Source organism: Hirundo rustica, chromosome 2 (genome assembly GCF_015227805.2).
Source record: "Hirundo rustica isolate bHirRus1 chromosome 2, bHirRus1.pri.v3, whole genome shotgun sequence".
NCBI lineage: Eukaryota > Metazoa > Chordata > Aves > Passeriformes > Hirundinidae > Hirundo > Hirundo rustica.
In genome coordinates this window covers 79,727,223-80,880,655 of record NC_053451.1, presented here as the reverse complement: position 1 = coordinate 80,880,655, position 1,153,433 = coordinate 79,727,223, and the positions used below count along the sequence as shown (strand labels likewise).

General features: G+C 38.4%; 11 protein-coding genes and 2 long non-coding RNA genes across 37 annotated transcripts in view; 6 read left to right on the top strand and 7 right to left on the bottom strand.

The window, feature by feature from the left end:
- Nucleotides 1-786, top strand: part of SLC10A2 (solute carrier family 10 member 2) — a 10,161-nt gene extending 9,375 nt beyond the window's left edge. The window contains exon 6 of the mRNA XM_040056056.2: nucleotides 1-786. This exon is cut by the window's left edge and continues 1,257 nt beyond it. The gene's annotated coding sequence lies outside the window, so the exon portion shown is untranslated.
- Nucleotides 787-59,973: 59,187 nt separating this feature from the next.
- LOC120749680 (protein-lysine methyltransferase METTL21E-like) lies at nucleotides 59,974-75,802 on the bottom strand. 2 transcript variants are annotated; one of them, XM_040057347.2, is made up of 5 exons: nucleotides 75,675-75,802; nucleotides 73,894-73,978; nucleotides 64,856-65,013; nucleotides 62,283-62,400; nucleotides 59,974-61,363 (listed from the first exon to the last, which is right to left on the bottom strand). In XM_040057347.2, the coding sequence occupies exons 2-5, from the start codon at nucleotides 73,961-73,963 to the stop codon at nucleotides 60,948-60,950; spliced, it is 762 nt and encodes a 253-aa protein (XP_039913281.1). In that variant the 5' UTR covers nucleotides 73,964-73,978; nucleotides 75,675-75,802; the 3' UTR covers nucleotides 59,974-60,947. The 2 variants fall into 2 exon arrangements, with proteins under 2 accessions (XP_039913281.1, XP_039913282.1); XM_040057348.1 differs by lacking the exons at nucleotides 73,894-73,978; nucleotides 75,675-75,802 and adding an exon at nucleotides 64,411-64,504 and having other exon boundaries at nucleotides 64,856-65,006.
- Nucleotides 75,803-77,535: 1,733 nt separating this feature from the next.
- ERCC5 (ERCC excision repair 5, endonuclease) lies at nucleotides 77,536-92,509 on the bottom strand. 2 transcript variants are annotated; one of them, XM_040091441.2, is made up of 16 exons: nucleotides 92,419-92,509; nucleotides 92,162-92,280; nucleotides 91,365-91,534; nucleotides 90,740-90,855; nucleotides 90,554-90,646; nucleotides 89,708-89,768; nucleotides 88,654-88,797; nucleotides 87,602-87,809; nucleotides 86,203-87,336; nucleotides 85,603-85,835; nucleotides 85,102-85,221; nucleotides 83,397-83,610; nucleotides 81,428-81,572; nucleotides 80,425-80,625; nucleotides 79,465-79,549; nucleotides 77,536-78,194 (listed from the first exon to the last, which is right to left on the bottom strand). In XM_040091441.2, the coding sequence occupies exons 2-16, from the start codon at nucleotides 92,247-92,249 to the stop codon at nucleotides 77,643-77,645; spliced, it is 3,564 nt and encodes a 1,187-aa protein (XP_039947375.1). In that variant the 5' UTR covers nucleotides 92,250-92,280; nucleotides 92,419-92,509; the 3' UTR covers nucleotides 77,536-77,642. The 2 variants fall into 2 exon arrangements, with proteins under 2 accessions (XP_039947375.1, XP_039947382.1); XM_040091448.2 differs by lacking the exon at nucleotides 92,419-92,509 and having other exon boundaries at nucleotides 92,162-92,367.
- A 1,412-nt stretch (nucleotides 92,510-93,921) lies between these two features.
- Nucleotides 93,922-108,399, bottom strand: BIVM (basic, immunoglobulin-like variable motif containing). Of its 4 annotated transcripts, none has more exons than XM_040091459.1 (11): nucleotides 108,340-108,399; nucleotides 106,703-107,303; nucleotides 105,648-105,774; nucleotides 104,641-104,736; nucleotides 104,439-104,543; nucleotides 102,570-102,664; nucleotides 101,261-101,393; nucleotides 98,953-99,024; nucleotides 98,024-98,107; nucleotides 96,345-96,441; nucleotides 93,922-95,391 (listed from the first exon to the last, which is right to left on the bottom strand). In XM_040091459.1, the coding sequence occupies exons 2-11, from the start codon at nucleotides 107,190-107,192 to the stop codon at nucleotides 95,101-95,103; spliced, it is 1,590 nt and encodes a 529-aa protein (XP_039947393.1). In that variant the 5' UTR covers nucleotides 107,193-107,303; nucleotides 108,340-108,399; the 3' UTR covers nucleotides 93,922-95,100. The 4 variants fall into 4 exon arrangements, with proteins under 4 accessions (XP_039947393.1, XP_039947398.1, XP_039947401.1 ...); XM_040091464.2 differs by lacking the exon at nucleotides 108,340-108,399 and adding an exon at nucleotides 108,116-108,240; XM_040091467.2 differs by lacking the exon at nucleotides 108,340-108,399 and adding an exon at nucleotides 107,989-108,072.
- A 3,087-nt stretch (nucleotides 108,400-111,486) lies between these two features.
- POGLUT2 (protein O-glucosyltransferase 2) lies at nucleotides 111,487-121,310 on the top strand. Its single transcript, XM_040055324.1, has 10 exons — nucleotides 111,487-111,662; nucleotides 113,100-113,305; nucleotides 113,719-113,924; nucleotides 114,675-114,752; nucleotides 117,548-117,720; nucleotides 118,674-118,911; nucleotides 119,488-119,697; nucleotides 120,095-120,184; nucleotides 120,731-120,835; nucleotides 121,047-121,310. Exons 1-10 carry the CDS (start codon nucleotides 111,487-111,489, stop codon nucleotides 121,062-121,064), a joined length of 1,500 nt encoding a protein of 499 aa, XP_039911258.1. The 3' UTR covers nucleotides 121,065-121,310.
- Nucleotides 121,311-122,391: 1,081 nt separating this feature from the next.
- TEX30 (testis expressed 30) lies at nucleotides 122,392-127,695 on the bottom strand. 2 transcript variants are annotated; one of them, XM_040055695.2, is made up of 5 exons: nucleotides 127,662-127,695; nucleotides 126,396-126,626; nucleotides 125,043-125,094; nucleotides 123,824-124,029; nucleotides 122,392-122,705 (listed from the first exon to the last, which is right to left on the bottom strand). In XM_040055695.2, the coding sequence occupies exons 1-5, from the start codon at nucleotides 127,677-127,679 to the stop codon at nucleotides 122,532-122,534; spliced, it is 681 nt and encodes a 226-aa protein (XP_039911629.1). In that variant the 5' UTR covers nucleotides 127,680-127,695; the 3' UTR covers nucleotides 122,392-122,531. The 2 variants fall into 2 exon arrangements, with proteins under 2 accessions (XP_039911629.1, XP_039911630.1); XM_040055696.2 differs by lacking the exon at nucleotides 127,662-127,695 and adding an exon at nucleotides 127,519-127,640.
- Nucleotides 127,696-160,282: 32,587 nt separating this feature from the next.
- METTL21C (methyltransferase 21C, AARS1 lysine) lies at nucleotides 160,283-168,714 on the top strand. Of its 3 annotated transcripts, XM_058419254.1 has the most exons (6): nucleotides 160,491-160,529; nucleotides 160,630-160,696; nucleotides 164,608-164,756; nucleotides 166,004-166,146; nucleotides 167,666-167,783; nucleotides 168,320-168,714. In XM_058419254.1, the coding sequence occupies exons 1-6, from the start codon at nucleotides 160,511-160,513 to the stop codon at nucleotides 168,712-168,714; spliced, it is 891 nt and encodes a 296-aa protein (XP_058275237.1). In that variant the 5' UTR covers nucleotides 160,491-160,510. The 3 variants fall into 3 exon arrangements, with proteins under 3 accessions (XP_058275238.1, XP_039910829.1, XP_058275237.1); XM_058419255.1 differs by lacking the exons at nucleotides 160,491-160,529; nucleotides 160,630-160,696 and adding an exon at nucleotides 160,283-160,292; XM_040054895.2 differs by lacking the exons at nucleotides 160,491-160,529; nucleotides 160,630-160,696 and adding an exon at nucleotides 160,289-160,370.
- TPP2 (tripeptidyl peptidase 2) lies at nucleotides 166,702-219,781 on the bottom strand. 2 transcript variants are annotated; one of them, XM_040054893.2, is made up of 30 exons: nucleotides 219,554-219,781; nucleotides 213,803-213,931; nucleotides 212,038-212,133; nucleotides 211,540-211,644; nucleotides 210,751-210,875; nucleotides 209,845-210,008; nucleotides 208,440-208,594; nucleotides 207,381-207,457; nucleotides 206,678-206,805; nucleotides 204,745-204,844; nucleotides 202,662-202,810; nucleotides 202,418-202,533; nucleotides 200,640-200,808; nucleotides 198,574-198,731; nucleotides 197,990-198,066; nucleotides 197,051-197,157; nucleotides 196,137-196,291; nucleotides 194,872-194,988; nucleotides 193,208-193,308; nucleotides 191,114-191,210; nucleotides 190,714-190,851; nucleotides 188,665-188,909; nucleotides 188,387-188,465; nucleotides 186,469-186,507; nucleotides 179,705-179,856; nucleotides 179,514-179,610; nucleotides 178,514-178,644; nucleotides 177,055-177,262; nucleotides 170,600-170,719; nucleotides 166,702-169,970 (listed from the first exon to the last, which is right to left on the bottom strand). In XM_040054893.2, the coding sequence occupies exons 1-30, from the start codon at nucleotides 219,713-219,715 to the stop codon at nucleotides 169,881-169,883; spliced, it is 3,786 nt and encodes a 1,261-aa protein (XP_039910827.1). In that variant the 5' UTR covers nucleotides 219,716-219,781; the 3' UTR covers nucleotides 166,702-169,880. The 2 variants fall into 2 exon arrangements, with proteins under 2 accessions (XP_039910827.1, XP_039910828.1); XM_040054894.2 differs by lacking the exon at nucleotides 186,469-186,507.
- A 19,543-nt stretch (nucleotides 219,782-239,324) lies between these two features.
- On the top strand, nucleotides 239,325-250,538 carry LOC120749696 (uncharacterized). Its single transcript, XR_005699748.2, has 3 exons — nucleotides 239,325-239,792; nucleotides 241,467-241,584; nucleotides 247,970-250,538. It is a non-coding gene; the product is annotated as an uncharacterized LOC120749696 (long non-coding RNA).
- Nucleotides 250,539-292,106: 41,568 nt separating this feature from the next.
- Nucleotides 292,107-687,902, top strand: FGF14 (fibroblast growth factor 14). 7 transcript variants are annotated; one of them, XM_058419210.1, is made up of 6 exons: nucleotides 292,547-292,746; nucleotides 530,101-530,140; nucleotides 597,801-597,911; nucleotides 606,085-606,188; nucleotides 681,400-681,598; nucleotides 684,129-687,902. In XM_058419210.1, exons 3-6 carry the CDS (start codon nucleotides 597,860-597,862, stop codon nucleotides 684,263-684,265), a joined length of 492 nt encoding a protein of 163 aa, XP_058275193.1. In that variant the 5' UTR covers nucleotides 292,547-292,746; nucleotides 530,101-530,140; nucleotides 597,801-597,859; the 3' UTR covers nucleotides 684,266-687,902. The 7 variants fall into 7 exon arrangements, with proteins under 7 accessions (XP_039910691.1, XP_039910693.1, XP_058275193.1 ...); XM_040054761.2 differs by lacking the exon at nucleotides 292,547-292,746 and adding an exon at nucleotides 458,580-458,691; XM_040054757.2 differs by lacking the exon at nucleotides 530,101-530,140 and having other exon boundaries at nucleotides 292,107-292,746.
- A 4,149-nt stretch (nucleotides 687,903-692,051) lies between these two features.
- ITGBL1 (integrin subunit beta like 1) lies at nucleotides 692,052-822,103 on the bottom strand. Of its 2 annotated transcripts, XM_040055930.1 has the most exons (10): nucleotides 767,928-768,021; nucleotides 767,492-767,638; nucleotides 764,558-764,680; nucleotides 759,711-759,851; nucleotides 756,800-756,940; nucleotides 751,542-751,688; nucleotides 709,515-709,631; nucleotides 698,988-699,134; nucleotides 694,114-694,227; nucleotides 692,052-692,624 (listed from the first exon to the last, which is right to left on the bottom strand). In XM_040055930.1, the coding sequence occupies exons 1-10, from the start codon at nucleotides 767,944-767,946 to the stop codon at nucleotides 692,533-692,535; spliced, it is 1,188 nt and encodes a 395-aa protein (XP_039911864.1). In that variant the 5' UTR covers nucleotides 767,947-768,021; the 3' UTR covers nucleotides 692,052-692,532. The 2 variants fall into 2 exon arrangements, 1 of the variants encoding a protein (XP_039911864.1); XR_005699464.1 differs by lacking the exons at nucleotides 692,052-692,624; nucleotides 767,928-768,021 and adding an exon at nucleotides 821,892-822,103 and having other exon boundaries at nucleotides 694,119-694,227.
- A 10,459-nt stretch (nucleotides 822,104-832,562) lies between these two features.
- NALCN (sodium leak channel, non-selective) lies at nucleotides 832,563-1,069,274 on the top strand. Of its 9 annotated transcripts, none has more exons than XM_040055949.2 (48): nucleotides 832,563-832,666; nucleotides 833,473-833,588; nucleotides 834,017-834,156; nucleotides 834,587-834,711; nucleotides 843,202-843,348; nucleotides 845,675-845,857; nucleotides 863,032-863,115; nucleotides 864,675-864,814; nucleotides 865,616-865,744; nucleotides 885,235-885,389; nucleotides 915,996-916,138; nucleotides 916,252-916,356; nucleotides 919,034-919,120; nucleotides 954,760-954,891; nucleotides 961,237-961,404; nucleotides 965,833-966,024; nucleotides 973,580-973,717; nucleotides 981,800-981,874; nucleotides 1,010,028-1,010,164; nucleotides 1,012,119-1,012,260; nucleotides 1,013,702-1,013,773; nucleotides 1,026,034-1,026,107; nucleotides 1,035,441-1,035,542; nucleotides 1,035,983-1,036,052; nucleotides 1,037,249-1,037,340; nucleotides 1,037,504-1,037,626; nucleotides 1,040,067-1,040,123; nucleotides 1,040,525-1,040,645; nucleotides 1,040,747-1,040,878; nucleotides 1,042,560-1,042,727; nucleotides 1,043,843-1,043,947; nucleotides 1,044,637-1,044,743; nucleotides 1,046,694-1,046,814; nucleotides 1,046,901-1,046,999; nucleotides 1,050,398-1,050,491; nucleotides 1,051,032-1,051,138; nucleotides 1,051,526-1,051,600; nucleotides 1,054,276-1,054,395; nucleotides 1,055,382-1,055,450; nucleotides 1,057,573-1,057,721; nucleotides 1,058,425-1,058,518; nucleotides 1,059,571-1,059,703; nucleotides 1,060,226-1,060,341; nucleotides 1,062,553-1,062,710; nucleotides 1,063,355-1,063,505; nucleotides 1,065,041-1,065,190; nucleotides 1,065,849-1,065,966; nucleotides 1,067,228-1,069,274. In XM_040055949.2, exons 5-48 carry the CDS (start codon nucleotides 843,241-843,243, stop codon nucleotides 1,067,419-1,067,421), a joined length of 5,289 nt encoding a protein of 1,762 aa, XP_039911883.1. In that variant the 5' UTR covers nucleotides 832,563-832,666; nucleotides 833,473-833,588; nucleotides 834,017-834,156; nucleotides 834,587-834,711; nucleotides 843,202-843,240; the 3' UTR covers nucleotides 1,067,422-1,069,274. The 9 variants fall into 9 exon arrangements, with proteins under 9 accessions (XP_039911883.1, XP_039911880.1, XP_039911881.1 ...); XM_040055946.1 differs by having other exon boundaries at nucleotides 833,920-834,156; XM_040055947.2 differs by lacking the exon at nucleotides 834,587-834,711 and having other exon boundaries at nucleotides 833,920-834,156.
- On the bottom strand, nucleotides 934,952-943,079 carry LOC120748953 (uncharacterized). Its single transcript, XR_005699470.2, has 3 exons — nucleotides 942,943-943,079; nucleotides 939,266-939,460; nucleotides 934,952-936,282 (listed from the first exon to the last, which is right to left on the bottom strand). It is a non-coding gene; the product is annotated as an uncharacterized LOC120748953 (long non-coding RNA).
- Nucleotides 1,069,275-1,153,433: the final 84,159 nt, after the last annotated feature.

Genomic DNA, 1,153,433 nt, shown 5'->3' with positions numbered 1-1,153,433 from the left:
CAGCTGTTATTTCTTAAAGAAACACTCAGTAACATTAGTCCTGTAGCTGTTATGTAGAGTAAATATCCAGGGAACTTCAGGTAAATGAATGAGAGGTTGGCTAATTAAAAAATTCAGGAGTGAACTGACTATGAGCACATGGATGCAATACACCTTTGATCACATCCAAGTAGACCTTCCAAGGTATGGTGAGCTAATGGGGTAGGGTTTTTAACAAACACATCTGAAATTGTGGGATTTAAGTTCCCAGAGTGCAGCTTTCCACTGTTGCAGAAACATGCCCAGTACTAAACAAAGAATAAATTATTGTTGTCTACCATATTTTGGGGAAAGGTTCATAAAATGTTCCTGAGTTCTGTGAGGCTTGAAGCTGCTTTACTTTTGACAGAGAGGTTGGAATGGTCATAACTTCCAAGGAGGAGTTCAACACTGAGTGGAAGTTAATATGCAACAAGCTGTTCTGTGTTTTATAGAACAAAGATTAAACAAAACAATGTGGCAAAGACTGTTATGGAGAAGTCATAAATTGTGAAATAACACATTCATCAAGAAAAGGATAAGCTGTTATTTGTAACATCTGTACTAAAATTGTTACTGTCTTACTCCTGCATCTGTCAAAAAATGGACAGTGGAAGTTAGGACCATGTGTTTCTTACACACAAAGCTGCTACTCTTCCCCCATGCTTACTGAACTTCAATGCTTCTGTGTATATTTCAAACAGATCCTGAAAATGTATTGAAGAATAATAGTTTGTCTTGCTTATACTCTGTGTGTGTGTGTCTGTGTGTGTGTGTATTTAACACAACTGTATAAACATTGGACCAAATAAAGTCAGAAACTATTTATAATTTTGCCCAGTGGAGTAATTTAAGGTGAAAATAATTGAGACCAAAACCGAACATGCAGACAGAGTTTATAGCTTTGAGATGTAACAAAAACATCTCATGTTATGTGTCAAATGGATATGTTTAATAACCAAAGAACCATGGAGCGGTTTCTGTTGGAAGAGACCTGGAAATGTCATGTAGTCCAACCTTCTTGCAATGAGCATCTTCAACTAGATCAGAGCCCTATCCTACCTGATCTTGAATGTTTACTTGTAAATCTCCAGCTGTAGAAGTGAAGTCTGGACAAGACCAGTATCAGACTACTTGTGGAGCTGGGGTGGGCTATCTCACAGTAGTGTAAGGAACCATTGGGGAAGATGTGTCCTCTCCCCAGAGGTGTCCAAAAAGATGTTTGGCTAAATATAGATCTATAAATGCTGGGATATGGTCTATTCAGTTGCAGGGGTCTGGTGGCCGCCAACCTTGCAGTTATCGTTGTCTTGGTATTGTCAAGAGGAAAACCCTGGGCTGCCAAGATCAGCATGTTTAACCTGCTCAGTGTCACCTCCTCACATTCCACAGTATGAAAATCCTTTCAAAGAAATGCACTATTGCTGAGTCACCTCTGCTTTTTGAGCAATCTTCTATGCACAGAAACAACCTGTGGATGGGACATTGCAGGTTGTGCAATTTAAAAACCTCATGCAGCATTGTTCAGGCTAATAAATGCCCATTCTAATTAACTCTTATACATACTGGCAATCAGAGATTTTCCACTTCTAAGAAACACAGGTTCTAGGCTACCACTGCTGCTTTACTTTAAGGCAGTCATTCATGTCCAGAGTGCCTGGGTAGTCCATGTCTTTGTTGCAGTGCTGGTTCTCAAGCTGTTACAGCCAAAATGAGACAAAGCATGTCTCAGGACAGACACCCTGTTAGTTGAAATGACAGTTGAATTAATGCCTCACTCATCTCAAGGTCTGTAGTATAAGACCTACAAAGATGCAAAAAAATCACCCTTGGCAAGCCAATCTGTAGCCATAAATCTGGTTATAAAGATGCATTCCCTGGTTAGCAAAGAGAAGGAGACACAACACCTCAGAGTTAATCATGTCCTCTGTCTCAGAATTGTCCGTCTCTATAAAGTAGATTTAGACATCCTGATTTAGACCAAATATCTAAATTTTAAGTCTCAGGCAGAGAAAAATAGAAAGTTGAAAGTATTACCTCTTTTTATCTTTCTTTCTTTTTCTGCATAAGGTCTTTGAGCATCCAGTTTATCTCCTTTAAACAGAAAGATAGGCTTTGTAGCTGAGAAAATAAAAACTAGACAAAATAAAAGACTGTATGGTGATACTAATCTTCTATTATATAACTTCTAATATAACTAATATCTCATCTGACTTAAAGACAGGTAGAAGAACTGGTTAAGTCATGCAGTTTGCGGTGTTAGTCAGAAGAGAGTGTAATTTTGATAGAATTAACAAGCAAATTTATTTGCCATTTACATTAAATGATTTTTTTTTGTTTCAAACTAATCAGGTTAGGATGTTCAAAACCTACTTTTATAATATCTGACAGTTAGTATAATTTTTGTCAGCCACAGAAAAGAGAAATGAGCTTATTTTTTTTGCTGTCCAAACAATTAACATACACTTGATGCAAATCTAAAAGAATAGTCAGTATTCCCAGGTTCCCAAGGTACAAACCTTCACTTCTTGGTATCTGATCAGAATCTGGTCTCCACAGATTAATTGTATTGCTTGCTTACATCCAGAATTAAAGCAAATATAGTGTACCAGTTCCCTAACCGAATGGTAACCAACCAAGCCTTACTGAAGGGCAGTAGAAGTAAATTTCTGCTTCTGTCTCATAAGAAATATTTATTCTGCTCCAGAACATCTCAGTTATACTGAACAATATATTAACTTAAGATATCAAAAGTAAAAATAACTTCTACTTGCCAGGATATCTGCCAGTCTTCTAACTGGCATTGTGGAATATGGATAACTGAAGGTTCTGAAGGAGTTCTAATTTGTTTTCATGAATACACATGTGCTGTGGAATTATATCACCCTCTCCTTTTAATTTCCATTAAATTTGGGCATCTACAGGTAAGTTTCTAGTATCAACCTTCATCCTTCTCTGGAAGGAAGTCAGTACTGTCAGTAGAAAAAGATAGGACAACAAGCCATCACATTCTTCAGTGTTATAAATAAAATCGACCAAATTCAAAGTATCAAAATTTAGAATTTTATTTTGAGACAAAATATCAGTCTCGGAAAGCCACAATTTAAAAGGACAGCGCCGAGCCCGGGATCGGTGCCGGGTGAACACGGATAACAAGCTCTGTCAGCCTGGTATCCCCCCAAGTTCACAATTTCTGGTCTCCGGCTGTCCCTTTTTATACACAAGATCGCGGAGTGAAGTCCGAAATTCTGACGTTATCCTCTCCGAGGCGTCTTCATTAATTATTCAAGTCCTGGTATCGGAGGTCTGAATAGACCGGTAGGGTGGAACAATGCTGTTGATGACCGGGCCCGGGTGTGTCGTGTATATGTTAATTTCAGCGGAGACGAGTAGAGATATCCATCTGAAGTGATTATCTTGGTCTCCGGACTTGTATCTTCTTCTTCCGTGGTTCTTTGTTTCCTTTCAGGTATTCCCGGCAGCAATAGTTTCAAGGCCCCCTCTCTGGTAATTCCAATCATACTTTCCTCGTGTCCCTCCTGTGCTTCCCAAGCCAGGAAATTTTCTAATTTTTAGTTTCTACATTTTACCTTCACTTTATGTACATTTGAGCACATTTCTAACATTCATATTTTATACAGTTCAACATTTACCTTGTATAATTTGATAACACGAATTAACTTTAACACATTTATCACATTCAGGTATCTGATTTAGGACAGGGAGAATTCTGTAAGGAGACAAAGACATGCAGAATCAAGCACGAAATTCAGTCGCCTGAACTCAGGACCTAGTATTATGTGAGAGGCCCTGGGTTGTCCTGCCTAGATTTCTGCTGCCAGTCCAGGAATTCACAAGTATTCTGTAAGTCCTGTGTCCTGCTTGTGCCTATCATGGCCCTACAGCAACTAAAATGGCACCACACACTTGTTTAATCAGCCTAATCCATCTTATGACTTCTGTGTAATTCTTCCTTATTTGCATGGTTTCCCATGTTATATATGAATTCTTCCACAGTCAGGTGAAAGGGCAGCACTTCACATGGCATAATTGTAAGGCCATAAGAAAACCCTTGCAATATATTGTAAAATATTTCATAATTTAGAGAAAGTGTTACTTTCAGCTGCCTCTAATAACTGACCAAAAGTATATCTCCTAAAAAATTTCTCCCAGCCTTGCCTCTTCCCCTAGAATTAAATGGACTTGGAATAGTCTAGAAATAAAGTGCAGTGAGGACATTCTAAATTATGCCTATGTAAACAAAGAGCATACAAAAAAGTATTAGTGATTTATCTACTTGCTCATAATAGACTTAATGTAAAATGATTCAATCAATTAGCAGTTTCTCTTGAAAGATCATAAATCAGCCTACTAACTTAGATGAAGTTTGATTGAGGAAAACATGAAGCTTTAGGAGAATTAAATTGAAGTAAAGGGCATCATCTTTTGGACTTAAATTGTTTAGGGATTCAGCCATGGGGAATCAACTCTTGGCTTTCTAACCCAGTTGAGAAATCTTTTGCAATCCTAGCAAATACTTTAAAACTCCAAAGAAGGGGAAGGGAAAGCTTAACGCTGAAGAGACTTCTTGTTGACCACAGCAGAGAGTGAGTGGATCAGCTCCTTTAAGAGGTTCACTTCCGGGTTGCTACATCCTAGATACTGTTACAAAAAGGTTTTTGTTCTAGGCAAACAACCCATTTAATTTCCCTTGGAGTACACAAGGGCTCATGCACAATTTCTCATTCACCGTTATTTTTTACTGGCTATGAGAAATATTAGCAATTACACACCCAGTGTTTCTACTCACACAAATTTAACATTGCTTCATATCATATAGATGTAACTTAATTGCTTCAGATATACCGATTAGGTGTGCTGATCAGGTATCATTAAGGTAATTTGATACATTCTTTTAAATATGACTGCAGACCTTCTGTCTCCTTCTTCTGCAATGAGTTCAAGTATTACTCATTTGGGAGATTTCATCACAGTTTTTAAATACTCTTTCCCCCATCTGAATTCAAACTAGAAGTGAGGAGGTCATATTGAGGTGGTAAAGCCCTGATTAAATAATTTGATGGTACAATTAATTCCCCACAAGTGGAATTAACTGCAGGGGATTAATGAAAATGTCAGGGTTACAGGTTGTGCTGGTGATGTGTTTCTAATGTCAATAGTAAATCTGCTGTAGGTAAAACACAAATTCTTTCCACGAAAAGCTTTTTCTTTGAAAATATACCCTGACCTCATAAAATAAACTGCAGCTAGTATGGAACAATTTTCCATAAAAGTGAAACTACTGAGGAAGCAGACAAAACGTAGTGCTTGCCTAGAAGAACATATATTTCAGGTTTAAGATATCCAATCATTGCTAAAAAAAAGATAAAATTAATGCACAATATCTTAAAAATGGGCTTTAGTAAAAGGCAAAAATAAGACTGATTTAAGGACCATAAATCCATTGTTAGCAATTTAATATGATGTTCAAGCCAAACCTCATAGGTTAGTCTTTAATAATCGTTTGCTGGAAGCTGAAGAGATATGTGCCCATACCTCTTACACCCTTTTCTAAAGCACCTGCTCGTGTCATTGCCAAGTTAACTGAAGATCTGAGGTTCTTGTGTTTGTTTGTACCCTCATCTCCAGTAAACATTAAATCCAAGGAAAAACACAAGCTGCTTTCAAATATTTTGCCTGTTGAAAGGAAATAACATCTGAGCAGAGAGATAGAACAATCTATACCAAAATGAACAATGTAGTGATGGGGGGACAGGAAAAAATTCAGATTTTTTTTTTTTTAAGACATACCTAGCTGTCTGTAGATGAACCAGAAATAACTTTGATTACTTTCTGTCTATTCTTTATCACTTCACCTGTTCTGCTGTATTTTTCAGAAATCTTCCACAGAAATCATTACATACCCAAATCAAAACCATCAGAAAAACAGTCAGAAAGTGTAAAATAGCCAGACTGTTTACAATATCAAAATCACAAAGAATATTTGGATTGCCACAGGAATATGGTCAGACTAGTTTGCAGTTAAAGAGAACATCTCCTCCAGGAGGTCTTTGCAGTCATATGGGAACACAGTGGTGCTACAAAGTGTGTGGAGGGTTCAGCTGCATGAGTTGGGAGGTGAGGAATCAGGGATGGCTGGGAGAGGAATCTGTGTTCAGGCAGTGGTGAGCAGAGAGCACTATTTCACCCCTTGTTCTCCAGCCAACTGGGCTACACCAGCTGCACCATCTGTGGTGCTATGTTTTTGTTAAATTGTTGTGAAGTTATTCTCCCAATGGTTTGTTCCTGTTACCCCCTGCTACGTTTGATTTTACCCCAAGTTTTCTCCTCCCTTGCCAGCTGTCATTTACTCTCTAGACCCACCTGTTTCCTCATTCACATAGTGTCAAACTTCCCTAATCCCTTCCCTTAGTCCCAGAGAGTTACCTTTTAATCCTTGGTGTCCCTACCCCCTGCCTAAACCCCTCCGTGGAATTTCCCTATTCCTCAATGCCCTGTTGGCCCATATCACCCTTTCCACTGCCATTGCCTTTCCTATAGATTGTCATGTTGTGAACCCCTCCTTACTCCCCTCCCTGTTGTACCCCTGATTAGCTGAAGAATTGTGTCCTCCCCCTGTTCCTCCCCCATTTGAAAGTCTGTGCAAGCACGGACTCTTTGGTTTTTTCATCACTGCACCCCTTGAGGGAATAAATCCTTTGAGATGCACATGAGAGACCCCTCCCTGTCCTTTACTCCGATCCAGGGCACATCACAACTGATAGCCATATGGAGCAGCCCTGTTGCTGTGGTGTTCGGCAGCTCTGCTCCACCGCCACCTGAGCCCAATCCGGACCTGGGAAGGGCCACTCTCGGTGCAGTGCCAGGGTGTGTGAGCTAGCTGGGTTTCTCCGGCATCATGTCAACCATCCATGTGGGCAGTGGAGAAGGATGAAGCAGTCACACTCTCTGCGCTTACTTTTCTTCATTTGGTTCCCTACAGACCAGAGCCAGACCACAAGCCTCCGCTTAGGCTTGGATGAACAAGAGAATAGGCTGGGCTCAGGCACAAATCCAAGCTAACTTGACAGTAGAGATGAAAGTTTAGGCTATCCTTTTTCTAGTAAATAAACTGGGGAGCAGTCTCTGACCCCAAAGGCAAGCAACACCATCTCATTTACATGCACAAAGATCACCTCCCTTCCCCCATAAGCAGGAAAAACACATTTCTGGCTCCCTTCTGAGAACATTTCCCTTCATCAGCCCTAGCCTGGCGCCACTCAAGAGTGCCAGGTCATGAGAGCTGAAGCTGTGCCAGGAAGAGTGCAAACAGTCATGAGACAGCCCTCAAGCTCATGCCCTCCTCTTGGCTTATTTACTGATGTAGATGCAAGAATACATGCCCAAACCCATTTTTTGTCTTTAAATGCTCAAAATTGTCTGGCTTTACAGAGGCCAGAGAATTCAGGGTAAAGACCATGTATTCCTCTGTATTGTTTCCTTATAGACTTCTGGCAGCTCTGACTCATGTTAATGATAAATTAAGCTTTAACTAAGTAGATATTTCAGTTAGAACAATTTCTGTTTCTCTGGAAGAGAACCTCCATACAAAGAAATGAACATGTTAATTCCAAAAGAGTACTTTATCTTTGATGTAGTGGTGGTTGGAGTTTTTTCGCAGTTTAGTCATGATGCTATTTACATTGCGCTTTGAACATTACATATTTTTATTGCTAAATAAATTAATGGCTATGAGAGGGAATGAAAGTGATCCTTAAAATTAAGTTCTCAAAGGAAAATTTCTACTTTTTTACTGTGTTATGAAGGCTAATTGCATTGCATGAGCTATTTATGTTTAACTGCAGAGAACTACAGGGCCAGGTTCAGAGAAGATGTGCTGTCTTTAGGCAGGTATTTCGAAAAGTCTGTGATTCACATGTCAACAGTGATACTTACTCCTGCATGCACTGTAAGTTCACCCCAGCCAGCAACTTAGTTCCATGCAGCTCCTTGCTCACTTTCCCCCTCTCAGTGGGATGGGGGGAGAATCAGAAAAAGGTAAAACTCTTGAGCTGAGATTAGAACAGTTAAATAATTGAAATAGAGTTGTTGTTGTTGTTATTATTTTGTTTTATTGTTATTGTAGTGAAAATGGGAGAGAGGTGAATAAAACTCAAGCAAAACAAGTGATGCACCATATAATTGCTCATATACAGAGTGTGACATTCTCTTGTATGAAATTTTCATTTGGCTGGTTTGGGCCAGCTGTACCAGACATGCTCCCTCCCTCCCAGCTTCTTGTGCATCTCCTCACTGACAGAGCACTGGAAACTGAAAAGTCCTTGACCCAGGGTAAGCACTACTTAGCAACAACTGAAACATCAGTGTATTAAAAATGTTATACTAAATTCAAACGCAGCACTGTATCAGCTCCTAGGAAGAAAATTAACCCTTTACAAGACAAAACCAGGAAAACGTTACAAGAAAGGGCACTCTTGACAGTGGAGTAGGAAGGTTAGTGCTGCGAGACTGCTCAGTCAGATACACAAACACCTTTGTAAAAGTGCAAAACTGTTTGTTGCACTTAATGTTAAACTCTTCAGAAACAGTACCTGAATTCCAGAGGTATATTACAGTTTTATCTAGGAGTTCCTCAGTTAGTAACACAAGCATGCAGACTCTGAAAGTGCTTATAGCATCATTCAGGACAGAAACAAGTTTACCCCAATGCCCAGCAAGGACATAGAAATGAGGAATTCTCCCACCTCAGGGTCTCAGTCTAACAGGCATGTTCTTAGCAAACTCACTTGTGTCCCAGAGCAACAACACGCTTCTGCTGGTCTTTTTATATGCAGCTGTTGCTGGTGAACCATTTTCTACTTCCTTGTCCTTCTTCTGCCTGTGTATATCAGCCGAATTCCCTTTGCTTTGGAAGAGTTGGGGGGGAAGAGGGGCAGAGTTCGATTTCCTCTTCCAGCTAAGGAGATTTAAATCACATTTCTCAATTTCCTAAAGAAAGCTCAACCACTTAATTATTTTTATTACACTTGTGCTCCACATATATCAGCATGTTTAGCACAGAGCCTTTGAGCCCAGTTGTCCTTGTAGTTTTGCTCTCGACTGGCTTACAGTGTGCCTCTTCTCTGAGTGACTGTGAGTTGTCAAAGCAGAAGTTCTGTGCTCCTAGCACAACAGAAATTTTCCCCAGAGGCAGTACAACTGCTTACATTCCTGAAAATTAGGCAAGAGCACACAGAATAGTGTGTAGGCACCAAAGGCACTGTACAGAGCACTGTATGGTACAGTACTGTTCCCAGACTCTCCACCAGAATAATTGGACTGAGCCAGCAGCATACGTGGATTTTGACTTGTTCACAAAGTTTGATATGGAGGCATCTGTTGAGGTCTATATTTTATCCCCTTAGAAGAGAGCAGTGACACTGGTGTAGTAACACAGGACTGAAAGATGCCTGGGAGACAGAACAGACACCACTCCCTGCCTTTGGGACTGACAACATCTTCAGCCAGAGGGAAAGTAACCATGAGCACAACTCAGCTGGTGGATTGTAGAAGGACCAACACAGCTGCGTCCCAGAGCTATGTGTGTCAACAGCAACCAGTGTCAGCCATGGCACCTCAACTCCTTACACGCACCAGTCTGTGGGTGGAGATTATCCTGTGCACAAGGAAATGCTGCTAAATGACAAGGTGACCAGGAAGAAAGTCTGCACACAGGGTGCAGTTCATGCCCACTGATAGCTGTTTTTGCAGTACTTACCAGTGTTGGCAAAGGCCAGCCCCCAGCACTATGGGCTTGAGTCAGGCCCTGTCTTCTGTTTTAATGGTGTATACATATATATATAGTGAGACAGTCTTCCCCCTCGCTGTGTGGAGGTACCTTGGCCTCCATCTGAGTTGTGCTGAGCATGTGCCAGACGCATCCCACATAGCTCTGGTCTCCCCAGAAGGTAAACCTTGCATCCAAAAAGGCACTGCTGTACACACCAGCTCTTTGTCAGCAATTGGTAGATAACGCCATGTATTGCATGGCACTTAACATCAAACGATAAGTCTAGACACAGCCAGAGAGGGGCAGAGAACACCTCCATCCCACTTCATGCAGATTGGCCAGATCATTAGCAGGGAAGTGGATAAAAAAAGGTTTATTTATTCCAGTAATACACATATGAATATATGAGTAGGTATGAGCATAAAGGACACTATAAGGAGAGAAAAGAAATTAGGATGACAGATACCAGTAGAAGTGTGAGACGCTGAGCAACTACATTAACTATTGATGGAAGTAAAGTCTGAGCAGATAGAAACAGAATGGATATAACACAAGGAAATCCAGGAATGTAGATTGTAATACTGCAATCCAACAAAGGGTTTTAACATAAAACTGAGACGAGGGCTCAGAATTAGCAAGAACAGTTTTTAGACAAAAGCAGTAAGTGAAACCTTTCATATTGACACCAAGAACTGACAAAGAATTAACATTTTTCAATATTCCTCTTTTTCTCTATGAAAATGTACCTTCAAAATTTAGAGATCAAAACAGATTACAAAGTAACAGCTCCAAATTTAATATTCCTTCTGTCTTTAACTACATGCTGAATCAAATAGGGTGTGCCACACACTTTTACCAGTGAGTCTCATCTTTACAACCTCAGAGATAAAAATGTCTTTTCTTATCAGATAAATTTCAAGAGATATGAGACAAGAACTCATCTAAAAGATGCACTTTGGATTAGAAGGTGAGCAATGGAAAACTGCTAAGAAGCAAAGAATCGAAGGAAAATAATATATTTTCCCCTTCAACCAGTACCCTGGTAAATATACAAAGATCTGTCTAATTTTATTCTTTTAAACAAACAGTTTTTCTCTGTAACTTTCAAGTAGAATTTAGTTTTACTGGCTGCAGTACAGGCCCTATCTCCTCACTCCACTTTAATTTCTCTGGTTAGTTTGCAACAGAAAAAGTGAGATCCACACTAAGTGGTTTCGTATAGTGCACTGTTTCACTGAATTTATGACAGACTGAGATTCCACAGAAAAATGGTGTACTGTAGCAAATATAATCTATTTATTCTTAGGAAAAAGCTTAGAAAGCAGCCTAAGCATATATGAAATATTTTAGCACTATTTTACTGTGTGCTTATTAAGTAGTAGACTGCACCCATGGGTTCTCTCTTTCCTCCCTAACTCTAATATTAAACTCATGAAGGTTGATCTGACTTTTGTGTGAAGAAAGATTTTGCACAGATGATTGGTATTTTTGAGTTCTGATTTTAGACTAATTTTAGATCTCAACACAGATAATTGAAATCCTTTATTGCAGTTTAATCAATCCCTATAAATTTTGGCCTAAGTGATAGTGAGTACTCCATCTCTCGAAGCACTATACAAAAATTTTCTTTTCAGAACAAGAGTAGGTTTTGGCTGCAGAAGTTTTGATGTGAATTCCACATTCTCTCCTCTACCAACAAACTAAACAACCTCAATAGTCTTTAAAAAACAAGTAAGTGTGGAGTTAAACTCATAGGTCATCTCAGACCTGTCATGTGCTATTTCAGTTGGGAAACAAATTACTATATTTCTGCATTTATTTTTCCTTCCTTCCAACTAGCTTACATTATTTTGTCTTGTCTCCTAATTTTCATTCTATGTCCTGAAGCTAAACTTTTGAAGTCATGTGAAATATTTACACAGAAATCAGAAAATATCAGCATTTAATATGACATACGATGGGAGCAGGAAAACTGAGCTCCAGATTCATTTTGCATAATCAGTTCCTGAGATCAGATGGTTTCAGTGCACAGCAGGATGTGCCAGCAGAGTGTATTCAAATAAAAAGAATAGAAGACCATAAATATTATCTACAACAAAATGTGTGAAAAAAGTTATTGCTTCTTTGCATATCTTGTTCTTGAAAACTAGCATCAGAGATATGAGATAGCAAGGTGGAGTACAAATCCAGGCACAAAATGGTTTAATTTTTAGCTCTGAGTGACATAGGTATAGGATGTGCTGATAGTGTACTGTCAAGATGCATCTATTTCTACTAAAGCATCTTTATTTACCCAACTCAATGAAGCACCAACCCAGACAACCCAAGAGGAAACAGATATTCAGTCAGCCTCCTGAACATGTCCTTGGCCAGTCTGCCTTGGTGGATGTGGAAAAAAGTTCTTTTCATCACTCCCTTTTCCTGCACTGCAAGATGTCACCCTGCTTCTTCACACAGCCCATGGGATGATCATTTTACATGGCCAAGAGTCATAGAATCACAGAATCACTGAGGTTGGAAAAGACCTCTAAGATCAAGTCCAACTGTGAACCCAGAAGTCCCAAGTCCACCACTGATTCCTGAAGAGCAGATATATCCCAGGTACTGGGAAAAGTCCTCCTCATTCCTCTTGTGGAAGACACCATTTCCTTAGGCTTAGCTGAAAACAGAACCATACCCTGGCTATATAATACTAAATTTGTTGATGTGGATCCAATTTTCAGAACAGTGTGAAGAGTGTTGTTGGGTTGCCTGGGTATTACACAGTCACCACCACCAAGAAGATGGATGATGTACTCATTTCCTTCTCGTAACACAAATAAATCCATCTTTATCTGCCCCAGTCCTTGGGAGTCATTTGACCCCTCTTCATTTGCTCCCCCTGCATCTCTGTCCATGCATCACCTTGAATGGAGAGGTTTTATTGCACGGACTGGAATGTCATGCCAGATCGGAAGATGGTAATACCCCATGACGTACACATCTCAGAGAAATCATTGTGTCTTCTTTCTATCTAATCTAAGTGCTTATACTGCAGGCATTATTATGACTTCTAAGTGTTTCATTGCCTTAGGTAATATTCTACGAAGATTGCAACACAATATTTCCATCAGATTCCATTGCTGTTTATTCTGGTTTTGCTGATTCAAATGACAGAAGTCTCCTGGGAGTGTCTTTAATTATGCATGATCTGCAAGCTGAAGAAGTTTGGTTTCCCTACATGGCAACAGCATTTTAATGTCAAAAATAAATTCCTTTCTTTGCTGAATTCTCTCTTCACTGACGCTGATACTTAGAACAGATACTTTTCCAGAGGAATCCAATACACTAATGTCTTTCAGGCTTTTATTTACCAAAATGATCAGGATCTGAACCTTTGTGCACTTTTAACGCTGCCGTCTAGCTATACTGCATGCGTGCCCTGACACATTACTGCAGAGGCCTGCAGTTACACAGCAGCTGTCCTCTCCATTTTCTTCTGTAATTGCACCTAACCCTGATTGTCTCCCTGAGCAGGGACCTGCTTCTTTTAGAGCAATGCATGAGCTCTGCACAAGAGTTCAAAAGATTCAGTTCTCAGGTTTTGGGGAGATTTCCTTGTAGGGTGGCACAGACAGCAGGCAAAACCAGGCAGCTGGCACTTAATGCTTTCATGTTGAGCTAAGGCAAAAAGAATGTGAACAGGTCCATTTCCATCCAATTATGTTTTATGTTTGCAGACCTGTCCTTCAGAGATTTTGTTTTTGTATTTCATGTTAATTGACCAAAATAACATAAGTCAGATCTGATCAAAAACACTCAGCATGCACTAAAAGAGGGAAAGTTGAGAGGGGAAGGTCAGTCATGTAAAGGTGTGATACAGTCAGTATGAGCCAAGTTGCTAAAGGGTAAGCCCTCTAAATGGCCAAGCTAAATAAGATACAATTGGTGCTAAGTTAACTTCCCAAGTGTAGGTTTATGAATGCCTGGAGGGACAGGTTTGCTTCAATTGTGCTGTATTTAACTTGGCAATTTAAATGGCAAAAGTCCTTCCTAACTTGGCACTTAATACAAATATCACACCTTTATATGGGTTAACATCTTTTGTAAAGCAGAATTTTTTTTTTTTTTTTTGTTCATGTTAATTAGGTACTGCCATATGTGTGTACATAATAGTCAGATATATAGACACACACTCATATAAAATACATGCATCTATTAGATACCAATGGAAATTCTCATAGGGTAAGTAAAATTTTCCTACTTCTGGCATGTAACATGTATGCAGAGTTTAAGTCTTGAGGAAACTAGTTTTCTTAAAGAAAGTTCCTAAGGACCCAGAGAGTCAAGAGAGAAAGGGAACTGTAATGAAACCTTGTAGAAAGAGATCCTGTCTAATTTGACTTGTTACTTCTATTTTCTGGTAATTTGAGAGGGAAATGGGGAGGGAAGTGTCTGCTTAGAATTTCAAATGAAACACCAAATAAAGGAAACAGGATTTTCAAGTGATATACCTTTTCCTGATATCTCAATTAAAGATTGATGGGAGTTGCTAAAGATTGAATGGGGTCACACTGTGTAGGGCTAAGGTGGCATTGTACAGGTGTTCTTCATCATGGGAGCCAAATTCAAGTGATTAAGGGCTAAAAAGAGTGGTGGGAAAAAATCCTTCCCTAACATTGACATGACTGAGGCCAGAAGCTCTCTCTTTCCTACTTCATCTCTTAATTTTTACTGTGATACGTAATGAACCTCCACTACTATTTGCTATTTTAATAACCCAGATGTTCTTCTCTAGGACAGCAATAAGAAAATAATTGGAGGTAAATTGATCTGTATTGATTTTTCTAGAATGCCAGCCTCATTTACCCTCAAATTTTAAACTGTACATCATGTGAACTTAAATTAGAGCACTTTAACCCTCTGATTTCTAAAGGAGCACTTTTCTTTCCTAACAGCCATCCTTTTCAGATAATACAAATAAAACAATAAATAATTTTCTTATTTAACTTTGCACTGGTTTAAATGAAGGTGATACAAGAGAGAAGACATGGATTTATGAGCTGAGAAGGTATGTTTTCTGGGAGAAACCAGACTTTGTTTGGGCACCTTTGGTCTGGGAAATGTTTGTTCCCATGATGGGCTATTCCTTTGTTGTTATCAGGTTTGAAAGTTAAATTTCATTTCCCCACATCTCTCAACGAAAAAGTATTAAAGTTAGAAGGCAGAGAACAGGTTGATGACTCTATTACCGGCTGTAAAAGAAACTGATTTGAAATGAGATGCCTTGTTACATGCTCCATTTTTAGTCACTTTTAACCATTGCATCCTTCAAAATAAGCTAGGAAACCATCATCTCAAAATAACTTTTCGCCACCATATCAGGGATATGTTTTAGGGTTCAAGCAGTATTTTTCTGCCAGTTCAAAAGCAGATCATGTCAGGGTGATATCGCAACCTACAAGCAGTAGACTGGACAGTTTGGGCTTCTAGTCTTGCTGAAGACATCAAAAGAAAGTAAGCAAATAGATCTGTTAAGACAAGGTACAAGATTTCATTACCTTTCATTGTGTTTTATTGCATTGCCCATATCATCAGTTATAATCCTTGCTATCAGTAGAATCTCCAATTACAAGAAGATTCAGATACCTATTATTTGTTTAGGTGGGTCATTGCAGTTATGTAATGCACAGTATTTCAAATAGAAACGTGTATTTCAAATAACACATAATATCCCCATTTGATATTTAAGCAGTCATCACTGTTCCAAACATGTAATTCTTTACAAAGCAGCTGATGTGGCAACATCGCCCATGATATTTTATGCACAGACAAATAGACATTAGGAAAATGGTTTAAAGGACAGTTTAGGAGCTGGGTTCAATTTACTGCTTAGCCAAGTGGTTTTGGGGCAGCCTGGCAAGTTATTTAGGACTACACCCAACAAACAAATGACAGGGTTCAGGAACATGAGTGTGCCAAGGTCACTGCCTGAACTCCACATGTGACGCAGGGAGAGGGAGACAGTAGAAAGAGAGATTGTCAGCAACTGTTTCTGGAGCTATGACGGAAATGGCAGGTTAGCATAAGACAGTAAGCTTCAAATCAGTGGAGATATTAACATACCCAAAATTATTGAAATGACGAAATAAGACTCCCAGGTACAGATATCAACATCTTCAAAGTTACATAATTGGATGTTAATGTACCCTACTTCAAAATACAACTGAAAGAGGGGATGGTACTACTGCTGCCATTCGTCTTTTGCACAATAAGTGAAATAATTTTTTCCAGTAGTATTTCTTTCAGTTCCATGAAATCGGTGGAGGAAAAGGAATAAATAACAAACATTCCAAATAGTGCTTCGTGCTTTTCTTTTCTGCAGCACAAAACAATAGTGATGACTTATAAACATTCTGCCTTTTTTACAAAGGTTTTATGTGTAACACTATGTCATGGCTGGAGGACTGTAATTTATGTATTGTGTTTATGAGTGATCCATACTCAGTCTTTTTATGACCTAGGGTACTGAATGTTACAATTTAAGATAACATTAAGGCCTAATTGACTCCAGTGTGGAAAACCAGTAGCATAAGATTCCTTGAATCTAGTTGAGGAAATTTTATTATATTATATTAACCTAAAACTGATTAAATTTTACTGCTCATCTTTCACTTTCTAAAATCTTACTATGCAATTTTAAAAAAAAGCAAACTTCATTGTTGAAAAAAATCGGTATTGAACAACAGAACTCTAATGAATGTCCCCTCATTCATTAAGAACCCCTAAAATTAGTAACACACGGTTTGGAGAACAAGGAGGTAGTAAAGAAACAGCAAACTCATAAACAAAGAAAAAAAAAAAATATATATATATATATATATAAAAACCCCAAGCTGTGGAGTTCCTTAGGTTTGTGAATCCAACACTGATTTTTTACAATCCTCCAAGTTTATTTCTTTCAGGCTAAATTATCCTCTCTGTGATTCTGCAAAAATAGGAAAATGGGAACTTTAGATAGACAAGCTAAGTTATCTGGAGATATCCAGAAAAAAAATTAGGTCCTCCTACATGATTTTTGCTCTGTCTAGCAGAAAGGGATCATGAACATGGATGGTGCTCTGATCTATTCAATTGAGTCAGAGAGGTGAAATAGAGATGGTTCTTCCTTTTTGACAGTCGCTTGTCATGAATGGGTAGTCATGCAATACAGATGTATAACTGGTGTGAGGCACAGTATTCTCCATAATATTCACTGGACATTTTTTTCATTTATAGCAACTCCATCATAAAGCGACCATAGCCCAAGGAACTGTTCTGAAATAGTGCCTTCTAGCATCCCTAAATATCTTCAAGATATGGAAGGTTTGTTAAAGCAGAGAGTGGTGCCCTTGCATGTGTCAAATTCAAACACTGGAGGTACTTCACATCAAATAGCAACAGTCATGAAGCATGGAGAGAGCCATCTGTTTTACATACTTGAAAGAGGTGTTGAAAAGGAAGCGCTTTTTTTTTTTTTTTCCCACTCAGTTAAGATTATGATTTTCATGAAGCCAGAGTGTATGCTGAAAACAACCAAAAATGAGAGGTCCTGTCCTTGGGAAGGTGCCTATTTGAGCTCTAATATTACTCTAATATGACTGGAGGAAAAAGAATATAGGTAGGTGAGATAAACCTCCTGAGTGCTATAGTTTTATATCAGAAAATTAGGTGTGGGCCCTGTCGTTAGTCCCTAGATGCTCACCATCCGGTGTTTGTGGGAAATGCGCAGCTTGGAGCATTGCCATGGTCCTGTGGTGACAGTGAGAGACTGCTGATGCCAGGCCACGAAGGAGTGCTAGAAATAACACCTGCTCTCCTTCAGATGGAGATAACTCTGTGAGAAAACCGTGACAGCTGTTAGAGATATGGGACACAGCTCTGATGGATAAGAGCATTCAGAGGGCAAAATTTGCTCTAGCAGTTCTGAGAGCACTTGATAACTTCCATAGCACAGTATGGCAGGAGATCAAAGGCAGGTATCTTCCAGAAGTCCTTTTCTGTCAACAATGCATTTGGATAGTTTCAGTTTTCCGTAAAGAAACTGAAAATAAAACAGAACTTAAATTATCTGTTCCCATTGCTTGGCAAAGGTCCCCATGAGAGGTTCCCATGGATCTGGAGGGAATGTTTGCTCTACACCATTCTGCCTCCCTAAAAGAAAGGTATCAAGTCGGCATTGATGGTTTTCTTATGTTAGAAATATATGTATATTTTGAATTATCTTACAAAAAAATACTCACAAAGAGAGTTAAAAAGAAAAGAAACACACTAATATCTGTTAGGGGCAACAGATCTTTAGGGGCACTTTACACAATTACATTATCAAAGATATTTGTATATACTTAAAAAACAAACCTTGCACAGCTTACAGATGGAAAGAAGAATCTTCTTTCATGCAGCCATTTCTACACCTCCATGACCAAGTCAACATGTCATTAGTATCAGTATGTTTTTGTACAGCCACTTTTATGCATAGAGAAAAGTCTGCTGTCTTCAGCAGCACTGAAGACTTCTGTGGCTTCAAAATGAGTAGAGGGTAAGGCAGTACTTTCATGGAATAGCTTTTCAGTTTCTAAAAGAAAGAACATTTTTCAAAGAATCGTACTCTAGTAGTAATGGTAAAACACCTTTGCTATTTCCTAAGTATTGGCAGTTCACGGCTTAAGGTAAACATCTGTAAATACAGAATATACTGTTAACATCAGCCAGGAACTTTCCCTTTTTATCCCCCTTGTAAGAAATCAATATCTAATCTGATAAACTCTGAGGTTAAGGACGTCAGAAAGCATGTTAAACATTAAGTGGTTGATGACATTTGCAAACCATTGTCACTAGTAAAAGCTATAAAAAAATTCCATAAAACCACATTTTAAAGGAAACTAGAGTTGAAGAAGCTTGAAGGAAGAGAAGGATCTCATAATTATTGCTCATTAAAGCAATGTTTGGTTTCAAAAGAAGAAAAGTTATTTAATAATAAGGAATCATATTTTCTCACCAGTTTCCTACCTAGTTATTCACTGTCAGGCAGCTTGTAGAGATATTTTCCCCTGTGACTTCCTGTGTTCCTGTGAAACACAGGTATTCCACTGCATGCTATACAATCACTACCCTAATAGGCTCCAACACAACCATTTGCATTATTTCAGGCACAAAGAAATGAACGATCATAAAAAGAAGATGATGATGATGATGCCCTAAGACCACATGGTCCCATCAGATACCCAAAGCTAAGCCCGAGCCCTGGTGGATGGGAGAAGCACAGCCTGAGTAGGGTGAGCCTTGGGGCACAGGGCCATGAGTCACTGGGCACCACACGGCATGGAGTGTGCACCGCCCTACGGGAGCCATGCAGATGGAGCTACAGAAACTGCAGGACATAATGCTGGCTGTCTACGTGTCTCTGTAAATATAATACTTGGAATTTATTACCCAATAAACCCTGACCAAAAGGTTACTATTTTGAAGGACTGCTTTGCAAAAAGAATGCCTGCATCAGATACAACTTTTATTTCCAGGATTTTCTTCTTGTTTATATTACAGGATTTTATAAAGTAAAGGTATGTTTTCACTGTAGCTCCTAACATAAAAATAAACACCTTTATAGGATCTCACACAGCTGGTATGAACTCCCACTCCTGCTTTTACTAGTTATTTCACTGTAATGATGGCCATTCCTCCCAGTTTGTGCTTCTTATGTTGAAGACAGAATTAAGGCAGGCAGGCTGCAGAGATCCTGCTGTGATAATTGTTAACCACCCATGGAGCTGTGCTGAGAGAATCCCAGACACCCTCAGGTGGGATTCAGTATATCCTATAGAAAATCAGCTATATGGTTATGTTTTTTCATGGTGTTTCTCCTCTATGAATAGCACACGGGACACACAAAATTCAGGATCTCATAATTATGTGGAAAATCTAGACAGTATATTTTTAGGCAGAAAAAAGAAAAAAATGAGCAAGAAAAGTTTCTGTGAGGACATAGGCAGCAAAATGATGTCTAAGGAGATTGGGATTGCCATGTTGTAACTGCAGAAACTATGCACCATGTAGTCACTCACCCTACTCAATACTAAGTGGGACAAGGAGAAGCAGGGGAAAAAGGCAAGGCCCATAAGTTAACAGTAATCAGTAATTGAACTATAGTAAAATATAATAATAAGACTAGAAGAATATGAAGATGAAGAATATTGAAAAGTGAGACAACAAAAGACAGAGGGAGGAATAAAACCCAAGGGAAACAGGAGATAACCAATGCATCTGCTTACCACCCCCTGACGGATGCCGACTCCATCAACCAGCAGCTCCTGACTATCTCCCCTCAGTTTATATACCAAGAATGACATGCTATTGTATGGAATATCCCCTTGGCCAGTTTGGATCAGCTGTTCTAGCCATGCTCCCTCCCAGATTCTTGTTCATCTTCTCACTATCAGAGTATGGGAAACTGAGAAGCCCTTGATTTGGTGTAAGCGCTAGTGAGCAAATACCAAATCAGTGTATTGTCAACATTATTCTTATACTGAATACAAAAAAACAACACTGAAACAGCTAGTAGGAATAAAATTATTTCTATCCCAGTTTAAACTAGGACAGAGAGGCAACAGGGAGAAATGTGAGGTCTTCAATCCCTTTTTTTACTTCAGTTTTAACTTAGAGCCCAGGAGCTAAAGGTTAGTCAGCCTTACTTCAGACCTTGGGAAGAGGATGGACCAAATGTGCTTAGGAGCCTTCTCCAGTCATATAAAAGATAAGGTGACTGCAAACATTCAACATTAATTTACCAAGGCCAAATCATGCCTGATCAACCTGATTTTTTTTCTGCGATGAGATGACTGACACTGTTATAAGGGAAAGGGCAGGGTTATGCCACACACTTTGCCTTTATCAAGGTCTTTGCCAGAGCATTCACAGATTTGGTATCACCAAATTGGTAAGATATGGGCTGGATGAGTGAACAATATTGTGGGTGGGAAGTTGGCTGGACTGCTGGCCTCAAGGAGTTGTTGTCAGTGGTGCAAATTTCAGCTGGCAGCCAGTTAATAGGGACATCCATCAAGGATGAATGCTGGGGCCAACACTGTTTAGTGTCTCCATTAACATTTTGGGCAGCAGAGTACTACTCTCTGCAAGTTTGCAGAAGACACCAAATATATTGCTATTCAGAGAGATCCTCAACAAGCTGGAGAAACAGGCCATCTGCAAAACTTTTAATATTTTTATAAATTATCTGGATTTAGGACTAGAATGCAAGTTAGGTAAGTTTGCTGATAATACTAAATTGGCAGCAAGTGTGAGCTCCCTTAAGGGTAGAGAGACCTGGAAAGACTCTGGATAAAGAGCTGGCCCATCAGCAAATATGAAATTTAACAAGAGCAAGTGACAGATTCTGCACCTGGGATGGGTGTAATCTTGGTTACATGTACAAATTGGGGAATGACAGACTGGGGAGCAGCCCTGTGGAAAGAGATCTGGAGGTCTAGGTAGTCAGCAAGTTGAATACAAGTCAGAAGTTCCCTGGCAGCTAAAACAGTCAGACATGCCCAGAGGTGCATCAGGCACTGTTACCCTGGTTTTTCTGAGCCTTTTGATTTTCTTAAATGGAGTCAGATCTTTTTAGTTATTGTACAATATTAAGAGCAGTTTTCTACCTTTCCCACAGATGTAACATAAACAAATCCTTTTTTTTTCATTCTCTGTCCTTTGTTTGCATATTTCTAGCCTGAAAACAATTGTAACTGACAATTGGTCTGGCCACTGAGGCTGAGGGGTGGAAACCCCAAAAAGCCAATCTTCTGCTAGACCCACAAATGTATAAAAAGTAAAAAATAAACAAAGGGGCTCTCTTCTCTCGGCTCTCTCAGCTAGGAGCTGGATCGGAAGAACCTCTGCGAAAATCTCTTGTCTGCGTGTGATTGCTTTGTGTGTCTCGGTGACAAGGCACAGCATCACCAGCCGCCAAGGGAGGTGATGTTCCACTCTGCACTGCACAGTGCAACCCTACCTTGAGTCCTGTGCTCAGTTTGGGGCACCTCAACATAAGCAGGACATCAAATTATGAGAGCATCCTGAGGTGTGCAAACAAGTTTTTGAAAGACCTTGACGTATGAGAAGTGGCTGAGGTCACTTGGCTCGTTCAGCTTGGAGAAGAGAAGGCTGAGGGGAGACCTCATCATAGCCACAGCTTCCTCAGGGGGAGCAGTGGAGGGCAGGTGTTGATCTCTCTGCTGACCAGTGACAGGATACAAGGAAATGGGATGATGCGGGGAAAGTCCAGACTGGACATTAGGAAAAGATTCTTCACTGAGTGGGTGACTGGCCACTGGAACAGGCTCCCCAGGGAAGTGGTCATGGCTCCATGACTGTCAGAGGTCTGAACAACGCTCTTTGTCATATGGGTTAGCTTTAGACAGTCATGTGAAGAGCAGAGACTTGGACTTCATGATTCTTATGTGCCCATTCCAACTGAATAAATTCTGTGATAAGCAAATGCAAAGTCCTGCATCTCAAATGGTAACACCTCCATGAGACAGTATAGGCTACAGGGCACCCATTTAAGAAGCAGCTCTACAAAAATGGACTTCAGGAACCTGATGGACAAGTGAAACAAGCATCAGCAGCTGCAGCAAAGACCATCAGTATCCTTGCTATAAAAGTGCAGAAAACAGATCTAAAGAAGGCCTTTTTTTGGTACTTTGAAACTACATTTGAATACGATATACTTTCTGAGGGGTGACCACTGCAAGAAAGAGAAGGACATACTGGAGCAAGTCCAGTGGACTTAGTAATTAGAGGGAGAGAGGGATGATTGTTATCTCACTTCCCCTAATTAGTATCCCTGAATGCATAAGCTGTTAGAGAGGAAGTCACATGAATTCATTGATTGCAAGCACCTCAGGTGAGGCTCATTTACTGAATTTTTCAGTGGAAAAGCATGGAGACACAGCCTGAAACATGATTCAAGGCAGAAATGTTTTTTTCAGAATCCAAAGTATTTGGGACAGTCTCTCGTGCTCCCACTGCTTATATGAGCCAAGGGATTTCAGCATATAAGATAGTGGTAACTTCCCCGAACCTTAATTCTTTTTTCTTAACTTTCAAGAAAAAAGTGCACAATTAAGTTTTATCACAGTTTAGCAACTTTTGGGTTATGCAGGACTCTGCGCTTCTGCTGTGACACCTGTGTGAGATTTAGGAAATTTCACACTCAGTCTTATTTGCCTGCAAAGCCTTCTGCTGCAGTCCTGGTGTCAGATTTCAAAAAGCAAGTGTTCCCCCACTTGTGATTACCTGAATAACTGAAGGTCTTACGCAACTAAACTAGGGATATTTGAAATATAGAGGCTCCATGCCTTTGATTTACCCTCTACTATGAGCATGAGTGACAGAAAATCTGCAAGACAGAGCTTCAGTGATGCCAGAGCAAGGAAGTTGTAACATGAGGCATAGTCATAACTGCAAATATTTTATTTCATGTTATTAATTTATTCTATTTTATATCAATATTTTCATGTAATTTGCTACAGAGCATTATTATATTTTGTTGTTGTTGTTTTTGTTTTTGTCTACAACCCACTAAACTCTTATATGTTTAATTCTGTATTGGATAAACCAGAAATGGGGACTTAAACAGCACCTACTCTGTCCCGTTCTTATGGTGACAAGGAGTCAGCTCTCCCTGCACATTCAGTGAGACTCCAGTCCCCCAGTATCCCTGAGCTGCCAGTGTCTAAAACAGACATATACTGACACTCAAGGTATTTTCTACCTGTTTAACTCAACAGCGTGGCAAGTGTCAGGACTCAATGAAGAACTCCCAGAGGATGCTGATTGTCTCATAGAGACACTTGCAAGGGAATTTTGTCTCTCCATTCCTCACCTGTCAGAAATACTCTTCTCATTCCCCATTACACTCAGTAAGATTCCTAGTTCAGCTAAAAATGCATGCAGTTGCTACTGCTGCAATGTTACTGGTGCAAAGCCTAGGGGATGGGAGGTGGAAAGCTTGCATGTCAATAATCACTCCTAAATGTCTGCACAAATGTGGAGCTGGGAGCATATTAAGGAAGATTAAGAAGCTGAACCTCTATCTATTTCAAAATTCATCTTCAAAATAAAGGTTGTTAAATAAAAAGCCACTTTTGAATTGTATAAATTTAATTTAACCTTTTTCTTTCTCTGAAGACTTGAAGTTTAGCCTAAACAATACACAAAAAGCAATATGATGTGCTGGAGTGGGTCGGAGTCCAAAGGCCTGTCATCAGAGATGCCAAGATCTCTGAGCTTTTTCAAAATCACTTGTAGCTGATCATATGCAAGACAGACATCTTTTGTTCTCAATCTCCCTAAAATGCATTTGTTATACAAAAAAGGGACACATGCTCATCTTAAAGCCATCCTTACCACATTGATGTACCTTTGTGGTGATGCGAGAATTGTTTTGTTAGGTTTTTATAAGAAGTTTATGTTATGGGTCATTTCACTGTATCCCCAATTCTGTAACCTTTTTTTGTTTTCTGTATAATAAGGTGTTTTGTGTCAATCATCCCACCCCTCACCTATCCATGTCCATCCCCTCTGCCCCCCCTCGCTCTGGGGCAGCCTGTCTATCACTCCAGGGGCCCTCCCAGGTTGTGAAATCTCAGGGAGAGGGCTTCAGGTGATAGGCCCCCTGGGGGGAATTCCTTTGGCTCTGGATTTTAGTGGTCCGAGGCTTGGGGGTGGGCACACCTTGTTACCCCCTGAATCCCCTGATTTGTTGTCTTGTTGTAACCCCCCCGGACCCCTCCCCTGCTTATAAGGTGGAGGAGGGAGATTCATATCCTCTCTGCTCTGCTCTCTCTCGCTTGCTGGCCCCCCTGGCCTGAGGTTTGGACCAGCTGCAGACTTCCCGCAGCCCGGCCTGAATAAACATCTTTTAACAAGCTGAGAGCCAGCTTTTTCTTCTGCTGCTGCTGCTGTCAAGACACTACTTGGTCCAGCTGCTGCTGAGAAGCCAAACCAGCAGGTAAAAATAACCTGAGTGCCCATCTGAACTGGGAACATCCTGTGGCTGTGCTGAGCAGTGCTAGCTGGAGGTCAGCGCCTGCCCGGTGCAGGGACAGAACCAGCTACATACCTTGAAAGCTTACATATGTTCAATTAACAGAAAACATTCTGCTAAATTTATTGATGATCCTTGACCAGTGACAATCTAATAAAAGTATCTCATGAACTGTGTAAGGAAATTCCCAAGAACAAAAAAAGTAAAATATAAAAATACTTTATTGTATGTTATAAAATGAGTGAGAAAGACTTTACTGAACTACTGCAGCTTATCACAATCTTATCTGATTAGAGAGGCAGCTGGCACAGCTTTCCCTTAGAGTAGAAACAAAAAGCACTGAGGAACACAGAAATAAATTCTTCACTGGATGAATAATTTCCTTTTAAATCTGTAGTAAACTCAAATTTTTGAAACCTGAATACCTGAAATCAAGGGCCCACATCAATACATAAGCCTGCCTGAAGAAGTGACCTGGTTTTTTAACGGATACTGAGCATCCACTTCTTCCTTTTGTTTCATTGAGCAAAAATTCAATACATATCATGAAATTTGGTGCACCATGCACATATTAAACATACCTGAAAACCAGACCACTTACACTTAAAAACATAAACTTTTGCCCTGAGGTAGCAAAATCATCTTTCACGGGTACAAACTATCATACTGTTAGTAGTCTGCAGGATGTGAATTGTGATGCTACAAGTTCCTCTCTATAAAGGAATTCTTCCTGCTTTCTTTCTGCTAACTTTCCTTATAATAATCTCACAAGGCACAGTTTCTTTTTTTTTTTTTTTAAACTTATTCGAGTCACCTATAGAAGACATAATCATATGTTTCTATCACAACTATTTACTTTGGGGTTTTTTTTTAATGGAAATTAAATTAATGAGTAACCAAGATGGAGACGACGTAAAAATGAAAACATTTGGGTGGTTTTTGTTTTTACATATGATATCCAGGTAAAGAATTCCAACAGTTCTTGTATTCAGTAAGAAATTTCTGTTTCATCCATTGTTAGAAAATTTGTCATCACTTGCTCTCACTAAAATTCTATGGCTTTCTTACAACACTACTTTTTTTCTTCTCTACCACACTCTCCATTGCAGCTGACTCTGCATTTCCCACAGAGAGCTGTGCTGGAGTGTCCAGGATCTTGTACTCCCAGCAACCACAGGGACAATATGTCACCTTTGCCAAAACATTCTCTCTGACTTCAAGAAAAAGAGAGACAATGACACCGCTGGTAGTGTTCAACTGTTTACACTTCCTTCTACAAGAGTGTCCCATTTCCTTCCAATACAGTTACTAAGGCTATGGCATGTAAACTTAAGGTAGAGGAAACTGTGCTTTTTTTCTTAGGAGGTGCCAGCACATTAATTTTAAAAGCTCACATTTTCTCCCTTCTTCAAAAAGAAATGACTGGGCAGCATTCTTGTCAAAGCATTTTCCTGCCCCACTCTTCTTTCTATAACTTATACAGGGCTAATTGTCTCTGTGTCACAAGGCTTTCAAGGTGTCAGTACTGAAGTTTTTATCTTCCTGCGCATAAGCCTTAGAACTGGTGATCCTAATAAATCATCCTGAATTGTGCTGCACTACTCTCACAATGCTATATATAGCTCTTTTGAAACTCACGGAACATTTGTTAAGTCAGGTTCATTGTACTGAGTTGTTTAAAAACCAGTTTAGCTTTTCACACTGTAACCTTGAAACAAGTCCAAATAATATTTTAAAATAATCTCCCGAATTAGTTTCCTATTACAAATTCACCATAGATTTCATACGAAGTGCAATGTAATGTAGAGTGTTCAAATATATAGTTTTTAAAGCATTGAAAAATGTTTCAATCTATAACAGTTTGAAGATACAGAGTGGTTCAAGTACACCACTCTTGAGCTATGAACACAGAGAATTCCAAAATTATTTAATTCATTTCTATATTTTTGCTATTTTATATCTATTTTAAAAATGATTGATTGGAATTATTTATGTACTGCAAGAGTAAAGTATCTTTGTCCTTCAGATGAAAATAGTTGTTATGTTTTCTGACCACAGTTTTAACACTTTCCACAGAATCTTCTAATTTTACACATGAAGTCAAGAAAAATCTGTTAAGTTTGAAAATCTGGGGGATTTTTCTGCTGGTCATTCATCTGGAGTATGAATGCCTTTATGTTTTCACACAATGAGCTCATTTTTATTTCCAGCTGAAGACTTTCAAAAGCATTTCTAGGAATTCATATTACTTGTATCATACATTCTTCAGATCACTTTATTACAGCTGTGGAAATTTGCTGTTAAGAGGTATCTTTAAAATTCTGTGTCCAGCACAAGAATCGCCATATCTAGTCTATACTTTTTATTTAATGAAGCAACCATTTTTGATTTCTAGAAGGTTAGAAATGTTTTTCAATAGTTGGTCCAATATTACTTATGATCTTATTCTACTCCAGCTCTTCCTTCATGTCTCTTGCACTATGGATAGTGTAAAAACAAACCCATGAAAAAAAACCCCATAGAAGAAAAAGCAAGCATCAAAATAATTCACATAAATTATTCAAGTCTAAATCCAGTGTTCTTCTGCCACTAAAAAATTTCACCATTCAATTACTGGCACTAAGATGGTACATTTTCAACTTGAAAATCTCTAGTAATTTTTAAAAATACGGTGCTCATATCTAAATGGGCATTTACACATGTAAATAGAACTTGAATTCTCAAACAGGAACAAAGAAGAACATCAATTTATGCAATGTAAATAACAGATTTAAAAATTATGCTGTTGGGTCTAAAACAAAAAAACAAACCAAACAAAACAAAAAAATCAGCTATTGTAAGGGAGAAGTCTGCCACTTGTCCCTCTCAGAGTGATCTGAAAGGAAAGCTGCCATGACCTTCCTGCAAGGATGGATGGAAGCTGTTACTAACTCTGGGCAGAGCCAGGGTAGGCTGCTGGACAGCTGCCTCCACCAACCTAATGGGGAACCTGTGGCTCCTGGGGGCTCTCTGCCCTTCTCCATCCCATTCAGAGGGATCACACCAGGCATATGAGCTGGACTTCTGTGAAAGGATGGAGAGGAAAGCCCCAGGGGACTCCGGTGAGAGGGGCTGGCCATAGCCTCACAGCACAAAGGACAGGGGATGCCTCCAGAGCCTGCTGTCACGCAGGAACCCACCAAACATTTCTGAGTGAACCTCTGAATTGTGAGTAGCATTTTTTTTGTGTGGTTTTTTTTTTAATTTTCAGGAAAGCAAATAACTAATTTTTTTTTCTGTTGTAGTAGCATTTCAAAAGAAGCAAAATCATCAATTTGAACATTTCCACACCCTGGACTAAAGGACAAATTGTACATGTGTGAATCAGTACACTGCTGACCTTCTACATATAAACATTTCAGATTCTTATAATTCCCAAGTCTAGCAGAAACTTTCCTTTCTCTCTACCATGTTCTGGCACTCTTCCACTTGTGTGTCTTCTATGCATTTGCTGATGTCATATCAGGAGAGATCGAAAGATGTTTGCGTATGACTGAGTGCAAAAGGTTGCCTTTCCCATAAACCTTCCTCCTTCCTGTACTTTTCTGAAACTGAATATATAAGACCTCCTTAAGTAGTAGTGAAGCTGATAGTTATGAAACTAATGAATCCTAGTACTTAGAAGAAAGTTCTAGAACTAAATCTTTTAACTTGATAATAATTTTGTGAAAATACTTTCAAATAAAATATTAAAAGGCTAAAGACAACTTTTAGTGTACTATTGGTATATACATTTGTGCAAGAAAAGGAAAATTGAATAGCAGTATTAATGTAGAGAAAGCATGCCAAATTTGATCTTGATCTCTTACTGGTACGAGAGAGAAGTCTCTGTAACTGATAAAACTAAAACTTTCATCTGCTATACCTCTATCTCACAATAATTGTAGCAGTTTACATCATCCCCCAAAAGACTCCACAAGATAGAGATGGATCTTTTGATGTATCCATTGAGTTTTCTACAAAAACAGAAGGAAAAGTGATTGCAAGGGCTGAAGTTTCATTCAGTAAATACTGTCACTCCATTTAAAACTTGGACAGGGACACATGAAACATGAGATACTAGCAAAACAGATGTGGTACAAACATTTGCCTTGTCATTTTGGAAAATCATTGACCAACAATGAACATGGTGGAGGGCTTTCCCACCATCTGCTTTTGAGCACTCTATTTCAAATAAGCCTGATTTTTCTAAGCTCCCTTTATGCAAAAGGGAGAGATAAAATATCATCACATTGAAACTCATTCAGCTTCACTCCAGAGCCCCAGTCAGTGGGAGCAATACTTGCATTGCTGACTGCCACAGGCTTTGCTTTTGTACATGCCAAGTATCCCTCCTGCTGAGGAAACAAGCCATGGCAAGATACTGCAAGACAGGTGTATTTCTGTATGCAGCCTCAGAGCACTCAAAACTATATTTCTGTTTTCAACCTCTCTCTCTAAAGGGAGTCTATATTTAGACTAAGAGGGAGACAACTTCTTAAGCTAGACTGAGTACCTAAAGTTTTAGTACTCAGAGTTAGAACATGTGAACTATCCCTGAGCTCCAAGAAAGGTTTTCATAGTCCAGTCAGAAAATATAGAAAGTATAGAATTAATTTGAAGCTTCTTTTCACAAAATAATTCTTTATTTATTACTTTGTCCTCTCATGAATACATGAAGAAAGAAAAAATTTGGAGTAAATTTCTTTCCTTCACTTTAAGGATATGTTGTCCAGCTAATCATTACACAGGTTTCAGCAATTCTGTCTGCACTGTGCTATCCTGATATCATCAACTGTTAACTCTATAAAATCAAAGCAGGATAAAGTTCAAGATAATCACTGATAAAAACATTGTGAAGTAAAATAGTTCTATAGCTACTGTTCATTGGAATTTATAGAATTAGAGGTCAGAACTTTCCAAGGTTTACTTTCTCAAATACATTACAAGTATTGCCTTTGGTACAAATAAAGCTCCTATGGACTGTATCAGTCTGTACTGTTTACAGTGGTGAGCTGTTAAAAACAGCGAGAATTATAATTTAGCTTCACTGCGCATCTCGTGGTTACAAATGCAGCACCACAGTGCCCTAACATCACCAAAAAGTGCTTCAAATGAGCTACTTAAAAAGAACAGTCCTACATCATTTGTTGGCTTTCATACCCTTGAGATCTGAAACTTGATGCATGAGCCCCTGGGATAAAAACTAACATTTGTTGTGTGGATTGTTTTAGGCACAGCATCAGCTATATACTAATTCAGGATAAGTGTTAAGGACTAACAGGTTTGTGTACAAAACAGTGATGATTAATATCCTGTAAGATTTAGCCATTATCAAGAAGTATGATATTAAGCAATTAATTTAGTGAAGTTAAATTTTATTATTTAAAGCTGGCCTAATTTTTCAGCCTTCTAAACTTTCCTATCACATTGATCATTAATTTCCTGATGGGTATGTGTTCATTTGCAGTGCTGCCTGGCTTTATCCCATACCTCGAAGTAGGCGGAGTTGTTACCATTAAATTAAATTAAAGCAGATCCAGAGTAAGTTCACTGTCTAATATGCCTGGAAATAGTCACTCTTCCTTGACTTTAGCCGTCTTCTAACTTTCTCTCACATACTAATTCTCATATGTCTTTCACCCCACCATTGGAAAGGATGATCTTTTTCTCTCAGTGGAGTAAAAGAATTTCTCTATTTCTCTTTTATTTATATTGTGAACATATATTCTTTATAAAAGGCTAAAGAGAAGCCACCCATACACGTGAGTACACTGATGACTTTTACTTAGCCAGAGATCCCATAGAAACATAGGGTTGGAGTGCAAGTGCCAGCCAAGATGTGTGAACCAGCAGAGATGAATTACTTGTGAAAGTGGCGATTTCTCTTCATTAACTGGAAAAAGAATTCAGGCACTTTGAGGTGATTCAAGCTGGCAAAACAAGTGCTGCCTGGAGCAAAGAACTGATGAGCTTTGCTTCATAATGCCGTCAGGAGTTCAAGGCCACTGTTTAAGTGCAGGATAATGCAGGAACCAGAGTGAGCTGCACAGGCATATATGATGGATCTCTTCATTTTGTCATCAAGTTTCTTCCTTCTGGGAAATACTGGACAGCTGAGCTTTGGAGTCCTCACACAGTTGGTGCTTGAAAATATGAGACACTGAGACTGGCAGATTTAATGGGACTGGTGATAAGCAATGTGAAACAAAATTATTTCCCATTGGCTGAAAATGTCCTGTTATCTTCTACGCAACAAAAATTGACTGAGCCATATGATCTTTTTATCATTGCTTGAGAAATGCATCTGAATTGTTTTGAGACCCCTCTGTTTTCATTACAAAAAATTGTGTACTGTTACAAAAAATGCATGTCTTTGTAGCAGAGGGGTCTAAACCTCCTGGTAAGGCTGTATATTGCCTCCTCTAATTATATTCTTGTATCTTGCCACAAACCCACAGTTCACTTGACTTGAGAAACTAAGTCTGAGGAATCTTCAATCCTTTTTTCTTTCCCTTTAAAGATGTAGAAATGTGTATCCAGCTCAGCAAAGCAGTAATCAGTATAGCATTTGGGTACTTGACAAACAGCAGGTAGGTAAACTAATTTCTCTTTTTATCCTTCAGCAGTGTAATGACAGCAAACATGGTATATGGTTTCCTTTTAAGTGCTAAACCATCACATATTTCATGACCCTCAACTCTGCATAAAGTATGCTCTATAAAACAAGTTTTTGCTGATACACACATCTAGAAGTGTCATGAAATGAAAATCTACACTGTATGCTCAGCTCTCTCCTCAAGGAAAATGACAAATTTGAATGCAGTAAGGGACAACACTGGAATGGTGCAACATTTATCTATTTAAAGTAGGCTCAGAACAGCAAAGCTACATGTATGCTTAGCTCAGCAGAAAATACAGGGCCAGAAACTAATAACTTTGGGGATTGATCAAAAGCACCTAGAGCAACAAATGTTGCCATAATATACTTTCTCTGAAAAATGAGGATTCAGACACAAAGGGATTCACCCTTACCTGATGTTTCCCATGTACAATCTACATCTAAGTTAGTCATGCCAAGTACCTGGTTAGAGGGTGTATTTTCAGATATGGTTTGTCCATTCTATGTTTAACCTCATATTTAGGATGGCAGGTGCTGGTTTCTCCTTCACTTAGACTGGAGATGCATGCTCCTTCCTGTGGCCTATAAAGGAAGTTGACCTGAGGAACCCATCCAAAGATGTCTCTGCACTACACACACCTACCTTACTGATGCTGATCCCTTACTGATGCTGAATTTAGGTTACTCTGCTGTGATATTGTGATTTGTTGTTCTTACCCTCTCCCAGGTAGTATTCTTGAAACTATAGAAGGCACAGAGAGAACAGGAATTTGGGAAGATATTTCATCTTGAATCATTGGTGACAATTGACAGTGACACAGTGTGTCAGTGTGGAGTAGTTTACATGGTTACAAGTATCAGCTTTACGAATACTGCCCTCCAAGGACAGGAAGACCTGGAGCTGTGATTCCCCCGACGTGCTCAAACTGAACTTCAGAACAACCATAAAAGTGTCCTGCTCTTTTTGGTGTTAAGACAGTGCTAAAATTAATGCTGAGTTTCATGTTAATATGTAAAGATTTATGAATACTTAATCAGAATTTTTGTCCCATGTGTAATTTTCTTTAAATGGCTTTTAGGTCACTTTTAAATACAGTGTCACATTTTGAGGGCTGTCTAATATTACAAACACATTAGCAAACTGAGTGCTGTCGCTTCCACTGGGACCAGGTGAGAATTAATCTATTAATGCAAAATACACAAAGTCAAAATTAACTTCTAATTTACCTTGTTCTTTAACATGTAGGGAAAGACTGCTCTGGAAGTGCTTGCTAATTGATGCATTCTGTGCTCACCAACAAAACCAAGAATGCACAGAGCAAGGGACTGTCGGTTTCTGGAATTAGTGCCAACACTTCACACCTTACATGCTCTAAGAGTTGTTTTGTAGATGTGAAGGTCATGACTTCCCTCCATTCTAGGTACTTGCTATGACTGGTCCTGCTTACTGGTACTGCTAGTAATACTACAGCCTAGGTACTACTTGCTGCAGGTGACAACTGCAGAAAACCAGGGGAGGCAGCAGCTGCCTTAGCTGGATCAGAGAGAAGGAAAATCAGAGGCATTTTACAAGGGCGGAAATTGCTCTGAGGAGACTCTTGGAAGGGTCTGATGATCGTATAATGTTGTTAAGTCTAGAAAATGACAGTAGAGGAGCTTTTACCTGGGAGCCCTCTTTTCTTTGGGCAGAAGGTCTGCTATCTATTGCCCATAGAGCTTGTCTTTGTGGAGGTGTTATCAAAGCAAAACCTTTGACAAGAAAGTATGACTTGCTGGGATGAAATTTCCGACACATGAAGTGAAACAGAGGAAAGGGTCCCTCAGCAATCACTCTCTTCCCTTTTACACACTCCAAGTAGCCTTTTTTGCTACTTGCCTTTTCTTTCATGTTTTTGCTTGGCTTTGTGTTTGGAGGCATTTTCTAATTTAATGAAGAGACTATGAACTGAAGCATCTGCTGTCTGCATTTTGCTAGTATTACTGTGTCTAGAGTCCCAAGAGGGAAGGGAGTGCCAAAAGTTAATTTATGCAAGTTCATTAGCCCACGGTTTCTTCCCCTCTTGTGTGCACAGGACTGACCTTCCCCAGGAGCTGCTTTGACTTGTGCCTGGCTTGTTGTCACTACCTCCTTGATTTTCTAGTTTTTCGTGCTGTGGATGTGTTTTTCACCGCATTTCTGGCACCAGCAGCAGACTCGTGCCCTGCATTAAATTCACAGGCAGCATCTTAACATTCAGAAAGGTAAAGCATGAGCATCAGTTTGTCAGGTAAAGTCAATAAATGCTTGTGATTCAGCAACAAAGGCCAGCCATGTAAACAGAATGCCAGTAGGCAATGCCTGCTGTAGTACCCTTCATCCTAGGATCATGTCAGGCCAGGAAAAAGCTCAGAATACTGCAGTCACAGATATGCTGCTTGCTGGAACACAAGAAGAGTTTTCCTTTTCCAGGACACCATGGTAAAGGAGCACTCGTTCGAAAATGCCCATCAATCACTGTGCAATCAAGATACAACCAGACCACATATTGGCTAATAACACCAAAACCACAGGAAACAGCCTGATGGAACTGTTTAAATAAAAATATATTTCTATCATGGGTCACCATGAAACAGCTCCCAAGCAGAGTACACCAACACATTGTAACTCCAGCTAAAGGAGATCTTCAGAGCCCAAGTCAGTGAGCTGGCACTAGCTCAAGGTTGCCTTGAAAGTTGTCCTTTTGGTGTTGTTTTATCCCAGCCACAACCTTGAAGAAAAGAGGGTTAAAATGTCAAAGTTGGTATTCTAGACTTGCTGCAAGCAAAGAACTTTTTAACAGATGCTGCAAGTTTCCACAATGAAATGGAGAGGAAAAAGAGAAGCAGAACAACTTCCTTAAGAAAAATACAGTATTTTGAAAAATTAGGATGCTGTGTGGTAGTACTGGGTTTTCTCACACCCCTTTCTCACATCAACTTCTTACAAATGCTTATCAATTTTTTTTTCTGAAATTATGCATCAAATATTGTATACCTTATTTCACTCCCCTTACTTTTAAGCACCTGTCCCTCTCGTAGTTGCTGAATATGTGTTAATGTAACAGTTTTGTAAATATCATTTTAATATAGACATTTAAATATCCAACTATTCTTTAGCTATAACACCTCCCAAATAGCTTTTCCAGCTTTCCAACAAATTGAGTTTTACTGTCCATAATGTTGCATATAAAAGTCTGTACATCTATTTTCCATTTCAGGTTATGTATATGTATTACCAATTAAAAAAAAAAAAAAAAAAAAAAAATCAAAAGGAGCAATTCACAAGTAATAGGTGTTTCTTAGTGATTAAATATCAACAGCATCAAAATTAATAATAAGGAAATTGTTCAAATACTGTAATAAAGAGATGTGTACATCAAAGTTAGAAGCTGACAGACTAGAAATTATTGAATATTTAAAATTAAAATGCAAAGCTATATCTGCTAAATAATGAGAAACCAATTGATTCAATTACCTCAGAGGAAATGAGTTCTGCAGTATAGAAATAAGCAATCAGGTCAATGGGCATCAAATAGAATATTTTATAAATTTTTTTGGAAAAAGACAGCAGTCTTTCAGATGAGGAATATATTGGGGAGCACATATATATATATAATGTGTGGCCAATGAGGTGAACTCTTACAGCTGTGATTTGTGATTTGAATAAGCCTGATTCAGAGTGACAACATTTGCCCTGTTTAATTAAATAATCAATTAATTCTGTATCCAAATCCTATCTGGTATCTTAAAACAGGTCACAGATAAACTAATTCATAGAGATCAGGTTGATTCACTCCATGGCAAATTTTTGACTGATAATTTCTGTAAATGATCTAATTTATCACAGCAAGTAAATAAATTAAACATCTCTTCTACAGCAATAACAGTTGATAACACAGAAAACCTTTAAAGGGCAATTTTCTCAAGACCTGAAATTAACGGAATTTCCAAGATTTCTTACTAATTACTATATTCTAATGTCATTGCTACTGTTTTTTCTATTCTTTGCCAATGCCTACAGTGAAGATGGAGGGAGAGCTTTTGGCCCTCCCTCCTTAGACATTTGTCTTGCAGCTCAATAGCATCAGCATTGAGGGGAGCAGTTCTTGCCCTTTGACTTGTTTATTTTTTGTTTAGCAAATGGAGAAAATTATGTGTTTAATAAAGCCTTAGAAATCCTGGCTGCTTAGGCTGAGTTATCTCAGGTTTCCCCTGCCTTTTCTGTGATGAGCTGGAATGCTCTGCAATGACTGCTGCTCATTATGTCACACAGACTCATTCATGAGGATGGAGCTCTGCTATGTGCCAATTCTTGTCAAAACAAGCCAGCAAAAAATGCCCCTGAAAAATGTGCTGTCATCTTGACATTTGCTCTCTAGGGGGGAAAAAAGTAAGGGGGAATGGGAATGGAAACAAAAGGCTAGTCTCACAAGTGTGCTGAAGGAGGCAGCACAGGTCATGGGCAGCAGCCTGACAGTTACAGCATCCACATTAGGGATGTGTGGGACCCACCTAAGGGGTGTCCCTGCTCCAGGAGTGTTCCATAACAACTAAGCTGTGGGCTGTTCCTCGATGGTGTTGTAATCCCTCCCCTTGATGCTGCTCTGCTTTGTGTAATATTCTGAAATACTCTACGCAGAATGCGAATGACTCAGTAAGAGGGAAACTTAAACCCCAGTCCCCTTCCTAATCCAGTTTGTTCTTGGCTTATATTTACAAAGCCAAGACAAGCATCAGCAGAAGAGGCTGAGGCAATATTGTCAGAGAACATGTGTATCCACCCCATATCCCTGGGAAAGACCAGAAGGATCTTTAAGCAGGAGAAGAAGGAGCACTCTTGTCTGCAACAGCCTGAGCAAGGCAGAGGTGTTGCAGACAAGAGCCCCAGGACAGGGAAGCCAACCCTGCCTCCAGCAAGCTGGCAGCTGCTCTGAGGCAGAGTGAATAAAAACAATCCAGCAGCAAAGAGAAGGAGAGGTAAATGACATAGTGTACCACAGCCCATCTACCAGCCAAGCCACCATTTTTAAGGATAACAGGCTTCCAATCAGAATTTGAAAAATAAAGAGGATAAAACACTGAATTACTGTCATCAGTCAAATCACAGTGGTCTGAGGAAGAAGAGGCAGCACGTTTCTCCTCTTCTGGCAATGTGGTATTTGTCCCCTTTTTCTCTTGTCAGTATGAGAACTTCACTCTGAATAAAAATGTGGGAACAACCATTTCAAAACAGATCAAAGTAAACACCTCTGACTTTTCCTTACAGCATGCTGTCATTTTTATGTAACCCAGTCTTTTGGCAAAACTGAGACAAATATCATGAATTATTATCAGCCACCTTGAAACAGTAGGGGCTTTTTTGTAAATATGTTATTCAGAGAAAAACACTTTGCCTAGGTCTAATCAGATACTAATTAGAATCAGCATATGCTTTTCTGCACAGTTACCGTGTCATCTGGAACACAAGACGTACAAACCCAGACCTAATCAAACTGAGATGCTTAACTTGGGGAAAATTATCATCTGAAGAGTCTTCTGCAGTCAACAGAAAAAGAAATAGCAGCATGATTCAGCTTACCTGGTATCTTGAACAATCCTCTAGAAATGATTATTGTTCCTCCTTAACTGCAGAAGGGCTCTGAGTGTGTGATTTAGTCGCATGAGCACTGGTAGCCAACAGTATTTTGAATGGCACAGAGTATCCACCCAGCCTGCACCTGCCCCTTAGGAAGAGCACAGTCTCTCCTAAGTCTCGTGGCATATCTGCCTGGCTGAGGCAGGTGTCTCTGGTACCCCAGAGAATCCCGAATGGCAACTATGAGTTGCGCCATAGAAACTCCTGCATGTTTCAGGTAGTGCCTGAAGTAATCAATGGGGAGCCTGGGCCACTGGGACACTGCTATAAGCTCGACTGAAGAAGGAAAAAAAGCTGAAGGAGTTTGGCTTGGCTGAGAGTCAAGGAGCAAGGGAGCTGCCCAGGGTGAGCCGTGAGCCTGGAGATGTCTGTTCTTGAGTGAGGTGCTCCTGTGCAGCAAGGGGACTGGCGTTATAAAGCTTACATGTCAAACTCTGCCAGAACCCACTCCCAACTTATACAGAGTCATGAAGCCATCAGACACATATAAACACAAATCCCATTTTCCTGCAACATTTTTTATTCTACACCTATTGACACAATCACAGTTACTGAAAGAGCACTTAAAGAGAAACAACCAAAGAAAAAAACAGAATGTGCAAAACTCTAATCCTTGGCCACCACTAAATTCTTCTCTGTCAAATTTTCTTGCCTGATGAACATCCCGTTTGTCCTTCTGGTGTTTCCTTTTAGACAAAGCAAAATATTTTCCTGTATATATATTAAAAAAAAAAAAACCACAAACCACTCACTTTACCATTAATCATAGAAGTAAGACATTCATATGAAGCAATTCATTTTGTAGCAACACACTAGACTTTTAAAAGGAGATATGAGAGGTTTTCCATCTTATGAGGATCAATGTTGTTGTGCAACCAAGAGAAATTTCAGTCCATTTTTCAAACCATCTGAAGTCCCATGTATTGAAGAAAGATCCAGCACATATAGTTTCAATTCAACTTAAATTTATGATTCTATATGTATACAGTGATATTTGTAATACTGGCCACCAAAGACAGTCACTGACGTTTTGCCAAGCAGAATGCAACAATCTTCCAGGCTAACTGTATATTTTATTTAAACAAACGTACAAGATATTTCACTCTTTTCATGATTGAAAACTGTTCACCAGATTTACAGTCACTACATAATAATATATTGTTGAACTTATTTAACCACTAGGGAATTTCAGGGCATACAAAGGCACAGTCCTATCCTGCTACAGCAGTATCCGGCTCAAGGATCCTAAGGCAGGCTCCTGAGCTGGAAATCTAAGGTGTCTGCACAGAGAAGCAGCATCTGAACTCTGTCTATGCTGATTTTTATTTGGGCACCTATAGCAGATACTTCAACTCAGGTCCTGAAATAACCCCCACTGTGTAATTCTGAGACAGATTGAGAGGTGGATAGAATATTAGTACTGACGTACTTGTAGACAGCAAAGACTGACACAGAAGTAGGAAGATGGACTGCAAAGACTTCCATTCATTTGTTTAAAGTAAATATATTAGTGTGCTCGTCCTCTATGTTCAGGAACACCAAAACACCATTCATATTTAAAACAACTTCATTATTCACAAATGCTCCAGCATATTCAACTTGTTAGGACCGCTGTGTGTCTGATGAAGGTGAATGTGCTTTGATCACAAGGTGCATGGAAGATTGTTTGTCCATCACATTGAAAAGCAGAAGGAAGATTGTTCACACGTGACATTGACCAGGCACAATCTGCAAAACTGCCCAAAGAACAACAGCTTTTAGAGGTCTGGCCTTTTCAACCTTCAGCTTGGGAAAAGAGAAACAGTTACGTGCAGAATTGTTCTTAAACAATAGAGATGTTGCTGGTCAAACTAAGAAAGAGTATCAACTTTGATAAGAATGAAGGACAGAGACACTGTTGAGAAATCGCAGGAGCACTGCTGTTGGAAGCCAAAGAAGAGGACATGATGAAAACCCTTGAAGATATCAGACTGTATACTGCAAAATAAAAGAAAGGTTTTGCTGATATTCTTTGCATGGGCACCCACAAATCATCCAAACACATTGGACACAAGCCCAGATCCATGCCCCAGGACCTTGGCTGGCCTCCAAGAAGCACCATGGGTGGCTGCATCAGGTGAACTGCAGAAGCTAAGAGAAAGTATAAGAGAATGTGTATCTGCTTGCGATGAAGTTTCAGCCAACAAGAACATCATCTCTCTTCCCCTTGCAACAACCACATCTAAGTACGATAAATCAAGTATTAAATATTAACCTGCTGAAATGTATGTACTTAAAACAGTACATTAATTTTTAATCATAGCATTTGTAGCCCATGACAAGACAACCTGAGCAGATTTAGCTTTGTCTTTGTAAATTATTATAAAATTTCTCTAAAACTTGTTCCTCAGACAAACAAAAAATTTAAGGGGGACAAAACAAGGTCAATCCAAAGCTAACAAGAGCCCAACAAAAGAATTCTTTGAACAGACCTTGAAGCCGAATGATACACCAGAGCTATTTACGAGTGAGATAGGCAGTGCATGTGCTTGATGACAATAATAATGCTGTTATCAACATGGAAATGCTGGGTTTAAACTTAATCTCTTCCCTGATAAACTCTCCTTTCACCAGCCCAAGGATTTATAGCAAAAAGCATTTCAGATGCAAACTCTGGACTAAACTGTGTATCTGTTTGTCCCATTTCTGTAAGGATTTGAAGACAGTGCATATGAAATGCAAATGCGTAGACTCCAGACACCAGAAGCTGAGGAGCAGAGGTGAGGTATCTGAGAAGGTCCCTGGGGAGCCGTGCAGTGAGTAAAATGCCAGTGAAGCCAACTGTGCTGAGAGCTGGCCCAGGGCTCAGCAGCGCTCCGTGCTCAGAGCAGCAGCTGAGGCAGCAGAAGTGGGGGTGGCAGTATGCACCTGGCTGCACCAAACCAGGGGAAACAAAAGTAATAGCAGATACTTAGTGTTCACACAAGGTGTGTAGTCTCATACGGAAAAGAAAAGCCTTGCGCTAAAAAGCTCAGAGGGGGTCTTTCAACTTTTTTTCATCTGTGTATGAAAAGCTTTTTTGCTCTTCTCTAGGATGCACATTGATTTTGAAAATCATATATTAAAAAAATACATTTCTGCTTCAATTTTTATGAGGTTGTAAAATTTTTTGTTAAATTATCACTAATTATTGTAATCAGTCATAGAAATGTCTTTTCATTTTTCCTGATAAAAGACATGTTCAAAACAGCTGAAATCAGAAATGTCTTTCTTGTACATACACTTTTCAGTAACTTAACCATCATTTCAGAATTTTCCCCAACTTATTGAAGTGACAGAATTCCATGACCAAATCTGGTGATTAGTATGGGGTGACAAAAATCTAAATAAAAGGTGAGGCACAGCTACAGCAGGAGAAACAGAGCAAGACAACAGTGCTTCCCACAAACAGAGAGTCAGTCACTGAGGAATCAGTCAACATCATGCAAATAGGACATAAATGCCTGAATATATGCTTTGCACTGAAATGCAGAGATACACAGAGCTTTCTTCAATGTCCAGGAAAAGAAATGTCTGTGCCTTTCTTCTACTTTCGACCAGCCTCTAACGAGGAGAAAAATTAGTACATAATGCTTTGAGAAAATTCCTTTCCTGACAGTAAGAACAGAATGTACAAATTATTATGTGGGTTTTGTTGTTGGTTTGCCAGTAGTAACATTCAACTTGTGACATGCAGCTTTATAATACAGTAAAGTTTATTTCATATAGATTATTTTTATTAAAAATTGCCTCCCAGGTTGCCTCGCTAAATACTGGACTAGTCCTAGTTAATCAATAAATACAGCTACAGAAGAGGAGAGCTGTCAGATCTTTAAGCAAGTAAAACAGTTTTCAGGTGGTTTGAGCACCAGGAATTGCCTCCTCCTTCAGATGTCCACTAACAAGCAATTAGGATGTGCTCTTTGGAATAAAAATAGTTTGCTAAAGAAATTTTTGCTCTCTGTGGCATTTAACCTGGTCTGCTTCAAACCAGAAGCTGTCACCATGCACATACTTGATGTAAGGCAATCCTAGAGCACCCAGGAGGAATTCGGAATGCTCAGCTGAGGAGAGACAAGCATAGACTTCCCATGTCGGCTGTCCAGAGCCCACCAGTAACCGTGCAGGGGCAAAAAAAGGGGCAAAAAAAGCTGTACCCTCATTTTGTGTCACTGTCCACCTTTTTGAGCACTTGCCTTACATGTTGGATATTTTGCCTCCAGGCCAAAGGAAGTTGTATTTTCCCAGTTCTTCTGGTTAGACCTGGAAAAAGCATAATAAGCACGGCTCATTCCAGTTCCCCTTATAGTGATATCCTTGATACTTCCTATAGCAGTGCACTAAAAACAAACTAGATCAGTCCTATGCGGTCAGCAGAGCTGTTTCTAAAATGTAAATCATCAAGGGATTCTTTACAACAAAGCTTAACATTTGAAAGTGTTTATAAGGGTTCCTCATTTTCCTCTTTTAATTAAAAACAATATAACCCAATGCATACATTCAGACTCGTAAGGAGAGTTAAGGTAAGCATTTGCACAGTCACAAAATCAAGGCCTCAGAGTATGAAGTCTTTGGACACACTCCTGCTGTCCCTTAAAGTTAGCCTGCATTTCTGATGCCAACCACCGCAGAATAAGAACTTAAGAGTAGGAGTAAATGGCAAATACTGGAGGATGGATTAATAGCTCTGTAGCACTTTGAAGTCTACATCCAGGAGTGACAATGAAGTGCAGTTAAACGCCAAGTATCATAGAAGTTACCAAACATCATTCTTTCCCAGTTTTCTTCAAAAGTGAGGTTAGAAGTTGAAGTAGGGAATTAACTTCAGACTGGAGGCCTGTATTTAGACCTAGCAAGGAATCATTGAAAAGAAAGAATGGCAACCCTGAGACGCAAATGAAATGAGCTGCCAAGCAGATTTTTCACAGTCATGATAATTATTTTTGAAATCTCACAGCTTGATTTTCTCCAAGTAGAAAGCAATTCTCCTCACTATTCTCTTTCATGACAACTTGGGCATCAGCTCCCACAAAAATGATTTTCACTTGAAGTGGTATTGTTAATTATTGTAATGAGATATGCAAGTATCTAAGGCTCAGAAAAAACATCCAGATATGGTGCCTCATTGTCTATTTAATTAGAACACAATAAGTGTAGAATTTATCCTTTTCAGTGCTTTGCAGACAATTTTCACACATGTGATAAGTCTGTTAGAAATTTCATGCATAGCTAGATTTAAAGCTTCCCTGATGTTTGTCAGATACAGCCGAAGTAGCGATTTTGTGTTGTAGCTATAATTAGGTGGCATATTGCCATGATTTTCCCTTTTTCTTTCTTCTTTTTTTGCAACTCAGATGTCAAAGCAAATTATCCATCAGCTGTGAGATGTAAGGCCGGTTATGGGGAAAAAAGTTAAACCTAAATTTTCATTAGTTCTTTATTTAAATTTGCGAGTTCCTGAAGCGTATTGTCATGCAGACAAATGGTGTCCCTCACTCTGTTCCTGTTTTTTCTCTCATCCTAAGGCAGCCTGTCATTGAAGTGTTCTCACCTGGGAATTAATTGCTTGTTTCAGTTGGAATCTTGGTGTGTCCTCCTCACAAGAACTATCACCCATTTTGGATTTTTGATTCTTCTAACAACAGAAAAGGCAAGAACTGAAAGAAAGAAGGAGAAATAGTCTGCACGGCATTTAAGAGATGGCCAGTGCTTCCTGAGTGCAAGCAAAGGGCACCCCATGAGGAGAGCAGACCGTGAGATCAATCCCCGCCACCCCAAGGAGCTGTCTGCAAAGCTTTGGGCAGGAATGGACACCTTTGTGGTGGCAGATGCTCTCACAGCTGCTTCTCAGAGATCATGTAGAGACATGGCTAGAGAAACTGACTCTCATTTTCTCCAATTCTGTATAGCTTTTCTAAATCAAGGGAAGGAGGTAATGGTAAGGGATTTCGGAAATGTCCTTCTGCCATTTGCAGCTGTGTCTGCTCTCTGAGTACCCAGATGAGAGATGGAGTGGGTTTGTCTGAACTTGCTCTGACAGTTCCCTTCACCTCCAGCAGCAAGGAGCACAACCCATCTCATCCTCAGGTAGACATTTAAAGCAGGAGAGGTGAACCACATTTTGGAATTCCAAAGGTGATAGGGAAGTCTTCTATCCAGCAAAAAATATACAAAAAGACAGTGTAAGTGTCTGAAATTATGCAACATAAGTCCCGCTCCAGAGTCCAAAGATAAAGATCTGATCCTTCCCTGCACACACTGTGCAAATGTTTTGGGAAATATACTTTCATAGGTACCTTTCATAATGAGAGACACAAAGTGGAAGTGAAAAATAATTTGCCTTTGCCTTCATTTTAAATCCCAGTTCTGTGCTGTTTAAAGCTTTGGATCTTTCTTGCAGAAGCTGAATTCTACCAGAGGGGGGAATTACACTGCCCATTCAACAACAGAAATTTGCATTTCTCTTAATATCTAAGTATTAAAATCTAAATGCTTCCTAATAACAGAATTATATTTTATACTATATATCTGTTCTTTTATTAAGGTAATAATATTGCTAATGTTAAATAATAATACCCTTAGTAATATGTAAATCTCTGATTTCCAGCTTAGTTTGCAATTTCTTCAACAATTCTGTTTGCATCTCAATGGCTCAGATAGTTACAATACTGATAATTTGAAGATTTCAGCAGTGCTAAATCAAATCCTAACAATCTTGAGACTTGTCTGAAACTGAGAAGCAGTTGCCTTTCTTTTCTGCTTTGGAGCTGATAGACTCGGGCTCGAACTCCCTGAAGTTGTGCTGGGTCAAATGAATGCCTTTCTGCCTCCTTTCTTTGCAGTACCCACCCCTCTGGTGTGACTGCACTGACCAAACATCATGCTCATTTTGCAGGGTGAAGGGCAGTGGCAAATAAATCCCAAGAAAAAAAAACTTACCACAAAGTTATGTGATGCTTAAGCAGTTACAGTATGACAACACCACCTCCCTGAGCCACAGCTTTTATTTCCTAGTCCAAACATGAGCAGACTAATGATTTGCCTCCTCACCTCTTTCTTCATACCTCTGCAGCTTGTCAGTGAATCCTGTACTATTTCTAACATTAGTGCTGTCTAGCTTTCAGTCTCCTGCTGAACAGCATGTCAGTAGGTGGCAGCCCATGGCTCATTAAGGCGGTTCTGCGGTGCTAAATTCATAGCACAGTCTGGATTTACAGCTTTTTCAGTGGACAATTTATTATTTTAATGCCTTTTTCCACCGTCTGTTATACTGGGAATGATGGAGACTAGCAGTAATGTGTCTAAATCCAAATTTTACTGCAAATTGCCCAATTTTATGTTCTCTAAACTGTGGCCCACAGTCAGACATTATTATTCACCATGTACAATGTGTAGTGAAAGATTGGCTGGGTACGTATGATCATGCATTACTACAGCAATTCCCAGGGGGAATTGAAAAGACCAGTTCAGGATACACCTCTCAACAATTTTTTAACAAACATGGAAAGGTCTGTGATGGTTTTTGAGAAGGAATAAAAAAAAGAAAAAGAAATTCCTTTGTGATCTTTTCATTCTAAGATGGGGCCTTTTGGACACGCTGAAACTGTGCATGTAACAATCAAAATCCCAACAGTTAAATTGCACAGCCTCAGTGACTCAGAAACACAACATTAAAGTGCAAACAGAGAAAATGCCTCCACTACCCATGCAAAGCAAGTAAAGAAAGGAAATGAGCTTCTACTGGAGTGATGGCACACACAGCATAAGCATGTGAATGTGTGTCCATCTGTACTCTCTTTCTGAGTCTTTGTCACACCCACTGTTACATGGTCAAATCTTGTCAAAGTGGGTTGGGGGGATGATTCATCCTCACTGGCAGAGGATGCTCAGACCTGGCAAACTGTTCATTTGGAGGTGGTTTTTTCAGTTTATAATGTTAAAAATAGGAATGTGCAAGTTGCCTCATAGGATGGCCACATCTCCAAGCTCCCAGTGGAAACAAGTTCCAGCAGAGCAAGGTACAAATTGCTGGCTGGGAAAAAGACACTCAAGACAGCTTCAGCAGGGGGAGAACAGCAAGGCTGGTAGTCTGTCTGGCATGTCTGTCCTGGCAGAAAGGGAGCCAGGCTTAGAGAGCAGAGGCAATTTCTTCTTCCCTTGTCTTGTGTAGAGCTGCTGTGATAGACAATGAGAGCAACACTTCCACCTCCGTGTGAGCATGAAGCATGGAAAAACGTTCATTTTTACCATGGAGATGTCCTAGCAAATACAATCACAGAATTCCTGACTTTGCTGGCAATGTTTTGAGCCTTGCAGTGGCCAGAAGAGAAGGCTCCCCTGTTCTGATAAGCAGAGGATTTCATGCAGCCTGTATGACTGATGTGCCTGAGACCTGAAGCTGAGCAGGGCTCTGACCGCAGCTTGCACGACCTGCCTGCGCTTCAAAATCATCCCAGCAGAGACAACACACTCTTGTTGTTCAGAGGAATAAAAAGGAAACAACAAAACAGGTTACCAGGACTGAGCTTACTAAGGGGAAAGAGAAAGCAAGAGACCAAATTCTTCTTCCAAAGGCAACCTGCAATGAAGGAGCCAAGAAAGAACTTGGTAAAACTGTTAGCACGGATTGCACATCCAGTTATCATTCCCACCCCCCTCTCTTATGTTTCATGACCCACAACAGCACAAGCTTAGCACTGGAACAGACTCAGAAGCATGCACAAAGACTTGCTTTAACCTGCTCATCCCTACCATCTAGAAGTTGGGTTAGGACTGATATTGATATTTATATTGCTATTGATATTGATGATATAAAGAGCAGGAAGACCATGAGCAGGCTGAAACCTCACAGACCCAGCAGATTTTGATTATTGTTCTCAGATATGCCTGATATGCTGTGGTGGACATAGGTCAGCATGAGATGGTGGGTGTCACACAGACTTAATGGAGACTGACCTGAATTTTAGGCTCCTTAGGGAGATCTAGGAGGGGTAAGCAGCTTATCCCATTGCTGTCTGATATCCCCAGTCAAACATATGGTAACAGGTCAAGCAACAGCCCTGGAAAAATAGGGAGGAACTAGTAAACAGACTGGAAATATTAGAGTGCCTGAGAAAAGGCAGACTTCATAGCACTCAGCACGAAAACCATATTTGACTGACAAGGAAATAATGGCAGGAGTGGAGGCTTGCCCAAAATCACTCAGGCTTCAAGTACATCTCTCTGTGTTTAGTCCTGCTTCTCCCAATGATGTTGATGTGGTATTAAGGACAGACTGATGGATAATGTCTTTCGGATGCCAGGCCTCCTGTTTAAGGCATGGCTGGTTTTTGTAGAGTTGTCAGCCACAGTTTTCAATCAGAAGCTAAAGAGATGACTTTCCAAATCAGGTTGCAGGTTAGGATCAAATGTTAACTTTTCTAAAAAAATTCCTTTTGAGTTCTCCTATGGTGAAATTCTTGTGCAAATCCCTTAGAATCTACCTTCTCCTCTGAAACACTTCTTCGGGTCTGGTATTCAAACTGAATGGTAGAAAAAGGATGTAAATACAAAACATTTTGAAAGCAACAGAGTTGGTTGGTGAGGTGTTAAATGTATGATTTCTGTTTTGACTTTGAAAAAGAATGAAAGAGTTTTCTCAATAGTGAGCAGGAACCCCATTGGCCACATGCATTTGGGACTCTCCTTTCTGTGAGTGCCTCCAGACCCATCCACACATATCCCTTCTTCCAGGGATAACTGCTGCACCTGAAGACTTCCCTGTCACTTCTACAAGAACAGCATCCAGACTCAGCTCACACTCTGCATTCAGCCCTTTTCCCTAGCAGCTTTCATCAGGCCTTTCTCAGCAAAACTGGTACTACTGCTCTCTGCTTCTCTCAGATGTGACTCAAGCACAGACTCACACAGTACAGTGAAAATTGTAGACTTCAAATAAGGCCTTTTCCCACACTTGACTTTCAAAGAAAAAAGCCCAGAAGGATAGTAAATCAGATGAAAATCCAAAGTCAGCATTCTAAATGTCTCAAATTTCTGCCAGCTGGAAGCAGCAGAGCACATACCTTGACCCTCATATGGCGTCCTTTGTACCAGCTTCTCTCTTCTGTCTATAATCCTGTGAGACAAGTTTGTGGCAGGAAAGGATTTAAGTAACACCTTTGTGTCAGAAGGGCTGTACCTCTTATGGTACCAATGCCTAACCACAAGGCCAGCTGTGAACCTATTACCCTATTTTCCCACCTTCTCCATACATCCACGCTGACATTTTTACCTCATACACGTTTTATGCATGGGACACATGCATGGAACTGTCCTGGAATAGCATTTCTCTATCACCCTTCAAACTCTAGCTTGGGACTCAATCCTAATGATGTATTGAGTGCATTTTTGCACATAGTTAAGCCAAATATGTTGGTATTAACCTCCTAGCAGCTCCTTAGGAGTGAGAGGTGCTGTGCAAGTCCATGAAGACTCCAAACAACTCTAGCTGATAGCACCAGCATTACCTAGCAGCAACACCCCTGAAAGAGGGGTTAATGGGCACCGGTGAAAACCGCATTCAAAATCATTTTGAGCATTTCTAACAGGAAACAGGTTTTTTGGACTTTCTGTCACCAGGTAATAAGGTGATCTGAACACTGATCTGAAATGGAAACATCGGTGTCTTAAGCCCTTCTCAAATTTGTTGCCTTTTTATTGACATAAAGCCTGCAGCTGCAGCGCTGCATGCTCCATCCCTGCCCCACACACCTTGCAGGGCTGCTGTCCTTTGCACAAGCCAGTTGCAGACAGACACGACATGCAGACTGAAGCGTAAGTGTATATGCAGACAGATGAATCCAGGGGATTCCACTCCATGATTTCGTCATCTTTTATCTTAATCCACCGCACACTTTTCTTGCAAGCCTATTTGACACACTTTGCATCATCAATGTCCAGATACGTGCTTGAAGGTTATTTGCACTAAGTATCAGATATCAATAATAAACAACCAACACTTAAGCATGCATGAATTTTCTATTAAATTGGCTTGTTACTATCTCACAGAAAGAGATGTGAGTGAACACGGCTTCTCTGGGAAATGCACATTTGCGACCTTCTCTGCCATTCAGTTGCCAGCTCCCTCTCACAATGAACATCTTCCCGGGGAAACGGGCAGATTGCCTCGAGCCACGTCTCACACTCCTGAGAGCACAGCTCATTTTACTCACCGCAGGGCATGACTGTCACCTAAAGGTGGCTTGGGAGGTGCCAACCCTCATTCACTCGTATGCTTTCTCCCGCACAATTGAAAGGAGGAAGAGAGGGGGAACCCCCTCAGAGCTAAAATGTAAAAGGAAACTGAGGCTTGTGCCTTGTGTAGGAGGAACATAAGGCTTCAGTGGTTTTAGTAAATGTCAATCTACTGGAGCAAATCCTTAGTGTCTCTGTACTTTCCCTCACTTGTATTTTTCATATTAACTGTTAATTGACTGTCTTTAGCTAGAGGCTTTTTTGGGCCAAGATCTATAACTTCCAGTGACAGATCTGCTAGCTGCACCTATTAGAGTACGAGTGACAGCAAATCATTCTGGTACAAGAACTTAACAAATTCTGAGTCTTTTAAAAAGTTTTTGCATTCTTCAACCATATTCTTATGCATCATTCGAAGTCAGGGACTGACAGAGCATATGTTAAAGTGCTCTGCTGCAGGAAACCATTTTGTGTATTACTGCCAAATTTCATTCTTCCCGAGCTGGCTTTAAACTGGATGACTCGACAGCTGATGGCAGGACTGCTGCAGCAGCACAGAATAAAAGCCATAAAGTCTAACCACCTTTTCACATAGATTTTGCAGCCTTTTCTGGTGTCACTGCTACACATGCAGCAGGTAACAAGTTTCAGTGAAAGGCAGCTCGGTGCTCGGAGCTCGTTAGAGTGCCAGTTACAGCGCTTGCATATGCATCAGTAACCAGGAGTAACGAGAGCTGGGTTTAGGTCCGGGTGCACCAGGGCTTGCTGTGGCTGAGCATGTCATCTACCTGCTGGGAGGCAGATGTTGCACTTGTACTGTCTGGAGGGGCAAAGAAGGACAAAGATGCGGGTTTGAGAAACGACAAAACCCCAGTTATTATGTTCCTTGTATCCTCAGGGTTTAGATCTCCTAAAGAGATGGCCAGCAAAGAGATGCAGATACTTCCGATAACAGTCACATGAAGCTGGAAAAAAATCCATGGTACAAAAAACCCTTCCTTATGTAAAGATGAGATAGTGAGCATTAGCCTAGTGCCTTCTCTCACACTGAGCACTTGAAATCTTCACAGTATGTAGAGAACCGCGTGAGAAGTGGACTCCTACACTATTTGCTCAAAATGCATCCTAAACATGCACAATTTGGGGGAAAAAAAAAAAAAAAAAGCAAAAATATGTCACTTATTTCAATGGATTTTAGTTTTGTTTTATATCCCACAGTTTTCACACTGTAAACGCAGTAAAGAAAGTCCCAGAATGTTCAATCTTTAAACCCTTCCCTGGTCAGTTGTTAATTAATGTTTTTAGGGGTTTGGATTTTTGTTTTGGTTTTTGATGGGGGTGGTTTTGGCTTGTTTTTTGGATGGGTGGTTTGTTCTGTTTTGTTTTTCCTGTAGAGCTACAGTGACCTCCAGTGGCCAAAGGAAGCATTTCACGTTTCTAGGCTTATTTTAGGAAAGGTAAAACTATCCCTGATTATTATCTATGTGTGACAGGTGGGTCTGGAAATGGAGACGGAAACTGGATCCCTGTTCTTCTGGATCAAAGCTGAAGACTAACTATCTTCGTTATCTTGAATTAAGTAACTGGAGAGAAGTTTAAAGTATTCATTATCTAGAAAATTCTTTAGCTGGCATATTTTTAATTAAACAGAGTTTTTTTTTATCTATCTATAAATCCTTCTAGCAACATCTCTGCATTTAGAGTTTAGTGGGATAAATTTCATACCTTCTCATCAAACATGAACCCAAGCAGTAAAAAAAAGCCATCAAACATTATAAAGTACAGAAAAGCAAATTCCAAGTACAAGAATGGACAACTAAAGTGTGAGAGAAAAGTGCAGAAACTCATATACTATGCATTAACTACTTTCTGGTACTATAGTTCAACAACTTTATCAGTTTCAGCTTCAGATATATGCAACAGCTTTGTTCAGTCCCATGCTGGACTGATGAACGTTCATGGGAGAAGGGATGTAATGGTGTAGCCCCTTATATAGCCCACAGCCTGTTAAGTCCTATTCTGTCAGTAGCCCCTGCCACAGAGTGCAGACAGATTGCCCAACCAGCACACTCAACCTCCTGAGACATGGCTTGAGATGGGAGATATCATCTTGTCCACCACACATTTTTGTAAGTGATATTCTTCATTATGGTTTCTAGGCTACTCAAGTAGCCTGCCATGGTTTCTGAGGATATATACTGATACCCTTAAAAGGTCTGGGTTTAAGACAAGCTCAAATGATGGAAAAGCAATCCTTACGGGTCCTTTTCCAATTGGTGCTATGGAATTTACAAATGCAGTCACCATTAGTGGTAGCACAACCATTTTTCTTTTCTGCATACACAGGTTCCCACTCCCCTCCACATATCTACCAGCATTTTTTTTTTTTTATGTCCTTCCATCCCAACACCAGATTTCCAGGAAGACCTTCTAGGCCTTGATAGGACAAATGTTAAAGTACCTACAGAAGTTACATATTTAAAAGGGATAGGTATTACTTCTTTTTGTGTCAAGAGCTTCCCTACAGGTACATTCACTGTGCAGGTAACTCACAGCAACACATCTCCCTGAGAGATGAGGGGGTTCTTGGTTGAAAAAAAGACTGAAGAACAATAAAACAAAGGTGTCATCAAACTGAAGTATCCCAGTAATATCATAAAACTCCAAGTAGCAGCCAATAATGTCCAAAAGGGAGGCAGGAAAGGACAGAAGGCAGGAAAGTGACAGAATCCAGGCTGAACTATCATAGTACCTTGTCCCATCTTCGTCACAAGGTGACAAATCTTCTAGGTCTTTCAGCTGTAGACAGATACAACCAGAGTCTTCCTGAACAATCATGTCCTCCAGTTATTTAAAACCCACCTTTACATCCAATTCTATTAAAGTATTATCACAATCTTTCTGATCATCATTCAGCTCAGTTATGACTGAGCTTTGGAAAAATGCACTGGCAAGAGACATCCCCATTGTTCAGTGTGTTGGTCTCCTGCATGAACAGCTCCCTGATCACTGGGAAGGAAGGCTCAGCCCATGGTGGTGCTGTGCATCTCTACTGGCACAAAGTGGCCCTAAACATGCAAAAAAGGCAGTGTGGTTCCTATTCTAACTTCAGAATACTCTAACTTCAGAACATCAGCACATTTGTGTGGGGATTGCATTTCACAGGAGAGAACAGGCTGGTAGTTAGTTGGAAAGAACTTTCTGGCTGAAGGAGGAGACACCTGCCACTGTCAACATGTATTGCAAGAAACAGCAGAAGGATGGCATGAGCTCCAAATTCTGAGGCAAGGTCAAGTGAGATTTCTTGCATACCAAGAGAGGTACTACCTCCTGCTGCAGTGAGCCCTCAAAAGAAGAATTCCTGTAAAATGAGACTGAAAAATTGGGTTTGTGTTTCAGCAGAGACACAGGTGTCATAGGGAGGAGAGGGAGAGGGAGAGGGAGAGGGAGAGGGAGAGGGAGGGAGAGGGAGAGGGAGAGGGAGAGGGAGAGGGAGAGGAGAGGGAGAGGGAGAGGGAGAGGGAGAGGGAGAGGGAGAGGGAGAGGGAGAGGGAGAGGGAGAGGGAGAGGGAGAGGGAGAGGGAGAGGGAGAGGGAGAGGGAGAGGGAGAGGGAGAGGGAGAGCTTCACAGCTCTTGAAGAGCTTGCTTTGACCCAGATTACCTATTCCTTGGGCAATATATGAATTTGAGTCTCTCTGGGAACTTCATGGTGTCTTCATCTATCTTCAATGGACACAACGTCAAGGCATGATGGCCTATTTCATATGAATAAGGAATCCTTATCTCCTGTGGACGTCTGGTATCTGGCTTATGGACCACAACAGACTGAACTCTCTCTCTAATATCATAGGCTTATCTCTGAACTGCTGTCTTAGCTAGAGAAAAGATCCTCTTGGAAGAAAATGTTAATTATCTAATGAACTGGTTGAGTAAATTCTTGTAATGACTACGAAAAATGTAACATAAATAAATAAATTAATAGATGGATAGATAGATAAACCTGTTATTTCTTTTGCATGCTTGTCTTCTTCAACATTATCTCGGTGAAATATTAGGTGTTTGCCTGAGGTTGAAAGGAACTTTCTAGTCCCTTCAGTATTACTTTTGGTACTCCTTAGACAATTAGCAGAGAAGCAATGCCTCAAGAGGTCTGTCTAGTCTTCAAATTCACTTGTCATCAGTGTTTCCATCTCTCCATTTATATTACACAGAATTTACCGTGGTAATGATCTAGTTTGCTTGAATTATGTATCTCCTTCTCCCACTAAAAAAAAAGAGCAGATGTCTCTTGATCCAGACTGGAAGTAGTGGTGAAGGATTGTATGTATTTTTCCACTGGTTATGGCATTTATTCAAGAAGATAAAGACTGAAGTTCAAGGTTTTTTCTCATCATGGACCTAGATGGGAACACTCTCTGCTTTGGTTCTACATCTGGATTGTTCTGTGTCCGGGAAGGTGGGAGTTATGGGATCAGACACCGGAGACCCAAGGCTAAGCTTAGCCCTGCCTGGCACGACAAATGACAAAGCCCTTTCAGGTGCAAAGACACAGCAAGGAGTTTTCTGATAACTCTCTAAACTGGATATACATTTTATATCAAACTTCCATGAGACAGAAAAAAAAAATGGATGAGGCCACACACATGAAAAAAAAAAAAAAAAATCCCAGATCTATTCTTTCCTCTTTCTATATTCTGACATCCTTTTTATCCACAGCTATCACAACCTCTGGTAGTGCTGAGATTACAAGTGGGTGTCTTTATGTACTAAATAAAAGGCAGATTCCTCTTCACAGGCTGTGTCAGACAATTTGTTTTATAAAACTTTTTTCTGAGTCTATTATTCTGTTACTTAAGGCTACTATATGGACTATCTGCTAGAAGGTTGCTGAAAAATGGGCACTAGACTGCAAACAAGTATTGAATAAAGCTGAGCTATTTTACATAGCTCAGCAATAATTTCCATATGATTTCTTATCTCTGCAACCTTCTGCACAGCTTGTTTAATAAATTTTTTTCCCACTGCATTTTCCTGATTAGAATTTGCTAGGACTTTACTGACAAAGCTTGTTTGCAGTATAAAACAGTGAGTTTAACAGCACACATCAGTTTCAACAAACACACTTTGACTGAAGTTATTTGGGTTTTGTGCTTCTAGGAAAATCAGATTTCAAAAGTTGAAGAGTCTGAGTCCAATTTTTCATCTGAGCCAAAGCCTTTCAGGCACCTGTTGTGGAGCACTGGGTTCCACCCATTCTGGGATACAGAGCACTAACAGAGGTCCCCAGACAACAGGTGTGAACAAAGATGGTTTCTACCATCAAGAAAGCTGTACAGTTACCCAGAGTGTTCATACGCCTTGACCAGCTAATACAGTACTGCTTGACTGTTGGCAGAAACACGGCCAAAATTTAATGGCCCTTCTACTCTGTTGGCAAGCCTGAGCTCCTTGAAGTGCAACAGTTGTAGCTGCACACAGGGGTGTAATAATCATAGGCATCACACAAGCAACAACATTTTCTGTTTATATGAACCACTTTCAAGCTTGAAAGAATGTGAACAGGGTAAATAACATGGAGGACAGATGGGCTATAGCTAATTTGTTATAATAATCATCTGATAATATATAATGTGGGTAATCCAATAAAGTAATCATCTCATACTAGAGGCTAACCATCTCTAAAAATCAATTAATTTCTCTAGAAATTTCATCTAATTATAGACCTTCTAGAACATAAGCATTCAGGATTTCTATGCATTTGGACTTTATGCCCGGATAGCCCCTAAGACTGCAGCATCTCATAAGTAATCCTGATTTACTTCTCTCTTGATTTCCAATTACCTTTCTTCCTCAGAGGTAGTCATAGTCACACTGGTGTATTTTAGGGTCTTGTATTTCAGGTAAATGGCACAACTGCTGTGCTGTGATCCACGGGTCTTTAAGAAGGACAGGAAAATAGGACAAAAGCAGGAGTGGATTTTCACTCTATGAGAAGAGAGTCAGATAAATCGCACCCTGCTATTGATTAGACAGTGGGTGAGCCAAAAGCATTTGGGTAAGGTCAGAGAGAAGACCATATATATAGCAGACATCTGCTATAGACCATCTGGGAGAGAAAAGGTGATGAGCAAGCCTTCTTTAAACAGTTTGAGGAAGCATCAGGATCGTGGTCCCTGGTTCTCACAGGGACTTTAATCCTCCCTGATGTATCTTTGAAAGGTAACTTGCAACACTTCAGCAACTCAAGAGGTTTCTGGAATGCTTTGAGGTCAAAAATCAGGTTTTTTGAAGCTGATGCTGGACTGGCCAGATAGGGAAAGTGCTCTGCTGCATATTCTACTCATAGATAATGGTCTCATAAATAAGTAGAGCCTGTAGCTGCATTTACTGCGGCAACCCTGAAATGGAGGTTGTAAGGTCTGAGAAAAGAGAAGAAGGTGGCAAATAGCAGAATAAAGACTTAGATTCTATGACATAAAAAGATATTTTAAAGAATTAGATTTCCAGAGAGAAGGCTTCAAGAAATGAGTAGATGAGACCTCATTGCAGACTAACCTGAAGAGCAAAAGTATCAAGAGGTTAACTAATATTCAGGAGCAACTTCCTCAATGATGTTTGGTCTATTCTATCATGTGGAAAGCCAAGAAAACTCTGAAAAAAAAATAGTATGTATGACAAGAAACATATTCTGACAGATGAAATGGAGAAAAGAAGAAATACCTAAAAAGTGGAAACATAGATAGGCTACCAAGGAGGAATAAGACCATTGCACTAACAGGCAGTTCTGGAGTTAGGAAAGGTAAGACTGAATAAGAAGATATGGATGTGAAGGGTTTTACACATGAACAGCAGAAGGAAGACAACTGAAAATATGACTTTACTGCTGAGTGGGATAGGGTATAAAAAGGGACATGGCGAAGGCTGAGCTAATCCATTCTTTGGTCTTTACTGGCAAGATTTCTGTATCTTTCTGTTTAGTGACAGAATTTGTTGAAAGCAGTAGGCATAGACACAGCCAAGCTGGGGTCCACTTAAACCCTCTGGACACACAGAAATCCATGGGACAAGACAGTGTCTTGAGGATGCCAAGGAAGCTGGCTGATGTCAGTAAGAGTGCTATCAACTCTGAAAGGTGACAGTCAGAGACAGCTCCCAGTCTCTGAGGACAAAAGCAAATATTTGTCCATATTAAAAAAGAACTAGAGGGAGGCTCAAGAAGACCACAGTCCAGTCTGCATCATCCCATCTCCTGGAAGGCTATGCAAGATACCCTCCTGGAAAACACTTCCAAGCACATATGTTTGTAAACAACCAATACAAATTTGCTAAGGACCCGAACAAACTAACTGCTCTCTATGACTATTCCTGTGGATAAGCAGAGCATAGTGCTTTTTCTTCCACCACTTTATTACATTTATTTTCCTATACAGGCTTTGTAGCTCAGTTGTAGAGATGCAGATGGATGAGTGGTTAAAAACTGAATGGGCCTTTAGACTCAAAGCTAGTGAACAAAAAAAGCCCAAGGAAGCAGCCTGAAGGAGTGATGCAGGTGAGGTGGTGGCAGGGACTGATGTCATTAATTACCATCAGTGACATGGACAATGGACTATATAAACTGAAATTAAATACTACCAAGACACAAAACAGGGGAAGGGCAGAGCTGCTGCTCAGAGGGACTTTGCCAGATGGAAGACATAGGCCAATAAAATCCACAAAAGGTCCAACCGAGTAACAGGCGGCAAAAACAGGCTTTAACTCATGCCAGCTCCTAAGCTAACAACGTAGAGGCTGCATCTGCAGAAGAGGATCTGGACTGGATGTCCTGATAGAACAAGAACAAGGACAGTGCTGTAGCCTTGCAGCTGGTGCAAGTTAACTGCACTGGCCAAGAGTGTGGCCAGCAGATCATTCAAAGGGATCATTACCCTTCTGTGTGGCCTAATGGTTCCCTATCTGCAGGACTGTGTCAGCTTCTGGAGCCAGTAGTAATAGGAATCTTAAACTAAAGAGAATGCAGAGGAGGACTAAAAGGGTTAAGGGGCAGGAGGAAGTAAAAGTCTGAGAGTACTAGGTTTCTTCAGCCTAAGTGGTGGATCTCATAGCTGTCTTGTTACATAACAAGAGGGTTAAAGAGAAGATGTGGCCACAGGTGCATTGCAAAATGACAATAGACAGATGCCCAGTTGCAGCAAGAGAAATTCCAGTTGGATATGTGAGGTGGGGGGGGAAGAAATTAATAGGCTGCTTTGGTGTATTGTGGAATCTTCTTTCTTCAAGATTTTGTGTACAGCTGGAGAAACTGAGCAACCTGTTCAGACTTTGAATATGGCACAGATGTGAGCCGAAGGCAGGACTAGACAGCCTTCAGAGGTGCCATCCAACCTGAACGATTCTGAAATTCCAGACTATCCAATAGAGTCTGCGTATTGTGTTGTTGGATGGCTTAACTATGCAAAAGGAAAAAATGTTATTTTATTTTGGCCTATTGTTGAGTGCTTATACTTTTAGGGTGTTTATAATTTATCTAGAGAAGCAGAGAAGTATTTATTTTTATGCAATAATAAAATTACTCTTTTTTTTCCTTAATGTAAACAAATTCAAACAAGGTGGAGCACAGGAAATGCTATTTTTACTGTGAAAGAACTTTGGTACTGGACCCTGTGAGTGAGGTTTAAATCCTTTGACATTTAGCTCAGTTTCCTCTTTGCTTTACACCTGTGTAACATTTCCCTGAAGTCACAGACCTATTATAAGAACGAGTATGTCAATTTCTTAATTACACCCCTGGAGCAATAACATCTTGACATCTTCTTTCTTTCTTTATCACTGAACTTATCTCGAGATCACCTCAAGGTTACCAGTGCAGTAGAAGTGGCTGAATAGGGAAAAGTCCTGCACCATTCAGGTCTCCAGAGTTCCAAGGGTGCTAGATGAACTAGTGACTTCTAAATTGGTGACTTCTAAATCCCTTTAGGTTTCAAGGTCCTGGGCTGTTTGATAAACGCACTATTTCCTCAGATGACTGAGTCGCCTGTGCTGACATACTCAATGTGAGTGGCAATAAAGATCCATTCATGAGGACACGTGGTGTTCTCTGGTCTTTTTTGCTCACCTAGCACTGACTAGTGCTTGTATAATAGCCAATATAAGTTGTTCATCATTCAACTGCCATTTGGGCCAAGGGTGGTTATTTGGGTATTTTTAGCAGTTGTATTTCTTAGGCTGGGGCTCCATTACTGCTTCAAAATGAAAATGAGGTTTGCACAGTAGATCTGTACTGTCATTTGAAATTTTTTTTTTTTTTTTTTTTTTTTTTTTTTAATTTTTCAGCAGCTACAGTTTTTCTTACAGTTGTTATAAGAGGTAAAAGCCCAAGTGGGTGGGTGTAATAATGTAAACAAAACCAAATTACTCCGAAATTCAGCAAGAGAGAAACAAAACCACAATATGACCATATGGAAACTCTACAATGTTGAAAATGTTTGTTTCTTTAATTCTGAGAGGGAAACAGCAAAGATTTGTACAAAACCTTGATGACAATATAAAATAAGCAGCAAAGTAAATCACCATAATAGTTCAACATACACTTTATACAAAAAAATAACCCTTCCTGAAAATATTAGCGCTTGAAAAATGTACTGCTTATGGAAAGCTTAGCAAATACCATCAAGGTACTTAAATATTCTGTTGCTCCTAGGATGAAATACAGAAAACCCAAGGAATGGATTGAACCTCTACCATACATCCAAATTTATCTCTTAAATTAGTTTGATTATCATAACACCCTATAAGAGACTGTAAAAGCCTACCAGTATAGGCATATTCTCTGGAATTAATTAAAAGTGGAGCTTTTTCACCCACAAATTTAACTGACCTTCTTGCCTGCATTTCAGAAACTACAACTGCAAATGCTGTCTGTATTAGCAATAGAATGCATTGAATGACAGTTTGATCCTTTATCTGAGCTATTAGAACAAAACAAAAGTGGTTATTAAAGTTAAGACTGACATTAGAGGTCAGTAATATTTGACATTTATATGAGACCAATTCTCAAAGAGCAGAAATAAACTCCACAGGCAAATGCCAAATACAAGCTCACCCTCCACTGGTCATGGCTAATAACCTGCCCATCACACCAGAGGACAAAAGGTGGCTGTACAATAGAGCAGCCAGTCACTAGAGATTTCCCAGGAAGCTTCACACAGCAGTTCTAGGCAGACTTGTGAGAAAGAGAGCTGATGGTACATTCCAGTACATATTAACAAGCTGTTGGGCTTAAAGTCCTGAATCCTGACTCCATTTGACAAACACATCTCCTGTTGAACTCAGCAGAAGCTCAGCAGGGCTCAGTCTGTGGCTCAAACAGGACTAGTCAGCAGGACAGCTATTTAGGAGTGATCACACTCGACCACTTTCCAATAGTTTTCCTCTTTAGCCTTCATCACTTAGGAGTTCACAAGGTCATTTCACTAATTATGGTGCCTATACATTTATCCGTGAAACATTTGTAGACTGAGATGCGCATTCAAATACACAGATTATGGTTATAATTGCAGTAGATTAGATGATTCCAAGCAAGTTAAGAGGAAGGAAGCAGGGAGAGGAAATCAAGCAAGGCAGAGATCCCAGTTTGTTTCTTTATTTACTCACACTAATCAGTTTCTATTACACAATGTGGAAAAAAAAAGTATTTCCAAATACTTCCATTATGCAGTCTGTTTTTCTACGGCTGTAATTATCTAAGGACATATGCATAGTAAGATCTGTAAGGAGGGTTAATACTCCCTCTCAGGTGGTATAGAGACTAATTTTCTAGCTATACTGATTGATCCAATAAAGGATTTTACCTCTATCTACAAACTTTGTCACAGGAAATTTACCAGTGAGGATTAGATTTTTCTCTAATAACCTCCAAGGCAAAATCTCACATGTGATTTCTCAGCAGGAGAAGCAAAAAAAATAGACTTGACTTCCTTTTTTCATTTTGCTTCTGGGCTAAGAGGTGCTACTGATTGCTTTAGCTTTATCCTAGAGTCACCCTTTGTGTTCCACCAAGGATGTCCTAGGATTTCTAGTTCCCACTGGAAAAGTTTGGTAGATCAGCCTCTCCTCTCTGCAGCAGTTTACCTCTAACACCAGGCACCAATGTTCAGCTGGGACAAAACATACATTCCATATAACATTTACTACGGTTCTGCCCCAGACTTGTGCCAGAGTAAATAAGTAACATGCATTTGCCACAATCAAAGATAAAAAAAATATTATGTTCAGAAAGTTAACAAAAAAAATAATAATAATAATTTTAAAAAAAACTCCTTGAGAGAATACAAATAGGAGCTAAAAAGATAAATACTGACAGTCCTCAGAGCCTCCACAATACTAGGGCAGTTGTCTGCTAGAGTAGAGGTGATAAAGCTCTCTTCTCTAGCCTGATAGACTTGAAGGCCTCAAAATCAACTACAAACAGAATCAGAAAATACAATGTGTGGAAAGAATGATTTTATTAATCTCCTCAAAAAAAAAAAAAAAAAAAAAAAAAAAAAAAAAAAAAAAACTCTAGGATAGGCCACTGAAAACAGAAGCATGCAGTACTGAGTAGCTAGGAGGAAGGTGTTTTGTTTGCCCTTACTGAAAAAAAACAAAAAAATATCGAAGTCTATCCCTGCCTCAGCCACACCATGACAGTCTGGTTTCATTTTCTGCCTCCAGCCATCAGCAGCCAGCAGTGCAAAGGTCCTCTCTTGATGGCCATGGTCCTTTTTTCCATTGTTGGTCTCTCAGGTTCAGATAACATTCTATTTTTGGAGAAGCAGACTTTCAGACCAAGAAATTAAAGTATTTGTAAAGGGCAGCTGGTGATATGCTGTATGCTTCTAATACAAGACCTTTGTGCAAGCTACAAAACATTTAATTCCCTCTTGCCTCATGTGTGTGGTTGTGTGTTGAAGAACCCCTAAATTTAAATAAAAAATGAAAGCATAATCATTACATTAAGACTAACTAATGTATTCTATGCCTTTATCACAAAAGTGTGTTTTCCAGGTGGTGATGTTTTTTCAGCTACTTTAATATCCTACTAAGAGTATCAAAGGAAGGATTAACATGATAGTGAGAATGGGGAAATATCAGGTTTAACACCAAAACTTTTAAATACAAATATTTATAGTCTAAAGTTTTAAATAATTGTTTGAATTTATAAGAGACTATTCAAAGCTGTAATTGAAAACTTTTGGAAATATTCATTATATTACCCACAACAATAATGGTAAGACTTGTAGAAGTTACTAAAGTTGCCAGCTTGGCACGTAAAAGTCAAGACAATGTCGTAGGTATATCTCTTCTGTGTATAACACTATTGGCAAATTGAATTTAGGAATTTATAGGAATGCACTAAGAATTTGATGATTTGTTTTACCTTCTCTAGAAATGTCATTCATGTAAGTGTCAGCAGATACTAAAATAGAAATTATTAAAGAGAGAAAAAGCTGCAGAACAGCTGAAACTGTCACCTCCCTGTATCTCTCTTTCAGATTTTCAGTTTGGAAGATCTGGATTCATCCTGCCTTTCCTCATTGCTTTATACAAGACGATGTTCAAACTGGGAAAATTAGAAATAATCTCTAAGTCAAACAGTGTCTGAAATCTGTCCACAAATCGGTTCTCATTCTCCAACCTAAATTTCATGGCCCACAGAATAACAGTATCATTCTTGCACAAGTGATCAAAAGTTAGGAGGAGCTCGTCCAGGAATGGATGGTGGTAAACTACATCGGCAGCCATAATGTAGTCAAAGTGACAGGAAGACCTAGGAAAGTTCTTTTCCAGATCAATTCCCCAAGACAACTCCTTAACACAAGGCTGGTGCTTGCATTTCTGCTTTGTGTTTTGGAGAACGTTGTGCTGAAGGTTTCCCAGTAGTTCTGGCAAATCTGTGGCAGTCACAAAGGCACCTGTGACACAGAGAAAACAGATATAATATTTGAATATCCATCAACACTTGAGTAAAAGCCCATTCACAAAAGCCACTGCACAAGGAACTGGTTTTATTGGGTAACTCTCACTGAAGGCAATTAAAAAATGTAGATGCTCCAAATAACTCTTAGACATTGTGCTTAAAATAAATATTTGCTTCCTCATATTTCTACTCTACAGATTGCCATCTAAATGCAGCTGGTGGGGAGAAATCAGATATTTACTGTATCTTGATATCACATTGGTTAGAAGTACAGTGGCTGACTAGGGATTGATGAATACCAATTACTGAATCCAAGAAGTCAGCATGAGCTTTAAGCATTACCTCAGGTTCTTCCCTTCCCACACAAAAAGAAGCTTTCTTAGACTACCAAAAACTAAAGTCCTGTTAAAATGCAGAACCCACCGACCTAGATTACTCTTGAAGATGAATAGGGTGCCATGACGAAGATGAATAGGGTGCCATGACAGAAAATACAGCGTCTGTAGCAGAAAGATCAAGTTGCTGAAGGAAAATACTGAAACACAAACGGATAGAAGGTGACCTGGCATCCAAGAGCTATTTGGTCAAAGGAAAGGGATGCACTGGTCATACCTACAACTGGCTCAATCTATTTGCCACTCACATTCTGTGAAGCTACTAATTTCTTATTTTAATCCCGTTAACACAGTTAATGACAACTTATCTAGTGGGATCTCCTTTATAGTATCAATACACTCCCAGGTAAAAAAAAACACCAAAGCATGTTTCAAAACAAGCCTTTTAGAATTTACTGTTTCTTGCTCTGGGAAGCTTTCAAACAACAGTTTATTAGAAGAACCAAGACACATCCTTTTTCCTCCGCTATTCATCTGAGAGGTGTTTCCAAGAGCATAAGAGAAATATCACATACTCACCCAACAAGCTGGCTACTATGGAGACCAAGCCAGTTCCGGCTCCAATTTCAATCACATTTTTGTCAACCAAATTGCACTGTTTAGAATTAGTTTCCAAAAAATAACATAGAACAAGAGCCTGTAGGGGAGGAAATTCATTAGTATACTGAACAAATTCATGAAATAAATCCCTTTACTAAATATGAATTGTCATTTAAAAGCAAGCAAAAAAATGTTGCCTGTTCAAATGAGCAATATTCATTCAAGCGCTATCCCTAAAGGACCACAGCTCACTATGATCTTTGGGCTCCATAGGTCACAAAATAAATGCTACATCATGCCTCCATATAGGTCTGTGAATTACTACAGCCAGAAGGAACAACTGCAATTAGATAATCTGTTGTCACAACAAGACGTGATTTAAAATTCCAGTCACCAATTCCTGCTTATAACTGAACTTACTTCTGGTTGAGATAAAATATATCCTTCAAAAAAAGATCTTGATATAAAGACTGTCTCTGAGAGAAAATCCAAAACAACCCTTGTTAAGTTCTTCCAATAGTCAATTATTTCTGATAATAATTAATTACTGTTAGGGTTCAAAAGGAACAAATAGATGTACTCCCTTTTCTTGTGGTTCAGTTTGTTTGCACTTTCTATTTGCTTACCTTGTTAAGCTTAGCAAACTTTCATAGTAAATATAGCCACAAGGAGAATCTGCAATGGACTCCTTACACATGTATAGATAAATTGATTAAGTATCAGTTAATCTTAAAGTGATTAAGAATCTTATTAACTTTTCTGCCCTGTCTCACATTGACCGGTGAGTTTTAGTTCACTGGTGAAATAGAAATTGCTAATTTCATTTCTCTCATATTTTCCATATTTTCTTCCATATTTTTTTTCAGACTTTGATAGTTATATAGTCTCCATTGACAAACAGGATGATTGCCACATCTCACAATACAGATGACCATATGGAAAGGCAATTATTAGTGGCTTGCTCTGGCACAGCAAAATTAGTTTTGCTTTTAACTAATTAAGAATGAGAAGGAAAGGAACAGGAGGACTGCTGACCCAATGTTAACATTCTAGAAAATCAAACAAAGGTTTTGTTTTCTACCTCTAATTCAGAGCACAGAAGAGAAGGTAATGCAAACTTACACATATCACTTAATCAACAGCACTTTGATATAGAAATCAGTCTGTGAGAACCAGGAATAATTAAAGTCAGGTTCCTAAAGACTGGGTCTGATTTTTGACATTATATTGACATTATATTTGACCTTATATTAGGCTTTCCTCCTAGTTGCATTAATTCCTATAATTCCTTCCCTCAGGGTTTTGCCGTATTCTGTTGTAGAAACTGGCTGGCATAATCAAAGTTTCTGAAGGTCAAATCAGGGAAACTTTGAAATCTGCATTCCTTTCCATAAAACATGCAGAAGCTTTACTTTCCTTAAAGTTTCTGCAATCTCAACAAATTTGGCTGATATTTTTCAGAAGATTTCAAGTAAAGCTAGATGGAAGTGGAAAGGAGAATATTAAGAGACAAAGATCAAAGGGTTGTCTTCCTTCCACAACAAAACTAACTAAGCCCCTATTTAAAAAAAAAAAAAAAAGTTTTCATTGAAGTCCATGATACTGTGCAAATAACTGGTAGTCAGCCAAACTTTCCATGAAGACATGCACTAAGATCACTAAAACATTTTGTACAGATGACTGGTCCAGGTCTCCTAAAACCAGGAATATCATTTGGACTTCAAAACAGAAGAATAGGAAAACTATTCTCAGCTGAACTATGGTCATACTTCTGAAAAACGGTATGATCTTAGGAGACTGAGGCAGTTGGGAAAGAAATGGAGCATCCTGGGTCTCTCCTATAGGGACACAAATTTCTTTGTGCATCGTGGCCACTCCCTGGAGATTTATTTCAGTCTCAATTATTTCAAAACAGTAAGTCTGTTGCATTGTACAGATTCAAAACCTGAAGAAGACTCCTTGGACAGTGAATGTGTTGGTGGTTCTTAAATCAAGAGCCAAGGACAATGGTTCTCTCCAACTAGATTTCTAGCTGTTTAAGAAACTGAAAGCTCCAGCTGAACATTTTCCCATGCCCATGTATTAGCAAGGTAAATTTGTTCCTTACATGAGTAGGTTGAATAGCTTCTATGAGTGCTAACACCTTGTGAGCTCGTATCATGGTTGTTTCCGCAACCTGGATCTGCCTGCTACACAGCCATCTGTATTTATAAAATGTACAGAAATGCAATAATCATAAAACTGCCATATTTCTTTCAAAATATGCTTATAATTGGCTAATAGGATTAAAAATTACTGGCAAGCAAGGAAGGGACACAAGATCACACACCTTGTGTGATTGGGGCACACACAAGAAATAGCAAGTAAGCTTCGAGAAACATGAATCCACACAAAACCAGGTTGAATTCAGGTTTGGGATTCTCATAACAGAGAAGCACGTAGTTATTTTCTTGGGTTTATAATATATAAAACCCTGTATTTATTATACAAAACAAAATTTAAAATGCTAGATGGCTCCAAAAATGAAAAATAACACTACAAAAATATTGTACCGATGGCCAGACGACTGCCCCATAACAATCAGTGGCTTCTGTAATTCTTATCTCATGGCCGGCAAAGTGAAAGCCTTCCCAGGTCTTATAAGCTATCAGATCAGGAAAAAAACGCCTCCCCATGATTTCTGCAACTATCTGTTCATCTTCTTTTTCCCCTGGAAGGAAAAGTATAGAAGGTCAAAGAGGCTGAGTGCACTGATAAAGAAACTACCAATTCATATTGAAAAGTTTATTTGGAAGCAAAAATGTTAATTACATCTGTGAATAAAAGACAGTTCACCATTAATGGTTAGCATGATACACAGCAATTCTCCTGAATTCTAACTGAATTTTTTAGTGTGTGACTAAATAACTTCTTTCATGTTTTGCTGAAGCAGCCAAATTCATAAAAAGTAGAGAAGGGGAATGTTAGCATACAAAAGGAAATTTCTGAACTTCTTTTTCCCTTCAAGAACAGCTGTCCTAGTACAGACACTCACAGTCTTATGCACTTGGATTTTTCATTGTTCTCCATATCCTTTTACTGTTCACTTTCCCCATATTATGGTTCCTTTTGACAGTAAACAAAAGGAACCAGAATATCATTTATAAGTCTGTCACAAAACTTGTGAAACAGATCCTAGCAACACAAATTATGATAGACAGGAGTGAAAGCATTTATGTTGTCAGGAAAGCTTATCCACCCACCCAACAGAGCCCTGTCAGAGGGATTCTTTCCAGCTGGCTTGATATACTGAATGCCATCCCTGTTGCTAAGCAAAGAATATTTATGATAACTAACAAAATCCTAGATAATAGTTCTAACAGAAGAGGATTCACTCCTTTTTAGCAGAATACCAAGCTAGTTTCAGTTTTGCCATCATCACACAAAACTGCATTACAGTGTCAGGAAAAACAAAACATAAACGTGAAGCTGTCTAGAGCATTTTCTTAGCAAAGTCTAGATTCATTCCAAGTTTTCACAGAAATTTTGCTTTCATTGTCAACTATGACCTGTTGGCAAACCAGAGAAAGATAAACATGTTTTCAAGCTACACCTTATAGAAAGCAAGCTAGAGATTTAGATAACTTGGTTACTGCCTTGTCCAAAGCGGAGTTTCTGTATCAAGCCTGCAGCTCCCATCAAAATCACAGATATTAATTTTGGGATCTGCTGGCTGTTGAAAATGAAATCATTTATGCATTTGTCAGCATAAAACACTTTGCTCTACTGAAGATTCTTCACATTTTCTTCCCCCTCGAATCACTGCAGTCACAGGACACAAAATTCCTAAGTGATGTCATTTATTTTGCCATATGCCTCAGTATTTTTATTGTTATAACTTATGGACAAAGTCTGTCTTCCTCCCTTGTGATACAAGGCTCAAGGAGCAAAAGCAGGGATGAACAATGAAAGAGATGATACCAAACAAAAAGACATTAGGAAGCTGCTCAGGCTCATTAGACAGTGTTCTAAGCTTGTAACACAAATCTCAGCATTTCAGGAATATAGAGAATAGCAGCAAACAAGGAAGAAAAACCAAAAATATTTGATTTGGATATGTTGACACTAAGACACAAAAGCACAACAAAAACTGACTAACCAACCACAGTACTTGTAGAATTTATTGCGGGGGGGAGAACCCTAATCATAAGACACAGTAAAATTAAAAATAATACCATGCATATATTACTGGAAAAATCAAGTTTTCATACATTTTATAAGTGTAACTAAAGTAAAATGCTCAACATTGAAATGATGGTATTTTAAGATGTTGGAAAACAAGCAGTGTGTGTCAGCCTCTTCAAGCCTCTAATGTTAAGCTGAGAGAAAACACATGCATCACTATGCCTGTAATCAGGGAGCTCTTGACAAACATGAGCTAACTGCCAGGGAAATGCTGCTTCAGGGAAAAATTAATCTTCCTCTTATGAAAGAAATAATAAAAAGCTGTCTTATTACACATATTATAAGTGTATTTAATAGATCATCCTGTTTCCAAGCATACCAGATATAGCTTGCTTTTAATCTTCTCCGATTGCTTAGAGCAGTCTGATCTTGTTCTGTGATCATTACTAGCTGTGGAAGTAAAAGCTATTCTTTCTATTGCCTTTCAATTACAACCATTTTTCTTGATTCTTCCTCCCTTGACATCTGTTTTGGATTCAATTTTGCTGAGAAGCTGGTAACTTATTAGGTCTTAACTGATAAAGCTCCTGTGAGAACATCTGTAAAACTTTAGCAGTATTACAGCTGCCCCTCTAGCACTCAATAAACATTTCCCACCTATTCCCTACAGGACCAGAAAACTTTCTACTTCAGGTTTGCATAGCACCTACACAAACAGAGTTTGTAAGCCACTACTCTCTTCCTGAGCACTGTCTGCACCCCTGAAAGAAGAATCCCAAATCTCTTGATCAATAACACCACTTGAATTTTTTGCCCATCTTATCCTTTTGGTAATCTTCCAAGGTGGCTTATCTTGAGAATTTTTTTTTTTTTTTTCCTTTAAGCAAACACTACTATTGTGAAGAATCAAAAAATATCTGTTTCATCAGAGTTACCATATGTTAGACAAAGCCCAAAGGAGAAACTTTATCAGAACCAGGATGCTAATGACCCTGACAAAGAGTGCTGACAAAATACGGAGTGCAGCATTTTAGTCATTCGCTTATTTCGTACAAGTTTCCCTTTGAACCACAAAAAAATACTCCTCTGTTTGCTGCTTTTTATCTTTCAGAACGACTTCTGGTGGGAGTACACAAAAGGAAATAAGTCTGAAACTGCCCTCTAAGCAGTGACAATAGAAAAATAAAGGACTAGTAGGAAATCTTTAAATTGATGCAAAAACTGTTGTAAGAGTAAGTAAAATCCAAGCAAGATGAATTCTTTTAATACCTGAAATCATTAAGAAAATTCTGCTGGTACTTTGATCAAACTAGTTCCTTGATAAGAGATAAGGGGGATATTCTCCTGGAATTGTTTACCTCTATGTTAGTGAATATTCTCTTGTTCAGAAAAAAAGTCCTGAAGTTATGAGTCAATGAATGGGCTCTAATGGCATTTTAAGACAAAGAGAGATGGTTCATCAGTAGAACAGGGTAGGATAGGAGAAGAGGAGACTTGACTGACCTGGCTATCAATTCTTGTAGGAAGGGAAGTGCTCAATGGGCATTTCCAGCAATACTACTGGAGTACAGATACTGAACCATTAGAACTTTAAAGTCTCCGAGGACTGACTCCTTCCTTCTTCACAGAGCCAGAAGAAGACAAACACACAGGTTGTGTTTGACCAGATGGATTTGCCCTTACCTCTCTTCTGTGATGTGGAGAAGCGTGGAAATGGTGTACACACAGAGCTCTTTTCTTCAGCCTATTTATCTATTTGCATGAGCAAACACAGAAACCACTGAAGTTTCTAGTGCCAGAACCTTATTTACAGTAAGATGAGGCAGTTTGATCCTGTCGAGGTAACATATAGAAATTGAGATAATTTTTCTTAGTGATAGAGAGGATACTCCTTTATCTTGAACTTGTGTACAAAAAGTTACCATCTGTAGATGCCCCAAACTGTTCAAGAATATCTTAAAGTTTCTTAAGATTTTTGCCTGATAAGGTAATTACTTACAGTGTTCTTTGGAATATTTTAGATAAAGCATTGTTTATCATAGAAGTCTAACATCTTTGGAGCATGTTCCATGAGCTCCAAATTTTACATTAATATCAGGACTGGGGGAAAACCTCATGTACTCTTGACACATCTTGCACTGAATCAACTATATTAAATGAGGATAAACATCATTCTCAAAGGCAAAGCAATAGAAATGCAAACAAAGTTTTCCAAATAGATGTACTAATCATGTGGAAGACTGAAGTTGTGAAGTTAGTGGCAGGTTAGTTAGAAAAACGTGTGTCAAGCTGCAAAATCCTGTGTAGGGAACCAGAGCATTTTGCTGACACATTCACAGGTCATGGTAAACAAATGTTAAAATGTTATATGTTAGAACAAAACCTGAAGAAAGAAAATTGTGTGAGTTCTGCTAAGAGAAGGCTGGAGAAGTCCTTCAAGTAGGGAAGGGAAGGTAGAAGGAAAATAACAGGAAATAGACCAGGTCAGAATGGAACAAATTACAAACTGCAGCATCTTTTTCTACAGCAATGAAGGCAATTTTTACGTGCACAATTTTGCCTAGAATGAGTAGTAGTATTACCTGTTTAGAAACAAGCTACATGATTAGCTATTTACACCTCTTGTCACATAAAATCACATCTGGAAGTGTACAGCTGCATCAGAAATGGCAAACTAAAAATTCAGTTGGGTGTCTTCCATCACTTAAAAGCGTATGTCAAATCCCTCACTGCATCCCTAGTGATACTGCCTACAATATTGTATTCTCCACTGAATAAAAAGGGAGCAGAGTCAGGCACTGTAAAACAGCATGTAGAATGCAGAAAATGCAGCAAAGACAAGGGGGCTAAATCAAAATTATATTTTAGAAAAATTACCACTATCTAGATACCTGAACTAAAACACAGTTAAAACATTAAAAGGACCCTTCCACTACGAAAGCTGTAAAGAATATACTAGCACTCAATATCTCCATTTTCAGACTCATTCACAAAAAACACATAAAGTAACAAAACATACTCCAAGTACTTTGCTAGTGGATTGGAAGAAGCATTCATTCAGAAAAAATGTTTTCAATCACTGATTCATGGGAACAGCCTACAGGGAAGAAAAAAAACATATTAGTCTCTTCCAAGTGTTGGCCAGACTCTGCTTAATCTCAGGAGGTCAAATGGTGTCACAGCCCAATGTCATAAGGAAATAAGATCCAGTCATCTTCTGCTTCTCTCCTGCTTTGATGGATTTTCTCCAACTGGCAAAAGGAATGAAATCCAAGGCTTCAGTGTGAACTTGACCTAACAAAGTTCAGCCCTACAGTAACATATTCTCCCATCTTCAGAAGCAGTATACTCTCACCTGTAGAGTTTAGGTTTAAGGTTTACCACTTATACTTATCCTTACAAATATTTTAACACCATGCATCAACAGCTGTGAAGATGGTTCCTCTATGACTTCTCAGAAATTTCCCCCTCAAAGGAGGACTAACTTTGCTGATATTATTGATTGAGTAATGCTACAGAGTTTCCAAGGGATTCCAAGAATTCATAATATTGAGAATTCTTCAGATCATCCCCCATTCTGGACACACAGGAGTGGAGTCATCCAAATGAAATATTTAAGATGTATTTTATTTATATAATGGGGAAATTATATATATATAATATATACTTCTTATATTAAAAACATATTTTATAGCTATCTATATATTCCAAAGTCAAGAGGATACCTGCAAAAAGATCTGTAAGGGAACAAACATGACACCAGTTCTGTGACTGTAAGAGATGACTGGAAAAGAGTTACATTACTCCACTGATAGAAATCATCTGAAAGTATCTCAATAAATCCATATGGGTATTTCCAATGGCTCACACCAAGTTTATCCTAAAACTACATAAAGGTCACAATAATAAGGGACTCTGGACTCTCAGAATTTTTACTGAGCTACTGACATGTCAGAATCAGAGCCCTAGTCCTACAAGCACTACAGATGGCTCAGTGGAAACATACAAAATCCTGAATCACAATGCAGTCTGTAATTTTCAGGCAGCATCTCTTTAGTATCTTTATTTCATTCCACTTATTTCTATTTTATTCCAATTCAGCCTAAGGGCCCTTACAAGAAGGTATTAGGAGGGAAAGCTAATCATGCTCTTGACTTCACAGAAGTCAGATGTAACCTACACCTTTCTAAGAATGTAAAGCAAAGTACCACTCCAGTATGTCTAAACAGCACAGTAAATTTTTCCTTACTTCATCCCTACCTACAAAAAGGGATATCATCACGTAAGTGTAGGCATTCCACTACATTCATTACAAGCTCAGTCTGCTGAAGTGATGGCAATGAAGGCATGTATAATATTGATTGATCTGAGATACCATGTCAGGGTAACAAAATGCTTGCAGCTTTATACTTTGAAATGCAGAAATACAAAACTGCCATCCACTGGCAGCCTCTTCTCAGCCAAGAGGCAAGATGCACTTAGCCCAGAGCATGAGGACACAAGAACAGAAGGGTTTGCTCGCAGTATCCAGTCTATGTATTTACCCAGGCTTGAGAGGTGTGTTTGCAATTTCAAATTTACACTACTGATATCCCAGCACTATCCAAGTCAAAGGTCAACTAAAAACCATTAAATGGCTGAAAATAGAATACTCTAGTCATTTTATCTCACATAATGAATTCAACTTTGCCAAGTACTTCTCTTGTTACTTCATCATGTTTGTCTGTCATTGAAAACATTTCCAAATCTAGGCTCAGAAGCTATTTATTTCTAAAAATAACTAAATTATTTCCCTTTGAATACAAACCAGACTCTGTTCTTAAATTAAATGGTCTAATATACATTATAAAAGGCAGCTAACCTCCTGGCAGATAGGAAGAGACCCCCAAAAATGCTGTCAGTATTCACCTACCAATAATTCTGGATTTCAAAAATAGTCTTTTGCATAGAGGACCTAAAAGTAACCTAACAACACCAACCCATGCAGCCATGCCATTTTCTCACGTGAGATATATTATTCTCATGTATTTTCTCAGGTTGAGATATATTATTTATTGTCAAAATGCAGCTACTGCAAAGGCTAAAGAAGTGAAAATAGGAAAGATGGGTACATGGCTAAGAGGGAAGAATAAGTTACATACTTCCCTACAAAGGTAATGTATGCTTTGATTATTTGAGTGTTGCCTCCAACTTCTGTTCTATCCATACACAAGAAGTTTTCACTTGAGTTTAGCAATGCCTTTAGCAAAGATGTTGTGTCTACTTATTGAGGAGAGAGAAAGAGAACAGAGAAGTGTTAAATTAATGAGGTGGCCCATCAGGAAACCAGGATTGCAAGAATTCTCCTAGAAGGACAACAAGCAAAGAAAAGTCCAACTACAAACTGAGAACTCAGTTGTGAAGAGGCAGACTTGGGGTCCATACTCAGGTCCCAGGATGTTTTTTACATTTTACAACAAAGTCTTTGAAGTCAGTGAAAAAGTGTCAGTGCAGAAGAGAATGAGAGAGATGCTTCTTATCTTGAGAAGGAAATATGAATGAGATGCTACATCACTACCTCTTCCCAGCTGAGTTATCTTAAATCATAAGTTACAGGGTTAGGTTGTTTTTCACTTGGCTCCATTCCAAGTATGCCCTATTTAAGGCACCGCTCTGGACTCCACCAAGATTCTTGAAATTATGGCAGGAATTGCCATCAATTAGGACATCTGCCAGGCAGAGCAAGTAGAAGGAGTGCATCCCTTCTAAAATGTCAGGAGTTATGAGAAGGTTACTAGGTCAGCATTTTCTCAGATATTTATGGATTAGAAACTGAGCCGTGGCCAAGTGAAATGAGACGATAGACTGTCAAGGACAAGTACACCTTGCAAACTTGTTCTTCTCTTTTTGTCTCAGAGATAAAATTATTCTGGGGTGAATTTACATAGTGCAAATAGGGTAATTTAGTACCCCAAGAAATTAAGACAGGAGTGGCAGCATCTGGTCTCAGAAACATTTAGCCAAGGAGAGTTAAAGCTAATACAAGAAATTATGTAGGAAAGAAAGACAGACATCTAACAATGCAAGCGTGGAGAACTGATTGATTAAAGCTACAAAAGGAATGATCAGACTGGGTGAGGACTGACCTGTAAACTGAGAACCAGTAGTAATGGGAATCACGAACTAAAATAAGGAGTTTTAAACTGGAGAATGTATGAGAAGTAAATTAATAAGCAAAGGAGAAGGCACCAAATATAAAGAGCTCAGACTGTGAGGGTGATACAACACTGGAAGAGGTTGCTCAGAGAAATTGTGGATGCTCCATCCCTGGGAGTATTCAAGGCCAGGTTGGATGAGGCTTTGAGCAACCTGGTCTAGGTGTCCCTGCCCATGGCAAGGGGTTTAGAGCTAGATGGTCTTTAAGGTCCTTTCCAACCCAAACCATTTTGTGAGTCTATGATTTCAGTCTATGACTGAAACTTGCTAAGAAACCAAACTGGAATAAGAACCCTGAAAAACAAATATTGAGACCAGGAAGGTGAAATAATGAAATAAGAATGGGGAACACAGTAGAGAAAAGGGATGAGATCAAGGAAGGCACAGGCTCAGACTAATCAAGCAGGCAAAACTCCATGCATCAGGTTCAGCACTCTTCCACCACCAGACCCTGGCACAGAATTTAAGATGGTAAAGTCTATAAAGGTATCAAATTTTCCATTGATATGTCCTCATTCTCTTTGGCTAATGTTTATAGACATGGAAGAAAACTACCTGGCTCTACACAGACCACAACTCAGCTGAGATTTTGAACAAAAATATTATGAAAAATAAAACAATTTTTCAAATGTCCTCCTTTTGCACTCAGCTGTAGAACATAAGTAGACCCCATCACAAAACATGCATTTGTCCTAATACCTTGCCTACTCCTGGTGACCAGCAAAAAGGAGGTTATTTATGAAGCTTTAGAATCCTCACAGATAGGGAGCCATGAAAGTACTTAGGAAACACTGTCAACAACCCATGAAGGTATTTGAAGGTAGGGTCTGAGGCTGTCTAGAGAGAATTCAAGCTTGTAATAACCAATTCTCCTAACTGACAGCCTGTAAAAAAAACTCTCTGAAAAGTTTGATCATAGTCACAGCTTCATTCCAGACACAGGCAAGTAACTGGAAGACAGATGCCAGGCACCAGCAGGAAACTGCCAGGACAAGAATATGCAGGTACCACACATTTGAAATACCATGTGCATTGCTGGCATACTACAACAGGAATATCTGTTGCATTTTCTGTACAAATGCCATAAACACCATTCTTCACAAAAAAAAAAAAAAAAAAAAAAAAAAAAAAAATTAGAAGATACTTCAATGTCAGCAAGACATTTATTCTTTATATTTGATAATATTTTTAAGTGTAACAAGGAAACACAGTGAGATAAGAAACATTTTACCTTCTTGTCTTTCAGATTCTCTGACCCATTTATTTTGTGGATGGCTATGCTGTGATGATGTCAGATCCATACTGTGCCACAAACCCTAGGACAGAGAAACACAAGTCTGTCTCAATAAAATTACTTTATTTCTTCTTTCACACATAACCTTCATTAAAAACAAACAAACAAACAAAAAACCACCCACAAACATGTATTATGCTACAATTTACTTCTATTGATAATAAAGACATGAAGACACATAAGTATCAATATTCAAGGCATAAAAGTACAAAACACAGCAAACTAGTTCAACCAAACAAAAGCTTTGATTAATGTTTAATTAATGTTCAGAACGATTTTATGAAATTTTAAAGTTAGAATCAATTTAAATCAGGTTTAGCAGGCTTATAAAATTGAAAGGAAAGGCAGAAATAAATTCCTGAAAGAGAAGAAAAATTGTACCTATATGACCTAATCTTGTTTGAATTAATTGGCTTGGAAGGAAAGGAAACAATCTAATAGTAAAAGCTGCACATGAGAATAAGGGAACAGGATCTACCAATAACAAGCTGAACAGAAAGCATATGTGCCTATATGAACAAAGTACATGCTGGAGAAAAAAAAGTAGTAGTAAAAGTGTAAAGTAAAAGAAGACAATACAATTTTCAGCTGTCTTTAGAAAAACAAACAGATAACCAATAGACTCCAATTTTTGATATTTTACAATCAGAAAGAACACTGAGTTCACAGGGGAAATAATAATAATAATAATAATAAAATAAAAATAAAATTAAAAATAAAACAACCACCATATGGTGCTTTGATTATTTTTGATAGTTTCATATGATTTTTAAAAGTCCACTCTTATGTGGAAATCTGTCTGATTTTCGCCAGGATGGTTACAGGCAGCATACAGTTAATAATCTACAGAATGTATAAACACCCAATAGGGATGTAATTAAATAAGGCAATGACTAAAAGAATATCTTTCCTTAGTGGGACTAAACAATAAAGAAAGAAAAAAGAAAGGACAACCAAAATAAAAATACATACTGAATATCAAATCATCCTCACAGTGCAAAGTCTTCAGCAGGTTTTTCTCTCAAAACTTCAGGATAAAGAGGACAGTATGGAACAACCCTCTCCTGTTCGTGAGGATGCACCTTACTCTCTTGACTTCACATTACAAAAGGTACACAGGTTTAATGTTTAACTTTACTACTGCAATACCAGCAGCCATTATCCTGTTCAAAGGAGAAAATAACCTAGGGGCTTTCTACATGTCACCATAGCACACAGAACGAAAATATTGCCGTTATATTGATGTCTATACATGAACTTAGCAATAGCAACATCATTAGATAGGCAACAGAAAAGAAGCTCAGTGGGATTCAAAGTCTTTATATGCACCTTCAGAATAACAAGTAGCATAAGAAACTACGGGGATATTAAGCAGAAAATGTTGCACACATTCATCAGCTTGTTGACTACACCAGAAGTATTAAAATTGACAGATATTCTTCCCATTAGAAGACAAGATTAAAGCTAAAGTCACCCTACAGGACAAAGCCTTTGTGGTTTGTGGTTCTCTAAATTTTTTTGTCATTCTAAAAATAGCCTGAGGTGCGCTGAACTATGCAGCAACCTAAAATAGTCCCACTTGAGCAATCGGGAGCGCTACAAGCAACTGAACAGCGCAGAACAGCTCAGTTACACTGTTTAAGGTGAATGATACAAATTTAGTACAAAAGACAGACACACGGGAAACACCGCTGGCATCCACCACATTTCAATGTTACCTGAATCTCCCGCAGCTTTCCAAGGACGGTGTTCCAACACTGAAGCCCTTATCTTGCCGGTGGCTTCCCCCCAGACAGCCGCGGGCTGTTCCGAAGCCTGTGTCACACGTTTGCCGACATCCCCACACCGGGAGCAATCACAAATCCCGACAGCTGCAGCCCGAGCACAAAGAGGGCACCGCACTGCCCTGACGTAAGGGAGCAATTTTGTAACAGCAAGAGGCGCCCACTCAGGGCAGCTCCAACCACCGAGAAACCGACTTGGGAGTGCTGTTTACAAAATAAATAGCGGCAGAGTGCTAGCAACTCCTCGCTGTCGCTAAAAAGTAACCGAAGAGCACAGAGTCATTCTTCAGAGACAAAAGGGTCTCCCAAGAGAAAAATTTACCAAGGGGCAGGGGTGCTTTTTGCAGCTGCAGTAGGGGAATGCATGCTCCTGTTGGAATGCAGATCTGTGACAAGGCACACAACCCCCCAAATCCTAACCCTACAACACAGCTGTCACCCTGCAAAAATATAAACATACCACTCCTCCATATCCAAGATGTCCATTCACTCAACAGACTGGAAACACTGTTGTGGGACCGAAGACAGGTACCTAAGACTTCTCTTTTTTAGACCATGATCAATTCAGGACAGGAGCAAAAGCTCTCATTTTACACATTTTTTAGAAAAATTAGACTTCAACCTTAAATGGGTTTTCTAAGCGTTACCAAAAAATAATAAATTATTGTTTCAAAATACTTTTTGTATTATACTTTTAAAGTAAAATTCAGTAATGCTAATGAGTGATTTATAAAATAGGGCTTTAAACTGGCTGGACAGACTGAGAATTTGCTTAAAATGTTACAATCTTTTGGAAAAGTAGTATCAAAAGGGATGGTTTTCGCCCAGTATAAACTGTACATGAAGTATTAGACTCCCTGCAATTTTAAGGGCCAAATCCTACCCATTTCACCTCATCCCCTCACCCATTTAGGGGAGGATAATGTCTCATACAAAACTTTAATGTATGGACTTGGATTTCAAATAATGAAACAAATAGAAATGTAGTAGAAGTATCAAATGAGAACATACACACACACACACAAGCACAAAAAAAAAAAAAAAAAAAAAAAAAAAGGCAAAAAGGACTAAAATGTATGTAACATAACAACACAAGTAAGATGGGTAGATTTCCATGCTTTTCCTCCTTAAGACCCAGGAGTTGGAAATAAATTCTGCACTCAGAGAATAGAGGCATGAATAGAGGCAATGTGATTTAAGTCTCAGTTTCACATCATTCCACACAAATTAACCCAATGTGAGTGCTGCAACCGGTAGATACCTCAGAGCATCACCTTTGCAAATACTTTCTTTGTACATAGTCATGTAACTCCAAATCTAGAAACATGTCTTTTACAATCAGAGCATACACAATTACTGCACATTGGATTATAGAGGGACTTACTGTACTGTATGTTTTTCTGCAGATTTTTTGAGGGTTTGCATCATGTCTCTTCAATAAACATTACTCTGCACATAAAACTTTCAAGACAGGCTTAGGAAAGGGAAGAAGAAAAGCAAAAAAATGGAACCTATTTTACTTTTCTCAACACCTAAAACCAACCCAAGTAATATTCAGAATTTCATTTAGATTTGAAGTTAAGGAAGCAACTGATTGCAGGTGATTTAACAGCTCTATCCACTCAATTATAAACGCGGATAAACTGACAACATGTTTTGCCTCAGTTTAAAAATATGAAGCCTGGAAACTTCTATCAAGTGCAATCTAGGTCCTTCTGAGTAAGTGTGCTAAAATGAGTGTTTTGTTCAGAATCACTTCTATTTGAGTTCTGGACAGAAAATGCGTGACAAAATGCATTACAAATAGGGATAATTTATTATATTTTTAAAAGAATTCATTAGAATATTTACAAAGCTCAAGTCAGAAAAATCAGCCCCTCTTTTTAAATATCTTTTTTTTATTTAAGACATTTTCTTTCTTATTCCTCTCTTGCTCCGTGATTTCTTTTTTCTGCCTTCAAACACAGGTTTGGCAGTCACCATGACTACATTTCCCAGGTCTTCATCCTCACCACTTGAGCTACTGCATCCTTTTTTCTCTTTATGGTCTGCTGTCTCTGTTGCAGACATGCTTTTCCTCCTTTTACTCTTGCCTAAATCCCTGTCTTTGGATTCCTCCACTGAGGAGTCACTAGAAGTTTCTGAAAGGTGCAAATTTCCAACAAAACCACCTCCATATAAAAATTCTTTTCTGGAATCAGAATGTTTTCTTCTCTTTCCAGTCTGTCCTTTTGTTGCTGCAGCTTGATTTGCACTGCCTGTGGTACCTTCCCCTTTCCTTTTCCCAGGCTGTTTAAATTCCATCCCCGTGACAGCAGTGGCCTCCTGAATTTCACTGTCTGCTTCCTTTTCCTTTCTCTTCAGACAAGTCACAGCTCTGAGCAGTCTCTGACTTTTAATAGCTTGTTTTTCATGCTGTTCTAGTCTGAAGAACGAATCAATTCGAAGCTGAGTCTATCAAAAATAAAACAGAAACGCAGTTGAATGTTTTTGTAATAGGAATTCAGTTGTTAGCTATATTATAAAGCATCTGAAACTAAAGCAGGACAAAAGAGTAATGAAACTAATATATATGCAAATAGATGTGAACAATAGGATTATCATTATAGTAATACCCATACTTTATAATAAATTAGGCAACAAGAACATTTACAGAAATTAATAATTAGCAAACTCCAATGAGATTTCATAAATGTTGCGCTGCTAGTGATTAGACATATGTTGCTACTGTCAACCCTAATATAGAGAATCTCTGTAGTGCTCTTAAGTATGTCCTTACAAACACATCCTTAGTTTCCAGCTGTTAAAGTAGAATGTTTACTAAGTACATGCTGTAAGTGCACTTTGCATTTGTGCCTCCAAGTGCAAGAACACACAGGCTTTTGATTCAAGTTCATTGCACCACATGCTGCTACAGTATAGACTGAAGAGTAGAACTAATAGTTGTCACACAGTGTGGGTTTGTGCTATTCAGCCACAGCTGGGCTTTTTGTATAGGCTAAGCCAATCCTCTACTTTTCCCCTAACATTGTCTAAGAGAGACAGACACTTCCAAAGGCTATTTCAGTCAACCTGAAAGTATATAACTATGGGGCTTTCACTCCACTCAGCGATACAGAGAACCTAGAACACCGGTTTCAACAATGCATCTATCTTGTGTACAGCAAAAGGAAAAAAGAATCTGAAACTGGGGATCAGTTTTACAACCCACTTTGACAGCTACCACAGTGGGCATCACTGTTCACTTTCAAGTGCTAATAAAAATGACCAAACATTTACTTGGAAATTAGAGTAATATTATTAATGGGCACTTGCTCAACAGTTCAGTCTGCACTCATCCTCAAAGGATGTGTACAGCATCAAATGGGCAGTTTCATTCCACCAAAATCTCAGGGGCACTTTATATATACTTCATAAAGTGTTTATAGAACACTGTCTTCTAGAGTTACTGAAGTTGCTTGAGGTACCTGTAGCTTGACTGTGTCCAGGAATAACAGCAGCCTGGACTTGAGGTAGGTGCTTGATAGGTAAGGAAACTTGAAACCAACATATGAAATTATGCAGAGACCCTCACAGAACACCCAAAACAAATAAATACATAAAAATATTAAAAACCAAAGCCCAACTTCTGATAAAGATATATTACTTCAAAGCCTTGCTGTTCTTTTTAAAATGCTTCTGTCACAATTTTCTAGTTACCCTTAAACTACAGGTAGATTTTCACCTGCTGCAAGTTCAGCTGCTTCATCACAGGCAAAAGGATTCCATCTATCTTTGTCCGAGTCCAGCCAAAGTGATCCTTGCAAAATGTGCAGAAAGTTAAGGAACTTAACAAAATGGCTACTACCGGTATTTTCTAAACAGATAAAATGAAAACTCCTGAAATAAACAATGTCTGGAAGAAAGCTGCTCTACTTCAAAGTTTTTTTCTAATATAAAATCAGACAAAAGACTCTGGGTTAAAACAATATATCACAACCATGCTGCTACATTTCCATTAGTTGCAGAACATTTTCTTTAATATCAATATTTCCCAAAGACTGTCTAAGTGAAGACAGAACTCATTTTGGCTAAATAGCATTGCCATAACACAAAATGCCTATAAATAAACCTTATTTTTACACTTGCACCTACTGTAAGTTTCATTTACTGTTTAAAACACTATTAGCTCTGCATTTATTGCCATCTACTTTTCAATAGTTTGCTATAGCTCAGACTGCAACTGAAGCAAAAAGTAGACATTATTGGAAGAAATGCAGGGAATAACTGGGGATAAAGTGCAGCCTGAAACACCAATTCTGTCTAGTCTTCAAGAGTTATTTGTGAAAAATAGCAAACATACAGAGGGAGTGTGCAAACAATCCCACTTCAAGAGGAGAAACAGGCACAGGACAGTTACAGAAATATAACAGTTACAGAAATATCACAACAAACTAGTCAGTTCAGCTACAAGATTCTCTTTGCATGCAAAGTGAGGCAGCACACTCTCAGGAGGGCAGAGCAGCCCTGACTGCCACACATGCATGGCTGCATTCACTTCTATTCCAGAGCTGGTAACATTTCAGAGGAGCACATGCAGATAGGGCTTGGGGCCCCTCACAACAAAGAGATATTAAGGACTTGACGCTCCATTACTGACTCCTTATGAATTTGGAGTACTTTTACCTAACAAGTAAAAGGATATTCTCTGATCTGCTCTATATCAGGCTTTCCCCACGTGAACGAACTCCTTGACTCATCCACCACAGGCTTCAGGTATGCTTCTGCCACTGCTGGATTTGGGAAACCCGAATAAAGCTGTAGCTCCCGCAGTTTCTTCTTGACTTTGGTGTCATGTGGATTAGGTCTCACTTTCTTATTCTTCTGAGCCTCATTCCACCACTCACTGAAAAAGAGAGAAAATTATTAATTTGCCTCATAAAATAAAATTTGAAATATTAAGAGCCACCATGCTAATTTCATGTCTCCCTACTTCAATAACTACAAGAGATGATGTAGAAAATGTCCAAATGGAAGATGGCCAAAGGGACAAAAAATCTTAAAAGTAGAAAAGACATAACATACACATTAAATGCAGCTATTGTAAGCCACAGTAGCAAACATCACCTGGATGTCCCATAAACTGCTAAACAGACGGGGCCTCAGCTTCAGCCTCACTTGCAGAGGATGTTCCACACACAATGATAATTTTTGGAGGTTTTTTGATATGCAAGGAAAAGAAAGGGAAAAAAACCAAGACCTCTAATGATCCTTGACAGTTGCCAGTACAGCTGCCTTGGCCCTCTTCAAATCTTGTTCTTGCCCACACCCTACCTGCCTGTATCCTTCCATGTCCTTCATTCCTCAGTCAAGTCCCCTCTCTCTTATGAGCAAGATACAGCAACCTCTCACCAACCCAGGGAGAATGAAGCTCTGCTCCACTATAGATCCAGCTCTCCAATAAACTTTGAGGCACAATTCTACAGCTGTTCTGCTGGCTTTACTTGTCTCACTGTGATTGCTGTATCAACTTGTTACCTTATCTACTTGTCATTCCAAATAGTGATAGAGCGGAGTCATGTTTTACAGCCTACTTAGTCCCACTAATGATGGTCATATACCTTGCTGCATGCTTAAGCATCAGAAAAGCATATTTACTAATAATTACAATACGTAGATACAAAAAAGCAAATCACAATGAAGCATACGCAAATTTTAAGAGAGGTTCCAAGCCGTGCCCAGGAAATTCATTTAAAATCTCCATTGCTGTTACAGAGCCAACATTTGGGATGCCCTCAGTGTAGTCACTTCCAAGCAAGTATGCCAAATTAATCAGCTTGCTTCTATCCAACCCTGAAAAACAAAATGTATGGATTCAGTATTTATTACCTTACAAAATAAAAATATTATCAGAAAGGCAAAAGCCAAAAGGAATGCAAAGGCATTAACTCCATAAAATTATATTTAATTCAACATCAGAAGTTATAAGTTATATTCTGGAGCAGAATCAATACACTCCTGCTAGCTCAAGCATAAGTAATTGTGCTAATTTGGCAAATATATCTTGCCAAAATGACAATGTTACAATGGACATCAGGAGGAATTTTTTCATGGAAATGGTTGTTAAATTTTAGAACGGACTGTGCAGTGAGGTGGTGGAGTCACCGTCCCTGGAAGTCTTCAAGAAACAAATGGATGTGGCACTCAGTGCCATGGTCTAGTTGACAAGGTGGTGATCAGACAAACATTGGACTCAATGATCTCAGAGGTCTTTTCTAACCTAAATAATTCTGTGATTCTGTAATTTCTAAATTCAGGGTTGCTAAAAGATGGTTTTGGGTTTTTTTTACATTTATTACATCCAGTTACTGTCCTGTTCTCATCTAATGCTGACTTGAATTGAGTAATGCCAGAATCAAATAAAAACATTCTGTTTGCATTCTAGTCCATAATACCAATGCCTCTGTTTCCCACAAGCGTTCCTCAATGAGGAGCCTTTTGCTCTGTGCTGGTACAGATACTAAGCAGACCAGAAGAGCCCATGAAACAGCCAGAAAGAAGGAAGAACTCGGCTGACCACTTCTATTTGATAGGCTGAAACATCTCAGGCAACCAGACTGATTTTTAGTGACCAGCTTCAAGAGTTTAGACTTGAAAGAAAAAAAAAATTAAAATTCCATGCAGAAAAGGAGGGACATGACTCTAAACACACAAAGCAAGGCAGACCATCATCATGCTAGTCACGATATCCATCAGCTATTCAGAAAGAAGAATTTCTGCAATGCCTGGGAAAGGAGAAGCACAAGACTGCAGAGGAATGTGACATAAAGACTGATGATGACTATTTTTTCCCAATAAATAAATAAATATTTGGCTTATCACATTAAAACCAATTAATAATCACAGACATGCTTTTACAGCAATCCCTTCCAATTAAGCTACAGTAGCACACTTAAGCAGGGAAAAATATTTTATGCAATTTGCTGGAAGAAACCAAAGCTATATCTTTCACCACATAAAAATGTTATGAAATTTTACTACTATTAATACTACTATGCTACTATTTCAAAGTCTATAGCCTCTCAAACTAAAAATGTCAAAACTGGTTGTAGAAGAGTTCTGCTCGAGCATAATAACAAATTTTAATTGGCTCATATTTTGCCTAATACTCTATGTGACACTGAAGCTTAGTAGTTCAACAAAATTGGCAACAATTTGATTAAACTAGCTTAAGATCAGTCAGATAGAAGAAAAAGATCTTTCAGTGTCAATTACATGATAAATGTTTTATACATATTCCAGATCCTCTTTTAATGCATTACATCTCACTGTGTCCAAAACTAACTTCCGTTTCCAGAAGACTAAAAATCTGATGACATCAGAATATAATTTTCCCACCACATCAGAAAAGTCAAGCTAACATTTACCCAGAAAGTGATATAATAGTTCACATCTCCAGCCTTAATGATCATTACACTAACTCAGTATATTAAATGCAGGTGGTCTTCAAATTCAGGGGGGTTATCTGGCAGTAAAACAGCAACCCAACCAAATGGCTTTAGAGACTCTCCAAAGAACAGACATTGAATAATATTCACAAAATTCTGTAGAAAATATAAAGATGACTTAGCTGCCTTATTAAAGACCTTGTTTAACAAATCAATGCCTGAGGCTTACCTAGCTCGTTCTGAAAATCAACATACTGATAATATTCTACGTATTTGTCCTGACTGAAGAAATTTTTATAAACATGTCGTGCACCAAACAACCAAACATCGCTGTCGTCAGTAATTGTCCCACAGGTCTGATCAGTAAGGTCCAATATGGCACACTGTGCCTCCGCCTCCGTTGGAGCTTCGATGTATGGAATGCCAAACAGACGGAGGAGCTCCTGGGGGATGGAAGGGAAACACACATTCATTTAAAGAGTTAATTTCTAATACATTTCTGCTTGACTCAGAACTGCTAGATTCACACTTGGGACTTATTTAATATTTGACAACAAGCCTTAAATTTCCAGTAAAAAGTGCCAAGCTCAGTTAAGTCAAGAGGGAATTCCCACTCAATTCCTCTCAGGCAGACAGTTCCATATAAGTCAAGCATCACTTGAGCACTCTTTCACCACACAGTTTGAGAACCTGCCATCTTAATTACACAAGCATACTTAAGTATTGTTTTGCACAGCAAGGAAAGAACTCCCTGCGTTACAATTATGTGGGCTCCATAAAAGAAAGATACAAGTTAACCACAAAAAGTAAAACTAAAAAATCAGATTTAAAAAAAAGATTTGGTCATCACTTAATCTAAGAAAGTAGTATGAAAGCATATGAGAAACATTCATATCAAGCAGGAAACGGTGGGAAGACTAATCATTCCTTGGATAGTGTTTTGATATGGCTCTATTTTGATGCATTTTTGCTTTTATGGGATACACAATACACAACCTCAGTGAAATATCCCACACACACTAGGTTTACAGGCTTGTGCTAGTTACACAGGTCTGGATCACATTCTTCACTCAGATGGCTTTTGAGGCTTGATAAAATAAGCCTCAAGACTTTAAATTTTTACTGTAATTAAGAATAAAAGCACAAGATCAAAACAACTATAATGGTGTGTCTATGATCACATGGCACATAATACTACAAAAGCAATCTACTGGCCCTTAAAAAAATTACCTGAATAAACAAGTATGTGCAAATATTTAACCAAGATTAAATATCATTTTAAAACTACCTAATCGGTCTCATTAAGAAGAAAAAAAGAACAACAAGCATTTACATATTTCTCAGAATGAATTTGTTAGCATAAGTCTATTGTATCACAGACACCATCACTAGTCTACTATGTTATCAGTTTGTTAACCCAAACACATTGTATCAAACCTTGAAACACTGACACAGAAGTAACAGGCTCATTCGGGCATTTCTGGTGAGATTCCTTCAAATTGGTTACTCAGAGCATAAACTATACAGACTCCTTGCAATTTTTTAACATTTTAATCCCTAGGGGAAATCACAGTTTACCTAACACACAGGCTGCATCAATTCTTTGCTGCTGAACATAGCTTCCTAATATTTTTTTGTTCATTTTGCATCTTTCACAAAAACAGGCCACAGTCAAACTGGCCCAACCTTTAAAAGTTGGAGCTTAAAAGATATACTGATTTATCCATAACTATATTATTATTTTATAATGTTATTACACTTATTTAAAATAATTGGAATTCAAGATCACCTCAACACTTTCAATATTTCAAATTAAGCAAACTGAAAAAACCAAACTCCTAAGAGGGAAAAAAGGTGACCTGTAACTAAGCAAAAATACTTACAGCTTTTGAGTAAAGGACTGGAGTGGAAGAAGGAAACAAATGAAATGCTACCTGGCTTTCCAAGAACATCTGTCCTGTTACAGAAGCGGCAACACGTTCCTGCTGCTGTTTTTGAGACTGAAGTGTATTCTGCTCAGCAGAAAGGTCCTTTTCTAGTTCTTCTAGTTCTTCCTGAAAATAGAAACCAAGATTTTTTTTTATTTCAACAATTCAGATATATTTAGCAAAGTAAAGCACAAAGTCTCCAATTACAATTATTCTAGTAGTATATGTTCCATTAATTCACACCAGGAAGTTGTTACAGCTTCTCTAATGGAACAAATTGTAAGACCAGAGATGATCTAGTCATCAATTTGCTAAAATCCTGAAGCTTTCTTTTGATTTTAGGGAGATTATGATTAACCACCCTTAAAGAAACATCAGTTGCCATACAATTAGATACCTGTGTGAGAAAGCAATGAAACAACAAGCAACTGTTCAACAGTTTTCCTTAACAACTATTTGGAGACAAAGCACTCCAGTACAAGCTCAAAACAAGAAACAACGAGTTACCAAACTGATGTCTTGCCACTCATCCTCTGCACCTTTACCATCAGCTTCTTTTTCAACATTCTGAGTGTTTCCCAACTGCATCTCATCAGACTCCTTCGGCAAGTCCGGCGTGAAAACATCAGGTCTGCCTGTCTCCACTTCTGGAAGTGTTGGTTCACCACCCACTCTTTCATCATATTTAGTAGGAAACTCAGCCTCATTACTGACCTCAGCATCCACTTCAACAAAGCTTCCTATCAAAGGAAAATAGAGATTTGTACACATTTTTAATTCGAGCGGTGACTTTTTTTTCTATATGCAGCAGATAAATATAAGGATTGTGCAATCACATCAACTAAGTGGTTGACTGGTTAGTACACCAGTGAGATTCAATGTACATAACATGCTTTCCTGACTCTCCATATTCTGTTCTCAGGATTCAATGATAAAATGTGACACCAAGGGGAAAAACACAGCTCAGATTTTCTTCCTGCCTCCTATATGTGCAGGAATGGATGCATTTTTAAGTATTTCTTACTAAGAAAAAAGGTTACCTTCAACTGACTATAAATATAATATTGTCCTATTTTCTTACCCTTTTACACAATCAAAAGCACATACCATCAGAATCACTGTCTTCAGACTGTGATATCCCTTCTCTTTCCTCCTCAGGATCTCTTCCTTCTGGAAAAAATCTGATATCCTCAGATACATTCTCCTCTGTTTGTGAAATTACTTCTTGTGTATTTTCAGAAATTTTCAAGTTTTCCTCATTTTTAGAAAGGCCTGTTGTTTCAGCATAAATCAAAGCATCCATACTAGTTTGCACAGGGGCACAGCTCGGCTTCTGCAAACACAAATTCATATTCTTATCTCCCAGAGACTTTAAATCCATTTTGGAACCGTTTTTTATTTTGTCTACGTCTTCTTTGTCTTTTCTAGTATTGTTAATGTAGGAATAATTTTCAACTCTGGATATACTGGTATCAGTTGGTGAAATAAGATTTCTGGAGCTATTTTCTTCCTTGTCTACATCTTCTGTGTCTTTTATAGTACTGTCAATGTAAGTTTCAGCTATGGATATACTGGTGTCCTTGGGTGCAATATGATTTTCTGAATAATTTTCCTCTTTGTTTATATCTTCTTTGCCTTTTCTAGTATTCTCAATAGCAGAACACTTTTTATCTCTGAGTATACCAGTGTCTTGGGGTGTAATATGACTTTTTTCCAACTCCTGATCCTTCTGTTTAAATTTAGCATCTTGCATAGTCACTTGGATTGATGAATGAAATGTAGCTGTAGGAATGTTTTCTCCCTCCTTAACTTCAAGAATCTGCTCTTCCTCATCTGAGCTACTAAGCAGAAAATCCTTCCTTTCTGGTCTTTCTGAAAGCACTCCATCAGTTGTAGCAGCAACAACTTCCTCCCCTTTATCATCTTCACTCAGAGCTTGCTGAATCGCCCGCAGCGTCCTTGGAGACACACTGCCTCCCTCTGACACAAATTGTCCTGCATCCAGCTCTTCTTCTGAGCTGCTTTCCACCATGGCTGCCTGGATAGCAAGCAAAGTTCGAGGAGAGGGGGGTGCTGCCACCACACTGTCATCTCCCTCTGTCTGCATCTTGTCAGATGCACACAGCTTCGCATTAGCAGGAGATTCATTGTTTTTATTTAATTTAGTCAATTCATGCCTCTTTGATGAGGGTCCTGCAGTAGTTTCCAAGTCTCTGCTCATAGCTTCTTTTGCTTGAATACCTGAAAGGGAGTTTTATGTGGAAAAATACTGCTTTATAATAACATTCCATTTTACATAATGAACATCATTATATAAAGATTATTAAACCACTTTTCTACAGGTTTATAGATCACAGTTAATGATGTATAACAACAATGCACATTTCATACAAAGTACTGGCCACATAATAAACAATACTCAGGTTTTTCTTAAAACTGACAGTTTTAAGTGTGCCAGAGTGCACACTCCCAACAACAGGTTTTACATAATTAAGTCCTGACATACCCTTTATCAGAATATAGTGAGAAGTCTCTTCAGAGACCACCCTCCTTGATTCCACTTCTTTCACAAAACCACCTTCATTTTCATATTGTGTTTGGATTTCACCCGAGTGCTGTTGATTCATTTCTTTTTGTACATTTTCTATGCACCGATTGAGGTTGCTTTTTTTAAGCAAACCCCTAAGCTGGTACTGGGAAAAGTCATTGGAGTCCTCAAAAAAAACAAAACAAAAAAAACAAAACAACACAAACAAGTCAATTGAAATAAAATACCCCTTTTAAGCAAGTCCATTTCCCACACTCTGGAATAGAGTGGGAATTCTTTCAAAAGTTCCTTTAAGCAGCAAACATTTGTCTTTCACTGGCTGCTGCACTCCCAAGCGACAGCAAAACTATCCTGGTAACATACAACAATTCTGAAAGGTACCAGTAGTTCTGAGTGCTAGAGAACATGACATCTCAATTCTGGCTATCAGAGCTCATCCCCATCTTAAAAAAAAAAAAAAAAAAAGCAATTAAGAGAATCCACATGTGGATCATTTTAAAATGATGGTTCTTAGTTTACATTTGGACATAAGCCAACATTTGATCTTATTTATACTGTACTTTCAAAACCTCTCTGTAGAAGTGACACTGTAGGATTCCCCATTTGTGTCTGAACAGCTTCAACACATCTGCCTAAGTTACAGAAGCCTTTTCCCAGCTGCCAGCTCCTCCAACAACCTCAGGGTTTGGAATCCAAGCTGTGTTCATTCTGCCTGGCTCATCCACACCAGTAGCCTGTTATGCAATTTTGGGCATAATACTGATGAGGCATGTAACACAGCATGATTTTTAACATTTTTGCCAAACTGAATTAGCTCTGCTAATTTTAATGGAAATCAAGAGATAAGACTGTTAAAAGTCATTATCTCATTGGATTTTTTTTCTCCTCAAGGTAACATCTCTAATTAAATAGTCCAGGGTGTAAAGCTTTCCAGATGTAGTACCCTTTCCTCAATTGTATTAGTAGCAATAGTTCCATTCTGATGCCTTGAAAGCTATTTTCAATATTACCTCTGGCATTGCTTCAAATAATGTTCTTCTTCGCTTTGTAAGTTCTTTAATATCAGTCAAGATCTCATGTTTTATTTCTGGAGGCAGCTTGTGGAAATCTTCTGATTCAATATCTATGGAATAAGGATTTTCACATAACTGTTCCTATAAAAATAGAAACCAACAATAGATATTTTATATTATGGCACAACAAAATGATAAAATATTTAGAGCATTATTCCAAACAAAAAACACAATTCTAAACAAGATACTTTGTTACTACTTCCTATATGGCAAAGAAAACAAGAAAAAAAGAGTAATCACTATGTAACAAAAAAAAAGGTAAGTACCCCACTGATGTACACTACACAGAGAAACTTGGTTTTACTCTTTTTACAAAAAGATACTTAGCATAAATCACAAAAGCAGTTCATATAGCCTCAGCAATTCTGATTCTTTTCCTTCCAAAGAGGTTCTCCTTCTGCATGAGAACTACTTCAAAGATAAATAGTCTTTCCAAGAGTTCTTTTTTGTTGTTGTTTTTTTCCTACTGATGAAAGCAAATTAAATTTTATTATTTATTATGTCTTCTTCTTAGGTCATGTATTTCTCTCATCCTCTTCCTATCAGATCAGCACATCAGAAACAAATACAGAATTTATCTGTGAAAACACAAGTGCTTCAACTTCAGTTCTCATTTGGAGAAGCATAGAAATTTTGTTAAATATGCTGTCATTTATGGGCACACACATGCACAAATGCATGCATTTCACCTGCATTGTTACAAAAACCAATGTCTTCTCCATGTGTTCAGAGGAAGTAGTAAAAAGAAAAAGAAAGGATATCACAAGAATTTTCTGTTCTGCTGTATTCTAGCGGAGAAATCACATTTATATTTCCTCATTAATAGGCATTCTTAGAGCACTAAAAATTACCTTGTTTGCTTATGAGTAATGCTATAATAAGACCTATATCCCTAAACAGTTGAATTTTGTTAGCTTTTGGTTTGTCTTTTAAGCATACCATATGAATGAGAGAACTGTTCACAGTACCAAGGCAACTAGGTTGCACTTACTTGCAACATCTGTCTTTGGCTAATTCTCATTTGCCATTCCTTTTCTTCCTCCTCCTCTGAGCTAAAAATCACAAAGAGAAAACAAAAGGTGTAGATAGATATCTACCCAGGAAAAAAGAGTTTCTATTTTAAGCAAAAAGACATCAATCATGGTCAAGCATGGTCAAGCACAAAAAACTGTACCATCAAACACACACGTATATAGATATACATATATCTATATATACACAAACACACGCATAAATATATACACAGGTCATAAAGATCTGAACAGAAAGTAAGAAGGCAAACTTATGTCAGTTAGAACTAGATGCAGACAACTGCTGCTGTTTAGATCATGGCACAATTCTTACTTGGTCAGCACTTGAAATATATAAAAGTACAGATGTGCAAAGAGTAACCTCTAGGGCAGCCTCACATTCTCACTTAGTGTTATTTAAGAAGATGCCACAGGTGTGACAAGTACAGACAAAGCCTGCCTCTGCTGAACATGTCAACACAAAACAGAATCAAGCTGCCACACCCAAGCTTGAACAATCAGTCCCATTTGGTTGTATGGACATGACCATAGAGACTGAGGCAGAACTTTCATCCATATACATGCATCCAGGGTATAAATTTAATCTATGGGCTGAAACCTTATTTTGTGACTTTCCCAAAAATAACTAGGAAGCTTCTGTATCCAAAAATAAACTGAAATAAAATACAAATTAAGAAATACAATTTATATATATATTACAGTGTCTCATAGGTCAAAGGCCTTTCATCAGCATCAAAAAATGTCGTTTATACTTTTACTCAAGTTTATTAAAAGCCATTTAAGCTATTTTTCTTAATTCTACCTACCTATTCTTCTCTTCATTCTCTAAAGCAGGCAATACATACATATCATCAACTCCTTCTCTTCGAACTTGTGTAATACTGGGCAAAGCTTCATTTCTTAGAGAAAAAAAAAAAACAACACAGCAATTAACAGGTTCAAAAAGACTCACTGTCACTTATAAATAAGGGGAAAATAATTATTTTTCTTGCCTTTTGCCTGTAAGAGCAGTTTTGACAACATGTCTCTTCAGAAGTGTTTTCAAGAGCTTCTCTGTAGTTTTCCTGGAATCATTGATGGCAACTTCCCTTCTTTGTCTTCGCTTAGCCTATGAAAATAAGATTAACACCAACAAGATTTTGCTGGATGCTGAAGATGTACATTTGGTGAATTTCTGTTACAATTCTGTTTGCTGAGCCTATGAGCTACTCCTAACTCATCCTACACCGAGAGGGGACAGAGCCTTCAGAGCCTCTAAATCTACATCCATTTCCTCTGTGGGACTCAGGAACAGCTTTCAGCTTCGGAATACAAATGCCTGCAGAGCTGCATTCAGGTCTATTCTGGAGCACAAGCCAGGGTCATGACATCATCCACTTCCCTGCAACTTGGCTCTCATGCAAATCAAACCTGCCTAGATTGGAGAAGAGCTGCTGCATGCTCCAAGAGCTAACCCAGGCTGGGACTGCAAAGGACACCTGCAGAGCAGTGGAATTCAATCCTCCATCCCCACACCTCAGAAGCATAAGCAGAACAGGAAGGAAATCAAAAAGGGCTGCTTACTATCAGCAGACATACAGCCTCTTTGAGATTGCAATAACTCACAAAGGTACTTACCAAGGTTTGTCTCTTCAGAAGAGGTGCCTCTCCATCAAAAACAAAGACAGGTCGAATCCGGAAAAACAGTAACTTGCAGAGTCGATGAAACAGAGTGAGCAGGTGAGCATTCCGTACAGAAACACCACCTCTGGCTCCCTTTATTGCTTGGTTCAACCAAATACTGATATCTTAAAGAATCGTTGAGAGGAAAAAAATGTGCTCTTTTACACATGTACCACATTGGGAGTTCCTACAAAGTGCACGGATTTGACTGAGTGGCTTTTGCCCATGGCTCCAAGCTTGTCTTGTCAAAACCAAGAATATCTAAATAGCCATGAATCTGTAAGAAGAAATCACTGCCCCATTGCCCTGCACAAAAAGCAGAGTGGAAGCAAAAGCACAGTAAATACCTCCGCAGTTATTTTTACAGGTAACTTCTTACTTAACAGGTAACTTCCTTCCACATCTTTTCAGCATTTAACCAAGTATACAGGACAGGCAAGCTGATGCATAAGTATAAAACTTCTTCATCTTGCAATCCTACTGAGAGCAGTACACTTATTTATAAAGTGAAAAATTCTATAGTCCAACACTTGTATGAGAAGCCTATTAAAAAAAGTAATTTTTTTAAGATGAAAATAAAAGAGCTTAGTATTTCACGTATTATAAAGCAAAACATCCACTTACCAAACTGTAGGCAATTTAAGTGTAATAATAATAATATTAATAACAAAATAATCACTTATAAATAAGGGAAATGGTTAAAACGATCTCCCTTGCAACTTCGCTTCTCCGGCTTTACTTTTAAAGGATACCAACAGCAAGAATTTTCCCTTCCAGCGTTTCTGGGTTTATGGGTCTCCCGGTGCATTCAAGCAGCTTCCAAAGTCCTTGAACTCCCATTGTCCTTCCTTAGCTGCTTTGAGAGAAAAATCTGCGAGGCACAAAAGAAGGAATAACCCAAGGATTATGCGGCCCGCGACTGCTTTAATAATTTAAACAGAAATAACGAGGCGGTCGCTCGGGTCGGGATAGACAGGGACAGGGGCCGGCGGGGGTCGCGATGCCGGACCTGCGGCGGGGAGCGGATCCTTGCGCAGGGCCGCGGCAGGGCCCCGGCAGGGCCCCGGCGATCAGGCCGCAGCACGGGCGGCCCCGCCCCCTCCGAGCGCGGCCCCGCCCGGCGCAGCCCCGCGGGCCGCCGGGAGTCGCCGCGCGCGGGGCGGAGCCGGCGCAGGGCCCCGCCCGGGAGCGGCCGCCCGCAGCCCGCCCCGCACACCGGGGCCGGGCCGCTCCCGTCGCGGCTTCCCCGACTGCGGTTCCTGAGGCCGGTAGGCAGCCGAGGAGCCTAGTACCGAACAGCAGAGAATAACAGAATCAGTTATGTCGGAAAAGATCTCCGAGATCATCGAGTCCAACCTGTGACCGAACGTCCCTTTGTCAACTAGGCCATAATCTAAGTGCCACGTCCAGTCTAAAGACTCCAGGGACGGTAACTGCACCAGCTCCCTGGGCAATCCCTTCCAATACCCGATCATCGTTTCTGTGAAGGAATTCCCCCATGTCCAGCCTAAACCTCACCTGGTGCAGCTTGAGGCCGTTTCTTATCCTGTCACTTATTATCCGGGAGAAGAGGCTGACCTCCCCCAGCTACAGACTCCTGTCAGGTAGCTGTAGAGAGTGATAAAGTCACCGCTGAGCCTCCTCTTCTGCAGGTAAGACAACCCCAGCTCCTTCAGCTGCTCCTCACAGGACTTGTGCTCCAGAGCATGTAACAGCTCTACTGCCCTTCTCTGGCTGGAGAATGAAAAAAATGCCTCCTGTCTCCTCTCCCAGAACAAAATCCCACAATGCAGACCAAAAGCAGTCCTATTTTTCCCACCCCTGAATATGATCTCCCCTGCAGCCTGTGCTCTCTGTTCTGCCCTGACCACAGCCCGTGTCCCCCATGGCAGGCACCCCACCACCCTGTAATCCCTCAGCTAAGATCTCTGCAGCACAACCCCAAGGACATGCACACTGCTCCTGCTAATCTGGAAGAATCCATATTCTACTGTGTACTCTGTGGATGAAATGTGACAGCCTCCATCCAACCCAAGAGCAAAACAAATTTGGAAAACCAGAATTTCATCCCAACCTAATAAAGCAGAACAGCCTGCTACCATCAGAGGATAGACCCTTTTCTCAGTGCAACTATCATAATTAAGCAAAAACTATGAGACACACATTTAACTCTGGCTATGTAAGTCCTAAATCCCCCAAAGAACACAGCCCAAGTACTCTAAACAAAGCTGAGCCCTCAGCCCAAACTCAGCTTTCAAAAATGGGGTCTGAAAAGAACTCATCTGGAAAATAAAATTTCAAAACCTATGGGTTTTTTCCAGTCATTATTTGAGAAATTAAATAGTAGAAGTCACAGTGGCTGCACCGAGCACCACTTTTTTTATGACCCAAGAGATCCTACCTACTTTGCTAAGCAGTAGTTGCAGCTCTGTTCTGTCGCTTACCTACTTTGCTGAAGACCTTCACTAAATGCAGGGCCATCGTTTCCAAGACAAATAAAAAGCAAACGACAAGATAGAAAACCAATTTTATTGAATGAACAAAAGTCTTTTTAAAATTCTCCCATTTTTGGTTAACAAAAGCAGCAACCTACAAAAACCCCTGCATTCCATGACAAATCTTTTTATGTCAAAAAATTAATCCTTGAGCAGGTATGAACATTTGTACACAGAACAATACAACTGTTGAGATGTGTTTGGGCAAACAAGTGGATTTACCAGGGAAAGAAAAAAAGAAAAAAAGAAAAAGCTTGAATTGTGTGCTGGCTGAGAGGTATATCATCGGGGCTGCCAGCAGTTTGCAGCACTTGCATCCCCTTCACACAAAATGAAAAGAGCAGCAGAAAAAGGACAGATATTTTAAGACCAAACAAGGAAAAGAACTGCCAACAGAACACAGTGTTCAGCTAGCTCATTTGGCTAATGGCAAATGCAGCTTTTAATACTGAATTTCATAAGCTTGTGTTAAGTGAGTCCGTGCTCTCAGGAGGCTCCAGGGTAAGAATTCAGCCACTTTACCCACAGAGCAAAAGTGATAGAGAAGTTCCATTCTCAAACAGGCATTTCCTCACAGTCAAAAACAGGCAACCAGATAAGGGAAAAGAAACTGAGACCTGCTTGACAAGATATGATTATCTGACTGACAGAAGTCAAATGGGAATTAAATGGAGAATGTACATTCTCTTTGTGAATCCAACAAGGTTTTCTAACTTACATGATCTTTTTTTTCATTTGCACTAGATATGGGCAGCCTTACTAAAATGAAGTGCTAAAAACAATATTTATTTTTACCCTTACACCATTTGCAGAATAACCCTTTTTTATCACGTCTTACCATAATTTTTCATGCTTTTGAACAATAAACATTTTCAATTAAGTCTGTTTATAACATTGATTTCAACCTGCTCTTTTGTTTTCACTGATCAGAACATAGTACAATTATTTCAAAAGAACTGATTGATTTTGCTATCATATTCACCTTTGATTGCAAAATTACAATAATCTGTGCTTATTTGTCACTTTATACATCAGATCTCGTCTATTGCAACCATATCAACATATTTGTTTAATAATTATGAAGCTGTAACTTATACCATAATTTCTATTCTTATGTGTTCTAGGACTAATAAATCCCTAATATGCTTTGATTAAAACTAACTTTAATATACCAACTCTATCATCTAAAGTTAATTTTAATCATTCCCATCATAATCATTATAACTCTGATACCCACTGTTCCTCCTCTCCCGAAGATTAGATTTCTTCCACGTAGATTCTTGATGAAAGCTAGCACTGAAAGATCGACCCAGTCGTCCACGTTGTTTCTTAGATATATTATCTTCACTCTCAGATTTGGAAATTCCTTGTCCTTGTGTTTGGGATTGTTTATTCTGTCTAACATTACCAAATGGAAAATTCCAAGGACCAAATCTTTGCCAGCTGAGTCTCTGAAAGGCAATGATGCAATGAAGATTCCCTCCAACCTAGGCAAAGTAAAAAACGTCCTTTGTTAAATACACACCACAGGCACATTTCTAACATACAAATATACTGGACATCAACATTTTGGCAAGTAACACAATACTTCCAAAAAGAAAACAAACAAGAAGTGCCACAACATACAAACAAGAAAAAAAAAAACAAAAAAACAACAAACCACCACAAAATCTTATGCAGAAATATACAACTTGCACCAATCAGTTCTGATTGTTTCCCAGATTCAATTATTGCTTTCTTTTTTGTCTTTTTGATCTTTTTAAGCTATCCATTTTATCCTCCATGGGCTAGTATCACTTATCTTCTGCTAATCTTTCTTTACTTTCTAGCTACCTTCTCAGCAATTATCTGTTTTGGTCCATTCTGATCATGCTGACAGTCTTCCATAGGGTCTTCACATCTGAAATCATCTCTTCAGTCTATTATTTCTCACAGGCTTTCGATCTGCAAATCACAAATACATCCTCCACCCATGAGATACAGCCCTATCTATAGGAAACAAAGCCACATGCATTCACAGTAACTCCACACAAGGGAGACACACTTTCTTTTATGCCTGATCATACTCGATTGTACTTTCTTTCCCACTTAAATGTTGTTAGAGAGTCATACCTTAAAGGGTCCGTAATTTGTCTGCAGAACATTTCTGTACTTGATGCAGTTACATTTTAAGCCAATAAACTTAAATATTCTGACCAAATACAATCTGTATAAACAGATATCCTGGTTCACCCTAGTATATACCAAGCTATTGATGATTTAAATCTTGTCCAGCAAGTAAATCTAAATGACTTCGGTATGCAAGAACTCACACTATACTTTTGTCCGCAGCAACACTTCATAACAGAACAAATTCCTTTCATGAAGTTACCTTACACTGCTGAAGTATAAGTTCGCAAAAACCTACCATGAGTTTCCTCCCTTAGTGAGTTTACCTTACCTTCTTTGTTTTTCGATGTTGCAATCCTCTCTCTAGGTGTCGAATATCTAGATATTCTGGATTTTGAGTGTTTAGGTCAGTGACAATATCTGCCCACCTACAGAAAAAAATCATTACTACTCAGCAGATGTTTATGAAACCTCAGCAGCATGAATACTCACGTACGCATACGCACAAATACAGACCTGTAGCTTTAAACAGTCTTATCAGTGATTTAAAGATAAATGAATGTGTACAGTTACAAAAGCCTCAGTATTAGAGACATCAATCTAGATGTAAAAGCGTCACTTTTAATCAAAATTCACAGGTTTAGTCCTATTCTTGGGAAACACCTTCCAAAATGATTAAGAGCACCATGAGTCACAGTTAGATTCCTTACACTTACCAATTCATCAGTTTGGGAAAGAAAGAAGAAAAGTGTGGTTTAGGCAAGGAGAAACATTAGCCTTTTTTTTATTTCAACATCTCCTACCCTTTGGTATAATTTTGTTCAGTTCCTTGGTTTCTTTCACACAGTAAATGTGCTTTTACCAGATAGCTCTCATCATAACTCAATCCTCCATTTTTTTAATTCTAAACTATCAGTTTAATCACTCCCCATTCACTCAGCTTTTCAAAGATTCAAAATTCCTTCCAGCCCAACTGAAACAAGTATTTTCATATCCAGACCTCTTTAAACCTGCACATCACCTTTTCATTTCTACCACTGTCTAACTGCCTGTTTCTCTCTAACACCACCCTCCAAGTTCAGAAAACACATTTCTACTCCAACCTTCGCCCCCTTTCCTTAAGCACAGAGCTTTCTGCCACCTCTCGGGAGTGCAACAAGAGGAAGAATGTCTCCACAAACAATTTATTTTTATAATAATTAGTATTACAAAGGGTTTTATTATCTATTCAGAAACCTTTTCCTGTGCCATTTGTAGCTATACCATACAACAAAGTTCTACCCTTGGAACCTATGATATGCCATTTCTCAGTAATCAGATGCATAATGTGATTTTAATTTTGTTGCACCTAATCTCATAGTCCAAAATACCCAGGAATTTGCAGTTATTGACAAGGTCACATCACTGACAAAAAAAAAATTACAAAATATAACTAATCCATGATATTTCTACATAGCACCCTCTAGTTCTCCTAGTCTGTATGTCTAGTTGAGACACCAACTTTATTTGAGTCAAATCTCATCATAAATGTACTGTCTGAATGCACAGATAAGCAAACAACACAACAGAGTACAGGCTGCACCTGAGCTAGGAGATCTCAGCAGCAGCAGAATATCCTGTGCACAGCCCAGACACAGCCTGTGGATGTCCTCAGCTCCAGTTAAAATACTCCAAAGGCCATGCAGTCTGTAAGTCACAACTGGCATGACCATAAACAGCTAGGTGCCTTTTCTTCCTGACTAATATGAGCTGTGTCACACCCAAACAAAAGATACGGGCTTTGGCTCTCAGCACCCCACATATGTTCTGACAGGTGATATAAAACTGCAGAGCCAGCCTTGAGGTCAAAACACAAAGCTTCTCACTGGAGCAGCATCTCTTTCTATTAGATACATCTATATACACATACATATATTCATTCAAAAGAACTAAAAAGTCACTTGCTGACTCCCAGTAGAGAACTACAAACTGAAAGAAAACACTGTTTCACATTCTTACCAACTAACATACCTTTTACAGTGTATTGTTGGATGCTTTCTGCTGGGCTCTCCAATTAAGATCCAATACTCTACTTCTTGCTGCAAGACACGACCTCTGTTCAATAGAAGATACAATCCCAGTAAGATTTATTGTGCATACTAAAAAGAAAAAGCGATATTAACAGTCTCTTGTTCTTTTTAGAATTTTCTAACATTTAAAATTGTTTCCTCAGCCAAACTAAAAACCAGCTCCTGTATTACAATCCTTGCAATTGCATACAGAGAACGTTAAGTTTCACAAGGCCCGAAAGCAAACCTTGGGGATGCTACTACACATTTTTTGAGAAGAAGACAGATTTTCACCAAAAGCAGTTTTATTTGGATGAAAGACAGTCTGGCACACAATGTAAATATAAATATATAGGAAACAACAGAAATAAGAGTTGTGGAAAGCCAAACTGAAGTGGTACAAACAGCTTCCTCCCTATCTGTGATGTGTTACAGTCATGAAAGAGTCCTTTCCACTATTTTTAAACTTACCTCAGCTGAAAGTTGTTACTAAGAGCTGTAAGGTAACCTGTAAGAACAAAACTGGCAACTTCAAATGCTTCCTTCTAAACATCCAATATCAGACACTAAAATCCAAACCTCTGAATTAATACTGCTTTGCAATCAACTCCCAAGAAGCTCAAAGCTTGCAGTAACTTTGTCAACAAAAATTTCTGACAGGTATTAGGGCAGAACTGACGAGATACACAGGACTGCTCTGTGACTGCTCAGGAAAAACTACATCAGTTTCAACTGTGACAAAACCTGAGATTTTTCTGCCTAGGGTATTAGACAGCATATGGCCTTATTGCTTGGAACAGTTTGTTTACTTACAAAGAAGTCTCTGTAAAATAACAATGTATTCCATCAGTGCAAAGATGGGAAACCAAGACACAGGATAGATTGACTTACCTAAAGTCACACTGGAAGTCTGTGGTTGAACTGGGAACTGAACCCAGGTCTCCCGAGTCCAAATCCAGCAACCTAAGATCATACAGGAAGTCTGTGGGTGACCTAAGAACTGACTCTAAGCTCAGACTAGCAACCTATCCACCCACTTCTTTTGGGACCTGAAAGCTTCAGGCTTGATTTTTAAATAAAAGCTGTCTTTTGTAAGTAGAGTGCAAAAACAGGTAAACAAGAACTGCTCCAGAATCTATTGGTAGTGCTTCTGAAAACGAAACTTTTTTTTTTCACCTCAGTAGGATCAGAAAATACAAAGAAAACAGAATGCTCCTCTGGTCTGACATCCAGCCTAAACTAAGGCTATAAAAAGCTTCTTGAACTTATTATTCATGTTACATTGTTAGAAGAGCATTGTTAAGAAAGAATGCTAATATTGACTTAAAAAATAACATCACTAGTGACTAAGAATCCATTTCAGCCATGGATAAAGAATGAAAGTGTTGTTTTCACTCATTTTACTAAACAATATAAATTTTAATTAGTTAAGAGGCATGCTATGTTTCCACATACTGGACAATATTATTTCTCAGACTGCATTTTTGATTGAGTAATTTTTTTTTTTTCCTCTTTGGTCTTCTAATGCAGATTCATCCTAACTAATTAAGTAAGTGATTTACATTTCAGTAAACTCAAGTAGACAGATGTGTTGGATTTCTACTTGGGGCATATTTTTTTACACTCTTCTCACAAACCTGGCAAGTCAGTGAACTCAGTGTCAGCAAAAAACTGTATTCTTTTGTTCTTATATTAAAAGCTTTCATTAACCCTATCATAAGCTTCACACTGGGAACTAATTAGATTCAGATGATTATGCTTTATCACCTCCAATCAAAGACCATTCTGAACTACAAAAGCAAAGCTAGCATTCTCTACTCCTTGATGTGACCCTACCTCTTCAACAAAGTCAGACTGTTTAACAAGTAAATAACCAGAAGTTCACCTTCATTCCCCAATCTGGCATCTACTGATTTTCTCAGGGATTCGCTACTTATGCTCCATGATAATAGTAATAAATACTGACCAATGGCTGAACATTGAGAAAGTCCAACAGAATCCTTTAATACATACCATGTTTGCAAGTACTTTGAAAGAGGAAAAACAGCTCAGTGTGATTCATTGAATGAGGTAAAGCAAACTACTCTCCCCAAGAGCGTGCATAGAGTACTCTACTACGTATAGCACTACACACTGAGTAGAGCAAGGTAAATGCTTTACAAAATCTAATACATATCTCAAGAATTAGTATTTTCAAGGTTTAAATTTGTGGGTTTAATGCAAGATTCTCCCCAAATTCCATATGAATATTAATGCTATTAACGTTTTTTACAAATCTGTATTTAATTGAAAACTATATCAACTATTGCATTATATTATCCTAGTAGTGTCACTCACAATTCTGAAATTATTATACATTATTATACTTTTATTCAAAAACAACTGGAATATTAAGCTTATAAAAGTACTCCAGCATTTAAGCATTGTTTAAAAAAGCCAAACCTAATGCCATAGTCCAAATATCTCTTCTAGCTTTTGTCTCCCCATTCACTCCCAATTCCTGGTAACAAATCATTCACATATCTTTACTCTTCTATGCCTTACATGCCAGTAGTTGGAGTTTACCATCACCATTATTAGTCAACATTAATGCAAAAAAAGGTACATAACCACCATCCTGTGATACCTACACAACCCCTGCTCCTGCCATACACAAACACCATGTTTCTAAATATAAATTTCATCACATCCACCTCATGAAGGATTAATATCACTGTAGACTCTTTGCTTCTAGTTTATAAAGAAAAATTGCAACACACTCACACTTACTTTGCTTTCTCTTCCAAGCTCTCTAGGAACAGACTCTCCCCGTAATTAGCTAGCTTTTTATTGTTTAGCCTTAAAGGTTTTCATTTTTCAGATTAGTTACCTTCATTTGCCCTTCAATAAAATAATTAACTTCTCTCTATCTGGCTAGAAGGTCTTTGAGCAAACAATTTCTTAATACCACTTACAGTTTTCTCTTTTGAGTTATCTCAATGTTGTCTGCTTAGCTGCATTTCATTTTAAGTCAGTCCTTTCAAAGCACACTTTGTAGTGTTTTTCTACTCAGACAAATGCCTATATGACGTAAACTGAAATGTTATTTATGGAGAAAAATGTAAAAAAAGTAAAAAAAATGTAAAAAAGTAAATTTTTCTGTATGTTTATTCCACTAAAATAAGCATAAACACAGATAAGCATAAACACAGTATCTTACCTATAGGCTTTACTAGCTTTTACGGGGGTTGCTTCAAATCCAATTGGGCAAAAATAATGGTTTTGGCAATGGTAGATGTAGGCCATTGATTCGTCTTTCAGTCCTCGCGTCAGCTTTGCAAGGGCCCCTGCAGCTACAAAGGAAGATCAGGTTACAGGCCAGGGTCCTTTGGATCCTGAGTAACATATTCAGCAGAAAAAAAAGACCTATTTGACAACAAAGTAGATATACTGCTTTACAAGTGGGAGGACATGACCTGAAAGGCATATACACAAAATACACTTTTGATATCGAAGTAATTACTTTTTTGTACCAGGCAGGAAATTAAATACTACCTGCTGCACAGTCGGTGCCAGGGAAATGCAATATAAAATATGCTTTGTGTTCAGATCAAAATCAAATTTAAAAAAGAACCAGAAGTATCTCTTAACCTAGAAAATACACACTGCAACAAAATGCAGACCCAGCTGCCCTAAGCAGATGTGACACACATTGATACTACCAAAACCACTAAAACCAATCAAACATCTGGATATCATGAGCTTCTTGGAGCTTCGTAGTCTCATGAACACACAGGGGCATGCAACGGTTTATGATGTGACCACAGTGCCCAGTCTCAGGAGAACTAGAAGAGGCACTGAAATGTAACAGTTTTCAAGTGGGTTACCACGAAAAAAAAAAAATCCATTTTAATAATCTCTAAAACTTTTCAATGTGATTTTGTGCTTTTAAAGGACCTTTCAGTTAGAAAGTAATTACCCAGACTACACTGAAGGCTAGTAAACTCTGCATGAAAGTAAAATTTTTTAATAGCACACCTAAAACATAGACAAAAATGCAGCTTCATAAGCTAATTGAGAATAATCGCCTAACTTTAGAGAGAGATGTTAGCTACAGTCAGGCAAAACAGGCAAGTTCATTACCTTTAAAACTGGGCTTTTTAGAAGTATAAAACATTAAGTAGGGACTAATACTTTTTGTTCTCCCCATGGATGACAGCAAACAAATCTTCCCACACACCAATGCAGAACTGGAAATGCAGTATTTGTCTGGATACCTTAAAATTCAAATTCTGTTACAGCAGAATATACAGCAAGGACTGTATTTTATCATAATAAAAGTATAAATTAAAATTTTAGCTAAACAAGAGAAAAAGTAAAAGCAGAAAAATCAGCCAGCTTGGAGCTGGCTGATACCTTATCTCAGACTGGAAGCACTACTTATAGACTTTGTCCTGTCAAATGCTACACACTGAAGGATTTTTCAGTTTATACATTGTAAGACGAATACTTTAGGATTAGCTACGTACCAGTTTCTCCAGCTGTCTTGTTCTTCCCATGAGGTTTATACAGAACGTAGGAGCATCCCTTGATATGGAAGTGATCATTTATTTGCCTAAACCATCTGAAACAATAAGCTCAAAGACTGTAGTAACTCAAGAGTTATTAAATGCATTTCCTCACACTGCTCCTGTGCCTTGACAGTTTAGGGAAAAAAGTCTTCGTGTGCTAGTAAATAGCTATCTCATTAATATTTAGATTGTAGATGATTATGGCACCCAATACAAATCTTAACACATCCCAGACAAAGAAGTAAATACACAGAGCCTTTTCCTTCATTTTGCTTTTCCAGACTTGACATAGATCCATAATAACCACAGACCTGGATGTGAAATGTTGGTCCTATTGTATTTAGCCCAGTCACCTCTAATGTTCAATCACTCAGCCTTTAGAAAGGCACACAAATTCTGAGGTGCCAAACTTCAACCGTGATTTGTAGAGTACTTAAATGAAATCTAAGACACCAGAAGGGACCCTTCAAGTGAGACTTTCTGCTTATCCTGTTGGGTTTCACTCACCTAAACTTCATAAAGCCTGAGCATACAGGAGCCTCATACTGCAACTCCTCACTGCAACACTGAGGACAGGCCAGCAATTTTTCCACATTAGAAGACTCAAATTCACATGTTTGAAGCTAATACCTCAATCATAAAGCTATGTTAGGTAACAGGGCTGGCTTCCAGCCCTCCTGTTTCCCAATCTACCAAGTACTTTAAAATTATTGGACCAGGCAGGTAAAAAATAAGAAAACAAAAAGATGGGTAACTTCTCTGCTGCATAGAGGATGCTCGCAGTGGAAATCAAAGAAGAATTACGAGTTTAACTTTTGTCTGTATAGACTGTTGACACAAAGAGACAGAACATTACGTCAGCTTGGTCCATAAGAGTTGCTATACCCTGACATACTCCTGAAGAAACACAAATCCTGGATCTAAATTTCCTAAAGCAGGTGAGGAAATTTTCACGACCTTTTCCAATGATCTAGCCAGTATGCTGGATGGAGAATAGACTGCTGCCATGTTTTCAAATCCAGCACCATCCTGATCAGCCAAACACTATATATTGCCCTAAAAAAAATGCCAAATTCAGCCAAATGCAACTCATGAAGAAAGCAAGAAACTGCCAAAGTTATTAATCTCACCAGGGTGTAACACACCAAAGCCCTGTCAAAATGTTCGGCACTCTAGTACAGTATGTTTTTGGGCTCTGTAAAATCCTAGAATGTCTATTTCATTTAAACCAAAAAAAAAAAAAAAAAAAAAAAAAAAGAAGAAGTACAAAGAATTTAGATCCAACTTATAAATATCAGGAAACAGCAGAGCAGAAGTGATAAAAAATTTCAAAGATCTCTGTGACTCCAGTCCCATGTTTTTGTTCCTCAACAGCTCCACTGCACCAAAGATTCAGCACTATCTCATTTTCAATTCTTAAATTACATGTTACATTAATCTAATAGTGTATCGATTGTCTTTTCAGGTCGTATCAGTGATATTAGCAAGCATTTAACATGCATTTTCAAAAACAGGAAAAGTGTAAAGAGAAAGTTTCCTAACCAAGAGACTAAACTCATTAGAGTATTATACAACCAATACACAAACTGAACCAAAAATCAAACAGAATTTCACATTGAGCTGACCTGTGTAACAACATCACACCATTCAAAATGGCTAGTGCAAACTACTCTTCAAGAAGTTTCATTGTCAGAGTACTCAGGTATGCTCCATTATTCTAAAATTTAAGAGGATTAACACATCAGCCACTTTGCTTTTAAATAAATTAACTACTACCATATTTTTAAAGGTTCTATCTCTTAGTTGCATCAAAAGTACCAAACATACCTCATTAGAGTTGTATTTCCAGTGAAGGGACCAAACCTTATCTCCTCAAATGGGGGCTGAAAGCCCAGTATATGCAAGGCTTCTTCTTGAGTGATGGGGGGTAAACTTAAAAAGAAAAAAAAAAAAAGAAAAGAGTGTTGCAATTAGAAACATATTTTTTACACTGTAGAGGCAAAGCAAAGCAGTCTATGTGTGACTTTACCTTCCAGCTCCCAGTGTACTATATAAGAAATTCCAGCAAGACACTAAGGATGAAATTCCACAGGAAGTCTTGTATTGAGGTCGGCTAACACAATACCTTAAACAAAAAACCTCAAACATATTAGTAACACAATCTTGACTCATGTTTATGACAAACCTGAACTACTTTTTTGTGTACTATGTCACTAAAGTGCTACATTATACTGAATGTTTTTATGTCATCTCTATTAAAATAAAAAAGGAAACAAAAACCCCAAAACAACTGTATCCTTAAAAACAAAAATTAAGCAAATATGTTAACCAATTTCTTTGCCAGATGCCACTACCCTATTTCATATAAATCAGCTAAATTTCTAACAGCCTCATGGGAGTTCTGTACAAATCATCCTGTCAGAAAATATGATTCTGTACTAATATAACATATGGTTTTATCCAGTCTCTTCTAACATGTGCACTTGTGGCAAACTGCATCTCTACCAATTTACTAATGAATGTCATTCTGGGCCACAGATTTTCAAGGTTAACTCTAACTTTCTGGTGTCACAGAAAGTTAGAACCAGACAGATGCATTAAACTAATTGAATTTAGTGAGCTATATTAATACAATAATAATTATATAGAAATGACATATTCTGATCAAGTATTTCCTAATAGAAAATAAATTCAGAAGTAAAACGTATCAGTGGTATGTTTAAGGTTACTTTTTGCCTGACTATGCTACTGAACCTGTATTTTGTTCTGTAATGAATCCCCACCTAAGTTTTTCCCTTTACTGAAAGTAAAACAGATGTTTAGAAAGAAAAATATTTTAAGAATTTCAACAGAGGGGAGAGAAGCTCTAATTTTTCTTTGAGAATGCATAGGACAATGTGTGTATGCTTAAAGTTTCTACTAAAAAAATTACAAAGACATTATTGAGAAGTTTGAAATCAGGTAACTAGCAACAGTGTTTACTGAGAAACTACATGGTTAGTGTAGTTCATAATTTCGTAACTTCATAAACACTACCATCTCCGAAGGTCCAACACTTTTCTCTCCTTCACATCTTCAAGAGCTGAACGCTGAGGACACTCCCTGTATTGTTTGCTTTTTTTATCCACTGATTTTTTCTTTGTCCCTTGTTTCTTCATGTTGCCTGCAAATCAAATTTCAGAATCAAATTAATGTCTAGGCTGCCATTCACAGCTTTCTTCTTAAATACTTTTAGTAATAGCATACAGCTCAAATAGAGACACTGCTTGTGTTAGTAAGTGAAAACTAGGACTAAACATTAGGAGAAAGCTCAAACGCCAAAAGGAGAAAGCTCAAATACAAAATCTAAATTGTCAACAGGTTCGTAAAGCTGCCAATAGCTCTGTAAACAACATGGTGTTTAGATAATGAACAGAATTAATGATGACACGCCCAACTGTTTAGAGAGATAAGTCAATCTGATTATTCTAATGCATTAAATCACCCACCCCAGAAATAGACTCTCAGACCAACACGGACCTCCCATCTCCTAAAATTAAGTACACAGGGAACATAACGAAATGCTTATTTCATTATTTGGAATGCCTTGCAACCAGCTACAGTTTATGATGAAAACTTTTATGCAAATCCATTAATAATAATATATACCCAAGGTATTTTCCTTTTTATAAGCCACTGTGACAGCAGAAAATGGAGAATTGGGCCACATGCAAAAGCAGAAATATTTTTGTCCTGTTTTGAAGCTATACATCCAGATGCATAATATACTAGATCCTACTCAAACAAGAGAAAAAAAACCACTCCAATAACACAGAGGGAGGGCTGGGAGGGATACCAGAAACCACCCCAAATACTACACAATTAAGCAGAAGTCAGCCTTGCTTTCAATCAATTTCCCCTGGCAGTTATACTTGATTTTCACTGCTTCTCTCTCTCACTTGCTTCTGTCCCGATGAGCAGGCTCCTTGAAATAAAAGTACAGGCTCTTCTATAGCACTTCCTCATGGGACACATGTGCTGGCCAGCCGCCTTCAGAAACAAACTGGAAACATGAAACTTTTTCCTTTCACATCAAAACTTCACCACCTCACCTGCTTTGTTCTTCAGATTTGAGTTCACACCATTGAACTCCGATTTGTCTATTTCCCATGCCAGTGGAAGCTTTCCAAGATTGCCAGGCAGGCTTTCCAAGTTAGCATCTTCACCGTAGATAATCTCTGAAGCACCAGTTTGAACGCTGAGTAAGTTAGGTGTGTTACTTCCAACGTTTAAGGCAGCACTGCTCGACAGGCAGGCACTAACTGAAGCACTTGGACTTTTACAAATAGATGTTACTCTGTTTAAAAAAGCATAGTCTGAGCAGATGGTATAAAACTTCTCTCTTGTGTGAGTCACAGGACATCCCCATGGATAATGCCCATCTTCCCTAGACACCAAGGATGCAGTGGAGGCGTCCGACACGCAGTACGGCTTCACGGCATCATGAAGAGAAGCTTCCGGGGATTCTTTCCCAGGTCTGTTTTCAGTGTTTCCATTATTTCCAGAACCATTTTCTTTTTCATCTTCTGAAATAGTAGGCATTGAATGATACTGAGAGTACTGCACAGCAAAGAATAGCTTTTCGTTATGTTTTAATTACAACAGAGCTTTCATCATTGCCTCCATTGCCTCTGCAAGGTATCAGTGAGGTACCTGAAAAAAATGGTTAGTTAGTACAGGTGTCTCATTCAACATAAAATATACACAAAGCTTATCATCTTTGAACTCATAGCCAATAAAAGCTGAAATATCCTTCAAGATACCACAACACACACGGTGTCTTTCTCTAAGCATCTCTAGAACTCTACAAGCAGCACTTCCTACCATAAAGTGCCAACAGCATACGCTGTAGTGATATCATGATGAGGACATAATAAGCAATTACACCCATAAAGCAGCACACAATTAAAGAAAAAAAAAAAAAATTAAAACCTTTCTACATGTTCTTGGTTGTGGTTGCTCTCTTCTATCCCTTACAGTCATGACACACTGTAAATGTGGAGTACAGAATAATTTATACAAATTAAGAAATCACCATACAGCAATTTAAGGTCACTTAATTCTGCTGAATCCTGCAAACTTCTGCTGCAAGTGAAGTTCAAGCATACAATTACAGTAACTATAACCTCTATCGATTGTAAATTGACAATACCACCCTCAGTCTGTTCCAGTGCTTTCCTCCTATAGCTGTTAAAGGTTCCCCTTTATTTTTACGTGCCTCTTATTCTTCAGGACGTGAGAAAGAAAAGCAGGTTTTGTTTATGGCAGCTAAAAATTACCAAAAACAAATTTAGACGGCTGGCTGGCTTGCTTTAAACTATCATTTTTAAAGGGCAACCTGACAGCGTGTGTGTTATCTGTCATCGCAGCAGCTCGCACGACTGCAGACACGCGCCGCAGATGGGAACCTGGCGCGAGGGAGGCAGGAATTCCGCTCCACAGCCTCCTCCTGTCCCTGGCCGCACCTGCAGAGCCTCCAGCCTCCCAAGTCCGGCCGGATTCCGCTTGGCGGAGCGCAGGACACGGCCGAGCACCCGCCCCTCCCCCCGCGCTGCCGCCAGTCGGCTCCAGAGTGAACAGCGGCGGGCCGGGGGAAGGGGCCTCGCGCCACCGTGGGCTCGCTCCCCTCCTGGGCGCCTGCCAGGGGCAGCGGCGGCGGGGCGGCAGGGCTGCCCCCGGCCCGTGTTACCTGCGCGGAGCGGGGCTCGCCGGCGTCGCCTCCCCGGCCGCGGCGGAGCGGGGACGCGGGCGCGCCGGAAGCAGACACAGCCGCGCGCTCACCTGCGCGCCCCCGCCGCCCCCCGCCTCCTCCGCCGCCGGCCCGCACCAACTCCCGCCGCCGCACGGGGACGGGGGAGGCGCGGGGCTGCCCGGCGGCCGCGGCCACGCTCCCGTTGCGGCCCTGACGGTGCCTCAGACGAACCGGCGGCGAGCGCCTCCCGGCTGGGCCGCGGCTGCGCCTCGGCGCCGCGAGTGGCCCCTCTTCGGCCGCCCTCCCCACCCACCATACGCGCCCTCATGGTCTCGCCCGCTGGTGCCCCGCGGGCGGGCGGGGGAGGGAGGGGAGGAGCAGGTCTGGGATGGCGGGGGCGGGCTGCGCGTTATCGTGGGGGCTCGGCGCCCAATAGTGAGAAACAGGCTGAGGGAGACGAACCTGCTCGGCCTCGAGAAGAGACGGCTGAGAGGGGATCTCATCAATGCCTGCAAGTATTGAAGGGAGGATGCCAAGAGGTTGGAGCCAGGTTCTGCTTGGGGGTGCCGAGCAATAAGACGAGGGGTAACGGGCAGAGACTGATGCGCAGGAAATTTGACCTGAGTATGAGGATGAACTTCTTTACTGTGCAGGTGACCAAGAATTGGAACAGATTGCCCAGAGAGGTTGTGGAGTCTCCCTCACTGAAGATACTGAAGAACTGTCTGGATGCAGCCCTTTGCAACGTGTTCTGCGCTGCCCCTGCCTGGGCAGGGAGCTTGGACCAGAAGACCTTTTATATGCACCAGGGTTCTCTTGGTTACCCTGACAGTAGTAAGAACATGTGTAACAGCAATGCTTCTGTAAAACTGTATGAAGTTACAAAAGTTTATTTCAGGTAACACTGTCTGGAACTGCTGACAATATTTGTCATCTCATCCTTCACTCCAGTGAACATGAGCAAACATAGTGACACTGAACATACAAGTGGATCTGTTCTGGTACTGCCACAAATATGTAAAATTAATTATTTTTTTTAAATATTCAGATTTATTTTATAACAAAGTCGTTGTAAAATTTTAAATAAAATATCAAAATTGTATGATGATAAAAGATATCCTGCTGATTCACTCCTGCCAATTAGGACACTGTGCCCTCAGTCCGCAGAACCTCTACTCCCAGCAATACTTTCTGTGAAAAGTGCTTCAATTAATGGAAAATAACCAAAATCTAATATCTCCTCAATTGTTAGTGTTATTTGATAGTTCTCAGTGGTTAGGAAGAGCTGAGTTGCCAAAGTGTTCGAGCAGTTGTGGGTATAGCCATGTTCGCCATCTCCTGGACATGAGAAGACGTAGATCACATTCAGTAGTTTATGTGTCTTCATCCTCAGGCAACCTGCCCCTTGTAATGGAGAGCATCTCTTACGCCTTTGCCAGCTGGAAGCCTGTTGAGCTTTAGTCGGCCAACAGCCTTTGATATAATTAAAAAATTCTGCCTCCAAAGCTTGCTTATCTGAGCCAAATTATAGGCATTAGGATAGCAGAGATGTTGGCTTTTCCAGCCAAGACTAAAATTAAGTTGCATGATTTATCTTATGACTTGTTTGGGTGCTGACAAATAGTGCCAAATCTCTGCACACATTCCCTGAGCTGCACTTATGTGGGGGAAAAAAAGCTAGAGGAGAGAACATCAGGAGGGTGGAAGTGTGTCACCTTTACTTCATCACTGCTGTGCTTTTTTTAATATGTCAGTGTCATCTTGCTGAGAGGAGGACGGATGATCTGTGAATTCTACAGCTATAAAATTTCTTTTAAAATAAAAACATCTTTAAAATTCTCTTCCACTAGAGGAGACTGGCTTCTCTCATACAGCAAAATATAAGCTGAGGAGTGTGATTTCTGCCTGAAAAACACATCAGGAGAGTAGAAATTGGAAAAGGAGAGGAGCTAAAAGAGTCATGGATATACAGTAGAACCTGTGTGAATTTTTAGACTGGAAATTGTAAGTCTTCTAACAGTTGAATGTCCTGAAAACTCATGTCAGTGAGAACATAACAGGGCAAAAACTATGTCTTTAAAAGCTGGAGCTTGGTAATATTTAAGGCATTTTGTAATGAAGTAGTTGGTTAGAAAAGACTCTCTTCATTGACCCAAGTTGTCATTTCTCAGCCTGCAACTTTCTCCAAGCAAGGGACTTTTGTGTGCTTTTCTCTAAGCATATTTGCAGTATTTCAAAATGTAAAATACAAAATCTCGTAGAAATTCATGAGTCCTAGCTGATGAGTTTCAATTTTCTTTATTGTTTGCCATAACAAGAGAGAAGCAATAGGGAGCCAAGTTGAAAGTATCTTGGAGGTCTTTTCCAACCTAAATGATTCTGTATGTAGTTAAGAACAGCGCTGGTATTCGGGACTAGCTCTCTGCGGTTGGAGACTGGATTATTTGTCAAAGGGCCATGGAATCCCCAAAGGCTCACACTGGGCGATTGCCCTGGTGGCAGTGGGTGAGGTGCCCCCTCACCTCTGCTCCAGACAATCCCACGCCCACACTACCAGCAGCCACACATCACAGCGTCGCAAAACTGTTCGGGGAGGAGGGGGCCTCGGAGACACCTAATCCAACTCCCCTGTCAAGGCAGGGTCACCTGGAGCAGGTGGCCTGGGAACACAGTGGGTTTGGAATGTGTTTCTTCCAGAGAGGGAGACTCCACGGCCTCCATGGGCAGCCTGTTCCAGAGCTTTACCACTCTCAGCGCAAAGAAGCTTTCCACCTTCAGCTGCTCTGGGGAGGATTTTGAAAACACATTTTCCTGATCGTAAACTCCACTTCCCACCCTAACGTTGGGGAACGGAGTGAAGTGAGGCTTGTGGGCGGGGGTAAAGAACTTCAGCTCATGGCACGGGTTAAAGAGCGGCTCAGAGACGTCCGAACCGTACGTCAGCGCCGCGGCAGGAGCCAGCCGTCCCCGGCGCTTTCCATGCGCCGGGTCCCACTAGCTCCCGGGGGCTCCTCCCGGCAGCGCCGCCCCGCCATGCCGCGGCCCCGCCCCATGGAGCCGCGCCGGGGGCGGGACTGCCCGGGGGCGGGCCGGGAGCGGGAGGCCGGTGCCGGCGGTGTCCGTCCGTCCGGGGCAGCGCTGCCGATGCGTGCGCTGTGGCCGCTGTACCTCGCCCTGGGAGCCGCGGCGGCGGCGGCCGCGGGCGAGGGCGGGCGGCCGAGCGCCGAGCGCAGCGCCGTGTGGGGGCCCGGGCTGCGCGCCGCGGCCGCGCTCCCCGCACGGTACTTCTATGTGCAGGCCGTGGACGCCCAAGGGCTGAGGTGAGGGCGGCGGCGGCTTTTCGGGGAGATTCTGGGCAGGGTCAGAGGCTTGCGATTTGTTCGTAGAAAGAGCAGGCTAAAAGCTCTCTACGTGACTCTTTCTGGATATCACTTGGCAAGAGCTAATTAATCTTTTCAAGGAGTATCAAATAACGGCGCGAGGGAATGAGATAAGAGGATGAAAACGTTCGGCAGCAAAACATACGTGTTAGTTAGTGGAAAAATGAATGATCTATTCTCGTTTGTCAAAACTTCAGCGGTGACTAATACATTTAATTTGTTAGGCTCGGGCATCCTGCTTGTTTCCACTGTTGGGAACATAAGTATTTTTTCTACGTGCCGAGGCACAAGATCAGTAGAATAATTTAGTAATTACTCCATAGGCCAATAAGTAAACTTCGTAGGAATGAAACAGGATGAGGAGCACTGGCCATAAACTGAAATACAAGAAATTCCACCTCACCATGAGGAAAAACTTTCCCCTGAGGGTGGCAGAGGACTGGAACAAGCTGCCCAGTGAGGCTATGGAGTCTGCCTCTGGAAACATTGCAAACCCCCTGGACATGTTCCTGTGTCACCTGCAGCAGGTGACTCTCCTTTGGCAGGGAGGTCAGATTAGATGATCTCTGATGGTCCTTTCCAACCTTAACAACTCTGTGATTCTGTGATTTTCAGAGGCTAGTTACTGCTTTCCATTTTTTTAGGAAAACTGGTCATACAACCTAGATAGGAGCTCACAATGCTCCATCAAGGTCATCCAGTTTAGGTGCACCATGGCTTGTGTGAGTATGGAAGCTGCCAATTCAGCTTAACTTGGATAGTAAATATTTCTTTGAACTGGCACCTCTCGAGTATGTCTGGACAAGTTCTAGGAAAGGTGGTGAGAGTAGCAGCTGAACTAAGGAGTTACAGCCCCAAGGGCTTGGTCACTGCCTGCAACAAAGGTGGAAGGAAATTGACAGCATTTTGACTACACCAACTTTGTTAATACCTCAATGATATGTGATAACTTCATGATTATTCAGATTATTTTATTTGGTTTTACAGAGGTTTTTCTATGTTTCGTGTATGGTGAATTTACTAAAATACCTTATTTACACATTGAATTATGTAATCTCTCTATAATGTTTTTCCTTAGTTGTTTTTTTTTTCTTTTTTTCCCATATAAGCTATTGTAATGTTTAAGAAGCTTAACTTTGTTCTTTACTTCCTTAAATAATACCCAGAAAATAAGGTAATCTGAGAACTTTTTGCATCTGAATGTAAAATAATAGACTTATTAACCTGTTAAAGTGAACATGGGGATGTGCTTGTAGAGGCCTAACATGGCTCAGAGAAGTCACTGGAAATCTGTTGATTTGCAAAGGAATGGACCAGACTAAGAAATCTGTTGTATGTTTCCTTTGTTTATTAAGCTCCCACTTATTCTCTGGGTAGGTTCACTTCATCACCAGGTGAAAATGCATTCCAGGTGAAGATCACTGCTCCCGAAGAACAGTTCACTCGTGTTGGTGTGCAGGTATTGGACAGGAAAGATGGTTCCTTCCTCGTGAGGTACAGGATGTATGCGAGCTACAAAAGCCTGCGAATAGAAGTCAAAACCGGAGATAAGCATGTTGCAAAGTCTCCATATATTTTAAAAGGTAAGAGGCACCGCTACACACAGGTTTCCTGTCATGGCTCACAAAGTGTGTCCCAAAATGTCTTCTACTACAAGCGTAGGATTCTTTAGGACCTCAGTACTTTTCTGGACTACCAAATCCTATTGGAATTATGGATTCGTTATATGCATCCTACACATAGTATTAAAAATAATAAAAGGAAGCAAATGCTGTGAAGCTGTTGCCTAATAAATACAAGTAGAGGCCTCACACAGAAGCTGATGTAGGTTGACATGACTCCATTAGAGTTAAAAAGAATTCCAGACTTGTCCTCTTAGAGTTGCTGAAGTTTTGGCCGTAAGCAATGAGTGTTCAGTGCCTGACCCTGTTCTGTGATCTCTGCACCTCAATATTATGACTTATTAAAAATAAAATAATAATTGCATTCCCAATAGGACCTGTTTACCATGAAAACTGTGACTGCCCTCAGGAGGAAAGCCATGCATGGCTGGAAGAGATGAACTGCCCTCAAACCATTCCACAGATTCAGAGGGACTTAGCAAATTTTCCCATTGTTGACCCAGATAAGATTGCAAAAGAAATTCCACAGAGGTTTGGACAAAGACAGAGTTTATGTCACTACACCATCAAAGACAATGAGGTATGGAATCTGGTTGATCTGAAGTCCATGTGGGAGTTTGGTGGCAAGCCACGTTAACTGGGCAGTTTGTCTGGAAAAGCTTCTTGTAGTGTGTTCTTTGAGAACAAGACTTTGCTTGCTTCTCTGTCCTTGAATACTTTGCAGTTTGTGTATGAGCTCAGCAGTATCTGTCCTACTTTGTAAGTGCTTTTTTGTCCACATTACAACTGAAACACAGTGAAAGCAAATTACTTTCCAGGCAATCAATATGAGTACCGGGCACACACCCAAGTCTCCTAAATGCTAATTCAGTTTCCTGTTCTCTGGGCAATACTGCTGTGAGGTGTCAGGATCATCTAATTTGAAGTGCATCAATAAATTACATGGTGCTTAATTCTGAGGTAAAAAAATACCACTTTTATCTGCACTGAGGGTCAGAGCTACAATTCTTTGTAACTAAGCTGTACTCACTTCAGTGAAGGTTTATATGGAAATTAGAAGAATGGAACACCACAGAAATAGGCAACAATTTCTGTTTCCATGAAACGGACCTCAAACATCTGCAAAAGCAAGCAAAGCTTGTAGTTTTTTATTTTTTCATTGCTTATATGTGTTTCTCTTTTCTGAGATTTCTATTGCTTCCCAGCTGAAACATAAATCTGTACAGCCATATAATCTGTCTGACTAGTTCTATGCGATTAAAAGAGCTCTTAATTGTGGCAGCCATTCTCTGAGGTGAAATCACACAGTAAAACTTTTGTTTATTTTCAGGTTTATATAAAGACATATGGGGAACATGTTGGCTTCAGAATTTTCATGGATGCCATACTGCTTTCTTTGACAAGAAAAGTAAGTACATCTGTACAGCCACTTATTCTGCATGTCCTAATTTATAGATGCCTGGACTTAAATACTTGTCAGCATATTTGTTGCTGTGTCTGTTAAAATACTCTTGTTCGTTGATTAATTATGGAAAGGTCATGGATTTTCCTTGCTTGAAGCTGTCATGTTCTAGAATGCCATCTGATTAAGTATGTCCGGTTGCGTCCCCGCTCCGGGTGGGAGCGGACTCCCAGCTAGCTCGGGTCAACACAGACACAAAGTTTCCAGTTCGTTTTGGCTTCTCGGCTTGGCAGCTGGACCCAAAGGTGACAGTCAACAGCAGCAGAAGAGAAAAGGCTGGCTCTCAGCTTAGCAGGTTATAGGATGTTTATTAGCAGAGATCTCCAAGCTCCGAGGCGAGCAGCTCGGAGCTTCCAGGCTGAGAACCCCACGGCTGAGAGAGCTTCTAGGTGGAGAACCCAGCGGCTGAGAGAGTTTCCAGGCTGAGAACCTGGCGGCTGAGAGAGCTTGCTCCTCCCTCCCACCCCCTATAAGCGGGGGAGGGTCCCAGGGAGGATACAAAAAAGACCACAAATCAGGGGTTTCAGGGGGTAACAAGGTGTGCCCACCCCCAAGCTTCAGACCACTAAAATCCAGAGCCAAAGGAATTTCCCCCAGGCTACCTATCACCTGAAGCCCTTTCCCGGAGATTTCACAATCTGGGAGGGACCCCGGGAGTGATTGGCAAGCTGCCCCAGAGAGGGGGGTTGGGGCAGAAGGGATGTTACATGTCATGTGAGGTATGGGATGATTGACACAAAACACCTTATTATACAGACAACACAAAAGGGATACAGAATTGGGGATACAGTGAAACGAACCATAACATAAACTTCTTACAAAAATCTAATAAAACAGTTCTGCACCACCACAATTAAGTATCACAAAAGTTAATTGAATAAGCAGGCTTTTATAGGTGAGTTTGATAAGCCAAGACAGGGTGTGTTGGTTTGTTTTTTTGTTTTGTTTTCTGGAGAATAAATAAACCATCCTGTAGCATCTAATAGAAAATTCTGTCTCTGTAGGTACATTGCTGCAAAAAGCCGAACACAGGTTAACATGTTAAAGAAATATCAAGTAACCTTTCCACTAGCCTCAGGATTAGTAATGGATCAGTTATGCTACTTTGTCTGCCTTTGGGTGTCATGCTTTAAGGATTGCTAACATTGCTGAACTAACATTGCACAGGAAAATGGGACAAATGACAAAATGTACAAATGAACATTAATTTAAGTGGGGATTGTTTCATCTAACACTGTCTACAGGAGAACATGATGTCTAAGGGAAGACATGAATATAGGCTACAGTTCTCTAAAAGTTTGTACGCTGGAAGATGGAAATAAACTGTTCTTGGTGTCAGTAGTGTTGGGCAAGAAATAATGGAGTTAAATTGCATCTAAGGACTTTGGACTAAAAGTTGAAAAAGGATTGCTAACTCCAAAACCAGAAACTTTTTACATATCTAGAAAACACAGTTTGTCTCAGTCCCATTAAATACCATTAAATAAGAATTTTTATTAGTATAATGTCACCGACTGACAGTGAGTAGTTGATTGGAGACGATTTAAGCTGCTGAGTGATTCTGCTGCTGAGTGATTCTGCCGCTGAGGATGTGTAGAAAATACCATTTGTAGGGTTTATGCCCATTGCAACCATTAGATGGCATTGTAGTAATGAAGTTTAGTGCTGAGCATTAGACGGTGTAGCAAACACCCTTTGAAAGAAAAAAGTTACCTTCCACCATTTAGAAGAGTGTTTGATATCTGGCAAATTATTAATTTCTTTTGTTTTGAAAGAGACAACTGAGAGGGATGTATTGGAGATGTATATTTTTTAAAAATGAAATTAAGAGAGTGAACTGAGATAACGACATTAGTTCTGCACTGAACTTATATGTGCCTTTAGGGTTCTGTAAAATGCAGCCATGTGTCGTGTTTTGCCTTTTGCTCTCCAAAATGAACTGTCCCACCATTTTCAGTGTTTCCACACAAGGCAGCTGGTCCTTTCTTTGGACAACTACAAAGCTGCCTTTCTTTGTACCTTTTCTTACTTCACTTGAAAATACCCAAACCACACACAATGCTTAATATAGGAGTGCATCACAGTTTCATGAGGCAGCAAAACTATGCCCTCTGTCCTGCTTCCTGGCCATTAACGGTATCTTTCTTGCTTTTTGGCTGTGACAGTGATTTCAGGTATGGCTCCACACTACCAAATATTAAGTGATGATGTTATGCTTAATAATTAACCAAAGCACTGGCAAAATGTGATCTTCCCATCATGGCTGTTTATTTCTGTTTCTTCTCTTCTGTTATATTTAGGCATCCTGCATACACAGGGTGAATCAGATCACTGATGTGATAGAAAATTGATTTACCAGCCAGCATCAATTTTCCATATAGTAACAAGGTGATCCAACTTACCTTGAAACTGTACAATTGCTGACTATGTCCCAGTGCTAGCCAGATAAAAAGATTGTGTGGTCAATCTTGTAAAGTATAATGGGATACCATCCTCTAAAAAGGGTGCTCCTATGCCTTATGTGACTTTATACAAATCCTTAAAAAAAATACTATTTTGTAGGCTTTACTCTGTGGTCTCAGTACTTCTAAAAGGTTTCCAAATGATTTATTACAAGTACATTAAGTATATTAGACACCTGGCTATTTTTCCTCATAGTGAGGTTGTTTTCAAAATGTGAGATGCCAGCAGAATACTGTTTTCTGTTAAACTGCATTTGTGCCTATTTTGCTTCTGTTTAGGTGAAAATGCCAGATGTAGAATTTTTTGTTAATTTGGGGGATTGGCCTCTGGAGAAAAGGAAGCCCCCACAGAACTTGCACCCGATCTTCTCGTGGTGTGGGTCCAGTGAGTCAAAAGACATTGTCATGCCAACATATGACTTAACAGACTCAGTTTTGGAGACTATGGGACGGTAAGAAATGGCTTGAACTTTTCACAAAATTCACAATGAATGATCTTCCATAGAGACCTGTGTGTTAACAGAATATTAACTGTTTTCATTTACTCATCGAGACACTGGCACTCTAGGTAGGTGGTGACTGTGTAATCAATATATTAACATTATACTTCACTGTTTCATTTAAAAAATCTAAATTTATCTAAATATGGTCAAATGACTGAAAATAGCACTTAAGAATGTTTCAAGACTAGACATTTGTTTTGTTTGTTTTGTTTCTGCCCCCGTGAACTTGTTGACAACTGGCCAGCTGTCTTTTTTGCCTGATTCTGTTAGAATCTTTTTTTTGTGTACCTTTCAAATCCCAATGTTTGGAATTGGGAATTGTCATACCAGGAGCTAGCTTCTCCTACTTTGATTACTGACCATAACTAGCCTTGGCAACTCCTCTGTTCTGTCTTGAAACACTACAAAGACAGCTTGCTTCTAAGAAATCTTTGTAATCCATCTTGAACTTGTTTATCATTTCACTGCATTTGGTTCAGGTTCCTTTTTTATTGTCAAGACTTTTTCTAAATTTGCTATCCCTTGCCTTCCCAGTTTACATGTTTAATTTCTTAACACTTTTAAGGATGTGCAATATGTTTTATTAAGCAAGTTACACTACCTTGCATCACCTGCTCTGGCAACCATATCCACTTTTACCCATCTTTTTCCATGACAGCTGACAGGTGTTGTTTCCACATGCCATGTTGTTGAACGATGCTGTCATGCCACACTTAACATTCATTATCTGTTTCTATCTGTATCTGTTGCTGCAAGTGACTGATCAGTAACACATCATAGTGTGCTCATGACTTGCCTTCATCTTTGCTCTCTGCCTATAGGTACTGTGAACTCTTTTAAGAAACTGCATTTTAAAAAGTTTCCAGTAGGCTTCGCTAGTAAATCACTTCTTTCTCCTGCAGAGTCAGCCTGGATATGATGTCAGTCCAAGCAAACACTGGCCCATCGTGGGAAGACAAGAATACCACAGCCTTCTGGAGAGGGCGTGACAGCCGCAAAGAAAGGCTTGAGCTTGTAAAGCTCAGCAGGAAATACCCAGAGATCATAGATGCTGCTTTCACAAACTTTTTTTTCTTTAAACATGATGAAAGCCTCTATGGCCCTATCGTTAAGCACATTTCATTTTTTGATTTTTTTAAGGTAAGCCACAAATAATTTTTCATAGAACTCAGTTCTCGCTGTTTCTCATTATCAAATAACTTAGTATGTATTATTGAAAATAAAGTGATTTTTAGTTTTTCAGGACACCACTAGTAACAAGCATGACTAGACTTCCCTCCAGTGGGACTAACTGCTACATAGCTCTTAACGCTCAGGATAGTAATGTCTGATTTACATCTAAAGGTTCTGTAGAACCTCGTGTAATCTATATAACTTCAAGTTGCTTTTTATTTCTTTTTCCTGATTCAGCGATCAGGACTACTAACATAACTAACATAGTGGGAAAATCAGTGGATGAAGTGGCACATCTACCCTCACATCCAAGGATGAGCACCTAAGAATTCCTGGAGAACTTAATTGATGAAGCTGTGTGTACCCTGCATTGTGATGAATTCCAAAGTAGATAATAAAAGCTTCTTAGACATTGATGCTTGCCTAGCCAGTCCTACCTGTCTCGATATCGGCAAGTCAGTAACACCAGTGCCCTCAGAATATAACCTAACCAAGCCATGGGTTCTTGTGGTTTTTAATAACTTCTGGTCCTTTTCTTTCCAGTATAAATATCAAATTAATATTGATGGCACAGTGGCAGCATACAGATTGCCTTATCTACTGGCAGGAAACAGTGTGGTGCTAAAGCAAGACTCCATTTACTATGAGCACTTTTATAACGAGCTGCAGCCATGGAAACATTACATCCCATTTAAAAGTGACCTGAGTGATCTGCTAGAAAAACTACAGTGGGCAAAAGATCATGATGAAGAGGTAAAATACACATTTAGAAGTACACACTAATGTTTTTAGAAGAGAACAAAAATTGAATTTCTTTAAAACAAAGCAAAAAAAAAAAAAAAAAAAACAAAAACAAACAAACAAAAAAACCCACACTAGGAGGACTTGAAATTTATTTTCATCAACTCTACAAACAAGAAAAACATTTAAAAATGCATAATATTGTTTTTAATTTAAAATCAATTTGAGCTTCATGCAAAAAAAGAATATTTTCCTCACAATGCCTTAACTTTTAAAAAGAATGTTTTATTTGAGTTATCCCAAGCTGTCAACATAATTTGTAACTCCACAACCAACAGTAGCACCCTGAAATAAATACTAGTTCTGGGCAATAAAAAAAAATAAACCAAACTTTCATTTTCTTTGACAGGCAAAAAATATTGCAAAATCTGGACAAGAATTTGCAAGAAACAATCTCATGGGAGACCACATTTTTTGTTACTATTTCAAACTTTTCCAGGTCAGTATATTTTTAATGGCTACTGGCACAGAAATAGAAATCACATAGCAAGAATTTAGGGCAACAGAGCTGCTGGAAATTGGCCAGTCTGGTACTTGAAGCCATGAAGCAAGCAGCAGCAATTAAAATCTTCATTTGGTTTACAAATATTGTATTCAATTATATCCTATGAAACCCCTTGAGACTATGCTGGCTTTTTGAGAGGCAGTGAGAGAGATCCCATAAATCTTGGTCTAATCTGCCAGAATATGTTGTTGTCCACAGTGATCAAAGAATTCCACGTCAGACGCACACCCTGTGAACCACAGCTGAAAATATCTGTGCATTAGCGCCAAGATACCACACTCCAGGGAGACACCCAAAGGGGCTCCTGTCTGCAGCCAGGAGGTGTTCCCTCACCCTGTCTGTGAGAGAGTCTGCAGGAACAGACTGTGTAGCCCCAGAGTTATTGCAGAATGGCTCAGCTGAGTCGGCACAGTATTGGCAACCAGATGTACCGTCTAAAAAATTTATGAATTAACAATACCTTCCTTTTCTTAAAACTAGGAATATGCCAGCTTGCAAGTGAGTGAACCAAAAATCAGAGATGGGATGGAGAAGGTGCAGCAGCCTGATGATGACCTTTTCCCATGCACTTGCCACCGAAAAAAGGTACAGTACATGCAGAGTTAAAGGTAAAGTGCTGAGTTCCTATTCAGCCCTGCTGGAGGCGGGCTGCTCAGTGCCCCACAGTATCAGTTATCAGGCCAGGCCATTAACACCTATCGAACTTAGAAACACTTCTTGATGTATTTGCAGGACTAGACAGTGAAAAATTAGGCTTCCAGTTAACTGAAACATGTTTCTTCCTTTTTGACTGTAGGCCAAAGATGAACTCTGACAGAAGTAAACAATTTTTTTCAGTATTTACCTACATTCAGACTGTCTTCTTAAAGAAAGAAGAACAATCTGGATTCATATTCCTGTGGATAATGTCAGTGGGTATTTTAAAGTTTACCGTTTCATGATTAACATATGGAAGAAAACAAAGCACCCCCGACTTCCTTTTTATCATGCAGTGGTGGCAGAGCCTTATTGAAACACAGTTTTATAATTTCTTTTTAAAATAAAACCCATGTTTGTATCAGTCATGTGTTCCTGTCCTGAGTTACCTTGGAAATGCAGATACTTTTTACTCATGCTTGTTTATAGTCTTTTCACAAATGTGAAACTGTTCTGCAAAAAAGGGCAGATGAGAATTGCACATCTTCCCCCTACTCTGTCTATCTATCTATCCTATCCAAAGACATCTTTTTTTCAGACCGTAACTTTGCCCCTTCTGAGAGAATCTCCACGACAATGCTGTGGGGTTCATAAGAAGGTTCTTGTTAACCTGAAGGAAAACCACAATTACAATATTGCTATAATCTTGGGCTGTGAGTAACCTGTAACCATCACCAGAAGGCTGCAGCTGCCAGTACACACAAAATGTTTCATCCACTCTGCAGAGCTCAGACAGGGACCTGAGTTCCTCCTGTTAATGGGTAATGAGGTGCAGACCCTGGCCTACCTCTTTGGAGCCCTCTGGACAGAAGCCTTGTGTGACACGTCACAGTGGATGTAGAAGTGGTTCCTGCTCCAGGCATTCCTCCATCACTAAGCACAAGTTGTCTATCAGTTTTTATTTATCAGAGGTCCCCTGTGCTGAGTGCTTTACCCAAAGGACATTGGTGCAGGGGACTTTGCAAAACGGAACTATGTTTTTTGCCCTATATGCCCAGCTGTGCCTGCAATACCTCTTCCTCCCCCCCAACACAGGCAGAATCTGGCTCCTTAAGGTGGCATGCCCTCTAAACAACCAGAGATTCCTCTCCCTGCCTCACTGGTTTGGAAGCACCTGGGAAGGCCAGGATACAGCACCAAGACAAAGTAGTACAACAGGCTTGCCAGCCTCGGGATTGTGCAGGCAGAACCCCACAAATCAGTAGGTTTTAACTGCAAGTGAGTACAGTATCAGTAACATACTCAGAAACTGAAGAACCCTAAAGATATACTGTTTAAGTAGATTCTTTTCCAGTACATTACTTCAAATATTAGTCCAAAGTATTACTTAATCTTCTGCATTCCCAAGTATTGTATTTGGTTATTTGTATAGAAACACAGAGAACAATGCTGCCATGATATATTTTTGTCCTTCAAATAGTTCTTTATTATTTTGTATATTTTTCATTCATACAAAGCTTTATTTGCATTTGCACTTAGACCTCTGAAAAGATCAGTTTTAAAAAATATGCCTCTAGAAATAACAAGCCATTCATTTGCCACATTTAGAAAAAACTAAATGAAGATGCTGCTTGAACACTGTAAATTATTTGTGCTGCAGTTGAACATTCTCTCTAAGCCAAGAAAAAACTTGTGCATTTATTTCTTCCATGACATCATTTTTTGTTCGTCCTTTGACTGCCATCCCGTGGTTTGCTTTATCAATCCAATGGATTTTTTTAGGGGCTTTCATTTTGCTCACCACACCTTCTAGCAATTGCTGTGGAGAAAATAAGAATGCAAATATTAGAGAATCGGCTGTTATAAACTCTGAAACACCTAGATGTCTCTTGCTTTGCTTGTGTAAAGGCAAAATAGGCAGCTCCTAAAAACCTAATGGATCTGTGTGCACATGAAAAACACCTTCATAGGAAATGGGATGTATTCTCTAATCAGGAAATGAATACTGGCATCTGCTCAAAGCTTCACCCTCACTCAAACAGAATAGCAGAAAATTAGAACTTAAAAGGAGTCCATTTTTACTGTCAGGGTAGTACTGGCAGTAAAATGATAGAATTGAAGTCAGACTCGTCTGCAGAGGCCGAGTAGCAATGTAATCCCTTAGGGACTGGCTTTAACACTGCTGAAAAATCTCAGCAAACAGATCAAAGAACCAGCTCACAAAGTCAAAGATTTCCCCATTAAGAGGGCACTCCAAGGATCTGCTGGTCACTAGCCTAGTATTTTGGCAACAACTCCTCACAAAAGCACTGACTCCTTAGAAACTGTCCAAGCATGGAAAATGCCAATTGCACATAGCCCCAGATTCAAGCTGACCTGTTCAAGAACAACAGATACCTGTTTGCAAGAAAACAGGCAGAAGAGCCCCGTTTCCCTGCCTCCGCAGGGAACATGCAGGGGAAACCTGCTCTTCATCTCTACAAAAATATCACCTTCTACCACAGAAGCCTGACATGGGGGTAGAACTGCTTTGCTAGAAGAATTTGCCATGAAAATATGACCAAGGTGAAACTAATGGCAAAGCACAGGTTTTGTAACCTGAAACGGTTAAAACAAAATTGCAAATAATTCACTCCTTCCATAGGCCTGTACTTTTAGTTTGTACAATCCTACCAACACCATTTAAATCAGTGGTATTTCAATGGCCCAAAGATGAACTTGCTAAAGTGGAAGATCAAGCATGATCATTAACTTTTAAACAGCAACAGAAAGCACTGCCAGGCTTCCTTGTGTCTGATTAAGTTGCCTACCCAATGCTTCCTTCAGAAGATGCCTGTTTAGGGAAAGCTGTTAATCAGGTGAAGTACAGGCATCACTGAGGCTCCTTGCTTCTCCTCCAGGCTGCCCTTTCATAGCAGGATTTACAAGGGTACTCACTTTTTCACACATCTCATCTGCTGATCCTGAGACAAACAGCACTGGACAGCTGATCAGTAATAAATCCTCATCCCGGAGCTTGGACTGCAGTTTTGGTCGATGCAGTGGGTAAGATAAACACACGAGTCCTTGAATGAAATCATCATCATCATCCTGGCTCAGCTGACGTATCACAGAGGCAGCAGCTCGTGAGCCCATGGAACGGCCTTTCTCCCACGCAGAAATACAGGAAAAAAGTATTATCTGCTGTCACCTCATCCTCATTCTGATTTAGTGAAAAACTCCCAAGCCCAAGCCAACTGAGTGTATTTCAGTGGTACAAAATCCTAGGGATGTCCTACTCCATGAAAAACGTTAATCCTAATTTCAACATTTTCTGCAAAGATATTTGTCTAGTTGTAACATTTACATCCCTGTTTTAAAAAGAAGGGGAAGAGAAAGAAAATACAAATGGACAGGGATCTCCTGTAATACTGGAAGGAACAACAGCCCATCCTGGGGCCAAGGGAGGAGAGGAACTGGTCCTATGCTCCAGAGCCTGGAAATCGGAGATAGCCATTACATTATCCTGTATCATTTTTTTCATGCAAACTCAAATTGCTCAAATTCAAAACAAGGTTCTATGCTCGATTTCACTTTGCTCACAAAACAAATCCAGCAAGTGTTTATGCACACCTTGAACTTCAGCCTAAAAGCAGAAGGGAGGGGAAAAAAGTGTGAACTTGTAACATGAAGTCAGACAGTAACAGCAAGGGAATATCAAAGTATCTCCTCAAATAGCAGGCATTTGAGTTGTCAGTGTGCTGTAACTGAGTGTTACAAGTGGCTTATTCTTATATCAGCACAGATTTGGTTTCACTTAAAGAGAAAACTTAGAATTTCCCCTATCAAGATAATCCTAATCACCCCCATCTATTCCCCTTTTCACATAACATAGCTGACTTTTTTAATCTGCCAATAGGTTTTAATTACCAAAGCCTGTCCTGGTAAATCTGTTTTCTATGTATCAGTAATCAGAATTCTTCAAAACCTGCAGTTATAAAGTGCACAAGGATAATCAGAAAACTCATACCCTGCAATTTCTGAGTTCTCTGTAGTAAGATCTATGGTATCATAAGGAGGGTTCATTCACTTCTCACCAAAGTGGGATAGGCTTGGGACACTTACAGATTGCTATTATTAGAAACAGCATAAGAGAGAAAAATATTGATAATAATACCTGCAAGGAAAACACCAGAAAGTTTATAATCATCGGAAAGTTTTAAATATTCCTAAAGAAATAAGAGAAAAAGAAGCATTTCAATTCAGAATAAAGACAGCTGGGAAGCTGGAAATTTCTTCTGTTTGTAGCTACTACACAGAAAATGGCAAGGTCTTTCAGCACTGCAGATTAAACAAAGAACATACATACATGGTGCTCTCTTGGGTTTTATCACACAAATGGTTTCATAACATTTTGCAGCAACAACATAAACATAATCAATTTCACATTAGCTCTGAATAAGTCAAAAATATCAGATGCCCTATCAAGTTACCAAAACAAGTGATTATTATGTATCAACTCAGTTTACAAGTTTGTGACAGGATCAGTTACACTCCACAGAAAAGATAAATTTCAGCAACATTTTTTCAGGTTTTAGGAGACAACTAATCAGCTGCTATCTTAGCAGATGCCTAAAAATTACCTTTACGTAGCAGCATATTAATATAAATGTACTAACAACATTATACTTCTTCCAAAAAGAATGGAGATCTACTTTAAAGACAGCAAAGTTCTGACTTCAGATTAATGTACATATAATCACAATATCGTTTAGAACTGGACTTTGTTCCCCTATAAAAATGCCTCATGCTCAATGCAAAGTGCTTCCTATGCCCCACTAAAATAATTCCCTAGATAATCAGGAAAAAAAAAAAAAAAAAAAATCCACTCCACTCCCATGGTCCAGATCTGGGGGATAATCTTAAGCTGATACTCTTGCAACAAAAGGCTGCTTATTTTAGCAAAACCTAGGTACCTAAGGACATCTTTAATGAGGTAGCAGCAGAAAGAGATAAACACATGCAGATAACACTTTCAACTGATTTTGGAATCAAAGATTACTTTGGTTTGTCATATGCTAATTCCAACCTCTCTTCCTTCAAATCCTGCTGTGACCCAATTCCTGACTCTTTCTCCCACCTGAGAACCCTCTAAGACCCAACACAATTCTCAGATCAACTTCCTGTCAAAACTGCTTCCGAAGCTGTCTCTTTTCATCTCCCTCCCCTCACCAAGCCCTCCCAAATCACCCAGCTAGTTTCCAACTTAAATTCTTCCATTTTTTTTTCAAGCTGCAAGTTTTCCCATGAAACACCCTTGCTTTTTGTCAAGCTTTTCTTTCTCCCTGAACTCAAACCTGCACACTTGTGCCCATCTAAGAACTGCTTCCACTGTTTTTGTTCACACACAGTGCTCCATTTACCTAAACATTGGTGCTAATTTTCCCACCGTTGCTTGACTAATCTCTGGCTGTAATTTAAGAAACCTGGAAGACAACACCCATGGATCTAGGCTTTGGTCACCCCTTACCAGAACTGCTTTGAAAGCCTTAGTCCTGTAGGCAACATTAAGGCCTTTACAAGTAAACCGCAGGCACAGAACTCCATGGGATGCAAGATAGGCTGCCAAGGACACTAAGTGAGGGAAATTCATGTCTCCTCCAGCTCCATGAGTAAGAATCACTCCATATGTTGGTTTCTTCTCTGGGACAGAAAAGACAGCATCGAGGTATTTGTTCCCAAAAGGTATTTTCACTTTAACCTAGAAATGAAACAAACCCCAATATTATTGGGGAGGAGGGGGGGGTGTAAAAAAAAAGGTGTTCCCAGTCTACAAATCTACACATTATTATGAAGAAAAATCAGACAATTAAGAAGAAAACCACAATTGCAAGCCTGTTTTTATTTCTTCTGTTTAAGAGTACTAAATGAGTAATGGCACCTCTGGTTCAAAGATTTTCCATACAATAATGGGCAAGTGACTTTATGACTCCACACCTTATGTTCCACGTTAGAAAACGAAGATTAAAAGCATAAACTTGATATGATTCTGACCCTCTCTATATATGTCTAGCTTTTCCAGACCTAACTAGCTGCCTAAACCATAAGAATGTGACATTAGAACACAGCCTAGCAAACATTTTGAAATCACACAGTGGTTACCACTGAGTGAAGCAGCAGCCCGCACAGAGGCAAGGACTGAACCTTCCCCAGGGACAGGAGACAGCACAGGTTCAGCCAAAGCTCCAGGGGGACACAGGGCCTCCATCAGCCCAGACAGCTGGAGGAGCTGATCCAGACACAAGACCTGCTCGTGGTCTACGGAACGAACGGGGCGGGGCAGCACAAGTGCCCCTGCGGCGGCATCTGAGAGCAAAAAGGACACCCCGAGGCTGGGATGAAGCTTAGCTTTATCCACTGGTGCGCCCCGGAGGCGGTCCTTGGCAGCGCTACGCAGAAGAGCTGCACAGGCCGAGGGATGCCCAGCGGCCTTGCCGAGCTGCCGCCCGCACAGCCCCCGAGGGGGTGGCAGATGCCACACAAGGGGCTGTGGAGGGCAGCCGGGACAGCCAGAGGGCTGCACACAGAGCGGCAGCCGCTCACCAGCCACGGATACACCCCTCCTGGGAAGGCAGAGGCGGCAGCGCACCCACCCCACGCCCCTTGCCCAGCTCCAGGGCCTCCTCAGAGGGGAGGGGCAGCTGCCACGGGCTGCAGGGGCGCACACACTCCCAGGTTCTGCAAGAGCGCACACATGCCCACGGACTGCAGGCACCAGCGCCAGGCGCAGCCATACCTCCGCCTGCCCGCTCATCCCGGCCGTGACGTCACGTGAGTGACAGCCCCCCGCGCCACTCCCGCCCCGCGGCCCGACTGCCGCGGCGCTGATTGGTCAGAGCCGGCGCGTCCCCGCCCCCCGCGGCGGGAGAGGCAGCGGCCTGCGTGGGGGACCAGGAGTTGCGGACGGGCTTGGGTTGGGCCGTGCTAAAAAAATAAAACACACATAAATAAATAAAAGTCCCACATAAATGATTTTTATTCACCCGTGTGTGCAAGAACTCTACGGACTGCTAGGTGGTAATTCAGTACAAATAAAGCCCATTGTTTAGGGATTGCTCGGAAAGGTTCTTACTGACTTCGAGGAGTACAGATGAGATGCTTATGATGAGTTACAGAATCACAGAATCAATTAGGTTGGAAACGACCCCTGAGACCATCGAGTCCAAACTGTGGCTGAACACCACTATGTTCACAAGACCGTGGCACTGAGTGCCACATAGAGTCATTTCTTGAACACCTTCCAGGCAACACCGCCATCTTCCTTGGGCAGTCCACTGCAATACTTAGAAAACCCCTTCCATGAAGAAATTGATCCTGATGTCCAACCTGAAGCTCCCCCGGCACTGCCTGGGGCCATTTTCTCTTGTCCTGTTGCTGGTTGCTTGGGAGAAGAGACCACCCCCCACCTGGCTACAGCCTCCTTTCAGGTGGTTGTAGAGTGATAAGGTCACCCCTGAGCCTCCCTTTCTCCCCTCCATGTCCCTCAGCTGCTTCTTGTAAGACTTGTGCTCCAGACCCTTCACCCTCTCCACTGCGCTTTCCTGGACTTGCTCAGGCACCTCAATGTCTGTGCAGAAGTGAGGGGCCCAGAATGGGACGCAGGATTCAGGGTGTGGACTCAGCAGTGCCAAGTACAGAGGGAAAGGTTAGCTGTCCAGAGTGACATCAGGCAAATTTTTTTTTGGAAGCTGTCAGCAAACTCGATCAGTGTGACATTGACAAGCAGGGGAGAGACACTCAATGGCTGATTTTCTAGGTACCAACACACATCTGTCCCCTGGGCTGTGCTCTGTTGTACAGTAAATAACTTACTGTGTTCAAAATGCAGCCTTAAACCGGTGGAAGACAGCACTAACAATACACACCAAGAGTGCTTGCAATATTTGCATACTGAGTGTTTCACAGGCAAAAAAACAATCCAAAATCCTCTATTGCAAGGTGTTTAGCCAGAGCACGTTTCCTTCCAGTAGCGGTGTATAAAACTCACTCATATCAATTAAGTTGCCCTATTACTTAGCTGATTGAAGATGTCATCACCAAGCAGAACTTTGTTTTTCATATGTTCACCTGCTGGAAAATCAGCACACTCTGGCTTGTGCTCTGAGTGTCTCACTGTCAGCTTGCCAGCTGGACATTGTCAAACACTGGGGTTGAAATATTGCAGCCCTCTGAGAAGTGAACCTAGCAGGGTAGCTCAGGTTCTGAGCTGCTGTCTCAGTGACCCTCCTGCCACCTCACAGGCCAATTCCCAGTCCAGGCATTATGGTAATAGGTGTGAAAGACAGAAGTGGAGAACCTGGGAGATTTACAGGGAGATTTATTTATCTGGATTTCTACCTTGCCTAAAAGATGCCAAGTTAAAGTGAAATGCAGAAGCGTTAAGGTGAGTGAAAGTCACTGGCACAGCCTAAAGCAACTGTGCACCTTCCACTGGGAGCTGAACCACAGACGGTGTCCAGGCAGCTGCTCCTGGAGCTGTAGCTCACAACTGGGGAGTCCAGCAGACTAAAGAAATGTCACATTAATTTATCATGATTGGAGATCACATTATTCTAATTAGGAGTTCCAACCAGTTAAGCCTATGTAAATAAGATACTTGGCAAAAGTGGACTGAGAAGATTTGTTGTCCCAAAGTAGTTACGACCTCAACCTAGAAAGCAGGCGTGCAAGAAGAAGGATAAGAAAAACTTCCTTCATATTAATTTCTGGGTTTTTTCATTACTACTTTCATTTCTATACCGAAGGGGTGTTTATGTGCTCTGGTATAGTTTATATTTTTGGTGCTGTTTTGCTCCTTTCTTGTTCTGCTTTTTGCATTCTCTTTCTTTTTAATTTTTCCTCCCTCTTCAGTCCACCTGCTGTATTTGTCCTGCTTTAATCACATACTAACTCCAGAGCAGTCCTTGAGGAACATGTACCCCATTAAATCTACCCATGTGTAACCCCTTCCCACTGGAAAATTACTTTCTTATGCTTTCTGCATAGAGCCAGCTGCTACCAGTTTAGTTCCTATTTTCTCTGTTCATTTTCTTGGCCCCAATCTCCTTTCAACATTTGAAAGTCTACTGTGCAGAAGCACAGTCTTTGAGGTAGGGTAGATAATACCCAACATAATTGAGAACAACGGAAATGCCAGGCTGGATGGGGCCCTGAGCAACCTGGTCTAGTTAAAGGTGCCCCTTCTCAGGGCAGAAGAGCTGGAATTAGATGATCCTTAAGGCCCCTTCCAATCCAAACCATTCTGTGGTTCTGTGATGAAATGAGTATGTGAGGAAGGAGAGAGTCTGTCATTCTTTAACCCTCTGGCCCGTGGCAATAGGGTTGGACCAGTACATTTTTGCCATACTTTTCCTGCTGGAACTTTCTTTCTGGAAGATAATGACCCCAAGTATTGCAAGTATCACTACAAAGGCTAGGCAATTCTCTTATAAATACATATATTTGATTCCAACTCATGGGTAAATTCTTTATGATGGATAAATCCTGGGGTTTACTGAGTTCTGCATATCTAATAAATATGCATTAATTGACATGCAAATGTTTTTGTTTTTTTTTTCTTTTAAATTTGGCATCATAAAGTAATTATCATATCAAAACATCCCAAATGTGGTCCTTCTGGGTGTAGGGGAACATTTAAATACATTCTTGTTGATTTCCATGTGTGCTGAGTAACTATTTGGAAATCCAGTTGTATTCCCTTCCAAGAGTATTGAAAATCCTTATGCTTTTTTTTACACACTTAAATATTGATTAATAATCTAAGTTAAAGCTCCCCAAAAAAAAACCCAGTTATGAATCTTTTCTGAATTTCTGAATCAATATTTTTAATTTAACATCTAAGAAAACTTAGTTTCTTAGGAGCATGGCTTCATTTCATAACTTTAACCTCACATCACTCCTGCAAATAGAAGTTTATTTTGGAAACGATATAGTGCATAATAATCTAAGTCTGTCATCAAATATGAATGTCATTAAAGGTATGTGATTTGCCATTTCTCAATGGGAATATATGTTAAGCGTTATAATAACGTATGTACTGCTGTAAGCACCTCTGACAGATTTGATATGCCAAAGGCAGCTGGGTTTGAAGAAACTGTGGCTGTTTATCAAAGAATGACATTATCCCCAGTCTAAACTTGGGACCTGATAACTTCCAGTAGCATATCAGACAATCCCTGTTCTTTTCTTTGGATCATAAATACAGCATTTCATACCAGAGACTTGGATTAACACTCAGTGGGAACAACAGAGATGACCTTTTTCATTAATCTTTTGTTGGAATAAATTTGTTTAGAGGAATGTATAAAAATAATTATAAAAGTATAGAAACAGATGTTGGGGGGGATCTGTAGTTCAGTGTAAAATAAATAATAGCTTAAGGACATTAGGATCAGAAGTATTTTTTTTTTTTCTTAAACTTTTTAATAGAAGACCATAAAAATTTTGTTTGTTTTAGGCTGGAGACACACATATTTGTTCTAAAAGTTCATCTTTCCCTCTAAATTACAAACTTGGCTTTTGAGCAAAACCTTCTTTGTATTTCTTTTCCTGAGGAGGTGGATACACACCAGCACATGGACATCCTGTATTCATAGGTATCAAAAGCAACCTTTATTAATTTTCTGAAAGTGATCAGCCAACAATTACCTGATTAGCCAGTGTAGTTTCCTGTGTTTAAAAGTGGTGATATCCATAACACTGCCTAATTTTTAGCTATTGCATCATACTTCTTGAGGGTCTGAAGAAGTTTTGAGGTCCATCATAAAAGAGGAAGCGATGGGCAAGTGATAAGCAGAACACTCTAATATGTAAAAAAATACAGGACTTCAGAGGGCATCTGTGAATCCCCATGTCTCCATGATGATCTGGCAAACTTGGTCACTGACACTGAATGACTTTCTCCAGGAAGGGTGAAGGAATAAGCCCACCTGTTTTTAGCTATTTGGACTGTAATGTATCAGTAACACACTATGTAAGCGTGTTACTGATATGCAGTGTTTAAAATATAATAAATATATCATGTGTATGTACTAGACACCTAGGTTTTTCACAGTTTTATGAAATGATGCCATGTACAGAGAAGTGGTGGCTTTTGTAGCATTATATAGGTCACAAACTCAGGGAGCACAGATAACATCGGTGACAAATGTATAATGCATAAAAACCTCTGCCTATGCACGAGTCTTTTGGGAACATTTCTGGCTTTGTAGTTGTGGTGCTAAACAGAAGTTTCTTACTTTAATTAAGGAAGGTGTCATCATAACACATGCTTCTGCATGGCAAATTTGGATGCTATACATTTCTCAGAGTCTTTGTTAGGGATTTTGAATTCCCTCATTGTTCTTGATAAATGCAACCACTTTGTTTTCCAGTGGCAGCTGTTACAGTTCTTGCGTGTGCTGGGACTGCACGAGGCACTGCTGGCAGGAGGTCAGTCTGGTTGTTCTCTCCCCTTGGCTGACAGTGAACTGACTTGGCCAGGAGCCAGTGGAACAAGCCTTTCTGTTCTCATGGCTGCAAGGAAAGAATTAATAGTTTTGGCATGTTCATACAATGTTTGAATTGTACGCTGAGCTCAATTCCATGTATGCTTTTGTTCTGAAGTTTCAGTCTATCTGTTGCTTTTTTAAAAGGTTAGCATGGTTAGGGATGGTAAAGAACATTATTGCTGCTGCTAGGGTCGTTTTTGCGGTGGACACTGTTTTAAGATTTGAGTCTCTTTAACATTTAATTCTCAGTTCAAAAATCAGATACTCTCTGCACTTGTGTCATCAATTATCCAAGTAAGCAACTTGTCTGGAGTTTATTGATAGTTATAATTATAAACATCATGCTATAGCCCCTAAATATGGGCACTGTGTATATACATTTTGCATCTTGCTGCAAGATCCTAGGCCATTTTCACTTCCGTTAATATTATTACTATGAGATGCAGGAAGTGACATTGCACTTCTCTTTGCCTTTAATTCCCACATAGGTTCACAGAAAATTAGGCCCTTTGTTTATCCATTAGTTGTCAGAATGAATAACTGCAGCGACTCTGCAGATACATGTTTTACCTTCCTCAATTATCATTCCTTCCAGTCACTTCTTTCATTTAAGCAGACAGAATCACAGAACCACAGAATCATTTAGGCTGGAAATGATCTCTGAGACCATTGAGTCCAACCTTTGGCTGAACACCATCATGCCAACAAGACCATGACACTGAATGCCACATCCACTTGAAGAACTTCAGGGATAACTCCACCACCTACCCGAGCAGCCCATTCCAATACCTAAACACCCTTTCAGTGAAGAATTCTTCCAGATGTCCAACCTGAACCTCCCCTGGCTCAGCTTAAAACTGTCCTCTCATCCTATCATCAACCCCCACCTGGCTACAGCCTCCTGTCAGGTGGTTGTACAGAGCAAGAAGGTCCCCTCTGAGCCTCCTTCTCTGCAGGCTGAACAACCCCAGCTCTTTCAGTTGCTCCTCATGAGACTAACTTATGACGTTTCAAACTCTCTTTTCCAAGGCACTCCAGGAATTACTTTTGAGTCTCACGTTACCTGTACAGTTAAGAAGCATTTTATCTACACTGGAGTCCAAGATATTTCTAAACATAATGAGTTCAAGAAAAGAGTTCAAGGACCTCTCTCTGATTTATTCTTCTGTTCCAACAGAATATCAGTCTCAGTTGCATTACTCAGAAATGTTTTCTGGTTTTGCACGTGTGCTGTTGAAAGTTAATTTATGCTGTGACTCTAGTCTGACAGAAAGAAGCAGTGGCAAAGTGTAATAAAGTCAACATCTGTTGCTGTTCACAAAATCTACTACACTGAGGTAGGAGGAGAAAAGATTTGGTTTCACACAATTTATCAAATCCATTCTGGATATTGTTCAGCTGTTAGTAGGTTTGAGTGTACACAGAGCAGAGAATGTGTATTTGCTTAGTGCCTAGAAATTAAGTCAAACTGAAAGGTCTAATTATTACCTTCTTATTTTCCCCTTTTATCCTACACGCTGCCATGAATTTATGTGTGTACCAGGATCTAGTTTGCTACCAGCTATATACATTTGAATATAAACATTAATACTCATATACATGCATGCCAGAAATGTGAGCGAGCAAGGAAATGAGCCTGAAGATTGACGCATGCAGCTGTGGGTGGCCCCAAGCAGAATTTTTAAAGAACTGTTACTTCTCAGAGCAGTCTTCTAGCTCATTATGTATTCATAGGACAGTTCATACATCCTTGAGTTTTAGGTGGAATAATGCTTGCGAGGCTGTTGCCAACTGTTTTAAATCCTGGTGTCATACAAAGCGGCACTCAGTGCCCAACCAACTGGTGAGTTCATCTCAGGAATGTCTTGGGTTGAAAAAGACCTTAAAGATCATCCAGTTCCAACCCCTCTGCCAAGGGCAGGGACACCTTCCACTAGACCAGGTTTTTCAGAGCCCCAACCAACCTGGACCTGAACACTTCTACTGATGGAACATCCACAACTTCTCTGGGCAACCTGTCCCAGTGCCTCACCACCATTGCAGTGAAGAATTTTTTCCTAATAGCCAATCTAAACCTCGTCTCTTTCAGCTTAAAGCCATTGCCCGTTGTCCTATCACTGCATGCCCTTGCAAATCCGGGTAAATGGGTGTTCTTAAGTCTTGCATTTTGTGCCATATCTAAAACAAATCTGAGCATATCTTGGGAGATGATATTTGACCACCCTTCTTTCTTATCTGCAATCTCCCTCCCAAGGAAAGGCCAGCCAGAAGCATTTTTCAGGACCTTTCCATCCTAATCAAGTGTATTCTCACCTCAATTCTCACAAGTATAAGAACTTCTTCATATCTTCTACAACTTCCTGAAAAGAAATGGTAAAGTATGGGCTGAGTGATCTCTCCCCTACCTGTTCATTCTCTGCAGTTTTGGTTGTAAAATTTTCAATGGAAATGCATGGAAACTATAACATTAAATGGTGACAAAACTAAGAGTGCTCTTCAAATAAGGCTGAAAGACCTACTCTGATTATAACGGGCTTTTCGTGCCCTGCAGTCACTCAGCTGGAACTTAGTGGGGATTAATGGATCAAAGCTGTTATAAACTGCAATGTCTCTTGCAGCCATTACAAAGGCTTTGATAGGCTGGAAGGAATGGTGCAGGTAATAACACACATGTTGTACATTGACTCATTTAAACTCTATAATTTAAACAAAGCTGAGCCTTGTAAGGACTTCTCTGATACACTATTAAGCGTATCCTGACCTATTTCTCCTCTGAGAATTTCTTGCTAGGTGAAGTTAACCATGTCAGGTGTCTGATCTCCACTTGAAGTGTGTTGCATGTCAAAAAGTGTGCATTTCTTTTATAGGGGTGCTTTGGTTGCCAAGCAGAAGATCTTTCATGAGATTCTGTGAGAGCAACAGATTACTGAAGTCCACATGACGGCTTTTAGCCCCAGACATGTCTGGCTTTTCTTCCCCTCAGTTCTTAAAAAGCTAGATAGATTATATGACATGAATAAGTTCAAGAAGATGACAAGAAGAAAGATGAAGCACAGGATTTCATCTACTCTGCGTACTCCTAAGACCCTGCAGCATTACAAGACTTTTTTTCATGTGGGATTGATCATCCCAGAGTTATCATTTGACCTTTTGGACATGAAGCCTTGTCTTGATCACCTGAATACTTCAGCAAGCAAAGCCTTTTGGAGATTGGATCTAAAACCCCTGGTCTCTCAAATGTCTGTTCCACAGTTAATCTCATCAGCTGAAAAAAAAATACAAGAAAAGAAGAGCATTACACTGCAGCATTCTGGGAAGACACTAAGGATAGTAACATTACACTCACAGGTTGGAGGTCTTGTTTTCACGGGGAATTTGTAGGTCTTCGCCAATCGCAACAAATCAGACGGATGTCTGAGCAATGACATCAGGCACACTGTGGAATCAAGAGGCAAGTTGGTGATAAAGTCAGAAGGAGGCAGACTTGGCAAATTGCATCATGCCCATGCCAGCTTGTGCCAGGGCATAGGCAAGGTTCTGGCCTTGTGCTTGATAGTGTGATGGACAGGGACAGAGCTAATGAAAGGGGTGGTGAAAAGATGACCTAGGGAAAAGTCATGTGCAGGATGGAATTTATGGTGCTATTTATTTTGTGCTTTAATTGCTGCCTTCAGTCCTCTCAATTTTATATGATCTCTGTGGGTTGTACTTTGATTTCGGGGTTGCAGGTTGCTGTTTGGTTTTATTGGGTTTTCTTTTGTTTTGGGTTTTGTTTATTTGTTTTGTTGTTGTTGTTGTTGTTTTTCCCCAAAGAAAATAACTGCAGGATTTCTGGCTGGTGAATTTAGAATATTGTCCCTTAAGAAAATGAGCCATTTCCAGGTTAGGGAAGATCTCTACACCCTAAATTTGGATCAAGATCAGATTTAGCTCAGAACAGAACTGTATCCAAATCAGGCTGAGGACCCAGTGGTGGCAAACCATGTTTATGAACTTTTCATTCTCTTATATGCTCTGTTCACTTTGAGCTCTTGGTCTTGTCTAAATGCAGGGCTGAAGTTATAGGCCCTCATGTGGTCAGGAATTAATTTGTATCTGCAAAATAAGGAGGCCAGATCAATTGATCAGTGAGGTAGGTCAGTTGATTTGTCACAGAAGAGTTGGAAGAAAGTAATGGTTTTGCATTGATTTTGCATCAATCTGTTAGAATTCTTAAAATCTTCCTTTCAATATTTATTAGGGGAAATTAAATGCAACAGAAATATGTATCAGTAGATGCTTTGACATCACTGCAGTTAAATATTTTTTAAGTGGCAAAGGACTTTTCCTTGGACTGCAGAAATAAGAGAATCCAGCTATGTCATCTAGCCTATCCCTGCCATGCAACATTATATGACATTTGCTGTGGCGATGATCAGGAACTTTTAAGACCACGTTATGGCAGCAGCCCTTGTGTTTGCAGTGACCCAGCCCACAGAGGGGACACAGAGGATGGAGGAGGCTGTGCCAGTACAGGCACAATAGATAATTCTGTTTATCCCCTGCAGCTCTCTCACTCCTGTAAGTTTATGCCTATATCAGAGTATCATTAATACCACCTGTTTGTCCTCTCCTCCTTTTCCTAGAGGAATTATGCAGCCAACTAAATGCTGTCTTTTGAAATGAATTGCTTGTTTTCTCTTTGCACAAATGGTGCAGGGTAGTGCATATTTAATATTCATATGAAAAAGTGTTGACGTGCAAGGTCCGAGGCCCAGATCTCACCTGCGTAGTAATGAATGCTGGCTCACATGGTTTAATAGAGACCTGCACTCTACAGTTTCACAGTGTTTTTATTCAGCTCTCAAGGACATTCCTTCTTTTTTTTGGTGGGGCAGGCAAATTTTCTGTGGACTGATGCACATAGTGGGCACCCAAACTGGCCTGACCTGAACAGGGTGTGCTGACTTTTAACCAGGCAGGGCCCTTGGGTGACTCCACCCAAATCATTCAAGGAGAGGCTGGATGATGCAGCATGCCATTTGGGGTTCTTGTCTTTCACGGACTGATCTCTCTCTGTCCTCTTTCTGATTTGTGTCAACGGAGCATTGTAGAGATGAGTTTGGTTTCTGCCACTCTTCCATTCCTTGTCACTTGCAGACCCCTCTCCGTATTTTGGAGTAGCAGAGCGGTTGGAAATGTCACATTGTCATCTCTTAAATATGTCCCAACATTGTTTGCTACCAAAGAAGTGAAACTGGATAGTTTGCAATCAAATGATTAGCAGCAAAGTATCTCTTCTGCCAGCCCTCTCTACTGGATATGCTCTGTGTGAGACCAAGGGGTTTCACTTGCAGACCTTGCCAAGATCCTCAGATTCTGGGCAATCTGAAGGCAGAGACTTCATAGTTTCATGAAGACCTTTAAGTTCCTATGCCTATGGATTCTTGTTCTGACCTTCTTTCACAAGTTTTCTAATTTATCGTTTGAGGATGATAATACTTCAAATATGTCAAGAGCTGCTTTATCTCCTCCAGTTATTACATAATTTTCTTTAGCTTTTTAAGGACACTCACCTCAACTATCTTTATTTTTTTCCTTTTTTTCTTTTCTTTTCTTTTTTTTTTTCCTCTTTTTTTCTTTTTTCTTTTATCTTTTTTTCTTTTTTTTCCTTTTTTTTCTTTATTAAAGAGCCTTGAATTCTCTAGTGCTGTAGCGCTTTTTTTTTTTTTTTTAATCAGCTTGAAGAGGGTTTAGTCATGTGCTATGTGTGCTGACAGTTTCCTATGCTAAGTGCAGGCAACTTAGCCTGCACTTTTCCTGCTCATTCTTATTGGTTCAGCAGAAGCACCAAAACAATCCCAGCGGTAGCTGTATTGGTAAAGCTAACACAAGCTGAAAGTCAGGTTTTCATCTGCATGGATGGCCTACATCCTGAAGTGCATGGTCTTCCCAGAGCCTACTGTGTCCCTCTCTTAGCCAGAACTGCAGGAGTGTAGTAAGTGTAGGGTTCCTTTTGCATCTTACAGATGTTGAGAAACTGCTGAGAAAAATCAAGGGAAGAAAGTGAAATATTAATCAAGAAGGTCTTCTGTTTCCCAGTTTACTCCTTCCAGTCCCTAACCAGCTGTGAAAATAGGACTGCATCTTTGGCAGATATATGTAATATTCACTCCACTGCAGAGACCCCACAAGTGGCCAGTCCTGCCTGGAGGAGGAGAAAGCGCCAAACCTTCTCCTTCTAATTATCATTATTCCTTAACAGTGTTTTTCTAGACAGGTTGTTTGCACTAAAGGTAATTTTTCTTCTGCAACTTTAAAGGTACTCAAGGTCTGAACTCTAAGCATCTCCCATGAACCAACCCTTCCTCCTTCTTAATTTAATAAGAAAAGGGTAAATGTTGTAATGCATTAATTGGGTTTATATTGTGCTTCATCGGATTTGTAATCTGTATCACGTGGTCTGTCCTTGCTCAGCTGTAACCCAACTCTGTTCCCCTCCCACTTTATCCCTGATTGGGCAGTGTCTTGTCCCTGCCTCTGGGCCCTGCCCCCTGGGGAAAACGCCCCGGCACGGGCGGGGCTTCGCGCTCTCTGGCACCAGTGAGCCACTGGGAAAGAGCTCCAGCCAAGGAAGGGCAGGACTCGAGAATAAATCCCACCCGGTGAGAGAGAGCAGACTCTTTCCTTTTGCCATCAGTGGTCATCTGGTCTCATAAAGAAATACCACACTCCACCATTTATATGACACCGGGTCTTTTAACTGATTTGCAGGCAATTGATAAAAGGATTTTCCAAGCCACAGGGACTGGTTAGAGCATCCTGAGCCTCAAAGGATGACAGGGATCATCCTTAATGCATTGTGTTTTGTGCATAGGAGGCACAAATGGACACTTGCAATACATACACATTGGTGGGATGAGTTTACAGTCTTGAAACTTCTCATTCTTCATTTGTAGTATTAATGTTGTGCTTATTGCAGCTAAAAAGATACAGCTGGAAAAAAAAAAAAACCAAACAAAACATCCCTTCTCATGTTTATATTTATACCATTTAATCTTTGGTCAAAAACTTAGTGGGGTACTTTTTCAAATGCCAATGCCTGGGAATACCCACACAAATGTACAGGTATGCTGATGCATATGCAAAACAGAGCTTTTTTTTTTTTTTTTTTTTTTTTTTTTTTTTTTTTTTTTTTTTTTAAGCTTATACCAGAATTCTTACAAGTTCATGGCCTGCAGGATGAAACAAACTTTCCTCCAGACAGTCTAGCACAAACTCAGCATGTAGGTCTCATTAATGCCCCAGTCTGAGAGGTTCAATAGCATTAAATGTTGCAGGAGCTTCATGCCACATCTCTGCAAGGGGAGTGGGTAGAGTTCATTCACTGTGAAGTAATGCTTGTGTTAATAGTTAGAGGTAGGATGATCAGGAATCCATGCCTGGAAAACCTGTGATCTTGATGATTTCAGTGCCCTCTCTGGCATCCCGTGAGAAATCTCACATGACAGCCTTGAAGGTGGCTGGATCCCTTGCCAGTCAGCTGCTCCCCTCAGAAAATTCTTTCCCAGATATTCTCTGGATGGCAGAAATCCCCACTAAAACACCCATCCGAAGGGAAAGAGCAGAAGCACTGTGTAAAGGGCCTGGGGAGTATCCACACTTCAGATGAGCCTGTGAAAGACACTGCTAGGTCATTAACATCAGCCCATTAAAATGTTGCAGCACTGCAGCTCAGCTCAAGCTGCTCAGTTCATTTCTGGGCAAAGGTTTGAAGCCTAGACTGCACCCCAGGCTCCTGGGGGAAGCTTGTCCCCAGTGCTTAGGGGAATGAGCTGGAAGGCACATCCATGGGGCAGAAACACCTACACAGTGACATCCTTTGGGATCAATCAGTCAGGAACACATAAATAAATAAGTCTTTGTGCAAAGCACACTACCTTTATGAAAAGCATCTGATCTGCAGCTTAGACAAAAGTGCTGTGGAGGTGAGGACAGCACCTCTCCCTGTGCCCCACAGGGCTTTAGGTTAACTTTGGAATATGCCTGCACCTGGGCAAGGCCGTGCCCACCAGCAGCAGCGCCCTCCTTGCTTTAAGCACACAGATGCTGCAGGATCAATGTCCCCCAGGGAATGTGACTTTTCAGAGATGTTTCTGAGGCCATGCTTGAAATACACAGCGTGGGTAAGCTGCTCTGTGAGCAAGAGGTCAGCAAGTAAGGGAGTTCTCTCTGCTGATACAAGATTGTGTCTGAGGACATATTTGAAATAGAAGTGGCCTGAATGTAGCACAGAGCCCTTCTCAGTATCCTCTCCCTGAGGCTTGCAATGTGTAGCTCTGGAGGAGCCTCCCACCCTACTGCCAGCATGTTCCAAACAGTAATTTCAGGCTGCCTGGCCTAGCAGGACTTGAAATGATGTCAGGATATGATTAATAAATTTCCATGTGCTTGCAGGAAGGGCAAGGAAAGTAGTGCTGGGAACAGATGTGGGAGATTGCCAAAAGCGTGAGGTAACATCCATCATGGCTATGGTTGAGTGTCCCTCCAGGCAGCAGAGTGGAACTTGGAAAAGTCTCACCAGATCTTACCCCACAGTTCCCACTCCCTGGATGGACTTTCCTTTTCTGGACAGGTGGGCATTGCCATCTTGTCCTCATCAGCCTGAGTGCCATTACCAGACAGTCAGGAGAGGTGACAAACCTCTTGGTGGCAGGAAGCAGCCCCAGTGTGCTGAGGCCTCTGTGATGGCTGTGGAGGAAGAGATGATGGCTGGTTTCACCTTTGTTTCAGTTGTGGGAGAAGAAGGACATTCTGCCTCTGCTCTGCTGGGGCCTCCTGGGTGAGTGAAAGCACCCCGAGGCAGGGGCACCCCGAACCTGTGTGAGGGAGTGAAGGGAAAAGCCCTGTCCACAGGTACACGTGGCAGATTTTCTTCTGTTGCCGCTTATTATGGGAAGTCAGGAAGCGGACGGTTCGCAGGGTATTTTTGACCATGCAGGTCTACTCACTCAGCAGTAATCTAATCCCCACAGAGGCAGGGGGATCCTCTATACTGAGGTGCAGAGGGTAATGCCTGCTGCCACTCTTTGCGTCAGCCTTTTTAACTCCCTCAGCAGCTTACCACAGGCTGAAAAAAGCAAGCATAAAAAGCCATGCCAATGGATGTGTAAAATGGAATAAAAATGAGGAAAGGTAAATTGTGTTTCTGAAACTTAGTGAGGTGTCAGATACTGATCAAGATAACTTTAGTCTTTGACAGTGCTAGACAGTTTAATTTCCCCTCTCATATATTAGCAAAATCTTTCTGTGTATAATGTCTCTTTTACTTTGGAAGAATAGCAACGCAGTAAAAAAAGCCCCAGTTCTCAATTTAATGAAAACACATCTCACCATGATTTTATATATTTCATAGTTGATTAAAACAAAACAACAACAACAAAAAAACCCTTTCTCCCAGGAACAAAGATTTCCCAGCTTGTGGAAAGGCAACGTCAGTTCTTCCTTGGTTGCAAACTCATTTTTTGCTATTCTTGGATATTAACACCTCTGACACTGATGGATATCAAAGTGCCCTGGCACTGAACTGGCAGTTGAGCCATGTTGAGCTCATGATAGGCCTGCAAAGTGCTTCTGATTTCAGGTTTCAGTTTCCCAGGGGAGGTCTATGCCAGGGTATTCCCTCTTTCCTCAGAGGTGTGGGGAGCAGCATCAGGAGTGTGCCTGGCTGTGTCAGGTGTCCAGCTTCAGTGTATTTTCTGGTACCACAAGAATGCAGCATCACAGTTAAAAGATAAGGATATCTGGGTGTGCTTGTAGTGAGATCTTGGATAGAGACCCACAAGTATCTTTGAATTCCAACTGCTGGCCCTGCACAGAACAGCCCCAGGAGTCACACCATGTGCCTGAGCGCATTGTCCAAACACTTCTTGAAATCTGACAGGCTTGGTGCCATGAAAAACCCATGCCTAATGTTCAGCCTAAACCTCTCCTGACACAGCTTTCTGCTATTCCCTCATGTGTGTCAAAGACTTTGTGCAGCCCTTTCTTAAAGATGTGTGTGTGTGTGTGTGTGTGTGTTGTCCATGTACATGCATATGGATATATGTATTTCAACCTAAACTTGGTTTCTGTTAGATGTATGAATAGTCACTGAATGGGACAGTGGGGCTATTCCACGTGGGTTATGCACCTGAAGCACACTGAAATAAGGAAACACATTATTCCCAACACTTTCAGCATCCTTCTATATAGTAAAGTCAAAAGATTTTAGGAGAAGTTGTGGAAGGAGGCTGGGAAGCTCCAGGATGCAGGAATAGTTACTTGGAAAGAGTTGCACCCTGTGATAGATAAACACTTACAGGCTCTTTTAAAATAAGAAATAACCTTAAATGTGAAGACCCCTAAATGCATATGCAGATTATTAAACAGCTGCTTTCCAGGCCATGTTTAACTGAAGGAGGAACTACTTAGATCACATCCACATCAGATGCAAAGGAATTCACATTTGGGGACCAAGGTCAAACATAAGCTTATAGGCACATTCATGATTTGAACAGGCATTACGTGATGGTTATGGCTACCTGTGCTTGAGTCATGGGCTACATGTGTACCACTGGGACCTCTGTCAAATTAGAACTTGGGGTGCTGGCTTAGTGAAATAAAATAATGGAGTTAGGTAGCTTAGTTTCTATAGTGAGCTTTATTCTAACAGGACTGTGTTTCCATTCCAGCACAGATGTGTCCCGCTGCCCAGGAGGCTTTGAATCAGAGGCGTTACAGCACGTGTATATTAAAGTCTGTAATGGAAAGGATTCATCGCCTCCCTCTGTCTTGTGTCTGAAGGAGGAAATCCCTGTCCAGATGTGACAGCTGCATGGGATGAAAGGACACTTGGCTGTGGCAAGCTCACTACGCTGAGTGCTTCACAGGCAAACAGACATGGTCACTACTGAGGAAAACTAAACACTATGTGATCCAATAAGAAATCACTGACAGTAGAAAGTGAAAATGGCACTACTGAGGAAAACTAAACACTATGTGATCCAATAAGAAATCACTGACAGTAGAAAGTGAAAATGAATAATGCAGTTGCTGAGGTACCAATTCAGCAGGCTTAGGAGGGCTGGAGTCTCTGGTCTGCTGAGGCGAGGTTGCATTGTAGGTACAATAAGTAGTGCCCTTTCAGGTTTTTAAAATTACATTTTGACAATTTTTAGTCATGGCTTTCCATCAGGAAACTACAGTTCTCATTCCATAGAGAACCAGTGATCCTGGTGCCTGGAGTCTCAAGCCACCTGGGTGAGGTGGTATGACTGGTCCGACAGCCGAGCAGAAAAGGCAGACTGACTTAGCCACTGTCCTCTTGCTCTAGAAATGCCACAATATACATGGCAAATGATTGGGCACCTGGTCAGAGGTCAAAATGCAGGCCTTTAAAGTAGGGAGAGGGTTAAAAAAAAAAAAAGAAAGAAAAAAGAAGCTGCTGTTCCTGTGAAAAGAGACTTTGCTCATTTAAAACTGTGCCAGTGGACTTTTCTAGCCAAGAAATGAGGATAGTGTTCTGGAAACACAGCAGAGTAAGAGGGAGGTTGGGGAAGAAATGGACAAGTGAGGTGACTTCTCAACATCTCTATTGCTGTCAATGTACAATGCAAATATGTTGTATCTGTACTGAATCTGGCTGGCAAAGGGGCTGCAGCACTTCTGCGCAGAACAAGCCCTCAAACCACAGACTTAATTCCTGGCACGTGAATTCCACACTGATTGATTTAAATGAAGCAGCTGCAGGACTCTTGGTAGGGTGGGAGCTTCTGTGCCAGCACGGAATAGTGAATGGAAACGAGAATGTGTCTCATCTTCCTTCTTCACTTCTGTTCCTCTTCCCACTGCTTCCCACCACGCAGTGCCACTGTTTCCTCGCCCTTGGGTGCTGGTCAGCCACTGTGGCACACACAGACACTTTCCAGGAGAAGACCCCTCTCCTGTGGGGAGAGGTTTACCAAGCTCAGTGATGTCACAGCCAGTGAGTGCCAGGGCCACATAAAGGCTGAGAGGTGACTGGGGAGGCAGGCACAGCCATGGGGAGCAAAACTTCTGCTTGCAGCAGTGGGAGCACCAAGGGCATCCACTCTTTGATGTGGAGTTGGGTGAATAAATGGGTGCTACCCTGCCAAGCTCCCCAAGACCTGGATTGTTGGTGGCTCTGTGTTGTGGAAAAACCCTTGAGCCTGTGGGAACCAACCCAGGTGCTCATTTCAGGCTGTCCCCTCCTGCTTCACAGAGAGCTGAGTAGGTCAGGCCTAGGGATTGGAGTCAATCGAGTGATTGGAATTTTGACACTTGACTTGAGATGGTCTCATGGCTCATTTGAAACTAAGCCTGAGCTAATTAGTTCAGCAGTTCAGAAATAACCTGTCTGGCTCTGGGTGTCATGGTGGGAAAGGATAAAGAAAGCTCGTCTCTCCCGTTCTGTGCACTCACCTGACTTAGCTGGCTCCAGCCCTGCCTTGTCTGCCGAGGCATTTCCTAAATGCTTTTTCCTGAGTTATTTTGGCTCTACCAAAAGGCCTATTGTTTTGTTCCCCTGGATTAAAAACCAGAGCAGGTTCTCCCTGTGCCTGCTGGGCACTGTTTGGGTTAATCCCAGGTACTGAGCTGAGCCAGCTCTGCCAGCAAGGGCAGGGCCTGCAGGGTCACCAATTCTTCCTTCCTGTCTCTGAGGGAGACACAAAATAAGACAGCCCCTGGCCTTTGCTTCACTTCTGTGCCACCTTTCAGCAATGCTTTAGAGCCCTAAGTATAGGAAAGGGATGTTTCCAGAGACAGGGAACACCAGGCATTTTAATGTTTCTGATAAATTGGTACTCACAATGGAAAAAAATAAATACCCCATTTGTGTCCAGAGATCAGAGCAATGGAATAAGTACACAAGTCTCTTATTAAACAACCATCAGCCCAATTCTATAATTTGTTTATATATATCATACAAACCATTATATATATTATATATAATTATTTCTTTCTTACACGTAACAGCTACATTCTGTTTTTTCCTCCTCTGGATGAGGCAGACTGTTGCTCTCTTGCTATCTTTATGATTTTTCACTTGGCTTCTGCAATGAAATAAAAAACCAGTCCTCATTTTAAAAATATGTGGTCATGTTTCTTAAATGAAACAGTGTGATGCTGAGAGTACCAAGACTGTAACTCAAGTTGCTGGTCACAAACTGCCAAAGTGATTTTTCTTTCAGGATATTGCCTTTCACTGAACCTGAAGATTGGCTTACAATTTGTTGGACCATGGATATCTGTTACATTTAGGAAGAGTGATTAGCAACGGCTGGCAAGGCACTCTCCTAAGTAATATGGCACAATTACTCACTGCTGAATTTAAATTAAAAGATAAATATTACAGGCAACAAGCCTAGATGTATGCAAGTTTTGCTTCTGTTGTTTATTACATATTTCTTAAGTAGCAGATAAGAATTCTGGTGTTTTCAGAGCTGTACTTAAGAACAAACAAATCAAAGATCCTTATTAAAGGAGCTTCTTCTATTCAGCATAGCCAGATGTTAAGGTAGAAGTGCAGGAGAAAACCTTTAAAACACTGCAAGATAAGTAGTTTTGTAGAAATTGTCCCTTTCAAATGACAACTGAGGCTATATTTTTTTTTTTTATCATAGAAGATAATCATGGCCACTCAAAGAGGATGCTCTTAGACAAGTTTTCCTGCTTGTACAGGTGTGTCAGAGCTCATGAGACCCATTAGGTGGTAGCTTTTAGGAGAGATCCCATAGAAGTTTGGTGTTCATAAGAAGGGCTTAAAATTATGGAATAGCTTGAATGTGCATGGGGAAGCTGAAAAGAGTTGTTAGAGGCAACCTTATCCTCATTAACAACATCTTAAATCACTGCATGAATGTCCTTTCTCATGTTTCCTGCACAGATGCTGGAGATAATTCTGAGTCTATAAAACTTTGCTGGATATAGCTCTGTTTGCCGGCTCTCATTCCAGTTTTGAGGAGTAAGTACATTCTTGTCCAGTCTTCACAGTGATATAGTTTGGAAAAAACAACATGCCAAAGCAGTTCTCTTCCATGTGGTCCTTCTTCAGCATAGATGGCTGCAGTATCTGTGCCCGCCAAGTGAGTCACACACTCGCACCTTTCAGTTTACAAACGTTTTGAAATGTCGTGGGGATGGGAGTAGGGTGTCTGCCTATCTGTGCTATTTTTTTTTTTTTTTTCTTTAAATGAGCATTTGCCCTTTAATCTTGCTAAGAAGCACAGTTTAACTCAGAAGACACTCAACTCTGGAACTCGTTGGCTCATAAGGGGTTGGAGCAACTTCTTGCCATGTAAGTCTCAGTCTAGTGAGGTACCAAGGATATGGAAGGGTGTCAAGTAATGCCACCTCTTGCTCAAACCCAGTTGTTGTTGTCATTCAGCAATGTGCTTGCATATATTTTTCAATATAATCTTATTGGGCTTAATGGGATTTGGAGTGTCCCCAGTGTTTGTGCTAGAGCTGTGTAATCATCTGACTAGGAGCTTCAACCAGAGGCTGCACAAAAGCAAACTGTGCAAACCTGCTGTCACCCTTGCACCCAGCACCTGTGACACTCTGCGCCTCACATCAGTAAAATGAAGACTGCACCTCTTGGCTGGTCTTGAAAATCAGGTTAGTCAAATGTCTGCCAGGAATGGCCCAGGAGTACTTTTCTGAAAATTCTAGAAAATTATACCACTTGATAGTTAGATTATTAGAAGGATGACAACTACAGCTACTAACTAGTAGCCAAAATTTAAACAAATCTTAATTATTCAGATTTTCTGTAGCTGTTCAACCTTTCTTACTTTGCTTTGGTATCACTTCCAAGAGAAGATTGAGGGAAAGAGAATATTTTCCTGTTGAAAAGAGAATGCTTTTCAACTTACTGATTAGAGGACTTACTTTCCATCCCATTTTACCTATCGCTTCCCTCAAGTGTTGACACAGACAGAAAAAAAAAGTCTAGATCATAATAGGCAATCATAAGCCTCTTGGGCAGCCAAGTCCAAAAAGTCAATCTTGTGAACTCCCACCCAGTTGTTTCTCTCTGGCTAAATCTGCCCTGGAGCTCTCTTTCTGTGGTAAAATTTCCATCTCCTCAGATGCTGGCCATAGATGCAATTAGTCAAATCCAAATGTTTTATTCTGAGCACAAAAAAAAAAAAAAGAAAAAAAAAATTCTCTGGTGAATTTCCCAGAGACAGTTTCTCACCTCTTTCACCTTGCAAGGGAAAGACTTAATTTTAAGTCTACTTCTTGTCTCCTGTCATACTTTGCTTCTGAATCCCTAGTTGAACACATTTGTGGCATCCTTGTCTAGGTGACAAGGGATTCTCAAGCCTCTTTCACATCAGGGTGCAGTTACAACAAGAGGGACTGTTAAAAACTCTCTTTAAATAATCATCACCCTGTAAGCTATATTGTCATTTGGGGAGGTCAGAGAAGGATGAACTAGAGACAGGTGCACCCATAAATCACCTAGTTGTCACTTTCAGTTCCCAAATCTTGTTATTTTTCCAGTGAGATAGCTGTATTTTGGTGAGTCAGGCTTGTATATTATCTTAAAATTTAGTATCTTGGCTCCTTCTTTAATCAGCAGAGATCTGTTTGATGCAGTCAAGGGAGCCTGGAGGAGGAATCAGATCCCTACCAGCACAGATGGGCTTCAGCTCTTTAATGTTGGCTCTTCCTGTCATTTGATACCCCAGGGCAGATGAGACGTCTGCACAGGAGTGGTAGATGTGATGCAAGATGCAGAAAGCTCACGTTCTTTTTGGTGAAGCAACTGGATGCCAACTGGGATACTCCACAACACCTAAAATAGCATTAGATTTTTTTATTTTTAGATTAAATTGCTTTTAGGCTACTGAACCCTGGGTTTAGAAGGTTTAATTATTTCTAGATTCTATAATTATACAGAATATATCTCCATGGACTGGGGTGAACTGAACTCACACATTGATGCCTGAGTTTAGATGTTCTCACCTGGTAATGAATCTCTTCTCCCATCAGGATTAAGTGACCTAAATATGGGTGTGAGTGAGTAAATTTGTGGATGACACTAAGCTGGGAGTGTGTCAATCTGTTGGAAGGTAGGATGGCTCTGCAGAGAGACCTGGAATGGTTGGATGGATGAACAGAGTCCAATAGGATGATGTTTAATAAGTCCAAGTGCCGAGTCCTGCACTTTGGCCACAATAACCCCCTGCAGCGTTATAGGCTGGGGACGGTGTGATCACACAGTGCCCAGGAGGAAAGGGACCTGGGGGCGCTGGTGACAGCAGCTGAGAAGGTGCCAGCAGTGTGCCCAGGTGGCCAAGAGGGCCAGTGGCATCCTGGCCTGGATCAGGAATGGTGTGGCCAGCAGGAGCAGGGAGGTCATTCTTCCCCTATACTCGGCACTGGTGAGGGCACACCTCGAGTGCTGGGTCCAGTTCTGGGCCCCTCAGTTTAGGAAGGACGTTGAGATGCTTGAGCATGTCCAGAGGAGGGAACAAGGCTGGTGAGGGACTTGGAACACAAGCCATGTGAAGAATGACTGAGGGAGCTGGGGTTATTTAGCCTGGAGAAGAGGAGACTCAGAGGTGACCTTATCACTCTCTACAACTTCCTGAAGGGTGGCTGTGGACAGCTGGGGGTTGGTCTCTTTCTCCAGGCAGGAACTGGTGGAATGAGAGGTCACTGTCTCAGGCTGCATGAAGGGAAATATAGGCTGGATAGTAGGAAAAAGGTTTTTACAGAAAGAGTGATGGAGTACTGGAATGGTCTGCCTGGTGAGGTGGTGGAGTCACCATCCCTGGATGTGTTTAAAGAAATGTGGATGTGGCAATCAGTGCCATTGTTTAGTTGAGGTGTTAGGACATGGGTTGGGCTCAATAATCTTGAAGGTCTCTTCCAACTTTGTGATTCTGTGAATTCTGTGAAATGAAACCTCCCTGCCAAGGTGATGAAAGATTTCCATTGTCAGTTTGACACAAGCACTTGCGTGATACAGGAGTGCAAAGATGACACTCAAGCTTAAAAAAGTTTGAGCAAACTTGTTATTTGAGAGCATGTTTCTGTGCTCTCACATTGTCCTCTGCCTGTGTGACATTGCAGAATCTGGTCAGTGAAGACTGAAAAATCTCATCACAAGTGCCTTTGCAGCTGATACTTCTGCAAGTGCATGGCAGGAAGACCAACAGCTGAGAGAGAATCACATCCATCAGCAATGGGCAGACACCCCAGGCTGCTCACTGCCTCTTGAAACACACGCAGGAGGAAGCCACTCCATCAGTGGAGGAGCTTTACTGCTTAGGTTACATGGAACTACCAGAACAATGTTCTTTAGAAGAGCTGCATTGCAGAGGTAATAATTAAAACCAAAGTAAGACTATTATTCTTCTAATTGAATTTCATAACTCATGCATGGATAACTGGCTAGGAAAGCATTTACTGTGTAACATCCATAATTGCTATTTCCATTTGAAACAGCTGGAGAGAACTCTTTGTAATCTTAGCAGTCTATTTCAGTGTTTGATCAGAAAGAGAAACAACATAAAAATATCTGCACAATGGCACAGTTATTGTGGAGATAAGTGAGTAATAATTTCCCCACAGAGAAGCTTCATGCTGAGCAGTGACACTGGGGCAGGTCACGGACACTCAGACAGGTGTGAGCATCACTCCCTACCACCCAAGGACACAGGAGCAGAAAGGCAGAGCACCTGCCAGTGGCAGCAAGCATGCAGGCAGGAAGGCTGGAGCTCTGGGATGGAGGAGAGGATGAGGAAGTGACAAAAAAATGGGTTTGGAACACCCAGTTGTCCGGGATTGCTATTGTTGTAGCTCTGGATTAGCCTGTGCTCTGTGGCATGATATTGTTACTCATGGCACACATTTCACTTGAAGATAATTTCCTACACTGCACAGCTACCACTCCTCCGAGCTTCTGCCTGTGCTGCACTGCTGCAATTGCAGTCTTAAAGAGCTTTTAAAACAATTGTGGTTTTGACCAACTGGCATGAAAATGGAGGCCTGGAACCATATCCTGGGAGGGGAGGTGGCCAACAATGTATTTGTGGGGCCCATCACTAGCGTGAGATGCATAAAGTAACCCCTCATCTTTTTGCTGGTGCTGGCAGGGAATCATTTTAACCTTGATGTAATAGCTGTCCTAAAATATCTTTTCTGAATAGCTTTACAAAAGCTGCCAGGCAAATCTTTCATAGCTTTAAGCATTACTGGTACTTTCCAGATAACGTAATTCTGCTTTTTCTGGGCCATTCCTAGCATACTACAGGCACACTGCATGACTGCAGAGGCAGCAGCACAACAAAAGGTTTGCCAAGGCTGGCTTCCTCCCTGGCACCGGGTTCCTGGGCCTTCTGGCCTCTCACCTTCACAAAGCACACCAATAAACTAGGTGAAGCTGAGGAAATAAGCTAAGATTCAGCTGTCCCTCTGATAAAATAAAAAAAAGCCAAGTCTCTCCCTTCAAACAGTCAGATTTTGATTTATGTCTCTAATTTGTGCTTCTGTGGACTAAAACTAATACCAACTAATTTTGCTCTCCTAAAGAAATCATGATGCATACATTGCCAGCAGTTCCCTCTTTAGTGAGCTAGTAAGGACTTCATGATCACTTCTGACTGAGGATGTTTGTTAAACATCCATATTGCAATCCTTTTAAACTTCTACTGAGACAAATCAGCATCCTATTCCTACCTACGAGATGGACAGCACACCTGTGAAGCAGGGGCACAGCAAGATACAACAGATAAGGCTACACTGAACTGATAGCCCATTTACAGCTCCAGCCAGCAGTTAAAAACATGTGATGATAGACATTGGAGCTCATTTGATTTTTTAAGAATAAATACTATTAGTGACTCAGGATTAAATTCTGCAGTTCTTGCTTGGACAAACCTGCTGAGCTTTCAGATGTGGCACACTGCAGCACAGAGATATTGATTAAATCTGAGTGAAACTGGAGGTCTCAAAACTATCCCTTTTGCACCCAGTCTCATTCTATAAGTGGACAAAAGGAGAGGCAAGAAAAGTCTTTAAACTTTTTTTTTTTTTTTTAAAAAGCACAATGTCAAATATACAAGAGCACTCTTAAAGATAAACTGGAGAAAAAATATGAAATATATTTTTTTCAGTCCAAGGCAAAAAAGCCCACTGTCTCCAGTGACATAGAAATTTACCTTATGGTAACCATCTGACATTTCCACTATGGTTTCAATAATGTTATCAAGAGTCCGAGGACTAATTCAGGCACAGAGCTGCTTTGATTTGCACACACAATAGTTAAGGAAACACACTTGTATTGTGCATCTGTATAGCGAAGCTCATGCAAGTCCAGATTTGTTAAAAATCACTGGGATTAATGGTGGGCTTGGCAGTGCTGGGTTAACAATTGGACTCGATCTTAGAAGTTCTTTCCAGCCTTAATGATTCCAGAGTTCTAAGTCAATACAGAGTCTTCCATTTAATTCTTTTTAAAATATTTCTTGTATTAGTCTGCAAATTCTGATTTCCGAACACTTATTCCTGTTACAAAACAAATTGCATCATTAAAATACTGCTTGAGCTACTCTTTAGTCAGTCATTTGAAATGACTTTAAATACACTTTATTTTCCATCTAGAGAAACACCACATTTTTCACAAGTGGAAGAGAATCAAGGAGCTTCTTCAGTGGGATACCATTAATCAGAACCTGCATTCTTGTTATTCAGCCATTTAATCAACCCTCACCATGACAAAACCCTCATTGGCTTCAACAGCTTTACCTGAATAAGCACTTGAAGAATTTATTGCTTGGCAAATATTCTTACCACAGGGGATAACTATATATCCCATAAAAAAAACACCTAGCCAACCAACCAACCAACCAACAAACCCCAAACAACAACAACAAAACACCACCACACAAAAAAACCCCCAACCCCAAGCAAGCAAACAAACAAACAAACAAAAAAACCCCCAAAGCCCAACAAAACAAAAAATCAAACAGCCCAAGAAAAACAAAAAAGTAAGCCAAAGCCTGTAGCCCTGAGAGTGTTCATCCTTGACCCAGCCAGCTTCAGTTTGTCCCTCCTTTGTGTATATAGTAACCAGCCCCAAACAGATCGAGTAAGGGCAGCCCCTGCTTTTAAACTTCCAGTTCAGCATATTAAGACCATCACAATCTTAGCTCTATAAAAAGCCATACGGAATTAGTTCAAGATCTTTCCTTGCCATTAGGAAAAAATAGCAGATGGCATTGAGTCCTTCTCTAACCAGCTGGCTGAGAAATGGTAGAGGGACCACAGGAGGTAAGACAACAACCCATGGAAAGACAGGGAGCTCCTCGGCAAAGAGCTTTGAGAGAGTTCAGATGAAAGTTCAGCTTTAGTGACTTCTCTCTTGGGAGCATAAGCTCTCCAAACAGGTGGGATGAATAAGCAGATGGGAAAGAGGTGGTACCAAAGGGAAAAATCTGTCCCTATTTAAAACAGAGGAGAACTGAGATTAATGATGAAATTCAAATGAAAACAATAAGGCAAACAGTTTCAGATTCTGAAAAAATAACAACAGAAGTATTGAATATATATTCAAAACTAATTGCTGATGGAAGCTGAAGTGTGTGACTTTATAATTAAACAGGAATTAATCAGTGTCAAAAAAATAAATAAATTAATGGATGAGTTATATTGCTTCTACTGTCAAGATATGAAAATGAGAGCAAAGGATCTGATTTGCCCTTGACTTCTTGCAGTAAAATGCACTTTTCACATCCAGCAGTGCCACAGGTTGTGCCTCTCTGTTCCTTCCCTGCCTTCTCTCTGCAGTTGTACCTCTCTAGCTAAGCTCTTCATGCAAGTGCATGGCATCTAAATGGTCTTTACCATGATAAGAGACACTTAGAGAAGCTGGGTAAAAAACTTAACAAAGAAATTACTAGTTAAAAATACCCAAACAACCTGTTAATTCTGGTATTACGATGTGTGGTTAAATAATACCCAAGGGCTCTTCATTTAAAGAACAGTGAAGGAAGGTCCTACTCAAACCACCAAAAACTTTTGACTCACCCGTCCCCTTGTTTTTCTTGCAAGGCAGGAAGAGCTCTTGGTTCAACAGACAACATAGATGAACCCAGAAGGTACAGAACACATCCTATCATCACATGAATGAGGCTCTTTAGGCTAATCCAGAGCAGCCTAAATTCCAGGGGAAGGTTAGATTATGGAAATAAACACTCAGTTTAGAGCCCCATTCCTCACCCTCTTGGCTTTTGTTCTAAGCCTAAGCGACGCAGTACTGGTTCCCCCAACAGCTTTGCTAGTGAGCTGCAGTGCCTGCACTGCCAGGGAAGGACAGAGCAGGCGCTAAATGCACTATATACAGCTAACAGCAGCCAGGAGCTGGTGACAAGGTGGGCACAGCCTGGTCTCCCTCTTCTCAGCATAAAATCTTGGAACATTTCTTCACTCTTTCATGCTCCTGAACATAAAGATCCATAAATTGTGTGTCAGTACAATTTAAAATTATTACTTAGAATCACAGAATGGTTTGGGTTGGAAGGGACACAAAGATCATCAAGTTCCAACCCCGCTGCCATAGGCAGGGACACCTTTCACTAGACCACATTGCTCAGAGCTCCATCCAGCCTGGCCTTGAACACCTCCAGTTGTGGGGCATCCACAGCTTCTCTGGGCAACTTATTCCAGGTTACTTACTGTCGGGGGCTTACTCCAACAACTTACCTAGCAAGAGACAGCTTTGCTCCCTTCTTTGATATGTGTGTCATCTCATTGTATGTGCAAATAAGGTTAAGCCTGATGAACATGAATCAACTAAAGAAAAAAAAATAAAATTTTTGTCAAGCACTGAAACAGGCTGCCCAGTGAAGTGGTTGAGTCACCATTCTTGAGCCAGGCAAGCAAAAGAAGGCATATACCCAGGAGAATGGATTTCTTATTCTAAAAATAATGAAAACAGTGTGTTTGGTTTGAGGTTCATATTCAGTGTTACCCTACACCTTTCACTGCCCTTATTCAGGAAGGCCACTAGAATTAACTTTGGGTATTGGTGACCTTAAGCTGAGAATTCATTCCACAGCCATAATGAATTGGAAAAAAAAAAATGCCAAACACTGAAGATCATGCTTTGGGAAGGAAGGGATCTTTAAAGGTCATCTAGTGCAATCCCTCCTGCAATGAGCAGGGACATCTTGAACTAGATCAGGTTGCTTAGAGTTCTGTCCAACCTGACCTTGAATGTTTCCATGGATGGGGAGCTGTCTGTTCCCCAGCATGTATTGGCACCAGGGGTTGCCCTGACCCAGGTGCAGCATCTTTCACTTGGTTTTGTTACATCTCAGGAGATTCCCTTGGGCCCACATCTCAAGTTTGTCCATGTCCCTCTGGATGGCATCACATCCTTCAGGTGTGTCAACTACACCACTCAGCTTGGTGACATGTCCAAATTTGCTGAGGGTGCACTCAATCCCTTTGTCTATGTCATTAAGAAGATATTAAATAACACTGGTCCCAACATGGACCTCTGAGGGACTCCACTTGTCACCAATGTCCATCTAGACATTGAGGCATTGACCATTACCCTCTGGATGTGACGATCCAAACAATTCCTTAGCCACAGCAGTTCATCCATCAAATCCATCTCCCTCCAATTCAGAAAAGGTTGTTGTTCGGGACCCTGTCAGAGATTTTACCATAGTCCAGGTAAATGACATCTGTAGCCCTTCCCTTGCCCACTGATGTAGTCACTCCATCGTAGAAGGCCACTGGGTTGGTCAGGCAGGAGTTGCCCTTGATGAAGCTGTGCTGGCTGTCTCAAATCGCCTCCCTGTCCTCCATGTGTCTTAGCAGAGCTTCCAGGCCAATCTGCTCTATGATTTTCCTAGGCACAGAGGTCAGGCTGAGAGGTTGGTAGTTCCCAGGATCCTCCTTTCTACTGTTTTTAAAGATGGGCACTGTACTTCCCTTTTTCCAGTCACCTGGAACTTCACCTGACTTTTCAAGTATCATGGGGAATGGCTTGGCAACTACATCAGCCAATTCCAGCAGGACTCCGGGATGCATCTCCTGGGATCCCATAGACTCATGCACAATCAGATTCCTCACGTGGTCTCAAACCTGATCTGCGCTAACATTGGGAAGCATGTTGCTCCCTAGTTCCTGTCTTGTGGTCCACTCACTCGAGACGTGTGGGAAGAGAGGCACTCAGTGAAGACTGAGGCAGAAACATTGCCACATACCTCAGCCTTCCCTTCAGCTGTTGTTACCGGTGTGTCAGCCTTGGTTGACATGAGTGGTCCAGTTTTCTTTGACCTTCCTTTTCTGGGTGAGGTATCTACAGGGGCCCTTCTTGTTCTTTGCATCCCTTAACAATCTGGGCTCCAGCTTTGCCTTGGCCTAACTCACTTCATCTCTATACAGCCAGACTGTATCCCTATACTCTTCCCAGGACACCTGCTCCTGCTTCCACTACCCATGCGTTTCTTTCTTGCCCTTTAGTTTAACCAGCATGCCCCAACTCAGCCACGCCAGTGTCTTGCCTTCTTTGCCCCATTTCTTGCTCCTGGAAAGCTCAATCTCTTGCACTCTGTGGAAGGTGTCCCTAAAGATCTACCAGGTCTGTACTGCTTCCTTGTCCCTGAGGGCACTTTCAGAGAGGGTCCTATTTAGTAACTCATTGAAGAGCTGAAAGTTGGCTTTCCTGAAGTTCGCTTTCCTAAATTTGAGGGGCCTAACTTTACTGCTGACCTGACCCAGGTCTCAGGACTGCAAACTCCACCAGCACATGATCACTGCTGCCGAGGATGCCTCCAATATTGACATCCCAGAATCGCCTGCTTGTGCAGGTGACCACCAGGTCTAATATCACATCCTCTCTGGTAGGGCTGGCTATTACGTAGGTCAGGAAGTTATCCTGCATGCATTTCAGGAGTCTCCTCGATTGTCTAAAGCCACCGTGCAACTTTCCCAGCAGATTTCAGGGTGGTTCAAGTCTTCCTGCAGGACAAGAGCCTGTGAGCACAGTGCCTCCTGTGGCTGGAATAAGAAGGCTTTGTCAATAGGCTCCCCTTGATCCGGGGCCTGTAGGCACCAACACAAGTTTCTCTTTGCTCCTTGGTCTCTGGTTCTTGTCCCAGGCTTTTGACCTGGGCATGTCTGTCTCCACACTCAATCCAGCTGTTGGTGTAGAGGGCAGCCCGACCACCTTTCCTTTCTCCCCTGTCCCTGCTAAACAGCCTGTAGCCATCAACAGTAGCACTCTGTCATGGGATTCGTCCCATCAAATTCCAGTAGTGGCAGCTAGGTCATAGATTTCCAGCAGCACAGTAGCTTCCAGCTCCTTCTGTCTGTTTCCAGTGCTGCCTGCTTTGATGTAAATGCAGCTCAGCTGAGCTGTCAGCTGTGTCATCTTCCTAGAGAAATATCCCTTAATTCCTGTGAGATTATTTCACTGTTGTTTTCCTGCCAGGGATTCAACCTGGAACAAATTCACCTTGCAGTTGTTTGTACTACTTGGCAGACCATGCCAAGATCATGCTGTAGACATTTAGCTGGCTGCTGACAGATGTCTCCAGCAACAAGAATGAGGAGAATCTGCTCTAGAAGTGTGACTCTGCCATTTTTCATCAGCCCTTCACCAGGTCACTCAGCCCCTTTAGCAAATCCTGCAGGAGCTCCAAGACCATGAATGTTTAAATCAAAGATTTGAGGCACACACTGAATATATGAGATAATATGTGAACTCCTGTAGTGGAAAAAACAATGTTCCTTTTTCAGTTTTTATTTGGTTGATTAGTTCGTTGGTTGGATTTTTTTCAATTTCCTTATAAAAATGCAACAATTCCTTTGTGTTTTGGATTAATGATGTGGTTTTGCAGGTATATAGCTATGGTATATAGCTGTCCCTAGCTCCACGAAGATCTCTTTCCTAGGTGCTACTGAGTTAGAGACTGTGTATTATGTGGTACTTGTCAGCACTGAATTTCATTTATCATATTATCACCTCTCAAAACATGCCAGAGATGCTTCTGGAACTCTGCAGCTTATTTTTCTTTTCACTGTCTTGAATAATTCTACATTATTGTCACCACATTATTTTCCACTACGTTTTAGGAATTCACCCAGCAGCACAGGTCCCTCTGGGTCATTGAAAACCTGACCATTTATGGCCTCCTTGCTGTTAAATTATTAAGACAAAATATAAAACTCCTTATCCCGACAAAACTCAATTTGTGTAAGGATCTTTGAGAGTGACCTATGCAAAGCTTGTGGAAAACCACGTACGCTGTAAACTGGAGGACCATTCATGACATGCTTGTAGACATTGCCAAAGAACACACAAAACCTTCTGTACAATACTTCTTATTTATCACCAGCACTGCTGTTCCTCTCAGTTTAACCAGCACAGATGTCAGACTTACTTACCCCACCGTTCCCTATATGCCTCCAAGACTCCCTTAGAAATACAACGCACATCTGTACAATTTCCTGTGCTTGGGTATCAAGGCTCCTTTCACATGCAGGCACCACACTTTGGTCTGGAGCTGGTAGTACCACTGTGGAGTTCTGAGTAATTACCATCTGGTCCTCTTCATCTGTGGTTATCAATTCAATTGACAAGGATATAATTTAACTTTTCTCATTTAACTCTGCTGTCTTTTGGTACAATTGTGGCAGGCTTCTTGCTTCTGATGGGTTTAATGACTGTAACATTGTCATTCCTGTTTATTACAATATTTTAAAGTTTTGATAGTTTTACATCATTTTTATGCTGTAATTGGTACTATTAACAGCAGAGTAACTTTTAAATTTGTTTTAAAATTGAAACACTGTAATCTATAATCCAATAATAGGAATATAGTTTTATTCTGCCTGTACCCTGAAGTGAATGCTACTGCTGAGTTCAGTGACACTGTCAGAAAAAAATACTCTTCCCAGCTTTCCAGATAGTTAGCACTGAATGGGAAAAAGACCCACACTACCAATTAGGTTTCACATTACCAGACTTAACACGTCCCCAAACCTACGCAAGCTACACAATTCACACTAAAATTCTAAAAATATTTGAAGTTTGTTTTACTTCATCACATTTGGCAGCCTGTTGCATTTTGTCTTCCACAAATAGTCTAGATGGCAAAATTCCCATGGGTGTTTAGAGAAACAGAAAAGACAACCAAATAATTCAGAGCTTTGTGGAACTCGATGTTGAATCGATAACTGAAAAATGCCTTTAACATATAGAACTGAGGTGCTGTATTGCCCTCAGCCTGCCCATCCACAGAAGTCTGGAGAAATTTTAACTCCATGTGGCTACCCCTCCAGACAACAGTCATTTTCAGTGTTAAACAAGAACTACTTGGAGATTAAGTGTGGAATCAAAAGTATTTATAGAAAGTATATAGTAAATATATGTCAACAAAAGCTACATTTCAGAGTATCAGTGTTGATTCCTCCATGAGTTATAAACAAGAAATTAAGCCATGCCTGCATGATTCATAAATATGCGGTAACACTGTCCGTACAGTTTTCACCCATGCTATGAGACAAATTAGAGTAAGCCAATTCCTCAGATTTCATTTAACAAATAAACTGTTTATGTCCAGCATCAGTCCCATTCCAAAGCCTAGGACAGAGCTCCGACAGCAGCACCAATCTGAGCTGCGTTCACCCCTGGTGACAAATACAATAAATATGACAGCAGGAACATGCCTGCTGAAAGGACCACATCTTAAAAAAAGCCATGGCAGTCACTCCAACAGCAGCCTATCTTCATTTCCAATAAACAGCTACTCAGCTACCTCAGGACCACTCACTTGCACTACCTGTAAAGTCAGGCAGGTCTGCAAGTTTACAGGCAAGGAATGCAAAGTTTACAATATCAGCTTAATAGACCTAATATCTTAATACTAGTTCCCAAGTCTAAATAAAAAAGTATCTTTTAACTATCAAATTTCAGCAGAAAGAAGCTGGTGAGCATTTGAGCATGGGACCAAGTGTTTCCTATCCTTAGTGTAACTCCTAGAGACATGCAGCAGCCCATGCATGGAATAGCTGCTGGTTCATTTTTTAAACTTTGCCACTCTTCAGGACAGCATTACCTAAAGTGAAAAGCTTTCCACCCCAAAATGAAAATGCCTATAAATTGAGTTAAAATCCACATTTCCTCTGCCTCCCCCATTTCTTTTGCTAGCCTTCATCCGTTCATTAATTAGCCAGGGGTTATTTTCTAGCTTTATGACTTTCAAAGTATCTTTTAAATTTTTCTGTCCTCTAATGGGATTGAATTTCCTTTGGCAGAATCTTTGCGAAAAAGAGGAAGGGAGGGCAGAGGTCTGCAAAGGAATAAATGCTTATAAACCTCTCCAATTCTTGCAATGTGTAAGGAATACACATCTACTTCTTCTTCAACATCTATGACATCCATCCGTTTAAAAATAATCAGCTGGAAGATCTTCTGATAAAAGTGGGATTTTAATGATTTTGTTTTTCAGTGGATACAATAGTTCCTGTTGTTATGACCTGCAGTGAAGATGATGAGAAAGTTGTTTTTTCCTTAGGACTGACACTTGCCCATACTGTCTGTGATTCAGGGCAGGGAGGGTACCCAGAGCCTTCCTATCCAACGCTCAGCACGGCAAGGAAGAGCTGACCTTTTCCTGCTAGTGGGAGCTTCATGAACTTTTCCCTGCGCTTGGGCTGCTGCCAAGTTGCCACACTCATTATTTATGCGCTAATATGCCCACAGTAAGTTGCTTGCTTGGTTCAGCTCCGCTGACATAAGGCGAACACAGGGAGCGCGTCATCGGCAAAAACATAACAGGAGTCTGGAGGAGCCGAGAAAGGTTTGTATGCCTGGGACTTCAAAGTCTAAGAGAGTTTCGATTTTGTACTGCACATTTGGAAGACTTAAGTGTAACATGGTAAGTTCTTCAAGCACTGCCTGGTAATGTTACTCTAAATAACCCGCAATCCGACTGGCTGGAGGGGAAAGTTATTCTTTTCAGGTGCACGCCTGTATAAAAAACCTCTGGTGTGTGCATCCACCCACAGGAAGCTTCCCATGCCCTCTGTCACATCAGGTACACCCACACAGCTGCCCAGCTAACCTCGTCTGATTTGCCTTTGTGTTCCCTGCTAACTAACAACAGAAATACCTTTGTCTGAATTCTTGTATTTCAGGTCAGCTCTGTGAGCCATCAGAATTCAGCTCTGTTTCGTGTGGAGTGACGGTTACTGCTGGCTTGTGGTATTTGGGTGCATTTACCCTGTAGATTCAAAAATGACATAGATTTACTGTAGTGATGTTCCTGACATTTCTTTTATTTCCTAGCATTTATATTGCTGCTAGGGGTTGTGGTTTTTTTTTTTTTTTTTTAACTTAGTGCATAGTAACATGAGTAAATGGCATGAGCTCTAAGAAACAGATATTAATGTATGGTACAAGTATGGTTAAGCCCAATCTTGCAATGAACAGACTGCAATTGCATTTTCCATGTGAGCAAATGAAATTGGCTTTTGCCCAAATATTTCAACTTACAGAGGCTACACTGAGCAACTCTGTGCTGAGATGAAACACAATTCAGCAGAGTTGTGTTTACAGCTGAAGACCCAGTGACACAGCACTGCTCACTAACCTACTTTTTCTTGGCCACGTAACTGGATATTAAAAAACTCTTTCTGAGCAATTGATTTCAGCAGTTTAAGAGGCACAAGGTTTATTCTTACAGGGGATAAATTGTTACCATAAGGTTTATAATCATCTTACAATTTGCCCCTAAGTGTTACCTTGTTAATTTTATGTAATATTGTCAAATATATATAGTTTTGTGAATTATTCTTTCTTCTTTTTTATGTGATTTTCTAAGTTTTGTTCACAACAGCTTAAGACTATTAATGAAGTTAATACTGGTTTAAAAATTCTGAAAGAATTTAGATAATTATTTCCCAACAAGACTAATTTGGAAAAAAAACCTGGCCGCTAATATTCAGAAAGAGATAACGCTTTCTAAGGGAACAGATTTTACTTGCAACATTATCAAACCAAAATTCTTTTAGATATATATAGTTTTTAGTAAAATATGGATCAGAAAAATGTCAAAATTGTGAGAAATGTTATTTTTTATAATTCTAGGAGCACAGCAGCAACTTGAACATTTTACACACAGAGAATGCAATAATGCAAACACCACCTATTTAAAAACAGCTTCTCAATATTCACTTGTGCCTGTAGCCTTCAGGAACAGTTTGTCATTTGAAATTATAAAGCTATGCATCATTAAGGCCAAGATGCTAATACACTTGAATTCTTGAATTTATAAGACTAAAGCTGTCCTGTAGTTTGAAGCTAAAAAAGCTTAACTCTTAACTCCTATGAAATATGTCATTGAATAATTATGGCAGTAGAAGGAACATGCATGTATTTACGTATATACACACTTATAAACCGCTTTCTGTTTAGCAAAAGCTACAACTCTACAAGATATTATTATAACATCCAGAAGCTCCAGCCAAATACCAGAGCCCAGTGCGTCAGGTGACATACAAACACAGAGTGCATAGTGTTTATTCCCCCAAATCACCACCTAGGAGCTCAGGCAACTTATGGACTTAAGGACCTCACCAGCAGCATGGTAACCACTGGTGTGGATTTTAGGCCTCCTAATATTTTAATGGATTTAAGAAAACCAGCAAGGTTTCTTTATAAATATTTAAGCAGACTCTCGTTTTAGGGGAACTCAAAGGACAAAGTCAGGGAAAGCATAATGATTTTTAATTTAAAAATGCAACGTAACATGTCTAATCGAGTTAGAGCTCAGTCTAAATGAATAGTAATAGGGGGTGTGTATATATATATATATATATATATATATATATATATATATATATATACATTTTATTTGCTGCAGGTACTTAATAGCTGATCAGCAAGCTTGTATTTATTAAGAATGTTTCCAAGCTATTTTCTGGAATTCACTGCCACCCACAGCCAACTGAAATTTTGGCCTGTTGTAGTAAGAACTTGTTTAAGCAAGGAAAAAAATAAAGGGGGATCACTTTCCACCCAAACTGACGAATTAACACTTTACTCATTAAACAAGCCTTCTGGTTTTAAACATAGTAGAGTACTGGACAAGGTAAAGTTTTCTCCCACCAGGATTGGCTTTTATACTTAAATAATACCAGAGCCTTACAAAACCTCCCACCAAAACAAATACTCACCCCAAAACCCCCAAATATGAGAATGTAGTGGTCTACAGGTTTCAACATAAAATATTCAGAAGACTGTATTTTCAACCAAATGTCTTCTGGCTGTAGCCATCACCAGTTCTGACAGATTCTTCTCTTTTCATTATGTACCTTCCCCATTGCACAAGTCTGAAAGTATTTTTCACAGAGATTTCCTAAAACTTGAGTAGATTTTTATTCTAGCTTAAGGCATGAAAAGAAGACATTGCTCAAATCCAGAAGCCTCCTTTTGATTAAATGAAGAAAAACCATTGCTGTTGGAAGGAGGCACATGGTGACACATGGAATGTGAACATGGATGCACTCACTCATGTCAGGGAATAAAGGCAGTGACTGCACCATTAACTTCAGACTCTTACCTACCATTGTTGTATCACAAATCACACACCATGGGGGAAACCCAGATCTTGTTACTAGCCAGGTGGAGGCCCTCTGAAGAAAAAAAAAAAAAAAAAAAAAAGAAAAAAAAGAAGAAGGAAAAAAAAAAGGGGGGGGGGAGGGGGGGGGGAAGGGAAGAAGCAAAAAAAAGTGCAGAAATCAAAGCACTCTTTTCTGTACCAGTACAAAATCACTGCCAAGACAAAGCAAATCCAGAGTAGAGGAATTAGAACAGAAATCCTGTCTTTGTGAATAAACAGAGCAGCAATGAGGAATATATCAGGTATCAGTAGAATTGCAATGGTGTCAAAATCATATGCAAATTATATCACTCACATAAGTCGTCAGTCACACTGCTCCTTAAAAAACTACCTACAGGCATTGCTAAACATCTTGGCCACTGCCGAAGATTTACCCCTTCCAGTGAGGATATGTAGAACAGCCTCCTGCAGTATGATACAACCCAAACTACACAACACTTCATCTGCAGTGCCTGTGGCTGGAGAGAGCAAATAGGCAGTCTCAAAAATGAGCAGAATGGATAAAACACGGATAAAAACACAGCTCACTCCAGCCATCATGTTATGTGGGAAAGGTGAACTTGTACAGCTTCTGGCCAGAGCAAGTTATGAAACTTTTGCTCTTTACATATAGATGTGTCTGTGTATATATCTATATCTACGTCTAATATATCTATATCTATCTTTCCACATACTCACAGATATATGCATATACATAGGTGCTTCACTGAAGAGAACTCTAGTCAAGCAAAGAATTTCACTGACCTATGTCTTTCCAAGCAAAACTATATCAAGTCCTGTTCCTGCTTTATTGATGTCAGCTGGTATCAATCAGTTCCTTCTTAGACTAGGTGCTGCCCTGTACACTGGGGATGCACAGAGAGAGCTATCCCCAAAGCCTTATGGATTCAGTCTTCTCACTGCAATGATTTCCTGACTGCCATCTGCATATTCTCCAGTTCACTGCATTTCACTGTAACTGAGCTAGCTGCTCTGCAGGAAAAGACAGGGAAGAGACAGCAACTCTATGCAAGGAGACAAAATCAAGAGGACTGACTGCAGCAAATTAAACAGTTTTATCTCTGGAATCATACGTCCCAAGTTTTTTGAAAATTGTAAATTACAGATAAAAAGTCACAGATATTAAAAGACAGATACCGTTCTCAGCTATTGTTTTAACTTATAAGAGTAGCTCAATTTTTAGGCTAACTAGTGGTATCAATTCAGTGACATAATGCTAAGCCTTATGCTAAGCATAAATTATAAAATAAACACAACAATAAAAATGATAAATGAGAGAGAATAAAAACTCTGACAGCATTACTATATTCCCAGAAACAGCTCGTACCACCCAGTGGAGTGAGGATGTCAAATCTCATCCTGTTTCTCCAATCCGTCACTGAGAAAAACCCCAAAAGGCCACCTTAACTACTCACTGTCCTTGTCCAGTCATATTTCATATGAAGAGAGTGCCTGCAAGATTTATCACATTATTTTTCCCCTTCTGTTTCAGCTCTTCTGCCATGATCTCTGCACAGCAGCCACCATTTCCCAACAAAATCCAAAGAAAAATGGACTGCCAGTCTGAGGAAGAAACCTGTGAAGAGCAGTGTGACTCTGAAAACGGCACTTGCAGCTCCGAGCATGCAGAATCTGACACAGGTTTAATCAAATTTAAATACTGGAAATGCTATGGCATACTAGCATATCATACTTTGATTTTTGTCAGTCTTCAGATAGTAGATGTCATCGTTTAACTTTTCCTTTGATATCCAATTTTCCCTGTTATTTTCCCTTGTGTTTGCATATATTATCAGATCAAATCTACAAAAAATACCCCTCTATCTCCATAATTAAGAAATATATTTAAAAAGGTCTTTGGATTTTACTTAGACATCTAAGAATTACTCTCAATTACAATCTCTTACAAAAGAGAAACAGTTATAATATGCATTGCTTGGGCTGGCACTGTTGAAGCCATGGTATTACAGATTTCAACAGGCTAATCTGCTCCAACAGCTACTAAGGATTCCAGGCAGGGATCAGTTAAAATCCCTGCCAGCCAGAGCAAAGTTTTCCCTTGCAGTTAATTCCACGCATATCCTTGCAACAAAAGTTCAGTCATTCAGAACAGTATCCTTGTTTTCAGTGAGATCAGATGGAGCAGCCTCAGCACAGATCTGAAAAACCTCACCCATGAGCCTCCTTGCTATTATGAGATACTCTAGGACAACTGTAGCACTGACTTCTTGTTTGTCAAAAAACAACCTCTAAGAGAGTTAGGTTTTCTTCAGTGTAGAAAGTAAAAGTCCTTATGCAAAAAAGCAGCTTGCTGTTCCAGAGGTACTGGTCTCACAAACGAAATCAACAGCACAAACACTAAAATACAAGCTAACTTGGGCCTGAAAGTCTTCTAGCTGTCATTAGCAGAGTTTTATATTTGAATTGGTAGCCTTTCCTAAAAGGCTGATTTCTATCTCAAAATTGCTCATGTGAATACCTAGAATGGCAGGAAATGACCATTGTTCCTTTCACTCCTTGGCCACCCAGACTGGTTTTGGACAGCAACTGGTCCTCACTGAAGGGGTGCTCAGGCATTGGAACACGCTGCTCAGGGCAGTGGCAGAATCACCGCCACAGAAGCGTTCAAAAGATGTAGATGGAGCACTTGGGGATGTGTAGATGTAGCATTTGGGGACAAGTTTTAGTGATGAACATAGTGCTAAATTAGTTAATGGTTGGATCTGATGATCTTCCAGATCTTTCCCAACCTTAACGATTCTATGATTCAAGACCAATGTCCTGAGAGCTTTTCTAGTCCATGTGCCCACATATTGTTTTTGTAAAATACATTTTGCCCTTTAACAAGTTGCACATAAACCCATGAAATTTCAACTCTTCTCTCACAGGCTCACCAGTAACTCTTAAAATACTGCAGAACTGGGTTCCTAGAGTTTCACACTATTTTGATAAGGAGCACTATACGTACGTTGGCCACCAGATTGTCATTCAGGAGTCCATAGAACACTTTGGAGCTGTGGTATGGCCAGGGGTAAGTACACAAAACCACACACAGAAAGCTCATGTGACAAGAGCAAACCAGGACAGCAGCACACAAATGTTAAGGAAGCCTTTCTTAGGTGACACTTCTGACATTGGAAGATTCCCTATACAGAATGTTCTTCAGCAGAAAGCTCTACCTTCGGGAAATTTTCCAGTTCATGCCTAAAGGACAATGGCATCAAAGCATTTGTACACTGGATGTAGGGACTGAAAAAAAAAATCAGTAAGGGAACTCAGAAAGAAATATTCAGCTTCCTCCCATGCTTCCAATCAGTCACTGCGGGGAAGTAAATAATCAGCAGTACAAAAAGGAGGCTGAAAAAGAAAACTATGAGAGATTAAAAAAAAATATATAAAGGATGTTATAATGATTAAATATGTTTCTTTTAAAGAAAAGGCAGGAACATTTTCATTACAGTATGGAAAATCATACTTGTACGCAGTTCTTCAGTCTCTGCTTCTCCTACTCTTAAAAACAGAATTTTACACAGACTAAGAAAACTGCCTTTGAGGGAAGAGAGGGTCAACTGATAAAGACAAAATTAGGATTTCAATATTTTTTAGATCCACATTTATTTAAAAAGCTCACAAGAAAATGGCAGACAATTTCAAAACAATAGAGAGCATACGTGTGGGTGAAACAGTATCGTATTTTGAAATGTCAGATGATCAATTTGCACATTAATCAAGTGTCAGAATGCAGATGGTAAAACTCTCCAAGAAAATTGAGAGGCTGCACAAATTGGACCGGTGATTCATTAGTTGTCAGCTTTCCCAGAGCAGGAAGACAGTGTTGCATTATGAAAAGCACAAGAGTTAAAACAGTAACACAATTCTAAAGAGAAGCAAAAGGGGGAAGACAGTTTCTTTGGCATCAGTTTATGTTGTTAATAAACAGCCCACTTATATTCTACTAACTGACAAAATCTTTACAAAGGCCTGATAATATTTTCATACAGTGCTGTTTTGTTTTTTCCAAAGGTCATACTATTATCAATAAACAAGTGTTGAGTTTGTAAATAACCAATTTTTAATATTGTCTCTGCTAAAAAAATTGAAATTAAAAAAAAGGTTTTTCAAAAATCTCTGCTGAAGCCTAAATTCACTTTACGATAGTGGTAGTATTGCATAACATTTATGATAATAAACCAGAACATTACTTCCTACATATTGTTCTGACTGTATGGCTCACATCTTAACACTGCTTATCCTTGTGAGTCCCTTCCAACCCAGCTTATTCTGTGATTCTGCCTTGAGCTGTCAGCGGACTCATGCAGAAGTGTGTAGTAAATCCATATCACATAAACTTAAAACTAAAAATAAACTGCTTTAGTTGTTTTTTATATTTAAAAAAAGACACATGACAATTCTTCCCATCTTACATTTTTGTTACACCTTCAGTGTTTCTCATTATACTAAAAAAACCAACACCCTTGTATAAAAACATCTAATGAATTTTTGTGCAACTTAGCTGTTACCCTCTTATGGATATGTGTTAACCATTTTAGGCACTGGCTTTATCTCAATATCTGGAATCAAATCAAGAACAATTCAACCTCAAAGACAAAAAGGTTTTGGAAATTGGTGCTGGAACAGGCTTGCTTTCCATTGTGGCCTGCATCTTAGGTTGGTAAATTTGTATTTCCTTTTGGATTTCTAGTGAATGATGATGTAGCTCTGCCATTGTCACTTTAAGGCAATGAAACAACAGTTGAAGTAAACGTTGTCCCTGTTTGTTTGTTTTTAATGAAAGTTATTGTAAAATACTGTTTTGTTAACTAAACTACCCTAGTTACTGGGGAGGGACAGGCTGGACCAATTATGTAGATAAAGCTTCATACATGTTCAACTACATACCTATGAGTTTTGCCCTGTCTCAAGTGAAAGGATGAGAGGAAATAGCCCTAAATTGTGCCAGGGAAGATTAGGAAATTTTTTTATTTTATGGAAAGGGTGGTTAGGCACCCTTGGAATAAGTTGACCAGGGAGGTGGTGGAGTCGCTGTCTCTGGAAGCATCCAAGAAGCATCTGGATGTGGGACTTGGGGATATGGTTTAGTGGTGATTATGGTAGTGCTGGGTTCATGGCTGGACAGATGATCTTGAAGGTCTCTTCCAACCTTACTGATTCTGTGAAATGAAACAAACTCATGTTTTCTTTAGGAGCTCATGTTACAGCTACTGATTTGCCTGAAGTTCTTGAAAATCTCTCATATAATATTTCAAGAAACACACAGAAGTTGAATATGCACAAACCTGAAGTGAGAAAACTGGTATGGGGAGAAGGCCTCAATGAAGACTTTCCTGTATCAACTTACCATTATGATTTCATACTGGCAACTGATGTCGTGTACCATCACGGAGCTCTGGACCCCCTGCTAGCAACAATGGTGTACTTTTGTAAGCCAGGAACAGTATTACTATGGGCAAATAAATTCAGATTTAGTACAGACTATGAATTTTTGGAAAAAGTTTGCAATATATTTAACACAACCATTCTAGCAGAATTTCCAGAATCAAATGTCAAGCTGCTTAAAGCCACAGTAAGAAATAATTAAAGAGAAAACTATGATTGATCTTGATTTAGTGGCAGCACCTCACAGATTGGAATGCTTTCCAAGATTATGTTGCACCTTCTGTGCATTTATGGTTGTTAAGTTGCAGTTGCATCTGAGTTTTGCGTTGCAAATATTAAAGAAACCAGCAAGGCAAAAGGTATAGCAATTTGTCTCTGGTTGATACATATGACCTGTTCAAATTGACCAACTCCCCTCCACTGAAGGAACAATGTTAGTAAGAAGGCTTTAAAAAAAAGCACTGATCTTCTGGGCTGCACTGAACCTCTGCTGTTTGTAAGCTGCTTTCTTGTTCAGCATGTTTTATTTAGGTACTCATCCAGAAACCAATACAATTTTTAGCTTCAGTATTTTTATTCATTATAAAAATCTTTTAAAGTATCAGAGTGAACATGGTGGTTTCCTGATCTTCAACTTTGCACATTTATTCTGCTGTGGTTTATATTTTTAACATTAATAAACATCTATATATAGCTTTACAATATCTGATCAAGATGTAACTGTGGCACTTTTTTATACATGTATCAGCCTGTCCTGATACTCAGCTTCACTAGGATTTCTGAGTTTGCCTGAAATCGCTCCAAAATGAAGAGGTTTGAAAATTTACAAGAGTACCTATGCATCAGCAATTTTGAGAAACACTGTAACAGTTTGAGAGGTTGAATTTTTCTTAAAAACATTAAACTCTTGCAAATGATACAGGTGTCCATTATTTTCATCTAATAAGTAAGATTTTAGCTACTCTTGAAGTAGCTTTAAGGCCTTCATACAATTGAAATTAAGATCAAACATGTTAAAATTCAGTGTACCATAAAAAATACAGAACTTTTACAGGTTTGCAGTTAAAAGTAACAATTCAGAACTTAACAAGCATGCAGTAATTCTTTCCAAACAAATTCCAAATCCTTGATGTTGGCAGTTCTGGCACATCCATTGCCAGCAATGGGATGCACAATAAGGAAACTCCCCAATGACAGGAGTTAGGTTAACAGGTATTAAGCCATACCCAGGTGCCTTTACTGATAAATACACACAATTTAATAATCAGCATTCAGTAATGAAAACATGCGTTCGAATAAAAAGTCAAACTTCTCTTTTCCTATCCTGTCCCATATAAAATCATTTTAATTTTACAATTGTTGATTTCTCTAGAATACACAATAATCAGGTGGATACATGACAGGAAGCCAATTTGCAGTGAAAGTTGCACAATGAGTCCATCCAAGCAACTTCATTAGCTAAGAAAAAGAGCACACATTAAAAAAAAAAATGAGTCTTACTCTTTTTAACATCTAAATCTAAACAAACACTGCACTGATATCAACATTTTACTAAAGTGTCTATTATCAGAAAGAAAACAGATTGGAGATCTGGTAAGCTTTGAATTCCTCAGTCCTAAAAGGGAGACCCCTCCTCCCCATTCCATATGATCCACATTCTTTCAATGTAATGCACAAGAATTTAATATTAGGAGTTCCCATTAATTCTCCATTAAATTCTATGAGCAGTAATTATTATTAATAATAGTAAAAATTAACAGTGGTTAACCAGCAACATAAGGGGATTTTTAAGCAGTTATCTTTGACTAGGTTGTCTCTACTTTTCCTTTATGCCCCAAAGTAAGTTCCAAAAAGTAAATCTGCTAAAAACAATGGTTAATCACAAACAAGTTATTCTAGAAAAAGGAAGGAAAAAAATCACTGTTTAAAATGAAGGCTGAGTTACAAAACCTGGATAAAGTTAAAACGTTACATTTAGTGCTTTCTAAAATGAGAAGAGTACAAAAAATTCCAGAAGACATCCATCTTACTTCTGAAAGCCTATGCATCATGAACACAGCCCCATTACTTGACCAAACACTCCTTACCTGAATGCAGTTTTTTAAGTTGTCCTTTGTTGGCTTTTCTTCTGCAAGTTTTGTGGCAAACTTAAGACCTCTTCCATACATCTTATTCACCAATGCATGCTTATAGGCAAAAGTCAAAACCTACAATGCAAATTAAAAAAAACAAAGTAAATTAGGTAATTTAGTATCTTACAATGCTTCAAGTAATATCAAATTCTGTTCAGGTGACAGAAGTGATTCAATGTAAAACAATTACATGAGATATTTGCAGTATTAACAGATGATTCATGGTAGTAGTAATAAACATGAACTTCCTAGAGACTATTTCTGACTTGACAAACATATCTGACTTCAGAACTTATGTAACACAGCTGTCACTATTTTAATTTTTTATCACATTTCTAGGTCCTTTGGATTTTCATTCTCTACAGGCAACTGTATGTCATTATTAAAAAGATAATTAAAGAATCACCATCCAGGCAGGTATATTTTTGACCCAGAGAAACAAAAAACAAATTGAGAATTTTAATTTCTAGGTAGTCACAAACTTACTGTAGAAACAAGTATGAATGCACACAGTGAATGATATATACAGACAATGACAGAGAAATGTACATAATTGTAAACAAGCAATGAAGACAGGTAAGCATGAAGACAAGCCTCAGGTTTCAGGTCAGCTTCTCACTATTGGTAATTTTTAAAGAAAAGATTATAAGAAAGCTCCTTCTTGATAATATTATTTCTAAAAAGCCAGCTTACAGTCCTTACCAATGCAGTAGTTCATGTGAGAAAATGCATGCATCTACCTAAGACCTAATGTAAAATAAATCAGGTTCTTAACACCTGAACACTGACAGCGTTCAGGGTGTTGCAAGATGGTTCAAACCATTTCAACAGCTGCAGCACTAAGAATTAGAGCAATCAAGACACTTACATATAATCCCTTTGGAACACTCATAGAAAACGAGGTATTTTTTATTTTTTACTGAAGAGGGACATAGCAGTAAAGTTGGTGAATATGATGGTGTGTCTGTTGTTGGCTGTGTTTATGAAATATTTTATTAGAACTTGCTATTCATTTCCCCTCATTCATTACAATATTTTTCCTTTGCTCTGACTCCACAGTAAAGGTTGAAGATTTCCCACTTAAAATACCCCATTAAGTTAACAAAAACCCTTCAAGGATGTTCAGAAATATGTTTTGCACTACAGAAAAAAAGAATTAAATCTTTCTCAAGAATATAAACATTAAGGAACCACACATCCGATTCTTGCAAGGAGTGAAGAATCTATCTATAGTTTTAGCAGCCTGAACACTTCCAGTTAATGTTGCTCACATGCACAAGTCTTTTCAGGATCAATAAATAGTTAAAATATAAGAAAGAAATAATTATCAAGCAAGTCAAGGTGTAATTTTGAAGCTTCAGGATACTATGCCAAAGTACTCAAGAGCTGCTCATTCTTCTTCTGTCTTCAAATACTTATTTTGCTGTGTTGAAATATTCACTTAAGCTGTTGTAGCTTACGACACACACATATATGCAACAATGAGCATACGGCACTGTTCACATATACAATTTTCCAAATATTTGTTTTGGAAAAATACTCTGCATGCTGCATTCTCAATCTGGTTATTTACCTAAAGCAAAACACATTAGCAAACATTTCTGAACAACTGCTCAGTGGATCCATTAGCAGATTTAGTTGGCTAAACTAAACTTAAAAGAAATCTCTTCTGTAAAAGATGATCGAACAACAAAACAAAACCAAGGAAAAAAAATCAAATGAAAAATGCATTGGAGCTCTCAGCAAATATAACATTTTGGAGGCTAACCAGAAATAATGTCACTGCTCTATGAAGAAAGCTCTTACCTGACCCTGTAAGTTTTGAATGGTTATTGAACATCAGTGATAAAGGCAGGAGGAAAGCCACTTGACAGCATTTCTTTCGTAACAGGGCTTCCTAGAGTTTTTGTGGCAAGAAAACAAAGCATTTTACGAAATACCCTTGCCCCGGCCAAGTAAAAGGTTGGGTATTTCTAAATGTGAAAAAGGTTCTCTGCTGAACCAAAAGGCTGAAAACAATGCTCCAAGAGCTCTTGACATAAGACACTAATTTCTGTCTTAAAGTTCAGAAAAATAACCCAAATCAACTGTATACAAGTTCAGCTAAACTACTAAAACTTCATTAGCACTTCAGAAGTTACGAACAATGCATGAGTTGCTTTACAATCAGAATTTGTTTAGAAACAAAAGATGTTAGATAAGAAATAGTACTTTACAACTTGTACACATATTGACAAAATTAAGCCTTACAGATAAAATACTGCAAGCTTTATAAGATCACAGAAGTAAAGGTCATTATTCCTTGATAAGTGTAAGGAAAATATAGACTGGAGTGCTATTAAGATATAACAGAGAAAACAGCCGCTATCTGAATGCATAAAGCCATCAAATAAACCTATTTGTAGCATCCAAAACCAAACTGTTAGATGAAAGAATAGTAATGACTTCAAAGTATTTGCAATTATTTCATAACTATATAATGAAATAATTATATAATAAATATAATGAAGGCCAGCTTTTGCATAACAAGCAATATGGGCCAGAAATTGTACAAAGAGCAATAAAAGGGTATTGAGAAAAGGCAATGTGTACTTCTAAGATACCAGGGGGTGGGGAATCCCTGTTAGACATTTTATTCCCCAAGCTAATGGCCTGGAATACTATGTGTGCTAGGAGCCAGACCCATGAAAGTGTTTGGATATCCACCTCCAAACCAGCTGTCTAACTTGCCACTGGCTATAAAGATGCATATTCAGGACAGTAAAATGCTGAAATGATCTCTCCGAAGACATCTGTGGGGCTGAAGTATTTCAAAGCTAGAAAACACTTAAAAAAAGTTTGTTTGAATCCAGCAATACTAAAATACCTAAGGAAGCTTTTCTAGTATCCTAATGTCATTACCTCTGGAAACAGACTTGTATTATCAATTAATTCATCATTTAAAAGACCCGATAAAATAAACCTGCATATAGTTAAACATATAGTTAAAGTACTAGGTTAAACAATACAATCTCTAGGTAACATACTCCAGCTATTTGTAAAAACACTGAAATTGTAATGTTTACAATTCCCAACAAACTTGCTTTTTCAGTTTCATATACATCTATAGTAATAAACCACTTTCTTAGCTTTCTTAGTTGATTTTTCTCTGCTCTATCAACTGCCCTATTACAAATAAAAACTACATTAATAAAAAAAAAATACTCATTTTCAAGGGAGCAAGGGGATTTAAGGGAATCAAATATCCAGCAACACATTTTTGGCAGTGACTGAATAAAATCAGCAGGAAGAAGCTGCATCTGACAATGCAAACAGTATCAGGAAAAACAATCCAGGCTAAAGATGTTCAAAAGATAAGACAGAATGTATGGGCCTTTCACTTGTTTTTAAACTTATTTTTAAATGTAGCTTTTTGCTTTTCCCACCATGGCTAATAAAGGTTGAGGGGCATTACATTCTACACATTGGTCATTCCCAATAACAAACACATCCTACTACCCTCCTGTAGCAGTTGTGTTTAAAAGTGAGGATTTTGGCCTACAAAATTTAAAGCCATGTTCTAGGAAAAAGAACTAAAATGCTATCATAAACATGTTACCATAATCAATCAAATACTTGCTGCATAAAGCTGTCTTAACTGGAGTTTATTTGAAATGCTTTTGTGCACACAGAGGCCATAGATATTTTCTTCCATGTTTAGTTTAAAATGAACCTTCAGACAATAGCTGAAAGTATGAACAAATGCACTTACTATCAAAATTAAAGTTACTTTCCTACATAGTTGCTACAATATGGCGACAAGCAGGTTACTTCAATGACAAACAGACAATTCAAATGAACTACTAAATACCCTGTGGTGCCCAAGTTTTACATCTGCAGAGGAGAGATGAAACAAGGGACAGTACTTTATTTACTAGGTGAGAAGAAACACACAGAAAAGTGATGATGCTCCTGACTCTGCTTTAGAAGCATCCTAAAAGAAAACACGCTCTCTCTTGGTTTAGAAAAATTTACTTAGCCTTTTAATTACTGACAGCTGCATGAACTTTACAGAAGCTTAGAACTAAACACACTTAGAGCAATGCTTCTATCTGAAGTCATACATATACATATACATATAACTGAATGATCAGTGCAGTATTTAAATGTCTGATTTCCATCCTTTCTCACCCAGATGTTTCATCTTTCGAGTGCCAATATTACACAGCCCTGTCTACATAAAAGAAGAGCTCACATTTTCATCTCCAACACACTGCTTCAGAATAAGGGGGCTGTCTCTTGACACCTCTCTTTTGAAGGCCATTCACACAAGGTCTATCCTCTACCTGACTTGACTGCTCCACTTTCAATCTGTGCTGGTTTAGGGTGGACTAATTAATTTTCTTCATGGTAGCTGGTATGGGGTTATGTTTTTGATTTGTGCTGCAAACAGTGTTGATAACTCAGAAATGTTTTAGCTGTTGCTGAGCAGTGCTTGCAGAGTCCAGACCTTTTCTGCATCTCATTCCACTCCAGCAGTGAGAAGGCTGGTGGTGCCCAAGGAGCTGGGAGCAGATACAGCCAGGACAGCTGACCCCAAATGACCAAAGGGATATCCCACATCACACGACACCATACTCAGCATATAAAGCTGGGTAAGAAGGAGAAAGGGCGGGAGGTTTGGAGTGATGGTGTTTGTCTTCCCAAAACATGGTCGCATATGATGGAACCTGGCTTTCCTGGAAATGGCTGAACACCTGCCAGCCTATGGGAAGTGGTGAATGCGTTCCTTGTTCTGTTTTGTGTGCAAGGCTTTTGTTTTACCTGCTTAACTGTCGTTTTTGCAGCCTTCATGTAGCTCTTTAGGTTTCATGACAGTCAATCAGTTTAGATTTTAATTTGAGTAATAAAAGTCAAAAAAGTAGGAAAAATAAGACAAACATACTACATGAACAGGATGGAAGTTATTTCCATATGAAATGCTACAAATCTTTTTAGCATTTGACAGAAATCTTTTTTTTTTACAAATCTTTTTGATCTGTTAGTACCAATTTAACAATACAGAAGAATCAATTTTCAGAGCAAAACCTGAATATACACTTTGATAAATCCATGGTTAAGACAGTCAAAGAGAGAGGTTCAATTCCTAATCCATAGAACTCAAATCCAGAGTTATTTATTCCAGGCCCAGAGCACACAGCTCAACAATGCTTATCTGCCTTGATATAAAAGCCTAAGAGTGAAACTCCCAGCAAAATGTCTGCATGGACATTCTTCCACTGAAATTATTCCCATCAGCTTTAAAAAACAAAAAACAGGAGACAGCAGTAAACCAGGGGTTACTATGCTGGAACAAAGTATTGCATTTATAAACAGACAGCAAGAAAATCATGTGCGAAACAATATGATTGAAGCACAAAATCTGCTACCACATGATATCTTCAGTTAATGATTAGAGGAGATAAGCTGAAAAGATCTATGTGTAAAAGGACATATACATTAAAGGGAGGAGGGTAAGCACCCTCAACCTTCTCAACCAGGCCTCCACCTAAAGCACAAGTTCTTACTGAAAGTTCTTCTACTGTCAAGAAGTTAATATTATTTTTCCCCCTTCTACTCTTCTAAGTTTTTTCTTTTTTAACTATCTGAAGTGCTTTGGTAATTTTACATAATTATCAATAAATACCCTGGTCACTCCATCTTCCACTAAAACACAGCCATAAGTGACAGTTAAGTTCAGAAGCTAATTAACATAAATAGCTCAAAAGTTAAAAATGCAAAGTCATAACCCCTCTAAATTAAAAGCTATGTTACTAATCACCTACAATGGATTTTTTTTCCCCCTTCTGGAATTGCTGTCTTGAAGGAGAAAAAGAATTCAGCTCTCAGGATCAGGAACTCTGAAATGATCAGAGGAAGCTGTACTAATAAATACGTAAGTGTAATTATTTCCAAGGGATTCTTCCTTGGACTACTCTACAGACATTACTGACAGCAAAACAACTTCTCTTGTCCATAGTGTGGAAGAGGCTACAGCATGCAGGACTGAACAGGGCAGGGACGCTGCACATTTCTGTGTGTACAGCTACAAGAGCGGAGAGGTTAATTGAAAATATTCCCTGGAAGGTACAGAAAGAAGCAATCCAATACAGGAAGCAGCTTTTTTTGTGGAAATCTGGTACTATCTTACACCCATCCCTTAACCTCTACATTCACCTGAACAGAGATGGGCTTACCATGAATTTGACAGGCTTAGCAAAATCTCTGTGGAAAAAGGTCAAAAAGGAAGCACAACAACAGGGACATCATGGAAAAGTAGAAGGGAGGAATGTACAAGGCTGCGCACACAAAGGCAGTGCACAATTCCAGAAGAAACTATCAGAAAAAGCAACATGCAAATGGACAAAAAAACCCCTGCTCTGGTCTCTTACCTTGCTGTCAAAAAGATCAGTCCATTTTGTTGTTTCCCAGAATGTCTCTGTCAAAGCTTCTGAGCAGCTCTCATGATCCTCATCTCTGCCTTCTGCATCACTGGAAGCAGCCCCTTCTTGGGTCTGCAGATGAAGAAGCTGGTCAGCCAGCGCACTTCCCTTTCGACAAAGTGCATCCACTAAAGTACTCTTCTGTTTTTCCATTTCACTAGGGAGAAAAAAAGAAACAGGATGAAAAATATTCAGAATCTTTTGCAGGTACCTCCTTAAGAACAGAAACAGTGCAAACTCAGTTTAAGCTAAAAAGTTTACAGTAGTTAGTACACACAAGGCTATTACTATAAATTAAATTAATCATAAAAGATTACCTAAGGACATTATGCAATAAAGATACTCAATCATTCTTCTAAGTACGAAATGCCTTAGATGACTTAAGGCAAGGGCAACTCAGGATTCTAGAAGTAAGTCAGCACCTAGAAATATAGCTTTATAGTTCCTGGCATTATAAACAGAGAGTCAAATCCACCACTAACACAAGCAGATATAATTCTGCTGACTTCAAAGGAATTGAATCCATTTAAAGCACCATTGAATTTGGTGTTTAATTTCAGATGTTATATTCAAAACATATGACCTAGTGGATCAACTTACCAAGAAATGTTTAGAATTAAACATATTATGTCAAGGCTTTCCTTTTATATCAGCAATTCTAGAATTACACACAAATCTAGACTCAGGATAGCTAGAACAGATGGACTAGCTTTACAACTGAAACCTAATATTTTATAAATAATCAACAAAGATGCATCTCCCATTTTAAGGGCCTCATATTCAGATCTGCTGTTCTGTTACTAAAATACCACCATGCTACACACAGCAAAATCCATCACATATTCTCCAGACTAAGGTGTCACATTCAAAATACTATCTTCCTAAGGATATACATACTGATAATAGAGAAAGCACCTAAAACTAAATATACTCAAAAATATTCTGAAGCATGGTCACCACACTTTTGACAAATGAAATCTCTTGCAAGCAGTTACTTCTTAGGCTGATGTAAATTTTGTCTTCAAATACAGATGGGAAAGATTGCAAAATATAAAGAAAAGGCAAGAAGCATTCAAAACAGATACTTCTACTAATACACAAGTGGTCTTTCTGAGGGAGGGATTAAACTTGACACAACTTAATATCCCGTTTTTCTGTTACATTTAAATCCTGAAAGAACCCTTGTTTATTTTATTGAATAAATAAAAGATTGGAAGCTTCAGTGTCCCTGCATTTCTGGAGATATAATAAAAGAACAATTGTGTAGTCATATTTTAAACTGCCTATGACACAAAAAAATAATACAAGTTACCAAAAAAAGATACAGACATTCCATTTCTTACATGCAGAGACAAAGTACATAGACTACAGAAATAGGATGCAGGAAAATTATTTACTGGGTAGGTACTTTTTTATAGTCGTTGCATCAGGCCTGGGATCAGTCTTCATGGCAAAATATACTGCTAATGCTGTTTGATCAATATGAGAAATTACTGTATTTGCAGCTTCAACGATTTCATCAAGTCTTTTCATTCGTTCCTAAAAGAAGAATATAAAGGTATTCAGCACCATGAAATCACACTACTTCATTGTTGATTCTACTAACAGTAGGGTGATGGCAAAGCTATGCAGAAATAACATTTGATAATTCAAGATATTATTTTCTCCACTTTGTTCCAATTTTGCTTAAAACACCCCAGAAAGTCTTCAAGATTTCCTGCATACTTAGTCCAGTTCACTGAAAACAAACTGTGAAATATGAGGTTGGAATATGCAAAATGCAGTTTACAAAAAGAAAATCACCTTTCAGTACAAATCAGAATTCTTATATAATGTAGCAGTTATTCAATTCAGAAATAAATATAAAATCAGAACCAAATGAAAAGAAAAATATTCAAGCTAGTAGCATATGCACAAAGCTGTCTTCAAGATAAAAACAAAATGAAACAAAAACATATGCAAACTCTTCTGTTGACAGTTCCCATTTTTGAGGAGAATGACAGAAGCTGGATGTAGCTGTGTCACTGTAGGGGATTACTGTCATCAGCTGTCTGAGTCATGCTACTAGGAGAAATTACCACTCCCGAAGCGGAACAGAATAGAATTTGTGTTTGTCTCAGCAGCCACCATTCAGAACAGAACTGTTGTAGACTAAATAAATGTATTTAACTGAACAAGGCATAACTTGGTGGGCAAACACGCTATGGTTAGGCATACTTTCTTTTATTCTGTTGTGGGATTAAGTAAATCACAGTGAAGGGAGGCACCTGTCACTATAATTAGAAATTTTTTTGCTTTTTAATACTGAGTACAGTCACTTCAAGTTCGAATGTGCACAAAGAAAGACTTAGTTGTTTAGGCTACATGGGTCTGTTGAGACAAATCAAGTTTAAGAAGTGTTAACTAACCTTTTCAGAATCCAGCTGATGAAGTCTTGCAACATACAGAGGAAGATGATTAGGAAATGCTTCTTTCAACTCACTATACATGTCAGTGGTATCCAGCCTAGAAAAGAGGAGGATATAGCACGTACAGATTCTGAGTACTTTTGTGAACTTCAAGCTGCTTCAAGCTTGTGTAGTAATGACAGCAGACATACTTGGTCATCCACTGTATTTTTAGGTCTCTTAAAGCTTCAGCAAATTCTTCTTTTGCATCTTTTTCTTTTTCCTGTTCTTTTTCTTTCTCTTTGCTGCCATTTTTACTTTTTGATGGTGATGGTATCAGATGATAATGAACAGTAAGGACATCCTGGAGGTGGGAAAAGAGACACATACTCAGAGGGACAGTATACTTTGTCTGATGTCATATGAAAGCTAAATCATAGCCAGCAACTACTCTGAGCTACACATACAGTGCGTAAGGGTTCTGAGAGCAAAGATATTAGACAGTAAAAATTCAGGAACTGCTTTAAGTTTTTATTCTAAGCAATGCAAGGATGTAAATATTAAAACAGCACACTAGGCATAAAAAAATAAAGCCTAAAATTTAGCCACTTTGACATTTTTACATTCACATAATTTTACATAATATTAGTTAGGGAATAAGGAAGGTGGTTTTCTGTTTGTTTGTTGATAAAAAAGCAAATAACTTGGTTAAAAGGGTAAGTGAAAAAAGATAGACCTCCTATCCTACAAATCTGGCAATAAACAAATGAATAAAGATGGCTGAATTCTAAAAAATAATACCACAGTAGGTATTAAACATGTCACCGCATATGTTTGTTCCTCCCAAGATACTATTTCTTCCATATGCATACTGAATTAGCTGATGCACGCACAGTCAACTGATTTCCAGTTTGCTGCCACAGACTTCCCAGTTTCACCTGTATCTCAGTTCTAAGTAAGTAGACACAACAGCAAGACTTTTTTTAAACCTTAAGTGGTAGCATAGAAATATCACTATAGTTTGAGTTCATGTTATACTAGTCAATAACCACCATGAGAAAACCAGCTACAGCTATTTAAAAGGAAAATGCCAACTCAGACCATGTTCTTAAAAGTCCATTCCCTGACAAATTACATATACATTTCCAAATAAGGTAGCATTCAATTCCATCCATTGCTTCTAAAACATCAAACTGCTGGGTGAGGCCATTAGTTCCATTTGGTTTTAATGTTGCAACCTTTAAATAAGCTTCTCCCTAAACAGTGAGGGCACATGTTCCCATTATTTTACATATAGCACACTTCACAGAGAATATCACAAATTTAAATACTCTAGATACCATTACTCTGCTGCAACATGGTGCAAAATATGGAGTTGCATGCTCAATTACTCTGGCAATATAATTATTTTTACCAATTGTTCCAGAATACATTTGTGGGAATGCTGCCCACAAACCAGGTCAGTGTTGTGTAGTAAAATGAACACTTGTGTACAAGATGGAGTTAAAGTTACTGAAATAGCAAGTAAAATGGTGACAGAAACTGCAATAATGGACTTCAACACTACACTTCTGAAACATTCAAAAACCATGCAGCAGAAAAATTTTATTTGAACTTATAGTTCAAACAGACCAGCATCTTGCTGTGGGTTATTGAACACAACACTGGTAAAAGTGATTTCAATATTCCCTTAAAATAATTTTTACAGCTACTTATGTAATCACAGAATCACAACATGGACATTTAAATACTTTTTTTTTTTTTTTTAATTAGTTTCGATAACTAATCTGCATTAAAGTGTAGCTTTCACAGGAACTATCCTGCACACATGCATTGCAAGTAGGAAGTGCACAACCAGTCAATACACCTAAATGAGCCTCCAGCAAGACCTAGGCCAGAGCAGGACAAAACAGGTCATGGAAGTACACACAGGAAAATACAGAGGTCAGGAACACGATGTGGGGATCACTAAGGTAATTAGAACAGTAGAAAGCAACAATATAATTCACTAAAGCAAACCAAACATTTTAAGAAGTCTAAGAAGCTAGTTAAGCACAAAAATTTTAATTTACAATATTTTCTAAAAGATGTCCTCTATCGAGACTAGTATTCCTGAGAAAGAAACCTGCCTTCCAAAGAAATATTCTTCCAAGAGTTGAGGATTTTCCTTTAGAAAGTCCACTTTCATTTCACTTGGCAGCATATTTTTGGAGTTACAGATCTAGGTAACCTCTTCATTCTCCAGCCTTACCTATATAAGAAGGCTCTACAACTCTGGTTTAAGTTACAAACCAAACATAACTGGATTAACAAAATCTCACTTATGTGGATGAACACTTGCATTTTGAGAGACTAACCCTATGTAGTAAACCATCAAGAGTAAAATGTCATCCCCCATTCTCTCACATAGGTACTTTTGGTCTCATGAGGTTCTGCAAGCCTTACAAGCCATGACCACTGAAAGGGAAACAATGAGCTTCAGACCCAGACACCCTCCTCTCAAAAGCACAGAGCAGCCTTCTCCACAGACCTCAAACTTATTTCATGGGATAAATAAAGTTTAGGTTATTATCACGTTAAACTAACTATTGCAGGGCATTAAGATGGACTGAAGGCTTCTTTATTTATTTTAACTGCAAGCACTAGGATCATTTATAAGACTTGGCAACTCCCTAGGTACCAGAAGATCTCAGAATGGCACAGTCATTGCCAATACATTCATCATTAGACTAAGGAGAAGAAAGGCAGCTCTTCATAATTCAGCACTCCAATCTGTTTTCTTATTCAAATTTCTCTCTGACAGGAACAAAATTCCTAGAGTAGTGTACTGGATCTCAGTTTCATATATAACTTTAAAAAATTGAGAGCTATAGACAGAGAACGACAACAAGTGAGCATATTATCCACTGAAAAAAATACTTTAAGGCAACTTTCAAACTTATCCTCTAAAAAGATAGGCAGTATTGGGAAATTGGGATGCATACAGGATGTGCACTTTGGTCAGTGTACTCTGTGGAGTCTTGTAAGCCTCACTGGGTTTACTTTTAACTGAACTACAGACTACACGCACAAACAAGCACAGTGCCATCAAACAGTCACCTCTTAAAAGAGCTTAATTAACAGTTAATTTGGCTTCAAGATTTCAATTTAGATTTCTGTTTGGTGTTTTAACATCTAGTATTTTATACATAAAACACATATAAAACTATTTTTATTTGTACTTCAAAGTATTTGCAGCCAAACTAAGCACAGGAAAAAAGCCCCCTCCAGGAACACATTGCAGGTCTCATTCTCCATTTAATAAGTATCTTCATATTAATGCCTATCTGCACATACAGATAAATATACATATGGAATTTGCATCTGCTTTAAGATGCATACAATTTATGCAGTGTTGCTTATTTTCACAGCTACTCTCATTTAATGGGAAAATTATTAAGCTTCTTGAAGTTACTTCGAGGCAGGCTTACAAAAAATTGTATCAGACACACAGTTCATCTTATTTTTGAACATCTCATGATTAAACAGGGATAGTGTCTTAATGCTCAAAGGAAGTCACCCTTTTACGTGTGATTTCACAATGTTACTTATAAGTCTTCCACTAGTACTTATCAATATCTGCATAATGCATGTCTTGCTTTAAATTGGAAGAAAGAATAGCAGAATGGGGAAATAGGTGTAGAAACTTTCCATCCCGTCGCTAAATGTTACACATTGCTGTTCAAAAGCTGCATTATGTGAACGAACAAAAAATTATTCTTACAGAACCAAAAAAGTCACTGATATGTTTTTCATTCTAACTATGTTCTGGACAAAGCTTGGAGACAAGGGAAAAAAATAATCAGGTTGTAATTGCATTACAAATGAAAACAAAGACACCTGTTTATTATGTGGGGAGAACCCCTTGACATTTTTTGTACAGTTATAAAACAATTAACTATCTTTGGAAAGCTGGGCTGCTATTTCCTGGCATAACCACAAACTGCTTTTATGCAAAACAGGGATGCTGTCAGGTGGATTGAAACCTGTTCTATGTCCAGGCCCAGAGGATCATCAGTGACATGGAGCTGGAAGTCACTAGCTCATTGTGTGCCCCAGGGGTCAATTCTGGATTGAACCCTGTTTGATGTCTTAATTGATTACCTGGAAGATAGTGCAGAAGGCACATTGGCTAGTGGCACCAAACTGGGAGAAGTGGCTCATATGCCAGGGAGTCTGCTGCCATCCAGAGGGACCTCAAAAGGCTGCAGAAATGGGCTCAACCTCATGAAGTTGGGCTCAGCCTCATGAAATGGGCTCAGCCTCATGAAGTTCAACAAAGAGAAGTGCAAAATCTGGAAAAGAATAAATCCAGGCAGAGTACATGCTAGGGGCCATCCAGTAGGAAACCAGCTTGGCATTCTGGTGGATACCAGGTCGAACATGAGCCAGCAGTGTGCCTTTATGGCAAAGAGGGCCTGGACCCATCTCCGAAAAATATGAAAAATCTACATATACTTTTTTGACTGACTGCATTCCTGAAGAAATATATAAACAAGTTTTCTGCACTGGAAAACAACTGCATGTAAACTTATAACAGGGCAGGGTAAATACCAAAATTTTTAAACTAGGAAGGCCTCTGAGTTGCATTCTGAGAAAAATGCATTAATTATTGGGGCTCTTACAGAACAATGGTCTCAAATACACTGTGTTTTATTTCACAGAATATGCTGAGTTGGAAGGGACTGAAGGATCATCAGGTGCAGCTTCTGGTCCTGTACAGCACTATCCCCACTATCACACCATGTGCCTGAGAGCATTGTCCAAATGCTTCTTGAACTCTGTCACGCTGGTGCTGTGACCACTGCCCTGGGGAGCCTGTGCCAGTGCCCAGCCACCCTGTGGGCGAAGAATCTTCTTCTAGTATCCAACCTAAACCTCCCTTGACACAACTTCAGGCCACTTCAGGTCCTGCCACTGGTCACCACAGAGAAGAGACCAGTGGCTGTGGCCCCACTTTCCCTCTCAAGGAAATTGCAGACTGCAATGGGGTCTCCCCCCTCCATCTCCTCCAGGCTGAACAGACCAAGTGACCTCAGCTGCTCCTCAACTTCCCCTCAAAGCCCTTCACCATCTTGGTTGCCCTCCTCTGGACATTCTGTAATAGTTTAATGTCTTTCTGATATTGTGGTGCCCCAAACTGCACACAATATTCAAGGTGAGGCTGCCTCAGTTCAGGATAATCCCACTGGTGCTGCTGTGCCTGATGTCCCCCAGGACACGCTCGGCCCTTCTGGCTGCCAGGGCACTGCTGATTCGTGTTCAACTTGCCATTGACCAGGATCCCCAGGTCCCTTTCCATGGCACTGCTTTCCAGCATCTCAGTCCCCTCTCTGTACCATACATCCAGGGTCGGCCCATCCCAGGCACAGAATCCAGCACTTTCCCTTGTTGAACTTCATACGGGCTGTGATTGCCCAGCCCCCTGTTTTGTTGAGGCCTCTCTGCAGGGCCTCCCTGCCCTCAAGGGAGACAACAGCTCCTCCCAGTTTAGTCTTGTCTGCAGACTTGCTCAGTATCCTTTCCAGTCCTGTGTTCAAGCCATTAATGAAGACGCTGAAGAGCACAGGGCTGAGGACGGAGCCCAGCAGAAATCCACTAGTTTATGTGCTGCTAGTACACTGATGAGCAATAGATGGAAGTAACAAGAAGGACGGGTTTTATTTTGGCTTGGGTGGTTTCACTGCTCAGATCTGAATACAAATCTCTGTTCAAAAACCAAAGGAAAAAAAAAAATCCTCCCACAAACCTCCCCCCCAAAACAAACAAACAAAAAAAACCCCAAAAGCCACCCCGGAATCTGTTTAATAGGTTTTGTTATTCAAATTGTATTATTATTAGAGTTTATTTCCCTTGTTAGAGATCCATTTAGTAAAGATCTTATACCCTAATTACTAGGAAGCCATGCATTCACATGGGATTTTAAATTATCTTTCTGAAATTGATCTGCATGATTTTCAGGTATGAAAATAAAACTCAGCAACATACACCAGAATCTCTCTTGGAAAGCCTAATCTCATTCCCACATGGTTATTACACCAAGACCTGAATAAGTTAGCAGGTTCAGCTTCCAGCTTACTATTCACAAAATAACGTAATACAACTATAAACTATGTTATTCATGGCTCTCAGGTCTTACTTCCAACAAGAATCCTGACTAATCTGCATGTCACTCCAGAACAAATTACCTTAAAATTAACAGAAAGTAAATACCTTTACAACTTAAGAACAAGAAAAAACCCAGTAACCTTATGTAGGTAGTCTAGCAAATCATATTTTTGTGGTTTTTTTAAACAAATCGTTTCACACTGACTGCTGGCAAAATATTGTATTACCTGATGTGAAAATACAACAAAGCACAATATTAAACAGTATTATACTGAAAGTCACCCCCTTTCTAAACTATATTTTACATACTTCAAAATTCATTCTGTGACTACTACTACCTGCTACATGACCATATAAACTCTAGATTCCTACTGGATGATTTTATGACTGTAAAGAAGACAACTCACTATTTTGTAGACTGAGAATACAGTTAGATATTCAATTATTCAATTCAAAGTGTTAGGTTCACATTTGATTCTCAATCTGCAGACAGAATAAGCAGAAACACTTGCCACAAAAAGTCTTTACCACAAACACTGAACATTCCTGAGTATTTAATAACAAGAAAAATTGCAGACCGCTAACACCACATGCATTTTTACAGCACTTATTGCAGAAGTATACAGATGCTCACGTGCCTCTCAGCTGTGTGTTACAGCAGTGTTTTATCATTCTACCAGTAAACATACTTAAGGTGCTGAAGTAAATAACTCAGGTCTAAGCAGGTAGATGAAGGAGACAAATTAGAAACCAAGACTGGTAGACAAATTCTTTAAGTCATATGCAAAAAGACTTCAGTATATCTTTTTCAAAAACTAACATTCAGTACCTTTTTAAATTTTCCTTGTCGCTTTGCTGCAGACTGCCCCTGGGAGTTAGAATAACATACTGTAAGAAAACATGCACACACCACACAGGATGGAGACACCTTCTCTGTACAATTATAGTTATACTCCCAACCTACAGATTTCCAGCTTTTAGAGAGTCACATCTATGATCAAACATGCTCTTAAAGCATGCTCTTTCAGGTTTTTAAAATTAATAAACCAATGCATCACTGTATATACAACCTATTATTCCTGCAATATAAGCAAGTGTTGTTAACCACTTAGCTTCAATTAATGAATTACAGAAATTCACTCTCAGAATTTTAGATTTTTGACTGTTTAGTAGCATTGTTCTATTTCATAATAAATATAGACAAATAAATATATCCCCTACTTTGCATCCACCCACTGACTTAGAGACAACTTGGCTGCCTAGTCCTCCTTTTTTGTCTCCTGTTACATATGGAGGTTCACTAAAGGCAGCAGAAAGTATCAGATGCTATTTGATACCATCCTTTTTCCATTGAAATACGACCATAACAGTAATGCTTTGGGCTATGACATGAGAAACACCACAGCTAGAATTTCTTTCTGTGTAAGATCTTAAGAATTCTCCATGACATTAAATTTGACAGGCTGTATCTACCTATCTCCTGCTTCCTATCCCAGAAACCACTGTAAATAGCCACTTAGTCTGGTTTTAAAATAAAACATGCAAGATTGCAACCAATAGTTCAAGGAAGTGCACAATTTCAGTTAGGGAAAATAAATTATACTGGTGTAATGGATTTATCATGGATTTCATAAAAGCACATTTGCAGCCTCAAAGGAATCACAAAGAAATATTAAACTCAGTATTTTAGAGTTCCTAGTTACTGGGTTTTTCCTGATACGTAAATTCTCCTGATACATTCTCACCTGCAGCTACATGCAATCTGCCCCAAAAGTACAACCAATTCAGATTGAATTAACTAAATGTTTATGCTCAACAAGATCTAAAGGTACATGCCAACCTACCCAGAGAAATTTATTTTCTATTAAGACATACCTTAGTTTTAAAAATGTTGTTCAGCCACATCTAGTGATAGATGGACATAGATCAACTAGCTCTGAGTACTAACAATCACTATGACTGACTAGAGTTTAGTTTGACGCTTAGCATCTGTTTAAAAACAGCTAAGGAAATCTTCTAAACGCTGTAGCAGCAGATACACAGAAACGTGACATAATTACTATAATCACTATTGCATTACACAGTCATACAAGTTAAAAAACATTTTTCACAGGATGCTGTGGTATGAGATAAAAAAATTCTTCATCTTTTTTTCTGGCATCACACACGGAGATCTTATACCACTTCGTTGAAGCATACAATCATACTAGTGGTTGATAACATCAGTGAGTAGCAGGTAAGAAAATCTGTTTATGTATTTGAGTCAGCAAAATTTCTACTGCTTGGTAACAGTAACATATGTGTTTAGAAAGCACGTGTTCTTGCTGAATATTGCATGCATGCAACGAAGAGTATTACAGAACCAACATGCATATAACACTATATGCACGTATTATTCATTCAAAAATAACATTAAGCTAGGGAGTTACATAAGGTCAATTTTAAAGGCTCTACACCAACAAGAATGCAGTTGTTTCTAGAAAGAAGAGATTTCAGAGCAAAATAATTAAAACTCAAGATTCAGAAAATGCAATTATATTTTAAATTAGAAGATGAAAATAATAACAGAACTACTTAGAAGTTATGCTGACTTTATAATGAAACAACTGCTTCTAAAATGTACTATGTTACCAAACCTAATGCTCATTAAAGTACTAAGCCCATACAGTACAGTACTTCCTGGCATGCCATTTACTTGCTAGAAAAAAATTCAGAAAAAATCCACGTCATCCATTCCAAATACTCACAGCTTTCTTTCCAAGTTCTGTTTTAGACAGAGTAAGACTTCCTGCAAGGTAACATCCTGGTCCTGCTCCTTTAGGTATTCTGTTCAAAGAAAGTAAATTCAGTGTTAAAACGAGGTTCACTAAGGTTCCATGGAAACTAGAATAAAGAAGCCAAACAGGGAAAGAGCAACACAAGGAATTAGCAAGCCTGGACAGGCAGACACTATTAAAGTAGCATTTTAGTGAGGTGCAGAAGTAGCTGCCTAGACAGATGAGAAAAGCAACACTTCGTAACTTACTTGTCATCAGGAAGAGATGTAACAAAGAATGGCTGACTGTGTTTTGGTGGTAAAGTCAAACTGTTGGACTTCTTCTTCCCTAAGAGTGCAAGGCTATGGTTTTCATAAATATCTAAGCTCAAGGTACTAGACAACCTATGAGAAACAATAAATGGCAGGTCTTTGATGCGATCCAGCTCACTGTTCTGCTCGTGACGAATTTGTAACCGAATAGTGTAATCTCCTTTTTCCAGTTTCACAGAATACTGAAAGAAAGAAATTCTCATAAATGTCACAATTAATTATTTCATCAGGCATTAAAAAAACCCTCCTAACCCCAGAAATAAGACTGTCATATTCTTGATCCATATAGTCCTACCAATTTAAACTATACTAGATTGCTTGGTTCTGGAATCTGCTGAAAACAAGAGTGTTTTTGTACTGACTAAAAAAAAAATTAAGTTTTCAGACCACAAAACAGACTGACACAATTTGATGCTATTTTAATAGTGTTTTAACTGTTAAGATAGTAATCAGAACTCCTGGTAAGCTTTCAATTGAAAAACTCTGCAGGTTTGCCTTGATACACTTTTTTGAGTTACTGGGTTGGGATGCTTTGCAGTTTAGATCACAGAATATCTGCTGCTGTCTCAAACACCCTACAAATTTTCACACCCAGTGAAGGGACCCAGTATTCCTGTGAGATGCAGTTTAAAGAGCTGACAGACTCTTTGTCCTGAGCTTTTTACTCAGGAATATGTGGATAACATCATTTCCATTACTTAACAAAACCCCAAAAATGCAAAACAAAAACAAAACTAAGAATTCCTCCCCAACCTAAATCACCAAGGAAAAAACCTACAGACTCTGAATTTTTTAGTTTTGAAAACACTTCTGCATTTTTATCAACCAACAGGGCAACATGTGGCTGTTTCAAGCAGTAGTATGCTGCCTCCTTTCTGCTGGAGTAATACAGAAGGTAGCCCTGAGTAGAAAGGAACAATCACTCAGAACTACCTTGCTCCCAGAACCTCCCTCTCTTGGGCTAGAGAGTCATGCTTCCTGTTGGTATTTCTTCCTGGATTAAATAATTTCAAATTGCTTCAGAATTGTCATATGATGCACAACACCAGAGATTAAAAGCACCATAGTCCACCAGGTCTAAGTAACAAAGCACTATGGTGAAGTCTAAATTTTACAGCATCCTAAAAATGCAGGTTAAGGAACAGAAGTTTACACAATGCAATTTCTGAAAATAATTTATAATCTTTAAAGCATATCTCTTCGAACTATCTTTTGTCCACTTCCAGAATGATCAACCTATCAAAATTAACATTACATTGATGATGTTCAACTGTGAATTTAGATTGGTATAAAACAGTTTCAAAAGAAAAAAAATATTTAAAATGTGTCTGACTTTTTTCCTCTTTAATTTTTTTTTTAATTTCTCTCTACTTCCCCCCAATCCAGACACACCGTCTGTTACGGCAGAAAGAGATTCCCATAAGGGGTAGAGTATCTACAGTGTTGGGCAAAAGCTCCTTTTCAAAGATGACAATAGGAAGCAAACAAAGATGAAGTATGAAAAAGGCTGTTTGAGGATATCAACAGCACAGAGGACAGCATTCATGAATACAGAAGCCTCTATTCTATCAACACACAAGTCAGACTGAAGGAAAAATAATGGATCTTTTCCACCTTGCATAGAGAATTTTAAGATAGTGTCTTTGGAAAAAAAAACCAAAACAAAGAACCAGAAGATTTTAAATTCATTTCTTGAAAAGCACCAGGCAAAAATCACAAGAAATCAGAAGTTCACAGTTTTTCCTTTCTCCTTCCTCAGGAGAGAAAAAAAAAATCATGTTCTATTTTTATGGACATATATATGTCTTTTTTTGATACAAATACATCACCATTGAACCTTGTATATCTTCCTGTGAATAGATAAGAACATGAAATCTATGCATCAGAAAATGTAAAGAGCTAACAGGAGGCCTGGCAGGTGAAAAAGAATGAACACTTTCATAGTTTGTAGCAAGCAAAAGGTAAAATAAATGCATTACTCTGTACCTGGTGTGGATAGGCATCTCCTGAACCCATTTGTCTTTTGTTCTGGTCAAAAATAATCCAGAGTTGACTATCAAATTCAGATTCGTACAACAATTCACAAAGAAGTGGACAGCTTGGAGTTACTTCTCCACTCTTAGGCTATTTAAAGAAAGGTAAAGGCATTTAATCTACCACAGAATAAAACAAGTACAATGCATATTCAAAAAGATAACTGAACTGTAGGACGTTTCAAACAACAGTAGCTTTTAGAGTGGACCAAATCAGAATTTCAACTGTAGAGAGTCTAGAATGTGACTCTAGACTTCCTTTCTGAGAGAAAGCTAGTTAAAATAAAACCTGTTTTAGAAAATATGCTGTGTTTATTAATAAATTAAAAAAAACCAACTACAATAACCCTTACCTGATGGAAGTTATAGGTCAAAATCATCTCATAGAGTTGACGATTATTTGGTAAAATATCTCTGGAGCCCAAAGGTTTTATTTTCGCACTCACTGGTCTGCAATTAAACAACAAAAGATTCTCTTGAGAAACATGCATCCTCTACCAACATTTGTCTTGCTTATGTAGAAACACGTTCTGAGGTACAACTAAATTCAGCATATGCCATTACATCTCATCTATCATAACTATCCAAGCAGCATAAATTCCTCAGTTAAAATTTATGTCAGTCTGAAAACAAGGTTTAGTAACATGACAGACACTGCAAAAAAAAAAAAAAAAAAAGAAACCAATGTAGCAAGCATGTCTAAATGCTCAAAATTAAAGGCCACTAAAAGTTTAAGAAAAAAAAAATCAGGTTACATTTCTAACATCCATGCTGAAAACAATACTTGTATTCATAATTGAAAGATTAATGGGACGGCAATTAGAGGACAGAACAATTGATAATTCCTTGTTACAGAAGGTTGTATCTTCAGAGAATATAAGAAGCCTTATAGAAATCTGAGTAGTAACACAGAATAATGTACACTACAGTGTCTATGTTAACTGCGATACAGTTGGGAAAAGCAGCCAATGTTCAGGGAGCCAAACATCTTAGACCTCAAGTGTCAAAGAATACAAACAAAATAATAATAATAATATAGGAAAAAGCTAAGCTTCAGAAATAAAGAATAGCAGAATCAGGGTGGTCTGGCACCATGTAAGTTTACATTTCATTCATTGGATCAGATAACCTTTAACTACATGATCAGAATTTGTCTCTAAGGTTCTGCCAGCTCTTTCATCACCAAGGGCACAGACTAGTCAGCCAGTAAGATATGGGTGCTGGGTCAGACCACAAGTCCATTTAACCCACATTTCCTAGTCTGGCAAATGCTAGATTGCTGACAGAAGTCTTAAGAACTGAGTAATACTACACATGATATGTCTCCCTAACATTCACCCTGCCTCAAAGTATTTGAAATAAGAGACAGAATGAAAAGTCATTCAGTAATTTTCCCTCCGTGTTATGACCCATGAGTTCATTCAAGAGACACTATTCCTGCCTTAATTTAAATACATAAATATTTCTCCAGAGTTTACTTAATAGCAGTTCATTTACTGTCAGATGAATGCCTTACAGAGTAAAGAGCATTTCCATTTTTCTATACAAGAATGAGGCAAAGCTACATTAAGGGACTGTTTTATTTCCTCATTTAGGGAACATCAAATGGATTATTTCTGAATCTAACATTAGGTGTTATGCTCATTAAGCTCCTGGCAACCTCAATTCCAGATACAAGTATCCAAAAGCCCCAGAGAGAGCCCAAGGTCTCCACTGACAGGCTCAAATAACAGAAAACTTTGGATTACTGACCACTGTGAAATTGTCTGTCCCACATTTCAAAAGTGGGACAGACCACTTGAACCACATGGCATTTCTTTATCCTTCTGAAGAGACCAGTGCTGCACTGTAGAAATTTTCCAGTAAAGTTCTTCCTCCAAATAAGCATGTGTCAAACTAACAAGGTATACAGAGATTCCCACAAAAAAAAAAAAAAAAAAAAAAAAAAAAAAAAAAAAAAAAAAAAAAAAAAAAAAAAAAAAAAAATCTGCATCGGATCCTACAGAAACACTTTTAAGCAAGCTGGAAAGAGAGCATAGTCTTCCCAGACCAAAATTTAGGATGATCCCAAGCAGCCGCTTAGGAAAAAATCCCTCCAAAAAACAAAACAAAACAAAACAACCAAGACAATAAACAGTAGCATGCAATAACCTCAATAACTCTACAATATTTTTCTTTAGATAGCAAGTGTCTTTTACCTCTAAATATTTGCAAACAGTGAAATATTTGTGTAAATTCTTCTTCTTTCAAACTAGCTTAAGGAAAGTAATTTGCATTGGAAAATTCATTGTAGAAGAGAATGCTAAGAAATTATTGGTGCTTCCAAAGCTACTTTGAATTTGACAGGAATGTTTTTGTAATCCTGAATTTCACTGCTAATGTGTCACTGTTTTAACTGTACATACGAGTTTTCCCAGTCTCCCCAAACAGTTCCCCAGAAACTCTACCTGAGTGTTTGAACCCAGCTTTTCAGATTGATGCATGGAGCAATATCTTCATACTTCAACAGGGACTGAACATCAAACCGTACAATGCCTTCTGAAGCATGCTAGAAGAAGATTATAGAACAATTATGCTTCTGTGCACTTACAAAATCACATGGGGACCACCTGTTACGACCCTCAAAAAGATAACATAACCTGTAATTATTTATACTTTAACAATACTGAGTCATTTTGAAAGTTTCACAAGTGCATCTCTACTTTACAAGAGCAGATAATACTGGGACTTGCAAAACTTACATAGTAAAACAAGCTCCAGTTGTTAATTTTTTCCCTTACTAATTTAAATTCTTTGTACAGAACAGGCAAGTCATACTTCAGGCAGGACTGCATGTGTTTGTGCATTTAGGATAATTTACTTTCAGATGTAACTTTTTAATATACAATACAGAATATTAAAACAAGTATTTTATGGTGCTTACTGGGACTATTATTACAGAACAGATTAACTCTGCAAAAGAGATAAAATAGTGCATACATAGACTTGCTAAGTATAGATAGGAAAAATAATCCAAAAAGTTTACTATAAGCAGTATCCCATGATAAAGACACTAATATATATGGGTGCTACTGACATTCATTTTATGAAAGTCACTGGTGCTCAAAAAGGAAGGGTAAGACTATTTGTATTCTTTTATTTATCACTGTCCATTATTATATATAATCCTGCTGGGCTGGGGGCAGCTTCTGTGCACACCATCATCAACAGCTCTTTCTTCTTCTGTTCTACCTGGTACCTTAATGCACTACACCCACTCTTTCCTCTTCAGTTTATTCAGCTCTTAGAGCCTGAACACATCCAAATTCACCCATGGGACAGCTACAACTCACTCTGGCCTTTAGCTGAAAAACAGGCAGGAGCCAAGACAGATTAGCATGGTGCTGCTCCATGTAGGTACCAGCTCTCAAAGAGCTCTCTCCTGAGGGAGGCAGTGTCAAGCCAAGCCATGTTGCACAGGACAACAAAGAACAGGACCAAGACAAGTACTGTAGATATCACACTAGCACTTCAAGCAACTTTTTCAATCCTTTAGTATCACAGGCCATTAGGAATCATGACACTGCCCCACCCATTGTACCTTCAACTGCCCTAAATAATGAATCTCAAGCCAACTACCACATCTCAACAGAACACTGAACAGAAAATAAATATTAACAAAATTTTACTCTGAATATGGTATTGGGAGTGCTGTTGTTTTAGCAATGGTAGTCTAGATATTCAAAATTCAAGAACTGTGGTCCCAACGAAGTTTACTTATATAAAACACTTGGTACTGTAAGCATATTCGTATTTTCAGCCTTTTAGTCTGTTTTTTCTACTGGAATGGAATTTAGGTTCTTTCTTTGGGCTTTTTCCCCCCATTTCTTTTTTCACTACTGGTTTACAATAAAAAGGCATAGAAGAAAAATCATAAATAATGTTAACTGGCACTACCATAACTCTGGGACTGAACTTCTATTTAAAATTTGAGAGAGAACATGAAAGTCTCACGTACAAAAATACTTTCACTGTTTCTAAATATAGGCAAGAAGGAAGAAAAGCTGGGGTTTTTTTCTGAGATACCATAGGATTTCACAATAATTCAATATAAGCACTCTGGTAAACTTACCATGTTTAGCTGAGGAGCACCACAAAGTACACCATGGAAAGAAATTGTGTAATTAATGCTAACATCACTAAGGCTTGCCCACCACCGAGCAACACAAAATTCAATCGTTTTTCCAGCCTGGGTAACAAAAGCACAAAGTTAGACTCTGGGTCCCATCCTCCTCTTCTATTGACCCCAGCCTCCCTACACCCAAGCAAAAAAAAAAAAAAAAAAAAAAAAAAAAAAAAAAAAAAAAAAAAAAAAAAAAAAAAAAATCAGAGTACAATGCAAAAAAGACCAAAAGACCTCGTATGTCCAGCTTACTCCAATTATACAGTTTTGTACAGTACCAAGTAAGACTTTATACTTGGCCCAGAAAACACAAGACAATTCCAACAAAACAGCATGACTGACAAATGCTTGAAAACAAAAAGTGCTGGGGTATATCCTACACAGAAAGGTATTGCTTTTAAATGTTCTGTCTTCCATTCTTATCCATCAAACTAGGCAGACAGGTTAGTTCACAGACCAGTTTAATGTGTGTCCCCTAAAAAACATGTATTAGAAAAGGAGACCTCACTCTCTTCCTAAGTAAGATGACACAATTTGAGAGGTTTGGGTTAGTTTTGGTTTTGCCTGGTTGGTGGGGTTTTCTGGGTTTTTCTTGTTTCAGTTTTTAAATAATATGACAAAATAATGTGTCAATGGGACCAACACAGCTTATGGTCCCCCACCTGATATTTCCACAGAGGGTAAGGGACTGAACTGCACAGAAATTATAACTACTCTTTGGGCATAAGAGTATACAACTAAACTGAGCAAAGAAGGGGACAAACCTGAGAAGTAGACTCTGTCATTCCCTGACTGTTTTGGACTCTTGAGCTAGCATTATCCAAACTAAGACTCCTGTACCTAGGATGCATGAATGTGAGCCAGTCAGTTACCCCTGACTTCAAGGTGAAGATATCCCAGACTACCGTATTAACCACTGAAGGCAAAATATGCTGAACTATTCAACAAGTCATATGAACGGGAAACAAACTGCTTTGTATAAACAAGTACAAACAAATTGAAGAGATTAACATGTATTATATTACTAAATAGCTCAGAAACATTAGCAAGCTATTAGAGATCTTTTCAAAACTGAAAATCAGATGTGTTGACTACTGTAACAAACACACAATGTCTTGGGTTTTGGGTTTTTCTTAGGGGAAAAAAATTCCAAAGAAGTTGTGTTATACCGCACAGATAAATTACTTTATTAAGCCCACCCTAGGGTAACTTACTAAGACAGGAAATGCTTCAGTCACTGAGCCTTTTTCTGGTAAAGATGAAAATTTGTAGAACTCATGACTTCTGTATGCTTTTTGTTTCACAAGCTGAACAGCATGAAGCACAAACTTGGCAGTCACATCAGCTGAACACGAACACACTGTCACTTCTAGATTAAAGAAAAAGAAATTTAGTCTGAAGACACAAGAATTTTAGATGATGCAGAGATGCACCAGAGAAACACTGCTTTCACAAGTAATTTGTAACTTAAGAAGTTATGTAGTACCCCAAGTGGCTCAGTTCATTTCAAAAGCCTTCTCAGGTTAAAGGAAAAGCAGCTAAGTTCAGAAGATGATTAAAGAGAAACATGTCTCAATTAAATGATCAGAATTAAACAGACAGTACAGATGTATCATCTGTATAGGACAGACTGCTGAATTCCAAATTAAGTCTTATCACTAACTTCAGTCTAAATGAAAGAATTATTGTTTAGTAATCTCACAGAGACAAGGAAAAAACCCCTTTTTACATCTGGCACAATTATGAGCTTTTTACTCATTGTGAAAACCACATTTTCTTCAGTTATGACTTCTTTGAACACTACATCTATACACCTTAAAAACTAGGTAAGCCTCATACAGCGATACTTTTCCATAAACATGGGGCATTCCTCCAGGTATATGCAACCACTTCAGATTGTTATTAGCTAGTTTCTTTAAGAGTTAGAATCATGATCCTACTACACCAAAAAACATGAAATAACTCAAAATCACTCCTCTAAGAGCTTAAAAACCAAACAAATATTTACATATTCATGGGTCAAAACCTTCAGTACTAATTCAGGCAGAACACAAAATTATTTAAAACCAACTTTGTCAAGTCTGACAGATACAACTTTTTATTTGGTTACCGTGGTTATTTTCCTTACCAGCCCACGTAGCTCCCTGTGGAACATCAATGAAGTGCCTTCGGATCTGACCAGGTTTAAAATGAACATCTGTGTATGTCAGGTCATAGCTTGATGATTCATCTACTCTGTATGTCGAAAGTAAAAAACAAATAGTAGTCAAACAAGCTGTGAAGCCATTTTTGGAAGCATTTTAAAATGCAAAAATACTCTAAAAATGTGTATAATGAGGATATTTAGTCTTTAACACCAAGTATTTTAATCCTAGTAATACAGAATCTGACAGCACAAGGCATGCAAAAGATTTAAAATATCAGCTCCACCATATTATGCAAACACCTTCCCCACCTCCCTGAAATTATAGTGCCTAAACAGAAATATCACAAAACCCTCATTTTCAGTGGATCTGCTTTTCCTGGCTGAGTGAACTGCCACTGAAGTGACCTAAGGTATGGAAGTAGCAATATTTCCATGAACCAGCTAGAGAACAGTTACTCTGCCTTTCCTCCTCAGGGGATAGTCCACCACATAGGTTTAATAAAATACTCGCCTTCCTTATCAACAGCATTTAAGTCTTATGTTTAAACCAATGATGGACACAATACCAACTCTAAACTCACTGTATTGAAGTCACGATCAAAGCTTATCCCAACATATACAATGGCCAAATAATGCCCTCTGGCTCTATGTACTCTAGCTCACCAGGCAAAAATGAAAAACCCAACTCCAGCTGACCTACACATATGAAGAGTACATTTACTGATACTTGGTCAACAAGCCAGAAGGCATCTGTATGCTGATGGACCAGGAAGCTATTGCCATTGTGGCTAAGCCTACCAGGACACACTGCTGTCATGACCAAAACTATAAAAACCGTCACAGCTGCATAAGTGTGCTGAAAGAAGCTTTTCAGGTGCTTGTAGAAAGTTCAGGCACTCTCAGAGCTCTGGATTTACTCACCTTGTTGGTATAACAACAGTGACTGGAACTCTGAACAGAGGGCCTGCATTAGGCATTGCTGTATCATATCCACACACCTAACAAGATAAAATACAACAATTCAAAGTCTTTGATCAAAATCAAACTATAGAAGATAACATTCAGCTTAAACTAGTTGCAGAGTATTTTGAATCTTTGTAGTTGTCACAGAGGAGAAAAGGTCATTTGACCACTGTTACCCTAGAAACAGTAGAACACCAACACTGAGGGAAAAAAGTATTTTTCCCATTTTGACTCATTTCATCAGAGGAAAAAAAAACTTAATCAACAGTTATTTATTTGGCTTATGTTTTCTATATGCTCTTATTTTTCAAACACAGATACTCAAAGTTCTACAGGCATGTGCTGTACAACATCATATAGCACAACTACTGCTGAACCCTGGCTTCAGTCTGTATAGTGAAATACACTGTGGCACTATTTCTTTACCTGTAAAGCTCACAGATTTTATTTCCTTAAAAATTATTTCTACAGAAAGTTGATAGAGACCCCATAAGGGCACACAAAGGCAAAAAATCTTGCTCAGAGTACCAGTATTGCCAAACCTCTGTATAATGTACTCCTCCTCGGAGGCCACGTGGATCCACACGAATATTTATGTGTCGACACTGGTTCATGAGCTCTAAATGACTAGGACACTGGACCCACGGTGCATTTGAAGTTAAAGCTAAATGAAGCTGGAGAGATATTCTTTCAGTGTTTTCTGTCAGGAAACAAATTATAAAAACCATTCAGTAACACAAATATGTGCACACAGTCCACTGCAACAGTATTCACCATTAAAATACACATTGGTAAAATATAATAGGAATCAATTCCTAAGGGTCCCTGGATCTGATTCTGCACAAAGGGGATGTTCTATATTACTTCTTTTAACTTGACAAAAACAGAAGAACAGCAGTAGGCAGTAAAATAAAGGTGGTACCCAGCTTCAAAATCTGCCTCCCCTGAAACAGTCAAACCTGGCTGTTTCGAAGTCAAAGGCAGGCTGGTAAGCAAAGCTTCAGTTACCCACAACATAGTCTGGAAGTAGGTATAAACTTCCTTCTACAGACAAAGTGTTGCCTATTGCAAAGAAATACAATAAAAAGCAATCACATTGATTCTGAGTGCTATGCTTATTACCAAACTACACTATAAAGCATACTAAGCAAGAGGTAAAGTCTTATTAAAATTACTATGAAAATCTAGACAGATTTTGCAAACAGTCAGTCTGGCAGATTCTGTAAATTAGCTTCTATGCCAAAAATGCTATGCATTAAAGCACAGCTTCCAGAAAAGCACCCAGGGCAGTTTAAGTTATTAAATTAAGTTATTATTTAGTTATTAGTAGCTTCCTCCTGCTTAAAAGATTAATGACACTTGGAAATATTTTTCTTAGTCCCAATTAAGCTTATCTTAATTTTCAGACATTTCATCACATTAAGATTAAGCAGACAAAAGAACACTACTATAACTACAGGACAAGCAATAAAAGCTTGAAGAGAGCATCAACAGACAAACTGAGCAATGAGCCTCCCTAAGTTCTTATTACAGTTTCTCAAACTCAGTCTTGTTGAAGACACCAGGCACAGCACAAAAGTAACTAGGGAAAACAGGTACTAGAGAAAACTAGGGAAACAACATCTACAACTACTATGTGCCAGTCATCCACTGCAAATGCCTAATTGTTTTTAGATTGCTTATTTCCTGAAGAAGTCTAGTGAACAATTCTTTTGTGTCACACGTTAAATTTAAAATGCACCGATTGCAATGTAAGCTGTCAGACAATTAAGTTACTTGGAGACAGTAACCTGGCCCAATTCATACCCTTTCTGCCCCTAAATAAACTCATCCCTTTGTCTCATGCCAACCTTCTTAGTGATCATTGGTTTTAAGAAAGGAATGAACTCTGTAACAAGTTCTCACATGGCTCACTTTTTGAATACAACATAATTCAGTCTCTCAGCTGAGTTCCAATTTTTATTAAATAAAGAAGTTTAAGGCTTTGTGGGAAAAAAGGTCAAACCTTATTTCGATCTGCACAAGTTATTTTTACCCTTTTAGTAATAAAATCCATATAAATTCATGTACTGCCGTTAGATATCTTTACTAATTATTAGATACTGAATGGAAGTCTAATCCACTAAATAAGGTTTTTCTCAAGTTGTGAAAACTTAGAAAAAGTCCGAATCTAGAATTTATAGTCTTTAAATAACTGAGTAACTAATTTCCTGGTATCATCTTTGCCAAAAGTTATCTACAACAAAAACCCTGAAGTTCTGTAATTTCAAGAAACATAAGGGGTCTATGATTATTCTTCTCTGTTTCTCCCTAGCCCCCCAATTTGACTTTAAACTTCTACAGAACAAAGAGAGATTTAGATTTCTTTTCTTTCAGTGAGAGGAAGCATGAAGCAACTGTCTCCCCAAACAACCTGAAAGCCTTGCAGATGTAAGTCTAAGGTTGGAACTGAAAAGTTGTTTATTTGCACATCTTCCTTTACCATGAAACTCAGGGCTACACTGACTCCTTTTACAGTATAGCTTCCTCTCACTCATTATCACAGCTTTTTGTTTCAAGTTGACATTTGTATTTCTCTGCATCTCCACCTACAAAAGCTCTTTCCTACCTGTATTCTCAGGAAAGACAGGTTCTATGCCAACCCCATGATCAGATGGTGCCGCTATCTGGGCTGGATCTCTGAGGTAGATTCCACGGTTGCTGCCGACAGTAACTGTGAAGCCGATGTTACTCGTGAATGATGAATTCTGAATGAGGTAGTCATAAGCTTTATCGACCTGTTAGAAAGAGCAAGTTCTAAATTAACAAATTTCAACCGCAATTTGTGCATATTCTCTTCAATATGAAGTGTTGAGCAAGCACAGCAATAAACAGTGAAGTACCTCACACGCTACCTGAACAACATGCAAGTGCACGATACTCAGTACACAAAATGAGGCAATTTTCACAGTCTGCAACAGCCACAGAGAGCTCAGAAAGCCAACAACATTTAAAAAAAACCAAACAAGGCCAAGTCTCCTCTGCTATAAATCCACCAAAAGATTCCTATTCAGAGATGACATTGAAGAAGAGGACTTCAAGGCCCAAACCCACTGTTCTAATTTAGGTGAGTTTCTCATCGGTGGAGCAACACTAGTTAAAACATTTAACTTTTATGCGATAAGAAGTTGAGCAATTCAAAAGACACAAGCAATGGAATACCCATACAAGTGTTATATATTGATATGATTGATTGATGCATATTGATATGAAGTAAAAGCATCAGGTCATGAAATCCAGCCCTGGGTCTAAGTACACGAGCTGTCACAATAAACTCACATGACAAATTCACCTTCTGGTTTTAAAAAGACACCCTTCTACCTCACTTGCTATTTTACTGACTACAAAATTCTTCAATTCTCTTCTACTTGACAGCAAGGCACCTTCACTGGTGAAGATTAGGGTGCTCTCCTTTGAGACAAGCAGACATACAACATCTCATCTACCAGATCAATTCTAATCACATTTTAACACACGATTTAATCACAGACTACTAAAACACCAAGTATGATTGGTGTATTTTATTTATTTGATACGACTACCACCACTGCTGCCTTCTGTATCAAACTCAGCATTACAGATATGCTTAACAGGCATCACCTACTAGGTTCTAGCATCTCCAGAATGTGAGTTGTGGGCTAAGCATTTAATATGTGGCATCTTGAAGGACAAGAGAAAAATCTTAATACTTGTATTAGACTATGACAAGAATGACTGCAGGCAAAACCCAGACCCAACTCTGTAAGAACTAAGCTTATGCACAGGAAGACGCTCAGTCAGTACACCTTGTCCATAGAGAGGATCACATCACAGATTTCCAAGCTACTCAGAAGCCCACAGGAAATGATGAACACTCAGACTATTTAGTACAGGCCTGCAGCAAAGCCACTGTACAGCTATAGCTGGACTTCTTTGTGAACCAGAGTGCATATCTGTTTTCACTGCCCAGAACTTACAGTCCCAGCTTTTGTCTGGACAGAACAAGTTCAGCTCTCTCTGACAATACATCAAAACATTTTTGGATGTTAAGACAGAACTCAGGCACCCAAATCCACGTGTGGGTGATAAAAACCTAAATCTCACTTTTATGTCCATGTATCTTCTTGATGAAAGAATGTGTCCAGTTATCACATTTATTTTACAGTAACTGCATGATGAAACTGGAATAATCTTCTCATTCCTCCTCCCCTCCCGCTACATTCCCTTCCTCTCCACCAATAAGATTTGAGAATCAAGTAGCATGGAACAAACTGTGTGAGATCACCTCAAAAGCTGCTTCTTTTTTCTGCAAGTTAGTTTTTCACCAGCAGTTATTTATATTATACTGGGCTTTTTGCTTGCAAATACCTGAATAATACCATGTCCTTGTGCAAACACTTCTATGTTTTCAGCTTTCACTGCAGTATTTTCTAATGCTCTTCTGACAGAGTGAACAGTGTAATGAACATTATTAGCTTTGAGTCCTGAAATTAAAAATAAGGGTGTTACTGGATACAATAAAGAATTCCAAAGTGACAGGATTTTTTTAAGAGGAAAGAGTATCTAACCTCTTTTAGATGATGCATCTATGTTTAACATTGTAGGACTTTACCTGACAATACTAAGGCAATGCCTCCACATGCATTGGGAGAAGACATGGATGTGCCATTCATGAGCTGTGTTCCTCGCAGAGTCCAGTTTGGAACAGAAGCAATAGCACCTCCTGGGGCACTGATACTTACTCCAAGGGCTCCATCAGTGCTAGCATTAAAAAGCAATGGTTAAAACACCAACTTTTTTTTTTTCTTTTTTTTTTTTTCCACACTTTAAGATAAAGTTGTCTGTACATTTAAAAAAAAGAGGTTTTCTTTAGAGAATTTTACTTCACTAAATTCATTAACCCATTAAACCCAAGAAAAAGCATGCCACCAAGCAGCAATTTAAAATGTCACATTAATCATCAACTCTGCCTGTTTTACACTGAGAGGTTTCTAAATTTTCACTCCAACATTCTCCACCAGACTTCAGTTTAGCCAGAATACTTTCTGGGATCTGAATTACAAAATGCACACAAAACAACCTATTAAACACTTCAATAAATGAATTAGTATTCCATGTAGCCTATTCAATGGTTATTACTTCTAAAGAAAAATAGTAAAAGGGGGAGGAAGGCTAGGAAAGATCAAAACCTAGACTTCTAATTTTGCATGTTGACAGTCCACTACCAGATCAAGTTTTGAATTACAAGCCTGAGACAAGAGGGCAAGAGGAAATACATAAAAAGTAATGTCAAGAGGTAGGTCAGGATCAGCTGGGCCTGATCCCTATACCCCACTTTTTCTTTCACAAGCCTGTTTAAGAACAGAACAACTGTGTGCCTATGGCACAGTTACAGTAACAGCTAGTTTTCAACTCTATGAGCCAGATATGCTCCATCTTTCTTGCTCTGGAGAGACAAAAATGGCACTGCTTGAATAAGGACACCCCTTAGCCTGAGCTATTAAGTGCTATAGATAGGGAGGCTATTTTAGGGGACTTGTACCTTACACTAACAGCTTCATATGTCTAAAATCTGTCTGAAATCAGACTATTTCGAACATGTGTGATGTTTGGATGTATTTTATGACAGCTGTATATAAACCCATGAAAAGGTTCTGCACCCCAACACCTCTGGACAAGCAGTGCACAGCCCATCTGCTGGGAAGCCTCTACTGCTTACAGGGACAGACTGATCCCTACATCAAGACTGCTCTAGCAAACTTCAGGAACCCTCCAGTTATCTGCATATTGCACCCTAAACAGGGAGAATCCTCCTTTGGCCAGACCTGGCCTTTCAGCTGACTATTTCACAGGGCACAGCAACTAAGCACACAAAAAGTTATCAATATGTGTGTGTGTATGTCTATCAAAATTAATTACAAATCGATCTCCCTTTCTCAGCTGAAAGCAGAGAGCACATTTCTCTTTTCCCTACACAAAACATGAATTCTTCATAGTTAGATTCTTGAAACAATATACCTTCCTCTATATAGAAACACCATAACTAAACACAGGCAAGAACTCAAGAAGAGATGTTACTATTTTTTTTGTTTGTCTATCACATTACTATCAGATGCTTCTGAGAAACGAAATAAATACTGGAGTTTACATTGCCCTTAAAATTTATTTTACAGATACTTCAGAAAATTTTCTGTAGTGTAACCAGAAAGTAATTTTTTCTGCCTACTCACAACTCCACTGAACTTAAACAAAACCCTCAAGTAAGTTATGCAATGTCACTGAAGCCTGAAGTACTACCAGGGCAGTAACAGTATTTTAATCTTCATCACTTATAGCATATTTAACTTCACCACACTAATCTTATGAAATAAATGCCATAGAAAAAAGTAAATTCAAAAAACAAAAAACACCAAAACAAATTTCCAAACAACCTTTCAGTTACTTTTATCATCTTTGAGTAGATCTGCACCCAAATACTTTCCTGGAAAATACATGCTGTGCTGAGGCAGTTTCACGCCATTCCCTCTCCTCCCCGAGTTCCAGAGCCCAACATACAAAGGTTGAAGAGCAGGATACTTATGCTCTTTCTACAGGAAAGAAATTCTTGGGTATTTTGGTATTAGGGACCAATTTTAGATTTTGAGTTATATATCTGAACCCCAAAGTAAGCAATTTGTTCTTGAAATATAACCTACCTAGGCCCTCTGGATGACCAAGTGTATTGATTTGCTGGCAGTTTTTCTCTCAAAGAGTATTCAGCAACCATCATGTCAGGTGACACGTAGGCACCAACACCTGTGAAAAACATTCAAGCCTTTGAGATATAATATGAATTTTTATTAAAAACAAAAGTAAAATACTTCTGTGGTTTAAATTATTTATAAGAAGAATTCTTGCCTGACATTTAAAATGGAAGTACACATGTTCCACCTCATTAAATCCAGGTATTTTTGCAAAGCAAGTGTAAAGCATCATGCTATGCAGTAACAATGCTGATGGGCACACTGTATAATAGTAAATATCACGCAAACTTCCAAGCTTCACTTTTATTCAGCTGGAATATAATTTTCTACACTTCCTTCACAACAGGTAACTTGACACATCTTCTCTCTCCTGTGCCCCTTTCCTCTGTCCACACTGCCACAAACTACAACTACACCTCAGAGCAATCCATGTGAATTGGGTCCATGTCCATGTAGCTCCCAGCTACACCCCCTGGAGCCAATGACCACATCCACACACCCTAAACAGTCAGGAAACAATCTTTGCTGGCTATCAGCTCCCAGTGCACAGAGAATGGAAATGACTACATCAAAGCCTGATAAAGAGAATGCCAAGGATGCACGTTGCAACTATGTCATCTTCCTATTCGAAATAACACTCCACTTTGTCTACAGCACAAGCACTACCAGGGTGGTACAAAACTACCATACCAAGCTGACAAGTTTGGCAAGGCCTGTGTTTGTGTGAACTAAGCCAACCTGTCAGCTGTGTTTTGCTTTACTCTCAAAAAACAAAAACTGTGTATCTGGTTCACTCCAGATGGAGGACAGGAGCAAGCTACTTGGCATGCAGAGTGAATAATCACCCAATCTCTAGACTGATACAACTAAGTTGAATTGACAGAGTAGATGCTCTGTAAGAGCAAAGCCAGTGCAGACCTGAAAAGAGCTTGTTAGTTCCAGTTCCAATCCCCAGTCCCAGTAGTGAATTAATAGCAGATTAACTTTCAGAAAGTAATCAGCATTAATTCTACTAGCTGCCCTGGAATAGCAGCTCTCCAGCTTTCAAGGCTTCATGCTAGTCTCCTTACACACTGGTCTCCTTGCATAAGAATTCTGAGACTTAAAAAGCATCTTGTGTAATGCACTAGTGAGACAATAAAGGATTTATATAAAAAATAAGACTTAGGAAGTTACCCCTAAATGCTAGACATTTTGTTAAATCTTATAACTGAATCTTTCACTAAAATATCAAAACCATATAACAGCTTATCAGAAGAAGAATTTTAATGACAGTAATAGACTTGCATAGCAGTAGTACTATAGCTGGAAAAATTCCTCCCGTACAAGGACTTGTCTAGATCCTGACATGGGATTATTTTCTATCCAAATTAAAAACATCTGTTTCATTAAAAATAAAAATCAGAGTATCAGATGAAGACAGATGACCCAGAACTGCAGTTCTGACAATTCAGAATGCATTGCAAGGCTTTCCAGAAGGTTAATTAAAATCCAACTTAAAATTACATTTTTATACATTGAATTTACCAGCTGCTATTGGTCAGAGCAAAGTGGTGTGCTTAGACAGTTACAGTTGAAAAACTAATCCTGAAATATTCAAATAAATAAGACCAAAGACTTCTTTTGCAAACTTTATAAAAAGCCACATGAAATCAAGACCATTTGCCTCTCACCTCTTTTCTACATAAGTAAGGTCTTGAATCGTAAGAAGATAACAATCTAAATTTGTATACCTAAGCTTAGAGCAAATGCCTCTCTCAGAATTAACCTCGTAGACCAACAGGCAATTTTTTAGATTAGTTCAGCAAACACGTAACAAAAGTACAAAATTTGAAAAGACAGAAGTTGAACACTGTCAAATTTTTTTCCTAAATGAATTATTTACCTATTACACTAGATGTAGTTCCACCAGGACATCCAACTGTAGAAAGGCAAGGACCGTTATTTCCTGCACTTGAAACATAGATTACATTGTGTTTCCACACTGCTTCATTAATCACTTCACAAATTCTTCTGAAGTAAGAGAAAGAAATAAATCATTTACTCAACAATATTGCTTTATTCCACAGGACAAAGCTCCCATTTCTAGTACAACCTCTGACCATTCACCAAACAAGGAATATTATACAGCCTGCTTCCCACACCTAGCAGAGGCGGTTCCAGCACAGAAGCTCACCACAAAAATATCTTCTGGCTTCAAAAAGCATTGACAACTATGTAGTGACCCTAGGTCTTCAAAAAATACCCCACAGATCATGTGGTGTTTCAACTATAAAAGTTCTTTATTATGCTGAAATACTACTTGTATATGTATTATAAATCTGTGTATTATATATTTTGTGTATTTATATGTGTGTTATTACATTAGATTTTGAGTTATACATTATATGTGTATTATAAATTAAAAGCTTTTTTAATGGGTTTACTTCTTTCAAAGCCAGTTTAAAATTTATACTGCACGGTTTCTAACATTTGAACCATCTGAGGCTGGATGATTCACTCTTAGCCACTAGTTGACTTACAGAAAGCTCAACAAATACAATTCCACCACTGGGAAATTAAAATACTTTAACTACAGTACTACTCACCCAGAATTTGGCCAGTGTGTTGCTTCTCCATAGCTGTAGTTGACAAGATCACATTTGTATTTTATTGTTTCTATCATCTGATAAAGTAAAAATGGAAATCAAAATATGTACTAGTCAAAGAATGTAAGTGATTTCAGGAATGACAGAAAACATATCTTTAAACTGATTTGCTATATATCTAAGAAAGACAGATAAATCTCTTGAATCTAGAAAATAATCAGTTAAGTGGTATTTTCCCCAAAGAACTAAGAAAATTTAAAAAACCTATTCCCTGAAAAAGCCTTATTCTTGCCATGTTCCCAGCTATAAATTAAGATATTACCCTAAGAGAAAACCGCAGACAGCAGACATTATCAGTATTGTCTCAAGAACACAAAATTTTCCTTTTCTGTGCAGTTTGGTTGAACTCCAAAAAATTGCAAACAAGTTATTGTTCATGTTGCTATACCAAAATAACCAACGGACCACAAATATAGTCTTCTATTTTCAGATCCTTTTCTTGTGTAAAATTTTACCTTATCAACTCATTATACAGAAAAGCTCTTAGGTCTTTCATCATTAAAAGGAATTATATTTTTCCTCACCCTTAAGAAAAAGAGTTACAGCAACATAGGCAGATACTCGTCTCTATTCTAGATTTATATGTCTTCTATCGTTATCTGAGTAACTACAAAAGGTACACTAACAACACAAAGAACTTTAAGCGAGTATGCAAGTAACTTCTCTCATGCATCAAGCTAGCCAGACACTGCAAGTCTATTAGCCTGGAGAAACTCTATGTGCTCTATGCAACAGAAGTCTTGTTTTATATTAAAACACTAGTCTTACAATATGCTTTAAAATACATTCTAGTTGGTTTGGGGGAGCTTTGGCTGTGTTAGTTTTTCTTGAGGGCTTGTTTTGTTTTTTGGGGGGGTCTGGTTGATTTCCTAATTGGTAGTATTTTTGTTGAAAATACTGTAGAACCATAAAAACAAAGCCTATAGGCAAGCAGGGCATGAAGTTTCTACACTTAAGTCACATTGCTGAGATTAATAATTTATTCAGTGAAATACCCACAGCTCTAATTAGACCGGTGCCAGTTTCCATTGTACTTAGTCTTGTATCACCAATCTTGATTGCAAGAATCTGAGCTCCAGGAGCTACACCATTTCGTTCTGGTTCTTCTGGAAAGTATCCAGCTGCAATACTAGCCACATGTGTTCCATGTGCTCCTGTGCAAATGAAAAGCATGTATTTTTAGTGGAATTAATTTCTAAGAATTCAATATGCTACAGCTCAATTAATTTTCACTAATTGAGCTGAAAGCACATAAATCCAGTCAGTAGCCAGTCACCAGTGCTGATGGTACCAAAAGGGTGACAGTGTTCACCAGGACTCAGAAGCAGAGCCAGCCCTGTTTAATATTTTTTTGATGATCTGGACAAGGGGATTGAGAGATCCTCAGTCATTGTGCAGACAACAACAGGCTGGGCAGGAGCGCTGACCGGCTGGAGAACAAGAAGGCTCTACAAAGGGATCTGGACAGGCTGGATCAATAGGCTGAGGCCAATTGTATGAGGTTCAACAAAGCAAACAGCTTTTTAAGGAGAGAAGAGGCAGCAGGAAGAGAGGAACAAAGTACTAACTTAATTCCACTAACAAAAGTTACTTGGAAGGCTCAACACTGGTTACTCAAAGCTATGAATATTGTCCCTGAGACAACTCAGGTAGCAGGGGTTAAGAATAGAAAACAGAACTGCACAGGAACACAGAGAGGAACATCTCAAAGAAGTTACCATCTATTTAAAAGCCTGAACTGCTTATGTAGCTCTACTGAGATGGAATAGTTTCACAAGGAATTAAGACCATTTTTCAAAGCAAACGCATCCATACCACCCTAACCACTCAGTTTGCTCCCAAAACAAACCATGATTATTTAAAGAATACTCTAAAACACGTTCAGAGTGGCTGGAGCTACACCTATAGTGACACCTGACACAAGAAGAAAAGTTTGTATAAACCTAAATTAAGAACAATAGCCATTTTGTTCATGGATATTATATTTAAGATTCTTAAAGTATACAAGTACAAAGGAGAGCAATCAATCATCATTCTGTACTTAACAAACAAAACAGAAAAGATTTTTTTTGAAAGAAAGTTCTCTTTAGCTTAGGCTTTAAGATGCAGGAACATCTTAAAGACTACCTAGTATGTATGTTCTATGTATACATGCTTAAGTACAAAAAGCTGACAATACTTCATACAAAAATACAAGCAAGTTTGGTAATGAGTTGTCATTATAGATTTAGTTCAGGAAATATGAGTATTGATCTTAAAAGCCATAGTACTGTATGTACGTAATGCTGTACTACGACAGCTGCCTCGAGCCATCCCAAGTATCAGAAACAGAACTCAATACAACTTATTGCTTCCCATGATACCTATGTAGCAGCAAAACGTTCTTAAGATTACTTTCACTTACCTCCACTTGTCACAATGGAAAGGAGGTTTCCATCATCATATATATTCACAGAATAATTCAACATCTCAGAAGTTCCAAAAGATCCATATTCCTGAGCCTCTCTGTAGGTTCTCAGCACTGTACAGTTAGTCAAGTCACCACTCTCACTTGTATCTATGCAGGCTCTGTTGACAAAAACAAACAAACAAAAAGACAATGTCTCAGCTGCTGCAAACTTTTGGTTACCTATTCTCTCCAGCTGAGCATAGCACAAAGAATTCAAGAAGTTTGCTTCTGTTTTTATGGTATCTTTGAACAGTTCTACTGGCACCTGCTTTAAAACTCAGTTGTTTATACTTCAGATTCAGAAACGATAAGATTATAAATATTATATAAGTTTATAAATATTATATAACTAAACTGATTTCCAAACACTACTAAATTCAAATAAATCTGTATTTGAAAAGTAAGAGTATGAAAATTCATGCAAGTTCAAGGAAGAAATTTTACTAAAGGTAGATCTTCAGTGCTGGTACACAAATATTTGAAGTTTTACCATTTTGTATGATGCACATTATCAGTCAAGAAATGTGCCATGTTACATCCTGAAGTCTGTGCACAGACTTTGTTTTGGTTTTTTTTCATATCACCAGTGGATAGTCAAAACAGTTCTATTTGGCTTCAGAAGAAAAATCCCATAACCTTACACTCAAAATCACACTGTCTTCAATAAGACTTTATTCTACCCCATCTTCACTTGGGAATAGAATTTTGTCACGAAACTCAGCTGATACAGCAGGATTATTTTAAAGTGAAAACCACTGAAAACCTCGATAAAGAGGGCAAATATAAAAGGTAACAAGTCTTCCATGTAAGTTACTTTTTTATGTAAAGAACAAGACATTCTAGACAAGTTTAGTCATTTACCTCCAGGTCTCACCATCATACCACACTACACAATCATATACTGGGCCAGGATCACTGTATTTTTTCTCAAAAGAATTCAATAATTCCACTTGATTTTGAAGTTCTTCCTTTATTAGTTTATTTGCCTAATAAGGTGAACAAAATTCAGTTAGAGTATTTCAAAAATTATTACAAGATATGTAATCCTACATTCTTTTCTAGTTTGATATGTTTTTTCCATTACTTTCTCAGGAATGCTACACTACCCTAGGAGTCACAAACATCTAGAAGTTCAATGGCTTTCAACAGTGCACTATTTATTTTTGGCCTGTTATGTACAGCTACTTCTGGTTTCTGAAAATATAACATTTAAAGCCATTATTTTCTTAACGACTGTTAAATGATAAAAGTAGTATCTGAGGCATTTCTAGTACTTCATTGAAATAGTACACAGTTTACAAAAGGAAGAATATGTTTAGAAAATTCTAACTTTGAACACAGCAAAGATGGTGGCCTCGAAAAATAGCACATTAAATTAAAAATAAAACTTACTGAAAATATCCACCAAATTCTTTGAAGTACAATCATTTTCATATTTGACACCAACTCTCAAAAGTGAACAACACTAAGCAAACTAAACACCACGCATATAAAGCCTTATAAAATTAATCAGAAGATACACTGGTAAGTTATCTGCCAAAATATTCACAAGTACCTTTCCTTCACTCATCTGATGAAACATTTTAATCTTGTCAACCAGTAACAAACTGTTGCAAAGAACAAGTTTACAAATTCAGACTTAACGCAAACCTGCGAGGGAGAGCTATGAGCAGCATCGAATTCTTCTTGTTTCCTACAGGCCTCTGCTAAAGCCAGCCTGTGAACAGGATCCCAGAGCTTTTCCTTACGCTCTTTCTGTAAAATAAAACAGAGGTTCCTCAATATATTAAGAAATATATGTCAAAGTATGAAGTACATAAAGATAATTTGAAAATTCTGATTTGAGACAATAGCAAAAAAAGTTCCATACACCAGTTTAAACAAGCACAAATTGCCACACAATAAAAAAAGGGGGCATCAGTAATTTTTGTACTTTTCACTTTAATGGATCACTAAGGCATTCCCTGTTGCTCTGAAAAAACACAGAAGAATCATGTAAATAACAAAAATCAGAGAGAACAGCACCCAGGTGCTGGTTAGCAGCCTAAGGATGTTAGCAAATCACATGCTGTTGTGTTCTAACAAAATTAAGAAACAGAACTGCAAAATGTGACTATACACCAGAAAGAAAATATAACTCCTCCTTACCTGAATTCTCTCCTTAAGAGCTTTAGGATAGATATCATAGCCATTTTTTATGCCAATGTGATATTTGCCTGAAGGATTTACCCAGTTTGCTGGAATCTGTAGGAAAGTATATTTAGAAATAGGTTAATTAATGTCATTAAAAAAAACTCCACAAACAAAAAAGCCTAACACTGTGCAAGAGAGCTTAGCAGAATAAACCTGCAAATACTGCCAATTTAATTCCCTATCTCCGTAACAGTAACTACTGAACTGCTCCAACAACATGACATGGCATTTTCAGTCCAGTTCCCAAAAAATCAGTATCAGTCCATGTGACACTGCCATTGAACATCTTTAAGCATTAGTTGCTCTGCTTTTAAAACACAAAGGCCGAACTTTACTGAATTTACAATAGGGCAGAGGTCTGGGGAAATGACAGTACTATGAATGAAATCTAACATGAGTGAGTATGGTTGGAAGTCATGACAAATGTCTGAATATCTCATTTCATATCTTGAAGCAACTTAGACTCAGTCTATCAGGATCTGCTCATCCTGGTAACAACAGTAAAAGAGCAACAGATTCAGCTTTACAATAATCATCTGCACAAAATTAAGAAGCTGACAGCATGGAGAGATCCAAAGATGTGATGCCCCCATATCACGTCATCAATCCAATCAGGAAATCAAGAACATGTTCGCAACATCAGCTCTGTGTACCCAAGACCCCTACTAGATTTAGCGTCCTTTCTGAAAACCCTACACCATTCCTGTTCTATGCATAGTGAGAATTCAGTGAGTCCACAACTAGGTTCTCACAGATTTTTCGGTCTCTAAATCTATTCACACGAGCTTAACACAACTACTCTTGTAACTTATGCAAATATGGAAAATACTAGCACTTTTAAAGACACAGTTGTGCCTGATATTTTTAAAGCGTATTAGCATGTTTTCTTCAAACATTTTCCAAAGTTTTAGCAGATCTGTGTTGAACAAATAATTAAAGGATTATCAAGCCCCCCAAAAAGCCCTGTACATACCCCTATTCAGTTACAGAAAATATTAGAAATAAAGTCACGCGGGAAGTGTGAGAAACACTAAGCAATCTGCATGAAGATGAGCAAATGCAGCATCAGGGTTGGATAAGATCTGGTTTGCTGGTCTTGGTTAAGCTAGGGTTGATTTGGAATTGTTCTGAACACTCTCAATAACTCAGGGATGTTTTAGCTGTTGCTGGGCAGGGCTTGCACAGAGTCAAGGCTTTTTCTCTCACCCATCCCAAACAGTGAGCAGGCTGGAGATGTACAAGGATTTGGGAGTGGACATAGCTGGGACAACTGACTGCAACTGACCACAGGGATATTCCATACCAGATGGCATCATGGTCAGCATATAGAGCTGGGAAAAGAAGGAAGAAGGGGGGGTCATTTGGAGGGATGGCATTCATATTCGAGTAATTTCCTGGAGATGGCTGAACACCTGCTTGCCTATGCTAAGTGGTGAATGGACCCCTTGTTTTCCTTCGCTTGCATGCATGACTTTTGTTTTACCTAATAAACTGACTTTATCTCAACATGTGAGTTTTCTCAATTTCACCTTTCTGATTCTCTTCTCCCCACATTGCTGGGGGAAGGCTGAGTGAGAAGCTCTATGGCGCTTAGCTGCCAGCTGGCTTTAAACCACAACATCCGGTTAAAAGGAAGGAAGCTCTGTAAAAACCAAAACAGGTGGTAAATTAAGCAAAGATGATGATGTCCAGTGGTGTCTCTGTACCACCAAATACTTACCTTTAAATTTCTTCCAGAAAGACCAGTAATCTCTCCATCTTTAGGTTCTGCAATGGTACAGGTAGTTACATCACCACTGCCTGTAGTGTCAATTATATCAATTATCTTCGGTTTCCCATCAGTTGTAATCTGGAAATATGAGCACAGAAAATTTGAAAATATACTTGATTACCCTTCAGCACACAAACCAGGCAAGTTTTATTGTCAAAAATATCAACTAGCTTTCTCAGACATCCAACCTTTAACTGAATTTTTAATAAAACCAACTTGAACTCAAGACAATTTTTCCAAGAACTAAGACCAACATGTCCATCTTTCTGGTTCATACAAATCCACTTATTTCTAATAAGGATTTAGAAGAGAAACAAGTAAAAACACTGTATCAACAAAGTATAGACAGTCTCAATTTAAACCCAAGTCTAAATCTGCAAAAAACATATTTGCAAGAACTATTTGTTTTCATATTATTTGCTGTATTGCTTCTGACCCCTCATTCCGGACAAATTTTATAGTAATGAGTAAGAAAATGAAAGGTGCTGAAGTACAAGCTCTCACAAGCTGGAGTCTCTTAACTGAGCTCAAAGGAACCTAAAATTACTATTACCTTATTCTTCCTGTTTCAAAGATTCTGCTATGTGTTTTAATCCATTTGAACTGTTAGTAGCTATGGCTATATACAACTAATACTTATAGTAGGAGTCTGGAAAGATGTTATAGCAGCCTCCCAGGTCCAAAAGAGGGCCTATAAGAAACCTGGAAGCAACTTCTTACGTGGCACAGGCAGTGATAGGACAAGGAATAATGGTTTTAAACTAAAGGAGACTATCAGACTAGTTATAAGGAAGAAATTTTTCACTGTGAGAACAGTGAAACACTAGAACAGGTTGCCCATAGAGGTGGTGGATGGCCCACCTCTGCAAACATTCAAGGTCAGGTTGGATGGGATTCTGAGCAAGCTGATCTAGTTAAAGATGCCCCTGCTCCTTGCAGGGAGGTTGGACCACAGGGCCTTTCAAGATCCCTTCCAACTCATTCTGCCTTTATCCTCTATCAATAATTTTGATATTAGATATAAGGTTGGAAGGTTGTTTTGTTACAATAATGCTCTAGAATTGTGAATTCAGCTACTAGAAGCTACGTTCAAATACATTCAAACTGTTTCATAAAAGTCATTCTGATGCTGCCAAAAGGACAAGAGTCAGGTTCTTATCACATCTCAACAAACAAGGATAGATACTTTCATGGTCTCAAATTCTGACTGCTAAAAAAACCCAAACAACAATCCAACCAAAACCCATACAACCCAAAAAACAAGCTCCCAAAAACTCAAGAACAAAAAACCAACCCAGACGAGTAACAAGCAACAAGCAATACCCCAATGAAAATAGGCTTAAACAGCTTAAAAAAGATATTCCAAACCCATAGCAACCATAAAAACAGCATCAATTTCATTTTCCAAAAGGTAACAAATACTGCTTTTGAATAGGCTTGCTAAGGAAGAACTTTCACGACAGAAACCAACACTCTACTCTGTTCATAGAAATTCAAGTTGACTGAAGAAAATCTCTAGAGGACCTTAACCTGGTAAAACGTCAACTGAATGACAGTTACACAGCAGTGAAAATTTATTTCTTCAATGCTGGCCACAATTCATACAAAAGTCAAGGGTTGCTCCAATACTAAAGTGACTGCAAGACAAACCTGCCATTAGCAGCACTGGACATTTTTCAATATGCCTCTACTCAAAGTCAACTATTCAGTGATCAAAGTACAAGAAAACAAGAATGAAAATATAATCCAAGGTGACTTGTTTGAAGGAGGCAAGTTATACAGCAACAGGTGGCCAGAACACAGATTTATGCTGTAGCAAGCTTGGGTAGTTTTAGAAGTTGTTTCCTAGCCCGAAACACAAGGTGCAACTCCTACACTCTACGGCTCTTTGCCTCCTAGCTGAAACCAAGCAGGCCCACACACGCACGTGAGTTTGTACTGCCAGAACTAACAAATCAGAGTCTTTCAGTGAGACAAAAGAAACTCGGAATTTCAGCTGGTCTAAGGTTCAATTCCTAACAGCAGCAATCCAGACAGGTTCACGGTAAATTAGTGCAAGTAACCGATACGGCAGCTCCTGCTGCCATGAATTGCTCTTCGGCACACGGCCCACCAGCAATGCCAGAGTGAAACTCAAGAGTTCAGATCAGTTTTCTTTTGCAAATTTTGTAATTCTGAGTTTAAAATTCTAATAAAAAATAATGAAGTGACATTGACCAATCCCCTTATGTGAAGAGTCCTGAAGTAATGAATTGATTACAGACAGAAGGTACATTTTAGTACTTTTTGCATTAAAATTAAAAAGAGACTTTTTATACAATTAAAAATAATTTATACTGTATTTAGAAAAAATCCACAATCCTGCCTTAATTATCATGGCTTGCCTATAGGCATTTGAAAAACAAATTAGTAGTTTAAAACTGAAAACTACTTTGCTGTTTATACATTTCTGCTTGAAGTTTGAAAATCCTACTTACGTGTTAGTTCTGACTTTGTGAAGCAGATAAATCAGATGGAGAACACTAAAATTAATCTATGTGCATAATCCTGACAACTGATCAGTCACAACAGAAGTAGAGGAGCACCAGTATATCTATGACAACCACAACAGAAAAGGGAAATCCAGGTGCATTTAAGCATGTTTTTTTCAGCCCATACAATCCCTGACTCCAACTAACAGCTACTGCAGCCACAAGAGATGAACAAGTTCTTCAGCACTTTGGTCATGGGACAGCTGATCACCATAATCACAAATAAAATTATTTCCAAGCTAATTTATTCAACTCAGTACTGAAAAGGAAGCAAAACCAAACTAGCTGCTACTGCTAAAACGTTGTTACATAAAAGTACAAGTTAATGCTAGTAAATAATAATTCCAAATGCCACTTCAATAAAGAAATAAATTTGCAAGAGGTGAAATTAACTGACTTATCTATCACGAAGCATAAGAAGCCACAATAGGAACAGGGAAGGACAGGGTGGGGCTGAGCAAAGACTATACATATATAACCACAACACTCCATTAAACACACCTAAAATTTCATCAGTCACTGTGCCTTAATGAGGAATTACAAACCATGACTTAGCAAACAGTAGGAAATACATTCTACCAAGTGGACTGAAAAGGAAAAAAACCCTCACATGAAAGAAGCAGACAGCTGACACCTAAACTTTACAGCTGGTGTCAACTGGTAGAAAACCAATGGGAAAGGAGGTGAAAGGAGTTCCCTAAAGGGCACTGGTTACAAAAGATTCATAAAGAAAAGGAAAACCAGTACAAGCTAGATTAACATTTTATATGTCTAAAAAACAACAACCAACAGATCTAATAAGGTTTGTTAAGCTTAATAACTATTCTCTCTACAGCAGCATGCTTCCAGAGAAGAACAGAAACATAATGGTATCACACTGTTAAACTCTGTCCCCAAGTCTTTCTGTCCCTCCAAAAAGGAACAAACAGCGCTATCGATGTTTACAAACCAAGCCACAGAGTCAACAAGCAAAGGAACACTACCCAGGAATGAAACACTAGGGAGCAGCAAAAAAAAATTAACTGTTTTGTTTCGACCAAGAACTCCGCTACATTCAAAACAGGGTAGCTCATTTTAGCCTGTAATGATTATTTTTATTAACCAGAACTCAAAGTTGTAACACCTATTAACCTTGCTATAGATAATGTCTACTCTTCCCTCTAAGCAACTGATTCAACTCTTACAGATTGAACTCTATGCTAGGCCAGGAACTGAAAAGAAGACTGACAGTAAGAAACAGTAGCAGCAGCTAAGACAGAGGTGTAAAAAAAAAAAACCTCCAAAAACTGTCCCAAGGTTAGAAACTACCTCTTGCAGTACAGCTATGCTGTGTCACTGCCTGTGCCCAGGACACTGATTCATTGCATCCAGGCAAAATGTAAACTGGCAAATACTCCAGAGAGTGAGGACATTCTCCTGCTGAAGAAAACACCTACAAAGCTACTCTAGATGGGGTGCTGCCTATGCCTCCTTCATAACTCCTGTGCAGTAAGTCTCCCCAAGCTGTAGCTTAGCAAGCCCCTTAAGCCAAGTCTATTAAGTGGGAAGTGTGGAAAGATCACACAACTTCTTTACATGTTTTTCTAACAACCCTGCATACTTAATTCTCTCACCCACTGCAACATGAATTACACACTGTGCCCTCCAAATCTTTTACTTCTTTTAGAAATCTTTTACTGCACTACCTGAAATTTATCCTGAGTGTAAAGAAAACAGATTGGAAAAAACTGGTATGATCAACAGGGAGATCATGATGCTTTATAAATGACCCTTATGAGCCTTGGGTTACCCATATCAGAACAAAGCTTCTCACTACTGCCAATAAATTCATATTTGGGGTTTGTTGTTGCTGTTGACCACTACTCATTCATAACCTCTAGAAACCTAGGGGTTTTTGCTTTCAAACTTTAGAACTATGCACATAATTCAATTTATATTCACATCTTCCTAATTGTCTTCCATTACTTTCTGCTCTGCCCATGGTATTACCATGCTTTCCTTTTGGCTAGCTTTCATTACGCTTACCAATTACTCTTGCACTTACCCACAACTTCTGGCCAAAAGCAGCAGCTTCATTTCGGCTTAAATCAATCAAAGCTACAGCTGTCCATTCCTTCCTTCCACCCAACCCGCCCTCTTAACTCATCCTCTAGTTTGACCGAATCCCATAAGGAGTCATTTCAGAACACAGAACTAACGATCTGCCTGGGTCAGGTCCCTGAATGAGGTCATTTAGGAGTTAATTCTACATCAAAGAAAGCGTAGAAGCCAACACAAGCCCTGCTTAGTCAAAACAAAACAAAACAAAGGTGTCAGCGTCCAAGTGGGTTGCATACAGCTCCAAACCACTCTTCCACGGACTCTTCTGCCATCACTCAGAGAAAACACGCTGACAAGAAATCAAAAGCAGCAGCGACACAAAAGGCCACATGCAAACTTACAAGATAAAGAAACGTTAAGAGACAAGGGTTAAAAGAAATAAGTGCTGAGAAATGCCCAAACTGACATCACACACAGAAATTTACAAAAACGACATGGAGACACAAAGTTGGCAGATCAAAAAAAAAAAAAAAGAGCTGGCAGAATCGAATTCGATAACAGACTGTTACTGCAATAAAACGCACGAGAAATAAAGAGAGAAAGACGGGTATGCAAATCGTGCCAGAAATACACTTATCATGTAAAAGACCTAGGCAGCTGTGTGTAGCCTCGAGCTACCTACTGCCGAAGTAACGCTAAGGTTTAACAAAAACACAAAAGCGCTCTTTTGTAATGAGCTCTGCGTGAGAGAAGGCAGCCCAAGAGATTTAAGTGCCATAACACGCCTGTGGACGGCTTAGGAGGAGGATCCTTACAGCAGCACCCGGAGTGACCGGTGCAGAGGCCCTGGCTACGGCATCTCCCCGCCCTCCCGCACCCGAGCCCCCGCTCACGCGTGCTGGGCGGGAACCGTGAGCGAACACACAGCCACGAGTCCCCGCGACAGGGACAGTCCCCGCGACAGCCCTCCGGGGCCTCCCCTGCCCTCGTCGCCGCCGCTGGCTCGGGCCGCCCGAGCGCCATGGCCGCCCCCGTGCCCGTCCCCGTCCTGCCGGGGTCGGTCCGGCGGGACCCGGGAGCTCCTCGCGGACCGCGGCCGTGACCAAGGGCCGCCGCAGCCCCGCTCTACCTGCATGCCGGGCGCCCCGGGGTCCACGCCGGTGTCCAGCACGGCCAGCAGCACACCCCGCCCGTCGAAGTCGGGAAAGCGGGCGAGGAAGGCGGCGGCGCCGGTCTCCTTCTTGGGCAGGAGCCCGTGGAACGGGAACGGCTCCTCGGCGGCGGCCGCCATGGCGCGATACCGGGGCGCGGGTCCGGTGGGGGGGACAGGCTGCGAGAGGCCACGGGAAGGCGGCGCATGCGCGGTGCCGCCCCACCGGCCCGCGGGGACGCGCCCCCCCTCGCGGCCAGCGGCGCGAGCAGCACCGGAGCTAAACTGACCAATAGAGCGCCGAGGAGGGCGGGGCCTGGTGTGTAAGGCAGCCAATCACGGGAGGGACGTGTTCCACGCGCCGGGGTTGTGGCGGCCACGTACGGCGGCGGCGGGAGCCGAGGGCACCTTCCAGCGCCCCTTCCCGCGGGCGGGGCCCTGCGGCCTCCGCCTGACCCGCCCCGCTCCGCCCCGCCCCAGGGATCCACGCCGGCCGCGGGTTGCGGCCTCGGGGTCTGCCCGCGGCAGTGCGGGGCCGCTTGGGGTCCTCCCAATCGAAAACGGAATCACTTAGGTTGGAAAAGACCGCTGAGATCCTCAAGTCCCGGCTAGGACCGAACGCCACCGTGTCAACCAGACCATGGCACTGAGTGCCAAGTCCAGCCTTTCCTTAAACGCCGCCAGGGACGGTGACTCCGCCATCTCCCTAGGCAGCCCATTCCAATATCTAATCACACTCTGTGACGAGTTTCTTCCTGGTGTCCAGACTGAACCCCCTCTGGCACACGTCGTTTCCCCTCCTGTCTCCTGTTGCCTGGGAGGAGAGGCCGACCCCCACCTGGCTGCGCCCTCCTCTCAGGCGGTTGTGGCGAGCAGTAAGGTCACCTCTGAGCCTCCTTTACTCTAATAACCGATGTACAAACATTTACTTAGTGGGTTGTTGTTGGTTTTTTTTTTTTCCCCCCTTCTTCTTCTGTTGATTCATTGTTCAGGATAAATAGGTCCCGCGGCGGCAGTACCAGTGCAACAGTTTAGCAAAGAGAAAAAAAAAAAAAACCCAAACCACAAACCAAAACTCCCGGAAACATAAAACCAATCAACAACCCCCCCCAACAAACAACAACAACAACAACAAAACAACCACGCAAAAACAAAACAAACAACAACCCCCCCCAACAACAACAACCACAAACAAACCCAAAAGACTACCTAAAGGGGTAAAAAAAGCAAACCAACCCAAACCAAAAAGACTACCTACAAGCTATGGGGAGCTCAAAATAGAAGTTTTGGTGAAGTTTTTAAGGCAAATTCTCAACTTTGAACAGAGGTCAGAGGTGTCAAAGGTATTTTCCTAGCTTTCATGCTCACATGCAAACTTGCAAAAGAACTTGAACTATAGAGTACCTGAAAACATACACACAAAATTATCTTTTGGCAAGATGCCTTGTTCGTAGTGTCTGACATGTGCCTCTTCAGCCATTTTAGCTGGTAATAAGTGTAAACCTGGTTGATTTCTGGGGGATCACTTTGCTTTCTTCAGGCAAGTTTCTACGTAGAGTCACCTTAGCAGACAAAGGTGTTTGTGAATTTACATGTTCACTGTAAAGCAATGGGGATTTTGACTTCTGAGAGTTTTTCTGTGTGTGTATTTGTGTTTCACAGGTCTGATGAGATTATTATGGAATGTTTGTCAGACACTAATCTTCATTGAAATGGAGCTGGCATTTGTTCTTTCTCTAGAAGTGGGAGAAGGTTGCTAGCAAATAGGGGTATTTAATTTATTTTTCCCATTTGATGGTCAGCTACCATCAGCATTGTCTTCCAGCTCACTAATGGTTTTAGATATCCACATGATTTTTATGCAAGTACTAAAATAAACCTGAAGAGCACTGCCCTAAAAATGCACAGCATTAAAAAAAAGTGAAAGCTGTACCATATGAATGTAGTGTGTAACTCAATCTGCTCATCATTTTGGTTTTCAATCATAAAACAAAAATTTACATTTTGATGTCTAGATACCATATGCTTTACTTTCTTCAAATGCTGATGGTGTCTGACTGCCATAATAAGACTTTTTTTAAATTACATAAAACTTTGACTGACCTTACCACAGTGGAGAGAATTATTCTGATAGGATGGTTGTTCACCTGGTTGATGGTTGTTTAATACCTAATTCACTGCCCATCTGAGTTTAGTTTTCCTTTTGTTTATCATTGCTAATGCATCTCAATGGGAGAAGCTTATATTTCTGACAGGATGTTAATGTAAACAGAAGTCTCATTTGTCCTATTCCTAGTATACTTTGAGACACTAAACTACGAAAAATTCTCAAAATATTTCACATCCCATTCAATGACAAAGCTGTATGTTATTATTTGGAAACAGTTATTACTAGCCCTGAGAATTTCTTCCCTGTTCTGTTGCCTTGGTCTCAAAGTAATACTACAAACAACACATCTAATTAGCAGGTACATATTGTTCAGGTATATATAAATCATGTGCAATGCCAAGTAGCAGGGCAGGTTCTGCAGGAAAACCCAGGATTTGAGGGAGGTGTGCCAATCAACTTTTAACAGACTTGAAAGTAATACCATGAAAAGAAAAAACTTAATTTCAGTGACAGTCTTCAAAGTGTAACAATTTTGTTAATATTGTATGATTACAACTGTAGTGTTAGGACATGAGCTTAAGGATAAAGTTGTGCATCTTACTGAGACTCTGCAGATCCTGGGCATACTGAAAATTTTTGATTTTTAAACTTAATCCTGGTCTTCTCAGGTTTCTTATGTTTAGTGTGCTAGGTTAATGAATGGACTAACACTCCCAAATCCTCCACTAAAACATGTCTTTAGGCACCACATCTACATCTATTCAAATACTTTCAGGGATGGTGACTCAACCACTTCTATCATGGCCAGCCTGTTCCAGATGGGGAAAAACTTTTTGTCAGGACCTGTAGCAAAAGGGCAACTAAAAGAGGGTAGATTCAGACTAGATAAAATAAAAGTTTGTTTTACAATGAGAGCAGGGAAACACTATAACAGCTTGCCCACAAAAGGTGGTGGATGCCCCATCCCTGAAACCTTGAAGGTTAGATTGGATGGGGCTCTGAGCAACCTGATCTAGTTGGAAGATGTCCCTGCTCATTGCAGGGAAATTGGACTAGATGGCCTTTCAAAGTCCCTTCCAACCCAAACCACCCCATGATTCTATGAACATCTGACCAGTTAGCTAAATTTGCATGGGCGTGTGATTCTCTGCACAAATTCTTCTCTGAATACTCCCAATATGGATGTGCTTCTAGGTCTACATCTGAGACCTGGCAAAGCTGTTCTGGTCTTGACAGCCATGAGTGATTCCTCATATTGCTCACATGTCAGGCCTGTCAGGATATGGAGCTGGCCAGCGATCACCTTTGATTTCGTGCGCAGCCTAATGCACTGTGGATGAGAAGGCTGAGGACACCTGCTGAATCTTCTGCCTGATGTTACACCCAGAAGTTCCATTCTGGGCCTCAAATCTCTTTTTTGTCTGAGCATGCATCTTTCTGCAAATGAAATGCTCTAGATGCTGCACAGTTCTCTCTGAGTCAGGCAGTTCTGTTTTGCATGGAAATATCCCAAAGTGAACCCTAAACAACATGACCTAATATCTTTCTAGTACAGGCATTGACATGAACATAGAAGTACTGAGCTGTTTGTTCTTTCTCTAATTAATGTTAAATTATTCTATCCAAAGTATCAATTGGAGTTGTGTATGAACTCCTTAAATTTCAATTGCAGCAATTACCTTAGTCACTATGTTTCAGATTTCACCCACTCCTTTCAACCTTGCCTCAGTTACAACATGTAGAGAGGAGGAATCATCCTACCAGTTAGACCATGAGAGGATGTGTTTGATCAAATTGCATTAGGCAAGGCAGGTACTTCAGTGTTCTGAGTCAGGTCATTAATTACCAGGGTGCTCAGTAGAGACCCTTCCTTTTTCCCCCTTTATGAGAGAAGACTGGCTTCGGGGAGTAATGGGGATAGATGATCTTTGAACGAGATGGATGTCAAGATTTCACTTAATTCCTGCCATTGCCTTGTCTCTCTTCCTTTTCCATTGGCTCTTGTTATTGCTGTGTAAGCATAAAACAACATTAATCCTCCAGAAGAAGCAGTTTCACACTCCTTCTCAGGCTGAACCTTGGCCCTTCACACTCATTTTTCTTGTCACTTGTACTGGTGTGGCTCCGTGATGGAATCGATAAAGGAATAAATCTGGCTGAAAACTATCCCACTTAAGCAGTGGGGAGCTGATACCTGAGACAGGCTGCTGCACCAACTCTTCCATGCTTATGCTGGTGCAGAGTGGAGATGATCCAGCACAGTACTCCCCCGTTAAACACGCCATGGAACTAAGGCATTACATGAGGGAACTTGGCCACTGCATGTGGCCCACAACACTCTCAGAGAAACTGGGTTTACAGCATTTGGGGTTTTTTTACCAGGTCCTGTACTGAGACTTTTGCAAAGTGCCTGAAGGGCTATGAGCCTGTGTAATTTTTTTGTGTGTATCTGTTTAATAAAGATTTTCAGAGAAGACGCCATCCCAGTTTTTTTTCTTTGTTTACTACTGAACAGTTCAGCACGGATAAGGGTATCAATTCTGCAGACTGAACTGTTTGATGCTCTTTCTTCACAGAGAGGAAGACATTTATTCATCTTTCAGTTTTGATAACTAATCCTCCTTAATGGACAATGTATCTTCAGCTTTGTCTTCAGGAAGTTATTTACTTGGTTAGGCCAATTTGTCATGTCCTTCCCTTGATAAATATAAAATGAAAAGATCATTGCATACATATAAAATTATGAGATCACTAGTGAACAACAGCTGGCATTACTCTCCAACATAATCATATCTCAAATATGTCTGTCAGAGTTACCAGAATGAATTCTTATTGTTCTCTATCATGGACCCTTGAGGCCCAGCTAATGTTTTTAGGGTGTGTTTTCATTTACAAACTTGTTTAAAATTGTCTGAAATTATATCCATATGGAGAGGATATAATAGGAGGATATAAAAATAAAGATAAGTTCATATATTGCTTTAAACACTTTCTCAATAATGCTGCTCAAAGAAATTACTAGTCCAGAAAATTCAAGAACGTAGGGTTCATTTAGCACTGGCTTCAGCAAAAAGCTGCAGCTGCAGTTCAGTACTCCAACATTTAGTGGTTTTCTTGGCAAAGTTGTTAGTAGAGCTGCATTTTAAAAACATATTTCTGTGAGAACAGAGTCACTCTAACTATGCTGCAGAAATGAGCAAAGAAATTACTAACTACAAATGCATACTTGTTATTTCTAGAGCTGAGCATGCATATTAATTTTTCATGTTTCTCTGAAGTTTAAAACAGAGTTCAGTATTTTTCCCAGACTTGGCCTTGTATAACTTGCAGAGATTTGTGATAGAGATACGAAGATTAGTAGCATTAATTACAAATGGAATTGTATGTATATAAAAGCACCAGAAGAAACAATATCAAACAAAGGTTAAAGAATGTCATATGCTGATAACCAAGGACACAGTTAACATCAGTCAAAGGGGTGAACAGCAAGGAATCCATTGTTTGCAGCAAGACCAGAACGCCTGAGTTCTCATGGGGCCACAGCCTGACAACACTTAAGTAGAAGACTCAAACTCTGCTAATAGGAGGATGACAGCAAGGTTGCAGCCACAAAGATGCTTAAATGGGGATACACAGTCCATGAATATCAATCTTCCAATAAGTATATGGAGGAGTCTTTAAACAAGATTCTGAAGCATAAGTTTATGCCATAACAGCTAACTCATGGAGTGAAATAAAGCTATATCTAAACCCCATTGTCAGTAAGAGGAATCCAAGAGTTTTAATTAGAATTGATAGCTAATGTCCCTTGTCATGTATAAGTGAAATTGGCCAAACCATTGGGATGCACACATCTTGGTGCAAGTTAACATGAGAATGCAGGATAACAATCTATGAGGTAATGAATATAAATGATCAAAACTGATTTTGTTTAACATAGGTAGCATCTTCCTCCTCCAGCTGTTTTCACACTGATTTTTGTTGTCTTACATTTTTGCAGTGTCAGGAATACTGTACTAATAGGGTGATTGCCAAAGCAGTTAATATTTCAAGTGCTATTCTGTTAAATGAAAGTCACTTTGGAGTTTTTAGGCTTTTAATTAGTTGGATTTTGTAAGACACCACATCTGCCTTTCTATTTAAATTTATGAAATATAAATACACTTATACAGGCAAAATTATGTCATTGTTTAACCCCAGCTGACTGCTAAGCCATATGCAGACTCTCACTCACTCCTCACTGCTGGGGTAGGGGAAAGAATCAGAAAGGTAGAATTGAGAAAACTTGTGTGTTGAGATTAAGACAGTTTAATAGGTAAAGCAAAAGCAAAATGCACACAAGCAAAGCAGAAAAAAGAATTCATTCACCACTTCCCATGGGCGGGCAGGTGAAAACCGGGCATCACACACAACAAGGACTTAGGAAAACAAACACCATCACTCCAAATGTCCCCCCCTTCCTCCTTCTTCTCAGGCTTTGCATGCTGAGCAAGACACCAGACAGTATGGGATATTCCTGTGGTTAGTTGGGATCATCTATCCTGTCTTTGTCCCCTCCTAGCTTCTTGTGCACCCCCAGCCTGCTCACTGGTGGGGTAGGGTGAGAGGCAGAAAAGGCCTTAGACTCACAGAATCTCCCAAGTTGGATGGAATCCACAAGGATCATCAAGTCCAGCTTCTGACCCTGAACGGGACGACCACCACCAAAAAGTCTTGACTGTGTATCCACTGCTCAGCAGTAGCTGATATATCCTTGTGTTATCAGCACTGTGTTCAACACAAATCTAAAATACAGCCCCCTAGCAACTACTAGAAAGAAAATTAACTCTATCCCAGCCAAAACCAACAGACTTCTACAAATTTAAACACAGCAATTAATGCTTATTTATGATGGACTGTACATCCTTACAAGCTCTTTCTGAAGATTTCCTATGTCTTTAAATTCCAAACCCCACCTTAGAAACGCTAAAAAATATGTCACGTATCTGCATACACATATGAAATATGTACGTATTCCCTATAATAGAACTCAGGAGCTTTTGTCTGAGAAATGCTTTATGCATTTGGAAGTAAATATAGAAAGCACTTGAAGTTATGTTTTCCTAGTCAGAAACTACACAATATGGCAGCTAGGAATATTTCCAGATTTTCCTGGAAATGTTTTTACAAAATATTTTGGGGCTTTTTTTTTTTTTTTTTTTTTGTTGGGGAGCCTACAATAAAATGGAAACATAATCTGAGATCTAAAGTTCTAGTTCTTATCTCTAAGGGATAAATTTGAATAGGAAATGTCTTTCTTTGGCTTACTCAAATAGGAAGTGGGCAGCAGATGTTGGATTTGGGTAGTCAGGATTAAGGAATGTACTTGAAGGACCAACATACGTGAAATAAAGGAAAAAGAAATCTTCATCATAGTAAGAGAAGTTACTGTGAATTCCCTAAGATATAAGAGGTGCTTTTTGTGAGAAATCTCTCCAAATGGCAGCAGCTCTTTCCCTGACTATAGTGGTGTCCCTATGCCCCTCTAAAAACTTTCTTTGTTGTTGTATACCATGCAGTAGTACAAATATTCAGTGACAGTCTACCTCTCTTTTAAAGCAGAGGCAGCTCCTAACCTTATACAAACTAGTTACAATATGTAGCAACGCTTGACATTGGCAATTATTTTCTCTAATTTCTTTTAGTGGCTACTTGAACACATTGCTAGTTGTCAATGGGGATATTTCTGTCTCTATTCAGGGTCATAAGGAGTCAAGTCAGTGACTTGAAATGATATGTTGAGGGTGGTGATGTGACAGCTATTTAGTGTGCATTTTTAATTTGTATCTGATTTAAAAATATTAATAAAGCAAAGTTTTTCAGACTGCAATCTCTTCAACAACATAATCATCAGGAGGTTTAATGGCTGGGATATGTTTCTGTTTTGCAAGACATGAAAACAACACCCTCTTAGTCACTGTTTTTGAGTAATGTCATGAATTAGATACTTGTTAAAGTTCTCCTCGAGGGCAGCAGCCATTCAGAACTAAAAGTTGCTCATGTTTCTTAATGGTGTGATAAAGAATATCCTAGATTTGAAATAGACCAGAGTTAGCTTGTCCCTTGGCTCTCATGGTTTAGAGAAAGATTCACTTACTGCTCTAACAATTCTTTTACAAAGCCTGAGAGTTCATGTGGAAAATGCAGCACATGAAATCAAGGCTTCACCATATAAACCAGCTGAGAAAAAAGTAACCAAGTAGAAACATATAAAATCATAGAATTATAGAATTATCAAGGCTGGAAGAGACCCTTAAGGCCATCAAGTCCAACTGTCAACTCAGCCCTACCATCCATAAGTTCCAGCCTAAGTTCTCTGTTAAACTAGATCAGCGTTTTCCTCCAACAACTTATCTTTCCACACATGGAGATATTCTGCTCCTGAATATTGAACAATTCTTTCTTAAAGTATATCCAGCCTTCCTGAACTCCTTTGTCCTTCAGGACTGACTCCCAAAAGGCTCTGTCAATCAATGTCTTAACCAGGCCACAGTCTACCGGCTGGAGGTCCAAAGTGGAAATTCTGCTGTTGCTTCTCCTTATCTCACCCCTTATAGAAAACACTAACATTTCATGGTCATTATGCCCAAGATGTCCACTGACCACCACATCACCCACTAGTCCTTCTCTGTTCACAAACAAAGGTCTAGCAGGGTACCTCTGCTGGTAGGCTCATCCATCAGTTGTGTTAGGAAATCGTCTCCCACACACCCCAGAAACCTCTTAGACTACTTCCTCTCTGCTGTGTTGTATTCTCAGTAGACATCTGTGTTTCTGTGAGTACAAGGGCCAGCAATCATGAGATTTCTGCCAGCCATTTGTAGAATGCCTTATCAGCCTGTTTATCCTGGTTGGGTGGTCTATAACAGACTCCCACTGTAATATATGCCCTGCTGAACTTCTCCCGTGATCTTTACCCATAGGCACTCAGCCTTGTCATCTTCATCATCATCCATTCCAATATAGTTTACAATAATGTAAATCTGTAATGTACAGTAATTTATTCTGTAATGCACTTCTCTCTTGTTTCACCTGTCTCTTCTCTAAAGCTGATAGCCATCCAGCAACAGTCATTGCCATAAAGTGACATGACTTCATAATAATGGAGCTCAACGGAAGGCAGTGTGAGAAGCTCAGGTGCCCTGGACATCTCTGATGATTCATGTACATATCCAGCCATGCTCAGCCAAGAAGAACGACACCTGTGGCTATGTTCTGTCTACTGTGTCTTTATCATGGACACAGTGCAATATCTCCAAATGGAGAAAAGGAAATTACTACCAACCAGATAGCAAAAACTACCAACATATGTTGTGGGTTTGCCTATTTATTGCTTGTGTGTCTCCCATGTGGCTTCATTCTTCAGTGAGGTCTCCTGCTGCAAAACAAGCAAATAAAAATTATTGCAGTGGTCACTGAGCCTGTGACAGGTTTCAGGAAGTATTTCTGAGCCTCAACATAACACGTCACTGCTACTGCTTCTGCTGGTCAATGTGCTGCACCAACGTTGTTGTACAAACTCAAATGTCATTAGCAAATTCAATGCAAATGTAGAAAAGTAGTCTTTCTTTCTCCATTCATTAATTACTAAAATAATACTTTGAACTAATGCACTGAAAATAACTGAATTCTCTGTAGTCTTTGAATGAATAAAAGGTTAAATTACACAAGTTTAAGTGTAACCTTTACTACTGGCGATGCTACAAATACACATTAGTATGTCTCATTTTACTGTTGCCTAGATTTTTTTAATAACTCTGTTTCAGAACTCCTCTTTGCTTTTGACCCAGAACGTATGCCTGACCCAGGAGTGATCTGCTTCCCTTGAATTTACTTCAGGTACTAGAAAACAATGCTCTTCAGATTTGGAGAGTGATGCAGAGATCTGTGAATTATGGAAGGAATTTGATTCTCCTCTCCTTGTTCTTTGGCTTACTTCCAGCTCCCAGAAAAGCTGGATATCATTCTCAGTGTGGTATCTCTGGTTTGTACCAAATCGCATTCTCAAGGAGTACTTACTTGCAGTCTTGTAGCAAGAATGTATATTCTCATGTGTTATCCAAATCCCATACCTCAAATCCCCAAGTAGGTTACATGTATTTGAATTCTTCACTCATTCTGATATTGAAGAGTTCGTGATAACAGAGAAAATCAGGGGAAAGATCTGAAAGGAATATTGCATAGGCCAAAGGAATAAAATTCCTTGTGAATGAAGTGAAAGGCAGTGGGTGTTGCACATCCCTGCAGGTTGTGAAGGAGACCTGACCTTGCAGGTTATTCTGTCTGGTGTGCAGGGTGAACCGCATCTAGGCTGGTGAGAGAGCCTAGCCTCCATCATATGGAGCCCCCTCCTGCCTGTGCCTTGAAAAGAGGCCAGAGGGCAGGATCAGGACTGGATGGATCATTGCTTCATGCTGCATGGGGCTGGACTGGGGAGCCTCAATATCCCTTGTTCATACAGAGAGCCATACACTCTTTTTTGTTGGGGAACCCAAAGTCTGGATGCTGTTGGTCATTCTTCATTGGAAATTAAGGCACTGATAGCCCTGGAGCAGTCAGAAGGCCAGGTGCTATGGTAGGTGACTCTGCTGGGGAAGCCAGGGAAATCAGTATTGCCTCCATGAAATCCTTCAGAATTCTGGCTATGGGGCCCCTATGTGATCCCTGGAAAGGTTTCTTTTCCCTTTCCTCATCTAGATAGATACCTCTTTTGCAAGAAGCACAACTTATCCAGACTAATCAAGATTTTTTGTCCCTATTCTCTAACATGCCCTGAAGACTTAGTTTAAGGAAATGTATGTCTGCTTGCAGTAATCTATGGCAAGCCTCTGCTATCAATGATATAAAAACCTCAATTTTTTTTTTATTTTTCTGGCTATATTACAATTTTACTTATTACAGTTGACTGGATTAATGAATGGCATTATACAATGAAAAAATCAAAATGTTTTCTGTACCCATATGAGTATTTTGAGTGCTTTCTGACTTTTTTTTCTTACCTCCACTTGTGTTGTAGCTTTTTTTGCTCTAACATAACTCAGAATTATAAAATATTGGGTTTTGCACAGATATATGTGTGCCTTTCTTTTATGGGTATTTCAAATTTTATTAATGTGCATACAATGTAAATCGAAAATAATAGCATTTGATACTCAATATAGAAAAATGTCTCTCAGATTAGCCATGCAACGTACATAGAAATAATTAACTTCATGGCCACTAGATGTCAATGTTGCTCTGTGTATGCATGACTGAAGCGTCACTGCTCTAAATCGTAGCCACCTAAAAAAACCTGCGGTATAACTCTACAGCTTTCGAGCACTCTGTCCTTAATGCTATACATTGAGTACTCACCATTTCTCTTAAAATTACACCTTAGAATTTTTAAGGCAATGAAAACACATTATTTCATTATTTTGAAATCTTAACCATTAGATCTTTTTATTAGAAGAAAAATATTTTTTCTAGAAAAATAAACTGGTTAATCAATCGGTAGATTTTTGCGTGGAAGATCTGCTAGATGGGTTTTCATTATTTGATTTGATTAGGTGGTCAAAACAGTTTACAGTTTAGAGGTAACTGAAAAGTGAAAAACATGTCTCTTCACATGCCAATTTATTTCCTCTGACTCCAAAAGAACCCTTAGATATAATTAAAATTACTGTTGATAATTTTTCATTTTTTTTTTTCCATCACACCAATGAGATGCCTGTTTATCCTTCCTAGATAACTAGCCCAAATTGTCTCCTGGAGTCAGTCTTCTATTTATTCCTGCCCATGAATTAGTGAGGAATATACATATGGTCAGCAAAGTGGAATCACAAGGGAAAATTGCAAATCATTGTGAGGTAAAAAAACAGTTCAGAATGGGACTCAAAAACTTTAGAATCCTCAGAAATAAAGGAGCTGCTTTACATGGGCTTTGATTGTGAGGCATAGGAATTACATGTTAAGTCAGTGGGGACACTCCACAGATTTTAAAATATTTTTTTGTTAACAGCAAAGGTGAAACTTCAGAGAAGATTAAATTCATGCCTGCTATCTCTTATCCTCCCACTGCACATCACATTGGATAGCCTGACTCCCATCTCCTCAGGCTTCCTATAGACACTGGGGTGCAGTGTATATAGATACAGCTGTGCGGTGTTCCCAAAGCCACCTCTGCCCCAGGCTGGACGAGCCCCCTGTCCCAGGGACACTGCTTCAGGCCTGACCATAACAGAACTTGCTGCAGTTTACTGATGTCTTTCCTGTGTTGGAGAACAGTATCTAGATGTAGCTAGTGAGTGCTGAGCAGAAGGGACAACCAACGCCTCCCTGACCTCCGGGCTGTGCTCCAGGGATGCAGCCCCATATGCCTTTGGCAGTCTCTGCTGCCAGGGGATGCTGGTGGTTCCTGTTCAAGTAATTGGTTGGAATAAGGAAGATAGCATAGGAATAAGTTCTCAGCCCTTTAGATTTTAGGAATTCATGAGTTCTGCATGGAACTGTATGAAACATGTACATGCACCTGAAGAAGGGAAGTGGCAAAGTAAGAGTTTTCAGATGATACTTGATCCTTGAGGTAAATGAAGGAAGGGTGTATCATACATAAATCCTTCAGGGGAATGAGGACAAAGAAAGCGTGTATCATATATAAAATGCAGCATTATACATATATGTATTCTGACACTCAGAAGTGCCATTTTGAAAAGTTCTGGATGCATTGATGAAAACACTAAATCAATGCCTGACAGAGGTCAAAAATCTAAATATTAAATTGTTGGCAGAAAGTACAGAGAGTGAGGCAGAACATCATTATGCCATAGCTGTATGGTTCATTACATACAGTTCTGCTTGCTTCATCTCAAAAAGGGAAGTATAAAATAAAACGTTCAGAGAAGAGAAATAAAAAGACAGAAGCGGAAGAAGCGTCAGAGAAGAACTACATATATGATCAAGTTCATGGATTTCTCAGTAAACTGAGAAGTAAACTGCTCTCAGTAAACTGCTGGAAGTGGTCTGGAAAAGAGAGAAATGGGGGACATAAAGCAGAAGTCTTTGATGAGTAGTGTGCTGAAAATGAATAAGAGTAAGTTCTGCTCCGTATACCCCAATACAAAACCTGGCATGCAGCAGGTAAAACTGGATGTATATCTTTGCACACAGAATCCATTTTCCTGGCATGTTGTGGCTATTAAAATTTTAAGGGATCAGAGACCTCATGGTTCTTAGTTAAGTAGCAGTTATTAATGCTTATAAACCACTGAGTGTACACGGGCCACAAAAATTTGGAGGAGTTTATTGTACAGGCGAAACATCCTATATGTTCATCCTGTTCTTTCATATTTTCTTGAGCAGTCCCCCTTGTTTACTTCCAAGGACAAGGTACTGGGCTAAAGGGACCTCCAGTGTGAGCCAGCGTGGGTCCTGTTATTTCATCATTTAACAAAAGAAGTATAATATGAAAGAATGATGAGGGACTTCTGCGAAGACTGCTTCATGCAAATTCAAAGTTTATTTCTTACCTGACTATTGAAGTCCCTATAAAATAGCATTATAAAGAAAAAAAACCAAAAACCCTGTAACAAAATTCTACAATAAAAATCCATATTAAAAATGGTATCTAATATAGTGTCATAAAGACCAGTAATTGCTAAATTAATGAAAATTATATTTCTTAATAATTTTCAAAATCCTAACTGTGGATCTACTACTGGCTGCTTTACAATTAAGATTATGAGTACAGACTATGTACTAGAACATGGCTTCCTAGATGGTTTGCAAAACTCCTTATGTAATTCCACTGGTTATCCACCAAAAAAGAGGGGTTTGATCTATCAGTTGGAAATTACTCTTTGATCCATTTCTTCCCTTTTAGTGTTTTGACAGCAGACGAATAATTTATTTATTTTTCTTAGAAGATTCAATTTGTCCTTTAAAAAGAAATATTCCACATGTTCACAGTATTTTTTGTCTTAAATTTTTTGTAGTATTATCTAATCTTTACCTCTGCATGCTCTCACATTTCAGAACTCTTATTGTCTGCTTTCCTAAGGGAGTCACTCCTTTTCAGATTTTTGAGAGACATTATTGTTATTTTTTTTTGTCTCATAATCATGTTGTATGTCACTTTTTCTGTATTAAAATATAAACCAAATATCAAATCCCATGCCATTTTATCAACAAAGAACCATTTTTTTTCCTCATGAGAAATATTCATGTTTGCCCCAGCTTTTGCTTTAAAATATATGTTTGATTTTCATGCCTGTTATAAAATTATACTAGACTAGACTAGACTAGAATAAAATAGGAGTCATAGTATCATTAAAGCTGGAAAAGACCTCCAAGATCCCAGGGTCCAACCTTGGACTGAACACCACTTTACCACCTACCATAGCACCAAGTGCCATGTCCAGTTGTTTCTTTGTTTCTTGAACACTTGCAATAATGGTGACTGCACCACTTTCCTGGACAGTCCATTTTAATGCCTGACAAGCCTTTCACTGAAGAAATTCTTCTTTATGTCCAAATTGAAAGATTTTTTTTTTCCCTTATGTATAAAATGAAGTACAACTCGAGTTTTGTCACATCAGTACTGCAAGTATAAATTACTGTAAGATTGTGACAGACTAGTGTCAATGACAGGTTAGTACATGTTAGTGTAACAGGTTAGTTAATGAAAATAGAGGGACAATATAAAAGAAATGTAGATCTCATTTTTCTCAACGTTATGGGAGATGGACATTTTTTATGCCAGTTTCACTAGAGCTTTAATACAAGTTCCAAATTTTATTGGCAGTCCCTGGGCTTCAAACAGCAAAATACTTGGTTCTGTTTCTGCCAGGTTTGTAAGCCTGAAGTACGACATCTTGCAGGGAAGGTTACTTTTCATCTCCCTTTGGGTAGCTTAAAGCTGCAAGTGTCCCATTGAGGACCTTCCAACCTTGTGTGCTGTGAAGTCTTCTCAGTCACCATTTTAGGATTTTTTTCCTTTCCTGCTACCAAGAGCAACGGCTAAAATCTTAGCACTCCCCATAGTTTTTCTCAGTCCTAAACTCTTTGAAGTCCTACTGTAAATTACCCACCTTCCCATCTGTGAACAGTATTAAAAGGCCTGAATGAATTGTTTCGGTATAGAAAAATGTTCTACCCATGATGATTTTCAAAATATTCAGAGTAATCAATTACTTCCTTTGGATACTATGTGAAAAATTTTCACCATCACCTATTAGCAACTCTTCTTCTACTCCCTACCACCACTCTCCAAAAATCTCACAGGATTTCACAAGATGTCAACTAATTAGATATTTGCCATGTGTCTGAACCAGCCTCTAATCCCTCTCCTTCCTTCTGGCTCATGGCGTGTCATCTGTGCTCTAATTTGACTAACTGATCATGTTCTGCCTGATTATATGGCATTAAGGAAAAGGATTAGGGGAAAGAAGACAGTGAGAGAATTAAAGCTGAGACATCTCTTGAAACTCCTCCATGCCTGGAGGAGTTGTGGGAACAGTGAAAATTCATTAAGTGAAATTATATTTTCCAGGTGATAACCAGGAGATAAAGACATTTTTCAAAGACAAAAATTAGAGTTAAAATCACCCATTTTTGGAGAAATGGGATTTGGGGTGTTCCTTATGTGGACTGGGTGAGGCTCTGTCAAAGCAATCCTAAAACATGGATGCACTTTGCCTTGAGCAATCTCAAGAAGCATCTCTCTGCACTTAGTTTTTTAAATGAATGCACTGAATTACTGTGGTTAAATTGACTTGGATTTCAGTCAGGTATTAAAGTCAGCAGGCTAGAAGCCAGTTACTATACACACTCTCAACTTAGTTTTCACAGGATGGGGTGAACAGATTTAAAGCCACCACCGCTGACTGAGAAGTCTTGCTTCCTTTTCCGTCTGCCTTGCTGCCTTCTCCAGCATGTCTGCTACTCCTGCTGAGCTTTTGGAAACTAATTTGTTTTGCTAAAGCAGCACAAAGCAAACAGGATTTTTCTTTTGTTTGTTTGATTGTTGTTTGTCTGGTCTTTGTTCTGTTCTGTTATGGGAAGGGAGCAGGACAGAACACCAAATTTACCAACCTTTTTGGTGGTGAGAAGCCATTAATGAGGGCAGCTGTCTGTGAGGGGGGATGAACCCTTGAAGTCCAGCAAGACATAATTGTTACTGAGTGTGTTTAAATGGCAGGTACTGACTGGGAGCACTGAGAGCTCCAACTCACAACCCCTCATGAAGAGCGAAAAGAAAGTTTCTGTCATACGTGTACACTGATAGCATTTCCCAGGCTTATGTCAGAAAAGCTTGCCTCTGTGTTTGAGACCCATGCCAAAGTTCATTAAAAACCTTGTTTAAAATTTTCAACTGGAATTAGACCCTGAGGTTATACTGGTCAAAAAAATTAAGTTGACGCTTAAGGCCCTCATCCGTTGGACCCAAGCCAGTCTGGCACCTGCAACAACCCAACATGACTTGAAGGCTTAGGGTTTTAAGTAGCTTCGGGATTTGTTAAAGGGGGAAGCCCAGGCCGCTGCAGCCCCTCAGCATGGGCTTTGCCTTTCCTTCAGCATTAAAGGTGTGGGCTTGGTGGGCTTAGATGGGATTGCTGGTCTTCTCACCCATACAAGAGGAAGGGTCACATGGACACAGAGCAGACCAGTCCATGCAGGTCTTTCTGGGGAACAGCCCAATGCAACCTCCAACTCGTGGCACTGTGTTCGGGCTGGGATAGTGATAGTGTTCTTCACAGTATCTAGTATGGGCTGGTTTTGATATGTCCTGGAAACAGAATTGACAACTCAGGGATGTTTTTGCTGGTGTTGAGCAGTGCTTGCACAGAGTCAGGGCCTTTTCTGCCTCTCATCCCACCAGGCAGTAGGTTGGGGATGCACAAGGAGTTGGGATGGGACACAGCCAGGACATCTGACCCCAACAGACCACAGAGATATCCCATACCATAGGGCATTGTGACCAGGATATAAAACTGGGGCAAGAAGGAAAGGGGGAAGTTCTGAGCGATGGTGTTTGTCTTTCCAAGTCACACTGCACATGGTGGAACACATCTTTCCCGGGTATGGCTGAACACCTGCTTGCCCATGCAATGGACAATGAAGGGGTTTCTTGTTTTGCCTTGCTTGTGTGGGTGGCTTTTCTTTTACCCATTAAACTATTTGTCACTTCTACTTTTCTGATTGTCCTCCCCTTCCCTCTGTGGGAGAGTGAGCAGCAGTTGCATGGGGCTGAGTTGCTGGCTGAAGTCAAACCATGACAACAGACTGGAATGAAATGTGGGCCAAGGTTCACTGTAGACAGCTTGGACGAAATCAAAGAGGAGATAGCAAAGCAGTGATCTGGTTTGCCCAGAAATCTGCTTTGACAGCAGTGGAAGGGAGTGACTGCTTGTCATGGCTCTTTACGTTCACAAGGAAATGGTGAAGACCAGTTGTTTATTACCCTGAGCCTTTCCCTGGACATTTACAGACCTTCAGCTAAACATGCGTTGTGAGCACCAACAGCACTTGCTCAACTTCTTCCTCTCCTGGTCTCATCAGCCACATCACAGCAGTGATCCTTGCATCCCAGCAAGATCTACCTCATCTTCTGGTTCAGGCATCTATAGATCAGTGTTGCCCCTGTGTTTCTGGACCTCGGTAAAATGCTGCTACTTAACTCAGAGCTGACCTGGGCTCCAGGTCTGTGACAGATGAGGAAAGCCAAGTTTTAAGTTTTGTAAGAGCTAAGTGTGGAACATCTTTAAATTATTAAACTGTTACATGCTATTAATGGGTTAATCTAAGAGACATGGCAAGGACAGATGAATAAAACTAAAGTTTTAGCTGCAATTTTCAGTATCTACTTAGTTCTTGTCCTTGTTTAACCATGCAGGGCTGCAGATGTAACCAAACTTACATCTAACCACTACAGATGCTGAACTCATTGCAGATCCCTGCTCTTCAGAAGGTGTGGACCTGAGCTGCAGATAATGTAGTGTACACTACCTATAAACTGCAATTAAGGGAATTCATAAGTTTTATGGTATGCTTCTGCTGAAGCTATGAGCAAAATAAATGACTGAATGAACAAAGTCTCTTTATGTTAGTGGAGACCGAATTATCTAACGAATTAACAATAAATGCCTTGCTAAATTAAATCTTATTTTCTTCAAATAGCCACAAGGAGTGTGAATATTCAGCAGCAAGCTGATTGCATAAAAACAAAGACATCTTAGTCAAATGCCAAAAATTACAAACAAGGTATCATTTAACATCCTGATACTCAGATAAGAGTAGATGAATGTGATTCAGACTTTACATAAGCATTCTCTTTTCTCTTTGCAGGAAATCAAAGGCACATCTCAAAGAAAAATGTTGCTTCAAGCCAAAAATATTATAGTAATAAAACAGGATTTTATAATGAAATATGTTTGTATCTTTCTGTATAATACCTGCTTCTTCTCAATGAAATACAGCCTACTGCTCACAATATTACATTGCCCATAGCTATTTTCTCTTCTCCCCTATGGATATGCACATACACGTATGCATGCTTTCCTATCTAACATGGAGGTGCTCTCATCCAGTGCTTTCACACATCCTCAAGGGCTTTTTCAACTAATGGAACATGCTGCATCCTTAGGCAGACATGAAATATTCAACACCTTACAGAGGTTATGCAATCCTTTTTTTTTAATATGTAATTAAATTACTCTGGTTTACACGGATTAAAAAATTCATAAACACTTCACTCAGTTAAATTTACTAGTACAATGGAGTCACTCCATGTAATCTCTCTATAACTTTCTCATAGTGGCAGGGACTTTTTTTTTCCTTTTCTCTCCTCCAGAATAACATGAAGAGACTGATGTGAAATTTGTCATCCTTTTGTACCTTTTTTTTTCTTATTACAGAAGCAGCGGTGTCTGAAGTAAGTTGTCTGAAAACACTAATCCAGCTGATTTACTGGATGCCTTGTCCCCTCATCCACATTCCCCCCATATATCCAAGCTCTCATTCCCCAGCCCTCGATGCTCGTTCGCCAGAGGCAACTCTACCGCAGCTCTCTATCTGAAGGCTGGCTCCCAAGTTATCACCAAACCAAGTGTATTGCAGCTGAATTTTTCCAGACATTTTTTTGTGGTGGTGTGAGAATAGTTTTATTAATTTATTAAGTTATTTTTGTAAGATTTTAAAGTTATTTTTATAATGGTTTAGTTCACTGTATACCCCTGTGTTCTGCATTGGTTTTCCCTTCTGCATTGGTTGTTTTGTCTATTGTAAAACCAGACGTTTTCTGTCATTCATCCCTTCCCTGCACCTGTCTCTGTCAATCCCCCCCCCCCCCCCCCCCCCCCCCCCCCCGCTCCTCGTGGTCGCCTGCCTGTCACTCAGAGACCCTTTCCTGGCTTCTAGAAAACTCCGGGAGGGGTGCCGAGTGATAGGCTGGGGCCCGGGAGATCCCCTCCCATCATTTTGTGGTTGGTCCCCAGTTCCATGGTTCACACCCCCGGTTAACCCCCCGATTCCTGTGACTGGCTGACCGGTTGTCGCCACCCCTGTTTCCACCCACCCTTAAAACCTGTCGCACGCCTGGCCTCAGGGTCTCTCCTGTGCAGCAGGTTATGGGAGAGAGCCCTCGGGGCACTCTCCTCTCCAATAAAACCTCATTTTTGCCCTGCTCAAAGAGTCCGCCTTCTTCCTACTGCCGAGGTCGTGATTGCGTCATCTCCGTGCCCATCGCAGGGCAGAAGGAGGCTTTCTTACCTAGCCACTTCGTCCTACCACGCTGCTGCAGTGACATCTACTGGACTGAGCTAGCTATTGCAGCGTGATTAACACGCGATTCGGACACTGCGACAGCGGTCTGGCGCCCAACGTGGGGCACCCCCCGGTCACGAGGAGGACCCCACGGCACGGATTTTAAGCTGTCCCGGACAGCTGAAGCTATTCCTGGATGTCCCGCTACCACCGGTGGCAGCGGATCTTAGAGAGCCCGCTCCCAAGGGAGAGGAGGACAACCCGCACCCATAGGATCCTCCTCAGGCAGTTGGACCCACAACCTCAGGTTTTGTCTCGTTCCAGGAGGGGGTAAGTTACCCTTCGTGAGGGGACTTGCTTTTTGAAGGGTGCTCCGGGGTTCGGAGGCCCTAACTTTGGGAAGGGATTCCCCGGGAGTGGGGGGGGTCCCAAGCTGCGCAGCTCGGGGGGGTGGCAGTTTGCTCCATTCCCCCGCGGGAACTCTCCTCGGAACTTTTGACTTTCGTTTTCGTTTTTTAAACTTTAAGTTAAGGGCAGTGGTCAGGTCGGGCAGGGAGCCCGAGAATTATAGGACGCTGCATTTTAAGTTCACTGCAGCTCCCCGGGTCTGGTTTTGGGAAGTGATTACCCGGTTTTAGGAGATTTATTCTGCTTTTTTCTTTCGTTAAATTTTGATTTTGCCTGAGTGTTAGTGGGGAGCGACAGAAAGAAATCGTTAGAGATATGGGTGTTAATCTCTCGGTCGCTCAGAAGGCTTTGTATTATAGTTCTAATTCTGTTGTTGAATTAGCCCAGTTAAAAGTTTCAAAGGGCGAGATCAAAAAGTTTGTCAGATGGCTGTTCCTATACTTCCCACAGGCGTCTCCGGAGCAAATATACAGCCCCAAATTTTGGCAAGCTGTGATTAATAAAATTAATAATTTGGCACTCTCAGGGGACAAACAAGCCTCCAAATTCCTCAATTTGGCTTTGCAGCTTTCAGCTGCTGTTACAAAAATGAATAGGAAAGTGCAGAAACAGCCAGGTCCAAGACAACCTGCCCTTTGTTCTCCCTGTCCCTCTGTCTCTTCTCCTCGTCCCCAGAAGGGAATTCTGAAGGGAGCAGCAGGACCCCAACCTGCTGGCTCGGGCTCCCCCAGGAATTTTCGACCCCCCCGCCTGGGCAGTCCTAGCCAGACTGCTCGGGGCTTCTTGGGCAGCCCTGGCCGGGCTGCTCAAGAATTCCACCCTTCCCCATCTTCCCCAGTTAATAAACCTCGTGTTAGATTTAGTCTAGCTGAGACTCCCCAACCACAAAATGGCTCCCCTACCCCTTATCCCCAAGATGGAGGAGACCGCATGGCACAGTTCTCCCCATCCCCCTATCCTCCTTCCTTCAATCCCTTTCTTCCTGCCCTTGATCAGCCCAACCCCTTCCTCTCCTCAGCCCCTCCTATCTCCCAAAAGACTCCACCCATGCTTCCTCCTTCTTCCAAGACCACTCCCACAGCTCCTCCCAGCTACTCCTCCCATGGGAACGCCCACATGACATCAGTGGGTTCCCAGACCACACCCCCCACCGAAAGACACGCCTCCTGGGCTTCCGGTTCCCACGCTCCCCTGCCCGGTTCCCACGGTGTGGAATGGCTGGGGGGGGGGGGGGCGGGGGGGGGGGGGGGGGCGGGGGGGGGGGGGGGGTGTGGGGCTGGAGCCTGTTTCTACTGAGGCCCAGCTGTCTCCCTCTATTCCCTCATTAGCCCCAGTCACTTACAAGGGCTCCCGAGGAGGGCACAATGTCCGAGCAATCCACCACCCATTTTCACAGGCCGTCATCATTTTTTGAGTGGAAACGATAATATAAGCCCTTTCCACCAATTTCCATATCATTTACCAGACTTCTCTTATTTTTTTCAGGTTTTGTTAAAGATGTCCAGTGGGCTCAATCGTTTTTGTGGGTGTGTGACACACCTGGATGTACTAGCAGGAGGTAGAAAAACTTTTTTTTTTTTTTTTTTTTCCCTTCAGAAAGCCAACCTAGAAAAGAGAAGAGATACAAAATCCTGTTCAGGCCAAATGAGGACTATTAACTAAGAAGGCATGGGGACAGAGATCACACGGTGAAGGACCACTCTCTTGTGGACAGGTAATTCTGTACTTGTACAAATGCTTTTCTTGTTCTACTTATTCCTAGAAATAGGATACAGGCTAACTGATTCTATGGACTGATCAAAAAGGACAGAAGTACTTTCATCTCTTATAAACAGAAAGATTTAAAAAAAAAAAAAAAAAAGAGAGAGAAAGAGGAAATGGCAAATAGTTCTCCAAGTAGCAGTACGTTGAGTTCTGGTTTGCCTGGTGTCTGATATATTTAAGACTTCATCTAGTCTGTCATAATGAATTAAGATTGGCTGGTAGCTTCAAAAATTATTAGACAGTGAACAAACGGAGAAGTGAACACAGAGGTGGATGGGCAAGACAAAAATACCTCTCTCTCCAATCTATACCTAATCAAATTTTAATTAAAGTTTCTCATGAAAGTCACCTGGGTGAGAATCCTGATTTATACTCCCATGATTTAATCATATCATCATCTGACTTTCTGATTGAGAAGTTTAACTATTATTTTAAGTGTAGAGCAATTCCCACTAAGTCTCTTGCCTAAGCATCAAAAGTCCTCAGGTGCTGGTTTTCCAAGCTGAAAGTAATATTTTAGAAATAAGTATGTAACGGATTTTATTTCCTCCATGATGATTTACCCCCCATTACTAAGTTACATGAATGAATACATTGTGTTCATAAAGAGTGACTACACAAAACAATTCATAATCAGACAAATCCTGAATTTGGTTACAAGAAGATGCCTCAGTTTTCTTTTTTCTTTCAGCTTCTCCTCTTTAGCTATATTTTAAAATCAGAATGTTCATTTAATGTCCTTAGTGACTTTGTACTGAGTAAGAGTGATGAGGTTGCTCTGGGGGCAGGTGAGAATAGGAACAAGCCCATGCAGGGCTGTTCTTGGACCCCAATAAAAAGGGCCTGACGACAAAATATCAATAATATAGTTGCTTTAATTAGACAGACTAGAGCAAAATATATGTAGTGAGTAGGGCACAGGTGTTCATACAGCATCAGAGCTAAGACTGAATGGAATTTCCCCATCGTGCTATGCAGAGCTGATCATGCCTGTGGAGGGAAGGTCTCCCTTCTCAGCCATTTCAGCAAGTGTGTAATACAATAATTGTACTGCATACAAGAAAACTACTGTGTTCCTATAGGATGCTCACACATTAACTTCTTGCTACCCTTCTTTTAGATGAAGTCAAAGCTAGGCAGGAGCTGTGGTCAGCAGAGTCAGGTGGGAGCTGCCTTCAGGCTCTCCAGGTACCATGAGCTGGTGGAGCTCATCCCGCAGTCAGTGGACATAGATGGCACAGTGGGGCCTGGAGGCCATGCTGGACATTCAGCCCAGTGCATACTGTACTGTGCCTGCTCAGGTGTACTGCAGCTCAGGTGTACTGCAGCTGATTCCGTCCTCAATGAGCAGCGCTGTCCTGATTACACAGGAGAGCACCACCCCTTGATCCATGTAGAGTTTACCTTTCCCAAAGTTGTAAGTTGCGTATTTTATTAATAACACAGGGACTTCTAAAGCCCTAAGTATGAGCCCTAACAGAGCAGGTGAATCCTGTCCAAGATCACCCACTCCTTGAATGCAAAGTCTTCAGCTAAACTCCCTGTACAGATGTGTGTCTTTTAAGGTTTTCCTCTGCACTTTCCATTTAAAAATAAATTGGTACATATGAAGTGTACATGAATCATTTAAAAATGTCACTAGGGAGTTACATTAAAGGGTAATGTAATACTCTGTAAAAATTAGAAATAAATCCCCTAGCACAGAAAACTGCTGTACTGCAGAACAGCAATTACAAGCAAACAAAGGGAAACAATAAGATTCTTGAATATTCTGGCTGTATCTCCAAACCTAATTAGTTCAGCCTCGAACAACATCAAAGAGTGCTTCATTAATGAACCTCTGAATCATCTGCACTCATCTGTGACTGATAACCATGACTCAGTTCTACCAGTGACGAGGGTGAGATGGTTTGGTAATGAAGACATTAAATTGCCCACTATCTCCAAGTTCTGCCATGAACTTGGGCAGGCTGTCATCTCTGCATCCCAGTTCTTCAGTGAAAGGCAGTACTCCTTAATACTGTGACATTTATATTTCTCAGAGAATGGATCATGCATTGCAAAGAGCCTTGAGCCCAGCAGTCTCCTAGGTAGTCCTGGAGCACTTGAGAATGCAGGGAAAGCATTCACAGACGGGGGTCCTCAAATACAGAATGACCTAGTGCTCCAGATATGTCACAAGGATGATATTTGGAAGTGTCTAAGTTGTAGCAGTTGGAAAAACAGGAGCATGGTTTTAAGGAAATTATATTTAGGAGTTCATAGGAGAAGAATGAATAAAGGGGAAGAAATAGTGAGCAGAGCTAAGTTTAAATGAAGAGAGAAAAGGCTGGGGTAACTCAGGGAAAGAAAATAAAGTTGCTATCAGATTGTGCGGAGGCAGATTAAAGAGAAAAGTGAATAGAGTAATTCTGATAAGGAAACCAGAGAAATCTGTTTAATGAACAGAGGAAAAAACTACCTCAGATAGTTAATTAAAACAGTACTGCTCCTGTAAGATACTAGGTAAAACTAATAACTACAAATGCTGTTGTGTTCAGAATTATACTGATGACAACAGTACATTTTAGCTGCTTCTTTTCTTGCAGAGACACATCAATAATACATACTTTAATTACATTCAACTACAGAACCTATGTATTAGAGCAGTGACACTTTGGTGATGGATAGAGGTGTCCAACAATTTGTCATTTTGCCCAGTACAGTACAGGGGCAGACCCAACTTACCTGTGTAGAGCTATAAATACCATTCTCTAAAGGAAAACTTCAATGTATGCATTTAAAAGTGCATTCCATTAAACATTAGGAAGTCCCTAAGATAAATACTAGGATGAATTCTGGCCTCCTCATTGTAACTAAGATATACTGTTAGATGTATCTGAAGCACAAATAGTCCAAAGGGTGACAACAACAAACCAGTGGAGATGATACTTCTATGACAAAAAAAATGCTGCAAAATCAAAGATCTGCTAACCTGAAAATTAGCAAAAATAATGAAAATATAACACTTCAGGAAAATGTTACTACAGTTTCAGAAATTTATGCACTCTAAGCAGGTTTATCTGATTTTTCTAATGCTCTTGTAAGTCCATCAAGAAAACAAAGCTGAAGCTGTCTTTATATCATGTATTTTCAAGTGGCATCAACAATTCTGAACAGGTTTTGTTGCATATTGGCATATGCCCCTTAACAGTGCTCTACTGCTAACACACTTTTCACAGTAGAAGAATGGTAAGATTGCCTGCCTGAGAAGCTGTCAGGGAAAAACCTGTTTACTCTAGCATATCATAAAATACAAGTATAACAAACTTTTCTGTTGGTTTTAGATTTTGAATATAGCTGGATCTGACAGCAGTTCCCTACATAACAAATTTTGACTGTCAGTTTAGATATTTTAAAATTTACTTGTTGTGAAACTAAATTGAGATAGCAATGTTGGCTTTTCATTTCTTTTTAAGTATGAAATCTAAGGTTAAAATTTCTTCAACCACAAGTACTCTAACTGGAGAGCAGTAACTGATTGCTGTTTGACACCTGAAACAATCCTGCATGGCAGGAGTAGAACTTACTATTTTCCTTTTCCTTTTCATCTTTTTTTTTTTTTTCTTTTTGCTTGACTGCAGACAAAGACTTTTTTTTCCAGATTTTGCTTCTGGTGAGAAAGATATTTATTTAAATGTGAAATATCAGAAGTCAGCTGTATAGGCTATGTCTGTGACATCTGGCAGGAGAATTTCCAAGGTCATCTTCAGGATATGATGGCATGCAGCTTGTGTTGGACACTGTCTTGTGTGGAGGTAGGAGTGTTGAAGAGTGGCTGCTTTTATATAGCTGGGCATCTGGTCTCTGGCCCTCCCTCCAGTCCTCGCAACAACTTCATATCGTAGAGTTTCCCACACCCACAGGTTTGTCCTCATCGACTTCTGGGGTCTGATGTAGCTCAGGGCCCACCCATACCCTCATGCACAGAATCCCTTTAAAACAGCCAAAGGGCAAGAGGCAGCTTTTCCATTTCTGGGTGCTAGTGATGCTAATTCAAGGGAAAAGTGCCAGGAGGGAATCCTTTCCTTCCCTGCTGCACAGAAATCTTGATGCTGGATAACCCAGACCTCTACAGCTGCCAGAGCATCAGTCATGACAGACATCGACAAATGGGTTAGGAACACAGTTCAGAGAGGGCTGTGTGACATAGAATGGCCCCACCAGGGACAGTCAGCAAGTGATACTTTCAGACCCCCTGCTTCTGCCATGCACTAACCCCCTTGTCAACCCCCCAGATTTCTGCCAGACTTCTCTAGTCCTATAGCCGAGCTCCCATATGTGCTTCAATCCCTGCAAAGTCCAAGTCATAGGAGGCAAGGCCTCTCTTCATGGGGGAAAGCTCCATGGGGGTGACTCATATGGGGTCAGAGAGACCCCATGACAGAATGGCAGTATGAACAGTGCCCCTACTTACTGATCCCACTCCTTTTCTGGGATGTCTTCAAAGCTCTCCTCACCTCCTAGCTCACAGCTGAGTGAAACCTTTGCAGGCATTTTGGAGTCATGCATGGCCCTGATGGAGCCTGTGGTGACGTTTGTGCAAGGAAGCCCTCCTATCAATGGAGTGTTCAGACGCTTCTGTCTTTATAGTGCTCACAGCCTGTGCCAAACTCTAGTTCCTTTTAGACATCTGCAAGTTGCTAAATCTAGGAAACTTCTGTGTGCAAAGAGGTGTTTGGAGAAGAAACTACTTCTGAGCGTTAGCTTTCACAGAGAGCTTTTTGGGTACAGAGTTTCCTGACTCCTGCAACCTACTTCCCACCTTTGTTGCTGCATTTCTGAGAGATACCTCTAAGCTATCACCTGATGTCAATGTGGAAACACTGCAGAAAACTGAGCCAGATTTATTGGTTATGCCCCTTCTACCATTCAGATGTCCCAAACCAGTCGCTGAAGTAGAAGGGACCACAAGAGACATTGTATATCCTAGGCTCAGTTACTTGTTTGTAAGGCCAAGATTTTTTGACACCAGTGAAGCAAATATGAAAAGTCTCTACTGGAAGCTGTCCATGTAAAGGAAACTTTCAATGCTGAAGAGATCATAAGGAAGTTGGTTTATGTCAGTCCCGTTAGTCTCTGCCAGGGAACCGGGTATCTAATATTTAGTTTTACTTTACTTCACTCCTCAAATAAAATTGTCTTATGGACAAGTTTCTTCTCCTTTCATCCCCAGACCGCAAGAACCACCAATCAGACACAAATGTGGCTTTGTCTCCTCAAAGGGCCATGCAGAGCACTGTAACATCTTATTTTATACTTGCTCTATCATCTTTCTTTGAAAGCCCATTCATGTTGGCTTTTGTTTTTGTTGAACATCCTCAATCTTTCCCTTCTACAAGTCTGAGCTCAGAGAACTTGAAGCATTTATCATCATGTGAGATTGCACTGGAGTGATGTGAGGTGTTACCACTGAATAATTTTTCGTTCTCGGTAATCCATCATATAAAGTGAGACAGTGCAAGCAGCACAAGTTTTGTGTGGCAGCAATACAGTTCTGCAGTGGCAGAAAAATAAGATTAAAAGATAGTATAGTAAATCTTGTAATTCTTTATTCATCCTTAACCTTGAATATAAATACTAGATGGACCCCTCTCCCCTTATCGAGCTAGTGAAGAAAGAGAGGTGACTTTTTTGAATGAAAAGGAAGATGCTGTGACTAAAATATTTTATTGCTTTTTCCTGTCAATAGTATTCCAGAGAGAATATAAGTTTAACAAGGCCAGAATTTTTGGTCAGTGAGACATGGTAGTAGATGCATGGAAGTGCAGTGAATTTGTGAGGGAAAACAACGGATCAGCTCAAGCTATTTCATGTAGAGTGGAAGTCCACTAGAACAGACAAATGCTAAAATGGATGGGTATCTTTTGTCCTGTATGAGTCCCTCCTGGGAACTAAAAGTACAATTAGGACAGAAAGGGCTGTTCCCAGGAAGGTAGAATAGTCATTCATTGTTCAAGTGAGCAGGAAAAAAAAGTGTTTTGTAAAGATTGTTTCATTCTCTGCAGCTTTTGTGGTGCAGTATCACTCATTAATATTTGCTCTGTTATTTAAGTCAAAGACAAATATTTTAATCAAAATATAAATCTCACTGAAGTTTAAACACAGAACTGAGGAGGGTTAAAAACTCATGACATAAACGCTTTGATATTAAAAATAAATCTTGTAAGAAAAAAAGCTATATGAAAAATACAATTTGAAGCAAACAAATTTGAAGCAAACACATAAACCATCTTGTAAAAGTGCCAGAATTATCAATATACTTCATATTTAAAAGGATAAATTGCTCTCCACAGCAATAAAACCTGAAAATGCCATGGCTCCTATCCACTAGGCAATGACCCAGGGAATCACTATTGGACTGGAAGGCTGGAGTTATAAGGACACATGTTCCTTAATGCACTCTAAGAAAATCACTGCCTTAATCAAAGAGCTACATTTTCTCCCCCCTTCCAAAAGGGGGAGAAAAGCAGAGAAATGAACAAAGTATGAAAATGGATGGAGAGCAACGGAGAGGGAGTACAATCCAGAAGAGCACTGGAATGAGGAGAAGACTGACAGTTACACAGCAACTTTGTTTTCCTTCTCTCAACAAGAGAGAGCAGAGTTAATGCTCTCTTAATAGGAGAGAGAGAAGAGTTAATGCTCTCTGTCTTGCAAGAGATAAGGACCCAGTCGAGGATCTCAGATTGGAGCAGAACTAAATGAATGTTTCAAGCTGAAGAATTGTAAGAAGAAAATGTTCAGTGAGAGAGACTAGAGACTGTAAACATGGAAAAAACCCAAAAGAATGAAAAATGACAGAAGTTTTTCTGGTGAAGATGTAAAGAAAAGCATGGATTTTGAAGGATGTTGAAAAAGTAAAGTTGATCACGAGAAGCCTAAGGCAGGTCAGAGAACTACCCAGCTGGAAATTTGAATTACTGAAAATACATCTGAAATGCAGGGACAATTACACAAAAGAGGGACAGAAAGAAAGAAAAATGAATTTTAGTTGTCTTAAGCTAAGGAAGAACAGGCCTAAACAATATTCCCATGTCTCCATTGCGAGGGTGATAGAGTATGACAAACTGTGTACCTAATGCTGGCTTTTATCTTGCACTTAAAATGTAGGCAGATAGGGCCTCCTCCTGAAGGCTTTCAAAAGTACACTCTTCACTCCACTAGATATACAGGAGACATACAATTTACAAGAACTAATGAGCTAGGAACAAAAAATTGAGGCAAAAATCTGGTTTCTGAGTTACTCAGTCTAGATCTGTGTACCTCGTCCTGCTGCCCTTCCCCCCAAAATTTGGGCAGAGGAGTAGACATAGGTCTATGAAGCAAGATTCCAGAAAAGAAAGAGAATTAAAAATACTTGCCAGCAATATGCTGACTGAGGAATAGAAAGACTGCAGAGCAGACAGGATGTGGAAAGGAGTGGTGAAACAGGGAGAAGCTGATGAAAAGAGCCAGTGACGAGCAGAAGAGATACTTTTGTACCTCAGTTACTCAGAAGGATGACAATACCTTCAGAAACAAGTCAAAATTTGACTTCAGTAGAGCTTAGCAGAGGATCCCAAGTTTTTCATGCCCTGGATATATCAGTTAAGCAAGAAATGGTTGTACCTTAGTAATTCAACTGAGACATTTTGAATCACATAAACTCAGATCCAGTTCTAAATTTCCCTTGTGCACTTTGAAGAGTATTTCCATTTGGATTTGATTCAGTACCATTATTACTTTTACTGGAACTCCAGTGCATATTGAGATATGGAGATATTCCTAATTTTTAATGGCATTTTTATTCATACTTAATGGTTATTAAAGAGGTGGATGTTATAGGATTTATTTGAATTGGAACTTACTTTGTCAATGTAAGCTATAGCACTTAAGATCAGGTCATGTATACATTTGTCAACATTGTGAAGATAAATGAAAGCTGATTATACAGATTAGAGAGTAAAATTTGGTTGCAGTTCTGTAGACAAACCTACCCCCCTGCAAAGCATCAAAGATGACTTCTCTAAGAATCATTCTCTAAAGGAAGCAAATTTTTTATTACAACAACAAAACAAAACAACAACAACAACAAAAAACCACCACAACCAGACCTGTTATAAGTCTAAGGCATCAGAGATGGTTACTGCAAAAGTGCAGTTTGGTTAAAATCTGTTGAGAAAGTCAGTCTACCATGTTTTCACAGCAGTTCTCACTATTCACTACTGTTGTGGTGAGCTGAAAACAGCAGTGTATAATCACATCCTGCTCTGACGTAAAAATGGGCTTTTTAAATTTAAAATAGCAGTTCTCACACTGCCTTCTCACCAGTAGAATATTTTAAGCAGTACTGCATACCATGGTGCTCCATGCTATGATCTGTAATACTAAAATTCAAAGAGTAAGGAAAAGAGATGCCTTAACTAAGAAGTAATATGTTATCGATTATTTTACTCTAAAGTCTTGACCTCCATAGGAACATTGTCATAAGAAATTGGGTGGGATAATTATGAAATAGTATTTTATCAGTGGAAGCCTTTTTAGATTCAGCCTGAAGAAAATACATGAGATCACCACACCTTTCAAAAAACCTCCAGTCTATCCCGTTTGTGTTCACTTAAAATCAGTGGGAAGTAACTAAATGACACATCAATTTTTAATCAAAAATATTTTAGCTAAATATATTTCATTGGGAAGCTACAACAAAATGAATTATACAGTTCTTTCACTGTACAACTCAGAAGAGAATATTTAATAACACCATGCAGCATGAATTGTGCTTGCATAGTGATTTGCACAGGATGTCTTAAGGAAAATTATACATAAAGAGTAAAACCCCACAAATTTAGATCATTGAGTGGAAGCCAAGGAGAACAAATAAAATTTAGGGCTGGATTTATAATCAGAAATTGAATCAACAGAAGAAACGTCAGTAGGCAATATGCTCCAGATGTAAGAAATAGTACCCCAGCAAATCTCTAGCTTCCAACAAATGTTATCATACCATTAAAACAGCTGAAAAAAATAGCACAGTTATTACCATACTGACATTCTGCCACATATGTGAACAAAAGGCAGTGGGTTGTGCTAGGTTAAAATAGCACAAGAGATGAAAAGTAATATAGTGCTTTTCATAACAGACATACCGGCTGAAAAATGGAATGATGAACAAGAAGATACTGAACTGTGGTAATCTGTGTTAGTTAACACGTGTGTTGAGGTCCTTGTAACAGACCAGAAATTGACTAGTAGCAGTAATCCCAAAAGGAGTAAAGTTACTGGATCTGTTGGTGTTTATGTATCAGATGATAATGCAAAGCTGAGTTTTAATCTCAGCAAGCTTCTGAGATAGTGACTTCCCAAGTGGAGCCACGGCTTTCTAGATAATTTATACACTGGTGTCATATAAACATAATGTTTTCACTAACCAATAACTAAGCGCTCAGTCATAAGTAATAGAATTGTCACACAGAAAATTTTGAACTCTTCCAATGCTCAGTAATTTAAATAAAAGTCTTTAATCAAAACTTTTAAGTCTTTGAACACAATTGGGAATATATGCATCAAAAGCCAAATATAGTGTGACAAACAGATCTAACAATGCTCCAGTCACATTTGACTATGACAAAATATTCTCTCTTCTTTTCCAGCAACCTGTAGCTGAGCTTTTCTAAGCTGGGCTTTTCTTCACTGCCTCTTGCACGAGGCTCAGATCCATGACCAGATTGCTGCAGGGTGCAATGTTGTTAGTACGTGTCTGCTGAGAAGCAAGAGACACTGGTGCGCACATTCCTAGACCATGGCAACGTGCAGGAAGCCCCTTGCTGCTGTCCTTCCTCAGCGTGAAGGAAGGATACGTTGAATGCTATTGCATGGCACTTGTCTTGAGCTGGGGCATGCTTGTCAGCTCAGCCATCTGGCTGTTACAGTGGCTGTGTCAGACCTGGGGCACTGACACTTCCACACTTGCTTCTAGTCTGAGCTGATGTTTGTGTCAGCTTCCCAGTTAATGTCACAAAGCACTCAGGACATCAATCATTATATCTAGTCAGAAAAATCACAGATGTGAAAGCTGAGGAAACTTATCAGCAAACTAGTTGATTACACTCCAAATCCCAAGATTTGCTATTAGGGGAAAAATAACCACACCAAACCCACAAAACTCTAGAAATATCTATGGATGGAAAAAGAAAAGAGGAAAAAATTCCTTTTCCTGTGTGGCTGAATGAGACTGGAAGGCTGAAGGGACAGGAATTTTGTAGTGTTTTATCATTAATTTGGAGGGCCATGCTTTTGTCTCCTTACACGCTGTTAGGTGATATTAAATGGTTAAGATCGGACAGTATCACATGAAAAATGGGTATTTCTATTTACCTCTCTAGGTCTGATATATTTTCCTTTGGAAGAGTGGCTTGCACAAAATCATGGAATATCAATGTTTAAAGGAGAAAAACTGAAGCCCTACTGAATCTGTGGTTACTTTTTGTCATGGTTAATCAGAACGTCAAAATATAAGGGCAGTTAATTTACTAAAAGGGGAAAGAACATAAAAGATAACATATAAAAATTTACATCAAAATGCCAATAAATCAGAGAAGGAAAGTGAGACTTTTCAGAAGATAAACAGAAGTAATTTTGCAAGCAGTAATACACAAGCATATTTTAATTTAATCACAGAATGCTGCTATCTTGGTAGATACAGCTTTTTTCAGACAAAACCAATCTGCCTTGCTGTCTCCATTGTGTGGTAATACACAGGTAATGTGTGGTTCCTTAGGGAATACGGAATATAAATTCATCCATCTCCCCTGGGCTGGCACTTTAGCAGATGATGAAATGTACATTACTTAATCAACAAGACCTTTGACTTTTGTGGTCTCTAAATGCATGAATATCAGAAGGCTTATCATGGCTAGACCTCACATAAGCATGAATGAATCAGTAAGTAAATAAAATCAGCTACAGAGGTTGTGGTGGGTTTTTTTTTTCTTTTTTTTTTTTTTTTGTTTGGTTTTTTTTTTTACCGTTGATTTTTTTTTTGTGTGTGTGTGTGTGTGTGTGTGTGTGTAATTAGGAAGAAGAACTGCAGGTTTTCTTATTGACGTGTTATATTACTTTGACAATTTACCTACAGCTATAGGCACAAACATAATATTATGAAATGTTGCTGAATAGTAACAGCCAATTTACTGCACAGTTAACCTGTCATTATTTTACCATGGTATTTTATTAAATATTTAGAAAATTGATCACAAAAAGAATAATAATACAGCATAGTACTGATAATTAGCACTTCGTGAGAAACCAAAGTGTTTAAGATGTTTGTTTCTTGTGAAGCATCTTTTCTGATTTACTTGTGGAGTTATAAAGCACAGTAATGATGCTTCAGAAATTTGTTTCATTCTTTCATCTTGAAGGATGAGGATTTAATTTTTAGAGGAGAGTACTGAGAGTTGAAAGGCCTGGATATTTGGGGAAATTTCTTCCTATCTCAATGTCTTGATGCCACCCATTTCCTCAGTAATCTTTGGAAGTGCCAACTACATGAAATTAAACACTGACAAAAATACTGTTCTTAAAAAAAATTCCTTATGTTTGATACTCACAGAGTTGATTCACCATTAGCTGGGGATTAAAAAAACCTGATTGGCTTTCTGCTGCATGAATTTTCTTCCAGACTTCCTCTTTTTCCTCACACATTTAACAAATGTTACAGTAGCAGGATTTTTAAGTTCATTAACAGAGTGCTTATTTGTGCCTCCAGTATAACTAGCAAGAGAAACTTCTGGAAAAGCTGGGCAAGCAGTAGCTTAGTAAAACTTTGCAGTTTCTGTATTAAGGCACAGAAGTTACATGAGCTTAAACACTCAATTAAATGTTGTCAGTATTATTAATGTTAAAACGGAAACCTGAGTCAATATCATCTCCATTTCATTCCAGATGGGACCCTTAATCCTGAGATCCCTCCCAAAACAAGAAGAATGTCAGGTCTTAATTAACTCACAGGAATATTACAAGTCTCCAGGATTTTGTAAAATGCTTTGAAAATATCAGAAGTTTAATGCTAAATTAATGCTAACAGTCCTTATTACAATAATTATTAACTGTTTACAGTTGTAATCAGGTTGCTAAATGCCCTGCTCATTGCAAAGAGGCCGGAAAAAGTTCAATTTGTTGCATAATCAGCTATCTGCTCTTCAGTACACAAGCTAAATATAGTAGATGTCAGCTACTAAATATGTAAGACTTGACGAAACAGCTCCTCTCTACCCTCAATTCTTCCAAACAAGTGTTATCAAATTCTGCAGAATTTTAACTTTATTTAACTATCAGTATGGAAATAAACAGGCTCAAGCCTGTGTAATTTAGATGAAAACCCTCATTACATGAAGCAGGAGTGACCACAGCAATGCTGTCTTCCTTGAGGTTACAGGGACACAGCTGCCCATGCTTCTGTTGCAGCTTCCAGCTTTCCCAAATGTTATGGTTGGATGAGGTCCTTGACACTTATATCTAACCTATTAGAATAGATGAATTGGTGCTGCCAGGATTGCCGTGGACAGTGGCAATGCTGGGATCCCCAGGGAAAACTGAGCGACTGAGAAAACTTGGGTCAGAATCATCCTCCGTAAGCTTGGAGGAGATTTGAAGAAGAGTCACAGTCTGGAACTATTTACAGCAGCAGGAGATACAAAATAGGATGAGAAGAGAAAGACAAGCTATGGCTTCCTGCTGAACAATAAATAGTTTTCCATTTCCAAAACCAAAGGTGGGAGAAGCAGAAAGAGAATGCTCCATATGGCTTGAAGCAGTTGGGAGAGCTGATGGGAAAGAAGGACTTTCTGTAATTTATCAGACACTTACTGAAAAATGTAAATGGAGGGTTTCTCCAGCAGTGACAAAAGCCAACATCTTCTTAAGAATCCATGTGCTATGTGTTAAGGAGGGGAAACCTGGTATTCTCTCAGACCAGTAAAAGCTTTTGTTTTGAGTCAGTTTTATACAAAGTGAGAAAAATGAGAAAATTTTAGCCTAGTCCATAGAGCTGGCAGATGTGAATGGGCTATTAACCTTTTGTTTATTTGTTTGCACAGGTTTGGATTTGCCTACTATGAATTCAGATTCAGCATAGTATCCTCATTATTCTTGGAGAATGACATTAAAGTGTCAGATGACACCTGCAGATGAAGGTGAATATTTTTGGAACTGCTCGTGTTTCCTTGCCCTTCATCTGATAGTGAGGAGGGTAATAGTGAATAACTGTAGTTGGGATGGGATTAATTTTGCCTAAATTCAAACACTCAAAATCTAGACATGTGCAGAAGGGTCACTCAGGTAAGTAGCAAAAGGTCTCAATCACATTTCCTCATGGATTTATTTCAAGACATAAATATTATCTGCATGTACCCAGATGCAAGGAACAAAGAGTAGGCTGTTTCCAGACCTTAAAGGTAATACTAAAAAAGAGCTGTAACTTGAGGTAAAACTTAAAAAAAGCAAACCTTAGCAAGAAATGCAGGTATGATTAACTGCAGTAACAGTGATCTAATGGACAATTATCAGACTCAAATAGGGAAAATTATTAGTAAAGCGCAGTACTCATACTAACCATTTTAAGATTTTTATATAGGGTTATCACCAACAGGAGATGTATATAAGAAATTGTAGGCATAGCTGACAGTCCCTCCTACAGTTCAATTTTCCTGACACATTCCTTTAGAAGACTCTGTTTCCAGATAAAATTTTACCAAAGATTAACCAACGTTCTGGACTTATTTTTTCCCCAGGCTGTGAATTTGTAGGTTTTTTTAACCAGATTTTATGTAGGAGTGACCCTAGGGACAAGCTCTTTGTCTTTCTACTATTAAAATTGTATTTGTGAAGAGTTTTATTAATGCTCCTACACTGCAAAGAAGTACCTTCAAGTTTATTGGCAGAGTGTGTTTTCTCTCCCATAAGGATCTATACAGATTTAAACATTTAGAAAATTACCAAACATGCTTTGTTTAGTAGTAAGGCAATGGAATTTTATCATTGCTGTGGCTGAAGATGTTACCTGTACAATGCACTGGATAGAGGGATCTACAGGGTTCTCTGCATCCCACATGAGTGTTGTGGCTTCACTTTAGAAAGACATGCTGCATTGAGAACCCAAAATAAGCACTGTAATGCTTCTCTGGCTGGCACTCTAGACTTATTTCAACATTAACTTTTATGAAGCTGGCCCCTATACTTGCATGTTATGGGCTGCAAAATTGTAACAACTTTAAAATACCATAATCGGATTTTGTCAGACTGAGCGCCAAAATCAGTGGGGCTGATACTACTTTACCCCTGGATGTCTACGCCTAAACAATAAAGGCCAGATTTCCCTCAAGCTTCAGGTGGCAGATTCATATCCAGCCGTGTCTGGCTTTTACATTAAGATAAGATCTCTGTCTGTGTTTCCTCCATTCCCCGCCCACAGGGTCATTTTCTGTAGAAGAAAAGGCAGGGTAGGAACTATAGGATACTCAGTAGTTTGGTGCGATGATCAGGAAGCAGAACTGGGAACTTCGCTGAATCATCGTCTGCTTCAAGTCCCTGCATCATGAATAGACTCTGAAAGCTCTTCCACTTTCTCTTCTCACCTCCCTTGAATTTGGCTCTACATGCTCAAGCTGATTGTGGTGTTGCCCAGCTCTGTCATCTGGCAGAAGATGGCTGGGAAGAAGGTAGGCCATAGAGAGTGGTCCTACCCATCCCTTAACTTGATATCTACTTTTAAACCCAGAGTTAACTGAACCTTATGCTTGTGACTGAACTACACAACGAGAAAGGCAGTGCTCACTCTGGTACCACATAAGTCTAAGGACTTAAACATCACAGCTGCCTGTCTCATACACTCTTAAGATCACAGAAGGAGTTTGCCATGCAATAAGCAGAGAATGGAGCGATGGGATGGCTTAGCTCCAGGCCTGGTGGAGGTGAGATCTGATTAGCTCATCTTGACAAAAAAAACCCCACTGTGGCAAAGTATGTAAAGAAGCACTGGCTCATACACATATTACCAGTCAAGTAAAGATCACCCCAAGTTATGGGATAGATAAATGGCATCTGCAATCACCAATGACCACCAAAGCCCCACATAACATGCTTCTGTGGATACCTGGAACTCAGACTGTAAATTAAGCCACAACAAGAACTTGAGATAAGAAAAACATGGTACTGTTGTCCAGGTATTGACTCAGACTTACAGGGAGGATCACAAAGCATGGGGAGAAGAATCTGTCACTGATAATGGACACAAAGAATTCAGAATTTATATGGGCCACCATGAAAGGCAACCCGGGAACAGTGGTAAAATCAGTTCTTAAGGGTAAAAAGTAATTCTGGGGGAGATTGTGACCAGTGACTCACAGCCCATCAACCCAAGAAACAACCCAAAAGAAGAGAAGGACTGTGTGGACTAATTAGCATTAGAATGAGAGAATTAGCATTAGAAGTGAGGAAATCATTTAACAAGTAGAATAAAATAACTATGCACTCAATGAGCATTAGTTCCTCTGTTTGCTAAATCATATAAATAGTGAAAAAATTTGAGTGACATTGGGTGGCCCAGCACCAAGAAGCCCAGGGCGAAGAAGAACCAATGGGATGCTGCTGGATCTATGGTTGGTGACCTTTTCCCCCCTCCTCCTCCTCCTCCTCCTCCTTCTCTTCCTCCTCTTCCTCCTCCTCCTCTTCCTCTTCCTCCTCTTCCTCCTCCTCCTCCTCCTTCCCCTTCCCCTTCCCCTTCCCCTTCCCCTTCCCCTTCCCCTTCCCCTTCCCCTTCCCCTTCTTCCACTTTCTTCTTCTCTCTCTCACCCCCCTCCACCCTCTCTCTCTTTGATTTCCCTCTATCTCTCTACCTGTCATTTATTGTTAAATAAGATCTGTGCTACTGATTTCAGCATATGGTCTCATTTGCACCTTAATTCGGGCAGAGGCATCTTTCACAATTCAGATCTTAACAATAATGTCTGCCTTGTTTGCACATAGATATTACTAGGACACCCTGTGGGGTCAGCACAAAGCAGTAGCAGAGAACAATAATCGTTCTATTAGCGTGGTTACCCTCAAACAGCATTGTAAATATGGTGTAGCATGCACGAGAAAAGACTACAAATTTATGAAATTCAGATGAGCAAATGTGCAACTGTACTCACTACTCAATGGAGACACATCAGCTATTTGCCAGGAGCTACTGGCAGCAGGTATTGTTTGTAGCCTTAGATGATAGCACTAGTCTACTGAAGTGCAAGTGTAAATAGTGAAGAAAAGAAGAGAAAAAAGAAGAAAATTTTGAGGATTTGACCAACAGGTTCAATATCTAAATAAAATGGTTAGGAGATTGATTTTTTTCCCCAGAAAAATGAATTTTACAAAATCAAAAAGTTAGCAAGAACCATTAAGTTTATCATAGGTTTCAGCTCTTCATTGTGAGATGCTTCTTGGAAAGTCCAAATTCTATGTGCTTTCATCAGAGGGACCATTCACATGCTGAAATCAGACTGTGCTACTCTCTGCAGTAAATTCTTCTGGCACCTGTATATTTCTGAGCCATGAACTGCACTTGGAAGTGACTGAACTTTGGCTGCCTGATAACCTCCACACAATATAAAAAATAAGAAAAGTAGAAATTTTATGGGACTACTTATAAGCTTATCTCCTGGAGAAAGCCTCCCTTTTTAAGTCAGTCAGTGGCAGAAGTCAATCCAACCCTGACAGTGAGACACTATTCTTGTAGAATAGTGTGTGCTAATGCATCTGGAAGCAAAGAGAAAATAATGTCAAACTCCAGTATGTGCTAGCAAAAAGAAATCCAAAGAAGAAAAGAAGCTGCTGGTAGTTTTCATTTCACTTGAAGTCCTATTTATTTTGCTAAATCATTGAGCTACAAGTAGAAAATCAGAGTAAGCTCTTGTTCTCTCTCCTCCAAGGCAAAGGGTAATCCTGAATATGCCTCAAAAGCTGAGAGTTTGAAGAAAAGCCAACCCGCATCTCACTGAACACAGTGTTTAAAATACACAGATCTATCACTGTAGCAAAGTGCTCTGTCCCTTTCCTCACATTAGCTGACACCTGACTGTTGTTTAGAACTGTGATACTCCACACTTAAGGCCAACACAGAGCAATATGTTACTCTTCCATGCCTTCTATGTCTTCCTTTCTCTCTCACTAAACTGGTCTAATAAGCTCTTTGCTCCCTTTCCTTCTCTGTGTTGCTTACACTTGACTCTTTGTCTGCAGTTCTCATTTCTTTCAGTCCTCAGTCCTCACTTGCTGCTCTGCTTCCGTTTTTTGTGCTCTCAGTCCCAGCTCTAGTTCAACTTCATCTCTCACGTACCCATTGAGTTTGTTTCTGGATATTATCTCTATTCCCTGCATGGTACACTTTTTCTTCTCTAACATTTTCTCTACCCAAGCTCTTCTTTTGTAGCCAGTCTTTTCAAATTTGTGATAAAAGATAATACCTCTTAATACTCTTTCTGTCATTTGTTTCTTTCACCTAATCTAAAATTGAAATAACCCTTCAGTATTTTGAAGACAGCAGGTTCCTACAAGCATTGCCTGTTAGGTGGGGAAACAAGCAATCTGTGAGCAGAGAGAGCTTGTTTCTTCAGTATCCATGTGCCAGATGAGCTAAATTCACATATAGGAGATCCACTGACCATTTTTAAGGAGATTTTGACTCCTGCTGTTGTATTTGGAAACCAAACAAGCCCAAGAAACTAAAGAGGCTTCATTAGAAATATAGAGCAAGCAAATGTAAATGTCTGTAGCAGTCTTCTGTTGTTTCACTCTGCTGAAGTTTTAGGAAGAAGGAAATTGATAAAAAAATAAGTATAAATACATAATAATTAGCTATACATTAGTTCTGTAGCTAAACATACAAAATTTTAAATATTTTAGTTATAGCAATGTAGTCCTATCCCATAAATCTCCCAATTCAAGAGAGGAGAAGAATTTTTTTAACTTTCATGGCTCTTTTACAGTAAGGTAACTTGTCCCACTTTATGCTTGCACAGTGCCTCATGCAACAGAATTCTGCTTCGCCTGGACACTAAATAAATAAAATGATTATGCATCCATAATTCCACATAGAATAAAAATGGCGAGCAGTAATTTACAGTAATGCATTTATAATTTCCTCCTGTTTTACATCACTACTGGAAGTGAGAAAGGTGAGACTGAAACAGGAACTCTGATCCTCAAAAGAGCAGGACTGCCATTCTTCATTCAAAACCTTTATCAGAGACAGAAAGGGAGCAATTGAGTAAGACAGTTTTCATCACATGCTGCTTCACCAAACAGGCTTTTGACATAGTCATATTTTGTATTCCCTAAAATAGCACTTCAGCCTGCTTCAGTTTATGAACTTGTTTTTTTTTAACTCCTTTGAATTTAATTAGGCTATTCATCAGTTTGGTAAATGCAAAGAACCTTTTAAAAGGAGAGCAGTGATTGATTTTTAAAGTGCTATAATCACTCCATCTAGCTATTAAAAAAATACTTTCCAATATAATTCAAAGTATATTAATACTCACTTTTTAAAACACAGCATCTTCTGTCCTTATTTTAATACATTACCAAGAAGCTCCCATATCCCTAGGTGAAGTTCTTCACCCAGCAAAGCTCCTGTATAAAGCTCCCATTAACATCTATTCTTCATGTGAACCTTGCTGACACAGAAGGAAATCTTGAGAGTCAAGTAAAGTTTGTCCTACACAGGGTCTGGATCTGGGTCTGAATGGACTCACATGCAAAGTAAAGGTGTATGACTACACCAGCACATGTCCCACTGCATAAACTACCATTATCTGCATCCAAATAACAGTTTGAGAGGCATCTCAAGCATTTGCGTGTGTGATTGCACTGAGCAATGTTGAAAAACTGCAGAAAAATGGAAGCCCAGAACTGGCTAATCTGCCAGCAACCCTAAGGAATCATGTGTAATTCAAGTCTCTCATTTCGTGGAGTCTTGTACCAAACTGCATCAGAAAAATACTGCAACATTTGTTATATATATACTGCAACAATTGTAACTTAGTCCCAGGGAAGGAATTCACCCCTGAAATATGTGTATTTTGAATGTTTTCAGCCGTAGATGGTGTCACAGACATGTCCCTGTTGCAGAAACAGAGCTTATTGCTTCAAATGGATACTACTCAGACGATCAACGTGATGGTTTGCAAATTTTATGCTCTTGGCAAGGCCCAAACCCAACAGCTCCATCATCAGGAGCATTGCCTGTGTGACAAGGCTGACTGACCTCCAGGTGTATTGTCAACACCACAAATCTGACTGCTGAGACCTCTGACTAATACCATGAGTACAGTTCTGATGTGTGAAATGCCTGCAACTCTGCCTGGGGCTGGCCAGCTCTGGAGAGAGAGCAAATACATGCACTCTGTGAGGCTGCTCCTCTGCAACCAACAAACGAAGGGAAAGGCAGTGGGACACCTTCAGTCTCTCATTTCCATACAGCAAATGCTTCACAACACTCCTGCATCCCTTCTCTGTACCAGCCTGAGTTGTTTGCTTCACTATCTCTCACTTCAGCTGTCTGTCCTTCCCATTTATTCCTCTGCACAGGATCAGCTGTTCTTCATCTACCAACAGAGTGTCATCCTGCACTTTCCCTATGTATTTTTCTCTTGCTTTGTCATTAGAAGCATTTCTTCTCCATGTGTCCCTTCATATTACTTTGTTGCTGTTCCTTACCTTACCTTACCTTACCTTACCTTACCTTACCTTACCTTACCTTACCTTACCTTACTCTTGCTTTACATTGCTTTTGTTCTGTTTTGGCTTGAGCAACATAGAGGCAGACTTGATCCCATTCCAGCCACAGCTCACAGCCAGCTGAAATCCTGCATGAGCCATGAGGAGAGTGTAGTGATGTGGTAAACACCAGCAACCTGCCATACCTTTAGCAACCAAGAATATATTTTACTCAGCCCATGGATATTAAAAATTACAAAATGTGCGTGGGAGTGTAATTGCCATTCCTCTCATTTTACTGTTGGATTTAAAGCATGTTAAATTGACCACTATAAAAGTATTTCAATTATGCCATTAACAGCAAAAAGAAACCCAGTCATGAGTCACACCAGTAAATTTTAGGGAAGACAAACAGACTCATACTGTGTGCACACAGACCCCTTCTATTGATATAATAGTCAATAATCCTGAAGTGCCTGACTCAGTTTTGCATGTAGAGAGAGCCCAGGAGCCTTCTAGCGCCCAGGGATGTTCTCATAGCAACTTTGGCCACAGGTCAGCCCCCAGGAAGGAGCCTGGGAGGAGCGAAGCACAAGGCAAGCACCCTTCTTGCATGCAGAGCAGGAGGAGATTGTGGCACCAGCCTAGGCAGGGTGTTTTGCAAGAGCATCAGTGGATGATTCAAGCCGTGAGAAATGAAGAAGGCTTATAAAGCCAAGAACCATAGCCCAAATATTTTTCTTGCAGGAGAAAACAGTGTGCAAAGGGACATGTAACTGCAGCTTTTACTGAGCTTTACACTCCTCTGTCACACATCTGCAAAAGAACTGCGCTTTTGTTTTGGGAGGGAATTCCAACTCCTTTCAATGAAGAGCGCTGAACAGCAAGTGAACTCTCTTCACTCTACTCCTTTTTATCTGATGGATCTAAATAATTCATATAATGGCTACAAAAATCCCATAAAGCAAAAGTGTTTTAAAATTTTCTTCCATTCGTGTACTTCAGGCTTCAGTAAAACAGTGAAACCTGTAAAAATACAGGCCCATTTAAGCTGAAAGAGGACAACTTGGAGGGTTCTTGCTCAAAATACTTCGACTCTCAGAGCAGACTGCTCTGAGTGATCCTTTTCTTCCTCAATTTTGTTGCTACAAATAGCAAATTCTCCTGCCTCAAAGCTGCATCACCTTGAGAGAACGAATGCTGCTTACAGGATTCAGAACACTACACATGCCATCAACATATTACAATGCATTTCAAGTCTGGAGACAACACCATGGAAATATGCCCCAAGAATGCCAGAGGTAATGAAACGCTGATGAATAGAACATGAGATGGAGGAGCCCTGTTCTGTCGATTTCTTCCTTTTTTTTTTTTTTTTTTTTTTTTTTTTTTTTTTTTTTTTTTTTTTTTCTTTCCCTTCCTGGGAAAGCTGATTTTTTTTTTTTTTTAATTACAGGTCAGCCCCTCTGTTATGCATACCATGCCCATACTGGTTACAGGATGTATAGTGCTTAAAATGGATTCTGGTTGCAAAATTAATTCCTGCTTTCATTCAGATTACAGGAAGTTTTAGCTACATTTTTTTATAAATGACTGACGCAGACACCTTGATTAGTCTGTTAAAATCATTGGATTCTGTTCTTACATAATAAAAATAATATTTAGATGTTGTAATTGTGGTTTTTTTAACTGTAAACTATTTCCATACATTTAGTAAATTAGCCATTGATGAGGCCAATATACTTCTAATATAAGAAATAACAGGGAGAATTGTACCAAGTCAGCATAATTTAGCAATTTGCTTGTACATACATCTTAGGTGTCTAACAAAGGCAATTATTCTCAAGCAAGTGCCAAATTTTCCTGTATAGACAACTAAGGTGCGTCATTGATTTTTATGATTTCCAGAGGGAGAGAGGTGCCGTCTCTCAGAGCTGAATGGGCTGGATCCTGACTGATGAAAAGTAGGAAGAAACTCCTATTGTATGAGATCCTATTACATTGAAATATTTTCGCTTGCAACTTTAACTAGACAATCACCTCTACTTAGAAGATTTTAAAATGGAGCATTTTAGCAAGCTCTGGAGTTCTTCATGCCCTTGTACACACTTTCAGTTTGTTGCCTTTAGCTGCAGGAGAGTTAAGGGTAGGCACTCTTTCCTCACGCTACATTTTGCAGAGAAGAGCTGCATGTCAAGGATTCATCCCTGACATCTTACATTGTGCTTCATGACATCCATTTATACCAGGCTTGTTGTATTCCATCCCATGACCTGGGATAATGAGGTGTATGGCTGGTGTGCCAGAACTTGATGTGTTGCAGCATGGCACTATCTGCCTTGGGAAATGTGAAATGAAGGCATTGTCTGCAAAAATATAATTAAGGAAGAGGTTTCTTAGCCCTTAATAGCAGAGCATGAACACTACCAAGGCTGCTGCTGTTTGAAAAGAAAGAGAGTAAATAATGCCAAATGGAAATGGTTTTATTTTTCTTTGGTTGGAGGAAGCATTTTGGAGAATACAGAGCTTCAAGAAATATAGAATGAACTGAAGCAACTGAAATCAAGGTTATATAGTTCTCTTAAAAACCTAACTGAGGCTTTGTGTTGGAATAATGTATTATATTTTCACATCACCTGCAACCCAGTAAAATGAGTTATTCCTTGAAAATAAGTATTCAGAGAATTCATATCCTCACAAAGGAATCATGTCATGAGAATCAAAAGCAAAAGGTTTGCTGGATGATCAGAATTTGGAGATAAATTTTCTTGTACTACCTGCTTATGAAATCAGCCTGCACTGCTGGTGAAATTACAGGGGTTTTTTCCATGAAAAAATACAGTCATGTAATTCATGCATATACATACAAAAATGCAGCACTAATCATATGTTCTTATGACTAATGGGAATGTTTTTATTGTCTGTAAGGCAGTTGCAAGTAGAAGCAGCCCTAATATGGATTTGGCATCCATTACATTTAGCATCTTGTAATCAGGTTTTACACAAACACATTAGGATGGCACATGCTTGGGAGAGCTTACATCCTAACTTGACATGACTAATCAATGAATCTCATTGGTAACAAATAGGGGGGAACATGGAGAGAAAGAATAAAATGCAGAGAGTAAGAATCATATTATGCAAATAGGCAGAAACATACTTTTCTTTCTTGAGGACCTTTGAGAAAGATAAAGCTAGATGTCTGTTGCGATTCATTGCATGGGAGGATGCGAGAGATGGGAAACCCCAAAACCAAGGTCCTGGCAAGGATTCTGCACTACTTCCCATGAGAGATTGATGTTTGACAAAACCCTAGAACATGGTTTAGCAAAGTATGGTGTCTCTCTCTCTCTCAGAGCCCCAGCTCCGTTTTTGCCTCAGCTAGCTTGAGAGACAAACCACAGTTGGAAGGATTCTTCCTCAGAGCCCCAAAGATCCCAGAGCGGCTGTGACCCTTTTCCTTTAGAGAGAGCAGGTGCCTGTCGATGGCAAAAGGAAGGGTCTCTGCACTTGATCTGGGGGGAATCAGGGCTTTATTCAGTCTTTCTCCTGTGGTCCTGCCCCCGTAGGGTCAGGAACCCGGTCCCTGTCCCCCAGCCAAGAGAGCGATCCACGCGCTTCCCTGGCTTTTATCCAGGGGAAAGGGGCTAAAAGCGGGGACAAGCCACTACACAATCATGGATAAGGTGGGAGTGGAACAGAGTTGGATTACATGGGCAGGGAAAGGAGCAAGGATAAACCTCGGGATGATACATTTTCCAGGAGAACAGGGAGGGGTACAGAAGAAACCATTGCAAAACCCAATATAAAAATTAAATACAATATAAATCCAAATAATACACAACAACAGCAAAGGAATACAAGGGGAAAAATAAAGTAAAATATCTCAAAGGAGAAAATGTTTGCAGGATCAGAACCTTTGTTTTTATCCTCTACAGAGTTCTTTATATTGAATTCAGTGAAATTTAAAAGCCATCCTTTCCCTTTAGTCATGGGATAAAGCTGTATAGAGATGATGAGGCTAGTTATGCAAACGAGGTGAACACTATTTCCCCTCATTGGCCCATCAGGGCAAAAATGTGTAAATTCCATTTTTGGGGTACGACAGAATAAAAATAAGTGTGGCTGTACCTTCATTTAGCTCTAAACTTCCTGTATTAACAGCTAGGTCAGTGTAAGTGAGTGCTATATGAGTGCAGTGTTATAAATGAGAATTAGACTGTGAGCATCTACATTCTTCTGCTGTCCTTTCCTCAAAGGAATGAAGCCCACACACACCTCTGCCAGAATGGCTTTAGGCCCCACTTTTCAAGAAGACTAGCTGACCCATTGCTGCTTGTGAGGGACAGAAATAGCTTCTTGAAGTAGCACATATAAGTGGAGTTAAACTGCTCTAATTAGGGTTACATGGTCAGTCAAGACAACACTGATAATATCTTAACAGGTTCCTCATGTTGGTTATGAATATCATCTCTCTTTTAGGTTTTAAATGTTCAGTTCTGGCTTTATGAAGGCATTTAAATACAAGAACCATGCAAACCACAATGTCCCACTGGCTGCAGTCCTAAATATTGATGACAGCACAATAGAAAGAAGGGTAGCAGTTCTAATTTTGTCCTGTCTTTATCTTGCATGTGTTGGACATCCTGTAATTGTCAAAGCAGTCCATTGACAGATTCCAGTAAAGTGAAATTGCTTTTTCAACTGTTTCAAAATAACTATCACCAGGCTTTGCAGAAAATAGCTGAAAACTGGTGACATGAATATCACACTCAGTCACATGCTCCAAAATAGTCACTGATCTAAAAAAATGTAATACTTATGGGGCTATGCTTTGTTACCCACCGACATGCACAGAAGATGCCTGTTGTCCAACACAGCAAATGTTGAATCAATTGACTTTGCTGCAGAGTAAAATTATTTCTGTTAATAACAGTCATTAAAGACATTCCAAGTTCTGAATTTTTTACATATGTTGAACTTCCATTTTTTTAATAACATATGGAAATTTAACCAATAATATTGAATTCACACTAAAACCATTCCCATTCTGTCTTATATGGAGGAGCGATGCAAATTTAAAAATAAGTTTTCAAGGTTTTCATGATACACTGTCATATTACTGTATAATTATTTTGTAAGCAGAAATTGAGCAAATTCATACCTGTATAGTGGAGTCTGTATTTAAGCTTCAAGCAAAGGTTCAGTTCACACTTTGATAGTCTAGAAGTCCTCAGAGTTGACCATGCAAGAATGAGGGTATTCCCAGATGAAAGGATGCAATTGTACCCCTCAGCTCAGGGGTCCTGGACCACCCTTGTCCTGGTGGCATTCCATCATCTGCTCACATGCCCCAGATGAGCTCTGTCCATCCCATGGAAGCTCCCTTTCTTCATACCGCACAAATCGTGTAACTTCATGCTTTGAATTGTCTGTCATTTAGAAAATGTTCACGTGAAATGGTCATTAAATTATATCAGTGAGAATGTCACTGATCAATCGTTGGTGTTAGTCCATTGTTAGAAATGCCACGTTGGTTCTGCTAGTTTCTGATATATATCTTTTCACACCAGACTGTAGAGGTGAGCAGTAGGTCCTGCAGGTGTTTACATTACAATATACTGGATTTATCCAGAGGAAACAGTGAGAACAAAGAGCTACATTTATCTTTTGCCTCGGCATGTGCACATATATTTCATGCTAGACCCTGCATAAAAATTTTCAGGTGGCATTTAGGAATAGATTGAAGGAAACTCACTGAAAAATTCCTCCCACAGTTTTCACAGGAAGTCACAGAATATGTGTAAGGTATTTTTAAAAGCCTTTTTACTACTTCCGTTCTTTTTCTGGTAGTTCACTTTTCAGCTGACAAAGTGATTTATTAACTGTCTTTAAAAAGTTCCATTTCATTGAACAAATGATAAATATCAAAACCTGAAGTCTGAACCAACATCAAGATCAAACATTTGCAGACTTAGTTTATTTTTCAAAGGATATACAAGAGGAGGATGAGTGAATACTCAATATAAGAACAAATTAGAAAAGAATTATTGCTAGCCACAGTGACTGGAAGCCTCAGCTTGCTGTATTAATTCCACTAGAGGCAGATGATAATCACATTTGAAAATTGTGAATTTTCACTCCTTCCCTGGATAAAGAGCATCCATGAAGAAGGAAATGTAGTTTTAATTCGCAAAACAAAGCAAAACACTAACCTGTGTCCTACTACTTTGCCTTCTCCTATGCCTTCATCTACTTTGGGAATGTCACGTGACAATTGGTGGTGTCACTTCTGTTAAAATCACAGAGAGGTGTGACTTGGTGCTCCTGCAAGTAACTACAGCAGGGAAGACGGTGTCATTCCCAAATACACACATGCATAGACACACATCGAGTGCAAAGGCAAAAACTGGGAAGCAGTCAGAATTCATTCATTTGTAGAAAACATGATTTCCTTCTGTTCATGAATGCCATTAGTTTCATTTAAGCCATTTATAACTCCTTTGTTGTATTTTGTTTAAGCTCCAGCCTTCCTAAATTGATCTTCTTTTATTTCAACTACTGTTTAAATACAGAAATACACGTAAATATGAAAATATTCACAATTTTTGTTCTACTCATTTTACATCTTGCTAATGCTTGTTGAACTGGCTGTAAGAGCAGTTGAAAATGGAAAGGATCAAATAGTACCCAGCTGCAGTGACACCTGGAAATTCACTACACCTACCTGTGTCAGTCAATTCAAGCCAAAGGTCCTGCAAGAAGAAAGGAAAATCCACATGATCAAGTGAGACTCTTGCAACAGCACCATTACCTCATTTTGCCGACATCAAATTTCATTCACACCTTGGAAGGTGATGGAGGGCTGAAGAGGTCCAAAACCCTCCAGAACAGATTCAGAAGTCCTTTAGCCTGTAGTTTCTTAAACTGCATTTCAGCACCGGTAGCAGAGGAACAAATGGTGCATGAGTTTCATCTGTGGGACTGTACATACTGTTTTCCCCAAGCAAATCCTAGACACTACCAGCAGATGATTTAACAGCATAAGCCAGAATACCTTTAGGCTCTTAGAAACACAGCTACTCTGAACATTTCCTGCTGTCCATATGGCACAGCAGCATGCAACAGAAACAAACTCAATTTTCAGAAAGAATCTGGAAAACTGTTCAAGGAAAAAGGTTTTTTGAGTAGAAGCAAAGGGTCAGGAGTGGAGATCCTGTAGTGAAGGAAGCAAGAATCTGGAGGCAGTCAGGGCAGATTCCTCCACTGAAATACACACTTCCTCATTGGAAAGATGACCAGAGGAAAGGCAGGTTTGAACCAAAACTAAGTACTAAGGGTTTTCTGGATTTATCTCTGAGCTCAACTTATAAAGGAACCATTGCACGAAAGTATATATTTTAGTAATTTAAAAATTAAAATTTTATTCTTCTTCTTGAGCTTTTCAGAAAGTTGAACTAGAAAAAAATTTTTGCAGGTCAAGGAGTACTGAAGATACTTATTTTCAATTACTCTTGTAAAGGTCCCTACTGTGTCAGAAATGGCTGAGACAGAGAAGTCCCTGCATAAAAGCAAGGAGAGGATAAGGAAGAGGAAAACTGCACTCTTCAATGAGACAAAAATAGAGCATATAAAGAAAAAAATTGAGTTTCTGACCTGTTTTTTCTTCTGTAAGATACCAGATTGGTAAACAGTAAGTGTAGCTTGTCTCCCTGGCACTAGCTGAAGGCCAAAGATAGCACATTGACCTTCTCCAGGGTCTGCTGGGACTAAAGTAACCTTCAGGGTCAGGCTTGTCAGATTTACTGATATCACAGGAGATTGTCTCCATGGCTAAAACACAGGCTGCTGTCATATATCTTTTTGCTACTTATCCAAGTGACCATGAAGAAAGAAATCAATTTAGTTTCTCTGAAGCAGAACTGCACAAATTCATGTGGTTGGAAAAATGTGTGGCTAAATGGTGTTAGGATTTGTCATAAGAGTAAATATATTTAATTATGCAGTCTACTTCACCACCAATTTTTAGATTCTTGCAATTTATGTGAGCAGCTACAGTGTCAGGACATTGACAGAACCTGTGACAGGTGCTTCTGGGGAGGGCAAAACAGAAAGAATCAAGAGTAATAGTGCTATGCAGAATGGAACATTTCAAAGGCAAACCCTCTACATTAAAGGAGCATACTCAATAAGCTCAGAACACTGAAGTCACAGGGAAGAGAACCCTGTTCCTGAGCAATTCCACGTGTCATCCAGGTCCAGCTTAGTCACAACCAAGTCACAGTAGTGTCTCAACTCTCAGCATCCATAGCTGGATAACTTCTGCACAACATTAATTACCTGGGTTACTTTATTCCTTATGCTTTGCCAGTGAAGTGGTGACTTCATTCTGGGAAATGTGTCTCCATTCTGGGAAGTTTTTGAGGCCAGGCTGGATGAGGTTTTGAGCGCCAGACGTACTGGAAGGGGTCCCTGCCCGTGGCAGTGAGGTTGGACTCAAAGATCTTTAAAAGTTCCTTCCAACCCAAACCATTCTGTCAGATTCTGCAATTTTATGACTTTCTACTCTAACCTCCTCAAATAAAGTCAGAATAAAATTATAATACTTCAGTTTCAAATTTGAATGGTAGAGACAACTCTATCATTTTTGTTTGTCTTGCTTTTAGTTGGTTTCAGACATCAGATCCTTTCAAGATGGTAAGTTTTCATTCTGAGAGTTTCAGGTAGGGACCCATCCTTTAGAACTGAGAAATATCATCAGAAATGCAAAATCCTGTTGAGCTACACTCCCCACTGATAGCTTGGTAGAAAGAATATGTATTCTTCTAAAAGAAAAACACCCTTTTAAGATCATATGATTGCAGTAAAGATTTTTAAGTGTGCAAAAGTCATTTAAGGACATACTTTCTGTAGAGACATGATGGAAATCATGTGTCTAACTAGCATTTGTATCTTCTGAAATTTTCCTCTTCAGTGAATATTCAGTTATTTGATTTGCCAGCACAAATGAACAATTTTCATGATCTACTTGGGCAAACATATTGTACTGAAACCTGAAATGGTTGTAAATGAAATGTATGGCTATTTTACTTTTAAAATCTGGAAGTAGTCCTTTCATATTGTTGCTGCTGATTATTAAGGAAGAGAAACATGTTTTTTACATTTCATATAGGTGTTAATGAAGTGATGATAAATATGTTCTGAAATATCTATCATAAATTGCTATCTTTGAGTTTTAATTTTTCTTCTTTTTTTGAGAAGCAGTGTCCAATTATTTTCTGTGTTTTTCCTGATGCTAAAATATATCCACTTTATCACATAACTCAAATAAGCTTGCTTTGTTAACTACATGCATTTTAAAATATTTTATCCTTATCTGACATAACTAATTATAATAAAACTATAATTTTATAAATTATCTTGAGAAATATCTCTAGCAACATAAATCTGTTTTCCTTCAAACCATTTTGAAGAGATAGATATGTTTTGAGCACACTGGAACTTTTTTCAGCCTTGCATCTAAATTTTAAGTCGCCTACTTTGTCAGGGAGTTGAAGACATTTCCCTGTAAGTAGCGCACTTTACAGGTTTCAAATGTGTTTTCAAATCTACCTTTGGCAAAATCTTTGCTATCAAACAAATAGCAAAGCATGTGTTCAGGTTTTTTCTTCCTTCTGGTTCTGAGCCTCACTCTAAGAAGAAGAGTGAGGCAGACAGTATTTCTTCTCTGTTTGATTTTTTCCTTGACCTGTTCTTGAATCTAAAAAATGGTAATTTCTTTTTGGAGAAGCTGTAATAGGTTCACAATGGCATGTATCAGTTGTGTAGTTCATTCTGGTTTCTTTTTAAGATATAATATTTAAACACCCTAACTCTCCAATTTCACAATGACTACAAATGGAATTTCTTCCCACCCTTCCCCCAAATATTCAAGAAATCTTTTTCCACAACTCAGAAACAAATGCGGTTTTTTGCTTATTCAATGGCTATCTCCATCACCTTCCTTTCAGCTTTCAGCATCACACTGCCCTTAGAGATATCAGCATCACCCTTGATCAAGGTGATGCCTTTGCACAAAGGAGCAACACACCACAGTAATAGTTCTACAATAGCTGTACCTCTGTGCTGCAGTAATGTGCTGTGCTACTGTAATATGCTGGACTACCATAGCAGCTCTGCTATCCTCACTTCCAGAGGAAGAGTCATAAAATGAAATCGCTAAAAATAACTCTTCAGATGAGAAGCTGTTCCTATTCAGCTTATAAAAAGGAGGCTGAGATAAGATCTTGCGTAGCTACTCATACATGTAGGAGAAAAAAAAGATCTTGCAAGTGTGTAGTTCTGGCTTTTAGGAAAGAAAGTAAAACTGGAAGCCTATTCAGTATTATATAACATGACACAACCAGATCCAATGAGCAGAAGTCAGGAAAATTCACCTTGACATATGATGCAGTTTTCTAACAGGGAAGATGATAAATTAACACTGATTTTGGAGGGTGGTGCAGTCACTATAATTGGAAGGTGACGTTAGTTGCTGTCCTAAAGATAGGATTTGATCCAGCTTCTGAGAGGTCGAAGATAGCACAGGCAGGTACCAAAGTAAGCCTAAGAGGTTGTGGTCCTTCTTGCCTTGGATCTTGTGTCTTTAAATATCACTCTGTCATCCACTTTCAGCCACATATTCCTAGGGCAAGGAAGGTACAACAGTCCTGTCTGTGCAGTGCCACAGAAGTGGCAAGTATGCAATAAATGATTGTAATCTGTTCCCAAGGCTCCTCATTTCAATAAGAACAACAACTGGTCAAATTTTGTTTTCTCCATTTTTCTCCCTTATCTGAGACATCAGACTTTGACTGGAGCAGGACAGCAGATGAACTGGTATTCTGAAATGCACCTGTCAAAAGATAGATGATTGACATTTGCTTAAAGTCAAACTGAACATCAGATTTGGGATTATAAAGAAATGCTTCTGGGAAGAAAAATATATTCATATTGGTACATGGTACTTTTTGTAATTTTAAGTAAAGAGGTCTTTTCAGTTGTAGTAGATTCCCTTCGCTGTAGACTGACGCCTCAATCTTGTCTGTTCCCACTCTGTGGTACAAAAGGATTTACTTGCTTGAGAATTGAAATATTTAAGTCTAATTGAAGTCATTGTGTTCAGAACAGAATGTGTGGGTGACATTTATAAGTCTTTAATACATGAGAAGTCAGTTTAAGTAATTTAACAATCATCTTTGGCCTCTGAAGATGACATACTCCACAAAACGGTGAAATCACTACTTCTCTTAATTGATCTCCCTCATAAATACAGCATCAAATTCAGCCATCTGGTGTCATTTGTTACCCTAAGTGTTTTTGCTTACTGAGAGCCTTTTGGGCCCTTAATCCCATCGCCTTTCAGTTTCTGCTACAAGGTGTGCACCCTGACAGCGTGGATGGGCAGCCTACCTCTGCCCTGGATCCTCTCTACTTCCTCATGGGGGCAGCTGTGGGTCTCTCAGCCAGGAGCAGGGAACTGGTGCACTAAGACATGCATGACTTCTATGACATCTGGAGAGAGCGTACAAAATCCCAGAATCATCTCAGAACTGGCATCTCCACCAGAAGCCAAAGGGTTTAGACTCTTAGCTATGACCAGGAAAAATGTGTCACATCTTATGGGACTTACTGTTTGTCTATGATACTGAATTGGGAGGAGCTTCTGACTCTTTCGAAGGCAGAGGGGCTCTGCAGAGAGACCTTGAAATAGTTGAGGGTTGGGCAAGCACCAGCCACCTGGAATGGGCCAACCCTGGATGTATGGACAGGCTGGGGGATGAGATGCTGGAAGGCAGTGCCATGGAAAGGGGCCTGGGGATCCTGGTCAATGGCAAGTTGAACACGAATCAGCGGTGCCCTGGCAGCCAGGAGGGCCAAGCGTGTCCTGGGGGACATCAGGCACAGCAGCACCAGTGGGATTATCCTGAACTGAGGCAGCCTCACCTTGAATATTGTGTGCAGTTTGGGGCACCACAATATCAGAAAGACATTAAAAATGTCCAGAGGAGGGCAACAAAGATGGTGAAGGGCTTTGAGGGGAAGTTGAGGAGCAGCTGAGGTCACTTGGTCTGTTCAGCCTGGAGGAGATGGAGGGGGGAGACCCCATTGCAATCTACAACTTCCTCACGAGGGGAAGAGGAGGGGCAGGCACTGGTCTCTTTGCTGTAGCGACAGGACCAAAAGGACTGACAGGAAGCAGCGCCAGGGGAGGTTTAGGCTGGATACTAGGAAAAGATTTTTCACCCAGAGAGTATCTGGGCATTAGAACAGGTTCCCCAAACCTTACAGAGTTCAAGAAGTGTTCGGACAATGGTTTCAGGCACATGGTGTGGATCTTGGGATTGTCCTGTGCAGGGCCAGGAGTTGGACTCAATGATCCTTCTGGGGCCCTTTTAACTCAGCATTTTCTATGATTCTACAAAAGAAAGTAAGAGCCCAGTAGCTAAGAGGTTCTGAGTGCTTGTCCTCAGGGTTCCAAGAAAACAAATTTCCAGAAGCTATAAATACATTCATAAAGAAAAGATAAATGGAGAAAATACAAGCAATCACAGGAACGATACTTCTTACACAGGGAAGAGGCATCCGGCCCCTTTAGCATGTCTGTATCAGAAAACTAAACAATTGGTAATGAGATCATCTTTATCACTTCTCCTCAGAACTAATATAGTTGTCCAACACCTCAGATTCAGCTCTACCAGGACCTGTTTTAACTGGATGATCCACACCCTCACCTTGGGGCATTACTTTCCATCCCTTTTCCCAGAAGACCAAAATCCCACTCCTTGTTTTTCGCTCATGCCTTCAAAACTTGATCCAAGATAAATCCTCTTGGAATAAACTTTTCATTCAGGTTTAAAAAAAAAAAAAAAAAAAAAAAAACAAAAAAAAACCCCACAAACCAAAAAACAAAAAAACCACAAAAAAACAAAAAAAACCACAAAACCACAAACCCCTTGAGATTAAAAAACAGCCCATCACATACAATCCCATTAGTCATAGCATCCCAGAACTCCACTCCCTGCCCAAGACTCCTTTGAGCTAGAATGGGTAGAACCCTGAATAAAATACTGCCAATGTCACAGACACTTATAATTCTTTGAGCATTAGCTTTTAAAAGCCAGGGAGCCTGGTAGATAGTGTTTTATATTTAGTTTTTGTTGTACAAACAGGCCAGAGAAAGTACATGGAGTGGATAGCCAGGTTGGTTCCTTGATTCCTTGGAAGTCAATTAATCATTTCACTGTACCCAGAAAGCATCTATACATATATATACAAACATACATACCATCTGCTGTGACACAGAGTGGTTTTACGCTGGGAGTTTTAAAGTACTTTTTATAATAAGTTCTGTGGAAGAGGAGTCTGTGCAAGCAAAACACAATGTGTCTAACTGGTCTGTGAAAAGCTGCAGAAATTTGATGTATTTGGCCTGGCAGGAGAAAAGAGAGTGCCTAAATTTCCTTTAGAGTTAATTGCACAGGGTAAGTGACTCTGAAGACAGTGGAAGGAAGATGCAACCCCACTAAGTCAGATCTTTATCTTTCTTCATTAGTTACACAGAGACTAAAATGTTAGATGACTTTGCCTATTTAGAATCCACTCCACATAGTCCTCTTTGAAGATACCAACCTAATAAAGCATGACCAGCTATTTTTAAAAGATAAAATGATAACCATTTTGTCCCACTTTTCTACCACATAGATAGTAACAGAACAAATATTTGCTCCAGAGTGGGACAGCCTTGGCTGTGCACTCTCATAGATCCAGGGAAATTTGTCTTCATCTTTCCTAGGAGGATCTCCTAACAGGTCCTGGTGTAATAAATAGAGTAGAATATCTCCTTTCTTTGTTTTAATGTGAAAAGGTACCGGGTGAAAAAGGACAGTCATGGAGTTTCGTACCTCAGACACTGTTATGTAAGGAATTCTTTGTGTAAATTCCATCATTTTTTATATGCTTTCCCACCTCTTTTCCAGGAAATAACACAGATATGTCGTATGATTAAGACTTCTCCCTTTCCAAGTTGCAAGAAGTAGCGTAACAGCTATTTGTGCAGTCAGCCACATCTGTAAGTTGCTAATATATATGAATGGGCTATGGCCCTGGAGTGGAGGAGGGCATAATGTATATAATACATAGAGTAAAAGCTGTAACATAACCCCTGAGATTTAGCTACTAGCAGAGGTAGCTAACTTACCCCACAGGGACTGCTGTTGTTCCCTTTGTAGTGATGTACTATCTGCAAGTTTATTGGCTGGCTTTCTTCAAGCCTTTCCAACTATTAGGAATAAAAGCAGATATCTATCATAATATCTAAGGTGTTCATAAAACATTTTCCACAGCAACTCAGTGGTGAACAAGATCAAGCAGAGAACCAGAGCTGTTTTTGCAAAGGAGAAAAATACAACTATCATTTTAAGATTGTAGGTTAGGAGGGTCATTCCTCCCTTCCTTCTCCTGATGTCAAAAAGAAAATCCAGTTTGTCGTAAGTCTCCTGTGTGTGGGTTTACAAGAATGGGCTCTACAGGGACACATGGATACAGATGGAGAAGGAGATACTGAAAGCAGACATTTGAAGGCAGGTGATGGAACTGAAAGCGAGCATGTGAGGGTCTCCCAAGAGCTGAGGAAATCCCAATCCTCCTCCAAGCCCACGAGAACAAATAAATCCATAACACCACAAGTCAGTGAAATTTGAGAGTGGTTGCCCACGGGCACCATCCTCAGCAGTGGGTGAGGTGTCTCAAAGGACGAGGCTGCCTCCCTGCAAAGGCTGTGATCAAGCAAACACCTGCCCCATGGGGCTGGGAGCCTCGGAGGGTGCCAAGGCAGTCTGACCCTGGAGCCATCAGGGTGAGAATGTGGCTGGGGCGGTCGATGGATAATTGCAGTAGTCTGCCTCTGTTAAGAGCAGTGGCTTCAGTTGTACTGAATATCAGACACTAGCAGGGGTCTGCGTCTCCTGATTTGGCAGCAGGGGAATGTTCAAAACTTCCAGCCTATTTTATTATAAAACCCATCCTTTTTTCCTGTGCAAAGTTACTTTTTCTTTTCTCAGCCTTTACCTTTTAAGGCTGTCTTGACTACCATTTGGGGTTTTTAGTCATTTATAATTATTGTTATCTTTTTTTGAATTTATTTCATTGGAAAAACTGTAGATGCAGGGAAGAAAAGGCATCTTGTCAAAGCATTAAATGTTCTTGTTTTGTTTTTCAGGGATAAAAAAAATGCAACTTCAATTCAAACAGAGATCCTGTCTAAAAAGAACCAACACTTGTCAGTTAGCTCTGTTAGGAAATAATTGAGAGCCCTCCTTGGGCATAGGATGATAGGAACAAATCGATACAGCTGTGCAACTGCCCCCATGTTCTGGGTAGAAGAGGGCAGCAGATGGATTGTAAAAGCTACTTCTTTTGGCAAGATCCGCAGGCACTTTCAGCTTGGAAATAAGCTCAGGTTAGTCTATTAGGAAATGAATAAATAGTGAGATCACTTCAGAGGCTTTTTGTAAAATTGAATCCTCAGCAATCCTAAATATAAATCCACATTCCTTGGTACCAATCTTGTCCTGCTCTATCTATGGTTAGAGTTTGTCTGTATATGGGAATTTAGCTACAAGATAAAATGGTCCTTTATATAAATATCTTATGAGTCAGTCCCAGCTGTAACTCCGAAGTGGTGAAGTCGTTAAGTAAATGCTGTTAAGAGAAATGTTAAATGAGCTATGATTTTTTCACAAGAAAATGCTTTTAAGGCATTTAATAAAAGAAAAAAGGTTTTAAAAAAGTAGCATTGAACCCCATGTCATGCTGTACAAATGACTATTTGAAAAGTAACAGGGTTAAAATAAGATAAGAATCAACATGTCTGGCATAGCTCCCCTGATAGGTTTACATCAGTCACACTGTGGTATCCTATGATTCTTCAGTAGATCAAATCTTACAATATTTTCATTATAAGAGAAAAGAGCCTTCTCTGAATATGAGAAATTATGTACCCTGTGCATGTGTTTCTGTCTGTAGATAAATCTTTGTATTATTAGCTCATCAAACCTAGTCTGTTATTCTATTATTAAAGCTGGTTAAATTATTAATATAATTTTAAATTGGTTGAATTAATGGTGGCTTGTGGTAACTTTGATTTCTACTTTTTCTCACTATGAATATTAAAAGAAATATAATTAAAAGACACCCCATATTTCTAATTTCCTTTTTTTCATCTGTGGTATTTCCTGGTAATTTTAGTTTTGCTTTTTTTTTTTTTTTTTCTTTTTCTTTTTTTTTTTTTTTTTTTGTCACAAAACAGTTAAATCCTTTGTAGCTGCATCAAAACTGGACTGCCTGGGGAGCAAGCCAATTTCATCAGCAATTAAAAAGGTCATTCTTTTAGATTTTAAAATATACTGAGTTACATGTTTTACAGGGCATATGTTAAAATAGAACCATGTTCTGATAAGTGATCATCATGTACACTGGCTTCACGGGATTCTAATTTTTGTTGTTCTTTAATGGTTTTATTCCACATATGTTGCTTTACAACTAAAGTGTGCTTGCTAGCTACGCTATGTTTCTTAGGTACATAGAGACAACTTGGGTAACAGCCTCGCTCAGCAACAAATTTTGTTCCAGTTTCATTGCCTTGTTTAGATGTTCCTGGATGCCACTGAATTGTCCTCTTAACTGCCAGTAGCTTAAAACCAGTAAAAGAGCCTTGTTCCTCTGTGGTAACACCTGGCCTGCATTGCTAACACCACCAGAGAGCTCACAAGTGCTCCCTTTTCATCTGATGCCTTTATGTAAAGCCCATTACAGGATGAGGTGAGGATTGTTGCCTCACGAACAGAGACATGGACAGAGGTGTTCAACACGTTGTTTGCCTCTGCCTTCAACATAATGATGGACCAAGGGCGTCTCCAGCCCTGACCTGGAGGACCGTGACTGCAGGACTGACCAGCTCTCAGGTGACCCTGAACTTGAGGATCTGCTGCTCCAGCGAGATCCCTACAAATTGATGGAGCCTGATGGGATACATCCAACAATCCTCAAAGAGCAGCTGATGTCACCACAAAACCTCTCTCATTGGTTTTGAGCTGTCTTGGGAATCTGGAGATGTCCCAGCTGTCAGCTGGGAACTGGTGAATGTTGTCCTGATTTTGAACAAGGGCAAGAAGGAGATAGATATCTGGAAATTACATGGCTGCCTTTCAGCCTCACTTCAGTGCCTGGTAAAGTTATGAAGAAGATTGTTTTGGGAGATCTCATTGCAGTTTACAACTTCCTCAAGAGGGGAAGAGGAGGGAAAGGTACTGATCTCTTCTCCGTGGTGACTGGTTGACAGGACCTGAGAAAATGGCCAGAATTTGTGTCAGGGCAAGTTTAGGTTGGATATTAGAAAAAGGTTCTTTATCTAGACGGTGGTTTGGTGCTGCAACAGCTCCCCAGGGCAGTGGTCACAGCACCAGCCTGACAGCATTCAAGGTGCCTTTGAACAATATCCTAGGGCACGTGGTGTGACTCTTGGGGATGGTGCTGTGAAGGAACAGCAGTTGAACTTGATGATCCTTGTGGGTGCCTTCCAACTGAGTTTTTCTGTCATTTTGTGATGATGTGAACTGTCTTGGTTTTGGTGGTTAATGTACAACAGTAACTAAATTAGCATTGAGAACAGATCTGTGGCCAATGGTGCTCCTGGTGTTGCTATGCTGGAAACAGATTAAGTTCACATTTTCAAGTCAGGAGGCACTGTACAAAGAAAAGGTGTATCCATTCTCCAGGATACAAAATGAGGAACGGATCAATTATAAAACAATGTTCCCTTCTTTAGAAATGAAAACTGGACAGCAAGTCAGGCAGCAAAGAGAAATGGCTGCAAAACCCAAGACTCCAGACCAGAGGGGAAGGCAACAGAAACAACAAAAATGAGGTGTGAGCATAAGCAAAGCCCATGAAATCTGGCCTCTCCCAGGAGGGTAAGTGGGAAACTGAGTGTTGTGTGAGGGTCAGCACTGTGAGTTACTCAGACTGACCTGCTCAGTGGCTTAATTGCACCTGTACATGCAAATGACATCAGCTCTCAGGAGAGAGGTGAGGGTGAGTGGTGTAGCCTGCTCAGGCTAGCTGCCCACCCTCAGGCAGCAAGGAACAGAGAAACACTGTGAAGTGGTGGGAATTAGGAAATGTGGGTATCTGAATCGTGGTTTGTCCCACTGCAGGGCCATTTTCCAAAGCCTTTATTTTTTAAGGCTATGACAGAAACTCCTTTCCATGGAATAGGTAATAATACTAGGAAATTATGCCAAAATTGTATTTAGCTTTTTTTTATTAGGTTTAGATATGGAGACAAGCAGTGCCGCCACAAGTGGCACTGTCCAGCTTTCTGCAGAGCACCACCTACTTTCTTTGAAACACCGCTCTCAGGAAATGCAGCCTGTGCTACCAGAACTGTTCAGCTGGAGTGAGGTTATTTCCAATTTGTTTCTTTGCATATGAAGTGAGTGGCAGTTTGGTCAGAGTCTCACCCTAGTTTAATGAAAGAGAAATGAGAATTCAATAGTCATGTTTCCTCTAGGATGAAAACCTAGACCTTCTGAATATGGTGGCTTAAATTTAAAGCATCTGAGCTTCAAGTTGCAGAGCTTAGCAAGATGATAGTAGGAAAATATTATTCACTAAGATTAGTTAATCTGTAAATGTTTTCTGAGTGTTCAGAAAATGTGTAGGTCCGTGTAGCAGCTGGTGAGTAGTACTATTTCTCTCATCTGAATCCCTGCAGATGCTAGGGTAAGGAATGTTTATGTAAGAAGCTGCTCTCTGTCTCAGAAGTGCATGGTCAGACTTTGTGAGGCCCTGAGAAACAAGCAGGAACAGACAGTATCACACTGGAGACATCGCTATTCCAATGGATGTGATGGGGGTGGGGATTTCCTTTTCTACCTACCTAAGTACATGAGGGGAACACACAGAACAACTGCCAAGCTGCCATGGAAAATTAAATACTTGATCTGGTGTCATAGGTTCTGAATGATGTAAGTCTGGGAATAAGATGTTTAGTGCATTCTTGGGATAGCTCTGATTAAAAAATTGAACACCTCTAAAAATTAACTTAGATTTTGTAAAGAACAAGGTAATTGAAGCAGATCTTTGTATGGGATCCAAATAATTATCACGTTGAGCAAAACCATGTCTGAGGTTGAGCTATTGAGTGCAGGGTTGTGAGGTGAGTCAAGACGGGAATGCCGTATGTCCAAGTGCATTTTTGGTCATGTGTTTTTCCAGTATTGCCTCATTCAGTCATTCAGCCTAAAACTGAGGAAGAAGAGAAAGAATGAACAGGTGGGTGCATAAAGGGGCCCTGAAATTTTAGTCCTACTTGCAGGCATCCTGAGATGAATCTTTGCAAGTTGCTTGCCTCTGTGTACAGGGAAGAAAGGGTCTCACAGCAGCAGACAATGGAGAAGTAATAAAAATATTAAATTAGATAAAATTAGTTTAAGTAATGAGAAAGAATATAGAGGAAATGATCTCAGAGGCAGGTGCCCTTTTGAGAAAGTAGCTTTATTAGATTTTGATTTAATTTATTAAAACTAGGCTGATGGTGTCCTTTTTTAATGCTGTGTGGAACGTTATCTTTTACTCCTGTTGATGGACAACGACAAAAAGAAGTGCATTTAAAATTGAGTGTGGCTAGAGGGAGGAACTGAAAGTTTTGTTCTGTTTTTCATCTTCTCTCCATATTTTAGCCCTGTGTGTCTGTTGATGCCTGATAAATAGGTTTACGATAGAAAAGCAATGAAGTCTTACAATTTTATGATACCTTGTGACAGCTAACTTGGAAATAAGTTCAATAACACAATGAGACTTAGATTTGCTGCCTATATAGTGAAAAAAAAAAAAAAAAAGATAAATTATAAGTTTAGTAGTTAATTTAGTTAAAGATTTTCAGGTCTAACATGTTTTCAGTTGTCTAATATGTTTTAACTTCATGTCTCTTTCAAATGAAATCCAAATAAATATTACAGGTTCTTTCTGTGCTTAGATCAAGGATGAACTAAGCATTCTTTTTATCAAACCATATTTCTTGTTCTTTCTTCCTTACAAAGCATGTTTTAAGAAGGAAGAAATGGGGCCCTCATTCCTAATCCAAACTCCTTCCATTTTCAAATGGCAATACCAGCTCTGGGCACACTGCAGCAGGGCTCTGCCTGGTTTTTTGTCCTTGGTCTCTCATCAGTTCTAATGCAATTTCATTTCCTTTTAATAAAGAGTTTATGAAGATACTTGTAAATGAAGCAGACTCAAATTTTCCCACATATGGAGTGCTCTCTACATTGTTCTGTGACTCCATGAAAGTTTGTGAATGGTGTAAAGAGAGATTAGTATAAACCAGAGTAGGAAACTACTGAATCAACCTGTGCTGACTATTTACTTTCCTCTGTGTCATTCCAATACATTCCAGGAATAGCTACATCTAGATATCTAGATATCTAGACAAGTCTGTTACTTCCTATGGTTTTATTCTCAGAAGAGGCTTCCCCAGCCTCCACCCCTGTTGACTTTCCACCCTGGGAAGTTTGGAAAATGTTCCTTTCTGCCCAGATTCAGGCAGTCCTGAGACGGGATTCAGAATGCACAAGGAATACATGTATGTATGTATGTATGTATGTATGTATGTATGTATGTATGTATGTATGTGACTCTAGTTTATTTATTAAAAAGCACAACTCTTTTCTGCTTTGCCTGGTTTTCCACAGCAGTATTCTCATCCTTGCCATCCGTCACTTAAATTGGAATCTTTCTAGAACTCTGTTGAAACCTAATACATGTTGGAGGTGGGATTAATAAATATAATCAGTGATCTATTCACTCTTAAATTACTTCTACTAGCCTTATCTTGCCACCATTCAATGTGAAAATGAGCCTTAGTTTAAGAACTAATAGCAGAATTTTTGCAGCTGCTGCAACATCCGAATATATATTAATATTGGTTAAGCTGTTTTCTGTGTTCCTTGATTTTGCTGGTCTAGATGTGATTTCAGACGTGTAAATGGGGTTAAGCAAATGGCTTTAGTTGTTTTTTAATGCTTTGTTGCTTTATCCTTTAAATGAAAGTCAATGAACCGCTGCTCCTGAGCAGTACATTTTTTCCTTCAAAAAATGGTAGCAGAATAGCTCAGATGTCTCTACAGAGGATGATAAGACCATTATTCTAAGCCATCCTCTACTCCTAACTTGTATCCCTAATCAGGAATAACAACTCCTGATTTAACAGTGATTCCAGATTATTAAGGATACATATGAGAAACAAACTTGGGCTTTCTTTCCAACAATGCTCACATTTTATCATACTTCATTTTGAGGTAACTTTTTCTATGGTTCAGTGACACGTAGTCATTTAGTGTAACATAAATGCAAGATCTAAGAGGTGCGGTAGATACATTGTCAGTCTCTCTTGTAATTTATTATTTACAGTATGTTCTCATTCATTTGCAGTACAAAAGTACATCACTATGTGCTTTAATTTATTAAAGAGTAGACTGTTACCTCTAAAGGCCCATGCTTCAAGTACAAAGTAAAGCTTTTAAGTGAAAAAATTTTGGTGATTTCTGTGCAAACTCTGCAGTACAAGCGGCTACTAAAAAAAAAAAAAAAAATAGTTAATGTCACTGAAAAGCAGGTGAGTTGCCCAGACCAGACCTGAAACTAATAATTTGGTTGGGAAAAAAATATGAAAGAGATGTGAACAACTCAAAGTAAATATTTTTCATTTGGGAAAAAAATCAAAAAGTTGTTTAGAAAGATGCTCTAGATTAACAGCTCTTTCAGCACAAACATCTGCTAAATACTGATGCAAAGAGAAAGACATGAAGAAAGAAGTTATGTATGTTCTATTTGGCATCTTCCATTCTAAGATAAGATTGGGGGTTTTTTGCCTTCATCATTTTTATTGGAGTTGCTATTTATTTATTTATTTATTTATTTATTTATTTAGGTGTAGCAAGATTAAATCCATTCTAGACCCCTTTCTTCATCCATAAAATGCATATTGCCAAAAAAAAAAAAAAAAAAAAAAAAAAAATACTCGAGACATAATTCTCATTTATAGAAAGGCCTTGCTACTTTATTCTTGCCAAACAGAAAATGTTAGGGAGTGAATTCCTTCTGGTTTAAAGCCTTTCATACACTAGAGAGAGTAAGAATGACTGACTGTAAATCAGGATAGCAAATGCCTTTGGAAAAACCTAGCTTTCCATTCCTCTGTGGTCACCAATTTACACCACTTCTATAGCCACTTATACCTAAGCAGAATAAATGTAACATGGTGATGAATCCGAGGTGTGGATTTAACTGAATCATTTACAACACTCTCTGCATGTGACAGCACAAGGACAAAAGAAATGGGGAACTTCTGTGTGGTGCAAATCTCTACCTTCAACAGTAACAGTATCGAGAAAAGATGTGGAAAGGACAAGTGTCAAAGAGGGACCACCACTGAAATCAATCAGCAGACTGTAATGCCTGGATCTGTAGGAGAAAAAACAAAACCAACCAACCAACCAAATTAAAAACCTAGAAAAAATCAAAAATGCTAACTGGAAAATATTGACTAGAAGAGGACAGAATAATAATCATAGGACCTGCTTTCTTTTCTCGCTGAAGAAGCTGTGCTAACATTTTCAAGCTGGATATTTACATTAACTTTGCCACATAGCAATCTAAATAAATGTCCCAATTTTGAGATTTGATGTACTGTTGCAGCTTTTCTTGTCTCAAGAAAGTATGAATTCTCAGCACCTTAGAAGATCAAGCTGTTTACGTGGGAGGTGATCGTAGTAGAAAGTGAAACTGATGTGGCTTAACTTGCACGTGGAGAAACCAACATATCCACACAGAGGGTATTTTTCAGGAACCAGTGTTGGTCTGCCTGCCTATTATTTTATTAATTTGATTGCCAGTATGATAATTTTTGAAATTGGCCCAACTTGTTTTCATTCTCTGTTCATTGGCATATCACCCATATGTAATAAAGGATTGGACGCAGATTAAGGCTTTTAAACATAATTTCTGTTACGGAAAGCTAGTCAGTACAGTCAGTGAAACCAATAGTGGCTTTCAGCTGAATCACTGCGAAGCAGACCTGGTGTCTGTTTTGAGAGGAACATAAAAACACTAGACTACAATCTATTCATTCACTCACTATGCTGAGGAAATCTCATTGACTGCCTGACTGCCTTGGGAACAGAGACAGATACCTCACATATAGAGGTATATAGATTATGTGCAAATACATGTAGACCTCTTACATTTAGGTATTTTTAACTGGGAGCTGAAAGCCACTCACTATCACTACCATCAGACATAAAAGTTTTATTTCAGTCTTGAATAGTCTCTTTATACAACCACAGTAGAATAATTGTGTTCCTAGATGTAAAAAAAAAAAAAAAAGGTCTTATTAAATCTGTCCCCAGCAATGGTCATATGTTAACATGCTCTCAAAACTAGAGCATATAGAAAAATTACACAGTAGAAAACACAGCTTTGGAACAAAATAATGGATAGTTTCTCTGTTGTAGTCTTTACCAATAAAAGAGGGGTTTTTTATTTAAGCAGGAGGGAAATGCAAAAGTGGGTCAGCTGTGGGGACAGATTTCCAAATCTCAGTTGTGTCTCAGTGGCACAGCAAAATTGCCTGTTAAGGTACTCAAGCTAAATCTGAATTCGCTCTGTCTTGTATAAGCCTTGGATCCTTTTATGGTCAAGGGAAAAAAAAAATAAAAATAGAGAGAATAAGTATCTTTATTGCTTTATACCTTGATCACTTCAGTTCTGGAAATGATTCATGATAATAAAATCTAGTATGTAGAGAGTTCTCACTGAAAAAAATCCAAATGACAACTCTTGACACAGTCTTTGCTTACTAAGCTCTTTAATTCTTTTATCTGCTTTTTTCGTTTTGTTGGTCTAATTTACCTGGGCAATTCACCAATTTTTGCGTTGTTACATCAGACATATACATAAGACAGAAGAAAGAAAAAGCTCCAGTCACTGCCTGGCACATGTGTGCTTTGCTCTATTGGACTGTTTTTACAGATAATAGCAATGACAGGTCATAGGGATTAGATTATCACGTTCTTTATCCTGAAGAGAGCTTCTTGCTTCCAGCTCTACAACTTTTGCCACTGGTTAATTTTGCAGGTGGGCTTGGTTCAGTTCTTTGTATAATCAGTAGAAGATAAAGATACTCAGGCAGGATTTCCCCTCTTGACTCTCATGGCCAAGTCTCTAATTTATCAGTGAGATCATTTTCTATGTCAGGCAACTATATAGGTGAGTTGACTTCTATCTCCATCTATTTCTTAGTTATCTATTTGAAAGGTACTGTTTATCTTATGACAGTTTGATATTGCTGGCTGAGTTTGATGCACTACATAATCAAGTCAAGCCTGGAAAATAATTTGTTCTAAAGAAAGACACATGTACTTGATTAAGGCTTTGAATGGTTTGGATTCTGTTCCTTTAGGGGACTCTGATTTCCTCTTGTGGATGATGACTATTGTTTCAGAGAACATGTGTTGGCAAGAAAACACTGCAGATTAAAACACTTTGGGGAAAAAAAGTCCTCTGTGTCCAGCAGGTAGATGTTTGCAAATCCCCCATGTCTGCTTTGATGGCAAACAGATTTGTTCTGTTCTTTGGTGACCCAATTCCCATTGCCAGAGTGCTGCATTGTCTTCACACTTCACCATGATTTGTTTAAATAGCCTGGCAGCCCACCACACCACCTTTCATGCCCACTGCTTTAATTGGCACAGCTGCTGCCTTAGGGTGCTCTACTACATGTGCCAAGGCAAAGAAACAATCTGCAAACGTGTTCAAGCTTGTCACCACTGTACTTCTCTCTATTCCTGCAGGAACCAAGTCCCTGTTTTCTGTATCAATAACACTCTCATTCGGATTGACTTGTACTTTATACTTGTTGGATCATGAAGGTCAAGGTATCATGCTATCCTTATGTTTTCATCGGTGTTTGCTGTTTATCTGTTCTAAGGATCATTCAGAGACTTTGTTGCTTCTACTGCTCAGGTCAGTGAAAAAAAAATCAAACAGTTTGATTTCTTCACATCTTTCAAATACAAAAAACTGAGACACAAAAACTCTGCTGAAGGAGAATTATTTTCTTCCACTTAACCACTTAAGGTATTTTGTTGTCCTTCACTGACACCATTTTTAATTTGGCCACAGAGCTGTAACACAAATACTTTGCTCTTTAGTAACTATAAAAGTTTCACTAGTCAGTCTTCATAGCAATTATACATATCTGAAATTAAATCAAGCAGCTACAGATACCCGACAATTGTATCACCTAAACAACTTAGAGTAAGCTATTTTAAATCTTTCTTCTGTTCTAAAACCTGCAATATTTGTTTAGTTTCACAGTTAACTGCTTCTTCAATGCCATTGTCCTTAAGTCTGTGAGACATTTCTTGCAGTATATTCATCTTAACTGTACCTGCTTCCTCAATGTTTTTATATTTCTCAAACTGCTATCCTCTGCCCTGTACTACATGCTGGTGCACTTTATGAAATTCCTGTTATTGAAGGAAAAGAGGGTCAATCTGCCTTTGAAAGCAGTGCCTTGACCAGTTTTGTTTAAAAATTAATTCCTTCTGCTCTATTACCCATAGCCGTATTTTGTTTGAATGACCACAACAACCTCAGATTTCCTACAGTTTATGGTCTCTGCAATGACAGATCTGTGTTTCCGCAGAGGAAAACACTGAAGAATTAGCCTTGCAATTTAAACAGGGATGCTGCCCAACTTCCTGCCATAACCAGAGGGCTTTACAGCTGCTTGTCTATAACAGGGTACCCAGGGCTCTGTTCTCAAAGTTTTGGTCTGTTGAGGAGGCTCTATGCTAAAGCAATCTGGAGTTGGTACCAGGGCAGCCCCCAGCAGCACAGCCAGCACAGGCAAGACATGTCTGCAGGCTGAAAAGCTCAATCAGCAAATCCCTCACCACTTTCTAGCCCCTGCCCTGTGCCCTAAAGGCAGTCACTGCCATGTGGGTGCCACAGGTCAGGCGGAGGCATGTATGGCTACCACAACCTGCTTGAGCAAGTCTGCTCCATGTCTGATGGTCCTGAAGACAAATCCTACATGCAAACCTACATGGCATGCTACGCTACCCCGTTTGCTGATTCTGCACTCTGCCAGGCCGCCTGCATTTAGCCTTTCCCTTGGGAGAAGCAGGGGTGGTACACACCCAAGTGGACTGATACATGATTATGGCCACTGAACCTTACATTTTCTAGGGAATATGCTCATGCAGTTAAGGCAACCAGGAGCATTTCCATTCCTTTGAACATTGCTCAAGTGTTTTATAGACTAATGAATGGATTGCATTTTGTCTAATTGTGGGACAATATCTGAGCTGTCTCAATCTGGCTGCTACATCCAATTTAGGTCTTTTATTCTCCCCTGCAAAAATAGATTTAGTCCGGACACAGTCTTTATGTTTTACCAGACCCAGCATGCCAGGGTCCTGGCCCTTGAACAAAACTCCTTTTTCACACTGCTACATAAAAATCAACAAATTGCTCAGTAAAGCAAACTTGGCACCTCCTTGTAAAGCCTCTCATGCAGCTTCCAGTCCAAAACAGGGTAACAGGCCAGGGCTTCTGATCTGGATTTCTGACCATTTCATGTATCACTAGGTCCACATCCACCACCCAGTTAATGTATCATAAAATCTTACTATTCTCTATGGAAACAGTAGGATTCCTTCCACAACTGCCCCTGCTGAATGTCGGGACCTTAAGCATCCGCTGAGCACACAGTTCCAGGCTTCTCCTATTCAAATAGTTAATTCCTTCCCACACCGACAATGCTGTCATGAGATACAAGATTGGTAGGACAGAGTCAGGCAATTGAGGACAGCACTCATGCTCATGAAAATACCCACTTGCTTTAGTAAACTGAAATAATCCCAGGCTCTCTGTGTATGTTCATCTTCACCCAGGCTACTCAACCAGGCATCACACCTACAGGGCACCAGTGCATCACCAGTTTAGGGAGGGCACTGCTCACCTGGGCTGCCACAAGAACTCCTTGCAGCTTTTTCACCACTGTGGAACAACAGGAAAATCCTGATATTTGGTTTGGTAGCTTCTTTTTGTATATCTGGAACAATGGATTTGGCCTACATCTGCTTGTGAGAATATGGTCTATTCCCCTTTTTCTCTCTTCCTTTCTCAGATAAGAAATGTCACCCTTCTAGTCCTGCAGAAATTGGTACTGGGCTGGAACTGGTGGATCAGTAAGTTCAAATTTGTTCAAACTCATACTCTTCCTTCACTCAGGGTAAGTGAACCTATATACTGAATCAAGGGAGATTGACAATCCCTCCTTCTCCCCTTTCCCTCTAGGAATGAGGTGACATTTCCTAAAAGGCTCAGTACCTTTATCTTCCTTGCTCTTGATACTTGCGAACTCCTTTCTGCTGTTGTCTCTGTGGAATAGTCAAAAAAACTCTACTATGAAATATGATGATTTCATCTTCCCTTTCTCGTCCAGACACTGCCCCTGGCATAGAAGAGGAAGAGATGAAGGTGTTCAGAACTAGCTGTCTCCAAGGATAGCAAGAGTCTACAGGTATAAACATTTATTTTGGGGTACAGCTTGTAAGCAAGATGGCTTAACTGAACTGTGTGTCTGTATATGCATAAGCTGAGTATCTCTGTGCAATCAATAAGGATTTGGAAGCTCCATAAATTAGTTTACTCATAGGCAGCAATCACTGTTCTTTTGAGATTCTCTAGGATGCACTGTGTGGTTTCCACCTGCAGCTCCATACGGGCCTTGGTCTCCCACAGATCCAGAATCAGACCTTCCATGTCTGAATTCGCAAAATATGCTAGGACATCTCATCTAGGATGGCTCTAGATGTCTAAGTTCTTTTGGTTTGTGGGTTTTTTTTGTGGGTTTTTGTTTTATTTTGTTGGGGGGGGGGGGGGGGGGTTGTGGGTTTTTTTTGGTTGTTGCTGTTGTTTGTTTTGGTTTGTTTTGTTTATTTTTTCGCATTAAGTCAACTCTTCTTTCAAAATGCTAACCTTTCCATGACTTTGACTTTGCATAAGGTGGAATCCTGAAAAAATTCTTGCTCTTGCTCAGGTATTTCTTTTCAGACCTGCCATGCTTTGGTGGCCTTTTCAAGGGCATTAAGTTATCAGACAGGCAAGGTATGTATTTTGTTATCTCAATTGAGATACGAAATTTCTGCTTCTGTTAAAATTCTGATAGACCTTAAATCACATTATCGCCATCGGAACCAGCCCCCTTGGGTTCCGTAGCCACAATTCCTGACAACTGAATGATGATGAGAAGTTTTACTCTCATTTAGAAAGCAGGGAGTTGCATGCTAGCCAGAGGGACGTATATGCCAATTACTTGGGTGGGAACCTGGTAAATTACTTTTTGTTTTCTACAGATCACAGACTGTGCCCAGCTACATATTGTTGGCTCCTGCGGTCAAGAGAAGATAGACACGGACCTCAGATATTTTGGGACTACTCTAGATCAGTTTTATGTTTGTGGCAATTGTGACATATGAGCTACCATGAATAGCACTAGGGCTGTTGTGAACTCCCAGCCAGCTGGCTGCAAGGTGGCCGAGCCAGCTGGTCTTCCCGGCAGCCTGTGGAACATCCACATGCCAGGCAGGACAGTGCATCAGCTCAACAGCCAAGGTGATGGAACAAGAGACCAAGCCACTTATTTGCAAAAAGCAGTATCATCCCTGTGGTCTTTGCCTCACTTTGATTTTTCTTACATTTAATCTATTGAGCTTTGCTTCTTTTTATTTTTACAAACTTGGGTGCTCAGAGGTAGGAACTCTCCAAAGTTCTGCAAACTCCATGGTCGCCTTCTCACAATACAAGCACTTAATTCCTGTGTGCAGTTCTTCACCTTTGTAAAACAGGGTAATGATACTTAAATATAATGTAGATGAGGATCTAGTAACCAAGCAGCTCACCTATATGTATAAATCCAGAATCTTACTGAAATTAAAACTACTGGAAAATTTCTGTTTCCTGGTGGGGTTTTTGGTGTGCTGACCAAATGTTTACTATAAGCATTTCTCAGTGTTGATAAGCAACAAACAGATGCTGGCAAGGCGGAAAAAGCACACACACAAACCTCTGCATTTTTCATATTTTAGTCTTACACTTCCATGAGCAATGACAGCTTCCATGGGTTTAGGAAAAAAACAACAACATCTGACCATGTCTAAAGGAATGTGAATATTATTAGAGATTCCACACATGAAAACAGTGTCCTGGAGCCTCCAGTTTGTACTCTGATATTGGAAAAGGTGAATGGTTAAAGAGCAAACCTTTCTTCAAAGAGGTAAAGATGATCATGAAGATATAGGGTTTACTTTGGCAATGTTCTGCTTCATTACTTTGGCAATGAAGGAGAGGAGAGAGGGTGAAGATGGAGAGGGAGAGCAAAAGGGACAAGGAGAGGGAGAGGGAGAGGGAGAGAGAGAGGGAGAGGGAGAGGGAAAGAGAGAGTGAGCTGTTTACTGTTCTTCTGTGTTCTCCCACCTGCTTTCTCTTTCCACCCTCTTCTCAGCAGCTCCTTTTTTTACTACTACCTCATAGTATTTTCCCTCATTTGTTCATGCTCTCTGTCCGATCTGCCAACATCTTCCAGTATCCAAACAGTCCACAGAGCTTCTAAAGGCGAGAGAGAGAACATGGGCATCAACTTCCAGCTCTTCCAATGCCACTAGTGCCACGCGTGGTGCAGCCGCTCCGGGCTCGGCCGGTGCCATTCTCCGGCAGAGGCCAGGGAGGGCTGGTGACAGGGCAGCGCTCCCTGCGTGGGCCTATGGAGAGCATTGACTGGCGCTGCTCAGGAGCCGGTCAGTCTGTCCACGGCCGTGTTGTCTACTCGGCCGCGCAGCAGGTGCTTCGTGGAGCTGCGTTAGCCCTGCCTCTCTGGGGGTTTGTGGTACTCGGGAACCCCAGTCCCGGCCCGGGACTCCACCGTTCACGGCACCATCACACCATGAGACGTACGGCGCTTGCCTCTGCTGGGGCAAGCCCGAAATCTCACCAGAACGCTGTCTAGGTCTGATGCCAGCAGGTCGCAGAAAGAGACACCCCTCTCGGGCCGATTTATTCAGTTCGCGACCGCGTTGGTCATTCGTGACGGTCGAGACCGCGGCACGGCCGAGACGGGCACGAACCACACTCGGGGGAGGGACGGATTTCGGGGGCCAGGGCACGTCGGGGGAGGGGGACGGGGGTGCGCGCCCGGCGGCCGGCCCCGGGGCAGCCCGCCCGTGCTGCCCGCGGGCGGTGCCGGGCCGGGCCGGGCCGGGCCGGGCCGCACGTGGCTACGTGACGGCGATCGGGGGCCGGCGGGGCTCGGCGGCTCCTCCTCCCCCGGCGCCCGCCGGCGACTGGGCGCCGAGGCTGCGGCGGGCGGCGCGGGGCGGGGGTGCTGCCTCCTGCGCGGCGGAGCGGGCGCAGCGGCAGCCGGGGCCGGAGGCGAGCGGCCCGCGCGGGCGAGGGCGGGCGGCGTCGCGGGGCGGCGGCGGGGGCTGCGGGGCATCGGCGGGGGCTGCGGGCGGGGTCCGCGCCCGCGGCCGGCAGCGGTCTCTGCGCCTCAGCCGGGCTTCGCCGGGTGCTGGCGGTGCGCTCTCCCGCCGCGGGGCTGCACAATGGCAGTCGTTCAGTAGGATGGATCCTGCCGTGGCTTTTGTTCTGCAGATCCACCCATCCTCCTAGCAGTCAAGTACCAGGCTATGGTTTTCTCTCTGGGGATCTTTCTTCCGCGTTTTGCCGGTGTCTCCGATGAGGTTTTGGCCTCGGCTGGGATTTCACTACCTTACTTTTCGTTTGGCTTCACGCTGAAAAAAGGGATTTCTTATATTCGCTCTCCACGCTTTTGGTTATAATCCGGTGTTGGTCTAGGGGGAACAACCGTTCAGCCTGGCTGAAAAAAAAGCATCCGTTGAAAAGTCTCAAAGAAATATACCACGTGAGGAAAAAAAACTGGGAGAAGATCGGAATATAATCGTTTTTTCTATGATAAAACTGGTGCCCCTCTTCAGGAGAACTGATCTCAATTTATTATTATGCAACCACAAGGATCTCTTCTTTCTCAGGGTGTATAAGCTGCTGGATTGCTTTTCGCCCAAATCAATGTGGTTTCTTTGGAACATTTTCAGCAAAGGATCGCATATGCTGCAGTGTCTTTGTGGCAAGAGTCTTAAGAAAAACAAGAACCCAACTGGTAAGCAATCCATTGCAATGCGTTGTTTTTCTTTAATGCTACCCTGTCTGTTGCTCGCCGAGGTAGATCTGCAATCCTGCTGAGGGGAGAAGGGGGGATATATCGAGGCCAGCGCGGACATGCATGTGCATACGTGTATGAATAAGCAAGGAGCGGTTTGTACTGGCTTCAGCCCCTGTCACCACCGAAAAGGGGTAAAAAAATAAAATCGAAGGCGACCCTCTCCCAGCCGGCATCTCCTAGTTCCTATGTGCTATTTCCAAGGAGGAAACTTTTATATCGCTACCCTTCTTGAGGGGAAGGCTGCAGAGCCTCCCACTCCCGACCCCGATGCGAGCCCCCCCGAGTCAGTTTTGGGAAGAGGAGACTGGCTCTCCTGTGCTGGTCTTAGCCGGCCCTGCCTGCGGTGGGTGAGTGTGCCGGGGCTCGGGTCCTGCACAGCACTTTCTGAATAGCTTGCAGTATGTCACCCCACACGCACACACACCCACCCTCCGCCTCGCTCGGCTTTCTAAAGTGAAGCCAGACACCCCCGTCCCCCGGCCTGGGGGCTCCCCGTCATCGCTCACCCCCGGCACTCTAGGCCGGGAGGGTGGTGGGTGGTGAGGAAAGGGGATGGACACTTTCTTGGGGCCCGTGCCCAGACGGTAACTCAGCCAGCCATGCCGAGTGGCAGCAGCAGCACCGCCGGGTTGGTTGTGCCGCTCCTCCGCCTCTCGCTGCTGGGATGACCCCTCCGTGCCACACACCGGTGTCTCTGCGTCCCTCTCTGTGTCTGCCTGGCAGCCGGGATCATGCGCTTCGGTTCAGCCCGGCTCCGAGGGGGAAACTTGCAGTACATTACATAAGAAATGCAAATGCAGGTGCTCTGGGCCGCCTGGTCCCTGAGGGTCACGCTGCTGCTGTTGCATCCCTCTCGCTCGGGGCGTCCGTGCGGCCAAGCCCGCGGCTTGGCCAGCAAGGTGGGCGAGAAGGGATGTTCGGCTGGCGGTGGACCCGGGAGCTTTTCTGGGGAAATACCGGCCCTTCCTGCCGGCCTCTGGTCTCCCACTCCGCCTTGCTCGCTCACCCCGGCCGGCAGGTTGTCTGCAAGCACTTGCGTGCCTGGGGAGGCGAGAGCCGCCGGAGCCCGGGCTACGAGGGGAGGGATGCCGTGTGTGCGCGCTGGTGTGTGTGTGCCGGCTGCCCTGCAGTGGCAGCTCCCGAGCAGGAGACTCCTGACGCTGGCACTGCAGTGTAGTAGATCATAGGCTCTCGTTGCCTGACGCCCCAACATCAACAAGCAGCAGCCGTGGCAGCCCGCACCCCTCTCCTTAAAGGCAGCCGGGGTGCCGGCTGCTGCTTTGCTCGGCTCAGGTCCGCTGCAGAGTCTAGGTGGGCACCTCGGCGGATTTACCCTTCCCCGCCCCCGGCTTCCGTTTGCCAGCTCGTCTCGCCCCTTTCCCCCCCCGCCGCTGCCGCAGCAGTGAAAAGCAGCCACTTAGCATACCAAAGAGGCTGAAATGCCCCGCCGGAGGCTGCGCTTAGCCTCCCGCAAAGTGCCCTTCGCTTCGCTCGTCCCTTAGCACTGCAGCCAGCCTGGGGCCACTTCCCAGCCGTGTGCCCCCCCCGGGCGGGATCGGCCGGACAGCGCCAGGACGGCAGACCACCTCCTGGCCGCCCCTGGGGATGCCCCTGTCCGCCTGGCCGGGGCACGCAGGCAGGGGCCGTGACCGCGGGGACAGAGCCGAGCGGCGGCGTGGCCCTGCCTGCCCTGCCCGCTGCCGGCGCTCCCCAGCCCTCGGGGGTCGGCTTCAGCGCCGTGGTGCTCTGGGCAAGAGGCGGTGCTCCTGAGGAAGGGATTTGGAGGGGGTGCAGCAGGGGGAGGAAGAGGGCTGGTGGTTTCTAGGCCTTTCAGTTTTTTTACTGGGGGCTGAGGCATATAACCTTCCCCACGCACCCCCTGGTGCACCTCCTAAGGATTCGTGTCCTTTCCTTGCGGAGGGCAGATTGTCAAGACGTCGGCCCCTGGAGCCGAGTTGTGTCCCTCGGAGTGCCAGGCAGCACATCTTTCCACCTCCCCGGGGACTTTGCCGCACTTACCTACTCCCTCTGCATGGGACGAGTGGATTTGGGTGGCAGGAGCGGCACTACACCCCGCCGCCACCCTGCCTTGCCCAGGGCTGGACTGCCCCGAGGAGGGCTGACCCCTCTTCTGAGGGAGTGGGGGGAGCACGTCTAAGCAAGCGAGGTGGGCAGGGCGAGGGGAGCGGGCTGGGGTCGCGGAGGGGGGCCCTGGCGTGTGCCACCCCTCCGGCCGGGTCCGCCGTCCGCTGCCCGCCCGGACAGCCTGCGCTGCTCTGCTCCGCTCCTCCTTGATCTCGTCAGAGCAGCCGGGACGCCGAGCCCAGCCGAGCCGCAGGCCCCGTGTTGGCACTCCGTTCCGGGAGCCGAACTGCGGCTATCTGTCTGAGGAGGCTAATAATCCGCTTGGCAGGATTAGCTGGTAGCTCGGTCGCAGGAGCTGTTGCTCTGACGGCAGATCATCTCCACTGAGGCCGGGGTCGCCCTCGGGAGCGCAGGAAGCCGGTGCCGCGATGTCCATCCTGGCTGGTGCCCCCGGGCCGTGGGGCTCCCCCTCTGCGGCAGCTCGCAGACCCCTATCCCCGCTGCGGCACAGGGCGCCGCTACCGCCCCCGGCCCCCTTTGCCCGCCAAACTTCGGGAGCCGCTGGGCTTTTCAGTCTCAAAAGGCATCAAATGAGCGAGCATCTGCCGCTGATCCAACCGTGCAGAAAATCCAGCAGGTTAGGCAGCTAATGCTGGCTGTAATTGCAGTTTATTTAGATATTTTCGGCCTGCTGCAGGTTTTTTTTTTTTGTCCCTTCCGAGAGCTGGTCCATTTCCAGAAACGGGACTGGGTGGCTGCTTTCCAAATGTTCTCTGTTTTGCGTTTCCTCCTCACCGCTGGCTGCAGCCCCCCTTCCATGTGCGGACCCCTCCCGGGCTCCCCCGCCATCCCCGGGGGCCTCGCCCGCCGGCACCGGTAACCGGCATCGGTCGGAGCTCCAGAGAAGAGGGGCAAGTGCAGCAGGGAAGTGTGGGGAGTCCGAAGGGCTGTGTGTAAGTCTCTGGCAGGGTTGCATCAGGAGGCTCTGGTTTTATGGTTGGCTGAAACTCCATGGTTTCAAATGTGATATCCTCGATAGAGGAGCAGTGTTTGATTGCTGCAATTATTATCTCTTTACATTTCTTCATGAGGAGAAAAACTTTGGGAATCAGTAGGAGTGGCTGTGTTTTCAGCTACTGAGTTTTTTTGAGTGTTCGTGAGTTTAATGGTACTAAAATCAATGAAGCCCCGTGTATCTGCAGTGTCCTGTATCTCGTGCAAATGTTTGCCATGTGTCAGGTTCCCTGGGCCTCACTTGCTTCTGTAATTATTTCTATCTAACTCTGCCCTTCCTGCTTGTCATACGCACAGAGAGGACTTTAAAAAGTGCAAGACCAAAGGGACTTTTTCCTCACAAATAGTTAAAAACTGCTCCAAACCCTAAGTCCTGAACCAGGGCTTGTTAAAATAAGATGCTGTCCTCCTGGCTTTCTCACCACCATCCCCAGCCTCCAAACTGGGTATCTTCAGCTAGGGAATGGCAAAGTCATGGGGAGAATTTGGGGCCTGAGGAGAAGTGGGGAAGGGGATTATCTCTGGTTGCTTTTTGAAGCACGTCCAGCAAGTGAATAGATTTTTTTTATCAAATGACAGCTGTTTGGGTGCCCACGGGAGGTGTGTTGGCTGGAGTACTTGATGCCCCCACGGCAAGAACCGCTATCACATTTCACTCCCGGTGGCAGCCCAACAGAGGATGGATCAGGTTTCCTCTCCATTCACTTCCAAGGAGAAGCATCTCTCCAACACAGTCAGGGATGTTGACAGGAGAGTAGATGGCAATTGGCATTACTATAAATATATTACTGATGGAGGATTTAGTTTAGGAAACTAGTATCAATCTCACATCAATTTCAAATGCAAAACCTGTTTAAAAAGCTGTATGTCTGAAATCCAGGCTGCAGCTGGACCGGAATCTCTGCATAGTCCCATGTTAATTTCCTACCCCATGAAATAGCTTGGCTGGTATTTCCTGGTTGCTAATAATTTTGAAAAAGTTTATAAGCACAGCCACGTGAAGATCCGTTTGCCATGGAAGCTTGTGTCTTGCCCATATGTGCCTTTATCTGAATTCTGAAAAATATTTGGTCTCCCCACTGTTTTCCTTATTCCAACCTCCCACCAAAAGACAAAGACAGTAGGAGCTGTGGGATCAGGTCCTTGAAGTTTCTTTCATGCAGGTCTGAAAAGCAGCTCTGACTGCTTAAATAAAATAATTCCTGTAATAGGAATAGAGGCATGGTCTGTTTCTCTTGCTCCAATGTAAAACTGCCTATTTACATGTATTTCACCTATTGAAGTTTTGTCCTCTATGGAATACATTTCCTGAATTTATACAAATTTAATTATTCTTGATCAAATTAAATTGCGTACTCTACTTATTAAGGGGTGAAATTTATGCATGCTCATGCATCTCCCTACTGTAATAAAATGTTTGCACCTAGTTCAATGTCTGCTAATGACAGACCATTTATAAATGAATTCAAATAAAAAAAGGATGACTTGGGCTTAAAGAAAATTCAAAAAATGTATTTACAGATACCATTGGTTTAAATATCTCCATGTATGCATTTTTCGTTTGAGCTTGATGTTTATTCTACTTAATCTTCTTGGATTATATTAAGTATATTAATTGTAAGTTAAAATTCTTATTGACTTCAAATCTAAAAAGGAGTGATTTAGGCATTCAGAATTTGTCCCTTTGTAAAGATTTTCTGTCCAGTAAATGCCTGTAAAAATATAATCTGGAGATGAGACAGTTGCTTGAAATTGGAAACCAGTTTTTCAAGAGGACTTCATAAATCTGATGAAATGGGAATTGGGCCCTTACACTGACACTGTGGGTGCATTTTGTAGCTGGTGGGATCACTACTGAGGTTTTCATAGGGACAGTCAACATTTAGGATAAAATTCTCTGAGTCTAGGTTGCGGATGGATAAATGAAGTGATTGTGTGCAAATTAAACTGAATATTCACAGATGCTTGCCAAATGTGCCTCTAAACAGTGAGTCCTGCTGGAGCCTGTTTCACTCAGTCAAGGATGATCTTGTTGCTTGGGGAGCAGTGATTTGTTTCTATATCTAGTTCTGGTTTAGATGGCTTTTGTGATTTTGGACACACTATTAATTACCTGTGCCTTCCCTTCCTGCTTGCTAGAAATTGCAGGCAATGTCTGAACACTGCACAAGTGTGCTGATGGCCCTTTTGTTTGTTTTTCACATTTCAGTGAATGATAGCTTTTCAAAGATAAATTACTAGTTTGCTGAACAACTCACTGAGTAACAAAACATTGAACGGTCATAAAACTTTACAATCTCTGCTGTGAAAAGAAAAAAAAAAAAAAATGCTGAGATGTAGCATGAGGCTTGATGTACAACTAATGTATCCAAGAGCTACTTGCCACTGTAGAGAAAGTGTATATGTGTATACAGTAGAAGAACAGTTTACCTGGAAATAAACTTTGTGGGACTGCACTCAAGTTTAATTCAGAAAGAGCCCCCTTCTTGCACAGAGTATGCTTCTATTGTCAAAGCAAATTGAGCTGGGAAGAAAATCTTTTTATTGGAGACCATATAATAAAGTACTTAAAAGAGTATATTCATCTTCAGACTGGCTATTAAAAAAATATACATACATACATATATATATATATAGATAGAGAGTGTTCTTGAAGTGGATCCATGCAGTAGATCCACCCAGAAGTACTGAAAATAATAATTACGAAGGGAACTGATAGTGTTTGGCACCATGATGGACTGAACACACGGCAAGCTAAATGTAAGTGATGTATTCTTTCTAATATATTCTGCAGCAAAGATAAATGGTGTGTGAAGTTGTTACCCAAAACAGAAGCACAGTGACTCTGAAGAAGAACTTTTTCTGGCAAAAACTTCAAAAATCATTAAGTGAAAGGCATTTAATGGATATATGGAAGGCAGGTTTGGTGTATTTGTAGCATATGCTGTTAGAAGCATTCACATTAAATAGTAGCAAGGAAAGTAAGCAGTTGATGGTGAAACTCACCAAGAAGTAATAATAATAATATCTGTAGAAATATTCAATGCAGAAGCCAGATTAATAACCCTTTCTGCAGTAAAATTCAACTACTAGTTTAGCTACCATACTGTAGTGAACATAATCAACATTCTAATAGTTTTTGAGTTAATATTGAATGGTCGTGTGGGTCAGATGACAATAGGCAGCACACAGTTGCTGGCAGAAATTGGTAGTCTGATTTTATTGTCTGTTTGTTGTCTTTTTACTCTGACATATGCTTATTTGACTTTTAGCTGGAAACAGCATGAGGAATTGCACTGAACAAGTTTAACGCTTGCATACGGTCTTGGAAATTACTTGGCTTAATCTTTTGGTGGCACTAAAATGAACCTGGACCTATCAGACAGTAGAACCAAACCAAGGTTAAACGTTTTAACTCCACTGGAATTTTTTGGCTTTTTCTTGAGGACAGTGATACAAATAAACTGTAATCCTCTATGGAAAATGTTGTCCTAAGGAGATTCCCAAAGGGCCTGTATTTTATTGGCCTGAGAGAGGAATAGACTTTGCTTTTCACTGAAATTCATTGTGACATCCATGTTTTTTTGTGTATGGCTTTGTCATCTGGAAAGATAAGAACATGGTGAGGATACAGAATGTGCAGGATTTGTGCCTTAGCTGTCGAGCATGTCCTGTCACCATCTCCTGGGCATTAGGTGGTGTAAGAAAAAATGCAAGACATGGGCAAATCTTTGGGTTTGATCCTTCCCCTAATCTGTCCTCTCAGTTTACAGCTGTCACTGGACTGTGAAGTTAGAGCTTATATTCAGGTCACTGTGTGTAGTAGCTTCTGAAAGAGCTATGCAACTTCAGTTATCAAACAACATTTCTATTTTGGGCATCAAAAAACCTTGCATGGCAGCATGCTCTACATAACCACATGCTGTGTGGAAAGGATGTGGAGGGCTTTGCACTTTCTGCGGCTACTCCTTCCTTCGGTTGAAAAACAGGGGCTAACACTGCTATTCCTGCCCCGTGTTTGTGATTACTGATTATGGTGATTCAGTTCATGGTACCTTCTGCTTCCTTGAACTGTCCTGAAATCCTGGATGTTTCTATCATCTTGGTTCCTGTGCAGTAGAACTTGCCTTTGCTGAGAGTATAGGGTATCTTTGGCTTAGGAGGACAAAAATGAGGCATCAGCTCACACAGCCCTTTGGATGAGCTGCTTTTGTCCAGCTAAAAGAAGTTAATTTCTATGGATTTTCTAGGCCTATGGGACAAGGAAGTATCTCCTGAAAAGGGCATGTTTTCACAATGTCCTTTCTCTTGAGGGAAGAAGTGGAATATTATTCCCATGAAGAGGCTTTTAAAGAATTAAGCTCTAGTGTGACTGAAAACTAGAATTTCGTACCACTGTTGAACGGTTTGAACAGGAGAGACAGCTTGCATATAAAAGCAGACTTCTGTTTGCATATAACTCTCTTGCTTCTCAGCAATGCTAGCAAAGGAAATATACAGAAATTTCATTGCCCTTTAATGAAGTTTGAGACGAAAATGCTAATTTAAAGAAGGCAAGTTTGCCAGACTTGTTACTCTTTCAGTCAATGTATTTCCAAGCATGTCCCGCTACAGTCAAACAAAATGCCCAGATTAAACAGTTCCCAGTTCGTGCTTCTCATTAAAGAAATGTGCTATGGAGCACTACCATTGCTCAGTAGTTTCTACACATATCACTCCTTGCTCTATAGGTACATTTATTGACATTGAGTAAGATGAAGAGGAACGACCAGTGCAAAACATAGTGGAAAATACATTTAAAAAAAAAAAAAAAAGTGGGAAAAGATGTGGAAAAACTATAAATCAGGGAAATTCTTCAAGAAAATCTGTTTAATAATGAATACAAAAGTATCTTATAGAGTAACCTATCAGGAATATCTTAATGTGGATTAAATTAATAGCAGTCCCTATTAATTTGTAGTACTAATGACACAAAGACCCACTTTACTGTTCTGATTTTCTTGGAACTGGAAATTACAAGTCAAACCCAGACAGCTAGTAGTTCCTGAGAAACTGAACCTAAACATGATGCAGGCAGATTATCCCACTAGGAGATCAACCCAAAATCTCAGATGTGAACTACCTTTAGGATGTCTAAAACCCAGGTGCAATTTTGTGGCTTGCACTCTTACTAAAATCCATATTTTTAAGTAGTATTAACAAGTTGATTAAAATTTGTAAATCTTTGTACCCATGAGAGAATTCTTCTTAGTCACTTGCTGTTTTAAATCCCTCTTTTTTTTTTTTTTTTTTTTTTTTTTTTTTTTTTTTGTGTGTGTGTGTGTGTGTGTGTGTGTGTGTGTGTGTGTGTGTGTGTTTGTCCCCAAGTGAAAGAGACTTTCTGCCTCAAAAAATCTGGTTATACAGGGTTTCATAACCAACATTTGCTAGTCTCCCAGCTTTACTCATATGTTTATTACCTCTATGAATAATGACCTTGATTCATCCCAAACTCTGTGATCTCCGTTATAGCCTCTCACATCTCTTTGAGTTTTTTCACCCTCTTCTTATCTCACCTTTTTACTTTGGATAAGGTTTCTGAGGAAAATTAGCCCTCAACTGCATTTCTTTCAGATATTTTTGAGTCCCCTCTACCACTTTGAATAACTAGCTAGTGACCATGAGAAGAACAACTGCACAGGATTATTTTATTAATGATATAACAAGTATTTAGGATGGATGAAGGGTAGGCTGATGGACTCATCTTTTTTTTTTTATTTGGCATGAGCTGTATACATTGTTTTCCCACTTGCTGCTAATTTACAGCAGCAGAATAATAGCAGAAGTAAAGAAATGCAGAAGCTGTAAAGCAACTATATTTGATTAGGAAAAGACAGTAAAATCAGCAAGAGGATTTAGAAGACCTAAGAACAAATGTTATCCTTTTCATTTGTTTTGAGGGGCATTTGTGGATAATACTTGCTTGAGGATAAAATGGTTTGTGAGAGATTCTGCTGTTAAAGCAGGACTCCTCAGCATCCAGGGAAATTTTCTGGATATTCCTGCTGAGCATTTCTGATTTGTGTTTGTAGGGAGTTGGTTCCAGCTTTGTCTGTTCACTTAGGTGCTATGTATCTCCTTGAAGCTTGTGGCCATGGCATCCTGCAGAAGAGATCCCAGAGAGCTGCAAAACCTGTGTGGATGTAAGGCATGCCCCATATTTCCATACCTTCAGTAGGGTACAGACAGAGTAAACCTGTGGTTTGAATCTTGGTCACTTTTGATTCACCTTGCTCACCTTTGTGCTCACTTTAGATAGCTTAGTTTAGAGACATTATTTTATGAGAGGATTGTAACCTGCCACTTCAGTGCAGCCTGCTCCAGGGTTTCTGCTGACCAGGGACATCAGTGGCAGAGCACACACACTGTGTGTTACTAAACCCTGCGTTCTGAACTGTTGAGCTCTGGCTATATGCACAAAGTTTTGAAACATGGCAGAGATGAGTTCTCTTGCCTTTGAAACTTGTAGCATGGTATCTTCCATAGAACAGGGTGTCTGAAAGCAGTATGGGATTATTTTATGGCAAATATGTTATTATGCAATGTTTGTATGGAAGAACCACATTTTTTGAAGGTGATCTTAAATTTTGTTTTCAAACTGGACTTTAAACTCAGATAATGTTTGTGGAATAGCAAAAATGTAAGAGAAAAAAAACTGTTGTAGTTTCATAAGGAGTATATATCTGGGTAAAATAAATTAGTTTACTCATGGTAGGAGAAATTTCCACCAAAGAAGTGGGAATAGTGGAATTGTGGCTTTCTGTTCTAGTGTCTTTCCTCATTTTGATTCATTTTTGCAGTTTATATGAAATGATGTATCTGAAGCATTACTGACATGGAGATGAATCCAGTGTGCCACAGTAAGGTATTCTCTCCTGACTAAAAGTTCTCTGTGAAAGCATGTCTTTGAAGACATTAACCTTCTTAGCACTTTAACATCATGGATGTGGATTTTTACCATTTCCATACACCACCAGATGAAAACACTCTCTAAGGGGCTCCTCTGGATAGTTACATAGATATGGTGCTCTCATTAAAAAAAAAAAAAAAAAAAAGTCTTTAAACAAAATGAGAAATAAAATTGAACATAAGTATATGGAGGTAAACATCATCATAGTTTTAACTGTAGGGTTACTAAGTTTCTCTCAGATGCTGGATGGGAATGATTTTATTCCAGTTGTGCCAGCTGCCATTGAATGAAAGTGGAGGTTGGAGATTTGGACCTTATAACTAAAGCAGAAATAAGGTGTACATTGTGCAGTCTGGGTTAAAATCTTTTAAAACTATCAGAAGTAACAGCAAAACAAGGGTTTGTTATGTTTTCTGGGGCTCCTTTTCCTTGGATTTCAGTGGCTGTCTAGGGTAACTACGGTCTTGGTTGGCTGCCAGAAAGAGCACCTGCTAATAGATTTAAGACAGAAGATGAGAAGAAGACAAATACTAAGCCCTTGTAGTCATATATGTAGGTTAAGAATTTGGGGGTGGAACTTGCTGAAGTTAGAACAAAAGTAAGTCAGAATGTGATGTTAGTACATTAGGTGAGTTTTTATCAGGGGCTATGTGGATGATCCATGAATAGTGTGGGATGCTCTCTCTCCCACTTATTCTCAGAGGGAGATGAAAAACCAGAATGACAAAAGAAATTATAAAGTAAATAATAAAGGGATTAAAAGAGTCTATAGTCATTTAGACAGGTTAGTGATAGAGAGTCCTACAGGCAAGCAGAATTTAGAAATTTTTGAAGCTATTTATCAATTGAAGAGCAAATAGATCTGAAGTTTAAGGACGTTTTCATGGAAAACATCTATTTCTAGAAGTGTTTCTTTCCAAGGACATACAAGAGAGTTATATTTGAGAGTCTAACTTCTCTCAATTTATTCCATTTATAGCTATCTTGCTAAAGGTGAGATATCCTTGTAAACATTGCTTTGCTATTATACATGAAGCGTGCTCCCACGCTCCCCTGAGTCTACCAGCTGTCACTGCACAGCTCTGAAAAAGTGGCCTCCAGGGTGACCTTAGGCTGAGTGTCCAGGCCCTCCTGCCTTCTTGCTGTCACATGGATGCCCTGAGAGCCTCCTGTGTGGCAGCCCTCGATGCTTTGGACCTGCATGGGTGTGTGGAGTCCTGTGTGTGCTGCAGCTGCCTGGGTTAACGCCTGCTGGCTCACCTGCAGGAGAGATGATGGCACAGGAATCAGCTCCTTAGGGCAGCCCTCAAGCTAAACTGAAACAGCCTGTGTAGTTGCCACAGCAACTGCTGGGGAGAGGAAACCTGTTATCCCCCTCCAAACTGTTTTACAGTGCAACTTTTAAAATGCAGAATGCATACTTCCATGAATCTCAAGCTGTGTAAATCTTTGTGCAAGACACCCTAAAACCATAAAAACTATAGAAGAAGGTACTATAGGTTCGGCATTAATTAGCATTTTTCGTCCAATAGCTCATTAAATTCACAGTCAAACAGGTCAGGAATGTTGGGTGCCATTCAGTCAGTCCTTGTAGATGACCACAAATCTACATCAAGAAGCCTACACAGGAGATCTTCAAATAACTTCAAAGGGAAAGCCAGTCTCTTCATCAACAGTTGGCAAATCAGAATTGTGAGTAAGAACTGTCCACCTTCAGTTTGGCATTGATATCATTCTCCTGCCTTAATCTCCTCCTAGTTGTTCAAGAACATAAGACTGAATTTATATTGCTTAATTAAAAAAGGCCAGGGATTGATCCAAGTCCAAATGGCTCTGGCTGGCTCATGTCCTCACCACTTACAGTTACCACCCTCCCTGGCAGATTAGCTTGGAGAGAGCACTCTGAGGTGGTGCCTGGGCCTTAAGGAAGAGTTTGTATGACTAGGGCTCTGGTACTTCTTTAATTTAACAGTCTGAACACAGCCAGAGGATCAGAAAAACCTTTCTTACTCCCAGTAAAAAAAGGCAAGCTCTGCTTGTAGGGTGGTTTGCATGTGCCCCCATCTTCAGAGAGGAACCTGGACTAATAACAGCATAACACTGTCCTGGACCAGGTAAGGGGTTATTAGAGCTTCAATAAAGTGGATGAATCCCAGCTTCATCCTTTGAGGAAGGAGTACCTAGAAAGGGGCTTCCTATGGGCCCTTGGTTAACCTTGTGCAAAGCTGGTGGAGGAAGGAGAGCAGAGTGTACCTGCTTCCGAGCAAGTCTGGCAGCTGAGCAGCAGAGACCTGAGTCTGCAGGGAATGAATCATAACGAATTTCTGAGGAGGATGATCCAGACAGGAAGAAAAACTCAATCTTGCTGGGGAAAGGAACATATCTCCTCTTTTTTCTCTCTTTCACAAGAAGAAGATGGAGTTCCAGGGCAAGGAAGAGCTGAAGGGTAGGAGATTTCCTCTGTCTCTGAATAAAATATTTTTTCTTCTGCTTCGCTGTCTTGTACTTCCTTTCCTTCTCACTGACCTTATTTGGGATCATCCCTTCATTTGTGTGAGCATGTGCGATAAAACTTGTTGGCACTATCAGTCATTTCAGTAACCTGTTGCCTTACTGCACACCCACCTTCTATTTTCTGATCTACATGGGCATCAACCTGAATTGTTGCTGCACGTGATTCTTGATCTTCCTTTTACTTCTCCCTATATGGCCACCAGTTGCTCTCTTCCCTTATATAGTTGTGAGGAGATGAGTAAAGAAATAGGGTTTTTTTCTGATTATTGATGCTTTAAATATGTTGGCAGACTAAATCTAGTCACAGTCTATGAATTTAAAGGGTCTGGCTTATAGTCTGACAGTATGGTCCAGAATATTTGTGTGTTTTTCTTAATGAAAATTGGGATAAAGCAGTTTGCATTTTGTTTTTGTTTGGGTGGTGTGGGGTTTTTTATACTTTTAGGGAAAATAAGTTTGTGGCATGTGGAATCCTCTGATTCTTCTCTGTAAGGATGTACAGGTCATAATTACTCTTGCATTTAATGTTAAATGTGAAAAGATTGAATGTAAGCACTAAGTTCTTATTTTTCATCAATCCCTTGAAGACCCCTTAAGGTGACTGTTCCTTTACAGGTTGAATATCTGAAAAAACTCAAGTATCACTGTTTAATCTAGGTCTAAGAAGGGTGTTGCATTTAACAGAGATTTTTATGTTTTCATGGCTTACAATAAAAGCAGTTATGAAAAGCTCTTATGATGTTTAATGCAAAACATTTATGTTTTGCATTAAAATAAAGCACAGTGGGGGCCTGTATTCAGCCTGTTAGCTTGTTAGAAAAGACTGGGATTTCCAAAACTATTCTAAACACCCTGACTTTGGAAGGCAAGTCAAATCTTCTAAGCCAGTAAAGTCTTCTTAGCAGTAGAGGAATAAAAGACTTCCAGTATAAACACTTCTCTGTGTATTAGGTATCTTGGAAACCTTCTTTTGTTAGTAGAACATTAATGTAGCATGTCTGGTGCTTTTCCTATGGCTTGGCAATTGAGACAACTTGGGCCAGAATAATTAGATTGAGGTTCTTTCCAAGAGTGAAAGTACCTTATTTTCAGTCCTACATCTAGGCTGGAGAAATCAAGTATTTTGGTGTCTCTGTATTTACCGTGCTTTTTTCTTTTGTCATGCTAATTGAAAGCATGATCTTTAATCCTTCTCCTAGGAAGTTTCTTGCTATTTGCTTTACGTGGCAGTGCTCCACTGTCATATTTGTCACCAAAGACCTCCAATGATGTGTTTTACAGGAGGATAAAGGAAGCATTCTCTCCATTATCAGAACATAGGACCATTCTTGTGGTGGTAAATGATCTCTGCTCTCAGAATAAAAATAAAATAAAATAAAATAATAAAAAAAAAAGGCAGAGGTTTTTCCACCTTGGCACACTGCTTTGGGTTTATTTTAAAATCTAGCTAGATTTAAATACTCAAATCCTTTCTTACTAATTCTCCACTCCATCGCTTCTCTATGGAAAAGTCCCTGTTTCTGTGGAAGACAAAATTTTTCTTGTACAGATTAAGTAGTTCTCTTGAGTTTTCCTCTAGAGAGAACTAAGCTTTTTCTCAGAATCCCAAAGTTCTTGGTTTTGTCATTGCTCAGTTAGGTACAGGCAACAGTGAAAACCAGAACAAACTAGAGGTTCCACAAATAGATTTCAGAAGTCTCAATGTGTCTTCAACGAAGGACCTCGAAGCAAATTTATTAAATGAAAGGCTGACTTGGCAGGAAGTTCTAATCCTTTTGAAAAATACTTCTAAAAAAAGGAATATCAGAGAATGATAGTTCAAACTGCCTACATTGCAGTATACAAATTATTAAACGAGTCACCTGGTAGTCTCCTTGTCCCTGGTACATGGCACTAATGTTTTCTCCCTCAGGGATATGTACAGTACCCTAAGTCCCTGACAGAGTACCAATTTTTATTTTTTGTTTTGCTTTGTTTTTAATCCAGTACAGAAAGATCTGGCTAGTATAGAAATATGTGACATTAGTAGACCTTAGCAGTACTTTTTGAAGAATAGTTCTACAAATATTAATTCTTTTGAGGTTAGATATAGTGGTGAGTATACAGAGCTTCTGAGGGAGTGCTGGTGGAAAGGCCAGAATGTAAAATGCTGCCCACTAGACTGCGTACTCAATAATTATGAAATAAAGGTCCATCACTGAAACAAAATATAGCAATTCTTGCTTTAAGTTCATAGATATTTACCTAGGAGGGCAGTTAAGCAAAAAAAACTCCATTGTCTTAATGTGGTATCCTCTGCAAGTCCGTGCTAAGCCTTTTGAACTGAGAATACATTGAAACAGGCAGCTGGGGGAGTGAAACTGTTTTCTGGAGTGTTTATAGGAACCGATTATATGCAATTTGTTTAAATTAGTGGTGAGCAGTTCTACATTAACAATTGTCTTAGTGCTAGTAAGTAGTAAGTCTGGAATGTGGCACTTTGCATCCTCAACTCGTATCTGCACTTTCAACACATGTCGCAGTGTCCACTGCACCGGACAGGCGCTGGCCACAGGCTAGCTCAGCCTCCCACACTGCAGCAAACGCTCTCGGGTCGGGGTCGCAGGCTAGGCAAGCGACCTCCTCCCCGTGGGGTCTTGGTTCCCCCACACCAGCGACAAGACCAGTTAGAGTCACGACCACGGCGGTGATGAAAGAGTCGTCTCTCTCAGGCAGGGTAGGAAGGTGTTTTATTGAGGGGAGTCTGGCACGGAGCTCTGCCTCAGCCAACAGCTGCCCAAAGAGAGCCCCGAACAAAGCTGTGCACCGGCTTTTAAACATGGGAGGGTTCAGGGGTGGTGACAGCGGGTCAGCCAATGAGGTAGAACATGGGCATAACAAGGGGTGTTAACTTGTGAACAGAGATCCAATAACCAGACGGGGGTAGGGGATTTCCTGGGCACCAGCCTATCACTGGACGCCTTCCCTGGATCTTTCTAGAAACCAGGGAAGGGCCCCAAAGTGACAGACAGGGCGCCCAAGAGGAGAGAGAGGGGATTGACAGGGGTAGGTAGAGGAGGGGGATGATTGACAGAAAACGAACTATTATATAACACATTCCAAGGGGGAGAAACCATTGCATGGAACAGGGGTACATGGGAACAAACCATTACAATGCAAAATCCTACAGAAATTTTACAGAGAACATTTAAAAATGTAACAAAACAACTTTTCACACCGCCACAAACACACCCATAGCAAGAGGATGGAGCTAAATCTTTTCTGCTCAGATATTTTTACAAGCTCTTCTTTCTTTTCTGTTTTGTTCTGGGTAAATTGTTACTACTCTTTGTACAGGACAATTAATTTGGTGTTGCTCCTATATTTCCTGTAATAACGCTATTAAAAGGCACCATTTCTGTCAGGATATCCCATGGCTAATGACTGGGCAGATTGTTCTTACCCCTAGATGCAGTTACCTAATTAGAGATTATCCGCTTACACAGCGCTTTAAGCTGTGTTTCTTTTTCTTAGCCCACAGAGAACATAGAATCACAGAACAGCTGGGGTTGGAAGGGACCTCTGGAGATCATCTAACTCCCCTGCCAAAACAGGGTCTTTCAGAGTGGATTGCACAGGATCATGTCCAGTAAGGTTTTGAATACCTCTAGAGATGGAGACTTGAGCATGGGGAAATTATTATTGCTGGTGCTGTGACCTCGACTGCAGTCCGACTACCTACTCTCCTCCTCCTGCTTTCGTATCTCTCCCCATCTTCCTTTCAAACAAATTTATTAGGGAAAGAGTCAAAATCCTGCTTTACAGCACCAAGTGGGGAAATTTTTCCACCTGGGGATGGGATTTGGAGCTTAGTTTCCTCACCACTCTCTCTGCTTCTGTGGGTACAGTACAAAGGTCCTGTCAGTTCACATCCTTTGCTGTAGTGCAGAACCTCAGCAGCGCTGTGTGTTTCCCTGTATTTTAAACTGTGATGGATTTAAGGAAACCTGAGAGCTAGGACACTTCTGCTGTGCTCCATAAGAGAGCTCAAGGTCTTGCGCCTGTTTTCCTTTCCTGTTTTCCTAGTGCTGAGAGGAGGTAACCAGTGGCAGCTTTCAATGCCTTAGTGGCAGTAACCGTCTTTTGGGCGAGGTGTGTGACCCCATCACCTAACAGGAGAAGCCTTTTTCTTAGGAATGAAGAGGTTTTGAACTTTGAGTTTATGGTAATCTGGGGCAAATACTGCCCTTCTGAGAACAAGAGCCACTCAGAACAAATCAGGTTGTATTTGAATAACAGATGGGGAGGGAAAAGACTTCTGAAGTTTCTCTAGAGAGAGCACAAGTTCTGCTCACTGTACCATCCAGCCTGTGTGCAGAGGGATTTGTGTGAGTGGAGTAGAGGGAGGAAAGAACAAAGCCAGTAAATCCTCTGGTAGGCAGATTTTCAGCAAAGGAGCTTCTCATTTTGTGGCTCAGAATAAAAATTTTGGGGTCTTATTACTGGAAGTTCTCATCTTCAAAATGTGATAAAAAGAATTAGTTTTTGTTTTATTATAAACAGCCCTTCTGCTCTTCCGTATACTGCACTGACAGTATTCACTGCATATTCCTCTTGCTTCTTGCTCTTCCCAACTCATGGGTACCATGAGACTGTTAATACTTACTAAAGGACATTTATTTGGTTCTTTTTCATCATACAGCAGCCATTTCAGTTGTGTCTACTCAACTTTGCTCCATTTTTGGCAGTACTGTAATGAGGGTTTAAGAAGAAAATGTCTAAACAGAAGCCAGTTAGCCATATTTATGATGGATATACAAAGAGCTCTTGGAGAACAATTTTGGTATTACTTTCCTGATATTTCATAGTTTGGCATGTACAAAAAAACGTGAAGGATTTTTCAGTGGATGCTGATTCAATTAGATTTTGGGCTTTTTGCAGGCAATTTTTACTTCAAAAATTCTAGAGATAATCTGAGAAATAAATAAGTTAATGCATTATACAAATTCTCATTCTGTTGTTAACAGATCTCAAAATGTTCCTAAAGGTAAAGTGTAAAGCTAATGGTGGGATAAGGCTCAGGGCTTAGTTGTCATATCTTGGAATATCAGCTGTGTCAAAAAAAATTCCATTTGTTTGGGAGCATTCAGCTTCAGACCAAAGGTTTTTTCAGTAAGTGTGAACATTGCCCTTGTCTTGGATGAGTCTTGGGGAGAAACCTTCCCTATGATTATTTAATGAATGGGAACTATTCAATCAGCAACAAAATGAAATGGAAGGTGCCACTTGCCTATTTGTTTTTTATGGTTAGTATTGCCATTCAGTTTCTTAATCAGCCTTTCCCAACTGTATAGATTTACCAATGCATTTCAGTATGTTAGGAGGTTTAATGATGAGCTCAGTCATTCAAAGATCATATTAAGTCAATAATAGCATGCTCAAGGCCTGTCTGTGTCTCAGACTTTAGCCAATGAGGATGCTAACTACGAATTCACTGCTTTTGAGATTAATTGTTCCTGAAAATAATCTGCTTATTTGGTTTATACTTGGGAAATGAAGAGATTATTATTTTGGAGTGAATTCTATTCTATTCTATTCTATTCTATTCTATTCTATTCTATTCTATTCTATTCTATTCTATTCCTTTCATTTATTACTAATTTAACCTATGATTTTTTTACTTACATAAATGGGAAAATACTTTAGTAGGAGATAAGAAAAGTTATTTCATCTTAGCAATGTCTTTTAAAAGCTAGAAATCACTCATGGTTTATTCTAGCTAACCTAAGTAAATTTCTATGTTATTTTTCATCAGTCTTTGTAAATTTCTTCAGAGGTAACAGCAAGGTAATTCTTCATTTGTCTTATCAATGGCTCGTTCTCAAAATAGGTCACAGGACTTATAGGAGTGGAGGGACTAGAGCCATGGTTATATCCATCTTCACTTTTTGAACCAAGACTTGCTTGGAACACTTTTTCAGGGACAAAAATTATTTAGAAAAATGTCACCATACAGTTAAAATAGTTTTAGATGGTCACTGGTCTTCATCCCAGCACTCCACAGCACTTATTGTTTTCTGTCCAAATTCAGATTCTCCCATATGCAGTGACAAAGGGGAAAATTTTATTATTGAGTCCTCTGCTTTGGCATAGTGTTGCCATGGTCATGAAAAAAAGCACAAAAATTACATGCTGACTGTGCCAGATACATCCAAAGAAAATCCCTGTACAATAATGTGCACTCATTCAAGTTTTGCTATTCATATGGTAAGGGTGAGATTATACTTTATTTCTGCACTTGGCGTGCCAAGGGCAAAGTAGTGCTTAGCTCATTCTCTCCCTCATCTCCCTGCAGAGTGGCTGGCACTAACGTATTTCTACTATTCTGGGCATAGAGCGATGTCCAGGAGGTTGATTCTTGACAAGGTGGGAATAGCCATGTCTCTGCTGTTTCTGCAGCAGCCAGAAGGCTAGAGGCAGAGACATGGGCTGCAGGACGTAGAATAATACTGCGTTTCTTCCAGTTGCAACAAATCTATCTCTGGTGTCACATGGAGTGCTGCAATTCTGCTGATTACAAAGGCACCTAATTCACCAATTCCTAATGGCATGTGGGATACAACTGCAAAGCCATTACTCTGCTTTAATATGGATTGCAATTAAAGTTGACAACTTTACCTAATTTTTTTGTAATATTTCTTGAAGCGTCATTAGACGCTTTCTGATCTTCATTCATTTGTCCCTGTGCTGAAATGGTGAGTTCCACTTAAGATGGCAATTAAAGTTTCCTGTTTTCCTCATTTCCTCTGCTCAGTTGACAGCAATACACTACTGTCAAATGTTGCAGAAGTTAAAATAACAAGTTACAGGATGTTGTTTAAAATATTTGACAAATAGTGACTCTTAATAGCACTTGTAAGTTTAAGCAAGTAAATTAATGGTGAGGGATTTTAGCGTCTCAGAATTTGGGCTGTAATTCATATAGGGTTGCTAACATACAATATTTACACAAGTGGAGGCAATATTACTTGTTCTGCTGCACTCTGAGCATCTGTTTAAAGATGGAAGTGGTTGATATCCAAATGACTTGAGCACAGCACGTGCAATGTGAGCAGGAAGGCCGGCGTGTATTTTCAGCTGTTTATGTTTGAGCGAGGGCAACTTTGGAAATCAACAAAGTGGGGGAACACAGAACCACCTCCTGCCTGTTGCAGAATTGGGATCACTCCTTTTTCTAGTATTTCTGGTGGGGGTTTTTTTGTTGGGGTTTTTTTTTTTTTTCAGATCAGTTCCTTGACTGTGATTATGGCACAAAGCTAATTCATGGGCATATGATGTAAATAAACATCTTCATTGCAGACATGCATTCCTTGTCTGGATGGCTGAGATGGCAGTGGTAGAACAAAGGAAAGAAGTCATGCCCCAGTTCCTTTGGCTTCAACCTTCTCTCTTTGAGCATGTGAAAGAAAATTGCCCAGGAGTCATAAGCGTGTCTCTATCTGATGTGGACACAATGTTGACAATACTCCTACGTTTAAGCTACTGGATCTGCAGCAAGATATCAACAGCCTCAGGAGAAAAATTAGCCGCATCCTCACCATAGAAAATGTCTCAGCTGATGAAAACTGAAAGGCTTTCTTTCACATCAGTGATGTTGTGGAGATTTCCTTCTGTCACAACAGCACTTACTTTCTAGAAGGACTGCCACATAATATAATATTTGAAACAAGTGCATTACCTTTTTTTTTTTTTTTTTTTTTTTTTTTTTTTCCCTTCTGGATGAATAGAAGTAATCAAAAGAGCTCAGGAATATTTTGCAACTGTAGCGATTTTTAGGAGAAAATGGTAGAAGTTTTTGGCATGTTTCATTGATAATTCCAAGTGTTTTAATGTTTTTGAGAGGGGAAAATTATAAAAGTAATTAGTGCTATGGAAACCAAAAGTTGGATAGTAGTTTTGCTCATTTTTCCCCCTTTTAAATTAAGTTCATTTAAATGCATTCATTAAGTGATGCGCTGAAGGCTCAGAGAATGGGGCATGCATCAGGAGCTTTGCATTCCTCTGGTTACTACATGGTATATAGAAATTCCAGTTTGTAACATGCAGGGTTTTTTCAGTTGCACTATAGAAAATACAGCCCATAAAAATTAATTGCTTTAATTTGTAGTACCCATCCCTAATCATAAATTATTATGCAGGTGCTATTTATTATGTCCAAAATTTCTGTGGGCTAAAGTAGTCTTACTAACTTCTATCTTTTTAGAAATAAGAAAAGGAGGACTAGAAAAGCATAACAATTTAGCAGTTTTGTTTAATACTCTTTCTAAGAAACTTGTTTTTAAATGGCTTAACCTTAAAACCATTCTTTGCTCACTAGCTTTAATACTCCGGCATCCAGATATCTGAAAAAATGTAAATAGCTCCCAGGGATGTGAGGTGAGTTAAACCTGATGCATGTAAGCACAGTTGTTGTTTTCAGCTTGTTTTTGTTGCTGCTTGATGATATTTGTCAATACATCACTAAAACAAACAATTTAATTAAAATGCATTAAAAGGAGCAGCAAAATCAAACATTCAAATGTTAGGTCTAATTGACTTTAGAAAGCTATAATGCTTCGACTACCTCAGCAGGATTAAATCCTGTAGTTTTGAAGGGTGTTGTACCAGGAGGAGTGAGAAGCCTGGGTATAAAGCAACCTCGGGCGTGTAGAGTGGTTAACTTTCTTCTTAGCTGATCTCCCTTATATGTATTAATTTTGTTCTAGTAGGGCTTTAACTACTTGACTGCCTATTGGTTGTTTTCTTTGTCTTCACTGCCTGAGCACTGAGCTTTGCCTGAGCACCGGAGTCACACAGTAGGCAGCTTGGGAAAGGGGTTAGGAGCAACCAGAGAGAAAATCCTCCTTACTCACCAACCAAAATCCTGGACTGAAGCATTCACAGCACAGCCAGAGATTTTAGCTGCTAAATTCTAGTAAGTCTATTAGAAAAACACAGTCTGAGGTTTTCTGTGGTGCTTTTACAGGCATCTGGATGCACTAGACATATTCAGAGGATTGACTGAGAGTTTTTTTAAATGTGGGCAAGATGTTTCCAGACAGCTCAAGCTGACAATAATAAGTCTCAGGAGGACTTATTAGCTCAGGTGTGATTAGAAATCAAGCTGTCACTGTGTACTTGTGCTGCACCGTGGCCAAGTGAGTAATGTTTCCTATTACGTGGTGTACTGAAGAGCGCAATACATAAACATCCAAGTTGCTACCACCAAAGCTATCTAGACCCTTCTGAAACTGATGCTCATCTGGAGCATAAAAATCCCTGATGAATGCAAGCTGATGCCACATACCTCATGCCATCTTTTCACTGGTGTGAGCATAAGTTTTCGTATGCAGAAAGTAATTAATATAGGTGCCAGTTCCTTACCAGGAGTTCAGTGTCCAAACCCTTTTCAGTGTTGAAAACTGCTGCCTGCTAAACTACAGAGGCTCTGAGGACTTTGACAAGAGACAGGGTTGCATTTGCCATTTGAATTTACAGCTGCTGTTTTAAAGTGACAAAAGTATGCAGGATTCATAGTTCATTTCTTTCCAGATTTTCTTTATTTTTCTATTGTTTCCTGCTTTTTCACTTATATGTCACATTACCAGGCACAGTATTTTCTTAGTGGCAAAACTTTATGCTCTGCTTTTATGAACTAGAGCATATAGTTTCCCCACAAAGAAAATTAAGTATGGTGACCATGTTATTTAAAGCTGTAAGAGGATAATAAAAAATGAAAGGTGATGTTTCACTGCAGAAGCAAATGGATTTTATTTATGATCCTGGGAATGGCTTATTAGTTTATGTTTTCTACCCCCTAATAGGAAGTCTTTATGGAAGGGTGATTTTTATCATAGAATCATATAATATGCTGAGTTGGAAGAGACCCTTCAGGATTTGACTCCAACTCCTGGCCCTGCACAGCACCATCCTCAAGGGACACACCATGTGCCTGAGAGCATTGTTCAAACTCCTTTTGAGTGCTGATGCTGTGACCACTTGCCTGAGGAGCCTGTTTCAGTGCCCCACCACTCTCTGGGTGAAAAGCACTCTGTGACATCCAGCCTAAACTTTTCCTGGCTCAGCTTCATGCCATTTCCTTGAGTCCTGTCTCTGTCTATGAGAGTAAAGAGATCTGTACCTACGCCTCTGCTTCGCTTCTTGAGTAAGTTGCGACTTGAGTGAGGTCTCGCCTCAGTCTCTTCCAGGCTGAACAGATGAAGAGACCTCAGCTGCTCTTTGTAAGGCTTCTTCTCCAGATCCTTCACCATACTTGTGGCCCTGCTTCGGACACTCTCTAATAGCTTAATATCTAACTGCTTGGTGTTTGTCAAATGTACATAAGCACCTATATATCAAAGTCCTGGGAAAAAAAATCAGTGTAACCAGAGCAATGTTTCCCTTTGTGCACTTTCTGAAATGAAGCCTGGTTTTTCAGCTCTTGTTCTTTTCAGAAGCGTTACACAAACACACCCAGGACCTTGTATAGAAGCCCTGAAATGAAATCCAATTTTTTTTTTTTTTTTTTTTTAACTAGTGCTTTAAAAAAATTGTGTCAGATATTTCACTTTGAGCAAAATATGGGATTCAAAATTCTGCCTGAATTATTGTAAAGAAAATGTAACCAATTTGATACAGCTTTGCTCATGGCAGTATTTAGCAGTTTGCACAGTGTGCATTTATGGAATAAAGAATACATGCCTCTGGAACCATAGGAGAAGGGAAAGGGGAGCTTTTAGTTTTGCCTCACACATGGATGTATATTGCTTTGTGTTGCTTCCCTATTGTTTTTTATTCTTTGTCTCCGCTGTCTGAACACTGGGCTTTGCCTGAGCACTGGAGCTGTGCAGTAGAGACACGTGCTGGAGAGTCTGCTTCTTGAGCCATGGATGGCAGCAAGGCACTGAGGAAAGTGGAGTGAAGGTGAGATGAAGGCAGGTGGTTTGATCTTGGAAACCAGGTGGTTTTTCCTTTTGCTGGAAGTTTCTGATTGTTGCAAAGGCTCAGTGATTGGGAAGATGGCTCAAGTGGCCTTATTCATGTTTGACTGGGAAGAAAGAAACCTCTGATGCAGGTTTGAGAAGGGAATGGGTTGGAAAGGCACTGTCATATGCAGTTGCTTGGCAAGTAAAGATGCAGACTGGGTCCTTCCTCTCCTGTTGAAAGTGTTTGTTCTTCCTTACTTCGACTTCACTGGGGCGAAGGGATGGGTTGGGGTGGACCCATGTGGCTCCTGGGTGAAAGGGGCCAAGATGTGAGCTGAGACCACCACATGGAAGGGATCTGTGTCAGCCCCAGTCACAGCCTGAAATACAACGCTTATCATTCAAGCTTTCATAGCTAAAGGTGAAACAACAGCATGTCAGAACCAAATTCTTCCGCAGGGTCAGAAAATGTGGCCTCAACTCTCCTGCCTCAATCTTCCTGCAATGCCCATTTTCCAGTGTCAGAAAGTATGTCCCAGTCAGTCTGGCAAACATGAAAATCTTGTTTGAGTTCACTATAGCTCTTACACTCTAGCTGGGATGGCAATTACTTTTTTGGCCTTCTGACACCAGCTGTGTAGGTGAGCCAGAGCAGGTCTCCCATCTGTGCCTAGATCTGTAAAATCCTGGCTCCTTTCCTGTATCGTGATCTCAGTAGTTTGAACTCAGGCTAAGGGCATGTAGGGGATATATAAAACTGCCCCCGAGAATGACTTCCATAAGCTTTGATTAACCAGTTTGGAGCCTTATCTTCTAGATATTTTCTGGGAAAGTGGGTGGAAGAAGAGGACTAACTGTAGGGAAGTGTTCTATTTCATTCTCTGACTGCTTAAATAAAGATGAAGCTGTCAAATTCCTTTTTCACTCCTATTACTGTTTTTCTCTTTTTGCTTATAACTCCCAAGCAATGTGAAATAAAATGTTACAGTTTCAAAGGAAAATTGGATTATACTCACTTGGAGGGAGGGAAGGAAGAAGAAAACAGGCTTTATATTTTGACAGAATTCAATCCAGACTTTAAAAAAATAAAATGAATAATTTTGCAATATTTGGTAAGACTGTGTTGTCTAAAGACACAGCTAATCAGATATGCATGCAAATTTAACATGAGTTGCCAACTCTCCTGTTTTGTGGTGTGGGTTTTTTTTGGTTTTTTGGTTTTTTTTTTGTTTTTTTTTTTTTTTTTTTTTTTTTTTTTTGTTACAATTATGCGGCGTAAAAATTGGCCTCTTGTGAAAAGTTGCAGACAGCTCAGCAGTTCTGCTTCAGTGCTGGCTGCAGAGGGTGGGATGGCTGCCAGTGCAGGAAAATGGAAGATGGCTTTGGACTGGCATGCAGGATGCTTCCAGTGGAGAGAGGTGTTGTATAGTCTGCACCAGTTTCTGCTGTCCCAGGAGGGACAACCTGTGTGGCAAACCGAGAAGCCTGCTGTATCTCCTCACCCATCCTTTCCCATTACCTAGGATGAAGCAAGGAAAAGAGAAGCAAAGCAGAAAGTGTAGGAGGTGCCCAGAATATCTTTGTTTCCCCACTTTACCTTCTATTTGCTTGTAATCAGATCCCAGAGGGAAAAAGGTGAGGTGAGGAAAGGGGTAAGAAAAGTTTGGAAATAATATTTGTAAAAATATTAATTTTGCTTGTGGGTTATAATCTTGTAAGGTTGGTAATTCTATGTGTGTGTATAGGTATACACACCCCTGTATAATTTGGTAAAATTTTGCAACTTGAAAGAAAGAAAATGGAAAGAAATAAAGCATTTTAGAGTATTTCTCCATTACTGTGATGTTTAAGTGCTGAAGAGGTAGTTACATTTCTATTAATTTGGTCCCTTTTTTATTTGAATTTTGCACAGAATACCCAATTGCCTCTTCTAGGTAACGGCCTATTGATATAAAAAATCCTATGCACAAGTTTATTGCATTTAGAAGAGAGATATGGTTTAGTTAATTTCTCTGTTATATACTCATATATGCTCATATTTATTTCAAGACAATAAAAAATCCTAGTTATCCAGTATCATTACCTGTAGTAAGTTCTGATGAATGGCTATGTGAACCAACAACGTCTGTACAGAGATTTGGTCAATACAGTGATATGGTTTGTGCCAAAGCGTGGCTGGATGACAGACCTTCATGGCCTCACTTGTCTCATTACAGGGTTCCTCTTGGCTCTGTGGTCAGACAGGGAAATTCGAGCCATGTTAGACAGCCAGCTGAAATGAAGACAACTTGTTCATTTTTACCAGTCGGCAAATAAGTGAGAGTGAGAGCTAGGTGCTAAACAGCCTATGGAGGGATGAATGCTAGGCTGACTCCTTTGCTGCTGTGCACAGGGTGAGGTCTCCTGAAGTTGTGCAAAGCACAAATACCAAACCTGATCTGTCTGCCTACTGCACTCTTCGTTTTGCACAGTTGTGAGTTCCACCCATCACGGGATGAGGGCCAGCAACTGAAACAACGTATGGGCTGGACGTGTGCCACAAGGACCTGAAGCAGATATACTTTATTGCCGTGTGGCACTGTCATCTGCAACATGACACTGTTCCCCAAGTCCGTGGGATGGAGGCTGGATGTGTAGTACGGCGTCTGTGGCACCGTGCTCCAGCTCCAGGCTCAGAGCCCACGTTACGCCCAACCTGGAGCTGCTACGCCTCCTGAGTCTCTACCTAATAGGGAACATCCCATTATGTGAAGCTTTTTGGGTGTTGCAGGGGAGCGTTGTCACATGTTGTAACTGAAATGGTGAGATTTGTTGCTCAAGCTATAATTCCCAAAGTGTGAATGTTTTGAAGCACTAATTTTAACTTAGAAACCAAAGATTTTAAGACTATTTTTAACTTGAAGACTTGATTCTCTGTGCTAGGAAACCAAAGATGGATATAGTCAAAGATTGTTATAAATACAGCGTGCCTATTCTAACTCTGTGCTTTCTATTTCGGTCGCGTAATGAGTATTCAACCTGAGTGATTTGTATTGTAAGCGAATGTTGACTTTTTTTGCAAGTTGTAATTGAAATTAAAAAGGGAGAGATGTAAAATCTCAACGTTGTGCTAGATGAGTGGTTATATTATGGCTTGAAAAAGATAATGGTCCAGAAAAACATGTCTGGAACTGCAGCCTTTGTATATATTTAAGAGGGGTCTTTGAGGCCAGACAGCATATCAAAGCTGATGAATATAAAACAGTTAACTTATGTGTTTGCTATGAAATCATTGATGTTTGACATTAAGGACGTGTCACATCAAGACAGTAGCTCATATTTTTCATTTACACTACAGAAGAGAAGAATAATTATCTTAATTTCATGTCAAACACACCATATTTTTTGTCTTTAGAACTTTATCGTCAGTCAGATTTCAAGTGTATATAGTCACTTGGATTTGTGCTCAAAGACAGAAGAGAGCTCATTGAAGCTATTTTGCTCTTATCTCCTGCTGTAGGTAGCTTGAATCTTTTAAGAACATGGTTGGTCATAGGAGTAGTTAAAAAAACTTAATGTTTTTTCAGATTATTAGGGAATAGTAATGAAAAGTAAATATGGAATTCAGACTCATGAGTGGACATACTGCAGATCAGATGAACTATGCTTGTGTAATCTGGAGAAGACACATTCAGTTTAAGATCTGTCAAATTAACTTCAGTTTTGAATCATGAGTATTCAACTTCTGATACATTCTTGCGACGAGCAGCTTATCTGTAGGAGAGGATGCAAATGCATAAAACATGCTCAAAAGAATTTTGAACAATGAATGCATTTATGGAAAACATGTTCTGTTCCTAGGCAATTCTTGTTGAGTAATAAGTGCTAAATTCGACTTAATTACTGGCTATTATTATTCCTTACTGTTTCATGTGGTAAAACCATTGAAAATGACCCAATTTTGTGAATTGAGGATTAAATGAAAAGAAAGTGAAATAGCCAGGACGATTTATTTCATTTTGTTCTGAGAAATGCTTTCTAATCCACTGTGTAAAAATGAGTTGAATTCAAAATATCTTGGTAAATTTTCTCTGAAAAGCAGAAACTTTAATATATTGTAATGGTATGAGATTAGATGGAACAGTGCAATCAGTATGTGCAACCAGCAGTGAGAGAGTGACTTTTGCTCTGAGTTTTTACCCAGGACACTTCATTTGACCCACTTCTAGCTGGGCAGTGATCATTAGGTCTAACTAAGATTAGTCCAGTTGGACAAGCATGGTAAAAAAATTAGGTTTTATTTAGGTAGCAAGTACATCTCTCGCTGCTTTGCTAGCTCTTTGTTCCGTGGACATGGGCAGGTGTGGATGGGCATGTACAAGACACAGAAAAGCTGTAGCTGCGTACAATACCTGTGGCTAATTTACCATGTTCCTCCCATAGGAAAATGACATTTATCAGTTATTGTTCCTAAGCAAAGCACTTCATTTGTGGACTAAGGAAAGGTGACTGACCACAGTCTTATCTTTCATTACTCTTTTCAACATGGAATGCATTAAAGATTATTAATGTTTAGTATATCTTAATAAAAATATATCAGTAATATAATTACAGCATTATAACATATATATGTAACTTTATATACTATACATTATAGTATTAGCCACGTCACCTTTTTTTCCTAAAATACAAATTTTATATTGCCAAACTGTTATGATTTCTCAGAAAGAGGCTTATGGGTTTTTAGAGATGACTGAAAGAAGTGTGACTTGTCTTGAAAGTGGAAAGGGAACCCAGTCTCTGGTGTTGATGCAATTCACTGAGAAAAACTTAACTGTAGAAGGTTCCTTGCCAGAAGGACAAAATTATTTGCCAAATCCTTACAGTATTTGAACTATGAGATGTCTTGATGCTCAGTCATTGCAACCTTTAAAAATAGGGGATGGGGCCTTGAACCTGATATTGCATGGAAAATGTGTGTAGCCCAAAACCAAATCTGATAATCAAGATGGTTATGGAGATGTGCTCCATTAAGGCGTCTCACCTGTTATTCACTCTTCTGTAGAGATTAAGTTGCTATCTGCAGCGGAGTGGTGATGAAAGTGCAAACATTCTAGGTGAGTGCAGACCTCACCAGCTGAGAAGTAAATGAAACAATTTCGTTATAGTAAGGGAAAATCAAGTGAAGTCTACTGTCATCCTTTCTCCAGACAGACCAATATCCAGTCCTTTGTGCTGCTGGTCTCTGTGTGTGTACTCATATCCTCACACACACATAAACACATATGTATGTATTTATATGTGCCTCATCTTTTCACAGCCAGTCTGGAAGGCAATATGTAGAATTTAATGAGATTCTATGTGCCATGACCTGTGCATATGTAGAGCTTTATGGCAGAAGGTAGTTTTTATGGTGCTCTATAGCTTGATTATGCACTGGTGCCTTTGAACACAATACCTGTACACGGTTTGATGTGTCAAGAGGTGCAATTAAAAGGTGAGCTTTCAGATTAGCTGTTCATAAGAACCGAAAAAGGAGGGCGAGCCTTATTGAATTTACATTTATAAGTGTGTACAATTGCATGTTTGATAGAAATGAATGTAGTTATAATTAAAATGGTCTTTCTATAACATTTTCTGTTCATGCAATTAGAAAAAGAAGGCTAACCTTTCTGTGAGTCTTTCTTGAAGAATGGCTTCCTTAGGGAGAAATTGAAATCCCTATTTTAACTCCCAGGCTTAATTACAGTTGCGTGTAGCCTACATGACAAACCTCTCCTCTTTGTCTGCCTTTGTTTTTGCATTAATTATTGGAAAAGATATCTTCTTTATATGGGTAGGTGAAAAGTCATAGAACAGAGCAGTATCCCTCCATAGCTGAGACAGTTCTGGAAAACATATTAATAGGATTACAATAAGTAGTCATCAAAAAGGATGGAGTTCTAATTTCAAGTTTTAAAAGCTTGCATTTTTTCTTAAATGCAGGGATCTTGATGGGAAGCGTGCCAAGATTTTGAGTTTGATTTAATATAATCTGGAATAAGTAGTCTAAATCAGACAGGAGTCATGACCGTTAGAGTAACATGCAGCTGACATAAGCAAAGAGACCTTTCAGACTGTGGGGTGGAACCTTTAACCAGAGATGAAATAATTTCTCCTTTAATGCCTTAACCTTATGTCCCTTACATGACTCATATAAAAATCTGTAGCATATTAATATTTTAGATGCATTATGAAAATACTATTGTGTATTTTTTTTTGCTTTATTCATTAGAAAACATTGTTATGTAGCCAAGTTCACAAGTCCTGTTTACTTTTATATTAACAGAGGCTTTTATGGATTATTTTGTAAATAAGGACCTGATTCTCTTTGCCATTGTCTCTTGCTGACTTAATTCTCTAAGAGACAGTGAAAATAATCCATTCCTGAGAGAGTGGAACCAAAAGAGTCACACCTGCGCGCATGAAATCATCCATGGAAGCTGCTTTAAAAATTGCTCACTAGAGGACAGGCTCAAACACATGATTAATATTGATTTTGGTTGTTTTTTTTTTTTTAGTAAATGAATGTGTAACTCAGGTGTGCTCGAGATTTTCCTTTCTTCTGAAGTTACAGTTAATAAGGTACTTCTGTCAGAAGGCAGTTCTGGTGCTGCAGAAGAGCTGCATTTACTACATCTGAGGGGGAGGTGAGATTCATACGCAGTGATTCATGGTGTGACTCTTGGGGATGGTGCTGTGCAGGGCCGGAAGCTGGACTCGATGATCCTTGTGGGTGCCTTCCAACTCAGCTTATTCTGTGATCCTGTGATTACTGACTGGCGCAATGTGGAGGGGGAAGGACAAGGCCAATCCATTGTTTTTTTGGGGTTTTTTTTTTTGAGGGCTTAAAGTGCATGTGTTGTGTATGTGGGCAATGAAGTTCAGGCCAGTTACTGACCTCACAGGCTGCCCCTGGAGGTTATGCAGGCTCCATCCTTGGAGCTATTCTAAAGATAACTGGACAACTAGGCTGACAAGCCTGGCATGATCTTGGAGCTGACCCTGCTGAGTGGGGGAGGTTGGACCAGAAACCTGCTGCAGTGCCTTCCAGTCCCGACTGTGCTCTGTCCTGTTTAGTGGCCAGCAGCCGATTGCTGTTCAGCCGTCCTGCGGCACAATCTCCTACCTGTGGGCAGGACACTGAGCTCACACAGCCAGAGGGGCTCTCCGGAGATATCCTGGCACACAGCTCCCGCCATGGAGCACACCAGCAGTCCAATGTGAATTTCACCTTAACTACAGCCTCTTCCTTACAGTAAATGGTTGGTGTTGGCATTGGGTTGCTGAGCGATGAATTGGATTTAGCATGACTTGGAAAAATCTCAGTATTTTCCAAAATGCTGCCAGACTGTCATAGATCTGACAGGTCATTTTTCCCAACAGACAGTGCTGGAATATTATTTTCTGACTTTTTTTTCTTTTTTTTTTTTTTTAAATCCCATTCTTAGTAACTGGAAGCAGTAGGACACAATTTATTCTATATTTCATCTAGCAAACCCTCACACATTGGTTATTACTGCATTAGGCTAGTCAAATCTAACTGGTTGCACTTAGAACTTTTTTTTTTTTTTTTTTAATTATCAGTCATAAGTATTATTCCCCATCGACTTCATTTAAATTGTATTTTGTTTGAAATAAATATTCAGGAGTGGTTTTTCCACTTGGCTCTCAGATGAATATAAATATGTTTCTGCTGCAAAGTGTTCTTTGCCTCAGGCCCTGTTTGTTATAATATTACACTTAGAATATAAATAATTCAACAGGTAGACATATCAATAGATGCTGACAGATTTGGCCATCAGGCACAAAGAAAATAAAATAAATTCTTTATTTAAATAAGGCACTTCTAAACATGGGTCTTTTTTTAAATTTATGTTTAGGGATCAAGTGGCATTCAGGTGATAAGATTCTCTTCCTTTTATGAATTCCACTGAAATTTTCCTTTTTCACTTTACAGAGAGTTCCTAAGTTCAGTTAGATTGTGCAAGAAATATTTTGCCTTAATTTGCTTTAAAACATCACCTATGTATCAGATTCTGTGAAGTAGTTGCATTTCCATCATAGCTTATTTTTTTAATAACATGATGATGTAGGTAATAGAATGAATGTGTTACTCACATGTACTTGAATGCCAAAAAATTTGTATGAAAGCCTTTCTTTTTTAGCACATAATGATGTTCTTCTGTGTTTAAATTTTTATAAATATGAAATTCCATTTTATTTCTCGACATAGTTGTTTATCCTGAGTAAGTAAGATATCCAGCCTCATACAGACAGGTTCAATGCATATCTGCAAGCAGAAATCTTCCAGGCCAGTATTTAGGTAATGTGGATGCAGATAACAACAGTTTAAATCACTCCATGTACCGATGGTGGTCACTGGAAAATCAGATCTATTTGAAAATATAACATTAAATTGGTTAAAAGAGTTGGGAAGCATAGATAACAGTACCTTTGCATCTATGTCCACTTCAATATAGCTGAAGTATAAAGGGAGAGATCCTAAAAGATAGAGTATTGCAAACATGGTGACATCTTCACATCAAAAGGAGGTGATCTGAAGAAGTTGCATTCTGTGCAGCACCTCATACAAAGTCTGCTTGAGTTTATAACGGATCCTTAAAATTTCTGTGGATTTCACTTCAGGCTTGTGAACCATAAGTAATACACTAGATCTGGGGATTTGCCTGTTGAGTTGCAGGTCTGTAATCTACTAATATCTTTCACGTTGTGGCTGGCAAAACATTTACAGAAATTGCCAATGTCTGCAAGAACACTTTGATACTTTGCCATGGAAATATAGTTAATGCATCACGTTAGATTTTTTTGTTTGTTTTCATGGATTATTTGTTCACAGAAGATAGGGCATATCATCCCAGTTTTGTGAGCAAATGAACTCTTACTGACATTTATAGGAGTAAAAGTCACTCAGTACTTTATAACACTCAGTATCTTGCAGTATCACAGTTTATGTTTTTGGAATAAAATATGACAGGATAAATTGAAGGGGACTTAAACAGTATATGCCATTATCAGTTCTTGTGTTGGAAAGAGGAGTGGTGAGCAAAGCTTAATGCAATGAAGCCAAAGCTTGGTTTCAAGCACAGCTGTTAGTAGTTCTGATGATAAAGCTGTCCAAAGAATGGCAATTCTCTCTGGCAAATACTTGCCTGCTTGACAGAGACTTGCTGCTTGGCTAAGTTATCTAGCAGTGTTCATGACCGGACTGAAAAATGTTAGACTCAGGATCATTGCTGCGTATGTTTCCTTTACAGATTTAAGGATCGGAATTTAAGGCACTAGTATGGTGTTGTCATAGAAGTTAATCAGGAAGAGAAAGTCAGGGTTGGGAATACAATACGTAGAAGTCTGTGGCTTTAATTAGGTATAGTTGCAGTGTGATGTACTGTGTACTACAAATGGTACATGATATTCTCAAGCAATAGGCAATATTTACAGTATCCTTTTGGGATGCTTATTTACTGTCTCCTTGAAGCTTGTGGATATTTCCCAAAGTTGTAATAGCAGAATACTCATTTAACATGTTAACTAATGGAATTTACATTTTATTTTAAAAATTGGAGCTCTGCATTAGTCACACCATCATTTTGTAAATGTCTTTATCTGAATTGCGGGAGCCAAACACAGATCAAACACTAGAATTCTTAATGTTGCAGAGTGGGGTAGTTTGGTGTTTGAAATTTGTGAAGTTTTGTTATTGCGTTGGATTATATGTTTGAATCAAAATTAAAAAAAAAAATAAATTCAAATCACAATAGCCCCCCCAAAAGCCTCTTTCTGATAACTCTGAGATTTAACCTGCATGCACAGGCAAAAAAGAAATTCAGAGATTTGGGGAACGCAGCATCTTCTGTGTCTGAAGAGTATAGTAAACCCAGCTGTTCAGAAAATCCTTGTAAAAAAACAGACAAAAAGGTGAATTACCATCAATCCACTACTGTTAATGTGGATTGTCACATGATTTGTATAAAATTTTCAAATTTAAACATCAGAAATGATGCTGGATGTAACACGAAGGATAGTAGCTGGCACAGCAGAGACAAAGTATGTTCCTCTTATTTCTGTAGATTTTCTGGAGGGTTGGGATAAACAAAGCAGCTGTCTTACATTCCCCCACTACAACATGAGAAGGATGCCTTTCTACCTCAGAGTGGTATTGAAAGGATGTATATGTGCTGGATGATGTGCTTAGAAGTGATACAACATTTTACTGTGTTTATACCTTGACTTTTGCAAAGTCATTTGCTTTTTATTTGGGTAGGATAGTGCCATTCTACTACAGACAAATGCTAATAATTTATTAAAGTACATGGGTTTGGATACAGTTTTTTGAAGACTTCACCTTCTTGCCTTCACATCAGAGTGTGCATATTAAAAAAAAAAAAAAAAAAAAAAAAAAATTGCCACAGCTGTGAAATAACTTGTGGCTGGGAGCTGCATTGATTGCTTGACAAGGAGGAACAATGCCTCAGGGGTTTCTGTGCATCACATGTGTGTTTTGTGGGATCTGTTTCTGGAACTACTGCTGTGCTATATTTCTATGACTAAAGAAAGGTACAAAGAAAACATGACTGAAGTCAGCACTGCTATTGGAAACCCACTGGCGTGTAAAAGATCAGAGTACTTATGGATATCCCTATACCAATATCATGTTATGAGTTATGGATCTCATTTTGGAGTAAAATGTGCCTACGCGGGTCATTTAGCAACCTTAATCTCATTTTATAGGAGAGTAATTTATAAATGTCACAATCTCTGAAGAAATGAAATTGCTTTGTATACACTTTGTTTATAAAGGGTTCACTTACAGGCAAAGCATTGCATGTATTGTAATTTATTAGTGTTGTGTTCACAATTCTCTCTAATTTAAAACTTATAACTGAGCATTGCCAACAGTCTTTACAGGGAAAAGAAGTAAAGTCTGAAAGTGGTACCTTTTTTTTTTTTTTTTTTTTTTTTTTTCCCCCAGTACTTTCTTCCAGTTGTTTCAGGCTCTGAATGTCTGTGAATGTTTCTTCTCAAAGCTCATGCAATCTTATGATTTATTGATAGGTACAGCAGATTTCAGGTGCGTTGCAGGTACTTTGCCTGTGTTTCCTTAAGGTCAGGCAAAGTTGTAAACATCAGAATTAATTTGATTATATATCACTTATGTTTTATATATTCTTAGCAGTAATCTGTCTTATTTCAGTGGCAATAGCCAAATGTTTGTGATTCTAAGTGTGTAATTCCTAGCATTTTATGATGAATTCAAAACTCATGGAAGGCAAATAATACCCACTTTATTTTCTTTAAAGTGGCATAATGCTTAGTACACTTTTTTTTTCCCCCCAGTTATTTAAAGGCTTCCACCATTAAATGTGTTTCCTATTATTGATGCTTATACACCCAGTAACCAACACTTTACAATTACTAGGAGTTTTTTCTTTCTAATTGACACTTATTTTTCTAAATGCTTATACAATTTAAATTCTTAATTTTTGGTTCATTCCTTTTAATTGCTTTGTTAACATTTGGAATAATGCTAAATATTGTATCCTTAGACAGGGTTGAACAACGTCAAAACAACTCTTTAAGTTAACAATTCCATGCTGCTGGAGCACTGTCTTACACAGTAGTTCACTGAGTAAATCGTGCATTACTCTGCTTATTTAGTTTCAGTCACAATTTCCTTTCTGGAAAACAATGTATTTCGATTTTCATCTTTCCTATTGCTACAGATGCTGCTGTTCCTTTTTTTAATATTATCATTTGTATTGTATTGTCTGGTCAAAGTCAGGCTTTGTAGCTAGCAATATTTTGCACCTGTATACTTGAATTGTATCTCTCAGTCATTCATTATTTTATTATCCATGAAAAATTGCAGCCTCTTTTCCTCATCCACTTGCAAGTTGCTGTGTCTATCATTCATCTCTATTATTTCAAAAAAGGCTGAAAACTGGGTGTGTTTCCATCTTCCCCAGTGACTGGCAATAAAGATCAAACAAGTGTCTGCTGTTGGGTTAATCCTGCTTGAGGAAATGACCAGCAATTAGCCAGGTGCATGGCCATCGATTTCGGTGGGGCCACACAGATGAAATGTAGAGCTGGATCTTCAGTGCACTCAAAGCTAGCATAGCTCAGGTTGCTGTATACACCTCTACCTGTGGAAACCTGATTGTATTTCTCAAAAGTGTGACAGGAGTGCCAAGGTGTGTTTGGAAACATGAAGGTAACATAATACCTGGTTTATAGAAGCCCCTTCTCTGTTCTCACAGTTTTCCACATTTTTGTATATTTCTCTCAGAGAGTCAATATATCCAGTAAACAAAAAAAATGTGTTTATGTCCATGTAGGTGTATATAAAATCTTGAATCTGCCATTGGTTTACAAAGAAGAAAATAATTTTCCATAGAAACCCTCATAGTAATAAGACTGAAGATTGTGGTCTCTTTAGAGAAAATTATAGAACTATGGAGGCATAAATCTGTGTTAAAGATTAAAAAAACCATTTTGGAGTCTGCAACTGTGATAGCAGTGTTTGTTTTAGATGAAAGCAATTCTATATTAAAAGGGCCTTTTGGTGACTGAGAAGCTTTGCTTTTTTTTTTGTGTAACAGCTTCATTTCTACAGTGAATTCTGGGGAAAAAAAAAAAAAAAAAAGATGAGAGAAAACTCTTTCCTATTTCAGACTCTGACAAGAAAAATGATAACACATGTGATTTATACCTTGCACAGAAGGGAAAAGAGAGACAAATCACAAAGTAGCTTGAGCTTAACAACTGGCTTTGGCTTGGCTGTATCCATTGGTGAGGATCAATATTGCCAGGGGGATCTTTTCTGTCTTCCTGCTTTCTGCTTACCTCAGCATTCACAGGCATCACTTTATGTATTTCCTTCTTCACTTGTAGGTAATCAGATCAAGTAATATAGTTATGCTTCGATCTGTAGAGCCAAAGTGCTCAGGAAGAAGAGCAAAGGTGGATCTTTCTCTGCTTATGGCATCATTTCAGTATTACTCAGGTACATTGTACAACATAAAAAGTACACGTCAGTGACAATTACTGTCTCTACTTTCAACATAGTAACAGACCTACACAATCCTTTTGATTTCCTTGGGGACAGTAGCTTTTACAATTTTCTGTGAAGGTTGATTTTTTTATTATTATTTTTTTTTCCCCCCTTTTATTATAGGAGTTAGTTCCAGCCCAAGGTGTGACATCATTATAGAGTTCTAATGCTCTTATGAATTTCACTGTTGAAAATGGCAGCCCTGTTGCTGTAGTGGGATAGAGGAGTTTTGGAGGATCACATGAAGTTAGTTTCATGAAACTCAGCTTTTCAAGAAGACAGTTTGATACTATGGAATTTAGCTCATCATTTAACAGGGAAGGCAGGTAGTGATGCACTTAATCACATGGTGTTGATTCCTCTGTTCTGACTGAATTAGTCCCTTTAAAGAAGCATCATAAAGAGACAGGTGGATTGTAAAGGCCACTGAAAACTATAGCTATGTGAATAATATGGAGGTTTTACATCTGAGGACATTCAAGCTCAGCTTTCATTTGGTGAGAACAAGTCAAATATTCTTTAAACCCAGGAAAGTGGAAAGTGTTTTTATTGTAGTGGTTCCAGTTAGATATTCAGGAGCTGAAATAAATTCAAGTGAACAGCCTAGTTACTGAAAGTCTTCATAATCTCAGGGCAGACATTAATTGTGGGGAGTGCCATTATGGAAGAATTTGTGCACTTCCATCTGCTTTTCTCCTTGCCAGCATCATTTTAGTCTTCCTAAGATTCAGCTATTCAGGAGACTGAACTAGCAATGCAAAGTATTTTGACCAGGAAACAGTTACTTGCAGGTTTCTGTAAACCATGCTGGGCTTTGTTCATGTGTGTGTGTTGGAGACAATGTTTCATTCCCAGGAATTGAGAATTGCCTCAACCTGGTAAAAGCAAGAGTTTCCAGTAGGAATGGACAACTCTGCAGCGCAGCATCCTCTTTCTAGGTTTTTATGTGGATGAACTGAAAGAGAGGAAAATTATACTCCATTAGGGGACTTATAATACTCCATTAGGATGCTCATATTTATTGTATTATTCTTGAGAATGAATTTTAGTTTAGTGAGGCAGCTGAAGGGACTTTTATCTCTCCCATTCAATTAATGACAGCCCCTGGGCTGTAATACAGTGCTTGTTGTAGATCTCTTACTCTGGCAAACTCCTGGCATGCCACTGAAGGCTCCAAGACAGACTAGTGCAGAGGTTATTTGCACCAAATTCATGATTACTGTTCAGCTCCCCTGTTAAATGTTGCTTGATTCCTTCTGTGTACTGCCAAAAAAAGCATGAAAGTCTTGAATGCAGAGTGAAGAGTTTAAGCAATGCTGTGGATCAGTTTCATAGGCACTAAGGGCATATACAAAATGATTGTAAGCATGACAAGGTTGGCTGAATTAAGAAATCTGAGTTAATTTATCATCTGTCTGATTCCTCTTACAGCATTGGAATGTTTGCTTTTTCATAACAAATAATTGTAACTGCCACAGCTTTACTGTTTTATTTTCAATCCACCATGGCTAGTCAGAAAAAAATTATTATCATCACATTCTTTCACTCTTCTTGTTTATGTCTGTGCCTTTGGCTCAGAGAGTATGTTGCAACAAAGAACTCCACTGAGTCACAGCAACATGATGGTTACCTCATCACAGTGTGACACAACATTTTGTAAAAGCACAGGTGGTATGGTACCTTCTTAGTTTGACTACCACCTGGCTAAGAATCCATTTCTAACATTTTATTTATTGCAATCCAGCGTTTCACACTGGAATAAAAACAAAGTGCAACCTAGTGCAGAGCGTGTCCAAGGACCCACCATCAACAGCAGAGAAAAATCAAGGGCTAAGCATGGAAAACAATGAGTTAAACAAAAGGAGCCAGTCAAAAACCTGTGCACATTGCTTATGCTTTAAAATATGTCTCTGTTCTACACCATGATTTGTTTTGTAAAATACAGGTTTTGTGTCTTGTGTTTATTTCTTAAAAAACAAAAACAAAAAACAAACAAACAAACCAAAACAAAACCACACACACACAAAAAAAAGAACAAAAAAACCCACCTAGACATTTGATAGGCCCTGTCTGATTGTGAATCTATTGATACGTGTCTCTGCCTCTCACAGTGCTCACTTCTGCTTTCCTGTCTCTCTGCTCCCCAAATCTTTGCTGGTAATCATATGTTGGAGACGTGGATGGCTTGAGTAAAAGTCAGAAACCCGATCTTCTCTCCTGGACACACAAAGCTTTATGATTTCACTACTCTAAGGGCACCCTCTGGCTATGAGTTGCTTCTAGAAAAAAATGTCAGTTATCTACTCATTTGACCAGGAACTGTACACACGCAATTAAAAACCCCTTCTGCTCACCAAGACACATCCTCCTGTAATATGGGATTCAGATGGCAGTCATAGTGGCTTTAATGAAATTAACTATTTTTCTCAGAAAAAGCAATCTATTCTAGGATTTTTACTTGCTGTTACTGTTAAGAATATGTCAGACTTTTCACTGCAGAGATGTTTCATGTTTTGATGGAAAATAATTTTCATCTGTCTGAAATTTGGTGTGCTAGCTCAGCCCTTAATTAGACATCTAAATAAACAGATTGGTTTTATCAAAATATTCCTTATACTAAATTCAGAACAGTATGAGAGTAGAAAACATTGCACCAGGACTTGGTCTTCATCACTTTTGGAAATACGGCACATTTTATTTAGGAAGGTGACTCTGAACAATCATATTTCAAAAATTTGAAGTTTAGTGCATAATAATATGTAGTTCAGAGCTCCTGTGTCAAGAAGACACCATCTTAAAATAATCTCTACCAGCAAGCATGTCTTTGTCTATGGCTGTTTTTTATTGCAATGGCCTGCCTTTTTTTTTTTTTTTTTTTTTTTTTTTTTAAAAAAAAACCATTAGAATAGTGGTTGCTCCTGTACTTGCAACAGATTTTTTTTTCTACCTGTTTCTAAGCTGTCTCAAATGTTCTACATTACAACCTGCACTGTCAAAACATCATCAGTGTCTTGACACAGTTTTAAAGTGGGAAGTCTCAGCGGCTGAATGTAGATTGGCAGTGCAAGTAATGCTATCTGGGGACAAAGAAGTTAAAGCGAGAGGTTGAGGGATATCAGTAACACATAACTCTGAGCTGGATTCAAGATAAAAAGAGGAAGTTTACCTGTTTTCTAGGTGCTAGCTGATACATGCTAGTTTGCTTGGGTCGAGGGGTCTTTGAATTGTTGTTTGCAGATCTCAGGAAGTTTTTGAGGCTACATTAAATGCCACAAAGCTGTCCTGTGGAAGCAGTCAGATTTTTCTTTGCTGACATCTCTGCTGGCTCTAATATAGCACAGCAGACACTTTAGGTCTTAAGTGGTATCCCAGAGCCTCAAACCCTTGTGCTGCTGGCTGAAATGAAAAAAAAAAAAAAAAAAAAAAAAAAAAAAAAAAAAAAAAGGAGTAAGACATAGAGGTAAGAAAGATAAAGAGTAAGATCAAATATGCTTAACAGGGTCTAGCAGCAACTTTTGGAGACTTTTCATAACATGCTGTGAAAGTTGCTGGGTTTTGCGTTTCGGTTAGAATGGAAGAGAAAGAGATACCAAGGGAAGAATAATCAAATAGTTACAGGCACAAAATGGTAGAATAACTTTTTGCCTTCACAAGTCTCGCAGGCTAGGCAAATGAGATCATCATTCAGGGAAGATCATCATTCATTCAATGAGGTTTAAGCTTAGACCAAATCTACCTGGAAACATGGCGACATCCTAATTAAAACAACATATCATAATCACAGTAAAACAGCTTAATTTTCATGATTAGGTAATAAAAGATGGGCTTTGTCCTGCAGCAGTGTTCTTCTGGCAATGATTCATCCTCAGTTCTCAGTTCTCAGTTCTCAGATGCTGGCGCAAAGGAGATCCTCTTCATCCCAGAAGTGGCATCTTTAGAGAAGCTAAGGAAGATTTAGCACAAAAGGGCTGACTGCTTGCTAAAGTTTATTGACGTCTTTCAGCTTGTATAAATGTTATCCTTTTGATAAGTTAATAAGTTTAAATATCTCATATATTTCTTTCCTGCAGTGCTTGTATTACTTGACTTTGGTTTATTCGCCCTGTTCTGAAATTAATGTTTTAGGTAATGGTCTTCTGTGGATTGCTTCATTTCGTTCCAGAACTCATTTGGTGAATAGTTTTACTTTCCTTCTCATTGAAGTCATCACTTCTCTTCTGCCTATAACTCAGTGTGTCCCTCCTCTGGTGGTAGGTACTCTGCTTAGTGGTTCACGAGAAATGTCAAGGTTTGACACCAATACTTTGGCCCAGGCTAGTTAGGAACTGCTAGTTAGAGTTTTTTGTTTTTTGTTTTTTTTTATAGCCTTCTTGGGCTCCTTCTCTGCAAGTGCTAGCTAGCTATGTAGGTTTGTAGTGTTGAAGCGGGTCAAAAGGCTGTGCCAAGTATATGTAGGAAGGTGTGGGAACATTGCTTTAGAAATATTGAGTCAGACTGAGTAGTGGAAGCTGACAGCATATGCCAGAAGTAAAGGCAAGGTAACTCAACACAAAAAGTCTGTCTGCTCAACGCGATTGCTGACTGATGGCCTTGGTTTGCTGTGGCTGAGGAAATTAGCCTAAAAAGCACATAGTGGTTGCCTTGATGTGCTTAAGAGAAGGACATGATATGATTAATTTCTTTCAGAAATAGTCCATACCTTCAAAATCTTTCATTATTTCTACTCTAAGAAACCAAAAATTAGAAAGTTGTCCTGTACAAGCATTTTGAAGAAGTAAAGGAAACAAGAGGATTGTGCAGTTGTAGTATTTCTTTTGCTTATCTTTATTATTTTTTTTTTTTTAAGGGGATCCTGGCCCACATGTAAGGAGTTGGATGTATAAGAGCTTGATCTGCCATGTAAGATGCCATGGCAATTGCTGGTTCAACTTCCCTTTTAAGGCCTGCCAGCCCTTTGTTTTTCATATAAATGACCAAAATGAAGTGTCAGTTAAATGGAATAGATATGTCAAATTTCGTTGGTTTTCCTGCCATTTTCATGAGAGAAAAATAAAAAAGAGAAATCCTTGGATATTTTACTTGTTTTATCATTTTAGCAGCTGGGATTGCTTAATCACACAGCTATACTTTACTAGAGTCTCCATATGGCACATGAATGTAGGAAAAGCAAACTATACATCACATGATTTCTCCTCTATAATTTAAAGACTAGAATATAATAGAGAGGGTCAAAAGAATTCAATGGGATAGACTATTTCAGTTGGGAGGGACCTGCAGACACCATCTGTGTAGTCCTGCTGCCTGACCAATTTGGGGCTGACCAAAAGGTAAAACATGTTGTTGAGTGCATTGTTGAAATGTCTCTTAAATGCTGACAGTCTTGGGGCATCAACCATTTCTGTAGGAATCCCATTCTGGAGTCTGAGCACGCTCTCAGTTACAAAGTGCTTCCTAGTGTCCAGTGTAAACTTCCACACATGCAGCCATGAACCATTCCCACATCTCCTATTACTGAGTACCAGGGAGAAGAGATCAGCACCTCCCTCTCTGTTTCCCCTCCACAGGAAAATGTAGTGAGCAATGAAGTCTTCCTTCAGCCTCCTTTTCTCCAAAGTAAAGCAGCCTATGAGGGCTTTAGCATTCCAGCTCAGTTTCTTCAGTTTTATTGCCCTCCTCTGGAAGCATTCTATGGCTTTCACGTACTTCTTAATTTGTGGAAGCCTGGGCTTGGCTTTGATTTATTTTATTTTCCCAAAGGTTGCATCCTTCAGTTTCTTTCCTTTCATCACCTTCCCTTCACTCTTCTGTTGTCTGCTTGTCCTAACTTTTTTATTTTGTTCTATAGACACGGCTACACTCATTTTTACACAGTAGCTGTTGATCTAGTGGTGTTACTGGAAGGTGAGAAGCTGAAACAATGAGCAGTGCGTCACTGGTAGCTTTGACCTTATTTCTTTCGAATTCTATTCTTATAGTCTGAGTAAAAATCACCCAGAGGAGTCTGAAGAGGACACACCTGTGTACTTTCTCAGCCTTTTTGTACATGTGAAGGTGGCTGAGGAAATCTCTGGACACGGCTTCCAGTTCCCACCTCCCACCTCAGCTTGTGATTGTTCGGGCACAGGTAGTTTGTGGATCCGTTCTGCACATGAAGACTGGGAAATATTCTGTGTTAAAGATAATTTTTCAGAAAAAGTGCACAACTGATGCATGTAAGAGCTGTGGCAGATGTATAGGGACCTAAAGCCAAAGTAGGCTTTGCCATTTCTCAAAATGACTTTGCCTCTGAGCACAAGTGTTTGTGAAACTACATCCTGACATGGAGAAGCACACAGAGATCTCCCTCGTGCAGCAATGCAGGGACCATACACCTGTCACCCCTTCCACGGTGCTGCACAAAGCAGGCATTTGGGGAGTGCCTCCCTTGGGCAGATAGGACCAGCCCTTCTGGTCTGCACATCTGAGCTGCAGCTGCCTGAGCAGCATGGTCTGGTGGCAGGGAATGGCAGCTGGGAGGACAGGCTGTGATAGGAACCACTGTGGGGGTCCACTTGGAGCTTGGGATGCCTGCCAGAGGGCTGTTTGCAGGGGACACCTCTTTTCCCACACATCCTGCTTTGAGGCTTTCTAGAGTGCTTCAAAGCATTCCGCCTTGGGAATCGGTGTTTTTAAAGAGACTGTGGAGTGATAAGAAGTAGCAGGACTTAATGCTGCTACCCAGGGAAAGAAAAATCTTTGGAAAACATTCCTAATTTTTTTTTTTTTTCATAATACTGTAAAGCATTTGTTTAATAAGAACTTTTTTCACCTATGATAATCTTTTTTTCTTCTGTTTGGGCTTGCACTTCAATATCTGTCCTTGAGACCTTTCCATTCATTGTTTCTTTTAAACTAGGACTTTATGTTCTGAAATGACCAATGTCAAAATAGGTCAAAATAATATTAATCGTCTTCCCAGAAACTATTGCACTGACATATACATAGTTTTTTTAAGAATAGCTGCCTGCATGAAGGAAGTAAAAGAGCTGAGATGACCTTTTCTATTATTGCTGTTTGTTTTTCTCTGGTGATTGTTGAATATTTGTACAGTTAGCAGAGTTTTCTGGTTTCTAAAACAATTTCTTCACTTATAAAACAGAAAGGGTTTTTTTTATTTTTAATATTTTTTTCTTTAAAAGAAAAGTAATATAATAAAATATCTCATAAATTAAGACCGAATTAAATTGTATTTGTGGTACATTTGTTAATAGTGGGAACACAATATCTGTATTCCACCATAAAAAAAGGAGAAGAAAAGCAAAGACATTCAGCTTTTAGACAATGTTTTCTGCTGTATATTCTCAACTCAGATGCAGGCTCATAGCAGATTTTTCTGCAGGTTGATGGCAAGAGAACACTAGGTAAAAGTAATATATCGCCTTCTTATTTTACTTTGGTCACCTGAAGCATGTGTTGATAGAGAGAACTGTAAAATGTATTACCCTCTGTGGTTTTTCCTTCCTTCCTTCCATTTTTTTTTAAATCAATTTCACTGATAGAAAATCATGTCTCATTTGAAATCCTCACAATTTCTTAAAAATCTGCCTTGAAAACTGCCTACTGAGTTAATATAAAAGAAATACCTATCTTAGATGTTGATAAAGTGTTTTTTAAAAGTGTTTCTCACTGTGACATCTAGATGCTGAAACTTGATTAGGAAAATTACCAATATTCTTTGACTTCTGGAAGGGACAATAATGGGCTTGAATGCTGTGAGATAGCATGATTTCATGAGATTTACAGAGAGTCACAAATGTAAGTCACTTTAGAAACAATTTAGAAAGAGAGAAATTGAGAAACAATTTCTGGGCATTTGCTATCAAGCTACTCATGCTTATCGAATTTTACTGATTAGGAGAACTTAAATCCCCAAGATATGAAATTCTGAAGATGTGATATTTTTAGTTTGTGACAGTGAACAAGGAAAGTATGGTAAAAAGCCCAAACTGACAGTAGTACTACTTTGAAATTTTGACTATTAGCTCTTCTCTCCACTCTGTGCTCAAGGTCTCCGTGATCAAAGATTGGCTGTTGGTTTCACAACAGCAGGACCTTCCTGGCTCTTTAGAGGAGGTCCCTCAGTTACCCTGCAGAACCAGAGACTGAAATTCTTCCTGAGATGGAGCTAGTCAGTTGAGGGATCTTGATCGCACATGGGATGCACTGCAGATTCCTTACTCTGCTGAAGAATCAGAAGAATCCCCATGCAATCTAGTCAGTGGCAGTTGTGGTTAAAAACTCACCAAAATACCTGACAATGGGGCTGAGTCCTGGTGCTGGCCACAGCGGTTATTGTTGTTAATCTAGGTTAACTATAAATAATGCTTGCCTTTTCAGAAAGACTAAAATCTGTTTGGTTTGAAGCATTAACAGCAAAATCCCTTGTGCTTGACAAAGAGAGAGAGAAAAAGCACTACATGCAAAATTTAATGTTTTTCTGATTAGCATTGCAAATTTAATTAATCTCTTTGTAAAGATTAATAAAGTTTAAATATTCTCTAGGTTTTGAGACAATTTTCTTTCTGTTTCTTGTATCTATCAATGTTCAGGCCAGGTAAATATTTTTAAGATCAAATTATGGTGTCAGAGAGACATAAAGCAGTACTTTATGTATGGAGTTTCATTAGAACTCTTGCTAGAGCTTAAGCTTTTCAACTGTTTGTTATTCTCAAATTTAAAGCCACATTTGAATATAGATTCTAGTGACAGAAGTGACTCTATAGTGCACACACACACACACGTCTATGTATACTCACATAAATGTAGTTTAAGAGATGAAGAGACTTCCTGTTCTTTGTTTTCTGCTGTTCTTTCCTTGCATCACTGGTACATAGTCTTTTATATTATCAGACATGAGTAAGTCAACTAGAAATAGTTAATACCAGAAGAGGCTCTCAAAATAAGTGTTTTAGTAGATTTATTGCACTGTGCATTGCTTTTTTGGTTTCAAAGGGTTTTGGTTTCAATCATGTTAAAATGCAGTGTCCACTTGTCTTTGGAAATGTGATGACTTAGACCATGGGAGCTGAATGGATGATAGAAAAGGTAGTTGATAATGGAAGAAGATTTTGCAGGGAAAAAAATCATCTTTGTTGTCCCAGAATTAGTGCATTGTCTGTTAGTACAAAATTTCATGAAGTATTTAAAATTGTTTGGTGTAGTAGAGATAGAGAGTTTGAGTTTGGGGCTTTTTCCTGCCAAAATGTGATCAATCTGGCCATGTAAACTTCACAGTCAAGAAATGAATGGACTCAATGCATTATCTGTTTGTTTCATCCAAATGTGTTTTATAACTTCTGCATTTTTTAAGTAAATTTCCAAATTTTTTTTCAGTTTATCTATATAGAGTTAGTTTTTTACCCCTCTCAGGTTCTCTCTTGTTCTGTCAGGGAAACCAAGATTTATACCAAGATCCAGTATAAATTAATCTTATTTTATTTGACTATGTAATCTCTGATTTCTCATCTGTGGTTTTGCTTCTGTTAGTTTAAATGGGAATAGAAATGGGATTCAGCAATTCAAGTTTTTAATCATGGGGATATGATAGATACAGTGATTATGATCTTGCTTCAACATTATTTTTTTTTGTTTTTCAGAGGTATGAGCAATAAAATAAATTAAAATTCTAGTTATGAACATTTCTAATATTTGCAATAAAGTACAGAAGTTCATATGATGTTACACATAATTAAGTTTCAGTCCTAGAAGAAAATTCATAAGAATTACTGGAGACAATTAAAAGTTAATTCCATAAGCAATAAACAAATTTGCCCTCAAACTGGTTTGCAATGATGTCAAAATAAAATAAAATAAAATAAAATAAAATAAAATAAAATAAAATAAAATAAAATAAAAGTGACATTCTTGATGACTTTCCAAAGCACTTACCTGAAAAGAAAGTGGAGAGAGACTTTTTTTTTTTTTCTTTTCTTTTTTCTTTTTTTTTTTCTTTCCAGATAAAATATAAGTTATGTGAGGAAATGCTGTTCCCAAGCAATTACAAAATTTCATCTAGAAATTCCATACAAAAATTTCAGTTCCTTGAAGGATAAATAAATGAAACAGAACATTAGAGTCTGGCATGGATATTTCAGGCATTTTTTAAAGGCTGTCTGATGCCTATAATTCTTCCTCCCCAGGAATTAACTCGCACTGCTATTGCTTCAGGTGTAATTCAATGTATTTATAAATTTTACAATTTATAAATATGTATTTATAATTATGCAATGTATTTATAAATTAGTTTGGACTTCAGCAGGAAAGTCTGTTAATGCTCAAAATTGAAATCAGTTTAAAAATTAATCTAGTGTTAACTAGTTGAATAGCTGATTTTTCTAGTGCCCACCTGTGAACAAAAGAAGCAGCCAGCAATAGTTCTTTTGGCAGAGATGTTGGAGGTGTGCTGAAGTCAAAATAAGAAAAGGATTTTTAATGCCATTTTATAAGTTTTGCTTTTGAACGGGGGCATGAGGGTAAACAGAGCTGTTAACTAGTGAAAGGCAAGGACCACCAGAGTAATATTTGGGAAGAGAGAACAGGAGTTTGAGGCATTGATGTGATTGAACCAGGTACATTTGCAAGCTCAGTTTTTCACCTCCCATCATCTCACCAGCATCTTTCAAATGACTGTCTGGCTGATGGCTGATGGCTGATGTCTAGGCCAGTAGTGAGATCTCAGAAAAACCTGCCTTTTCTCTGCCTTGGCTGCACAGAGCTGTGTGATGCTGGTGATGGAAAGCAGAAGAATTTGCATAGCTGTCTGTCCAGTGTCTGCCAAAAATTTTACTGGCTCCCAGTGGCCATCTGAAGGGCTGTGAATTACTAATGAGGTTTATCCAGATCTTCTTCCCTCATATTTTTTTGCATTGCTTCAGGAGATACATGAGAAACATAGAGGAGAGAGATGCTTTTTCACTGTAGTAGGGAGGGCTTCCTGGTACAAGGTGTAAAACAGTGATGGAACAATGTGGGGAAACTGGTCTTTCCACAAAAGGACTGAGGCTGAGCTCCCAGCACAGTACTACAGATTAGTCTTGTGGCCATTCGACTTGTGCTACTCTCAATGCAGTTTTTTATAATATATCGCCATGCTGAAGGTGTTGGTTTTTTGTTTGTTTGTTTGTGTTTGTTTTTGTTTGTTTGTTTTTGTTTTGGGTTTTTTTTTTTTTTTTAATGGAGACAAGGGAAGAATAAGTTGGGTAGTATCTCTTCTGACTTTATTTCTGGTAGTAAAAAGATTGTAGAGAATGTCCCATGAATAATAAGCATATACATCTTAGAAGTGTAAATACAATTTATATCAGCAAAGCAAAGGGATATTTTGAATAGAATAGAATAATTTCAGTTGGAAGGGATCTACAACAATCATCTAATCCAAGTGCCTGACCAATTCAGAGATGATCAAATGTTAAAGTGCATTGCTAAGGGCATTGTCCAAATACTTCTTACACATTGACAGACATTGGGAAGCAGCCACCCTTACCCAAAGCTGTTTCCATTTTCAACCATCCTGTTGACAAATAAGTGCTTTTTAATTTCCAGTCTAATTTTGCCATTTGAACTGTGGTGTTGGGCTTCCATGGGAGATGGGCTGGTGCATCAGTGACACAGGTTGTTCAGAGGCAGGTCCTCAATGCAGAGTTGAGGTGTCTTGCTCTGCTCCTGTGAAAAAGTATTGGAGCTCAGGCCTGGATTCAAGAGGTTCTGGGCTCCATGAGCTGACTCATCTGAGGACATACACTACTTGAATCCTAAGTGGGGTGACACAAATGAAATGTCTTTAGTTTAAAAAAATACTTTGTAGAATCTGACATGAAAGTGACTGAAATGAGACCTTGTTGTATATTGTCAGATGACAAGAAAGAATAAATAAATGCAGCATGCCTTTTTTTTTTAGAAAAATATGCATCAGCGTGTAGGCAAAAGAAAGTGGGATCCAATCTTGGTATTTGGATTTGGAAATTTCAGAGGCTTTGGAGCCAAAAGTTTTATTCAGTGTCAGGACATCCTACAAAGAATTGCAAGGGGTAAGCAGATGGATGTTCAATGTGTTCCTTTTCCCACTCCCTTGTTGAGTTTGGACCAGTTTTATGACAATTAGCATGCACCCAGAATAACAAGCTTTAAAAAGCTGAAGTGAAGAAGAAGCTTTAGCGTATTTTAGACTATTCTGAGTAGACATATAGAAACAAGAAGGAGGTTTTGCCTCTTTTCTTGGTCTAGACATGATAGAATTAAACCTCTAAATTTGATCTAGTAGTCCTAATTTAGTTTCATAGCTGATGGATGGAAATGGGCAATTACAGACAGTGTTTCATTTGGCCATTTTTAGACACATTGTTTGGGCTAAGTTGGATTCCTCTTTGCAAATGCTGGTTTATTTCCAGTGGATAAGGAGTGATCAGGCTGATTTGCTCAGACCTGGATGTCTAACGTTATATTCCTGTGTTAGATTGTGTGAATTTCACCTGGATTGTAGGGGAAAGCTGATCAATGACTTGATTAAGAAATGTGTTTTATCATGGTAATTTCATTCTAGCCCATCTGCAGTGACTGTGACTCAACACAAGGACTGGTCAATATTCCCCTGCCTCATTCTCAAAGGGAGACCGTTTCCATGCAAAAAAAAAAAAAAAAAAATCAAACCAAAAAAGAAAGGAAAAAAGGTGCTTTGAAAGACAAAGAGGAAGAGGGAGGAGATCACTAAAAAGGAAACATAAGATTTCCATTCAGTCCATCAGAACATGTGAGACGTCATTGTCTAAAGTAATTATTTCTCAACAGATCCTCATTAATGAATTGAGGCAGAGTAGTACCAACTTACTGAACAATTTTGGTTCATGTGCAGCACTGTGACAGGCTGCCACACAGGATTACTGGAGGCTGAGCCAGGTTTTACAGTGCCCCATTCTCCCACTTATCTGTTTCCTAAACACAGCTCTATGAGCACATTTTGTGGCACTACGGGCTGTTTCCTCTGAACAGTAATTAAATTTATTGGAGTCTTAGTTCCTGGGAAACAGGTTTTCATGAGAAACTACAGTATCTAGTGCAGAGGGACATCTAAGGAATATTGCTCAGTGTTCAATGTTACCCCTGCACTAAAACTTAAATTGTAACACTGGATGCAGCAGAAGACTTTTGCCACATAAATACAATGTAGCTTATCAAATTCCTGTGTTTACTTGAAATGTTAGGTTTTTTCTGCTGAGATTAAAACCTGTTCAATGAATTGTTAATGGAATGTATTATAGAGAGGATACATTGTCCCACAACACAAGGTTATATGTCCTGATTTTATACTGCAAACATTTGGGCACAATATGACCTTGATGATCTTGTTTGCTGTTTTGTCTCTTGGGGCTTTCTCCTTCTCATTCACCCGTATTTGTAGCTCCCTCTGGGAAACATGGGGAAAGAGAAGAGGTAGGCCTTGCAGAGTACGTGCACACATTTGCCTGACAGAAAGTTATTTTTCTAAGCACTTACTTGGACTCTGTTCCTAGACTCTTCACCCTTTATCTTCTCTCTCAAGGCCCTGCGCTATCATTTACTGCTAAGGGTGCTCAATTACATCTTCCATTTTTTAATTATCAAACAAGCATTTTTGACTCTGCCCCTTTATCTAGGAAAGGCTACTATCTAAACTTTTTCAAAACTCATTATGAACCTTTATGTGTAAAATTGAAGTGTTATCTAAAAAAGTGCTTTTTCTTTGAACTATAAATTCTAGCCTCTACAGCAGAAGAGCAAACTATGGATTTATGCAACATTTCATTCACATTTTTCTTTTAATTTTATGGCTATTTAATCTTGTTTATCACCCTTTATCACTATGAACAGGAAAGTGGATATAAGATTTACTTTCTCATGCATTGTCACCCTTTTGAAAATTTGTTTAGGGTTTGTTTATTTTTGCCTACCTCATTGAAGTATCTCCCACTTATACCTTAATATCTTTATTCACCATATCTTCTGGTTTTTCTATGGCTCTACATGTTTGGGGAGGAGAGAATTATCTGCACTTTTTGTTACTCTTCCTTTCAGAGAAAAAACATGGTGTTCCAATTAAGGCTGTACTGGTTCATGCACAAGCTTTAGAATCAAATCCAAAATTACTTTTTGTTCAGATTGTATCCCAGCATTGCTTGTTTCATTGATTTGCAGGGTGAGCAGGTGTCTTCGCTGAACTCTTCTGCAGGATGTCCATGTTCTTCTCCCATGAACGTTTGATCTGCGATAATTTCTTCCTATTGACGGCTTATTTCTATTGCCTAAAATTAAGTACCTATTCTCTGAAGCATAGAAATACTCACTCTTTTCCCATTTATCTTTTCTTTCTCTTTTGGTACTATTTAAAGATATAAATATTGGTATTTTACCACCAAAACTATTTAAAAATCCTGTGTTTTCTGCATACTGTAGTGTATTCATTCTCCTTCTTGTCTTTTTGATTAATTTCTTCATTTTTGTTTTTAAAAAATACTTCTCTCAGAAGACTGGTACAACAATGTCCTTTTATGCTATGATTATTCCATGGAGGAAATTGAACTTAATAGTTTTTCATTGCTGTTACTTAGTGGCTTGAAATTATTTCTTAAATTGATTATAGCATCTTTAAGAGGAGAAACCCAAGAATAGCTCCAAGTCCTGCATACTGTGAAAGAAGCTGTTCTGAGGAGAATTATATCATCTCTAATAATTTTAGAGATCAGGAATATGTCACATATTTTGCGTGTGGAGCTGAAATATCTTATGCTGATTTTTCTTTTCTATCCCTTAACTTTACGAAATTGACTTCCTTCTCTTGGTCACTGGCTCTTCAAATGGTAAACAATGTCTGCTAGGGAAAAGCAGTTTTAAATCACCAGAACTTGTAAGTTGATCGGAAGATTATCTACTACCGTAGATTTAACTTTTAATGCATATCAGAAAAATACTGCAATTTGAGAGAACTATCCCAGGGAAACATTGCTTCAGCATTAGAGAAAAGTAGTTTGTCTGATATGGGTAACCATAAATGGACATCAGCACTGGGCAAAATAATGAAAAAGTTCATACTGGATGTAATTATTAATGTCGTAGAAGGTAGGAAGTTAATTAATATGAACATGATATTATGGGAAGCAAGTCTCATCAAACAGCCTTAATTTCATTTTGGAGAGATTACAATTTATGTTAAAAGATTGAAAGAAAACTGTATAGGTAGAATAAAGTTTCTTAAAGCTATTGTTAGTTTCTACATATCATTCTAGTTTTTTGGGTTTTGGGACATGAGAAGTTGCTTGTTTTGTTTCCATAAATTTTCAAGATCAAATTTAGAAGTTACCATTTATTTAATGCAAATAAAAATAAATAGATCACGTAGCAAGAGCTGCAACTTCTGGGAAGCATGATCACAGGGCATGACTTGGATTGTTTGGGAAGGTCTGTCTGCTAGAGCAAATATACACTGGGACAGAGGATGGAGACCATATTTGCCAAAAGGAAGACTCTGCAGAAAGGTAGGTTTCCAAAAGCAGCAGGGCAAGGGAGGGGATTCTACCCCTCTGCCCTGCTCTGGTGAGACCCCACCTGCAGTGCTGCATCCAGCTCTGGGGTTCCCAGCACAGGAAGGATGTGGAGCTGCTGGAGAAAGTTCAGAGGAGGCCACCAAGATTATTAGAGGGATGGAGCACATCTCCTGTGAGAAAGGTCTGAGAGGATTGGGATTGTTCAGGCTGGAGAAGATTTTGGAGTGACCAAATTGCAGGCTTCCAGTACCTGAAAGGAGCGTGCAAGAAAGATGCAGAGGAACTTTTTGCAAGGGTATGTGGTGATAGGACAATTGGAATGGTTTTAAACTGAAATCAGATATTAGGAAAAAATTCTTTCCTTTGAGAGTGGCAAGGCACTGAAACAGGGTGCCCAGAGAAATTTTGGATGCCATAACCCTTGAAGCATTTAAGGCCAGGTTGAGCAAACTGGTCTAGGTGGCCGTGTCCCTGCAGGGAGGTTGGAACGAGAGGACTTTTGTGGTCCCTTCCAACCCAGACCATTCTATGATTCTATTCTTTGATTCAAAGGCATAGGAGAAACTACTATCTGGTAGATGAAACTGGACAAATTCCAAAATAGGCATAATTTTGTTAATGATCAGAATGCCTGATAGATGGAACAAATTATTAAGAGCTGTATTTTCTGCTTCCTTATGTCTTCAAATCTAGACACAGTACCTTTCTGGAAAGCATGCATATGTAAAACCAAAATTATTTAATTTGGTAGCTTTTCTAAACTAGAATTCTCCTTGAGTCACCAGACACCACTTAAAGCACTGAAAAATAATTGTTTTATCTTTGTCCACACTAGGCAAAGGTCTGTATGCTGTCTTTCTAGCTAATGCTGTGAATAACTTCTCCTAGTTTTGTTTGTTTGGTTGGTTGTTGTTTTTGTTTTTGTTTTGGTTTTGTTTTGTTTGTTTGTTTGTTTTTGTTTGGTTGGTTTTTTTGTTTTGTTTTTGTTTTTTGCTAGGCCTGTACCCTGCCATAAAAATGGATGCATTACCATAGCTTTAGCCATTGAAAGAAAGGAATTGATACTAATAACAGAGGAATTTTCCTCGTGTGTAGCTTGCCTCCCTTTCTGTAATTCCCCTTTTCCTTTTGGACATCACTAACCTGAGAGTTTACCCTACATTCTGCTTTGGAAATGCAGATTTCTCAGGAAACACAAAATAAGCTTTATTTAAATCCAAGTCTTTGCTTCAATTAGAGTTTTGGATTAGAAGCTGTGAGAGAATTTTTAAGATGATTCTAAGTGATTTGACTTTTCTTTATGTTTTTGTCTTTTTTTTTCTCCAGCACTGATATGGCTGATATGTCTGCCCACACGCATAACAGAAAATCCACCCTGGAAGCTGACGTAGGCTTTTTGGCCAGAAAGATTAGGCACATTAAAATTAAACACATTTGTTGCCTTTCATCTTGTTTAATGTATCTCACACGGTACAGGGTTTTAAAGTGACAGTTCCTTATAAGCTCCTTGACAGACGCTCACTTTTCTTCTGACCTCACTTCTAGAACATTCTCTTGTTTAATAAAGGGTCTTTGTGATTTCCTGTATTAGAAAGTTGATAAAGAACTTGTCAGAAAACCATTTCTTTGCAGACATTTCTGGGGAAAATAAGCCCATCTAGGTTCCATTCATGTTTATCAGCTGGGTAGATGAACACATCCTTGTAGTGGTGTCATCACTTTAGAATACAACACTCATATCCAGGAGGCTTTTTGTCTCAATCGTTAAAATAGGTTTTGACTGTGTTATCACCTTTAATTAAAAGAACAACATTAAATTTGTATTAACAAAGATGTGTACACACACTAATTTTACTTTTAGGGGTTTTAATGTATTAGAGTATCAGAAGGAGACTGTACCTGTACTTTGTACTTGTCTTGGTGGATTGGTGGATTATCTGTTATATAAGTATTTTTCCTACTTTTACCCAAAACTACTAGAAGGAAACAAATGCCTTAGTTGGCAATTTCTATTTTCTTCTCCCCTAAATGTCTTCATTTTGGCAGGGAGGAACCATCTGCACAGTACTGTAATTTCTTCCCACTAATGTATGCTCTGATGAGAAACATAGAGGAGAAAATCAGTCCTTGTTATAGACAGATTTAGGGGGTGGTATTTGCTTGACTAAAAGCCTCCTTGCTTCACTTTTTAAAATCTTCATAGTAATAGCGATTGCCATAGGCATCTCCTGTGTCTAGGTGGCCTGAAAAGTGCATGAAAAGTGATTAATGACAACTCCAGTTATTTGTATTTTAGGCTCATGTTGCAATGGTTTTGCAGATAATTTCTAGCTGTAACCAATAAATGTTTAAACAGGCCTGGTCACATTAAAATCTAGATTCTTTATATGATGTCTTAATTTCTTTAAATTTGAATCTTGGCATTGTATTTTAAATTTCTCTTTGAATATGAAGTTCATTATGCTGAATTAGCCTTATTTATCTTACATTTTAAAAACTCAGTTCTCCTTTCTCCTTTACAAATGAATACCACATCTATTCTTCTTTCAAGTTGTCTTTTAGCCATTAGGGATTCTCATCTTTTCTGTCTCCATACTCAGAACATGTCCCAGTTTAACAAAGACTTCCGTGAGTTCAAACTCTGGTGAGTTGACACAACATGAAAGATGGTCAGATATTCCAATACTTCCAATGGCAAATACAAAACAAATTCGTATAGGCAATAAGAAGATATTAATTTGAAATTTAAGAAGGATTGTGATTGTCCAAATCTGAAAACAAAGAGTGTTTTTTCAAGAGCTCCTTGTCATTATGTTATAATAAATTTACAGATCTCCTGTTTTCCTGTGAGCAATAGGTAGGTTCAAGGAACAAAAAGCCCTTGCATTTGAGTATTTCCTAATCACAGTAGCCTTGGAGGGTTTATAGACCCTGATTTGATTTGAGGCCGTGCCTTCCGTAGGCACTGTATGTACACTGATACTTGCTTCCTTTAAAGGAGGAAGTCTGAGGCAGGCTTGCCTTTCGATACATCCAAAATGAAGCATTTAAGATCCGTATTACAGAATCATGAGGTAATTTAGTTTGAATGAGGCCTCTGGAATTCATCTGGTTCAATTCCTCCTCAAAGTTGCCTGACCAGATAAGGTTGCTCAGGGTCAATGTTGCATATTTCCAAGGATGCCAATAACCTCTAAGGGCCACCTGGTTCAACATTTGAGCTCCTTTGTATATTAGCAGACAAATGAAGATGTTTAATGGAAAGGCTCATCTTCTGCACAGATGGGCATTCTGGCAAAAGATGCTCAGAAAAAGAACATCTTTTTTCCTGAGGTACTACATCTTCAATCTCACTGAATCAAGGGAATTTCCCACCTTTCTTTACCACTATCAGGGCAATGTGTTCCTGATATATATATATATATATATATATACATACACACACTAGAGCAGCAGAGGTCCAGGTGATGCCTCACTTTACCTCCTTCCTCTCAGCTGAGATATCTGTACAGAGCCAGACCAGACCCATTAAAGTTTTGCCTGTCATTTTGTAAGGCCCAATTTTGTATGTTGTCTGTGATCATCTGGAAGGATATTTTAGCTGTCTTGTTTTTAGTTTGGATAATGTCTGATCAAAGGAAACAGGGTTAAAGTTTATGCAGGAGAAACACTCCTTAAGGTAATTCCATGATTACTCAGGAGAACATCACTTCAGAAAAATGTTAACGTATAAGGAAAAATAAGGTGTGCTCAGCAAATTAAAGAGTTTGAAAATAATTGGTGCAATAGCAGAACAGCAACACAGATTTTTAAACAAGCATACAGGTACAAAATGGAATTATATAGGTGCAAGATGGAATTATACACACAAGTACATGACATATAAGAAAGAGGTCACTTGAAAAAAGGGAGTGAGGGAAGGAAGGAAAAGGAAGGAAGATCCTGGCTTTGGAAAGGACAGAAACATCTTTTATTTCAGTGTGCTATGCTGAGGAAATGGCATGTTGTTTGTTTATTAATAACAACAGAAAGGTCAAATATTGTTCCTTTTTTTCTGTCAGTGGTTTGTTCTGTCTGCTGCTGCCCCTAGAAAAGTCCTAGGGCCTACATTAAGGGAATGAAGGTAATTTTGTAAGTTCATATCAAAAAGATGATGATGTCTGCTTCAAGAAGAATTTACTTAGGAAATTATAGGCAGAATGAGTACGTCTTATAATTTGATTATAGGTGATGTGTGTCATGGATCACAAGGTCAAAGGCATTGGAATGAATTCCTTCCAATTCAACACATTTGCTGGTATTTTTATTTTAACATTTATAAATAAAATGCAAAGACTGTGGTTTGTGTAGAGTGCATGCAACAAGGTTGAAACTTTTCAGTCAGCTGGTGCCACACAAAGGTCTACAAAGGTCCCATACTTTCTCTGTGCATTTCCATTTCAGTGCCAACTTCCTTATGTGGAGCCTGAAAGAGGAGGTACGTGGGACCTTGTTGCATGTGGGGCAAATCAGTAAAGCCTTTTTTTTTTCTCTCCCTGGGAACAATGTGGAGGATTCTGTGCTCTGTGTCAATTAATATTATTCTACTGACAGTGAGGGGTTTTTCTCCACTGTTAAGAATATGACTGAAGATCAATGATGAGAAGGTTTTTTTAAAAAATATTGGAATAGCAGGAGAGAAGTCATGAAGGGAAAAAAAATATTTTAAAGATTGTGACCACTCAATTCAGAAAGGCTATGGAGAGTAAAGAATGCAAAGGGTTGAAAAAGGTAAATTGAAATCTCTGATTACTCAGAGATGCAGGAGCAAGCAAACTACTGAACAACTAAAAGAAAAGCAAATTAAATATTTATACTGCAAGAAACTCATGTAGATCAACAATTTAAATTGATATCAGTAATGAAATTAATTGGGGTAAAAGGTATATACAAAGGATAAAATAATCAGACCAGTAACTGGGCTGGTCCCTCAGCTATGGCCTTCAGTGCTGTGACAGTAGCCTACATGCTGGGGATCCACCTCTGTGACTGGAAAATTCCACATCAACACTTTGAGGCATAAGCCAAAATTTAATTTTTACTGAGGGATTAGAAAGATTTTATTTTTCTCCAAAACAGTAATTTAATGATTGCCTATTTCATTATTTCTTTTGTTGTTTACTGAAGAGCTCTGAGGGTGCTGCTGTAGGAGACATTCCTGGAATAGTCGCATCACCAGACAGGCTTATCTTACTGTTTTTGGGCTGTGCTGGAGCACAAGCTCTGTGTGTTTAAAATGGAGCTCAAGCCTATTTAGTAGTGCAGTGTGATAATTACAGTGTCACCACGATGCTCCTGAAATAGGATTTAAAATTCTGCAAACTCTCACAGCAGCTTTCATAGGACCAGATGCTTCAGCTCAATCTGTGTTGACTCAGCTCTAGTGAAAACTGCTTGAAGTTTTTGCAGTTGACAAGGAAGAAGTTGCTGTCTCCAGAAAAAGGAAAAAAAAAATTTAAACCTTCTTTTACAGATTTAAGAAACTGTAATTTTATTTTATGAAAAGTCTTTTTGAAAAGACTTAGGCTATTCTGTGTGAACATAAACCTTGAATTTGCTTTATAATAACTAAAATGAACAAAAAAAAAGTTGTTTTTCTTTTATAGATTTAGATATTTTTTCAGTTATGTAAATATTTATCAAACACACATCACCAGATTTCAGTTGTAGAATCATAAAAAACAAGTTAAAGACCTCTTCTAGGTTCCAGATCTATCAGGATGCTCAGTATACCACTGCCTCAACCGTGTAGCTCCTTTCAGCTGGAGTGTAGCTTGTCAGAGACAAGCAAAAATGACAAGCAAAAATAATCACATGTGACTTTAATAATTCAGGCTTTCCATCACTTCATGGTAGATACCATCATCTGAGTGCAAAATATAAGAAGATATTTGTTACTGTAAATTAATTTGTTAAAGTTATTGATACTTTCAAAATTTCATACAGTGCTTTTTTGGGGGAAGATTTGTTTGAAGGAAGGGATCATGACTTCCCTGTCAAGTGTCATTAAGATGTAAATCATTGATTCTTTAGAAAGAACAAACATGATTTAGTCAGTGATGATTCACTCTGAACTATATATGACCAATATTCTTGAAAGGCTTCTCTTTTTTCCCTTTTTGCTTCTGTTTTGGGTTGGTAAAAATTGGAATAATTTTTATACAATAAGTCATCGCAGCTTCCTGACAGTTCAGATAATTTTTGTAGCGTTCTGTCATCTGAACGATTTGATGCATTTGGTATGAATAGAGATGGGAACATTTTATAAGTTATAACCGCAAGATAATTTATTCATACGGAGAAGGCATTGTGTTTGATAACTGATAAATTTCATTCTGTTTTCATGATAAAAGCAAAAATGGGTGTGTGGATTGCAGCTGCTCGCTTAACAGTGTTATTGATGACTAAGGAGTGAATGGGTCTTTCTGTGGGTTATATAATCAGTTTAAAAGCTCTCCACACTCTGCCCATAAAACTTTATTAAAAAAAATAAATTAAACAAGAACCCATGAAAGAGAGACCTCTTTCTTTCTGAAACACCTCTTTTAGAGGAATGTGGCAATCAGATAAAGATCTGGCATGAAGTATTTGAACAGTATCTCTAGGAATAATTTTAAAAGTAAGCTCTGAATCGCATCTGTATTTAAATGAAGCTAAATATTATGTTTATTTAGACTAAGAGATTCTCATTTAAGAAACCATGAAAGGAAGGGTTGAATATTTAGCTCACACTAATTGGGAGCTTGCTTGGAATTATGATAATTATTAACAACTGAAGGAAGTAGTAAGACTCATCTTTTTTCTCCATGCACTAGGGGTTAGTGCTTCCTAAAACTGGGCTTTGGCTGAAACAGAGACAGCCTACATAAACACACAGTCCACAGGTGTAGCCTTGCCCACGAGACTAGACACCGCCAAAGGTAGAGTCTTGACTCTCTGGCTTGGTAGATAATTCTGCTTTTATTCTTACGTCCTGCTCAGCCTTGAGACCCTATCCGATGGAGCGCCGATGCCAGAGAGCGCTGGTCCCTCCCCTGCCGTGGCTTTTTCCCCAGGGGGCAGGGCCCAGAGGCGAGACCCAGAGGCATCGCCCAATCAGTGATAAAACAGGATTAGGTTACATCTCAATGAGAGGGGTGGGCACTGCTGGGCAGGGACAGATAGAAAAGAACATTACAAATATAAACCCAATTAATGCACCACAACACACCGGGCATTTGAGTTATTTCTTAGCCTGGGACTGACTATTGGCTCAGCAAATTCTAAGCGTATGCTTATCCTCTGTCTCACTGATGGTGTCTTGTATGCGTCACATTTACACTGAGATTCTCTTCAAATGGAGCAGCAGAAAAAGCCCAGAAAGAAGAAGATGGGTGATTCCATAAAGATAATCTCCACCAACTGCCCTAAAACCCAAACAAAAAAAATGAGACATTTAAAAAAATGTGGGCTTGGGTGCTTTGGGGTTTTTTTTGTGCGTTTGGTGGTTGTTGTTTTTGTTTGTTTGTTTGTTTGTTTGTTTTGTGTGTGTGTGTTTGTTTTTGTTTTTTGTTTTTTGTTTTTTTAGCAAACACTATCTCAGAGTAGAAGAAAAACCTTTTATCACATAAGCCCAGAGGTTTCTTATCATCACCGGGGAGGATGAGATTTGCATCACTGGTTTTCCTCCCTAGACCCAAGAGAAGGTAAATGCAAAGAATAGATGTTGGTATTAAGGTGGCAATGGGAGATTTCTACTTTTATTCCCTTGCAGGGGAACAGAGTCTGTCACAGATTTACCCAAATCCAGAAAATAAACCAGCAAAGAAAACAAACAAAAAAATTGGTTGAATATGATAGGGGACAATTTTATAAGAGATAGGTGGAAGAATCCCACTACAACAAAAACACTCCCTGGCATTCCTTAGACCCTGAGCTTCATCCTGTGACCAGGCACATAACACCACAGACAGTGTGTCTATCTCCTACTACCCCCATTTTTCTTCACTCTATGTTTTATCATCATAATAATGATAAAACATATAATAATCATAATAATTTAATACCTTGACTACCTCAGATGCAGGATGGAAGAATTATTCCCATCATCTGGTAAAGCACATTCTATTTTTCTCTATGTTTTCTTAACATTTTACCTTTCTTTCTTCACAGGATATTTTAGCTTCTTGAGGTCCTTTTGTATTTTCCATAATACCTGAATTGGCTTCAGAGTTTAAAAAAAATAATTTTTCGTTGGTGTTAAAAAGGTACATTGAAGAAACCAAATGTTAAATACAGTGGGATCTACTAGTTTTTGAAAGATTAGGCTTGGACAATAATTGGTGCAGAATGGCTGGGCTGTACAGTTTGTGTTTGTAAGATGGTGATATGTAAATGGCAGGGAGAAAGGAGACAAGGGATTTATAATAATAATTTTGTGACACTTTGACAGAAGGCATTTAAAAGAGTGGAAAAAGCCACTGGTAATGTGAAAGTGGTTATGTCCATTTCCAAATCCTTTTTCGCTCATTTGTTTTCCTTATATGTGATACTGGAAGCATCCACTTATCTCTGGAAAAGATTGACATGTAAATGCTTCCAGGTCTGGAAGCAGTTCCAGGAAGTTTGGAAATTGATTCTGGGAAAACACCTACCTGTACATTCAGGTAAGAGTTTCTCTTCTTGTTCTTCCATATGATTTTCATCATCTCAGAAGATATTTTGAAGGATTCAAAATCTGATGATGCAACAAGGCTGGTAGCTGTGTTGACAGCAATCAACACGGTAATCCTGTGATAGTGGAGGGCCTCAAATACTCCTGGAGAGATGACTTATGAAAATGTTACTAGAAACCACAGTGAGAGCTGAAAGTTTAGCACAGTTTAGCAAGCAAATTGTTGAAGCAAAAGCTTCTAGCAGGCCTATTTCAATGCACTTGTAAGCTTAGTTTCTTCTTGGTTCTGCCTCCCAGGCACAGGGGAATTCCTGCTGTGCTGGTGACTTCCATGCGTGGCACGTCTGCTCCGCCTGACCGTGCGCGATGAGTCCTCCAGCCGAGTTCTCGCCTCTGTTTTGTGAGGGAGCAGCTCAGATATTTGTTCATGCTCTCCAAAGCACCATGAGAGAACCAGAGCAATCCTTTTAAGATGTTGAATTCTATATAAATAAATAATTATAGGTGTTTAAAATGTTTCCTGCATTTGCCTAACAAAAAGTAGTTTTGTAATTATGGAAAAGGTACTCTGAACTGCATAATCTTTATACCAAAACACTTTGGACTTACAGAGAAAGAAGGAACAGATAACATTTTACTGGCCTTTACTGCTTCTGTGGTCTGCAGATAATGCTAAGATTACAGTTGAGAACAGAGCAGCTTTTCAGAAATACTAAATTTTTTCATATTCATCTCTATTGAAACTCTTAAAAGTTCAGTGTTTTTATCAAGTAAATCATTGAATGGATACCATATCATTTATCATCTTCTGAGATAGCTGAGGCCTATATATGAAATTTCAAGGATCTATTAGCTCATATACTGCGATGTTGTGTTGACTGACAAGACATTAAAAGACAAATAACAGTCCTGGTCACTCAGCTGACTTGATTCCATGTCATACAGTTATGGGAGACTCTACCTAGGCAACCTATGCAATGATAATTGCATTGTTTAATAAAATGATTGCAAAGAGGTGTGTTTAGCTCCTGATATGAATGTTAAGGTAGGCATTGCCTACCATGGTCAGAGTTTCCTGTGCTTCCTTGTGATCTGTGGATGTGAAGCCAGAGCAAAGCCACTCCTTAGAAAAGCCGTGTCTCTAGGTATGCCCAAGTGGGTCTGACATAGAAGGGAGCAGTAACCCCTGTCATTTTGGGCTCCAGAATTGCTGGAAAAAGTGTAAAGGTGAGAAAAGTATAGCTAGCAGCAATCCCTGGTATTTCTGCCTTTGTCAAACAGCGTTGGTAGGAGGGGATGGTCTCATCACACAGAATAGCATTCTCCACGGACTGCAAGGATGGGAGGCTCTATCACGCTTGTCTCCTGGAAACACAAGATCATTTCCCATATTTCTACAGGGGATTACTTTATTATGATTTTATTAATGAAATAATACTGACTTATATTTTGAAACCCCTAGAAAAAGAGGTTTTCACCTTTTCCTGTGACAGACTACTTTATGACCGGATGAAAGGTGTTTTTTCTGGAAAGATACATCCACATGCTTCTCCCTGATTTAAACCTAACATTTAATTTAATTTTTTTTCATTGCATCTTAAATCAACTCTTTCACAAAAAATGGCTTTAGTAATCTTCAAACACTTGTAGACTCTGACTTAGTCCCCAAGAGAAGCAGCTATTTTATAGTGAGTGCATGTAGTTCTTTTTCACTGTAAACCACTTTATGCTCCTTCTCATCCTCTTTATCTGATTTAGCTTTGCTCTTTAGGTACCACGTTACCACTAATTGAATCTGATGATTCAAAGGTAGTTACACTCAAGTGCTAAGGAAAAAACACTCACCAATTGCTAAAAAAGGTGTTTTAAAAGGATAGGAAGTGATTCAATCATCAAGAAAATCCTGAAAGAAATAATCTTTTACTTTACTAACTTAAAGCTCAGTATTAGTAAAGACCTTTATTTTTTTTATATATCCTTCAAAATTCAGCAGTGGCTGAGTTGAAAGTTACATATGCCTTCCATTTCTTAAGTAAGCTTGCAAGATTGATTACATCTCCTTTCTTTTAATATCCTTACTAAAAATTCAAAAGTTATGGACTTTTTTCCTACATTTTCCTATTTTCAAGGTAATTTGTAAATTTATTTTTATGGAGTGTCACTCTGATGAGGTGCAATAACACCAAAGATATGGCAAATTTTTTTTTATTTTTTAAATAAACTTTCCATTTTGAAATACATAGTTTCTTGCTTTTTTTTTTCTATTCATTCACATGCTTCCATGCACTACATGTGTCTTACGTAAATCCACAATATTTAATTTTTTTCTCTATCCGATACTTACTTTGGAAGAATGAATTTAAAATTACAAAGTGTGTATTTTGGAGCTGCATATTTTAGGAGAGATTTTTTTGCCGAGTACCTTAACGAACTCCATAGAAGATTTTATCACCAGAACAAGATTGCAAAGGTTAATGTTAGGGAGTCCTAGAGAAAAAACTCCATGGTCCTTTTTTCCCCTTCCTGGGTAGAAAGGATGAGATCCTCAGCAGATATAAACAGTCAAAGTTATGTTGTAGCTTTTAAGAGTATAAAATTCTGTCAAGGTCCATTTTAGCAGTGCAGAGAACTGAAAATACAGAGGTGCCATAAATTCAAGAGCATATGCTAGACCTTTGCAGAATGAGCCTGATTAATCTGAGATAACAGTAACGATGTATGTGCCATTTAGTTGATCTGGGCATGAGTAGAAAGTCTGATATTCAAAAAAAAAAAAAAAAAAAAAAAAAGAAAAAAAGAAAAAAAAAAAAAAAAAAGAAAAAAAGAAGCAGCATGATTTTTACCACATCCCAAAGCAAACAGCCTGTTCAGTGCATGGGCAGGCATCCCAGGAAGGGAAGACTATGCTTGTTCACTGTGGGTCTGATCTATATTTATGTAATGGACATTTTCCTATGGTTTTCTGAACATGTGGCCATGTGTCTAGGGCTCCTGCTTCTGCTCTGACCAGCCTGGGAAACACTCGGGATGCCCTCATGAGAAACTTTGGCTCTTATGTTTCTACATTGTCTGGGTGGAAAGAGAGGTGTGTGCAGAGCAGATGTACTCTGTGGTATTTGTCTTGTGTCTTGCAGGATAATGCTTGATGAGGTGGGCCAGACAGAAAATTGCCAGTTTTACTTAGCATCTGGACAGGGAGCAAGAGCACTGAAGGTGTCATTCATATGGCAGCTCACAAAAGTGAACAGCTTCCTGCAAATAAATAAGAGGTTTTTAGACTTGGCTACAACTCTGTTTTGATGATATCACAACTTTAGAATTAACAAATTGATACTGAAAATCTGATGCTTTCAAGAACTCAGATGCAGCAGAGTTGCTCTATTTTATTTCCCTTAGTTAGTCATTCCTGAATTTTTAAACTTGGACCCTAATCAACACACTTTGGTTATAGATGCATGAAACTCTGCTTCTGCTCTCAAATGCTGAGGCCAAGGATAACACTGATGTGGGGAGTGAGTGAATCTCTGTTGTCAGAAATATTTTATCTGAGGCACAGCTGAGATAGATTATCAGTGCTTCTGGGGAGGTTTTCTCACTTCTGCCTATAATGTGTCACCTGTAATGATGCATCTGTTCTTGCTGTAGTTGACAGCATCACTTTTTCAGACAAGAACTTGATTTTTTCTAAGACTTGGGTTTTTTTCCAAAATAAAAAAATAATCATTATTCTGGTCTAGCTCTAAGAAAGAGGAATCTCAGCTCTAGTTAGTTATTCAAAGCCTGTTGATGTCTGTGTTCAATAGCAAATAGTTATAATGGGGCCAGTTCCTAAATTTTTCATGCCCTTGATTCCCAGATGAGCTGGGTGCTTTAGATTCACATGTACAAGAGAACACTAAATAAGTAAATTTAAGTAAATATACAAATAACTTTTTTTCTTCTTGGAGGGTATATAAAGTATTTCATGATTTGCTTTGTGTAAACTGAAAACTTAGCAAGAATATCAAAATGTTTAAGAAATAACTCCAAACAAGCCTATATGGGTTGTAAAAATGAAACAGATGTTGCATAAAAACATGGGACTTGTGCTTTTCCTCTTATTTTACCAAAATGCTGAGAAAATCTAGTGTTTATTGGTTTTCCTGAGAAGCCTACCCATAGAAGGATGTCATTCAAAATAGGTAAAAATTCCTGAAAATATTTTTTTCCATTGGTGTAACAATAGTAAGGGAGACACCTGAGACATTTACTTTGCCCTTGTGCCTTTTAGTACCCTAAACTCCAATGTAGACAAGCTGAAGTCTTGGTGAAGCAAAGAGGAAATGTTTCGCAACCTGAGCTTGTTCTACAGCTTCAAGAAAACATAAGCCTATGAGTGGAATTCATTTTGCTTGACTTTTGAAATCTGTAAGGCTGAGCTATTTCTCCTAAGCCATTTTTACAATCATGAAATGGGAAAAGACAACTCTAGAAAGTGATACTTGCCATACCAAGATAGACACCTGTGTTTTACCAAATGAGTAATTAATATCTGACTCAAAAATATGAATGCCTTTATTTATACACCTAAGCTCAGTTAGATGTAGTCCAGCCTAAGTCAGGAAACTATTCTTAGCACCCAAGTGAGGAGTTCAAGTTTATATTTTATATTTTACCTTCAGTGGGTAAAGTTCAAAACTGACCCTTTAAATGGTAGTTTGTTTATATTTGTGAAGTTCGTTGCTGAAGCAGTAAGCCAGGCAGGTATTTACAAGGTGAGAATGCACTTTAATTTTTTAAAGAGTGTCATACTGTGGAAAGTTGTATTTGGTAGTTCTTACCTAAAAAATCAAAAAAGAGTTATAAGAAAATAAAAATTCAAATTAAGAATGTTATAATAAATGCATAATCACTAAGAAATGTTCCTTATGAAATCCCTGCCTGTCAAAGTTAGTGTTTGGTAAAGGCAGATTTTTGCTTAGTCTGATATACAATTTGATTTTCATAAATTAGTAGTGCCTGGCACATGGATAAAGGGAATTCTTTTGTAGTATCCTTTTAAAATTACTTCCCTAAAAGTGCTTATGCATTTGATTATCTTCTATTTTCTTATAAAACTGATGTTAAGAAAATGTTAAGATGTTTTTAACTCACACCATGGAGTCTTTACAATCTTGTTAATATGAGAGAAAAAGCAGAGATTATAAATAGCCTTAGGTGCAAGTAGAGAAAAATCCGACTTTCCGGATTGCACAGTCCTTAAAAAGTTCAGGTGCATACAGTGACTCTTTGCCATGCAGGTCTGACTTGCTTTACAGAGCCAGAGAGAAAGAAATGTATGCCTACAAAGGAAATTATGACATAATGGAAATGAGAGCTTGTCTAAATTAGCCCTCTATTACTACTGGAATATAAATCGGCATTTAATCTGAGGGTCTTTTTTCACCGGTGTGTCTGTGTTCCCAGAGTTCCTGTATTGCCACTGGCTCTTCCATGTCTGTGTTGGGCAGGAGGACTGGGGAGGGCAGTGCAAAGGACTGTGATGGCTTGGATTGACCTGAGCTTGGATTGACCTGAGCTTGGATCAAGCTATTCAGAATATAAAGTAGTGCCAAAGCAGGAGTGGGGAGGGTAAAAGAAAACACATATGCACCCCCCCATACAGCAAGAGGAGGAGAAGTCAGCAGCAGTACCTTGCCCATACAGCTCTGAAGGGAAGACAGTGTTTGGTTGCACATCCAACAGCATTTCTGCCTGTTCTCTGCCCCTTTGGGCCAGCACAGAATTGAATCTATTGCAGGAGCTGAAGTGGTCTGCCCTCCAGAGCCCAGGGACGTGGTTTGGGGCATCTTTTGAATCAGATAAGACAGCAAACAGAATCAGCTGGGAAATGTCTCTGTAGTTTAAGACCTTCAATATGTAATCACAGTACAAATGAACGATCTGGCCAAATCACAGTGCAATTGAGATTTCTGGATTGTTACATTGTGCTACTTGATTTTTCTTTACTAATATATTTACCTGCTTGGAGGCTGCACTTCTTTTGAGGGATTTCCTTACCAGAGATTTTACATAAGGACAGTGTGCCTTGTCTGTTGCTTTTAAGATATATTTTATAAAAAGAACTTTATTAAAAAAAAATAAGCAATACAGGGAGAAATTTTCTAGTCTGTGTATTATTAGGCTTTCTGAAGAGAGTGAATTTTTATACTGATAGAGGTTGCATCTGAACATCGAATGGAAGAAGGTGCTCCAAAAGAAACCAGGAGGGATCAGTCACTCTCTATGATAGATCAACTTATTCCTGCCTTACAGTCAGAATAAATCAGCTTTCTTCTCATTGATTCTGCTGCTCTGTAGTTTCAAGTTGTCCCAAGGCTTAGTTTATTTAAACATACGTTGCGTGACACTGGACATCTGATGTGAGTCCTTAGCACTGTGGGTTTTCACCCTGCAGGCAGGATTCAGAGAGGATTGCAAATAGAGTCTTATGCAAATGTTATCTTCAAGGGAAAAATACTTCAAATTTTCTGCTTTCTAATGAAAAAAATGTTTTGAGGAATATGTAGCAATTTGCTGAAAATGTTTTTGCACCAGTGAAAATGTTTATCTAAATTACCTGCCAGGTTTGTCTGCAGAAATGTTAATGGTATTTTATGGGATGATTTTGAGGTTTGAGGTGGGTTGGAATGGACTGCTATCGTGTATTGCATTTCTTCATCCTTCACAGAAGAATTATACAATTCCATACCATTGCAGAGGTCTCTACAAGTTGCTGTAATGCCACTTCTTAAAAGTTAAGGTTTCCTTTTCTTTTCTTGGATTCAGGCTGATGAATCATATTAATTTTTTTTCAGTGTTTCAGATGCTTACTGTTATAATGACATAATTTTATATGGCTTTCTTTCCCTTCTCACATTATCAGAAATCGAAACAAATTTTCCTCTGGCATTCAGATGAATTTTACACTAGGAAACACTAAGAACAAGAAAAGGTCTCATCACACTAAGAAGAAGAAAAGGTCTCATCACTCTTTACTGTTCTGATATGCATATATAGACTAGATAAGTTCAAGGAAATATTGTTCTGAGAAAATCAAACATTTATTCATCTTCACCATTCAAATTTATCTTGCAATTAACTGATTTCACTGTTCTTAAGGCCTGTGCAAGGTCAAAAATATTGCTGACAAAGAAGGTAGCCTTGAGGTGGGTATTCATCACTGAGCTAACATCAGATGCTCATGAGTCCTCACAATACAAAAAATGGCATTTCTGACATTTATCCCTTTCTTCTATCTTTCTGTCCTTCATGCATTGAGTTTTTTCTCTTGTCCTACATTTTTACTATCTTTTCCCCATCACAGAGGGAAAAAATTCCTATTAAAGTTCCTTTTTCCCTATTATAAAGGTAAAAAGATCCAAAAGTTAAACACAAACACAAGCAGCAGCCATGAGCACTGTTTACACAGAAGTTAGGTGAGTGTTTTGTGAGCTTCCAGCAGCTGTGGAGCTGATAAGGCAGGATTCAAGGGAAGCAGATGAATTATACTTAAACTCTGTTTAATGTTCACTAATATGACCCTGTCAGGGACATCAGTTTTCTTAACCTCCCAGCTGCTTCAGGTGGCTGACCTTGAATAAATATACACTGCTACAAATAACTTGCTTGCTTCTGGCAATTTTTGGTACTTTGTCCCCTTCAGTACAAAATACGCAGCCACCCGCTGCATTTTCAAATGATGTGCAAATTTCATGAGTGAGAGTAAAATGTTTGGTCCCACAGCAGTAAAGGTTTTGTTTATAGTTCTGAAAGGTCTTAGACTTATGCATAGCAAACATTACCTAATTAGAAGCCTGCTATAAGAAAGATAGTACACTTAAAAGCTGTGACATTTTTATAAGTGAGTTTTTCTATATACGAATATATAGGAATACCTCTCATTGTTAAGCGGTTGAACTTATTTTGACTGAAAGGTCTTCCTTAAAAAACCACATCCTAAACACAGTTAATAAATTTAGAAATGCTTACATAAAATATTAAATGCATTTTATTTTCAGAAATTAATGAAAGAAAGCTCAGCAGCAATACCTGTCTCCAAGCAAACATGCCCAGTGTAGTAGAATGATAAAAACACAGAATGATAAAAACAAAGCTAAGGCAAGATAACAATTTCTAAAGGAACTAAAACAATTGAGTCCCTACTGTTTAATATTTATTGTCTCTATTTTATACTTGAATGCCTGTCTAGTTAACCAGAAAATTTAAAAGAACTAAGTGAATCCAGGGCAATGCAGGAACCCCCTGTGTGTGTGTGTGTGTGTGTGTGTGTGTGTGTGTGTGTGTAGAAAGAAAAATAGTGGTAAATTGTTACATGGGAAACTGTGATTTGCTTGCAATATATTTTAATATACAGGCTGCTTGAGATGGCTTATAAGCTGCCTCTTAAGCAGGAGACAACGCAATAACACTTGTCTAGACTTTCACTTCTTGAGAGATGCTCCGTATCAAAAGGGCAAGGAGGAAGTATTTTGTATTTAATATTCTTGGGTTTACTCTTTCCAGTGGCATGAGAATGTCTTATTCAAGAGTTTTGTAACTTCCTGTGTTGAAGGAAGTTCCACCACCAGATGACGACATGTCCTGGAAAAATAACCCCATGTATTTAATAGAAGAGAATAGTAAAAGGGGGGATGACATGCATAGAACTGCTGTTGTAATAGCAGTGACTGCTTAATATTACAAGGGATGCTCAGTTTGCAGTAATGTCAAGCCATGTTTTCAGAAAAAAACAGTGAACCTAGTGCACCCTTCACCTCGATGTGTGAGACTGAAAGCTTTCCTGAAACTTCTGACTGTTCTGATCTCTGACTCTCAGGTGAGAGCTAAGATGCACTGCCCCTTCCCAAAAACCCAGTGGTTCTCACATAACGTGGGAGTGTAGCTGCTACTGCTTTTGGGCTGGGAACAGGGATAGGTGCTTTCTCACGTTTCCTTCTGAGGGAGTCCTCAAGAGCTGAGCTCCTCTGAACATGAACTTTCATCTCCTTCATGCCCACTAGAACCATGGCAGCTTCTGAACAACTAAGGCATTTTTGAAACAGGCTCAGTTCCCTGATCTTGTCAGTGAGCACTGTTTCTGTTCTGCCATGAGGGTGAGCTATGCAGGAAGCACTTTGCATTACCTTGTCTACTTGTGATTCATTATAGCCTGTGTACCTGTAAGAGGATCACTGAGACTTAGCAGAAGCCATTAATGCACTTATACATCCATCCCCGTTTGCTTGCTCTTTTTGGTAAAATCCTCTGCTTTGGAGTCAGATGCAGATTATATCTTTGTTGGAATGAGTAAAACATTTACAGGATCACAATTTGATCCCTATGCAAGCATGAGGCTCAGAGATATAAACAGCATTCAGTGAATCTGCCTGCTTTGACTGAATAGCATGAGAAAAGAACAGATAAGGTACTTTAAGAAACAGATCTTCCTAATCTAATCTACTCTGTGTATAATTTGATTTTATTCAGACTCAGAGGAAAGGGGTTTTGGTTTTTTTTGACATCTTTACAGAAGCCAGATCATCAGCCTTTCCATCCTGAACACTATGTATTTTAATTAGTTTAATAGCCTAAAGGCTGCAAATATAAGTCCCTTGATGTGAAAGATGAGGAGTCAGGCAAAGGAAATATCACAAAGAACGTCCATATATATAGCCTACAGGGTAGTAGTCACCAACTTCTGAGGATCCTGTTGGGAATGCTCCACCCTTCTAAGGGTTTTACAGACACCCTTACTCAGGCTCCTCAAAACTACTGTAGCATATTTAGGCCTCCAAGCACCTGACTCAGCAGGACCCCTAAATAACTTATATCCAGGTCTGTCCAGCTTGGTTATAAAGTCCATCAAACAAGAAAAATGAGAAGTAAGCAAAGAGAAACCTTTTCCAGGAAATAACATCTTCTAGCCTGCAATCCTCCTACATAATTTGGAAGCAGAATTAAAGGACTTTCAATTCATTTTTGGGGGTGCAGAGCTGATAATCTTATTAGCCAGGTGCCTACTTTGTTATAGGGCAAAAATCCTCTACTTTTCTGTACTTCCTTCCTCAGCAAGGGTCTACATCCTCAAAGTGCTGGCCCCAAGACTTATTTTTATGGTTTTAAGACATTAAGGCAATATCTACTGCTAAATAAAGGAACACCAAGGATCTTGATAACCACTTTTTTTAGGACTAGCTTCTCCAGAGCTAGCTGGCTGGCTGGCTGGCAACAGCATGGTACCTGTTACTGGTTCTTCTCTGGGCCCTGCGTGGGGAATGTGTGGCTGCCTTTCAGAGCAGCATTTTGATGTGTGATACTCAGGCTGCTGCAATCCCTGGCTAGAGGAGTATGTGCATCCCTGCTGTACTTGGGACATAGTTGGTGCACATCACATGGTTTTTGTGTCTATTGCTGTTTGGCACAGTTTGCACTTTATGGAGTGTCCACAGAAGAGTAACTAGCGGTTTTTTTTAGAGGGGATAGTAAATCCAGGACTCAGTTGTGTGATGAAATATCAAATAAGTGAGGGGAAGACTTCTGTGATTTAGCTGTGTAGGTGTACCACAGGAATCTGGCAAGTTGTGATACAATGTTCAAAGGCTCCCTTTGAGTTTTGTGGTTGAGGTTGCAATGTGAGCTCTTGAGATTTTAAAATTTTGTTGTAAGAAAAGTATATGGGAGAAGTTCACAATAACATGACTATGCTGCTTCTTAAATCTAAATGGTGCCACGTAGACATGTCTGCTTACTGTTGCTGGGGTCATCTTTGCCAAGGCCCCTTCCTGCTGCCCTAAGCACATCTTCCTACAAGTCATAACCTGTAGCACTTATGGCTGGATCTTCCCTTGACTTTTCCCATTCTGGGGCTTTCATCTAGTCTTTTGAATAGCCTGTCTGTTTGTCTGCACCTTCTGTACATGTTGCATCTCTGGTTGGGATGATGTGTACTATATGCTTTTTACTGTTTACCCTCAGTCCCAGGCTTTTCTCATTAGGGCAACCTTTCAAATTTTGTTATGATGATCAAATCAGGAAGTCCAAGCAGCTTGAAAAAGTTTAATTTTGTCTTTCACTTATCTCCCTAGATTTTGAGTCCTTTGCAAACTTCATCTTGGCAAGAATAAGTAGATGATATGTGACTGTTATGGCCAAGGGCTTTCTAACCATGTATAGTGATTTCTGGTGTCTAAAATTCTTACAGTGAGCTTTGAGTCTTGTCACTACAGTCTCTGACTCCCACTGACCTTTACGAGAGACTTGTAAAATGGTCATTACAATTTTTTTGCTGGGACAGATTTTCTTTTGCTTTCTGCCATAATATATTGAAGGTAAAACGGAAAAAGAAAGTTGTTTTTGTTGCTAACCCTCGGCAAGTATTTGGCATTTTATCTTATGACTGAGAAAAAAGACAAGGTTGTGTTATTCACTTCCCCACTGTTATCTCATTTCCCTACTGGGGTTTAATGTGGGCTATCCCTGGGAACTTTGTGTGGCAAAATCTTTAAGCAGATCTCTTTTCTTTTACAGTCTGGAGGGAATATAGAGGGCAGTGTCGTCATGCATATTATGTAAAGCTGTTGATAACAACTACAGTCCCATTCGGAAATGGTCAATATGAATCTCTGATTTAAGTACTTGTGGCAATCAGGTCAGGTGATTTATGTGTGGAAATTTCTGGGTTTGTACGTTAAGAGGTATCCTGCTCTTAATACACATCCCTTTTCTTTTCCTCTAATGGTAGGAGGTGATTTCTCAAGGTTCTTGATATCTTTTTCTGATTTCCCATTCACAGCTACTAAAATTGATAATGGGTGAAATGGAGACCTTCATTTTGTATGTAGAATAAAATATACTAAGGCTGTATCCTTTTCAAAGGAGTCAGCATACACGATCATCACTGAAAAGAGGTTCTTTTGGTCCCTGTCATGAAGGGATCTGAAAGGCATCTTATGGAAGAGGTTCCAGCTGGTTTCCTCATTGTCTAACAGGATCTGGCTGAAGAATTGAAGTGTGCATTTAAAGTGATGGTTTAACTCAGTCATTGCAGAGATGTGTTGCAGGTGACCATGAAGGGCACCCTTTGATACCAGCTGGACCATTCACTCTGAAAAGAAGACAATCCTGGAAAATCCTTGACCCCCGAAATCCAAACCTCTGACTAAAACTATCTGACTAGGGGTCATATATGCAACCTGGAAGAGGTTGCAGAGAGGTTATGACCACTCTGCCCAGTATTTCTTTGCTTCCTAAGGTAAGTCAAATACTGTAGTATGAGCAATAGTTTTGACAGTTATAGTTTAGTAACTTATTTTGTCTGAAAGAAATGGTTCAGTAGATGAATAAAGATTAATTATTTGATGGACAAACTTTGTAGTGTAAAATATAAAGCTTCAAAAAATTTTAGCTTTCCTGCTCATTTGTCATCATAGGATGAACGAAAAAAGAGCTGTTGCAGCCAGATCAGTGTAAGGTGTGTCTACTACTTGCTCTCATCCTGAACTGTAGCTCATTTTTTTTGACACTTAATCAGGATTTTGCAGCCTTCCTCTTTAGACAAACTTAGCAATAATAAGTCTTGAAGATGCTTGTCCAGCTTGATTAAGAATGGGAATATAGAGAATATTTTCAAAATAATGTAATAATATATCATTTCCAGTATAATAGGAGCTTCATAATCAGTCTGGTGCTGCTGGGGGATGAAGGGCTTTATGTGCGTGTTTTCCTGTTTGTTTGCTTTAACATTGTTGTAAGTCCACAAACCACCCTTTTTTTCCCCCCAAGAATTCCTTATCCTCTGATAACCTCAAATCTGCCAGACAGTTAGTGGCTAAACAACCTTTCACTATAGTCTGATCTGGGAAGACAGGATTTTCTAAGCCACTTTCTCTCCAAAGGCAGTTTTTCTCATGCAATTTTGCCAATCTCTGTCTTTCTTTCTTGATCTTCTGAAAAACAGCAAGGGCATCTCACTAGCTAGCTTGATGCCTTGATCTGGACCTTGAAAAGTGGGTCCAAGGGATTCTCAGGAAGTTTAACAAAACCAAGTGCCAGGTTCTGCGCCCTGGGCTGGGGCAACCCCTGGTATTAACATAGGCTGGGGGATGGACAGACAGAGATAGGCTCTGTGACAGCTTGGGGGTGCTGGCGGATGAGAGTCTGGCCATGACCTGGCCACGTGCATTTGTGGCCCAGAAAGACAATCGTATCCAGGATGGCACCAAAAGCAGTGAGACCAGCAGGTCAAGGCAGGAGATTTTGCCCCTCTTCTCCACCTGTAGGCCTGCATCGAGCTCTGGGGGCCCCAGCACAGGAAGGATATTGCTGGAGCAAGTCCAGAGGAGGACTTGGTGCCCTCCACCAAGATGAATAGAGGCATGAAGCACCTCTCCTATAAGGAATGGCTGAGAGAACTAGTATTATTCAGATTGGAGGAAAGAAGAATTTGGAACAACCTAATGGCTGCCTTCCAGTACCTGAAGGAAGCCTCCAAGAAAGATGGAGAGGAGCTTTCTACAAGAGTATGTAGTGACAGGACAAGGGGAATATATCTTCAAAGTGAAAGAGAGTAGGTTTACATTAGATATTAAGAAGAAGTTCTTTACTGTGAGGGTGGTGAAGCACTGGAACAGGTTGCCCAGAGCAGTTCTGGAAGCCCCATCCCTGGAAATGTTTGAGGCCAGGTTGGATGGGACTTTGAGCAACCTGGTCCAGTGCCTTATATTCTATAATTCTAGGAAATCTCTTCAGCCAGTCCTGCTGCAGCTAAATAGTTCTCCCCATCCCCACCTCTTCCAAAAGCTCAGTAGCCACCACTGATGACTTTCCTCCCTACCATGACTCAGTCACCTCTTCCAGGTTGCATATATGACCCCTAGTCAGATAGTTTTGGTCAGAGGTTTGGATTTCGGGGGTCAAGGATTTTCCAGGATTGTCTTCTTTTCAGAGTGAATGGTCCAGCTGGTATCAAAGGGTGTCCTTCATGGTCACCTGCAACGCATCTCTGCAATGACTGAGTTAAACCATCACTTTAAATGCACACTTCAATTCTTCAGCCAGATCCTGTTAGACAATAAGGAAACTATGGTTCCTAGCAGTGAATTCACTTGGTGCCGTATTCAGGGGGTTTTGTGTTCCTAATGGAAACAGGCACTAAATGGCTAATAGACCATCTAATATGTCATTTTTACTCTGATATGAATTGTTCCATTCATATTTGTCAGGATAAGAGAGACAGGATGACTTCAGGATGTTTCAAAGCACTATTTATTGCTGCAGTCTCATTGAAGGGAAAGAACATCTCCATACGCCAAAAGTCCGTGGTCAGTGGTCACAAGACCAGAAGTTACAGGTCTTTTAAAGGTTAATTAGCCAATAAACTACTGCCACAAAATTTGTTTCTGTCTTCACACCAATAGTTAATTGAACTGTCCCACAAATCTTGCCACAATGCCAGCTTTCTTATCCAATCGTATAGTGACACACAAACTGCTCACTACACCTTAAAACTTTTTTACTATTTCTGTAACTATTTCTACATCCAAAATTAAAACCCCTAAAACTTTCCACTATATAGCTTAATATGTTTCTATCTCAACTACAAATTCACATTTTTACTTATGGTCAAATCCTGTTTTTGTTTTTTTTTTTTTTTTTTTTTTTTTTTTTTTTTTTTTTTTTTTTTTTTGTATTTGGGCCTGCAAGCACAAGATTTTGAGAATTTTCTGAGCCTGAAATTCCCACACACATTCCATCTGCTTGACATCCAAGGCAGGTTCAGGCAGCGGAGAAGTCCAGAGTATAGATGTCAATTCTCACTTTAGATAGATTTAGTATTTCATTTACCAGACATCACAAGTAGCATTGTCCTTGTCAGCTGCTTGCCCAAATGAGAACTGTGCATTCAATCAACAACAGGACTAAAGGTGTGCTTTTACAAATAGCCGAACAGGACAAAAAAGATAAATAGATGAGATACTGTAGCAGGCTGACTTATCTTGAGGATCTGTACTTTTGTGTGTTTACTTTTCTCCCAGTATTATGCTGACACTGTATCAAGTGTCTGCCCTAAATGCATAGAAGATTTGGGAGAAAAAAAATAAGTGAAATATTAGAATTTACTATTGCTTTTGTGGAAATAGAGAGTTTGTCCTTACAGACGTAGCTTTTTGAGATTAAATTATTCATTGCTTAGTCTATGTTTTTTGCTGAATTTTTTTCATCCCTTTCACAGAGGATCTCCATTTCTTTTCTTTTTCTTTAAGGGCTTGATTCAATGAAAAGACAAATTGGTTCTCTCCTACATGTTTCAATCCTCAAATAATGCAGGATGCCCTAAGACATATGGAAGATATATACTTCGATATGCTGGGAATATCAGAGTTTATACACATGATTTACAATACAGCTGGAATTGCTAGAGCTAAGAGAGGAGATGAGGATGACAGATATGCTGAATAAGAAAATGTATTTCATGTCAAAAGAATACAGATGTGACAATTGCTCATGCATCTTATTTCCTTGTGTGTGGTTTGCTGCAATCTCTCAATGAAGAGCTAGATAAAAATGAATAACTTAACAGGACACATTCTGTGTCTGATTGTGGGATATTGTATTCCAAACCAACAGCCACCAGTAACAAAAGAGGGTTAATATCAAATTGCGTCCCTTCACAATGCATCCCTAGTTAATTTGGCAATCAAAAATGGTGCTGCAAAAGGATGATTTCCTGCCATATAGTGCTCTGCAAACAAAACCACACTTTCCTTAAACTTCTGTTGATTTGGGAATAGTCCAGTTCTGGCCTTCTTTCCTGTTTTCTCTCTGACCAAAAAAAAAAGGTTTGTAGTCTCTTAATGACTACAACGTGACCCTGTAGTTTTGGCTATGCACTGAACAGGGTGAGCTGGGGTCCTGTGAGTGCACTGTTGGCCCAAAGCTGTACCATGCGGGGGCTTGAGTTTTCCTATGGCTTCCTGAGGGGCTGGAGACACCCAGCACCCCCTTGTCAGGAAGTCCAAGCTTTCATTCAGTACAAGAAGCTATAGATCCAGGATCTGGCTTACTTCTGTGTGTGCTGAAATACCCTCCTTCCTCTCACCTAGAGCTGGAGGAGAGTCTATCTTTTAAAAAATTCAGCTTTCTTCTCTAGTTTTCTTTTTTAGCTCAGTAGGACATCTTGATAGCTGGAATGATGTTCCTAGTTTCATAATGATTTACTTTTTATTTTTAAACTCCATAGCTTCACTTTCCTGACCTAACCATCTTCTTGGATGTTGTTCTCATAAAACAGAAGATTTTTCAATATTTGAGAATATCCATTACTTAGTGATGCCAGCACTGCCTTAGTTTTCATATATAAATGGAAGTAAAAATGATAATAGATATGTCAGGTTATTATAAAAAATAAAATATAAGCTGTCGTTTAACAAAGGTGTACACAGGGAGTTCATAAAATCAGACTGGTTTCCACACCTTAATAATACAGTGTTCACATGACCCCACAGTAATTATATTTTATGAACTCCACCATATCACACTGTGAACATGTCTTAAATTTCTGGATATTCTATTACCACCTGCAGCTTTTCAAACAGAGAAACTGAATAAATTATCAGCAGAGGGATTCAGGCAGTTACAGAAACACAGCAACTGTGATATTCATAAAGTCCAGTAAAAAATTATTTTACCAATAACTGTGGTAAAGTGGGGAATTTCCTGGGGTTCAGCCATTGTACAGCAACTGTTTACTGTGGAGGATGACCATTCCATTGACAGGTCTGAACAAGCTGAAATTAATATGATTTCAGTCCCTGGATGCAGCTGAAATTCATATAGTGGCTCCCTGTGCCTCAGGCATTTCTGTGTGCAGTCTGGCCTTGTCTTTTTAAATGCTGTATGAGGATGATATGTAGGCTCCAAAATTACCTACTGTCACTGAAAGTACTGCCCTTTACTTCCAGCGACCTTTTTAGCTGTAAGAATCCATGGATTTTGGACTTTTATTTTTTATTTTTGATTTTTTGTTTGCTGGTCTGAGCCCCCATGTTGCCGGCGCCACAGTACCCATTCAGATGGACAGGCAAAGCGACTACATGCTTTGGTTGGACTGACTTTGGTTTCAGCTTAAATCAATTCCACCAGTTCAAAGAATGTCTTTTCTTGTTGACACTGGAAGATACGTTGTTGAAGCAAAAAAATCCAGTAGATTATATTTACCTGTAATGAGGAAAAATCCAGGAAGAGTGGCAGATTGATGCTGCAATCACTTGTCTTAAGCCTCTTATGAGAGAATCCATGCAAATAGATTCTTGTCTATTATAAAATATAGGCTAGCAAAACCAAGCCAATTTAGGCAATATGTTAATTATTCCACCATTTGCCCTCAAATAAAGTATGAAAAAAAAGAACATTGAGAAATATGAAAGAATTTATAAATGTGTTTTATCTGCTGCCGGCTTTTCTTGTCTTTCCTATATATGCTATAGACATAATTTAAACTTTTTTTCCTTTTTTTCACAAACTATTTTATAGACTTTTGAAAAAGAAGTCCTAGACAGGACAGGAATGCTAGACAATTATCAGTGTACAGGCATAAATATTTTTCCTCACAGTGTAACCCTTACACTCTGAGCATCTGATTCAAGATCCCAGGATGTTGATGTTATGGAGGTTGTTCAATTAGTCACAAATAACATGGAAGAAGAATGAAACCTTATGCCTATGTGTTGTCAATTACAAATAATTTGCTTTCAATTTATATTTGCACTGTATTTTATTTGTTTGCCAAACAGCATTTAAAATGCAAGTTTAGAAGGCAGTAGTTGGCCATGAGAAGGTATTCAATTTGCCTATTCAATAAGGGGTAAATGTGGTAAACCTCTTTTGGAGATTTTTAAAAGCATTTACTCCAGCTTCTTTGACACTTCAGTTGTGAAAGTTTAGCAGTGCTTTAAAATATACCTGCAAGTTAGAGAGGCCAGATTCCTGCCTCCTGCTTGCTTTTCATAACATGCATATAGCTTTGGTTATTTTTTTACTGAAGGAGAAAGATATGATCAGAGCGGGTTCAGATATTCCTACACTAGCATTCACTTAAATCTGACAAGGAGATGCAGAAGCACAGATACACAGCTACAACCTTGTTACCAACAACAATCTTATTACTGAAATTGAGCATTATCAGCACCTGGGCTCCACTTCTGCCTGTGTCGTGCAGATTTGGCCAGGGAAAGTGCAGTATACAAAAACTGTCCCTGGAAACAGCCATTATTGGCTGACCAAATTACCACAATTTGTGCAGTTGGTTCTCATTAGCCATATGCAAACATGCAGATCTCTCTACTCAGGCTCAGTAATCCCTCTCCCTCCTGTGTGGGAATTTTTGTGCTATTCTTGGCAAAAGTAGGCAATTGATTTCCAAGTTTCTTTAGAAGAAATTTCAGCATGTACATAAGAGGCATGAGAAGAAGATGATGGGACTGTTACCGTACTGATATATTTTAATGTTCTTCCCTTTACTTCTCTCCATCCTTTCACATCTCCTTTGTAAACTCCCTGCTTTAAGCTCAGAAGTCATGAAACAATTATCACCCCATAACCCCTCTTCACAACTACTCTCTGGAATGGAAAAATGTTTTACATCATCATTCTACCTCACCTTTGGGCAGAGCAGCTGTCCTTTGCAATTACTTATACAGAAAGGAAAAAAGTTTTCTTGGCTTTGGGTTATGCAGTTAAAGCATGGTGATTACACAGATATTGTACCATTGTTACTGGTTGTGTCATTTTTATAGGCTGAACAATTCTGTTTCTCCTACTGTGAGGCAACTTGCATTAAAGGTAGGGGCTAAGGCTGCCATCTCTTGTTACTTCTGGGCACAGAGGAACAAAGATTATGCCTTCGGAGGAAGTTGTTTCTCAGTATGTCTGTTCTTTGTGATCTGTCTGTAGAGTATGCAGATGCAGCAATGTGAGATTTAATGCAGATGCTTTGTTCTGTGTCTTACAAAACTGAGTAAAGTCAGATGGCTACTGTGTAGAGGACATGTTCTGATTATAATCTCCATCATTTGGTCTGTTGTGGTGCCTTGAGATCTCGAGAACTTTAACTCCATAATAGAAGTATTTGAACTGAATGTGGTACATGGGTTCTTGATGTTGACTTTGATGTTGTTGTGGTAATAAAAATAGTAATACTCAGCAGACCATCATTATTAAATATTTTCCCATGACAACATGTAGCATTATCTGTAGTGGAAAATCACCTTGCCGGTTGGCTTATCATATTGCAAGGACCTACTTTATATTTGACTAGTTATGGTTTACATTTCTCCTGGCCTTTCTCTTGGTGTCATTTTTCAGCAGATGCTGGAAATTTGAGGTATAATACAGAACTGTGGGAAATCCTCACAGCTGTCTGCAGCTTCAGAGTGGATCTACTCTCCAGTCCCTTTGAATAGAATTTGCTGAGGTAGAACACTGAGGCTGTCATTCTAAAAGGCTATAAAAAGAATATGACTACATATATGCATAGAGAGGGTAATAATAACTATTTGCCTTGAATTTTTGGTTCCATATTTAGGACAATTTGCTATTCAGAAAATCTTTAATTTTCTGATTTCCTCCCTTTCCTTTAAAACACAGAAAACTTTCACAAAACCTTAGTGTTTTAACAAGCTTATTTCAGGTGCACTCCCAAAACGTTGATATTTTAGTCAAAATCAGTGTGATGCCTTAAGAATTTGAGATACCACAGTGTTGCCCTAAACTTTTCAGCCTTCTGATGTTTTACATTTTTGTAGTGGAGTCTCTCATGGATTGTAACATAAACAAAGTGATTGTTTTTGCATTCCTCTCTGGAGGAAGGAAAATTGATGTACTTCTAGTTGGACCAGTGGAGTCCGAGAGGTGGCAACCTCATTTGCCAATCCCTGGTCATTGTCCAGAATCTATATAAATCAAGGTCGAGAAATAAACGTGCTTTTTTGCTCTGACAACCTGACTGTGTGAGTGTCATTCTTTTCATGTTCATCTAGCGACACAGCAGCACCAGGCTCTGAACCATGTCTATATAGAAGGTATGCACTGATGCTTTGTAATACCTGTATGGCACTGGGTTTTAGTCCTCTACATCTGCTTTGAAAATGGATGATTGCAGTGGAATCTGAGGACTGTGCTCCTCTCTGTCATTTCAAGCAACAAAAATTCTGAAAACAAATGGAAGTTTAACTCTTGTTTGGTTTGCTTTGGCACCTTAAAAGATAATGTCATTAACCTTGATGGAACATTTCATGACACCAATTCACATTCAAAAATGTCTGGTGTATTTTTGACTCCTTGTCAGAGCATTTTGAGACAGGATACATTTGGGCAGACTTTGAGCTTCACAATCAAGTGTAAGCATCCCATTAATGCTCATTTTTCTCTGGGAAGATTGATAGTGTTTGCTGACCTCACCACCCATTTTACAAGTAGGAGAATGTTTAAGTGACTGGCCTCCATGAGAAGATGTGACAAGATCCTTGTAGCCTGTCAGGTTGCCTTGCTTTGGAAAAGGATGGAGCATGAATTATTTTGTCTCTGAGCCTCATGCTTGTGGGAAGGTTGGCAAAGGATACTGCAATATTATTGTAACATTTCAAAATCTTTTGGGGAAAAAAAAAAAAAAAAGAGACTCTAAGATTTTTTTGTTAGCCTTTATTTCCAAACAGAAACCCCTGTATATCAAGATCCTTATGAATCCTGTATACTTTATCTCACCCTATTGCACTGTATCATAATAGGTAGCAATTCCTGTTGCTGCCTTTGCCTCTGTAAAGTGACTTCTGCTGCATGTCTCTCCCATGTTACTGCAAAGGAGAAAGCCATGCTTGTGCTGGCATCTGTGCAAGAGTGAGGAATGTATAACAGTATTATATCTGGCAAGTCATATGGATGCCTTGTTTGATCACATCAATCATTGGCTTTGCGGCTGAGACTTTTTATTGATAGTACCAAGCACATTCCAGGAATCTGACTGAAACAAAAAAGGCTAGATCCAAAAGGATTTTCTGAGAATCCAGATGTGTCTCACGCAGCATTCAGAAGCCAGTGCACAAAGTTGTGATGTGGAAACTGCTGTTCTTCTCCCTACCCTAGGAAGGGCAGTATGAGTTCTGCTCTCTTGGACTACAGAATTTCTTGGGCACCTGCAGTCTGACTTCTGTGAATGTAAAGGCTCTATGATGCTTGATATGGTGAAATGACTTGCACTTAAGTGCTATTTGGATCCAAAGCTTCTTCTCCTTTACCCTCTAGAGCACTGCTAATATTATCTGAACACACTGATCTGCTCAGGTAGCAAGGAGCAAATGTTGGTTCAGTTTCCTAGTGAGCCAAACCTTTCAACTCCCAGGAAATTGCCTCTTACCATTTGGTAGGAACAGCTCAGTAAAGAGAAGGGAAGCTTTTCTTCTTTCTGACTTCCTGTCTCCATGCAAAGCAAACTCTCTACCATATGAGAAGGAACTACTTTGGTCCCAGACTGAACTGAGAAATGTTCATCTAATGTCATTAAAATTAATCTTGGAGCAGGAACTGGTATTTGCCCTCTCAGGTGTGTATTGCAGCTACAGAATACAGTGATTCTAGTTTTTAGGTGTCACTGCCTGCTCTGAGGTGGGATGAGGTGGGATAACTGTTGTAAGTGAAAAAAATGGATTGAACTGTGAATGCCATGGGGGTGGCAGATAAGTGGATGCACTCATGTGTGTGGATGAGTGTCCCAAGTTGAGCTGCTGAACTCTTTAGCAGAAACCTGCTACTTGCTGGCTACAACCAGTGTAAGTAAGTTGCTTGTAAACTTTGATAAAACCTGGACTTAAAAAAAGTGTCTTGTCCTCAGTTCTTCTAAGAGAAACATGAGCCAGGGACAAGAATTTGGTGTCTGGTCATATACTTTTGCACTCAGATCAGGAAAACTCAGGGCTTGAGGTGCTGGGAAGAAGAGCTGATGTCAGTAAGGGTTTCTGAAAAGAAAAAAAAGTCTCTGAAAAAAATAAGGGAGCCTGGAAAGATGAAGGCGAAGAACTTGGTTGGAAGAAAGATAATGGAAGTGATGCTGAAGACCAAAGATCTCACAAAGACCCAACTGGAGATGGATGCCAGGGGATACCCTGGGACCTTGTCTTGTAGCAGTTGACATGAATCATGGTGAGCAGTGACATGGTAGGAACTAACTTGACTTTCTGCCTGACTGTCCTGAACCAGCAGCAATATTCCTGCTGGAAATAGATGGCAAGATCTAGTGGCCACGCCAGTGGGGGCAATGGGAGCAGTGGAAGTGTGAGCGCCTCATAATCAAAGAGAGTAAACTCCTGTCTCACTGGTTGTTAAGTAAACCTCATCACATAAATCTTCAGGGGGATGCTGCTCACTCTGTCATTGCACCCTGAATCATGGATCCTGTGGCCATTGGGGTCCTGGTGGCTTAGAGCAGTCTTACAATTGCAACTCTGCCTTTCCTTAGGGAGCAGGAATTTCTGAAGCTGACAGATTTTTGACCACATCCATTTTGCCTCTGTCATGCATTAACATAGCCTACAGCTATTTCAGGCCAGGAACTCATATGAAGTTAGCATTTTCTACTAAAACTGGGTCTTTGGAAGAGCTTATAATTATCTAACTCAACGATGTGACCTGAACTTTTGTAAGACAGATGGTTTTAAATATAAAAATACACTTCCTGTAGATACATAATATATTTTTGACTTATTTCTCCTCTCCTCTCCTATGTGAGTGACAAGTACTTAAGACTTGCAGATACCTCAGTACAGCTACAGCATGGCATTCTCATTTTCTTCACCTTTCCTTCCTTCACCCTTACTTTTATCTTATATTTCTCCGGTTTGTAATCTCCCCTATTCTTTTTCACTGTTCTACCGTATCTTCAGGTATCCTCTTTCCCTAAGTGCTAGAAGGTTTTTATGAATGCAAGTTCATTGTCATGGAAGAGTCTGTGAAATACTTCCAATGGCCATGTATACTTTTCATCAAGAATTTATAAGCAGAATAATTCAGTGTACTGTCAAAGGAGAAAAGGCATTTATTTTCTTTAGTTACAGAAAATCACTGGCAACAATTTTGGCTTGTGTATAATAATGCCATTTGTGCTCTGCAGGTTATTCCATTTCATTTGATTAGATTTCCTGACAGAGATACATCTGGTAGAAGTCACAGAACTGGTAAAACCACTGCATTGATGGCACCATATAAGTAATGAGCAGTGTTTTGGTATCAAAATGAGGACAGAAATAGTCCATATGGGACACTGCTAGTAACACTAATGGAGGTACTTCTGGCATGAGAAGTGTACATGTGCTAGAATTAGGTCATGCTCCTTGTCCAGCTTCTAGCACAAAATTGTCTGACCCTGGCACTTACTCCAGTGCACCTGAGGGACAGCGATCTGGCCTGGCATCTGTCATCAGTTTTAAATCAAAAAATGGAGATTTATGTTAGTCTGTGGAAAAATCAATGCCTCAAGCAGATCTGCTGTGGTCTGCATTACCTTTCCTGAGGGTGTCTGTGATTCTTGACAGAGTCTTGGTTGTTAGTAAGGAAAACAGGAAACTGGATGGTGTTTATTTGAAAGAAAAAAAATAAAAAAATCTTACAGGGTTACTCTAAGTAGAACATTATGAGAAGATATGTCCCTAGAAGGACTCAGAGTGTATAAGCTGGGTATCCCATCTTTGAGAGGCACAGACCCTGGGGATTTTTTCACTCCTTTTCAGCAGCACAGACCACAGGTCAGCAGCTGAAATAATCTTGGTACTTCTAACTGACTAGCTACTTGCCATCGCAGAAGTATTAGATATTGTCTACATGTCAAAGTCTCCGGTTCTCTAACATATAACAGGTGACTTCCCAGCTTCTTTGTAGGTTGAACTTCTTAAGTCTTTACCGGTAAATAAAATTAGCCAGGAGATGGCCTCTGACTGTGAAGCCAAGTCGCACAGTTTGCCTTGCATCCTTTGGGTGATGCTCTTCCTTTTGAAAACAAGGCTATATACACCTAGCTAAAACCTTCTAAGAAACAGCTTCAACATTTTAGTTCTCTGAAAGAAAGTTTGCCAATGCTCAGACCTGTATATTTCTGCCCAACCCTTGCATGTTTGTCTAACCAAAGTCTCAGGGCCTTTTCTAGAGGTGTTCATTAGCCAGCTAACATGTAAAATGTACCTGAAAAGATCTGTTTCTCCCATATTAGGGATATGAAGAAAGCCAGGACAATCTAAGCATAAAAATAAGTGGGCAGATAAAAGCCGTAATAACGCACAGGTCCAATGTGGGGTGTGTATGTGGCATGTGAATGGACTCTGTTGATGTCCTGCCTCCTCTGCCAAAATGTTGGATTGGGATTTGAATATTAAAAGCTGGGATTACCATGGTTGATAAAATTATGGCTGGTGGGGGAGGCAAATATTATGTGTTTCTTCTATGAAGAGGCTTCTCCGTGAGTTCTGTTACTAAAGCTCTCGTAGAATTAATCAGATTTTTATGTTTTAACTGAACAAAGGTTGATATATGTATTATAAATATTTCAACACTTTTTTCTTTTGTTCATGCAGTGTAACATGACATTTATACTATTTATTGCCCAGCTGATCCTATGTCTTGTAAAACTATGTGATCTTCTATAAGAGAAAGTCCTTGTGAGCCTAATGGCAATGATGCAGATGAAGAAACTGTCTTTTTGCTCACAAAAGGAAGCTTCTGTGCAGTGGAAAACCACAATTATTTTGGTTTTTTCTTCTGCAGATCACGTAATGTTGGATATATAACAATGAATGGATAATACAGCAAAATATTACAACCTTTTAAGATGATTAAATGAATGCCTTCTCTGACTGATGAACAGCTTAATGCTAGAAATAACTTAGGAGGCTTTTTTATGTCAGCCTGCTTGTAGAGAGAGTGTGGCAGTGTTTTAAGTAGTGCAGTATGTTCTGTGAGTTTGGTGCAGTGCAGCAAGCTTGTATAATATTAGCATCATCTTGGTGTTACATTTGGATCTTAACTTAGAGAAATGGAAAGCATCCAGTGTTTTGCCTTTCTTTTCGGTGTCTCTACCCCATGTCTTCTTTTCTTAAAAATAAAATTGTAGCTTAACAAATGAGTTCCAGTACAACGTTGCTACCAACAAGCCCAACACTTGCTGGGGTTTGATTTTTGTCTAGATGGTTAAAGAGTTTTAACCAAACTTTGGGATAACCCTGGGAATTCATGGGTCTAAATCCCGTTTCAGTCCCATGTAAGCAGGGAACTGATGGTAGGATGCCTCTGCTTTTCTCAGTTTAATTTTTTTAAAAAACAGCTTTAGGGTCAGATCCATTCATTGTCAATTATTATCAAAATCCCCAGAGCTGGTAGTTCTTGTAGTACAAATATTTCTTACTTTGCTTTCTCTAAAATCTTTGGAAACATCCATATAACTAATTTTCCTTTTGTTACCAGGTTTGATATTTTCTCACTTGCATTTGTTTCAGTGTGATAGGACTCCACAACCAAATTCTTGAATTCTGGAATGTGAAGCTCTTAAAAGAGTAGAAGTCTTTAGCTTCTGTTTCTGAGATTTTTCTGCAGTAAAGGTGTGTTTTCCCAGACCTTTTTCTATAGATCTGCTTAGTCTCATGGTAATCTTTTTGGCTTACTCATAAAGGGGTAATCTAATTTAGATGGCTACTTCTCCTGAAAGATAATTTTTTTATCTGCCAATTCTACCCTTATTTTTTTGGAATGAAGTCATCTTTTTCATATAGGGACTAAAATTGATGAATTATTTAATTTATAATTTATTTGTCCAGGCAGAATAAATCCTTCTTGTTTTGTTTTGTTTTGTTTTGGTTTGCTTTGGTTTTTGTTTTGTTTTGTTTTTTTGTTTTTTCATTTTTTTGTTTTTTGTACCAGGCTTATTTCAGAATTAATTCACCCAAAACACAGTCAGTAGTCACCTTTCTTATTTCCCTCTGTTCCTGCCATGATCATTAATTAAACAGTGTCTTTTAAATGTAAATATACTGCAACAAAGTAAAAGTGTTTTATGACCAGAAATCTCATGGGTGTTGTTGCTAGGCTGTTTATGCACACTGTGATTATTCTGCAGCTCTTAGGAGGGGTAGCAGTGATGCAGTAATTTATAATATCGAAAAATATCATTTACCAATCATATTCAAATGCCTTTCAATTATAAAATCTTAGGGATTTTTTTGGCAATGCAACTGTCCCTCAATATATTCTGATGTCGAATGTCAGAAGAAAGAGAAATGGGTCAAGTAGGATCTTTCTGGTATATAGAATATATCCCTATATAATATTTTATAAATGCTGTTACATATTTTCAATCACTTTATCAGCCTCCTCTCTTCTTTTTTTTCAATTTCTCTCTCTCTTAAAAAAAACCAAAACAATTTATTATTTCAAATCCTAATCTCCTTTCAGTTTCCTGAATCTAACTACTACCTGCAGAAGCAGCAATTTCTGATTCAGTTCATTGTTATGTAGTTTCTACTAAAGGAAGTTCATTCTTAAATGATTCCTGTAAATTAGCTTTCCAGCAGAAAATGAGTCTTGATATTGGATGCTGCACCAAAATCTGATGATGCAAAGACATCTGGGCTAAGGCAGAAAGGAGAATTAAAGCTGACTTTTTCCTTGTGAACTCATTCTGCTCTCCCACACACATACATGCACAGTTTCTCTCCTCTGCCTCCTAGTACATTTGCCACCTCCTTTCTTTCTTACTTTTTTTTTTTTTTTTTTTTTTTTTCCCCTCCCTCAATAAATGTCTAAAAACCAGAATTAGGGACTGGTTACAGTCATGTTGCATTCACTGTAAAAAGAAGCGTTGACTGCCCTGCCCAGGAAAAAAAAATCAGCATTTCTCAAAGGACATGGCATGAAGCGGTAATGAAGGAAAAAACTATTAAAATTTCACTCAAACACCTAATCTCTATTTTTGATGGTTTCTTATTCTCAACATTTTCATTTAAACTTATATTTCTAGTACTTTTAACACAGAGTGTAAAGGATAATGAATTTAAAGACAGTCACTGCTCTGTTAAAAAAGACACTGTTTTCTTGACTGCGCTTGGATATGTTCACCACAGGACGAAAGCTGCACATTTTCTTTAGCTAAGATACTGCAGAGCCCTAGTGAACATAAGGGGGTTTTATACCTCCCAGATAGAATACAGATCAAAGGATAGATTAGGGTGGAGCCTGGAAGTCATAAAATACTTTTAAAACTAGCAAGTCTAGTCTTCACCAGTACTTCATCTCAGAGGTACTTACTACAGAAGTACAGATGGGTTTGTGCTGAAAAAAGGCTGTGTGAAGGAAATATAATCTGTCTGATATTCAGAAAACTCCTAAATATTAGCAGCCTTGAATGCAAATGCTTGGGAAGAGCTGCTGACTATTCTAAAGGCTCCTTGCTTGGAATGCCACCTTTGAAGGCATTGTGCTTGTTTGCTCCAGAGGAAGAACCCAGCTGAAGCAGTTACAACCCCAAAAGTGTGAGCTAAGTGCAACTTACATCACACTGCCATTCAGAAATGTGACACTAGATGTTTAGAAAGAAAGCTTTAAAAATGCCGCTAAGATCTCTTCCCAATTAATTGTAATTTTGAGTTCACATGATTCCAAACCTCTGCATTTCTCAGGAGCAGTATTATATTATTTTGTTCTTCTCAAGTGCTCTTAAGGAGTTTATCATTCTCTGAACAAAGCAAATTTTTTTTTCTGTGTCACTTAAAGGAATTAATTTTAGGAAGACTTTTGCTTTACTAGATATCTTCTTTGATCCCTTTGAGGTTTTTAAGGTTTAAATGTTTTGCATATGCTGGCCCTTTTTTGTGGTTATCTCTTTGTGGTACACAGCAAAGACTTAATGTTAATTAGATCATGGCAGACAGACCAATACAATGGCTAAGAAAAAAAAAAATCCCTTTGCTATTATCTAAGATATTGAGATGTGTGGTATAAAACCTAGATGACATTGTCTGATCTTGGCCAAACTTCCTAGCAGTATTTTGGTGCATGTAAGTCTTTGGGTCTCTGAGACACAGTTCATCTTTGCTTTTGTCTAGTGCCAAGCTAAACATGGCTAAAGATTTGGGGACTTTGGGAGAATATACCTCCAGTATTTTATGATATACATTCTCCAATTTATTTCTGAGAGAAAAATGCTTCTCTAATTATAGTGGACAGAGATTTTGTTATTCATTTTTCATATGACCATTTGGAAAGCTCAGTCTATCAAACCTATGTGGAACAACATGAAACAGTTTGAGCATTTAATAAATCTCCTCTTCAAGGTAAAATGCAGCCTGAGAAGAATGTTTTGGATAAAAATCTGAAACAAATATTTAATGCAGAGAGGCTCTCTTCTCTCATTTTGCTCTGAAATGTAACAGTGCTGTGAAACAAAGGGACTGAACAACTATCTAGTAAAATCTGGATTTTTCTTCCTTCATTAGCATGCTCAAGAAATTTTCATCCAGTCTCAGCAGGCCATATACAGGAGTATGGGAAGGTAATTTGTAGTCTGGTGCTGATTTACTCTTAGTCACTAAGATGATGCTGGAATGAAGGTGCCAAATCAGTAAGCAAAATGGGCACCCCAACAGGTATGGGCTGAATGTAAGTTTTGTAGGAGAACTGACATGAAAGACTTCTACTAAACATCTCCCTCACTTCCAAAACTGGAACTACAGTTTGGACACTGAAGGACATAGCAAAAAAGAGACAGTAAATTCTGAAGAAACAGATGTTTGTGCCCTAAATTTGAATTCTGATTTATATTTTTATTTTGGCTGGCTGTTCTTTCTTTTCCCAAAAATACCCTGTCATTCAATGCTGAAGAGTGTATATTTAATTTGAAATAAATATCTTCAAATTTATTAACAGATTAATTAAATATGAAAAGAAAAATAAAAATTAAACATATCCAATACAGCAGGCAGATTACAGTAGTGAATGCAACATTTTCAGGGTGCAGAATCTCAAGTCTATTGAACGTGAGGGATGAAAGAAAGAACATCTAAAATTATTAAAGTCTTCATTTTGATATTACAAAAATTTTCTTAGTCAATCTGTTCATATTTATATTCAGTGCTACCATGGTGGTAGCATCACACTGGTGAGTCAAAGTACAAAAAGAGAAGCTTTACTTTTTCAGAAGTGAGTAGGAGAGCAGTTTTCATGCATCTGCAGAGATAGCAGTAAGACTTACTGGAGTTTGTGCAGAATAAATTTCTCAATCGCTTATGAATGACTGGCAGATGTAGGGCAGCATGCAAAACAAGCAGATCACAAATCCAACCCCAGCATAGCTCAAGAACAGAATTCTTGAAGCTTTTGCAGTAATAACATTATAAAATAGGAAAATACAGTACGTAATAAAGAAGATTCTGGAGTAAGTATGTTGGTTTACTACATATTATGCATAATTATTCATACTGATGAATTAAATATGGTAAAAAATAAAGTACTGTTGTTTGCCACACAGTAGGATAGAAACTTTATGAATAGTCAATCATGTAACACTTCTTAAAATTAATTACTTGTTTGAAAGGATATACTTTTCTCTGTGACCACTGATGTCTCAGACCAAGGAAACATCAAAATTCTTCCAAATCATCTGGTATTACATAATCTCAGTGAAAAGAATCTGTTGTTTCCTTGGTTATATTTTAAAATAATTACTAATATCTTAAAATATAAGAATGCATTCTGTATAAACTGTTTCCAGTCTTGACAGGGTATCTTCATCGGCAACTAAGAATACTTTTATTTGCAGACACAATTTGTAGACACTATCTTGTCTAGAGATAAGTGAAATGTAGGTTGGCCATTTATTTCCAGGTATTTACCAGCTTTTTGGCACCAACATTCAGCAAAGCCAAACATCATCAATTGAAAGCTGTGTAGTAAAAATTTTTATTTTCTTCTTGCTATCAGCTCCAAAAGTCAGACCTGTTTATTTTCAGTGAAATTTCCTCCTGCCTTTGTCAGGCTCTTCAGCCCACAACCAAAATATAAAAATATTTTCCAAGTGGTTTAAGTTGCTTTCCACTTTGTATGAAGACACTAGTTTTAAAGTTTTTTTTATGAAAGACAGAGATGAAAGGATGCTGCCATTGACATAATACTAATTGCTATTTCTGTCACAGTATATTTGAAGTTTTTATGAAGGAATCTGAAAGATAGATAAAAACCCCCTGTTTTATACCTGACAAAGTTTCTGACATAATATATTTGCCCGAAGAGCTAATGGTAGTAATTCCTTCCTGAAAAAAAAATCTGGTTATTTTTTTTGCAGTATATACATATGAAGCAGCAAGACACAGAGACTTTAATTCTGCAGTGTATTAGCACATAAATGTCTGCCTCCAAACTGTAATTTCAACGAGAAAAATTATCTTAACTAGATTTAGCCATTTGCTCTTATCTTGATTTTAGTAATTCCAAAATGATGATGTTCAATCTTGACTCAAACACAGCAGTGGGAAGTTATCTAAAGAGATCTGGACAGATTTCACAACCTGCTGAATATTGATTCTGTTAAGCCTGAGGTCCCAATTAAAGTTCAATTTTTCATACGGAGAGTTATATGAATGAAGAAAAATGTATTCAATTAAATTAAAAGTGATAAGTACTACTTTAAGTAAGAAATTGATTTCTTTTTATTTATTTTACTCTGTTTGGAAGATTTAGAAGCGTACATTTCAGGAAAATAACACGTTATAGGGCATTTCTTGGACAGATCATGTTTTATTTCATTGTCTTTTTCCATCCAAGGAATATTTTGCCTCCAGTTTGACCATATCAAAATAAGAATTAGTGGTAAATTATTATGTTGGGTAAAATCCAATAATCAATAGGAAAATCTTCCTCGGGCTTGACTAGCTGCAATAAACATCTCTTGGAAATTATAGAAATTTATGTTTAAAAGCAAAATACATTGAGGTTTTCATTTTTTTTTCTTTAGTAACAATAAAATTAGACCATGAACTAAAGGAACTCATCAGATATGCAGCACGCAAAATGCAGATATATAGCATGCAGATGGCAAAAGGAAATAAATAATTTCTTTTTAATGATAAATTCTTATTTGTTTCATAGCAATTTAAAAACAAAAGGTAAATGTTGGCTGTAAAAATAAAAGCCTTCTTTGAAAGGATGTGTCTTTGGGATGACATCATGCTGAAATGGATCACTTTTTTGTAAGCTGATTCATTTGACTTCTATTATTTTATTAACTGATTATTTATGCCTTTATGCAATTTTCTTCTAAAGAGGTTTGTAGCATTACCGTTTAATTAGGCAATCAACTTTGTGTCTACCTGCTGGTGGTAAAATAGAAGTGACAGCCATACACAATGTGTATGTAATTTAAAACTGCAAAATACCAACTTGAACTAAAAACTCCAAACGAGCTTAAAATACAGTTGAGGATTGTTAATGGTGAGATTTTTATGTTAGCACAAGTCCATTGCTGGGGTGTAACCTATGTTTTCTTGTGTAGAATATAACACAAAAATTTCAAACAAAGCATTATTTAACTTGGTAATACTTCTGGGACTTGTAAAATCCCTGAAAATCTCATGTTTAAGTTTAACCAGATTTTTCTTCCCTTACTCAAGTCAAATAATGTCTCTTATCCTTTAAAATTCTTATTGTAATCCCTGAGATCACTTGCAGGATAAAGTGGTGCCTATTCTCCCAAGAATGTGAGAATTCTCAATATAATGTCCTTCGGAAGGTGTAGCACATAAAATCAGCAAATTTCTTCAAAAGAGAAGAGCTTAGACATGTCTGTAGCATACCAACAATTTAGAGATTTCTGGGACAACATATGGAGTCAATTGCCAAGTTGTAGACCTCTTTTAAAGAGAAAAAATCCTGGTAATTTTTGGGGTTTTTTTTCCCTGTATTGAGAACCTGAAAAAAACAGCAGTGAGAGCAATTATCTTCAAAACCTCAAAATGCAGTCCAGAGTAGATAATTTTGGTTACACAATGTGGAAGAAAACAAAGCTACTGAACATTTCCAAGCCCTGGGTCTCCAATTATTTTATGCCTCTCTCCACCTGCAAAGTAAGTGGAATCATAACTATAAAGAGTTTAGAGTCTTGAGAATTTATAAGCAATGAAAAGACACCCAAACCCTCTTTTGTATACTTCCTTAAAAATATATATAAAATACCTCTCAAGTACATGTAATATCTTGCAGTGAAAATAATTTTTAATAGCTTCTTTTTACCCCTTTTTCATGTGATATTTTCAAGCTTTTCATCATGAACATGAAGACTATACATTTATTATATTTTTTTAATAAAAAGCTCTCATTGTAATGTACTACTCTAATTTCAAAATTTAAAGGAAAAGAGATCCAAAGTACTGCAAGAAGTTTTATAAAGTAAGGAGCAATTGTGCTACTTTATTACTGGTTTGCTACGGCATTTCTAGCTTCAGGAACTGCCACTTTTTGTGGCAGTAGAGGAGTAAAGAGCTTTCTCTGTTCCTGCATTTAACTTATTCCTCAATTAAGGATAAAAAAATAATAATTCAATGGTTTAAAAGTGTTCATACAATTAATCATCCCACTGAAATGGGATCTTGTGTTCTTTTGTTTGATACTTCAGTAATCTTTGTCAGCTTTGCAAAGCTCAAATCTTCTAACAATATGTTTCAGTTATTGGCCTAATTAACATACAGCTTTACATGATTGAGTGATCAGTACAAATTAGATACCAACAGGGGCCATTGACCTAATGTGCAGACAATCCCTAAACTAGATCCTCAAAATTTTTAATGACTTCAGAGTGTGGAGTTAGCACCATATAGCACTGTGTGGCTGAGCCCTGGGGCTAAAAATAGTTCTCCTGCAGTTAAGAAAAGTAGAGAAGACTTGAGTATGCCCAAAACACTTCGAGGTGTCTTGCTCCTGTCAATGGATGGATCAGCAGAAGGAAGATGAAAAGTGACCTCAGTCATTATTGTTATACCAGGCAAAAGTAAAAATGACATTTTGAAGTGAACCATCCCTTTCTTTGGGAAAGTTCAGCCTTTTTATGATACTGGAAAGGGGAGAAAGGAGGTAACATTAAATCTGCATATTTGTAACAAATGAAAAAGTGTTTATACTTCTGATGGGAAAAAAAAAAATCTCTGAACATCTGTAATTGGTGGACTATTACCTTAAAACTGTTCACGGGTGTTGAAGACTAGTATTCATCAGGGGGCAGAGCCAAGAGTATTTGCAACGCTAAAGCCAAGTGGATTTCTTGGCTCTGCTTAACTCCTTTCTAGGACTTATTTTGAGAAATACAAGGCCTGATACCATTGGATTAAGGTCAGAAGCATTTCTGTTGCTAAAATTTGGGGAGGAGGGATATGAAAACACACTTTAAAATGCATGCAAGAATGTCAGTTTGCTTTTTGTCTGTGACATCTGCCTGTGGTGGTGTGTTTTAAGAAGATCTAGGGTGTGTGCTATGTAAAAGTGTGGCTTGCTTTGCTAAAAACTTTACAGTTTAAGCAGTTGTTTGAGCTGCTTACCTTACAGCCTTACAACAGTTGTGCAGAACCTTCTTCCCTGACTTCCCAGTTTACTCCATTACACACTAGACCAGTCACCCACAGTGACAAGTGGCACAGTCCACCAAGCCCACCCTTATCCAGGAAATACCTAGACCACCAAGTTTTTGCAGGTGTCTGAAAGCACGGATGACATCAGGGTTGTTTTTTTTATCCTGTGATTAGATGACAGATTGAATCAAGTCCAATTTGTTAAAAGGTTTTCTTGGCATCTGAGGCCAAAATATTCTTTGTAACACTTCAGAGTGAAGAAGTGTGCACTTCAAGATACTGACGTAGGGTTGTCTTTCATTTTTTGCCCCTGTGTAGAGCTTCACAAAGTGAAACAAAGGGAGACTTATTGGAAGAGGCTTCTCATGAAGGCTCATTTATTTATTTATTCATTTTTTCATCCATTCATTCATGTATTTTGAAAAGACTCTATTCATTTAATTTGTGCATAGCAGATAAAATTAATTACTGCACTGCAGATAATAGCACATAAAGGTCATCCTCAGAATTGCGTTTCACTTTGGTGTCTTTATCACGCTTTGAAGATAATGGTTTGATGTTGTTTGTACACTGTGGAGTGCACTTCTATCCCTTGGGAAGCATACTGAGAAAACAAATAATAGTAACAGAATGGTACAGCATAGCTGTTCTGCAGTGTTTGTCCCTGCTTTAAAAGTCTCAGCTGCTTAAAGCAGTGCCCGTTGACAGTGCAGAGTTCCTCAGTCTGTAAACATGAAGGTATCGATCTGAAGACACTGAAATTGATGTATCTGTGCGTGTGAGAAAAGGAATGTGGTGTTCTGGCAGCTATTAAATTATTCACAGTGATTTGTTGCCGTGGTGCATTTCTGCAGCATTCTTCCTGTGCATCCTCTTCTCATCCAGTGCTAGATTAGTCAGTTTGCAATGGGCCTGGGATCATAGAAAGGTGTTTTGTTTATCAAATGTTTTTTTCCCCATACACAGTGCACGAGTATAAATGAGGTTGCTTGGGAGAAAAGTGTTAGATCTCATCAGTATTCATGCAGAATTTTTTCCTGTGGACAAGTGCTATGGGTGTACTAATGGTCACAGAGCATATGGCTCAGCTTCCCCATACTGAACTGGGCCACAGATGAGGCACATCGTCAATGAAGATGCAGACAGCAAGCAGCATGTGTTCAGGGCCTGCTTTGGGACAGATTTCATTTTTTATTTTCATATCTGTGAGCAAGACCAGGTTCAACTGTCACATGACGGAGTTAGCTGGGCCTCATCAAGATTTTTTTGTTCACACCGTGGCCCGTGTGTGTCCTGTGCTGGAGCTGCTCTCACATGCCAAGGCTCCTGGGCCAGGGGAGATGTGTACACGTGCCCATGCACACGTAATCCCAACCCTGGCTGTGGTGTGGCTCTGCTGCTTCTCCCCGCTGGCAGCAAAGCAGCTGGGGAGCGGAGAGTTGCCAGGACTGTGGCAGGGAACGGAGAAGATGAGGAGTGATATGAGGAACTCGGGGGTCAGAGCTTTCCTCTGCTTCTTGAAGTCTAGCGCCTGATGTTTGTTACAGGTATGTTGCTGCTAGCAGCTGATTGCATGGTTAAGAAAAGCACTTTTTGGATGTATGTAAAGAAGATGAGAGAGAGAGAGGAATGTGGCATCATTACATCTTATCTTCCTATAAGCAATCTGTATAGTTCAAGTAATTTCTGACGTATGGAGTAGCAACAAATCATAATTTTAAAGGTGTTCTTTTTCAGATAAAATTGAGTATACATTTTAAGTCATCTGGGAAGCTTGGTAGTTAGTTAGAAATGGTAATGATGTTTGAAAACTTCTCCTTGTAGATATTGCCCAATTCAGAAAGTTTAATGCTGTCCAAAATTCCAAGTAATTTATCCAATATCTTATTGGAATTGTGTTGATTTGTATGCAGCTTTCACTGGAAAGATGTCTACTTAGTTTTTTATTAATTTACAATTTATGTTCAAAGTATGGTTTACAGAAAGAACTGGAGTACTAACAGTAGTCATGACTACAGAATGTTGGTGGACTACTGTGAAAGGCATCTGTTTATGACCATGCAGTTGTGGGGAATATGACAATCTTTTTCTCAAGGTCACACTCATTCCTCAGAAAAACTGTGATAACTCTCAATACATCAACTCAGTAGTCAAATAACGTGGCTTGCAAAAAATTAATTCTAGAAATTTAAAGAGAAGCAAACACCATCAGGTGCTTAACTTCAGATGTTTGTGGATGATGGGATAGGTTTTTTTCTAGGAATATATAAGCTATTATTGTGGTTTAAGCCCCGCTGACAACTAAGCACCATCAGCCACTCACTCAGCCTCCCTCTCTCCACCACTTGCCCTGGACAGGGTGTTGGACAGGGGAGGAGAATCAAAAGACTTGAGGGTTTAGGTAAGAATAGTTTAATAATAGAAAACAAAGCAAAATATAATAATAATAGTAAATAATTTTAATGGTGGTAATAAAAAAAGTCCAAACATGTGATGCGCAATTTGCCCATGAACTGTTGGCTGATGCAGGCCCTGTTTCTGAACCCAGATTGGCCCCACTTCCACAAATTAGTAATTATAGGCCAGTCACCCTGCCCTCAGTACCTGGCAAGACAATGAAACAGTTTATACTGAGTCTCATCACACAGAATTTACAGGATGGCCAGGGCATCAGACCCACCCAGCATGGGTTTAGGAGAGGTAGGTCATGTTTGACCAACCTGATCTCCTTTTATGACCAGGTGACCCGTCTGGTGGATGCAGGAAGGGCTGTGGATGTTGTCTATTTGGATTTCAGCAAGGCTTTTGACACCGTCTCCCGCAGCACACTCCAGGATAAGCTGGCAGCCCGTGGCTTGGACAGGAGCACTCTGTGCTGGGTTAGGAACTGGCTGGATGGCCGGGCCCAGAGAGTGGTGGTGAACGGTGCTGCATCCAGCTGGGGCCAGTCACCAGTGGTGTCCCTCAGGGGTCTGTGCTGGGGCCAGCTCTGTTCAATATTTTTATTGATGACATGGATGTGGGTATTGAATCTTTGATTAGTAAATTTGTGGATGACACTAAGCTGGGAGTGCGTGTCAATCTGTTGGAAGGTAGGAGGGCTCTGCAGAGAGATCTGAAACAGCTGGATGGATGAGCAGAGTCCAGTAGGATGAGGTTTAATAAGTCCAAGTGCCGAGTCCTGCACTTTGGCCACAATAACCCCCTGATATGGGGTTTAGTGGTTGGGGACAGTGTGGTCAGACAGTGCCCAGGAGGAAAGGGACCTGGGGATGCTGGTGACAGCAGCTGAGAAGGTGCCAGCAGTGTGCCCAGGTGGCCAAGAGGGCCAGTGGCATCCTGGCCTGGATCAGGAATAGTGTGGCCAGCAGGAGCAGGGAGGTCATTCTTCCCCTGTACTCAGCACTGGTGAGGCCACACCTCGAGTGCTGTGTCCAGTTCTGGGCCCCTCAGTTTAGGAAGGACGTTGAGATGCTTGAACACATCCAGAGGAGGGCAACAAGGCTGGTGAGGGACTTGGAACACAAGCCATATGAGGAACGACTGAGGGAGCTGGGGTTTAGCCTGGAGAAAAGGAGACTCAGAGGTGACCTTATCACTCTCTACAACTCCCTGAAGGGTGGTTGTGGTCAGCTGGGGGTTGGTCTCTTTCTCCAGGCAGCAACTGACAGAATGAGAGGACACAGTCTTCAGCTGCACCAAGGGAAATATAGGCTGGATATTAGGAAAAAGTTTTTTATAGAAGGAGTGATAAAGTACTGGAATGGTCTGCCTGGAGAGGTGGTGGAGTCACCATCCCTGGACGTGTTTAAAAAAAGACTGGATGTGGCACTCAATGGCCATGATCTAGTTGAGGTGTTAGGGCATGGGTTGGACTCGATGATCTCAAAGGTCTCTTCCAACCCAGACATTCTGTGATTCTGTGAATCTCTACCAGCTTATATACTGGACATGGTGTTCCAAGGTGTGGAATATCCCTTTGGACAGCTCAGCTCACTTGTCCTAGCTATGGTCCCTCCTATTGAGGTGGTTGCTATTTTACTTTCAGTGGGCATCCTCAATGGCAGAGGGAGGGAAAAAAAAAAAAAAAAAAAAAAAAAAAGAAAAGAAAAGAAAAGAAAAGGAAAGGAAAAAAAAAGAAAAAAAAGAAAAAAGAAAAAAAAAAAGCAGCTTGATTTACTATAAACTCGACCTATAAAACTCAAAATATCAGAGTGTTGTCAATGTCATTCTCATTCTATATCCAAAACACAGCACTGAGAATAAATTAACTCTATCCCAGCTGAAACCAGGACAGCCATAAAAAAGAGGTATCCCACTTATGCTATGAACAAATGTTGTGTAGGTCAGGGGTGTTAAATTTGAAGTGTTTAGAGCACATCTGGGTCATCTGCAACCAGGAAAGGATGCTGTATATCCAAAGTGCTTGTAATAGGCTACAAAATATTTTGAATTACCTCTGATTCCTTAGATAATTACAATGTGATCCTTGGCTATTGATAGAAGTATTTCAAAGGAGACATAGCACTGAGTCTCGAGGACATTGTTAGTGCTGATGAGATTGCTCATAATTAGTGAGTGGTTTATCATGCTCTTAAAAGCCAGTTGGGAAAGCCAGTAATACAGAAAAAAGCCTCAAAGGAATGGTGTCACTGTGTGTCACATTACTCATATCATTAGATGGATTCTCGTAATAGCTTTTTGTCTGGAAATAATTCCTCATGACAAGCAATATTTCTGTCATTAAATGTTTGTGCCATGTAATACGACCGAGGCTTGAAGAGTGTAAGAGAAAAATTGCTGAGATATTTTGAAGCTCAGATTCATGCTCCAACTTTTTTTCAGTGAAAGGACAATAAGATGAACATGCAATTAGAAAGAATTAGAAAAAAAATTCCTAGAGTAATTTTTTTCCATCCTAAATTTCCTACATTTATTTAGAACAAGTTCAGTGTGTTTTGACAGTGGTTGTCCTGCCAATAGATTACTGCTGTCCAAAAGGGAAAAGCATTTCTGCTACAAGTGCCCCTTCAATTTTAAGAAGTAGCTCTTTACACTGTGGTTACTAAATCTAAAAGTAATAAAGGCCACTGTAATTCTGACATACTTTCGAAGATTTTTAAGAGGTCCAACTGTTCTGAAGCAATGAAACTTAGCTATTCAGGTTGATATGTTCAAGTTTATTCTGGTTGTTAGGTTTTTTCCTGTAAACAATTGTACAGAGTGGTTTTTCCAGGGTTTGTTTATGCTCAGTAGCTACTCAGTGACTGGAGAATCTCAGGGTGCTTCTTCTTCACCAACTGGCCCTATTCATTTCCTAAAAGGAAATTGTCAAATCAAAAGCAGTGGGGGAAAAAAAAAAAAAAAAAAAAAAAAGAGTTTCTTTTAAAATTCAGAATAGCTTAAAAATAATCAGTGATCAGCTGGTTCTTCCATTTGCTGCCGAGTCACAGGCTGCACCCCAAAAAGGCTGTTTGTGAGTGAAGGCTCAGCATTGGCTTAAATGAAAGCTGGGCACTCACCTATCTGTGAGGATCTGAGCCTTGTTGTGGAGGGGGAGAAAAGGATAAACCCCTTAAAAGTAGTGTGTTTTCAGATACTGTGTGTCTCTTGAAGGTGTGCCAGAGACTAACTCATTTAGCTAGATTATTTGATCTGTTTTCTTTTCTTATGACAATAGATAAAGGTGTACTTCCTCTTGCAAATCTGCACAGCAGAGCTCATTTGGGCAAAATTTCATTGTTCCATACCCAATAATTCTCAAGTCTAAAGAGAGACAGTAGGAACACAGTAGGTTCAGACCTATTCAACACTGCAGGAAGCTGAATTGCTTCCAGAGAGCTTTCTTTGTCTCCTGGCAGACTCCCCAAGACAGGATATTATGGGAAGAGACCTCTGTCCCTCCTCCACCACCCATCTTCAGCCCTTTATGTAAGAGTTTCTTCACTCTTTTGTTTTTGCAGCAAAGAGGCGGCTCTGTGGAGCCCCTGGGTGGTGGGGCCCACTTTCACAGATTTGTTCCCCAGCAGGGCATGCAGGAGGTGTGAGTATTAAACATAATGTACTCATACAACTGTCCCAAAGCAGGGGGCTGTGGGACTTCTGTGGATGACCTGTGACTCTTCATCTGTCCAAGAACAAAGGTCTCCTGCAAAACAACACCAACACCACCTACCATGAGGGGCAGTGGGCAGCACCTGCTCATCCCCCTAGCCCTTCCACAGGACTGGCTTTAGGTCTTGTGGCAAAGCCCAAATGAAATACTGGGCTGTGCTTTCTCCAGGGCAAGTGCAGGCACCATAAGATTTTGATGTGCTTCCTGCCTAACCAGGCAGTAGGCCTGCTCAGCACCTTGCTTGATCCACTCATTGCAAAAGAAGACTAAGGGTAAGCAGCTGGGTCAAGGCTGTGAGAATTTTCTTTGCATCAGCATGAGACAGGCAGTTGTGGTAGTAAAGGAAATTGCGTGAAGCATACCTAATCTCTCCTGGTCACACGTATCTGCTGATGCCTTAGAAAGGCATCTAGCTTTTAGATACCAAATCACATTATCCAGCATCCTGGGCACTATATCTTGTCCTGCTCTGAGCTCTGCTCTGCTACCAGAGCGCAAGAAGTGCTGAAATCCAGGTGCTGAAGCAGTCAGCCCATTCTTGAGGTGATCACAAATAGAAATGAGCGTCTTCTCGTTATTTCCAGCCACCCATAATTTGAGTTAGAACTCTCTTCAGTCTGACCTGAAATAGCAGTATCACTTTGTATCTTCAGTACTATCTTCTCCGTGTTTCTGAATGTGACAGTTGTTCCCACTCATATGGAGGAAAGGAGTACATCTGCACCCCAACGTGCCATGGTAAGAGCAGAAGACTCATAAATTCCTAAATTCTTATAGGGCTCATAAGGCTGATGATAAAGCCTTTCTCCAAACCCATGAGACAATATCGCCTAATCTAGCACAACAGCTTTTGTCACTGCCATGGCAGTTTCATCCTCAGTTTTAACCTTGGAAGATTTACACCTCAGTGAAGTCTTGGATGTGCCAGTTTTCTTCCTAAAAGCTTCTGTCTCCACTAGATGAGGCAATGCTGAATATTTTAGACCCTGTGAGGCTTTTGTGGCTTCGCAGCTAGATTGGTCCAAAAAACCTGATGAATTTGTGCTGATAGTTGGATTTAAGAATTTATTCTGCTTACCCTGGTGAAATCATTATAGCTGTGCTGCCACAGATTAGTTGTTACAAGTGGGACCTCACCTACAAGAATGCTCTAAAATGGCTACTATTTTTGTACCAGAAAAAATTGTACTTAGTTTTGGACCCCTTCTGAAAGCTGAGATCTGCAGACAGCTGCTTTCTTTTGGAGTAGAGCTCTTGCTCAGCCTTAGGAGACACATTTGGATCCACTGCCCAGATTTGGTCAATTAGGAATCTCTATTTAACTATCCCTCTTTTTCTCAAAACTTTCAAGGTATGAGGAAGTTCTTTGGTAAGCATCCTGGAATGGGAACAGAAGATCATTGAAGAAAGAAATTAGAGTTTCTTAACAGTGTCTGGAATTTGATAGGAAACACCCTCCCCTCATCACTACCTGTATTCCTGTTTTCTTGTTAAAGTCTGTCTTTGCAAATAGCAAGATAGTAAAAAATTGAAATTACTTCCTGGCTAATATGGATTTTTAGACTCATGACTGAATAGATGTTACAGTGAGTTTTTTAGATGTTTCCATTAGCACAACTCTTCTGTTACTCTGCAGGTGTTCACCCAGAAGGGATGCCACTTGCCCTCCTGTTTGATGCTGCAATCTGCAATTGCAGTGAGTTGTTGGATGCCTGGCAATGCCACACAGCAGTTTTTGCCTTTTTACACTGAGGAACAGATACTGATCACCACATTTCCATCCAAATACTGTCATGCTCAAACCATCTCTCTTTAACCTTGAAAAGTCGGGATCACACAGACCAGTATATTCTACTGCATAACTCATAAGGAAATTTAATAAATGTATTAGCATTTCCTTCACTTTCTTTAAATAAGTACTTCACAAGAAAACTTTGCTTATAAACCTTCCTGTGAGCTTGGTGGTAAATATCAAACTGGACATATAGTTGGGACACTTTTGAACGCAACTCTCTTTAAATTTGGTGTTGGAAGGTGTCTAAAATTAATAAGCATCTGTAATGGACTTTACATTTTGTGCAATTTGAGTGCTTAGTGATTATTAGATGGCTGTTAGGCCAAGAATTAAAGCTTAATATAGATTTCAATATGTTTGGTTTGACAGAGGCCATGCAATTTTTGTGTAACACAGTAACATTTATAAGCTAATTCAAGTTCTTCATGCAGGCATGCTGTCCAAGTTTTCTTATTACAATTATGCAAAATAACAATACAGTTATACAAAAATGATAGTGCTTGGGTAATCACAATACTGGGAGCATTTGTTCTTTACTGTGAAGAGCAGAGAAGTGGAAAAGTGCTGGTTGTGGAGAAAGGAAATTAATATTTGCCCTTGCAGAACACTCTTTTTCCACTGGATTTGCATACAACTTGTCATAGCTTTTCTGCATCCTGGTTATGCTTCTGTCTGGTTCAGCAGGGACTTTTTTTTGACGTTGGGGAATAGGTTTGAACTTAGAAAAATTATTTTTGGTTATTCTTGTGGGAGAGTGTACATAAGCATGCAATGGTTTTCTCTGACTGCCCCGCTCTCTTCATATTCAAGTAGTACTTAGCATTGCTCTGAGTGGTAAGGATATCCACAGGGCAGAAGGAGACAGACACCCTAACTGTAAACATGCTACTTTCCAGATAAGCAGTATTTTCTGTAGTGGCTTTATTCTCATGCTGTAGGTCTCTTCTGTGGCCCTGGGCATTAGGAAGTTTGCCTGTGCCACAGCTCCTTCCAGGCCTCTGCAATAGATCCTAAGCAAAGTTGCCCATGGAGTACATGGTTGCTCAGCACTATAGAGTACACAGGGCAACAAAAATGCTCACTTAAGTTTCAAGACTGACTTTTAACTTATGTGACTTGGACAGCCTCTTCTTCTAACCTTTTATCCTGCCAAAGTATGCTCTAGATGCTAAGGACACCTTACTTGGTGATGAAAAATTTTGCCCACCTGTTCCAAATCTACCAGCAAAGACTGGTAAAATCCAAAACATGCCTTACGGACTCCTCATGTGTAGTTTCATCCTATCTGGACTTCCTTTTCTTCCCCCTTGTCAAGTCCTCTTTCGGTGAAATTGTACTGAAAATAGATGTTGCCTTATGCTCCAGCACCTCTTTGTGTAACTGCTGAGTGCTAGATGCTGAAGCAAGGATGTCTGAACTTCTCCTTCCAAAGCAGCCGCTTAGTCCTCCAAAAATAGTATTTGAATAACATTTAATGAGTAAACCTATGTCATTTTCCACCTGGCTAATACTAAGCTCCTATACTTGCCTGTTACTGCATTAAACAAAAAAAAATGCAACACAGTTCTGAATTTTATGTATCATGATTAATTTTTGGCTAGCTTAGACTGTTTTTTGAGACTTTATGTACCTTAGCAGATGGTGCTAAAGTTTCTGTGAGTAGTTTAATTTAATTTCTTCCCACCTTCTTAGCATTAACCTTTGCTTTTAATTATTTGCTTACAAACTAGCTGAACACACTGATGACAATGAATTGTAGAAAAAATATAAATTTTAAGATGTCAAGATTTAAGCATTTGACTGTTTTTAAAGAAAAATTTTCAAGAATGTGTCAACCTTTTGGTTATTCAAAAAATAGTAATAATTTAAAAATCCATTATATTGTTTTATGATAGATATTCCTGACATTTGGCTGCATATTGTCTTGGACACACTCACACTGAAAGAGAGAAACACAAAGATAAACTTTATCATATTCCAGTTCTTCAAAAGCATCTTTTTGTATGTGATTCAGAGAGTTGGGGCCTTTGTCAACAAAAATGCAGGGAACAGATTTTTACTCAGTTATGTCATAATCTCATTTTCAGGCATCTAAATAGCATTTTTCAAGGTGTACCGTCTGTGCTATCAATACAATTCAGAAATATCTGTCGGGATTTAATTCTGAAAGTTCATTATTTCAGGCAGGAACAATACAGGTGTGAAGTGCCATTAAATGTACTGCTTACAAAAAGAAGACTTTTAGGACTCTCTGGAGTACTGGTTAAAGTTAGACAGGAAACCTCATGGTGCTCAAATTTTGTGCTGTGTCTCAGACAGTGAATCCAGAATCTGAAACAGTGGGAGCTTCCAAAGACTGACCACTTTTGAAGTCATGTACATATCAAAGCATACACATTGCATCCAATCATGTTTATTTAATTTTAGACAGTTAAAAAAAATCTACATACTAAAGTACTGGCAAAAACAAATAAACCAAAATAGTGAAAAAAAACATGATTATGTGTTTTAAAAATAGTAATCTTGTTGCCCTCTCTCCACAGCTTACAATCTTGTATTTCCTGCATCATTTGCTGCAGTGTAGAATGTCATGCTTTTAATAAACTGAATCTGTCTATGTATGGAATAGTTTTACAATGTATTGTTGATAACAGTGGTGTCTGAGTTATTAAAAAACAAACAAACAAACAAACAAAAAAAACAGCTTAAGCACCTTAAGTTGCAGGTGATTTTTTTTTTTTTTTTTTTGGTTAACTTAACTGGAGTCCAAACCTGAATCCAAATGAATTTCAATAAAGTAAATAAATAAAAAGAAATTAATACAATCCAACTGATGACAAAATATTATTCCTTCTCTCATGATTGCAAAATATCCTAATTTGTCCTTTTAGAACTTTCTGTGTCTTTCAGCCACTATCTTTTACACTCTTACAGCCTGCAGCTTTTCAATCTGCTTTTCCACAACCACTGTTCCACTCCTTCTCAGCTCCATTAAAAAGCATCTTCTTAGTTCAGCAGTGAAGCATTAACTTCTTTTACCTGGGCACCAGCATCATTTGCCATCAAATTAAAAAAAATGGTCCAGCTACTTTGATAAAGTTGCACAGGTTTCTGGTTTTATAAAAATGGAAAAGCTATATTTAGCTACAGAAACATTTACTGAACTGCAGCCTGAAGCTGAAACCAGTTTTCATTTTGATGTTCTGTTTTTTCCCAGCTATAGTATTGGCTTGCAGTACTGGCTCGACATAAAAAAGACCAAATTCATGCTGGAAGCAGACATCAGTGTCTTCTGAAAATTTCAAAATTAAACTGTGTCATCCTTGTCTAAAGTTCTGACTTTAATCTGTCCATCTCCACTGCTAACAATAGCCCCTTACTGATATGCCAGAATGTTTCTCCTTGCACACCTCTATGTTAACTACACTACAGGAACATCAGTTGTATCAGAGCAAGGCTCTGAGTGGTTCTGCAGTCTACAGTGTGTGGTTCAGTTCTTACCTCACTAGTGGGAGTTTTTTCCCTGCTGCAGAAGCACGAGAACATTATTCTAAGTCTGCTCATGGAAATATACAGGGAAAGCTATAAATATGAACATATTAATTAAATGCTTATATGCTCTGACATTTAAAGACACTCATTAGTAGTCAAAGCTCATATGGATGTGAGCAGCTAGGTCTATTGTAAATTTTTCCTTTCATTTATAAGGAATGTTGCCTATCTCTCCTGAGCATTCATTTTTTCTTCTTACAGTTGCTATCAAAGGTAAATTATAACTTTATAGAGATAAGATGGGGTTTGTATTGGTTTTTTGACTTGCCCATGATTTTTTTTTAATTTTGCCTGTAGAAGAAATAGGGGTTTGTCTTAAGTCATTGCAAACATAGTTTCAGTAGAGTCTTCTCATTTAAAGAGCTTCAGATATCTTTTCCATAAACAGGGTGTAGAAAAAAATCAAAATTTACCTAAGTAGGAAAAAAACCCCTAAACAAACAAAAGAAAGAACAAATAACAAAGCTTAAATACATAATAGCATCCTTTATGTTACCTAGGAACTACACGTAATGGAAGCATTCAGTTGCAAAATCTCATGTGTTTTTGTATTTTTAAAATGTTAATAAAATGCTATTGGGACATTACTAGTGTTTTTATACCCACATGTACCTTTTACTGGTACTACTATACCTGATTTGTCCTTCATACTTGGTCTAATAAAATACCATGAGTGGCTACAATGAATAATGCATTTGAGAAATGCTGTCCTTCTTTTCCCTAAGCCAGTTGCACGTTCTTACAGTTTTCCAGCACTTGCCCGCCTGTGGCTTTTCCAAGACAGCTGGACAGTAAAATAGGCTTTATCCAAAGTAGCGCTCGTTCTTTCATCTCCATTTTCTCGGTAGTTTTTATTACGATGTCATCACTGCTTTCTATTTATTCACACAGTTTGTCTCTATCTTCTAAAGGTGCATTTGGAAAGGGATCTCAGCATCCCAGTCATTACTGAAATCATTAATTTAATCTCTCTTTTCATTTACTAACATGTCTTCAATTTTTTGTAGTTCTTCAGTTTAACATTTACAAAAGTTCTGATTCTTCTTAAACTCTGTGGAATAAGAAAAAAAAAAAAGGCAAACAAACCAAAAAAACCCATAAAAACATACACTATAACTCATGTATTTTTTTCTGGTCTTTTCTTCTGCTGATTTTCTCTCAGGTTTACTGGTCCGTTAGCATGAGGCTTGTCACCAGGTTTCTCATGACTACCAGAATACCTCTGTCTAAATTTTCTGCTCAACTGTGCATCCATAACTGAATGCATTAACATCACAGAAGTCAATAAATATTTAATTAATAACAATATATGAGATTGAAGGGTCAGAATTTGTTGCAAGTAGGTGTTGTCATCAAACGGAGCTTAATAGAGAGGACTTTCACCTAACATGGGCTTCAATTTTTGGCTATTGATTCCCTTAAATTAATTTAATCTGCTAAACTATTTTCATAGAAATACAAGTGGAAAGAGTTGGAAACATCAGAGGTATCCAAAGGCAGAGCCATTTTGCTGGAATTTGTGCATTTGTGGTAGACAGATGTGCTACTCCTCTGCAGGTATTTCTCATTCTCCATTTGCAATATGAGAAACTTTTTTATTTCCTTGGATAATGGCCCCATCACCTGAAGTTTGAGTGCAAATTATCTGCTAGAGCCTGGCAGATTGTGCCAACAAGGCTCAGCACAGGCGCAAAGTCTTGCTTCAGAGCAGCGTGAATTTCTTTGCAAAATGGATGTGAAGTTCTGTAGATTGCCCAGGATTTGTGCTCAGCTCCAGCTCAGCCTACACCATCAATTACATGGTTTAAGAATTGTACATGGCCCATGCACCTGTGTTAAGAAAGAAGAGCAGACTGCCCTATGAAGTCAGTGGGGAAGGAATTAAATTTCCTTGCCAGAGGAATGCCAGAGACCAACTGGGACTTCCTTTGTTTTCACTTGAATTTCAGAGGCTTTTTTTTTTTTTTTTTCAGCTTGGATAAGTTCAGTGAGTATTTAAAGAATGGTACAAGAGATAATATTTTGTGGTTGTTATTTAGAGAGACCCAGATGACCGTCGATGGCAAAAAGGCACAGAGCCTGCTCTCTGTCTGGGGGGAAATCACGGCTTTATTCTTAGGGCTCCTGGCACCGCCGGCGAGAGCTCAGTAAGAAGCTCTGCTCCCATCCCCGTCCAGTGCCAGAGAGACTGAGCCCCCTCGTCCTGGGGCTTTTTTTCCAGGGGCAGGGCCCAGCGGCAGGGACAAGCCACTGCCCAATCAGGGATAAGGTGGGAGTGGAACAGAGTTGGGTTACATTCCAGTGTGGGGGCATGGGCGCAGCCGAGGAGGGACAAACCACGTGATACAGTTTCCAAGGGGAACAGGGGACACAACAGAAAAACATCACAAACCCAATATAAAAATGAAACACAGTATAAACCCAATTAATGCACTATAACAATATTTAAGTGTGGAAAACTGTGAAAACAATTTAAACAAGTCTTCAGTTAAGACTGAAAATTGCTTTCTGGCATGTATCCAAACAAAAAAAGCACAGCACACAGAAATGCCTTACATTTTACATCTAATCCATTATTTTTGGAATAACAACAGCTGAAAGAATAAAGCTCTAAGTGAAGATGCATACACATGTGCTTTCACATGTCCTTACAGTGACAGGCACAATCTTTTACTCCTTTGCAACTGCTCATCTCCAGTTGTATCCTTCCCCATGAGACTAGACGGCCGCCGAAGGTAAAAGGAGAGTCTTGACTCTCTGACTTTGGGTGGGATAGTTCTGCTTTTATTCTTATGTCCTGCTCAGCTTTGGAGACCTTCCTGAGGGAGAGCCGATGCCAGAGAGCGCTGGTCCCTCCCCCACCGTGGCTTTTTCCCCAGGGGCAGGGCCCAGAGGCGAGACCCAGAGGCATCGCCCATTCACTGATAAAACAGGATTAGGTCACATCTCAATGAGGGGGGTGGGCACTGCTGGGCAGGGACAGATAGAAAAGAACATTACAAATACAAACCCAATTAATGCATTACAACATCTCCCCTTTTCTTATTAAATTAAGAAGGAGGAAGGCTCGGTTCGTGGGAGATGCTCAGAGTCTGGACCTTGAGTACCTTTAAAGTTGCAAAAGAAAAATTACCTTTAGTGAAAACTTCAGAAAGACACTGTCAAGGACTAATGATAATTAGAAGGAGAAGGTTTGGCACTTTCTCCTCCTCCAGGCAGCACCGGCCACTTGTGGGCCCTCTGCAGGGGGTTTTGCAGTTTTGGGGATGAAAGGTTTCACCCCCTCATCTGGCATCCACTTGAGATCTGGGGGAGTGGACACATAGGCGTACCTACGGCCCCAGGTGACCTGATCATGAGGACTTTTTATTTCTCTGGTCACTGGATCCTTTATTATCATATCTGGTGACTTTTGCTGAAAGGCAGAACTGGTTAAAGCAGGATTATTTAGTTTAACATTTACATTTTCTAGTTTCTTTGAAAAATTCCCTTTAGCCCTTTGAGACATTCCACCCCCATTGTCCCAAAAGTCCAGAAATGGCTTCTTCAAAGGGCATTGAGATGCCCAATGTTCAGCCTGATTGCACAGGAGACACTTTGTTCTTCTCTTGGGTGGTGGCCGTGGCACAAGCACAGGAAGCATGGTGTTTATAGCAGCTTTTTGTAGTGGCTTGACTCGGAAATTGTGGTTTTGATGAGCCTTTATGAAGGGAATCTTCCTGGCACACACCTGGAGCATGTCATGAAAAGCTGGAGCTGGTTCTGTGGACAGGCTGAGGATAGCTGCCTTGCACCATTTGTCTGCATCGGCCAGAGCCATCTCCTCCAGGACCTGCTCCTGGGTTCCCTTACTCTTAGCCTGTAACTCAATAGCTCGTGTTAAACATTCCACAAATATTACTAAAAGTTCTGATGGAAGCTGCTTTGTTTTACTATAAGGTTGGAAAGACTTATCAGGCTGGGTTGCTAATTGAGTGGCAGAAAAGTTGGGATCGCTCCCTGCTTCTGGGTTCCTGGCTCTCTCCCCACCTCCTCCCCCCTCCGGGGCGTGGGAACCGGGACTGTGGGCGGGGAAGCCGTGGGAACCAGGGGCAGGGAGGGGCTGGAGGCTTGAGTCACACGGGGAGGAGTCGGAGGGCGGAGGTTTGAGGGTAGGGGACACAGTCAGAGGAGAGGGCAGTGCCGGGCAGTGCAGGGGGCGGCACCGAAGGGAAGGAGGGGTCTGGGGAGAAGAAGGAATTGTGGGAAGGAGGGGCAGACAAAGGGAGAGACTCCTCATGGCTCAGGAGCACATGGCTTTGGCCATTTTGGACAAAGGACTCCCCTCCATCTTGTGACCCCCCCACCTGGGGACCACCGAGATGGAAGGTTTGAGCACTCGGACTGCCTGCAAAGGTACAAGCTGGGGAAAATTCACAATGAACTGGCCTTTTTTCCTTTTAATTTTGCTTTTGCAATGAAAACTTAATTTTTAAGCTATAAAAGGCAAAATTTGCATCTTCTTTATTGTTAGAGGAGCCAGATTCAACTATTTTTTTGTTATAGCCTCCCAGAATTCTGGGGAGCCTATTTGCTCTAATGATAAGTGTGGAAACTGAGAAAATAACCACAGGGTTAATTTTTTCAGCTGTTTCTTTGAATAATGGGTCTTGTCATTATTCAAGGTATATAAAATGTAATAATAGACTCTTTTATGGGGAACAGACAATCTTGCACCCATTTTTGGCTCTGATTTTGATTTTCTGTGTTCTCCCTATTGTGATTGAGAAACTGAAAAGAAAAAAACCTTGCTGGAGAGAAAAAAACCAAAAGGGGTTCCACCTTCCCCAAGTGTGCTATCTCTAGAGCACTTTGAAGGTTCATTCTGAAAGCAAAACCTTCCCTGACAGAGAAAAAACCCTTTTCCCTGAGGAATTCCACCTCTGAAAGGGATTTTCCCTTAGAAAACCGAAAGTAATACTCACCAAAATTCCTGCGTTTCTTTCCTTTCTTTCCCAATCACTCCTTTTACCTAGAGACCCCTCTCTGGTGCATAAAGAGCTTTCAGTCTCTGATCCTAGGGTCATCTTTCCACGAGCATGTGGCCGTCCCTAGGCAGCTTGCCAGTCGTGGGCTTCTTCGCAGCACTCCTATGGGATTTTTGAGTCCAAGGAAGAAAACTACAGCCCTGGCCTGTAGAGTCCTGTATCTGGAGACTCCACAGCGAACACCAAGCTTGATGGGTCTGTCTCTGCGTGGGTTTCCTCAGCCACGTGCTCTCTGAGTGGTTCTTCCAGCTTTTTGGGAGCCTTTTGTGGCTTCAAGACCCAGTTCGGGCCCCAGTTGTAGCCTTCTCCACAAGACTAGATGGCCGCCAAAGGTAAAAGAAGAGTCTTGACTCTCTGACTTCGGTTTGGGTAGTTCTTCTTTTATTCTTATGTCCTGCTCAGCTTTGGAGACCTTTCCCGATGGAGCGCTGATGCCAGAGAGCGCTGGTCCCTCCCCTGCCGTGGCTTTTTCCCCCAGGGGGCAGGGCCCAGAGGCGAGACCCAGAGGCATCACCCATTCAGTGATAAAACAGGATTAGGTTACATCTCAGTGAGGGGGGTGGGCGCTGCTGGGCAGGGACAGATAGAAAAGAACATTACAAATATAAACCAAATTAATGCATTGCAACATCCAATGTTTGTCAACTGTGTATTGACATTTTAGTCAGAAAAACTTTTGCTTAAATGAGAAATGTCAATTATTTTTGCAAGTAGTTACCACTAGAAAATGACACTCTTGATTCTGAGCTGCTCTTTCATGATCAACAAGTATTTGCTTTGTAGAGATTAATTTCAATGCAGATTAAGCTTAAAGCATTTTTCTTTAATTATCTGGTTTTGTAAATGGCAGGTACAAAGCCTCTAGGGTTATGGTACACAGCAAAAGATCTTCTCTAGATAGACTTAAAAGGACTATATTGCTCACAGGCACTGAATGTAGCATTGATTAGGACATTTTCTTAAGGTTCTAGTTCTTAAAGCGATATAAAATTAGAAATTCACTTAAAGTATTCAATATATTCTTACCTCTAGGGCCTGCAAGAGAAAAGTCAGGAAATTATTCAAAAATGCTGTTTCAGTGTTCAAAAAACAGAAAGCACCCAAATTCTCCCACCTAAACTCTGCCTAAAAGTTTGTGGGGACTTGGCTCAAGAATTATGGGACTAGTAATAATGTGAAGGGTGTGGGAGATGCTTGGGCTTTCACACTCACACTCGCACCCCCAATATATTGATAAATTTCCTCTTCAGAAATAAAGAAAACTGTACCACAGGAGTGGGGGAGCTGCTGATACTGAGCAGGTAACAGACTGTCATGCAATAGAAAGAACGAAAAAGCTGTACTGCTGGTTCAGTTGAATAAATTAAAAGAAGGAGAAACAGAAATAATGAGTGCTGAAGGAAATAATCACTGATCCTAGGGCTTTCTGCGCAGTGGTGTCATACTGGCATTGGAGAAATATGCATTGGCTAGAAATCTTGAACACCTGTCCCAATTCCCAAAGCCATTTATAATCAACAGGGAAATTTAAAAATAATTTTTAATTGTTGAATTTTTTTTACTCTGCTCTTGCTGGTTAAGATTCTATGGGCTGGGTTTTTCGTAGCTTTAGTATAGCTTCAGAGATACTGAATGGGGAGATGAAGCAAAGAAATAGTTAAGTTATTTGATTGTGTTGATGCTTGCACATGTACACAAGCAGACTTGAGAAACTCATGGAGAAATCTGAGAGAGATGATAATTCAAAGCAATATATACAATGCACTAATGTGCATTTTTATTCCTGACACTTAAGAACAAAGAATATTAACTAAAAGCACTGGCTAAAAAGGCTGAAGGAAGATAACTTGATTTCTTTGGCAAGGTGCTGGTAGTACTTAAGGAGACAATCAAAATGGACTTGGACAATCATTGCTTTTGTTCCTTCTGGGCAAATTTTGTGCAACTAAACCCCACATAGCCACTCACTCACTGTCCCTGCGTCAGGATGTGAGAGACAACTGGAAGAGTAGAAGTGAGAAAACTCACAGGGTGAGATAAAGGCAATTCAATAGGGAAAACAAAATCCATGCACACAAGCAAAGCAAAGAATTCATTCACTGCTTCCCATGGATAGGTAGGTGTTTCCATATCCAGGAAAGCTGGGCTGCATCATGCTTAATGGTGTCTTAGGAAGACAAACACCATCATCCCTCTTCCTTCTTTCCCCAGCTTTATATGCTGACCATGACACCATACGTATGGGATATCTCTCTGGTCAGTTGGGGTCAGCTCTTCTGGCTGGGTCCCCTCCCAGCTTCTTGTGCTCCTTCAGCCTGATCTCTGGCGGGCTGAGAGGCAGAAAAGGCCTTGACTCTGTACAAGTGCTGTTCAGCAATAATGAAAACATCCCTGGCTTATCAGCACTTGTTTTCCAGCACAAATCCAAAGCACAGCCCCACTCCAGCTCCTGTGAAGAAAATTAACTCTCCCACAGTCAAAACCAGTGCAGCAGATAACTTTAGCAGATAGCTGGAGACAGGATTGTTAGAGACAGGATAACGGTATTGGCACATGGCCATTGGAGGGCACTTAACAGTATCAGTTTGCTCCAAGTCCCTTCAGTTGTATGCTGATACAAAGACGTTTCATTTCCCAAGAATGAATTTGGCCGACCTAAATCAGCTGCAATCTCATCTTTTCATTCTGGTGGCTGCATGAGCCATAAATAAATTTCATTGTTGTAGATGTCAATCTCCTCAACAAATCTCATCTAAGAAATCTCTTGCAGAATAATATCCTTCCAGTTCATTCTTTTTTCAATTTCCAGCTTAACAAAACATGAGGCTGTCCTGGAAACTCAAAAATCTAGTAGAAACTAATTATCTCAGAATTTTTTGACAATTTTAACCTTTTCTTTCCTCATGGCTTATTGAACTGATCTACAGATCAGTCCTATTCCACCACATTGCAAAAGAAGGTGCTGACTGTGACACAGAGTTATGGTATTTTAGCATGAATGATAGTAGGTACTTCTTCTGATGGATGAATTTGATTTATGTAAGATGTTTGTTGGAAGTCCTTTTACTTTTTGTTTTTCAGTAAGAGACCCTGAGTTACGCCAGCTTAAACATGTCTTAACAGTCAGGTTTTGAGAAATGGTGTGAAGTTGAGTTTCACTTTATTTTTTTCTGGAGGCAGCCGCTCTGTGAAAGGTAAAAACAGTGCCTAGTACCTGTCCCTTAAATGAGGAAATCAAATGTCTTTCTGGTTTTCTTACCTTATCAAGGGGCAGAGATTTGAAACAGCCCCAGTATGCCAATTACAGGCTTTTAATACAGTGTTTTAATGTTTGTTTTGGGCACATTTCTTTTTATTGATCATTCAAATGACTGGCAACACTCATGTTCCTTAGTGCTGAATAAAAAAAAAATATAGAGAGAGAGTTAAGTTAAAAAAAATATTTCACCAGGGAGGCACACTCAAACATTCTTAGTCTATTGAAATTATTGTTCCATTCATGTCTGACACTTTTTTCTCCCTCATCAAGAGGAGAAAGAAAATATTAAACCAATTGATGATAATTTTTGCTATCTTGTATTTATACTCGTGTATCTCATAAAATAATAGGAAAAATCATTGGAGCTGCAGGTTTTGAAATATACTTAGCCATGAAGTAGTCTGCAATCCTGCAAGCATGCACGTAACTGAGTATAGATGCATAGTTCCATTTAATTCAGTAATACTTTTCATCTACATAAAATTAAAATAACATATTTATTTTCACAGATGTATGAGCACAGAAGGGTTTGGGTTGGAAGGGACCTTAAAGTTCACCTAGTTCCAACCCCTTTGCCATGGGCAGAGACTCTTTCACTAGACCAGGTTGTTCAGAGCCCCATCCATGTCATTGAACACTTCCAGAGGGTTTCCATTGTGTATGGTTAAAATCTAAAATCTATCCTTTTGTTTTTCCTCAGGGATGGATGAGTTGAGGACTTGGGATTGGAAAAATAAGGCTTAGAAACAGAAAAAGCAATCATATATTACAGAGAAAAAGTTATTCTGTTTATTGTATGTTTTTCACTCTTTAATATATATGATAACTACTGTTGTTTAGGCACTAGGAAAACTTCACAGAGATTAGGATTTCATACAGCATTTTTAATATTTATAGTTTTATTTCTCCCTTCATTTCTTGTTCTTTCAGCTACACATAGTGAGACTTAAAATGTGCCTTTCAGTTCAAAAGGAAAGTGGTTAGATGCTCTACAGATTTATTCCTTTACATATTGTAAGAGTCTGTTCATTCCTTAATGAATTAAGAATTCATGAGACACTTTCTTTGTCTCTCTCTTTTTTGTTTGTTTGTTTGTTTGTTTGTTGAGTTGTCTGTGATGCTGTTGCTGTTGTTTTGTATTGGTGCATGGTACTGTAACCTCTAACTTGTGTGAAACACTGTTGAAGGTGGGTTTTTTTTTTTTTTCTGCCTGAAGTGTATAGACTGTGGCTCCCCTTGGAAGGAAAAAAGGAAAAAGATGCAGTTTCTTAATTTATGCAGCTTCTTTCTGTAAACTGGCATGCTTCATTTTAATAATGGCTGAATCACCATTACTATACTGATGTAATATTTTCAGTATTACAGCAGAGTTCTAGAAGATTAGAATAATTTTTGAGGGAAAACCCCCCACAAATTTATTCTTCTTTTAAAAGGAAACACAAGTGTTAAATCTTTACATTACATTTTGTCACTTTTCCAAACCGTTTCCTCCAAGTGCAACATGCTAACATGCTTTTCAGTGTGCACAGTGCAGGTAAATGCTAGTAAAATATCTGAAGTCATGGTGTGGGGCAGGGTTTACAAGGTCTTTTTCAGGCAGAGAAATGGTTAACATAGGCACTGGCAAGACAGCAGATGGGATGATGAAATGCAGCTGCAAGGGATAAATGCACTCAGGAGAAGGCTGCAGAGGAGGGGAAGTGCCTAAGGAAGTAGGGAGAGCACTTAGAGGAGTGCTGCTAGAAGGGCATGCTGTGAGGCTCAAGGTGACATGAGCCTCTGAAATTAAGGAATAGGAAAACAGCTGTGTCCAGGGGAAAAAATAAAGATGTACTTTTGGGAATGGGTTTGAGGATGAGTAAATAAGAACCTTTTTTTTCCTAGCAAGGCTGCCCCTGGCAAGGATGAGCCCTGGAAGTCAACCTGTTTGTAAAGGCATGGGTAGGGTTCAGCTCCCCAAACTTCAAAAGCCTTTTATGTGACACAAGTTTGCATTTGAGCTTGTTGGTGTTGGCCCCTTCACTGTCAATGGAAAGAAACAGATGCTTTTTGGGCATGATTCAGCTGACCTATTTTGAACACATGCCTTAGGAGGGGTTGAATCATACCCTAGAACTGTTTCTGTCTATTGACTATAAAGAGAGCCTAGATTTAAACACATATATAATAGATATCTTGGCTTGGCCAGATAGTTAATGTTTCAATGTCATCATTGCTACAGCTCCTAGACCATGAGCACTGCAGAAGTTTCTCTGGATTTACCTTTAACTCCACTACTTTTTTTCTGCACAGGAAATGGGCGGTGGGAGCACAGCCGCCCTTTGCCACTGGATGTGCGCTGAGGTCTGATGGCTGCTGCAGAAATCTATGGCTCTGCCAATTGTCCCAAAGCTCTGCTGCTTCTTAGGAATTGCTTCCCTTAGATCTTCAGCAGAGAAATTCACAAAGGAGAGAGAGAGAGAGAGAGGGAAAAAAAAAACCACTGCAGCTCCTTCCTAACTATGAAATTTGGCAAGCCTACCAAGTTTTCCTATGTGCTAGTCTATCTCACAGCACCATTTTAAAGGAGTGCTTAACTAACTAGGAGGAAGATTGTGAAATTTTGCTGTGGAAGGGACAAGGTGATTTTGAAATGAGATTTTTTTTACGTGGGGAAGGTAAGGTTATCTTCACATCAGCTATTTTTCCCATGAAAATATGCTCAAGTTTGACTTGGTATTTGTGGACATGTCTCACATGATGTCACTGTGTCATAGATTCCTAGCTGGGAAATCAGGATTGCTGCTATAGCCCTCACTTGCAAAGATGAATTGTCCTGAAGCTTCTGTTTAGCCTAAATGATGGCAGCCCTCAAAAAACCTATGAGGAAGTTAGCGATAGTTCTTTCAAATGAGGGGTTGAATCATTTTTAGTAAATAAGACACTGGGCTAAGCATCCAACAATAATTAAATGTTGCATAAATGTTCATCAAATGTCCACTCTGAAGCTGATGTATTTACAAAAGCATTGTGGAAAAACATTTTGAAGAAATGGGCTCTCCTAATTCTAGCATATCCTAAAGAATGTGCCGTCCTAATTCTTCAGCATATCCTAAAGGCTGAGTATGAGTAAGTGTCTTTGCAACCATAATAATATTCTTTGATAAAAGAACTCCCTGGATGGATGAGGGGAGAGCAGTGGATATTGTCTACCTTGAGTTCAGCAAGGCTTTCAACAACATCTCTCACAAGATCCTCACAGGCAAACTCAGGAAGTGTGGACTGGATGAGCGGACAGTGAGGTGGGTTGAGAACTGTCCGAACAGCAGATCCTAGAGGCTTGTAGTCAGTGGCACAGGGTCTTATTGGAGGCCTGTCACTATCAGTTCCCCTCCAAGAGAACTGATAGTGGCTCAGAGTTGTTTAACTTGTTCATCAGAGACTTGGATGAAGGGACAGATGTCTTCTCAGCAAGTTCATTGAGGATACAAAGCTGGGAGCAGTGGCTGATACCCCAGAAGTCTGTACAGCCCTTCAGAAGGACCTTGGCAGGCTGGGGAGATGGGCAGAGAGCAATCTGAAATTCAGCAAAGGAAAATGCAGGGTCCTGAAACTGGGGAAGCATAGTCCCAGGCACCAGGACAGGCTGAGAACCAATTTGCTGGAAAGCAGCTCCATGGAGAATGACCTGGGGGACCTGGTGTGCACCAGATTTTCCATGGGCCAGCAGGGCTTTTTAGGGCAACCACTGCAGTGAGGTTGAGGGAGGTGATCCTCTACTCAGCCCTGTTGAGGCCACATATGGTGAGGCCACATCCAGATCTGGGCTGCTCAGTACAAGAGAGACAGGAGCTCCTGGAGCTAGTCCAGTGGAGGGTGACAAAAATGATCAAGGAAATGGAGCATCTCTTATGGGTAAAGGCTGAGGGAGCTGGGCCTGTTCAGCCTCGAGAAGAGACAACTGAGACGGGTCCTCATCAATATTTATAAGTACTGAAGGGAGGGTGCCAAGAGGATGGACCCAAGCTGTGCTCAGTGATACTGAGCAACAGGACAAGAGGTAACGGGCAGAGGCTGATGCACGGGAAGTTCCACCTGAATATGAGGATGAGCTTCTTTACTCTGTGTGACCGAACACTGGAAAAGGTTGCCCAGAGAGACTGAGGTTTCTCACTCACCAGAGACATTCAAGAAGCGCCTGGACACAATCCTGTGCCGTGTGCTCTGGGACAACCCTGCCTGACCAGGGAGGTTGGACCAGCTGACCCACTGCAGTCTCTTGCAACCCGACCCATTCCGTGATTCTGGGATTCTTTCAATTAAAAATCTATTTGCAATATCAAAATATCTTAAAAATAAGGTTTTTAAGGTTCACAGTAAGTGTGTATATATAATCTCTAGAAACATAAGTTTGAGGCTGTGATTCTGTTTATAATATTTGTGCTAAGAACTGAAATATCTTCTCTTATTATCAAGCTTAAAATCATTGCAATTTCTCTATAAACCAAACACACACCAAGTTTGGCATATATCCTTTTTCTACAATAGAAGCTTGGATATTTGTCAACCCAACAGACTTGGCTAGAGGAAGTAAATTTAGGTCAAAATACAGATTTATATTCTATATTTTTTCTTTACATTTACAGTGAAATGATATCATCACTGACTTTAAAGAGGGCAATATTTGCATTTAAAAATTAAAGTAATTAATTCTTAATTATTTTATAGTTTAGAAAAAGTTATGCCTACTTTTCATATTAATTATCCTATTATTTCATACCCAAAGTACAGAAAACTTTTCAATATCACAATTTTTCATTAAACCTCACCTTTAACAAACCAAAGCACAAAGAAGCAAGTCCTTCGCCAGTACAATATTTTTCAGTTTTCAGTCTGTGTTTTGCACATTTTCAGATACTGTGCTTTTCTTTCACAGGCAATTCAAATGAATCAAGGAGAATTAAGTCTTCGCTTAATGAGTAGTACACAAATATCATTTCAGAATTGGCCCTAAGAAGTGAATTCAAATCAGGAGATATTTTTTGTCAACACACTGTACATTGTCTCCAATTTAAAAGAAAATTGTCCTGATGCTGAAGCTTTCTTAGAGCTAAAAGAGAACACATCCGACCTCCTGTTCTAGTAACAGGAGCAGAGGAAAGTCTGATTAGGAGAAAAATTTAGGATGATCCAAAAGTGTATTTATTACTTATTGTATTTGCCATATATGTCAAATTCTCTTTACGTTCTAAAGTTGAATGAAAGGACCTGAGGCTTAGATTTAAAAAGAAAGGGATATTTAACTGATAGTATGTAATTATTAGAAATAAAATATGAAAATTCCCAAATTACAAGGCATGCCTCACTGCAGAAGCCAAGTAAAACAGATGAGGTTATTTGATGAAAAGGCTGGTAGAAAGGAGAACTCTCCCATCCAGATAACCAAACAGCTTAGCAAGGCTGCCTAAAGTTCCAGTTAAAACTGTCTCAGATTGTTTAATTTATTTCTATTTTGCATGAATAAAGCAAAGCCAGGAGTGCTGCTAAGAAAGCTAACACTGCCTTTTTAAGGTTATCTACTTTTAAATATACTCTGAGCTGTTAATCACGATTGATACATTGGTTTAAAATCTATTATTTGAAGGGTTGATTTAAAAGAAGAATGTCAAAGATATGTGGATGAGCCTTTTTGAAGGAAAAACTATCAGCTTGTTCTTTGTTGACAGACGTTTGTGACTCTCCAGATGCACACACTGTACTTGTGTATTTTTACTATATATATTTATATATATATATATATATATTACTGGATACTACCCATCAACAAGACACAATACTGTTTCTGACTAAGAAAATATCTGAGGCAGACTTATTTATTACTTTCATCACCTTAAGAAATGATTTGAATATGTACAATATGTAGGGAAAATTACAATTTCCATTGATCTGTTTGAACAAACAGTTGCTACTCAATCTAATGAACTCTCTCTGCATTAAGAAACGTGGATGTGAATGAACTTCGTATCTGAGATCTTGAATGCTTCTTCATATTTATATCCAAACTTACATACGTAGAAATTTTTTTTGCTTTCACATGAAACTTCTGGTCACTGTTAAGACTTCTTTTATTTTCAATTTGAAATTTGTATTTCCCTTTGCTGGGGTTTTGCAATGCTGTGCCTGAAAAGGGTCTTCATCTTTGGTATCTAGTGGACTTAGTCCACACAGATTGACATCTTGCAATTGCCAATTAACTTTTTCCCAGAAGGAAGCAGTAGCATAAATCTGCCCTGTATTTGATAAACAGGCCTGACACACATTTAAAGGCTCACTTGAGAAATATATTCTTAGTGTTTTGTGATAGCAACAGAAGCAGCCTAAAACTTAATAAGCTGAGGGAGTAGAAAAACTTCAAGGAAAGAGAAAAATAAATACCTTAAACTTTTGAAGATTTGGAGCTAAGTCTTAATAGTTTGTGTTCTGGTTAATACATGGCCTGTCTGCCAAAACCTTTATAAACTCTCCTGTGACTTTTTTAGAGTGGCAATTTTTATATCACTAAGGAAAGGCAAAACGGATTAAGTCAGTCACTGTCCACCTGGGTGTTTACCTGAAGTCCAATCACAACTGATTTTTTAGTGATTTCATTGCCAATTAAATATAGAATATGAGGGCATTTTTGAATCCCTATATGGTAAATATCCACTCCCCCTTCTGCAATTCCAGCCGGATAAATGCATACTTTTAGTAACTTAAAAAGTACGTTAGGTGTTTGTGGTGCTCAAGGACAACCTGCTTACAAATTCAGTGTGGTGTGCTTAGTGAGTAGGAAGGCAGTTCAAGGTTTAACTCTCTCTGGAAGCCAGTAGCTCTACCCATCACTTGTCCTTGTGACCCAGGAGCACAAGAGGTGTAACTGCAATAATAAGTACTGGTGATCATGCAGATTTCAGTCACCTGTCTGAATTGGCACTGATAGGTGGCCAGGCCTCTTTTTTTTTGTTGTGATGTAAATGGCCAATGAGAGCTGATTTAATAAAATATCCATAACTTCAGGGAGAAAAAGAGCCTAAGTCTTAAATGCCTTATTTTTTTTTTGTGATGTGTTGGGATAGTTCCATTCCTTTTCCGTTTTCCGTTTTCCGTTTTCTGTTTTTCCTTTTTTTTCTTCAGTTGCTCATAAGTGTTCCCTTTTCGGTTATGAGAGCAACCACTATCATCTCTGTAGTGCAACAAGTGCATAAAAATAGCTTTATAAGTGTAAAAAGTCAAAATGCTATTAGTGCTGTGAGGTATCATTTTAGCAACTGGGTCTTGTGTGTAAGAACCTAATTTTTAATAATATAATTTGCTTAATGTTATGTATTCACAAAGTTAATAGTCAATGAAATTTCCCATGCACTTTTTTGAACAGAAGTACTTTTGCCTGTCAGGTGCTATGTTATTAAAGAAAATCAGTTAAATGTTTAACTAATTAAAATTGCACCTAGGCTGAGAGCATTCACAACACTTAATGGACTTTTTGCAGCTTGCTTCCAAGTACTTGTCTCCTAAAAAGATTATAGGCATAGTAAGATGTGTGTATTTGGGGAGGGGGAGAAATTGTGTGCCACTTTCAGCCACATGTCTTTCGAGCCATAACTTTATTACAGTGAAGCGAGGTCAGCATCTCTCCTGCCATTGCTGCTGTAGTCTGGCAAGGCACTGAGCTGTAGCAAAGGGAAGTAAGAGGGGTGACTGCCCCAGGTTCTCTGAAACAGAAGGCTTAAATAGCAGTGAGGTCTGAGCTTGCCCTGCAAGAGGGGTGGTGTATCCTCGGTGGCAGGCTGGTGACAGGCAGTAGCTGTAAACATCTGGAGGTACAAATGTGGAGAATCACTCTCTGGAGAAATCAGCTCCTCTCCTTCCCATCCCATCTTTATACCACAATATTTTCTTACAATTCTTCTACAATAACCTACGTTTAGTGAGAGCTTTGTTATGCATTTATGGTCTTGTGCAATTTGATAACTCCTCCAGACAGCAGAGTAACTTTCCACAATACAAGCATATAATTTCTGAAAATTGTCAGGGTCTCAGGAGACTTCATCAGTATTTATAAAATGTCTTTAGATGTTTCTATGAGAGGTGTTTTATACTGTGCTGGTGTTGTGGAACAGGCCCTTCTCCCTCCCTCCCTCCCTCCCCACCCAAAACAAACACCTACAGTGGTAATGAGATTTCTATAGCACCAAGAAATTTTTTTTTTTGTTTTTGTTTTTGTTTTTGTTTTTGTCAAAGGGCCATGCCATGTGTTTTATGGGATTTTCTACATTGGTATTCAAGTCTTGTGGTAGCATGGCAGCACTAATCACATCAGTACAACACTCTGAGCCAGGCCCGGATGAAAGATTCCTGATTGACTCAAGGCACACAGTCATTTTGTCCCACTTGTCTCATCCTAAACTGAACTTCTATCTGTTGCCTCCATTACAGGGCACCAGCAGAGAGAAGACACAAAAGAAGGAGTTTGAATTGCTGCCTTGCTCATGAGACTGCCTCAGTGTTCCATACCTGCACATTGTTCAGCTAAACATCTGTCTGGTTTTGGGTGGTTTCTCTTTGAATTGCTGTGCCAGCCTCTGCCATGTCACACATTCCTTGTTTCATACGAGCAGCAATCTGATTCATTATCTTCTGTTTGTTCCAGTTGTCTTGTTCTGGATGGGTCACTGAATTGTTTTCTAGACTACATCACCTGTTACCTGCATTGAATGGAAACAATGTGTGGGGCTATGAAGTAGAGAGAACTGGCAGCTATATCTGTTTATGGTTTGCATCTTTCAAAGAGAAAGAATTGAGATTGCACTTTTCAGCTTCAATGTGGGAATATAAAAATGTAAGGTTAAAATCAATGGGAACAGCACAGTGGGAGGTTACAAGAGCACAAATGATCCAAATCCAAAATAGAAATCCTACTCTGAACTTTCAGAAATCAAAAGATGGAAAGAAATATTTTTAGTTCTGCATATTTGATCAAAAACTAGTGTAAAAATAATATTGCAAAATATAGGTAACACTTTCACTAATTGTTAAAATATCCTTTAATGGTGGAATTTCTCTGATTTGTACTTATTCCTACAGAATATGTTTCATTTTTACAGTTTTCTTTCCTTCTTTCAAATGTACAGATAATAGCTAATAGCCAACTTGCCGAAGATGTCAGAATTTTTGAATAATAACATCAGAAAGAAGTCATGCTTTTATTAAAGAACAGAGGGACATAGAAATTATGTTTCCATCTTTTATAACTGGAAGACTAAACCTTATCTTCATAAAGTCTCCAGAGAATAAACCCATGTACAGAAGCTAATTCATAGATTTTTAAAATGACCAACCTTGATTTGATTGTTTGGGTTTTTTTTGTTTGTTTGTTTTGTTGTTGTCATTTGTTTGTTTTGGTTTGTGTTTTTTTTTTAAAAGGACTGTGTGCATTATGTCTCTAACCTGTACCTGTATGACACTCTTTGCATAGTTTTCAGCATTCAGTGAACTGCAGCCATCTACAAATTATTAGCAAAGGGAAACAGATATTTCTTAACTGCAAGAAACCTGAAAATCCTTGTTCAGGGAGATTAGCATTTACATTGGTCCAAATAGGATGACCAGTGGGAGAGATTAATTTCTGGAAATGGATGATTCAAATATGCATGTGCAGCCTCATCACCAAAGGAACCTTATGGAGCCAGGTCACCCCTGAATTATTATATTGGTTCCAGGAAATAGAAGCAGTACTCTTATTAACAAGTGCTGTAAATCAGTGTCAAAGTGAAAAATCTTGAACAATTAGAAAGTAATAATATTGTACTGCTGAGAAAAAAATACTAAGACTCAGCAATAAATTTAGTTGAGTGGAAGATCCATATGTCCTCCAATAAAATTAAAAGACTCATAAGCCTTCATTTTAATTAAAGATTTATAACTCATTACCATGAGAGTAAGTCTGAACCATAAATTCTGGAGGAAATTTAGAGGCTAGCCAGCAGGAAATTTTTTCTGTGTGTGTATACAGATTGAATTATAAAGCTGGTCTCACAACATTATTTTTAAACTTGGTGGTCATGTTTTTATCTTCTAATTTCAGCTTGTTTTGAGAATTTACTTTTTAAACTTTTTTCTAAATTACACTTCAGAATATTTCTTCTGATTTAAAGAAAAGTGACTTTTTGGCTTCAATAATGTATCATACTTATGGCTTGCAACATTTATTAGGAGGGAAGTTCAGATCCATGTTTTCACTTTTGGGTGTTTTTTGGGAGTGAAAGGCATACTTGGAGAGATTTGGTAGCAAGCCAAATCTATGCAATGTGTCATCTTGCACAGTATCATGTCTCTTATGGTCAACTGTAGCAATTGCTGGAGACAGGACAAGCATACTGTGAACTTTCTTTTCACTAATTACCCCAGGTTTCAACAGCCAAAATTTAGAAGGCTTTCCTTTCATACTTTCAAGGTGACAAAATAATTGCTAAGGGTCAGAACAGAATACACCCTGAAAACTTGAAAGAAAAGACTTTCCCCCAGGAAACATCAACTACTTCTTAACATTCATAAGTTTTCAACATCCAGGAATAAACAATCCTGGTGTATAGTGTTATAGTAGCATTAATGTGTTGTTGCACTATCTAATGACTTTAAAAATAGTTTATTGTTTCTTTAATTCTTTTCCCAGAAAAGATAAATAGACAATATTTGTTATGCTTCAGAAAAAATAGAATGGGAGATATTTTTCAATTTCACTGCTGTATTCTCGGGGCTGTAAGTTTGTCTGCATAAGCTATTTTCAGTTGATAAATTATTTCCTCTGTCTTATTATAAACAGACTTATATATAGCATGTGGTGACGTCCCCCTTCAAATATAAATATAAATATAAATATAAATATAAATATAAATATAAATATAAATATAAATATAAATATAAATATAAATATAAATATATACCATTAATATAAATAATAAAAATATATTAAAAATTCTTCCCATTTACAAATGTAAATTTTAACGTATTTTTTTCAAAATCAGGCAGAATGAACATGCATTAACCAGGAAGTTAATGCACAAAGGAAACAGGCTTTTTCTTTCCTTTTCTTTCTTTTTCTTTCTTTTTCTTTCTTTTTCTTTCTTTTTCTTTCTTTTTCTTTCTTTTTCTTTAATTTCCAGCCAGCTTTATATGTGTTCAAAGCTCAAGGCAAGGAGTTAAAAACAGCCACTGAGGTCAACAGGTAATTATTAGTAGTAGGCAAGGTAAAATTGTCTACTTTTAAGGGAATGTTTTCATATAAAGACATCAAGAGGGCCTCCAGCTTGCTCTCAGAGCACGTTTTTACTAGATAGCAGATAAGTACTTTTGAAGAAGCTGCATTTCACAGAGCTGATTCACCTTTCTTCAACAGTGCTGTCATGATATTTCAGGGGGATTTGAAAGAAGACTGAGTGGTTGTTCACCTCTGCTTGCCCTCTTTCTACCTTGGCCTCTGGATGCTTGGGAGGAGATCTGTGCAAAATTATCCCTCTTCTGTGAAGCAATTGTGCTTTTCCAATTTCTGACTTGCTTTTTGGGACACATTCAGTTATTACTACAGTAAAAATAGGGCTCATTCCCAGGAGGGAACATCCTCCTTCTCTTCTCATGTTAAAGCCATCTTGCTCCTAAATTTTGAAAATGCCAGCAAAGATTTTTAACCTCTCCCTGCTGGTGTCTGCAATAACTTGTGCTTGTGCCAGCAATAATGAGACCAGCAGGACTGGGTCAGTGATCCATTCTCCCACGCCCAGCACTAGTGAGGCTGTGCCTCAAATCCTAGGTTCAGATTTGGGTCCCTCATGACAAGAAGGACATTGACATAAATGATATCTTTTATAAATTTAATTTTAAAATGCCATTTATTTTCTGAAAATCAGATATAGTCATGGTCACTGTAGAAAGCTAAAGACAGACATGTAATAAGTAGCATTGTGTAAGAGGATGAGAAGAATATTTACATAATATGGATGGAAAAAAACCCCATAGTTACCATATACAAAATCAAAAGAAGAAGATTTCTCTGAGTGGAGTGTTTGGCAGCTTGTTCCAGTGCTTGTTCTCTTCAATGGCATGCTTACCTAAATCTCCTCTTGTAAATACTTAGAGAATAATTGGTATGAAAGCTGTCATAGTTTTCTTACAAATGCATGCTGCTGATTATTCCAATACGTTTTAATTTATTGCAATGCTAAAAGCAGTGTAGCTGGACTGTACTCTTGCTACACTGCTGAAGTAAAAGCTGAAGTAAGTACAAAAATATAAAATATATTAGTTTTACATATCTATCACTTTTATAGCCTACTTACACTTTTAATAGTTTTTAATGTGTTGGAGTAGAAAAAAATGGTAATGAAAATGCTTGAGTTAATTTTAAATTGAGGAGACCCTACTAGAAGAAAATTTAGAAGATGACAGTCAGACTTTGCATCTGGAGTTTGGTGGGAATGATAGGATCAGCTGGCGTTTCACTAATTAGTGAGAACCCAGATGGAACAGCTATCTGCTGTTGTGATCAGAAATCCTGTGGTGTAGAGAGGGGGAAAAAAGAAACACATAACCCACAATTAGTAAATTAATTTTCCTAGAAGAAGTCATATATTGAAGTAATTTCTGGATAACTATCATTGTGTTCACAAAATGCAACTCATCAGCTTAACCTGAGTGTAAGAGTTCTTGCAGAGTACAAAACAATTAAATTTCTAGGAAATGGTTAATTTTCAACAACAAAACTTCTCTGCTCTGAATGGATTTATGGCTGAAGTTGGTCTCTTATCTCTAGTGGGGCATTCTGTTTTGGTAGATAAATGAAAGAATTTCATGGGTAATCATACACAGGCAGACAATATTGAGGTTGTAAAGAAACACCAGGACTAAGTGTAGATCATTAGCATTTTAACAAAGCCTTTTTTTCCTCCTGCCATACCCTTCAAAGCAGTAAGCTGCATAGCAGCAGTAATAATTACTGATTTTGGGTTCCTTCTACTGCTTGGAAAATTTCCCGGGTTTTAGTCCACATTTATATGCCCAGAACTCTAGAGTCCAGTGTACGCAATAGATCTTGTAGAGACCACAGTTAATGTTACCTGAGTTATAAAATTGGTGTGGGGCAGGACCAAGAGGTTTGTGTTCATGCTGCAATGAAGCATGTGAAGGTCTGTCATTTGGCTACCTATTTCAAATATCCTGGAGCTGCAATATTAGTGATGGAATAAGGTAGAACCATAGAATTATCATAGAACCGTTTGGGTTGGAAGGGACCTTACCAATCATGCAGTGGCAGCTCCCCTGCCATGGGCAGGAAACCTTCTACTAGGTTGCTCAAAACCTTGTCCAACCTGGCCATGAACACCTCCAGGGGTGGGGTGTGTCCACAGCTTTTCTGGGCAACCTGTTCCAGCACCTCACTTCTCTTCCTTTTATCTAATCTTGACTCTCTTCAATTCAAAGCCAATCTTCCTTGTAGTATCACTACAAGCCCTTGTAAAAAGTGCCCCTCCAGCCCATTGTAGGCCCCCTTTAGGTACTGGAATGCTGCTGGAAGGTCTCCCAGAGCCTTCTCAAGGCTGAATAACCTCAATCATCTCAGCCTGTGTTCATAACAGAAGTATTCTAGCCCTCTGATCATCCTCATGGCCCTCCTCTGGACTTGCTCTGGCAGGTTCATGTCCTTCTTATGTTGTGTCCCCCAGAGCTGAGTGCAGCATTCTGTGTGGGGTCTCACAAGGGAGAATCCCCTCCCTGGACTGTTGGCAGCTCTTTGGATACAGTTGACTTCCTGGGCTGCAAATGCACATTGCCAGCTCGTGTTGAGTTTCTTGTCAACCAGCACCCCCAGGTCTTTCTTATCAGGGCTGCATCAAGTAGCATTAGATGGAGTTGTGGGGAGCCCTGCTTTCCACTAACATGTTTTTTTCAGGTGAGTTTAAGGCTGAATGTCACTTTAGGGCTGAATGAAGTATGTGGCAGCTCCACCATAGGTTAGTTTGTATTGTCATCAAATCATACCTAGAGTTAATTCATTTACATTTCCAGGGAAGTCCCTCCAATTTTTGTCTGGACCTGACTTTGCTACCCCTTTGCTTCTCTTGCAAAAGTATCTGTAGAGAGACAAACTTATTCTCAGGTTTGGGCAAGTTGTACCGAGCCTGTAACACAGAGAGATTACTGTCTGTGCTAATATGCTAAAATGGAGTAAGGTGTAATTTCTCCTGCAGTTGAAATGGATCTAAATCACACTGCTGCAAAAGGCGGTGTGCTGGCATGGCCGAACCCACCTGCCAGCATCCCCTGACCTGGGCACACAACTTGTGCTTGCTCAAACAAAATCCAGTGTGGCCCAGCAAGGGCACCTCATCCACCCAGCTGGAAACACCCAGCAGAATGGGGATGGACCTTCATTTCTGGAGGCTGTGCTGCTGCACGGATACCTCTGCACCAGGCCTTCTGGAAGTTGATCCTGGTGAGATGTGCCACAAGGTGGCTGCGTTAACTGTGTCTTCATGATATGGCATTTGAGTTTCCTTGAAACAGCTGTAAATTCAGCCTCATCAGCTCTCTTCTGTAGGCAAGCCTTCCAGCTTGATGCTGCACTTTTTTTTTTTTTTTTTTTTTTTTTTTTTTTTTTTTTTTTCCTGAGTGAGGAGAAAAATGCATGTTTTAGTTCTGTAAGTTTGCATCTCAAAAGAGATAATCCTGGATGAAAATATTAAATATTAAAACCACAAAAATCCTATTGATTTTAAAACTGAGTATTGGAGGAAGCTGGGAATTGACGTAAGAACACACTGTTATTCCAATTGGAGTTATTAAACCTACAGATTTTTATTCGGTAGGAAGTCAAATCTTTGTTAATATTAACATTATATGTAAAGAGTAATGCCCTTATTCTCTGGGGTATCCAGCTTCATTAAGGCAGGTGGGGTGAAAAGTGATTGTCACTTCCTTGGTGGACTCAACTTATTCCTCTTTCTTTCAAATCTCAGGCTCTGTTTCTTTCATGATGTTTAATATTTTAAAAAGTGTCAGTTGCAACAATATGCAGAGGGAGCTGACAGGAATAAACTGAAAATGCTATCCTTTCCTTTTTGTGACCCCATGGGTGTTTGCTGGTATGGAGATTCAAGTTCTTTCTTAGGATGAGGCATAAAGCTGCATAGAATATCTGTTTTGTTTAGGATTGCTGCAGGCTGATGTTTCCACCTACTGTGCACCTAATAATTGCATTAAACAAAATTGTGTTCCTTTTCTTCCCCTATAACTACTTTTTTCTTCTTTCCCAAGCCTGCATTTTTAATGTTTTTCCTGTAAATTTTATATTTTTATCAAAAGTCTCAGGATTTTTGGTCACAGACGAACACAATACAATGTAATAGATTTTGTCTGATTGGTTTCACCTGACATATAATATATACTTAAATTTTGTTCACCTGGATAGAACAACAGGTTACTAAGGTTTTGGTGCAACAATTCTATTTTTTTGACAAGGTGAAAATCTGAAAAGGGAAATTTTCGTGATTTGTAAGTACAGCACTGATGAACACAAAGCCATAGTAAATTTGAGAAATGTCAGATGAAATAAAGAACAAGTGAAGAAAGATTAAATTCTTCATGAAAATCATTCCCTAAGACTCTTTTCCCATTCCAGTGTTTTTCACGGTGTCAAACTGGGTAAACTTCTTGATTTAGTATTCTGTGAAGTTGCCAAAATAGGAAATCAATTTAAAATACAATGTTGAACAAACTCTTTCGGGGGAGGGGGGTGGAGGGGGTGGTGGCGGGGCAGAAATTTGAAAAGTTTCTAAACTAACTTTTGATTCTACTTTATTTTCATTTTAGATTGAGATTTCAAGAAACTAATTCAATCATGCTCCTCCTCTAGAGTATCTCTGTAACTAATGGGGGTTGGCATAGTGCAGATATTACACCTCCATAGGAAGGTCCAATTGCAAGGAAACCTTGAGCTCTCAGGTCTCACCTCTCAGTTCCCTTAGTAGGAGAATGAATGTCCTAAGAAAGGTACAAATTTTAGTTGCCAAATAATATTTTCATATTAGACCAAGCTGAGAAGGTTTCTGGGTTTTATATTAATTTATTGAATAATAATGTTTAAAGTCTTTATTTTGAGAGAAACATGAAGTAAAGTTGTTATAATAGAGATTCTCTAGAGAAAATACAAATTTTTTTTATTCTGATATAAACATTTTGACAGGTTGGGAGGACATTAATGTTTTAGTGATTTGAGGTTTATTATGATGCTATACTTATCAAATCTGTCCCAAATAATTCAGAAGGTATAGCATTGTAAAATCTGCACCTCTTATTTTTTTTTAGAATTGATTTCATTAGATGTGTGTCAGTTTAATTATTTCTGCAACAAACGCAAAGTGGATTGCTTTTTCGCCCCTTCTTCAATACCTGAAATTTGGATAAGAAAATCCTCAGAATTTACTACATTCCAATAATAATGAATATTTATTTAAAATGTTCTGAAATTTTTTGTTTTACTAAAACATATTAGTCCAGTAAGAACAATTGAATGGCTGTTATTACTGTTGAAACCATAAACTTTATCAAACTTTCATTCACTAGTTGTTTCTTGTCTTCTCGGTGTCAAGTTATGAGAAAAAAAAAGGCCCCACAGTAGTTATATAATTTTAATTCCAGTGGAAAAATGATTGCCTTAGCTTGAGACAGAAAAGAAACTATTTCAGTGGCTGAAAACTTCTGAAGGGCAGAATTTCAGGTAGCAGGGCACATAAGTGGTTCTGTTCCAAATTGGTAGGCTCTTCATTAGGTATAAAAAATTGTGTTTTTTAATTTGCGGACTAAGGAGATTCTTCAGTCACTTACAGCACTGTATGAAAAGTTAAATTCACTGATCTATTTTCAAGTTTTTCAGGAAGAGGATTTTGAGGCTTAATCTCTCATTACTGAACTTTTGTGCTTCTTGTGAGGTGCAAAGATGAATTGTTGAAATATAGGTAGGCTGAGGAAGGAATGAAGCAAACATCTCTGTGAGACTAAAAGTAAGCAAATAATTGTCAGGAGCGGAAGGGTCTCTTGGATTTGCAGCAGCACTGTGGAAAGCTGTGCCCAAGTAAGAGGAGGGTAAAGAGCTTTTTAGGATTATGTGTTGATAGGAACTTTGATACCCAGAAGGCACTCTTTTTCCTTAAGTTTTAAAAAATTCCCAGATCATCCAACCACACAGGTACAATCAAATTCTGTGATGGACAATGAAGCAGGCTACTTAGAGTTCTTGCATTTCTCACACCTACATTGAATCCCTGTCTCAATGATCAAGAATTATTGAGAGGCAGCCAGGCATTTTATTCCACCAACACAGCCCCACCTTTCCTTGAGTCCCAGGCCAAAGTGAATTGAGATCTGTGCTGGAACAGCTCTTTTGCACTTTGTGTGAAACAGTTCTACCAATAATAACTATATGGAGAGCACTATCCTTCAGGAGCAGGACTAGGGGTCAGACCTGTTTTGTGGCCCTTCTGTGCCTACCAAGTATGACCAAAAGGTTGTTGAAAATTCAGTCAGAGTGACATCTTTGAAAAGGGTATTTTGTAGCCTCTTAGGGACTAGATTTTGGGTTGTTTCCTCTTGCTGTTAGTTGATAAAACATTAAATTTTTTACCTCAAGATTTCAAATTATCTAAACCTGCAATTATTCTTATAGTACTTTATTTAAGAGTTGAATTCTCAACACAAAGTAGTAATAATAATAATAATTTAAAAAACCTAACAACCAAAAATCCCTTAATGTAGTGGTGTCCAGGAATGCACAAACCAGGTGATTCTGATATTGTGTGTGTGTGTGGTCATGTAGCCCTTAGATTTCTTTCCTTACCCATCTAAATAAAAGAAGCCAACAGATCTTCAGGACCTTACCCGGTAGTTGGATTTGGAACAGGGCTATTTTGGTCCTGGAGGTCTCTCTGAGTGCTTCACCCACTGCTCTTCTAAGGTCTGCATACCTCAGCAAGGCTGACTCAAGCCATGCCCTTGCATTAATGTGGTTGTACATTGTCCAAGTGTTTTTATACTGACCACTGTGTACTCAGAGAATAGGCATGCATTTGCAAGATGGAGTTCTTTAGCTACATCTTGTCAAACAAAATATTGTCCTGGAAAGAATAAGTTTCTCATAAAAATTCAGATACAACCATGTACATGAGTCACCTCTAAGAAGGCTTCTCATTGTCTAGAAGAGGAAAATAACGGCATTTGAAGAAGAAGGAACTCTGATGGGATTGATTCATCTGACCTGACATTCAGGCAGGTGTTTACAAAGCACATAGTTGATCAGAGTATTACTCAGCTGTGAAAAATTTGTATTCCATATTTGTCCCATATCTTTGTAAATTCTCAGCCAAAAATTTATTTTTGAATGAATGTGTACCATGCTTTGTTTGTTTGAAATACTTTTTTGTTTTACAGATCACACTATTCTACAAACTGTTTTGCTGAAATCAATATTTGCTACATTTATTTTCCAGGGTGTGAGGTGATGCTATGACATCCTCATATCTTGAAAATGCTGCTGACATTCATGTGTATTTACAATACTGAATATTTTGCAGCATTGAACTCTGATTACCATTTTACTGTCTTTGATCTCTGCATCTAAGTCTGTCTGCTTGAGGAATCTTTCATTTCTTAACATTATCCTTTTCAGCTTGTGTACAGTTGTTTAGTGAAATTTTTAAAAGTGCATGTAAAGGATTTGTCTGTTGAGTCATTGAGTCCCTTTCACAGCAGTCAGTAGAGCTGCTAGCACTGTTCCTTTGCATGAACTCCCTTTTTCCAAAGGACAACTAAGGAATAGTCTCATATTCCCCTTTTGCCATACAGGTGTTTATTGATTGCAGTGAAGATTGATATATGCAATGTAACATGCAACATTTGTTCTAACAGATTAAATTTATACTAGTTGAAATAATCTTTGGATTCAGACACAGTCTGGGCATATAAGGAAGGAAAGGGTTTACTTGAAATGTAATTACGTGTCTTGAGTTACAGACTTCCCAAGTCCCATGCTTAGTGTTTAAGGCTACATATATATATATATATATAAACTATATTACAGAATTAATTAATAAACTGATATCTGGAGTCTCTCTTTTATTTTAAAATAAAATCTCAAGACCCTTAGGCTTTGAACAAAACTCCCTACCTACCTTTCCTAAAGTGAGCCTTGTTATGTGTGAAGTCTTGTAGTACATCATTTTCAGGCAGGAAAAAATACTATTTAAGGGATTTGCTAATAGGCTAGACAAGGAAAATGTGACACAGTGGTGAATAGGCTGGGTGATTTAGTTAACAGGAGCCATGGATAAGGCTGATAGACCCAATGTCTTCTTGCATCTTAGCACAGGATAAGAACAGGACCAGACTGGCTGCATTCAAGGCTGCTTTGAGACCTGACTGATGTATTTGCAAGGCCACTTTCTATCATCTTTGAAAGTCAGTGAGACCAGGATAGGTTCTCAATGAGTGGAAAAGGCAAATGTTGCACTCATCTCTGTAAACAGCGAAAAGGACAGTCTGGGCAATTACAGAGTTTCAGCCTCACTGTGACCCCTGTGGGTGTTTTAGGAAAAGTCTTCTTAAGAGCACATTTCTGGGCACATGTAGAAGGTAACTGGGAGCCAGCATTAATTTGCCAAGAATAAATCATGTCTGACAAACCTGACTGCCTTTTTGTGATAAATTTATTGGATTGCTGGACTAGGGAAAAACAGTGAATGGCATTTATGACATAAGCAAAGCTTTCAGCACCATCTGCCACCATATTCTTCAGTCCAAGTTAGGACATTCCAGATTAGATAAGGACTGTCAAATGGGTAAGAAGACAGCCAGGCTAAAGTTCAGTGGTTGTGCTCTACCTGGAGGTCAGTTACAAGTGCAGTACTTCAGGGGTCGGTCCTGGGTCCTGCCCTGTTCACTAACGTCGTCATGTCCAACCAGCTTGGAGGAGGAGGTGGAAGGCAGCATCAACAAACTGAAGTCCTCAATATATTTGAGGGTAGGGCTGCCATCCAGAAGGGTGTAGATAAACAAGAGGATTCATGAAATCCACCAAGGCCTTATGCGACGGCCTGCAGTGGGGGCGGTCAGATTGGTCAGTGCTGTGGCAGGCTGAGGAAGAGGGGCTTATTCAGCCTGGGGCAGAGATGGCTCAAAGGACCTAACCACAGGAACATGGTGTCTACAGGGAGGGAACTGAGGGAGTCTGAGCTGGTCTCTGAGGCAGTGGCCACAGACAGAAAAATGGGAAAACTGGCCTCCTTTTATAGGAGTGTATCCTATGTCCTTCTCAGTAGGACCCTTGGGCAGCAGGACAGGACATGCCCATAGAGATTGTGCAGCGTCATTCTTGCAGGGTTTCAAGATGTAATACGGTAAAGCCCTGAGTGACCTGGTTGTACCTCAGAGCTGACTCTCATATGAGCAGGAGGTTGGACTATAAACCTTCTGATGTCCCTTCCAACCTGAGTGAATCCGTAAATGAACAGAAATAAAATTATATTTAGCTTTCACAGAATATAAGGTAATATATCAATTTTTGTGTGTTCAGACAAGATTTTTAAATTGGGAAGTGAAGGATTGAGCTGTCTTAATCTGTAAAGTGTGTTCTTTCCAGAGTTTGAGCATCAGTATTAATAAGTAGCGGGTATGCAGAAGCAGAATAGATGAAAAGAAAGAGATTTATCTTCTGAATTGGTGGTGTCTTCATTTCAATCATAGGAAAGTATTTTACTTAAGAGCTGGAGCCCATACACTTCAATTTCTTGGAGATAAACTGATTCCAGTGTGATTATTTCCTGGATGTATTCCATCAAGTATAGTGTTTAATGTTTCTCTGACTGATTGTTCTGACAGAAATTCCTTATGTACTCATATAAAAATAAAAAGGGAGGTAGGGAGCTTGAGTTAGCAGCCTTCCAAACAACAAAATCATAAATCCACTGCTGGGTTGCTTTTCTTCCCTTAAGCCTGACATTGTTTTCTTCTGAGTGAATTTATATCTTTTGAAGGGTGAGGAAAAAAAATTGCAACCGTGTTTTGCAAATACAAGAATCTGTGAACTAGCATAAATTGCCAGCTATTGGCTTGATTCTGAAGCTTGAATTCAAGCACATGGTTGGTTAGTCATACAAGTATTCCTCAAGTAAGTCAGCACCCTATTCTCAGGTGTTAGGTTTGGCTATGATGTGATGAACAATTTAAGATATTTAGAGTTGATTTTAATATTACAGTTGTAATTATACCTAAGCTGGCTCTTTGAGTATTTTGAAAGCACAGACAGGTTTTTTGTGTAGGAAACATATATGCTAGCAAAAGATGTAGCAATTATATGGAGTATGTAAGGTATCGTGATGAACATTCCCCTTCTCCCTACTCTCCATTAAAATAGAAAAAAATTTAAAAGACCAAGGTCCTAATCTGGTGTATTTGTTACTGCCTTAGATCTGCCCACAGCTGTCCCTTGAGGCATGCAGAAAGATTTGATAAGCAAATGTTGCCAGATGGCTAATGCTTGAAGGGAGCATTTTCCTACAAACATTGCAAAGTACAGAAATGCTAAGGCGTAGCAGCATTCTACAGGCGTAGGACTGCTCTGTGCTTTGAAGGACGTGCTCATGTACCTCATCTCCTGGAATGGGGTCAGAGGCCCAATCAGTTTTTCAGGTACCCTTGGCACAGCTGACATTAGCATGCACATTTGTGGTCTTGACTGAATTAAAAAATTAATACACTGTAGGGAATTAAGGTGCCTCTAATGTGCAGGTTCCTCAGCATCCTACAGGCAAACAAGGGTACTGGACAGGGAAAAAGAAGGCATAAAAAGGAAAGGAAATTCTGGGAAAGCTGTTAGCCTTGAGCTGACTCTGTGCTGGACACACTGTGTGTGAATACAGGAGCTTGTATGTGCCAGCTGGTGGGTGTTGAGAGAGCGGCATGTTCTACCTTCTCTGTCCCCATCCCTGCCCTTGTATACAGCTGATGCAACCAAGCAAGAGTCTGTTGAGTGCGAGAAGTAGTCTTTTGTGTGCTAGTTCTTGTGGATGTGTCATCAAAATAAGCTTTTTGCAGTACTAAGGCAGCCTCCAGAGAGGAATATCACATCTTGCAGCATAGTTGTGCTTGGAAAAGCATTTAAATCTTCTCCTGAACAGATGAATGGGGAGAAAATAAATTCAGGTCATTACTGTGTATTTGTAATTTCTTTTAGAAATTTAGAAATTTTTTTGTATTTGGCAATGAATAAACAAACAAACAAAAAAGGGATTAGATATATATAATAGCTATATTATTACTAGTTTTCCCGGTCCTATGATATAATTTCTGTTAGATTTTGTAGATTTGTGAAGAAATGAGCCTGATTTTAAAGTGTAAGGATCGAGTCTTTAGTTGTAACTTCAGAGTATGAGCCATCAAGTCTTGAAGTGAAAGCATCTAGTGCATCCATCTATGCTCTGCAACCTGTGGTATTTCCCCACCAGACTAGACAGCCACCGATGGCAAAAGTAAAAGAGTCTGCTCTCTGGCTTCGGGTGGGATATTACAGCTTTTATTCTCAAGTCCTGCCCTGCTTGGCTGGAGCCCGTCCTGATGGCTTGCCGATGCCAGAGAGAGCTCGCCACTCCCCTGTCGGGGCTTTTTCCCAGGGGGCAGGGCCCAGAGGCAGGGACAAGACACGACCCAGTAAGGGAGAAATGGCAGGGAACAGGGCTGGGTTACATTTCAGTGTGGGGGATGGGCACTGCGGGGCAAGGACAGATCATAGGATAGATACATAGAAAAAACCATTGCAAATCTGATGAAATATAAACCAAATTAATGCATTGCAACACGTCCCCAAGGTCTCATCATCATGTTCATCATGGATTTTGACAAAGTGGAGGGAATGTAAAGATTCCTACAAATATTCAGGTCTATGGTTATTGGGGGAACTCTATCCAACCTGTAGTATAAGACTGTGGTCTGAGGTGATGTTAGCATCCCTTCCAAATTTGCAGACTTCTACCTTAATTTGCTCTTTTCACCTCAAAGTAGCTTAGAATTCAATTCTCAACTACAGAATTACTATAGACAACAATATACAAATCTTAGACAGCTGAATGCACTCAGTGATCTTGGAGATCTTTTCCAACTTTAATGATTCTATAATTCTGTTATTCTAAATTTTACATCCTTTTCTGAGCATGAGAGGTAACAGTGAAAACTGAGCTGCTGTATACCAGTTGTTGGCAAACACTTCTTTGTGTAATAGATTTTCTAACCTTGAGATGTTGGAAATGAAGTAAAACACCAAAGCAAAGCAATAACTTTGGATGGTTGTGTTACTGGAAAGCATCCCATAATTGCTTCCTAAAACATTTAATCATGAAATTCTTGGCTTCCCAGACTGTATGTAAGCAAAGATCACAGGTCTGCTGAAAAAAGAAACCTCAGTAAATTGCAGAAGAGTTTTATTGTTGTAACCTATGGAGCATCTCTTTCTTTACTGTTCATCAGGATGACCTTCTTAAGAAGTCTAAAATTGTTTTCTTCAAGGTATGAAAATAATTAACGTAGACATTTATAGGACACAAGTGTTTATCACCACCTTCGAACAGCAGCACAGTTTTATCTGTAAATAGATGTTGGAAGATATTGTGTTGCAAGGGAATTTACTTGTTGCTTGTGAATCACACCTGAAATGAGTGAGTAATTGATAATTTGACAGGCAAACACCATTAAGTTACAGAAAAATGTGTCTAAATGTACTGCAATATTAAAATGCTTGTAAAACCAAATTCAGAGCATATTTCCCTAAACACTTAAACAAATTTTCTCCTGCACTTGCAAAAGCAATGAAGGTGAACATCTTTATTCACATGAAAACCTTTTTCTTATAATATGAAGTAAAATCCAAAATTAGTAGTCTATTAGGACCACATGACATGTTTCAAATTTTAGCAGTTATTCCTGTAGTCTTTCCTTAAAGGAATAAAAATAGGATAAAAATATCAGCCTGGAACATTATTTTTCACCGTTTGACTTTTGAAGGCAAAGGAAAATATACTGTAAGAGTACCTACAGAGCTGCCAATTAGTGCCTGGTAAAGCACTGCATAGTTGAAATTACTTGCAGGATGAGGGAGCCAAATACTGGTACAGATCATATTGATAAATAATGTACCTCAGCAGCTTCCTGTGGTGTTTAATCTTAGCTGTTTCAAAATGTTTTCCATAACTGTATGAATAAACCACTTATTACACGCAGTAAAGAGTATTTCATTATTTTCTACCCTGCATTTTTTATGGTGGATCATGTAGCATAACTCACCTCTAGAAGAGAAGAAATGGAAAGCCAGCAATGCATGCCAATCACTCTTTCCTAAGAGGTGGAAGGATACGATTAAGCGGTACAAGTTTAAACAACATTGCAAGTCTCTTACAGAAACAGGAGAGAACTGGACCAGTGAGATTTCTGTACCCTCATAGAGAAGATGCTTCTGTATTTCAAAGGGAACCTCAGCTGAGGCCACAGAGCCCCACAGACCTCTGCTCAGATCTTGAAGAATATTCACAGGCCTCAGAAGTGTTTCAGGTACAATCTTTCTACACAAGGCAGCCAGGCACTTGCAAAAGATTACTTAAATGAAAATTACAGCAATAGAAACATGAAATAGAAACATGAAATGGCTTGGGCTGGAAAGGCTTAAAGATCATCTAGTTCAAACCCCCCCACCAAGGTGTCCCAAGGACAGGGACACCTTTCACTGGACCAGGTTAGTCATTGCCCCATCTAGCTTGGCCTTGAACACTGCCAGAGATGGGGCATTCACAACTTCTCTTGGAAATCTTTTCCAGTGCCCCACCACCCTCACAGTAAAGAATTTCTTCCTAATACCCTAATCTAAACCTACTCTCTTTCAGTTCGAATCCATTTCTTTCCATCATCTCAACACATGTTATTGAAGATAGCCTCTCTCCATCTTTCTTGTAGATGGTGCATTGCAAGCCACACTTCAAATTTTGAGGGTTTTTTATGATTTTTGTATTTTTAGGAGAAACCAAATAAGGATTTTTTTTTTTTTTTTCATTTCTTTGTTTTTGCATTGGAAGGTGCTATTTTTAGTGGTTTACAAGTTTAACAAGTTTAAACACAGAAGTGAAACTATCAATGCTGAGTGCTTGCCTCAGAATATTTTTGATTTGCTTAGTGATTTTTTATTTTTTTATAATTTTTTAAACTCAAAGTATGTATGTTGAAGGGAAGAAGAAGACATTCAGTTCTGAGGAATTTCAAATTATATGTACTTTTTCAGGTCTTTGATGATCCGTAGCTGAATGTGTGTCATCTTAGATCTGAAATGGTGCCATGTTTTAACCTGTCAGATGGCTGAACACCGCACAGCTGCTCTCTCATTCATCACTCCAGTGCAATGAGCGAGAAATTTTTGGGAAACAAAAAGTAAAACTCTTGAGCTCAGATAATCACCACTTAATAGACAGTCATGCTTCTTGTGGACCCTCAGCCTGCTCACTGGTGGGGTGGGTTGAGAGTCAGAAAAGGCCTTGACTTTATGTAAACACTTTTTAGCAACAACTAAACCATCAGTGTGTTATCAACATTATTCTCATCCTAAATCCAAAATGCAACACTGTACCACCTACCAGGAAAAAAAAAAAAACTCCCTTCCAGCTGAAACCATGACAATACCCACCCCTAATTCTATACCATTTCCATCATGGCCATATCCCAATATTTCCAATACATCCTTTCCTATCTTTTGATATATACATGCAGGTAGGAGTCGCTTAGTCTATGGGCTATTCCTCTAAAATATCCATTGAGATAATTTAGTCCATGACTTTGAGCTGTATCCATCATAGCAGTCCTTCAGGGCAGGAAGTTTTTTGTCGTATTGGATTGCTACATGCTGAAGCCAGTTACAGTTCCATCATTTCTGTGCTCGTCCAGGTCTAGCATTGCTGCCCTCTGCCCAGATTTATCAAAATTCATTCTTCACTAATCTGGGCAGTTATTCCTGTCATGTCATTGACATGAACATATAGGAACTGTTGTAGTGCAGACATACAGTATTATACAGCAGTTAACATAATGTAATTCAAATCACTGGCTATTACGTGAAATCAAACCTCACTGAGGCACAGATCAGACATCCCCATCTTTCCTCATTATCTACCAAGTAAAGGTCCTTGAGAAAAGCTGTCTCACAAATGTGTTTGCCATTGGTCAAGGTAACCCAGACTGTCTTCTGCACTACAGTGACTTTATCCTCTTCCATAATATGCTAAAATTTTGACTCAGCAAGGCCACTTAATTGGCAGGTTCCTTAGAGTCAGCTAACCAAGTGGTTAATGTGTACCACAGTATTTGAAGGTTCCACCACCCATTTCTCTCAGTGTAGTCTTTAAAGTCTATTGTACAATTCAGTTTTCCTGGAGACTGGTGCTTGATGGGGGATGTCATTTACCCACTCAATGCCATGCTCTTTGGGCCAGGTGTCTATGGGCTTTTTTTGGGATTGAAATTAACAAGATAACAGCGTGTCTGAATCAATTCTTTTTGGGGTGCAATGTCACCATAAAACTTGTTTTTTAAAACAAGATAGTGTTCTTGGTGGTGGTGTGGGGTAAGGGATATATTTCCAGCTATCTGGTGGTTTCTTCCATCATGGTAAGCACGTGCCGCTTGTCTGGGAGGGTTTGAGAAAGTGTGATATAGTCAATCTGCTAGATCTCCCCATATTTATATTTCAGCCATCCTCATCCATACCAGAGACATTTTAAGTGCTTGGCCTGCTTGATTGCAGCATATTTTACATTGATGAATAGGCTATGCAATAGTGTCAATGGTTCAGTCCAACCCATCTATGGGTCCATCTTTATGTCACAACTCTTCCTTGATGGTCTGAGGTGTCATGAGCCCATTGGGCTCTAAATAACCCACTGCTTCTTTTGCCAGCTCAGATTCAAATGAACCACTTCAATTGTAGCAGCCTGACCCACCTGCTGATCTGGCTTTACAGTGGCCCAGCTCTTGGGTACGAAAGCATCTACATGACGCAGTTTTACAACTAGCAGCAGTATTTTGCCATAATTCAGCAACCAGACGGGTTTAACTCTGTGCTGTCAGTTGCTCTGTTTCCATTGCTGTCACCACCCTCACAGGACATTTGCCACTATCAATGACTCATTATAAAGCATTGGCCATTTTTCTCATTCAGCAATGTCTAAAGTCAGCTTGATGGCTTTCAGCTCTACAAACTGACTCAATTTACTGTGTCTCTTAACAGTTTCTATGACTTGTCATGTGAGACAACAGCTTTCTTAGTTTGATTTTTTTCTACAATAAGACATGACTCATCAGTGAATAGGGCATACTGCTTTTTATTTCATGGTAGTTCATTATATAGTGGGGACCCTTCAGCACACTCTTCAAAATCCCCACAATGCCTAAGAAAGCTTGTGTTCCCTTTTTGCTTGTTGATGGAGACATTGCTGTTATCTTGTAAATTTCATCTATTCGGATCTGACAACCTCCATATTGTTATTTTATTCCTAAAAACTGGATGTCTTGTGCAAGTCCAATGACCTTATTTTTTTTATGGCCAAACTGGCTTTCAGAAAGATATGGACTGCTGTCTTCCCCTTCTCAAAAACTAGTTTCAATGTGTTGTTCCACACAATAATGACATCCATGTATTGCATGTATTTCAGAGCTTCACTGTATTCCAGTGCAGTCTGGATGGCTCCATGGCAGATGATAGGGCTGTATTTCCACCCCTGGAACAGTCATATACAGGTCTACTGGACACCCATGCAAATGAAAGCAAATTGTGTCCTGTGTTCCGCTACCAAAGGGATCAAGAAAAATGTGATAACCTACAAACATCTTAACTAAAATTCCTCTTTAATTGTTTGTCATATATATTAAATAATGTGATTTTCTTTGAAATGCATGAATATTTTGGAATCACCTATGGAGAAATGAAAAAAAAAAGTATATATCCAGCAAACATAGAAGTGAAACACTGATCCAGGAAAAAAGTGTAGGCAAAGATATCTTGAAGAAGAAGCTATAGTGAGATTCCAACCCCCACCTCAACAAAACAGCTGATGTGTGAGCTTTTGCAAAGCTGAAGTAGTTTAGCATTAGATTGTCTTCTCTGAATATACTGTAGTAATGGGAAGGCTTATACAGTATCATAAATATTATTTCATTACCTTGGCAATTTCACTGCTAAAATGGGTAAGTCTGAGATCCATATAATGTTTGTTTGGTGTTACTGATAATACTGTAACACTTTCTAATAGAGGAAGAAACAGAGTTGCATTGCACTTCTATAAATAAACCTAGAGAATTAAAGGCCTTCAAAGTGTCCCTCTCTATGTCGGTAATGAATTCAGAGATAATTTCCAGTTTTGAATAACTGGCAGTGCACCTATACCAGCTTTTTGGTGGCTGTCAAGTCTCTAGAGCCAGCCTCTCTGTTCTACACATCTGTTCTCGTTACAGGCTACATGCTACTCATGTCAATGGGTACTGTGGGCTTCTTTCATATTAGCACATCTTTGTCTATGTAGGATAGATGAGAAAGAGGGAAACAGGTGAAGACAAACAATGGGAATGCTAAACAGGAACTGTTTTCCATTTTTATAATTTTGTGTTCCTTTTAAACTTCCTTTTATTTTGTCTAAGAAAGTGTGTGGTTTTATTTTGATTTGTTCTGGGTTTGGGTTTTGACTTTTTTTTGTTGTTTTTAATGGGTAAAAGTCCTGCTTGAGTGCCTTTTACTATATTTAGAACTTATGACACTGACCATTCCCTTAGGTACTGGGAAAGGGATGGAGGAGAAAAAGTTAGTTGAGATGGACGGCTGGTTTAAAGTTTGGGGTTTTTTTCTTAAGACAAAATGTACTAGAAGAAAGAGGTAAAAATAGAAAAAGCCATTCTTGTCTCAGGTGCTGGAAAAACGTAGGCAGAACACATGGTCTCATCAGCTGCTCTGTGATGTGGTGAACTTATAGCAGGACTAGGCTGTTGAGACTATTATTGAGTTACCTCAATTGTCACAAGTTCACGGAAATGTGTAAAAGAGATGGCCTTGCATGTCAGAATGAGACTCTCAGATAGGAGAGCAATAGGCAGCGGTACAAACCAGGTATCTCCCAGGACCTGATCAAGATTTGGCCAAAGGACATGGGTGTGGTAGTAAATCTATATCCCACCTCTCTGCCAAGGCTTACTGGGACAGAACTCAGAAGGTAAGAGATTCCTCACTGTCCTGATGGGTCTGTGGCTCTGGGAAAGGATGAAAGGGCTAGTAGTAAAATGTTCATCCTCTTAGCTTCCGTGCTTCCGTAGTTCTCCTTCCCATGTAGTTTGCTTCTACTTTTGCTCTGACCCCCAAACCAGAGATAAATTAGTCCAAAATAAGATACAGTTTATTTTATTCTTTTGGATCCTTTATTGTTGTTCCTTCACTTGCTTGTCACAATTTTCATTCTTTCTGTCAAAGGTATTATTTTTTTTTTTCTTCAGATTAGGTCTGCTGTCCTGCTCCACTTTTGTGCCTTAATACAGTAACATCAGGATGCTGGGATGCATTATGAGCCTTCACACAGTTTTCAAGTGTGCAATCTGAATAATATGTACTCTTAGATAATATGGTGGTGCTTATATTAATCTTGTAAAGTTGTATTCGTCAGTCCTTTGAAATAGTATTTTTAACTTTAAGGATGTGAATATTTCATCTGGGATAGCCAGCTCACCTAGTTATAGATATTTAACATGGGGATACATTGTGGCTTTCTGGGCAAGAAGGATGAACCCTGAATGTGGAGGATTTCTGAATTATACTTGAATTCATAAAGAGCCCCACAAATTGATATTCCAAAATGACATATTCATAGTGAAGTGCTTGGAATCTCAAAGCTAGGTGGTATAATCATTTCTTTCCAAGCTCTGGTCTGTCAACTGCTCTTACTCCTGCCTCTCTCCTCAGGGAAGGTTCAACCATCAGTATTGACATGATTTGAGCATGGCACTGCATTCCTGAGCCTTACTTTTTTCCCTACTTGCTCTTTCCCACTCCTCTTCTGCTCTCTTGTCCCACGATGTTCTTTCTGTTACTTTATTTGATATGATATAATGAAGAATGCGTTCTGGAAAGAAAGCTCTGGTCAATAAAGCCTCTTTTTTTAAAAAAAGCATGTGCATAAAGTAAAAATAACAAAAACTGTCAAAAGAAGCTCTTAGTGTGGATGTATTTATTTTATCTTCAGTGGGAAAGCTTAGCTCAGCTCCAGGACTTCAAGACTACAATAGACAGTAATTTCTGTATGAGCAGAACATCTATTTCTCTTTTGAAATATGGGACAATCTAAACCCCAGGTTGTCAGCTGCTTTCTTTTACAAGTTTCAGGGGAAAAAAATAAATAAATAAAAAAAAATAGACCAGCTATTTTTGAACCATTTATCAGTAGATAATCCAAGTCCCTTTCAGGAATGGGGTTAAAGCACACCTGCAGTATAAGTGAATACAGTGAAAACTGCAACAGCTTCTGAGTGGTGCCAATACAGTGTGGGTTAGAAACTTTGACTCAGAACCATGTTCCTGGATGTAATGGGAGTAGTGGGGTAATTTCACAAGTAAGGAGAGACAGCATGGGAAGGAAAGAGACTTTGTCAGCAGGTACTGTGGTAGCTCTTGCAAGTTTATGACTTCCCACTTCTTGGGACTGGGCTCCCCTGGCACCCTGGTGCTGTGCAGCCCCAGTGCCCAGCTGTACCCAGCCAGCCAGTGCCGAGCTGTGCACACACCACAGGTGGTCGCCCACATCCACTGGGGTGGGAGAATCACTCACATGACTGAAATCAGGAGCTGATCTGTGGGCTGATTCTTCTGTTTGGAGACTGGCTGGGAGGAGAGGAGATGCTACGGAGATGTGATTCATTCCTGATAACGAGTGGGTGAAACTCAGGCAGGCAGAAAAGCTGTGATTCAATGAACCTCCTGTACAAAGAGAGGACAAGGAAGAGAGCAACGAGCAAGGGCGCTTTGAGAATGAGCTAGCGTGTACCATTTTAAAAACTATACCATTGTGTCCCCTTGAAATAAGTTCATTGGAGGCAACCACAGCTCTTTATGACACCCAAACGTTTCAGTAAAAATGTGTTCCTTAGTGCATTAAGACATCACACCCTATAATTTCTTTGATTTGCTAGATAATGGATTTACTCACACATTGTATGAAAAATTACAGACTAAAAATAAATAAATCACCTAATTAAAAAGTATATAGATTCATTTTTCAGAATTTGATCAGAATGATATTTTCTCTGCTGCAGTAAATTCACTACTGTAAACCTGCAGGGGGAAGAAATAAGCAAAGAGAAATCATACAGCACGCTGCCAACTTCATAGATCCTGGGTGGGATGAATCAGATGGAGAAACAAAACTCAGAGCTAAAGGTCTATTTAGCATCTTAGAAGAAATATTGCTGATGAAGAAGGAACAGAAGAAATAGGCATAATAAATAAATAAAAAATAAAAATTTAAACACCTGAACTTGTTTACTTGCATATCTCCCGCCCTGACACTTTTTATCTGTAGCTTTTCTTTTGAAATACAAAGTCTCTCTCAATTTCCTGAGCAGAAGCAATAGACTACTCAGAGTTTTATGGTTATTTCAGGGGGTTGGCACCAACCAAAGAGCTGTGCTTATGAATTTCAGTGCAGCATCAAACTGCCAGCGGGTGTACTCTCTAGGGCAGAGATTATTAGCCCTTTATTTGTGCTTTGCTGAGCCTATTTTAGATATTATCCCTGACCAGACAAGGGCTCTGTTCTACAGTTGCAAGGCCCTGGTTGACAGGGCGCTGACACTGCGGCACTGCTGCATGATTACCCTCTTGTGCTGCCAGATTCCAAGGAGGGCTGATAAGAGTCAAGCATGGACTTCATTTCCTGCACTTGGGAATGAGATGTGGGTCAAAAGAGCTTTGTCTTGGCATTTTCACTCACTGTATTTCTAGCCCTCACCTTATAACACTATATATATATGTGTGTGTGTGTGTGTGTGTGTATATGTATGTATATATATGTGAATATATACATACATATATATTCTTTTTCAGCGATGTGAATTAATTTGTTGCTAACCGGGTTGTCATTTCAAGATAAAAAATACATTTTAAGAGGTAGCTCTCATATCTGGAAATCAAGATTAATATTAATATGTCCATGCATAATATTAGTTTATATTTGGACAAAATCAGTTGGCATTTCTTAAAGAACTAAATACCTATGAAGTAATTATTCATTTTATCAGTGTCCTGACCTTTCTTCCAAGTTCTCAGAAAGCAGTAGTTATGAAGAGTATGCATCATGAAGGAAAATTGAGAGGTCAAATGGAACTGTAAAATACTACCTTGTAGGCAGTATCATATTATTCACAGGCACGGCTATTAACTTGAGGAAGAAATTTCCCACATATACTTCAATAAAAGCAAGCAGATGCAGCAGGTTATTTATTATCATGGGGCAAGTTATATGATGTGCAAATATTTTGGCAGCTTGGAAGACTTCTGCTTTCTCATGTTTATGACCATATCCTTCTCTCAAGGGATAACAGAAATATGGAGACTGTTTCTCTCATCCAGCAATATTGATCAGTGAAGCTACTGTTTTCATGAATTTATTTAAAAGTTTCTTCCATTTCTGTAAGCTGCTTCTTCTGGAAAAAAAAAAAAAAACATATATATATGTATGTAAAACTGATATAATACCTTATATCTTAATTTAAAAGCCTAGAGTGTTCATAAAAAATTACAGTGCACTACAGAAACTTACACAGTGAACAGAGTGAAAGTTTATTGGTATTCTAAGTAAGCTGAGAAAACCATAATGGAAGATTCCAAGGCTTGTATTCATGAATGGAAAATATTTAAGAAACGGTAGGTATTTAAATGCTTCATTTTCATTTGAAAATAAATTTTAAGCTCTAAGTACAACTACATCAAATTCCACTAGGTCTGTGCTGCTTAGTATTACTTCATATGTTTAGGGAGTCTTTCAGTGAGGTTTCTGAACATATTAGCCCATGCTGAGAATTCACATTCCTCTGAGCATTAAAAAAAAAAAAAAAAAAAAAAGAAAAAAAAAAATCTTTAAAAAGCACTGAGAAGCACACTGCTATTGCATTTAGAGCATTGGTTTTGGTGTCAGTACTGTAAATGTAAATGATTGTACTGTAAATGACAACCCATTTGCAGAATCCTTCTGACCTTAGCAATCTGTACTTCATGGCCATTTTTGTCTACATTCAGTAATGCTTTCTATTTTAATCAAAACAGTTATGGTGGCAGACTGCACACTTGGGCTTGGGATGTGGTGCTGTTTTGTCAGGGCATCCTGTTCTCACATTCGAAGCAGAAACTCAATGCAAGCACTGCTAAAAACACATAAGGAAGCTGATTTGGGTATTCTCTATTCAGGGCATGAAAGTGTCAGAAAGAAGTTTCTGCAGAGCTTGGAGAAATAAAGTCTGTGATAAAGGTTCGAGGGAAAATGGTGAGGAGCAGCCAGGAGGGAAGGTTTCATAGTGGCTGTTTTCATGGCAAAGTCCCAAGTACTTTGGCAAGGGTGCAGTGAGCCACTGCTGCCCCAGCCTGGATGGGAGGCATGCTGTTCACGTGGGAAGAAGCCCATGGAAGGCTAAAAAATTATCTGTGATTAGACAGGGAGTCCATTGTTCTTGAAGACAGGATGTCCCCAGATTGCTGTGCTAATAAGGGCTCAGGTTCTTCACACTAGAGTTAGCAGCTGTAGGCTGGGCTGAACATTAGCTTAGCTGGCCATTAGTGCAGGTACAGTAACTCCACAGCAGTATCTTGTGCCTGTACACTCTAGTTGTTCTTTCTGTTGACTTTATTGATTTGCACACAGGTCTCCTAAACCTGGACTCTGTTTCATTTGCTTCAGCAGGGGTTGGTATTATTTGAAGAGCAAGAATCCAAATTCTGGTTTTCCTGGTTCTTGCAGTCCATTTTGGGCTCCACTGTGTTACCTCTGACTGTGGAAGGCTGAAAGTATGAGTTGCCCACTCTCTCTAGACTGTCATAGGGAAACCAGTTTCTGCAGCTTGCCCAGGTGCAAGTGTGGTGGGTTGAGCAAATCTCCAGCTCCAGGAATTAGCTTAGCTGCCCATAGTTATTTCAAAAACAGCAAAACTAGTTCTGATTTTAATTTCTTGGCTTTTTAAGCTTATTTTAGAACTTTCCAGAAATATGCTATTCTGCTGTGGTTTATAGAAATAAGTCTACTTATGCTTTTGCATTTTCTCCATAGAATTAAATTCCTGTTTTCAGAGTAGGGGTCTCAGGATAATCCGGTCCTGAAGCAAGAACTAGCTACTGTTGCCAACCAGAATCCAATGCTACAGAAGACAAGTAGAGCCGTGCTTGAGGGAAGTGCAGTGAAGGCATCTTTGCCATTCGGAAAGCACAGAAACTAATGATTCTCTTCTTTCATACAGAAGTTTTCCCCAAAGGAAACTACTAGGACAACTAGGTGGTGTTTGTAATTGTGTACACCTCATTTAAAGTAATCTTTATCTTGATTTTGAAAAGGTCAGAGGGAAGAAGAAAAAAGGGTGCTGATTGAAAAAAAAGTTGTTGGGGTTTTTTTTGGGTGGGGGTTGTATACTGTTCCTTCCTTCCTTCCTTCCTTCCTTCCTTCCTTCCTTCCTTCCTTCCTTCCTTCCTTCTTTCTTTCTTTCTCTTTCTTTCTTTTCCTTCCTTCCTTCCTCCTTCCTTCCTTCCGTTCCTTCTTCCTTCCTTCCTTCCTTCCTTCCGCTTCCTTCCTTCTTCCTTCCGTCCTTCCTTCCTTCCTTCCTTCCTTCCTTCCTTCCTTCCTTCCTTCCTTCCTTCCTTCCTTCCTTCCTTCCTTCCTTCCTTCCTTCCTCTTGTCCTTAGTGATGCCATTCCAATTTCACAGGCAGTTCTTGCTTCTCCAAGCACAGGTATTGCAAAGCACATATCTTCAAATATACCAGCAATGTAAGTGGAGAGATCCAGTAAAATACAATGCTGAGAACAAGGGTGAATTTTTGATCTTGCTGAGGGAGGGAATCATAACTGCTTGCCAATGAAGAATTTGAAAAAGAGGCAAGTTTGAGAAACTCCAAGCCTTCTAAGAAAAAAACCAAAACAAAATAAACACTTTGAACATCATCCTTTAGTATTCAGTCCCTAGAAAAGTAATTATTAAAAGATAAGCCACTTTAATAGTTATCTTGTCATTGAGTTTTTTTAAAAAAGGATTTTTTTTTAATAACATTACATAGAAACCAGTCAGTTTAGAGAAGATGGGAATTAACATGAAAAATTCCAATAAGAAATGGGATACAGATACCAGTTGGGACTGACAGGAATGCTACTAATAATTGCTGAACTGTGTTCATAAATATACAGGTGATTAAGAGCTTAGATTAAAATACAGAAATATATTCATTACCATAGTTGTTTCCAGGTGGAGAGAATATGAAATAGTTAAGTCACAGGTACTGAGATTTGTTACCTCAGTTTTAGGATAACTTCATACTCAGAAAAATCTTGTCCCTTATCATATTAGTTGTATTTGTAATTTCCTTGTTTCTTTCACTTCTATATTGTAAAATAACAGGCTTAATGTTCTTTTTCTTGTTTCCACCACAAATTAATCTTTACTTTCCACTCAATTTATTAGTGACTGAGAATCACATCAAATGTAACACTATTTGTGTAATTTAACCCTTTCTAAAACAAAATCAGAAATAAATAAGTAAATGGATTTGCAATTCTCTCTCCTTAAATGGAATAAGGAATATTGCTAAAAAATCATTATAATATCCATTTGAGCCTCCTAGAGCTATTAAAACCTTACATTTCACATTCAATATTAGCATGCACATGCTGTAGAGTACATGTGTGTGCTAACAATTGAATGGATACTATCTGCATGAATGTTATTTTCACTATTTAATTAGATGTCTCTGAATGCAAACCTAATTTTTTGTTGTTGTTGTTCCTCAGTGGGGATTTCTGCACCTTGGAGGAACTTGTGTTTTTTTTATTCTCCAGTCCAGGGGTCAGGAAGGACAGTAAAGCTCTTAAAAAATATTTAAGTTCATCACTATTCAGATGAACATTGTGCCTGACAGTAATTTGCTCAAGTTTTTGTCACATGTCTTTTATATAGCTGATGCTTGCTTCCAAGTAATTTTTAAAATATTTTTCCTGTCTTGACAGGGTTGAAAGTTTCTTATTTTTCAAGCTGAAATAAATTGGTCAAGCCATGATTTTCCTTTGAAAAGAAAAATTTCAAAAAATCTTAGGAGATATTTGCTAAGATTTTCAATAGTCATTTAGTCCAAAATTTCAAAAGAAAAAAATGAAATAACAGTGACAAAGGAGATGGAAGCAAATGTCTTTGTAAAGGGTATAAAAGAAAAAACCAGATTAACTTAGTAGATTCATTTGAATGGTTTGGCTTGCTTTTCTTTGTCCTTTTTTCTTCCCAACCAAGTATCTCAGTCTTACCTGATACAATTAATCCTTCCATCTATGATGTTACCCAGTGTTTAAGGATTACAGACAACGCAAAATCTAGTAGAATCAATGAACTGGAGAACAGTCTCTTCAATATCATCTCTCTCACTAGAAGTAATCTGTGGGGATTTCTAGCTGATAAATTCTAGATGTACTTAAAGTAGGCATTGCATCAGTGTGGAGTAACTCTCTGATGTGAATATTTCTGAACTTTGCAGGGTTCTGAAACACACATCTTTTCTAAGTACAACTTGTCTAAGACTGAATTATAGCCAGCTCCAGGCAAAGAACAGGTAATTCTTATATTGTCTCTGGACCAGACCAAAAGTGAAATTAACTCTCATGTCCAAAGACTCATGCCAAGTTTTTGTCTATTATATTGTAAGCAGTGGAGGTGTGCTTTCTCCAGACATCCATCTGTTCCAGCCCTTGAACGGTTCTTCACAAGTTATTGAAAGACACTTCTGAAAGATAATCCCATAATCTGTATCATTCACAAGGAAAGGCTTCCTGCCTAAGCTGTATACTTTCAAGGTTTTTGGTAGCTCTTCTCCCTGCCAAAACCTCCTGCATCCTTTTCATGGATTTTTTCTTTTGTTTTTCACCTCTGACTGCACACTCCCCTGTGTTATTTAATGGAAGAGATAAGAATTTAAATCTTTCTATTTAAAGTAGTTTTCAAATCAGATGGATAAATCATGTGTTATTGCAGAATGTTAACTTTTGACTTCTTAATAGTTTACAGTTTTCACAGCTCCTCTAAGAAATTAGAATTCAGAAGAAAGAAGGGATAGTTTGTGACTGATTAATTTCTTGATTCTCTTAGAGTGTGATGCATGGATCACTCATCAATTTTATGGGGTAATGTATCATGCCACTTATAAATATCTCATTATCTTCTCTGCGCAAACACGTGTATCAGAAATACAGCAGTTGAATGCAAGCAGGATTTATATTTCCCTCAGGAAAATCAAAGCTTCAGACTCATTATAGCATCCCTAGACCCAGCTGGTTGGCATACCAAGCATCACCTGGTTTGCTGAGTGCTTCTTATAAGGGTGGCAGTAAATGTATCCTAATCAGGGTGTTAGGCAAGTATTTGGCTTGGTCACAGGAAAATAAATGTTTTTCTTATTTTTTATGAGAATTTCTTGCCTTTCTCCCTTTCACTGTGTGATAAAAGTTGAATTAATACATGAGGAAAAAGTACTGCTTTACTTGTAGGGGTTGTTTACACAAGCAAAGGTCATGCAAATGACTTCAACGTTCTTGTTATTTTCAGCTTTTTACTACTAATAATTTTCATCCCAAATATTCAGTAAATACATATTCAATCAAAACCAGAGGCATAGTAAGATAGAAAAGGGGAGATTTTTGCAAAGAAGACTGGAAAACCCTCTTTTTTTTGGAAAACACATAATTTCACAGAGGCGTTATTGATTATGACAGTTATGTTTATGGACCTACCATCTCAGTAACAATCAGAAAGTATCAAGTGCTAGGAATTTATGGGGAAATAACAGAAAACAAAAGAACAAAGTGTATGTTTTCGTTTCTGTGGTTCAGCCATATCTTCAACACCGTATTGTTCATATTCTCTCTTCTCAAAAAGGTCATATTGCAGAAAAGGAAATATTCAGGAAAAGCCAATGAACAGTCAAAGGTAGGGAACAGCTTCCATACAAGCCTTGACTTGGTGGACTGTCCATATGTATTGGGTTCCCATTGCAAAGTTTTGGTAGCAGGGTGAACTGCAGAGGTGGCTGCTCTGAGAAGGTGCCAGAAGGTTCCTGTGTCTGATAGAGCCAATGTCACCTGGCTCCAAGACAGACCTGCCACAGGAGGCCAAGCCCACGTGTGATGGTGGTAGTGATTCTGGGATAATGTATTTCAGAGAGAGCAAAAAATCCTGGGAAACAACATCTGGGAGAGAACTGTAGGAATATTTGAGAGAAGCAGCTGTGAATACATGAGGGATGTGAGGGAAGAGTTGCTCCAGGCACCATGGCAAATATTCCCCTGCAGCCCATGTGCAGCCCATGGTAAGCTCATGCACTCCATAGAGGTCTGTGGTGGAGCAGATATCTGGAGGACACCATGCCAGAGCAGGGTGGGGTACCCAAAGGAGACTATGACTCCATGGGAAGATCATGCCGGAGCAAGGTCCTGGGCAGAACCTGTGAGCCCTCATAGAGAAGAGCCCATGGTCAAGCAGGTTTTCTGGCAGGACTTGTAACCCTAAGGGGTGGGTGGGGGGGGCCTTCACTGTGCAGCCTGTTCCTGAAGGACTTCACCCTGGTGGAAGGGGATCTGCTAACACTGCAGCCTGTGAGAAGCACTCATGAAGGACTGTATCCGGTGAGAGTGACCCCATGCTTGAATAGTGTGAGGAGGAAAGGAGCAGCAGAGACAATGCATAAGGAGTTGACTGAAAACCCCCTTCTCCATCGTCCCTATTCTGCTCACAGGGAAAAAGGTAGAGACATCTGAAGGGAAGCTAAGCCTGTTAAAAAAGGGAGAGAAGGAGAAGTTTTTACATTTTATCTTATTTCTTGCTTATCTGTGTTTAATTGTCAATAAATTAAATTAATTTCCCTAAGTCAAATCAGGGAGGTGGCTATAGCCATTGTTAGAAACAGAATACCGAATCAGATGAATCCCTGGACTTACACAATGCTCATATTATTAAGAGTAAATATAAGAATGAAACTTATAGATAGCTATAGTTACACAAGATGATCTTGCTCAAATCTCTGGAAGAAAATCCAATGTGCATTGTTAAGGGAATGAAGATTATTCCTGAAAAATGCATCGGCTCTGACATCCCCTTTGTCCATACAAGCAGACATCTGGCTACAAATAGTGAGCAATAGTTGCAAGCACTGCTCTGAAAAGGCTGTAAAAACATTGAGAAATACAATCTTTCAACATATTGAGAAGAGCAAAATGCAACACAAAACAAAATCCTCTCTTTCCTAGGTAATTTCTAGTAAACATTCTTTAGAGTTCAGATCATTTAGGTAAACCTGTACCAATGAAAGAAACAAAGCAGTTTAGAGGCAAACATTCCATGCACAAAAGAAAAGACATTAAAATTACCTCAAACACTCTGACCAACCTATTTTCAGGCAGGCATATTTGGCATTATTTATTGCAGTATTTTTATTTGCTTTGAATGATAACATTTTTTTTTTCTTGTAACCTGTTGCATTCAATCTTCCATTGAATTAATAATCCAAAATTAGTGTCAGAAGGAGCGTGAGGGACATGGGGGGCTGAAATTCTTACACCACAGCTTAAACTATTATTACAAGTGTTGAAAAAATAGATTATTCATATTGATTCATATTGATGAAGATAAAATTATGTCTGTATTTCTTAAAATATAAGGTTTCTTTCATCAGCCTTTATGAATTTTCCCTATATAGCATCAGAGAACCATTTAGGTTGGAAAAGACCTGTGAGATCATTGAGTCCAACCATAAAATTAACCCTGCCAATTCCATCACTAAACCATGTCCCTAAGGCCACACCCTACACATCTTTTAAATACCCCTCCAGGGATGGTGACTCCACCACTTACTTGGGCAATCTCTTCCAGGGCTTGATAACACTTATGATGAAGAAATTTTTCCTGACATCCAATCTAACCTCTCCTGACCCCACGTTGAAGGCTATTTCTTTTTGTCCTGTCACTTTTTACCTGGGGAGAAGGGACCAACCCCCCACCTTGCTACTATCTGCTGACAGGCAATTGTAGAGAATGTTAAGGTGGCCACTCCAGTCTCTTTTTCTCCAGGCTAAAACAACACTGGTTTCCTCCTCATCTGCTCCCTCATAAGACTTCAGGTACTTTCTGCTTCCAGACCCTTCACCACCTCTGTTGTTTTTCTTTGGGTATGTGAATCTAATTATCATCTAAGCAGCTTTGAAAAACTCAACTTGCATTTACCCTTTCCAAGTATTTTGACAGCTTTGTATGGAAAGGTTACTCACTACCACTGGTAAACACTGATTTCATCCCTGATTTCTCTTAGAATTGCTTACAGTATGCTAGAGGGGTTTTGCAGTGTACTACTCATTGCTTTAAAGTAACTGTAAAATATGACAGAATTCAGAGATATCCTTTACAGAGCCCACCCAAAATAAGAATTTCAGCATGGAATTCTGCCTGGGTTTTTTTGGTTTGTTTGTGGTGTGGTGTTTGTTGTTGTTGTTTTACAGTGAGCACTAATACAAAGAACTAATTTCATCCTCTGCAATTTGTCATGTTGCTTGAGTACTTTGATCAACTGTTTGCCTTACAGACTTTGCCAAACTTCTTGCTACTGATGTGTTCAAAGAAAGATTTTCTATTTAGTTTAATTCCTTTTGACAGTTGTACTTCAAATCCTATTTTGGGCCCTCTTGGTTATGTTTTTATATTTGATCTGCCAGTTTGACACAGCTTTAGCCTTCTGATGGCTTCTAATTACCTCCCTAACCTGCTGTTCAGTCATCATGAGTTTTCTACGCTTTCTAAAAATACTTAAAAAAAAAAATCTGTGATATGCATTCATCAGTGGTGTTGATCCTTCAACAATCTCCACACTGACTGTCAGGTTTTAATTCTCTTAGCTGCCCATTTTAAACAAGTTTCTTCATTTTTGTATGGCTCTACCTCCTGAAATATAGCAAAATTGTGGTGTATCCCTTTGTCTTTTGATGCTCCTGTAAGGGTAGAGTTTATCTTAATTCACATGTGCAGTTTTGAGCCAAGTCACGTGTGATAGTGAGGAAAAGATTAAGAGAAGTGTCCCAGGTTGTGGGCTGCTTTTAGAGCTGCTTCAGGATGTACTTATCGATGGCCTTGTGAAAATGTGATCTCTGTGTCATGTTCCAGTGTGAATCTTCATAAGGGTAATTGCTATTCTCCCATTTTCTGCCCTTTCTGCCTCCAATCTCCCGTGGGATAGCAGTTAGTGCTGCCATCCTATCTAGGTGGTCACTAATGTCTTATGTTCTTCCTCTTTAGACCTAGAATTTTGGTCTCTAAGGACATCAAAACACTTGATCAGGTAGATAGTATGTCAGTTTTGATTTATAATCAAATTGTGCTTCTCCAATCCAGTGACTGTGGGGAGGATGAGTGTAGACATGAGAACGTGAGACAGGGAGGTGGCAGCAACAGAGTTCAGGGAAAGGGGCTCTTGGTCCAGGAATACTCCCAGATTTTCTCTACAGTCAAAGAAGCAAGAGGAGCTCTTCTAAAGAACATTTAATCCTACATTCTTTAAAATAAGACCAGCCAATTTATTCTTAAACTTAGATTGGCTGCTTTTTTAGTTATTTTTCTAATGGCAAAATATACATTTGAGGTCTTGCTAATGAGGGATTTAAGTATGCCTAAAGTATGTCTTCAGGGAATAGAGGTCTGTGATGTAGACTGATATTGGTTTGCTCTCTTTCTTCTGCTGAAAGTGGTCCAATTAGTTCTTGTAATTGTTGAGGACAGAGGTCCTTAGCTGCTAGGGCTCACAAGGGGAGGGCAGCAAATGGGATACATCGGTTCTTGTGCTTGGTCTAAGGACCTATTTTTATATGAAGTAGTTAATGAGTAATTGAAATACTTGGAACAGAGATTATCTGTCAGTAAATTAACTTTACTTTTTAGCTCTCTCAGCCTTGCACGAGTACTGCTTAAGCTTGGAAGCACAGTTCCAGGTGCCTGAAGGATTTTGAAATCTAGATTTTCAGGGCTGAAAGTTTTACTCTTTTCAGGGATAATGGAACACTTCTTTATATAAAGAGAGAGAGAGATACATGAGGATGGGAAAAATAGAATGAAAGTTGTACTTTTATGCCTTATGCTTATAAAAGGACTTAATTCTCCTTAAGTAACTCAGAAGAAATATGTTAGTAATTTAAGAGGTACAGACCAATTATATGGATTCAGCGACATATATATATATATGTTATATATATATAAAAGCTTAATAAGTGATTAATATAAAGCTTAATAAGTGATTAATTCAAGACTCTGTGAGACAGTGAGCTTTATGTGCCACTCCATTTGGGAAGGTGCAGGCACTAAACCATCTCTGGTTTGAAGGTAAGGAAAACCATGGCAGTGCATGACAGCTGATAAACAGCCTATAAGTACATAGAAGATGCTTCAGAAGCTGCTGTGACTTAGAAAATTTAAAATAAAATTTCTTATGCATTGAAAGTAGAAAGTGCAATTTTATTTTTTTTTAATGTTCCAAATAATATGTCTTTGCAAGTTTTGGTCAATTTCAAATTTAGTAGACATTCCACAGAGTACTAGTATTACTGCCTGAATTGTTTTATGTTAGGCTAGAAGTAGCTCCTTGTGGGCTTCCTAAGAAAGAGTGTGCTGTATTTGTTCTGGATCTTTTTATGACCGTACTCAGAGGAGGTGCTTAAGGGTGGCAATTCCACAGATTTGAAGTCAGTTTTCAGTGTACATGATTCTGTGGGACTAATTTCAAAACAAACATCATTAGGATTTAAATTATTACCTTTAAAACAGGAAATTAGAAAGTTTTATAGTACTTTTTACTTAGCAAAAATATTAAGCTTCCACTGGTAGGTGTGTTCCTGTTTAACAATCCGTGAAGCTGCTTAAACTGACAACTTCCACTACAGCCAGAATTATTCTTATCTGCAATTTCATGTATAAAAGTATTTATATTCTTTTATTCCATTTTGTATCATGTAAATATTCATTCTGAAGTGTCTGGGCAGTTTTCTGGAGTTCAGAAAGTATTGTGACTAGCATCCATCATATCTTTTCTTGCATCTATTCTTTATGGGAAAAATGAAAATAGTGTAGATGCTTTGAGTTTATAAATGAAGTCAAAGCTGAAAATAGCTTTTGCACATAGAGATGCCCTTTTGTTATTCAGGAAATGCATTCCAAACAGTTAGCCCTGGAGAAAATGATGCCTCTAGTGCAGATGAGCTGCACCCTCACTGTAGAAAATTTCAGCATGTCAGAGTAGCTGCTGTTGGCAACATTGCTAATGTTGGCCTTTCACTTATCCTTGCTTGAAACAGTGATGTACTTGAAGACAATAACTGAGTCCTTGGGCAAAAATAAATACTGTGGCAGAGAGCTGGTTCAGGAAGCAGAGGACAGTTTTGCTTTCCAAACAAAAGAAATGATGTATGAAGGAGGTGCTATAGCATTTGAACTTCCTAGTGTTTTCTAAGTGCCGTAGGCTATGAAATCAAATCTTGCGTTGTTACCTCACTCAGCTCTGAATTCTTGATGGGATAATATGGTCACTGCCCACTGGCGTGAAATGGAGGACTTTGTGTCACTACAGGAGAGCAATGCAGCTGACAGACTGATGTCACTACTGGCTGCCTCCAGCAAAAAGGATTATTTCAGGCTGACTTCTAGGTCCATCCTGATAGAACACCAGCTCTAATGGCATGCTTTAGCTAAATAGAAATACTATCTAGCTAAGAAACAAGATTTAGCTTTTTCCTGGCTAGAGGAATTGCTTTTCTAGTATGAGTAGCTTGCAGCAGCCTGGCCATTAAAAGTAGCATAAAGATTAGTCTGTCACCTTCCCAATATCCTACATTTGATCTAAATAAACAAATAAATAACATCCCTCCAAATATCCAAGAATTAATCTCTCCAATACAATTTTTTCTTCTAAGCTGTGTGCATGTTAGTTTTAACCCTGTGGGAGTTGCTTTTCTGTAATCACGTCTGGAATTTGGCTCTTAATAGTGACTTCACTCTGTAATGTAGGTCAAGAGAAGAAATTAAATGATGACATTGTGCTTGTTTGCTGTGGCATCCCCCAGGAGTTGGTATGGTCCCTACTGATTGGTCTGAATCATCAATCAAAGGGAAACTGCATTGCACAGCCTACAATATATTCTCAGCAGGCACATGCATTGATGATGCTGCACCATGAAAAAGACTTAATTGCATTGACAGTACATTTTTTTCACAGTTTAGAGTGTTTATCAAAATTGTGCTTGTAGCATCTAAAAATACTGTAATTAATGCAGCTTTTGGCCTCTTCACACACTGTTTTCTTTTTAGTTTCTTCTGTTAAAGAAGACAGCTGTTTGCTAGGAAAACAAATTCATCTCTCTTCCTTCTCTCTCTCGCCTCCTGTTTTGTATCTGAGTGCATCAGTAGGAGGCTCACAGTTTGTTGTAAATGTTCATTCACAGTTTCTGCAGATTCCTACATTCATATTCACAAAGGCAGAATATTTCAAGATGTCCTTCATATCAAGTTACTGCTACTTCACATCAGACATGAGGAATACAAAATAAGGGCATTGCTTCCAAAGGCAAAACAATGCAAACCAAAAAGAAACAAAAAAAACCCTTAAACCAAAACAAAAAACCCCCCCCCCCCCCAAAAAAAAAAAAAAAAAAAAAACCAACCACCAAAAAAACCCCACCAAAACCCCAAACCCAAACAATAAGGTACAAAACCCACTGTCCTCGAAGAAAATGTGACAATTTGGATCAGCCATCTCTTCATTGTTAAATTGTTCCATTGCTGATCTAAGGATGGCTTGTGAGTATATTACAGAAGAAAGAAAGCAGACCTTCTATGATAAGATAAAGCATCTGCAAGAGAAGGGGAGGGAGAAGCTGGTGAGGTGACTTGTGACACCACTAGGCAGCTGTTCCTTGGCACCTGGGCAAATCAGTGTTTTCCTTTCTCCTCTTAAATATTCAGGCTGTGAGAGCAGGAAAGGACAAAAAAAGCATGACATGTGGATTGGGTCAACACCATAAGCTGTTGTTCCTGTGCTGGGCAACCTGTGTGTATTTGGCGACCTGCAACCCTGTAAGAATCCCAACCTGCTAAGTGGTGAGCAGGGAGTAAGGGAACAGCACCTGCCCTCCTGGTGCAGAGAGCAGCAAGATAAAAGGGAATTAGTACTGGAAAGAGATCTAGGTTAAAAAAGACTGGGGAAATATTGTATCTTTGAGCATTAAGGAAAAAGAGACTTAACATCTGTTTTGCCCACACCTCTACAGAAAAATCGTATTATCATGACTCATTTTTGTCATCCATCTGCTACCATTAACTACTGTAAAGTGCTCTGTTGCTTCAAACATCCTCATCAGGTTTTAAAATGTTTCAGTTCTACATATTGCCTTGTAAATCTTGTATTACAGTGAAGGAGACTGTCTATGTAGCAGAGCTTTGCAAGGCTGCAATTTCACTGAAATGACAATTATTACCTTATAGACTGCAATAGTAAAGCTCAAGTGGTGCAGTATATGAAATCCTAAGGTTAGAAAAAGAATTTTACTAACATTACACTGGACTTTACACTTCTGCTGATGATGTAGGACTTGAACTTTTATTAAAACAGGAGACTATTGAACATCTTTATCATTGTCTGGCATAAAAGCCTGCACTGTGAACTCACAAAATGTGAAGGTTCAAGATCAGAGATTAAGTGGAAGTATCTCGAATTTATCAAATGCTTTCTACTTTGTGAATAAAGATATCTGGAGTCAAGCTGTCCTTACACTGCCAGTTGGTGATGCATGTGAGAATGGGATTCACAGCTGATAGCAGAACCAGAAATGGTTCTGTGGTGAAGCCTGCACTTAAGCCTATAAGCACCACAAAGTGTATTAATCAGGAAAACATATGAAGCAATAAAAATAAATTAAATGTAATTAAAGAAAAAGCATTCATAACAGAGAAAATGAATGAAAATGAAATGTATTTTAAGTAATTAAGATTTTAAAGAAAGTTCATTGAAACCATTCTTTCTCCTTCAGTACATTAAAGTAGTATTATGTATGGGATAGAAAAGCTTAAAAATTTCTGGATGGTAGTCTTCTAAGATATTTACTGAGCAGACAGATTGTTTAGGCTCCTGGTTGCTATAATCTTCCAGAGCAGCTTGAGTTTAATGTATTTGGAAAAGATCAGGCTGCTTTCTTTTCCAGCACAAATTTTGCTCTTGGGAGTACTGTTTTACAGATTAGATTAAACTTAATGCTTTTAAAAAATGAGTTTTAAAACCATTGAAGAAACAAGGTGTCCCTAGAATAGAAGATGAAGGTTTTGCAGAAGATGCAGTTCTTTTCATTTCATTCATCACCAAGACAGCATTAAAGTGCAGTGGCTATGTCATTGCTATTAAAATTACATGAGGGGTAAGGAAACACAGACCCAATATTCTGTACCTGATCACAGATCAACTGTTGAAATTATTAGTGGCCTTTACATGGTAAGATCTTTTTTCTTGTATAACGTGGAGAATAATGGGTCTATCTTATTAATTTCCCTTTGTCTATGATTTGGAAAACCACAAGAAAAAATATTTTGTAACTGGAATGCATTTTCAGCTTTCACAAAGCATAGTAAAGAGTTGGATGAATAGGAAAGAATCCTCCCTTTGCATCGAGCTGCTGAGGTTTTTTCCGGCCTTTCAAAGAAGCTGTCATTAAGGATGAGAATACTGACACTTGAGAGTCCCCCTACCTGTTGATGCAGGGAAGTGGAGAAACTGATTTCTCTCTTCCCCAGCCATGCCCAGCTGCCTTCACTTCTTAGCAGACACCTCTCTGTCTTTCAGCTTAGCAGAGAAAAATGGCACAAAGGGAAACCTTGGTCATTAAAGTTTACCCTAAATATGTATGTGGATCTTTGAGTAAGTAGCAGCTTTTTAGCTAGTTATCTGTCATCTTCCTGTTTCACTGTGTCCACCAGACAGGGGCAGTGGGGCAAGCCCAGGGCACCCCAGGTGCCTTCAGGAAGCTGCCCACAGCCCATGAAGATCTGCTGTGCTGAAGATAAGAGCTCTGCTTGCAGCCCAGTGTCTGGCCACCTGAAAATGCCCTGACCCACAGCATGAACACTCGCGTCTCTGCTCTTTCCCCAGCCCACACAGGTTTATCTCTTCAGAGATAAAAGTCTTCCATGGCACAGCCATGGGGATGTTACAATGCCAGCTCACTGCAACCGTGAATTCCTGGCTCTAGTGTCAGAGTCATCAGTAAAAGAGCAGCAAATAATGGGTCAGCCCGAAAGAGAAGCTGCAGTTGGCAGCTGGTTGGTTACTGTTTGTTCAACACAGGATCATCTTCACACAGGCAACTTTTCACTGCTGTCCTTGTACCTTCTGTAGTCCAGCAATTTACAGAGCCTTTGAGAAAGATTATCAATTTTAATGAAAATACAGGGGTAAACAAAAAATTTAAGTTCAACTCTAATTCTAGAAACTCTAATATTACTGCTAGCTTGCTTCATTTAATCTGGCTTTTGTTCTGTGCTATTTTAAAAACTCTTAGTAACTTCAAATGCTAAAATACAGGTGTTATTACTGGTTTTTTAAGCTGTTCAGTTGCACTAATATTGTAATTGTTAAAATATTCCAGTCTAATTTTACCACTGAGATGAAGAATCCATTCTGGAAAAGCAGAAACCAGGTTAAGCTGCAAGCAGTTCCTATCAAGCAGCCATTCAGATAACTGCAGCACCAATTGTTTTACAAAAAGCCAAGTTGTTATTTTCAATAACTTACTCCTGCACACTATGTTTGCTGGTTGTAATATCAAAACATAAAAAGTCATCCAGTGCTGATGATTTTTATACTGAAAAAAAAATTTGAAAAAAATTATTTCTTTTTCATATTGTACTCACTTTGAGGAAAATAGTTTTAAAGAATTTACTGTATAAAATTTTCTTCCTGCTCTTGAACACAGAAGAGCAGTTTTGAGAGATCTTTCAGATATTGAAATAGATAGATTAATAATGTTGTTAAAGGTTTTTATTCCTCGTATTAATAGTACATTAAACTCCTTTAGCAGTCACAGGACTTATGGGCAGTGTTGAATGCTCTATTTCCTTTTCCTTACTAGCCTAACTCATAATTTTGTGTGTATGAATGACATATGAACATCTTTAGTTATAAGAAATGTGAAGTTTTTCAACAGAACCAATGGAGAATTACTACAGCATCTATGATATTTTACTTTTCCTTCACTCATGTATTAATTTTTCATGCATTCAGGTGGTATGAAACGTCTTGGCGTACTGGAATACCATTGTGAAACTCAAGGAATTTACCTGAACTCATATTGCTTCCCTTGAAATATAGAATTAAATTTATACCAGCCCTACTTTCAAGGTAAAAGGAAACAAACCAAACCAACCAACCAACCAAACAAACAAACAAAAAACCCACACCACCCACCAATAGCAGACCAGTTAAAAAAAAAAAAAAAAAGATTTCTATGTCCATGACTCAAAGCTGCTTTTGTCCTTGTCCTGGTAATTCTGTGCCATGGGTTTTGGCAGTCTAACAGCACAAGGTGCTGTTTGTTGAGTGGCAGTGTTAACTGCCCTGAAAACCAGACTCCAGATCCTTTCATCACTCTTTGATACACTGGTTAATTACATAAACTGGGTCATTGAACAAATACTCCATAACCACTAGGCTAATAAGAGTGGGTCACAACCCTCACTTGGACATTCATGTGGTTTCTGTGGGTTTGGATCCTTACATCAATGTATTAATCCTTCCATGGCAACTTATCTTGAGCATATGTGTGCAAACTTCTCTTGTCACTCATCCCTGGGGTGTTTCAGCTGATGCTTTCACTGCCACTCACCACTCTGTAACCAAGATTACTACAGGGCTTTCTGTTGCTGCATTATTCCTGCACAAACAATTATTACTGACATCCAGACTAAGATCATTTTCTCAGCCAGAGACTATTACTTAAACTGTCATTTTTCTCCTGCCTTGCTGAATACAATACCATCACCCCTACCTAAAGACTTGTCAAGCTATGTTGTGTCTCTCAGGCACCCAGTGTGTTTCAAGGCATCAGTAACAGCAGCAAACTCTTTCAACAAGCTAGAACCTGTTCTTACATCTACAGTAGGATTGGTTCTGTATCTCCTGGCTTATTATATCTGAATCTGCTATCTCCCAAAGGGTTGAGCAAGTGATTCTGCTCAATCTTAAAGTCTAAATATTCCTCAGATAGTGGAGTTGCGAGTGCTGCTTTCGTATTTCTGGAGATCACCTGCTCTTGGTGACACTTCTTCAACACTTGACTCTTGAGATCTTCTCTTTGATTTCTAGCATACAGGTTTGCCAACCTATGCATGAAGGTGGTTCATGGTTTCTTATTCCATTTGGCTATATCTTCTCCCAGGCCTTCAATTTTTAATTTGAAACACAATTATTCTAATTCCAATGTAATCTTCATGACTCATGCAGAATTCTTGGAAAAATGAAAATACAAAAAACCTTCTGTGCTGTCCTGTAGTCAAGCCCCATATGCAGAACTGCAGGGGTCCATCTTGTCTTGACTTTCCACTTGTTTGTACATCTTCAGAGTCTGTATTAACAAGCATTAAAACTGCTTGCATCTTTTACTTTTTTACATATTTGCCTTCTCCTTTTTATTAGATTCCTTGGGGCCTGCTCCCTCCTGTAGAATATTCCCGGCCCTGCCAACCTGCTTTTCTGAATCCAGACTGTTTATGTTAGCAGTGTTCAAAGGACTCGTAATCACATGCAAAGGATGAGTGGATCCTCCAGTACTGCAGTTTTGAATGTTAGCTCACCCTAATTGGAGTGCATCTCCCTCTGGCACCCATCTAATAACCACAGACAATAGCTGCTTTTAACATGTGACTCTGGACCCGTATGGCTTTTGTTCTTTCCAAAAAAGCCTGGCAGACACCATTTCTAGCTGCTTTAACACACCTCAACTCTGGCTGTACGCGCAGTTCATTTGCCATGGCTGGTGTTTATTGTGGTTGCACATGAACCATTTTGTGGCTGCACAGGCTTTTTCAGGCAGGTAATTTTATCTGCATTGGTCAACTGGGGGCGATTTGTTTTCACAAGGAGCAGTACCAGGTGGACAGGGATCATTCCAAACCCCTCTGTGCCAATCATCAAGAACCTGCTTTGCTAGCTGTCCTGTGGTTTGTATTGCTCCATCCATTTTACCTGTCATTTCTGTGTCAGCTTCTCTGTTATCTTCCTGTAAGAGTTGTGATTCTCACCTTCCCATCTCCTATCCTCTCTCTTTTCTCCAGCAGCACTTGCAACAGTTACCTTAGCCGACTCAGTTTTCTTTTTTCCCCTCACTTTGTACGATATCTGAAACTTCTTTCTTTGGTCTTTCCTCCCATCTTCACCATTGTCTCCTAGCAGCAGCAAGTTTTAGCCCTTCTGCAGCAAAGGTACATTCCCTGGCCTTGTATTCCCCAGCGTGATCCCCACAGTATTTTTTTCCTCCCCTAATGCCCTGCTCTTATCTTCACATTGCTCTCACTAGCTGCCCAACATTCCTCCAGCCCAGGCCACCGTCCCTGTTAACTCCTCCCTTCCCATAAACAATCCACTCTTCCCAAGACTTTCAGAAACTTACACAGCTTTACTTAAGACTCTTAAAAGCCTCACATGTCTAGGCATGAAGATACAAATGTACTGCCTGTCCTTCTACCATAGAAGCCATGTTAATCTCTCTCTTTCAGAGGCCATGGCTGTACTCACTTCTGGATTTGAGAAGTCCTTTGCAGTCCTGCTTTGGCATACATGACATGGGTTATGACCTTTTTACCAACTTGGTATTTGAGTGTTCTTGCTTGCTGTGTGTGACAGTGATACAATTTCTATTTCTGCTCCACTCAGGCTCCCACATTCTTGCTCTCATAGCCTTGGTTGTTGAGTTCTCCACATTCTCTACTGCTTGTTATATGAAAAAAGAGGTCTCAGTGTTTGTGGGACTCATCTGGTGCAGAGTGGCTGAAAAAGAACAAGACTGATTTTTAACCTTTTTTACTAAACAAAATTGAAAGAAACAGATATTTGCTAGGATTTGTGTTGTGCTAGGCATCTTTGGGGGTTACATTCATGTGTTTCAATATGCACAAAGCCTCAGGGAGGAGACGATTGCAGAAGAAACAATTTACCACTGGAATCTCTCATGGTAGGTGGACTCTTCCATACGGTGCTCATTGTGGTGTCTATGCACTATTTTACTGTCATATTGCTCTTTATATAATACTGTTTCACAGGAAAACACTCTTTATGTGATCTAATCAAGTTGGTCTTTTAGTCTTCTGTTGACTTTTCATATAGTTATGTGTACACAGCTATATTATGTATTGGTGAAATGTTGTTTTGTAAGGTGGCCTTAGCTTTGCAGCAACTTTCCAACCGCCTGGTATCTCAAAGCATCTAGTACCACTGATCCTTTTTGATCCCAAGAGTCCATAGCAGCTGCATTCTGCAGTGGAAATAGTCGGGGTCAGCAGCAGTAACCAGGATTTCCTGAGCTGGACATTGACCATTTGCAGTAAGAATACATTGGAACTGAAGTAGTTTGTAGGCTCGTTTAGTTGCATCATGAGAAATGTAATTGTATTCCTCATTTAAAGCTTTTGAATATTAACAAATCTGTCAAGACATTAAAACTGTTATGGAGTCTCATTAATTCTTTTTTTAACTGGGGAGAGCTTGGGATGGAAGTTACAATTAAAATGGCTCTGAAGTAAGAAGAAAAAAAAAATTGTTTAAGTTCTGTTGTGAGTTCTGTGTGTTCTGAATCTGAAGAGGGGCAGTCTATTGATTATTAGTCTTATAAGCAGCTCTACAGGGGCCCTGCTCATGAGCATTGCTACACAAAAGTAAATTTCATAATGTTTTTTATTTTGTCTGTGTGCAGTTTCCCATTCAGTTTTATCAAGACTGAGCAAACCTATGGAATTAGTGAATTGAACATAATTTCCCATGTATGGAAGCAGTTTCAGTTTTTTATTACTTGACATCATAATCATCTTTGGCTTACTCTTAGCAAATGTCCTCTGTAATGTGCTGGTTTTCAGCTGTTCCTAATAGACCTAAAATTGTGAAGACAGTGTTTTGTGTTCTCTTGCTGCCCGTTTTGACAAGGACTATACACTCAATTTGCTTTTGTATTTTACACATGCTTTGGTCAACCAAACTGATTTTATCCCTCTCGTTTTTTCCTCATTGTTGACAAATGTGCAATTCTGGAAGCCTGAGGCTATTCCACACCCTTTTCCCACTTGCAACTGAAATATTGGGCATAACTCACCAGAGATTATTCCTTTAAGGTTTGCTTTGCAGAACCCCTAGGAGTCTAGGGGAAGAAATGGCAATGCATGCCTCAGTTTACCAGAGTTTTCTGATTAATAGTGGTTAAAGTTCACCAGTTAACACAACTTGATTTGGGAAGTCCAAAGTAATAGGGAAATTGCTACAAATCAAATAACTTGGTCATTTTAACCAGCTGCAGATTTTTTTATTTTTTAATTATTAGAAGAGGGAGGATTTTGTTGATGAAAATGATAGTTTAAAATCGCACATATTAGTATGGAAATTAGTATGGTTTACTCCTTTACAGTTTCATACTGGCTAATCTGCGAAGGTGGACATTTAAAGTTCTTAGGATCAGGAATGATGTAGCACTGCCAATGGAGAAGCTGTTAACCTGGAATCTCTTTCTATCTTTTGAGAGAAAAAAGACTAGAGGTAGGGAAGGTTAATATAGCTCATTCCTTATGAATTCCCTCTGCTCCTTAACTTTGTATCCCTGCTGCTCAAGACAGAATGCTTTTTCCTTCTGAGGTTTCCTAATGGAGATTAGTATTACAAAGTTAGAAGGAGCCTTGTGAATGGGCTCAAGGATGTCACAAGAACTAGGAGAGCTTTTATTACTTTTTTCATTTCTTTCTGTCTTTTTGTGGGAAGAGATTCACATGTGGATTGAATGGTTCGCGTTCATGACTTTTATTTGAAGGTGGCTTTGAATTTTGGGGGGATTTATCATATGCATAATCACACATGTATCTAGCAACATGTCTGAAATCTGTTTCACTCTCTCTCCAACCCATGCATTTTAAACATGATAAACAAATGAGTATTGACACTGAAAAGTCAAACGTGAATTAGTTTGCATCTTGTAGTCCTGTTTCATTTTGGATAACATTCTGAAAACAAAAGGTATTCTTTCATTATGCATGTGCCTAAAATCTAATGATTCAAAGGGTGCCAACAGGGACTTTGCCCTGAAAACTGAAGCTTGCTATTAAAATTTGCCAGATTATTCCTTAAAAATAAAAAAATAAAACAACAAAAACAACCAAAAAAAAAAAAGTTAAAAAGGCAGAATACAAGCAGTCATTACCAGAAGTGTGTGCATTTCAGATAGCATTTGCAACACAGAACCATAAAAACCCACCTTTCCTTATGGAAAATGTTGCCCTATTCTTTTAGCCTTCTGATTGTTTGCATTTTTGTAGTGGAGGTTTCTCATGGATTGTAACATAAACAAAGTGATTGTTTTCTCATTCCTCTTGGAGAAGGGATAATTGATGGACTTCTTATCTGACCAGTGGGGTCGGAGAGGTGGAAACCGTATTCTCCAATCCCAGGTCATTGTCCAGAATCTATATAAATTGAGGTCAAAAATAAACTGCCCTTCTTTTTGCCCTGAACTTGACTGTGTGAGTATAATTCTTTTTGTGTCCAGAAAGTGACAGAAAACAAGGGTGTATATTTCTTGGTTGTGGTAGCCAATGATTCTGACCCCTCAAACATTCTGTTTTATTTTGTTTTGTGGTTAGAATATTCTCTTACAGCAAGAATATATGCCAGCACTTTGCTATACATGCATTAAATGCAATTCTCTTCATTGGGTATGCCACCATCATTGGCTTAATAGAAGCACTATAATTTGAACTCATCTAACTGCTCAATTGATTTTATTTTTTTTTTAAGAACCCTAAACTCCACACGTTCTCTGTTTTTATTTTACTTAGTTTCATTTTTAGTTCATTTGCTTCTTCTTTTGCATTGGCAAAGAGCTTCAGTGTTTCCTCACATCAACTGCAAAAGTTCTTGGTCCATGTCTTGGTTTTGAAAGACAGTTGTCTGCCAAGGAAAGCTAGCGCCTCCCTTGGAACGGAGAATGTAAACCCCCTTCCCTCCAAATTATTATAATTGTGCAATTAGGGGCTTTCAGGCAAAGATATGGGAATAGGAGTAACAGTTCTTTACTAGGAATACTAAAAAAAAAAAAAAAAAAAAAAAAAAAAAAAAAAAAAAAGAAGGAAGCAAACAAAAATCCTGGAAAAACCCTGACAGAGTCAGGGATACGACCTGGCACCCTGGTGGTCAGGGTGTTGGAAGCAGTCCAGATAAGTCCTCCTGGAGTAACAGATGTGGTTCTGTGGAGTAGAGATGGTCCTGTAGAAAGTCCAGTGGCAATGAGATGGGTCCAGTCTATCTCCGGGAATCCAGTGGAAAAAACGGATCCCTTCAGTCCCAGTTTTTATCTAGCTAGGAACAGTTGCTCCTCCCCCACTGTGTGGAGCGTCTCACAATGGGATGATGGAATGTGTCATGTCATTGGTGAGCCCTAATGGCCCATTATTAGAAGATGTCTCCCTGGAGGATGGAGGGGTGTGAAAGAGACAAGAAACACTGCCCCACCTGGATTTAATGGCTGGGCCATTTTCAGAAGGCATCCACCCCCACCTCCCTGGAAGGCTGAGAGTAGGATAAAACATCTTCCAAAAAACCAGCTCTCAACAGATGAAATAGAATACACATTTTTAGGTTACATAATCCAATCCAAAAGCCCCCATCAGGGCTTTTACATGATACCAGCAAATTCCTAGGGGTTGACCTTAAAAAACAAAAGAGAACTTCAAGAAACTATTTGAGTGTACTTAATAGGAGATGTAAGAATATATTCCCTTTACAGATAGAATATCTGACAGTGTTCATCTTCTATCCAAGCCCATCTCATATCATGCACACTCCTCCCAAAGTGCAATAACTATTTAATTTTATTTCATTCCATTTCAAGGGATCTAGCTATTGCCCTCATTCTACAGGTTCTCTAGATAATGATGTATATATAATAATATGTTTCGGGGCAAATGGTAGCCCAAAACAGGAAACTGAAAAAAAGAAAGGGCAGCTTAGTATTTTCAGGAAGGAATTTCTGATTACACACTGGTTAAGGCTTAACATCAGAAAACCCCAAAACACCTAAAACCTCAAAGGCTACATTCAGAATGTGTATAACTGTAACTCTAGAATTAATTTCTTTCAACTTTCACCCAAAGTATTTCCCTTTTATTAAAGTTTTCCTTGTTTAATCAGCCTGGCTCTCTCATCCCATCTTCCTTCTCCATTCTAGGGTCTCTCATTTCATATTCACATTTATACTATTTTGGTAACCCTAACAAATTTAGCTGTGTGGGTGAAAATATTAAAGCCTCTTTTTTTGAGTCTCACTTCTATTCTCCATTATCTGAAGTCCTCTTCCTTTGAATGTGAGGTCATCATAGCTTTGCATCTTTCAGTATATTTTTTCCTTTGGCTTTGATTTCAAGTCAGAAATTCCCCTACAATACCCCTATATATGATATTTTTTCTTTATGCTCCGATATATGCCTTTACTTGTTTTCACCAGAATGCTTTAGAAATAAGAATTTTTACTGGTGGTGGCCAGAAATAAACTGTTATATATTCCTCTCTCATCTCTAGCCACATACTATTTGTAGTAAACTAAATTAAGAAAAAAAACCCCAAAACATGGGAATAAGAATACAAATTTTAGTTTTTCCAAGGTGTCTTCTGAAATGTTGTTATGCTCTTGACAATGAGGACAGCAGCCTCCTGGGGATAATGAAAGTAACTTTTCTCTCTTCTTCTTCTTCTTCTTCTTCTTCTTCTTCTTCTTCTTCTTCTTCTTCTTCTTCTTCTTCTTCTTCTTCTTCTTCTTTTTTTTTTTTTTTTCTTTTTTTCCCCCTCAGTAAGTATTTTGCTCCTCCTTCTTAATGTATGATCACTGTGAAGATATCTCTTTGCAGTTATTTTTGAAGATGTCTCATATTTCCTCCTGGTTTCAGACAGGGAGAAATCTATGATGGGAATTTGGAGAAAATTTGATTCATTGCTGTGTTACTCTACCTAATGCCACTCTAACTCTGTCCAACAAAATGGAATTGGACTGATTCCTGGGAAAATTGCTGGTATAAGAGTCATGTGAAGCTAGTGCAGTAATACATCAGACCTATTATCTTTTTAGCTGTTTTCCTGCATTGCTGTTGATGCTGCTCCTAGTGGTGCACTTAGTAACTCCTGCCATTCTGAATGCTATATTTGTAGATTTCCTGGGTGCCTACAATGAACTTCTGAGCAGCCATCTAGTAAAATGTGCTGTGGTTTGTTATTTACATGGCATTTAACTATGCCTTCATAGGCTTCGGTAATATAATGAAAACCAACACCTTCTGGTGAGCAGCACACTAAAACCAAGATGTACAGCATGCTATATCCAACTATTAAAGAAAAGGAATCTATATTTAATGGTAGGGGACTTCCACTACAAAATAAGAAAGGTGATTCTTACTTTTTCCTTGTGTGTTTTTTAGTTTTCTGAGGGTTTGTTTGTTTGTTTGTTTTGGGGTTTTTTGGTTTTTTTTTGTTTTGTTTTGGGGGTTTTTTTTTGTGGTTTTTTTTTTGTGTGTGTGTGGGGGGGGGGTTGTTTGTTTTTTTTGTTTTGTTTTGTTTTGTTTTCCAAGAAGCACAGTCAACCTCAGCAGTTGCCGTGGGCAGTACCATCAGCTTTGGACATTTTACCTTAATTCTCTTGGCATTTCTGCTTTAGATAGTTTGTCTTTGCAGACATTCTATTTTGCAAGGTTTTTTTTAACTTCAAATTACAGTTTTGTAATTCCCAGAAGTGCTGGGAATGGAGTCATATTGACAAGTTCGCCAACATAAAATACAAAGGATTAAGGCAAAGCTGTTAATTTTCTCTGCTTCCATTGATGCAATTTGGAATCATCATGACGCTGGAAAAGGAGACTATTTAACGACATTGTTCTGTTGCTATTTATAAATGAGATCTCATTTAAATTTAGAACACAATCTTCCTGGGTGGAAAACTGCCATCTTGTGTATCAGCACGCAGTGCAGTGTGAGGGATCCGATCTGATCACTGTCAATATTGACACTGCAATAATGACAGCAGCACTGAGCCATCCTTAGGGCTCAGTTCTGTAACCTTGTCGCTTCTGAACCTATGCCCTCAGCAGCACGTGGAGTTTTACAGAGATGATGTGCTTAAATGTCATGTGTTCATCAGGAGTTGTGGGGCATCTGTTGTTTGTACTGAGGTACATCAGCGCTCCAAGGGGTGCTTCCCAGCTACACCTAGGCAGCACCTTGGGGTGCATGGAGGATGCCTACCTTTCTTTCCTCTTCTCTCCTTCTGCTGTCTTGTTTTGAAAGAGAGGTGTCTGCCAAGGAAGGCAGGAGCCTCCATTGGAATGGAGAATGTAAACCCCCTCCCTCCAAACTATTATAGTTTTTAAATTAGGGGGCTCTCAGGCAAAGATATGAGGGTAGGAATAACAGTTCTTTACTAGTATGTATAACAAAGCAAACAAAACAACAACTACAGCAATAACAACAAAACAGAGCTAGGAACCTCTTGAGAGCCTTCTTGGCCGAGATGAGAGGGGATGGAGGAGAGGCTTTGCTTCACAAACCCTGCTCCCGGTGTTCCTGCAGGACTCTGAGGAGCACCAAGCTGGAATGACAGGAATGAGCAGGAATCCAGGGCTGGTGGATGAGATGTATCAGAAGCCCCACGGTGGTAGCTGGAACTGCCAGGATGTCCTAGCAGGGCAGGAGTTTGCGGGGCTACAGCATAGCAAAGACCCTGAGCAACACTGAAAAAGTGGCAGGGGTGGGACAGCGGTGGCCTGGCTCCAGCAGGGCAGGAAAAGGTGAGCTCAGGATTTCTGGGCATACGAGCAGGTGGGGGTAGGTCTTTAGGACTGGACTCCGGTGGTGACACTGAATTCTCACTGCAGTAAGCAACAGTTTGACCCAGCTGCCCCCAGCCCGTCCTTTTCCTGCCCCCCAAAACTTGTGGTAACTCTCCCCTCAGAGAGAAACTCCCAGTGACAAAAGAAGTGCAGCTAGGTGCTACACACCTCTCCCCAACTTAGCAACTTCTTTTGTTTTTTCTTAAGTACCCATAAGTACCCAGTAGTTAGTTTCCTAGCAATTTATGGGGAAAAATTCCATGACTAAAAATAATTTTAAAAAACCCAAAACCAGCCCCAAACACCTGCCAGCCCTCTCCTTCCTTTGGGAAGCTGACTGGGCCTAGGAGAAGTGGGTGTGTGAGGAGCACTGGGTTTTTCTGAGCCAGCAAGGCAGTTTTGGTGTAACTTAGTGTCATGGTTAGTACAGTTTAGTAACTTAGTGTACTGGTTAGTACAGTTTGGTTTTTTAGTTATAGAGGAATGTAGAATGATTTTCCAGGTCAGGACCTGGGAATTGCTTTAGAAAGGACAGGGACCTATCAAAGAGTTAGTTGGAATATTAGCATCTGTTTTGACCACTGAAAATTTTCACATACGACTTTGGAAAGTACCATATAAACCCCCTTGATTTCCTGTGGGTGGGGCTTTTTCCTTTTTCCTTTGGCCAGAGAGAGAGACATGTAACATCGAGCTGGGCCTGCTGCTCCCCCCTTTTGGGGGAACTGGCCTGAGGCCTGGCCGGATTCCATCGGCTCCTGGGTGAGGGGGGGAAGGAGAGGTTGCTGCTTTGCAACAGCTACTTTCTTCAGACTTCCTGGAGCAGGGAGAGATCTCTGCTGGGCCCCTGATAAGCGCTATGGGCCCCATTTAGGCTGAGGCCACCCTGATTTACTCCGAGGGGTGGGCTGAGAAGGCGTTTATGATCCTGCCTGGTTTTTTGTGATTCCGGACTGCCCAGGTGCTCTGATTTTTGATCTTTCTCTGTGAGTTCTTCTTCCCTCACTAGCACAGCCTTGAACATCTAATGCCACGAGCTACAGAGGGAGAGACAAAGACTTTGGGCAGATTTAACCCTTTCCTGGCAACATGAAGCTTCCAGAGCTTAGCCATTCTCTGAGAGAGAAAAGAAAGGGTTGAAGTGAACATAAAAAAGAAACAGCATGAAGTCAGTAGAGTGAGAGTGAAAAGACTATTGGGACAGAGGGTTAAAGAGTTGGTTATTCCATTCTTATTTGAGCCATGGAAATGAACTTATATTTAGACCATTCCTTTAAATCATAGGAAAGATAATAATTTGGGGAGGTGATTGTTTAGATTTGTGTGTAGATTTAAGCAAAGGTGTTTGTGATGGATTAAGTGATATTAATCCTATAAGATGCTTGAACAGAGATAGAGATGAGAAGCCACCTGCGCCCGTGAAGAAGTAAGAAGATATATCTCTGTTCCTTGAGATGAAGAATCCTTTGATTTTGGAGTTATTCATCTTTAAAAGGTGACACCCCAGTATGCAAAAGTCTGACCCATGACCCATAAGCAGCTTGGGAAACTGCTAATGGGAGGAGTCACAAAGGCAGGTTTCTCCGGGCAGTTGTTTCTGTGACAATTAAAAAACCCACAAGAGAACTGTTCCAAGTTGTCAGTGGGATCCATGACTCTAAGAGAGACTCTTCTCCTAAAAAATTGATGAAAGACTATTATCATATAGTAAAACTGACTGCAAATTACAAGTTTTGTCTCTTTATGTTGTTTTGTAAGAAAATTAACAGTTTGTAAAGGGAAGGAAGAGTGGTTTTGGAGTTTCATTCTGTTTTGTTTTAGTTTTTTTTCCCAACTTTCTTTTTCTATTCTTTTAGTGTGTGTTAATAAAACTATTTGTTCATTTTTAAGGTTGAGCCTGTTTTGTTTTTCTCCTAGTCTCTCTCCCACAGAAAAAGAGTTCTAAAACCAGAATTTAGTGAATGTGAAACCACAACACTTAGGGAATCTTAGTGTTTGCATGGCTGCCAGCAATGGAAACATAGCTTAAAAAGTAAGAGCTGTTGCTTTGCTGCAAAGTCACAGAGAGGAAATCATTGCTATTAAGTAGGACTATTTGTTGCCCAAACTAGATATTTTGCATATTGTAGTCAGTTCTTCTCAATCTGTGGAAAATCTCACTAAAGCATGTAAGACTTGAAGTCCTGAATTCAGCTCTGCTTTTACTATTCCATATTATTGTAATTTGCTAAAAGTAGTGATCTTCATCTATGTAGGGCAGGCAATCCTTGCATTGACAGTGATCTTTCAAAGATATAGTAAAAAGCATCCAACAAATTCCAGTTTGTCCAGACAGTTGCCACTTTTATCTAAGTTGATAAGGACAAGTACATTTATGAAGACTTATGAAAGATCTTTGTCTAATCTGTAAATTCAATATACAAGAGGTACTTATCACAGTCAGTTTCAAAGCGCCTTACATTTGTAAACAGTGCTTCATAAAAATTGTTTGAAATGGCGATTTGGCCCAAATAAGTGATGCAGGAATCAGAAAAATCATTAAGTTATCCAGGCATTTTGAGCCACATTTGTTCCATGTGGGAGAGGTGGCTCGTCCAAAGTCTAAACTTAAGTATCAGGTATGACATAATTGATATTCAACAGTGGTTACATGAAAAGAGTACAGTCACATGAATCACAATTAATTTGACCACCTTGGATTAACAAATTACTGCCTGCCAACTGAGCAGCACTAATATGCCAAATAAAAGTCACGAAGATGATTTTTTTACGGTTAGTGTAAGTTTATTATAATTATTCTTGGAAAATGCAATAAAAAAGCTACATTAACATTCAACTTCTGTTGACATTATATCTACTTGAACTCTTAAGACATCACAAATTGCCTATGTGTAAATCCATAATATCAATCTGTCCTTTTTCTTTAAATAAATTCTTCTTCTATACGAGAATTCAAATGGCAGGATCTGCTATGTGCATTATTACAAAAGGGATTTTCTACCTTTTGACTATGGCAGTTGTAGAGATATTGCATTTGTAAAATGATAAGAATTATAAGAACAACAACAGCAACAAAAAAAAAAAAAAAAAAAAAAAAAAAAAAAAAAAAAAAATCCATGCTTGGAAGCAGTTTTCAGGAGACAGGGATGTGCTCCAACAACCACTAGCATCCCCTTTCTGTTTGTTCAAGATTGGAAAGGGATATAACTACCAGTATTTCTGAATATTATATACTTGCACTGCTGTAATTGACTTTGCTGTGGATACTTGCAGTGGACATAGTGGATATTCCTGCTTTTCAGGTTTTTTTATGTACATTTGAAAAACTTTTAAACTAGTATGGAAAAATCTAAATTCAGAGTCAAGAATTCAATACCTGTCTGAACCAACAGAGCAGCTGGTGAAATCTTGCACTACACAGGTCCGTTACAAAATTTATATGAATTCAGTGGACCCAGGACTTTAAGTTAAACTTCAGAAACTATGTACAGAGGATAGGTGTAACTTCATCTTTACTAAATATATTCCAAGTTATCTACTTCACTGGCTGGTCATTTACATAACTGCTAGTTTATTAATTAGTAAGCGATAATAAACTGTGAAGATTTTGAAAGACCTGAAAACTTCTTTTTAACTCTTGAACATCAAAAATATTTCCTTAGTTTCAGCCCCTCTCTTTAGAGTGTCACACCACAAATTCATATCTTTGCCAGAAGTGCAGGCTTTTGGACTGTTGAAATACACCACTGGCACTGATGGCTGCAGATGTTTAGATACTGCTTGCTTTGAGCCATTTTTCTTTTTGAAGTGAGCTTGCTCTCATTTAAGTGACATGTCATAAACGTCTAAAGTAGCTTAGCTGCAGGATCTGTCCACACCCATCCAGTTTTACCATGTGTGCCCTTTTATTGTTCATAGGTCATTACAAAATCCCTCCTTTCAAATACAGATGTGGAGGTGAAGACAGATGGTGAGATGTGATGTTCAGCACAACTTGAGTCACAGTGCAGCAGTGTCTCCTTGCACTTTTGTCTGCTCAGGTTTCAATAACCGGAAACTCTGGGCCTGACATTTCTAAATCTGAAGGGATTTTAGCCTGCTAGCAGTGCTGTTTTCCAAGGGAAAATTTCTAGAGAAAGCCTCTTCTCAAAACAATCTTGGCAAAACAACTATCCTTTCCTAAAACAAGCTTTCCCCAGGTGGTGTTTTGCTGTTTCTCTAGTTTCACCAATGGAATTAGAGAGGTGTCGTTCCTGTTCACCGATCATGTTAAGTCTGTATTGGAACACCATATAAAAGGTGGTAAGAATTAGACAATAAAGCCTTCTATACTCTTTGCCTTCTGAAATACTTGGAGTCTTTGGCCTTTCTTTTGTGTCCAACAGCAACAGGAAACGGGACTTTATAATTCCAAAACGTGGTGAACCTTCTTCCTGGAAATCCACTAAGAAGTCAAGAAAAGGTCTTCCCAGCCTTTGTCACGGGTAGGAGGGGGAGCTTCAAAGTTAGAGAAGCCCTGTTGTTGAACAATGAGGTGCAGAAGGAAGCCTTTGTGTTCTAAACTCCTTTTGAGAGAGGAGCCTGGGTCCAATCAGCCACAGACTGTCAATGGTTTAAGGAACATTGTCCTGCAGGATTAAAAAAGGTTAATCAGATATATTTATATAAAATTAATTAATTATTATGACAAATTATTAGACAAAAGATCTCATGCAGAATTATTTACATCTCAGTATAAATGCTGAAACTACTAGTAGTACATAGTATATTGTAGTATAGGGCACTATATCAAAGCAATTTTATACTAAAGTTAGCAAAAAGAAACCATTATTATGTAGAGATGTAACTCACCCAGTCAGGTAATGTCTAAGATGACTGGAAAAAGTGAAACTTTATACCTATCTTTAAAAATGGGTAGAAAGGAGGACCCAAGGAGCTATCAACCTGTCAGCCTCAACCTCTCTGGCTGGAAAAATCATGAAACAGACACCTCCTAGACACTGTACTAAGGCACATGGAGAACATGGACACAGCCAGCCTTCACAGGCTTCACGAGGGCAAGTCCTGCCTGACGAACCCAGTGGCCTTCTATGATGGAGGGACTACATCAGCGGGCAAGGGAAGGGCTACAGATGTCATTTACCTGAACATCTGTAAAGCCTTTGACACTGTCCCCCACAACATCCTTCTCTAAACTGGAGAGAGATGGATTTGGTGGGTCAACTGTTGAGTGGATAAGGAATTGGTCAGACAGTTGGACCCACCCTCAGCAAATCTGCGGATGTCACCAAGCAGAACAGTGCTGTTGACACACCTCAAGGACAGGACGTCATCCAGAGGGACATGGACAAGCTCGAGAAGTGGACCCATGGGAATCTCCTGGGGTTTAACAAGACCAAGTGCAAGGTGGTTCACTTGGGTTGGATGAGGGTTGGAGCAACCTGGTCTAGTGAAAGGTGCCTGAGCAGGGGCCCATGGCAGGGGGGTTGGAAATAGATGATCTTTGCGGCCCCTTCCAGCCCAAGCCATTCTACAGTTCTATGATTTAATGACAATGTTAGTTGTAGACAGCGAAAACAGATCACCCCCTTCTGTCTACAGCATGCCTCCATGCCTAAGCAACAAAACCATTGGCTTCCAACAGTTTTTTAATATTTATTCTGGAGAAATATAATCCTCAGGATCTATTAGTTTTGTGTCTTGGAGATTGCATCCAGTATTCTTTTCTAGTTTCTAAGTACATAATCTGAAGCACTACTTTGGGATTTGAGACATTAAAAAAATCCCAGCCATATCTGTGCAGCTGTAAAAACACTGAAGGGCTAGGGCATGGGCTAGGAGATTTTACATAAGGTGGAAAAATGGCCCCACAATGACGTCAATTATATGGCCAGTACATTTAGAGAGGTAAGGAAAATAGGGCAGCTGTAGTAAGTGAGAGGGAAAGTAGCTTACTGTCTATTATCAAAGCCCATAAAAGAAGGTGAAATGGTGGGCAAGCAGATTTGTTGAAACGGATATTAGTGACAGACCATGAGCAGGACGGGGAAACCCAGCAGTACAGTGAAACTGAGAGGAGAAAGCATGTCCAAAATTAAATAGTAATATGTCGTTGCCACTCGCAGGGGTCGCTTGGGCTAGCTCCAGACCCCGTGCAACGGCAGGAGTGGGGAATAGTGTTCCCCTGGTAAAACCTCAGGAGACACCGACCCTTAGGAGCTGCGGCTGATAGCTCCTAGCTGCTGTTTGGTGCCGACTAGGACAGGGATAAAAGATCAGAGGAGACTCTTCTTAGGGGATAAATCCAACAGGTTTATTGTAGGAGGGAATACGAGGACGAAGAGCCCCAAACACAGGAATGCAGGGGATTATAAACTAAGGTGTGTAGCAGGGGCAGATACAAACAAGCCACTAATGGGGCGCAACTATGTGAGGAGTAAGGGGAGGAGAACACAGTTTGGGAACCAATAGACTTCTTGGGTAGGAGGGACTACATTCTTGAGCCTAATAGAACATCAAAGGAGGGTTGATGAACATGGAACATTCTGGACAGAAGGGTAGGGATTACAGTGATGGATGGGGAGGGTTTGGGAATAATGGGCAGGGTTGGGATGATGGGCAGGGAAAGAGCTGGAAAGGAAGGAGGGGAATGCACTTATAAGGAAGCATAGGGAAGGATACAAACTCCAGGGGTAAACCATCAGCTTAGAGAACATGGGGAAAACAGAACAAAACAACTAATGAAATACAACAGTAATAAATAGAATTGAGCTCTGTTTTGATGAAGTCAAATAGTAGCAGGGGTTAATAGAAATGAGGGTGAAACAAAAGTTTCAGAAAATGGAAAGGAAGTTCATCCCTTTAATAGTAAAATTACTAAATTATCATGTTCAGAGATGGGGAATGGACAAAAATGATGGGTTTCCTTAAGAACAAATGGGCTCCTGGTGGGCACCAACATAAGCCAAGCTTGCATGCCCACTGCTCATCTTGCCATTCAGTCAGGCTCCTGTAGGTTTGCCTGAACTCTGGTTTAAGTCAAAGAGCACTTTAGATAAGCAAACTTATACTGAGGACCAGCCTTTCCAGGGAGTCTCAGTAGTAGGATTATTTCACTGACCTGATGTTTAAGTGATAGCACCATCTATTTTTTAAGTGTGATGGGTTTCCTTCAGTACGTCTGTTCCAAAGTAAGCCAATAAACTTTGCCTGGTGGTGCTGGGTGCAGGGCCGGCTGTCCTGGAAGACAGTATATCCTAATTCTTCTACACCTACTTTGGAGGAGATGAACTTTCTCTGAGAGGGGCTTATTTTTTCTCTCTAAGTGTAGAAAAAGCCTAAAATACTGACTCTAATGAGGGGTGTGGTTCGGTCCAAAATGAGATGCTCAAGAGGATGCTAACAGGAACAAATGCCTGGGCACCTGTTAGACTCAGTGGAGAAGCAGTAAATATGCCTGGTGGAGCAGGAGGATGCCGTTCAGATGGCCAGAACCGATGGCTGCTCATGTTGCGGCGTCTCTCCTCTTCTCCCCGTTGGAGACACTGACTAAATCTTGAATGATAACAAAGGGACTACAGCAGCCCAAAGTCAAGTGTCTAAATCGAGAACTGTAATCCAGCATGGATGGCTAACTTGTAAGTTACTGAAGCAAATTGAAGTGAATTAACACATAGAAGAAAAGTAAAAACCTTTTTCTTTATTCCTAGCTCAGGATTTTGCTTCTCCAATATATAGGTCTTCTCATTTCCCAGCTTTTACCATAACATTTGCCTTTAACATTTCATTGCATTTCCATTAAATTAAAAATGTGCCTATAACTACAAAAGGAAAAAAAAATATAGTAACAGAACAAAGTCTGTATTTTCAGATGTTGAGGTAAAAGTATGAATTACCTTAAAATAGGCAGACATTCTTTTACGTATTCATTTTTAAATTTTCCACAGACTTGAAACTTGTCAGTCTTTACTCAGAATACATCTTCCTTGAATCATTTGCTTACATGCTCTGCTAGTGGGGAGGGGTTTTTCCTTCTTTCCTCCTTAGCATATATTCTGGCATCCAAATGAATTACACAGACAATTGGCAAACTTTTACTCTGCTTAAATATTGAGTTATTACTTGAATCTGGAGCTTGGTCTGAGAATTGGGCCCTACACTTGCAAAAGATATATGTGTATTCTCTACATTTAATGACATGAATAGTTCCACTGAGATCTGGGACTACATTGCAATGTAAAAATTAAAGAGCTATAAATCTTCACAAGATGAGGCTGTGGCAAGAAAAAAAAAAATGCTTATAGTGGATCAAAAGTTAGCTTGGTAAGTTTGTAAGATCTGTCTGATGTATTGATGCTCTTACATTAAGGAATTTAATTTGTTTGAATTAATGAGCCATCATGTTCTATCATTTGTCTAATATAAATAAAATTAATTTAAGAAATCCATTTGTCAGTAATCAGACCTTTAAGGTGAATAAACAGTGCTAATTTAAAAAAAGATATCATTCATTATCCATTCCATTTCTTTGCTCAAGTTCTCACAGAAATGAAATGCATTTGTGTGTATACAAAATAATTTTTTTAAAAGCTCGAGAACTGTCCTTGCTTGCCCATGCATCAGTCCTTCTACTCCCAATATGGTTTTATTTCTGTTTGGGTCTTGGTAGGAAACTTTGAAATTACCAACCTTTCTACAAGATCACTGTTGGGTTAAATTTACATTTGAAAATTTGCTAGGATTTTATTGGCTTTATAAAAATTATTTTTATTCTTGTTAGGAATACTAGCTCTACTGGATGTCAAAAGCATTATTTGTAAAAGCTGTTAAAATGCCCAGCCATGTGCAATATCTGAAGTGACTCGTGTGTCCCACAGTTACACTTGTATTAATTATATTTATAATAATAATACATTATCATGTATTATAACACAAACTGAAAAGCTTAATTTTTCATGTTGGAGTTTTGCTTCAACTTTTCTTCTGTATGGACTTAATTACAAGATTTCCCCACCACCCCTGTAAACATTCATGGACAGGTATTGATCAAGAAAGAGACTCTGTAACTTCGAAATGCTTTGTGTACAGATATCTCTTAACGTTTTGTGCCAGCCAGAGAGCTGATGGATGCAAGAAACAGAATGAAGAATCTATTCCATATAAAATAATCTGAAACGCTTTTCTGTGTTCCTGTCAGGGGATGCTATTGCAGGAATAGTTGCTGGCTGCTTTTGCAGGCACTGCTGCTCCCATCAGCTCTTGGTACAGGCATGTATCATCCTTCTACCTTGTCTCTAAGCAAGCAGCATGCATTCTGGTTTCATGGTATGGCTAAACATACAAGGTTGATATCATCACTTTGCTAGCAAATTTTTTGGCCTTCAGTTCATCTTTTATTTTCTTTAACTTGGTTTACAATAGGCTTATATTTTCTTGAACTAATATGGTGAAAAAAATCAAATTTCAAGCTCTTCAAAGGCAGGACACTTGCAGAGACCTGCTGCTTCTGTTGAATTGCTGTCACTAGTACACAAAAGATATGGTTGTTTGTTGAATTTTTATCACGAAGACTTTTTTTCCCTTTGAAATTCGTAGCAAAAATCAGATGAGAAATACAAAGTTGTACTAGCAGTATAATGTCCCTTTTTAAAACTTGTATCCTTGGTTTAATGCTGTGCTATTACATAAAGTTTAATACGAGGTGAAAACTTTAAGGTGTAAAGAAACATACTCAAGTGTCTCATACAACTGAAGGTTCATCTGTTTTCACATAATCTCAACACACAAAGGCAAATTAAATTCCAAAGACTGCATTTACGATAGCAAACTTTGAGATAAGTTTTAGCTTTAGTTTTAATTTAGACAGTCTGTCATTGGTCAACAAGTTGTTGCCTTAGATAGGTACAAGAACAAACTGTGGAAGAAACATGTGCTAAGAAGTTGTAATGGTGTTTTTCCCATGGGGATTTTAGAACTTGTTTGATAACCTTTTACTTCAGTACATGGACTTGGAGCCTTCCCTCAGGTTCTAATGAGAAGAACCCACACTCAGGTCTATGTACTTCCCATTCAACCTTCCAGCCTATCATTTCAGCTTTTACTTCCACAATAAAGTTAGTCATCAGTCCCCTGGATAATACAATGGAATTTGAGATGAAACGGTAGTTGTCCCACAGTAGCTTTCTTCAATTTCAGTGTCTCTTTTGTGATGCCTGGAGCTGTGGAGGAAGATGCAAGCCCATGAGGATGGCAACTGTAATTACCAATAAGGATGCCTGTACATCCCTTTCCAATTAGTCATTCTCAGAGACATATCTTTTTTAGAGGATTTTTGAGGGGATTTGCATGTAGAGGGAGCTTATAAGTATTCTTTAATAGATGTGATTCTGAAGAATTGGAGGGGTTTTTTTTGTTTTGTTTTTTGGTTTTGTTTCGTTTTTTCTATAGCAATGACTTCTTTACTCTGGGAATGAAGCTGGGTGGCTTTAGATAGGATTGTGTCTCCCTCTCTGCTGCATTATTTGATATATGTTAAATTAAGAAGAGCTGGTTTTAACCTGTTGTATCTTGCCTGTCACAACTATGCCAACTGTGCTGAAATACAGCTTCCATGAGCCATTTGGCTTACCAGTGCCTGTAATTTAAAAGATACTTTCCTCTCCTCCCTGTTATTTCTCCTGTGTATAATGTTTTCAGCCCTTTTCATCTCAGTTCCACTTAATACATTAGCAACTTTTAGAAAGATGTTATCTTCTGATAGTCTCTTGAACAGATTCTCAGATGTCTGCCTTTTTTCCCCAGCTAGGATGGGTAATATTGAATATCTTCATGAAGAGGAGATGCTGCACCATTAAGCACAGATGATTCTCCCTTCTCTGATGTTCTGTGGAATTGTTTATTTCTCTCTGCAGCCAAATCTGAGAGGGAGCAATGCTTGTTCCTTTTCCCTATGCATACTGATTGTTTCTCAACACAATGTTCATCAAAACTCCCTTTGTCCAACCACTTTTCTAAACCCAACATCCTTTATAAAAGAATGGAGGAGGTCTCACTTCCAGTAGGGCAAGGTGTATCCCCAGTTCCCAGATCCAGCTGACTAAGGGATGACCTGGTATCCCAGGATTCAGCTTTAGCTCCTTTAATGGTCTGTGTTAATAAAGCATTATTGGTAAGATACTGGACAACTACCACTGTTGAAGTAGTATTTGGTTACAGGAATCCATTCTCTCAGTGATTTGTTTTTGGAAACAAGTTTTACGGGAGCACCACTGTTCTCACATAAAACCTAATAACTGTCATTGCACAAAATGTGTGCAACAAACTGTGGCTTTTTTATAATTCTTCTCCCAAACACTTGGCAAGTAATTCTGAAAGAAAGAAACTTGAAACTGTGTAAATATAAAGCATATCTTTTATAGAGTAAATTTGAGTATTTTTTGACCATTACACTAATGAGACAATAAAAGCAGTAAGAGAAATAATATTAAATAATATTAATGAAAATGCAGAATTTGAAAAAGAACATTTCTTTTTCTCAATGGAAATTTCACTAGATTTGGTATTAATATTTTTTTCTCTGAGGCCATTTTGTGGACTTTGTGTTTGAAATTGTTGGGATGGAAAAGTAAAGCAGGATCTGAGTTCAGTTGGTCTTTTGAAAGGGCTTGCTGCTTTGAATTCAGTCCTTATGCAGTGTGTGGTTTTTATTACCTTGATACTGTTTGAAATTCACTTTTTGAAAAAGAACAATGTTTAGATTTGATGGACTGTGTGGTTCCCATCCTTCCTCGATGGTTCAGCAAGTATGATGAATGGACATAACTCCTTCATGAAGTCTTGAAATGGAAAATGTACAATTGGTTTAGATCTCTGTTTTCATTGAATGCCTGTACCCTGTGGGATTTTTTTAACAGACTTACTGAGTCATGTATTATTTTCTTTCTTTGTGGGAAATGAGCATATTTGTATTATTGTCACAGATAACTTGCAATCAAAATAATCTCACACTTCTGCAGAATTGGCAGGGGGAGTTTTGGAAGGGTGAGACTTTGGAACAGAGACTGTTATTTGCTGACATGTTCAGCTTTATACCAGAATTACACTTTTCAGGGTGGGTTGGGTGTTTGTTTGTTTTTTTTTGTTTTTTTTGTTTTGTTTGTTTGTTTGGGTTTTTTTTTTTTGTGTGTGTGTGTGTGTGTGTGTATGTGTACACAGTTTCAAGCAATACAACGTGTTAAATCTGTAGTGTGTGTCTCCTGGTAGCTACTGTAAAAATTTAGCCCAGAGGCACTGCCCTCATCTCAGCCAGCCTTGTCAGTGGAGTTCAGCAATCTCACAGGATGAGCACTAGCAACCTGTTTCCAGGGTGTCTTCTAATTTGTTACAGCTCAATAAATCTCTGCATGAGCGGTAAAATCTGTGCTGTAAATCTATCCATGGAATCAGCTAAGCCTTGCATTTAGTGCAAAGGATAGTACTGGGCTTTGCAGTGTGTCTGTGTGTGCAGGGTTGGTCAGGTCTTCCCACTTTTTTCCTCAGATAGGTTTGGGTCTCTGCCCCAAATCCTCTTGGGTCCTGTAATTTATCTGGGTTTGTACAGAGACCTGTAAGCAAGGGAATTAATTCAGTCTAATATTTTTCTATATGTTAATAATGAAGTTGTCAAGAATTCTGTAAAAAAACTGAAATGTATAAAATGAAACTCTGTTAGGTGGAGATGTAAGTGAAATTGATATTAGTGCTTTCCACATTGATAGACCATTGTTTTTATAATTCTTTAGTCTGCTGCCTTCTGTGATTATTGGTCAAATGCTTGGAGAAATAGTTAAGAATTTAACTTTTAATGAAAATATGTTTCTTCCTGTGAGATCTGTAATAGAAAACGCATATACAAAAAACTGAACTCTAAGGATTAACGTTATTCATATGACAGAATTTACCATTTCAGTAACAAATAATGAACATGTCTGAAGGTAACTTAGAAGAATTGGTAAAATCATGTTATCTTCAGACACAGAAAAGCCTTATGCTTACAATACCTAATGGAAATGTAATCTTCCTCTTAAGATCTCACTGTCATTGTGTCTGAAATGTTCCTTTCTAGAGAGAGAGACTTGCAAGCATAAAGCTTTCACACTGTCAGGGGATGGTATCTCTCCCCCAAAACTGAGCTTTCTGTTTCAAAGGGATGCCATTAATGTTTTAAACACCTGCATTTGCATCTCCTGTGACAATAGATTTAAAAGACAATGAGAGCCTACTCTAGGATTAGAGAAGGCATTTCCCTTTTTCTTGCTCTGTAGGACCCAGGAGTATAAGAAATTAGTTATCCCCCAGGTAGAGTGAAAAGCAAGTGAAGCTAATGATTTGAAACAAATTTATGTTTTAAAAATCAGTTCTCCTAAGGAAAGGACAGGAAGGTCAGTAAAGAACTCAAGAAAATAAGTAGTATCAGAGTAGTACAAAATGCAACGAGAGGTAAAATGATAACTTTTAAGATTGTACCTTTTTTTTTATTATTATTTTTTTATTTTTTTATCTAGGAGAGAGGAACTAATCAATTTGTGCCAACAACAAGACCAGAGTATGGACTCATTTCCAAATTATTCTGACAAAACTGAAATTCTTCTGAGTCCCATATAAAGGAAACTGAGGCCTGTAATCTCCAACAGCACGGTGTTCTTGAGAATATAGATGTGTATTTGTAGTTAGCGTGGAGGATCTTTATGGAAATTAGAGAAGACCCATGTTTAAGCTCAAGGTGGATATCCAACTGAGTGCCACAGTATGTATTTTTTGCACCACCAATTTGAAATTTAAATGATTAACAGTTTCACACGTGTGTGTTATAGACAGAGCCTTTTTTCAGAAGATTGTTGCAACACAAACAGCATATGGCTTGTGCCCTTTGTTACCCTTGTTCTGCAAGTGGCTGCTTGACACCTACAGTTACAGTGACCGAGGGACATAAGATCTCTTGAAGTCTGTCACCTTGTGCTAAACTGAGGTTCCATGGACTGGAGGGCTCTGTAAACTCTCCTATTTGGGCAAGTGTAAGTGAAAATAAGCTTTACTATGAATCAGCATTTCTGGAGTCTTTAGTTCATTGAGGCAATATTTAAGTGATGGTTGTAGGAAGGAATTTCTGTGTTGGCATTATTTACTGAGGCAGAAGACATTCAAGTGTTTTTGTTTCTAGGCTTGTTCATGTAGCACAGGGGGCTGGTGCATAATCTGAGCAAAGTTTTAGATTGCACAGGATTTTATCTATTTTTGAGGCATATATCTTCAAACAATGTCAGATTAATTCATATTAATTTTACCTTTAATAGTGTTTAGAGCCAAAAGTCCTCCTCAGTTATTTATTGTGCTAAGTTTGGTGTCCTGACCTAGCTCCTTTACAAATACTCCTGTGTTTAGCAGTCAATGTGGTTTCCCCAGCTTTTCTCCTAAGACTAAGCAACTTCAGTGTGACCTCGACTTCTGGCATGAGTTCCCAGATCTGCCTTTTACTGTAATTCTAATTGTGTGTATCAAAACCAAAACAATGCCCTACTCTTAAACTGGGTAGGGCTTTGGTGAAAAGTTGGATTTTTTGTTTTGTTTTGTTTTGTTTTAATAAATAGGAGCTTTAAATTTTTTATGTTTATCATTTTATGATTTCTGAAGTACTTCAAAGGGGCTGTTTCAACTGAGTCAATCTAAATTCAAACCAATGCTTCTGTGGTGAGACACAGCACATGAAAACAGCCCAGTTTTCTTAACAGTTTTTTTTTTTTTTTTTTTTTTTTTTTTTTTTTTTTTTTTTTTGTGTCTTGTTGATTGTCTTTTGGGTTTTTTTTTCTTTCTTTTAGACGTACATAAGATTTTTTTCTTTTTTCTGCCCCTCAGATGTTCATGTTTTCTATTTGGTTGGTTTTTCCTTACTAAAGAAGGAAAAGAAGAAAAACCTGCTGAGCATATGTTGTAAAACCTCTGCCAGATGCATGAAATAGTCAGGAGTAAGAATAGGGGTAAAAGGAGAAATCATTTTTCCTATTGAAACTGCTAAATCTATCCTTAAAGAGACTTCTCACAGCATGACTACAGGCTTTTGCTTGAGCACCTTAACCCCAGGGCTGTCCTTGCTGAAAATCAGCTTGGAAGGGGATTAGGAAAGGTAGAAAATTTTGCACTTGTCTTATGGTCTGACATGTGTTGAGCTTGATGATGTGACAACACCCACTCTTTAGGTCCTGATTTTCAGTTTTCCAAATATTTTTCTTGCAATTACACTTGATTATTTTATACTTGCAGCACTACTGTTAGCACTGATTAAAGATAAAATTTGCCCATTTTATATGATGACTACTTTCTGTAAGCTGTAGCAATGATCTTAGGGAACAGGACCTAAAAGTCAGTCTTTAGGGTATGGCCAGCTGTTGTGCAGCTGCATCAGTGTCTCCCCTGGCAGAGCTGCCTGCAGGGCTTCAGGGGAGACAGGCTGCATGGTGCAGCCCATTCCCAGCCTGTGACTCTGGTCCTTGATCTATAGAGTGCATTGAGGCCAATGCCAGCCCTGAAGGGAAAATACTTCAACTCTGGAGTTCAAGGAAACAACATGTCCCTCTCTGCCTCTAGCTTGTTCCTTAGAAAGATGAGCTGTGGGCACTGCTTGGCATATCGAAATCAGGACTGCAGGTTCCAAGCTGACTTAAGAGTCAGAAGCTCTAAGGATTATGAGCTAATGTCTCTTGTTAATGGTATTTCCCACTGCTTAGTTTTTGATGACTTGCACTTGGAGCATGAATCTCTTGCTTGATGTCTAATTCTCCTTGGGCATTTTATGCTTTTTCTCAGTCTAGCTCTGAATTTTCTATTCTGTTTTTTTGAGCAAGATTTAAAAAATTACACATTATTTAGACAATGCCTTTTAGATATGCCTAATTTAAGACAGCTGTTTCCTTCAGTGGGTTATTTTTAAAGTACTTTTATGGATTCAGGCCCAGACATTTTTAAGTTTTGGTCTTCTCATGTCTGGTGTTAGAATATTCTCAGCCACTCTGTAGATTTAGTAGCAATAAATTATCTTGAAAGGTTTATGGGAGAGCAAAAAATTGAGTCTGCAGCTGAGGCCAGGACTTTAATCAAGGACTCCTTCTTGTGGCATATGGTTTTCTGTGTTGCTCTGCTTGTTCAACTGATGAGTGTCAGTGCACCACTTTGCAATTAAGCAGGATTCTTCCTGCTGTGTTCCTGAAATGAGGATTGGATATCTATTTAGCCAAGCTAGTTGCATCAGTAATCTGACTATTTGGATAAACTAAAAATCAGTAGTTACATGACAATACTTATGTACAAGATCACCAAATTTTCATGACCAACCAGTGCCCTGCCAAAGTTGTTTTCAGCTTTTTTGGGGTGCAGTCTCTTTTTACAGATGATCGAAGCTAACTGTGGTCTAACCCCTCATCTGGACCCCCAGGGACTTGCAGTTTCAGTCCCCTTATAATTGTGCAGCATGCAGATGAGTCATACTGATTTCTCTTGTGGATAATTAATGAAAAGTGTGGGATCCAGGGTTTCATTAGATCACCAGCTTTATCCTATTTGCCCTCCATCCATGTGTTCATGAGATTTGGCAGGAGGCAGAGTAGAAACACTTTTTTGGCAGAAACATGTGATTAGGTGTAGGCAGGTGTAACATATTACACCTTCTGCCAGAGAAGGCAATGATTTCATGTTTGTGTTAAGGCAATATTGAGTGATGTTGTTATTTTTAGGGTAATATTAAGTAAAAGTAGGTAAAATTTTTAGGATAGCATTTTTAGATCCCATTAATAAATTGGTACCCAACCAGCCTAAGCATAGTACAAACACGTAGGAAAAGGATGATCCACACAGCAGACCAGTGTTATAAGATGTGGGATGAGGTATTTCTTTATGAGACCAGACAACTGCCGATGGCAAAAGGAAAGAGCCTGCTCTCTCACTGGGGGAATATCACAGCTTTATTCTGAAGTCCTCTCCCAGTGGACACCGGTGCCAGAGAGAGCGAGCCCCTTGTCCCGGGGCTTTTTTTCTGGGGGGCAGGGCCCAGAGGCAGGGACAAGCCACTGCCCAATCAGGGATAAAGTGGGAGTGGAACAGAGTTGGGTTACATTCCAGTGTGGGGGCATGGGCACTGGGCAGGGACAGACCAGGTGATACAGTTAAAGGGAAACATTACAAATCTGATGAAACACAATATAAACCCAATTAATGCATTACAACAATAAACCCAAGTATAGGTTACAGAAAGTGCTAAAGAAGCTTGAGAAGAAACCAGGAGAAGAGTCAGCGGTAGTGAATATACAAAGCCTTTCATTCACTATTGGTAACTGCACGAGCCCTCTCTCAGGGTTGTGTTACTGAAATAAGATATTATAATGCATTAATAACTAGTTAAATCTAGGTTTTAACCATACTTATCCAGTAAAAAAAAATGTACATTACTTCTGCAATTTTGGACTTTTAAAGACATTTTTTGCTGACATTATTTTTCCTTATATTCTTGGTATTTTGCCACTGCAGTATAACAGGTGTTGCAGTACACAAGAAAATTATCTGTGTGGCCTGTTTGCTGAAGCATATGGTGAATAGTGTATACTTATAGAAACTACAACATGCTCTTTAGACTTATTAAGTGCATTACTTTTATTAACATTTTAACCACAGAGCATGTTTCTGGATAGTACAAGGGAAACATTTTGCTACAAAAATACCCCCCAAAATTATTTTGCTAGTTGTTCAGGGGTCTATCAGGCCCGGTATCTCAGCTGAACACCTGCATATCGGAACGCCTTGTAGAATTAACATGGGTTTATTTGTTTTTAATTTCAGAACCATGTCTTATATCATTCACAAAATGTACAATATTTTTGAGACCATAAGCCAAAATTACAGTGTGTTTCTGTCATATATGCATTTTTTAATTTCAGCTTTCTAAGAAACTTTGACCTCACGCTCTGTGTCCTATTAAGTGTCCTATCACACTTGCATCTTTAATCTTAACACTCTGAATCTGGTAAAATCCCCTATATAGCAAGTAATAGGAATTTGTGATCAGCAGGCTTTTTTCTTCAGACCTTTCCTCTCCTGGACAGTACCCTTAAAATACTGGGAAGCCTGTATGTTAAAGAGCTTAGAGTTTCCACCTGAGAAAATATAACTGAATCCAATAAAGGTCATCTAAGGCCATCTGAATTGAACATGGGAAAAAGTCTCAATGAACAATTAGGCATATTTTACTGTATCACAAGGTAATTAAGTTCCTTCACTGCAACATGAAGAAAGCTGCTTTTTGTTAGAAGGGTTGGAGATAAATTTTATTTGGGATGCAAACTCAAAAGACATCAGACCACCATGTGGTACTGAACCAGTAACCACATGCGTACTGAAACTGTTCTCTCTGAAGTATGAAGGCCAGATGCTTTTCTTTCTAAGAATGTCAAAAAGAAACATGCCTATTAGCATCTTTCATAAAACAGGTCTTTATTTTTTGGGATTTTTTTAAAATTATTGTTAACCTTCTCTTCAACTTTTGTTCAATCCCAAAAGGGAATGGGTCCTGATTATGCTTTCATTTGTGCTAGTGCAAATATTTTAATCAAAGTATCTTATCTGCAAGCAAACAAATACTCCTTATATGTAGTGAGCATCTGCATGTGATACTGAAGGTATGTAGTAAAATACCTATTGTATCTATAATAGAATAATAAAATCTAGTTAGTTATATGGTAGATGCACTGCCACTCTGAAAACAAAAGCTGAAAATGGTTTGCCACTGTAATTGCTTTTTCTTCTTTGTTACAGAGAAGGGACTGTTGTTTAACGTTATCATTCTCTCCTGCTTTATAATGGATTTGCTTTTTTTTTTTTTTTTTTGCTTGGTTTTCTGAAACTTTATATTCCAGGGATAATGACTAGCAAGTAGAACACTGTGAGATCAGAGTAATTAGTAGTATGGTTAAAAGTTCAACGTCTTCTTCAACCTCTGGACATTTTCTTTCCTGAGTCAGACTCAGCTGGCTGTGAATAATGTTTTTCTAAATGATTTATTGCATTACTGATGGAATGAAATGTGCTTTGACTGCGTGACTGTTGGGAAGTGGCATGATCACGGCTAAGTACAAACTAAAGAAAGAAGCGGGGCAGTGGAGAGGCGAGGGAAGGATTACCTCTCAGATTCCACTACTGCATGGTTCTTTGAAGAAAAACTTGTGAGAGGTGATACTTAACCCCCCACTCACCTGTATGCTTTTGCAACTTTAAATCATATGAGACATTGAACATATGCATGAAGTTTGGGAGAATAAGCAGTTTTATATCTTGGCCCAGGCTGCACTGGAAGGGATAGAAAATAAGTGCAAACCTTTCCCACATCCCAAATACTTTGTCATCATTGTTTATTATCAGCTCTACTTCTAAAAGAAAAGCCCAGTGCATGGTCTTTTGTTCTTCTAGTGAGAGCCTTGGTCTGGCACAAACCTTTGAGCAGTAAACAGAGCTGGAGAATTTCTTCACATCACAAACAATCTGGTGGGACGGACAGGTCCAGGTTAAACCACGTAAATTGTTCTCTGCTACAAGTACTTCATTAAACTTCAGTAAACTATTAACAGTAGGAAAAAAATAAGCAAAAACTCCCTTGCTACACAGGTCCTATGTTAAGTCCTGGTTTGTAAAAGTCACTTTACAAAGATCCTGACAAGACTCTTTCTTTACTGAATTGCTGCATCATCAATGTGAAAATGAAGCCTTTTCCCCAGCTGCTTTAAAATGTCAGGAAATTGTTGCCAGGTACAGCAAAGAGCTAAAGCACTCCACTTTTCTTTTTCTCAGCAGGTTGCCAGCATTGAGGACTGTTGGGGAGGAAGTTTCTCTAGGTAGTAATAAATATAATAATAAATGACTGCTCTCTCTGACACAAAAATGTTCACTTTTGCTCTGTTTTGGTGACAGAAATAAAAACAAGGAAAGCAAAGGGTTCTAGTAATCCGTTTCCTGAAAAAGTCGAACTGATAAATACCCACATCATGCATACTAATTTTCCCCTCATACTTACGCACAAAAATGAAGCCTATGATGCTTCTTGCTTCTTTATGTTTGGGTCTTTAACTGTAGCAGAGCAGATCTGTGGTGTGGTGGCAGCTTTTCTCAGTAGTATAAGTTCTACATCAATGCCTTGTATGAATATAGCTGACTATTATTTTATTTCTTGAGGACTGTAGTTGCATGTTTAACTTTTGCCTGTACAGTAGGGAAGCAGGAATTCTGCATTGTGTCCACTTGTTTTTCTCCTTGTGTGATGGGCTTTGGAAAAACAGTCAAACCTATTTTTTAATATGTTTGTTTGTTTGTTTTTTGATTCTGAGAGTGTGCTAGTCCTCTCCCTGGTTATAGATTCATTTGGGTGTACGTAATTCTGTTTAACTTTCTTCCAGATGCAAGCAGTAAAGATGACCAAGTTCAGGTTTGCTAAAAGCTCTTCTAAACTCAAATCCAGGTGGCAAAGAGTTTTCCCAAAGCTGTTTGTGCTCATTTTTGGTACTAGGAGTTAAAACAGAACCTCTTTGAGTATCTCTTTCATTTGAACCTAATTAATGTCTTCATTAATGTGTAGAAAGAGAAAAAAAAGTTACTTGAAGGGTAAAGTAAGAGAAAATGGAACGTGAGGAAACTTCAACCAAATATATAATAAAAAAGCCAAATGTCAATTATATTCAGGAATCTAGCTCACTTCATAGATACAACAACTAAATTCTTTGATCTCATTCAATCACAAAATAAATAAACCTCTTTGGCAGGTTCTTGGCAGCTAAAGACAGCATCCCACACTTTCCTTCCCACTTGTTGTGCTCTTGCACCACCAGTCACCACTGAAGATGCAACAGGCATTTGTGAATTTTTGCAGCATTTATGAATTTTTGCAGCATTCCTAATCTGGCTCCCATAGGCTTAGTCCAGAAAATGTATTAAAATAACTGAATAGAAACAAGAGTAAAATTTATTTGTCCTCTGGACAGAGTGTCAAGGCAGTGTCCTTTGATGCGAGGGCAGATCTTTTATGAGTTTGAACTGGAGGCCAGTTTGACAGTCTGGCTTCTGCAGAGTCCCTCCAACCAGCTGATTGTGTTGTGCAGTAAATGCTCTTACATGATGATATTACATGAACTTACAGCTTGAAGTTGGTCAGTGATGGAATAGACTAGTCATCCTCTTTTTCTTTTGATCACTGCAAGAAAATGAATGAATTGTGTCAGATCAAGGTGACCCACTTGTCTATTCCTGTCCTGTTGCAGCAGTCTGCGGTATTGCACAAGTCAGAGCTTGAATTCCTGGTTGTACTACAAAATGTCATGTGAAGCTCTGGGTTACCCTCAGCCACATCTAAACTAGTACCAGTGAGATGATGACTTCCACTTAGAGAGGGAACCTCATTCAGTCCCCCTAAACTTTGTAGCGCCAGACCTCACAGAGATCAGAAGTGATCCCTATTTTCCTCTATAAATAGGATTGCATATCCAGGCCTCTCTCTAAGGCTGTTTACAATTTTTGAAGTTTCCTAAGAAATGCCCTTGAGACTAAAGGGACAAAGTTTTCCTTTAACGTTTCCCTTCCTGCTTTAAGGAACAGTGGCAAGTGTGCTGTGAAAGCGAATAATTTTTCCTGAACACATTGTAAAGGAAAATGATGCAGAAAATAGTCTGTAAAATACAGTGTGTTTTCAGTCTATAAATAAGGCTTTTCTGGGGGGAAATAGAAAAACATGTCTCATGATTCCATGAGACAAGGAGGAAAATAAGCTCAGGGCCTTGTTTGCTAAATTAAAAGGGTTGGTAGAAAGCCTTCCCAAATTGAGCTGGGGGTCAGATCTTTGTAAGTATTTGGAGGATTCCTTCCTGACCTGCTGCTGCTGCTTCAGTAATTTCACATAATTTATTTCAAAATAAATAGCTTCACCTCTTGGATGCAATCTCATTTCTTGCACAGTTCCTTTTTCTTAACAGTTTAATCAAACTAATTGTGACAAGTAGTGTATTTGTATAAATATTTAAATGTGAACCATGAGGATTGAATTATTTATTCTGCAAATGTAAGCTTAATGTAACTATCTTTGGAAACCATCTCATTCTCATATGGTTGTGCAGTTTGGTCGTGCATGCTCTCTGCTGAATTCCATGTTTAATGTTGCAAACGGCTCAAATAAATTATAGTATTTGCATGAAAGCTAAAGAAAATGCCAGAAGAAACAAAACACAGGCGGTACCTTGGTTTAGCACATGCAAAAACTAGTTGTCTATCTAAATTCAACCATCAAGAGACCCTAGATTCCTGAAAATGGGTTAACAAAGATAGAGATGATGTCATTCATTGTCCAATATTGTCTCATGCATGAAGAGGCATATGTTCTGACCAGATTTTTCTCTTGTCTGATTTTGTGGCTTGCAATACTTCTGCGCCAACCCTTTCTGGGGGGGAGCAGAGCTGTATGAAATAGTACATCCCACGGCGTAGATGAGTTATTGCTCTTTAGGGAAAAAAGCAGTGCTAAACATGAAAAAGATATCACACCACAAACCATACCACAGCCCAGTGGGTGACTGGTAGAGTCTCTTGCTTGACTGCATGCATTAAAGGGTGGCTTAACAGTGCAGAAATATTTCTTCCTTGCACTTTCCATCCCAAGACTCAGATCAGCTGGCCCCAGCTGCCATCCCAGCAGCAGAGGTTACACTCCAGCTGCCGCTGCTCCCCTGGGCTTCAGCCACGGAACCAAAAGCTGTTTCAGCAGCCATGCTTCAGAAGAGAGGAGGGAGGAGGAAACCAGAGGGGAGATTTGAGAGGGGGAATAGGGCTGGTGGCACAGATATGAATCGGTATTTGGCATGCTTATTTTCACCTTCATTAGGCACTGCAGCAATAGGGTCAGTATCTCTAGACTGTACCTTGTGCCTCCTTACCTTACACTTCTAATTTACTGGGATCAGGGAAAAAAATCCTCAAGGCTATTAGTCAGTGAGCTGAAACTAGTTAACAGCAGTTTACTCCAAGCTCAGAAAGAGCACTAGAGAAAGGGTTTCACAGTCCTGTCCCTCCAATTCCCCATATATTCTTCCTTTAAAAGGTCTGGAAGCATTTTCTTAGGGGAGAATGTTCACCTCCCACTGACAGACCCTGGTGCTAATATCATCTGCAGCATGTTTGGGAAACACTTTTACTTTCTCACTTCTTAGCTCTAGAAAAGAGCTGCAGCAAAAATAATTCTCTTCTGCTTTTGAAAACACCTTAGTATGAGGAATTTCTTGTTTAGATAATTCAGGATGTCAGCACTGCTTCAGACAGGTTTACTGGTCGATGTTAACATTGGGAGTTTTCAGTGGGAGGTGAAGTATAATCCCAAGGAATTATGCTACAGAAACCAGAGGGTAGATACCAATCCCTTCTGAGCTGCTTTTTTTAACTTCTATTTTTTATTTTCTCTGAATAAAATTTGCACTGATTCTCAACTATCTTGGTCAGAGACCTAAAGAAGCCAATTTGCCTGAGCATAGCTTGTTGTTAGACTGCAGTTTTATTCACAAGCAGCCAGGCTTTGATACAATCTTACTGTCTGAATCCCAGAAACCTGTCCTAGCGTGTACTCAGATCAAGTATTGAAGGCAGGAATTATAGTTAGCTCTTGCTTCAACATCTGACTTGCCTCTGACAAAACCCATCAAATTTTATCAAAATCAAGCATGTCTCCAAATTTTGATGGAGTTTTCTAGGACCTAATTTATTTATTGAAATGAGACAAATATCTCTTGAAATAAGTAGCATTTCAGAGTTCAGGCTATTTCTTCGATATGTAAGAAACCTAGGCACATGTGTTTGTGTTAGGTGTACACTGGTGCAGTGCCTTTCTGGCTCAAGTGCTTTTGGTGGAGAGCAGGCTTTTTCATGAAAAAAACCCCATTTTTGTGGGTCTTTTTTTTTATTATTATTTTTCATCCAGCTCCGTTTGTGTCCTTCAGCTGATTTTATTTTCTGGAAAGGAATTGTGTGACTATTTCTAGAGTTACTTCTGGGCTTGATGACATAATTTACTCAGTTTAGCAGAACAGCAAAAGTCTACATTAACAAACCACTGTGCTCTGGTGCTAGAGCAAAATCAACAAAGAGTGTTTTCAGTGAAGCATTGCTACTTTTTTTTCTCCAAGGTTTCTTTCACTGGCAGGGTGTCAGCAGGGGAAGGAGAGATATTCAATGTATGGATCAGAGCACAGCCAAAATTTTACAATATTACTGTTTTGGAGAGCCTTTATTTCTCTCTGCCATGAGTGCTGATCATTTCCATTAGAACTGAATTTCCTACAAAGATGCCTGTTTTAATTTTGCTTTTATGACATGTGAAAAAAAACAAACAAACAAAAACAAAACAAAACAAAAACAACAACAAAAATCAACTTGGTCTCAGGGATTAACTTCTCTCGAAGGGGAAATATCTGTTTCAGTCATGTGTTAGCATGGGTTCTTTGCCACACCCACAGCAGCATTCTGGGGATGTTGAGAGGGCATGAGCATATACTGAACACCCCATGCAGAAGGTGGCAGCAAGAAGGACACTGGCACCACCCAGCCAAAGCTTTCTGAAGCCCCGTTGGTTTTTCTTTTCTCATCAGGGCCAAAGACAGACACCTCCTCAGAGGACAGAGCAGAACACCTCTGGGTTACCCCCCTTCTTTGCTCCTGCTACTTGGCAGGTATAAAAAAGCCACACAGCCTCCTTGTGCTTTTTGCCTTAAACAATCCAAATTTTCTGCCATTCAATTCCTATCTAGCTGAAAAATATTTTCATTAGAATGTGTAGAAATTAGATCTTTGTCTTGTGTGATGGGACAAGGAAACCACTGTGAAACTCTTAAACCCAAACCTACGTTGTAAAAAGGAAAGTATTCTGTTGGATCCTGTGCCATTTCAAATGACAGCAGAATTTTGGCCATAATGCTGAAGTAGTAGAATTTTCATTAAGGTCTCAGTTACTTAAAAAGAAAACCCAAGAAACCAACTGAATTTTAGATAGATACCCTATGAAGAAATTGTTCCAAAGTAAACCAGTATTACTCTTCTTTTGAAGAACTATAAAATTAAATAACAGATGTGAAGGTACAAAGGTAATTTTGATGGCTTCCAGAAGAAAACTTTGCCTGGCCAGTTAGCCTGTTTATGCAATCTTTCTCCTCTGGGCTGCAGCTTATCTCAAGACACTTACAGATTATTGCTGCCCAGAGCAGCAGCCTATGAGTTTTCTCTCTTCTTTTATCTCACTTCTTGAAATTGGGGAACTGCTAACTTCTGCTGGGTCTGAAGATGCATGAATGATGATTGGCACCCATTTTTCAATGGGAAGGAGGAGATTAGGAAAATATGACACAAGCTTTGGAGGGCGTAGCTCTTGTGGGTTGTGCTGCTATCCTCCTATCTGTTTTTAGCTCAGTTCAGCGACAGTCCCTAGAGAGAATGAAGCTTCTTACTTTTCTAAAAATGAGACTATTTTTATGTCCCGTCATTTTTTTAAAAAAAGTTTAGTCTTACATTATTATATTTTCCTTTTGTGTTGTATGTTTAATCCCTTGACAAAAAATATAAAATTCTTCCCTGCTAGAAGCCCAACTGATAGCTAAGGAATTTAAATATAGATTTTATTTTAAAACAGATTGGATTTTCAAGCTTTCTTTGAGAAAATAATGGAAATAATTTCTTAATACAACAACATGCTCTATAACATCTAAAAGAAATCTGTAAGCTGCCATATTATGAGAAATTAAACCAAATGTGAAGGTGAAAAGGCAAGTGTTGTTGCTTTTGTAATAGATGCAGCTTATATGCTGTTATACGCCATGACACTGTGACTGGTAATGTTAAAGAAAATTAGAACAATGGAGAAATGTTGCAGGAAGCCTTGAAAATAGACAGGGCTTTTGGGGGTGAATGAAAGAAACTGGAAAATAAACTAAGCCTATGTTTGGGGATTGCTGGTAAACAGCAATTGTCTTACTCAAATGTCAATATTTTCTTTATCATACCAAGAATACATCACCTTTACTTCAAGCACTGTTGGGACACTTCACTGTCTTGAATGGCAGCTTGCAAAATTGCGAGACTGAATTCTTTATGCTATGTTGACATTTTATGTGACTGCTTCTCAAATGGTAAAATTGACACAGTCAAAAATTAGTGTTTGGTCCAGGCTATTTGTTTGTCTTGCAAGTGTTAAACCAGCATATACCTGTCAAATCTTCCAGACTATTTCAGATTCAGATGTTTAAAAAAATCATAACAGCACTGAAATTCTGAAAGGCTGTTTTATTTTCCAAAAAGTAAAGGGAAAATGAAAAAATTCTGAAATTTAAAGTACTTATTTATATACAGTGTTTTTAGCATACATTCCATTAATTTAATAGAATATATTCTATGTACAAGTGATAGCTGATGTGACTGACATTATCCAGACTCTTTAGGAATAATAAATAATGAAAATAAATTAATTTATGAAAAGAAGAGTGAGTGACTGGAGCAGTTAGACACTCTAGTAAAGATTATGTGCATAGCAAGTAGTTCAGTTAACATATGAGCTCTGACATGTCAGAATTTTTGCACTGATATCAGTTTGAATTATGAAGTTACCAAGCATGATGAAGAAAAGACAAAAATAATGAATTGTTTTGCTTTAAGGAAAGCTGGGAAAATGTGAGAGCACTACTGCCACATTACTTATTTAAGAAGTCAGAGGGGAAGTTAAACATCAGCTAAAAAAAAAGAGTATTTTTCTACCTGCAAATTTGGTAATTTATAGTAAAGATGTTCAGAAAAACTGACCACAAATTTCTGAGTCAGTGACAAAGTTAAAAAATTCTGATAGTAATAATGCATGTATGACAGCTGGAAAATGCAGTGGGTCAGTACATTTTGTTTCCTTTTAAAGTAAGATTAGAGTGGTAGAGAACACTGCAACCAGGTTAGTTTGTTATCAGAGCTTGAAGACACCACAGGAGATGCAGTGACTAAGATACCAGAGGGTGAAATTTGCTTGAGTCAGTGAGTATAATTTTATGAAGAATGGGACCTGTCACAAAAACATCAGTGAAACCATGTCATGCAGATATGACAGTGCTGCCTGCTGACAGTGTATCAGAGTTTTTGTAAGGCTCTTGATTCAGCATCACCTGTATTTGGATTTTAACAGTCCTGTGATGCAATGGTTCGGTCCCCTTACTGAGACTTGTAATTTAATGGGCCTTCTTAAAAATATAGTGGGTATTTTCTACCTTGCTTAAACTCATTATTATAACCTCAGCTAACTTTCCTACAATGACAGAGTTTAATATTGAGGCCCCTGAGGCAGAGAAACAGAAGTTTCAAAAACTTGGAGTCTTTCTGCATTTAATCAACATTTTTTGAAAGCCTGAAGCTGATGGATTATCTCTTATTTCAATTTGTAATTAAATATTAAAGGGAAAAAATTAAGGTTTTGCTACATTTCAATATTATGTTAGATAATATTGATATTATATAACCGGTAATAGCTATTAGAGATTTTGTAGAAATCATTTCTTAGTTTCAGTTCTGCATCCTGATCAAAATTTCCTATTAGATTTTAATTTCCTAACCAGATATTTTAAGTGAAAACTTATTTAAGACTTCCTTCTATTTGCCAAAGTACCAGCTATATTGACTTGCCTTTCATTGCAAACTGCAAGAGTTGACATTTGGATGTACTTTGTCAAGAGCACGCTCTTAACATCCTTGGTGTGTTGGCACAAGTGGTTTGATTGTGAATGGAGGAAAAGCAGTACGGAGAACATCCTTCCCTTCCTTACAGGAAAACACTGAGGCCAGTAAGTGACACTGAGTGCTTGAATCTTGTGTTTTCCCACACACTGAACCACTGCTTGGGAACCTGGATGGTCAACTATTCACAAAAACTTTGCAAGTTTCTGGTATAAGATTGAAAGTGAGATAATAAAATGGAAACACACTTTATATGCCTTATTAACAGGTTGAGACATATTCATTTCCAGGATACTGCTCTGTACATTTGTCAGAAAAAAACATAGATGAGTGTTGGAAAAAAAAAATCCCAGCATTTTCTATGCAAGAGTAGCCTCTTGCGTTGCTTTTCCCCATGCATCAATCATCTTAGTATATTTTTATTTTACATCCATACTATGTATGTTTAGGAGCTGCATAATAAACAACCAGTGTAGATTCTTGTTTATAGTACACCAGCTGGCAGGATTTTTAAAGGCCTGCCTGATCCATGTTGATTTGTAAAACAGTGACTTTGTCGTGCTGCTTAGCCTTCAAGGTGTTACTATCATATGCAAAAGGTAAAAACAGATTTCAGGATAGTGACATGTTTCAGTAATATGTCTGTTATTTAATTGTTCTGTTATTTAATATTCTAAATAGCCTTTTTATTGACAAGTTTTAAGATTTAATACAGAAACCCCCTGTAGACCACCATAGATTCTTAAAAGAACATGATGCTGAAGAATAACAGTTGGAAAATACTGGCAAAGACAACAACTCTTATTAAAACTGAACAAGAACATTGCACCAGCATTTGTGATCTAACAGCCTGTGGGGCTTATCCTTTGCTCATTGAAAAAAGTTTCAACAGCACTTCAGAGATTTCTTGAATCTGAAATGTCATCTCTGACAGTCAAACTTCAGAGATGAAAGATTTATTAAAATATTTTGAGTGAATTGCTAAGTGAAAATTCTGATTATATCCACAGCATGGTTATTTACCTCCTCTTTCATTCTTTTGTTGTTCATTTCTAGTGTTTGGCAAACATCTGAAATAATTTTCATAAAATCACAGATGAGTTGGAAAATGTCATCTTGGTCACCCTGAAACGTGGATCTTACAATCTGGAGCTCCTTGATGGAGCTCATAAACTGAAAGAGGCAGGAAACTCTCCTAAGCATGCCCAGCCTGCCCCTGCTACCTCCAGAGTGGCTTTTGTCAGCTGCCTGCCTGCCTCTGTCACGCTTTCATGAAATGCTTGAGTCAGTCAGAGGGTGAGAGAAAGAAGTGACTCACAAATCTCACCTCAAGCACAGTCCTTCTGAGAGGTTCAGGCATTCTGGTGTCATCCACAGCCCCTGAGGCCGAGACAGGCATCTTTTTGTCTCTGTTTTCCAAACATTCATGTTCTTTAGCTGGCAGAAGTTTCTTAGGAGATGATTCTAGTTTGACTCAGATGTTATATCTATTGCATGTATTTATCTATTTTAAATACATGATGTAATAACAATTGAATTACAGAATGTAGTTCTGAATTTCACTGGAATATGTAGATTCTTTATATGATTTTTAAAACTTGTAGTTTGTAAGGATCTTTTATTTTCCTTAGGATGCAATTAATATACAAAACTAACAAGCAATACATGTATAAATAAAATAACCCAACTCTGTTAAAATGTGTGTGTTTAAAATATTTCTAGAAAGAGTTAGCAGTGAATGTTCTCCTGGAATTCAGTACTAATCATTAAGGTGGGAAAAATTAGATATCTACTACTTGCAACTATTTGCAGCCTATTTGTAACACCTGTTTGGCAAAAGAGGCTAGCACTGTACTGTTCCCTGTATAATATACCTGAAGAGTTTTTTACTTTAGAAAAAAATGTGGGAAGGATGCTCTGTTTCAACCTACTTGCTTATATTCAGGACCTCACCTGCTCACTTGACCAAAAAACTAATCCATATTTTTACTCTGTAAAGAGGTTGAAGTGAATTCTAGTTCACCTTACACATCACCAGAATAGCTCTTTAAATAATGCCTGTTATTTCTGAGAAAAAACAATATTATTGTGCACAGGGTTTGTGCTCTATCCAGTCCAAACTTCATTGCTACTACAAGCTTCTCCACTCCTCTTCTTGGGTAACAGATTCCATAAAAATCTTATGTAGTGTCTTATAGTATCTTCTTCCTTCCATTCTGACATTTGTGGCAGAGAAAATTTACCTGCTCCAAAACTCTGAATTCATCTTTTGCACCTGTATTTAAGGGATTTAATGTCTGCAAGCTGGAAAGCCAATATTAGCTTGGTTACTGTGGTAACAGACTCATTTTCAGAGCCCTGTAATGAATGCTGCTGGAAGCAGCGCTGCTATTCTTGAATTTTATTTATGTAAATGTATTTTAAACACCTTTCTACCATATCATATCTCCTGCTAATAATCTCCAGATATGAAGGTACTGGTATTTGAGGCTTTCTTATAAAGTTCAGGCTTCAGTGTGATGGTGCATTTGGGTAAAGTAAACTCAGATGTTTTTGCAGAACTTTGGCCCATCACCCCAGTTAATACCATACTGAAAGTCTACCCTCAGCTCTGGGTGCCTCAGAGAAGCTTTGTTCCTCTTGTCTGCTTTACAGAAACTTGGAGATTAAAAAGCCTTATGGCTTTTTGGTTTTTATCCACGCTTTTTGGGAGACTGAAGGAGCCTGCCCATCAATACCTTTGAAACTGGGTATATATATCTCAGTTTAATAATTATGTTGTTGCAGACGGGAACATTGTTCCCTGGATTTCTCGTAAAGCAATAAAAACTCTTTAAATCACATCAGAAAAAGCCCCCCAACCCCCCCCCCAAGAATATATTAAAAAGGATTGCTCATCATTTATAAAGCTGCCAGTACCTTTATGGGATGTTTTTGTTTTCACTCTCAGTGCTTAGCTCTTTTTGAAGTTTTCACAAATTTCACAGAAGTTTACTCATGCCAAAACCTAGAGACAATATACTGCAGACATAACCACCTTGAAACAAAACCAAATTTGTTCATAACAAGAGAAAAAATTTGTACAGCACTTAAAACAAGGGTAAAAATATATATATATATATATATATATGCTGATCAGTAGGCCTTCCTTAGCGAGACTAGCTTATTTTAACTACAGAACAGCTGAATAAGGGAAATAAAACCAGCATAATTGTCAGTGTCATAATTACTTTCCAATATGTGAACAATCCTTAAGGGATTTATACAAAGATTAAAGAAAGTTAATTATGAGAGCATGATGTAGGAATGAAGTACAGTACAGCCTGCATTAAATTAGTTCATTGCTCAGAAGAATTTAGGAGGACGTTCCCTATGCTGTGACCAGTAACTTCTGCATGAACTCAGAGTGACACAAGCCTGGCCCTCAGGCAGAGGGAGCTTGGGGCTGATATGATGGTTCACCACAATTACTCAGTCTTTAAATGATAAACCTACCAGCAGTACTAGTAGCACCAGGTTTCCCCTGCCTGCTGTGCTTTCTATATGCTTTCTATAACTTGGAAGGATTATCACTGAAGTATTTCTCCCTTCCATGTTATCTCCTCTGACTGCACCTGAAAACATGCTATGAGAAAATATTTTTAAAAGATGTGTTTGAGTTTGAGCACAGGGCTCTCCAGGATCAGCCCCAGCTCACCTTCTGTTTTCACATTGCGGCTCTCAGAGTTTGTAAGTACAGTAGGAGGGAGGGACCAAAGCAGCAATGGCTGTTTCAGAGTACTGCTTGTCACCACAGTATGATACTCATGAAAGTCAGGTTTTCTATTCAGTACAGGGGTGAGTTTTTTTCACCACTTTCTTGCTTCTCTCCTGGAAATCTCTAGTAACATTTCTTCCCACTTGCTGCTCCCTTAAGAGTTAATAACGTGTTAGTTTTACCAGAAACATGCAGGCCATTCAAACAAAACTGAGCCCCTGTTTTTATTCTGCAATCATAGACTATATTTTAAAGCGATGCTAGGCATTTGCTAGAAACAAGAATCAGACACCTTACTCTGCAGCAGCATCTAACTTTCTGTCCTCTGAGATTCACATTTCAAATATTCTAGTTGAAAGGTAAGTATACCTTCCAAAGAGCCTTTTTCTTAGATGGGAGGACTTTTTGCTAATCCTAGAGAAACAAATTGTCAAAAATTCCTCAGCTGCTTTATCCTGTGCTGCAGCATGTGTGGATTACAAAGGCTAAAGTGCTGTTCAGCTTTCTTCCAGAGGGTGATACTTGCTGGGGACAAGCACACAACTGCGGTGATTTGGTACGGGTGGCACTGCAGCATACAGGGTTCGTCAAAGAGAGAATGATCTGTGGTAGCTCCTGTACCCCTACTGCGTTGTTCATACACGTGCTCTGCAAAGTACCATTGCCTACCGGCTCAAACAACTTTTAGCATTCAGTGTACAGGGATCTGGCTTTTTTATTTACATCAGAGAAATGATATTTCTCAGCTCTGGAGGGCCAGCAAAGCTCAGTGATAAATTGCTGGTGAGAGCAGAGGCCTTATGTGCATATGGAGAGCAGCAGAAAACGCATCAGTACTTTCTCTTGGGGGGATCAGTGAAAAAACACAGGGTGAACAGATGTCTCTGGCTTCTGCAAGCTTTTGCTAACTTCCTCAATCGGACTGTTTGGGACTGAATCTGCTCACAGACCTTGGCACAAAGCAGCCTGTGCCAGAGCAAGCCTGTGCTGGCTCTGCTTGTGCTTCTTCACTGGCCAGGAGGGGCCAAATCCTCTCTGACAGGAGGGACCAGGAGCTTCTGTCTTTCTGCTGTTCCAATTCATTTTTGTTTCACTGATTATGCTGTCGTCTGCACTCATGACACAGATCATGTAAAGCTGTGATTGAATCATGGGAAGTGATGCCCAGAAATTATTTCCTATGCCCAGAAATGGAGAGGCTGGAGCAGGGCAGACTTCAGAGCTGTATCACTGCTTCTTTATTGAGGATAGTTTTGGTTCACATTCAAAATTTTAAATTTTACTAGGAGACTGAACACAGTCTAATCTTGTTCTGCTGCTTTCATGGCCTTGTCAGACTGCATCATGTTGTGTATAAAAAGTTAAAAACCTGCATTTAACATGTGATTTCTCAGATAAACTGTCTGTAAGCACACTGTTGCAAAGGTGAATAGAAGGTGAGGTTCAGGTTGTAAATTATGCTGTTCTTCTACTCAAAACATAGATTTCTATTAGGATGTGAAGGGAATAGAGAGTTGTTTAAATATTCTGAAACATTTTAAATTTGTAACAATCTTAAAAATACTGTGCTTTAAGGAATATAAATATCTGGGAAGGATAATAAAAATGTTGGTGGTAAATGTGTTTGAAAATTATGGATTTGAGTACAATCTTGTGTGTAGTTCTTGGAGGTTATCATGTGATTAATATGATCTTGATGTGGAATTGGGGTAGGAAAAAGAAGATAAAGGTACTTCTCCTTACCTTGATAAGAAGAAATAATTATTCTATTAATGAATAATTCTATTCATTAATAGAATATTTATTAATTCTTATCGATGGGCTATCTCTATTTCCCTCCTTCCATGCACAGAAAAGTACTTCAGGGAACAATTAAAATCATTTGACTCCCCTTTGTGTATTGTTTAACAAAAAATTAATTAATTTTTCCAATATCTGTCAGTTAACTATTTTAAGTTCAAAGCCAAAGCTCAGTCGAAGCATCTCAACTTCTTTTCTTTGAGAAGAGAATGAATGGGGAGTTTTTTCCTTGCTAATAAAATTTAAAAAGAGATTGTAGCTGTTTTCTCATTTCAAATCCCCAGGTCACTACTGAGAATGTAGTAATTTGACAGTACTGGCATAAAGAGCAAGGGAAAAATTTATAGCATTGCTAATTGAGAGGTTTCTTTGGGTCATTGATATCAAGAGGACATGGAGTCTGGTATTTTTGTGGAGTTTTGTTTGTTTGTTGTTTTGTTTTTTCTTGCTTATTTTTAACTAGTATTGATAGCATCTACTTAGCACTGAAATCTTTTTGCACTGCTGTGAGTATCACGACAACCTCAGTCAGGGTTGGCCTGTAAAAATCTTACAGAGTGTCTCTTGCAGTCTCCAGCTGCATGCTGCAGATATCAATGAAAACCTCTTTTTGCTTTAGTATGTCTCATTGGCATGATTTATTCCTAAGCACCCTTGCTTCAAGGAAATGGCCTTGGGTACCACTGGTCAGTCACCACTCCTCCAAAAAAGCACCAACAGTGAATCCTGCAGTGCTACCTAGCTAGACACATTTACTCTGTGGGGCACTGTATCACAAGAGCCAATTTGAGTTTCACGGCAAGATCTGAGGCACTGGGACATGCTCACAGCTTCTAGACAGATATGGAGGAGTAGGAGGAGTAGCCATAGAGTTCCTAATGACATATTAAAGAACCAGTGCAATGTGAAAGCTTCAATTACTACTTTTTGTACTGGTAAGAAATCCTCATGAGTATTTGCCTCCTGCAGCATCCAGGGCCTTCTGTCTCCAGTGATATATCTGTTGTCCTGGCTGCCGAGGGTCACATAAAACTTCCTCTAATGGATACAAAAGCATTTCACTGCCCAGCAGAATAAATTGTGCAAGCAGCAGTTTTTTCATGAAACCTCATTGTGCTACAGAAGCCCGTGGCATAACTAACACCATCCCATTGCAAGTTGCAGGAACAGCTGTAATATTTAAATTCAAATACTGCTTGATGTCAAATTTTCAAGGGAATGAAAAAAGCTGCCAGCTTTCAATATTAACAATTTCTTGTATTTCTCTCTTTTTCTGATGAAGAATTTTGTCATAGTAACACAGAACTATCAGGCATTTTATTTAAACAATTGAGAGAGCAAATTTGTAATGAATGAGAGTAAAGGCTAAAGTGTCAGCAGTAAGGCCTTCACTGCAAAAACAGACCACTGAAAAAAAAGAGAAATTGTATTGTTTTATGGTTAAGCCTTCTTTTGCCCCATATCCAGTTTTCTGGTGATAAAGCAGTATGTATTTATAAGGCAGTAATAACCCTCTACTTAATGGCAGGATATACTTGAAGAAAAAGGTAATTTATTATTAATACATTTTTTAATGAGCTGTATGCCAGAGGGAAATTGAGCCTAGGAATGTGAACAATTGATAAAAGACTGTTGTATTTTCTCTATCATAGGAGAAAAATGAAATATGTATGCAAAAGACACAAAAATGGGACCAGTTTAAAAATAGGGTGATTTTGTTTGAAGGCATTTGCTTCCTCCCTCTGCTGTTTATTTTATTTTAGGATGTGTTCCACAGTTTTCACCCTCACCTTCTGGAACTTGTACATCTCTTTAAAGCAAATTGTTGTAAAGCATATTTAGTGTCTCGAGTATTAATACCAAGCTACATTATTCATCGAAATTTCTACTAGCATCCAGTAAGTGATTTAAAGGAATATACCTCAACTAAAATCTGCTCATTTAAAAATAGCACATTTTAAGCACCTAATTTTATTGCATTTTGATCAGGTTTTGTCCCCTTGTAGGGGGGTTATTGGTGGGATTTTTGTTTATTGTCTTTTGATTTGAGAGAAGAGCCAACCAATTGGGAAGAGCTGCAAAGCTCTCTGTTTGCAGACTTTTCTCTAAAGCTCATTTGGATGTGTTTAGATCCTTCCAGTAATGGTTTTGGTTCAGCATGCTGGCCAATGGGATGTACAAATGGCAGTGTCCATCTCATGCTTTAGTAGTGTTGTATTCTTTCTGACCAGGAGTTTTTTATTTGGTATGGTTTGGTTTGGTTTTGGTGGGTTTTTTTGATTATTTCTATTGAGCTGACTTGGTCTGTCTTGCTAAAAGCAACAAAGCTGACTTTTGCTATTCTAAAGCAAATATCTCTTGTAAACATGCAGCTGATGGACCTTAAAATATACTGGCATATGATCAGCTGCAGGACACTTGCTGTGGGATCATGATTGTCTGTCCTGCATGCTCCTCATGCTTTCTGGTTCAGACTTGTGCTGAGAGGAGGAGGAGGAGGCAGGCTGAGGTCCTCTGTGCTTCCCTGCTGCCACACATGGCACCCACACTTATGCCATGTAGCACAGTGATGGCTTCTGCAGAGACCAGAGCTGTGCTCACTCTTTTTCCTAGATGGGAATTTACTGTTTGGGATTGATTATCTTGATTAAATTGATATGGTCATCTAAAGGCAGGTATGTAGGCAGCACCGTGTAGCATGCTCAAATTTACTTGTTCAAACCAAAGGTCCATCCAACTCTGTTTGCCATCACTCAATAATAGATAGCTGGAAAACAATAGGAACAGTGTGAGCCAGTAGGAATGTTTTTTCCAGCCAGTGGTTTTCCACTAACAGGAAGTTTATGTGCTTCCTGAGTCAGAGGCAGTATACTTTTATAATTTGACTCAGAAATTTTGCCTGAGAGCTAGTCAAATCAACTTTCAAGTCTGTTGATGCTTTGATTCATCTACAGCATTCATTGGCAAAGAGCTTGACCCTGAGATTTTGTTTCTTTCATGCCTGTCCTCTCAAAGCTTCAGCTGGTGTCAGAGTTCTCATGCACTTGCTCTCTTTATATGTTTTCTGTGGCACTTCTGAGTTTACAAAAAACTCTTATCCTCCCCGGAGACAGCAGTATTGCTCTCAGAGCTGATCCTAGTTTATGCAACATTTCTAGGTAAAGCAATTAAAATGCTGGGCTTGTTTCTGGCATTTCCCAATATTTTCCAACAGAATCTATTCTGAGCTTTTACCTAAAATCCAGAACATGTTATGGGAATGGAAGCAACCAATGTCTGAGTTTGGGCAATTTTTTTCTTCCTTTTTTCCTGGATCTGACTAATGCATTTTCTTTAAAGAAAAAAAACCACAAGCATCATCATATTCCACCAACCCCACACAATCTGACCCCTACCCTACCCGCCCCTCCCCAAAACCCCAACAAAACAAAACAAAACAAAAAACAACAACAAACAAACAAAAAACCCCCTAGCTATCTATCCCAAGAAAATCTTCCTAAATTTAATTTTTCTTGCATTGGATCTAGATTTTTGGCTGCACCATTAGGAAAAAAATAAAATATTGGCTTTGCTTTTATAGTTCTACGTGTATGTATGAGAGTGCATGAATAATAACAATTTTTTTCAGCAGTTGCTATGGAAAACAGTTTTGTGTGGTGAATCATACTTTGACTTTTGTTGAATAAAGGCATCCTACTTATTTTATAATAATTTTAATTACAAGCATTTGTTGAAAATGAAAATGTTAAGAAGTAGGATGTATGTTTAAGTGAATATACTTTAAAGAAGATGTGGTTTTTGTTGTCTGTTGGACAATATGTGGCATTTTTAATGCCACTCCATGAAAGAAAAGGTATCATAGTATCCTAGATTAGTAGGTTGGAAGGGAACTTACAGATCACCTGGTCCAAATTTCTCGGCGAAAGCACCATCTAGAAAAGATGGCCCAGGACCCTGTCCAGGCAAACCTTAAAAGTGGTCATTTCTGAGGAATCCACCACTTCCCTAGGAAAACTGTTCCAATGTCTGATTGTTCTCAATGCCAAAAATTTTCACCTTCTGTTCAGTCGGAATGTCCCCAGGGGAAACTTGAGGGGAACCTCAGCTTTCCCATGTGACTATTTGTGAAAAGGGACTCTCCACCTTCCTTTCAGTCATCCTTTAAATAATGGAACATGGTAATGAGGTCTCCCCTAATGATTCCTTTCTCAAGGCTCAACCCCAGTTCTCTCAGCCTTTCCTCATATGGCAGACTTCCCAGTCCTCTGATCATCCTTGGTATAAAATCCTTTGAAGTATAAGCAGTATGTAGGAACAGTTGGGAGGGGTGGTTGCCCTGTCCATAGGACATGTCAGAATTTAAATTAATTCTGTTCTGCAGCACAGCTGAATGACTGGAGATGAACTAAGGGGCACATGCATATGTCCTAGAATAGCTAATCATCCAGTTAAGACCTAACTGCAATTTGTTTGCCATTTTACTGTATTTAGTCATCAGACCAAAAAAAAGGCTGGTAATCAAAATTCACTGGAGTATGGAGACCAAGGTTAAAAGGTTTTGCATCAAGTGGATTTTATATGGGGTCTCCCTACACCAAGTGTTGCACATACTGGGAATGTGGTTCAAATATTACTTCTCTAGTCTGCCTTTTTAAAGCACTTTTTTTTGTTTTCCTTTCCCCATTAAAAAAAAAAAAAAAAAAAAAAAAATATCCATTTTTGTCAAAAGTGAAAAATATATTCCAGCCAAATATTTAGATTTGGCAAATTCTTATTTTGACACCTTTTGACATCTGTTCCATATCTCTCCATTTTTTAAAAATTTATTTTTATAAAGACAATATTACCCTTCTCTTCATGAAGATATTGCTGATAGGTTGCTTTTAGACCACTAAGTAAAATACACAGGTAGTAAAAGAAAACTCTCAATTTCAACTAACGTTTCTGAACAGGAGCTAAAATAGTTTAAATAAGGAGTGGAAAATTGTTGTAGCAAACTAGTGTTTTACAAGTCAGTTTGTGGTAAATAAACATTTAAGTCTTCATTAAGTTTTTTTTAATTCCCCATCAACTCCCTTTACTGATTTTCACATCAAATCTGATAAATGTAACCTTTAGAGAAATGACAAAGAAGGCAAAAGCTGACATAGCCATCTTCACACCTATTGCTTCCCCTATAAATAGTTCTTCTTTATTGAAGCTAGTTCATGAAATATTTGATATTTGCAGCTGGAATAAAATATAAGAACTCCTACTCATTTTGGTCTGTTAATTAGTTTTTTTACTCATGTACATTATAACAAATTCAACAAGTTATCCAGCTGGGAAATTTAAGTTGTCCTAGTGCTTGTGAAAGAGAAGTTAAGATAATGAAAGATGAAAAAGCGTGTGAATAAAACAAGAAATTCCTGGCAGCATTAAATGCAGTTCAGCATCTGAACTGCTGAAAGCTTGTGACTTAATTTCATCTAAAGAATAAACTAAATCCAGGTCTTGAAAGATGTTAGTCTCTGTCTTACACCTCTACTTATGTAATAATTGTTCTTCATCACCAGAAAAAACAAAAACAAAAACAAAAAACGAATGAATCACATATACTTTTAATTTTAATATTTTCTTTTCACATTTTCGCCTTTTTTACATTTCCTTCAGCACCATTTTCCAAGTTTTAATTATATGAAATTAAGAGATAATGACAAAAAAAATTTTCTCCATTATTTCCTACCTGTATGGAATCTGAACCTATTTGTCTTCACCTAAATTATCTCTATAAAGCTGCAGGATTCTCTTTCTACCTATCTCAAACCTATCAAGGCTTTCCTTTGTGAGTCCTAAAAATTGCACAAAATTTGTAAGGAATAGCAAACTGAGACTGGAACTCTGAGCCTTTTGCCTTTTAATTTCATGCCCTTTGTGATGTTCTTTGCATTATTCTCATTTCAGACAGAGCTCATTTATTTTTCACTTGATAACAGGAGGAAAAACTTTCAATGAAAATTAGTGATGCATGGTTTCAAGTCTTCAAATGGGATATATCTCAGTGGTCTAATAGCAATTGGATTTCTTGTCTCATTATATTGCCTTATTTTCTAATTTCTTGTTTCAGCATAAGCTGAAGTAAAAAAAACAAAACAAAAAACAAAAAACCAAACAAACAAACAAAGAAAAAACCAAAAAAACCCCACCCCAAACTAAACAAACAAAAACAAAAAAAAATTCAACAACAAAAAAACCCCTGAACAAAAACAAAACAACCCCCCCCACAATTAAGCATTATGGAAATAAATAACATTGATGCACTGGATTTACCTTGAAATTTTGTGAAGTTAAACAGATACAATTACTTGAATCCAAGTTAATCCAACGATGCATGAGTTAGATTAGCAGAATTTGTATTAATGAATAATTTCTAGATTAACAGAATTTGTATTAATTAATCTGTATACAGGAAGAAGACAGAAGCTTGTACAAAGTAAATTCCATTTTGCCTTTTTATGTTCTTGTTTCTTTCTTTCTTTTTTATTTTTTTAATATGCTTTTAAAGGTCATTGTTTTATATAGACTGTCTAGTCAATAATATTTTTTTAATATTTATAAATTATTCAGCAATAAGTATTATATATTACCTAATAACCTGAAAATAACTGATCTTACAATTTATTGAATTTTATGGTTATAGTTTGGGGTCCTTGTTTTTATTTCCAAATTAAATTTCTTCAGTTGTAAGTAAATAAAAAGGAGTACTGGTGAGTTCTATTTCTTTTTTAACAGAAAAAGAATGGTATGCATTGATCAGGATTGTTGCAGATTTATGGTAGTATCAATAATATATCTTCTCTTCCTGATAATTGAATCTTTTCCAGAACTCTCTTTTGTGTCATAGCATTCTATAAATGTAATTGAAAAGGTACAATCACTGTCTACCTTAGGGTGTTTTACATATTTGTTATTCTGCTAGTGCATTTAGAAGAAAACCAGAATAGCTTATGGGCAACTCCTTTAGTTTTAGTTATGCTTCTTATTCAACATTACATAAAAGAATTTAAAACTTTGGCTATAGTGATAAAACCATATTACCACCGTTGGAGCAAATTCAGTTGAGTGGGACAAAGTGCGGAAAATAACAGAAAGATGGTGAGGCAACACAGAGGAGATGGGGTGTGTGTACTTTGTTTCATTGTTTTGATAGGTTGCTTTTCCAAACACACACCTCACCTGAATCCTAGTGGGTTGGTGGAGACGAGGCATTGAATGAAGCTCTAAGCATGTTCAGAGGAATGCAGTTTTGATTTTTATCATTTGCATTATTTCGGGATTTCTTCATGGGAAAAAATGCCAAACCATTGGATATTGAAAATTGTTTTTATGTGCCAACAGCTGACAGAAGTTTGCAATTTCCAAGGGCACATCCAGAAACTAGCTGAAAATGAATTTTTTTGTAAGTTTAAATTCTGAATGCCTCTATATTATGTATATGCCTTTTGACAAGTGAAATAAAGATTTGTGTTAAGATTACAAGATTGCAGTGCTTTTGCTCTAACAGAGCAACTGAAAATTGGTAGGTTGGTGGGTTTGTTCCATTCTGCAAGAGCCTGTCTTCATTAGACCGTGTTCTTTTCTTTGTTCATCACATCTCAGAGGATTAATACCAATGGTTTTTTTTCCAAAATATGATTCTCTATGGGTAATAAACATGTGAATTCATAGAATAATGAAAACATAAAATGGTTTAGTTTGGAAAAGACTGTAAAGATCATCTCATTCCAACTCTGCTGCAGGCAGGGACACCTTCCACTAGATCAGGTTGCTCAAACTTGTATCAATAAAAAAACCCAAAGCCAACCATTAAAGCCTAACTTTCTCAAACATTTTATGGTTTTAATAATACTGTGGGCATACACCTGTATAGATATACACATAGATATTTATCTACTACAAATAAAATAATTATGATTTATAAAACAGCCAAGACATTTTTTTCAGGGTCCTCTTGAATGTTGTAACTACATTCTGCTAACTCTTGTCAAGCCTCTGTCTGTTGAACTTGTCAAAAGACAAGGGATTAATCCAGAGACTCCGTAGTATCTTTTCCTATGTGCCCATTGACTGCTTTATCCATCCAACCTTCTGAAAAGGCTTTTCAAGTCTCAAAAAAAATTTTTGGATTAAATTAGTTTTATTTCTTGGTGGTTTTTTCCTCTCATTTTGCCGAAAAGCAATTGGGGTAGAATATAAGACAATATAGGAATTAGAAGTATTTTTAGTGCAAGCAGCCATATACATTGTCAAGAGCAGGGACTGCCAGAATAAAATGACATTTTCAGCAGTAAAAAGGCCATGCTAATTTGTATACCTTAAGTGCCTAAAGGACAATTTGCTTTCCCTTATATGCTCTGTTCTACCAGTCAGTAAAAATCTTTTTTCTTAATTAAAAAATAGTCATTTGTAATTAACACTTATACCCCTATTTCCTGAAGAGACAAAAAACCCATGAAAATTTAGAAAACAGGAATAACCTGATTTTGTGGACCTGTCTCATGATGGTATTTATAAATGTGTTTTTGTAGGAGATATAAAAATATTTATATGTACATCCAGAACATATACAGATTATATTTTAATGCTAGTAAAAACCCCACAGAATTGGTTTGTTGGGGTTTTTTTACTAATTATGTGTTTTCTGGGATTTTTGCCCTTAACCATATTTAGCACCATTCTTTCTTACCTTTTCATCCCTTCCTTTCTTTGTTTCCTTATACCTGAAAATATATTTTGTTTTCAGACACAACTGCATAAGACTGTTTTATATACAGCATTGTATTCTCATGAACACAATCTGGTTTTATTCCAAAGCTTAAAAAGTGTTTTCTGTGGCTTTTCACAGTAGCTGCATGACTGTATGACTTAAACGAGATTGGCCTCTCTGGTTTTTCTCTTCTTCCTGGTTTTTTCACATATTATTGAATACAGCTGAGTAGATGCAAGTAATATTTCTTCATTTAGTACTCTATACATTTAAATGAAGTGTTTAACAGCATAGTATTTCAATTACATGACCGAAAACAGGGTCACAAGTGTTTTAAACAAGTTTTTTGTAGTGTTCCTAAAAATGCTCAATCATTTCTGTTTAATAACTTGCTCTGAGATTGTTCCAAAATTTTATTAACTAAAATTAATTCTCCTAAATATGTGAATCATCATCCCTCAATTTTTGCTCCGGTGTTAAAGTAGATATTTCACATCTATTCCTTGTAACCTCATACTGTATATGCAGCAAGGCAGAATTCCAAGGCAGTAAATTCCATAGATGAGTGCATGCAAAGGTATGCATGCTTGCATACATCAGTGTGCCGGTGACGTGGTTTGTGTTTTTGCACCATGATGATGTGCAAGTCTCCTGCTCCTTGCACGTGGTCTTCTCCCTGTTTCCTGAGCAGAAGCACCCGGAGAGGGGGCGTACTAAGTTGGGTGGATGCAAAAAGGAGGCTGGAGAGAGCACAGAACAACCGCCACGGTTTGTGCAGCCCATCGTCATTTCCATTCTCTTGAAATTATTGTTGGCGCTTCCCTGGCCAGATAAGAGTGATTTATCCCAAATCCTTTTATCAACGGGGCTTTTATTTTAGTCTTTCCAAGTTTATCAGATATCAGAAACCGTATCTGGTTATCAGGGACAAAAACATCAGTTAATGTGGAAATGTAAGCACCATGCTGGCAGTGCTGAATTTATAATATTGCTTACAGTGCTCTTCTGAATGATGTTACAAAACTCCACATACATGGTGTATAAAAGATGAACTTAACTGTGGAAGACAAACAGTGATTTATTTACTGCTGTGTGCAATGGTGCCTTCACTCATTTGGGGAATAGCTGGGTGTTGTGGTTTTCTGAAATGCCAGAAAATATGTCCGGTTGTTTCCCCGCTCCGGGTGGGAGCTAACCTCCAGCTAGCTGGGGTCAACACAGACACAAAGTTTCCAGTTCGTTTTGGCTTCTCGGCTTGGCAGCTGGACCCAAAGGTGACAGTCAATAGCAGCAGAAGAGAAAAGGCTGGCTCTCAGCTTAGCAGGTTAAAGGATGTTTATTAGCAGAGATCTCCAAGCTCTGAGGCGAGCGGCTCGGAACTTCCAGGCTGAGAACCCCGCGGCTGAGAGCTTCTAGGTGGAGAACCCAGCGGCTGAGAGCTTTTCCAGGCTGAGAACCTGGCGGCTGAGAGAGTTTGCTCCTCCCTCCCACCCCCTATAAGCGGGGGAGGGTCCCAGGGAGGATACAAAAAAGACCACAAATCAGGGGTTTCAGGGGGTAACAAGGTGTGCCCACCCCCAAGCTTCAGACCACTAAAATCCAGAGCCAAAGGAATTCCCCCCAGGCTGCCTATCACCTGAAGCTCTCTCACAGAGATTTCACAATCTGGGAGGGACCCCGGGAGTGATTGGCAAGCTGCCCCAGAGAGGGGGGTTGGGGCAGAGGGGATGTTACATGTCATGTGAGGTATGGGATGATTGACACAAAATACCTTAATATACAGACAACACAAAAGGGATACAGAATTGGGGATACAGTGAAACGAACCATAACATAAACTTCTTACAAAAATCTAATAAAACAGTTCTGCACCACCACATCTCCCCCTTTTTTGTTTTAATGACAGGAGGAGGGCTGGAACGGAGGAGGATGATATTCGAAGTCCGGGTAACTCTCGGTGAGCCACTCTGGCTGAGTGGGCCACTCCATCTGAGGTTCATCCTCTGGGTGTCTTCTGTCTTCTGGGTCTTCCTCCAGTTCCACGTCTTCCTCCCATCCAGGCACAGATGATACAGCAACATGGTTCACAGAGGGGGCATGTGTGGTGCTAGAAATTAATCTACTTAACATTTTTTGATGATACCAAATCCAATTAAATTAACAGAATAACAAACAAAAATAACAAAACTGATTTCAAAATTGAACCCACCCAGCCCGAAATTCCCCAGTCCCCAACCAAGGAGCAGGTGAAACTTCCTCAGCACAGGGGATTGGAGCTGGACAGGTTCCATCGGGACTAGAAGAACTAAAACAAACAATCAGCATTTGAGCAGGGGTCATTCAGGAAAGCGAAACCATCCGGGGAAAAATCTTCCCTCCTTTTCCTCCTAAAAGCTGCTTGAGTAACCTGTGGCAGTTTCTTTTTCTCCCCCGAGACTTTCGGGACATAGGGCCTCACCCATTTTGATGGTAACCATCTCGGCCCCGTGGGGGTGGACACGCAAGCGTACCCACGGCCCCACGTGACTAAATCATGAGGTCCCTCTGTCCTTCCAGTTTCAGGGTCCCGGACCATGACTGGCGGCCTCTCTTTGATGTTTAGCTGAGGGTTTGCCCCGAAATGACGAACAATGGGAGGGTTTAAAAACTCAAATGTGCTGTTTAAAAAATTCAAAGTGAATAGAGCCCTGGCCAATCGGGTCTGTGGTGTTTCTGTTTTCAACACCGGTTGTTGTTGGTTAAGGACCCTTTTGATTTCTCTGTGGGTCCTCTCCACTACAGCTTGGCCTGTTGGGGAATGAGGGATGCCGGTTTTATGACCCACTCCCCATTGTTGCAGGAAGCTGCAGAATTCCTTGGAACGGTACGCTGGGCCATTATCAGTTTTTAATTCTTTTGGGATGCCCATGAAGGAGAAAGCCTGGATGAGGTGTTTAATCGCATCCAAGGTCTTCTCCCCTGCGTGGGCAGAAGCAAAAACTGCACCGGAAAAAGTGTCCACAGACACGTGCACATATTTAGATCGGCCGAATTGGGGGATATGTGTCACGTCAGTCTGCCACAGCTCACAGCTGTTCAGACCTCTGGGGTTTACCCCTGCACTCAAGGTGGGGAGTGCATGCTGATTACATGAGGGACACGTAGCCACAATTGCCTTGGCCTGTTCCCGGGTGATGTGAAACCGGCGAACAAGGCCAGGCGCGTTCTGATGATGAAGCTGATGGCTGAGCTTTGCCTGCTCAAAAATGCTTGGCAATGGGGCCATCGCTGCAGGAGCAGCAAGAGCATCAGCCCTTCTGTTCCCCTCAGCTACAAACCCTGGCAAATCGGTGTGTGATCTTGTATGCATCACAAAAAATGGCTGCTCCCTGTGGGAGACAAGCTTGACAAGCTTAGAAAGCAGCTCAAACAGTGTGGTGTTAGACACTTCCTGCAGTATTGCCTGATCTGCCCTCGATACCACCCCTGCTACATAAGCGGAGTCCGTTACTAAATTGAAGGGTTCGGGGAACCTTTCGAAAGCCCTGACAACAGCGGCCAACTCAGCAACCTGAGGTGATCCCTCCACCTCGGCAACATCTGCCTCCCACTGCTGAGTCTGAGGGTCCTTCCAAGTCATAACTGACTTGTGGGACTTTCCGGACGCGTCCGTGAAAACTGTCAGGGCCTCTAAAGGCTTCCTGCTCCGAACATCTTTCAAATTCAGTGTGAATTTGGCATCCTGATTAAAAATTTTGTGGGCTGGCCGATGAATTGAGATTTGCCCAGTGAAGGAATCTAGAGCAAACTGCAGTGCTTCATTTTCCTGAAGCAGGTGTTCTAACATTGCCTTTGTAATCTGGCCCGATCTTAATCCAATTGGAATGTGAATGCATTCAAAATCACACCCTGCCAATTCCCTGATCCGAACTCTGGCTTTTCGGATCAGTTCAGCCACCAGTTCCTGTGGACGTGTCATTCTCTTGGACCTTTGATGGCTGAGAAAGACCCATTCTATGATTAGAAGTGGGTCCTCTCTGCCCTGGTCCTTTTTGATGTTATTTCTCCATTGGAAAATGACTCCATGGAGGTGTGGCAATTTCCCCATTATTATAAATTTGAAAGGCAGGTCTGGATCACACCTGTGAGCCTGCCGAGTGGACATGAGATGCTGTACCCTTTCCAGCGCCTCCTTCGCTTCCGGGGTTAGTTCCCTGGGAGAACTCAGCTCCTCTCCCCCTTTCAATAAATTGAAAAGAGGGGCTAGGTCCTCAGTTGTGAGGCCCAGCCAGGGTCTCACCCAATTCAATGCCCCACACAGCTGATGGACATCTGCAAGGGTCTGAATTTTGGCCTTGATTTCCAATTTTTGCGGCACAATGGTCCGCTTGCCAATTTCCAGCCCCAGGTACCTCCAAGGTGGCATCCTTTGAACCTTGTCTTCCTGCAGCTCGAACCCTGCAACAACCAATGCATTAATTGTCAGGTCAAGTGCGTGGGACAAGACATCATCGGTGGGAGCACACACAAGCACATCATCCATATAATGATGGATGATTGCTTTCTCTGCGGCTACGCGGACCGGGGATAGCAAGGAAGCCACATACCACTGGCAGATGATAGGTGACACCTTCATCCCTTGGGGAAGAACCCTCCAATGGTAGCGTTTCCTCGGGGCCTCTCGGTTAACAGTGGGAACCGAGAATGCAAAACGTGGTGCATCGTCAGGGTGTAGGGGAATATGGAAGAAACAATCTTTTATATCTATAACAGCCAATTTCCAATTTTGTGGGAGCATGGTCGGGGTAGGCATCCCAGGTTGAAGAGAGCCCATGTCTTCTATCACATTATTAATTTGTCTGAGATCTTGGAGGAGTCTCCACTTGTCCTTCCCCGGCTTCCGGATAACAAAAACCGGCGAATTCCAAGGGCTGGTGGTCTCTACAATGTGACCCTTAGCTAACTGCTCCTCCACGAGCTCTTCGAGCGCCTTCAATTTCTGTTTTGAAAGCGGCCACTGTTCAACCCACACTGGTGCATCTGTTTTCCAATTCAGCTTGTGGGTAGGGCGCTCCTCAGCGACCGCCGCCCAAAAATCCTGTGGGGGGTCTGGGATGTCAATCGTGACTCCCCACTGGGCCATCAGGTCTCTCCCCAACAAGGGTTCCCTATAATCCAAAACAAAAGGGCGTAAACTGGCCAACTGCCCTTTTGGCCCCTTAATTTGCACCACACTCTTTGATTGTCTGGCCAATTGCATTCCCCCTATTCCTTGCACGTGTCCTGCCACGTTTTCCAAGGCCCAACGTGACGGCCAGTGCTTGGCTGGGATTACAGTCACGTCCATGTCCGTGTGGAGCAGGCCTGTGATGTTAATGGCCTCATCACCCACCTGTAACTCACATCCCACCTGGGGTTTCACTTCTGTGATGTTGTGCACGGGACAAGCTGTTGGTATGTTGTCCTCTTCCAGGTGGTCCCAGGTGGGTATGATCTGGGCAACTGTCTGCCCTTTAGGTAGGAATGTTGGTGGGTGAGTGCAGCGTAGCCAGAGAACGAATTTTCCAGGATTGTTATCAAGTGTTCCTGGAAGAATTTCGATCTCTTTTGGGGTGTGTTTGCAGTCTCCCACAACGATGAGCTTACCTTTGACCCTTGGCCAGGTACCCTGCTCACTGTTGTCAACTGTCACAAAATTCCAGTTGTCGTCTTTCAGGTGCAAACCCTCCGTGAGCTGCAACCTGTAGGGGGTATATTTAGAATTGGTTGTCAAAATTGGTTGTGCCATGTCATGGTCTGTGTAAGTCATTTCCAGTGTGTTATGTTTGCTGCCACCCTGAATGGGGCATTGCAGCTTCTCCTTCTTTTTCCCTTGGCTCCCTTTCCCCTCCCCTCCTGCCCGGTCCACCCCATTTTTTTCCTCACGCAGGGCGGACCTGCGCTCTTTCACCAGTTTTTTTGTGAGGGTTTAAACCCTCTCCCTTTTTCCCCTTCCCCTCCCCCTTTTTTGTTTTTGAGGTCCTCTACTTCTTTCTTGAGGGGGCATTTGGAAACCCAATGCCCCAAATTCCCGCACAAAAAACACTTCTGGGAGCTTTGCGCAGAATGCTTCTTCCCGGTGTTTGGTGTTTTTCGGGAATCTTCAGTTTCCATGGCTGCAACTTGACGAGGTTTGGGCCGTAGACCTGTAAAGAAGCTCATACAAGGCACCTTTACGTGACATACCTGAAGCATGTCTGGTAAGGTTGGTTTGGGGTGTAGGGGTAAACTTAAAATTGCAGCACGACATAAATCATTTGCATTTGAAAACGCAATCTCTGATAAAATGTGTTCCCGAGCCATTTCATTTTTGACTTGAGCTTCAATAGCTCGGGACAGCCTTTCCACAAAATCTGTGAAAGACTCACTTTGGTCCTGCCTGATTTTCGAATAAGAAATCGCAGGACCTTGTGTTTGCATGCTGAAGAATGCAGTCAGGGCTGTCTCTCTCACTACGTGGAGGCACTGGACAGGAATGACCACTTGGTCAGTGGCTTCTGCCCACTGCCCCTCCCCAGCCAGGTGGTCGAGAGTGAGAGGGTTTCCCTGAGCATCAACCCTGGTGTTAACATGGTTGAGGAGCCCTGGTAAGGCCTCCTGGAGCAGCCTTTTCCAAGCTGTGACCCATAGGATGTACTCTGTTGAGTTCAGCAAGCAAGAAAACAGGTACTTTAAATCAGCAGGCACCACCTCCTCTGCAGAGAGATCTGCTCTGAGAAGCCCTCTGAAATATGGTCCATCACGGCCATATATCCTGTGAGCTTTGCAGATCTCTTTGATGGTGGCTCGGGGAAATGGGTGATACTCTGCCCTGTTGTTACCACCGCGGGCATTGCGGAAGGTAACAGGGGCAAGGGTGGGAATGGAGCAGGAGCTGGCAGCTGTCTCTGCTCCCGTTCCCTGCTCCGGCACTTCCGGGTTTGAGGGAGCTGGGACGCCTGTGCCCTGAGGCACTTGGTTGCCTGGCAACCGAGTCCCTGCAAGGGCCGCGGCTTGCCCGGGGGGTGACATCATTGAGGAGTGGGGGGGCGGGGGGGATCCCGGGGGAGCGGGGTCGAGCCCCGGCGGCCCGGGACCGGGACCGGGCTGCTCCGGGGCGGGCGGCGGCGCGGCGGCTGCGGGAGGGAAGGGGTGCCGCAGTGCGCACGCGCAGCCACAGGGGGTTGGGGGGGGGCAGCGCGGCCGCGGCACGCGGGGCGGGGGCGGGGCCGCGCGGGCCGGGGCCGGCACCACGTGGGGTGGGGGCGGGGCCGCGCGGCTCGGGGCCGGCACCACGTGGGGTGGGGGCGGGGCCGCGCGGCGCGGGGCTGGGGTGGGCGGGGTCACGCGGCAGGCACCCGACGTCACAGGGGTAAGGCGGGGCGGGGAAGGGGGCGGGGCCGCGCGCTGCGGGCACCACGTCACCGGGGCAGGGAGGGGTGGGCGGCGCTGAGGGGGCGGGGGAGTCCCCCGCCATGCGGTCTCCGCCATCTTGGGAACCCCGAGAGGACCACGCGGACCTGGACCCGATTAAAAGCGGGGAGGGAGGGTTGTCCCCTGCAGCATGGCCAGTGCTGCCCGAGATCTCCCTCCTGGCTCCACCGGGCCAGCACCGGCGTGGAGGCTGGGGTGCCCCGAAGGCAGAGCGGGCGGGCGGGACCCCTGCCGCTCCATCGAGAACGCTTTCCCGGGGACATGGGGACCGGGGAAAAGAGGTGGGGGGAGGAGGGGGAGAACACGTTTCTCCGTTGGGCTCTTTCGGCATTCCCTTTTGAAATTGAATTGCCGAATTTAACTTCATTGCTACAGTAAAATACTTTGTAGCCTTTTTGTCCCCAGTTTGAATCAACCTAATTAATTCCTTTTCTACAGTGCCACAGAAATGTGGGCTGCAGAGACTGTCCGGAGAGACTTGGGGAAAATGCACATGAACCCAGCGAACAAAACTTTTTAACTCGCTTTTTGAGATTTTCAATTTGGCCTCGTTAATTACTGACGCATAATTATAATACAACCTTTTCTGAGCAGTCGTGAGCTTTCCGCCCATGTTTTCGATACTAAGTTGCTTTTGAACCCAAACCCAGATGAAAAGCACTCCCCCCGCGGACCCCGTTCGCTCAAAATCACAGGAGGTTTAACCCTTTAGCTGCGCAGCTATTTTTGGAGGATTTTTTCCTCCCCAATAGATCCCCCTCCCTCGGGGGAACCCTAAAACCAGTAAGTATGTCCCTTTGTGGGTATACTTACCTGTTCCTGTGCCTGGGGGATGCGTGGGTCTGGATATTCTGCTGCAAGAAGGACTCCGGTCGGGGCTCGAAGCTCCCCTTCTTTCCCCTGGAACTTGCCTTGTTTCAAAGTCAATTTCACAGGGGTGCGTGACGCCCAGAGACTGTTCTTCGGGCTAAATCAGCCCCAGTCCGTTCGCAGGGTCCGCCTCGTCTCCGGGGGGCCCTGCGTGGGCGCTGGACGCTCTGTCACCGTGGAGCCGTGCTCCACGTGGTCCAAGCTGCTTCTGCCGGCGTGGTCTGCCCCACGTTGGCGCGCCAATTATGTCCGGTTGTTTCCCCGCTCCGGGTGGGAGCTAACCTCCAGCTAGCTGGGGTCAACACAGACACAAAGTTTCCAGTTCGTTTTGGCTTCTCGGCTTGGCAGCTGGACCCAAAGGTGACAGTCAATAGCAGCAGAAGAGAAAAGGCTGGCTCTCAGCTTAGCAGGTTAAAGGATGTTTATTAGCAGAGATCTCCAAGCTCCGAGGCGAGCGGCTCGGAACTTCCAGGCTGAGAACCCCGCGGCTGAGAGCTTCTAGGTGGAGAACCCAGCGGCTGAGAGCTTTTCCAGGCTGAGAACCTGGCGGCTGAGAGAGTTTGCTCCTCCCTCCCACCCCCTATAAGCGGGGGAGGGTCCCAGGGAGGATACAAAAAAGACCACAAATCAGGGGTTTCAGGGGGTAACAAGGTGTGCCCACCCCCAAGCTTCAGACCACTAAAATCCAGAGCCAAAGGAATTCCCCCCAGGCTGCCTATCACCTGAAGCTCTCTCACAGAGATTTCACAATCTGGGAGGGACCCCGGGAGTGATTGGCAAGCTGCCCCAGAGAGGGGGGTTGGGGCAGAGGGGATGTTACATGTCATGTGAGGTATGGGATGATTGACACAAAATACCTTAATATACAGACAACACAAAAGGGATACAGAATTGGGGATACAGTGAAACGAACCATAACATAAACTTCTTACAAAAATCTAATAAAACAGTTCTGCACCACCACAAGAAAACATTTGAAAAGTTTCAGACTTTAATGATGATGATGATGATGATGATAATAAAAATAAGTCACAAAACTGAAAGTGGGGAATCTTAGAAATATAGAAAAAAATGCACAGGGGAATTTCTGATATTACCTAGGAACTGAGACTTCTGTTTAAATTCAGTATGTGTCACTTTCTCCATAAATGTTGCAGCTCATATTTGTTTCTGGACAGATGGGTGCAATAAATAACGGTTGCAATTTCAGAAAACCTGTTATACTTTGCAAAGGTGTTCTCATGAAAATGTTATTTACAGAGTATAATTAACCTTCTGCCTTTTCAGGTTCCTGCTGCATACGAGTAACTGAAACAAATTGTTATAATTATCTTCCTGGTCTTTCTTCCCTCTCATTCACCTTAAAAAGTTACCACAATTTTCACCATTTTATGTTTTCTATATTATTTGCAGAATTTTACTATTTTGACTTTACTCAAATCACAAGATCATTTTGTTTGGTCATAATGGTCAGGAATTTAAGAATATAATGACTGAGAAGATTGTGCAGAGTTTCACCCCCTTATTATTGCAGGCAGCACAGCTATCCATTTTTCCTTTTTTCCTGTGTCAGAAATTGATATTTTTTCTTCTTTTCCTCTACTCTTCTGAGTAAGATGTTCTAAAATATCACCAGTCTGATATTTAAAAAGTTGGGGTGTTTTTCACCACAATCCATTTGCTCCTCCATAACTCACATTAATATATTCTTCAGCCAATTCTATTGTAATTTTATCCTAAAGGACTGTTTAAAACTTCAAATACTTTTGAAGAGTCAAATTTTTCACATAGTCAAGTCCTTGTTTACTGGAAGAGTAAATAAATTCTCAATTGATTTTAATTTAAAAATAAAACCTCAAATTAGTTTTTTATTTTGTATTCAATACAAATATTCAGGCTTCTCACCTTTAGGGTCCAATTCATGGTACAACACAGAATTATAGCTCAAAACAAAGAGCCTATCTGCTGGTTTTGCAGTGATATATAACTTAAATATTTTGCTTGAACATGAATGTCCTTTGTGAAATCTGTTAGTGGACCAAAATTTATCAAGTATGTGCTGCTATTTTGACTGAACTTGGTGGGCATCTTCAGGCTTGCCTTCCCAGTTCTGGTTTCTAGGAGAGATTTAAATACTGAAAAAATCCACATCTGTGGGAGGGGAGAAAGGAGAATAAGAAATAGGTTGGTGAGCTTAAACGAGAAGATGGAAAATCTGCAAAAGTGTGGAAAGATGAAAGAGAAGGGGTTTATGAAGACAGCAAGAATTACAACAGTCATACCCACTCCCCATCACAAAAAATCCAATGAAAACTGAGTAAAGAGTTTTATTATGTCATTTATCTTGTACCCTTTGTCAGTGATCAGCAAATAATTGTTAAGATGCTATTCCTGCATGTCTATTAACTCTTCATCACTGCAGAGGGGGAAAATCCTGATAGTGATGTGCATAACAGCTGCAGTCAAGACCCCAAATTTACCTCACAGTGATGGGCTGGATTTCTGTTGTCCTAGTGCCTCCTGTTGCTTTTTACCTGACCCTAAGTACCATCAAGACAAATTGCAGGGAGAGAGAACTCCTGGTCCATCAAGAGAATGAAGGAGATGTGGACAAAGGATTACTGGAGCTCTGGAGGATAAAGGAGAACTCAGACATTTTTTGCTGTGAAGGTGGTTCTTGGACTGATATCCCCAGCTGCAAGGCAGTTAGTTTATACTGGATTTTGGAGGCAAGGCTTTTAAGGAATTTGCAGGGATGTAAAATTTAACCTGATTATTAGTGTTTAATTGTTTTATATTTTGGAAGGTGCTCAGGAGTGCTGCTTGTTGTGGCTTCTGTACAGAAATATATGTGGCTGGTTGGACTCCTTGAACTCTTACTGCCTCATAATTTCAGACATGATGCATGTATATTTTCTCTCAATTTACTTTGGATGATGAACATTTAATGTCCATTTTGGAATTGGACCAAATTGTATGTCTTTATAGCATATAAAGTAAATGTTCTTATGAGAAGAAAATTTTTAATTTCTTCTATTTTTTTCCTGGTTGCTACTTTTCATGTGAGTGGAGATAGCACAATTGTAGACATGTTTTGTTTTCATCACATGCTTTGACAAGAATGAATAGCTAAATATTTTTGTTCCTTTCCTTTTCTTCTGATGATGGTAAATTTATTACACCTGGTAACTTTCACTCTGTAGTAAATGGATTCCCTCTGTAGTAAAATTACGTACTTTTTAATGTTTCATTAAATACCTTGTGGTTTTGCTCTTCATAGAAAGATTTTTTATTTTTTATTTTTTTTAACCCTCATCCAGTGGAAAGAATTTTACAAAGAATATAACCTCTTGGGTTTTGTTTAGTTGGGGGTTGAGGAAGTGAGATTGAGAGATGCTCTAAATGAAAATATAAAGAGGTGTCACTTCCAGTCTTCATTCGGGTAGATTTTCTTAGAGTATCTTGCTAGGATGAATTTGAGCCCAAATGAGGAAGAGAGCAGTTATGAAAGCTGAAGGTGTAAGCACAGAAGAAAACATTTTGTGCATGCGCCTCGGCATTGAACTGTAAACCATGCTTAGCACAGTGAGAAACATGACCAATAGTCAAATTCTTCAAATACAGCAAGTTGTCCCAATTACTAATAACAAAAACCAAAAAAAAAAAAAAAAAAAAAATAACAAACAACAAAAACAAAACCAACCAACCAACAACAAAAAACCACAAAAAACCCCAAAACAAACAAACAAACAAACAAACCACAATAAAAACCCAAAACCAACCAAACAAAAACAAACAAACAAACAAATAAACAAAATTATCTGACAGGCTGCTGAAGTTCTACTTCAAAAATCCCATAAAAGAGGCATTATGAGTCTGAAAAAGTTGCATTCACATGCTTCAAGTGACTTAACATGTGGCAGTTTCACAGTGGGCTGAGTTTGTCCCATGTGAGGACACCATGTCCAGAAGGTTTAGTGTTCTTGCACATAGAGTCTCCTTGAAGTGTGGCAGCATCATCCCTCTATGTCAATAACAGCTGATTTCCTCTTGCCTCAGTTCAGGAACAGCTCATTTGTCACTCTTCCCGCTGCCAGCTAAGAAGGACATTTTCTCTAGGAAGAGAAAGATCTTACAACTTTTCTCTTCTTCTTCTTCTTCTTCTTCTTTTTTTTTTTTTTTTTTTTTTTTTTTTTTTTTTTTTTTTTTTTTTTGTTAGTAAAATGCTTTAATATATTCAAAGAATTTCTTAGTAGCATGAGAAAATTTCAGGAAGATTCAGAAAGCTTATTTTCATGTAGAAATTTGTGAAAAATTTGAAACTGGGTAGAATTTGGAAGCTTTCTGTTCCCCAGAACCAAAGATAGTAGTTTGCAAGAGAATAATTTAACTATGTTTTACGCCGCATTTTTAGAAGTGCTGAAATCAAGAGAATGTGCTGAAACTGTGGTAAGTTGTGCAAGATACTGATTAGGATGAAATAGTGTTGGTAAAAAACTCTATTTCATTTATCAACCTAAATTTGATGTTGAATATAATGATTAAAACCCTAAAATTTAGATGCAATTCTTTCCTAATTGTCTGGTGGTCATCCTCTTGATTTTCCTAACACTTAGGTGTTAACTGTGATGATACATAGTGAGTATCCACGCAGGATTTGTAATTTGAACCTTCAACAACCTGTAACCTACTATAACTCCTTGCATATGTGTAAGTACAGAAAAGGTTCCTTTTGCATCAGCAGGGGGTGGTGGTGAGGTTTAGCATTTAAGATGTTAGCTGAAGTTCTCAGCTGTATTTCAGTGTCGATATTTCTCTTCCCCTAAGTGTTGGATTTAGTTTGTCTTCATGCTACAGAAACAAGTTCCTAGTTCTAATAGTTGTGTGTGTAATTGATTGGCTACAATCAGATTGCTCAAAGAACAGAAGTAAGTGTTCATCTGCGTTTATTTACAAAATTTTTATTTTTTATGGTTTTAATCACCTTTAAAAGGAAAGACTTTTGACTTAGGATTTTTTAGCTACAGTATTCCAGACTGAGATGTTGATGTTATTAAATTAAGTGTTTTTCTTTTTTGGATGGTATATATTTTTTTTCCAGGTTACTTTACATCTTTTGAGATGTAAACGTCAAAGCAGAGTAAGTGTTGTTGTTTTCTAAGCCCCCTAAGACTCTCAGAGTTTCTTTAAATTGAAGAACCCAAAAGCTCATCTTGAGAAGTGCTAAGAGCCCTACAGATATTTCAGGGAACTCTTCAGTTTGCAGGCCCTGCCTCCTTCAGCTCCAAATGCATATCCTCTTCCTTGCAGTACCCAGTGCTGCTTCCCTTCAACTGCTTTGTTCAGGGATTAATTTTCCTCTCTGGTGATCGCATAATGCTGGATTAAATCCAGTTCCAGTCCTTGCCACAGTCAGAATATTCCACAATGTTCTTGGGATAACATCAGAAATCTGAACATTTGAGCAGATTTTTTCCCTGGCCAATTGAATATCAGTCTGCTGCAGAAATTTGAGGGAGACTGTGGACAGTCTGGCCTAGGATCTCCCAGACTGTCAGCTGTTTCAGAGGTTGAGAATGGAGATTACTGTCATCATTAAAAATGTCTGTCATATGTTCCTCTGAGGAACCTCCACAAATGGAATGGTAGGAGACACTGCCAGCTTCAGAAACTCGTGATGGGACAGGACCCATTTCCTGTGCTGCTACACATCCCCTGGCTCTTTGTTCACGTTCCCTGCTATGTAAGCAATGGTCATGTGTGAGAGGTAAGAGGGAAAGCACACACTGCACACACGTAGCGGTGCTGAACTCTGCCATTCCCAGGTGTTTACAGATGTTATCCATTGCTTAATGATGCACAAGTTGGCAGGAGCCGTGTTAAAGGTCAGGGGGGATCACATACATCTTGGGGCTCATTTGTGAGAATATGGATAGCCTGTCTTTGGGCAGTTCTGCTACAGAAAGTTTATCATGTGTATGATTACTATGCTGACTGATATGAAGTGAAATTCTGTTATGTTTGCCTTCCTTGCTGAGAAATTTTGAGATTCTTTGAGGTGGAAATCTATTCAAAACTTTTCCAGTGAAATATTCAATAGTGGGATATGAAGCCAGATTAAATAATTCTCTTTTGAAGGACATCTGGTAAGGAGATTAGAATATGCCATCAGACTAGGGTAATAAAGTATTTAACCCAGATGATTATTTTGTTGTACATATTAGGAGTTATCATGCTTTATTCACTTGGTAAATACACTTTCTATTTCAGAAGCTCTGAGTACATTTAGGTGAGCAGGTTCTTGACTTGAATCTTAATTTGATTAAGTCTTATACTGTCCTTCCTAATTATTTCACAAAGGCAAGAGTGTGTAGCAGGCTCTATCTTCTTTTCCACTTGTGTTTGCAGAGCTGCACATCATGCTGGAAATATTTTTAAGGTCCAAATTACAGTACTGTTAAGGTGATTTTCTTTCCATGTCAATAGAAGAAGATTAGGTTTCCTAAACTAGATTTTTCTTTTTCTAAAACACTGGCAAAATACTCTAATCTTATACAGAGATCAAAATAAGACATCAACTTTTTGGAATATGCTAAATATGTCAGCTGCTAAGCATTTTGGAAAATCTTTTCATGGTACCTGAATGGAAGCTGAGCAATTACAAAAATAATGCACAAAGAATTTTTTTTTTTTTCCCCAGACTATCATGTGGAGGGGATAGTTTGGTATTCATTTAGTCACTTATTGGAGAACTATAGCAGGACCAAGTGAGTGTGCACAAATCTAGTCTGTAATCATTAGTCTATGTGGCAAGTTACAACTTACAAAGTGTGAGTAATACTTGGTGTAAAAAGAAGGGGCTTTAAAATGTATAAAAGGCACATAAATGCTTACTTTTCCATGGAGTTTATAGTTTTGAGCTCATTCTTGAATTTTTTTTGTAGAAAAACAAAGAATTTAAGAAATAAAATAGATTAGGAAATAAACCAGACATTTGTCATTGCACACAATGTGTTGGACCCATAATAATTGCTGATGCAGGTTAGGTACCACTCGACAGCTGTCTGATGTGCAGACTGGACAAAATGCCAACCCTAGATTCAAGCTGTTACAGACCAACGTAATGTGTTCTTATGACTTCAGCACATAATATACTTTAAAGAAAAAGTAAGCAAGCAATATTCTGAGGGGACATAATCAACACTTCTACAACTGATATTAGTTAACTTAGTTCATATTCTAGTGCTTGGGAGGGGTTACAAGTTAAAAAGCAGCCCAGTTCTTACATGTTAGAGTGAATTGTCATAGCATAAAGAAAGATTCAAATGTAGTTCCACAACCTTAGGCATTTAATTGTGTGCCTTAATTGTGTGCCTAAACATGTATATGTATTGTATGTTTTTTATAGGTTTCAAAAACTATTTTTGGCAGTCAGAATAGTGAGATGGTGAGACCTATATAGAGCTGAGATTTCTAGAAAAATGTTGAAGTTTCATTTATTTCTCTGCTTTCTACTTACAGTGTGGATGTTTCTTTCATGTATTTCTTCTTTTTGAGACTAATTATAGTTTCTCAAAATCTATTTTCAGCTCTTTCAAATGCTTGCTTCCCTCATCTGCTAATTGTCTCCTATTTTAGTTTCTTCTGATGTTATTCTCCCCCTGACACACACAGGTGTGCGCACACACACGCACCCACACCCACACACTTTCTGTTATCCTGTTGTCTCCAATTCTTTTCTCTCCTCCAAATGCAAGTCCCCACTCTGCTCATATGGAGGTCCAGCTTGTGTAGCTGGGAATAAGACTTTCTCCTCCAGGTGAGGTATCTTGTCATCAACACTTTTGACTTTCGTGTAAAACCAACGTGTAGCTCTTTATCTTCTCATCACATGTTCCTGTTTTCTGTTTCATAGCAGATTTGGCATTTTTTTCTCTAGAGGATTTTCTCTTGTTTTTCATGATGGCCATTGTATATTATTCACTGAAATTTGGGGGTGGTCTTTTAATTACTTTATCAGATTCCCACTTAGATTACTCCTTTACAGTAGAAAGCTAATTATTCATTGCATATTCTCAAACACACAAAAAAGTATGCTTATATTGCCAGAAAGTCAAAATATTGCAAGTGTGTGTTTTTATCTTGATGTGGAATGAAAAACTCAAGTACTTTTTCCAAATAAATGATGGACTGAGAGCCACAACAGAATAACTTTGCACAAAGATTGTATAGTTAGACATCTTACTTGCACTGTAGTAGTACCACAAAGGCCCAGTCCCAGTTCAGAAATACACTGTGTGCTGTAAAAGCAAGCAAAGTGTGTTGTCAGGCTCTAGCTTTTAAAAAACTGGGGAATGGCATCCTTCCTTGAAGCAGCATCCCTCTTAAATACATCAGTGTAGGAAATATAATGGAGGTTAGTTGCAATATGGTGTTATTTTTTGTATTTATTGCATGAGCCTAGTAGAATAATTTTCTTTTCTGAGTTTCTGGTTTTCCTTTGGTCCCCAGAACCATATCCAATCAGACCTGCATTTAACTCCAGTGATTATATCCTAGAAGTTCATGCTATCTTCTTCTATCTTCCCCAAGACATCTTGTATGTAATTGTCTTCATGTAAAAATGGCTTGAAACAATAAACATGGTATTATCAAACTATCAAACTGTAATTGTTTATGAAGCAAACTTGGGAGAGTAAAAGGTGCTCATTTACAAATGAAATTACCTCATTTAATTATATGGCTGCATTTTTACAGCTGGTATTTGCTTGATGCGTTGCCTGTCCACAGTACAGTGAGTGATTAACTGTGATGAGTAGACAATAATTATTATTTATATTGCAATTTTTGAGCTGTTATGTGCATACATGATAACTTTGGTTGTGCTAGGTAGGCTGTTGAGCCAGAGGAGGTTAGTTACCTTTCCAAAAAATTATGAAATGTCTACAGTTCACTGTAACCTCCAATATATGCATTTATAGAGTACACAAGCCTAACTGGCCCAAACATTAAACCCCCAGTCTAAAATCCATTAACCCTGATTTTCACCGTAAGGATAACAAAAAATAAAAAGACTCTGGAGAAACATAATTATGTGGTCACATGAAGGCTGTTTACTTGCCCATCTGAAATGTGTCTGAAAAATGTTCCGTCTCCTTCATTTAGTAAATGTTAGTATTATGGTAGATTTATATTTTTTTTACTTTATGAGCAGTATTGTTATAGAAGTAAAGGCCTGAAAACCAAACACCATATTCTCATTCTAGTATGTGTTTTGTCCCCTTTTTTTCCCCCTTCCTTTCTTACACCTCCAACATGTAAGATGCTGCTGTTGTGTGGTGATTGCAGTACTGCTCTCTATGCTCATCTTTCAAAGATAGCTGAACCTTACCCAAAGATATTTTCTGTCCCACTTTTCAGACTTCATCTTAATTTTATTTTCATATGTTACTTCTTACCTAGGCCCACAAAATAACGTTCCTTACAACAAGCAGTATAGCTCCACCAATTTGAAATGAGAATACAGAAAGGAAATTGACTAGCTGGAGGTATAAACAGTTCAGTTGCACGCTGCACTAGCCCACTGGCTCTCTTAACACTCGGGCTTCCAAGCTGAAGGCTTTGGCTTTCAAAAGACAACAGGGTGCTCAAGCATGAGGTGTATCTCTTCTTGTGCATGCCTCAAAGATACCTGAGGGGAAAAAGAAATCATACTCAAACTTTTGTCAACATTATTGGCTCACGTGTCACAGGTTGCCTGTCTTCTTCAGAAGTGTGGAAATTACATTGTTCTGTCTCTGAGCACTGCATGTTGCTACAGAAATATCCGATATCACTGACATCCTGGCAGAGCAGTTGGCTAGTAGTAGCAGTCTCATTTCCTCATTCTACTTCTTAATGTGTTTCAGGGTTCGTTAGTTAGTTTTTTGTAGGTTTTCCCTTTTTGTTTTCTATTTTTAAAAATCTTTTCTCCTTTCCCAAACAGACTATCAAGGAAAACAGAAGTTCCAGTATTTGAATGCTCTTTTTAGATGTACGTCTACTGGTCATGGTTATGCTAAAATTCAGGCTGTAGATACAGCTGAGCACAGTGTCTTTTCAAATTTTGTGATAAATTTCCATTTTTGCTTTTTCTTTTTATTTTTTCCTTTTTTTTAAAAAAAAAATCATGAAATGATCAGTCAGCAGCCTTTTTTTTTTTTTTTTTTTGGTCCTTTTATGATCCTTTGGTCCTTTTCTTTTCCTTTGTATTTCTCCCCTCTCCAAGTATTCTGGCATCTGATGTGTTCTTTGCAATCAATATAACTGCCCTTCATCTCCACTGCCCCAAAGGTGGACTTTTTGTAACTGTTCTTATTATTTAGTCATCCTCTTTTTAAAATAGGCATTCACTTCATACTCTTTATTCTGTGTGCATTCACCACTTGCTAAACGGAGCATGTCCCACCTAGAAAAGATTGTCCCTCCTGCAGAAAGATTCCTTGTTTTTTTCTGTCTGTACTGCCTGCTTATGATCCAGGATTGTGGCTGGCTGCTATGCAGACCAGTAGGACCTGTTCTTCAAATAATTAGATTTACGCAGATAAAAAAAAAATTATCAAAAAAACAATTGCTTTGCAGATTGGTAGGGGAACTTACAAAAGGGATAGTTTTGTTCTGAGAAAAAAAAAAAAATCCCAAGATTTTTAGATGAATTTTCAAAACCCTTTAGGTTGTGATATTTAGCATCAAAAAACAGTTAATTCAGATTTTGATTGAGTACAGTGTTTCAGCAGGTATTTTCAATGTTACGTCTTTTTTATGAGGAAATCTCTGCAGCCCATGAAATTTCTGCGACTTCAGTAAAGCTGCTTAAGATCAAGCATTTCTTCTGAAGGAGAAAGAAGATGAGAAATTCTGTATTTCATGTCACTTAAAATATCTTTCATAAAATGTTTAATTTAATTAATATGCTTTGATGATTTTTGCTAAAGTATAAATTTTGCACTGTAGGAATTACTTATATTTTTGGCTAACTTTTTGTTCCAAAGGGTCTTCCAGATACCATAAGTGAACAACATCTCTTAATGCACTCTCTGTGTTTTCATGGCCATTAGCATCTGGTGAGAAAATCATATGTGTCATTTGAAATGAAGATGACTAAGTACAGGCCTAAGAGCATTATGCTCATATTACCAGCTCTGTGCTATGAGATTTGGGGCTCCTTGGGTATTCTGTACCATGTATTCTGTGCAGGTTTTACTCCAACTAATCTAGACAGGCAGCATGTATGTGACAGCAAAGATGATGCAATCTGACTGCTGTGTCTACGAGGACATTGCTGCTGAAAAAAAAAGTGCTTGAAGGAGGGAGTTTGAACTCCAAGAAATCCAAGCCTGCTATCTTCTGTCTTCATTGGCTGTTGTGTATAAGCAGGACTTGACTGGGAACTCCAGGAGCTTGTAGGGTCAAAACAGCTTCCACAGACAAAAAGTCAGACATGCAACCCCATGCTCTGGGTTTCATTCCAATTCCTTATTGGAATTTCTGCCTTTCTTCTCTGGAAAAAAATTTGTAGTTACAAGGGCAGAGGCATTGTGTCCTCTGGATCTGTATAGCAATCTATATCATCATAGAATCATAGAGAAATAGAATAGTGTAAGTTGGAAGGGAGCTTAAAGATTCCTTACTTCCAACCTCCCTGCCAGAGGCAGGAATGCCTGCTCGACCAGGTTGGTCAAAGCCTCATCCAGCTTGGCCTTGAGCACTGTCTGGAATGAGGCATCTACAAGTTCTCTGGGCAACTCATTCCAGTACCTCACCACTCTCACAGTGAAAAATTTCTTCCTAACATGAAATTTAAATCTGCTGTTGTTCAGTTTAAAGCTATTTCCTTTGTTAGCCTGCCCTTGTAAAAAGATCCTTTTAGCATGGTTGATGGTTATGGTTCAGGTAAAGCAGACATGAATGGCATATTTGGGCAGCCAGAAATTGCTAGGTATTACAGTAGCTGTATCATTTGCCTGCTACTTGGAACATCTATAGCACCCAGGTTGCCTTCTATTCCCTAACCCAGTGGATCATTTGGTTGTGCTGCATTCTTTTGTTCTCCTGTGACCTGTAGCTTTCCAGTTTCCTTGATTGTCATCAGCAAGTATCTTCTCTTTGCTACATGAAAGTGGAAGTTTACAGATTATTTTGTAGTTACAATAAGGCAAATATATAATTTATTTTGCTTTCTAGTTTCATTCCTCTGTTCTCCAGGAATGACAGAACATTTCTGTTTTCTCTCTGTTTTCTCACAGTTTCTTTGATTCTGAGTTGATTTTTTTTTTTTTTTTTTTTAGATTGGGTTACTTAATCTGCAAACAGTCAAGGTTTTCTTCTGTTGGGTTTAATATTAAGAAAAACCAGCTTATTTTGTCTTCTCTTGGATTTTGCTTCTTCCTTCTGCTGTTCCCTCTTGCTTTGTTTACCCCCTGTGACTTAATGATATTGTTCTAAAGGAGAGTTCAGAAAGAGGTGAAGAATTTTAATTCTATATGTTCAAACTTTCACATCTTGTGTAGGTAAAATTTTTATAAAAATCATTTAAGAAAAAGACCACTCTCTAAAGTTTGCAAGCTTCCCAGTACTGTAACATTTCAAAAAATTTACAGTTTAACTGCATTCCAGTTTCTGTGGCTTAGTGAACAAACTGTAACTCCTATGGGAAGTGATATAGAAGAATGGTTTCTGATTGTCTTGGAACCAGGTAATTTATGATCCAGAACTAGCAGATGGAAGATGCATTTATTTAACATGTCAGGAAACCTTGTTTCTAAAGCTTGTCCTGTTGTAATATTTGACCAGTGATTGCATGAGTATCTAATTTGCTCTCTCCTCCTCTTTTGGCTTTTTTGCCTTCTTAAATGTGTATAAAAGCAGTGCTATAAGCTGCTGCAGAAATGTATGTATTTTAACAAATTTCAAATCTTCTTGAACTTCCCTACAATTCTGGTAATAATTGCATCCTATTTGTCTTATAGTAGCACCATCAGTTTCTCTTTATATTTTTGAGCATTGGCGCTGTTTTACATCTGTTGAGACCTCTTATTTTAGGATTGCTTCGTTATCAAGTGATCTGATTAGCTGTTAATTTCTCCTTCAATAAAGATCATCAAAAACTCTTTTTAATGCTCTAGAAGTATCTGTGTCTGCTGTATTCAAGATACAACCTTGACAGTAAGCATGGATATTGCTTATTTCAAAATATGGATATTCCGAAATATTCAACATAGAAAAGTTTCTTTATGAGCCCTATAATTTCCTTCTACACAAACAGCCATTGGAGTCAGAATTCATTATTTTTCTCAAACTAACTGCTTCCAGATGAACTGTGCATGGTTTTCTCTTTAAATTTTCAGCATTACACAGGAACTGGTATACCTCTTGGTTACTTAAGAGCAATCAGATGTACTTGCATCGCCCCTGACCTAGATCACAGTCATTTGAAGGAGAGGTCTATTTCATTCCATGAGATAGGAAGTGTTTAGTAAAGCTAGAAATAAGCACTGCTATGAAGAAACTCAACTGGGTACAGAAAACCTTTGTATGTACCTATTCAGAAGTAGCCCATCGGAAGCATTTTACTCTTCATGACCAAGGACTGAGGTAGCAATATTTGTTATATGCAAAGCCGAGATTTGATCCTTCATACAGTTCTTGCCACTGTTGTTAGGAGGACTTGGTGGTTAAGAAATAATTTGATTGAAGAATTCTTCAGACTGGCAATTTAGACGATCCTGTCTCCCAGTTTCATTTCTTACCACTTCTGCTTGTTGTAAGGAATCTTGTTTTGCAGGATGGGAGGAGACAGAAATTACAAAGGTCTAAATTACCTACTAGTAATTGTCTTTGTCATAGTCTTGTTTTCTGCCATCCTACCTTCCTCCCTCTTTCCCCTTTTTACATTATGCTGACTTCTCCATAATAGTATATTTCCTTATTCTACAAAAATTTTTCATATATATATATATTTATGGACTGTAGAGGGGAGAAAGGGTGGAAGTTTTCTGTATGTAATACCCCTGTGATTGACAGTCTTTTTGCCTCCTGCTTCCTAGTAGGTAGATAACGCTTGCTGTATGGGATCTTGTTTTGTAGGGTGGAAGAAGAGGGAGGACTACAACAAACACAAATAGTGGTACGTAATATTCCCTTTCTCCTTTGTCTCTCCCTACTTACCAGTCTTACTGCAGAATTTTCTGGATCACATGGTAATACCTTGTACTGCTATTTGCTGCTTTTTATAAACACACATCTTCCCAGTTTTTGCTGGTTAAACATCTGCAGCATTTTAAGAAAGAATGCCAACCCAAAGGTAGTACAACACAAAGGTAGTGAATTAGACTGTGCTTAATTTTGGACACAAATTGACTGAATTTAAACTGACCAGGTTCTATAGCACAATGCAACACAAGAAGTCTTCTAGTCATCCACTGTCTTTAAAAAGTTTAACAGGTTAACATATATGCAGATTTCAGAAAAAACAGCAGTGATGGGGAAAGAGTAATCATCCTATTTAAACTAAAATTAGCTATGTGCATAGACAGCTATCTTTTTGAAAAGTTAATGCTATAGAGCTGATAGACAACTGCATGATTTTCTGGTTCAAGTTTCATCAAAATGTTGTAAACTTAAATTCTAGTTGAGGAATCTTAGTTTGAATGACATGGAGATGGTACTCAACTAGGCATAATACAGATTATCTAGAAGTAAAGGGATCATTTTTGTAAAATAAAGGGCAAGATTGCTACTAGACTGAGAAATTGTATTAGTTCTAAGGGTAGGACAGCACTTTAGAAAGTACTGTGTTTTGTAGTATGTGAACCTTTCACTCAAAAATGCAGAAGTTGTTCAAAAGTCATTGTCATTTGGTGTGGGTTTTGGCGAGATTTTTTCTGTCATAAGGTTCTCATTTTTACCCTCTTGTTATAAGACGTGCCAGTAGTTTATCAGAGAGATACATAAAGCATCAGAGCTGTAGCAAAAAAATATGGGGAAAAGGCTTTACTGAATTTAGTTATCAATAGGAATAGAGAAAAGCAAATGATGTGTTGAAAACTTGTTTCAAGGAAGATACAATCTTCACTAGACCAATTTTTCTTTGCGTTGTTCTGGATTGTTGGTTCACTATTGACTGAGAAGGAACATGTCTTTTCAGTGAATCATTCCTAGTTTCTATGACACCCCTAAGATCTGCACAGTACAGCTACAGCAAAAACAAGTCATATTTTCAAGGTCTGAATAGCTGTGATAATTAGGAAACAAGATGTGCATTTGTATTGGCCATGATGATAGGAAAGCTTTTCCATTTCAGTTGAAAACAAGAACAGAACACAGTTCATTCTCAACAGCATAGCAAATCTGCACTTCTTTTGGTAACAGCACATCAGGGATCAGATCCTGTACATTAAGTGATCTGCGCAGATTGTGTGTCAAAAAACTAAATGGAAAAGGTAGAATACCTTTTATCTGTCTGATACTCAGTAAAATACAAGTTTTTTCTTCTTGTGAGAAAAACATGTTATAGCAGATTACTTTAATCCTCACTATGTTGTTATTGTTTTTGGACTGACACAATGCCAGTGATCAATTCTTTTCTTTCTACTGTGAAACTAGAAACAAAGGGATTTTGTGTGATCTCTCTGTGTTTGGTCCATTTAAGAGGAATATAGTGAGTAGACCTTGGCTGGATGCCGGGCAGCCACCAAACCCTCTCTATCACTCCCCTCCACAACTGGACAGGGAAGAGAAAATATAATAAGAGGTTCATGGGTTGAGTTTAGGACCAGCAGACATCACTCCCCAAGTACTATCACAGGAAAAACAGACTTGGGGATATTAATTGAATTTATTACTAACAAAATTAGAGCATGATAATGAGAAGAGGAATCTTAAAAATCACCTTCCTCCCAACCCTCCCTCTTTCCCAGCTCTATCTCCTACCCCACAGCAGTGCAGGGAGACGGGTAATGGGGGTTATGGTCAGTTCACCACAGGTTGTTCCTGCCACTGCTCAGGGAGAGGAGACCTTCCCCTGCTCCAGTGTGGGGTTTCTCCCACAAGATGCAGTTCTCCAATACAAGTCCATCCCACAGACAGCAGTTCTCCATAAACTGCTCGAATGTGGATCACTCTTCCATAGGGTGCAGTCTTTCAGGAATAGGCTGCCCCAGTGTGGGTCATCCATGCAGTCACAAGAGCTAGCAGGAAACCTGCTCCAACATGGGCTCCTGTCTCCATGGGTCTGCAGGTCCCAGACAGGAGCCAGCTCCAGCACAGGCTTTTTGTGGGTTCACAGCCTCGTCTCAAGCATCCACCTGCTAGAATGTGGGCTGCTCTGTGGCCTGAGGGTGGATCTCTGCACTCCCATTGACCTCAATGGGCAGCAGAGGCACAGCTGCCTAACCATGGTGCTTACCATGGGCTGCGCAGGAATTTCAGCTCCAGTACTTGGAGCACCTCCTGCCCTTCCTTCTTCACTGACCTTTGTGTTTGCAGGGCTGTTACTCTTATTCTCTCTTCTCAGACAACAATTACATCTGCACAATGCTTTTCCCCCCTTCTCATCTTATCACAGAGGCATTACTATCATTCCTGTTTGGCTTGGCCTTGGCCAGCAGCGGGTCCATCATGGAGCCAGCTGGCATTGATTCTGCTGGACACGGGGAAACCTTCTGTCAGCTCCTTACAGAAGCCACCCCTGTGTTCCCCAGCTACTAAAACCTGGCCACACAAATCCAGTATAAGGAAATTCAGACTTTCAGCGGAGAGATTCTTCCCAGAATTAGATAGAACCTAAACTAACATTGTCAACATGGAGCAAAACTACTCCATCATGATGGAAAATGATTCCCCAAAGTGTATTTCATTTAAATAATAACTGTATATTATGGAAAAATATGAAATAAGTTGATAAAGAACTAATTAAGATCTAGAGGTTTTGTACTGTTGGCATTTGGAAAAAAAAAAGTTAATTGCTTTTATTCTGAGATTCATAACATTATCATTAATTTTCATGATAACTTTATTGCATAGACATGACACATATTGAATAGAGCTGTCTGTTTGATAGAAAATGCATGGGCTACTAAGATGTCAACAATAATGGCACTTTAAAAGTCCCAAAAGGGTGAAAAATTACTGTGGATTAAGTTCAATTTGAACTGGGAGCAGAGTGTTTGGTGATTTTTTTTTTTTGGTTGGGGTTTTTTTGTTGTTGTTGTGTGGGGGTTTTTTTGGGTTTTTTTTTTTTTTTTTTGGTTTTTTGTTTGTGGTTTTTTTTTTTTTTTTTTTTGAATGGGATTGTGATTCATCTACGTAATCAAAAAAATCATCTGTCCATGCAGACAAAAATGTTGTCCATTTTAATTTCAAGAGTTATTCTTGGCCTAGAGTGGAGGGGCCACCACCTCCAGGTTACACTGGTGCATAATTATCTTGGCATGTGAATGAAAGATATTGTAACGGGAATGGGTGTGGTGGTAAGAGAGGAATAGTGGTAGAATAGGAATAGTGGTACTTGGGGACTTGTAGAGTCCTTTTTAAGTCTGCATCACCTAGAAATCTGTGCTAGCAGCAAAGACTCCCGTATCTATTTTGTCTGATTTGTGAATGAAAAACAAGTGTTGCAGTTTGTCTGTCGTGTATTTGCTGTTTTCTGCATTAAAAATTTTGCAACAATGATTCTAATGTGGTATATTAGATACGTAGTTTGCTAAGAATACAAAATCCTTTTAAGCAACGCTTTCCTGTGGGCATAAATAAATACTTAGTAGAAGGTGTGTGGGTGTATTTTCTTCCATTTCCTAGATTCTCATAATTTTTCTGTTATAGGTAATGAAATAGAACACTTAAGAATACTGAGGAGTAGGTTTTGAGACTGAATATTTATAGTATGAAGTTAATTAAAAAAAAATTCTAGTTAACTACTATTCTGGTATAACAAATCAGATTAATAGGATGCAGATGCATATTTATTTTGCAGCTGATATATACTGTTGGTTGGCTTTTCTTTGACCCATAGCTTAAAATTTCCTTGCCTTATGCTAAATATGTTTAGTTTACAATTTGATTGTCGCCTATAAAATATTTTTTGGCCCTCTGCTTCTGACATTTTAGTTTAAAATTACTATAACAAGTTTGTAAACATGCCCATCCACTTTTTTCCGGCCTCCTTTTGGACAGATCTCTGAAGGACACGAACAGGGTCATGATTCAGCTTAGCCCCCATTATCCTCACTGAAGTACAGGGCTGCGTATTCATGCTCGGTAGAGAGAGGGACTGGCCCAACCAGGAGCTGATCCTTCCTAACAATCTGAGCAGATAGATATTTGTCTTAACAGCATTCTTATGGCTTGGGTGTGGTAAATTATTATTTCATGAATCCATTCAATAAATATATATATCTCCAAGAGTTCTGCTGGTTCTGTTCATATGACTTTTAGATAATTTCTTCTGCCTATGTAAATGCATGCATTGAATTTTCTCTATAAAAGAGACTGGAAGATGCAAAGTTTCTCATTTCAACAGATCACCTTTTTTGCAAAGAAAAGAACTATGCACTTTACAATGGTATGTAACACAAAGAAGGATTAATTGTCTTCAATAAAACATAGATCTCTTTACCTTATAAAGAAGAAATAAAAACTTTATCATTTTGTCTAAGGAACTCCAAGCTATCATTCTGTGTTCTGGTCAGGAAATTGGTAATGGTCTTCCTCATAGACTATGACCTTTCTGAAGTTATCTTACACTTCTATAAAAAATGAAACTAGATATTTAATGGTGAATTTTCTTCTCAGTCTTTTCAAAACATAGTTCATCTCATGTTTAATAAATTGGCAACTTATTTCTTCAGCAATATAAAAAAGAAAACTAACCCAAAAAATAGTCCATTGTAAAAGAGGGGAAGCTTGCAGGAAAAAAAGCAAGCAAACAAGCAAGCAAGCAAACCAAACCAAACCAAACCAAACCCAAAAACCCACCTCGATTTTGTAAAATTGCTGTTTTGGAGTTGTTTTGAGATACCAATCCTGAGAAATGTTGAATCATTAAAGGTAACAATACATTTAGTAATTTCTCTAAGGTAAGTTAGAGTTCTTGCTGACAAATACGAATAATTTAATACTGTGCAGCACAGAACTCAGTATTTTGGGTTTCTTTTTCAGATTCTTTCTCAAGTTTCCACATTAAAAATTCTCACTTTAAAACATATGTGCTCTGGAAAGTTTTCAAACCCTGCAGAACTGGCCTAGAATTTAAGTGTCATTGCAGCTTCTCCACTCTCCCTTTGTGATCATCAATACATTACTTTCACCATGTTTCTGATCAAGCTATGTGCTGCCTGTTTCCAAATGTCAGTCTATGACATACTGTCAGGACCAAAAAAGTATCACTGAGGTAGAGATTTGTCTGTATGTGAATACACATGGAAAGCAAATTGATTGCATATAAAGGAGCCTATCATATGCGTTCACTGCAGACAGCAGAACAGAACTCTCTGGTCTTACGCTCTGGACTTTGAAGGGAGAAATCAACAGTTTTACATGCTTGAATGAGTGATCTCGAAAAAAGTAGTCCCATGCTACACTCTTCATGTACACCAAATAACTAGATTTGCAAAACAGAAGTACGACCAAAGAAGTTTGTTGTGACTAAATATTTAGAAGCACTTAGATTATTTCTGACAGAAAAATAATACTCATTTTATACTTGTGATGCAATTATACTGTTCTCTGGTTTAGAGGGAATTCAGAAAAGTTACTGAAATGTCAAAATATAAACCTAAGGGAGGCCTATGTTTGAAAGAACTCTTGCTTTTATATTCGTCCAGCCTGGATCATGGTCAAACAAACCCAATTGTTGCTGTTCCTCTGAGTTCTTACCTTATTTATTTGGCTTAATAACTGTAATTGTGTTATTTTAATTTGACCCACAGAGTATAGAATGTTAAACGTTTGTTAAATGTATTAGAGTCAAATGATTTACCATGGAAACCGAGGGTTTCCCTGTCTTCATGCAATATTCTTGGAAGACATCTTACCAATAATGGAGTGAATTTTGCCACCTGCTCTAATACCAATGAATTTTAATGAAGCAAAGGAAGTGAGATAGGGTATGGTTTTTTAAAACATGACTTCTTGAAAAAAATTGAAAAGTAAACATTCTTTATCAAAGGCAAAAAGGACAACTGGTCAGCTTTGTCACTCAATCATTCTTCACACTGTTACTTGTCCCCTTCCTTAAGTTATCAGTATCACATGACTGAACTTACAGAGGTTCTGACTGTAACTCTGTGAAGTCGGTAAGAGCTGGGACAGTCAGCTTTCTAAAAATAACTGGCCTGATTTTTATACTTTAGAGGAATTTTCACTCAAGCAAAAAAAATTGCCACTGCCAGATGGTGATGGAAACATTACTACAGCAAGCGAATGTTAACAAAGATGCACTCAGCAAAGCAAACTGTTGCCATAGCAACAGGATGCTAAGCATTTTTAAAATAAATAAATAAATTAAATTAGACAGTATTGTTTAGCAATCACAATGGCTTAAACCCAAAAAAACTGGCATGATTTTTTTCTTTTTGGAAATAGATGTGGTTTTTCTACATTTTGCTTAAAACTTTGTTACAAAATTTTCTTGCTGACTAGGTGCATTTTTTCAACCTAAATACCCTTCTCATCTGTATTCATTTTTATTCCAGAACGAATTCTGTTATTCAGTCCCTTTCCTCTCTGCATTCTTCCAACACATTTTTACAGCTAAACAGTCCATAGATGTGCAAGCATGCTTTAGGGTTTGGTAGCAGGATATGACAAGCACCAAAATTAATATTATTATTGTAAGAACTTCTCAGTGTCCTCAGCCAGTGACTGCCCTCCCACTGCTAGTTTCTACACAGAATTTCATAGAAACGTGGCTACATTAAAGGGTCTCAAATCTGGTGTTTTGGGCCACCAAAAAGAGGGCTAAATGAAACCTTGAAGGAGGGAAGAGCTTGAGGTTCACAGGAATGTTGAAGCAGGCATACTTTAAAAAAAGGAAGCAGTAGTGATGTGTTTGTCAGGCACATGTCCAACGATAACACCTTTAGTGCTGGAAGGGTGGGCTGTGGTAGTTGTGTTTTTTCTCAAAGTCTTGTAAAAGTTGTTTGAGCCACACTAAAATTTGCAGAACATTTACCAACTCCCATATTTAAACCAAGCAGGGAATGGAGGGAAGAGTAGAGAAAGGGGAGAATGAATATCTTCCTTTCTTAATCATCATATACCACTTCTTTAAACAAAAGTTTCAATCCACTAAATCAGGAACACAACAGGCTAAGGCTAATGTGGCAGGACTTTTAGAGGAAAGAGCTTTCTCAGCTTTAGAAATGAGAGGAAATGGCTCGGTGGAGCCATTTCTTGGTGTATTTGAGGTGTCCTGACAAAAGCATGAAAATTAAGAGATTTGGCATGCAGTGGTTCTTGAACTGGTTTGAAACTTGTTGGCTCATGTAGGAAGCGTGGCAATCCTATTGCCATTGGGACCAAATCATTTTCTGTTCTCCACCAGCCTGAACATATGGAATATTGATGTTGCTCCCATAGTTAGACTCTCTTTCCTGCAGGATCACACTGTGTGTTGTATTGGCACCATCTGTCTCTATTTTAAATATTTAGATTAATGCTCTAACACTAATCCAATGTCTCAAACTATTAATTGCTCTAGACGTGTAGAGAAAGACAAAGAAAAAATTATTTCCTCCAGGAAAACTTGCTCTAATTTGATTTTTCACTTAAAATATTTTTTAGATCAGGGCCAAATACTCTTATGTACTTGGAGCAAGCAAAGTGTTCAGACGTGAATAATCCATGAATATACATAATAAATCATACTTAATTACATTTTGATGTTTGGTTAGAATCCAGTATGTTTTGTCAAGTTCCATAGGGAAACTTCACAGGCTATTTATGCATCATTTCATAAATTGTTTCACCACCAGGCCTCATTCTGTTCTTCAGGCATGTTTTAAAGATGGCATCACTTGTTAAGACCAGCACTACTTTGAAGGAAACACAAATTTCAATATAAAAGCACCAAAGAATAATCCAATGAAGCTTCACTCAGTATATAAAAAAATATTTCCCCTCTCCTTGTGTTTGTCTTCTCTTTAGATGGAGCAAATTTAATCCATAACCTGTTGATAATATATTATATTTGGTAATCTTAAATTCAAACTTTGACCTTCTTTATGGAAGCGCAGATACAAAATTTACAAGTAACTTTTCATCTGTAGAATGTCAGCATCATATCTTGAGTGAATGTGGTACTTGAATGTTATAATTTGTTAGCATTTAAGAATCATAATGTGTAGTTGTCCTGAAGAATTGATTTGTCATCTGTCTGCGGTATGCACCCACATACACACCTTTTAAAATATGTAATGCAATCCCTTAAAGATATACAAACCTATTCTAGATTTTTTGCCTGCTCTTTTGCTTGCTTGGTCATTATTTGGGATGCAGCCTTCAAAAATTTGACCTTTAATTACTTACTACTTGTCTTCTTTGCAATATTAAGTACCTCATTTTCTGTGGTTGCATAAATATGTGAAGCAAAATATTTTAATTATATTTCCAGCTAAGACAAAAGTAAAATCCAGAGGAAACAAGGTAATTAATTTTTTTAAAGAGTAAAAGTCATGATATATAAACACATTGCTACTTTAGCCATTTACTAAATGCATTTATGTGATGTAGAAATGTGTGAGAATATATTTGTCTTAGCCTAAAATTCAGACATTCCTATTAGTCACTAATTTTCATGAACATTTAGTTATTATGATATACATACTTAGTCTTGCTAAGATAATGCTTTGGTTTAGTAAAAATATATATATATATATATATATATATATATATTCTTACAAATGTAGCTTTCTTCACTGCAAGAGACAACAAATTGATTCAGCTTTATTTGTCATGCAGGCCTGCAATCCCAAACAAGCTTAATAAGGTAACTTACTGAACCAGTATCAGGAGGGTTTTGGAAATGGATACTAGAGCACGAGAATGGTATTTTAATTTTTGATCATTGGCCATAAATCTGTGCTGGTGTTAGGTAAATATTGCTGCTGACTCCAAACTGTGTGAAGTCATTAAAAAGATGTCTCCCCTGAAGTATTTAGACATCCATGTCATAAGTACAGCCATCTCTTGGGCCAATTACTTCCTTCAGTGGGCTTCTGATCTCCAAAAATATTTAGTTTCTGAGGCATAGCAGTCCTACCTCGAGGTTCCCTTCCCTTTGCTGTTGCTAATGGCAGAGCATTGCTGAAAGCCTCAACTGTTTATGCCACTTTCCCACTGTCAGTATTTTTGTGTGCCTCAGTAAATAAACTATTTCTCACACAGCTTGATACCAAATTTCTGAACCTACTTGAAGGGAGTTTCTTTAGATGGAAACTTCTTAGAAAAGTGATTTTCTATTTGGTGTTATATACATGATTAAAATAGCTTGCAACGAAAATTAAGTTTCATCCACCACAAATTGTCAATGTTGGATCACATTATCTAAAATTATTACTTTAAAACCACACTTTTACCACTTTGGAGTAAAGAAAAGTTTGATGGTTGGAAAAATGATGACTTGTAATATATGGATATATTTGGGGGCCCTAGAAAGTATATGATATGCAGGACACCTGCATTAACAACAGCTTTGGTGGCAGCAAGGATGGTGGAGGAAGAAGGAAGGTGGGAAGGCAGTCTTATCTTCTGTTTTGTGGGGGGAACTTAGACTATTAAATAACGTGTAGGTGCCATCTGAATAATTTTATAGATATTTTTAACTTGAGCAATAGATTTTTATTTGTGTTTTACTAGACAGTGTTCTCATAATTTGTTTGATAAATACCAACTGTTTAATTTCATTTGCATGGAAGATGCAGTAAAACTTCTGTGAAAAGAATATAGATCAGATAAATATCTGTATTCATTTTGTTTCTATTCAAAAAAAGAAAACATATTTTTGTTAAATTATGAAGTTTATGTGACAGCTTGTGATTTTTTTTTTTCCACGTACTTTTGCTATTGCAAAAAAAAAAGGCACCGCTTTGTTATTTTTGTAGTCTGTTTTAACTGCAGCTTCTCAAATGTAACATTATCAAAGTTGTACTAAGTGGTTGAGGTTTAACTTAAAATATTTGTGCATGAGAGTAGTGCTCACTTTCTCTCAAACTATGAAACATGAGGTGATAGCCTGACTGTCCTGAGCTGAAAGAAAAATTGTATTTGCCTCCTTGTGACATCGTTGCCTTTATTTTGTGCTGTCAAGCTCGTTATAGGTACTTAGACTTTCAAAATGTTAGAAAAGTGCATTCCCGAAGAAAAATGTCTTCTTGCAGTGTTTTAGGAGTAGCTGACTGCATCATCATCATCATCATCATCATCATCATCATCATCATTACGCTCCTGGTTCCTCACCCTCACCAAGTGTTTAACTGACAATTTTTCCCTGTGTCTTGGGATCCTGGGGGCCATCCTGGGCTTGGACAGTTCTGCCAGTGTTGCTGTGAATAAAGGAGGCATTGAGCAAACCACTTAGGCTTAGCTAGTAAACTACTTTGACCAACTAGAATTTGAGCTGACAAGCTTTTGTGTTTAGGCAGCGTAAAGATGCATGGGAAAATCAGTCTGATATCCCAAGTTTCAGCACTGAGTCCCTCTGTTTGCCAAGCTAACTTTATTTATGTTTGTATCCAATAGTTTTAAGTGTGGAGCTGGATCCAAACATTTAGGCATTGATAGTCCAGTGTCAAAGAGCCTACAGAACTTGGATTAGTTAAAAAAATTAATAACTTAGGATTTGGACCTAATGTTTAGTGCTTCAAAAAAGACAACAGACTTCTGGTAAATGAGTCAAATATTTCCATTTTTCTTCTCTGCATGAAGTTCTTCATTACAGTGTATTTCTGCTTACAGCAACAGCTCAAGGTTGCAAACTGCTGGAAGTCTCATGAGTTTTAAAATCCCAGAGAATGTAACTATATATATATATATAAAACTTCTTCTTTTTTCATATTCTTGGAACATTTTTTTCTTTATTTTTAAGAATTTTACTCAAAGGAAGCCATATATAAGACTCCACTCTCGTGCATGCACATTCCAGTATCTTCAGTTCTCTCACAACAGTTTTCAAACAACCCAGCTGGCATTTTTTCCTATCGGTTGTTCTAAAAAATGTCTCACATTTATATTGTTTTGTATCTTGCATTATATAAAATTATTATGAAGTTAAGGTTCAAACCATATTCAAAAAATTTAAATAAAGACTATTCAGTTCTTGCCGACCCTTAAAATTGTATGCTTAGTGAATTAAATAGAAAAAGTGATTCACTATCACAGGGATAGTTTGATACTAAGTGTTTTTAAAATCATCTTATTTACATCAGTGACTAAATGTGGCCTTTTTTCCCTGCTCAATTCAATTAAGTATTTTGAACTGAAATAATATATCTAACGGAAAAGTCGTGGTAGCTGCCTTTCAAAATGCCTTTCATATTTTTAAAGTAAGAGTAATACCAAAAAAATACCCTTTTCTAATTTTAAAGCCATACTTAGCAATTTAGAAAAGGAACTCCTAAAATTTAAACTTCAAATAATTCTGAGTGTGTGATGTATTTCGTTATATCAGAAACTGTTTCAAAAAAAAAGTACAGAAATGCTCTGCAGGCACATTTACTTAGTAAAAACAGAGCTGCCTTGGAATATCAGGTCTCCTGCAAAATTATCAAGTGAGATTGGGTAACCATAGGTAAAAATGTTGGAACTAGTGTCTTCATTTCTATTGCTGTACTGTTTTACCTCAGATCATTCCCTGATTAGGTGCACTGGGCAGAAGATTTACCTTTTCATCACTTTGGTTAAATGAATTTTGAGTTTTGGCAATTAACTTCAAATGTCTATATGTGTGTGCACATAATATGTATTTTACAGCAAGAATCTTCAATAATTCTCTAAATAATAGTACTTATATACCAGATACAAAACTATTTTCAATTTGAGAGTTACTGCAGTGAGCATGTTTCCATTGCACCTTTTAAAGATATTTCACTTCAAAAGTATCTGCATTTAGCCTGTCCCAAGGTTTTATTTTTGCTTATAGTGCCCTCACCTGTAACTTAGGGCCAACTGCAGAACTTTAGCCGTAAAAATAGCTATTTTTTCTTCGAATCATAGCTTGTCTTGTTTTGACAGCCAGAAACAGCTAATGTGTTCCAGCTGACTTGTAGCAGTTTGCAGTATAACACTTGAAATATTACTCTGGTTTTTAGTGTATCCTAAACATATGTCATGTCAAACCTCAGTTGTGTACTTTAGAATGGAACCTGCAAACCCGAATGAAACAATTAATTCATATTGTAATTTCAAATACTGTCCTAATTTAATTTTTTTTATCAAGTTGTGGGATACAACAGATCAAAATAGAAAACAAATAGAGTAGGAGAAAAAAAAAAAATCAGGATCCCTTTTTTGGGGGGAACTTTTCTCTCTACAGTGATTTTCCAGGCTATGGATCTTCAGCACCTATGTTGCCAATCAGACTACAGAAGCAGATGGGGGCATAGTTGTGGAATGCCAGGTGAAAATTAAAAAATCTTGTGTTGTCCTTTTTTAAGTGGAAAATTTGTCACACAAAAATTCAAGATTTTATTCCGATGAGAAATGGTGTAAGGTGAGAAGTGATATAATGAGGACTGAGCCTACAGATCCATCACTGAAATTAAAAAGTTCAGATTTCTGCAAAATTTGCAGACAGATATCTTTGGGTATGTTTTCCTGCCAGGAGATGACTGTAATTTGGGGATCCTCTTGACTAACCCTTTCTCTGAAGCTGAAACCTATACCCTGTGAATCAAAGATTGCTCCTGTGCATACCTGCACATTCTCTTTCCCTCTTTCCCTCCTTCCCTTCTCTGCAAAATCACCCTTAATTTCATTTTGTTCATACTAGCCTTAATAGTTCACTTCTAAATTTCTGCCCTGTCAACAGTGGAGTGTATAAGCTCTTCTTGTGCCTGATTACACAATAGAAGGTTGTGATTAAGGACAAATATCTGATCTTCATGCAGATACATTTCAGGGAGGCATTTCAGGGACATGGGAGAATGGATATGTGGAATATTATACAATTGCTTCCTGTCTGCTTTATATATGTGTATGAATATTTACGCATGGTTACTCTTCTCATCTAATACCTCTGTGTCTTGGGCCAGGACCCCACTGTGCTGAGGCTGTTCCAAACAGTCTTTCCATGTCTGAAAGCCAAAATTAATAGGATATGTGGGATCACAGCCAACCTAAATTTAGTTTTCACCATATGTATTCCACTTCCACAAATTTAAATTATCCCCCACGCCTTCTCTCTTTTTTTTTTTTTTTTTTTTTCCTTCTATTTGTAGTTTTGTTCTACTTCTCAGTTCTCAAGCACTGACTTTATGCTACAATAGCTGGACCATGAAAAGTGACAACCTATTTTTTAAAGACAGCTTTTTCAACAAATAATTATTTTGTGATTCTTTGCTGAACTTAGGTTGTTCAAAAGGGTTCTTTACATCTTCCTTATGAGCTAATTTACATAAGCAACGATTCCTTTAAATATCAGTTGTTATGTCTATTTTCCTCAACGCTCATTCCAAACATTCTTATTCTGATTTTCAAAATATGAAGTTATTTTAGAAATTATGTATGAGCTGCTGACTACTAGTTTATATATGATTTATTTAATAAACTCTGGGAATTTTTATGGGTACAACAGATGGAAAAGAGCTCAGTGATTTCTACTGTCCTTTAGCACGACTATTAACCTTGGGCAAGGATTTTGGGCTGGCATTCCAAACTGGAGATTATCAGCCTTTACAAGTGTTGGTTGGGTAAGTTGTTACTCTAAAAGCATTGCCTCAGGAGCCTGCCTTTGAAAGCCTTGGCCTTGGCTGAGAGGGGTGATAAAACCTGGGGTGATAAACACAAAGCCATTTGCTAGGAGAGCGAGCTTCTTGTTTATGTAATGGAAGGAAGACTTGAGGAGTTTCTTTGGAAACTTCCTTTACATTTCTTTAGAAATTATTGACCAGAGCAAGCTGAGAATGATATCTGTGCAAAAGATATTTTAAAAAATTAAATTAATTTGCAAGCATACAGGTTAAGAATGAGATTTTTTTTATAGCTAAACACACACAAAACATCATATCCTTTTGGACTTACATGTGCAAAAACAGTGAGTTTTGTATGCCCATGTGTGTCTGCCATTGTAGCTACAACTTCTATAACGTGTCATTGACTGGAAGAACCAATGTTGAAGTTTTCTGAGGAGCAGCAAATTTTATTTCTTCTTTTAATAACTATTGTTAGCCTACAGATAACTTCCTGTTGAATATTTCTCCAAGGGCATGACTTTTCTATAGGATAACCCTTTAAGGGCATGACTCCTTTTCTGAGAGGTCTCCAACAAATAACAGCCTTATTTTAGAAAAGTCAAGAAAGCCTAAAAATCTGATTCTGGAAATCTGTCAGAAATTTCTATTTGTCTTTTCTTTTTAAAAGTAAATTTCTTCATTTTGATAAAGCATAATCAGTATGGTATTACGATTGAAAACTTGTATTAATTTAAGTCTTAACTGAAATTTTTTTAAAAAATCTGAAGCAATTTATTTCATGCTTTTAGAGAAGGTCTAGCAAAGGATTCTGACATGGAAAACACATCAGACATAATACATGCATCCATAGTTCTTTTGTTGTATCAAAGTAATGCATTTCAGGAAAACATGGGACTTGTTAATAACATTCTTTAAGAACAAATGCATTCGGGTCTTTATCTCCCTTTGTGAACAAATAAGTTTGAATTCACCTCCTTCTGCTTCTGATTTCTTTGACTGTCCTTCCTTGGATGTGGTGCTATGTGATGACTAAATACATTGGCAGGCTAGCTTTTGCCAAGGATATGCAGGGGGTTCCTGCCTACTTTTTAGGTCTTTAATTATTTCCTTGCATATTCTAAGAAAGTTTAATTTTCCACAATTCTTGTTTACAGTTTATGAAGTGACACTGACCTTCTGAAAATAACATGTTCTTTTTTTTTTCCCCTCACTTAGAAATGTTCAATGAGAAATTTCTTATTCAAAGTAGAATACAGAGTTTTTACTATGTGAGTTTTGACATTTAATTTACCACAAACCAATCTCAAATATAGGTTCTTACAGAAGGGAACTTTTTTTTCCCTGAGTATAACTTCTATGTCAAGATAGTATGTTTTATGTAATAAAGTCTCTTCGATATATCTGACTTACATAAACACAATTAGTTTGTATGCAATCCTTAGCAGAACCCATTCATCAACAATAAGCTGAAACTATCAGATCAGAGAATCACAGAATGACTAGCTTAGAAGAGACCTTCAAAATCATCAAGTCCAACCCATGCCCTAACACCTCAACTAGACCGTGGCACTGAGTGACTCCACCACCTCTCCAGGCAGACCATTCCAGTACTTTATCACTCCTTCTGTAAAAAACTTTTTCCTAATATCCAACCTATATTTCCCTTGGTGCAGCTGAAGACTGTGTCCTCTCATTCTGTCAGTTGCTGCCTGGAGAAAGAGACCAACCCCCAGCTGACCACAACCACCCTTCAGGAAGTTGTAGAGAGTGATAAGGTCACCTCTGAGTCTCCCTTTTTCTAGGCTAAACAACCCCAGTTCCCTCAGTCGTTCTTCATACAGCTTGTTCTCCAAGCCCCTCACCAGCCTTGTTGCCTCCTCTGGACGTGCTCAAACATCTCAACGTCCTTCCTAAACTGAGGGGCCCAGAACTGGACACAGCACTCGAGATGTGGCCTGAGCAGTGCAGAGTACAGGGGAAGAATGACCTCCCTGCTCCAGCTGGCCACACCATTCCTGATCCAGGCCAGGATGCCATTGGCCCTCTTGGCCACCCGGGCACATTGCTGGCTCATGTTCAGCTGCTGTCACCAGCGCCCCCAGGTCCCTTTCCTCCTGGGCACTGTCTGACCACACTGTCCCCAGCCTATAACGCTGCAGGGGGTTTTTGTGGCCAAAGTGCAGGACTTGGCACTTGGACTTATTAAACTTCATCTTGTTAGACTCTGCTCATCCATCCAACCGTTCCAGGTCTCTATGCAGAGCCATCCCACCTTCCAACAGATCAACACATGCTCCCAGCTTAGTGTCATCTGCAAATTTACTAATCAAAGATTCAATACCCACATCCATGTCATCAATAAAAATATTGAACAGAGCTGGCCCCAGCACAGACCCCTGAGGGACACCACTGGTGACTGGCCCCAGATGGATGCAGCATTGTTCACCACCACTCTCTGGGCCCGGCCATCCAGCCAGTTCCTAACCCAGCAAAGAGTGCTCCTGTCCAAGCCATGGGCTGCCAGCTTATCCAGGAGTGTGCTGTGGGAGACAGTGTCAAAGGCTTTGCTGAAATCCAAATAGACAACACCCACAGCCCTTCCTGCATCCACCAGATGGGTCACCTGGTCATAAAAGGAGATCAGGTTGGTCAAACATGACCTACCTCTCCTAAATCTGTGCTGACTGATACCTTGGCCATCCTGTAAGTGCTGTGTGATGACAATATAAACTGCTCCATTACCATACTGGATCCTGAGGTCAGGCTGACTGGCCTATAATTACCAGGATCCTCCTTCCTATCTGTTTTGTGAATGTGTGTCACATTGTCCAGCTTCCAGTCACCTGGAACCTCACCAGTGAGCCAAGACTGATGGTAGATTACAGAGAGCAGCTTTACAAGCTCATTTGCCAGCTCCCTCATCACTCTGGGATGGATCCCATCTGGTCCCATAGATTTATGAACATCCAAGTGGCTCAGCAGTTCTCTGACTGCCTCCTCCTGGATAACAGGGGGACCATTCTGCTCCCTGACACCATCAACCAGCCCAGGACAGCTCTCCTGAGGACAAGTTGTCTTCCCACTAAAGAGTGAGGCAAAGAAGGCATTAAGCGCTTCTGCCTTCTCCTCATCTGCAGTTACTAAGGTCTCTCCCACATCCAATAGAGAACAAAGGTTGGTCTTACCCTTCCTTTTGCCAGTAATATATTTATAAAACCATTTTTTATTATCCTTTACAAAAGTTCCCAGATTAAGTTTGAACTGAGCTTTGGCCTCTCTAATGTTTTTTTACATTCTGTAGCAGCTCCCTTAAATACTTCCTGAGAGACCTGACCCTCCTTCCAAAGATTATACATCCTCTTTTTATTCCTAAGTTCCTCCAAAACCTCCTTGCCCATCCAGGGCAGACATTTGCCTTGTCGACTCATCTTTCGGCACACAGGGACAGTCTGTTTCTGTGCCTTCAAAATCTCTGTTTTGAAGCAAGCCCAGCTTTCCTGGACTCCTTTGTTTTCAAGGGCTGCTTCCCAGGAAACTCTCTGAATAAGTCTCCTAAATAGGCCAAAATCTGCCCTTCAGAAGTCCAATGTAAGAGCCTTACTGATGTTCCTCCTGATTTCACCAAATATCAAGAACTCCATTATTTCATGATCACTTTGCCCCAGTCGGCCTCCAACCACCACATCTCCCACCAGTCCATCTCTATTTGCAAACAACAGATCTAACATAGTCCTTCCCTTGGTGAGCTCACCCACCAGCTGCAACAAAAAGTTGTCCTCCATGCACTCTAAAAATTTCCTGGACTGCCTCTTTTCTGCTGTATTAAGTTCCCAGCAGTTGTCTGGCAGGTTTGAGTTGCCTACAAGAACAAGGGCTGGTGATCCTGAAATATTCTCCAGCTGCTTATAGAGTAAGTTGTCCACCCCTTCTTCCTAGTTGGGTGGACAATAACAGACTCCCAACAGGATGTCAGCCTTGTTGGCTTTCCCCTTAACTCTTGCTCATAGGCATTCAACTTCATTGTCATTAGTTTCAATACTTATGGCATCAAAAGCCTTGTTAAAATAAAGGGCCACCCCTCCACCTCTTCTCCTTTTTCTGTCTCTCCTGAAGAGCTTGTAGCCATCGAGTGCAGTGCTCCAGCTGTGTGACTCATCCCACCACGTTTCCTTGATGGCAACTCCATCACAGCTTTTCTGTTGCACCATGGCCTCCAGCTCTTCCTGTTTGTTACCCACGCTGTGTGCATTGGTATACATGCACTTCAGCTGGGCTGCTAATCTCACCCCTGACTCAGGCTTACCACCTTTGGGCCTGCTTCCAGACAGCCCAGCTGCATCCCCTTCCCCCTTCAAACCTGGTTTAAAGCCCTCTCAGTGAGCTAAGAACCTTCTGCCCTTAATAGAGAGATGCAGCCCACCCAGTTCCAGCAGGGCAGGTGCTGTAAAAACTGCCCCGTGATCAAAGAACCCAAAATTCTGCTGATGACACCAAACCTTGAGCCACTTGTTCGTAATGTGGGCTCTCCTATTCCTTTCTTCATTTTTCTCTGCCATCGAAGGGATTGAGCAGAACACTACCTGTGCTCCTGCTTTATCAACCACTTGACCCAGTGCCCCTAAAGTCCCTTTTTATTGCCCTGATGCTCTTCCTTTCAATCTCATCACTGACAGCCTGGAGTATCACCAGTGGGCAATAATCAGAGGCCCTAATCAGCCCAGAGAGTCTCTCAGTAATATCCCATACCCAGGCTCCAGGGAGGCAGCGGACATTCTGATCTAATATAAAATTTTAAACCTGCCCATTAGACTTCCAGTGATTCAAAAACAAAAACAAAAAACAAACAAACAAACAAAACAAAAAAAAACCCCTGACCAAAACAAAAACAAACAACAAAAAAAGTAAATTAGGAGACTGGTCTGGCTGATCACTAACTCACTGATGCCAGATTTTGAGAGATTTTGAGCCAAAGGTTCAGAAAACCATCATGTGTTTTTCACCAGCTAAATTTCTACATCTGTTACTGTGAATGTATTCCACTTCACTGTGGAAATAAAAAAGCCTCACTTAATGGTTAACCTCACTATTGTCTGAATGTTTTAATTCATTGTTTGCTTTTAATTTTTCTGTATACATGTTTAAATAAAACCTTTCTGATATGCTTTAGTTCATGTTATCCACAATAATTTTTAAACCACAGATTCTTGATTTATGTGTATTCCTACATTTTGAGCAATGCAGTTCTTGATGAACTGTCTAATGAAAGTCTTTGACATTTCTTTTTATTCATAGTATAAGATCTTGTGAGTGAGCTCAAAGGTAAGATATTCTCACACCTTCATCAGTACGTGTGAAGCCATCAATTAGGTGTAAATTATCTTAATTCAGCAAAATGCATAGCACAGCAGTGTCTTTTTGAATCTCTAGCGGAATAAGACAGTTCTTCTGGAAGGGGTTTTCAATTTTTATTTATTTTGAAATATCTTAAACTATTATAAATCATTTTAATTATTTTGAGGAAATATATTTATTTTTGTTCTTAGACTGTTAAAATTAGATGTATGCAGAGCCTTTTAAACACTGGGTTTATTTTTCATGGGATTCCTCTGCTCATTCATTTTATATAAATCAAACTTGAGCTGATTTTCGAAAGTCCAAACACTTTCATCTGTGCTTCAGCCTGAGTGTAAATTTCTTTAACGAACACTTGCAGTCAAAATTATTCAAGAAAAAAATCAAATATCTTAAAAAAGAAAAAAAGGTTTTATATATGAAGGTTATGGCAAATTAAGAAGATTTGGTATTATTTTAAAGTGATAACATAACAACATTCTTCTCAAGGATGATACTTTAAAAACAACTGTACTAACTTATATTTCCAAACCTCTTTTCTGATTTATTCTATATATTCCATATATTCTATATATTATATATATATAAAAATATATTCTATATATTTATTTTACATAAATGGGAAACTATTTTCTTAATGGTATTTAGTAACTATTATTATGTTCTTTATTCCTCAGGATTCCCCCCACCTTCTCTTTTTGCCCTACTTTTATTTATATTACCTAAGACAAACTCAGTATTGCTACTTCATACCAGGCTTGTGTTTGGGGTCCAGGCACTTAAAATCACACCTTTTTTGAGGAGATGCCACAAATTTTCTTATCATTGAAGCCTTTTCTTATAAAGGACAGTTATTTCAGCATTTGTAACTTTTGGACACAAATTTCTAATCGTTTTCCTTAAACTAACCATGTAACGTGCCCTGGTCCCCCACAACAGAAGAGCAGAAACCACGTATACTGCAGTAGTTTTGTATCCTTTTCTCATATTTGCTGCTGCACAAATAAATTTTCAAGCTGAAATAGCAAGCAGCTCTTCCCCAACTGCCTCAACAGAGAATAAACATTTTTAAACACATTCAAAATAAATTTGGAGTACTGTAATTGGAAGCTTTTTTGGGTCTGATCTATCAAAATCATTGACATTTTGCAATGGATTCCATGAAAAGTCACTTCATTAGTACTATAACTGTAATAAAAATAAGCACTTGTTATGAAGTGGGCTGGTATGAAAGAGGTTTTCAACATTATAACAAATAGAAATATGTAGTTTTGGTGTCTCACACAACCCACTCATTGAATCTGTGTGTTTGAAATTATTGGGAAAACAGGTCAGTGAACAATTTAAGATAATCATAGAATCATAAAGGTTGGAAAAGACCTCCAAGGTCATTGAGTTCAATCTGACCGAACACCAACATATCAACTACACCAGAGAACTAAGGGTCACGCCCAGTTGTTTCTTGAATCCAAGGACGATTCCTCCATCACTCCCCTGGGCAAGCCATTCCAATGCTTCCTTTCAGCAAGGAAATTCTTCCTGATGTCCAACCTGAACCTCCCAAGCCACAGTTTTAGGCCATTTCTTCTTGTCCTGTCACTTGTATCTTCAGAGAAGATGCCAAACCCTACCTTGCTGCAACCTCCTATAAATTATTTGAATTCATAAATAAGTTACTAAAACCAGTCATTTTCTGCACAGGGAAAGCCAAGATAGGACCACAGAACCACAGATCTTCACAGGACTTGAATTTTTTGTATGCTAACATTTTAAACTCTGCATTCAGATAAAATTTTGTTTGAATCAGAGAAGTATTATTTTTCCACAACAACAGGGTAATAATGTCAACAGAAAATTCCATCTGCATCCAAAAATATTGCAGATATTTATTTTATGATATTTAAAATAATGGCTGGTATTGCTAACTTTTTAATGGGCAGCATGGACAGTTGAGATTTTCACAAATGACCAGCAAATGAGATCCCTTGATTTTTGCATATCTAATTTAAAATTCATTTTAAAGCCATGTAAACCCCACCTGTAAAACAGTCAGGAGATGTCACCCCTGAGAATTCGTTCCTTTCACACATTTTTTCCTTTAATGCTTGTTTGTTTAACTAAAATGAAAATACCCAGTTTTTTCGTGTGGCTTTTAAACATGAAACTTTACTGGTATTTGAGTGCAAAAGCAGCATCCCAGTCAAATAAAAAAAAAAAAAATTGTGAATAAAATTATGTTAATCTGTAATTCCTTGTCTGTACTAACAAAATAAAATTTTAGTTCTTTTCTTCAACAGTGCTATAAACTACTCTGGAGCTGTTTGTATTTGTTCCTTCGGTACTTACAGGCAGAGCCTTTTCTGGAGGTTGGGCTCAGAACTCTGTTACTTTAAACATTAGAGTTATTTAATTTCTCCTGCCAATAGTGCACAACTAGCACAAAATAAAATTATGCTCATTTTTTAAAATGGCCTCTGCAGTTATAGATTTACTTCCTTTGGAATATAAATAGAGAAATATAGGTGTCTATATAGATAAAGAGATCTTAGCTACTCATCTTTTGTAGACAGGGGGGTTGAGAAAGGCAGCTTACAAACCAGGCAAAGAGAAGGGACAATCTCTTCCTTCTGTTCAGGCTGTAGCCCTGAACAGGAAATAATTCTAAGAGAAGGGAGCAGGAGGTAAATTGGTAGCCTTATAACAAAAGAAAAAGAGGTTCCTTGGCTTTCATTTCCTATTGGAAGGGCAGTTCTTTACCCTGCCCAGTGAGTGCTTAGTCTAAAAATCCCTTAGAGGATGGGTGAATAACTTACAGAATTTAGAATTCTGAAGGGAAAGGCAAAGATTGTGGGTAGACGAAAAAAGTAAGAGAGGGCAAAAAATTGGAGGCAGAAGGTAGTGAGACAGAAAACACGTTCAATAATTTCTGCCATGGTTCAGTACTGGAAGCATGTCTGATGGCATGTAATTCACAAAGATTAATAACTCAAGTGATTAATAAAGTATTACTGAATTAACCAAGAGCATAATAATCCTCAAAGGTTGTTTATCATTTGTACTACTCAGGATAGTAAAAAAAATAAAATAAAAATAAACCATTAGTAAAAAAAAATAAAATAAAAATAAACCAGTATTATTGTCCCTTAATCCCTGAGATCTTAGAATGAATCTAGCATGTCCAGATGTTTTACTGAAAATGACTCTTGCAAGATTTGAATGCAATGATTTCCATGGGAAATTATTTAGCCAAAATAGATGCAGCTAATGAATTTTAATTTTTATCTGCACTTTTCGTATTAATATCTTCCTACTGTAACTACAGAAAGTTGTGACGTTTGTGACCATATAAGCACAAAGACAAGTTGACTGTGCTAAAAAAATCAGTGTTCCCTCTGCTGTTTCATACCAGCTTGATGGTCTTAAAGGTCTTTTCCAACCTAAACAGTTCTATGATTCAACACAGGAATGGCATTGTGCCAACTGCAGTTTGACACAACATGAGCACTCCAAGGCAAAGCAGCTTCACCCTGCTTCGTGTCTTCTCTGATTCTGGTCTGAACTTGACCTAGGGCAGAGAAAGAGCAGCTTCTGCAGTATCTCTCACACCTGGGGAGAGAGAGACAGAGCTCCAGAAACTAAGAGAAGGATTAGTTAACAAAATACTGGTTTGAAAGAGTGAAGATTACTTATCTGCAGGTTGGACAAAATAGGTTTGCAAAACCTTTGAACTGAAATCGGTATCAAAGCTCCTTTTAGGAAGCTGGATGCAAGAAAGTTTCCTGTTGTCCCAAATCTGTTGAATGCTTCCCTCTTGTTTCAACTAATTCTGTGTGCAAAAAAGTACATGTACATCAGATTTTGTTAATACATTAGAAAGTTTATTAAGTATAGTCAGAAGAGAAGGGAGATCTGTCTTTGGATGTGTTCAGCCATCACTGAATAACCAAGAGAAATGATCAGAGCTACAATACAAAATATTAAAGTTCCAGCATATATTACTGAATGCATGAAAGGTGGTAATCCCTGATAATTTATATTGTTACAGTGCCTCACATTATAACTGTTTTACGTAATCTTTTAATTAGCACCCTTGCTGGCTTTTGTGAGAAAATTTAAATGGCCAAAAGATTTCTGATGGGCATGAGCATTATAAGCCAGAAAAAAAGGAAATCCATGATATTTCAGCTGATGCTGATATACAGAAAGCCTATTTCAAAGAGCCACTTATTAACTACTGAAAACTGTTAACTTTTAAAATAATTTTGAAAATTTATTTTCTAAAAAGCTTATCTCAAAATTTTTGTTGGTATAAACCCCTATAGGAACTTAAATACTTCATAGTGTTTGAAGCATCAGAGGTGCATTTCAGAGAGGCAGAATTAGGCTTAGGAGTCTAAATCTAAAAGCTACTTTAAAGGCCAGTGAAAGAGGAATGGGGTCTTGCATTCAGCAGCTCAGAATCTGTGTTGGAAAAATGCCTGTACCTGCAGGATGCTGATACCACTGTTAATTGAAACTCTGTGAAAATTCATATTAAGGTAACTGTTTTATGAAGGGTATTTTCCCAGAAAATCCACCAGCCTGCCTTAATTTTTGCATGAGAACAAAAGGTCCTAGTTTTTGTTTGGAATTAATCAGAAAAAGGCACAGCAAGGCTTCTCCATGAATTATCACTCTATCTTTCCTTAGCTGTTATACTATTCCTTCTTGTCTATTGCAAAGTTGTTAGTGACAACTGAAATTGCTAAAACATTTGCTCTAACTTTGCTACATATCCTAAGTTGTGATATGTATTTCCATTTCAATAAGATCAGGTTTGTTGATTGGTAACAGCATGATACTCTTTGGGTTTTTTGGTTTTTTTGTTTTTTTTAAATAAATAAGTACAATTTTTCTGGCAATTTTTGTCATATACTATTATTTTTGTAGAGAAAAAATGGCCAATTTATTTTTCAGTCTGCAAAGGAGATTTGTTCTTTCAGTTCAAAAAGGTTTTTCTGTAGCTTCATTTGTTTCCTTCAATACCTGGACATTCTTCATTTAGTAATGATAGATTTGAAATTTGCTTAGATCACTAAATTGGTCACAGATTTCTTTCAATAACATCTTAATTTAGATTATTTTCTAGTCTTCCCCACCTTTGTGTGTTTTCACGTGTCAGTATACGTATATAAGAACTTAATTCCTCTGTCCTTGTAAAAAAATTCTGAGGACTTTTAAAAACACCTTTTCTTACACTTTTCCATCTTGTACCTATCTTTTCATTTAGATTCACTCCTGATAGGCTATCTGAGATTTTGTTTTCTTGACTCCAGTCTTACATTTCCCCTTTGGCAGTGGGAAAATTGTGTGTCTCTGTGTGTTTTATTTTATGCATAAATCTATGCTTTTCTAAAGCATAATTATTAAAGACATATTTTTAAGTAAAACTGTAAGAAATTATGTCCTGTGATGATCTTTGGAGAAATGTTTTCAGTTTGAGAACTAAATTGCTTAAGCTTTGGTAGGCAATTGTTGTTATTAATATTTGGACCTGTGTAGATTGTTGATTGATTATCTTCTTCCTGTAGAGGGAAAGTTTGAATGTCATGGTTCATAAATCAAGGGCATCAGAAAATAATATTTTGAAATGGAAGTGGTAAAGATTATCTCTGCTTCAGAAAATCCCATGTCATGTGAAGCCTGTAAGAAGTAGTCAAGGTTTAAATAGCCAACACCTCCACATGGTCAAATGTGCTGACTTATAATCATAAATAATTTCAGAAATAAATTGTGCTCAGGTACCTTATCAGATAAAATTTTTTTAATCACCTTTTTTTTTGCATACATTTTAGGGTTAAAATACCTTCTTGTAAAACAGAAGTGTTTTTCTGTCTTGGGAAAAGGAAAAACATTAGATTTAGAAATATCTATATGCTGTTCAGATCAAGGTCTGCTGCTGTTGGTCATCTTTTTTATTTATTTTTTTTTTAAATAGGACATTTATTTTTAAAATGGATTCAGTGCAAAGTTGCCTGTATCCAAGGTTTTAGCAGTGAATTTTAGAAATATGAGGGTTATCAAAGCACTATTATTTTGTATGACACAATACCAAACAAAATCACCAAAAAATTACTTATATGAGTGATACTTCGAGAGTAGTATTCTACCTGTGTAAAACTGCAATGAATTTTAAGCTCTTGTCATTTCTTCACAATAAATTATGATATGTACATTGTTTGTCTTCAAGCTTTAAGGCCCAGAAAGGGCCTTGTTTTGTCTCTAGAGAGAGAATATTAACAAAGGAGCTAAGGTTCACAGCAATTTGGCTGCCAGATTGTTCTGTTTCTAATGACTTCTGTTCTTCCTTGTCAGTCTAGCGTAGCCAGACCCTCTCACTTATTATTTACAGAGCACAGTTTGGATTGCATCAAAGAGAGCTTCCACTCATCAAGCTGTTTCCTGGTATTAATTTAGCTCTTCCTCCCTACATCTGTAGCTAAATCAAGTTTCCACAGAGTTTAAACTAAGTCTGGAAATAAGCAAAAAAGGTCCTGAGCCTTGGGGTGATAAATTTTAATTTAAGTTTGTCTCTGTGAATACAAGACCTACCTGAACACAGGCAATGCAAGGGAGGCTTACAGATTTTTAGTAATAAATGTGTCCCAGGGGATTGAGTTTGAAGAGAAACCTTGTCCACCAGTAGTGAGTTCAGTTTTAAGGTGGATGGCTTGGGAAAAGTGGGGTTTGGGAAGGGACTGTGTGCTGCTTACCAGTGTCAAGGGCGGAGCAGGTTGAAGAGCTGATGTGGCTGGAAGGAGGTTTCAGCAGTCTCTAGAGTACACTGACTTTGCATATGACAAAAAGCATTGTTCTGACAGATGTGGGTGTCCTGTACACACATATGGCAGCAGACGGTTGCGCTCTGTTTGAGAGGTTTCAGCGGCATTAGGCAGAAGATGAACTAATTATGCTATTAAGATACTGGACATTCTTACATGAGAACTGCATTTATTTAAGTGTTAGACTAATAATAGGCATTTTAGGAGGAGCCTAATGAATCATTTGAATACTGGGATAAGTAGGTGATTGCGGTAACTTTTGTAATAGCGCCTAAGATAATATAATATTTGCTTAAACATGTGCATGTCTTTTTTAAATGCTTAGACTAACTTCTATTTTTGAAAGAAATGGAAACTGTTTTCCAAATAGCTAGGCTGATTTCTAGTAAACCTTCTGAAACTCTTATAGCTATCTAATTTTCCATCCTAACCAAAAACCTACTCTTCAACTTAAGGTCAAAGCCCCTATAAAAATATCAGTGTGTAGAACATAGCCTTTTCAGGTCTTGAACAATTATATTATTTAAGAAATGGTACATAATACTGAAGTAAATACTCTCCTTAGAATTTTTTACCTTGCTTATCTCATTATTCGCAAGAATTTTATGGAAAAATGCAAACGTTGTACAGTTTCATTCTCATAATCACTCCATGAAAAATACAAGTAAACAAATGTTTATTTTTTATATCAGAACATCTTCTACAACTTGAAATTATTATGATTAAGATAAAAAACTAACGCCATGTGAATAAGTCTATATTTATTTTTCTTAAAATTATTTTTTTTTTAAAGAAAGGGGCACTATGCTATTACACAGATGTTGAAAATCATCCCCTACCACACAATGTTTACTCAGCTTGTGTCCAGTACAAATAACTCCATTTTTTTCCTTTAATTACTTGCAGTGTAAGGAATAAAGGAAAAATATGCAGTATGTGTTGCAAGATACTCCTCAGTCAATACATCTGTGAATAACTAGACAAACAGTGTCCACTGCTGGCAAATCAGATAATTGCACTGCACATTAGAGAGATACGATGTTGAAAGATTTTGATGAGTCAAGTCTTAACTGTCAGATATTTTGTATTGACTTTTTAAGACTGGGTTGCAAAATCAGGTCTCTATGTTAGAAGTGTTCATGCTATTACCACTAATAATAAATGCTATGGTATTTGAACTAATAGCCAAGAATACCACCACAATAACATGAGCAGCTACTGCCATTTTTCAGGATTTAAAAATAATTTTAGTATTCATTATATTCTATCTATCATGTCTAGAAAATAAATAAAAGATAGTAAAAGTCTATGAAATTTGTCTTGATGTTCCAGATCCTGTAAGCAACAAGATGGGCAAGCAGAAGTTCTTAAATTCTTTTTTCTTTTCTTTAAGTCAAAACACTTGTTACTGATTTTGTTAGGGTTTTTTAAAGACATAAAGTATAGAAAAAAATCAGTATTTCTGTTTTGGAAGAAGTAAAATGGAAATGCTAAAACAGCAAGTTGCTGATACAGCAAGTTTCATCTGCTGTTGATGAAGCTAGAGCTGAATTAAACTGATTATCAAAGAAGGCTGACATCTAAAATGTTTCCTCCTGGCTTTGTTTGTTTATTTGTTTTGTAATAGATATTATTTGTTTTCATCTTTTGCTCTAACAATAGTGTGTCAATACAAAGAAATCTTTCCATCAAAGAAAATAATATAGAGTGAAACAAACATTGAGGGGGAGAAAGGAAAAATTTCTTCCTTATACTAATATAAACTTGTCAGATATTAGCTGATAATAACTTGATACTAGCAAATATTAGCTTTTCAGATACTTCTGAAAATTTAGATTAACTAAAAAGAAGCTAGCCATACTTGGTTTTCGGAGATTTATGTCTGTCATTAATTTATTGCATTCAATAAAAGTATTAGACAATGCACTGAATTTTCTGTTTGTTTGGAAAGGAGAACACAGTATGGGACTTTTTCCAGAGAATATTGGTTGTGTCTGAACCCCAAGGGAAGGGACATGTCTATGTGATTAGATCTGAGAGGCAAACAAGGCTTATCCTTTGGAAGAATGTGGCATTAGCCAGAATTGTTCAATACCTACATTTTCTCCCTTCAGTACCCAGAGAAATACTGTATGACCTTCCCCCTTGAAAAAGAAAAGAACAGGATGCTAGTTTTGGGTTTTGTTTTTTTTTTTTTCCTTGTAGTTGTCTTAAAATAGTATCAAAGGGATTACAAAGCAAAAGTTATTCAAAAATAAATGGTAGAATAATTGCAAAGAAAGATGACTATCTGAAAGTTATTTCGTGAAATTAACCACACTGTCAATTTTAGATTACATAGCAGAAAATAGGAGCATTTCTTTTCTATATTATTTGGCAGGGAGTATTTTTTCATGCTTTCTTCCAAGAAACAAAGTGGTGTGGTGGATGTGTTTGTGTGTGCATATGTGCAGTCAAACACATGGGCAGACATGCTCCACTTCTTCCTGTCACTGGTAAAAATCACTTTTTATACTTAAAAGACTATTAAATGTATTTTGAGGGGAATAATCCTTCTGCTTCTCAAGATAGCAATTTATGTACATCTCTGCTCATACTAACTTTTCTGTTCAGTATTTTATTTTAATGGATATAAAGTGCTTTTTCTCCTGGATCTCTGTGAAATGGTCAAAATCCAACATCTTCCTCGTTCTAAGAGTTCAGAAATGTTGCACATTTTTTTCTCATATTGACATGTGTTTTCATACTTGGTCCAAGGAAAACAAGAAATCCACTTGTAAATATGTTCTAGGTGCAGGAAATCCTCACTAGAAAGTATCATGAAACAGGTAAGGTGGCTTACATGCTCCGCCAGCTGTACTGACTCCAGAGCAAATTTACAGCAGAGACTGAATTTCTTAGGAGCAGTGTTTCCTTTGTTTCTGTAGAACAAATTTAAGCAGACTCACCTTACAGGGACTTTCAGTTACTCGAGAGGATAACAGCAAAGTCTGTTGCATGTTTCAGAAGTCAGGCAAAGCAGACAAGTCCTGCTGTGGCCAGATAAGTAAAAGCAACAGATGTTTGGCTTAAGCTGTGCATATTAATGAAGAAGCTCTCCATGCTGTTTTTAGGCCTCTAAATCTTAAACTGCTCTCTGCAGCTGTGTGGACTAAACATGGGGGGTGGGGGGGGAATGGGACGATGGTGTTTGTGTTTGTTTTTCTTTAATGAAAGTCCTTTTTCTGGCTTGTGTCACCAAAACCTTGTTTAAAGCAGTCTTGTAGCAGATCTGCTATTGGCTTCAGAAAGAACAAAGTTAATGTGTATCTTTTATTAGTTATTACAAGCCTCTCTTTATAGTGATTACTTCATTTTTAAAGGTAAAATTTTATATATGTCACTGCATAAACCCCAGTGTATTAATTTTTAATTACTTTTTTGGATTAAACACTGAAAGTGATCTTGATTCCTTTTTATTGTTTTCTTCCTTCACTGTTGTTGTTAACTGTTTAAAAGAGACTTTACTGTGTTTAAGTTTTGGGACTGGGAGAGCTATTCTGGAATCCTCATATGATCTGTGTGCTGTTTAAATACTCCTGTCACCCCAGCTGGTTTCTTTTGTTCATCTGGTCTCAAAAGAAGTGGCACCAGAAGTAGAGGGCAGATAGAGTGAAAAACAGGAAGAGTCATGAAAGATGTCACAGGAGCTTTGCTAAAAGTTCGCAGCTGTAATCATGCGTCTTATCTGGCTGAGAGATCAATTGTTTAAAATAGTGTTAAAACTATTCATCCACCCTTTTCCCATGTTGAAGAATGAAGAGTTAGCCCAGGGAATAAAAAACGAAACCCTGAACTAAGGCAGGTATTTTACTTGACACAGGACTATTCATGAGACTCCTTACTGCAGGATGATCAGTACAATTTATCATTGGAAAGGGAAGGAGGACAGCAAAGTCGAAAAAAGCAAAAGAAAACCCAAGCAATCTAAGAATTATGTAATGTCAAAAGAGTAAGCCAATATCTAGTGCAGAGGTACTCAGTCCTTGGAGTTACAGTTGTATCTCATTAAATATGTGAAAGAAATGAATGAAATATGTGAAGGAAGTGAATGGTCAATGCAGAAGTAATATTGCACCTGAGCTGCTACAGGCAGCATCGTAGGTGTTACGTATTTGAATAGTGTTATGTATTTGAATAGGATGTTTTGATAGTTCTCTGCATAACCACCCATCTAATGATGGGCTTCCTTGCATGGTGCATTAATTTATTCTTGCATATACAGGAATTATGTTTTAATGTTTTTTTCTTATGGGTTGGATACATAAGGTCAAATAAGTCCAAAGCCTGTGAAGAAGCTGACAAAAACATGTACAGTCATTTGAACAACATATTGGAAGCTTATTTTTGAGCAGACTCACCTGACCTATTTCAACAAGTAAATCCATAGGACCTCCTATGTATTTAGTAAATTTTAATAGGTAATATTTTAGCTCCTCAAACGAATTCTGAGACTGAAAGCTGAGTGCTTTTGACACAAGTGTGGAAGGACAGAAATCCAAATTCTGTGAAGCATATTATCATGTTTAACAAATTTTGTTCTTAATGTTCTTCAAAGTCTAATCAATGATCATCAAGGGTTCAGGGTGTTAAGGATTTTAAATTTCAGTGCTTCATAGTACATTGCCCTTTGGAAAATTAACAAGAACTTATAAGGAGAATTATATCCAGATTAATAGACGAGAACAAACGAAACTGACCTAATTTAACCTGTTTACATCTCATTGCACAAACAACATACTATTCTTCTTAAAAACATGGAATGCACATAAACTATCTGAAAAGGGAACACTTATCTATGTTTTAATATGTTCTGCTCATGAAAAATCTGATTTTTAAGTTGACAAATGTTTTTCTAGCTCATTCAGTTTTGTAATATTAAACACTCACCAACCTATAGAATAAGCCATAGATTGTATGTTTCACCTTGTTCAAGTCATTATTTCTCTTGCTCCATCTTTTTCCACCAAGAAAATTAAACCTAGAATTGAAAGTTACTGTTGCTTACTGACACCCATCCCCCCATACGTGCACACTGTGTGCCTTGGGAAGATATCAGTTTGCAATTACATGAATAATCCAATTTGTAGGATTGTATAACATTTTCTTATGATATTTGGGGGAGTAGAGGGGTCTTAGTACCTACATTTAATTTAGACACTTTAATTATGGTCCACCAAAACTACCAGCAACCTTCAATATATTTTTTTTTTATCAGAAGCAGCAAATCAGAATCACAACTTCATCTGGAAACAGTACTTTGGCAATCACTCTGCAGTCTGATCAGCCAGCACCACAAGGCTGATTAAATAAATCCATCACAATTTAAAAACAAGTAATTTTTCCAAACCTGAAATTTCTCTTCTTGGAATAATAAATTTTCCCAGTGGCCTAGATGTGCTTTTATGCCTTTATACTTTTCAATTGATAGTCCTAAGTTGGTACTTTTAGCCCTAGACCATTCTTTCTATTTTGAATAGTATAAGGAGTAAAGTGCAAATACTTTTGCTACTGTAGAACACAAGATCTTCCAAAGGAAAAAAAAAAAAAAAAAACCCAAAAAACAAAAAACAATGTTCAACTCTGTAGAGTCTGAAAGAACATCTAGATTCACTATACTTTATTAATGACTTCTAGAATGTAAGCTGACTTTACCTCATCATCTTCTAGTGTAATTAACTGGACAAGTGAGCTGTGTGTGCCCTACTCTTTGCAAGCAAGTGCAATAAAAACTTCACCACCTCTTATGAAACTTAAACATGTCTAGTAGTAATGTAATAGTCTGATATATTACACTTGTAGAAAATATATGCTTGAAATATTTTGGCAAATTTGAAAATATATGCCAAAGATCTTTGGCCTTTATTTGATTTATTTTGGTTCAGTTTTGATATCAAGAATGGTTTCAGGATATTTGGGAGGAGAAAATTTGTGTGGAGTGTGTGCACATGGCTACATACCTGTAGAAATATATTTTTGTTTATATTGAAATGGTTTATGAAAGGAAGATCTCCATAGAGTTTTTGTGACTGCATTGAACAGATGTTACTCTGTAGCTTGTAACATTATTCAAGTTATTGCAAAACATATAATAAGGGGTTTAAAAAAAAAAAAAAAAAAAGGAAAAAGAAAAGACCCCTGCAGCCCATAATGTATAAAAATGACATTTTAAGTTCTATAAATTTCATAGCCTATGGATCTAGGTTAGGACAGACTATGAAGCATTGAATAGCATTTTTCCTAATGGAATTTCTTATAAAAGCATTTTATTTATCTCTAGCACATACATGCACACAAATATCAATGGTATATATTTTAATATTGAACTTTGATGCCTGAAAATGTCACATTTAAATTTACATATTAAATTAGCTGAATGGAATATGGTTTGTTCTCAGTAATAGAGAAAGAAAAAAAAAGAAAAAAAATATTAAGGACTGTTTCATACCCTAACATAAAATAAAGCATGTATTTTATACACCTTTTATATACATTGAATTTTTTACTCTAAAATCATCCAAGAAAGCAATTTTATAGATTTTTTTAAATAAAACTCCTGAAATTCATAATAATAAATTACCAGTTAGAAATGAACAGATGGGAGAATAGAAAACACTGAAAATCTTTTCTCCCCCTCTTTGGCTTTTAATCGTTTGTTTTCATATCCAGAGTTTTGTTAATCAGAAATAGAACTCTGTTTCAATGTAGAAAATGTCATAACTAAGATACATCAATTTGTCTTAAATGCATATTCTCATACAGTTCCTAGTCTTTAAGGTAACTGATATGTTCATACTTGTACAATCCATCTGTTAGCAGAACCTTCGCTTTGACTAGAATTGCACACATTTTATCACAGGTTAGGACACCAGATGGCTCTCTTGAGTTTTCTTTGTAAAATCCCAAGCTGTAAACAACTGCTCTGCATTTCTGAGATGTGAGTACAAAGCTTTTTTTTTTTTCTTGAGTAAAAAACACATTTTCTCTTTGTCTATAGGCATACCGCCCATTTTCACCCTTTCTCTTGCTTTTCTTTGTCATCACCCTGAGCATCCAATTGAGAAATGTCAGTGTGTTTTGGCAAAGGTCCAGTATCTGGAGGAAAATATAGAAAGGAACAATAGTAGTGGATAGTATATAATGCATAGCATCATCGGATACTATAAAGAGGGACTTGGGACCCACACCTTTTTGTAGAGCGTTTCTCATGTAAATGTTAGGGTTATGTGTGCGTATTATACCTCTGCATTCCTGAGAAAATGAGAGATGGTGGGTGGTTGGCCTCTTTTCCACTCTACTCCCTCTCATTCATTCCTTTGTTCGGAGCCAGCAGCTAAGCGGAGCTGACTTTGGGCTGTGTCCTGTCATCTCCCCGCGGCGGGGACGCGGGTGCCTGTGCCACACGCGGCCCGTGGCTGTCCGCTGTCCGTGGTGCTGCAGGGACGGGGAACGCGGCCGGGACGGGACGGGACGGGAGCGGGCAGCGGGAGGCTCACCGGGGCGGCTCTCAGAGGAGCGCTTCCCTCTTCAGGGCTCTTAAGGAAGGCCACCCCTTGTCTTGCCCACTTTTGAGAAGGAAGGGAAAAGAAAGCAGTATGCAAAAATGCTACACTGAAATTTAATATTTTTTTTAATAACCACCTCTCTGTCTAATTGCATTAGTTAAGGCAATTGTAACCGTTGTAAGGAAATTGCTGCTCTGTAAAAATTGCTAGATAGAAAATCCAATGAGTCTTAGCTGAATCTCTTTAGAGACACTTTTAAATAGAATTAAAATGTATTATCCAGATCCGATTGTGCATGTTCTGTTCCTAGTTGGTCTAGTATTAATACAAAATCCCTGTATACTGGAGTTCCCACCATACACTTTTGCCCTCTGTATAAAAATAGCGCGTTGTAGATTAAAGGATTTAGGGGAAAAATGGTCAATATCAAAGAAGCTGAAGCCTCTGCTGAAACAAGGACCTATTCTTACATACTAGGTTCTGTATTGCAAAGCAGTGGATTTTTCTAGATGGATATTTACACTTCCAAGCCTGTTTAAAAAAAAAAAAAATCTAATAAGAAATTAAAGAAATTAGAGTACTGTGAAAACAGTATAAAAATAAGTATGACATGATAATTGCCTGTGCAAGCATTTTCCCTTCTTTATAGGCTAACTTCATATTTTTCTGTGTAGCTGCATGTTTCCTTCCTCTGTCTTCCTCTGGCTAGCTACAACTTCAGGAAGTTTAACCATTAGGCTTGCAGAAAGTAAATCCGAAAAACTTTGGGCCATTACTTGAAAAGGGAGATGAGCCAACAGGAAAAGATGAAAGGAAAGAAGTGGGATGTTTTATTTTACATGCAGTGCCTTGTGAACTTTTCAGGGCAGACACTTCTTAGGCGTTCTGTGTCTAGTGAGCTTGGCTGGTGCTTCCTTAAGTGCTCCAAGACAGTCTATAATTTTACAGGGTGCTGGTGATCAGTAAATCCACCTGCTGTGGCTCTTTGCGGGTGCCCCATGTAATCCCTTCGGTTGAAGGTCCCCTGAGCCCCGTAGGTGTGCTTCTTCCTTAGGGCTTCAAAACCTTCCCATGCGGCAGAACCCCGTTTCCCTCCGGACTTCACCTCCTGCTCGGTGCGTTCCCGGATTGCGGTCCCAGGCAGGGCGGGCGCGCTGGCCGGCGGAGGGGCTGCGAGGGGCAGGGTGCCCTTGGCGGAACGCGGTGTGGCCTCGCCCGCCTGCCCTGCCCCGGCTTCCTCGCCTGGGGACGGGGACAGGCGCCGGTGTCACCGCTGGGGGCGGCGGGAGCGGCCGGCAGGGAGGCGCTGCCGGGGAGCTGGAGAGAGGGTGCGTGCGAGGGATCCTCGGTGTGCCGGGGAGGGAGCAGGAGAACGGGGAGGGCCACACGCCCCTCCGGCAGCGCGCAGGGCCCTCCTTCTTCCCCCGGGAAGGGAGCCCCGCACGAAGCCACCCGGAAACCTAACGGGGGGCAGGGGCAGGTGGCAGCCGGAGGGATCCACCGGGAACCTCCCGGTTCCCACCAGAAAACCACATCAGCGTCACCCCGTCCCTCCGCCTCTCCCTCCCTGTGCTTTTTTCTTCTGCCTTTCCCCATTCCCCCTCCTCCACTGCTTGCACCCTCGCCGCCCCTCGCCTTGGGGAAGACAAAAAAAGCTCCAGCGGTGCGTGCCTCTGTGTGTGTGCGTGTGTGTGTGTGTGTGTGTGTGTGTGTGCGTGTGTAGGGGAGGCTGGAGCGGGGTGGGACCGAGGAGCCGTGATTACAGCTCTCCCCGGAGCAGAAGATTGCTCTCTCCAGATGCTGATTTCTGAAGCACTTGGCAATCATCAGGCGGGAGCCGGGAAGAGGCGGCGGTAGCCGCCCCGGCCGTGGCGATGGCAGCGACGGGCGAGCGGGCGGCGGCGGCTCGGGGCTGAGGGGCAGCCCCGGGAGGCGACGCTGCCTGGCGGACCCGACCCGACCCGATCGACCCGACCCGACCGGAGCCGAGCGGGCGCGGCTGTGCCCCGAGTCCCGCTCTCTCCGCTCCGCTCCGCGCCGCTCCGCCAGCCCGCCCGAGAAGGTGCCCCTGCGCCGGGACACGGCGGGGGGGACGGCGGGGCACCCATGCGGTGACCCTCGGCGGCGGCAGCTCCCGCCGGCCGCAGCGTGCGGGTGCGGGTGCGGTGCTAGCCCTCCGCAGCCGCGCCTCGGCCCGGAGGAGGCTCCCGCTCGCCCGCGCCCCCGGGGATGGGTTCCCGCCGGGGCTGAGCGCCTCGCCGCCTCCCTCCTCCCTGCCCGGCGTGGGCGAGCCGGCCAGCAGCCATGGCAGCGGCCATCGCCAGCGGCTTGATCCGCCAGAAGCGGCAGGCGAGGGAGCAGCACTGGGACCGGCCCTCGGCCAGCAGGAGGCGGAACAGCCCCAACAAGAACCGCGGGCTCTGCAATGGCAACCTGGTGGACATCTTCTCCAAGGTCCGCATCTTCGGGCTCAAGAAGCGACGGTTGCGGCGCCAAGGTGCGTCCCTGTGGCCGGGCCCGCCCGCGGGCTCCCGGGGGGCGGGCGGGAGGGGGCAACCTGTGGCGAGAAACTTCCCGGGCCGGGCGCCGCCCCGGCTTCTGCAGGCCGGCGGCTCCCGGCTCCCCGGCGGAGGGCCGAGGGCTGAGGGCGGCAGCCCGCGGACCTTCGGTCGGGACCCTGGGGCCAGCCTTGCCGCCCGGCTGTCGGCGCCGGGGCTCCGGAGCGGGTCGGGCAGGCGTGCTGCGCGGGCGGGAAGCGCCTCGGGGAGCCCTGCCCGCCGCCCTGCGCCTCCCGACTCGCTCGTGTTCCTCTCTGAAGGACAAAGCGCACCGCGCTTTGGGTGTCCGGGGGCCGTCGGTCGCCAGCCCCTTCCCCGAGCCACCAATACGGTATTGGCAAGTTCAGCCTGGCTGTGGGGAAGGGATCCCGCTCCCCACTGCTCGGCGACTTCCCAGTCAGCGCAGTGAGAAGTGAGGCACGGCCGGCAGGCGTGGGAGAGCTTCTCGGCATCCCTGTGGGTGCCCAGGTGCAGGTCCACCTGCCTGTTGCCCGTTCCCAGCCAGGGCCTTGCCATGCAGACCAGCAGGTTTTGCAGGCAGTTCTTCTTCAGGGTAGATGAGTAGGAGTCAACGAAGAAAACTGGTACCCTGGTGATTGCATTCTATCCAATGCTTTGTATTGGAACCCAAAAAATAAAAGGAGTAAAATGGTGTTGCAGTGACTCCTCTAATTTTTTTTTTTTATTATTTTTTTTTAATTTTGTGGTATTCGAGAGCATTCAGAAAATGTAATGACCTAATCTATGTCCTCAGGGAACAAGTAGTTTTATAGCAAAAGGATTATATTGTGAAGAGAGACAATGTTAAGTATCACTTGAAACATGGCTAATACCTCCCAGTCTATGATAAAGTACCCTCTGTTACATTATACAGAATGCCACCATGTGTTGTGGTGTGGTATGTATACTATAGCTCCTCTTTAGATTGGGTCAGAAGATCATTTTAAGCATGATCAGGAAACTGTCCTGATGGATGCTTCTTCCTTCTTTTCCATGGCTCACGTTTGAAAAAGCATAAATCAACAAAATGCGCACAATTTTATTTTTACATGGCTTTCCTGCAGTAAAATTATTTGTTGTAACTCCTAATGCAAGCCAAATCTTGCCATTTTTAGATAGGACAGGGATCCACCGAAGATGAGCAGGAAAATGTCAGTGGCAAAATTTATGGTGGCATTTGTTGGGGTTTTTTTTGTTTGTTTGGTTGGTTGGTTGGTTTTTTAAGCAGGTTTGAGTGTGCTTTAAAAGAGTAGACTATCTGGTTTATGACGGTGGATTTTCATAAGTGATACTCTTGAGGAAAACAAGTTTAGGGAGATTTGCTAACTGAGCAATTGTGCTTGACCACCTGTGCAGTCTTATTTGGGGGAAAACTCTGTATTTGACAATATTATCATTTGGGGAAGACTTGACTGCCTTGTAGCACTGAGATGCCAAACATTTTTTTTAGGTGAGAATGGGCTTTAAAGAGACTTTTGAATTTATCTTTTTTTTCATTCATTCATTATTCACAAGGTACTTTGTCACATTCTTGAATAAGAGAACTGAATTAGAACATAACTCTGCTGTTAACCTGTACCACTGACACAGAACATATCAGCAAGAATAATCAGAACAAGGTCTATTCACCAGAAAAATCTGCAGAATCAGACCCCTGAGTTTCTTTTCCTTCAAGATGAGACATGGTGATATTTATCCTTTGGTTTACATTAAGGTCTCAGAATAACTGCTCCTCTGTTAGAATTCCTGCTGAAAAAAATATGATAGCTTTTACTATCTATGTTCCTGATGCACAAAGTGATACATGGAATACCTGTGGATTCAAAGTTGCATTCTGTTTAAGAGAGAAACTGAAGAAGCAATCAAGCAGAAGTCATTACTTAAACATCTTATGCAGGACAGTTCTGAGTGAATAATCATTTGGGAAAAAAAAAAAAAACCACAAACAAACAAACCACATTTTATAAGGCTGATTGCTTTAAAACGCATTATAAGAGTTACGAAATGAACATTTATCAGAGTCTGGTTTTAGTTTTTCTAAACTGAGTTAAATGACCAGTGAATTCATCCCTGAAATCAGACTGTCAAATCCATTAAAATAAGTCCTTGCCAAGCAAAATAGGATGAATTTCAAAACATTTGTTGTCAGAAAGGTGCTATGGGATTTTGACAAATAAACCTTGTGTAAGTGATAGAGTGTCACAAGAGCATTGTGAAAAATGAGCTAATCAAGATGTGACAAACAATCTGTAGCATTCTCATACAATTCAATGGAAGAGTAGGATTATATGCATTTTTTTATGTAGAGCAGTAAAAAAGCAAAACTTCGTTTTTCATGGAATAAAGAACAGTTTTGCTTTGTACTTACACGTGAAAAACAACTGTCTTCCCATCTTTGAAACAGTCAGGCAGCAAAAACTAGTGAAGCTGCTTTTTAAATTAAATATTTAACCTTTTACATATATGTGTATGCAAATTAGGTAAATAGATGAACACTATAAATGCACACATACCACCATGTCAGCAAATTTTAAAAAAATTCTTAATTTTTAAATTCTTAAAAAAATGCCTGTTAGCACTGTTCTTGTTCAGTGGGATTTATTTTAGAAAAAAATGAAGTATTATGAATGCAAAAAATGCTTCAATCATATGAACCCTGAGGAATGTTTTCTCTGTCATTGTGACAAATTCTCTTCATGGTCCTTCCTTTAGATGCGTACAAAAATATCAACAGAAGTGTGCTTTGGGAGACTAACATTCAGGAACGGTAGCACTAAAGATACATCCAGGATCTCACTCAGAATACAGAGTAATATTTGTATTTACTTATATATTTGCTCTAATGATAGATACCATGGTAGTTTTAAACAGCCTTTCTAAGAATTTGATTAATGAAATAAACTGCCAAAGTGATTTCTGTGAGAGACTTGTCTGCTAATGACTAGTGGATGAAACAATTTTCATTTACTGGACATCTTTGATTCATACTGTTTAGTAAAATGATATTTCAAATTTATTTAATTTTTATTTTATTCTACCTGTTACCTGATGAACAAATGACTGTCATTAATTTCCAAATAACCATGAAGCCAAGATCTTGCCTATCTGATGCCAGACATCAATCAATTTTGAATTATCCTCTCTTGCATTTCAGGTTATGTTAATATAATTTATGTTAATATAATTGCAAATGGGAGAATTGAGAGATATTTTGCTTTCATGTGAAATAACCTTAACTAACCTGGGGCTACCCAATAAAAAGAAGAAAATAAATGTCACTTCACCTCATGCATCTACAAAGCACAGAGATTAAAACATGCTTTTGTCACTGGTGCAAATTCAAACTTCTTAGCCTGTATTTTCATCTACATATCTAGCTGCTTTGCTAATCTGAAAAATCTTCATTTGGTTAATTAAGTCCCTTGGGAGTATTCTACTGAAAATACTCAACATTTAAATGAATTAAAAACCAAGTGTGATGTTTACTGTTTCTGTGTGCTAATACCACATTAAGACTTCTAAATTTATACACAGAGTGTATGAATTTTGGGATAGCTTGGCCCCTGATTTTGTACATTAATATTTATGAGGAAGAGAGACCTAGGGAACATGTTCAGAAAATGCACTGATTAGATTTTACTGCATCTACAAAAGTTATTTAATTCTCCAAAGAAAGCATTTTTGGAAAATTCATCAGTAGATCAGTTAAAGTTTTTTGGCAGATGTGGGAGTGGCCCATAATTTCAGATATAAGATAATTCCCAATATACCCAGGGCCCTAAGTTGTTTCTAGTTCTCCTACTTGTGGAATGAAGTGGAACTGAAATGGAGATCTGTGCTTGTGAGTGTACATGATTAGTTTCCCGAAGCTTAAGAAATCACATCAACTCCCACCAGTAAGCTTCAGTGCTGGATGATCTTCCTTGCTCAACGTTTCAGCAGACCAAAACATGTGGCTGTTCTTTCCTATGAGATTGTCCTCAGAAATATTTCTTCCTGGCAGTTCACTGAAGTCCACTGCTCCTGCATTGTCTAGGTGCAAGGCATTTTCGTCAAATGAAATTGATTAACCCACAACCCTTTTGGAAGTATAAACACAGTCTTAACAGTCTCTATAAAAAATAATTAATTTTTTCCTTCATTGTTGTTAACCTGTTCACAGGACTGCATGATAATCAAAAACTGAAATTGTGTAAATATGATACATTTCATGTAAAATATTCTAAGCATGTTTAAGAAATATTTTTGAAAACATGACTTTCTAGACTCAATCTCAAGCTTGCTTTCCCATGCATTCAGTATTTCACATAAACCCTTGCTTGCTAATGGAAGCTTTAAAAAGAAATACAGTAATGGCTGGGATGAAATTTTTATTCTAAACTGGTACTGGTAGCTCTAAATGTGATGAATGAGTTGGCTTTGAGAGCAAAGGGGAAGAATAGCTTGAAAATGGTAACATAATTTTAGGGATCATTGATTTTTAGAAATATTTCAAACAGAGGTGATAGAATAGTGGGCATTTAATGTACAGATAGTGCTGTAGCAGTGTCATTTCAGAATATCTTTCATATACTAACATTGCTTTTGAATGTCTTCACTTAGTAATTGGTGATTTAGCTCTTCATTAGAAAATGAACTCCTCAAGCTTGAGTGATATTCTTGATGTCTAAAGTTCAAGCAGTTTCAGTCCACATATGGTCTTGTAAAGTATATCCCTTATTGTATCTATTAAATGTACTGTAGAACTAAATTATCTGATTATCATAGATATTAAGGGAGATTGCAGTACAGGTGGTTTCTGATTCATGGTGATGTACCAATAGAAACATTATAGGTGAGGTCAGGTTTCTATACTGTATTTGAAGACAGAATCCTGTCTTTAAGCAATATATAATCTATTAACAGATGTAATTTTTTGTTGTTTCAGGCTCTGATTTCAATCGAAAAAAATCCAGAACTTAAAATTTGTTTTGAATGATGAGTTTTCAAGTCAGCAGCTTACAAACAGAAGTAATTAATTTTAATATAGAGACAACACTCAAAAAAATTGTTGGAGAACATTTTTCTGTTGAAGTATTTTGATTTTACTCTAAGCATAGTTTTGGAGATATACAACTGTGGATCCCTATTTTTCGTAATGAGTTAATAGAAGTCTGTATTACTTGATCATGCTCCTTTCTGCCTTAGGTAAGTATTGGAGTTAGTGATAGACAAGAAGATGTACTCCTGGCAGGTAGTCTGTGCCATCAGCTTTTTCTGTAACCCTTTGAAACTCAATAAATTATTATTATTATTATTATTATTATTATTATTATTATTATTATTATTATTTCAGATATTATGCTCTGCCATACACTGAGAGGTGTGAAAATAGAAAGAATATTCCTATTCCGTGGTAGAAAAGGATGAGCAAATTAGTAGAGCTTTAAATTTCTTTTATTATGGTCAAAAATCAGCAACATGCTTTCATTACATTGCAGACAGTAACATTTCTGTACTTTAGTCATTTCAGTTGTATAGATAAGATACCCTACTGAGCTCCAGTGTAGATATTCCAATTTGTTTTCCTATGGGACTGAAAGTTAAGGAACATATGCCTTCCTGGTGCCAAGGAAGAACCTAGCTGCTTTTGATGCTAGGGCATAGGAATATATATTTGCATTAAGTTAGAAATGGGAAGACGTAGAGTCCAGGACTACCAAGATTTGATTCTTTGATATAAAGTAGAGCTGTTTTCAGCAGTAGCTAACATTACCTAAGTTTATATTTTGGTAAATAAATACATAACCCCCACCCCAAAAAAGGAGAATTTTTGTAATTCGAAGGAAATCTAGTAAAAGACTGGAAAGATTAAATGTTAAAAACTTCATATAAAATTTAGATAGATGGACTGTGCTGGAAAAAAAAATTACAGGAAACTTGTTCCTGCAAGGTTTTCAGAACTCCTGGGTTTTATGGTTGCCATTTAGTAATGTAGTGAGTAGAGGGCTAATAAGCATGATACTGGATGTTCAGTCAGATTCTCATAAATGAAGCTACAATAAGGTGACTGAAATAGGAATGTGACGAATAGCCTTCTTCTGGGATATAAAGTATAATTCCTAGGATGTAACTAAATTAAACAATTTAATTACATCTCTTATCCTGATTCTAATCCCTTATCCAGGTGTAGAACTTTTGAAAGGCATTGGAGTTACTGTGCTATAAAACTACTGTAAATTGAACCAAGACTGGACAGCTGATTGGCAGTAATCACCAAAAATAAATGATTGAACTCAGCATTTTTTAAAAAAATATTAAACATTTTGCTTCATGTGTGAAGAATTGAGCTTTATGAAACAGAAGCACACAGCCTGTTCTCTCTGGAGAAGTTAATTTTAAAAATATAAAAATAAAACTCCCATCATTTACTATGATTTCCATTGGAAAGCCTGCCTTTTCTACTTTATTTTGCAAATTCCAAGATGTATCCAAGTTACTAAATGTAGCTACTCTTCCTTTAGTACTGTGATGCCTGGCCCCAGAAAGCATGTAGTTTTGGTTGTTAGATTGTTTTCAGTGTTTTTTTGAGGAAAAACAGGAAGGAAGGAAGGAAGGAAGGAAGGAAGGAAGGAAGGAAGGAAGGAAGGAAGGAAGGAAGTTGAAGGAAGGAAGGAAGTTTTAGATTATTCTGCATTTTAATGGTTCTTTTTACAGGTGAATATGAGCAGAATTTCATGTCCTAATGAAAAGGGACTTTTTGAGCCTCAAGGCATTTTTATTACTGAATTTCAAAGTCACTCAGCACACAGCAAATATGTCCAGCTTAAGAAAAGGTCAGCAGGTTTCTTTGCATCAAAGATTCTTGTGGAATTATGAGCCTAAGGGTGGGAGCTGGAACCAGGGTCTTCCTTAATGCAATAATGTGTTGTAGGTGTTTGTTGTTTGGTTTTGATAAGCATTTGCACTCTCTCAGTGGTAGAGAGAGAGTTCCTTACTTGCCATTTAAAACTAGAGCAATTGCTAGGTGTGTTTTTTAGTAAATTTACTTTGCTTTTATTTTAGTATTTTCTGTAGTGTGAAAGAGGTTTTTCTGTGAAAGGTAACTATTTCCTTCTGTCTTCTGTGATCATAAATACTAAATTTATGGCTAATATATACCTACTTATGTAAAAGCATTACATATATGTAATTCTTAGATAATGATAATGCTGTTTTTTTAATGTTCTACAATGAAACAAGTGAAGGCTCATATGATTTCTTTCCAATTTTGCAGCAGATTTTTTTCATACAACATCAGAGTTAACTTTTGTGATTAAAATGGTGTATGTGAAGCTTATTGGTAATTCATAAAGAACAGTCTGTTTGCTAGAATATAAAGTAAAAAGGTGTTTACGTTTTTTTTTGTTTTAATCTTGGATTATTTCTTCTTTGCTTTGTTTTGAGGAATAACCAATCAAATTGGTATGTTCAGAAATGTGGTGAAGTAAGAACTTTTCCCAGGCACTCCTGCTTGTAACTCTGTAGTTCATAGATTATATACTGTTCCAAAGTCTTTCAACATTTACAGAGTGTTTAGCTGTTCACACACTTACTGCTTTATGCATTGTGAATATTCCACCTCGGGCAGATGCTCTTCTCATTTTTATCTATGTAGTTTATATATAACTGAGACTTGGATTCCTCTACCTTAATTAGTGGTTTCTATCTCTTCATTTGAAATTCTGATGAGTTGAAAGATTTGCCGCTGTAATCTGTATACCAGCAACTATTAAATAAATGAACTTCCAAACTTCATTGCTCTATTTTCTTCTTTCACTTTTCTTGCTGTGTAATCAGAACAGTTCCTTCTATGTAATCAAAGCAAATGCACATGAAATGTGTAATATTTTGTTCCAAACAGCATTTTAAACTGTATTATTAAAGCCAACAAAAATAAGATTCCAGCAACTATTTTGTGGCATTAGAAAGAAACTTGCATGGAGTCTCCTCTTGTGTCCAGAGCAAGTTTTGTCTTATCAGAGGTCTGGTCAGGGTTGTACATGGAAGTACACTTGTGCCATCAGTCCTGAGGACTAGCCATGCTTGCTATCAGGCAAGTAGAGGCATGATTACGAGATGAAGACCTAAATATGGTTGTGCAAGGACACACAATAAATTAATAATTAATTCATCCCACTAGTAATTCCTTTTCATCATCTTATACATTATCTGGGATCATGACTGTGCTAAGAAGTAGGAATAATTATAAAATAGCACAGGATACTTCCGAATTTTTTAATAGAAAACTATTCCTGGGACTGAAAATTTGAGCAATTGGCCTCTGCTGATATAGGTAATCTGAAGAAAAGCCAATGGGTTTTTTTTCTTCTATCAAGTGTTATTGAACTTAGCTTGCGTATGTTTTAAGGATTTGAAAATTTACATGTTCCTCCTAAGGTACTCATTAGAAAATTATTGATAGTGAACAATATACATCATCATCATCATCATTATCATCACCATCATCAGTTTTTACTACCAAGCAAGTATTTTTGTCATCTGGACAGTTTTATTCTTTCTTTGGATCTTGCTTTGTATTTACTTTCTTTTACTCTTACTTTGGATAATCAAGTTCTGTGTTTATCACAAACTCCAAACAGAGACTGGTGGACATATTACTTACATGTCTTTCACAAAAAATAAAAAATCAATACCGTAGTCTTAACTTCCTTATTAACGTCATTTGGGCTTGCTTAAAATAACATTCTGAATTTTGAGACAGGTGTGGGGGTGTTTTTTTGTGTGTGTGTGTGTGTGTGTGTGTGCAGATTAGTGTGTGGCTGAACTCTTCAAGGCATTAGATTGATAAATCCAACTTCATTATTGCTTCCAGCTGTATATAGTTTTTCTGACAAAGTAGAAATATCTGTCATTCTAGTTTATGTATCCACAGACTTCTGCTAAACAAATGAGAAACCTTCTTCCATAGAGCATCAGTAATGACTTTTTGAGGCAATATTTAGGGAAAAAGAGAAAAGTTTTTTTAATTTCAATTCTCAAGTCAGATGTCCCCAAATTTGCAATTTATGTATAACTAAGAACTGTAGCATTTTAACACTTTGGTAGATGTAAATGAATTCATTAAATTCTGTTGTCTAAGTTGCTTATATGTGCTAAATAACTGTTGTGATGTTACTACCCTAAAAACAGATCTTTTGAGGTAATGCACATGATTTGGCGAATCTTTGCAAAATTAATACGTACTGCTCTGTATAACAAATATTCTGTTGCAAGTTCTATGTCAAATGAGCAAAAAAAAAAGCACATAAATAAATCAAAATGAGTGGATGGCTCAGATTTATATACATTTATATACATTATGACACTTTGAAAACCCTCAATGCTATTAATAAGCAGCTATCTTTCTTTGGAAACAGAGAATATCACTGTAGAGGTAAGATAATTGAATCCAAACCACAGAAAGGAAGAAAAACTAAACCATTCCCATTAGCCATACTCTCTAGTTCTGTATTTTAGAGGGGTTTGTCAGCATTCTCAGAGTATTTTTTTGTTTTGAAAGTGTTTTTCTGTTAACAAGAGAGAAACAGACTCATCCAGTGTTCATAAAGTTAAAAGTTACAGAAATCAATGCAGGTTAAGACTGAATAATCTTGTTTTAATTAAACTAAGGTTTAATAGTCATTTGTATCTCATTGTTGTGATGGCTAAGTGGTTGGTTCAAGCCAACAGCCATCTCAGGGCCACTTACCATATTCAGTATAATTCAATCAATCAACCAACTAATTATCATCCTGTTTACCAGTGGTTTATGTTGCAAACATAATGGTTGAAATTAACTGGTGCTGTAAGCAAACAGTTCTGTTTGAATTACTGGTGCATGTTTTTAGGTCAATGGATGAGCATTGTGAGCAAGTTGTGTTCAGAATTTGTCAGGGATAAGCAGTCAACAATTCAGGATCTGAGTAACAAAAACTCTCCACTTTTCAGAGCTTAAATAAAAATAGCTAAAAATGGTTTAAGCAACCTCAGTGGCAGAAGTGTGAAGACCACAATGAATCTCATCTGAAAAATTGTTTATGCTTAGAGGCCCTTAACTATAATTTTGTCAGCTCGTTACCAACTTCACACAGTATTGTTATTTTAGTTTTCACAGTTTGCATTTGTTTCAAATACGGGGAAGGATGCAAGGAAGATCAGCCTGTTTTCTACTCTTTGCTGAGTGTTTAGGTAAAAGTTGTACGTGGCTTGAAGACAAGTAGTTTTGGGGAAAGAACTGGTGGCAAATTGCTGATGGTGCTTTAACAAAAACATTCACTGAAAATTTTAGCTAAATTTTCAGAAGTTTCAATCATGTTAAGGTGTGGAAAGTGAGAGTTAAATGCACCTGAGCAACTGAGCTAGAGATCTTAGTCCTGCTAGATTAAACAGACTTGTAGAGACAAGGTAATTTTTAGGATTTTTTATTATAATGTCCTGGTATTAGCATCCATCCAGGACATAATAGGAGTTGTGTGAAGAACTCTCTTTGAATTGAATGAACTTTGAATATAAGTAGTATGATAACTTCAGAACTTTAGTGGCTAGTTATGGTGGGCATACCAGCTGCATTTGGAGCCTGAAGCAGCAAAAACATTTTGCTTCCTTTTAGGTATTTTAGTTGCCATCAGCTGTATCAAGGTTGACCCAAACTACAACAAACATGATCTGATGTAGAAACAGTCCTTAACTACTTGCTACTTATTTTTAGTCTACTTACTTTATTTAGTTTTTGATTGTGCAATATTTACATGCATAATGGTGTTTGTTCTAACTGGTTTCCAGACAGTTGTGTGTGATTACATAGAGACAATTTAGGTGTTTGCTGTTAATTTTCCAGGGCTGTTCAGATGTGACACCAGCGGACTAATGGCACAACTCACATCCTGAGTCCAATAGATTGTGGCATACTGAGTTCTTTTTTAGGGATATGTCATAGCTGTGTAGGAAGTGAAAAAATGTTTCTTCACTTCTGCCATAATATCAGCAATGTCTTGCACAGTGGCTTTAGTATGTTGACAGCTCTGTGAGTCCTGAGTGCCTCCAGTTGGTTATTGGGTTGAATTTTTATCTCTGAGAAGGCTTTTTTCTTTATTTTAAGTAAAATGAAAATTACACATTTTTGGACTCTACTGGCTACTGCCATGGAAACAGAACAGTATCTCTGGTGAAAACTATCGAAATACCAGTATTATTATTTTTGTATCCTTTGTTGACCTTTGAGAGAATATTTTCATGATGAATTGGACCTTGGTCTTTTTGTACACTGGATGCAGTTGGGCTTTCCACATTTTGATTGTATCAGTAGTTACACTTATTCTTCTCTCTTTGTAGGGAGGCATTGGATCAGTGTTTTTTTTACTACTGTGAGGCAGGTGATCAGTGAGCTGATTCTAGACGGTACTAGTTTTTCTGTTTATATACACTTGTTTCTAAGCTTCTGTTTGGAGGACAATGAAAAAAATGGATAGATTTTCTTAATTGGGATCATTCAGACTGTATTTAGAGCAAGACAGAAATTTTCTTATTTGCATTCCTTCAGAGGAAGAAGAAAAATGATTTTTTTATATCTCAGAAAGCCCTTTGCCACCACTTTTGCCTGTAAACTTCAGCAGAGGTACTTTTGAAAGAGAACAGGATTGTTTTCCTACCATCCCAACCTGCAGTTGTGCAGTCCTGCCATTTGGAATCACAGGCACTGTGTTGCCACCCTTCTTCATTGCGATGATCAGGCTGAAATAAGGTTTGCTATGAGGCTGTTGCTCAGTCATTAAGGTAAAATCAATCAGCACTGGATCTCACATCTTGTACCAATGGGAGCAGTGAAACAGATACCCTAAGCCTTATATGCAACTTGGGTAACTATGTGCCCTCAAATAAAACTAGAAAAAAAAAAAAAAACCAGTAAGAGGGAAGAAGTTCTTTTGACTATCCTAGCCATAGGATGGAGCTACAGATGCATCACACAGGCAGATGAGTTATGCTATTAAATGTTAAGGCTGATAGGTATTAATGCTCTGGGTATTTATGTGACTGCTGTGGCAAGTAGGTAAGGTGGAAATGTTGTTTCCATGAGCACTTGGACTCTTGAGTAGAAGAATATGACACTGATATAGACAAGGCCATAGTTATTGTTATCTATGCTGTGACAAAGCTTAGACCACTGCAAGGTGTGATGCCTTAGGTCCACACCTTGAGACTAGTCAAAACCCAAAACCAGAGTAGTAGCGTCTTTGTGGTCTTCTCCATAAGAAGCTCCAAACAGAAGGACATAGTGCATCGGAATCTGCTCTGGCTTCTGAAAAGCTTCAGCTTGAATATCAGAGTAGTAGCAATACCAACAACTTATTAAACAAATCTGTTCAGAAAATGACTCTTCTGTCATCTGGGAAAGCAAAGCGACATTTACATTTGTGGAATTTTTCACTGCAAAGCATACTGTATTTTCTGTTTTGTCAGAACAGTATTTCCAGTCAAAGCCTGTTTTGACAGACACATCCTGACTTACCATATTGGCAAAACACCTGATTACCCAAGGAGGGAGATGGAATGGGAGAAAAAACTCTTACAAATGTGCTATTCATATCTTGTTCCATCTGAAAAACTATGGTCTGGGTATACCAGACTTATTCAAAGAGTAGTTACATGAATAATTCAGACTTTAACTTTTACATTATTGGTTCTGTAATGCCTCATATCTGCCATGATCCTGCAGTTTCATGCATTAAAACACGACCAAGGGGAGTAACAGTTGTTTTGTGACAACCAACTACCTGGCAGCAGTTAATGTAATTTTCTCAGTGCCGTGGGGTTGACAGTGAAGTCAAGCTGTACCATGGCTCAACTTCAGGCCTATCCCTGTATCCCTAGTGTATTTCACTGAGCTTATTTTATTTAAAGCTTTCTAGTGCTAAAAGAGGCAGATACTTGGAATTCATTTTGATTCTGTAAAGGGAATATAAAATATAACCGGTTTGTTTTGACCACAACCAACTTTTGTACATGTTTTGGTAAGCAAAATCAGAGATTTTGATTCCATTTCACTAATTTCTATAAGTGCAGAAGTTATATAAATCTTTTGAGACTGAGTTTTTCATTTTAGCGCATGAAGCTGCAGAAGTTGCTCCTCATTCTGAGTTCACCACTGCAACTAGCAAGCAAGACTGTGAGACCAGACAATAAGGTCATGAGAAGCAGTCCTGGGAGTAGTGCATACATGAATCAAAAATATATCTTCCTCTATGTTCATGTCCACTTTGAATATAAGGAAATATAACTGTGCATTCATTAAACCACTGTGGCCTATTAGAAATGAATGCTGTTTCATTTAAAGGTTTTTATTTGAATGGAAGCTTTTAAAAAAACAACCCTCCCCCCATCCAGATAGGTTTTAGTGTATGGCATTGGGCTTTTAGCTTGCATTCTTAGGGGAGCTGTGCTATCAAATGCAAGCAAACCTGCCAAACTTCAGATATGGAAGTACAGGAACAGGTGAAGTTTAATATCAAGAGCTGTGTAGGTTAGAAAGCTCCAGTCATCATTCTAGGGAAGCAGCTAGTACGGTACTGGGTTTAGCAAACTGAGATACTTTTGTATGTTTTAAGAAATTAGCTTGATTTATCTAGGCTTTATTTTTAGCAGCCAAAGATATGCTTTGTAAGGGCTTGTGCTTTCACATAATGACAAAGGTGTGATGACAGTGGTCATCTAGTCACCTGTTCTAGAGGGGGTAGAATGTGCACACATGTTTGTGCTAATTTTGAGATTGTCTGCTGCTGTTGTAGCAGTAATGAAACTGCCCTAATGAGTATGAGATCCGGGTAATTTATTTTGTGACTTCTTCAAGTGACCTTCTGTTGTGCTATGTTTAGTTTTGCATTTTGCTTTGTTTTTTATGCTTGTAACTATAATTGCTTTGAAAAAAAAAAGGCAGTTCTTTAGGGCTGTGGGGCTGTGTATCATCATCAAGGAAAGGAGAAAAGAATAAACCAGATATTTTATGGTGAGCAATTAAAGTGAAATAAGTGAAATTGCCACACATGATCCTTATTTCTAGGCAAATGAGCCTTTTTTTTTTTTTTTTTTTTTTTTTTTTTTTTTTTTTTTTTTTTTTTTCCCTTTCCTGGCCTTCTGTAGAGGCTCTTGGACTGATATTTTGATTTTACCTGAAACTCTTTTACTGGTCTGTCAGGTTTGGCCAAATGCCAAGCTTCCGTTAAAACAGGAGAGTTTTGTGAAAATTTCTGTTGAAAAGCAGTCTTAAGGCTGGAGAATTTTTTTTTTTTTTTTTTTAACCCCTGGGCATAAAAAGCAGTTGTGCAGCTCCAACATTTTCTGTCATACGGGCATTTCAAGTCTTGAGTTCCTACTCACTTTGACTCAGATAAAAAGCCTTTAACCCCGACCTGCATTGGTTGCCAAGCTGATAGTTATTCATGTATGAGTAACCCTGGAATTTTTTTTTTTTTTTAAACTCTGGGCTTTATCCTGAAAAAGTATTTCACAGTGGGAACATTATTTTCCGCTTTGTTCTGTCTGGAAAGCTTTTTCAAAATATATTGATGTAGTCAAATAACAGGTGACCGATGTTCATTACAAATTCCAGGACGTTATCATAGAGTGTTTGTTGGTGTGGAGCAATGGTAGTTGTAGTCAGATAAAGCAAAAAAGAATTGCTTCCATGTCTTAGAACCACTTTTTTTGTTAAACAAAGACATAAACTTTAACCCCCTTGCGGCTGGTTTTATGCATTTTCCCACATCCACATGCATTTAGACACCAGTTGATTGTTTTAATACCTGTAGCATATGTTCACTAGTGTTACCTGTATGCTACAAATGGGAGCTAGATCTTTATGCAATATGCTTTTTGCTGTTGAAAGATCTCATAAACTTGTTTCCTCAAGGGACTGCATAAGATAGGTGTCAGGTAGGAAGGGAAGTAATTTAACTTCTGGAATGCTGTGAGTGAGAGTCACGAAGGCAGAGGGGCTGTTCCCCTTCAGGTGCGTCACTGAAGGGAGCTTTAACCATTATCACATATTTGTGTAGAATCATGACTTTAAGGTAGTTATTTTAATGTATTTGGAGAGAAACAGAGTTATTTGGCATATTTTCCTGTTCTTCCTGCTAAGAAATAATTTCCTGTTTTGAAAAAATTTCAGTTTTGAAAAATTTCTGCCTTAAGGATGGCATTTCAAAGGGTTTCCATATTGGCCAGATTCAGATGACTCACAACTTTTCTCAGACAAGTTTTGATGCAATCATCTGTTACATCATTGATTATTTGCTGTGGTCATTTACCATTGAATCTGAATGTTCTTCTAGGATATTTTGATTCTGCTGAAGTTCTAGGAAAAACAAAGTACGTTTTCCAGCCAGTGAATAGGTGGCCATGTATCTGCTCTAGAACCTTGGATCAGGTTCACCTAATTGAATGAAAATCCTTTCTATGGAGATACCAAAACTTAGGTAACTTATAGGTTCCTGTTTTGACTGACATGCAATTAATTAAAAATACTTTCTAGGAAGTAATTTGTGACACCCTGAAATAGATGGGTCCAGCAGCTGTGAAGGCAGCCAAGGAGGACTGCATCAGATACAGAAGTCCTAATGACTCCTGTCATAGGGTCTGCTCTAGAAGTAGTCTTTTTCTGGTTCCTGAAATGCTGCACAGGAGGCCTGAGGAGAGCTGAGACCCACAATACTGCTGCAGATCCCCAAACAAAGCTGTATTCCCCTTTACAGCCTTCCAGTTTCCAGTACCTGGACAGACAGCAGGCTGCCTGATGGAGCTGGGAGCCTGAACCTTTGGGAGCCTTCCCTTGCACTGTGGTGGCAGCTTAGAATGTCCTGCTCTCAGTAGAGCTGAGGAGAAAACTGGATTCTTCTCTCACTGAGAAGTCAGATTTCTAAAGAAAAAGGAGTATTTTAGGGTGCAATAAATATATTTTGAAATATAAAATTTCCTGCCATTTACCTGGGGTTGTCTCCCTTTCCTTTCTATCATCCAAAATGTTCTGATTATCTTAATTATAGCTCTTGTCACTAAAATTTATTTTCTTTTATCATGCCTGGATTATAGACATTTCTCTGATATGAACCAGAAGCATTTAATAATGTTTGGTTATTTAGGAGATTTTGAAAACTTTAACATTTTAGATTTTTGTTGTTTTCCCAACAATATGTAAAGTAATTTGCATACTAATTTCCAATTTACTCAACTTTAAATTTAGGTTGCCCAGAAAAATTGTGGATGCCCCATCCCTGGCATTATGTTCAAGGCCAGGTTGGATGGGGTTTTGAGCAACCTGGTGTAGTAGAAGGTTTCCCCTGCCTCTGGCAGTGGGATTGGAACTACATGATCTTTAAATTCCTTTCTAACCCAAGCCATTCTATGTTTCTATTAAGTCTTAGAGCTATTTATGGTTTACAAAAACTGCCATTAATATAATTTGTGACTTTTCAGAGGAGGTAATTCCACTGAGAAATTATGTATTCTGAACAACACATATCCAGTAGCTAACATGAATTAACCAAAACATAATTTTAGAAGGATATTGTTTGATTTGAAATTGTTTGGAAACTGTTGACAAGGGTTTTTTGGTTTTTTTTTTCCCCTTCCAGTTGCATTCATCAGTAGGTGACATTTTGCTACTCAGATAGGAGGTTTCTAATAAATGATGTCTATTTTTACTGACATATTTTTATTTTATTAAGAGTGGCAAGCCTTTTCCCTTTCACTTCTCCCCACTTTAAATTCCTCTTTTGAAATCCTTCCGTTTGCCTCAACAGTGGGATTAATACTGCTTTACAGAAACAAACACAATCAATGTATAGCTCGGGGCCTCTGACGTGCTTGTAAATAGTGCTTTCTGTCTGCCCAGTTATTAATTGTGTCTTTTCCAGTCCTATTAAGTCCTTCTGTATAGCCTGGCAGGGACATCTACATAGGGACTAGGAAGCAGAAAACAACATTTGTACTGCCACATGAGACAAACTTTTCATCCTCTTAGTTATTTTATTTCGTTGTCTGTAAAGTGAAGGTTAAGATACGGCCTGGAAATCTGCTGGCAGCAGAGTTTTTTACTGTGACTTTACAATATGAGGCCAGTGCTTATCATCCTTCAGGAGCATGCCCCTGTTTCTCTGGACCAGCCCAGTCCCCTCCAAAGTGGATCCTGTCCCACATTCCTCTCCTGACTGAGCCCTCTCTGCTTTGCCCACAGGGCTATCCCCACCTTCTTCATGCTGCTGGAGTCCGAGTAACATAGTCACTAGAGTCTACAGAATGTTGTAACTAATAGGGAACATTAAAAATCTTGTAGATGCTACAGGTTTTTTAACCTAAATAAACCTTGTCTTGGAACTTGAACAATATTTTCAATTAATAGTTCTATGGCCTTTAAATATATATTTCAAAATCAAAGCTAACCATGTTCTGAAATTAAAGAATGCTAAATAGAAACACGGAGGCAACTTTTGATGCAGTTTTGGGCAGAAATTAAAAACTAGCTTTGGTTTTTTTGCACTAGAGATGGACATCTGGAGATTTCAGGAGGCAGCCAGGCAAATTCTATGGAAGACACTTGTCCTCTCTCAATAGAAGGCCCTTTCCCAGTGAGAGGGTATAGGTTCTGCTCTTATGAGAACCTGAATCTGGTAGTAATACTCTGCTTCCTTGGTGTCTCTGTGTTTCCAAATTAGGCCAAATGCCAATATTCCAAATTCCTATCACAAGTTCTTTAGATTTCAGGTCCACTCATATACATCGGAACTAGGCTGGAACCAGAAGCCTCAGAATCAGTCTCGTTGATTCAAGTGGAAAAGATTTATGTACCTCTGCTTTAGCAAGATTTGTTGGTAGGACATGACTGTTTCAAGATATTTTTCTTTGCAATATAGAACTCAAAGCAACAAAAGAGTCTTCACTTTAACCATGTTTCTCCTAGTAGGGAAAAGGTGTGAACCTGGAAACAGTCTGGAGTAAAGCTTTTATTGCCAGATAGATATTTCACAATTTTGAATTTTTTCCCCAGTTTTGAAGTAGGTCTTTTTTTCATGCTGTCAATCAGTTGATCTTTACAGTTTAACTGTATTTATATTGAACAAAATATTTAATTTGTTGGGAAACAAAGGATTTAAACTCTAAGTTGGTGACAATTTTGTTTGGTTTGGTGTGACCGGGTGTGTTTTTCTGCAAAATACACAATGAGAAATATGGTAGGTGGGTTTTGTGGCAGCACAAAGCTGACAAGTGCATGAGTCAGAGTCCTGGGAGCTTTTACTCTCTCTTTCCCCTTTTCTTTCTCTTCTTTCTCTGGTAAACCCACACTTTGCATACAGGTAGAAATAATTTCTTAGCAACATCAAATGTCACCCACTTGATGAGGCTGCTGCCACAGATTTAATGAAGAACCTAATAAAGCATAATGAAGGCTAATCCTCACTTTTTGTAGAGGAAGGAGTTTGGCTTGTGTGTCAAATCTGAAAAGTTGCATTGGACACTTCTGCCGTATTTAAGTTGAGAAACAGAGAACTGTATCAAAGGTCCCTGAAAAACAAATAAGACTTCTGCTACATACTGACCTTCATTGAAAGGGAAGTAGATTAATTTCAGATAGCTTTCTAAATTAGTAATGTCCTTTTTGTTTATTTGTTTTTTCTTCCCGACTGCCCATGGGAGCTGGAGAAGCTTAAATTTATGTCCTGATAATAATTAGAAGTGTTAGGTTCAGCTAAGCTACATTGCTCTTGAAGTGTGTAAATCTGCACTGGAGACGTGTTAGGATACGAAGGCACATGACATTTCACCTGCAGTATTACAGGTGAAGCACCAGCAACACCTCTGCTGATGGTACAGAGGATCTGTCCTTGGACTGCTCATTGGGGAGCCTGAGTAAGAGCGTGTGAGGGTTGGAACAGGAAAGCAGGACAGGCAGCTCAGTCCCAGAATTGGGAAGCTAAAGAAATCTGATACATTCAGTTGAGAGCTGTCTTTAGGACATTATCTCAGAGTAAAATTTGTGGCACTTGTTGCACCTGCTCAGTGCTCTGGGCTGGTGTTAAGCATTGTCACCAGGCACAGGCAGAAATTGCTGTGGAAATCTCAGGCACACATTTCCTACTTTTCAATATCTGTAATCTCTCAGCTTCTAATTACATTTGAGTTGTTGGTATAATAAATGGAAAAATAAGACATTTAAAGAGGGTTTAATATTAGTACTCAGAAAATGTTGTAATTTCTCCTCTGGAAGCATACCTGTTGGCTCTCCTGAATGCTGGTGGAAGACACCTCAGTCTTAACTGGCTCTCACAAGTTATTGAAGTGGCACATGGACCTGGAAAATGAAATTGCTTTTGATTTCTGTTTAAAATATGCTATTTAAACTTGTATGTTCTGTAAAGTGGTTTTCAGGACAAGCTTCAAATTGAAGAGTGGAAATCCTGGTGTGAGAAAAATCAGCAGCTGATAGTTGAGGGTGCTTAGTTTAAATTTAGTTGTGCCCATATGGTTACATGTTTGTAGTATAGGTAGGCTTCCTAACACAATATAAAGTGAATGAGCAGCTGTCTGGAGCTGGCCATAATTCTAGTCCATAATTCTAGTCCAGCCAGAATAATCTAATGGGGCTGGAGTTGAGTCTTGGGGAGAAAGACGTGTCCAAAGGGTAAAGAGCATTAACGTCTCCACAGTGTGAACCAGTCTGAAGAACAAATGATGTTTTGGGTGTATAAGTAAGCTCTCCCAGGTGTAGCTAATTCAGTGCATTTTTGGCCTGTCCTTCAGCATGAGCTACTGTTTCTCATTACTCCAGCTTGAAAGAGGTAAGTATCATTAGCTTAGGGGAGATGTCCAGACATGATTAGGGGAATGTCATCAGTTTATTGAAAGACACCAAAAAAGGAATTTGCCTCGTTTAGTATCTTCACACATAATTTGACATCTGTAAGAAATTAAGAGAGGATGCCAGACTTGGCAAGGAATGATGATGCTGTTAACTCTTTTAGCCAAGCAGATAGTGAAGGAAGCAGCCATAGTTATGGAAGTGTTGTGGTTCAGCAGCCTTGAGGAATATGTTTTGGGTTGGGGTTTTTTGTCAGTTTTGTATTATACATCTTGAGAAAAAAATACACATTTGAAACCGCCATGATTCTTCAGTCTGACTCGCTACTCTGCAAAATGCACTGGATGGCTGATGAAGTTGCTGGTGGGTTTGGATATTTTGCTGATACACTTCTGTGATACAACCTGAAGTTATAGACTGCTGCATTTCCTGGTAGCTACGGGGTGGAGTTTGTATCATCTGTTAAGTTCACAGCCTGAAAAGAATCTCTTTCTATAAATTTTTAAAGTACATATGTGGCTGAAGGAAAATATGATGTATTTGTTTAAGCTTACCAATCTATTCTGTTAATAAAGATGTGATTGGGCAGCACAGGGCTATCTTCTTATGTCCTCTTGAATAGTCACTATTGTTGGGCATGCACAGCTGGAAAACAATACCTGAACAAGAATACAGCTGGGAAACACTGAAGGGATGAGAGTACAGTAGGTAGGGAATGAAAGACAGGACATGAGAAACAGTGGAGGGAAAGCTTGCAGTCTGAAGATGTTGAAAAAGTATGTGTGGTAGGTGCATAGCCAGTTCTCCACGATGAGAGAGCTGCACCGGAGGCAAAGCAGGATGTAAAAAAACCCAGATCACTAAATCACTGCAAAATTTCACTAGATAGGATGGGAAATTCCTTATACAGCTCTTATTTTTTACATTTTCAGGTTAAATATTTAAAAGCTATATATTCTTGTCTCTGCTGTAACAAAATTTAGATTTAGAGATTGAAAGTGTTTATCAGTGATTATCAGAGTTTTTGAGGTATTTTTGGGCATCATCAAAACATGAACCAACTTTGAGGTCCTCCAAAACCTAGCAGGTGTTTTCAATCTTGTGATATTTTATAGAATAGTATTTTCAATCTTGTGATATTTTATAGAATAGTATTTTCAATCTTGGGATGCGTTATAGAATACTTTAATTTTCTGTAGGTGGCAGTGAGTGGCTGGGTAGTCTCTGCTGAGTGTGTCACTACTATATTACCAAAAGATTCAGAACTGGAAGATTTACTCCTTACTAGTGAATACTCAAGTTGATTTGAACTGATTCTGTACATTTTCTCATAGATGCTATGAGTATAGTTCTGATTATTTTCTGCTTAGTAGCTAAATATCTGGACTAAATAGTGCTTCGAAAACAATCAGGGTAATCTAAGCAGGATCAGCAGTTTGATTTTATTTGAGTTTTTGTTTGTTTGTTTGTTTTTCTCTAGGAGCATTAGGTAGATTAAATGGAATTTGCCTGTTTTAGCCATGCCTTTTTTTTCTTGCTAGAGTCAGTCTTGAAAAGGAGACATTCCAGTGAAGCAAAGTTATTTGTGCTGAAGTCCCTCAAAGAGGTTTGAGTGACTGCCTGTCACAGTTTGCTGTGATTGTCCTGTATCATTAGCGTCAAATTCTGCTGATTTCCTTAAAGCCCAAACCCTGGGGTCATGTAACTTCATTATAGTTTGTTTTCTTTCTGTGTATTCCAAGTTTTCTTGGATAGCAGAGATGAGGAGAAGACAAAAAAGCCTTGAAAGTGTGGCCCAAGTTAACCTCAAACTCAAAAAAAAAAAAAAAAAGCAGAGAGTAGCTTCAGTAAAGCAGACTGGTTTTGTCATACCAATGATAGAATAAATTACTCTCCTATTTGGAATTCGAAAAGATTTAGATTGTGTTCTGCAAGTGCAGGGGATTATTTTCTTGTCTCTGTTTGAAAATCAGTTTTTCAAGCGGCTACTCTTAGGATTTCTGAATTGTGTTTAATACCACTGATTACGGGGCCTTGCAATCTGCAGGCTGAATGGACCTTTTTTTTTTCTCACAGGGAGAATTTGGGAAAAATTATTTTAGGAAACCAAAGCAGCCATGCATTGCTTCTCTTTCTGTCTCTCCATCTCACTGTATTCTCACTAAGAAAACACGGAAGTGCTTGTGCATGTAGTAGAATAAAATATAGGAAATAGTCTGTTATTTCTTCCCTGGTTAAATAGCATTCCCAAGTAACAATTAGTTACCCTGTAAAAAAAGAAAGTAAGTCATCTTTAGTATGAGTTGCTATTTTTTCTGGTTCAAATAGTTCTTACTAATCTGCTTCTGGTAACTTATGACATTTCTTGGGTATATAATTTCTTAAAAATTAATAAATGAAAAAAGCAGAACACCCTCAATTATATTTTTTTTGTAATGCTGCCTCATTTACACTTCTGGTGCTGTTAGTGATTTTGGAGTTTGTAAGTGGAAACAGCAACCCTTTGTGAAAGAGGACTGTAATGCTATTTAAAATGTTTAAAAAATTGTTAATGACACCGTATGAGTAATGGTACTAAAAATTCTTTTGTAGCTCTTCTATAAGAATTAATGCTAGTGCATTTGTGTTTTCCTACACAAATAAATATTTTTCTAAGCAAATAAGGCATTGCATTCATACTAACAGCACGAACTTCCACTTGTCAGATGGAACCGCTGTAGTCTTGCTTTATACAGAAACAATAATGTTCTTAACTAATAACAAAAATGGAAATATGTTTCCTTTTCACAATGGGATTATCCATTTCTCAATCAATATTCCTTTGGGTTCCTGCATCTCCAGTAATATTGCTTCTTCATGAGGAGGACTGAAATGCAATTTGTTCTTAACAGATCTCATTTTGCTGTGATTTCTTTGTAAACAAATTTTGTCTTTGTAAACATATCTGTTCAGACAGTGTTGGTGAATGACATGGTTTGACAATGAGGATTTGTGTTAAAGCATAAGGATTAAATAATAATTTATAAAAATACATAGTGTTATATTAAGTAAAATTCTTACTTCTTTACTTTTTTAAAGGTTGTAAGTCAGTTTATTGATCCAAATTTTTCACAGTAAATGTTTTCCTGTCTGGTATAAAGAAGAAATCCTTTTGTTTTGTACATTATTGAACACTGTTGAAATGAAATATTCTTATCAACACCTTTATTTTCTTTTAAAAGCTTTTTTTCAATTGAAACAGGTTTATTTATCTTTTGTTACTACTTAATACTTTTGTTTTGTTAATCAAGAGTTTACATTTGTGCACTAAATTGTTAATAGTGATGAAAAAGAATATTTCCTGTTTCTTTTGGCTTTCTGATTTATATATTTACACCTGCACAAATCTTGACTCAGTCTACTCAACTGAACACGGTGTCATGTGGAAATGACAACTTTTGATTTTCGTAATTTTATAAAGTGTGGTAATGAATCTGTGGTGGCAGTGAAAAATTGAGACTTCTGCATTAGGAGACATTTGAAATCTGCTGCACCTGAAATCAGGAAAGGTTTAAAGTTGTTCAGTTATTAAATAAAATTACATTTTTCCTCTGCAATGTGTCTCTGACACATCTTATGAGAAAAAAAAAATCTTATAGGGAGTGGCTGAGGGAGCAGGGGTTATTTAGACTGGAGAAAAGGAGGCTCATGGGGACTCTCTTTCTCTCCAAACACCAGAACGAAGTTTGCAGCCAGGTTGGGGTCAGCCTCTTCCAGGTAACAAGTGGCAGGACAAAAGGAAATGGCCTCAAGCTGTACCAGGGAATGTTAATTTGGATATTAGAAAAAAAAAAAAATCTTCACTGGAAGGATGAAAGCATTGAAACACGCTGCCCCAGGAGGTGGTGGAGTCACTATCCCTGCAAGTATTTAAAAGACACGTGGATGTGGGACTAAAGAACACGGTGGTGGACAGTGCAGTGATGGGTTAAGTAAGACATAGTATCTTAAAGGTCTTTCCAAACTACAAGTCTATGATTCTATATTTTGCAAATTCTAATTGTCACTTCATAACTAGGAAAAAAATCTTATTTGTCCCAGTTCACTGGCAGAGCAATTCTGCTTTTCTCCAATTTTTAGACTAGTTGGAAAACTGAAATTTCTTGAATGTAATGTGAATGGCTTATTTCAATATTTTGAGCCATTGGCAAGAAAATAAGACTTAATATAATACACTATGCTCTTGAAAAGCATATTTCAGATGTAATGGGTTTGTATATCTAATTGGAGGGAAAATACTTAATTTTGTGGAGTTTTATGTATTCTGTCAAGAATAAATTATTATTATATTTATTATATTAAATAAATTTAATAACAAGTTAAATACCCCTGCCACTTGTTATTATGGAAGCTGCCTGAATATAACAATAGAAAACGAAATGTGGTGTGGGATTCAATACTTAGCATTAAAATTATCCTGTTATCCTCTCTCCATTGACTATTACCCCGATGGCTTTGAATACTTGTAAAATAGACTGTTTGGGCACTTTGAAATTTAGTTCTGAGTCAGCTAGTGAAAGAAACAGAAGCTGACTTCAGATATGTCATTGCTTAATAATGCAGCATGCAAGGAGATAAGTAGTAAAGCTTGTTAAAATAAATGGTATGTTTAAATATTGACTTCTAAAAATAGAAATTATTTAGGAAGGGGAGTATCAAAATCAGTCTTTGGTAAGTTAGGTGCTATATGAAATATGTTCAGTTACATATGTAAAAGTCATCTATGCCCATCCTATTGTGCTTTCAACATTTAAATCCCATTTATTTACTGATTCCAATGGCATTGCATTAGTCAAATTTTATACATAGGTTAAATGGTAATAGAAGCTGTCATGTTGTTGTGCTTTGGTATTTTTTGAGTGTGAGCAAAATTACATTTAGTGAATGACAAAGGCTTTTCATGGAAAGATAACAAAAAGCTTATTGCAAGTTGAAGACAAAGAAATTACTTAATTCTGGGATCTATTGCTTGATGCTTTTTTTCTTTTCAAGAGAAACATTAAGCAGTGTTTTGTATAATGTTTAAGTTTTGCTGTTGGAGTTTAGAATCAAGAATATGCCAGGTAGAACTAAGATGGTCAGGTAAAGAAACAGCTCCAAAACATAATACTGGGATGTTATTTTATCTATGTTAATAAGGTTCAGTAAGGTATATTGGGTATTTTTTTGACTTACGTAAAATGAAAAGAAAAAAAACCCCTGTAATAGCAAGACTTCTCTAATATGGAATATAGACAGTAGAATTTTTAATCAAAAAAGTGATTATAGTTGCAAAGATGAGGCATTTCCATTAGTGGAAGATGATTCTTTTTAGTTAAATATATTAAACTGTGACCGGTGCTATCCAAGTAAACTTGGAAATAGAGACCAGCTTCTTCTCAGTATTCCTGTATATAACATAAACCAAAATATCATTTCGATATTAAGAATCTGGAGATCTTTGAATTTTAGTGTAGTAGAAGAAGCATGGGTCAAAAGTGGAAGGCAGTGTTTAGGCAGGAATTTCCTGACAAATCCGTGTGTTGCAAGATTAGAACCACCAGATTTATACTGTACAGTCTGGTAGGAAGGGAAACACAAACTATTATTATGAATTTACTAAAATTAAACTACCATTTTGGAAAAAGTTTTTTTCTGAACAACCTAATCTTGTTCCCTTTCCAACAAATACCCTCCAAAAATAGTAAGTCTGGTAAAGGATGCTGTTAATTGTTACACTGTAGACAAGTCTATTAAATCAAATCACTGTGTAAATCTGGACAGATATAAATTATCCCAGCTAGCAGCCAAGCTTCTGTAATTCTATTGATGATCAGATTTGTTCAGGTCAAGTCATATAGCAAGAAACAAGTCTTATGTAATTTGAAATGCTCTGTGAGACCCAGAGACAAAATGTCAGCGCCCACAAATGGAAGAGAGCACATTTTGCAGTTAACATAAAAACATTTGCAACACAAAGGCGAGGATGCCAGCACAAAGGGAGCTTTTAAGAAAAGCAACCATTTTGCAGAACTCCAGCCCGCTTTCACAGTTTACGGGGAAATTTCATAAATGCTGTGGAAGTGCCAATGACAATGACAGTACAGGAACGTGGGAGGACTCTGTCTCTTAGCCGCGCTCTCAAAGTGGGGTTCTGCAGGAGATGAGCTTGTGATGTGAGACATAAACGGACAAAAAGTAGAGTTAAAAATAAACACCAAAGTTGAGTGCCCTGTAATCATCATGAGAACGGAAAAATAAGTGAGCAAAGAGAAAGCCACCTCATTTCAGAACAAGTACTATTATTACTTATGGGAACAGGGAATAATGGAAGCTATTGCTTTTCTGAGTTCACATTATGTGCTTTTCCCTTCTGCCCTGAATAGAGCAAAACTTTCTTTCAAAAATATTTTTCTCTCAAGGTTTTAATGAAAAAGTTTAGTTTTCTGATGCATATTGTGGTATATTGAATGATATATATATGCTATATATTGAATGATATATATTTATATGATATATAAAATGAGAGAGCACTAGCATATGAAATAAATGTTCATATTTTATCATTTCCTATTAACAATGAGAGAAGGTAAAAACACGATCAGAAACTTGGAAACATTGAGACACCAGGTGATAGGACTGTCTAATAAAGAAGTTAGAAGTGTATAAAGCTTTGGAATGCAAGAGTTGTATCACTGTAACAGCTGAAGACTTTAATAATGAAGGATGGTTTTAGATGCCTATTTAGGATTTTATCTCTTTAAATGAGGTTCAAAGTTCTGCATTTTGAATTCCTCATTGGCAATGTACTTGCTTCAGGAAGCTTGCCGTTACCATTGTATAACACACATTTCAGAGGACCCTGCACTTTTATGTGCTGCAATGACGATGCAAGACTTGGCAAAAACAAGGCAAAATGTAATATGATCATCTGCAACGACTGTACCTGTCTGAGTACTGTTGCAATTGAACAGAAGCAGTACACTTCAGAAGAAGATGACTTTTGAAAACTGAGAAAAGCATTACAGTAGGAACTGAAATACCTGAAATGAGAATCCAAAACAGAAAATGTAATTTTTATGTGGCGTTTTTTTCCCTGCTTCCAGAGTTGAATTGCTTATTGGAAAGTTTCTAAAATAGTAAGAACTACAGAGATGTGTTTAAAGTTTTAAAAAGTATCTAGACATTAATCTGAAGAAACAATAAGTTTCTGTGCAGAAGTCAGTGAGGGACTGAACATGTCATGAACTGTGGTATAGTGGATGGGGTCTAACCTGTCTGCTGGCAGTAGTTATATACAAAGTAGAGAGCTTCAGCAAGAGAGATGGCAACAATTCCAGTCCAATGCATCATACACACACACTACTGTTGGAATATTCTCGTGTGAGAAGTCAGGAAAAGGGACTTTTTGCACTTCCCAGGCCTTACAAAGTATTAGAGAGATGTGTCTGGAGTGGATGAGACACTCTGGATTTTGGGTGGGTATTTTACTTCCCAGGTTCAAAAGAAATTTGGTGGTTGCAGGATTTTGGGGGGTTGATTCTTAAAAAAAATCTGAATACAGACTATAATGGGATTTTTTTATATTTCAATAAAATTTATTAGATGAGGGAAAAGACTCCTAACAAATGCTGACCATAACATCAGTGAACAAGACATGACAGCCAAGTCATGATGACTATCAGAGCATCATGAATCTTAAATAAAAAATGCTCTGTTTCTTTCTGGACCAATATGAGTGGTACTTTTCGTACTAAAATATCCAAAAGTGAAAACTGCCAGCTGGAAATACAAAGAATAAAGGACGAGTAAAACACGAAGGACATGGAGCAGTTATCGTGAGTTTGATAGTCTGCTATCTGAGCAGAATGTACCTCTAAACACTGGCTTTTACTTGGCTCACTGAGGGATTCATTTTGTGACAGACTGGTAGCTGAGTGGATGGTGCAGTTTATTCTCCATAAGAATATGAGTTGATGTAAGACTATCCCCCCATTAAACATTTGCTTGTCAGTGGGCTTTTATTTGGTACCTTTACATAGAAGAGGGAGGAGATAAATAATGACAGTAAAAAAGTGCCTTCCTCTGATAAAAACTAAAACCTAAAACTCCAGTGGGAGAAGGGACTAATTTTTAAAATATGCAATAGGCATGTTCACCACTGTTCTTTCAGCATTTTAAATTCATCTATGTCTTAACTCTCATATTTAATAAGTTTTTTTCCCTAGTTTATTTTAAATCTATAAAGTTTCTAAATCATCTGTCCTGGCAGTGTGTAGGAGTGGGAAAGTACCTGTGAAAGCCATTCTCTCTGTGAACACAAAATATTCACAATTCAAAACATAAAGCGTCATAATTGTGCTAGAGCAAGAGCTGCACTCAGCCTGTCATGAATTAACGCCAAAACCATTTTTGTAGCCACTATTTGAGAGGGAAGACATCTTAATTAAACTCTGCCTTTGTTGAGGACATCAGAAAGCTACTGACAGAGTGTTTGTGCTAACTGCAATCATGCATCCTGCCATCACCACTGACAAGGAAAAACAGCAAGAAAAGTGGGCTGCAAGTGGCTGCTGTCACATAGATTGCTGTGAAAAAGAGGCTTGAGGAGCTGTTGCTTTGTCCACTCAGTATGGTTTTGATTTTTAAGAGACAACCTCTAATAATGACAAGTCAGAATAATTTTTTCCCAACGCAGGGCATTGCTGACATGTCATGCTGAACTGTTCAGCCTCAGAAGTTGAGGTGCAAAAAGAAGTTGATAAAAATTGTTAGGAGATGTTGAACTGTTCCATAGATTTTGATGCATGGTGGAGTTTGCTTTTTTTTCTCCTGAAATCAAGGTGTTTAAAATTAAACAGAAATTATCTTGTTCACAAAACAACCTCACTGTGGCAGCTAGGACTTTAAGAAAACTAGTAGCAAAATTTCTATAATAAAATAATGAGATCTGGGAACTCCTTTGTGAGGTTGTCTGCTCTCATCCTGTTTCTGTTTTATTTTTTTGCTGTATTTTCTTGCCATTGTCTTTTTCTTACATGTGGGAAGATAAAAGTGAGTGTGGGGGTTGAAGGGTAAGAATAAATGCTAGTCTGTCTGTCACTGTGGTGAGAGTTAAGAAAAGGTGGCACACCCAGTACACCTGCACCCATGGACAGGCAACACCAGTCTTCTGCTGTTGTTTCTGGGCATTGCTGCTCACTTTTGCTGTCTAGCAGACAAAAAAAAAAAAAAAAAAAAAAAAAAAAAAAAAAAAAAAAAAAAAAAAAAAAAAAAAAAAAAAAAAGAAAGTGGTCAACAAGGGTTTGAGAAACTCATTTGTAAATCATCTGAAGTTAAGACTGTTCCTGTAAGATTATCAAGAGACAAAGGGTAGATAAAATGCTACAGAAATACAGGGACTAGCAGATTTCTCTTCTCTGCTTGCAGCTCAGGTGTCTCAAAAAGGACCTGAAAGGGTAATTTATCTTTCTGCAAGGAGAAGAGATAAACTTCTTGCTGACAGGATTGCCTGCTTCATCTTGGAGATATTTACTGAAGCTGAATGGAGTAGTCTTTGCGACTATTGCTTATTATGACTTGCATCAAGATTGATATGTCATTTCACTTTCATCCAGATATAATTTTGGATAGCTGGCAAAGCAGGGTTAATTTTAAATAATGCTTTTGATGAAAACAGATGAATAATTATTAGTATATTTAATTTGTCAATTTAGAAAAAATAATAGAATGAGTATAAAGAACAACTTTGAAAGTGACCTCTAAGTTTGACATTTTTCCCATGAAGCAGTAGATGTAAACAGCTGGTGACAGTGAATAGACTGTACTTGGCCTTCCTATGAAACTTCTTTGCACTAGAAAATGTTGATAAAAAGTCATTAATTCATGATTCCTTGGGTATGGAAAGTGTTTTTCAAAATGCTGATACTATTCCTGTAAATAATTTTTAAAAATCTAGTTTTAATGATATTTTTATTATACTTCTACTTAGTCTTTAAAGATGACTTTTTAATGAGTGTTAAGGAAGCATGTTTAAAATTGTCAATTTGAAGTACACATTGAAAGTATGCATTGACATGAATAGTGCCTGTGCAAAAGGAACTCGCTTTTAATTTTTAAATTATGAAAATAATTTTGAATCACCTGATGAAGTTGTTGATGACAATACATTCAAAAGAATTACAGTTTAACATGTTTAAAATTTTTAAAAATATTTGTATAAAGATAAACTTTTGATAATGTAAAAATGAACAGAAAGCAAAATTTTCAGTTAAAATAAATTTTAAAAATTTAAGTTGTAAGATGCTTATATGCTGATCTTCAATTGTCCATATTATTTATTTCCATGCTTCAGATGTCTTACAGGGTTACTATTTATAGTAACGTTTTTTTATTATCTTGTATTTTTAATTTAGGTGGGCTTATTGTTTAATATGACTTTGTAATTTGGATATTCAATAAAAACTTAACATTTGAGGATAATTTCATAGGGCTGAGCCTCTACAGAAATTTCTGTACGAACTATTTAGAGGCAGTTTTGTTTATCACTGTTGGTTTTCATGTCCCCTTAGGATACTCTGAGTAACCAAGCATGATTAATTGTGAGACCAATTATACACAAATTTTATATTCTGCCCACAAGCTTGCATGAAAATACTTTTTGTCTTCCTTCAAAGTTCACATGTTTATTTTATTATATGTCTGTATCAAAGTATTTAAGAATTTAATTCATTATTGCAGAGCTAAGCATGATATGATATAGATATTTTAATGCAAATGTTCTCACAAATTTATGTACTGGCTGCCTGGAACTGGGCCTAATAGTTAATGTTTAACAATATTAATACTGATATCACACAGAGGTAGTTCTGTTGCATTTTTTAAAGATGTGATATCTTCTTTCTCTGAACCAGTTGTCCAACAGCTCAGTTTGTGATTTGGCAAGGCAACCTCTGTGCTGCGAATCAAAAAGTTCGTGACTTGGCACTCCCTGCCCAATTCTTGACAGTTTTCATAAATGCAGAGTATTAAATGGAGTACCTTTATTGTTCCAGCTACCTGGATTTCCTATAGCTTTATCTTACTGAGAGTTTTTTCAGCTTTTTCTTTCTGATGAAGAAAGATTATGTCTTGCCCTGATTGTGGGTGTTATTATTCCCTGGGCGGGGTGGGAGAGGCAGGTGAGTGGGATCTACTTCTAGTGTGGTTAAAATATTCTGGGAACTTCAGATGGTACTGTTACAAATAACACCAGATAAGTTTACAGCTTTTGATAGGAAAGGAAACAGACTTTTTCCTCCCAGTTTCCTTAAAACGTATGTGCAGTACAGTAAGTTGCTAACATATATGAAACCAGTAGGGTTTTTCAAATGCTTTGTTAGTTTCTATAATGAGCTATACTTGTTGCTGAAGTCTAAAATTTTTTGCAGGGCTTAATATGGTTTAAGCTTTTGACTGTGGGTATTTCGGGTGTTCTTTTTTCCTCTGTTTTACCTGTATTGATTATAATGAAGGATGTTGGAGGCAGAGAACAGGACACAGAACTGACCTAACAGCGCTCTGCAGAGAGATTTTTCTCCATCTCCATCAGCACACATCCTGTTATAGTACTTACTTTTAAGACAGCATTGCTGCTTCACCAAACATCCTCCTACAGTGAGAGAAGTAGGGATAACTCTTGGAAAAAGTTTTGAGGCTAGTGACAAAATATGTTTGTCTTTCAGATCCCCAGCTCAAGGGTATAGTGACCAGGTTATATTGCAGGCAAGGCTACTACTTGCAAATGCACCCCGATGGAAGTCTCGATGGAACCAAGGATGACAGCAGTAATTCTAGTAAGTGACTGCCCCAGGGGAATGTCTTAATCGCACCCGCAGATCGCACCGCTCGAATGTGTATGCACAGGCACCGTGTTAACGCCTGCCTTTGGAGGGTTTCTGAATGTGTTTTGTCCCGAGGAGGAGGGTTCTGTCCGTTCAAAGCCTGATGACCACCAGCATGGCTCGTGCAGGACATTGGCCTAAATGTGTTGCCTCTGAAGGGGAAGGCGTAAGTGCTCATGGACCTTAGGAGGGAGATATTTAGGCCAATGAATATCTTCTGGTAATTTTATGAATGTGGTAAAACGATACTAAAATAAATTTTTAAAATAAAAACTCCTTATCTAACAAAAATTTCTTATAGTCTAATAAATAACAAAGAAATAACAAGACATGGAAACTAAATTTCCCAGAAAAATCTGAATTTACAAGCAAATAAATCTGTGCTAAACTACCAAAGATCTTCACAAAACACATGCTAAATTACCTTGCTGAAGGTACTAAAAATCCTATGCCAGCCAGAATTCCACTGATGTTAAGAGATTTTCTGCCACTATAGAGACAGAAAAAGTGGCAGTTTTTAAAAATGTTCCAAACAAAAGAGGTCTTGAAAGGCCGTGTATGTTGCTGCTTTGGTATGCTTATCCTATGATGCTGCTACATATTTTCGTTCAATGAGCATATATATATGTTTGATAACTTCAGCTGCAAATGGTAACTAAACAAACCTATTCTTACTCTAGAAAAAGTTGATTATTGTTTTGTTTATTTTAATTATCAAGGTGTACTTAAGTAACTTTTCTCTGTCACCTTGAATTTTATTTCAAGCACTTTTAATACACAAGATTTATTTTCTTACTATGCATACATAAATAACCCCTTAGTTTCCTTAAAAATGTTGAAATTAGGCTACAGAAATTAAGGTGTTTGAGGTTTCTGCCTTACATTGGTAAGGTCTCTGTTTTAATTGATGCACAGCTGTCATTTGTAACACCTTTCATCAGCAGATAGCATGATCATCTTTTATTGTTTGTTTTGGAGGGGTTTTTTTGAGTGCAGGGGTTTTTTTGAGAAAAATTGGTTAATATGTTTTTATGTGTATCTCTCTGTTTGTTTTCCAAGTGTTTTTGTTCCCCTTCCATGCCTTCCCCATCCCACCCCCATCCTTTTTCTCTTCTTCCCTCTGTGTGTCCATCTCTCATGCCCCCTTCAGTAATGGGGTACATACTAAGACCTTAAACAAGACAAGATTGTTCTCACTCTTTATAGAACCTTTGCCTAGATGAGGTCTAAGAACTGTCTTAGGATACAAGTGCATATCTCTTTCCCTCTGCTTCTCTCTCTTATTTTCAGCTTCGGCGAGAAGGTGTGTATGACTGCAACAATTTTGTAATGATTTATTGTTATTTCTGAGAGTTTTTTTAATTCTTAAATCTCTATGGATTTGGAGCCTTTTCAAAGCTAGACCACAGTGCCTTTTCTCTTTTTGATGTTGTCAGCTTCACAAATCGTCCTCTTTTTTGTTGTTGTTTTAACTCCTTCTCTCCCTTCTTCTATGCGTTTCTGATTTTCTGGCTCTCTGCCCATCTCCCTTATTCTTCTTTTTCCAAAATGCAGAATAAATGTTCTATATTATAAATATTCTGAAATATTGAATTTCTCCAAACTCAGCCTAATACCATATAGAAGTATTGTGTATTTTGCATAAATATTGTTAGATAATTTGTTTTAACTACAAAATTATTTTTCGGCTAAAAAGGTTTGGGGTTTTATTTCACAAAGGCTTTTTTTTTTTTCCCTGTCTTTAACTGGTTGAATTTTTTTTTTTTTTTCTTAACTACTCCAATTTTCCAATATTTTTTAGTAAAGACAGTTTAGAATAGAGGAATGGAAAATTAATGTATTTGCCAGGAAGGCCTACAGTCTACATCTGAAATTTTGTTGGTATATATGTATCAACACTATATTAAGAGCTGAAAAGATTTACCTATTTGATATATTCATTATTGTGTGAATATGTGTTTGTTTCTTTTGTGTTGCCAGTCTTAGGTTTTTGGTTTGGGGTTTTTTTTTTCCCACTCTGTTGCCTTTCATTTCCTGATAAGCTTTTTTCCCCAATTGCTTTTGTTTATTGCAGCATACATTGTTTTTCCTTCTCTCTTCCACTTTAAAACAATTATTTTCTCATATGTAGAATTTCTAGTGTTTTGATATTTTATTTTGTGAGCTCCTTAGCATGATAATTTCTTTCTGAGGCTTACAAGTGAATGACTTGGCAGATGCCCGAGGGAGAAAATCCTGCTTCTGACCGTGGTGCTTGCAGGCTGCCCATTTAATGTGCCAAGTGGCTGAAGGGATGGACATGTACCAGCTGTCCGTAGGACAGATAGAATACTTACCTGCACAGTGAGGATGACTTCCATTCAAAGTGTGTTTCATAAAAAAAAGGAAATACAGATTGCCAAAGGATGCACATCTCTGCCAGCCTTCCACTTTTCTTCCGCACTCTTCGCTGTCCCTGACAAGAGCCCACTGAGTAACTGGGTGTCAGAGAAGCCAGAGGGAGTGAGGACCGAGGGAGAGAAAAAAGAAGCAGTTTCTTTTTTGTCTTCAGCAAAGAAACTGTTTGAAGCTTAGTCATGCTGCTACTTTTTGTGTGGTTGCCATGTATTCTGTGTCAAGCAGTTAGAGAGTACTTGAAGTTAAAATTCCCTCAAGTGCCTATTATATTTTGTACTCATTTTACATGTGTCAGTAAACATCAGTTTACACACTTTTGGAGTCACAGTGTTATAGAGAGGTAGCTCAAACTAAGATTAAGATTCACTTCTATCTGAAGTCAAAATGAGTTGTACCGGTGGTTTTAATCAGCTGCTCTTTGTCCCAGTTTGTGTAAAGGCTAGAGACTGCAGAGAGAGATGACAAGATTTTTAGTCCATCACTGTGTGCAAACACTTGCATGAAAAAGGAAGAAAGACATGATGTGTAATTGCATCCCTGAATGTACTTTCCTCTGCTCGTGATGATGGCCATGATATTAGAACGCAGCCTAAACAGACCAACAGTTTTCAGTTCATGGTTGTAATTTCTTCTCATAACTTTTCCAAGATAATGATGTTTCATTAAACAATGGTAATCAATGCACCTATTGGTTTATTGTGCTGAGTTTCCTTAAATCACTTCACCAAATCAAGGCTGTTAGCTAACAATCAAACGATCTTGTGTGTACAGTCTGTATTTTTTTTTTTTTTGCCCCACTCTCAGTGATATCTTGTTTTAGCTTTTTTTTTTCATTTAATTTCTCTAGTGTCTTTCGGTTTCTGCTTTGCTTTTGTGTCTTGCTTGTAGCAAAGGCAGGAGTGACTGTGGTTAAAGCTTTAGTTACTGAGGTCCTACTCAGTGTAGCTGTCACACTCACTCTAGTTTTCCTGGATTTTACAGATAAAAATGCAGCTTCCTTCACTGGTCTCACCAGTATTAATTAGGAAAAACAAGCTACTGCACAGAAATCATAAAGAGATAGAAACAATTTCCATATGTGCTTGTAATAATAAGCATTACATTCTCCTCTTGTCCTCCTTACCTAAACCAGCCCATTTTTAGGCTTTGGTCTATCTTCAAAGTTTTGTTTCATGAACGAAGGGCAGGTTTAGTAGGAAGACTAATTAATTTAAGAAAAAGACAATTCTGACTTTTTAATTTCTGGGATTGAAACCCTGAATCTTTCAGCTCTATAGCCTGTTTTAATTCAGCTAGCATGTATCTCAGCCAACAACCACTGAAAAAATGCAACAGAAATCATGATGCTCTCCTTTATAGGTGGCAGACCTGATAGTAACACTTAAATGTTGCAATTTGTACCCCTTTATGAAATTACATCCGTGTTTATAACATGTTTATAATAGTCTCTAATTAAATATATATAATATTCTCTACTCATTGGTAGTTTTTTTCATAAACTCATAAATGAAAAAGTGAACATTATCCAAGAAACTTTGACTCTGCTGTGCTGTGCACATCTTTTATTATGCTGCAACATGCTTTACCTCCTTTGTGGTGCTTGGTACCTGATAGAGTTTCTCTTTAAGAAATCCTGCAACCATTTAATATTCCTTTATTTTCATCTTTTAATGCATCCTTCTAATGTTCTATTTATATCTTCCAAATTGAATGTGGAAGTATTAACTTTTTAATGTCTTTATGAAATACCTACCACTATCATATTTTGGTTTGAAGATACTAAAAAAAAAACCTTTACAGCATTCTTTTAAGGTAAAGGAAATAATTAGATAGAAATGAAGCACATAAAGATTAGGAAAAAAACACCTGCAGTGCTGTTAAATTTGGATTAATGAATGTTAATTTTGGATTACTGCACTGAAATATCTGCAGCCTGATGCTTGCACTGGTTTCTACTGAAGTTTGTCTTCAAAGAATTATACAGGCATTTACTCATCCATTTACACCACCTCTGGGAGTTGGGTAAGCCTGTTTCCCCCACTGGGATAATCTCAGCCTGACAGTCAATGTTCAGTAAAAAAACTTTTTAAAAAAGTTTTAATTATGTCTTCAGTAAGATTGGGCAGGTAGAATGGGTTTGCTACATAAGAAATGAATGGGCAAACCTCTAAACACAAATCTCTTTGCTGTCATCGCCAATCTAAAAGATGTTGGAGTTGATGGAGTTGTAATTTTTGCCTGTGGGCCTGCAGATGAAAATAAATTGAAGAAATAGTTGCCTTGATCTGACTGGAGATTTGGTGCTGTGGAAAGTTTTGTTAACTGTCACGAGGGCAGTGTGTGTGCAGAAGGGACTGAAAGTTCATAACTCTTAAGCAATCAGTCTACAACAAGATTCTTGAGAAAAACAGTGAAATAGCAATTTTCTTGTAGCTGACAACAGGTCAGTTGTACCTAAATAGACTTCACAAGTATAATATGGAAATATCTGCTTTCAGGCATTTCAGATTTCAAGTTAATGGACTGTGTTGGTGTAACATAAAAGAAGGAAAAATTATATGGCAGTTTTGTGTTTTGCTCAAGAAACGGGTGATTGCTTATGAAAAAAGTGGACTCAGACTTTTGCTAAAACTTTTTGAGGATTAGAATCCATGTCAAATTTGAAGTTCCTGCAAGTCTCCTCCATGAAACCTAAACATATAACCCTTTTTCATGCCAGTTGTTCCTGATAACTGTCCCCAGCCCCATTTTCTGACCTTTTTGTGGTGGGAGTAGGCTTGCAGGCTTAGGAAAAAGAGGAGAGCCCAAATGCTTTATAGCTGTGGTTTAGATAGAATACAGAGCAAAGCTAAGGGTGTGTGCACAGTCTTAGCACTGACAAGGAGAAAGGGATTTACTTGCACCATTTTTGCCAATCTGTTCCCCGATGCTCTCACATCTCACTTACATTTGGAATTGCCAGGCTTTCTACTTAAGTGTGCAGCATGTGAGCACTGAGCACCTGGCACCACTTTATTTCCTGGGCTGTTGGAGGGTGCCCCCCACACTCAGCTCGTCTGTGGACTCACTGAACTGGCTTTAGGCACATAGAGATGTTCAGGGACCGCCCTCCCCACTCCCCAGGTTTTGGTTTCAGATCATTTTCTTAAGGGGAGAAGGAAGCAGGGGACATGGCCCTTTTTAGCTACCCTCTCAAGTTAGAACGTGTTTGGCTGTGCAGAACTGGAATGCCAGCAGACTCTAGGTGGCTTTATGCTTTTCTAGGGCAGGTTTTTCCTAGAGTGAGGTATAGCGCATGTGAATCCTAGAAATGTTTGAAATGTGTAATTGAACACAAAAGTCTTGCTCAGTAAAGTGAGCTGCTCAGTCAGGTTCTGGAGGAAATCAAATTTCTTTAGACCTGCTTCGAAGTGCACTAAAACCACTTGTTGTGCCTTATTAGTGCCTGTTTTGCTGACCCCAGTATGAAACACATTGCTGAATATTTGTCAATCAATAGCTGAATGTAGACTGGCCTCCCTAGTTTCACTCAAGTGTGAAGGATTATGTGAAACTTATTGAATATTCTGAATGTGCAGAATGGCAGCATTTAAGGTCACACTAAAATTTTAAGGGTTTAGTCTAATTACAGGAGCTCTGAAAATCTCCATTTAAAATTTGGTGGCAGTAAAAAATGCATTGCATGCCCTCCACAGTGCTTCCTGAATTCACCAGCAACTATAAACTACTTCAGTAACTTTATAGGCTTCACAAAACACCACTGTGTTACCTGTAATTCTTGTTCAGTGGTGAGTGGAATTCTTTCTAGGTTTGGTGCTTTATTTTTATTGGTAATATGGCAAATAATGTCTAGATTTCTGAATTTTTGACCAAACCACTATGACTAGGAGCTAGTTTTCATTAGCTGACTTAGTTCGCATGGCTGACTTGTCTTTTGTGTTCACCTCTTTTCTTTATATAAGTTTTGTTTGTTCTTCCTGGTGTCCTCTCAATTGTTCCTTCAGTCCCATTAGCAAAGTGTTCATAGGCAAGTTTGATACTGCAATTTCTTTTCTTCTAGGAAAAAAATCCAAACTCAATTGCCATCTGATACTTAGTTTTGCTGTGACAGACTCCCCCTCCAAAACCCACAACAGTGATTTTGCTGGTTTTGACAGTGTTTTCATTTGAGGATAATGACTTTATAACTAATTTTTTACTTCCAAATTATGCTGAACTAAAAGCCCTCAAGCCATGCTGTGTTTAGCCCATAAACTCATAGGATATCTTTTCTGTGAGTGCCATATTTCACTGTTTTACATTTATTGGAGAGGAAACCTTGTCTGTACCAAATTTTTTTTTTTTTTTTTTTAGTAAACAGCACAGTAATATCCTAGTGTAATGGAGAATTTTGGAAATGACAGAAATGAAAATGTTATTTATTTGTTCTAATTCTCGTCATCTCTTTTATTTTCTTTGTAAGCCTGCCAAATTGTTTTCAATTCTTCTAGAGTTCTTTTGAATATATTTTCTTTTTACCGCTCTAGGAAGAACTCTGCTACAATTCCTAGCTTTATATTGGCTTTGAATATTCCTAAAATTATTTGATGTTACACATTCTCTTTCTGCATGACAATGCCAAAGGAAAGGTTTCTCTTCTTTTTATACCTGCCTATATTTCTAGTCGCCTACTTATGGTTTTTTCCTTAGTTGTAAAGACTTGATCACAGTCATCATAAACAAATTGTGGATTTTTGTCCTTTGACCAAACAGGAATTTTCACACCTTGAGAAATGTATTTATCTACTGCAGTTACATGATCCTTTTTCTCTTGATTTGGGCTTTAGCTCTAGCATCCTGACTACAGATAGCCTCATACAATGCACTTCTTGCTCCCACCTATGGATGTCCTTCTTAAATTTTGAGGAGCTCACTGTAGGTGTTACTGTGTTCCTGCATATGTTGAACACACAGGTTGTGCTTTTGGTTTTCATCCAAGGACTTGGAAGTCCTTGGCTCATCCACAGTGGAAAAATATTTAGCATGAACTCTGTGTCATCCAGGTCTTTTTTTCCAAGACCGACATGTGTTTTGCATCTAATTTTCTAGCATGAGTCAGTAAATGTAATATAGGTGTGTGCTGTCATAAGTTTTAGAAGAATTGGTTCATGCCACCTACTTACACAGCTTTTGTTTTTCTATGGTGAGGCTGGTGAACTCCCACTATTGACATTGGTCTTTTTTCAAACACTAATCAAAGCAGTGGCTGTTTGGATTACTACAGAGATATATAGTATTTCTAGTGTATTTGTTATTAGGTGGTTTTCTAATTATTACCCCAAGTTCTGTATTCTGTTCAATAACATTTATGCACATTTAGAGTCAAGCACATATTTCAGTGCTTTTATGAACTATGATAAGCCTCTGTCTTTACCTGATACCAGTGTCTTACTGCTTGTATCAAATATATAATTCACAGAAGCAAAGCAAAAAAATATTTTGAAATCACAGATCCCTTGACATCAGTCTTTAATGAGTGTACCTCTTAATCAAAAACCATCAAAATGCCCAGGAAAATAAAGAGCTACTTGCCAGAATCAAAGAATTAAGATTTTCTGAGTTAGTCTAATTTTAAAAGCATAAAAAAATTATACAGGAGCTCTTTTTCTTTCCTTTTTGCTAGTGCTGTTTATTAGACTATTGTATTAAACATAGCATATTTATATTTGGTGATGTTTTTTCTTCACAGCTTTATTCAACCTTATACCAGTGGGGCTTCGAGTTGTCGCTATCCAGGGTGTAAAGACTGGGTTGTACATAGCCCTAAATGGAGAAGGTTTCCTCTACACATCAGTAAGTACCTTGCTGAACTCTGTTTAGGAGGCACAGCTGAAGCTGAAGTCTACACAGGAATGGGATGTGTGCCCACTTTCAAGAAGTTCTGTGATGTCTGTGTATGTTGTACACACCATGCTTGTGTGTAGCATTAGCTGTAAAATGGACACAGTAGAAATTTCTGTGTACTGTGTATGAAAGTCTGAATATCAACAATCCGAAAGAAACATACCATAGAGCTCTTCCTGGCAAGCTGTAGTGATATAGTGCCATGTGCCACAAAGATTATAGTTTTCAATTCAATTCTTCAGCATTTTTTAAAAAAGACCTGCAGTTATTTTGTTAGTGACTTGCTCAGAATTCAAAAACTGCTCTAACCATTATTTTTATTGATGAGATTTAAGAATACAATTTCCACCTAAAAGGTCAGTGACAATCTTATGGTTTATCACCATAATCTTGTAACTGTATGCTTAGCATTATTGATTTTTTAATATCAGATATAAGGAAATAAAGAGTGTTGTGAGGAACTGTTACCTCTGTAGAATGATCAAAGTTTAAAAAAAGTCTTTTGAGTCACAAAGAGGACTTTTGGATAAAGTGACTTGAAAGACCTCAGATTGTTTCTGATATTTCAAATGATTTGATGCTAATCACTCAGTGTGTTGTGAATATAAAATTCCTCAGTTTTATATAAATTTAGGGTCTTAGATTCCTTTGAAAGGCAAACAGACTTTAATGTGAACTGGCAGTTCTGTCAGGTATTAACAAGGTGGCTTAAAGGATTTTTCATTACTATATTTTTATTGACATCTATGTTAAATTTATTTACATAGTGCTTTTTTCCATTTTTTTTTTACGTCACAATCCCTACTGGGTTACAATACACTGCTTTGTTTTCAAGTCCATTGAAATGAAATTGAAAAGATTAAGTTTCTGATGGCCTGAGGGAAAGTATTCTGTTTGTTTCAAACATACAATTGTCTTGCAAAAGCTAATTAGGGAAAAAAAAATGGAACTACTCTTGAATGCCAATGTCAAGACAAAGAGAAAATTCCTCCTCATAAAATGCCTGCTGGAAACTCCAGCAGTATCATCTACATTTTTTTCACATCTGTTCAAAATAAAAATTCTAGCAAAGGAAAACATGCAATATTTGCTATCAGAAGGAAGAAAACTTGAAGAGGAAAACCAAGAGCTATTAGAGAAAATGAATTACTGACTTTCCAGTTCCACCATATTGTGGGGGGAGTTAATTTCTGGATCATGGCATGAAGAGCATTTTTTTAATGTGTTGGCACAATGAAGAGTACATTCTTGCCCAGCACTGTTCCTGAAGTGAGTTCTCCATCCTCCAGAAAGAAATACAAATTTCAGAAGTTGTGCTGTTTCCTGATGGTTAATTTTGCAGGGGGACCATACATGTATAAATTGTGGTAGGCACTGTTTTTATGTATTATCTGGAAATTATTCAAGTTAAATGAAGTTAAGTGAGGCAAGGAAATGAGTGTTTTTATAATGTTCTTCTTACTCTTCCTTGTGCAGAGAATGAAAGATGAGTGGCCCATTAAATGACAAATTTGACATGTTAGAAAACACAGCAGAAGACTTTGTTACATCTACAAAATTACTTAAACTTTTGTCAAGTAGAAAAATAATAACATTTGATCAAAATTTTAAAGGTAGTGCTTTTAGAACAACAGTGCTGTAATACAGGGTTTTTTTGTTTCATATTAATGTATTGACAACACTGGTAATACATTTTTGTCTCAGCAATTCATATTCATACTCGCAGTATATGAAACCTATATCTTGTGAGAATACCCTACATGTTGATGCCTCTCTTCAGAGACTGAAGGTCCCAACTCAATTATTTTTATCATAAGGTTCACACCAAGTTGACTAATTAAGCAACAACACTGACAGGAAAAGTATTATGTGTGAAGCTGCTGTGTGTTTTTTAAGGAGCAAACAAAGGTACAGTGGCAGATTAGTTTTGCATACAGATTCTCAAATGAAAATTTGCATTGTTTCTTGCCTTTTTAAAAATCCTTTTTAAATGGCTGTTTGCATCAATTTGACAGGTACTCTTTTTTCCCCCTTTATTCTGCCATATTTAGGATTTTTTTTTCAACTATTTATCAGATTTAGGACTAGAAAAATGTGTAGAAACTTCATAGAAGAGTGTTATGTCAGTATTTCTTGAAACAGAAACAGGAGGACAGCAAATTATGCAGGAAGATCAGTCTCAAGAGCTTTTCATACCTATTTTGCCTGCTGCAGCACTTGAGATTTGTATTCTGTCCTTTGAGACTAGATAGAGCCAGGGTCTCTAACATACACTATCAAAGTCTTGTCAAATAAAGGAGAAGAATCTTTGGAGTTTGATGGGATTTTGCAAAATTCCTGAGAGAAAGTTTCCAATTTTTTTTCCAAAATCATACCCTCATTTTTCCTATGCGTTTAAAATAATTATTGTAATACCATAATTAATTATTTTCCATCACATGAAATATGAGAGGAGCCTTTTCATGTTGTGTTTTTCCTTGTTCTTTTAAGGGTTAGCTCACTTAAAGACTAAAGACTATCTACTAAACTCACCTTCTTTGAAGCTTTCGATTGCTGTGTCCAGCTTTATTTCTCAGTGTGTGTATATTTACATATACTTATATCTGTATATCGATATATATATGTAGTCATAAATAAGATATATTTACTTACTGGAAGCTTCCCAGTTCTACATGTATGTTAGTGAGCAATGAGAAGTATAAAAGTGAGTTGAAATTCATTTCAGATGGTTTAATGATCTGTGAGTAATTTAATATTTATGACTGACTAAATAAACCGTGAAAGCTAGTTGGAGAATCTGGATTTTTCCAGAAAGAGCCATCTCAGTTACTAGTAAGATTTTTGAAACAATAGTTATGGACTACATATGTTAAAGTCAAAAATTATGCCTTATTTCTTTCTTCCTTTTGAAAGAGTGAGCAAGATGAGGTTTCATTTCCAGGTTTTGTCTTGTCAAAATCAGGAGGAATGAACTAGCTCCATGCATTGAAAAAGGGAACACAGCTGCAGGGATTCTCCATGGGGAACAGGTATTGCCTGCAGCAGGAAGATGGCAGTGCAGTACTTGGCAGAAGCTTTTGTTGGGTTTGATTTTAATTTTGATCAACTCCCTTTGCGAGCGGCTCATTAGTTCAACTTCCAGGGGGCTGCAGGGTTTTTTTTGCTTCTAGGATTTCTTGCTATCTTAGCAGGATGAATTCAGAGGTAAAACTTATAATGTGTTAGTCCATTTTATGATTCCTATTTTCCTGTGACGAGGATATGAGTCTTCTGTGTTTACATCAATGGATTTTTCTCCAGAATTATTTGATATATCTGGGAGTGTTTGGAAGGACTACTGGTTCCCTTTTTCATCATAGGAGCAGTTTGGCACAGTACTACCTGTAGTTGGAGGGAATCAGAGTATGAGAAAAGGGAAAATCCAAAATGTAGACAAGGAAAAATCCTGTCTAGAACATCTTAACCAGCTTGTGTTTTCTTCTTTGTGTTTCCTGTTTCCCCAGTTTTTCTGCCAATTTTCTGAGACCAGATATGTGGACTAGACTAGATATGTGGACTAGACCAGATATGTGGACTAAACCAGAGAGGAAAGATATTGTCTGGTAGCGTGTATCAAAGTCGTAGGAATTCTCTGCATGGTTTCTTAGTAAGGCTGATGCTTTAAAAGATGACTGAGCCTACAGGGCCGGTCTGGCCTCCCCGGTCCCCTCTTCCACCATTGTGCACTGAGGCTCCAGAAGTCCTCTTCTGGGTATGGGGTAGTGGGAACCTCACTGGAAGGATGTAGAAAGAACTGGAGAGACATGGCTGCATTTCTGGGAGGCTTTACCAACTTTTTATGAAGTGTTTCAGAATTAGGAATGTCACACTACAAACTCAACAAAATAATCTTCTTGTGAGGGGGGAGTTTGTTTTTTTGATCTGCCACAGTACGCAGCGTTGAGGTTGTTGGAAGGGTGTTTGTTGGTTGGGGCAGTGTTTCTGTTGCAGTAAGATATCAGTCTGTGTCAAAACCTTCATGAAAGAGAGAGAACATCAATATCTGTTGCTGAGAAGTGTATTTGTTCCATCACTCTGGCAACTCTCACCTGAAAAAAAAAGCCTTTGAGGATTTCTCCTGACATTTCAGCAGCTTCCCAATGCTGTTATTTCAGCCACTTCTTTAAGCCCACGTAATTGACCTCTCTGAGGAGAACAAAATTCAGCCTGAAGGAAGAACATAGGAGCATCTTCAGTGAAGCCTGGAAAAGAGTGAGAACTGAAGTAGTCTGTATTTCTAATATTCAAATCAAAGTTAAATGAAAAAGAAATTTTGTCTAGCTTTTCATAGAGCCTCACTTCATGCTTTGGAATAGCAAAGCTTAGCATGTGCATAACTTTGAAAGTTCAAAGGTGCAGAAAACCTTATAATAAACAGAGCAGAAGGGAGTTTAATCTAGACAAAACCAAAGAGAAAATGTGATGTTTTAAAATTATAATTTTTTTACAAGAATAATCAAAAAGGAGTTAAATGTTGACATCAGGACAACATTGCTACAACAGTAGTTGACCTATGCTTTGGCAAAGATCATTCTCCAGCTTTCCAAGTATCATAGAAATAGTTGGGAATATATCTGTCTAGAGAAAAAGTAACAAATAGAGCTTATTCTGTGATTTAAAAAATGTAGACTTTTATTTCTAGTGGTCAAAAGTATACTAAATATCAAAAAAAGGGTAGATCTCACTGCTCTCGAGGTAACTGTGGATTTGTAAATGTAAGCACATCCAAGTGGATTGTCTCATAACATTGTAATCAATAGAAAACCTTATTTTCTTTCTTATGTCAGACTTATGCTTTAGGGTCTCAACCTGCTCCCACACATTTATCTTCCAGTGTAGACGTTTCTAAGAAAAGGATAGGACCTTATTTCATTTGTCATTATCTGTATCTTGGAAGTACTCTGGCTCATTTTGAAGAGGGGAAAATGGGTATTTTTAATTATTTGAAAATCACAGCTGCTGGTAAGGACTTTTGAAAATGGATTTTGTGATATTTTTAAGAGTGTTAAGGCATAGACTTTATGCAAACTCCCTTATTTCAAGGGCTTACCACTAAAGTGCTTCCTTACATTTTGCACTTCCAGTTATTTTTTATTCAAATTGGGATCAGTTAGAAAGTGACCTATATTTGTTTCATGTTGAAAAAAATGTTTTGAGAGGAATACAGCATGTTTCAGGGCTGTGTTCCTCTGTAAACTGGGCTGCATCTCTCAAAAGGTAAACAAGTTCAGCATGTTCCAGCAGTTGAAATACACTGACAAGGAGGAGGCAAACATCTGCGTGGTTTATACTTATTTATATCTGGTTTTGGAGGTAGATAATTTGTCTCTCAGGTTACCTTCCAAAAATAAATACAGAAAATTGCTAATGAATTTATTTATTCTATGGTAGCACTTAGGGAACAACTGATAACATAGCCCTGCTGTATTGTACAAAATAGTGTCAGATGTCCCTGCTACAGCAGGTAGTAGAAAAGGGTCCATGAATTTTTTCAGTGGGTTAGGTTTTCATTTTTGATTGAATGTGCTGGAGCCAATGCTTTCAAACACAAGATAAGGTTAAAAAAAAGAGGAATGCAGAGACACATGAGAGTTTGATAAGGTGGGAGAGAAGTGAGAAGGGAAGAGATGAATGGAATGAGGCCGACATGAGGAGACTGTGATAAGAAGGGATATAAGAAAGTGGATAAATAGCACAGTGGAGCAGAACAGTATTGTACAAAACCCTGTAATGATATCTTTATTGCAGAAATGTTTAGGATGATTTCATTGTTGAAGTCTCGTGCTTACATTGATTACTACATTTTTCCCACCCACAAATGGCTACTATTTGAACTACTGTTCATAAACCATATTGTTTCATGAAAAATGTTGCTTTGAATATATAAGGATACAGTATTTTAATGTGGCTTCTTACTCTATGGCCATAGTTTCCTCCTGGAATTTAAATGCTATATACTGGGGCTAATAACAGAACTTGACTTAAAACTTGCAGCATTCTTTCTTGCCACTTAAACCAAATACGTATGTCCTGTTTGTTTCATTAATGTCTACAGTATCCTGGAACTAGTTAAATTTTTATCTGTAAGAAACAGTTTCATATTTCTTAAATTATTAATTTCCTTTCTCATGTATATTTCTCATATCTCTGTGCAAAAAAATCTCTTACTACATGTGTTCTCTCTCCCTGGGATGTATATAAATGGCCAAGATTAAAAGTTGCTCTTCCAAACTTGGCAAAACATGGATGATCGCAGAGTCTGCAGCTGCAGCTGGATATTTTTCAATAATTGTATGACAAAGAATAGTAACTGTGGGTAGGTATGCTAAAATGAGGTAATCTAATCCCATGCTTCAGGAAGTAGGATGACTGCCACAGGGAGTCAATGCTTTCCCCAATGTATGGCATCTTAGACTGCAGTTGCTCTGAAGGTTTGTCTCTGAGCCACTGTGCAATGGTCACAGCTAAAGGCTGAGCACAGGCTTGATGGACCCGCAGCTTAATCAAGTCTGTCAAATTTCTGCTTCTGGCAATTCTGTCTCTCAAAGTAGCATCCATGTATTTTTGGCCAATGTGTATTTTGCTGCATAAATACAACTACACTATTCTGGATGTTTCTATATTCTCTGCTTTGTTGCTCTTAGAAATTTGGGGTTTTCTGTAATCCTAAATGTTAAATGTATCTCACTGTCTATTGTAGGACCACTCTTGCCTTCTGTTCTTATTTCCCCTCTAATCGTCACATCTAAATTGTCACAAGCTAAAAGGATCGTGCTTGAAATTTCTAATTTTCTATTCATCACTGTTTAACCTTGCCATTCATTGCATCCAAGTAAGGAAAGAGGCTACCAAGGACTTGGAATCTCTCATATTTTAGACAATTATCAAAAACATATTTCCAAAACAAACTCCTACTACTTCTTTGGTAGAAGAAGTAGTTCTATATATAATAATGGTTAATGAATATTGAAAATATTAAAGACAATTTTTGGAGGATTTTATGGTAAGTTGAAATCCATTTCATAATAAGTGGGGTTCTTACAGTGCAGAGAAGACTTCCTATTGCATCATCAAGAGGTATAGGTAAGAAAAACCCAAACTTTCTGTGGATTAGAACACTTAGACACATGTGGTGCTATCACTTCTGTAACTGCATAGTTAATGTATCTTCTGTTTTTCAGGGCTATTTCCAAAAGATACACATCTAGACACGAAGATAGATGAGCAGAAATTAACTGAGAGCTTTTAGATTTATAGTCTATTTTTTAAAAATGCTTCTGTTTGTCTGAAGAATGGCTTCAGTCAGGCAAATATTTGCTTTCATTATGTGAGAAAAAATTCAAAGAAATTAAATACCTTGCAGAAATGAAATAGTCAAGTGCATATTTTGTGATTTTTATTTTTAAATTTCTCTAAAAATTTAAAATATCTTTATAAGAATATTCATTTTATATCTGATAATATCAAGAAAAAAGATGAGAATGGTATTTACCTAGGTAATTAAAGAAAATTATGCAAGCATCCTATAATTTCAAGAAACTTTCTAAGATACCCCTCATATCCTACAATAAGATGGTGTGCACTCAAGTACGTGCGTATTAAATTATCCTCATATCTTTACTACAAAATTCTGTATCATGTGTGCTCCTTATGATTAGAGTTCAAAAGAATGGTGATATATTTAAAATGTTTTTGCAGTGTAAAACTCTATACAACAGGGCTTTGTTTAAAAGATATAGTTCTGTAAACATGAGATGCTGACAAAGGCCATAGATGCATTTGATGACTGATTTATGCACAATATCCATTACATTTTAGTAACAGGTTTCCTATTAGTCTTGATTTTTAAGGGTCTCGTTTCACCTTGCCATCATACACATTTATTTAATTGTTGTAGCATATTCATTTTTTCATTTGAAGAGGTAAATGTGTAGCTAAGCTTAGTGAATGATGGTCAGTGATAAATTTATATCTCCTGTAATCTTTCCATATGCCATGCGTCCCTGTGAATAAATTGGGGATATTTCTGTTTCTAAGGCAACTTTAGCCGTGGGCAGGATCCTGCATGGAAACTTGACCATCTGGGTAGGCCCACAGAAATGCTGATTCTGCATGCCCTGACGAACGAGTCCTTACCTTGGCCTCTCACATGTTGGCAGAGCTTGTTATTCTGGGACCTGCCTGAGGGTGTTCATACTCCTCTCTCACTTTCATCTGCATGCCACCGGGGACAGGGGCTGCTTCCATCACATTTCCCCATGGAATTTTCTGTGACCAGGGACACGATCTGGTGTGTAGCTTTGCAGACCTGAGACAGTCTGTGGGCGAGTATGTCCACAGGAAAAGCTGAGATAATCCCTGAAGGCTTGTCGTTCATGGGGAACTGAGCATCAGAAAAGAGAACGAGGGACCACATTTTGTTCCCCTTCAGGTAAATTTGTAGCTAGCTATTTGTTGATTAGAATTCATTTACAATATAAATAAGTGTGTTAACACTGATTTTTATGTGTCTGCAAAACTGACTAGGAAAGAAAGGGTCCAGGAACTTGTACATAGTTAGCTAACATCAAATCTTGACTTGATTTCCCTCTTGGTTTGTCAAATTCATCAGTCCTTCTCTTTACCTTCTGGCAACTTTCACTAATAGTGTTCCTTGGTGTATTCCCATGGATAGTGCAATTATGCCCATTTAGACAAGTATCACAGTTCTCATACAGGGCCAGGTGTTGAATAGGGTGTGAGTCTTTCCTGCCTTCTCCTCTTTCCCTCGTTTGGAACCATTCAGTCAGAGGCAGTTTTAGGTGGAAACAGACACCCCAAAGGAATGTATGAGGTTCATTTGGCTTGTTATTTGACCAGACACTAGTTGTGGTACAGCATCAGAATAACTCCTAGCAATGGTGGGACCTTTTCTGCCCACAGCTTAGTGTAATTAAAAATTCCAATTTTAAATTTCTAAAATACTGCCTGAATATTGAAGGGCTCTGAAATTTTTAGGTGTACCAAGTGCTGGCCTGTTTCTGAGGCTAATTAAAATTGCTGATCTCATAGGTGTCATGGTTGGCATACCCGAGCACTTTCAGAAATCCTTCTTGGAAAGGTTAAACTGGTGAGTTTGTTGTGCAGTGTTTATTCAGCATATTTTCTATTCACTGTCAGATGAGAAGCTCTCTTGACTGATTCCTGTTGATTTTACAAGAATTCTTGTTTTTTAGCAGACAACAAATACAGCCTTGGGGACGTATTTTTTCTCCCCGAGGGTGTCTCACAGGGAATCATAAAACCTGTAGAAAAAAACAGCAGTCAGACCTGAATTTTACTACAGCAAAAAACATTGGGGTAGGGGTGAGTAGACAAGTCACCCCATTGTGTTTGAGTTCAGATGTGACTTGTCTCTACATTCTGTTCTCCTGTTTGTCACTAAATATTTTGTAATAAAACGTGACATGATGCCACTACCTGGAAAACCATGAACACCTGGACTTAATAGACAGGATTTGCAGGAAAATCTTGTACTTTGAGTAAGTGAAACAAAAACCTGAAGACTTAATTCCTTCTGTGCACCCATGGCTTTCTTTTTCCAATAGCATGTCATGTTATGGAAGTCTTTGGCTTATTAAGAAACTGATAAGACTTTTTAGCATTACCAGACATTTACATGGTATTACATAATCTTTAGTGTTATTCTGTCTGCAAAACTGAAAACAATATTTCAACATGTAAATGAAATACCAGTACTTTGTGACTCCACAGATGTACAGAACTAAAGCCCCAACGTTTTCCACAAAAGAGATGTGATTGCCTAATTCACCATGGAATTGTTTACTTATTGCAGAATTGCCTAACAGCTGGTGAATTTTAAAAAGCTAGAGAAAGGGTCTTATACCACAGGCACAAAACAAAATATAGACAACATTTCAAAAGCAAAATATGTTCTCTTTTTCATGTCCCTCTTGGCCAGCACGTGACTTCCGTGTTGTGACTGATGTCCCCTAAGCAGTTACACCCTTTCACATTGCTGTTCAGGCTACAGGCCAAAATTTAGCACAGCCCAAATCATCAAGAAAGAGAATAACATTATGAAAAAATCTACTCTTAGAAGTAGCTTAGGATGATAGGAATAGGTAGAAGTGTAAGATTTTTTAATCTTTTTTAATCTATTTGCCAATAGATTTGCCACTCAGTGTTTTGTATTACTGGATGAGTATGGCTTAGAAAAGCTTTTCCTTATGATTAAGAAAAGAAAAAAGTTTAAATTTTAAAAAATTTTAGTTAAAAAATAGACCTGCCTGATATTAACTATATTCCAAAATTCTTGTTGTTTTTTTTTTTCTTTACCCTAGGATGGGTTTGGATCGTCCCTGCCAAGTGAAGTTAAAAGTACATGTTAGTGTGATAATGAGAGAGTAGTCTAGTCAGACAAAAGAGTAAAGTATAACTAATACAGAACCATCTGAGGGCACAATCTCTGTAGAGTTACCTTTGGTTTTACAATGGCACAGAATGACTTTTAGATTTGGTAGCAATTTTTCCATTTTTTTCCAGTGGAATCTGAAGCTATTGGTCTATACTTAAGTAGGTACTGAAAGGATTTGCGTAAGCGTAAGCATCATTCTCATTCAGCTTCTGGAACAGAATATATCAGAGAGAATGCCTTCATTTTACTCAGTACACAAATGCTTTTAGTAGAATGCATTTTTAATTTCAACCGGTTTTCAACCTTCCTCTTCCCCTCCCCCCACCCCTTTTTTTCTCTGAAGAACTTCTTTTAAGAGTTAGGGTAACATAGGAAGATGCAGAATTTATTATTCTGTTTCAACATGTAGTTGTTCATGAGGAGGACTGAATTGACTATTTTCTTCTTGACATTTGAAGATCAGGAGTGTGCCCTTGTCTCTTCATTTTCAAGTATCTATTGGCACCAGCAGCAAAGGAGATGAAGGAATCGGCCTTTCAGGCACTGGAAGTGACAGCTTCAGGAAGCATCATCTGAGGCTATTCTGTCGCCCATTTAGCATTCATCTGACCATTGAAGGTGGCTGAAAAATAGCATTTGAAAACAAAATAGAAGATAAAATTGGTATTTGCCTTAATACTTACAGAAACTTCACTGCATCTTTGACAAGTATCAGCATCCTTCCCAGTGCTCAGAACTGTGAAAGTCACTTTTCTTCAATTAACATGATTGGAGTAGAAGATAGGTCAACTGATTTTTGATTTTCAGGGATTATCATGTGGAGGTGACTTCTCTATAGATGGAATATTAGGAATAGTGGAGTAGTATCTAAACTACTTTGTTCAACTCACAGCTTTGGATATGCAAGTATGACATTGAGAAAAAAGGAGACAGAGGGAAGGATTAGGATTAGATGATCCACAGGAAGATTATATGAGGTTCACTTCAAACTCTGCTAGTCATATGAAAACAGTCTCACTATATGAAAACAATCTCACTAGTGAACATTGTCAGAAATTAGCTATGATAAAAATAGCCTCACTTGAAATTGTTGGAGTTACCCTAAAAGGAAGTGCAGGGACATGGGCCATGTTAGAGACAGACAAGATGCAACATTCACACTAAATGCACTTTTATTCTGGCAGATAACAGATTTTTATTAGTTGTGCAGAGGCATGTTCAGTTTTATTTCTTTGTAGATACATCAAGCTCAGAAATATAGCATGGAGCTCTGCAGTCATGCTCTTTAAAATTGCATTTTAACCTTGTTATCCACATGACTTCCGTAGACACATTTTTGTGTGAGCCTGCAGTGGTAGAAGCTTCATAAATAGATTTGAACCATAAAACTACTAATGGAAATGTAAAGAAAATTTTGATTAGTTGTTTATTTGAAAAATCAAAGAATACCTGCACAGCTTAGCTGTTGACATAGACATTGCTGAATAAAGGAATGATGTAAAGGGATTGTGACACTCTAGGCATTCAAGGTATTAAATAAAAATTAAAAGTACTTTGAAAGAGATGCTCTGAGTTCATCACGGTAATTATTTTTTTAAATAAAGTAAATAATACAAAAATGCAGAAAACAGATACAATTACTCAACCAAATTTTCAAGATTTTTCCGAATGGAGAGAATGCTGAAATATTTCCATAATTTTTAGTAAAAGTTCTAGATAATCAGAAGAAAAGAACTTCATAGGTACAAATTAATTTTAAAAAGCTCTTATTTTTTATGTGTATATGGGTGTGTGCTAGTGCATGTATTTATAATTAGATTAAGTCATATTTTTGTGAAAGAGAGGGACTTCAGAAGTTCTGTAAACAGGTTTGTTCATATGTAATTTTGTTTTCTAAGAAGTTGAAACAACCTCCTTTTCTTCACTTTCTTCGCTTTGTCAAAAGAAATTAAAAGAATTGGAAAATGCCTGCATCTATTTTCTCTCCTTTTTTGTCAAGTTCTATTTGTTAAAGTAGTGCTATTCCGTTTTTCTTTTGTCTCTGGATGGATGAAGGAATTTTATTTGGCATTTCATGGCCTGATGATTTTTCTAAAGTTTTCCAAGTCAGTTCCTGTCACTAGTAGACAGCAGGGGGTTCTCTAGCTATGCTTAAGATTGTTAGTATTATCTCTCTGTTAACGTCAACTTGATATCACTCTGTGATTGGAGTGACCTGGAAAGCCAGCTCTGCTGGATAAGTCCTCATTAAGGTGGCACACTGTTCTTTTATTCCAAAGTAAATATCTACTTTCAATTGTAAAAAGTTACTCAAATGAATAGATTCATTTCTTTATTTTATAGTATGACTAGGTAAAACAAGTAATGATAAAAATAATCAAATATTTCCATTAACATATTTTTCTTTGTCACATTTCATTCTAAACATCAGTGTTGAAATATTGATAGGAAACCAGGCTTTTGTAGAGCAGGTTATTAAAATTAGAATCTTATAATAAAGGAATATTTATTATTATGTATTAGGAATATTATTCTTAATAAAGGAATATGCCAAGGATTTCTCACACACTTCAGCATTTTTCATACTTTTGGGTAGCCTCAGCAAAGGAGGAACACTGTTGCTTCCACGAGTGAAACCAGAGCCTTAGCAGTGCCAACAAATGGCCATAACATCATAATGACAGGAATTTATTTTGTTGACAAATTCTGCTTGGTGACCCCCAAAAATCTGACATACAGAGATGAAAGTATCTTTGTTACCCCCATGTGTGCTTACAAGAATGCAAATAAGCTTTCTTGTCTTCCTTTTAAAAAATAATAAAATTTAAGAGGCTGTTTAATTGAGAAGAGTTTAATTGACCATGGGAACGGAAGTATATATTAAGTGTCAAATATGAAGCGGAGATTTGAGATATGTGAATATGTAACAGTCAGAGCTAGCCTGCACAGAGCTTCTAGGTCTTTCTCTAGAGTGTTTCAGTCCAGGCTCTGACAGGATTTGGAAGCAGGTGTCTGAATTTCCCATTGCTTTCTTGGTTTTGGAAGTCATAATTAATTCATCATAGCACCATAGAATGTGGTTTGAATGTAGTCACAAAACCTTCTATCACGTGGGAAATGTCTACAGAAATTATTGACAGATTCAAATAATTTGAGGCAACTCTATGGTAGAATGATTTTAACAAAACTGTGGAATTCTTTCTTCAGCAAGCCATGTAGTCTGCAGCGTAGAATGCCCAGATTTCTGCCACTAACTCCATAGTAAAATTGCACTGTTGATCCACATGCTCTCTCCAGAAATGTGTCTTCAGTAGATTCTGTAAAAGTCCTATCTTTTTATCATTTTAACAAAATGGTGAACAGTGGCAGAACAGTGAGAAAATGTCTTTTTCATACAATTTGTTTGGTGAGGGCTAAAACCTCATGTTCAAAGTATCTGTCTAAAAACGAACGTTTTCTCCTCTCTCATTTATTTTCTAGTTCTGGTCACTATTTCTTCCCTCAAGCCTGTTTTGTTAACTAAATGGATTACCTGTACACAAGGACTAAGTTGTAATTTCTTCCAGAGGAATTTTATATTGAGCCACCTTAGCACTATGCAGATAAAACTCAACTTTCACAACCTGATCTGGCTCTCTGGTCCTAGCTATGCTGTGGATGAAAACAAAGCAGGAACAAGTACAGCTTTTAGTATTTTCAACTAATATTGGAAAATTTTCCCTAGATAAGGCTCTCTTAGAGTCTGCTAGGTGCAACTTCTGCAGTGGAGAATAGTAAAAAAAAGCAATATTGAAGAGATCAAACATAACTAATAATTTCAGATGTCACATTTAGCATACACATTGAATAATACATAATGATTTCAAAATCACATAATTTAAAAATATAAAATCCATATTTCATGGTCAGCAATTAAATGAAATGCAATGAGGTGAAAACCATTCCAGGGCGTATTCTGTTACAGCTTCTTTAGACTTAGCACCTATTCCTCAATACCATCAAAGGTGATTTGAAGTGTAAATAATGCTTAGAAAAATAGCTATACTTTTATTCAGACCCCTATACTTAATTCAGTGACATAACTTGCAGTTTTTATATTTGAAAGGTGTTAGTTCAATAAAATTGAACAGAGTTCTTTCTTTTTGATGCGATGTACTTAGTAGTTTCTCTTTCATCTTAAAAGTAATGTAATAATGAAAGATTTAAGGTTGAAACTGAAAGGATGCTTTTTTTTCTACTTCTTTATATTAAAATGGCATTATTCTGTGCAACAAAGCTAATAAAACAAAAAATATTATCTTAGAATTAAACTACTGGTTTTTTCTAAGATACTGAAAAAATTAAGTATCATCTATAGTGAAGTGTTAGTGTGACTTTGCAAGAGACCTGTCCTCTCTTAACAGAACTTCTGGCCCTAGGGAGCTTGTTATAGCTCTTAAATGCTTTTCTTAAGTGTAGTTCACCATATGCATAGTGTATTATATGCATTTTACTTTGGGCTTTAAAAATGCATCTCAACATTACTTATTTGAATCCACATATAAACATTTGGGTAATTTTTCCACTTTCTGTATTTTCAAATGCTGTATGTCAGGGAATATGAAAATATTTTGAGTATATCACTCCTTTCACTTCAAAGAATAGCTTTGGATGTTTTACTAAACTTACGTTGAAAAATAGTATCTTCTAGAAGACACTAAAATGTCCTAAAAATGGCCTGGTAGTCAAAGTAGTATTAAGATATTAAAAGCCAATTTTTGGTTTTTGCCAAAAAAACAGGAGTATAGAGGAGCAAAGAGGAGTATATGACTTCTATTGGAGTGGTTTGGTTTGGTTTGGTTTGGTTTGGTTTGGTTTGGTTTGGTTTGGGTTTTTTTGTTTGGTTGGTTGGTTTTGGGGTTTTTTTTTTGACTTTTGGTCCTTATCTTGCTTAATAAATTCATAAAAAGGTTATGAAATCAGAAATACCCCCAAGTTGTTTTGTTTTTTAAAAAGTTGTTATTAGAGCCTAATTAACAGCCCTGTATTGTGGGGAGAATCCATTCTGCAGTATTCCTGCAGTTAAAATGCATAGTGCAATGGAGTATTAGGCTGCAAACAAAATTTCTGAGTGGATTTAATCAGTGAGTATTATGCAAAACCCAGTTACAAAAGACTTTCCTAGGAAAGTTCATGTGTAGCAGAGCGTCAAGTTTTCTACTTTTGTTCCTTAAGACTACTGCCTCCTTTCCAAAAGGAAATGGAGTGTACATGAAGAATGGCAGAGCCAAATATAAATGCAGTCTTCTATAATAGAATTTTTATATATATATATATATATACACACATACACATACACATGGAGTTGGAAAACTGAACCAAAAGGATTTTCCATTACGTATAATCATTTTCATTGCTGTTCAGAGGAACTCTGTTGTAACAGTGGTCAGGGAAAAGAAAAAGACCTTTCAGAGAGAATGCCTTCAGGATATACTGTACCACCTAGCCAGTAGTATGGTGCTGGCTACCGTAGTAAAAAACCTTAATGGAAAATAAAAACACCTTAACAAAAAACTGCTGTAATAAAAAATTTACAGTTAGCTTGGAAATGTAAGATGGTAATGAGAAAGCATTTTTCTAACACCCAGCTCTGTGTAGCTCTTCAAGACAATTACCAGGAGAAGGTAGGAAGAAGACTAGTGCACCTGAAACCCCATACATACAGAATAGAAATTGCTGCAGAGATTGCTTTGAAATGAGAATGACCTGTGAATAAAAAGATCATAGAAACAAATGTTACAGCAGGTAAATTATGTGAAATTATGTGAATATATATATATATATATATATTCCTGTTGAGATCTGAAAGGTAATTTGTGAATTTTACCCACAGAGTAGAGGTTTATTATGTAAACTTAAATGCTATCTATAGTATAAATAGAAGTTGTATTAGTGTGTAATATAGCTTTTCCTTTGTTTTTCCCTTTCTCTTTACGTACTGTTGAAAAACCTTTTCCATGATATTGCTTTCTTAAGTGTGCTTTCAGCTTAACCTTTTTTAGTGTAGAAATTGGTCAATTAAAAAAATGGTTTTCAAATGTAAATTCTTAGAAAAAGAGTTTTGTCATGTGGTCATGGTATTTAAAAGTCTGCTTCAGAGCATTAAAAAAACTAAGTGTAATCTTTTAATAATTTTTAGTACCATAGAGTTTGGGTTAATTTCCTCTAATACTCCCATTTCCATGCTAATAAGTTAATAATTGAGCTAATAATGTAATAATCTTGCTAATAAGGTAATAATTGTTAAAAATCATAGAACAAAGGAAAGCAAGGATATGAAGAAGCGTTTGGACTCTGATGCACATGGTGTGACTCTTGCGGACAGTCCTATCAAGTGCCCAGAGTTAGTGTTCAGTAATCCTTGTGGGTCTCTTCCAAATCAGAGAGAATTTCCTATGGTTCTCTGATTCTGGGTGGGCTAGGGGTGAACTGATCTGTCAGAGAGGGAAGTTAATTCATGCTCCAAAAAGTAAAACATTCCCCCTTGGGCTTCTTTTTGGCCTCCTGGTCTGTAAGGTTCATGTCCCCTCCTCCCCTTATCCTCTTCTCCTTCCCTCTCTGTCACCAATTTTATCATCCAAAAATATTTTCATTACAACCAATACATTGGTAATATTTATGCATTCTTTTTTAAAAGGAGGCATTTGCTACATGAACTGTTGAATTCAGTCAATAAACAGAACCTAGTGCTCAGAAGATCTGCAGAGAGGTAGTTAAGCACTGGTATCAATCCCCATATTTCTTATCCCAATCCTTACAAAATATAGCTTAGAGCTTTATTTGGAATCATCAAATACAAAAAGAATATAGAAAGGGAAGTAGGAATGATTCAAAATAGAAATTAAATCCAGTAAGCAGCATGGAGCCCAGAAAATCTTTCTAATAATATTTTGTCCACTTCCTTTCTTTTCTATTTGCTTTTCTCAGTGGTTCCTACTTATTTTGCTAGTTTCTTGTCCAAAGCTAGAGTCATAGTAGACATTAATTTTCATTTGAGTGTGCAAAGCTAAAAATGAGCACAGAAAAATCTTTACTCTCAAATGTTCTAAATAGTTTTTAAGTAGTCTTCAGTGTTGTCCTTTTTTCCATGGAGGTCTAGACCTTTGTTTTATCCGTGAGAGAACAAAGTGAAATGAAACTATCTAGTCTAAACTATTTCTCAGAAAACAATGCATGCAATGGCCTTCATTTGATGTCCAGCAGAGCTCAAAAAAAAGAAATGAGTGGCTGCTGTGCCTGGTTGGAATCTCATGGATCAGCGGCACAAGTTTGTAGCTACAATGTAGGTAGCTCATAACCTCCTTCAGCAGCTCCAATGGCCCAGACATAAATATGTTCATTTTAGATAAAACTCCCACTAAATTCAACTGGACCAAAGCCCAGATAAGAGTGAATACTTTTGAAAGTTCCACTTCCTATTTCATTAAATGGAATGATGAAACAGTTGCCTATTTTCTGGTGTAATGAGGTTATCACAGAAAATGAGGTACCATGTAAAAGGACTCAAAAGTAGTTGAGCTTCTAACACTTTGAAGAACAAAATGCATTTATTGCTGTGATTTACAGCTCAGTTTTCCTGGAATTAGTTTCGTTGTGAGGTCTGAGAAGCTTTAATATATTCTTGAGAGGTGATGTTTTTATGGAGAGACAATAATAACAACTCTTGATTAGTTCAGCAAACAGTTTAATAGTAAATTTGTATTTTAATTTAACCTTCTGTGTTTAGGGATAGGTTATATTTTCTTCAGGATTTCCAGTAGCTTTGCTCTATGTTGTGCTGAGTGCATTTTAGTTTGAGTTGTTTTTCACTGTAAGGAGCAAATAACATTCAGACAGGAAATGGCATGATGACCAGATGACAGTTCAGAAATGTCATAACAATCCTACCACTAGTACAATATTTCACACTACTGAAAGGGAAAAAAAGTTAGAAAACCACGAGAAAACAATTTTTATAAGCTGTGTTAAGACTTGAAAAGTATTTCACTGAAGTCATGGATGAAACTAAATGCTGCATACTCTTCCATATTTTCACATCTTTGAAAAAATTGCCAAAACATTAATTGTCAATATGGGAAATTTTATCACAAGTAAGCAGTAAACTAAGTTCCAGGAAATTCCACTAGCATGCTGTATAACAGTAATAGCTCGAGTATATATTCCTTGAGGAACTTTTCCTGTAAAATCGCTTGTGAATTTTTATTGCATTCTAAAATGTGTCTTCCTAAGAAGCTTCAGTTTAGGCTTTCTTTGTGCACCACTTCTTCACTCCCTTCTTACTTATTTTCTAGCAAAAACTAGAAGTAGTTTTAATGCCTATAAATTCTCTTGAGGACACTTTAATATGACATGGCTGTGTACCAAGGCACAACCTTTGAGCTTGCTGTGAAGGTAAAGAATACTTTAGAAATATTACAGAGACTAGGAAGCAATCAGATAAATGGTTATGACTTCAAGATTTAAAAAGCCTCCACAATACAAAAAAACCAAAACCATGAGTGTTTCACCTTTTTTCTACATCTACCAAAATGTTTCAGAGCAAAATAGTATTGTGTAAAGGAGATGCTTGAATTTTGGGGGCGTGCAATAAAAGACAAACAGTCAACGTTCATGTGCAGTCAAACGTTTTGGAGCCACATAAACCTACTGCACCAGTTTTCTTCTGTTACCACAAGTGGGTTAGAAAACATTTGAGGTAATCCAATGCTATGACTTTTCTTGATCTTTTTAGATTGCTTTAGTAGTGTGCAAGTATAGAAGCTTCAAGAAGTGAAATTATGTAGGCACTGACATGAAATATAACTATTACCATTGGAAGACAAGCCTGCATCCTCTGACTAATAGAGACTGGCAATGAAGTCACTCATCTCTAACCTTACTTCTTTCAAAATAAAATAACATTAAGTCATTTTCATGGACCATGTTCAAGAATTTATGACTGAAAGAATATTTATATGAGTGTGGTGGCTTTCTGCAGCTTAATTGTAAGGCATAAGTTTACCTTGATTTTGTTTGCTGTAGGGAAAGTTCTAGACCCCAGTATTTTTGGGGTGTAGAATTACTACTGAGCCGAAGGTTCTCCATACAGACATGGATTAGGAGATATGTTACTGAAGATAACTAAACTGAATTAGTACTTAATTATTCAGAGGTTATCGTCCAGGTAATTAAACTCTCTGAACTATGCTTAATTTGAATGACTATCCTAGGGCAGGTAGCTCTTTCTAAACTGTGAGTTCAATGATAAATATGGTGTTACTTTTGTTTTTATTGGGAATAAAAATTCCTTACATGCTAAAGTGTGGTTCTTGTCACACAGAATTAGTCAGCATCATGGGGGCAGTTCTTACTTGATAGGCTTGTAAAGTCAGTTCATAAGGACTGCAGATTTATTGTGTTAAGTGGTAAATTTAAGGTTCTAATTAAGCCATAAACTACAGATCATTTTAAAGGTTTTGGGGTGGGGTTTTTTGGCAGAGCACTATACTGTAATTGTAGTCACCATGAAAGAAATAAATTATATAGAGGTGGTAGCTGTCTGTGTAGTTCAGCTTGCTAAATTCTCAAAACTTTCTCCATTGTGTATAGCAAACTGATTTAAACATTTAATTGAAAACATGAATATTCCACAAATCTATAACCAAATTATAATAGTCCTGTATCCTTTATGCACCACTAATCATTGAGTTTGAGGAAGTCAAAAATAAAGATAGGGCCTAATATCTTCTAAGATTTCTGTAATGAAATGTATTCATGTTAGAACATTTTTCTTCTTCACTGAAAGAGATCTGCCTCCACCCTACTCCATCTCCCTTGCATGCATGCAAATGTTGTTATTGCTCTTATAAGAAAGGAGGGGATTCAATGGGCAGACGCATTTTATTTTGTATAGGTCACCAATGCACTAGGAACGTATCTGAATATGATTTACTTGAGCTTTTTTCTTTTTTCTTTTTTTCTTTTTTCTTTTTTTCTATAAAGTAGTCATAATGATTTTCTATGTAACATAGGTTTTCTGTTTTGTTTTTGTGTGTTTGGGGTTTTGATGTTTTTTCTGTTTGTTTTTTGTTTGGTGGTTGTGTTGGGGGTTTTTTTGGGGGTGGGTTTTTTTGGTTGGTTGGGGTTTTTTGTTGGGTTTTTTTTTTCCTCTTTCTACATTAATATAATTTTGTTACAGGGCTAGATGGATTTTGTTCCAATATGACCCTTCTCTGTGGAGCTTTATCCAGTGGAATTGCAGCTGGGTTTATACTGCTGCAATTCTGCTGTCCTGCTGCGTGTTTACTAACCACACAGCATGAAGCAGGAAAAGTAAAGGCAATATTTAAAGATTTTTCGAGGCCACATCCACATCTGCTGTACCTCTGTGAAGTTTTTGGGGTTTTTGTGTTCCTCCAATATTGTAATCTCAGCAACAGCAATATTCTGTATCTTTGGTAATAACCAACAGCTGGCATCATGCTAGATATCACTCCTTGATGGTGCAAAGATATTTGTCATACTTTGTAGGTACAGCATTCAATACAAAGATTTAAATTGCAGCTTCAAGAGGTGAGTTTCTAAAAATTCAGTTTCTCGACTGAGTAGAAGCTTCCTGTACTCTTTGCTCTTGAAAGGAAACATCACTCATTTATTTATTCTGTGGTAATTATCGAAGAGCTGTATTAGTGTATAATTTAAGATCTCCTGTGTCAAACACCTTGGCTGTTTCCTGAGATTTCTGATCCTGGTGTTTCTCCTTGTCAGAGCAGTCCCAGGAGACAGGAATGGATGCCAGGGAGATTTCTGTTTCTTATAAGGATGTGCCAATACTCATGACTCTCGCAAAACAGAGTCAGCATGTGGGGCCTAGGTGTGGGCACAGGGGTCAACCTAACCAACCTGTAAAGAATCTGTGATCACTTTTGCAGAGCACCTGCCTTGCTGAGACCTTAATCCAGGAAGGTAATAGAGGACAGGAGCCGCAGGGGGATGTGCAGACAGGTTGCTGTTCCCCTGTGCTGTCCCATGGGTACCTGCTGTAGTACATTTCCAGGCCTTGTGTTCTCAGGTTGTGGATCCTGTGGATCCTGTCCTCTGAGAGGACAGGTACACAAGTGACTGATGTCTGTAACTAGCCACAGAGGCTGCCAAAAAGCTCATTTTGCTTTTTACTCCCCCTTCCAAAGAATCATTATATCGCTGGCAGGGCTGACAGTGCTGCATTAAGAGAGATGGCATGTATCACATACTTAGAGCTTCCTGCACTAGCTCTAGGAAATCCTGCGAGTATTTTCAAATTTTGTGTCTATGTTTTAATTAGTATGATTTTTAAGGGTGACACACTTGGTTTTGTATATGCAGCCATGCAAGGGAAACCAGCAATTTATTTCTAAGGGTGCTGAAGTTTCAGCTCAAGACATGACTGAAGAGTGCTCCTGATTTAGTGCTGACAGTGGCTGTGATTGTATTTGAATTTCTCTAACTAGAGCTACTTGTCCATAAGGGAGACTAGACAAATGTGAAATATGAAAAGTTAAGTTTTGTTCAATTCTTAATCACTGATTAATATAATTCTTTCTGATCCTTTTATCCCTTTTTTTTTTTTTCTTTTTTTTTTTTTTTTTTTCTTTCTAGAGACATAAAACAGGGATAGAAGATTTGATGTGGAACTTTGCTTATAATTTTTTCACATATAAAATATAAATAGAAATAAAAAATGTATATTTTGTTTATTATAATTTATGTAATATATACAATCCTAAAATATGTTCTCCTTTTTTGTGTGAAACATTCTCTCTTAAATAGCAAAAAAAAAAATGGAACAACAGAAGGTGTGTAAAATGTATATAACAATTTGTGAGGACACGACTTAAGCAATAAAAAGAAAAGGAAGTCATTAGCTCAGAACAAGCAACAGCACAGTTATTATTATGGATCTAATATAAATCATTTGGCTTTTTGTACATACAAAAAATCAATTTTTAGTTTTCATGCACACAGAAATCTATGCACTATAGTGAGTATTTAATAAAGAAAAGTCCTGCCTCTCGGTTTAAAATTTTTAGATGCCGCTAACTTTATAGGGATTCAGCAGTACCTCCTTTCTGATAAAAGGACAGATTTATTTTATAGAATCTGGGGCAGTTTCATGATTTGTTTGTGGTTTAAAGAGGGTGTTGTAGTAAGGGAAACCATTATTACTGGTAACAATCACATTAATTTCAAATGGCTGAAGCAATGCAAGTCAGTGAGCGAATTAGCAAATCAATGCTGCAAAAATGATTTGTTGTGCTTGAGCTGAACAGCTGATGTGTTTGTTGCCTATAAAACTGAGATATAGTACATAGTGCAATGATGTGTAAGTGAATATATGGTAAATAGAAATAGATGGGGTATTTTTCTTGCATATATTTCTTTTCAGCACCTTTCAAGAATGCACCCATGTTTTACTTGCATATATTTCTTTTCAGCACCTTTCAAGAATGCACCCATGTTTTACGTAATAAAGACAGTTATCCTTAAGGGTATTTTTTCATGAATGCTTTAATATTTCAGATAGAACAGATTTAACTCAAGGTAAAGCAACAGATTAATGTGACACTTAACAGTAACTGTTAGACTGTGGTGACACAACTGATTTTGCATGTTTTAGAAGAATGTGAAGGTGTAAAACTGACTACCTTAATTATTTGGTGTGTTTGAGGACACCCAAGTCAATTGTTTTGCATTATCTTCATACCTTGGCATCTGATTTAAATCTCCTGCTTTCACATAACACCATAGTAGATTGGGGACCTTTTTCATTTCCTTTTTTTTTGCTCTCAGGTTTTCACTGGGATGAGTAACCAAGAACCTTTTTAGGAGGAAGACTGGCAAGTTTGATAAAATTGATTTTGCAGACTCTGTGACTGTTCAGATTTGACTTCACTAAGCTAATAGATAGTATATTTTTCAGTTTTTTCTATATAGGAGAAAGTTTCAGTGTTTGCTTTGTTCTGGAAAAGCATCTGCCTATCCCGTTAGTAACATTTAAATCAAATTCTATTTGTAATGTTTTCTTTATTAATTTTGTTAACTAAATTTGAAGATTTGAAGAAGTGAAAAGAAGAAATTTAAAAATCCCTGCCAAACAACCCTGTTGAAAGCAGTCCTTTCTATTTGACATTTTATTCAAATCTCTACAAATCCACAGATTTGTGGGTTTTCAAAGCATCTATTTTTGTCATCGACTATGGCTGTTAATGGACTGGATGCCCTTCAGAACTCAAAAAACCCTGTTACTTTCATGCTCCAGTGTACTTTGCAAACATGAACTGGTCAATTCTAGCATTGGTGTTGCCACCTTCATAGCTTAGCTGTAAATGAAATCCTCATTGTCTGAGATTCCAGGCCTGTGAGACTTCAGATTACAGAGCTGTCATAGTGGAGCATAGCAGAGAAGTGGGAGGTCTCCACACAGCCTCAGGTGTGATGTAGGATTCACTCAACTCTTCTGTATTGCACACATGTATAGGCTTCTTCCAAAATTCAGTTAGGACAAGATATCCTTGTGAACAGACTACAAAAGAAATTAATCGGGGAGATGATTTTACGCTGGAGGAGAAAGGAGATTGGTTCTCATTCATGTGATCAAAATTGACCCAAATTTAAGCAATTTCTAATACTATTGACATCATGGCATTTGACCTCCTCAGGTTGTCTCAGCCTTTGTGATGTTCTTGCCTCTGACTTCCCATTTGATCTTAAGACAAAATATATCAGATGCAAGTTCTCTTATGGTGTTTTACTTCCTTCTGTATTCTATTGAAAATACAATTCAAGCCCAGCCATATTTCCCAGATTTCAATACACCATTAGAAATAGTTGCTTTTTTTAAGTAAGAGTTGCAGAAAGAGGAAAACAAGAAATGGTTTCACCAGTGTGTTTCCTAAAAGTTCCTGTAGTTTTGGTCACAGTACAAAGCTACCCTGATACACTATGTATCCTTCTGCAAAGGGTTCCTCCAAACAGTAAGAAAAGTAGTATCTTTGTAATAGTTTTGATTCCACGTACAGCACCTTCAATGAGAAAATAAGACAGAACTGCATTAACTTAATGGTGTGAAAATCTCTATAGTGTACTTAGGTTTATAATTAATAAGAAAAAATTAGTATTTCTGTGCACAAATTTTGAAATTAATAAAAAAACCCACACTGAGATCTTTATGTAAAAGTTCATATTTTAGTTTATAAATGCCTTGTAAAAAGTTCTTCTTAACCATTAATGAAAAACATTTCAGAGAACTCCTGCATTTGGTAGGGGATCTCTGATATTCTGAGACTTCATAGCACAGTTGCATATCTACAGAGATATCTCCAGAAGCATTCACTGAATTGCACAATCACACTCTTGTGCATGATAGGTATTTGAAATCTAAGTTAAACATTCTTCTTCACAGCTCTTAGTGAGACATGCTGCCTCAAGTATTTGAATTCAGCAATAGGATTTTTTTAGTCACTAAATCTCTATTCTAGTGATCATCTCTAGGGTTGAACTGAGTTGAGTTCAGGACTGCACTTAAACCTGTATATCGATAAGCCTGAGTTCATCTCTTTGTTAACATTTTGTCTTTCTGTTGCATAGTTTTGGAAAGGACTGAATGTAAGTAGAGACATGTGAACAGAAAAAAACACATTTTCCCAGTGACCAGTTAAACTACAATTTTGTGCCTTGAATTTCTATTTGTTTAGTAATATGCACTTAACAGCATTGCAGCTAAAGGAGCAGATTTAACTTGTGAAGCCCAAGCCAGTTGACCTCTCCTAGTCATTGCTCATTCAGAACAAATGGTACCAAATATCGGCTTATAGCAAGGCTGTGCCTGATTGGGAAACTTCCTTCTCTGGGTCACACTTACCATTCCCTCACTGTCCTTTGCTCCTGTTTCAGGCTCAGCTAACTTCACATTTTCTGTATTCTCTCCAAGAGTGTTAAAACTTGGTCATTAAGCCATGTCACTCCTGTAAACCAAATCATTAGCTCTCCAGAACTTGATGAAATTATATATTTTTTCCATATGTTTAGGCTTTCCCATGCCATACTGGTTTGTACATGTCAAAACACAGCTTCCTTCAGAATATGAAATAAAAGGCTAAAAAATCAATAAATATTTTCAGAGTTTGCCACTAGGAATCATTACAAAGTGTTTATTAGTTGTCTTTCTTACCCTTCAGATGTAAGAAATAACAGATCTGTTGAGCCTTGGTGTGTCCGACCCCTCTGCTGCCTGCCTGTGCAGCCTGCTGTGAGGTATCGGCGCTGCTGGCGTGAGCAGCAGCAGTCCAGACATGCTGGGGAGGCATCTGCTCTGGGCTGGGTGTTGGATCAAAACACACTGGGACATCTCACAAAACATTTTTCTAGCCCTTTTTTATCAACCATCATGCTTCCTCAGCAGGACCCCTGATGATTCAGTGCCAGGTACTGTAACACAGGAAGAATAGGCATGCAGGCACTTGGGGCTTGGGGGGTGTCAGCAGGCAGGTTTACTGCACATGGCTGAGTGGCTCTTTGTCTCCCCCGTGGCTAGGACTGTGAGGAGCTCCCAGATATGTTTCAATCATGGAATTTGTCATCTCTCCCCTGCTTAACTGAGGTGCTTCCCACTACATCCAGGTCAGGTGATCAATGCGTACAGTTCGAACCCATATATCTGATAATACACTTTTCTTATCATCAGCCAAATGAAAAACACAACCATAAGAAATTCTGAGATATGAAAGCATAAGACACTTTTCTTCTTTTCTCGTATTTTTTCTGCCTTTTAATACTTCCCTAAATTTTCTGGTTTGGCTTTCCTACTGATTTTTAAATTCCAGTTTTACAGATCATGGCCAAGTGATGTGGATTAAAGAAGTCGTATTTGGATCTTTCATGAACAAGGAAAACTGACACTTTCTTTGCTTAAAATAGTAGTAACTAAAAAGTGTTTGCTTAGTAATTCATGAAAACTGTGTAAATGTAAAGGAGATAATACTTCTGCCCAGGGCAGTGGTCACAGCACCAGCCTGACAGAGTTTAAGGAGCATTTGGCCAATGCTCTCAGGCACGTGGTGTGATTCTTGGGGATAGTGCTGTGCAGGGCAAGGAGTTGGACTCGATGATCCTTGTGGGTGCCATCCAACTCCAGCTTATCCTGTAATTGTGTGATTTTATTTAGGCTGGTGAAAAAGGAGATAATTTAGTCTTTAAGCCTGAAGGACTCCAACACACATTTTGTCCTAACAAAAATGTATCACAAAAGAAAACTGGTTACATGTCTGTTTGTTTAAATAGCTGTTTAAATTTTCTTTTATATTTGTGATAATTTTCATTATGACTCTTTTTATAGACTTGGGAAGTGGTGGGCTGGAAGCCATTATCAAACTTGGTAATGAAGACTAGATGCAAAAATCTGAGACAAAGCAGACAAGTGAGCAAAATTAAAACAGAAGTTAAAAATGGTCCTTGTTTCAGCTATTCTCTGTGTGTTCTCTGTGAAAAGGCTTCAAGTAGACTTTTTTTCTCTTGATATCTAGGCCAAATAGACAATCTGAAGTTGAAATTGTCACCACTAACCTACACTTTTCCTGCACATCACAGGTGATATTTACAGTCTTAAAGTTGTTTAAACGTGTCTGTATTCTGTACAGATTTTTTAACATGAAGAAGAAATCAGTACAGAAGACAAAGCTGCACTAGTGTCTCATTATCCATAAATGTACCTGGGCTTCCATATAAATCTCTCTTTAAAGTGACATGAATTTTTTCTTTGCTTTGTGACTTTATTAAAGCTTAATATCCTTCATTCCTGTAATGTGTTGTGTAAAGCATCAGACACATTAGATTTGCTGATATATTTTTGCTATTTTCTTTCTGACGTTATCATCCCATGAGGCAAATGACTAATCTGCACTGGCATATTCCCTGGTGACTTTGTATTGGCAGAATTAATTCACATCTCAAATCTCTTCAAATGCTGTTCTGTAGAGAAGTAGTTAGATGGAGCAGGTGTGCCAAAGGTCTGAATGAAGTCCTGAGGGCAAAATTATGGGTGAAAATGTTAAGGAATAAGAAACAGCTTTGTTTCCATTTGTTCCTAATTGAAACACAGCTATCAGGAACAGGATGTGCCCTGGAGTAAGGGGAAGTCAAACAGACCCAGCAAGTCCCTGAAAACTGCGGCAACCAACCTCTACAGATAACTGGAAAAAATCCTGAGAGCTCTTCCTTAACTGTTGCCCGCACAGGTGACTGGTATCTTTGTGACAAGGTCCCAGTTAAGAGGAGGGATATTCCCTAGGGTGTAGCATCCTAGTCCAGATTACAGACACCTTTTAACACCTTCCACGTACCAAACCTCACTTTTCTCTCTGCTGTTTTATAGATGTAACATAGGACAAAATCTAGTCTATTCATGCACCTGGCAATTGAAAAGAAAGAGGGGGAGAAAAAAAGGTTAATGGTTCACCAGTCACCACCTTTATTACTTGAAATATTCAACACCACTTTCTGCTCTTTATTCTCCAACCTGCCTGTAGACGTTGATTTTTGCTCTCATGCACCCACAGCATTATTGCAGCGCTGCCTGGTGGAGCGGTGGTGGAGATGAGTCCCAAAACTTCTCTGCCTCCTGGCTCCACTCACCCTAAGCAGAGCTGCATCTGTGTAGTGGCAGCTTACTCAGATACTGACTACGGCAATGCTTTCTGATAAAGCACCTTGGAATTCTCAGCTGTGGAGTTCCACCTGAACGATTCTTGTGCAGTTCCCTGATGCCCATCTTTTCATAATTAAGCCATCACACTCTGTTGTGAATTGTCTCCAAGCCAGAGAATTTTTTCTTTTAGAAAGTCAGTTTAGGCTGATACAATAGTTAGTATTTTTAGATCACTTTGGGGAAGAATTAACACATATAAATCTGTCCAGATTTGGGTGTGGCTGCCTAGTTTTGATGAATTTTTGTTACATAACTTTTCTGATACACAGATCTCCGGCATAAAAGCTCTCTGAAATCAGCTCTCTCAGAAGATAGCTAAAGCTATATAGAGAATGGTGATTAATAAAATCTCCTCCTCTCCTTCCTCCCTCCATCCATCTGGAACAAACCTGTGGCAGACTAGAGAGATACACATTACTTATTTTCTGTCATTATGATCTGGGTGGATTTATTTGGAATCTCTTGAGAGGATGCAGAACAAGCACATTTTGATTTTGCTTTTTGATTCTGTCAGAGAAGCATTTTCTGCTCGTATCCCAAAATATGGATTTAGGTTTGCTTGTACACTTGGGCAATTAGAAATCACTTTAGGGTCAATAGAAGCTTTTCTTTGTGTTAAAATGTCATTCCTTCTAAGTATCTTACTATCTTTGAGGTAGTACCTTTGTGGGATTAGAGGGTTTTCAGATTCTCATTGGATCACAGCACTGAATTTAGCTCTTAAAGGCATTCAATATCATGCTATTTTCAAATGCGAAATACTTAGGGCTCCTGCTTAACCTTTTACTAATGATGATTTAGACACCTTTCAGAATGATGAGAAGCACACTTTTAATATAATAATTTTACAATCTCTAGTACATTCTTGATATATTCTTCCTCACAGGAAAACTTATGCATACCAGCTCACACAATTGCAAGGTATAAATATTTTGATTAATGCCTGTGTAACGTAACATATGTGACCAGCATTTGTTCATCAGTCCTGAATTTGATATGGATATGTGACTAAGTTGTAGAGATGATTGAATTTCATTTTTTCCCTTACAGTTTTCTATCCCTTCATTCTTAGAGGAGCAGCACTGACTTATGCTAAAGATAACGAAAGGTTAATGAAACCCAAAAGCAGCCTATTTTCCCTCAGTAAAGTATCTATGAACCATGAAGCAGTGAGCCAAATATTTTTACTACATTTTAACATAGCGCTATTTGTTCTATACATGCTTATGAAAGGAGCCTTGTAACCCCAGGGATTTCCCCATGCACAGAGTAACTGGGTAAAAGCTGTAATCCAGAATTATTTCTCAATTGCTTTACATTTGGAGGCTGTAGAATCTTGTGATTGACAGGTGTACCAGTGTGTTTTGAAACTGGCATTGCAGATGTAGGATTTACCTTCATATGTTACTGGCACTGTGATGTTTTAGTACACTCAGTAGAAGACAGAGTTCCCTAGTAATTAGTCTATATTAGAGTTGTGATTCATATTCCTAAACAGTCAGTAAATCGACGGACTTTTAAATCAGTAGGAGTCAAAAATACTAACATACCTTTTAAAAGTATTTTATTTTGTGATAAGCATTTTTATGCTACTTCAGGTTATTTATTGCATCTTGTTACATAATAAGGGGAATAGTTCACGTTCATTCTTCTGTGATTTCAAAAGACACTGCCTGGATTATTTCTTTTTTAATCCGGCATAGATCAAAATCCAACTGCTGCCACAAGTAAGTACTCATCATTGTACTAAAATGTTTTGCTAATAAAATATCCGGTAGTGCACAACTTCTAAATTTTTTATGGTTTTCCGTTTCTTTAATATTAATTAATTAATTAATTAACTAATTGATCTTTTCCTGTGGTACTAATTTCTCCCAACAATGTTTTGCAGTGGCAGAAATTAATTGCAGCACCCTACTGTCCTAATATTTCCAGGCATGTAGCATTGTGAGAGCTGCAGAAGAGCTGCTCTCAGGGTGTGGTAGGTGATGAAGGTCAAACTTCCTAAACTTTCATTTTTTTCATCTTCTTAATTATGGGGATTTTTTAAAGCATCCAGCCACTATCTTCAGCTTGTTTCCTGACCACTGTTTCTCAAACTGGCTTTCACACTCTTTACAACTTCCTCATCAGAAGCTTCTATTTTGGAAAAATGAACTAAGATACTTTGTTTTAGAATATGTGTAAGCAATTCTTTTGTTTTCCTTCACTCAAAGCAACTACTAGAGCAGTCAATTATGCTGTGTTGGGAATTAGATCATTTGAGAAATTCATGAAGAAGACAGCAAATGGAAGTCAATAGATGACACAGGCATTTACATACCGTACAAATTGCTTATGGTGGAGTAGTAGTGAGCCCACTAAATACTCAGTAGCAAGTGTGGGAAAATGCTGCTAAGTTTTGGCTGTTGCAGAACTTTCAAACAGGGAGATATAATTCCTGAAATTGTGCATCATGCTCTTCCTATCCCTGCAATGCCATCAGCTGTGAGAGGAGCAAGAGCTGGCTTGATGATGGAAATACAGCTCGCTGTCCTGCCTAGATTTGGACAACCATAATTACTTTGGTATCAGAAGATCCAGGATAAGCGTGTTTATCATCCACAGAGAGCAAATTTCAGCGTATTAGTCAGTGTCATTACTATCCCAACAAAAACCCTTTTGGGCCCAGACTGGTCTCTACCTCACGAAACTGTAACAGAGATGGCACAGAATTATTTACTGTTGGAGCAGGCACAAGCTGGTTTGGCAGCAGAAATATCTCAGGACAATATCCAGATCCTAACTCACCAAATATTGCTGCTGGTGCTGCAAGAAGTTGTAGAACTAACAATGTCTACATGTGCTACTCAGAGGTGACCTGCTGGAGCAGAGTATCAAAGAAAGGCAGATACACACTCACCGTGGCACCCATTGTTGCTCACTGAAGCATGAGGACATTGCATAATAATGTGGGCCAGTGGTTTGGGCCAGCACCTCCTCCTCCACTACCATCTGAACATGAAAAGAATCTTTGTTTTCCTTCTGCCCCACAGTAGACAAAATTAATTTTCTTTTTAGAAAAAAAAAAAGATACAACAAATCAGTCATTACTCCACAAAAATTTAAATACCTGTGCACTGGTATAAAAAAGTCTAAAACCAATCTCAGAGGAACTGTTGCTACTGTTTTGTTCTTACAACATTCTGTAATTTGTCTGATTATTGAACCAAAGTGCAACGTGCAAGCAGTTTCCTTTGCACTTGACCTTTTGGTCTTGAATACAAAAAAACACATGTATTTTCAGATAGAAGCACTACCTTTGCAGAGTTCTTATTAGTATGTTTGCAATGTGGTTTAGTCCAAGTATCCAGTTTCTGAATCCTTTACTGATAAATTTTGAGATCTTCACCACACTTGAATTAACTTGAAGCAGTAATTTCCCATATACATTTCTATTTGATTTCTATTTGTTTCCTTTGTGAGTATGTTTACTTTTGACCACATTGTAAGCCTCTGATAAAATGTTTTCTTTTGTGAATCCTTTATTCCTTTTTTTTTTTTTTTTTTTTTTTTTTTGGAAGACATAATAAGAAAACCATATCCTACAACAAACACCACTACAAACTAGATTCCAGGGACTTGCTGGTGCTGGGCACACCATGGTGCACACCATGATTTTGGCATGCTTCCCTTCATAGATTGAGATTGATTAACAGTTTTTCAACCTGTGTACCTTCATTTACCACACACATGCCCCAGAAACAAACTGGCTACCTTGAAATTGTTTCTGACATTTGCAGTAGGGAGAGAAGCTTTTGGAGATTGTGATGGGACACAGAGAATCAGATGCTGAAGCAATAAGGAATGATCTTGTATCTTTTTTTTTTTAATACTTGTGGTACGGAGTGTTGTAAACTGCTGGTTTCCTTTTCCATCTTTCTCCATAGTTTTGTTGAGTCTGAAAGAGCTCATGGTCCTTTATGGGCTCTCCATCTTGTGTGTTTCCTTGCTCTATGAACTCTTCCTTGTCTTTTGATACTGGGTAGCCTTTCCCTGGGTGTTGTGAGAGTATTCCTTGTTCCTGGAATGGCACTGATCCCTGTACCATGTGGCACTAAGCCCTACACAGCATTATAGCATCACTCCTTTGTGTATGTATCCCTTCTTTTCTTGTTTCAGATCTTGCCTTTTCGCATGTGGTGAAGAGCATCTTACATTGGATTTTGTGTATTTTTTTTTAACTGTCCATAGGAATATTTAGATTCCCTCTGATTTCTGGCAGATGATCTTCTGTACTGTTTTATTATATCCTCAGACCATAAAAACAGCCAAGATATCTTATTTATTCCTTATCTAGGACAGCAGTGTCCACTTGTGGTTATCCCCTTGATGACCTAGGCAGAGAAGGGGCATTTCCAAGACAGAGTGACATCTGACAGCTTGTGAATGTATAGTCCTTTAATCCTCGGGTAGCAGAGTTAGAAAATCCAGCCAGCAGCGCCAGCGTTATGGACAAAATGGCATTGCCATGTTGGCATTAGAGCTGTTTGTGCTGCCAGACACCTACACAGACCATCACAACGCACAAGTGTCAATCAAAGCATCACTCAACTCCAAGGATTGCTATTACTTTACTTGCAGAAAGGCAGAGTTCAGCTAACAGGACTGAAATGAGACTAGAATATATGTATGCCCTGGACCATGCTGATAGAAGATAATTTACAGCATAAACCATATCTGATGTATTTTCTGGAAGAAATCTCTCTCAAGATAATTCCTCAAATAGTTCTCAGCCTAGATTTCTCTCTTTAGATGTCCTTGGTTGCTTCATAATCTTTCTTTTGGGGGACTGTTTGATACCAGTCTCCAGGCTGCTTGTGTTCCTATCCCACTGGTGGCAGCTCTTGTTCAAAGGACATTTGTCGCAGCTATTTAATTCTGTGTGGGGAGCAGGAGCCTTTGAAATGGATGGAGTTTTGGTGAACTGTCAGAAAAGAGCATTAAAGAAACACTTTTCCTGCATTTAGAATACTGTTGGCATTTTGCATAATTTAAACATTTGGGTAGTCATGTTTAACTTATTTGAATGCTGCTTACTCTGACACGCCTTGCAGTAGAGTGTAAAGGGAGCGGTGATATTTCAAAATAAACCTATTGCTTACTTGGGCAATATCAAATTCTGTGTAAAGGAGGTGATCTGAGGGGATTAGGCTGTGCTCATACATCTCTAAAAATATTAGACAAGAGCGGCAAGTTAAAATATCAATTTATTTCCTTCATTCCCTCTCCTTTCTTTGCTATTTTTGCTAGGCAGGTCTGTCCTCACACCACTGAGTGGGAAGCAGCCTTTCTCATGGTTCAGATGGTATTCCATGGTTTTGGAAACTGCAAGTGAAATTAGGAAGAAGGAAGGAACCAGAGGAATTTCAGCAGTGGATGAATTTGCTAGAATTAAGAGTAAACATTACTGAAAGGGATGAACAGTTTTGTAAATGTAGCTACATATTCTGAAGGGTCTGTCCAGGAGTATTCTGACATCCTATGGCCCTCAGCTACTTTTTGTTAATCAGCATGCTGAAGGTATCTGTATATGGACTGATACATAAACCCTTGCCATTTCACTGCTTAATATAGTTGCCCAAGAGACCCAAGCCTGCCTTCTAGTTGATTCATTACCAGTCCTGTACCTACCAGATAAAATTAGGGAATTTTTTCCTTGCTTTCTTGTTGTGGTTTTTTTTTTGTGCTTGGGGAACTTGCACTGCCAGAGGAAAAGAGCAACGGATACTGTTGTTCTTTCAGAGATACCTTTTGACTGAGCTTCGTGATCACATATTTTTGACAGTGCAGTTCAGATAACTTGAACCGGGAGTAATAGATGGAAAATAGTTTTACAGAAAACCGGAAGCATTTCTACAAGCTTGTGGGCTGAGGAAGGACCAGCAGCTGTATTTACCTTCACTATGGTATAAAAGCTGTAGAGGGCCAGTACCAGTTGTCTATGTCTCTCTTCATCTCTTTAATTGCTAAGTTGTTAAAACTGGGCACTTGCTGTGCAAGAGAACCGCAGGAAAACCTTGTGTATGGGAACTGGACAGGAAGGGTTAGTTATGTATTAATGCGGCGCATCACCTGCATTCAAATCTGTCAGACTTGGTACCATCACATTTGATTTCAGAAAAAAGCCAGTGGTGAGTAAAGTGTGTTATTTTTTACCTGTGTTTGTGCAGGGTATAATGCCTTATTGCACAGAGAAACAGCTCAGGTTTGCCCCAGATGTTAGATATCCCATTGGCAGGCTTAACTCATAAGTTCAGTCCTTCTGTCACTCTATGCAGTGAGACAGAGGATAGAAGAGTCGCTAGAAAGTCTCTTAATTAGGCTAAATTTGTTTTCTGGACCTTCAAAGTATGGGCCTGACTTGGATGTTATTGGTATTAATGAATTCTGACATAATCAGTCTTTGTACTAGGGCAGGACATCAGTGCTGAGATGATGGGATGCACACACTCAGCTAGCTCATCTTTTTCACCATCCATTTGAATAATAATAATGCTCTTGAAATGGTTTTGATTACCTTTTACTTTCTACATTAAAACTATAATCTACTTAACCAAAATGAAAACCTGTATTTAATTAATTTTTTGAGATAAATCTATTTCTTCTACAAAAGGTTTAGCAGTAATTATATGTAGTTTCCAAAAATAATTTTGAAAAACACCTTAAGTCTCAAATATGTATTTTTTGTTTTCTTCAGTTATCAGTTTCAATAAGTTACACACACAAAAGAGATATACTCTTGGCTTCTAGTGCTTCATATTTGACACTTGTTCCTCCTTGAAAAAATTGCAGTCAGTCCATTGTGTGCCATTTGGTTTGACAGGGTCAAAAACTTCTGAAAAGCTGAAACCATAGGTTGTCATCCCTCTATTGCTTCCCTTTGTAGTGGTACCTCCCAGGTACCACTGTGCAGCACCCTCAGTGCTCACAGGAGTGAGTGCTTCTCAATTACTCACACACTGATCCTCAGTATTTCTCCACTTGTTCAGACTGTCAATATGAGGATTAAGAAAAATCATAAAAATGTAAAGTTGCAACATAAGCATGAGACTGAAGTTATGACAAGAGATGGCAATGGCAAATCTACCTGCAAGTCATCAGGCAGAATACACAAAGTAATTAAAAAAATGTATCAAATGTATTAATAGCACAAAAATTTTTGCTTCTGATGAGCTAATAGAAAGTTTACGAGAAAAATTACATGAAAATAGCAAGATCTACACAGTCTTCTAGCTAATTGTCAGTCTTATTTCAAAACACCTCTCTATAATAGCAACTCAGTCTTGTCGTAATTGCAGCTCTTCCTTGATATAAACATTTAAGCATCTAGTGAGATATGGGATACATTTTAAACTTTATCCTCTAAAGCACTCTAAAGGATAAATCCTTTAAAAATGGATTTAGCACCGTCTCAGTTTGATAGATATTTATGATATAAAAGACCTATCCCACCTGCTATTTTCCTTTGTCAAATAGGTTTATTCTTATTCTTGGTTACTTGATAATACTTCAGTAAATGGATTGTGTTCCTTTTGACAAATAAATTCTATTTTCTTTCCCAGAATTCTTTCCTTAATTTTTAATGTTTGGCAGCAGTTAACTGCTTAAATATATTTAGTGTACAGAATTTAAATAAAATAGGAATGGCAGCTGTCCAGTACAGCAGTGTAGCTTAGCACAATGAGCACTAATAAAGAGGATAACTAGTCTATTAGCTAATATTAATTCTTAGACAATGTGTGCAATTAAATGTAGGACAATAAAGAGGAATTTAATGGTTGAAAAGGCATTATTCCAGCTAGTTTATAAATATCTGGTATTTATTTTAGGAATGTGAATCCTGTTATTTTTAATTATGTCTCTTTCTATCTCCGTGAGCACCCCTTTTTCTACATACATATTTGGATATGGAATTTTTTATTTTGTTCTCTCTTCATCAAGCTTTCTATATTTGTTTTAAAAAGTATGAATGAATGAATGAACCCTTTCAACCACCTCTGTGCATTTCTTCCAAAATTGCCTCCATTAAGCAGCATGGAGTAGCTTCAAGCTGAATAGGATACTCTCAAGAGCATAATCAGCGAAGTCATGTGGTTTAAGAAATTGGTTCTATGAGTACAACAATACATAACCAAGATCTCAAATTCTTAATAAAAAGTCGTGCTACATGTCTCTCTACATTCTCTTTACATTCCTGCAAACCAAGTCTCTTTGGGACTTACATGGGGAAAAGTGCCATCAAAGTCTCCTACTTTGTGTGTTCCAAGATGCTTTCTCCAAGGCACGTGCTTTTATTTTACATTTAGTCCATGTATATTATCTTTAACGTATCTTTAATATCTTTAAAATTACTTTCTTATATCAGAGCAAGCACATTTTAATAAAATAGTGTGTGTTATTGAGAACTTAAAAACTGAACTTTCAATTAGCTGTTAGTAGTGGATACTAATATAGGGCAATCCTCAAGTCTTGGGAAGAGATGCTCTCAGTAAGTTATTGTTCCTTTGCACTATATCCTCAATCCCATGAAGACTTAGAGAAACTTTCAATTTAGTATAAACTGTGAATTTAATTAGTGTTGTTATCTTGTTAGATTACTTATGACATTGCTAATTAAAATTTGAATTAGCACTGTTTTCTATACTTCCCTTCTGAAAAAAAATAATGCTAACTATGAAAGTGAGAAATACCTGAGCACTCAACAAATGAGTATATTTTATATTTTTATTATTGTGAATGACCTATATGAATGACCAAAAATACCAATTTTTCTTTTAAAACTTTTTGAACAATGATATATGAACTCTTTTTTTTGCATTTTTTTAAATTGATTTTTTTTTTTTTTTCCTGACTTGCTCTTTGGTGATACAAAGGAAATCTTGGATAATATTTTCAGTGTAGAACCAGACATGGTACTGCAAATACAGAAATAATGTAAAATTCATGAACAAAGTTACAGAAAATACAGAATAATAGAAATAAAAAAATGCAAAGGTGGTAAATGCAAATGATAAGGACATCCCATGATTTGATGAGATTGATGCTTGCTTTGGGATGGATAGATTGGGAAGCCTGAGTTTTTGATTTTGTTATGTTTGGCCTGCATTTCACCCTGAATTCAGAATGGTTTAGAAATTATCTGCAATAGTGTTCCTTCTTTTCACTCCCCAGACTTCTGCATCCTCTGGAGCATAAAATCTGTCTTGAAAAGCTTCTCTCTGTTTGAATGGAGAGGTTATATCCCAATTGCAATTTACTTTTCCCCCTTCATAAGATAACCAGAAATAATATCCAGTTTCTGGTGGTTTTGCAACCTTTTGGGATTTAGTAAAATTGAAGCATTTTGTTGAATTTTTGCAGAGGTATATTTTTATCAGATACTCTGTCATATCAAGTTATTTCTTGCAATGCTATGATGTAGACGCTTTTCCTGGTTGAGTAGACACTGCTGTGGATTGAACAGTTTTAGTCAGAGAGTATTTCTCTGTGGGCATGCAATAAATTGTAGAAACATTTTCTGAGTTCATGGCATAACCTATGATGATAATTCATGTTAGCGTAAGTTGCAAAATTTTTTTTTCACGTCCGAATGCTTTCCACTCTTATCCTGGAAGCCAAAGGTGCCTTCATAACTATACATTAGAGATTTATTAAAATGGAATATAAGAAGGTTTTTTTTTTTTTTACTTTTAGCATTCAGATCTTGTATAAAATATTAATAGAAATAAGGAAGAATTGATTTCGAAGTTGTTCAGTGGTTTTGCTAGGAATATTTATTTCTTTACATACAGCAAACTTCTTTGAAAAATGGCATTATGATTACCAACATTTGCAATGACTGACTTCTAAGCTCTTCTATGCAATGAGTACTAGTTTTATCCTGGTATAGAATACTAAATACAGAACATCTCTCCTGTCCATATAGAACTGCCAGTGGTATGCTGTGCATTTGTCTATAAGGTGGATGGTGAGTAGTCAAACTTGACCTATATCTCAACAAATTAGATAATGAGGTATACCTAATTCAAAATTCACATATCTGCATTAGTCCTATGACATGTAGTCAGTATACTGTTTCTCAACAAAACTTTGAGCTTGATCTCAGAACTCTATTATCACAGAGGTTATAGACTGGAGCTTGCCCAGAGCACAAGGCAAAACTTGCTCAAAATTATTCACCCTCTTATCTAGGCATCCCCTTAACATTTACCAGTTATCAATTTTGTATTAGTTCCTCATTTTTATAATAGGGTGATAACACCATGGACATTAGGGAAGGGAAGATCAGCAACATTTCCTCTAAGTGTAGGGCCTGTGACGCACAATACAACCCCGTTCAGACACCCATTTTGACCAGTGAACATTGAATCTGTCCTCAAAGATAGGTGATATACATCTTCCAAAGAGATCTGTGATGAAAGAATAGATAAATGCAGTGCTGGCCAGCTCCACAGCTGCTTATTCCCATGCTTCCCAAGGTAAAAGAATGGGCATCAGAAATGAAAACACCATTCCGTCACTGACCTGACCACATTGTGTAGAGATATAAAGCTGCTTCCACTTGGTTTTGGTTTATTAAGTCCAGACTACTGTAAGCCCTGCAAAATCTTTTGCCAAAGCACTATGCACTGAGAATTCATGCTAAATTCATCTCCACTGACCTTCTGTCCTGTTAAGAGTTTATACGATTCTTAATCTTTGTTTTGGAATTTTCATTTTCATTTTGTCCCTAAATAGCTGGGTCTCCACATGGCTGTGTTAAGGAATTTTGTTTCAGTTTGCCCCTCTTAGAAGCAGTTCACCCAGTACCTGTCTTTCTCATTTAGGGTCTTTTCCAGGAGAGATATAATTGAAATATGTCTTAATTTTTTCAGTCAAAATTCTGTAAAGTATCAAGTAAGATGTTTTTACAAGTTGAGATATGGTATGTATGGACACAGTTTCTTTTCCTTTGTCAGCTACCAAATTTAAGGTAATGAATAAATTGGTATTTATCTAAAAAAAATCCCAAACATTTTCCATAGTATAATGCAGACTTGACTACTTAAATGCCTAAGTTTTAATTACTAATTAAATCCAATAATTTTTTTTGTTCTAATTTATTCTTTTCTTGCCTGGAGATTGATGCAGCTGATTGTTGCTGTGTTAACTGACATGCAGTCAGTCCATTTGCCCTTTTCAAATGTGGGGACAGCTTTAGCATGAGAATTTCCCTATTAGCACCTATTTGTATTGAAAATGAGAATGCATGCTGGAGATTCATCCAGCTCTTTCACTTTTTAGAAAAATGTAGTGTGTTCAGTTCTTTTGTGCAAAAAATAGCTGTCAGGTGTTTGTAAAGATTTCTGTGATGGTTTGATACTGTAAAATGATACAAAATATAGAGGATATGGTTATTGCCTGAAAGATTTTACAAGACACATTTCTTGTCAGTCATGCATGTTCACACATACCTACAAACACATCCTTTCTTCTCCATGGGGAGAAACAGTGATGTTACATTCCCTCTCTTGCAGCAGAGATAAAAAAGGGACTGACAAGAGAAGTCTCCTGCTCGTTAAGTAAATTGCATGGTGAGCACCATTTCAACAAACCTGGACTGATCCCCATGTTTCTGTACCCTGAGAAAATTGTCTAGGTTTTTAGTATGTTGTGTTCTATAGGGTGGCTTAGTTTCCAGAGATGTTGGCTGGTTTCTGTGTCCTGGAGCCGGTACTTCAATGGGCCCACACTTGCTCCCAGCTGCAAGTCAGCCGAGACTCAGCAGCCCCTTGGGAGCATGTATATTCTATGTCTTGATGAAAGCAGGCTTCTTACACACTTATTATGCACTTAATTTTGTGTGACAGGTTGCATTCATTTTGCAGTAGTGACCTTTGATAAAAGGAGCCTTTTCAGTAACTGCCAGAAAGTTTTCCATTGTTGTGTTGTACCATGTAGAGTTTGGTACAGGTAACCCCTTCACGGATTGGCCTGGCACACATTACAGAAATCAGCAGAAAATTTGGATCCAGAGAATCCAATGTACCAATATAATGTGTCTAATTTAAAAGCAGGATTAAATATCCAATAAGCAATAGGGAAGTATAATTAGCTTTCCAGGCTGGGAACTATTACCAGACCCAATATTGCATGCAGTCTTCAAAGTAGTTATAACATAATTGATAAAATGATTTTTTTTTTTAAATAAGTGGATACAAAATCATTAACCAAATACAGGATCCATAGTAATTTACATTGCAATTAATCGGAACAATATCATATGGTGAATTTTAAGGGCTGGTTTTATGATGGGAATGAGTCTTAGAAAATCTTTGATGTCATCTTTATTTGCATATCCCCTAGGAACTATTCAAACAGAAAAATTAGATTTAGCACTTTACCAGCTCTCTGAGCTTTCATGTGTTTGGTTACTTTGAAACTTCTGTAAGCTTTGGATAAAACCTGAAAGAAGAGGGAAGCAGAAGGTCAGGGACATGTGTACGAAAGAGTGTCAGGGTGAGAAACACAAGTATAAATTTTGTGGTCTTTAGTATAAAGACACCAGTATAAATGTGGTCTGTAGTCTTTCCATGCTTGCTGTCTCTGTGAAGTGGAAGCTGGAGATAAATGCTGGTGAGTGACCATCAGCATGTCAAAAAGACTGCAGCTTCCAAATAAAAAGCAATAAAACCTTAAAAAAATTAAATGCTGTTTGCAAATTGTAGCTGAGTATTTTATGACCATATTAAAACAGAGGTTCTTCACTGCTGCAAAAAAATTTCTGAATGGTCTCTACATTCACATTTATGTCAATTCTTAGTCTATTTATGCACTTCAATTGTATCTTTACAATACCTTCTCTTTGTCTGTCTGAACAAGAACCGATTAATTTCTTCTTGAAATTCAGAAAAAACTGCCTGGTATGTTATGCCACAAACTGCATCTCTAATCCTTAAAAAAAGAACAGTGTGGGCAGATGATTTCACCTAAATTAAGGGGTTTTGGGGGAAGTCAAGGGACTCCATGTGGGTGTAATGATCTACATTTATGCACCTGCGGACCTCAGGACTCAGGAAATTTAAAGCATTTGCTTGAGTACTTCCATTAATATTAGTAAGACTTCACAGCAATAAGCACCAAGCTCAGAAACAAAACAAGACCAGCCCCTACAGTATTTAAACGTTTGAGCAATTCTGGCACCTTTGCCACTGAACCTTTCTCTTTTATTCTTGCATAAGCAAAGGATGCATCTCTGAGTCTGAAAGCAATGCTCACCTCTGCAGGATCAACGTCTGTTGAATGCACAAGGGCATAGATCCTGTGCATGCTTCTGTCATTGGTCACTTTTCTCCCCTGCTTCAGGAAAAGCCCAAGGACAGTGACAGTGATAACTGTTGGGAAACAGATGATCTCTGAATGCTGAGAGCTGTACTGTAAAATCTCTATTATGGATAACCTTGCCATACTATTTGACTTTGCAAGGAGCATCTGTCCTTTCCTAAATTGAATGATTGGATGGAAACTGTCATTCTTTATATGTTTACCTTCCATTTATTGAGCAATCCCTTTGTGAAGGATGACGAGAGTGCAGCCTCATACATGGATTTTTTTACAGTTCATCAAAGAAAATCCCCTTGCAATTTCAGAGCTCCTCTGTCACAGGCAGCACCAGGAGCTGTACGTACCCACCATGGAAGAGGGAATCGTTTAAAGTCAGTACAAAAAGATTAAAGGGAGAAAAATTCAGATTAGGACTTATCTAAGGCCAGGAAATGCCTCAAGGTACTTTCTGTGGAATTTCAGTATTTTGCACTGTCTGGTATGTTACCGTATGAGGTCTTCCAGTAATCAGGGCTTCTCCTCCCCTGGTATCCTCACAGCCCCTTTTCCTATTGTCTAGGTTTCATCATCATGACAATGTAAAGACGACAGAAAAAACATTTTGAGAATTTTTTTCTGCTTTCATGAATCTTCTCTGATGAATTTCTGCTTTTCTATTGAAGTTAAAAGCACAAGTTGGTGGCAGAATCTGTACTGCTGCCTGTGTTTTTTAATGACCCACATATCTGGCTAGTCAGTAAGTGAAAATAGAAGTCAAACAAGTTTAAAGTATAGGTTAAAATCTATTGTATGGCCTGGGAACATGTGATGTCCCATATCGTTGCCTGCCTTTTACAGTCCATTAATCCAGTGAATGATTTCCATCAATACAAATGCTTCCACAAAACTCAATTTCATTACTAAACTGTGGTCAGTGTCCTGGCCACAAGAACAGGCAGCCAGAGTCTGTGGCCGTCCAAGGAGGGCTCCATGTACCTGTTGGGAAGTGCTGGGGCCATGTGTCCTGATGGTTCCAGTGACAAGCCAGGTTTGATGTGCCCTTCCGCAAAGGTCCACTCTCATCTTCTCTCATGTGGAGCTAGAAGAACGTTTAAAAAGCTATGTTTGATTGAAATATCTTTACCGTGGCTATTTATTTCCTGCATCTTTAACTCGCAGAGAATTTACATGACCGTCCAATCTTCTCTAATGTCTGACCCACACTTTTTTTGTTTGTTTTTCTGCCATGTAAACATATGTAATCAGTGTTGCATTTTATAGTGAAAAAGAACCTGAATGAATTCTGGTACTTAAGGACAATATTTCCTTATTTATGACTGCATATTTTAGACACATTTCCAAACTCTCCTTATGAACTTTTAATTTTATTTTCATTCCTAACACTTACTTTTAATTCAGAAGCAGAAAGTATCTAATAAATATCAGATTAAATTTCTAATGCAAGTTGAAGTGATTCTAAAAAGAATAACAGGAATGTATTAATAAAAAATCATAATCCCTTACAAATGAGAGCTACTTTTATACCTCACATTTACTAGGAGCATACTTTTTGTTAATCACAATTGGTTACACATTAAATTGAAGTCTCTTTTCAGATTCTATGGCCTCAGATTTATTTTGCTTTTTGGCAGTGATGTTGGAAATAGCAAGATGAGTTATTTCTGCATTTTCAAGGGCTACTTGAAATAGTAGATACAGCCAGGTGAGGAGGTTAAAATAAGGATAAAGAAATTGCTTGGTGAACCATGATACACAAAAGAAAAAGGGTTTTGCCTTATCCAGTAGATTGAAGCAGTTTCATGTTCAAAGCTGGTGCAGAGAAAATCACTTGGGATTAAGAAGGGAGCTTTTGCATTCTACGGAGAACATAAGCTTCTTGGGTTTTTTCCTTGTAAGAATATTGAAATTTCTGTTTACAATCCAATGTGAAGCAACATATAACATTTTACACCAGAAGAACAATTTTCTCATGGGAAACTAATGGACCTGAAAGCCATTCTCTGAAAATGATACTCAGCTGAGGACTGAGCGGAGTGTTTTTAACATGCACATATAAGTCTTCGTGGTGCTACCTAAATAAGTCATGTCACTCAGTCTTCTTCCAGCTGGAAAAATACTTGTAGAACAATGGCTATATGTAATTGGTAGCAACTGGAAACAGCCTGGAGTTTCCAGAAGCCAGAAATATAAAGGGCTTGAAGAAGAAACTGCTCTCGCATTCTGAAGGAAAAGCCAACTTTTCCTTTACTTTCTTTCAAAGCCAAAATTTGGCACAGTTACCAATTGCAATTCAGTGTAAAGGGTGGCCACCATTGACCACCCTTTGCACTGAAGTTTCCCTAAGAATTTGTTTTCTAAGCATGGTTTTCCCTTGGACTCCTCCTAAATTTTAAATTCTCTACATTTTCCAAAGGGCTTTTTTTGTTGTTATTTTTTTCTGAAGTATCTAACAGTAGACAGCTGCTCTATGGTGGCAGCAATCTCATGGTTGCATTTGCTTACTTCGTGTGGAGTAACAGTGACATCCAGTGGTTGGCTGTTTCAGCTAGATGTATAAATCACTGTTCCAGGCATTATTTCAGTGAGTGCACTTCTGCCAGTGCTTCCCTTTTAGGGGTTCCCGTGGGTGGGAGATGAGGGGAAAGAGAAATAAAATTTATAGTTCAAGAGATTTACTCTGGGAGTTTCAGCAGACACTGTGCTGAAGTGAGAGAAAAGTATTTATGATTTTAAATTAATTTGTGTGTGTGTGTGTGTGTGTTCATTTCTGTGGTTTAAAATCAGTTCATGTAGCACTGGAAGTTGCTTCACGACATTTGGAATTTTACTTTGTATCTGAAGTTCATAGAATCATCAAATGTCTTTACCACATAACTATGCAGCTGTGCACATAAAAGAAGACATTTTCCTTTGCCATCTGCAATTAATAATCTTGTCACTGAATAAGGGAAAGAGAGAGAAGATAATGGGAAGAATTTTTCATCTCTTTTCTTTGTGTTATGACATATGTTTATTCTAATAACTTGTGAAACTAAAGCATCTGTTATTATATATAAAATAAGCATCCCAGTAACTGCATTCATTCTATAATGTGCAACTTGTTAGACCATTTTTTGGTTGTCAAATCTTGAATGAAGCTCTTAACAATGAAAAGAAACTTTTATTATTGTTCATCTGAATCAGTCATGTTCAAAGGCATCCAAACACAAATTCTTTACAGTGTGTTACTGTGCAATTTTTCTTGTAGGCCATATTTGTTTCCATTCTGAATAGATGAACTGTCAACTAGAAATGTAAAACCAAATAGCTTATATATATATATATATATATATATATAATTCATTTATTTACACTCTTGTCTCACATTCTGTAATGGCCTCTTCATAAGCTCTCAGTAGTAATTATTTCCTTGGTCAGTAAGGAGAAAGAACAGCGGTGGTACCTCTGCACCTCTGTCGCTAAATGCTAAAGGTTTTTTGCACACTTACAAAAATTTCTTTTTGTAAGAAATCTTTGTTCTGAAATGCAAAAGCATTTAAAATCATGTCTAAGATTTGAAAAGCTTGAAGTGCTGGTGCATGGCTTTTGAGTTATGGCGGGGATCGTTCCTGAAATAGTGCCCAAAGTGATTGAGGTAAGATAGACGGAAATGCCTACAGAGTAATAAAGAAGTGCTTCTTTATGGTCCCCCTTGGTGCTGTGACTGAAGAAGTCAACACATTGCAAATCAAAACAGGCAAATATCCCCATAATTTCAAGCCAAATACTGAGAAGCCTGTGAATTATATTACCAGCTAAGTAAATAAGAAACATTGATTTAATTTTGAGAAAGTAACAGTATGTTTCTGTTCTCTCATGTTTGTATATTTTCCTGCTTTCCTAAGTACCCTGGTTCCAGTAGTCCATGATGAATTTTTCTGTTATAGGTTACAAAGGAAAACTTTGAACAAAAAATGCCCTTGTAGACATTTCAAAATCTGGTGATTTGTGATCAATCTCTTCCAGGGTTAAAATGAACAATACTTTTCAGTTAAAGGCTGAGAACTGTCAGATTTACTGCAAAGTCCCCTAAGGCTAGAAATAGTGTTTTCAGCCGTGTGTGCAGTGAAACATTTACTGTGGAGGTGTCTGAGGAGACATGTCAGCAGCTGTTTGGGGAAAATCTTGTGTCTGTGCAACCCTTTGCACATGTCCAAGCTGATCTTAAAAAAAAAAAAAAAAATATTTTAGCCCTTCATTGGTGCAGTTGGCTGCTTAGTTTAATTTTATAGATATCTTTGAATTCAAAATTTAAGGGAAAAAATTGTGTTTCCTATTCTTAGCTTCAGTTGCCATTAGGATGCAAATCTTTCAGTGCAGTCAGGTAGATGAGCTTGTGGGGAGATGCTCTTCAGGGCTGATTTGCTGATGTGTGAAAAAGAAGTGTGGTGGTTGACTTGCTCCACTACTTTTGGTGTAGATGGAGACATCTGTCTAATGAAATTCTTTCAACATGAAGTGTATGTTTCTTTAAAAGCTACTTCACAGCATACCATGCATAGGAGGTATCATCTGAAAAAGAGCTTTTCTTAATTACAGTGAAAGTAATACTTTGAATAAAAGGGGTTTTCCACTTGCATTTCATTTATGGGTAGTTAAAATTATCTTCTGCTCAAAATGCTCTCTTATCTTATGTTTTGGAAATCACTCACAGCACTCCAATACTTTTCAATTCTCTCTTAGTAAAAAGTGGAAGCAGTGTAATGCAAAAGGCTGTCATGTACCAAGAAAACATCTTGTGAGTTGTCCTTTAGTTAACAACAACTGTGAAAAGGGTCACTGGATTTCAATGAACAGATACAATTCTGACCTAATAAGGAAGACCTCTTGCTCATACATTTAATACCAAAACTCCCTTATCCAAATCTACAGCAGTTTCAATCCAACATTACTAGCACTAGTTGTAATTTAATAAAAGCATTTGGTCAGAAGGACATTTTAGAGGGGTTTTTAGGTTGCCTCAGTGTACTTGACTGGGTTTTCCTGACTTTACACATCTGTTTCCGAGCTGGCATAACTAAAACACCTTTCTGTCCGAAGTTTCTTTTTTTTCTGTTATGTGAAAAAATTCAGATATTTTCTTTCTTTCTTTCTTTTTTTATTTTAACCTTGAGCTTTGATCTTTAGTGACAGTTCAGATTTAAAATCACTTCTTACTGGATCACATCAGTAGGATGATTGAAGGGAATTGGAACCCAAGCTGTTTACTCAGTTGGCCATCAGAAAGTTTCCCTTCAAGGGAAGCATTTCAATTAATGTTATACAAACCACAATGAGAGTGGAGACCAGCCTACAGCCATATATATGGGTGTCAGTTAAAATCAGATGTCAAGCATGGCTTTGCATTACAGACCTACAGCTGCAGATCAGTGGTACTGGAAGCATGTTGGTGATTTCAGCTTCACTTTGGCAACCCATTGATATCTGAAAGTGAAGTGAGAGCCTACAGGTAAAGGTTTGTGCATGGGCTCCATGTGCTTCAAACTCTGAATACGAAGGGTTTGTTTGCTCATCAACCAGAAGTCTAGTGAGACAACAGACTTCTGTTCTCTTCACATTATCTTTAAATGATGGAAATGGCATTCTGCAGAGGGTAAAGACAGGGTAAAGATGCCTTAGAGGCCTTCCAGCTCCTCCAGCTGTTTCCTCTATATATCCTGCTTGCAACCACAAGCTCACCCTTTGGGCAGTACTTTTTGGAGGGCATGTTAATATTTGAGCATATACTTTCTTTTTATTAATTTTTTGTATTTTACCTCCTGGTTATTCACCTGCAGAGTCCTCAGTTTATCAAGACAGATGTTTCTCAGATTTCTTAGATTATTTTTGAGGCACTTTTGAACAGTGATGATAAAAAGGAAGACCATCACAATTTCCAGACAAGGGTGAAAAAATTGTCAAGCTGACATTGATATGGTATTGTGGAACCTTTCCAATTTAATTGTTTGAATAGTTTGAGAGATAAAATAAAAGAATGAAAGTTCAATTCAGTTGGAAATGACAATATTATTCCAGGTAGAAAAGAGTTCATCTTTCCTTTCTGGGTTGAGTGTTCTGTTTACTCTTCCATTTCACAAGCATCATAGTAGAACACCACTCTTTTAGCTTAGTGATAGATCCTTTCTATAACAGTAGTCTCAATATTTCAGTTTTTACTTTGGTAAACAGAAAAAATAAAATTCATTCTACAAGCAGAGATTTACAGACAAAAATATATAATTTCCAATTACAGGCAATTTTCAATTTTTGTATTCAGACTCAAGAGGCAATTAGGTGTTTTACATTTTCAAAATTTGTCCCTTTCACTTGACCAAGACAAAAATAGTTTTTTTAATTTGAATTCTTGATGCAGTTTTAGAATCACAACAGCAACATGCCTAAAATATTTAAAACCAACAATTGCTGAAGCGAAACTATGCCCGAAAGCACAAGAGTGAAATCAGCCTGACATGGTACCCTGAACTGCACCCTTGGAATCAAGGGTACCTGTGAAGCATTATTGCAAACTGCAAAGTCAGTCAGTAAAAAATTGAAGCAAAAAGTGTTTAGCTACATAAATAAAAGCATAGAATCATAGAATCATAGATTCAAAGGGATCTTTGAGATCATCCAGTTCCATCCCCCTGCCACGGGCTGGGATGCCACCCAGCAGGCCAAAAACAGTACCTGAGAAGTAGTTGCAATAGATTTAATTTCTGGTGATAAAGGGATTTCTAAACATGAAATCAATAGTTTTGTTAAAATGTTGGTAGTCTTGTTCCCCTGCAGTGCATATTCCATTCATTTTTAAAGCTTAGCACACCAGAAATTTGGATAATCACTGTAAAACTTAGTCCCAAAGACCCTATTTCTGTACAACATACATTTGATAATTATAATTTTGGGGGGGACTCTGCGTGCATTCTTTGGAGCCCATGCAAATTGAAGAGCAAGTCACTTACATTTAAAAATATAGTATATTCTTTAACACGGAGTCCCTTGAGAACTGTTTTTCTATTTGTACAGAGACAGGCATGTAATATTTACAGAAATATTTCTCTTCAGTGTACATACCTTCATGTATCTGGAGAAAAATAGTCTTTTAAAACCCTCATTTTTTTTTCCCATTAATTATAGAAAAGTACTTTGGACTATTTGAATTCCTCATTACACAGAGCTGAACATATTTTTTCGTTTCCTTTTCAGAACTTCTTTGAAGAAGGTGCTGGTAAAGGTTAGATAAAGTGTTAATTGGATTACAATGTATTTGTGAGAGAGATGAAGAGGGAAGACAAAGTTCTTGCTCTGAAAAAAGAGTGGAAGTGACTGCATGTCCCGGACTATGATAATGTAATTTTGTTCAAGTAATTACAGGACATTTCACTTACAGGAAAAGTTTTATTGGCTCCTACTTGAGCTCTTTTGCCCTACTGCAATGACAGCGTCTCCTCACTAAGTTTATTCATATTTAACTGGGCATTTCTCCACTTAGGAGCAATGCTTATTGTCATCAAGCTGAGATTCATCTGCCTACCTCTCATTTTTGTCACTGGGCCATAGGTTTTATGAGATGCTATGGTGACATACAGTGAGCTCAAGAGCTGCAGGACAACATTTAGATTAGTTTAAGCTAAGCTGTTCTTTAGAAAGTCTCCAAATTCAGATGCCTAAAGTCTAGAGGGTCAGACATCCTCATTCAGGTCTTCTGTTGAGTGTAGGGTTTGTAGCGACGCAGGAGTTCTAAGTTTTTTATGTCTTCTGAATTGTTATGGGGTTTCATTTATTTATTTATCTATTCTTGAAAATATATGTTTAATTATCAAACTATTTTAAATAAGTAGCTTTACTTTGACTGTGCTGCTCTGAAATGAAAATCACTGCAAGTAAACAACTCTGAGCTACCAAATCATTTGACTGTAGAAAAATCTAATATGCCAAACCTGTAAATGATTTAAATCAGGGTAAATGGCTTTATAATGTGAGACTATTGTCCCCTGTTTGTCAGTATGCCTGGGCAGTATATGTGAGAGCACCCAAAGCAGACATGATTTGTCTTGTATGAATGTAAATAGCATTGCTGTGCTGATCTGGGGTCACTGGGGCATTCTCTGCTCCTGGGAAAATCTCTTACAATTAATTAATCTAGCACATGCTCATTAAAGTTTCAGAAGAGGGATGACGTTTCCAGCTAAACCCATGGTGAGATTAGTGTGGAATTTGTCAGGTAAATTTTCCACCCTGACGAGGAGGACTCTTGTATCTGTGCTGCCTTGCCACCACCTTGTGGTCTGAGAAGCTGGTTCAGATTCTTTTCTCTAGGTTTGGGTTCAAAATCTTTTCCAACCTCATCCCTTCTGAGCTGAGATGAACAGGAATATTTTTCAAATATTAATAATCAGTTGAAGTGGTCTTCTTAATTGATACTTCAGTGTAGTCCCACCACTCTGCTTCACCACTCTGCTTCTTATGCTTGCTATGACCTTTCCAATACTTTGACATTTATGCATAACATTTAAGAAAAGATTGCTGATAATGGTAAGTAATAGGTATGAGGTGATAACTGTCTGCCCAAAAGATTAAAAGGGTAAATGAATACCAACTGAGGAACACCATGATAAATTTAGGAGCAGTCTGTAAAGAAGAAATAATGATAATTAGAAGCGCCCCAAGTATTTGGCTCTGAAAACTACAAGGCAGGAAAGGAAAAGGAGTCAGTAGTAATGAAAGCAATGAAATAAGGCTACTAATGATGATGAGCTGTCAGGTGAAATCCTGGTTGTGGGAAGACCATTGCTTATGAGTGCCATTTGAGGAAAAAACAGCCATCTTTTGTGCTGGTGTTTCCAGCTCAGATGTTTCCAGGACCAGTCAGTGACATGACTTTTGGGGGTTGTCCTTCTTCCTAAATATGTAGGAGTTGACTTTAAGTATGTTGCCCTTTTTCTCTGTATTTTACCACAAGAAATGGATGTTTAAGTGCAATATTATGCCTAAAGTTTCACCGGTAACACTGGTTTTCAAGCTAGGTGGTTGTGAGCCAGAAACAAGGTGGAGATGACGAGCATGCATTTTTTGATAAAATGAGTAAGCACACAGGTGGGACACAGGGAGCACCATTAATGAAGGGGGACTGATGAGGAGGAAGGAGTTGCTCTGCACTTGGATTTTCATGCAATCTCTGTCTCTAGAAAACCATATCTTTTAAAATCTACTTAATAATAGAATTAATTTAAAATCACTGTTTTATGCAAGCTTCTATCTAGAAGATAAACTTTAAGTCCAGAAAGAATCTCTGTCTTCCAATTAAATCACAGTATCTCATGTCTCTCTCAACACACTTGCCTGTGTTTGTTGGTTTCTGAAATAGTGAGCAGTGCGGGGGGATAATCAATAGGATGTTTTGTTACAGCAGTATGATTTTTTGTAGAGAGAGTTCTAGTTGATATTAAAGCCAGTGACCAGAGCAAACACTGGTGTCACTTCCTGTTTGGCTGCCACCCATAAGAAGTATTAGTGATGCCATACAATTGTGGAGCAAGCTTTTGCTTACGTGGAATAATGGTTTCTTTAGACAGTTTGTGTGCTACAAGTTCAGAACATGAGGAGGGATGAGTTAGCACAGACCTCTCCCAGTCCATGTGCTGCTTCATGTCCTGCAGGGAGCAGACACTGCCTGCTGCCTGGATTCCCTGTCACCTGCAAGCAATGACCAGACTGCTGCCCAGGACTTCTTATTTGCCCTGGACTAGCTCACAGGTTTCCAGTCTTTGTGGACTGAGTGTGTTCTTCTCCACCTTCCTAAAATTGCATACATGTCATGCACTCTTAAATAACAGTCTAAAGCATGAGTAAATGATCCTAAAAAATAAATTGTGATAACTATTGTATTTGGGCTGTTGGGGTACTTGGTGGGAATCTATCTAACTCCTTTATAAGAGAATAGGGATCCAGTTTTATATCCCCTGTAAAATTAATTGCTCTTAGAGTCTTGGAAACACTTCCAAGGCTGCAGTTGCTATGGTGATAGATGTAGTATGGAGATGCAGATAGATTGCCTGAGCAATCCTAGCCAATCATCTCTAAACTTCACTTACCACAAACCAAACAGCTGTAATTTGTTGGGGATTTTTTCCTTCCTCTTTCACAAACTGTGCTATGCCTGATCCTATAATTGAAGCCTTGTGAACTGTATTCACAGGGCTATGGTACAAATCCTGTTGTCTGGACCCTATGGTCCTTCTATCTGAACACTATTTGGAGCATGACCCAATGATTATTCAATTTACTTTTTAAATTGTTAAATATATTTTTTGATAATTATTTATTTAACGTATAGGGGTATTTCTGGGTTTTTCTCTGTTGCAGTGTGCACTCAGTGAAGCTGAGTAGTAAACACCTTCAAGCCCCCCTTCAAGCCTTGAGATTCCTCAATGCCAATTGTTTTTAATGCACACAGCATTTTTATTTATAGAGAAGTATCTGTGCTAGATGTTGATGGATTTGCTGGCAGTATAGATCCCTGTGATACAAAACACATAATAAGAGAAACAGTACATTCATTTGTATATGTTATTAAAAGACATGCTACTTACAGTTATAACACTTGGTCACATGTTTATTATTCAGTATATTTTCCACACCCAAATAGCTTTGGGGTTCTTTTCTGAACTTCAGCAATGGCATGAGATGATTGTCCTATGCATTCTTTATGACCAGTAAAAGAGAACTAGTCTTATTCATCTTCAATTCATAGGTTACAAGGTGTCTGTCTGTAGAGGTCTCTCAACAGACTACATAAGAGTTAAAGTTCTGCCAGAGAGATGCTTTATATCCACTGCTACCGGAGATATATATTCTAGTGTAGAGGGTATTTCCTATGGTCCAGGAGGATATACATAGAATCATAGAATTATTTGGGTTGGAAGGGTCCTTAAAGATTATCTAATTCCAACCCCCTTGCCATGGGCAGGGATGCCCTCCACTAGACGAGATTGTTCAGAGCCCTGCCCAACCTGGCCTTGAACACTTTTAGGGATGAGGCATCTGCAATTTCTCTCGTCAACCTCTTCTTGTACTTCATCCCTCTCACAGTAAAGAACTTGTCCCTAATAGCCAACCTAAACCTACCCTCTTTCACTTTAAAGACATTCCCCCTTGCCCTGTCACTAAACGTTCCTGTAAAAAGTTGGTCTCCACATCTCTCATAGCCCCCCTTAGGTACTAGAAGGCCTCTGGAAGGTCTCCCTGCAGCCTTCTCTTCTCCAGGCTGGACAACCCCAACTCTCGGCCTCCCGTCTTTACAGGAGAGATGGTACAGCTCTCTGATCAGCTTCGTGGACATCCTCTGGATTTGCTCTAAGATGTCTATATCCTTCTTTTGCTGGGGTCCCCAAAGCTGAACACAATACTCAAGGGGGGGACTCATGAGAGTGGAGGAGAAGAATCACCTCTCCTGATGCTTTCAGTGTTCCTACTCTTACTTGGTGTTTTTTTATCTCTCTGGAATGAGCAGAGGATTTTTTCAGTGACAACTAGTATCAATTAATTAAATCTTTTCTGAATAGTTCCTGTGGATTATTTTTCTTAAGATGTTTGGGTTATTTCCTAGAAGACTGAAGCTGAGCAAGGGGAGTTGCAAGAAAAACAAGTTGGAGCTGGAGCTCAGCAGTGGGGAGGCAGAACAGCACTTGAAAGTTGCTCCCCGGGGCTACAGCAGCAAGCCTGCCCTAATGTAGGTCATTGTCTAGAATGAAACTCTTCCTCAGGGCACCCTTGGAAAAAGAGACACGCAGGAAAATTTAGCTGATGTAGATGTAGTCTGAGGGAATTATAGATTTACAACCACTGTTTCAAACAGCACCATCCAAGGCCACCCAACTGCTGTTTAACGTTGAGGTATAAGCAGAATTCTCAGTGAACAAATATTCTGCAATGATTGTACTTAGCAGTACATGAATAAATATCCTGCAAAGAATGCAGATAGCTGTACACAGAGGCAAAAAAATCATCTGGAGCAAGGGCCTGGAGCAAATGCTGTGCAGTTGTAATATGTTTTTAATGTCTTTGCTGCCAAAAGCCTCAGACAGCTGGATAATGACTCATCAGAAAGCCTCTTGGAGTAATTCCACAGTCCTGCAAACCCCTAGATTTGGGCTTTTTTTCCCCTAAAAAAATGCCATCAGCTGTTTAGTTTCACACTGGTTGGCCAAGCAGCATGGATTAGCATGAGGAAAAGTCAAATAATGAGATGGTTTATTTTGTCACTGCGCTTGAGAATATAGGACAGCTGGCAAAATGTGCCAGAGCACGATGCTTTGCTCCAGGAGTTCCACGAAAGTATTGCTTGGCGAGTGGCCACACAGACGCTCAGCACAGCATCTTCTCTGAGGGCTGGACAAATCTGCCCCGTGATGGAGGTTTCAGGGAGAAGATGCTGATCCTCATCAAAGCCAGGATTCTGAATTTGAGAAAGTATTTAATTAAGACCAGCAGTAAGCCTGCTGGGTAGTGCAGCAGTTAGTTTGCCACTCTTAGGGTGTGAACAATAATTTTAATTTCATTTATTTAGCTTAGTCTGCCAAGAGCGAGATCAAAATTATCTTTTACACAATGAACGTGACACGCAATTGTTATTCTAGCAAAATGCACTTTGAAAATGTCCAAACACCCCAGAAAGAGACAAATTTTTTTGTCTTCATAGAGTTGATAGCATATTATCTGCTTAGAATTATTACAGATTAGGGCAGGAGAGCTCAGAAATTTGCAGGAGAGAAACCTCACTTTGCTGCTTATGTACTTGGTCTAAGAGTGGCTCCGTTCCATTTTTGCAATAGCCTGCTGTTCTTTTATTTCTTTAACTATAAATTGTATACACCTGCACTCCGATTTGTTTCTGATCTGAGAATTTTCTCCTTGTGTGCTTCACAAAAAGATGCTCGTTTCCTCCCTCCCACACTTTCAGAATAACAACTTTGCTACTTTGTCCTGTTTTTTGTGGAGTTTTTGTTAGTTAAATATGCTCTCAAGCATTGTGAGGTGATTATCTCTGAAACAGTAACTTTTCTGCACTGAAAAATTATAATAAAGATTCGCTACAGTCCTAGTCTCTGACTGTAAGTCATTTCAAAGCTCATTTCTCTATCTACTGCTGCACATATGCTGCAAAATCCTTGACAGACTTCATATCCTAGGCACAAAAATTATCACAGTAAACATTTAGCTTTTTGGCCATGGAAGACATCAGTAAGGGTCCTGCACTTTTCCATCCTATTGTTTCCGTGTCTCTGCTGCTGACTGAACAAAGTGATGCATAGGCAGGTCTGTGTTTTCCCATCCATTTTATTCTTTAGTATTGCTATGGGCAAAATGATGGTATTTAATAATAAAGTGATTTTTCTGAACATCTTGGAATCAGATTTTCGCATGGGTGATGAGTCCAGGGCCCCGTTGGATTGGGTGCTTTTGGAGGCTGTTTCCCCATAGTCCCAGGCCCAGAAGACACGGAGAGGTGAAGGACATTGGAAGTGAATTAAGGGATTTGATGAGCACAGGTGGAAAGGGGCTACAGGTGGGAAGGGGCTGCAGGCATTTAGATGAAGTAAGAGTGGTACAGAAAAGAGAGTAAATAAGGTAAGGTAAGCCCAGAGTGTTAAGCAGGCTTAGAAAGATTTTATCTGAGTGGGTATTTTAGAAGATGCAAATATGCCTTTGCTTTTACTTCACAGGGTTTTTAATTTCAGGATCTGTCTTTGCTTGTGTTGCAGCAGGAAGATAGGAACAGCAGCATTTACTCAGTTCTATGAAGTACCTAACAAAAAAGGCAAAAGCCTGCCTTGGTGTTACTCAGTTTTGATTGAAATACATACTAATTCTAATTAGAATTATATTCTATATAATACATAGAATATAATTCTATATATTATTTAATATATATTTAAGTTCTGTTAATGATGTAATCTTAATAGAATTTAAAGGAAAGATTATTTTAAGCTGATACTAAATTTTTCCAAACAAACAGAATTCTCAAAAATGTATTCAACCTCAGCCATATGTTGTTTTAAAAGTGATAAGTGATTAGGACAGTTGGTTACTTCTATTTCTTATGATATTATAAAGGTTATTAACAATATGGTGAATCGGAGTATCAAGATTGATACTCTGCAGAAGTTCATCACCAATTAAAAAAAGCTGCAATAATAAAGAAAAATAACTAATTATTATTATTTCCACAAATGAAATTTTTAAAATAATAATTTCTTTCCAAAGCTATAAGATTAATCAGGAAAGCAATGTGAACAGAAAAATGGTGGCATGCCTTTTTTTTTGTCGTTGAGAATTTGCTTCTGGTTTTGTTCAGAAGCAGAAAGAAGGTATGTCAACAGATATGTAGATATGTAAAATATCTAAAATATGTAATTTTAAATTACATTAATAGCTACTACTGTTTGCTATCAACTCCACTGAGCATTCTTACTCTTTTATTAATATTGTATCTCTGTGATTTTTAGATCCTGCTTGATCTTTCTAGCTTTTTGTTTTTTCTTGATAATTCCGTTAAGAGGGGATAATTATTTTGGAGGAAATTTCACATGTTTAAAGTGAACACTTAGAATTTGAAGAGTTTGGGTTCACTGTATAGTAACTATCATCTGATAAATGCTGATTTAAATATAGCCTGAGTTAGAAATGCCTTAGAAAGTTGTTATTGCAAAACCACTTTGGTGTTACAGCACTGTACTCTTCCTCACAAGTAATTTGAAAATATTGTTTTAAAAATTATGCAATCTGAAAACAGAGAGCAAGTATTAAGTTTAATTTAATTTTTTTCTTTCCTTCCTTGTCAACAACATAGAAGATAAACTAATAGCAGGGGAAAAAAGCATTAGCAGCATTCTCTCATACCTGACTCCCTTTCAAGTGCGGGTTGAACCTTCTGAAGTCTCTTTTAACCTGAGTTATGCTGGAACTCTGCTACTCCAGCTAAACAACCAAAGCCCCAGGCGGGCTGGGACATGCCCAAATAAAGCCTGATGAGTCATGAGTGCTGTTCAGCAGCCCAACACCCAGCCGGAGCCTGACGGAAGCAATGTGGCCATCCTTAACCTGCCTCCACTTCTGGAAATCACAGCAGGGTCTCCTGCGCCTCTGGAGAAGAATGGGGAAACTTATTATTTCACTCTTACTCTTGTGGCTGTAATGAGCATCAAGGGTTGCTTGGGAGAGGACATCCCTTCACCTTTCTTATTCTTGCTCCAGACAGCCCCTTCTGTTGCAGGGCTTTTCTGAACAAGTAGTTCTTAGGAGTGCATTGCAGTAAAATGATTCAGCTCACCTCTCCAAAGAGGTCATCCTTTCTCTGTGTACTCAGGTCTCGTTTGCTTATCAGTAAAAATCCCAAGAGGTGCTGCAGAATTTCTTTGCAACTAGAAGGGAACCCCTGAAACCTGTTCTTAATTAATAAGGAGATCAGAACCCAAAGGGAAAATATAAAAGAACTCAGGTATTTTTAATTATGTCTTTAAATGCTGTACCAGATTCATCTAGAGCCAGAGATGACTGTGGGTTTGGATGCTCACTTAGGAAGAAGTGATCAAGTAACAGCATGGTGTTTAAGGCTTGTTCAGTGAAGCCTGGGCTTACCTTTGACAACTAATGTTCTGATTTAGAAGTAATAGCATCTCTTTCTCCTGCTAATACATCAGATCTGACTGATTTTTTTATGTCACTGATGTGTTTAAGTGCTAAGGCATTCAGAATCCAAACAGAGCATTGGGCTCAGGGCATCTAAACCACATAATGCTACAAGAGGAAATAGTTTTGTGTGTTCTGTAGGTTAGTTACTGCCTGTTCCACTTCAGGAGTTTCATCTATCTTTCAAAAAGTTCTTGTAAATCAGTTCAATGAACTGAAACTTAAAATCAATTATTCCTTAATAATTGAAATAATGTCCTAATCTCCTGTAGTTGTGGTCCCATACAATATCTCATAGATTTAGGTTTCTATCTTAATAAGCTGTGTCTCAATCCAATACCTCTCAGTGGATTTGTAAGGAGGTACACAAGAAGAAAGGTGCACACACATCACTGGAGGAAGAACGTCATTTAATTCAGATTCCAGGTGAGCTCAGAAAGACCATTCTGTTATGTCTAGACTGGCATCTGCAATAGTTAAAGAGAGAGGCAGTGGAAGGGAATATTTTAGCAAGGATTGTATTTGAGAAGTATGTAATTTTTAGGATGGAAAAAGGGCTCATTACTTTGCCAAAACAGATGTTTAAATGATAATGCTTTCTCTATTACAAATCAAATGTGAGATATTTTTTGCTGTTGAGGAAATGGAGATCTGGCCTTTCACCAAAAAAAAAAAAAAAAAAAAGGATATCTTGTAGTATGAGGAAAACAGAAACACAGAAAAAAATACAAATTTAATTAAACAAAAGGAAAGCACTTTTTAAAAAGTCCTATATTGTTTAAAAATCTTCAAGCTTTATTATTTGTGTACTGATTTTAGATTATCTGATTCTCTCTCTTTTTTTTTTTTTCTTCTTTTCTTTAACAGCACAGCTGACCTAGTTCCCTCCACTGTCATTCACATCATGTGCAGCTTACTTACTCATGCAGAGTAGTATTTTGTGAGAGCAGTTTTCACTTTAGAAGAAATATCTGAGTTATGAAAGGATAGGGGAGAAATGTATCCCAATCCAGGGATTTTGCCACTCCTTAGGTTCCAAATCTCAGCATTTTCAGCTGTGACTTTCTCAGTGGCAGATAAAAGTGAAGCCTTGAGTGCTTAAGGGGGCCAGCATTGATAAACACAGGGAGTACTTCACAGAGTACCTCTCTTCAGATAATTATGTTTTTTATACATTTTAGTTTCTTTATATATATGAGTCTCCTTCTAACATCAGGACACCATATACTAATAAGGGGTTTTGATATTGATAAATGTTTGAAGGCTGGGTCTTTATTATCCAAGGCACTGGAGAGTCTTTAAGGCTACTGCTTTAATCCATAGAAAAGAAACATAATAAGAACTTTCCTGAGTGTTGTAAGGCCTCTCTGTTCTTCATGGTGAACATTTTTGTGAAAGTAATGTACCTGCAGCTTCTGAGCCTTAGAAGGAATCAGAGTGCCCAACAACAGGGATGAAATTCAGATGAGACTATCCATACAAGTAATGTGTTCCTGATTTTTATTTTAATAAAATAAATTACAGCTCATAACATTTTATGTTTCTTTAGCTAATTTCATAATTGAGAATCATATAAATATTATATTTAGACAAATAAACACATTGAAGACTGTAAATTATTTCAGGGTATTTTTACTCAGTTCTGTCTATTTGCTGTTTTGCTCCCTGGCTCGGAGGATTGACTGGTTTCAGCAAGTCAGGGAAGTGCTCAGGCTATTAAAATACATAAAATTATGCTAATATTAAAATTTTTGCACAGTGCTTAGCATTTCATTTAGACAGATGCAAACCAGAATGTTGTTAATGAATGATTGCCCCCTTTTTTTTCCATTTCATACTTGAGTTTTCCATTTGGAGCAGTGAATTATATTTCATGAAATATAAGCGGTAATTTATTTACTTTTAAATGTGGTGATGCCTACAGAAGGCTTTTATTCAGAGAATTGAACAAGGAGTGACCTATGACCAAAAATATCCCCAAAAGTTAAAAAGATGTAAAAATTAAATTGCTCGAGGACATGATTTTAGAATTGGAATCTAATAAAAGCATAATAAAGAAATGACCAAGATAATGAAAGTCTGCCATCTGCTGAGTTTCAGTGAAGGGAGAGAGAGCCTATTTTAATATTCATAAATTGAGCCATGCCCGGGCCAGGAACAGGTTCCTTCATCTGCCCACCCTGACTGATGGACTTCCTGGTAGAATCCAGAAGGAAATGATGTTGAACATCTGTCATGGCTCAATCCATCATTTGGCTGAGAGGCTCAGGTCCCTGTTTACAGCTGCCGTGCCCAGCGGCCAGTTCCAAGAAGACCACAATACTTGTGGTCTGGCTGTGCACGCCCTGGGAAGGTGCTAGGGAAAGGGGCTGCTCCTGGAGAAACTGCCCTTAAAGGCATCACTGTAGTGTCCTCACAGTGTGATCTGTTTGTCCTCAACTCAGGGCTTCAATTAAGGGCGTTTGAAGCTCACTCTGCAGGCTGGTTATCACTTTTAGGTGATGGTGGGCATGGAGTGATGCTGATGTGAACACCCAGACAGAAATGTTAGGTGTTTACTGGTTGGTATTTTGTGAAATCTCTGGCCAGGGAGAGATTCTTCCTTTCTATATTTCCTATTCTATAATTCTTCCTTTAATCTCAATATAAAATTTAGCATTTAAGCAAAGAGAATAACTCACTTTCAGTACTAAAATCGAGTATACTTTTATCGAACACATGGAGCGAAGTACTTAAAATATTAATTCTCATCTTCCAATGAGGATTTTTATATTTTTGTATCAGTTTTTTGTCGGGTGTAATATTTCAAAATTTTACCTCTGCTTTGTAACCCAGTGTTGATGGGGTTTGAGTGAGTCATATCTAATAGATACACAAGCTGAGGTGTCAGATAACCTTTTTGTAAAAGTTATGCAGACTGTGGGTGTTGTACAAGTTGTGAGCCTGAGTAGTGTCAGGCAAGAGAGAGATACTATTTGAGTAGAGAAGGGAGATTTTTTTCATGAAATATTGCAGCACTTTATTATTATTAATAAGAGTAAATAATTAAATACTTACAATAGAATTCCAGAGGCAGTGATAGGTTAGAAAAATAAAGTAGAGAGGGCTTTTATCCCCTTTTCTTTGCTAGCATGACTCCATTTACTTAATTTCAGTTCCTGAAATAGCTTTGCTAACACAAATTGATCGGCTGAGGCAGGGGGTGGATGGTTCTCCCCTGGATACCACTTCAGAGCCGCAGGAACTTCCTGCTCTCTTCAGAGCTCCGATAAAGTGTTTTATACAGAATTCTGCCTTCTTTTACAGTATCAGTCTGCAACCTGTGGCAACTTAGTTGTCCTATGAACATACCCTTTCACATTCCAGATCTGGATAACTGTACTGCATGTATTCAGTTTGGGAGGAAGGCTGACAAAGCTGGAAGATTCTTATCTTCTTGTCTTTCCATCCTGGGGTCAGTGTCTGTCCTAGCATCTCCTGGAGAAAGCTGGATGAGTGGTTTTTAAAAAGGGAGGAGTGGCAGGAAGATTTGACAGCTAAAATGCTCCCCTTCTGCCAAAGAAATGAAACAGAGCTGCAGCATTTGCAGACTTGAGTATCAGGATGTCCTCAGGCCCATCTGAGGACCAGCTTATATGTTTAGCTGATCCCAGGTACTTTTTTAATGATTAAAAATGCCAGTCTCTAGTGATAAAATTCACAAGAAGCTCTGCAAACAAACCCTAGCACTTCACTGGATATATGGGAGGAGAGGTTTCTATAAGCAATATTTTTATACTTGTTCATCTACCCACAGTGACTCAGCCCAAATGAACTCTGCGTTTTATTCCTATGACTTGAGACTCTGAACAACTGTACTGCTATTTCTCTGTCCTATAGCACAGCTTTGTCCCATGTGCTTCTCCTGATCTATTTTTTAATTCTGAACTCAATTAGTGGATTTCCTTTTTCTTAAACACACTGATGAAACACCAATAGAAAATCTATTCACCCCCCATTAAACAGATTTGAGGATGATTTGTAACCATAGCTCTGAATTGGATTTGACCTGCTCATGTATTTAGATCTCGACTGTTTTGGGTTTTTTAAAAGTTTTATTGTGAGATACTGAACTCTTTGTTGAGTGCTGTACATGAGGTATAGACAGGAGAGCATAGGGATAACAGTGACAACCAGTGGTGAAAACACTTCAGCCCATTCTTGGGACTTCCTGAGGAGGCCTAGCACTAGCAAGCAGAGCACTTCAACTGGATTGAAAAATAGGACTGATTTTGTGAGTTTAGGGAAAAACATTTCTGCGTAGATTTCCACAGTTCTGTATTTGGGACACCAGAATTCCTGACCTGATTTTCAGAAGCACCAGAGCAGCTGAAAGCAAAGCAGAGGTTGCCCAGCACTGCATAGCTGACCATCTGGCCTCCAGGTATTGCTGCTAGAAGATAACCTCAAAATCAGAGATCACCTTTGAGAACACTGGCTTTCATCTCAATTTTACAGGTTTTTCTAGATGTACTCCAGAGGCTTTCTTTTCTTTTCTTTTCTTTTCTTTTCTTTTCTTTTCTTTTCTTTTCTTTTCTTTTCTTTTCTTTTCTTTTCTTTTCTTTTCTTTTCTTTTCTTTTCTTTTCTTTTCTTTTCTTTTCTTTTCTTTTCTTTTCTTTTCTTTTCTTTTCTTTTCTTTTCTTTTCTTTTTGAAAAAGGAGTACATTTAGATCAGATATTCAGAAGAAATTATTTACCCTCAGGGTGTTGAGACACAGAAACAGATTGCCCAGGGAAGTCATGGATGCCCCATCCCTGGATGAGTTCAAGACCAGTTTGGGTGGGGCTCTGAGCAACCTGATCGAATGGAAGGTGTCCCTGCCCATGGCAAAAGGGGGTTGGAAATAGATGATCTTTAAGGTCTCTTCCAATCACTCTATGTTTCTGTGATTCCGTTTGCTGGTGATGGTGGGTGGGAACACTAGAGCAGACCTTTCAATACATAAAGCTTGACAGAAATGAAAAAAGACCAAAATGTTTTCTGTTTGTCTTTTTGTGAAATACCAGTTTTGTTATTGATGTAAATCACACGGAATGTAAACAACATGTTCTTGTTACTGCGGGGGACTGAGTGCCTCAGCAGAAATTGTGAGTGCTATTCACAGTGAGTTCCTCTTTTCTAATTGTTGATCTCATGCAAGTACATAAAAGAATTAAGGTTTCTTCACTGAAATTAGTGACTTGTGTAGGCAGGTATATCTAATGCCTCTGATTTTATGTTTACTGGCAGCACTGTTTCAGTTGCTGCTTTTTTCCCATGGAAGAGTTCAGCTCCCAGCTGAAGGGTTTCCAGAAGCAGCAGAGGAGGCACACCTGTCAGCACGGCTGCAGAGGCAGCTCCCTGCAGCAGCACTTATCTCTTAATCACTGACAGAGCGTCGTGTCTGTGCACATCCTGAAGAAGAGGATTTCTCCTTTTTCTTAGCAGCCTCATTTGGAATGTCACAGCCTGTTACTGGCATCCTGATTCACACCTAGAGATTTCCCAAATATCTTGGTGCTTCCTGCTGACACTTCTGAACACTTGATGAAATACTGAATGTGCAAGGGGATGTATCAGTACAGAGGATCAGGTCTAAATGCCAAGGAGATGTTACACTGCTGGGGAGCCAAACAAACTGTACTGTGAACGTATTTTAATATGCTGATGATTTGATAATTGGGGGAGAAAGATTCAAAAGTTTCTTGAAAAACTTGAATGGAATAGACAAGAGAAATGGAACGTAGATCAACAAATATTAAAAGACAAAAAAATCCCACAATCTTGTAAGCAAGGAGGCAGCTGAGATCAGGGAGACTGCAAAAGCATCAATCACTAGGCATCAGCTGGGGCTCACTGGCTGAGGTTCAGCCTCTTTCCAGCTCTCCTGAATTATTTCTTGAAGCTCAGAATTTGTGTGCAGTATGGCTTGATGCACACCTTTCTTGTGACAGGAACGTAAGAAAACCGTGCTCAGCTTTAGTGAACTGGCAAAAAAAGTGTGCTTCCAAGAAACTTGGAAATCAAAATACCTGACATTTTCACCTTCATGCTTATTGCTTTAGAAACCAGAGGGCTATTTCTAAGACCTTAAAACTGTCTTTTCTTTGCATTTAGCAATTTGTCCCTGCATCTTACAGATGATGTAGCAGGGACCACGTTAATATGTGTAGCCATTGTGTCTCTTTTACCAGTTGAGGGCAGGTTACAGGTCATCTTACTGTTTTGAATTGGCTAGAGTTTTGACCCTGATCCTCCCACTGTTTTTATACACAGAGCAGTAGTAATATGTGCTTTCTAACTCAGTTAATCCTTGCAATTAGCCACTCAAGTCTGTAGATAATGTGTTTTTATTGCCATGTTGAGAAAGAGGAAGATCTTTCATTTTTCAGGAATGTGGTTGATGTAAATTGAATTCCAAGCAGCCATAAAAGCAGCCATAACCCCAAGTAAAACCTCATTGCTTTCTTGGAAATATATTCACAACAGCTGAACCTCTTTGAAGAAGCTGTTAAGTTTTATAGTCTGCCTTCCTCAGGAGTAGATTAAAAGGGTTAAAAGTTGGATATTTTCATCTCACTTTTCACCAGGATAGTTCATTAATAAATTGAAGCTGCTCTAGAATAAATGTGTTGTCTCCATGCAACACTAAGTGCTGACTTTCTCTGGATGGCTATTAGAATATCCTACAAGAGACAATGAGTTACATAGTGGCTTGATACAACTGATTTTTAAAGAAATTATCAAATTTCTAGTACCTTGAGTAAGTAGAGGCATTGATTATAACAGTTGCCAGCAGCTCTGGACAAAAATCTTGCTTTGTTTCTTGGTATGAAAACTACTATATAACTATTTCCTTTTTTTTTTTTTTTTTTTTTTTTTTTTTTTGGTTCAACAATGCATATTGTAACACTGATACTAATAAAAAGCCATAGCCCTTTGCTACCACTCTGATTTTTGCACCTTTATGCATTTTTCCAGGCATCTATATTCATCTTGTACATAATCAGCCTTAAAAGTTTGCTGCTGAAAGAGGAATTTTATCTGAGCATCAGGATGTAGCTATAACCACCATGGAGTTACCCATACAAAAACAAGCATCACTGCTGAGTGTGTTAGGAGTTGCATGTAATCATCTCCTTTCTAATGAGATACATTTACTTTCTGGGGGATTAGCATGTAAACATATATCCAAAAGTGTCTGACTTGTTTCTTTTCACAATTTCCACCTGTTTAATGGTGTGATGCCGCTCCACAAAAATACTTTTTAGCGGCTGATATTTTATATGTCATTATTGTTTAGTTAAAACAGAAGACATAATATATTTTCTTTTGTACTGATTCACAATACAGTTTTTGAACGTTTGGGTGTGAGTCTCTGTACTTCAAGTTTCTTGTGATAATGGATACTTGAAGTAACAATCATGTAGATGCGTGACAATTAATAATAGGGAACATATTTTTAGATCTCTAGATGAACTGAAATATTTTAAGTGAACATTGATATTTCCATTATATATGTATATATGAATATTTTCTATGATAGAAAGACTTTTGGGGTTTATGTTTACATTTATTAATTTCAGGACAATCATGCTTGCTCTCATGTTATATTTTCTGTACAGATATTTCATGGCAGGCAACAGTTTATTGGGTGTTCCATCCTATGTGCACTGCATTTTTATTTTTAAGTGAAACAGTGCTGTAGGCATCTATCTCTATGAAAGAATGAAAATGCATAAAACAGGAAAAGGTACAGAATATTTAAGGGCTTGTTGGCCTGTCAGGTTTTGGCTGTCTTTCTGGTTTGATATCCATCACTTTCTATCCTCTCCAAGAAAAGCAGAGAATTAAGAAGAACAGAGAATGGATTTAGAGCCTTTTGTCTTCATATGTGAAAGCTGCTTTGGAAGGAAATAGAGGAAGCCTGTTGAATATTTAGTTATGCTTTTGAAGCAAAACAAAGATGGGCAAAAAGATCCACGGTGAAAGAAGGAAGAAATTGGTGGCTTCTCCTAAAGCTTTCTCCTATTTGTTGTGTAACAAGAGTTAAATAACAAAAATCTGAAAGTTGTCTCTGTTCCCTTTGCTTCCCAGCCTTCAGTGGGCAACTGCAGCTTATATTGAGTTGTGAAACTGAGAGATGACTTAACTAATGCATTTTCTCAAAGATGTGATGACGTTCATTGAACAATAGTTTTGCCCTACACAAGTCTTCTCAGATTCAGGTTCCTCTGAATTTACCTTTCATGTTCTTATGAACACCGAGTGTAAAACCCCAAAAAGATGAGTAAGAGACATTAGCAAGAATGTCATATAATAATCATATAAATACAATTTCATAAATGCTACCCTCCTGGCTTTTATTTATTCCAGCCCCTGTCTTTTTATAATAGTTGATTTTTTAGACAGTATAATTCATACACTGACAGGTCATAAAGAAAGGCTGCAAGCAGAAAAGCAGGCTCACAAAGAAAAAAGAGATAGAAAAGAGTATACTAAAGTAGGCCACTTCATATAGCTTGAGTGTTCTTGCAACATTTTCTAGCTTCTCAGCTTGTAAATTACACCCATTTTGAACTTTCATAAGTTCACACATCTTTTGGAAGGAACATGTAGAACTGAAAGAGCCTAAATTATACCTTGAAAAATACCTCTAAATTTGCACCTATTTATGTTTACTTTTGCATTTGTACATAGTTGTGGACAAGTCATACTATCATACTGAGAGAGTATATACACCATATAGATAAAAACATACCATCCCATCTGATGTTGCACAATAGTGGCAAAAACTGTAATCATTTCTCTTTATCCAATGTTTCAGTGTATTACAGAGAAGCAGACATTTCCTTGTGGTAAACAACTATAAAAAGTAATCCTCCTTGGTTCTTTTTGGGTACTTGGCCATTTCAATAACTGTTTTTGTGCTTTTCTTTATAGTTTGTTTTATCTGAGGCATTTGCATTGCAGAAGATTGTCTACAGTAATGACTGCAAGTGTCTGGATAAACTTGTGTCCAAAAATTCCACTGTCCTTTGGAAAGGTTTGGTCTATGACTGAGTGTCTCTGTATTCCTCCTGCATTATTCATCCAGGGAAAGATTGATGGGCAGCCGGGGGAGAATTTCTTCCCCAGCCCAACGTGGTTTGTTTCAACAGCTATCTTGTTAAATCCTTCCTTTCAGTCTCTTAATTTAGTGCTGTCCCATTTTTCCCTTGGCATTGACCTTTTCTAGATGAGAGCCTGGTGCTGTCGACAAGCTGATGAATTATGGCTGTTCTGAGTGGAAGTGACCATCAAATATAGGCTGGTTTACTCATTTTCTTCTCCAAAACCCTCTATGACAGTACTGGAAGAAAATATTCCCTACAATGCATGCATTTTCTCTTAGTCATGCCTTGGGGCATCTGCCCTTCTTATTGATACTGGGTTTCTTTAATCACAGATGCTGTACAGAGCATAAAATATGTCTCTCTGTGTTGATACAGCAAGGAGTTATTGTAGGTGTTTAAGCTGAAGCCTTAAATTTTTGCTGCATATTTGAATCTTAAGGGAAGGTAGATGCTGAGGATTAGGTGGGAAGGAGATTATGCTCTGGGAGAACGAATATCTCATTTCGGTGATACAAGGATTCTGGCTGTGTTTCCTTTAAAGCCAAAGATGTACCCAAGCAAAAAATTACACATTTCTGTGAAAGTTCAGAGCTGAAGTGAAGCAGAAAATAACTTTTTTCTCCTTCCTCTGTCTGTGGGGATACTTGACCATACGTTATAAGATGTGATGGCTCTTGGTGGGCTGCAGACCATTCCCAGAACAAACCCATAGATACAAATTTGGCTTCTCAATAACATTTCTAAAATTAATTTTGCCGCTTTTATTCAGGGGAAGTTGCACCTTTTTAGTGGTTCTACTCTTGAGCATTCAGTGATGTATTCTAGTTTTGGAGTGAGTGTCATAAAGACAGTTCTGAAAATTAGTAACTTTTCCAGCCTGCTGCCCCAAACCTTCTCTTGTGTTTAAACAACATCCAGTCGCTCATTCCCGGTGTGAGGGTTTTGTTTCTGATCTTCATGATAGGCTCCATTTCACAAACATTAGATCATTTTTTGAGTCAAATTCTCCAGCTTTAAATAACATATATCAGAAATGCTCATATCAAGGAAATTTGTTCTCTCTCAGCTGTGTCCCACTGAGTTGATGACTATGAATTGTACATAGCGGTCAAAAGAAGATTAATACCAGAGCACTGCTTCTAACATAATAGTTGCTTCTATGTAAGAGGGAGAGACAAATATATTACTTCACCTGGCTAGTATATATAAGTAGTAATTTGGGATCATTCTTGCATTTTTTATTTAAAATATTCTTTTCTCTGACATCATTGTTTCATCTTTCAAATGGTAAGTCTATGAAAGAGCATGTGCTCTGTGCTCTGCCTTCCATTAAAAAATATTATTGCCTTTAATAAATTATAGATTAATATATATATAGCTTCTTGTTGTAAGCAAGGCAATCTATCTGTTTTGAAGTAAAGGATTTTTTGTAAACCAAGATGCAATATTCTGGTTTTGCCTTATCACTCTCTACAGCTACCTGAAGGGAGGTTGTAGGAATGTGGGGGTCAGCCACTTCCCAGGCAAACAGACACAGGACAAGAGGAAATGGCCTTAAACTGCACCAGGGAAGGCTCATGTTGGGCATCAGAAAGAATTTCTTCACTGAAAGGGTGGTTAAGCATTGGAAAGGTCCAACCATGGAAGTGGTGGAGTTGCCATCCCTGGAATTGTTCAAGAAATGACTGGATGTGGCACTTAGTGCTGTAGTTTAGTTGACATGGTAGTGTTCAAGTCAAAGATTGAACTTGATGATCTTCGAGGCCTTTTCCAACTTTAATGATTCTATGATTCCAATCTGGACATAAAATTAAGCCAGTCTTGGGCTTTGATTAACTGTTAAGGGTGTTGGACTAGATGATCTCCAGAGGTCCCCTGCAACCCTAACTCTTTTGTGATTGTGCGACCCTCTTAAACACACAGATTTCTGTTCAAGCTATTTTTGTTAGCTTATCTTTATTTATATTATGTGAATTTTATTCATGACCTTATTTTAGGTGCTTATGAATGTACATGAATTAAAAAATTGCTACATGATCAATATTACCATTCATATTCCTGCTATTTAGAATCATAGTTAAGTGCTAATATTTGCAATAACATTAATTTACATTGACTTTGCCTAAATTTAGTCAAAAGTATTTTATTTCTTTACAAGCAGTTATAGCCACATTTTCAAGTCTTTAAAGAACTTGAAAACAAGATACAGAAATCTAAAAGTTTTCTTTTACACGCTGACATTTTAATGCACCCTCAGTGATTCTTTAACCAGCAAGAACCACCCCTAATTTTTACCTGAATGGTAGCAAGTCCTCTTTTATTATAACTTTCTTCTTTTTTAAAGACCACATTTAGTAATCTTCAGACACAGAAATAACATTAGCTTAGAAGAGACAATAATTGTGTTCTCTGACTGTTGTAATTTATTGAGGAAATTTTCTGTCAGAAAATGGTGGAAAGTGTTTGAAAGGGGCTGTGAGTGTTTGCTGCTTTCATAGGGCATCTATAGGATTGTCAGGTTCAGCTCCTAGTGCCTTTACTTTTGAAGTTAGTAATTTGACTGCAACGCTTGCAGTGGCAGCTAAAGTCTTGTGTTCTTGGTATCTTACTTGGCCACTTTGCACACAGAAAATTCTGCCAATTTTGCTCGTTCTTGTTCTGATGTTTAAAAATTATGTTTGTATTAGGGGTTTTTTAGGCCCAGATACACTAAATGTCTTCTCAACCTGCAGGAAATAGAATATAACTTTCTCCTTAATTCATAATGTATGTAACCATGTGTTGGTATGTTTTCTGCCATTCAAAGAGAAGCTCATGCACAAGATGGTTTCAAACTGCAGACTTTTAGCCATCTTAAGCGTTGTGAAAATTTGATGTTATGTACAGGAAATATTAAGTGGTTCTTTTGTTTTCTTTGACAAGCTGTAAGAAGGTAGTCTAACTCACCTAATGCAATGTGCAGCAAGTCACTGGAATATCAATTTAAGTGTATTCCAAGTCTCCTGTGCAGGAGAAGCCTCCAGGTATTACAGGCTTTGCTGCATAAATACATCTGTGACAAGGCCTTTTGCTGTTCCACCCCACTGCAGCTGTTTGCTGGGGTCTCATCACTTCACACTTTGATCACTGCAGCATCCTCCCCTCCTACACTGAGGAATACAGTGCTACCCCCACAGGCTCCATTCAGAACTCTGCCACAATGTTCATTTCCCATCTTCATTATTTTAACTTATATCTCTTCTCTTTTGAATGCATTTTCCTCATCAAGCAGACTGCTTCTTTTCAACCTTAAGACCAGTCTTCATGAGTCATTTCCAACCTTTCTATCCACTATTAAAATGTCATTTCCTTCTTTTTTATGTTGCTTCTTTTTTTGTTGCTAGCCTCTAACTCTCAAAACACTTTTGTGCCGACTCTGTGCTGCTTTTTTCTGCACTGCAGAAATTTCCCATAAGCCTCCACAAAGCTCGTGTTGCCCTTTCTCCAGTCTGTCCTTAAGAATCCTTTGTCATCATTTCTAAAAAAAAATATAAAAATTGATAACCACCTACTACTATGGTGATACCATTGATTGGATATATTGGTTTTTTTAGGTTATGAGGTGCTCGCATCAGGCAGATTCAACTTAGCCTGTACTTCAAAAGCTCTGAGGTGCTGTTCCATAACCTGTACTTTTAGGTGCAAATAATGAATAGGATCAGGGTATTTTACAGTGCTTGATTAGACTGACTGTTCCTCACCTGGCAATCTCTTTGAGTTTTTATTGCAGTTGTGTTTTCTGCATGGCACCAAGGAGAAACTGCAGCTAGTCCAGCCTACAGCTGTGCTTTTGCTGCCTGGTTGATGAACAAGTCCTGTTGTGCCCACCTCCAGGGGAGTCTGCTGCCTCCTTGTTTGCTGTTGGCTACAATTCAAGAGGGTATCTGCTAGCTTTATCATTTCTGTGGGCTGTAACTAATACCCTTCCTTCATATATCTCAGAATAAAACACCAAACTAAAGAGGCTTAAAGGTTCAGGACTAGAAGGCCGGAAACTTTTGTGGGAGCCCTTATTGTTGGTACAGCTGACCGTTGTAGGGCCAGGGTCTTACGCTGTCCCTCATGGAGTGCAGTGGAAGGTTGTTTTTTGTTCATTCCTGACAGTTCATTATTGATTTACTGAACAGAAATATAATTTAAAACTGCAGGTGTCCATTTAATTTTTAAACAATATCTGGAAGCTATGTGGCTATTGTGTTGTCATGTTAGTTTTGCTTTGTAACTTTGTGATTCACAGCATATTTCTTCTTTCTGAGAACTGGAAAGTGCTGTGCTTTGTGGGGTTTATTTTAAGTGAAAGCTCATGACTAAGAATAGATATGTGCAATTTCTCTAAAGCTAACTTGAACAGACTAAATTGTGAAATCACGGCAATGGGAAGTTACACTGCTACTCCATCCAAATATTTTCAATTACTCAATGGCTTGTGGGACAACAAAGTTTGCTGTACTTTGATTTTGAATGATAGCCACTTGCTACAGTGCCGTATTATTGATTGTCATTGAGACTTATCTTCATTATGTCAGACCTCAGCTTTGGATTGACAAGAAGACATTATTTGGTAGGAAATTCATTTCATCTGTCATCTGAAATACTTTCCAACAACCCCTATATCTGTGTGTTAAAACCAAAAGTAACCTAAGCTTTGTTGTTCAGAAACTCCCAGATTTGAGAAGTGGATAATGGTTCTTTTTATTTTATTTCTTTTGTGTTTTGTTCTTATATGAAAGTAGATTCTGATACCACCACATGATTCCATGAAGTAAAACCCCATGATTTTGAATGCTATCACACTAAGATTTGGCAACACTGGTGGGGACCCTAAAACTAAGAACTGCAATGACAGAACTTTTGATTCCACAAGTTTGAACTCACAATCTTTAATTAAAAATTAACGCTACTGCAACTAGTATTAAAATATCTCCAAACAGGACTCACATAAAGCAAAAATTTGATGAGAATCTGCAAAAACATCCCAGTGAAATTTCTTCGCAGCAAAGTGCAGTTTAATACAACCTTTAGTTCTCTGGGACCCAGGACACTGTATCAGATTGCAGTTCATGGCCAAAACCCATTCCTGGGGTTTTGGAAATTGGCAGCTGGTATACACTTTGTTTCTCAAATGTTGCTTTGACAGGATAAAATCACTTTTTATATAAAACTACAGGTTAGATCTGGGCTCACCTTGAAAGAGAAATCCTGAACACAAGTTCTTGTTTGCAACTCATGTCTGGTTTTGCAATGTATTCATTCACTTTTTAATACAAAATGTCCTGGGATCAAAACCCAAAAAGTCATTCTTGCAGGGAAGATCTAAATTATTCATGTCAGCCAGATGCAGATTTGGATTCCTTCAGGCTGGATACAGATAGGGAGTTAGCCTAGAGCAGTGTTCTCACAACTCAGTTTCCGTTATAAAACACCCTGTACTGCCTTTACCCTCGACAATAGGTTTAAATAAAGTCGCCTATGGATTTATTTGTTTTTTAAGTCAGTGCTGTTAGCACATTAGTAATATTCTGGAAGTTCTCACTGAGTTAAGTCTAAGATATCCAGATCTAGATTTGACCTAGGTACATGCAAAAAAAATCTTAGGTGTTATGTCTACTTTACTGTAGAAATTATAGTACCGATTTTCAGGCAGCTGAGATGGTATCTGAGGCAAAACCTTAGGTACTGCTTTTAACTTAGAAATATTCAATTTCACCTGAGCCCCAGGGAGGGGGGCCATTTCAGAAGTCTCCTTCTGGTTAACTCTTTCCTTAGAGGAACTGGTGTCTGCAGTTCAGTATACTTATTGTCAGGTGCCTAATTTTCATTAATTAATACTCCCCACATTGCTGGAACAATTAGTCTGCTTTAAAGTAACATATACTTAAGGGACTTTTTGACTGAGAGTTTAACCCGGGCAGAATAGCCTCCTAATACACTGGATGAATGTAAACCTTGTCCAAAGCTCTTGCACTACGCAGACATCTGGAGTAGGATAGCTGAAGTAGTTAGGGGCAGAATAGAGTATTTGATTTTGACTCTGGCTTGTATGCCAAAAAACAAAACCAAACAAACCAACCAAACCAAACCAAAAACCCCATATATATATATATATATATATATATATAAATCAGACTATTATTATAATTTTCTTAACTACATAGTAGTAATGATGCGAGTTTTTCCAGTCTATTAGTCTGCAACCAGGTAATTAAGTAATTGCATTGACATGATGTTTTTGGTTGGTTTTTTTTTTTTTTTTAATTGGTAAAGTAAATGCCTACCACTTCATATACTGTGCACTGTCAGAAACACTACTGCAATGCCAAAGAAATGAGAAAGGAAAGAGAGTGGTTTGATTCAGGGAAGGGATATAAATTGAAGAAACCTTGTTTAAGTATCATAATGGATATTGTTAGGGAAAACATACAAATAGTGTTTAGAGGCAGCCAAGCAGCTCCTCAGTATGGAGGAACATAGAATGACAAACAGCTTTTGTTTATAGCACAAAAAATGTGAGTATTGGCTAAGAAGTAGTGTTTATGGTAATTGAGCCTTACAAGGAAGTAAAACTTCATGGGGAACACAGGGGGTAGCATTTTCAGTGAAGTAGGCAATAAGGAGAGCTGTGTAGGCATTTCCTGATTAGCATCTGCTGTCTGAACAGCCAAGGAACATGAGTCGCATGCAAATGCTTGTGCTAGGCTTTAAGAGGCATTCCCTCTAGCATGCCTCCCTTCCTTCTGCTTTTATTTTGAGTCTTCTTGAGCCCTACTGTGACTTGAAATCAGTGAAGGAGAAAGGAGAGTAACACAAACAACAGATGTCTTAAAGTTTTGAACAGAGAGAGAAAAAGCCTCATGGCAAAGGAGAAGGTGCAGTTAAGGTGTTTTCTTGTCATTTTTATTCAGTGCCTCTAGTACAGATTCTATTTGCATTTTGCATGTGTGTGTGTGTATATATATATATATATATATATATATGCAGTTGGTATGCAATTGTACACATGGTGGGTAAAGAAATGGTAGTGGAAAAAGATGCCCATTGCACAATTCAGAATATTTTTTTTTGCATCCTTTAAGAGTGGGACTTATAGACACGAAGTGTACTGGCTGACACAGACAAAGCAACCTATTTTAGGGCAGGCTCATGAATTATTTCCCAGCTGTTCCCTGCTTTTAGTCTCTTGCTGCATAAAACACTTTTTTTTTTTTTTTTTTTTTTAATCTGAAGTTCAAAGATTGGGAATGCTAGTAGAGTGCCTGGTGTTCATCAAGACAGTTTTGCTCACAGGTGGTAATTTAAGCCCATGGCAATACAAATTATCATGTACCCCACCACATTAGGAGAACTAGGTTGTGCACCAAGTGACATTCAGTGCACATTCAGAAGTCTTTAATCTGTGCTTTTTGGTATGGGGAACTGTGCCTTTAAGGACTTTGATTTTCAGAAAATAAATATGTGGTAGAAACAGCTGTGAAATTCTTACAATATATAGGCAGTTGGGGATGGCATAGAGACCCTGAAAATACCTTGCCTGCTGAGTGTTAACTCAGTACTGCATGGGGCCAGGAACAAAAAGAAATGGAAAAAAAAAAATCCTGTGAATGGAGAATTAAAAAGATGTGAAGTTACCAGAGGTTTGGGTTTTTTTTTCCTTCTTTTGAAAAGATAACTAAGAGAAATATAAAGAGTATTCAGGGCTGATAACTTTGAGCTCTGAAATCTTAGTAAGCTACTTCCCCTTTTCCGACATCTACCTCCTTCTTTAATGTCTTATTTCTTCTACAGGCTTCAGCAGATGAGTCCACAGATGGAAAATCACATTCACACAGAATACTATGTTCTTGTGATATTTTAAATGTATATTTATTTGCTTATTAACTTGCTGGGTTTTTTCAAAGAATTTTGGTAACCTCTCTCTCAATGGATATTCACACTGCTTATTTTGTTAGTTACTTTTATGTATATAAATATATATAAATATAAATATAAATATAAATATATATATATATATAAATAAAAATATATAAAAATTATCTGGCTATTGGACTACAGAAATTTATGCTTAGATTAACCTATACAGAGTTTAAGACAACTGCTGTTACTGAGTGGAACTTCTAAAAAAGAAATTCCAGTTTTGGAATGAATGCCAAGGATGCCAGTAGGAAATACTATTCTTTGTCCAGAAATTTGTACATCAGAATAGTATTTCCCTGTGGTGGTATTTTCCTGGACTGCAGGGAATGCTAGATTTTACAATATGTTGGTAGCAGCACTTTAAGCATCAAGTATTTGTTGTAAACAAGAGGGACCCTGCTGCATTCAGTTAAAATTAGAACAACTGTTATCTCATTAATCCTATTTTAGCACAAACTTTCTTGTCCTTAAAAGGATAACATATCAGAAAAATAAGGATAATAACAATACTTATGCCTGTATTTTAAATAGTACTTTTATGCCTGTGTAGCTTTCTTTCTACTTTAAAAATATACTATCTCTGTTGCACAGATGGGTAAACTGAGGCATGCATGGGAAGTGAAATAAGTTCACTGGTGGTCTTCCAGAGAAAGACAGAACTCCTGGTCTTAAAGCAGAAAACCCTATCTTAAATCATGTATAAAACTTAACACGAGGTATTTGTAAGTTAACAAAACAAATCCTGCACTTTAGAGATTCCATTTAACATTTGTTTTTCTTCCCACAGGAACTTTTTACACCAGAGTGCAAATTCAAGGAATCTGTTTTTGAAAATTATTATGTAATCTACTCATCCATGCTCTACAGACAACAGGAGTCGGGGAGGGCCTGGTTCTTGGGGCTGAACAAAGAAGGGCAAGTCATGAAAGGAAACAGAGTGAAGAAAACAAAACCAGCAGCTCATTTTCTACCCAAGCCATTGGAAGGTGAGGCTCAGTCCATCTCTGGCACCCTCTCCTATAGATCGCACAAGAGGAGGGAATGGTTTCCAAAATGCCCTTTCTGAATGTGCATGCCCTACACAGGGGCCAATCCCAATGCCATTCCCAAAGTTTCATGGAGCAGTTTTGTCCCTCCATGTAGTGATGCTACAAAGGGCATACCTAAAAACATTTTTCCAGGGACTAAGACGTCATTCTACAAGAAAATAAATCTTTTGTGGAAAAGCATTGTGCTGCTTTTAAAATATTCTGTTGTTAGGGACAAAAGCTGTTGTGAGTCTTGCAGTGAGAAAATATGTCCTTTTATTAGGTAGAAGGAAATAATGAATATTGTGGGATGATTGGGAGTTATAAAGAGAATGGATGAAATGTCAGCATTTCAAAGTAAAATCTTTCTAATACAAAACACAAAGGTTTCTCTATAAAATAAATCATGATGTTTTACTTTGCCAGGTGGTGTAATGTACACACATCTCATGTAAGTTGGCCTTTAAACCAAGATAGGAGCAAATAACAATCACAATAACCTTACACACCAAAATGACATCACATTCTCTGAAAGATCCATTTATACGTTGGAAATTTTGTGTTATCCTCTGTATTCTGCAGGCCTTTATAAACCTATGCTGCCTTTTGCTTCTTGTCCTGCTGGCACTACTCATTGTTCTAGTTACTGCACATAGCCTCAGTCATTCTGAAAATTATCTAATTTCTTACCATCTGAAAACACATACCTGAGTAATGCTTTGGTTAGCAGTCTAATTTCTTTTGATATTTAACTTAAAATTTTTGATTGAAAGATCAGTGCGTCAAGTACTTTAGTTTCATCATAAGGAAAGAATCAGAATAATCTTATTTTTATTTGAAGTCAGGTTGATGCCTTTGTGCTTTGCCTGTCTTGTGAAAGTTTACAGTTGTTTCATAAGCTTTCGACAATACTAATAATTTATATCTTGATCCCTCTATATTAAATTCAGACTTACAGGGGGGGAACATCAGTGCATTTTTTAAAGCAATGCAAATTCGTGTGTACTAAGAAAGAAGCTGTCTTTTTGAAATAATGTTTTGATGATCGGACTCCATCAAAATAGCTTAGACAATGCTTAGAAATAACTTGATTTACATTGCCTCTGAGAATCATCAAATATGACAGCTCTGCTATATAATTCCTTACTTAATAGTTCCATTTCATGTTGCCCAATGTAATAATTTTGTAGGTCACAGTGTTATTTCACCAAGCTCTTTTAATTAAACAGCAAAGTGCCCTAAACACATTTATGGGCCACTCTGAAGATACAGATCATAACCAGCCTTATGTACTCTAGAGAAGACATTTAATTTCAGTCTTTCAGAAGCTATAAAAGGATTTAGATTATGTCACTGGAAGCGTTAGAACAAGTAGTTGATTAGTTAATGATGCTATGGGTCCCTTTACCTTTATTATCAAACTTCACACCGTTGAAGACCAAGGTCAGTACTTTGATGCTCCAGCCTCCTACTCTAATTAGACATGGAATGAAGGAATTGTGCTCTCTGTGATAGCACACACCCAGTCCAGAAATCAGTCTGACAACTCCTTTGACTGCTGTGACACCTCTTAACATTGTTCTGACATAAATAAATACAACTGAAGTTAGGTGTAAGTGGAAATATTACCTGATACAGTGACATGGAAAATGAAATTGAATTATCCAGGAGCATTAATCATTAAGGCAGCTTAATGCTGGAACTGTAATTGAATGTACGCATTTCCCTCAAATGATTTGAAGTGGTTAGATAGGGACTGAAGACCAGGGGAAAACGTCTAATTCCTCTAAGAATTCAGTTAATAGTTTAATTTGGAGTTTTCTGCACTTCTACATTCAGTGGAGATCAGTGGCTACAACAAATGTTGTTGGAAATGAGGAAGGAAAACCCCCAAACCTCAATTGTACTCTCCACATATCCTGGACATTTCTTCAGAACACACCTGAAGAAGGGACCATGACCAAATCCCTCAAATTTGGGAGACTGATGTACATGTAACTTTGTAGAACTGGACTCTAGCCTAGTCTTGCAATGTATGACTAAGAAAGAACACTTACGACTAGACAACTGTATTGTATGGTCCCATTTTTTAATTCCAATCTGTCTTATAACATTTTACTTCTAAATGCCTGCATCTTTATTTAAGGTTTATTTTAGGGTTGTATATACCTACACGTGTGTATACAGATGTGTATTTTTGTGTGCCTTATGCAAAGACAGGCCACTAGGTTTTTTTCATTTCCAAGAAGCTATAGTATCCATTATACTAGCAAGAATACAGTTTCCTACTGCATTTTTAAGTCAGATGCAGAAGAAGTGTGAGAATTCTGGAAGTTCAAGTAATTCTATCGGTGCAAAACCAGTGTCTGTCAAAATAAAGTTTCCCTGGTATGCAAGAGGAACGCAGCGAATTAATCCTATATGAGATGAACTCTCATATGTGATATATTGTTAAAAACACTTCTCCTTTTCTCTTCCTTCCCCTCAGTTGCCATGTATCGAGAACCATCTTTGCATGATATCGGAGAAACAGTGCCAAAGGCTGGGGTAACTCCAAGTAAAAGCACAAGTGCATCTGCAATAATGAATGGCGGCAAACCAGTGAACAAGAGCAAGACGACATAGCCAGATCCTCACAGGTGTTGTGACTTATACTGAGTCCCAAGTACAGTTGAGTGATTTATCCTTGCCAGACTTCCCCTTGGCAGTGTCTGTGGATCAGCTTGTGGCAAGTCACCAGCTTGCCCGTTGCTGTTTCTGAACTGAGTTGTTGCAAGCGGATAAATCTCAACACGTAGCTCCACCACAACGAGAAGACACCTGGATGAACCAGCTAAACTCAGACCATGGAATGCCCTACCAGATATTGGAATGCCTTTTTAATATCTTTTCTGTGACTGTGACACTTCATGTGAATGACATACTTCACAAGTACACTTGATACCTTGCCTGCTGACAATTGCCCATAATCCCTTTTTGAGTCCAGTTTCAGCAAAATCCATGTGTTTAAGTTCTATTTTGTAGCACACAAATAATCAAGTAATTTCTAGTTAGATGCTGTAAACCTGTGCTATTATGGATTTCTCTTCCCTTTTTTATAAGGCTGCTCGCTCCACTGTTTGTGACCTTTTGCAGGGATTGTGTTTCTCTATAACTTAAGTGTTGCCGGTGGCTTAGTTTTGAAAGCAATCAGGGAATCAGGAAGCCTTCAAAAATCTATTATTACAAATTATATCTATAAAGAATAGGATTGTTGTCTCTGGCTTAAAATATTGATTAAATGTGAATACTCTTTAGTAACAGATGCTGTACTTCTGAGGTTGGCATTAAAGAGGAGGGAAGAGTGTCAAACACAACCAACGGGGAGTTTTCTGAAACGTGTGTTTGGCATCCCCCTATAGTTTCTTTTTGTGTGTGTGTTTTATACATATCACAGGCTTACTGGTAATGGTAACATTTGCCTTGCCCAGCGAGCAAGACCCACTCATTTTTGGAAAAGTGGGTCCAAAGAATTTTGTAGGCCTTGTAGGTCTGAATTAAGGCTCATTTTTCATCTACTAAATCTTCATTGTTTGAAAAACAACCACCACCGATAAAAGGAAAAAAAAAAAAAAAAAAAAAAAAGAAAAAAAAAAAAAAATAAAAAAAAAAAAGACTAATCAGAATTGTGCTACCTAAATCCATTTCAAATATAATCCTTTCCTGTTTTTAAGGAACTGAACTTAATGCCATTGTTATTTTTGGCTGAATCCCACACCTACTTAGCAAAGCATGGGCAAGGATGTTGTTGTGTTCTTTTTTGCAGCACCAATGCAAAGGGTAGTTACAAATTATAGTTTAATATTTCTGGTGTTTTAAAAAAAGAAGTTTTAAAACTGGACATATTACAAAATTTTATTTTGATTTTTAGCTAAGCATGCAAAGTCCAGTCCTATGTATTTCACTGATATCCCAGTATGTACCTCCACCCAGCTTCCTAGGATAACATGCCCACCAAATTGCTAGATTGAAGGTGCCTTGCCTTGATCTCTATATACTGTACTTTCTCCTACATGAACCTAGAAGAAATCTAAAACATCATAAAATTGAAGCCTTGGATCATATTACCAGAAACAACATCAACCCTTTGAGTTTGTCACTCGTGAACAATTAAGCCAGTGTTGCGGGGGATGAAGGAGGGCGGGGGAAAGATTTAGAGAATGCCACAGAGATGCCACTGAAGTTTTTGCATGCTTAGTCACAGGCTTTCAGAAGATGGAAAATATGGGCACTCTCTGTATGCTTAAGAAAGAATTTGTTCTTAGAAATGGCAGCAAAGATCAAACTGTATCTCAGTCTGGAAAACTGTGTGGCAAGACTCTCTTGGCCTCTTGCTGTTACCTTGGTATTTAAAGACAAAAAGAGGAAGCCATCTGTTCCTTTTTTAGCATTGTATTTCTAGCAATTTGTTTTATCACATCTTTGTGCTGAAGTCCCTAACAGAGACTGCTGATTATTTCAAACTCCCTGCCTGCTCAGCTGAACAGTCTGATTCAGTCTGAATGAACTCTTCATACTAGTTTTCAAAGGTGTTCTGTTTTTATAAGCAACATTTAGTGCACTCTTCAAGGAGGCTACTGTAAAGCTGCTAAATTCTAGATGAACTTTCTTCTTTTTTTTTTCTGTAGGTCAGACTTTTTGTATGTGTGATACGAGAACAGCAAGATAATGCTTGATGTTGGGTCGTTCTAGGGAGGGAATGAGTTAAGCATGAAGCCCTCTATCCATGTAGAGAAAAAATAAAACAAACCTAATCTAAAACTGTGATAAAAAATGCAAAGAAACTTTGACTTAAGACTGTGCCCTTGCCTGCTAGCACTAAATCTGTGTGTGTGGGGAAAACAACACTTCATTAAAAACTTCGGTGTGCCCTTCTCGTCCCATCTGGCCCAATGGGATTTGTGCACCATCCCTGAGAAAACAAAATCAAACCAAAGCAACTCAGATGGTGAGCTGGGGGACCCCTGGGAGGCAGCAGCCTTGATGCTGTACTGTCGGCAGGGTCCTGCCGTGGCCTCAGGCCTTCCTACAGTTGTAAGAGGACTTCACAATATTTCAAGTAAGATAAAACAGCTGAAGGTGACATTCTCTCTCACCTGATGCATGAGGAGGGTATACACAAGTCCACGTCCCATTCAGCTGTCTTTTTACTCATCCAGTGTAAAAGCCTGAGGAGAGACAGGGCTGGAGACCTGGCTGAACCACGCAAGGAGGATCTGGTTCATTGCCTGATCCTATATAAGCATTATTTTCAACATTAATCTTTTGGTCCTGAGTAACTATGATCTGTGAACAAGTTTGGGAGGCTATAATTAAGGCCAGATTTAATTTCTTTAAGCAGTTAGTACATAGTGGAAATATAGGTGGAGTCTGTTTTGTTTTGGTTTTTGTTTTTAATTTTTTTTGTTTCTGTGGACTAAAATCATATGAGTGTTTAATCCAATGAATCCATGTCCTAATTTTTTTTTTTCTACAATCTGTTTAAACGTAACAAAGGTATCTTTGTGCTTTGTTTCCTCCCTTCAATTTTGTCTTGTCTCATCTGTTGCATGGGAAGAGTATGACAAGGATGAACTATCTGCATGTTGTAGGTCGTGTCTGTCAAAGAACTGTTGGTCAGTGTTACAAATTTACATTCATATATGCAAAGAGTTTGTCTGCATTGTACAGTTTGTGTTTATTCTTATTTGTTGTATACACAGATTCGACATGATGAATAAAACATTTATATGAAGGCATACTGGAAAACCAACAAAAAATTTTATGTAAGAAGTAGACTGTGCAAAGCATCATTACACTGGCCACAGGATGGTGAAACTTCATGTAAATAGGCCAGCAAACTCAGTTCTCCCCCTTTACCATGCCAAAGAAAATTTCAGCTCCTTATTATAATACCTCTCTTGCTGTTCTCCAGGATGAGACTTCACCATTTTCTTCCCTCTAAAATTAATTTTGCTGTTAAGTGAAAGCTGTTTTCAACTGTCTGTTACTACTAAAGTACTGTATAGTAAATCTGACGGAATCAATTTGTAATTACAGATTGGGGTTTTTGTACTTTCATGTGCAGCTGTCCGTGAATCTGCAGCGTTCCAGGTCTTTTGCATGCTTGCACTGTATTTTGTTCTTCTGGGTTTTCTCTAATCTCTGAGAGACTGTTCACATTGCAATCTAATCTCATCTTGCCATTTTATATGTTAACACTGCACAGAGTCATTTTATTCTCTTTTTTGATCTGTGTTTCAACTACAGTTCTATTTGGCAAAATCAGTCACACCTGCACAATTTTAGAGATCCAGTTTTGAGGAGATATTAATTACTTCAACAAAGCACTATTTTGCTGTACTTCAAATACGTTATAAATACACAAGAATCCTTATGAGATTGCTCATATGATAGAGCCTATGGAAGGATCTCTAGCTCCTTTTAAGTGCTTTGTAGACAGAGCTTTTGCTTCATTTGCTGGGTTATTTTAGCCATTCTCAATTGATTTTTTAATATACTGTCATTTTCATAAATGTTGGTTCTTAATAAACCCATCCCAGCCCCTCCCCTTCACCAGATATAAAGCAATTCACTTTGACTATGGTATATACCTGAAGCAATACTTAGAACCCTGGCTTTACATATATGGGGAAAGTTTTTGTCTTGGTTTAAAGCTAGTTTAAGCAATGAGGTATGAAAGCAGGCAGTTTGGTCCACGCAGTAAAAGTGTATCATGATGATCCATCTGTTTATTGGTATAAAGAATACATTATTCAGCTGCATTCAGAAGGAAAAGGAAGCAAAATTAGACTACATAAGTAGGTTCTCTTTCTTTTAAATGGCCCTTTAAATTCCTGTTTCATGCTGCAATGCATTCTAAAATGTTTAATAACAGGATTTTTTTTCTGTGATGACTAATGCAAGTGCTATGACTTATTTTCAAAGATGTAATAATTTTTTTTGTTCAATTACTTAGTCACAGAAATATTCAACTTCATCCCAGTATCATTTAGCTGTATCATTTAGCTTCAAAGTGAGATGTCATTCTGCAAAGAAGTAAGGGCAATGCATCAGAAAAGTGAGAGCAAGTACATGATAAAATGCATCTATGTGTTTCTAAGAAAGAATGTAGTTCAGTGGAAAAAAAAAAGAAAAGGATCACAAGCAGGCTAATAAATTATAGAAGCAAATAAATCCACAGGTTTTTTATAGATGATATTATAGATATGTTATACACAATAGGCATAATCCTGCAAGTCTATTATAGAAGCACTGACACATTTCTGGATTGTGTTCTTTCTCACCTAAGAAGAAAACAAGGCTAAAGGATCTTTTTGTTTGTAAGGTTTATCAATCTAATCAGTAGGAACTCCTCTTTTATCCAATTTGGTTATGCCTTTTGCCACAGGCCTGGATGCAGGTTTTAAAGTCACTAGCTATGAAGAATCAAGCAGTAAGTTTCACTTCCTGATGCCACTTCTGCATTCACAGTTTATTTATCTGGAATTGCCATCACAGGGAATGAGATAAGGGAAAAAGATAACAATTTATTAATACAGCTATTATATTCAAATATGTGGAATAATAATCTTATTCTTTCTGATTTCATTTTTCAAGAGAGGAAATAAACTACAAAAATATGCTGGCTGTCACATCACCCGTTACCTCAGCACAAAGAGCAGGGGAAATGTTCAAGCCACATTATAGGAAATAGAAGAAAAATTGGGAAAGAATTAATGTGTACATTACATTTTTAGTAGTCTTAGTCAATATTTAAGGTTTATAGTAATAGCACCATTTTGTTTGATAATTGCATTTAAATGAACCACTGAGAGTAGCTGATTTAGATATTCTGATTTTTTTTTTCTGTATGTAAGTTAACAAACAACTTGAATAACACTTTTTGAAATGCTATGGCTACATAATCTATCCAGTAGTCAAAAAGGTTGGAGCTGATTGGTTTAAAAAAAAAAATTAAAGTAGAAATAAAAATTACTTTAATCTCTATAAATACATAAATTTAAAATTAAAGCAAATGACAAAGTATAAAGCATCACAACACTAATACCACCTAAAGAATTGTTCTTTTATATATGAATGAGTACCTGAAATACCACAGCTGATCTACAGTATACATAAATGTTTTGATGCCATGTAACAAGTCAAAAGCATCTACTGACACCAGATAAGTTTTGATTATCTAGTATTTTCTTAATACGAATCCAAGTGGAAAGAAAGCAAGGAGAACTTTCATTGTTTACACTCTGATTCAGCAGATGAATGTATATGCAAAAAACCCCCAGTGATTATGAGATGATTCAGGTCAGCGGTATTCATTAGTCATAAATATAAATAAAAGTAACAATTTTTGCTCTCCAGACACTAGGGTTGGCAAAATGCATATCTGCTAAAACTTAAGAAAATTTTCCTGTTGAGCTCCACGGAGTTTAAGGGTTTTAAGTATAAAATATAACAATTTCAAGATGAATTTTACTTTGAAGATTCTTTATGCTTTATGAATACAGCTTAGAACTCTGCCTGATACTTTGGTTATCTGATAAGAGAGTAGCTAGCAGCTTTGGGATGTATGTCTAGTTATTTATCTGCATAGCTTATATATACGTTGGATGTTTGGTAATGGTACTCCCTGAGAATATGGGCTTCTCAAAGCTTCATTTTTAGAAGGAAAGAATCCAGGTTAAAGGGGGGGAAAAAGTGGTCAAAGAGCAAGTTATATGGGACAGGGGAATAATAAAGCAGTTAAATAAATTAATTTGAAATTTTGCAATCTATTACATGTTCTGTACCATTGTATTTTTCTATTTCAAAACTGTCCTTTCTAAAAGAAAAGTAATTTCTAGACTAATAATGGAAATACATTTTTTTTGTTGTTAATCATAGTTCCATTATTTCTGAGTCATGTACCTCTTCAAAAATCAGGACCTTGGCACCTAAACCACAATGTTAAAGTTTGGTATCTAAAAGAAGTATTTTCGAGCCATTTAATCAATTTCTTGCTCAATTGTGGTTTCACAAAATGTAAACACTTTTGAAACTAAAATGTATATTTCTTTTTTTTGCTCTAAAGAATTCAAGGGCTGCCAAATCTACATGTACAAAAAATAAGAGACACATATGTAAATAAGTTAGGGAAGTCCCAATAGTTGTGCATCATTCATAACTCAATGTGAATTTCACACTGAGCAGCATTTCACCATTGGAAAATAAAAATAAAATTTTTGTTCATACCACTGCTTTGTTTGTATTTACTGTATTAAAACTTTAATTACTTCATTGACATTGTCCAGTCATCTTTGGCTGAGAGTAAGCTACTGCATAGCACAGATGATTTTTCAAGTCAGTTGACATTCAGGTTCCCCACTTCTATGAAAGCAGTTAAATTCAATTAATTCCATGTGTGACAGGGTAATCTGTCCAGAACGGTGATTTCTAAGAGGAGGCAGAATTTTCATCCTAAAATTTACTAATATAAAGCGTTGGGATTCTGGTAACTTAGAATTTGGGGTTTTAGTATATAGTAATATAGTACTACATGTGAGTCAAGATGGAGAGCTTTGGGCATTGTGTGAGTCCTTCTTCTTCACCACCTTCTTCTTTCTTCTTCTTCATGGGTTTGGGAAGTTTTCTATAACTGTTTGATGGAGTCCGTATCGTGGACTTCAGGTAGTTAGTTATTAGGTTTAAAGCAAAAAATAATTTAGGTGGCATTTCATAATTGGACAGGTTGTCCTTGAAAAGACCTGGTAGAGATAGGGAAGCTCTCCATTTTACTTCGTTTCTCTAACTTGCTAGTTAGAACTGACGCCTCATGAGACTGTACATAGATAAGATATAATAAGCAACCAAGTCCGAACTTGGATCTACGTTTCTCGTGTCTATCATCCCGACTTCAGCAGAGATAAAGAAACCAGAACTGCAACAACAAAAAAATTTCATTTGCTTTACATGTAGGAGGCAACTGTAGACACACAGAACTGTACAATAGAAGTACATGTGAGCTGCAGAATACATATGCAGAATAGGCAATCATACTTTTATATCTTTATTAGTTTAATTCCGTATGTTTCTATAGGTTATGTACTTGAAAGTATTGTAATATGTAGATTAGATAACCAACTTAATGACCTATAAACCACAGAAACTAAAAGTTCTCTTGTGGAAGAGGTTCCATTCAAATGTTTTCGGTCTTCAGCCTATGATTGTCATGTAATTGGACCTCAGTTACACAATTAGTTGACCAAATTAAAAAAAAAAAAAAAAATATATATATATATATATATATATATATATAGAGTCTTCTTTACATTTCCTCTCAATTTATGAGTTGGTTCACAATCAGGATTATTGGAAAGAAAATAAAATGGCCAAATAATGTATTTTTCAAACACCATAAAACAAATCAAACTAATTATTTGACAAATATTGAACTAGGGCTACTCTTCTACAGGTGTATTTTTGCATACTGATAAGGAGACATGACAACCAAGTAAATAATGTTAAAAAAAGGGTTTTCTTATACCTTTGCCTCAGGTTGCTCAAAGAAATAGTTATTATAGGTATAATATTGGTCCCACTGAATTTACAAAAAATCTCTGGAGAAGTTCCATACGTATTTTCCATAAGTATTTTATGACTTTACCCTCTAGAGCTTGGGTGGTCCTGTTCCCTTGTTTAGTTTTCTGATGCATTTCTTTACGGAGCAGATCCTCAAATGTGTTCTAAGGTGTTTACAACCACGTATGTGTGCGTGCATGCATACCCACACCCAGACACTTCTGAAATTAAATGTCCTAGCAGCCTAAAGAAAAAGAAACAACAAAAAAAACTTCCTCAGTCTTTGACATCCTTCATTAAGGGTATTCTCTCCCAAGCCAGATTTCACAAGCATTTCCATTCCATCCTTCCCAGCACTCACAGTTTCCACAGCTACAAACACCGTTACCTAGAAAAGAACGAATAAAGGGCAATTAACATAATTGAAACGTACTGCATTAAAATGTGTTTTATGGGAAGTAAAAAGCTATGCTAAAGTAGATGCATTGTTCCTTTATTGTTCCCCTACCCCTTTTTCCTTTGGAAGGAAGCAATTACATTGCATTAAGAAGCCACCCCACACCTATACTTACAAGGCATTAATAGCATGTTCTCAATAATTCCATCAGCAGTATTGCAAATACTGAAATTGTGTCGGGTGAAGTGTAATTGTGTACACCAGCGTTTGTACCCAGCTGGTGAGGCTAAGTGTTCACACTGTACAACGAGGTACAAAAGAAAAACAAGATGACTTCTAACTATTATTCATAAAGAAAAAGACATTAAAAAACTACCAAGAGAATAGCAATAAAACCATGGTTTTGAACACTTTGAAGACTTTAAACCTAAAATCTTAGGAGTGCTAAACAAATAAATCCTATCTCAAACTCTCTATTAAGTGAAAAATGTCCTAGCCCTATTTTACAGCAAGGAAACAGTTGAGACACATCTATCAATTTTATTTAAATATTTTTTTGACCCTTGGATGCTCAGCATGAGACCTCTATAGCCTTTGTATCTATGTAAACTCCTCTTCCTTCTGGCTTTATGAAGGTCCATGATTAGGCATTAGAGCTATAGGTACGGCTCCTGCTCCTGCTGTACTGGCTGTTCACCTCCATAAAATGACCCTTGCTAACAGGGCTAGCTGGAAGAGACAATTTACTAGTGTCAGCCTTACCACTCTCACTTTAATTGGCTTGCAGAGTTTTTCCACATCTAATAATTACTCAGTGAAGATTTTCTAAAACTAAGATTTGTAACAGGGAGCAGCCAGTGAGTTAATTTAGCAATTCCCATGCTGCTTCTTGTCATTATGCTTGTTACGAAGGTTTGTTGGCAGCCTGCCCATTTCTATCGACATCTGCCACCTGCATATTCAGACAAAGTTAAGGTGAAGCTGCTTGAATCATTTACCATCACAAGAAAAGCTATCAGCTATTCCAGCCTCCCACCAATTGTCTAATTGCTAGGAAGCTCTGTTAACCCACACAACTATTCCCCTAAACCGCCAGTGAATTTTATCTGTGCTTTAAATGCCTTAAATTACACACATGGAACGTCCAGTAAAAGAACAAAGGCTAAGGAAACCTCATGATTGTAATGCTGACACTGTGTCCTTTGCCAAAAAACAGTAACTTGTAGTCTATTAGAGAGAATTGTTGATGGTTTCCATAGCTGGCTTACTTATTTAAATTCATACTCAGGCTTCTAACTGTTGTTTTGAAACCTTAAGTTGATCATTGCCTTGCGTGAAGAAACAATTATAGCAGGTTTGAATAACGACCAAATGCGCTTCCTCCATCAGTGGGGAAAAGAAGAAGCTGGGCTTTGTCTAACATAATTCCCATCAACTCCATTTGTTTCCTGAAGCAATTAAGTGTTAGCCTGTACTGCACCTGTGCAAATGAGACCATCATGTTTGTCACAGTCTCTGTCATCGCATTCACAGAAATCACCCGAAATGTACCATTCCTGGGGTGAACAGATGCACTTTCCACAGTGGCAGGAGCCTGAAATCACAAAAATTATTACTCACAGTCAAAGAGTACTGGCACATTCAGACTAGAAAATAACAATCCAAATCACACATATGCACCCATACGCACATGTGCATGTGCACAAAATTGCTGCTTAAGAGGCTGTTTCATAAAAGAAAATAATCAAGCTAAAAGCCTTTTGAATGAAAGGATTCTTTTGGCATGAGCTAGAGTATGGTGGGATGTTACTACTAATGCTTTGATCCTACAATGTCAATTAATCAGGACACATTTTGAAGCTTTCTTTTGGTTTCAGACCTACAATCAGGGCTTCCCTCCCTGTAACTTCTTTTTTCTTTTTTTTTTTTTTCCTAGCAAAGTTCAAATTGTCCCAAGCCCATTGTTACTGAAGGCAGTAAAATCACACCCAGGTGGAAAATATAGTCCTCCTCATTTAAAGCATTTAGAGGTGAGTTCACAAAAGACCAGCAGCGCCCAAAACTAACATCTATAGACCTCTATGACAAATGAAGCTTCTCCACCTCCCATAGAATTACTAAACATTTGGTCTAGGTCAGAAAGTGTTGGTGCACAAAACGGCAGCTCAAAAATTGGCGTGTTCCTGCAGTGTGCCCTAAGGCCCCTTGTTGGGACAAGCTGCTTCCTTCTCCTCAAGCATGTCAGGCCACATCCTCACAGGCAAAGCAGGGTCTAGTTCAGGTGATGCCATAACCCATTGAGCACAAGAAACCTCCCTTGAAGAGAAGACTCTGAGACATCCTTACCCTCAGGAGAAGGTTCGTGGCTCTGAATCCCAGACAGTGACAGGTGCCCCTGGACAACATGTGTCAGGAAGCCTATAGCCTGAGAAGTGTGTGAGAGAGGCTTTTCTGCAACTAGAAATGCCACAAGGAGATGGTAGTTCCTCCTGAATGATTCCAGCACTTGGCTGAAGAGACTTGGCTTTTACGAGATCTCACCTTCAGCAGTCTGGCCCTATACAGATTTCAGACATGTAAACACTGAAGCAGGGATCTTACTAACTGCTAAGCAAAAATCCTTGTGGAACTAGTCCTAAGAAGAGGTAACAGCAGAAATCAATGTTTAAAAAAAAAAAAAAAATTAGATTAATTATAGCAAAGAATATATTTTCAACTTTCAAAATTTTCAGCTATGAAGGGCTGAGTTAAAAAAAGTCACCAAAGAAGCTGTTGACCTTTTACAGAAGATGCTTATAAATGACTTAAATGCACCTGCAGATCCTAGCCTCCTGCAATATTTCCAGAATGATTCTATTAAAAAGTCACCAGGTGTTGAATGCATTATTAAAGAAAAAATATATAGAAGGAAGCTTGGTTATGTCAGCATATAACCTAAACAGAATTAATGGGTTACTCAACAGGGCCTGAGCCAAATCCTATAAAATTGTACTTTTCCATCTTTCCAGTTCTTTCAATGACCTCTGAATAAAATCCATAATAACAACTCTAATACACTTAAAGGAAAAAAGTTGCATCTGTTGATATCAACTAATTTTCCATTGCTTTTCCCATAAATACTGAAGCTTAATTCTTGAAAACTTCAGAACAGCTTCAGCAGAGTATCTAGTTTTTAATTAAATATGTAATTTAATGCTTATTTTAAATTCACAAAAATTAACTCATTGCATAATTTTAGGGAAAGGCTTTAACTTGGAACATATGGAACAAGTAAATGTATTCAGCAAGAGCTAGTGATTATAACATTTGAGGATGGAAGTATTTGATTAAGCATCTATTTTTATGTGAGTACTGCTTACTGGGCCACTGGCACAGAAAATACTGACATTCCCTACAAGGATCAAAAATGCCATTGTGTAAGGAGGCAGTGGAGGATAGCATATATATCAAAGGGTTGCTCTTTAAGAGGTACACCAAGATATACTTGAAGGTAATTTAAACCAAATACCTCTGTTTATACAAACTGCAAGGTACTGACATCTGAAAATAATAAGGAATAGTATGAGTATTTTTAGTGAAATTAAAGCAGTTATTAAGAATATTACACTGTAAGAAGCCTGAAGTGGTTCTGCATAAGCAAGCACTAATGCTGCTATTGAGGGATGCCCATGATGTTTAAAACTGTTTTGCAGAAGATACAGCAAATTTAACACCAAGTCAAGCAAGGAAGATAAGGCTCCAAAACACAAAACCTGTTAGAGAAATGAATGTGTAGAGTCTTTTCCCTGAACAGGGCATGCTGCTCTGGGAGGCTCCTCAGTTTAGTTGAGTCTAATGAGTTGCAGGGTGTTTCCTGGGATCCCAGCCAGATCCTCTCCGATGGTATTTGGCTCATTACCTTGCCCACATCCTGCACCATTACAGTCACCATGCACACCCCTATCTTTACTGCCAGGGAGGCATCAGCGTGGTGGGTGTTGCTATTTTCCTTGGGCAGAGCTTCTGCTACAGGTGGCACAGTAAGTGAGCCAAGATTCTGAAAACTGCCTAGGAATGTGGATGCCCAGCTTTGCTTATATTAGCAGAGTGCAGTTTTCTGATAGCGTTCAGCAGTTATCTGCTGATACCGTCTATTAGAACCGACATACAGAAACTCAAGCTATCCTCAGTCCATTTTAGCACTTGCATATTCTGGCTAGGTTTCCAACAAAAATGGAATAACCACCATTAGTGAACAGGTTCAAAATTCCCATTTATTTGACCAGTAATCATTATTTTTTTCTCACTGTAATGAATCAGAAATAAAAAATCACCATTTTGGTTGCTGGGTAGTGCTTCACTATCTCTGAACAGTGTTTTAAACTATGAATATCCAGTAAGACATGATTTCCAGATATATATCTTAGCATCAAGAATAGATTTGACTAAAAAAAAAAAAAAAAAAAAGGATAGCAATGAAATCAGACTTATTATTAGACTTATTAAAGACAATTAGTCTTTGTGATCCCCATCCTGCTCAGAGAAGAGGCAGGAGATAGCAATAGCAATAAAGCTGCTATTGCATCTAATTTGACTCAGCTGTCCTCTGGGCAACCTTTCATGACATCGAAAGCTAATATGTGCTTTGGGGCCAAAGAAACTTAACAAAATAAAAGTAAAAATAAAAATAAAAATAAAATAAAATAAAATAAATAAATAAATAAATAAATAAATAAATAAATAAAAATCCCACTACTGTTGCTGAGTATGGACTTAGGGTCACAGAATCACAGAATGGGTCAGGCTGGAAAGGATGCTAGAGAAATTTTCAAGCTGCTACAGATTATATAAGTGACCAGATCCCAAACCACACCCCAGCAGCATAGCCAACAGAGGTAAAAAAATCCTTGATATCTCTGCAAATTCCTGATGGATTATCTGCTCCCAAAGCCTCAAATAAATCATACTCTTGAAACACATGATTAAAGTTAATTGTTCTCATAGTAAAACCTACAGGCTAGAATAAATAGCTCTCAGCCATCCTTAGAAAAAGATAGCACATAATACAAATATTTTTAAAATCAGCATAATTTTTCATATTTATACAGAATCCTACATAATGCATTTTATTGATACCAAGCATATTCCTTCGCCTTCATGGTTTATATACAAAATCTCAGTGAGGCACATATTAAGAGAAAAAAAAAGTTAATTTCTGCAGTGAAAAAGAGTATTTCCACTTCTCCAGTAACTCACCATCCTCTTACACATATACTAATTTAAAGATAGCCCCATTTGGAAAAAAACAGAGAAACAGTGCAACTTTCTCATTTTTAATGACATTGCGTCAACTAAGGAGAAAAAAAACCTCAAAGAAAAAAAAGAATAGGGAGAATTCTGACAATGATGATACAGATGGATGAAGGCTGGGCTGGGAAACCCCATTTAAATTTCCTTTTCACTGAAATAAAAGTTACCAAAGGGAAAACTGGAAACCTGCCTGATGTAGAAGGTTCCTAACTGTTTTTCCCAGCTGGCAGATCTCTTTCCTGTCTATGCAAAGGACATAAAAATATAGGAAATGGCACATAGAGTCTGGATTGAGTGCATTCTAGGCTCCAACCAGTCTCTTTTTTGTCTATCCTCTTTCAGACATATTATATACAAAAATAGGCAATTTGCACTACAGGGGAGCTAAAAAGCCCTCTTTCCATTAATGCAATTTCCTAGCCTGAAAGACTGCAAGGTAAGAACCTCAGAGAATAATTTCAGATAATTATCAAGATCTTCTAACTTTTATTCCTCCCTGTGGCAATTTTTAGAGCTGAACTGAAGCTGATGCAACCACCTGAATGAAAATTAGTAAATGAGAAAGTTTGTAGGATTCATTTGTGGGGGTTGCAGACATCTACTTTTCCTTCACAGCTATTTTGGGGAGCAGAGTGACTAAGGATACCAAATTGCTTTTAAACACTTTCCTCCATCTATTTTTGTCCAATATATTATATTTGCCATCTTCCCCACTGGCGAGTTACAGTGGGCAGTACTTTCTTCCCCCAAAGTGGAATGAGCACTAACAGTTTATAATGTACAGCTGTTCCACACAGACCATCAGCTAAACATATACAGGAAATTATATGCTACTAACAAATTGCATAGGAGAGCAACGCTGCTGAACATGTACGGCTGGGGTGGGTGTCTGACAAAATGGATGTAAGTGCATTACAGAGCATCCTTTAACATCCTTTTAATGAGTGCCTTTGAAAGAGAGGGCTACTAGACAACAACCCCCTGCCATGCATATTAGTCTTCCAGAATGTGATTATTTTCCTCTGTCAGGAGCTGACATAGGGTAGCTCAGCTGCCAGATCTTACCCTTCCCGGAGCATAATATGCCATCCGCTGACTCGCAGAGACTTCTGCTCTCCTCCTCCGTCATGTTGCACTTCCTTGAATGCTGGCACAACTTTCCAAACCACCCATCCTGGCAAATGCATCGGCCACATGAGCAGATACCATTGCCTGTAACGACACCAAGGCTGGTTTTGAGCAAGACAAGCAGAAACCTGTGACTCTGGTCACAGCTCCAGACCTCTTCAGTATGAAGTGTGTGCTATGGGACAGAAAGACTGATGGGTGGAGTGCACAGCTTCCTAGCAGGATGGTCTCCTCCAGTTCTCTCCCTCTTGTTAAACAGAGTGCCCTAATGATGTGCAGAAAACGAGTGAGGGATAGGTCAAAGAAACCATAGATCGTGGATGAGAAATAGATGCTAGAAGCCTTAATTCACACTTCAAAGAAGGGGAGGGGAAAGATAAAAACAGATTTTTTTAAAAAGTATTTGCAAAAATATTATTTTAAAAATGAAAATATGTTAAATAATAAACTGAGTAGAAAATTTGGCCACGAGGAAGGGAAAAGTGACAACAAATACAGACAAGAATAGAGGAATGGAGAATAGAAATAAAAAAAGAAGTAAGCAACGTCTCCCAGCCAGAATTTCTCAAACTTTGAATAATATTTCTGCATCAGAGACAATAATTCCTTAGCTAATCAGTTACCTGGGAAGCAAACTATACATACCAGTGACTTTTGTCCTCTCCTATCTGCTATGTAGGGCAAGAGAGAGAAACGAAGGGATGGAGATAATTTGGGAGCATAGACTGGAAAGAAGGGAGCAAGCAGTAGAAGTATTTGGGAAAGTATGGAGCTGGAGGATGCAGGGAAGCAAACCAGCAATTTTGTTTTTCTAATTAGTGGATTTCTTATGAGCCTCCAGTGCAACTTGATTTTGAAAACTGAGAGGCAACACTGGTGAAAGGCTAGAGGAGAGACAAACCTGGTAGCTTGCTGAAAGTGAAATTCATTTGGGTTTACTGATAATCAAATACTTTCCAAATTTTGATTATAAAAATACTGGGAGCTCCGATGTCTTGGAGCTGTCATTTCCAGCATCTAAAAATTCAAAATAATTTTTGTATCCCAAACTCTGTATTGATCTTTGCGGGTTTTTTATCGTATTATATTACTGATGCCTATTATATTTCTACCATATTTATCATATTATTATACAGCTTTAAAGGCTCAGATAACAATGACACAGTCTTATTATGACAGTATTTCTACCCACTTCTAAAAATTGATAACTAGCAATGATAAGGTTTGATGCTACTTGAATTTTTGTGTCAGACTGGGAAACAAGAACAACTATACGATAACCCAAAATGCGAGAGATAGAAAACAGGCATATATACTTTCCCATATGCCCCTTCCAGATAGATGTCATGCAATTGTCTATGTTAACTAAAATTAAGCTTCTGTAAGACTATTTTTATCTACATTATTTTTAATTAGTAACACAGAGATTAGAACTGAGATTAGATTAGCTCAACCAGCTAAGAGCAAAACATACAAATGGTGGTCACTGCAAGAAAATTTTTTCTGAAGATACAAACCCCTCTACTCTTTTAGCAGTGAACAGTATGAAATCATGGCAATTTCACTGAGAAAATAATTTTAAGGCATTTTTCTTGTAGTCATCATGTGTTACTGAATGAAGAGACTGATCATGTCTGTAAACCCTTTACACAAGTCATATAAAAAGATAATGAATAATCTAAAATTTGTAGCAAACAGAGCTTGCAGTTTACCACATAAAATTTGACTTGCATTTTCTGTAATGACAATTTCTCTCCTCCTTTATGCCATATAAATCCTCAAGCAATAAAGGATTCTTTTGTCTCAAATAATCCATTTTTAAAAAAATATTTGTTCCTAGCTGACACCAGCTTGGGCAGCTGCAGCTTTTTGGATGCCTCATCCATTGGGGTGGCAAGTGTACAAGTGTTCAGCCCACTGCTTGTTAACTCTAAGCTATCTCATGTGAGTATGTTAGCCTGAGAAAAACTGCATTACATGGTCTAGTTGTGAATATCCTCCTTGCAAATCACAGAAGAAAGGGATAATCTGAATGGTTAAATCAGCATTTTATCATGTTAAGCAATTCATTTTGACTGGACTTCTTCAATTAGAGCTTTTTCTTCACCCCAACTATACAGATTAAGCAGATTTACTGAGAAGTGTTGGTCTATCAATATTTCAGACCTTATGTAAAACTGTTAAAATCACAAACAAATTACATTGCAAATGCTTATTCATACAAAGCCATGTTAATAAACTTTAAATAATCAACAATGTTTTAAAAAAGAACTCAAAGAATAAAAACTTTGATGCGGGAGAGGAAAAGAAGACAAAAAGATCATGTCAAATACTCTTTAATTTTGTTTAGAATTATAAATCAAATAACCACAAGATTTAAATGTGAAATATGAACCCTGCAAAAAAAAAGCAAGCTGTGACAGATTACTGGCAGGGGCCCATTATAACTCTGATTATAATCTAATCAACCTGAACCAAACTGGACACCAGGATGAATTATTTCTTGCCATGCCTGGAATTGAAATTGTGTTGTTGTTGGAAATTTTGGTTTAGGACTACTCATGCAGCTGTAGCTGTTCTTTGTATTCCCCAAAAACCTGCATGATCATTTTGTAATACAAAAGGCATCATTACAGGGGAGCATCAGCACAAGGAAAAAGTTGAAATAATCATTACAGAGAAAGCTGGTTCTTATTTAGAGACTATTACAAACAGATGATGTTCCTGAAGGACCAACTGAGGCCAGACCCAAGCAAAATTTGGCACCTCAGGAACAGAAGCTTCTCACACTAATACAATATAACATATTTTAAATGGATGAAAAATAAAAAGTTTTTAAAGTGTAATAAGAATATGAAAAATTGCAGCATAATACAGGATCCCTGATATAGAACACCACAGAAAATGAAACAAGTATTTTTCCCTGTATTTAAATAGAATCATGATTTCCATTTTTATTTTTTCTTTTAAATTGCATGACTTTCCATTATATTATTAGCAGAAGAGAATATTAAACCACATATATCTGCAAGAAATATTTCTAGGTGAGCAGGCTTCATTACCCTGCCCAAATATGCTAAATGAGCTACTAAAAAAGTTCTTGGAACACTGATTTTTATTTTTGGTTTTTTATTGAATATCAGAAGACCCAAACAGTTGTAACAACTGCAGCTGGAGAAACCTAATAGAAATGTGAAGTAAAATACTGACTGTCTTTTGTATTTTCAAAGTAGGTTAGTCAGTCTTGTCTAAGTCTAATGAAGTTGGATTGTGGCTCCCGTTTGAGTAACACAACAGCCAGGCAGTTCAGTTACACCTTCAAGTGAAACACTGCAGCAAAAAGGGACAATGCCATTCTCACGCCTACCTACCCAGAGAAAAGTGAGGAGGCACAAAATTAGAGCACTGATGAGATGGTGTTGAAGTCATGCAACTCTGTGATATCCATGTTCAAAGAAATTGTTGCAAAACTTGGAAGGGTACTAAAAAGTTCAGAGGAATTCAGAGAGTCTCAGAACGGGTATTCTCAAACTACCAGAGAAAGACAAAGCAGGAGAAAAAATCTGATACAGAAGACATCAGCATTTCAAACAAGGGTGATGCCTATTGCAACAAACTTTCAAGTGATGTTGGTGTGGGCTGCACATATCTTAGGCGTTCTGAGAGCATGGCCTGCTTGGAGACAGGCTTTTGCTGCACACAATGCACAGATTTCAACACAAGCGAAAGCATGGCAGTGGTGTAATGGCCATTTATACCCTAATGGAAGAGGTTCAACAGAAAAGCCCCTTTTGGATTCACAAAATTAATATCTATTAATCAACTTAAATGCTAATGTAGTAGCAATGCCTTTACTGCTTATTTGCACGGAAGGATTAAATTAAAATGCTTTCTGCAAACCTGAATCCCATTTTATGCTATCTGAAAAGCTAAACTAACTAAGTTCTCTGTGCATCTATGTAAAGTGTGGACTTGTCATACACCTACACAAATGTCTAGGTAACCAGGACAGAAATCTGTAGTGCTTTTAAAAGAAAAAAATAAAATTATTTTAATTTAATACAGATTATGCAATGCCACTAGTACCTGTATTAGCTACAGTAGTCATTCTTGTATCTAATACCTACTGATCAAATTTCCAAATTTATCTGTTGCTGCCCCTGGATGTGCCTCAGCACTAGGATGAAGCAGTTAAACACAAGGGCACAGTCATTGAATCATTAATTCTCATCTTAGTATTGCCAAAATAAAACCCTAATTCACATTAGTTTTATTCCAGTTAGACTGTTGGAGTTCTCCACTATTTAATACCATCATTTTCATCTTTGTTGGCATCAGTTTTACTCAGTAAGCATATATGAACTGTTGGTTTTGATCTCTGGGATTTTTTGGTGGTTTTTTCCCTCCCCAGAATAAATTGCATTTCTCAATAACAAACACTGTAATAAAAATTCTCTATTAAGTAATATATATAGAGAGACTATATCTATCTAGTACATTCGCTATCTATATATAATATATATACTGAATTCTGTAACAATTGTATGTTCTCCAGGTTCAAAAATAATATGGTTCCTGCTCTAAAGATTTTCACTAGAACAGATGAAAGATAGGATAGGATATAAATTTTTATTTTAACACAGTAGCAACTGCAGAGAAATTAGAGGTTCAGTTCAGATGCCCAGTGGCACTGGACATGCCCTACAGCGTAAAGGACATCCTCATGATGGCAGCAGCCAGGCAGGCATTCCTGTGTCCTTGTGGAGCCAAGCTGGGGTCAGGCAAGGGTAGTCTGAGGAATCACAGGTGATAAAAGGTGCTTTAGTTTAGGTGGCTGAAGACATTGAAATTATGTGTCATATGGTCAGAAAAGGCACGCTTGTCTCAGGAGACGTATTCCTGAATTCTCAGACCAGTCAGTGCCAAAACCTCTCTTTGGGAGATTGACAGATACTGTTTTTCTTTCCTAATTTGTTTTTTACATATATTAGAGAATTCCACAAATGTCTTATATACTTCTGTTTCTGTGGATCAACACTAGTGCGAGAAATGAGGAAATTGTCTGACAGCAACTGTATCATACTTAGCATTGCTTAATGAAGCATATAATTAATCATAGCTCTCTCATTTCTGTGGTTATGGTCTTATTGGTCCTCATAAGAACATGTTATCTGAAAATATCATGCTTCTGCTTCATGGAACAGACGACAAAAATAAATGTCATTCACAATTTTTGCAGTATGGACCTACAACTTTCACAAAAAAATGTTTTACATTTCATCTTGTATATCTTATATTCAAAAAAAAAAAAAAATTAAAAAGGGCAGTACTTCCTCTGAATCCAATTATTTAGCCTGGCTGGAGAGTAATGAAATTTTTTTATTCAAAAGGACTATAGCAATTAGGGGCAACTTATACCAGACTTTTGAGAGGGAGCTTTACCATCCTATATCCTGGCAGTGACTGTGCAATCCTAGAATCCATCGCTATAAGAATGTGATATGGAAGTTTCTGCCTCAGTTTGAAAAGTTTAAATCATTGGAAAGCTGGGAATTGTGGATTCAGGTATATGTATGCCTTACAAACTCCAGATTTTCACTTGTTCTCTGGCAGTTCATAGAGAATAATGTTGGAAATCTTAATGCTGGTACAAATGATGTATGGATGAAAATGTGCAAGTAAGCGCCAGAAGAAACAACAGAATGAGGTCAAATGCATGACCTGCACCGATAACCAACACCACATTCACAGAAGTAAACTTAGGAATGCATTGTTTCATCAAAATCAGAAGGACTGCACTCTCATATGATATGATATGATGAATGTCATGATGACTTGGCAGAAGAGTGTGTGCTCAACAACAAAAGATGTCAATGGAGACACAGCACATAACCTGTGTAATTCTTTTCCTCATAACTCCAACAAGAACAGCTTTGTCCCAAGAATGCCAAAAATCAGAAAGCACAGACAACAGGCACCAGACTTGCTTGAAGTTTACAGAGCTAAAGGCTCTTCCTAACTTTTGGGTCTTAAATAAACAAAATATGTACTTAAAGACCAGTTTGTTATCGTCAGTCAAGAAGAACCAAAAAGGCCTAACAAGAACCTAACAAGGTGGGTGGCATCCCTTGTCCATCTTCTGTGGCACACAAGGAATCCTGACCAAACTGTTAAATGCAGACACTTTGATGCTTGTATTTGGGCATGAGAATGCAAGAGGATGAAATCAACAAAAGGACGTGTCTGGGTAGTGAAAATTAATTTACTTGTGGATTTCCTAAAAAAATACTAACTTTCCCTCCCATAAAGTCTCAAGCAGAGTTTTTGCTGCACTGTTTGCTTACACTTAACAAAGAGAGGGGTGTGAAGGTAAATCTGAGTAAGGAGGGAAATATGAATTACCTCATCATTTGCTCCAAGAGTAAGACAGCTCTTCAAGCTTATAGAAGCCTTTATAGTATAACCAGAATTTCAAACTAATGATAACTAATGCCTTTTACCAAAAGGCACTCTGATGTGATATGACACAACTGGATTCCCTGAAGTATTAGGATCGTATTTTGGTGAGGACTGTATTTTTATGTTCTCTGGCCAAACCAAATAATTAAAACGTCCTCAAAGTGGAATTGCTCACTTGAAAATAATGAAATCAGACTTAAAGTATTCCACTGTCACCAGTCAAAGAACTGGCTTATTGGAATGATCAGCCTTAGTCGTTTCTTAGTGTTAAAGACAGTGCAAATATTTATGAATAAATATTAAAAGGTCTTATCAAAGCTAATGTTCTTATTGATGGCCCACTATTTGAAGCACAGAATGATATATCGATGTAATACAAAATGGGTGCATTCATAGAAATATGTAAGTCTTGTTATGAGTTATCTCTTACAAGTTTTACCTTTGCCAATGATCCTAGTTTCAACGAACTTTTTACTATTTTTGTTGTGGTTGGTTTTATTGCAGAGTTTTTAATAAGCATAATTCTACAGGAACTTGTGGTATGCAGAGGATCCCAAAGGTTTTGTTTTATTCCTTCAATGGCTGCTACTTGGCTGTGACAAGAACTCATAGCTAGGCCACTAATTGTCCAGAGAACAAATTGAAGTGAATGGAGCTAACAGCATTATTAAATCCATTTCAAATTGATCTTTACTGTTGTCCTGAGTTCTTCTTGTCGCCTGCCCTCAATCCTGAAAGAGAAAAACAATTGTAATGGACAAGAGTTACCCCAGTGAGGTGGAGCAGCCAATGATGAAATCACTGGAAAATATGACTGGACACAGAAAGGAAACAAACACCACTTGAAAGCTTAGGAAGCATCTGGAGCAAGCAGCACAACCATAACCTCAGAGGGCAGAGAGAAGTATGTCTCACCAGGATAGAGGATGAGTAAACATCAAGCCTCGTATAAAGAAGCAACACACTGCCGCCAAGGACCTGTGCTGGCAAACCTGTGATTCTCTGGTCATGTGTGTGCACCAAAACCACTTAACTTGCACATGAAAGACTCAAAGAACCAAGTGAAGCCAAAGGAAATGTGATGTTAAATATTTCTGTGGATCAACACTGAAGTATACTTGGGAAATCTTACATAATCAAAAAACATAAACAGTAGGGAAAGAGCCATTAGGTAGAACATATCTATCTCGAAAAAACTGCATTAATATCTTCTACAATATTATTAAGTCTATGTACAGAGGCACTGACAAAGGAGAGGAACATGAAGGAAAGACTTGGAAAGCAGGTCAAGGAAGGTGAGTGTACCCCTCCACTCCACTCTGGTGAGACCCCATCTGGAGCACTGTGTCCAGTTCTGTGGTCCCTAGTACAAGAAAGATGTAAATCTGTTGGAACAGGTCCAGAGAATATCTCCAAAAATGGTCAGAGGGATGGACCACCCCTCTTATGAGGAATGGCTGAGAGTATTGAGATTGTTTAGCCTGGAAAAGAGAAGGCTCTGGGGAGACCATACTGTGACCTTGCCATGGCATAAAGGGGGAGTATAAGAAAGACTGAGATTTTTTTTTACCAAGGTAGGAAGTGACAGAACAAGGAGTAATGATTTCAAACTGGAAGATAATGGGTTTTGCTGGGACATAAGGATGAGATATTTTTTTATGACTAGGGTGTTGAGACTTGCAACAGGTTGCCAAGAGCTGTTGATTCCCCACTCCTGAAAATGTTCAAGGCCAAGTAGGATGGGTCTCTGAGCAGCCTGGTCTTAGAGAAAGGTTCCCTTCCCATGTCAGGGGTGGTTGGATGATCTTTAAAGTCTCCTTTCAACCCAAACTATTCTGTGATTCCATAATTATATGAATCAATTTCTAATAGTGGAGTGCTGTGATATCTATGCCGAGTCCTCCCACAACCTCTGTCTTTGTGGAGACATTAAGTTTCTATTCTTGGTACTGCATTGAGGGACAGCTGAATTTCTAAGTGAGTGACTCACTACAATCATGCAAAAACATGGCCATGGTGTCTCATTCAGTTATACCCTAATTTATCACAGATTTTGCCTCATGTCTTTCTATCTTTGCATGGACAGCTGGTCTGGAGAGCAAGCTATTAATCAGTCTCTGCTGGTTGGAGAAGGCCAGTAACAATTCTTATTCAAGTCATTTAGGTCGTCATTCACATTTCTCAATTCAGCATGCATTTAATCTGAAAACGCTGGTCTTCCTTCTTTGTACTTACAGGCACTCAGTGCTCACTGTCAGACCCCACACAGTCCAGGTTATAATGCTCTGAAGTCAGATTTACTAGCAAGGGCTTATGTCCTTACTGTGATTGCCTAGGCAGCAACAGTAGTAGAAAAATAGAAATGAAAAGAGGACAAAGAAAGAGGAAAGAATTAGCAGTTCAGCAAGACATTTCAGGAAGCTCAGGCTGAGATGTAAGCACAGGCAAACCCAAAAGAAAGAGAGGGAGATGTAATAATGTAAAATATGAGTGATATAAACAGAGTAGATATTTTTAGAATGAATGATGATGTATTTTATTACCCAACTATTTGATTTCTAACAAATATGAAACAGGTTTTCAGTGCTTCTCAGTGCTTTTATGTCCTTTACACAAAATTAAATTTCAATTTTTTTTTTTCTACACACTCATATTATTGAATTATTCTGAATGCTGTAAACTATCTTTATGGCTGGTTAGACATTCAAACCAAAATTTTCTATATATGTCTATATTCTGCATCGCAGACACCTTGAATAAATATTCCCTGTAGTCAGAATTTTTTATATACGCGAGGATCATGAAGCAATACCTTCTTCATCCTACGTAGAAATTAGGAATACAATACAACATGCCATTATTCATACCAACAACTTTGTTAATATTTAGAATCAAAGAGTGGTTTTAAAAATAAAGCACATAAAATCCAGAAAGAGATCATTAAGGACAAATATTATTCTCCTGCTTATAAAATGCCATGTGGTATGCATGCACTTACATATCTAGAACGACCTCAAAATACTGCCAAACACCAGCATACTTTACTGAAATATCACAACATAAGGTTTTCACTGTTAACACTAAAATAAACCATCTGCATCTACAATTACTATGACTGTCTCTCAATCATTTTACATTCTTTCACAACATATTTTGCTACTTTTTTTAGAGAACAGGCATATCACTGTCAATGAATACAAAATATTTTAAAGTTTTCCTGGTCATTAGTACATTTAGGTTTATTACAACACCCTCAATAAAACATCAGTTGTACTAAACACAACGTAAAGTTACCTAATGTTTTAGGGGGGGGTTTAAGTGTCTGTATTCTTTAATGAATACTGATGGAACTTAGGATATACTACAGCGCTTTCATTTATGTGCTAGCATTCCTGAAGTCTTAAAATAAATATTCTCTAACATGCTTAATACTTGTAGTGCTTGTTTCTTACAAAAATCTGCCATCTTATTATCAATGAATGATGTAAATAGTCCATAGTTGTTACCCTGGTTTTTCTGAGTTTTTTATTAGCCTTTTGATTTTCATAAATGGAGTCAGATCTTTTAGTTACTGTGGAATATTAGAGCAGTTTTTCTACCTTTCCCACAGAAGTAATATAAACAAACCCTTTGTTTTTCATTCTTTGTCCTTTGTTTGCATATTTCTAACCTGAAAACAATTGTAACTGACAATTCGTCTGGCCACTGAGGCTGAGGGGTGGAAACCCCAAAAAGCCAATCTTCTGCTAGACCCACAAATGTATAAAAGTAAAAGAATAAACAAAGGGGTTTCTTCTCTCCGCTCTTTCAGCTGGGAGCTGGATCAGAAGAACCTCTGCGGAAATCTCTTGTCTGCGTGTGATTGCTTTGTGTGTCTCGGTGACACATAGTGATATTATACTACAAAATCAAGGGGAACAGAAAGCTATGTACTGTCAAGATTTAGTTCTGTTATGTAGTTAAATCACGCTACGTTGTTTTATATGATATTAAGTGAACACATACCCCCACAGACATCGCCATCTGCATTTTCACACTGTCGATCATCACATTCACAGTTTTTGCCATGAACCCTGTTGTCTCCTGGAGGGAAACAAGTGCACTGGCCACATTCACATCTCCCTGTAAGAATAAAATAATTGTCATTCATTATTTCAGTAAAATAAAATAAATTGAATGAATCCCAAATTTATGCTACATCCTCACCCTAAAGACAAACTACAAGTCATACTGTATTAATTAAAGTATAGCACATTAACACAATTAAAAAAAAAAACAAACAAAAACATAGCAAAACAAAACTATTCCTCCTCCATGGCAACCAGACAGAAAGTATATCACTGTTATAATCTTAGTGGAAACGGCAACAATAAGCAATCACTGGCACTGCACGTTTTTCATATCTGAACTTACTATAACTGAGCTGGCCCACGCATATCTGCATATTCAACCTCTATAACTGGTCTAAAATATTTAGCACGTATCTCAGAAAAACCAAGACAAATGTGAGCAGCATTGAATATTCTATGCACAGAGCTATCTAAGATATTCACTATTTATGTAGAAAAATAATTCCTCAAATACTCTGTCAAGATTTTTGAAAGCAAAATACCTGTAATTTTTCTTGTCTAGATCTGAGGAAACAAGCACAACCTCTGTCACAGTCTCCCTTCCATCAATCTATTTACAGGAGAGCTCCCCAGAGCTTAAAGGGACAACAGATTTATCCAAGCTCCCACAGATCTTTACTCCAAAACCCTAAGAGCAGTGAGTACTAAATGTCCAGATGTGGAAAAAATCCGGGACAGTCTTACATTGCACATATCTGTGACAAACTCAGTTCAGGTAACTGAACTTCTAAGAGTTTGCCTCTGTATGTTTTTAAATTATTTTTTGCAATGTTGGTGAAATAACGTTCCAAATATGGCACAAACTCATACATTTGATGGGCTTGGGAAGGGATAAAGTGTGTAAAAAATGGCCACCAGAGACGTGGACTGGGATGCAGAAAACCTGCCTTTATTGATTTAATTTAGTCACAGCATCAGTGAAACTCAACTTGGGCCTGGTCACTGCTGAATTGACTGCAACCCACAAATTTAGAGTATTGCTGGAAAGTCAAAAGTATCCTCCAAGTGCAGCCTTTCATTATGCAACTAGACAGTTCACAACATACTGCACTAATTTTTTCCAGCATTGGTTGAAATATTTCACTGAATGGGAAAGGACTGTTAATGAAAACCTCAGTGAAGGTTTTGTAACTGTAAGTGTCCCAAAAATAAAACCTTTTAGGGTAAGATACTGACAGATGATTATTAATATTCTTCTTTTCCCAACTTTGTTTATGGGGCTTGCTTTTTTTTTTTTTTTTTTTTTTAAGAAAACAGTCTAATTAAGTTGAATTAGGGAGAGATCTTTTTATTTATGGAAAAAATTTTCTAATCTCATTTCATAACTTCATACTCTTCATCTTCCTAAGTGTCAATATACATTGCACTTCTGAGCTGACATTTTATGCACCAGGATTCAATCTAGAAGGACAAAGAATTTTAGAAAAGACATACTGATATAGAGAACTAGAGTAATTACTTCTTAATACCTTTATTATATGCATAGTTTAAAAACTATGTTGTATTGTCAATTATAATTGTTTCAGAAAGAAACTTTTTATAGGAAATGCATCTACCGCATAATAGAGCTGTGCTTAGTAACCATGCCAAAATTTAAGATATGATTGTCTACAGAAGAAATTATGCTATTTGCCTGCATTCTCTAAGCTATAATTATTTGTCAAGGACAGCCACATTAGAAATTGGGAAAAAATCTTCAGTGCTTAAATTTATTGAGTCTAATAGGTCTCTTTTTATGCCTTCACTTCAGACAACCTAATCACTTTTACAAAAGTGCCATGTCAGCCTGTCCCAAGGAACAGTCAGTAAGTCATAGGCTGAGAGGTACCTGATGAACAAGACCCATCTGTTGTGGAAACTGTAGCATAAACAAAAGAAGAATCTTCAGCAGTGGTCTCCTGGCCAGCCATTGCTATAATAAGGATGCCTGAAGATGGTAAAATCATTTTATACCAGCTGCTTTGACTAGAGGAGTCTTTAGAGATGGAATCCTCCAGAGGAATAATCAAAGGAAGGTCCTATAATGAGGATCCTTCATGTTCGGTAACTAAGCATTATCTCCTGTAATGCTTAATTTAATAAGTCAAGAGTCCAGTGGCTGGTCCCTCGTGCTGTAATGGGAACAGGCTCCTCTCAGTCTCTGCTGAAAGTAATATTTATTCACTTTAGTTAATGTTTCAGTTTCATCAGCAGAAAAATGGAGGGAAGCCCATCCTTAGGCAGATTGGGCACATTTTTGTCATGTAAGAGATACAAGATCAGAGGGAATTTAGGCCCTACTTTCTCAATCTGTGCCTCATACTTTTTTTTTGCTTGGCTCCCACCTTAGTTCAGGGTGTGATTTAGATCATCTGACTTCAGACCTCAGTAGAAATGAAACTGTCTGGAAAACAGACAGAAACCTCGGTCAGCAAGTGCTCTATAAAAGGATTTCTTTGAGCTATTTCCTTATTTTTAAGTATTCAAAAATACAATTATAGTAGTTTATTACACTGCTGCTGAAATTGATACTCAAATTATTAGTTCCTTTACTTTTACAAATGTTACAGGATCAGCATGGGAAATTAATTAAATGGTGTCACTAAATAACTGTAACTTTGTACTGGCTGTAAAAACATTCTGCGTCCAAAAGTAGTGAGATTTTGGTTAGACTGTGCAAAGTGGGCTCACTCTAAGGAGATAATTTAATAAAAAATTAAAGTCCTATTGCTTCTGAACAGCTAACTATACAGTATGTATTTGCTGCTGAAATATCAGAAGCCATTCTGTGAGCTTCTCTTAGCTATTGTGATAAAATACTTACCAAACAAATCCAATCATTTGGAAAGGGGAAAAGGGAAAGGGGATCATTTGAAGCTCACATTAATCTGAAAAGGGATCAGCACTTTACTAAACATACTCTTTCTTTGTATAGAATAATAGGTTTACCATAGCAACCTGATTATACAGGGAAGGCTACTGCCATACTTCCTAAATTTTCTTTAAATTCCAAGGCATACAGAACTATTTAAACGTGGGATGACCATAATATTCTGCACCTTCTCAACCATCTATGCAAGAGCTACACTTCATGAGCAAAAAGAAACCAGTTGACCTCAGACATTTTACAGCAAGTGGCTTCCACTCTTCCTTGCTAAACAGGGAGAGTAAATGTCATACTCTGATGGCTTCAGATCAAGGAAGCTTTATGATGGAAGTTGTATGAGCCACTAGCGTTGAAAAGCTTAAGGTACTCATTGCAAAGCAAGATGCTAAGAATAGAATAATTATACAAGACATTTATTTGCCTACAGCCAATATTTCCTCACACTTCTACCCATTGATGTCAATAGAAGTATTAACTTATGAATAGTAATTGTTAGTAATTGAAGAATGACAGAAGATCAGCTTAGGTTGGGTGTTTTTTTTTGTTTTTAAAGGGAATTAAAGTGCCACATCACATCAAAACGCAAGTTCATTAGATAACTGAGTCTAGAATTCTTAAAAAAAAAAAAAAAAAAAAAATTGTAAGCTTTTAGCTTTTGATTTTATTCCTCATTTACTATAGCACTCTTTCATTCCTCATGTCCATCATTTATAAAAACATAACTAAACAGTGTCTAGATTTACATTAAACCTGTTCCCATGCAAATTGCTGTGACCATGAGCTGCTTGCATTCAAACCAATTTCCAGTTGCCTATATGGATTAAATGAAAGTCTCCTTTGTACAGGAAATTTTTAAAGCAAATTCCAAGTATCTAATTTGTGTAATAAAGCATTTTTACCCTGCTATTGCCAGCAAAGGAAGAGATAGTAACAACTTCCAGTGAAAAATAAACGCTGAATATAATATGATATACTTGTCTTTCCCTGCCTGTAACTCTATAACATAAAGGATTTTTCTGTGCAGGATGATGAATTTTTATCTTCTAAATGAAAACAAATAAAAAACAAATAAATAAAGCCTTTTTTTTTTTTTTTTTTTTTTTTCCCCTTAATGTGTAAGGAATACAGTGCCCAATTGCACTGAGACTGTGGTAAAAGCAAGACAGGTTCATTTGTAATATTAAAAAAATGATGTTTCAGGTTACTGATAAATAGGAAGGAATCTGCCTTTAGTAAGGACTTTTCTGCCCCATGCCTGTCCCAAGCTTAACATCTGAAAGCATCACCTATGAGAAATTGCAATTTCTTTTCTACCACGTAATCTCAGGCAACTTGAGCACATTCAGTAAAGTTGCTGTGTCTTTCTGCCAACAGAACTCATTTCATGCTGGATGTGAGCAAGATGATCTAAAACAATGTTCAGAAATGGCAAATCAGAGAAGGGGGATGGGAAGATTTGTACAAGGTGGAGGGAAGAAGATCACAAAGTTTCAGTGGATATAAAAGGTAAGGGGAAGCAGATGTGGCTGAAGGAAGTAATAGCAGGGAGCAAATTCAAGTAAGGTGAAAAAAAAAAATCCACTGATTGAGTGGTGGAGGGAAAAAAAACAGTAAAGAGAAAAAACAGTACCACAAAATCGGCAAACAAAATGTAACACTTGCCAAAAATAGGGTGGGCAATATCATCGTGCCTTGCTCAGTCTGAGGTGTTCAGAGCAGCACACTCCAGCTGAGCTTGACCAATGTGGAGAAATTTAGACTCAAGCAGGAAACAGCTACAGATTTGTCAGTGGCCATGCAGTGTGTGTTTTGTATGTCCTATTCCAAAAACTGCCTGGAATCAATTCCCATCTAGAATGGCTTTTTAAAAAATTCATATAAAAATATTGTACTGATTAGACAAAAAATAATTCTGACTTATACATGAAAGGATCCTTGGGTTTTAAAATGCTGTCAGTTCTTGTATCTGGGTGGTTGGGTGCTTTATGAGATGTCAGAAAAAGGGAACCTTTGGAAACATCTTAAGTATGTACAAAAGTATGCTTAGAATCTCTTTAAATGCACAAATATCTGGTTGATCTCACCCAAATGATGAAAACCTGGGGATTATTTTCTTAAAAGGACTTTAGGCAAGCAAGATATGAACCTGTACCTGCGGCTATGATGGAAAAAAAAAATTCCTCTTCTCAAAAATCTTTATGAACTTATATCAGTACAAGTTACATGAACCACAAAGGGTTTCTTTTCTTGCACAGGATTTCTCTACTAGGCTGTTAGGGGCTTGGGGCAAAGGACTTGTTTTTGTGGAGGTAGTTTGAAAATTGGGTGACAATTCTGTTTTGCACAAAATGTTCAAGCAAGAAGCACTTTTTTTTTTTTCTGCAATGCATCATGAAAAATAAATTTATGCATTTATCTCCTCATACATAAGAAAAAACATTCGGCAGTTATCACAAGAACTTCTTGGTTGGATTTGGATTGGGACAAGCTTTCTCTTTCTAAATAAGTATACAGAAAGTAAACATGCCTTGAGTCTACTCATAAATGAGATTATTTGCAGCATGACTGACCCATGACCTCAACTAAAGATATAAAAGCTTCAGAGAAGGGGTTAGGTGAATCATACCAACGTGAAATGAAAATGGTTTTAATAAATCTAAAGTAATTTCCAAACTTCAGAGTTTTGTACTCTTTTTTCCAAAGATTTTGTACACCAAAGTAAACTTTTAGCAGCAAGTTCTGAGATTTTTATTTAAATAACATGAACAGTAGCTGACCTATATAATTGGGTTAAAATCTGTATTTTTCTTAGTCTTACTGGTCATCTCTCAGCTGAAATAACTGCATCAGCTACTACATTCATCACTATCAACATATAGTTGAAATTTGGATACAAATGGATATAAATGTTTGTAAATATTTGGCCTAAGAAAAACAGCACAAATTCACAAAACAAGAAAATCTTTCGTTAAAGCTGCCTGAGACTTTCCACTACTGTGTGCTTTATCAAGTTGTTCACTAGTACAAAGTAGCAAGATTTCCCTTATGTAATAGGTATCATGGGCATTTTTTTTAGACAGAAAATCATATTTCTTTTCATTTTTTAAAAATTGAGTTGTTTCATGATGTGAAAGAGCACCAAAAAAAGTCTTTCTGTTTAGTTTGTCTGTAAGGGCGTAAAACCTCAAAAGACAAAAACCCCAAATAACCCTAATACAAAAAGATCTCAAGAAATAAAAGTATTCTATCCCAAACAACACAGCTTTCACAACAGTGCAAGCAACTGAATATCCAGTATGGTAAATGCAAGTGCTATGCAAGAGCAACTTCAAACAGCTGAGACTTGTCCCCCAGCTTTAGAACACACACAATGTATGACTGGAAGTCTGATTGCACAGTTGGCATATGGCACCTGAAGTAAATGCTTTTTCTTTGTGGCAGCTTAATGGTGAAATACTTCTTTAGATAATTCCACTCAACAGCACCACTTTACAGATTTAGCATCAGTCTTTTAGAGCTCCTGCCAGTCAGCAATACTGATTTGTATCTCCTTTTCCATGCTGCCTTTCTTTTTTTCTATTTTTTGTTTTTCATTTTTTCATTTCCCCCCACCCCGCCCCTTTAAAAAATTTGGTAAGAAGTACTGCTGCACTGCTAGTTTCCTGTTCAGATTGTTAGCTTGACATCTGCTATCATCACCAAGCTGACATGTCTCCTCCATCTGCCTGGGCTCAGCAGCCCTGCTTTGAGGATGCACCCGAAAACTTCTATTGCATTTCTGCAAAGCCAACAGGGAATTTCTAGAGGAGCTCCAGGAGAGGATTCATGTAGAACACCCCTGCCTACTTCACAGGAGCAGGATTTTAGACACAGGCATCACTTTTCCTGGTGACATCTTCCTCAGGTTCTCCCACTGGGGGTGCATCCTTGATAGTTCACTCACTATATTAAGGGGACAAGTAGGACTAGGAAGGCAATTACTTCTCTCTTCGAAAGAGAGGTGATAGTCAAAGTCACCACATAGAGAAGAGATGTGTGAAGAAGACAAGAAAGAAGGTGGCAAAACAGTTTCTAAAGAAATGTGTTGTTAAGGCAGACAACAGTGGAAATTGAAGGGGAGGAGAAGGAATACATTGGGGAAAAAGAGAAAAATACCATGGCAAATTTCACTCTGAAGATGTACAAACCACAGAATTCAGCAAGCCATCATCTGATTTTTAAATTCCCTTCCTCTGCTCGTCTCTTTTCATTCTTCCCCCCTAAAATGCTTTTGAAAACTCAAACTGTGAAGAAAAAATACTGCAAAGAGATACCACTAAATCAAGCAAAAGTTGCAAAGCATTATACTAAAACTAACATCTCCATAGAATATTAAAAATGAAGCTATGTTTGATTTAAAGGATCTGACCTAAGAATATATTCTCTTCACCTTGACAACTATCAGGAAAAGTCTCATTTCCTTTTCAGCCTATTCAGCTGCCTGATGCTTAGCATAAGCTGCTACAAAATATTTTCTAGCAAAAGCCAAACATAATAAAGAGGTACAATCCTGCAGTGAAAGATACATGAAACACAAGGCCATTGTTCAAGAAGCTGTAATGGTTTTTCAGCCATTTAGGGCTTTATACATCTGACTGCCTTATCATCCAGAGGACTGACTGCTTACAGCATTTTTTTACACAGTCTGCCATGTCAAGAGTCATAGCACTAATTCCACAGAGGTATTTGATTTGCAGATTAATTTACTAGAAAATGTCAACTGCTTTGTGGAAATGTAATCACCAAAATGTTAACCTTGTTCACTTCCTGCTGATGCCTGTTGTTTATTAGATAGTAAAATTCAAGATATTCTAGGGTTGTAATAGAAGCCTATCTATTAAAACATTTAAACTCCTAAGTGGTCTGCTCTGTAAAGCTCTACCTAAGATTAAAGTGCTTAATAACAGTAAAACAACAATATGAAAAGATTCAACTGCATAGCAACCATCAATACTATTTGCAGATAACAGACTGCTAAGTTCAGAAACCATGGCAACAACTGACATCACACTGTATCTACCTTATTGATTAGCTTTCACCTCAAGACTTTTTCCAGAAATGAAAGACATTTCCTAGCAACTGCATCATCTACTGAGTTGTTCCAAGCTAAAATGCTCTTACCCTTACTCTTAAGCAAATCTTTTCCTTTTTTGCTGCCAACAGGCCAGATTGTGAGCTATCTTCTTGTTACAAGGCTCTCTAATCAGTTGTAAAGATGATTTAAAAGCCTTATGGCTCTTAAAGTCTTTGCCCCAAATTTAATGGCCTCTATGAAATAATTCTTTTTCCCAGCACCCAAAAAGGCTGGCTCTGTGGAAAAGTATCCAATATGGAACAAAGAAATAACAGCTTTTGAAGGAGTTTGAGTGAAGGAGTAACAGCTTTTTAAATGCAAAGTTTATCTTCAGAAAACAACACAATCCTCCATTTCCCCACTCTATGATTTGAAGTATTAGTAGCAAATTCTTCACTGCAAATAAGCCTGGGTATACAGATTTCAAGAAGGGTGCACAGCAATGACAAACCAGTGGTCCAAGGGTTTTCAAAGGACAAGCGAGGCACATTATGTATCATTCTACAGGTGTGTATTTGTTTAAAGTCCTTGAAAGTAATTACCTTTTTGCTCATCTGTCTTCATAGAACCTCATGAGCAGGCAAGGACACTGTTAAGAATGAGTTGGAGAGAACAGGTATAGTCAGGAGCCACATATATTTGTACTCAGTCTCCTGTTTCGATGACCTGAATAAAACCCAGCGATCAGAGACAGGAGTTTTAAAGCTAGTTGAAACAAATGCAACAAGCAATTAAAGCCTACCAGTGAAGGCTCCCCTACTTCCACTACAAAAAAGATGGATTTGAGATCAATCTCCAAACACAACAGTGTTTGCTCCCGACAAACAAAACAGTGCTCTGAAACACTAAAATTAAAGCAATTTTTTTAACTTAATTAATTCAAACTACTATGAAGAGCTCAATACTGAAGTAATTACCTATACCTTCATATTCTTGCTAATTCTGAGAGCAAAAAATCAGGTTTATAGTGTGAATTAACCCCAAAATTTCTAGAAGGATCACTGCTAAAGATGTGCTCCTGCCAAAATATCTGCCTTGGCCGGAACTGACCTTTGTTTTGCTGGTTAACCACAATCAACAGAATAACCTGTGTATTTAATTTGTAGATGCAAAATGGAGCAGTCTTGTTGTGCAGCCAACCTGGCTCTTCTGTACCACCTCCTTTCAGTCCCGATCCACTCTGCCACCAACTGCTCTGTGTCTGCTCTTGGTGGGGCAGCCCACTGAAAACCATGATGTCTGGAAGAGCTCCAGCCCTTGGCCAGTGTCAAGCACTGGACAGGAGAGGAGGAAACACCATCAATGGGCAAAAAAGGTACTTGAAACTGAATGGAAACCAGGGAGAGAGAGAATATTTTTCCCATTAAATTCCCAGAGACTGTTAGGCTACCACACAATAAGAACTTCTAGAACTCTCAATTCTTCCCATAGTTTCTCTCAAGAGGAAGAGAAGAAAGAAAGAAAGAAAGAAAGAAAGAAAGAAAGAAAGAAAGAAAGAGAGAGAAGAAAGAGAAATAAATAAAGAAATAAAGAAAGAGAAAGAAAGAAAGAAATAGAAAGAAAGAGAAAGAAAAGAAAGAAAGAAAAAGAAAGAAAGAAAGAGAAGAAAGAAAGAAAAAGAAAGAAAGAAAAAAAGAAAGAGAAAGAAAGAAAGAAAGAAAGAAAGAAAGAAAGAACGAAAGAATGAAAGAAAGAAAGAAAGAAAGAAAGTAAGAAAGTCCCCAGCGTTCCCCAGAAAACATTAAAAGCCCTCTAGCAGCTGGAGAATTCAAAACACATGACCAGTCATTAGTTCCTTCAAAACATCAGTCAATAAGATTTTGAGGAAAATTTCAGGCATAGGCATGATATTAAATATTGCATCTCTTTTGGTTTATGACTAATCATTTCTGTCTTTAAAAGTCACTTTTATCAATATTGATACATGGAAAAATTAAAGATGAAAGTAAGATTAACAAAATGTCTATTTTAGAGCATTGGAAACATCTGAAGTCAAATGAAGCAAAAAATAGAAAGACTAAGGTCTATTATATAAATCAGAGAGTAAGACGATCTTTTACAACTGATTAAAAATGTTAAGACTGTAAAGCCTGATAAGTACTGCAGGGAATTCTGCGCTAAATTGAAAACATCTATCCTCTTCAGTTTTGGAAATAAGTATAGATCCTACACAAAGTACTGCTTTCTCAATATCTTCAGTCATCATGTAAGAATACAAAGACAATGTAAATAGTTCTTTCTACAGACCAATTGCTCTATGAAATATTTAAAACTTCATCAGAAATGAGATTGCTGGCTAGGAATAAAAAAGCAACCCTTTCAAGCAAAAAGCAATATTCACTGTAATAGTCCAGCAAAAATATCTGCCTGGCCGAAGAACAACTGGGCAGAGAAATCTGGACCTATCCAGTGAACCCTGAAGGTTTTTATCTTTCTGCATAGAGAAAGAATGCATCAAGGCTACCTGCTGTAGCAATTTGTGTACCTTTTCTCCCCCAAAATACTTTTTCTAAGCACATCTAAACTGTAAACTAAATCTGCCTATTTCCCACTAATGAATGTATGGAGAACATGGTGTTCCCAGAGACAGAGGTTACTATTACAGAAATCTAAAGGTAAATGCAACTCCCTATCCCCTCTAGCTACCTAGGAACAGTTCTTCACAACTTTAGAGCAAGGTTATTCCAGAGAAGAGGAATGAAAGGACTCAATGCTTCACATAAACCACGTTTTTGAAGTAAATCCTATATAAGTTTATTTCAGTATATTTTTAACCTTAACTAAAGCTCACTGGTAAAACAGTGAAAATCAACAAAGCAGAAGTAATGTCAATTTAAAGGTGGGAGAAGTTCCTGGGAGCTATTTCTTTCTTTTTTAGTGCTTTTACATTTAAAGGTAGGAGCAGGAAAAAATATCTGAATAGTTTCAGAGGCAGCAGAAGATGAGACATGATGAGAAGAGAAGACCATTAAAACAACCTATTACATTATGGTAAGTATGCTCTGGAATATGTACCTGTAAGAAATGTAACCTAAGTTCCACCAAAGAAAGTATACCCAGACTAATGGCAGAGATAAGGATGAAGGCTTAATATGGATGGGTAATGAAATCATATGTGAGTAAAGGCCAGATGTACTGAAAACTTGTAAATCTGGTAAAAAAGATTTTGACAGCGTACACCTAGATGAGATGAATGGAAAATATTTGTTCATGAAGTCAGGACACAAAAGCACAACCATTTCAACAGAAGAAAAAAACTTGAAGGGTATGTTTGGAGTGCTCCAAACACCCTGGGAAATTAAGATTCAAAATCTTAAGGAAAGGAAAGAAGAGCAAAGATGCCTGCAAATGACAGAATCACAGGATCATTTAGGTTGGAAAAGACTGCTAAGAACACCAAATCCAACCATTAACCCATCACTTCCAAAGCCACGACTAAAATGCCTCTCTAAGTGCAACAGCTCTATGTCTTTTAAATACCTACAGGGATGGTGACTCAACCACTATCCTGGGCAGCCGGTTCCCCTGCCTGACTGCCCTTTCAGTGAAGAAACTTTTTCTAATATTCTGTCTAAAACTTTCCCTGCTGCCACTTTAGGCTGTTTCCTCTTGTTCTACTGCTTGTTACTTGGGAGAAGAGACCAATTTGCTACAACCTCTTTTTGGGTAGTTGTAGAGAGTGATGAGGTCTGCTCTCATCCCTGGGGAACAGGCAAGGGAGGCCAGTAAGCAGCAAAGCTCACAGAAGAATAAGTGTGTAATGGTGAGAGAATAGAAAGAGAAATGATCAGCCAAAAGAAATAAGAAAGTAAGAAGGAGAGCCTGTGACTGACACTTCTCAAAATGAAGCAAATTAATCTCAAAAATACAAAGATATGCCAAAGGGATGAGGATGAGTAATTCTGAGAAAGATGTTCCAGCAAATAGAAACCTGGGTGTTTTCAGGAAAATATTTCCAATTTGAAGAAAACTGTCATTAAAAGAGAATTAAACAAACTGCTAGGTCAAGCAGTGGTGTGAAGAGAGAGAAATGCTACCTTATCCTCTATAAGCAAAATCAAAATTAATTTATCTAAAGAAAAAGCCAATACATTTTTCCACAATACATAATCAGACTCCATTTCCCTCGAAAGACCGCTCAAATTAATCAAGACATTCACCTTGCTGAAGTATGAAGCAATGCATCATTTTACAGACCACTGAAACGCTATTTCCTGCACCACCATGGTTCAAAACTTTGCCAGGTTTACCAGTTCTTGTCTGAGAACAATTTTTCTGTCACTGCTACGGCCACCCTACCTCCTACACACTTGCACCAAACCACCCTCAGGATCATAGTGCCCGGCTGCACATTCTGAGCTTCACCTTGGATCTGAATTCAGGCAACTATTAGCAATCCACCCTCTTGTCTACAAGAAAGAAGCAGGATTACAGCCCCTGAGAAGCAGAGAACTAGTAACCAGCATATCAAAAGCAGTCAGCATGCGAAGTGGCGTTATGAAAAAACCACGCATGCCCACATTCCCCCAAGAGGGAGAAGGTGGCTGTCCCTGGAGAGAAACTCAGCTGCAAAGCCTAGATTTCGGTCCACAACAACCACTGGAGATGGACCATGAAGTTTTGCAGCAGGTGTAAAGTAGTATTTGTTGTTCATGGCTTTCTTTCACTGTGAGAGATTGAAGTGATATGAAAAACAGGCAGGAGGCAAATCCTAGTGGTGAGAAACTTTGTTCCAGCACTAGGCGCCAACTCTGAGTTTAGCATTTCATGAATTAGTGCTAAAGCCATGTTTGCTCATATGGATTTTTATCAAAAATTCATCCCAGCCCTTTTCCAGGAAATGTCAGAGTTCTGTTTGGCAAATACAAAAACAAAACAAAACAAAACAAAACAAAACACCACAAACCACACACAAAAAAAAAACAAAACAAAACAAAAAAAAAAAAAACACCAAACAAACAAACAAACAAAAAAACACTCCCACACCAAACAAAACAAAAGCAAAGACCACCCAAAATTCTGGCTAACCAGATAGAACACATTAGTTTGGCAATCCCCGCCATACCTGATTTCAGTTGGAAATCAGGCCTAAATGGAGTATAACGTACTTGCTATAAACGTCTTATTATAGAAACAAAATGGACCTGGTATTACCAGTTTAAATTTGTGAAAACTGCCTTAAATACAGCATGAATGTGGGGTCTACTTTTATTGCTCTTCTAGAGAAAAATACTCTAAATAACTCAGACATATAAAATCAAGAGTTTAACTCTATACTTAAAAAGCAATTAATTCGACAAATGTCTAAGTTAATAAAGTTTTGATTTGTTTTACTTTGTTTATAGCAGCAAGCAGTAATGATCTAAAGAGCAGTTACTTCTTCAAAGAAGGTGGCTTGGCTCCTCTTTGCTATTATAATCATAAGGAAATTGTATTTAAGCCTCCCCTCAGTAGCTCTGTGCAACTGAAAAATTGGTGTGTTATTAAATTCCTGTGCAGCAAGATGTAAGGTTCCAGCAACTGCTTGGATTTTAACCCTTCTCCCCAGGAATTTGAGCTATGGCAGGGCACAGTAGCAAATAAGAGTCTGCCACAGAAGAATTACTAATTTTGCTGCTTTTCATTTCCCCTTTTCTGGAGTGGGAAGGCTAGTAAGGCCTGATGCTGAGGGAGTGGGAAGAAATAAGGAAAATAATCAGTAGAACTCATTATTTTTCTGTGAGAAATAGTGGGAGGCATAAGTTACAGGGGGTGGAAATTGTAGATCAGACAAGGGCAGAAACTGATACTCAGTTGTGAGAGGGAAAAAGAGCAGTGGAGTCATCAGCTGAAAACAAGCAGTAACCACATGTACTAAGACATCACTAGCATGCGAAACACACCAAAACTCTTGCAGTGCACAGACAAACACAGAAATTATGCATTTATTTTAAAAAGTGAATCACTCTGTACTTCCTTCTCAAGAGCAGCAGCCCTGCCTTCTCCCCAACAGCGAGGCTGCATGCATTTCAGCATCACTGCCAGAGACATCAGGACTCTCCACTTCGCACAGTAGCAGCCTGGCTTTTAGCAGCTTTGATAGTAAAAGGGGTCAACAGGCAAAGCATCAGCAGGCAACTGCCAGAGCAGGCTGTGTTGCAGCAGACCTGGATAGTCTGGGAGTGCTGCTTTCAGGATGCAGAGCCCAAGCACAGGAAGACCACAATGACAGAATTTAATATCTTCCTTGAAGCCTTTATTATCAGCACTGCTGCTTAAATGAATGACTCATTCATACATCCTGTCTCAAAGATCACAACAGGAAACATTACACGCGTCTCTACCAGTTTCTCCACTACTTTATTTATAGCCGGAATTAATGAAAAATAAATGTATTTTCCAAAGAAGTTTCATGGCACCATGGAAAACTATCCACAATCTGAATACTTTACACAGTGTAAGCAGTACACATGAAATCATACACACAACCCCGCTTTAGTATTCAATTGAAAGACAACCCAGGCTTACCCAAAAAACATCACCACTGTTAAGCAGAGGTTCAGTGGTCAGAAGACCAATAAAATCAGTACACAAAACAAGCCCCATCTCAAACGTCAAGAGAGAAGCCGAGTGCAATACTTTGGTATGGGGGGGGGGAAATGGCTTTAAAATAAATGAGTATAGAATCAGATTAGATGTAAGGAAGACATTTTTTAATATGAGGGTGGTGAAACACTAAAACAGGTTGAACATGTCTCAGCTCACTGTAAAGGGGTTGGAAGAAATGACCTTTAGATGTCCCTTCCAACCCAAATGAGTCTATGATTCTATGCTTCTGGTTCTATACTGCAAATGCAATCACATTCATAAACATTTTTTCCCCAAAATAACTTGATCTGAAAATTGATTGTACAGATAGATGCAGGTATTTTCTTTATGTAAAGCCCAGGGAAAACCACATGCATGCAAGTGTTTCTAAAAGGAAAATTGCAAAAAACTGTTGCATTAAAATCACAAGATCACATGACTTTTGACACAGAAAATCAATATCATTCTAGGGAAGATAACCCCACCACCATTTAAAATGTCAAAATAAAATAACTTCCAAATGGAGAAAAATTTGGAATGGCAGATGCAGTAGTGTGCACACAAAGATCTGCAACATCATGAAATCTGCTCACAAGTCAAATGGTGCAATTCTGTTTTTCACAGATTCACAAAATGTCTTGGGTTGGGAGCAACCTTAAAGATCATCTCGTTCCAAACTCTCCCACTAGACCAGAGTGCTCAGAATGCTGTCCAACTTGGCCTTGAACACTTTCAGGGATGGGGCATCCACATCTTCTCTGGGCAACTTGTTCCAGTGCCTCACCACCCTCACAGAAAAGGAAGTCCTCTTTACATCTGACCTAAATCTGCTCTTCTCCCCTTTAAAGCCATTCCCCCTTGTTCTATCACTACCTGTTCTTGTAAAAAGTTTCACACAGAACAAGCCCTGGATGCACTGACACTGAAGGGTAAGAAATATCAAGTCAGCCTTCACCCCATCCTCCTGCTTCTGCTAGGAAGTAGACAAAATGACTGATCCGTACAATCTTTCCAAACTGGATCCAGAATTAAGTTATCAGCACAAACACAGACGTTTAGCAGAGTTGAACAACTCAAGCATGCTGCTATGCTAATGTAGTTCCATCTCCGGAACTAGATCTTGCATGGCATGGCTAACACTAGGAAACACAAAGTCAGGACTTTCTGTAGAAGACCCCATGGACAAACTCTAAGCAATGCTGAGGAGTTTTGAGTGCATTCACGGTCTGTGTTCTTAATGAAATTGTATTCTTCTGAAGAATCATATTATTTCCACAAAAGGGAATTAAAGCCCTTGATTAGTTGCAGTCCATGTGTCTCGAGATGGGAGATGTGTCTGGAACTCAATCTGTGTGGAAGCTCATATATTTGTTTTTTGCATATAGATACTTAATGAAAATAAATTCAAATTTAAGAATGCCTGTGGCTCCAAGTATCTTAGCAGAGTAGAGCCCCACTAGGAAGCACAAGGGCTAATGTAGATTGGCCAATAAGAGATGTATGCTTCCAAAATCCAAAAAACAGAAGAAGAAGCCTAAGCCCCCACTTCAGCTCCCCTCTTGCTGCAAATGTTAAGTTCAGGCAGTTGTGGTGAGTCCCTGCTGCAAGGGAACAAATTCCTGAGTAGTTAAGTGATGAGTGACCATCCAGTTTTCATGTATTTGTGATACGAGTAAAAAAGGAAACACAGCAAAAGAAAAATTGACAGTAATGCCTGCATAGATATGTAAACCAGAGAGACACACACTGAAGAGTGTTTTAGCTTTTCCTTTGCGTTGACATACAACGCAACTCTAAGATGTTAGCCTATTAAAATGAATTTACAGCATCTCAAATAAGAAAAGAGATGGACAAAGTATTCTATTCCTATGGGACTGCAATACATTATCTTTAATTGAAATTAATTCATTGTATTAATGGAAAAATTAAACTGTTACCATGAAGCCATACTGCAAAATTCAACAGATTAATGTGCCCTTGTGGGAAAGTCTTTCCAGCTAATCTAAGACACAGTGTCATCAACAGGGATCACAAAATAGTTGAGGTGGGAAGGCACCCCTGGAGACCATCCACTCCAACCCCCCTCCTCCCCTCCTCAGCACAGGGTGACCTACCTGGCCTGCCCAGGACAGTGTCCAGTTTGGTTTTAAATTATTCCAAAATTGGAGATCATATAAAATCTCTAGGCAACATTTTCCAGTGTGTGGCCACCCTCACACTAAAACATTTTTCTTTCATTTTAAACATTTTTTCCTCTGCTGAATTTCCATGGCACCAAGATGATCATGGCTTTCCATTATACAGAAAATCACAAAATTTGAAGATGAATTATTATGATATTTTGCACCTATAGGAGGTGAAGAAAAAAAATGTTTATTGATTAATTAGTAATCATTGAGGGAGTTTTGGGAAAAAACAATACAAGTTTCCCAAAAGCTTACAATGGAGCTACGCAGTACATATTTGCACTCAACACTTTCTGATTCATAAAAAAAAAAAAAAAAACCAAAAAAAACCCAAAAAACAACAACAAAAAAAAAAACCAAAAACAAACAAACAAACAAACAAAAAAAAAAAAAAAAAAACCACCAAAAAAACTGGGAAATGGAATATTTTATACAACTCAATATGCCCACCCTACAATTCCTTGAGAATGAAGTTATGTATTTGTTTTGCAAAGGCTTTGCACTCTTTGTTAATAAGAGGTTATGCTTTTTCCAAATACCTAAATTAAGACCAGAATCAATATAGTAACATATTTAACTTTCTTCTAAGTAACACAGAAATTAATTCTTAAGAATGTTGCTTTTGCCAGATACCTTTAAAACAGTGATACTTGCACTTCAAGTAATTTATTTTTCTTGCCCCACCGGATGCAGGATCCTCAGAAAAAAGCTCAGAGTTAGAAATGGCACCCATCTAGAAAGAAATACTCTTATACTATCAAAACTGGGCTCCACATTTATTATAAATGTATTTCAAAGGGAAGATGAAAGTTTGTAAGACATCTCATCAGAAATAAGCTAAGAATGAAACTATGACAGTGTTAATCTTCCTAAATGTTCTATAAAGATATTTCAACTTATTTTTCAGTTTTCTTTGATCAAAGAATCAAATAGCTTGCATAAAAAGATAGTCAGTGCTCTCATTTTGAGTCAGTCAGTCAGTAGAACTGACTGTAATTAATACCTGATGATTTATGCTCTAGCACAAGATCTACTGTAGGATCTTAAGACAAGTTCAGAGAATCACAAAACCATCAGGGCTGGAAGAGACCTTCAGGATCATCTGTCCTACCATCAACTTAGCACAACCAAATCCCCCCCCCTAGACCATATCCCCAAGTGCCACATTCCAACATCTCTTGAGCACTTTCAGAGACAGTGAATCCACCATGTTTACCACCTCCACTATCAACTTATTCCAACTCCAAAGCACTTTGCAGTGACTTTTTTTTTTAATCTAATCTTCCCCTGGTACAACTTAAGACAATTTCCTTTTGTCCTTTCATTTGAGAAATGGTAGAAGACACTGACCCCCACCTCACTAAAACCTCCTTTCAGGTTATTGTAATGAGAGAGAGCAATGAGGTCCTCTCTGAACAACATCACTTCCCTCAGCTGCCCCTCACAGCACATGTTTTCTAGACCCTTCCCCAGCTCTGTTGTCCTTCTGTGGACATACTCTAGCACCTCACTGTCCTCTTTGAAGTGAGAGGCCCAGAACTGGAAACATTACTTGTGGTGTGACCTCACCTATCGCCAAGTACAAGGAAATGACTGCTGCCCAGGTCCCGCTGGCCACACTGTCCTTGATACAGGTCAACATGCCATTGATGTCCTTGGCCACCTGAGCACACCGCTGGCTTGTGGTCAGATGGCTGTCAACTGTTTCTGCTGAGCAGCTCTCAAGCCACTCTTGCCCAAGCCTGCAGCATTGCATGGGGTTGTTTTGACCCAAGGGCAGGACTCACCACTTTGCATTGCTGACCTTCATACCTTTGGCCTTGGCCCATCAATCCAGTCAGTCCAGATTGCTCTGCAGTCTTCCAGCCCCCACAGCAGATCAAGTCAGGAAACAGACCGAGGGTGCATTCGATCCCTTCACCCAGCTCCTCGATAAAGATACTAAAAAGGACTAACTCGTCCCAATACTGAGCCATGGGAAACAACACTGGTGACTAGCTACCAACTGGATGTAACTCCACTCACCACCACACTCTGGGCCCAGCCATTCAGCCAGTTTTTCACACAGTGAAGAGTGCACCCATTTAAGTCATGAACAGCCAGTTTTTCCAGCAAATGCTGCACAGTTCAAGCATACCGATGCACATGTCAAAAAAAAAAAAGTGTATTCTAGGAAGCACAAGTAAAATTTCTGGCAAGAGAAGCATGACAGTAGAATAAAGCCTCTGAAATACAAAAGCTTAGCAATTACAAATAACACAATTCAGGTCTTTTCAGAGTTTATAGCAGTATATATAGCTGAACACACACGAATTGTGCCAGTGTCATTGCTACTGTGTTTGTTCACTTACATACAAATAAATAGATAACTGTAACTGTTTTGTTATCATCATAAGCAATATATTGAAAAACCTAAAATCATTAGAAACAGAGTATTTATTATTTTAAAGCAAAAAGATCTAATCTGTAGAGATTATCATGAGACTCTGCCGGTTAAAGACATCAGCCATTTTTCATTCTGCACTAAATTTATTTCATATCTCGCCCATGTTATTGGAATAAAAAGGGCTGTGGGAAATGTCAAATTCAAATGTCACTTGAATGAAAAGAATTGCTCAGTATACCTCCATTTTTTAATCTGTGGAATATTATTCAGGAGCATGGGTTAACTCCTACCAAGTGTTGTTTCTTTGCTGCAGTGTGTAGATGAAATGGCAATAGAAGTGCTCTTTCCTCTCTCTTTGACCAAATTATTTCAGTGAATTATTCCTGTATAATACCAGGATGAATTAGAAATGCTAGCATTAAAAAAAAAAAAAAAAAAAAAAAAAAAAAGAGTAATAGTCTGAGTGCAGGGGCTTCCACAATACAGCAAGTTCAATTACTTGAAATTAGTAGTATGAGTCACCAACAGTCATGAACAAATTAGGAAGCTACCTTATCACTGTTCAATGTACTGAGGCAGGTGCATTAAGCCAAATAAAAAGGAAATATAGAGGGCAGAAGGATGTAGTAGAAGCGGGCAGAAGGATGTAGTAGAAGCCCACAACTCTTGCTGCATGGTCTAGGCAAGGCAGTTGTCTGGCTTCATCTTCTTTCCAGGAAGAAAGGAATATAGAAAATGATAGTGTCATGGCCCTGCTGACCCCTTGCAGCATGCTAAGAAACACAACTGATTCCGTGAGAGAAGGATCTCATTACACCATCTAAAATCAGCACCAGTCAGGCATTGCCCAAGCCCATTAAGGAGCCCAGTGAACAGCTGTATCTCCTGCTGCTACTTCTGCTCTTCCTTAGGGGCTTTTCAGAATGTAGATATTCTGGCCCAAGACATAGATAAAGCATAGAGGAAGAAGGACATGAAATTATCTGTTGTTATTCAAACCTTGGGATCTTTGCCCTTGAGCTTCATCTTTTCTTCAAATCGAAGCAGTTCTGTGCATTGTCTTTCATGAAGTTATGGTCTTCCTGATATCTGACTCAATAATTAATGTGTAAAGTTATTGCTTGCATGCATAATCTTTCTGTCTCATGAATATGTGAAGGAGGAAAGATTATAAGTTGTCAAATGCTTCCAGAGCCTCTCCCCATGACAGAATGATAGATCCCAATGCTGTATTTAAAACACAGCTGAATAGATAAAAATAGTGTTTAACTTTTATAACCATTATGAACCACAGTAATTTATTGAACCCTTCAATCAGCTGAGGAAACAAAAGATTGGGAATGGGTGAATGACTCATTTCTTTTCATGCTGTGTGCACTGATGCTCCAGTAACTTGATGCTCTAAAGGCTAAATAAGACTGCACAAATGTATCACTGAAATGAAGCAAACAAAGCACATCATAAACAAAAACAAATCAGTGGAAAGCACTGAGGGAAACTCCAACTAGTGGCTGGCTCTTAATTAGCTGTATCCACAGGATGTGTCTGAAATAGTTGAGAAGACAAATGTAGATTTCACAGTGATTCAGGAAAAAAAAAAATAATTTCAATAGGAACAAAAAGTCTAAGTAAATAGGCTCAGATATTTCTGCACTCAACAACTTGACTAAGGAATATGTTTTGCACTCTTTTTCTTTCTTTCCCCTACCCATAGAAGGAATTCAGATTTCACATTAACACATTTAACTGTTTCACTGTAACCTCACAATACATATTGATGAAAGGCATAATATATTTATATTTAAAGAAGTCACTGAAAGATTTTTGTGTTACCCTGTTTATAAATTGGAAGCTGAGGTACCACCCGTCACGGAGTATCTGTAAAGTTGGTTGCTTGAATAAATCTGCCGAAGCACACAGAGATCCTGATTCAGCATAAACATTGTAATATCTGATTCTGTATGCCTTCACTAACCATGAAGATTCATAACAATTGTTTGCTATGACAAACTCTGTGTTACAAAACTCAGTTCCCTACCATGAATCCCTCACAGAAGAGCAGGACCCCTTCAAGATTGCCTAGAGATCCAAAAGCATGCATAATAATAATAAAAAAATCTGATGGAAAAAAGGGCGTATATAATTAATGAATTATTACCATTCTTGCTTGGTTGAATGTACAGAGAAGCCCATTTCTTTCCAGGTGTCAAAGCAGTAAGATCCAGGAAAGTCAAACAAAAAGGGAAAAAATAGCGGGGAGAGGGGGCGATCACTCCTTGCCTTGTTCCATCCTCAAAATTTTCTCCATCTCTCCCCAAGGAATTCAAACAACAATCATAAAGATCATTTCAACACCTTCAAATGAAGATCAAAACCCTGAAAGAGGTGTAGACACTTCTCATTGACTCCTAAGAATGAAAACATAATCACCATTATGGGCAGTGTTTGGAATGCAACTATAAATATGTAATCTTACATGATTTTGCATACACTGATGCTGTAGGTTAAACTGAAAACATCATTGCCATTGATGCATTTGCACTTTGCATTCATAAAATAATTATTTTCAGTTGCTGTCATATAGCACTTAAAAATAATTCTGCAAGAAGTTTCATTTCGCTTTGAAATTTTTGCTGTTCCTTATGGTATCCCAAAGTCCTCTTTGAATCAACTAACAGAAGTTGTAAGGCATGAATTAAAAAATCAAATAGATAATGATGTTGAAATTTCTCATCCAGGTACCATCCAGGTCTGTCTTCATTACTAGAACTGCCCAATATTTCTTTGTCAAAAGCGTTCATGACACCAAATACAAACCCAAATCACACTAAATAAAAAGCAGTGAAAGAAATTCCTAACAGAGTAAATATGAAGCTAGCAATAAATGTATGGTGGAATTTAATTAATCTGTGTTGTTTTGAAATATTAATTACTGTAATTACTCCTCAGGGATCATTAAGATAGTAGGCAATTATGAAGGTTCTTGAACCCCATTATGGGCAGTGAAAGCAGATGTTAATCAGTATTTCAGATTAAAAGTTAAAAAAATTCTGTCATGCTGGTTTTAATATCTGATAATGTATTACTTACAGGGGAATATCAGGGCTCATAATAAAACTCAGAGCAGAAAATGTGACATTATAACACAGAAGACAAGAGAATAGTTAAAATCTCAGGTACACTAATCCTGAGAAGAGAATGTTCCCTTTTGTTCCCATGTGTCCTTCATTACTGACAGTGGAACAGAACAGTCCCTTCTCAAACAGAAACCTCTTCAGACAGAAGTTATCACTTGTTGCCACACAGGCTTACAGTGCTTAAAGAAATACTGCTGTAACTCCCCTATGGACAGCAGAAGCGGTAAGAGAATACAAATGATGACTGTGTAATCGAAATGGAGCTGGTGACTAAATGCAGAGCCTAAATATAAACCTCAGTTTGGTTAATTGAACATATAGACAGAGTAGAATCATTAGCCTGCCATTATGCATCTACTTGCACACAAATAGTGCCATTTAAAAGACTCACCGTGCAGTATTTTATCCTTCCTTAACACTAATGTAGTGTCTTTGAAAGCAAATATTAAAAGGGATCTGAGCTAGCTCAGTCTGAAGAAAAAGGTTACCTTGAAGTTACCTGCAATCCACAAAACTGTCCTGCGGTTTATTTCTTCGTGAGATTCACAGCATTGCATATACTGTAAGTGCAAAAATTGCATGGCCCAGTTAGAATTGCCATTATTTGGGGCCTTTTGGAACAGGTTCCACTAAATCACATCACTTAATGATGCTTAGTATATAATCATCTTTTACTCTTGTCAGAAATATTTGCTTTATTTTTTCAACTACCATTCTTTCCTATTCTGTTAGCTTAGTACTTAGCACTAATAGTAAAGAAATTCCGACTTTGGTACAACTTGACCTTATTTCAAATATACTAGTGCTCAGAAAGAAGCAAAGTGCAATGAATATACAGTGCAATGAAAGTACACCTCCTGAACAATGATTTTTGATTGCTTATTTGGAATATCCAGATATTTCTTTTAATGTGACATCAAGACCACACAGAACATAGTTGCAATGAAATTCCATTAAAGTATTGACAGTTTGTGCTTTTACCTACCTGGATCACTCAGACCAGTTATTAGCAGTCATTATTCAGTCTTAGTCCACAACAGCAATCACCACTGTTACACAAAATATCATGCAATGATTTTTAGTCTTGATTTCATTTTGATTAAGGATAACTACCATTTGACAAATGAATCAATTAAAATACTGATTCCACATTGATTTTGTGGGAACAAGGAAACTTTTTTTCTCTTCCCTAGTGGGCCATTCCCAGAATTAATGCTTATTTATTTTTTAATTCTTGTATGGAGTAAAGGAGACAGTATTGATGACTTGTTGGGTAATTGGATTGCAAATTGTTATAGTAAGAAAATTCTTTTAAAATCGAAACACAGTCAGAGAAAGAGCTGGTTTCACCTTCCAAATGAGAGTCATAGTCTTTTCTTGAAGATACAGCTTCATTCATAAATAAAACAGAAACTAATGACCTCAGTATGTGTATGTATGGAATCCAAACATCTGAACTGTGAATTGTTTTAACAAAGTTAAATTCAGTGGGCAAAGCAGACCCAACTTGGAGAAAAATAATTTAATTATAAAAATAATATAAATATTTAACTACTAGCAATGAATATTTAATATCTGTTAATAATAAATAGATATTTGATTACTAATTTGGGTACTTGGAAACAAAAAGGCAAGCATTAAACACATCTTATCCCTTTCCCATGTTCAGCTTCACTACTGCACTCAGAAGACTTCTCTCCTTCCCTGCCAGAAGAGGCACAGGGAGAAAAGGGTAAAGGAAGTTCTGGTCAGGTCATCTCCGCCTCCTTCCTCCTCACATTTCTCCCCTGCTCCAGTGCAAGTCCTCCACGGCCTTCAGTGGATGTGTACTCTTCCATGGAGCATCTCCTCCTTCTCCTTCTCCTTCTCCTTCTCCTTCTCCTTCTCCTTCTCCTTCTCCTTCTCCTTCTCCTTCTCCTTCTCCTTCTCCTTCTCCTTCTCCTTCTCCTTCTCCTTCTCCTTCTCCTTCTCCTTCTCCTTCTCCTTTTCTCCTTCTTCTTCTCCTTCTTCTCCTTTTCTCCTTCTCCTTTTCTCCTACTCCAGCCACTGCTGTTCCTCACTCGTTGTTTCCCTCTTCCCTGTCCATCCTTTTCTGACTTTTCTTAAATACACTTTCCCAGCGACACCACCCCCTGTGTCTGAGGGCCTGAGCTGTGCCCCGTGGTGGATTAGCTGGAGTTGCCTGGAACTGACCCCCACTTCACAGGTGCTATATCTGCAACTACCACCACAACTTTAACACTTGCACCCTGACAGGAGAAAAAGAGAAGGATATTTTCTGAGTATTTTTGCATTTGAATTTCTTCTTCAATTTCAAAGTCTATTTTACATTTTTTGGAGTGTATCTCATATATATTTTTTTTTATTATTTTATTTTTTTTTTAATGCTTTACTACTGAGCTATATGTAGATATTCAGATACAGCAGGAACACTTCACCTTGTCATAAGTGTTTCTACATTCAGCCCCCACTGTCTCCAAAGGAGTTTTAAAAAGCTGAGTGAAAATTTACATCATACATTGATTACGTGACTTTTTGTTATTGATGATAATGCCTTACACTGAACTATTTCTGCCATTATTAGGCAAATCATATTCTAGAAATAGATGATTACATGAAAATCCAGCAAAAACTACTCAAAAAATACAGAGCACAGTGCATTTAGGATTCTGTCAAAATAATTTAGAAACTGTAACGTGTTCTCTGTAATATAATGTGGAGTGCATTGCCTTTAGCACAGCACAATCCTTACAGACATAAAGTAATTCCAAGATTGTAATCAGGTCCCTGACTGACTTATTTACTTGCCTCTTGAAGAAGACTGAAAAATTCTGTTGGTTTTCTGAGCCAAGCTTTGCACTAAATTTAAAATAACAAAAGTGCAGCAATATTAAGATTCTGTGAATGTCTGTGTAAATAAATTCCACTCATATGTTCACAGAAATGATTTCTTATAGAGGCACATGCAAGATAAATGAAAATTAAGATTTACAGTTGAAAATGTGATGCCTACAGTCATCCACCCTAACTATGACTAAATGCTCCAGCATTGGAAATTTGGGCATGTTAATGCCCGAAGAAAACCTGCTGTATGGGAGGTGATATAGCCTTTTTCTAGCTCATAAAAGATAGCTGTCAAGAAGTCATCTCTCTCTGAGGAGAGAAATTTCTAATTTACAGGATTTTAAGTAGCATAAATCATTACAGCACTCCATTATCTAAATGATCTATTGCTCCACAATCCTTTTCAATTAATCTAAAAGAGATTATGTCACCTTGTTGATTCAGTTCAATGTGTAACACTCTGAAGACTGTAACACCAAGCAAGATGGACAAGATGGAATAATACCCAAAAATGTCATAATATCAAATTTGTGATAATATGAGCCATTCCCATTGAGTAAGAACCACATTTAGCACCTCAGAAAAAGCCTTCAGAAATACAGATACATGTTATATGACAGAATGACAGTCTATATGCAATTACACATCAGTGAGCACTATTTATAAGGTCATTTACTTAGTGTGAGTTATCGTTCACGCCTAAAGGAACCTCAGATCTTATTTAAAATATTACTTACCACTATATTACCATGCTATATTTGCATGTCCTATTTGCATTGCAGCTAGACCTAGCTAACCCAAACACATCATGTCTAGGTTCACTACTGTTTGCTGTAATGAAAATAGCCTTAAGTATTTACAAGTTAAGCACAGAAGCAAGAAAAACTGAACAGGAGAATGAATTCTTGTAGATCACTTTTCTTTCTACAGAGTACCTGCTTATTAGACAATCCTTGAAAGTTTGTCATCTGATAAATGATCTATCGGATCTCAACAGAAACTGATACAATTTGCAAGTTTACTCAGGTTCAAGCTTCCTGCCCAGAAGACTGATGACCTCTTCAAGACAGTCACAAGCTTGACAGTGCTCAACATCATGAATGGAATGAGAGGTTTTCTCTGAAATTCCTGTCACCTACTGTAAATACATTCACTGACATGACCCAAGAGTGGAAGAGTAATTATTGTCTGAAGTTTGGTATGAGGGATAATTCTACAGGTGACAGATTTTTGCACAACTTGCTTTAAGTGCAACTGTTCATCATAACGCGCTTAATTTCAGACCTCTGGAAAATGTGTGTTATTGTTAGTTAATACATTTGTATTTATATTTGTAACACCCTGTTGTAATGCATTAATTTGGTTTATATTGTGTTTCATTGGATTTGTAATGTTTTTTCTCTGTAGCATGCGTTCTGTCCTTACCCCACCAGTGCCCATCCCCCACACTGGAATGTAACCCAACTCTGTTCCACTCCCACTTTATCCCTGATTGGGCAGCGGCTTGTCCCTGCCTCTGGGCCCTGCCCCCTGGGGAAAAAGCCGTGGCAAGAGCGGGGCCTCGGTCTCTCTTACCAGCATCCACGGGGAAAGGACTCCAGAATAAAGCTGTTATGTCCCACCCAGTGAGAGAGAGAACAGACTCTTTCCTTTTGCCATCAGCGGTCGTCTGGTCTCATAAAGAAATACCACAATGACCTTCTTTCTGTCTTTTTTAGAGCTTTTTTTTTTTCCTGCATCTTACTTGGTTGACATTGCCACCAAAGAACTCTTAAGGCTTAGGAAATGATAGAGCCATATTTACTCTTCTTAAGATTTACTTCTATTCACCATTATCATTTTTGCTGCATTAATTACTGAAAATTCTTTTAAAGTTATGAATGTATGTTTATGATGCAATTGCTATTCCTCTGTATCCTCACAAAAACTGGAAAAATACTTTCTTGACCCTAAGATCATGGTGATATCTCCAGTCATAAATCAGTCACCTGTGACTAGCCAGTGTAAGAAGCCAATAAACAAATTGATATATGACTGCTTCATATATACAAGACTAAGAGACATCTAAGTTGATTACTTCTTGCAAATATCTGTATCATATGACAATCAATGATATTCCAATTGCTAAGGGATCAGCTAAGGTCACACAGAGGTATCAAAAAATATCTTAGAATCTGTGATGTGAAACAAAAAGATAGCTAAGACAAAATAAAGTTCAGGCTATTCGGATTAGATATCCCATTCTTTATACATCCAGAAGAAGAGGGGGAAAGATCAGCATATTTCTTGCTTATGGTAACAGCTTTTTAGTATTAAATTGTACTGAAACTAATAAAACAAAACTATTACTCATCTGGGAACAAGTTCAAAACAATGTTACTAGAGGTAAAAACTTGAATGAAAAGATCCAGAATTCATAACATATGCATGCCAACTCAAGTTAGATATCAATCCAATAATGATAAAGCAGATTAGTAGTCTGTGCTTTTTGGCAAAGGCATGGATTAGGATATTAAATCAAATGTAGTTGACAAATATTGAACGACACCTCTAATTCAACAGATAAGCAGAAAACAGAATTCTAGTATGTCTTTACATACATAGAAGTGTCTGCATTTATTTGTGGCATTTCTGGTTTATATTAAATCCCTTTATCTTCAGAGTTCATTTGAGGCTTATATGAAATGTTAAAGGGTGGGAGACACTTAGAGCTACTCTTCAGTTATGCTCCAGTCCATGTTCTGTATAAAAATCCAAACCTTTGTGCGGTGGGGAATAAATATTTTACACAAAATTAATGTGATTCCTTATGTGTTGAGGTAGTATTTTCCCTAAGAAAGCAGTTACTGAAGGTCATTGCCAATGAAGACTGGGTAAATGGAATAACCTCTGGGGGGCAGAGCATTACTGATGACCTGAATATTCTTTCCACGGGCATTTTGTTCATAATCATAAACATAGTTAAAATATCTTTCTTCTTCCCTGGCTCTCATCTTGGTCCTCTAACTACAGGGTCATGACAAGAATCACCATTGCAACCAGGTCACAACCCACAGGACTTCTGAAAGTCCTAGAAATAACAGATTTTTCTTCCAGTAAGCACAGATGTGCAGTTACGTAAAAGTTTTTGGGGTTTTTTTTCAGAGTTAGAGGGTGTAAGCCTGTCCAGGTCAATTGACCTGGTGACACAGAGGGTCTTCCAACTTAGTTCTTTGGTTTGACACAGCGGTACATCATTAAGGGCTGAAAGTCACTGCAATTCAAGGGCTAGGTTTAGAAACTGAGCCATCGCTGGTATGAATGCATTATTTCATAGATACACATTTGTTATCACTAATAGTCAGTAGCTGGAAGATGTTCTGCATTTGGCAGTACCTCCTCCACCCAGAGAAGGCTCATTTCCCCAGAATCTGAGAGGCTGCTGCTAACACTCACCTCAAGCTCACATCTGGGTACAGATCACATTTACAGGCACAATGTGACAGAATGTGTCCACACATGATAGCAAACTGAACCAAGAGTACTCTATTCCAGTATCCCAGCTGGGAAAATCACAGTTTTAGTCCACACACCTTCAGGGGTGTATGGCTCCTATTTATTCATTGGTGCCTGTGAAATAAACATCCAGCACAGGCAAAAGCCACAATGTTCAATGTCTGGATTATGCACTGCAATATGCAATACCTTTTGAATTTTAATGGATATTGAAATATCTTCTACACTTCAGTGGTTCATTTTTCATTGCAAAGGTCATGGATTCCAATATGATTAATGCATGAAAAATCTTCTGGTTAGATTCCATCAACATACCTTTCTTTGAGAGCAACCCTCTTATTTCAGTATGCATTGAAACATGTCACAAAATTTCTGATGCCAATATACATCTCCTTGTTATCTTTACTGGGCTTTGGGTTAAGCATTCAAAGAGAGAAAAAATACCCCAACCAAACATCTGAAGAGCATAAACTACAGCTGGTCTTGGGTCACTGAGTTATTCCCTCAGTTCTGTCACAGATCCACTACAGAAGAAATGGTTGTGTCTATAGTCTGTAGGTTTTGCAGACAGCAAGCGATAGGGGAAAAAAAATTCTTTAAGGAAGTTTTCTAGAATGAAAGCAGCAATAATATTTAAGTCTAAACTCTCCATTATTCTAGCTTCCAAAAGAGGGCAAGAAAACCCCTTTCCTCTTCCTCACCCAAAATAGAAGTAATTACTGAATTGAATTGCATAATTACATTATTACATAACTTTCATTTTGGAAAGGCAAAAAAAGAAAAAACAAAACCACAAACCAGTTAAGACTGCTTTGCTGAATTAAAGTAAGGAATTCTGACAGACATTTCAAAATAGCAGGCATGTGTAATTTCCATGAATACTCTGATGAGCAAATGTCGATCATCCACCCTCCCTCTCTGCAACAAAAAAACCCCAAACCAAACTAAACCAAACCAAACCAAAACAAAAACCAAAACCAAACCAAACAAACAAAAACCCCACCAAAAAATAACAAAAAGCCACACCACAAAAAACCCTAAAAACCCCCAAAAAACTGACAAAAAAACTTTCAAACTGTTAGTTAGTTAATATAAAGAATGCCATCTACCGGCAATAACAATAAGTGGCACTGTAAGTTGCTAGGTGGTGTAAGGTTGCCGCTTTCACACACTGAAAACAAGTCTTAAGGTTATTTCTTTGAAAAGTAATCTCTAAATTTGAAAGAAGGTGTTATGTTTCAGGTTTCTCTTCAATGTCTATTCTTAATCATTGCCTTATATTTGGAAACAAGGCCCTAATGGGAAATAACAGACTGGGTTCACAATCCACTTAGAAAGAAAGATTTTTTGTGAGTATGATTCCACAACCTTATAAACATACACAGTTGTAGCACAGTTACTAAATGTTACCTCTCACAATGAGAAAAAGACATGCACAGCAATCAAAGGGTTATTACTAACAAATTAACTCCAAATACACAGTTCCTGTGGTGGCCTGCATCAATGAGGCAGAAAATGCTGGTAAAAGATTCTTGAGTAAACTGATAAAGGCACCCCATCAGACACATAGTTTCACATTCAATACTCTGTCCTACAAATTTTCAAAAACATTCATTGTTAAAGTGCAGTCATTTTGAAACATGTAATTAAGCAATGAGTGATTTATAATAAGTGAAGTGGATACTAATTATTTATTATAGTACATACGAGAAAGAAAGGATGCACATATGGCACTTTATAAAAAATTAGGAGCAGCATGTCTTCAGATACTCTAAAACCACAACTGTGACCCATGAGAGAAAAAAAAAAAAAAAAAACAGAAACCAACCAACCAACTAACCAACAACCAAAAAAATCCAAAACAACCAAAAAATCCAAAGGTTCAAATAATACCAGTAATGTTTATTATCTGACTTTCCTGCCTCTCTCTGTTTCTATGTCTCAGAGGGACCAGATTCAGCAAGGATTATTATATTTATAAAACAGCAGCTTCTTGAATCTGGTATTTATCTGTCTTTCTGAAAAGCTGTATAATGTAAGACAGTTGTTTTGCTTGGTTTTACTCACCACTATGCTTTAAATTTTAGAACTAGAGAGCTGAGCTAACAGTAAATTTTACTAAAAGTATGATTTAATCAGAAGCACTTGTTTTTTGGGGTCATGTCTTCCTTTATTTGCTTTAGAAGTGTGATTAAGACAACAAACTAAAAAGAACAAAGACATGGACAAATATCTGACTTCAAGTATGCCATAAAATAATTTTCCTAACAGAACTGACAAAGCTGTCTCCTTAAAGTATTCTGAGCAATGGAAAAATGAAGGTGGCAAGGAAAGGGCAGAACATTTGAACCTAGAGGCCTATTAGAAAAACTTCAGCAGTTCCTGTAAAAGAAGTGCATTAGTGGCATTCAGGAAACAAAATGACATTATGTATTACAGCAATTTCTAATTCCTCTTTGTGAAACCCTGTCTCAGAAAGAGAACCATAAAATTCTGGGACAAAGATTTTGACTAGAAAGAAGAGTTTTGTTAGCAATTTCTCAGTATGGAGATTAGCTCTCATCCTGACTTTTCTTGACTTTGAACTGTCCCTGAAGTTTGCATAAGTTTTCTCCAAATATAAATTGCAGAAAACAAATTTAACTTAGAGTTATGGCCCAAGATTTCATATAAATATTCAGACTTATATGTAACAAATATTTTAGAAAGTATTTAGGCTTTTATTTATTAACTATACTTCCCACTATTGACTGATAACTGCAAAAACTCTTGATGAGAGATCAAAAGCCAGTATTTCCCCTAACCGCACTTCTCTCCATGTTCCTTGTTTCCATTTAAAATATTTAGTCCAGTCTGTACTGAGGTCTCACAATACACAAATATGTCTAAAAGAAGGGAAACAATTCCTTACATCTCTCTCTCAAGGGGCTTATGCTGTCATTTCAGTTTTTCTATTCAAAGCAAGGATGAAATTGCTTAAAAAATCACAGGGAACAAAATAATTTAAAGCACTATCCGCAAAAAAAAAAAAAAAAAACACTTGCTGAGTTTTATAAATAGGCATTTGATGGACTTTTAAAACTCTAAAGAACATCTTTTTACAGACATTCTTACTTAACAGCAACTTACAACATTTACTTTTCAGTTTTATCAGAAAACGCTTTTGCAAGATTTTTTTTTCCTTATAAATTATATATCGATCACTATGTATGCTCACACCAAAGAAGCAACCTCTGAAAGTAATACAGTAGAAGTTCAGCTTAAATATCAAGGTCATGTTGATTTGAATTCAGAATTTACTAAATGTATTAACTTCTAAAAGTTTGTTGAAAGAAAGATGGACTTCTGTTCTTGACAGAAAAGCCTACATACTTTGAAAATGAGATTAAATGACTTAATAAATTACCTTCATAGAGTTCTGACTCTTAGAAATACTTGTATCTCTACTGTAGCGGTCAGCGCTTCATGCAAATTTGGCAAACAGCACTTTATTTAATAAAGCAGAACATAACTATTGATATTAACATGCAAGTCTATTTCTGACTATCAGAAAAATAAAGTTGGCTTAGCTTCTTATTGCCTTTCTTCCTAATAGAATTTAAAGACATTTTTAATCTTTTTCCCTATGTGCTTCAAATACACTACTGATATGCAGTTACCATGGGAGTGGAATAACTCATTTTGTAACATAAGCACAACATAGCAAGATATTGCAGAAAAATAAGGAACTCCTCAAACAAGAAATTCTGAAACAGATAAGCAAGTAAGCATTGATTAGGTTAGAACTTGGTCAGGTTTAAATCCAGTTAAGAAAAAGGTTGGTGTGTCATTTTTACCACAGAAAGTCAGACCTCTAAAATTATTCTATCAAGTCCAGGCTTCCTTTCCAAAAAAATAGGTCCTAGAAAAACACATGGTATTCACCAACAATCTGAATTCTTAACAGTTTTCAGCTTTAAAAATGGTTTTATTTGAATTTTCAGGATCTTTCAAGTATTTTTCAGTCAAAATTTTCATAAGTGTAAAATAAGGAAGAAATCAAATTACTCAATCAGCCTGGGAACATATTAATCATGTGTCACAGTATACAAAATCAATTTTGGGTCAGAATTGATCCACTTATCTTACACAAGTTTCTGCCTTGAAGAAGGCATGGAGCAAGTAACAGGTTCAGAGGAAGCAGTGGGTCTTTGACTTTGTGTGCTGGAAACTCTTCTCTTTCTTTCATCTTTTCCTGAAGGCTTCCTAAGTACCACACTAACCTCAGTGCAGAAAGAAATTCAATCTTCATGAAAATAACCACAGTACAGTATTTGATAAAGGTCTCTTTACTCATTAATTTAATGGGATTGGGACAGTTCCCTGGCACTGAGGCCAGTTGGAATGGAAGAAATGGCATCTGTACTATTAAAGTGTCTTCCATGAAGGCAGCCTCGTCCAGATTGCCTCCTGGGACCAGAAACTAGCCCACAATAATTCCTGAACTATTACCAGGAATTGTTTGGAGAGAATACTATCTGTGTATCAGAAGCAGGTTCCTTACTCCAGCAGAATTCTATTACCTTTATTTATACTGTAGTATAAATAAAGGTAATAGAAATTACATTTAGGGTAAATAATTTCGTAAATTGCTATGATTCATAGAACCCAAATGCAGGCATCTAAAGGTTAGCTTGATAGTAATTGTTTTTAAGGACAGTAGGATGAAGTATGAATTATGACAATTCATCTTAACACAGAAATATAGAAGAAATGGGCAAATCACTTCTGATTTAGAAATACTATCATTCCACCAAAACCAAAGGCTGAAGTATCATATTTTTGTCTAGATAAATTTAAGATGAACCTCACCGAGAACATTCCTCTGTTTTTACAATAGTTAGCATCTATTCAACACAACGACTTGACTCTGTCGTACACACACAAGTCAGTTCTGCATTTCCAAATATGAGTTGACTCATGCACCAATGTTTCAATATACATACATTTCTTATAGTGATGAGTAAATATTTTGGACAATACAGACCTATATCTCAGTTTTTGCTGCACCATACAACTTCATGACTTTACAGGAGATATTTGTTCTTGTAAACAAGCTGTGAAATCTAATGAGCTCTCACATAAACACATGTACACATCTCAATTGCTTCTTTTTTCCAACAGAGATTGTTTTGGAATGTCTCCTGATACTGTGATTAAACTAAGAATACTTGATATACCAAAGTCATGAGTACTTTAAGGTACTTAAAAGTGCTTCCATTTTAAATGGCTGTGTCGCTTCCACAAATGCAAAATGAACTTATATCTTTGTCTCGTTGTATGCATTGCAAAAGCATTCCTTCCTACAATTACCCTTGCATATTGCAATGAAAAATTTTTTCATCAGTGTGAATTATTACCAAATCTCTGCAAGTACTCAAGATGTTCATAAATCCTGACTTCTGGTCAGATATCACTTTCTGAAGTGGACCAAAATAGGACAACAATTTGGAGCAGCAAAAATCTAAGCTACTTCAAAAATTATTATTATTAATTTTAATTGGTTATATCTTCACTGGCTGGGATGCACAGCTTACATCCTACCTCCTTAAAAATTAGTTTATTATATCAAGCACAAATATATTTAGTGTATGTTAGTCATCCTTCAGCAGAAACTAAAGAAACTTCACTTTGAATCTCTGTCAGGATTTAATGCTTAAGAGCACGCAGTTTCTCTGTCCAGCATTGACAACAATGTATTTGTTTTCTAGGCTCCACAAGCACATACTATCCATCAGAGCCATTGATATATTTTGGGTTTGTCTGCAGCCCACTATCTAATCAAATGAAAGAGACAGACCAGAAAAAAGATTTAGAGGAAGTCTAGCATAAATGAGTGTCAGTCCAGTCTTCGATTAGGTAATAGCAATTATGATAATTACAGCAATACTACTGGAAAACATTCTAAAATTGCCAGCCTGTAGCAAAGTGTAGTACTTGCATGAATCCACTTATGCCTGAACATCTTGAATACTAACCATGTTCTTGCAGTTGTAACCAGCAAAATTTGGCTGGCTAATTTAAGACAGTGATCTATTACAAATATTAATATATAGATGAAATTATATTAATATATAGATGAATTCTTCTAAAATATAGTCACCATCTACAGTTATAAATCTCACTGGAATACAAATAGAACAAGCACTGAAAATTTAACCCCAATTCACACACAGCATTAGGCAAAACTATTATTTCTCACATACTGTTTTTCTGGATAACAACTTCAATACTGAGACTTTTATATTATATGAACAATAGGTAAATATGATGTTTTTCCCCTTGGTTTGCATTCTGTATTATGTTCCTTGCTCTGTTAAAGAAATCAAGATCAAACAATTTGAAAAAAACAGGCGGCTGAAATAAAGGCCAGCTATGTCAAAAGATACACTACCAATCACTGAATGCTGACTTTTAGAGCAGCAAACCAGAGTCACACCAGTTGAAATGGTAAGATAAAGAAAATTAATCAAGACTGGGATATGGAAGACACTATGTACAGAAGATAGCTAGCTGTCAGAAAGAAGGCAGTCCTGGCCTTCAAGGTCTTTCACAGATGTCTTTCACAGATGAAAGAGGTCTTTGCTGGAGAAAGAATTATGATCAAGAGAACAAGAATGAGGAAGACAACATCACATACAAGAAGAGGTTTGCATGTGTGTAGAGGTGGTAGCATTTCAGAGGCACTGCCTGAGAGAATAAGAGGTATCTTTCATGTGGCCAGTGCTTACAGCCATCAGAAAAACACATTCCTCCCTGAGCACTAAGTCAGCTATTTTATAGATTTGCTCCTTTTGTACCCTAACCATTGTTACCCTTCAGACTATCTTTACCTAAACCAATGCTCCCAAATACACTCCAATAGACATATGGATCATTATAAACAAAACCTTGTCAGCTGGCTGTGATTAGCAAGGCCCCCAACCTTGAGTCTTCCTTCAGCTCTAAGACCGCAAAGCTTTTTACACCCTTCCTTGATCACGTGGTGTCTAGCAGACGCCTACCACACTCATAATAAGTAATTACATATTAATATATCACATATGGATAATCAGATATATCTTATGTAAATAACTGATCTGTCTCTTGCATTTTCATTTAAACACTGCCTTTCATACTGGTGAGAATAAAATGAAATATATTTTAATGAAAACATGCTATATTCAAAAAAAGCACATCAAATTATTCTCCTTGGTTAGGTGGCATCCATGGTTGTCACTCTACTAGCCCCTGATGCCATGCTTTAAAGATTCCTTTCTTATACTGGGCTTTTATCCCACAGCCTTTATTCCAAAGTATCATCCTAAACCAGATATATTATTTTTCTGCAATTCTTTACTGCTTCTCAAAATTCTCACCATGAAAACAAGTGAGAAAATTTAGATCAGTAAAAAACTCTACTACAAAATTACCTCACTTTTAGAACATCACCTACATCTCAGAAACAGACATCTTCCAACACACCCTGCTTCTACTAGAACAGATTAAGAAAGCACTTATGCAGAAACAAAGTACTTTATGAACCATTTTTTTTACTACTGAGTTATAAGCACTGCAAGCAAGGGTTTACTGAAGAAATGAAATTTTCTTCCCTTAGTTCCTCCGTCCCTACTCTTGATGTCTCCCAGAAATACAACAATATAAGGTAAAAACAACCGCAATGAGTGCTGTAGGTGGGTCACAAATAAGTACCTTTCTCTACAGACAAAAACTGAAGTGTTGAGCCCTTGAATCACTTTCTGATTTCAAGAAACTACCAGAAAAACTAAAAATTAAAATTTGGAAGTTTTCCTAAAAAGACAGCTTCCAGATGATCCTGCTTCAATTGAGAGAAAGGCTCAAACAGAGCCTGAATCAGAGAAGCTGTTTAAAATTAGTGATCTTAACTATTGATACAAAAATCTAAAATCTATTTATTTTTTTTTTTCTTAGACTTCAACAGACAAGTGGAGTGCAGAGTGCCAGTCCAGCACATAAGAGTATTCCAAATTGTATAACAAATAGTGTTATGCCAGCTCATTCATCCTTAAAGTAATAGCATAGCAAGAGTGCCTCTCTGCTTGAAGCACATAGATGTAGAAAGGAGCTCGATCTCAAAGTTGATGAGATGAAAGCTAGAGATGTGACACAACTTGAATTTGTGTTCTGTTCGTCACACCAGCTAATAATGCTACTTGATGCCAGCCTATTTACTATAGTGCTTTAATTAAGACCTCCTTCAGAATTCAGGGGTCATGCAAAATGAATGAAAACAGCATGCAAATTCAGAGATGATGTACATTGGAGTAATTTACACTTCAATTAAACAGTACAATTTGCATAATAAGGGGCTAGAGTGAAGAGCTAGTAGCAAGGGTAGTAACCTAGATTTTACCTTAGGATTGTTTCACTTTTCTGCTCTGACCCCATCTGTCATGTAGAAAGTATAGTGAATTATTCAAACAGCAACTTCTACTATCATCTCCCCTTCCTAAGCCAATAAGCCATAGGTTTCAGAAGAAATGTTTTTCTATAAGCATCTATTAGATACAGGAAGTCTTTTTGTTCATCAGTTTTGGCAATGTCATACTAGAGGGAGACCCCAAAGTCCTTAACTAATAACTGCACTTCGAACAAAAGAAGTAGAACTGTAAGGTTAGGCAAGTATACTCATTGAGGTTCCAGTGGTAATAGAACAGAACTGGTTCTCATGATGTGACACATGCCACCAGCAGCTCTTCTACCCTTTTAAGGCATCATACCCAACTGTAGGGACTTACTGTTGCAGAGATGAAAAGATCAGGATTACCACATTACAGTTGTTATAGATTTTAAAATATTGAACTTATACTGAATGATGTCATCAAAGGTTTATATGAAGCTGTAGTAGTTCATGATGCAACACAAAATCATTACAAGCTGAATATTTTATGTCATATTTTCCATCAGTCATGTAAGACTTCACTAAGGTCAGAAGACAGTTGAGTAGTTAGGCAGCTATTTAGCACATTATTTTTATCTAGGTTCCATCCACTCTTGTCACTACACAGATATGATTATCTCATGCGTGTTTCTCTTTCCTTCTGTGTATATTCTCCATGTTGTATCTACTGGAATCTACAGCAGTTGATACAACAGCTTGTATGCAATGAGATGTTTCAGACAAGCATAAACTGTATTTCATACAATAGGACACACAGGAGGCCCCAGAAAAGGATTAAGCCTTTGCAGCAAGCACTGACCAATGGTTCTGCTCTTTGGAGTCATCACTGACCTTTGGTTTCAGACTTCAGGAGATGGTATCTTGCCAGACTGGCAATAGCATTACAGAACACAAGGGACTGATTCACTGTCTTAGTTCACCACAAGGAATCTTTAAGAATGCATTGAACACTGTTGCTCTTCCATTAAGTCAATCAAAATCTAATAATTTTAAATAGAGAAGAAATACCAAAGTTACTGCTGTCAGTAAACTTTCAAAATGCCATGCAATCTTTGAACTAATGATTTAGTATTTTGAAAATGGAGTTTAGGGGCCTTTTCAAAAACATCAGAAGTCTTTTTAAGTACAGAATAAAAAATTCCTTCATTTTTTTTAGTTAGCCAGTGCTAAAGCATGAGTGTAAGGAGGAATTTCAAGAATAAAGAAATAGATTCATTCTCTCTATGTGGCAAATAAACAAAAGCAATTATAGAAAATATATTTAAATACTAAAAGATAGTACCAATGAGAAGATTTTTCATTTTTCTGGCTTTGGAAATCTGCCATGGAATGGCTGCATTCACCAAGGGTAAGTGAGGAAAACAAGATTATTTTTAAAAACCTCTCTCATCTATTATTCTCAAACCCTACTCTTTTTATTCTCAATTCTTTTCCTGAAAGCTTTTTTATTTAAACTATTTTTAAATCTTCTTTGTACCTGAAGGGGAAACTCAACAGTGATGTGCATTTTAAAGAGAAAAGTGGTTTGTCTTTTCCCTTAATCCTGACAACAATATAGTATCTCTTTATTTCAAACCATAATGATTTTTTGGCATGTTTTTTTCCTTTATCTCTGACACTGGTCTTGCTGTACAGTGTGTTCTTAAAAGTAAAAGATTTTCACTGTGAAAAAAATGAAAGTATTACATCTATAGTTAAAAGTCATGCAGAAAGTTTAAAAAAAATAGGAACACTCTTGGGAATAAAAGTGTAGAAGGAATTCTTCACTTTATATGAATGAAGATGCCTAGAATCACTCCCCATCCTCAAAAGACTTTTGTAGGGAAAGTAATTTTTGGAAAGAACTTAATGTGTTTTTATTCCCAAAATTTTCCTGTGATCTTCTCTCACCTCATATATAGCAGGAACTACTGACGGTATAGACAGCCTGATTGATGTAACTGAGAGAATTTATAATTGCTCTGTCTTTATAACACAATTTCAGCATGTAGACATTTTCCTTTACTACTCAGCATGTCAATATGAAGCCTTCTCTCTCCTTTATCTACTGGAGCAGCTAAGAAATATAAGACCATGGAGTAATATTTTTTTGGCAGCCTCTCTGCTCTCCCCACATGCTGAGCAGCACCCATGAAACATCTTGTTATTCCTGTGAGTGGGGAAAATCAAGAAGGGAATTACAGTCTGAAAACAAAGTTCACCGTTTCATCTGCTCTCAGAAGAGCAAAATGTAGACTGAGAAATTAAAATTTATAGTATTTTAAATTTAGATAGTGATTATCTAACTTTGTTCTTCATAACCTCTTTTTTAATTCTCTAAGATTTTTAATATAACTTCTGTATACCCCTTATATGGGTTACAAAACCCCACTTTCTTTCACCATTTTGGGGTTTTTTTTTCCTATACCTTTTTTCTCTTGCTGACATTACATGACTAATAGTTAAGGGAGTCCAGGATTCTCAAAATCCAGGCGGAAAGTGCCAATTCTCTTAGTTTCCATTGCTATAAACAACAATAACAAAAAATCTAAATCTAAAAGCAAAAGGTACATATGAACAGAAAATATTCTTTAAGGAAAGACAATACATGGCAAAATCATAAAGCCATGCACCTGCACATCTGAGCATCCTGTTGAGTATCCTATTCCACACATGAACTGCCTTACCAAAAGATCCACTGAATAAGGACATAAAGCACTCAACTTCTTTGGCAGTATAGTGGATCACTGACCTAGGCAAGGATAACCATCCTTGTACCACCATTTTCCAATGGAAAAGAACATTTCCTTTTCAGAATTTTCTTTCCTCATTACACAATCTTCTCTAAAGACATCAGAAAAATCTGGGATTTTTTACAAGTCTATGGCCTTTCCCACGCCTGAAGACTTGAAAGAGATTGTGTTTGACTGGAAAACCTTATTTCGATTCATTTGCTTGTGTCGCACTTCTGCCCATGACAAACAGTGGGATTTCCAAATGGCACCAAATTTTACTATGCAAGTCCAATGATGATTTTTCATAGAAACGAAGCCCTACTTTAGCAGTTCAGAAACTTTCTTACTTTTTTTTTCTTTTTTCTTTTTTTCTTTTTTTTAAAAAAAAAAAAAAAGCCTGGAATGGAATCTCTTGTTCCTTCATTACAGCAGCTGTCTATCACATTATATCCTAAATCCACATGTGCCTTTTGCATTCCTTGAACACCTTAGTGATCTCTTCTTGTTTGGAAGTCAAAGTTCAGCAAAAGCCACTATCAATTAAGGCTTGTGTTCCCATAGACACTGCTTTTGAAAATTTCAACCAACAGATCACTCAGTCAAAATATTTCATCTGAAAATTACGTATTTCACTGCCAGGATCTCAACAGGAGAACATTGCCAGTATCATTAGGTGTTTTTTCAGAAAACTGAAAGGGTAGAATTACTGTCATTAATGTCAAAATCTTTACATTTACTCTTCTTATTATACTTAATTTTAAAAATTCAATACTATGTGTTTATTCAAATTGAACTTGTTTTTATGATTTTCATTCATCCTCTGCCATTTGACAGTCATAGAGGATAATGCAATTAAATCATAAAACTGACTCCAAGCTTTCAAGATATACAACTTTTACTGGAACGGATAAAAGAAGAGACATTCAGCATCCATAAGGATGGGGGAAAAAAGATCCAGTATTAAAAAAAAATTAAAAAGTGAATCAAGTCAGTGCTCCTTTCTTTTACTTATCATTCTTGCTAGCATAAAAAATAAAATGCAGTTAATTCTCTACAGACACCCATTTTCTAACTAACTTTTAGTAAAAACTTCTGTTGCAAAATTTTAGTAGGAAGAGAGACAATTAACTGAAAAACTTCAGTTTAACTAAGAAAAGAGCAAGCAATTGTCTGTTAATACATAGTTCCTTTAAGATATTCCTAATGCTACATTTAGGAACTAAATGAGCTGCTACACAATTACAGGGGGAAAATAGTACAACTATCACAGAGATAACTTGGTTGGACAGCCTACAATTTTTGACTATGTTAGATAGTGTTAGTGAAAGAATAAATCACAAATGAACTGACATTAAGGGTCAAATGTAGTAATTCAAGAGAAGCTTTAGGCCCTTCCCAGAAAATACTTAAATGGGCAGGATTCATAATAACTTTAATTACCAGTTCTAGCAATATTCTGTCTCATATTTACTTTTCTCTCTTCTCTCTGAAGAAAACCACATTTCACACAGTGACAGAGGAAAATTAGCAGGTCCTTCTCCTTCTGAGAAAAATTGCTTGCAATGTGCATTTTAAGTGCATCCATGACTTAGTCTATATTTTTAGTCAAAGCTTTTGAAAAGGTTACAGTGTCATTAAAAAATGCTTTGAAATGAAAAGCCAGTGGCCAACTAGCAAATTGTGCTGAAGCACAGCTACATTTTAGAGAATTCAGTCCTGCACTTAATGGGCAGTTTCTTAGAGTAAATCCAAAGAGTCCTTATCACAATGGTGCCACAACATTTTACACAGGCTGAAAATCTCATGCTGCTATTGTCAAAAAATGCACAGAATTAATTCATATTTTTAATGTATCTTTAGTAAAGACTTAACTACAGCAATTTTCAAAGCACCCTTGAAAACATCCAAAATAAATGTTAAGATATGTAAAACAAAACACAAAGCAGGAAAAACAGGTGACCTTTGTATTCTTCTCCTCCCTTCTCCTAACTCAAAAGTTATACAGGTGTGATTGATGCACAGTAAGCCAAGAAGGTACACATTTTTCAGTACTAGTAATGCTGGACAGCTGTAAAAAATATTTTAATGAAGTACATTTAAAGGGCATGAAAATTCTTCCAGAAACGTGCTTACCTCTTCCAGAGCAAGGTAAATTAGAACTTCCTTGGCATTTCTTAATGCTTTCTTCAACCGACATTGGACATGAATGTGGATGTTCACACTTTTTCCCAGTCCATCCTTCTTTACAGTCACATCTTCCACAATTACACTGCCCATGACCTTTATGATGAATACAATTGAAGATTAACCTCCATTCTAACGAGGTATAAAAACCTCTTAATTGGATGAACTTTACCAAAAGTCGGGGCCTCATTCAGTAATGAGACTGGCAAAAAAAATTACAACTGATCCACTATATCTGCTTTGTTTCTGAAAACAGCATTTGTCTACCATTCCAGTTGAGCCATATTCCCTTTCCTGTCTTTTCCTTAAGGGATGTTTTGCCATCTAGCACATGATCTAATGCAAAAGGATGGAACAGAGTTTAAAAACATACATTTCACCACCATTTGGAAAAGTGGAATGTCATAAGGCAATATTTAATTTATTTTTATGGTTTTTTTCTACCATGGTTGCAGCATATTCTCTAAGAAATATATCAATGCCATTCTTTATCTACTTCCAATCAACATGATCCACTAGAGATAAGCAATGTTGCATCAATTCCAAGGCTCAGACCATTGACTTCTACTAAACAGGGATACACAAATGATAAAATATTTAAATACTGGACATAATCAATTCTCACTCTAATAAGACAGTTGGACATGGGCTTTCGTATCTCACTGCATGTCTGGGACTATTCCCTGCACGTGTATTTCCTCTACATAAATGCAAACATATGCAATTTTTCTTGAGCTTTTCTTAAGAAAAAACTAAGAAAATAGAAGATAATTGTTCTTCTCCTTCTTTATGCTCTTTGCAAAAAGCATTGAGATTCTGGCAATACAAACTGTTCCTGAGAAAAGCCTGAGAATCAGCAAAACAACATTCCTTTCCACAAAATCAAATACCTATTTTCATGAGCTCAGAAAGCAGGTTAGATCTCTCACAATTTTCACACAGCCATCATTTATTGGATACAGGACCAAAGTATTGCCCCAATGTTCACTTCTCTATCCATGTCCTTGAAAACCAGAGTAACAGAGATTTTATATCTAACTATAGTTGCATTTTAGGACTTTGCAATTTATAAAACATATTACTTTATTAGTTCACAAGGAGAAAATGGGAGGAAGCAATCATTCTAGGAGTCATCAGATTATATCCCAGAATACAAGTCTTATTAATTTCACAAAATAACTTTTCCTTACATTAGTTACTTGTTTTCCTTGAAAAGCATAGAGGCTTTTTTTACTTGAAAAGCTTAGATGCTTTCTCTTGCATAGGGGATGAGTTTAGTTTAGATTACTAGGAAGAAATTCTTTACTGTGTGGATGGTGAGGCTCTGGTACAAGTTGCCTAGAGAAGCTGTGGATACCTGGAAGTATTCAAGGGAAACTGGATGGGGATTCAAGCAACACAGTCTAGTGGAAGGTATCCCTGCCTATTGGCAGTGGTTGGAACTAGATGATTTTTAATGTTCCTTCCAACACAAACCATTCTGTGATTCCCATGATGCTTTCCTTTGCTTTCATGTGTACCTGCTGACAGGTTGTGAATTAGATTTATGATTCCTGACCCAGATAGATACTTATGAGAGGGTTATGTACTGTCATACAATAGTTTCTTTCCTAAAGCCACAGCAAAGGAACTAATGAAATGTGTGAATATATGACTTTTCTTGTGGAAATGAGTTTTATTTCTGTATCAAGTCATGAAAGCTATTACCTCTTTAAATGAAGATAATCACTTTAATGTCAAGAAGACTTCTGAAAGACAATATTTCAGTAACATTCTGAGTAGCACTTCAGGTGTTAAAATAAGGCGTCCAGTTGCCAATATGATGTACTGTGAAATGTCACCTCAAGCCATATGAAGCTTCCAGAGGGAGCTGCCCTTGTGCGATGTTAAATCCTCACATCAGGGCTGTCAATTCCTGTCATTTGTATTTTATTAAATAAACATAGAATTTCATACAGGCACAGTAAAATGCTTTACATGAAAAAAAGAATTTCCTATTTCTCCATGCTACTCAGGGCAAAGTGGTTTCCTGTCTCTACCTATTAGGTAGAGAGAACAAGACAAGAAAATTCTGTATCATCTCCATTTGATGAAGGTTTTAAGAGAGATGGATTATTTTCCCAAATCTAACTAATCACTCTTGGACTCATCCCAAATCAGTTTACAAATAATTGTGAGAAACAATGACGATATTTTGCAGACACACCTAACATGTGCACACTTGTGCAATAAGTAAATTTATTTAATATAAGCAATTAAAGAAACTTGTCCCAATACAATTCCTCTATTGAATTTTTTATTTAATTGCAGATTCTGCCTGACTACCACAATAAACCAAAATTAAAACATATGCATCTTGTCTCTTTCTGAAAAAATACTGAGCAGCAGGACTAGAAGGCATTGTTCACACTGCTTCATGTGCAAATGGATTTTTTTGAACAATCTGTTTTAGGAATGTATACTTGAATGGCTAGCTAAGACTAATTTAGGCTTTTCTAACACGTAATGGAAAGAGAACGGATAAAAAATTTAGAATTAAAATCTTTGATGAATGGATTGAAAAATAAAACTATACTTCAGCTTAAATTTTAGTCATATCAAGTGAGCCAGATGAGTCCCTCATTTTATATCTAAGTTTTCCTAATTTACAGTTATGTCTGTGTAATAAAGAACAATGTACCAGCCCTTAATCCAATGTCAAATGGCAATATCTTCCCCCAAGCTCCTTTGTCTGTACTTTCTTATCCTCTGCTTTCTCACAAGCATTACCATCCTGAGCAGCAGCTGCTGCAGGCAATAATGTCCAGGAAAGAGGGAGTCCAAGCATGACTTTTTCAGTTTTACAGCATTAGTTGTAGATGCCACGGGTTTGTTTTTATCTAATTAGGTTTAAAATTCTTGTGATCACCCTTAACTACAGAATGTATTTACCTTATTGATTCATAGCTTTGTATTCCTTAATTGATGCTGATACTTTGATCAGTCCGTGAGTGCTAAAAACTACGGCAGCAATACAGTGATACATTCAAAAATTGACAATGAAGTCAATCTTCCTGCTGCTCTCATGACTGCACACAGTTCTACATCATTCCAGTTCATTTATTAAATAAACTTATATAATATCTGCAAGTGGTTGAACAGCAACCAGTAAATTAAGTAATAACGTTTTAGGAAAAGCATCTTTATTGCCCCCTTCATTTCATTAGTTAGCATTTCCTCAAAATTTATTTTACAAAAAAACCCACAACAGTTGAGAAACTTTTCACTTTTTAAACAGGCAAAGAAAAGGCTGAAAGTTTTATATATCATGCTGGTTTTGGCTTTCCAGAGCGCGATCTGTGACATGATCTTTCTATGGAACATCTCTCACTCTAGGAATAGGAGGAAAATATACCACATCATTATCGTGCTTGATGTGACTGCACTATTCCTATTATTAATTAGGTCAGACCAGATTTCTACAGGATGCATTCAAGCTGACAACCTCCAGTCAGTAAAGTCTCTTTGAAATCACCTTTATTTGCTTTTGCAGAGTTCGGGTGTGTACAAATTGCATGCTATGTATTGAACAAAGTCCTTCTCTCCTGACTAGTATCAGCATCTTTATTAGTATCCATACAAAATTGCATGCAAGGTCTCTGTCAGAATCTCAACTTTTGTTAGCTGATACATGGAACATCAAAACTGCAAACCATGGATGGATGGATGGATGGATGGATGGATGGATGGATGGATGGATGGATGGAAATTGTTTTGAATATAATGTTCTGAAGTTCAAGTAGAAGAAAAAGGAAGATGGATGTGTCTAATATGTACAGTCTGGGCTACAACTAGAGATGTGCAGCTGGGCCACACATTAATATTTTTCAAGTATTGATGCTCTACTTGTTCTCATGTCAATTTCTATTCTCAGGGGATTGTTTTTCATTGACTCATTTATTTACTCTTCCTTGAATTTATTCTTCTTGATTATCATCTCCCTGTCATATAAAAGGAAATAACAAACACAATCTGATCTAAGGAACTTTCAAATTCCAATTTCCCCAAAAAAGGACATAGCTATCACAGAATCACAGAATCATAGAATCACAGAATTTTTAGGTTGGAAGAGACCTTTAAGATCATTGAGTCCAACCCATCTCTATTACCTCAACTAAACCATGACACCAAGTGCCACATCCAGTCTTTTTTTAAACACATCTAGGGATGGTGACTCCACCACCTCCCCGGGCAAGCCGTTCCAGTACTTTATCACTCTTTCCGTGAAAAACTTTTTCCTAATATCCAACCTGTATCTCCCTTGTTGCAGCTTGAGACTGTGTCCTCTCATTCTGTCAGTTGTTGCCTGAAGAAAGAGACCAACCCCCAGCTGACCACAACCACCCTTCAGGGAGTTGTAGAGAGTGATAAGGTCACCTCTGAGTCTCCTTTTTTCTAGGCTAAACAACCCCAGTTCCCTCAGTCGTTCTTCATACAGCTTGTGTTCCAAGCCCCTCACCAGCCTTGTTGCCCTCCTCTGGATGTGTTCAAGCATCTCAACGTCCTTCCTAAACTGAGGGGCCCAGAAGTGGACACAGCACTTGAGGTGTGGCCTCACCGGTGCAGAGTACAGTGTGCTCCTGCTGGCCACATCATTCCTGATACAGGCCAGGATGCCACTGGCCCTCTTGGCCACCAGGGCACACTGCTGGCTCATGTTCAGCTGCTGTCACCAGCGCCCCCAGGTCCCTTTCCTCCTGGGCACTGTCCAGCCACACCGTCCCCAGCCTATAACGCTGCAGGGGGGTTATTGTGGCCAAAGCACAGGACTCGCCACTTGGACTTATTAAACCTCATCCTGTTGGACTCTGCCCATCTGTCCAACCATTCCAGGTCTTTCTGCAAAGCCCTTCATCCTTCCAACAGATGGACACACACTCCTAGCTTATTTTAAATTTTCAACCATTATCCAATTCATGTTAGGTGATAGGAGATAGGCACCTAAATGAATCTAATATTTACAAGATTTTGTTAAATGGCACGGAAAAAAATACAGAATTATGTCTTTTAATTTAAAAAGCAACCTCCAGGCCCCCTCCTGCCCCCCATGCTTGGTATATTTTAAAGTAGGAAAATGAGAATTGGAGCAATAGAGAAGAGGAAGATCAGACCAGCTGGAAGGTTTTTTATAAAACTACACATAAAACCCCTTTATGCAGAAATCTTACCTGAACAGAAGTCATCAGAATATCTATCATACACTGCTTTGCAGTTTCTTTCATCACACTCACAAGTATCTCCATGAATATCTCCCCAGTCACCAGTTGGGTCCACATCATGGCATGTACATTCCCCACATACACATGTGCCTAAAAATAAAGGGGAAAAAAAAATTACACAGACATAGAAGATTAACTGTGTAATTTAGAGGAAGAACATTTTGATTACAGGAATTTACACTGTGAATTTTCAGCTCTCACAGAAACGCAGTTTCAAAGCTGCAAGTGACAATCACTGTTGGAGTCCAGGGCATTCCTTTGGTTGCCCTAGAGGGTATGCTCATCTTCTATAATTCGAAACCTTCTATGCTTATTTAGTAGCAATATACAAACAAATTGTCTTCCTGTGTATGTTTCTTTATGCTGTTGAGCCTTGCTAGGAGTTTAAAAAAAATGTAGCTCACAGAACAATTGTACATCTTTGACACCAACAGTAATTTGCCCTGTCAGTAATGACAATAAAAATCAATTCTGTTTAAATTACTTGGGCTTGGGCTTGGGCACAGGGGATAATTAATGGTTGTTAAAGCATAAACATTTAAACTACAAGAGAATCCAAACTAACACAGCTGAAAATGTCTAGGAGGTCATTCTTTACCTAAGAAAAACAGCAGCACAGATCTAGATGAAAGGATACTTCTCCATTTTTCACAAGTCAATATTCAGGGCCACACCCTGTTGCTCACAATAATAATAAATGTGAACATGACAGAAAACAGATTTGCATATTTTACTAATATGCAGACAGTATGCACCCTACTTATTTAGGAAAATCTTAACAAAAACATGCAAACAAACAAAAAAAGGTATTTTCCTTATTCAGAAATCCAAATACGCTTCAGGGCAAGACACTCACTACTTTTTTTGAGATGCTAGCAGGCTTGTAGAAGCAGCCTGACCTTACTGATGCGTGCAGTCCATTTCTTGCAGAGCGGCTTCACCTTCTGCTACTTTGCCAACATCTTTGTCATCTTATTTAGGTTACTCTAAAGAATATAATGCATTTGAGGACAACAGGATAGGATGACTAAATAGCACACAAAGATACGGGCACATTTTCTACTGAAAGCAGAAGGCCCACACAATCCAGCACACATGACATGAACAGGAAGAGCTACAGCCCTGTGTAACACTAAAAACGCTGAGAGAGCCCTCAAGAAATTTGTGTCTGATTTTTTATACTTTCACAACTGAGTGACATCACTGAAGAAAAAAAAAAAATCAACAAACAAACAAAAAGAGGAAATGCCTCTGGAGAGTGATTAATCCTCCCAGAAACAACTTCAAACTTAATTTAGATCAGCTGTCCTGGGTATCAGACTACAGAACACAATCTCACCAATGTTTAAAAATCTAAATTTTCACATGTGGTCCAAACTGGTTGACTAGATAGTGCAGGGGAAAAGATAAGAACAATTTATCCATCTTAGCACTGACTGAGGGTGGGCAGCAAGGTTAGCCTCGATATGTCAATTTTTTCAGGACTGACAAGATGAACTTGTACTTATATCACAAGATGTATAAATACAGAAAACTGGGTAAATAGGACTAAATACTTAGAGCAGAAATACTTCGTTGGAAAGCAACTTCATGTTTTCAGAAGCCTACAAAATTCTTATGAAGATAAAATCACAAATACATGAAAGGCTTAAGGCATGGAAGTATCACACAAATGTACCTTTTTATTGGCGGTTGCAGCTACTCAGACTATCAGCTATGCTATTCACACAATTTCTCCTATTGCAATGCCACTTTAAAGAAATAATCACACATTAAAATTTCACATTTGATTAAAAGCTGGCTTTGATGAGAAATTCTTTGCCAAGAAATTACTTTCTCAGTGCAAAGAAAGCATCTGATATGAAGACACTTTCATATCTATTATTTCCAGAACTACACGAAAATTTTATGCTGAAGTCCCAAGACTAAATGAGCCTACATGATCTCTGTATTTGAGCCAAACTTTCAATTTCCTCCTAATTATGAGAAGAGAGTTTTCTAAATGCTCTCAGGATGATTAGATGTTCACAATACAGCAGGTTTTGTCAGTAGAGATGTTTTTACAAGAGGTATCTATGTGACTCTTGCTGATGTACTACTATAATTAATCTGGTCTATTGCCAAAAAAACACCCTATTTTTTTAACTCCTTGTTCAATGCAGCCAAACACAGCAGCTAGTGAAAATTAACCTTATTCTGTGGGTTTTTTTTTTTTTTATTTTATTTTTCCCCAAATGGTAAAATTAGACATAAATATAAGGTAAAATTCAAATTCCAAAATCATGTGCAGATAAAACCTCATGTAGTTAGAAAAACTTTGTGAAGTCTACCTTCCCGTCTCTACACATTCCACAGCATTGTTACTGAACATTTCACAGGTGTTTTTTCAGTTGTAGTGGAAATTAAATGCTTCATATTTTCTTTTCCCATTTCATTGTAGGTCCTAAGTCTTCTTTATGAGTGAATTCATATACAGTTGTGTGACCTTACAGCACCAATCCATTCACAGTCAAAAATCTGGTAACATTCTATTTTGCAAGGCAGGTCACTTAGCAAAACAGGTATGTACTAAATAACAAATTATCCTGCTCAGTCTTACTACAAAAATAAAGAATACTTGAGTTTGCTTAATAAAGAAGTGGATGTGGATCTGTGTAAGTTTATACCGAAACGCAGGTATCTACCCACTTGGATGTGTCTCGTGGGGAAAGCAACAGATGTGTATATCCAGAGCTGAAATAGGTGAGAACAAGTAGAAACTCTCAGCAAACACAATCTATGTCCTACTGTAGAAAACACATAGAGAAAAATAAAAGCCAACTATATAAAAATGTGTAGAAGGTCCATGCAAAAGACACACCTCTGTTGCTGCAGATTTTGCCATCTGGAGATGTACATCTCCTCTTGATCTCCCAGGGGGTGATGTCACACTGGAATTCACATTTATCTCCATGCCAACCAGCCTCACAGTAACAGTTTCCACAGTAACACTTTCCATGGCCTTAAGCCAAAACAAATTTTGTACAGTGAGAAAGAGGGAAGTTTTTAAAAGGCATTAACAATTTAACTGTTTTGATCTTTTCTTTTAAAAACTTCTACTACTCAATTCAGAATAGAAACAATTTATAGACCATGCATGAATACATAAAATAAAAGGATATCTGAACTATACTTTCCCCCTCTATTTTAGAACTGGTTTTCCTTTAACCACAGATTAAATCTAATCAATAAACACTGGCATCTTATTTTTTATATTTGTAAACTTTTTTTTTTTTAATAGGAAAATTTTGAAGACTGTATAGTTAAAATTTAAGTACAGGTTTACACATCAAGGTAGGACACATACTTGGCAAGTCTAAGAACACACTGTGTGTTCTTGACTCCTCAGACGGTTGCAGTAAAGGCATCTTGATTTATTACACACCAACTATGTTGTATATGGCTTCCCTTCTTCTCAGCTGACAAGAAGATTTTAGAACATGGCCAAACCAGTTTAATAAAGAGAATTATTTTCAAAATTAATCTTTCAGATGTTCATTTAACAAAATATACATATCCCAAAAAAGATGCTTGCATCATCCAAGTCTGGGTGAAAGCAGCTCCAGAACATTTTCATCTGCTAAGGTTTGTGTGCCATGTGCTTCACAGCACAAAGCCTTTAAATTATGTAGTTGCAATTCTTACTAATTATAGAGCGAAAAGCTAATTCTTTAATAGAAGGATCAAGTCAGGATCTTGTTCTTTCTTCCTTTGAGCTTAGTAGATCTGGCCACCTCTATCACAATCTGGTCAATTTATACCCTTAATTATTAAGACTGCAAATTGTTGAATATAATTTTTTTCTGTTTTTGCAACTACACATGGAATTTTCATTACTTTTGGTTAAATGTCAAAAACAATTTAATTAGATAACTAAACAACAAGAAAAAAATGTTGATCATGAAGAATAGCAAAAAATAAAAGGAAAAATTATAAAGGAGTATAATCATTTGATCTAAAGGCAATTTTCACAGATTAAAATATCAATACTTCATTATTCACTCACACCTTTATACTCCTCAAAAAAATATGAAATAAATGATAAAATTTGCGTCATGCTCTTGGCAGGACAGAAAAAAAATCACTCCCTTAGAGGAAAAAGTTAAAAAAAAAAAAAATAATAAAAATCAGGACCAGAATTTAATTTGCTAGAAGATAGGATACTGTAGTGGTTTCATATTTACTTTTGGTTTTGTTTGCTAAATTTAGTGTAATGGTTTGTTTGAGTGTTTATATATATATTTATTTATTTGTTTATTTTATTATTATCATTTTTTTTTTTGTGATACAGGATTAGGAGAAGCAAAGCAGGCCTAAACTTAAACAAATTAATTAACACACACAAAAAGAAGAAAATGAAACAGAAACTTTTAAAACACTCTTCCTCCCCACAGGTGTTCACTTTCTTACAAACAACATAGAGACAAAACTTGTGATTTTCAGTCAGTTCACTATCTTAAAAATAATCTTTTATCAGTTTTTTTTAGGAGAGGAGTTTTTCTTAGAACTTCTATGGACTTTCCCTTACTGACAACCTAGAATAGTTCTCTTGTGGGTTTTCTACTCTCACAAAGACAGCCACCGTGGTGAAGTCTTTCTTATTAGCAGCTTTCCTACCACTGTATATGCATTATGTCTACTTATTCAAGGTACTGTTTAAGGATGCCTCCCCTAGCATAAAACAAAAATTCTCTTCTTCTACCTTCAAAATTATTTTCATCTCTAAAACTAGAGCTCTTATTTTTCTTTAGGATTGAAGAGCTTTATACCTTTCAAACTAGAGCTTTCTTTTTTTCTTTAGGAGCAAATGGCTTCATATTACTTTCCGGTTTGTTTTTTTTTTTGTTGTTGTTGTTTTTTGGGGGTTGTTTTGTTTTTTTTTTTTTTTTCAAAATTCTCTATTAAATCTCAATTATATCAGTCTACAAGCTACAACTGTTGCATCTTCTTAAATAGCATTCATAAAGAGTTAGATTTGGCTCAAGTCCTCTCTCCCCCGGCTGTTGGCTGGCGGTGTCAGATTTTCCCGCCCACCTCGCCGGGAGCCGATGGAGCCCGGCCGGGCCTGGGGCCACCTCGCCGGGAGCCGATGGAGCCCGGCCGGGCCTCGGGCCACCTCGCCGGGAGCCGATGGAGCCCGGCCGGGCCTCGGGCCACCTCGCCGGGAGCCGATGGAGCACGGCCGGGCCTCGGGTCACCTCGCCGGGAGCCGATGGAGCCCGGCCGGGCCTCGGGCCACCTCGCCGGGAGCCGATGGAGCCCGGCCGGGCCTCGGGCCACCTCGCCGGGAGCCGATGGAGCACGGCCGGGCCTCGGGTCACCTCGCCGGGAGCCGATGGAGCCCGGCCGGGCCTCGGGCCACCTCGCCGGGAGCCGATGGAGCACGGCCGGGCCTTGGGTCACCTCGCCGGGAGCCGATGGAGCCCGGCCGGGCCTCGGGCCACCTCGCCGGGAGCCGATGGAGCACGGCCGGGCCTTGGGCCGGCTCGCCGGGAGCCGATGGAGCACGGCCGGGCCTCGGGCCACCTCGCCGGGCGCCGATGGAGCATGGCCGGGCCTTGGGCCGGCTCTCCCCAACAGCGCGGAGCAGCGGGGCCTGGCCGGCCTGGGCTGCTCTGACAGAGCGGCCCCGCTCGATGTCACCCGCTAGGAAGCCGGATGGAGAAATGGAGCTACCAAGGCTTCCCGGGCTGGTTTTCAGCTTGTGTGACTCAGAGGCGTATAGCTATAAATAATTGGCCAACCCGGCCATCAATCATAAAAGTCAGTTCCTAATTGCTTTTTACCATCTGTGCTAAACCAACACAGATACTTTTTAAAAAATAAGCTGATAGTCAACTGACTGATAATGCTCCAACTGAAGCTGGAAAAGCTTAACACATTTTTGGAACTTCATCCTACCTAAGTACTGCTTTGCTTAAGAAATGTAGTGCCCTTGTGCAAATATTAAAATGTATGTCAGCTATATCTCAATGTGGCATTGTTTTTACAGGATAAAATCCCAGCTCAAAGTTGAGGAAAGGATGTGCCTTTGACCTTCATTTCTTGTGCTGTCATATGCATTCTTTCCTGGATAAGGCCTGCCTCAATATATGATTGTGTACTGTAGAGGTTTGTTTTAAAATAAAGCAACATGTAAACACTCACAAGTTGCGTGCATAAACTTTTCAGCTTACAATAACCCAACCAAGTCAAGCAAACCATGGGGTTATAACTTACACTTTACTTTAGAAGGCTTCAAAACTTCCATGTGCTATCATTGCCTTTATACTGATTAATCACTAACTTTAAAGACTTGAAGTGACCAACATTTTTTGTTGCTTTATATCATCATACTTTGAAGTTTCCATACATATAAGACTAGTTTCATACACAGGTGCACTTGGTCTTTTGGGAAATATGGATGAGTGGATGAGACAATGGGAAATAAAAGCTAGGAAAAAGCTTACAATATAAACCAGCAGCAAAATATGTTGGGGGGGGGCAGGGGTGGGTGGGTGGGTGGGATAAACCACAGCAGTAGGAGAATTTACTGGAGCTAAATAAAAGGCAATTTTCAATCATATTTGATACCATGTGGAATGGTTAGAGGCAAATATAAATGAAATAACTGGCACATAAAAATTGTTGCCCTCCCTTCATTTTATTTTAGACAATTACTGGAAATATACTCTGTTCCTGAATCTGAACTTCAGAGGACCATTCTGCATACCTTCATTTAAAATCCCTATTTAATCCTAGGATTTAAGAGAAAAGTTATTTTTGCCTTCAAAGGCACTTAAATAAATAGAATTTATTTTGTTGTCTGTGTAAGGAAACAACAGAGAAAGCTATTTTATGCAAGTACTCTTTTTCTCCATACACACACAGAGGAAGCACTACCACCAGATATGAATAGTCTAGGAGCAGATTGGAAGACTCTTGTGGTTATTATGGACACAATCTGCAACTGTGTAGCTTGAACAACATTTGCAGCACCTTCCAGCTCAAGGACAAGCCTCCTTCGCAACATAGGCAACAGCATTTATAGTACCATGAATGGTGTGTGTTGCACAATATTTAACTGCCAGGTTCCTGCCTTATAATGACATGAAAGAACAGTTTGAATTTTGGTTGCTTTTCTATCAGCATAATTCACTCCATCTTTTTTCTTGCCTTTCTTATCACAGATGACATTTTTCCTCATTCTTTCTTTTCACTTCTTACTTTCCTGCTTCTGAGTTATCATCCTACATTTATTCCTGATATTTTTTATTTCTGCTTCCCAAAAAAAATTCCTAATAATCTATTTTCTGGTTTTGTTTCTTTTTTCATATGTTGTCCATTCTACTCTCTCTCATCTGTGCCACGAGGCATTCACATTCCTCATATATTTTACTGAAGACAGACACACTAAGCTAAGAATTACCTTAGTGAACTATCTTGTACAATCCTCTTAGCAGTTCTTCTAAAAAGAGGAGAATGTCACAGGATTTTTTCATTCTTTAACCTTATGCTTAGATCACTTTTGCATCCGAAATTTGCACTTACAATTTGCAATGTCAAGTCTTGCAAATTGAGTTACTTTTATTTTAAGTCATACATTCAGTATTTTGTAGAACCATGCAATTAAATGTCAACCTGTATTATTCTTCATCACTTTTCTTGCACTCACTGATACATACATACCTGTACAAATCTCTCCAGTTTCATCATCAATGCACTCTCTGTCATCACATTCACAAAATTTGCCATATACCAGTCCATTTCCTTCTGAGTTTGCACATTTGCACCTGCCACACTGACATGTGCCTGTAAACATTTAAGAGACATTACTAAATGACTGCAGATTATAGGAAGAGTTTCATTAGTCTGTCAGAGATGGTACATATTCTGAGAAGGCTAAAATGTAAAGATCATCCACAGAAATAAAGACAGACACATGTCAACAAAAAGCTTAATCTTAGCGGTACAGAGATAGAGCATTCAAGTGCCTTGGAAGTGTAAAGCTGTTTTTTTCACACCATAAAACAACAACAGGGGGAAAAAAAAAAAAAAAACCAAAAAAAATCCCACACTCCAAAAAACAAAAAAAACCTTTCTGACATAACAAAAAGGCAGAAGAGCACTCAGGCGATGCAAAGGATGCAAATGGATTTGTAAACAGATCTCTATTCTATCACCACTCCTCAGGTCACACATTTGCTCCTTGATGTTTTGAGGAGGGTTGCTCCTCAGCTCAGTGGATGCCTCCCTCCAGGACCTGCTCTCCTGAAAAGGAAAAAATTGTTTTATTGCTCCATGGGAAAGAAAAAGACCCTCTTTTCCCTCAGACGGTCTATCTGACCTGAGGTCATAAATAAATGTATGAATGAGTTCCACAGTCAAAAAAAATTACAAACACATTAAAATGACGTTAGAAACAAAAGTATTACTGCATGCCACTCATATGAGAAACCCCTTTTCCCTACCTTTATGCAATATCACATTACTGGGGCCTTGTAGTCAGTGGTCTCAAAAAAGATATTTCAATAATCAATGGAATCACCACAGCAGCAAGCACAGATTTTTTTAAAAATTCACTTCACAACATTCATACTCCTCACATGAAACCCATATGTAGTTTTGAAAACATAGTTATTGGCATCAGAGAAGTTCTCCAAAATAGAAGTATTATGCTGATATTACGCAAGATCGCAGAAACCAGTTGATATTTTCACCCTTACAAATTTTACCCCTACAAGCATAGCACAACTTTTAATAAACATCACATTAATCAAAAGAACAGAAGTATTGGGCTCTGCAACAGACATGGCCATTCTAAAAGTGTAAATTTTAAAACTGTTTGCAAGAGCTAATATTGTAAGGTAATAATAATACAGCTGATAATACAACGTAAGTAACCTACAGAACTAGAATTATTTGCTACAATTATTTGGTAAACAAATACAAATACAAATGCAATCTTTGAGAAGACTGTCATGATTGCAGATAATTCCTTATCAGGAAAGAAGATAAAACAGAAAATGGATTCCTATACTGGGTATCTTAAAAAGTCAGAGAAACAGTGTGTCATAAAGATGTTAATTCCTTCCACTGCCAAAAGAGAAAATTCCTCAAATAGAGAACCTCAGTTTAGGTAGGATGCCCTAGTTGTTCTGACAAATGACCAGGAACAAAGTCAGAAAAGTGAAATTATATGTGGATCTTGATTGGTTACTGAAAAAAATTACAATAAATTATTATCTGTGTGACAGTAGAGCACTGGTTTTGTAACAGCTCATGTCATCCCTTCGTATCTTTTATTGGCAATTAAAAAACAGAGCCCAGACTCCAACAACAGTGTTAGTAGCAGATGAAAATGCAATCCCACCAAGACAAAATACAATCCATCAAAGTTACCCCAAACTCCCTATTCAGTCTTATTGGAATTCCTGTCCTGTTTAATTATCAGCAAAAGCAAAACCGTTTATTCTTCTCATGATGCCACAAACACTTCCCCCTTAGCTGCTTGGAGTGGTTGATATGTTCATTTACCTGGGGCCACTTCTAACCAAGGAAAGAAACAGATTATTTTTTAAGAACTTTGACTAAGTACAATGAACTATACTTATTTTTGAAAGTCAGTTTCTCATTTAGCTATCTCTCATGTCTCTCTTGATTGCAAGTTTCATACATCTATTGTTATAAATCAAATATATCATTTACTCAGTACATTGCATACTACTTGCTTTACATTAAACTTATTTCTTATCCTGTACCAGCTTCTCTCTAACAAGTCCCACAAATAGATGGGATTCTTTGCTCATGTCAGCACCTAACTTGTGAGAAATTTACTTGTATGAAAATGTGTGGATTACATCAGAAATTAAAGACCAGCAATAGTGAATAGTGAAAAGACCCCAGAAGTGGGGTTCTTGAAATATTCTTTCACTTAGAGGTCAATGTAATGGAAAAACCAGAAAGCAATTTCTGGTCTCAAAACTTGATTGGTGGAAAATGCCCTTTAAAATGGTACCATTCTTCAGTGAAGAAGAATGGTTTTTTTTTTTTTTTGGAAAAGACTTTCTATTTAAGTTAGAATGGTTAGAATGGTTATAAAACTAAACAATTAGAGATGAGAGTGTTATTATATCAGAACAGTGAAGATGGAAATGCTCCTTTAAATCATTCAGCACATCTTCTACAACTGATTTTAATAATCACATGTACAATTCAAAAGTGCCTCAAAAAGTTGCACAGCTTATAAATGTCTGAGAAAAATACTTGCAAATGCCATTTCTGCATTCTGTAAACACAAACACTTGACAGAAATTACATCACTTCCCATGATGTTAATGCCATTACAACAACATTCTGATGAGGAAAATAAATGATAGTTACAGTTTCATCAACTCAAAACATCTATGGATAAACCAAAGCACTAAAGTTGGTGTTCCTAACCAGTGTGCATTATATGTACAGAAATAAACCTATCGGAAGATTAAACATTTTAATATACCGACGGTTACATCTCAGTCTCTTGAAACATACTCTACAAAATTACTAGTTAGAAATGACAGTGATTCTCAAGATAACACTGGGAGAGTGCTAAGGTATCAAAAGCAACAAAAGACATCTTACCTGCACCAGAACAGATGATATCTTGAGAATTTTTGCACATTTCGTTGCTTTTCTTCCGTGTAAGATTGCAAGTAGTTGGATACTGACAAGCTTCACCGTACCAGCCTTCATCACATTTGCACTTCCCACAGTCACACTTTCCATGGCCTAGCAAAGGAAGGAAAGAGTGTGTCAAGTCCCCCCCCTTTTTTTTTTTTTTTTCCCATTCAGAAGTGGTATTTTCCTATCCATGTTTTAAAACAGGTTCCATCAACTACATTTTTAAATGAACATAACTAACGGATTAACTTAACAGCATTCATATGCAATTAAAAATGGAAAGGAGACAGCCAGCACATGGCTCCACAAAGGGCGAGGCCTGCTTGATCAACTTGTGCCTTTCTGTGGTGGAGTGACTACATCAGTGAACAAGGGAAGAGCAACATATGTCATTTACCTGAACTTCTGTACAGCATTTGACATTGTCCCCCACGACACCCTTCTCTAAACTGGAGAGAGATGGATGTGGTAGATGAACTGTTAGGTGCATAAGGACTTGTTTGGGTGGTCACATTGAGGGGCCAGTGGTCAACTGCTCAAGAGTCCTGGAGGACACCACTGACAGGTGGAGGCCCTCAAGGGTCTGTACCGGGAGCAGTGCAGCTTAATATCTTCTTCGTGACATAGACAAAGGGATCAAATGCACTCTCAGCAAATTTGGAGATGTCACCAAGCAGAGTGTTGCGGTTGACACACCTGAAGGATGTGATGCCATCCAGAGGGACCAGCACAGGTCTGAGATGATCTCTTAGAATCTCACGAGGTTTAACAAGATCAAGTGCAAAGTGCTGCACCTGGGCTGGGGCAATCCCCAGTATCAGCACAGGCTGGGGGATGAACACATCCAGAGCAGCCCTGCCCAGAAGGACTTGGGAGGGCTGGTGGGTGAGAGGCTGGGCAATTTTCACTATTTATGTTGCATACTAAGTATCATTTTTCAAACTAACTTCCAGGTGCAAATTTTTATCACTTCATTCTTTAACACTTCTATACAATTTTAGGTAGTAAATGTGAAAACAATTGCATCTCTTTTAAATCAGAGCATTAAATTTAAAAATAAATATCTTTTGAATATATATCTGATTTACAGAATATTTCCTTCCTATCACTGCATCTTAAAAATAGAATCTAATTGCAGTCTATTTTAAATGCATCTGTTCCTGTGGTTGGACTGTGTGAAAAATACAAGCCCAATCAGCTGCCAATAAGAAGAAATGTAAATAACTAACAATGACAATTTTAATTAGAAAAGATTGTTTCTTTTGCTGCTCAAGAAAACTTTGCTTGCCTTCCAATGTGGTCCTAAGACAAGATACAGTACAATAGCTGCAAAAAAACATAAACCAAAACCGTAAGAGAACATATTAGTTCTTATTTTAACATGAGTTGCCACCTTAAAAATTGCTGAATAACTCCCCACTGGTAAAGGCGGGGGGGAAAAAAAAAAAAAAAATAGAGTGTGTGTGTGTATATATATATATATATATATATATATAAATGCAGAATTTAAAAAAAAAAAAAAAAAAAAAAAAAAAAAAAAAAAAAAAAACAACAACAACCACACCACTCTAGTGACTACACTGCTTCACTGACAAACAACAGCAGAAGCTATTCCAGAAAATGGTGGCAAATCCTAGGGTAGCTTACAAAAATGTAAAGAAAAAACATCACTGTTTTCCTTCCTTTGAATCACTACTTGTCACTGTGACTTTGCATTCTCTATTGTCCTAGGTTACAATGTAAAATGTGCCCCAAGTATGTATTCTATCACCATCTACATGAAATGTTGAAACTAAGTTGTGCACCACTGTTTCCCGTGCCCCCTCCCTCCAGACTATCTTCTGTTAATGGCCCATCAATGCCCTGCTGCATGACTCATAGATAACTCTCCCCAGGAGCTATCTCTGTTTAATAGGCAATCAAGGACCCATTACAAAACTGATAAAATGATATCAGTCCATTGTGAGATGCTCCACCCAGGGGGAGGAGCCAAGCATTCCCACCTGGATATAATCTGGGCCTTGGGACAGCACAGGCAGCCTTACCCACTGGATTCCCAGAGGACAAGAGCCAACCAGACCTTTCTGCAAGAACACTGCTTCAACAAGACCACTTCATCTGGACTGCTACCACCATGGTTTCAGGTTGTATTCTGACTCTGTCAGTGATCTTTTGTACCATTGCATGTGTTTTATTTTATTTTAGTTTTTTTTCCTCTCCTATTAAATTGTTTTTTCTGACTTGGAGTCTCTTGCTGGTTTTGCCTTCAAGCCAGCACATCTATGTTAGACACTCTTGTGATTAAACAGTTTGATGTTTGCCAGTGAAGAAAAGATACTCTAATAAAAGTAGGACTCATTTTCCCATTCCTATGTCTAAATGACAGAGTAAAGCAGAAGCAAGCCCGTATCAGCTATTACCAATGATCCAGCAGCACTAACCTCTCTCAGTTAGACATGCACTAATCTAACACATGATGCATCAAGGAAATAAATAATTTCACTTAAAATGCAAGAGAGTCATGCTTAAAGAAAATTAGTAAAATACTTTCATAAAGGTGGTTATACAGAGCAGTTTCCTGCTTTATTTAACAAGAAAACACAAGACAAAAAACAAACAAACTAACTAACTTTGAAAAGTAATGAAGGATCCCTTGCATGCAACTGAAAGAAACTGTCAGGAATCTAACTAATATGAATTTGTAACATTGCACACGTGATTTTCACCTTCACCATCCTTTAAAATATATTAATTTTCCCATTTGGATTTTTTTTTTTTTTTTTTAATTGTAAAGGAATGGCAATATTCTGCCCAAAAATTTGGGTGAGAGGACTATATTGAAGTGTAGAAGATGATAAGTGCCCGCACCTTGCTGCATCTTCCCTGAGACATGCAAGATGCAATTGATCTGCAAGTCAGTTTGACACAGGAATCCCCTTCTTGCTTATCTCCCACACCCACGTGTACCAATATTATTGCCTCCCTCATGACAAAAATAATGATGTGATGAAGTATAAATCAAGTATATGATAAAACTGTAAGGAAAGTAGAGAAAGCACAGAAGTTTTCTTACTGGGCTTAGATTTCTTTCAGAAAGGTTTTTGTCGGATCCCATTTGTCGTGTATAAATTTCTGCATTATTTAGAAAGCAAATAATGTTATTAAATAGTAAATAAGGAGTAACTAGCACTATGAAAGATATGAGGTGAGATTGCAACCTCCTGTAAAATAAATTTTAGCAATAAAGGGTAGACCCAGTTATTTGAGGGTGTGGCACAGAACATGAGAAAAGTATAAGACCTCACAAAATGGTTGGTCAAGAAAGCTGTATCTCAAATGATGACACATTCATTCCCTTTTTTAAAAAAGAACTGTAACACAAATAAATGCTAAACACAAATAAATCAGAGCTTCACTAAAAAGAAAAACCAAAACAACATCAACAAAAAAACAGAAAACAAGGAAATAAGGACGACTCAAGAAAATGCAGTAAATCCTTTAAGAAAAAGACTGTCTGAGGACTGAAAAACTTGCAGGTTCTAACATGGGGAGAAGCCTTTTATAACAAAGGGCTCAATTTCTAACTAGATGAGCAGTCACCTCAGAGAGTATATCTGGATTATGCAGAAAGCTTGTAGGGTGGAACATAAAATTAATATGCCGGGAAAACTGTCAGATGTCAGAAAATATATGAAGAAAGTGAGAACAGAAAATGTTAGGCAGGGTCAGATCTTGCAAAATTGCAAGTACTAAAATGTACTTTCATCATCCAAATAAAAAGAAAGCAAGAAAAAGAGTGGCTTCACCAAGCAGAAAAAAAAAGAAAGAAAAAAAAAAAGAAAAACCAACTTAAGATTAAAGACAATTTACAGGCAGTCCAAAACAAAATTAATATAAGGATGCTGACTACTAGTACCAAATGCAGTGTGGCTAATGACACACTCTCTGGAAATGAAAATTACTCATCTAAGATGAGAGGAAAAAAAAGACATAAAACTATTTTTAAGGAAGTGTCTAGACCAAGAGGGCAAGACCCCATAGCCTCCATTTGAGAATACTTAAAATACTTGTATATGAAAGGGCAGTTCAGAAACAAAGACTTTTAATACATATATCAGGCTGGCAATCAAATGTCTGAAAAATCCAGCTTTTATTTCTTCCAATCAAAAGGAGTATACATGATCCAGGCAACATAAAAACAAGTGCCTGTGACCTCATGAGTTGTTCCAGGATTTGAAATAAACTATGAAGCATTGCAAAGCTAGAGACACTGGAGTAATGAAAATGAAATATAAGGAATAACAGCTTTACCCCAAAATAGACTATCATTATGCCAAAATAACCTGGTGTATATTTTTATGAGATAATGAATTTTGTAAGAAAAGGAACATAGGAAATCCATGTGATAGGATCATATATGTTGGATACAATGCCACCCATGAAAAGAAAAAAATATTCTGGACAAAATGCTCTAGAAATGCAAAAGAATCAAACTTAGTTCAAAGGAAAGAAACAACATTAGGACAAAAAGTCATATTACTGGAATAGAAGAAGATGTCTGGCTATGTTTCAAATGATGTTTTTGGAACTGTGTGTGTTTTACTGATACTGATAAAGAAATTCAGATAACACAAACAGCATTTGGCAATAACAAACCTGTAAATCCTCACTAGAAAGAAGAAGATGAAAGATAATACAAAAAGTAACTAGACTGACAACCTGAAGGACTGAAGTAGTAAAAGTGGATTAAGACTGGAAATACAAGCACAGGATTACACACTAGGGGCAAGGAAATGATGTCACAGGCTAATACCTCCCCAGCTGGAAACAACAAGAATGTGACTGCATATTGACATCAGCTCTGGAAACATGGTGTGACTAAGCCTTTAGCTGACAGGTGTCCAAGATGTACCCATTGAAGATATATCACTAGGGACAGCAGTAACAACTCTGCATTTAAAATTATACACGCAATGTATGGGATATGGTCCTGAGCCCAGTTTATCCTTAAAAACTGCCGTTAGGTCTCTAAACCTTGGAAGACTGAGTCAAGTTATCCAGGGAAGACATTTGTAGAATTTTAGTCACATGCAAAGTTATAATTGGTTGGGAATTAAAACATCTGAGCAGGAAGATGATAATTTAAACCACAAACATTTGGCTCTGATCACTTGCTTTTGTGTTTAGACCCTTGACTTCAACCTAAGTGTCTTTAAAAAATAGTTTTCTACTATATATTTGCATGCCTACAGGTCCAAGGGCAAAGATACAAAGATAAAATATTTGACAAAAAGTTCTGAATCCACATCTGTACTGCACATATTCAGGGCATTGATTTGGAAGCCTGCTTTTGCTGAGCTCTGTGTGTAATCCATCATGAGAGACAGGCACTTCTGCAGAGTGACTCAGGTCCTGTGTGGGCTGAACAGTCCCCAGAGGTTGTCCGTCTTTTTTCACTAAACTGCTGGGAAGCTGAGACTTTGGAGTTTGATGCCTCACTAGATATGTTTGCATGCAAACACAGATCATTCATTTATGTTCTTTTGCTTCACTTATTTGTTCAATATTGAATGTCAGGGTTTAAATATTCGGACATTTTGAATAAAAAAGGAGCGTGATGTCAGCTTGGTTATAGGTTGAACTGCATTGGTTTATAAAAACAATTATATTAAATAATTATTGGATGGACCAGAAACTAAATTTGAACATTGCTTTCATTTTTATGTGTCTATAGAAATTGCAGCATTCAGCAATGTTATTGGGTTTTTTGTGCATCTTCCTGGAAGAAGATTCTCTCCACCTTTGTACCATTTTTAATTTTTTTAATACATACTCATGTTCCCTATGACTGAAATCTGCAACAGCCTTGTGCTTAAATTTTCCATAGGCAATGAAATCAGTCAAAACAAACGACTTGGTTTGTCAACTCCCATGCTCTTGCTAAGAGCACATGTAAATGTATGCATGTTTATATGCCATGGCTATCTTTTCTACAGAGCAGTGGTGGGGCACAAAAATGTAGACTCAACAGAAAACAAAAAGAAGAAAAGACTGATCTTGTTAAGACATTGAATTGAAAGAAAGGTGACTGGGTTCAACTCCTGTATCTTTTTTTTTCTGGATAACCTCTAGCAGATTAAAACATCACCAGGAGTCCAAGTGATGAACCTAAAATCTGTTTATAAAGCAAATATTGATAATCAACTTTTTCACAGAAATTTTGGTAAGGATAAACTTCCTTGTACTTAAGAGCTTTCAGATGTTACATATGAATAGAGATAGCTAGTTTTAAAACAAACAAACAGCCCAATGAGACAACATGCTACCTTTGAAATTACAGTCACCATTTTTCTCAACAAGATGAATAGAGTCCTGTATTCCTGACAGGAATAGTTCCCTTTCTATAAGGAACTGTGAAACACTGAGAATCACATGGTCATGTGATTATTAAACTGCCAAAACTTTTAAATAAATTCTTGGTTCATTAAGTAAACACAACTGGAAATACTGCCTTGGGGATAATACTTATTACTGTCCTTCCGCCACATTAGTTATAGCAAAGTAACCCTCCTGTCAAAAGATGTGTCTGACTTGAGCACAAAGATCCAGGCTGTTTGGCCAGATACTAAAATATACTTACATGTCCTTGCAGTCACATGTTCTTGATAACTAAAGCCCAATTAGTCTATGTAAGAACACAATTGAGGGCAGTTCTCATTTTAAAATTGTAATGGAATTAATTTTCTACAGGCAGTGAGATGCTTATGCTAAGATAAGGACTTCTCTCTCAAGCATGAAGTCAGTCATCAGAAGAAAATCAGCAGCTGTCATGATAAATGAATTGGGCACATTACTATGCATTTTTAGCAACCCCTGAGTGATTCCTGAAGTGCTTTTTAAATCTAAAAAAGCCAATTCATTGAATAGGTGAAGAAATATGAAGAATTTGTGGTTATGGACTCAAAATTCCGACTGGGATATTAGATAGGGAGGATAATTCAGTTGTAAGAGTTGAAAATTTTGAAAAAAAAAATACTAAAACTTTGTTCTGCGCTTTCAACCTAGACCAGTACAGTGAAGATATTTTTACTTTTTCTTTCCAACTGCATGACTTTCTTACCAGCAGTTAGTGAAATAGATTGTGCTAGTTTACACCAATGTAAAGCTAGTAAAAACATCTCATTCTACACTAAAATAGGATTTGCAAAAGGGACTATTCTATTTAATTGTATTTGAGATTCTCAATAACAGTGCCTTGAACTCAGAAGAAGCATTTCTCTGAATCTCCTTTTTCAGAATTGTTAGAATTGCAGTTTTAGGAGAGGAAAAAATAAGTTTGCGTTATTAATTTTTTCTTCTATCTCTGTTTAATTAATCTCTTTTTAGGGTTGGGGTCTTGCTTGTCTATGTTGCACTACCCCCAGTGAAAGCCAGGTGTTCTCAAACTTCGCAGTATGCCCTAGGGATTCTGCCCCCGCTGAAAGGAGGTTTAGCAACGCTGGGGTTTTCACAATACTGCCTCCTACTCCACATCACAACTTGTTACTCTTCCTGTGCTGGCAGGATGAGGTTAAGCTACAGATTGACCAAGGGGACTGGTAGGAATTTAGAAACAATGCTCAAAAAAGCCAGGGGGAAATTTCAAGGGAAAAGCTGCCTAATGATAATAGAACATTTCAAGCCAATTTTGTCACTGAGGCTCTTTTATCAACAAGCCACAGTCCTGGTAAGAATTTAATCAGGGATTTTAAAAGCAATACAGTAGGCCCAGAGACCTTTAAGGATGAAAAGAAATTTACCTTATTTATTTCCCAAAAGGCTATTAAAAATGAAAAGAAAGCCCACTACATTGGAACTTAGATGTTCTCACATTAAACCAATTTATCCACGTTTATTTAGGGTGTTCAGACCTTGAAGTATCCCAGAGTAAGAGACAAAACCACTGAGCACTGCGCTGTGGGGAGCCTGAGTGACTTAGTCATGTTGACAAGAGCACACAAGCACAGTTTGCCTCTCAGCGCTCTGTAGTGATTGGATTCCCCAAGCGCATTGAAGTTTATCTGAAATGGATTTTCAGAGTTAAAATGGCAACTGATGACAAATCATCTCAATCTAGTTATTACTGGAAGCACTTTAACACTGAAAACATCATAAATGTTGTTAAATCCGTAACTCCGACAGAGGTATGGGTAAAACCTAAACAAATGACTGTAGATACTTCCTAAGGAAAAGCAAAAAATATTCCTCTTGCACTTGTGCCGTGTGTTGCAGGGATGGCTTAGAACAATGTTTTAGTAAACAAATATGAAATAGCGTTCAAAAAGGAAAAAATCCATCAGAACCTACATTAAAATATAGAAAAATTACCAGAGATGTGTGAGGGCACGACTGCTGATGGTATTTAATTTTCACATTATAAATCAACTAGACACAGTGGCTATTTCTGTTATACCAACTCTAAAATATTATTTACACTGATAACATCTTTGTTTCATGGTGACTTGTGTCAATGGGAATGCAGAAGTTTATAAATCTTCTAATCATCTCCCAATACAAATTGTGCAAATAAGCCAATTTAAAGTTACTATTGTTGAATTTGGAGATAAAAAATCTTAGCATTTGCAGAAGAGTATTTTAAGAAAACACTTAAAATTTTCATCAAAGTCATATATGGCATTATTGCTGTACTAGATAAATACACTAGTGAGAATTTATGGAGCAGACTAAACAATACCTTAAAATCAGTATCTTTAGAAATGAAAATAGATTAGAAAATTAAATTGAAATATAAAAAAAATTTTAAAATTTTTGAAAAATTGCTGCCCCCTGGAATGTATGAATACTCTCCACTACTGAGACTATAGTTATCTTTCTCTGCCCAAAGAGGAAATCATCATGAATGATTTCACTTAGTCCTGTAATTTAAAAGTATACTTACTGACAACTGCAATTTCACTGACAAGATTAGAAAGTAAATTAAAGTAATGCTTTAAAATATTTTTACTGCATATACTAGTTATAGTACTGGGGTTTTTTAATATATGCTACTCTAATCCCATATTTCAGAATTTCAGAACAACAGTTTCTGAAAGAGGCCAGGAAGGATTTTCACTCTTTTACATGGTCTATTACTCCATATAAACTCCTGGGGTTTTTTCCCTCTCAAGTATCTGTCTCAGCAAGAAACAGATATAGGTGAGCTTGTCTCCTGTGCCCTTAAAATTTCTCTGCACACAACTCTTTGTGTCAGGTTATATAATTGTGTAGCCTTTTCTAAGTCCCCAACCTACTGCTGCTTAAATGCCTAACAAGGTATTAGAAACTAATGTTTTCAGGAAATAAATGCAAAGCAGTATAATGTGTAGTAATTCTTTTTAATATCAAAGATGTCCAGACAACATTAAAAAATGTTTTTGGAAGTTAAATTCTTGGAAAATTCTAAAATAACTTTTTCATCATTGTTTTTAAAATAAATAAATAAATAAATTTTAAAAAGTGAGCAAAAGAAAAACGTTTTCCAAACATTTCTACTCCAATATCGTTTCCAGTTGCAACACATGGCACGAGTAATACATAGTTTTAGCACTCTTAGGCTGTGGACAGTGCTCTGAGACCAAATGGTCTTTCACATAGCTTGAGTCTTTTACTTGAAGTGTATATAAAACTCACAGTTGTAGTTGTAAAAAAAAAAAAAAAAAAAAAAAAAAAAAAAAAAAAAAAAAAAACCTTTGTCTTTTATTACTACACATGTACTTAGCATTAAAAACTTCTTGCCTATATATACATACACATAAACACACACCTCAAGAATCAAAGACAACACACATTTTTCCTCTACCTGTAGAAAAAGGGTCCAAAGTACAAGAAACAATAAATTATACTGCTGATCAGTGACATTTCTTTTTCCCCTCTTGGCTATGGATTCAAATTCCGTGTAAAGTGAACTGACTCAATTTTAATAAAAAACAATTGGATATTTTGAATGATTAAAATGAAGGGAAACAACACTCAGCTGAATCAGCTCCAGTTTGTTACCCTGGAGGTTGCACAAGTTGATACATTTTAAATGTGACTCACGCTGTTTAGACAGCTGATATAAATATCTCAGGGAGACAGAGATAAATTAGTTTTATCCATCAAAACAGTCTAGAGTCAAGGTTTCCATTAATAATTCAATTTTTCTGTGAAAGATTTCCTACTTATTTTTAACCAAATGGTTTCTCTTTTTTTTTTTTTTTTTTTTTTTACCAAAAATAATCAACTTTTAAGTAAGAAGATCTTTAAATATGCAGAATAAGTATACTTTAGCTTTTCTAGAAGACTGCTATTCCATATGTTACTTTCTGAGTGTAGACTTTTGCACAGATACTGAACATATCAAACAAAATTATATCTGAGAGAAGAACAATTCCTTTCCATGAGAAAGGAAAACTTTTCAGAGAAGTTACCCCTTGTGGGACGGGGGAGAGAATTGGAATGGTAAAAGTGAGAAAACTCATGGGTTGAGGTAAAGACTGTTTAATAGGTAAAGTAAAAGCTGTGCATACAAACAAGGCAAAACAAGGAGTTCATTCACCGCTTCCCACTGGCAGGTGTTCAGCCATCCCCAGGAGAGCTGGTCTGCCTCATGCATGACGATGATTGGGGAAGAGAAATGTCATCATTCTGAACATCCCTACTTCTTCTCCGAGCTTTATATGCTGAGCATGATGCCATAGGGGATATACCCATGGTCAGCTGGAATCAGCTGTCCTGGATGTGTCCCCCCCTCCCCACTCTGTGTGTACCCCTACCCTGCTTCCTGCTGAGAGGCAGAAAAGACTTCAACTCTGTGCAAGCACTGCTCAGCACCGGCTAAAACACCCATGTTGTCAATGTTGTTTCCAGCACAGATAAAAAACACAGCCACATACCAAGTACTGTAAGGAAAATCATCCACAAAAAAGCCAATACAACCCCATTTTCTGAGTCTAGTCAGTTTGGTGTGTGCTTCAGGTTGACTAACGAACATTGTCCCAGATACCCTTCGCTGGCTCCTTCCATGGTCTGTGGCTACACATAACCTTTTGGGCCCTGTAAGTCTAAGCGAGGAACCAAACCTGACTGAAGGAGAATTTCTGGCTCCCTGTGAGATTGAAAATATCACCCTATGATGATGCCTTAAATTTTAGCCTTCATATTTGCAGATTCTGTGCTGCCTAGGAGTGTAGTTCTGAGCCTCATATTAAGTGCCAGTAAGGTCTTCACAGAGTGGGCAGACAAAACAAATCCTTTTCCTGCTGAAGACTGAGGACAACTTTCAGCCCAACAGAACAAACAACGGTGGATTGAAGAGAGAAAACAAGAAGGATGACACCTCATAGCCTGAAGCTGTAATTGGACAATTAAACCCCAATATGCAAATGGACCAAAACTTATAAAGTGTGAGATCTCGTAACTGGTTGTCCATTTTTGTGACCATTCTTGGTCCACCCTGGGTGTAGCCTTGGTCTGGCTCCTGTCCTGCCCAAGGTGAACCCTGGAGGCCTTTCAATAAATATCTACTTTATTCTCTAGCTCTGTCCAGTCTCTGTTTCAGGTCAGCCTTCTTAGGCATCAATGAAAAACCCACAAATGCTGCAGGGTTTTTATATTCAAAGGAAAAAAAAAAAAAAAAAAAAACAAAAAAAAAAAAAAAAACAAACAAAAAAAAAAACCACCACCAAGAGGGCACACTGAATGAGCTCAGATTAGCTGTATAACATTTATTTTACTACATATGAAATAAGTGGCCACCTGGCTTTGCCTTTCCCTTAAAGTTCCCATGTGAACATACTTTTGTTTGACAGTCAAAATGACCCATAATGGTACCTCTGAGAAAATCCTCTAAGAGGTCTGAAGGCCACCACACTGGTGAACCTCAGCGCAGACAGAATTCAAGCAGCCTGACATGCCTTGATTAGAAATCCTTCTGATGCTGCAGAACTTAGGGAGATGTAGCATAATCTATTCTATTCCTTTTTTTTCTTGTGTTATCTCCAATAAAAGATACCAATAAAAGGTATTTTAAATAATACCTTATGGAGTCTGAGAGCCTTTATTACTAGGATTAACAACAAACACTAGCACAGGTGTGTTACAATTCTCTTTAGCATTCTCTAAAGAAATCCCAGACATTCTTCCATTTCTGGTTATCTGCCGGTCAACAAAGTCCGCATTCAACATGCCAGTTACAGAAATATTACATGGAACAAGGCAGCTGGGTAAGACAGCTCCAAAGGGTACAAAAATGAGTCAAACACTGTTTACAGTGTGGTAAACCTAGAGGCCAAAGGGTCAAAATTACAAGCCTGGCACAATCCTGAGCTGCACACAGGAGAACCTATACCTAAGTAAAGCCAATGCACTGAACAAGGCCTGTCTGATGACCATGTAGCCACCACCGAGTCAAAAGCTAAAAACCTTATGCTGTATCGCTGTATCTTCTTTGCGTTGTGAGCTGGAGGGCAGAAAAGGGGACATACCCTCACAAAACAACTACAACCCTCCTACAATGACTATACTTAAATCTATCAGCATCATAAAAGTTACTGTTATTCAGTAACTGTGCTTAAGGAATGACTGGTGATCCAAAGACTTCGATTTTCAAACCCACGATCTCCTAGATGATGTGCTTTCTTATCTGAAATAATTATATTAAGTGCCATCTCTTAAAGGTAGATTGTTAATATTTGTTATCAAAGTTGTAAATGCTTTACAAAACAATTTATCCATAATTTTATGATAAATGAAGTTATTTAATTGAAATGGATAGTTTTATTGAAGAGTGTTAACATGTTGTTTTTACACATATAGGAAAATAAGGGGTTGCACATTCTTCCTATAGCTGAAGATCATAAATATTATTACCTACATCTTTTAGAATTGTGTCTGGTAGGAAATCTGGCCCCTTGCTCTTCAAAACAATGACAAAAACATGACACAGAAAAGAGAAATAGGAAACAGCAGCTTGTCACAGATTTCAGTTGTTAAATACCACTTAGTAATCCCTGAAACTGAGTCACTTATGTCTCCAAAACTTTTGCTAGCATATGGGAAAAACTCATTACAAAAATTAGAGGTGCAGAAAACTGGAGTATTCAAGTTTGCACTAACATTTAAAAACAAACTGAGCATTGCAGATAGCTTTAATAGACCATTAGTGAAGGAAAAAAAAAACATTAGTGCCTCAAAGTCCCGTTTTAGAAAGTTTTGAAAATATATGACACATATAAGAACTACATTGCAACATTCCAATGAAGATCATGGATCAAAAATTAAATACAATTCTGAGTATATAAAGTTGTGCCCACATTTATCCAAATTTAGCCAAATGTTAAACAAATGCTTCTCAGTATTTGTTTTGGCTATACTCTTCCCCCACTGTACTGCTAGGCATTAGGTTTTTATTCCCTTGCCTTTTGAATACTAATCGTCTCTCGACACTGTCTAAATCTTTTTCCCTATGCTTTTAGAAAAGATAAATATTTGTGAAGTTTTAACCTGTTCAGAGATTGCGGTGTTTTCTTTACCAGCTTTAAGAAGAATCTGAAGTACAGCAAAATAAAGATGGATCTTGTTTCCTAGAAAATGCCTCAGGTTGACAATTTTTCTACAGTCCAGCCAAACCTCCTGGAGCACCTGTTGTTATCCTATTTTTCCAAGTACAGACTTACCATTTTACCAAGTTGTGCACTGGCTCCTCAGTGAAATTAAAATAGACTTCACTTTCCAAAACATGGTATGTGGTATTTGGGAAATTTAATTCCTGAGCTAACAGAGGCTAAAATATATTGCAACTGCAGTGTCTTCAAGAAAAGGTCAGGTCTGGATTGGCAGCATCCTCACTTCTGAAAATATTCCTCATCCAGTGACTTGATTCCACCAGCATGAAGGCTCAGCAAGTGGAATAGGAGGATTGGTGAAGAAATCAGGCATTCAAAATAGGTTTCTTTAAGAATTCATTGCACTTTCTTTACAAACAGGAAGACTGCCAGAGAGAAAGAGGTGGTGGGGACGAAATAAAGTTTGCTTTCCAGATGGGTCACAGAATCATAGAATCATAGAATCATAGAATATTCTGAGCTGGAAGGGACCGACAAGACTCTGGACCAAAGTCCAGCTCCTGGCCCTGCACAGATGCACCACAAGAGTTACACCAGGCTGAACACTGATCCAAATGCTTCTTGAACTCTGTCATGCTGGTGCTGTGAGCACTTCCCTGGGAGCCTGTCCCAGTGCCCAAACACCTTCATATCCCCTCACACAGCTTCTTACCACTCCCTCACTGTCACTTGTCACTACTGGGAACAGCACCTGCCCTTCCTCTCCCCACCACGAGGAAGTTGTAACTGCAATGAGGTCTCCCCTCAGTCTCCTCTTCTCCAGGCTGAAAAAACCAAATGCCCTCAACTACTCCTCATATTGATTTCCCTCCAGGCTCTTCTTTGGACACTTTCTAATAGCTTTATATAAATAATTTATTTAAAGTAATATAATTCTGTAATAGATAGATAGACAATTTATTTTTGAGACAATTATGGAAGCACTACAGCCAGTGACTCCAACAAGAAGCTTGGTTTGATTCAGAGCTTACACCTGGAAAAAAGAAGTCTTTATCTGGATATAAAATATTCTTGCTTTTAGAACCCTAGATATTGCCCAGATAATGTGATCATTTTCTGAAAACTCATATATTTTGTGAAATATATATTAGAACTTATTTCTTCAGTTGCCTTTTTGAAAACTTTACATACAGTTCATGGCACCTCACAGTTCTGCACAGCACAGTCTGAAAAACAATGCAGGCATATTAATAAGATAGAGAGGTTACTAACTTAAATGCCTTGGGTACATCACCATAATTGGGTGGGTGAACGTGCTCAGACCTTTCTGTAAAAGGTCAAACAACTTAGGAAGAGGCATTTGCAGAGTAGGAGCTATTATATTTCTTATTCTTTGCATCAAATTACTTAAAGAGCAACACGAAAAAACCTCCTTGCCCAGAGAAACAGTGAGAAAATAGCAGGCAGGTGGGAATAGAGCTCCAACTGTGATAGTATGCACAGATTACCATCCTCTTAAACAAAGAGTAATCAGCACAGTATTATACATTTTTAAAATACCAGAGACTGCAATTCATGGCAAACTGAAATTAACTCTATTTTTATTTCTTGGTTCAAAATAAATCAGAGAAATCTTCTCAATTAAAAGAACATAATGGATAGGAGGTGAACAGATTGTTTTATTTGCTTTTAAAACATTGTTCCAGATTCTTAGTATAAAAAGATTATTTCTAGGTGTGGGTGGTATAATTGAGCTTCTCAGTCTCTTTATGTTGTTATTCTCCTTAGTGCACATTTAAATGTAGTGCTAATAAGTAATGAATTTAGAAAAAAAAAAAAAAATCCCAACAATTGAATTACATTTTCCATTCCTTACAAAGTTTGAAGCACAAGGTAAAATATATCCCAAAGTTCTGAAGTAATTTCAGGGGAAGTCCTGAATTCTTTTAATTTCAGATATTTATGTAGTTCTATTACTATATTATCACAATCAATTATTAGGTGTTTGTATGGCTGTTTATATTTGAAATGCCCAGAAACCATGGTGACAAAAATTACCCAGGTTTTATAGATATGGAATAAAATATATTGGAAGATACATAAAACAAGTGAGTTTAGCTAATGTTCCCAAGGTATTCAAGGTGAGCCAGTCCCTGTCTTTACACTCAGATCGCAGAAGTCCATGGGCTTGTCCCTATACTTTGCACTTTGTATTTCCTTCTTAGAGAGTAGGTAGCCAGGAAGGGGAGGAAGAGAACAAACAAAATGAGTACTGTAAGCAGAGAAGGATACAGAAGAGACTGGCCTGATGAAGTCAATGGCAAAATTCAGATTGATTTTCTCATGTCTGGTTTCAATCTCTTGTTTAATCACTCTTGCTCATGACAGAGGTGTCCTCTCAGCTAATGAAACCATCAGAGTATCTTCAAAAGCTCAATCACAGCAGCAAGAAAGAAAGGCTGTTCTAACAAAGGATGCTATGTACCTTTTGATAACAAATTTCTCACATTTCTCACTTTTCGCCCAGACAAAAGGGCACATTCTCTGTCAGCTTTCAAAAGATAAAATTCCTAAGAACTTTGGTTGCAATAAAAGAAAAAGTGAAGAGAAAAAAAACCCTCTAAAATTACAGAGTAAGTAAACAAGACTCTTATTGTTCTTGTGAGTTTGAGATGAAGAGAAAGAACATTTTAAAGAACACAATAGAAAAAAAGGAGCCAAACAGTTAAAAATGTTACACCAAATTGTCTTGATAATAGAAGAGTACTTTTCTTTTTGTTCCCTACGACTTCTACACTTTTAAAACATTTTGAGGGAAAAGGTGGGAGTGAAAGGTCTAGAAACTCTAGAAATCTAAAAGTTCTGGACAATTCAGAAATCAAGGATAAAACCAAGATATTTTTGCTTCCAAATGAGGCACACTAATAGGAACATGTGTACTGCACTCATAATTTTTCTGTTCATGCTGGTTATTCATGCCTCTTCAAGCTTGACATAATCACAAACCCATTCCAGTTACACTAAGACCTTGACTAGTCAGCAAATTAAATGGTTATTAATAAAATTTTTAAAAATAAATTTAAAAAAAATCTTGGAAAAACCCTTAATAGAGTCACAAAACCAAAGAATAATGCAATGAATAATACCTAAAATAGGATTTTGCAAAACAAGAGCAACTCCAAGTTCCCCTGTTCTCCTTTTGGGGAGCACAGCTTTGTTCCCCAGAGGTTCTCCAATGTGCAACCCTTTCATACTCTGTGGAAAATCAATTATCACAGAAATTAATAATGTCTGTTTGTTATGGATGTGTTAGTTGTTTTAAGAAGCAGATCAATTTGAAAGATAGATTAGACAAGGACAACAAATTCATGCCAATACCGAAACTCATGAATATGGATTAAGACTACGATGGCTTAGACAAAAAAATGTACAATGAATGCAAGCTCAACGTAACTACTTTGTAAATAGAACTTAAAATATTAAAATCTAAGATGAACATATTTCTTTTTAATAAATTCTTTTAGTCAAGGCATGCCATAGCAAAAATGAAAAAAGATAAAAGGTACTTGCTGAAAGGGGAACACAAAGTATTGGAGAGGGGAGGAAGGGATAGGAACCAGGTGAAAATATCAATTGCATTAAATGGCTGTGGCAATAGGGCTAGGCAGAGGATAGTATTAAATAGAACATGTGTAAGAAACCTAGAAGCAAATGAAGAAGAAATTAAAGAGTCTGAGGAAATGACAAAAGAAACAAGGCGAGAAAAATAGGCAGGACCAGGTGAGTAGAAAGGACTGGGATATAATGCGGACCACAGACAATAAAACCACCACTAAAGGAAGGATTCAGAAGAAACAAAAGAAGGGAAGGTGAGAAAATATAGACAATTGTTAAAACATTTACTCAAAATAAAGTGAAAGAAGAAAGAAAAAAGCAATGATATGGAAAATGCAAAGAAAAAAAAAAAAAAAAAAAAAAAAAAAAAAGAACCAAACATAAAAAAAAGCCTTGGCAGAAAGAATCAACCTTGTCAGTCAAAAGGATGAGATGTGATCACATCAAGAATCAATTGAGGCCTTGCAGAAGATATTCCCAAACAGAATGCAATTTCCCTAAAGGAAATGCCTTTATAACAAGAAGAATTAACAAATCAATAGAAGAACTGTTTAATTTTCTTGCCATTAGTTCAAATTCATGTTCTCTGCAAAGAATGTGTGAATGACAATCACTGAGCAAAGCAGAATCTCATTCATATTACAGTTGCCAATCAAAGCTACAAATCTGCAATATGTATTCAACTGGGGTCTTTGGTAGATACCTACAATATAGAGGTCCACAATAAAAAACCAAGTTAGATCATAATAAAATAAACTTTTATTTTTTATTTGAATATAAATTAGTCAATTTTTCTCTGTTACAAGTATTTTAAATAAAATAAAATAAAATAAAATAAAATAAAATAAAATAAAATAAAATAAATAATTGTGTGATTTTCTTGGAAAAGGTTCATGTTCATGAATTTATTATGAACACTGCTTGGTTTAATCCCAGTTAGATAGTGGACATTTTTTTAAAATCTTGGAAAGGCTTTAAGATCAGACAAACAGATGTAAATGATCACACAGGTTTCTAATTCCTTCTGCATGGCTCACCTAATTGCATATGTAATATTCAAACACTATTTCCTCTCATCTAAAAAGACTGGCTGATGCTACTTTGTATTGTGTCAGGAATAGCCTGAAGGATGGCATGCAGTGACCTCTCCAGTCCACCACCACAAGCACATAATCATTGCTCTTTCACTTCAGTGTCCATGGGACGGAACAGAGATGAAGCGAATGCTGAACCTACTGAAAAGACTGGCTAAATCCCTTTCCTACATTCGCACCCCTCACAGTGTGTATGGGTGCTGATTTTCAAGCACCCTAATTTTGTGCATTACAAAGCAACTGTGTATTTTGTTAATTCCAAATGAAATCAAAGTTCTTGAGAGGTGCTCTCAGTAAATCCCAGAAAAAAGCTCCCCCAGAATGCTGGGATTTTTCCCCCACATGGGGCTGACTGCCCACACAAGCAGCGGGGTTTACATTTTGTGGGCATAAATTATTGGTTAGGAAAAGAAGTTTGTATTCGTTTTAGAAATACATCACAGGCAAACTGCATTAGAAACAATTTAGCATTCCTACTAGTTAAACTGCTGGATTACTTCTAAGTGCTATTGGTAGGCACATTTTGCCTAGCAACAAGTGCCAGATGTCATTCCATTTCCTGCACACACAATAGAGGTCCATAAATTGCTTCAGGTTTAAGCATTCTGGAATTATAGCTGCTGCTCAGAATTTATTTAGTCACAAAATATCTTGCATACAAACACTGTATATAATCTCTTCACACAGATGAACAGGTCTAAAGATAAACAGGTCTAAAGATAATCACATCAGGGTTTGTTGGTTTGTTTTTTTTCTCCAAATGCTTGTGGTTCTCCATAGGAAAAGTTACATTACTTAGAGACAGTTGACAAGGGCACGTAGCAATAGGATGAGGGACAACATCTATAAACTAAAAGAGAGTAGATTCAGATTATAAATTCAGGAAAAAAAAAAAAAAAAAAACAAAAAAAACAACTTTACAGTGATGGCACTGAAACAGGCTGTCAAGAGAAGATGTGGATGCTTAATCCTGGGACCTGTCCAAGGCCAAGCTGGATGGGGCTCTGAGTAATCTGTTCTAGTGGAAGATGTCCTTGCCCATGGCAGGTGGGCTGGAACTAGATGATCTTTAATGTCCCTTCCGATCCAGGTCATTCTATGGTTTTGTGATATTAGCAAAAATACTTTGAATAACACATATTTAGAATGAGAAGCCAATATACTAACATACCTCGATTCCAAGGACACTGCAACAAGCAGAAAAATATTTAAAAACTTAGAATGTAAGGTAGAAAATGTTTAATATGTAAATATGGCAGGGAACTAACCAAATACTAATTTTTATTGGTGTACTGAGAGTTTGAAGATAACCCTAGGTGAAAAATAGTGCCTGCTAGCAGAAACCAAAAAAAACCTTTAGTATGAAAAGCACTGGCAGTTAAGAGTATTCCTTAATAAAGACAGGGAGTATTGATCATAAACAAAGAACTTGAAAATATTTTAGGATATATATCCTGCATGAAAGTAGGTATCTTGAAAGAATAGAGGTCTGGAAACACCTGTAATCGAAAAAAAAATCCTAAAACAATACTTAGAAAATATAACCTAGGTGGGCCATGTGGTCTGGATATTAACCTTTGTATTAGGTAGGTGGGTATTTAGTTCAGTGACTGGAATGTTAGATCATAGTGGAAAGGATACCACAATATTTGTGTGAATGAAAAGAAAGTTGCCACAGATGGTGGAGAAAAATGTAGGGACCAGACCAGGAAAGAAATAAGTTCTAAACAGAAGAGCACAGCAGAACTGTGCCCCTCCTTGCTAACTTATCACTGAGTTATCAAATATAATTATTATTTTGTCTCCATACACAGCTTTTTATCAGGGATATCCTGTGGAAGCAAAGGTAGTAAAACTACCTAAAAGAATTTAAGTTTATCTTACTATCCCGGATAATGCTGTGGCATTTCTCTTCAATTTAAGAGATGATACCTCCATTGGGACCTGTGATAGAGCAAGATGACAGTTTTGAACGGAGTATTTCCAGGTCTGTTTTTCATCACCAGACAAATAATGTTATTATTCTGAATTTTAACAATTCCAAAGCAACAAATAAACTACATTTCTATCCCCTGCCCCCCACCAATATTTAGCATTAACTTAAGTGTTTATTGGTCTTCAGGTAATATCTGTACCATGATAATTTTTTATAACAGAAATAGAAATAATAGTTTGTGGTATTACTAAAGTTGGTAATCTAAATGCAAATTAATACTAGCAGGGAGAGTACACAATATCTCACTCAGCATTTTAATATGTGTATCTGGTGCTTAATTTCTCCACAGATGTTTAAAAAAAAGAACAGTTTATAAAGCCTTTGAAGACAGAGCTAAATATTACACACTGTTCTTCTGGCATTAAGCAAGTCAGAAAGGTTACCTGGAAGTTTTTCCAATGCTTTTTCAGACAAATTATTTCTACATACAGATATGTACATCCCCCCACACATATAAAATATAGTTACACATTTACCTATAAAAATAAATACAATTTAATTAGCACAAAAAAATGTATACTTTTGGCAAAGGTATTACAAAAAGAATAAGAAATAACTAAAATGGAAGACTAAAATGGAAGACTAAAATGTATTTACCATTCTACATGCTGCCATAAAATGTCAAAATAATTTTTTAAAGGTCTCTAAAAATATATTAGGAAAATAAGCCTCCACCACACATCAATAATGGGTAAAGCAGAAAAATGTAGTGGGTCTGTTTAAAATTCTCTTGAAATAGAAAGTGAGCACTTTTTCAGTACAAATCATCAGCAGATTTCAAGAAAAGCAATTAGAGCAAGTTGAGTTTTGTTCTTTTTCTTGGTACACTCCCTTTTTCAGTATTTCACTTTTGCAATGACTTTTCTTAGACTACCTTTTTTAAGGAAGGAAATTGAGAGATCAAGTGTGAATGGCAACAGTATCCTATTATGCATACTTCTTAATTTATTAATTTAATATAGGGCCTATATTCTTTTCTTTTTCACACAAAGGCTGCCCTGAAAGAGCAATGCAATTCAGTTAACTTGCATTTTATACTGATTTTTTTGTCTCTGCACTTTCCCAAAGAGAGCTGCACTGAAAACAAGAGTTTCTGATCTAGCAGTTGTAGCTAGAATATTGTGAGAAACAACATCAAAGAATTTACTGAAGTCCAGACATTCAACACCCATAGCATTTTTCCCTCATCTACGCAATGGGCTACCTTGCTATAGGAAGAGACCAAACTGGTCAAGCAGGACCTGCCTTCCCTAAACCCATGCTGGCTTGGCCGGGTCCCCTGGTTATCCTGTTCATGCACGTGATGGCACTCAGGATGATCTGCTCCTTGACCTTCCCCAGCCCTAAGGTCAGACTGACAGGTCTGTAGCTCTCCAGATCCTCCTCCGAACCTTTCTGGTAGATGAGTGTCACATTTGCTGCCTTCCAGTCAACTGGACCCCCCCTGGTTGGCCAGGCCACTGGTAAACAATGGAAAGCGGCTTGGCAAGAAACTCTCATGTTCTTTGGCTCTTTGGAAATGCTTTTCATCTGTGTTAGTATGGGCAGTCTTGCAAAATACCCCCAGACCTTCCAGGAATAATATATAACAGGTCAGGATGTTTTAGGTTGTACTACACATGGGAATGTGTGTAGGAGTAAGTAATATCGAAATATTCTCTCTTTTTAAGAACAGCAATACCATTAAAACTTTGCATATTGTAAATTGCAGAATGCTGAAAGCACAGATCTGTTGTTTCAAACAGGGATAAAGGTATGATTGAGATGCAATAATCAAATCCTTCCGTACATTTGTGGAAGCTAATGGAGACTCAATTCTTAATCAAGTTATACCTTTTTCTTCTTGCTTTAAGCTGTTTCAGCATGCATTTTTCCCATCCCATACTGCACAGCCAGAATCACTCCCTTTTACTATTTCTGTCAAAAATATATCAGTGGAAAAGTCTTCTAAACATATTAACCCACTTAGGAAGGGAACACCAGGACTTGAATAAAGATGTCTGCATGATCTTGTGCTGACCTGAACACAGGAGACCTCCCACATGCTATTAAGCTACAAAGCCAAGGTGAAGTCATACTTCCTATGCCATGGCTTTCACTTGCAGTGAAAGCTTTCAAAATAAAAAATAGTCTTGTTGAAATCAGATTTCATCCTTAGGCTCTTGTGTCAACCACGTCCCAGCACATTCTGTCCTGGTACTCTAGTTCAGTCTCTCTGAAGCAGACAGAAAGGAAAAAGCACCAGGGAACAAAAATCATGCTATTTTCAGGAGCAGTTTGCACCCTAATTTCACCAGCGCAGGATAGAAACATCTCTCACAATTCTAGCTTCCCACTTCTGTTCCAAGAATTTACTTATTCAGTGGTCTGAAACTGCCATGAGTGTCAATTGATGCATAGAAACTTTACCAGCTCCTGAAAGAAAGAGAGGACCGGCCATTCTGCAGGGCCTCTTCCTTTGAAGAAGAAATTTTTGTTTCTAATGAAAACGTGAGGGGTCACTGTGAGCTTACACCAGTAAGAAAAGCTAGAGGGGCTGTACATACTCATTTGACCTGTCATCTGCATTTGTGACTTTCTACAAATTATTTGGTTTTAAAGGTGGGTATTTATTGTATGGATCAGTCATGGATTTTTGCACAAGAGTCTGCAGCTGGCCATGCAAACTCTCGCTGCCACACATATGAATCTAAGGTTTGCTTTGATGCTTCAGTGGCTTTTCTCATCTTTTTAGTATAAGTTTGCAATTTTAGACAATGTTTAATTTCCAAGTATTGAACCAGTGAAATAAGTCCATTGTAACATGCCATGGAAATCAGGTAAATCCAACATCAGACATGTTTTACAGAGGATAATTGCTCCAGTAAAGTGAATTTCAATTAATACGCTGTTGGGTTTTTATCTGAATGTTTTAAACTTCCAGATGTTTGTGTTTGTCCTTATTGGTTTGGACTTCGTCTTTTTTCTACTAAGCTTCTCCTCTGATGACTGGAATTAATAGCAATATAAAGATTAAAGTGGAAACCCAGTCCCTTGCATGTCCCATCTGCTTACATATAATTACTAGCCTTGGGTGTCAAATATGTCCAGGTGTCATTATTTTAACATGATCCCTGTTAGTTTAAAACAGGACAGGTCCACAAGGGAAAAAAGTCTAATGCTAGGCATGCAAAAATGGACAAATCTAAATGTCCTGCTTAAAAAAACAATAGAACTCTGACAATCAAAAAAACCTTTGCTTTGCCTTACATTTAAAATTTTGTCTCAGGTAAGGCTTTCTATATAACTCAGCTTTGCTATTTTTTCTCCAGAGGTTAAAATAAATCTCCCAGATTTCTATAGAATTGCACCATATGACTTCCTGCTGACACTGAATTGAAACATATAGTATTCTCCTCTACAGTCTTCAAACTATAATAATCTTCCATGGCACACCCCCATCTCAGCAGTCTAATATCAGCGGATATTTCTCTAATAGTCTAAAAATTAGCATTTAAAATGTTAATTGCTTCCTGACTAATGATGAAAATTATGAGTTAAATGTGCAAGAATTATTTATAAATTGCAACGGCACACTAATTTTCTTTTCATCTCATAAAAATACGGCAGCCAATGAGGAATTTCAGAGTAATTAGTAAGGTAGACTACACAAATCTGTGCAAGTCAAGCTTTTGTAGTTTGTACTCCATGCTTTTTTAGTCTCTAATGGTAAAGAGTGTCAAATTTCTTCATCTAAGAATGAATTCACATGAATGACAGTGAATTCTGTCAGTGGTTTTCTCAAACTTTCAAACTGGAAAAATAACTTCTGCAAGGATTCAGAAAGGAAAAGCATAATAGTTATAGTGGTAGCGTAACATACAAACATTACCACAAACAGCAGCACAATTTAGCAGTATGTATTTTTTCCCCATTGGTTCTAACACTTAGAATTTTCTTAGGTTCACAAATTGGAAGATGAATGAAGCACCTCATTTTCAGTATGATTCAGATTACAGATTCAGTTAACACAGTTCCTACAAGTTAAAATACAACATACCTGTATAATATTACTGCATTGCACAGGGAGGGGAAAAAAAAAAAAAAAAAAAAAAAAAAAAAAAAGTATTTATTCATTTTCTTCTCAACAGAGAAATTGGGATTATAAGAAGTCCCTTAAACTGGCTTCTTTGGATACCCAAAATATTTCTATAGCTGTGGTTCTGGCTCCCTATTCATTGACTTGAAAGCCACAAAACTTGATACTTTCCTCCAACTTTTAGTCTGAGACTCCATCCAAGAAACACCTGCAGAACTGCCCTACTAGGAATGAATCCTGAGTGCTCATACTTTTTCCCTTGCTTCAATTCTAGTAGGATGTAAGAGAAAATTACAGCTAACCCAATGTAGGGGATAGAAAACCCCACAATTTATTTCAAAAGAAGAAGATGAAATCAAAGTCAATACCTTTAAAGGGCAATAGTAAGTTTAGTGAATAAGATAAATATGGAAAGAATGTAAACAGCATAGTGATAGTCAATTATGAGATAAAAATAGAAAGCTACAGTGACATTTTACAACCCGTTTTAAAAAGACAGATTATTTTTTGGTATCATACTCCACTTTAATACCTCTGCTGGCCCCAAGTTATCACTTTGGCAAGAAACTGGAGCTTTGTACAAACTTTTAGTCTCTGCAGATCTACGGAAGACTGAATTAATTCATCATCAGTATTCATTTATACTGAAGCACCTATGTCTAGAAGTGAAAGAGGGAGGATGTTTTTTAAACGAAAGAAAATAATCTGATAAAAGCAAGATACCGTAAATGTTTTTGTATACTGTTTTAAAAGTAAATTAAAGCTGCATTTTCTTGTTTTTCCATCACTTTTTGCAGCAGTTATGCTAAGGGCGTATTTTCATACCACCACAAGGAACGTATTTTCACACTGGTAAACAAATTTTTGAATAATTACTCCAGTGTATTAGGAATAAAAACATTCAAAAGTGGATACATAGGGTTACTTTCATCTTTCCTAAATCTGAATATATCAGACCCTGCTCCTACACTGCTATTCTGTCTGTTAATAGTTCACTAAATACGGCAGCACAGCACCCGTTTGTGTACAGATGAGATGGGTGTGCTGCCAAGTCACAGAATCATAGCATCTTAGCATTGTTATGGTTGAAAAAGGTCTCTGGGATCATTGAGTACAAATAGGATACCATTTAAACAACTTAAAATATTAATCTCAATGTATTTTAAGGGCAAATCCACTGCAGATCACTGAACCGAGTTTCATTACAAAAAGCTGAAATAAGCCTGTAGGTCCTCACAACAATTTTTCCAGCCTGCCTGCTTTTTCACTATGTATCATTTACATACATCTTTAGCTACCACTTAGTTTAGTGGTAGCTTTCTTTAGTTTAGAAATTGTCTGCTACTCAATGGCTTTATAGACAGGCAAGTCATGTTTTGTGGGTCTTGGATGAAGCGTTTGGTTAGCCTGTGTACCGCACAGCCCTAAAACACACAGGAACTTTGCATGTACTCGTGCTGCAAAATGCTGCAAAATGGAAGAGAAATAGCAGGTGGAATCATGAAGATGGATGTTCAGTGGATATAACCAGATGAATGGTGTGGTTGTAATAAACTAGGCTAAGGAATTGCTTGCTGAAGAAATTGCCTAAACCCCTTACAATCCCATTCATATCAAGCCTTGACACCTGGTCTTGGTATTTGAAAGAGAATCTGCATCAGAAAAGATTAACATTGCCTCTGGGGCTAGTCAATTTTATTCTAGCAAGCTAATGTGAAGCAAATAACCCTCCCTGAGGGTATTTTTAAGAATGAGACAAAAGAGATCAAAATTTGAATATCCAGCAGGATTAGGTTACTCATCTTTGTCACAGGAAAGAACAACTCACTATAGAAAACATAATAAAAAATAAGAAATTAAGCACAACCTAAAAGGCCATAATCATCTCTCACTATAAACAGTCCTAATTTGTAAAAGCAAATGGCATAAGGCACCCAGCTGCCCTTGCTTTTCCAAGAACAGCTCCCTGTGTTTTTGCAGGAATGGCCATATAAAAGAACTGTGTAAGGGTACAGAACAAAATTATTTGGAGCATTCTGTCAATAGGAAATGATCAATTGATAGGGCACTTGGTTGGAAAATATTAGCAAATTTTAACTATCTGTGATGTTGAAAATGCATGAACATATCTATTATTCCTTGTCAGTGTAGTCAGAGTTGATAATGTCTTTGACAGAGCCAGATATACCTACAGGCCTTGTATATTACCATGATATCTGTTATTGGTCAGCTTTATTGGAAGAATTACTATTACTATTACTATTACTATTACTATTACTATTACTATTACTATTGCTTTTTCTGAAAAGCTATTTTACATTTTCAGCATATAGTATACATTGAGAAATATTGTCACATGTCCTGGGGCTTTTTCATGGGCCTTGGTGACCACAATTACAAGAATTTACATATAGCGTACACTGAGATATATTTTGTACAAATACTGTCAGAACATAATGCCTTCCAGGACAGTAAGTATCACAGTTATTAGAGCTTGGACAGCACATGCCATTATACTGATTAAAATTTTCAGCTATTTTGTATGCTGCATGAAAACAGAAATAAGTTATTTTTATTTTTAATTTAATTGAATAAGTTATACTACATTCGGACTTTTCTTTCCAGTCACCTGTGCTCTTTCAGTGATATTCCAAGATGAACTTCCAGTGAAAAAACATTGACTTAGAACATTTGAATTATTGCCTTTATCATGAAAAGAAAATCAGGAAAAAAAATGGCATTGAGGAATTTGAGTCAATCTGCCAAGAAAAGCCAAGTCATAAGGCAAATGAGGAGACAGCTCTGAAGCTGGCAACATATTTGTCTCAAGATTCTGCCAAATAACCAGATGTTTCTGCTACACAACTGCACTCAAAACTCAGCACAGAAATCCTACCAGAACTTACTATAGTACAAAATAATTGACCAATGTTTAATATGGGAAAAAATGTTCATTTCAGACCATGCTTTCACCAAGTGTCATCAAGAAAGCTTAGAATAATCACAGGAGAAAGGAAGTAACCAAAAAACTAATTGATAAATGCATCTTTAATTCACTGTAACCACCATCACACTGTAAGAAGTAATTGAAAAAGAAACCCATTTCTGCAATACTTCAAAAAAGATTTCTGAGATGAATCAGAAACATAACTAAACCAAGTTCACCAGTATTTCTGTAGGGTAACAAAAATATTGAATGAACTCTAGACCTTATTTGCCTATGAAAACTAGAAAATCAGTTAAGAGACTGATGACAGAGTATGACTTTACAGTCTTTGCGAAATCACAGCATTTAGTGGTATCAATAGGAATTATTTCTTTGACAAAATTGCAAGAATTTTCTGACAGCCATCCCAATGAAGCAAAATTAGAAGTACTGCCCTTCATTTTCATTCCTCCTTTTCTCTGCAGTGAAATAGCAGAGGTATTAAAAAATTAAAACTTCTAGTGCCCATTGGTGTGACTCTTTCACTGTTCTCTGCAGCACTACAAGCTGAATGTCTTTTGTTGGCAAAATACAACTAATAATTCTAAGACAGCCTACAGCCTAGCTTGAGTTCTTATGCCTCTAATTACCAAACATCAATTATGAGGTTTTTTCTTTCTTTAATGTTTGAAGTAGTTACACTTTTCCATGGGAAACAAGACAAATCTTATAATGGTAATAAGTACAACTGAAGTGAGTTCAAGCAAATATAAAAAATAATTTGGGTCCCCAAAGACCATAAAAACAATTAAGACCTAACCTTTTGCATAAACTCTAAAGGCCTTTGTGAATAAAATATGTCCTGGTACTGAAAGGAAAAGAGGTATGGGTTTTCAAAGTTCACAGGACTTTGCTCTTAGGAGTGCAGTTACTTTTGCACATGATACATAAACATTAAAGTTAGGTTTAAACGACCTGTAAAACATATTGAAATTATCCAAGTTACAAGGATTTTACCAGCTACTTAATTTCTAAAGAGGACTTGAAAACTATAAAAATAACTGTATCTGTTTTTAAAATTAATTAAATCTTTAAAATAATTGCTGTTGTTGTTTGTCTGTCCTGTTATATTTACTGGTAAAGGACTGTTATTCCTTTCCCCATAGCTCTGACTGAAAAGTTTTGGTTTTTTTAATCTTCCAAAATATAATAACACGGAGGGAAGGGTTTGAATTCCCCATTCCTAGAGAGGCCTGCCTCTCCCTAGCAGATACCTGTCTTTCAAACCAAGACAAAAATTAATTAAATCTTGTTTAAAAGTAAGAGCCATTTCTCCTTCACCAGTAGGATCTGGAGCCCCAGGTCTTGCCCCATACACCCAGAGCCACACAGTCACACTTCATAAGCTCCAGGTCTCCCCTGTATCACATGGAAGAGCAGTAGGGTCAGTAGTCTGAGGGCTGGACCAGGCTCAGCGCTCTCCCCAGGTCTCAGATCCCTAATGCTGACCAGCAAGAAACAACCCTTGACAGCAGGTTAGGCCACCAAGCTGTGACCTCCATTCCCTGCCACGGTGATCTCTTGTGGCTCTCTCCTGCTGTGTGGCTCAGGATCAGCCAGCTCTGGCTCAGTTTGTCATTGAAGGTAACTCCCAGCTTCTCATCTGCGACCAGGGCACCGATCATCTTCTGTGAGTGGAGGAGTCACAAGTTTCTAGGCTTCATCATCATATTCCAGTCGGAAAAATGCAGACTCTGCCTGCCTCTCCTTCAGTACAGCTTTGCACTCTGGAGAAGATCTGGCCTCTTTTATCATGTCTGATGCTGTGCAGTTGCTTGTTGCTGTGTATTATTTGGTTTCATATTGCAGTTCATTTTTATATTGGGTTTTGTAATGGTTTCTTCTGTACCCCCCTGTTCCCCTGGAAAATGTAACATCCCAAAGTTAGTCCCTGCCCCTTTTCCCGGCCCTTTTCTCTGCCCGTTCTCCTACATTGTTCCCTTCCTGGAATGTAATCCCACTCTGTTCCATTCCCACCTTATCCCTGATTGAGTAGTGGCTTGTCCGTGCCTTTAGCCCCTTCCCTGGATATAAGCCAAAGCAACACATGGGAAACCCACTTGGCTCTGGGGACTGGGAAGGAGCTCCTGACCCAGGCTGGTGCAGGACCAGAGAAGAAATACTTAATAAAGTATTTCCCCCCAGATCAAGTGCAGACCTTCCTTTGCCATTGATGGGGATTTGCTCTCTGCTAAGGGAAAGGTTCCCAGCTATTCCTAGGTTTTGGGACCCTGAGGAAAAATCCTTCCAACTGTGGTTTGTCTCTCGAGCTAGCTGGAGTGAAAATGGAGCCAGGGCTCAGAGAAAGAGACAAGCAACAGCTGCTGACCTCCTCCTGCAGCGCCTTTACTTGGTGACACCCTCCACTTGCAGCCAAGGGCACCATCTCCCCAGCCCCTGCCCTAGCAAGATGTTCAGGGCACTTGGAGAACTGCACTCTCTTTCGGGACCATTGTCTGACCTAAGGTTTCTGATGTTGCAGAAACAGTTTCTGCAGTCAGTGCTGATAACAAGGGAGCCCTGTGGTGCATCACCACCAGCACACAGCACCCAGCACACGGGTGCAGTTTTTTACTGCAGTTTGCTGATGGCTCATTAACGTCAAAAAGGTGTACTTACCATTCTAAACTTGATGCAGAAGCGGTCCTATTATCATCATTCACCTGTGGGTTGATTAGTGAATCAATAAATTCATTGAAAACACTGAGTGTACCCCATATATTCCTCAGTAGAATGCCTGTGAGCATCTTAAAGAAAGTCACGATTCCTGGCTTGTTCTTTCAAATGGTGTCCCTTGTTCATTTCAGTCTCACTGACATCATCCCGCTGTGACAGCACCTACAACTGCAGTGTCTTCCCAGCTTATGTGAGGGGTTTATTTGCATATCCATAAATTCTAGCTAAAACTAACACAAAGATGACTGAGAGGCTGGTGGTGCGAAGTGTATCCTGGTAAATATAAAAATATACACAGCATCCAAAACCAGAAGTTTTTTGTGAAAATGTTCTTTCCTGCTTGACTTGTGACTTCCCCAAGTTTGCATCTACTGATGTCATCAACTTCTTCAACTAAAATAGTCTAAATTGTGAATTTAGAGACAGCAAGAAGACACACATTTATACACTAACTTTAAAAGGTTTTTGATGGTCCAGTACTCACACAAAGATGCTCTCAAGTAACAGCATTGCAACAATGCCCATTGCAAGAAATTTTGGGCAAATCCAAAAAGTCTACAGAACTGTTCATGATGCAATCCTCTACAGAGGACTTAGGGGTCCTTCCTCCCCACCATATTCCATGACAAACCTTTGTTTAGCCCACATCAGGCAAATGACTACACCCAAGCTCAGGCTTAAAAAGAAAAGGAAAGGAAAAAAAAAAAAAATCTCAGAACTCTGGACAGGCCACTAAGCAAAATTCATCCCTCATCCAAATGCACTTGAATTACTACTTCTCACAACTGAAAAGAAGCCAGTTAAATACGAGCAGAATTCATCTTGTCTGCATGTACTTGAGTATATAATCATCCCTTCAGTCCCATGCATCAGACTTTGTTCAGGTCTGTAGTCCAACAGCCAGTAACCATCTGGTTAAATCATTATTCACGTGTATTGTCTTAACAGATACTCCTTTGCAGAAGCAGCTTTTACCTCTCCTTCTGTGGTTTCTCTCCTTGCATCAGCATCAAAGGTCTTCTGATTGAACACCCTGAAAAGGCTCTCAAGCTTTTTTCTATCTGCAGTTATATACAGGCAATGCTACAAAAAGCCTCCCACAGCCAACACCTTGTTGCCTCTTGCCTTTTCATGCCTCACAGAAGTTCAGAAGGGTCAGTTTCCTCCGGGTGCTTGGAAGCAAAAGCGTTTGCCCTGTACTGCCCAGTGTTGCACCTCTCTATCCTCATTTGAAAAATGCTGACAAAAGGCCTGAGCATTGCCATGGAAACGCTTTACCCAATATCCTTGTAAATCTATTTGCCAAGGGAGGCATGGGTCTGCAAAGTATTAACACACTATCACCTCATAAATAACCAACACATACTTTCCTCAAACAAGATGCTCTTGCCACTGTTTCAAAACCAATGCCACAAGCCTTTTTTTTTTTTTTTTTTTTTTTTTTTTTTTTTTTTTTTTTTTTTTTTTTTTTTTCCCGCCCTAGGAACTGCAAGTGCGGCTCAGACCTAGTAATTCCAATTTACACAAGCAAGATTTAATTTCCTTTTCACCTCAATCAGAAAGCACAAACTACAAACTGGCCCTGAGGCAAGGCTGGAACACCACCTATTGGTGAAAAGGCCACTGGTTGGGATCTTTACTATACACCTGCCTTTGTTACTTCAGAGGACAAACCTCTAGGGTCCTCTGAGCTGAAACAGGAGAGAAGTTGAGATGATAATGAGAATGATGCAGCCTGAAAATGCCAAAATGCCAAATGCCCTCCCTGAAGCTGGCCCACCACCCATCCTTCCCTTGACTGGGAAGGGAAGTGATGGCTTTCTACACAGAATATCTCCCCAGGTAGTGTTTTCTACTGCCCCTCTTTCACCGCTCCCACTAACTGCACTTACAAATCAATGATTTGCTTCTACAGTACATCACTTGTATTCTCTCTCCGGTGCTCTGAAATTCCTGCAAACAGATACCACTGTATTTCCTTCTGTATTCCTACAGGGTTTTTTCACATTTAAAAGAATTCAATAACAGTCCTCATCTAATAACCCATCAATTTAATTTATCTGAATCTTTCCATAATCTGTCCGACTGGGTTTATTCCCCACTGTTTCTATGGAATCTAATTGAATAGTATCTCAAAAATTTGGAAGTTTATCCATTAGCCTTGTTAAACTAATTAAAGTGCATAACAAAATCACAAAGGGATAAATAATAACCTTTTCCATAAATAATTAATTCTATTACCTCAGTATTATTTTTTCTCCATTCAGACATGAAATTTAAGGCTAATTTTTGTTCATTTTTATTCAGTGTCATATTCATTTCCAATTTTCATATTCAGTAGTTCATTGTATTTATAAATGATTTTTGATGTGCAGCCTTTCTGGATATACACAGACACAGACACAGTCCACTGTGAATGGTCAGTGCCAATTTCAACCAGTCTTTTCCTCTCTGCTCATACTGCCAAGTAATTTCCGCAAAGAATCCACAGACATCATATCAGTAGGATGCAATCATTTTTCTTGTAATAATTGTTGTTAATTGCTACTTTCACAAGGATTCTTTTATGAGTTAATCAAAGTAATGTCCACACATTGGCCACTTTCCATGACAGCCTTGCAAGATACAGTCTATTTTATGTCTGCCTCTGTAAAGAATACTCTGGATTTTAAAAGCTGGACATTCCCTACTCCCTACTCCAAGTCAATATTACAAATTTAATGATGAAAAGGAAATTCTGGACCTTTTGCCACTTCTCTTATTACTCTTGAGCTTTCCTGGCCCTTTGTAGCTATTTCCCCTAATCGTCAAGCACCAGATCCATGAGCAGAACATGGATCACATAAGCATCCTCAGTGAGAGTCAGACATATCGCTGTTCTAGTGTTATATGCCCTATCATCCTGACTCGCAAAACCTGGGCATCCCCTGAGGGTAAATAAAGCATAAGGAACTCTGGCTATCTACAGGGCAATGCTGTAAAGGAGGATCGGTAGATTCATAGATTTACAGTGGAGCTCTTTAAGCCTGAACTGCAGAGGCCAGAGGTACTTGACCATGTACTCAAGGACCTATCCTTGACTGAAGAGCCACTCCACGTGAGCCAGAATAACCTCTCAAGCTAGAGTGTGTAAGGCTCGCCCATGGTGATGGCTTGAACTCGTCTCTTGACTGGCAAAATTTTGTCTGCTCTGCCCTCCAATATACCTCTGCCAAAGACAAAAAAAAGAAAAAACGTGCATAATTTCACAGGTGGCTCACTTCAGCTACTGTGTTGTGTGACAGAGTCCTTTGAGCTGACTGCAGGTATAAGGATGCCTCCTACAACACAGAGGTGAGGAAACAGGAACTTTTATGTCACCTATTTTAGGCACAATACTGAAAAAGCAAGGACAGCAACTGCAAATAACAAATTTATCTAAGGGTGAACAAAGCAGGCACTACATGGAATTGCAAACTCTTGTCCCAAATAATTCCATACTCATTTCCAGGGACTGACTTAAAACACCACCTCAGTCCTGGGGTCTATGACTCAAGCCAATTCAAGCCAGAAAAGTGGCATTCTGAAGAAGAAAAAAACACTCTCAGTTCTTCAAAGGGCAGACAATTTTTGAGCTGCGGGAAGGCATCACATGTACTTCTTTTTCCAGTATGCATCTGTGGTCATCTCTATATAGCAAAGGGGTTTTTGAAAATGTATTAATACATTTTAACAAAAACAGGTCATATCTTGTTAATTCAATCAAATTTGAGTTTATCTAGGGAATCATTCTTTATCCCCCACCATGTGCATCATTCTGGGTCCTTCTATTCAGACTGTCTTTATTGCACATTCCTTTTGAATTGTGAATTCCTATAGTTCTATTTAATGCTTCCCTTACTGTGTACTAATAGTATTGTTAGAAAATATCTTGATCAACTACTCTGCCAGTCTCACTGTCTTGTAAATTGTAATCAATATCCAACGACTTTTTAAATCAGCAGGTCCCTTTGAGAAAATAAATTCATTAGTGACTGTTAGTAAAAGTTCACTCCAAATGCATCAATAAAATGGGAATCCATTGAAAAAATAAGAGCCTGCTTCTGAGACTGCTTAATGCAAACATTAATGATGGTAAAATTTTCATCTAAATTGGAAGACTTTCAACAACAAAACAAATACAACACAAAATTAAGATGTCCCAGCTAAACAACAACTTTGAACAACCAAACTTGTAATTTCATCAAAGAATTAAGCCAATTTGAAAAAAAATAATTAAAAAACTCCATAAACCCAGACTGACAATTATAAATTATATTCTTATTTGTTAATTCTTTATCAACCTGATCCCAAGACAGTCCTTTTATTTCATCCCAAACTTAGAACACCTTATGCGTCACCTGGCTCATTCGATTTGGAGTTTTTAATGTTACTGTTATATAACATTTTTAGTTCTAATAAAATAATGTGTAAGCTGAGCATTACCTTATTATTCTGGTGTGCTTGTTTTCACACTTAAATTTTAAATTATTTAATTTTAATCTTAAAATGCTTTTTCCTAAAAAAAAAGTTTCATTTGGCCCTTGATAATAAAGGGTTGAGATGGTATTTTTTAATCATCTCATGATAGTTTGTCACTCTTTCCAAATACAGAACATTAATACCCATTGAACAAATTTGCTTTTTCTGCCAAAGTACTCAGCAGTGCTAAGAACTGCCACCGTGTTCTTAGTAAGAGATTTTTTTAACTACCATAGTCAAAAATGACACATCTTTTAATAATTGAAAGATGTGTTATTTTCAAATTGTTTCCCAATGTGGCGGTCACAGTGGCAGCGTTCTGTTTAATTTTATATTATTCTGCAGTAGTTAGATACATTATTTGTAAAAGATGTAAAATAGTATAGGAATAGGTGTTATTTGTTTTTCTTGTGAATAGTTCTTGGTATCAAAAGTGTTGTGGAGGATTTTTTAAACAACTTATAAATGAAACTGCCTAAATTCTTAGTATATTATTTACTTGCTTTATTTTTTACTTCAAGTACTTTGTTTTAATGTAAGTAGGCAATTTAACACATCAAAGCTGTCTAAACTTGCAGGTAATAAGTCTTTCAGTATATAAGTTTCATCTTTGTCTCTCCTGACTAAATTCTGTAAGAAGTCATGTCTTCTAATTAGAGGGAAAGAAGTGGATGAAGTAAAAAGGAACAGCAGAACATTAAAATTTCTCTCACTCCCAAGGTACTATCCGACCTATTAATTTATTTTTCTCATACTTGCCAAAAATTTTGTGGGTTTTTTTTTTTTTAATAAGACTGTATGCTACATATATTTTAATTAGACTGTTGACCATTTTTACTTTTTCTATTTAGTTCTGTTGGTATGTCATATTGGCTGGAAAGTATTTTAGTATTTTTTTAGGGCAATATTTCTAAACACAACTACATTTAACTTGAGTTTACAGTAACAGCCATGGCGAAGAAAGGCTTAACCAACAAAACCAATTTGGGCTTAATCTGCATTAATGCAGATTAAATCTTAAATCAATAAGGTAAAAAGAATTAGAAATGGAACTTTTGTTTAAAAAAAGGAAACAACAAACAACCCTTATAAAGTTCTTATTAAGAGTATCTAAATTAGGTACATTTTTTCAAGGCTTTATTTGCATAATCCAGTGAAAAATGGCATAATATGCAATTCCTTGCATTACCCTAGCTGTAATGATGCAAAATATGCTCACAATAAATAGAACAACTTTCAAACAAGGTGAAAATTATCTTTTTCCAAGAAAAGTGTGAGATATAACTGGCAAGAGTTAGAGTTTTAATTTAAGCATGCTTCATGTGAATAGACTGACAGCAGTGAGAACAATAAAATGCTCTGTAAGTGCCAGTGCTTAATAAAACAAAGTAGCGTCAAAGGGAAACACGTTACTTAAAAGAGGGTAAAGCCCAGCTTTCTCTTAAGTTTTAAATGCTGTCCTTTTAAAAGTTGATTATGTTTATTGACAGTTTTCAGTCTGACACATTTTCCAAGAGTGCTACACGCATCTTTCATCACCATATAAATTCATTACCCTTCATTCAAGAGACTGAAGTGATAATTTTGTAAAGCCTGTTGTTGCTTTCCTCAAAGCACTGTTTCTTCTAAAGTTAATATCAGTAAATTTTCTTTTTCTTTCTTTTTTTTTTTTTTTAATTTTTGCTATCAAAAGCAGCGTGGATTTCTGAATATTTGAGCACTTCTGAGTTTTTGCTTTCCTCTTCAAGGCTGGGAAAAACACACTTTTATTCAACTGATTCATATAAAAAGTAGACTTTTTTTAAAGCTTTTTTTTTTTTGAAATTACATTAGGGTAAGGATAAGAGATGGTTATAAATGTAACTACTTGGCTTGGCAAGGGTCTTGCTATGCTTTTATGTTATAACTTTTCAGTACTCTATTTTACATAAAAAATCTGTACAGAGAAATCCCTGGGAGCATCCCGTCAAGTTCCAATAGTAAATTACAGCATATATCCAATAATGCTAAAGCAAGGTTAGCACTGTATCTCAGAAATACTAGACAAAGAATTAAATGGTAAATGCAAGTAGGAAAAAAAAAAAAAAAAAAGAAAAAAGCTCCATGCCCCAAGGTGGCTGCCTTCGTGTGCTCACCACCTTCACTTCAGCATGTGTGATGCAGCCCAGCAACCAGCCATCCTTTTGCGTCCATTAACTTCCTTGCAGCTGGAGGTCTTAATTTTTTCATGACCTTAACATCTTGCCCACTTGGGGAAGCCACCTAGAGTATCCCCCTGAAGGGGGACTGTCTTGATTTAATTTTTTAGTACTGGGGAGGGGCAAGTTTGTGCCACCTACTGTTCCTGCCTCCAACTCTCGGCATGCAGTTCAGGCAGGAAATCAGGTTTTCGCTGCTGCCAAAATGGAGCCTCACACAGCAATACATTCACAGTGCCATCCAGAACTTTGTAATAAAGCAAATCTTGAGCACTTCTTCATATTTACTGAGCAATGAAATATCACGCCAGAATTAAAGGGTGTTTCTGAAAATAGTTTGAATGTGAATCAGAGGATATTTCAGCAGATCCAATGGAGTAATTACAGGGTAGGAAGGAACAAACAGACTGTAACAGATAAGTGAGACAGGCAACCATAGACAAACTGTTTACTTCCCTGCTGATGGATGAATAGAGCAAAGGGTCACCTAGGTGTTTTCTTAATTTAACTTTTTTTTTTTTTTTTTTTTCTGGCAGATTTATTCTTGAAATCAAGCTTAACAGACAAGCCCAGACTGTGCATTTTTTTTTAACATGAAGCAGTTCTGTGGAAGTCTTCAACCACCATGCAAAATAGTTTTTATTATGGAAGGATAGTAATTATGTCCCATTTATAAAAGGAAGGATGAGACACAGGGTTAACTAAACCTATCCCAGAGTCAAATTGAGCCAGGGCAACAAGACCTTCCAATTCTTGAACATGTTTTAAGTCGTGGCAAAGCAGCTGCCTTTGCTAGGCTGTAATCAAGCGCTAAGAAAAACCTTTGACTGAAGCTGCCAGAAACCGTGAGTCTTGGAGTCTTTAAGCCTTTTGTGACCAGTGACAAACCAGCTTGATGAAGGTATGATCTTACTAGGCATGAAGTTTGAGACACAGATAGTAGGGTTTTTTTACTTCATCTTACATCAACAGGGACATATTTGGACCCAAGCAATAAACCCAAATTTTCTTGTTTGATTTTTTTCATTTGATTGATGAAATTTTCATGTTCATTCCTTCAGTGTATTTTTGACTTATCTAACTTCTCTTAAGATCTTCAAACTTCAACACTGCTTAGCACTCGTAAGGAAGTTTAACCCTCTGCCTTCTGTCACATCCCATGTGCCATCTACCACTCGTCTTCCGGCCAGAAATGCCCAACAGTGCATCACACACTCCACAGAGGAACCCGGGAACAATCACTGCAACCAGTTAGCATATATGCAATAGCAAAAGCCAAGTCTCCTAGTGGCATGAGAGGTTAAAGAAATATGAGAAACACAAAGTAACCTGGGGCAGATGGACTGATTTTGTGCTAACGAGGTGGGCAGAACTACCTAAATTAACAGATTTTCCTTAAAAGACAATCCACAATAGTTTTTACTCTTCTGTGTTTGCTTTTATCCTGCTGTAAACTAGAGATCTTTATTAAAACAAAAACAAAAACAACAAAAAAAACCCACCCAAAACCCAAAACAAACAAGCAAGCAAACAAACAAACAAAAAAAAAAAAACCCCAAAACACAAAAAAACCCCACACAACCCTCCCAGGATAAAATTATTACATTTTTCATTTAAAAGATGGCAAAATAAATCAGTTTAGTTTCATAAGCCACCTCTCCTCATGTCAAAAATTATTTTTAACGGTTCCTAATTTTTGTCAAATGAGTCAGATAATTAAGCATTATTTCAAGAGAAAATATGTTCTTTTTTTTTTGTCTTTTCACACAGACATACTTTGACTTCATGACAACCCTGAGCAACTCTGAAGACAGCCCTCCTTCAGCAGGAGGCTGGACCAGTCAGTCTCCACAAGTCTCTTCCTAAATCATTCTCTGATCCTGTTCTGGTAAACTGGCTATGAACTAGACCATTTTTTCAGTTTCCACCATTTATATAATGCAGCTAAAAAAGATGGCAAAAAAGATCTCTAGACAAGTCTTACTTTGGTCCTCAAAAAATATATTATTGTATATTTATAACGAAAGGTACACAGGAAAAGGGATTTGCTTCAGAGGGGCTTCTGACAAATGTATACATTTTTCTATTTCTCTCCTGCCAATATTTCTGCTTGACCATCTCAACCATGAGATTTTTCTTTTACAGAAAAGAAGAAGAAGAAGAAGAAGAAGAAGAAGAAGGAAAAAAAAACAAAAAACAACAAAAAAAAAAAAAAAAAAAAAAAAAAAAAAAAAAAAAACCACAAAACCACCAAGAAAACTCCAACTAATTAATTCTGACAGGTGATAAATTCCTGGTGGGAGTAAAACTGGATGTAGACATCTGAATTTCAGAAAGGAGCACTAAAATTCTTCTTTTGATCTTGAAGTTTATTTGCTGGTAATGTTGAGTGTGTGACACAATCAAAATCATGACACAAACAGCTACTCTCAATAGCAGTGAGAAGAGCCTGAAAATTCCATCTCAGCACAGCTCACAGTAATATTGCAGAAGTTTAATTTTCCTAACCCTGTCATTCTTGCTGTCTGAAAAACAAATACCAATGTACCCTTTGCTACTTGCACCTAATTCTCTTTTGCACGTGCTAATTTTACTGTGACCACTATAAACACTGCAGACAAAGTAACTGAAGTTTTGCAGGCAAGCAGAGCAAGGAAGCAAAATGACTGCTGTTTTTATTAGGTGTTAAGAGCTGTATTGATTCCTATCTACTTCCTCTTCATTTCACCCTCTATGATGAAATCCTCTCTTTCATCCTCTGATGAAAACCTCCTGATCATCCTGTAGGATGAACAGTTGCCTCTAGGCATCCTCAATACAATTTGTTCCAATATCAGTGTTTCTGTCAATTCCCTGCTCATCTACCAACTGCACAATTGAATATGAGATTCTGAGGACCAATTCTCATTACTCAAGAACAAAAAAATATGTCTTGAAATTTCATAGCAATACTTGCTTAAAATGTTTACAGGCCCATAAACCTATTCAGCAGACTGTATAGATCTGCATCACTTTTCATTCCCCAGGATCTGTAAATCAGAGAGCATTCTTACAGTATTTGCGGAACAGCAAAGGTGATCAAATTTCTCAGTCATTCTAAAATACAGCTGGGAGAAAACACAATTCAAGAGTTGAAGTGATATAAATGGTATGCAATACACTCTTTTCAGAGAGCCTTCTGTAGCACATCCTACTATTATGTGTTTGGAAATTAGCAGAAAACATTAACTGAAATCTCTACACATCACTAGAACAACATCTTGAAAAGAAAAAAACAAGTGGTTTCAAGATGCATTTGCAGACCAAGTTGCTTCTGACAGAACTAACCTTGCTGTATTGCCTCTGGAACTGTTTGAAAGCCAGGTATGTCAAAATGTACACGTGGTCAATGTACACACTGCAGCAAGAGGAAAACTGCATGTAAGAACAGCAGAACAGATGGCCCTTACAGGCATTAAAGATGCTTATATTCCATTTACAAATCAAGGAATCTTTGTTTTTAAGGTTTACATCTCAAAACAACAACAAAAAAATCAGTGAAGTCTGACTTTACCAATTTGTCTCTATAGAAACCAGAAAGAAAGACTCTTAGTTTTCAGATGGTGATGCTCTGCTTACCAACTCACTCCACCGCATTCAGACTACAGCTGGTTTAATTTTCAGACTTCTAAGTTTCAAAAGCTATGGTGCAAGTATTACTTTTAAATGCTTATTTGACACATTCCAGTATATTGGGTGGGGAATGAAAAAAAAAAAAAAAATTAAAAAATGAATTGCATTTCTATTACATAAGGAGTATGAAAGTGCTTTTATTATTAAAGCACTGCCTTGGAAGAATCCAGTACTGGGGGGAAGGAATAAAGATATTGAACTATGTGTATTTATTTTCTCATTTTATTTTAATGTCAAGACACATAATGCCAATACATTTCAACACAGCAGTCAAACAAATCATCTTTTTTGGCTCTCTCTTATATTTCTTCTAGAAATAAATCTTGCTTATCCAAGTGACTAAAATAGGATTTCCCTGCCTAGCTTTTTGCCTAGAAAGGCATTAGTATTTCCTTATTAATTTTTGGCATCTGTCAGTTTAGTCTTTTCTATACCACATGCACAATGTCTTCAGGCATTTGTCTCCTCCATTTGCAGGCAGCATGAAACCACTGAGTTAGGAATTTTGTGAATGTTACCATCACAAAATTAAGTTACTGTTAAAAACTGTTGCTGCTATAACAGACTTAGATTTTCCTTTTCTGAGGAACACTTTGTACTGCATGAGGTTTCGTACATTCCAGCTGCCACTTGTATATGAAGTTTTTACATTTGTTTCCAGGCTTTGATCCTTTTCTTCTCACTTTCACCACATTAAATTTTCTACAGACATTTTGATTCTTTTTCAGCCAAGCAGTGAGACACAGCAGAGTGGAACTCTTGGCTTCTGAAGCTTGCCAGAAGGTGTTAGGAGGTATGTAGCCAATGTAATGCTCAGTCTGATCCATTTTTGAGAAAGGATTTAAAAATTCAAACTCACAGTTCAGAATAGAAACAAGTGCTTGAGGTTTTGATACAGCTATGACCAAAAAAAAAAAAAAAAAAAAAAAAAAAAAGCCACTAAAAGAAAAACCAAAACAAATCAAACCAAACAAAAAAGTGTCAAGTAGATGACCAAATGTAATTTTTGCTTTTAGGTAAGAAAGTCACTCTGTATATAGTGGCATTAAAGTAGGGACGAAATTAGCAAAACTATATGACTCACTGAAAGACATTTAAAACCACTTATGTGACTCACATGGGAGAAAAGACAGATCAAGAGGGTATAGTGGGAATGTGCGTTATGTGAAGACAATTGGACTCCTCAACATCAGCTTCCGTCACTACAGCTGTGAGGTGACAATTCTGTCACATAGCACAGATGGAGTAGCATCACCCATTAAAAGTACTGCTTTTCTTCTGAGGTTAACCTAACAAAAAAATTTAAGCACCGCAAAGTTATTTGGTTTTATAGAATGCATATTCCAGAAATACAGATGCTTCCCCCACAGCACTTTCTGATTTCATTGCTTCTCAGCAGCAACAGTTGAATGACACATTACCAGCCAGACCAAAACACAGCTACAGGAAGAGTCCAAAGGGATGTGGGGAACACTGGGAGAAAGGAGAAGTTAGGCAGTAATGGTTTTGTATTCACTGGATACAGGAGAAAAGGAGAAGACTGGGGAAGCTTTCTGTGGGTGGAATTCCCCATTTCCTTCCCACAAATGTGCACAAGTGTGATGAATACCATATGCCTAGGGAATGCAGGAAGATCAAGAGAATTAAAGAAGGAAGAAGAAATATTCATCCAGATCCAGACCTGTGCTGTATATAGATATGCTGGTGTATATAGATATCCTGCATATATAGGGGTGATTTAGCTGAAGAGGGAACAGTAGGGGCAATTTCCCAAATAACCAGTGATATGGAAGGAATCAGGTTGATGGAATGGAAGTGTTGTCCCCCAACAATGGGAACATCTTTTGACTCGTCATAAATCTAAGTGGTTTTCAGCTATCAATGCAGCATTCAGTTCATTGCTGTCCAAGAATAATTAACTTTATAGAAGGTATAGTTTTGCATTGAAACAATATAGGGAACACACATTGTCATGGCAGCAGTTAAAAAAAATGGCAATATCCTAATACTTGTTTCCCCTGTTTCATTATCCAATAAAACATTTTTACCTACTTGCTTCCAGTCAAAAATGCAGAACAGATGTGGTTCCTGTTTAAGTAGGAATTATGTTATTTGCTGTTTAATGGACCCAACAAGAATTAAGAGCTTCTAGAATTTTTAACATGTTCTATATTGGTCAACATCAAACTGCAGGGCAACTGTTCACTTTCACATGGTGTTTTGTTTATTTTGCCATAACTCCATAAGGTCAGTAGTCGACTAAGGATCCATTTGTTAAAATGAAGCAAATTTAAAAATATAAATGTTTCTGTTAAATGCTTTGACTTTTATTTTTCCATCAAATTGCAAGGATTGGATTAAATATGTTTCCCATGATTCTGAGCCTACTACAGAAGTCCATCCACCACTCGTATCTAGAAACAGTCATTTATGCCTTTCTATTGAAAAGATGCCTGAACTTCAAACAAGCAAGTTTGTCCTCAGAATCATTCCTACTTAGACACTCCATAGTGGTCATTTAAAAACGTGGTCATTTAAAAACACACTCACATTTCATGAAGTAAAATAAACACTGCAGAAAATGAAAGGTCTTAGTATTAATATATTAAAATCAATGGTTATTCATCAATTTCAATAAATTATTAAATTTAGGAACATATTAGCATGACAAAAACTATGTTTATAGTACCACAGATCTTCCTCACTGAGGCAGAGAATCAAGCCAAGAGCTGGTTTCACAGCAGCATCAAATAAAATCAGCCTTACAGGGATCTCTGGAAGAGATCATCTTGTCCAGTTCTTTGTCTGGACTCACAAACCAGGGTTTGTTGATCCTTCCTGACCTGTCCAACCTGCTCTTAAACTACCAGCCACAGAGATTCCACAGTCTCCCTAAGACAAACTTTTTACTATGGTCAAAACAATTCCATCTCTTGGGAATAAGAAACACAATGAACAGATTGTTTGGAGAAAATAAAACAAATTGCAAAATTTCAGTGTGCTCTGCCACCTCTCTTAGGGAGGAGAAAGGGGTGAAGAAAGTAGAAATGATGATACAGGAGTATGCCTATTTTGAAGTTTCTGTGGCCTAGTTTCATATCCTAACAAGCTCCCCTACAACTGAAGTACACCTGCACAAATAAAACCTGAGCTAAGAAACAGTGTTTGATTACACACAACTGTGGCTAATTTCTACAAAGTCTGTGCATACCCAAGGCAGTTCAGCTCCTCTTGATGACACGCCTCCTTTAAGATTCCTGGGACACCAGAGCATAGGTTATTGGTTGGAGATGGAGCCACCAGGACTTGTAAAGAGAGCCAAGGTGGATCTGACTTCCAGCCAGGTCCTCATGGAAACAACTGTTCCTTGATGAGCAAAAGGAATGGATTAGGACAACTGTGAGGAGCAGTGCCAAGGAACTAAGCCAGATACAGACCACCCAAAAAGCAGAAAAGACTCTGTCAAGAGGGAATGGAATTAGTAAAACAAATTGGCAATTGGATATAACCAAAATGTTGAGAGTCAGGGTGGCAACTACAGTTCATGCAGAAAAAGATGGAGGAAAAGCCAAGACAACGCCTGAAATGCAAAAATACAGAGAACTGGAAGGCTATGAAAGGCCAGAGGAATTATGATCTTACTTTGAAAGAGCTTGATATGCGATATTCCAGGCAGAGTAAGATTATTTTAAAAACCTATTAGTTCCTTTGGTAGGCACCCATGAAATAAAAGGAAGTCTGTTGTGATCGTACTATTTAAATATTATCCTTCAAGATATTATCCAGCAAGAACTCCATTCAGAAATTCTCATGTGAGATGACCTTTTGAAACCACCTACAGAGAAATCATGTTGTATTTTCTGGACAATATCTGTGAATAAAAGCTTTTCTAACCTGTATGTTAGTACACATTTAAAGCAGTTGACACATTTAGAATGGAATTTCCTCATTTACAAAAATGTCATATACAAAAGCTTTAGGATGGTGAGAGGAGGGGGGGGTGGTTGACACTTACCCTGCTCATCCAATTACAAAATCTTAATTTTATTATGACTTTCCAAACCAACCAACCATTTAATGAAACTTGAGCTAGATCTCTCAGTGTAAAAAGTTCTTTCACTTATACTACTGAGTCTAAATCTCTGAAAGATGGGTTTTCATTTATCAGAATGTTTTCTCACAGAACTCTAATTCCTGCTAAGTCCAATTCTGACACTCTGGAGAAAAATTATTTTGGTCAATGTCCTGTCAAATTACCACTAAGTAACATATAACTCTAAAGTAACACAATACACAGAAGAAAATCAAAACAGAAAATCATGTAAAATGGTGTCAAGATTAAAAGCATTCAAAACTTTGGAGATGTCACTGTTATTATTGTTTTACTATTACCACTTGCTGGTAAATGACAACGTCTATATTTTGCTGTTGTAATTTCATCGGCTATTACCTAGACATTTTGGCGAAACAAAGGCCAGAATTGCTGTGAGACCAATTCTCTGTTGGCATAACTTTATTGATTTCATTAGACTTCTGTCAGCAGAAAACATTGGCTTCTGTTTAGCTTTGAAAAAAAATAAAGCAGCCACACCATCTGCTTTTATTAAAACATATTTTTAACCTGAAGAGTAGAGATGAGTGACAGGATCCACTCCTAAATCTAACAGTACATGACTGGGCTTTGGTAATTTTGCCAATCCCATCTCCAAATCAATTTTTTTGTTGTATTTCTGTATCGTATACACAAAGTTTATAAGAAGTGGAACGTTATAAATCTTGATGAGACAATTATTTTTTATTGTGATACACAAATCTATGCCACATTTAAGTCTGTTTATTACCAATGCCAGTGATATGCTCTAACACTTCTCTGCTCTGCTTCAATTAATTAAGAAGCCTTGGGGGAAAAAAAGGCAGTTAGAAATGTTCCAGTACTTCTCACTGTAGGATGATGCCCTAAAGCCCTTTGAATGAGAAACAAATATACTCTTGAAAGAGAAAAAAGTTCACTATATCTGGGTTTTCTGGACAGAAGTATTTCCACAAATGCCAACTGCAGGCAAGCTCACATAAATGGAAAGTAGTTGTATCCGCTGCAATAGCTCCTATGTTCTCCATTCCCATCCAGAGAAACTGGATGTAGGTGATGGGCAATTTTCCTTCAATGACAGCTGGCACCTTGATCTCTTCCTAAGCACAGCCTGTGAATTGTGCTTCATTATACTTGCTGTGTCTTTGATGAGGATTAGCTGTGGCTTGAAACAAAAGTGAGAATGAAACAAAATTATTTCAAAAGACAGTCGTTAGAAGTACCAGTGCAACAACAGTACTTCAATTAAGTGCTTCAAGACAATTTTCTGATTTTAAATATATTTCTTACTGGTCATCTGCTTCCCACAGAATTTACCTGACTACAAAGGCACCAGAAAAAAAAAAACTAAATAAATTTGTAATACTTCTGTGATTCTGTAACAGAAGGTCTCGGCCTTACCTCTGCATGTTAGACTACAGATGTACAATTTATTCACTGCCACTATTCTTTCCAGTTTAAAAACTGTTTGAGAAAGGACTGAATCTGTCAAGACAATTAGGGTAAAAGTATGGTATATTCCCCAAGACAGTATAAGTGTTGTTTTCATGTAAAGTATATAGTGATTAAAGGCACAGTTCTGCAAAAGTATTCAGAAGAACCACCATGCAATATGTCCTTATATGACTTTTTGTCATGGCATCACCACCATCCAGCATGATTTGGTCCTTCCACAAGTATGCTCACGAGATGAAATTGGTTTTCCTCCTCCATTTCAGTTCTTCCTGTTCCTAAAGTGAGAGGTCTGAACTTCTCCAGTAATCCTTCGAATCATGACTTTAAAAAACACTCTTTTGAGAACTGTGATCTGGAACACAACCCACCAGCCATGTTGCTGCACCTACAGCTCTCTGCAGGATTGACCTGCTACAAATTCACTTCCCTATTTATATGTGGAACACTTTTAAGCTGGAAACACACTGAGTGTTTCCACAAAACCAAGTTGCTACAACTTGGATAATAGACATAGAAATCAACAATTATTACACACCTAATGCACAGGTAGCTCTTAGGAAAAAGAACACATGACTATTTTTTGTAGGAAATAGTATTTTTAGGACTGAAATATAAAACATAAAATGTGGTTTTGCCACAACCTTAACCAATAGTTTTAATACATTATATTCTTATACCTCATAGGAACTTGGTGGTTTGAGAGTCCCTAGGAAGGACTCAGATATTTGGGTTCTCTTCTGAGTCTCATTGTCAGCCTCAGATGGCCAGGATGTATATCCTCAACTTCCCCTCTCTTCAATATCAGAAGAAAGAACACATTCATTCCTTCTAGTAATTTGTTTCAAGAACTGCAAACAAAGGTAGATATGAGAGCTAGATGCTGTGACCATCACAGCATATACCAGGCATGCTCCCCCCATCCGAAGTGGGGCTTGCATTTTTGGGAAGAACCACATTACTCACAGGAAATACAGACATAGAAATGGTTTGGATTATGTAAATTTAGCTCTTGTTCACAGAATACCATTCATTATTCATCTCTTAAAAAATGCCTGTATCTTCATCTGCTGAAAAGACATTCACATTATATACCAACTCTACTTGTATCCAATAATTTCCAAAGGGGTAAGGATAGACAAGAAATGAGTCTGGATGTTTCAGGAAGTGGAGAGGAACAGCACTTTCTGAAGAGGGGCTTTTGGCTTCTGAGACTCAATGAGCTTGTACCATTGAGTTTCACAAGTATCCAGTTACTTTCTGCAAAATATTGTTTAAAACACTTGGAGTAAAGAAATAGCGTGCCAAGAAACCTCTGTTACCTGACACTGCTGTGTTACCAAACTGTTTGCCATGTGTGTTCCCAACACGTCAGGCAAATGATTGGACTAAGGTAAATGATTAACATTTTATCTTGCTTTAAACGTGTTACCAAGTTCAAAAACTAAACCATTTCAAATACCAGGAAGCAACCATTTCCTCTTGTTGTTGCTGCATAAGTTCACTGGAGAAAACCATAATGAATATAAAATTAAAAGATGCGTAATAGTGTAAATGCACAGGACTCTTCAATAAAGGTAGATAGATTAAGCATTTCTTAGCTGTCAACCACAGTGCTTCAAGATTTAAATAACTTTAATACAGCCTTTTAATTAACTAGGAAATTATATGCAAAACAGGAAAAATACTTAAATGAGCTATTCTTACATTCAGTAGCCTCTAACTGTGGATCACAAAAACCAACATCCCTAATATTTAAAATTACAGACACCACCTGGTTGAAAAGACTGAACAGGACCTGCTGGAGGCAGACAACTGGAAAAAGCATACCTGAGAAAGGTAGATTTTGGCAATCTCTTTGGGGCACAGGAGCGTTCTCTCACAGTCCACTCACAATCTCCCCAGCCCAAAATTGCCCCCAGGAACAAAACACTGTGACTAGGTGGTCTAGTAAGGACATCTGCTGCATGGAGCTGCCAAGGCAACAGCATCCGGCTGTGATGTTTTCCTAATCACAAAGTTAGCACTCAGCTCACTCCTGACAGTGTCAGAGCTGGCACTCCCAGCAACCTTTCCCATAAAAATGACCCAAATATGACTCCAAGAGCTCTGACTGCTACTCTTTAGGTCACTGGGTGTCCCAGATTATATCACTGATGCTACTCAGGTGGACAGGCAGAAGGGCAAAGCAGCTCTTTCAAGAAAGGGGACAGGTGCAACTCCAGTTAAAGTCTCTTGGATCTTTATTCTTCTACATGTAAGAATATGGTCATGCAATTGCTCAAGTTGTTGTCCCAGCCCACTCAGAACATACAAAATGTACACAAACACCTATCTGCAAAAATTACTCCCTCCATTGCTAAGAAATGAAGCTTTTAAATAACCTTTAAAAATAGTGTTTGAAAGAAGAACAGGATTTTTTCTCTTCATCCTTCCATCTCCAAAGGAAATTTGAATCCAAGAATACAACTGAGCTACACCATAAACACACCATAAGATGGCCTCGACCACCACACCCTCCAGTTAAAATACTGGTAAGTTCTGGTGCCACATATATACTATGGGGTCCCTCTCTGCATGGCCAAAGTCAAACTCCAGTACTTTTTAGGCACAAATTGCACTTTTTCCTGGACAGCACTAGCAATGTGTCCTCTCCTCTCAGAAAAACTCATGGGAACTTTTTTTAAAATCAGTGACATGTTCTTTTTCAAGACAAACTACTTGGGAACACTAACACTGAAAGGTCTACAGTACAGTGCCATAAGTGATGATTGTTTGAATTCCTTGACAGGATCAGCTACCAACAATAAAATTTTTTATAAGCATAGAAAATTATACCAAGACAGTCAGTTTGTCCAAAAAAGCAGTCATAAGAACACATACTGAAACATATCCACTGATAAAGCAGGTAAAATAATTAATTAATAAACACTTCTGTAACATTAAATACACATCTACTTTCTATTCACCATATCTTTTTCATAATAATGATACTGAAATGCAAATGTTAATAGAAGAACACAGTCTGTGTAAGCCTTTTTTTTATAAAGAGCATTCTTTCAAATAAATAAAAATATACTTCAGTTCATTATCAGCCTGTGAGGAGAATAAAAGTTCAAACACACTTCAGAACACTTATTTACATTGAGAAAAGTCACACAAAGGTGTTTTGTTTTTTTTCTCTGCAATGGATAAGCATGTTACCCCAGACTACAGAAAGACAAAAGGTGAAGGAGATGCTGTTCCCCACCTTGTTTTGCTGTTGGTGCCAGCCTGAGAGGAAACATTCCAGCTCTCCTAGGTGCTGTAAAAGCCTTTCCCCTCCATGTGCCCAATACCCTCACTTTTACTTTTTAAACTAACACCTATTTTCCATCAGTAGCATGTACAGATAAAGGTGCTCAAAATTAGGGCTAAGCAATTAGGTACGTATCATTTAATAAGTTATTTTTAAAATGATTCCCTTCCATTAATATCCCCTGCAGTTTTTGTGTCTAAGCTTCCTCCTGCCTCACTCACCACTGCTATGAACCCACACACTGCATTTGGAACTACAGCAGTTGTCAATGTATCAAAGGCTGCTTGATTTCACCTAAATCAGGTACCAACAGCACAAAGCTGAGAATAATACAGGCTTTACCTTCTGCTTTCTATGTCTGCTGGGACCTCAAGCACTTAGCAAAGCAATGCACCTGCAATGAGGTCTATGCTATCACGATTTCACTTCTACGAGAACCTGAGGAACCTGTTTTAGGATGAATATGGATGCTATTATCACACCTACACACCCCTGCTCTGGGAGGAAATGTCACAAAATGCCAAGTTCTGAAGTCTGGACTAAAGCAAACTAGGTCAGAGCAGAACTGCAATCTCCATTTTCATCAGTAGCCTCCTGCCCTGTTTTTAACTTGGTCTTTTAAGGAGGCTCCAGTGGCCACATGTGCCACAGCTGAATCTTTGCAAACGTGGCCTCTGACAGAGAAGAGTCTTATGCCCGTTATAATCTAGGGCTTTGAATTTCCCTTTGGATCAAATCGCAATCAATGCAGGTCACAGGCTGACTTTTCTTCACACTTTTAGCAAGAAATGCTGCTCAACGAACAATCAGCGTGTCAGACACCCCTTCAGTATGAATACAAAAGCACAGTAGTTAGAGCCTTTCCAGCACAACTTCGATAGCTCTGCGTAAAGACATTATTCAGCTTCTGTGCAAAGAGCAGTCCTCAGCCCAAAATGTCATCCTAATTCTTCAAATTCCTAACTCTCTCAAACTTGTATGTAGTACCATACATCCAATGAATTCCCATGGATGCACATGTATTGCATTAATGCTTTAATTTGGATCTATCTTGTTATTTCTACAATAATCCTTGTCCTTGTGTTCTCCACATAGTTTAAAACCTTGCAGATCAGAAAATAATGGCACTTTTATCCTTTTGTCCTTCATGTTATATATGATAACACCTCTGGCTGCCAAAACCTACGACTAACACTGGCATTATATTGCTGAACTAGTCTTAAAATAGGTACAGCACCCACAGTAACCACAGCTTTGGAGAAAGAAACAGAAAAATCTTTCATTGGCCTGAAAAGCAGCAAGTTCCATGGCAACTGCTTATGGAATATCACAGTGTGACGCCATTTTTCAGTAGGTATAAAAGGTACTTCAGTTTGGAAGAAAAGTGGTTAAAAAAATCTTAATAACGACAAAAAAAAAACAAAACTAATACAGTTCTGAGCAAAGACAAACCTTCTTCATATGTTGCTGTCTTATGTCATCACCAAAGTGTATCTGTCTTTTGATCTCACCAACTACAAGCAGTGCAATCATACTGTCCCATGTCCCTGCTGGCAGTTCTCTCTAAGAACATCTGAAGTGTTCCCACTTCAGCTGGCCAAGGAAGTCTACGCTTAGTTTTGTTTTTCTATCTTCATTAACCACAGACACAGTAAAAAAGATTAAATAAAAAAACCAAACCAACCAAACAAAAAATCGAAAACCAAACAGAAACACCAGCAAACAAATCAACAAACAAAACACCCCCCCCCCCAAAAAAAAAAAAAAAAAAAAAAATCAGAAAAACTGATTTTCCACTATACTGCAAAAACCCCACAAAGAAATATCTAGTGAGCGGTGATGTGACAGGAATTAGTCCTGTACTCCACTTTCTCTCACACACAATATGGGCTTCACTTATGCTAAGAAAGCCTGAGGCAATATGCAGCTGTCTGAGGTCAGAACTACTATCTGCAAATAAACAGAAACAAGTATATTGTCTGCTCTGAATGAAGCATAAATCCTTTGCAGAATTGATTGCTTTTGATTCAGTCTTCCTTCTCTCAGCTCATCTCCTTGAAGATCAGCAACGAAAGATAAAATAAGTATGTCCCTGACACTGAAAAGAGATTGACAGGACAGTATCTACTCAATTTCCTCTACACCCCATGATACATTAAGCAAGTAAAAAGGCCGCAGAGGAGGACAGGACACTCAGTGACACAGACCACAGTACTTGGTTTCTCTCTTCTTTGTATCTGACTCCATGAGGGATCACCTGTTACTTTATCAGTCCCAGTGGGATAAAAGGCAAGAAAATTATTGGAACTCCTTCTAAAGCACTGAGAAACATAACGGGAGAGAAATACAGCAAAGAATTCTCAAGGGAAAATAAAAGAACAGAAACATTTAAATCTGCTCTTCTTTACTACTCATGGCATAATCTCTTTCCCATTTTTAAAAAAGGTTTATGAAAAAATGCAAATCAATCAGATGGACATCTGACATCTGCTTTACCTTCAGGCCCTCTCTTTCCAGAATATGATTGTTTGACAACTGGTCCAGAAAGTGGATCTGACACAGAAAGTGTCTTTAAGATAATGAGTTGCATATTGAGCAACTAAATATTTTGTTTATCTTGGGACAGGCAAGGGAAGCGGAGGTATGTCTGACTTGACTGGCAGGGAGACACAGCTGTCTTTGGCATTTGTGACTCAAACAACTCTGCCTGTCCATTTCTGAATATGAACATCACTGGTGATAAGACATCAGTCACTTGAAAAAGGAATCACTCTGGCAGCTTGAAAAGTAGCTTGTTTTAAACAGCATTAGCCTCAAATACCATGGCTTTCTAGAGGGATATTGAAAGAGTGTCTAGAAGTTCTCCATGTGGTACCATCAGTTACTGTTGTTGCCTCTGTCAGGAGAGATCCACAATTAAAAGGGACAGCAAATGTCAAAATAAAAACATGGAAAAGAAAATTAAAGCAGGAAACAGAAACAGAACTGCAGTAAGACATTATGACTATTCACTTGGAGAAAACACAGCTTCATTATTAAGTCAAAAAATGGCGCAAAAATGCGAAGAACTACACTGGAAATTGGCCTGGTGATGTAATATTAAGAAACATCACTGGATGCAGCTCACTGAATAGTTGGGTAGGGGAAAATATTATTCATAAAACATAAGGTCCAGTCTACTGCCAGTTACCCTAGATCTGACCTTCCTTTCTATGCTCCCTTCCTCCCATACACAAACAATTTCAGTCACTAAAATCATGGGGGAAAAATGAAGAGGGCAACAAGCACAGCCTGAAAGGCGGTGTTTCACCAGCTGGATCCCAGCTCCGAAAGAGTTACCTGGGGCCGCTCTCCTGCAGCGCTGGGCAGCCCTGCAGTGCAACAAAGTCAGCTGGATTTTTAGCAAAATTGTTGAAAAGCAAAACTCCTGCCCCCTTCACAGTTGTTTCCCTCCCCAGGACTTTGTACTGAATTTTTTTACTACTTTTTTTTTTTTTTTTTTTTTTTTTTCAGAAGAGAGAATTCAAATTATTTCACATCTCAGTGGTAACGTGGTAACACAGCTTCAATATCCCAGCTAGGAGTGACAAAGTGACAAGTACAGAAAATTGGTTTTAAAAAAACATTTAATCACTTAGCATTCACATCTTTGAACTGCTGCATGAAGTGCTACCCAAAAGCTAAACATTGTTAAAAGATCTCTTGACCCTGTTTATTCTGTCAGCACACTTTACCACCAAAGTCCTGACAAAACTTGCAGCCACTGTTCATGATGTTAACAGGAACATGATGGTGGAATTTATAGCTGAATATTAAAGGAGCTTTCAGTTTCTCTTTATGCAATTAACCCAGCAACAACAGCAAGCACTTTGAAATCACACTTCATGTTGGGACAGTAAAGAACTGAAATGCTACGATATTTCTTACATAGTGGGATTTAACACTGCTAACTGCTATAACAGTTTCTCTACAGAACTTTAAAGCCATAGGTGCCAAATACAAATCTTTTCCTCATAATCCAATTCTTGGTCCTTTCATGTTATTACTGGACTTCCTGGATAAATTGTTGCTAAAATAAGTTTGGTCTTTTTTCCTACAAAATTTGCCAAACCAACTGCTGGAATGCATTTGTATTGTCCTCTTACTAGAAGAATTTCTGTAAGACTCCAGTTGACCTAATTGCAGGTTTTGGCCTGAAAAGATGACACGTTTCTGTGAATATGGTAAAGCTGTTGAAACAGGGATACTAGAAATGAAGTACCCTTCTGGCCCCTTCTTTCATCAAGCTCCAGGCTGAATCCCCTTAGGAATGTGATGGCATTTCTTCTCCCTGCTTTTTTCTAAAATCCTATTCTAAACTGCTTAAAAAAAAAAAAAAAAAAAAAAAAAATCTGACCGAAATAACCCAGAAACTTAAGTAAAGACAGCTGGAAAGATGAAAGAGTGATAATGTTTAGATGTAAACTAAGCACCATGTTCCAACAACTGGCAGGGACTAAATTTTGTCCCAGAAATGTATGTTATTAAAGAATACAGTGTCAGTGGGGAAATCCCTGAAACCACAATACAATTACATTGTTTTAAGACTTTATTTGGAAAGTATTATCATTACTTCAAGAAAAACAGTTTTCATGTTTATATAGTAAATACAAGCATGGCACATCTTACAGCAAGTCTTTTTTCTTATAGCAGTAGAAGTAAAAAATAATAATCACAGGACAAAATTGATTGTTTGGAGATTGTTTAAAGCCAGGGTACATACCATAAGCCATCATTAGGCAAGCAATTCAAATGAAGACAATATAATAATGTGAGCAATATTGCATACTGTATTAGATTTAAAACACAGTTTGCAGAGCCTCCAACCCAAAGCAACTTCTGCTTTTGCCCCTGATGCAGATGAATCTTGCTCTAGGCCAAGTGCCATTTTATGGCAGACACAGTGCCAGTAACTTGTATCCTTTAATCTGGCAAAATCCCTGGATGCGCCCACAATTCCATTTAGAGTCGTGTTTCAGGGACCCATATGTAATCACGTCTCTACTGTATCAGTGTATTGTGTTCCTGGTTTTATTATATGCTCCTAATTTTCCCAGCTTCTGTCATCATCAGTGCTTCCTTACCTGTGCAGATTTTCCCATCATAGGTCTCACACACCCAGTCGTGGCACTCGCAGAGCGGACCATAGTATTTGCCAGACTCGGTCACTTGGCAGATGCAGACTCCACACTCACACCTGCCTCTGCCATTGCACAGCTTTTCCCCTGGGACGCGGCACCTGAGCTCTGACTCAGCCCGGGACAGCCGGCAGGGAGCAGGAATACCCAAACCGCTCCTGTGGGGGACAGCAAACAGGACAAGCTGCGGTCAAAGCCAGGGGCTGCAGCTGAGAGCCGATGAGAGCTTGGCTCATTTGAAACCACCCTCTTGTCACTGGCTTCAGCCAATACCCAGAATATTGTTCTTACCACTTCTTCACCTATGGTTCCAAATTATTACTTGCCTCAAATCACCCAATTTTCTTCGTTTCCTTCAGAAATCTCATTGCTACCCGCAAGAATGTTTATACTTTATTTTACTTACCTTTTCAACTACATTGGCCTCATCTACTTTCCCATCAGACATATCTGGTATATATGCATAAACACGTATGGTTTGATTATCCATCATGAAACATTTTGATCTTAATTATTTCAAAAAGTTTAGAGACATCATATACATCCCAACATCTGGGTTGCATAACAGGAATATATATCATACAGCACATTTAAGGTTGATTCTAATAAAACATGTTTGCCAAACTAATCCTTCTGGTTGTCAAACACATATGATCCATGCTTTCAATGGAAAAGGAAACCAAAGTAATCATGGCTTTCCGCACAACACTATAGGTTGTGGCTGCGGTTTCGGTAAAGGCAGCAGAATCCAACTCTGGATTTGTGGATTTGCAGCTCTGCTATGCAATTTTGCCATGCACTGGAGCACATGGAGATCAGGACTTTCAGGACATACTCAGGGAAAATCACACTGTCTCATCAGGAGCTGAATCATAGGAAAAAAGAACAAAGGACTGCTCAGGCCAAAAACAGGTCTTCACAAAGTTAAGGAATACTGAAGATGTAGATGAATAGAACCTGCCCTTCTCAGATAGCAGATTTTGCAAGGCTCTGGAGCAGAGGAGCTGCTGGCCCTAGGAGCCAGCATGTGCTGGCAGTGGTAGAGAGTGAAGGGCAGTGCACCTTGCTGTGCCTGGGCACCAAAGTGCAGCAACGAGCAGGTGCTGTCTGCTCCAGTCAGGCAGCAGAATTTAGAGGTTTGGGTGCAAAGAGTCATCACGAGGCGGCTCTTCCCCCTTCACTGCTTGTCAGAGTGTGCATCTTGGGTATCAAACGCATTGTTGCAAATAACTGCAGTCTGCACAGGCACCTACTTACTGAGGCTCCCAGTGACCCAGAGCTCTGCCCAGTGCCACCTTTAAGCCGGCAGAGGAAAAGCCAAGAAACTGCTCCACAGCTCCTTCCGCAACCCCAGCTTCCACGCTCCTGGCTCCTCGCAGTCAGTCGCACCCCCCCGTGAGACGTGAGAGGCGCACTTACCGCAGGGCGGGGGGCCCGGCCGGCAGCGCGGGGCCCAGCAGCAGCAGCAGCCCCAGCCCCAGCAGCCCCAGCATGGTGCGAGCTGCGCCGCGCCGCACCTGGAGCGCTCCTGCGCACGGGCGGACGGACAGACAGACAGACGGGACAGACAGCCGGACAGACCCGGCCGGCACGCGGAGAGCTGCGGGCTGGACAAGCCCGGCTCCAGCGCTGCTCCCCCCGTGCTGCAGTGGCTCTGATTAGCTGCCTGGGAGCGGGATTTGGGCAGCACTCTGGGAAGGAGGCCGGTGCCAAACCCCGAAGTTTACAGTCTAGGCAGGGAAGTAATTAGAAACAGTTGCGCAGCCAGATGGTTTATTTTGATGTTTTAAAAGTGGCCCGTTCACAGATGTGAACGAACTGTCTCGTTCTCCAAGTACAGGCACCGTAGATATTTGAGGTATGTGTATCCCCCTGTCCTTTGACAGACGGCTGCTTGGGATAATCCGTGAAACTTGTACCGGCGAGGAGACAGGACCGGCGCTCCCCAGCTGCAGCATCCCTGCCTGCCTGCTGGAGCACTCCCTGGCGCCTGCCTCCCCAGGTCCGGCCCTTCCCTCCTTCCCCTAAGGTCACCTGCGCACGTCACAGCGCCGTGCGACACTGCGGGCTGCCGACCTACGCCAGCATGAGTGACTGCACATTCAAAGTATTATTAGTTAGCCGTTGCCTAATGCCTTATTAAAACACAGTCCAATACTTCATCTCAGCAGTGGGAGATTTTTGAATTGCTTTAAAACTAAGCTAAAAGGAAGGCTAGTCTCTCCAAATGAATCAACTTTGGCAGATACGGCCACATGCTTCTTTATGCTGTGGAAAAGTTTTTGATCCCTCTGGTTGTCCTGGGAAGTTGCTGATTGCCTGATAGCTCCCTGGGATGGAAAGCTCTTAAAGAAACAAACTTTGACCACAAAAGATGGTAAGTCAGAGGTGTCCCAGTCCATACACACACACATATGTATTTTTAAAGCAGGCAGCTGACAGAAGATTTCACGGTTTCTGAAGACTGTATTGGAGATTGAAGCCCTCAGTAGCTTTCTCATAATGCAAATCTCTTGCTTTAATTTCATATTAAATATTTAATATATCACCAATTATACTGCTCCAGAAAACATTTAAGTTTTACTTAAAATTCTTAGAGGCTTCCTTTCCTATGAGTTTAAGTAGGCGTCGTACATTTTACATAGTGAACTCAAGGCTACAATTTCCAGCATTCCTGCTAACATAACTAGTTCTTCTAGTTATCTTCCTGGAGAAGAGAGGGGAAGGGAAAAAAAAAAAAAAAAAAAAAAAAAAAAAAAAAAAAAAAAAAAAAAGCATCAAGTATCTGACTTTGTTCTGCTGTCCTTAGAGATGGTAAAAGAACCTTTAAAGTCTAATCTGGGGCCTGTTTTCAGTCAAGTATCCACTCCATTGGAGGATAAAACTAAATGGGAACACAAAAGAAGAGACGGGACAAAATCTGCTCTAGTACATTTGTAAACATACATTCTTATTCCCTGAAGATATACAAGTTAAACCCAAACACTATTCCAATGGACTATTAAAACACAAGACTTTTGCATATTTTAGTAAGTTATCTTGAAGTTGTGAAGTGCAAAACTTCACTGTCTACTCAAAGCGTACTAACTTCTTTATGACATATAATTTTACCCTAAAATACAAGCAAGCAGAATTAGGATGTAAAAAAATCTGAAAGCCCCATATACAGCTGTTGCATAGCGAATCTATTTTTTTACCAGTTTTGATGCCCTTTATAGTATAGTTCATATTGCAAATGTGTTAAAATGCTTTCTTGAGCAACACAGATCATAAAAATCCTCTATTGAGTGATCTGTTGGCTTCAGTCCTGTGAATGTTTACAGTCCTGCTAACCCCATGCATTTGACTTACTTTGATGGATCTGGTGTAAAGGGAAGTCATATTGGCAGGCATTTATTTCTGACAATCCTTGAAATTTGAAATCCATGCTTAATGCAGCATGATGTGTTCTATCAGGGTGACAGTTTTTGAAATGTATTTATAATGCTGCAGTAAAAAAATATTTATAAATTAAAACCTTTTACATTACAGGAAGGAGCACTTTTAAGAACAATGTGGTTGTCAGAAATTGTACTGCCTGAAGTCTCAATTTAGAGAGGAATAAATAGAAAGCTTTGCATTTTAAACAATAGTAATTCCCTTTTAGCACTATATTTCTCTTTAATTCATAAATTTAAAGGCTGCCATCTGTTCATCTTCTTCCTTTTTCCCTGAGCAGACTGTTGCTGACAGGTATTCCTAATACTTTCAAGCAGACTACAAACTATAACTTCAAATGTATGAGGAGAAGATATTCACCATGATATGATGAACTTATCACTGTCTTATTTATTTACATCAGTCATGTTTTGAAGAAATACACACCTTTTGGCTGTGGACCTTTTGGAATTGGAGAAGGTATACTTACACAGTTGAAAGGTGCAGTGTTTGAAATGTGCACCCAGAGCTCAAATTTAATAAATGTTTTCATGCGTACCAGTCTCTAATACAATATCTTGGTTCTCCCTTAATGGATTTTAACCATTTCTCAGGTTATTATTTAATCATTTAAGCCTAGAATATTTTTCTGCATGCATGTATCTATATGTCTTTAAAACAAACAAACAAACAATAAATAAATAAATAAATAAACACATGATATGTATGTATTCAGGAGCTAACTGGCTTCCAGACAGACTCTTAAATTCAATTTAAAAGGAGTCAATCTCTTTCTAAATGGGAACCTGACATGCTGCCTTGAGATCTGCTCACTTCCTTTCAGCCACTCCTGTACACAACCCTAAGGAACTTTGCTCTCTACCGGATAACGTACACCTACACAAAGCACAGCACTCGTAAAATGCTGCTTTTCCTATATATTGGAGTTTCAGACTAAGGCTCTAGACCTGTAGGTGCTTGGTAAATGTACAGTTTGACAGTGGTATTGCCACTGCTTGCACTGTAAAAGTAGAAAAGAGAAAGTTATATTGCTGGTGAGTAGGAGAAGCTGGAACACACCTGATAATACTAAACAGCCTTTTCAAAATAGGCAATAGGTTTAAATAATACTTGTCAGACTCAACATTACTTCAAATAAAGATATGGAATAAAAAAAAAAAATAGGTGCTGTTAAGCACACTTACACTTGAACTTCATTTTTTGAGTGTATCCCTGTTACTGTTCTTGATAAAAGTTTGCAGGATTAGGTAGAGAGAGTGGGATAAACCTTTTCCCTGCAATTTTAATGATCAGTAGAGGAACGAGGTAATTTCCTATCCAAACTAGTGAAAGTTATTTTTGTGATTTCATAGTCTTCTGAACTGGATAAAAACTAAGCTGCAAGCCAGGGGGTAGACAAGATAATTCATAGACAGTGATTTTTTTTTTTCTTTTTTTTTTTCTTTTTTTTGGGCAAACAATATCTTTACTTCAACTTTTGCCAATTCTTGCCAGAATTGTTTTCATAATAAATCAAATAAGAATAATATAAAAAAAAAAAAAAAAAAAAAAGCTTTTTTACTGTAAGAGTGGTCTCATGCTGGAGCAGAATGCCCAGCAATGTTGTAGAATCTTCACCATTGAACATAGTCAAAAGCCATTTGAACAGGGTTTGGGGCAACATACTTTAAGCTATCCTGCTCTGGGCAGGCAGGTCAGACTAGACCATCTCCAGAGATCCTTTTCAACCTCAAATATTCCATAATTCTATGACTTTGATGCCATAATGTGCTATTGAAAAAGGTTTGATTTGGTTTGGAGAGGCAGATGGACTCTGTCTACTCCTTCATTACAGCCTCCTAGTGAACATTTTAATTTTGTTGTCATTTTAATAAAGCCATCAGCTTTGCAAAACACATTCCATGCCATTCTTAAATATTTTCTTCTTAATAAATCAAAGTGCACATAAAGTAAACAGTCTAAGCTTAAAAAAGAAAAAAAAAAAGGAAACCATCAAAATCTGTCAAATATTTCCCCTGGGTTTCCATTGAAGCCATTTTAGTAACAGCATGGGTTTGTAAGAATGAAGACTGAGGCATTCAAATGCAGAGGCATCCAGGTACATCAAAATTTACTAAAATTAACCTGAAGTTGAAAATCCCACATATCAAACAAGTTGTTGTTCCTCCACAAAACTTGGAACAAGGAGAATTGTAAGTGTCCACTGATTCTTCTGTCAAGAATATACAATCACTAAACTAGATGGCTGTAAAGATCTATGACAAACCACTTTAACAGCCATGAAGCAAAATACTTGGTGGAGTTAACTAAAATCTGTCTAAATTTAACAGCTCACTGTGCTGGTGAATGTCATCCATGGAAGGGAGCAGGAGACAGAATACACCAGAGCTTCACAGACCTGAAAACCTTGTGTTAATTTTGCTGACATGACATGGAATCTGGGACAGCTGATGGTATCACACAGGGAATACAAATAGCTTTTGGAGTTACAGGATCAAGGTTAGAACAAGATAAAAGCTGAGCTGGTCTGAATGCAGCGGGCCTGAATAGTACAGAATATAAGCTACCCAAACAGTTCATAGGCCAACATTAATCAAGATGTTATTTTGTTATACTCTAGGGTAAAATCTTAGCTTACTCCTTCATGCCTCAGTTGAAACTTTAAATAGGTGGTAGGTCTTTTGTTTGTTCAGTGTTTGCTGGTGAATTCCACTACACAGCAATAATACCCTGCTTTTGCAGAGGCTTTAAGGAAGCAGAAGATATTTAAGCATAATCTTGCAAGGAAGCTCAAAATTCCAGCAACAATAGTGCATTTTAAAACCCCGTCTACTGCATTCTTAACTGTTTAGCATTTCTTTCAGGAAGCAAGTAAAGCTCTGTTATAAACTGACCTAACAGTATCATTGAAGAGCCGAAGAAAGGAAATAAAAAGCATATAATTTTTCACCATAAATTATTACCTTATGGTCAATTTGTGCCTTATTTCTCAAAGGGACAAGGTTTCTTGATGCTGGGAATCTTGAAAAATCAAAACTAGTGGGAAATACTATTTTATTTGTGATCTTTTTAACTTTTTAATTAGTTACCTGAATAAGTAGCAATGAAGGATCAGTCTCATCATTTTGACCAAAGAGCTGTTCGTAAGGATAGCAAATTAAAACAAAAGATGTTGCTGACTTTTTCAGGGCAGAACTGTAATAACTCAGGTTGAGTGCCTAAACTGAACACATGCACACCAGATTCTCCGGGGCAACAGCAACCATCTTATATGGTTTCAATGCACTGTCTTGCACTGCTTGCTGTTAAACCAAAAATGATGGAGAGAAGAAATTAAGAAAAAGGAAGTGTGGAAAAACACCACTATTTCGCTTCTTCTAAGAACTCCGTACCTACTGAAAGCAAACTACATCGAAGTTAGTAGCAGACTTGGGACTCTCCTTAAAGTATGAAATTCAGAAAACCATGCTCCCTATCCTTTATTATGTTGACACAGGTCACAGACACTCAAGAATGACAGTTTTTAACCCATCCCAAAGTTACTCATGAACGTTAACTGAGTGTCCCTTGCTGTCATTTGTCTGTTGTTACTCTGTGACCATTTCTGTTATGGTTGCACACTTCTCAGTGAAGCCACCACTAGCCAGAGGCATAAAGGGCAGACAGGTGAAAGCAAACTGGGCTGCTCAACTCATCTGATTCACATGGGGTCTCAATAATACCAGGGTGCTGCTCAGCATGAGCAGAGCAGGACTTCAGACTATGGGAGGACTTTGTGGTAAGCACCATTAAGATGACTGAGGACTTGGACACCCTGAGGCTAAAGAGCAACAGGCAGGAATTTAGCAGTTTTTGACTTGTATTCTATGCCAAAATGATTAAATCTTACTTTGGGTCTGAAATTTAAATCTAAATTGCTAAATGATATTTTGTGACCTTTTTTAAAAGCTCAAGCGTAATTTCAAAATGAATATTTCATGAATTCTTTTAGTCATTATAGACAGTCTGAAACCTGATCAAGCACTGTGTTCTTTCATAAGCGGTAAATCAAATTTCAACAATGGCAATCTCAAAAAGATCATCTCCTTGGGATGTTTTTAAAATTTGTTTACATTACTCTTCAACTACTTAACAGATACTTAGGGAAAGTAAGGACAATAAAGCAAATAAAGTTCAAATAAATTCAGAAGTAAAACCAAGGCTATCCAAATTCTATAAGGAAACGTAGAATAAATAGATGCTTTGAATTCCCCCTTTTTTAGGGGGAGTGAGCAGGTCTAGGAAACTTTGGTTTGTTAATTACCTTTAATCAAGGAAGATACTACTGTGTTTGAAGATTATGTTACATAAATTAAAGTCCCAGGTAAGGTTGAGAATTCTCCCCTTGAATTCTCAGTACAAATCTTCTGGAATTTTCCAAAATTTTCTTTTAAATGGACATTTTGCCATGGCCAATTTCAAGCATGTGTTGAAGTTTGAAGGATGAATAAGAAAATTCCTTTATCTGGTCTTGATTTGTAGAGATGAGAGGTAAATCTTTACTAAGAAATATCTTTTCTTTTGACCTCTTTAACATTACCATAAAGTAACATTGTAAGATTAACTCCCAAATTCTTTTCTATATGTTTATGGCTTGCTTTGTAGGTCAGTGTGAATTTTCTAAATCAGAATTAAAACAGACTTCAGTCCGAAATATTAGACATTGTTTCAGACTTTAAAAGATTAATAGGTTATTTGCAAAATTATATCAGCAATTTCATAGATACCTGTTTTCTAGTCTATCCTCACATATATATATATGCATATATGACATATATGCCACTCAAGTTCTAAAATGTTCATAATTGCTTTTCCTGTGCCAGATCTGAAAGTCAATTTGTGGTTAAATAAATAGCAAGGCGAGAAAGGGATTTTTCTTGCAAACAGGAGACCTTCACTGTCTGCACAATTCTATGAATGAAAGACTACTGTTTCGCCTTAGCACACAGGCATCTACATCAAGGTATTACGGGTTAAACCCTTCTTCCAGCATTAGCATCATCTGATGCAAGTTGTGCTCACAGACAAGCTGTCAAAGAGAATTCAGTCTTCTGCTGCAAGTGTGGGTCCCCATTAGCAGCTTGTGCTTCACAGAGTAAGGGCAGGTAGTAGTAATATGTTACTGAATACAACACCAGGTAAAAGGAGATGTGCCAAATATGTAAGGAGACGTAATCTATATAATACAACCACATGGAAGGAAATTAATCCCCTCTTTTTGGGAACTAATTAAACACTATCTAAATTACTGCAGCATATTTTGAACCCCCCTCCAACACATGACAGATGCTAATATGTGAATTCAGTGGCAGGCCACCAAGGCAGTTGGAACTGGAGCACTTGCTCCATGAGGAGAGGCTGAAGGAGCTTGGTTATTTCAGCCTGCAAGAAGGATGGGTTTGGGGACACCTAGGCACAGTCTGCCAGATTCTGTGAGGAAGCTGTCAAGAGGATAAAGCTGGGCTATTCCAAAGGGTGCATTGCAGGAGGAGAGACAGCTGACAAGGGAGGGTCAAAGTGCATTTCAGGAAAAAATCTTAAGGAAAGTCCAGTACTGAAACAGGCTTACCAGGGAGGCTGTGCAGTCTCTATCTTGGGAGGTTTTCAAGATCCAACCGGATAAAGCCTTGAGTAAGCTGGTGTGATCTCATCTCTGAGCCTGGTTTCAGCAGATCAGTCATACCAGATGGCCTCCTGAGGTCCCTTCCAACTGAAAAATTATTCTATCGAGAATTATTTTTCAGAGGCCAGTATATTCATAGAAAAAAATGTTACACAAAGCCACATCTGCTGGCAAATGTTGACTTCTTTTGTTTAGATATAGCTGCAATGTTTCACTGTTTGCAACTGTCAGTTTTCATTTATGAGATGCTATCACCAACAGCTTAATGCTGCCTAGCAACTTATTCCAAGTAATGAAACGTTAAGTGGGGAGGAAGAGACAAAATGGGAAGAGTATTATTTGTCAGCACATTTATTCTTAAATTGTTTTGCTTTCCAATTTTCTTTTTCTTGTGAAACATCAGCTGACTGCCATCAAAAACAGCAAACACTAAAATTAGGTGCTTAAATTTACTGGAATTGCTAATGCTGGTAATACATGTAAGTAGTGCTGGCAGGACTGCATCTGTAATGCTGAGGCCAGCTCCCTAACTGGCTTATTAGTTTTTGTTGCCAGCATCAAATAGATATAATTTAAAGGAACCTAATACAATTTATGCCATAGACTTTCCTTCAGCTTTCTGGGATATTTTGCTAAAGGCTTTGTCTTTTGAACCCTATTCCACATCTTTACCATCTCCAGAAAGTTACAAGCTCGTATTATTCCCCATAATCCAGTTTAATTTAAACATAAATTTTGCACAAATTTGTTTTTTATTTGTTGAAGGAGATAAACAGATTTGAACACATCAACCTGATTTACAGAAACAATTTTCCAAGTATTTCCTCATCTGTTTATTTGTGGTATCTCTTTCATAGAATCATTTAGGCTGGAAAAGACCCCTAAAACTATCTACCCCAACAGGTGAAGATATTTTTATGAATTTATTTCACTGTGGAGCTCGAGACTGGGGTTTTACATGGCTCTTCTGGTTAATTTGAAAATTAACAAGACCACCCAGTGAAGTAGGGGCAAAGAAGTGCACCAGTACTAAAAAAAAAGCCCTAAGATGCACAAATAGGGTTTCTTACCAAAATAAGTAACCTGTTCTAGCACTTTAAGGGCATCACGAAAAAAAGAAAAACAAACCCCAAACAATCCAAGAAACAAAAAAGCTGAAGCCCAACAAAACTGCCGCAGCAAGAGGCGCCTCGGCCCGCGCTGCTGTCGGCGGAGGGGCAGTTCGGGCTCAGCCCGATGGACCGCCCGGCGAGCTCCGTCCCGCGCCGGGCACCACTCGTGTGTTTCGGGGCGCAGCGAGCACAGTTCCAAGCCGCCGTGGGGATCACCCCCGGCGGCGGGGCCGCTAAGCCACCTCTCTTCCCAGGCGGATTCTTGAGCAAGGCGGGGGTCTGTCGGTTCCGAGGCGCCCGTGCGCGGTCGGCACGGTCTCCTCCGCACCTGCTCCCTCCCCGCCCGCCCCCGCCGCCGTTGCCGAGAGACTGAGCGCGGCCGCCGCCGGGCGGGCCCCGCCGCCCCGATCCATCGCGGGGAGGGCGGCGTGCGAGGCTGGCGCGGCACCGCAACACCCGCACACCCGCGGGGGCCGCTCCCGACCGCGCCATGAAGGGAGATGCTGGCGGTAGGTCGGAGGCGGCGGGCGCGGCTCGCTCTCGGAGCGCGGTGGGGCCCCGCGCCTCCCCGCCCCCCTCCCCGGCCCCTCGGTGCCGGCGGTCGCCGCGGCCGTGCCGGGAACGCTGGCGGCTCCCAGGGAAGGGACGGGCGCGGCCAGAGGCCCGCCTGGCTCCGCGGCAGGGGGAAGAGGCGGTGGCGGCCGCCCCGGCCCTCCTTCCCCGCGGTGGGAGGGGGCGCTCCGGGCCGGCCGCCGCCGGCCTTTGCCCGCGCCCCGGGCCCTCCGCGGCCTCGTCGCTGAGGCACAGCGGGGCCGTGCGGCCAACAGGCCTCTTCGAGGGGCGCTCATTTCATGGCATGGTTGTGGATGGGGACGGGGTGCCCGCGGAGAGCTCCATCCCCGAGGGGAGCGTTCGGCTGTTTCGCAAGGGTTGCGGGCTTGGCGTGGCTGGAGCGAGCGATGTACCCAGGCCTGGGCTAAATCTATTTAACGTGCAGTGTCAGGGGGTCGTACACCGAATAGAGAGAGAGAGAGAGATGCTTAATGTTTTTATTTGTTATTGACGTCTTTTTATTTTACTGCTCTCAGTAAAATCAGAGACATATTTCTAGAAAGGATCAAGGTTTCTGATGGCCTTAACATGCAAACGTAGCTTTTAAGTCAGCTATGATTTGGTAGGTTGTGTGTTGTTGCATCCAGGTATATACTTACACCGAGAAAACACTAACTAAATGTTCTTTGAGTCTTTTGTGTTGTCTTAAGCATTATCAATTTCCTGGTTCATTTCATTCTTCCTTTTCACTTTCCTTCCCCAGCAGCCCCATTCTACCTACCCTCTGAGTGATCAACAGAGAAATGATACATTTTAACAATGTACTGTGCTCTGCTGCATGAATCACAGAAGCTGAAGTTTCTAAACTTTGGGAAGGGGGTGAGAAATCACGGTTTTTGACTTGTTTTCACTGGATGCTAGAAGTCTCCAGCTCTCTTCAAGTATATACATAAAACTTTGGAGACTTTTAGGAATAGTTGGGTTTGTTGTCATTTGGTGAGGTTGTTTTGGGTTTTGTTTGTTTGTTTACTATTTTAGCTTGGTATCTTTCAAAAATGTAACAATTGGCGTATCATTTGTGCTTTAGTCTTCTTGTTTGGTGCATTTGTTTTATTTTAATCTGAAATGTGGTCTATCACAGTTCATTGCCATTTAAGCTATACCGCCTGGAAATATAACTTACTCTGATTTGATTTATTTCCGGCTACAGGATACTGCTGATACCATGAACACTATGTAGATCTGTATGGCATTCATCCAAACCTGAGTATTGAGTCAAAGACATTCTGTGTCTTAAATCTTCACAGGAGAAGATGAAAACTTTCACACTGTGTTGTAGAGACTAATGGGCTGGACCTGGCCCTAGAAGACCAGAAGTTCCGTGTCATGATTGAGATGGAACTCGTACTGGCTTCTGGGGAGTTGGGCTTCCTCCCCATCTGCCTAGGTACTTAGGAGTTCAGTCTCTTACAAATAAGGTTTCTGGTGTGCTTATGAATAAACTGGAGTTGTTGCATTCAAAAATAATTTTTACTGTGTTATTAAGAGAAAGCTTCCATGGTTGGATCTCCTGTGGGTTTTGAACACAAAGTCTTTTGGGGATAAAGAGTAAAGTCAGCCTAATGTGGGTGTTACAGGTTGAATCATATTTTCTTTCCCTTTCAACCTTTCTCTTTTCTCCCTTTCATTACCCTCATAACCATAGCATCTTTTATTTCAACTGAAGTTTTCTGGATTGATTAAATACTGAAAAATACCTTTATTTGCAAAATACCAATCCTAAACTACAGCTGCAAATTGTATTGCTTCTACTAGGTAATTTCTTTTTCCTTTCTTTATTTTCTGTGATTTTTTTTTTTTCTCTGTTCATGGTGAAGACAATCAAGTAGTGAAACATTGCTCAAAATACCTCCTTTGTTGGAGGTTTTCAAGACCAGACTGGAGTAACCTGAGTAAACTGCAATAGCCTGGGCTGTCACCAGAGCTGATACTTCTTGAGCAGGTACAACTGGAGACCTTCTGAGGTCATAGAACCAAATAATGGTTTGAGTTGTAAGGAACCTTAAAGATCGTCTAGTTCCACCCCCATTGCTGTGGGCAGCACCTTTCACTAGACAAGATTGCTCAAAGCCCTATCCAGCCTGGCGTTGAATACTGTCGGGGATGAGACATTCACAACTTCTCTGGGAAACCTGTTCCTGTGCCTCATCACCCTCACAGTGAAGACTTTCTTTCTAATATCTAATCTAAATTTAACCTCCTTTATCTTAAGGTCATTTGCCCTTATCCTATCACTACATATCCTTGTGAAAAGTCCCTCCCCAGGCACTGTAACCCCCTTTAGGTACTGGAAAACTGCACTGAGGTCTCTCTGGAGCTTTCTCCAGGCTGAACAGCTACAGCTCTCTCAGCCTGTCTTCATAGGAAAGGTGCTCCAGCCCATCTTTGTGGCCTCCTCTGGACTCATTGGACTCATTCCAGTAGATCAACATCTTGCATTGAAGGCCCTGGAGCTGGGCTGCTGGAGAACCTACGTGGGGTCTCACAAGAGCAGAATTGAGGTCCTTCCAACTTGAACTGGCTTATGGTTCTATGAATTCACTTTTCATCTTTTTTTTTTTTTTTTTTTTTTTTTTTTTGGTTTTTTTTTTGGGTTTTTTTTGGGTTTTTTTTTGGGGGGGGGGCGGTGTTTTTTGTTGTGTTTTTTTTTTTTTTTCCTTCCCTCCAAAAATACCCCTTTATGTACAGTACCTAAAGTACCAGAGGTGGCTATGGTGCAACTTCTAGGAACTGCTCTGCAGCAAGGGCATATCAATGACTTTGTTTCAAAGGGTAGATAGGAGGATAAAAAAAGAAAAAGTCCTAATTCTGATTTCTGTTTATAGGCATTAACTTTTTTGATGGCAATTTCTAGAAGGATAGAAAAGGAAGAATTTGGGAAGGAAAGATGATCTGGAATAACTATTTTAGCAAAAAGTGTAATAAATCTAAAAGAATATAAGCACCATTTATTTTAATTTTTATGTTTTTAAATAGTGAAAAGATGGATATACAAGGTTCTAGGCACACTAGCATCTAATTAATGATACAACAATGATAGAAAGGAATACAGGTGACCTCTCCCCTGATAAGTAACAGCTGTGTTAATTGCACAATTCAGCCTCTGCCCAATGAGTCACAGTTATATCCAATGAAGATAAGTGTGATAAAAGGGTGTGGGTTGGCTAGTGAGAGGAGGATCATAAAGGAGGAGGGAATTTGAGGAAGAGAGAATTTGAGGAAGAGGGAATGAGAGTGTTAAGAAGAAGGGTCCTGAGGCAAGAGGATCTCTGCTGTGAGGTCAGTTTGGGTTTGCAGTTAGAGCCTGTTGTTGGAACCTGCAGTCACAGTCTAGCTAGGTAAAAGCCTGCAGTCAGAGCAAACTAATACATGAAATCATAGTTTAGCAGGAAATAACCAGCAGTCAGAGGCTGCAAGGGAAACCTACAGCAGGAGCTTGCTGCAGCCAGGATCAGTGAACGGTTGGAGTCAGGATGGCCAAACTGTAAGGAAGAATAAACCAGCACTCTTTTTGTGCTGTGATAAACAAGAAGTCTGTGTCTTGGCTCACTTCTACTCTCTAATAAGAGGGCTGCTGCAACACAACAAAATCCCAGAAACATTAAAATCACCACTTAAGAAGGCATGTTGCCAGCTGTCTGCCTACAGAGAAGCTCCTATCCACCCCTGTATCATTCTTGGAAGGATGCCCTCATTCTTCTTTTAAAACCCTGAAAAGTTGATCCCCAGTACTCACAGCATGTTACTAATGTGGGGTATTATATAGAGCAGGTGGGTTGCTCCCTGAATCCCCTTAAACAGTGACCCGGTACTGCATATCCCCTTACTTTCACAAAAGACTAAACACAGTTTCCACAGGGACATAGGTTATGCTGCAAATGCAAATTCCAGAGTACTGCTCTCTGTTTTTTCCAGCATGATTCTTACTAAGGATGTTGCTACATGTCTTTTTGTCAGCATGAGCTCTGACATATATTTATATCGACTACATTGCAGTTGACCAATCCTAGATCCGCAAATGGTGGGTAGGTGGCCCCACAGTCAAAGTGAACTTTTGAAGCAAACCAGCTGTTAAACTGTGCAAATGTATTTGTGCAGGAAATACACTGCCACTGGTGTATAATTACTGTGCATTCAGAGGCCATCATTACATTTTAGCATTTTATCAGCCATTCTGGCAGTATAATTGTAGGACTTGGAAAGCTATCATGCTGACCGGTCATGCCAACAACCAGCCTGTTAGGGGGAGGGTGCTCACCAGTCTTGTGTCTTGGTTTCCACTGAAAAGCAGAAGCTGGCTACTTCTACAGGGAAATAGCTGCTTCATGCTTAGATGTGTTCTACCTTTGTGATGCATGGTGAGCTGGGACTTTGGAATATGAGAGTGTACCTGCTCTTAATACAAAGGTCACTTTGGAGTGACTTGGATCTCTATTTTGTATGTAAAAGAAGTGTAGTGGAATGTGACATAAGCATCTTTTGAAAAATCATCTTCAGTTGTTCTGGCGCTTTTTTTTTTTTTTAACTCAACCAAATCCTTTAATTAAAAAAAAAAAAAAAATCTGGGGAAGCTAAGCAATTAAAATTAAAACGTTTAATTTGTGACTGCATTACTGCACCATGTACATGTATGTGTAGTTTCTTCAGAATTGTATATTGCAGATGTTAGAAAGTTAAAGTAAAAAAAACAGCAGTATGTGACAGTAGCGGTGGACTGCGTATCTGATTCACAAGAGATCTGCCTTTGTATGCAATGAGATATTTGATTCTGCTTGCTGAGGATTATTTTGGCAAGATCTGAGAGGAAGAATTTATATGTAAGAAATAAATATTGTAAGAACATTGTCCTTAGTTAATAATAAGGCAAAACACAGGAAAGGAGTTGGGAGCAAAGAGCTGAAGTCTGAACACCTGTCTTAAGACTAAATGTTCATATACTGACAGCCTCAAGCAATTTTTAAACCTTTCTCAGTTATGAACCCCAGTCCTGGTGCTTTTGGTGTGCAATCCTGTTAGCAAGTACAAGATACCATCAGTCATTCTTTCCTACCTGTAGCAAAATGATTTGCAAATGTGAATGTAATTGATTTTTAGAATATTTCCATCAGTGTACCTTCTTTGTGATGAAACAGCATTATTTTTAATAAATACTAAGGTTTGGTCAGATATTAGCAGTGTATCATGCTTAAATAACAAAGAGACCTTTCAGAACATTTCATCAGATGCAATAATGATACTACACAGAGAAAAAGTATTGAAATAAGAAAAAATATTGAAATAATTACTTGAACTTATTTATGAGTTAATAGCATCTGTGATGGTATGTGCCATGTGATTTTATCCACGGGAATTCTGTCTTTACCCTTCTAAAATAAATATATTTATTTATTTATAAATATATTTATATTAGCATTTTATACTGTCGTGTATACAACTTGCTCACTTCAGATTTTTGCTACTGAGACATGAAAACAAATACTGAAATGCCATTTAACTGTACCTCTACCCAAGGTCAGGTATGGTATAACCAGTGGAGGCAGGTAGCAGGCAGTAGAGAAGGAATGTCAATTTGCAAAGAAGGAAAGGAAAAAGCTACTGATGAAACAGTGGGAACTTACATTTTTCCTATAACCATGTAATGCGTGCTGAAGTTAAGAGTAATCAATTTCTTTAAGGTAGGCTGTACTTTGGGGCTTTTTTAATGTATAGTATGGAAATAAGGTTTTGTCATCACACTATGTGTATGGGTGTTCACATCATCTTTCTGTCATCCATTTTAGATCTCACATTGGTAATTATTGTCTTGAAGTGTGTGTGCCACTTTCTGTGTCCCTGCTCTGGGACAAGTTGGAAGCGGAGTTGACATTTTCAAAGAGGAGGGAGTTGAAGAGAGTGTTTGTAGGTGGCCTGCCTTGGGAGGACCTTCAGGCAGTGCTCACATGTTCTCAGGTGACAAAGTCAATAGGCAGTGAGAAAGAAAGTATGTTGGAAGCCAGGCATTGCTGATTCCAAGGTTTGTATGATTTTTGAACTCTATCTCCAGAAGTTGTAGCTAGGAATATCTGCTTTGTTTTCCTGTTTATATTTTTGTGAAATCATTTCTCAGCTGCCTTCTTTGTCAGCCAGAGACATGCTTTTATAAGCATGTTTTCCTGATTTGTGATAGAGATCTTTTGAGCAGATTATGCTGTATACAGTGAGCTTGCTTTATAAATGAGACTCAGATTTCTCAGCTTCTTATGCTGTGGAGGATCAGCTACTTTTGATTTTTTTTTTTTAGGAACTGCGTATTTCCATCCGAAGGAGTGTCTTGCACTTAGTGGGAATATTGCAAACTGGCTTCTGGCTCTTTTTTGCAAACTGGGTTATAGTTGTTGTTTTTTTGTTGTTTGTTTTGTTTTGTTTTGTTTTGTTTTTTGGTTTTTTGGGTTTGGGGCGGGGGGGGTGTTTTGTTTGGTTTTTTTCCCCCCTAAAGTGAGCAGTGCGTCTTATGTTCACCCCATCCACTGTCCTGGCATACTTTCATTTCAGCAGAAGTTGCAAATTTAGCGGGTGGGGGTGGTTTAGAAAGTGTAGAGGTTGCAGAACATGCCTGCCATTTCAGAGATAGAAGGGAAGACAACAAGGCTGCCCTAGTGCATCTGAAGGAATTTTCTGTTTAGTTTTATTCCTTTTAATTTGCCTTTGCTTCTAAAAATAGAGGAGAAATTTAAAAGACACTGTGTTGCTTCCTGAAAAGGTTGACACCTGCAATGTGAATTTTCATTGCTACTATAAAGAAAGTACTCCAAAGAAATGTGAAGTGGCTGTAGCCCCAAAGCTCCATGATATTTTCCTGTCTTAAAGTCTGTCTTTGCCCTGCACCCAGTATGTCTAAAAAACACTGCAGCTAGAAATACATCCTAGGGAATGTATTAAGTCTTTCACATTAATAACAGGTTGTGATCAAAGAAAGACCTAATGACGTGTGTCGGAATCAATGCAGGAACTGCAGGGGTGGATTTGTATCAGGGTTAGGGAGGACTACATCCTCCCCCTTAGCACAGCTTGGTGCTCTGCTCGCTGCGTGTCACATGCTGGAAGGAGCTTGTGCACAGCTCTCCTTCTCTTCATCCTTTAGCTGGTTCCTCCCTGAAGAAACAAGTGCAAAAGGGATTAGTACTCCAAGGGTTAAAGTTCTTTACATACCTGGCAGAGTCCTGAAACTGTAGCACATGGAAAAGCCTGCATTCCCTGGTAAACTAAAAGTAGTGAGAACAGCAAAAAAGCAGCGTAAAAGCTTGAAAGCAGCTATGCTATATTTTGAATATTATTGCTAAAGGCCATTTACAAAATATTATTGGTTTGTCATCTTCATTCTGAATTTTTTGTCTGCATTTCTGGTCATTTCAATAGAGAAGTAAACAAGCTGATTCTTATACTCCATAGCATTTCCTCCCTTCCATTTCGTTTTATATACATGAAGATTTTTTTTATTCAAGGTCTCATAAAAATAAGATTTTTAAAAATAAAGAAAAATAAAAATTCTAATCTCTTTAGTCACAACACTGATTAGTTCAGTTGGTCAGAGCATTGTGCTAGTAATGCTGTGGGTTTGATATTTATATGTGCCATTTACTTAAGAGCTAGACTTGATGATCCTTCTGGGTCCCTTCCAGCTCAGAATATTCTGTGATTTCTGTGATTTAAGTACATGAACTGAATCCATTATGGACGTTTATTATGAACATCTAAAGTTCATGTTATTTTCTGTGCCTGGACCAATTAAAACTTACTTGAACAAAGAGGTACTGGGTAAAAGGATAAGTGGGAATTTTAATAGAAGGGTATGGCTAATCTTCCTATAAATCAAACATATAAATAAGCAATACTGAAAAAAGCATTAAAACAATGTAGTCTTTCTAATAGACTGTTGATAATTATTTGCTTTCTTACCCGAATGGACATAGCTTGTTATTTAGACCATCACTTAAAAAAATAAAAATAAAAACAAAAACAAAGAAACAAAAAAAACCCCAGTAAGTTGTTAAACAAAAATCAGTTTTTCATATCCTGAACCTTTTATCATAATTATTGATTACACTTTTCTTATTAATTCTCTGTTTGTTGCTACATCTTTTCTTAAAAGCTTGCTAGAGCACAGTAGTAGCCACTACCAGAAACAGTAAACATAAAATTATTCTTTTGTTATTTCACTGATTAGCTTTTGAGTAACAATTTCTGAAAGAACATACATGTAAGAAACGTTTTAGGCAGTGGGGTTTTTTTTTCCCTATGACTTTGGGAAATGCAGCTCCCAAGGCACTGCAGTAACTTCTTATCACTGTGCTAAATGTAGCCATTTTAAGGTTTCATGACCTCAAAAAGCACACCAGCAGCTCTGAGACTTGAAGCATTTCTGGTTGTGCTTTGGTCTAAGTACAGAAAAAAGGTCAATCTATTACACTGGGAAATAAATACGAGAAAATGGAAAAAAAATCTAAAGAGGAGGAAGTAGTGAATTCAGTTACAAAACTGAAGTGGGAGCATGAAGCTTGAGCATGAACATGGAGAAAGCATGCAACCTCTGTGAATATTATTTCATTCTTCATTTGTTAGAGAAGGGTTATTAATGTATTCATTTTACAGTATTTGCATGTTTTTAGTGACAGCTTACCAGTTTTATTTGTGCTAAGGTTGCTGTGAATGACCATTTAAAATGAATATAGCTTTCAAAAGTTATCCCTTATTTTGTGTCTTTATATTATTTCTCCTTGTTTTAAAAAATTAGTTGTTACATAATGTCAGCTCCTCCAGCTGGGAACATTAGTACTAGACCTCAGCCCTGTTACTGTGTGGTTTGTACAAAGACCAATGGTTCAGACTTGGTTTTACAGAGACAGGAACTGACCTTTTGAATCTGAAAGAGAAAACAGAGCAGGGGTAGACTTTGAGGGACTTGGAATAAGATTAAGGTTTTACATTTGCCATAATAGCTAAAAAGAAGAGATAGACAAGGATGCAAGCACAGTGTTTGGACATGAAGCAGCAGCCCGTGGGATTGAAAAGGCCAGCTGAAACCAAGCACATGGACACTTCTGCAGTCCTGAGCCTCCAGCTAGTTGAGGACAGTGTTTCCTGCATTCATGTTACAGGTGTCATTGTGATACTTGGGGCTGTAATTAGCAGAGCCTGTAGTGACAGAACAGCGGAGCAACAGAGCTAAACTGGAAAAGGGAAGATTTAGGTTGGACATAAGGAAGAAATTCTTCATAAGGAAGAAATGAGAGTGGTGAGACATACAAACTGGGTGTTCAGAGAAGTTGTGATAGCCCTATCATTGAAAAGTGGACAAGGCTTTCAACAACCTGATCTAGTGAAAGATGTCCCTGCCTATGGCAGGGAAGTCGGGTTAGGTTATCTTTAAAGGTTTCTTTGAACTCAGACCATTCTATGATTCTATCTTATACTAGTTTTGACAAACTTTTGGTTGTCACAGGGCAGTGTCACCTGCAAACACCTGGTCCAGCGTAAATGTCCAGAACAAGGTCCCAAGATCTTGCTTTCTTCCTCCCATTCACTTTGCTGGGAAAAAAAATCTCTAAGGGGTTGTATTTCATGAACAATAGAATTGTATTTCATGGGCAGACAGTTACTTCTCAGGAGAGTGTATCTTCATCTGTTTGGGTTTGTTTAGACCTTGGGATCCATGAGCTATGTCTGTCGGAGAGTCAATACTAAGACTCTTAACTCACCTTACTGCTCACAGGGTGTGTCCCTTAGTTGTGGCTCAGATGGCTGAGCATACGGAAGGCTCAGTCAGTGCCACCCATGCAGGAATGTCCAGACTCGGCCTGACCTTGTGGAAGTAACACATTTTCCTTAGTCCTTCCATGTGCCAACACATGCTCCACAGCCAGCCAGCTGTCTGGCTGTTGGATAAACAATTGTTAACATTAAAAAAAGTATTAGAAAAATACACATTAATAGTAGTATCTAGCAAAAAGGCTCTTCTGATTTCAGTAAATAACATTAAAAACTATTGGCTGCTTAACATTGCCTGTTTCCTTTTGTCTTGCTGGGATTTCTCTTGCCTAGTGTAATAAATGAAAATGTCACCATTTAATTAAATGGCTCCAGGTCAAATCTTTCCAATGATTACTCTGTGTTGAAGTTCACAGCAATAGCATTCTTTGCATATTAGAACAAATTTTCTGTCAGTGTTGCTAAGTTTCTGGTAATTGTGTTGCATACCTTTGTGTGGTTTTTTTTGTAAACTAATGAGAGTCATGTCAGTGATTTATATTAACTAAAATCAAAATCCTATTAATCAGTAAATACAGAAGAAGCATGCATGAAAACAAAATGCTTTAGGTTATTTATAAAACAGCTCAAAATGCATTATAAAATTGCTTAAGTGAATTAATGTTTTCTGTTTTTTTCTCTCACCAAGGAGGTTTCATGATTATAGATAAGAGAAGTTAACTTCAGGATGCTAAAAAGGAAGCAGAGTTCAAGGGTGGAAGCCCAGCCAGTTACAGATTTTGGTCCTGATGAATCTTTGTCAGACAACGCAGATATTCTATGGATTAATAAACCAGTAGGTATCCCTGTATGTAATTACTAATTTTAAGTTAAATGTAACTTGAATTGTTGAAATATGACTTCCACAAAAATTTTTGAATTAGATATCAATCAGAAAAGATTTTGAACTATAGTTGCTAGTGTACCAGTTAATTTTTTGAAAAACATCAAAGACTAAATAAAATTGTTTCTTTTGGCTGTTGCAAAATTATGGGATGATCAAGCAGTATTTTCCAACCAGTTCATCTGACTGATTCTTTTAAAACAGCCATCCTTTCAAGGTCTGTGGTTCCTAACATGTTCATTGAAATTACAAGTTAATAAAATGAGCTTTTGAAAAGGATGTTAAAAGGAGGATATCATTACTCAAGTGGAAGCCAGCAACAAGCACTTTTGACTTTCAAATCTCTCCTTTTAAAACATTTATGAATATAAAATTGTTGTTATTTTGGTTGTTTATTTAAAGTACAGCTCTTGTTTTTCTGGTACCATTTAACCTAAAACCTGCCTTGAGAAAAAAAGAGGTGTAAAAGTGTCTGGCAGCTTTAAACTGCCAAATTTTCATTAATAGAAAATCTCATTAGAAGTGGAATTATTAATAGACTGTACAGTACTAAGAAAATGTCTTTACCACATAAATGTAGTTATGATGATTATTTGTTCAGCAGTGAGCATGGATCTGGGATTCCAATATTGTGAATGATTTCTGTTTTTGCAGAGAAGGCATTTTCACATTTCTCTTAGTGTGTAATTTTTTACTTTTTAAAAGCGGGAAGTAAAATATTCTGAAATAATATCTGCTATTAGCACATCTCATTTGTAGTAAGGATGCCAGATCCCCTCAGCTTTGCTGCTGAGTCTTAACACCTAAAACTATTTAGCATTAATTAATATATGGATGTTGTCTTGTCAGTTATTTAAGTAGAATGTTTATATTGGCTGCTGTAATAAACTCAAAATTTCATTGCAGAAATATATGGTGGGTATTTGCTTACATCTCTCATCACACAATGCATGAGGTTTTCATGGAATATTTTTTCTTGTCATGCTGACGGACTCACTGTATATTGCTTAGTGTCTGTAGTACTGACACTTTACTGTGGCAGAGAACAAGTTTTGTATGAGCCACACTTTAATACTTATTTTGTTTCAGTTGATACAAGGTTCAAAAGAAAGTGGATGTTAAAGGGATGTTGGAGATCGTTCAGCAGGTGCTTTCTGCTTCCAAATTATTAATCTGGGCTCAGAGTATGCAAATGATAGAGCTATTCAATTCAGGTCAGGTATCATTACATTTAAGTGAGTGGACAATGAGTATTAAATTAAGTGGCTGTTCTTGAGTCTTTTGGATATTGAAAGGTCTGAGGTATGCTGTAAATTAGCGCAGAATTTTTACCCAGGTGATAAATGTACTTCAGTGTTTTTTGTTTAAAGATTTTTTTCTTGCTGAAGTATCTTTTCATTTTTGTTACCATATGTATGACCTTACCAACTATGGTTCATTAACTTGCCTGGCTTCAAGATGTTTCAATCATGTTTTGATTTAAAATAAAAAAATCCAACCCTAAACCTCTGTGTTGATATGTTTTTGTTTTTGTTATACCTCCCTCTCTGACTGACAATGAGGAATGGGATTGAGTCCTTATTAGTAATAGAAATTAACTGTTCTTCTATAGCAACAAAACTTGGTTGGAACAAAAGTGAATCCTGAAAGTAGTAGATGTCTGTGACATAGTCTCTTTTACATTTATTCTCTTTTCATTTATTCTTATTATAACTGGAGGATGCTTTTAATCCTATGACTCTCACTTAAGTTTGTGGGTTGCAAACTGATTTACAAATAATTTCTTCTTAAGTGTTGAACTAAAATGTTCCACAAATATATTATTTAATCTATCCACCCAATTTATAACTTACAACTAAGTCTACTTATTGTCTGCGCTTAAATGTGATGAGTTGTCATTTGAAAAGAATTGAATTACAAGTACCACAGAATAGAAATTATGAAATCCTAGTTTCTCAGTTTTTATGGCTGAGAAACTAGGATTCTCAGAATCTCAGTTTCATGGCTTTTAATTCATGTTTTCTGGATTATACAACCTCACAAATTAACTAATAAAAGTATATACATGTCTATATATGTATAAGTAATTTAGGAGTGCATATTTTTGGTTGAAGACCAAAAATTATGGATTGTGATGTAAAAGGACACAGACTTGTATTTATGAAAGAGTGCCAGGATAAGTTATGGAAGCTAAATATTTTAAGTTTTTTTGAATATCAAAGCAATCTTGCAAGATCTTATGTCTGGGTTTGGTTTTTTGTTTTGTTTTTCTTTTCAGTGGGTGCACTCTCTACTACGAATTTGTGCCATCATCAGTGTTATTTCTGTGTGTATGAACACTCCAAAAACCTTCGAGCATTATCCGCCTCTCCAGTATGTGACATTTGCTCTTGATACTCTGTTGATGTTTCTTTACACTGCAGAGATGATAGCAAAAATGCATATCCGTGGGATAGTTAAGGTAAGCATTTAAACAGTATTCTCTGTGTGCTTCCAGTGAACTGAATTTATGCTAATGACATTTGGTATTTGTTTTTTAACTTGCCAGCTCTTCTTGCTATGATTGTTTTTAACTACAGGCAACACCATGGTGTATAAACTGAAAAGACAGATGGATAAAGATGTAGCTTTACTGCATATTTCATCCACCCAAAATACAATGCAAGCATTAATAATAAAGGTTTCCTATTAAGAAAACAGATAATTTCATTTTATTAGTATAAAGAATGAAAGGAAAAATAAGCTATGTACACATTAGGAAGAATATTTCATAAAGGTCTCTTGGTCCATATATGGACTTAGAATTTTGATTTGCATTTCATGCGGTTGGATGTGTTGTTGTATGGTTACTTTACTTAAATAAGAACATGAGCTCATTCCTACTGTGAGCTAGTAGAGAAAGTAATCTTGCTTTGAAATCTTTTTACCTTGATTTAGTCCATGTTGGTAAACAAAATGCATCTCTTATCATGTGTCTGCTGTTGTTGCTGGGCTAATTTGTGTAAGTGGATTGGAGGCTGCAAAACTGCAGGATATTTTAGTAATCATTTTTTGGTATCATTATTTTATTGATTGTTTCTAGTCTTCTGCAAAAAGATACAAATTCGGCTTTCATGTATGAAATCCATTTGCAGACCTTACTGACAATGCAATTATGGCACTACTGCACATAATAGATAATGTGTGTTATGTTATCCTTGCTTTTAACTTCTTAAAGGAGTTAAAGGTCCCTGAAGTCCTTAAAGGTCTGTTGACTCCAGAGACATCTGATGCTGTACTTAACATCTTAATTTTTTTCTAAGTTTTCAGATAGCAGACTCAGAAAAACTGAGCTATTGTGTCCTCATACTTAATAAATATTAATAGTAAAAGTTTAATTGTCATTAATATTAGTATTTAGAAAGTTACTGAAATGAGATGATTCCAAGAAAATCTTAATGGGTTGTGTAAATCCAGAGTAATCCTTTTTTTTTTTTTTTTTTGAAGTGCTGTTTCTGGCTGTTTTCCAAGCTCTCTTATTTAGAGTTGTCCATGAAGAAAGTGAAGATGTGGACACAGGATTATGCGTGAGGAATTAGTGACCATCATAAACATTTGAACAGTGTGGAAATAAAAAGTTACTGTTACAACCAGTACAGCCTTTTCAGAGAAAAGGAAATGTAGATATTAATGCAGAGAGAGAGGGAGGGGTGGCCAACAGTGTGACTTTTGTACAAGGCTTGATTTCTGAGCTTTTGAATATGCAAACACCTGCTTCACTCACAGTCAACACCTAGGGGCTATGAAAGATAGGCTGCTGCATAGCCTGTTTTCTTTACTAGGCTGTTTAAATTTGTGGGGTTGTGAGAAAAGAATATTAAAGATTGCCATTGTCCTTATGGGGGATTTCGCCTTGCCAGAAATTACCTGGGAGCATCACATAGCTGGTACAACCTGGGCCAGATGATTCTTAAAAATGCTGGATGAAAACTTTGTGGAGCAGGTCCTAAGGGAGGTGACTCAGAAAGATGCCTTTATCTGCTGCTTGTCAACAGAGTCGATCTCATGAGTGGAAATCGGCAGCCATCTTGGCAGGAGTTTACATTGACAGGAGGAAAAAATACAGCAAAACCTCAGCTCTCGACAAGAGCTGAGTTCAGGCTGTTCAGGGAATTAGTAAGTGAGGTCCCTTGGGAAAATGTTTTTGTAGATGCTGGGGTCCATCAGTTCTGGTCACTTTTTAAACATCATCTCCTAATGACACAGGACCAGGCAATTCCCAAATGTCAGAAGTCAAGCAGACAAGACAAAAGGCCAGCTTGGCTGTAAAAATTCTTCTCTTGGAAATAAGGCAAAAGAGAAAGATGTATGACCAGTGGAAGCAAGGTCAGGGGAAATGGGAAGATGCTGCTTGTCACTGTAGTGAGAAAATTCATTGGCCAAAGATCAACTAGAGTTAAACCTGCCAGAACTGTGGGGGACAAGAAAAAGAGTTTTTTCAAGTGCATTAGTGGCAATAGGAGGTGTAATAATAATAGTCACCTCCCAAACATGGACATGGACAAGGCAGAGGTGTTTAACACATTCTTTGCCTCTGTGTTCAACATGGATGGACCAAGGGGATCTCAGCCTCCTAACTGGAGGACCATGACTGCGAGAATGATCATCTCCCAGGTGTCCTTGAAAATGTTCAGGATCTGCTGCTCCAGCTGGATCCCTACAAATCTATGGAGCCTGCTGGGATATATCAAGGAATCCTCAAAGAGATGCTAATGTCACCACAAAACCTCTCAGAATGATTTCTGAGTGGTTTTGGGAATTTGGAGATGTCCCAGCTGACTGTAAGCTGGTGAACATTGTCCTGATTTTCAACAAGGACCAAGAAGGAGCATCCCAGAAACTGCAGGCCTTTCAGGCTCCCTTGAGTGGTAGTTATGGAGATTATACTGGGAGGTATTGAAAAACACCTGAAAGACATTGCCAGCATGGCTTTGTGAGGGGAAAGTCCTGCTTATGAAATCTGATTTCCTTTTATGAGAAGGTAACCCACCTAGTTGATCAAGGGAAGCTAGTGGATGTAATCTTTTTGGATTTCAGTAAAGCTTTCAATACTGTCTCTCACAGGATCCTTCTGGACAAACAGATCATGTGATGGGTGAGCATCTGGCTCATGAGTCATGCACAAGGGGTTACACTGAAAGGGGTGACTTCAGGCAGGTGACCTGTGACTACTGGGGCTCCACAGGGCGACTCCATCCTCAGCCCTGTGCTCTTCAGCATCTTCATTAATGGCTTGAACACAGGACTGGAAGGGATACTGAGCAAGTCTGCAGACAAGACTAAACTGGGAGGAGCTGTTGTCTCCCTTGAGGGCAGGGAGGCCCTGCAGAGAGGCCTCAACAAAACAGGGGGCTGGGCAATCACAGCCCGTATGAAGTTCAACAAGGGAAAGTGCTGGATTCTGTGCCTGGGATGGGCCGACCCTGGATGTATGGTACAGAGAGGGGACTGAGATGCTGGAAGGCAGTGCCATGGAAAGGGACTTGGGGATCCTGGTCTACATAAAGCTGAATATGAGTCAGCAGTTTTGAGTGCCACAATATAAGAAAGACCTTAAACTACCGGAGAGTGTCCAAAGGAGGGCAACAAAGATGGTGAAAGGCCTTGAGGGGAAGACTTATGAGGAGCAGCTGAGGTCACTTGGTTTGTTCAGCCTGGAGAAGAGGAGACTGAGGGAAGACCTCACTGCAGTCTATAACTTCTTCATGATGGGAGGAGAAGGGGCAGGCACTGATTTCTTCTCTCTGGTGGCCAGTGACAGGACCCGAGGGAATGGCCTAAACTTGTGTCAGGGATGACTAAGGTTGGATATTATCACCCAGAGGTTGTTTGGGCGCTGGAACAGACTCCCCAGTGAAGTAGTCACAAGCACCAGCCTGACAGAGCTCAAGAAGCATGTGAACAATGTGCTCAGGCACATGGTGTCACTCTCAGGGCTGTCCTGGGAGGGACAGGGCTGGAAACTGGATCCTTATGGTTCCCTTCCAACTCAGCCTATTATGTGAGAAGAGAATAGAAGAGTTTGAAGGGGCCATTGGAAGGGAACTACAGTCATAATCTAGTCCAACTGCCTGACCAATTCAGGGTTGACCAAAACTTAAAGTATTTTACTAAGTGCATTGTCCAAATGACTCTTAAACACAGGGTTTGGGCATCAATCATCTCTGTAGGAAGTCTATTCCAGTTTAACCACCCTCTTTTTGAAATGCTTCCTAATTACCAGTTTGAACCTTCTGTGACACAGCTTCGAACCATTCCCATGCATCCTGTCACAAGGCACGAGGGAAGTCAGCACCTCATTCTCCACTTCCTCCCTTCAGGAAGCTCTAGATAGCAACAAGGTTACACCTCAGCCTCCTGTTCTCTGAACTAGACAGACCTGGAGTCCTTAGCTGCTCTGCACAAGATGAACTTTCTCTGATTGTCATATGATGGGCTTGTCTTTGAAGCGTGTCTGATGAGTCTGAGCACACAGAATTAATAGCTGCCTGGAGTTAGTCCCATTACCTCAATTCATGTTATAAATATATAGATAACATATACAGATTATTTATTTTGCACATTGACATTTTGCTCTTAATTTATTAGATAAAAACACAGTAAAATAGATTATTATAGATCTTATGCAAAGACAGTTTAAGTAGAAAATGGCTGCATTTATTATTCTACAATTGAAGATTTGCTTAAAACCTAATGTCTTTTAGCATTCATCAATAAATATAATTGCACTGAAGTTAAGTGCCTTCTTTGGTGTCATTTGGGGAACTGTAGAATAAGTTAGATGTAAGGGACCTCCAGAGATCATCTGGTGTGACCTGCTGCCCAAAGCAGGTCCAGTTAGATAACATTGCCCATGGTTTGGGTTGTCCAGATGAATCTCAGACTACTCCAAGGATGAAGATTCCACAAGCTCTTTAAACAGCCTGTTCCAGTGTGTGACCAACGTAATGCAAAAAGTATTTCTGGTAATGCTTAATCAAAATTTTCCATTTTTATTTCAATGCTGTTCAAGGAATAATCCTTTTTAGTGAAGTATTTGATTTATTCTTTGGATTATTGTTTCTAGAGAAAATATTTGTTTAATATTATAGTTTTGCCAAGAGCATATTGATCTATGGACTGCCAAAGATAGTGGCAAATGAAGTAAATAAGCACTGGGTAGAAATCTATTCACATTTATTAAAGATGTTTGTATATGGAACATCTTTATATAAGGCAATTTGTTACTGCAATGTCCTAATTTAAATGCATTCAAGTCTTTTAATGAGCATAGTATCGATAAATGCATTGCCATATGGGTCTACTGAACTCTACCATGAATCAGTATTTCTGTAAATGCTTTAGGAATTGAAATGCTAAAAAAACCTTTGAACCATGATTAATACAAAATTATAGTCCAGCAAGAAACCTAATTTATGAAGAAGTTAGGCACGATCCACTTAAGTCCCAATTAATCACAATGTAAGTATAGCTGAGCTAGGAAGATTTTGAAAATGTCTAATTAACAGCTTCTGAGGAGAAACAAAAAATATACATTGGTTTCTAGGGCATTTTAGAGCAGAAAAGTTGTTTCTGAAACTGTTTGCCTTTTGTCTGTAAAATGTTTCCCTTTTCTCTGTGTAAAGTAAGTGACAAAAGAAACCAATGCTTCCACCCAAGAGTTTTGTTATCCCAGAAGGAAAGTGATACATTGCAGTGGTATTATATCTTTTATTACTCATGTTTCCTTCTGGATTGTTGTTGCTTTGCTAGTAAAATCTATCAAAACTTTGGCCTGCCCATGCAGCTATTGTCATATGTCATGAACAAGTGAACTAATGCTATAGATATATCTATACATTTGAAACTTGTATCTGAAAAATTAATTCAGGTTGTAATTACTTACTGATTGAAATATCATTAAAAACAACATTCTAGGACAGTCTGCCTAATGTTTTCTGCAATGTTGCATTGTATAAAATATATGTACAAGCACTAAGAATTTGCAGTGGTTTGTGAAGTTTTATATGAGGTGGAGACAGAATTACAGCAAGTCAGTTTGTTTCTTGGGACATATTCTTGCATTCTAAACAATAATCTTCTATATTGAATTAAAAAAACATTCTGTATTGAAGAATGATGGCTTGGGATAGTAAATGTAATTTAAAAATGTGATAGTGCACAGTTTAAGCTTACTGAATTCAATTTTATATTGATATTTTCATGATCTTTTCAGTTCAGAATTCTACCTCCTTCAATTGATCCTAGATGCTCTTTAGTTCCCAGAATGTTAACAGGGTTCAGTGACTCTTTGGTTCTAATTCCTGTCTAATTCCTGTTTCATGCTCCTTGGTCAGAAAAAAGCTTTGCAAGATTCAGCTGTGTTAAGGAAGTGCTGTCTGTCAAATGAAAGCAGATCAATCTCCTTCACTTTATCATCAATAAAATTTAAAGTGCTTTCCAAATTACATGCGTTTTGTGTCTACTGCATAACTTACTGATTGATTGGCAGACTTCTGAGAGCGCTGTGAAGGAACTACTCTTTGGGTCTGTCAAAATAGTTCATGAGTCAACCTGGAACTTAACTGACAAGCCTTACAGTCCCTCAGAATCAAGGCTCACATTGATATGCCCACTCATATGTCACTTAAGAGCATGACTGTGTGTGCTTGACACAAGTCTGTTCTCTGATTCAAGGAAAGTTTCCAAAATTATCCCCTCCTTGCAAAAGGTGCCGGGTTGAAATTGAAGAAATGAAGGATAACTCTCAAGTCTAAAACAGATGTGTTAGATGGGCATTGGACTTGTCAAAGACAGAGGGCATCCTAACCTGTGACAGAAGGTCTTTATTTCTTTTAATGAGTGGAATGAAAAAATTACCATATGCTTTCTAGTAATGTGCCTTCTAAAAGTAGTCTCACATGGGTATGACCTTTATTAGAAGTATTTAGTTTCAGCTTGCATATGAGAAATAGAGACAGAGAAATATTCCAGGTAAATTTTATTAGACACAGTTGCCCTTGTGGCATTATATATAATAAAATAACCAAGAGGAAAACTGTAAGGATAAAGGAAACAAGTAACAGTTATCTCAGATGATAATGCAGCCTTTAGGGAATGAAAGATGAGTGGATAGGGTTTCATTCCATAGATGCTGTTAGGGTATAGGAAATTTTCTTCATTAGACTGCATCCTCCTTGCAGCTTCTAATCACTGTCATGATGGTATGAGAGAACCTACACTGAAATCATGTTGTGAAAAGGAGGCATGGTTTACCCTACCAATACAAGAGAGTTATATTGTAAAAAAGAAAGCAAGCTCCTTTTCCTGTCTGTTAAAAAAGCCTCTGACACTTAATGCTGAAAATGAAAATGTTTTTATACAATGCAAGCACTGCACTAAATTTAATTGAAATACCTTTTTTTTTTTTTACTGTGCAGTTGTGACACATGTCAGCTAACAAAGGAGATTGCAAAAAGTCATACGTAATGGTCCTTAACATTTCCCCCATTGTTAAATCGATTACATTTATAGCAAAACTTTTGTACTAACTGAAGTAGTTGTGAGTGGATTTGTCAGTCTTATATTTCAGTAGCACTGTGTGCTCTTCACTTGACTCGTGCAAGGGGCAAAAGTGAATGTTTACAGTGTTAGCTTTCCACATTCTTGGTGATTTCAGGCAGGAACTGAAACTAAGTTTCATCTGCTACCAAAAATGTCACAAATAAATGGGAGCAGTTTTGCTTGCCTCTGTCTCGTACTTAAGACAACAAATTACTTAGTTCACTGAAATCAGCGGCTTCCAGCATGTCAGGTTTTTCCAGGCAGCATTTTTCCTTTTCAAAGAGAACATTTTTCTCATCATTTCCTCATCATTTTTCTGATAGATACTTTGGTTGCTGTAGTTGCTGACTGTCTGCTCAAGAGGGGAGAATAGAGGATGGAGCTTACAAAAAATAGATTTTTTTTTTACTTAAAATAGGAAAAGAAAAATAATATTCATCAGCACTAATTTGAGGGACTGCAGTGGTCTGCAATTAGTTGTTTGTGTCTAAAGTAGGCTCTTTCAAAGTATAATTCATCTGTTTTTTTTTCTTTTTCCATTGACAGAAAGGGTAGCTTAAAGTACACAGGCTAGCACCTCAGCTGTAGGTATCTCACGGTCAGCAATTTCTCTAACTCATACATTTATTGTCAGTGGACAGGTGGGGACTACAGAAAGTATACACACAATGTGATACTATTTTTTTTTTCTTTCATATTTATGGCATTAACTCATTTATGCTTAAATTAATTTCATCCATAATCATCCTAATTCATAAGTTTGTCTTGTAATTGCTATCGATTACAGAACTGATGTTTACTGCACTTTATTACAAGTTTGTATTGCATCCTTTTCAGTAGTTTTAATATTATTTAACATGACATTTTTATCCTACAAGAATGGAAAAATTACAAAATTAGTTTAATCTTTCTGATAAGCGATGGAAATATTAATAGGATTATGATGAAGCACTGTCAACTGGCTTACCAGCTTTTGGTAACTATGTTAAGGTTGTTTCTCTTGCATTACAGACAGAAAATAGAAGATTGAAATTTTGAAATTAATTTTACTCCATGACTTTAGAAGTGCTGTATACACAGTTTATAAATGAGTTAAGGATCAGGAAGTTATGTTCTTTTCAAAGGTTGGATAGTAAAACAGAATATGTGGCTCCTGTTGTCCAGCAATAACATGCTCTGATGTGCTTATGATATCTCTGCTGAAAGCTCAATCTCGGAATGTGCAAGTCACAAACAAAAGTGAGAACCTTGACAGCAGGCACATAACCAGTGAAATCAGTGGCAAGGATAAGAAAATTCTGAGATGCTTTGACTAAACAGAGTGAAGGGGGAGAAGTAGAAAGAGAAAATTACTTACCTGTAGTTGCAAAAAGTTCAAAGAGTAAACACAAGACCATTTGTTATAAGATTTGAGTTTCCCTATGCCTTGTGATTTTAAGATGAAAACTACTTATCCTAGTGAGAAATTATTTTACAAGCATAGATATATATTAAAAGACATATATATATGTATATTAAAAAAGGATTTTTGTACTGTGTATAATGTTGTTGGAAACCTCAATGTGTAGTGCAGATCCTATACTATCCTGTGTTGGCAAGGAACATGTTATTTCAAATTGTTTTAAAACTTAATACTGGATTTTTTTTGGTATTGGAGCTGTGATTGTTAGTTCTAAATATTGTTTAATATAATTATATCCATTATTTGATTACAACAGTCTACAAAAGTTGATTCTTCTCTCACCTTTTTCCTGTGTTGGTTGCTGCTTTACTAAACGTCTACGACCATCGTAAAGACATCTGTTCCCAGGCTACTGGGATTGTGTTGCTTGTAAAATGCTTGGATGCTGTTTCCAGTCAAAGGAAATTAAAGAAATTAAAACTGATTATCATGAGGAAAAGAAATTCGAAGTTGCCTGCAGCATGCTGCTGGTTGGGAGTTACGTCCTGTGGGCCAGGGAAGGTTAGAGACCATGGCACTGGAATATACGCACCTGTTTCTATGGTTACTTGTGTCTGGTTTTATTGGAGTGTTTATTACAGGAAAGTAATGACTCATATTACACAGTGGGGATTTTTGCACCATTTTTGCATTAACACATTAGAAAATAAAATGCCTTTAAATTACTTGGTGAAAGTACATAAGCAGTATTTCTAAAATAAAAATGGTATTTATTCTAACTGATCAAGGGGTCATGGAAGTTTTTAGTCAGAAATTATGCTGGGGCATGGTTTGAAGTATGTGTCCATATAATAAAATACTTAGTGATTTACCATGGTGATCAAAATTTAACTTAAAAGTTACTAAGAGAAACTATACTGCACACTGACTTGCATAATGTAGCTAGAAATTGCTTTTTCAATATACCAGCCACTTGGATAAACAAAACTTTACTTTTTTGGTAATGTTATTTTTTTTCCTCTCTAATATCACTTTCAAGGACTACTTTTTTTGCTATTCTTCATGAAAACAGCTATTATTGAGAGATATTTTTAATGTATTACTTCATATCAGAGAAAAATGATACAAATATTGGGGAACCAGTGAAACCAACATATTGCATAACATGTTTTCAGGTAGAAGAAAGGGAAGTTCATTCCTAATGTGCCTTTCTGTGTTCAAATTTTTATCTTCAAGGAAGTCTGATATAACCAAAAAATTCTATTTTATTTTATTCCCATGTTGTCTCTCTTAATTTAAGAGGATCAAATAAGACATGAAGATAAACATATCTTAATGACATCCAAATCCCCATTGAAGGGAATAAAAACATGGCTGCGCAGCTGTATTTTCATGAAAATGATGACATTTGTTTGGGATTTTTAAGGGAGTAAGCTGAATGTAAAATTTGATTTCACAGTATTGGGTTCTCCACCATTAATATAAACATGGCTTTCTTACAGCTATACTAGGACTTTTGTTTCAATAAACTTTTCCTGGTCTCTGTAGTAAAGAATGTATTCTCCAGCTTTTTATAATGCCAGTTACCAAATAATACAATCCTCTTTCTGTAAAGTGCCTCCTTCTTATGTATTCCAACCCTCATCATTCTGGTTTTTTTTCTGTTGAATGAGAGCTTTGAATATCAATCATAAATCTGAGTTTTGTCATGTTAGATGTGACTGTTTGTCTATCAAATCTCCCTGTTCAACCTCCCAGCAATGTTTGATTGTTCAAAGTAAAAGCTTTCACCTTGAAACATTTGGATCCCAATTCCCTGTTGCATCCACCATAAACACTGGAACTAGGGGAGGGCAGAATACTGCTGAATGAAGCGCAGCACTGTTTATTTCACATCACCTCTGTGAGACTGCCAAGTACTTCCAAGCATGAGCAGATGTACATGCAAGTGGAACTAGATGTAGAACTGGAGTTAACCCCAAAAAACTGGCACTTGGAGGAGATTGGCTTAGACGCCCACAACTAGGGAACAGTCTAGGTTGGAAGGAGCCTGAAGAGATGGTCTGGACCAACCTCTTGCTCAAAGCAGGGCTAGAGTTGGTTAGTCATAGTCCTGTGAAACTGAGTCTGAAATATTTATGGCAGAAGACACGCTAGCATTTCTCTGGGCAATGTGATTAGATGTTTAACTGTTCTCATAGTGGAGGTTTTTTTTCTGTGCACTTCCTGGAAACATTGAGTGCTGTTACTTGTAGGGGAGTCCAATTAATCCTCCTGATCAGCCAGTTTTACAGTTGCAGAACCCTTAAGATATCCAGGGAAGCTGAGTCAGCTAGTAAGGCAATACCTGTGGCACTGAATACAGATGGCTAATGAGCAGATGGAGAGGGAAATGAAATTCAGGCTTTCAGTGCAGTAACCCATAAAATCTCTGCAGGGCATGTTGGCACCCAGCTGCAAAGGATCCAGATGTATCAAGAGAGCAGCAATATAATACACCAGCAAAGCTCCCTTCCCCAAGGGTTTATTCCCCATATTTCTGTTGGGCATTAGCATCTCTTTGCTATGGGCTATATATGAAGAATGTGCCTCAAGGCTCTGAATAGTGGTCAATCCAAAATACTTGATACTCGGTTGAACTAAGATGCTCTGCAATGTTGTGGGTGACACAGGTGGTGTGTTGTGGAATTCCTTTCCATTGTTTTGTGGAAACAGTTATTCCCTTCGATCCTTTTGTACTTGATGAAGTGAGTTCTGTAACACTTGGATGCTTGCCCCTGGTTTGGGTGGGGTTTTTGGTGGTTTTTTTTGTTTGTTTGTTTGTTTGTTTTGTGGGGGTTGTTTATTTGACTTAAAAGTTTTGGTTTATAACACTGGTTTTTAACTATTACTAATTCTCCCACTCCATTTTTTTTTTTTAAACAGAAAACTCTGTTATAGGATCATTAGCAAGTAAAATGGTCATTATTTGTCTGTCTGAAAGTCTTGTAGTGCTTCAGTGCCAGAATTGTTTCTTCCTTTATAGTTGTTTTCTGGTGTTCAATTATTTGGGGGGGGGGGGGGGGGGGGGGGGGGTTCTGTTAAAAACAGAGTATGAAATGTGAACACTATAATTTAATATCCACCCAGTATGATATGAAACATGATATACTAAATTTGGTGTAGTTAATTACATATATTAACAAAAATCTATTCTGCCTTAAAAAGAGGTTTGAAACTGTTCTTTAGTGAATAGTTCTTTAGCCTTGTATCTTCATCTGTGTTTCCTAAAATAATCTGAAAATCTCAACAAATTCAGTTCAAAATCAATTATTGTAATGATTGCAAAGGATGAAGTAATTTTTCTTCAGTGATCATAGGAGTTTTTTTAATGATCAATTGAAACTATGTTGTGTGTCTGTAGTATATGCGACATCAATGTCTTACCCAAAGGATCAGCAAGAGCTGTGTTTCATTTTATTAATTAAATATAGAGTAATTTTTGGATGTGTGCTGTAACATCTAATGATTTTTTCAATGTTTTTCTAGCATAGAATACAAGATTAATCTCAGTATTACATTATCTGTTAGAAAAAAGATAAATTATGTACTATGTGATGTATAACTTAAAGCATTTGATGGTGCAGCAGTTCAGTACAATGCATGAATAGTTACAAATTGAACTTATATAATTCAGTGATGATAATATCATTGTAGCCATTCAGAGTTAAGTTTTACACAGAAACTTTAATTCCATTGGCTGTTTCAAAACAGTTGCTGTTATATGAGTATATTTTAAATAAGTTCCTTCTTTATGAAGGTACTTTATCATAAAGAAGACATGAAGAAAATTAGAAACTGTGTCATTCCCACACACATACTTTGTTTCTTCCCCAGAATTTTAAAGTAATATATTTTGGGTTATTTTCAAGTGATCCAATCACTACTGTAGGGGACTAATTCAGAGGTGAGCCACCCATTTTAAAATGTGTCAGTTTTCCTTCAGTTATTAAGATGGTCCTAATTAAGTAATTCACAATTTCCTTTGTTTCCTGCCCTTTGTTCCCAACCTTTGTTTGACACAAGGACATTAGTGAAATCATTTTATTTTGAGGGATGGAAAAGGAGAGCTGAGAACAGAAGTCAGATGCAGTTTTCCTTTTTGATTAGGCCATATTTCTTTATTGTTTTTACTGTGTGAGTAAAATATTGAAAGTGTTTTTCAGGTTGGGGGCTTGACTGGATTGTCCATATCATTCTGCTACTAAGAAGACTGTAAACTGCAGGTTTTTAAGTAAATAGGGAAAGTTTGAAGCTGAGCCACAAATATAAGGAATGCATGCATAGTCTGTGACCAGGTAGGAGATACATATCATGTGTATTTATGTATCTGCATATGCAAGGAGAGAGAGAGAGGTTAGGCAAGGTACTTCCTTGAGATCTGATATAATTTTGTGTCCCACTTACACCTATGTGCCCAGCAGGGTTTGTGTGGAGTCAGAGAGGGAAGATTGGTTTCCCTAACTCAGCTGTGCTCTCTCTTCTAGCTTGCTTTTCCTGTGTTATAATGAGCACGGTGTCTAGAGGAAAAAAAAAAAAAAATACACTCCCAAATTCTTATCCCTCTATTCCTTCCATTTCATCCTGTGCTTTTTTTTCTGCTCCTAAGATCTCCGTAAATGTCAGCCTCTAGACCTTAATGCTTGTTTGTAGTGCTTTACAAAGTAGCCCACAGGATGATCTGAAGGGTGTACCAGAGGTGATGATGTGCTTTGTTTACCACTACCAGCATGTGCAGGATCCAGTGATCATGACAGAATGTCACAGTAGCTTGTTGTTACTGAGCTTGCTGGTCTCTCTGCATTCTTTCAGCTATCCTGTTTGTCAGAGACTGTGAGGAAAAGTGGGAGACTAAGGTTCTAATGAGAGATCCAACACTGCAGGACTCCTTTCCAAATGATGATAAACCTGATTATTCAGGGCAAATATCATATTCGTTCTTTTATTTAGCTTTCAGAGTCAGCTGGAAAAAGGCAGGAGGGAAGGGTTGAGAGGACAGGTTGTAGTCAGGGATGAAAGAGAAACAAAAATTCCTGAAGGCAAGCAATGAGGCAAAGGAGCCTGTTGATTTGCAGAGATTCATCCCAAGGTGTTCTGAGATGTCAAGAGACAAGCAGGACAGACATGACCTCGGGGATGTCTGTGCTATCATCTAGCTAAGCTGTCTACCTTACCACTGAGATACTGAAATTGCTTGAAAAAATTAGCAGACAGAATCAATCTTCAAGCGGATTGTTTTATGCGATTTGGGTGTTAATTTCATAGAGTATTTTGTTTTCAGCAAGGTTGATAATGAAATAAGCATTTATTAAAGAATTGGAGTCTCTCTAGTCTTCCCTTCTCATATGAGTTAAACTGTAATGGCTCTCATGGACTGCCCCAAATGTTATTAGTTCTGTCTGTGGTTCTCTCTGTATTTTGTACTGACTCACGTTTTCAAGGCGTTAGGTCTTAATTTTTTTTTTTTTTTCCAGTGAACTTGTATAATGATTATTCAAGGCACCTAATATTGGCAATAGGCATTTTATTTTTCATGTGCTCAGCACAACTGAGAAAATGAAACTTTCAGCACCATGTGGTGCTTTATTTGGGAGGAGTGGCAAATGATTTTGTTGTCTAGGTAGGCTGTAAATCATGTTGCTGGAGAAGCTTTCAGGGCTTGCTGTGCACATCAAGAATCCACTATCCACTGTAGGCAGTCTTAATGACTTTAAGAGGTTTGGATTAGTCTCTGCACAAGGCTTCTTGTCTACAGTACTAATATTTCATGTTCTGGAATAGTACATTCAGAAAAAAACACTAAATGAAACTTCATCAATAATTCTTAGATTTCAGTAGACACAATGAAAAAAGATTGTGGAGTTAACACATTTCAATACTTCAGCTATTTTAGGTAACATGTCACCAGAGGTATTTAAATATAATTTATCTGTATTCCTTTCCAAGTTAAAGAGCTGCCATTGACCATGAGTGTGGTATTTCAGCCCAAAGATTTTTTTCAAATATGAATGAAAGTCACTGTTCATTGCTATTAATATATAAGTTCTAGCCTGTGTTTAGCCAGAATTAGATTTTTCATGGAAGTAGCACATATATTCTGATTTTTGCATTAAGCAGAATGGGGTCCTGCCTTAAAAATGCTTCCAACAGCAACATCCAACAAGTCAATACACATGAGAAAATCATTAAAGATTCCCCCCACATCCACTTTCAGGCAAATGGTAAACACTAATAGCATTTAGCCAAAGCCTCTTTACATATGAAGTGGAAAGGGCCAGGAGCTCCCCTAAAAGGAGTCATTTTTTCAGATGTAATTTAGGTGTGCTGAGTTTCTGTGGGTGATCCACTGAAAGCCGCCCTAGGCTGAGAGGGTGTAGTGATGGAAGCAGGCCTGGTGTGACAGTGAGAGCAGTGAGGTGGTGCAGCAGCCTAAGGGGTGAGAAGACTGGAAAGGGTCATGACATCATCCTTTGTAAGGAGAAAACAGCAAAGCTGCTTCAATCATACCACATCTATTGTGGAGAGAAAAAACAGTTTCTAAAAAAAGATTTTGCTTTCAATGAGAACTTAGTAGGTTATTCAGAGGAGGGTGCATGCAGGAACTCCTGCCCAAGTTCATGCTCAGATTTGCACAGCATAACTCAGGGAAGTCTCTGTTTAGACAAAGGGTGCTTAAGAGAAGAAAAGTAATCTTCCAGGAGTTCTTCAGCAAGAGAAAGACCAATCAGCATTTTTGTTCAGAGACACAATTGAAGGACTAAAGTTGCATGTTGATACAAATCTCATTGGAGGTTTGTTCCAGTGTAAGAGATTTATAGTATGAGTAGCTGATCTCTGTGGAGAAGTAACATGTTTCTGTTTCACAGATACTGAACATAACCACTAAATAGCTGAGTTCTCTCAGCCCTGAGTGAAACTACTAAATAACTCAGAATTTACTTGGGAAACTGAGTCTGCTTTCTTCAGGAAGGACAGGCTAAAAATAGGATGCAAAAATTCCTGTTCTGTTTTGCATCCCTGATTTGCAGTCTTCCTCTTCATAGTTCTTGAATTGAGAACTTTAAGATCCTGATTTGTTAGGAAATTCTTGTCTGAAAATGGTGCCAAATTTTCTGTTCTCTATTTCTGATTAGAAAATCACTTACTGTATTTTCCTAATTTCCTAACAGTTCACATCCACCCTGAGGAATTTTTGCAACTGAAATAAATTTTTAAAACTTTTTTTCTTTCTATTTACACAATATATTGTGCTGTCACCTACTGCAAGGAATGATAAATCAGTTTTAGTATAGTACATGTCACTGAAAATATTAGATTAAACCAAAACATCTTGTCTGTGCTTTTAGAATCAATGATAATGCTGAGACTTAAATATATATATATATATATATATATATATATATATAAAACTGTTTTAATAACTGTTTTAATGTTTAATAATTTATAACTGAGAGATAGAAGAATGTTTATAAATCCAGGAATCACATATGAGGCCAAAGTCTAGTAATGGCTTCACGACTCTCAAGGTATGACAGTAATTTTTTTGCCCAGTTATACCTCTGAAAAGTGGATATCAAACTTTGTAATTTGTGCGTGGAAGATCATTTAGGAGGACCCAAAGAGTGTATGAGGCAGGGAGGGCTGTATTAAATCTGTTGTGAGAAACTTCATTTTAAAAGGTGTGATTTCGTGCCCTGAGATGCACTGTCATTATCTCTGCCTATGTTTCTACATGAATGGGATATCCATTTTCCTTAGGTGTATTTTTGTCTAGTCTCCCTTTCAACAAGCTTCATCTCTCTACATGCATTTGTTCCCCAAGTTCCTCTGTGCTCCATATGGTACACAAAGCTATCTAACAGGCAGCATTAAAAGTGAACTGTCAGGCACTAGCAGTCCAACAAAGAAGTGTTTTTATAGCTTGCAGTAGAGGTCACATGTTGTCAGGAGTGATGTGAAACATGAGGATATTGAAACGTGCAAACTGGAACAGAGGTTTAGAATAGTGCAGTATAAAAGCTTGGATGCAGAATTCTCCATGCTGCCTTTTAGGAGTGATCTCTGGATTGCACTGTCACCAAAACCATGCTCTGATGTTGTTACAGTGATTACTATCAAATGTTTTTGGAATAGCAAAGCTTCTCCGGAGCATAGAAAATGATTGAAAACTTATGAAGAAATTAATGTAAAATCATAATGATTTAATTGAAGCTGTTAAACAGTACTGAAATAATTGACTACCACAATACTAGATTGCTAGTGTTTTACACTGATCTTTCTGTGTAAGTATTTTGTAAGGGGAAATACAGTGGAAAAGCCCAGTGATCATTTTTTGTGTGGTTTTTTATTTACAGCAAAGTCTTTGTAAGTTCTTTTTGACACAAAATTAGAAATATCGCACAAGAATGAAGTTAGTATTTATTCACCCACACGATGTGTGTATATATGCTTCTAGCATATTCTAATCCAGATACTAGGCTTTTGGAGTCTTTCAAAAAGTGGCCTTTTAAAAGTGCACAGGAAGGACTTCTCCTTCCAAGAACTCTTTCTAATGATATTTGTAAATTCTCACAATAAACAAAAATTAACCTCTTAGCTTTCCTTTCTTGTAGGGTGATAGCTCCTATGTAAAGGATCGTTGGTGTGTGTTTGATGGATTCATGGTCTTTTGTCTTTGGGTGTCACTGGTTTTACAGGTAATCATTTCACTTCCTTTTACAATGAGTAGTTCCTTAATTGTGAAAAATACATGGCCCAATCAAATAAATGTCAGCTGTGGAAGCAGAGTTGTACACAGATCAAATTTTAACCATGCTGAATTCAACAGATTTATAATTGTACATTGCAGCATATCTACATTAGTAGTAGAATTTAGTTTGGTTATTTTTTCTTACTTAAACTGAAGTTTGTTAATATAAACCCTGTGCAGTCAGAAGGAGAAGGAGGATCTTCAGAGAGGCATTTCTCTCTTACTCCACATGACAGTTGTGTTCATTTCCTTCCAGAGAGTCTAGTAGGGTACCATGGTGACTAGCTCAGGCACCTAAAGGGAGAATTATTCCAGTGGTAGATGCTTGCCATTCTGTAATTGTAATGATATAGTGAGTGGAGTAGTTTCATACAGTATCACTAATACCTAACAAAATATTATCCAAAATTCATGTTAAAGCACAAGGAAAAAAACCCAAAACATTTGGAAACAGTTTGATAAGTTTTTACAGAGAACGGAACTTGGACATATTGCAAAAAATTACAGTGTTAAGGTACAGGTGAAATTTTGTCCTGCAAATCAATCAGTCTTTAACTGTAGCAGGTTTTCTGGGTAAGAACAGGTTGAAAACTCTGACATTGAGCTTACAGTAGCATAAGGATTGTAAAAGTACTGTAGGGATTGTTGTTAGGCACTGATAAATTTCTGACACACTTAAGACACGTAATTTTCTGCTTTTTACACAGGAGAGACTTTGGTACACCTTGTATGCATGCAGAATGAAGGTTGATCATTACAGATAAGAGCTCTACATAACCCAGTTTATGCATTGCCTGGTTCCCCCTCCATTTTCTTAGTACTTTGAGCAAATATTAAATCAAGCAGGTACTCTCCCAGAGTGAGAGACAAGGATTAAAACAAGAGCAAATCATTCAGATAAATACTCTTTATTGTAGTGCATAACCTGTGAGTGTATTGAGGAAATGGTTCCCTGTTCTGTGCCTTGGCTGAAATTTATATTGTGAGTGGAGTCTAGGAGAAAATTATGTACAGTCTTGTCATGCACTTGGAATTAAATGGAGAATTTATAATCATGTTACTCATTAGGCAGTCTGAGTACATGTACTTTTATATCATAGCAAAAACCTTAGTGCTGTGCAAGATTAAGAGATACTGATTTTCATGTTTTGAAATATGTAATAATCACTAACAATATTGTGGGAAATGTGTGGGGTAGGACTAGCACAGAAATAGGCAGCTGACACAAGCTTGCAGTCTTCTTGAATTGTTTGAGGCTCAAACATTATGAACATGGGTAGAGTATATTTTGTGAATTTCATTAGGGTAATTTAGAAGTGAATTCAAGTATTTACAAAGACTTTTCTTTTAAAAAATTGTGGTAGAAATAAACTGTTAAATAAGCCAAGACTGAAAACAAATTTAAAAAAAAAAATGTGTATAATATTAATACTTTCAAAACTTCTGGAAGTGAACACAGGTGCAGGATAGGTTATCAAGACAAACTAATGGTTCTTTTCTTTGTAGGTGTTTGAAATAGCCGAAATAGTTGACCAAATGTCACCTTGGGGCATGTTACGGATTCCACGACCACTCATTATGATTCGAGCATTCCGAATATATTTTCGTTTTGAACTGCCAAGAACTAGGATAACAAATATCTTGAAGTAAGTAAGGCTGTTGTCTGAAAAATAACAGAGCTTATTTCAGTTTTGATATAGTAGACTGACTGTATAGTCAATCAATGACACTTCATGCCTAATGGATATTTTCCTCCTGAGTTTTAGTTCTGGCCAAAAAAATTTGCTATTTTCCATATTTAAGGAATCATAAAGTCTTATAAAAAACAATCAGAACTTTCAAATGTTTAAATAAATTTTAAAGTATTTTGCTAATAACTGTAGCCAACAATTTTCAACCAATGGCAGTAAATTCTGTTCCATTAATATGGCCATTTAATAATCAAGGTTGGGTAGTATTTATAAATAACAGTACATGAACACATGCCCTGACCATTCCAGTTAGGAGTGTGTATGTATTGCTGCATATACAGAGAAGCAAACAAACACATGTAAGCGTGCTTGGTACAGCATGTAATGGCAAAAAACATGTCATGGTAATGTGAAAGAGTTTTTTGGTCTTTATTCAGTATCAAGTTTATTTCATCACTGTATCTTGTCCATATGAGTCATTAAATACTGTTTGACAAAAGCCAGATTTTACTTGAATGTTTTTGTTCCACCCATTACAGTTTTCAGATGGTTTAATTAATCCCAACTTAGGGGTTTAGAAAAAAATCACAACCCCTTTTTATATTTGTGCACAGAGTGAGAGAACAGTTTTAAGGACAAATTTTCTGCAGGATGAAATACTGCTCTCTTTGCATGAGCATATTTTCTCTTCTAGAGCTCTTCAGGGGAGGCGTCATATTGCCTGTGCTTTCAGTGACCTGTTTATCTTTTTGCCAGGCGTTCTGGAGAGCAAATATGGAGCGTTTCAATTTTCCTTCTGTTCTTTCTTCTGCTGTATGGGATCCTGGGAGTACAGATGTTTGGAACTTTTACGTACCATTGTGTGACAGACGACACGCAGCCAGGGTGAGTTTTCCTGTGCAGGCATGATGTGGGCCTGTTCTTTCATTGCATGTGTTTTATGTTAGTTGGCATCAGTAGATGTAAAATGGACTTAATAGATTAAAGGCAGTCCAGCAATATACACTAAGGCAAATTGAGGAAACAAAAATAGTAAGAATTATGAAAAATACAAATTTTAACTGTGATAGATTACAATTTGTGGCATTAGGCTACAGTCTGACTTAGGGGGCTGAGTGACTGTGTATGTTGGGTGGGGCAGGGAGGTGACAGAGCAGGAAAGCAGAGGAGACTTTTAAGAAGAGCATTGCCACTTGTGGCTGAGCTGGGTGACTGATTGTTAGTCTGCTTTTGCACTCTTCTGTCTTTTCCTAGAATGTCTCTTTATGAGGCCAGACCTAAAGAAGCCCTGGAATCATAGAATCACAGAATAGTTTAGGCTGGAAGGGACCTTTAATAGTCATCTAGTCCAACCTCCCTGCAATGATCTTCTTCAATTAGATCAGGTTGCTCAGAGCCCTGTCCAGCCTGACCTTGCATGTTTCCAGGGGTGGGGCATCCACCACCTCTCTTGGCAACCTCTTCCAGTATCTCAGGCCCTTTCTGAATTAAGAGTTCTCTGGGACCTAATGTTCAGATTCAAAGACCCTTTTTTCCCCAGCCTTTGCAAAATACTGATGATAAATATTTTACGCTGGTAATAGACATCACATTCTTGATTCAACATCAACATTAACCACAAGATTACCTCAAAGTACCATGTAGCCTCTTGAGTCACTGAGATGGCTCATAAAATCACAGGTAATGTGCTTACCTGTCCTGTAGAATTGAGGATTTGACTGTGTCCTTGAGTACCATTACATTGTGAGACTATTACACCTGTTTCTTTGTTTGGTCCTTATTCTTTTGGATCCTGTTCCTCTGGATAGGGAGATGTTCGCTCTGGAGTCGTGGCCTTTGTTTTAGTCAAAATTGGATCCTTTTATTTCTGTACTGAATTTGTCAGAACATAAAATTAATAGAGTAAGCATTGTAAGAAAGCAAAACACCACTTAATCTGCTAGTGAGCGGAATAAAATGTCTGATGATTGCAAAACTCTGTGTTAAAGCTTTTTCTAAACTAGAACCTAGAAACTATCAAATATAAAATCAGAAGCGGCAGATACAAGAAAGGTTAATTAAAAAATTATTTGAGAATATGCTAGACCAAATGCCAAAATATGATATTTTGTTAAATTAAAAAAAAAAAAAAATCCTTTAGGACATTTTTCTAATTATTTAATCAATAATGTAGTAAAATATGGAGCTGATCTTCATATACTTCATGCATATAAATTCTTTCATTCTAACTGTTCCTCCCTTTTTTAAGAGAAAAACTTTATAGAGCAGATTTTTTTGGTAGACATGGGGAAAAAAATTCTTTGTTAAAAAATTGCATGTGGTAATGAGAAGGTCTGCAATTCTGTGAGTTAAAGAATGTTGTTTGAAAAAATGAGTGGAATACATAAAGCAGGAAAGATTGGGCATCATGTAATTGCTTGTGTCACTGAATATAACTTTTCCTTGAAATCAGCAGAAAAAGATGAAATGTGACAAAATAATGTTTGCCATATGGAAATTTAAGTTTGTAACTTTAAGGCTGCCCATAAATATTTTGCCTAATTTTTTCTACATGTGTTTGGTTGCTCTCTGAATAAGGCATTATTATTTTTTTAAAATGGTATACAGAAACCCTTTAATTTTAGGTTTTTGAAAGCCTGGATTACAGGAAAACCTTAAAAGGCACAAATATCCAGCGTAAAAACAAAATTAAAAACCTGCCTATATAGGGTTAAAGTTGGAAAAGTCAAGTATGCTGAACTAAGGGAATTTTAGACTTGAGGTTGAACATCTAGCCTTAACTCCTTTTTCTTTCAATATCATCAAGTATATGTTTTAACCTGTATAAATATTAGAAATCTAAGTTACTTTTAAGGTACCTGGACAGGCACCTTCAGCAAGCAGTTAATCACTTTTGGTGTATCCAGATCAGACTTATAATTTTAAATGGCTCCCATGATTGTGTATGATGACTACAATTACACTGGACACCACTTTTTTCCCTGAAAGTGTTTCTCCAATTGTTCTGATGAATGGTGCTCCTACAAAGAACATACCTTTTTCTTTGTTGTTGACACGTGGATGTATATCTCAGTTTTGGCATACTGCTCATTCCTAGTCTAAAAATACTAATTTCCTCTTCTTGACTGTAATACTCATCATTATATATTGTGAAGACTTACACCTCTTTCTTACTTTTTTAAGTTTTGAGGAATGCAGTGCAGAAGCTCAGGTTGGAATTAGGGTGTGCCTTCTTCATGTAGGTCAGGGCTGACCTTCCTAGTATTAGCTTCAGAATTTATCATTCCCACCATGGGCTAGGAAAATAAATATAGAGAAAGAAATAACACTTCTGGTACAAAAAGAGGACAATATGGACAGATACTGGTCCAAAATATAGTTAGAAATAAGTAGACGTCACTTCTGAATCCAGGAAAGTTTATTAGCTGTATATAATAGAGCACAAAAATATGAAAATTGCCTTGACAAATTTTACTTTTGTCTTTGAGGTTCTGTTTCTCAATTTTATACTGAGGGTTAAACATTCCTCTCAGAGGTTGAGTGTGTCTGTCTGTCTCTCTGTTTCAGGTGGCCCTGTTCCAAGCAATGGAGAGTGGCCAAAGTTGGCTGCACTTGTCCTTAAATAACTTCAGTCTTTAATGAGCCACAGCTGTAAATTTTAGTATTTTTTTCAAACCAGATCCCAGGCTCCCGAGTCAAGATTAAAAAAATTAAAAGCATCCAATTAGCGACCACCTGTGAGAACTTTAAGTGATTTATGCAGAACTCCATGGCAAGCAGGAAGGGTAAATCTTGCTTTTGTGGTCAAGACTTCATCTATTTCTGACATTTTAGAAATCACTCTTAAGTCTACTGCCTTATGAATTATTATTATGAGGGAGTCAAGTTTCTTTTGAAAATAGTATCTTAAAATCTCTCTATTCCTTTTTATTTGAAAGGACATGGTATCCTCATCAGACACTTATTGCCTCTTTGACTGCTGCAAGTTCTTTTATCTTTCCATCCTTCTCAATGCCCACACTGCCTGACCTCCTGTCTCTTCACCTCCTCAGTCATTTTCTGATGTTAACTCTAACAAACAAAAATAATGAAGTGAGATAACCATAGTCTGAGTTTTCATTCTGTCTGAGAAATCAGCAAAATCTGACTTGCTTACAAAGGCTGAAAAGTTTATTGTTCTTGTTTGATAAGTTCTTTTTTCCTTTGTTCATCATCTTCCCTATAGAGAACATTGTCTTCTTCTTAGACAATTTTATTACTCTATTTCCTTGTGATTATGACTTATCTTTTTTCAACTATGCTGTAAAAACTTTTTCCTGTTGATATCGCCAACCAGTATATCTTTTTCTGTCAAGAATTGGTGTATTATGAGGATATTCATAGAATGGATCTTCTTTAGTTGCTTAAAAGATGGTATGTTTGAAATAATCTGTATATAATCAAATTACCTTGATATATCTATATATTATATACAGTTTGATGGGGGGGGGGGGGGTTTATTATATCCGAGATTAATTTCAGATATGTACAATATAAGGTGAAAATTGTTGTGTTCCCAGATCAACTGTAATTTTCTCTTGGTAACACCCAGTATACAAAAGGCACTTTCACACAGTACAGGAGAATTTTTTTCCAAATCATTTCTGTAGCTACTTAGTCTTTTCTTTATTTTTACTCCCAAGGTACGTTTGACTACACAAGAATGATTCTGAAGTGCATGATTGGTTTATATGTGTTCCACAACAGTAAATTTTCCTTTTGTAAATCTCAATCTGCACTGCAGCTAAGGGAAAGAAAGCCTCATCAAAAAAGAAAAAGCTAATATGGCTAACTGCCATAAATTGTAGTACTTAATTATTTATTTTCCCAAAGTAATTCTTTAAGGTGCCTTCCTTTTTTAACACTTTTGATAAGGTATAGGCTGAATATTTCTGTAGACCCATCTGCCTTGTCACCATGGCAGTCAATTTAAAATCCTTCCTTGCAAAGTTTCTTGTTTAGAGCAGAAGATGCCCAGGAAAAGATAAGAAAAATAATTACTGAATAATGGAAAGATCTAAGAGGCTCCTGGTCATCCATCCATCTGTCTATGGATAGGCCATGAAAATGTCAGAAAACAGGTTCAAAGACTCTGAAGTTGAAAGTGCACCACTATATCTAATAGAGGAAATAAATACAATTAAGAAGAACAAAGGAAATTTGAGATACTGTCTTCCATCAGCAGCGGGAAAGTAAGAATGAGTAATCAGGTTTCTGAAAAACTGAAGAAATCAAAGTCCAAGCCTGAAAAATCAATCTAACCAGACTTCTTTGACAGAGCACATTAATTTATTGATTTTTAGTGAACAACCAGATCTGCTTTAATATTGTCTTTGGGATTTATTCACAACCTCTCTTACTGATAGCATGTCTTTAGTATAAACCCCTCAGGGACAAGATAAATGGTAAAAAAATTATTTTTCCAGGCCTGATGTTGTTTAAACTCCAACCGAAACCAATTAAAATACAGCATCAGTCAAAAAGGGAAGTAATTCAGTGTCGTTTAGTGCAAATTTGGGAGAAAAACCCTGAATGGGGTCCCTCTGGGGAGAAAAACCAAACCCTTCCCCCCAACCAGTCTGGGAAAGAACTTCCTCGGAGAAAAGTAGAAAAAACTATTTTACTTAACAAACAAAGTGCCCACAAGTACAAAGAATGAATAATATGAAACAATAAAACCTCTTGTTCTGGAGTGAGATGGCAAGTTGAGAAAGTCCTTGCCGTGGGTGTAGCTCGGCTCTCTCTCAGTCTCTCCTCAGTCCCAGTCCCTCCGGCGCTGCTGGAAAATGCCGAGGTCCAGGCCCCGGTGGGTCACAGGTGCAGCCCCCAGTGCTCCCCTGGGTTTTTCAGTCCAGAGCAGGTTTAAATAGTCCCCAAAAAAGGAAAAAAAACAGTGCAGAGAACTTCTCTGCCGTAGCTAGCTGAAACTAACTGAAAGTAAAAAGATCTCTGTCCTGCCGTCTCTCCAAGCCTCCGCCAAACACCCCGTCAGGAGAAGAATGTGTAGGAGTCAGGAGGTTCTCTCAAAACAAACTCTGCGCTTCTCCTTGCTCTTAGAACCAGTATTAAAGGCACAGAACTCAATACACAGCACAAACAGAACAGACAACTGGGGATACAAGCCTCATAAATTCACCCTAGGACATTCAGTTTAAATGGAATCATGTCAGAAGAATGGATGAGAGTGCTGATGTGGTGACCAGTATTGGTGCCCAGGGGAAAGAGCCTTCAGGAGTTGGGCTCTCATCACTTTCAGGGGGCATGTGATTTCTGAGCACAAATCCTAGGTTTTTATTAGAATCGTTATGCAGATAGTTACCCAAAGTAATTACACTGCTGATTCATTTAACACAGATTTCATACTGGTTTTGGTTATCCAGCTGTTTTAAAAAATAAGGTGACCTTTTAGTGATGGTCTAGGACAGAATGATGAAAACCCAATTACTTCAGTTCCTGGTAGCTCAGTAGTGACATGTACTTGTCTGTATTAAGATTTGGAGCCATTTAAGTTTACACAATTCTCTGTCTCAGTGCAGACGGAGATGAGATGATTGAATTTCTTCTCAGCCTGTCAATCTTGATGAGATTTTTTTTGAGAAAAGGTCCTTTTGAGCAAACTGGAGTGGATTTTAAAGATTAATGGCAAAATTGGCTCACTACAAATACAAGAATTTAAATAACTACCTAATCTCCTCTTTGCTGTAGGGAAAGTTTTATACTGAGCTACAAGATTTTTACCTGATTATCGCTGTACAGAAAAAAGGCCTGCTGTGTACTGAGCTTTCCAGGGAAACCTGCAGGAGTCCAGGCTGCCAGAAGTCAGAATATCCTCCAGTGTATCACAAAATTGAGGGAAAAACCAGATCCCGATAAAAACAGAATCCCAAAAGTGATCTCCACTGAATCTGCCTGATGAGTGATGGAGTAGTGTTTGATTTCTTAAATATAAAGGAAGCTAAGAAAGTTCTGTTCTTTATATTGCAAGAGAAAGCCAGGCAACTAATAGAGAAGGCTGTGGATGTCTCGACATTCACAGGTTAAATAGCAGTTATCACTGAGCAGTAAATCTAATTTAACCTTGAAATGCTGTGAAAAAGTCAATTCTAGATGTGCAAGCATGTATAAGGAATACTGAGAAAGAATTTTAAAAGAGAGCTGTTTCTGTGATGTTTCAGATCTCTTTCCATGGGCAATCTATTTCATACACTATTTTTTGAAAGCCAGATGACTGCTTTCAGTTTCATATTGTTTTCTGGAAGCTGAATGTAATGCCTAAATTTGATTTCTCTCCCAATCCTTTGGATTAATGCAGTCCAATAAGGCCTGGGAAATGCTGGAATATTCATCCATCCTGGGATATTTGTGAGCAGACTGAAGCTATCAACTCAGCTATTTTATGAGTTCTGAGAACTTGTGCAGGATGGGTGGGAAGCAGTAAAACAGTAGAAGTTTAGAAAAGGAGGAATGAGACAGGACAAGAAAAGCCAGGGAATTATGTTAGGAATATTGTAAACTTCTTTTCCTGAAATAATTCTGTGGTGAATAAACAAAGAAAAATTTTGTAAGCAGTTGGAAGAAAACAAGGAAGGGAATAGGAGCTAATATGGATTTTTAAAGCATAAACCATGTCAAACAAATATAATTACCAATGACAGCATAACAGCCATGTGAATTGGATGTCATATTTCTTTAGTTTAGAAAGGCTTTGTAGCAGTGTCACAGGACATTTTTGTAAACTGGCAGGAGAAACATGGTTAAGGTGAAAATAATCATGGAATAGGTTCAAAACTGCTTTAAAAACATGCTCAGTGAGATGCTATTAATGTCAGAATGGAAAGTATGCGGTTTCACTTAAGTTTACCATGTGCTTTCTGGAGTTTCATTAGCATCCTGCGTGGTGCCACATAGAATACTCTTATTGCACTGAGGATGATGTGAGGTTGGGAAGGACATGTTTCGGAAAGCAAGATTAGAATGAAAATGGTCTTGAAAAATTGAAGGCATGCTCTGAAAAGCTGGATGAAAGGCAGCAGGGACAATATACTGCACTTAGGAAAAAACAGCTGTACAAATACAGCCTAGTGAGCGATGTGGAAAAGGTAGTTCTTCATAAAGTGATTTGGAAGCATAGAGGAGGAACAGAGATCAACAGTACTGTGCTCTTGTAAAAAATGTAAAATTGTAATATCTTACGATCTATGGCATTGTCTGGAGAGAGTCTAAAGGAGACAAATATATGTAGAGAGAGAGCAGAGCTAATAAAGAGTGTTCAGCAGTTTTTTAACTTTAAAAAAGTAATGGACATATCACAGGTTTTGCATGGGTAAGCGCTTTTACACAGAGTAGAGGAATCTGGTCTCTCTGTAATGCACTAAAATAAGAAGTACCTGTATGAAATTTCAGGATGAAATTTTCATGTTAGATAGGATATTAGGAAAAAAGTTTGCAGTGGTAGAGATAAAGTCATGCCTGTCTATTTCTAGAGAGACTCCCAGTTTCATTCCTGAGGATCTTTAAAACAGGCTGTGGGAACTTCTCTTGGGAAAAGTAGAAATATACTGGGACAGAGAATTATATTTAATGTCCTGTTGAGTGTTCATATCCAACCTTAATTTTCTGTGATTTTATGTGGTCCCTCTTGACATAACAAAAGGTCAGGTATTGTTATCTTGGGCATCTGAAGAGCTATTTGCCTTTGCTACATCTTATTTAAAGGGAGACGTTGGAAGTGAGGATTGGTTGCAGAACTATTGTACATTAGGACAAAAGTGAGAGAGTGGCTTCCTGAAGCTTTTATTGTTTTCTCTCCTTTCATGTACCAACTTAGTTGAGACCCTATTAATGAATGTTCCAACTTCATTTTTCATCCTACCCCATGTGGAATGTCCGAACCTCCCACCAGAATGTGCTTTTTACTATCAGAGGTTCTGTTACTAATTTTTGTGTTCCAGTTACGTAAAATATGTTTCTACTCAATCTTTACATACATCTTCCATCCCTATCAGTGCTTTTTCATCTGCTTATGTAGTTGGTCCCTCACTCCCTGCTCCCTCTCTCTTATGTAAGATAGAAGAGTTTTTAATAAATTCCAAGAAGAAACCCCAAATCCAGCATCACTCCTTAGTGTAAAAGACCTGCCTTTATACTCAGTGAACTGCACTGTTTGTACTTGACACAAATGCATACCACATTTGCTCTTTTCCGGTGCCTAAAATACTTGCCACCCTTTTGACCCTCTTGTAGCAGGCTTTACTGGGTTCATTGATGTGTGATTTGACCAGTTTTCTTCACAAATTCGTACCTCACTGCCACCTTCTTCCTTTCAGCTCCTTGTCTTCATCTCCAGTTTACTTCAAATAAAGGCTTAGCATCCTCATGCCTTCTCCTTATTAGGGGCACCTGCCAAGGCAGCAGGAGCAAGAGTCCTTACATGGTACAGTTTAGCCTTCTATTCTGTTTGCCTCTTCTCTTGATTGTCATGGCCATTGCCCAGCAGAAGTATTAAAACTACAATCCAAACCAATTTAACGTACATGTTCTACCTGACAAGGCCTTTTCAGCTGCTATTTGAGGACAAAGCTTTGGTTACAGACTGTCAATCCAGCATTTAATTTTTCTTTAATTTTTTTCTTTAGGGCAGGAGGTAGGCTGTAGGCTTGAAGGCTAGACCAACTTGAGATTTTACATTTGGGTCTCTCAGAAACCCAGCAATATTTTAGATCCCTGAAAAAGTTATTTGACTTTACTGTAGGTCTGCGCCTTCATATTTTAATGATACTTCTGTCTGTAATGCCCTGACAGAGAAGCCCTTTAACCAGATAAAACAACAATCCTGTTTCGTCAGTAAGTCTTCCTGCCTACTTTGAGTACCAGCCATGCTATCAAATGGGTATATCAAGCTGCTTTCTCCCAGGTAAAGTGAGAGCTTTGGCAGATAGGCCCCGTCGGATGGCCAGTCACCAAATGCTAAATAGTTTCCTTTTCGAGCTAGCTGGATTATGTTGAAATTTTTTCTTAGGTGCTCAGTGGTAGGTAGAGCCCCTTCTGCTGAGTTTAGTCACATCTCCTGCCAATACAGATGTTTGTGAATGGTGTGTGTAAAAGCATTTGATGAAGGCATCCTGTGTGTGGTCTTGACACTTTGCAACACTTCCTTTAGGAAGGAATTGGTTTTGCATGTAGTTCAGATTTGGATTCAGGGCAGTATTTTTTTATCATGCTGAAGATCACTCTGTCTGGTGCCTAAGGAAAAAGTCTAGTGAGATAAAACTGCATGGTGCAGTGGTCCAAAGAAAGAGTCACGAAAACCTTCACCACTCACTGGTTGTAGCTAACTCTGCTTTGTGGGTGAGGTGTCCAAAAGTGCTTGTAAGCTTTGATGGAAGTAATTTCCAGATGAACTTCAATCTTGGGATTTTTAAATCAACAGTGCAGATTATTGGCCCTGTGTTTTCCCCATAGTGGGTAGACAGCACCTTAGAAGATATTTTTCTGTATTTCATCCAGAGAAGTCTGATGCATAACCTTAGGGGTTTTTTGAAGTGCTCCTGAACATACTTTAAAATCAACTTGGGTACAGTCTTTAAGCTGAAGACTGTTTCATACATTTCAGTTTTTGACTTTGCAATTTAAACAAGAGGTGGTTTTCTTTTTACTCTTTCTTTTAAATTCTATAAATAAATACTGTATTGGATTATAACAGTACTATATGTACAAGATCACTTTAACTTGTAAATAAGTGTAATTTAATATACCTCAGGGACATGCAGATTCATGCAAGCTAGCTAGATCTGTTTTTAACTCTTCCTGTTTATTTCCTGTATATTAAGCACTTAGAGTGACAGCCTCCTTCATTGTGTAAATGCCATTAATTCATGTGGTTTTGATTCCTCTGAAACAGATTTTATATTAGCCTACATATCATGCAATTGCCATTTGAATTCAGCTCCGTTGTGACTGATTGTTGCAGTCACAAAAATGGGGTGTCATAGAGGAATTTGATGAAATCTCAAAATAGTACTGTTTGTGTATGCTGCTTTATAAACCAATGCATATTGAAACTTCTGAAATTTTCTTTTTTGAGCTTTGTTTCCTAGTGCCTGCATGTACATTTCAGCACTATCCATAGGACATATTTCTTCTTTTACTCATTTTTCTGTGGTGAACTTCAGTGCCTAAGTTACTTTGAAGGGTAATGGCTAAGCAGAATTTAATTTCCTCTAATGCAACAAGTGATCAAACCAATAGCTTGTCAAATTTGTTGAGTAGCTGCAACCATTCTGTTTTCATTTGGGCAATGACACTATTGCCTTTGTGTAATGTAAGTACTCTGCCATGAGGACAGAATCATCTGACTTCGATGTTAGCACCTGTGCTAGGAACCAAACTGCCATGAATTTCCTCTCTGGCTATCAGAGAGAGAGAGGTGCCTCAGGAGTGTGGATGAACCCACTGACCTTGAACCTCTAGAGATGTATTTCTCTCTCTCTGTCTTCATTGTCTAAAATGAGATAGGGTAAGTCAGGACATCAGAGCTTCAGTCTTTTCTTGTGCAGCTCCTTCTAGGGCTTCAGGGAAGAGGTGTTGGGTCTTTGAACTTTTGCACCCTGAAGTGTGAGATAAGGTCGATGATTTAATCTGTTCAACATTCCTGTGCAATGAGTAACAATAGAAGGAACATCAAACGTACATTTTTAGATCCGAACAGGTCACATGTGAAGTGAAAAAATACTACAATCAAAATCAAACCCAACTTTACTCAGTTTTGCGCCTCACGTAAAAGGCAGTCAGATGTAATGATGCCTTATTATGAATACGGGCAGGAGAAGAAAGTAAGACTTTTCTTAATTTGTTGAATAAACATGTAAATAATTTTCTTCTTGTAAAATTGGCAAAAAAAAGAAAAAAGTAAAAATATCTAAGTTCCATCCACAGACTCCAACTTAGACACTACGAGATTGTGAAAACTGGCAAAATTCCCCCAATACTGAAGCCTAAAAATTAACAGATAAATAGTGAATAAAAGATCTAAACTGAATTGCAAGATATTAAAAAAATCATTTATCTTGGGAAAAGTTACTGAAAGAAAATACATTAGCAGCAGTAAAATATTACAGTATCTATATATTGAATTTAAAATTAAAAGTAACTATTGGATCATCGGTACAGACTTCAATTTGTTTCCCTTCTATGAAACCTTATAGTTTGTGTCTGACTCCAGTGTTTCTCCTACGTGTGTATCTATTCTTGACTAGTTTGTAGAACAGTCATAAGCAAGGGAACTGGTTTTGTTTCTTACAAAAAACATTTCACTGTTAAAAAATGTTCCTGATTCATCATTTTAATTTGTCTGGCTTCAACTGTTAGCTTTTCTATTCTTACTATACTTCCTTATGCCAGATTACACAGAACCTTAATTCCTAGTATTTTTTCTGTGTGAATCCACTTACAGCAATTGAAGCACCAATATGCTTTTTAATAAACTAACATTATTTTGCTCTTTAGGTCTTTACTGCAAACCATGTTGTTCAGTGTTGTCATTTTCATTTTTTCTATTACTTCATCATAGAAATATTTTCAAATATTAAGCTGTGATCAAAAAAATGTGTGTGGTATTAATTCTAATTTGTATGAGTGTCATACAGAGAGGAACATTAATTCACTATTGCTTTTGTGTGCATAGTCTAGGGAAGCAGTTTTTTTCTTGCCATGATGTCACTGGGACCAATATGAGAGGATGCCTTGTTATACCCCCTTATCTCAAACTTTAATGTGGCACCTATATTCTATAACACAGTATTTCCATCCTGTTACCCATTTTAATCCATAGGCCATAGCCCATAAAATTTACTTTCTGTGATCCTGCCATTATAACTTTGCATTTGGCTGTATTAAAGCACATTTTGTGTTGCTTGATCAAGCCAACCAAATAATTCTGATAACTTGTCATAATGCCTTGTTCTTATTGTTATTTATATTTCTATCCTTATTCTTAATTTTATATGTTTCTTCCTCATTGATTCTGATAGATCAGGGTGATCATTTCACTGGCACGTTTTTGGGGGTGTTTTTTTTTGACATGTCAGTTAATCAATTTTCAGCCCATTTCGCTGGTGCTTTATGGATATTATATAATGTCAACTATTTAATCAGTCATGTGTTACTGAATGAATTGCTTTAAAAAGTCCAAGCTAGGCAATTTTATTTGACAAATCTGTAATCTTATAAAAATCGTGTTACTATGGTGAGAATTATTTTCTTTAGATCCATTCTGGCTGCCATTTATTACATTAATGTTCTTTACTCTTTACCAATTAGACTTTTTATCAGCTTGCTCTTTCTTTTGTCTTGCTTGATGTCAGGCTAAGCAGTTGGGCTGCTTGTTCTTTAAAAATTAATGGCCCATTAGCATTCTTCTGGAATTTCCCTGCTATTTCAAGATTTATTAAAAATTAATAGGAGGGATTCCGTCAGTTATTTGGGCTTGTTGATTTGAATATAATTATCCCTAGCAGATGCTGTCTGATATTCTCCTCAGTTACTAATTCTTGATTAATAGAATCTGTGTTTGCCAAGCTAAAATGTAAAATGTGGAATGTTGCCAAAGCTTAAGCTTTGTGTTTATGTTGTGCATAAAACCATGAGTCCTTAAGCATACCCTATCTTATCTTTTAATGTGATAAAAGTAATGAATAGATATGGGAGACAATCTGTTACCAGAAAGAGTTGAAAGCTTTATAGTTATAATTACATATATAATTATGAGAAACAGTAAATATGGATGAGGTTTTCACACTTACAGTTTAAAAGATAACACAGATTTTGTTGTTGGATTAAAACCAGGAAACTGGCTCTGAAAGTAGGGTACATGAGACTTTAGATTTAAATTTGACCAAAAGTAAAACATAATATTTAAAAATGACCCTCAGGGATGGTAAGATTATAAGATGTCAGAGGAAGAATTGTGCCTAAACAAATCTGTAGTCCTGAAAACAAAGAGGTACTACCTGAAATTTCTTTCACCAGTAATTTTGGATGACAGCTATTGGATTCTCTGGAACCTGTAAATGACTGCAGCAGCAGCATGGTTCTAAACTGCAATTTCTTTCTGCACAAATTAGAAGATGTATCAATAGAACTCAATTGCAGTATGGTGCCATTTCACTGAAGTTAACAATTACGTATGTGTCTGACTACAGTGACAGGGGAGTTCACTCACACCGAGTGCAAGTTGAAAAAATTATCCCCAATCATAATGATTAACCACTACTGCAAATTTTAGAAATATAAATATCAGTGATTTATTCATTAATATTGTCCTTGCAAAGCTGAGGTCATAATGGGGTAGTAATTATGAAAATGGTAAATAGAAAACTTCATTAGAAAGCTGTTACAATTATTATAGTACAATATTATTATTATTATTCTAACAATTGTGCAGGAGCAGCTGTTAGTATTGTTAGGCCTGTAAAAAGAGCACTGGTGTAAGGAAGTAGTCTAGGAGTCATCTGTCAACAGCAGTTGTATGTTCAGAGTTTCCCACTTAGAGAAGGAAAAGGAGAAAGAGAAAAGGACTTGATTGGATGAGCACATTAAGAAATAAGAGATGGCTTTGGGAATAAAAGACACATTTAAAAGGAAAAAGTAAAGGAAATTTGCCTAGATGCTTAGACTGTTTTCATGGTCACTATGCAACAAATAAACTTTAACCTTTCTCCATTTTACTTTTTGCAAGGAATCAGGTAAAAAGCAAGCAATTTTCCATCTCGGCTTCCTAACTTTCAAGTTCTCAAAGTTTCTGAAAACAAATGTAACTTGGAATGCTAAATAAAAATTCTAATATTTTTTTACTACCCAATGGTATCATCAGGTGTTTAGTAATTGCCATGAACTACCTGAGCTTTTAAGAGGATAAATTCTTATTAGAAAAGTAATTTAAAGCTTCCATTCTGCACAGCGTTTCTGTATAATTTTGTCATAAGACTCTTAATTGCAGATTGTCTGATGTTTATTGGTATAAAATTACAGCCACTAATTATAGTTATGCCATGAGTACTTTTTCTTTTTATCTCTGTAAATTCTCCTCCTTAAGGAAAGTCTTTTGGCTGAAGAACAAGGTTATATGGTCTATAACTGGCTGGAGGTACAGGGGGAAGACAGACTAAGGCTGATGACTTGGCTGATCACAGGAAGTGTTAGATTTTTTTAACTCGAAGGGTTTTTAACTTGATGCACTTACCCATGGGCAGGCATTTGGTATTACTGATGTATCCAAGATGCTCAAGTAGGACACAGGGCTCTCAGAGAGCTGCAGCCTCCCAGACCAGCATCTAAATGTTGAAGGCTACCATGAGGCATCCCCAGGGCACCAGTAATCAGTGTGAGGAAAATGAAATTGCTACAAGTTTTGGCTATTTGCATGGACTCAGTTGTGGGAGGGAGCTTTAAATCTAGAATGTGAAGTGTTGGTGACAACAACTTATTCTGCATTTGGTGTGAAAATCTGTTCTTTTGTATGATTCAATGAACTAGAAATATATTTGTAAAAAGTTTTTATTGCTACCCTAGCAATTAGCATTTGCAATATCAGATTTGTGACCTGAGAGGTTCTGCTACCATTAATGTACATCTGTACATATTTTGCTTTTATATTTTCTTGTTTAAAAAAGGATCCAAAACATTGTTAAAAACAGAATGCTCATGACACAGCTGACCTTACTTTCCCGCTATGAATTCAGCTTGTAAATGACATCTCATTTCATAAAATATTGATATAAGATAAAATTTAAAGATTTAAAAAATAGGTTCATGGACTATAATAATTATGTTGAACGGTGCAGAGAAGTTGTTTCACGGTAGTAGAGCACCCTGATTTTCAGAATAAAGGCAAATTAATTAGATATCATTGACCTATATATGTAAGAGAGCAGTGTATTAATATTCATCAGATTACTTGTCTAAAGTCAAGGTAGAAACACAGTTTTACTTCATCAGAATGCATTTATTGAGAGAGTCTAGCACCGCATCCATGTAATCTGAGCTTCAGGAACAACTTTGGTGTACCATGGAGTTCTCTGGATTTATTTAAAGTTCATTGCTACAGTATCACTATCTTGGTGCTTTTCCCTTGTGTTCTGGCAATATGGCAAAGCAGAAGCATCTCTTCTTAAAAGCATAGGAACAAATTAGGTTTTTTTCAGAACTGCATGTTCAGAGTTAGATGTCTAGCAGAAGAAACAACCATAACTCTTGATATCTGAAAGAAAAATCGTCTATCAGTCATCTGATGTAAGCTTATTTTTGTATTAGTACTTTCTATACAGCAGTGTCCATTTTGTGTTTCGGTTCTATCACTTTCTGAATTCCTTGCTTGGCATTAAATCGCAGTTATTGAGAGTAACCTTTAAAGTCTTCAGAACTAGATAATCTTTCTCTGTTCTCAAAAGTTTTTGTTTTCCTTCATCATATGCTTGGTGTGATTTTGATGAAGCTGGGTTCATAGGATCCCCCAGGTCACTAATGAAAATGGACAGCACAGAACACAGTGCCAATTCTTCTGAGCCCCAGTTAATGTATTGCTCTCTCTTTGGAAGCTGCAGGGTTGCTTACTTGCTTCATGATCCACCAGCCATTTTTTATGTCTGCTATGGTAGTTTAACATGCAGTAGCTCTCCAGTCAGCAGCTGGGTAGTGTCTGGTTTTGTACAGGGACAGACACAGGGTTCCTTTTAATGAATACAGAAAATCCTTCAGATCCAGTTAAGTCATTTTTACTTAACTTCTTTACCTTATCAACCATTTGAAATTATTTTTTATTACTTTATCCATAAGTATACTTGTTATACTTGTTTGGGGTTTTTTTAATATATTTTCTGGGTCTGGAAACTACACAAGAAGCTTTCTAATTTTGAATGGCTTTCTGGTGATATGTTAGAAAATTAATAGAATACCAGAATTTAAAAAATCCCTTTTTTCCCCCCCACCTCTATTTTCAGTAGAGAAAGTCAGGCTAGCAGAAAACAGGAAGCTAGAAGCTACCATGGTAATTTGTCTCTTAAGGTGTGAAAAACCCTCTTTGAAGAACTGCCCTAATAAGGAGAAGGTGCTAAAAGAGGGATTGTTCTCACATGAGCACATGATGGTTGAAAGACTAGTTTTGTAACAGATACCATGGAAAACAGTCACTGTACTCCTAAGAGACCAAGTCAGGTCCTTCCTGTGGTGTACATGTGTATGTAATCATAACATTCTTCAGGCATTTAAAAACATGTCGGAGTAACACTCCTATGTCTTTTGCAACAATCTTGTTATTGAAGGATGCCTATCAAGTGTAGTGGAGTCAATTATCTTCTTCTGCACTCTTGTTACCTGTGGAGAACTAATTTCTCAGCTCAGCTGTTGGGTTGATGCTGCGTTCCACAGACATTGACTGCACTGCATAGGAATATTGTTGGTCTATTGGGATGAATTATTTATTGTTCATAAATTTATCCAGGAACCCTGTTCAGGAAGACATTTAAGCATATTGACTAACTGAACTTTTGAGATGCTTAAAACTAGTTATGTGCTGAATTGGTATCTCAGTACTTAATTGATATTGAGTATGGTCTATGAAGGAAGAAAATTTAAATTATCTTATATTGGAAACATGTGGTGATATTCTAGCCACTTGTAAATATCTAATATTCTCTAGTCCAAGTGTACTAGTCTATGCTTATTTACTGTCTTGAAGCAGAACACAACTTGCCAAGTGACAGTGATCCAAAAAGGCCTGCATCTGTACAGGTACTATAAGCAGAGACTCTTTATTTTTAGCCTAAATCATACTCAGTGCACAGAGACAGCTTTTTTTTTCCTTCAAAAGAAGGTTAAATTAAAAAAATTATTTATGTTTAAATGAAGCACTTAAATGAATGCTTTGCGTTGCAGTGATTGAGAGCCAGCAATGCTTTTAATAATATGCCCTCACACTGGTGGCCTCTTGGGGTTTGAAGGATTTTCTAATGCAAGCCATAATGTGTAATTCATTAGCTACCAGCAGCTGGGGTTCTGAATCTGCCTGAGCCAATGTATTAATTTTAATTTCTAAAAATATATGTAAAATATTGTTTTATGTTAATCCTATATATGGTAATGGTTTTTGGATGAAAGTATTATAAATCTAACATGAAGCATGCGATTGGATATGAATTAACAACTTCTAGTTTAACGAAATTAGGGTGAACAGATTAATTTTGAGATACTTGAATGACATGTGTTGAGCGTGTTTACAGATGTGGAACAAATACACATATGCTTGTGTATCTGTCTGTGCTTTTAGTTATGCACATTGCTAAATTTCAGGGTGTTCTTCAAAACTCCATCTGGAACTGTATATGTCTATGTGTGATTCCATGCAGATATATATGTCTCTCTGGTATCATAATGAAATGACTGCAGGATAGATGCCACAATTGTTATTTATATGCATTTATAATTGCCTAGGAAAATTTTTGTGGGATGTTTTAGTTTCACACTGACAGATTTCAAATAATGTAATGCTATTCCATGCAGTGCATAAAAGCAATAAAAAGTAAAGTAATTAAAGCTTCTGTTCATCCTTTTTAGTTGTCAGAATGCATCTGTCAGTTAGATTAAAGGAAATGGACTTTCAGAAGAACAGTATGATACAAAATATATTAAAGGGCTGAAAATGTTCACCTTTTCTGTGGACAAGCAAGATGATTTAAAATTATGAATTTTAAGACACTGGTTGATGCCTCAGGATAACAGAGTGAATACTTTTTTTTTTTTTTTTTTTTCGTAACCATCAGCAATTCATTTTGGGTGTTTTTATATCAAAAGTCTGTGCTGTAACCAGGAAGTCAAAATCAACCTGAACATGAATGTAAAATGCCATTTACTGTTTTTTTTTCCTCAGACCAGAACTCACTGTGATTAGCTTTTCACGTCTGATTTGAAATTGCCCTGGGACTGACCCAAAAATCAGGATTTTCATATGCTGGATGAGAGAATGCACGCAGGGAGAGAAACAGTTTTTGCTTAGCTGCATGCTCATTCAGCAGAATTTGAGCCTTATCTGGACCTTTCTTCTCTTTGGTTTGCTCAGCAGCCCCATAGCACAAGTAACATGAATCTCCACTTCCGTACTGTGCTGTTTTGCGGACCCTGGCAGGGACCTGCTCAGGGTGGAGGGGGTGGTTTGCTAAGGTTACCTCTTCACTAAACTACTTCTGGGAAAATGTGGTGATCAATCTGTGGCAAAGGACTGTGTATTGTGGTTCTTAACTGGGCACTGTAAGTGATTAGGGGGAATCAACAACCTGAGTTTCCCCTTCCCAAAGTTTAGGAGTACTTAGATAACCCATATTTATGTGTCCATGCCACAGGCATATATTTAATAGAACAGAGAGCAACAAACTTGTCCTCTCTCTTCATTTAGCCTCTATGGCCCTTAGAACTGGGCCTACCTAAATTCTCATTGTGGTCCACTGTGACAAAACCTCCAGCAGCTCTACCACAGCTGCCAGAGAAACTGGGAAACACACGATGCTCAGCCTCTGACAACAGTAAAAAATGGCCGATGCTGTGACATAGTGTGGAGCACTGGCCCTTGTTTCATGATATTTCTATTTAAAAATGTTAGTCACTTATATAAATCAGCTTGAACCAATTCCAACCAGTTCAAATTATTTCACCTCTTCTACCAAGTCATTACAAGACTGACCTAAAAGTAAGTCAGATCTGTTTCAGTCACAGCTGTGCCTAGTTACTAATTGCACTACGAATATAGTGGTTTGACTTCTTTCTTGTGACTCTTCATCTGTAGTGGAAACCTGCCCTTCCTAAGTTACAAGAAGCTGAATACATACCCTGGTGACTGACAAGTCATCCACAGGGATTCTTTTAAGGAGTGTCAAAGCAAGCACAGGCAATGCCTTTGTAAGTCAAAGTCATAGGATTGACTCCAGTTGAACACACTCAGGATCTGCAAAGGAGCCTGAAACACTGTCTTCAAATTCATTAAAGAGCAGTTGGAGCAGCTGAATGTTAACTCTTCCATTTCTTGGAGAGTCTTTATTTTTATGGGGTCTCTAGGCATAAATATGAGATTTCTACTGGTAGTATTTGTACTGTCATTACATAAGGATGAAGTTTTAGGAGTGTGTTAGCTTGCCCTTTACAATAAGTGCTTAATGAGAATAGTGTATACCAAAAAACATGAGATAGTAAAAATAACAGCTGATGAACTTCTCACTTTAGTCCTCTGACTTTCAAATATTTAGTTTTGCTATGGACTGAGTTTATGTAACAACTTAATTTTGTATTTTTCACAGAAATGTAACCTGGAATAATTTAGCTATCCCAGACACCCACTGTTCCAGAGAGCTAGAAGAAGGTTACCAGTGCCCACCTGGATTTAAATGTATGGACCTTGAAGATCTGGGACTAAGCAGGCAAGAGCTGGGCTACAGTGGCTTTAATGAGATAGGTCTGTCCTACTGGTAAAATCCATTTCAGTATCCTTTTTAAAATGTTTTTTAAATGAATGGAAGAGATAGTTCATGTCTGTGCTGAAAAGACATCAAGTGCAATCAGTATTTTACTCAAGTAGAGCACATGCCAAAAAGAGAAACTGTGTTATTTGCTTTGCAGTTATGATATATTTTTACGTTGCCTGGGATCCCAGGATTTAAATACCTTTAATACAATGTTTTATAAGGAGTCAACTGTTGATTATCACCAGTATGCAAATGTGATGACTAATTTCTCTTTTCTTTTCAATTCATTTTAGAGCATAAAATCCCTTCTAATTTTAGTAGTAATTCCCATGGAAAAAAAATTCTTTTTTTTTCATCCAGAATTACTCTGATAATTATCTTGTTACTAAGGAGAAGATGGGAAAAAAGTATCATGTATCTGTGGCAATCTTGATCCAAACTGTGTAAGTCAGAGCAACCAGAAAAATTATTGAGAGACAGGCAGATTTGGCAATACAGGTGTAATTTGTGTTCTGTGCAAAACACTGCAAAAATTACCAGGAGAATATGTTCTCTGACAGCTTCAATGTGTTGTGCCATCCCCATGAGAAAATGAGTTTAGAACACAAAAGCAGGAAACATGGCAAGAGCATAGGTAGCTGTGGTAAGATCCACATCCAAATGGAAAATATGTGGTTACTCTGTCAGAACATTGTGGTTATTTCACATTTATTGAGCAGACAAAGGTCCAACAGGAGCCTGCAGCTGTAAATTTTCATTTCAGGACAGGTAGGGAGGTACCTTCAAATGATAGAGGCTGAATTCTTTCTGATGCATCACTGATAAGTTTTTGGGGGGGGTTGGTTTTTTGTTTGGTTGGTTTTTGGTTGGGGTTTTTTGTTTTTGTTTTTGTTTTCATTTTTCTGGCTTGAGCTCCAGACTTTTATCCTGGCTTCAGCTGAATTTGAAAGTAATGAAAAGGCTTAATGACTGAATGACTAAAATCCAGAATTTTTTTTTTTTTTTGAGTATCGAAAGCCTTTGTGGCTGAAATTGCTTCAGTTGTTTCTTGAGTATTCAGGTTTCTGGATATACACAATGAGCCAGAGAGTTACGAGGAAGTCTCAGAGTTCTGCTACAAGTACTCTTTGATACTTAATAATTAAGGAACAAAAATTGCCATTTATGTCCTTTCTTTTTTCTTGTGAGAAAGGGAGAAAAATTTCAGCCGAGCACCATTCTGTTCCCTCTGGGAGTCAGAAACATACCATTTGTTCCAGTGCTGTTAGATGGATAACACCATAGATAGTACCAAATTTTCTATATTTTTTTCTTCTGTAGATCTCAAAGGATAATCCTGTCTGATCTCTCAGTCAGCCTTCAGATTTACTGTCATGCCTGGATGAACATGGGCTGAGTTCACAGTAGAACCTAAAAAAAACCATCCCCATTTGAGTTCTATAGTCCCAGGCAGTTTGGGAGGAGAGCATGAGATAGAGGTATTGGCAGAATAATTAGGCCTCAGATTGAAATCACCCTTCTAATCTTGTTACGAGAAAAATAAATTGTGGCATTGATGTTGTTCTAGCTGCCTGCCAGGGAAAAGTAGTTGCAGTGTCTTGGACAAGCTTCAATGGGTAGCAGAGTTGAACAAGATCCAGAGTGCTTAATAAAGGTGGCCAGCTTGTTTTTAATGTTGGGGGCAAGTTGGCAAAGACAGGTGAAATAGTTTGTCCATGGATGCCTTCAAAACAGGTTAAAAAAACAGAACTGAAACTCTGGTCTCCTGAGTCACAGTGCTGTACCTTATCAATATGTATTTCTGAGTATTGTATTTTAAAGGACAGACATTGCTAATAGACCTAGGAGACTTGTAATTGATAAAATGTTTTGTCTAGAAATAGGTAACCAGGATATAACACCTCTCAGAACAGTAGCCAGAAGTTAAATTGAGTATCAATTCGAGGCTGATAACTAAACTTTAAAATACTGGGTAAGATACAGAAGCTTTCCCAAAAATGTTAAATTAGCTTCCTCAAATTAGGATTGTTATAAAGAAGATTATAACCAGCAAGTTCATCAATATTTTATAAATATCCATTTTGTGATGCACCTTTGTGTGTAGTTAACAGGTAAGTAATGAAATAAATATTTTCTGTGTAATTATATTTTTTTTTGTACATTCATTGGTATTTCATTTGCAGATATTATGATGCAGTCTGTACTGTTGGATCTTCAGATCTAACATTACAAAAATCACAAGAGCATAACAGTTTGGCAGCTACTGTATAATTAGTAACTCTTAATTTGTGGCATATAAGTACAAGCTGTGAATATTTGAATTTGATAATTTCTGTTATTTTTCTTCTCTTGAAAGGAAAAAGGTGGGATTTTTACAATTTTAGGCTGGGTGAAGACCAAACTGTCCTAATCTGATAAATTTGTGATAATGTGATAAATTTTAAATTTGTGAATATGCCAATTAGGTAGCTTCATATTTGGAAAATACTTTGATTTTGGCCATGTCCTGGTCCCATTTTTATAAGTAGCTTTGACTTTAAAGAATGAATATTGGAAAGATGATAGTGTAAGTTTTGGTACTTATTCGAATAAATAAAATGTATTTATTTCCCAAGTTTTCTATTTTTAGCTTTGAGGTGTTCTATTTATCTGTTTTATGTATGTTTCCATGCAAGTATATATGTATTGCTTAAGGAAGAACGTTGTAGAACATTATCAGTTATAGACAACTGATAAATGTGGCTTGAAGTCATCTTGTCAAGATAATTTAGGCCATCTCCTTTTGATGGGAGGCAAACTTCATAATCTTTCCAGGCAACTTATTGTGTTGCTTCATTGTCCGTCCTCTTAGGAAGATTTTCCTAAAGTATAACCCGAGTCTTTCTTCTTTATGGAATTTAAGATCATAATTTCTCACCTTATTCACTACTTGCATAGACAAAACCTTAACAAAAAAAGCTTATCTGCATCTTTCAGTATGCCTAACATATGGTTTGAAATGTTTGTCTTTTGCTAGAGGACTTATACCTTAAATTGTTCTTACTCTCCTTCTCTAGACTTTCTCTGGCTCATCACTTAGTTGAAATGCAGTACTGTCAGAATACCCCAGCAGAGCCATTATTTTATGTAGTTTTAAGGTCTGTTACAATTTCTACATCCCAGTGAGATGTTTTCCATTTTCAGAATAGCATGTTGTGGATGATTCATGTTTTTCTAATTTATTACAGCCCTTGTGTCCTGTTGAAAGAGCTGTCATTACTGTTTCCCATCCTTTGTTTGTTTATTTATATATTTATTTCTAAATGTAAACTCTTACATTTTTCTCTGTTGAATAGCATACTTACTTTTGTTTTTCCAGACTGTTTCTTCAATTTGCAAAATCTTCAGGAGTTTTAATTCTCTCCTCCTGATTACTTGCGCTGCCTTTTAATTTACTTTTATCTGAAATTACATGATCATCAACCTGATCAAGAGGGAAAAAAATAAATAGAACCAGACCAAGATTGGATTCCAGAAGTTTGTTTGACAGTCTTCTTTTCTGACAGTGTTTCATAAATAGATGAAATAAGGACACCCAACAAATGGTTTTGCACCCATCACAGAGAACTGTCACCAAGTCATATTCCTGTGTTGTCATGGTGAGACATTGTTAAAAGTCTTTAAAAGCCTTTTAAAATATACAGACCATCAAGTGTTTCCTTTGTCTTTACAAAACTTGCCTCCATTCCACATTTGTACAGCAATGATACAGGCAAGATTTGTGCCATAGGTTCCCATGTGCGTATTAATAACGTGATACTTAGGCAAGATGCTTGGGAAGATCATTTTTCCAACACGGGCCACATCAGCATATATCTACAGCTAATGCCTCTGTCCTTTAATGTGTGTATTTCTAGACTGCATGTAGAATGAAATAAATGCCAATTAGTATGCCAAATTTGCAAGTGTAATCTCTGAGAGTGAAGTCACTAAAATCCAGGGAAGTTCTGTCTGGTAGTACCTCTGGAAAAGTTATAAGCAAAAGTCACAGAGTCCTACCTCATAATTGTTTGTGAAACTGAAGAATTAGTGAAATATGAGCCAGTTAGGTAAGCTCCCAGTACCTCAAATCTATTTGCCTGTGAAATTCTGAAGTGAGAGGAAGGAATAGTAAGGAAAGAATAAAATGCCCCCCTAGGTGAGCTGATTTCAGCGGTTTCAGGTTCTACCTGATGGGAAGCTACAGGAAGTTCCTGCTTTCCCATAGTAAATTGCTCATGAGCTCAGTAGAAACCCAAGTACTCTTTCCAACAGTTAGGCACAGAACTTCTTAAGTAGATGTTGTTCTTACACAGTGTGAGCCTTAATATAAAATTGAATCTTTTATTCTTCAGGATGCCTGAAAGATTTTTTGAATGCTACCTGTGGGGCTGAGTGGAAGAGAAAGGATATGAATGAAAACCTTGGCTGGCTGTGTGGATGTGGGTAGCAAAATTGAATCTTTTATTCTTCAGGATGCCTGAAAGATTTTTTGAGTGCTCCCTGTGGGGCTGAGTGGAAGTAAGAGAAAGGATATGAATGAAAACCTTGGCTGGCTGTGTGGATGTGGGTAGCAAAATTCCTTACTATTGTCTATACCTGTATGGTACTGTCAAGTTCTTCACTTCTCGGACTTCTTAGGTAGTTTTCATTTGGGCTTCTATAAAAAGGTTGATGTTTTCTTCATCTTAGAACAGCCTTCAGCCCTGTGTCCCACTGAGAGCATCAGGTACATTCACAGCTAGCCTGTTTCTTCTTTCTGATTTTATTCTCTTCTTCTCTGTATTTTTCCTACCTGTGTTTAATTGCATAGGGTGTAGCTGAGAATGTGACAGTATTATGAAGTGTGTAAAAAAAGTTAAGCTAAATGTTGAGAATTTTTTTTTTTTTTTGCAAACAGAAAGTACTAATTGTAAAACTTATTAGTCATATGATTGTATTTGGTTTAAGTATTTGCATCTGATATACCTAAAAAGCACAAATATATTTGTTGAATTAAATAAGAGAATACAAGTCTTGGGAATTGGAGGGCTATGACAAGCACTTCTACCTTCCATCTCACTGTTTATCTGAGTGTGCATCTGCCTTTAGTCAATATTTAACACAGCAGTAACTTCTATGAGGGCCACACTAAGGTTGCTGGCAGAGCTGTCTTATGTGAGTGCTGTTGAGAAGGGTGCTTCCTAGATGCAAAGGTACCAGAATTCCCCCGTTGTTGGATCCTGTACAGATTTCCTCCTTACCTGCACTTTCCACACAGTACAGAGTCTTTTGCGTTCAGGTTTTTGTAACATCAGCTAGTAATCATTCCGCATGCCTCATGGGTGCAATCATCTGCAATCATCTACAGGTGTAGATTTGCAGTACATCACTGATTTTACTCTTCACATAATTCTGGAGAAGGTCTTTTCATGATTTACAGTGCTACCTATTGCTTCAAATAGTCTCAAAAGGAAAAGGAAGTCCCGAATAAAGATACCTAAAGGTTTAAAAATATTCTACAAAGTAGGCAAGAGAAGTTTTAGGTCATGAGAGATCATTCTGAAAGGAGAAGAAGGAGGTCTAATTCTGTCCTTGTCATCAACCTATCTGCCAATAGGCCAGTACCCTATTCAATGACTAATTACTTCTTGTACCTGCAAAGAGTGTTTGACAAAGATTACCATGTTAATGGCCATTTTACATGTAGGACATAAACACAGATATTCTATCTCAAAGACAACAAAATTTCGATGGTAAGGAGTGCATCAAAGCCCATATACAAAGACTACATCTGTATTAAACCTTACCATACAGTAGAAGTGAACACTCTTCTTTGCCACAGTGAGCCAGCAAAATCATCTGATTTATTCCCTGTAAAACAGCAACAGAGATTTGGGTCTCAAATATTTCCCGCTTTTCTTAAAAGGGCTTCTTCCTTATAATGGGACCAAGAAATTACATAAGAGAGCCTTTATAAAATTGATAACTATATGAAAAAAGCTTATATGGCACTGTGAAAAATGTCTGCCATGGCTAGATTAAAAATGAACCAAATTTAATGTTTGTGAAAGGAAACTTCACAGTGGGGCCAAATTTCATCAGTTCGCTTATAGGTATTATTTTAATAAAATACTCATGCAATGATCAAAATAACCCCTTTGTTTACACATAAATTGAAATTTTATCTCCCAAACATGGGAGTTACTTTGGTTCTCTTAAAAGTTCTCTTATGATGGGGAAAATACTTGTGCATGTGCAACCCTTTGGAATTGCAAAGGCATTGCTCTTAGATTGGAAGACTGGGTGGCATTAGGCCTATTGTTCAGAAGGAAGGAATTAAGTTAGTATGCTGTGAATCTGGATCTGCCACGATCCATTAAATATGATTTCCATGAGAGATTTTAATGTTTCCAAGAGATTGGGTACATATCTCTTGAATTAGAATTCCACATGGCCACAGAGTTTGTTGAGTGGTATGATGTCATAAACCCTTAACAAAAATCTGGAGATGGAGGAAGGATGCTCACACCTGTCTAAAATAAAAGCTGAAAAGAGGGTGTAAATCAAATGCCAAATTAGGTAGTCCTAGAAACTGCAAGCATTCAGAGCTACAAGCCCATTTGTTTATGTGGACAGCTAGAGCATTAATTTGATACAAATTCTTAAAGCTAAAGTAGAAGTTGTAGCATCGTGCGATTGTGTGTCCCTGAGAGCAACCTGCACCTTTGGGGCCTGGTGTGCTCTGCTAATAAAGGGCTGACGATAAAGGCAAGGAGACAGGGTCCCGTTCAAAAATCCAAGCGCTGTTTATTGTACAGCCTCGAATGTAGACCAGGGACGAGAGCCAAGAGTGGGCCAAGGGTCCAGGGTATATACCAGATAAAAGGGGTGGTCCTGAAGGTCAAGGTCCAATAGGGATTGGAAAAAATGGTTGTCATGGGTTAGTAAAGTTTGGTTTTTTAGTTATAGAAGAATGTAGAATAATTCTCCAGGTCAGGACCTGGGAATTGCTTTAGAAAGGACAGGGACCTATCAGAGGGTTAGTTGGAATATTAGCATCTGTTTTGACCACTGAAAATTGTTGGCTACAACTTTGGGAAGTACCCTATAAAACCCCTTGATTTCCTGTAGGTGGGCCTTTTTCCTTCTTTCCTTTGGCTCGAGAAAGACAGGTAACATCGAGTTGGGCCTGCTGCTCCCCCCTTTTGGGGACAGAGCTGGCCTGAGTCCTGGCCGGATTCCATCGGCTTCCGGGTGGGAGGGGGAAGGAGAGGTTGCTGCTTTACAACAGCTACTTTCTCTAAACTTCCTGGAGCAGGGAGAGATCTCTGCCAGGTCCCTGATAAGAGCTATGAGCACCATTTAGGCTGAGGCCACCCCGATTTACACTGAGGGGTGGGCCAAAAAGGCATTTATGATCCTGCCTGTGTTTTTTTTGTGATTCCGGACTGCCCGGGTGCTCTGATCCCTGATGTTTCTGCCTGAGTTCTTCCTCCCTCACCAGCGCGGCCTTGAACATCTAACACCATGAGCTACAGAGGGAGAGACAAAAACTCTGGGCAGATTTAACCCCTTCCTGGCAACATGAAGCTTCCAGAGCTTAGCCATTCTCTGAGAGAGTAAGAAAGGACAGAGTGAACATAAAGAAAAAAACAGCATGAAGTCAGTAGAGCAAGAGTGAAAAGACTATCAGGACAGAGGGTTGAAGAGGTGGTTGTTCCATTCTTACTTGAGCCATGGAAATGAACTCTATATTTAGATCATTTCTTTAAATCATGGGAAAGATAACCATTTGGGGAGATAATTGTTTAGTTTTGTGTGTGGATTTGAGCAAAAGTGTTTGTGATGGTCTAAGTAATATTAATCCTAAAAGGTGCTTGAACAGAGATAAAGATGAGAAGCCCTCTGTGCCAGTGAAGAAGTGAGAAGATATCTCTGTACCTTGAAATGAAGAATCCTTTGCTTTAGAGTTATTCATCTTTGAAAGGTGACACCCCAGAATGCAAAAGTCTAAGACCCATGATCCATGAGCAGCTTGGAAAAATGCTAATGGGAGGGGTCACAAAGGCAGGTTTCCCTGGCAGCTGTTTTTGTGACAGTTAAAAAACCCACAAGAGAACTCTTCTAAGTTGTCAGTGAGATCCATGACTCTAAGAGAGACTCTTCCCCTAAACATATTGATGAAAGACTATTGTCAGATAGTGAAACTGACTGAAAATTACAAGTTTTGTCTCTTTGTGTTGTTTTCTAAGAAAGTGAACAGTTTGTAAGGGGAGGGAAGAGTGTTTTTAGAGTTTCATTCTTTTTTAGTTTTTTTCCAACTTTCTTTTTCTATTTTTTTAGTGTGTGTTAATAAAACTATTTGTTCATTTTTAAGGTTGAGCCTGCTTTGTTTTTCTCCTAGTCTCTCTCCCACAGAAAAAGAGTGAGTACTAAGACCAGACTTTAGTGAATGTGAAACCATTACAGAGGGGTGGCTATGAACCAGGGGGACTAATGGGATCACAGGGGTGGAACACTGCAACAAAAATAACCCAATGGGTTCAAGGGAAGGAAGAATATTCTAGGAAGTGTGCATATATGGTGAACGGGGGCTTAACAAGGTGGCATAACTTAACAAACCAATGAAACAATGAAACCTAAGAAATATTAACATGTGGAAGCAAAGGCCCATGGGAGGAAGGTTTTTCTCACCCTAATGTAAAAGAGTATCTCTCTTGGTGCCAGGCCTCTGGGCCTCCGTAGAAGTGATCCATGTTTTTATATTGTGCAGTGGTCAAAGCAAGAGACCTCCATTCTGGAGGATACCCTACTAACCCCTACGCATGGGCTGAGTACATCATGGTTCCTTCCTTTTCCCTCTGAGTCTGCAGCAGCAGGAATTCCTGCTGCAGGCACCTTAGGAAAGCAAGCTGGTTCTAAACTGAGTTCTATAAAGACTTGCTCCTTGTCATTCTTCTGTGAAATTATTTCCAATTTTTCTCCATGGACCACCTCACCCCAAGATGGATACAAACACCTTTAACATTTAGGAGGCTGAATATTAACAAGGTATACCAAAATGAAAGAGAAGGCTTGAAAATCTGACTTGACATTCCTGCTGCAACTGGATGAGAAAAGTGCCCTTCACTGGTGGCAGAAGCTGACCTTTTAGTTACTCTGTCACTACCCACCCACCTGATCCCCGGCACCTTGGCTCTTGGTGGCAATATCAGCAGCCGCTTGGTCTTTCCATGTCCTTGGAATAAGCAAGAGGGGCCGGTGAATTATGGTTGATTTGTTGTCCTTAGCAACTGAGTACTTTACCAGCTCTGAGACTTCAATGTCCATGAAAAGCAGTTAATTATGGGTTGATGAACAGAATAAAATTTACATTAGCAGGTTATTTGCTCAGAGTAGGAGATACAGCTGATAGTGAAAAGGATTGTGAGGTTCTTATCAGCCTCCCAACGTGCGTCCTTCCTCCCTCCGCTGTCCTTTCACACAGTCATGTGTCCTGAATGAAACTGGTGTCACTTTGCACAGACAAAGAGGGCCAGAGATGCAGATCAGCTTCACCACCACAGCCCAAATCCCTAGGCTCTGAGTCATTTGGTATCTGGGATAATGGAAAGCAGTGAAGGGATGTAATTGTTTAGTCAGAGCCTCCATTTAATTGTACTCATTAAAGGCTGAAAGGTTGAGCTCTTGTGAAATAAGCATTGGTTCGATAATGATTTCATCAAAACTATCAGTCAGACTCTTTTAATCTGTGGATGATATGTATGCTTGATACATGCATTGAGTCTTCATGCTCTGTTTAACCTAGCAGGTATATCATAGTACTAAATACTTTGATAAAAGGGTCTAATTTATTCCACTAATGCAGCTCTTTGATTCAGGCACTTTTGTGCTTGTCTTGTAAGAAGCCCTTCATCCATGACTTCAACCTGAGGAGTTACCATGTGGTAACATGACAAGTGATAGTGACGTTAATGTGTGAAGGTGTCAGAATGTAATTAGGGAAGCCATTCAGACTATCTAGTAATAAAACACGTATTTTCTAAATGTGAGCTAAAATTACTTAAAGCATGCACCATTAGTCCACTGATTGAGAAACCACTAGAAATTGTTATTTCAGAGGTGGTGATAGATTTTTTGTCTTTTCACTGGAATTCCTTCCTAGGCCTTGCAGACAGCTATAGAGCCCTGACACCAGCTGAGGCACTGTTGTGGATGTCTCCACTCAGGGAATTTCACTTATTTGTTTTACTGCCAATTAACATAGTATAATCACTCATTTGGGTATTAAGAACTAAGGAAGGCAAACAGTTAACAGACACTTGGGGAAAATGCCTTTCCTCCTTTGCCTGTCTCATCTTCAGTCGTCTCCTCCCAATATCCTAGTCCCCACTCCTCTGCTCTTGCAGCATCTGAGATGGGGAGTGATGCAGGAATCAGGAGTAGATCCATAATACTTAATTTTTTTTTGCAACTCCTTTTTTTTTAGCTGCTGCTTCTTCCCTATTAAACATTTCCTCTGCTCCAGAATGGACTTAGCCATGGGCTGCAGTTCCTTAACACCTGTCCCTGCTCTGGAGTTTCCCCTACTACCAAAGCCTACCAGCTATACACACGGAAGGCACCTAAATAAACTTAGACATGACAACCACTTTTACACTGGCACCTTCAGAATCTTATACAGGGTTTTGGTGAGCACAAAGGGGGAAAAGAGAACAGTCTATATACCCTGTGCAGGTGAGAACAGTTTGCAGTCCTCATTGTGTTGTTCATCTTGGGAAATAATTCTAGTTACAAGGGACTCCTCTATGCTGTGAGGAGTGAAACATAGCTATGTAAATAAGGTAAATAAGTTTACTTAGTTTCTTGGAGATAATGAGCAAATTGAAAGTGAGTCAACTAAAAAATCCCTGTTTGGGCTTAAAGGACTATATGATTTTCACTGATTTCTGCTACATAAGGACCTGGTTACAAGGCCATGTTTAATTTCTCATCAGAAAATTTGTAATAACAGGAGTGTTGCTATATTCTGTTAGCCTTCTGAATTGTTCACATTTTTGTAGTGGAGTCTTCTCACACTTGTAACATAAACAAAGTAATGGTTTTCGCATTCCTTCTCTGAGGAGGGACAATTGATGGACTTCTAGACTGGCCAGTGGGGTGGAGAAGTGGCAGCCTCATTCTCCAATCCCTTGTCCAGAATCTATATAAGTGAGGTCAAGTAAATAAGCTTCCCTTCTTTTTGCCCTCAACTTGGCTGTGTAAGTGTTACTCTTTTTGTGTCCTCTAGCAACACAGGAGGCTGTGCGAGTTGGTTCTTTTGGTTTGTTGTTGGGGTTTTTTGGGTTTTGGTGGTGTGGTGGGTTTTTTTTTTTTTGTTTTTTTTGGGTTTTTTTTGGTTTTTTTTTGGTTTTTTTGGTTTTTTTTTTGTTTTTTTTTTTTTTTTTTGTTTTTTGTGGTTTTTTTTGTTTTTGTTTTTAGGTTTTTTTTTTTTCCTTTGGGAATTTGTTTTATTTGGCAAAAAAGAAAACTTAATTTATCAAAGTGTGCTTAGATGACACAAATATTCCCAACCTTGGTAGTGTCCATGGCATGTGCCTATCTTGTATTGCAGGGTAAAGCAGAGTCTGGTAAACTCTGGTTTAAACTGGTAAACTGGTAAAGATATTGCAGACAGCAATATCTTTTTCCCTTGGCCTATCCCCACATTCTGCATAACAGACATTATGTTTTGATCCTATTTCTGCACCTGAATAAGAAATATTAGCAGAAAGTTTAAAATTAGCTACATCATTTTCCAAGTGGGTCATCCGTTCTGCAGTTTCGACAACTGTGCTGTTGTGGGATGGGATGGTGTTGGTCCACTGCTTCTATGACAGAGATGTCCCACCTTATGTTTGTCCCTTGACCCCCTTAAATGAATGCTTATGGTTCATTTCTTTATGAACTTTAGCTCAGCTCCTCTATTTGGAGCTGAGCTAAAGTTCATAAAAAAAGTAAAGGTGTCTATGGTTTATTCAGATATGATGCTGTGGGAACATTTGTGCTGCTATATTGGCAGGGCCCAAAGACACTCATTATGAGTTGTTGACTCTGTAAAAGATTTTCTTTATTTGGTGACAGCCTTGTCTTCATTGTACCTGTATTCTCCATTTAGATTTATTTGAGGTTTCATAAACCTTATAATCACACTAACAAATTATAAGGCATTTCCCAGGATTACTGGCTAGCAGCAGACTGGTTTTAGAAATGCTGATATCCTCAGTATGGAGGTTTCTGCTGAGCAGACACTGAGGGATTGGCCCTTATTTACTGACTTCCTTTGGTCATAAGTACATATATAATGTTTGTCTTTTGTAAATCACTTGCTCCTGTAGCCTGACAGGACAGGGATCACAACCCTCTATGAACTATATATGTGACTGTCCCTATAGATACTTTAAAAATGCAGTTTTTCTTACTCAGTAGTTATGGAAAAGATTTATAAAAAGCAGGCCGATGCATGTGATTTACGATTTCTTCCTGCTAAAGATGAGATATGGTAGTTACCATACAATGTGGTGCTGACAGAAATTTTAAGGTAAGTGGCAATTAGCTCTGCTTAGCAAAAATTCTATGGCACATGGCAAAATTATTATTGTTATAGGACTGAACAGGCCTTTCAACCATGAATGTTCAGTGAAAAATCAATGGGCTTTAACTAGGGGTTATATCTCAGCTGGTGAGATTGCATGTCTGAGGTTCTGGTTCTGTATACTGTGTCTGTTGCCACCTACTGTTATGACCCTGTACCAGTATTCCTGCTTGATTTTTGTGGGAGGAAGAACCCTGATATGTGGACTAGAAGGCAGCTGCTGTCCCACTGCCCCGCACCTGGGGCACCATCGTCCTGCCACTCTACAGCACACACTGACTGCTTAAACTGCTTGTACTGTGTGAGTCCACAGACATGACTGATATGTAAATATTGGCTGTTACTCATGGTCACAGTGAGAACTTTGTATTTCTGTGTTAGGGATACCTAAACCCACAGAGGATACTAAGACAATACTTCTGATTTCAGACAACTGAAGAAGTGGTCTGAATTTAAAATAAATAAATAAATAAATAAATAAATAAATAAACAAAACAAAACAAAACAAACACTCCCCCCAAATAAAATAAAAAAACCCCACTTCCTTATCTATTTGATGTTCCTGTAAGCTTCACTTATCTCAGTTAAGCCATTCTAGTTTCCTAGTTAATTAGGACTTTTTAAGCAGTGGATTAGGAAAAAATTGCACAAATTATGACTATTGAGTTAGCTTTTACACTAAAAATGGTATGTGAGAAGTTATGGAGTTTTGGAAACTTAGAGGAATTTGAGCAGCCCTCCAGAATTTTAATTTATTGCCGTGTTAATCCCAAAGTAATTGAGTCTTGCATTAAACCAGGCAATCAGGTGAAACTAATGTGAATATACTAGTATAGTTGTACTGACAGTCACAGAAAACCACTGCTGCTGAGAGTCTTCAATGGAACAACTTTCCCCTGCCATTTCAGGGTCTTCTGTGCTAGTATTGGTAGCTAAAGAGGTGGATCTATAATGGAATAAAACAAATTTCCAGAAAACTTTACTTTTTCTTTGGTTCTCTGTTTTACTTGTAATTGTGGACCTTTCCTGGGGGGCATCTTTTGCTATTGTATCTGTTTTGATATATCACCTGTGTTGTTATGGTATGCTGCGCAGAATTTAATCACTTGTCCAATGTCTGTGCTGTGCACTTCCTTCCATCTCTCTTTCATTCCCATCTGGTCCTGAGATAGCAGAAAGGTTTTTGCACGCTGAACCAATATATTTTGGTTAGATTTCATTTTCAAAGTAATTATTTTTGAAGTTTTCTTTCTACTATGCCCCCTAATAAGTACTTGTGTTACGGTGATGACAAAGATGACAATGTTAAAAAAAAAAAAAAAATCATTCTTGCTGGTTAGGTGAAAGGCCTATGAACTGTCACTGATCATAAGCTGAAAAGGTGGAAGAGCAAAATGTGGCTGAAAGGCAGACTTATTAGAAGGGTATAAGAAAATGAAAGTTGAGGCAGGTCAAATGCAATTTTTACTTGCATCTTGTTTTTCTGAACTGTAAGCTGTATCACCTCAGATGAATTGATGCCTTCTTGACATAAAACTTCATGTACTGTTTCTTAATTTATCTGAAGTAGCATAGCCTTAAATTCTATATAAGTACATTTTCTTTTGAGATTGGTAAGAGATCAAATTGTAACAAAAAATTAAGGAACCCCTCCCCCTCCAAAAAAAATCAACACCAGCCCCCCCCCAAAAAAACCCCAAACCAACAAACAAACATAAACAACCTCAATGCAGCCAAGCATTGGAGAGCTCACTGGCACCAGCGCAGCTGTTGGGTTCTTAGTGAACCACTCAAGTATGCCCCGCCCTCCTTGCTCCTGCTCCTGTGCTTCATCTCAAGGACAGACCTATGTGCTACAGCATTAGGGTTTGAGGAACCTGGATTGGAGCTTGCTGGGAAATGTGGTGCTGGAGACATTGCAGCTGACTCTGCAGGATCCAAGCTCCCAGAGGGCACCCCTAGCTGGGGACAACCTTCGCAGTGCATCCCCTGGAAACCCTGCAGCCTGCCAGTGCCCACTGCTGCTGTGCGAGTTACATGTGGTGTAAATACTATTTCTCATACTTTCTAGTGCCCCTTCTCTAGCACAGCAAGGCCTCACAGCATGATTTTATGATATGTGTTCTGTGAAGGCAGAGGAGGGCTTTTGTTTTCGTACTGCTGCTAAAATTTATAAATAAACTCCTATGGAAAACATGAGATAAACTGCTCAAGTCTATTATCTACAGTGACATTTCTTTTTCCCCTAGTGCAGAACGCTAACCAAAGGGTCAGGTAACTTTGAAAAGCTAAATAAAGCAACCAAGGGACATGTGGTGCTAGGAATACTGTGGTCAAAGGAGAATAAATGCACACTAAGATCATTTCCTTAATGAGGATTTACTAAGAAAACAAATAGAAAGAGCTGCTTCAAGCAAAACAAACCTCCCAGCCCACCAGTTTTCACTCAGTATGAGAGTTGAAGAAAGGCTTATGTCAAAGACAATAACTGTTTGTGTGGATAGCTACTCAACAACTCACAATCTGACAAGAAATGAAGACCAGCATGAAAAAATAGAGAGGAGTTAAAGGTGTGCCAGGTGTGTGAACAGCCTAGAAATAAAAAGTGTGACTAATTTCAGCCATGCTAAGGAGCAGAAAACTCTTAGCCAATAGACAGAGAATGAATTCAGGCAATTAGAAACCTGTCATTCCACACCAAGAAAATTAGATCCTATCGGTTTAATTATCAGTCAGTGCCATTAAGACAATATAGCCCTGCATAATGAAAGCTGCAGTTACCAGTAATAGAGGTAATTGTTTTCACAGTGGAAGATTTTCACTTTCAGACAAGAGCTGCAGGATTTGACCAGTTTACAGGCTTTGACCTTCAGCACTTGTGTAATGCATGGGACATGTGGTTTTTACCTCGTCTCCTGAGATTTGATTATTTTATCCTAGACATAATTTTCATAAAGTTGGTGGAAATGAGCAAAACCACCCACTAGAAATACAATGTGCAGTACACAAGCAACATACACTCTGTTACTGTAATTAAAGCAGCTTACCAAATAATTTTTGATTTAAGACCTTTGATTTAAGACCTTTGATTTGATAACACAGGAGCAGCTTCCAGCTTGGCTTTCCCACTTCTACGGCGGAATAAGGGGGAATAATGCTATTCCAGAAAATCTAGTTCACAGATGGCCACTCTAGAGGGGTGAGCACACACAGAGCAGCAGCTTAGGTGTGACTCTTCAGCACACCCGCTTGTCTGTGATAATTGGTTTCATACATGCTGCTGCCCTGCAGCAAATGTGCAATGGCGTGCTCCTTCTTCATTAAATAGTGCACAGTCCACTTTAGTACTCTGTTACTCAAATATTTAAATATTGAATATTTGTTTTGCCAAGTGCATTTTCTCTGTTGTTCTTACAGAGTTTTGGTAGCTACTGTATTCTATTCCATTGTCAATGTCATGACATTGGCCCATGAAGAATTTTTTACAAAATGTCTAGTATGCATTGAGTGGTATTGGAAAAGATCTAGGTTACAAGCTAAAAGAATAGTATAATATTTTGGATCTGCTGTGAAATCTTGAAATACTTCTTAAAAAACTGTAAGACCATTCACTTCCAGTTACTGCCTTTCTCATAGTAATTGAGAAAGAATAGGAATGACTTGAAAGACAAAAATCTCATCTAACAACATGAAATACCTTGTGTATTTTCACTCTTTCATCATAAGTTTTGGTTGTAAACAAACTGAGAGCTAGATCTTGCTGTATCTAGCAGGTGATCTAACTACATCTTTTGAATAAATCTTTAACACATCTTACAAATAGTTACCACTTCTGTATTACTCTATTCTTAGGACACTGTGTTGGGAAATACATCTTGATCTCTTTGCCACAGTGGCATTTTTGTTCTGTGAATTGTTTCAATATGCAAATAATTGCTATTTTTCCTAAAATATCTACAGATATTTTCAGTGAACAGACTGCTTAATTGTTCAAGCTGCTTTGGAGGTATTTGTTAATACTGAGCAGAGATTAAGGCTTTGTGATGATACACAATTCCATCTCCAGGGAAGGAGTGACTGGCCATCTTGGGAAATGTCAACATACATCTCCCATACTGTAGTCAGCCTTTTACACTCTCATCCTAAAACTCTTTTAGAAGGTTATCCTCTACTTTTCCAACGAATCTGTGCTAGTACCACCTTGCTGTGTAGGGTACCATTATGATAATCGCTTTGTCTCATTTCATCATTGTACCAACCCTCAAGTTAAATATCTCAGCTTATATCCAAAAATGAGTTAACCATACCACAGTATGACCTTTTTCTTTTGACGAATATTGCAGTATCTAAGCTCCCAATTTTGGCACTTAATTTAAACAGCTACAGTGAATTTGGATGACTTTGAGCTCATATCCAGCTAAGCTGCACACATTTTAAATCTATGTTACTGAAAGAATTAAAATTATTTCTTGCATAAAATTTTTAAAAAGTGCAAATAGTTAGCAAATCTACTGTCAGAAGACTTTGTCAGTCATCACTGAGACAGGGACATCTAACTGTTCATGGAGCATAGATGCTCTATAATAATATGTACAAGATAAAAACTTCAGAAATCTGTTCTATATCTCGAGGAGCTGACTCTACACATAGCTGATTAATCTTGACAGAAGTTACCCAGGGGCCGACAAATTAAAATAAAATAGATTAGTCACAACAGGACTTCTCTATTTCTCTTCTGATAAACTGTGGTATTATTTTCTTCTAATTACCTGCCTGTGGCAGGTTTTCTATAGTTTTATACTGTTATGAGTACTACTTACATATCCTTCTATATTAGCCACTGCTGTATTGTACATGTTAACATTTTTCTTATATTTGTTTTAGATCTGATTTTTTTAGGCATTTTAATTAGAATTCTGAGGAAGAGTGACAATTAATTAAATGTCTACCACATCTTTCTTTGAAGCAAAAAGCTTCAGTTGAATTATTGCTTAATCTTCTTCTCTAGAGCAAAGTCCATATGCATTTTCTTTCTCCTATTTTCATTTTTTTTCATGTAGAATCATAATTCTGTCATTACCTGGATGTTTTCTTTTTTGTCCTTGTTATCAAATACAGAACTATGGAGCAATAATGAGAATTCATGGAGGGATAGTAGCAATGAATAGAAATTGCATACTTCGAAAAACATTTAAACATTCAGCACTCTACCATTATTGTACCATACCCACGTATATGTATTTCACTGATATTCACAAAGCAAGATGGTAAATGTTCTGGAAATAGCTGAGGATATTGACTGCAGTCATTTGAGCCTTAAGAGAAATTCTGAAGATATTTTGTAGTGTCACAGGAGAATATTGGTTTTGAATTGTTGCTCTTGGAAGGTTGCAGGATTAATTTAATAGAAGTCTGTATGGTTATTTCAAAATCAGATTAGTCTTCACAGGCTTTTACCTGTCATTTTGTCCATTGAAGAATGCTTCTTCTACTGTGTGCTTACTCAAACTGTGATTAACGTGTTTTCTACAGCCGTTTCACAGGTGTCTTAAACCTAAGTGAAATAAACTCTTTTAGTTACTTTATACCTGTCTGTTTTGATTCTCTGCTCAAATACTTTACCAAATTTGTCAGTTATGATACCAGACAAGCAAGTCTCCATCAGCATGTCTTGCTCCAGATGCTTTCTGATTCATTCATTCCTTAGAAATGGTATGAAATCCATAACACATATGCTGTCATGGATCTGTGGACTCTTAATATCTCTAAGGGCTGTGACCTCTTTTTCTTTTTCTTCTTCTTTTTCTTTTTCTTTTTCTTTTTCTTTTTCTTTTTCTTTTTCTTTTTCTTTTTCTTTTTCTTTTTCTTTTTCTTTTTCTTTTTCTTCTTCTTTTTCTTTTTCTTTTTCTTTTTCTTTTTCTTTTTCTTTTTCTTTTTCTTTTTCTTTTTCTTTTTCTTTTTCTTTTCCTCCCTTCCTTATTAAATGCATGCTTGGTTCCTTCAGTCTTTAAGTAGTCTTTCATTTCAGTTAAATTTTAGAATTATGAATAGATTTGACCTAATATGCTGACAGCAGCTTTTAGAGTGTTCAAATTGTTCACTGTTGTCCAGTACTTTATTAAATCAGCCACATTGCTGCGTTCTTCCTGCACAGACCACAGTGTTAATCCTTCCGCATAACTTCATTAGAAGAATTCTTAGAAATCTTCTCTGTCAGGAAGCCAATGAAAATTAATTTTATATTTGTACTATTTTCTACTTGAGGATTCAGCCTGTGTTATTTAAAGAAATTGGGCTCTATTGAACTTAGAAGGGTTTGGTTTGTTCATAGCCTAATTCATTATGTTTACAGATGAAACCTTGTTTTTCTTCTGGAAAGAGCCTTGGTCATGCTTTTGTCTACTCCTTCTTGTGACCATAGGGAACTGTGTCATATCCATTCTTCTTGAAAGCGTGAAGTCCCGACTGAAAAAAAGAGGCAAAACAAGATTAAAAACTGTTTCAGGACTTCATTTCTCTGATAATTAGAAAATACCTAAATTCAGCCTACCTCAATTTCATATCTACTCATTTCTATGCTAGTATTATCCTTTGCCTTTCTTTATGGCCAGAGACAAGTACTTAGTGCTGTTTTGCTCTCTGTGTGTTCTATTTTTTGGCAGGCTGAACTTGGGAACTTCATACTGCCATTAGTTTTATTCACACTTAGATTAGTTGGCCACGTATATTTCAGATGCACAGTGCTGCTGAGCCATATGCTGTGGAAACGTGAACAGTGGAACTGTGTCAGATGATTAACAAAATCATCTACTTGGCATTGGTCTTTGGTCTGCAAACAATGTGATGTAGACTGACAGGTATTTACAATGCTCAAGCTTGGTCCATTCTAGAGCTGAATGGTTAATATCCATATGTACAGGATGTGGTTTTGTTCTCCACTGACCCCATGAGTCACCCTCGTGACCTGAAAGCATAAATCAAAAATATGAGACTGTTCAGTCCAAAGTTTCCATGAACATTGTGCACATCCTGCTGTTGCAGCCTGCCAGGGGTGTGATTTCATAACCCAGTATAGAAGGCATGTATGGCATGTGGAAATGTCAGCCAGTGGAAGATGCCGAGGATGTGAGCCTATCTGGAATAGTACTGAAGGTGTATGCTGGGGTTGGAGGGAGCCAGACTTGGTGCAGGCACATCCATCTGAAGACAAGGTCAGGGAGCTGGAGCTGCAGTGTTTCACACCAGAAGTGCCCACAGAAAAGTGGGCTACTTTGAAAGAAGTACTTTGAAGGGAAGAAGTACTACTTTGCAGTAGGTTCAGGCTGTGGTTTGACATGTGATGAGACCCAAGCACCAATTACTCAGGATGAGGCAGGGCACGTGAATGTGTTACTGTCAGTGTCACTGGGGGTGGCACAGAATGCTGAAATTATACCAGCTTAATGCCTTTGTGATAATTTTATGCTGGAAGTAGAGCAGACCTGCTCTGCTGCAAGTTGGGGTGCAGACAGACAATGCCGGTTGAAGAGTTCAACCTTTCTGTACAAAATTAAGCCCTCAAAAAAAGGATGATTTTAAGGGGCAGAGTCAGCTTATAGTAAATTTACTGACACAGTAAGTCAGAGCCTTACAGAGTTAATTTATCATCAAATCATGTCCTGTGTGACATTTTATTTATTCCCAGTGTTTTTTTTACATATCTTACTTTACAGAAGTTAGAACCACAACCTATGACTCATGAATGCTTCCTTTATGGAAGAAAAATTAAAATTTTTATTTGCTGAAAAATATGATTTAACCAGTTCAGAAGCAATGGAACTTGGCTCTGCACCACCACTCTACAACATTTTCCAGGCAAAACCCTAATGCAACGTGCTTTTTGAACTTTCATCTTCATTTCTTTGTAGTGTCTGTGTGCAGCCTAAACAAATACAGATTACTTTATCCATATTTACAGTTTTGTTTTGTTTTCTTTTGTTTTAATAACTAGTAAAGATATGATGCTGCGCTGGCTTTAGAGAATTCTTTATTGCTGTAAAATTGGAGAAAAATAGTATGAACCTAAAAAAGATATCTATTTGAAGGTGAAGCTCATTGCCAGGCCACTCCAGGAGTGAGTCACCTGTTCCTATCTTATTTCTTATAGATGCTTAGCTGATGTGTTCTTAAAGAGCTGCAAAGTGACAAACTCTCGGTTGCTCCAGTGCTGGCTATTGTCTGCTAGCAGTTTTTTCTCCTCTATCACAGTTAAGTCTGACTTGAATGCTAACAGCATTTAGTTGGTAGTTTACAAGCTTCTTAGGAAGTAACTGGAAAGGGTTTTAGTGCCAGGATACCTGAGATCTGCCTGACAGTCAGTTTTGGAAGCAGAGGTTCTTCTGTTGAATTTTTCTTCATTTAGGAATCCCATTTCTGAGAGGTCGTAGAATTAATAGGTCTGGAAAAAGCTGTCCTTTTTCCTCATGACTGCATCTCATAGTATTAATCTCTGGTTTTATTTTTTATGTGACAATTGAATAAGTGTTTTGAAAACACCATGTTGATAAATACACTGTTTTCCCGGCATCTTTTATGTTTTGTGGGGACTTAAATGGTAGAATCTCAGAGCCATAAATTTAACTCTGTTTCTACTAAAGGAATGATAAATTCCTCTTTTGGTTCTAGCACTAGCATTTAGGCCAGGGTTGAAAATTTTTAATTTGTGTCCTGCCATGTCTCAAAGAATCTGACTATATCCAACTATCTGAACATCAGCTCACATGCCTGACTTTGGGCAATGCAATTTAAAAATTTGGAACATAATCTTCTTCTCCAAAATATTAGAGAAATGTGCTGGCAGAAGTTACAAACTAGGATCAGGATTTGTTTCTTATTATGAAAAATATGGGGCCAAAATATAGCAACGCAAAATTTCTACCCAAGCCGTGCTAGGATTTGCAGACACGTTACTGACAATAGCAAGATGTTTATAACGTCCAGCAGTAAATGTCCTTATGTATGCTCTTAGAGGTGCCTTTGACTTCAGTGGAGGGAGTGGATAGACCTGCAAGGTTGTTTTCTTTTTTAATTGAAGAGATAGTCACTGTGAAGTAAATGGCATGCAGAAAATCAACCCTGAATTCATGCATAGCACTTGTTTGCACCTTCCGATCTAAAAGCTCTGATTTTATTTCACCCACTGAAAATTATTATTATATTGAAAATGAGGTCCCTTTAGCTCATCCTTTGATAAAAAATTGCTTGGAGTAGGTCTGATGTGTATTTCTTGCAAAACTGCTTCACTGAGCAATGACAAAACTTATTTTTTCATACACAGCCCTTTTTTTTTCAAACCATGTGTTCATACGTCTCAGTAAAAAATGCCGCATTTTTCACTTTAGCAAAAAGCTTTGAAGAAAAAGTATGTTAAATATCATTGGTCTACAGGAAATTAATGCAGCCTTGAGTCAAAGCACAGAGTTGACACACACCTACTCAAAGAATCTTTGCAGGTAAACCTGATGCTGAGAAAAAAAAAGAAAAAGGCCTATCTGAGAAAAAAAAAAAAACAAAACCAAAAAAAAAAACCAAACCAAAAAAAACCAAAACAAACAAAAAAACCACACATTGATTTGAAAGTGAAAAATCCCAGAAATTCCTGTTATATGTGTGTGGGATTATTTTCAGTAGTTTATAAAGATCAGAAAGGAGTTCTGCAGAAGCAGATAATACTGAAAACAAGGTTTAAACAGAGTATTAAAACTCAGGAAATTCTCTCTCCCAAGAAATACCTGGCAGTTTATACAGCTTTTATTGCCAAAGGTTTTGATTTTCATCTCCTAATAAATCTGCCAGCTGCTTTAGTTTCTTAGTGCTATTCTTCCAAGAATTCTTTTGATAATCAGCAGATCTCTGGTCATGCAAATACTTTCAAGACAGTCCAGAATAAAAGAAGTCAGATGTTACAGGAATTGATTTTCTTTTCAATTTAGTATTTTGTTTTCTGAAGAAAGGAAAAAAAGTTAGTGGCTTTTTGCTGACATCCACATATGGGTTTCTTTGTTTAAAAAAAAAATCAGGTTCTTTCTCTTTTGACACCCAGCTCTTTTAAAATCAGAAATCTTTAAGATAGTTTCATCCTAGGCATTGATTGTGTTGCTGCTTGAGGAGAGTCTCAGAGTCCCTAAGTTAATACAGCCATCTCTGAACCAGGACAATATGCTTATCTCATAAAGGTGCTGTGGGATTCAGTGAGCTATCAGCTCACTAAACCACTTCTCTGTGTCTCCACACTCTCTCCAACTGCACATATTAGGATAGTGGGCAAACCACTCCCTCACATCAAAAAAGGAGGTGAATTATTTTCCTTCTAGTGGCATGTAAAAGGCACCAGGGAGTACTTACTGATAGATAACACAAGTCTTCGAGTGAGTGTCATTTGGGTTTTCTTGAAACAGTCAATCATAGATCTCTGTCCTTCCATTTAGGAAGGGTATTCATTGTCTCTTCAGTTGCATTAGTCTCTTAAGATGCACTTGACACTGTATATTTGCCACTATTATTCAGACGTGTGGAAGCTAATGAATTTCTAACATGTATCACTTTTTATAATGTCTGCTTAACCAGCTTTACTGTCTGTTATTTTTTCTTGGAGAAATTCACTGATCTAAGGGTTGTTACTGTCTTATTTCTGTTCACTGAATACTCAGCAGGTCTTGTTAGTTGAGATTTTCTACTGTTGCCCTTCGGTGAAACTTTTATAAAAGAATAAAATCTTGTTCAGATGTGCACTATAGCTGAAGCAAATCAAATTAGGGTTGTTTCTTTTTGGGGAGAGGGGGCGGGGTTAAAGGTTATGACAGCCGTTTTACCACTGATTGTGGTAAAATCTCATGCAACTGCAACACTGAAAATATTATCCATTCAAGAGAAAGGCGCTGACCTCTTCATTTTAAGAGAGCAAGTACATCCTCAGAGAAGCACCTGCAATTCACAGATGATGCCCAGAAGAACCAAAAGAAACTGAAATTGAGCTTTAGGACCAAGCAGCTTTGCTGTTTCATGATTGTACTTAAAATGCATTAGATTGCTCTGTCAGTCACTATTAGGAAAGCTAATGCAACAAGTGAATAATTTTGATTAACAGTGCTGAATTTACATGCTTTATGTCAAGGAAGATTTGCATGCTTTGTTTTCTCTCTAACAAAGTAATCCATCACTACCTTGTTTTTAATAGTCATTCCCAGCATCTGACTGAACGACTATCCAAATACATAATATCTGTACTAAGAATTCTGCCCTAAACTTTTTCTTTTAATATGATAACCCTTAAAGTGTTCATTAAATGTTAAATGTAAGAATTTTGGGGAATTTCTAGATTTTGATTTCTGCCACTTTTACTGTACAAATGTAATGTGTAATGCATTTCAAAAGAATAACAGTCCTATAAAAAGATGGTACATTTTCAAAGGAATAAGTTATCAAATTATAGAGATTCAGAGATTCCTCCATTGAACATTTTTTAATGTTACACAGTTTTGTCATAACATTTACTGTAACAAGCACTGACTCCACTATGACTGTACTTTAAATCAGAGGCGTTTCATTGGAAAGACTGAGGTGGTGGCTGGCCCATCTTCACAGCATTTGTCACTCTTAAAGCCAAGGCTTGGGGATTTCTGTATTCTTGGTTTCTAGATCTGAAGAGTATTTTTTTCAGTTTGATAAGAAAAAACATGGCTGTGGCAGTGTCCTACTTCTAGGCTTCAGCGTGGAGCTCTGCCCATTCTATTGAGGATGAGACCCCAGAGATCTGAGAAGAGTTGTGTCCTTAAAAATACTCTCTAGAGCAAAGGAGAGGTGGGAGACTTGGCTGTGCTGCAGAGCTTTCAGCTAGCCATGTGTGCTGGAGCTCAGCATTTCTTTGATTCTTATCACTAAATTTGTAAAGTTGTCTCCCCACAATCACAGAAGTGATTATAGGACAGGCAGTATATTAGCCCTACAGCTGTGTAATTGCCAAAAGGAAAAAAGCAGACAATATTTGTGCACATAAAGTCAGCTTATGAACTCTGTGGACATTTTTGATCCCTATTTGTTATTTGTGAATCTATACCTGTTGTAATCAAAATAAATTATTAAAGAAAAGCAGATATAAATGCTATTTTGGCTAAATTTCTGTAAACAAAGCACACATAAAGTCATTCTGAAGGACGTTCATCTTTCTTCACACCTTGGACTTGTTCAAAAATGTAAAGTAGATTTCTCTTTCCAAAGCATAAAATACTACATCAGGGAGCTTAAGTACTATCAAATGTAAGACATTAATGGTACAACTAAGCATGGACTTCATAACCCAGAGCACATGCCTGTTTAACCTTGTGTAGTCAATACATGTGGCCAGCACTGCTACATTCATATTGGTAAGCTGACTCTTCTGAATATTGAACACATTTCTAAAATACTTGCAAACAGTGCAGACAAGTCTATTTTTTTTTTTTTTTTTCCCCAGAAGTTGGCTGACTTTCTGTCTTTTCATTACTAAGTCTGTAGGTCAGATTGCATTCATTGTAGAACTTATATTTGGAATGTTTCTTTATCTCCATATTAGTGCTGTTAACTGTACAGTCTCTGTTTATAGTCTTTTCTTGTACATAAAAGCTTCATCTTCTCATAAGCAAATGAATTTTCGAAATAAAGAATTAGTGACACATTACTACTGTATATTTTAAATCACTTCGTTCAGCAAGGATTAAAAAGACTGTGTTCAGCCTGGCAGTGTGGGTTTTTTCTGCTCTTGTAAATCAGTTTTTCAGTAGCTCAGTAACAGAAAAATGGCATTAAGGCTTGAGGTTTCAACAGAGGAGCAGAGCATTGGCATGTTTTAGGGGTTTTTGGGGGGGTTGGGTTTTTTTCTTTTTTTTTTTTCTTTTCCTCCTAATTTCTGTTGGCTGGCAAACTGGCTGGTGAGAGTTGATTTGCGAAAGTAAAAATAGGTTGCTCACTCAGGGAAAAGCAAGAAACCCTATGAAACCATTCAGGATTTGATCTTTTAGTTGATTTCAGTCCTGTCTGCCAGCTGCTTCCCAGAGGTGTTAACAACATTGTCTTCGCATTTCTGGACAATTTTTAGTCCTTTCTACTTTCACTGAAGCAATAGTGCAACACATTTGGAGAACCCTGACCATATGCAGTGTTTTACAAATACCTTAGTACTGAAAGATAAGATAAATTAAAAGCTGACTGGTCAATTGAAATATTCATGGCCTGCAGAAACGTGCGACTTTGTGATTTTTATGAGCCAAGGTAAGCAGGGACAGAAACAGGCAGGGTCACATTTCCAAAGCTAAGGCAGAGGTCATTGCTTTATGGACAATCACTCTCAGAGTCGTGTTAAGGAAGGCTGCCTGTCAGCGTGCAGCACAACAGGGTGAAATTAGACAGCAGCACCTGCCAGAAGGCGGCTTAGTTTTGCCGGCACACAGGAGAAGCAATGGTTTTGCCGGCGCACGGAGAGGTTGTCACAGGCTGTGCTCTCCGGGGTGGGCGCTCCGCCGCCGCCTGATGTTCCAGATGTGCCCGAGGTGCACGACTCCCATCTAGCGGCTGCTGCAATGGAACCGAGAGGAGCGCGTCGCTGCCTGGCACCCGGTGCATTTCATCCATGGCATGGCCAGTGGTTTAAGCTTTTAATAACAACGCGTGGATTTTTGCCTGCCTGAATAATTCCTGATTAAAAAGAAAAACAAGAAATTCAAAAAGAAAACCTTTTGGGTTTAATTTATATTAAATGCCCTTCCTGTAGATTTTCTTTCTCAGCAGCTTTAGAGCAGTCATAAGAATACTGAGATAATCCTAACATGGTAAACCAAGGGAGTCAATAAACATAAATTACACGTGCAGAAATTGCTGGTGTTAATGCATAGCTGGTGTTAATACATAACTAAACATAGTTTTCAGTTTTTGCATCTCACTTGGAACAGCTACACATAGCACAAAGACATTAATTAAAGACAACTCCTCAGCACTACACATTCTTGTCCTCAAATAATATGGGATTTTGAATCAAGGAGGAAGAATGCATCATCGAATTAGAAGGAAAGGGCTCTGTTTCCAGACTCAGTGAATTTTCCACGTGACCTTTTAGTTCTGCTCCTTTAATTCTGCTATTATAAAACTACAGCGTTATTCAGTGCCTCCCCTTCTCATGATGTCCATTTGCAAAATGAACTGGTTGTAGAAAGAGATGATGTCACAGAACATGGTGCTGTTAGATTTACAGAAAAAAAAAAAAAATCCTGTGTATTTACAAAATGTGCATAAATATAAAATACAGTACATTAAGGACCATCCCTACATAGTAATACTATTTTTCTGTTAATTTTGAGTCCCTTTTTTAAAAAAATACACACCTTCTATATTCCTTAGTTATTTAAAAAATAGGGTAGGATAAGTGATTTTACTGCCCTAAGAAAAATCATCACTTTTTTCCCCTGGTGCTTCTAATTCTTTTTGTTTCCCTGGTAATCTATTCATCTGTGGAGCATGGAAAAGCCAGGTTACCTTGCTTCCTGATTAGGCATGGATACCATTAGAATTTTTTTTTTATTACGATTTTATAGGTGTTAAAGCAATTTTTTTCTCCAAGCCCCTACTGACTAATGTTCCCATCTTCTAGATATGAAAGGCACATGTATTGAAGAAGAAATAAGCCCCCTGCACTTTGGTGCTGAATCCCCATATACTAAACATACAATATCAGTAAGGATACAATTTGTCCCTGCTGTCTTTTCTATACAGTATGGAGCAAGTGAACAAGATTCAATCTCTTTCCCAGTATTTCGCTAAATATTTCATTTTCTGACCTTTTTTTATTTTCTTTTTGATATTAACCAGGTACAGCTGTAAAACATTTCTGAAGGTGGTAGTGTTTCTTGCTTAGATAAAAGTAGTTATTTGAGATTTATACAGGTTATTATGTTGATTAATTGAGTTTTAATTTCTACTGAGAAATGGTTGGTTTGTTTGTTTGTTTTTGTTTAACTATTGTGTTTAAAGGAAATCAAAATGTGGAATTTATTAGAAAAGTTCAAAGAAAACACAAAAAACTTCAAAGCATGTTACTTTATTTTACCTCTTTTCTCATCAGGAAGTTCCTCCCAAATTAATATTGAATGCCATCAAGGTTTAACCATTTACTGAAATAAATAGGAAAATTATCATAAATATTTTCTAGAAATTTTTATATCTCAAATTCAGCAAGTTGCCCATGCCAACATGCCTAAGCTGATAAGCAGTATCATAACAACCATGTGTTTAACTCTCTTCATGGTGGAAAGCTTTTTCATGGCTGAAAAGTCTCGCTAATGCCTGCAGTTATATTGCATAAATCATGATCCTAATGTTCAGGATTTTGACGAGAGGTGGCTGCATTGTGAAGTAGCGAGGCCAGTTGTGTATTGAATAGCCAGGCCCTGCAGTTTCTCAAGTCCATATTCCCACTGCAGAGGGATGTATGTTCTCATAGGCCCTAACCAAGAGACTCTTAGCACTACGCTGTCATTACTTAAGCCCTTTGAGCTAGTAGGAAAAGACACTATGTCACTGATAGCATACAAACATCTGTGGAAAACAATAAATTTGCCATTTGATCTGAGGGGCATATGTTAGGTTTCCTTTATGGCAGCATTCCCATGTCTGGTTTTTTGGGATGTATCCTACCATCACTTAAATTTTTGATGCTTTCTCACTCTCCATATGGCTTGGAACATGGTGAGAAAAACAGAGTATGTTGCTGTGAGAGGAGAGTCTTTTAATAACTTACTCATTGGAAGATCTAGTCCGAAATTAAAGAAATAATCAGGAAAAACAGAAATGCAAAAACATGCAGTAAGGTAAATGTTAAGTAACAACTAGTCTTCTTTTTGGAGGCAAAACATTTCATGGTGTTGCATCTCTTATTCGGCATCTCTTATACTGTATGAAAGAGGATTTCCAGAGCTAGTGAACAGCATGGTTCCTGGCATCAGTAATGGAAGTTTTATTACTTTCCAGTCACATATGTCAAGCAAGAATGTATATCCTTAAGAAGGATTGCTTTCTAATAGCCTTAAGAATACCTCTACCAATTATAACCTATAGAGACATTTTTACTTTGGTGTCACAGGCAAACTCATTTTAATTGGGTTAATTGTGCATTTTTGTCCATTCACTGTATTGCTTTACTGTGGCAGATGGCCCAGTGATGTGTTATAAATACTTTGCATGACATCCCGTCTATTTTACTAATCTTCACTGTGACTTTCCCATTGGTAATGACTAATGACAGTTTCCTAGCCAGCAACTTTTAATAGATTTCTCTTTTTTTCCTTAATCTCTGCCTGTCCTCAACAGCACTGTTTTGTTCAATAATTTAATCAGTTCAGCAACAGCATATTATTAGACAATTGAACCATTACTTTTTGAATTTTTGAAATGTAAAATACCCATGAAGTAATCACTGATGAATATTTCAGTACTGATAGAGACCACTTTTTCTTCTAAGGAAACAGAAAGGGTTTTGCTTTCTATGCTTGAGTGCTTTTCCTTTCCTTTTATTTTCATTTCTTTCCCTTGGTCCTGAGAACCACACACAGGAAAAAGAAAGGAATTCAGTGACTAAAAAAACTAACAGTTTTCTCTAGCCACTATGCCCATCTTAACCATTTGACACCTACCTATCAAAAGTAAGTGTTATACAGAAAAAAATTGATATTCCCGCTCTCCTCTCATCAGTGAAGATTTATCAGCAGAAGGGACGCTGAGACAAAACTGGTTTCTGGTTCATTCTATCCCTGTTAGCAGAAGAAAGAATATAGATGTTGCAAATTCAACAGGAAAGTAACAGCTCAGAGCCCTTTATAGGCTGGTTTGATTTTGGGGGAAATTCCTGGACTCTGGAATTTCTACCCAGAACCACTTATTTCTTTGTGAAAAGGATCAGATAGTCAGCCTTCTGTCTTTATGTTGCTAGCAGCTGCTGTGTTTTTCTAAGGGCAGTGTTCCTCATGCTCCCTCTCTTTGATAAAAGACATTCCATGAAATGAAGCAGTAGTGGAGCAGAGCTAGTGGGTGGCTGTTGGACAATTCTGTGATTTCACAGCAGTTTGCGAGATTTCACAGTTTAATTTCACAGTTTAATTATGTTTCTTCTTGGAAGAAAAAATTGTTTTAAACAAGAATGACTTACAAGCCATAACCAGAGTATATTTTGATGCTTTCATTGCAGAAATAAGGAGGAAGACCAAGCTGGCTAAAGCATAGTATCACTCAGTCATTATGTTGAGTTTGGACTTTAAGTTTAAAATTAGTTGCTTTATAGCTGTTATTCAAAAGTGGTTTCTGCACAAAAAGGTCTCTCATAGCTTTCCTTTCATTTCCTCTCCACCCCCATCAGAGTGATATAGCAAGTTCAACTTAAAAATGCTTTTTTGAGGCAACATATGTATATTAATGCAGCTACTACCTGAATTTTAAAACAGTTCAGTAGCTTGCTGGAGATGCTTACCTGTGCTTCCTAGTGTCAGGCACCATCTTGGTCTACTGCTATTTGTTCAGTGTTGCTGATATTAAGAGTGATTTCGTTAACCTGCTGAGTGTTGATCCTTGTTAAATCTGCCTTTTCTCAAGGATGCTGCTGAATGCAAATGACGGGACATATTCTGCCTTTGGAGGCATTTGCATACTGCCAGTGAACCCTTCTAAGGGATTATATGTGTGTGATCATGGAGGGAAGGGAGTCAGTCTGGCCTGATACAAAACCAATTCATATTCAATTGCAAAAGGAAGAAATGTAGAAATGTACCTGAAAAACTTTTCTTTGAAGGAGGAGAGATGATACCCTTTAGAAAAAACAAAATTAGGTTAGATAAAAGTTTGTTGTTTGCTGATACTGAAAACTTTCAGGGAGGTTTAATACCAAACATTTTCATTTTTCCTCTGACAGGCACAAGTATATTTACTGTTTACGAAGCTGCTTCTCAGGAAGGCTGGGTGTTCCTTATGTACCGAGCAATTGACAGTTTTCCCCGATGGCGTTCATATTTCTATTTCATCACCTTAATTTTCTTTCTGGCCTGGCTTGTTAAGGTACTGAAAACTATGTTTTTTTAAATTGGTCTGAAACATAGGTCATATTAGAATTAATTTCTTTTCTGCTTGCTGAGCTTTTTGTCAGCCCTTCTTTCTTGTTCTTTTTCCAGAATGTTTTTATTGCTGTCATCATTGAAACATTTGCAGAAATTAGAGTGCAGTTCCAGCAGATGTGGGGGTCCAGGAGCAGTACTACTTCAACTGCCACCACCCAGGTGAAGCACTTGAGATGCTGAGATTCTTTGGGGATTTGATTTTGTTTACTTCATGAATTAATAATAAGCAAAAAATTCCCATCATATATATTTGACTTTGCATGTTACTACCTATATTCTAAACCTGATACATGAATTTTCATAAAAAATTAAATTCTTGGTTGCATTATCTAACTAGTCTTTCTCAAAAATGAATAATATAGAAGATTGTAATATGGTTCTCTATATGGCTAAGTATGTTATTGCTGTGTTTGTATTCTTTTTAACAAAGTATGATAATGCTTTTTTATCATGTCTTTGGTGGTCTTGAAGTCAGGGTTGCTATTGGATATCACTTCCTGCGCTAAGAAATAACAGCTGAAATCCCAAAGTTGTAGCTGGAAGAAGAGGGGTCAGAGTGTAGCTGAAATGTTTGGGGAAGCTGGTCCTGGACCTGAGAAAGGTGTGCTGAGACCAAGGAAGAATAGGTTGTAGGGGCAAGGAAAGAGCCGTGCCCACAGCTCAGGCAGCCACAGAAACCACGTGAGACCACGAATAGAGATAACGAGTAAGAAGAAGCCATGATAGGAAGTGTGGGCTTGGTAGTGGGAAAGAACCCAGTATGAAAAAGAAGAGGTACTAGGTTGATATTTAAATTCTCTCACTCATTATTTTAAAAATCAGATTATGTGTCCTAAATGGGCAGAAGATAAGGCTTTTCCAGGCTAGTGCAGTTTGCCATCTCTGAGAAGAGCCAGTACCAACGGCCTGCAAAAATCTCTTAGAAAGATATGAGAAACATACCCACAAGGGAATTTTTTCTAACCATGTAGCTGGAGATTATTTATTTTCCTAAACCAAAGGATTTAAGTTTTCAAAATTAATTATTGAATATTTTTTTATATTCTTTTCGACATTTCTGTAATCCATATGTAAATCTAGTCCTTTTCTGCCAGCTGCTACAGTTTTTGCCTCAAAATAGACTTTATGGCAATAATTTCTACTCTATATATGTCTTTGTCAAAGCAGACTTTGTGATATCAATTTAAAATCTTAAAAAAGATTTTTTCTACATTACATATGCTTAGCCTGGGGAACTTAATGTTCGCAGGACAGATCCTGAGCCATATAGTCTTATCCAACGTACTCTGAACAAGAAGATGGAACAGAGAGTTCAATGTAGGGAGACTCAAGAAGCAGCCAACATTAAGAAATTTAAAATATCCAAAATAATGTCATGATGCCAAAGAACATGAACATGTTGAATGTAATCTGCATCACGCAAATTAAAAATATCTTGCTGTCTGCAGACAAGCAAATGGTTCGAATGGCTGCTTCATTCCTCGAGTCAGTGACATAATAGGATATCAAGAGAGTCCAGGTTACCAAACTGCAAAAACAATTTATCTTTTTCTGTATTAAGAAGGACAGAAAATACCTTGCAGTACTTCTTGTTCAAAGCACCAGACAAAAGTTAAAACCCGTGCTTGTTTTGTGCATGAAGTGGCCTTGAGATATATGTGCCAGTTTTTTCACTTCATACATTACTGAGCTGTTCCCCAGCCTTATTCCTATAGAAAAATAAATGAGTATCTAGAATCAGTCTAGGAAGGGGTCTCTGCAAAAGGATAAAAGGAGGTTCTTCTAAAGCCCTTTATCACTGCACTTTAAAGCATGGTAAAAAGAGGAGTAACTGGGCTGATCTAAGTTGGCAGCTCTTCCCAATGCAGAGATGCTAAACAAAGACTTGGAGGAATTACAACCATATTTGGGTGACACTGTCCTCAGTCTAATGAGCACTTCTCTCAGGATGACTTCCAAGCTTCAACCACGCTCCTGTGGCTGTGTTCTTGAGGTGACTCCTTTGAGTGCTGGGTGTCAAGGAAAAGGTGGGAGTGAGATGGGAACTTTGCCACACTTCATTACGTAGTACATGCAGGTGACAACTCAAAATGCTGGTACCATTCATTTTCTTTTAAGGACAGTGTTAATCACTTTCATGTGTGGTGTCTCGCTGTTCCTTATGTCCAGCAGTCTGCATCATTTTGTGTCCTGGTTTCTGAGGGAAAAACCTAACAAAACAGAATGCCTACATCTACTCTTCCAGAGACTGTTGATAAAATGTGAATACCACTGTGGTCAATAGAGCCTTTTCCATTGCCTTTATTAGAGCCTGGAAATATTCAGCTATTTACAGGAATTATAAGCTCTTTGAAACAATACATAAGGACTATCCAATTACTCTTGATATGTATCAATGCAACAAAAAATAAAGTGGTCTTTGCGGTAAAATAACTTTGCCAGTAAAAGAGATGAGGTTGTCTGCTATTGCCAAATGCACCATGAAGCTTATTTATGTGGTCACAATATATTTGTGTTTTCTTAGGATAAGCTTACCTCAGTAAGGAAATTATTCTGAACAGGTACCACCATCTAATGATGCTAGTCAGAGATTAACTGAATTGTTTTCTATATTAGAACTAAGAGAGACACATTGTGTTTGATGTCATCTGAGTAAAATTCAATTGATGTTGGAAAAAGCATGTTACTTTTTTTTCTGTAGCAGAAAGAATCATTCATCTGTTATTTTAAACTAGCTATCATAAAAATGTATGCTGGTCCTTAAGGGGAATGTATTACATCTCACTTGTATTTATTGCCACATAAAATATTTCTGACAACAATCTTCCCTTTCAAGATGTTTCACGAAGATGCTGCTGGAGGTTGGCAGCTTGTGGCTGTTGATGTGAATAAACCCCAAGGCAGAGCTCCTGCGTGTCTACAGGTATGACATTGCTTTTTAATCAGTGTGTTTTGACCAGCATCACTCAAATGTTGCCATAAGGAAATTATGCTGAGAAATAGCTACCATATTTTTAGTCATATTTTTTTTTAATCCATTGCTCTCTGCTGTGTAGATTCTTTCTTGAAAATCACAGATCAACAAATAAAGATGTACCACACTCAAAGGGAGATTAGAAAAATCCTTCCTGATAAGGTTCTGCTCTGTGTGCTTATGAGAGAAAGATTTAAGATTTTGAAATATAAAATAGTTAATAGTCTTCTGTCTCTCAGAATTATATACAAACATATTCCATTCCTAAGGTATTTGCAACATAAATGCCTGCTTATTAAATGCAAAATACAATAACATATGCCAAGAAGCAGGACTAATCATAATAAAAACAGAAGTACCTAATTTCTCTTGTTCCCTTGTGAAAATAGGCTCACAATAAAAAGGGAGAAAAAGCATGTAGGGAGCAAACCACACAGTATTTGAAACTTCCAGATTTGATATTCCTTCTTGGATATAAATTAATTTGTAAAACTCTATTCTCATTGTTTTAATAAATCCAGGCTAAGTAATTTTTTTTTTAAAATCCATTTTTAGAACACTGCACTGTACAGCAGCTCAAATTTTTATTTGCGAGTTAAATAATGTCATTTCTGGATAAAACAAACTAGCTTCAGAATAGAAAGCCAAATCTACTGTAGCATTTTCTGGCAATTTTGGTTATGTTTGGTTTAACGTGTAAGCTAAAATACACATTCTTGTTGGCAGCATGTACATTGCTGAACCCTAAGCTGGCAAGCACCTTCAATCCCCTGCACAAGCTGTTCATTCTCAAATATCTCTGCTTTGCCAAACCACTGCCATATATTTTATTATAGCATATGTCTTAACAGGTAATTCATCTTCCCAAATTTAATTCTTGATTTTGACAACAACAGGAACATCATTTGTGGTGTTCCCAAGTAACAGTCTCAGGTATGTGGATAAAATGTAGCTAACTCACAGTGAAAACAACTTCAGATGAAAATTAAGATATCATCTGAGTTACCTGGTCTGCCTTTGTGGTATTGTATTTTTGCCCCTTTTAGGAATCATGTGAACACAGTAAATTGAGTTCCAGTGGACGTAAACCTCATGCATTCAACTTTTTATACTTGCCCCTCAACTAGCAGTTTTCTTGTTCTTCATTCTTGTGTGAAATAGGGGAAGCTCTGAAACAGTGCTTTAGTGCCTGTTTTAGGACATTAAACTGCATGAACTCCATTAGGTGTCCATTAGTCTAATAGTCCATGAACTATATGAAGTCCATGTCCTAATTTCCATTAGGAAGTTTATCCTTCATGGCATTACTGTCTCTATTGACAAATAAACTGGATTGAGTTGGTGTTGTCATCATGGAGGCAGTAAAAAGGATTATTGTTCTATGTTTTTTGTCTTACCTGCATTCACTAATATAAGTATTCTGCGTGATGTAATACTTTTTGTGGGTTTTTTACTGCTGGTCTACATGTTAGGGTGGTCTAATGATTTTAAAGTATTCTGAGAAATTAATTTTAAGTTCTGCATCAGATCATACTGTGAGAATAGCAGAAAGAGAAGATAGTCTTACCCTTCCTCATTGCTATACTGCCCCCTCAATACGTGCCTGAGCTGGCACAGTATTTATGCACTTGTTCAGGAAATGGAATCAAAGTTGGCAGGGGGAGAGGAGTGAATTTGTTATTGATCAGACTTCTTGCAGAGGCATAACTGTTTTTTCTGACACAAGAAAGAGACCAGAACATTAGTGGGAGCAGTCTAGGAATGTGAGAACTGCTTTCTTCAGCAGCAGTGAGCTATAAAGCATGACTACAATAAATTTCAATCCAGTTTATTTTAAAAGACATATGGAAATGACTATAAAAATCAGTTATGTATTTTTTTTTCTTGTTCTGTATTGGGCCAATATCAGAGAGGTAGGTGGCCTACTAGCCTGTGTAGCCAGCTCCTAGGAACCCGTAAAATTCTCAGAGCTGATGGCTTCTAACCACCTAGGCTCCTCTGTGCAGCTCTCAGATTTATTCTTATATATACATGTGTGGGACATGCAGACATGTCCCATACATGTATACACTCATATTTAATGGTTCATTCTAACTACTTGTAGGATGATGATGGGATGCAGAGGTGTGGAGATGCATATCTCCATGGCCATGGATAGGCCAACTACCTGTAGGAACCTAAAGGGGTTCAGAGGTGATGTGTGATGGCTTTGGTATAACAGTAACAGCTGATAATATTGTGAAGAGAAACTAAACAGATGTAGCAACAATTTCAACAGTGCATCTAAGTTTTCAATAGAAGAAGCAGGCCCTATCTACTGCCTGATTTTAAAGACTTGTGCTTCTGAGATTTGTGGGTTTGCAGACTAAATTCTGGTAGAAAAATACCTGTCAAGTTAACTGGAGGAAGTATTTTACACATTTGAGATTAAAGGCCTGTCTAGTGCCAAGCACTGCAGCCACGAGTTGCTGATGGGACAGGCGACATCTCTGGAATTCCTGCAGTTTATACTTGCATTTTCCCTGACATGAACCAGAGATTTTGCAGGGGCTGTCCTGTGCTATCCATTTAGTTAGACATTGGAATGTAATACATAGACTAACTTCCATCTCCTTGGTGCCCTGCAAAAGCATTAACATCCTCTTTCAGAGACAGGGCCAGAAGCAATGGGCACAACATTAAAAAATGGGAGGTTCTCTCTGAACACTAAGTGTGGCTGTGCCTTTCCGTGCCGGGCGGACGCGGGCCCCTGGCTGGCTCAGATCTGCCCAGCGGCCAAAGCGTTTTCAGTCTGGGTATGCAAACAGGTTAACTTTACCTGCTGGACTCGGCTTCTCAGCAGCAGCTGGTCCAAATAGTGTTGTGGCTGCGGCGGTAGATGAAAGGATGGCTCTTGGCTAAGTAGGTTTAAAGATGGTTTATTCAAGCCGAGCTGCGGGAGATCCGCAGCTCGTCCAAACTGCCGGCCAGAGAGAGTTTGAATTTCCCTCCCCGGTCTTATAAGCGGGGGAGGGTTCAGGGGAGGTCACAACAGGATAGCAAATCAGGGAATTCGGGGGGTAACAGGGGGTGTCCACTTCTAAGCCTCTGACCACTGACAGAAAGGGAAAAGGAATTTCCCCGGGCATCAGCCTATCACTCGACACCTCCCCGGGAATTTCCCAGGCTGGGGAGGGGTCCCAAAGTGATAGACAGGATGCCCCAGAGTGGGGTGGGGGGAGAGGGGATTAACAAGGATAGGTGGAGGGTGGGATGATTGACATGAAACAACTCAAAGGGGATGGACTGTTACAGAACTGGGGGCACAGTGAAATGAACCATAACATAAAACTTATAAAAACTTGATAAAACAATTCTTGCACCGCCACAAATAAGAAACAGTTTTTTACTCTGAGGGTGACTAAGTGTGATATGTGAGGATGGTATAGGGGTGTTGAAGGCAGTATTGAGGGATTGGCTTTGGTGCAAGGAATAAAACTATTCCATACTTCACCTCAGATGGGCAGAATAGATGTAGACTGTACCTAGTATGTTCTTTCTACCTGGCTTTCTCCATTCTTGTGGGCTCCCTCACCAGAAGATGTTGAAGTTAGGGAGGTGTTATGGCACACTGAGGGATTAGGATTTGGGAACAAAACAGTACAAGACAAACTCACAATATAAATATATCCCCAGTGGGATGACAATGGATGTTACATAGGGAGCCCTCTACCTCTTAAATGCAGTACCTTATAGCCATATGTACAGGCTGTGGCTAACTACCATCACCTTTCCCTCCTCCACTGCATTAGCTAGGATGAGTAACTGCTTGCCTTTAAGCTTTTCTCATAAAAATATTAGTGTGATAGCTGATTAGAAAACAAGCATTTCTTGCTTACCAAAAGAAAATAAGAACAATTTCCAAGAGAAATTGTAGATGAGAACTTGCAAGTTACACAGCTGATCTTGTGTGTTTAAGGTGATAGCTGTGCCATGAACCATGTTCCATTTCTCTTTGTTAGGAGTTTCTACAAGCAGATATTTCAGTGTGTTTGGATCTTAGGGACTGATCCTGATTTTATCTGGGAAAAAAAACCCAAACAAGTGCTGGTTAAAAACCAAAGGATGGCTGGCCAAGCTTGATGCACTTGACTTTTGGCTGTCAAATTTGCTGTATTATAAGCAAATTTGAGACTTCTTACCTTCTTCCAGGCAACATATGTGAAGGGTATCTGCAAAACAAAAGAGATAGCTATGAGAGTCGTTAGCTGACACTTATTTTGGCAGGATATTAGCTTTGAAACCTAACTCTAGCAGAAAGTACATATTAATAAGTTTGGGAGTGAAAGAACTCAGCTAAACCTTGTGTCCTTTAATTCTTCCAATTGTTTCAGGGTATATGTCTTGACAAGCTATTAAAAAAAAAAAAAAAAAAAAAGTGCAATACTGTCTCAGTAGGCAACTGTGCAGTACATGGAAAAGTGAAGATAAGCATAACACTGAATTCAGCAGAGAATGGGTTTTTTTGTTTAATAAAGCCTTCAGCCCTTCTTAAACATGTTGATGTTGCAGAGTCTTAATGCTACATGGGCTTCTGGGGATATGGCCCAAGAGTTTTGCCCTACATCTGATTCTGACAGTAAATTCTTTAAGTAATTGTTTAAAGTCTGTGTTGCACACCCAGCAGACTCATCCTCTTTTCTCCTAAAAAGGATTAAAACCAATTAAAACCATTAAAATTTAGGTCCACAGGACCACTCATATAAGTTATGTACCATTTCTGAGAACCAAAGTCACAGACAAAACAGGTAACTTGTGAAACACGTATTTTACAGGCTGACAGAGGGGTCATGGAGACTCCATCTCTGGAGACATTCAAAACCCAAAGGACACATTCCTGTGTCACTGTTCTAGGTGACCCTGACTTGACAGGGGGGTTGGACTGGAGGATCTCCAGAGGTCCCTTCTAACCCTAACTATTCTGTGGTTCATTGATTGCATGAGAACATACTAGTACCTTCTAGAGATGGCATCTGTGAATATTAAGTAATAATTTTATGGGGAAAATAATGCATAACTTTGTTTCTGGATTGTTTGTTTTGGTTTTTTTTCCTGGTGCTCATGTAAGTGCAGGACTGTGTTCAGACTTCCCCATGCAGCAGCCTGTCTGTCTCTATCCCAAATGTGTCATGTTGACATTTTTTCATGGCAAGGAATCTGAAGTACTGAAGGGCAGGTTGTGGTAGTCTCATTCTCTCTCCTCCCAGACTGGAGTAATGCAAAAACCCCACTCTATATAAAAATGAGCCTACTTCCGTTGGGTTGGAAAAACACTGCCTCACCTCAGGCTACTCTTTCCTTCACATGTATCAATGACAAGTCTTAAATATATTTAAATTTTAAGAATCCTTCACACATTTACATCTTTAAATGATAGATTAACGTCTGTGAGGGCACATGCAGCATGTTTGTCTGTACTGCAAGGCGGGGAAGGAAACACTTAAGGGCAGAGCTGCTGTTGAGGGGGAAGTAAGCAGGCCTGGGGAAAGGACCAGCAATTCACTGAGGACAAGCTGCACTTCATGAGGAACTAGCTGTGGCAACATAAGCTGAAGCTGGGCTCTGCTGAAAAGGCTCTGGGAGTCTCAGTAGACAGGATGCTGGACAGGAGCCAGCAGCCTTCCCTGGCAACAGAGGAGGTCGACAGATTCGTGGGTCATTGTGTGGAAGGAGTTATCTCCCGTTGCTCAGCGCCGGTAAACCTTAATCCAGACACCGTGTCTGGTTTTGGGCCCCCGGTACAATATGAATACTGACAAACCAACTCAAGTTCAACAGAGGGGCTCCAAGGTGTTGGAGAAGCTTACTGTTTTTCTGGTCTCTTTCAATAAAAAATGGTGAATTACAGTATTCAAAAAAAAAAAAAAAAAAAGAAAAGGTATATGGACAAAATATGTTTGGTTCTCTACTGTTATGAGATCAACTTTTTAATTCATAGCAGAAAAGGTTAGTGGTTCTTACCACATGCATTTACATTTTATTTGTCCTGTCATTCCTCCAGTTGAATGAACTGCAATCATTTCAGCCATCTGAATTAATAACTTCTTTTATTAACATAAACTGAAGTGAACACCATTTTATATTATCAGACAAGACAGGGAGCTAAGGTGTCCCAGGAGTAAAATTACTGCCCCTTCAGTTGCAGTTGCTACTATGGTTAAGACCTCTAAAAAAGAGGGCAAGCAAATAGCAGAGGATGGAAACAGCTTTACCTTCCTCATCTGAAGTAGCATAAAGCTAAAACTGAGCACACATTTAACACCTCATTTGTGAATCCCCAGCCAGTTTCTGGGAGTTAGCTAGATATTGGAGTATCCATCCCTTTACACTATTCAATACACTTTCACCATTTCTTCCCATACTCTATGTACAAGTAGAAAATAATGGAAGTTTCTTTGGTTTTTTTTGCATAATGCCCAGTATTTATTATCTCCCCATATACAACTGAGGATAACAAGATGGGATGGGGCTAGACTGTATTGTATATGTTCTTCTGTTGCCAAGATGTTTAGTTTCTCTGCAGAGCCTTCCATTCTTCCTCATTTTTTAACTGTGTTTGCCTCACCAAAACTCAGAGTTTGCTTTTACATTACACATACTCTGCTCCCAAATCTCCTCAGTAGAACGAATATGGTTGGTTTTCAGTACTGTTTCAGCGCTAAGTGTATCACTGAAGTGTCCAAGTTTCTGTTAACTGATGCAATTTCTAGGCTTTCTAAATGAGAACAGGGCATAAAATAAAGATGGGGATTTTTTTAAATTGCAGTCTCAGAAGTTTAGGATTTGGAGTCAGTTAATCTTCATTTTGAATAAACTCATATAGTCAATAAACTCATTCAAATCAAAACTCAGTTTTAGTGAACTGAAAGAGATTTTTTTTCTTCCAGTGTAAAAGAGTATCCCAGTTAACTGGAAGAAACACACGTATATAATTTAATGAAAGCCACTGTAGGTAAGAAAGGAATAGGACAGAGTAGGTACACCTTCTGTTGTTGATTCCTAAGTTACACTAAAAGTTAAATTAGTATATAAATAGACTACCAACTTTTCTTGTTCACCAATAATTACTTCCCATGAAAGAGAAGAGAAAACCCACTTGTGTTCTCTTCTGTTGTTCCTGCAGTAAGTACTGCTTTGTTTCATCTCTCTCATATTCAATATATCCAGTCATGAAACTGCTAAAACACTCAATTCCTTCTTCTCTGACCATGTCTCCTCCACCTTCTATGGTTTTTCATGCCTTTAGATATTGCTTTATCTTTTTGTCTCCTTCAAGTTTCTCTGGAGTTCTGTAATTTTACAGAATTCTTTAACAAATGAAGATAATTTGTAGCATGAAGGACTGACCTTTTTTGATGCAGATAGGTATGCCTAAATTTCTGACACTAAACTATGTTCAAAAGTGCTGTAATAATAATGTCTCTTGCTCAGATCATAGCTTTCTGACCTTCTATTTCTTTCCTAGGTGAAGGACATATGATTAAAAGTGAATATAGTATCTTTAATCTGTTGAAGATTTTACTGTCAGAGTACAAGTGCACATAGAGTTTGTAAGTGACCCCTTCCATTCATGCTGACACATCAGACAGTGTCCTCAAGCTTTTTCTAAATATCATTCCATTTTCATCTGCACACTTCATCTTTGCCCAAACAATTAATATGAATAGGGAATTGCTGTCTGGCTCATTGTGTCCCACAGGAGCCACAGTGGCAAACTGTTCATAATTTTTCTGTTCATTACAAAACTATATATTGAGAAGGCTGAAGATGTCATCACTTGGTGTTAGTAATACCAGCCACAGTTTCATGGAAGATATGAGCTGAATCTTTCCAGTTCAGCTTTAAATGAGTATGTGTACTTTACAAATCTTTGCAGACAGGAAGACAAAAAGAAGACAGTAGTTACAAAATCATTATCAACCTCTAAAATTAATAGGAAAAGAAAAGTAAGAGACACAATGAGCCTTTAAAGGGTAAATACATGCTCAAAGAATTTTTAAAAGCTTTTTTTCTGAAAACTGGTCCTCAGTTTTTATTTATCTGTGAACTGAGGGCTTCCTACTGAGCTTGTAGGAGTAACTTAAGGTAGGCAGGAAGTTCTAACACACTACAATATGCTAAATTAATATCAACAACAACAAAATAATGTGGCAACGTGGGAGCCTCAGCATGCATTCGTGCCAAATGGTTCATGTTGAAATGGAAAACACAAAGATTATTTTTCAGTAAGAAAAGAAAATCAATTTTTTAAATCAATGCCAGTCATAGGGAACAGTGAGAACAAGTAACAAAAGACCACAAAGCACCTTTGAGAACACTCAAAAGAAAAATGCAATAAATATAAAACCATTATACCAAAATAAAAGCTTCTTTGGCCTACATTAGGATGTGTCATAATAAGAAACCATACTAATTTTTCATGTTGCCACTTCCAGCCACTTCTGTAAAATTAAGGAAAACTAAGGTCACTGAGTTAAAATTCTTCAAAAATACCATAATAGCACCCATTTTTCTTGCTCTCTTATCACAGCTTAGTCTGATTTACTTTTAGCTACTATGCTGCTGGGTGCAAGAGTCCCTTGCAGATCCCGTATCTGTCCATGCATTAGCTCTGCTTTGCCCGTGTGCCCTGAAGATAGGCAGGTGGGCTCCAAAGAGAGACAAGAGGGGTATCTTGACAAGCCCAGTGTCAGTCACCTACCTAGCAGGTTAGACATCCCAAGGCACACTATTCACCAGGTGGGATTCTGGAACTCCTTTGGAAAACCCCTTTCTGGATCAGCTGCCACGGAAGTAATGACATGGTTAACCTCCTCATTTGTTTTACCTAATTGAGTAGTTTGGTGTGACCACCACGTTTGTGTGAGACAAAGTGGGTTACAAAGGCTCTGCACACAGCCTGTGGGGTGTTTCATTCTGAATTATTGTTTGCTCAGACATAGCACCAGACCGCATTGCTCCACGCACCATTGCAATGTTCTACTTTGGCTAGCAAGGCCTGCCAGGCTGAAATCCTGCCCCAGTCTGTGGGCATAAGCATCATTATACAATGACCAGACTAGTAAAACCCAACAGATCTAGCTGGTCCATGGGAAGTAGTTGTAGCTGGAAGTAGCTGGACTTGATGGTCTTTATGGGTCCCTTCCAACTCATGATATTCTGTGATTCAAAGTGTCTTCCAAAGCGTGTATTAGGGTGGGGGTTTTGTAAACATGCCACACATAAATTAGGTTATTCTTTCCTCCATCACTCTCTGCCTTAGAGAGCTGGATACCCCTATTTCCCAACTCAACACAGTCCCATCTTATTGAAGTGCCTCTCAAGTAGTTAGTATGCTCAAATAACACAGCCAAATCTCTCAGGGATATATTTTTTCCACAATAAGGAATGTGAACTACAGCAAGAAACCTATAAAGTAGTTTTCTCAAGGTATGCAGGAAATTTGTGCTTAGACAATAAATTGAACCCAGATCATGAGAGTCCCTCTCCATTCCCTTAGTCATTAGCATTATTTCCTCTCCCAATGCACAATATAGTGTTTTGAGGAACTAAATTCTAAATTACTCAATACACTACACAAGTAGAGTTTCACCATAGGACAGGCCCAGACTCATGCAACTGTTGAAACAGAACTTTTAATAATATTCCCTTTCATTTTTGGAGCAGTAATGTTTGCAAAGCCCAGAGAAGAATTAATAAAACCAAACTTACTGCAAATTTTAATTAAAATTATACAGGGCAGTAGAGAATCTTGACTATCTTTAACTAAGAACTCCATCCTTCACAGGATATTGAATGACAATATACTTAGCTAAGAAAGGTCAGAAGAATGCATATTAATTGAATGTGTCCTAAAGGCAGGATATATATTTTCCAATCTCATTAACTCTTTCATAGATTCAAATTAATGCACCATGTTCCTGAGCAGCAAAAGTCACTCAAACCCTTTGAAAAAAGCTAACATGTCTCTCACTATAGTCTTAATAAATAAAGAATGCCTTCAATATATTGCAAAACCTTTACATGCATGAGGTTTTTTTAGGAAAACTGCATTCATTTCAGTTTGGTTTGATAGAACTGAAACAATAATGCATGGTGACATTAGGAAAGATGTTTGAGTTTATCCAGATTTTAAGATTTTGCTTCCTTCTCAGAGTATTTTGATCAGTAATTCATATTTAGTAAGATTAAAACCTATTTGGGGTGCTATCCCAAAAAAATAATATTTTACCACATTGCTTTCCTTTTGATTCCTTGTTTTGGATGGATATCCAGGAATGTCATAGATTACTGGAAATGCGGCAGTGTTCATAAGACTAGCAGATAAACAATGCATCTGCCATGTCTTAAAAATTGGCCAGTCCCAGAAATAGGCATATATAGATCATCCTTCTCTGAACTCCTGGATACCAGTTTATGCCCTCATTCCCTGTCTTGCACTCCAGCAGTAAGTCATTTAGGGACTTTCTGAAGTGGATGTTAAATTAAGGCCATTATATTTAGTAACCATTGATGGATTTATCACCTATCTACTTGTCTAGCCTTTTTTTTTTTTTTTTTAACCCATTTATCGTTTCAGCCTCCAGAAATTGTTCGTAAGAAGAAGTTACATTAAGTAACAATGCAGCATTTTGATTGATTACAGTTGCAGATTAATTAAATTATTTTCCTGAAATTATGCAGAAATACTGCATAGACTGAATTATTTTCCTGAAATTATGCAACACAATGCAAAGACTGTTGGTTGCAAATTTGAGATGACTGCTCAGTTTCAATAAAACAAAGAACTGAAACAACAGAACATGACAGTCAGGAACACAGGCTGTTGTAACGTGCAATTACTAAAAAGAGGAGGGCAGGCAGGAGTGTCTGAGGACTATAAACACCAGCCATGGGACATGGTTGCTTTTTGTTTGTGCCTGTGTATACAAATGGAACTCCCAAAGCTGAAGAAACATCAGAAAGGGAAATGGACTTTGAATATCAGTAAAGAGTGCTATAAAAAGACACTTACGTATTAGGTGACCGGGCTCTCATTTTTAAGACAATTTTAAAATCTTCCCATAGGTAACATTCTGACATTAACAAATATTAATTGTTATTAGATACCTACTGTAATTTCATCTATGCTTTTATTTCTCTCCTATTGCATACACGCATTAAAAAAAAAGTATAGTAATTTCTTAAAAAAGGAGATACAGAACTACATGCATATTGCCAGTTTGCAAGGTATACAGCCTCCCTCCTGATCTCCCTCTGCTAAAATTGAAGTTCAGCTGAGTTTCCTTTAGAAGACTTTACTTTGGGGGTTAAATACGTCCTGAGTTTCAAATCCTATCAGTTTGAAAACAGGTACTTAAATTGTCATGTGGCCTTTTTTTGCTTAGCACAATTAGAGCAATCAAAGTGTTAGGAGCAGCAGCAGGAGCAGCATGACTTCTTTTGGAGCTGTAACTTGGACGACAAATCTGAGCAAAGTAGAAGACTGCAGAGTCTTAGAATAAAACTAGCAGGGTTTTGGTTTGTTTCCTTCATGCAGGTTGTTTTACCCCGCAGTATTTTCCATATTTCTAATATTTCTCAAAGGTGTCTTTTCACTAGGACTGCAATAGTATTCTAGTACAGAATATCCTGTACTAGAGCGCTGTAGGTTATTAGTTTGTTCTTTTTAGAGTAGTTTTTAGATTTTTGAAACCTTTAAAAGCAAATAATTTTGTAACATCTTTTTGTTACTCTTGGGGTCTCTTAGATGACTCTTGAGAATCAGTCTGGTCCTGACTTATCTCAGTGGTAGGACCGTAGTGACACAGAGCCAATGGGCAATGAGTGACACAGCAGTGAGCACTGCCAGAGGGCAGTGGAGGATCTGAATCCAGTAGTGTCCATCACACTACAGACTGCATTGGACTGCAGGTATTTATGTTCCTGTTTTAGGTGTACCTCCTTTGTCTTCAGTAGGCCTTAATAAGATATTTCTGATGCAAAGATTTAAAGAAAAATTAAGTTCTGCTTCAGCAAACATGCATACTGGATTTCACAAGTATTTTGTATTTATTAAATCCAACTGAAATCAGTAGAAGGTACCTAGAGTTTTCAGAATCATATTTTCCTATGAGTGATGTCATTCACATAAGTGCAGAGTATTTGCACAGTTGTGTCAAAGCCTACCTCCTTTATCCTTTACGAATTTTTAAAGTAATAGCTAAAGAGCTGCATCTTTACCTGCCCTGTACATTTTAACAAGCTGAAGGCTGCAATGCAATACAGTAAATTCAGATCAAGCTGATTTCCTTACAGTTTTGTTTCCTCTTCCTGTGATTCCATTTCTTTCCAACTCTTACTTCAGATTTTCAAAAAGAGGATCTTTGAGGCCCAACAGGAGCAAAGAGGAAAGCTAACAATGCGGCATATGGACAAAGGTGACTGGCTTTCTTCATGTTTAATAGATGTGAACAGATAGCACATGTTTGCAACCCTTTGTTAGCATAGATGTACTTTGATTTCTAGCCCTAGATTTAGTTTTGTATTCAGGGTAAGCATTTTGAAGTTTGAGCTCTTTTTTAAAATCCATTCTTTTAATACTTCTATGCAAAAAAATTAAAATCCTTTTATGTTCTTGTCTTAGAGCTTTCAGACAATATATGAAACTGAACTGTCACAATAAGAGTGACTGTTTCATAAGAAGGCAATATTTACTGTCGCAGTGTCTCTCACGGAGCAGTGGCCCTGTCCACCCAAGCTAGCTCTGACACTGCAGTCAGTGGGGGAGCACTCTTCTGGATCCTGGGAACCAGAGGAGCGGCCAACGGAGTTTTCACCTTATCACGGGAGGGACCACTCCAACAGAGGAAGGAGTCAGACTCAGTTGGAGGGCAAAGTCCAAGGTGTTTATTCAGTCCCACACAGGGATATCCAAACCTCAGGGCTGCTGCTCCAGCTGAGCCACCTGGGGCAATGAGCTCCGGGATTAAATACACGGGAGGGACTAAGGGAGGAGACAAACCAACATCCAGTGAGGGACAAGGTAGGATTGGAACAGGGTTGGAGAAAAGAAGAAGAAACCAATTAAAGAAACCAATGAGAACATAAATGGAGAAACCTCTTCGGCTCCTGCCCTATTACTCAATGTCCTTACTTGAACTCTCTAGAAGCCAGGAGGAGCAATCAAACAACAGGCAGGGCCCCTAGGAGGGGACTGGGAGGAGTGTGGGAGGATGGACAGGGAAGGGAAACCTTAGACCATAATGTTTCTTAGAACAGGGGAGTGCAGAGCAAACCTTTACAACAAAAATAAATAACATAAAATACAATAAGGAAATAAATAACACAGAGCACAATAAACTTACCTTTATTTCTCTAGCTGAAGAAGGATACCTGGCCTAGACACTATTGGGCAGGGACTGTGGCCTTCTAAACTTCCTTCTCCAGAGAGATCAGTCATGCCCACATTACATAGTGCTTGTCATTCTCTTCTGTCCTCTCCCTGTGGCATTCCTGTGTCTTTCAGGCACAATTTTTTCTCTTCTGAGAAATTAAGGGTAGTACTGGTGGCTGACCAGAATGATAATGGTGTGATGCAGAGGTCATGCACTGCATATTGTCAGGTTTGATACCAGGGTGAGTGAGGTGGTTCGAGGGTGCAAAGACTTTTGTGTTTTTAGACAGTTGCACAGACTGGAGGGAGCCATGCTTGGCTCTTTTTTTAAGGAGAACTCTCTGAAGATGTCCAAGCCACAGCCACGCAGGCAGCTGACAGTTAAGCAGACAGGCCATCAGTTTTTGTGGTTCTTGGCTTTCATTTTTTAACAGAATAAAAGTACCAGATGGTAGCAGAGAATGAGTTTTCCTCAAGTGAAAAGCTTTTAACAATTTCTCTCATAACACAGAGGCAAAAACTATACAGTACAATACTAAGACACAAAAAACAAACATGTCTTGTTGTTAATGATATGTATTTTAAAGGCATGACTACAGAGGCTGGAAAATTAGGATAGGGTAGAGCAGGGTATTATACATTGTATGATACAAGCAACTACAATCATTACAAGGAGTAATGGATACAAAGTGAAAGAAGGGAAAACTAGGTTAGATATTAGGAAGACATTTTTACAGTGTGGATGCTTAGACACTGGGAGAGATTACCCAGGGAGATTGTGGATGCCCCAACCCTGGCAGTGTTCAAATCCAAGGCATAAGGCCTTGAGCAACCTGGTCTAGTGAGAATTGTCCCTGCCCATGGCAGAGGGGGGTGGAACTAGATGATATTTAAGGTCCATTACAACCCATTAACATTCTATAATTCCATGCTTAAAATAAGAAAAAAAAAAATATGGCCATGAATATATGTTGTAGATTCTGTGGAAGAGTTTGTGTGGTAGCAGGAAAATACCCTCTAATATCTGCAGCCATTGCCAGCCCAAGCTGGACAAAAACACTAGAAAGTAATTCTGCATTGGTAGGGATAAGGGTATACTGCTGCAGTTTTACTCTTGCGAAATGAACCACCTTTCAGTGGTCCCCACCAACAGACACGCATGGCCATAAACTAACAAAAAGTTATGCCCCAACATGAGGAAAAACTTCTTTACATTGAGGGTGGCAGGATCAGACTGCTGAGGGAGGTTGTGGATTCTTCCCCTCTGAAAACATCCAAAACCCACATGGACGAATTCCTGCGTAATCTGCTCTAGATGATCCTGCCTTGACAGGGGAGTTGGACTAGATAATCTCCAAACCTAACAATTCTATGATCCTATGATTCTTTGAGAAAGGCAAAAATTAATCACAACTGTAAAATCAGCACTCAGCCAGTTTTGTGTTGGGTTCTTTCCCCAGCTTAGCTTTTTGTCTATACAAGAAGCCTTGATACTTCCACCTCAGTTTAGTGCAGGGCTGTTACTTGCGCTTCCAGGACAGTTGGCAGACACTTTATTTGTTGGTTGTTGTAAGGACGTAAAGATCATGGTTGTCTATCTCAAACACTGTTAGGGCCACAGAGGGACTTTGCCATGAGACAAGCACAGAATGGAACAACAGGATGGTCTGACTCCACACCTGGAAGAAGTGAGGTCTGGCTAGCTCATCTTGGGTAATACATCCAGACAAAAATTCCCACTGTGACAAATTGTGTAAAGAAGCAACTGCATGTACACATATTACTGCTCCAGTGAAGACCACCCCACATTATGGGACAGATGGAATCTGGGACCACTGAAGCCCCATGGATGCCTGTAACTCAGATTATAAATGAACTCACTGTCACAAGAGTCTGAGATAAGAGAAAGGTGGTATTACTGTTCAAGTGCTATCTCAGACCTTGGGGGATGTAAACAAATCTGGGGGAGAAGAAAGCATCTCTGGTAACGGCCATAAAGAATGCAGCCACAAAGAAAGCCAACCCAGCAACTGTGCTGAAATCAACTTTGACTGCATAAAGAGTAATTCCAGAAGGGGGAGATCATGATTACCACCTCATGGCCCATCTTCCCCAGAAACTCACCAACCCAAAAGATGAGAAACACTGAGAATGCAGACTAATTACCACTAGAGGCAAGGGAATAATTTAACCACAGAGCATTAATTCCCTTTCTTGGTAAAATGTATAAATAGTGACAAGTTTTGAATTACCTCAGGACCCCCTACAACCAAGAAGCCCAGGGTGAAAAAAGATCAATGAGATGCTGCTGGATCCATGAGTGATGACGGTCTTCTTGATCTCTCTCTTTCTTTCTCCTCTCCCCACCCTCCTTTCCCCTCTATTTCTTTCTATCTCTCTACCTCAAATTTTATTATTAAATAAAATCAGTACTATTAGCTTGGACATATGGTCTTGTTTGCGTCTTAATTCAGGCGGAGGCATCTCTTAATAATCACACAGTCTTAACAGTTGTGACAGATTTTTCCAGTTTTATAGGCCTAGACCCACAACATATTTAAATTGCAATGTTTCAGGATCTTTCATAATTAATTTCTATAATCAGTCATTTTCATTGAATCTTCACTTCATCCTTTGAATAGTAGCCTGAAACACCATACTTTAAGTGCCATATATTATTTTGCCAATAATGCGCCTTGGTGCATATATTATATGTGGTGACATTTTATTAATTGCCCATTACCAAGAGTGTATATAAATAATTTCCTTTTCTCTGTCATAAACTTTTCAGAAGGTTTGGCTGAGGAAAGCAGATATATGCACTAGTGGGCTTGATTTCAGAAGGTGTTTTACTACAGACACTGCTAATATAGCAGAGTTGGCAGTACATGTGCTGTGCTTCTTTATTTCTGGCCTTCTCTTCCCTGAGCCTAGATAACTGAGAGGAGGAACTGAAACACTAATTAGTGAAAGCAGACTGTACATCCAATTCCCTCCCTCATCCTCTCTTTAGCTGCATAAACCTTTGCCATCCAGTCTGTTATTCTGTTGGCTCAGAACTATCATCCTGAATATCTCAGTTTGCTTCAGTACTCTGCAAGCCATTTCTCTTTTACTGAGAAACTCCCTCCCACTGACTATTCATGGTTGTTTGCAAGAGATGTCTGACTATTTTTACCCTCAGTAGGTCCATTTCATCCTCTGCCCAAAGTAAAATTTCCTAATGCTTCATAGCACAGAAGTCACTACCAATAGATCTGTTCTCAGGCCCTTAAATTCTTATTTCTTTCGTCTTTAGACAGGGTTCAACAACCTTTGGTCTATACTATCGGTCCTGAGCCAAGTCTGATAACCCCCACTGCTTAGAACTACTCTCCCTCATCCCTTTAGTTGCTGCCAATTAATCAGAACTTATAAACATGCTTCTTCACTCACATGTGTACACATTTGTACAGCTTTATGCATATCAGTCACTGAAACAGAACAGAAACAACGCAAACAACTGGAAGAGCTCTCTGAACAAGTTTGTTATGGGTGAACAATCTCATGTTCCACCCTTGGAAGATAGTCTGAACCATTTCTTCTGGTGAGGCTCTTGCTTTTCTGCTGAATTCAGTATTTGCATATTCCAGTTTATGTCAGGAGACTTAGAGGAGGCAGTAAGTAGTATCCTTCAAGAAGTGGTAGGAGTTAGTTCCTAGGGGACAGAGCAAATTGAGTGGAGCTTATTTTAGCTGAGACTATCATTGAGTAAACAAAAACCAAACCAGCAGTAAAGATCTGCCTGCAACGATATTTGGGCAAAGAGCTACATAAGATGCAGAAATAGCAATGTTGGCTTGCCAGTCTTTCAGCTGAGTATTCTGGGGCAGATTGTTATTCACTGATTAAGCTGCAGCAGAGGATGATTCACTGCCCTTTTACTAGATTTCTGAGAGGAAATTGATAGGGGATTCTCAGTGTATTGCAGGGCTAAGTAGAGTCAAACACTAATGCTTGACCTTCTTCTACTTGTTCCTCAGAGAAGAGGTGGGGAGGGAAGGGCATGAGATGAGACTAGCACAATCTAGTCTCATTTTTTCCACTCTTCATCCTGACTTTTTCCCTTTTTATTAGGGCAAGTGGAAAAGAAAATAAATAGATCCCTTGCACCATTGAACTCAGTGAGAGTTTTGCCACTAACTGCTTTGCAGAAGGATTTAATTTCTAATATTTTAAATATAGAACAATTTGTTTGTAGTCATTAAAAATGGCAAATCGAAACAAAGCTACATATCAAACAGTCTTGAAACATAAAAATACCAAAAACCCATGATGTAAAAGAGTCATGCGCTTGCTAATTGTTCCTCCTTAAAAGCCTGAAGATTTAGGGGTGCATGGGAGAAAATAGCTATTTATTCCAGCTATAAATATAATGAAAAAGGGAGTTCCTTAAATTTGCTTTACTGCTGATTTCTAACTGTGAACATGTTTCTAGGGTACAGTCTAGTTCTCAGAATTAATTATATACTATGCTTCAGCAATTCCAAGAATTTCCTTTGATTATTTCATTACTTAAGTGAAACTTATTTGTCTAAATCCACTTGACTGCTTTCAAACTCTTGACCTCTAAGAAAACTCTTCAACATGTGTGATGTGTTTTCATAAGCCAGTAAGGAGTTTATATTGAGACAGGTAAGTGTATCTATGAGTCATGTTGTATGCCATGAATTTATTTATTTTTGTGGATTGTGATTATGCCAGCATATGCAACAAAAAACATTATGGACTTGCACTATCACTGAAGTTACAGGATGGCAAATCAGTGCAGTTACTTTTTCAGAACACTTGGAAAGCTGCATGTAGTAATGCTGGCACTGAAGTCCCTTTTTGACATAACCCCCCCGCCATGCACACTGTAAATTAATATACAGTTTAACCTGTACACACTTTCAGTTCCGCATTAATCATTATATATACAACCAGTAAGGTTAATCCTGCTGGTTGTTTAGAAGAATAAGATACAGTGTGCAAAAGGTGAATAATGGAATAAAACTGCAGCTTAGAAGGGGATGTATGGCAGGGATAGATATCATTTTAATGATTTTATTCTTTGCACTGGTAGGATAGCAATATTAACTAGAAATTAATTTTAAAAATACTTAAAAGCCTTAGGGGTGAGAATGGGGACAAGAATAGATAGCTATGCATAGGTATGGTAGTGCAGACATAGAAAGAATGGAATTTATTTGGCAGTCTTATGAGTCTGGTGATTAAATGTACTGATAGGAGTTGATCGCCTTCGGCAAAGAGGTGATTTACAATTAGAAGAAAAAGGTATCAACAAGAGGTGATTCACATAATTTTTAAGACGGTCATTGATGATAACTCAAAACATTGGTCATTTAAATGTTAAGATTCCAGCTGAATTCACAGTGAAAATACTGAATAACATACTGTGGTAATGCATTTTCAGTAAGCCTTACCGTTCCTGTAGGTCTAAACTACCATTATGGTCATAAATGAGAAGCGTTCAGTTTTGAATGTATTTCAGCTCCATAGTTAAAGAGATGGTTTTCAAAAAGGACAAGTTTCTTCATACTTGATATAGTCAAAGTGATATAAATCTATCACTTAAAAAAAATCTGGAATTTCTGTATTTTCCCATTTTTCAGGAATGACTATAACTGAAAATGCTAGTCAGTGATATATATTAATGTGACAGTTTTTAATAGTGCTATAGATCTTCTTTGGAAAAATAAAATAAGCTGAATGATTTTCAAATAAGAAAACATCTAAATTTGCAGAACTTGCACCAATATTGTCAGACATGTTATTAGTTTGTTTTGTCATTTAATTACAGTATACTTCTACTTTTCTAAAGTCTTATGAGATATTTGATAATTCTCAATGGAATTCTAAGGTAAGAATTATATATTACAAATATAGGACAACAGCATTTTTCTATCCAAGGGTATTCCTTTGTTGTTCAAAAAAATGTTTGATGCTCATATTCTTAAAGAAAACCTTTGAAGTCACTTCAATAGAAACTCTTGCCATACAGACCAGACAAGATTTAGTTTACTAATTAGCTGCTTCATTTTGATTTAGTATATAACAAAATCAAATCACAATTATAGATTATTAAACTTTTAAAAACAGCTGTGTATGTGCTGATGGCAAACTTTTAACCTGCCTTTTATTTTATTTAATTTTCTTTCTTATCAATTCCCAGCCTGATTTAATACTTTGTTTTCAGGCAGACAATGCACTCACCAGCTGAAGAGCAGGAGCTAGAAGTGAGTTTCACAGACCACGAACAGCAATTCCCCACAAGATCTCCCCACAGTTCTGTCACTCTTAAGTATCATGGTACTGAACCCGTTTTTTCTCCTTTGCTCTTAATCTGTTTCTATGTGCTTCCCTGATGTGAACATTTCTTAAATCCCTCCCCATATGCTTTCACATCACCAAAGTATTTCTGAAGGCAAAATTAAAGGACATATGGGAATAATTTTTGAATTAATAAGTTTTAGGGAGAAGAAGTTTTGGGGTTTTTTAAGAGTTCAGGAATTTGTATGAAAGGAAAATTATATATTTTCTTTAATCTCACTTAGTCAACTTCTTTCTATCTAGGTTTCTTCTCAGTATTGAGAGCATGACCCAAAATCTATAGTTTTCATCCAAAAAACACACATTACCTTATGTATCTTTACTGCTTGATGAATCCTATTTATTTTCTGTAATCCCATCCATCTCTAGTGGCGTTCAGCGAAGCAGCTCTTGTTTAGGTAGTGTTAAAGCTGTCGGTGTTACAAATGAGCTCTATGTGCAACTGAACTGCTCTTCTGGTTTGCTGGGTATTGATGAACAGAAGTTTACACAGCTCTGTGAAGCTGAAATGGTGAAGCGAGTCCAAAAATTGCCTTTTACCCCTCTACACACAATCTCCCAGCCTTTGAAAGAAGACTTGATAATACCTGTTATTTGGTGCATCTTGGTTTGTCTTTTGTCGGACCTGCTTGGTTTTATGCTCTAAGTACGACTGTAGTTATGAACACTACACATTATGCATATTTCTTTTCATATGGCATCTAAATTTTGATCTCTTCTTAATCTTATTTGGAACAACAACAACAAAAAAAAAACAACAACAACAACAAACAAACAAAACAAAAAAAAAAACCAAACAAAAAAAAACCACACACTGGAAATTGTGTGGATGTTTCTAGAATATAACCAGAAGGTTGCAGTCTCCTTTGTCCTAGGACTCCAGCATCTCCAGATTTATGAGACATGATTCCTAGGTGGTCCAGTCCAAATCCAACCTTAACATCATGACTTCTTGAGAAAGGGGGGAAATAATTTCTTCTGCTACTACCTGAGATAGAAGCAATTTAAAAAAAAAAAAAGTATTTTCATTCTGGGATACTACTGAGTTTCATCCAAGCCACATTAAACTGAGTAGTCTTTCCATATCCTTTTGGATCTTACCACTGGTAGGACCAGGTCTAACCACTGGTTTTACCTTATTGAAGGAAAAAGGGGTATCACAGCTTGGCTACAGTAAAGCTAGTCTGGCAGATGAAGCTGGAGACCAGATGCTTTGCAAGAAAAACAGACGTATGAAGCCAATCACTGCCCCTTGCCCTCTGAATTAATGGCAATCAAAATCCCTGATTAGGTCTGCTATACCCCTGTCTAAGGCAATAGAATCTAAATTGTCAGCAGTCTCCAGTGCTATTTCAGGTAGGGAGAAATACTTCTGTAGTTCTTCTCTGTGTGTCAAATTGTTTGATTGGAAGCCACTTTACTAGAAAGTAGGTTTTGAGCCTAATCACAAAAAAATTTTTTTTGCTTCTAATTATTCATCTGATCACTTCTTTAATGGAGCATTTGATTTATTTCAAAGTAATCTCTGCTTTTTATATGTAAATCACAAGTTTGAGAGAGTGCTAATTAAATTATGCAAGGAAAATGCAAGGAAAAACTGTTCTAATCAAAAGGTGGAATTTCTACTAAAATGTTTGATATTTATTTATATAGACTTCCAAAGGAGGTAGCAATTGACAGTCTGAACTACACTGTACACCATGTTCCCAAGACAAATGCAGTACATACAGTAACTAAAAAGATTAATATACTCCATGAGGCAAGGCATTGCAATCAGAAACCAATAATCAATACAAATGACCAGTAGGACACAGGAAAATATTTTCATTCACTCCAGATTAATGGGAGTTGTCTTAATTGCAGAAACCAATAGTAGAGAAAAATGGCTGGTCTGACCCAGGAAAATATTTTCATTAATTCAGGGTAGAGTTGTCTTAATTGCCTAAAGCACACATTTGACAATTTTGAGTTCAGAAGAGAAGTTATCAAAGAACTGAAGTATTCTAATGATGATCAAGTACTTCTCTAAGTTTTAAACAGCTCAACGATACCAAAGCTGTGAAAAAACACTGAAATTTAGCTCAGCCATCTAAAGAATTTCAAATCACTCATTACAGTAATCACTGTATTGAGTTAAAAAGCTGCAATAAGTACCAAGAGATTTTAAGGAGCTGTAGCTGTATATAAAACTTTTTCATGAAGGAGGGTTTTATCTCAGTGAGTTTTCCAGGAAATACAATGATAGTAGGAAGAAAACCCACTAGATACTTTTACTTCCATGAAAAGTTGCTTTTTAAGAATCTCATTTTCCAGGTTCTCATGCTCTTTGGAAATACTGACAGCAGGTTGTCCAAAGACGGGACTAGATGCTTCCACATGTATATTTTGATGTTAGAAAAGAAATTTAAATGGACATATTTTTTGCTGTTCCCATGTCAGAAAAGCTTCCGTGAAGCATTTGGATTTAATTTTGTTTCACCATCACTTCTTCAGAATTAAGAAATTTGTTCCTCATGTCTCTTTTTTTTTTTTCTTTTCTGCTAAATTGTTGGATTGTTAGTGTTTTCTCAGTACTTGTGAGTTTAAAGTAATGCTTTATCATTGTGCAAGAGGTTGCAGGAAAACAGAAATTCAACCTCTGCTTACTATGAAGCGCTTACCATGTTTTTTTCATGAGCCCAAAAAGAAAAGATACACCCTAAAGTCTTCCTAACAGCAGGATTTACATTTTCAGTCCTCCAACTCATTCTGAGCACAGTAGGCACCCTCCTGCCACTTTATACTACCAGCAGAACACCCCCCGAAGTCATTCATGGGACAGGAACAGTGTTGTGAGGAGAGCTGGGTTACAGCACACGTGGCCAGCACTGAGCCTTGTCCCCTGCAGAGTTAATAGATATCAACTTCGACACAAGCATCTCGCTCATTGGAGCTGACACAGCCATTAGGCCATGCTGAAACAGAACCTGCACTGAACTCCTGAGCAGGTGGTTTAAACTGTGAGGGGGCAAGAAAGGGAAAGGCAGTCAGTGTATTCCACTACTCTCTAGCACAGCTGCACCTGTCTTGGTACATGGGTAATTTCCTAAAAATAACATAAAGAATGCTGAAGGAATTCTTGATGATCCTAAGTCCTGATTGCAGAATGAGGTGCAATGCTTACATTACAGTCCACTGTGCTTTCAGGTCATGAATTAATAATTATAATAACAGCAACCTTTTTCTTCCTATTTTATAAAACAGCTGGTAAAATCTACAGTATTGCAATAACATAAAAATTATTCTAATCAATTGGGAAATAAAAGGTCAAAGAAAAAAGAGGCAGTGAAAATGGCTGATTCACACCTGGTTAATAAATGACATTTTAGACATGATTCTTGAATTGAAATGTAAGTGAAAGAGTAAGTAGTCTATTGAAGCAATTTCAGGGAGGCCTTCCAGGTGGCATCTTCAAAGGTATATAATTCAAGGAACTCATGTTAATTGAAATTTGTTGGAAGTGAAGTTCCTAGAGTTCTAAAAATGCAAAAGCTACAAAAATTTTGAAGGCATTAAAAAAAATTACAGCACAGGTAGGGTCCAGATTCTTTCCATTGTCACACACCTTCCCTGAAACCTGGGGGAAAAGTTGAAGCCCCTGTAATAATCAATTAATTGCCAAAATTATGTTTAGTGGGCATCTGAAGGAGTGAGCAATATGTCACACATCACAGCTCATAAATGGCACAGCTTCTAAAGAGTAGCAAATCAATTTAGTATTAGAGATGGAGCTATCTTACTGCAGAGCAAGCTCAACATTATTACTTTTTTTCTTTCTTTTGTGGTCAATATATTTTCAAAATATAAGTATGAAAACATAGGAAATGTCAGCATTGTTGATATATATAAAATAGACTATATTTAGTGGATTCTGACAGAGGAGGTACAACTGGCACCAAGAAAGGCTTCAAGCATCAGCACCTTGTTATCTAAAAGTCTCTCATACCTTTTCTGTGTAGCCTCCCATGGGCAGCTCTGGCTCTTTCTCTCCTTCTTCTCTCTGCCTTCTGCAGTTCCAGCTCAGTCCTTCCCATTCCTCGCATGACCACCTAGCGCTGTCTGTCCCTCACACGACCTCCTGGCCCTTCCTCCTCACCAGCTAAATCACTCTTTATTGCATCCATAGCTGTGAGGATAAGGCTGTTCCCACTCTTTGGTGATTGACACAGCTGTGATATATCAGGGGCAAGATTGCCTTCAGCACCGTCTCTATGTCTTCCCACAGATTCGGCAACGATGTGTAAACACAGATAATGCTATGATGCAGGTAGTAAATCAGCTGGAGTTTTCAGAGAAGAAATTAGAAAACACAGATTAAAAATGCCAAGTGCATCCATTAGAAGGTGATTGAGGACAGCATCAGCAACTGGCTATAAATGTGGCTTGCCCTATAAGTGTCTATTTTTATATATATATATAAATGTATATACAGGCATATATGTTTTATATATATATATATATATATATATAGTTATGTATTTATGTGGTGTTTATCCATAATGTGAGCAGGTGGGAGTGCGTCTATAACTCTTCCTGTATGTGAGGTATACAGACTGGCTAAAGTTAGAAGGCACCACAATGGGTTTTCTGGTCCAACCTCCCTGCTCAAGCAGGATCACACCTAGAGCATGTTGCACAGGAATGTGTCCAGTGGATTCTTGAATATCTCCAGTGAGGAAGACTCCATAACATCTCTAAGAAACCTGTTTCAGTGTGTGGTCACCCACACAGATTAAATGCATTAAGGTTAAATGCCTTTTAATATATATAAAATGCAAAGTTAAATGCATTTAGCATTGTGATTTTAAGCTAGTTCTGTATTTCTTATTGTGAGAGGAAACGAACTCTTACACTTTCTCTTTGCAAATGCTCTGGGATGAAGGAGTGTATTAATCCCCATAGGACAGGTAGGTGATTAATCATACCTTAATAAAGTAGAGAGTGAATGTCCACCCCACGGCTTTGATGAAGTCGCTAGATATAAAACAAAAATTAATTTGGCCTATTTAATTGCACATTTTAGTCATTAATTATTTTCACTCATATTTCCTGAATTGATCTGTATTGCTATATTTAGGAAAAAGAATAAAACTTCATATTATTTGGGTTCTGTTTTGCATTTCATACTGTGTGGCTTTAGAGAAAATTACTGCTGAGGTGATGATATACTTATTAACAGTTCTAAAATTCTGACAGGTAGGTAACAATTTCTATGCATTGTTGTTATCGTGAACAATTTAAGTAGTATTTTTAGATTTCTTTCATGTTGCAGCAGCTGCTCTCAATTTCTCTAAGTCAGATTGCAGTTGCTGAAAGGCCGCTTACTTCCTCTCTTCTGGCAAAGAAAATGACATACTGTGTTAGCTGATTTATAAACTGGGGGGAGGAGGGTCGTTTAGTTTCAAAGAAGCTATTATTTCATGTATTTTTAGGGCAGAAGAGTCACCATTTTCTTTTGGACTGTTCTGTTAGAAGTTCGTGGGAGGAGACAAGTGGCTGCTGTTAGTAAGAGGCGTGCAGAAGTGTTATGCTACTGCTTTATTCTGTTGTTGCAGGATGTGAATTAACAGGATGCAGCTAGTCTGAAAGGGGCATATGCAACACACTCTTTAGCCCTATAGCGGAAATAGAAATTTGCCTTTCAAATCTCAGATGTAAAGGGGAAAAATGTATCTAATTTATGACAGAAGCTTTAGCCTTAAAGGCTTGGTTACTCGAAAAGCTCTAATAATTTTTCCTTTCTCTTCATTAGGCTTTCTGTCATTATTTCCATTTCTTTACTCCCTAAGTGTGTATTTTCTCATTCTTGATGTGTTATTGACTTTACTTTGTTTCTTCAATCAGAATTCATTTGCCTTTTCCTAAAGTAGCTTTTAATTTCCAAATCAGAATTAGCTATGCTAAAAGGCAGAAGAATCTGTGTAAATATGACAGATTGATGACTCACCTGTATTTTCAAATATTATAGAGAAATTTAGACTATTGAAAAATCATAACTACTTATTTCTTTATGATTTTAGCTATACCACGTCATCTGAAAATTACATTAGTTTCCTTAAAACTATATTGTGGTAGCACAGAATCCTGTGTTTACTGATTGGAAAACATATTTACATGTCCTGAAATGTTACCATTATTCACTAATAGTCCTATTTCCAGCTTGATTTGAAGCTTCATGGTAGGAGACCCTGTAAAATCACAGATACAGTGGCTTTCTTGAGTTTTGCAACCTAATCAGGTGTGGTGGAAGGTGAAAAGAGAAGCACAGTAAAATTAAACTTGTAGAATATTTTATTAGCCAAGACAGTTTACTGTCTAATAGTGCTCATTCTGCTAGGCCAGTGTCACCTCTGCTGCAGCCAGAAAACATTTATAGAAAAGTTTTCAAATGCATATTCTAAAACTTGCAAGAGTTATGATGTTTGTGTTTTGGGGACCATTTTCCTCCCTTGACTATTGCCATACCATCTAAATTATCTCCTGCAGCTGATAACAAAGGCTCTGTGCTAAGGTGATCTGAAAGTAACATAGAGTTTCTAAGGAGATTTTTTCATTGGACTGTGGATCTTAAATGGTCTTTACATTCATTTCTACTACATCACTACCCTAAGAACTTCCTCTCTACCATGATAAAAATGTTAAAGCAAGTCTCTGTAGACAAAATTGCTAGAGAACCACCCTGCTCTCATTGCACTGGGACAATCAGTACTGTAATGCCAAGACTGCCCCCTTGACATCACCAAACATCTGAGCTGGGGCTTCTGACTTATTTCCTTTGCAGTATCTGAAAGTCGCCTCTTCCAGCATCTTTAAAACTCATCCTTCACCTTGTTTACTCAATGAAGTTGCATTATTTGAATTGAAGTCATCTAGCAGTGAAGTTCCTCTCAAATAGGGTAGATGGTATCTCCGATTTACAATGTTTCTTAATGTCCCACACTGATATATAACTGCATCAATATAAGGTTTTAAAAAGCTTGTTCCCATAAAATTTCTGCTTAATGCTTAATAATTTTCAGAAATGTTCAGATTGCAGAGCATGGGAATAATTGCTAAATTCTCCTCACATGCATATCTTTGTCAGGCAGTCATAAAGTAAGTTGAAAGCAAAATGGTTTATGGAAAATTAGTTACATAGCTTATAAAATGCTCTACTACATACTGCAAACAAAAGGGAACATTTTCTGCAATTTCACAATTTTGTACTTGCTCAGATGGCCATTAACCAACAAGATGAAAATCAAATTTGTCTTATTCATACTATGAATTATCTGTGATTAGCAGTGTATAGAATATGATTTTCTAAAGCTTCTTTCATATTCAAGGTATCTTCAAGCATTTTGGGAAAAAAAAAAAAAAAAAAAACCATAAAAACACCATAAGTATACTAAATATGTATAGGATAAAAAAACACTTTTCCTTTTCTTTAGGCCTGGACTGAATCTTTGCTTAGTGACTCTCAGAAATCTTGTGTCATAGAATCCTAAAGTCAAGGGGATTTTGCTATTTCTAGTCTTGGGTATTATAATAGTTTCTGAGGCATTCGATGTGTCCTGCTTTCAACATTAAATCAAGAATGACTGTCAATCATGTTCCTTTCTTAGTGATATAAATTCTATGCATACACCTTAAACTGGCCCAGCTCTATAAAACCCATAATCCTTTTCTATGTATTTAGGAATCATGGGCCAATCTCTGAAATGTCCAGAAAGAGTGAGAATTTACTTGCAATACTTTCATTTTATTATTATTTGAAGTGTTTCAAGCTGCTATAATGAACATGAGTCGTAGTTTGTTAGTTCTTCTGAGCAAGTTTTCTGTATTCTGTGATGCCCACATAACTCCAGCTAATTGGGCTTCATGAAGTGAATGGGTACCATAAGATTTGCAGCTCTGTTCCAGAATGCATCTCCATGCATCGTGGTGATTCTGTGCATGGAAATAAACTGGGACTTGCATTTTCCTTCGTGTCACTGCAGTAGTAGATCTAGGCTCCAACAGGCCCGTGAGTAAAAAAAGGTGGATTAGCACAAATGTAAGCTTTTCAGTTGCTGTTCAGTAATAGCACCCAAGTCGTTTGTGCACATCTAAACAACTTTAACAAAGTCTATTTGAATTACCAGAAAGGATGGTCTTCCAAGAGGAGTACGAATAACATACAGTATTATTATAATGATAGGTGTGAAATTAACCATGATGAACCAGTATAAGGTCTTTAAACAGGTATAGCTGGAAGCTTGGCTGGAATCTTTTAGTAGGATCTAAGACCCTTGTGCAAATAGCAAAAGCCAATAACAAAAAAAAAGGGAGTAAGAAGCTTGCCAGAGTGATTCCATTAAAACACAGAGGAGGATGTACTATTGGTTTATGAAGTATATCTAAAATATTTTAAAAATGTAGATATAGCTGTATTTTTGCCATTGATGAATGCACAATTCAAGATTACCAAAATCTGAAAAGAAAGCTGGTTATCCATATAGTGATTATCAAAGACTTTTAGTCAAATGATGTTTACACGATTCATTAATTGGTGTGGTACTTTCAAGAGCTACCCTGCCAGTTTGACAATTATGCGGTCTAAGCTTTTCACACACTAAATAGCCAAAATAAGCAAAGATTTCTACATATCAGATCCTCACCATGTCTTGCTCAGTACTAATAAGTTTGATGGCTTTGTAGGTAATTTTTTATTCTTTAATAGTATTTGGTTGTTGTTGTTTTTTTTTTTCCTTAGACTACCACTAAGACTGTTAGTATTATCAGATGCAATCTAAATTTCTGTAGGTCTAAACTGAAACTATTGAGCCCATTGAGGACGCCTCCTTCAAGGTTTCACATCATAATATTAAACATTATCAGCTGGGTCAGTTTTGAGATAGTAATATCAGGGTAATATGGCCCATGGGTTCCTTCATTGTTAAATCTGTCAGACCCTAAAGTTTGTAACATTTACCATCTTGCTTAGTAAGTAAGACCTATTATGGACTTAAAACAAGGTGGTGATACAAAGAGTGACCTGATGTACATATCAAGGCCTCAGAAGGAATCTAGCATTAGAAAAAGGTAGTTTCATATTCAGTAATTCCAGTTGGCTTAGTGACTGCATTTCACATGAACCACTGCTTTCCTGAGCCAGTGTCTTGTCGCTCTGGCTGTGCAAACTGGCAGCTAGTGTGGATGTTCTCCAGGGCAGTGAGCTGGCAAAGGCAAATTTATGTCACTCATCCTTCCTCTGCCATGCAGGGATGTGAGATGTCGCAGTGTCCGGTTTGCGCTGACCAGCGCGGCCACAGGCTAGCTCAGTGGGTCTCACTGCGGCAGCGTGGTAAGGTCGGGGTGGCAGGCAGAGCGAGCCGCCTCCTCCCTGTGGGGACTTGGATCCCCCACACCAGCGACGGGCACGTGGATGGAGCAAGCAACCGCGGCAGCTGAATGAAAGGCGGACTCCTCTGAGCAGGGTATTAACGAGGGTTTATTGAAGCGGGGGAGCACGGAGCTCTGCACCCCACTACCTGCTGCCCAGAAGAGCCCCCGAGAGCAGGCGTGCGGCAGTTTTTAAGGGGGGGTGGAAACAGGGGTGGCGACAACCGGTCAGCCAGTCACAGGAATTGGGGGGGTAACTGGGGGTGTGAACCATAGGACTGGGGACCAACCACAACACGATGGGAGGGGGTTTCCAGGGTCCCAGCCTATCACTCGACGCCCTTCCTGGAGTTTTCCAGAAGCCAGGGAAGGGTCCCCGAGTGACAGACAGGACGACCACGAGGAGAGAGGGGGGATTGACAGGGACAGGTGTAGGGAAGGAATGACTGACAGAAAACGTCTGGTTAAACAACCTAACTCATAAGGGGGAAACCAATACAGAACACAGGGGTATACAGTGGACTAAACCATTACAAAAGTAACTCAAAATCTTACAAAAATAACTTAATAACTTAATAAAACAACCCTCACACCACCACAGTGAGAGGAGTATTAAAGCAATGTACCCCATTCTGATACTCCTGGAGTGACAAAAGGCTGCTTTACGCCATGCATTGTAATGCTCTGTAAGACTAAGTGAGCCAGATAGTCTCTACCTGTTAGCAATTGCAGTGTCATTACCTGAGTTTTTGGCTGAATCCGGGATATTTAATACAGTTTTTCATTCAGAGATCCTCAGCTGCACCAAGCATGTTCCTAATGTTAAGTAAGTGAGTAGTATTCTAGAAGTCTTTTTTGCTTTCTTGAAATTCCCATCTGAGCACAAAACAAGTCCTTGGCTCCTTTGTGTATTTCCAAACTATAAAAGAATTAGGGTGATTGTTTGTCACGTACTGGGTTTTATGGCCACTGTATCTCTAATGCACTATGCCACAGAGGTTCTTCGGTGTCCTGGATGCTGGGAATTAGCATCCTGCATGAAATCAGATGCCAGTATTATAGATAATTCATAGTAAATGTAAGAAATTCATCAACGTTGTAGTTGATTGATGGCAGCAGCAGGGCATTTCACTTGAGATTTCTTCAACACAGCTAATCTTACATCCAATTTAATATTAGATACAATTTACCATGTATCTGGCTGACAGCAACATTAGAATATTTCTTTCATCTCATTCCTACACATTTTAAGAAAGACATCCATGGGCTTAAAAAAGGTCAGTAAATTAAACAAGAACAACAAGAAAAATTGGTATTATGTTTCCTCTTTCAAGTTTGCATGGAGAATTTTCCATGCTTATGTGTTCTGAAAAGGGCTGTAATCCAAATGATACACTGCTGATCCGATGATCCAAAATTATTTTCAAGGCTTAGGCAAGAGCTGTGGACTAAATTCTGCTTTCATTTAGACTTCATTCCAAATACAGAAATACGTAGAGATGTTGTATTCTCATGGTTGAACGTAGCAGCAGAGGTGTGTCTGAACTGTTTTAAGGGTGCAAATGCAAATTAAAATTCTGTGATGCAGAAAGAACAAACTAAGGCAGATTAGAGTAGGGGGAAAGCTGGGCACAGTAGGTAAGTGGGTCAGAGTACCATGGTTGATCTCCTAAAGATACAGCAGTCTGTCTGAGAGGCCAGCAGGAAAGCTTCTTATCATGCACGGCATTCATGACAAGTGAGAAGCTAGATTCTGACAGGATGTAGAAAAAAATGAAGAAACACAGATATCAGTCTTTTTCCCATGAACTGGCCAGCCCTGGGATTTAAAAATAATGATTTTTTTTTTTTTTTAATCTCCTCAGCACAGCATTTTTGCTCTGCAGGCAGTGGGCATATTTGCTCAGTTATCTCCACCTTGCTGGCCCTGTGTACTCTGTCTCTCTGCCAGCATCGTGATGCTTTTATTGTTCCTCACCACAGCTGTCTCTTAATTTGTTGCCTCAGCCAGCTGTTCCTGCCTTTACATTGCCTGTGCCTGGCTTGCGTCCTGTCTGGGCCTCCTTCCTTATTATCTTAATGTTGAATCATGTTATGCCAGTGTTATACTTTCTATTAGCTAAATATTCTCCTTTCAATTTAATTGGGAAGGTGACCTTGACAACAAGCTTTGTTGAATCTTACTGAAAAATAAAAGGTGCTGCGGAGAGTCCAGAGAAGGGCAAGGACCCTGGTGAATGGGCTGGAACACAAGTCTTATGAGGAGTGGCTGAGGGAGCTGGGGATGTTTAGCCTGGAGAACAGGAGGCTCAGAGAGGACCTTATTCCTCTCTATAACTACATGTAAGGACATTTTAGTAAGGTGGGAGTCAGTCTCTTCTCCAAGTTACAAGTGATAGGATGAGAGGAAATGGCCTCAAGTTGCAATATGAGAGATTTAAATTAGATATTATATAGAAATTTCTTAGTGGAAAGCGTTGTCAGACATCTTTTATAGGTTGCCCAGGGAAGTGGTGGAGTTACCATCCCTGGAATTTTTTTAGAAAAGTATGGCTATATCACTTGGGGACACGGTTTAATGGTGAACATGGTGGTGGTACTAGGTTAGACTTGATGGTCTTAAAAGTCTTCTCCAACTTTAAGCATTCTGTGATTCTGTGAACCAAACTATGATTAGGATATTATTTCTGTTATTGGTATTTATTTTCCAGAAATAAATATGCCGCTGCAAAATCTTTTTATGGCCTTCTGTTCTGGTTCTGGCCAGGACAATATTAGTCTTTGCAGTGGCCAGAACAGGGCACGTCTAGAACCTGGAGGTTATTCTATGCCACCTCATGTCATTGCTGGGGAAAGGAGTCTCTTGCAACAAGAAGAAGCCTTTCCTTCTGGAGGGAGTGGCAGAGGGAGTGCTTGGTTAATGCTGATTCTGAACATTTTGTGTATGATTCACTCACCTCTCTCTTGTATACTTGTTATTAATGTTGTTGCTGTAACTGTTTATTGTCTTACTTTACATGCCATCTCCAGTAAATTGTTCTTAGCCCATGATCTTTACCTTTTGTGTCTCCAATTCTCCTCTCCAGCCTCCAGCAGGGGAGGAGGACAGGGGGAGTTAGCAAGTGGCAGTGTAGTTTGGAGCATATCAGTGGCAGCACTAAACTGAGGAGGAGCATTCCTAAATCACCACAGTGTCTGAAGGTATAGACTAGATGACCAAGTGTGCATATATTTACATGCATATCAAGACAGTTTATGCATTTTTATTTTTCCTGTATTACCATTTTGCTTCCCTATGAAAGGAGATAAAAGTGCTTTTTGCTACCTCGCTTACTAGTTTCTTTCAGCAAGTACTTTCACATATGAGACAGAATACTTCATTATTATGATGGAAATTTTGACACCATTAAAAATACAGTGTAAAATATGCAGAGAGACTATCTGGTTAGAATTTGTGTGAAATGGAAATGTAAAGGATAAAATTACACCTGATTTGAATCACACTGAAAAAAATGTATACCAGTAGCCCTACCTTTAATTATTGTATTGTTATAGCTTGCCTTGTGGATTAAAAATAAAAGCAAAACCTTATTTAGCCACTATTTTGGTGACTCTACCTGTACTTTAGGTATTATTAACCTCTGCCTGTTCCATAAATTTCTGAATGTAAGGCTTATCTCCTGAACCTCCCTTTCTAGAATAGAATATATAACCATTTTAAGTCACTAGGGTCAAAAGGAAGCCAGGTTGCATGAGAAGGATTTGAGCTGTCTTCTGTCTGCAATGCTACCTGTAATTCATACAAAAAGTCCAGATATTAAGAGACAAGAGGCAATTCTATCAGCTTGTATGCTTGTAAATATGTGCTTAGTCTCTGTTCAGCTTCAATTTAGGCAAGCTGTCTTAAATTCCAGTGGAATTCAAGAGGGGTTGAATTTTTCAGTGGGCAGGCACAGGGCTTTGCTAAAAGCTGAACAAGTACTAGTCTTTGCAGCCTCCCATGCATCCCATATTTTGTTCTAATTTCATCAAAAAAGAAACACAGAACAACCGTGTATGAAGAGTAACTTGATTAAGACTCTGAGCTTCAGGCAGGGTTAAACATAAAATGTCAATGCTGACAATTCTTCATGAATATAACAATCTCAACTCATTAAAGACTGAGATGGTATTTTACAATGATGTATATGAATTTTCTAATGTGTTAATATATCTTACAAACGTAAAAATGTGTGTTTCTTAAATTTTGCATACTTCTGAAATAGATGATCTTTGCATTTCCTTTCAACCTAAACCATTCCATGATTCTATGAGTTTCACATTCACAAGCCTCAGTTCTCCTGGGGCAGTGTAACTACACTGTTAGAAGGACAATACAGCAGAAAACAGTCCATGTTTCTCCTTTGCAGTGGTGGTAACTTCCTAAAATGTGTACTGATGAGATCAGGTGTTCTAGAGTGACCACATACATGACAAGTTGAAGAAATTGGTCAGGTTGTGAGATTCAGGGGCAGTCTTTTTTTTCAATGACCGTGACAATATGGAGTTCAGGAACCTTCAAAGAAGGAACAAAGCCAAAAGATTGGTGTTCAAATGTTTCCATGTTCAGGTGTCTGCTTGGAAGAAACCCATAGTATAGAGTCCTAGAGATCAGAGGTTCCAGAAGAACTGATTGATTTTTCAAGGATCTTCCTCCTTGAAGTTAAAAAAAATAGTCTTCTTCCAAGTGCATAAAATCAAATAAACGTGGCAGGAGATCCACATAATTGAACCAGTAGCTCTAGGCAAAACTCAGAATTGGAGAGATGGAATCAGAGCCAAATTGCCCAGGAGGAATACAAATACTCTGTCTGAGAGTGGAGGTATAGGATTGAATCTGCCATGACATGGAAGGCATGTATGTATGTATATAAGAGAAGCAAAAGGAAGACTAGAAAAACGTGGAGCTGCTGTTGAAAGGATTAGGAGACCTTGCAAGGCCAGACAATGGCATATAAATGGTTGAGTCCTTTTTCACCCATCTTGATAGGTAAGACTGACCTTCAGGAATCTCAAGCTCCTGAGATTTGGGAGAAAGTCTGGAGCCGTGATGAACAGCTGAACAAAACAAAAGACTTCTGCTGTGAAGGTGGTCAGACAGCAGAACAGGTTGCAGAGCCTTCATCTGTTAAGATATTCTAATTCTGACTGAACAAAGTTCTGGAATACCTGTTCTAGCTGACCCTGCTTAAGCAGGCAGCACCAGACTAGATCATCTCAAGAAGTCCTTTCCAACATAAATAATTATATGATTATGTGAACATAAACCAGTACAGGTACACTTCCAAAAATGTAAGAAAGAAGAGTTCTTCTAAATTTTGAATTCTATTTTTCCTGAAATTTTGTTACACACTTTTACATATAAACCCAGGCGTAAAAGTGGGCATTTCCACTGTAAATACAACTTACACACAAACACAAGGAACCATAATGGTATATAACTTACTCATATTAAAGACCTGAACTGTATTACCTGTGGAAATTTGTAAAACAATATCAATATTAGTCACCATTCATTCAAAGATTTTTTTAAAGTAAAATAACAGCATTTTCTGTGTGTTTGACTCCAACTTCTACTGTGACTGACTCAGTGAGGGAAGTGGTTGAGTTTTCAGGGTAAAACGTAAGTCCATGGTATTTGCGGTGGAGGCTTATAACTTACTACTTCGAACTTCTGCATACATCTTGTGTATCTTATAAGTAATGTTTTGGCATCTCACAGATGTAAACTCCTGGACCCTGCTCTGTGCCTCTATTTCTCTCCTGTGTGGCTGCAGCAGCAGTGATGCAGAGCATTAAATACACAGATATGTGAATTATCTGTGAGTACTTCAGAGCTCATAGGCCTAGATGTGTATATCTACTATATGTAGATGGGTTTTATTCATTTAGGCAATATTTTGACATCATATGAATTCCATAAAACATGTTTCTTGAGCTAAAGCAGTGCACAAGATAGAATTGGTGTAACTTTTTTCCTGAACCATAAGTCATCAAGATTTGCATGAATAAATCATAATGCAGGAGTATTAAACAAGGCCAAATGACTAGATAGATGTGCTCTTTATACTTTAAAACGTATTAAAGTAATGGATATATAATTAAATTATAAACCTTCAGTAAGAAGTCAATTGGCAAATAAAACTAAAAAGTACAAAAAAAAATCTCAAAACTTGCACGTGGTAAACCAGTTGAAACAACATATTAAAACATATTTTAAAGAGTCATAAATTAGAATCATATAAAGAAGCTTTAGAATAACATATTATTATAGCTGATTATGTTTTGACAATATAATAGACCTTTAAAATGCACATGGTTTGACTCCTTTTGATGATAAAATTTACTTTTTCTTTTGTAGAAAATGATGAGATCGTCCGTGTTTCATATGTTCATACTAAGCATGGTTGCTGTCGATGTGATTGTTGCTGCTAGCAACTACTATAAAGGAGAACATTTCAAGAGACAATATGATGAATTTTACCTTGCTGAGGTGAGTATGCTGAAATGACCATCTGGGTAATTTTCAAGATAAGCTAAAGTAAAAAATGTGACTGTCAAGAACATTTTAGTGTGTAATTTTTTTATTCCCTGAAGCATTCCAAGAATACTTTGCTAACTTGTTCAACTTTCTCTGTTCGACAATGGCTGACAGCTCTATCTTACAGCCTTTTGAAAGGTAATTTCCTCAAACCAAATGTTAGTGGTAGTGATCTGAGGCTTAAGTATAACATCTGCAGGCAATGCATGGCTGCTGAGTTGCTATCTTTCTCTAGCAGGAGTGTAATATTCAGAAGAATTTAAATTTAAAAATGTGACAAATCAGTGTATTTAAAAAATATAATATAGAAATTTTTCCTAAATAATCTTTATTTGATATATATACCTAGCTGCCAGAAGGTCCTTAAGCATAACCAAAATAATATTACAAATAGTCTGGCTTCAGCAATCGCCAGAGCACACTACAAAACAAAAGATTTATCCAGTCATGAATTTTGTAAAGGGGAAGTCTGTGCTCCTGAACTAGTGAATTGGAGGTACAAGTGACAGTCTGACAGGGAACCTGCTTGAATCCCTAGCTGGTCAAGGATCTTACTGTAAAGCATGCACTAGAGATCCTAGAACCATGCCTGGATAGTGCACATTTCTACATTATGCTTACTGCAGTTTCTCTGGCTTCAATAGTTACACAATCCTTTGGAGCCAGAGGAGTCATTCTAAGACTAGAATGAATGATATCAGAGTGTTCCTGGCTTTTTCTCTGCTTTCTATGTCTAAATATATTTGATATTCAGACTCATGTGCCCAACTTAAAACAGTACATGAATCCCCCTTTTAAAAGGAAGGTTGAGTTGATACATATTTTTTATCCTAGTTTTAGAATTTGTACCTGATCTCTTAAAATCATATGAAGATGAGAGTTCACCAGTTCTGGGACAGAAATGAGAGCAAAAAAAAAACCTATTAAAAACAGCACCAGACTCCAAACCTTTTAAAAAGTGCAGAATATAAAGCCAGCAGTGCTACATCATTCTTTGTTGTCTCTCATGCTGCTGGGGATTGCTGTAGTTTGTATGAATATTAAGTCAATATTGTTGTGGACAACTATTACAAGAATCATTGTGAAATGTGTTGTCTTTATTTTATCTCAAGTTCTAACACTATTTGAAAAACATGAACATGAAAATTATTATCCTGAAAATAAGACATTGGAATAAAACCAGCAAATGCTGGGTTGTCTTTTAAAATGCTCCACATATCTTAGAGTAGAATTGAGGACAGGGAAACTAACTCATTTTAATCTCCATCATGGTTTAATTCCCACCAGCAGGTCAGAATAAAAGTGAGTCAGCCCATGGATTGAGATAAAAGTGGTTTAATAAGTAAAAACAAATGCCATGCACACAAGCAAAGCAAAGCAAGGCAAAGCAAAGCAAGGGATTCATTCGCCACTTCCCATGGACAGGGAAACCCTCTCCAGGAAAGCCAGGCTGCATCAGCTGTAACAGTAACTTGGGAAGACAAACAGCATCACTTTAAATATCCCCCCCTTCCTTCTGCTTTCTCTACCCTTATATGCTGGGCACAATGCTCTCTGGCATAGGATATCCTTGTGTTCAGTTGGGATCATCTATCCCAGCTGTTTCCTCTCCCCAGTCCTTGTGCACCCCCAGCCTGCTCCCTGGTGGGGTGGGAGGCAGAAAAAGCCTTGACGTTTTGCAGGCACTTCTAAGCAATAGCTGAAACATCCCTGTGTTACCAACACTGGTGGCAGCACAAATCCAAAATAGCATCATACAAACTATGATGGAGAAAATTAACTCTGTCACAGGCAAATCCTGTACAATATCCTTGGCTGGAAAGAAATAAGTCAGCATTAAAGGCCATGAACTCTTCACAGCAGTCATTTTTGCTTTGTGCCCAGGAAACAGCAAGTGGAGCCTGGATTCTTAACAAAATAGCATTAATTCTATTTATATTCAAAATAGGAAACATTGCATGTCCTATTTCTATTTTGGCTCTGAATAGATAGTATAATTATGCTTTTATTAATCAGTGCTAGAAACAATCTCTTCAACGTTTATCTCAAGTATAAGGTTTTCAGGGTTTTGGGGTTTTTTTTCAATTAGAAATACTTACCAGGGTTTATTCAAGGTGAGTATATAATGTAGACTAGTGTATTATAAATCTGTCCTATAAGCAATGTCCAGTTTTCTTTAACAATACATTTTTCTTTCTGAATAGCTTCGATAAGTGATTTCTTAGTGGAGAGGTTGTCAGAAAACTCTTTTGTTTACCTTTTTACATTTCCAAGTAAATGAGGTAAAGTATTCTGGGATAGAGAAAGGTGGATTTTTTTTTTTTTTTTTTTTTTTTTTTTTTTTTTTAAATCCTGTGATGCTTTTACTAGAGGCACTATAAAAATCAAACTAACAAAACCCTAACATGTTATAGAAGGAGGAACAAAGTATCAGAAGAGCAGAAGAATGAAAAAATCCTGAGAGAGAGGAAAATCAATAGGCTGGTGTCATTTTCTATTTGGTTGTTGTGAAACTTGTTCTTTGTAGCACAAAGGGTGTACAAAGGAAATATTTTTAAGACTTTTGAAGAAGCTGAATACTCAAACAGTGCAGGTTATTCCACATTTTTTTTTGCTTGGTGAAGAAAACTATTTGGAGCAGGATGCACTGCTGTTTCGCTGTCTTTTCCTTTAGAGTAAGCTACAGAAAGCTTTCCCTTCAGTGGGAGCTGACTTGAGCAGCCCACGGTGGCGAGGATTCACTGTGCTAAAGGAAATGGCCAGATAAGCTACAGCAAGCGTATCTGACTTTCTGATACATGTTCTAAGAAGTATCTTAGAAGCTGCTGGCTTTAGAAGACATGTCTAATAAAATATCTCACTTGGTCCATTCTATATATCACACATTGTAGTGACCTAGAATTGTAGAAGTACACCCGCTTAAACTCAGTGGGCAAATTTAAATGAAATTACTGAGACTCTCCATACCAAGAAAAGAAATTTGTTTTCATTGTTGGAAAGAAAAGACGAACTCAAGAAGGCAAAGGTTAAACAAGAAGATAAAATAAATTAATCTATAGCCAGATCCCATTGTTTGCATAATTTTGTATATCCAGTAGTAAATCAGAGGTTCTGACAGGCATTTCAACTTTTATGCATCAGTCCTGCAAATTAAGCAAAACCAGAATGTTAACAGAATTTTGATGACTCAAAATCCCAGTGCAGTATGCTGGAAAGAACAGAGCCTCAAACACACTTTGGTAATTTTTAATGAGGATGCTGACTTTTAAGTATTCAATACCTAGACAAAATAGTGATGGATGTTTGTTTTTATATGGACCTTCCCTTATAACATGTAACAGACTAGCTGTCTTATTTGACTTGCATTCCTACAAATTCCTACAAAGACTGTCTGAATACCAGAGTTCAAAACCAAGTACTCCAATATAGTTTCTTCTAGATTCCTTTTGTAACCTGTCCCCTTGCGCTGCTGCCTTTGGGTAGCCTTTGCCCCGTCCTGGATGAAGGAAGGATTGAATGCTGTGTCAAATCAGGTAGTGAGGGAACTACTGGAGCTCTGTGTCCTTAATCCCAATGATCCCTCTTGGAGAATTCTTATCTTTTCCTGACAGCTTGATAACCTTTCAAGTAAGACACAGTTACAAAGAAGAAAACAATTAGTCTGTCACTGTTGGTTGCTGTGCCTCTACCAAAAAAAAGTGTTGAGTGGCTACTAGCAAAGGGCCATTTTGATGAAGGTGGGATTAATACCATAAAGCTTCCAGGTGACCAAAAGGGACACGACTCAGGGCAATGGTCCATTTCTGTTAGCTCCTCTTTGGCCTCCCCAAAGCAGAATTAGCAACATAGCGGAGGGTGGCTGCTTGGCGACTGCTTATGTGTTACACCTGCTTTTCCTGCTCTGGCTTCTTATGTGAGTTTGCTTTTGCCTCGTCTCTACAGCAATGGAAGGAATTATTCCAGATTTTAGAAAACCTCACAAAATTATAAAATTGTATTGCCTAACAAAAAGTTCTAGTCAGATATTCTGAATCTTCTCCTGTAATTAATTACAAGGAAGGGGAAAAAAATACAAGCTGTCAGCAGGAAGAGTTTGCTTTTGCCTTGTCTCTACAGCAATGGAAGGAATTATTCCAGATTTTAAAAAACCTCACAAAACTATAAAATTGTATTGCGTTTCATACCTAACAAAAAGTTCTAGTCAGATATTCTGAATCTTCTCCTGTAATTAATTACAAGGAAGGGAAAAAAAAAATACGAGCTCTGTCAGCAGGAAGACAGGTGTATAAATGTAATCAGATGTTATGCAAACCATTTGATACATTTTTAAGTGCCAGTGGTTTGAATTCATTTGACAAGTATGTGAAATGCAAATGATCCTGCCCACACATTTTTAGAATAAATTAAAATACACTTAACATCATATTTGTTAGTCTTGTTCTTCTAATAGGAAGCCTATGTGCTCTGAAGTGTATATGTGTATGTTTAAATGTCATTGTTATTCCACCTGCTCTGAGTTGAATCCCAGCTGCTTTCTAACCACTGTTCCATTTTGCCTAATTCAATGCCCTTCTTTTTGGACACAGTTATTGTGTGTCATTAAAAGTGAGCTTTACTTTTAAGATTTTTTGCTAAAACATTTTCCATGTGTCTTAGAGATCTTCATGTAAAGGAGTAGTCTCTTCAAACCTGGCTCATTGTTCTCCTAGAGCTCTTTGACGTCCCAGAACACAGGCTGAAAAACTGGCTAGATCCATTCGAGGATAAGGGCGTAAATGTGTCCCGACACTGACTGGAAGCACACAAATATTTCTTAGTAGTCTTTCTTTCCTAGGAAAATGAAAATCTCCTGAAGAGATTTTTTGAGTGCTGTGAAGCCTTTTGCCTTGATTTAATAATTCTGCAGACATTTAAAGCCTGATAACTCTTTTACATGCCTTGAGGAAGCCACGTAGTATAGCTGGTAGCACTGCTTGTAAAAATAGCTCTGTGGACTAGGGGAATAAACTAATGGCATAAACTGCAGTGTTTAATTTCCATCTCCACTACTGCTTGTGACAGTCCTGTACACATAAAATACGTAAAATTTTATTTAGCTATCTCACAGCCTCCCTCCTTCGTGTTGATAAATATATTCTTTATGTACTGTAGAGTTCTAATTTTAAATAACTTAAATACTTAAGGCAGCATCCCAGAGATTTTCATTGTCAGAGTCAGGATTAAAATCTTAGTCTTTAACTTTTTTATCCCCTGCCAAATTCAGTAGACCTCATAACCCACAGTCAATTAGTCTCTCCATCTTAACAGACTAATAATTCTTGTCCTCAAAGGAGATTTAAGCTGCATTTTCTTTAATTGAAGAATGTTTACTGCCCTTTGAAAGTATTAGTTGTATTTAGATGTGACCTTCAGGGTCTCTTTTAATCCTCAGTGTGTGTAAAGGGTCAGAGAGGAACATTCTGTGTCGCAGAAAAGCATATCCATTGCATATCCTGGCTATTGGAAAGTGTGGAAGAGAGCTTCTCCGAGTGTGTACAGTGGTAAAATAAGAAGCACATGAGGAAGTGTGCCTAGCCAGAAGGAATTTTTGTAGACAGAGAAGTAAGAGAAAGTAAATCTTGAAGATGTACACCTATGCTTTTTTTCAAACTGAACATTATTCATTTTACTGTGCAAATATTTCAAGAAAGGCCTCTGGAAGAATCATAAATCTATTCCCTACAAGTAGATTTCTTCCCTTGTAACTTCCCACCGTGTGCAAGTTCTTTAACATCATTGTGAAAATTAACCAGTTCTGGAGTGAACTTTGAATTTCCTCTCCTTTTTAAAATTTGTTTTAGATGCTTAAAAACCGTTACCTCTTTTCTACCTGTTTGGGTTGTTGTATTAATATGGGTGTTTTAAAAAATTGAAGTAGCAATTTTCAAACTTAGGTGTCTTTCTTAGATCTCTTAAAATTCTTCAGAAGTCTCATATGTGTTGCTTCATATTTTTAAAAAGTCAGAAGTCATCATATTTTCTTTCTTATATATGTATTTAAAGTGAAAGATCATCTGGATGGATTTATTGCTTCATGCTTTCCAAATCATGAAATCTGCCTGTCTGTGTTGAGTCTAGAAAATTTTATTAAGTGAAATCTATTATTGTTTATTCTGTTTAGAATATGGTTGGTTTTGTTAAATATTATGATGATCTTTATTTTTGCCATACAAAGCCCTGATAGACATAATGACATAGAACCTTATAACTTAACTCAGTGTTTTGAATAAATCTTTCTTGTTTTATATATCCATCTAGGTTGCTTTTACGGTTCTGTTTGATTTAGAAGCTCTTTTGAAGATCTGGTGTTTGGGTTTCACTGGATACATCAGCTCATCTCTTCACAAGTTTGAGTTGCTGCTTGTAATTGGAACCACTCTCCATATTTATCCAGACCTCTATCACTCTCAATTTACATATTTTCAGGTATGATCAGTTACTTTTACTTTTTACTCTATATAGCAAATTAAAATATTACCCATCCACATTTCACACAAATTTCAATTTTCTCACAGTATTGACTTATTTTGAGAATAAAATAATAAATCTCTGTTTGTAACTATTTTTATTGGATGGATTTACAAAAATATGATTCTTTCTAACTTTGCTGAGAAGTTCTTTCTGTTATCAGTAACTCCCATGTCTTATCTGAGCTGCACTGTTCGGTAAGTTCTGTTTTGTTTTTTCATTGCTCTTCACTGAGCCTTGACCTTTTACACAGCTGTTTACAACATCACCTTCCTGTACCCACTACTTTTCTGGATGCTCTCCCTGAGGCCTCAATTCACTTGCTTTTGCTTCTCCAAATCTTAATCTCTGTGGCAGTCACATGCTAAGCTAAGTTATTGTGGATCTTCTGAGCTAATTTTTCCAGAATCATTCTAGACCTGGGTTTTATAGCTCTCTAGCCATTCCTTATCTAGAGGGAAAATGTGTTTATGGAGGCTCTTCCGGCATTTTCACTTGGGAGAAGAGCAGGAAAGAGAGACAAAAAAAGACTGATTAATTCTGACTTGTGATTTTTCTTGTCAACCAGCCCAACCAATTCCCCATTCACCCTCCTTCCAGTGCTTAGGGTTGATCCAATTTTGGGAGAAAGCACTAGGATTCATTATGTGTTATGTTCCACAGTGTGAAAGAAAGGGTTTTGTAAAGAATATATATATTAAAGGACTCAAATCTACCCATTATTCAGCAATGGATTGGCATGGTGAATAAGTAATACTCAATAAGGGAAAATAATAACTCAGACAGAATTCTGTCAATAAATGTGATTAATTATAGCGACACTTATTTTAAACATGAGTACAGCATGGGAGAAGCAATCTCCCCAAGTGCGCCTTGAAACATAATGGACTTCTCAGATTTCTGCAAATGTCATCCTGTATTTTCTCTAAATGGTTCTGCAAACCTTCTCAAGAAAGCTTTCAGGATGAAAAAATATGTTTTGTTTTCACCTGATATCATTTGAAGACTTCTAAGTCATTATAGCTTTGATTTTTCTGTCCAAATATGTAGAATGTTGTTACTCAATACAGCATGATACATCCAAAGTGCAAGGAAGGATGATCTGTCAGGAGTATGCAATTGCACTCTTGCATCAAAAGCACACAGGAAGCATAGCTGGGAGCTCTCAGTTAAGGCAGTCAGTAGCTTAGTTAATAATTAGTTTGTATTAATTAGGACATAGTCCACTCATGACTGGTGGTTTCTTCATAAGAATTTTCAGCAGAAACTATCAGTGTTGGACTAAATGGATGATGTCATCACTAACTCATAGGATTGAAAGTATAATTAAAATGTGGGCAGATGATTATAATAAAATAAAAAGTATTTTCTTTTTAATGGATTTAATTAGTTCAGTAGAGCAGTGGTGGTGGTTTTTTTAATTATACAGTGCTAGCTTTTATGACAGAAAATTTCAAGATGTGATTTTTTTTTTCTTTTCCAAAATATATGAAAGACATACATGTTACAAGCAGAAACACCTGCTACACTGAAATATTTGGGGTATATTTTGCAATCCAAATCCCCTAGGAGGCGAATGACTGGAAGATTGTAGAATACCTTTGATGTCAGCATGTAAGATACACACCATATTCCTCCACAGTTAAGTTCTGGGCAAGCTAGATAACACATTTTCAAATCAACCAAGGTCAAAAAGTCTTTTTCACATGAATACATCTTAATGCTAGGCAGATTTCCAGACGTTTAGGTATTCATGATGACAGGGTAAATGTGTTCCTTGTCAGCCAGCAAAACAGATTACTAAAAACAGAAGTCCTTCTTGACACATTCCAGGATAGCAAGCAAGAATTATTGTTTGGCTTGTCTAGTCCTCCTTGCATACATTTCAGTTTGCATTATTCATTGGTCTATATCATTACCTTTTGCCAACACATCACTCAGTCTTTACTACATTGGCTACTGTCCACCCTCCCACCTATCTTCCCTGCATTCACTGTGCATTCATTCAAGACACTTTGCAAAGCCTTCTATGAAAGATTACAGCAAAGGACTGTTACATAGCTGTATCTCTAGGACATAAAATTAGTGGAGAAATGACAGATTATGCATATTGTTACAGAGATCTGTAAGGAAACAACTTCAAAGGGAGAGGTTTAAACAGAATTTAACCTACACTGGACTGAAGAGATGATATTGTGTTTGTGTTTGGGGAAAATGCTGCTGAGTCATTTCCTGAATAACTATCATCCCTTGCAGGAGATACAGCTGTTATTTGTAAGAAAGCTGTGGTTCCTCTTTCATATTATTCATTTTGATTTGTTTTTAATGTATTTTTATATTTAATCCAAATAGTGAATTTTCTACAGCTCCTAAATATAATACAATTTGCAATCCAATTACACAAAATGCATAAATTCATTAGAATGTTTTTTGCTAGATTCAATTTGTTACCTAATGAAAATAAATGAAGAAACCAAGTAGTATCAATAAGATTAGTGTGTTGCTTAAAGGTCAATTAAAGTTCCCCAAAGAAAGGGGAAAAAAGTAAGGCAGATAATTGAGTTTATTTAAAACACCACTCGGAATACCAACTAGCATGAAATCTTCTCCCCACTGGGTTCTGTGTTGAAAGTAGTATTGATGGGAACAGAGCTAACATTTACAAGATGAGTAAATCTTATAAGTAAGAAGGCGCCGTGTTTACATTTTAATAGTACTTGGAAATCTCACTCATCTCACTGTCTGCCTTGGTAGCCAGTTTCTTGTACTCAGATTATATGCAATGTAGTCATGATACCAATATGAAAGAAAGGACTTTATCTCCCCTTGTGCTAATGTGAAAGTTAAGCTGTCTAGTGTAACCATCTAGGACCCTTGTTTGCCCCTGAAGAGAGTGAATGCTTATTCCATCTCATGTAAGGGCTTTGATATGTTTGGAATAAGTTGTTCTCTTGAGTTGATTCTCTCTCTCTCTCTCCCCTTTGGAGGAGATAACAGGCATATTCTGCATACCTTACAAATGGGTAGGGAGATGAGCTTCATGTGAAATCCAAAAGAGTACATTATTAGCAAGCTACAGGACACAGCAAACTCATTGTATGAACAACTTCTATCATACTTATTTTCTTTCCAAAAACAACATAGTAATTGTATTTGACTTGTCCATAAGGTCAGACAATAATTGCACTGTAACTCCTACCTTTCAGTTTCCACATGATTCTTGTGGAAATCCAGATGTAACCTTGGAATGGAGAGCCTTTTTCTTCCTCAGAACTTCAGAATCTCAGTTGCCCCATATGCTGTGGTCTGTTGTCTTCAGCAACGATTGTTGCTGCCACTGCCTCTTGTTGATACTGATGTTTGTGTCACTGTGTCAACATCAAAGGCAGAAATAGGAGAGTCAGAGTTGTCAGCAGCTCTTTCAAAGTAGATTCAGCAGTGAATGGGTCAGGAGTTCCACAATAAGATCAAAGTTTTGCTGCCAGTACCGAGAGGTGTCAAATATGTCAGGGGCAAACAATGCTGTTGTGAGATGCTGAGTTTCTTTGATACTGAGAAACATGACCCAAATTTTCCCATGTTATATATACTATGAAATAGCAAAATATGTTCATTACCAAATTTGCTAGGTTACGTGGTATGTAATGCTAAACAATTTTGCTCCAGGTCACTGAAATAGAAGGATGATCTGTGGAAAACTTGGCAGTTCTTTCTGTGAATATGTAACGTGGTATAACAAACATCATAAAATCTGAGAAATCTAAGTTGGAAGTGGCCTTTCAAATTCATCTCATCAAGTCCACTGGTCAAAGCTGTGCTTTCATCAAAGGTTGTTCAGGACCGTATCCATTTAGTATAAGAATGAAATTTTCACAGTGATGATAATCAAACTGGAGTCATTTACCTAGCACTTCAGTAGATTCTCAGTTGCTAAATCTAGAGTGATATGCTTTGTCTCCTGCCTGGAGGCATTCTTATGTTTGGTAACACACTATAAACCTCCTTTGATCTCTAATTCCACATTACATTCATATTTAAAATCTGTGGTGTGTTTTGTCTATGTCTTTGTTCCTTTGTTACCCCAAAACCAGCTTCACCCAACTGCATTTCTGAAATGACTCTTCATGATTGGTGAGTTGACTACAGTCTTGGAGACTTTGGGTCTTCCCATGCCTGTGCTATCATCCCATTCCTGTATGTTCCTGGTTTTGTGGTTTTAACCTAACACACAACTTGTCATCTATTACAAGTGGTGGCAACTCGGTATTTATTGGTCTACAAGGCTGCAGGTCTCTTTTTAGCCATAAATGTCTGCTATTTTGATTTTTTTTAATAATTGTGATAATCAAATATTTGGTATAGTTGCATTTTTCTCTTTCTTTGCAGGTTCTTAGAGTAGTTCGGCTTATAAAGATTTCTCCTGCTTTGGAGGATTTTGTGTATAAGATATTTGGACCAGGAAAAAAACTTGGAAGTTTGGTAGTATTTACTGCCAGCCTTTTGATCGTAATGTCAGCAATCAGTTTACAGATGTTTTGCTTTGTGGAAGAACTGGATAGATTTACAACCTTTCCAAGGGCAAGTATAAAAAGCACTGATTACTCATTGCTTGTCACTATTTTCTTATTGTGGATATTTTCATACCATTGATGGCAGACTTGGCAGTGTTTGGTAAATGATTGGACTCGATCTTAAAGGTCCTTTCCATCCTAATGATTCTGTAATTCTGTTGGGGTTTAACCTGGTCAGTAGAGCTAAACATTACACAGCCACTTGTTCAGTCCTCCCTCTGCAGTGGGACAGAGGAGAGAATTGGGGAAAAACAAGTAAAATTTTTGGGCTGAGATAAAGAAATTTTAGTAGTATGGAAATGGAAGGGAAGACAATAATGATAAAAAAAAAATTAGAACATAAAAAATCAGTGGTTCGCAGTGCCATTGCCCAGTATGTTGACTGATGCTCAGCCAGCTTCCAATCTGCAGCCCACAACCAGCTTTCCCCTAGTTTATATAGTGACTGTGTTGCCATATGGGATGGGATATCCCTTTGGTCATTTGGGATCACCTGTCCTGGCTGTTCCCCCTCACAACCTCTTGTGATCCCTCAGCTTGTTCACTGGTGGGGTGAAAGGCAGGAAAGACCCTGACTCTGTGCAAGCACTGCTCAGCACCAACTAAAACATCAGGGTATTATCAACACCATTCTCATCTTAAATCCAGAATATAGCACTCTGCCAGCTACTAGGAAGAAAATTAATTCTATCCCAAATTCTAGCCCAAACCAGGACAGATTCTATCGTATTTGTAATTATATTAGCAGTCTTCCTTTCCATCTGAGAAACATGAAGCAGTTTGTGTATCGATAATGTATAATATGTATATAATGTATACGTATTCTATTTCTGCTGTCAAGGGAGCACAGAGAAATTTTACCCATGTACCATGATGATGACACAGCACCACATATGGCTTAACTGTACTCTCTCATGTTACAGGATGTCTACAGGCATGAATATTAGCCCAAGAATTTATAAAAAACCTGTCTACATGTGATTTATATTTTCATATTATGAAAGTGGTTGTTCTTGATTTGTACAGGAATGCTTATTTCACACAGGGTTATAAAACCTGTCTGCATTAACAAAAAATGTGTTTGCCTTTTGGGCATAAATAGTGGATATTTATGGGCATTATGTTAATTCGGAACAGAACATTGAAAATCAGTGGAAATTGGAGCTAATGTATTTATTGAAGAACACTATTCTGAATGAAAATAGTGCAATTTCTTTAATAGTGGATTAGACTGAGTGTACATGGATTGGTTCCAGTGACAATTTATTTGTTTCTGTCATTCCAGTTTGGTTATCCAATGTATCTATTTTAGTGAAAGTGCATTGGATGGAACAATTAAATAACAATGAATAATGAATAAGGCAGCCTCAAGGGTCATGTACTTAGCGAACAAAATGGCTAAACAACAATTTGTAATTATCAAGCTGAACTTGATGTATGGGAAGCTGGCCATCCAATGTGAGACAAAATATGCCTACCCACAGGGAATAATGTAACACCATGCTTTCTATTTTGGAAAACATGCTTAGAAAAGCAGCCACGAGAATTAGATATTCAGTATCACTCATTAAATGCTGAAGAAGAAAAAAAATAAAATAAAATTTAAGCTTTCCTAATTAAGTCAGGTCTCTAAATCAGGTGACATTACCTCCATATTCTATTTTCAATTCCCATGTACGACTTCTGAAAAAAAAATGCAGGTTTAAAATGACCATGGAATTTTGCTTGGGAATTATTTTATTATTTATGTAAAATGTCAATGAAAGTTCTGAAGGAATAATTGTAGTATGATCAAAATAAAACAGGATTGCAATCACCTTCACACTTTAACTGGATAAATTGATATAAGTACCTGAGAAAGATCCTCTTGCAATGAAAAATGTTCCATTTAAATCAATACATTACTAAAGTTTTGGACTATTTGAGCATTTTTATCTGCTGCCATTTAAGCTTCAATAACAGCTTCTAGCTTTATGGAGTTTTAACAGCTATATGTAAATACTCAATACATGTCGGAAGAGTGAGAAAATATTTTCTCCAACAAATTAGACTGTGTTTTTACAAACAGAATATGTGTTTACTGGTCTTCTATTTTATGACTTAAGTCCTGGGAAAAGAGAAGAGCTGTCAGCAATAATAGAAGAGTGTTTCAGAAATACGGAATTGAAATGTTTTCAATATTTTTCATATGATAGCCAGAAGCATGAGTGCCTCATTATTTTTTATATATTCATATTCACCTTGTTGTATTTGTTTCAGAATGTAAAATTTACAGTACGTGGTTTCTTTTTGTAGTGTTATAGTAAAGCATCTCTTATTAGATTAAAAGTCAGTGAAAATTTTGTACTTAAAATTGTGATTTATGGTGTGAAATAGTGGCATCCCTCTGAAGAAGTGTATCTTCCTAGCAAAGTCTGGAAGTTCTCAAATTTTCTTCCCCGAAGAAAGATCACTGAATCAGTTTGCAATAAGACAATTATAATTATTTTCAAAACTTGACTGAAGACATGTCGTATCACATACGAGATTGTATGAGGTCTGCAATACCAGAATTTGCTAAGATAAATTATTAGGAACTTATCCTCAAAAAAGAGTGAACCTTAAATAGCGAGGACTGTTGCTGTGAGTTTTTTCAGTTACAAATACAGAGAGGACAAGCATTATAACAATAATGGTGACACTAGAGGCTAAATTTTGAGTTTGTACATTAAAGTGCTTTTTACACTGAAACAGACAAAACCTAAAATCATTTTGAAACTAAGTGCTTTATAAGAGGGCACAGTATGGGTTTTGGAACAAATAGACCTCCTCCTCTTGCTAATGCCTCTAAATTGCATGTTTTCACATGGTTTCCTGATGAAAATCAATAGGCACAAGCTCACTGTTGCCATAGCTACTAATTTCACCCTTCTTTTGGCCATTACAGCTTGCCAAATGGACTGCTTTCTCTCTAATACTACGTACAAAAATATATATGTTTGCTTTACTGTTGTTTGCCATCTGTTATCTCTTATTTTTGCTCGTCTTCTTGGGCTGCACATATTGAGCCATGAGGAAGGACAGGGGTGGCTGGGCCCCCTGAAGAAGGCATAGGTGTAAGATGGCTGCTGAGAACATTCACAAAACACATTGTTAGTGTCTCTGACTTCCATGCCCTGGTTTCTTTTGGAGTTTGCAACCATGTGCTGACTGCTTTGTCTCAATTTACAAAGTTGGGAATGCTGCCCTTCTTTAAAATGGGTCAACACATGATGAAAGCCAGGCCCAACTGATGGCAACAACAATTTTCCAGTTCTCACAAAACCAAGTGTCTGCTCCTAGCCTTGACCTTGGAAAAAGTTCATGATGTGAAATATTAGTTCAACCTAAGCAACACCCATTAAAAAATGATGAATAATGCAGTCTTAATTCTCTGATGCAGTTAAAATCTCGGTATCACTGCCACATTTTTAAAGGATGGCTACTCTTCTTTCAGGGCTTTACTGAGTGCTCATGACTGTGTCAGGAAGAAAACATATGTTTCTGCTGGTAGAATAGTTTGCAAGGATGTTACAGCAATGTCCTAAATCCAATTAACTTAATTTGCAGAAGCAATCCCTATGACTGTAGGACTGCTTCTGTGAATTAGGTAAGTGGAATTTGGTCCCTAAAATTTTGTGGACAAGCACCAGTTAAAAGACAAGTACATCATAACTGTGAGTAGTAATTTGTGTGGCACCACTTGTAACAGTTGGACAAGATGTCAGAACAGGCAACTTTGGCTCATATAGTCTACCAAACCTTTGCCAATCTTACACTATAAATAAAAAGGTAGTTTGATTTCCATCATCAAAACAGCTCATTAAGTAATAGGGCATAAATACTCAAAGAAATTGACAGTCTTTTCTATAACACAAATTAATTCAGAAAATCACCATTTGCATAAATTTCTAAGTCTCGTCTTCACAGATGTTGATTCTGTCAGCTAGTTGCATTTCAAATTAATTTTAAAATAAACAGTGGGAGGTACACCTTTCAGTTAAAAATAACTTGCTCCAAAGAAGATTGCTTGGTGCAAAGCACATATTCATTGTGCACTGCCTTCTTTACTTAAAACTTGTGTCTTGCATTATACTGGAATTTAATGCCATTATAAAATGCTTAAATTATATTGAAAGGCCATTTTATAAAACTATATGCTTTATGGACAGCTGGTTTGGATGGAAGATTAGATTTTTTGATATTAAAAGAATATCTTCTCCACATTAATCTATTATTAATTGTATTAATGAGGACTCCACAACAAAATACTGAAGGTATTTTTATACCTTGAAGAATTAAGTAATATCTATATATATTTAAAAGCAGTAAGCTGTGGTAGTTAAGTGTGATTCTGCACTTGTTCAGTTATCCAGTCCCTCAGGTATTTTTAAAGCCAGCAGTGGGGTGTATTGCTTAATGTAGTGCCCACCTTATGCTTCAGCAAGTAGTGCTACACCAATCAGGTACAATGGGCGCTGGCAGGCAAATGACAGCTGCCTGGTTTGGCTTCCCCATTACAAAGGGAACCTGAGACCTAAGAAGCAGTGCCGAGCACTGATGGCTTCCTTGTCTTATTCACCCTGAAGCACCCCTGGCAGATCTAAAGCGGGCTGAATTTTCTGCTTGCTTCATGCATGCTCAGCTGGCTACAAAAAGCCTTTCCCAGATAAAGATCCCAAATGTTTATTTCTCTGCATGTCTTGCATGGGGAGAATTTTTTGGTTTTTTTACAAGGAAAAGAATTAATAATAAAAGTTTGTAATTTTGCACAGCGGCTGAGACGGGGCATTCATTTGAAGCGAGGATGTGGCTGCAGGTTGGCAGTGTGCTGGTTAAGGTCAAGATTACTGGTAGAAACATAAAGCAGAGGGCACTGTGCAAATTTCAGCCCTCGTGATTGGCCTCTTCAAATACAAGATATACCAAAGACTTTAACCACCCTAAAGAATTTACAGAAATGTAGTTGCCAGCATTTTTCTCTGCTGTTTCTAGTTCATCTAGCCTTTGAACTCTGTAGGATCCACACATTCAAAAGAAAGCCTGGGACTTTACATTTGGTCAGGATGTTTCTGGTGTAGAAGTTAAAGTGTGATGCTTAACTTCTCTCTCAAAGTGTATGATTGCTTATTTGGATGCCCTGATCTGGTCCATGTTCATCTCAGCTTCACTTCTTGTAAATTGGACTTGTAGGTTTAAGCATCTCTGAAAGTTTGATTAGTGTGAGTTAATTCTGAAAAGCAACTGTAAAAATAACTCTCAAACTTCTTGGCCTTAACTGAGCGGGGTGTTTGTCTTCTGTCTGCTTCAGAGTGCCACAGAACACAGCAGCAATAAGAAACCGAGCTGAACTTTGATGAGAGGCTTTTTTGTGTGTGTCAGCAGGCAAATTATATATGAAAACCTCAGAAGCTAAATGTTTTTGAACTTTGTAACAGAGTAAATATTCAGTTCTCCCTCCAAATATGACCTAGAAGCAACATGATTCAGTTTTTGCACTTTAAAATATGTATTATTTAAATCGACAGAAGAGAAAAAGCTTTAGTGCTAGGATTCTTATCTGTGGTCAGTGAAAGAATGGACAGGCACTATCAGTGGTCTTCTGATACTGCTTCATTGTCAACCTCTTTTCTGCTTCCAGCGAACTTTCTCCAAGGCAACCCCTGGATACAGACATGGAAATTGTCCTCTCAAAATGGGCACTCCAAAAGGACAGTGGTTTTTATGCAGTACCTGCATAACAAGATGCACTGGATTAGATCGTCCCTTTTACACCATTTCAGCATGCTTTGTAACTGCATGCCCTCCTTTCAAATTTTAAACAGATAGCCCTTGACATACACTTAATTTCATGATACAGAAACAGCATGTAGCAACTCAAGCCACATTCCCTTGTTATTTCAGATAGTTTGAACCAGCTTCTTGTCACCAAATATTAATGATTGTTAGCCATAGGGATCTCACGTATGGCCAAAACCAAGTGCTGTGTGCATGTACATGGACTGTCTTCTCTAAAGTAAATTTGCTTTTACTGCAGGTGAGAAGTCACAATCTGGAGTGAACTCCCTTAAGTGTGAGGATATAACCTTAACGGTTCTGTTTGCTTTGGAAGAAACATCTTAGAGAAATCATTGTTTTGTTTGAAAAACTCTATTATAAACTTGAAAAAGAGCCCAAAGTATTTCCCTGTGGTTTATAGTAATAATATAAACTTGAAATCTCCCACACAGTTATTTTTGCCAGCAGCTTTAAAAATTAATTAGAACCATTTAATCATTTCCCAAGCACATAAGTTTGTATAGCTACATGTTTTCGGCTTTTCCAGCACCAGTTTTGGCTTGTGGTAAGTTGATGAGAAGGGCTGTCTGGATGCTGTTTTCTCATGAGTTTGACAAGAAGAATCCTTTTCTCTTTGTGCCATCACATTAATGTGTTAATCTGCTGCTGCTGGGCACGCTGAGCACAGATCTAATACATCCTTGTAACTGTGTTAACATTTTGAATTCTAGGAATCCTGTTAGCTGTAAGCTGCATTGTTGTTTTCGGTTTCTAACACTTTTTTGTTAGGCGTAACCTTCAGTGAGATACGAGCTTTGATCCTTGCTGTCTGGAAAGAGAGTACTTTCAATGTCAGGCAAAAGCAAAAGAAACTTGTGCAATAGTTTGGCCTCATTGAGACAAATGAGACTGTCAAGATATTTCACTTTGATATCATATTCAAACTTCTGTTTCCTAGGCAGTGTGCATTCCTCAGTGTCTGTGTAGGATGAACATCTTGCAGCTACACATTGCTCATGTCGAGTTCAATTCTGGTTGGCACTGTAGGCCCCAGCTGGCATTTCAAAGGTGTCTGGATTCTAGGCTTATCCAATTTCATATGTTCCTATTGCTAAATAAATAAATTGTTTGAAACATCACCATTATTTCCTCTATTTTTGACATATATACCTGGTCTCAAGAAATTGGAAAATGTTACAGGAGTAGATCCACAAAAAATACTATTTACAAAATACAGAGGAAAAGTCTGACTGGCTGAATCAAGAGCAGGTACAGAGACCTTGCCTTGTGTTGGTTAGTCTCATTTGTGGAGTGCCTCAAATACTCCTATGCTAGTAAGATAACATAATTTATGGTCACATTTAATTATAATGTTTTATTATAGATATATTTAGAGAGAGGAAACATGGGGGAAAAAGCAAAATCAAAAAATCCTAATACAATATAATATTTAAAACAATAATCTCTGATGCTCAGGATATTTATCCTATTTTTTCAGCCATGAAGGAAACCAAAAGATTCTTTCTATGGGCTAATGAAGCTAGGACTGTATTACAAATTGAAGATTACAGTTCTGTCAAAGATCAAGCTATTTATTTCTCCTTTAGCTCATGAGTAGCCTTGTACTTGGCTTTAAATTTAAACACTTTTGAAGGTTTAAAAAGGCAAACCAAAACAAATGTCTCTGTTAAATCCGTTTTAAGAATGTGTAAATAAAACCATATTAGTATAATTTGTTAATATGTTTGCAATTCTATTTCTTGCAGGCATTCATGTCAATGTTTCAGATTCTTACACAGGAAGGATGGGTGGATGTCATGGATCAGACACTGAATGCTGTAGGACATATGTGGGCACCAGTAGTAGCTATTTATTTTATACTATATCATCTTTTTGCTACTCTGGTAAGTTTTCACTTGCATATGTGCTGTGCTTCATTTAATTTTGAACTACTCTCATAGGTCTTGTATTACTTATTATTCTCAGTTAGTTGAAACTAATTGTGATGCTCGTTTTTAGCATAGGCAGCTTTTAGCGTGGATGCGGTAGAATAAATTTACCCTTCAGCTGTGTGGCATGAGATGGTGGCCTTTGTTCTGGTGTGAGGTGTTGTTCTTCTTAGATCCAAGTCACACTGCCAGACTAACAATGTAATTGTTATCTGTCTTGTATCTTCAGAGCTCTAATTATTTCAGAGTTAAGTGATTTTATTTATCATGTAGAACTGGACTCCTCAGCTTTCATTGCATTCTCTTTGCAACAGCAATTAAAGTGAGAAGCGTAAAACCTTAAGATATAAACCCTCAACTAGTCACCCCTACTGTTCCGTTGCCTGATACAAGATCAATGCATGGAAAATATGATATAATATATCAAGCAATAAATGATGAGATCAACAGCAGACCTGCATACAAGCAGAAATGTGGGTTATATTAAAAAAACCACAAAAATTAATGGTTTTCTCTGTATCCATTTCTAGTGGGATTATTCTTTTATAGAGAAAATGGGAAAGAAAGTGTCTCTTTGGTTATTCTGTATCAATAAGGACTTGTTACTTTATTTGAATACCAACACAGAGAAAATACCACAATTAGGAAAATAACCATTTCATGCAGCCTTAATTCACTCCTACTATTGCTCATTTTGTATTTTCCTTTCACTGCAGGTTTGATGAACCTAGTCTTATTTTCACTTTTTCATTCCATTTTCTTTCTTTGCTCAGATGTCTACTTACATAAGGTACTAACTGTATTAATACAATCTCCACCAGCTTTGATCTACTTCTTTTACTTTACAGTATATACCATTTCACTTCTAAAGACCGAAAAATCATACTACAATTGTGGGTGCAATAGATTCCTTCACATGGATTGAAAACTTGACCATTTCATTGAACATTTCTTGCTCTTAGAGTTACTTAATCACATCTAAGTGTAAGCCAAACAAATGTGTGTATCAGAAGATATATAGGACATGTAATTTGCTCACAAGGGTCAGAAAATACAACTTTTCATGCTTGTGTGATCCTTTAAGCTCCTTGCGGATTGAGGTAATAAAGCAAAATGGAAGTGAGTTTTTGGTCATAGATTTGAAAGGAGTTACGGGTAAGAGAATCTTCCTGATTTTTTTTTTTTTTTTTTTTTTTTTTTTTCCTTCTTCATCAAGAACCTTTTCTAATCAGGAATCCATTTTTACATCTTACATGAGTATTAAGCAAGTCCACAAATAGTGTCAAATGACCTCCCTGCTACAAATTCACATCTTAATTGAGAAATAATTTAGCTGTAAGGGCAACTTTAATATTCTGTTTTAAGTGTCCTATTTTGAAAGAGTCATCTGGGACTTCTCTATTTGTTTACTGAAAGCACTGATTTTGCTAGGAGGGAGGTCACTTTTGAGTACACCATCCTCAGTCCTTTGCAGGGAATTTGCTTTTAAATACACAGGCTTTGCTTTGCTCCGTAAGGGTACACCTTTCTTCTCATTCACCTATGCAAATTCTACATAAATGAAGAAACCTTACAAAGACAACTTTGCAGAATTATCTGGGCTTAAAAAGTTGTGGTTTCAATTCTAAGATATTCCTCAGACCTTGGAGGGGAAAACTATGTAGGACAGAGTTGTCTGTAGGCAAAAGAAATTTAAAAGAAAACAACATGGAACTAGTAAGGGAGCATGAAAATGGTTAGGCTGCGACTAAAACCAAAAAGAAGCATTCTGAGTATAAACAGCCATCAGTGAATAACAAGAGTAAAGTCAAATGAAGAAATTCCTTTCACCAGCCAGAAAAGGGGGGACAATTAGAATTGAGAATGATAATTGCAGGCATTTGGCATAGCAAACTGTAGAGACCTGGAAAAAAATTAATAGGTTTCACATAAGCCAGAGAAAAACTGAAGCTCAGAAAAGACATACTCTCTTGGAAACAAGGACTGTTATTAGTTGAGGTGGTGGCAGGGGAAGTTAAACAAATAACAAGTTTGCATTTAACTTCTTTTGTGGTACATTGTATTTGGTTCTTGTTGGAAAAAAAACAAAAAGGGAGTTAATGAAAGCCTTGACTTGATATCAGTGCATGAATCAGCAAGACTGTTAGGGGTGATATATTTATTGGGTACTATACTTCTTTTTAGCATGGAACTAAACTTCCTTAACTGATATTCTTTGAGCAGCATGTATTGAGTATCATAGAATGAACAGGATATCTAAAGAAGAAAAACACCATACTGTAAAATCTTAACAGAACTATAGCAAAATTCATTAGCAACTAGGGATCAAATTAGTTTTCATAAATGAATCACAGAATGTCTAGGCTGGAAGAGACCTTCAAGATCACCGACTGTCCAACGATCGACCAACCCATGCCCTAACACCTCAACTAGATGATGGCATCGCGTGCCGCATTCAATCTTTTTTTAAGCACGCCCATGGATGGTGATTCCACCACCTCCCTGGGCAGACCATTCCAGTACTTTATCACTCTTTCCGTGAAACACTTTTTCCTATTATCCAGCCTATTTTTCCCTTGGTGCAGCTGAATACTGTGTCCTCTCATTCTGTCAGTTGCTGCCTGGAGAAAGAGACCAACCCCCAGCTGTCCACAACCACCCTTCAGGAAGTTGTAGAGAGTGATAAGGTCACCTCTGAGTCTCCTTTTCTCCAGGCTAAACAACCACAGTCCCCTCAGTCGTTCTTCACATGGTTTGTTTTCCAAGTCCTTCACCAGCCTTGTTCCCTCCTCTGGATGCGCTCAAACATCTCAACGTCCTTCCTAAACTGAGGGGCCCAGAACTGGACACAGCACTCAAGGTGTGGCCTGAGCAGTGCCGAGTACAGGGGAAGAATGAGCTCCCTGCTCCTGCTGGCCACACCATTCCTGATCCAGGCCAGGATGCCACTGGCCCTCTTGGCCACCTGGGCACACTGCTGGCACCTTCTCAGCTGTTGTCACCAGCGCCCCCAGGTCTCTTTCCTCCTGGACACTGTGTGACCACACCGTCCCCAGCCTATAACGCTGCAGGGGGTTTTTGTGGCCAAAGTGCAGGACTCACCACTTGGACTTATTAAACTTCATCCTGTTAGACTCTGCCCATCCATCCAACAGTTCCAGGTCTCTCTGCAGAGCCATCCCACCTTCCAACAGATCAACACACGCTCCCAGCTTAATGTCATCCACAAATTTACTAATCAAAGATTCAATACCCACATCCATGTCATCAATAAAAATATTGAACAGAGCTGGCCCCAGCACAGACCCCTGAGGGACACCACTGGTGACTGGCCCCAGCTGGATGCAGCATTGTTCACCACCACTCTCTGGGCCCGGCCATCCAGCCAGTTCCTAACCCAGTGAAGAGTGCTCCTGTCCAAGCCACAAGCTGCCAGCTTATCCAGGAGTGTGCTGTGGGAGACAGTGTCAAAGGCTTTGCTGAAATCCAAATAGACAACATCCACAGCCCTTCCTGCATTCACCAGACGGGTCACCTGGTCATAAAAGGAGATCAGGTTGGTCAAACATGACCTACCTCTCCTAAACCCATGCTGGCTGGGTCTGATACCCTGGACATCCTGCAAATTCTGTGTGATGAGACTGAGTATAAACTCTTCCGTTATCTTGCCAGGTACTGAGGGCAGGCTGACTGATCTATAATTACCAGGATCCTCCCTCCCACCCTTTTTGTGAATGGGTGTCACATTGGCTCCAGTCACCTGGAACCTCACCAGTGAGGCAGGACTGTTGGTAAATGATGGAGAATAGTTTCACAAGCTCATCTGCCAGCTCCCTCATCACCCTGGGATGGATCCCATCTGAGCCCACAGATTTATGAGTATCCAAGCGCCTCAGCAGTTCTCTGACTGCATCCTCTTGGATAATGGGGGGACCATTCTGTTCCCTGACACCATCAACCAACCCAAGAGAACAGCTGTCTTGAAGGCAAGTTGTCTTCCCACTGAAAACTGAGGCAAAGAAGGCATTAAGCACTTCTGCCTTCTTCTCATCTGCAGTTACCAAGTTCCCTCACTCGTAGAGAACAAAGGTTGGCATTACCTTTCCTTTTACCGTTAATATATTTGTAGAAATATTTTTTATTATCCTTTACAGAAGTCACCATTTTAAGTTCAAACTGAGCTTTGACCTCCCTATTTTTTTTCCTACATTCTGTAGCAGCCCCCTTAAATACTTCCTGAGAGACCTGACCCTCCTTCCAAAAACAATAGCACCTCTTTTTATTCCTAAGTTCCTCCAAAACCTCCTTGTCCATCCAGGCTGGATGTTTACCTCATCAACTCATCTTTTGGCACACAGGGACAGTCTGTTCCTCTGCCCTCAAAATCTCTGTTTTGAAGCAAGCCCAGCTTTCTTGAATTCCTTTGTTTTTAAGGGCTGCTTCCCAAGGAACTCTCTGAATAAGTCTTCTAAATAGGCCCAAGTCTGCCCTCTGGAAGTCCAGTGTAAGAGTATTATTGGTGTTCCTCCTGATTTCACCAAATATCAAGAACTCTATTATTTCATTATCACTCTGCCCCCAGTCGGCCTCCAACCACCACATCTCCCACCAGTCCATCTGTATTTGCAAACAACAGATCTAACATAGTCCTTCCCTTGGTGAGCTCACCCACCAGCTGCAACAAAAAGTTGTCCTCCATGCACTCTAAACATTTCCTGGACTGCCTCTTTTCTGCTGTATTAAGTTCCCAGCAGTTGTCTGGCAGGTTTGAGTTGCCTACAAGAACAAGGGCTGGTGATCCTGAAATATTCTCCAGCTGCTTATAGAGTAAGTTGTCCACCTCTTCCTCCTGGTTGAGTGGACAATAACAGACTCCCAGTAGGATGTCAGCCTTGTTGGCTTTCCCCTTAACTCTGACACATACAACTCCATCTTCATTAGTTTCAATACTTTTATGGCATCAAAAGCCTTGTTAAAATAAAGGGCCACCCCTCCACCTCTTCTCCCTTTCCTGTCTCTTCTGAAGAGCTTGTAGCCATCGAGTGCAGTGCTCCAGCTATGTGAGTCATCCCACCATACTTCCATGACGGCAACTCCATCACAGCTTTTCTGTTGCACCATGGCCTCTAGCTCTTGCTGTTTGTTACCCACGCTGTGTGCATTGGTATACATGCACTTCAGCTGGGCTGCTAATCTCACCCCTGACTCAGGCTTACCACCTTTGGGCCTGCTTCCAGACAGCCCAGCTGCATCCCCTTCCCCCTTCAAACCTGGTTTAAAGCCCTCTCAGTGAGCTAAGAACCTTCTGCCCTTAACAGAGAGATGTATCCCATGCTTGTTGGTCAAAAGGAAAGGCAAAAGTCAGAGGGTCCACAGCCAATCAGAAAGTTCCACTTAGCAGGGAAATTAGTATGTTAGTCCCTGGCATACTGTATAAGCACATAGCAGTGGGTTTGGGATAATGAAGTAAGGTAAAATGAAAGAGAGACATTTAAAGAGGTATAGAGGAATTAAAGAAAGAAAGAGACACAGAAAAAGAGAGATAGAGAGAGCAAAAGAGATCACTAGTGCTGCTTCCAGTGTTCATCCAGCTGGGGGGATGTTGAGCCTGCTTTCCGCATCAATCCAGTAGCATCAATCTATCTCATGAGATGTCCAGGATTCTGGGAATGATTATCCAGCTGGTAAGTGTTGATCCATCCATGTCAGTATGGCCAGTAGGATGTTCAGGGTACTGCCTGGGCTTGGGGAGTACCCCTTTTATGGACAGATATCTCTCTTTCTATGCTAATTAATTATCGTGCACAGTCTGTTCTTTCAGGCCTTTCTGGAAATGGGTTAGAGGGCTTTGGGGGTCTTTGGTGGTGTCAATCCTACCCTATAGTCCGTGCCTATGATATGCCCACATCCATGTCAAGTCATTCTTGCGCTTGTGCTGTACTGTGTTGCATTTTAGCTGGTAGAAAAGTGCTACCTGTCTCTGCCTCACACCTGTTCTTCATTGAAACCTTGTTCTTTCTCATGGCATTTTAGTACCTATAGTTCTTGCGTATTACCAACAATTTTTGCCTAATAGTCCTTGGCTGGCTCCACAGCCATCCAATTATCGGTGTGAGAGACATACACATTCACATTCGTATAATTCTTCTGGGAATTAAGAGCTCAAATGGATCTCACTTTGGACCACTGTTTATAGGATCATTAGAGAGTGGGCTTTAGTCATTTTCCATCCTGGCCACAATTTGAGTCAGTAACTTTCTTTGAAGGTTCAACAACAGAAATATTATTCCTCTTGGCTGTTTTGCAGGCAAGAAAATTACATTTCCCAGGCTTTTCACTTAAAATCGGGTGCTTATTAGACACCTGTTAATTCCTGGGAACAGACAATGTTTCTGATAAGCTCAAGAGGGGCTTAGTCTGAGTGCAGTTCATCAAGGCTGAGGCCTAATGAGCATTTCTCAGATCATAGTGTGGGATGAGGGGTTGTACCACCACAGGCTATCCTGAAACTAAAGTCAGCTTCTCTGGGCCTCTTCATTGTGCTAGGTATTATGTATTTTATTGGAATTCTATCTTGCATTGCTGTTCTGAATGTCATCCTTACTTCCACTGTTTGTAGTCATTAGATCACTGAAAATTATATGATGTATTGTTCATGTGGCACATGCAATATCACTTAGAATAGCTGCAGGAAATTCTAGGTGTTGCTAAAACCAGTGTCTTTTTTCTGAGTTGTTTTATTCCTGAACACTGACATTTTTTGAATTGATGGGCCATTCCTTCCTATGTCTACTTTACCTTTATAGTTCATGGAGCAAAAGAAAATCCTGCCTTGGAATAAGGTCCACTCAACTTAGATACAGTTTAAGTTCCAAACTCTTTGTCTGGTATATTAAGCCCCACTTCTGTATAGATGGGGGAATAAATTTCCAGTGCGACAGGCAAAGTTACACTTCATTTACAAGTAGTGGTGGAAGGATATGTTTACTCTGGTTGTTACTCAGTGGTCCAAGACCAGAGAAAAATTCTAGGCTTGTAATTATTTTTAAAAAAAAGAGTTAGGATACATTCTGGTACCTCTCTGGTATATCAGAAATTGGTGCTTGCCTGTAGAAGCTCAATGTGCTTGACGATGTTTGCATTGAACTTCAGAGACTAAAACCTTGGCAGTTGCTGGCAGCTGTTGACCTAAGTATGGGTACATATTTACTCCCTTAGATAGAAGTTGTTTGATAATATATGCTGAACAGTGGTATCCTCCCTTACCTACCATACTCCTAATTCTGTCTGTTTCTCAGCTGTATCAATCACATCTTCAGCTTCTTTGGCCTGTGGTCAGCATCTGTACGAAAGGGAAATGTAATATTCTGCTACTAATACACACTTTTTTCCCTCAGTGGGATTCTTCCTCCTAGAAACCTATCTAAACAATATTTAATATAGAGTAAATGGAGGCACTTGATTTTCCTCTTCTGTGACATGAGTTTCCTGTACATGTAATGCATGCAAATAATGAAGCAGCTTACTTTTCTTCCAAAGCGAACTTAGCTACTTTTCACAGAGGCACTTTGAGCATAAAGGAAGTCCATGAAGTGAGTGTCAGGTGACTAAAAAGTCACACCTAAATTGAAAACCACCTTAGCTTTACAAGATGTTTTAGGATTTTGCTTTGCATTTGTTTTATTATTATTGTTGTTATTGCTATTATTATTGTTGTTGTTGTTTGTTATTATTTCTGATTAATTTAATTTTCTTTTCATGCAAAGTACATTTTAAGGAGTATATTGTTGCATTGGTCACGTAACCTAGAATTCAGCCTTTTTAAACTCGTACTAATTGTATGGTAATATAAAAAACAATTTACTACTTGCAAAATGGCTAGCAGATATATAGATGTAGCGATATTAGTTCAAGAGATGTCAATGGCAAGAATCCCATTTGCATCAGGGATGGGGTTTCATTTTTCCATGTTATTTAACAATACTTCTTAAGAAAAATAAGATAAGCTTTAACAAATCACTTACAATTGTTTTGTAGATTCTACTCAGCTTGTTTGTTGCTGTTATTTTGGACAACTTGGAACTTGATGAGGATCTAAAGAAACTTAAACAAGTAAGAACATCTTTTTATTGTGCTTGAAAGTAGTTTCAATAAGCATTTTACTTCACTGGTATTTTGTGTGGCAAAAGATGGGAAACATCTTCATCACAATGAACAAAACAGTACATTGGAAGTGAATAGCAGTATTTTGTTAGATAGTTTACTATCACACAACCTTAAGGACAAAATAAGATACCGTAAAAGAGATGTAGAAATAGGGTTTAATATTCAATGAAATTCAATTAAGATACTCTAGTAAAAATTATATATATATATATATATATATATATATATATATATATATATTTTAAAAAACCACCACCACAACACAGCTAGGCCGTCTTTTTGCTTATAAACTAGTGAAAGATATCCCTGCCCATGCTTTATGAGCACAGCACAGCTCCACTGCAGGGGAGGGTAATGGCAGAGAGCCCACAGTTAGGAAGCAGTAGGGCACACTCTGGTCAATGTGTTAGGGGACATGTGTTGAGGGAGGGTTAAAGATGCTTGGAAGAGTTAACTTGCTTGATTGATTCTCCAAATTTTGGGGACCAAGAAGTCATTCCCTCATATCTGAAACCCCAAATGTCAATAACATAAAACAAATGTAAATATAGAATTCACATTGGCCTTTCTGACCTTCTGCACAAACCGCCAGCAAGGAAGGTATCCATTGTTTTTAAATAAATATATAGCTGTACTTTAATCGGTACAAAGAGAAGCAAAGTCATCAACATTTCTCTATTTCATGCATGAAGCAGCATGAGCTAACACATGGGAACTTCTGTAATATTTGGCTTGTAGTCATCCTTGCTGCTTTTGTTCATCTTTCATGTGCATCAGCAATTGCCATAGAATTATGTTCGTTCAATTCTTGAAAAATAATCACCCAGAAAATTGAGATATTTTACATTGAAGTTCTACATGGCAATATCATACACTTTTAATTTTTCTTTATGGAATTCAATGCTGTTTTTGCTGTTGCAGTGTTAAATATCCATATGTATTGCAAACTTGAAATAAGTTTAAAAAACAAGTATTTTCTGCAACAACGAGACACAAATACTGGATTTCAGTTGATCAGTTTACATAAGTGAGAGATCTTACATATGACTTTCTTGAGTCAGGACCATCTTCAGTATGCAAACTGAGTAGGCCAAATCAAAGTCATTCATTTTTCTCTTTACCAGTCTTAAGAGGTAAAATGATCTGAAATGAAAATGGCTCAGATGTATGTTAAGCAATGTCATATCATACTGATAATCTTACAGGAAATTTTTCATAGTGTCTGCGTGAGTTAGGAGTGCAAATCAATTTTCCAAAGTGAAGCGCCTGAGATGTGAAATCCAGTGGCATTTTTGTGAAACATAGCATCTTTGATTCTTAAACCACTTCAAAAGTCCACAGCTTTGCTTATTAAATGGCAGCAGCATGGCTTTTTGCTTTAGCTGCCTGCTTTGGAAGTGGTGAACAGAAAGCCATAATGAGAGGCCGCCAGCTTGCCACATTTCAGTCTGAAATTTTGTTAGCCTGGTAGGAACTGTGTCTCTGTGATAGTAATAGAGAACACTTAAATGAAATAAATATAATGTTTAAAAAAACCTCTCAACTTCATAGCTTTGAGACTGCAGCAGCATAACTACATGAGAGTGGTGCTGGGCCAAAACAAAACTGCTGGCCCAGCCACCAGACCTTCTAGCTACTGTGCCACTGATGGACTGTCTCCATGACCCAAGAGGGCATTTAAACACGGCACAGCACTTTGCCTGAGTTCACTGGCATAATGGTATATGGATTCTACAGCATGTTATACACCATTCTGATGCATTAAAATGTCCAAAGTGGCTGATGCTTGTTCATTTGTACTTACATTTTTGAAATATTTTCTTGAACAGTAGTGTCTCTTCATAGACACTCTCCTCCTCTCAGTTCTATTGAACGCATCCCCTTCTAATATTTTACTCAAATAAATGAATGTTGTACAAAGTGTTTCATATTTTAGAAATGCCTAAGGTGAAAGGAGGCAAGGAGTCAGTTCCTGGAGCTCAGTGATATGAGATTACTGGAATGGATGTTCAACTGCTTCAGTGTCTAGAACAGAAAATATTTCCTGAGGTGTAAATACAATGGTATCCCAGGTTCAGTGCTGACAGTGACTGTGCTCTACTGCGCTGAAATGTTGGTTTTCTTATCTCAGAAGATAAAGCAAAAAGACTTTTTTAACTGAATTGGTATTTTGAGTTTTCAATTAAAGAATGGACTTTAAGAAGAAACAGGATTGTAAGGTAATTTTTATATTTTAATCAAGACCATTTCTATTGAAAAATAAATCTATATTGCTGCACAGAAAAATTTTTGACATCTATAATTAAAAGATGAATGGTGTTCTAAGAGAGAAGTCAAATAATTCAAGATGTTAATGTAAAAGACATTGATTGGTTGAAAAATATGAAATTGTAATGCTCTTCATCCTTGGGGATGTATTTTTTTCCCTGCCTTTACAGGTTGTAAAGCTCAAGTCCTAGGGTATTTTCAGATGATGAAATACTGTATGATTTTCTAGGAAGGAAGGAGAATATATCTGTGCCAGAAATCACACCTACCTAATAATTGCTTTTGAGCTGTGTTCTCCTTAATTATGACTTAATTTATTTTCTGGAAATTAATAAGAAAAAGTTTATTACTTAACTTTCAGATTATTGGGAAAAGACTAATCTGTTAATATTTGCAATATACTCTAGAATGTAAAATGATACTTAAACTAGGTATTCATGTTGCTTCAGTAAATGTATTTAAATGTGAGTAAATAAAAGACAAAATGCATTAAATGACTAGGAGATTCTAAGTAAGATTATAATATAATTTATTTAAAAGAAAGTAAACCTTTAGAATTAAATATGCCAGTGCAAATTTTGTTAAGGATATACATCATAATTCAATTTTTAATTACCCAATTACATACTATTAATTCCAAAGGTCTCGCCTCAGTGCAAAGAGTAGACAGAGCTCATTTTAATAAGCCACTAGTCCGTTTATTGTACAGTGTGTGATCCTGTGCATTATTTATTGCACTGTATTCAGGTTTTGCTACAAAGACAAAACTATTAATCTCCTTTTTGGTTTTTTTTTATGGTACCCCTCATAAATATGTAGAACAAACATAAAACTTGTGAAAGATTAAATTAAGTGATTTACTTGGCAGCACAGGTACACATAAGAATAGAATCTGCTTTTCCAAGACACCATCCATCTGGTTTAAGAACAGAAACATTCTGTGTATCCTTACAGCTGTATTTGTTTGCAGTGCATCTCCCAACCTCTGCCACATCTCATCCCCTTGTCTGTGTCTGCCACCATAGCCCAAGTGAAAAGTGTTTTTACTCTAGCTCGTAGTGACCACCTCTCTGTGCAATAAACTTGACCTCTGCAGTGATCCAGACTGACCCTAACACCCTACGGAGTCTCCAGGTGTGACATTGGTCTGCTCATCTTCTCATGAGGCCCTTTTCTCTGGCATTCAGTACATCAGTTATACAGATGGTATCGAACTTAGGCACAAGAAATCTAGCAACTACAATCCTGAGTTCCTTCTCATTGATACCTGTCTTCTCCAAACTCTCCTTAAATAATTGTCCCAAAGTTAAAACAAAGAGGAGGGGATTTCTTTGATGTCTTTTACCTTTTGTGGTCAAGTGTTGACTTTCTTTTTAGCAATTCATCGTCCTTAGCAGATTTTGAAGCATGACTTTCTCTTGCAGCAGCTGTTTTAACTTTTCCCATTATATTTTCCACATATTTACTGATTCCATTGTTACATATTTCTATCAATTTGCCTAGATATGAAGTCAGACTGATTAGGTTCTCACTTCTCATGCTCTACCCTGAATCCCTCTTTTAAAGTTAGTCACGTTTGGCACTTTTCTCTCACCCCAGAGTTTACTTAGGTGACAAATTATCTACTACTGCTGTATGTCAGCCTTGATATATCTGAGATCCTTTAGAAGTCTTGAGAGAGTGCTATCAGGTGTTAGGGAGTAACAAATTGACCTTGTGTTAGTTACCTTCCAAAAGCTTTTCCCCTGACATTTTTGTAGCTCAATCTTTGGCACAGTTTGGGGCCTTCTTTGACCCTGTCTGTGGCCAACACTGTTTGTGTTAACTTCTTGCTTTGGTTTTATTTTTCAGAGCACACTCAATTAATAGTCTGTTGCTCTTTTAGACGTCCTGCTTTCTTTATGTCTGTAAAAGCTTTCTTATTAGAGTTTATTTCTTTAGAAACTAGTCCCTCAAGGTCTCTCATGATCTGCCATTATTTTTATACCAAAAAAAAAAAAGTTTATGTTGGGGTTTTTTCTCTCTATTCTTTGCTTAGCATATGGCTTTCTTTTCTGAAGCACAGACAATTACTTTTAAGTCTTCTTTGCACTCTATTTGAAATTGCTGGTCTTGGTGACCTTCTTGGAGTTTTTCTGTAGCTGGTAGATGTATTCTGCAAATAAAACAGGATATTTAAAGCTACTCCGTACATCCCCCCTTCCCAGTTTTTTCATTTGTCCATTCCTTTAAATTTCTTTTCTAAAGCTGTATGATTTTAAGTAATTCATTTTTTTTAATTTAAATTCAGTGCAATAGATAGATTTGACCTTCTACTTGTAAACTAAAATCTGAATTTAAGACCATTTTTACCACTGTTACAGAAGAGCTTTTTGATATTTATGCCATGAAATAGATCTTACTCAGTACTAAACCATGAGATACTTCTTCACTTAGGTATTCTCTGACTATGTAAGTCAGCAAGGAGTCACTTATGAGTAAAAAGTTAATATTCTTCTTCTGCCCTTTCCTAAACATACATGAGGGTAAACAAAGGCTTCCCAGTGTTATTACTGCTTGTCTTTCAGCTTTGAATACTATTTTGCATTTTGAAATTATGTTATAATCCTCTTTTACACATGTGCAGAATATTTCTTCCAGTTCAAGACACAGTTTCAATGCACATGGATCCTGTGCAGCTTTTGCATGCATTTACCTTGTTCACTGCACCGTAAATTGACATTTACCTTATTCACTGCATTACCTTATTCACTGCAACATATAGCACCAGTCTTTTACTTGTGCCACATACTCTCCATCTGGATAAGTCCTATTCTGCAAAGTCTGGTTCTATAGGATCCTACTGCCTGTTATTCCTACCAAGTTTCTGTAATTAAGTCTTTTTTTTTTTTTTCAATTTAAGTTCAGTGCAATAGATATATTTGACCGTAAGACCATTTTTGTGTTTTGTGTCAACATTGTGGAGTTTTTAATAACAGAAATTCTAGTGCAACCATGGGGATTTTAAAAATTTTATTATTAATATAAAAGTCTGTATATGTATTATTCTTGTCTAGTTTTATGTCCTCTCCTTAATATGGCTTTATTTTTTTATGTATTTTTGTTTCCTGACAGAATTTTATAAGCTTTAAGGATTCACATAGCTTCATTTTATATGGAGAAACTCCTGTTTGCCTTGTTGACTCCTCCATTCTGGGCTTACTCTACTGTTTTAGCACCTGCTCCTTTAACAGCTTTTGCAGCCAATTTTAAGTTCCTTAAAAATTTTATGAAAGTTTAAACACCTGGGCAGATTTCATCGCTCTTCACCGATATATTATATTGTTGTATGTGCAGTTTGAAATATTTATGTGGATTTCCTTCTCCAGTCACTGAAGAGTAGCAGATACTTTTGGAGGGCAATGTTAAGAGACATACATTTTTTTAATAGGGCAGCTACAAGAAAATTTGAAGCCAGCCATGAGATTATCCTCAAGCCACCCTCACTGTATGAACTGTCCTACATCTGCAGCATAGTCTGTGGCTTACAGCAATGAAACCTGTATGGCATTTCTTCTCAAGTGCATATCCCAGCTTTTCTGGGAAAGCAGACAGGAAATGACTACTCTGTCTTTGATCTGTTCTTATATCTCAGAACCCTTTAGCTGGTCTTTGTCAGAAAAAAGGTATTGGGCAGATGGACCTTTGATCTAACCTAGTCCACTCATTCTTACACCCCTTGTGTTTCAAAATATGAACTGGATTTCAGAAAAAATTTGCAGATAGCATAAGGATGAACCCATTGGTCGCTGAAACTATGTGCATTGTCACTGTTTTATAATTCCACAAGGGAAAGAGCAAGCATCTCAAGCATCTCTGAGCATAAACCGTGGTCTGACTTCCTTGACCGTGTAAACTTACCTCTATAATCCTATTTCCCGGAATTCCAGCATAAAATCTATTTTTTTAATACCCATATGTAATTTTAACAATATTAAAATATAAAATTTTCTTTTAAAAATGCTTATGGTAGCAAACCCAGCTTACCTCACTAACTTTGGAGGGCTTATCTTAGAGCTTGTGTCAGACAACATTTTTGTGTCTCTATTTTACTACTGGAGAATCAAAGCTGAAGTGACATCCCTAGGTTCATACACAAATTCCCAGTATGATGAGGAATCAGGAAAAGTCTGGTTTGGGTCTTAGGCCTCTTGAGTCAATCAGGAGCATATGTCCACTTTTAAACTGTTGAAATCTCGCAGAAGTGTAGTTCTCTGCTTCAAGAGTAAATCCCTTAAAGAAGATCAGCTTTTTGTCATATCACACATGTGCTGTCTGTGCTCTCTAGTGCACACTCACAACACTAGTACAGATGGCATCCATTACTAAATATATTTTCCCCATGCCTTACTACCTGGCAACAGAAATCCTTGGAGGAGTAAACAATGTGCAGTAGGGACATTTTTCTTCTCATTTGATTAAATTTACACTCTCATCAGTGGAGGTACTTGTCAGATGTACATGCTCCTTTCCCTCCAGTTCTGCTCCACACCATGAAATACGTGTAAGATTTTTTTTCCCCCTAAATCCATTATCAGAGCAGCAAGTGCTGCAGAGGTTTGTGTACACATATATACATGTGTGTGTGCGCGTGCGTGTATGTATGTATGTATACACCTATATATCATGGTATATATCTATTACTACTTATAGTATACATATATATTTTTTAAAAATGAGCTGCCTTTAGAATTGTATTTGGAAAGTAGAGTTCATTTTTACCAGGTTCATTTTATCTCTTAAATGTCACTTTTAACTCTTTTATATTGAAAACAGACTTTTATAAAGAACCTAGGAGATAATGATAGATTCCTTGCTGGGGTTTTTTTTTATTGTTGAGATAGTATTGCAGTGTCCCCTCATGCCTGGTAGGCGTGCAGGCTAGCTCAGTTCAGCACTGCGGCAACGAGGATCGGTCGGGGCTACAGGTAGGACGAGTAACCTCCTCCCGGTAGGTTCTTGGTTCCCCACACCAGCGAGCGGACCTGATGGAATTGCGACAGCGGCGACGGAAAAAGAGTCGTCTCTCTTTAGGCAGGGTAGAAGGTAGTTTATTAAGGGGAGTCTGGCAAGGAGCTCCGCCACAGACCACTGCTGCCCAGAGAGAGCAGAGATCAAAGCCTGACAGCCACTTATAAACGGGGGAGGGCTGACAACGGGTCAGCCAACCAGGGAACACCGGGGTGGTAACAGGGGTGTCAACTTCTGAACCATTAACAAATCACAGGTGGGGAGGAGGGGAATCCCCAGGCACCAGCCTATCACTCGACGCCTCTCCTGGATCTTTCCAGAATCCAGGGAAGGGTCTCGAAGTGACAGACAGGGCGACCACAAGGAGAGAGGGGGGATTGACAGGGACAGGTGCAGGGAAGGAATGATTGGCATAAAACGTCTGTTTATATAACCAACTCATAAGGGGGAAAACTATTACAGAACACAGGGGGGTACAGTGGACAGAACCATTACAAAAATAACTTATAAATCTTACAAAAATAACTTAATAACTTAATAAAACAACTCTTGCACCACTACAAGATAGATCCTTGTTTTCAACAATGTTTAATGTCTGAACACCTCAATTTGATGCCAGTGGTTCAGGGTCACATTGTGAAATGCTCGGAAGCTTTGCAAAAAAGGGGCAGTTAAGCAAACTTTAGTGGTCTTTGCAGGGCTTTCACACCAAGAGCATAAAGGAAATTAAAGGAATTGATTATGCAATCTGTCTCATAAGAATGCACAATTGCAATAGAGAAAAGTAAATTAGGATTTGAGTGCCATTAAAAAGGGCAGAACTATCATGGAATCTCATTCTATAATGCTTGGAGGGTTTTGGTGGCAGTAGTAGTGGTGATGATTATGGTGATAGAGGCAATGGGGGGGTCTGGACTGGGATCTGCTGCCACCTGATTGTCCAGAATTAACGCAGCAGAAGATAGACATGATTGAAAAGAAGTTTAAAAACCTAATAAATATTTATATGTTAATCTCTCATCTTAAAATCTACTTTATTTTTTCTGTTCTTGTTGTCAGGAAAACATAACAACTAATACTTTTTTTTATCACTACACAGTTACTTTCCCTTCTTCAGTACTCAAATTAAAAAATCCCTGATACATAGTAAGACTTTTGGCGGCCTACTATCTAAAGGGAGAGTATCTGATTCTGAACATTGGTAAAGATAATTCTGGCACATGTATTCTAAATATGAATTTTACACTGCTTCCCTTTTATGCAAGAATACATAAGTGGAATTTTGGTTCATTTTAGTCAAGACAAAGCATGTCAATCTCTAAAGAGATAGTGCTGACTCCTTCTACATTTTTCTCTAAAGTGCATTTGAATAAACGCTTCAAATCAAATATTTATATTAAATAGATTTTTTTATTGTTGCATGACTGATCACCACAGTATCCTGCTGATTTTGGAAAACTCACAGATACTTGTTTGCTTGTAGAGTTGGAATCTGTATTAACTAAAGCAGTATTTATATGCCAAACAATCCAAACTTACATCCCCAGAGCAAACATAAAATTTTCTTACTGTGATTCCTGCAGTATTCAGCTTTGTTTGTCTCTAAGCTGAAGAGAAGGAGCACAATTTGTACTTTTGATCCTAAATTCATGTGCAATCATTTGTTGAATTTGCAATTATTACTTTGATGCCAGTGTCTATGCTTTTCATTGCTAACTCAGAGCAATTGGATTCACATTTTTTAATCTATGGGGAAGAAACCTCCCCAGAATAAAAAACTTCATGCACTTAAATGCAATAATTTTAAAGAAAAAGTAAGATAATCTTCTGACATACACTAAAAAAAATCTATGTATTATGTATGCTAATGCAGTAAGCATCATAAAAGTTTTAAGGTTTTTATATTTAATCCAGCTCTCAGGAGTTTAGAAGCAACTATCTTTAAGTTTTTGAACACTTATATTCAAGGAAAAAAAATTTCCTTCATTTAGATAAAGGTTGGAATTTTCTGAAGTGTCAGGGGACAGGATTCATGTCACTTTATTAGCCATGCAAAAAGTTAGGCGTGTAGTCTGAGCTACATCTGCAGTAGCCTGTAGTCATAGTTACCCTTCAGGGAATGATTCATCCCATCCAAGTACGGTGTTCTCTTTTTTCTGTTACAGGGGCAGTCTAGACAGCTAATTAGGCAAAGTGCCTGATTTTCAGTGGATAATGTTAAATGACATAAATATCCAAGTTGAATGAATTAGGAACCTGTATTTCATTGACATTTAATCATATGGGTGCTTTCACATTAATGAAGCCAAAAATCATAGTGTGTAACAGCAGGCACCTTACTGAAGTGCCTAGACTGGGATCCTAATTTAGGTTAAGGACTTAGATGACAATAGCAACAAAGAAGGATAAAAGGCAGCATTCAAAGCTGGTCATCTCTCTTCACTCACAGCAGAAAACAAAGCCTGCATTTATGAATTTAGGTTCATAGGTCCTTGGCACTGGCACTTCAGTAAATTTTTTAAGGGAATGTGGCACAAATTTAACAGGATCTTTTTAGAGGCTCCTGACCTGCACCTGTGTTGGTTCAGAAGGCAGTACGGACCCTGTCTCACTTGTGGAGCAAAAGTGAAACCAGACATTCACCATTTGCTGTAGGAATATGTCAGAAATGTTGTTGTCACACATTTTAATGTATCATGCTAAGACTTTGTAGTTATGTTTCTTCTTAAAAGACAAAGACACAAATTATTGCTTCCACAGAGAATGAGGTTCTCACTGCTGTAACAATGATGTTGAGGATCTCCATCTTATAGTCTCTGCAATAATATGTTAACAAGTCTTCCTGCATCAGTATCAATATATTGGAATACCTTTTCTTGTATTTTCTATGTTGTTCCAGTATTATTCTTGCCAATCTGCTTATCACCTTTCTCCACTCACCATCACCATTACGGTTCCCATTTTCTCATCTCCTGCTCTTTTTCTTTCATATGCAGAAACAGTTAGTGCCATCTTTTCTTTACATTAGACCACTCATTTCTTACTGCTAATGATCACTTCTCAGTGACCATTGTCAAAGGAGCTTACTCATCCATCCACTTGGAAATTCGCAAAACAACAATCTATTTATTAGGAGAGCTTCCACAAATCCATGGATATAGCACTGGTTTCCTTGAATCTCTCATTTTTAAGGGTATTTCTCATTTTTCAAGTTGGCTCTTGCTCTAGGAATGTTCACTCCTCTCTTTTTTGGACTAAAACATCCTTCTAATAACCTTTTATAAGTGTTTCTGTGTTCCAGGAATATACCTATTGCTGAAATTCATTATGTGAGAGAAAGCTTTCACACAAACTAGGTTTCCAACATGAAAGTCACACTGACAAAGAGATAAAAATGTCTTAATAATGTTTTCCAGAATGAAATACAGAAGTCGGGTCTGCAACCTAATCTTCCATTAGCTATTTTGTCTCTCGCACGCATCTTTCTGCTTTCAGTGCTTGGGCTGGTTGCAGATTTTAACTAATTTCTAGGTTCAGGGTTGGTTGTTCCATTGAAATCAGATAACAGGAAGAGAAGGGCAAGGTTTTACTACTGACCTCTTGAGTATACATTCATGATGATTGATGAAGCAGTCAAACTGTATGTTTATACATTTTCATTTTTGGCTTGCTTTTTTCACTATTTCTAGATACTAAGCTGTGAAATTTAGTTTCTATACACTCTTGTCCTTCAGATAACATCTTCATGTAAGGCAGTTCTAACAAATGAAACAGCTCACTTCTCTAGTGAAAATACATGCTATTTTTATAGCTGTTGCTAGATGCTCCTGCTGCTGCCTTTTTATATTATTGTCTGTAGAAAAAATAAAGGGAGCAACTTGAACTACATGCACTGCTTATTTTTCTTGAACTTTTAACTGTGATCTAAGCATAAATATTTCTGCATTCAGCCTTTAGTTTTTTGTCAAGAAGCCTTCATAATTAAGCCCCTGTGAGAGCCTTGCAGAGGTGAGAGCTAACAGAAAGATGTCCTCAGCAGAACTGGTCATAGAAAGAAGATGAGTTAAAATCTGACTGTCAGCCAAACTGAAGTCCATGTTCTCACCATGAACGAGACCAAGTTCTACCTAACACTGGTTCTGGTAGGAGAAGAAAGCTTCTCTGGTATGAAGGATAATTTAATGTATGATTCTGGCACCATGGGATGCCAGAAGCAGTACAAAAATAAAAGCTTTTATTAATGCGGATTTAAGAGTTGAGAAAATGCAATCAAGCTGCTTGCAATGGCTTTAGGAACTGAAACTGCTAATGATGTCTGTTATTTTTAATCTTTGGATTGTTATATCAACAGATCTGCATCAAGCTTCTCTAAAAAACCTTTTTGATTTCAGAAGAAAATTATTTTCTGGTTGAGTTCTAGGGGATCAAACTTTACCAGCTCATTTGCTGAAACTACCTCTTGTGTAATAATTTAGGAGTTGTAAAAGATTTTCTCCATGAGAGCCACAATGTGATTTACATTTATATTTGGCACCGCTCATATTTTCTTTTTCTTTCAAATGTGTTTGCCTTGAAAAAGTGACTTGTAAGCCTGTAATGAATTTAAGTATTAGTGAAAATAAGTGGAAAAAATACTTGTGGAAACTCATTGAACCTTGTGATTTGTAAGAGATGGTAAGAGTTTCAATAGATATCTTTTTATCTTTAAGGTGTGACTGAGAATGCATATTTTCATGCATAAGTGTGGGCATTTCCCTGGCTGTCCCTAAGCTCACAATAATGTGACAATTTTGACTAAGCATGAGCAGGGGCAGGAGAAAGTCATAAGATCATTCACAACGAGAATCGAGAATTATTAGGGTTGGAAGATCATCTGGTCCAACCCCCTTCCCAGGGCAAAAAAAGTAGAGTCTTAATATTTGTCTTCTAAAACATACAAAAAAACTCTGAATCAGATATATTTTGATTATACAGTCAGTGCCTTGGGGTACTTAAAAAGCTTGCAATGTGCTACATTCCATTCTGCGCTAAAAATAGCATGAATTCAGGGAAGATGGGGTACCCTCTAGTCAGTAGTATAAGCAATTTTGTTCAGGGCAAAAAAGCACTGATCAAAATGTTAGGACATGCTCTTCTTTCTGCAGTTGTTTCCATGTTCTTTGAAAAGAGTATAAGAAATTTTAGACCTCCTGAGTGTACTTACAGATGCTTGTTTCTCTTTCTGTGCATCTGAGGATCATATCCTAAATGTATATTTTGGGTCTGTTTACCATAAAAATATAGCGTATATATAATGCAAGCAGCCTGCGGTATGTCTACACAGACATAAACCTATTTGCCAACCATTTCAGAATCACTAGTTTTTCTCCATTTGAGGTTCTGCAAATACCTTTGGTACACATGCGTATATCAATGCAGGTGTGCACACACGCACCCACACACAAACTTGTCAAATATGCAGATTTTTTTCAAAGTGACCAGTTTTTACAGTTTACAGAACAGCAACAGATCCCTTTTCAAATCATGACAGTTTTATGAAAGTGCTGAATATATTCCCAAATCTTGAAAATGTATGTGTATGCCTTATATTCTTCTTTAAAACAAAATTCTTAAATCCTTAACATCTCCAATAGTGCCCCTAATGAGCTTCCTTCAGTTTAGCACTTTCTCCCCCGATTGAGCATGTCTTAATTCCATAGTATTATTTTATCAATTTTAAGTAATGAAATTAGATGGAGTAACTACATATTTTGTTTGTAATGGCAGTGGATTGTCCAACTAAAGATTTTTATTTTGGTTGATGCCTTAAGTTTTAGCTTTCATATTTTTCAGATTTTGACTGCCTTGGTGTGTGTAACTCTGAACTTCACATTAAGGGTTAGTAAGTTCTTTTCACAGGGTAGGCAGACAAAACAATCCTTTTCCAGCTTGAGACCAAGGACAGCCATTACAAGCTTCAGGCCCAAAAAGCATAAACTGAAGAAAGGAAACTGGGAGGATGGGACTTCATAACCTAAAGCTGTAATTGGACAATTAACCCCAATATGCAAATGGACCAAAACTTTAGAAAGTGTGAAACCTCATGACTGGTAAACCATTTTGTGACCATTTTGGGTCCATCTTGGGTATAGCCCTGGCCAGGCTCTTGTACTGCCCAAGGTGTATCCTTTAAGGCCCTTTAATAAATACCTACTTTATTCTTTTAGCTTTGTCTAATCTCTGTTCTAGGTCAGCCTCTCAAGGCATCATGGTAACCCAGGTGCAGTGTTTAAATGTAAATCCTTTCAGACCTCTACCCTAAAATTACTTTTCCTTAATCATGGTGTTGCTTGGTATTCAGCATGATGGTCACTGACATCAGAGGAAAGCCTCTCTCATCCTAGTAACCCACAGCTTCATGCCTCTTTAATAACTCTAATTATATCCCTAAATCACAGGCTATTCTAAGCTGGAAAGGACTCACAAGGGTCATCGAGTCCAACTCTTTCAGCAAATAGCACATACTGAGATTGAAACTGCAACCTTAGCATTATTGGCACTATGCTCTGTCACTATCAGTGTCACCTGAAAGTAGAGCCAAGGCAATCACAATTGCTTGGCAATTTCTTGTGACCAGTGATTGGTAGAATTTCACCTTATATGTTTCTGGTTTAAAAAAAAAAAAAAAAAAAAAAAAAAGTGCCGAATACCAGTACAAGAATTTATTATGAAGTTTACAAAGAGAGAATCTCTAGGCTTGGAATAAACCAACGGGTCTGCTGGATGAAGGCAAAGGCCTTCCTGGATCAATGTCTGCTTCCAGACAGTGGCCAGAAAAACATGTTTAGGAACTAACAAAAGAAAAGGGAAATCACAAAGTGATATTTCTTTCTTTGATGATATTTCATACTTGAGTGATAGTCACTTTCCAAGGACACAGGAACTTCCAGTATCCAACATGGCGTATCTTTGTCTAGCAGTTCTTGCTAGATTTTTTTCTTGCCTGCCTGTTAAATCTATTTTCAAATCTGTGTATATTCTAGCATTTACTGCCTGCGGTAGCAAAGATAAATTTAACAATGCACCTTGTGAAAAGATATTTCTTTTTCAACTAATGTGCCTTCCACTTGATTTTTTTATTTGATGCCCTCTAGCCTGTGATGTTCAGTCATTCCAGTCAAATGCTTCCTCAGTGCTCTGTCATTCCTACAGTGCCTGTTATTACTTCCTGTGTTTTCTGTCTTTGTGCACCTGTACATTTAGCTTTAGAATCAGACCAAAGTTTCTTTTCATTGGATAACTCTATTTTAAGTGATCTACTTTTGCAGGAAAATTTGGCATTTAAACTAACGTATCTTGGAAAAAGTCATGTTTAGTATTTCTTAAAAACTCCTTCTTTTATTGTTGATTTTTCAAAGTAAATAAGTCAGCATGTGAAATTACTAGGATAGAAATTCTGTAACATCTTTTCTTGAAAGTTTTCTTGTTTTATTTTTAACAATAATTCAAAATACCTAGTCCATAATAGAAAAAGTACTAGGAGTTCCTGTCTCCCTGCATTCAGCTAGCTTGCTGATGCTTTACTGGTCCTGTTTGTCATGGATTTAATTTTTTGCTTTCTCTTTGTCTTCACTTTCTTTTCTCAGATCTGTTTTCTGGTGAGGCAGCTTAGTATTTGGAAGCAAGGTGTTTATAGGGGAAGTCCAGGCCATCCCTCTTCATTCAGAAGACAATTCTGATGTTAATCCTGTTTATACCAATGAGTCTCACTATGCTGGTGATACAAATATCATTTTAACAGACCTATTAGCAACTCCTTTATTCAGTGAGGAGCAAAACTGTACTCACACTTTATGACCCAATTTTATTTTCCAGGGTGCAGGAGCTTTTCTTCCCCTCTGCTCCCTTCTCCCCTAATTCTTATTAAGTAGAACCAGAGCTCATAGTTCACTACTGCTTTTAATTGATACCACAAACAGTGACAGGTCAAACACTGGTAGTTGGCTTTTCAAGTACATGGCTCTGAAAGCTATGTTGAGTGATACCTCAGAAGTGACATTTTGTCTGTCAGTAGAGGAGCAGCTGGAAAAGACAGGATTTGGGATGTTGAACACGTTTGGTCAGAATACATTGCTGGAGCCCTGTGCCTTTCACCCTGCACCTCCAGGCATTCAGAAGATCCAGGAAGGGGCCAATGGCAATTTCAGCAGTTGCATCACTTCCAAATTTTGTGTGCTGAGGCTTCAGGATTAAAGTGGGAGTTTCAGCACAGGGATTTTTCATGAACATATAGTGTGAACAAGGTGTTATAATTGGTATATCTAATTTAAACATATTTGGCATAAAATTTTATATATGTGAATTTCTGTGTGAAAATCAAGGGGCTTTTTTAAGCCTAGTTAGATCTACTTGCCTCCAGAGTATTTTTATTCTGAGAACAGTGCTTGAGGTAATTCTAAATGGGAAATAACTATAATATAGAATAAAAATGAAAAATTACCTTTTCATTTTATCTGATTCCATCTGAATGGATTTTTAACAAGTGGCAGGGAAGATAAGTGTCAAGCACATTTCATTAACCAATGAAAAGTACAGTAATGGTTCCACAGTGAAATTTATGCACTACACAAAATCCATAAAATCCTTCTTTTCATCATAGAGGGAAGACAGAATTTTCACAAAATTCTAGTTGGTCCCCCATTCCTGGGACTTACGCAGAACATTTAAATAGGCATTATTTCAAATGCAGTAAGTTTTACAGAGGCTGTGTCCATTTCTAGAAGACAAGGCAACCTTTTAAGAATGGAAAATAAGGATATCTGTAAAACTACTCATGCTAGACTCTTTTAATAATTAAGAAAGTTTTGAAAGTCCCTTGATGGCTGTAATTTCAAGGCACCAGTGTTGTTTGAATTTTTTTCCTACCTCTTACCTCATCTGTCACCTTTTTTAAAAACAGCATCAATGGATCACAAAATCTGGGTGATATGTTGTAATGGTGAAATAAGCACCTAAGTATTAATTCAGAATTTTCCAATTCCTGGTATATGCAATGTGCCAAAAAAACTCAAAAAATTCAAGCAGGTTTCTCCTGAAGGAAGGTTTTATGGTATAAAATGGTATAAAATTGAGATCTTTGAATATTGTAGCCAAGGATCATATTCAAAACACACATTTTTCAAGGAGGCAGGATGGGAGTTGTATTTGCTATGAATGTGGGAATAGCGGTAACAAAATTGTAAATGTAAGCTTCTGCTGCTTCATGTATATCACCAGGGAATAAAATGCTTACCTAGCTTTTATATCACCAGGAGATAATTTAATCTTTATTTTTGTTTTATTATTTGATAGCAAAGGAAACTGCAAGTGCTTATCAGGGCACATAGGTGATTCTAGGTGCTCTATCCTTTGAATTAAGGGACAGTCCTGCAGCAGTTTGGAATAAAGGGCTTATGTAGCATTGCTTGTTATTTTGATAGCAGTTGGATTCTTGAAAATCCATACTGACTTTGACTTTGGACCCTTCTGTACCACAGATGTCTGCATTGCTTTTTCTGAACTGTGTTTTAGGCCCATAGGAGCCTGTGAATCTATGCACTTGTGTACACATTATAATTAACTTCTGCATTCTTGGAAAAAAAGTAGAGGCCTGGCCTTTGCATGAGATTTAATTCCTGCTTCATTAAAAAGAGCTAGCAGCTTAGAAGAACTGATTAATTATAATTTTACTGCCTTTTTTTTTTTTTTTTTTTTCTTGGCACCTGAGTCTGACAGTCACTTCTTTTCCACTTAGAATTCAGAGGACATCTCCTTTTATAGTTCCACAAAAATGGACCAGGCACTCTTTTAAAAATGTGACAGAAGATAAGGAAGCCTGCAGGGTTTTACTGCACAACATCCAATGAGTGGGAGCACTATTTCAGAATGAAGGGAGAATTCCTACACATATCTTTCTGTTTAAAGAAACAGTCCATGACCACAAGGACACAAAGAAAGCAATCTCCATCTCTTGTGAAAGGGAATAACAGCACTCAAGAATCTAGCCCTGGCTAAAATTTCATCACCAAACTTGTGGGAGAAAGGGTAGCTAGTAACATCAACTTATTTCTGTTTTCATCTAGCCCAGACAAGAAGGTTTCTGAAGTAGTTTGGATCAGCCTTTGTGACCTCCCAGTTACCACTTGTGTAGGTTTGTCTCTGTGTGTCCTTTAACAAAAGAAATCTTCTATCTGAATTTCTGTACTGGGAAAATACTGTGTAAGTGTAATGAATCTAAAACTCAGGCCACTTATGTCAAATTAAATGTTCTGCCTCTAGTTCAAAATGAACAAACCAACCATCCTCAAAAAGACTAGGGGCACCTAATTTGTGCAAAGACAAAGTCTCTCCTGTTTAAAGAAATGTCCTGGATTTTGGCCTCAGACGCTTCTGTGAATTTTTTCTCAACTTCAGTTACATTTTCTACGTAAGGATATTTGATTGTAAAAATTGCTCCAGTATGTGGATGGCAAATGCTCAAATCTAAATTGTATTCATTATCTTCTCAGCAAATCCAGTAGAGCCCAGTAATAATCGGGAAAAAAGTAGACATTATTAAGAGATGATGTATTCCTATGCACAACAGTAAAACTGAAGAGCATAATTATCATTTGTCCTGCAGTTCGTAGCTATCAGCAAATCACAGAATCACAGAAAAGTCTATGCTGGAAGGGACTTCTGAAGAACACCTGGTCCAACTAGATGAGGTTACCCTGAATCCTGTCAGGTCAGCTCCTGGACTTGTCCAATGATAAAATCTCCTTGGCTTGTCTAGGGAAGTTATTCCAGGGGTTGTCTTCATAATGACGAATTGCTTTGTTCTATCTAGAGAGACTCTTTTTCATTAAGCAAATGGCTTATTCTTCACTTCCTGTCTTGTGACTAGGTCTCTTTGTGAAGAGTGTTTCTTTATATTCTCTCGAACTACATTACAGAAAAAAATTCTGCAGCCCCTCCACAGACCCTCTCCAGTGTGACAATCCCAAAAATTCCAATTACATGGAGATCAGATCAAGTGTACAGCCACATGCATATTTAGCTGAATGCATTTAAGGAAACAAATGGTGTTTATAATGAAAGCACTTGGAAAAAAAGAAAAAAAAAAAAAAAAAAAAAAAAAAAAAAAAAAAAAAAAAAAAAAAAAAAAGAAGTACTGTGCACTGTGGTTGATGTTTCCTTACTCCTGTGAACAAGAGCAAGAATAATGAACTCATTATCACATTTGGTATTTATGTAAGTGGATTTTTAGGAGAGTTTATCTGGGGTCTCATCTGAATTGTGTTCCATGTTTCAAATTCTTGTCCTAACTTCAGTAGGTCATCTTTCTGGTCTTTGTAGAGATCATTTTTGTTTTAGAAGATACTGTAATATTGGCCTGTGCCAGCAACAAGAGTGTCCAAACACACTGTAGCACGCCTAAAAAGAAGGAAACGTTTGCATTGCCACAGCCAACGGAAACAAAATGCCATCTGCTGCACAGGCACCTACATCATAATCTGTGACAAATATTTTTCAGCATCTACACAAAACTGCTTCCACTTCAGGCAGCACTCAGAAATTCATATAGTCACATAAGTTGGATTTGGAAATCGGAATTAGGCTCATGTAGCAATGGTATGTGTCAAGGTTTAACACCACCCACACATTTGCTCCCTCACTCTAAGTATCAGAAGGGTAAAAGTGAGAAAACTCATGGAGATAGAGTTTAATAAGTAAAGCAAAACACATACATGCAAGAAAAGCAAAATAAGGATTGATTCACTATTTCCAATGGGCAGGCAGGTATACAACCAGCCTTAGGAAAACCATCTTCCATCACATGTAACTGACTTGGGAAGAGAGATGCCATCACTGCAAATATCCCCCCATCCTTCTTCTTTCCCCAGCTTTATATACTGAGCATGATGCTATATGGCCTGGAATATCCCTTTGGTCAGCCGCGGTCAGCTCCCAGCCTCTTGTGCATCCCCAGCCTCCTCACTGGTGGAGTGGAGTGAGGGGCAGAAGTGGCCTTGATTCTGTTGAAGGGCTGCATAGCGATAAGGAAAACATCCGTATGTTGTCAGCACTGCTTGCAGAGAGAATGCAAAATGCAGCCCCACGTCAGCCACTATGAAGGAAATTAACTCTACCCCAGCCAAAACCAGCACAATGTCTTTCCTACCCTGCAGATGAAACTAAGTAGCGAGTCAAGTTGGGTATGCCTTCTGTCCCTTCCAGTTTAGTTGTGATACATCTCATGTAATACCCCATACAATCCATAGAGCAGCCTATACAAATCACACAGAACAAAAATTTTGCATGCATGGGAAAAATTTCAGGCTTTCTATACTTGGGTACTAAGAGGACCTAGTTAAAAGTTATCTTCCTTTGTTAAGCTGTGGGAAGGGACATACACGTTCTCTGCAGGTTGAACCATTTCCCTATGACCTCTCTGCTCTTCAGCATTTTAAATACCTCTTGCTGTTTGTATCCTGATAGAAAGTCAAGATGGTGGCTTCCTTAGTCAATCACAACCTGGTTCACTGAGTGTCTTCAGCTCTTTTTTACGTAAATGGGAGCAGCCTGTGGTGAGAACCTTTGAAAGTCTGCCCACAATTACAATTCCCCAGATTATCTCTGTTTTTGTGTGAACCAGGAATGTTCCTTTGTGTACAAACTGGAATAGGAAAACAAATATTAAGGTTCTGAATTGTCTTGCAATGGTAATTTGTTTGCTTTCCATGCAGAAGCACCCTTTCAGGTTGTAATGAATTTAACCCTGAATCTTGAAGATGAACACATTGTAACTAGTCAATATTTAATGTTTACATTTGTACAAGAGCAGAATTCATACATCTTGTGCTTTTGTTCACTTGAAACTATTTTAGTTGCTTGATGTTCATCACATATATAGTTTATAACAAATAATGATACCTAGTTTACATGAAGTCTCAAGAAGTTTCCCCTGGTGAAATGGAGCATGTAATGTATTTTCTATTATAATGGATATTTTTTTGCAACTCACTGGCCTTTGTAAGGAAACAAAAACGTATCTGCTCCTTATCCCAAGAGAAAAATAATGAATATCAAAATGGTATTTTTCATATTCATTATGGCATTTATATGTGAAATAGCTATTAAAAAAAAAAAGAGTTAGGCATGTTAGCATTAAATTTATGTTTCATTTCATTATCTTTTCTAAACTATCATCAAAATATGTAGCTACCCCTGAACTGTTTTAAAATAAAGGTGTGGTTTATCTTACATAAGATAAATATTGACAGCGTTAGGTCAGTGGTTTGACTCTATGCTTTTCCAACCTAAATGATTCTATGAATCTATAAACTATTTTATCTTCCTTACACTAGAGCATCTTCTCAAAGATAGTAATTAAGCCAATCTGTATCAAGAGAAAAAGCTGTCCAGGATATGCTCTCTGTTCTTAAAGCTGGCCAGCTGGCACAGCCTGACTTTTACATACAGCAAAGTTATTTTCCTCTCCCAAAACTACCTACCATTTAAAAGGATGTGCCCATACTGCCTACAAGGGACATGCCCAGTTGGGATAAGTGCCGAACTGTGGTCAGGCAGGAACAGGGAGTGCTAGCTGGCCAAGGCAAAAAGCATGCAGCTGGTCTTGCTAACGGTGTAACACAGGGGGCAATTTTATTCCACTTCTTAGGCCCATACCCCACTACTGGTACAGGGGTAGCTTTACACTGCCCCTGTATTCAGTGAAGGAGTTACCCTGAGGTGACAGTCCATCTGGCTTGTCTCGCTTATGTGTTAGTATGGGATAAGCCAATATCTGGAGATACCTTTTCCAGTTGAATATAAGGATTGCCTAGATGATTGTACAATTTACATCCCATTTGGAGGACTGTCATTAGCTGAGATGAATGCTGTCATAGACAATGTGGCCTGGATTCATCCTGCCTAACACTGGGAGTCAGGGATCTGATTTAAAGAACATACTGGATTCAAGTTCCCTATTTAGTCAATCGAAAAAAATTAAACATGTGAAATAAATAGCCAACCCAAGGTCTGAACTGACCTCTACAAGTGTCTCTTCATTACTTTTGGCTGTAAAAAGACATAACAAAATGAGTTTAGGTGGTTACTTTAGTCTAAAGGCAAGAAGGTTGAATCTGATCTGGTAAGCACATTCCTGGGGCCTGACTACAAGCTCTGACTGCACAGAATCTTGGATTGCCCATTTTCCTTTAATTATATTTAATTTAATTGTTTATTTGTCCCTGCAGAGGCAAAAATGTTTGGAAATAAGGCTAAAGTGTAAACCATGTAGCAATGTTTGCCGGTCTGTAATTGGTATGAAGTAATAACTCTAAAAAATTCATCTTATTTATCTCAGTTGATCACAGAAAAACTATGAAAATTTGGATCCCTGTCTTCTTTTGGATAAATTTTGTGATAAGTTTTCCACTATTTGAATTGGAATCATATCTTGTCAGCTGCATTTGTTCCTGAAGAACTGATAGGAGTTCCAATTATTGGAAGGAAGTTATTAAAAATCCCACATTTGTGAATATCTGTTACTCAGTATCTGTTAAATTTGGAAGACTTAATGCAAAACTGAACGAAAAGTTATCTAAATGAACAACTAGGGTATAGCAGTCACAGCACCAAACCATACTATGCACAGCATATAAACCCCGTTATAGAGAGAAGTTGTTTATTAACAAAACAGATCTTGTGCCTATGAGAAATGCATGTAGTCCAGTTCCTCCATCTGTCAGGAACTTTTACAGTTTATTTTACTTTTATATTATAACAGTGAATTCTCTACTCTGAATGCCAGCACTACTGTGATCATAGCTTCTGGTATATTTCACTGAAAATTCCTCGTGGCAGTACTGAACATGGTTAAAATCAATTTAGGTTCTGTTTAACCATGCCTATGTGGGAGAATTTTCTATTGCAACGTCCCCTTTGTTTAGGTGAACCCAAAGGGTGAAATTCACTGGTACGTCTAAGCAGTAAAAGAGGACAAGAGAGCAAGCTTAAACATTGAACCCTTGTATGTGCAACCTGCAAAACTCTTCCCTCACTGCTGCCACTCTCTTGTAGCTCCAGGTACTTTATTCCAGACAATACTTTGATATAGTCCAAGTAATAATTTAATTGAGAGACTGCTTTCAAAGAAAGCGGAGACAAGGCTCCACCAGGTTGGACTCTAAGACACACAGTTCGCTAGTGCTCTCCCACCTGCCACCAAACTGCCTCTCAATTAGGCAATGCACAACCCAAATATCATCCTACAGAAGTTCTGTGCAGGAGATTTGCACACAAAAGCTCACATGTTGTTTCAGATGCCTTGAAGAATTGAAAAACCTGGAGAAAAATAACTGGTGTAATTATGCCCCCCACCACACAGGGCCTAGAAAAACCAAGAGGCAAATGAAGTCACTTGAAGTGCCATGTGACTTTAGGCAATGGGTTAGGCTTTTGTCAGTCTTTTATATAGCACTGTAGACATACTAATAAGATCTACACTTCATAAATACTTCTTTTTAACACTGCCAGTGTTAGTTTTACCCAAATTCTATTTATCCAATTTTTTACATCAATTTCCAGGTTGATTTTACCTTCCTTTTATTTCATGGTGCAGGGTGCTCAAACAAAATCAACATTTTCTTCATTGTAAATGAAATTGCGGGTGTAGATAATAGTAACTGAACATCTGATTTGTGTTGAATTTTAAGTCAAATTCAGGTACAAAAATGTTATTACAATTTCATGCCAAATCTGAGTGTGTGATGTGACAGCTTACCCATATGCATATCTTCTTTTAATATAGCCCATTCATGTCCAAAGACCTGCCAGGTCAGTAGGATTTCAGAATAACAGAAAGGAAAAAAGAAGCTCATTTAATCTGCCTTTCTGAATTTTAGTGTTTTAATTGATGTAATTTAATGCTAATTACTTGGATTTCATTCAGAGCTCCTTTTGACAAGCCAAAGGTGATGGTAAGTCTGAGAACTTGGATAAATAAAAAAATATGCAAAGCTGTTGGTTGGGTGCTGATATCAGTTTGTAATGTCTTTCATCCATATGCACTCTCATGCTCAAAATGTTTAGTGTTTGAGCACGTGATATCCTGCTAAGCATGCAACTCAGATACTGTATTGTAATTTTATTCTTCAAATGCAGTCCCTAAAGAAGATTTGCAGTGAAAAATGTTGATATTTAGCAGTGCACTGTAATGTACCAAACAATATTAATTTAAAATCATCCACTACTGAGACCATCTGAACTTTGGCAAAAGGTTTGAACTTTTTGGTCACCATGACATTATTCTGGGCAGCTGGCTAGTTCATAAATAGGTTGTGTGGACATCGGTAGGAAAGCTTTTAATTTGGAATTACTCATTTCAGCCTGTCAACTAAAGTGAAAGAGTTAGAGCATTGCTGTATATATTTTTTTAATAATTTGATTTCATTGAAATACTTATAGAGTGTTTAAGTGAGTATCACATACACTTGCCTCATACACCATATGAAAACTGCGTCTGTCCCAAATGCAAATCGGTGATATTAAGAGATACTCATGTTAGTATACCCTTTGAACTCTTCAAGTGATCTTGTTCATATTACCAGACCCTGGAGCACTCCCACGTTTCAGACTGTCAGCTTCCACCTGGGAAAATCATGAGATGTGCAGATGCTTCTCACATCCTGCTTCCACAGGAGAGGATGTCAGCTGGAGGGCAGGTGTGACACTGCCTTGCGTTCACCTGAATATCTGAAGTGCACTGTGGCATGTCTCTTCTGCCAAACACGGGCAGAGATTATGGAAATGCAGCTCTCCTAATCAGCTCCTGATTATTGTCTCATTCCAATTCTCTAATGATTTTTCAGCAACCCTGCTATTAAAGGAGTTGCAGTATGTACTTTAAAAGAACTCACTAGTTTCACCCTGACCACATTTACAGTGACTGCTATCTGGGTGACCCTTTTTTTCATGCATAGTCATTACCTGCTCTCTCCTTTATTTTGCCCTGCCTTTCCCAGTCTTCCACTTCCACCACCATTCATCCTACTGTGTGTATTTGGGACAACCACTTACAGGTTCTTCTCATTTCTAAGGGCCTACATCTTAATTAAATCACCTTAAAGGTGATTTTGGCAATTACATTTTTCTGAGGAAGCCTTGAAGTCAAAAATACATTTACAGCTGAAGCTGCAATAAGTAGTATGGGTGAGAGTATACCACGTTAACACCTGTGCCACTGGACAGAATTGGTACAATAAAGCAGTGTCTGCTGCCACCCTATTCACATTGAGTGCAGCTCAGAAGGGTTTTCTTCAGAACAGATTCAGTCTCACACTGGACCACCTGTCCCATCACACAAGGGCTCCAAATCCATCCTAAGGACCAGCCATTGCTTGTGATCCTTAAGCCCGAACTGTATTTTTGCATAACCAAGGTGGAGCCTGCGGTTTTGTTTGCCCCAAAAAGAGTCTGGTTTGCTTACCGACACAGCCCATAAACTGAACCAGAAGACAAGAAATACTGATGTTTCAGACTACAAACTTCTCCAAACCAAATGGAGACATGGCCATAATGCCTTTCTGTGAGAAAAGGATCACACAAACATCCTCTTCACCTGTAAGTCTGCCTTTCTCACAGCTGTCTTTTGTGTTGATCTAAGACAATTGTGTGAACAGATTAGAGAGAGCTTGGTGTTCAGGGGCCTGTAAGTATTATTCAAACAACCACAGGAATCCCAGATTAAAATATCCTCTCTGACATTTCTCACCATTTAGGTACTATTTGGAAAGGTGCACTGATATGTGTTCAGAGTGGACAGTTGTACTGTATGTGTTACGCCATTAAATATGCTCCTGTAAACTCAAGCAGCATATAAGCAGTGAGATAGACAAAAATTTCTTCAATGGCTTTACAGATGTTAATGTTTTTAACATCCTAAAGAGAATTAAGCCCGGCCAGGCTGATAAAATGTTGTGGAACATTCCCAGTAGGCTCTTGGGCTGCAGATAGAGGGCTATGCAGAGCAAATCAGGCCAGTGTGCATTTCCGAGTCAGTAGTAAGAGGAATAAATAAAACCTAAAAACACAGAGAAAAATGCCTGGATATTTCATTTGAGTTTATTTGGGTCTAGCTGTTGCTAGAAACATTCTGCACCATCATAGCCCTATTTCAAATAATCCTGTATCTTTAAAAATATATCTTTGTCAAGTGGTAAAGAAAGTTGAAATATAAAGGTTCTAGGCAGCAATACAAAACAGGATGTGTGTCATGTGGAGCAACAATTACGCCCTAAGTGCATGGAGAAAAAATCAGGGAAGCTAAATGCCTCACACCCCCAATATGTAATATTATCACAGCATGAGTAATTGGAGATACTCTATAGAACTGCCTTGACTTTAGGGGTTTTTTAAAGCCCATATTAAATCATTCTCCTATCCCCTTCTTCATCTTTTGAACTATACAATTTTCTGCTTTCAAGCTCTTCCTGCTCTGTTCTGCACTAAGACTTCAGACAACATGGCAGTGCAGGAGAAGTTTCCCTATTCTGTATACAGTGACTTATGAAAATGGGAGTTCTTAGCTGTAAGTGACATTGTTTGCACCAAAAATATGCATATTTATGCAATTTTTTCTTATTGAAAAACAATTGTCAGAAACTGGAAGCCTTTTTTTCCTCTAAAAATAATCCCTTCTCAAAGCTTTCAATAGTAAAATGTTGCAGAAAAGCCCTGTTAGATTATCCAATTAATTTCCTTTTCAGTGAATCACTTCTTTTGGAAATGCTCTGGCATTTCAGGGGTTCTGACTAGTCTGACTTTGAAATGATGAAGCACTTCCCTCTGGAGATCTCTCTGAACACCAAGAGATTTCCCCATAAGGCTAATAATCGTTATTCTTATACTAGAAATTCTGTTTCTGAACTTAGTTCTCTCATTCCTTTATTTGGTGTACACTATTGTATTCTTGAACTAATTTGTTTTCAAATATTTCTTTAAAAAAATTTACTCCATCTCCCCTGCTCTTATTTTATTATCAGTTATGGTAAATGAGGGATAATATTGGGAGCCTTTAGTCTTTCTCTTCTTTTTTGTCCCTGCTCTCAGTTGGTTTACACAGCCCTCCTGGTTTCATGGCTCTCTTCAGCACTATTTTGTCTTGCCAGTGAGAAAATGGTAAGACAGCATTTAGAAAGTAATGCATACCCAGATATGCTCTCTTCAAAGCAGCAAAGAGAGGAGTTGGGAACTTCTGTATCATTTTTCATATTTCATGTAATATCTAACCAACAGAGCTTGGTTGTGAACATAACCTTTGGCTGGTAATGCAATTGGTGCCCAAATTAGGCTTTTGATGCTATATTGAAGTCTAAGTTCTTGTTTAGTTTCTGCTCTTACTCCTTACCTGGATTTTTTTTTTTTTCCATCTCTTCTTTCCTGCCACTGTTTCAAAATGTGCCCTTTCCTTGTCCAATCTGGTATTTGCAACTCTTCACATTTTAATATTGTGTGTGCTTTCTTTTAAGGATCGTTAATAAAGCAATGAAACAGGACTGGACACAATACAGATTTATGCAACATTTCCCTTTTATTCTGAATCAGCTTTACCATTAATCAGTAGTCTTTGTTTGTAGCTGTTCAGTTTTCTACAGTTTTCAGTCCACATGACAACTTCTATCCAACCAAATATTAACTGATTTTCAGTTTAAGCTGTCCTGTGGCTGGAAGTGGTGATGTTGTTGATAGCATAGTGCAGCAGAGCAGATTTTCTTCTATAGCATGCTGTGGAAGCATGCATTTCACTAGGCAGAGCAAATGAGAGTTAAAGTTCTGTCTGAATTCCTGGGCAACTGCCCCTGGTAAAAATCTGTAGCTGATGTCTATCAGCAGTATTCCCTGCAGGTGCTGATGGTGAAAATGTCTTTTAAAATTGAAGCTTCTAATCCTTTGCTTACAAGCAGGGGTGAGAAGAAGAATTGATATTTCAGTTGGATGCTTGCTGAAATAGTACACAATACACATACAGTTTAAAATAAATGTGAAAATTAATTTCACCACTTCTTTTTGACTTGGTATTTTGTTGCAATAACACACCTGAACTGCTACTGTAAGGTAATCAGTATTCAGGGATCATATCTCTATGTCATGTCTGTTTATCTTATTTATTTAACCATCACCTGTCCACATAGATAGATGTATCTGCCTTTTCTGTACTTGGATGGGTGGTATTCCATTGAATAACTGTTTGTGGATAATTATAAATACAACATTTGTTATGTGATTTGCCGTAGCTGAGTATCACTGATGTAGATGGATTCTTTTGAGTATTTTGTCATTACTTATAATACTCATCTAAATGTAATTGTCCTGTTATTTTGTGCTCTGGGAGCTGGATTCTCTTAAAATTTCTGCCTTTTAAAGTGCTGTGTTGTCTTTGAGTATCAAAGAGCCGTCAGCATATACAGGAAGATGTGCCTAATTAGAAAAGATCATGGGTGTTTATTTGATGTAAGTGTTAGAATCTATGCAGAAAACATAGAAATAAGCATATTGAATAGGACACAAATACGCTTTGTATTTTAAAATTAAAATTATTAGCAGTCCTCTCATTTTATGTCTTTCAGTTAAAGGCATAGGCATTTGTAACCTTCTAGCACAAGCCATTAACTCGTGTCAAATTTACTTTCTGTAGGTCTTTGCTGCCATCTTCTGTTTCTTTAAATGATTGCCGCTGTTATTATTTGGATTCTAAAAAATGTGTGGGATATTGCAGAGGAAAATTTTATTATTATTATTATTTCTTTGTTTTCAGCTAAAGCAAAGTGAAGCTAATGCAGATACAAAGGAGAAGCTTCCCTTGCGTCTACGCATCTTTGAAAAATTTCCAAACAGACCACAAATGGTGAAAATCTCGAAGCTTCCTTCAGATTTCACAGTTCCAAAAATAAGGTATTGAAACATTTCATTTGCTAGCATGCTGTAAACTTTTCTGTGGCCACATAAATATTTAAAATATTTAACTTTTTTTCCTTGTATGTTAGGCAGATAGTTCAGAAAATAAGAAATTAAACAGAATTAACATAGGCACATCAAAAGATGTGGCATTTTGGGTATACCTCATTTCTCTCATTTGGGGAAAAGCAATCCTAGCATTCCTTATATGTTATTCATGGAAGCTGCTAGATTGATCAGAACTGACACAAATAGGATATAATTGAAAAGTGTGTTGTTTCTCCTTTTTCATTTGGACTTTAGTTTCTTGGCTCACATAGACAACTAGCGGTCTAATGGATTCTCATGTAGGTTTGTAAAGTTAGGGTGAACTGGCAGCAAATAATTAGAGAGGAAAAAACCGAGCATCTAATATCAGTTAGCCTGTGCTGGCCTTGTCGCTTATTTGTATTTGCATAGTCACCACTTTCCCGTGAAACTCACCTTAACTAAAGATCAAATGCTCAGTGACCTACTAGATCATTCTTTACTGTGAGGGTGGTGAGGCACTGGCCCAGAGAAGCTGCAGATGCTCCATCCCTGGAAGTGTCCAAGGCCAGGCTGGACTGAGCTCTGAACAACCTGGTCTAGTGGAAAGCGTCCCTGCACATGGCGGGCAGGATGGAACAAGGTGATCTCTAAAGTCCCTTCCAACCCAAACCATTCTAAGAACCTGTGATCATCACTTAGATTACAATTATTTCTCTTTGGTGTCAAAAAAAATCTGATAAAAATCCAAGGGCTGCTCTAGTATATACAAGCTGCAAAATCTACTGAAATGGCACAAGGTAGCTGAAGAAATCCTCTTCATGCCTGTTTCAATATCCTCAACAAGCAGATGCCAGAAGAGAGGATGATGTGAAAGGTTGTTGCCATTGTTCTGTCTCCCAAGGTTACATTTCATTTGATTAAATTCACAAGGAAGCTAAGTCAACTGGTTTGACCTGTTTGCAGTACCTGAGCTGAATGAAAAGAGTAATGCTGGTCAGAAGGGTAAGGAAAAGCAACTTTCCAAACTTCAAGCAAACAATCACAGATGTTTTACTTTTAGTATCAAAATACCGTTTGGTTTTATATGGAGGGGGTTCTTCTCTTAGTCTTAATCTTTGTTGGTATTTCTTTCTAGTTTTGTTTTTCTCAGCATATTCTGTACTCACTCATGATCCTATTAACTACTGAAACAGATTTCAAACTAGCACTAGCAAATCATATCTTTAAATCTGAAGCTGTTGTACTATGTAGAAATATCTCTCTGGAGTAGAATTAGTTTTGACATAGTTTACAAGGTGAAGAAGCAGCTACTGAACTTAAAATATGGCAAGATGAATGTATATTTGTTGTAAACAGAAATGCTTCTGCTTTTTAAACATGGCAATTCTGTGAGGCACAGAATTGCTGAAGTGCCTTAATACTGACATTCAAAGCAGTTATATGAACAGATGTTGTTTGAAATCTTCAAGAAATAATTTCATGCAGAGAGTATGTTTCCTTTGGATTATATCAGCATTTGATTTACATTGAAGTAACGACTTGCTGTTTAATGAGCTCAAAAGAGCTGAAATCTGCAAAAGGCACTTGAAATATTTAGCATTTTAATTTATAAATAAATAAATAAATAAATAAATAAATAAAATTTTTTTTTTTTTTTTTTTTTTTTTTTTTTTTTTTTTTTTTTTTTTTTTTTTACATCTACATCCAAGAGATACAACTCTCAATTCAGTTATGGATTTCTTTAATAAATGAATTCAAGTGTTCTGGCACTCAGTTCATTTACACATCTATACTCCAGTACGACTTTTTCTCAGGAGTTTATCCATACCAGCACTAATGGATTGTGATGTGTCATAAGGAAAAACAAATATTAACTCTTCTTGGGGTTTTAATGTGTCAATATCCTCTATTTGTTCACAAGGGAAAGTTTTATGAAGCAGTTTATTGATCGCCAGCAACAAGATACCAGCTGTTTGCTGCGAAGACTTCCTTCAGCATCTTCTTCCTCTTGTGACCACTCTAAAAGATCTGCAATTGAAGAAAACAGATACATTGATCAAAAGGTAAATCAAGAGTATAGGGTAGTATATATCTTGTCTAGAGTACTATGAGAAAAGGCATCAGATTATTCTGTTTGTCAAACTACATAAAAAGGGAATAAAAGCTAGGATGATTGAACACAGGCTAAAAGGTTGTGTTTCATTTAGTCTAAAACAGAGATCATAGCAGATCCTCTTTAGGTTTAATTTTCCCGTCTCCTTTGAATTCAAAATTCAAGATTTGATACATTATTTGTTTAATGCATGCATCATCTGAACCAATTTTTTGAAATAGTTTTGCTGTTAATCACTGAGAAGCTAGTGGAAAATTAAAGTTTCTGAATGTCACAGTGTATATTTGAGTGCCTTGATACTATTGCAACCTTGAAAAAGCACTTCACTGAAGGAAGTGTGAAGAGGGAAGGAATGAATTGTGCCTAAATGTATGTCTTCTGCTTTAACAAGCAGAGCAGAAAAATTGGATGAGTTATTAAGATCTTTGTGTAATCACTGAAGATGAGTAAAAAATTTTAAAAATATTCTAATTATTTAGAGGATATTACCATATCTTTAAGTCTAGGAATCACTAGAAAACAGACCCTGAACAGATATATTTGATACCCATTGTGCTAAAAGCTGCTAGTCTCCTGTGGATGGTTGGATTTGAAAAATACTAACACTGCTTGCAATGATGACCATAATGATGATGATGCAGCAGCATAAGTAAATGTATGTCACTTCTGGCTTCTTATAAAACTGAACGGATGGAAAAAAATGTTCATGTGCATCATGGAAGATAGTGGTTTCCCAGATTTCTAGTGGCATCTACTAGATATCAATCCTTGATTGCTTGTAATATTGCATAATTTAGTGACTTTTTTTAGACAAAAGTACTTCCAGCATTGTTGTGTTTCAATATCATTGCAGTATTGTTCATTGTTGAATCCTTTTTGGATATTAATGTCTGTGTTTTTTAAATACATTTTAAGTTACAGAATTGCTGACAAGAAAAAAAAAAGTCTATGCATTGCTGTTATGTAGTAAAACTGGCTTTCCTAGTGTGTGTTTGCAACCATAATTCAAGGCAGCATTCATACTGGCAGAGTTGCAGAGCTGGGAGGCAGAATTGGGAAAGGAGAGTCGGGAAAAACACTATTCTACTGATAATGAATGAAAATAGACGATTTGTAGCTAGTGTTCATTGCCATCTCTAGTTCTGTGCATGAACCCATTCTTGTGGCTGATGTATTCTAAGGCATCAGGAAGCCAAAGCTGAGCAGCATGACGTGGGAGGGAGGACTGTGGCAAAATATGGCAGATCAGGCCAAGAAGGCTGTAGGAAGGAGTCAAGCCTAAATGCTTTAAGAAGCACAGCAGGAAAACTGGATGTTATTAAATGACAAGCCATGGGGGTAGCAGAACTACACCAAATATCACTAATAATGGATCTCAAACACTATGCCAGGGTAATCAGAGTACATTTCTACCATGTAATGAAGAGATGAACAAAGACCTTAAAGTTGTCTCAGCCACACAGGTAAGTCCACAATATGCAATGCAGAGCTGTGCAGTGGCTCAGTAGATCTGTTTACATGAATATAATTTAGGTATATTAAATTCCATCTTAATTCCTTTTGCTTGCTGTTTACAAAAGCGAATTGTTACTGTGTTTGAAGACAGATGAATATGTGGCACAGTTTATTCAATGTGATCTTGCAATATGAAAACAGAATGCTGCATTCTTTTCAAATTTTCATTTCCCTTCAAAAACAAATATGCTCTATCTGAATTTAATTTTTGAATTTAAATAAGCATTTGCAAATTGGCTTTGCACTATTCAACCTGCTTTAAGCACATACTTTAGGATCCCCATGCCTCAAGGGTAGAAACAATGATGAATCAGATTTTTGATAAATGCAGCTTAAAACAAGGTATTTACACATTCCTATTAAGAGGAGAAAGCACTAAGAAGGATTTTTGAAAGTAATTACTCTAGCTTTCTATACTTACAGTTGCCAAGGCAACCTCACTTTTGTATGAACAAATCTTTTTAAAAATATCCTTAAAACAAGCTTGGAATGACTGGTTGTGCTTAAGTATTAACCTTACATCTGTACTTTACTTTTCTTTTTAAAAAAGAAACATGACAAAACATTTTACTGATCCCAATGCCTGGCAGGATGCCTTCTCACTGCTCCTGTTAGCAGTGGGGTGGCTTCAGAAACTTTTCACATACTTTTGCATGTTTTTGATGAAAAAAAGGTGGAATTAAAAGGTAGAATCAAAAGGTGAGATCCTGCTGGCAGAACTGACTTGGTCCTTCCTTTGTGGTAGGTGAACCGTGCCTAGTCCCTCTCGCTACTCCTGGACTTAAGTCACTATCTCTGTGTTTCACACCTGCTGAATTGATAGGAAGCCCTTACATTCCCCTGTTATTTTCCCTTATTTCCATGTCAGCAATATTCTTTTTTTCTTTCTCTACAAATCTGCTACTATATGGTTTTGTGTTCAAAATCAATCTGATCCATAATTTGTGATGATCAGTAAAGCAGATTTTATATATGTTCTCTTATAGAATGAATTTAGTTAGTGTTTTCAGTATTATAATTATTATAATTACCCACTTCCTTTAAAAGTTGTTTTAAGGTGTAAAGGGGGAGTAGATTTTCTGTGCATTGTTCCTATATTTTTTTAAGGTGTTTTACCTTCTTGAAAGAATTGGAAAAAAAAATTTGGTGCAAATCACCGTAACCATGACTACAATCCATTTGATATGATTTTCTTCTATGCCAAATCAAAAGAGCAGCTTTGGAAAACAGATTTCTCTGCTATATTCTTTTTTTTTTTTTTTCTAGTCAAATCTGTGAGTTCCATCATTTTTTCTAACTCTTCCAAATTTTTTAACTGTTTTTTTGAAAGTTTTAAACTAACCAAACATTATTATAAAAAATCATTTTTTTGATACCTAAATGCCCTTTAAGTTTTATACAACCCCTGAGAGTTCTCTGTCAGTGGAGTCTGAGTAGGTGTGTGGATACAGATTGTACCATATTTTTCCTTCTACATCCAATGCCAGCAACACCTGGGCTCTCCCACATACAGATGCTTGATAGGCAGCTTAGCACTGTGCTTTGTTTGAGTTGTTTATTATTATCTGTAACACTTTGTGTGTAAAACCAGGCTTCTCTGGAGTTCTCTGAACTTAACACTGCTGGAAATGCAGGATGATCGTTTTTGCTCTCCACTTGAGGTCCTGGAGAGGAAATTTACTTAAACTCAGTGATCTTGCCACAGATGTACCCCCCGAGTGCTGATCTAGTCTGTCCTCATGTAGTATGCAGGTCAGGAGTTGAAGAACCCATGGTCAAATTAGAGAAACCAGGACTGTTCAGATTAGTGAGCATTCCCCTCTTGTAGTAGAAAGCACTGTGGAGGTATCCTCTGGTGAGAGAAGGAAGACGTCTTAGAAAAAGTATGAGATTAAAAGAGGTATTTAGCATATTAAATGTACATTGTAGATGAGAGAAAAGGGGAATTTTAGGGACAGAGAGGGAAGTGTTCTTTTATACTTCTACACTTGTATGAAAATTATTCACAGTATGCTGGGAATTTCCTTAGATAACCAATATTTCAGTAAATTCTTGGCCAGAAGAACTGGATGAAGTATGGAAAAATAATTTTAGCATGAGTGGGTGGATGAGAAGAAAGGAAGTTGGCAGAAAATAAGGACATCTCAGTGGCTTTCACATGGCCTGAGGTATAGTTGCAGCAAGTTTCAGGTGGACAAAGAATTAAATTAACATAAGATTTACAACGAATCAGGTGTCCAGTGAAATACATCTGAGTTGGCTGTAGAGCATTGGCTTTGACTTCTTAACTTCAAGACTGGAATCAGATGGCCACAGAAACCTTTCAAAGTGCTTTTCCTAAGAGACATTCAACTGCAAACCTTGCAGAAAATTATTGTGGGATGGGCACTTCTGAACTGGGTACTTATCCTTGGCTGTACAACACAGCATGTGGCTGATAGATAAAGGTTCAAAATTGACAGACTCTTGAGATGAACTTGGAAAATGCTTATGGTTCAACGTGTACAGATAATACAGATAACCCATGTGCACATTTACAACTGTGGCAAAGCAGGAGTGAATTACAAAAGAAAGCACAAGGACATTTAATATACCCATGTATTCTATAGTTCAGACTTGGAGCATCTCCCACTTAATTGAAGGAATATAATCAAGTCAGCTCCCTTTTTTCCCCATTTATATGGTGAACTGGATAGCAGCAAATATCTCTTTTTATCTCCTTTCTATCATCCTGTTTCTTTTCTTCTTCCTTTCACCTGTATGAGTTTTGGTTTTAGTTCTGCAAGCAGTGCAGCTAGTAGTCATTCTTTTGTCCTGTGGGAGCCAGATGCAGCATTAAGGTCTAGCTCCTGGGAAAGCTTTGCCTCCCACACCATATGGCTCTCCCATTGATTTCCTACCTACAGCAGAATGTACCTTTGTGAAGAGAGGTTGTGGTCGGCAAGTGAGAGCCGATCTCAGTGGTAGCCAGAGCCATTACCATGGAGGACTGTGAATGTTTAGCAGCAGACCCTGTGCTGGAATTTGTGCTTAATGTATTTTAATATCATAGATACTGCTTTTGTGAGCTGCGGAGACATGCCACCTAATCCTGATGTCTTTGTTTAATCAGAATATATGTTCTCTGTTGAGGTTTTATCTGATCTGTGCTCAGTTTCTTTAACTACCCTGTTTCTTGAGAAGAAAAAAACCCGACCTTCTGAGAGTCTTCCAGAAGGACTTTTCCTTGCAGAAAGTATTTGGAGTTGCAAAAGCTGAAATAGCCTCTCAGGTTTTCTAAGACATATATCTTAGTATGGAAGACAAGGTGTCCCAAGATACCTTTCAGAAAACCATCAGGTGTGAATATATGCTCATGTATTTTATTTCTACTTTTTTCCTTAAAACTAAGGATAGAATATTTATTCATAAATTACAATTTCCAGAATTTGTGTTTCATACTGTAGTAAACTTTTGCCCCAAGTTAATCAATCTCTCTGAATTTCCCTTTGGGCGTACAGTTGTACAAAGCAGAATTTTGGCACAAAAGATATAATAGTGATGTATTCCTGATTATTATTTTCTATAAGTAATTTGAAAGAATAATTTTATTACATTAATTTTGAATATAGCAGAAACTAATAAAGTGTAATTGCACATGTATTCCAAGTAGAAAAGGTTATTTATTTTTAAATACATTTTTTCTGTAGTGCAGAATTATATGGATATCAACAAAAATAATTCAAACTTTTTTTTCATTTTCTTGATTTTTTTGAATTGAAATCTGTCCTACAATTTCAGTTTCCATATACCACTTGTTAATTAAACACAGCCAAGTGCTTCAAGTCTTAGCTATTTATGTCATTCACAGGATAATGACAAAATCTATCTTGTTATGACATTCAGAAAAGTCATTAAAACAATGTACCTGCTGGAATGATAATGGCTTATACATCCAGCATTTCCTTGCTCATTACAGTCGTGATTTTCAAACATGATTTTCGTCCCATGTCTGTTCTCATCAGTTCTTTCTAATAAAGTTAATATACAGTGATGTATTCCAGCTTTACTGAGAATCAGCTGACCTCTTTGTCTCTTTTGCATTTTAAAGATTTTATTTTTTTCATATAAAACGCATATGTAAAAATGTCCCTCTGTCTTGTCTAAGTAATCAAGTCATAGATTTTTTTCTTACCAAGCATTTTACCGAATACACATCTGAGCTGGCAATGTTTTACTTCTCTGACCATGTTTGACTTCAGAGTAGAGAAGACACAACAGTAATAGCAGCAAAACTGTTCTGTTGTGGTCTGTCTCTGACTTCTGATGATTTTAAATGGCTTTGTCACTCTTGCCTCTGCATAGTATATTCAAAAGTCTGCCTGAAAAAATGCTAGTTTTCAGTTACATTTTGAGAGAAAGGAGGCCAGGGACTGGATACTTTGCCATTTTCAAAAAGAACCGTAATTCAGGACTTCCTTCTGGCATTTGCTTTCTACTTCATCAGTTTTACACTAAAATATTTCAAGTGTTTGATACAAAGGCTGTGAAGATGTATTAAAATACAAGGATGTGTTCATACTTCTCTTTTTTCTTCAACCAAACAAAATTACAAACATGACAAAAGTTTTAGTGCAATTGTACTTTAACAAAGAGCACACAGTTTGGTGTGGAGGAAAGAGTCGATGAGGGATTGAGTTACAGGAAAGCCCTTCTCTTCGAACCTTCTGCATTGCTTTTTCCTGCTTCTACCGAAGAATCCAGATCACTGTCTCCAAGCTCTTCAGTCTCCTCCATCCACTCAAAGGACTCATTCACAAAAACTGATTAACAATAGTAATGATCACTTCTTTCTACTGAGGGAAAGTGCATGTGCTTCTATGACCAGAAGTAAAAGCTTTCCTTACCTTTCCCTTGAAACTCCCTGTTTATATCTTCCATTCCCAGTCCAGCTCAGCCTGACAGTCCCTTCTTCCCAAGAGCTTCAAGATCCCCAGCTCAAAGAGTGGAGGGCAGGCTTCTCCTCCAGTGCTGTACACCCAGCTGAATGTATAAAAACCCCACATCAGGTTGGCCAGGAATCCTCAGATCCTGCTGTTGGCTGCCATGAGTAATTTACACTGTGGTTTTTATCAACTTTTCACAGGGTCTCCCTGAATCCTACACTGAGTAGATAGAAAACAAAAGGAGGCAGACCTATCCAAGGCTGCATTTGTGAAAATGATCTGAGGAATGAATTGCCTCTTCTATGAGAACAAGCTGAAAAAGGGGTTTTCAGCCTGGAGAAAGAAACTTCTGGGAAAACCTTATAGCAGCCTTTCAGCAGTTGAAGGGGGCTGATAGTATGGGGACAGATTTTATTTTGCAAGGGCCTGTAGCAATAGGACAAGGGGTAGTGGTTTTAAACTAAATAAGGGTAGAGTCAGGCCAGATATAAGGAAAAAAAATTATGATGAGAGTAGTAAAGCAGTGAAACAAGTTGCCCAGCAAGATGGTGAGTTCCCCATTCCTGAAAACATTCACTTTCAGATTGGATGGGGCTCTAAGCAACCTGATCTAGTTGAAGATGTTCCTGCACATTGCAGGGTGACTGGACTAGATGGTCTTTCAAGTTCCCTTCCAACCCAAACCTTTCTATACTTTTACAAAAAATCTACCCATTAAACCTATGAAAGTTTAAAACTCAGGTATACCAAAGGGGAAAAAAAAAAAACAAACATGTTATCATAAGGCGTAAAAGAGAGGGATTCTTCTCCTTCCCTGGAGCTGCTCCTGCATGTGTCTGAGATGGACTATCCTCTCTTTAGGACTTTGGAGATTTTATAAGTGCTAATATTAGCCTTGTTCACATTCCCAGACCTAATTAGAAAAGGTTCTTGGTTATGAAAAGACGTGTAGATTTTCCAGACCAGTAGTCAGCTAATTAGAAGAACTTTATCTTCCTTAAGAGAGAGGCAGCAATCAAGGGCTATAAAATGAATCAAGGCTATTTCAGGTCAATGACTCCCAAGAGTTAGAGATTATGCCCACTTCTCATTCTAGACATCTGATCCAAAGGGACAGCCTTTGAGTCCTTGTGGCACTTATCTAATGCTAGACCACTTTCTTGACTGTGTAGTGAGCCTGCTTTTTATGAAGGACAACCTCAAAAAGGGCCAGATTTTCAAAATACAAATGAAAATACTCTGTTCTACTTTGAGAGAGGGAAATGGATTAGTGATCTCTAGAGACCCTCATAATTGCGGTCTTTACGCAGAGTTTTCAAAAGAGCCTAAGAAATTCCCTGCTACCCTATAGGATTTAGTCACTTAACTTGCTTAAGTTTCTGTGAAGTTTGTCAGGTATCTACCAAAAACTTGCAGTCTGGCCTTCCATCACTCTTCATGTGACTTTCATCACGCACATTTTGAAAGAGTCCAGTCTCTTCAAACCAAAGATACATTGGCAGAATGTCGTTGAACAAATGTTTGCATTTGAGAGGCTACACAGCAAACTCCTGCAGGCCAGGAATATCCTATGTTTTATGGAATGCTCAAGCTTTGAACAGATTCTTCCCAAATATTTCCTTGTTCTTTTGTAAAAATTATTCTGATACATTGCTTATTGTACTGACTCTTCATATTTTCCCTAGAAGCTCTGCATGTTTAAATAACAATATAATACCTAACAATCTGTTCATTCTGCAAGTCTACATAAACCATCCATTGGCATACAACAAATTCCAAACTGAAACAGAAGCTTTGGATGATTTTTTTTTTTTTTTTTTTTTTTTCCCTTCCTTGGAATTTCTGGCATGGCACAGCAGACTATTCCCATATGATCCTGCAGTTGCCTGTAAGAGCATTATTAACAACACTAGGCCAAAATTCCTTGTCTTCATGTAACACTTAAGAAATTACCTTAGAAAAATGTACTGCATGCACTGCTTTTTTTTTTTTTTTCCTACTGTCAAACAAGCATTTCAGATATTCATATTTCATGATTTATGACCTTGTCTCACCTTGTATTCCTGAATACCTACCAACACTTGTCTCTTCTGCCAACTTTGAAGTAATCTGATACAAAACTCATAAACTACATCACCACAGATTTTACCTGTTGATAGCATACAATTATTTATCAAATTCAAGTTGAAAATAACTGATTCATATAGCATTTGCTGAGGTCTGGGCACTGCAAACATGTTGCTAGAGAAATACATCAAACCTTATTAAACCAAAATATACAGCATTTCTCAAAACATAAAACCATTCAGCCATGTCTTAGAGGGTATAAATTGGCATAGATCCCCCTGAAGTCAGCACTGCTGTGCCAGTTTGTCTAGTATGTAGGACAGGTCCACAGTCAGTTCCTGACTCTTCACAAAGATATTCTGTGTTTCTTTGATTTTGATCATATGCTAAGGATTTTCTTCTTCCAGGGTAGAAAGCCTGGATTTTTGAAATACAATTCTAAATAAACATTATTATTGAAAGTGTCTGCAGTACCTTTTCAAAGCAGTGGGTGGCACTTGCAGAGCAACAATGTTCTGTGATTTTAGTTTATTTTACAACGGTTGCTTTGTCCTTGTCGACAAATGGGATTTCATGGGATGTAGCATTTAGACCAAGTTCACTCTGACTGAAATTAGTTATTTTGTCTGCCTGAAGTCTGTCCTGCCAGCAGCAGCAGAGAAGGGTGCCAGCACCTGTGGAAGAGAAGCAGTACCTGCAGATTTCCTAATTCTGTGGTCATGTCTGTGTAAATAAAGACACATGAGAACCAAGATACAAGCTTTATTCATGGTTTAGTAGCAGCACTGTATATCCATCTACAGCCTTTTCATCCAGGAAGTACTATTGGGAATTGCTGATCTGCTGCAGCAGGTCCTTGCAGTTTAAAGTAACGTGCAAGAGTTCTACGAAGCGTGTTGCTGAAAACATATTTTAGAGTAATCAGCTGCTGTTAGGTGATTTCAAGACAGCATCATATGCTAAAAAATAATGTTCTATAGCAGAAGAAAGCAATATGGCATTGTGGTTTCTGCATGAGGTGTACTTATACATGGTATAGAGAAGTAAATAAATAAATAAATAATGGCTAATAAAGATACACTGAGGGTGTCCTCACAGTACAGCACAATCTGTAATAAAAAAACCCAGCAGGCTAAACAGATATAGCCCAAAATAATCTCAGTAGAATGTACTGTTCTTATTTAATTTCACATTGTCTTATTGAGTAATGTCTTTTGTATGTTAACACTGTTTATAATTTCCTCTGCAACATTCCAGAACTCGGCAGGTATCATAAGTTTTAATTGTCAGCCTCGTTCTACACCAGCATGAGGCATCTAGACATTATTAAACAAGATACTGATCATCACCCCCATTTTCTGTTTTTACCGTCCCATTGCATTTGCCTGGTGTGCTATGCAAATTTGGAAAATTAAATGGGAAGTAGTTTAGTTCATTTATCTAATATAGAAATAAGGATGCATATTTTAAAAACCTATAGTAATGTTTGATTTTCTTCAGCATGCATATTGACATGCATGTTGCTGTTTGACTGACTCCTTTGAATATAAGAAACAGAGCAATTGCGCTTACCTAAAAATATTTTCTTGTATTGCTTCTTCTGAATATTTTTACTTCAAGATAAATTCACCAGTGTTCTGCTTAAAGAAGGGCTCCTGATTTCTAAAGAGAAAGGAGGAACATTGTCTCCAAAAGTCATAATTCTTGGAGGTGCCTAGGTTGTTTTGTGAATTCCATTTTGGACCACTGAGATCTCTAGGCACCAAACTCTAGGATCTTGTATATGCCTATGTATTCCTGGACTAAAGAATGGATACCTGACTCCAATCTAAATTGCATCACAGTCCAGACACAGACAGGATTGTAAAAAAAGCCTTCAAACTTCACCTAAGCTGCAGTCCACTGGGTGTGCTTAGGCCAAGATCAGTGCCTAAGGATGCCCTGTCTCAGCTGCAAGTTTCACAGCTAGTCCTGAAAAAAAGTGAAGGAAAATCAAATGTACTCTGCGCAAGTAATGTGATGCAACACCCTGTTCTCATACCTTTCTCCATTCCTATTACTTCTTAGGCATGGAGGGGAAGCCATATAAGGAGCAGCTGGGGTTACTTGACCTCTTTTGCCTGGAGGAGAGTGAGAGGGACCCTTATCACGGTCTACAATGTCCTCATGAGGGGAAGAGGAGGGGCAGACACTGGTTTCTTCTCTGTGGTGACAGTGACAAGACTGAGGGTATGGCCTGGAGTTGTGTCAGGGGAGGTTTAGGTTGGATATTAGAAAAAGGTTCTTCACCCAGAGGGTGGCTGGGCTCTGGAACAGGCTCCTCAGGGTATTGGTCACAGCACCAGCTTGTTGATGACCTGGGTAAATTTCCTTGTTCGGGCCACAACCTTTAAGGCCAAGGTGTTCTGTCACCTAATTTAAGCACTGGAAAGAGGTGGTCTATGACAGATAAGGAGTTGTAGAAAATTTCAAGTAAAATTTATATGACTCAGCTTTTATTACTGAGATCAGAAGGGCAAAAACTAGAAAACTGGTAGGAAATTAATGCTTCCTATGTTAGAAATCTTTTCAGTTTCTAAGATGTTAACAAGAATTGTTACTAGAAATAGATGGACATAACGCATTACTAGGTAGCACGCTTTCTTCCTCTGATGTTTTGTGTAGCTTTCCCCACAAGACCAGACGGCCGCCGATGGCAAAAGTAAGAGTCTGGCTCTCTGGCCCCGGGTTGGATATTACAGCTTTTATTCTCAAGTCCTGCTCTGCTTGCTGGAGACCTTTCCCAATGGCTCACAGGTGCCAGGGAGCCCTGGCCCCTCCCTCGCCGTGGCTTTTTCCCCAGGGGGCAGGGCCCAGAGGCAGGGCCCAGAGGCACCACCCAACAAGGGATACATGGGAGGGGAACAGAGGTTACATTTCAGTGTGGGCGATGGGCGCTGCTGGGCAAGGACAGGTCACATGATACATAGAAAAAACATTGCAAATCTGATGAAATATAAACCCAATTAATGCATTACAACAGTTTTGGGTAGTTGCAATTATTCTAAAGCATTTATTTATAACAGGAGAAAAGAACGGAGATGAAACTTCCGGTTTCCCACCCTCATCCCCGTAAGTTTGAACCCTAAAAAATTATTAGCTAACATCTTGTAAAATAGGTGCTCCCATGATTTAGAGGTTTCTTTCTGCAGTTCTGCTAAGGGGAAAACAGTTACACAGGATGCCACTGACATTAATTTCAGTGACATTAGAAAAAGAAAATATGTGAAAGAGTTGCCATTGCTTTCAGCATTTTATCACATGTCTCTAAATCCACAATAAAGTACAATGCTGATAAATTCACTAAACCTGTGTCATGATACTGCAAATGAGTTAAAACCTACACAAATGTGTTTCAATAGATGATATATTTATACCTACAGAATATTTTTTATAATGGTATATTACTTCCTGTCTGACCATCCAGGAGCCCCTTTGGCAGTCACTATTCAATCACCTGAGCTGGTGCCAATTCCCCTCCCCTGCTACACAGCCCACACTTACACAATCACAGCAGGTTTCCCAAAGCAGAGTCCCAGACATCCAAATCCTTAAAATTACTTAATCTTGGTATTATAACTGAATAAAAAAATAGCAGCTTGAGCTGGGTGCCTCCAAGGAAAGACCCCAAGCAAAGGCACCCTGGGGATTTACACCCTCACAGTCTAAGCAAGCAAAAGTCTGGGGTCAGCTCCTCCTGTGTCTTTGAGTGCCACAGGTCCCTGTGGCCTTTGTAAGCCAAAGGGTCATCAGTTCACGGCCTCTTGCCTTGGCCTCAGGCTCCTGCAACCCCAGAGCTCAACCTGCAGCTCACACTGCAGCTGCACACCCAGCTGCCTGCACTGGATGTATTCCTCAACAGGTATATCTCATACTAGGATTTTCAGTTTATTTTTGTGTTAACCATATCCAGGCAATGGAAATTTTCCTTCTTTCTATTCAAATATGCAGCGAGTTTATTACTCTTTTTTTTCTGTAATCTTAACTGAAACTCCAATACCTCATTTTCCAAACTACATTCTGAAGTGTTGCATACCTCATTTCCATTTTCAAGTTGCTGGTTGTTTAAGGAACCCACAGATTCTCAAAATTGGGGTGTTTTCAAATCATCTGTGTTATTACTTCTACAGGCTGTACTGAGGAGAGCTAGGACATGAGAAAGGTTAAAGGAGCCACAATTGTAAAGGCAAGGGGTAGGAAAGACATTGTAGCTTGCTGTTACACTTGTGGTTTAAAAAGCAGTGTCCATTTTATCAAGTACAGCCAGTATAGTAAGTTTTTAAGGTATTTCCTAGGCTTCTGTTTCTCTACAAAGTAAGATTTTATTATGAATCAGAGTAAATATGAGTCTTCAGAGAAGTTCTGGCAAAATTATTTGTCAAATAAGTCTGGATTTGAGCTAGTGTTTTAGAAAATTTAAAGAACATGTGAAGAAATGTGCTTAAAGATTCTATTTCAGATTGATCAAAGCCAGGACACAGATTGCTAAGAGTTTCCAAATCTCTCTCAACCGTTTTCTTCAAGATAATGATCTCAAACAATTGACAGATTTAAGAGTTACAATGTGCCAGAGGCTTTCTGTTCATCACAGGTGCAATTCCTGAGCTAAATTCTTCAGCTGTGGTGTGCTCCTTGATTTGCCATGTTTGTTAATCACTTGCTTGTTTTTTCATATATCTCAGTTCTTTCATTTCACATTCAGGAAGTCCTGTTCACAAGAAGATTCCTGAAACACTGTTCATGACCAGAGGCAAGCATAAGCATATTTTGCTCAACACATTTTTTCTGTGCATCTGTGGGAGAAAAAAAGACATTGAAATGATGCGTCTGAGTTTTGTTTGCTGGCTCTTTTGTACAATCAAGGCATCTCCAGAGTATGATCAAGCCTAGTCAAAATCCATATGGAGAAGGAGTAGCAAAACAGTGTGATTTGGCCAATTGGAGAAGAAATGTGTAATAAAGCAAATTTATGCTAGCCATCAAAACTATCAGCTTCTTTCTACACAGAACTACTTAAGGACTGGGATTGGAAGGCCAAAATATGTACATAAGCATTTTGATTGTTTTCCACCATCTTTTTTTATGCACTCAGCATCATTATGTTTAATTGGTCTGTAACATACACGTTATATTTTAAGACAATTAAAAAGTATGCTGTCTTTTTCTTAATTTTATAGCTCCGTAAATCTGTTTTCAGCATCAGAGCAAGAAACCTTCTGGAAAAAGAGACAGCAATCAATAAAATACTAAGGTAAGAGTCAGATGTGTTTTGATATTATTTTGACTGTTATCTGAATTCTCACAGCCTTGTTTAGCACAAATGTTACTGGTTGTATTCATACATACATGTTGTATTCATAATAGTGTATCCCTTTGTAGTACATCTATTGCCTTCATTATCAAAGATAAATTGCTTGTTGGCTATTTTATATGCTTGAACAGCAAAAAGAGAGGGGTTGTACTTCTTCAGTACATATTTCAATTGTGTCATGCAGTTAGATCCTGTTTCAGATCTTTTCACTTCTTCCTTCTAAATTAACCAAAACGTGTCTGTTCATAAAGGGTGTAATTTTTCCTAAAGAATTCTAGCCTGGTTCTTACAAATATCTGCACATAAACGTTTGCAGGGATTGCACACTAGAGAGCATAGACTACAGCTAGTCATTTTCCAAGTACCAAATGGACAGTGAAGAAGATTTCAGAACCATGACTTCTGTAGAAAGATTTCCTGAATATTTTAATAATGATCACTCCTTTTGGTATTCCATATCAAGTAACTACTCAGGCACAGTAAGTGAATAATGCAAGCCTAGGTCTCCAAGACCCATTTCTGAAGTTATCATTTAGGTAACTCTGTGCTGCAGTTTTTCATGCCACTGTTGGTTTTACTGTTCTCAATATAAGGTGCATTTATAGGTCACTGTTTTAATATTTATGGTTGCCTTTTGTCAGTGAGACGTCCCAGGTAAATTTGCAGCATTAATAGGAATACTGATCTGAAGTACAGATTAAGTAAAGGCAATGAGGGGCAGTGAACCAGGGGTCCTGTGTGATTTCTGAATTATGAAGTTTCTTGGATACCATTTGAGAAGTTTTGCAGCTCTGGTTCTTTTTAATGCTCTATAAGAATACAGCACAGGGACAACTGTAGAAATTAACATGAAACTTCTATTTTTAAACTCATGTAATGACAACATAAACAATGACTGATTCAAATGAATACTCATTGTAAAAATACTATTGATAAATGTAAATACAATACTGTAAGTATTAAATCTTAACAAAATTTAGTGCACTGTTTATAATCATTTTTTTCAATTGTGTGCCTTGATTTTCCAGGAATTACTTTGACAGATAGAATAAGTAAAATACTTCTAAAAAAACCAGGTTTAGATACAGGCAACCTGGCACTGTTTCAGTAAAACATTTGTAATGAAATTCTGTGTTATATGAGAACTGTGAAATGTTATTGACACCTCCAGGGTTCCACAAATGTCAGTTTGTTTGGTGTGTTTCCTGCAGAGGAAAAATGTGGACGAAAGAAAACCCCCTACTTTTATATATTCTATTTTATTTTATTTTATTTTATTTTATTTTATTTTATTTTATTTTATTTTATTTTATTTTATTTTATTTATTTATTTTAACCCTGATATCATAGAAGCTTCATTCTTTCTTATACAGGAAAAACAGTTAGATTCTGAAAATTGAAATTCAGAATTCTCCCATCAGCACAGAACTTTCTCCTTTTCAGGAGAAGTCTGAAATAGTGAGAGGAGAATCTGGGCAAACCATTGTTTGGACTTCACTAAGTTCTCAGAGATACAAGGATAGAACCAGAAATCAGTCCCGCCAAGTTTCAGTCCTGCTGAATTCTACTTGGTCCTTCAGATCATGGCTTCTGCCAAAGTCTTGTATGTAAAATGACTTCTTATCAATTCACCTGAATTCCTCTGAAGTTTCAAAGGCAGAAGAATAAAGTTTTCGTTTACTAATCTATTTTTTTTAATTATCTATTTACTCTATTAATTTAATCTACATTTACTGAGTTTTCTAATCTATTTCCTGCATCATCAGCAAAAAACTTTGAGGAACACAGAGAAAATGAGGGAACTTCTGTCAAGTAAGAAAAAAAAATGGATCACATATCCTCTAATGCTTTCTTGGGCTGATTGTAAGTCATTTACAGAGTCTTCTCTCTCCTGGGGAAAAGAACAAATAGTGTTTAGTGTTCCTTGTTACTGACTCAAAATTGTTAAATAAGCTCTGATCTAATGACACTTGCAATGCATCTCTTCCAGCATAAGAGGATTGTGTTCATGGCCTGTCTGGTGGGCAAAGTGATAGAGATTGCCAGTGATGGGCTGACTGGTCCTGAGCACTGCCAGTGTTTCCATGTTAATGACAGTGACAGCATTGTTGATGCAGGGGAATTTTACAAACAGGAAAATAAGTTATAAGATTTACAGCTGAAATTTTAGGTTCAGTTTAAGTAACACAGAAAAATTCAAACTCTCAACATATGAGAGATTCTAGTTCCTATTTTTGCTTTAGTTGTAAATTCTGCGAGCTCCTTCATAAAATTAGGTGACTCAGCTATTCAGAATATCTGACAGAAGAAGAAATGGCAGTTATGCCAAGAACAAGAAGAGAGAACTCATTATGGCCCTTCTGAAAAGATTGCTTCTGGCATAATTTTAATTTTTGTCTACCTGAATTAAGAAGCATTTTTCTAAAGCAATACCTCTATACAGTAAAACTGCCCATGGGCAACTTCAACTTGAGAAAATTGCTGTGCTGAAACGGAATTTTAAGCCTGTTGCAGCCTCTGACCTTACTCCCAAACTTTTTAAACCTTGCCAAATTATTTTTTAATCAAATTGTGAATGTTTCAATATAACCAATTGTATAGAAGGACCATGCATTACACATAGGTATGTCTCTCTTCATGTCTCTCTTGTGCATCCTTCTCTATCCAAACTTAATTTTTCCCTTTTATATGCTGAACTGCAGCTTGACATCTTCTTCCCCAAGATGAGGAAGGACATTAGTAGCCCTTGACTACCAAGAGATGGTGCATGCACTCAGTCCTAGGTGTCTCACCTGCTCATCTTCTGTTACATTATGCAGCAAAACTGATATCTTGGGCATCTTTGTTTTCCTGCAGCTTTCTTGCTGCACTCCCAGGGAAGTGTCCCATTTCCAAACATCCTTGTTTAGAAGCCAACCTTCACCTTGCCGCCTTGAGGTCTTTGTGCAATTAGGCATGGGAACCAAGGCCAGGATGTAGCAACTACTGTCCTGGTACTTTGACTTCTGATCAGGGCTTTGCATCACCATTGCCCGTGGTGGAGCACAAAGGCCTTAACTCTTCACATAAATCCATTCTGAGGTGGGGATTTCAACCTTGAAAAATGAAATAAGTGCAAGTGCGTTAGAAATATTTGGAACAACTTTTTCAAAACAAGGTCCATTTTAATAGTACCTCTGAATAGCAAACAGTTTCATTCCATTCTGAAAATTACAATGCATTTCCCTCAGCGGCAATAACCACTTCTAGCAAATTTACTTTCTCCTGCATATCTTCAGTGCTTCCCCTTTTTCTCTCACTCTGTGTTGTTGCAAGCACTGCTTTTCCTATTAAAAGCAAGTTTTATGCCTGTGGTTCTCCTGACTGTCATTCCTTGCTCAATCATTATTTAAGAATGGGGTCTGGTCCTTTATTACTCCCACTGGCTTTCTGAAGTAGAGAGAGTAGAGCAGGTCCAGTCAAGATGTTGTGTATAAATCAGTTCATTCTCGCCAGTGCTGAGGATATGCTGTAAACAGCACAGAATGGTGGGGAAAATTAGCAAATTAAAAGTAATCTCACATGGCCCAAAATAGAATCAAAGTGTCAATAGTGCAAAACCTGATTCTGGTGTGCATTGAACTGTACTTCACAGAATCAGAGAATGGTTGAGATTGGAAGGGACCTCTGGAGGTCGTCTAGTCCAACCTTCCTGCTCAAGCAGGACTACGCAGAACAAGTTGCCCAGAACCACATCCAGACACCTTTTGAATATCTCCAGGGAAGAAGACTCTGCTACATATATATAAAATACATATTATGACAGTTCGGGAAATTATTTATTTATTTATTTATTTATTTATTTTTCCAAATGGGCGGCTTTTTATTTGCTTTTCATTACAGCTGATGCTATAATATAACCATAAAGTGATCCTAGAGGTGTGCAATAAGATTTTCACTATTCTAGAAAAGATTTGTCTGATGTGTTTCCTGGTCCTGAGGGAGTAACATAACTCATGCTTAAGTGGAACATTCAGTTTCATAAACTAGATGAATGAAATGCGTTTATCTTTTATTTGAACTTGAGAATGCTGAGGGCTGGAGAGGAGCATGGGGGTGGGAGAGAGGGGAGAAAGAATTGCTTGAATTAAATATCCTATTCTAGTTTGTTAATATGCTAGAAGATAATTCAGACTTTGTTCCTGTAAGTATTTCTGCAAAATACAATGATTTCTAGGAAAGCTGTAAAGTTTATCTCTAAATAAAATCTCCCCGAAGACTAATACAGATAATGAGAAAAGACCTTTTCCAGCCTAAATGATGCTATGATTCAATGATCCTAGAAAATATACCTTTGATAGCCTTTATTAGAAATTTTCCTTTGTTAAATAAATGGCTTGTATTAGTTGGTTCTGACTTGCAACAAATTTCTTGGCATATATTTTATGTTTTCTCTCTTAAGAGTATGATTTCTTTCTTCATAACTTTGAGGGTTTGACCCCATTCGTTTCTCAGAACAAATGTTCCAGGTAAGTTTGGTTGATGATTGTTGTCATCCCGTGCAAAATCCACTTTGTCACCACCTTCCTAAATCTCTACAAGTGTACAGCATCACTGGATTTCACCTGCCTGATGCAAAGACAAACAAAAAGAAATACTGGAATGCACGTATCCATTGGAAAGAAGTTACTCTGTTTCATGGGGTTTGTGCCACATGAACGCTGTTATCGATCACTGCAAAGCACAGTTGTGAAGCAGAGGTTTTGGGCTATGGAGTCTCCAACGCTGCAAGTATGGATTTGATCCCATTTCGAGAGAGGTGGTAAACTGGATAGCCACTTGAAGTTTCTTCTTCTGCAATGCTTTTATTGATTCTTCTACAGCCCTATAAAAATTGTTATTATGTAAAAATCTGTGAGAAGAGAAGCTGAAACACCATGGCAAGAATGATAATTACAATCACAAAGGAAAGTCTCCTAGCATAGCTCAACTGCCTGAGCGGTCACTAAAGAAAATAAGTGACTATTTGGTTTTTTGCTTTAGAGACATAAGGAAACAAGAAAAAACATGGAAAAGAAAAAAATCTGACTTATCCAATTTGCATTAATAATCCATTTTATTTCACCAGCCAGATTCAGATTTCTTCTAAAAATAATATCTTTTTCCCACAAAGAACAGTAGTGTAAATGTGGTGAAAATGTGTATTGTGCCTGCTAGTCAAAAAGTGCCTTATTAAATTAAATTTATAAGTGAAAGAAAGAAACACTACAACAACTCTCAGGTGGATTCCGCATGAATCTTAGGCTGTCACATTTAAACATCTATTCAAAGTTATATGGAATTATAATGAGAACACAGAAATATTTAGTAAGGACAGAGAGTGAGGACAGCACTGAATGATGCTGATAATTGCACTGAAGTGCACCACACTACTAAGGCTTCAGTATGAGCACATTTCAGGGAGAACAAAAGCACACAGTAATATATGCAGTTGCTACAATTACTACATAAATACTAACTCATTAAAGTACAGAAAAAAACCCTCAAAGTGGTGTTATACTGGAATGCAAGATGAGCAAACACTTCTTGTGGAAAGGATGCCTGACTGAAAAACCCAAGCGTGACTGACATGCTTACCCTCTGCAAGAGACCTCAGAATATTCATGAAAGGTATAGTATTTTGAATTATTGGTCAAAACCTTTAACATTTTACATTTTGTCAAAGAATGTTACTTGAACACTCTGTTCACGATTTATTTTTCAGGAATTTCAAGGCATGAAATAGTTTGAAGGACTTCAAAAATGTGGCTCTCCTAATTGGTTGCAGGTAATACAACATGCTAGATGGTACAAACCACATGGTATCCCAGTATTGTCTTGTTCTGTGTGATCTTCACCTGGCTTTCTGATTACCTAAAATATTGCATTTTCTCTTTCAGGTTATTTTATTACATTTGTACTTTTCAAGGCAAATTTGCAGCTGGTGAACTGTGTTAAGAGTTCTGAAAGGTGAGTACAGAGTCCAGAAGGCTGACATACTTCTTGTCTCTTTTCCTTTGTTTCATACCTTCCTTATTCCTCCACAAGTGAAAATATACCTATCTAATATTTCAGAGAAATGGTATAGGAAGATGAAAAGGTCAATTTTAGCTAAAAAGGGTAAATTTGCCTCTGTTGTTTGAAGAAAGGTCAAAAGATTCTGACCAGCTACAGTTACATAAACATATATCAAGGCAAGAAAAGTGAGGGTTTTTTAAAACTCCAATTTTCAAATCACAGAGGACTGAATTTTTAACACTGTGGCAGGTTGATTGTGCCTGGTGTGGGATTCAACTCCAGGTAGCCAAATCTGCTTGTGAGCTAAGGGATGGACTCTACCATCTAGTTGACAGAGGTCTAATCAATAAAGGTAATGGAGCCCAGTGAGATCTTTAGCTGACTGCTTTGTCTTTAGATGCCCACTTTATGGTTACTTTAATACCTTCCAAACATCATTAATTAAATTAAGTGACCAAGCATTCAATGAAGTTGTTCACATATGGACATACAGTCATGTGTGAGATGCCAGAAGATGTCCAAAACATCCTCTGGAAGATGGCAGGTAATACACAAATTTGTTGTGGTATTGTACCCTGATGGAGCAGCAGCTGGAAGCAAAGTAAAATACTTCAAGGCATGGCAGGTGGTGCTGGCCATCTCTGTACAGCCAGTTTTGTTGGGTCCTACATCTCCACTGGCTGTGAGTTGGCTAAAAGCCTGGACACGTGGCTCACAGGCAGGCACTGAGAGGAAGCACGTACGTGTACATGCCTATAATGAGAACACAAACCTTATTTAAAACTGGTAACATTGCAGTTCTGAAAAATTCATGGCATCTGCCATCTTTTTCAAAAGTCCCCAAAAATCTGCAACTCTAGGCATCTAAGAAGCTGAAAAATATCCAGATTCTGAGTCAAAAGGATAAGTGCATGGCTCTTACTAAGAGTTCATACAAGGAAGATTCATTCCCAAGGCACTAATTCCCATAAAATTCACACAAGGAAGATTAATTTCCAAGGCACTAATTCCCATAAAGTGGAAAATGCCAGAAGAGAGGCTGTCAAAAGCAGACAAGGCCTTTTCAGAAATCTTTTTCTCTGGAAATACAAAAACATTTCTTTGCAATTACTTGATAAAAAATTCTGATCTCTGTGTTAAAAAAATGGTATTTCGTTATTTCTCTGTTGACTTCAAAAGAGCTACAGGGCTTCCAGAGGTATTGAAAATGAGGCAATGGATGTAAATGCTAAATACAGATTTAGGAATCTAACTTAGTGATCATAAATACCAATCTTTCTACAGGTGTTACTTTTTATGCATGCTCATTCTGCCATTGTATGCCCATAGTATATGGCTGTGTCTATTTCACAATATTATTAACCATCAAATAAGCCATCTTATTCATTATTCAGGTAAAGAATTTAGTGCTTGAGCATTTAAAGCTCTCTATTTTGAACACTAAGTGTTTGTGAACTTGGAATTCAAGTTTCTATGTATAAGAGCATGAAAAGTTTATGTACAAGTTACATTCAGATGTCAAGAAAATAATTTTTAGCTATTAGAAACAGAGCATAATAATTTATATCTACAGGGGTAAAAAGAGATAAGTTACCCTGTTTATCACACCAAGAAGCCTCTATACAGAAGTCAGATCCCAGAGCTTTTCATTCTCCTGCTGGGATGAAATTGAATCATCATTTTAATGGAGTGAGATAGGATCTATTTTTAGGAAATAAGTCTTTCCTTTTTTTCCTTTCATTCAATCAAAAATTGCAAAGATATTCAAATATCTTGGTTGTTTTCAGACAGCAGTGTTCTGTGGTATCATTGTCCACAATATAATGCTTAAAATCCTTTGGTATTAAAATGTTCATGATTTCTCTGAGGTGAGCTGTGCTTTATTAGACATACCGTAGTATTCCTATATGTCATGATACTTTATTTCAGTGTAGTGTAACCTTTCTTATAACTTTCTTATAACAAGTGTAGCACAATGTATTTTTCTAGCATGCTAATCTGGTTGGCAGTGGTGACACTGACAAGCATTGTAAGCTTCTCATTTTTGTTCCAGGTATCACTTTGGATTCCTACTTGTGTCATTTATGTGTTTAAGTCCAAAAGAAGGAGAAAAAGTGGAGAAGAGTGAAAAACAAAGCCACGGTGGGGAAGGAACATGCCATGGACACCTTTTGCCATCAAGCATGATCATCCCACGCTACCAAGGCATTTATCTAAGCCTTACAGACTGGCAGATAGAGTGGTTACACAAAGGGTGTATAGTTTCTTTCATCTTTTCAGGAAAAATGAAGATTCAGTTCAATAAAAAGAATGGGATATTACCAGCTGGGTCTTGTGTTTCTCTAAGTGGTCTCATAACACAAAATGAGCAATAAGAAGTGCACAGTGTAAACTTTAAATTGAACTATTCTGGAAAGTTAAAAGATGTTTCCAGTGTTGAAATCCCATATCTCAGCCATCAGAGGGATCAGTGTGAGCTCTTTTAGTGGAAACCTCTCTTTTTCTTAAGCAAATCAATTTCATTGTAGCCATCAATATAAAGATATGCAAGCTCTGTTTAGCTGTTGCACACTTACTGACCAACAAGTACGCATTTCTGCCAAAATGTGTAAAAAGTGTTTGCCAAAATTAAACAAAAAACAACAGAAACCATGAACAAACAAGTGAGAAAACCCACACAATAAAATGCTGCAAGTTGACTGCATTCCCAGAGAGCAAGTATTTCATATTACAGAATATCAGCAATGTGCAGCTTTTCATTCCATACCAGATATGGTTGAACATACCAGTTGTTTTGAACATTCCATGTTATGTTCTAGGTCCCAAGTGTGTATGTAAAGCCATGAAATGGACTAAAATTGCTGTTGTACTTGTTCTATTCCCTTTTTTATTGCTGAGAAACTGGTTTTACTGATGTTTTGTGCATTGCTTGACCCCTTTCACACTTAGTGAAGTCTTGAGGGATGAAAAATTCTACAGTAAACTGAAAAAAAGTCATAGACGGTCCTTCCTAAGGCATGGAGAAGGTTCTTCAGATGACCAGTTGTGTTGCAGAGTGGGGGTCCATTGCTTTGGAAATATTTTCATTGAAAGTCCAGCGCTCTTGTGTTGTTGTTCTCTATCGTTCTTGAGGTACTTGCTCCCCACAAAGCCAAACTGATGTCACCAAATGTGCTACCTCTGAAATTAACATTTATACTGAAAACTCTGTGTCATCATCTTTACATTTCTTCATAGGGCCTGCACTAGACAACGCATGCTGAGCGGATCATTTGAGGGGCAGCCAGCAAAGGAAAGGTCAATACTTAGTGTCCAGCATCATATACGACAAGAACGCAGGTAAAAATGGACAGAAGGGATGGTTTTAAAATAGTCATAAAATAAAGGTGGCAAAAGGAATTAAATTTGAGCAATCCCTAACATGTGAAAAGCCAAAACCACTTACTTGAACAAAGAATTGAATTCACCATTCTTCATTGTAACCATAATGAAATTCATTGTACTGTATAAATGGAAAAAAATGCTTTTTTTATTTCAAATGTCATTTCCTTTGCCAACTACAAAGCTATCAATTTAAAGATCAGAAGGACAGAAATTGGCTTATGTTAGACCAGATTGAAAACAATTGAAAAGCATATAAGCTTCTGATGTTAGCAAGAGAAAAATGATAAGAATTTGAGATATTGGGTGGCTGGAGAGAAGTGCTTTATAATGGTCATCTTATAAAGGTCAAAATTTCATCTTGAGATGTATTGTTAAATTGATTATGATTGTTTCAGGTCACTGAGACACGGTTCAAACAGCCAGAGAATCAGCAGAGGAAAATCTCTTGAAACATTGACTCAAGATGTAAGTCCTCATAGAAATTCTGGTTTCAGTTTGAGAATAAAAGCAATTTGAATATATCGTATTGAATAAATGCTTGTGTAAGACTAATTCTATTTATGAACTTGCCTGCAATTTGTCTTTTGAAATCTTGAAGTCATAAGACAAATGCTGTAACTGCATTAGAATTATCCTCAAAATAATTGACATGGTTATTTCGCTGATAGACTCATGGGTTTGGAACATTTGCTGAGATAGATTCACTGAATCTGTAGACACTGCATTAGGAACACAACAATTGCTACCCAGGACACCTTAAAAAGCATTACTCTGGAATTATACAAACCACTCAGGCTGCCAAAACAGGCACTTCAAAATTTCTGATGAAAGTTTAGTGATATTTTCCAAGCAGCAGAACTGTCAGACAAAGAGACAAAGACTAAAAAGGAGAATAGTAATCACGGATTTCACTGTGGTGTAATTTCATGCAGTCAAGTGCATTCTCATTTCTGCAAATTCACATGATATTTTGTGGATCTCTGTGTCAATGAAATTTCAAGATGCAATATCAGTCACCCCATTTCCAAACAATCTCAGTCTTTAAGGGTAACTAAAGCAAATGTGGCTTTGTTGGTATCTAACAGCAAGGATAACACCCAGCATCACCCCATCGGGAGTGCTTCAAAGACTCGCACAACTGAGAATAGTAATGCTGATTGTTCTCTCCACTGCACGAGCTCAGACAGCATCCTGCCTCTCTACTTCCTCCCCCTCCCTCATTCCTGCACTCAGCAGTCATTACCTGTATGATGAGCATGCCCCACAGCCTGGCAGCCATGCAGGAGGCTTGAGAAGCTGAAATGGTGTCTAAAGCCTTTTATTTCCCAGTCTTGCCCTTAGTAACTTTGATTGTATTCATTCCAGTTCAGAGAGGTTGGCTGGTCTTACAGGACCTCTGTTTTTAAAGTTAAAAGTTAGATTGCATGGAGCCTCAAGCATGAAATTAGAATTGAAATTAACTTTGATGAAAATAAGGAGCCTTATGCTGTAGATAGAAAATACTGTGCAATATACTTGACTGAGTTGATTTGCAGTACATTTGGAAATAAAGATCTTTCATTTGAATATTTCAATGTAAAATATCATATCTTGCTTTCATCTGAAACATTAAAAAATAACAACCCTTAGACCTCGATTAAAAGGAATCATTTTGCTTCTAGCACTCCAACACAGTGAGATACAGAAATGCACAGAGAGAAGACAGCGAGATAAAGATGATCCAAGAAAAAAAGGAACAAGCTGAAATGAAAAGGTATTTAAAAAATCAAAATCTGAGTGCACATTTTCTGTATTAACTATTCTCTGTATGAAGTTAAAAATATTAAGAGTCAACATGAAAAAAAAGAACAAAGTGTAAGGGATATTTTTGCCAGGGATAATGTGTAACACATAGTAATGTGAGTTTTTTTCAAAAGGAAAGTCCAGGAGGAGGAGCTGCGAGAGAATCACCCGTATTTCGATAAACCCCTTTTCATAGTTGGCCGAGAGCACAGATTCAGGAACTTCTGCCGAGTGGTGGTACGGGCTCGCTTTAATGCGTAAGTTTGTTTCATAACAACATTGGTTCCAACAGGTGCTTACCTCCACGTCCTCAGAAATCAAGCTCTAACTTTCCTTTTACAAGGAAAACTGCATAGAGTGTGGTCACCACACAAGCTGGCAGCCAGCTGTCTGCGGTGTAGTCTTGCTGCTGGAAGAAGGGAAGCAATAAAATGCTGTGTTAGGGCAGAGTGTTTGAGCAATCTGGGATGCTGAGATGGACAAGACTGTTGGGGAAACTGCAGGCATGAGCTAAGAAGAAAGGCTGATGTTTTCCACTTTCAGATGTTTGGGAATCAGCTTGCTATTCCCTGCTTACTCCTCATCATAAGGCAATACGTTTTTATACACCAACAGTTACTCATAGAACAGAAAAGGTGTAGAGAAATGAATTGCAACTATGCTCACCCAAATACCCTGTAGCCCAGAATAAGGGATTCAGAATAGGCTGGGGAGGTGTTCAGCTGTGGGAGATAGAAGGAGAAAAGCTGAAATTGAATGAAAACCAGGAATACTCAGTAACTGAGATGTAGGTATATGTGAGTGTGGCTGACAGAGACCCATGACCAAGCAGCTTTCTATAAAATCATCTCATGACTCTTCTTTTACCTCAAAGAATACTTCGGTCTCTTGCTGGCACCCTGATTTTAAAGGGTCAATGCATGTCACTTTGCATAGAGCAGCGTAAGACAGAAGATAGCTCAAGGCCATGAGCTTGGCACTTAGAAGGACCGATTTCAGCAGCTGCTTTACCATTGATTTAGTCTGTGCCCTTCAACAAATTACTTCTAGTTACCATGACAGGACAGTTAGATACTCACTTTTAACAATTGTTATATTTAAGTTTCTGCCACCTTTGTAGAGACATGTCCTTGAGCTATGTCCCCACTTTTCTATGCAACTGCTATCTTGATTGTAGTGCACTGGTCCATGAAGCAGTTGCAAATTAAAACAGAAAAACAAAACACACAAACAGTCAATCAAATCCACTCAGCAAGTACTTGTCAGTGCCTCTTAGCATTGTTGAGTGCCCAGTGGTAACAGGACATTTATATTAGAAAAGTTTAAAAAATATTTGCATTTATAAGAATAAATGGATTTTCTTAAACAGTCTTCCTTTTTTTTTTTTTTTATTTACTTAACTCCTCCCTGCTTTATTTGTTGTCCTATGTAGCTTACTAAGTATGATATTCTAGATATCTTTTTCAAACTGATGGGGTACAAATTTTCTTCTAATAGAAAAAGGCTGAAGAATGCTGCTATGAACAATGTAGAGAGAGGCATAAGAATCAAAAGTCAGTGGATTCAGTGGGGAGGCACCTAATCCAATATATTCTGTGTGCTTGCTGGTGTAAGTGGATGAACTGGTCCTGTGGAAGATGTTTCTTGTTCTCCTTGTGTGACTTGTGCATTCCTGTAATTCATAATCATGAAATCTCTGTGGTGGTAATTCCTCAAGTCTGTTCAATCCATTTTTCACTTTAAGCTCAGCAAGGAAGTAATGACAATTTCACATCCCAATGGCTAGAGCCCTCCAATGAAATATAGGATATGTCAGTGCAGATCCTGTCTTGACATGATTTCCTGCGGGAGTTGGAAGTAAAAGTGCCTATAAGCAGTGGGTCAGGGGAGGTTTCTTGGAAAGTATTCTTGTAGCTTCTCCTGCAGCAGTCATTCTGCTTCATATGAAATTGATAAATAATTGCTACAGCAGGAACTTAATTCATGCCATCTAGATATGTGCATATTACTTATAGAGTAGTTCTCACTCTTTGCCTAATGGGTGTTTGGATATGGCAGGTGGAGCACAGCAATTACATGGGAAAATTTGGATACGGACTCTAGAAATATTAATCAGAAAAAGATTAAGGAAGTACTAAAAGACATAGAGCTTGTGGAAGGATTTGTGTGTCTCTGTGTGTGTTTGTGTGTGTTAAGTGAGGATATCATATGATCACAGAATCATAGAGTGGTTTGAATTGCAAAGGGCCTTAAGGATCATCTATTTCAAACCCCTCTGCCTTGGACAGGGACAGCTTTCACCAGGCCAGGTTGCTCAGAGCCTCATCCAGCCATGGGCCAAGGAGTTCTGAAGTAATTGTAAAGAGCATTTAGGTACCTTAAATTCAGAATTCTTATTCTCAAGAAAATTACAAGATTAAGTCCTTGTTTACAAAATCAAGACCCAAAAAACTGTCAGATCAAAGAATCTTAGAGGAATTACAGGTATGCAATGAGTTAAAGTGATCCTAGCTGTGTTGATAATATGACTGAAATTGCATAGAATTAAATTAAACTTATACAGACATTTTTTAAAAAGAGCATAAAATGGAGCCTTGATTTTGGACAGAAATTACTTTGAGTTGATGGATGCATGGTATAATTATAATGCTGACTAAAATAAAATGTAAATTACTGTATTTTTTCTTCTTTTTATAGTTCTAAAACAGATCCTGTTACTGGAGCTGTGAAAAATACCAAATATCATCAGCTTTAGTAAGCACTGGAAAAGTAACTTTGCTTGGTCTCATAAGCCTGCAGTATAATCGTGTGTGCACACATGCATGGATGTGTAAATGTGCATGCACATGTGTATGTCTTCTTTTTCTTTTTTTTTCCTTAAAGGGATTTTCTTACCATGGAGTTGTTTGAAGAGAATGATGAACAGGATCAGAATTTTTTAATCAGACTTTTCTTCTTCACTTGCATGCAACTTCTCTAGTTTTACTGCACATTTCTGAAATACTGAAATCTTTGACACTTCTGAGGTCAATTTTTTTTTTTTATTATTATTTTTATTTTTAATAGGAAAGCACTTAACTGTAGTGTCAACACAAAGCAAATACACAGAGCTAAGGGCATTTCTTTAATGGCATTTCCTTACATATCGTTCACAGCGACTTGCTGGGTTTGGTTACTTACCTGGACTGGGTCATGATCATTGTTACGATATGCTCCTGCATTTCCATGATGTTCGAATCCCCTTTTAGAAGAGTTATGCATGCTCCAACACTCCAGGTACTGCCACTGAATCATTTTACAATTATTGAACCACAGTCACCTTGCTTTTCTCCACTGCCTATTCCTAAATTATGGTGGTTCTCTGCTTTTGTTTTCAGATTGCTGAATATGTTTTTGTAATATTCATGAGCATTGAGCTTAATCTGAAGATTATGGCAGATGGCTTGTTCTTTACACCAACAGCTGTCATTAGGGACTTTGGAGGAGTTATGGACATATTTATATATCTTGTAAGTTTTTTATATTTATGGAAGGCTTTTGTGGCATTCTTAATTCTGATATATTTGGTTGTATAAATGTTTAGTAGTGTGAAAAAGTAGCTGTGTATCCTGATGCAAATGCAGTAGTGATGCATGGATGTGATAAACACCTGGCAATTTAGTGTGGTGTCATTGTATGGCCCCTTTTATTTCTTTATTTGTTCATATGTTTTAAGTATAAGATCTGATTATCCTTCAGAGTAAACTTGAGAACTCTGACCTCGTTTCAGCATTTTTATGCAGGAGAATCTTAATTTTATCTGTTTCATTGATATTAATTGCTTCTTCACCTCTCAAAAGTATTTCTGCCTTATTGAAGGTGTTTAAAAAGCCTTTACCATTTCACAAAGGGTGTATCTTTGTTGCTGGTGTTGCAAAGAAACCTATATACTATATCTACCTGTAGTGGTTTTTCGGAAAAATGGTTTCTCAACAGTTCTCAATAGTTTCTAGGTAATCTCTTGCATTCCATTAAAATACAAGAGGAGGGTGTCCATTTCCTCTTCACATATGACAGTAAGCACCACAGAATATGTCAAAACCAGTGCTCAGTATAATTGAGTATGAAATATTTTCTAACTGAAGAAATTACTGAGAAAAATGGCTTTGATGGATTTAGATTAAATCTTTCAGAGATTAATCCACCAGGCAAATGTGCTGCATAAAATTGTCACGAACAATTTGTATCAAAGATTCTGTTGTTAGCATAAATAATAATATGCATACTTGTACAAAACCCCTACTGTAGTATGCATAATTCCTATGTGCTTTAGTTTCTTGAAATCTCTCTGAATCCCTCTGCTTGTCTAAAGGAAAAATTTAGGTGGTGTAGTTTGGATATTCCAGATGTGACTCTGGTGATCTTAAAAGACTCTGGAAGAAAGTCAGAAGGACTGTCAAATCTGTTTTTTTTTGGTGGGGTGGTTGTCTTTTATCACTGTTTTTTAACAAATTATATCGAGTTTTAAATAATTGGTGATATCATCTTGATGCTCCAGCTTCTGTGCACTTACTTCTTTGTAATACTCTCACCTCTGTCACCCTATGATAACACTGGTTTTTAAAAAATAAGAAGCACTTAAGAGACATTAAATCAATAACTATTTGTCAGAGATTGTTCAGGTTACACGACACAACTATGCTGTTTGAAAACACTTCCAAAAACATATCATAACATTCGTGTAATGAAACCACATGGTGACAAAACCACTTATGCCTGTAACATAGTGGTAGGAAAAACTGTCAGGAAAACTGTTAACAGACTTTCCAGGTGACGATTTCTGAGTTCCAGAGTAGAATCTCTGAAGTGAGAAGGAGAGAGAGAAATAATGCTGCCTGCTCCAAGAATATATGTCCCTGTTTTGAATCAGCCAAATTGATTTCTCCTTTTGGAACTATTCCATCTAATTAAGCATATAAAATAGATTTTGAGTCAAAGGGGGAGACAAAGACAAGCTGGTGCCCATTAGTTAGGACAATAAGCCAGGACGTAAGAGATCTAAGCCCTTTTTCTGAATTAGATGGTTTTTTGCCTTATTCTTCCCTTTAATTTTAAAGTAGAGAAGTGTTCATTGTCCTTCTGTGCTGTGTCTATGCTAAGACACTGTAAGCCTGACCCTTCTTTGCCTCTTCCTGTTCCTGCCACCTCCAGGTGAGTTTGATATTCCTGTGCTGGATGCCTCAGAACGTCCCTGCCAAATCTGGCGCTCAGCTCTTAATGGTGCTTCGCTGCCTCCGACCTCTTCGAATTTTCAAACTGGTCCCTCAGATGAGGAAAGTGGTGCGAGAGTTGTTTAGTGGCTTTAAGGAAATTTTTTTGGTATGTGCCAATTAATTTTTCTTGTGAAAATATGTGAAGGAGTAATAAGATAACATTTTGATATAAAATTCATGCTTTCCGTTTTTTTCACCATTGTCATTGTGGTATCACTGCAGATGACCACACAACAGGCTAAAAATTAGAACATAAGTAACTCATACTTAGTAAAGTTTTTGCAATAATTATTTTCAAAATTATATTACTTGTTTAGCATACTTTTAGTCATAATTACATAGAAGTACTACTGAAAAGAAATCTACCCCTTTTTTACAGTTCTGGTTGGTCAAAGAAGATGAGAAGTAGTGTATGGCAAGAACAAAAGTAAACCCAGTTTCTTTGTTGCAGGTCTCTACCTTCAAGCTTTTTGAGAGGCAGCCAGAAATAACACAGCTGTTCATCACAGATCTGGATCTCATTCTTATGTGATTGTAGTTATTATTATGATCATGGCCATGCTTATAATAATAACAGCAGCAATGGAGTCTGTGGTTGCTTGTTCAGACATAATCTGTTGTCTTGGGACCCCATGTGATATTGGTCAGCCTAAGCAACCGCCATCTTATTCCTTAACAGAAGACTTTATTAGGTCAGGTTATTATGAAACACTAAGCTACAAAATATTTGCAGACAGTAATAGAGCAAGGACAAAGAGTATGAAGCTAGTTGGCATTTCATAAATACTGTATTCTATTAAAGATATTTACATCTTAATTTGCTCATGCTTATCTTCATTGGAGCTATCCTGGAATTAAATATCTAACAATAGCTTAATAAGATTAATTAGCCTGAATCAGCAAAACAGAAGCAGCACATATGCAAGTACTCAATCAGTTTCTTTAAAGTGAGGTGCAATTCTTATGCATACAGAGTTTAGCAAGGTGAGTGCAAGAAAGCTTTTATCCTTACCTTCAATTCTTAGATCCTATGTTAAAAATAAGACCAATATAACACTGGTCATGGTTATCTGCACCAGAACCTAAAGAAACATGTCTGTCACAAAAGCCATATCTCCAGGTTTGTACTACTAAACGATCCCCCCTGCAGTTCACCAAGGGATCTGATCACCTTTTTCAAATTTGCAGAAGAGCTTGACAAGTCCAACTTCATCTTTACAGGTTTCTATTCTTTTACTGACGTTAATGCTTGTTTTCGCAAGCTTTGGAGTGCAGCTATTTGCTGGAAAACTGGCTAAATGCAATGACCCTCACATCATCTCTAGGGTAAGAACTGATTTTCTGCTTCAAAATAATGGTATGTTGTGCCATTTTTGCCTGGGGAAGGCAAGAAGGGCAATCAGAGCTATCATATGAGAAACAGATCTTGGGTGCTTTCTTGTTCAGAAGCAGGATGATGGAGGGAAAGGTGATTGAGGGGTCAGCAAATAGGATGAGTTTCCATATAAAAAGTAAAGCAGGTCCAAAGATTGGGGACTGTCTTGAAAACGTTGTCAAATGAATGCCAAGTTACCTGCAAAGGACTGGATGGCACATGGAATTAATCATGGAAAATAACACAACTGAAAAACAGGTTAGACTGCTAGAGGTCCAGATCACTGGGGGTGCCATGTGGGTTACAAAGGAGAAAGTTATCTGTGTTTCTTACTCCATTTGGAGAAATATCATCATGACCTAAAGAGAATGGTGGTTTTTAGGAAAGAAGTGAAAAGCTACATACTCTTGCAAATTGAAAAACACTGTCAGTCCTGAAGGAAGAGGGTATATGGAATACTTACTAAGGTGTATTTTTCAGTTGGGTAAAGGTCCACAACTATTAATCACAGACTTATAAATAACCCTTCATTTCTGTGTATATTGCTTTTCCATCATGGCAAATGTGCTGTTGATGCTAGCATGTTGGCATCTCTCACAGTCTTCTATTTAATCTCAGGCTGTGGTTTATTTTACTATAGGAAGACTGTCATGGCATCTTCAGAATAAATGTAAGTGTTTCCAAAAATCTCAATTTAAAGTTAAGACCTGGAGAGAAAAAGCCCGGATTTTGGGTGCCACGAGTCTGGTGAGTTGCTACACTTCGGCCTATGCTTCTTCAAAAATGCAGCTATTGGTGTAGAAAAAAATGGCTCAAATGTGATGACATTAAATTACTGAGGGGTTTTATTGTAATTCAAATGATATTAAGAGTAAAAATTCTGGCATTTTTACTAAAAAGCCTGATATATGAAATTTTCCAGCCTTAACCTCCGCTTCATAAACCAGAAAGAAAGGGAAAAAACCCTCTAGGTACTGAACCTATATAGGAATTAGATTTGATTTGGTTATTATTACAGTGGGAGTTATTTTCTTGAAAAGTATCATCACTTTGTTATTCTTTAGTACTACTATGAAGGCAACCTGAGAGTCATAAAGCAACAATAGAACCTAAGAATAAATAGGAAAAGATGGGAAGGAAAAGAAATGGAAATCAATCTGCCTACAGAAACCCATAAAAACAAATTATTATATCATGTCTAAAAACAGTCATTCTCTTCTATGGCCATCAAGCATGCCAGCTAGCAGTTTCTCTTTTCCAGTGCAGGGAATCCTTGTGGTCCATCTCGTGCAGAAGTGCAGTAAAACTTACTTAAAAGCTAATGTATGTTTTTTATTAGTATTCTGATAAAGTCCATTTAATATTTCCCAAGACCTGAAGAGGCAAAGTTACTCTTTTTATTTGTTTATATTTTTCACTTGGTTGGTGTTTTGCAAAATCAGCTTAACACCCACAATTATTTTAATTTGTCATGTGTGTGGATGAAGAATGTACCAACAGTGGTAGATTCAGAGCCACCCTACACTAATGAAATAGTATGCTGCGATTTGAACAGTCAGTGAAACTCTGACATCTGCAGAAGTCTTTGTTTCTGTATGCTTCAGAGAAATTCTTCCTTGAGTAAGCAAATTCAATCCTGTTCAGCTTGATCCAGAAATAAGCAAAAACTGTCTTAATTAGCATAACTGCAAACTTTGGAGAATGTTTTGTTATTGCAGAAAAATGTTTTGCCACAAAGACATTTATACCACCTGTTGGCTGTTAGGCCAGGTTTTCAAGAGCCAGATGTCAGTATAAGGACTGCATTAAAAATAAATATCTACATCTGAGAGCTATCTTTTCACTGCATGGTTGGATTCAAGAAGCACCAAACACTTAGTGATTCTTCTGGAATATAACTATTTACCTTATAAACTGTTGAAAAGTCCTTGGGCTCCTTGGATTATCTGGCTTGCATTGTAGAGACAGCAACGTGCTAACCTAGCCCAAAGAGAGTACTTTTAGTGTTCAGCTGGAAACATTCTCTTGAATGTCAGCTGATAAAAAAGGTCAGAGCACATGGTGTAGAAAAGCTGAGAAGATGTGATGTCCTCTCAGTAAGTTTTGCTTTATGCCATCAGTTCCTCAAGATCATGAAACAGGGCATTTTCTCCACAATCTCCCTGACCATGGAGTCTGAATCTTTTCTATGGGTTAGAGAATTATTTCCTGCAGGAAAATTTATTTTAGAATCTGGCCAGTGCCATCAGATCAAATTTTTCCATGAATGATGCATTTTTCTTATTTCATTGGCAAAAGCTTTAAAATTTAGCAACATAGAGTAATAGAATGGTTTGGGTTGGAAGGAATCCTAAAGATTCTCTAGTTTCAACCCTACCTGCCATGAGCAGGGACACCTCGCGCTACACCAGGTTCCTCAAAGCCCCATCTAGCCCGGCCTCGAACATGTTATAAGCTTTATTGCTGGGAGTCAGATTCTGAGCAAGGAATTAAAAAGTACACAGGGATCTAAAAAAATATTCTTACATATTTATTGCTATTGCCATTGTTTTCTTGTTCCTGATATGGAACTGTGATATGTTTCAGAGGCTTTCACCCCAGCTTTGCAAGGTATTTAAACGTTAGACTATGAAGAATCAAGATAACAAGTAGAACAACTTTACTGCTGGTTACACCCATTTTTGTACTGCATTTCAGGGCAAATCCTCGGAATTTTAATTTTGACAATGTGGGCAATGCAATGCTGGCACTATTTGAAGTTCTGTCATTAAAAGGCTGGGTGGAAGTCAGAGATGTTATTATTCATCGTGTTGGACCGGTAAGGAAACACATCGGAGTCTTTGAATTCTACACCAAATAGCTATGGCCTTTTTTTAACTATTAATCTTATTTTTGTCTATTCAGATCCATGGAATCTACATCCACGTTTTTGTATTCCTTGGCTGCATGATTGGACTGACCCTTTTTGTTGGAGTTGTCATCGCTAATTTTAATGAAAACAAGGTACTAAGTGAAGTGGTTTATTCTGAGTGAGAGGGTTTATTGAGTGTAGAACTGGCTCTGTGAGAAACCTGAAACTGATATTCACTGTCTACCTTACCTGGGAAGGCTGCCTTTAGTACTGGCTTACCAATCTTACATTTTGCAAGTCTGCAAATATGGCTTCAGATATACCTGATCCATACTTGCTAGAAAGTTGAAGTTTGTGATGACAGCAGTCCATCACACACTCCATGGAAGCTGTTAGAGTTTATTTCTAGTGCAGCTGTGTTTCTAGATGGAGATTGAACATAAAGCGCTATATATTTACAGATGGTTCTTAGTTTGATGTAGACAAGCTGGCAGATAAAATATGTTATGCTTGCCTGTGTTGCAACTAAAGGGTCACTTTAGGGCCCTGCCATTGCAGTATTTCAGATCCAAAGTAATGCTGTGTGGCTTTTTCTTTATAAACCAGAGTACATTGTAAAAACAATTGTCCATCACTCAAATAAAAAGGTAGCTAGTGTTCTAGGCAAGTTCACATGGGCTTTTTGGATTACCTTGAAAAGCAGAAAAACCTGCCCTTGAGGGAATTGTTTCAGAGCAGCTCATGTCTACACTTGTTAAAAGGTTGAATCACCTGGATGGGACTGCTGCACACACGCTGCACAACCTTTAATCAGAGGTTTTTTCCCAAGCCGTTCGTGGTACCTCTGAGGCATCGAGACAAAAGTATTCATTTTTTTCATCTTTCAGTTCAAAGTCGCAAACATAATGAGATACGATATTTTTACCACTCGTGGCTCTGAAGGGAAAGGATGATTACACACTATGGGGCGTGGAGATGTGTGACAGCCCAATGTACTTGTGCTGGAGCTGGGTGCTGGCCACGGCCCTGACCCGAGCCCAGTAGCAAACACAACCATTGAGTTTGTCCATCAGAGAATCCACTTGACTCCTCTCGGGAGGCAACTGAGCAGCACATTACTGTGCGTTGATGTGGGCAAGCAAGCCATCACGAGGTGGGGTCAAGCAGATTGTGAGCAAAATAAATAGCCTAAAACCTCTGCTGTTCTGAAGGTATCTTTATGTTTGCATAACGTCAGTGTAATTTTGGTAAGATGAATTGCAGTCATTCCTGTTAAAATATATCTGTTCTAGAGAACAAGGAGCAATGCACTAATAATTTTTTTTTTCTTATTCACTAAATTTTGGCTGTGAATTAACAAAGCTGAAATTTCTACAGTATGAGAACTCCACTAGATTTTTATAGATACTTTTGTCACTTTTTGTTCAGCTGTGCAATATTACTTTTCCTTCAAATTTTCAAACATGGATGAATACAAAAAGCATTATGATTTTTGTCCTTGCTCACTAGTAACAGTTCCCTCTAAATTACACTGAACAGGCACATCAGGCAATATTTCTATAGAATTCATATGGTACTTAAAGTATAAATCTTTTATATCTTCTGGTTCAGCTTCTTCAGTTGTCTCTTAGTAACATGTGGTGGCATGTTATGTTTGTTTTTCTTTCTTTTTTCTTGACTACTTGTTACTTTTTATGTATTTACTATAGAGAAAATAAAATGTTTTCAGATTTGAGTTGAAAATGCTAATTAAGTAGGCAAGAGTTTCAGCCCAATTAATATTCAAGTAGATTGAAGAAATGTCCAGAAACTAAAAAAATATGTAGAGACATGGCTGACAACTTGCCCAGAAAGTAGAGAGTAAAACAATCCACAGTGGCAAAACAAACCACAAGGTTCAGTCACATTTTCTTAAAACTGGTTACTTGACCAATGTATTAGTGTTTAAAGTAGATATTTTCTTCAGAAAATTTATGGCTGATACATGGTTAGAACAATTACAGGAGTCATTGATCACGATCAGAGTTGGACAATTATGGAACAAATTATTTTACATAAGAACAATTTTCTAAAAAGAAAAAAAATTATGATCATTTCAGATATGCCCTAGTTTTTTCTATGAGCTGTTGGAACTGCAAGTGTGGAAAGGCTGGATTGGGAAGTACCACAGCAAGCTTTGGGCTTTGTCCTTGGTTATCCCAGTGACAGAACAATCTCCAACCCCATTTCAATCCTCAACTGTCACTTGTCACAGCTCCCAAGTGCCAGGACTTCAGTCAGCAGAGAAAATGTGAATGACTCAAATATTAGCTGGCACTGTGAGCTGAAGTCCAAAGGCAAGCACAGCTCCTCCAGCCCTAGACCTGCTCTGCTCTGTGCTTTCCTTCTGATGGTCCTGCTTGTGGAACTAGCAATTTCTGAGCAACAAAGCAATTTGGTACCACTAGATTTTACAAAAGTCCACCTCTTGTCTGGTTTGCAGTGAAGGCTTCCCAAGAATATAAACCAGACCCTCTCCTTGGGGTGAATGTGTTGCCCTTTAATCTAAGTGTTTCTCCTGACAGGAGTAGTCAACACCTTTACATCTCTCACTTTGTCTGCATTGTGTTGAAAGGCACCTCTTCCCAGGGTCCCATCTAGGGACACAGCTCCATAAAGAGATTTTGTTCACTAAGAGGGACAAATCCTGAGAAATCCTGCTGTGGCACAGCCAGCCACAGTAGTTCCAGCATCTACACAAGCCAATGCCCAGGTGAGGGCAAAGATCATGCCAGCCCTCACCCAGCTCAGTGCAGCTTCTTTCTGACAGGGACAGGAACCAAGTGTCTAGGAGACAGGCTTTTGACAGTTACCTTGAAAAGGTCTCCTTTATTTTTGTAACCCTAGAATCCTTTTGTGAGATTTTTACAATTCTCTAAAGTGATAAGGAACTCATTTTGTATTGAAGGTCATTTTAGACAACGTTGAATTCTGTTTGAAGTTTGATATGTTATGTGAACATTTACACACATTACCAGCTACTGCCATCCACCCTAAAAGTGTGTCTTCATGTCTCTTTGTGCTTCCTCTGTGGAGAGCTCTTGTAGATTCATAGCATACTATAATTTTATTTCAATTACACCCCAAGCAGAAGAGCTGTGGAGAGCAGCAGTGGTCTGCTGGAGGGCTTCTTCCCTGAAGAAACCAGTGGCACTATCAAGCCACAGGATTTTCTGCTGCAAAGTCCAGACAAAATCCACAACTCTGGTTCCTGGAAAATTATGTTCAGTCAAATGGAAGACCTCCTTCAGTGTCTCATTGCCCACACTGGGCTGCTTCTACAAAGGGCAGCAACTGTGCCTGCTGAGTTGAGTCCCAGAAACTCACAGCTAATGCGTCTAGAAATCCTCTTGAGTAACAGCTGATAGTTCAGACCCCTTTCCCCATGCAGTGTGTTATTTAAGGGAAGCTGTGTATGTAACTTTATTTCAGGCACCAAAGAGAATGTTGTTTTCATGCTGCAGTGCTGTTAAATGACAAAAGCTTTATACACTTCTCTTTGTTTATTAAGGGGACAGCTTTACTGACTGTAGATCAGAGGCGATGGGAAGATCTGAAAAGCAGACTGAAGATAGCACAACCTCTTCATCTCCCACCTCGTCCGGGTATCAAAGATATTTTGATTTTATTCATGTTGAGCCCTAGTGTTCATAATTCCCCAGGAGTCTGTGATTCAAATTAAAACTGTAATCATGAGGCCACTAGGAGGTTATGCATAAGTTAATGGGGAAATGGGCTCCAACTACAGATCTCTCCATAAGGCTATTAAAATCAACCCAAAAAAGGTTATGCTTCGATGGTTTTAGGATAAGCCTTAATGAAAAGTGGATTTCTAAATGAAAAATATTTCGAATATTGCAGTTGGCTGTAATGATATGAATGGAACGTATTAACCTGACAGCAGTTGAATGATGCACTTGCCCTAAAAGTACCAAAGCTTTCATGCAACACTGGTGTTCAGTATTTGAAATTATATGTTCAGAAGCCCTATTTGATATGGAAAAGTGTGGCAAAAAATTAGAAATTTATTTTGAAAATGGGAAAGGATTGTTTTGCCTCTAATGAACATGGAAAATATGTCAAGAAATAGGGGGGAAATGTTATTGTGTATTTTAACTCTACTCCTCAAACTCCTTCTTTTTCAGATAATGATGGCTTTAGAGCGAAGATGTATGATATAACCCAGCATCCATTTTTTAAGAGAACTATTGCTGTACTTGTTCTGGCCCAGTCTGTGTTATTATCAGTTAAGGTAATTGTGTTTCTTTAAGTGCTTCATTACAGTAGTGCAGCATGTGTTTACAAATTTCCTAACATCGATTAATGATCAATTGAGCCATTAGTGTGATGAATGCAAGGAAATGTGATTTCTAGATACAGCGATCTCAGTTGGCATATATCACTGTAGATTAATTGTAACTTGTGGAGCTCAATTAATTTCTGCTTTTTTTAATCTGGTCCACTATTTTTAATTTCTAGTTAAACTGTAAATCTGACAGAGAAGAATATGCCAATATGTCATTCCTGTCTGGATATATTTTAAAGTGGAATTTATTCATTAACAAAACCCTCAAGAAAAGTTAAGGCAGTGAAGAGGCATTTTTTTTGTTTCTATGAATGGATTATGTTTGCTTTTCAGTGGGATGCTGCAGACCCAGTGACTGTGCCTTTAGCAACAATGTCTGTTGTTTTCACCTTCATTTTTGTCCTTGAGGTAAAGTAATATATTTTATGACTTCTTGAGACTAAGGCTTGTATGTATATATTTCATTTTGTCTCGAGGGATGCTTCTCGTTCTAGGGTGCTTATTTCTGAATGTGTGCATTCAGGGTGCTCCATGTCATCTGTCTTTAAACATGTATTATAAGAAGAAACTTTTAATGTGTTGTAGTCATACTTCTACAACATTGAGCTTTGTATCTTTTTATATATATTCAAGGCTGAGTATTTAACAGTGTGCTTTGGTGAACTCAGTGAACTCTTGCAGAACATCTCATATTACATTCCCTCTATACAACAAAAGGTCTGTGTTGTCTCACAGAAGTTCTGCTTCATCCATTTGTTTTGCCTGGTGTGTTAATCCCCACTGTTCTGTAACTGTGACAAAATCAAGCCTCTCTCAGCTTTGTTTTAAATATCATACTTCATTTTAATATATTTTAATAAGCTATACCCCAGCTCCAGTATTATCCATCTTTTGCTGCACAAGTCTGGCTCCAGTGTGTTAGCAGTTCTCTATCTACGAGAATATTGTTATTACAAACTCTGCAAGGTGTATTTAGCCTATTTTCATAAGACTGGAATCTAATGATCTAAACACATTTTAATGTATAGGGATATCCTTTTAACAATAAAGAAGATGCTTCCTCTGTGGTTAGGATTATACATAATTCTTTATCAATTTTTAGTTGACTATTCTTGTCAGACCCCTCTGATACTGATACTGACCACTATCAGAAACAGGATTGTAGACTACATTTCCCACTGCTCTAATCCAATCTGACAGTTCCTATGTTCTATTGATAGCTTTTGCCAGTAGTGATGAATAAACAATTAAGTGAATACCTTGTAGCAGCTGTAGCTAGAGTATGTCCATGTTGTTTCTTCTTTTTTCCCTACCCAGGAGAAATCAGTATCTCTGGAGACACTGAGCAAACACAGAAAAGTTTTATTTGTGTCATACACAGGAAGGTGTTAATTTACCTTGTAGCTATGTCTTTGGAAATACTTTTTTCTCTTATACTGCCAGGGGAAACAAATACACTTCTAGAATTTCAAAGGAACTTTGTCAGAGCCAAGAAAAATTTGTTGACTGTCTCAACAGGCAAGCTAGCACGCTGTGAGTGCACACCATTTATGGAGAGAGGAAGCAGCTTCCTGCTCAGGATCTTCCTTAATGCAGCATAGTCTGCTTTCTGCATAGCTGATGGCCCTGTGTCCAATCTAACTCCTGATTTAGCCTTAAATGTCTACTGCCCATATCATATGGAAGTGATATAAAAAATAGGAAAAATTTGAAGATCCCACTTTTGTTACCACACTGATGATGACAGAGTAAAGGGAGATGTGAATTTTTTATTTCCATGGTGGTATTCAGTTCAAGATTATGAATGCCTGAAGCTAGGTGTTTAAATTCTACATGTGAGGTAGGTGTTTAAACTGTTATTGTGATCAAGGGAGAGGAAAGGTGAGATTCATCTACCTCCACTAGCCACTCCAGAAGGCCAGGGATGTTTACAGGTCTTATGTCATCCCTGCCAATCCCATCCATCCAGCTTCAATTCTCTAGGGCATCTGAGGTAACGGAGGGCAAGATACCTTGAGTAATTCAAATGGTAATTAGAGATTCAAAGACTATATTGTTCACTTTGTAGTTAGTGAAACAGAGAATTCAGGAAACATTGTAAGGCAAAAAGCTAACTGGAAAATCAGCGTTTTTCCTCAAGCAAGTACCCTCTTATATCTGGTTGTTTTCAGAAATGTTAAATGGGAGGGTTGCAAGATGGGACAGAAAAAATAATATAACGAATGCCTGACATCTATAGCCTTTATACAGTAACTCCTAACCTGCTCTGAGATTTAATATGACTTGTGTATGAGAAACTCTTAGGTGTTCCCTCTACATGCATCACTCTACTTTGGTATCTGTTACCTGATGTGACTATTTCTGTAACTATTAGTATCTATTCTTGAGCTTCTCATCTGCATTCCTGTTACCTAAATTGGAAATATCAAGCACTTTGGAAGCTGTCTTTTACTAGATACATTGCCAAATATACTGCCTTTACCGTTCTTAGCCTTTTTCTCTTACGTGCTGCTGTGTACAGATGGTGCTGAATACAGAGTATTCCTTAAAGAAGAAATATTTGCAATGTAGGAAAGCTTTTTAATGAATTTGAACTGTAGGTGCTGCAGAACACAGTTATATTCCTGACTTCAGATGTGCTTATGTGATTTTAGCTTGCTTACAGACAGTTAGCTAGATAGGATACTGTTACCTTTTTTAGCAGCATGTTATTGACATGACTTGTTTAACTTCAAGCCTGCATTCACCTCAGCATTCTATATATTAAGCATTCACTCTGAGGTGGTTAGCTGCACTCCTGTCTTTGGTACTTCACGGAGGCAGAGACAATGCAGAATGCTGTTCATCCCTTGGTCTTGGTTGTCTGTGGTCTCACACAAGTACCAGTTTTCCTCCACGTAGGGGAAGTTAATATTATCCAGTTAGTCCACGTGGGAATATTTAGCTGAGATGAAACCTGCCCCTTGTTGTTTGAAACTATTTAATAAAATGAACCCAATCAAATATACTGGAGAAGAGAAGAGGATCTCATGGCAAGGAATAATAATTTCTTCATTACAAGTCAGAAATTCTTTTATCCATAGGTCACAATGAAGATTATTGCCATGTCACCTTCTGGCTTCTGGCAAAGCAGAAGAAATCGGTATGATCTCTTGGTGACATCTCTTGGAGTTATATGGGTCATACTTCACTTTGCCTTACTGGTAAGATATACAAAATGCAATTCCCGTGATTAAAATTATTTTATCTTTAAGGACCAGCAGAGGGATTGCTGCTATATATCCAGATAAATCTTTGGGATTTTAATAAGGCTGAAATATGACTGAGAGAAACTAAGCTTGATGCTTAGAAGAAGGAATCATTGACTTGGACAATCATGTAGTGCAAAAATTGTCTTATTGATGCAAGTTAGCATCTGTAAATGTGGTAGGAAACAAGTCTTTAGGAGACTTGTAGGTGAGGAAAGGAAGGAGACTGTAGAGAATGAGAGCTCTTTCGAAGAAAGGTCTTGCGAGCATGAAAGCAGAGGCAAGGCAATACAAACAGGAGCAGAGGACTGGAAGAAGGCATAGATTCAAAACTGCTGAACAACACAAACCCTCACAAACCCAACAGTGATTCTGTACCACTGGTTTTGGTTAAGGGGCACTGTGTAATTCAAGAAGACATGAAGGAAAGAGGGGAGCATATCAGCTCTCCATTTCATACCAATTTTTTTAAATTTGACTACACTCCTGGTTTCTTTATTTACAGGGGAAGAAGAAGGGATAGTTGATACTTGTCATCAGTCACAAGTTGTCAAAATCACAATCCCATAATGTATGCAGGATTCTCTCTTGTCTGCCCCAAGTTCTGTTTGAAGGAAGACCTGTTTTGTGTGGCTAGTCATTTTGCCCATTCACAGTTTCTCCCTCATACTAAGCTTGGAAGGCCAGAGGAGTTTCTGGAATCCAGCAGCTTCCTAGACAAGTACACTGGGCCTGATGGACATAATCAATAGAGGACTAAAGGGGTTTTTGAGGGGTGTGTGGGAAGGTTGGGTTTGTGTTCTTTGTATTGCTGCTAATAGTTTATGATTTCTCTTACTTCGTATGGGGACTGCACTACATTACTAAAAAATCAGTTATCAAGATCTGTTCAAGAGATTCCTGGGGGACCATGTATTAAGTCTTTTGTGTTTGTGTTCCAGAATGCATACACATACATGATGGGGGCATGTGTAATTGTCTTCAGGTTTTTCTCCATTTGTGGGAAGCATGTAAGTATAAATTAGGAACTACAATTATTGCAGTGCTCATGTATAGATTAAAGGACTAGAAGCTGTCCATCTCTCATTCAAATTCTGTAAGGCTTTGTTTTCTAGGAAAAAAAAAATCAAACAGCAGTCTGCAACTTAACATGCTGTCTTTAAAATGTCAGGATTTTAAGTAGATTGTATAAAAGTGCTACTGGAAAAGCTGAATTTTTTTCAGAAAACAAAGGGGAGCTGCTATACCACAGCTTTTAAAACTGCTCTCTACAACTCTGAACATATACTGTGCTAGTTTCAGCCCTTTCCATTTCAGTGAGATGTGAGGGGCATGCTCTTTATTTATTTTTGCTGCAAAACAATTGTAGTGGTGGTTGAATGCATTCATCTTGTTATGATAGTGCTCTCTTTAAAAAGTTTCTTTTTCCAGACTGCACGTTTGTGTCTTTTGTCTTTACAATGTATGTCCTGTCACAGTAAAGGATTTATATTCAATTTAAAAACAATTTTGGGCCAAGATGTTCTTCTGGAAATGCTGGGATGGTGACAAAGCAAGTCCCTTCTCAAGTTTACATTTCTTTTGCATTTGGATTTCTTCTGGTGTAATTGAGAGTAGACTGGCAGAATAAGCATAAGCAGAGAACAAACACATTTATTTAACGAGTGGTGACACTGCATTCCCTTGCTGTAGAACTTCTTAGACTATCCAAATATTTTCTGTGAAGTCTGACATATTAAAGTAAATGTGATGAAAAAAACTGCTGTGCTAGGTTGCCAGGGTTAAGAGCAGTGAGTCAACGGGTTTGTTCAGTAAAGATAAAAAGTTTTCTTTCAATCAGACTACACAGAGCCTGTAGAGCCTTGGAAGTCAGATGAAAAATCCTTGTTTCTCCTATGTAGCCAGACCAAGTGATTGCCTTCAAAGCTTTCTGATTGATTATAAATTTTTTTCAAGATTTTAACTTAGTCATTTGAACTTTCATGTTATCAGCTGTATCAGTTTCACTAATTTACCCATCCTGACTCAATGTGATGCCTAAAGGTCAGCAGGAATTTGACATGATTATGAAGAAAAATTATACCCTCAGTCCCATTAAAGGGAAGTTTTTATCATATCCAAAGTATTTAAGTGTTAGGATAATCTAGGGCAACAAATTTATCAAGAGTGAAACGTAAAATATACATGCATGGGAAAGTAATATCTATTATCAAGGCCCACAGCCTATGAAATTTTCAAAATTCTGCTCTCATTTTGTGTTCTTTGGTCAGCTTTGCAGAATCATAGATTCACAAAGTGGTCTGGGTTGGAAGGGGCCCTAAAGATCAAATCATTCCAACCCCCCTGCCATGGACAGAGACACCTTCTGCTAGACCAAGTTACTCAAAGCCCCATTCAACCTGTCCTTGAACACTTCCAGGGTTGGGGCATCCACAACTTGTCTGAGCAACTTGTTCCAGTGCCTCACCACCCTCTTCCCAATATCCAATCTAAGCCTAACCTCTTTCAGTTTAAAGCCATTGCCCTTGTTCTCTCACGACATGCTTTTGTAAAAAGTCCCTCTCCGGCTCTCCTGTCACCCCCACTTAGGTATTGGAAGATTTCTGGAAGGTGTCCCTTGTCTTTCACAAACTTCCATGAAAAATTACTGGCTTAAAGAAGCTATACTGATCTTCAGGAAATCTTCTCTATACATGAAAGTATTCCATTAGGTAGGCTGCAGTATATGTGGTTTCTGTCTAACAGTTAGGATCACTTTCAGATAAGCCCAAAGTAGTTTACTGCACCACTGTTCATGCAATGCCAATGCTAATACTTCAATGCTGATCCTAGAATATTATAGTTAAGCTTATGCTGTACCATTACTGTAATATCATAAACTGTATTATCCTATATATACTTTTTGAGGAGCAACATCTTGACCTTGTAAATGAGGAAGGTATGCTGATGTTTATAACAAGGATAAAGCATAAACAGTTCAAATCATGTTTATAATGTACCATTATACTGAGCTCATCCATTAATGAATGTTTCTAAAGGATTTGTTGTCAAAATGGCAAGTGCAAGAACTCTTTTATGTTTTATCTGCTTTCCTGAATGCTGTCATGGATTGCTTTTTCTCTGTCTTTCCAGGTAACACTAAAAATGCTTCTCCTGACTGTGGTTGTCAGCATGTACAAGAGTTTCTTCATCATAGTGGGCATGTTCTTACTGCTTCTTTGTTATGCTTTTGCTGGAGTGGTGTTATTTGGTACAGTGAAATATGGAGAGAACATTAACAGGTACAGTATAGAGTTCCCACCTCTTGGGGATGTTCTTTAAACAGCCTGAAGAAATCACATTCTGCTAGAGAAGTTTATCTGTGGTAAAAGATAGATCTGCAGGTCTGGCTAAAGAGCCCTAAACAGAATTTCTGATAGAAGACACTGAGACAACTTTCCAGGCCCCGTGCATTGGACCAAATGACACCTGATCCAACCCAGAGCAGACTGAGAGCTGTTCTTCATTATGCCAGCTGAAATATGCTTCAAAGCAGTACTGTGCTAGCCCAAAAGTTGCTGAAGTACAGTGTACCTACTGGATGTTCCTGGCATTACCCAGAAAGAAGATCCATAAACCAGGCTGATAGAGAGTTCTTTGAACTGGCTGTTAGCTGGAGATTTCCCAGTCATCATCAGGCTTACAAAAGAAAATGGAGACAGGAAATTGGAACTGGCCTTGAGTTTTCTTTAGCTCTCTGATAAAATGAGCTAAAATACTCAGATCTCTGTCTAAGCTAATAAGTTCAGTTATTGTATCTTAACTCATTAAATAAATAATTCAGTGGGCTCATTCAAATAATACTGTAACTATTTTTAGTTTAAAATAATAGAACTGTAGAAAATGGAAACTTTTTTTATTTTCTTGCCAACGTTTCAGTTCTGGGAAGTGAAACAATCTCTCTCTCTCTCTCTCTCTCTCTCTCTCTCTCTTTCTTTAAAACAGACATGCAAATTTTTCATCAGCTGGCAAGGCTATTACTGTACTCTTCAGAATAGTTACTGGAGAAGACTGGAACAAAATTATGCATGACTGCATGGTAATTACAATACTGCCAGAGATAAGTAGACAAGAAATGAGAGATACCCTTCCATCTCAAACTGTTTTCAGTATCTTAGCTTTGTACAAGTAATGTTGGCCTTGCCTTTATCTCTTCAAGAAAATAATGTTCTCAAAACATGATGCACAAATTGCAGTTCCAGTCTCATGAAGACTCAAGTATTTCATGGAGCTAGGCAATTAGATGATTTAAAAACTAAAATAAACAGATGGTTTCAAAATCAGAAATGTAATAACTCACTTTTTCATTATTATCTCTGCTTTGACTGGGGCAAGGTGTCTTTTCAGATTAACCTTGTCTTTGATTCCTGCACTCTGGCTCGTTCCATGTGAATTATAGTCTTGATGACCTCAAAATTCCACCTTGAATCATTATATGTTGCCCAAGTAAATGTTTTTCTGTGCTTCCCATTGCAAGGAAGATCACATACCTTCCTTTTTAAAATTAATGAGCAGGGAAGAAACGTTTTGAAAGCTACTGTGCTTCAAAGCACCAAGTTGTTCCTGTACAGTGGCACAATGCACAATGTGGCCTCTGTGTGTAGTAAGATCTATGCCTCTGCCTTTTTTGTCATACCTCTTTCTCCTGGTTTCTGTCTACTAAAGGAAGAAAATCAACCTGCCCATTATAATGTCTGCAGTATTATTCCCTAATTGGGAAGCCTTAAAGAAATAATAGTCTTAAATATTATATTAATTGCAGAGAAATTAATAATCTCTTTTTATTGTTATTATTTTACTTTGTGGGTTTGTTTTGTTTTGTTTTGTTTTGTTTTTTGTTTGGTTGTTGTTGGGTTTGGGGTTTTTTTGTTTTGTTTTGGGTTTTTTTGTTTTGTTTTTGGTTTTTTTGTTGGTTTTTGTTTGGTTGGTTTTGGTTTTGGGTTTGGGGTTTTTTTCTTTTTCTTTTTCTTTTTCTTTTTCTTTTTCTTTTTCTTTTTCTTTTTCTTTTTCTTTTTCTTTTTCTTTTTCTTTTTCTTTTTCTTTTTCTTTTTCTTTTTCTTTTTCTTTCTTTTTCTTTTTCTTTTTTTGAAGGTTCAGCCTCCATTTTGTACACCAGATAACAGCACCTACTGGAAAACAGACTGTGGAAATTATGCTGGTGCTCTTATGTATTTCTGTTCTTTCTATGTCATCATTGCATACATCATGCTAAATTTGCTTGTTGGTAAGTGAAAATAGACATTAATAACAACAAGGTACATCTTGGCATGTAGTATGTTAGATGTGAGTCTGTTGTGCTGCTCAGGTATGAGGCTACCTTGTACTTTCAGTGTTATCTTGCATGCTTATGATGATTTTGATACTTCTTTGGCATGGGAATGCTAATTCTCAGGAAGCTTGGGAATAAAAGATTTTGGAACAAAGAGATATTTTCTATTTGTAGAGTAGAGTTGCCTGACAGAACACTGTTTTCTAAGCTTTTATTTCTTCAGTTAACTTTTGTTCAAACATCATTGGAATTCACTTAATTGATCTTAGATGTTAGATCAGGCATCTCACCAGCGTTTAAAATACAGCTTTTAAAAATCATGGTGAATATTGATGTGGCAAGACAGTATATTATGCATTCAAAATCCTTGTCTGAGCTTACAGGCATCTGTTAATGTGGAGTTTGCACAACAGAATTAGATGTTACAATGTAACTACAGGCTTTCTTTAGGGTGTATTTTGTTCTTGTGGTTTTCAGCTATCATTGTGGAGAATTTCTCACTGTTTTACTCAACCGAAGAAGATCAGCTTTTAAGTTATAATGATCTAAGGCATTTTCAAATTATATGGAACATGGTTGATGACAAAAGAGAGGTAATAAATAATATTTTCTTGATAATAAGCACAGAGATACAGTAAGTTTCCAGTTTTGCTTGAAAAGGAATATGGGGGGGGGGGGGGGGGGGGGGGGGGAGTGTGTTGACAAAATTTTCTGATCAGTTGCTGTTCAAATTTGAGAAGTGAGCATGATCTAATGTTGTTCATGGCCCTTCAGACACTAACCTGTGTTCTGTGATGTGCTTATAATAGCAGATTTACAAACGTACTTATTTATAGGATCAATATAATGGCATATTTCCTCCCAGCTCCCTGAGCTGTTCAGCACTGTCTCCTGTAAAATTCTTATGGAGAGGCTAATCAAGTATGGGCTGGATGAAAAGACAATGAAGTGGACTGATAATTGTCTGCATAGCCTGTCCCAGGGGGTGAGGGTTGGCAGGACAGGTTCTAGATGGAGGCCATTAACTCCCTGTATGCCCCAGGGGTCAATACTGGGTCCAGTCCTGTTCAACATCCTCATTAATGACATGGACAGGGTGGCAGAGGGCACACCCAGCACATTTGCTGGTGACACCAAGCTGGGCAGAGTGGCTGATATGCCACAGAGTTGTGCTGCCATCCACAGGGACCCTCACAGGCTGGAGAAATTGGCCCGCAGACGTCTCATGAAGTTCAGCAAGGATAACTGCAAAGCCTTGCGCCTGGAGAAGAATGAATCAGGGCACAGTACATGCTGAGGCCACCCAGCTGGAAAGTAGCTTGGCAGTAAAAGACCTGGGGGCCCTCATGGACACCAAGTCGAACATGAGCCACCGTTGCCCTTGTAGAAAAGAGGGTCAATGGTATCCTGGGCTGCATTAGACAAAGTATGCCAGCAGGCCAAGGCAGAGAGGGTCCTTCTGCCCTGCTCAGCACTGGTGAGGCCACAGCTGGAGTCCTGGTTTGATTCTGGGCTCCTCTGTACACAGACATACTGGAGAGTGTCCAGCAAAGGGACACAAGGACGATGAAGGACTGGAACAGGTCTCCTGAGAGGAAAGGCTGGGAAAACTGGCACTAATCAGCCTGGAGAAGGCTCAGGGGAATCCCATCAATGTCTATAAATACCTGCAGGGAGGGTGCAAAGAGGGCAGAGCCAGGCTCTGCTCAGTGACGCCCAGTGACAGAGCTGGAGGCAATGGGCACAACCTGAACCACAGGAGGATCCCTCTGAACATCACTGAACTGTTTGTCACTGTGATGATGACTGAGCACTGGCACAGATTTCCCAGGGAGGTTGTGGAGTGTCCATCCTTGGAGGTATTCAAAAGCCATGTGGACCTGATCCTGGGAAACTGGCTTTAGGAGACCCTGCTTAAACAGAGGGGTGAGATGAGGTGAACTCCAGAGTTTCTTTCCAACCTCAACCATTCTGTGATTCTGAAATGAGAATAACATCTGGGAGACTGAGCTGCTCAGATGCTCACACAAATTAAATCATCATCTGAATGATTCACGACATCACTGAGATTTGAATGAGAACAACCTTATGGTGACAGTAGTTGGTTGTCTGTAGTTAGCATATGGCTGTGCTGGAGAGGGAAGCTGAAGTCCATCGTGTCCAGCATTGACAGAATCTCTCTGATATGGAACACCTTACAGAAAAATATTTCTGATGAGGCTCATTTAGCAGAACAAAAAATATTTGAAGATTGTGAATACCACTGTTTCAGAGGGAAGTACTTTCAATCTTAATTTTGAAACAACAGATAGAAAATGTTGTCACCAAAAGTGCAGGATATGCTGCCTCTTAGAGCAGATAACCTTTAAAAAGCCAGTAAACTCTCAACATTCTCCTGTTCATTTAGAGATGCACAGAGAAGGGCACGGGTTTACAGCAAATTATAGAAACACCTATGAGTGTTTAAACTATAGTTTAATTTCCATTTTACAAAGGCAGTTCTTTGGGAATATGATTCTAATTACAGATGAATGCAAATGGGGAAACTAAATCCCCCAGCAATTTTGAAAAATTCTGGCCAAATTAACAGCATAGATTTTGGTTGTATATGAGTTAAAGAACCACAAAGACTTCTGAGAATTTGCTGAAGAACCGGCTGAATCTGCACATTCTTCAGCAATGTGTTCACAGTGACTTAAATATGCTATGAGAAATATTTTTTTCTCTCAGTAATCAAGTTGAATGTCTGAGTTGGTTTTTAGATTACAGTAATAATTTACCATCAATTATGCAATTTAACACAGGGTGTAATCCCTACCTTCCGAGTGAAATTCCTGCTGAGGCTTCTGCGAGGCAGGCTGGAGGTGGATCTCGACAAAGACAAGCTGCTGTTCAAGCACATGTGCTATGAAATGGAGCGGCTCCACAATGGTGGTGATGTCACTTTTCATGATGTGCTCAGGTACCCTGAGATTTTCTCCACATTTTTAGAACAGATATAACAGCCTGTGTTTCTTTCCAGAATAATAGGTAGCTATTAGGCTTGGGAGAGGGCAAGACTGGTAGCCACAGAGGCACTGCCATTTTAAATGTTTTACAAAAATTAGGTTTCCCCTTTTTTCCCTGCAAAAATATTAGAGATGGCAAATGCCAGGTCCTAGGGAATCAGATCTAAGAAATTTTAACATTTTCATTGCAGGACGTTTGTCACAAATCACATGTTCCTCTTGTATCCCAACTAATTAAGTGTACCTTCAAGTATAGCAACATGACAGTGAGCCTGACTAGAAGTAAAACAGAAATGGGAACATTATCCAAGGTAGACGCTTAGGGGGGAAAAAACTCAAAGCACCACAAATGCCCTAATTGCTTACAGTCCAGCGGTCCCCCTGTATTGGATAGCTGGATGTAGGTGATAAGGTCTTTGTTTTGAGCACGAGTCTCTTCTAGAATCATCTCAGCAATTTTTTTTAGCTTCAAATGTGAATTTACTTTGCAGACCTGCATTATGTATTTTCACACTAAGGTCTTAAGTATGAGCTTTGATTCTCTAAAAAAATGCAAAGACACCAGCATTTAAAAATAAATAAATTTTGTTTCTTCCAGCATGCTTTCATATAGGTCTGTTGATATCAGAAAAAGTCTTCAACTGGAAGAGCTGCTTGCTAGGGAACAACTGGAATATACCATAGAAGAGGAGGTGGCTAAACAGACCATACGAATGTGGCTGAAAAAGTGCTTAAAGCGAATCAGAGCAGTAAGTCAAACTAAAGCAGTATCTAAATGGTTGCATAAATTGAACTGCTCAACAATGCTGGAACCTGCTATCCCTATTCTTCATTGACATTGGAGTTATGATAATACTTATTTGCTTATTGAGCAAAAAAAAAAAAAGTTTGTTACAGCTCTACAAAAATAGAGCTGTTTGTTATAGCTCTACAGTGCTACAAAAATAAACATCTTTTAAAGGCAAAAACTGTCTTCCTGCCCGAGCTTTATCTGTCTTTTCAATACAGCAGGAAGATGCATATGCAGAGACCAAAAGCCAAAGGAATAAAGAAAAAAATAATGTACTTCAATCATAGGCCTAGAGAAACCTGTAGATGACTCCTCAGATGAGGTTTCTATTAAGATAAATCTTTTGAGTGAGCCATTATAGTTGCTGTGTGTGCAAATGAACAGTGTCTTCATGGAAAGCAGTTTTACAGACCAAGTCACAACCTGGTTGTATTGATGACCAATTTTTCAGTTACTATGTGTCTGACTCCAGGTTTTGACACATATATTTTTTGGTTTTATAAAAAATTACTTCTTATGATAGGAGATTCTTCATAATGATCTGTGATTATGGCATCTGTCTTCTGCTTGTAAATTTATAAAAATACTTAGCTGGACATTTTGACTATAATGTACATTCCAGCTGAAACATTAGTGTTCAATGATAGATAGTTTCATTTTGATTTCATCTCTGTAATAATAATGGCAGTAAATTTTATCTCAGTTCTGGGTTTGTTCAACTCTGTTTTTCATTTCATTATGATATTGAACTACACTGTGTTAAAGTAAATATGCTATTCATTTCACTCTAATAATATGGTTCAAATAATTTCACATTCTATGAACCTTTTATAAACTGAATGTAATTATGGAAGTTAAGATGTATTTTCAAATTCTCTTGTTATTCTCTAAGTCTCCCTAGAGGGATCATGTGAAAAATACCCAGGAAAGTGAAACCCTTCCTAAGTGCTGTTTATTTTAATTTAAAAGCAAATTAGATTGTAAAATAATAATGTTAGTAGGTTTGTTTTTCTATTTGTACTGTAAATCTATACTTAATCCCAAGGTTTTCACTACTATTTTATTCAGTCTTATTGACAGCCCACTCCAAAGTCCATGAAAGAAATCAGAATTTTTTCACGGCTTTCATGAAATTTCCTGTGAATCTCTACCAATTCCCTGCTTTCTTTTTCTTTGCAACAACTTTTAACTGATAAATTCAAACTTTTATATGTGTTTAAACTCTAGGTTTAAACCAACAATTGAGCAACATGTCTTCCACTTAATGTAGTTCATAAATTTCAACCTCTATTCCCTAAAGGTTAGAAATATTCTGGAATTCACTTTATTTAAATAGCAACATCTAATACATGGATCTTTATCGATGCACCTGGGATCCACAGCTGGTGCTCGTTATTCAGTTAAATATTTGGAATGCTTTAAAAAAAAATCAAACATGTTTGTGTGACACACCAATGAGAACATTTTTTTTTATCACATATTGTGCCTTGATAGAAACAGCAGCAGTCATGCAGCATTATCCATAGCCTACGAGAGAGCCAACAGCAGGAGTTGAGCCGATTTCTGAATCCTCCCAGCATTGAGACAACACAGCCAAGTGAAGATATGAACGCTATTAATCAAGATAACAGTGCACAGCCAGAGGTATGTTATCCAGAAAACTACCAGCTACTCATAACAAATTCAGAAAACTTCCGTGTTTTTAATTCGTTCTTTTTTAAAGATCATTTTAACTAGGAAAAAAAATAGAAACAATACCTTGTTTTGCTTCAGTCTTTGCCATCAGATGTAAAGTCAAGATGCTCTAACGCAGAAATTACTCAACATATTTAGCTGTCCTGCTATCAACATAAAGGGCAAATTCAGCTGTTTGACAGCTGGCAGCCCCAGCTTTCAGCTCTTGCATGAGCTGTGTTCAGGCTTGGGGATGTGAAGCTTTCCAGTTCATGCATTCTGAAGTGGTATTTACACAGAGGGAGAACACTGGGCATGCTGGGACCCCTGAGCACGAGTCCTGGGCTCCTCCAGGGTAGGGAATGTAGAAGGTACAACATAAGGGCTGCTTTCTACAACTGTGTAGGCTGAGAATAATTTCATATCCTTCAATAGGACAAATGGCATTGAGAGCCATTGACCTTTTTGCTTTTGCCTGTTAGTAGTAGTTTTCTGAGGTATTAAAGAGCAGAAAGCATGCTGCCCTAACCAATGGCAATATGTTTTGTTTGTAGTCATGGATAAAGCTTGAAAAAGCATAGAAAGGACCTAGGGGAGCTACAACTGAGATTTTTTTTTCTCTGTTCAGACAAGTAGCCAGCAGCAGCTCCTCAGCCCAACACTTTCTGACAGAGGTGGCTATAGACAAGACACTGGAGATGCTGGGAAACCTCAACGGAAATTTGGACAATGGCGCTTGCCGTCAGGTAGGTGAAAAAGGTTTATCAGCAAAGTCCCCACATCTAAAATTGCTGTGGTGCAGTAACAAGGCCTAGAGAGGTTTCATGATTCACAATTCTCCCCCCTGGCTGCTGCTTGCACCCACATCAGGGCTTTCCTGTCCTCATGCCTGTTGGAATAAAGCAGTTTTTCCCTTTCTTCACAATTCAAAAGGTTTGGAAGGTGGGCTCAAGTGATGCCTTGTGCAACTGGTTACATTTTTTACTTTTTTAGGTACTCAGGGCCTTTTACATCAGTTAGTCTGATTCTGAATCAGAGTGCTGCCCCCAAAGGCTGCCACTGTTCAGGCCCTCATCATATCCAAGGGGAAGCAGGAGAGACAGTCATGCTGTTCTATTGACTACCCTTGAGCCTACTTCTGTTGCCAGTGTACTCGTCCAAGAAACAAGATAGTTTAATAGAAAGCTTTCAGTCCATTATTTCCATTTAAATATCACTGAGCAGCAAAGATCAACATTTTGGTGAAAAAATGAGAAAGAGTAAAAGAGGAAGCATGGTGAGGAGCAATCATACTACTGTAGTCAATTGCATGGGTTTTTCAAGTGAGAAATCTTGAAAGAATGAATAGCCTGGGTTTCCTTTCTTAGCACTGATCCAGTCTATGTCAGTTTTGAACATTCCTCAGTGGATGGTCCTAAAAAGGAGGGTCATTTCCATGCACAATACAGCTGACAGATAAGTAGTCTGCCTCCAGTCCAACAAAGATAGGTATTTAAGATATGAGTAGCATAATTAAGATCAGTTGTGGGGTTTATATACTTAGACATGTGGTTTAATGCCATACCAGCAACTTGTACTGGCTTCAACCCCTAGGCCATTGTAAAGTACCAATTTCTAGATGTAGTTGCCACTCTTAGAAGTACCTTCCCACCCTCACATTTACTACTCTCACCATTTTTCCAGCAGGCTAGCTTATGTAAGTACTGCCTAAATCATTCAGGTTGCAATTAGCTGGATAAGAAGAGATCTCTTGCATCAGTTATCCCAGCAAACGAAATGAGGCACTGCTCAGTTAAACTGCTCTACCAACAGTTTAGTGGGAGCAGTGTGAACATCTGGAGCTGGGAAAATAAACAAACAAACAAATCAGAACTGATCCCTACTCTTTCTGAACTAAATCAGTTTAAAGGTGCCCTAGTCTAGCTAGTTTTCTACACCTGAATTCTAAGCAAAAATGTTCAAGATACAGATCTACTCTAATACAGAACTTTCTGTTTCATGTCTTAGCCCCTAAACCAATAAGCCATTCAGTGTCTTCAGTCAACCTCCGTTTTGGTGGACGTTCAACTATGAAGTCTGTTGCATGCAAAATGAATCCCATGTCCGATGCTGCTTCCTGTGGATCAGAAGTCAAGAAATGGTGGACAAGACAATTAACTGTAGAGAGTGATGAGAGTGGAGAGGATCTTCTTGATATCTGAGAAGCACTTAAGTCAATCCACAATCTAATTTTCTATGTTTAGAATTAAATATGCTGTGTGATGTACGATTTCTTTAAAATCAATGTCATAAATTTTCTTATGCTTATCCTTCTGCCATATGAAGTGTAGCACACACTTCTGTGTTAGAATTGACTTCTGTAGGTACTAACTGTACTCTAAGAAACCTGTATACTATAGCAGTACTAACAAAGCCAGAAAGACTATATTGCCTTTTTGCAGACAGATTACTGAGAGTTCATGTATTCTATAGAATCGTAGTGAAAATTTAATATACACACCCCTGTGTTTTCCTTCAATCTTTACCATACTTTAAAGTGGCAACACTTTACAATACAGGGGTAATGTATTTCTTCTTGTTGTGTTTTCCCTCAGTTCTTACTTAGCACTAAGTTTCTTTGGAAAAATTTTATTATTCACAAATGACCTGAAGAGGTCAGCACTGACTTCATATTCAAGGGAAGTATTTTTACTAAGTACAGATACTGAATTACAATTCTGAGCTTTCTCTGGACATTTTTTTTAAAATATGCAAGATACAGGATTACTCATTTTAAAATCAGAAGGTAAAGGATTGGCTTGTAAAATGTAAATATATTTGAGGTTTGGTTAATTACGCAAAGAACTTGATTTTCATAGAGAAAACAGGGTGAGGGGGGAAGGAAAAAAATACATGAAAAATACATTTAACCATCCAGCGGAAGATTTTCACATGAAAGACACGGGTTTATGCTTCATTTTCAGCATATACTAGTTACATATGTGTGATGTCATTATTCTTCTTTTAACTGGGTCCCATTTTTCTTGTGTAGTCGTAAGATTTTCTTCTTGTCTGTGATAAAAATTAGCATGTTGGGGATTCTAATCACAAAGTAGTATTGTATGTCTTTAAAAATATGTTCAGTTTTGCCTGCATAGGTAGAATTTTATTTTCCCATGTTAAGGCTCATGCTACAGGCCTGCAAAGGTAAGGCATGGCACTGTGCTGTGGCTAAGTACCTTTGTCCCTTTTATCCCAACACATCATATGTGACATGTTAGCCTTCACTTGTTTTATGAGCCACCAATAGCACTACATTATCTCCAGTGAAAAAGCAGCTATCGCTTTCATAAAAGCTTTTCCAGTGAAAGGCCAATGCTATACGGATATGGAGGTAAAGAAGGAAAGCCACAAAACACAACTGTGTTTGCTAGTTTCAGAATCTAAGGCTGTCAAAAAATGTGGGGTAAAATTGTGCCCTTCCCTCAGGGAAGAACTAAGAGGTTGCAGATTTTGTTGCTTGGCCCCTGACTAGGTTTTATAGCATAGCTGGGACCTTTCTGTTACCATTGTTTCCTATGGAAATGATAGTTTGCTCTAACATGGCCTGATGTGAGATCTAGTAAGAGGCTCACGGTTTATTTACATCACCACTTCAAAAAGATGTCCTTTCAAAAGCAGACAAAAGCCAGTGTTTTGCAACTTTTTCTGGCCAAGATATTAATTTAAAGTGGTCAGAATACAACATTGAAAACACACAGATGCCTTCACCAAAAATGCAAACTTAGTTTTGGCCATGAAATACCACTTTCTTATCATCTGTCAGTGTTTTTTCCCAGTGTATGGTTGAACATTGTTTAGATTTTTCTTTTCCCCTAAAATAATCATATTGAACACATCTGTATTTGTGGGGGGATTATGTGTTTTGGGGTATATTTAAGTTTAAATCTAGTCAACTGTAACACTATAGTAAAAGAATATGGCCATGAAATACTGCTTTCTTGGCATCTATCAATGTTTTTTCCCAGTGTATGGTTGAACATTTTTTAGGTTTATTTTTCCTAAAATAATCATATTGAACACATCTGTATTTGAAGGGGAGGGGAGGGGGGGGTGGGGGGTAAGTGTTTGGGGGTATATTTAAGTTTAAATCTAGTCAACTGTAACTCTATAGTAAAAGAATATGTGCATTCTCTTGTTTATTAGATCATGAACCATCAACAAAACTTCATATGCAAATCCATTTCTTTGTTCTGTTTTGTGCTTGTTTGAGTTGAGCTTTTGTATATACAACAAAAAGATAAATACTGGATTTATAAAGAGAGTATCTTTGGCAGTTCAATAATACATTGAACTGAAGATCACTTTTGCTGCAAGCCTTCTTTTTAAAAAATCTGGCAAACATTTTTTCCTTGCCTTACAGTACACTGTCAATAAAAGTGAGTTGCTTTAAGCAATATTCCTCCCTCTGGTTTTCATTGTAACTGCATTGGCTATATGTGGCTCATCCATGATAGTGCTGCATAGTAACAATCTCTGTGGTTTGTACTGGATTATGTAGAGTGCTTTCAAACCCTTTCAACTGAGGGTCTTTGGTTTTTTCACTTTAGCAACAGAGTACTGTCGCAAGGGGTTTCAATCAAAAGATGGGACTAAATAGGATTGTCCATTATTTTTATTTAACCTACTTTTTCTTTGTTTGCTTCAGAGCCTGGATGTGAGACTGTATGTGCATGTGCCATTTTACTTTTGCAGATATAGAAAGTGGAATGAAGTTACAAAGATATTAAAATAATATATACACAGGCACACAAGAAACCACTTTAAGGTAAAAAACTTATCTAGCACAGCACTGCCAGCATAACTAAAGAAGGTCCTATGCTGCAGCAGAGAAACCAATGCACATTTGCATATGAAGGTGAAGAAACAGAGAAGAGAGGTGAAGAATGTCTGGAGTTCAAAGAGCTTGCACCAACAACGGAGAAACACAAAGAGGAAATACTGTGTCATGAAGTCAGAGTAAGTCTAGACAGCCTTTGAGAAAATTTCAAACAGGAATAGATCCTAAGCAAAGGTAAACAAAAAATTGCTGGGGGAAATATTACTACCTGCAGAGTTATCCTATACAAACGAAAAAAGAAAGTTGTTTAGGCTTCTTTTCATCCATTAAGTAAGATCTGTTTCATAGGAAGCAAGTTATAAAAGTGTTCATAGCTTTGTTGGACAAAAGGTGTAGTGTATATTGTCAATGTCCAAATAAAAACCTGTTTGTGAGAAGTCTGAGAACACACAGCAAAGATGTATGCCAATATCATTCCAAAGTCAGGTCAGATTTCAGACAATCACTTTTTTAGTGAAGAAACTAATAACCTGAAACCATTTGCTTTTGGAAGACATCCAACTGAATTAAGTACTGAAAACATAAAGGATGCTTTTACAACCTGAAAATACCATTTTTTTAACTAATGTGGAGCAATCAGGCTTAAACATCTTCAAATAACATTACATTCAGTATTGTCTGCATTCAAAGACCAGTATCACAGCTTCTGTGAAGCCGAAGAAGATTAAATGCAAAGAGCAAGTGAATAACTTTGTAAGAATAATCTGTTTTGTTCTCTTCTTTTATTCACAACATGCCCATGCAGATTAGAGTGTCCATGAATAACTGAAGTAGAAGAGTTTGCACTGTTGTAGGAGTACGTTTGGAGGACCAGCCAGCCACCTCCCATCCAAAATGCCCACTCCTTCTGCAATATTTCCACAAGCAGAAACAAACACTGGCCTGAGTTGTCCATCAGAATTTCCAATAGGATTATCTCAGTCTCCCTGAATCTAGCTTTCAGAGGCTGAATTCATTCCTGCTATTGAAGGCAGTTTAGTCACACCACAGATGAACTTGCCACAATGCATAGGCTGGTGCTGGGAAGTTGGCTGCCCTGGTTTGTTCAATTGCTCTGAAACACAAAGGAAGCCTCACTAGAATTCAATTAACCTTCCTCTTCATCGCAAGGGCGCTGGTGTCAGGCCCCATTAGCAGCTGTTGCCCATTGTTCTCAATGAAGAACTTCTAAGCATGAAGTTATTAACCCATCAGTGAGCTAAGTGTATGGGCAATGGCACTTTATCCCCCTTCCACAAGTCCCTGTCTCAGATGCTTATTCCAGTACCCTTACTGGTTTCATACTTTCACCTGACTTCCATATCTGCCCTGGGGAATTCAGGTGAACTACCTGAGCACCTAGAAAAATGTGTTTCATACAAGGGTATCTTACTGGAAGCACAAGAAATGTCTTTAGTACATGTATAAAAGGAAGAAGAAAACCCCGTCAACCGGAAGAGCTGTTGAAATTAACCTCCTCTTCTTTCTGAATTCAGGCATTAACCAAAAATGGCACAAGCCTCCAGTGTCTCAGTGAAAGTTACTTTATTTTAGGAAAACTTTTGCTGAGGTTGAAAACAAACTGATTTTTACCAGTCAGATATCAGTGCGTCTTGAAGACTTGGGCAGTCATGTTCTGACTGGGTCCTCCACATGTTGGAAGTCACTCTGGTGGGATTGCTATTGGTAAGTACATCTTCCCGCAAAGGTAAAGGAAGAGAGTTGGCCCTTGAGTTCATTGGCAGAGAAGCTGGATGTTACATCATCTCTCATGCCATGTTTTTAGTTTCCTTTTATGTTTTGTTCTCCAGTTTCATGTAGGGTGGACAGTGTCTAAGCATATTCTCCGTTCTCAGCTCATCCTCCCAAGAAATGGGGGATTCATCAGTTATGATTTCATTGTAATGTATATGATGCCAGTTTATTTGGGTAGTAAGCATTGCTTTTTTGTCTCAGCACTTATTCCATAGAACTATGTGTTCCACAGATCAAGTCATTTCTCCTCTCAGATTTACTAAATTCATACTGCCTGAGGAATCTGTTCACTGCACATTTAAAAATGGGGGAAAGGGAAAGGAAAAGGAAAAGGAAAAGGAAAAGGAAAAGGAAAAGGAAAAGGAAAAGGAAAAGGAAAAGGAAAAGGAAAAGGAAAAGGAAAAGGAAAAGGAAAAGGAAAAGGAAAAGGAAAAGGAAAAGGAAAAGGAAAAGGAAAAGGAGTTACCTTTAGTTTTGGAGGGTTTTCCCTTTTTTACTTTAACAGCTGTTTAAATAAATCTCTGTTTCTATGTAAAGACAAGCTTCTCAGTTGTTCTGACCAATCTAACAAAAATAGTTTTACTTTTTTTCTTAATGTCTCCATTTTTCACATATACCTGTTTGAAATGAAGAGCTTTCACGCTTTCAATTTTCAAATCTCATCAAAGCCAATTTCCTGTATTTGACTAAAAATTATCAATATTTTGGTTATGAAAAACTGATTTCCCCTAAATTTTTGTCATGCATAAAAATTCACCTTTTTTTTTTTTTTTTTTTTTTTTTTTTTTTTTTTTTTTTAATGTCCCCCAGGAAAAGGTTCGTCTTCCATCCCAGAAAGCAAGCCATATCCTGAACTGCATCAAATGTGGTCTGACCAGCAGGTAGAGGGAGGGGATTCTGCCCCTCCACTCTGCTCTGGTGAGATCCCACCTGGAGTGCTGTGTCCAGCTCTGGGGTCCCTGACACAAATAAGACATGGATCTATTGGAGCAAATCCAGAGGAAGGCCACGAAGACGATCAGAGGGCTTGAGCACTTCTCCTATAAAGACAGCTGGGGCTGTTCAGACTGAAGGAAAAGGCTTGGGGGAGACTTTATAGCACTTTCCATTACCTAAAGCAGGATGATAAGTAAGGCAGAAGTATTTTATCAAGGCCTGTAGCGATAAGACAAGGGCTAATGGCCTTAAATTGAAAGTGGGTAGATTTAAATTAGATATTAGCAAGAAATTATTCAGTTTGAGGGTGGTGAGGAACTGGAACAGGTTGCCCAGAGGAGTTGTGGATTCCCCATCCCTGAGAGTGTTCAAGGCCAGGTTGGATCAGGCTTTCAGCAACTTGGTCTAGTAGAAGGTGTCTCTGCCTATGACCGGGGACTTGAACTAGATCATTTTTTAAGATCCTTCCAAGACAAATCACTCTGTGTTTACTGAATTTTTTTACCTGGCATACAGAAAAATGGCACCCAGGTGAAAGATGAACACTGCCTTAGTTATCACTATCACTGAAAACTGCACAACAAAGAACATTTTAATCTATTTACAGAAATTTATTTAGAGAAAATGTTGGTTAGCTGATATCACTGGGTCTCCTTCCCAAGCAATGCAAATACTTCAAGAACTAATCATCACCAAGGAGAAAAACAAATCACACTTCCCAGTTCCTTCTCAGCTGCCTGCCGAGTCCTCCAGTGCAACAGACGCTTGGTGGTAAGTTTTAAAGTGCTTGTAGGCACTGCCAGCCCTGGCCACCCAGCTATTGGAGACAACTACTTCCTTCTCAAAGCCGGTAGATTCAAATATGTGGTCCCTGTGCCTCTGTCCTCCATGACAAAACTCCTCTTTTGCACTGTACCCACAGTGGGGAGTTAAATCTCTAAAAATGTCATCAGGGGCTGAGTAGATGCAGGTCCCCCAGGCTGCTCCACCAGCAGATGGACACCTCTGTCACCGTGGTACTTGGGCAGCCAAGAGCAGCCAACAGACACAGAAAGGGCCTAAGCTTTCTTGCCAGCACTTTCAGATCTGCCATATTAGGTCTATAATTTATCCACCCCTATGCTGCAGACAATCCTGAGGGTGTGAACCAGTAACAGATTCAGCTTCGGTGATTAAGAAGGTGTCAAATGCAGTTGTTCATAACCACCTCCAGCTCTTCCACCAGAAAGTACAATGCTCTGAGCTTCGCCAGTTTCCTCTTTACCCAGTTGCTTCTTCTGAGCTCTGTGAAATACTCCAAGCTTAAATATCCAGGTATTAAAACCTTCATCTTAATTGCATCAGCAATAGGAAGAATATTTATCTGATGCTGGCATAGAGATGTATTTCAGCTTTATATGCATTCATCAATTCAGTGTGTATCTGTGAGGGATTATCTACATGAGGAAGTTACACCAGCTTAAATTTAACCTGTTATTGCAAATTGATTTCTCTAAATCACTTTGAATACCTGTGGAAATGCTTATTTCAGTTTAAAGATTTTTTATATTGATCTATGTTTAAACCCAAATAACCTTGCTTTGATTCTAATGGCAACAGTGCTCCCACAGGTCTACACTTCAGCCCTCTTAATACCTTCACCTTTAATTATGTGGTGCTAAGTCCTTTGCAAAGAGGAGACCCTTCTCTTAGGGTCTCTGGCAGGATCTGAGATGATAACTAGAAGCTGTCTCTGGAGCAGCTGTCTCCCTGCTGCCTGAGCATCCATGGAACCCAGTGCCAGGGCAGCCCTTGCTCTGCCATGTGACACTCCAACAGATTTGCCAAAAGGTTTTATTGGGCATTACACCAAGAACCACCCATGAGGAGTCACTTCAGATGAGTCTATATTGGGTATGATTCCCTCCATCTCGTGCTGCCCTTGGATATGGTGTGAGCACCTCTTTAACCCCCAGTATTTCTACAAGCCTTCCTGCCATGCCACAGAGCATGTGGGACATCCTCTTGGTTTCATGCTATGGCTGGTGCAATACATTCCTTGCCTTATCACAGATGACTGAGATGAACAAAGCACATGTCTAGACACCCACAGTCAACTTGGGCTCAGATTGCTTTCACCAAACCCTTTCTACTTTCAAGTAAATCAGTGTTTTCCATCAGAAGGTTTTTGTAAAATCCCTAAGACGTGTTTTCTGTGCCAATCTAACTACAGACTTTTGATATATGATCAGTCATCCACAGCTGTAATCAGACATTACATTCCCCCGGAGCTGGAAAGTCAGAGTTGCCAAAAGACCATCTCAACAATTTCTGATAGCTGAGTCTTCTACCAAGGTATCACAGAACTACGACAAATGTAAACTCTTTTTTAACACTAGAGGGCTGGCGTTACTTAACGCTGGTCTCTGCACACATTCACACAAGATAAAGTAGCTTGATCCTCCTTGTGGTAGTGGTTTAATATTGGTTTAATTATTTTGGTTTGTAGAGTGTTTATACACTGCAGTGACAAGATATTTCTACCATCATTATATAACAAGGGACCTTTCATTGACCTTATAGTACTTACAGAAAAACTGCTTGATTTTGTTTATGGAAGCATGACTTTTTGGGAAACTAATGACATTTGAATTCCCACTTGTGTATGATGGGCACAGAAGTAACAGAAGATTGAGTTAGCAACAACATTCCATTTTCTATATCTCCAGTGACTATGATATTTGCACATCAGATGGAATGCAGTTTAAATTTGCATATCAATTCTCAGAAAAATTCAGGAGTGCAAACATTTTCAAGATCCAGATACTAAAGCTGAATAAACAAATATCTAAGGATGCCAAAAGCCTTATGCTACAAAATAAATACATGTTGCACTTCTTGGACACAGAAATTCTGCTCAATTATTTGAACAGCAATGCCTGCTTTTCATGAGGCCTATTTTTGTTTCTGGATTTTCTTTGCCTGGCTGCAAGTATCCACATATGTTCACTTACTAGCTATGGTTAGATGAGAAATACCAGAACAGATTATATTTGTTGATGGATAGTTAACAAATTTGAGAAATAATTGAGAGTACTGCTTGCTTTCTGTGCTTTATCAAGAAAACAGGGAGAGCTTGGGGTAATTTTTTCAAAACAATTTTTACAGTAAGAGAAAAGAGGGGAAGAAAAGCACAGAACGGTGCACAATGTTCACTAAAAGCAGCGTGAAGTTTCCCTGCAGCTGCAGTGAGCTCGTTGTGTCCCTCTTTATTGGACAGATGCAATGGACTTTGAACTAATGCGGCTCATTTCCACTTCAGATGCCCACATGTGTGCAGCTTCCAGCTGTGTGCAGCTTCCAGCTGTGTGCAGCAACTTGTCCAGTTATGGTTCACCCCCATTCACTTACATGCCCACATCTTCACTTCAAATTATATTCTGGGCTTCCTCCTCAAGGGTTCATCTAACATGAACCACAAGACTTTCTTCCATATCAAAGTATTTCCAGGGTAAAGTCTCAACAAAGGATTAGTCAGCATGAACTGCGCATGAATGCCAGAAAACTCCAGTGCACCTCTACATATGGAAATTTCTCCAAGTGCAAAGTGGTGCCCAGGAAGCAGGCCACAACCTGTGAGCACACAAGGCACTGACTGCTACCTTGCAGCAAGGGCAGCTTTGCTCTTGTGATTATCTTTTGCATTTGGCGTCACAGCTAAACACTGCCTGCATTGCTCAGCTTTTGTGTGCTGGGGAAGCAACAAGAGAGATTTATCTTTCCTGTGTGTAGTGGGATACCTATCAGCAGGAAATGTAATCTGGAGCCCAAGTCAATGTAAAAACCTTCTATTGTTTCTTTCCATTCCAGCATTTAGTTGGGAAAGAGAAGCTGAGGGTCAGCCCATGTGGAAGAATTGCTGGAAATTTCTGTGCTCATTCTGTTGGTAAATGCAAGCAGGCTGCAGCAAAGTTAGAGTTGTGCAGTGGTGAGAGAACTGAAGCAGCAAAGGCACAGAGGAAAAATGAAGGAGAGAAAGATCACAGAATCATAGAATGGTTTGGGTTGAAAGGAACCTTAAAGATCATCTAGTTCCAATGACACCAGACATGGGCAGGGACACCTTCCACTAGATGAGGTTGCTGAGAGCTTCATCCCACCTGGCCTTTAACATGTCCAGGGATGAGGCATTCACAGTCTCTGGTCAACCTGTTCCCATGCATCACTTTCTTCAACCCACAAAGAAGAGGCTGAGGAGGGTCTGGGTGTTTTTTTTTTTCCTGAGTGTGTCTACTTGAGAAAGCCCTGCAATGGCTGCAAGTTGTAAAGCTGCACAATGGACAGCAGCAAAGGTAGAATGTAAGATGCATAAAATTTTCAGGAAATCTTTGCAGAGCTTTCCTGCAGCTATTAGTTTTCTTTCCGTCTTTAGAAGTGGGTAGGCAGGGCCTTACAGGAGCCTGCTGTTCCTTTGTCATTACTAACTGGTAGTTAGCTGGCATGGGGCTGGTCCTTAAGGTGCCAGGGATGTCACGGTAGTGCGGGGTGAAGCCATGAAGGGGGTCACTGTGGTAGCCAGTGGGCTTTAGGGGTTATTTGCAAAGGACACGGGACCATACTGGGACCAGAGTCACACATGGTAGTAAGGGTGAGTTCACACATCAGCAGTGCAAGGCTGGGTAATCAGGGACAAGCGTTGCCTCAGATGCGTCTCCAGTAACTTCTGTTTAAAATCATAGGGAACAGCTCAGGAAGACAGGTCATGACACTGTTTATCACAGTGCTGTCCCCAAAGCTGAGGTGTGGAAATAAGAGGGAAACATATGTTCTCCAGGCAGGAGTAAAGCAACCTGCAAAGCTGTATCTTCTCTGTGCCAAGTCAGAGCTTTAATTGGCACAAAAATTATCTTCCCTAACACCTGCAGGTGAGTGCATAGTACACTGCAATAATCAGAGGGAGAATTAATTCCTTAGAGCACAAAGGGAAAACATTTCCTCTTGTAGACGATGATGTATCAGGTATCTCAGGCTGCTTCGAAACCAAAGGCATTACTGGAACCAAGAACCAGAGCTGTGACACCCTACTTTATTTCAGATTTGAACCTCTTCAATAAAAACACTCTTCCTCAAACAAAGGAATCTGGCTAAAGCTGCACAAGCTTGTCAACATAGAAATTAGTCAGGTGAGAAGGAGTGATGTACCACTGAAAATGAGATTGGGATATGTGCAGATAGTGGAAAAGAGAGTGAGGCTGATCTCAAAGCTTTTCTGTTACAGATCAGTGGGTGAAAGATGTTGAAAACAAAAGCAGCAATTTTCTAACATGACAGTCTTCTAATTGAAGGTGCTTTCTGATGTCTCTTATGTGTGTCCTGTATGTTTCCTCCCTTGTTTTTCACAATGGGGTCAATCAAGAATCATAGACTTATAGAATCATAGAATGGTTTGGTTTGGTTTGGTTTGGAAGGGACATAGGCAAGAACACCTTTCATGACACCAGGTTGCTCAGAGTCCATCAAGGTACCCTTGAACGCTTCCAGGGATGGGCCACGCACAACTGCTCTGGGTAACCTGTTCCAGTGCCACATCGCTGAATTCCTTCCAGATATCTAACCTAAATTTCAGTTTAAGGACATCATCTTCATTCAGTCACTCAACACCTTCACAAAGAATGGTGTTCTGTTCCTGGAAAACTATCAGTAAACCACAAGGAAGTGTATATAAATTTTACCTCTTTTTCCTGAAACACGCAAAATCACAGCTTAACAGCAGTAAAAGTTTTCAGGAAGGCTCTTGGAAATATTTCTTCCTTTATTTGCTTTTTTCTTCAATTGCCATCTCACCCCAAGGAACAGCTTTGTGTAGCAGAGCACCTGTGCCCAAGGTGTGTTGGAGGCTGGCCTGGGTCTCGGCGCACACAGTCACCCATGGCCCCGGAGTGGATGAGTGGCAGCTCCCCCTTCTGCAGGAGGGTGCCAGGTGGGAGGTCTGCCCCGGGGACTGCACCTTGGAGCCCTTTTCAGGAGGCATCTGGACTCTGCCCAGCTCCAGCTGGCGCAGAATTACTCGGGCCCTAATTACAACAACCTGGTGACAGCCCAGTGAGAGGAGTTCCTCATTAAACATGATGGTCTGGATGCCACGGCTGGCACGGCAAACTCTTAAATGGTTATTGCTGGAAACGGCGAGTACATACCAGGGGAAAGCTCACTCTATAAATGTGCTATTTCTTACATTCTTTCTCCAAGCATCTGTCACTGCTCTCTGCCAAAGACAGGATATTAGATCTTTAGATTGGCTCAGTGAAGCCAATCTTCTGGTTTTATGGTTAGGTCTGTAACAGCAACTACAAGAAAATCTTTAAATACTTGAACCTTAAACAAATCTTTTAATAGTGTTTGTGCCTTATTTTTGGTCTTCTGAAGTAGTAAGCAATACAAGGGAGATGCAACAGTATTGATCAGGACCATTCTACTGACAGTATTTGCTTTCTATTTCCACTATAATATAGTAATATTTCATAGGACTATAATTAATATATATTGAAATACCACATGAAGTAGAAGACAGGCCTTTTCTGATACAGTTTGTTGTACTATTATGGCGAACAATAGTTCTCATGTTGTGTGGCACATTGTGGAAAAGCTTTTTGCCTTTCTAGTGAGATGAGACAGAGTAAAGGATAGGTTTAGCCAGCAGAAATCTGTCTGATCTACAAGTAAAACAAAAGACCTAAAAAGACTACACAGCTCCCAGGGGCATTTGACAAGGTCTGCTTGACAAGGTACTGGATGTGTGGCCTCCTGATTTCAGAAATGTGCTTTTTCATCCCTTTCTTCATCTTGCTTTGTGAGTCTTGTAAGCCAGATGCCATTGAGCTGTTGGGTGATTTGGAATACCAAAGGCTCATCATTAGCCAAACAGAGGTGCAGTAACAAGTTTCTCCTTCCATTTTTTTGTGCTATGAAGGTCTCAAATGTTTCTTGTCCGCTAGATAAAACACCTCTGGCCAAGCTACCACCAACACAAATGGATCCTTTCTTATCTTTTCCTAATACCTTCATACCTGATGTGGCCCTTGGCTTTAGTGTGTTTGCCTGAGGCAACCTGTCATTTATTGCATCCTCTTGGGCATGATGCTTCCCTGAAGCAGCAAACTGTGTGATCTCAGTAAAAATATGGCTGTGGCTTCTCTGGCAGGAATAGTAAACCTTTGCTACATTGATCTGTATTTAGTGTTTCACTCCTAGTGTCACAAATAATAAAAATTGACCCAAAGCGACTCCAGCAGTTTTTTAATTGCAACTCTCCTCCTGTGAATCTCTGTTAGTAGCAACAAACAAAACAAGGCAGCATAGAAGCAGATTTTAGTTTCTTTTTTATTTTACATTGTTGTTTCCTACTGATGAGGGGCACTGCAGGCCATGTAAACATAAATGCAACATTAGCTACCAAACATGAAAGCCCTGGCCACTGTTCCGTTGTTGAAATAAGTGATGAAAGAACCCAGTTAAAGCAAACTTTAAAGTAGATTTGCTTTAAATTTACTCTGAGTTTGCAGAGTCAAGCCTTTCAGGCTCCAAATAATAATTATTTTAGCATCTCCTTGTTTTCAGAGAAAGCTCTCCTTGCCAAGAATGGTACTTTTTCTATATATATCTGGGAGACACACAAAAACAATGCTTTTTATTTGACAGTTTCTGCTAAGCTCAGGTCTCCTTGATGCTCTAAAATGCATAGAAAGAGAAAATCTTTCCCCAGAGGACTTTAAGGCCCAGAATCTTTAAATTCTTGTGGAGGAAATCCTGGGGCCACACCACTGTGGACATGAAGAGCCTTAACAGAAGCAGAAATTTTTTTTAAATGCTGTTGCAGAGGTGTGCCCAGCCCGTGACACACAGATATCAGTTGTGCAGGCACTGGAGGAAACACCTGCGGAAGCCACTGGCACAAGGCAGCGCTGCAGATTCCGTGTGCCATAACCCAGGTCCCCAGTGACACCCATGTCCTGCTCGTGTGTGCTGGGCTCTAAAGCTTCTTCAGCTCCCTCTCAGCAGCCCACAGTCTGCTGCCTCTCCAGGAACTGGGCTCTGTGATACTGCCTGCTTAGGAGAACTTTCACAAATCCCAGAGAAGTGCTCCTGCCCTGTCAAAAATGTTAGGTAATGCTCACAGCCCCACCACCGCCTTGTTCCCCTCTGCTTCAAAGGAACACTCACTGTGCCTACTTTCAACTAAAAGTGTCTTTCACCAAAATAGGCTTCCTTTGAAGCACTGGAAGACATCTCAGCACTCATCCCTGGGCTATAGAAAGTGGCTATGGAAAACTATGGAAAAGTTTCCCTTACAGAAGTCTGAAGGTATCTGTGGCTGTATAGTGGTTGAGGGCTGTCCCTTTGCAGTCTGCAATTTATGGGTGTAAAAGGGACACAACTCAGCTGGGTGGGGTTCTCAACCTACCAGACAATGCCTCTGCTGAGTGGGAGACTTACCCAGGTGCTTCCTACTCCACAAACCTCCACCACTAGGGCTCTTCCTCCTTCTGTGTCCTTCCACACACAGAAATATCTGGGATCTTTGACACAAACCTCAGCTTGGACACTGACTCTCTCAACAGCAACCAAATACCATGTGGCCTTCTCCTTTAAACAACAGACCAAGAGCAGACCCTCACAGAATCATAGAATGGGCTGGTTTGGAAGGGGACCCTAGAGATCATCTAGTTCCAATCCCCATCATCACAGGATCCCATAGGGAGGTATAACATAATTCTGTAAGTCCAGCATGGGCCCCATCTGACATGCAAAGTATGCATAAACAACAAGAGTCATCTTGAAAGAAGTTTTTCTGTGACCTGTGGCAACCTCAAACCTACAGAGAAAAACTGCCTTGCATCTATGGATAAATTCTGTCCTACTACTAGCTAGAGTTCAATCTCAAGTGGTCTGTTCCTCAAGACACAGTCCTGGCACTACATCACCTGCTGTACGAACCTGAAATCTTAGGAATCTGACTTCAGCGGGAATATTTCCTAATTTTGCCATATGCTTTTAAATAAAAGTACTTCTCATCCAGCTGACTTACCCTGCCCAAGCTGAGAAATTACCCTCACACATAGATCTCTCCATAGTTCATTCTTTTTGATCTCAATTCACATCCACACACAATTATTTGCATCTACATTTTAAAAACAGAACTTAGAGTATAAAGGTTGTTAAGTTCCAGAACTTCCTATCCCAGGGCTGACTTACAAGGTCCCTGACTACCAACAGCAGCTTGCTGATTGTTTTCATTATGCTGACATGTAAGTTTATTCAAAGACCCCTGAACTGGAGATTTGTTGAACTCATAAATATCCCGGGATATCTGCCAGAGCCATAACATGCTCCTAACTATCTGAAAGTCATCAGTGAACTCTGAGAAGGCAATATTTTAAAACTGAAACTAACAGTGAATATTTGCACTTTATATAAATACAGTAAAAATATATATATAAATAAGTGGTGGTGCAAAAGTTATTTTACTAGGTTTTTAAGTGTTTTATATAATCAATTTCCAGTTTTTTTATAAAAAGTTTTGTAAAATGGTTTGTTCCCTGTACCCCCATTCTTCCCAATTGTTCTTACCCCTTATATTGCTCTCAATCCCCTCTCTCTCTCTCCTTGGGCGCCCTGTCTGTCACTTTGGGACCCTTCCCTGAATTCTGGAAAGTTCCCGGGAGGGTGTCAGGTGATAATGCCTGGGGAATCCCCTTTCCCCCATTGCGGAGCGGTTCTCCTGTTGAATGTTCACACCCCTAGTTCTACCCTGAGTTATCCTGGTTGGTTAATCTGTTGTTACCACCTCTTTTTCCTCCCCCGTTTAGAAGTTACTGCCCGACCATTGTTCGGGGTCTCTCCTGAGCAGCAGTGGTCAGGTGTGGAGCTCCCGTTTGGTCTCCCCCTCAATAAGACCCTGTTAATCCTGCTCAGAGAGTCGCCTTTCTGTCCGTCACCGTGGTCGTGAATACCATCAAGTCCGTTGCAGGGTGTGGGGAGCCGAGATCCCACAGGGAGTAGAGAGCCAGTCAAACTAGGGAATCCAACCTAAAGCGCGTGTGCCGCTGCGTAGGACTGAGCTAGCCCATGAGCCTGTGCTTCCACGTGCACAGTGGACACCGTGACAAAAATACTCAGATTAGTTTCTTGATGTGGTTTTAAATGGTGATGATATTAATATTATGGAAACTATTTTCTCTTTCTCAGGTAGAGCAAGTTGATTCACTAGCCTTAGGTAAGAAAATGTTGCTTGTTAGGCAAACAGTCAAAACTGGATGCTGGATGTTGTATGCAGAAATCCAGGACACTTAAAAACTGGAAATTAATCCAGTATAAATAAGGCATGTCTGTGAAGGCACCTCCAGGCTTATGGCAGTTTGGGAGGAACAGTAGCAGTTCCAGGACTCCTCTAGGAGTGGCAAAAAAAAATTGTGACTTAACTTTGACACCTTACACTAAATTTTGGAGATACTTAGGCAAAGTAATATCCCTAGCCTGTGGGCAATCGAACAGAGCACAGCATCAACACTGTTTGTGCCAGGGAAGCCTTTGGTTATTTGATTTAGCCATGCATGCAAAAGATATTTTTTCCTCAGCTAAAAACCGATGAAGAAGAGAGATGAGAGAGCTGGTGCCCTGCCTTCATGGGAGTTTTGTTGATTGTTTGGAGATTCTTGAAGCTGAAAATTTCTCAAATTACCCTGGTCAGAAGGAGAGGACACAGGATTGCGGAGCAGGTTGTGTTGTGAGGGAGAGGCTGCTGCCTCCCAATTAGACTATAAATGAGCATAACCAGTTCACAGATACGAAGCCACAAATTAGTTCTTTACTTTTCACACGAGCTATCAAAGAATGACACATGGACGCTGGCAAAGTGGTCCATGAAGAGTTAAGCACTCTTGCACAAAAACTAAAGCAATAATCTGTTCTTCCTTTTGTTTAATAAAATCTATGTTAGCATAGCAAAATATCCAGATGAAGATTTAACTTTCTTCTAAAGAGTTTCTCTCTCCCCTTGGAAGTCATCTTGCAGCAGGTGTGGAAGATAGATAATGGCCAAGGAAAATTTGGCTCTACTCTCAAGTGAAGCTAACTGTGTCCCACTGCATGTAAAATCCTGTATAACAATGCATTTATTGGTTTTCATCCAGAAATCTTTCCTACTGTTGCTAGCATTTCCCCCCAGCTGAGAGTCTGGCTTCCATGCAGTTATCACACCAAGCTGTTCCTCCAACCTTGAAGAATTCCTTGAAAAATGGATTTAGGATGCCCACAAGTCTGCCTGGCTGTTGGAGCTTTCTACCAGGCCTCCAGTGCTGCAGCCTGTGAAATAGCTGTTATTCAGACTAATGAACATTGCTTGTGCAAGCACTGGTGGGTAAAAAGTGGCCATGAATAAATTTAGGATGGAAATTAAACATATATTTCTAAGTCTCAGAAAAAAGATGGTTCTGCAAAAGCTTTTTGTTGTAGCAGTTGTAGCTAAATCCTGAAATACTTCAATTAAAAAAAGAAAAGTTCAATCAGTTTGTGCTCTCCCTGCAAAACTAGAGAACAAACCAGGATTTTCCCCCACTGTGTTACCAAGCCAAATATCTGATTCCTTAAGTTTTAGCTTTCACGTTTTCCAGATTCTGTGCTGCCTAGGGGTGTAGATCTGAGCCTCAAATTAAGTGCTGGTAAACTCTCTTCACAGAGTAGGTAGACAAAACAAATCCTTTTCCTGCTGAACACCAAGGGCAACAAGTACAACATTCAAGCCCAAAAGCACAAACAATGGTGGACCAAAGAGAGAAACGAGAAGGATGAGACCACACAACCTGAAGCTGTAATTGGACAATTAATGCAAATGGACCAAAACTTATAAAAGTGTAAGATCTCGTGACCGGTCATTGATTTTTGGGACCATTCTTAGTCTACCCTGGGTGTAGCCCTGGTCAGGCTCCTGTCCTGCCCAAGGTGAATCCTGGAGGCCTTTCAATAAATATCTACTTTATTCTCTAGCTCTGTCCAGCCTCTGTTTCACGCCAGCCTTCCCAAGGCATCAGTTCCAACAGAAGTACATCAGCACCTCTGGATTACTCAGTGGGGGCTACAAAGCCCACAGCAAAATCACACACATGTTAAGCCTTGTTACATGAGGACACAGGTGTGACAATCACATCCTGAAGTTTTAAGTAAGGAATCTGGGTTAAGTCAGAGATGGCTCTCTGGAAATGGCAGGGCCCAAGGCTGTGGTTCAGCAGGCTGGGGGAGCAGCAGGGCTACTCATGAGGCTGAGGTGCCCACACATTGCACTGCAGAACACCCACTGCCAAGGGGACTGCCAGATGACATGGGATTAAAACATCCTGGGATTTGTTGCAGAAGGATTTTCAGAAATTTCTGGGCATTCATTAAGGTTTTTTCAACATCTAGTGCTGTGGTTTGCCAGTTCTGTTGGTCTTGAATGTATATTTCAGGAGTTTCTTGCTACCCTACATGTCAATAATAAGTAAATAAGCCTCTCTTGTCTAGATTGGGTTTAAGCAGCACAGGGTGGCATTTTCCTGTGACACAGCAGTTGCAAAGATGGTGCCTACCTAAAATATTTTACAAGTGATGGGTAAATTAGATGGAGAAGTACAAGAGACCACAAGCTGAAATGATGCTTCTAGCCACAGCATTGGGCAGAGGTCTCTGCTCAGCTGCAGCCTGGCCACTGTCAAGTTTTGCTGCTGGCACTGCAATAGAGGAAGGTTTTAAGAAGGGATTACCCACCAGAGCAGCTTTATTCTGCATCCTTTTGTGCCTTTGTGCTCTCTCCGCTGGCTCAAAACCAGCAGGTAAGTAGCCTGTATTATTGTCAGAGTTTTTCTTGATGTTACTGATGATCTGCGGCAGCACAATGGGAGCAGGCAGAGCCTTGCAGAGTATAGGTCCAAAGAAACAAAACTAGGAAAATCAATGTTTGCTAACAGAGAAAAGAAAATCATCTGCTCTGAAAGGAACTGACTTGTGGAATGGGGTCTGTGGTTCCCGCCTTGGCTCCTGTAGGCAATCACCTATGTTTAAAAAGAAGGAAAGAAAGATAAGAGGATGGTAAAATGCTGCTCTGTGAATTAGGGTAAGTACTCTGTCCAATCTGGGATGTTCCAGCTTCACCTGCAGAGTCTGCTTAAGTCAGTGGAGTTTGTGTGATGTATTTTCATTTTATATACAAATGGCTGAATGTTGCCTTTTGTGTCCCCTCAGGTGTGCAATGGCAGTGAGCTAACCCAGGTCTGAAGCAACACCGAGGGGAAGAGGTAAAATACTATTCCTAATTTGTGGCAATGGAGAAAAATGGTCCTTTCTTTCTTTTATATTATTGTCAATGCGTGGAGCTCGCGTGAATGGACTACTCAGGATGAGGTGGCTAGTTCTTATTCAGAAGTGTGCACTATACAGGATTATTGATTTCTATGCTTGGAGATAAAAAACAGAATAAGCAGGAAGCAGCTTTCACACTTGACCTCATGCGTGTTCAGTCCTGTATTGTTTCCAAGCCTTTTCTCCTGCATCCATTTTTAACCTTTAGGTACCGCTGTCTCTATGCATTCAGCAAGGACACTCCACACACAGTTATCTCCTCCTAACTAGCAGTTAATTGGGCTTTCCAAAATACACCACATTCAACCCCAAATTATTAAATCAATGGTGTTTTTTGAAGAAATCATTAATCATTTTACTTCTGCTTGTCTGCTTGACTTTGTCTGGTTTTCTATACCCCCATCTATGTAACACTAAGCAGCAGTTTTGAATTATGCCTATTTTTTCATGTTCTGTTATTAAAAAAGGAGTAATGATGGTGCTGAAATAGTTCTGGAAGAGGAAAATGATTAATTAGAGCATACGTCAATAATCACTTGGTTTTCTCCTACTGCAGTGTATTAGTAAAGATTTCAGCAACTCTAGAATTAAAAGCCTATTGAAAAAATAACAGTTCCCTTTTATTGAGAAGAATACTTACATTACAAATTTATTTTAAAACATACAGTGTTCTTACTTGCTCTTCAATTTCAAAATCAGTGATTTTATATAAAAGCAATTTTTCTTTCTCACATAGTTGATATATAACTGAGTGTTATATAGCAAAGGAAAGGATACAAAATTATTCCTGTAAATGGAGAGTTTGTTTCAAATACTTCTTCCTGTTTTGTTTTGGGGGTTTTGTAGTGTCCCATTATTACTTGTTCACAGTATCAAATGAACACACATGACATACACAATCCCTGAGGGCATCAAACCACATATTTCTTGAATTCTATTCAAATGTGGGTTCAGCCTTGTACGTGCACATACTGATAATTTGTCACCCGCTATTGCTCACCTTCATGTTTAGAAGCTCTCGGTCATCCAGCCCTGGTTGAGGTGTAGCTATAGCCAGCTTTTCCTGCCAGAAAAGGATTTGTAACTCAAGGTCAATATGATTGGAAGCAGTTCTGAAGTGTTTTGCCATCATCCTTTCCACTTTCAGCAAACATACTTGAAATGCCAAGACATAAATGTAAAAGTCCGAAATCATAAAAAAAAAGAGAAAAATATGTAATTTATAAACTCTACAAACGTAAGTATACAAGCCATTTGGATTTGTGTACATCATTTAATGTCAAACCTCATTTTGTGTTCTAAGATACAACAAAAAGTTAAGAAACAATGGCAACATTTTTGGATGGCTTCCTTTTGGCCTTGCACTATTTTTAATGAGCATTTTTCCTGGGTTGATACTTTAACTCCTCAATTATTTTAATCCAGCTAGCCCCAACACTGGCAGACATTTACAAAAGAAACATGGATTTGCTGCAGATAAAGAAGCTGGGGTTTTAGGCAAGTAAATAATTCCATCTAGTTCCTATTGGGTTTTTGTTGGTGTCATATTTCTGTGAACAACAGGACATTTTTAAAATATAAAACAACAATTGAATTGTCACAGTATGGGTGGCATTTCAGTTCTGCACCACTTCCTCACTGGACCAGAAGATAAAAGGTTGAAATATTATGGGACATGGATCCAGACATGCTTCATCTGTTAGCATCCCAGCATGGCACCAGAAATGGGCTTCTGAGAAAGAAACATTAAATTGAAGTGCCCAGGGATGTTAACCCTTGTGTCACTGTTCCTTAACTTCATCCCACATGTTCCTCTTCTCAGAAAATGGGGGTAATGCCATTGTGGAAGCAAACACAATTTTGAATTATGTTTGCAAATTTGGATCAAAAAGTGTGAGTTGGATACTGAGGACCTCCACACCTCACCAAGGGTTAATATTCAGCGGAACTCCTCACAGGATCCCAGCTTTGCAACCATACCATTTCATGTCCAAGCTTTTTGACGTCATCTTTCTTTTTCTATTATTTTTATTTTTCCCTGTGGCTTCTGTTGCAGCTGAAACCCCAGATCGTCTCTGTAGCCCTTTGCCAACTCTCTCCCTGTTGGATTTCATCTCGCAGTTTTGGGATAGCTCCTCGCTTGTATCTCTGCCTTCATCCTACCATAACAAAGACAAAACTATCTCCAGCTTTACACCTTTTACTTCCAACACTTTTTTCCTTTTCTGAACAGCTTTCTTGGCTGAGGTTCCCAACCTGTGACTTTATCCCAAGAGGTATCTGAAATTTGCTTACAGCCTGTAATTGAGAGGAATGAGAGCATTTGCCAGTTTGCTTGGGAGTACGTGAAGCCTGAAGCTGGCCCATGCAGTTGAAACAGATCCCCTCTGCGTGGTCTGGCATAGCCCAAAATTCTGATGCTTCTAATTTTCCTAATGGAAAGGCAGCTCAGATTATTTAGGCACTACTCATCGCCTGTATCTCCACTGTGCAAGGATATAATGTTGTTTCTGAGAAGGTCCTGTTTGCATTCCAATAAAAATGAGTCTCTTCTTCAAAGCTAGAGTGAAGCCCTGTTTCTAATTGTTTCAAGATAGGAGTAAGGAAATTAAATGGAACAGAAATGTAATGTGAATCTAGCCTTTCAACTTCTTGAGAATCTTAAGTAAAATGTAAAATGTTTTTGAAAAGGTCATGTAGTAGAAACTATCACTTTTAATAAGGCCTTCCTCTCCTCTGTTGAGGCAAAAGTGTCCATATGCAGCAACCTCCAACCAGAAGTAGACAAAGCAAAAACCTGTGGTGTATTTGAATACTATTGGAAATCATGAGAAAATACACTCTCGGGGAGTACACAATTTATCGCTTAAATAAAATCACATAAGGGGAAGGTCACACTTAGTCTCAGTATGGCTGAATGACGCAAATGAAAAAGAAGCTGAGTTCTGTGGACTGAATTTTCAGAGCAGTGCCTGGGCAACAGTTTTGTAGGACTCCATGTTTTGCATGCACGGTGAAAATCCAACTCTGCAGCACAGAGCAAAGCACCTGCAATCTGGATTTCTGAGTTTCTATTTGCAATGGTGATCAGGTACCTGCACAAAACTCATCATCAATTCAGTGGTCCCTGGAGAGTCATGTTAATTAGAAAAGCCTGGTCTCAGTCAGAAACAGCAGAGGTCACGGCTCCCATGCAGACTGCCCCATCAGACTCTGCAAGGTTTAACTGATCAGTTTACACAGGCTCGACTGATTTTTGCCCATAACATTTAACTTGTTTGTCTTTCTACTAACCCATTTATTAACAGGTCTTTGTGCAACAAATATAGTTGTGCATTTTCTTTAAGCTTGGCTTTTCTTACTCCACACATTTGCAAAAAGCATCTAACTACTAACAAGTATAAATTAAAGATGAAACCGGGTTTTCTTGACTCATTCTTGTTATTTGTGCAAAGAAACCTAATATGAATAAAATTATGCCACTCCAATCTAATGAATGACTGAATCCCTCAATGTATTTCTATTATTTGTTGACAAATCTTAAAAAGTTATTTCAATATAAAAAAAGCAAGTGTATGTGTGGACTGATCAAGTTATTTTTCTCTGCCTGCAAACCTGGTTATTCAGCTCCATCATACTCCAAATAATACACAAACCCTCACTACACAGTTGCCAATAGTGTCAATAATGGAGCTAATTATGTCTCTTGCCAGTTATTGCACTCCTTGAGAACCTTCTTGCACCTACTGCCAGTGTTATCAGTGAAGACGGAAGAATGAGAAGACATTCCCTCAGTAAGACAGCAAAGGAATGAGGAAGAGTTATCTGAGAAAACAAATTGCTTGGATATATAAAAAACATGGCTTTTTGTTTGGGCTGCTGAGGTGAAACAGGTATGACTCCTTGCCAACATACAAGGCAAGACTTCTGTAGATTTCAGTGGGTCCAGAATTTCACTTCAGAAATAGAAACACAATATAAGAAAAAAGAGCATCTCCAGAGGATTTTAAAAAGTGGGTAGCATACAGTTAATGCAGTTAATAATGACAGAACAAAAAAATACAACTGCTTCTGTGTATTATTTAAAGAGAAATTCAGCTTCTCTTATTCTCGTAGTTTTATTCCAGAACTCTTCAAGAAAATAATTTTTGAAAGGAGCTTGTGCATTTGGGTCCTTGTCAGACACAGACCCAAGTCACGTTGCAGAGCCCTAGTTAATGTTTTAAGGTGATTGCTTCATCACTTACAAAAAGATGTATTATGGCCATTTTATTCTTTCTTAAAGACCTTGTTTTACAAACCGAGTGTGGGATCCCTGCAGACTTAAGGAACAAAATCCATTCTCAAGATTACATATCATCATCATCATCTAGCTGTCATCTTGTTGGCCATTTTCTATGTTCAGTCATTATTTTCTTTCTCTAATTTCTTGGGTGAGGCATTTTTCAGTGTACCAGACAAGCAAAACCATCAGCTTTCTCCCTGGCTAACATGTAACAGTACCCGCCATGCACAGCAAGCCTTTGATTTTAAGGAACCAAAAACATCCTGTCTCTTCTCAACTGTGCTGTTATTGTATTCTGGTTAAAAGTGGACAGAAGAGTAGTTACTAGGCTAAGAAAGGGCTGGAAAATGTTTACAGCAACTGCCTTTTCCAAATACTTTACAAATAATAAAGGGAGACATAAAGATAGTGATGGCTCCTTCTTTCAACATTCAATGAGTCTCACTTCCAGCTTTTGCAGCATTGCTGATGGCTGCACCACAAGAGGTTTCTGCAGCCACAGTATCATCCCTGAGCACCAAACATGCATATGCTGGATGCATGGCATGTGCAAAGCTCAGACTCACCCAGGTTCCTTTAAGACATCAACTCTAAAGAAGTTTATCTCTGAATAGAAATTTTAAAAAAAAAATCTGGAATGGAAATCCATGTTCTCTTCTTTGTCACTCCTGAAGTGACAATTTAAAAAAATAGTTCTTGCCTGTTATGAGATTTCTGTTTCCCTGTGATTATTTCTGAAAGTCTATGTAATTGTACAATTAATCCAATTAACTAAATCTTTTTCACAATAGCCTTATAGCATGGCTCTGTGTTTGTGGGTGGGCAGCTGTTGCCACAGCCTGCTGGGGCAGGTTTCAGAATTACAGCAGAGAGAAAGAATTATATTCATGCATCATTCACTTCTACCCTGGGGTATAATAAGTAAGAGCTCTTGTGATAACCAGTTGTCTGGCTGAGCAGGAAGAATAGAACATGTAAAACCCTCAGAATTCTGTGTTCACCTAAGAGATGGTGGAAATCACTGCTAACCCCTCAGTTAACAAGGATCTGTAACTACTCAACCCTTGGCACTATTTTTTTCTCTATTTTTGCAGTGTTTTTTTCATCACTGACAGATTCCATGTTGAGAAAATCCTTCTCTTTTGCTTTCTTCACAGGTATACTTAACTTCTGGGATTCCAGTTTTAGCCAGGGCAGGTTTCTGTTCTATCATTATAAAGTGTAGTAAGACCTCCATGTCTGTGTGTTGGGAAGACTAGACTAGGACACTTCCCTCATGAAATATAGCAACCTTCAGAGCTACACTGGAGGAGACATAGTTTCTTTCAGTGATACTAGGAAGACTCAAACATACCTAAGTTTCGTATCCCAGGACTCTCTGGAGCAGAGGAATCCTTCAAATATTGGGAGGGGATGTTCAGACAGCACAGGGAGCACACCAGACATGTCTGCTGGGTAAAAGTAGCACAAATATGTCCTAATGATCTCAGCAAACAGCAAAACCTCAAACCTTCACCTTCAGTCCAATTGCCCACACCAAGCATCTACCACAGTTTCACACACCGGCAGGCACTTCATGTGATCCTGTGGGGCGGGCAGAAGCTTGAGACTTAAATACCTGTAAGCCTAAGCAAAAAACAGGGAAGATCTGGATGGAGACCCACATCAACAAAAGCAGTCTAACTTTAGTGTTTTAAAACACATGCTTTCTTCCCTGAGCTCTCCATTTTCCCTTTCTAACTGTGGTCTTCAAGCTTAGAGGTCTTTCCATCTCTCAACTACCTGAGACTAATCCACAGATTCTTATGCTGGAGTCTAATATCACTATTTGTTACTTTAGAAAATGGCATTAGCATTTATTAGCATGCATTAGCCTTAATAAAAGCTACAATATATTTGCTGTTTTGTTCCTTCAGACATGATCCACTGGTCTGAAACAATTTTTGAAACTCCCATAACAAAACCATAATACAAAGGTCACACTGTAGCAAGAAAATTAGAAGCATGCTCATATTTTTACATAAAATGCATATGCAAAGAGGCAGATATCCATCTTGCTATTGAAAACCCATAATTTGGTGTGCTTCTCTAATAATTCATTTGGGAATTTAGAAAATGTGCAATACAGATTTCAAAATACATCACTGAACTGAAAGAAAACACTGACATACAAAGACAAAAAGTAATAATCTGGAAACTGAGCCAAAAAAATCCCAGCCATTTTTTATGCAGTCATTGCCTTTTTTTTTTTTTTTTTTCTTACACAAAGGAGAATGTCTCATTTTTGTTTGTACAGATGTAACATCTTGTAGTACAAATATCACTGGATGAAATACCTACGTGAGATTTAAATTGCACATGTTTGCACCTTATAGCAACCAAACATAGATTCTCTTCACAGCTTAAGTTGTGAACTTAAGCTTAACCTTAAGTTCAAGGTGTGAGCTGCGTCGCTTAGTCCCAAATAAACTCCATGGAAATCTGGACAACATGTTACAAATCAATTCATTTTTCCATGTTCTGTCCTCTGACTCCATGGGAGATGCCCTAGGGCATCCCAACTACCTCTGCAACATGACCTCAAAGTATGAGCATCACATCAGCTCTGTCAGTCCAGCTCAGGTGTCCCAGATGCTTCAGGGCATCAGAGATGCATGGTACATCCTGTTGTGTGGAGAGGGATTCATCAGGTACCCGCACATCACCTGACCAATTTCAGATGTCCAGATCCCTCAAGGGGATGGGATGCTCATCAGTATCCCAGGTAGGTTCACAGGGTGGGCAGGCACAACTTAGATTTACGGAAGACTGTTCTTTCTGAAAAAGTCTCTGGAGACTGACTGAACCTAAAATGACTCTACAGCTCTATGTTTATCCAAGGCAATTCCCCCAGAATTCTCCGAGGCCTTTAACCGAGGCTTGACACACAGTACACGAGCACACACAGAAGAACAGACAGACACTTACTTCAATTTATGGAATTTAACCTCCATGGTCAGCCCTCCAAAAAATGCAAAATAACTTTTTTAAAGGTCATGTTAAATAGTCAAGGGTCTTTCTCATTTATTAAAAGAAAAAATTAATAAAAAACAGATTTAATCATATTTTTCAAGCTGTGGCTCACAGGAAGCCAGAAAATTCTCACAGATTTGCATGCCTTAAACACAAAATTATCCTCCCTACTTTAAAGGAGACATGAGAAATTCCCACATTCTTTCTGCTCAGTGTACAAAGCTAATACAGATAAAGTGGAGCCAGACATCTTCCTTACCCAAGGCTTCTCTTAACCAGAAGAAAGAAAAAGAAGCATCCTTCCTCAAAAAACATGTTCAATAAGGCAATTAAAGAGCCCCCTGAGAGCCCTGTCCTCAAGGGTAAAGGGAAAAGGGAAAAGAGGAAGAAAAGAGAAAGCAAGGCAAGGGAAGGTAAGGCATGGCAAAAGGCAAGGAGAAATATCAAGACTTTAATTTCACAAAAGAATCCTAATGGTAATGACACATCCAGAATAATATCTCATTAAAGATAAGGAAATAAAAAAGCTTTTTATTACTTATGGGATTTTTTTCCCTTTAAAATTTCTGGCTTCTAACTCAAGATCACTTACAGGAGTGTGATTTGTGAATTCTGAACATTGGGGGGTCAGCTGTATTAAAACACATATGGAACAACAATCATGAAGGATGATCAGAACAGTGTGATGTGTCTTCAGGTTTTACATCTGATGAATATCCCTCAAAGACAAAAACATTAAAGGGAACATCACTGGTAGTAAAAAGCTGAGTATTTGGATGCCTGCCATGCCCAATTCCCCGCTGACACTGAAGCGCTTGAGATAATGCGGAACAGTACCTCACAAGACTTGCTTTAACTCTCTTTCAGAGCATGTAAATGTTTCTTTTTCCTCCTATGGCAACCACATAAAAAGCTGAGCAGTTATCTTACCAAGTGTTTCAAATGTGTAAGATTGAGAAGTTATTATAAATATGTCCTCTTTCATAGAATCATGGAATCACAGAATGGTTTGGGTTGGAAAGGACCTTAAAGATCATCCAGTTCCAAGTCCCCTGCCATGGGCAGGGATACCTTCCATTAGACTGGGTAGTTCAAAGCCCCATCCAACCTGGCCTTGTACACTTCCAGGCATGGGGTGTACACAATTCCTTTGGGGAGGTTTCTCCTACTTAATGCTGAAATGGACATACAAATTCTGTCCATTAATATGTAAAGTCCCATCTTCCTCTCCTAAAGATGAACAAGTGGCAATATAATCTGATCCAATGGCTTCATTCTCACCAAAGGGACATAGAGGCAGATTTTCCAGTCACTGGATGCAGAACATCAGAATGTGACTCTGCCACCCTGAGCAACAGTAATGTTCCTGCAAGGGTTTGACCTGGTTTCAGTGAGGATACGAGCTGTTTGGTGGTGTCAGCTCATCCAGCAATGAGCAAAACAGGGAACAGCAGCTATTCAGGAGACTCCAAGATGTCATTTCAAAGTTCTGTAGAATAAGAATCCATCACTCTCTTCTTATTTAGTCCCTCCTTAACAACAGAACTGCCAGGCAGGATCAGACCAATTTTCCAATAAGTCCAGAGCCTTGAGTTCATCTCCTAGTCACACCTGGCAATGCTTCACTTTTACACAGGAGTGAGAAGAAGTGCATGCCTCCAAGCTGCCAGTCCAGAAACAACAGAATTTTCCAGAAGCCATGTGTTTCCCCTAGGGATCCCCATGTGGATCAAATGGACCAAATCCCTCACAAAACAAGATATTCTGAACCGATACATTACCTGTCTTCCCACCCTGGGGGGCTGATCATTTGCTACTGATAAGTTCCAAAGCTATCCAAGTTACTTGGATGAGTAGCTTGTTCAGGTAATTGAATAGTCCATGTTACCAAAATTTAAGGACTATTGCTGAAAGTCATTCTATATTTTCAAATGAGTTTACAGTGATTGCTTACACTTGACAGTAAATAGCTGCTGTTTAGAGCAGAGAGTTTTTTTCTCCCACAAAACAGTAAGTGCCTGTTTCCAGGGGATGCAGTATTCTATGAGCCACTGTACAAAATGACCCAAAAAGTAACTGTTGCCTAGGTAGCAACGATAAAGATCTGATTGCACGTGTTGTACAAACAGACAGGGCACCCACAGATGCTGTATAAAAATATGTCTTTGAAAACACATTTTCTAAAAATTAAAACAACTGTAGGCATAGCTCATAATTTTAAATGTGGTTCAAAAATACTCTAAATTTAAAGTCTGCAGAAATCTTCTGCACAAGAAACCCCTTGCTTTGAAAAAAGGGTTAAGCACTGATATTTAACCAAAAAAAAAAAAACAAAAAAACAACCCATAAAACACCACAAGTCAATGCTTAAAGATTGGATGCCCTAAGAGTGGAGTAATGGAAATGCCACAAATATGGATAAGGAAAGCAGTCAATACTGATAAAGGCACTAAAAGCCACTCAAAATGTACTCAGAAGAAAATAAGAGTCCTTTCAAATAATATAGATGCAAATGGTAAAAATGGAAAACAGTGGTATAAAATTATAAATTTTATATCCTATTCTACATTTTAAATCAGACAGGAAGAGATATCCAGCCTATTTGATGCTGATGGAGAATGCTGCTATTGACATCAAAAAGGGTGGTGGGGAAGTATTTGATAAAGATTTGATAAACATTTCATGTTGCACAGAGAGAGATAATCTATATCTGAAAAGGAAGTAGGGAAGGACATTCCTGAAACTATGGTTTCATTTTGGACTGATATTGGAAAGTAGTGACATTTGCAGTGGCAGTTCAGCATATCAAACTGCAAGTCAAAAAGGTATACAGATATCTCGAAAAATATTGATAGTACTTCAGGAACTTGGTAAAACTTGTGAGCACAACTGGTGTAATTACAATTGCTAAGTGAGTGCTGGGAGTTTCCAAGCTGGTTTGGCTGACATGAAAACAGACGACGACAAACTAAAGTTAAATCATGGCTAGCAGTGGGCTCTGTCAATAAGTATTTAAAGGCTGAGAAAGAGATGTAAAATTGTTCAAGACATGAGTGAAAATTAAGAAAATTTTATGTACTTACCTATCATACATTTCTAAGGCATGAGGAGCTTTTGATTTACCAGTGTTTTCCAAGTTTCCCAAACATGTTAAATCCTTAGTTTAGAATAAACCTATGCTTTAACAACCTATAAACTCTGCTCCACCCATGGAGATAGATCAGGAATAGAGATTGGAGTTGTAGGAAACTGTGACATTGAGACAAGACATCCTCATACCTAAGTCAGAAAGAAGAGGCCCTTGTCAGGTATTCTAGGAGCTGTCTGACATGGGAGATCCTGAGAGGTGGACTGTGGTGCATATGCGCATTTAACCATATGACAAGCAAAGAAAAACACTTCCAGGTGGAGATACATATGATTGGGGGCAGCATCCATGTGAGGTTACTCTGCTAATTCTACATCAGAATTATGTTAAACCCTTCTCAACAGTCCGCTAGCTATTGAGGCAGGTCAGACAGGATAATCAGGCCCAAGAGAAGAATTTTGAAGATACTGAATGATTCAAGGATCTGAAAGCCAACATAAAGAACTTTGGTGAGAAAATGTAGTGTTGAAGTGGGGCTCTGATTTTTTGTCTGAGAGATGCTGGTTTCAATTACACTGTAATGCATTTTGACTGTAAGGCATTGCTTCTGACTGACTTCTCACTCAAGAGATCCAAAGCGGGTGGTTTGCCTCAACTCAGCTCCCAATAAGAGTGCAATCAGTCTCCGAACTCCACTGTTCCTACCACCACAAATTGCAGACTCCATCAGGAGATCAACAATTTATCTGTCACAGAAAATGGCATCTTACCGCTAAAGGCAGGCCTGTCAGATCAGTACTGAAAAACCGGAAAACCTGTCCTTCTGCTCCCTGTGCTGCACCTGCTCTGTGGATAATGAGAGGGCTTCAGGCTCCAGGACTGTCAGGGTGACATCTTTGACAAGGTCTGAATCCTGTGCCAACGAGGGAATTGTCTGACTTTTGATTTTTATTTTTTTTTTCCTTTTTAAGGTAACACTTATGGCTATGCCTGTCTGTCCAGCCCCACAAACAGTACATCGTCCTTACCTGAAATCCAGTTTTCTGCTCCTCAGAGATGACACAGACGGCCTGGGATGCACTTGTACATGCACTCCCTGTTTTTCTGACTTCCTCCCAGTATTAAAATCCTTTGCCTCAGCCAGCGCAATAGATTTCGCCACAGAAAGGACAAATGTCACCCTGTGCTGTTGATGTGCAGCCAGCACATCACCACAAAAGTTTTCTCCCTGAAGCCATGACTTTGCCATTTCACTCTGTCCACACAAACTTTCAGCAGCTTTGCTGTGTCAGCCAGAGGTCACATGTGCCTTCCTCCTCTGCAGCCCCCTCTTCCTCCTCCCTCCCTCATCACAAGCGGGTCCTGGGGAAGTGCTTGCCCAGATACCCCTCATGCATCTCAACATAGTTTTTTTTGCTGTCTCTTTAAGGTCTCTTGTCAGTGGATATTAAAATTGCAATTTTTGAGGAAAGAGACCATCTCTTTGTTCTGTATCTGTGTAACACACAGTGACACAGAAATGCCTCCTGTTTCTAGCTGCTTTGGTAATACAAATTAAACAAGAGTAGTGACATGGCTGCCTAATTACCCCACTTTCTTCCCTGCGTCAGCAGCAATTTCAATCAGTTGAATTTTGTAAAGTCGGAGTTAAGGAGTGGGCACCCTACTAAGTGTATTTTTTTTTGCCCTCTGGTGCCTGAAAGCTTCCGGGCATGGGTCTTGAAAGAGATAATGGAACTGTGAACTCAAAACCTAGATTCTTCTGCTCCTTCTCCAGGTCCTTACAGTGATCGGGGGATGTTTCTCTTCCCCTTCTTTGACTTATTTTTCCCAGAACAGTGTCAACCTAATTTTCTCACTGCAGCCCTCTAGAAGGAGGCTCTGGGTCTCTCTCCCTTCACTCTCCCACTGGGGTAGGCAACTCCTGCTGGTGCCACCAGCCGTGTCCTAGGCAAAGGCCACTCATGTGTTGCACTCCTAGCACTGGCTGCGCTGCCATGCTACAGCTATTAAATGTTCTGCTACATTGCACTTTTAAAAATGTGCAACTTCTGCTTTGATCTTGGCAGCCTGTGACAGTGATTTAAATGCCTCCTACCTCCTTTCCTGAGTCAATGCTTCAGCATCACTGCAAAGAAGTACAGCTGGCTGACAGCTCTTCGGGAGTCAGTCTCCTGAAACAAGTCCCAGAGAGAGGGGAAATATGGCATCATGCCCTGCTTGCTTTTAAGAGCTGAAACACACAGGAGCTCAAATGACTATTTCTTCGAAGTTTTCCTATTATAAATGATCAGCTTTCTGAATATGGTAGGAGTCCTTGATGCTGTTCTTACCCAAGCAATTACCTTCCAAACCAGACCAGCTCTCCTGTGCTGTTTGCTGGATTTTTTTTGCGTGGTAGGCATTTAGGTTCAGGTACTCCCCTCTTGTAATGTGGATCAGAGGGTCTGTGATTCTTCCTTGGGCAGCCCTCCTAAATGTTTTTTTCTCTTCAAGGAGCTCAACAGCTCCCCAGATGAGAAGCCTGCACCAGTACTGAACAAAACATCAATAGCCATTCAGCTCAAAGTTCTCATGTAAACCAGACTGCCTTTTCAAAGGCACATTCAACCTTAATTTTTATTGCTCCTAGCTGAAACTGAAGTAAAAGAGTCCATGAATCAGCAAACTAATTGCCTTTTGTGTTAGCTGGGGATGTTTAGTATGAGTGCATAACTAAGTAAATATTGAGATTAGCGCTCTCAGGAGTAGGTACTTTCAGCAGATGTTTTGGATAGAATTGCATGTGAATTGATGGTAAGTAAGGTATATTAAAGGGGAAGCATATGTAGTATGAAGTAGACTGCAGCTAAAGAGTATTTTATGTAAGAATCAAGACCAAAAGAAGCTAAGTGGTCACAAAATTATTAATACAAAGCTGTTTCTTTTTTTCCTCAGATGAAATTAATGGGAACTTAAGATATAAAGATACAATTTCAGTTGGACCAGACCTCTCAAATACCTTTTATAATGAGACCCTTATTCCTACAGAAAATTCCTACAGAAAACTCCTACAGAGATGTGCTTCTTTCATTTGACATTGTCTGTTGTCTTTTTGAAACAAAAGTTTATTTAGCCTAGTCTGTTGTTTCTGATGAGATTTGAGAAATGACACTAAAATCACTACACAGTTGATGTGGAGACAGATGCACAGTGCTAGGCAGCAGCAGTACTGAGCAGCTGTATGGGCAGCTTCTCCCACAGGCTCAGAATACAGATGCAGATAAGGCCATCCTTGAACCTTCAGCTGGGAATCTGGCCTGCAAAGGAAAATGTCCCTACATACTGATAGATATGAAAATTAACAGGGGTCTTGGCCCAGTGGCTTCCTTGTGGCATGGCAAAATCCCTGATGGAACTGGATACACTAAATATTATTTCTATTTTGTAATGCAATGAGCTTTGCCTAGGGGAACCCAGGCTGCGATACTAGCTTTTTAATTTTCACTAAAATTTACATTCTTAGAAATATAGGAGTTGCTACACAGAACTAAACCAAAATCCTGTTTCATCCATTGTCTTGTCCCTGACAACAGCCAGGAGGCAATATATCCCTAAGAGGTATAAGTGCAGCATAATGTCTCCTGCTAGGTCAGCAGGAATCCTTTCTTGCACAAGCAGTCATTCAGTGCCTGACAAGGCTTGCTAGATGCCTTTTTCAAGGAGCCTTCTCTGAATTGCAGCAATTTACCTGACTAGACTTCTCATTATGTAGTAAGTTTGCCATGCACATGTGCGCTGTGCACTTTTTAAAGGCTGCATATTTTAGAGCTACAGCTCATAGTTTGACAAGGCTTTTAGCTTGGTCAAATGAAACCAATTCCCCACAAAACAACCATAGTTGTTTCTTTTCAACAAATGCTGTTTCTCTGCCAAATTCCATTCACAGCGTCAAGCCTTTTCACTCATATAATTTTGTACACAGCCACTTAAAACTTGGGTTCTTTTTAAACCACACTGAACTTGAAAATGCCTCATCAATTTTGCCTGTCTCTCTTGCTCCACCCCCTTAGGGTAGAAAAGAAATATGTGAGTCATTTTTACTTTTACGTACCTGATTCTGTAGAGGAACACTTGCGTAATACCTTAGCAATGCTCCACTGGGTTCTTAAAGGTGGTTTCTAGAAATAGAAGCATTTGAAAATTTTCAGTAACCAAAAAACAAGGTCAAAATTAAGTCTTCAGTAACTTTAACAAATGGGGTTAACACCTCTCTCTTAACTGATGGAAGGACCCAGAGATGTAAATGGTCAAGTGTGACATGTTGTGGTTGGCTGTTATGCCTTAATGAAGATAAATCAATTCACCCTTTGTGAAAGATGACTACTTACCCTGGGAGATTAAACTGTTACTGTGCACCGATAATCTCTGACTCTGATTCTTGTTATTCCAAGCCTGATATGCTGAAAATAAAAGTGAGTTGAAAGCCAGGAAAATTAGACTTATATTTATTACAATGTTGAATCAAATTGACTGACAGAACTATGAAAGCTTTGAAATGAAGGCTGTAGGGACTCATTAACATAACGGGCATAAATATTACTGTAAATCTTCATTGCATTTGACTATTCTATTGAAGATCAGAAAAATAAATGATCTGTGGCCCGTTACATACCAAATTGATTCCACCTAATTCTTTGTCAAAAAGCCATCCCAAAGAGAGATTGAGCCAGCAGTGCCTGAGCAATAGCCTTCTAGAGTTTATCAAGGCCATGATTAAGCATGGTGGCTATCCATCATTTTTAAGGCAGAACAGTAAATCAGAGTGTCATCTTCATTTGAGTAAAACTTCCAGTCACTTCGACATGAGATTCCTTTAAAAAAATTTGCCAAATGCAGCCCTTGGACAAAAAAACCTACCAACCCCAGAGAAGCTACAGAGAATAAGTACGTGAGTCATATAGCATAAGAACTACTGTTCTTAAGTGCTTAATGGCTTTTTGCCCCCAAGTAGACATTTTGCAGTACAGACTAGTGGGGGAAAACACTCTGATCATGCTGATTAAAAGGCAAAATTATTGTTTAAAAGTTGATTTTAGTTGAGCCAAGTCTTGTGGCCATGAAGCCTCTGAGCCATTGTGGTTTAGAGTGGCCTCAGATCTGAACAGATCGTTTCTGTATCCTTACTGTATAATTCAAATCAATTTAACTTAGGAGCTTCTATTAACTCTCAGAAAAGGGGGAAAAAAAAAAAAAGGGAAAAAAAAAAGGCACAGCACACCATCATCCTCAGGAACAAAATGGTTCCTCCCCTTACACAAAATTTTCAAAATGAAACACCTAATCTAAAAGAAATATATTCTGACATTTTGTGTATAGCAGAAGCTGACTGAAAATTTGTATCAACAATGGTTAAGATAAGGACTGTCCAACTGGTAGGTAAACCAAATTTCTGGGCAGGAAATCTGTTTCATATGTTCTGCTTTCCTGTCTGAGTTCAAAGGACTGCTCCACCCACCACATCTTTGTAAAGAGAGAAGCTGGATGAAAGGTAAGCAGAAGTTTGCCACTACTGAAGTTGCTTTGAAGCTGTTGAGGAACATTGAACCTGAAAATTATGCAGTGTGAGGTACAAAGTGCATTCTTTATAACAGACTTTATGGTCAAGTAAAGCTGTCTAGTCAGAGAATTCAACCAGTGGGAACCTTTGATGAAAGAAGATGGATGTGCATTGAGAAAATCCTTGCAATCAAGTGCCAGCAAGTTGTATTATGATCCTGTGCTGGTTTGAGCTGGAATAGATTTAATTTTCTGCACAGTAGCTGGCATGGGACTGTTTTGGATTTGAGCTGAAAACAGTGTTGATAACTCAGGGATGTTTTAGCTGCTGCCGAGCAGCACTGGCACAGAGTCAAGACTTTTCTGCCTCTCAGCCCACCAGAGATCAGGCTGGGGGTGCACAAGGAGCTGGGATGGACACAGTCAGGACAGCTGACCCCAAGTGACCACAGGGATATCCCAAACCATATGGCATCATACTCAGCATATAGAATTGGGGGAAGAAAAAGGAAAGGGGGATGTTTGGAATATGTTTTTTTCTTCCCAAGTCACCATTGCAGATAACGAAGCCCAGTTAACCTGTGGATGCCTGAACACCTGCCTGCCCATGCGAAGTGGTGAATGAATCCCTTGCTTTGGTTTGTTTTGCTTTTCTTGTATGCATGGCTTTTCTTCAACTATTGAGCTGTCTTTATCTCAATCCATGAGCTGTTTCACTTTTTCTGTTTCTTATTCTCTTCCCCATCCCACCAGTGTTGCATGAGTAGTTGCAAGTGGCTGAAATGCTGGCTGAGGTCAAACCATATCAGACCCTCACCACTGTGTTTAACATCTAGCAGCACAAATTAAACTATTTCTAAAAGACCACATACTCCTGTTGTTCTCTTATTAACCAATAAAAGTTATTGGTTATTCCTGATCTATGATGGCTTGCTAATCCCAGTGAATTCTCTGCAAGCAGCTGTCAAAAAGTCATCTGAATCTTAGCATCAAACTGTGAAATAGTGAGGCATTGAAGAGGTGTAACTCACAACATCCTCCATACCTATAATGAACAAATGGAAAAATGAAAGCTTTTTATGCTAGGAAAAATCACTGACGCTGTCTTTTAAAACTGAATGAATGGAAGTCAAAGCTCACCTAGCTAATAAAACCAGAAGTATATCAAGTTTCTACAAGTTTGCTTTTTAAACTGTTTTTTATTTCATTGAATGGGTATGAATTGAATTGCTTGGAATTTGTCTGAATATCTTCATTTCTTATTTGACTAGAAACACAGAGCTAGTAAAGACTGAATAAAAAGAAAAACTAGCAAAAAACCCACAAACATATTTTTGAACAATTTTCCAGACTGCACCACTTTCTTCATCCAATTTAGAGCACAAACATACATTTATGAACAAAATTCAGAAGAGGAGCTTGCCCCCAGAGGACAGTTATGTGTTGATGGGTTTGAGAGGAGGTAGGAACATCTTTAGTCAGCTTTATCACCAGAAAAATCATTGCATCCAATGACTCCTTACTGTTAACACTTACAGCTAATGTGATTAGACTTTCTTAACCTTCAAGTGAACTTGTCAGCAGAACAGAATAAAGACAAAGAAAAGCAATGCAGAAATATAAAGGAGCTACTTTTGTTTAAACTGCTTTTCTATTCCCAGGAAAGAATTGAGAAATGGATGTGTATTAATAACTATGCTGGAAGAACTGGACAAAAGAAAACCTACCTTTTTAATTAATAATATTTTTATTAACCATAGGTACATATGGTCATGCCTTTTCAGGGAAAGGACAATACAGCCTGTTCTGTTTCAGTACCAAGAGGTAAGTTGACATTCTTGATTATTCTACTCAAACTGGAAAAGTGAGACATAAGTTTGTTTCTGTTACTGAGTTTGTTGAGCCATGAAAAAGTGTCACAAAGGTATTTTAACCTCTGTTTCAGTATGATTTCAGAGAAACTGAGTTGTCTGTTTTGGAAGCAAGTACATACTGCTAATGCGTCTTTTACAGCTAGGATAATGCTGCAGGTAATTAAGTCAAACAGTCACTTGTATAGCCTAATTGATAACATCCTTTTCACTATTGACTTAATCCTGTGCAGATGAAGTTAAGAGGAAAGCCCAGTTGTAACATTAAGGCTCCAATTCACACTGAACTTTTGATAACCCTCAATGAAATCTAATTGAAATTTTCAAATATGTATTCCCCTCACACAGTAAATGCACTCTGTGCTGCTGTAGAGTTAACTTGAGCATTGTTTTTAAATGCTCATTTAGACTAATGTAAGGATAGCAATTATTTTAAATTCCTGACCCATTTCAGCCTGGTTTTCTGTGGAATCAGTCTTGCATGACCAGTCTAGATGGGTTTCAACCCACCTAACTGCAGGTTTCCTTACACACCTATCTGTCTTACAAGTGGTTATAATTTCTGTGAAATCAGCCTACCTAGCAAAGTAGTAATTATAAAAAGCAAGAGAAAAACTACTGCCAAGGTTCCTCATTTGCAGGCCTCAGAGAAACCACATAGATGTAATTTGGCAGAAGTCCCTGGTGAGCAGGGGCAACTAGTCTCCCAGACTGGGCATCTGTCATGGATATAAATCTTCAGTAATCAAGGTGAGAGTAAAATTAGCCTTGGAAGACTTATCTTTACAATACAAATGTTTGCACCTGAATTAATCACTTGAGGCTCCCTTTTTCATGAAAAAAAATGAGAAATTCAGGATGCTGTTTATCTATAACAAAAGGATGATGCAGTTTCTGGGCTCCCAGGTTACCTAGATGGTTTTACCTGAAGACAGCATTGTTATTCAAAAACTTACAAAGTATTTGCAAGAGATTATGAAATTAAAGAATGATGAGTGAATGAAAATATTAGGAGTTCATGTAAAAGAATAAATATTTCTATTTACTTCCAGAAAGTCATATGAATATTTGGAAACAAATACTGCACAAATTCACAGGAAATGCATAGCAGCTAGTCATAGCTCCCCAAAAAGCCTCTATTGCTATTAACTCCTTCTGGCAGACTGTCGTTTGGATGGTTTTCTGTTGTATTACCCCACGAGACTAGACGACCGCTGATGGCAAAAGTAAAAGAGTCTGCTCTCTGGCTTTGGGTGGGATATAACAGCTTTTATTCTCAAGTCCTGCCCTGCTTGGCTGGAGCCCGTCCTGATGGCTTGCCGGTGCCAGAGAGAGCTCACCACTCCCCTGTTGGGGCTTTTTCCCCAGGGGGCAGGGCAGAGGCAGGGACAAGACACCACCCAGTCAGGGAGAGGTGGGAGGGGAAGAGTTAGGTTACAGCTGAGTAAGGACAACCTACGATGCAGATTACAGAGCTAATAAACATAACACAATTAATGCATTACAACGGTTTTGTGTAAAAAAAAATTAATCCAAGTGTTGGAGTATGTCCGTAACAAGTTGTTCTTACTTTCCCAGTCAAAGGGGAAGATTCATCTCACTCATGTCATATCCTCTAAGAATTAGCATCTCCCATAGTTACAGGAAAGAGATGGGAGAATCCCAACTGATACTCATCCTAGCTATGGAAGGTTGTCTAGGCCCATTGCAGGGAAGGCAGCACAGATATTAGGCTGGGGACAGGAGAGGGTTTGGGGCGCATCATTTCAACACCATCACATCTCACGTAGCCTGATCATGACACTGCACTTTCAAACCATTGTCCAAAGAAGGGATGAACTGCCTTCTTTAGAGCCTCTTTCCCTCCACTGACTGCAAAAGGAGTTGAAATACATGCATTAAACCCATAGATGGTGAAGATTAGTTGAGGAAATTGCATCCAGACTTAATAAAAATGAAGATACCCTGAGAGAGACAACCAGTGCTCTCAGCATGTTTCACCAGGGAAGTTCACCTTTCCACAGGGTGGGACAAAATGAATGAAATGAATGCTCCAAGGAACATTTCTTTACCCACTGTAAAGAATGAACCTGTTTTTTTTCTTTTCTGTAATGGGACTCCTCTGTGGTTTGCTCAGCAGCAGCATTCTGGAAAGGTATGCAGTGATACTCAGCTCTCCAGGTGAACTGCAAATTCCCAGTCAACTCTCTATTATACTCGTGGGTTGCACACACACACAAAGGTCTTACAAGTAAAATGTGCCCATTCACTACCCCATTTCTTTTTTTTGATAATTATGATCTGATTAATACAAAATTTTCCTCAGCCATCACTAGTTACAGCTACAGAGGAATTTTCTCACATTAGATCTGGGAATGCAGAAATAATGTATTTCTGTAAGATCTATCTGGTATTCTGTCATGGAAGCAAATCAGATCTGCAATTAGATCTTTCATAAGAAATTTGACAACGACACGGTAATTTATGCACCTTAAGTTTTGAAGCACCTTGCTCGGATAGAGCAAGATGGGGTTCATATGGAATCCTTTCAGATGGATTCTCACCTCACTTATGCCTCTTTCTCAACTCCACCAACTTGGATTGTTTATATCTTATATGTTCACACTAGGGTAAGTGAAACCTAAGGGGACATTAGTCCATTTGGGGAGGGATAGGAATTCTTGTGAGGATCCTTCTTTTCAACAGTGTTCTACCACTCGTAGACTAAACTACAGCATCATGAAGAGCATACTCACTGCTGAAAAATAGGAGAATCATATACTGAGAAAAAGGAAATGGAGAAAATGAACAAACAAAATTAGAATATAAAGCAGAGATTAAAAGCACAAATGTATACTCAAAAAGGTGCTGAAATTTTGACAAATCAGAGTGTTGTAGTATCTGATTCCAGTTGTAACCAGAATCTGAATGAGGGAAACAGGAAAGTGTGCAGGAAAATGCTCCATTTATGTTTGGTTTTAGTTTTCCGAAAAAAATATATGTTTATCTTTAATAGACAAATTTGACTAGTAGTAGTACAGATGCTATCACCAGATCAAGTAATGAAGCCCTCAAAAAACACAGAGTAAAATAAAAAAACAGCTTTCAATCTTCTGCTTTGAGATAAAAGAAAAGCAGACATGGATCTAAAGCAGGAGAGAGAAGAGTAAATATTTTCCTGTAAGGCTGCTTGCACAGCCTCATGAAATGCCTCTTATAACTCTTAACAATTACTGGCTCTCTCCCACCATTCCTGAAGGCTGAGACATTGATCATCAACTGAACTATTGCCACTAATAATTCATTTGGCTGCATTTGAAATAATAGTGAGTAGCCAGTCATGGAGTTGTATATATGAGAAGACACAGGAATATTTTCCTTGCTACTAACCAGTTCAGAAAATCCCTAAAGACACATTTTAAAACCAAACCAAAGTGAAGAAAAACAGAGGAGGAATATATGAAATGAAAATTCTCTGAAGAAAGGTCTTTTCCACACACAGGTCAATAACACCATTTGCAATGAAGTATGATCAGGTTTCAAAGAGTTATTACATGAAAAATCTTTGGAAGTACATGGTATCTCAGTCCAATACTTTCCAATTTACTATGACCAGACTTCTGAAATCAATACCAGTCACTCAGTTTTGAAACTTTCTTCTTTAGTCTACTTAAAGATTCTAATACTAACACGGGGGCTGAAATCAATGAGAGAAACAAAAAACAGACTACAATATTAAATTATTTTCATTTATAGTGTTCTAGAATGCAACATAAACCATTTGATATGAAGATTCATTTAAAATATTATCTGGGTCTATTCTGGATTTACAGACAGGTCCTTCCTAACAGCAACTGTTTGGAAAACTATGGGAAAAGCAGTGGAAGTCCATAAAAATTCAAATGTATTCACAAAAGATCCAATCTTAAACATTCTCATGTCAGTGCGAGACCCGTTTCTCTAACCAGGAATTGTTATACTGTCTCAGCTAAGCTGTTTCTAACTTTTGTAAGCTGTATTCCTAAGGACATTTTCCAGTATTTGCGTAAGCTTAGGTACTTCAGCACCAAACTTTTAAAAATATAAGTGGGTAAAGTGAAATTAACTCAAGAAAAATAATGGTCTTACCAAGAGCTGAAGTGACAATATTCATGTATTTTAGAAATTGATATATAAAGCTGATAGATAGATAGATAGATTAGATAGATAGATAGATAGATAGATAGATAGATAGATAGATAGATAGATAGATAGATGATAGCAACTTTAGATAAACAGCAACTTTAGATAGATTGATTGATTGATTGATTGATTGATATTGATATATGTTTATATTTTTGCTGCCTTTGGTTGAAGTAATAAGCCACAGAACTCACACAAGTTCGAGGTCTTTCGATAGTTAATTTATAAGTGACAACTCAGAACAAGTCACTAAGACTTCAGGTCCCTCAGTGCCAAAAAGTAATTAGCTTGAACCTACATGAGTTTGCTTGCTGTTAAAGACAAGTTGAACTGCTTTATACACCTTGTACAACATCATCCTTTCAAACACTGTGCAAATGAGCTTTCCTTGAACACCTGCATAAGGCTATTGTAAACTAAAGCCAGACTCTGTCTCAGAGAAATTAAGTGAAATCTAGGGACAGAATTTGACCTATACTTTGGACTACCTGCAAAATTAAGAATCTCCAGACACAAATTTGTCAACTCCTTTCAAATGAAACATCTACAATAATCCATAACAACAGAGTAAATCATAATGAATAACTCTAAAACCAAGCATTAATTAAACTCATACGTGAATACTCTTATAGCAGAAGTACGGAGGAGTTCAGATCTCTGTAGCCAATGATTGTTGAAATTAATTCAAGCTCTACCATCCCCAACAGTCTTTTAACAATGCATGGGGAGTTTGATAAAATGAAAGATTATTGCATTTTATTTCACAGCTGAATCAGTGTTCTAGGAAGTCTCCTAGCCTGTAATGCTTCTAGCATATAATAATAATAATAATAATAATAATAATAATAATAATAATAATAATAATAGTAAAGAAGAGTGAGGTGATGATACAAGCTTCACTTCAGCCTTTGACCTTCTCTTGTTCATACACACCATCACTGAATCTCTGGATTGCATGTAGGTCATTCTTTCCAACTAAAACACTGTGAACTATAAGGCACTTCACCAGCAAATGAAGGGAAAGTTATTTCCTTCTGAACATGCATAAAGAACACAGTGACTTGAACAAGGTGTTTCAGTGTTTTAGTCACAAGGGTCAGACTGGGAAATAATTTTCCTCTACATCTTCATTCTTTCTTTTTTTCCAGGATCTCGCTGCTTTAGTATAATAGAAAACCTGTGGGACAAACTTATGAACTGCAACTCCTAGCACAGAGTGACTATTTTTGTTGAGCATAACACTTTCAGATGGAAATGAAAAAGTTAGCAACTATAATCTTCAATCAGCATGAAATGGCAGTCGCTTGAAGTCATGCCAATACAATAAAGAAATAATTAGGCCATTGCACTTTCCAATTTCTGACACAAAAACACTGAATAAAGGAAGAAAATTTACTTCTATCAATTACACTGCTGTTAATTTCACTCTGAAGACATTTGTCGGTGTTTCAGCCCCAGTGTCACTCTCTCTGCTCTCCTAGTCCAACACCAGTGGAAAATTGCCAGTCCTACTTAACTGCAGCCCCATTTCAAATTTTCATTTTCTCTAATCTCTCTCTCAGTGGAATTGAGTTACCCAGGAACATTTTCTGAGACACTTCATTCATAGATTATAGACGTGAAAATACAAATTGTGGCCAATTTTTAAAATCCCACTTTTATAGCTCTCTCCAAATTCATATGATAAAAAGGCACCTTTACTCAAAAACCACAGACTTCAAACCTGTGTATATAGAACTTGCCTTCAAAAAGCATATCCAAACATCAATGCATATACTTGGTTACAAGCCTGCCTTTAGTCTGGCTTGTAAGTTTCAATATTTGGTGGAAATACACAGAGGTTAAATGCATACATTTTTTTTCCCCCTTTTTAACAGAGATTCCTTCTCTTCATAGTTTTTTGAATTCTTACAGCACTTTTAAGCACATGCAAGTAAAGTGAGATCTAGGTGAGTTCCCATCCAATCTCGCATCTATTAATGAGACAAGTATCCTTTCTGTCATAACCACGCTGTTTGGGGGTTTTTTCTCATATCTAATAAATGTCTTTGGGATGTGGAGATGATCTATGGTAATGTATATGGCCTGCTGATATTCCACAATTGGTAAACAGAGAAAATCATCATTAAAAAATCTCAGGGGAGAAAACTGGGCACTTGTTAGTTATCAGTTTATATAGACTTTACAGAAAAAGACCAGGATGAAATTTCTGTTTTCCTAGATAAAGAGAGTATAATTCTCCAGCAGAGATGAGAGATGAATGCCTTAGGATATAGCCTCTCTTGCTGCACATTCCAATCTCTCTTACTGTTAATGGAATTGCATACTTACTGGAATGCAAGATCACATCTCTCTGCTGGTGTCCAAACAAGGAAATAAAAAGTGTGTTTATTACTGAAAGAGAGCTTGTACAGATAAAGCATGGGACTGACATTCTTAAGGGTGTTCTTATGACACTTGCATTACCTTGATGTACAATCTGTGCTGTCAGGACCTTGAAGGAGGTACTGCATTCTTTATCAACACTAACAGTCTAAATGATGCTTACTCTGTAACTGGTAGATGAATTAGGACATTCTTTTACAAATAGCTGGAGATATTTGTACAAGTTCACAGACAATAGTTTTGGGAGGAGCTGTTGTCTTCCTCGAAGGCAGAGAGGCCCTGCAGAGAGACTTTGACACATTAAAGGCTGAGGTGATCACCAACCATATGAAATTCAACAAGAGAAGGTGCCAGATTCTGTACCTGGGGTGGGGATACCATGGATGTATATTAGGACTGGGGAATGAGACTCTGGAAAGCAGTCCAATGTAAAGAGCTAAAAGTGTGAGACCCATACCCAGGATGGCAGAGCAAGTGCAATGGCAGTACAGGGTTCAGTATAAACCCATGCACCGCACACACAGAGTTGCCTTGGAAAATATCCTTCACTGAAGCTTTGCCGAAGCTGGGACAGGACATGGCTGAGCTGAAAAGGGTCCCAGGATCCTGGGTGGGTGGTCCCAGTTTGGGCCCATGGAGGACAATAAGGCCTGGTGTTGCCCTCAGGACCATGCACTTTATCTAAGGAGAAGTTTTTAATAACACTAGAAGCTTCCTTATTGTCCTAGTTCTATTCAGGACCTGACAGCAAGCAAGCTAAGACACACGGGACTATCAATACCATGAAATCTCTACACAGAGATTTTACAACTGACATCAACTTCCCTCCTTTGCCACAGACAAAAACAGCTACAAGTGAGATTCTGATGGTCAGCCTGGAAAGGACACTGCCTTCCAAAGCCTGAATTGTACAGGCATTTTTAGGCCACAGAAACGCTTTTCTTTTCCCTATCCAGCTCTAGAGATGCTAACTACCCCTTGTCAGAAAGCATTGCCCAATGTGACAGTGGAACAGCACCATAATTCTTCTCAAGCAAACTCAGACTGATTGTCTTAGACAGTTTAAGTCTTTGGTTGAAGATTACCTGACTGATTTTGCCTGTAGCAAATTAGGAAACACATGCATGTGTCGCTTTGAAGGTCTGTAGTCCCAAAGATTCCTCTAACATAGATTCCTGCCTTGGATGTTTTTATATATATAAAATGGAAGCATTTGCTTTCATCTGTTAGGATCTGTTGCTGTGTTAGCAACACTTATCTTGTTATCCCACTGTATTGCAGCTACGCTGAGCAACAGAGAACACGTAAAGAACTCATCGCTGTCCTCCCTTCCTGATAATGGTGGGAACAGAGGCAACTTTACCTGGAGAGAGTTGAAGAGAACTAGATGATTTTGCATCACCTATTCTAACATTTGGTGGTATAACTCAGTGGAAGTTGTTGTGTGTGACACAAATCCAGCTGTTATTTCCAGATCTACCATCCACAGGGAGCAATCATGGCCAATGTATGTGTCTCCATCGAGACTCAAGATTCTGAATTATCTTCTCATGCCTGAGAAGAAATTCTTGGTACCCTCAAAACCTTTTTGGAGAGTGTTGGACCCTACCATATATGTCACACCTACTGGTTTATTTCCATTATCTCACTGAGATGTCAACAAAGGCCTGTAAACTGTTTTCTTTCCTGAGAAAAGTAACAGGCAACCTCCAAATGAGATCAGAGTTTGTAACAGGTGGGTAGAGGACACACAGAAAGGAATTTCTGCCACGTACACCAAGGAAGCAGAGGCAATGAAGAGAGAAGATAGACCTAAGGGCCTTTTCAAAGCTGCCAAATTAATAGTGGCAGGGCTTGAAGGGGAAAGACCCTTTCTTACAAAAATGGAGTTTGGGCATGAAGGAAGCCCTGATAACCAAATTAGAAATTATAACTTTTTCTTTTCCTCCTTGGAGATCAAGATTTGTTCTTTATGAGATGTCTAAGATTACTCAGACTTCATTTATATAAAAGGTAGTTTCTCTCTGGGGTCCCAGCCAGAATATTCAAAGAGAGATCACAAACAAAAGTAGGTTACCTCCTGGCTTGGCTTATTAGAAAATTCATCATTTTGAGTGTGAATGGGATGTATTAGACTTAGTTGATGCTCATAGTACAAGCTCTTCTACTTTCACAGCCATGTTCTTCATTTATCTCTTAATTAACTTTTCAGAACACATGAAGAATGGAAAGCAACACATCTTTTCCTCATGCTTCAAAAACCCTTCTTTAATATTTCCTGTCAGAGGCTCAATGTCTGTTTAGCACTCTGCTGTTAAGCAAGGAAGAACAGGACAGTTGTCAGAGTGTGTTAAAGAGATTTGAACTATATAATAATCCTATAAAGAATGGAACTTGAAATACATTTTCATATTAATAGTGAAAAATTTAGGGAAACTCTTGGACTTCATAAAGTTGCTCAGTGCGTGAAATATCTTTTACGTTGCTGTGGGTTCTGCAGTCACAATTCTGCAGCCTGCCTTTCCCTGCCAGCTCTGTACCTTCTCAGTCAGTTTTATGAAGCAGCAGCCTGGTCCAGTGGGAGGTGTGCAGCCCATGGTAGGAAAGGTTGTGACTAGATGCTCTCTTTAAGATCCGTTCCAACCCTTTAACATTATGTTTCTATGGCAATATGTATGCACTGAGCTTTACAACCAATAGCAGCACCCACTCCTCATCAAAGCATATCCCTATCACTGCTAATAGCACTATAAGCAAGAGAGCAAAAGAGGGTTTGATCAGGTTCTGAAAAAAAAAATGTAGTCACTCTAGGAAATTTGGGGGGCGGGGGGATGGTAGAGAAGGGATCCTGATGCACTGGAGAGGACATCTGTGGAGAGACAGTGTTTGACAAGGGAGCCTCATCACTTTTTCCCCTGGATGGACCTAGGGAAAGCCTTTCTGCTTAATTTTTAAACTTGCTCTCTCTTCCATTTCTAATACTTTTTCCCCCAAAGTAACTTTCAGGACTACAGCCTATGTATGTTTGTAGCTACAGAGCCTGTTCAGAAGTCTTTGAGCATGTGAACCGGGCTCAGCATCCTTTGTGAAGCAATAACAAAGCCATGTCTCCAGTGTTAGAGATTGCATCTTTCTTGGTAGGCTTGTGGAGTTCCCAAGTAGAGTAATATGGGGATTAGAGAAAAAGGCAATTAGAAGACTCAGAGCAGAGGAGACAGCCTCAGTTCAGGATTCAAGGCTTGGAAGTAAAATCAAGACAATGCAGAAGTTCACTGAACTATGGGATCATAAACCATTAAGATGATATAGAGCTAGGATAAAACTTCCAGTTAAAAGCCTAAAAAATACAGTCAGACAGAGTTTGTGGAAAACAGCATGAAAATTGTTCAAAGGATAGAAACACAGACATTAGAAATGTCCAGTCTTCAGACAGCTTTTGTGTTTTTAAGAAGCAAAATCATTTTGTGAAAGTCTGGAGACAGACTGACAGTACTGAAAAAGAAACAAAGTGAAAATGCTGTAATAATCTATATCACTGCTAACAAGGCTTCCCTAACAGTCAAGACTACTCTGAGCAAGGAATCAAGAGAATTTGTTCTGTAACGTCTATAAGATGAAGCTACATCCAGGGAACACAATAACATAAAATTATTAACATATTAACTTCTAATTATTACCATCATTAGCATGTTTAAATCAAAATAAAGTTATCAATTCTAAAAATCTGGTACTATTCAGTGTTTATTTCTGTTGAAAATTAACACTTATAACCAATGCTTCAATGTTGTTCATTGTATTTTGTTTACTAGATAACTGAATGATTTCAAACACATTCTATATAGCAATAATCTTGCCTGCCTGTGGAAGTGGTGTGAAAGTAATTTCAAAGTTGTTTGAAGAGTATCACTGTAACACATTGTGAGGAAATGACAGAACATGAAAAGGATTGTCCGTCTCTGACTGGAAAGAAGCAGCACATGCTTCATCCTGTACCAGACACAACATGAGAATTACACTTCTGTGTTCCGCTCTTCCCTTTTAACCAATGCCAGAGTAAAGAGCAAATGCAGCAACAAAGAAAGGTGCCAGACCTGTGTTGTCAGTCCTGGCAGAGTCCAAACCTGGGAACCGCTTGGCTAGTGATGCAAATCCTGTGCTACATCACATCCCAAGTGCTAACTCTACTACCCTGTATCTGCCATGTATGTTACATCATAGCAAGCAGCACTTCTCAATGAAATTCATAATTCCCTTTTGCTTTTTTTTTTAATTAATTCAGATCATTAGCATATTTTCTTGATTTTTCCGAGGTGATAACCACACTTCTGCAAGTGTCAGCAAACAGCAGTAATTCCACAGCTATCTCCAGGGATGAAATGACACAAGCAAGCAAAGGAATAAATCCCCAGTGTCAGGGGCTGTTTAACTTATTCCACAGAGACTGACAGCCAATCTGATATAATTTCTGAGGTCAGTGTCATAAATAGGAACTTATGCTCTTTTCACCCTCCTAATCCCATATCTTGTATGGGCTCATTTCCTGCAAACAGGTTTATAAAATGCCTTCAGAGAATGTTTAGAGACTAACATCATAATGGAGATTACTGCCCTTTTGTTTCTAAGTTGTTTTTCTCTTGCCATAGAACCTGGTCTGTTTGGCAACATGGGAACATTCTGTTATAAATAATATTACTTCCCTTAGAAGACGTCCATGTTTCTGCCTGGCTGTCCTTTACAGTCCTCAGTATAAATAATATGGGCAAAAACTTTTCAAAAGGCTGAGGGGTTTTGGGGAAGTATTGGGGGATGGATTTCAGAAGTATTTTAAGTACTGATACATGTTTTTCATAATTCATTTGCTCATCTTTTTCAATATGTTATCATAAAATGAACAGGAGACCATGGATTCAGTCACAAGTCTTTCCACATGTTCCAGGGTAGATAACTGAGTGCAAAGGTTTGGCACCAACAAACTCCCCAACATGTTTTCTCCCTGTTTTCAGCACCTGTGTTCAACACCTCCAGGCCCTGGAGTAGTCTTTACTTTACTGATAGCTTATTCAAAGGTGTCCAAAATTGTGGACAAGCTTGGAATAAGATTTTAGATTTTGATTCCTGTAAGAAAGACCAGGGTTTGGCTTACAAGCCTGAAGATCTTGATCAATAAGAAGTACAGAATTGCTCCATTAATTTTTCAACAGAGAACTTACTTAGCTGGAAGATACCGCATGTTATTTTTCTTTCTAGATCAAAAATGTATGAGAAAAGTAACCAAGTCATACTGTAAGAGGAATTATTCATGCAACATCATGGACAAAATAATACGTTCTGGCAAAATTTTTTTTTTTTTAGTAAAAGCAAGGAAGCAAAGGCTCACCTTGAGGCTAAAGTAATACAGAAGGAGTCAGGAGATAAAGGTTCATTTCCTGCATGTGATAATTTATACCTGTGTGACCTTGAATAGTTCATATGTAGCTCAGTACTGCTCCCATGGAAGCCAGTGACAAGTCTCATAACTTTCAGTGGTAAAATTGTTAAGGTGCTAAAATGTGAGTCCCTGAAGCACTGTAAGATGTGTGGAGGGACCTCATAAAGTATTTGTGGTTCTGTCTTAAGCCTAACAGCCTAACTGTACATCGTCTGTCTGAATTAACTGGCTTTACTATTTTTTATAGCTATGTAAGTTATAAAAACCCCAGTGCATTACACTGAAGTAAATATGATAAATAATATATTAGCAATTATAATGCAATACAATTTAATTATAAGTATTATATATGATGCCCTTACGAAAAGTTAGAAAACAACTTCAAATGCTTTTATATTACAGAAAATGTGATGAGCAGCACTCATGCAGCGTAGGCACAAAAGAGAGGTCCTGACTGAGCTGTGGAAGAGCTCACTGTCCCAGGATGGTGCACTTGCTAAAAGTTCAGGACACAGTTTTTGCTCATGGAAAGTAAATCCACTGACAGCTACTAAATTCTTAGTAACTATAATTCACTCAAATTCTTCCCCGAGCTGCTAGAGATCAGGGGCTCCTAGAGGAGTCAGAGAAGCATCATGTTCTTATACTGTACCAGGAAACAATGCAGATTTAGCCACAGTCAGAGAGAGGATAGATAGCTGCACAGAAGTGTGTGCAGGTAGTGAACTTTTATAGGGACCAGTGTGGTTCCTATGTTCTTGCAGAGGGAGTCTCTAACTCCAGGCTGCCATGGAAAATGGCTCAGACTGGAAGTTGGTGCTGTAGGCAATTTTACACATGGCCATTTTAATCATGTGAGTGATCCCTCTGAAATCAATAGCATATTTACTATATTGCAGAAAGCTCTGAAGCCTGGAAAGGAGAAACAGTCCCTGAGCTGCGAGCAAACCCCAATGAATGGGTGCATTTACAGGCTGTGAGGGGATGGGGAAGGAGCCATTAGGGAGTTTTGTCTGGGGAACGAGTGTGAGTGAAGTGCAATATGACTGGGAATTTCAGGTCACCATTCTGAATACAAAGTTATTCCATACTGGCTGATGAAGGCTCTGTGGCCTGGGAAGAGAAAGATTTATTCTGGATGGCCACCTCTGCAAATGCACAAGGATTATCTTCATGCAAGCCTGGCTGGGGCCGTTCACTCTGCTAGCGATGTAGTGCTCGGATTTCTGCAGAGGGAAATCTTCTAAAGTGACAGACCTTACTGAGACTGGCATAACTAATCAAACAGAAGGTACCAACTCTCAGCTGAGGACAGTTTTCTAGACTGACAGATTATTTCTGTCATTTAATGCTTTTGCCTGAAAATTTCCGTTTCAGTCATATTTTCTTTAGAATGTAATCACAGAAAATGAAAAAAGCTGTGAGGTAGTTGTTTCTACAGTGTGAAGGCTGATGCAGAGGGTTCCCTGTTTATCAGATATCTTATTTATTAAAGGTATGATCAGAGTACTTCATACAGTCTTGGTTCAGGGGCCAAGATCCAAAAGCCTTACAGTGCTGCCCTGCATTCCTTCAGAAAAAATAATGTTCACATTTGCCTTGAAAGTAATAATATCTGGTGGAATTACACAGCTGCTGTGCTGGCTGAGTTCAGCTGCAAAGAAAAGTAATCCACTCAGGCTGCCCCCAGGTCTGTTCTTGCTATTTGGTGTCGATTGGCTATGAAAGAGAACTTTCACTGTGAAACAACAAGATGACATTAGGGGATCTAATAATCTGCATAATTATTTTAGACAAAAAAAAATTTACTGGGATTTTTCTCCTCAGATAAAATAACTAGCAATAAAGAAAAGGCCATAATTAATGTTTAAGATACTGGTTTTCTGTCATGTATCCTCACAGGCAATTAAATGTTTGCACTTCATAGACCTGTAATGATAACCACATCTCTGCATAGATGCTATTCTATTGAAGGCTGAAGTAGAGATAATATTTTGGACTCGCTGAAAAAAATTTTGCTTTTTCTTTCAGTGAGGTAGGACTTAATTTTAAAAGGCTAACTTTTAATATTTCAAGATAAAATGTTCTTAATTTGCAAAAACTGCAACAAAAATAGTGAACATTTAATATGCAAAATAACATAGTTACTTCAAAATTATTCTCAGGAGAAGGCAAGCCAATTCTATGCCCTCAGAAAGTTTATTTTCGAGCAAGTATTTATTTTCAGCGTGTAAAATCAAGATATAAAAATATTGTTGACTTTTATGTGAGTTAAGATAGATGCAGGTCTGGGTTGCCCAAGCAAGTGGAAAGAATTCACTGTCCGTGTGTGATGAAAAAAAAGAAGAAAAATAAAAAGAAAAAAGCAGGATTTAAAATCTTTTTCTGTACAGCTCTTTCTTTACCTATCCTTATGACACTGTCTTAAATACCAGGTCTACTCTATGCAGAGGATGTGTATTTTATCCTTCTCTTGATGCGAGCTGAATTTTGGCTCAAGCTTACTCTTCACAGTAGTGTAGTAAACAATGCCTTTTTCATTACTGGGGACAATGATTGAAGACAGGTGATCTCTACTGTTCTGTGGTTACATTTATAAAGCATTCAGTAAATAAATCACAGAATGTGTTCTGCCTCCAAATGCAAAATTAAGTTCAAGCTTTTTGAACATCATTGCTACTCTTTGGATTTCAGAAGAGATTTCAGTGAGATTAATGAGCTCAAAGACCCGTGAGGTGTCTCTAGTAACTATCCAAAATAGGAAGTGACGACTTCCCATTCATCCTGTCTCAGAGGACAGTAGTGAAGACAGAGCACTGAGTCCTTAAAACCGGCTATCCTCTGAAAAATACAACCTATATTAACAGGAGATAAAATCAATTATTTTATTACTAATATTTTGACTTTTTTACTGCATGATCATATAGCTCTCTAAATCTCCAGTAAGTTTTCGGCCTCCATACAAGTTCCTTAAATGTGAACTAAAACCTTTATAAAAATTGATTAAAACTGATGTCATGATCAATACGTTAGTGTCTATTATGAAATACAATCTTGAAGATTGCATTGATTTCCCTGAAATGACCACATATCTTCTTGGCACCTGAGAGCACAGAATAAGAACCTGGGAATACACCTTCATCAAATACACCTTGGCAGCTGTCAGAAAAGGTCTGGAGTGGCTCTTGTTGGAATAGCAGTCTGGGGGGTAGCCACAGATCTCTTCTGGTTTCACAAAATATGATGGATATGCAGCAGAGCATTGCTAACTATTTTGGTCCATTTCTCTCCTATACTCTTTGTGATTTCTGAATCTCTCACTTGGAGAAAACATCAAAATTACACTGATAAAAAATACACAACTATTTACAGCGTATTTTTAGTGTTCATGATAAATGTTCCTTTTTTTTTTTTTCCTTTTACTTGTTCTGTACCTGGCTATTAACACAGAAGGTCAAATAAAACATTTAAAGACATTTCAAAAGTAGGTTCTTTTGCCATTGTTGAGATCTGTCAGAAGCAAAGACTCCAGCAAGATATCCTATACTGAAACCTGTGTCTGGCTTTTTGTGTGTGTGTGTAATGAAAAAGTTCAGCTAAGATGGTATGAGTGCTTCCTCACAAACCCATCTGGCAAAAGACAGAAAGAGGTTCCTTTCCAGGGCAGCTCATCCTACCTACCTGAAAATTACCTGAGAACAAGAAAAGTCATCTGCTGGAGGTGCCTCTTTCTCTTAACAGACTCAGCGAGCTCACAGAACACTTATTTTAAATGTATGTGTCATTTTTGAAAGGATGACAAAAAGAAATAAGAAGAATCCCTTCAAGAATTCTTCAGTTCAACTTCTAACATGAAGGGAAGGTGAAAACAAAGACCACTATTAAGTTATTTTGCCTATATGTTAGAAATCTTAGTTCTTGGTGTATCTAATGTTATCCAGAAATTTTTATTACAAGATCTGTTCTAGAGAGATTGTTGGTTGCATTAATTCAATAAAGAATTGCTGCGACAACCAACTGACAAAACAATATTGGCAATGTATTGATTTACTTTGGTTTTAATGGAGCTGTAGTGGGTTTCCTTCTGAAGTAGTCCATCCATAAGGATGCCATAAATAGGCGGTTTTAAACATTCCTTCTGCAATGCAGAACAAAGAACTCAATTGCTCCAAAATGCCAAGAAATGAACATAAAGAAAAGATCATATAATTTGTTTTCTGTGTACTAAATACTTAAATGTCCAAGCATGTTATTTGTGTGCCAGTTGTTTCTTTCTTTCTTTTATAAAAGATGAAATATAAAAAAAAGCCCCAAAACTGAATTTGAATGTTCTCTGCATTTTCCCTGGCAGGATAGCTAATGCTCAGTCAATTTAAAAATATACAACCTGATATATCTCTGTTGATTTTCATTGGAAAGACACTACAGATGCTAGCTCTGTCACAGAGGCAAGTTATTCTTTCCAAGCTGTCTTCATGATATAATGATGCTTAGTATCATTTTTTATCATGCTGTATTTTGATTTTTGCTTTGTTTTTTTTTAAGCAGCAACTGCTAGAATAGAAAAGGACATGATTTGTGCTTTAAGAAAAGGCAGTTTTCTCAACAGTAGAAATGCATTGGTCACTTTATTAAGGAAATGAAAAGAAGTAAGAATCCAACTCTGAAAATCAGTGAAACTTGACAATTTGCTCACTGCTAATAAGAAAACACTTCATGAACATCAGATAAATCTAATCTAGAAGATAGGAAAGGCTGGTGACACAGATAATATAAAACAATAACTAAATAAGATAACAGAAAATTAGTTTGAACTTCTACATTAGGCAAAGGAACAGGACAGGAAAACCAAATTTCATTTTTGAATCCTGACAAATGCATGTTTTTCTCAAGCTTTCAGCAGAAAAGGGTTTAGAATTCTGGCATCTGGGTGTGGTGGCTGTACCTTTTTCATTATTAGCAATATCCAGCTATGACAGATGTCTATTGCAAAGCACAGAAAACACTTGTTAAGAAAATATTTTTTCCCCTCTCTTATTACTTAAGTCATGTGGTTTTGAATGGAGAATTGGATGGAGGCAGAGGCAGCAACTCATTTATTTAGAAAAATAAGGTGATTTCCTAATAATTCAGACTGTTTTTTTCAACCTTATAACACTATAAATATTCAAATTCTATTCTTAATCTAGATGTAATTACAGTATTCATGATTTACTGGTTTACTCTGCTAATTTTTATAGTTTTGGAACAAGTACAGTGTCTCTATTACAGCTTTGGGATTTTCTTTTTTAGTTTGAGCACTGCATGCTTTGTATCACCTATAAAAAATTAGTCCTTTTCTTCATCATTAGAAAAGAATCATAATTTTTTTAGGCTTCCAGCTACTACTGCAGTTTTATATTTGATAAACATCAAATCTGCAAATACCTTCTTGGCCTTTATATCTGCAAGTGTCATGGGGTGACTGTGTATCCCCAATCGTCTGTTGAGTGCAGGGGGGAGGGCAAGCGCGATTTGTTTTTCCCCAGGAAAACCCTGCTCATCGGAGTGACCTTGAAGCGGGGGAGCTGGAACACAGCAAGACAAAAGAAGCTCTGTTGTTTTTTCCCCGGCAGTTAGTTAGCCTAGTGCTAGCGTAGTTAGACGCTGTAGAATAGCTGAAGCTTTTTGCTTTTTTTTTCTTTTTTCTTTTTTTGTCCTTTTTTCCTTCCTTTTTGCTTTTTTTGCCCTCTCCTCGGAACTGTTCCAACCTCTCCGGACTAAGGACCTGGGGAAGCACCGGGGGGCCTCCACAGGGGACCCACCCCACCAAGACCAGCCCTGCACATCTCCTTTTCTCCCAGCGTCAGCGGAGACGGAGCGGTGGAGCACAGTGACGACCCTCGAGGAGACTTTCTTTAAGTTTGTTATCCCTCCGTAAGCGGCACGAAGCTCTTGTCATCGGGTATTGTGCTGGGAGTGCTTTGCCTGTTTAATAAACAGGTTTTTTCCACTTCTCTCTGAGGAAATCTTTTTTCCCGAACCAGTTGGAGGAGGGGAGGGGGGCCCCGTGGGAGGGTTTCTCCCAAAATCTGCCTGAAACCACCACAGCAAGTAATCTCAGTGGAATTGACAAGTAGGATTTAAAGGATGCTCAGTGGCATCATAGCAACCTTCCTGTTGACTTAAAAGAAACTCAGGTCAATTATCATAAGAAAAACTGGAGACAATGGGGAGTTCCTCAATCATGTCTCAATCATTTGTGCATTTCTTAGAAATCTTGTGTCAAGTACAATTTCCCAGAATGCAAATGCATACCTCTAAATGCAGCTGTCCTTGAAAGATAGCGCGGGGCCACTAATTACTAGAATGGTATTGCATTTTATTGAATTGTACATGGTCTATCAATATATGAAACACAGTCTTAAAAGGCGTGTTTACTGTTATATTTGAGGATAATGTGACTTTCTATTCCTACTCTTGAGCACCACCTCTTTGTTTTTTTTAACCAGTCCTGACTACAGAAAAGCCCTAAGTTAAATACAATAAATCCTGCATGGAAGTGTCATGTGGAGACAACATTTGATGGGTCACTTTTTCCTACTGAGGATCCATCAGGCTCAGCACCACAGCTCCCATCCTGCTTGCATTGCCAGGGCTCAGCACATTCACTCACCAGGCTGAGACAGAAGCCTCACTGAGCAGCCGTGAGCTGTCTCTTGGCTGCTGGAAGACAGCCACAACCCACCTAAGCTGTGTCAGAAAAAAACGCTCATTCTGTAGAAGAACCTTGTCTTTGTCACATCCAATTGCCTGCTGATCCTTGAAGAAGTTGGTATTGATTCATCCTGCTGTCAGCACAACACCCAGCTTCTCCAGACTAAGCAAGCAGAAACAGAAATGAGACAAAGGCTAACTATACATTCAGCTTAAGTTGTCACCTGAAAACAGACAGTTGTGGATGTGGGCTACAAGGTAGAATGGGAACAGCCACAGTACCGCCTATTACTGATCAGCTGCTTTCAATGTTATCCCCATCTGCTGGGATCTCTCTACAACATTTGGCTGTAAGATGAGCTATGATGATGCCTTCTTAAAGCAGGGCTCAGGAAGTTTGCTAAATCAGTTTAAATCTGTCCTGAAGTACAGAAAATGGAGACTCCACCCCTCTTTTCAGTGTCTACCAATATTTACTCTTACTCTCTTCATATTCATCATTTACTTAGAACTACTAGATAAATAATCAATTTGGTAGAAAAGCAAAGGAGAATATTCTGAAAGGTTTGCAGAGATAGGAGTTCACTTCCACAGAGGTAAATTCAAGCCCCCACACTGTTTTCTTTACTGACACTAAGCTCCTCTCTAAGTAGCATTCCTAAGAAGTCAAATTAGTTCTGTGTGGTTATGAGATTGCAACCTGTCATTTGTCTATTATATTTCCTTTCCTATAAATACCTTTATTACTTCCATATGGACAAAAGCAATGAAGTAACCTAGACTTCAACAAGGACAGAATATTCGAGAGTAATCTTCAGCAATACAGCATTCTGGAAGCATATAAAACCTTTTTTCTGCTTTCTGATTGCCTTTCTAGAAAATAACGTATAAGTCTCAAGTTCTTGCACTTCTTCTTTAGGGCTTCCTCTCTTTAAGCCAGCTGCAGGCTAACCACATAGCTGACAATTCTGTTCTGCTGGCATAGTGTGGTTTTCTATTATAAGGGTACAGTTTTTGTGCTTCAGACAAGCAGCTAACTCAAGGGACTGGAAGATACAGGCCTACATAGACTGAACTAACTTGGAAAATAAGGCCTGTCACTGTCGCAGAATTCATCACCTGCTGCATCTTGGATGTCTCTTTAGAGTAAATAGAGACTGACTTGCAAAGCAGAAGAAAGTATCCAAGTATGTCCCATCTAACATAAACACACCACTGCATATGTTATTCTTTTCCCAGAGGAAAAAAATGCAAGAAAAAGTAATCTCAGTATGAGAGATATTAAGTATGCTGCTTAATAAACTTGTGAAAAAATGCTACTTCTTTTCATAGTGAGACTACTATAAAGACATGGACAGGACAGGAGAACACAGTACACCACAGGAGAATGGAATGGAATGGAATGGAATGGAATGGAATGGAATGGAATGGAATGGAATGGAATGGAATGGAATAGACTAGACTAGACTAGACTAGACTAGACTAGACTAGACTAGAATAGAATAGAATAGAATAGAATAGAATAGAATAGAATAGAATAGAATAGAATATCATCTAGACAAGGTACTTGGTATTTAATACAGTTCAGGATGTCACTTCAGTGGCTTTGCTTTAATATCAATGCAGACATTGATCTTCGCGCCCTCGGTCCTTAGTGTGAAATGAGAGCATCTGTACTCACCAGAAGAATCCTAATTTTGTACTGCCTTACAGTCATGAATGCAAAGTGAGCATGGATGTCATGGTGATGCTGGGTTTTTAACAGCGTTGGAACTCTCTTTGCTAAAGTGGAACTGACTGCTCGAAGGGAAAGGCAATGAAGATCCAAATCTCAGTAGTGCTGGGAAAAATGTTCTTGTCATCTTAGTTACACAGAGCAACTGAAAGTTTGCCTTTGTCTGTCAGTTCAGGTAGGTTCCACGACTCAGTTGTTTTACTAGAATAGCAAAAAGAATGTGGGCTGATGTTTAACCATTTGCATGGGTAAAGAAAGTTACCATTAAAGAAGTATAACCAAGCAATTTCATCTAAATGCTTTGTTACCTAAATAGAAAATTATGAATTTAGTGATGGTTACAAACTATGTCCCTGTAACTATTGTGAAGACTACCTAGAAACAGATTCACTATTAGGATTCAAACCCAAAAAAATTGATCATCTGTGACAGGTTAGTATTATCCAACTGGGGGTTTTTTCTTTGTTTTTCTGCATTTCAGCTTGAAACAGTGGTGAGTGTTTTTCAGTGAATAAAGAAAACATTTGAACTGTTGTATTACTTTGAACTTTTCATTGTTTACAAAATTAGAGGGTGTGCCTTTTTTACAATTCAAAATTTACTTGATGTGGTAAAAAAGTGGTAAATGTTGAAGTTTAACACTGTCAAAAGCCCATAGCAATATGTTCTATGTTTGGCTGGTTGCTTTTGTTTATCTCATTAGCTGATCATGCTTTACCTTAATCATGTAAAGTCAATACAGTCTGAGAGACTGTTACATTATCAGCATTAATAGCAGGTATCATAATGAAGAAATATTGCACATAATTATATGATGAATTAAAATATATACCCTACGCGTGTATAGGGAAGAAGCGAGCAGCTGCTGCAGCAGGCATCACAGGACTGCAGCCTGAGGATGGGGTATTCACTTCCAAGTCTGATGAACCTCCAATTGAGACCCAGCCATGAAACAAAATTAAACTTGGGACTATATCATGTACTCTCACACTCCATTTTCAGTGGGAAGGTGTTTTAGTGGTCAAGCCTGGATGGAACTGTTGTGTACCCTGATAGTTGTCCCAGTGTGACAGTTGGAGCTCCGGGATGCCAGGGAGCACTGTGTAGGACAGCAATCCTTACCTCACATAGCTATAATGGCTGACGGGCATTAGAAAATTTCAGTTCATCTTTAAGGGCCATTAACATTGACAGACACTGACATTTTAATCAATATAAGAAAATTCAGCTGTATTGCCTCTTGAGAGCCTGGCCCTACTCTCTTGCAGAGCCAATTTGTCTATGTATGCTGTAACACATTATTTAACTTCTAAGTACGGTGTATGCATTACACTAGATAAATTTTAACTAGCTACTGTTAAATTTGTCATTAGAGAAAATGAGTAACAGAGCTGTGAAATATGGAAGCCCTTCTAAAAGAGCAATTTTGGAGAATTAATTTACGTTTTAACAAAGAATATTGAAATAATAATCAACATACCACAATTAAAGACTGGCATTGCTGATAAGATTTGCAGAGCTATAAAAAAACCCCAGAGTTAAACCCTTCCTTATTTATTGGATTACTTAATTCTTTAGCAGATTGCTATGTGCTAAAATTCATGAGTTTATTAAAAAGAATTGTAATTTTATGTATGTCATGCATCCCAACAGAATTCAACTAGATTTTGTCCTGTGTCATATGTTAAAGGAGTATCAGAGGAGTTATCATAAAGAAAAAATCAGTTATATTTAATTCTCAGGTACCTTGGTTCTCCACAGAGCACAGGGCTTACTGGGCAGCATGTTTGAGAGTTCAGACATTCATGCTATGAAACACTTCCAAATCCAACCTTAGCCCCAGCTGAATGTTCTTTTTTTATCATTTCCTTTTTATTTATGATTCACCACATTTATTAAGATAAAAGCCTGCATTGCAGAAACAGTCTAAACTATACCCCCTACATACAAACTGATCTCCAGATTACCAGCAAAATTGCTGCCTTTGTATACTTATGGGCTGACATGAAAACTGAAAATAACTTCCATTAGGACTATAAAAACTCCAGCTGATACCAAATGAATTTCATTTGATACCAGCAGAGAAAAATATTGGCTACTGAGATATTCTTTCTTCATGGTTATTTACAGTTAGCCATAATCTGTGTACTATTCAGGAATCAGAAGTCCCCAGATGTTTTGCTTTACATCATGTGGTTAAACACAAGCTTTTCCCTGTCTGCAGAACTAACATTCATATATTTCTATGGAATTCTTCTCTCTTGCCCAGTATGGTTCCTGTATCTTCCATTCACTGCAAAAAAACTGTTCTTGTAAAGGGGATACAGTAGCTTGACCACCACCTATTTTGATTTTATTTTACTTTTGCAGAATTTCCTGAAAAGATTGCTCTTTAGATTCATGGAGTGTGGAGGTAGCCAGTGTTACAGGCTGTGGTAAAATTATGTTCTCCTTGGTACTTTGCTAAACCATATTGCACATGCAGAACCAGGGCACACTTGTATAAAGGCAAGACCAAGATGCCACGCAAATATTTAATATCACTGCCTAAGTAAGTGATCATGTACATCATCTACTGAGATTATTACAGAGATTATGTTAGTGCATTTCAGTGGATCAGGAAAAAAAAATAATTTGATGGGTAATTGGAATGCTCTGGTGTTGTTGTATAGCTCCAATACCTTCTTTCAAAACACGGGGAGGTTTTTGGTTGCCATGAAAATACCCCTGTGAAACAATGTTGCTTGATCCAGCTGCAGATTACTCTGAGTTTGCCTTTGCTGTGCAATTAGTGACTCAGGGTAAAAAAAAAAAAACACCACACCAAAATCATAGTTAAAATTATTTGCTTTTTTTTTCTTGTTTTCATCCTTCAATGTAAGTAAAATTAATAATTTTAATTCTACAAAGACCATTTACATTGGGTTCATTTTTTCTAACTGTCCTGTATTTCTCTAATTTTTTAATATGCATTTACATATTTTATATTTTTATTTTTCAGTTTTGTTTTGTCCATCTATCTGGTAAACAACAGGCTTCAAATGAAATCAAATTATTTAAATCTTCCTTATAGTCAGAAAAGCAATAAAGACACCTTCAGACAGAAGCCTATCCCATGTAAAAGTAGGTACCTAAGACATGGGGTGTATGGAGTCCTCTGGAAGGTATGACTTTGCTACTACAGCATAAGCCTAAATAGTAAGCTCCTAAGGGACATATAATTTTTTCCATGGCTCCTGGTGGATGAGATAAATTCCACATGACACAGTTTGTTTCATTTTTTTCCCAACAGCCCCAATGTTATATAAAATTATGTCATTTAAACTTATTTGCCCAAAAGTAAATGTGTGTCCTGGAACGTGTATTTATGGAAGTATCTTCCAGTTCCTTATGAGCCGGCTTTCCTATTTACAGATCCGGAAGACCTCAAAATGTTGGGGTTTAATTTCTTCTCATCTTCCTTATAGTTTCCTTGAAAAGAATGCTAGACATAAATCCACATTTTGATCACACTTAATTCCAGCTATGTGAACCCTGTTTCTGCAGTGAGGTCTCAACTTTTGGTCCCTCTGAAATCAGCAGTTTAAAATTATTCTAATTTTCTGAAAATCAAGCCAGACAATAAGTCTAGAGAATTTTATGTATTTTTTAAAAAATTAATCTTTCATATTTAGATGTCTAGCTCTGAATAAGCTTGGTCCTGCATCTAGAGGTTGCTGAGGACATAACACAAATGTTGTAGCATGGCTGTTGTCATCCATCACAGGTGCTTTCCTGCCATGGAGGACAAGTGTCTGTTTCTACCATGGGATGGAATACAGAAACCTTCAGTCCAGCCCTGGCTAAACGATTATTACATCCATAGGGCAACCCAGCACCAATGCCACTGAGGTCCCACAAAGGATGCACAGCCTGGCTGAGATAAAACTGTAAACTCATACAACTACAATCAACATATTTAACACTTACAAATGTTACCTTGAGTACATCAGATGGTAGAGAGTTTCCCATTGATTTTGTCTAAACTTTTTCTAAAGGATCTTTCAAAAATGTTTCGTCTGCCTCCTTCATTGACAGGCTTTTCAAAACAGAGTGGTTTTGATGGCTCTCACTATAAAATCTTCTTCGCTGTTTAAATATTTGTGGTTTGGCTTTGTTTTGTAGTTCTAGAATAATCTTTTCAGTATAAACTTCATGACCACACAGAAATAACAGATGAATTGCTTATACCAAACTCATAAAAATAAACAAATTCTACAGTTTCTTTACTCTTAGGAATACTGCTAGGATATTCATTTCTCCAGGCTTCTCACTTAGATCTACCAGGGCAAATAATGGCTCTGGGCCTTTCTGCTGAAACATCTTCTGTATGCAGTTTTAGCCTTCAAAAGGAATTGATTTTCTGTTCCGTGATAAAAACTAAACAAAACAAAAGAAGACTAAAACACTGGAACAAATAAAATCAGGCAGCTTGAATACTTGCAGGTTTTTTACATTTGTTTCAGCTGTTGTAATTTAAAACATGAGATTTTCTTTTGAGCTAAACTCATAGTTTGAGCTGAGCCCAGAAGAAAAGCAAGCAACTCCTGGTCTGCTGTCTCATAGAGCTCTACTTAGTACAGATCATCTATTACGCATTTCTAATCATGACAACTTAAGACCTTGCAACCTGTCACTAATTTTGCTACCACAGTGTTCAAGGAACAGGAGCCAAGACTTTTTTCCTCTTAGAGATTTGTTATAGAAAACGGTGATAGTGAAAAAGAATTAATATAGCACCGTAGTTCTTTATTTCAGCACTGGTGTTCTTTATTTCTGTAGTATAGCACCACTGTAGTTCTTTATTTCAACACTGTTGAAACAGAGAACCAGCTTTGAGACCAGTGTTATGAAGTCCAAAAAGTAGAACATGACATAGCTGCCTTAGTTTTAAAGATAAAGTCAGGAAGCTTAAATTTATTGATCTACTTCAGCACTGAAAAGGGATTTTGTTGAGAAGCAGACGAGGCCTAAGTCGTAACTCAGGATATATAACTTTTGTGTTATATACATATGCAAATATGTGATGGCTTTCACGATCACAAAAGTGGAATGAGATTCATCCCTGACACATATTTTCTCCAGAATCTGTCAACGTTTGTGCTGCCAAATCCTCTGTACTGAGCCACTCAATGATGTTCAAAACGCCTGGTACCAAGGTCCATTCAGCTGACAACCGGCCAATTTTCCAAGATAAGGACAAAGGAGAAGTAGAGATGCATATTGTCTGTTCGGCAGCTTAAGCTGTATTTACTGTTGAGTAAGTGTTTTGTTTCTATGGAAAAGAGAGGATGGGAGTCCTTTAAGCTCTGATCAGATTGACAGATTGGAAACATAATGCTGAAAGATTGCTTACCCTGCAGCTAAGCCTGTATTTTTAAAAAGAGGTTATACACCGAAAAGTGACTGAATAAATGGTCCAATTTTTATTTTATTATTTATTTGGATTTATGAGTATATAAAAAGTGGGTAAACAGTGTTTTGACATTTTAAAACCCCCACAAATCAAACTACAAAGGGAAAATGAGCAGCAAGTACCATTATGTACCAGAGAGTGGTAAGGAGGCAATCATCATAAAAGATCGCAGAGTATGTTATTTTCTGGCTTTCCCAGCCTGAATCACACTTGAAACCAAGGGAAAATCATCATTTCTGTGGGACACTATGAATGTAAGACTCGTTTCTTATGGATCTAGAGTACATTCAGTTGTTCCCCTTTCCTGCCTTTGCTGAGAGCAGCTCTAACATTATTTTCCCCATTTCTCTGTCAATACAGAGAAAGGTAATGTTGATTTTGATCACTGTTTAAATTCCATTCAGATCCTGCCAGACAAGCCACCCTCCTTCTAAATTGTGCAGCTACAGCAAGATAAACATTCCCAAGCACAGCAGGTGATACTAGAAATTAATTAATCATTCTGTCAAGGATGGGCATGCCCCATGGGACAACGAGTTCACAAGTTTTCTTTGGTTCTGCAGTGCTAACAGTGTAACATACTCTCAGATAACTCAAAAAAGGAAGGAGGTACAAACGGACTGAAAAAACCATCTCCACTCTCCAGAGAATTATCTTCTCTACCACGGAAACTAATCAACACTCAAAGATAGCTACACAGGTGTCTAAGAGAGAATTCAAATTGACCAGAATTTTGTGGGCTACCAATTTGAGTTCTAGGGAATTCCTCATTTACCAGGAAAAAAGAGATCTCAATCTCGTACAGGATAGCATCTCCTTTCTAGATGCTTCCTCAATCCAGATATTTTTAGTTTTGGTTTTTGTTTTTGTTTTATTTGGTTTTGGTTTTGGTTTTGTTTTTATACAAACACAGGGTGTTTCTGTGATTATTAGGAGAGATGTCATTCACATAAACAATTGTTTGGCATCTGAAAACTGTTGTTTTATTTATACCTAGGGGCCATTCAAAGTAATGATCCTGGTAACTGGAAAACATACCTGAGCTCAAGAGGCCAAAGAATGATTCAGATCAAAAGGCATCCAGGGCTACCAATGTCAGCTTCCCAAGTGGCCAGTGAAGAAAAGGAGTTCTGATGCCAGTTGAACGTTTGAAGTTGTCACTTTGTGTACATTTGTCATCATTTTTCCCTGCTGCCCACTTTAGCAGGTGCTAAGGTCTCCCAGTCTTGGGTGATGTGTATCTCTCCTCCACCTCTTCAGCTTTGTGTAAGAGCCATGACCAGTGGTGAAGATCATTATTTGACTCTGATTGCCTGCTGATTACACAGCTAGATGAGGATAACCACCTAACAGAAAGGAACAGGCACTTTCAATGGCCAGGTCTTTTTGCTTATCTCAGGCATTTTAAGTATGTGTCTTACCTGAAATGAAACCTGGAACCATCTGCCTCCATCTCCTTCTTAACTATTTAGTGAGACAATTGGTTTAGTCCACATCTTATCCTTGGACACATAAGGAGATTTTAGCATGACCCCAGCTCTGTTAAATTACTAATAACTCTAACAAAATAATTTATTTACTCAGACATTTGGTAGATACATTTGTTCTCATGCCAAGATTAAATTGCTGTATTATCAATACACTAGAACAGTTTTCTAATATTTGCTTTCTAGAGACCTCCTTTTTTAATCTATTCAACTATTGATTGATGGACATTCTCAAGGAGCCACTGAACTCAATGAAAAATCAGATTCAAGTCTTGCACAACTGTGCCTTACACTGTTCACATACACTAAAACTTCAGTCACACAGATAGTATCATTTTTACCTTATTCTGTTTCTAGTGCTAATGAATCCAGATTATATTATTTAGCTGGTCAAAAAAGAAGCTTTTGTTTATTCTTTGTTCTGGGACACTGACCTTTAGGGTGAGTTCTATAAAACAGCAGGTTCTGTAATATATTTAAGCTTTCAGTGGAAGAAAGCTGTCAGTGGAAGAGAGAAATATGAAGAAATACCACATAATAAGCAATACCACATGCCTATACGACATGTGTGTATTTGAACATGAAAATTCCAGAACTATTTACTGGACTTTGAAAATAGTACAAAAATAAACTTATTCTTTACTTAATTTATCTTTCCTGAATGGGTAAACATCTTCTACTTTTGCATATGCCACAAAATCTGGTCTGACTCAACAGATTCAACAGCATTTCCTCAGGATGGTTGTTCCATGAAGAACAGCTGAACCCTGCTGCATTTGTTGAAGTGTATAAGACAAATAGGGTGATTTTTCTAAAATTTTTATTATCAATGTTTTAAATTTCATATAACACAAGTATCCATTTGGCCTCCTTGACCTGCTGCATTCACTTTTCTAGTTGTCTAGAACTCTTTTAAATAAAACTCTTCATCTCTTCTCTTTTTTACGTTTACCACTTTGTGCCGTGAGGGTTCTGCTCTTCAGTGTTCCTTGAAGTACAGCCAGTGTCTGCCATCTTCCATATCCTTCTTGCTCATCCCATTCTCGTCAACTGTTTTTGCCCTTTCTAAGATATTCTCTTTGCCCAGGGCTCAGTGTCCTCCTGAAAAAGGAAGGAAGTCTGGGATTATGACTGTAATATCTAAACATAAGTGTCCAGTTAAAATTATACTGATCTCACCACCTCTCTCCATCGCTTCCTCTGTATTTGGGCTATTTTCACCTTTATACAAAAAACCTGGATTCATATGGAATAATATGGTCTCTGCATTTTACTTGGATGGTCCTTGACTCCAGTCCCACAACACCTGCTGAACTCACACAGGCAACAAAACAGTGTTATTTGTTGATGCAATAGAGAGAAAGAACATGATTTTCCACAGTCTGCTTGGTTTTGGTGGTGCCTGACTTAAGTATGTGTCAGAAGTAGCTGAAGTTCTTGGTGCTCAGTGAGGGGTCTTTCTATCCAGCATAGCTGTCAGAACACTTGGAAAGCATGTATCATGCATTTATCATGTAAGGAGATAAAGGACTTAAAATCCTTGGGTTTGGTAAATATTTAATGCTTCCATTGAGAGTACAAGAAAACAAAAGGAATATTGAGCTTCTCTGTCAGGTCACAGATGCGTCCTCCTGTGTCCCTCCTGAGAATAAACAGCCCCTAGCACTGCCCTGGGAAGATCTGAGCTATAGTTGGCCTTTTTCCAGACAGAAATGCAGGAGACACAGAGTTATATAAGGAATCAGGGTAATGTCAGCAGTAAGTTGTCACCTCGCCAGATTCTTGTCTGTCCCAGTGATGGCTGGAGAGGAGCATCCCCTCAGGTGAGCTTGACTCAGCCTTTTGATCATTCCTTTTGACTTTCTCCTGCTCCGGATGAGTGCTGAAGTTGCTAGACCTCTGCATACAAGGTGAGATGTTATGATGCAGGTCGAGCCTGAATATACCTAGCTTTTTGTCATTCTGCAGGAGTTTAAGCAAGTACCTTCTACATAGCTTTAGGGGGAAAAAAAGTAGGTACTCATCTCCCAAGAAACAGTAATTTCAGGGAGACTGTTCACAAACAATTAATAATAAACACCAGAGGAACTTTTAAATTAAGTAGGGAGGTATCTAGAGAGCTGAGGTACATAAAAAAGCATCAAGAAATCCTGCAAAGGGAAGAGACCAGGTTGTTGTCTCACCCCAGGATAGGTTTTAATCACTGCTACTGAGTATTGTTTCCTCCAGGGTCAAATACGCCAGGATAGTTTTATTCATGCCTGCCTCTCACATCAAACATGAACACATCTGCATGTCATTTTCAAATGCAGGGCAGGTTCTGATCCCATGACTACTTGTTGATTGCTGTGACTTCTGGAAAACATAGTGAACTTGGGTACTGGCAGAGAAATAGGCTCTTTGGAGGAAGAAGATTATGTTGCTAATGGGCAAAAAACATCATTTTCCTTAAAAAAAAAAAAAAGTACATATTCTCAGCACATCACAAATATTTTCTTAAACCTAGTTTACTGATGTGAAAAAAAAAAAACCCTCTTAAATAGCTGGGAAAAAATGTGTTTACTTTGCAGTGTCAGGACATAAAGCTATAAAATGCCTCAACATATTTAAATCTTTGTACAGCAACATAAAGTGTACTTAACCCCAGATACCACAGAAATACGATCTGCAAACTAGTAACAGCATATTTAGAGACCGGATATCACAGGAAACAAATTTACTCCCTTACACAAGAGTTCCCTTTTTGTTTGTATGATAGTTGCTTTTGTTTCGAGGTTGGAAAAAGAGTAAAGAGAGAATATTTGATTAGAGAAAATGAACTCCCACTAGCACGGTGAGATACACAGCAGTGCAACACCCTGGCTCTGCCACAGCATGACGCCAAATGAAGCCACAATGGAATTAAGTTTTCCGTACAGAGAAAACATGCATGTTTTGATGACTGTCCTACGCCCCAAATTCACATGGGGAGAGGAGGCATTTCTCACCATGTGGAAACTGTTAAAAGCATGTGAAAACAAATGTTTTTAATTGAAATTGTCATTGCTGAGCCAGACTGCTGTCTGGGGTATCTTGCTGAAAAGTGACAGCAACAGCAGGGTAACAATGAAAGAGATTGTAAAACCAGTTTCCATTATGCACTAATTCAGGGACCACATATGGGATGCTATCACGTTGTTTATTTTAAGACTTAACACTAGGGGTGGAAAGCCTCTTGTTGGTGCAAGGCTGAGAGTTGGAGAGGAAGCACAATCCAGGTTGGGGACTGGAAATTTGTGCTCCTCTGCTGCTGACCTGTTATGTAGCCTTGTGCCACTGACACTGTCCTCCGTGCCTGTGTCTCCTCTCAAGCTCTGTGATTTTTCTGTCTCTTGACATCACCATTTCCCTGGGGATGGAGGCAATCATTTGTAGTGCCCTTTTAAAGTACCAATGCAATATCATTGTGAATAACAAGTAATAATTTGCACCACTAAATTGTTTGTGGAAGGTCTCACTTCTCTTCAGTCCATCTCTCCAAATTCATAGCAGAAGAGTCTGATAGAGAGCTCTCAATCCTGGAACAATTCTTCCTAAAGGACAATACTTCTTTAATTTGTATTCAAAAAATTTTTTTCTGTATGTGTTCTTTTTTACTCAGCAAGGTCTCGAAAGTTTGACTATGTGAGTTTTATTCACTCAGGCTTGGGAGTTGTAGATGTGTGCTGCTGTGGAGCACACATCAGCAAAGAGCCCAGGCACAGGGTCAAGCTGTCTTCTTCAGCTCATCCAGAGAATATCAGATCTGTGACACATCAGCCATACCTCTCTTTCTCACAGGAATATTTATAGCCAAACTGTGCTCTTTAAGGGCAGGTATCTAAAGCTCATGTTGGTATCTGGACGTCAAGTACAAAGCTGAGAGCTAATGTGTGCAATGGCTCTCCAGCACTTCCCTTTCAGCTCCTGCTTCAGGCTTTAAAGCTCCCTCAAAACCCAATGATATCTAGTTTTCTTCTGGTTTCACACAAATTAACCCAGCGAAGCGTGAAGGGAGTTGAACCCCAGAATGAGAAGCATTTGATTTTTTGCCTCTATAAGTCAGACAGAAAATCTTTATCCCTCTAAAGGAAGATGGGGAAAGCAACTCTTGCAAAGCCAGACTGATCTTTCTGAAATTAAAAGACAAAGGTATTGCCAGTTCGGCCAAAATGGTCTCTGTGACATGAGTAAGGCTGATAATATATTCAGGTAGGCCAAAACTATCTGCTTCTCCATCAGTTCACAATATGGACAAACTACAAGCAAGCCAATTCTGTCTCAGAAAAAAAATGGAACTTAAATCAAAGAATTTGTGCAATTTTAAATTCCTCTTCAGATAATTATATACCACTCATACTACAACTGAATTCGTAAATAGCCTCACTTCTCCTGCATTCTCTCACTTCCCTACTTCTTGAGATATTAAGACCTTCTTGATAGCATCCTTTGGGTTCTTGGCTTAAACACTTCATGAGCTATTAGGTTTGTATATATGTGTAATGCAATGTTCATGTGAGGTGCCTCCACATTGTGCATTTATGCATCTTTGATACAGACATGGGAATGCTTTGGGCATGTGGCAGTTTGCAGACTATTCTGGAGTCATTCACTAATGTCAAGAATTTTCCTGCTGCCTCTTCCTCCTGGCATGGGGAAAGCCAATCCCCAGGCTGCAATGGGGCTCAAAGCCCTGCTCAGGGTGTGCACTCTGGTCGTGCTCCATGCTGTGGGTAGCAACCAAAACCTGACCAGACACTGTCTCTTCTATCCCTGTGCTGGCTTTCTACAGGAAGGGAAGCTTTGAAAATAGAAAGAGTTACATGCAGCTTTCCCCATGTGAGTGACTGGGAAAACTGAACATGGGGCAGCTCCCTTTTGCACTTCTGTTCGAACATATCCTGTGTCCCTTCATCATTACCCCCCTTCTGAGGGGGTAGTCTTGTTCTCCCAAGTAGTCTCTTCTATCTTTGTCCCTCAAGTCACATTTTAAGCACATATCCCCCTGCCTCTTGAGGCTGCTTCCAATTTTAATTCAAAAACCATCTCCCTTTGACACAGATTCGTGTCTTCACACTTTTGTAATGGAAAGTTATGAGCAGAAATAAATAATCATGAGTGTCTGGTACCAGAAACAATTTTTCCCCTAAAGGAAGGCATCCTCAGCAATTTCAGTTGTCTGCATAATTAATTTTTTTGTGTCACTCATTTGAAGTCTCTGTCACACTTTGCAAATCCACACCAGGGCACTGCAGCTATTGCTGTAGGGCACAAGACATTTATATTCTCCAAGTCCCATTTTGGAAGCCTCAGTCCCACTGAGTAGATATTACACATTCAAGGAATCTCACTGATACCAAAATGACTAACTGTGTGAGTGCAACTCACAGCATCAATAATCTACATGACCTACTCAGTAAATTAGTATTGCTTTGCAAATGCGTTGCAAAGTAATGAAGAGACTGTCTATTGCAGAAGGAATAAGTTGAATCACCGTCACCTTTACCTCACAACTGATTGAGGTGGGGAGGGAGGGGCTGTTTTGGCTTGATTTTTCCTGAAAGATTTGTATTGGTTCAAATAGGAAACATGTACGTATTGGGGAATAGGAAACAAGGGTCTGTGTACAGAAAACTGGATTGAGTAACCATAAGATGAGTGAGTGCTGAGTAGATATGTTCTTCTCATAGTTTGTTTCACTTCCTCCAGTTCAAATGTGTATTATTGTTAATATTATTCTCAGTATAAAACTCAGCACCAGACATGAAATATTAATCATGCTATGAAAATGGTAGGCTTTGTGAATGTTGTTAAAAAGTCAAATTCAGAATAACACCTAAAAACACCTTTCAGCTTTTTCCTCTGCTCCCACAAGTGTCTGTAGTATCTTATTATTCACATATTCACATTATGCCACTGCCTACTCTCTAACTGCAAATGCAGAATTCATAGGCTGACATTTTTTCATTACTTATATCCACTTCAGAAATAGCTCAAATTGAACTCTATTTTCTATGACATAAATTACTTTGGCTTTGAGTTCATAACTTTGAAGTGTGTTATTTTTGCCATGACTGTCACATGATATCTCTCATCTTTTTCTAGAGCCTCTGTTCTACACAGAGTGTGAATAAATTTGGTTTGCTTTGCTTTGACTTGACTTGTTTTGTATTGTTGTCTTCATATTTTTTAAGTCAGAACATGCATTGTACATTTTGACCAGGGCATTAAGTGTTTTTGCTGTCCTTCTTTTGAAACAAGCATTACTAACCTAGAGTTTCCCCTGAATTTAATTTTCATTTCCCTAAAACTACTGCTATGCTATGGCTCCTTTTAGATTGACCTCACTGAACACAGCTGTTATTTCTTATGCATTCTCCTCTACCAGAGCTTTGACTTATTTAAACAATAGAAAGCAAGTGCTGCCTCTACCTTTTTCCCCTTGAGAGGAGACTCTGCTCCATAATTATGAATAATTCCCCTAAGATGGTGATGTGATTGGGTTAGCAACTAAAATATTTGAGGAAAGATAACCTGGGTTGATTAAAAAAAATAGTAGTTCAATAGATTTAAGGTTGTCGAAGCTGCTTGGATTTTATAGGTCACAGTCCTACAAAACAATAGGCTAATTCCTATCTGAGTCAAATGGTGTATTTTTGAAGCCAAATCACTTTTGAATTAAAGATACATCCCTCAGTAAATCACTCCAACAATTAATTACCTTTGCTACTTAAAATTGTGAATCCCCCTCAAAATGTCAAGCTTTGGCCGGCAGTCCAAACACATACACAATCTCTTGCTTCTTCCACAGGGTTAGCAATTAACTGGTGCCAGATAGTCCTATCCTCTAGGGGTGTTCAAAGGCTGCTCTCAGCTCAGCTTTGAATCTTCTTTTTCAAGGTAAAAGGGCTGCTTCCACTACATCCTCACGCCAGGGTATATTTTCCAGACTTGTAATTGCAGGTGTCTGTTCCTAAAATCCCTTTAGATTCCTAAAATTATCTTTTCTAAAATCTGTCCAGTTTTTGCCTTCTCTGTTTCTATTTTTCTTTCCTTTTAAGCCTGGCACTAGCATGGGGCACAGTATTCTGCAAACAATTCTGCTTCTGCTGTAGGGGAGGGCAGGGGGAAATACACACTCCCCCCATTCTGCATGGCATCCTGCTGTTTACACCTCCTTGCTCGTATCTATGCTCTCAGCTAGCACATCACAGTGGGAGCTCGTGTTCAGTTTGTTAACCAATGAGGCTGGCCATAAAAACTTAAAATGTAACTACTTCTTGACAGAAGATTTCGAGACTAATTTTCCTGCCTTACTCCACGCTCCAATACACACACATATGTAAAAGACAGAGAAAATAAAATGCATCAACTGTGCTTGCTGCTGTAATACCACTTGGGTACGACAGCCGGTTTTCATCCCCTGTGTCCTCTGTAGGTCAGGATTCCCAGTCCAGCCAAGAGCTGAGAGGAGGAGACAAATGTGGTGACAGGAACCAGAACAGGAGGAACACAGCCCTTTCTGCAGCAAGGCTCCAATGCCGTGCTTCTGCCACGCACATGTTTTTCTGTCAAGAGGAACAGCAGTGGCATGGCATGGCACTGTCAGACCCAAAGTACAGAGCGGCTCTGTAACATCATCCAAAACCCAAACGTCATGGTGTTCAACAGACAGGTGTGAGAAGTAGGCTGTGCCATTTTGAACCACCAATTTTTTGTTGTCCAGAGTCAGACACTCCCACCAAAGGTTTTCCCAATTCATGAACAGGTCTACCGCTACGCCTTTGGACCTCTTCAAAGTCTCCATTGCCCAAAGTGCAAAACTCCTTCTCCATTCATCAGGTGCATACAACCCTTCTGAAATGTGGTTATAGGCTTGGAAACAGGTATTTGGATTGGATACACAAAGTGCTGAGCAGCAAACTCCTTAGACTGACCAAGCACCTGGCTTCCACAAGTGACTGCACTGGGATGTAGCGCCCAACCTTCCCTCCACAGCTGTGCCTTCACACTACATTCTCGGACAGACTTTAGAGCTATACAGTTAGTACCTCCTCTTGTCACAATTTCAGGCCTGTGCTTCAAACTCTACTTTGGTCTCCTGTAGTAGGCTTTCCTCTGACAGAAATGCTGCTCCCAGGCTCAACTTCCTACTCTGCTATCACTTTCTCCCATTCCTATTTTCTTTAATTTAGCTGAGCTGACATTTTTCCCTGACATGTTCTCTTCAAAGTTGACTGACTATTTATTCTTTGCTTCTCTCACTTTGTTTTCATCCGCTTCCTTCATGTCTCTATATGTCTTTGAGAATAAATATTTGCATCTTCAATATGAGTGCCTAATTCCAGTATGGGTTACGAAAACAACCAAGTGACTGTTGGCTCATGTCAAGTCAGCCACACTGCACTGATTCTGTTTGTACCCATTGTGCAAGCTTTAAAAGAACTTTCATTATATATAAGACATGGATTTTTTCATTGTCCCATTCTGGAAGGCATGATATGTAAAGTTAACTTTCAGAGGAAGCTCAGAGCAAATGGCAGTCCAGTAGAGTTTTAGATAAAATTCTCTTCCTTTTATTTCTCTCTTGTAATTCTTGACAGAATTTGCTTTCTCCTGTGTGTATATTCATGTTTTTAGTTTTGCATATTGCCTATAAAACAGATGTATTAAAAAAAAAAAAAAAAAAAAAAAAAAAAAAAAAAAAAAAAAAAAAAAAAGTCAGGAAGAAGCAGGCAATTATTTTGCCTCTAACTGCTAAATATCAATCTATGTGCCAGTTTGTCTTGTGAGTCAATATGACCCTGACTCAGCAAAGTTCCCATCCACACACTTAACTGTAAGCTTGCAAATTGTCTCATTGACTTTACTTTGCCATATGTTCAAGTTTGACTGAATCAAGACTTCTAACAGATGTACACAACCTTATTAAATACAAAACTGAGGAAAACAAGGTGCCTGGCTTCCTCAATAGTCTGAAAATCAGCCAGAAGCATTAGAAAGATTAATCATACACTTGAGGCTTAGAACGGAAATCAAACAAAAAAAATCAGGTTTTTCATTTCAAGAATCCCTTTCCCTTCCTGACCCTGACATTGACATCTTGAATAACTGCAAACCCAGATTAATACTTTTCTGTCTTGGTTTTGCAAAATCTGCATCAAAAGGTTTTGCAAAACCAAAGCTAAAGTCAGCATAGCTTGTCTGCTGCAGTTTGTCTAATGTTGAAAAAGTGGCATAAATAAGATTGGCCTCTGCAACTTAGATGCCTTTGATCCCATCTCCTGCCATTAGCTTTCACTTGTAGCCTGTCTCAAACCCCCCAACACTTTTTACAACTATGTTTCCAAAGGTTTGACTTCAGTAGAGGACTCAAGGCATTCATTTGTTTTTTCTTTAGTCACCCTTGAATAAAAACGTGTCATTTTCAGCTGAAACCACAACCAGCTCTGCTTCCTAATGAAAAGCAAATGTGAATGGATGGACACTGAACATGAAAAAGGACAGAAGAATGACAGTCTTTAGAGAACATGAGATAGCAGCTGAATTTTCTTTTTCTGTAGCTCTGAACACTAAAATGTTAGGGCCTAAAATACTAAAGCAAAACCTGTGAAATCGGAGCACCAAGTTTTGTCCTGCTTTATAACCCAGTTCATCTCATGTGACCTGACACTGGCTGGGAAGCCAGCACCGAGAATAAAGGCCAGAGACCATTTCATCACTTGAACCCGGAACAATGGGCTGTGTGCCTGCAGCATTTTGAAAAATCTCTGATTTTGCAATTAAAGTGCAAGGGTGGTCAATATAAAGAGAGTTACATCAATCAGCAGCAGCTAATGGACACTGTGAGTCTTCCAGCTATAACTTCATAAAGATTAATTGTGTTGTATGGCAGAGGGTTGCAACGTAATTATTGAAAATATTTCCTGACAGCTGAGAAAGCAGCAAGACCTAGAAATCATTCTGTACCCAGCGTGGGGAGAGGCACAGGACAGACTGCTGAGCACCACCAGTGATCTCAGGAGAGATCCCCAGGGTACTGGTGATCCTTAGGTTGATGCGATGGATTGAGTTCCTCTTCAGCTGGGACAGTCATGTCCAGACAACTCCTGAGCATCATTTGCAAGGGTTGGAAAAACAGCTCTTTGCGTCTCTCAGATTCTATTCACCAGATGTGTGATTTAGTTGCTCACACTTAGGTATCCGGAATAATTTTGAGATATCTTGTTTGTCACTGAGCAGATTTTCACTGTGCAATAAATTGTGTGATAGAATTGGGACCTGCAGAGAATTATCTTGGATTAGAATGCACTAATCCATCACCTACACAAAGACAACTACCATTCCCCTAGACCTCCACTGGCTATAGCCAGTACTCACTGCTCACGAGCAGAGACACATACAGACACATGGACTGAGTTTTCATTGAGCTGAATCCCATTCCTGCTGACCCAGTAACCTTCATCGTTCCCAAAACACACATACACTAGACAGCTAAAAGGTAAATGCTCACTTACTTTTACTCACTTTCGAAAAGGCTCTCTTCAGAGTCAGCATACTAATTAAATTGCAAATCCTTTCATTTTATTTTTTTTCTCTGTCCTGTCCCTGTGCTCCATCAGTTATTTCAACTTCTTTCCTTCTTCCTTTTCCACTTTTTTTATCCATTGCCCTCTGTACACAGAATGGCTATCCTCCTTCAGACCCTGTGTGCTGAATTGTGTCACAGCCTTTAGAAATTAGCAAGGCTGCTTAGCTATGCAGCCAGTCAAGGACTGCTGGAGAGAGCATCTCCCACAGGGCTGAGGTCCTTGTTTAGCCAGCTGGGTGGTGTTTCTGACACTGCCCCAGGTGAGGAACACCTTTGATCTTAGTCCAGGTTAAGCACTGATCAAATGCTCTGGAATGAAACAAGGTGCCGCACAAGAGAAAAAAATGTAGCAACCAAGGTTTTGAAGAGTTATGGGATTCAGATACCCCTGCCCTGGGCACATCCTGTCAGCTAACTTTAGGCATTTCCTGGTCTCTGTGCCAGCTCATTTTGATGTCATTTGGAGACACAGAACTTGGATATTTTCAGATGTCATGATACCATGTTCTGAAGGTATTTGAGCAGTCTCTGAGATAGTCATTTAAGTGCACATCACTGTAATTCTCTTCTGGGGTAACTAGACCTGTGGAGGAAAAAAAATACACAGGAGCACTGATTCGATTCTTCTGGGTATTCTGCTTTCATTGGGTATAAAGCTGCTTAAGACTATATGGATTAAAAATCTGGACCGTTTCCTGGTACTTGGGTACATGTCTCAGTAGTGTCCCCACTCCAGAAAGGTCAAGATCCCTTGGTGCATCTCAGTTTCCACAGAGAGGAAATTAATAGCTGTGCATTGGAAAGGAAAGATGCAATCCAGACAGCAGCAGCCCAGGACGATGGGTGCAGTAATCCAGATTCAGACTGTCTCCTGAACCTTTGGATTTTTAATCCTTGAAATCAAAAGCTCCCACAGGCAGAGAGCGCCCTGCTTTGTGTGCACAGTGCAGAGCAAACTGTTAGTGCTGAGTGAATAATACATAACAAGTTTTGTAACCAGGACTTAAAGTGTTTATCAGTTCTCTCATGGCAGCTGCTTATTTGCTTACTGTGGGAACTGAGTGACATTTGGATGAGCGCATCCAGGCAGCGAGGTGGTCTGGGGAGCTCTACTATCCTTCCTGCCAGCTCCTGGCTCCAGCACCTGATTCATGGCAAATGGGTGACATTTGGCTCCAGCCTCAAGCAAACCACAACAGAGGCATAGATTTAACTCTTCAGAGGGATTTCTAGGGGCATAAGACGAACCATTTTTCTAGGGCTTTAATAGTTCTGAATACACCAAAAGTACTGCTGCACCATCATCCTTGGTCTGGCATTTGGAGGGGAGAAGTTTTCCTCAGCCTGAATCCTGGAACCTAAAATAGGGGCAATATGTGCGTTTTAAACCATTTCTCATTTGTAATTTGCACTGACATTATGCATGATACTTTCTTTCAAAATGGAGAATTAGAAGAGGTGAAATAGTTCACTCAGTTTTTCTTGTTTTTAAAGTTAAAAAAGCATTTTTCATAGGCCTGAAAAGAACTTCTTACGCTAACAAATCCTGTTTCCTGTTGCATTTTTTAATCATGTCACTTTATTTCTTTCTTCAGCAGTTTGTGCTCTATCTTGAAGCTACTAAGGTCTCTTGTACCCCCTGTTCCTACAGGGAAGCAGCTCCAGACCCTCATTCCTCCTCTGCTTAAAAACCTATTAATTTGAAGATGATATATAGTACTACCCTTAGTTCTGCTCTCTGCCTTGCCTTCTGCCTTACAGAATCCTGCTTCCCTGAGGTACTTGAAAGCAGCAATCAGTCTCTGTTTCACTTGGCTCAGCAAGCTCAGGTCCAGTTTGCTTTTATCTCATCTTCAGCCAAATAAATTCCGAAAAAAAAAATGTACGAGCAGCTGCGCTCCATTGGGTATTTGTACTCGGGAGAGAATGCCACCTTTCTAGAAAGTCCATGCCACAGGATGCCACAGGATTTTCACTTGCCTTTTCAGGGGTGTCAGTCCCCTGAAAACATAATGAAAGAGTGCTTGCAAGAATGCAGAAGAGCCAGGGTGCGGATCCATACCATGCATTCCTCATTAGTTTTCCTATACTTTTCCTCTGTGGCTCTATTCTCATTTTCATTCTTGCAGCTGATTACTTATCTAGAAGTGTCCCCTAATTTTGGGGCAACTGTGAAGATGGCTCCATGCATCAGTCAATATTGCCACAGACAAACTCATAATTTACACCAAGCCTGGTTTCCCCGAAGCCCCAGAACAGGCTCTCCCCCTCCCCTCCCAGAAACACAAAGGTTTATGTGATGCCTGTCTTTTGCACAGAGCTGTGAAATGGGCAAGATTTTCCTTTCCTGCTCTACATCTGCGCAAAAATCACTGAAAGCCTTCTTAGGATTTAACATGTTAATAGACTAGCACAGAGTACTAGAGCTGTAAAATCAATGCTTCTGCTGCAGGTTTAACCTCCTATTTTTCAACATATACAAAGAATATATTTCTGGAGTTAATGTTCGTCATGAGAACATGACAGCCAGAGATTCCTTCTCTAAGAAAAATACAATTATGACTTATTTTAGAATGCTCTTTTTTAAAGGATTATCACAGATATGATCAAATCATAGAAGGTTGTTAAAAATACATGTCACTCCAGACACTTCAACCTACACCACATTTTCAACAATTCATGTTCTGAGTGGAAAATTACCTTTGCCACGCTGGATATTATCTCCATATCTGAATAGATTTATTTTATATTCTTACCTTGCAGTCTCTAAGTTTGTGTTTCAATTCTCTTGCAATTAAATATTTCTCTTCTCTTGCAATTAAATCTTTCTTTTTCTTGGGTTGAATTTTGATTGCTCTTTTTTCCTTCCTCAAACATGTACAGCACAACTGGTAGCGGGAAAAAAAAGGTCCACTTACCCATAGGTGATAAAAATTCACAGTAAAGCCACAGATGTAGCAGAGTGAGAATTACTGTAGCAGCAGGAACAGAAGATAAAAGAGGATTACATATGATGAAATGTAGTAATTGACTAGAAGTCACTGAAAAATACCAGATGGATGTCACTATTCCACACAGCTCTAATTTGCCTGTAGACTTTATTGAGCTTCACTTTCAGTATTTTCCTGAGTGTAATTGGGGTTTATTGATACGCTATTATGGGCCAGTTTATATGTGACCATAAAAAAATACAGTTTGAGGCCCCACTTTAACCAGGAACACAGCACTATTCAGCTCAGCTGAAGACAGTCACGTTAATGACTGCAATAAGATAAATTCCTGTTTTCTCCCTCAGACCTTTGCATAGAGTATGAACAGTAAATGCTTCACACTGAATTTAAATTGCAGGAGTATTTTCAGTGAGGGGTTGCTGCATAAAAAGATCAGGCATGTAATTTCAGATACTGCCAAAAGAAGCTTATATGGGATTTTATTCAGGTTTTGTGTATAAAGAAACCAAATCTACATATTATAATGACTTGCCAGAGCCAGTTTGGGGCTCTGCTTAGTTATCAAGAATTTATTTTTCTATTTATTTTAGCATCAAGGGCAGGGGAGAAAGGAAATACTTGAGTTTTGCTCTTTTTTATCTCTTTCCACCTGGCAGGGTTTGAAATACAAGGAAGTGAGGGACCACTAGCTCTCTCTCTTCTGACTGAGTGGGAGAGACCTACTACTTTTCTGGTTTGGCTGGAGAAATTGTACCTCAGTGGCCAGGAATTTGATATTAGTTGGTACCTAACTCAAATTTTTCTGCCTTTCTGACAAAGGATTAGAGCATCACATATGGGAAGAAAAGATACCTCACGTGAGTGACCCACTGTGAATGGATTTTCACAAGGGGCTGGAGTGTAGTGTTTTGGGTAGATGGAACCAACACTCACCTCTGCACCTGCCCTTCTACCACCCTCCACTGCAGAGTGGCATGCACTGTTTTGCCTTATCTCTCACAAAAAGTATTTGAACAAACACCGCAACAAGGAATTTGTACAGGTCTCATGCAAGGAAGCTGCTAAGCCAGACAGACAGCAGAAGAGACTCTGAAATGGCACTTCTGAAAAAACAAAACTTGGGGAGATCCCAGGCTGTGGTCACCGGCTGAGCCAGGAGCTGAGTCCAAGATCAGGTCAGAGGAAAAGCAGCTCCTGCAAATCTCTAGCACAGGGCAGGCAGCTTCAGTCACCTGCTGGACATGGCCTGAGGAGCAGCACTGCAGCACCAGCACTGCTGGACATGCCAGCAAGCCCTGCCACTGCTACAGAGGTCTGTCTCCTTCTGTCCATAATTACTTCCTCTAAATCACTGAATTGGCATCACTTGTTAGCTCTCCCTCCCCGACGCACAGGCTTGCACAAGTTCTCTGCCTCCACATGGCTTTCCTAAAAACAAGCAAAAGGGAGGTGCTTCCCACCCTCTGGTAACCTGCTTCAAATCCTTCTTCTTAAAGCTTTCATTTAAACTATGCTTTGACTGTAAGACACTACATTGGCCATTTTGGTCACGCAGGAAAGAACACACAATTGTTGCAGTTTAATTCTCATGTATTGATTTCCTTTTATCTTCATAAAGACTCTTCCTCTGTTTGAACCCTGGAAGACAAGCTGGGAACACCAAGCAGTATAGCCATGCTCTAGCATCTTTGCTACATGTTCAAAATCCCGTTTCTTTTCCTTTTCCCCTGCCATGGCACCTGCATTTCTGACAATTACCACCCTGGTTTCAGTTTTTCTTCTTTTCTACACCCAGTCAGGAGGGCGACCTTTAAATACACCCAAACCTTTGCTGATGGTTGATTTGACTACCCAGACAAGCCTCTAAACACCCACCATGTCACTGACCAAACCAAGGTGCACCATAGCTGTGGCCACTGACGTTGTCACTAATTAAAATTTTTTCACTATTTCTACAGTGGATGAAGTGCACTGTGTGGTGTGTTTTATTCATATTTCAGAAAAAAATATATATTTTTTTTCCTTTTAAAATATCTTTAGTTAGTGTTAGATTATAGCCAGTAAGTGTATGGTAATTGAGTACTTGCTTGTTTATAGGAATTAAATAGTGGGAGGGTTTCACACATGCTTGCCCTTAAACCTACTTGAATGTTATGTTATGTTATGATAATGTTATGTTATGTTATGTTATGTTATATTACATATAATGATACTGTACCAGGACGCATGTAATTTCCATTTATGCAAATAGGTTCTCGACAGGAAGAATGTGTTGTTCTAGCTGTGACATTGTCCAGACTGTGCATGTTGCCACTGAATGTTCTTCATGGTACAAACACATCTTAGTATGGGGGCTTTGTTTTCACTGCAGGTATTTTAGTTGAGATCAGAAATTCCATTACATAAAATGTAAAAAAGGAGTTTACAAGTCCACCATTTCAACCATTTTCTAGATATTTGTAGCAAATCAAAAATAAATTTTGCTGAGAAAACATATTTTTAAAAGTTCATTTGATTGAAATTAAAAATACTGTTTCTGTTTAATGGCCTTACCCCATTCCTAGAGAAAGAATCCAGGGCAATTTCCTAAAAAACATAATTTGAAATACACAACGCCAAATATTCATTTAAACAAATAAAGAAAACAAGAATTTGTATTATTCAGATTTTATTCTGTGATATGTTTCTTGAGAAAATTTCTTGGTGACAGTGAAGCAACGTTGTAAAGTGGTTTGATAGTGTACATACCACAGCTTTAGAGGGGACACTCTATACAGGAAAACTGTGAATAAATCGTGTTTGTTCTCCACAGTTTTCACATTCAACAAAGTGAATGTCTCTTCTTAGACACACAGAACTATTTTCTTATTGTTTCTCTGACTTCAGTTTGCTGTTCAAGAGGACACATATTGTCTGTAAATTTGAGAAAACACCATTTGCATTGCTGGTAGTAAATTAAAAGCTGTCACAAGAGCACATAAAAAATAGATAAAATGCATAGTTCAACACTTGAAGATGAAGCTGTAAACACCAGCAAGCTGTCACCTTGACATTTGCTTGCATTAATCTGGAAGCCAATTTAAATATCTTTGACTGTTCACTTCAGTATATTGTCACTGCCTTTCTCTAGAAGGATACATTGAAAAAAAATTCTACTGTGAGAGCAGAAAAAATAATGTCCAACTAACTTGCAGCCCCACTGCAAATACAAAGTTCTACTCTGTAGAAACCCACGTAAAGAAGTAATTATAAGAGGCCAAGCATAATAATAAGTCTTTGAAAGGGACAAAGAGCTGAACTGAAGCAACATGCATATGTCAGATATTTACTGTTTCATTACAGGGCTCAGGAAATAAAAGTATCTTTAGTCCCTTTTCTTGACCCCCTCATATAGATGAGCTCCTACGTACTCGTGCATAGCCCCACACTGCTGGATAAACCACAGAACAGGGGCTTGGCACCAGCATTAATTATTCTCCAATGACAGCCCCAGCTGCACCAGGTAGTTGCTCATTAGCATGCTGCCCTACTGCCAAGGGAGGGATTAGATAAAAACAGACACCAGAGAAGAGATAAAAGGAGGTGAATGGGGGGGAAAGGCCTTTTAACTGTCTGTCCCTCTTTCCTCTGAGGATCTCCTTCCCAAACTACCTTAAGCCAAATGGCTGCCATAGGAGTTGCAGTGCTGGTAGAGATGAGTACACCCATCTCAAGTGCAGCTATTTGGTACTTTTCACTTTGTCTTTGCCTTCCACAATAGTGACAAGAAGACAGATTATTTCCAGTGCCTCCACAGTCATGGCAGAGTGAATGTGCCTTGGTGCTAATAACAGAAATAATTGTTTTTCCAAGTTCTGTATTTTATTTGGAGCCAATTCTATCAAATTTAATAGCATCACGTGTTCAGAAAAAAATATAATTAGTTTTTTCTTGGCTTGAGTAAAAAAAGCAAAATTGTTCTCTCATCGATAAGAAGAAGTCAGTGAAAAGACAGCTGATTACAATGTGCACATGGTAACATCTAATCTAATATTCCACTTTATGAGGGAGAGAAGGATCAGACATGAAGTTTATATCATAATCATATCAAATAAATACGTTCCTACAGTCTTCTCTGCAGTGCTGCAGTGGGATTGGGATGACAGATCCAGTATTTATGAAGTCTGACAGAGGAGCACAGCTCAAGGGGTTTTGATGTATGCTAGCACAAATATATCCTTTGTATTTTGTTTTGCTGCTTGGATCAGACATCAGTTTATCACTCTGATTAGTACGTATTTATGTCAGCAAATTCATAATGCTATAAAGCATTTCTTTCCCAACATTTCTGTTTTCATGACTTTGGAGATTTTCAGGGAAACAGGAAAAACTAGAAGGATATTTGTATTTCATAGCAGACAATTTTCAACAAGAACTGTAGGCAAAACCTACTTGCAAGCTCATAACCACCACTTAAGCAGATTTGTAGCTCATTTAGGAAGCTAAGAGACCTTTCTTTTGATCTGTAATCATAAATAGCTCATTACATAATAACATGATTTTGCTTCTATGCTTCACCGTGGGGATAATAGATGAGCTGCTTCTTTATGTAACTCCCTAAGCAATTTTGGGTCTCCACGTAGAAAAAGACAGCTTCAGAGCACTCATTGCTCAAGACATGTCTGGTCCCCATCTTGAACGCAATCAAATTTTCTAGTAAGTATCAGCAGAATGGTGCTGCTTGGGAGATATTTACAGTGATGTTGTCTAAAGGGTTTCATTCTTCTGATGTATGGTGTCATAAGAAACCTATCTGCAAAATACATTATTAGAGCATCAACCCCTATTATATATACCCAGATGTAGGAGTAATGGAATAGTGGCACTTCCTAGTTCAGGACATACCATCCCCCCTTGGTTTTAAATCAACTGTTAATCGTGCAGATGCTCCTTATTCTTGCTCACTGAATTTTGGCCTGCCTTGTATTTCAGCACTGATGAGATTATTTTAGGGTCCTGAGGGTCCTGGTCAATGGCAAGTTGAACATGAGTCAGTGGTGCCCTGGCAGCCAGGAGGGCTGAGCGTGTCCTGGCAGACATCTGGCTCAGCAGCACCAGTGGGATTGTCCCGCACCCCAGTGCCCCCAGGCAGCGTCACCTTGAATATTGTGTGCAGTTTTGGGCAGCAAAATATCAGAAAGACATTAAGCTGTTACAGAATGTCCAGAGGAGACCAACAAAGATGGTGAAGGGCCTTGAGGGGAAGCTGAGGAGCAGCTGAGGTCACTTGGTCTGTTCAGCCTGGAAAAGACACCAAGGAGAGACCTCATTGCAGTCTGCAACTTCCTTGTGAGGGGAAGAGAATGGGCAGACACTGATCTCTTCTCTGTAGTGAGCAGTGACAGGACCCAAGGAAATGGCCTGAACTTGTGCCAGGAGAGGTTTAGGTTGGATATTAGAAAAAAGTTCTTCACCTTTTGTGTTTGGGTGTTTGGGCACTGGAATCAGCTCAAGATGCATGTGGAAAATGCCCTTGGGCACATGGTATTGTGGGATGACTCTTGGCGATGGTGCTGTGCAGGGCCAGAAGTTGGACTCGATGATTCTTATGGGTCCCTTCCAACTCAGCTTATCCTGTGATTCTGTGATACTTCTGCTAGGAAACCTTTCACTTGGCCTGCAATTTGATTAGCAGCTTCAAAGAATAGAGATGAACTGATGAACAGATACACATGTTCTAATGCTGGCTGCAAAGTCGTCTTTCACTCATGCAGGATAAATAATCCTATGAGCATCTGATATGACAAAGCCTCAATTTTTTGCCATTTGTGTCCTCAGATGTTATTTGTGTTTGCCAAATTATACAAGTACTTTCCATTAACACCACAAATATGTGCAATGTCTTCCCACAAAATACATTGGCAGTGATCCTTGATTGAGTGATGACACACTCAGCGATGCCAAGAAGCCAGAGGGATCAGACAAAAGCCAGGGGTGAAATTGCAAATGTTCATACTCCCATTTCCTATCCACCCAAATGCCCATTTTCATAAAACTGGTAAAAACATAATTACTTTTGAGACCTCTGCCTCTCTGTCAAAACTGGCTGAAAACAGCTACTGAGTTCAAGAGTTATTAAGAGTGAGGAGAGAGACCAGCGGGCAGAAGAAGGGATCATTCCAGGCTTGTTTCCATGGGAAATCAAGATACAAATGTTCAGGGGAAAAGTGTGGGTTAACGGTCTACAGCATGAATGAGAAGAGCTGGGAATGAGCCAGCCTCTCTCCAACAGGGAAAGCTGTCATGACCACTAAGAAAAGGATGGCATAGGGAAGAATGGCAGAGGGTCAGCCAGGAGAAGAACTGCTCGAGTTCCCAAAACAGGATCAGGTATTTGCAGATGAACTCTGCTATGCTGTCCAGACTAATAAAACTCTTCACAGCAGTGGTTGGCAAAGCAGAGAGGGACACCAAAACCTTCTGGCTCAGCTCAGCTGCCAGCAGCAGAAGCCCTGGAAATCAGCCATTCTCACTAACATGGTCTCCATCCCAAAAGGGGAATGGGAAAGGGCTCCTGTGCCATCCCCCCATCTTGCTCAGCCATTCCCAAGCACTCAGTAGCTTTATGATTGATGTTCAAAATTACTTTTCCCTGTGTAGCTTTGCAGATACTCATCACAGGGCAGACAGATTCCTCCCCACAGGCAGGGTTCCTCTTCATGTACACTTTTAGCTTCCAAGAAGCTCCAAGTTCTAAGCAAAGCTTTTCCCTCTTTTAGAGGTCTCGACAGATATCTCTCCTGGGTGGTGCCTCAGCCACCCGGTGAGATGAGAAATTATGCTAAAACTTTCTTCTAGAGAAAACTCAGGATCTTCACTATTTTTGAGACTTCCAGTCTTGACACTGTGTTGAGTGTGTTCCGTCTGTGTTCAGTCACAGACAGTTCACACAGACCTAGCTTTTTTGGAAAGGAATGCTATAGAAATATAGAAACCCCCTCTGACCTAGGTAGTTTTATAGTAATTCTCCCGATGCTTCCTACTAAATGATCAACTTTTCTATCTGATTTCCAACAAAACCTGTGTATCTCAGAATGCATTACCTGCTTGAGCTTATATTCATAATATCTTGATTTTTAATTTGATATTTTAAGGAAAGATTTTGCAAAGAAAAGAAAACTCATTCCACACCTGATTTCTTTTTAAAGTTAAAAAACACCTGCATTAACAAAGAGAGTGGGGTATCTTTGCAGATTGATTCAAGGTTGAGTCTGCTATTTTTCTGCTAATTAAAGCCATTAATTCAAAAATATTATTATGGACAGTAAATCTTTTCAATGTGAAATATTTTTCTTTGATAATGAATTGCCTGTTACCTGAAAATCTATCCTGTGCTGTTTTGTTTTCCAGCTTGGCACAGTAGTCTGAATACTATATCCAATTTTTCTAATTAGTTGTCTGTACAGATTGCATTTTTTCCCCAGTCTTTTAGAGTTGCCTCTGTCAGCTTTGGCCCTTCTGTCTGGATTTGAGCCTTTGAGGAGGATGTGCATTGCTCTCTGCATTCATTACCCAGCGAGGGGAATTGTGGGCAGGATAAGTCTGGATTGAAACCACATTTTTGAATCACATGTCACAGCACCAAAGAGAAGCAGAGTGGGGGAAATGCAGTGCAGCCTGCCTGCGGGTTGTCAGTGTTTATGCATTCATTGTACTGATAGTACAACTTTGTGGCTGTCTGCAGTTGAATATCCTTTCATCTTCATCTCTCCTGCCTAGTGACGTGTGCTAAGAGACTTAATCAGCTCTGTCCAGATGGATGCTAATGAAGGAGACATTATACAAAACACTATTATAAATTCTTACTCACATCTCATTTTCTTTTGTCTCACTCTATTTTTAGAGCTGATTTCTGGAGATGCAATTACAATCCTGATATTTATCAAGCAGTCAACATCTGAAGGTGCTATTTCGTGTCCACCCACTCTGATTTTTATCTGCCAACAGCTAATGAACAAGTCCTACACATATTTTTCATCTGTCCCATAATAATATTGACCTTGTGTGACATTTAAATAACAAACAATACCAAAAACATGTTATGTTTTCAGATATGCAATAAAGATGTCTTTTTATCTACATACTAGGGCAGATATTTTTATGTGAGATTATTTGCGCTCACACGTGGGCAACAGTAGCACATGAATATTCAGGACAGCAATTGGAAAATATTTCAGGTTCCAATTTCAGGAGATGTTAGGAAGGAGCAAGTGGTTCTGTGAGATGCTAATAAAGTCTGATTACTGTCAGACTTGAATATTGTAGCTGACTGATCTTAGTCCCCAAGAAGCTGCAAGCACCAGCGAAGCTATTGTCAAAATTTGGACATTTATAGTTCATCTCTCCTGTTTAATTTTTATGGTGTCAGTAAAGGACAGTGTCACACCATACAGGCCTCAAGAGGACTTCTCTAGTCAGCACCCTATCTCACAATGTTCAAAGGAAAGCAATGGCCTTCAGAATGTTTATCCTTTTGCAAAACAGCTGAAGCTGTCAATTATGTCCAGAAATCATTTACAGGAAAATGAGGCAAAA

Excerpts from the sequence above, each read along its gene's own strand:
- LOC120749680 (XM_040057347.2), bottom strand. The coding sequence starts at position 73,963 with ATGGATCTGACATCATCACAGCATAGCCATCCACAAAATAAATGGGTC. Across the intron at positions 62,401-64,855 it reads GGGCAGTCGTCTGGCCATCG|GCTCTTGTTCTATGTTATTT; the intron begins GTACAATATTTT and ends CCTCCCCTACAG. Across the intron at positions 61,364-62,282 it reads CATAGTAGCCAGCTTGTTGG|GTGCCTTTGTGACTGCCACA; the intron begins GTGAGTATGTGA and ends TCTGTGTCACAG.
- ERCC5 (XM_040091441.2), bottom strand. The coding sequence starts at position 92,249 with ATGGGAGTTCAAGGACTTTGGAAGCTGCTTGAATGCACCGGGAGACCC. Across the intron at positions 89,769-90,553 it reads GAGAATGAAGAGAAGAATAG|CTCAGAGGAGGAGGAAGAAA; the intron begins GTAGGTAGAATT and ends TGTGATTTTTAG. Across the intron at positions 88,798-89,707 it reads GCCAAAGACAGATGTTGCAA|GAACAGTTATGTGAAAATCC; the intron begins GTAAGTGCAACC and ends CTATTTTTATAG.
- BIVM (XM_040091459.1), bottom strand. The coding sequence starts at position 107,192 with ATGCCTACTATTTCAGAAGATGAAAAAGAAAATGGTTCTGGAAATAAT. Across the intron at positions 105,775-106,702 it reads AAATCTGAAGAACAAAGCAG|GCAACATGAAGAAACAAGGG; the intron begins GTGAGGTGGTGA and ends TTTGATTTGCAG. Across the intron at positions 96,442-98,023 it reads CCAACAATACACTGTAAAAG|GTGGGCAGATATTGTCACTG; the intron begins GTATGTTAGTTG and ends TTTTTTCTGTAG.
- POGLUT2 (XM_040055324.1), top strand. The coding sequence starts at position 111,487 with ATGCGTGCGCTGTGGCCGCTGTACCTCGCCCTGGGAGCCGCGGCGGCG. Across the intron at positions 118,912-119,487 it reads CATTTTTTGATTTTTTTAAG|TATAAATATCAAATTAATAT; the intron begins GTAAGCCACAAA and ends TTTTCTTTCCAG. Across the intron at positions 119,698-120,094 it reads CAAAAGATCATGATGAAGAG|GCAAAAAATATTGCAAAATC; the intron begins GTAAAATACACA and ends TTTCTTTGACAG.
- TEX30 (XM_040055695.2), bottom strand. Across the intron at positions 125,095-126,395 it reads AGGCTTTCAAAGCAGTTCTG|GAATATTTAAAACTTTCCGA; the intron begins GTAAGGGGTGAC and ends TTATTTCTTTAG. Across the intron at positions 122,706-123,823 it reads CAGATGAGATGTGTGAAAAA|CAATTGCTAGAAGGTGTGGT; the intron begins GTGAGTACCCTT and ends TTTTCTCCACAG.
- METTL21C (XM_058419254.1), top strand. Across the intron at positions 164,757-166,003 it reads GCATGCAGAATCTGACACAG|GCTCACCAGTAACTCTTAAA; the intron begins GTTTAATCAAAT and ends CTTCTCTCACAG. Across the intron at positions 166,147-167,665 it reads GAGCTGTGGTATGGCCAGGG|GCACTGGCTTTATCTCAATA; the intron begins GTAAGTACACAA and ends TAACCATTTTAG.
- TPP2 (XM_040054893.2), bottom strand. The coding sequence starts at position 219,715 with ATGGCGGCCGCCGCCGAGGAGCCGTTCCCGTTCCACGGGCTCCTGCCC. Across the intron at positions 212,134-213,802 it reads TTTCTGGAAGAAATTTAAAG|ATTCCAGCAAACTGGGTAAA; the intron begins GTAAGTATTTGG and ends ACTTTCCTACAG. Across the intron at positions 208,595-209,844 it reads TTCCATTGTGACAAGTGGAG|GAGCACATGGAACACATGTG; the intron begins GTAAGTGAAAGT and ends TCATTTGCACAG.
- FGF14 (XM_040054757.2), top strand. The coding sequence starts at position 292,539 with ATGATAAAACTGGTGCCCCTCTTCAGGAGAACTGATCTCAATTTATTA. Across the intron at positions 606,189-681,399 it reads AAGGTTTCCTCTACACATCA|GAACTTTTTACACCAGAGTG; the intron begins GTAAGTACCTTG and ends TTCTTCCCACAG. Across the intron at positions 681,599-684,128 it reads TCTACCCAAGCCATTGGAAG|TTGCCATGTATCGAGAACCA; the intron begins GTGAGGCTCAGT and ends CCTTCCCCTCAG.
- ITGBL1 (XM_040055930.1), bottom strand. Across the intron at positions 759,852-764,557 it reads AACTGGAGAGATTTGTACAG|GCCATGGAAAGTGTTACTGT; the intron begins GTATGTATGTAT and ends TTTTGGCTTAAG. Across the intron at positions 751,689-756,799 it reads TTCTGATGACTTCTGTTCAG|GTCATGGGCAGTGTAATTGT; the intron begins GTAAGATTTCTG and ends TTCATCATAAAG.
- NALCN (XM_040055952.2), top strand. The coding sequence starts at position 843,241 with ATGCTAAAAAGGAAGCAGAGTTCAAGGGTGGAAGCCCAGCCAGTTACA. Across the intron at positions 961,405-965,832 it reads CTCAATTTACATATTTTCAG|GTTCTTAGAGTAGTTCGGCT; the intron begins GTATGATCAGTT and ends CTTTCTTTGCAG. Across the intron at positions 1,058,519-1,059,570 it reads AAATTATGCATGACTGCATG|GTTCAGCCTCCATTTTGTAC; the intron begins GTAATTACAATA and ends CTTTTTTTGAAG.